The 1,153,433-nt window shown below is 32.3% G+C and overlaps 60 protein-coding genes and 2 long non-coding RNA genes across 122 annotated transcripts; 30 read left to right on the top strand and 32 right to left on the bottom strand.

The window, feature by feature from the left end:
* Nucleotides 1-15,597: 15,597 nt before the first annotated feature.
* On the bottom strand, nt 15,598-107,575 carry LOC130443430 (uncharacterized). Its single transcript, XR_008909842.1, has 4 exons — nt 107,420-107,575; nt 78,434-78,460; nt 40,184-40,215; nt 15,598-18,384 (listed from the first exon to the last, which is right to left on the bottom strand). It is a non-coding gene; the product is annotated as an uncharacterized LOC130443430 (long non-coding RNA).
* A 55,323-nt stretch (nt 107,576-162,898) lies between these two features.
* LOC130443427 (zinc transporter ZIP11) lies at nt 162,899-216,668 on the bottom strand. Of its 3 annotated transcripts, none has more exons than XM_056778044.1 (7): nt 216,186-216,668; nt 214,611-214,845; nt 214,352-214,480; nt 213,386-213,560; nt 165,009-165,107; nt 164,607-164,765; nt 162,899-163,809 (listed from the first exon to the last, which is right to left on the bottom strand). In XM_056778044.1, the coding sequence occupies exons 1-7, from the start codon at nt 216,291-216,293 to the stop codon at nt 163,725-163,727; spliced, it is 990 nt and encodes a 329-aa protein (XP_056634022.1). In that variant the 5' UTR covers nt 216,294-216,668; the 3' UTR covers nt 162,899-163,724. The 3 variants fall into 3 exon arrangements, with proteins under 3 accessions (XP_056634022.1, XP_056634021.1, XP_056634023.1); XM_056778043.1 differs by having other exon boundaries at nt 213,386-213,614; nt 214,349-214,480; nt 216,186-216,667; XM_056778045.1 differs by having other exon boundaries at nt 213,386-213,614; nt 214,349-214,480; nt 216,561-216,639.
* On the top strand, nt 179,390-203,729 carry LOC130443425 (excitatory amino acid transporter 1-like). 7 transcript variants are annotated; one of them, XM_056778037.1, is made up of 8 exons: nt 179,477-179,546; nt 180,318-180,901; nt 193,853-194,345; nt 197,774-197,816; nt 201,054-201,093; nt 201,921-202,335; nt 202,996-203,325; nt 203,402-203,729. In XM_056778037.1, exons 3-8 carry the CDS (start codon nt 193,870-193,872, stop codon nt 203,592-203,594), a joined length of 1,497 nt encoding a protein of 498 aa, XP_056634015.1. In that variant the 5' UTR covers nt 179,477-179,546; nt 180,318-180,901; nt 193,853-193,869; the 3' UTR covers nt 203,595-203,729. The 7 variants fall into 7 exon arrangements, with proteins under 7 accessions (XP_056634010.1, XP_056634012.1, XP_056634015.1 ...); XM_056778036.1 differs by lacking the exon at nt 180,318-180,901 and adding an exon at nt 181,712-181,916 and having other exon boundaries at nt 179,478-179,546; XM_056778032.1 differs by lacking the exon at nt 180,318-180,901 and having other exon boundaries at nt 179,390-179,546.
* A 129-nt stretch (nt 216,669-216,797) lies between the features above and the next one.
* On the bottom strand, nt 216,798-219,316 carry LOC130443428 (mediator of RNA polymerase II transcription subunit 10). The gene is made up of 3 exons (XM_056778046.1): nt 219,120-219,316; nt 218,965-219,048; nt 216,798-218,911 (listed from the first exon to the last, which is right to left on the bottom strand). The coding sequence occupies exons 1-3, from the start codon at nt 219,245-219,247 to the stop codon at nt 218,722-218,724; spliced, it is 402 nt and encodes a 133-aa protein (XP_056634024.1). The 5' UTR covers nt 219,248-219,316; the 3' UTR covers nt 216,798-218,721.
* Nucleotides 219,317-219,561: 245 nt separating this feature from the next.
* LOC130443426 (eukaryotic translation initiation factor 3 subunit E) lies at nt 219,562-222,560 on the top strand. Of its 3 annotated transcripts, none has more exons than XM_056778040.1 (5): nt 219,562-219,766; nt 219,822-220,100; nt 220,164-220,663; nt 221,885-222,311; nt 222,476-222,560. In XM_056778040.1, exons 1-5 carry the CDS (start codon nt 219,677-219,679, stop codon nt 222,500-222,502), a joined length of 1,323 nt encoding a protein of 440 aa, XP_056634018.1. In that variant the 5' UTR covers nt 219,562-219,676; the 3' UTR covers nt 222,503-222,560. The 3 variants fall into 3 exon arrangements, with proteins under 3 accessions (XP_056634018.1, XP_056634020.1, XP_056634019.1); XM_056778042.1 differs by having other exon boundaries at nt 219,592-219,766; nt 221,885-222,349; nt 222,476-222,555; XM_056778041.1 differs by having other exon boundaries at nt 219,592-219,766; nt 221,885-222,353; nt 222,476-222,555.
* A 1,429-nt stretch (nt 222,561-223,989) lies between these two features.
* Nucleotides 223,990-229,688, top strand: LOC130442886 (transcription initiation factor IIA subunit 1-like). The gene is made up of 4 exons (XM_056777278.1): nt 223,990-224,619; nt 226,388-226,805; nt 227,615-227,767; nt 228,058-229,688. The coding sequence occupies exons 1-4, from the start codon at nt 224,296-224,298 to the stop codon at nt 228,264-228,266; spliced, it is 1,104 nt and encodes a 367-aa protein (XP_056633256.1). The 5' UTR covers nt 223,990-224,295; the 3' UTR covers nt 228,267-229,688.
* A 1,421-nt stretch (nt 229,689-231,109) lies between these two features.
* Nucleotides 231,110-234,876, top strand: LOC130443196 (aurora kinase B-like). Its single transcript, XM_056777714.1, has 6 exons — nt 231,110-231,331; nt 231,394-231,585; nt 232,424-232,558; nt 233,556-233,806; nt 234,211-234,350; nt 234,677-234,876. The coding sequence occupies exons 1-6, from the start codon at nt 231,195-231,197 to the stop codon at nt 234,767-234,769; spliced, it is 948 nt and encodes a 315-aa protein (XP_056633692.1). The 5' UTR covers nt 231,110-231,194; the 3' UTR covers nt 234,770-234,876.
* Nucleotides 234,877-234,971: 95 nt separating this feature from the next.
* Nucleotides 234,972-247,953, top strand: LOC130443195 (RING finger protein PFF0165c-like). 2 transcript variants are annotated; one of them, XM_056777713.1, is made up of 13 exons: nt 234,972-236,665; nt 236,719-236,936; nt 236,988-237,584; nt 238,448-238,561; nt 238,613-238,767; nt 238,891-239,803; nt 240,987-241,240; nt 241,291-241,742; nt 242,636-243,000; nt 243,601-244,037; nt 245,479-245,619; nt 246,696-246,819; nt 247,578-247,921. In XM_056777713.1, the coding sequence occupies exons 1-13, from the start codon at nt 236,592-236,594 to the stop codon at nt 247,754-247,756; spliced, it is 4,023 nt and encodes a 1,340-aa protein (XP_056633691.1). In that variant the 5' UTR covers nt 234,972-236,591; the 3' UTR covers nt 247,757-247,921. The 2 variants fall into 2 exon arrangements, with proteins under 2 accessions (XP_056633691.1, XP_056633690.1); XM_056777712.1 differs by having other exon boundaries at nt 238,448-238,767; nt 247,578-247,953.
* A 1,705-nt stretch (nt 247,954-249,658) lies between these two features.
* Nucleotides 249,659-275,382, top strand: LOC130442491 (uncharacterized). 3 transcript variants are annotated; one of them, XM_056776644.1, is made up of 10 exons: nt 249,675-249,801; nt 253,589-253,809; nt 256,553-256,609; nt 265,665-265,840; nt 266,985-267,116; nt 267,905-267,958; nt 268,013-268,202; nt 269,784-269,898; nt 270,620-270,807; nt 271,395-275,382. In XM_056776644.1, exons 2-10 carry the CDS (start codon nt 253,611-253,613, stop codon nt 271,610-271,612), a joined length of 1,329 nt encoding a protein of 442 aa, XP_056632622.1. In that variant the 5' UTR covers nt 249,675-249,801; nt 253,589-253,610; the 3' UTR covers nt 271,613-275,382. The 3 variants fall into 3 exon arrangements, with proteins under 3 accessions (XP_056632625.1, XP_056632622.1, XP_056632624.1); XM_056776646.1 differs by having other exon boundaries at nt 249,684-249,801; nt 256,553-256,570; nt 271,395-275,376; XM_056776647.1 differs by lacking the exon at nt 256,553-256,609 and having other exon boundaries at nt 249,659-249,801.
* Nucleotides 275,383-276,901: 1,519 nt separating this feature from the next.
* Nucleotides 276,902-278,073, bottom strand: LOC130442489 (B1 protein-like). Its single transcript, XM_056776642.1, has 2 exons — nt 277,963-278,073; nt 276,902-277,332 (listed from the first exon to the last, which is right to left on the bottom strand). Exons 1-2 carry the CDS (start codon nt 278,011-278,013, stop codon nt 276,958-276,960), a joined length of 426 nt encoding a protein of 141 aa, XP_056632620.1. The 5' UTR covers nt 278,014-278,073; the 3' UTR covers nt 276,902-276,957.
* A 1,962-nt stretch (nt 278,074-280,035) lies between these two features.
* Nucleotides 280,036-282,159, top strand: LOC130442490 (uncharacterized). The gene is made up of 2 exons (XM_056776643.1): nt 280,036-281,105; nt 281,772-282,159. The coding sequence occupies exons 1-2, from the start codon at nt 280,920-280,922 to the stop codon at nt 282,111-282,113; spliced, it is 528 nt and encodes a 175-aa protein (XP_056632621.1). The 5' UTR covers nt 280,036-280,919; the 3' UTR covers nt 282,114-282,159.
* A 152-nt stretch (nt 282,160-282,311) lies between these two features.
* Nucleotides 282,312-288,450, bottom strand: LOC130442485 (DNA ligase 1-like). The gene is made up of 7 exons (XM_056776640.1): nt 288,244-288,450; nt 287,150-287,293; nt 285,589-285,850; nt 284,599-285,037; nt 283,188-283,435; nt 282,607-282,790; nt 282,312-282,503 (listed from the first exon to the last, which is right to left on the bottom strand). The coding sequence occupies exons 1-7, from the start codon at nt 288,301-288,303 to the stop codon at nt 282,386-282,388; spliced, it is 1,455 nt and encodes a 484-aa protein (XP_056632618.1). The 5' UTR covers nt 288,304-288,450; the 3' UTR covers nt 282,312-282,385.
* A 160-nt stretch (nt 288,451-288,610) lies between these two features.
* On the top strand, nt 288,611-292,880 carry LOC130442487 (uncharacterized). The gene is made up of 3 exons (XR_008909777.1): nt 288,611-289,116; nt 289,768-292,615; nt 292,695-292,880. It is a non-coding gene; the product is annotated as an uncharacterized LOC130442487 (long non-coding RNA).
* LOC130442486 (uncharacterized) lies at nt 289,158-294,821 on the bottom strand. The gene is made up of 3 exons (XM_056776641.1): nt 294,156-294,821; nt 291,550-291,686; nt 289,158-291,492 (listed from the first exon to the last, which is right to left on the bottom strand). The coding sequence occupies exons 1-3, from the start codon at nt 294,373-294,375 to the stop codon at nt 290,440-290,442; spliced, it is 1,410 nt and encodes a 469-aa protein (XP_056632619.1). The 5' UTR covers nt 294,376-294,821; the 3' UTR covers nt 289,158-290,439.
* Nucleotides 294,822-295,376: 555 nt separating this feature from the next.
* Nucleotides 295,377-296,009, top strand: LOC130442764 (probable prefoldin subunit 4). The gene has a single exon (XM_056777115.1). It carries the CDS (start codon nt 295,486-295,488, stop codon nt 295,894-295,896), a length of 411 nt encoding a protein of 136 aa, XP_056633093.1. The 5' UTR covers nt 295,377-295,485; the 3' UTR covers nt 295,897-296,009.
* A 1,912-nt stretch (nt 296,010-297,921) lies between these two features.
* LOC130442545 (serine/threonine-protein kinase PLK4) lies at nt 297,922-308,639 on the bottom strand. The gene is made up of 12 exons (XM_056776733.1): nt 308,421-308,639; nt 308,272-308,367; nt 308,033-308,218; nt 307,850-307,981; nt 305,994-306,350; nt 305,235-305,427; nt 303,893-304,099; nt 301,930-302,266; nt 301,199-301,473; nt 300,271-300,536; nt 299,020-299,188; nt 297,922-298,187 (listed from the first exon to the last, which is right to left on the bottom strand). The coding sequence occupies exons 1-12, from the start codon at nt 308,445-308,447 to the stop codon at nt 298,024-298,026; spliced, it is 2,409 nt and encodes an 802-aa protein (XP_056632711.1). The 5' UTR covers nt 308,448-308,639; the 3' UTR covers nt 297,922-298,023.
* A 132-nt stretch (nt 308,640-308,771) lies between these two features.
* On the top strand, nt 308,772-312,474 carry LOC130442651 (max-like protein X). Its single transcript, XM_056776958.1, has 5 exons — nt 308,772-309,006; nt 309,230-309,391; nt 310,237-310,457; nt 311,034-311,230; nt 312,343-312,474. The coding sequence occupies exons 1-4, from the start codon at nt 308,952-308,954 to the stop codon at nt 311,208-311,210; spliced, it is 615 nt and encodes a 204-aa protein (XP_056632936.1). The 5' UTR covers nt 308,772-308,951; the 3' UTR covers nt 311,211-311,230; nt 312,343-312,474.
* Nucleotides 312,475-313,037: 563 nt separating this feature from the next.
* LOC130443104 (armadillo-like helical domain-containing protein 3) lies at nt 313,038-318,261 on the bottom strand. The gene is made up of 6 exons (XM_056777572.1): nt 317,715-318,261; nt 317,239-317,658; nt 315,854-316,094; nt 314,721-314,941; nt 314,303-314,662; nt 313,038-313,431 (listed from the first exon to the last, which is right to left on the bottom strand). The coding sequence occupies exons 1-6, from the start codon at nt 318,136-318,138 to the stop codon at nt 313,070-313,072; spliced, it is 2,028 nt and encodes a 675-aa protein (XP_056633550.1). The 5' UTR covers nt 318,139-318,261; the 3' UTR covers nt 313,038-313,069.
* Nucleotides 318,262-319,070: 809 nt separating this feature from the next.
* On the bottom strand, nt 319,071-347,028 carry LOC130442483 (ATP-binding cassette sub-family G member 8). Of its 3 annotated transcripts, none has more exons than XM_056776636.1 (14): nt 346,748-347,028; nt 340,054-340,219; nt 334,489-334,620; nt 334,288-334,425; nt 333,226-333,367; nt 332,140-332,345; nt 331,259-331,409; nt 329,456-329,815; nt 328,886-329,291; nt 324,795-324,981; nt 323,820-324,108; nt 322,167-322,287; nt 320,665-320,951; nt 319,071-319,376 (listed from the first exon to the last, which is right to left on the bottom strand). In XM_056776636.1, exons 2-14 carry the CDS (start codon nt 340,197-340,199, stop codon nt 319,137-319,139), a joined length of 2,805 nt encoding a protein of 934 aa, XP_056632614.1. In that variant the 5' UTR covers nt 340,200-340,219; nt 346,748-347,028; the 3' UTR covers nt 319,071-319,136. The 3 variants fall into 3 exon arrangements, with proteins under 3 accessions (XP_056632614.1, XP_056632615.1, XP_056632616.1); XM_056776637.1 differs by lacking the exon at nt 346,748-347,028 and adding an exon at nt 342,080-342,527; XM_056776638.1 differs by lacking the exons at nt 334,288-334,425; nt 334,489-334,620; nt 340,054-340,219; nt 346,748-347,028 and adding an exon at nt 333,683-333,699.
* Nucleotides 347,029-349,795: 2,767 nt separating this feature from the next.
* LOC130442482 (ATP-binding cassette sub-family G member 5) lies at nt 349,796-364,255 on the top strand. Its single transcript, XM_056776635.1, has 11 exons — nt 349,796-350,195; nt 350,916-351,033; nt 353,710-353,900; nt 354,818-354,962; nt 355,745-356,017; nt 357,700-357,922; nt 358,043-358,160; nt 358,219-358,312; nt 362,301-362,439; nt 363,408-363,593; nt 363,647-364,255. The coding sequence occupies exons 1-11, from the start codon at nt 350,142-350,144 to the stop codon at nt 364,032-364,034; spliced, it is 1,929 nt and encodes a 642-aa protein (XP_056632613.1). The 5' UTR covers nt 349,796-350,141; the 3' UTR covers nt 364,035-364,255.
* Nucleotides 364,256-368,488: 4,233 nt separating this feature from the next.
* Nucleotides 368,489-376,936, bottom strand: LOC130443389 (gustatory receptor for sugar taste 64f-like). Its single transcript, XM_056777961.1, has 5 exons — nt 376,862-376,936; nt 375,244-375,395; nt 370,535-370,697; nt 369,808-369,897; nt 368,489-368,554 (listed from the first exon to the last, which is right to left on the bottom strand). The coding sequence occupies exons 1-5, from the start codon at nt 376,934-376,936 to the stop codon at nt 368,489-368,491; spliced, it is 546 nt and encodes a 181-aa protein (XP_056633939.1).
* Nucleotides 376,937-385,658: 8,722 nt separating this feature from the next.
* LOC130442663 (uncharacterized) lies at nt 385,659-431,595 on the bottom strand. Its single transcript, XM_056776977.1, has 5 exons — nt 431,334-431,595; nt 394,303-394,374; nt 393,151-393,416; nt 390,566-390,807; nt 385,659-390,156 (listed from the first exon to the last, which is right to left on the bottom strand). Exons 1-5 carry the CDS (start codon nt 431,397-431,399, stop codon nt 388,820-388,822), a joined length of 1,983 nt encoding a protein of 660 aa, XP_056632955.1. The 5' UTR covers nt 431,400-431,595; the 3' UTR covers nt 385,659-388,819.
* A 4,626-nt stretch (nt 431,596-436,221) lies between these two features.
* On the bottom strand, nt 436,222-437,649 carry LOC130442649 (DDRGK domain-containing protein 1). Its single transcript, XM_056776953.1, has 3 exons — nt 437,423-437,649; nt 437,047-437,145; nt 436,222-436,961 (listed from the first exon to the last, which is right to left on the bottom strand). The coding sequence occupies exons 1-3, from the start codon at nt 437,514-437,516 to the stop codon at nt 436,285-436,287; spliced, it is 870 nt and encodes a 289-aa protein (XP_056632931.1). The 5' UTR covers nt 437,517-437,649; the 3' UTR covers nt 436,222-436,284.
* A 631-nt stretch (nt 437,650-438,280) lies between these two features.
* Nucleotides 438,281-438,715, bottom strand: LOC130443387 (alpha-crystallin B chain-like). The gene has a single exon (XM_056777960.1). It carries the CDS (start codon nt 438,713-438,715, stop codon nt 438,281-438,283), a length of 435 nt encoding a protein of 144 aa, XP_056633938.1.
* Nucleotides 438,716-439,270: 555 nt separating this feature from the next.
* LOC130443184 (zinc finger protein OZF-like) lies at nt 439,271-441,974 on the top strand. Its single transcript, XM_056777694.1, has 4 exons — nt 439,271-439,513; nt 439,655-440,057; nt 440,852-441,217; nt 441,466-441,974. The coding sequence occupies exons 1-4, from the start codon at nt 439,379-439,381 to the stop codon at nt 441,825-441,827; spliced, it is 1,266 nt and encodes a 421-aa protein (XP_056633672.1). The 5' UTR covers nt 439,271-439,378; the 3' UTR covers nt 441,828-441,974.
* Nucleotides 441,975-442,116: 142 nt separating this feature from the next.
* LOC130443183 (kinesin-like protein Klp68D) lies at nt 442,117-460,614 on the bottom strand. The gene is made up of 10 exons (XM_056777693.1): nt 460,361-460,614; nt 460,115-460,308; nt 459,773-460,027; nt 458,325-458,683; nt 455,252-455,417; nt 454,808-455,177; nt 445,596-445,819; nt 443,407-443,626; nt 443,105-443,349; nt 442,117-442,386 (listed from the first exon to the last, which is right to left on the bottom strand). The coding sequence occupies exons 1-10, from the start codon at nt 460,394-460,396 to the stop codon at nt 442,347-442,349; spliced, it is 2,109 nt and encodes a 702-aa protein (XP_056633671.1). The 5' UTR covers nt 460,397-460,614; the 3' UTR covers nt 442,117-442,346.
* Nucleotides 460,615-461,271: 657 nt separating this feature from the next.
* On the top strand, nt 461,272-466,758 carry LOC130443593 (importin subunit alpha-7). The gene is made up of 9 exons (XM_056778343.1): nt 461,272-461,665; nt 461,921-462,097; nt 463,572-463,793; nt 463,852-463,977; nt 464,065-464,159; nt 464,272-464,488; nt 465,562-465,813; nt 465,872-466,175; nt 466,330-466,758. The coding sequence occupies exons 2-9, from the start codon at nt 461,921-461,923 to the stop codon at nt 466,518-466,520; spliced, it is 1,584 nt and encodes a 527-aa protein (XP_056634321.1). The 5' UTR covers nt 461,272-461,665; the 3' UTR covers nt 466,521-466,758.
* A 3,121-nt stretch (nt 466,759-469,879) lies between these two features.
* LOC130443594 (cytochrome c oxidase assembly factor 5) lies at nt 469,880-470,699 on the bottom strand. Its single transcript, XM_056778344.1, has 4 exons — nt 470,464-470,699; nt 470,296-470,406; nt 470,132-470,233; nt 469,880-470,000 (listed from the first exon to the last, which is right to left on the bottom strand). Exons 2-4 carry the CDS (start codon nt 470,401-470,403, stop codon nt 469,959-469,961), a joined length of 252 nt encoding a protein of 83 aa, XP_056634322.1. The 5' UTR covers nt 470,404-470,406; nt 470,464-470,699; the 3' UTR covers nt 469,880-469,958.
* A 31-nt stretch (nt 470,700-470,730) lies between these two features.
* On the top strand, nt 470,731-474,091 carry LOC130442599 (serine/threonine-protein kinase 11-interacting protein). The gene is made up of 2 exons (XM_056776867.1): nt 470,731-471,980; nt 472,164-474,091. Exons 1-2 carry the CDS (start codon nt 470,826-470,828, stop codon nt 472,887-472,889), a joined length of 1,881 nt encoding a protein of 626 aa, XP_056632845.1. The 5' UTR covers nt 470,731-470,825; the 3' UTR covers nt 472,890-474,091.
* Nucleotides 474,092-475,119: 1,028 nt separating this feature from the next.
* On the top strand, nt 475,120-478,504 carry LOC130442762 (probable transmembrane reductase CYB561D1). The gene is made up of 3 exons (XM_056777114.1): nt 475,120-475,308; nt 475,655-475,859; nt 478,165-478,504. Exons 1-3 carry the CDS (start codon nt 475,150-475,152, stop codon nt 478,446-478,448), a joined length of 648 nt encoding a protein of 215 aa, XP_056633092.1. The 5' UTR covers nt 475,120-475,149; the 3' UTR covers nt 478,449-478,504.
* Nucleotides 478,505-479,056: 552 nt separating this feature from the next.
* LOC130442761 (transmembrane reductase CYB561D2-like) lies at nt 479,057-486,313 on the top strand. Its single transcript, XM_056777113.1, has 4 exons — nt 479,057-479,180; nt 479,862-479,982; nt 480,210-480,408; nt 485,861-486,313. Exons 1-4 carry the CDS (start codon nt 479,125-479,127, stop codon nt 486,223-486,225), a joined length of 741 nt encoding a protein of 246 aa, XP_056633091.1. The 5' UTR covers nt 479,057-479,124; the 3' UTR covers nt 486,226-486,313.
* An 878-nt stretch (nt 486,314-487,191) lies between these two features.
* On the bottom strand, nt 487,192-745,459 carry LOC130442934 (thrombospondin type-1 domain-containing protein 4). 2 transcript variants are annotated; one of them, XM_056777343.1, is made up of 15 exons: nt 745,197-745,459; nt 672,908-673,004; nt 657,272-657,426; nt 648,211-648,307; nt 646,845-646,944; nt 643,590-643,753; nt 508,746-508,947; nt 507,738-507,904; nt 506,568-506,847; nt 506,116-506,495; nt 503,643-503,976; nt 496,458-496,658; nt 496,231-496,398; nt 495,364-495,384; nt 487,192-494,616 (listed from the first exon to the last, which is right to left on the bottom strand). In XM_056777343.1, exons 1-15 carry the CDS (start codon nt 745,220-745,222, stop codon nt 494,495-494,497), a joined length of 2,514 nt encoding a protein of 837 aa, XP_056633321.1. In that variant the 5' UTR covers nt 745,223-745,459; the 3' UTR covers nt 487,192-494,494. The 2 variants fall into 2 exon arrangements, with proteins under 2 accessions (XP_056633321.1, XP_056633322.1); XM_056777344.1 differs by lacking the exon at nt 495,364-495,384 and having other exon boundaries at nt 745,197-745,293.
* On the top strand, nt 676,840-694,375 carry LOC130442922 (gustatory and odorant receptor 22-like). The gene is made up of 7 exons (XM_056777331.1): nt 676,840-677,191; nt 678,000-678,237; nt 682,968-683,313; nt 686,801-687,040; nt 687,101-687,219; nt 689,630-689,737; nt 694,211-694,375. Exons 1-7 carry the CDS (start codon nt 676,935-676,937, stop codon nt 694,373-694,375), a joined length of 1,473 nt encoding a protein of 490 aa, XP_056633309.1. The 5' UTR covers nt 676,840-676,934.
* Nucleotides 745,460-749,671: 4,212 nt separating the features above from the next.
* Nucleotides 749,672-750,369, top strand: LOC130442860 (protein JTB). Its single transcript, XM_056777243.1, has 3 exons — nt 749,672-749,859; nt 749,915-750,060; nt 750,113-750,369. The coding sequence occupies exons 1-3, from the start codon at nt 749,804-749,806 to the stop codon at nt 750,367-750,369; spliced, it is 459 nt and encodes a 152-aa protein (XP_056633221.1). The 5' UTR covers nt 749,672-749,803.
* LOC130442859 (glutathione S-transferase C-terminal domain-containing protein homolog) lies at nt 750,233-752,323 on the top strand. The gene is made up of 2 exons (XM_056777242.1): nt 750,233-750,373; nt 750,660-752,323. The coding sequence occupies exon 2, from the start codon at nt 750,660-750,662 to the stop codon at nt 752,289-752,291; it is 1,632 nt and encodes a 543-aa protein (XP_056633220.1). The 5' UTR covers nt 750,233-750,373; the 3' UTR covers nt 752,292-752,323.
* Nucleotides 752,324-764,613: 12,290 nt separating this feature from the next.
* On the top strand, nt 764,614-769,470 carry LOC130443386 (brachyurin-like). Its single transcript, XM_056777959.1, has 6 exons — nt 764,614-764,661; nt 766,855-766,986; nt 767,075-767,172; nt 768,810-768,979; nt 769,034-769,302; nt 769,357-769,470. Exons 1-6 carry the CDS (start codon nt 764,614-764,616, stop codon nt 769,468-769,470), a joined length of 831 nt encoding a protein of 276 aa, XP_056633937.1.
* A 6,138-nt stretch (nt 769,471-775,608) lies between these two features.
* On the top strand, nt 775,609-778,335 carry LOC130442481 (chymotrypsin-like). The gene is made up of 6 exons (XM_056776633.1): nt 775,609-775,681; nt 775,751-775,834; nt 775,887-775,984; nt 776,786-776,955; nt 777,020-777,297; nt 778,204-778,335. The coding sequence occupies exons 1-6, from the start codon at nt 775,631-775,633 to the stop codon at nt 778,300-778,302; spliced, it is 780 nt and encodes a 259-aa protein (XP_056632611.1). The 5' UTR covers nt 775,609-775,630; the 3' UTR covers nt 778,303-778,335.
* A 3,239-nt stretch (nt 778,336-781,574) lies between these two features.
* LOC130443385 (ionotropic receptor 40a) lies at nt 781,575-808,349 on the top strand. Its single transcript, XM_056777958.1, has 17 exons — nt 781,575-781,596; nt 782,053-782,166; nt 784,415-784,509; nt 784,569-784,664; nt 785,223-785,359; nt 788,841-789,006; nt 789,744-789,883; nt 790,035-790,128; nt 790,179-790,337; nt 795,904-796,063; nt 796,121-796,249; nt 796,908-797,008; nt 804,676-804,844; nt 805,128-805,224; nt 807,061-807,299; nt 807,669-807,717; nt 808,331-808,349. Exons 1-17 carry the CDS (start codon nt 781,575-781,577, stop codon nt 808,347-808,349), a joined length of 1,986 nt encoding a protein of 661 aa, XP_056633936.1.
* A 237-nt stretch (nt 808,350-808,586) lies between these two features.
* On the top strand, nt 808,587-810,083 carry LOC130443125 (TM2 domain-containing protein almondex). 2 transcript variants are annotated; one of them, XM_056777602.1, is made up of 5 exons: nt 808,587-808,744; nt 808,795-808,868; nt 808,984-809,127; nt 809,184-809,343; nt 809,776-810,083. In XM_056777602.1, exons 1-5 carry the CDS (start codon nt 808,669-808,671, stop codon nt 810,015-810,017), a joined length of 696 nt encoding a protein of 231 aa, XP_056633580.1. In that variant the 5' UTR covers nt 808,587-808,668; the 3' UTR covers nt 810,018-810,083. The 2 variants fall into 2 exon arrangements, with proteins under 2 accessions (XP_056633580.1, XP_056633581.1); XM_056777603.1 differs by having other exon boundaries at nt 808,605-808,744; nt 808,798-808,868.
* Nucleotides 810,084-811,828: 1,745 nt separating this feature from the next.
* LOC130443124 (uncharacterized) lies at nt 811,829-815,509 on the bottom strand. Of its 2 annotated transcripts, none has more exons than XM_056777600.1 (3): nt 814,202-815,509; nt 812,919-813,313; nt 811,829-812,055 (listed from the first exon to the last, which is right to left on the bottom strand). In XM_056777600.1, the coding sequence occupies exons 1-3, from the start codon at nt 815,394-815,396 to the stop codon at nt 811,975-811,977; spliced, it is 1,671 nt and encodes a 556-aa protein (XP_056633578.1). In that variant the 5' UTR covers nt 815,397-815,509; the 3' UTR covers nt 811,829-811,974. The 2 variants fall into 2 exon arrangements, with proteins under 2 accessions (XP_056633578.1, XP_056633579.1); XM_056777601.1 differs by lacking the exon at nt 811,829-812,055 and adding an exon at nt 812,087-812,422.
* A 492-nt stretch (nt 815,510-816,001) lies between these two features.
* LOC130443123 (pyroglutamyl-peptidase 1) lies at nt 816,002-817,006 on the top strand. Its single transcript, XM_056777599.1, has 3 exons — nt 816,002-816,368; nt 816,456-816,685; nt 816,754-817,006. The coding sequence occupies exons 1-3, from the start codon at nt 816,168-816,170 to the stop codon at nt 816,938-816,940; spliced, it is 618 nt and encodes a 205-aa protein (XP_056633577.1). The 5' UTR covers nt 816,002-816,167; the 3' UTR covers nt 816,941-817,006.
* A 1,801-nt stretch (nt 817,007-818,807) lies between these two features.
* Nucleotides 818,808-846,494, top strand: LOC130442892 (calbindin-32). The gene is made up of 12 exons (XM_056777288.1): nt 818,808-818,894; nt 829,233-829,390; nt 830,252-830,337; nt 830,435-830,524; nt 830,722-830,808; nt 834,135-834,191; nt 834,265-834,345; nt 834,716-834,771; nt 836,318-836,363; nt 840,330-840,386; nt 840,805-840,876; nt 840,970-846,494. Exons 2-12 carry the CDS (start codon nt 829,237-829,239, stop codon nt 841,129-841,131), a joined length of 948 nt encoding a protein of 315 aa, XP_056633266.1. The 5' UTR covers nt 818,808-818,894; nt 829,233-829,236; the 3' UTR covers nt 841,132-846,494.
* A 7,453-nt stretch (nt 846,495-853,947) lies between these two features.
* LOC130442891 (phenoloxidase-activating factor 3-like) lies at nt 853,948-870,371 on the top strand. The gene is made up of 8 exons (XM_056777287.1): nt 853,948-854,146; nt 855,679-855,802; nt 855,858-856,042; nt 856,101-856,209; nt 856,271-856,452; nt 859,162-859,254; nt 859,311-859,498; nt 864,247-870,371. Exons 1-8 carry the CDS (start codon nt 854,071-854,073, stop codon nt 864,358-864,360), a joined length of 1,071 nt encoding a protein of 356 aa, XP_056633265.1. The 5' UTR covers nt 853,948-854,070; the 3' UTR covers nt 864,361-870,371.
* A 5,289-nt stretch (nt 870,372-875,660) lies between these two features.
* LOC130443008 (dipeptidyl aminopeptidase-like protein 6) lies at nt 875,661-892,507 on the bottom strand. The gene is made up of 13 exons (XM_056777446.1): nt 892,383-892,507; nt 891,919-892,129; nt 891,429-891,523; nt 891,237-891,364; nt 889,388-889,599; nt 886,591-886,849; nt 886,392-886,515; nt 886,098-886,327; nt 884,199-884,687; nt 880,098-880,373; nt 879,872-880,029; nt 876,584-876,795; nt 875,661-876,519 (listed from the first exon to the last, which is right to left on the bottom strand). The coding sequence occupies exons 1-13, from the start codon at nt 892,410-892,412 to the stop codon at nt 876,382-876,384; spliced, it is 2,562 nt and encodes an 853-aa protein (XP_056633424.1). The 5' UTR covers nt 892,413-892,507; the 3' UTR covers nt 875,661-876,381.
* LOC130443009 (peptide-N(4)-(N-acetyl-beta-glucosaminyl)asparagine amidase) lies at nt 890,733-908,369 on the top strand. 2 transcript variants are annotated; one of them, XM_056777448.1, is made up of 9 exons: nt 890,733-890,747; nt 903,229-903,333; nt 903,385-903,550; nt 904,247-904,422; nt 904,482-904,664; nt 904,723-905,045; nt 906,442-906,731; nt 906,792-906,950; nt 908,108-908,340. In XM_056777448.1, exons 2-9 carry the CDS (start codon nt 903,247-903,249, stop codon nt 908,275-908,277), a joined length of 1,554 nt encoding a protein of 517 aa, XP_056633426.1. In that variant the 5' UTR covers nt 890,733-890,747; nt 903,229-903,246; the 3' UTR covers nt 908,278-908,340. The 2 variants fall into 2 exon arrangements, with proteins under 2 accessions (XP_056633426.1, XP_056633425.1); XM_056777447.1 differs by lacking the exon at nt 890,733-890,747 and adding an exon at nt 902,807-903,173 and having other exon boundaries at nt 908,108-908,369.
* On the bottom strand, nt 901,298-902,417 carry LOC130443010 (AP-3 complex subunit sigma-2). The gene is made up of 4 exons (XM_056777449.1): nt 902,282-902,417; nt 902,137-902,228; nt 901,790-902,081; nt 901,298-901,682 (listed from the first exon to the last, which is right to left on the bottom strand). The coding sequence occupies exons 1-4, from the start codon at nt 902,348-902,350 to the stop codon at nt 901,560-901,562; spliced, it is 576 nt and encodes a 191-aa protein (XP_056633427.1). The 5' UTR covers nt 902,351-902,417; the 3' UTR covers nt 901,298-901,559.
* Nucleotides 908,370-918,511: 10,142 nt separating the features above from the next.
* LOC130443119 (cysteine dioxygenase type 1) lies at nt 918,512-932,022 on the bottom strand. Its single transcript, XM_056777592.1, has 4 exons — nt 931,642-932,022; nt 923,697-923,929; nt 923,472-923,638; nt 918,512-918,702 (listed from the first exon to the last, which is right to left on the bottom strand). Exons 1-4 carry the CDS (start codon nt 931,869-931,871, stop codon nt 918,667-918,669), a joined length of 666 nt encoding a protein of 221 aa, XP_056633570.1. The 5' UTR covers nt 931,872-932,022; the 3' UTR covers nt 918,512-918,666.
* A 357-nt stretch (nt 932,023-932,379) lies between these two features.
* On the bottom strand, nt 932,380-933,204 carry LOC130443384 (E3 ubiquitin-protein ligase RING2 homolog spat-3-like). Its single transcript, XM_056777957.1, has 2 exons — nt 932,899-933,204; nt 932,380-932,841 (listed from the first exon to the last, which is right to left on the bottom strand). The coding sequence occupies exons 1-2, from the start codon at nt 933,202-933,204 to the stop codon at nt 932,380-932,382; spliced, it is 768 nt and encodes a 255-aa protein (XP_056633935.1).
* Nucleotides 933,205-943,017: 9,813 nt separating this feature from the next.
* Nucleotides 943,018-946,434, bottom strand: LOC130442899 (uncharacterized). Its single transcript, XM_056777293.1, has 4 exons — nt 946,416-946,434; nt 944,489-944,527; nt 943,604-943,890; nt 943,018-943,546 (listed from the first exon to the last, which is right to left on the bottom strand). Coding segments are annotated over exons 1-4 (798 nt in total). The 5' UTR covers nt 946,417-946,434; the 3' UTR covers nt 943,018-943,075.
* A 14,219-nt stretch (nt 946,435-960,653) lies between these two features.
* LOC130442586 (UDP-glucosyltransferase 2-like) lies at nt 960,654-980,925 on the bottom strand. Its single transcript, XM_056776842.1, has 5 exons — nt 980,354-980,925; nt 970,331-970,665; nt 969,974-970,196; nt 966,337-966,559; nt 960,654-960,958 (listed from the first exon to the last, which is right to left on the bottom strand). Exons 1-5 carry the CDS (start codon nt 980,838-980,840, stop codon nt 960,688-960,690), a joined length of 1,539 nt encoding a protein of 512 aa, XP_056632820.1. The 5' UTR covers nt 980,841-980,925; the 3' UTR covers nt 960,654-960,687.
* Nucleotides 963,460-1,075,525, top strand: LOC130442582 (transient receptor potential cation channel trpm). Of its 29 annotated transcripts, none has more exons than XM_056776815.1 (25): nt 963,460-966,304; nt 995,254-995,356; nt 1,001,782-1,001,817; nt 1,011,837-1,011,917; nt 1,020,743-1,020,825; nt 1,028,663-1,028,825; nt 1,034,888-1,035,261; nt 1,043,513-1,043,649; nt 1,045,922-1,046,078; nt 1,046,149-1,046,281; nt 1,046,353-1,046,539; nt 1,046,599-1,046,857; nt 1,054,641-1,054,812; nt 1,055,082-1,055,271; nt 1,055,335-1,055,546; nt 1,055,622-1,055,810; nt 1,057,166-1,057,222; nt 1,057,554-1,057,733; nt 1,063,162-1,063,510; nt 1,063,833-1,063,978; nt 1,065,277-1,066,402; nt 1,069,887-1,069,955; nt 1,072,789-1,073,103; nt 1,073,936-1,074,244; nt 1,074,359-1,075,525. In XM_056776815.1, the coding sequence occupies exons 2-25, from the start codon at nt 995,327-995,329 to the stop codon at nt 1,074,556-1,074,558; spliced, it is 5,154 nt and encodes a 1,717-aa protein (XP_056632793.1). In that variant the 5' UTR covers nt 963,460-966,304; nt 995,254-995,326; the 3' UTR covers nt 1,074,559-1,075,525. The 29 variants fall into 29 exon arrangements, with proteins under 29 accessions (XP_056632793.1, XP_056632804.1, XP_056632792.1 ...); XM_056776814.1 differs by lacking the exon at nt 963,460-966,304 and adding an exon at nt 989,497-989,511; XM_056776812.1 differs by lacking the exon at nt 963,460-966,304 and adding an exon at nt 989,837-989,927.
* On the bottom strand, nt 983,841-988,926 carry LOC130442588 (5-formyltetrahydrofolate cyclo-ligase). 3 transcript variants are annotated; one of them, XM_056776845.1, is made up of 5 exons: nt 988,805-988,926; nt 986,194-986,317; nt 984,359-984,486; nt 984,148-984,275; nt 983,841-984,091 (listed from the first exon to the last, which is right to left on the bottom strand). In XM_056776845.1, exons 1-5 carry the CDS (start codon nt 988,819-988,821, stop codon nt 983,874-983,876), a joined length of 615 nt encoding a protein of 204 aa, XP_056632823.1. In that variant the 5' UTR covers nt 988,822-988,926; the 3' UTR covers nt 983,841-983,873. The 3 variants fall into 3 exon arrangements, with proteins under 3 accessions (XP_056632823.1, XP_056632822.1, XP_056632824.1); XM_056776844.1 differs by having other exon boundaries at nt 988,787-988,921; XM_056776846.1 differs by having other exon boundaries at nt 988,809-988,907.
* On the bottom strand, nt 1,036,175-1,037,420 carry LOC130442587 (uncharacterized). The gene has a single exon (XM_056776843.1). It carries the CDS (start codon nt 1,037,243-1,037,245, stop codon nt 1,036,568-1,036,570), a length of 678 nt encoding a protein of 225 aa, XP_056632821.1. The 5' UTR covers nt 1,037,246-1,037,420; the 3' UTR covers nt 1,036,175-1,036,567.
* On the bottom strand, nt 1,075,469-1,078,355 carry LOC130442585 (mRNA export factor Gle1). Its single transcript, XM_056776840.1, has 4 exons — nt 1,077,563-1,078,355; nt 1,076,624-1,077,509; nt 1,075,735-1,076,011; nt 1,075,469-1,075,648 (listed from the first exon to the last, which is right to left on the bottom strand). Exons 1-4 carry the CDS (start codon nt 1,078,124-1,078,126, stop codon nt 1,075,567-1,075,569), a joined length of 1,809 nt encoding a protein of 602 aa, XP_056632818.1. The 5' UTR covers nt 1,078,127-1,078,355; the 3' UTR covers nt 1,075,469-1,075,566.
* Nucleotides 1,078,356-1,079,007: 652 nt separating this feature from the next.
* LOC130442581 (5'-deoxynucleotidase HDDC2) lies at nt 1,079,008-1,080,324 on the top strand. Its single transcript, XM_056776809.1, has one exon. It carries the CDS (start codon nt 1,079,228-1,079,230, stop codon nt 1,079,813-1,079,815), a length of 588 nt encoding a protein of 195 aa, XP_056632787.1. The 5' UTR covers nt 1,079,008-1,079,227; the 3' UTR covers nt 1,079,816-1,080,324.
* A 551-nt stretch (nt 1,080,325-1,080,875) lies between these two features.
* On the bottom strand, nt 1,080,876-1,082,649 carry LOC130442579 (outer dense fiber protein 3-like protein 2). Its single transcript, XM_056776807.1, has 5 exons — nt 1,082,515-1,082,649; nt 1,082,240-1,082,455; nt 1,081,979-1,082,180; nt 1,081,142-1,081,473; nt 1,080,876-1,081,063 (listed from the first exon to the last, which is right to left on the bottom strand). Exons 1-4 carry the CDS (start codon nt 1,082,528-1,082,530, stop codon nt 1,081,200-1,081,202), a joined length of 708 nt encoding a protein of 235 aa, XP_056632785.1. The 5' UTR covers nt 1,082,531-1,082,649; the 3' UTR covers nt 1,080,876-1,081,063; nt 1,081,142-1,081,199.
* A 1,117-nt stretch (nt 1,082,650-1,083,766) lies between these two features.
* Nucleotides 1,083,767-1,090,896, bottom strand: LOC130442575 (armadillo repeat-containing protein 6 homolog). The gene is made up of 8 exons (XM_056776798.1): nt 1,090,638-1,090,896; nt 1,090,397-1,090,583; nt 1,090,103-1,090,340; nt 1,089,844-1,090,046; nt 1,089,637-1,089,782; nt 1,088,007-1,088,126; nt 1,087,538-1,087,687; nt 1,083,767-1,086,225 (listed from the first exon to the last, which is right to left on the bottom strand). The coding sequence occupies exons 1-8, from the start codon at nt 1,090,752-1,090,754 to the stop codon at nt 1,085,998-1,086,000; spliced, it is 1,389 nt and encodes a 462-aa protein (XP_056632776.1). The 5' UTR covers nt 1,090,755-1,090,896; the 3' UTR covers nt 1,083,767-1,085,997.
* Nucleotides 1,090,897-1,091,477: 581 nt separating this feature from the next.
* On the bottom strand, nt 1,091,478-1,106,916 carry LOC130442574 (E3 ubiquitin-protein ligase Nedd-4). 8 transcript variants are annotated; one of them, XM_056776789.1, is made up of 17 exons: nt 1,106,489-1,106,897; nt 1,105,433-1,105,512; nt 1,105,295-1,105,376; nt 1,104,202-1,104,240; nt 1,102,765-1,102,925; nt 1,102,390-1,102,686; nt 1,102,227-1,102,335; nt 1,098,734-1,098,961; nt 1,096,747-1,096,870; nt 1,096,347-1,096,568; nt 1,096,167-1,096,291; nt 1,094,858-1,095,087; nt 1,092,745-1,092,866; nt 1,092,447-1,092,687; nt 1,092,097-1,092,325; nt 1,091,858-1,092,027; nt 1,091,478-1,091,795 (listed from the first exon to the last, which is right to left on the bottom strand). In XM_056776789.1, exons 1-17 carry the CDS (start codon nt 1,106,648-1,106,650, stop codon nt 1,091,693-1,091,695), a joined length of 2,724 nt encoding a protein of 907 aa, XP_056632767.1. In that variant the 5' UTR covers nt 1,106,651-1,106,897; the 3' UTR covers nt 1,091,478-1,091,692. The 8 variants fall into 8 exon arrangements, with proteins under 8 accessions (XP_056632767.1, XP_056632768.1, XP_056632769.1 ...); XM_056776790.1 differs by having other exon boundaries at nt 1,102,390-1,102,677; nt 1,106,489-1,106,813; XM_056776791.1 differs by lacking the exon at nt 1,106,489-1,106,897 and adding an exon at nt 1,105,949-1,106,153.
* A 1,935-nt stretch (nt 1,106,917-1,108,851) lies between these two features.
* Nucleotides 1,108,852-1,116,167, bottom strand: LOC130442578 (choline-phosphate cytidylyltransferase B-like). The gene is made up of 5 exons (XM_056776806.1): nt 1,116,070-1,116,167; nt 1,115,800-1,115,912; nt 1,113,858-1,114,086; nt 1,111,392-1,111,838; nt 1,108,852-1,111,320 (listed from the first exon to the last, which is right to left on the bottom strand). Exons 1-5 carry the CDS (start codon nt 1,116,074-1,116,076, stop codon nt 1,110,965-1,110,967), a joined length of 1,152 nt encoding a protein of 383 aa, XP_056632784.1. The 5' UTR covers nt 1,116,077-1,116,167; the 3' UTR covers nt 1,108,852-1,110,964.
* A 204-nt stretch (nt 1,116,168-1,116,371) lies between these two features.
* On the top strand, nt 1,116,372-1,116,934 carry LOC130442580 (39S ribosomal protein L51, mitochondrial). The gene has a single exon (XM_056776808.1). It carries the CDS (start codon nt 1,116,421-1,116,423, stop codon nt 1,116,907-1,116,909), a length of 489 nt encoding a protein of 162 aa, XP_056632786.1. The 5' UTR covers nt 1,116,372-1,116,420; the 3' UTR covers nt 1,116,910-1,116,934.
* A 1,174-nt stretch (nt 1,116,935-1,118,108) lies between these two features.
* LOC130442576 (serine protease inhibitor 88Ea-like) lies at nt 1,118,109-1,132,228 on the bottom strand. Of its 5 annotated transcripts, none has more exons than XM_056776804.1 (5): nt 1,128,560-1,132,228; nt 1,126,620-1,126,921; nt 1,125,593-1,126,022; nt 1,125,213-1,125,448; nt 1,118,109-1,118,534 (listed from the first exon to the last, which is right to left on the bottom strand). In XM_056776804.1, exons 2-5 carry the CDS (start codon nt 1,126,914-1,126,916, stop codon nt 1,118,253-1,118,255), a joined length of 1,245 nt encoding a protein of 414 aa, XP_056632782.1. In that variant the 5' UTR covers nt 1,126,917-1,126,921; nt 1,128,560-1,132,228; the 3' UTR covers nt 1,118,109-1,118,252. The 5 variants fall into 5 exon arrangements, with proteins under 5 accessions (XP_056632782.1, XP_056632777.1, XP_056632778.1 ...); XM_056776799.1 differs by lacking the exon at nt 1,118,109-1,118,534 and adding an exon at nt 1,119,502-1,119,826; XM_056776801.1 differs by lacking the exon at nt 1,118,109-1,118,534 and adding an exon at nt 1,120,694-1,122,215.
* On the bottom strand, nt 1,129,072-1,141,423 carry LOC130442577 (retinal homeobox protein Rx-B). The gene is made up of 2 exons (XM_056776805.1): nt 1,140,890-1,141,423; nt 1,129,072-1,132,997 (listed from the first exon to the last, which is right to left on the bottom strand). Exons 1-2 carry the CDS (start codon nt 1,141,306-1,141,308, stop codon nt 1,132,256-1,132,258), a joined length of 1,161 nt encoding a protein of 386 aa, XP_056632783.1. The 5' UTR covers nt 1,141,309-1,141,423; the 3' UTR covers nt 1,129,072-1,132,255.
* Between the last annotated feature and the right edge of the window lie 12,010 nt (nt 1,141,424-1,153,433).

Genomic DNA, 1,153,433 nt, shown 5'->3' with positions numbered 1-1,153,433 from the left:
CTCATTTAAACCGAGGGGGGATAATAAAAAAAATCTTACGTCAACTTCAAATAATAAAATATATCGAAAAAAATATTTTAACAATTCATTTTGACTGATAAAGAAGAAGAAGTATAGATGGGGCATCCATTAAATACGTGAGCTCAGAATGGGGGGAAGTAGTCCAATGGAATCCCACCAAATCTCATTTAAATCGAGGGGGGATAATAAAAAAAATCTTACGTCAACTTCAAATAATAAAATATATCGAAAAAAATATTTTAACAATTCATTTTGACAGATAAAGAAGAAGAAGTATAGATGGGGCATCCATTAAATACGTGAGCTCAGAATGGGGGGAAGTAGTCCAATGGAATCCCACCAAATCTCATTTAAACCGAGGGGGGATAATAAAAAAAATCTTACGTCAACTTCAAATAATAAAATATATCGAAAAAAATATTTTAACAATTCATTTTGACAGATAAAGAAGAAGAAGTATAGATGGGGCATCCATTAAATACGTGAGCTCAGAATGGGGGGAAGGAGTGCAATGGAATCCCACCAAATCTCATTTAAACCGAGGGGGGATAATAAAAAAAATCTTACGTCAACTTCAAATAATAAAATATATCGAAAAAAATATTTTAACAATTCATTTTGACAGATAAAGAAGAAGAAGTATAGATGGGGCATCCATTAAATACGTGAGCTCAGAATGGGGGGAAGGAGTGCAATGGAATCCCACTAAATCTCATTTAAATCGAGGGGGGATAATAAAAAAAAATCTTACGTCAACTTCAAATAATAAAATATATCGAAAAAAATATTTTAACAATTCATTTTGACAGCTAAAATGAATAGCATGACTATCAAAATAATTTAGCTTAAGCACAGATACGTTTCGACGAGAAACTGTAGTCAAGCGTTGTGCTAAAGACTTGCTGTGAGTTTTGGATGAAAATTTGGAATGGATAGACGGAAAAAACGTAGACATTTCACTTGATTGTCTTCAAGTACTACCAGAAATCCCAGATGACATGTGTCTAATTATTTTAATCGAAAAAGTACACGATTTTCGATCGTATTGTCGTGGTGGAAAATGCGTTTGGTGCCCAGACGACCATTTGATTCGAGCGCTAACAACTTTTGTTAGATTTGGTTAATACTTGAAAATAACATTCGTATGACAACATATTTTGGCAGAATTGACATATTTCAAAACTTATTAGCAGGCCTCGTTTTGAGTAAATGGACTTTTTTTTTGTGAACCAAGTGAACCTTGGAAAATATGGAAAAGAATAATGGTAATAATAGAGGAAAGTGTATTTAGTTGACGAAATGGAAGAAGTTCTCGTCTTCGGTGGTTGATAATAATAAAAAATTTTTTTTTTCATATTTCATAATTAGTTTCAGTCTGGCGTATTGGGTAACAAACACAATACAACAATTTTCGAAAAAAAGGTCATAGGTGAGACATGCCGTTTTTCGGTTACACCAACAAAACAAAGACAATAGTTTTAATTTTGCTATAAATAACTACTTAGAAGTAGGTTAACTATTCATAATATGTACATAGGTAGAAAACGTTATACTCAAATATATACATTATTGTTTTTTATGTAGTTGTAATTTTATGGCAGTAATAACACTTAATCAACTGACAATAAGTTTATGGTAATGGGAACAGTAATATAAAGATACAAAAACATGTTTACAAAATAAGTCATATTCATAAATACGATGTAGGTACTAACAGTCTGAATAGCAATACTACCATCGGCCATAACATCATTGATATTAGCAAAAGAAAACACGGCACGGGCATAATCACTATCACCACTGAATTCTAAACGAAATAAAATTCGAAGTTCAAGAAATGGAAAAGTGTTTTTAGGGTATCTAAAACTTTTCTAATTCACACAACTATCCTGCAGAAAAATGGGTAGAACAGAAGAAAATAAATAAAGGATTCATGCGAGTACAACAGTCAAAATCGTATAGACTAAAAACTGGAACCATCAGAGTGATGACTTAAGAAAAGAATTGTGCGATCACGTAGAAAGAATGCCAGAAAGCAAAGCGAGCTAAAACTCAGACCTGTAGGCAGACCACCAAAGTGGTGGTACGAGAGTTGGAGTTCGACTTCTCAGGAAGATCCAGGAAGAGAGATAAACGTACAGGATTGAACTGGACCTGATCCTATTGAAACAGGAAGAAGAAGAAGAAGAAAGTAAGTTTCTGTGGGGAGCTTGGACACTATGCAGTGGAAGGGCAGTCAAAGGTAGTCCAAGGGAGTAAAACATAAGGATATATGATGAATCAGAAGCGATTGGACGATATCCAGAAAGATTATGTGCCGTGTGCGTGTCCTCGCATTTAAAAATACATAATTATCCGATCAACTTCCATAATTATACAATCCAAGGTACATTTCTTCTATAACCTTCTCAAAGTCCTAATATAATGCAATTCAATTAATCCTCTACGATATACCTGGTATACGTTTTAGGAAAAACCAACATACTTTTACAACCCATGCCAGACGTTTTAAATAGAAGAGATCATTTTGTTTCGTGACAACCAAGAGATAATTCTCGAACGCCTACATCTCAGCGGAGCTACTCTGATCTTAGAGAATCGGCACGCGCGATTTTGTTTAGTTTTACGATTCCTACATATTTTTGTATATATAAAAGGATTTCCACTTTTTTCCAAAATAAAATGAAAACCATTTGAGATATTTCACAAAGTTTATTATCGGGTCGAGGTACATTCAAAACATTTATGAATAGAACTCGACTTTGCTCATATGGCCACCGCGGGCACGTTTACAGCGGTTGATTCGTTGGATCCAATTTTCCATGATTCGGCCACACATTTCGGCCGAAACGGCGACTATTTCGCGTTCAATGTTTGCTTTGAGCTCTTCCAACGTCGTCGGCTTATTAGCTTAGACCAATGACTTGACGTAGCCCCAAAGAAAAAAATCTAGAGGCGTTAAATCGCACGAACGAGGCGGCCAATCGACTGGCCCATTTCTTGAGATAACACGCTCAAGCTTGTTCTCCAATAAATCGATTGTAACGTGTGCTGTGTGGCTTGTGGCGGCGTCCTGTTGAAACCACATGCTGTCCAAGTCCATATAATTCCAATTCGGGCCAAAAATAATCGACAATCATGGCGCGATAACGGTCACCATTCACATGAAGTGGATTTCCATCCGCCCAATACCAAATATTTCGTTTATTGACAAATCCATTGAGCCAGAAATGAGTTTCGTCACTGAAGATGATTTTGCGATGAAATTGATCGTCTTGACGCATCTTTTTTTTAAATCTTGAGTGAGTTTGATCTTGTATGGGTGTAGAGTAAGATATTTATGCAAAATTCACCCTTAAAGTGGTCTTGGGGATGCCGAACTCTTGAGAACGTCGTGGAATTGACTGATTTGGATCATTTGCTACGGCAGCGATATTTTCGACACTTCGTAGTCTCACTGGCACGGAAATATCACACAACGAATAGGTAGATTCAAACTTTTTTACTAAACTCGTTATTACATGTCTACTAGGTCGTGAATTACGATCGAAAATCGGAGTTAACGCTCTTAAAGTAGCGGCCACCGACTCCGAATTTCTGTAGTAAATTTTCAAGATTTGCAAACGTTGTTTATTCGTGTACTTGGCCATGATGAAAATGTTGTATGTCTACTGAATAAACTGACGGTGACAGTTCGATGTTGAAGTGGAAAAGTGCGTTCACAAACTAAATTTAAAATTGTCAAGTCGCTATTGGTAAACCCATTAGTTTGGTTGATTTATACATAGTAAATTTCGGAAATTGGGGGTATCAACGGACAATTATTGGCAATAGTGTAACGAAGATAAGAAAACTATCGAGATTCTGTTCTGTCGGTGCCCTGTTTAGAAGTAGACATGACATAAGTGAAAAATTCCATTTTAGGTTAGAAATGCTGGAAAATAACCTATAAAATGAGGTTAGGTAGTAGGTTTCCGTGTTAAAAACCAATCTAGATCATATTAACCTAACCTAATTCTCTATTCACTGAACCATTTCGATAATATTAACCTGATGTTCATAGAAAAGAGACATATGAAAAGGTCTTTAAGGAAAAACGTCCTGAACGTCTTTTCCCAGTAACATTAATAACAGTATTAGAATAATTTCGGATGTACTAATACACTTAATATCTTAAATAAAAGAAATATATTGAGGTTTTCGCTGTGCCTTTTCTGTGTACTCACAAAAAGAGTTGTTTTCAATAATTTACCTCAAAAATCAGTTAAGTAAAACCGAAATTATTCTCGCAAACTTACGATATTTTTTTGGAAAATGAAATGTACGTATTCAAACTCATTTCTCAATAAAACTAATTTTGTAAATGTTACGTAAATTCAATTACGTCTTTTAGTTGGTAGACGTACAAATTAAAAATAATTTCCGCGTTCTTTTCGAGGCGATTTTTTGTTATAATTTTGTTTTTCTCTAGCTGTTTTTGATCTAAAACTGAGAGCTATTATTATTTGGTCACCCAGTACATATATGTGTACATAAATCGTTGGAAAATACTTAGATTTAGTGCCCGAAGCAAAGGGTTAGTCTCAAAATCATCAAAATAATTTGTGGAATTAGTTCTTAGTAGACTAAGTTCTTACAATTTAATTGATTTTTATAAAAAAAAAAAGCCGAATAAAAAAATATACAACGCTAATCCATAGACACGAGCAAAAACTGCAAATCTACTTTTCCTTATCGGTTCAACAACGAATCATTGGCACTGTTAACTATTCCCAGAACGGTCTTATCTTTAAAAACATATTGTATAATCAAAGGTCCGAGTAGATTTCGTGTTAAAAACTATTCGCCAGCAAGTGCAATGATCCGAAGAACGTCCTGTAAAGAATGCAGTCACCTGAAGAATGCAAAATCAACAGAAAGATAACTGAGACCCGTTCAGAGACGGCTCCAGGTATTCAGGAATGTTTCTATTACTATATAGGGAAAGGTCTGGCGGTAACAACCCAAGGTTGAAACGATAAAAAATTATGAAACTGATACACGTTTTGTACGTTGGAATATTCTAATTTTTTTATAACACAAAGATTTTCTATCGATCTCCTTTCTATCTTCATATAAGAACAATCAAAATATGATATTGAAGTAACTAACTTTCCGAGTCGCCGCTAAGTAACCTCTAAAGCGGCCAAACATAAGGATATATCTCAGGATCAATCTCGAAAAAAAAAAAAACAATAATCCTTCAATTCCAAATTACTTTCTTTCCTCTACGATATACCTGGTATACGTTTTAGGAAAAACCAACATACTCTAGTAATCTAAATAGAAGAGATCATTTTGTCTCGGAACAACCAAGAGACATTCCTATTCTAAGAATCTTTGATACTGGACGGACACAGCTGTAGGTCATCTAACGGTGCCAGTAATAACTATAAAAATGGTAGGTGGCTTCATCTATTGAGCATCAATCGAACTATGTGGTGATAACTAAACATTTTGGAAGGTTCTACCATGTTCTGGAGCTCACAGTAATGTACTAGTCGAATACTGTATATACGTGGCGAGTGATGGAAGAGTAATTATTGTTAGGAAGTCACAGTGTCAAATCTACGAGTTATTTTCGTCAAGTATTTTATAAATCCTTTAGTAAGTTTAATAATTTTAATCGTACTAACGAGATGGAGTTAATAAAATAAGAATAAAGTGCACATTCCATTATAAAATGAATGTTTTAATGTTGCGTAATGCAAGATACGCAATTTGAACAAACTTTGTTTGGGTTATGTTATTAATGCTGATAATAATAATAATAATAATAATAAAAGTTAATCGGATATGAAATGAAAGAAAGATAACGTAAGTTACTACTTCAAAAAAATAGGAAGATGAACATAAAAAGTGGTGAAACAGAGTCAGGTCACCGACTTTTCTTCTATGCTCTAAGCTGTCCAAGTTTCTGGTCCAACAACCAATATTCCAAACATGGACGAATCTTGTAGAGGCTCTTAAAAAGAAGAAGCTGTTTTGCTTGAATCAGCCACGTGACTATCCCAATCTCAACAACCATCAAACGAATGTCCAGACGGGACTAAATCATAAGCTTCAGTATCAGCCTTGGATCTATGCTGCATTAAACTCAATCAGATTGCTTCTAATCCATTTAAAAAAGTTTTTCAAGTTTTGTATAGATGTTGAAGATCTGTTCGGCCTACATCTTTGAACAACGACACCAAGCAATGTGCTTTCGTCGTCCCTGGATTGCTCTGTATAGCTCCAATCCATAGGTTGGTGACCAGAAGGTTTCCGGTTGATTTATGTTTACGGTATTGATAGTCGCCGAGGATGTTAGCAGACTCAAGATATCTCAAGCTTTGGTGATTAACGACCTTGGCAATTGCTAGTGCTAAAGCAATCGGACGGTAGTTATTGATAACCGTCTTTTTAACTTTTTTTTTGGTATGAGTTTAATCCGAGCAATTTTCCAACCTAGATGGAAGAAGTTTCTTTCATATTATAGAGGACTTGTTAGTTCAGTTGAACGATTCTTCAATACGATCGGTGGTATTCCATCTGGGCCAGTCGCTTTATTGCTGTTTAAGACTTTGAGAAGTTTTGGCACATCTCGGTGTTGGGTTGGGTAGTAGATTTCCCGCAAATCTAGAGATGAATTTGGAGCAAACATGGGACCCAACAAGTCCGCCTCCTCTTTTGCGGTCCCTGCGATTGACCCGTCCAGTCAATGATAATATACCTTAGAGTTGATAGGAAAAACTCGGGGCTTTGATAAATTTCTAACAAATTGACAATTGAAGTGAATTAAAGTGACAATAAAAACTTGAGATTCGTGGAACGGGAGATGTTTGGAACAAAATAACTTCTTTTTTTCCTTTAATTGAAAGTCTAAATCCCAATGAATCAAAAAAAAAACAAAATAAGTTTCGGTCTGACTATGAAGAAATATATAAGTAATGAAAATAGGAGATTTATTATGCAACTCAGTTTAACCAATAACGTTTCGCATATATAGGAACTAATACCAGACATAAATATCAAGAACTCTATAATAATAAACGCCCAAGAATGCGGTACGTGTGAGTCTGAGTCAGAACCGTTTTATTATATACTTACGGATTCAGAGAGAATTCGAATCAAATATGAGATGATGAGGGCCTTTATCGAGATCTATCATGAAAAGTATAGTGAAATTACAATTTTTGTTACTAATTCACGCGTACGTAACTTCAATAAACTGTATTACATATATCTTAATAAGTAAAGATAACGAGCTCATTATCTTAAGTTATGAGTTATTTGAGGTTATGTTCTACTTTTTTACTACATTTGGGGTAATTTACAATGACTTTACGTTTGATTTGAATCCCTTGATATATATAATTATTTCACAGCTTTCTGTGGGGGTCCTGACCACTCACTAAATTTCTACATTTTAGTTTCCACTTCGTTATTTCTATTGTCTTTCTGCACGTTTCTACGATTATGTTATTTTTGAGTCTTTCTGTTTGTACAGACTACCGGCGGATGACAGTTGACAGTTGACAGCTTTTAGCTCTGCCTAAACCCACTTTTTCTGTGATTCGTGATCATAAGTGATTAGAAAATGGGTAATGATTCAGTGAACCGAGATGAGTTTGAACAAAAACTGAAAGATGCGTTAAGTTAGGTGAGGTTAAGTTAAGTTAAGTGAGGTTAGGTTAAAGATGTATTGTGAAAATTGAATTAGAGACAATTATTATGTTAGTAGGAGTGGTTCCAAACATAAAGTTATTAAAGAAAAAGATGTATGTTAGACAGGTGATTTCGATGATAAATTCTACTATCTGCCGGCAGTCTGCAGAATGCCTACGACATGTATACTAGATAGGAATACACTCTATAATTGTTTTGTTCATTTCAGATTGTTTTCTTCTCATTATTGTGATATTTGTTTTGCATAATTCCATAATTGTTTCTTCTCCGTCTCTTTCAACCATTTCTTTTCATTCTATGAACTGCATCAAACGCTATTTCAATCTCTATAAACGTATTTTCTTCGGAAAAATTGTATTTATTAGTTTTCGGGATAGTTGAGTGAGTCACGGTTTGCTGTACTTTGCTAAATTAACATAATAAGACGTGTATAGTGTGTAGTCTAATAAAATCTATCACATTAAAGTGTGGCGACATCTATGAGGTGCAAAGGACAAAATTTTACAGTTCTCTGTAAAGAAATTCGCTTAAGGCGCCATCTGTTCGAGACTTATGGAAACTACGATTAATAATAACAATCTACATTCATGATCAGTTTATTATTAATTATTGAAAGGAAATATTGAAACTGGAAATTTAAAAATTTCAATTCAAATAATTTTTGTTTCATTATTTTCAATAATTTGTAAGTACTTATTGGTAGCGGACATTCCTGCACGTTTTTAAATAATGTATGAAGAAAATTTCGTACCTAAAACAACCCATCATTAAAGATGGCACGATAGATCGTAATCAAATAACAAAACGAGAAGAAAACAGAAAAAAAAACCAAAAGTAGATTTATCCGGTTTAACACACACACACACATGTTCTAAGCGGTGAATATCCGACAGCATCCGACGTTTTATACTTCCGGTTTTATTCGAAACCCTCGCAGCGCTCTACATTCCAATCTGGCTCGTGTACAAGAAAGCAAAAGTAACAGCTACGCCCATCTCTAACTTACGGATATACTTATGTTATTGTGTGGCCCTTGGTATCTCTGTCTCTGATATTTGGCGATTGTGAGAGGACTGCGACGCATGCGCAAAGACCGTGCGACTTTTTCACGGGCGCCTGTCCCACGGTCAGCTGCCGGCAACGTTGCCATGGCGGCGCTAAAATTACAAGACTTGATGATAAATCAGTTTTGCAGGGAGGTGTTTTATTACTTATAGTAATAGACTTCCTTTTAAGTGGAAACGTGATTATTAGTAACGATAATGAAGTTTTTAGAAACATATTTTAATAAAATGGCGAATATTATTGATTTGTTTTACTTGGAATTGAAAAAGAACTTTAATTTTAGAAGTAATTTATTCTAATGATATTCAGAAAGTGACAATTAAAAGTAAATAAATTTGCATGTAATGTAACAACCTTGTGCATGTTATTTGAATTACCTGCGATGTGAAACATATTTTTCATAATCACGTGCAGTATGTATTAGAATTTCTCGTTCTTATATATAAGATTGTGGCAAAATATTTGGAATGTGTTCGATCGATATGGACCTAAATAAAAATTTTGGCCAATGAATTGAAAATTTCCAAGTTTTTAATATCGGATCAAATATGATATATTCGAAATCCATACCCCACCTTCCCACTTTTATTTCTTATTCCGGCGAAAGAATGTTAACGAGCCGGCAACACCGCTCAAGATAAATTCTGATGGTAAGTCACTGCTTATAGCTTGCTTGTAATTCCTTAGTAATTATGAAGTTTGCAAATTTGGTGTACGATGCCGCTTCCTAGAGTATACGGAATGTCCTAAGTATTTCTCAAATCAATAGTAAATCAATTTCTGGTCAGTTATAAGGCATTTAATGAACAACTGATTAGTCAAAGAGGACGATCTGCAAAAATTTATTTTCTGACAGGCTCAAAAACCGCAGTAAGAATACAATTGTTGTTTTTTTCAAAAAATTTTTCGAGTTTTGGCAACTCAAATGACTGAAACGTGGCCAGTAATCAATATTTATTCATGACATTTTAAAGACACACTCTTAAACTATTAGTAAAAACAAAAAAATAACAATTCATTTACGTGGGAATTTTTTTTATTTTTTTTGCGTCTATACTATTAACTGAAAGAGGAAGTTTTTGAGTTTGTCAATGAATATAATTACAATTCATAGTTCGAGGATGTTTTTAGAGAAGTTTTGGCTCAGGAAATACGCGTGTAATTACGTGCGCAAGGTTTACAAAATTATTGTTTTGGTTTTATTAGTTTTGATAGTTTTAAATCGAGTAAAATCAGTTATTACTCAAGTTTTAACATAGACAAATACAAATATTTATAATTGGGTACGGATTTTTTATTTTTCAAAATATTCTACATCAATATTAACAAACTTTTGCGTGCGTTTGAACTAATTATCGAGGTACCTTCAAAGCATGTTATTTGAAGGCATTAACCGCTTCTTCGGGGGTAGAAAAACGTTGACCTCGCAAATTCTTTTTGATTTTCGGAAAAAAGAAGAAATCATTGGGTGACTGTACGGCGGATTACTTATCAATTTGACGTTTTGACTGTTCAAAGGTTCGCATTCCAAAACTTAAGTAGCAATCCTCGTATATGATTATTGCCATTGCCAAAAAAAATAAAACTTCAAATTTGTGTCATGTCGCAATTAATATTTTTTCAAAAGGAAGCTAGGTTTTTTCACATTATTTGATAAAGCTTGTTTCTATGCATTACTAAAAAATAAATTTGCGTTGAGATCTCGAGAAAATTAATAAAAAGCGAACCGAAACTCAATGTCATTCATAAATTTCAAATTTATAAGTACTTCGACATTATTAACATTCAGGCGTCAGTCGGCGTTGTGTTACAGCCAAGTAAACATGTCCGCCATTATTGACGCTCCCGCCAAGTGTGGACCAAGGATGCAAATCTGTTCTTTCAGATGACTTAACGTCAACGAGTTGACAGAGAGGTTAAAGAAAACCGCAGATTCACCATTACTGCTTTTTCTAAGGAATTTCCAAAAGTTTCAAGATCTGTTCATTGGCGGAAACTTTCTTTGAAGCGGACATTGTCCACATATGAGACAAATGTCTCAATTTCTTCGGTGATTATGCCGAAAACTAACCGGTACTGTCAGGTTATACTGGAGCTCTAAAATTTGGCGATTGCGCCGAATCGTTTGATGTTTGTCGGCGATTTTGACGTATATTTTTTATAAATAGCGGCGTGTCGTTTGTTATTTGTTTCAGAACCAATTTCTATGATGATCTTTTTATTTATTTCTTTTCGTTTCTCTACTTTCTATGCCGTTTCTGATATAAAATCGAGCACGTTTATCAGAGTAAGTTAGTTTATAATAAATAGTCATAGTGAATGGAACAAAATAGAAAAGTAACCGAAGAATTTGAATAAATTATATAAGTTAGTAAGAGTATTAGTGATAAGTTACATTATTTTATAAGTTAGTGAAGTGTTTAAATAAATTAATGAAGTGAAATATGAAAAATAGATACTTTGAGTTAGTAAGTGATCAATTTAATCCAGTAATTCATACGAATCTAGTCATTTCTAATTAGTTCTCGTTCTAGAATCGATACACTGATATTAGATGTTGTTTTTCTATGTTTACTAAAACATTTATAATAATGGAAGTAACTAATTGTATTGTTTCTTGTGCGATATCCAATATTTGCTGCAGATAAATGTTTGGAGGTTATTAATTGAAAAAAAAAAATGGAACTTACAAACATTTTTGTACAAAACTTGTGAACTAACAGTAGAACGTGTCAGATACTAGTCAAGAAAGCCACAAATTTTGACTTGTTTGTTGTTTGTTTCAGAACTAATTTCTATGATGATCTTTTTATTTATTTCTTTTCGTTTCTCTACTTCCTATGCCGTTTCTGATATAAAATCGAGCACGTTTATCAGAGTAAGTTAGTTTATAATAAATAGTCATAGTGAATGGAACAAAATAGAAAAGTAACCGAAGAATTTGAATAAATTATATAAGTTAGTAAGAGTATTAGTGATAAGTTAATTATTTTATAAGTTAGTGAAGTGTTTAAATAAATTAATGAAGTGAAATATGAAAAATAGATACTTTGAGTTAGTAAGTGATCAATTTAATCCAGTAATTCATACGAATCTAGTCATTTCTAATTAGTTCTCGTTCTAGAATCGATACACTGATATTAGATGTTGTTTTTCTATGTTTACTAAAACATTTATAATAATGGAAGTAACTAATTGTATTGTTTCTTGTGCGATATCCAATATTTGCTGCAGATAAATGTTTGAAGTTTATTAATTGAAAAAAAAACTTGTGATTTAACACTAAAACGTGTCTGATATTTGTCGAAACAGCCATCAACTTCAACTGAATCATCTGTGTGAAGTACAGTGCAATAATAATAATAATAATAATAATGACGATATTTTAAATATTTTTTTAATTTTTCCGGATTTCCCCAACCGTTAATAAAACTATGTACATTCTCGTAGCGCCGTTATCTGTGTTTGAATTTAAATGAATATTGTATGAATGCAGTCAAAGGAATGTTATTATTTAACGATTATGGTGATTCTGGTGAAATGTACGACAAACTATTTTAATGATTTAATAGCTCCGGCATTTAGGTTTATGATCAAATATCCTGTTGCGCATTTTAATGAGATTATTGTCAAATATTCAAGTGAACAATACGTGAGGGGATTACGAGATTTTCCGTTTATTTCGCAACTATTACAAATATTCTATTATCGCCGACGACTTAATAACGGGATTATCAAAATGGAAATACCTTATTTTTAACGACTGGGAAAAGTTTTAATTGAACGCCAATTTTCAATATTATCCCTCAACGTTAATTATCTTTTAGTCCGGTCAAATTAAACCAAATAATAAGAGTAAAGAGTTGGTTAAAGTATAATTCAAAATAAAATTCGAAAGTTCCTCATCATTCACGTGTATGGAAAAATTTTATTCAAGGTCAAAGGTTAAAAAAAGGGGTTGTTTCTCGATTTTTAGCAAAACGGTGAGTTTTATTATAAAAATACCTCAGACAAAAATTGTAGATCATAAAATTATCTACAAAAAACGTCTTATTACTTTTTTTCCTACGAGCCACTATTTCTGAGATATAATGACTCAAAAAGTTAGTAAAAATTTTTAGCAAAACGGTAAGTTTTATCATATAAATACCTCAGACAAAACTTGTAAATCATAAAATTCTCCACAAAAAACGTATCGATACTTTTTTTCCTACGAGCCACTATTTCTGAGATATAATTACTCAAAAATTTAATAAAATACAATTTGAAAAAATTTTATTCAAGGTCAAAGGTTAAAAAAATGAGTTTTTTGCAATTTTTAGCAAAACGGTGAGTTTTACCATAAAAACACCTCAGACAAAAATTGTAGATCATAAAATTATCTACAAAAAACGTCTTATTACTTTTTTTCCTACGAGCCACTATTTCTGAGATATAATGACTCAAAAAGTTAGTAAAAATTTTTAGCAAAACGGTAAGTTTTATCATATAAATACCTCAGACAAAACTTGTAAATCATAAAATTCTCCACAAAAAACGTATCGATACTTTTTTTCCTACGAGCCACTATTTCTGAGATATAATTACTCAAAAATTTAATAAAATACAATTTGAAAAAATTTTATTCAAGGTCAAAGGTTAAAAAAATGAGTTTTTCGCAATTTTTAGCAAAACGGTGAGTTTTACCATAAAAACACCTCAGACAAAAATTGTAGATCATAAAATTATCTACAAAAAACGTCTTATAACTTTTTTTCCTACGAGCCACTATTTCTGAGATATAATGAATCAAAAAGTTAGTAAAAATTTTTAGCAAAACGGTGAGTTTTATCATATAAATACCTCAGACAAAACTTGTAAATCATAAAATTCTCCACAAAAAACGTATCGATACTTTTTTTCCTACGAGCCACTATTTCTGAGATATAATTACTCAAAAATTTAATAAAATACAATTTGAAAAAATTTTATTCAAGGTCAAAGGTTAAAAAAATGAGTTTTTCGTGATTTTCAGCAAAACGGTAAGTTTTACCATAAAAACACCTCAGACAAAAATTGTAGATCATAAAATTATCTACAAAAAACGTCTTATTACTTTTTCTCCTACGAGCCACCGTTTCTGAGATATAAAGTTTCAAAAAGTTTTGTTTCGTTAAAATTACTAAAAGTAAAAAACAAGTTCTATTGGCTGCTCATCAACATCTTTTTCGGGTATATTACCAAGTTCAAGTGTGGCTTAGTTATCAGCTAGACCTTAACAAACTTTTTTATTATAAAAATTGGAATTTGTAACACCGTTCTTGATATTCAAATTATTTACTACTACCACTACAAATTTTGTTTATGGTGATTGAAACTTATGAAAAAGCGGATAAAATATTCAAAAACAGACATTAGGGCAGTGGGGAAAAATCAAAAGACAAAAGAGACGATGAAAATAAATTCAACAACAAGCTACAAAGTTAGATGAGGGAGACGTTCGTTAGGGTTGAGTTTCCAATTAGGTTCAGTGATGGATCACGTTTTTTTTTTTCGGAGGGCCCCGATATAGCATGCTTTTTCCCTGCAGGGCTTGGGTTGTTTTGCATGTGTGCGATGGGGTTCCGTAGGATGATTACGTGTGGCAATATTCAAAAAACTTGAGAACAACTTTTTGAAAATTTTCTGCTTCCTATTAAGAAACAATTGGTACAAAAAAATGAAGGTAAATGATTCAGTTTTGAGAAAAATCATGATCGATTATTTTTGATAATTTTAATAGCATTTCCAACTCAGACGAAGCCAACTGTTGCTCAAATGAAATGACATAATATTTCATATTTTAGACTTGAGAAAGGACCAAAGACGTTTACGTTTTCTAAAAGTGACGGATTTTGGCGCAAATAGCTTCAAAAGAGCGTAATTGGCCCGCATTTATTGGAAAGTGGACGCACGATTCGGTAAATGTTAACCCTCTAAAGTATGTCAAAAAGCTACGGGATTTTTTTCAACCAAAGTTTTGAGAATTATAAAAAAAGAACGTGGTTACAGCAAGAGATATATCCCGTGCTCAAAGAAACGACCCAAAATAAGTCGAAAGTGAAGAAGAAAATTTTTCGATATCTCGTTTGGTTTTCGAGATATCGACACTTGAAGCTGGAAAAACCTAACCAAACATAACCTAACCTAACCTAATCTTCTCGTGGTGCACTTTGAGTGCAAAAAGTTCAAAAATCGTGAATTTTTTATAGCCAAAATTGACGTCTAAGAAAATTTTTTTTCGCCCTCACCAGGGCTCCGACCCTGGATCCTGGTCTGCCCAAAAGCCACAGAACGCGAGGAACGGGTGAGTTTGAAGAGAGGTGATTGGGGGCTGATAAATTCGGAGCGGGTGGATTTGGAATGATTTTTAGAATTTTTCTTATTCGGATGATTTTGTCATTAAAAATATGATCCAAAAATAATTGCTAGAGATCTTTTTCAGGATAATTGTGAAATACTACAGTAGTCTGGCTTTTCAATTATAAAACAAACGAAAATAAATTTTTGGAAAGCATTCAGAACTCAGTACTTTTTGCTCGAAATAGGATATTTTTACATTAAATTACTAATTAAATCCTCAAACTATCATTAAATATTTTTTTTATTTTATAAATAATGAAAAACAACCAAAAATTCTTCATGAAAGCCATCGAACTATTTATGTATTTATCGTATTTTAAGTTATATCAAAAATTGTTCATTTTGCTATAAAAAGATTCATATTGAATTCGAATTAATAAAATATTCATTTGAAACGAAGTATTGAACGCCATCTGTTCAAATAAAGCCAATTTTGAACTAACTTTTGATTATCAAACTTTAAGTATCGATATCTCGAAAACGAAGCGATATATCGAAAAATTTCATTCTTCATTTTCGATTTATTTTGGCCTAATTAAGCTGTTAAATCGCCGCGGAAATCGTACTCTCCCCAATTGAGGATATATTCCATGACCTTCCCGTAGCCCAGTCCTATCTTTAGCTGAAGTCGTTAAGAAATGATTTTCTGCATACAAAAAATTTACCACACATTAAAAACGAATTCGTTGTATCAAAACGGATGATTATGAAATGCAGGAATAACGCGAATAAACATTTTTTTTTTTTCAGTTATGTAATTATGACCCGTTGTTGGCGCCGCAACTTCCGCTATATAGAATTATCACTTTTTTGTTGTTATCATATTAGATAATATTTACGTTGAATGCGTGATTCTTCATTTTCTTATCGCAATAACTCTCTTTAAATGTCACTAACTTATTTATACAGTGGCGTACGTTCATTACATCTAGAAATTTAACTTTTTATCAAGCTCCGCGTAATTAGTCCGATTACCACAAACCGCACAGTTGTTCGTTAAAAGCTTCGTCTAAGACAATTTTCATCGATTTCTCCGCTTTTCCGCTCGGGAAACTACGAAAACGTGATAAATACGCGCGGTGTTTCGTAAAGTCAATACCTACATCTATTTAACGTTTTGATACAAATTTCGATTGGTTTTTTTGATAAAAGTGAATAAAATTAAATATTCGAGCACTTTTGTGAGGTTGGGAAAATTGAATTTGGATATTTCCACAATTGATTTAATTAATTTGTTCTTGAATGTTCAAAAATTGTACTGATAAACCCGCCAAAACGATAATATTAAATTGAAATGTAAAAGTTTTTATAATAAATATCGATACTGGTTACGAAAAAGGGTTTTATTATAAAAATTATTCTACATTCGAATGCCCCCCTTCAATAAACTCCCATCCCCTTGCCACACACCTTTCCAAACATTTTTTCCATTGATCGCAGCAGTGCTGGAAGTCTTCTTTGGTGAGTGCCTTCAGGAGCTCTGTATTTTTTTGTTTTGCCGCTTCCATCGACTCAAATGGGGTCCCTTTCAAAGCAGATCTTTTCCTAACCTTTCAAGGAAATATGAAGCAGACCCGTTGACGTAACAGCTTTTGGTCAGGAGTCAGATTTTTGGCACCAACTTCGACGATCTAATTTGGTTGATTTTGGTCACTGTTTCCGGAGTTAAAACAGTCACAGGGCAACCTGGTGATCTTCAGTGCACTCTCGGCCATCACTAAAACGGTTACACTACTCAAAAACACGCGCACGAGATAGAGAATTGTCCACATAGGCTTCTTGCAGCAATTTATAGCACTCAGTTGCAGTTATTTTCAATTTAACGAGAAATTTGAGATTGGGACGTACATAGACAAGATATTTAGATACCCCACCCGTCTAGGGCGCCCTCTAGGCTCGTTATTTGATAGCCAGACCTCGTAATCTAAAATTTATTTACATAACAATCATTTTTATCCAATCCATAACAAAAACGCGGACTTTATAAATCAATAAAAAAGCTGTAGGATTCTATGCTGTTGCTGTATTCGTATTTAGTTCAGACATCATAAGATGTTTTCCGCCATAAAGAAAAAATAAAGAAATTGAATTTGAAATATGAAGAAACGAAGACATACGGAAAATATATGGTTTTTATGGTATAGGTATAGGTTAAGTCCCCTCGATCCATGAAACAAATCAGTCGCGAAAGAACCGATTCCTTAGTGTAAAATGTCCATCGTGTTGACTCGATTTTACCACAAAATGATACGATTTCGTCTTATTTGAATAAAAATAATTTTTTTCACATATATTGTAATCAATTCGGAGTTATATTTGGTGTCTTATAATGTCCCTTGCACTTGAATTATTTCAGTTTTTTAGAGATGTGATATTAACTCAATTTTCAAATAATATATAGAATTTTTGACAAATTATTATTTAGGTTTTCATATTTGGTGATTAAATGAATTGAAAAGGACGTGACAAGACCTTTTCTTTCGACGCTTTCTTGACACGTTTTGAAAACTTGTTAAAATTTCGTTTGTCCGAAGAGATAGTTTGGAAAAAATAAAAGTTGAGGTACATAACGTACAATACCGTACAGGAAATCAAAATCAACAAATTTTGGGTATTTTTTGAAGAAAGAAAATACTCTATTAGAGAGGAATCTGTAGTGAAAACTGGTCAAATTTGAAGCATCTGATTGATGAGAACTAATAGACTTGGAGCTGGCTACAAAAAAACAGGATCGATAAGGTGCGCGCCATTTCAGCTTGTAAACTGGCGGCCCCAACTTAGTACATCACCAAACGCCACTTCTTAAAGTCATCACAATTAGGATATGAAAATGCGAGCGCGAAAACTTTTGTAACGTGGGGTTTAAACCTCAAATGAGAGCGATGTAATAGCGCAAGAAGTTTTGTAGGAAAACCTCTGAAAAAACTGAGGAAAATCGGTATATATTTGCCAGATTTAGTCCCCTCGAGTTATTTTACGTTCCTAGACTTGGGACGGCAGCCTTCCAACAATTAAGAGGTGATGTCTGAACTTTGTTTAAGCTAAAAGGAGGTGACGTGAAAAAATAAATATATTTTTGTGTTTGTTGGGCCAATTACCTTACCTTTTCTTATCTGCTAGTCCGATACTGTTTGCCAGTAAAGGCACTGAGTCAAGTAAGAAGTGGAATACAAAGACTGCTCGTTTTCTAAGGTGGCAGGTGAGGAACAGCTGGAACAGAAAAGAAAAAAACATTAAAAGGGTCGTCAAACAATAGTTATTCGGAAATAGCAGTGATTAAATCACGGTAAAAACAACTAATGTATGTATATCCGAAAATAGTTCATCTGCTACAATAATCATTGTTTAATTTATTTGAAAACAACACACAATTATGTTTGTGTTTACGGCGTCTAAATACCAACGAGAGTTGGTTCAAAAAATATTCGGAAAAACGTAAAACGTACATTTTGGCAAATATAGGAATGAATGCGTTACTAGATGATGGTAGTAGGGATTAGTACGGTACCTCGAGTACGTATACTTGACTACTATTGTGTTCGTTAGATAGTAAAGAGCCCTGCGTGGGCATCTACTTTCATTGTTGTTACTGGATACCGAGAAAAGTTTCATTAATGATACTTATTAAACAAAATACATGGTCAAATATTAACCTACGTGGACATGGGTTAATCCTTGATCAACAATCGGAGATTGTTTTTGGAAACAAACCATTGAAAGGAATGAATTCAAACGTCGACAGCTGACGTTTTGGAGATAATAGTTGAATTATCGTTAACAATAAAGGTTTGAAGACACACAACACTGAGCTGGAGCAGCTTCAGGAGGAATGGCTTGACCGGAAAACATCTCAAAATAAGCGATTGGAAAGCGCGCTGCCGTCTTCTAAACCGATGTGGTAAAATACTCAATCGACGCCACAAGATCAATCTACTCAGACAGCGGAGCTGCCGTACAAGCCATGACGATTGTATGATTTAGGCTAGTGCTAGAGTGCAAGAAAGATACAAAAATCAGTTCGATAGCTCCAGTAATAAAGGCAACTACGAGGCGGACTCACTCGCCTGACTGGGATCGACTAACTCATCGATATGCGCTGAACCCATCCTCGGTGTAGCTAAAAGTGTTCTCAGAGGTCTGTTTGCAAGGCAGGCTCGTCGGAGATGTCCATATATAGACAATTGAATAGACGCCGTCATCTAAGACTCCAATTTCACGCCAGGGGCACCATGGACGGTCCGGAGTGCCGTTGGAGCATGAAGGAGGATGAAACCGCAGACCACGTCATCTGTAAGTGCCCAGCACTCACACGAACGTGCTCAACGGCCCCTTGACTATATATTTCCATCAAATTTGAAATGAGATATTGGACTTGGCGTGGGAAATGACGAATATATTAAACTCAAGTCTGGAAGTTTTCGTTTCTCTTTTATAATCAATTAGATTGTTTCGAATATTCTAGAATGTATCGCAAGCAAAGTCCGAATTTTCCGTAATCGTATAATTTTAAAGACAAAGGACAAGTTAGATTAACTAAGCCCAACGAACCTCTTCTAATATCAACGTTGTAAGAGGCAAATAAATCCCTAATGAAACCCTTTATGTCATAATGTGAATGGATTATATGAAACGATGAGACTAATGACTTGATGATACAAATTTAATGTTTTCAATTGCACCATTGCGGAAAAGGAAATAGTTTTGTACATAATGAATATGATATCATTTTAGTCTGTGTTAAGTTTACAAAACAGGGCAATCAATTCAATATCATGGTGGAGTTATTTTCAGACATATATACTACTGCATCTTTCGTCTAATTTTTTCCGATGATCTGCTATTTTTAGTACACACTGTGTACACCACCACTACACCAACACACAAAATTACACTGTCTGACGCGCGTTTCGACGAGACTGAACACTAACACTACACCAACACTAACGATTACACTGTCTGAAGCGCGTTTCGATAACCAAGTTATCGTCTTCAGAGACTAAAGATAAAACTGTGATGACTTCGACACCACACCAATTGCCATTTCAATTCTAATCTTAATCCCTAAATCAGGGTTCCATTAATCAGTTCTTCAATATAAGGGCAGGTATTTTTCTTATAAATACGTAAAAAAAAGGATTTATCAATTGCTTTAAGACCGGATTGTATTTTTGTATGAATTTCGTTCTGTTAGAACTGATCTATAAGACTAATTTACATTTTTTTTTTTTTTTAATTTAATCATATACGATTCAAATTTGGAACGGCAAAATGGCCACGTGCCGGGACCCGCCATCGAAATGCAGATGGTCGTTAAAATCGACAGGTGGACACAATTTTTTTCTTATTAATAATATTTAATCTCTTCAAAGATAACTATAACTAATATAGGATAGTAATTAGATACGATGTTTTGTAAATAATTAATGTGGTAAATTCTAGTCCAAGTATTTTTAACTCAACAACCAAAAATTAATGAAACGTAAAGTTGGAATAATGTAATATTTAATAGCTACACATATTTCGTATTGAAATATACAACCGAGGTCATTTCTACTACTAGCGTTTTAGAAAATCGAAAATGCAATAATATTTATACAGTGGATTATGCGTACATTAAATTTTATTGTGAATTCCAAAGAATGAAAATGTTTTTGTTTCCTGGTCATTTAGTGTCGCCGCATCACTAAATTTACTCTAAATACTCCTCGTATAAAATTCTAACAAACCGTCAGTCCACGTGGACTCATTATCTCCACTGTTTACCAATGAAAACATCTCGTCGAAATTGTCGGAAGGCTGAATAATAATCCGAGGACTATTGTGGGGCGATTGTCCCACGACTGATCAAATAAATGACCTTTGACTCGTCGCAATTCATCCATATTCTTCTTCTCTTATTTCTTCTCTCGCGCATAATGTTAAAACCACTATTATATCATTTAACCACGACAAAATGCCTTAATGGCAACTAGATTTTTTTGATTCGGCAATCTTAGACTGTCGGGTGTCGGCTGCTAGTTGTGTGGAAATCGCTTTAGAGACGTTTCCCATTTCCATCTACTGTTGACGTTGCTTAGGGATCTCGGAGTCATATTTAACTCACCAAACAATTAAATTTTGTCAGTATGTGGTTTTAAACACAAAAAACTGAATAAACGGTTGGCAAAGACGATTTAGTGCCTAATACTTGCTTTTTAAATTTCGTTTTCCAGAAAAAAAAAACGAATGGGGTTCAAAAAGGGATCAGTTCACGTCTGGTATCCTGTTTAAACCAAACCTCCTTACAGGCAGATACATTGTACTCGTCAATTTACCTTTTATAATTTAATATTCAGTTGTTGTAAGTTAGCGAGGTATAATAATGATTTTTCCCCTAGTAGAATTATAATTAAGTGTCTAAGTCTACAAACTTTTATGAAATTTTATCACAATTTCGGTAATAGATAAATATGGTTAATTGCATCAATGGAATTTTGGATTTAACATAGATGAAACTGTTTTAGGTCGAAAAAAGTACCAGTGACCAGTTCATGAATTGCCGCCGCCGAATTGTAATTGAATGGAATGCAATACAAAATACTGCGTATGTAAAGAGTTTAAATTACCTTTCCTTTCTTTTTGTAAATGTAACAAAGATAACGCTTGTAAACACGATTATGGTACGAAAATAGATCGAAAATACATATTGGTACTTAAATGTTTGTCGTATTTTTTATCTAAACAAGTTAAGGTGCAATAAGACAATTAAATAATGAATACGTTTCTATATTAATGTATTTTTGACACCATAAAAAATTAAGTTACTGTAAAGAAGTACTTCATTAGTTTCTTTTATGATTTGTTAAAGACAAATGACAATTTGACGTTTCGACTTCTTTTATATTTCATTAATATTTTGATAAAGACCAAAACAAATCGAAACGTCAAATTTTGATCTATCCTAAAAAAATTATAATAGAAAAGAGACCTAAAATCAAGTATAAGAAATTTTTATATCTAGACACACGTCGTTAGAATTTCAAATAATCAAGAAATTATTCCTTCTGCAGATACAGAAGAAACTTAATTAGTCACTATTTTCTGTTTGGTAGTCGGTTGGTAGCACTGATTCATGTTTGACAGACGTCTGTCTCGAAAAATTTCAACCTTTAAGCGGAATGTCGGATGATGAACTCGAATTTACACCACCAGAATTGCGGGTCGTCGCCTCTTCTGCCATAGATAAAATCTTCACCGTAGATTTGTATGTATAAAACTCATAATTTATTGAAATTGAAATAACCTCACACCACCACCGTCCAGTCAGCTGTCAAAATGAAACTGTTACCAACCCACTATAGAAAATTACCAAAAAATCGTTATACGTGCGAGAATACTGTTATTCAAATAGTGAAACGGAGAAATATTAATAGTGAGTCGCGGAGATTTTTCGGAAAATGAAAGAAAAAATGGGTAATCAAAAATATTGTTATTGCATCCGAAAACACCTATTTAAAGGTAAAAAAATCATTTATAAGGGCGAAAAAGGATAGGACCTCGCTGTATATAAGTCTATGTTGGAAAATAAAAATTGTTATGGAAAAAAATATCTTGTTCAGACAACCTTCGCATTTTTTTAATGGGAATACTCTTGTTTGGTTATTATTTCTATATTTTATTGTTAGAAATTGAATTGCTGTGTCATGTTAGCGTATCCAAGAGCCTGTTCGATTTTTGCATTAAGGCCCCGGAGTGAAATAAAGCCGGCACTGTATCACAAATCGAATTTCCATCAACACATTTAAAATTTCAAATTTAATAGGCACGATAAATTGACTTATAAAATATAATAACGACAGTCTAAAGTGGAATATAGAGACAAGGAAAACACGTAAAATGTGCAATTATTTTCCAATTTATAGCAAATACATTTCTCTAATTAACACACTAATACGATTTTATTGGACTCCATTTTGTGTGATAACGTTTTTATGTCATAATTATTGTAATTATTCTAGTTACTGACAGTAATAAATTCAACGACGGCAAGTGTATATTTGACGTTTCTCAACAAGGATTTATAATCGAAAACACACAATGAACGACTCGTGTGAATATACATGATTAGTCCGTGAACAGCAGCAATTATATTTTACATAAAGGTCGCTTGATATGGTGCACGCAAATTTCTGTATCTCATTTTGGTTTTTCTCGATTCAGACACGCCTAATTAGTCAATTAATATCAAGAAGTGGCACGGTAGGCGGTAGCCTATTTTCAAACTTATATAATCTAGAAATACTCCGAAAGCAAAGAAAAATAAAACGAAAGTAATAATGCCAAATACCTTCAAAATGTCCCTGTTTCCTAATTATAACCTAAAGTCTTATTTTACACTTTCTTTTTCTACTTGCAGGACCGGATTATGGATAAGTAAAGACGTTAGATGTAAGATGAGAATTATTCATTAATATTATAAAATGTGTTGTAGTTTCTCTCTGTAAAAACACGAATAGTTTTGAAATTACAACCAAAAATGATGAGTTTTGGATCAATAGAGTTGTAGAGGAAGAAGATTTTTTGAAATTCATGTTAATCACAGGAATTATTCGCCTTTTCTTCTTTGAACAATCAAGAGGACGAAACATCACCGTTAACATCGACCACTATATTGCGGATGTTTGACTCCAGAATTAGCAAGACTAATTTCCAAAAGAGGTGATATCCCTTGGCCTCCACGTATCCCTGACTTGACGCCTCTTGATTTTTTTTTGTGGGAACACCTCAAATATGAACAATCCGAGGGACATCAGTCAGCTAAAGGAAAATATCACTCCAGATTTATTGACAAGAGTTTTCACAAATTTGCGTTCGTGTTTAGAGGAGTGCCGTCTTCGAAAGGGCCCTCGGCCCATACTTAATAAATGCACGATCTATTGCGCCACCCTGTATAATGAAGAGTTAACTTTCCATAGTTTACTGCCGGTCCTGAGTATTTTCATAGACGGGAGTAATGACAGAAATAAGGAAGGCGGCTTAGTCTCGGTTAAAATTAGCGGCGAGTAAAAATATTTTTGTGTCACGAATTTAGATTTAGTCGTTTTGTGTCGTTTTGCATTGTTATGTTCACTTGAGGAGCAGTGGCGTTCTTTTAAAATGTTCATAACAACGTCCAATATAAACAACAATTCTTTCATACGGATACAATTGGTAAAGAAATTAATATAACGATTAAATCGATATATAAAAACATAAATAAAAAGAAAATAATCGTAAAATAGCACGATTTGTGGAAATAATTAGATGAAAATAGTTCGTGGATGTAAGTATTGAGTGAAACTAGATATTAAAGAAGAAAAAACATATAAAATTGAAGAAAAACTATGGACACTACAAAAAAAAAGAAAATTAAAGTTATTTATTAAACAACTACATAAAATTTTATTAAATGAGTTTTTAGAAACTGGAAAATACACTATTTTGATAAACTTTGCAGTTTCACATTATCAAACTCGCCCTAATCCATGGAAACTTCCCTTAAATGGATAATCCTTCATTTTCTTAACCTAACATAATTTATCTTTTTATTAACTAAATCTAGGACTGTTAAAAGTGGATAAGATACTATTTATCTTTTCGATCCTAGTCTCTTAGGTAATCCTTTTGCAGTTTCCGTTATCATACTCGTCCTAATCCATGGAAACTTCCCTTAAATGGATAATCTTCCATAGAATCCTTCATTTTCTTAACCTAACATAATTTATCTTTTTATTAACCAAATCTATGACTTTTAAAAGTGGATAAGATACTATTTATCTTTTCGATCCTAGTCTCTTAGGTAATCCTTTTGCAGTTTCCGTTATCATACTCGTCCTAATCCATGGAAACTTCCCTTAAATGGATAATCTTCCATAGAATCCTTCATTTTCTTAACCTAACATAATTTATCTTTTTATTAACCAAATCTATGACTTTTAAAAGTGGATAAGATACTATTTATCTTTTCGATCCTAGTCTCTTAGGTAATCCTTTTGCAGTTTCCGTTATCATACTCGTCCTAATCCATGGAAACTTCCCTTAAATGGATAATCTTCCATAGAATCCTTCATTTTCTTAACCTAACATAATTTATCTTTTTATTAACCAAATCTATGACTGTTAAAAGTGGATAAGATACTATTTATCTTTTCGATCCTAGTCTCTTAGGTAATCCTTTTGCAGTTTCCGTTATCATACTCGTCCTAATCCATGGAAACTTCCCTTAAATGGATAATCTTCCATAGAATCCTTCATTTTCTTAACCTAACATAATTTATCTTTTTATTAACCAAATCTATGACTGTTAAAAGTGGATAAGATACTATTTATCTTTTCGATCCTAGTCTCTTAGGTAATCCTTTTGCAGTTTCCTTTTTTCATACTCGTCCTAATTCATGGAAACTTCCCTTAAATGGATAATCTTCCATAGAATCCTTCATTTTCTTAACCTAACATAATTTATCTTTTTATTAACCAAATCTAGGACTGTTAAAAGTGGATAAGATACTATTTATCTTTTCGATCCTAGTCTCTTAGGTAATCCTTTTGCAGTTTCCTTTTTTCATACTCGTCCTAATCCATGGAAACTTCCCTTAAATGGATAATCTTCCATAGAATCCTTCATTTTCTTAACCTAACATAATTTATCTTTTTATTAACCAAATCTATGACTTTTAAAAGTGGATAAGATACTATTTATCTTTTCGATCCTAGTCTCTTAGGTAATCCTTTTGCAGTTTCCGTTATCATACTCGTCCTAATCCATGGAAACTTCCCTTAAATGGATAATCTTCCATAGAATCCTTCATTTTCTTAACCTAACATAATTTATCTTTTTATTAACCAAATCTATGACTGTTAAAAGTGGATAAGATACTATTTATCTTTTCGATCCTAGTCTCTTAGGTAATCCTTTTGCAGTTTCCGTTATCATACTCGTCCTAATCCATGGAAACTTCCCTTAAATGGATAATCTTCCATAGAATCCTTCATTTTCTTAACCTAACATAATTTATCTTTTTATTAACCAAATCTATGACTGTTAAAAGTGGATAAGATACTATTTATCTTTTCGATCCTAGTCTCTTAGGTAATCCTTTTGCAGTTTCCTTTTTTCATACTCGTCCTAATTCATGGAAACTTCCCTTAAATGGATAATCTTCCATAGAATCCTTCATTTTCTTAACCTAACATAATTTATCTTTTTATTAACCAAATCTAGGACTGTTAAAAGTGGATAAGATACTATTTATCTTTTCGATCCTAGTCTCTTAGGTAATCCTTTTGCAGTTTCCTTTTTTCATACTCGTCCTAATCCATGGAAACTTCCCTTAAATGGATAATCTTCCATAGAATCCTTCATTTTCTTAACCTAACATAATTTATCTTTTTATTAACCAAATCTATGACTTTTAAAAGTGGATAAGATACTATTTATCTTTTCGATCCTAGTCTCTTAGGTAATCCTTTTGCAGTTTCCGTTATCATACTCGTCCTAATCCATGGAAACTTCCCTTAAATGGATAATCTTCCATAGAATCCTTCATTTTCTTAACCTAACATAATTTATCTTTTTATTAACCAAATCTATGACTGTTAAAAGTGGATAAGATACTATTTATCTTTTCGATCCTAGTCTCTTAGGTAATCCTTTTGCAGTTTCCGTTATCATACTCGTCCTAATCCATGGAAACTTCCCTTAAATGGATAATCTTCCATAGAATCCTTCATTTTCTTAACCTAACATAATTTATCTTTTTATTAACCAAATCTATGACTTTTAAAAGTGGATAAGATACTATTTATCTTTTCGATCCTAGTCTCTTAGGTAATCCTTTTGCAGTTTCCGTTATCATACTCGTTCTAATCCATGGAAACTTCCCTTAAATGGATAATCTTCCATAGAATCCTTCATTTTCTTAACCTAACATAATTTATCTTTTTATTAACCAAATCTATGACTGTTAAAAGTGGATAAGATACTATTTATCTTTTCGATCCTAGTCTCTTAGGTAATCCTTTTGCAGTTTCCGTTATCATACTCGTCCTAATCCATGGAAACTTCCCTTAAATGGATAATCTTCCATAGAATCCTTCATTTTCTTAACCTAACATAATTTATCTTTTTATTAACCAAATCTATGACTGTTAAAAGTGGATAAGATACTATTTATCTTTTCGATCCTAGTCTCTTAGGTAATCCTTTTGCAGTTTCCGTTATCATACTCGTCCTAATCCATGGAAACTTCCCTTAAATGGATAATCTTCCATAGAATCCTTCATTTTCTTAACCTAACATAATTTATCTTTTTATTAACCAAATCTATGACTGTTAAAAGTGGATAAGATACTATTTATCTTTTCGATCCTAGTCTCTTAGGTAATCCTTTTGCAGTTTCCGTTATCATACTCGTCCTAATCCATGGAAACTTCCCTTAAATGGATAATCTTCCATAGAATCCTTCATTTTCTTAACCTAACATAATTTATCTTTTTATTAACCAAATCTATGACTGTTAAAAGTGGATAAGATACTATTTATCTTTTCGATCCTAGTCTCTTAGTAATCCTTTTGCAGTTTCCTTTTTTCATACTCGTCCTAATTCATGGAAACTTCCCTTAAATGTAACACGTTGCACTGGCACGCGCTGTCTCTTCATTGCTTCTTTGCCACCAGCTTCCATTATTTGACCATGAATTCTTTGGCCAATCTTTCGCAAGATTTCAATAATCTTGAATCGTCTGGGAATTTTCGCTAGTCATCTGCTCATTAGATACATAACAAGATATGTAAATTTAAACACGCCGCTGGATAGTTTCGTCTTGGGAGTTTTTTGTTGTTCTGCATTGTTCTGGTTCGAATCTTTAAATTTCGATTTGATAAAGTAGATGACGTAACGGCGCGACGATCTATTTCTAGTTGGCATAGACGACGACGTTCTCGTTTGTTTGTAGGGGAACAACTTCTATTGACCCCGTTTCGCAGCGAAAGGCGTCGAACTGCTTCGACTTGGAAACATTCCTCACAGTCTGAGTTATTATCCAGGAATTGAAGATAAAAATCATCACGCGTACGTTCGTCCACTGAAAATAGGCAAACGCGAACATAACCATAACAAAAATTTTTGTGGTGGATAGAAAAGCGATTCAAACAGACTACATTAACACTATTAACACTATATTAAGTGGAAAGGAAACATGATTCCTAGCTACAATGTCTTCTAATGTAATAGATTTGCAGGTGGAAGATATTCAACTTTTTTTCTGCCTTATTACTTGCTATCAATGAGTCAAGAAGATGCAGGCTAATGCCAAATATAGGAGGTGCCAGTAGCTCGAAAACTGCTATGCTCTACGGAGTCGTTCAATCCATCCTGCTTTACGGAGCCCCAGTGTGAAATGGGGAACTGCAGGTTGCAAGATACAGAGACATGGTGTTCAGATCTCAAAGAAGAACCACCAATTCGCGTGCTAGTATGTGAACGTACCATGGATCAACAGAAAAAAGAGCAGAGGGAAAGTCAGTTGAAGAATGGGTACACTGCAAGCGCAGACAGTGGTTTTCCCAATTCTCAACAGGACACGGATCCTTCAACTCATATTTACAAAGAATAATAGGTAAAATAGTGGAGAGCCAAAGAGGAAGAGGGCTGGGAAAACAGTTACCTGTCGAAAACTAGTGATAGTGGTACCAGGGGTACTGCTCGGCAAGGTGGTGGAACGTTTTGTAAGTAGGTTAGGCTCGGAAACTATGACTATAATCGCATTAATGAGAAAGTATTGACTCTGTCGTTAACTTTTTTATTATTTTTATCGTTTTATTCAAGGGATTGAAGATACCGTCTGTATACCTGCAAATGGGCAGAATTTTAAAAAAAATTAAATAACCTCAATCTTTGAAAACAATCTATACAAAACAGCGTCTTAGGATCATTTATAAATAAAAGGAAATGGAAAAAACTTTTTTTCCGCCCTCCAAATATACGTTTTGTAATGTCTGTATGACTGTTTCATCACATATATCACAATAAAGTCACTTGTATAACGCAAACGGTCCTTTCCGGATACTTTTGGTCTTTCCTCCGTCCTACGCTAAAGACTAAATTGTAATTTGAGCCATTATTGTAATAAAGGATATGTTTGCGGATGTTAATTGGCGTACGTCGTTCGCGTACAGTATTCCAACGAGAATAACTTAGGAAGTGACGTTTCATAATCAGGATGTCACGGAAACGACACGCAATACTTTTACCAGGAGATTTCCATAAGTTCTTTTTTATTTCCGTTCGTTCCAATATCTTCTAGAAAACAATTCTAGTAGAAACTTTCGTTTTCATCGTCTACAATCTCCGCAAATCGATTTTGTTATTTTTTCTAGTACAATTTCAAACAGGATGAAATAATGTTGTATGTGTTTTTTTTAGAATTTACCGGATTTTTGTAGTAAAACCGGGAAAATCTGAGGAAATCCCTACAGACCGAAGGAAATCTGAAAGACATCCAAGGATACCTAAGGAGATTTAAAGAAATCCAAAGTCATCGAAGAAACTGCAAAAAACTTTTCCTCTCCTTTCCTTTACCTGAATATTTTTTATTGTGCGGTGAAAAGTTTCTCAAAAACGATTTTATCCCTTTTTTCGAGATGGCGGGTTTTCCCCAAGAGCTACAGTCCTACAAACTTGAACTCAAGCTCCTAAGAACCGCCCCCGATATCTCAAATAATGAGGGAGTCATTATTTTGTATCTTGATTATTAATGGGAAAATATAAGTGACGTGGGAGAAATACCCAACAATTTTGCAAGAAGCCGTAGATCGAAAAGCCTTCTCGGAACATAAAGAAGAAGAAGAAACCTTAGATTCTAAAAACAGAAGAGTCCTAACGTCAAATTTAAGTAAACTGTAATGAATTTCTCAAAGTTAGATGTCAATCTTATTTGTTCATTGTACACTGTTCTAATAAATTAAACTAGTCGAATAAAGTAGATTGTAATAAAAATAAACAATAAAATTATACATTTTTCTGACATTTTATCTATCTTATCTAACCTTCAACGTAAACTTCTTCTTTTTTAAGTTAGAAAAATGACATATGATCGTCGACAAACAAAACAACCGGCAACTTTTGAACACAAATAATTAAAAATCCCTAAAATCATTGAAGGAAATAAAAAAAACCGGCAACATATAATTTTCTTTAACTGTACGTTTATTAAAAACGTCGACAATAATATTGTAACAGAGATAAATTCTATCCATCTTATCTAACTTTCAACGTAAACTTCTTCTTTTTTAAGTTACAAAAATGACATATGATCATCGACAAACAAAACAACCGGCAACTTTTAAACACAAATAATTAAAAATCCCTAAAATCATTGAAGGAAATAAAAAAAACCGGCAACATATAATTTTCTTTAACTGTACGTTTATTAAAAACGTCGACAATAATATTGTAACAGAGATAAATTCTATCCATCTTATCTAACCTTCAACGTAAACTTCTTCTTTTTTAAGTTACAAAAATGACATATGATCATCGACAAACAAAACAACCGGCAACTTTTAAACACAAATAATTAAAAATCCCTAAAATCATAGAAGGAAATAAAAAAAACCGGCAACATATATTTTTCTTTAACTGTACGTTTATTAAAAACGTTGACAATAATATTGTAACAGAGATAAATTCTATCTATCTTATCTAACCTTCAACGTAAACTTCTTCTTTTTTAAGTTAGAAAAATGACATATGATCATCGACAAACAAAACAACCGGCAACTTTTGAACACAAATAATTAAAAATCCCTAAAATCATAGAAGGAAATAAAAAAAACCGGCAACATATAATTTTCTTTAACTGTACGTTTATTAAAAACGTTGACAATAATATTGTAACAGAGATAAATTCTATCTATCTTATCTAACCTTCAACGTAAACTTCTTCTTTTTTAAGTTAGAAAAATGACATATTATCATCGACAAACAAAACAACCGGCAACTTTTGTACACAAATAATTAAAAATCCCTAAAATCATTGAAGGAAATAAAAAAAACCGGCAACATATAATTTTCTTTAACTGTACGTTTATTAAAAACGTCGACAATAATATTGTAACAGAGATAAATTCTATCCATCTTATCTAACCTTCAACGTAAACTTCTTCTTTTTTAAGTTACAAAAATGACATATGATCATCGACAAACAAAACAACCGGCAACTTTTAAACACAAATAATTAAAAATCCCTAAAATCATAGAAGGAAATAAAAAAAACCGGCAACATATAATTTTCTTTAACTGTACGTTTATTAAAAACGTTGACAATAATATTGTAACAGAGATAAATTCTATCTATCTTATCTAACCTTCAACGTAAACTTCTTCTTTTTTAAGTTAGAAAAATGACATATGATCATCGACAAACAAAACAACCGGCAACTTTTGAACACAAATAATTAAAAATCCCTAAAATCATTGAAGGAAATAAAAAAAACCGGCAACATATAATTTTCTTTAACTGTACGTTTATTAAAAACGTTGACAATAATATTGTAACAGAGATAAATTCTATCTATCTTATCTAACCTTCAACGTAAACTTCTTCTTTTTTAAGTTAGAAAAATGACATATGATCATCGACAAACAAAACAACCGGCAACTTTTGAACACAAATAATTAAAAATCCCTAAAATCATAGAAGGAAATAAAAAAAACCGGCAACATATAATTTTCTTTAACTGTACGTTTATTAAAAACGTTGACAATAATATTGTAACAGAGATAAATTCTATCTATCTTATCTAACCTTCAACGTAAACTTCTTCTTTTTTAAGTTAGAAAAATGACATATTATCATCGACAAACAAAACAACCGGCAACTTTTGTACACAAATAATTAAAAATCCCTAAAATCATTGAAGGAAATAAAAAAAACCGGCAACATATAATTTTCTTTAACTGTACGTTTATTAAAAACGTTGACAATAATATTGTAACAGAGATAAATTCTATCTATCTTATTTAACCTTCAACGTAAACTTCTTCTTTTTTAAGTTACAAAAATGACATATGATCATCGACAAACAAAACAACCGGCAACTTTTAAACACAAATAATTAAAAATCCCTAAAATCATAGAAGGAGATAAAAAAAACCGGCAACATATATTTTTCTTCAACTGTACGTTTATTAAAAACGTTGACAATAATATTGTAACAGAGATAAATTCTATCTATCTTATTTAACCTTCAACGTAAACTTCTTCTTTTTTAAGTTACAAAAATGACATATGATCATCGACAAACAAAACAACCGGCAACTTTTGAACACAAATAATTAAAAATCCCTAAAATCATAGAAGGAAATAAAAAAAACCGGCAACATATAATTTTCTTTAACTGTACGTTTATTAAAAACGTTGACAATAATATTGTAACAGAGATAAATTCTATCTATCTTATCTAACCTTCAACGTAAACTTCTTCTTTTTTAAGTTAGAAAAATGACATATGATCGTCGACAAACAAAACAACCGGCAACTTTTGAACACAAATAATTAAAAATCCCTAAAATCATAGAAGGAAATAAAAAAAACCGGCAACATATAATTTTCTTTAACTGTACGTTTATTAAAAACGTTGACAATAATATTGTAACAGAGATAAATTCTATCTATCTTATCTAACCTTCAACGTAAACTTCTTCTTTTTTAAGTTAGAAAAATGACATATTATCATCGACAAACAAAACAACCGGCAACTTTTGTACACAAATAATTAAAAATCCCTAAAATCATTGAAGGAAATAAAAAAAACCGGCAACATATATTTTTCTTTAACTGTACGTTTATTAAAAACATTGACTTCGTTCCACCAAGCGCATTACTGTATTTTCTTGAATTTAATATAACGATAGTCTATTTGTAATATTAGAAGGAAAACTATCAATAAACCGTATAAAATAACTGATGATTGCAAGAGTGATATTATCTTTTATGTTATTTGTACTATCACTACGTTCATCAAAAATACTTCCTTCCTGTTTTGTAGTTCGGAAAGTCATACGGAAAAATAGTTAAATCTATAAATAAATGTTATATTTATGTTACGCTCGAGTACGAGACAATTTTCCATACCAGCTACTATTATACAGTCGACTCCTAATCTATAGATATTAATAATTTATAAATAAACTTTTATTATACAGGGTGTTTCTATATTAGATCTAAAACGCTCTACCGCAGAGAGATCTCAATAAATTATTCATTTTGATAAATCTATAACGCCTTTAAATTTTTTTTTTCAAATTTAGTGACCGATATTTTGAAAAAATTTAACCAGTGGTGCGCTCTCGGGATTAGTTGTCATTTTTATCCCCCTATTTTTAACGCCACTGGAAGAAATTATTTTTTTTAATTTTGTTTTGATTTGCCTGATTATTTTTAGTTTAAAAACTAATAACCTTTTGTGGAAAAATAAAACGAACGGTGTTGTAGAAATTTGCGTCTAAACAAAAGTCTGTAAGCACGTAAGTAATTTACAAATTAATTAATTATTTATTCAATTTCGAATAACGATTAAGCGTAAGAAGTTCGAAACAAATGAAAATTATTCATAATCTCAAATGTTCAAACGAAAATTTATTACAGTAATAACAAAATTGGCAATGAAAATCAAAATAATAATAATTAGGCCCCGTATATCAAAATGAATAATTTATTGACATCTCTCTGTGGTGGAACGTTGTCGGTCGAATATAGAAACACCCTGTATACTTGAAAAAGGTATAAACCATATCCAGTCATTCAATTTCAATAATTTTTGATGATGATGAATAATCAGATTTTCAGCTTCATTAATGGACTCACGGAGATAAATAATAAAGTTTCTAATGCAGTTAAGTTATAGTTCTTCCAATATTAATTGCAATTACTTATAAAGGAACTTTGGAACTTTTGTTTATTTTCCTTCGTGGTTTTTGCTTTGAAATTTCGTTTTCCAGAAAAAAAAACGCATCGGATACAAAAAGGCTTTAGTTCACGTCTGGTATCCTGTTTAAACCAAACTCCTTTACGGGCAGGTATATTTTACTCGTCTTTTAAATTTTTTTTTCGATTTTTTTCCGAGTTCCAAGTAAGAATACAATCAAATACATCTGTCTAAATAAGGGTGAATAATTTCAACGGATATTTTCTCGCTTAAGATAAACATATTTTCAAAAGTTTTCAAAAAAATAATTATTTTATACAATCTACGCCTATGGTAGATCAAACAAAATTATCGGAGACATTTTTTCAATTCTGGAAACAGAAAATAATTCGAGGGGGCTAAATCTGGTGAATAGAATGCATGAGGTAGCGATTCAAACTTTAATTCCTTAATTTTGGCCATTGCAATACTGGATGTGTGAGATGGTGCATTGTGTTGATGAAACAACACTTTCTTCTTAGCCAAATGCGGTCGTTTTTGTTTGATGTCTTCGCCCAAACGTTGCAATAAGTTCACTTTTGAAACTATCTCAAAAAACCGACGCCATAACCTTGCATGCAGGTGGAACGGTATTTTCCTTCTTTGGAGCCGGTTCTCCCATTGTTTGACCCACGTTTCATCCATGGTTTTGGAGCGGTGCAAAAGTTTTACTTTAATTCTGCGAAACCTTGCCAAATACTCGATGGAAACATCTTCACAAAGCACTTTTTGAAATGCATATTATGTCTGCTAGTCCGCGCACTTTCAATCGACGATCATCCAGTGGATTTTCTTCAACATTTCTGGAGTCCTCACGTCATTTGGTCGACCACTACTATGCTAGTTTTTATTGATAAGGAAGGTGCAATGTCTCCCAGAGTAGAATCTAGTTCTGCCATACAAATGCTGAACAACGTGGAGTTTTCTAAACAGTATAGATTTTGAAGAAACTACCACTTTCTCTAGGCCATGTAGTATTTTTTATTTTGACCCAATTTGGAAATTGTTGAGCGATATTAGTTATTTGGAGTTTACCACGCAAGAACTCAGAGCTCGGAGATAATGAGTAAGTGTCGTGATGGGAATTTCGAGAAACACAAACTGTATTAAAACTACGAATATATATACAGGGTGTTTCACATGTCTAAAACGCATAGTTTAATCGCAAATTAACAATCAGGGTTTAGCTTGCGGAACGTTTAAGTTCCTTCCAATCGAGCGGTCGAGAGAGCCATAAAAGTATTTAGCTGCTGCCGCATTTTTGAACTTTTCGTAGTTCTAACTCGCACGCCAACGTTTTGAAACTATTACCGTTTCTGTGGAAATACTAACGACGCTTTTTCGTGTGGGATTACCACGTAGATGTATGTATAAATTGCTACAAACGTTTATTAATTTAAAATCGTATTTTTTCAGATACGCCCGTATAATTTACTTATAGGGAATAGGTAGAATTGGTTGGAAAAACCCGAGTACCACTAATAAAAATCGTTAAAGATTAGATAAAGTGAAATGTCATGACAACTATGACAATGTTAAAATATAAATAAATACAAACTTCCGTTCTGTTAGATATAAATATGTTTTATTACAAATGAAAAGGAGTTTATTTACGTAGATAAGGTATGTATTAGTAGACTCGGGATGGTATCTGTTACATGTGGTATGAATTTACCATTCTCCATTGAAGATTTAAGTCGATGCGTTTCAATATTGGTAAGTAAACGTTCGGGAAATGGAAAAACAAAAACCAAATTGCCGCCTGTTTACACAGAATTTTTTTTAGTTAACAGTAAAAACGCAACAAAATCACTAGCCTGTTCAGTAGTTTTCTGTTTATAGTGCAAAAAGTGATTATAAAGACGAAAAAGACGAAATTTCTCTTGACAAATTTTGTGGAGAATTTATGGTGAAACAGCGAGCCAGGTCGTTTTCCGAAAATGTGAAAAAAACCTGTTTCAAATATTTTGGTACTTTAATTGGAGATCAAGACAAGCAGCCCCCCCACGCGTGCTGTGTGTAGCGTGTCTTTGGTGCACTTGATGAATGGGAAGAAAGAAATCATGCCTTTTGTTATTCCAATGGTATGGCGGGAATCTACTAACCATTTTGACGACTGCTACTTTTGAATACTGAAGGTCATTCTAAGAAAGGAAAGCACAAGTTCGAGTATCCAAAGATTTACCGATTGTTTCAAAAATACCTCGTGAACAAGCCAGGAAAGGCAAGAGATTGACTGGACCAGATAACAATCGATAGCTGTAATTGCTACATCAGAAATATCCTTATCTAGTGTGGGAATACATCACAATGAGATCCATCGTCAGAAACTCGAAGCTACTCAAAACATTGACGTGATGTGACGGTGAACATCAGCAGATCTACCGTCATTTTGACCAGAAGATCTAAGAGACTATGGAGAAGATGTGAACGATTTAGTACTAGTACCAACGTGTTACACCAGATAATACTGTTAATTGGATCAGTTATTTCGTGCTCTATAGCCAAAATGGCCAAATCGTTAACTTCTGTTATTCGAGTGAAATCAAGTTCATCCCACAATACGTGCTAAGGTCTACCATTTTCCAAAATACGGAGCATACATTCAGTTACCAAAAATCCGCATATTCGAAAAAAAAAACTTGATTTCTAACTTTACCTTTATTTATGTCAATCAACCTCGACCGTCAAAACAATTCACAATTTTGTTGTAGTCGTAGGTTATCTTATTATTGAGCCGGATCGATGCGAACTACGCCTGCGCCCAACGTAGAAAAGTCGAATAATGTAGAAAATTGTTCGTAAACGTAATTTTCTACGCGTAGACAACGTAATTTTTTACGTCCCACCAGTATCTGTAGCAGTAGGTATTTGTGGTTGCGTAAGATGTATCCTATGCATCCAACGAGGATCGTTACGTGACCAGCATCTACAATTATGTCGATTTAAGTTTCCATTAATACAAAATGTGTCTGTAAACTCTTCACGAATTTAGTATCACGTAAAATTTTCATTACTGGATATTTGTCTAGTACTTAAATCGTCTTCTATTAGGACACAAACATCTAAAGATTTGTTATCAGTCGATGCAGTTTTCCTGCGATCTGGATAAACCTTTTACCGAACCAGTTTCGTTGAACTTTTTTACTAATTTCCTAACAGTAGATCTTGTTTCGGTTAAGATATACATTATTAAAGATATTATACTTGTAGATTTCTGTATAACAATTCGTTCTTTTCCAGATAAACGATCCGTTGTGACTTTCGATAAACTTCAACAGTTAAATTTGCTATTGTAGCAGTCGTGTATTATTTTCGGCTGAGATGTGGCTATAATTCCAAGCCAAAAGATTTAGATGAAAAATAAAAAGTATTTCTTGCGGATTTCTAATATAGGGTGAACTCACTGTGTATAAGTTTTCCAAACGACGGGCGTCTGTTTACGGTACAAGAGCGTGTTCCGTACTTTCACACTTCCATGATTCAATCCGATATTACATCGATTTTTAAACTGAAAAAATTACTAATTGTCTTTAAACTTCTTCTTTAATAACTAACTATAAGTTAATATCGGTTAAGATGCACGCGATAATCAAGAAAAACATTCAATTTACATTATAGATATGGAGCTACCTACACTTAACATAAACATATATTATAACATGAATAAAGCATCATATTATTAAAATTATAATTATCTACCTACTATTACCATATAAATGATTGTGGTGTTGGCAAGGAGCGGAAATGAAGTATAAATACCGTTAGTTTAAGGGGATATCCGTTCTTAGTCGTTTGCCGAGAGATAATATTTTTTAAATAACAATTAAACGGTTTTTTTTTTCAAATTAGACCATTTTTATACGGCACGGCATTTCTGGAACATCTCGGAGGGTCAAAAATGATTTTATAATGTGAAGACTTCTGGACTTTCTCCATCATCGTTTTCTATTTCAGTTGTTTCGATAATGTCGTCAATTCTTGAAGGTGTATGATCCCCAATGAATCCTATTGGTTTTAAATATTCGTCTAACCTAACCAACAGCAGTTGGTCAAGCGGAAGTTTTACACATATTGGATCCGTTGCATTAAGCCACATAGAATTAACGAAAATAGTTCGTAAAATTATAAAAAAGGCGCCATCTCGCATCATTTACGTCGGTCAATGAAAAAAAAAACAGCAGGATCTGTTGATGATGCAAAAAATAACTGGAAAGGTTTCATTTTTCACACCTATAAACGCGTGGAAGGCGGAAAGACTTTGGTTAGACCTTGGTTCCTAACTTCAACGCTAAATCGATGCAGTTAATGCAATTTAAAGGTTAATTATTAGTCTTTTTGTTGCTGAAATGTCTAGCGAAATTTCTGATTCAATAATCTTGGGCATATCCCCTAACAAAATCATCAAAACGTCAGTATCAGAGACTTTAATTAAAATTCTTGAGCCCGGTTCCGCTTTGGAAGCATGAAAAATAATCCTGTATTTCTTAATTTTTTTTGCAGAGTTTTCTAAAATTTGGTAAGAATATCACTGATGGTTGATGGTTAAAAAAACTTGATGAATGGGAAGAAAGAAATCATGCCTTTTGTTATTCCAATGGTATGGCGGGAACCTACTAACCATTTTGACGACTGCTATTTTTGAATACTGAAGGTCATTCTAAGAAAGGAAAGCACAAGTTCGAGTATCCAAAGATTTACCGATTGTTTCAAAAATACCTCGTGAACAAGCCAGGAAAGGCAAGAGATTGACTGGACCAGATAACAATCGATAGCTGTAATTGCTACATCAGAAATATCCTTATCTAGTGTGGGAATACATCACAATGAGATCCATCGTCAGAACCTCGAAGCTACTCAAAACATTGACGTGATGTGACGGTAAACATCAGAGCTCAGCAGATGTACCGTCATTTTGACCAGAAGATCTAAGAGACTATGGAGAAGATGTGAACGATTTAGTACTAGTACCAACGTGTTACACCAGATAATACTGTTAATTGGATCAGTTATTTCGTACTCTATAGCCAAAATGGCCAAATCGTTAACTTCTGTTATTCGAGTGAAACCAAGTTCATCCCACAATACGTGCTGAGGTCTACCATTTTCCAAAATACGGAGCATACATTCAGTTACCAAAAACCCGCATATTCGAAAAAAAAATTGTTATTTGTTACTTGAAAGATAAACTTTTCTTATAAAACTTGATATTTCAATCAACCTCAACCGTCAAAACAATTCATAGTTTTGTTGTAGTCGTAGGTTATCTTATTATTAAGCGAAAATAGTTCGTAAAATTATAAAAAAGGCGCCATCTCGCATCATTTACGTCGGTCAATGAAAAAAAAAAACAGCAGGATCTGTTGATGATGCAAAAAATAACTGGAAAGGTTTCATTTTTCACACCTATAAACGCGTGGAAGGCGGAAAGACTTTGGTTAGACCTTGGTTCCTAACTTCAACGCTAAATCGATGCAGTTAATGCAATTTAAAGGTTAATTATTAGTCTTTTTGTTGCTGAAATGTCTAGCGAAATTTCTGATTCAATAATCTTGGGCATATCCCCTAACAAAATCATCAAAACGTCAGTATCAGAGGCTTTAATTAAAATTCTTGAGCCCGGTTCCGTGTATTTGCCTTTTCGTAATGACATTCATAACTGATTTCTTAATTTTTTTGCAGAGTTTTCTAAAATTTGGCAAGAATATCACTGATGGTTGACGGTTAAAAAAACTTTTTTGTTTTGGAAACCTCTTTAAATCGATAATTTTTAGTTCAATTTGTCAAATCCATAACGCAATTTCCAAAAGGAATATTTGACATTGTTTATTTATTAAATGAGTTTATTAGCTATTCTAAAAATTGCGAATGTCTTTCTATAGATAATCATAAGTGTTTTCCATTCGATTTTTACTTTAATTAGATTAAAATTAAATAATTCGAAGTTACTACCGACAATCCATTTTCTACATTTTCTCTCCACAAGATTTCTTATTTCTAATATTAACAATTAAACAAACTTACCAACAAAATAAAGGATACCGTCGATATCGGTCCTGAAAACAAAGTTTTATCAGTATACATCATTTATCTAATTACTCAATATATAATTGACATTAACCAAATTTATGAAATTGAAAACTCAAAGTCTAGTTGGTGGATCAACGACTTCAAAGTCTTGAAGTTAAAATATACGGTAAAGTTATTAATGACAGTTGGTGTCATCCCACATACGAGGAGTTATTTTTTATAGTTTAATCATTTAGCGGATAATAATCATTAATAGCTAACAGTGAAAAAATCTAGCTTTGGTTGTTTAAAACGCAGGTTCCGAGTGTCGGATTGGAATTCTCAAAAAATCAGCTTGCTGCTTATCTATTAATATAAGCGTGGTAAACTGACATAATTACCCTGTCGGACAAATTTCTTTCAGGTAATAAATATCAACCAGTTACATGTTTAGCGCCCTCTACGGGGCGAATGACGCGAAATCGAGATTTACAAATAACCAGCTTGTTGGTCATCATCGAAAAAATGGGTGGAGGGCACGAGGATTAATATCGACAAAACTTTCAGGTATCGTTCGTAATTCCAGTTATTTTCGGTGTCGAATTTCAAGATCCTGTAGTAAGGGATTGATGACAAATTGGACCAGATCATTAAGCGTCATTTATCGCCGCTGGTTGTCGTCTAAAGAGACAGTTGGCTATTAATTTCAGTCTGTAACTTCTCTGAAGACAAATCGTTTTGAAAATAATTAGCTTCGGACCCTCCTCCGACTAATGTCTCGTCAGCGTATATAGTTATACATAAAAATTTCATTTAAAGTGCATTCCGCATTCGTTCGTCTCGACAAAATCTATGGAAGCTCGAAATTATATGGAAAGTGAATAAAAACAGAGCCGTAATCGAGCTACTATTAATTTGAGGTCGGGAAAAAGTGTAAATGCGAATCTTCCAACTAAATTTAGCCATTTTATAAACAATAAAAAGCTAAAAATAAGTACAGAACAGCTGCTAATTAAACTATACATTTCTGTAATTACGAAGAAATATGCTAACGTGGGAATGAAGATTGGCATTGTTTCTAAATATAAACTTCATTGATGGGTGAGTCATATAAATAAAAATAAAGGCATTAATGGAAGTATGTTGTAGTAAACTCATCGACTAAAATCATGGGCGTCCGTTTGGAATTTTTGATTTTTTATACCAGATTATGTTAGATAGATGAATTTCTCAAATATCGGCGTTGAGTTCCTAACACTCTGTACAAGTCCCAACGTATTTTAGTCACCTATTAAGGTTATGAGACCATTTATGTAATGTACTCAATGTGTATATGAACAAAAAGTGGGCGTTTGTCTATGATATTGAGGATGTCGAGAGTGTGAAACACCGGCAGTGGTGGGTTGCTTGGGAAATGTAGGTAAAGTCGTTTAATGATAATTATATTACCGTGACCTTCCCGCCTACTTCATTTTGTGGAGTCCGGGAATTTTTGTACAATATTTTTCCAGTTTTCTACTTACTCACAAGTTTTTTATAGTTTTCGGAATTAATAAACTTGATATCAAAGTATAATGTGTCTTACAGGACGATTTTAATTCTTTCAATTTATAGAAATTTCATAAATTATGAATTTTTAATCTATTTTCCACATACCGAGATATTTGTACTATGTAATCGACATCGAAATGCGACTTTTCATTTATCATTTATCAAATTGATACAAATTTCGCTGTTTGAGTTGTTTTTTTTTTGTTATTTCATTACGTTTCTTTCTTCTTTTTGTCGTTTCAAATAAAAATCATTTTTTTGGGAAGATAGGAAGACACAAAATATTTTGAGTCATAATAGTTTTGCTTAACATTCCACTGTATTAATTGTGTTATGAATGAAGATTTAATAGTTCCACAACTTGAAGAAATACTATATATATATTAACAAAATTTGGATTTTTTCAATGCCTTTTGAAACCAATGACTAACTTTGTTGTACGGCAATTTCTGTTGTAGTTGGAAGAGGGTTTCTTTTGAATTTTCACTTATTTGTGGTTCTCCAGATTTTGAAGCATCCCTCGGGCTTCCTGTTCCATTAAATTTGGAAACTGTTTACTGTATTTAGACGTATCTTTTGTTAAATAACTTTACAACCTCGAAACTTGCCTTTATTAGAATTTTTATCCTTTTTTTTTTCGGTTAAAGGTTGAGAATGACACTTATTGATAATTATTTTATTAAAAAATTGGAAAATATTCTTACCAGGAAACGTCTAAGATAAATTTTTGAATTTTGTGTATTATTTTAATGTATTTCTGTATATAAACAAATGATAATAATCGAATTTCGAAATTAATTTCTTCATTAATATGTAAAAACAAGGAAACAACCGAGATCCTAATCAATCATGCAACTTGAAGTAGAAAGTAACCATCTCATCTGAGGTTTAAATCATCTCAAATATTTAGTACCGTTTCATTCATTTCTTGGAGTTCTGATTTGTTTGCAGGTAAAATTATCAGCTAGTAACGTAGAACACGCGAGGAATGTATATAGAGTGACTCGCTATTGAAAACTATATAGAAAAAAATCTAAATAATAGTTGGAATAACGCCCCTTGGCGATTATTCCGACAATACAACTGTTAAACTCATTGTGATCTTTTTTATATACCCCCAAAACAAACTTTGCTTAAACCTTAAAGTTTAAGATTTAACAGAGGCAAAGTTTTGATTGTTTTTGATTCGTTGAAGACCCGTCGTAGATTATTTTGGATTTCTTTTAGCGAAATAATGTAAATAGTACAGTGAACCGAGTAAATTTTAAAGACCTTCATGGATTAGTTTGAAATTTTGACAGAAGCTCAAAAATGATACACTAGGGGTGAATGCCACCCTTACGGGGGGTCGATAGAGATTTAAATTTTATGAAGAAAATGTAGATTGAAGTTTTTTGTTTATGTGAATAATTTCTGAGTAATTCGCGATTGAAAATTTAAAAAAAAACACGTTTTTCCACATTTTTTAACGAAAAACTCGAAAATTACGCATTTTCTGGAAAAACTTATTCTTATCAAAATTGAAGCTTATAAAAAAACAAAGAAATTAGTCGGTTTAAATTAAATTTTCTAAATAATATTCAGCAACTTACGAGTCACTTAAAACCAAATTTTTGTTTTTCGTAAATTTATGCAGAGGTTTGAGGTCAAATAACGGAAAAACGATCAATTTTTCATAAAAAATTGTGATTAACATTTTTAAAGTACTTTTTCAGACCTTTAAAATGAGCTTTTATAAAAACGTCTAGCATGAAAATTAAGCGAGTTATGACGAAAATAAGTTAAGTAACTCGAATTCGAAAAACTAAACCACGTTTTTAGACATTTTTTCACGAAAAACTCGAAAATTACGCATTTTCTGGAAAAACTTATTCTTATCAAAATTGAAGCTTATGAAAAAACAAAGAAATTAGTCGGTTTAAATTGAATTTTTTAAATAATATTCAGCAACTTATGAGTCACTTAAAAACAATTTTTTGTTTTTCGTAAATTTATGCAGAGATTTGAGCTCAAATAACGGAAAAACGATCAATTTTTCATAAAAAACTGTGATAAACATTTTTAAAATACTTTTTCAGACCTTTAAAATGAGCTTTTATAAAACCGTCTAGCATGAAAATTAAACGAGTTATGGTGAAAATAAGTTAAGTAACTCGAATTCGAAAAACTAAACCACGTTTTTCGACATTTTTTCACGAAAAACTCGAAATTTACGCATTTTCTGGAAAAACTTATTCTTATCAAAATTGAAGCTTATAAAAAAACAAAGAAATTAGTCGGTTTAAATTGAATTTTTTAAATAATATTCAGCAACTTATGAGTCACTGAAAACCAATTTTTGCTTTTTCGTAAATTTACGCAGAGGTTTGGGCTCAAATAACGGAAAAACGATCAAATTTTCATAAAACATTGTAATAAACATTTTTAAAGTACTTTTTCAGACCTTTAAAATGACCTTTTATAAAACCGTCTAGCATGAAATTTAAACGAGTTATGACGAAAATACGTTAAGTAACTCGAATTCGAAAAACTAAACCACGTTTTTCGACATTTTTTCACGAAAATCTCGAAAATTACGCATTTTCAGGAAAAACTTATTCTTATCAAAATTGAAGCTTATAAAAAAACAAAGAAATTTGATTTAGATTTTTTTAATAATATTCAGCAATTTATGAGTCACTTAAAATCAATTTTTTCTTTTTCGTAAATTTATGCAGAGGTTTGAGCTCAAATAACGGAAAAACGATCAAATTTTCATAAAAAACTGTAATAGACATTTTTAAAGTACTTTTTCAGACCTTTAAAATGAGTTTTTATAAAACCGTCTAGCATGAAAATTAAACGAGTTATGACGAAAATAAGTGAAGTAACTCGAATTTGGGAAAAAATAAAGTTGACACCACGTGCGGCAAAATTAAAATTAATCGTAGCCCATGTAAAATTATTTTTGTTTAAGCCCTAACAACACGTTCCAAAAGTTTGAATGGTTTAGAACACGTATATTTTGAAATAAAGTTGTTTAATGTGAAATTTTTTTCGATTTTTTCAAAATATCTCAAAAACTATTGGATCAACGAAAAAATTTTGTTGTAATTAAAATTTAGCTTTAATTTTTCTGAACATTTTGCCTTTTTTTAAGTAGCTTGAAAATTAAACGAGATATAAGCGTTTAAAGTATTTATTTCAATACTAAGGGACAGTCTTTTTTACCCTTTACCGTCAAAATTCTCTGAAGAAAAGGGTTGCAACTGTCATGGTTTTGTAGCTTATGAAATTCCCTACAAAATGGTGTCTGGATGAATGTGAAAAGCTTACGAAATCATTTTTTTAGAGATAATGTTTGAAAATCACGAAAAATCTAAATTTTGATCTTTTTGAAGTATTTATTCTTTTATATATGCTGTTTCGTGTTTTTTTACCAAATTTTTTAAGTAAATCTTTGTATGAGGGGTTGTTTTTAAGGATATCTGAACTGTAAAATATCAAAATATTGAGCATTGAACATAACTATAGCCCATCAACGTTTTGATTCAATAGTGTCCGATTTATTGGTAAGTAAGGGGCGATTTTCACCCTTTAAAAATAAAATAGGTGGATACTAAATGTGTTATGTCAAAGCTGTAGCATTTTTTTACACAAACGGTCAGCCAAACATAATATACAACACAAAAATAAAGAAAATGTTAAATGTCGATATTTCCTATTCAAATTATTCCGGTAATTCCAGTCAAAATAAATTAGAAAATAATAATGGAAGTTATTAGAGACTAGAATTATTACAATGTAAAGCAGAGCTTTTTCATTTCAAAAGTCACGAAGTTTTGGAGGATATCACTACAACAACACAATCCCCAGTCTCCTTTGAACAATTAAAAAATAATATCGAAAGATATTATCCTAAAATTTTATGACTGATAACTAAAATAAACCTTATTTCTTACCTTCCTACCTACCAGAAGTAGCTTTTCGTTTTTAGGCATAGAGGATTTACAGTAGAAAGTTTCGTGACTATTGAAATGACCACCTCAAATTGGTCACTGGTTCTTGGTCTAATACGAAAGTTACTTGCCCAGAAACAGAAGTAAGATTTACTTGGAATTGTCTTAAGGAGACTTGAGACTGGTTGAAACAGCATCTGTTTCAAGTTTGTCAAGTTTGAAGACGTCCACGTTAATTGGTATTTGTTTGGCAACTAGTTAATGAAAAAAATTGGTGATAAAAGCATTAGTTTAACCAATACAAACACTGAACTAGATTCTACTTTGGATGAGGCTGTTCTTTCGTAACCAAGAGCAAAATATTGGGTTTGAACAAAGCCCGTACAACCTGCGAATACCAGCATTGAAGTAATCGACGAAATGAGATGACGACTCCAGAAATATTGAAGAAAATCCATATTAGATGAAGGTCGACTGAAAGTTGCGCGAGCTAACAGACATAATAGGCATGCTGTGTGCAAGATGGATGCCACGTTTGCTTACAATGGAACAAAAACAGCGTCTTGAAGACGTTTCCAACAAGCAAAGCAATGGACTGAAAAGGGTGAACCGTCTCCAAAGAAAGCGAAGACCGTTCATCTGCAGGGTAGGTCATGGCGTTGGTTTTTTGGAATTTGCGTGAGATTATTTTCATTGACTATTTTGAAAAAGGAAAAATTATCAACGGCGAGTGTTATGCGAATCTATTGCAGCATTTGAGCAAAGAAATAAAGTAACAATCATCAGCATCAGCTCAAATTGATGAATTAAAGTTTGAATTGCTGCTTTACGCAAGCCTATACGCCAGATTTAGCCCCCTCGGAGTATTTTCTGTTCCCAAACTTGAAAAAATGGTTAGGTGGTGAAAGATTTTCAAACAATGGAGTGGTGGTGTTGTCATTTAATGGCTTAACCAAAATTTTGGTGCTTTCCTTGTTAGGTCGAGTACTTCAGGAACCATCCTCGTAATTATTAACCATCTAATATTAATAAAAACGAAAATTAATCAATCAATATATATTTTAATAATTAGAAACAATTATATCAAATATACGAAAAAAATTTAAGTATTAAAAAAATGAAGTGACACCTTGTAAGTGCACTAAAGATATTTTCTTTCAGTGGAACGTACTTGGTTAAACACTAGATAGATATGAATGAAATACACACGTGTCTGGGTACTTCTATCAGGTCATTAAACTCCAAGTTCCGACAAGACCTTTAACTTTTGTAGAATAATATACCTAGACTTGAACAATGTATACTGGGCGTCACAAATAAGTTAATTAAAGTATTAAATGTTTAGTTTCATCATTGTTTTTTCACTTTTATTTGGCTTTGGTTGCGAAACTGAGATAACATTTTGGATTATTACCATTACACCAACACTCACACTAATTAGTGTAGTGTAGTGGATGAATAGTGCGTTCAGTATATCCGATACAATTAACCATGAAGCAACATCGCAGTTTTTCGAAATATTTCAAATCAAATCAAATTATTAGCGTATTGATACAAATATATAAAGATCCAGTGATAGTTACAGTACATCGGAAGAGTTTTCCACATGTGCAAGTGCGATGAGAGACTAACTGTTAAACATAAAAAAGAGAAAAACAATTGATTATCTAAAAGGCATCAAACTATATATTAAAATTTAATGAATGTGATGTACAAACAATTTGGTATGTAGTATGTAAATTATAGTAGAATTATAATATTGTCAAGTGGTAATGACCCTTAGCAGTCGAAGCGCAGCCTCATTCGAAAAAGTAGCAGATGAAAATCAAGTCATGGTTTGAAATGAAATATTATGGTCTATAACTTGATCCGTGCGGTTTTGTTTTTCAAAATTTGAACGTTTATTTAAGAAAAAAATGTACGACAGTATTATTCAAAGTATTGCCCATCTAAAGATATGACCTTTTTCTATATTTCTGGTAATTTGTGGATCCCATCCTAAAAGAACTGCGCCGTCTTTGCAGCCAAGAATGAATCAAGCCAATTTTTGATTTCTTGCTCTGATGTAAACCGTTTTGATTGGTAGTCAAAAGGTGCAAGTTCTGGGCACACCCTTCTGATCCATTACCTTCAAGCCATGGATATTTGGCTTTGCCGTTTAATTGGCTGGTTGACCGGATTTCACATATGATTTTTTGTGCTTGGGGTTGTCGTAATGGATCCATTTCTCATCACCAGTAACAATCCGATGCAAAAATGACTTCCTTCTGTGGCCTTCCAGCAGCATTTTGTATATGCAAAACCGCCTTTCGACGTTTCTCGGTTTGAGTTCATGTGGAACCCAATTTCCTTGCTTTTGAATATATCCAACTGGTTTTAAACGTTTTGAAATGGCTGCTTGAGTGACACCCAAAGATTCCGCGAGCTCTTCTTGTGTTTGGGAACAATCTTCATCGAGTAATGCGTCCAGTTCTTCATCTTCAAACTTTTCTGGCTGCCCAGGACGTTCATCGTCTTCCAAGCCAAAATCACCACTTTTAAATCGTGCAAATCACTTTTGATGGACACGGTAGGTGGTAAGTGCGTTTCGTGAATGCTCGAAGTGTGAAACGTTGTTTTGATGCAAACCAAAAGCAAAACTTTTCCTTACTCATATAACCAGTTCTGTTTATTCTGACTTATGCCCTAATTTTGGCTGCTCCAGATAACTCCCATAATTTCATTAACTCAGTTTATGATCCCTCGGTTTTGCTCCATTTCGTTACGTTCTTTCCTTTCACTTGTCAGTGTTGCCAAGTTCATTCTATCCTATATTTTGATCTCTCTTGGTTTATTATTAGTCCATAATTTTGGAAGCCACTTGTAGTGTACCGAATGTTGATTATTCCATCTCCTTCTTTGATCTGGTTATCGAGGCTAAGTCATCTGCATTTATATGCTGTTTATGGTATACTGAATTTACACAAATTACACTATCTGACGCGCGTTTCGATAACCAAGTTATCGTCTTCAGAGACTGAAGGTAAACTAAATGACTTGACTTACCCGTTTTATACTGAATTTTCCCACCAATTAACCTTCTCCCGCGAAAAATACCGAAGCATATTGGGCAGACTAAGAGATCCGTTATTGTCCGGTTTAAAGAGCACATTTGAAATATGAACTGACCGAAAAATCAGGTATTTCTTCTGTTAATGTAGTTAAGAAAATGGAAACCACTTCGAAAAGTTTATTGATCATATTAAAGTAAATTTATTAACCGACAACGGTTTCCATCTGTAAATTTCGTGATACACTCTGTAAGACTGTATTATTTGACCTGAAAATGACGATTGCCGCCTGCCTACTATCGATACATCCGAGTTTTATCAATGAAACTCCGATTTGACGGTGTTTAATGCTGAGTTTGTTGAAAAATTGTATAAGGTCTGAACACGTTCCTTCCAATTATATTGACTTCTTTATCGTATTTGAAAATCGATTACCGATAGAAACTTTAGTGACGTTTCGACTAGATTACGCTCTGGAGGTACCGCCCTTGTCGTCACATGAACAAACGAGACTCAATTTTTGAATAATCACTTAGACCAACCTTGTAAACTAAGATAATTTATAGATTGCCGATTATTTAGAAATGTCTTCATTCAACATCGGATACTTAACCGAAAAATAGAACAAAGTCGCGTGTGCCGTATCCCTAGGAGCAGCGTAGATCTTATTAGATCTAGGCGTTCGAGATTTACAACCTTGTCGTTCCGAGAAAAATTCTTTTCGATTCAAAACGTCTCGTCTTGGTTCGTCTACATATGATGGTTTTCCCTAAAACGTGTGTGTATTATGTATTTTTGAACGCGAAGGCAAACGGTGTGATTGCCACAGATGTATATACACGAATTTGACATTATTCAAAGGAAGGTGTACGTAACAGATACCGCTTTTGGTAGAATTAAAATAAGAGAAATTAACGTCGAAATTAATAATACAAATTTTGTGGACGCGATTTAAGCACAAATGTTTTGACATAGTGACTTGTATGTAAAATGGAGCGGAGCTTGGCCGTCCTTTCCAGCTTATTGGAACCCTATTTAAGGGTTTGCCATCTTCTATACCTTCAGTTTGTTTACCAAAGCTGGCAAAGGTACAGAGGAATCATAATCCTGTGTTATGCCGTGTGACACCACGATATGTGCTGACAACGAAGAGCCCATTAGATGCAAATCATAACTAGATCAAAAAATACAACAGAGGATGAAATACCTTGGGATTAATGGGATTAAGAGGACAAGTAGCGGGATGTCTTTAGGACGTAGGAACAAACACCTAAGACAAGAAATAAAGGCAGGAATTTACAAGGCGTCAATCGTATAATGACCTTTGTATCAGAAACAAGAGCAGAAATATCAAAACTGAAATATCAACTCTGGGAGACCACGGAAATGAAAATCAGCTGATTATGTGAGGTAAGTCGATAAGATTAACGAATGGGTGTTAATCACAGTGTTAAAAAAAAAACAATAGAACCAAATTATAAGTCGAATGACAGACGATAAACTGGTTAAAATAGCGAGTGATACATCTTCAATTGGAACACGGAGTAGAGGTCGACCACGAAAGAGGTAAAGTTACAATTTCGAACTAGGACGACGAAAGAAATCGAGAAAGGATCAGAGGACTCAGACGTATTATAGAAGGAGATTTTGATTCAATAATTTTAAGATCTCCATTGTGTTAATAAATAGTTTTTTCAAAGTTATTCAACTTGTGCAATTAATAGACATCAATCAACTTTAATATAAATCAACTTTCAAACGTTATGACATTCCATAGAAGTATATGGAGAAAAAATAAATGACGTGGTATTATTGTCGAATCGAAATTATTTCGTAATTTAGTATTTTGACTGTTGCTATGAATCACGTTTTGTCGCGACATTTTCTAATAACTTCACTAAACGTATCCGACACATACGTGGGTAGTCAAGAATCAAAAACATTAAGATTACGTATCTCGACTTAGTCTGCATATTATTTATTTATAATAATAGGATTAATTTCAAAGAGAACATCGCTTATTTTTGGATTATGAGACGTACGCAAAATATGCCTTTTCCATAAATAGTTTCTCGGAAAACCACCGTTCTATGATTTAGAACGATATGAAAATTCCAAATAATAACGTTCTGAAACATTGAAACAGGTTTTTATTAAACTAGACTGACTGTCTCCCCTTAAATTTCTACGGGGCGCTTCAAAAAAGTTTTTTAGGATTCAACCGCAACTAATGGCAACCACAAATATCTGCAGACCGAGATTCTGTTGAAAATGACGATATATTTTGCCTTTCACTATCATCAGTTTCTGCAAGGAACCAGAAGAAACCACCTGTGAATTTGAGGCTAGCAGAAGCTAGAAGAAACCGTATAGTTCCTAGACAGGTAGCTTTGCAAATTCGTCGCTACCTTCCTGATAAAAAATGTTATCAAAGTATATTCACCGCCTTTAATCCCTTTAAAAACATCTTAACTGCTTGTTAAAGAGAATATTTTATTTGTGAATCAGTGTGATGGTGTTAGAGACATTATATTGGTCAAACTTCGCACTTCGTAAAAATAGAATTACTCATCACCCAAGATGTGATACCCATTTTAGATATTCGATTTCATATTTAAACCAACAATTTTCATTTTAATTATGAATATTTTATTCGAAAATGATACTGCAATGATGTCTTCAGATACAGAGAGCATCGGAAAAGCTTCAATACCACCTAAATGTTCTACAAGAATAGCTACATCAGTGGAAAACTAAAGTTAACTCCGACAAATCACGTTCACCACAAAACGAGGTGTCTGTCCGCAATTTACCATTAACGATATGCCGATTTCAGTGAAAACAGAAGTTAAATACTTCGGACTACATTTGGACCAAAAGTTAACTTGGAAGAAACACAGCTAAAGCTATTTTTTCAACAAAACTTCAAGTTGTAACTCAAAATAATTTTGAAATGCGAATAACTCGAAAACTAAAAGGAATTCGAAAAAAACTGCACGAACAAAAAATGTAGAGCACAAAATTTTCTATAAAAAAGGTCTACAGTAATTTTTTCGTTGGAGCCACTATTTCTGAGTAAATCTCCCTCAACCCTGAAATCCTCTCGCGAATTCCCGCCAGTGAAAAACTCTTGAAAAACTATTTCGTTTTCAAAAAACGTAAAGGTAAAGATCCCTATTTTCTACTCGGGTAAGCTAGCATAATTTTCAACGTAATAATCACCACATAATTTATAATTTGTAATGAAAATTTTGAGGTTAGGAAAAAATTGAAACCTTTTTTTTATGCAGAATGTTGTGTTCCACATTTTTTGTTCCGGCATTTTGTGTCGAAATCCCCATAGTTTTCGAGTTATTCGCGTTTAAAAATATTTTTGAGTGTATAAACCTATTTTAAGGTAAACATTTTGAGGTTATGAAAAAATTTAATCTTTTTTTGTATAGAATGAAGTGCTTCACATTTTTTGTTCCGGCATTTTGTGTCGAAATCCCCATAGTTTTCGAGTTATTCGCGTTTAAAAATATTTTTGAGTGTATAAACCTATTTTAAGGTAAAAATTTTGAGGTTAGGAAAAAATTTAATCTTTTTTTGTATAGAATGAAGTGCTTCACATTTTTTGTTCCGGCATTTTGTGTCGAAATCCCCATAGTTTTCGAGTTATTCGCGTTTAAAAATATTTTCGAGTGTATAAACCTATTTTAAGGTAAAAATTTTGAGGTTAGGAAAAAATTTAATCTTTTTTTGTATAGAATGAAGTGCTTCACATTTTTTGTTCCGGCATTTTGTGTCGAAATCCCCATAGTTTTCGAGTTATTCGCGTTTAAAAATATTTTCGAGTGTATAAACCTATTTTAAGGTAAAAATTTTGAGGTTAGGAAAAAATTTAATCTTTTTTTGTATAGAATGAAGTGCTTCACATTTTTTGTTCCGGCATTTTGTGTCGAAATCCCCATAGTTTTCGAGTTATTCGCGTTTAAAAATATTTTTGAGTGTATAAACCTATTTTAAGGTAAACATTTTGAGGTTATGAAAAAATTTAATCTTTTTTTGTATAGAATGAAGTGCTTCACATTTTTTGTTCCGGCATTTTGTGTCGAAATCCCCATAGTTTTCGAGTTATTCGCGTTTAAAAATATTTTTGAGTGTATAAACCTATTTTAAGGTAAAAATTTTGAGGTTAGGAAAAAATTTAATCTTTTTTTGTATAGAATGAAGTGCTTCACATTTTTTGTTCCGGCATTTTGTGTCGAAATCCCCATAGTTTTCGAGTTATTCGCGTTTAAAAATATTTTTGAGTGTATAAACCTATTTTAAGGTAAAAATTTTGAGGTTAGGAAAAAATTTAATCTTTTTTTGTATAGAATGAAGTGCTTCACATTTTTTGTTCCGGCATTTTGTGTCGAAATCCCCATAGTTTTCGAGTTATTCGCGTTTAAAAATATTTTTGAGTGTATAAACCTATTTTAAGGTAAAAATTTTGAGGTTAGGAACAAATAGCTGAAATACTTTTTTGTAGACAATTTTTTACTCTACATTTTTTTTCGGGCGGTTTTTTTCGAATTCCTCATAGTTTTCGAGTTATTCGCGTTTCAAAATTTTGTCAAGTTTCATTTTAAGGGTTTCTAGGCTTATTCAGTACCCCAAAACCTCCCAGAATGTAGAAAATCAGTTAAAAACATTTGCATCAATCATAATCAACAAAAATAAATTTAAAAATCACATAATTATTAATTATTACAAGAAGAAAACCAAATAAAACATTTATTAGTGAAAAACGATATATTATTCGGTACAACAAAACAATATATCTCCCTGTATATTATTATGAGAACGATAATAATGAATGAACCGTGGATCTGGACAATCGAGGTCGTTCCTGAGGGAACCTCGAATCCAAGTTGTGAGAAAATACCGTGGGAAGTCGGGCGTTTTTGTCTGTGAATCGCCTTCGAAAATAATTCTCTGTCGGTATAGAATTAGTGTGTAGAAATTGCTGTTATGTCATTTCTGTAAATTTGTTTTATTAGGCATTTTAACGATTTAATTTGTTTACGGTCTTCGTAAGATTTGTTTTTAAAATTTGTTCAACTATCGACAAACTGAACTTTAAAATCGAAAAATCGTACTGTGTTTCTTTGAACCTTACTCTTCAAATTGGTATACTTGGATTTTAGTGCAGGTCCGGCGTTTGGCACTTATCGCGATTAAGCGTTTTCTCAGCGTTGCAGCGCGTGGCGACAAGCCTCGCTCACCGCGCGCTGATCGCAGACGGCTTTGCTCTGGCGCGCATTTTATGTGGATTGAATTTACAATTCAATAAGTTCGATAGGCTTTTTATTACCTCACATTGTTGGAAAATCTTTCACCACCAAACCATTTTTTCGCTCAAACGTCCGCATAATAGTTTTTCCTTGTTCAAGATAATCAAGATGAAAATTATCCCAAGCGCGTTCCAAAAAACCTTCCCTGCTAATGGATGTAATCGTAATGAATCCACGTTTCATCCATTGTTATGAAATTGCGCTTCATTTCTGTGTGGATTGTGGATTTTCTTCAACATTTATGTTGAAGTCGCCACCTCATTTGGTCGACCTCTACGATGCTGGTCTTTGCAGATCTTACAGCCTCTGCTACCGAATATTTTACTGCTAATAAAGAACGAGAAGTCTAACCCCAAATAGAATCTAGTTCAACTTTAATATTAATTGGGCTAATGCATTTCTAATAAAAGTTTTGTATCAGAAAATGAAGACCAATTTTTTCCATATTTACAAATCCAAGAAAAACCTTCGTTCTTGATGACTACCAAACAACGTCTTCATCAAGAGTTTGCCAGAAGTAGTTGGGATTGGACCAGCTTTCATACCACCTTATAGGTGGTCGTCCAGGAGGTCGAGTTGTGTCTGATTTCTTTTCCTTTGCAATTTTTGCTAACCGTTCATTTGGCATTTTGTCAACATGGTCTCTCCATTCTCTTCTGCGGCTCCTTGCCCATCTTACTACATCCTGAATATCGCACATGTCCCTAATCTAACCTAACCTAACCTAACAACGTCGCATCTCCAAACTTGAAATATATACTGTTGAGATTGTGTACTTTCTACTACAGTGGTAATTTTTCAAGCAACTACCGCCATCTCTAGGTTAGGCGAGGTACTTCTTGGACCATCCTCGTTGGTTGGGTTTATTGACAGACAGTATTCATTGATATAATTAATGAAAATTCCTTTCCACATTTTTGTAAATTAATTTCGTAGTAATATTTAATGAAAGTAATATCAAATTAAAAATTAAAACCACAGATTTTGAAAAATCGTTCATTTAGATACAAAAACAAACTTTCTATGTCATATATTATGTTTTTCGTAAATGTATGCTTTAAAGTTAAAATCAAAAATATGGGAAATATCTCTTTTTCAATTATGAATGCAAACTCTCTCCAAATTTTGTTGTTTTAAACGAAAATATTTAATATTTTGTTATATCTTTTTCGATAAAAGTTTTACATAGTAACTTTCACTTTATTTTTAATCTATTGCTAACTTTTTGTGGAATTTGTATTAAAAAAATATCTAATTACGTCAAAATTTCATAAAAATTAATAGTCTAAAAATGATTTGTGGTCCCACGTCCTATAAAATACGTGTAGTAAATTTTTACAATATTATTGACACAATATAAAGTAAAAAAAAAAACGAATTAACATCTTTGGCATAAAAAATGATTAAATCATAGATACTAACAGAATGTATTTGTTATGACCTATTGGGGGCCCCAAATCTCCCATTCGTTGCTCCGAACTTCGCGAATCCTCTAGGCGGCCCTGAAATTGATCGATGCCCCTCCCATAGTTACTATAACGCACTCAACATTTCTACTTTTTAAATCATAATTAATAAGAAAATCTTCCCCATACTAATTATCATTATTATTATTATTATTATTATTATTAAGTACTCAATTTATGTAACAACAACACTTGACGTAAGGTCATAACCGATGCTTACATAAAACAAATTTATAACACTAGTAGGAAATCTAATAAACTAATAAAAAAATTGTTTTAACAATAAAGTTTATGTACCCCAGCCGAAAGTTATCATTATTTAATTAATTTGTTAACTTAGTTTTGAGGCGTGACAACACTGGTGTGAATATGTCAAATCTGACATCGCCACCATAAAGTTTGACATTTGTTTAGGTTAGGTTAATGGTGAACGTACTTATAGAGCTTGTGTCAATTGGTGCAAATATCGTGACAGACGACGAATCATAGATCTATGCTAGCAAAGCACTTCGAGTCAATTCCACAGAATAATTGGACATGTTGCTTCCGTTCCAATTGTACACCAGGATTTTTTTGCGGAAAGTGTTCGAATAAAATCAATAAAACCAATCGAAGAAATCCAATCATTCTCCACCACGACAACGCGAACTCTCACACATTAATTCGAACAAAAACTTCTTCCTAAATGACATGACATGATAAATTTTGAACTGTTTTCGAGATAGAGGGCGTAGAACGCGCGGTCAGAGAATTATCTGATGTCGATGAAAAACTCGAGAACAAGTTCTAATTCTCTTCTTCTTTTTCTTCTTCATCATCATCGTCGTCATCGCGACTGTGACTACCACTACAATAAAATAGGAAGATTTAATAACGACCAAGAAAGTTTTTAATTTTCCATGAAAAGGAAGATGAATATTTCAATATATTAAAAAGCTGATACGCCAGAATATTTATTGGTAGCTTCATTAAAAAAAAAAAAAGAACTGGTATAAATACCGTACCGAAATTGTTTTGTGTTTATAAATATATAATTAAATTCGCTAGACCGTATCACTAACGATTTCATTTAATTTAATGATGGGTAAATGGGTAGTTTAATGCCGCTTCATTATGAGACAACATGCTTCATCTCATTGTATTATGATTCGACATATTTCTTTGGAAATTAGATTTAAATCCAGTCTGATACGTTTCGAGAGGACAATTTGTATCAAACAGAAATAATATTGAATGGATTTTTCGGCCAGATATTGCATTAACTATAGATAGCTAACCCAGCGAACTTTCTTCCAACTCAGTCAAATTTTTATTAGGATAATGGAATTAAATAAAAACAATCAAATATTTTGATGATTCTTTTTTGGTCAGGTATTTTGGTGCATAGAAGACATTTTTTGTTTTATCAGACACAGGAACGAATAACGCGGATGGTCTTTTGACCCGCGAATATGCTATACATAACCTAACCATGGGTAAAACATGGATTTTCCATATCCAGACCACAAACCTTAAATTGAAGTCGTGTAAATCACATTTTTAATCAATTCATCTACCACCAAACGCGTTCCGTTGAATAGTTTTAGTTGATTACGTTTCGAATTACTAAGATCGATTGAGTTGCCGTTCGCGGATGACATTTGACGTTTGACGTTCGTAAACTTGACGTTACTTAACCTAAAAATTTTGTTATTATTTTCGACGTGTCTACTGCTTTTAAGTTAATTCTATAAATAAGATCATAAATGTTTTTTTTACAAGAAGGAAAAGTACTATAATTTTTTTGTTTTCAATTTTATTATAAGAAGGGTTTGGTTTATAAGGGTTGAAATACATTCATTGAGGGTTGAAAAACATATATAGTATTCTAAAATATAATGCGAACTGTGTTTTAACCCTACAAATGTTTTTTTTTAATTTTCTAAATGCTTTAACTTTATTTGATTGAATTTTAACAACAGTGGTAGTTTTCACCCCTTAGAATTATTTGCAAATATTAATATAGGGTAGATTTTGAAGTGAAAGATAAACAGAACTTTTTGCCGTTGTTCACTGGTCTAAATGTTTTTGCAAAAGTAGATACAACTGTCCATTTATTAACGAAAAAAACTGTTTTAGATAATATTTTGAAAAAGAATTGTGACAGTTACTTACAAAATTATCCACTTCTATCCACCAGGATACGAATTAATTAAAAAATTAAAATCTTTTGTAGGTTAGGTCCCACAACTTTCTGAAATAGATCAGTTATCGACACTCAATAATAAGGGACTCAAAGCGTTAATATTTTTAATAATAATAAGGAAGAAAATTATGTAGGAAGTTTTTAAAATACGGAAACTAGTAATTTTAGAATCTTAATATATGTATTATTCGAAGGAACGCCCATACAACTTTCCATTTATTAACGAAAAAAACCGTTCGAATGCGTAAAACTTTATTTTACTCACTAGAAAACCTTATTTAAGGTCGGTGCGTAAGAAAGTGTATTATTAAGGTCTCCGTAGTGTAGTAGAGTACGAGGGTCACATACGAGAGGTCCCAGGTTCAAATCGCGCTGATGCCGTTTTTTTTTTATTTCTCTACTTATGTAGTAATAATTATTTTTAGGTGTCAGTCATATATACCGTCACATTTGTATATCATTTCTATCTCAAGTTCGAATTGAATTAAAGTGACATTTATTCAATAGCAAATATATTAAATAGAGATCATACGTTGTTGTTGATCCCGCATATAAAGTATTCCATTAAACCTGACCCTTCTCTTTCGTTGATTTATTATTTTACAATTAATTTCAACAATAACCCACATCATGGCTAAATAATCGACGCTATACCAAAAAAGAACGCGTCGTATTTCACTTAATAAACAGAAAATATATTTTAATGATTTTAAATTGACGAAAACACCAAATAAAATCCAATAATCAGAAATTTTCGAAAGGGTAGTTAATACCTGCAGCCGGTTACAGGAGCAGGTGGATAATTTTGTAACTGATGGTCGCAATTCTTTTTCAAAATATTATCTAAAACAGTTTTTTTCGTTAATAAAGTTGTATGGGCGTCCCTTCGAATAATACAAAGCAATAGAGGCAAAGGGAGACCAATGTTTAAGGGTCTCCGAAGATGCTACAAAGATTGATGCAGCAAACTGTATAATACTTGCAAGAGGCCGGATAGGATGGCGTTCGAGGCCTTGTAAAACTACAGCGCTGGTGATGATGATGATGATGTTTCATTAGAATGTTTTACCAATGATCCAGTATTTTTAAAACCGACATTTACACATTAATTTCGGTCCCAAACGTTGACAAAATATAAATTCTGAGAAAAACTTATCACAACATATCAGGAGTATTATTATCTGAAATATATTTATACAGTGTGAAGGGTGATTTAGTGTTCACACAGGAAGGGACCAGCAAACACACAACTTTCAATAAATAATGTCTTTCAAAGGAACTGACCGAAATTTTCGGAGAAGTGATGTGCAGAGCCGTATCTCCAGACTGTAATTCAACCCGATTCCCGCAAATCTGATCTATAAATTTATTTATTACCGAGCTATTTTTTGTTAAGGAATGTTTTTACTACAAAACCGAAATTACTTCGACGCTGATTCAAAAATAGATGTAATCTAAATCATATTAAGCCAAAAAGTTGACGTCGTTTTTAAATTGTAATATGAATAAAATATCGATACGGTACTGTATTTACCGGTTCTGAGAACAAGACGGTATCTCAGTGCTCAAGGGTCTAACTACGGCCACCCAAGGAAGTGACGGCAACAGTATTAATTTAGTAATCACATTCGAACATTAACAATAATATTAATTTTCAGTTCAAATCATGATTGCAATTTAAAACGAAATACTTTGGTAATACAATTAAATGAATCGGTTTTTTGATATCTCTGATAGTCACCAGATAACATACTTAGAGCCCGAGCACGCATCTTCAATTGAGCGAGTCAATTTATTGGCCAAAATGAAGCGGTTCGTTGTTCGAGATAGGAGGGTTGCTACTTAAATTTTGAGATCGACAAAAACCAATATTTGTAATTGGTTTTGGTTTTATTGGTTTTCAAAATATTCTCCATTGAAATCAATTTCCATTTCTCCCAAAAACATGTTATTTTAACGGGGTGTAGAAAAATGTTGGGTTCCAAACAAGAATTTTACGGCGGATGACCCAACAATTCGACGTTTTGACTGTTTAAAAACGGTTTTGTTTGAACTTTATCGTGCTGAAGAATGATTCGTCTTATGCGTTTGGTTTCCCTAATTTTTCCAAACACTTGGTGGCCGTTGGTTATTCCTAAAAAGCATTTGCTTCTAAATGCTTCGTGCACGAACAACTTTTGTTGGATTTGGTTAGTCTTGAAAGATTGCTGTTTAGTTTTGGGTTCGTATACATAAATTCATGATTCTTCACGGATTCATAGACGTCTTTTGAAGCACTAGTATTGAATTTTCTCAGCATTTTATTTGCACTAATGGACGGGAGCTGTTTTGTGAACCTTTCAGTCTCTAAATACGTGAATTTGGTTATCAAAATGAATCTTCAGTTGAAATACAAGGATTCACTGCACCTCTAGTTATTTGCAGACAAGGGAAAAGACGCAATTGGTCATCAAGAACATTTGAAACAGAAAAATAAAAGTTGTGGGGAAGCAAATGCGAAAAACAGCTTTTCGCCCCCGAATTTTTTGAAACAGTAACGATTTACTTGGCACATAGTTAGAGAAATCGCTATAGAATCAAATTCCGAATAAAAAATATTTTTTTCGAGAAATCAAACTCGGAATTTATTAAAAAAAGTGTAATAAACAAAATTACAGCTTATGAAAAAACAAAGAGAAACATTTTCTATAAAATGTTCTACGTCCAATATATGATTAGTGGAAGGGGATTTATTTTTTGGGAATATTCGAATCGATGGGTTCAACTTCGAATAACGGAAAGAAAGTTAATTTTACGTACTTGATGCTTATAAAGTTTTTTGTAGTACTCAAAAAGTCCTTTAAAATGAGCAGTTGCAAAAGTAAATTAGACCGAAATTGTAGAAGTTATAATGAAAAATAAATTGGAATTTAAAGGAAAATTATCAGTTACAGCTGTACCAGAATAAAATTAAATGTAGACGTTTCACATTTATACTTTATTTTAGTGTTATTCATACCATACTGAAGTAAGACCGGTTTAGAATACGTAGTTTTTGAAAAATGTGCGGTAAAAGTTGCATAATAAATCTGAAACTTCGAGAGGAAAACAAAAATGTAGCTTTTATTTGAAAGAAAATTTTGTTTTTTATTTCTGTAACTTAGTAGATAAAGGGCTTATTGCCGTTTAAAGTATACAATCCATCAAATATTATTTTGATAAAGGCTTAAATAGAAATCGGAACGTCAAATTCTTCAAAAATTATTAAAAAAACTAATTTTAAAATAGAAAAGACCTAAAATCAAGAAGATTTCGATGCACTAATATATCAAAAGGTATAAGAATTAAAGAAATATGCTGCTTTTTTCGTTTTTCCGTAATTTTTTTGTTTTCGAGAGTTACATAAGGGGTTCTAAACATCAAATATACAATAAAATAAGTTCGAGAACATGAAACACTATTTAATTATTGTCCTTGAACAAGATTTTTACCAGTAAATTAATTAAACTTCTAATTCTTTTAATTTTTTTCACCTTTCTCAAGGGTAGTTTTTGGGCTTAAAAAATAAAAAGCGTCAATCGGACTTATGTCACTTTTGATATTAGACGAAATTTATTCTAAATTTTCATGCAAATCCATTCAATTTCAAAAAATTCGCAGGCTACACTCGATTTTTAGTTTCCCTGACTGTACTATACAAAAGTTTGTTAAATTTCCGAGTAAAACGATCCCTTGCCCTTTTTGCGTACAAGTAGTCGTTTTGTCACAAAAAGCGATTGGAAATCAAGGTGTGGGGTTTCCTTTTTGCCGTCCCCGCGAGGAAAACAAATTTCAGTAACTTTGTTGAAAATAATCATAGAAAAAGGCGTCAAAATACGTCGTTTCTCAAGATTTCCTTTTATTTTCCAATCAAAGTTTTTTGGTAACGTCACCTTGGAATCGGTTTATTATTAATTAGGAAAAGTATATGACCGAAAAAGTGGTACAAAAAACAGCATTTCTCTTATGTCCCGTTAATCTTTTGAGATATTCTCTACATGGAAAAGAAAGATGAATTCGTGTACTTTCAGACAATGTCCCCGTAATTTTTTGAAGTTTTAAGGGCTCGATAATTTACAATGCAAAAGAAATGCATAATCACTTGCCAATTGAAATCAAATCGATATAATCTTTTCCCGCATTCCGTAATAATTTGAGGGCATATTTACTGGAAAGTGCCTCCTAAAATTTTTGACAATAAAGCATTTTTCTTTCTCTCTCTCTCTCTCTCTCCCAATTTTCTTTTTTTATAGCTAGCAGAAAGCTTAAACAAAGAAGTTGAAGTTTATATTTTATATAATTTAAATAAGATTTTTATCCACTATGGAAAATTTGTTCTAGCCAAAAAAAATGGAAATAAGTCCATAAAAAAAAAGTACTTGTGCTTAATTTTTGAAGGATATCCCGGAGAATGATCTAGTTTCCATTAGAAGTGTAAATATAGTTGTTCAACTTTCAAAAGGCATCTGGAAAACCAGGCAAAGTTAGTTAGAACAAATAAAAAAAACCAGTTCCACAGTGGTATTTGGAAACGTACCTACTTTGATGATTTTCAAGGAAATTTTTTTTGTTTTTAAAACAGTGGACTTTAAGAAGACATCAGATTGGTACGTCAATTAGTTTATTCACTTATTATCGATATTGAAATGGTTTTCGACACAGTTATTCAACGCCGAAAGCTCAGGATCGCAAGCGGCAAAAATTTATGGTGAAGGAAATTCAATGCTTGAACTGAATTGTTTGGGAAATATGTATTTGAAAAACTTTTCACTATCTGCATAGCCCTAGTAATAAGGAAATAAATAACAAAAGAAAATAATTTTCTGAATCTGCTCTATTCCAGGAAGAACACTTTTTGGCAGAAACATATTCGAACCCTTATTTCACACACACAAAAAAATAATTTTACCTGTTGGTGTTAAAATCTCCGAACAACGTCCCAATATTTAGGTATTCATAGAATTTCAGGTCAAATTTTAGGCCAGCAGCAAAATGGAGAATAATGAAGGCCGCTAGACATGATGCCATGAAACGTGCAAGAAATATTGAATTTTGCATTGCATTGCACGTTGTATTGCTACATGTCAAGCACCCTTTACGAAAATCAATTGATTGTATTGCATCAATTCAAGCTCCTTTTACGAAAATCAGCTGATTTAGGACTGACATTTGGTTGATTAAGCCCAAAGTAACAAGATTTCTTCATATAATTGCAGCTTGAGCGCAATAAAAGTTGCACCAAATCGTTAATGTTGCAAAACGCGAGATTTTGCAAGAAATATTGAGTTTTGCATTGCATTGCACGTTGTATTGCATCAATTCAAGCTCCTTTTACGAAAATCAGCTGATTTAGGACTGACATTTGGTTGATTAAGCCAAAAGTAACAAGATTTTTTCATATAATTGCAGCTTGAGCGCAATAAAAGTTGCACCTAATCGATAATGTTGCAAATGCGAGATTTTGCATGAAATATTGCATTTTGCATTGCATTGCACGTTGTATTGCATCAATTCAAGCACCTTTTAAGAAAATCAGCTGATTTAGGACTGACATTTGGTTGATTAAGCCCAAAGTAACAAGATTTCTTCATATAAATGCAGCTTGAGCGCAATAAAAGTTGCACCAAATCGATAATGTTGCAAAACGCGAGATTTTGCAAGAAATATTGCATTTTGCATTGCTTTGCACGTTGTATTGCATCAATTCAAGCTGCCTTTACGAAAGTCAGTTGATCTAAGACTGACATTTGGTTGATTAAGGCCAAAGTAACAAGATTTCTTTATATAATTGCAGCTTGAGCGCAATAAAAGTTGCACCAAATCGATAATGTTGCAAATGCGAGATTTTGCAAGAAATATTGCATTTTGCATTGCTTTGCACGTTGTATTGCATCAATTCAAGCTGCCTTTACGAAAGTCAGTTGTTCTAAGACTGGCATTTGGTTGATTAAGCCCAAAGTAACAAGATTTCTTTATATAATTGCAGCTTGAGCGCAATAAAAGTTGCACCAAATCGATAATGTTGCAAATGCGAGATTTTGCAAGAAATATTGCATTTTGCATTGCTTTGCACGTTGTATTGCATCAATTCAAGCACCTTTTAAGAAAATCAGCTGATTTAGGACTGACATTTGGTTGATTAAGCCAAAAGTAACAAGATTTCTTTATATAATTGCAGCTTGAGCGCAATAAAAGTTGCACCAAATCGATAATGTTGCAAACGCGAGATTTTGCAAGAAATATTGCATTTTGCATTGCTTTGCACGTTGTATTGCATCAATTCAAGCTCCTTTTACGAAAATCAGCTGATTTAGGACTGACATTTGGTTGATTAAGCCCAAAGTAACAAGATTTCTTTATATAATTGCAGCTTGAGCGCAATAAAAGTTGCACCAAATCGATAATGTTGCAAAACGCGAGATTTTGCATGAAATATTGAGTTTTGCATTGCATTGCACGTTGTATTGCATCAATTCAAGCACCTTTTACGAAAATCAGCTGATTTAGGACTGACATTTGGTTGATTAAGCCAAAAGTAACAAGATTTCTTTATATAATTGCAGCTTGAGCGCAATAAAAGTTGCACCAAATCGATAATGTTGCAAATGCGAGATTTTGCAAGAAATATTGCATTTTGCATTGCTTTGCACGTTGTATTGCATCAATTCAAGCTGCCTTTACGAAAGTCAGTTGTTCTAAGACTGGCATTTGGTTGATTAAGCCCAAAGTAACAAGATTTCTTTATATAATTGCAGCTTGAGCGCAATAAAAGTTGCACCAAATCGATAATGTTGCAAATGCGAGATTTTGCAAGAAATATTGCATTTTGCATTGCTTTGCACGTTGTATTGCATCAATTCAAGCTGCCTTTACGAAAGTCAGTTGATCTAAGACTGACATTTGGTTGATTAAGGCCAAAGTAACAAGATTTCTTTATATAATTGCAGCTTGAGCGCAATAAAAGTTGCACCAAATCGATAATGTTGCAAAACGCGAGATTTTGCATGAAATATTGAGTTTTGCATTGCATTGCACGTTGTATTGCATCAATTCAAGCACCTTTTACGAAATTCAGCTGATTTAGGACTGACATTTGGTTGATTAAGCCAAAAGTAACAAGATTTCTTTATATAATTGCAGCTTGAGCGCAATAAAAGTTGCACCAAATCGATAATGTTGCAAACGCGAGATTTTGCATGAAATATTGCATTTTGCATTGCATTGCACGTTGTATTGCATCAATTCAAGCACCTTTTAAGAAAATCAGCTGATTTAGGACTGACATTTGGTTGATTAAGCCAAAAGTAACAAGATTTCTTTATATAATTGCAGCTTGAGCGCAATAAAAGTTGCACCAAATCGATAATGTTGCAAACGCGAGATTTTGCATGAAATATTGCATTTTGCATTGCATTGCACGTTGTATTGCATCAATTCAAGCACCTTTTAAGAAAATCAGCTGATTTAGGACTGACATTTGGTTGATTAAGCCAAAAGTAACAAGATTTCTTTATATAATTGCAGCTTGAGCGCAATAAAAGTTGCACCAAATCGATAATGTTGCAAACGCGAGATTTTGCATGAAATATTGCATTTTGCATTGCATTGCACGTTGTATTGCATCAATTCAAGCACCTTTTAAGAAAATCAGCTGATTTAGGACTGACATTTGGTTGATTAAGCCAAAAGTAACAAGATTTCTTTATATAATTGCAGCTTGAGCGCAATAAAAGTTGCACCAAATCGATAATGTTGCAAACGCGAGATTTTGCATGAAATATTGCATTTTATTGCATCATGTCAAGCTTAAGCAAGTTTATGAACTCTAAAACTTCTTCTCATTCATTGTGGTAGTCGGGCGATCAATATATTTTCACTCAGTTTTGTTTTATCTTGAAAAATGAATGATTGTTTGATCAGCTTGATTAGAATCAGTTGTGCCACAATAATTGTAGATACAACAAACCTCTAATTGTAGATTTCACCTACTCGAGGTGAAAAAGACAAAGAACGTTCTGCCTTGAATTGAAATCTGATTGAAAAAAGTCTTTCAAATAAATCAATTATGTTGTATTAGTGAAATTTTACATTTGATTCATTTCCTATTATTCCAAAATTTGTATAATTATGTTGAAATAGTGAGAAAAATATTCAAAGTCAAAGGTTTACATTCTGAACATTCCTGAGGAAATTTTTGTTGGAATAATAGATAATATGACATCTTCTACATAAAATGCAATTGGTTTTATCAATAAAAAATTAATCGATCGACAATTGTTCTGACGATTTATATATTTAGTCTGAAGCCCAACGTACCTGGCCTATCAGCTTTTCAATAGACGTATTAAGCGGTAGATATTCATCACTTTGATTTTAGTCTACCTGGTCAACGTCTCACAAATATAACTAAACAGCGCTACGCCGCACATTCTTCAATTTCCATTTGAAAAAAGAAAATAGTAAATATATACCTTTATGTTCGGGTGAAGGACAAGTTTTTAATCAATGAAAATAAAAATTATACGCGTAATATATATATATATATATATATATATATATATATATATATATATATATATATATATATATATATATATATATATATATATATATATGTACGACACGTGCTAGAGAAAGACCATGACCAGAATTTAATATATTTATAGTGAGATGAAAATTGTAAATACGCGTTTTTGTACACGTGTATGTAGGACAGAAATATTGAAAAATCAATATTTCTGTTGCGACTAATTTATTCAAATCCAGTTTAAAGTCGTTTGAATTTGTGTACGTATCGAAAGAAAAAAATGGATAAACTTAATCGAAAATTAGTTATTTATTATAAAAGGAAATAAAGTACTACGAAAAACCAAAAAAAGCTAAAATCTAGTAGTTTCACCGTGTACAATACACAATACAAGTCGGAAAATTATCGATGTGAAACTGGAATTTTGAAATTAAAAGGCTGTGCTGCCAATTTAATTATGTGATTTGATTTAAAAATTTGAAAGGAATACTCGAAAGTTGCGGTGAAGACGCAATGAAAATAATTCCAATACAATGTTTGTTGAAGTAATAAAATAAGGTAATGAAGAGTCAATATCGTGAACGTGCTCAAATAATTAATAAACGACTTAATTTCCGTATCTAAAAATCAGGTATCTCTAAAATTAAGATTCAATACTCAATCAGGAATCAACTAAGCAGGAACATTATGTACTTAAAATGCTGAATATTTAAGTGCTTTAACGGAAAAAAGGAAACATAATTAGAAGACAGTTTGGAGACCTTAAAACCACCAAGTCTTAGATGGGATTTTTCCGTTTTGAAGACTGACATAAAATTAAATACTTATTAATTAAAAAAACAACGTTTAAAAATTTTTTTTGGGGATTTCTCGAAATCCACAGGACCGGAATATGTACTGGAACTTAGTACGTCATTCATGGTGGTTTTAAGGTCTACTATGGTGTACTACCTCTAATATATTTCCGAGTTTTCGAATACTTATGTATTTTTCCAGGAATCATATTATGGTCAAGTAAAATATAAAGAAATGTGTAAAATTATAATAATATCATAAATTATTAACAGTAACAAGCTATATTAGAACCTGAGATATAGATCTTTGAATGTAGAAAAATTGCCAAAAACCTACAAAAATCCATAACTCCACATTGAATTTCCGCGCCTAGCTCCTCTCCAACTCAACCGATTTGAGTGTTTAAGAACTCAAAAGAAAGAAGGTGTTTTAACGAGTGTTTTTAAATCAAAACGAACCTTGTAACTGTATTAGAACTTGAGATATAGATCTTTGAATGTAGAAAAATTGCCAAAAACCTAAAAAAAATCCATAACTCCACATTGAATGTCCGCGCCTAGCTCCTCTCCAACTCAACCGATTTGAGTGTTTAAGAACTCAAAAGAAAGAAGGTGTTTTAACGAGTGTTTTTAAATCAAAACGAACCTTGTAACTGTATTAGAACTTGAGATATAGATCTTTGAATGTAGAAAAATTGCCAAAAACCTAAAAAAAATCCATAACTCCACATTGAATGTCCGCGCCTAGCTCCTCTCCAACTCAACCGATTTGAGTGTTTAAGAACTCAAAAGAAAGAAGGTGTTTTAACGAGTGTTTTTAAATCAAAACGAACCTTGTAACTGTATTAGAACTTGAGATATAGATCTTTGAATGTAGAAAAATTGCCAAAAACCTAAAAAAAATCCATAACTCCACATTGAATGTCCGCGCCTAGCTCCTCTCCAACTCAACCGATTTGAGTGTTTAAGAACTCAAAAGAAAGAAGGTATTTCAGCGAGTGTTTTTAAATCAAAACGAACTCTGTAGCTATATTAGAACATGAGATATAGATCTTTGAATGTAGAAAAATTGTCAAAAACCTACAAAAATCCATAACTCCATATTGAATGTCCGCGCCTAGCTCCTCTCCAACTCAACCGATTTAAGTGTTCAAACTCAAAAGAAAGAAGGGTGTTTCAGCGAGTGTTCTTAAACTAAAACGAACTCTCTATCTATATCAGAACCTGAGATATAGATCTTTGAATGTAGAAAAATTGCCAAAAATCCATAACTCCACATTGAATGTCCGCGCCTAGCTCCTCTCCAATTCAACCGATTCAAGTGTTCAAAAACTCAAAAGAAAGAAGGTATTTCAGCGAGTGTTTTTAAATCAAAACGAACTCTGTAGCTATATTAGAACCTGAGATATAGATCTTTGAATGTAGAAAAATTGCCAAAAATCCATAACTCCACATTGAATGTCCGCGCCTAGCTCCTCTCCAACTCAACCGATTTGAGTGTTCAAAAACTCAAAAGAAAGAAAGTGTTTTAGCGAGTGGTTTTAAATCAAAACGAACTCTGTAGCTATATTAGAACCTGAGATATAGATCTTTGAATGTAGAAAAATTGCCAAAAACCTACAAAAATCCATAACTCCACATTGAATGTCCGCGCCTAGCTCCTCTCCAACTCAACCGATTCGAGTGTTTAAGAACTCAAAAGAAAGAAGGTATTTCAGCGAGTGTTTTTAAATCAAAACGAACTCTGTAGCTATATTAGAACCTGAGATATAGATCTTTGAATGTAGAAAAATTGCCAAAAATCCATAACTCCACATTGAATGTCCGCGCCTAGCTCCTCTCCAATTCAACCGATTCAAGTGTTCAAAAACTCAAAAGAAAGAAGGTATTTCAGCGAGTGTTTTTAAATCAAAACGAACTCTGTAGCTATATTAGAACCTGAGATATAGATCTTTGAATGTAGAAAAATTGCCAAAAATCCATAACTCCACATTGAATGTCCGCGCCTAGCTCCTCTCCAATTCAACCGATTCAAGTGTTCAAAAACTCAAAAGAAAGAAGGTATTTCAGCGAGTGTTTTTAAATCAAAACGAACTCTGTAGCTATATTAGAACCTGAGATATAGATCTTTGAATGTAGAAAAATTGCCAAAAATCCATAACTCCACATTGAATGTCCGCGCCTAGCTCCTCTCCAACTCAACCGATTTGAGTGTTCAAAAACTCAAAAGAAAGAAAGTGTTTTAGCGAGTGGTTTTAAATCAAAACGAACTCTGTAGCTATATTAGAACCTGAGATATAGATCTTTGAATGTAGAAAAATTGCCAAAAACCTACAAAAATCCATAACTCCACATTGAATGTCCGCGCCTAGCTCCTCTCCAACTCAACCGATTCGAGTGTTTAAGAACTCAAAAGAAAGAAGGTATTTCAGCGAGTGTTTTTAAATCAAAACGAACTCTGTAGCTATATTAGAACCTGAGATATAGATCTTTGAATGTAGAAAAATTGCCAAAAACCTACAAAAATCCATAACTCCACATTGAATGTCCGCGCCTAGCTCCTCTCCAACTCAACCGATTTGAGTGTTCAAAAACTCAAAAGAAAGAAGGTGTTTCAGCGAGTGGTTTTAAATCAAAACGAACTCTGTAGCTATATTAGAACCTGAGATATAGATCTTTGAATGTAGAAAAATTGCCAAAAATCCATAACTCCACATTGAATGTCCGCGCCTAGCTCCTCTCCAACTCAACCGATTTAAGTGTTCAAAAACTCAAAAGAAAGAAGATATTTCAGCGAGTGTTCTTAAACCAAAACGAACTCTGTAGCTATATTAGAACCTGAGATATAGATCTTTGAATGTAGAGAAATTGCCAAAAACCTACAAAAATCCATAACTCCACATTGAATGTCCGCGCCTAGCTCCTCTCCAACTCAACCGATTTAAGTGTACAAAAACTCAAAAGAAAGGTGTTTCAGCGAGTGTTCTTAAACCAAAACGACCTCTGTAGCTATATTAAAACCTGAGATATAGATCTTTGAATGTAGAGATATTGCCAAAAACCTACAAAAATCCATAACTCCACATTGAATGTCCGCGCCTAGCTCCTCTCCAACTCAACCGATTTGAGTGTTCAAAAACTCAAAAGAAAGAAGGTGTTTCAGCGAGTGTTCTTAAACCAAAACGAAGTCTCTATCTTGAATAGAACCTGAGATATTGAGGATAGAACGTGTGTATGTGAAAAACTCCCATAAGTAATGTAGAGGGGGAAATCGCATTTGAGTGTAACTTGAGAATGGTGAAAATTAGATAAAATCCGATGGTTGATGGCTGATCTGTGCATCAATACCTTTCATTGAAAAAAAAAAAAATTAAGCAAATCGGTTGGGTAGAACGCCTGAACGGACTCGGAATGGAAATCATCAATTTTTTTAATATATAAGATTGTGGCGTTTTGTTGAATTTTATTATCGTTTAACAAAAAGTTTCAAACTGAATTAAAGAAATCAATAGCCAAGGGATTCATCTGCAAACGGCTCAGGTGGTTACAGTTATCAAAGTTGTATAGTAATTATATTAACACAGTTATAAGAATTGAACGCGGTTCTTTACAAGGGGATTTAAAAAATAGTTGATTAAGCCTTATACTGTTCTCTGTCGAGTTTTCATATGCCATATTGGGCTTTAATTTTCTTCGTTCCTCCTGCTATGTCGCAAGAATAATCATCTTTTCTTTTGTTATGTTAAAAAACATATTAAAATATTTCTTTCATTCTAACTCTTCATAAACGAGTAAAATAATTTTGATTTTTACTATTAAACCGACACTGAATGTAATTTTTCCAGCTTTAAATTACCATTATAACTAATTTTAGATTTATACGCTAATGCAAAAGGAATGTACTTATGTTTACGCCGTAAACAGTAAAAAATTGTGTGCGGCATGTTGCTTATACAAGTAGTAGTTCATTAAAAATATCATTTTGCCATATGGTTTCGCACCTAGTAAGAATAATAGCCACTGATAGTAAGTTTTATTGATGATGTTGCCTTATTTTTGTTCTACGAGGGTTGCTTTGACATCGATAAAAAAATATTTACAATTAAATAAGTCCATTCCGATAGAGGACGACTCCATAAATGCAGAAGAAAACCCACAAAGCGGTACTCAATGATCATCGACAGACAGTGGGCGAGCTAGTAGACTCAGAAGACTTTCCAAAAAATGGCGTCTTGAAGATGTTTCCATCGAGTGTTTGGTAATGTTTCATACGTGACTTCATACCAAGAACAAAAGAACAATCAAAACAATGGATTAAAAAGGAAGAACCGTCTCCAAAGAAGGCAAAGACCGTTCCAACTGCAGGAAAGGACATGGCGTCGGTTTTTTAAGATCCGCGTGGGTTAATTTTCATCGACAAACTTGAAAAAACTTGAAAAACTATCAACGGCTAGTGTTATGCGAACTTATTGCAATATTTGAGCGAAGAAATCAAGACAAAACGGTCTCGTTTGGCTAAGGTAGCTAAGAAAGTGTTGTTTCATCAAGACATTCGTCAGATTAAGTCCTCTCGGATTATTTTCTGTTCCCAAACTTGAAAAAATGGTTCGGTGGTCGAAGATGTACTTCTAGGACCACCATCGCAGATGTACAAATGTAGTGTTTGAATATTTATCTCATTGAGTAACACCTACCTCAAGCCATCACTTGCCGAATTATATTTTCAACTCACAAAGGTAAAATATTATAGTTTGACTAGACAGTTATAACTTGGATACATATGGCTATGACCAATTGATCAATTAGGCAGAAGTAGGCAATTAATTTTTTATCTTCGGCAAGAAAGTTATTCCAAATAATTATGTTTTCTTACGGCGTTTTTAATGTATTTTTAACACATCCCGGAAACAGTTCGTGTTTTTATAATATACTCAATGACATAGAAACCCAAACACCCAGTAAAAATAATTTTATTTCGGTAATAGTTGGCATATAATATATCGGGGAGTTCGTGACGTATAAATAATTGAAATTTTGTGTCTAATGGTATCAGAATGTTGATACGAGAAAAAAAAAACGTGATTTGCGTTGAAGCCGAAGATTACCCATAATTTCCTGGTGACCAATATCCCCTCAGATTATATCGTTTCATATTTAAGAGCGATCAGGATTTGGAGAGGAAGTTGTAAATGATTAAACTTCTACCACAAACAAAACTGGAGTTTCTAAAGGACCTGGTGCAAGTAGTCCAAGGTTTGCCTCACATAGATTGAACCTGTCACAATAAAATAATGGATTGAAGGAAGGGGGAACCGGCTCCGAAGAATCCGAAGATCGTTCCACGTGCTGACAAAGTCATGGCGACTGTTATTTGGAATAATTTTCTTGAAAAATGAAAAACTTCCAACGGCGAGTATTATTCGAATTTATTGCAAAGTTTGAGCGAAGAAATTGACAAAAAAACGGCCGCATTAGGCTAAGAAGAAAGTGTTGTTTTATCAAGACAATGCACCAGCTTAAATTACAACCTTAAGCATCCTATTCGTCAAATTTAGCCCCCTCGGATTATTTTCTCTTCCCAGATTTGAAAAAATGGTTCGGCGGTAAAAGATTTCGACAGTTAATGGTTATTTTGAGAAAGATTGACGATTTTATCCAACATTTTTGTGTTTTCTTTTAGAAACTACTGCATTTTGCTACGAAGGAATTGTTGTTCCATCAAGACAATGCACCAGTTCCAACATCCGTTATTGCAATGACCAAAATTGATTAATTAAAGTTTGAATTGCTACCTCAAGCATCCTATTCATCAAATTTAGCCCCCTCGGATTATTTTCTCTTCCCAGATTTGAAAAAATGGTTCGGCGGTAAAAGATTTCGACAGTTAATGGTTATTTTGAGAAAGATTGACGATTTTATCCAACATTTTTGTGTTTTCTTTTAGAAACTACCGCATTTTGCTATGAAGGAATTGTTGTTCCATCAAGACAATGCACCAGTTCCAACATCCGTTATTGCAATGACCAAAATTGATTAATTAAAGTTTGAATTGCTACCTCAAGCATCCTATTCATCAAATTTAGCCCCCTCGGATTATTTTCTCTTCCCAGATTTGAAAAAATGGTTCGGCGGTAAAAGATTTCGACAGTTAATGGTTATTTTGAGAAAGATTGACGATTTTTTTCCAACATTTTTGTGTTTTCTTTTAGAAACTACTGCATTTTGCTACGAAGGAATTGTTGTTCCATCAAGACAATGCACCAGTTCCAACATCCGTTATTGCAATGACCAAAATTGATTAATTAAAGTTTGAATTGCTACCTCGAGCATCCTATTCATCAAATTTAGCCCCCTCGGATTATTTTCTCTTCCCAGATTTGAAAAAATGGTTCGGCGGTAAAAGATTTCGACAGTTAATGGTTATTTTGAGAAAGATTGACGATTTTATCCAACATTTTTGTGTTTTCTTTTAGAAACTACTGCATTTTGCTACGAAGGAATTGTTGTTCCATCAAGACAATGCACCAGTTCCAACATCCGTTATTGCAATGACCAAAATTGATTAATTAAAGTTTGAATTGCTACCTCGAGCATCCTATTCATCAAATTTAGCCCCCTCGGATTATTTTCTCTTCCCAGATTTGAAAAAATGGTTCGGCGGTAAAAGATTTCGACAGTTAATGGTTATTTTGAGAAAGATTGACGATTTTATCCAACATTTTTGTGTTTTCTTTTAGAAACTACTGCATTTTGCTACGAAGGAATTGTTGCTTCATCAAGACAATGCACCAGTTCCAACATCCGTTATTGCAATGACCAAAATTGATTAATCAAAGTTTGAATTGCTACCTCAAGCATCCTATTCATCAAATTTAGCCCCCTCGGATTATTTTCTCTTCCCAGATTTGAAAAAATGGTTCGGCGGTAAAAGATTTCGACAGTTAATGGTTATTTTGAGAAAGATTGACGATTTTATCCAACATTTTTGTGTTTTCTTTTAGAAACTACTGCATTTTGCTACGAAGGAATTGTTGTTCCATCAAGACAATGCACCAGTTCCAACATCCGTTATTGCAATGACCAAAATTGATTAATTAAAGTTTGAATTGCTACCTCAAGCATCCTATTCATCAAATTTAGCCCCCTCGGATTATTTTCTCTTCCCAGATTTGAAAAAATGGTTCGGCGGTAAAAGATTTCGACAGTTAATGGTTATTTTGAGAAAGATTGACGATTTTATCCAACATTTTTGTGTTTTCTTTTAGAAACTACTGCATTTTGCTACGAAGGAATTGTTGTTCCATCAAGACAATGCACCAGTTCCAACATCCGTTATTGCAATGACCAAAATTGATTAATTAAAGTTTGAATTGCTACCTCAAGCATCCTATTCATCAAATTTAGCCCCCTCGGATTATTTTCTCTTCCCAGATTTGAAAAAATGGTTCGGCGGTAAAAGATTTCGACAGTTAATGGTTATTTTGAGAAAGATTGACGATTTTATCCAACATTTTTGTGTTTTCTTTTAGAAACTACTGCATTTTGCTACGAAGGAATTGTTGTTCCATCAAGACAATGCACCAGTTCCAACATCCGTTATTGCAATGACCAAAATTGATTAATTAAAGTTTGAATTGCTACCTCAAGCATCCTATTCATCAAATTTAGCCCCCTCGGATTATTTTCTCTTCCCAGATTTGAAAAAATGGTTCGGCGGTAAAAGATTTCGACAGTTAATGGTTATTTTGAGAAAGATTGACGATTTTATCCAACATTTTTGTGTTTTCTTTTAGAAACTACTGCATTTTGCTACGAAGGAATTGTTGTTCCATCAAGACAATGCACCAGTTCCAACATCCGTTATTGCAATGACCAAAATTGATTAATTAAAGTTTGAATTGCTACCTCAAGCATCCTATTCATCAAATTTAGCCCCCTCGGATTATTTTCTCTTCCCAGATTTGAAAAAATGGTTCGGCGGTAAAAGATTTCGACAGTTAATGGTTATTTTGAGAAAGATTGACGATTTTATCCAACATTTTTGTGTTTTCTTTTAGAAACTATTGCATTTTGCTACGAAGGAATTGTTGTTCCATCAAGACAATGCACCAGTTCCAACATCCGTTATTGCAATGACCAAAATTGATTAATTAAAGTTTGAATTGCTACCTCAAGCATCCTATTCATCAAATTTAGCCCCCTCGGATTATTTTCTCTTCCCAGATTTGAAAAAATGGTTCGGCGGTAAAAGATTTCGACAGTTAATGGTTATTTTGAGAAAGATTGACGATTTTATCCAACATTTTTGTGTTTTCTTTTAGAAACTACTGCATTTTGCTACGAAGGAATTGTTGTTCCATCAAGACAATGCACCAGTTCCAACATCCGTTATTGCAATGACCAAAATTGATTAATTAAAGTTTGAATTGCTACCTCAAGCATCCTATTCATCAAATTTAGCCCCCTCGGATTATTTTCTCTTCCCAGATTTGAAAAAATGGTTCGGCGGTAAAAGATTTCGACAGTTAATGGTTATTTTGAGAAAGATTGACGATTTTATCCAACATTTTTGTGTTTTCTTTTAGAAACTACTGCATTTTGCTACGAAGGAATTGTTGTTCCATCAAGACAATGCACCAGTTCCAACATCCGTTATTGCAATGACCAAAATTGATTAATTAAAGTTTGAATTGCTACCTCAAGCATCCTATTCATCAAATTTAGCCCCCTCGGATTATTTTCTCTTCCCAGATTTGAAAAAATGGTTCGGCGGTAAAAGATTTCGACAGTTAATGGTTATTTTGAGAAAGATTGACGATTTTATCCAACATTTTTGTGTTTTCTTTTAGAAACTACTGCATTTTGCTACGAAGGAATTGTTGTTCCATCAAGACAATGCACCAGTTCCAACATCCGTTATTGCAATGACCAAAATTGATTAATTAAAGTTTGAATTGCTACCTCAAGCATCCTATTCATCAAATTTAGCCCCCTCGGATTATTTTCTCTTCCCAGATTTGAAAAAATGGTTCGGCGGTAAAAGATTTCGACAGTTAATGGTTATTTTGAGAAAGATTGACGATTTTATCCAACATTTTTGTGTTTTCTTTTAGAAACTACTGCATTTTGCTACGAAGGAATTGTTGTTCCATCAAGACAATGCACCAGTTCCAACATCCGTTATTGCAATGACCAAAATTGATTAATTAAAGTTTGAATTGCTACCTCAAGCATCCTATTCATCAAATTTAGCCCCCTCGGATTATTTTCTCTTCCCAGATTTGAAAAAATGGTTCGGCGGTAAAAGATTTCGACAGTTAATGGTTATTTTGAGAAAGATTGACGATTTTATCCAACATTTTTGTGTTTTCTTTTAGAAACTATTGCATTTTGCTACGAAGGAATTGTTGTTCCATCAAGACAATGCACCAGTTCCAACATCCGTTATTGCAATGACCAAAATTGATTAATTAAAGTTTGAATTGCTACCTCAAGCATCCTATTCATCAAATTTAGCCCCCTCGGATTATTTTCTCTTCCCAGATTTGAAAAAATGGTTCGGCGGTAAAAGATTTCGACAGTTAATGGTTATTTTGAGAAAGATTGACGATTTTATCCAACATTTTTGTGTTTTCTTTTAGAAACTACCGCATTTTGCTATGAAGGAATTGTTGTTCCATCAAGACAATGCACCAGTTCCAACATCCGTTATTGCAATGACCAAAATTGATTAATTAAAGTTTGAATTGCTACCTCAAGCATCCTATTCATCAAATTTAGCCCCCTCGGATTATTTTCTCTTCCCAGATTTGAAAAAATGGTTCGGCGGTAAAAGATTTCGACAGTTAATGGTTATTTTGAGAAAGATTGACGATTTTTTTCCAACATTTTTGTGTTTTCTTTTAGAAACTACTGCATTTTGCTACGAAGGAATTGTTGTTCCATCAAGACAATGCACCAGTTCCAACATCCGTTATTGCAATGACCAAAATTGATTAATTAAAGTTTGAATTGCTACCTCGAGCATCCTATTCATCAAATTTAGCCCCCTCGGATTATTTTCTCTTCCCAGATTTGAAAAAATGGTTCGGCGGTAAAAGATTTCGACAGTTAATGGTTATTTTGAGAAAGATTGACGATTTTATCCAACATTTTTGTGTTTTCTTTTAGAAACTACTGCATTTTGCTACGAAGGAATTGTTGTTCCATCAAGACAATGCACCAGTTCCAACATCCGTTATTGCAATGACCAAAATTGATTAATTAAAGTTTGAATTGCTACCTCAAGCATCCTATTCATCAAATTTAGCCCCCTCGGATTATTTTCTCTTCCCAGATTTGAAAAAATGGTTCGGCGGTCAAAGTTTTTCCCATAATGGCTAGAACCATCCTCGTACAGAGACCTGAAAGCCTTTCTTCAGACATGGTTGAACGCAACCAGGTTTTTACTCGAGGCAGGGTGTTGAAAGATCTTTCAATGGTTGGAAGCGAAATTTTGATTTGGGAAATTCAGTTCAAGGAATCTTTCCATGTTGTGCTAATTTTTATATAGTCGATGAGACGGCTCACTCAATATGTGTCTACGTCTCTTCGTGTTCGACCTTATTGGCACCAGGATAACAGGTATAAACACACCTGTTCATACTACCAGCAATTTCTAGTAACCACAATCGGTTCTTCCGTATTCAACAGCAAAAAAAATGATGATAATAATGTACACGAAATATTTTCAAAAATTCTTTCTTTATCCACACGATACAGACTTCCATAAAATTCTATGGAATCCATAAGTCTGCGTATTTATCGTAGCTAAGAAATTTAAATGTGCAGACTTTCTATCCAAATGTTTGGGTGAAATTTTTCACTGCGACTTCATAGTCTGTACGAACAAAAGTCTGTATCGTGTGGACCCACCATTAGATGTGAATATAATTTTTATTCTAAGATAAGTTGAAAGGCTAGTTAACAAATTTTAGAATCGATCATATTTCAAGGAAAGTACGTTGTACATGTCATTAATTAACTACATAGGAAACATGGTATTCCTAAAAAAAATCTGAGTCAACATGACGTTAACTACAAAAACAAATATCTAACAAGACGTTTCCGGTAATTATTTGGTCTAAAAAGTAATTCGACTTTAATGAGGACGATTCAGTATCTGAACTATTTAGTATCGTGAATAGATTGTTTTATTGGAAACATCTATGTCCCATGAAACAATCTCATTAAAAATAAATGTTGATAGAAGTAGATAAATAATTGGTTTGGTCAAAAATGGACGCCGTTGGAAGATAAAGATTTGGATTAGAGTTTGCGGGACTGATGACTAAGTTACATCGAAAATTCTCGACGGAACAAATCGCTACTTTATTCCAATTAAAAGTTATGACGCAAATAAGATCAGATACTCACCATCAACTAGACCAGATATCACCAATTCTGCAACAAAATAAAACGTTAAAAAAACTGGTAAAACGACGATAATATAATTCTAATCGTGACTATTAGCGATACTTGGATCGATTCTGAGAAAATGTGGATAAAAAGAAAATAATCAATCGACCAGCATCAACGGACGATCAAGGATATTCTTTCTTCCTTTCATCCCCCTTCAGAGAGTTGAGGCAAGAGCTTTTGGTCAATGAAACAATGAAAACCTCGCTCGTTATACGAATCACCCGATACCTACATCCCTTCGCAATCCTCTGGATTGTTTATTTTCGTATAGTTGAATCTGTAACTCCTTGCAAGTTCAGTTCCTGATAGCAGTTGAATATCTCCATTTTGACAGGATCGGAGATGTCAGCATCTTAATATTATCTGATACTAAAGCTACTCAATAAGGTTTATCAGTATGCAGCCTTAGATTTACTGTCAGCGATGAATTGAGGCAGGTTTTTGTAATCTTTGGTTCTAAGTTTTAGCTTGAGTGAAACCATCTCCAAGTGGATCCTTGTTTTTAAGTTTTTTCCCTTTCCTCTTAATTTTGGACTTGTTGGGGTGTGAAATGATGGACTCACGTTTCATCCATGATCATGAAACATTGCCAAACACTCGATGGAAATTCACGACGCTGTTTTTGTTCCATTGCGACAAACGCGGCATCCATCTTGCACACAGCACATTTCGGCTTCTTCAATTCTCCCAGAATTGATGTCAATATCATATACTGAAAATTCTCGTGGAATCCCCGGGTTTTACCGGCTCTGCGAACCCCCCGTCTTTCTCCCGGTTTTCAAGGCTCCTAGATAATCCGCTTCAATCCATTAACAATATCAGAAGATCAATAACTTTATATGAAAATACGTTGTGGAAGTTAAATAACAATGCGTATAATTTTTACCTTGTAAAACTCAATAATCGCTAAATAAAAACATCGACACATAATATGAAAAACAACAAACTTACTAGTTGTAAAAAACTTGTAGTAACGAACGTTTTTCTTCGTGAAACTATTAATAATGCACTTAAAAACTGAGCTAATGAATCGAGTTTCATTATAAAGCAAAATCGTTAATGGTTTTTTTATGTTCGTCCTTCCCGATTTTAAATCAACAAAGTACAATTTCACAATAATTATTATTAATATCTAGGTATGCATATACAGTGTTGATGCATAAAATGGAAAGCTTCTGATACAGTCCAATTTTCCATTGGAAGAACGGAAACGCTTCGCACTAATGATTCACTCAAAAAATCCTTAGAAAATATTAATTGTCCAAAAATATAATGAAAACGATCAGAACTTTCTTTGCTCCTCGTACTCGACATTTTAATTACATTTAAAACAAGATATTGGACATTGATTAAGAACTGATGTATATTAAATTTGAATCACCTGGTAGAGTAGTTGAAAAAAATAGTTTGAACAAAAAAAATTTGGTTTCAAAACACATAGAGCAGTCAACAACAAAATGACGCTGAAATTCTAGTACTTAAAATTGTATAAACTTGTCTTGCAGACCATAGATAGAAACTTCTCAATTGCCCAAATGGATCAAGGTCTTTCTGGTATGCAATAGAAGCGATCATCCATATTTTTCCTTCAAATTCAACTCCGGATTCTCTGCCTAGAGTTGGTTCATCAAATAGAATTTATAAACCGATATGGGACAAAACTTGGACATCAATAATGCCACTGGTCCAGTTGGACTACCACCAAGCGCAGCTGAGCTGACAACTCCTCTATGCCAACTCTTTACTCTATCATATAAAAGATGTCTCTTTTATGCAGTTTGGAAACTTGAGCGGGGAAGGACACCTCCACGAATTACGAAAACAATGAATAAATGGCAGAGATTATGGTATAGTGAAACAGAGAAAGCCCAATGGACGAAAAGACTGATTGGAGATGTAAGAGTGTGGATTGAGGAGGATCAATTACTCTGTTCCTTATATACCACGGGAGTTTTTGAGCGTATCTTGAGGCAAAAGGGAGAACCAGAACTGCATGAGGATGTAAGGGATGTAAGGATAAGACTCGTTGAACTTTTGAATGGATTGATGATTGATTCGGACAACATAATCCAAACTATGTTGTCCCGCAAGGATTTATAAAATAAGAAGATGAGGACCAGGTGGAAGGGTTTTAGCTGGTAGGCGCCTTATTGGGGCGGAGTAACCCTTCAGGATTACCCAGAAGGGAACGCAACACCACCAGGTGAATCCGCAACTAGGGACTACTTCCCCAGGTTTCCCCCCCCATAAACAAAATATATATTTATTGTGTCAAAACATATCTGAAAGTTTCTTTGGTTAGTCGAAACGTTTTCTTAAATTGATCATCACTGAGTTGAATTAGAGGGTCTCTTTAAACAACTCAATGGGGCTCTGCGACAATTTCTTCGGCTTCTTCTAGTTTTTCCAGTAGTCCAATATACAGATCGAGCATTACTACAATCCCTTAAAAATGATTTGTATACAATTATAATTTTCCTCTTTGGAGGGAGCGTTCCTATCGCGAGAAGAAATTTTTTCAACCTCCGATTGCTTTGTGCAGACGCTACGTTGGGATGCGCTGCAGGCGACTGCGAAGATCTCGCACTACACTGTCAGTCGGCGTTGTGCTACAACTACTTAAACATGTCCGCCATTATCGATGCTCCCGCCAAGTGTGATTCGTTTTTTACAGGTTAAAGGCCATGGCGCTGCAGAAATCCATCGGAGAATGAGTCGTGGGTATGGGAAAAACTTCAAGAGTGATGGTGTTGTGCGTGAATTTGTCGTTTCATATGATCTAGTTCAACCAGTTGACAGAAAGGTGAAAGAAAACTGTTTTGATTCACCGTTACTGCTTTGTCTACGGAATTTCCAAAAGTTTCAAGGTCTGTTCGTTGGCGCCAAATCTCTTTGTAGAGAGTATTGAAAAGCTTGTCCACAGAAATGACAAAAACGTCTCAATCTCTTGATTGCTTGATGAGGTTGAATGAAAACGGCCCTCGACCCAATTTCGAACATTTTTTAACACTGCAAAACATCGTATGAAAGTCGAGCAGAAAAAACTCACGAGTCGTTGAAGGAACAGTCCTTTGAAGGATATTAATTCAAATTTATTTCTATAGGCTCAAAATAAATGTATGTACGTTTATTTCTGTGGACTTCACTGAACGATTACGAAAGAAAAAAAGACATTTCGATTCTAATTATATCGACCGGTTATTATATTCAATATGTGTCAATGAATGTCCAAAGTACAAGAAAATAATGAACTTCGTAACACTCGGCATTGTTAACAAGTAGTAGAATATACATGTACATTGAAATTATTTTACTCACAAAGATTCAATGACGACTAATTCGTAGATTAAGGAACAAAATTGAAAATCGATTTTTTCTTCGTTAACTTGAAATTATTTGATATGGGTAACAACCAAATGCAGACACACACTTTCTATTCAAACAATTTATACAATATATGGGTATGAGGACGAAAAATCTGTACAAACTCTTCGTTTTAATTTAATTACTCAATGGTTAGTTACTACACTATAAATAGACAATTTCCAGTCGACTGGCTTCCTGGCGTTTGCCAAAGTTTGCTGAAAGTTCCCTTCTGAATATGCGTTTCGTCTGAAATTTCTCTAAAAACGTCCAATTGATCTCAGTTGAAGCACTTTAGGAACATTCCTAGACAATAAACGGAATATTCAAAACACAAAATTTCTTAGAAAGTGATTAACCGTAAACGAATTTTTCAGATTTTGTTCATAAAACTCGGCAAATATTTTACGTCGTGGTTTTCTTGTAAATTTTCAATTCTTGAAACTGAACTTCTAAAATAGACATTTGACATCTGTCAAATTACTAGGAACAGTCAATATTCTTAGTCAACGCCTACTTTACATGCTAACCTGTCTAAATATCCATGAATTTTTTGTCCCCAAGATAAAAATTTGACGTTTTTTAGTCTTTATCAAAATATGTATAAATGCAAATAAAAAATATTAAGAAACAACAAAACTATTAATAAAAATGCAAATAAATAAAATCAAATTGTGTTGTAACTCAATATTCGTCGAGGCGTTAGCCAGGAAAGTAGTTGTTTCCTCCTTTAGGAAAACATTTTCGAAATTATTTCAGAGGTGGATAGTAGAAATCCTCTATTTTGATAAATTTCCCACACCTCATTTACCATCGGAATCTATATTATCGACGACTACGCTCTAGATTTCTACATTATCACTTGTTCGCAGTTGGAGGGCGCCACTTAGCGTTCGCTGGGGAATATTTAACTACATGTACCAAATAGCGACGCTCTTCGACGTTGTCTTCAGTTCGGGACTCAAGCCTGAACGATGGTTGTTAAACTGCTCTGATGAGACGTAATAACGTCGAAACTAGTCAGTGATTACAGCCTCTCCTTGCAATAGTGAGCCATTGGGGATGTTAGTATAGACAGACGGGTTGTAATTCAATATTCGTCCACGCATTAGCCAGGAAAGTAGTTGTTTCCTCCTTTAGGAAAACATTTTCGAAATTATTTCAGAGGTGGATAGTAGAAATCCTCTATTTTGATAAATTTCCCACACCTCATTTACCATCGGAATCTATATTATCGACTACTACGCTCTAGATTTCTACATTATCACTTGTTCGCAGTTGGAGGGCGCCACTTAGCGTTCGCTGGGGAATGTTTAACTACATGTACCAAATAGCGACGCTCTTCGACGTTGTCTTCAGTTCGGGACTCAAGCCTGAACGATGGTTGTTAAACTGCTCTGATGAGACGTAATAACGTCGAAACTAGTCAGTGATTACAGCCTCTCCTTGCAATAGTGAGCCATTGGGGATGTTAGTATAGACAGACGGGTTGTAATTCAATATTCGTCCACGCATTAGCCAGGAAAGTAGTTGTTTCCTCCTTTAGGAAAACATTTTCGAAATTATTTCAGAGGTGGATAGTAGAAATCCTCTATTTTGATAAATTTCCCACACCTCATTTACCATCGGAATCTATATTATCGACGACTACGCTCTAGATTTCTACATTATCACTTGTTCGCAGTTGGAGGGCGCCACTTAGCGTTCGCTGGGGAATGTTTAACTACATGTACCAAATAGCGACGCTCTTCGACGTTGTCTTCAGTTCGGGACTCAAGCCTGAACGATGGTTGTTAAACTGCTCTGATGAGACGTAATAACGTCGAAACTAGTCAGTGATTACAGCCTCTCCTTGCAATAGTGAGCCATTGGGGATGTTAGTATAGACAGACGGGTTGTAATTCAATATTCGTCCACGCATTAGCCAGGAGAGTAGTTGTTTCCTCCTTTAGGAAAACATTTTCGAAATTATTTCAGAGGTGGATAGTAGAAATCCTCTATTTTGATAAATTTCCCACACCTCATTTACCATCGGAATCTATATTATCGACGACTACGCTCTAGATTTCTACATTATCACTTGTTCGCAGTTGGAGGGCGCCACTTAGCGTTCGCTGGGGAATATTTAACTACATGTACCAAATAGCGACGCTCTTCGACGTTGTCTTCAGTTCGGGACTCAAGCCTGAACGATGGTTGTTAAACTGCTCTGATGAGACGTAATAACGTCGAAACTAGTCAGTGATTACAGCCTCTCCTTGCAATAGTGAGCCATTGGGGATGTTAGTATAGACAGACGGGTTGTAATTCAATATTCGTCCACGCATTAGCCAGGAAAGTAGTTGTTTCCTCCTTTAGGAAAACATTTTCGAAATTATTTCAGAGGTGAATAGTAGAAATCTTCTATTTTTAACGAAAAATAAAAATTTCGACTTTCAAAATATTTTGAAAAAGACTTAGGAATACGGTCTTTAGCACTGTTTGGAAAAATGGAGACTATATTGAAAAATAAATAACAGTTCAAGTTACAAGTTACAATTTGTAGACAAAAGCTTGTAAAAACTGGAAAACCAACATGAAAATAACTAAATAAAGAAAGAAAACCACAACGAGTAATAAAATTATAGGTAAGTAAATATACCCTCAAATTATCGATTTGATTTCAATTGGCAAGTGATTATGCATTTTTCCGAGTTCTGATAGTATGGTACCGACTTAAACCACGCGATATTATGATGAACACAATCGAAAGCTTTAGACAAATCACGAAAAGTTTTAGCATTGAAATGATGGCTGATTAAGCTGGAGTAGATATTATTTAAGAGGGAGAATTTTGTGTATTTGTTACCCCAAATTGATGGATAGTAAGTATTTTATATTTAAATAGAAATGATAAATATGACCAATGAGTTTTAGAAAATGGTAAAATTGATTATTTTCCACAAAACGTATTAAGCGATAAACCAATGCGGTAAAAAAAAAGTCGCGTGTTGTTTTCTCGACCGAAACATATAAACAAAATCTCGAATTTTCAAAATAGGATCACAGTGACCTCTTTGTTTATCGCATTGACTTCATGTAAGAAACAATAGAACGCTGGTATAATAACTAGTAACTAATGGTAATTGTAAATATCAAACGCAACGAACATTTAACAAACCGTTGATTATTTTTAAACAATAGACACCAAGTCTACTGACGTATTTCGTTGATAACAAGTGAAATTAGCAACGTCACTATTTAATACACCCCGTGTACGTTTACCTTCTGACGACAATTATACTGCTATCAATATACAAGGTATTTTATAAATTATTTCGTGTATGTCATCTCCGGAATGGAAATTTATGTAAACAAACTTTTTATATTTTGCAAAGAGATGAATATGTTGGATCAATAGGATAAAACTAACGATCCGTTTATTACTATAAATCCGACTCTACGAAGAAGCTGGTTAAATCAGTTTCCAATTATCTGAAACCGTTTAAAAAATAATATTTTGAAAGTTCCGCATAATATGTGAATGTACGTTTACCAACCGTCCTGTTTTCCCAGGACAAGTCCTAGTTTTTGTAGTGTCTCGGGACGTCTTGAATAGTTTTTAAGCAGCGTTCTGGGTTTTCAAATTTTAAAATTCGCGCGCTTCGTCTCAAATCTTGCATTAGACATACAGAGCTAGCTATCCAGTCAGATTACTTTTTAGTTATAACTATATTTTATAGTATCTAATAATATCTAAATATTGTCTGGTTTTTCTAACCTCAAATCCTGATTTTTTAAATTTTAGGTTGGCAACCCTATGTGAATGTCGCCGCCGCCGCCACCGCCTCCTCATTCTTCTGAAATTGCTTTTTTCTAGTCCATTTCTTTGAACCTTTAAACCAACTACTGCGGTCGTAAATAAGCGATTCCGGCGAAAGTACCAAAGTTTTTCGATATCTTCTTCACCCAGAGGTACTTAACGATATATAAGATTGAAAATTTCATTGATTTAATGACGAGGAGGCACCCAAAAGTAACCGGAATAGCTTTCCCATGGATGGAGCTTTCGTAGTACTGATTTCTACCGCTAGGGCCTACCTAGCGCAACTCGCCGCCAGTTCAGTACCGCGCGGGCCGTTGACCTGCCACGTACCGTCCGTGAATAACTTGCCGCTGTAAAATTTTGTTTTCTACTCGGTAAAAACGTTGCTGAAACTGTTATAATGTTGAAAACCGTTCACAAAGATGATGCTGTGGGGAAAAATCAAGTGTATGAGTGGTTTTCTCGATTTAAAAATGGCGACATGTCGATTGATGACAAATCTCGTTCTGGACGTCCATCAACTGCCCGAATCGATGAAAATAATTCGAGAGTTTGTGCCCACAGACAATTGATCAACTGTCTGAAATCAGTGGAATATCTTGGAGCTCCGTTCAGCAAACAGGTGACTGGTTTTTCCACCAAGACAACGCACCTACACTGTTAACCAGTTTTTGGTTGAAAATAACGCTGCCCCACGCACCTTAATCGCCTGATCTGGTTCCGTGCGACTTTTCTTGTTTCCACGCATGAAAAGGGGCATGAAAAGACGGCGATTTGAAAATATTGAAAGACATCAAGAAAAGAACGAGACAGGAGCTTGCAATCACATCTCTAAAGATGAATTCAAACGATGTTTCGAACAGTGGAAGCACCGCTGGGATAAATATATTACTTGTAATGGAGAGTATTTTGGAGGGGATAAGGTTGTTTTGTAAATATATAGCATTTAAAAAATAATTACGGTTACTTTTGGGTACCTCCTCGTATAATAAATTTTACTCAATTCTTGTTTATCATCAACTTGTAATTTATTTTATTTTGATTATTAGATTGATATTTGATTGTTAATTTTTGATGATTTTTATCTTGAATTTTTTTTATCTTTTCAATAACCTCTTTAAAGAAAGTTGTCGCCAATGAACAGACCTTGAAACTTCCGGAACTTCCTTAGAAAAAGCGGTTTTCTTTAACCATTCTATCAACTCGTTGATTCAAGTTATTCTAAACGACAGATTTGCGTCTTTGGCCCCATTAATCAGGCACCATCACTCATGAAGTTTTCCCCATACGCACGACTCATTCTCCGATGGATTTCTGCAGCACTATCGCCTGTAGCCTGCATCAATAATTGAAGGACATGTTTACGTGGCTGTAGCACAACGCCGACTGACGCCTGAATGCCAAAAACGGCGGAGTGTGTACTGCAGCCGTCTGCACGGAGCGATCGGAGGTTGAAAAAAAAAAGCATTGTACATAAACAAAGTACATTGAAACATAGATTCTAAATAAAGTAAAGTTTTGTGATATTATCAAAATGTTACATCTTAAAAATGAATTTTCTCAGTTATGATTGCACCAAATTTAAAAAACTTTATATTGGTGAGCAGAGAACCGAAATTCCTTTCCAACAAGGTGCCCCACGACCCCTTTTCTTATTCAATATTCTCATTTTAATAATAAAAATCGACGTGTTGAAGGTTTTTGTATAAAAGTTATTGAAATTATTTTGCCCGACCCTGTAGAATATATTTTACGCGTTAATTTATTGTTGGGATTGAAGTATTTTTAATAAATACGTCGGAAAATGCGCAGAGTTTATCAAATCAACTATATGTAGGTAATTAATAGTTCCAAACAAAAGAGATGTTATTTTCGAAAATTTGGCCTTGAAGTTCGTTGACCCCGCGCTACCTTTTTCCTACGCCTATGAAAAATTTCCGTGTCAGAATGTTTGCTGATACGATAATATTTGGGTTAGCAACGCCTCCTCTAATGACGTAATTTTCAGGCATTTAAATTTTAAACTCCTCTATAGTGAGTCAGGTTCGGAGTATGTCTGTTAGAGATCCCCTCCAACTGAATTTAGAGCCCCCCTGCGTAGGCCTCTTTATGTCGGTGTATTGCCGAGACAAATTAAAATAGACACACAATTGGACTTGAAATAGTACGGAGTTTTTCCCGTATCAATTATTTCAATAGTTAAAAGTAGGTTTGTAATCAATTTAAATTCTATAATATAATCTAAAACACGGTTTATAATAATTGCTACAGAAAATGTGTACGTAAAAAATTTGACATTTATTGTAATAATTTTGTTAAAAAAATACCAGGATTACTACTTAACTTTCGAGAGACAAATAAAAACAAATATTTGTTTATTGTCCTTCAAAATAATCCAAATCCAAATAAATATAGTGTCGAAGCATTTCATCTCGATTGAGGTACCTCCAAAACTTGTGATTTGAACTCAACGACCGTTTCTTTAGCAACAAAAAGCTTTAATACAATCATGTCAAATATACGGCCCGCGGGCCTCTTCCGGCCCGCCCGTGCCGTATGAATGAGATCCGCGATCGCAATGTGCCACAGAAAGAGAATTCAGTTCATCTTTATTTATTTTCAACCTGGTCCACCTACGAATCCAAAATTTTATATATGGTCCTCTACAAAATTGAGTTTGACACCTCTGCTTTAGTGGAAGAAGACAAAGAACCAAAGAAAGACAGAACAAACAAATGGCAAGCATGTTCCAAGAATCTGGATTAAAGATGGAATAATATTGAATACTCTGAGCTAAAATAAATAGAAGAGGAAGTGCCAAAAGCAAAAATTTTTTACCCAGTTCTATATCTACTATGTATGGTACCCCAGTATTCCAAACCAAACATCAAAACATCGAATTTATGTGTCATCTGCCATTCTATTAGTAGCAGACGGTTTATTTACACTATTTCTCCTGTATAATTTCTAGAAAAGTCTATTTATTCATTTTTATTCGTTTGTTTTCGTTCCAGATATTTTATTTAGGTTTATACTTGTAGTGTGTTGTAGTGAACAAAACGAATTAGCAAACTAGTTTAAATAAATTAGTGAAGTGATAGTGACACGTGAATTATTAGTTTAGTGTAGTTAGAGTGTGTAAATAAATTGAGAACGTGAGAGACTGAGTTTATTATTTAACCCCACGAGCGGAAAGGGTGTAAATAAATACGAAAAACATTAACCCTACGAAAAAATCTATCTAGTAATAACCGAAACTAATTTTGGGCTTTTTTTATTATTTGTTCGAATATTCTCGTGATTGTAGGGTTCAAATTTGAAGGAAATTTTTCCTTCGAACGTTTTTTTTTGATGATAAATGTGAATATGACACGACACACAAAAATAGCATGAAAATCGCCGAATTTGTAGATGATACATCGTTCCATTAGAACAATTCGGAACCGTTGGTTCTGAATGGTACCCCAGTATTCCAAACCAAACATCAAAACATCGAATTTATGTGTCATCTGCCATTCTATTAGTAGCAGACGGTTTATTTACACTATTTCTCCTGTATAATTTCTAGAAAAGTCTATTTATTCATTTTTATTCGTTTGTTTTCGTTCCAGATATTTTATTTAGGTTTATACTTGTAGTATATTGTAGTGAACAAAACGAATTAGCAAACTAGTTTAAATAAATTAGTGAAGTGATAGTGACACGTGAATTATTAGTTTAGTGTAGTTAGAGTGTGTAAATAAATTGAGAACGTGAGAGACTGAGTTTATTATTTAACCCCACGAGCGGAAAGGGTGTAAATAAATACGAAAAACATTAACCCTACGAAAAAATCTATCTAGTAATAAACGAAACTAATTTTGGGCTTTTTTTATTATTTGTTCGAATATTCTCTTGATTGTAGGGTTGAAATTTGAAGGAAATAGCATGAAAATCGCCGAATTTGTAGACGTTCCATTAGAGCAATTAGGAACAGTTGGTTCTGAATGGTACCCCAGTATTCCAAACCAAACCATCGCATCTCTACCACGTCAATGCGAGCTCCCCAATTTAAACAAAAACCTTTTTGAACAGTTCAAACATCGAATTGATGCGTCATCTGCCATTCAGTCCTTGTTTGGTATCCAAGGGCTCAATATTCAACAATGCAAAAAAATGCATAATCATTTGCCAATTGAAATCAATCCCGCATTCCGTAATAATTTGAGTGCACATTATTATCTATTACTATTACCAATAATTTTGTTATTTATTGTGGTTATTTCTCTGTATATTGAAATTTTATTTGTATCTTTATTTTAGTTATTTTTATGTTTAGCATGTAAATGAAAACGCATATACGTCACACGTAATCGGTCAAAGTTTTGAAAAACCTTAACGATTCTGGCAAATAAACCCGAAAAGTCTTGCATTCCATCGATACCGACTGACATTTCAAATAGCAAGAATTCATATATGAGGAGGTCACTGACCTGGCCTCTCTAGTTATGTCTAAGTCTAGATACGTCGTAAATATATAACTAGTATACAATTTCTGTTGTATTTCTTGTGAACTAGTTTGAAATAGAAAACCTTTCTTTCGATTACGGGGTGAATGGCACAAATTGTATACGTCCCACAAAAATATCTATTCACATAATTTGGTTTGTAATCAAGACAAATATATCGATGATATTTTTCTCGTTGTACTTGTACTATTTCATTTTCCCTCTATAAAATCCTGTCTTCAAATCTAATACTCCATTCAACTCTTAGAATTCCTTAGCACTGGCAACTTGGTTTAGACCACATTAAATAACTTTAAAATATGATGCGTGGTGCGGTCTATGAGTTCTTGGCTTCATATAGTAGAGTTCTGACAATATCAATTGCAAAAGACAGTTATAAAACCGTCAGTCCACGTGGACTCATCATCTCCACTGTTTGCCAATGAAAACATCGAATCGTAAACATAAATGCAGTTCTATTGACCGAAGCTGTCGGAAGGCGTACGTACATAATTTCTTTGCTAGACAGTCTGTGATAGACAGTGGCTTTGCTGGGTGAGATTTATTTAATTCATAAATTTCTTTAAATAAATAGAAACATGGCGTTGTTTAGACTATTGGCGAATGAAGACAATGAAATTGCACCGTGTAGTGAGAAAAACCGAAAAACGTGTAAAGAAAAACCCAAATCAGTTGACAAAGCTACTCAAGATTTTTTACGTAGGACAATTTATATTTTATATAAGGAGAACAGGGTTGCCACATTGTCGACAAAGGTTTCTAACCAGTTTTTTATAATCTACAATTGATATTGGAAATACTATAAATAGAGTGCGTTCGCACTTCTAACGAAGGATTTACACCGACACAAACCAAAAAACAGAATGGAGGATGTTTCCGGTGATTTGTGATCATCATTTTCAATAGTTGTTTCGATTGGAATCATTTGAAGATGACCCACGTGCGGAAGGTCTCGGAAAGACAATAACTACTACAGATAACATTAAAATAGTGAAAGAGATTGATATAAGTGACCAGCCCTAAAAACAAAAGGAATTGTGAACGATTTTTACTGATTTTCCGGCAAGACAATGTAGGCTGATCAATAGCAACGGGTGACGAAAATTATGATGATCCGACATCCCAAAGAGATTCATGCAGTGGCGTGGGTAAAGAGAACTTACGCCAAAAAAAAGCAAAACCACTAAAAGAGTGATGGTTGTAATATTTTGGGCCTGAGAAGGCATTTTTTTGATCGACTTCAATCTTATTGACTTACTAAGGTGATTGCGTCAAAAAAACTGTCGAAAAAAAAATGATTCCGAGTTCGAATTGCTACCCCACGTATTCGTTAGATTGAGCCCCCTCGGGGCACACTTGGTGGTCGGAGTTTTTTCCAAGGATAAAGAGGGGTGATGTCTGCAGTTGTTGGGCCATCCTCAAATACCAATTTAAAGGGCCGATCACGGCATTTATGACCTGGACTGAATCGAAATTGTTGCAGATTGGGAGAGCTATATCTCTGCTAGTTGTAGTTGCTTTATTTGTACGAAATTTCATCCCGATTCGAGGTTCAAACGTTTAGGGGTTTAGTATATTGCGTACAAATTATATTTTTCATTTCAGTAGGTTTCGTTTTATCAATTTTGCTATCGCGGAGCTCGTTTGATGTTTATTTGTATATAATTTTATTAGTAGCAGACGGTTTATTTACAGTATTTCTATTTCTTATTGAAAAATAACTTGATTATTATCTACCAAAATTCATTTTCGCGGAATTAGTACCTTATTTTCCGATATTTTATTTATTTATTTTTACTATTAACAAAGTGCCAGCCACAACTTTTTATCCTAGTCAAACTCTAAGACCGTTTTCCGACATCTTGAACATTTTTAAAACTGGTTTAATGACATCAGACATATAGGTATATATTCAATGTCAAACAGGTAACCGAAATTCCAAAGACGTGGTATAATTGCAACTGAATGCGAAATTTTATGCAAAATAGATTTTTCTCCAAATCGAATTTTCTTCGAACTTCTTCAACGAAATATTTCGCGAATGAATCATGGAAAGGCACGTATTAATTACACGTCATAAATATTTTTAGGCGGAAACGTATATATATATATATATATATATATATATATATATATATATATATATAAAATATAGTTTTGCCTTGCGTATTTATAGTACTTCCGTTAATTCCGATCCATTGATGAATCAAAATATTGCCATTCATGAATACGGAAAAGAGACCGAATTTGAAACATGAATGAAAACCACGAGCGTACCGGTGTCCGTTTTTAGCGTGGGCCATTTCACTAATTTGGTATTGTTTCTAATACTAAAAAAAAAAAAACGTAGTAGAACCATAATTATATATTATTTGATATCAATTGAAATATTTTTTCAATAAAAAAAGGTGGAGTTCAAAATACGCGTTATAATAAAGTGATTCGTATCAGTCCATGGAAAATTGCAGGTAAATACACTGCTCAAAATAGTTTGAAAATATATTTACACCCCAATAGTTTTACTAATTTAAACTATACGAGGTCTGGTTATTAAATAACGAGACTGCGCGTCTAGAGGGCGCCCTAGACCAAAGATTGAAACGTCTTAGGTGGAACGCGTTTGGAAAATGATGAAAAGAAACTGTCACTAAGTGATTTGGAGGTTATAATCATTATTTGTATGCCAAGGGTCTCTTTGTTGGACGAGTCTGAAGACGCAACATTTTTTAGACGACGCATTAGAATGTAACAAGGATTATATTATATTTTTTCTGGTTGAAGTTTTTGATTTCTTTGCAGTGTTTGTTTCTTCAAGAAATTGATGCGTTTTGAATATTTGTTCGTGTGAATATCTTGTTTTATCTCAAGAGTACTTTTAATCATCGAGAATGTAAACCATAAAGTAGAACTTTTCAAAATTTTAGATTTTTCTGAAAAATCTACGTTTTCCGTTGGGTTTTTCGCCTTTTTCTGGTGACACCACTTCATAATTTAGACAAAATTACGGATAAAACAAATAATTTCAGAAAATTAAAAATTTGAAGTTATGCAAAATCATCGAAGTGAAACTGTCAATTGTCAATCATTGAAGTGGTTACTCCAGAACGTCCCGAAAGCGTTTCGCAGAACGGAATTGTCATTTTCACAACATGGAACACTCAAAACGCAACTTTCGGTGTGTAAACGAATACAGAACGAACAACTCTAAGATGGCGTCGTCTAAAAAGGTTTAGGCTAAAGTTCTTCTACAAAAAGTAGTTAAAAACTAACGAGATAAAAAAAGTTTTTCAATAGATCCGACGGATGGTGTCAAAACGTTGTCTAAGTAACAGTTTTCTTGCCGTCATATATAAATGAATCAGTTGAGCCAATGGTGGACAGTATAAGAAGAATACCAGAATCCCAGCAATTTCCGTTATCTAAAAGAGCCGCAGAATATTGCGTTAAATTGGAGATCTACTAGATCTACTTGTCTAATCTAATAGTAGTTTTGCAAGCTCTGGTACCGTGATACTCATAATAAACTATACAAACTCTCCATTGAATTGCGTTTCGTGAACCTAATTATCATCTTCAGACATCGATATACATTTGACTATAGCATGGACATCGAATTTATTCGCGGAAAATCATTGGAATAGTTATTTGGAGTTTGTTATTTTATCGCGAATATAAATTTCTTCAAATGCATAAATGAGCTGTTAATCTGTGACTAACTCTTCTCGGATGTGATACAGAAACACCCATGAAGGTGCTAATAATGATTCACATACGTATTACGTTGTTTCAATAGAATTTTTAAAGGATATTTGATACCAGTTTCTTTTTCTTTGATGACATCATGACAAAATCATTTTTGTTGAAATTGAATAATTGTAAATGAATAAAATTACACGGGTTTGTATTGCAGCGTGTTTTGAATAGTACAGGTAAAATAGGATTCAAACCGAAATTACTGTATAAGCCTAGCAGCTTTTTTTAAAGCATTTTTAAAACGACAATAACTCGAAAACTAAGAGGAATTCGAGAAAAAGTGTTCGAACAAAAAGTGTAGAGCATAAAATTTTCTATAAAAAAAGTCTCCGGTCATTTTTTCGTTGGAGCCACTATTTCTGAGTAAATCTACTTCAAAATGTTTTTGAGTACATGGACTCATTTTACGGCGAAAATTTTGAGGTTAGGAAACAATGCTTAGAGACTAATCTGTAGAGAATTTTGTGCTGTACATTTTTTCTCTAACACTATTTTTCGAATTCCTGGTAGTTTTCGAGTTATTCGCGATTCAAAATTTTTTCGAGTGTATAAACCCATTTTACGATGAAAATTTTGAGGTTAGGAAAAAATACCTAGTATACTTTTTGGTACAGAATTTTGTACTTTACATTTTTTGTTCCAGCAGTTTTTCACGAATTCCTCATAGTTTTCGAGTTATTCGCGTTTTAAAATATTTTTGAGCTTCGAAATCCATTTTATAATAGAAATTTTGAGGTTAGGAAAAAATTGAAACATTTTTTGTACAGAATGTTGTGCTTTAAATTTTTTGTTCCGCCAGTTCATGTCTAAATGCTTATAGTTTTTCGAGTTATCCGCAATTCAAAATGTTTTTGAGTACATGAACTCATTTTACGGCGAAAATTTTGAGGTTAGGAAAAAATACATAGGATACTTTTTCGTACAGAATTTTGTACTCTACATTTTTTGTTACAAAAGTTTTTCACGAATTCCTCACAGTTTTCGAGTTATTCGCGTTTCAAAATTTGTTTGAGCTTCAAAACCCATTTTATAATGGAAATTTTGAGGTTAGGAAAAAATTTAAACATTTTTTGTACAGTATGTTGTGCTCCACATTTTTGTCCCCGTAGTTTATGTTGAAATGCTCATAGTTTTTCGAGTTATCCGCAATTCAAAATGTTTTTGAGTACATGAACTCATTTTACGGCGAAAATTTTGAGGTTAGGAAAAAATACATAGGATACTTTTTCGTACAGAATTTTGTACTCTACATTTTTTGTTACAAAAGTTTTTCACGAATTCCTCACAGTTTTCGAGTTATTCGCGTTTCAAAATTTGTTTGAGCTTCAAAACCCATTTTATAATGGAAATTTTGAGGTTAGGAAAAAATTTAAACATTTTTTGTACAGTATGTTGTGCTCCACATTTTTGTCCCCGTAGTTTATGTTGAAATGCTCATAGTTTTCGAGTTATCCGCAATTCAAAATGTTTTTGAGTACATGGACTCATTTTACGGCGAAAATTTTGAGGTTAGGAAACAATGATTAGAGACTAATCTGTAGAGAATTTTGTGCTGTACATTTTTTCTCTAACACTATTTTTCGAATTCCTGGTAGTTTTCGAGTTATTCGCGATTCAAAATTTTTTCGAGTGTATAAACCCATTTTACGATGAAAATTTTGAGGTTAGGAAAAAATACCTAGGATACTTTTTTGTACAGAATTTTGTACTCTACATTTTTTGTTTCAGCAGTTTTTCACGAATTCCTCACAGTTTTCGAGTTATTCGCGTTTCAAAATTTGTTTGAGCTTCAAAACCCATTTTATAATGGAAATTTTGAGGTTAGGAAAAAATTTAAACATTTTTTGTACAGTATGTTGTGCTCCACATTTTTGTCCCCGTAGTTTATGTTGAAATGCTCATAGTTTTCGAGTTATCCGCAATTCAAAATGTTTTTGAGTACATGAACTCATTTTACGGCGAAAATTTTGAGGTTAGGAAACAATGATTAGAGACTAATCTGTAGAGAATTTTGTGCTGTACATTTTTTCTCTAACACTTTTTTTCGAATTCCTGGTAGTTTTCGAGTTATTCGCGATTCAAAATTTTTTCGAGTGTATAAACCCATTTTACGATGAAAATTTTGAGGTTAGGAAAAAATACATAGGATACTTTTTTGTACAGAATTTTGTACTCTACATTTTTTGTTTCAGCAGTTTTTCACGAATTCCTCACAGTTTTCGAGTTATTCGCGTTTCAAAATTTGTTTGAGCTTCAAAACCCATTTTATAATGGAAATTTTGAGGTTAGGAAAAAATTTAAACATTTTTTGTACAGTATGTTGTGCTCCACATTTTTGTCCCCGTAGTTTATGTTGAAATGCTCATAGTTTTCGAGTTATCCGCAATTCAAAATGTTTTTGAGTACATGGACTCATTTTACGGCGAAAATTTTGAGGTTAGGAAACAATGATTAGAGACTAATCTGTAGAGAATTTTGTGCTGTACATTTTTTCTCTAACACTATTTTTCGAATTCCTGGTAGTTTTCGAGTTATTCGCGATTCAAAATTTTTTCGAGTGTATAAACCCATTTTACGATGAAAATTTTGAGGTTAGGAAAAAATACCTAGGATACTTTTTTGTACAGAATTTTGTACTCTACATTTTTTGTTTCAGCAGTTTTTCACGAATTCCTCACAGTTTTCGAGTTATTCGCGTTTCAAAATTTGTTTGAGCTTCAAAACCCATTTTATAATGGAAATTTTGAGGTTAGGAAAAAATTTAAACATTTTTTGTACAGTATGTTGTGCTCCACATTTTTGTCCCCGTAGTTTATGTTGAAATGCTCATAGTTTTCGAGTTATCCGCAATTCAAAATGTTTTTGAGTACATGAACTCATTTTACGGCGAAAATTTTGAGGTTAGGAAACAATGATTAGAGACTAATCTGTAGAGAATTTTGTGCTGTACATTTTTTCTCTAACACTTTTTTTCGAATTCCTGGTAGTTTTCGAGTTATTCGCGATTCAAAATTTTTTCGAGTGTATAAACCCATTTTACGATGAAAATTTTGAGGTTAGGAAAAAATACCTAGGATACTTTTTTGTACAGAATTTTGTACTCTACATTTTTTGTTTCAGCAGTTTTTCACGAATTCCTCACAGTTTTCGAGTTATTCGCGTTTCAAAATTTGTTTGAGCTTCAAAACCCATTTTATAATGGAAATTTTGAGGTTAGGAAAAAATTTAAACATTTTTTGTACAGTATGTTGTGCTCCACATTTTTGTCCCCGTAGTTTATGTTGAAATGCTCATAGTTTTCGAGTTATCCGCAATTCAAAATGTTTTTGAGTACATGAACTCATTTTACGGCGAAAATTTTGAGGTTAGGAAACAATGATTAGAGACTAATCTGTAGAGAATTTTGTGCTGTACATTTTTTCTCTAACACTTTTTTTCGAATTCCTGGTAGTTTTCGAGTTATTCGCGATTCAAAATTTTTTCGAGTGTATAAACCCATTTTACGATGAAAATTTTGAGGTTAGGAAAAAATACCTAGGATACTTTTTTGTACAGAATTTTGTACTCTACATTTTTTGTTACAAAAGTTTTTCACGAATTCCTCACAGTTTTCGAGTTATTCGCGTTACAAAATTTGTTTGAGCTTCAAAACCCATTTTATAATGGAAATTTTGAGGTTAGGAAAAAATTTAAACATTTTTTGTACAGTATGTTGTGCTCCACATTTTTGTCCCCGTAGTTTATGTTGAAATGCTCATAGTTTTCGAGTTATCCGCAATTCAAAATGTTTTTGAGTACATGAACTCATTTTACGGCGAAAATTTTGAGGTTAGGAAACAATGTTTAGAGACTAATCTGTAGAGAATTTTGTGCTGTATATTTTTTCTCTAACACTTTTTTTCGAATTCCTGGTAGTTTTCGAGTTATTCGCGATTCAAAATATTTTTGAGTGTATAAACCCATTTTAAGGTGAAAATTTTGAGGTTATGAACAAATACCTAGAATACTTTTTTGTAGAGAATTTTGTACTCTACATTTTTTGCACAGGAACTTTTTTTCGAATTCCTGGTAGTTTTCGAGTTATTCGCGATTCAAAATATTTTTGAGTTTATAAACCCAATTTAAGGTGAAAATTTTGAGGTTAGGAAAAAATACATAGGATACTTTTTCGTACAGAATTTTGTACTCTACATTTTTTGTTACAAAAGTTTTCACGATTTCCTCATAGTTTTAGAGTTATTCGCGTTTCAAAATTTTTTTTCGAGTTTTAAGCCCCATAATTTCGAAAATCCGTACCTGTGACTTTTTCAAGAGTTGCTAGACTTATTCAGTATCCCAAAATCTCCCAGAATCTAGAAAATCAAAACCGCCCAATGTACTTTGAGGTTTTAGCTCAAAATCGCCTAATTTGCCTGTACTATAATATGTTAATCGATTTTTAGAACAAAAAGTTTATAGAAAATAATTATTTATGGATCTATGTAATACAAATGCAGCAGGGAACAGAGTTTTTGATTCCGATCTATAATATTCTGCAACTTTTTGATGAAACGGTTTCCGTACCAAAAACTGAACCAAGTGGTTTTCACAAGCCTCCTTTAGTTCTATCCTCAGCTTTACACCATTAAGACCATTTGAAGAGACAAATTATAGTCCCGCGTAGGGTTGCCAGGTGGTCAACCTAATAGCTGGACAGACCAGCCAGTCTGGCCGGACAGAAAAAACCGGGTGGTTCTAATTGGAAAAATAAAGAAATTTGATATTTTCGAAGTTAAACTTTGAACATTTTTCATACACACCCTGTATAAAATAAAAAAAATTTCAATACAGATTCAAATACATCTGACCTTGCTTAAAGCAATCGAATAGAAACCATTTTCATATTTTTAAGGGTGTAGTCGTAAAAAAATAATTTATAAGGGGCTGCAACGGTTAAATTTTTTACAAAAAAATCAATAACTCAAAAAGTATGCATTTTTCGAAAACATTTTTCAGACAAAAGTATACTAAAATTTTACGTAGATTTTAAAAATGTATTAATATACAGGGAGTTCTATTTAAAATAACGAATTTTCATGATTTTACTATAAATATTTTGTTTTATCTCGTCGTGGGACACCTTGTATACATACATATTTTATAAAAGAGTCATTTTGTTACATCCTTTGCTTATTTTTCGCTTTTTTATAGATTTCTTTTAATTTAATTTAGTTAATTCTGTCATATTCACGTTTTCTTTTTACTTTTATTTATTTATAATTCTGAATTCAATCCATCATTTGCCGAATTCTTTATTGAAGCTTTTACTTAACGATTCTCTAGATTTTCAGGCTCAAAATCAAATTTCCTACTTTCATCGGCTTTCCCAACAAAAATAGTAAAATTCTAATTTCGAAATGATACGTATCATAATACAAACTCCAGGTGCAAACGAAAATTGTGCGCGTCGTAAGTTTTGCAGTTCAGCAGCTGCCGAATCGCAGGTGGTGGAGAAATTTTGAAATCAGGTAACTTAGTACAATAATATTTTCATTTAAAAAAGTCACAATCGGTTTTACCTTGATAAAATTAAATTGAGGATAGAAGATGAAGGTTTTGACGAAACATCCTCGATCTGGGTATTTAAAACTAGAAACTGTAAGGGTTAAAACGACTTAGGTCAATAATTTCAGGATTAAACCCGAAATTAAATTGGACGCTTCTGATTTTCTAACATCTCAGATGTTTTCGGTTACCGAATAACTTAACAAAATTACTTTTTTTGGAAATTATTTTCTAGGGAATGTTTATAAGTGGAATCAAAGAATTTAGGTTAGGTTCGAAGGTCCAGAGTGTCAATATCGTTCAGAATAAGGTCCATAGTTAAAACTTCAACTGTAATTTTTTTTAATTCAGTACTGCAAAGTATGAAAAAACATTCTACATAGAAAAATATTTTCTTCGGAATGTTATAAGTGAAATTTATGAATTCAACATTAGGTACAAAGGTCCAAGGCTTTTATGTCGTTGAAAATAGGGTCCATGTTTGAAATAAATAACCTTCGATTATTAATTTCCATTAATCAGTACGACAAGGAATGAAAAACTCATTCTAGACTGAAAGGACACTTTTGAATATGTTTATCTACGAATTTATAAAAGGTTCGAAGGTCCAGAGTGTCAATATCGTTCAGAATAAGGTCCATAGTTAAAACTTCAACTGTAATTTTTTTTAATTCAGTACTGCAAAGTATGAAAAAACATTCTACATAGAAAAATATTTTCTTCGGAATGTTATAAGTGAAATTTATGAATTCAACATTAGGTACAAAGGTCCAAGGCTTTTATGTCGTTGAAAATAGGGTCCATGTTTGAAATAAATAACCTTCGATTATTAATTTTCATAATTCAGTACGGCCAGGAATGAAAAACTCATTCTAGACTGAAAGGACACTTTTGAATATGTGTATCTACGAATTTATAAAAGGTTCGAAGGTCCAGAGTGTCAATATCGTTCAGAATAAGGTCCATAGTTAAAACTTCAACTATAATTTTTTTTAATTCAGTACTGCAAAGTATGAAAAAACATTCTACATAGAAAAATATTTTCTTCGGAATGTTATAAGTGAAATTTATGAATTCAACATTAGGTACAAAGGTCCAAGGCTTTTATGTCGTTGAAAATAGGGTCCATGTTTGAAATAAATAACCTTCGATTATTAATTTTCATAATTCAGTACGGCCAGGAATGAAAAACTCATTCTAGACTGAAAGGACACTTTTGAATATGTGTATCTACGAATTTATAAAAGGTTCGAAGGTCCAGAGTGTCAATATCGTTCAGAATAAGGTCCATAGTTAAAACTTCAACTGTAATTTTTTTTAATTCAGTACAGCAAAGTATGAAAAAACATTCTACAAAGAAAAATATTTTCTTCGGAATGTTATAAGTGAAATTTATGAATTCAACATTAGGTACAAAGGTCCAAGGCTTTTATGTCGTTGAAAATAGGGTCCATGTTTGAAATAAATAACCTTCGATTATTAATTTCCATTAATCAGTACGACAAGGAATGAAAAACTCATTCTAGACTGAAAGGACACTTTTGAATATGTTTATCTACGAATTTATAAAAGGTTCGAAGGTCCAGAGTGTCAATATCGTTCAGAATAAGGTCCATAGTTAAAACTTCAACTGTAATTTTTTTTAATTCAGTACTGCAAAGTATGAAAAAACATTCTACATAGAAAAATATTTTCTTCGGAATGTTATAAGTGAAATTTATGAATTCAACATTAGGTACAAAGGTCCAAGGCTTTTATGTCGTTGAAAATAGGGTCCATGTTTGAAATAAATAACCTTCGATTATTAATTTTCATAATTCAGTACGGCCAGGAATGAAAAACTCATTCTAGACTGAAAGGACACTTTTGAATATGTGTATCTACGAATTTATAAAAGGTTCGAAGGTCCAGAGTGTCAATATCGTTCAGAATAAGGTCCATAGTTAAAACTTCAACTGTAATTTTTTTTAATTCAGTACTGCAAAGTATGAAAAAACATTCTACATAGAAAAATATTTTCTTCGGAATGTTATAAGTGAAATTTATGAATTCAACATTAGGTACAAAGGTCCAAGGCTTTTATGTCGTTGAAAATAGGGTCCATGTTTGAAATAAATAACCTTCGATTATTAATTTTCATAATTCAGTACGGCCAGGAATGAAAAACTCATTCTAGACTGAAAGGACACTTTTGAATATGTGTATCTACGAATTTATAAAAGGTTCGAAGGTCCAGAGTGTCAATATCGTTCAGAATAAGGTCCATAGTTAAAACTTCAACTGTAATTTTTTTTAATTCAGTACAGCAAAGTATGAAAAAACATTCTACAAAGAAAAATATTTTCTTCGGAATGTTATAAGTGAAATTTATGAATTCAACATTAGGTACAAAGGTCCAAGGCTTTAATGTCTTTGAAAATAGGGTCCATGTTTGAAATAAATAAGCTTCGATTATTAATTTCCATTAATCAGTACGACAAGGAATGAAAAACTCATTCTAGACTGAAAGGACACTTTTGAATATGTTTATCTACGAATTTATAAAAGGTTCGAAGGTCCAGAGTGTCAATATCGTTCAGAATAAGGTCCATAGTTAAAACTTCAACTGTAAATTTTACTAATAAATTCCATAGAAAATTATCGAACTGGTATAAGTAAAATTAATTAATTTGTTAAGTCAGTGCAGAAAAAAAATCTATATTAAAAGTGAATTTTTGAATGTTTGTAGTTATTTAAATTTTCTCTCAATTGGAAATAATGTTCTGGGGAATGTTTAGAAGTGAAATCAAAGATTTTAGTTTAGGTTCAAAGGTCCTTCGAAATAAATTCTTTATGACGGTATAACGACCTTTCCATCGATTATTATAAGATAATTTCAACATTTAATATTTTGACGAAAGATTTCTTATAAATAAAACCTCAAAATTTATCAATGAAACACGCAAAAATATTGGTGAGATAATTTCAAAACTCATAAGTTTTGGGAAACGTTCTAGACAAAAATTTATCGAACCAAATTAACGGAAAATTTCATTAAAACTTTTTCCTTCGTTGAAATATATCATGAAGAACATAAATAAAATATTATATTAACATAAAAAAATCTCAAAAGTTTCGGAAAAATTGTTCATTCGATGTTGAGACCCACAATTTATTTCTTGATATCGAATCAACTGCAGTTATTAAAATTATGACCTTGTAAAGTCGAATGAATAATGATGAATTAGACTTTCCATAAAATTATACGAAAACGGAGAAAATATATCTTACATAATGTAAAAAATGACTTTTTTCGACTATTCGCCATTTTTTTTTATTAATTTTTCCATTAAATGTTTCTACAAATTTTTCCCAATCTTATAATTAATGCCTAAAAGACTTCTGGAAAAAAACCCACGCAAATTACTTTTTTTACAGGAAGGGTTTGAAATACCTATTTGATGATGGGTAAAAATTCTCTACCATGCCGGAAAATTGCTAAAAACTGCCGAAAAAATCCCGCTTTTTGTCGATTTACCGTTGTTTCATAATTATTTTGATTTTGATTTTCGAATATCATCAACTCATTTCAGTTGTATTGTGTCGTAGTGACAATTAATTCGGTGTGTTGTAGTTTGTGGTAAGACATTTATATATCTGTGTCAAATTTTCCTGTATGAAATCCAAAGGGGCCAAAATCACTACCACTCAATTTAGCTTCATGTAAGGCCACACTGCCATAGATTAACGTGTTTTTAGATGTAGATCAGGTATTTGACAAGGTTTCAAACCTGCTAAGCTTCTGTTTTGAAATTAGTTTTTTTTTAATAATTTTTGAAAGATAAAATTTGACGTTTCGCGACTTTTCCTTAATTCTTTATCAGAATATTTTGATAAAGACAAATTTTATCTGTCAAAAATTATTAGAAAAACTAAATCAAAGTCAAAACATTTTGAAAAAACTTGAAGAAAAGTCGAAAACGTCAAATTTTATCTTTCAAAATTCATATATTCAAAATGTCTTTATTTTGGATCAGTTTTGATTTAAAATTAGTTTTTTCAATAATTTTCGAAAGATAAAATTTGACGTTTTCGACTTTTCTTCAAGTTTTTTCAAAATGTTTTGACTTTGATTTAGTTTTTCTAATAATTTTTGACAGATAAAATTTGACGTTTCGCGACTTTTCCTTAATTCTTTATCAGAATATTTTGATAAAGACAAATTTTATCTGTCAAAAATTATTAGAAAAACTAAATCAAAGTCAAAACATTTTGAAAAAACTTGAAGAAAAGTCGAAAACGTCAAATTTTATCTTTCAAAATTCATATATTCAAAATGTCTTTATTTTGGATCAGTTTTGATTTAAAATTAGTTTTTTCAATAATTTTCGAAAGATAAAATTTGACGTTTTCGACTTTTCTTCAAGTTTTTTCAAAATGTTTTGACTTTGATTTAGTTTTTCTAATAATTTTTGACAGATAAAATTTGACGTTTCGCGACTTTTCCTTAATTCTTTATCAGAATATTTTGATAAAGACAAATTTTATCTGTCAAAAATTATTAGAAAAACTAAATCAAAGTCAAAACATTTTGAAAAAACTTGAAGAAAAGTCGAAAACGTCAAATTTTATCTTTCAAAATTCATATATTCAAAATGTCTTTATTTTGGATCAGTTTTGATTTAAAATTAGTTTTTTCAATAATTTTCGAAAGATAAAATTTGACGTTTTCGACTTTTCTTCAAGTTTTTTCAAAATGTTTTGACTTTGATTTAGTTTTTCTAATAATTTTTGACAGATAAAATTTGACGTTTCGCGACTTTTCCTTAATTCTTTATCAGAATATTTTGATAAAGACAAATTTTATCTGTCAAAAATTATTAGAAAAACTAAATCAAAGTCAAAACATTTTGAAAAAACTTGAAGAAAAGTCGAAAACGTCAAATTTTATCTTTCAAAATTCATATATTCAAAATGTCTTTATTTTGGATCAGTTTTGATTTAAAATTAGTTTTTTCAATAATTTTCGAAAGATAAAATTTGACGTTTTCGACTTTTCTTCAAGTTTTTTCAAAATGTTTTGACTTTGATTTAGTTTTTCTAATAATTTTTGACAGATAAAATTTGACGTTTCGCGACTTTTCCTTAATTCTTTATCAGAATATTTTGATAAAGACAAATTTTATCTGTCAAAAATTATTAGAAAAACTAAATCAAAGTCAAAACATTTTGAAAAAACTTGAAGAAAAGTCGAAAACGTCAAATTTTATCTTTCAAAATTCATATATTCAAAATGTCTTTATTTTGGATCAGTTTTGATTTAAAATTAGTTTTTTCAATAATTTTCGAAAGATAAAATTTGACGTTTTCGACTTTTCTTCAAGTTTTTTCAAAATGTTTTGACTTTGATTTAGTTTTTCTAATAATTTTTGACAGATAAAATTTGACGTTTCGCGACTTTTCCTTAATTCTTTATCAGAATATTTTGATAAAGACAAATTTTATCTGTCAAAAATTATTAGAAAAACTAAATCAAAGTCAAAACATTTTGAAAAAACTTGAAGAAAAGTCGAAAACGTCAAATTTTATCTTTCAAAATTCATATATTCAAAATGTCTTTATTTTGGATCAGTTTTGATTTAAAATTAGTTTTTTCAATAATTTTCGAAAGATAAAATTTGACGTTTTCGACTTTTCTTCAAGTTTTTTCAAAATGTTTTGACTTTGATTTAGTTTTTCTAATAATTTTTGACAGATAAAATTTGACGTTTCGCGACTTTTCCTTAATTCTTTATCAGAATATTTTGATAAAGACAAATTTTATCTGTCAAAAATTATTAGAAAAACTAAATCAAAGTCAAAACATTTTGAAAAAACTTGAAGAAAAGTCGAAAACGTCAAATTTTATCTTTCAAAATTCATATATTCAAAATGTCTTTATTTTGGATCAGTTTTGATTTAAAATTAGTTTTTTCAATAATTTTCGAAAGATAAAATTTGACGTTTTCGACTTTTCTTCAAGTTTTTTCAAAATGTTTTGACTTTGATTTAGTTTTTCTAATAATTTTTGACAGATAAAATTTGACGTTTCGCGACTTTTCCTTAATTCTTTATCAGAATATTTTGATAAAGACAAATTTTATCTGTCAAAAATTATTAGAAAAACTAAATCAAAGTCAAAACATTTTGAAAAAACTTGAAGAAAAGTCGAAAACGTCAAATTTTATCTTTCAAAATTCATATATTCAAATTGTCTTTATTTTGGATCAGTTTTGATTTAAAATTAGTTTTTTCAATAATTTTCGAAAGATAAAATTTGACGTTTCGCAACTTTTCCTTAATTCTTTATCAGAATATTTTGATAAAGACAAATTTTATCTGTCAAAAATTGTTAGAAAAACTAAATCAAAGTCAAAACATTTTGAAAAAACTTGAAGAAAAGTCGAAAACGTCAAATTTTATCTGTCAAAAATTATTAGAAAAACTAATTCAAAGTCAAAACATTTTGAAAAAACTTGAGAAATGTCGCGAAACATCAAATTTTATCTTTCGAAAATTATTGAAAAAACTAAATCAAAGTCAAAACATTTTGAAAAAACTTGAAGAAAAGTCGAAAACGTCAAATTTTATCTGTCAAAAATTATTGGAAAAACTAAATCAAAGTCAAAACATTTTGAAAAAACTTGAAGAAAAGTCGAAAACGTCAAATTTTATCTTTCAAAATTCATATATTCAAAATGTCTTTATTTTGGATCTGTTTTGATTTAAAATTAGTTTTTTCAATAATTTTCGAAAGATAAAATTTGACGTTTCGCAACTTTTCCTTAATTCTTTATCAAAATATTTTGAAAAGACAAATTTTATCCTTCAAAAATTATTATAAAAACTAAATAAAAAGTCGAAAACGTCAAATTTTATCATTCAAAATTCATATATTTAAATTCTCTTTATTTTAGATCAGTTTTAAAGACAGATTTTTGTGTTTTCTTAATGTAACTGCAAAACGAAGCGTTTTATTAGCAATACATGCACCAAGGAGAAAATTTCTTCGTTTTCCTCGAAAGAAAAATCGTTTAAAAAATGTCAAAGTGCGCTTCGCTTCAGACGGAATGAAAAACTCGAAATACGCGGATTCAAGTTCAAATACGTATGCCAGTTCCGGCAAAAAAAGTGGTTTACGTGTTTTTTTTTAAAAGCCAATAAAATTTACTGTCGAATACATTTAAAAAAATTAATATCCGCGACGACGGTAAAACATTTTTTCAATTTGACGGGACTCTCGGTGTTACCTGCTCCTGGACTATTATTTTCCTTTGGAGCTCGCGACAAATTTTAATTATAACATTCCGAAGAAATGTTATTTTAGATAACGAGTAAATTTTGGAAAAGGAATATATTATAATGAATAAAAGTGACATACCTTTTTTCGTATTGACAAATGTAACAGTTTCCAAGTGCCCGGTTGTGATAAATCTTTGGCGAAAAGTTCAATTTCGAGTCTGAAGACACCGTTAGCCAAGATTCGTCTTATAAAAATAATGAATGGAGCGAACCGAAATCGAATAGTTTAATGAACTGCCAGTCCACAAAAAATTCGCCAATGACTAAGTAGGTATATGTAATTCGGTGATTTCTCCTCAAGGGAGCCTCAACAAGCTAGACGTTTGTCGGTCCCCCACATCTATTACATTACCGATTCACATTTTGGGTTACTTTGTAGACATTCTTAGATCCCAGACATCGAACACGTCTTACATATTTATATATATATATATATATATATACATGTATTATTTCCTGTTCCGAATTGATACAAATAACAACCTAACGCGCAATAATAAATAATACAACAACACATTTTACTTATATTTTTCATAATATCGCGCACTAACTTTTCTAAAATATTCGGCACTCATAATATGCAGTTAATTCTATCGACAAAAAAAAAGTGAAAAGTAAAAGACGCATTATTAGAAGATGGATACGCACCTTTTCTTTCCAGTAACAAATATCCCAACGGAAATTGCGTAGTTGTCTTCTGTAGGGTAGAAATTCCATGTCACAAGAACGTACACCACAATTCAAGACTGCTTAGCAGCGACTGTTTTCTTCGCTCACTGGTATTGCATAGTAACCAACCGAGACGAACCAAATTCCTAATAATACATAGACACCATGTGCGCGACAGAGACAGGCTGCCGTTCGAGTTACGTCATCGGGCAAGCGCAGATCCGACTTACTCCACCTCTTCGAGTGGCGAATCTCGATTTTATTCCCCTTTTATCGACAATAGACACACTAACCCCTATAAAAGTTGTTTTTAGGGTTAAAGGAAGTACGTGCGAAAATTTCGACGCTAAAAAGTACGAATTTTTTGTGTGGGAATGAACGAGAATAGCGAACGAAAGTTCGCAAGTCGGAGGTGAGGAATTTCGCAAAATGGCCGCTATCTAATATCGCAGTTTTAATTTGTTATTGCAAACTCATACAAAATATCATTTTTTTAATGGAATTGTTCGTACTTACTTCCTAAAAACTGCTTAAACCTCTTAAATATCACTTAAATCTACGAAAAAATACGTTGTTTTCAATACTAATCCCGTTTCAGTTTCATACATAATAAAACCCATTTTAACCTAGTTTTTTTTAAAGAAATTATGATTTTCCAAAGTGAAATTTACTATTTAAATACACTTACAAATATTATACATTTTTTATTTCTATAAACTTGTACAATTTTCAATTTTTTATTACAACGTTTTTCAAAATGGAATTATAAATATATACACCCTAAAAACCTAAAAAAGGCAAGTAATTCATCATTTTAATTTAATAAATATTAGTTTTAATTACGCCAATCAATAAATACTAAGAAAAAAACTGATCGCACTGATTATAGTCGCAAATAGACAAGTTTTTCAAAACCGACGAAAAACGTATATTCTATTCGTATTAACCCCAATTTTTATTTGAAATAATACTAAAACATAACCTCAACATCAATATATAACAATTATATTTTATTTATATTATTTATTGATTAATGTAAGGATGTACGAGGGTTGAAGGAATTGAGGATGTATGTTATGGAAAAATCTTTAATATTATCGATAATTTTTTAATATTTCAACTTGTTATTCAAAAATTAGTTAATTATCTATGGATTTTGATCATTTTTTTTTTAATATTTTCATGAAAAAATTCAAGTTATATCCATCTCTACCACTGGATAGAGATTATCTAGAGTACAGAATACTTTTAGAGCCTCAAAATTCATAATAAAACAATTTTGGCGATTTCAATATTTGTTATAACAACTAATTAGGATTTAAAATAAAATAGTAAATGGGTGTACACGTAAATAACCGATAAATATCCCAATTTATATACAAGAATGTACAATCATCAATATTTTTAAGTTGGATGTTTCAAAATATAAATTCGATTTTATGTGAAAAGTATAATTTGAGATTCAAAAAATCATTTTAATATTTTCCATATTCCCAGTCTTTTTAATGCATAAAAGATTCAAAAAAATCTGAAAATACAACGCAAAAGGGTAACGAAAACTATGTCTTTGAAAGGCTTAAAAACATATGGTTTGTTAGCCGAAACTATACGTTTTTAAACCGTTGTATTGGAAGAATAGTTGAAAGGAATTTACCGTCTCGGTATTTCACACAAGTTTTTTCAAAATTTATCATGACTAAGGAGTTGAATCCCAATATAAATCTCAAATCAGTTACGGCGTATATCGAAAACGAAATGTATAACATTATTTGTTCTAAAATAGAATTTTTTATTGAATTTTCTAGTCGTTTTAATTAACAAACATAAGGTAGAAAATATTTACAATTCAAGATCAGTTCAAGTATCCCTCAACTCAAATTTCTAATCGGCAGAAAGTGTTATGTAGATTTCAAATTCGATTTTTAAAGCCAGAACAAAAATTCTTGTTGAATTCTCGAAATGAATCGTCAAATCTACAAGGGATGTAATTTAAATGTACTATTCGAGAACGATTTTGCGCCGGAAAGTATTTTCTACCCTGTAGAGTTTATTCTTCATATTCATTAATTCAATATTTTTCGCCATGAAATTATGGACAACTTTGACCGGTTTCTATACCATCGAAGCATGGTTTTTTTATCAATTACCACCAGGATTATGAAGGGAAGTCTTGGTTCAAAGAAAATCTAGTACCAGCACTACATGCAGTGAAATTTTTTTAGATATCAAGACAAATACGTCAAATTCCTATTAAACATTCTTCCAAAGCAGGCATACAAAGAAGGAGGTTCAAGAAAACGAAATAATTACCGAGGAATATCGTGTAGACGAAATGACCAAGAAGAATTTTAAGATTACCTCCCTACCAATTTGTTTTGAATACAATCGAAATTATATTGTTCCAACTAAAAAGTAGACAATAACTAATAACACTTCACGCAAAAATTCCTCCTCGGTTGTGGTACGTAACCCAACCTACAAAAAAAAAAACTTTGAAGCAACAAATTACATCATTTTATTTAATTTTACTGAAATTTTCTTCGCTTGTAGTCTATAACTTAATTCGTGCGGTTTTTTTTTTCAAAATTTGAACGTTTATTTAAGAAAAAAATGTACGACAGTATTATTCAAAGTATTGTCTATCTGAAGCTATGACCTTTTCCCAAATTTCTGGCAATTTGTGGATCCCGTTTCAAAAGAACTGCGCGGGGTTGGCAACCAAGAATGAATCAAGCCAATTTTTGATATCTTGCTCTGTTGTAAACCGTTTTCAATGGTAGTCAGAAGGGGCAAGGTCTGGGCTATATAGCGGATGAGGTAAAACTTCCCATCCACTGTTTTCCAAATAGTTTTTAACTGGAATAGCAACGTGGGGCCGAGCGTTATCATGATGGAAAATTATTGCATCGTGTCTGGTCGCATATTCCGGGCTATTGCTCTCTTCAAACGGATTAATTATGTTCGGTAGCGTTTTCTATTGATGGTTTCATCCGGATTGAACAGCTCATAATACAGCACACCCTTCTGATCCATTACCTTCCCGCCATGGATTTTCAGTTTTGCCCTTTAATTGGCTGTTTGGCCGTATATGGATCCATTTTTCATCACCAGTAACAATCCGATGCAAAAATGACTTCCTTCTGTGGCCTTCCAGCAGCATTTCGTACATGCAAAACCGCCTCTCGACTTGAGTTCATGTGGAACCCAATTTCTTTGCTTTTGAGTATATCCAGCTGCTTTTAAACGTTTTAAAATGGCTGCTGGAGTGACACCCAAAGATTCCGCGAGCTGTTCTTGTGTTTGGCATCAATCTTCATGTTTCCAGTTGTTCCATTGTGTTCGGTAGCGTTCTCCATTGATGGTTTTACATGGAATTAGCAGCTCGTAATACAGCACACCCTTCTGATCCCACCAAATAGAGATCCATTACCTTCGCGCCATGGATATTCGGTTTTACCGTTCAATTGGCTGGTTGGCCGGATTTCACGTATGATTTTTTGCGCTTGGGGTTGTCGTAATGGATCGCCAGTAACAATCCGTTGCAAAAATGACTTCCTTGTGTGGAGTTCCGGCAGTTTTCAGTTTGAGTCTATGTGGAACCCAATTTCCTTGCTTTTGAGTATATTCAGTTGCTTTTAAACGTTTTAAAATGGCTGCTGGAGTGACACCCAAAGATTCCGCGAGCTGTTCTTGTGTTTGGTATCAATCTTCATGTTTCCAGTTGTTCCATTGTGTTCGGTAGCGTTCTCCATTGATGGTTTTACATGGAATTAGCAGCTCGTAATACAGCACACCCTTCTGATCCCACCAAATAGAGATCCATTACCTTCGCGCCATGGATATTCGGTTTTACCGTTCAATTGGCTGGTTGGCCGGATTTCACGTATGATTTTTTGCGCTTGGGGTTGTCGTAATGGATCGCCAGTAACAATCCGTTGCAAAAATGACTTCCTTGTGTGGAGTTCCGGCAGTTTTCAGTTTGAGTCTATGTGGAACCCAATTTCCTTGCTTTTGAGTATATTCAGTTGCTTTTAAACGTTTTAAAATGGCTGCTGGAGTGACACCCAAAGATTCCGCGAGCTGTTCTTGTGTTTGGCATCAATCTTCATGTTTCCAGTTGTTCCATTGTGTTCGGTAGCGTTCTCCATTGATGGTTTTACATGGAATTAGCAGCTCGTAATACAGCACACCCTTCTGATCCCACCAAATAGAGATCCATTACCTTCGCGCCATGGATATTCGGTTTTACCGTTCAATTGGCTGGTTGGCCGGATTTCACGTATGATTTTTTGCGCTTGGGGTTGTCGTAATGGATCGCCAGTAACAATCCGTTGCAAAAATGACTTCCTTGTGTGGAGTTCCGGCAGTTTTCAGTTTGAGTCTATGTGGAACCCAATTTCCTTGCTTTTGAGTATATTCAGTTGCTTTTAAACGTTTTAAAATGGCTGCTGGAGTGACACCCAAAGATTCCGCGAGCTGTTCTTGTGTTTGGTATCAATCTTCATGTTTCCAGTTGTTCCATTGTGTTCGGTAGCGTTCTCCATTGATGGTTTTACATGGAATTAGCAGCTCGTAATACAGCACACCCTTCTGATCCCACCAAATAGAGATCCATTACCTTCGCGCCATGGATATTCGGTTTTACCGTTCAATTGGCTGGTTGGCCGGATTTCACGTATGATTTTTTGCGCTTGGGGTTGTCGTAATGGATCGCCAGTAACAATCCGTTGCAAAAATGACTTCCTTGTGTGGAGTTCCGGCAGTTTTCAGTTTGAGTCTATGTGGAACCCAATTTCCTTGCTTTTGAGTATATTCAGTTGCTTTTAAACGTTTTAAAATGGCTGCTGGAGTGACACCCAAAGATTCCGCGAGCTGTTCTTGTGTTTGGTATCAATCTTCATGTTTCCAGTTGTTCCATTGTGTTCGGTAGCGTTCTCCATTGATGGTTTTACATGGAATTAGCAGCTCGTAATACAGCACACCCTTCTGATCCCACCAAATAGAGATCCATTACCTTCGCGCCATGGATATTCGGTTTTACCGTTCAATTGGCTGGTTGGCCGGATTTCACGTATGATTTTTTGCGCTTGGGGTTGTCGTAATGGATCGCCAGTAACAATCCGTTGCAAAAATGACTTCCTTGTGTGGAGTTCCGGCAGTTTTCAGTTTGAGTCTATGTGGAACCCAATTTCCTTGCTTTTGAGTATATTCAGTTGCTTTTAAACGTTTTAAAATGGCTGCTGGAGTGACACCCAAAGATTCCGCGAGCTGTTCTTGTGTTTGGCATCAATCTTCATGTTTCCAGTTGTTCCATTGTGTTCGGTAGCGTTCTCCATTGATGGTTTTACATGGAATTAGCAGCTCGTAATACAGCACACCCTTCTGATCCCACCAAATAGAGATCCATTACCTTCGCGCCATGGATATTCGGTTTTACCGTTCAATTGGCTGGTTGGCCGGATTTCACGTATGATTTTTTGCGCTTGGGGTTGTCGTAATGGATCGCCAGTAACAATCCGTTGCAAAAATGACTTCCTTGTGTGGAGTTCCGGCAGTTTTCAGTTTGAGTCTATGTGGAACCCAATTTCCTTGCTTTTGAGTATATTCAGTTGCTTTTAAACGTTTTAAAATGGCTGCTGGAGTGACACCCAAAGATTCCGCGAGCTGTTCTTGTGTTTGGTATCAATCTTCATGTTTCCAGTTGTTCCATTGTGTTCGGTAGCGTTCTCCATTGATGGTTTTACATGGAATTAGCAGCTCGTAATACAGCACACCCTTCTGATCCCACCAAATAGAGATCCATTACCTTCGCGCCATGGATATTCGGTTTTACCGTTCAATTGGCTGGTTGGCCGGATTTCACGTATGATTTTTTGCGCTTGGGGTTGTCGTAATGGATCGCCAGTAACAATCCGTTGCAAAAATGACTTCCTTGTGTGGAGTTCCGGCAGTTTTCAGTTTGAGTCTATGTGGAACCCAATTTCCTTGCTTTTGAGTATATTCAGTTGCTTTTAAACGTTTTAAAATGGCTGCTGGAGTGACACCCAAAGATTCCGCGAGCTGTTCTTGTGTTTGGCATCAATCATCATGTTTCCAGTTGTTCCATTGTGTTCGGTAGCGTTCTCCATTGATGGTTTTACATGGAATTAGCAGCTCGTAATACAGCACACCCTTCTGATCCCACCAAATAGAGATCCATTACCTTCGCGCCATGGATATTCGGTTTTACCGTTCAATTGGCTGGTTGGCCGGATTTCACGTATGATTTTTTGCGCTTGGGGTTGTCGTAATGGATCGCCAGTAACAATCCGTTGCAAAAATGACTTCCTTGTGTGGAGTTCCGGCAGTTTTCAGTTTGAGTCTATGTGGAACCCAATTTCCTTGCTTTTGAGTATATTCAGTTGCTTTTAAACGTTTTAAAATGGCTGCTGGAGTGACACCCAAAGATTCCGCGAGCTGTTCTTGTGTTTGGCATCAATCATCATGTTTCCAGTTGTTCCATTGTGTTCGGTAGCGTTCTCCATTGATGGTTTTACATGGAATTAGCAGCTCGTAATACAGCACACCCTTCTGATCCCACCAAATAGAGATCCATTACCTTCGCGCCATGGATATTCGGTTTTACCGTTCAATTGGCTGGTTGGCCGGATTTCACGTATGATTTTTTGCGCTTGGGGTTGTCGTAATGGATCGCCAGTAACAATCCGTTGCAAAAATGACTTCCTTGTGTGGAGTTCCGGCAGTTTTCAGTTTGAGTCTATGTGGAACCCAATTTCCTTGCTTTTGAGTATATTCAGTTGCTTTTAAACGTTTTAAAATGGCTGCTGGAGTGACACCCAAAGATTCCGCGAGCTCTTGTTGTGTTTGGGAACAATCTTCATCGAGTAATGCTTCCAGTTCATCGACTTCCAAGTCAAAATCACCACTTTTAAATCGTGCAAACCACTTTGGGCTAGCTAGACCGTGTTCACCATAAACTTTCACCAAAATACGATGACTTGGGGCAGTAGTTTTCTTCATATTAAAGTAATAAAGAAGAACTCTTCGCAAAAACACTTTTTCGGGAACAAAGTTCGACAAAGACAGTAGATTACCAACGCAGGTTCGTAATATTGGAACGTAGCAATATTATACAAGTTACGCCATCTCTTATCAAACCGCACGAATTAAGTTATAGACCGAAATGACAAAATGAGTGATAAAATTTGATGAATATGAATTTGAGTTATGGAAAGTACGGAAACTAAGTCATAATCACGTTAAAATGTTAAATTTTCATTCAACCCCAATAAATCGAGTCTAATTTATTTTGAGAAAATTGCGCTTTCCCCAATAGTACCCAATGATATAAATGAAATTAATCAAAAATCTTTTGTGCGTCCTCAACTTTTTCAAATCAAATCACCGTAAGTTGCTTTAATTGTTTTTCCTCAATTAACATTTTTTTTTTTATCGATATTCGTTTCATTAAAAACAGTGACTCGGTGCTAGGATGCACACCACTGAAAATAGAGGTAAATATAAAGAAATAAAAGTATGTGAAGTGTTAACTGGGTTAATGGATTTTAGGGACCGAAGTTATAGCAAGTTATAGCAGATACACACAACACTAGAGTGTATAAAACACCCAGTGGGGGATCAGTATTCGGAAGGTAGGTAGTTCACAATTATTATTCTGTACCAGCGATTTAGGGCGGACGATAAGGCTGAGCAAATATTTGAAAGGTAACCCGGTGTAGCTGGTTACCGCTGGAAGTAATTATAACAGAAAACAATCGTCGTCATTGGTGGAACAAATGCAAAAACTCGACGTTGTTACAGAAGCATGCACATCCTTACTAAAGATGTGTTGCAGATAAATTATTAGCTTACTTAATAGCATCGCGTTACTTTTACTTGTATAAAAAAAACATGCAAAATATACAGGATATAGTGAAAAGTTTAAATCGGAATCGTAAACGGCGTCGTACTAACATTTGACGAAGCAAACATTTGTAAAAAACTTTTTTCTACATATTGGACTGAAATCTAGACAAATATTTATTTAAGTACCAAAACACTAAAGTCATAATTTATGTCACGAGGCTAGAGATTAGTTTGGTGGCGACTAACCAGACGAGGCGAGTAGGATAAGGACTTCGATAAGGACCTTATCAGATAAAGGTAAGGTATAGGTCAGGATAAGGACCCGACGAGGATGTATCGTAAATCAGTAAAGAGATTTACCTGATATGGTCCTGATCAAGATTGCATGATAAGATCCTTGTCTTTATCAGGATTACTTTACATGGTCCTCATCGGGATTTTCCTCCTGGTTTGTGTGGGAATAAGAGGTTCAAGCAAGCAAAAATCAGATAATACTTTTATAATCATAGAAACTTATATCTACCATAAATTTTGATTGAAAATTTGTATTGATTGAGGTCATCAATACGATAATAAAAATAAAACCGCATTAACGAACCCCGAAATATCAAAAACAAAAAGATAAATTCAATCAGAAAGATTGAAAAATTCTTGAAAGGAAATCTAATACATGAAAAAAAGAATTTTTCGAAATGGTTCACATTTGTAAGAACGAAAAAACTAAAATTTGTAACTCTAGTTTGTAAATTCTAATAAAACTACAAATAATTTAATATTCGAGATGTAGGGATTGAGGAAAATTTAAATTTCTATTTTGATTTTCATGATGAAGGAGATCAATTGATCAATATAAATACGCAAATTGTCAGTGTCGATATCATATTTTGACTTAAAGAAAAGTCGAAACGTCAAATTTTTATGTCTTCAAAAATTATTAAAAAAAAACTAATTTTGAAATACAAAATACCTAAAATCAAGAACATTTAGAAACATAAACAAAAGGTCCAAGGAGCGGTTTCTTATTGGGAACGTGGCGATGAAACACCAGAGTGGACTAACTTTAATATATTTTCCGAGCTTTCGAATACTTGTACTATGTTTTCATCGTTTGGGACTGAAATTGTGGTCAAATACAATATAAGAAATATGTGGGACAATAATAAAATTTTCGGTGGTTTTGGTACACAAGTATTACACAAGTATTAATGCTTGTATAAACTCCTAGGTTTCCTAATTCAATATTCAAATAGAAATATTGTTGATTGAAATATTTATTCTGGTTACTATAGGAATTTTTATTAATTTTTAATTGGTTAGATTATGAGTGACGTTGAATTTTTATAGGTTAGATAAGGATAAGTTGAAATAAATGATGTTCAATATTGATTGGTAAATTTATACTATTCCAAAACAACCGAAAATCTTAATTAATTATTGTAAGTAAAATTTCATTATTGTCCCACATATTTCTTATATTGTATTTGACCATAATTATAAAGTCGAAACGTCTAATTTTGTCTATCTTTCAAAAATTATTAAAAAAACTAATTTAGAAACATAAATATATCAAAAAGTTTCAGAAATGAATTGATGTTCGTAAATCTCGCTGAAACTTGACAACGGCTGGACCGATTTGGTCGTGAATTATTCCGGAGAAGGTTAAAATCAACATGAAAATGCTCGGAAATAAATAAAAACAACAATTTTGTTTCCGCTTGTTGTTTTGTCACATAATAAGTCGATCCACATCCTCTATGTCGATATCTCAGATAAAGAATGCATCCTTGTATCTTTGTTACGCGAGAACTTTCTTTATTTCGGTGATCCTTCGTGGAAATGACGCTTTAGTCTTAACATACAAGTATTTTTGCAAAAATGTCGATGATCTAAATGCGATCAATCAGAATTTTCTTCCTGGTCAATCGGTTACCTCCAAATCAGTAGACACCAGACCCAAGAAGTTTCTAAATTCGCTGGATTACCACCTTACGATTTGCTGTTGAAAGTGGGACTAGTTATCATCATGCTACGTAACTTTAATCAACTCGATTGACTATGAAAAAGGTGATGAATAACTTCATTGAGGTAACAATCATAAATATCAAAAATATCTTGATCCCGCGTATAACGGTGATTCGATTATAAACGTTTACAATTTCCGGTACGTCTGGCCTTTGCAATCACCATAAATAAATCGCAAGGTTATTCGTCGGAAGTTCGCGGAATCAACTTGGAGTTTCCCTGTTTCGCGCACGGACAATTATAAGTTTTCCATTCCATGTTTAGTCTACGTCCTCGCTTTAATTCCTTTGTTGTTTCCAACATCATTGATACTACCCACATTATTTTCTTGTCTTTTCTCACCACGTTTATTAGTTTTCTTTCTTGTATTCCTCCGACTTCAAGATATTTAAACGCAACTGTATTCTTTTATTCTTTTTAAAACATTTTTCTACATATTAAGTTTCTTTACGTCTTTTCTATTATTTCCTTATAAATCATGCTGACAGTATTTAAGTTTCTTGTGTTTTAGAGCTTCTACAATGTAATATATTGTGTTCAGTACGACTTTTAGTATCTTTATTATCTGCCGCTTTTACCATGACTGTCAGTATTTGGTTTTATTCTTGGTGCCTTTCCAAGTTATGGTTTCTGTATTGTTACTTGTAGTTATTTCATCTTCTATTGTTTGGGTTTCTTCTATGGTTAGAATAATCGACCAAATGTGTCCTCAATCGGGAGAATTGTGCGCAAATTTCAGCAAACCGGGTCTGTAGGAAATGTGCATGCTCGCCCCGTTCGCTGTTGTTCGCGATAGTGTGCTCAACCTCGAGTCGACGTCGTGTCCGACAATTAAACATCTCACGAACATCACTGATGCGAATTTTGAATGAGAATTTGAATTTACAAGCTTACAAAGTTCAATTGACTCAAAAGCTGAAGCTGGTGACGATTTCAAGCGTCGCCAATACGCCGAATGGTTGGTTAAACAGACAGCGACATCTTCAGCGACGAGGCACATTTTCACCTCAGTGGATTCGTTAACAAGCAGAATTGCCGCATTTGGGCAAATGAGAATCCACGAGTGATTGTTGCATATTCGACGCATCCGCAAAGAGTGACTGTTTGGTGCGGTTCATGGGCTGGAGGCGTACTTCTTCGAAAATTAGGTCGCCCAAGCAGTTACCGCGAATAATGTTCGCTATCTCGAGATGATAACGGACTTCTTGTGGCCAGAAATTGATGATGTGAACCTGGACGATACGTGGTTCCAACAGGACGGTGCCAATTGCCACATAGCCAACGAAACAATGGTTATTTTGCGCGAGGAATTCACGTCGTGATGATGTTAATTAGCCACCACCACGATCATGCGATTTGACACCGTTGAACTTGTTTCTTTGGGGATATTTGAAAGAAAAAGTGTACGTCAATAAGTTAATAACAAATTCAAGAGCTATAGGATGAGATAATTCGGCATATTAAAGACATTGAACCTCAATAATGTCTCAGAATATGCCATCGAAGCCGTGGCCGAACTTCTTTCTAAATTCTCTAAATCTATTTGTTTGTTATTTTGATTCCATTTCGATCCCACGGTTTTGGTCGTTCTGATATCGGGCAAGAAGAAACTAGAAGTTTGTTAATTGTTTTTCACAAGAAGAACGGTGATTATTTTCTACAAAAAACACTTTTATGTTATCGAGAACCAGCACGTCATAAATATAAATCGTTTAAACTCAATGTATCGATAGTTGTTAATTATTTTATTGATTTTAATTGATTTTACTTGAAATTTTCTCTAAATATAAGAATTCTAAATCCCATCCGACTTCTTGGATGATTACATAAGTAGTAGAATAGGATTTTCTACCCTGTACAGCATGGACCATGAAAGAGTTGTAACTACAAATAATTCAAGACGTAAACTCTCCAATTTGTCATTGATGTGACTAATTGTTAGATGATTAGGAAGTTGTCATGAACATAAATAATCAGTTAATTATACACATACAATTATTATGTTTTAAAATGTTACATTCCCACGTAACTGCTATAATAAAATGAATATACAATTAAGTTGTGGACATTATATTCTACTATCATATAATGGCTATTATACCCTCAGATATTCGTGTCGATTGCTTCAGGCCTTTTTTCCCCCCACTTTGAATAACAAAACTGTGAAAAGGTGACACCCAAGTTACTTCTATAATAACAAATTTTCTAATTTTCACGCATAGAAATAAGAATAAGATGAATTGCAATAATAGAAAGAAAATAATGTGATACAATCGATGGTAATTCACTCCCACAGAAACATCAAATATTTAAAGTAGAAAGACAACGTGCACCTCTGAAGAATTTGTCGAGATACTACTATTTCAACAATTATAAAATGGCAAGAAAGAACAACAACAGAAGTCAGCTTGTAAGAGTTGATACAACGATGTCTTCTTGGAAGCCCAAAGAGAATGTGGAGTGCCCCAAGGTTCAGTACTAGGTCCTATTTTGTTTATAAACGACATCGTCTATCTAGAAATCAGTGGTAAAATAGTTTTTTAAGCTTCACCGGTATATAAGTTTTTTGTTTGTTTGTAACTCGCCTTTTTGGCGTATTACTGTTAGTGTATCCCACCACTTTAATACAGTTTGTTAACCGAGCAGGCTAATATGTCAAACTCCGGATTCGCAGGTCGCGGGTTCAAATCTAGTTCAAGTCTTGGGAAAAATTTTCTCTTTACATCTAAACAAAGTTAATGACTGTCCACTGTTAAGTGGAGTGATGATAATATTGAGGATTCGAGAACGATATTAATAGTGAAACTTGAGGAATCAAAGAATGATGTAAGCAGGAGATTTTTAGCCCAGTAGCAGCAAAGGATGGACGCTTGTTTTATTCATATCACAATGGAAAATGTTTCAATGAGTTTCATGAGGTCACTCATTTCAAAGATTGTCTGCTACACTTTTAGTTGAATCTGTGGGAGACTTGGTGATACGGTGGGTCGAAGGCATCAACGGTGGCCGAAGCTAATAAAGTCTATTGAACATAGAAAATGATGGACCCAATATAGGTCCACACTTGGACCAAGTATCTACAACTCTGGCCCTAGCTTGCAAGAAGTTATTCGCGCAGACTTGGTGGGACTTCCATCAATACTATTTTTTATTGTCTTTTATGATTCAACCAGGCCAGGTTTCTCAGCTAACCCCCGTGGTTCAAGTCTGGAGGTTCCTACATGGGAAATATTTTAACGAAAAGAAAAGTTAGTTCATGAATATTAACTTTTTGTAGGTGATTTTATTGATGACTGGATGAGTTCGTAATACCCAAAAAGGAAAAAAATCATTCCGGCAAAAGAATGAACTAAATTTTGATGTTTAATTTTACTGCGCTACTGGTCGATGATATACAGTTAGTTTCGAAGAAATTTCGGTGTTTAAACATTAAATTCCAACTAGTTTTGTGACAAATACGCTAACTCTATTCCAAATTAGATGAGTACACAAGCTACTAAAATTATTGTAGATCAAATACCCTCGAGTAACAGAATTTTTGATTACAGATAATATCTTCAAAATATCATTGTATATAAGAAATTTACGAGGTGTGATCGAAAAAATACGCCGGTACTTTTGGTTGTTAACCACTAAGAATTATAGTTAAATCCGAACGTTTTATTTAATTGGTTATCAATTATTATACATCGTATCCACTCAAAAGTAATTATACAAAATTGATTTAATAAGTTACCTAAAGCTGTAAATTATTTCAAATCTAGTTAATGAGTCGATGTAGGCTAATTTCTAAACTTTTGAATATATTGATCGGCAATTAATGTTGGATCTCCAACTAAAGTTTTTGCGACGTTGTGGCAGTGGCGGATTACACAAATTACAAAAAAATTATGCAGAAAATTCATGAAACGTACAAAATATAACCAAATAATGATATAAATAATATAAAATTCCAATATACAGAAGAAAACCATAAATGCGAGAATAGAAAATGTCTATTTCACTCCAATTGACAAGTGATTGTGCATTTTTTGCATTGTACAGTATTGAGCCCTTAACTAATTCTAAGATTGTTTTCAGAAATAAGATGACAGATGCTTCTGGAATGATAAAACAATTATATGATCGAATAAACTAGTTTAATCTGAATATTTGATAATTTATATTTTAATAAACTAAATAATTTCACTGTTGTTGACATAATTAATCAATTGAGGCGTTCGATATCTTATTTTGAAGATTTTTTTTGGCAAATTGATGAGTAATTTGATAAAAGATGGTAACTAGGTTCTTATGATGGATCTGGTAGGTGGCCAAAGGCACTCCGTTATTAAACGATGCAACCTCATCGAGTTTGGGCTCGTTCAATTCGTCTTGGTGATTACTTTGATACTAGATGATAACCAGGATCTTATGATGGATCTCTGGTAGGTGGCCAAAGGCTCTCCGTTATTAAACGATGCAACCTCATCGAGTTTGGTCTCGTTTAATTCGTCTTGGTGATTACTTTGATACTAGATGATAACCAGGATCTTATGATGGATCTCTGGTAGGTGGCCAAAGGCACTCCGTTATTAAACGATGCAACCTCATCGAGTTTGGTCTCGTTTAATTCGTCTTGGTGATTACTTTGATACTAGATGATAACCAGGATCTTATGATGGATCTCTGGTAGGTGGCCAAAGGAACTTCGTTATTAAACGATGCAACCTCATCGAGTTTGGTCTCGTTTAATTCGTCTTGGTGATTACTTTGATACTAGATGGTAACCAGGATCTTATGATGGATCTCTGGTAGGTGGCCAAAGGCTCTCCGTTATTAAACGATGCAACCTCATCGAGTTTGGTCTCGTTTAATTCGTCTTGGTGATTACTTTGATACTAGATGATAACCAGGATCTTATGATGGATCTCTGGTAGGTGGCCAAAGGAACTTCGTTATTAAACGATGCAACCTCATCGAGTTTGGTCTCGTTTAATTCGTCTTGGTGATTACTTTGATACTAGATGATAACCAGGATCTTATGATGGATCTCTGGTAGGTGGCCAAAGGCTCTCCGTTATTAAACGATGCAACCTCATCGAGTTTGGGCTCGTTCAATTCGTCTTGGTGATTACTTTGATACTAGATGATAACCAGGATCTTATGATGGATCTCTGGTAGGTAGCCAAAGGAACTTCGTTATTAAACGATGCAACCTCATCGAGTTTGGACTCGTTCAATTCGTCTTGGTGATTACTTTGATACTAGATGATAACCAGGATCTTATGATGGATCTCTGGTAGGTGGCCAAAGGAACTTCGTTATTAAACGATGCAACCTCATCGAGTTTGGACTCGTTTAATTCGTCTTGGTGATTACTTTGATACTAGATGATAACCAGGATCTTATGATGGATCTCTGGTAGGTAGCCAAAGGAACTTCGTTATTAAACGATGCAACCTCATCGAGTTTGGACTCGTTCAATTCGTCTTGGTGATTACTTTGATACTAGATGATAACCAGGATCTTATGATGGATCTCTGGTAGGTGGCCAAAGGAACTTCGTTATTAAACGATGCAACCTCATCGAGTTTGGACTCGTTTAATTCGTCTTGGTGATTACTTTGATACTAGATGATAACCAGGATCTTATGATGGATCTCTGGTAGGTGGCCAAAGGAACTTCGTTATTAAACGATGCAACCTCATCGAGTTTGGACTCGTTTAATTCGTCTTGGTGATTACTTTGATACTAGATGATAACCAGGATCTTATGATGGATCTCTGGTAGGTAGCCAAAGGAACTTCGTTATTAAACGATGCAACCTCATCGAGTTTGGACTCGTTTAATTCGTCTTGGTGATTACTTTGATACTAGATGATAACCAGGATCTTATGATGGATCTCTGGTAGGTGGCCAAAGGAACTTCGTTATTAAACGATGCAACCTCATCGAGTTTGGTCTCGTTTAATTCGTCTTGGTGATTACTTTGATACTAGATGATAACCAGGACCTTATGATGGATCTCTGGTAGGTGGCCAAAGGAACGACGCAACCCCAACTAGTTTGTTTCGTTTGTTATGAATGTGGATTATGTCTAATTAGAAGGATAGAAGGACACAATGTCAAGATCCACACGTGCCGAATGATGAATGTTACGAAGGTGTATAAACAATTCATCTCGCTAGCTTTGCGCCTCGGGTAATCAGGGCGAAGCCTGTTGTATTGAAGCTTTTACCCCTACACAATGGACCTTTGGGGGGAGGGGTAGTTTTGGTCTTATACTCGTGGGAGTATAGGTCCTTGTCCACAAGCGTCAACGATTAGAATTTAATGGCTACGGCTGTACATAAGCAAGCCAGTCTTTGTATCTTTGAGAGGTTGTTCCTCGTGGTATTCAGACCAGTTCTAGTGAGACTCAGGACATAGAGAAAAGCCCTAAATAATAATCTGGACAAGACATACACTGGTCCTATGCAAGAAATGTTAAATATCTAAAATTAAGGAATAGTTTTAAGTAAACAGCGATGTTAAATAAAATTATAGAATTCCAAATATTTATCTTGTTCACACCTTTTAGTAGTGACATATCTGAAGGGAAAATTTGTTATAGAAAATTATTTTATACGGACAATCACCTCCTGAATTTTTTCGCATGAATTTAGAATGAAATGTTATGACTGTTCTAAATAAACCAGACACGCTAAATCTGCGACCGAAATGATACGCATTAGATAAAAATTTCTCCTTGACCCAAAATATTTTGCAAATATAACAGACACAAAATTGTTCGGTATCACCTTGCGTTTGATATTGCGAAAAATAAAGTACACAACACCCATAAGAGGCGCAATTCCACAATGTTATTTAAAAGTATGCCCGTCAACGGAAAAAATTAATTTTTTATTTATTTTATACATATTTTATGGAGTAGATAATTCTACAAAGGTCGTAGGAGGTAGCGGATTTGTTCTCACAGGTTTGATAAACATTTAGAAAGTGTCAGGTTTCTGGACAATTAATTTCTACGTTCATTTGAAACCAGTTGGAATCTGTTGGTAGACGACTGCGAAACTTCAGGTGTCAGTCGGCGTTATGCTACAGCCACGTAAACATGTACGCAATTATTAATGCTACCGCTAAGTGTGAATTGTGTGAATATGCAAAAAATCGATTTTTTGCACATTTTTTGTAAATAACTCGTTTCCTGTGAGTTTTACGCTATTCGTATCTATTATCAATATTGTAGAGCATTAAATTCTCTACAATTTTTGTTTGAAAAATATTTTCATACGGTGAATCGTTTCTGAGATGTAATTGTTAATAAAAAATGAAAATTATTTATAATTATATTTTCAGCAATAATTTATAAACTTTAAAAGCTTCTATCTCAGAAACGATCCACCGTATGAAAATATTTTGCAAACAAAAGTTGTAGAGAATTTAACGCTCTACATTATTGGTAATAGATACAAATAGCTTAAAACCCATAGTAAACGAGTTATTTGTAAAAAATATGCAAAAAACCGATTTTTTGCACATTTTTTACAAATAACTCGTTTCCTGTGAGTTTTACGCTATTCGTATCTATTATCAATATTGTAGAGCATTAAATTCTCTACAATTTTTGTTTGAAAAATATTTTCATACGGTGAATCGTTTCTGAGATGTAATTGTTAATAAAAAATGAAAATTATTTATATGTTTAGCAATAATTTATAAACTATATAAGCTTCTATCTCAGAAACGATTCACCGTATGAAAATATTTTTCAAACAAAAGTTGTAGAGAATTTAACGCTCTACAATATTAATAAGAAATACAAATAGCTTAAAACCCATAGTAAACGAGTTATTTGCAAAAAATATGCAAAAAATCGATTTTTTGCACATTTTTTGTAAATAACTCGTTTCCTGTGAGTTTTACGCTATTCGTATCTATTATCAATATTGTAGAGCATTAAATTCTCTACAATTTTTGTTTGAAAAATATTTTCATACGGTGAATCGTTTCTGATATGTAATTGTTAATAAAAAATGAAAATTATTTATAATTATATTTTCAGTAATAATTTATAAACTTTATAAGCTTCTATCTCAGAAACGATCCACCATATGAAAATATTTTTCAAACAAAAGTTGTAGAGAATTTAACCCTCTACAATATTAATAAGAAATACAAATAGCTTAAAACCCATAGTAAACGAGTTATTTGCAAAAAATATGCCAAAAATCGATTTTTTGCACATTTTTTGTAAATAACTCGTTTCCTGTGAGTTTTCCGCTATTCGTATCTATTAGCAATATTGTAGAGCATTAAATTCTCTACAATTTTTGTTTAAAAAATATTTTTATACGGTGAATCGTTTCTGATATGTAATTGTTAATAAAAATGAAAAATATTTATAATTATATTTTCAGCAATAATTTATAAAATTTATAAGCTTCTATCTCAGAAACGATTCACCGTATGAAAAAATTTTTCAAACAAAAATTGTAGAGAATTTAATGCTCTACAATATTGCTAATAAATACAAATAGCTTAAAACCCAAAGTAAACGAGTTATTTGCAAAAAATATGCAAAAAACCGATTTTTTGCACATTTTTTACAAATAACTCGTTTCCTGTGATTTTTCCGCTATTCGTATCTATTAGCAATATTGTAGAGCATTAAATTCTCTACAATTTTTGTTTGAAAAATATTTTCATACGGTGAATCGTTTCTGAGATGTAATTGTTAATAAAAAATGAAAATTATTTATAATTATATTTTCAGCAATAATTTATAAACTTTATAAGCTTCTATCTCAGAAACGATTCACCGTATGAAAAAATTTTTCAAACAAAAGTTGTAGAGAATTTAACCCTCTACAATATTAATAAGAAATACAAATAGCTTAAAACCCATAGTAAACGAGTTATTTGTAAAAAATATGCCAAAAATCGATTTTTTTGACTTTTGACACTCGATTTCTAAAGTTCCTCATATCGAATTAAATGTGAGTTTTGAGAGAAGTTTTAGGAAGTTAAATGAACGAGTTTAAACGACTTTACAGCTCGATTTTCCTAGGCGGACTACCTTAAATAACTGAACTAATAATCTTTTCTAAATTATTACAGAAATAAGTTTCTAGTGATGACGATTTCTAGACGAATAACTGGAATGAATAATTGAGACACAAAAATTTGTGTGAAATTTTTTAGGTGACTGTCAATAACAAATTCAACAACCAGCACTTTGAGTGTACTTGTACTTCCCCTCAATAATAACACACAAACAATTACAAAGAGTTCACAATTTGGAGATAACAAACTCCACATAAATATGGTGTGAAATTAATTACGGTACGAATAATTGCAAATATAAATTAGTCTGTGTAGTGCGAGTATGAATTATTGCTGCAAATAAATTCATTCAGTACATTATTCAGTGCATCTATGTTTACATAAGCTCATAATTATATTTAATTCGATAGATCGTTATCCAAAGAAACTTACGATGATGAAGTCTGCTGATCGAGCAGCAGGAGGAAACTAAAATCTATATGCTATACTTTGTACTGTATAGCTTCATTTTCTCGAACTGACTTTCCCATTTCCTCCAGACTTTTTCTCATGGATATTCTCCATAATAATCTCGGGATTGTACAGGGTGTTTCAAAAAAGATGACCTCGTTTCTAGTATGACTTCTTCTTTGGGTGCAGTCTTCTAATGAACATAACGCTTCGGCCCTTCTTATCCAGCGTTTGAGGCTCCAAACCGGTCCATTCGCGAATATTCTTCAGCCACGAAGCCAGGACCACGTTTTCCCTCGATTTTTCCTCCTATCAGAAGTTGTATTTGTCATTTCTATATATGTGTCCCAGATATGGGATTTTTCGTGTTTTTACTAATTCTATAAGTTCCCTGTCGATGTCTATTTTTTGTATAACTTCAACAGGGAATTCTAAGCATCCTCTGAAAGATCCACGTTTCGAAACTCTCTAAGAGCCTTAGTGAGTTCACCTTGAAGGTCCAAGCCTCCAATTGTCTCATTTTTAGAAAGACATTTCTTGCGTGATCTAATTTCTATGTCTGGGTCCAAGATGGTAAAGACTACAAGGTGTGCTGTAGTACACCAGCTGGGAAGCAGCCAATAAGTCGAAAATGAGCCCTCGGGAAGAAGACACCTTGTAGTCTTTACATCATGTCTGGGTCTTGGTTAACCAACACCCCAGATATTTAAATTTCTCGACATTCGGATGGTTGGATGTGAGAATGGTTGGATTTGCTGGAGGAAATCATAGTTTTGGTCTTTTTGATGTTGATTTTAAAGCCATAATCTTCGCCTATAATTTTTCGATCTAAGACTACTTTTCACTATCATTAATTAAGACCGTGTCATCAGCGTACCTAACGCTCTGGCAAAGACTTCTTCTGCATAAATATTGAAGAGTAGAGAAGACAAAACGCATCATGGTTTGGTTTGCATAGAGCGCCCGTATTATTTTGAGATCATTCTCGTCTAGACACTTCTTGTAAAGGCAGTCCATCAGCTTATCGTGTCTTAGTTTGTCGTAATCCTTTTCGTAATCAATAAAACATAAGACGAAGTCCTTTTATTGGTCTCGTCTGGTAAAACTTATGATCTTCACTGTTCACCAATGAAAACATCGAATCTTCAACATAAATGCATTTCTTCGAAATATTCCTGCCAGACGGTCTGCGATAAGCAGGGGCGTGGCTCGGTGAGATTTATTTACTTCACAAATTTCTTTAAATAAATAGATTTGTAGCGTAGAATTATTTAGATATGGATTTTAGGATATCCAACAATGAAACAAAAAATTTTTAATAATAAAATTTATTTTTTATATAGAAATTTTCTATATGAGTTGAGTGAATACAACGACTACTTGAAAAACGTTGTTTAAATGATGAAAAATTGATTATGTGTTTAGTGACGTATTCCCAGAGATAATTGTATATTTAACACGTGAGCTTCGCCCCTTAAGTTCATTTTCATGTTGCGAGTTTAACATTTCCTTGTAATTAGTAAGCAATAATAAAGTAAAGGGGACCAAAACCGCTTAAATAATAATTTTACTTAACAATTTGGTGAACGAATCAAATTAATTTTGAGGGTAGTTGACTACCATACCGTGGTAAATTGCATTAGGTCACGCCCCTATTTTAGGGCAATTGAATAAAATAATAATTTCCACCGAAATAGCTGTCAAGTCATAATTAATTGCAATGTCCAATTATCAAGACATCCAAACAAAACTTGCCGATACAAAAAGGATAGAGAAAACGGTTTAAAATTTTACAAAAAAATATAAATAAATGCAGATTTCGTTTCTGATCTGATATACTGGAATAAAAAATAGTAAATTCTACTAATAGTCGAGTAAGTAGAAGTAGTACAAGGTAATGGGAAAACAAACAAATTTCAGCCACGCTTAAAATTGATTAACAGATTCTCAGACGACACGGCTGGAAACTAGTACAAAACATTCATGCTCAAAATCGACCGAAACCTCGCAATTTTAAAGACATTTATCGATCTTTTTGAAAATTTGGAATTAAATTCATCTTACCTACAAACCTGACTTGATCGCTAAATATGCTTTTCATTTTTAAGGGGTGGAAATCACCCCTTACTCCAATAAATTGGAAACTAATGAATTAAAGCAGTAATGGACTATAGTTATGTTCAAATATAATAAATGTTGATTGTTTTGTATCATAATTTTAATATTTTGATATTTTACAGCTCAGATACCCTTAAAAACAACCCCTCATACAAAGATTTATTCAAAAAATGTGGTAGAAAACATGAAATTTGTTTTATTTTGGATCGTAATAGGAAAATTTTTTTCTTCAAGTGTAAGAAATCTGATCCTCGATATTTTTAATAATGCAACCACCAAAAACCATCCCTCAGAATGAAAAAAATTACAAATTACTAAATGGAAGCGATTATGGGGGCTCATTATGTTCAAACATGTGAATTTATGAATTTATTGTTGTTTTTTTACAATGTAAGTAATATTTCTTTTTTTTATATGTAACTACCCTTAAAAACTACCCAGCTTTTTGCATTTATCCATACACCATTTTGTAGGGAATTTCATAAACTACAAAACCATGAGAGTTGCAACCCTTCTAGGCCCTTTTCTTTAGATGTTAAAGGGTGAAAAAGACTGTCCCTTAGCATTGAAATCAATACTTTAAACGCTTATATCTCGTTTAATTTTCAAGCTACTTAAAAAAAAAAGCAAAATGTTCAGAAAAATTAAAGCTAAATTTTAATTACAACAAAATTTTTTCGTTGATCCAATAGTTTTTGAGATATTTTGAAAAAGTAAAAAAAATCGAAAAAAAAATTTCACATTTAACAACTTTTTTCAAAATATACGTGTTCTAAACCATTCAAACTTTTACAACGTGTTGTTAGGGCTTAAACAAAAATAATTTTACATGGGCTACGATTAATTTTAATTTTGCCGCACGTGGTGTCAAATTTATTTTTTCCCAAATTCGAGTTACTTCACTTATTTTCGTCATAACTCGTTTAATTTTCATGCTAGACGGTTTTGTAATAGCTCATTTTAAAGATCTAAAAAAGTACTTTAAAAATGTCTATTACAGTTTTTTATGAAAAATTGATCGTTTTTCCGTTATTTGAGCCCAAACCTCTGCGTAAATTTACGAAAAAGCAAAAATTGGTTTTCAGTGACTCATAAGTTGCTGAATATTATTTAAAAAATTCAATTTAAACCGACTAATTTCTTTGTTATTTTATAAGCTTCAATTTTGATAACAATAAGTTTTTCCTGAAAATGCGTAATTTTCGAGATTTTCGTGAAAAAATGTCAAAAAACGTGGTTTAGTTTTTCGAATTCGAGTTACTTAACTTATTTTCACCATAACTCGCTTAATTTTCGGGCTAGACGGTTTTATAAAAGCTCATTTTAAAGGTCTGAAAAAGTACTTTAAAAATGTCTATTACAGTTTTTTATGAAAAATTGATCGTTTTTCCGTTATTTGAGCCCAAACCTCTGCGTAAATTTACGAAAAAGCAAAAATTGGTTTTCAGTGACTCATAAGTTGCTGAATATTATTTAAAAAATTCAATTTAAACCGACTAATTTCTTTGTTATTTTATAAGCTTCACTTTTGATAAGAATAAGTTTTTCCTGAAAATGCGTAATTTTCGAGATTTTCGTGAAAAAATGTCAAAAAACGTGGTTTAGTTTTTCGAATTCGAGTTACTTAACTTATTTTCACCATAACTCACTTAATTTTCGGGCTAGACGGTTTTATAAAAGCTCATTTTAAAGGTCTGAAAAAGTACTTTAAAAATGTTTATTACAGTTTTTTATGAAAAATTGATCGTTTTTCCGTTATTTGAGCCCAAACCTCTGCGTAAATTTACGAAAAAGCAAAAATTGGTTTTCAGTGACTCATAAGTTGCTGAATATTATTTAAAAAATTCAATTTAAACCGAATAATTTCTTTGTTATTTTATAAGCTTCAATTTTGATAAGAATAAGTTTTTCCTGAAAATGCGTAATTTTCGAGATTTTCGTGAAAAAATGTCAAAAAACGTGGTTTAGTTTTTCGAATTCGAGTTACTTAACTTATTTTCACCATAACTCGCTTAATTTTCGGGCTAGACGGTTTTATAAAAGCTCATTTTATAGATCTAAAAAAGTACTTTAAAAATGTCTATTACAGTTTTTTATGAAAAATTGATCGTTTTTCCGTTATTTGAGCCCAAACCTCTGCGTAAATTTACGAAAAAGCAAAAATTGGTTTTCAGTGACTCATAAGTTGCTGAATATTATTTAAAAAATTCAATTTAAACCGACTAATTTCTTTGTTATTTTATAAGCTTCAATTTTGATAAGAATAAGTTTTTCCTGAAAATGCGTAATTTTCGAGATTTTCGTGAAAAAATGTCGAAAAACGTGGTTTAGTTTTTCGAATTCGAGCTACTTAACTTATTTTCACCATAACTCGCTTAATTTTCGGGCTAGACGGTTTTATAAAAGCTCATTTTAAAGGTCTGAAAAAGTACTTTAAAAATGTCTATTACAGTTTTTTATGAAAAATTGATCGTTTTTCCGTTATTTGAGCCCAAACCTCTGCGTAAATTTACGAAAAAGCAAAAATTGGTTTTCAGTGACTCATAAGTTGCTGAATATTATTTAAAAAATTCAATTTAAACCGACTAATTTCTTTGTTTTTTTATAACCTTCAATTTTGATAGGAATAAGTTTTTCCAGAAAATGCGTAATTTTCGAGATTTTCGTGAAAAAATGTCGAAAAACTTGTTTATTCTCATAAACAAAAAACTTCATTTTACATTTTCTTCATAAAATTTAAATCTGTATCAACCCCGGGTAAGGGTGGCATTCACCCCTGGTGTAGAAGCATACATTAGCACCAAATCAAGTTTGTTATTTGCATCATTTTGGAGCTTCTTTCAAAATTTCAAACTAATCCATGGAAGTATTTAAAATTGCGAAGTAATTTGCTTGGTTCACTCTACTGGAGTTTTGGAAAATATATCGAGTAACTAGGGATACAAATAGAATCAAAAATACAGACTACATATGCCATATGCAAGATGTCTGTAAAAGATCTTCACAGTTTTCTACCACATATACCAAATCGAGAATATACAAAGCCACGGTAAGACCCATAATGACCTAAACTTACAGAGACGCTGCCAAACTAATAATTTCAGAAAATAGAAAATTTGAGGTTATGCAAAATCATCGAAATTAAACTGTCAACTGTCAATATTGAAGTTGTCTACTCCAGAACGTCCCGAAAGCGTTTCGCAGTACGGAACTGTCACTTTCACAACATGGAACACTCAAAACGCAACTTTCGGTATATAAATGAATACAGAACGAACAACTTTCAGATGGCGTCATCTAAAAAATATATTTCCCAACTTGTATTTCTAAGTGGTGTCATCTTCAGGTTAAGGTCAGAAACTTTTAATACAAAACTCGTACGTCCACATTCTTTAAGCGACGATTCATAGGATTTGGATGAAATTTGACATGATCGGATTAATTTTTTGGGAAAATTTGAAAAAATATCGGAAGTAAATGAAATGAAATGGTTTTCGAGAAAATGATATTCATTGGTACAATAACTTGAAAGTAAAAACAAAGTAAAGAGATGTTTTCTGCAAAGTTTAACGTACACAATATATCTCCTGAAATGGTTGGATCGGTACGAAAATCCGTAGCGCACGGCATTAATAATTAGTCTAACAATTAACTAAAAGAACGGATCATTAAAAACGGCACTTTTTCAGCATATTGCACATTAACCATACACATACACTGTAAAAACTTGTCTGGGTTCGCATTATAATATTCAAATTTCGGAATCAGTGCATCATTTAAGAGTATAGATAAACAACAACATTACACAAATCATCATGGTTTCCGGTTCACAGTCTTTACTTAGTTGTGAGCGGTGTTTTAATGTCAAATTATTTTTAAATAAAAGTTTTATGAGCAATAAAGTATTTGATAACCGTGGTTTCAAGATCAACCACCAAATTTGTGAAACAATCTACAGTCTTCAAGGTATGCTGCAAAGGGGTGGTAGCTCGGAAGCACCCCGTTCCAGTGGTAAACGCATTTTGAAAATAGGCTCTTTAGATATTGAAGGAACCGTTTTGATTCAAAGTTCGAAGCAAATCTGCTCCACAGCTCCACATGTAATTTTGTCTGATAACGCCTCGTGTTATTCAAGATAATTCCTACTAAACATTCTTCCAAAGCAGACGTACAAAGAAGCAACTTATGGAGGTTTAAGAAACCAAAATCATTGCCAAGGATTATCCTGTAGTTCTATGAGTAATTTTCATCAAAAAATACTACGTACCTTTCATTCTAGTTTTTAAGTTACAAATAAAACTTCGACAAATTCATCTTTGTACTTGATTTCACTGAAATTATCTTCGCTTGTTGTATAAAATACAATTCTTAACGACTTGTACCTTTTCTAAGTTTGTCGATTAAGATTTTCGCTTTATATTAATATAAATATTTGTATCGACCGTCTACAAAATGTATAGCTGGACGTTTTATTTAACCAAGATCTATTTAGCTAGTAGACAAGCTTATGTAGTAGCATACAGTCACATTAGAAGGTATATCAATAGAAAAACTTGATCGTTCAAAATCCGATGTAAAGTGAATGAATTATTGCTTACTTGCAAGAAAGGCTTCACACCAGATCAAATCGGTTCGTTTAGAAGGCCAAATGGGCACAATGCCACGATGCACAAAGTGGACGCACTAACAGAGGCTCCAACAGACGAAAATATTTTTAAAAAAACTCCACCAAATCATCTCAAATAACCGCAGAGTTGATTGAGATTGAGCTACAGCTCTGTTCAAAGCGCGGGTGTCGCGAGAAGTAACAATCGACCAAAAAACAACGAATTGATTATTTTGAGCTGTTGTTCAGTCGCAATAAATTCAATTTTGGTGTCAATCTGTTTCACATTGAAGTCCAATCGACGATCAGCGCCAAGTGGATTGCACGTGATGAATCGACTCCAAACTATGGAAAAAGCAGAATCCTGCTGGCATCAGAATTTATGTATGTCATTTCCAGCACTCATAAAGTATGAATGATGAGAGTTTTGTTGGAGGACTTCATCAGGAATATTATTTTTTCAACAGTGTATTATGATATTCACTAGACTGGTCCTCGAGGTCTGTCTGACGGTTATCGGATACGGTTCACAGTCTGCAGACGACGCGCCACTGCGTTTCGAGCTCAATGCGCCACCGATTCTTTTCTTACTTCTACTTAGATGCAATTTAATCGAAAATTAGCAATTATAATTACTGATCGACTCGATTATAACGGTATACCGGGTGTTTAACGAAACTATATACCTTTTACCTTAATTATATATGAATCGCTATTTTTTTAAACGGGAGTAAATCCATTTCTTTTTCAATTTTCAGGTTTTGGTGGTTTTAAATATCAGAATATATCGATTTTTGTTAAAAGGGCGGTTCTAATACGATCGGAAATGGGTCAAATCAGCATTTTGATTTTTTGGTTTTTTTCAAAAAGGCGTGAATCCACTTCCTCTACGGATTCTGTTGCTTAATTTCTGGAATTTCGCCTGTTATCTGCAGCCTTAATGAGGTTTGCTCTTTCCTTGATGAATATCTTAAATCATACCAAGCCAAATACACTGAGCAATACACCGTTCAGGTCAAAACAAAAACCAAGCGATATCAAGATTCAGGTCGTTTCCAGAAGGTCACTCAGTATTTCCGTGGCCAGGGATTTGAAAATAATATCTAAGGCTTTAAAGCATGACCATGAAATAACTGAAATAATTTTGCATCATCTGACATAAGTTCCAGATTTCAAGAAATGGTTTTACAAAAAATCTCGTACATCACAAGAAACAAAAGGAAAAAACACAGATGGGAAGGATAAAATGTACTTTCAGATTAGTGTTGTCTTAAGGTTAAGTGCCAATTAAAACTGCAAAGATGGAAGATATTAAAAAACTGAGAGCCTACATTCCAAACGAGCATCGTGGATTTTTTGAAACCAACTGATGACTGATCTTAAGAGATTACCAGCGATGTCGAGGTTGAAGAAACCAACGATGATCCATAAATCAAAAATATGGCCTAAAATTTATATCTTTGATGTTTTTTTTTTACTCTTTTAAACTCATTTAAGTAATTTTGATATCTTTGTGGTGAATTGTAAACATGTTTCAAGTGAAATATTTTGATTTAAACAGTTTTTTTAGTATTCCGCGGGTTTACTTTCTTGGACTTACGCACTTTGACAAAAAAAAAACGATTCATATTAAGACGATTGGATATTTCCGATCTAACATAGTTTCATTGAAAACTTTTCTGAATATTCCCTGTTTGGATATTATAAAAATTAGCTTGAAAAAGTTAAAAATTATAATATCAACATTGAAGTTACAAAAAATCAACTAAACTGTATATTAGATCCTTAATAAATAAAAAAAAAAAAACAAAATGATGTCGACTGACTCAAACTCCTTCCCTTTCTAAACCAACTATTCCAAGATTGCAGTTTAAACTTGAGATTGAGATATAAAAAGTTTGAGCATGCAGTGCGAACTGAAATATTATTGGAGATGACCTTGATGTGTGTCTGCTGTCTTGGTGCAATCAAAAATTAAATGCTCAGGTGTGTCGTCGGCATTTTTTCCGCAAAACTTACAGACATTTTTCCATTATTATTCTCTCATCAAAGTGGCCTATCAGATAATGTGTAAGCTGTCTTTGCTAAGTGAAATTTGAACAAAATCTGCAACTTAACCTAGAAATATTAAACCTAGTTAGTAGTTGTTCTACTCTAGTACACAATCTATAGTAGCATATGTTTCAAGTTTGAAGACACCACGTTGTCTGGTTGAGCTTGAGCTTCAGCTTTTTTACGTGCGCAGATTTAGTAGACATTTCAAAAAGTGCAGTACATCGTAGATTAATTGAAAATTTGGACATGAGAGAGCTATGGACAAGATGGTGCTGCGTTTGCTCATAATGGAACAAAAACAGCGTGGTGAAGATGCTTCCACAGAATTTTTGGACCAACAAAACAATGGACTGCGAAGAAAGAACCGACTTAAAAGAAAGCAAAGACCGTTCCATCTGCCGGCAAGGTCATGACAGCCGCATTTAACTAAGAAGAAACTGTTGTTTGCACCAGATTAACCATCAGTTATTGCATTGATCAAAATTGATTAATTAAAGTTTGAATTGCTACCTCAAGCATCCTATTCATCAAATTTAGCCACCTCGGATTATTTTCTCTTCCCAGATTTGAAAAAATGGTTCGGCGGTAAAAGATTTCGACAGTTAATGGTTATTTTGAGAAAGATTGACGATTTTATCCAACATTTTTGTGTTTTCTTTTAGAAACTACTGCATTTTGCTACGAAGGAATTGTTGTTCCATCAAGACAATGCACCAGTTCCAACATCCGTTATTGCAATGACCAAAATTGATTAATTAAAGTTTGAATTGCAACCTCATGCACCCTATTTGCCAGATTTATCCCCCTCGGATTATTTTCTCTTCCCAGATTTGAAAAAATGGTTCGGCGGTAAAAGATTTCGACAGTTAATGGTTATTTTGAGAAAGATTGACGATTTTATCCAACATTTTTGTGTTTTCTTTTAGAAACTACTGCATTTTGCTACGAAGGAATTGTTGTTCCATCAAGACAATGCACCAGTTCCAACATCCGTTATTGCAATGACCAAAATTGATTAATTAAAGTTTGAATTGCTACCTCAAGCATCCTATTCATCAAATTTAGCCACCTCGGATTATTTTCTCTTCCCAGATTTGAAAAAATGGTTCGGCGGTAAAAGATTTCGACAGTTAATGGTTATTTTGAGAAAGATTGACGATTTTATCCAACATTTTTGTGTTTTCTTTTAGAAACTACCGCATTTTGCTACGAAGGAATTGTTGTTCCATCAAGACAATGCACCAGTTCCAACATCCGTTATTGCAATGACCAAAATTGATTAATTAAAGTTTGAATTGCTACCTCAAGCATCCTATTCATCAAATTTAGCCCCCTCGGATTATTTTCTCTTCCCAGATTTGAAAAAATGGTTCGGCGGTAAAAGATTTCGACAGTTAATGGTTATTTTGAGAAAGATTGACGATTTTATCCAACATTTTTGTGTTTTCTTTTAGAAACTACCGCATTTTGCTATGAAGGAATTGTTGTTCCATCAAGACAATGCACCAGTTCCAACATCCGTTATTGCAATGACCAAAATTGATTAATTAAAGTTTGAATTGCTAACTCAAGCATCCTATTCATCAAATTTAGCCCCCTCGGATTATTTTCTCTTCCCAGATTTGAAAAAATGGTTCGGCGGTAAAAGATTTCGACAGTTAATGGTTATTATGAGAAAGATTGACGATTTTATCCAACATTTTTGTGTTTTCTTTTAGAAACTACCGCATTTTGCTATGAAGGAATTGTTGTTCCATCAAGACAATGCACCAGTTCCAACATCCGTTATTGCAATGACCAAAATTGATTAATTAAAGTTTGAATTGCTACCTCAAGCATCCTATTCATCAAATTTAGCCCCCTCGGATTATTTTCTCTTCCCAGATTTGAAAAAATGGTTCGGCGGTAAAAGATTTCGACAGTTAATGGTTATTTTGAGAAAGATTGACGATTTTATCCAACATTTTTGTGTTTTCTTTTAGAAACTACTGCATTTTGCTACGAAGGAATTGTTGTTCCATCAAGACAATGCACCAGTTCCAACATCCGTTATTGCAATGACCAAAATTGATTAATTAAAGTTTGAATTGCTACCTCAAGCATCCTATTCATCAAATTTAGCCACCTCGGATTATTTTCTCTTCCCAGATTTGAAAAAATGGTTCGGCGGTAAAAGATTTCGACAGTTAATGGTTATTTTGAGAAAGATTGACGATTTTATCCAACATTTTTGTGTTTTCTTTTAGAAACTACTGCATTTTGCTACGAAGGAATTGTTGCTTCATCAAGACAATGCACCAGTTCCAACATCCGTTATTGCAATGACCAAAATTGATTAATTAAAGTTTGAATTGCTACCTCAAGCATCCTATTCATCAAATTTAGCCCCCTCGGATTATTTTCTCTTCCCAGATTTGAAAAAATGGTTCGGCGGTAAAAGATTTTCCAACAATGAACTAATTGAACGACGCTGGGTAAAGTGTATGGAGCTAAAAGTGGATTGCGTTGAAAAATAAGTATATTTTCTTCCAAGGTTTTTGTGTTTTGTTCTTCTGGGACCATCCTCGTATGACGTCATTGTCAAAATTGTTATATTTACATCAGTGTTGCCACATCTCAAGATTTAAGCAGCTACCCTCGAACGGTAACCGGAATAATGAAGATTTTAAACATTATACGTCTATAGTGTCTACAGTTTAAGGGATGAATGAATGTGTAATAAACTTTCCAATGCCAAAATTCAACAACAATTCACCCTGCATTAATCTGCGATCTCCGAAGAGAGTTAAAACCCGACGCGGTGTAATTACCCATTGAACTTGACATTTTTAATAATTAAGAATCACCTGCTGGCAATCTGCAACCTCGGTAACAACGAACTGCAAGCTTGACTTCAATATTAGCATTTTACACCTGTTGTCTATTCTTTCCGGTAAAATTACGTTAATTACTATTACAGCTATCAAAGCTTTTCTCATTTATTCGGCGTCGAGCGTCAATATGTATAGGATCAAATCGTCTTTTCTTCGAAGTTTTTACCACGGTGTCTGCGGGTTATTTCACCAATTGGTGTATACTAACCAGTGGCGTAGTTCGGTCCAAATTTTTTTGTTATTTCCTGTTTTTTGATCCGTTTCAAAATACGATACCAGGATGATTGATTAGTGTGATAAAGTTTAGAGCCCCCTCTGTCATTTGACAGCCGTTAGCAGTCCTCAAATTTTTTACAATTTTATAAGGTGATCCAGAATGCTATGCTACATCAAAGTTACATTTTTTTTTTTGATAAAACACCCTATATATTATTGCATATTCGGAAACTAACGTCTAAGATTTTGAAAATTATTTATTTCGTTAATATTCGTTGAATCTGATACAGGGTGAATCAAAATACTAATACAATATTTTCTCGTTTTTTTTTCCAGACTTTTATTTTACATGAGTATCGTAAAGTACTACCAAAATACTCCTTTTTGTGACTAGCATTTCCTAAAATTATTAATTCTTGAAATATCTTGATTTTTGTTTGCAAAATAATGATTGTAAGTTGGCTTTCATTTAATTATCAAACTGATATTCGGCACTGTTGATGAAATTATTAATATCAGTAAGTAAAATATCGAAAATGTGACTAAATCGGATCCAATACGATGTGAGAAAAAGCCGAGCTTTTGCATTGTTTGGAGGGTTTGGAATGTCCGAAATTTTCGAGGTTTTTCGGCTACCGAAAGTTGTGTCGAGCTCAGATTTATTCACATTTCTTATATTTTACTTTCTGTACCCATTACAACGAAATAAAATCTTCTACCCCACCTTTTGAAAGGTGAACCTCTTTTTTGGTCTCTGCGAACTCCGCGAAAAACTTTTTTTTAAAAGGCGGCAACCTACAAAAGCAAGCTTGGAGAAATCGATGGAGCGTTTCAAAACTTCTACGACACAAGAAAATAAAACTGATGATTCGTAGTTACTAAAAACCCGTACACAAGTGTGGGGAGTGTTGAGGAGAAAAACTGGGCTACTACGATAGGCAGAGGATTGTTGACAACAACAAAATGCACCCTAAACACATAATATAACTATTCATTTTTTATTGTGTCGGTTGAGGTACCTTCCAAAACATGTGATTTGAATGCATCAATCGTTTCTTCCGGTGACCTCGCAATTATGGAATCATTAGACACCAAATAAGGATTTTATGGCAGATGATCCATCAATTCGATGTTTTGACTGTACAAAAACGTTTTTGTTTGAACTGATATGCGAGAGCCCGCATTGTCGTGCTGATTGGTTTTTTTTTGACCGTTCTACGTTGCTCTAAAGGCGACCATTTGCAAGTGCTTCGTACGCGAACAACTTTTGATGGATTTGGATCGTCTCAAAGACCTATACAGTCGATTGTTATTCACACGCATAGATCCATGATTCGTCGCCTATCGCGATCTAATAGATCTAATTTTTCGGCATTCCTTTGCACCAATCAACGCGAGCCTTTTTGAGCGATTGTTAAATTATACGGTATCCCACGCGGACAAATATTTTCGACAGCCAAATGTTCGTGAAGTGGAGCTAACGTCCAAGTACGCCTCAATGTCACTTGACGATCAGTTTACGCACAAGATCGATGTCCAACTGCAACATGATTTTCGATAACCTTCAACAAAATTCATCCTGCAGCGAAGTGCGACCATGATTCGGGGAAACCAGCGAATCGGATTAATCGACACATTTCTGTTGGTTTAATCCACGTCGAAAGTTATAGGAAATAATCGCACCAAATTGATTTAATTCCATTTTTTGACAAAATTGAAATAACTCGAATGACCAACAAGTTCTGAGGACGTTCTCCGTTAAAAATTGTTGCCATATATTAAAACTTAAGTAGCAACCCTCGTATTTCATTATTTTGTGTCCAGTAGTAACGGAAAAATCGTGAAAAACCTCTATAAATGATTATTCTTCATCTTGAATCCGGATGGCGTTACGAAATTGTTTTACTAAGCAAATCACTGTTTTTTTAAGCACCCCGTATATTCACGTGCATTTGAGATGTAATTTACTATATTTCTCAATAAAAAATGTCGGAAATTCAGAAAAATGTCATAAACAAACATCAATTTTCCAATTACATAGTTGGCCTGTTTCGGCACCTGTGTAAATTTTACACACATTATTATTCACTTCCTGTTTTTACATACCATTAAATTCTTCGTATTTTCGAATAGTTGCCGGAATGTCTAGAACGCACGACTAGAGATTTTCATTAAACAAAATCTCCTTCGTCAATTTGGTTAAAAAATGTGAATGGCATTCTTCCGACACCAAATTAACTATTCAACAAACGCAAAAAATTGATGTGGAAACGTTTACTAAAAAATTAATGTACGAAAAGAGATCGCGCATAACCGTTAGGCATTAACCTCAAAAAGGAGCATATTTGGGAAATTGTCTACGAGAGAGATACGCCGATACAACAATTCAACAGACCATAGTCCGTACTCAGTGAAAGGTCGATAGTACATTGTCGGTCTGGCCCATACTACCACAAACTTCATTTTATTATTAAAAGAATAGCGTAGTCCAGAGGTCTCATATTGAATTTTTTGACGTATCAGAGTTGGTAGGTAATTATTTTGAACTGGAGGATCCGCATACTTGACTTGTCTTGTTTTTGACAATCTCATTGTTGTCGGGATGGAGATGTTCGTTCGTACCCGTGGCGTAGCGTGTTTTGGAGGGAACCTGTATCAAAATTTGTATCAAAAAGAAACAAAAATGCATATTTTTATCGCTTCCTCCTAGAAATTGAGCTGGGAAAACAATTCAAATTAAATGTAAATATTTGACTTAAGCGGGGAAGTCCCGCAACTTTGCCAACTTAATCCCAAGATTTCACAAACGTATAAAAATGCGTTTATTGTATGACACTTTGTATACGTTTTATAGTGTGTGAAAAAACTATTTTTTGTGTACAACAATAACAAACTTGGATTCGTAGTGCTTAACACGGGATTGCTTTTTTGACTTTTGTCATTTCTGAAGTGAAAACTCGAGATTAAGTGACATCGGGGATGACATTTCGCTAATTTTTCTTTACAAACGTTAGGGTAGCTACGCCCCTGGAAAAAATTGTGTGTGTCAGCTCCGACGCACCACTGGAGTTTACTCCTTAAGTTCAATAGTCTAACTAGACGCAAAAAGAGTTTATTTAACTTCAATTTATTCATTCCATATACATTTATTATAACTAATCGACGAAATATTTTACATTAAACTTTTTACAATAGTCAATAATCTCGATAATTCATATTGGGTCGATTATCTAATTTTATGTGTTGTTTTCAAATATATATTTATATCAACTACATCGATGATTATTAAAATATTTAATAAATACAAATTGCACATGCTCATACATATAATACATGAATTATAACGTACCTTGCAACCACGTGTTTGTTAGATGTTCCGGCAATATCATCTACACCTCTTTCAGTTCACTTTAGCGGAACACAATGATAAAAATTAAAACGTCACAATAACAATATTAATTATTGATTTTTATAATAAAAACAGCAATATAAGTATGTCGACACTGACAAATTAGAAAGTTGCGCACCAAAAACGTAACGAGGTCATTCATCGATAGATTTTACTCCTCACATTTTTCTCATACCGGGCCCCTTATATATGCAAATCGATTCTTAAGGAGTAAACTCCAAAAAAACATCTGCTACCAAATATGCAGAGAATGCATGCTTTTTCAATTCCGGATAATTATCCAAACTATTGAAATATTGAATTTTTCTTTCAAAATTAACGATTTATCAACTCCATTTGCAAATGGTGCCTGCGAAGCTTCAAAATTGAATGGATTTTTGAAAATTGGGACTTCAATTTCATTTATTTTGTGAAAGTCTTGAATTTCGTAATCAAATTTTACTGAAGTTGAGAATATTCAACCAATTTTTTTCTCCTTCACTGTGCCAAATAATTTTAATTGAAGGAAATGGTTAAAAGTTTGATTTTTCACTTTGTTTCAAAGGCTTGAATATATGGAAACATTTCAGTGATAATCAGATTTTTACCCTGTGACTTTATATTCAGATTAGTCAAGTGTTTATTTATATATACCAAAAAGGCACAATCAATCCACCAGTCATTGTCATAATCAATTGGTTTGACTTTTTCTAATATGAAAGCTTGAATAGGGTCACGTAATGCAAAAAATCTTTCTAAAACTATTCCTCGATTGAGCCATCGAACTTCGGGGAAATAAGGGAAAATTTTTCGTCCAAATCTTGTAAAAATTGCCCGAACTCTCGGTGATTTAGTCCTCTGGTCCTTATAAAACTTACAATTTCAATTATAGGTTACACGATATTGTCCATTTTTAAATGTTTTAATGCCAATTTAATTAAAGGTATTGATGCACAGATCAGCCATCAACCATCGGATTCCATCTAATTTTCACCATTCTCAAGTTATACTCAAATGCGATTTCCCCCTCTACATTACTTATGGGAGTTTTTCACATACACACGTTCTATCCTCAATATCTCAGGTTCTATTCAAGATAGAGACTTCGTTTTGGTTTAAGAACACTTGCTGAAACACCTTCTTTCTTTTGAGTTTTTGAACACTCAAATCGGTTGAGTTGGAGAGGAGCTAGGCGCGGACATTCAATGCGGAGTCATGGATTTTTGTAGGTTTTTGGCAATTTTTCTACATTCAAAGATCTATATCTCAGGTTCTAATATAGCTACAGAGTTCGTTTTGATTTAAAACCACTCGCTGAAACACCTTCTTTCTTTTGAGTTTTTGAACACTCAAATCGGTTGAGTTGGAGAGGAGCTAGGCGCGGACATTCAATGCGGAGTCATGGATTTTTGTAGGTTTTTGGCAATTTTTCTACATTCAAAGATCTATATCTCAGGTTCTAATATAGCTACAGAGTTCGTTTTGATTTAAAACCACTCGCTGAAACACCTTCTTTCTTTTGAGTTTTTGAACACTCAAATCGGTTGAGTTGGAGAGGAGCTAGGCGCGGACATTCAATGCGGATTCATGGATTTTTGTAGGTTTTTGGCAATTTTTCTACATTCAAAGATCTATATCTCAGGTTCTAATATAGCTACAGAGTTCGTTTTGATTTAAAACCACTCGCTGAAACACCTTCTTTCTTTTGAGTTTTTGAACACTCAAATCGGTTGAGTTGGAGAGGAGCTAGGCGCGGACATTCAATGCGGATTCATGGATTTTTGTAGGTTTTTGGCAATTTTTCTACATTCAAAGATCTATATCTCAGGTTCTAATATAGCTGCAGAGTTCGTTTTGATTTAAAACCACTCGCTGAAATACCTTCTTTATTTTGAGTTTTTGAACACTCAAATCGGTTGAGTTGGAGAGGAGCTAGGCGCGGACATTCAATGCGGATTCATGGATTTTTGTAGGTTTTTGGCAATTTTTCTACATTCAAAGATCTATATCTCAGGTTCTAATATAGCTGCAGAGTTCGTTTTGATTTAAAACCACTCGCTGAAATACCTTCTTTCTTTTGAGTTTTTGAACACTCAAATCGGTTGAGTTGGAGAGGAGCTAGGCGCGGACATTCAATGCGGATTCATGGATTTTTGTAGGTTTTTGGCAATTTTTCTACATTCAAAGATCTATATCTCAGGTTCTAATATAGCTGCAGAGTTCGTTTTGATTTAAAACCACTCGCTGAAATACCTTCTTTCTTTTGAGTTTTTGAACACTCAAATCGGTTGAGTTGGAGAGGAGCTAGGCGCGGACATTCAATGCGGATTCATGGATTTTTGTAGGTTTTTGGCAATTTTTCTACATTCAAAGATCTATATCTCAGGTTCTAATATAGCTACAGAGTTCGTTTTGATTTAAAACCACTCGCTGAAACACCTTCTTTCTTTTGAGTTTTTGAACACTCAAATCGGTTGAGTTGGAGAGGAGCTAGGCGCGGACATTCAATGCGGATTCATGGATTTTTGTAGGTTTTTGGCAATTTTTCTACATTCAAAGATCTATATCTCAGGTTCTAATATAGCTGCAGAGTTCGTTTTGATTTAAAACCACTCGCTGAAATACCTTCTTTATTTTGAGTTTTTGAACACTCAAATCGGTTGAGTTGGAGAGGAGCTAGGCGCGGACATTCAATGCGGATTCATGGATTTTTGTAGGTTTTTGGCAATTTTTCTACATTCAAAGATCTATATCTCAGGTTCTAATATAGCTGCAGAGTTCGTTTTGATTTAAAACCACTCGCTGAAATACCTTCTTTCTTTTGAGTTTTTGAACACTCAAATCGGTTGAGTTGGAGAGGAGCTAGGCGCGGACATTCAATGCGGATTCATGGATTTTTGTAGGTTTTTGGCAATTTTTCTACATTCAAAGATCTATATCTCAGGTTCTAATATAGCTGCAGAGTTCGTTTTGATTTAAAACCACTCGCTGAAATACCTTCTTTCTTTTGAGTTTTTGAACACTCAAATCGGTTGAGTTGGAGAGGAGCTAGGCGCGGACATTCAATGCGGAGTTATGGATTTTTGTAGGTTTTTGGCAATTTTTCTACATTCAAAGATCTATATCTCAGGTTTTAATATAGCTATAGAGTTCTTTTTGATTTAAAACCACTCGCTGAAACACCTTCTTTATTTTGAGTTTTTGAACACTCAAATCGGTTGAGTTGGAGAGGAGCTAGGCGCGGACATTCAATGCGGATTCATGGATTTTTGTAGGTTTTTGGCAATTTTTCTACATTCAAAGATCTATATCTCAGGTTCTAATATAGCTGCAGAGTTCGTTTTGATTTAAAACCACTCGCTGAAATACCTTCTTTCTTTTGAGTTTTTGAACACTCAAATCGGTTGAGTTGGAGAGGAGCTAGGCGCGGACATTCAATGCGGAGTTATGGATTTTTGTAGGTTTTTGGCAATTTTTCTACATTCAAAGATCTATATCTCAGGTTTTAATATAGCTATAGAGTTCTTTTTGATTTAAAACCACTCGCTGAAACACCTTCTTTATTTTGAGTTTTTGAACACTCAAATCGGTTGAGTTGGAGAGGAGCTAGGCGCGGACATTCAATGCGAAGTCATGGATTTTTGTAGGTTTTTGGCCTCTTTTATGCACGCGTTTTTTGTCGCTGGTCGCGGGACATGAAGTGTATAATATGCGCCACTGAGAAGTCTTGCACTATTAATTGATTGCACACCCCCACGTTTCTGGCGTCTTTTTTCAATGAAATTTTTATATATCAAAACACACGGATCCACTTTTAACCATTGCCGTTGTGTGGCCCACTTGTAACAGTTGAAACTGATCAAATTTTAAAGCGGCACGCGACAAGAAATGCTTGGATGATATTGTTTCATAAAATAACGTCGGGTTTCTTGTCGCCCCGCGACCAGCGATAAAAAACGCGTGCATAAAAGAGGCCCTTCAGTTGACGAACCAAATTTTGAGATAAATCGTTTATTCTTGAAGCAACAGTGTTTCTTGAGAGCGAAATATTTTGACTTATTGACTTTCAACATACATGCTTTGATAAAATCTCAATTTCAAGATTGTTAACCTTGAAGTACAGATTTTAAAGATGACAATGTGTCGATTCTTATTTTTTCAGTGTAAAAATCGAATTTTCATTCCTATCATAGCATATCTTCAAATTAAACTCCTCACAAACAGCAACTGTTCGATTACAAATCAAACACAGTGATTTACCTTTCGTACAGGAATTGAATAAAGTCTAAAAGCTCTAAAAACACGATTCTTCTTTCTCCGACACATTGCGATCGCGGGGCTTATCAATACGGCCCGCGGGCCGGAAACGGCCCGCGGGCCGTATCTTTACCATAACTGACGTAATCGATGCATTTACTGGTCATTGATTTTTCGATAAATCGGGAATATGAACAATTGGAATAAATTATAATTTAGACTGAGAGTTAGATCACTTTTTTGAGAAAAGATGCCATCTAATAAATCTGGTTGTAAGGAAACAGGTTTTTATAAAATTATCACCAGATGTGTTTGGCTTTAACTGAGCAATGACTATAATATTCATCATTTTCTGTATCATTTTCTGTATAATTTTCTATATCATTTTCTGTATCATTTTCTGTATCATTTTCTGTATCATTTTCTGTATCATTTTCTGTATCATTTTCTGTATCATTTTCTGTATCATTTTCTGTATCATTTTCTGTATCATTTTCTGTATCATTTTCTGTATAATTTTCTATATCATTTTCTGTATAATTTTCTGTATCATTTTCTGTATCATTTTCTGTATCATTTTCTGTATCATTTTCTGTATAATTTTCTGTATCATTTTCTGTATCATTTTCTGTATCATTTTCTGTATCATTTTCTATATCATATCATTTTCTGTATCATTTTCTGTATCATTTTCTATATCATTTTCTGTATCATTTTCTGTATCATTTTCTGTATCATTTTCTATATCATATCATTTTCTGTATCATTTTCTGTATCATTTTCTGTATCATTTTCTATATCATTTTCTGTATCATTTTCTGTATCATTTTCTGTATCATTTTCTATATCATTTTCTGTATCATTTTCTGTATCATTTTCTGTATCATTTTCTATATCATTTTCTGTATCATTTTCTTTATGATTTTCTGTATCATTTTCTGTATCATTTTCTGTATCATTTTCTGTATCATTTTCTGTATCATTTTCTATATCATTTTCTGTATCATTTTCTTTATCATTTTCTGTATCATTTTCTGTATAATTTTCTATATCATTTTCTATATCATTTTCTGTATCATTTTCTGTATAATTTTCTGTATCATTTTCTCTATCATTTTCTATATCATTTTCTGTATAATTTTCTATATCATTTTCTGTATCATTTTTTTTATCATTTTCTGTATCATTTTCTGTATCATTTTCTGTATCATTTTCTGTATCATTTTCTGTATCATTTTCTATATCATTTTCTGTATCATTTTCTTTATCATTTTCTGTATCATTTTCTGTATCATTTTCTGTATCATTTTCTTTATCATTTTCTGTATCATTTTCTGTATCATTTTCTGTATCATTTTCTGTATCATTTCCTATATCATTTTCTGTATCATTTTCTTTATCATTTTCTGTATAATTTTCTGTATAATTTTCTATATCATTTTCTGTATCATTTTCTGTATCATTTTCTGTATAATTTTCTATATCATTTTCTGTATCATTTTCTTTATCATTTTCTGTATCATTTTCTGTATAATTTTCTATATCATTTTCTATATCATTTTCTGTATCATTTTCTGTATAATTTTCTGTATCATTTTCTCTATCATTTTCTATATCATTTTCTGTATAATTTTCTATATCATTTTCTGTATCATTTTTTTTATCATTTTCTGTATCATTTTCTGTATCATTTTCTGTATAATTTTCTGTATCATTTTCTATATCATTTTCTGTATCATTTTCTTTATCATTTTCTGTATCATTTTCTGTATCATTTTCTGTATCATTTTCTTTATCATTTTCTGTATCATTTTCTGTATCATTTTCTGTATCATTTTCTGTATCATTTCCTATATCATTTTCTGTATCATTTTCTTTATCATTTTCTGTATAATTTTCTGTATAATTTTCTATATCATTTTCTGTATCATTTTCTGTATCATTTTCTGTATAATTTTCTATATCATTTTCTGTATCATTTTTTTTATCATTTTCTGTATCATTTTCTGTATAATTTTCTATATCATTTTCTGTATCATTTTCTGTATCATTTTCTGTATCATTTTCTGTATAATTTTCTGTATCATTTTCTGTATAATTTTCTGTATCATTTTCTGTATCATTTTCTGTATAATTTTCTATATCATTTTCTATATCATTTTCTGTATCATTTTCTGTATAATTTTCTGTATCATTTTCTCTATCATTTTCTATATCATTTTCTGTATAATTTTCTATATCATTTTCTGTATCATTTTTTTATCATTTTCTGTATCATTTTCTGTATCATTTTCTGTATCATTTTCTGTATAATTTTCTATATCATTTTCTGTATCATTTTCTTTATCATTTTCTGTATCATTTTCTGTATCATTTTCTGTATCATTTTCTTTATCATTTTCTGTATCATTTTCTGTATCATTTTCTGTATCATTTTCTGTATAATTTTCTATATCATTTTCTGTATAATTTTCTGTATAATTTTCTGTATCATTTTCTGTATCATTTTCTGTATCATTTTCTGTATCATTTTCTGTATAATTTTCTGTATCATTTTCTGTATCATTTTCTGTATCATTTTCTGTATCATTTTCTATATCATATCATTTTCTGTATCATTTTCTGTATCATTTTCTGTATCATTTTCTATATCATATCATTTTCTGTATCATTTTCTGTATCATTTTCTATATCATTTTCTGTATCATTTTCTGTATCATTTTCTGTATCATTTTCTATATCATTTTCTGTATCATTTTCTTTATGATTTTCTGTATCATTTTCTGTATCATTTTCTGTATCATTTTCTGTATCATTTTCTGTATCATTTTCTGTATCATTTTCTGTATCATTTTCTATATCATTTTCTGTATCATTTTCTATATCATTTTCTGTATCATTTTATTTATCATTTTCTGTATCATTTTCTGTATCATTTTCTGTATCATTTTCTGTATAATTTTCTATATCATTTTCTGTATCATTTTCTTTATCATTTTCTGTATCATTTTCTGTATAATTTTCTATATCATTTTCTGTATCATTTTCTGTATAATTTTCTATATCATTATCTGTATCATTTTCTTTATCATTTTCTGTATCATTTTCTGTATAATTTTCTATATCATTTTCTATATCATTTTCTGTATCATTTTCTGTATAATTTTCTGTATCATTTTCTCTATCATTTTCTATATCATTTTCTGTATAATTTTCTATATCATTTTCTGTATCATTTTTTTTATCATTTTCTGTATCATTTTCTGTATCATTTTCTGTATCATTTTCTGTATCATTTTCTGTATCATTTTCTATATCATTTTCTGTATCATTTTCTTTATCATTTTCTGTATCATTTTCTGTATCATTTTCTGTATCATTTTCTTTATCATTTTCTGTATCATTTTCTGTATCATTTTCTGTATAATTTTCTATATCATTTTCTGTATCATTTTCTTTATCATTTTCTGTATCATTTTCTGTATAATTTTCTATATCATTTTCTGTATCATTTTCTGTATCATTTTCTGTATAATTTTCTATATCATTTTCTGTATCATTTTTTTTATCATTTTCTGTATCATTTTCTGTATAATTTTCTATATCATTTTCTGTATCATTTTCTGTATCATTTTCTGTATCATTTTCTGTATAATTTTCTGTATCATTTTCTGTATCATTTTCTGTATCATTTTCTGTATCATTTTCTGTATCATTTTCTGTATAATTTTCTATATCATTTTCTATATCATTTTCTGTATCATTTCTGTATAATTTTCTGTATCATTTTCTCTATCATTTTCTATATCATTTTCTGTATAATTTTCTATATCATTTTCTGTATCATTTTTTTTATCATTTTCTGTATCATTTTCTGTATCATTTTCTGTATCATTTTCTGTATAATTTTCTATATCATTTTCTGTATCATTTTCTTTATCATTTTCTGTATCATTTTCTGTATCATTTTCTGTATCATTTTCTGTATCATTTTCTTTATCATTTTCTGTATCATTTTCTGTATCATTTTCTGTATCATTTTCTGTATCATTTTCTATATCATTTTCTGTATCATTTTCTTTATCATTTTCTGTATCATTTTCTGTATAATTTTCTATATCATTTTCTGTATCATTTTCTGTATAATTTTCTATATCATTTTCTGTATCATTTTTTTTATCATTTTCTGTATCATTTTCTGTATAATTTTCTATATCATTTTCTGTATCATTTCCTGTATCATTTTCTGTATTTTTTTCTGTATCATTTTCTGTATAATTTTCTGTATCATTTTCTGTATCATTTTCTGTATCATTTTCTGTATAATTTTCTATATCATTTTCTGTATCATTTTCTTTATCATTTTCTCTATCATTTTCTGTATCATTTTCTGTTTCATTTTCTGTATCATTTTCTTTATCATTTTCTGTATCATTTTCTGTATCATTTTCTGTATCATTTTCCGTATAATTTTCTGTATCATTTTCTCTATCATTTTCTGTATCATTTTCTGTATAATTTTCTATATCATTTTCTGTATCATTTTCCGTATCATTTTCTGTATCATTTTCTGTATCATTTTCTGTATCATTTTCTGTATCATTTTCCGTATAATTTTCTGTATCATTTTCTCTATCATTTTCTATATCATTTTCTGTATAATTTTCTATATCATTTTCTGTATCATTTTCTGTATCATTTTCTTTATCATTTTCTGTATCATTTTCTGTATCATTTTCTGTATCATTTTCTGTATCATTTTCTATATCATTTTCTGTATCATTTTCTTTATCATTTTCTGTATCATTTTCTGTATAATTTTCTATATCATTTTCTGTATCATTTTCTGTATAATTTTCTTTATCATTTTCTGTATCATTTTTTTTATCATTTTCTGTATCATTTTCTGTATAATTTTCTATATCATTTTCTGTATCATTTCCTGTATCATTTTCTGTATTTTTTTCTGTATCATTTTCTGTATAATTTTCTGTATCATTTTCTGTATCATTTTCTGTATCATTTTCTGTATAATTTTCTATATCATTTTCTGTATCATTTTCTTTATCATTTTCTCTATCATTTTCTGTATCATTTTCTGTTTCATTTTCTGTATCATTTTCTTTATCATTTTCTGTATCATTTTCTGTATCATTTTCTGTATCATTTTCCGTATAATTTTCTGTATCATTTTCTCTATCATTTTCTGTATCATTTTCTGTATAATTTTCTATATCATTTTCTGTATCATTTTCCGTATCATTTTCTGTATCATTTTCTGTATCATTTTCTGTATCATTTTCTGTATCATTTTCCGTATAATTTTCTGTATCATTTTCTCTATCATTTTCTATATCATTTTCTGTATAATTTTCTATATCATTTTCTGTATCATTTTCTGTATCATTTTCTGTATCATTTTCCGTATAATTTTCTGTATCATTTTCTTTATCATTTTCTGTATCATTTTCTGTATCATTTTCTGTATCATTTTCTGTATCATTTTCCGTATAATTTTCTGTATCATTTTCTCTATCATTTTCTATATCATTTTCTGTATAATTTTCTATATCATTTTCTGTATCATTTTCTGTATTATTTTCTGTATAATTTTCTATATCATTTTCTGTATCATTTTTTTTATCATTTTCTGTATCATTTTCTGTATAATTTTCTATATCATTTTCTGTATCATTTTCTGTATCATTTTCTGTATCATTTTCTGTATAATTTTCTGTATCATTTTCTGTATCATTTTCCGTATAATTTTCTGTATCATTTTCTCTATCATTTTCTATATCATTTTCTGTATAATTTTCTATATCATTTTCTGTATCATTTTCCGTATCATTTTCTGTATCATTTTCTTTATCATTTTCTGTTTCATTGGTTAAGATGCAGTAGATGTTTACATTATATTAGAATATGGTTCAAATACACATTTTATGAGATTGATTAGTTTCCTGATAATAAGAAATGTGACTGTAACAACTTACGATATACAAAAAATATTCAACAAAATTGGTGTATTCGCAAAATTGCGCTGCCACCATAAATGTTTGATATTCGCAAAATTTTCAATTAGATCGGACAGATTCGTTCAAATTTTTATTCTATTGAAGTTAACACCGATTTTGTACTAATAAATAATTATTGATACAAATCAGGTATTAATTAGATACAGAATGTGTTTGGAACTCAAAATTAACTATAAAGATCTGATATACACAAAATTAAAGAGAATTATTTTATCAGAAAATTATAGAAGGAAATTGATGATGGTGAGGTAAATATATTATCCTAAAAGAGAGAAAAATAAATAAAGAAAAGAGGGTAAACTTCCGAAAAACGCCTAACCTAACCGAATCGATAGCATCGGCGTATTTCCCGATCCCGAAAGAGCAATAAAAACAATAGAAATAAATGAAAAACAATTTTATTCCACAAAAATTCAGTCACTTTCCTCGTCCTCTTCCATTGGAGGTCGATCTTTCTTTCCAGGATACAAAAATTTTATGTCTACAATGATTTCATCGATTGGATCCACATTTTTCCGCTTTCCGCCTTCTCCATAGAAATTCACAAAGATGCCGGTCCAAGTTACTTCTGATTCCCCCCTATCGATATTCTTCGTCACGTGTGCCTCCAGCTGGATTCAATATTTTGGGTGTAGGCCCCTGTTTCAGAGGTTTCATCTGTAAAGCGCCGGTAGCGCCAAATATCCTTTCCAGCAGTCAGTATAAATCATAGTCCCGACTAGTTTCTTTATCAGCTCTGCGTCTTCAGAGGCTGAAGGTAGAGTTTACCATCAGTCACTACACCAACACTCACGATTACACTGTCTGACGCGCGTTTCGACGAGACTGGACACTATCTACACCAACATTCCCAATTACACTGTCGCGCGTTTCGATAACCATGTTATCGTCTTCAGAGACCAAAGGTAAACTAATAGTTTCGTTATCGAAACGCTCGATTTTTCTTCAGTGTAATTCGAAAAGTTTTGGATCTTATGCGTCGTCTAAAAAATGTTGTATAAGCCGTGGTTGAAACACTGCATTTTCGATTTCTTGTTTGCCGTGTTGAGTGTTTGCCATATCTATTAAGGGACGTTTTGAATTTAGGTCCATGGTGGGGTAGAAGGAATAGGAAAAGGGCTTGTTGGTGAGAGGTCTGTGTCGTCGAAAAGTTTTATTGGTGGAATGATTGACTAGTGGGTATAAATTTCAAGTGGCGGATAGACAGGGCTGAAGGGATTAGTATAAAAATATACGAATTTTGTCTCCGGTGCGTCTATATCTTTTTTCCTTATATAAAATGCCGCCCCCCGCAAAAAGAATGTAAAGTTGCGGCCTTGCGACAAACAACAAACAGCACCACTATCGACATTTTTGTGCTCGAACCGCAACAGCACCAGTCGCAGTCACCTCCTACCCCTTTTCCCTCTTCTCCACCTCCGCGACTGCGACGACAACGTTAAAAGTAACTGTGCACTTTCATGAATGGAATTCCATTCATTCTCACGGAGCGGAATAGTTTCGAACAGGGCCGTATTTAGGAATCTATCGATATAATTTTCATCTTATATTCGCGTACGCTTTTGTACGAATGCGAATATTTTAATAGAAAATTCTGTGATTTTTTTCCAGTCCTTCAATCGGAATGTCAGACAGAACATAGTTTACAGATTCGGTACTAGATGTCGCTAGAAAACGATGCCGGATGGTCGCCGCACCGGACCATAACAAGTTAAAAATATTTTTTATTGGTGTAATTTTTGTTTATCGTGTTGTATTATACGAGGGTTGATACTCAAGTTTCGAAATAGATGAAAACGGAATAATAATTGGGCGCCAAACGAAAATTGAGCGGCCGATGACTGTTTCGACTGTTCGAAAACGTTTTTGTTTAACCCTCTAACCACAACTGTGGTTTTCATAAGAAACTTTTGTCATTTGGTAGTTTGTGATAATAGTTTTTATTCTATTTATGAACAATCACGGTTTCAAAAACATGATAAATTACAATCAATAAAAATAATGAATAATAATAAACCAATAAAAAAATTTGAATGACAAATAATAAGGTGCTAATCAAAATGTTCATCATTTGGGACATAAAATGCTGTTGCATCTTGCACAAAAATTGTTGCCAATAACTGCAAATTCTTCTTTGTGCAATAGCTAACGATTGTGGCGGTTCCTCGCTCGAATTCTTTAGAAATGCGTTGATTCATATATGGTTCGGCCAGTTCAAAAGCAAGACTTTTGAGAAAGTTTGTACGTGCGTGGACTGGGAATTCCTCAAAAGCTGCATTTGAATATTACAAAAGGATTTACACCATGTCGAGCATTCCAAAAAAAAAATACCTCATAGACCATCTCCTGCCTGTTTCTTTCTGTTTGTCCAAGACATCTACACCACCTTTTGTCGAGTTGTGAAACTCAACTGTCTCTGGTTTTCCTGAGTCACCAACGATTGTCAGTTTTTAATCGGAGTATCGCCCGATAAAAGAAGTTCTGGCGGCATGCGGTTTCTCCTCAAAAAAAAAAAAAAAAAGGTTAGGTTAGGTTCCACATGCATCGGTGGAGGGTGGATTTTTACTGCAAGGACGAATCCAGCACACCTGGGACATCTTCCCGGAGGTCTTTCGAAGATTTACCCACCCACACAAAAAAAAGGTTAGGTTAGGATTTCACTTTTGTGACTAATGAATTGCTCCAAATTTATATGAAGATATATCGTAAAAATAACATATATTCGGAAAATGTAAACAAAGACTATTGAATTTTGCACTAATTTCTTGGATATTCCATGGAAAGAAATCAGTATATTGATTAAATTTTCAACTCAAAAACAACTATGTGACGTATGATTTCCACAATTCCACCTCTAAAACATACTTTTCAAGGTTATCGGAGCTGTGAAGGTTAAACGGAATTGATTAACGTTCTAAATCTTTTTACTTGAGCTTTGAGAAGCTTGACTATTATTAACTCGTTACAAAAAGGGTGTCGAACTTATTGAAAATCGCTGGGAAAAGTGTGCGAAGCTGAAACGCTGAAAATAAAAATATCATTTCCGAAATTTTCGTGTTTTCGTTGTTGGGCCAGGTACTTCTGGGACTATCCTCGTATTTCGTTATTTGCACGTTTGTTTTTTATAAAGAAGCGGAATTGTAGAATGGAAGGATTTCTTTGAAACCGTATAAAACGCTTGTCGATGAATACATTAAATGTATTGTTGACGATATAATAATCAGCTTCATTTGAAATATATAGTATTCGGTAATAAAATTTTAAACACGGTATGTGCATTAAAAATGAAAACCGCATTATATTAAGTGTTTTAAAACGAGTAGGTAAACAGTAAAAAAAGTGAGAACGTTTCAAGTACTTTGAGATGTTTGCAAAGCGCAAAATTGATAGGTAAAGTGTATAATTATCTAAAAACAATATAATTTCAATCGTCATTAAGAAGTGAGAAATGAACATAAGTAAAGAATTCTGTACAGTTATCGAAGGTATAAAAAACATTTGACAAGGAGTATCTTGTCCCTCGGAACGAACAAACCTATTAGATTATGGGGAAACGGTAAAAACGCCGTAAAAACAATAAAACACAATAAAATCATAATTGTTCGTGTAGAAAATACGATTTCCTCTACTAGAATAACAAAAACTGAAATTCCTAAATGAATTAATCAGGATTCAAATGAATTTGAAACGTTTATAGTACAGTCAAACAAGACCTAAAAATTAGTAAAATTTGTTTAAAACGTCGGGCATAGAATCCTTCGTCTTATGATTGCCGGCTCCCGGACTAAATGTATATGCAACTCAATAAATGTTTATTGAATAGACAATTATTATATTTAAATAGCAATTAGAAGCATTTCTTACACGATATGTCGTTTCTTCGTAATCGTGAAAATACGCGAACGTGGGTGTACGTCGGTATGTCATATTGAAAATAAAACTTTTAAAAGAAATATCTATATATGTATGAGTCGACCCTGAACTATGATCTCATGTAGAATGAGGTGCAGCTATATATGAATACAAACAATTGTTGATTGAGTCGTACAATTTTAAAATGACCAGAAGTAGGTTAATAGAGAATCGCATTGATGAAACGATATGAAAAAAAAAAAACTGGATATAAACAGATATACACGATACCACAGGACTAATAGGGTTGCCAACCCCAAAATTTAAAAAACCAGGATTTGAGGTTAAATAAACCAGGACAATTCAGTTTAAACCAGTTTTCAAAGTATACACCCCACAAAAATTATCGCATCACTCATTATTTTTTAAATATTTGCCTGTTTTTCGAAAATACACCAATAGATACGTCTTTTACAGCATTTGTGTGTGTGTGTGTTACCGCCCCTCGCTCTAATTACCGCTTCAATTCATCTTGGAAGGCTTCTAAACAGGTTCTGGACGTATCCTTGCGGCATGTATTCCCAGAAGTTAAAAAGAATATCATCTAGTGTTCTTATTGGTGCCGGATGTTACTGAATTTGTCATCCTAGATGGTCCCAGACATGCTCTATCGGGTTAAGGTCCGGGCTACGTTGAGGCCAATTCGGGATGGGTATCTCGACCTCTTCTAAGTACAGCCGAACCACCTAGCAGCGTGTGGACGAGTATTATCGTGCATTAGCACAAAGTTGTCACCGATATGAGGCATATGGGGCACTACATGGGGTTCTAGGTTATGTACCTGACAACATTTAGTCTTCCATCGTTCACTGGTACACCACCAAAGCTTTCAGTTTGACAAAAATTAACCTGATCACCACGTCGCCTATATACTGATGAATACATACAAAATCTTGATTCATCCGTGAATAAAATATTGTATCAATCTTGAATATTCCAATCTTGCTACTCGATGTTCTTTGGTAAGACGTGGATCTCTAGCTGGCACTCTGTTTGTAGGCTTATTCGGACATTACCAACAGATCTGTTTGCAGCCTTCGAGCAACATCAAGAATGTGACTGCGAAAGATGTAGCTCGTTGGTCAGCTAAAGCATGGAATAAAGTTACTGATCAAGCTATTAAAAAGTCTTCTAGGAAGCTGTTGACTCGCCAAATGACAGTTCTAACCAAGGACCTCCGCTTCAACTGGTGAGAACAATTGTGAGAGACAAGCGAATCAGACATCGATGATTGGATGGCACGAGAACATAGCAGCTGCAGTAAACCGTCGAGGACCGGAAACCGGGAGCAGTGACCACGAGGAAAACGGCACTGGTGGCAATGAAGTTGTACCCAGAACAGAGCGCTCTATGTCTACACTTGCTGACCTGTTGTTTCTACGTCGATGGCGCAACATCCTAGAATCAAACAGGTTTTTGTTCTTTGGAGCAATTTAAATTGACCGACACGACGAACCGTTCGCAAAATTAATTGTAAAACCTCGATAAATCGTATTTATTGAGGTCCCGATTATTAGCCTCGCCTTGTTTTGAGCGCGAAAAAAGAATTTAAACAAATTTTTATCGATTGGCAGTTCGGATTATCCGAAAAACACGGCCTCGTTTTTGTTATACTTCATTTAAATAAAACTAAACAAGCAAATCACTGATTTATCCAAAATATATTTGAATCGAGTTATTATCAATTATTATTATTGTTATTATTTAAATTAATTTTATTTTAATCCTTAATTTTATAAATGAGACAACAATGAAACTTTATTAGGCGCCAGTTAGCCGACAATCCTAAAATCTTATCAGTATATTGAGTTGCCTATACAGTGAACGCAATTATGCATGAATGTGATGTAAAATACAGAGTTTTATGTACGGAAACCGCTTCTATAATTTTTATAAACTTTTGTGATACTACGGGTATTATGGTGGTATTTACATTGTTGTCAGATCGTTCCTTTTTTCGGAAAAATAATGAATATTGTTATATATTTTGTGTTTTTAGAAATCCTTAAGAAATTCCTTTCAAATGTAATTGAAAATACGCCGGACCATTTAAGTTACCCCCCAATGAAAAGGGACCAATTATTTTATCATACATTCAGTTTTTCGGGATATTCGGTGTGGGATTCACGCATCTAACGAGGATTGTTACGTGACCAGCATCTACAATTATGCCGATTTACGTTTATAGTTGCAGTTTTTCTGATTTGGATAAATCTTTTGCTGAAGTAGTTTCAACTTTTTTACTAATTCTTTCTTAATGACTTCTGAATATTAATTCGTTCTTTTTCAATGTATACTCTTTCAAATTTTCAATAGGAAGTCGAAACGGTGTTTTACAAACCAAAGATAATAGTGGCCGTTATTTGTTTACTGGCTGATTTATTTATTATTATTCAACTTCAGTGTTTGTGATTGTAGTTTAGTCTCAGCAAGAACGGAACGTAAATTAGTCTTCATAGTCTAGACAAAAGTAACCGCTGCCAAATTACAAAGACCTCGGCGTACCGTGGACTACAACGCGGAAAAAATACGCATCCACCAGGAGTTTTTGGAATGGAAAACGTTCAGGGCGGTCTCGATCAATCAATAAACGTGGTCGATGACTCAGGGATTCAGAAATAGTGAGTCCATGTGTAATCTCGACTGTAAAACACATCGGAGGCTAGGAGAGGTTTTGCGAATGTTTTGGAGGGATTTTGGGGATGCGAAACTATAAAAAATATTGAAGCAAAATGTAGTACGTTCTGACCAGCCACTGATTGGCAGAGCATCTTCTAGGACAACGATTCCAAGCATTCCTCGAGGCGACGCAAATAAAATTTGAAAAAATTGGGAAAAAAGTTGTAATGATTTGGCTATCACGAGCGCCTGATCTCAACCCGATTGAGTTATTGGATTAATTGGCTAGGGAAATCAGAAGGCAATGTCCTACTTCCACTTCACATCTTTGGAATATTTTGAAAAACGAATTGCCAACTAAATATACCAAAATTCGGCACCTAAATAATAAAAAACCCAAAAAGGGTTACATCGATTTTACTATTATCATATTCTTAACAATAAAAATGTTTATCTCTATCTGGGAAAGGCTACACGCCTAAGAAACTTGCGATTTTTACGAGTATGACTTTTCAAATAATGCTCCCGATGAATTTAATTTAATGGTCAAGGTTGTTGTTGTATTTGGGATTGCAGGAGCTTGTAGAGGTTGTGAAATCAACCAGGTAACCCAAACAAAGAATGTTGTGAGCCCTTCGTAGAGCAGCATGAAAGGATCGCCGCCTATGTATCTAAAAACGGATTCCCAAGATAATTTTCTTTAACAACTTGAAAATGCAGACTCATCGTTTGCTACCACCTTCACTTGAATTTGGAGGAGACTTGATGAGACTGACGAGGACAGAAATAGCGTTTAGATAGTGTGGTAGTGCTGGCATAACACCAGATTCGCGACCTAGGCAGATTCATGAAATATCCGGGAAGAACGACTCATTTTGATACTTATCAGAAGAGGTAAAATGTCAAATTTGTTTCCTGTCATCCACTCCATTCTTTCTTGTTTCAACACATTAATACCATTTAATTTTATGTTGCTCCTAGACATGGACGGCGTCCTCGTTGCTCCTGGTTATCTACGCTCGTGATCTGTCGAGTGTAAATTGTTGAAATTTCGGATGTTAATGAAAAGTTTGGGCAGTTAATTTTCGATGAGAAAATTGTACGCGTATATTAGAGCGAGAGGCAATTCTGTGTACACGTGTAATTTCTCGACGCATCGACCTTCACGATGGTATGTGTATAATACGAAGTTTTATGTCACATATCCGGTCAGTTATATTTTTAGATGATTTTCCCAAATGGTACAATTAAAACAACCGATGACCTAATTTAAGTCTAACTTCAATTAAATGGTTCGCAACGCGTCTCTGATATTTTATATCGAATGGATTCTTTTTTGTGTTGACTGATTTGTATATAAAAACAAATAGCGACCTTGGAAATGTTATAGTCCGAAGAAATAGTTCGTTAACCTCGTTTTGAGCCTAACAGAATGCTCCAACTTTCATCGTCGGTTGATATAAACTTTTTCCTTTTACAACGACACAATTTCCGATTGTCAAACAGAATCCAAGCATCCGAAATAGCTGAAGCCCAACTTATTTTGATAAGTGCTGACATCTTAAGTTTGAGATTTCCAAGATCATAGACAGTTTAGAAAACGGAAACTCCAGCTAGAACTTCATCGATACAGGAAAATTTTTTCGGCTGCTTTTCCACTACCTGAAGCAGAAGTTGATTTCGAAATTGGGTTTCGTGCATTCGTCGCATCATCTCGAACATCTCTTAGTCATCGGACCGGTGCCAGTTGAACGATCTTTTTAACGTGGAAAAGAGCCATAACACGCGGGGCGCTAAGTCCGGACTGTACGGAAGTTAGCAAAGCTGTATGTACTTGTAAACCCAGTGTTTACAGCTGATCCATCAAACTGTACGGAAGTTAGTACTCTAGAATGTGGGATGGCTTTAATTTCCAGAGATTTTCGTTTTCTATTTCAAGCGCACCAGGGTATAGTGCTCTAGAGTTCCATACTTCGAGAGAATGTGGATAGAAGTTGCTTCCTCTATGCAACAAAACCTGCACGACGCATTATCTTCCAGGGTCTAGCGTTTGTTGAGGCGGCAGCGACCCGATAGAACTCCTGGTGGTATTCGTAGATTGTTCTGACTTAGGTTGATACCTTCGGCAGATTTACTTCGGTTACAGATTCCCAGAATAGTCTTTGCTTGTCTCATCCTCTGTAGGTTATCCCAATAATCGGTTTTGCCCCCATTTACCTTCATTTCCAGTACCACAGAAGGGCTCGTCTGCTCTCGCTGCTGTTGGAACATTTTCATGATGAAGCCACTAATCAAAGCTTGTTCAAATAAACCCCACTTTGACTAGTATTATTAATCTTGGCAAACCGATGACTTCTCCCACTCCCTCGAGCTAGAATTTTTAAAGCACGCATGCGATTGATCTGTAAACTGATTCGGAATCAGTCCTCTGAACAAAGCTGTAGACGAACACACGCTGTTGATGATATAGTATGTCCAGTCGGTAGCTGTGCACTCCAACGACTTCGTGAAGAGACATGACAATCTGTATGGTATGATTCAGATGGGGTGTTCAAATAAAACACAAATATGTATGCTGAAAATTGTATTAGAAATTTACAAATTAATTAACTATCACAGCAGCAGTTGGTTTTCACTTATTTACCATAGTATCCACCTAGAAACTCACGTCTTGTGATAAAATTTAGCTGAAAATCTTTTTGTTTGACATTTGGAAATCATCTTGGTTTATCAGGCGTTTTTTTTTCAACCTCCGATCGCTCCGTGCAGACGTTACGCACACTACGAAGTTCTCGGACTACACACTTCGCCATTGTTGACATTGAGGTGTCAGTCGGCGTTGTGCTACAGCCGCGTAAACATGATTTGTTTTCTACAGGCTGAAGGACATAGTGCTGCAGGAATCCATGGGAGAATGAGTCGTGGGAATGGGGAAAACTTCTAGAGTGATGGTGTTGTGCGTGAATCTGTCGTTTCTGATGACCAGGTTCAATGAATCGACAGAACGGTTGAAGAAAACCGCAGATTCACCATTACTGCTTTGTCTAGTAGTAACCGTAAATGTACCAATGTTTTGGTAATAAAATTATTGTTTTATATGAACTTGTCTTTTATTTATAGTTGTGAAAAAACCGCCCTCTTATATTTGTACAAAGTATCGGTTTGGCGGGACAAAGTTGAAGCTACAACTTATCTTAACAACAAGACATATTAATCGATCACCCGATTAATCGATTATTTTTCGATTAATCGATTATTTTGCCTACCCCTACCTGTCATGTGTCGATTCACACACTGTTCGCATGTAGTCTAAGACTGTCAACTGTCAATTTGTATATGATTTTTTCAGATTTTCATATTATTTCTATATTGTCAGTTAAAACTTGTCAATATTCATATGGAGTGTATTTGTATTGATATATTTAAATGACAATATAAAAAAATATGCAAATCTGACACAATAACACAATTTTTTTGTTTCTTTTTGCCCATGAATAGAGTTATTAATTTTGTGAAATCATTTTTCTTTCAAGCATCGTAAACAAATAAATATTTTTTTTCCTAACAAAAACTTGTTTTATTACTGTTAGTTTACTCTATAAATAGTTGATTATATGAGAAAAATAAAATCTTTATTAGGTTCTTTAACCCTTGAACGAGGAAAATATCGACTTTTTTCTTGTTTTCATCATTTAGACCTCGAGTAAAATGTCAGAAAAATTTTTTTTTCAATTTTTTAACAATTTATGATACCACGCCGGCTTAGGGGGCACTGGGATTTATAGTTTTAAATAGTATTTTTAATTTTTTTTCTTCAAATTACCATACAAAGATGACAATAAATTTGAATAATTTTTGCGCAAGCCATTAAATTTAGATAGGAATTAGTTTTGATTGCTTTTGTTGTATATTTTTGTTTAAATAATGGTAAAATAGGCATCCAAATCGGTTAGATGAGAGGAATAAATTAACAACGCATCTTAGCTCAAAATAATTTTATTAAAAATAATAATTTATGTATATAATAATACACAAAATGATCTAATAAACATCAATAAACAATTTAGTTATCAAAAACGCGTATCAAACTTTAACTTTTAGTGTAAACGGGCAAAATATCAAATATGATACGTTCCCAAAATGCAGAAAATCAGTTATCACGATTTTTCCGCTCCATAATTGCATTCAATGCAGTATTATAAAGATAAAACACTGCATTGTTTGTAAAACAACAAAAAACAATTTACATTTTTAGGACGAGACGCCATTTCACTAATGAAATGTGAGTTATCAAAGTTTTTTGTTGAAAAATGTTGTTACAACTTTCGTTGGACGTAAAACAGTGTGACCAACACCAGTTCGAAAAGTTTACCGCCGATTTTTAAAAAAATTATCGAACAGATGGTATCATATGTGATACCATGCCCGTTTAAGGGTCGTGGGTGAACCGACCATACCAGTTACGTCATTTAAAACCACCATACCAGTTGAGGGTTAAATGGCCCCGAATCTGCGGCTTCATCGAACGACAATAAAATTGACCGATCAAAGAAACTTTAATATTTAACTAAATTTATGTTACAAAGGTCCCAAGATAGGAGCTGTCACACCGTTTATATATATATATATATATATATATATATATATATATATATAAAACTAAATTACTGATAAATATTGCCCCTGCAACTTTTTACGGTCACCAATTAAAAATATAAAACATAATAAATACAATCGTTCAATTGGAAACAATTAAATAATTTCTATATATAAATTCGTATAAATTATCAAGTCAAAATTGTGCCTAATATATTTTCAGCTGCTCGTTAATCCAACTTCTAACGCTAACATCAGAAGAAATCCCACAATTGATCCCCACGAGGCGAGTTTCCCGTTACCGCTGAAAAAATAACAGAACTTGAGTTACTTCACCCTTTAAAGGGATAATCCGGGGAAGTAAGGACCAAAAAAATCCGTCTAACAATTTTCCTTCATTGGGAATATTAATACATCACTCGAAAAGTCGTGTGACTAAAAAATTGTGATCAGTAGTCACTGGAGACCAGAACTGGACTATACGGTGGACGAGGAAGCGATTCGTTCAATTTAACCATCGACTTGTGAATCGGTGCATTATCTTGGTGAAACGTTGCTTTTATCTTTTACATATTAAGCCGTTTTTCCTTGATTTTTGCATTCAAACGATACGACAACTCTATGTAGTGAAGACCGGATCGTTCACCATGGCTGTCACTTTTCCCTGTCAATTTTGAAAGTTGGTACTTCGTAAACGTCATTTGGATTTGACAATGACAGCGCCATCTGTGAGTCAGTCACACGACTTATCGAGTGATGTAATATGCCTAAATTTTCTGATAAATTGAATAATTAATTTCCTAATTTTAAGAAAATTGTTAAACAATTTTGAAATGTTTATTTATGAGGCAAATTCAATCGAAACAACCAAAGAATATTAATAACATACGGAAATGCAAAGAAAATGTTTCTAGAAAAGTTTGAAAATCAATCTGCCGGTTACGTAAGCTACACTTTTATTGTAATAGAAAATAAATGACTTTCAAATATATTTTGAGTGAAATTTCAGTGGAGATGCCTAATAAAACGGGACGTAACTTATACGTCAACATATTTTTGGGACTAAGACATCAAACTTTGTTTTCTGCCACAATTACTTACTCTGTATTTGCTTCTGGAATAATGTCGTCCACTACTACGTATATCATAGCGCCAGCAGCAAAAGAAAGTGCGTAAGGAAGTACAGGTGTTGCTAGACCCACAGCGACCGCACCTAATACACCGAATATCGGTTCTACCATACCACTTAGTTGACCATACCTGCAAGGATACAATAAAATTTGATAACGATTTGCGGAACTCCCCAGGATATTTGGGAACTGTCATACACAATAAAAACTCGAATGTTAGAAACAAATAGGCAAAGAACTGGTAAAAAGTTCGATCTTGGCGAAAATTAGAAAGTTGTGGAAGGTCCCTTGGATTTCAGTTTGTAAGTTAGAAAAAGTTAGGCAAAGAACTGGAAAAAAGTTTTATGTGAATATATAAATTTATATTGCATACCAAAAGGCTTTGAATGTTGAAAAACCTGCAGCTTGAAGAGGTAAACTAACTGCCAAACCTTCGGGAAAGTTCTGGATACCAACACCAAAAGCCAGGTTTCTGAAATCAAATGAATCAGAATTAATAAGTCGAATAAAATGATATGTTACGTGGTCTGGATATTAAATAACGAGACTGGTTACGAAAAACGGTTTTATTAAAAAAATTATTCTACAGTCGAATGCTTCCCTTCAATATACTTCCCTCCACTCGCCACAAATCTTTCCATACGTTTTTTCCATCGATCGAAGCAGTGCTGGAAGTCTTCTTTGGTGAGGGCCTTCAGGAGCTCTGCCGTTTTTTGCTTTATCGCTTCCAACGACTTAAATCGGTCCCCCTTCAAAGCAGATCTGTTTCTAACCTTCCAAGAAATCTTTCCGCTTTCCAAGTACACGAAATCGGCTTCTGAGAGATGGAACATCTACCATATAGCCCTGATCTGGCACCATTCGACTATTTTTTATTCGGAAAGCCGAAGACCGAGTTAGGGGGTAAAAAATTAAATGCAAAATATATTTATAGTGGTTTAGTTTAGTCGGACGTTCTGTAAAGTGTGATAGTGGGTTAGTTGGATTAAATTATTCGACAAGAATACTTATTTAATGTCATCAATGTTTAAGCCGACAATATTGTACCAAAGCGCTTCGTATATTCTTCCTTGGTGGCGTTTGGCGTTTCTGGGAAATAAACAGTCGCAGCGTGGTGCGGGAACCGTGCAGCGGGCGGTACCTCTGACAGTAAGTACCAGTACCACCACTATAACCGCACCAATACGACATTCCAAGCATTCATACACCTCGACAAACAACTGAGAAGATCTTTAGAAATTGATAGTTTATTAAAGCGGCGCATCTTACATTTAGTTAATGTGAAATTTGAGATTAAAATTAATACAGAATCGAAATTCATAATTTGAATATTAATAGATGTACAGGGTGTGATGAAAAGTTTCATCACGAATTGTGAAGATCGAGAAATAATGATAATTAATAATTAATAATGCGAAGCAAAGGCTCGAATTGTATGCAAATGCATATTTTTACGTAATGTGCATATTCTTATATTCATAATACTCAGTTTAACGTGACCAGAACCAAACATTTAGAAAGCCTGGGCAACGTACCAAGCATTTTTCAAGCAATAGCCAACCATCCATGGGATCTGTAAGCTCCAATGTCAAAATGCCTGGACAAGCTCAACGAGCTAGGCAAGAAGAATAAAGTTACCCTTCGATGGATTCGAATACACACTAGGATGAAGGGGAAATGAAATATCTAAAGGAGGAGCAGTCGAATCCTTCATAGGACCTGAACCCTTTTGTGGTATCAGCTACAGATTACTGGAAAGAGGTAGCTATTACCAAAGAAGATCTGCTAAGTGTATTAACCTAAGTAAGGACAACTAACAGAAGTCCTTTCGGGGTACTGTTGTCTCTCCTGAAGACGCCCGATTTAACAGAGAATGCAACGTGCAGATTCTCTGCTCTACAGAGGACGAAAACTCTATCCACATTCTCCAGAAGTGTGAGACACTACGGAACTCCAGAACACTACACCTGGAAGCGTATGAAATAGAAGATTCTCTTTTGTAGAAGGTAGTTTCAAGTAAATATGCCCTCAAAGTATTAAAGGAAAAGTTGATATCGATTTCAATTGGCAAATGATTGTTCATGTTTTTTGCATTGTAAACTATCGAGCCCTTAAATAATTCCGATCGTGGAGTAGGTAGATAAAGACTGATTCGCCTCTAATAGGATAGTGCGACGTCTTTTCTGGCAAACGGATTCAAAGATGAAGTTTGAATATTTTAGAGAAGTCCCTTTAGTGAGCCATGCGGTTTAGTTTCTAGTGAATGTCTATCAAGTCTCTTTTGTAGTTAGTAGAAGGTAGTTTCAAGTAAATACGCCCTCAAAGTATTAAAGGAAAAGTTGATATCGATTTCAATTGGCAAATGATTGTTCATGTTTTTTGCATTGTAAACTATCGAGCCCTTTAATAATTCCGATCGTGGAGTAGGTAGATAAAGACTGATTCGCCTCTAATAGGATAGTGCGACGTCTTTTCTGGCAAACGGATTCAAAGATGAAGTTTGAATATTTTAGAGAAGTCCCTTTAGTGAGCCATGCGATTTAGTTTCTAGTGAATGTCTATCAAGTCTCTTTTGTAGTTAGTAGAAGGTAGTTTCAAGTAAATACGCCCTCAAAGTATTAAAGGAAAAGTTGATATCGATTTCAATTGGCAAATGATTGTTCATGTTTTTTGCATTGTAAACTATCGAGCCCTTAAATAATTCCGATCGTGGAGTAGGTAGATAAAGACTGATTCGCCTCTAATAGGATAGTGCGACGTCTTTTCTGGCAAACGGATTCAAAAATGAAGTTTGAATATTTTAGAGAAGTCCCTTTAGTGAGCCATGCGGTTTAGTTTCTAGTGAATGTCTATCAAGTCTCTTTTGTAGTTAGTAGAAGGTAATTTCAAGTAAATACGCCCTCAAAGTATTAAAGGAAAAGTTGATATCGATTTCAATTGGCAAATGATTGTTCATGTTTTTTGCATTGTAAACTATCGAGCCCTTAAATAATTCCGATCGTGGAGTAGGTAGATAAAGACTGATTCGCCTCTAATAGGATAGTGCGACGTCTTTTCTGGCAAACGGATTCAAAGATGAAGTTTGAATATTTTAGAGAAGTCCCTTTAGTGAGCCATGCGGTTTAGTTTCTAGTGAATGTCTATCAAGTCTCTTTTGTAGTTAGTAGAAGGTAGTTTCAAGTAAATACGCCCTCAAAGTATTAAAGGAAAAGTTGATATCGATTTCAATTGGCAAATGATTGTTCATGTTTTTTGCATTGTAAACTATCGAGCCCTTAAATAATTCCGAACGTGGAGTAGGTAGATAAAGACTGATTCGCCTCTAATAGGATAGTGCGACGTCTTTTCTGGCAAACGGATTCAAAGATGAAGTTTGAATATTTTAGAGAAGTCCCTTTAGTGAGCCATGCGATTTAGTTTCTAGTGAATGTCTATCAAGTCTCTTTTGTAGTTAGTAGAAGGTAGTTTCAAGTAAATACGCCCTCAAAGTATTAAAGGAAAAGTTGATATCGATTTCAATTGGCAAATGATTGTTCATGTTTTTTGCATTGTAAACTATCGAGCCCTTAAATAATTCCGATCGTGGAGTAGGTAGATAAAGACTGATTCGCCTCTAATAGGATAGTGCGACGTCTTTTCTGGCAAACGGATTCAAAGATGAATTTTGAATATTTTAGAGAAGTCCCTTTAGTGAGCCATGCGGTTTAGTTTCTAGTGAATGTCTATCAAGTCTCTTTTGTAGTTAGTAGAAGGTAGTTTCAAGTAAATACGCCCTCAAAGTATTAAAGGAAAAGTTGATATCGATTTCAATTGGCAAATGATTGTTCATGTTTTTTGCATTGTAAACTATCGAGCCCTTAAATAATTCCGATCGTGGAGTAGGTAGATAAAGACTGATTCGCCTCTAATAGGATAGTGCGACGTCTTTTCTGGCAAACGGATTCAAAGATGAAGTTTGAATATTTTAGAGAAGTCCCTTTAGTGAGCCATGCGATTTAGTTTCTAGTGAATGTCTATCAAGTCTCTTTTGTAGTTAGTAGAAGGTAATTTCAAGTAAATACGCCCTCAAAGTATTAAAGGAAAAGTTGATATCGATTTCAATTGGCAAATGATTGTTCATGTTTTTTGCATTGTAAACTATCGAGCCCTTAAATAATTCCGATCGTGGAGTAGGTAGATAAAGACTGATTCGCCTCTAATAGGATAGTGCGACGTCTTTTCTGGCAAACGGATTCAAAGATGAATTTTGAATATTTTAGAGAAGTCCCTTTAGTGAGCCATGCGGTTTAGTTTCTAGTGAATGTCTATCAAGTCTCTTTTGTAGTTAGTAGAAGGTAGTTTCAAGTAAATACGCCCTCAAAGTATTAAAGGAAAAGTTGATATCGATTTCAATTGGCAAATGATTGTTCATGTTTTTTGCATTGTAAACTATCGAGCCCTTAAATAATTCCGATCGTGGAGTAGGTAGATAAAGACTGATTCGCCTCTAATAGGATAGTGCGACGTCTTTTCTGGCAAACGGATTCAAAGATGAAGTTTGAATATTTTAGAGAAGTCCCTTTAGTGAGCCATGCGATTTAGTTTCTAGTGAATGTCTATCAAGTCTCTTTTGTAGTTAGTAGAAGGTAATTTCAAGTAAATACGCCCTCAAAGTATTAAAGGAAAAGTTGATATCGATTTCAATTGGCAAATGATTGTTCATGTTTTTTGCATTGTAAACTATCGAGCCCTTAAATAATTCCGAACGTGGAGTAGGTAGATAAAGACTGATTCGCCTCTAATAGGATAGTGCGACGTCTTTTCTGGCAAACGGATTCAAAGATGAAGTTTGAATATTTTAGAGAAGTCCCTTTAGTGAGCCATGCGGTTTAGTTTCTAGTGAATGTCTATCAAGTCTCTTTTGTAGTTAGTAGAAGGTAGTTTCAAGTAAATACGCCCTCAAAGTATTAAAGGAAAAGTTGATATCGATTTCAATTGGCAAATGATTGTTCATGTTTTTTGCATTGTAAACTATCGAGCCCTTAAATAATTCCGAACGTGGAGTAGGTAGATAAAGACTGATTCGCCTCTAATAGGATAGTGCGACGTCTTTTCTGGCAAACGGATTCAAAGATGAAGTTTGAATATTTTAGAGAAGTCCCTTTAGTGAGCCATGCGGTTTAGTTTCTAGTGAATGTCTATCAAGTCTCTTTTGTAGTTAGTAGAAGGTAGTTTCAAGTAAATACGCCCTCAAAGTATTAAAGGAAAAGTTGATATCGATTTCAATTGGCAAATGATTGTTCATGTTTTTTGCATTGTAAACTATCGAGCCCTTAAATAATTCCGAACGTGGAGTAGGTAGATAAAGACTGATTCGCCTCTAATAGGATAGTGCGACGTCTTTTCTGGCAAACGGATTCAAAGATGAAGTTTGAATATTTTAGAGAAGTCCCTTTAGTGAGCCATGCGGTTTAGTTTCTAGTGAATGTCTATCAAGTCTCTTTTGTAGTTAGTAGAAGGTAGTTTCAAGTAAATACGCCCTCAAAGTATTAAAGGAAAAGTTGATATCGATTTCAATTGGCAAATGATTGTTCATGTTTTTTGCATTGTAAACTATCGAGCCCTTAAATAATTCCGAACGTGGAGTAGGTAGATAAAGACTGATTCGCCTCTAATAGGATAGTGCGACGTCTTTTCTGGCAAACGGATTCAAAGATGAAGTTTGAATATTTTAGAGAAGTCCCTTTAGTGAGCCATGCGGTTTAGTTTCTAGTGAATGTCTATCAAGTCTCTTTTGTAGTTAGTAGAAGGTAGTTTCAAGTAAATACGCCCTCAAAGTATTAAAGGAAAAGTTGATATCGATTTCAATTGGCAAATGATTGTTCATGTTTTTTGCATTGTAAACTATCGAGCCCTTAAATAATTCCGATCGTGGAGTAGGTAGATAAAGACTGATTCGCCTCTAATAGGATAGTGCGACGTCTTTTCTGGCAAACGGATTCAAAGATGAAGTTTGAATATTTTAGAGAAGTCCCTTTAGTGAGCCATGCGGTTTAGTTTCTAGTGAATGTCTATCAAGTCTCTTTTGTAGTTAGTAGAAGGTAGTTTCAAGTAAATACGCCCTCAAAGTATTAAAGGAAAAGTTGATATCGATTTCAATTGGCAAATGATTGTTCATGTTTTTTGCATTGTAAACTATCGAGCCCTTAAATAATTCCGAACGTGGAGTAGGTAGATAAAGACTGATTCGCCTCTAATAGGATAGTGCGACGTCTTTTCTGGCAAACGGATTCAAAGATGAAGTTTGAATATTTTAGAGAAGTCCCTTTAGTGAGCCATGCGGTTTAGTTTCTAGTGAATGTCTATCAAGTCTCTTTTGTAGTTAGTAGAAGGTAGTTTCAAGTAAATACGCCCTCAAAGTATTAAAGGAAAAGTTGATATCGATTTCAATTGGCAAATGATTGTTCATGTTTTTTGCATTGTAAACTATCGAGCCCTTAAATAATTCCGAACGTGGAGTAGGTAGATAAAGACTGATTCGCCTCTAATAGGATAGTGCGACGTCTTTTCTGGCAAACGGATTCAAAGATGAATTTTGAATATTTTAGAGAAGTCCCTTTAGTGAGCCATGCGGTTTAGTTTCTAGTGAATGTCTATCAAGTCTCTTTTGTAGTTAGTAGAAGGTAGTTTCAAGTAAATACGCCCTCAAAGTATTAAAGGAAAAGTTGATATCGATTTCAATTGGCAAATGATTGTTCATGTTTTTTGCATTGTAAACTATCGAGCCCTTAAATAATTCCGATCGTGGAGTAGGTAGATAAAGACTGATTCGCCTCTAATAGGATAGTGCGACGTCTTTTCTGGCAAACGGATTCAAAGATGAAGTTTGAATATTTTAGAGAAGTCCCTTTAGTGAGCCATGCGGTTTAGTTTCTAGTGAATGTCTATCAAGTCTCTTTTGTAGTTTGAAGATTGGATCAAATTGAATCACACCTGAGGCACCCCAGAAGGGAAGTTAAGGAGCACCGCCAGCAGATCAGAAACAGTTTCAAACGATTCGTAGATAAAAATATTTTTTATTTTAATTATTCTATATTATCTATTAGAGCAAACGTTTATCCTATTAGTTCGATTCAAAACTAACCGTCTGTCTATGATCTTAGCGTAACAATGTTAATTAGGCACGCAGACTACCATCGACCAAGTTCACTCTTGCTGTCAATGACCAAGAAACAGCTGATTATTATTTGATCAAACAGCGAACCGAGAACGAAACTTTGACTGTCGATCGCCGCGCCGCCATTCAACTTATATGCTTTTACTGTTAATGATAGTGATGGGCAGTAATTGGTTTCTTTTTGTTCGGCTAAATTCGAAACGCCGTTTGGCCCATTACTATAAAATATCATTTAACGCGAACGGGCTCAAAAATTGTCGATTTCGAGATAACTGCGGCGTTCCATACATAAAACTCACTCTGTATACATAAAATATGTAATTAATAACAGTTTGATAATCTAAAACTCTTAGATAACCCACTAGTAATCTGTGTCAATACATATTTATGAATTACGGTCGTAAAGTCGATTCTTACGTCTCAACAATTCCTGGTAATAACAATTAGCATCAATTTATATAAAAAAAAAAACATTAATAAACAATAAATGTGGTTATTATATTTGTCCTTAATATCGTTAAATATTTCTATTTAGTTATGTGGAAGGAGGACATTCGATTTTATTATATACAGTAATAATTTAATGATCGAATTGAGCAATTTGAGTTGCATTCGAACGATTATCGTGGTTAGTTAATATCCTATTAAACAGGGTAAGTCATTGCCTTGGTGACAAAATTTTAATAGTGGAAAAACAACGCCATCGTGTTCTAGGGGTTAAATAAAAGTTATGTAAATAAAATTCAACATTATTTGTCAATGCGTTTACTTTTTTTTTAAACAATAAAAACACCAAAAAATCGGTACAAATCTTGTTTTTTTGCTTTTTTCGCTTAACCTATACAACATTCGTTTTTGTTATTATCGGCAATATTGTAGAGAATTGAAAAATCTTCAAAATGAGATTTTATAAATTAAATTTCGATAATTTGTTGCTTAGATAATTTAACCGAAAGGAGAAAATTTTTAATTTTTTAAATTGTTTATAATTTGTTTATAATTTGTTTAATTTTTAATATAAAGGTTTGTTATTCACTGAAAACCGAGATCTCGATGTACTTAATCAATGCTCTAAAGATGGGCCCTGTGGCCCCAATAGTTTTCGCAAAATGGCAATTAAACCATTGGAGGACCTTTTTTTGAAAAGTCGCGTTGAAAAGAAGAAAAATTGAACTAAAAATCCCTTATTTTTTTGATTTTTTTTTGACCTCAAAAAAAATATAAGCAATTTATTGTTTTTTAAACATTTTATAAAAATATCGTAATACCAAATGTCATATTCGGACAGCTGGCAGTTTAATTTGGGGCGAAGTTTGACATTTTTTTTTAAATTCACTGCGGCTTTGTTTTTCGATATTGAGGAATGTTTTTTACGTCATTTTGTAGGGGAATCTTGAAATTTTTATCAATAAAAGTTTCAATAATCTTTTATGGAAAATGTGAATTTGGTAGCAGCATAAATGCGGGGCGATGAAAAATATTAATTATCTCAGTAAATATTGGGCTGATTTTGATTTTTTTTAAACTGTCGCATTAGTTTTTTGCTAAAATTAATAATTTTTCCAGAATTTTCCCCTCTATGGATTTTGCAATTCTTATTTATTAACTAAATAAACAGTTATTCACACTGACGTAAAATACTTTGCATTCTAGGTGTAAATATGGGGAAATATTTCGTATTTACTGCTTTACTTGAACGTATTTACATGTTTCATATAAAAAAAATTAAAAATACTACTTTTTTTGTATGTTGTTCACAAAAATATTTTTATTTGTACCCCAATACCGCAAAACAATAATTTTTCAGCTCGAATCTGTACAATTTATTGTAGATTATATAATAAATTGTTTATAAATTTTTTTACCCCTTTTTTGAGGTAAAAAAAAATTCAAAAAACTGACGGATTTTTGGTTCAACTCTTCTTCTTTCCAACGCGACTTCGACCATCCGGTGAGAGCAAGAATGGCCTTCAAAAGTAACAAACAATCGTATAAATAACAATAAGGGAAGTGCCTGGGTGTATCTCGAAAAAGGTAAATTAATTGAGAACGGAGTTATCAAACCGTAACGTTACTTTTTCAACGATTTCTTTAAATGATTTTTGGCGATATATGAAAGTGGTGTGCTCCTTTCAAACATCACGTCGTGCTAAAGACGCACGCATATTTATGTCGGCGCCCTGGGCGGTATGATTAGCTGGCTTTGCCAATAAGTGTAGTTCGATGTGTGGCCTTTTTTATATAACAATTTTGCACGTTCCACCGAAACTGTTCGGCGAGAATTTCATTCCAACCCGGCTATGTTAAAAAACTAAACGAAAACTCCATTAATCTATATCGGAAAGTATGTCATTTACAAGGTGTCAATCTTAAAACTTATAAAACCCACGTCGAAAAATGGTTTTGCATCCGTGTTCGTTTTCAGCGTGTGCATATTTTTTAGAGAAGCTTTTTAAAAAGTTTTAAAAGTTACGATAAAGATTTCAATATCAAACAAATCATTTTTTAGACGACGCCATCTTAAAGTTGTTCGTTCTGTATTCGTTTATATACCGAAAGTTGCGTTTTAAGTGTTCCATGTCGTGAAAATGACAGTTCCGTACTGCGGAACGCTTTCGGGACGTTCTGGAGTAACCACTTCAACGTTGACAGTTGACAGTTTCATTTCGATGATTTTGCATGGATTCATAATAAAAACCAATTTAAAAATTTTAATTTCAAAGCCGCTTTAAGAATGTGGACGTACGAGTTTTGTATTAAAAGTTTTTGACCTTTTAACCTGAAGATGTGCGTTTTGAGTGTTCCACGTAGTGACAGTGACAGTTCCGTACTGCGGAACGCTTTCGGGACGTTCTGGAGTAACCACTTCAACGTTGACAGTTGACAGTTTCATTTCGATGATTTTGCATGGATTCATAATAAAAACCAATTTAAAAATTTTAATTTCAAAGCCGCTTTAAGAATGTGGACGTACGAGTTTTGTATTAAAAGTTTTTGACCTTTTAACCTGAAGATGTGCGTTTTGAGTGTTCCACGTAGTGACAGTGACAGTTCCGTACTGCGGAACGCTTTCGGGACGTTCTGGAGTAACCACTTCAACGTTGACAGTTGACAGTTTCATTTCGATGATTTTGCATGGATTCATAATAAAAACCAATTTAAAAATTTTAATTTCAAAGCCGCTTTAAGAATGTGGACGTACGAGTTTTGTATTAAAAGTTTTTGACCTTTTAACCTGAAGATGTGCGTTTTGAGTGTTCCACGTAGTGACAGTGACAGTTCCGTACTGCGGAACGCTTTCGGGACGTTCTGGAGTAACCACTTCAACGTTGACAGTTGACAGTTTCATTTCGATGATTTTGCATGGATTCATAATAAAAACCAATTTAAAAATTTTAATTTCAAAGCCGCTTTAAGAATGTGGACGTACGAGTTTTGTATTAAAAGTTTTTGACCTTTTAACCTGAAGATGTGCGTTTTGAGTGTTCCACGTAGTGACAGTGACAGTTCCGTACTGCGGAACGCTTTCGGGACGTTCTGGAGTAACCACTTCAACGTTGACAGTTGACAGTTTCATTTCGATGATTTTGCATGGATTCATAATAAAAACCAATTTAAAAATTTTAATTTCAAAGCCGCTTTAAGAATGTGGACGTACGAGTTTTGTATTAAAAGTTTTTGACCTTTTAACCTGAAGATGTGCGTTTTGAGCGTTCCATGTAGTGAAAGTGACAGTTCCGTACTGCGGAACGCTTTCGGAACGTTCTGGAGTAACCACTTCAACGTTGACAGTTGACAGTTTCATTTCGATGATTTTGCATGGATTCATAATAAAAACCAATTTAAAAATTTTAATTTCAAAGCCGCTTTAAGAATGTGGACGTACGAGTTTTGTATTAAAAGTTTTTGACCTTTTAACCTGAAGATGTGCGTTTTGAGCGTTCCATGTAGTGAAAGTGACAGTATTGCAAAACACTTTCGGGACGCTCTGGAGCACTTTTGATCGAGTCCAACAAGAGTCTAATGGGATGCTTTACTGCCCAGAAGTTGTTTGAAGCATGAGAATTATTGATTCGCATCAAAGTATGAATTTGACTGCATTTCCTGAACTTATAAACTCGAATAAAATTTCTTAGAAGACGGAAAATTATCTCAAGACATCCCAGTTGATCTTGCAATGAGATATTTGAAAAAAAATTGTTTTTATTTCATTACAGTGTTTAATACATTTACAATTTCATATTTGGATCTCCATGGTACTTTTCGGTTAGTTTTTTTTGTCAATTAGTAATAAATATCTGTTGGTAATTAATTTATACGAATTAAATTAAATTAAAACCGCAGTCTTTTATATGCTGATTATATTATTCTCAGTACCTATTTTACATAGATTAAGCTATTTAATGAACAAAATGTGTTTATTTTTATATTTTTTAATGTTGTCAGTAGTAAATCTTCATTATTTCTTTAAAGCGTTTTAATTTTTCAGTTATTCATCCCCTCTGTTATTTTTACGCCTCACGGATTGATAATCGCCAGTTAGTTAAAAAAATTTCGAATAACACAAACAAATAATGCTTAAAAAAAGGGATTAATACCAGAAAATTATGTAAAGAGACCGGATATCCGGTACTTAATTCACCGGGTCAGCAAAGTCAATATAAAAGTGAATTATTAAAGAATAATTTATTACTGAAAACTTTAGATACGAGGATGGTCCCAGAAGTATCTGGCCCAACGTTCCAGTTCCACCACTCTGTCAGTGGAAGGATAAACTACTTTGTCACCATGTCGACATGTGTTAGGCAAATGTCCATGACGAAGACTTGACACAAAAAGAAAACACGCAGACGGAAATTATAATAGTTTAGAGCCTTCCCTACGTTATTGTGGGAGGGTTTACATATTTTTTTTCTATTTTAAGTTCTATAAGTTCATTAATAACCGGAAAACTTGTTTTTAAAACATGCGTTTGGAAATTATTATGTAGCACAACGCCGACTGACGCCTGAATGTCATTCGAGCTTCTTCTTCAGCCCGCGTAGCTTCTACGCGGACCGATCTTCGTACTTTCATATTTATATCAAATTTATTCACAATTATTGATCAATAAAAAGTATAAAACGAACAATTAAAATTCTATTAATGATTTTCCTCCCTCCATTTATTAATTATTAATAAATTTAATTTTTAAAAGTGAACCTTAAGTGTATGTTCCCTCTAATAACAAAATAATAAAAAAATACGAGAATACCTAAGTTCCATTCTCTTCGTTTATAGGCCCGGTTGTGAATGAAGGATTCTAGGAATTAGTGGTTAACAGCAGGAATGCGTGCGATACCGATGTTGCCAATGCGATAAAATTTTCAGAAAGTTAACGGAAATTATTGTCTAAAGCATTTCCATCGAAGTGTTTCTTTCAAATGATAAAATTTTTGTTTTCCTGGAGCTTCGCGTATTGTACTATAAGGTTGGCAAAACCTTTTGGGTACAGGGGTGGATACATTGTTTGAAAAACCAGTTTAAAACAACCTACGTTTCGATGTAACTGATTCACTTGCCTTTCCAGTCAATTAGGATTTACTAAAGTGTACAACTCGGGCGCAAAAGTACTTCACGCATGAGTATCATACAATATTTTATCCACGACCACATTCAAAAATACTTTTGCCGAAAACGGAATTAAAAGTTTTGATGTTTTTAGTATTACAACAATTTCTTGACGTTCCCGGAAGCAGGTTTTGAGTTATATCTACAATTTGAGAAGTAGTGCAATCAGATTCTTCTTTCATGTTTATTTAGCTTAACGACGTTATCAATTGGAATATTATCAGAGTTAATGCTCGGAGAGAACTAAACTACCTAATACCTAAACTTCGACGACAAAAAAAAGTCACACGGTGCCAAATCTGGTGAGTACGACGGGTGTTCGAGCGCTTACTGCCCAAATACTGGGCAGGTGCGTTTTCCTGGTACAACTCGTTTTCGCAGTGTTGCCAAAACTGACAAATAGTAAGTCTTGTTGACAGTCCGACCCTCTGAAACCCATTCAGACATCTCGATACCGTTAATGTGCAAAAAAAACGTTCTGCGTTGCTTTGAATTTTAATTTGATCTCTCGCCCGTCACTAAAGCGCTTACGCCACTCAAAAATACGCGCGCGAGATGGAAAATTGTCCCCATACGCCCTCTTGCAACGTTTTTTGAAACTCGATCGATTTTTTTTTTATTTAAAGAGAAATTTGAGATTGACACGTTGCGTCTGTTTTTCGTCAGACACGGTTTTTGGGCACGAGGAAAAAACTCGTTTTTTACCCCACCCGTCTAGGTTATTTTTCAATGGCGATCGCAGATAAAAATATTTTTCCATTCCTAAGAATTCTATTGTACTTATTCGACGCAAACAACAGTAACTCACGTTTAAATACCACCTTAACACCTTAACAAATCAATTGTTTAGAAAAATGTTGAGAAATGAATTTGGTGGTATCGGCAACGCTGCATCTGATCGGACGGCGAATATTATGAGGTAGAAGGGTCAACTTGGCCGTGGAATGCGGCTAGGCTTACTTGACCAGACCGTAGGAAACGCAGGAATATAATTTCTATTCTATCACCTATGAGTCTTTCAGAAGAAATATACAGGGTGTTTGCGAGAAGCTCTCGCCGCATTACGGGAAATGGATGAAGAAAAAATCAACCGTCCACAAGCGATGCTACTCAATCATTGAATTTATTTCAAGAGGATCCCGATTTTATAGTTGAAAGCGAAAACTCAGATGAAAATCAATCAACATGAACCAACACTGAAGTGGCTCGCGATGGTACTAAATGGACGGAGATTCGACCAGGTTTGGTACAAGGTAGACGATCAAAATAAAATATTTTGTCGGATTTCAACCAAATAATTGATGACAACTGGCTAAATATAGTTCAAAAGAACACGGGAAATCGGAATATGAAAATTTAGGGCGAAACGATTTATCCGTGACGTCTTCTCGAAGTTCGGTAACGTAATTGGCGCAGTCAGTAGGATATTTCGAAAATTTAAGGTTATGCAATGGACATTTATTCGTTTTAGTTTTGCGGGTAACTTTTTTTAACCTTTATTCCTAAATATACCTCAACCTATTTCTATACTTTTCTCATTTCAGGTTAAAAACCTGAGTGGAACTTTGAATACCAAATTTCTGTACATATTAAGCACGGCAAAATCTTACAACAAACACTGACAACACACATCAGCCCAAAATGTGACCTTTTAGGTTAGTTTCTTGTTTTTTAAAGGAATTCATGTTGACGTTGTAAAAATTATTCAGAACTGATAATATTATAGATAATAAGTGGAGTAAAATAATGCTGAGGATCCTTTTGGGTGGGCCAACACTATTGACCGGTAGTGTATATCAAGTGCAGACCATTAAGCGGTGGCCCGACATCAATGAAATGTCACGAATTCAAGAATACGTCAATAGTAGATGCAATGGTCCTTTGTACGGTTGAAAAGTGTGATTGAAATTTCAGTTAGAAGGTGACTGCGGATAAAAAATATTTACACAAAATTTTTTATTTAATATAATTCATCTCGTTCGAGTGCAAAATATGATTTGCCTATAAAAGGTTATCGCTCATGCTACGCTGTTATCTTTCATCATTAATTACATGTTTAACAATTTGGTTTGTATATTCTAGTCGCGTTTCGATGTTACTCTATAGAATTTCTAGTGAACTCTAATATAATATATTGGATCAAACGTAAGTAGAATATTTGGAAAAAATATCGATAATAATCCTAATTACTAAATTGGGTATTTAATTAATTCAAATGCACAAATTTCCTCTCCCTGTTCAATCCATCCAAGTGAGGAATTCTATATTTAACCCAAACACAAAATTGAAAGATCCTAACTTCCTCCAAAAACATTTCTTAGTGGAATATTATGTATTTATACGAGGTCTGGTTATTAAATAACGAGACTGCGCGCCTAGAGGACGCCCTAGACGCGTTGGGTATCTAGATATCTTGTCTATGACCGTCCCAAAACACGTAAATTGTTACGAGAGGCCTATGGGGACAATTCTCTAACACGTACGCGTGTTTTTGAGCGGTGTTGTGAGGGCCGAGAGAGCTCTGAAGATGACCAGAGCCCAGGTCGCCCTGTCACTGTTTCAACTTTGAAAACAGTGACCAAAATCAACCAAATTGTACGTGCCGAACGTCGAATGAGCATCCGGATGATTGTTGGTGCCAAAAATCCTGACAAAAACTCAGACTTCCTCGAAAGGTTAGAAAAAGATCTGCTTTGAAAGGGACCCTGAAGGCACTTTTTCGTAACTAGTCTCTTTATTTAATAGCCAGACCTCGTATATTTATGTGGATATTGGGGTATCATATACACCGCGACCCAAAGGATCTAATGTGTCTGCTTTTCTTGCCCCAATACTGGAAAACCCTGTATTTACAGCTGATTCATCAATTCCACTCCTTTTAAAAAGTCTAGAATGTGAGATGGCTCTAATTTCCAGAGATCTTCGTCTTCTATTCCAAGCGCACCAGGGTGTAGTGCTCTGGAGTTCCGTACCATTATTTTCCGGAGTCTAACGTCTGCAGGTGTTTGTTGACAGATTTTTTCTGGTTACAATTTCCCAGGAGACTCTTGGCCTGTCTCAGACCTTGTAGGTTGTCCCAATAATTGGTTGGTACCACAGAAGAGTTAAGGTCCCATGAAGGGTTTGTCTGTCCCTTTTCCGACTGGAGAAAACCGTACTTCACATGAAGAATTTCTTCAAATAGGATCAGCAAAGTCCGAAGGTTCGGCAGTTTTAAGCTTCAGTTCCTCGTTTTCTGGATCCATGAGCACTAAAACTGGAGCAAACAAGTTTTCAAATCAGCCATGATGCAATCCGAAATAGGAGAGTTGTTGCTGAAGTTGCCCGGGCCTATTTCCAATACCAAATTTTCTTTTGAGTGAGAATTCTGGTGGTTGAGGATGGTTTCCAATGAATCTCTTAAGACCTGCATTTCAGTTAACAAATATTTAATCAGGATTCGCGGGATCCCGATCATTGCGACCAGAATTCCACCAGCCCCGCCCTTGTGGGGACCAGGGGTAAGCAGAAAAACGATTTTTCCCATTATTTGTGGTGGGTAATCACTATGGACTCTAGATGGTGGTTATTAAAGGTCGATTAGTGTATGAATCAATTTTTTTTCAAAAAAATGTATTTTTTGCTTTCAGACCTAGTTTATAAAATCTTGATAGCGTACAGAACGAAATAACTCAATAAAAAAATATTTTCGAGGCAAATTTATTTTTAAATTAAACTTAGAATTTACATAGTATAAATCTATTTGATAATGTCGTCGAGAACGTTCCTCAACTTATTTGTTTGCTAGATTTATTAATTGTAAATATTTCGCATGGAAATATCATATTTACAACTTTGACTTGACAAGTATTATCTCAAATGAAGTAATTGAAGATGGAAAATACATTAAATTAATTTAGATTAAATTTTCGTAATCATTCGCATTTATGTTGTGGGAATAAACGTTGAGGTACTCCCTGATTCGAAATTTTTATTTTATAGATTTGTTTTTGTTGTGACAAACTAAAAATATAACATTTTTACGCGTAGATTCCTTCCTCTTCCCTAAGCTATAAGGAAAATTCGAAAAAAGTCTTTTCTTTTTGTTAAGAGTTAGTCCTTGGAGACTTAATGTGTTTGGGTCTTTTCGCTACCTTGAATAAACTCTTTCCAACCTTCACTGCTATCCCCGATGTATAACTAGACATTTGGGTGTCTAGTTATGTTTTTGGTTCAAATCTAGTAAACATTTTCATAATCTAATCCAACGTTAGCCTTCATCAAACCTCCAGCATCAGTCCAAGCGTTATTCATTGGTGCTGGTGTCCTAGGTACTCTGTGTGTTGGTCAGTCTTGCTCAAATGTCCAGAGGAATATTCCTGTGATTTTATTGAAGAGACCAATAACTCAGCCCCTTTTGAACGATTTATCAACATACATCAAGAGGAAGACGAAGAAATCGAAGAAGACAAAACTGTTGAAGTAGATTTCCAAGAGTTTCTTATCAATTATTAGGAAATATCTAGAAGTTGACGGGTATTGCTTCCTTAAATTATTCTAAAATTGACATGACAATTAATGGAGTAGACCTACAGGGGAAACCACGGTAAAAAAACACGCCGAGTACACTACATCACAGGTGACATGGAAATGTGTGCATACCATGTATAATGCGACTCTTAGAATCGCGATATCTCAGGAATGGTAACAGTTAGGAAAAAAATCATGTCGACCATTTTTGTAGAGAATTTCAAGATCTACAACTTTAGTCGGAGGTTTTTTTTTATAAAACATATTGTTTTCGAGAAAAATCCAAAAAACCTCGATAGAGATTTTTGAAACTTTATTTGTATTAGTTTTTATAAATTTTTTGTTATATTAAATGTCTATATTGACCGGACTAATACCTTATTTTTGGTGTTAACCACCGAATTAGCCTCGACGAAAATTATATCACAAATTAACATGGTAACCACAATTCATTCATTCGTTTTCGCGAATATAACGAATTATAATGAAAAACTGTAATTAATTTAAATAATACGTAATACACACACATCCTCATAAAAGAATAAACATTTTTATTAACAACAATTAATGAAAATATTAATGACATAAATTAGCACTGGGATAACAGGAGCTTTAAGCGCTTTTCAGTCATCGCGTGCTTGTTAGCATATCAGTCGGTTCGGTAAAAGTTTTTCGCGATTGTTCTTCATAAAAAAGGAAGGTAGGTGAAGGCACTAATATTGTTATTATAATAAATCTAGATTTCGCGAAATAACAATGATTTGAACTGTACACCTATTGGATAGCATTGGATAACATTTGAAGTTAGATAAATTCCCAAAATCGGTAAAATCGCTTAAAGTACAATTTGAACAAATTTTATTCAATGTCAAAAGTCAAAAAAATGAGTTTTTCGCAATTTTCAGCAAAACTGTTAGTTTTATCATAAAAATACCTCAGACAAAAATTGTAGATCATAAATATCTCTAGAAAAAACGTATCGATACTTTTTTTCCTACGAGCCACTATTTCTGAGATATAATGACTCAAAAAGTTAGTGAAATACAATTTCAACAAATTTTATTCAAGGTCAAAGGGTAAAAAAATGAGTTTTTCGCAATTTTCAGCAAAACTGTTAGTTTTATCATAAAAATACCTCACACAAAAATTGTAGATCATAAAATTCTCTACAAAAAACTTATCGATACTTTTTTTCCTGCGAGCCACTATTTCTGAGATATAATGACTCAAAAAGTTAGTAAAATACAATTTGAACAAATTTTATTCAAGATCAAAAGTTTTTCGCAATTTTTAGCAAAACTGTTAGGTTTATCATAAAAATACCTCAGACAAAAATTGTAGATCATAAAATTCTCTACAAAAAACTTATCGATACTTTTTTTCCTACGAGCCACTATTTCTGAGATATAATGAGTCAAAAAGTTAGTAAAATACAATTTGAACAAATTTTATTCAAGGTCAAAAGTTTTTCGCAATTTTTAGCAAAACGGTGAGTTTTATCATAAAAATACCTCAGACAAAAATTGTAGATCATAAAATTTTCTACAAAAAACGTATCGATACTTTTTTTCCTACGAGCCACTATTTCTGAGATATAATGATTCGAAAAGTTAGTAAAATACAATTTGAACAAATTTTACTCAAGATCAAAAGTTTTTCGCAATTTTTAGCAAAACTGTTAGGTTTATCATAAAAATACCTCAGACAAAAATTGTAGATCATAAAATTCTCTACAAAAAACTTATCGATACTTTTTTTCCTACGAGCCACTATTTCTGAGATATAATGAGTCAAAAAGTTAGTAAAATACAATTTGAACAAATTTTATTCAAGGTCAAAAGTTTTTCGCAATTTTTAGCAAAACGGTGAGTTTTATCATAAAAATACCTCAGACAAAAATTGTAGATCATAAAATTTTCTACAAAAAACGTATCGATACTTTTTTTCCTACGAGCCACTATTTCTGAGATATAATGATTCGAAAAGTTAGTAAAATACAATTTGAACAAATTTTACTCAAGGTCAAAAGTCAAAAAATTGAATTTTTTGCAATTTTTAGCAAAACGGTGAGTTTTATCATAAAAATACTTCAGACAAAAATTGTAGATCATAAAATTCTCTACAAAAAACTTATCGATACTTTTTTTCCTGCGAGCCACTATTTCTGAGATATAATGACTCAAAAAGTTAGTAAAATACAATTTGAACAAATTTTATTCAAGATCAAAAGTTTTTCGCAATTTTTAGCAAAACTGTTAGGTTTATCATAAAAATACCTCAGACAAAAATTGTAGATCATAAAATTCTCTACAAAAAACTTATCGATACTTTTTTTCCTACGAGCCACTATTTCTGAGATATAATGAGTCAAAAAGTTAGTAAAATACAATTTGAACAAATTTTATTCAAGGTCAAAAGTTTTTCGCAATTTTTAGCAAAACGGTGAGTTTTATCATAAAAATACCTCAGACAAAAATTGTAGATCATAAAATTTTCTACAAAAAACGTATCGATACTTTTTTTCCTACGAGCCACTATTTCTGAGATATAATGATTCGAAAAGTTAGTAAAATACAATTTGAACAAATTTTATTCAAGGTCAAAAGTTTTTCGCAATTTTTAGCAAAACGGTGAGTTTTATCATAAAAATACCTCAGACAAAAATTGTAGATCATAAAATTTTCTACAAAAAACGTATCGATACTTTTTTTCCTACGAGCCACTATTTCTGAGATATAATGAGTCAAAAAGTTAGTAAAATACAATTTGAACAAATTTTATTCAAGGTCAAAAGTTTTTCGCAATTTTTAGCAAAACGGTGAGTTTTATCATAAAAATACCTCAGACAAAAATTGTAGATCATAAAATTTTCTACAAAAAACGTATCGATACTTTTTTTCCTACGAGCCACTATTTCTGAGATATAATGATTCGAAAAGTTAGTAAAATACAATTTGAACAAATTTTACTCAAGGTCAAAAGTCAAAAAATTGAATTTTTTGCAATTTTTAGCAAAACGGTGAGTTTTATCATAAAAATACTTCAGACAAAAATTGTAGACCATAAAATTCTCTACAAAAAACTTATCGATACTTTTTTTCCTACGAGCCACTATTTCTGAGATATAATGAGTCAAAAAGTTAGTAAAATACAATTTGAACAAATTTTATTCAAGGTCAAAGGGTAAAAAAATGAGTTTTTCGCAATTTTCAGCAAAACTGTTAGTTTTATCATAAAAATACCTCACACAAAAATTGTAGATCATAAAATTTTCTACAAAAAACTTATCGATACTTTTTTTCCTGCGAGCCACTATTTCTGAGATATAATGACTCAAAAGTTAGTAAAATACAATTTGAACAAATTTTATTCAAGGTCAAAAGTTTTTCGCAATTTTTAGCAAAACTGTTAGTTTTATCATAAAAATACCTCACACAAAAATTGTAGATCATAAAATTCTCTACAAAAAACTTATCGATACTTTTTTTCCTACGAGCCACTATTTCTGAGATATAATGAGTCAAAAAGTTAGTAAAATACAATTTGAACAAATTTTATTCAAGGTCAAAAGTTTTTCGCAATTTTTAGCAAAACTGTTAGTTTTATCATAAAAATACCTCACACAAAAATTGTAGATCATAAAATTCTCTACAAAAAACTTATCGATACTTTTTTTCCTACGAGCCACTATTTCTGAGATATAATGAGTCAAAAAGTTAGTAAAATACAATTTGAACAAATTTTATTCAAGGTCAAAAGTTTTTCGCAATTTTTAGCAAAACTGTTAGTTTTATCATAAAAATACCTCAGACAAAAATTGTAGATCATAAAATTCTCTACAAAAAACTTATCGATACTTTTTTTCCTACGAGCCACTATTTCTGAGATATAATGAGTCAAAAAGTTAGTAAAATACAATTTGAACAAATTTTACTCAAGGTCAAAAGTCAAAAAATTGAATTTTTTGCAATTTTTAGCAAAACGGTGAGTTTTATCATAAAAATACTTCAGACAAAAATTGTAGATCATAAAATTCTCTACAAAAAACTTATCGATACTTTTTTTCCTGCGAGCCACTATTTCTGAGATATAATGACTCAAAAAGTTAGTAAAATACAATTTGAACAAATTTTATTCAAGATCAAAAGTTTTTCGCAATTTTTAGCAAAACGGTGAGTTTTATCATAAAAATACCTCAGACAAAAATTGTAGATCATAAAATTTTCTACAAAAAACGTATCGATACTTTTTTTCCTACGAGCCACTATTTCTGAGATATAATGATTCGAAAAGTTAGTAAAATACAATTTGAACAAATTTTACTCAAGGTCAAAAGTCAAAAAATTGAATTTTTTGCAATTTTTAGCAAAACGGTGAGTTTTATCATAAAAATACTTCAGACAAAAATTGTAGATCATAAAATTCTCTACAAAAAACTTATCGATACTTTTTTTCCTGCGAGCCACTATTTCTGAGATATAATGACTCAAAAAGTTAGTAAAATACAATTTGAACAAATTTTATTCAAGATCAAAAGTTTTTCGCAATTTTTAGCAAAACTGTTAGGTTTATCATAAAAATACCTCAGACAAAAATTGTAGATCATAATATTCTCTACAAAAAACTTATCGATACTTTTTTTCCTACGAGCCACTATTTCTGAGATATAATGAGTCAAAAAGTTAGTAAAATACAATTTGAACAAATTTTATTCAAGGTCAAAAGTTTTTCGCAATTTTTAGCAAAACGGTGAGTTTTATCATAAAAATACCTCAGACAAAAATTGTAGATCATAAAATTTTCTACAAAAAACGTATCGATACTTTTTTTCCTACGAGCCACTATTTCTGAGATATAATGAGTCAAAAAGTTAGTAAAATACAATTTGAACAAATTTTATTCAAGGTCAAAAGTTTTTCGCAATTTTTAGCAAAACGGTGAGTTTTATCATAAAAATACCTCAGACAAAAATTGTAGATCATAAAATTTTCTACAAAAAACGTATCGATACTTTTTTTCCTACGAGCCACTATTTCTGAGATATAATGATTCGAAAAGTTAGTAAAATACAATTTGAACAAATTTTACTCAAGGTCAAAAGTCAAAAAATTGAATTTTTTGCAATTTTTAGCAAAACGGTGAGTTTTATCATAAAAATACTTCAGACAAAAATTGTAGACCATAAAATTCTCTACAAAAAACTTATCGATACTTTTTTTCCTACGAGCCACTATTTCTGAGATATAATGAGTCAAAAAGTTAGTAAAATACAATTTGAACAAATTTTATTCAAGGTCAAAGGGTAAAAAAATGAGTTTTTCGCAATTTTCAGCAAAACTGTTAGTTTTATCATAAAAATACCTCACACAAAAATTGTAGATCATAAAATTTTCTACAAAAAACTTATCGATACTTTTTTTCCTGCGAGCCACTATTTCTGAGATATAATGACTCAAAAGTTAGTAAAATACAATTTGAACAAATTTTATTCAAGGTCAAAAGTTTTTCGCAATTTTTAGCAAAACTGTTAGTTTTATCATAAAAATACCTCACACAAAAATTGTAGATCATAAAATTCTCTACAAAAAACTTATCGATACTTTTTTTCCTACGAGCCACTATTTCTGAGATATAATGAGTCAAAAAGTTAGTAAAATACAATTTGAACAAATTTTATTCAAGGTCAAAAGTTTTTCGCAATTTTTAGCAAAACTGTTAGTTTTATCATAAAAATACCTCACACAAAAATTGTAGATCATAAAATTCTCTACAAAAAACTTATCGATACTTTTTTTCCTACGAGCCACTATTTCTGAGATATAATGAGTCAAAAAGTTAGTAAAATACAATTTGAACAAATTTTATTCAAGGTCAAAAGTTTTTCGCAATTTTTAGCAAAACTGTTAGTTTTATCATAAAAATACCTCAGACAAAAAATGTAGATCATAAAATTCTCTACATAAAACGTGTCAATACTTTTTTTCCTACGAGCCACTATTTCTGAGATATAATGACTCAAAAATTTGTCGTATTTAATGGTGTTACCAGTGTATTTTCAGCAGTAAACTTTTCTCACAACATTGAAATGAACCGAGACTTGTTGTGAGTGTTTATAAGAAATTATCAATCGACGAAGATGTTGCTAAAGTTCGACGATGTTGTTCTGCATAGCCATTAAATACGACAGTAAATCTGAAACATTACAACCTAACCATTTTTTAATTATTTCACATTTTCGAAATTTTTCGACACGTGTAGCCCTCCACTAAAAAAATTATATTTCCAAGTTTAAGTGAGTCAGGTCTAATTTTTTTTGAGATTTGGACAAATAACATTGACAGCTTCCAAACTTTGTGAAAACCTTGGCAAAAATTTATATAGGGTGTTCAGAAAATGATGCCGAATTTCGCTATCTAAACCCCCCCCATTTTTCTCTTTACTATTCTACGATTTAAATTAAGGCGACTTCGTTAGTCAATTCATATATCTCAAATTAACGGTGTTTGTAGAAACATGAAAAAAATTAAAATCTTCATGGTGGTAAAGAGAAAAATGGAGGTTGCCATTTGATAAAATTAAGTTTTTAGATAGCAAATTTCGGCACCATTTTCTGAACACCCTATATAAATTTTTGTCAAGGTTTTCACAAATTTTGGAAGCTGTCAATGTTATTTGTCCAAATCTCAAAAAAAATTAGACCTGACTCACTTAAACTCAGAAATATAATTTTTTTACTGGAGGGCTGCACGTGTCCGAAAATTTCGAAAATGTGAAATAATTAAAAAATGATGGACTTTAGGCCTATTATGTCTTATATAAAGTTGTATTGAAATTTCGCGTAGATTCCAAAAATGTAATAAAAACCGTAGCATTCCGTTCAAAATAACAAAGTTTGAGTCCACTTCGACGAGCATTTCGGAGCGCCATTTTCTGAACACCCTATATAAATTTTCGTCAAGGTTTTCACAGTTTTTGAAAGCTATAAATATTATTTGTCCAAATCTCAAAAAAAAATTAGCCCTGACTCACTTAAATTTAGAAATATAATTTTTTTACTGGAGCGCTGCACGTGTCCGAAAATTTCGAAAATGTGAAATAATTAAAAAATGATGGACTTTAGGCCTATTATGTCTTATATAAAGTTGTATTGAAATTTCGCGTAGATTCCAAAAATGTAATAAAAACCGTAGCATTCCGTTCAAAATAACGGAGTTTGGGTCCGCTTCGACGAGCATTTCGGAAAACCCATGCAAGCAAATTTTCAAAACACACTTTCCCGCATGCATGTCGACTCAGCTCGTCGCGAAGGACCCTGTACATGTAATTCGCATATAAACAATTAGCTACTTCTTATCAACGTTTATCGCTATATCTCATTGCGCCGATATCCGTCGCCACGGATTTTTTTTTGTCTCCATTCTCACCTCCGATGATTTTGCAACACGCCTTCGAGCCGAGCTGGTAACTACGCGCATTCGAAATTTTATTTGTCGCTGGTACAGCTAACACGTTTTTTTTTTTTTTTGGTACTGTTAACATCATTCACAATTCGCCAATAGGTTGTCGTATAAATTCCAAAAAAAAACACAGTGATGTAACGTCGATAACTGTATAAGTGATAGTGTCGTTAGTTAGTTTTTTTTTTGTGTGTACTAGTTCAAAATTAGTGGAAACTTTATCGAAAAGGTTAGTAGGTCATCGGTAAGTTGATTATCGCATTTTTTTACGTAACATGGTTGTAGGTAAACAAGTAACTTTCCCGCCAAAAATGAGCGTGGTGTTAATGTATACCCACCGGTTGATTGTTGACTTCAAATTATTTGGGATTGTTCTGGATTTTTACGTAAACCATTACCGCGCATGTCGCGTAATTGGGACACGAAATTACCATAATGTTATGTGAATATGATAAGTTTTATAATATGCCATCTGTTAACAGAAAATACGCGCAATGAATCCGGTTCATAAATAAAAACATGTGTTATAATTATCAGTAACTTTTAATTTTTTTTTTATTTCTTCTACAGTGTGATTCAACAATAAGTGTGAATATTTTACACGCAAAAGTCTGAATATAAAAATTGGTTTTGCTTGCTATTTGATACCTCCTGATTTGAACACGGCAACAACCTGTGCAAAAAATCGGTTTTTTGCATATTTTTTACAAATAACTCGTTTACTATGAGTTTTAAGCTATTTGTATCTATTATCAATATTGTAGAGCGTTAAATTCTCTACAACTTTTGTTTGAAAAATATTTTCATACGGTGGATCGTTTCTGAGATAGAAGCTTTTAAAGTTTATAAATTATTGCTGAAAATATAATTATAAATAATTTTCATTTTTTATTAACAATTACATCTCAGAAACAATTCACCGTATGAAAATATTTTTCAAACAAAAATTGTAGAGAATTTAATGCTCTACAATATTGCTAATAGATACGAATAGCGTAAAACTCACAGGAAACGAGTTATTTGTAAAAAATGTGCAAAAAATCGATTTTTTTTTTTTTTGCATATTTTTTACAAATAACTCGTTTACTATGAGTTTTAAGCTATTTGTATCTATTATCAATATTGTAGAGCGTTAAATTCTCTACAACTTTTGTTTGAAAAATTTTTTCATACGGCGAATCGTTTCTGAGATAGAGGGCGGTTAGGATCCAATTTTGAAATCAATTGGTAGTCTCGATCAAAATAATTTCTGTTTTTTTTTCTTCTTCATCGTTGTCGCTAAACTGGACAGTTTTTTTTTATCAAATGCTGCTGCAATTTCATCCCAATTATTATTATTTAGATCGGGCCTACCAGTTGATTTCAATCGGGATTCTAGCCGCCCTCTATCTCAGAAACGATTCACCGTATAAAAAAATGTTTCGAACAAAAGTTGTAGAGAATTTAACGCTCTACAATATTGATAATAGATACAAATAGCGTAAAACCCGTAGAAAACGAGTTATTTGCAAAAAATCTTTTGAGCCCCGATTTTTAGAGTTGCTGACATCGAATTATATGTGAGTTTTGAGAGGAGTTTTAGGATGTCAAATGAATAAGTTTAAACGACTTTACAACTCGATTTTCCTAGATGAATCACCTTAAATGACTGGACTAATGACCGATGTTTTGACTATTCAAAAATGTCGCATTGTCGTGATGAGGAATGATTCCTCTTTTGCGATTGGTTTTCCCGATTTTTTCAGACAAAAATGCTGGTGTACCATTCAAAATTAACTGTCTTACGTTGCTCTAATGGAATGGTATTGACATGTCCAGTTATTTTGAAAAAAACCGGCGAGGATTTGCCTCGAAGTGTCGAACAGTCAATCATTATCGTTTAGATGTTTTCTGGCTCGACCTTCACGACAATCATCCTGTAGCGAATTGGGAAAACCATCGAAATGCGGTGGTGCCAGATGGCGCTTCATTAAATAGAGTCGAAGCGAGTTGATCGAGACACTTTTATTTGTTTAATGAATGTTTCAAAAGTATTTGTATTGCCATATATCGGAACTTAAATAAAAACCCTCCCTCGTATCGTACTTGCTAAAGAGCAAGATAGGTCCCAAGGAAATTGGTTTTACTAGCATGACCACAAAAGGTATGAATTTTTTGAGTACACACACAACAGGTATCAGAAACGAAAATCTCTTCGGTTCCTAAGCATTCCTTCTACGTGGTTTAGTCCATCATCGACTGGTACCTTATTCAGGCTTCTTTCCTTGCATAATTTCGCCTTCTCCCATTGTTTGGACCCTTTCTATTACTTTTTCTTGCTGCTCCTCTGAAGACATCTTCAGATAGAAAAGATGTTGTGAACCCCACTTTAGGTCTGCAGCCAACAAAGAGATACTTATGGTGTCCTTTTGACCCCGAAATGTTAAACTCTAGTTTTCATAAATTATACGAAACGCAGTCCTTCACTCCACCGAACAAAGTATATTTTCGATATCTTGAGTCACCCGAGAATGTCGAGGCTTTCCATGCACGATCTTTAGTGCTGGCCAAAACTCCTTCAAGCTGGTCATCACATTATTGCCAAATTCCCTACCATTATCAAATTGTAATGTAGGTGGCGCTCCATGTAGGCTATTCTTTTGACATTAGAGATTTGGGAATCAACAATTTTGTGAGATGAATAATAAATTTGTATTCTCTGTATGGCTGAGACCGAAAGTCAATAAGATCTACCTGGCAACGAGAATTAAATTCAGAAAAACCCTTTTTAATACCTTTCTGTCTTTTCTGGCAAGTTTCACAAAGGTGGGTGTACAGTTCAATATCATGTGATGTTTTTGTATTTGGTTGAAAGTTCTTTCGACATTCTATCACGTCATCCGTGTCCAATAGACAAATGAGTACGTCAAACAATCCAGAGTCCGTGATTACGTCACTGTATAGTATTGGCGCCTTCTCTGCAACCAATAGTCCCTGGGTTCCTTCTTAGTAGTCATATTGGCGTTTTACACACGACTTATTAACTGCTGGTAAGTAGCTTCGGTTTCGAAACGTTGTTTCATGTCCATAGACCACGACTCCTTCTCTAATACTACAGCTTGCTCCTCCATTTTCGTGCAACAGAGTAAAATTTGCAACTGACAAATTCTAAGCTTGAGGCACGCTAAAATGTCACGTGTCTTTTCACGTGTTATTCGAAACGAATCGGAGTGGCACGTCCGCACAAACCGCAGTTTGCAACAATTAATTTTTTGACTTAAACGACGCTGGCAAGATTTCTTGCTACAGTTAAGGTTACAATACGAAACAAAAGATGACAATGAATTTTAGGTGTTAAGTCTGATCTAAACCGTCGTCAAGCTCCTACTCTGGCTGTTGATTTATTCTATATCCACATCTATCTTCGCGACCTTCGATGCCCTTGGCACACCTAACTGTTACCTTGACTGGTTGTTGATGAAGTTGATGAGGGTTTGGATCACTCCAGTACCAGAAATTTTCTTTATTCATAAATCCTTGAGACATGAAAATGTTTGTTTCCACTTATCCATTGATTGTCGTGCAGCAAAATCATTTTCGTTCAGAGCCCGAACCACTCGAATTTTGGAAAGGTGATTGTACAAATCTGACCTCGAGGTCCTTCGGACAGACCCCTCGGAAACTCCAAGAACGATGCCACTACGTTCAAATTTCTTTGTAGTAGCAATTATTTTGTGGATTCGTTTCGTTTGTCCAACGGATCTACAGATTCGTCATAAAAAATCACTTTTAATCCTAATCCTTCACCTCTGTCCTTGATTGTGCGATTTTAGCTATTCGAAAAATCTTCACGTCGCGTCGATAATTATTTTAAATAATCTATTAACGAAATTATCATATTGTTAAATCGTTTTAGATACGCCAAAATTTTTATTCATACCTATATAAAAATATTACATCACATCACATAAGCAATTTACTAATACAATTACTTTTTGTACTCGCAAATACGATCTAACAGTAGATGATTGTCATTATATCGATCATAATAAGTAAATGAACTCAGAAACCGAAAAAATTAAACGATTGGAGTACAAAAAGGGCTCAGTTCACGTCTGGTATCCTGTTTAAACCAAACACCCTTACAGGCGGGTACATTTTACTCGTCTATTTACGTTTTATGATTTATACCTCGTATTTGGTCCAACACAAGACAACAAATATGGATAACCGAAAATCTGGAACGCAGATTTTCATCATCGGACTAAGCACATGGAGGTGCGCTCCTATTTGATACGGGAAACAGTCATGAATAAGCAGATCAAGCTGAAACACGTTTCAAATCATCATCAACTTGCCGATATGTTCACGAATCTTGCGTTCTCAAATAATTAGGAAATTTATTGCAGTCTTGAGTTCGGGGGAAGTTGGTGGTTGGTCAAGACAGCAACAACAGACTTACCGTTCAAATATCGCGTTTCTATAACAATTTTTTTTTTATTTCAGAAGTTGGCAGCTCTACAATGGCTCCTCACCACCATAACTTCGAGATCATCGAAGCGGATAATTGCCGAAGACCGAAAAGCAAATTAAAATCATTTTTGAAGCAAAATGGTTTAACTTTAGCCACGATGGTGGGTGTCATATTAGGTACCGTATTGGGTATCATCTTAAAATATTCTAAAGACTCGTGGTCAGAACGTGAAGTAATGTATATAGGATTCGCAGGACAGATATTTCTAAGGATGCTAAAAGTTCTAATCCTACCGTTGATAATATCTTCTTTAATCTCGGCTATAGCCGGTTTGGATTTGTCTCTTTCGGGGAAAATAGCCGCAAGAGCCGTGGCGTATTATTTAACGACCACATTTGCCGCCGTAGTTTTGGGTATGGTTGTCGTGATGGTCATAAGACCTGGTGTTGGGGTCAAAGTCGCAGGAGTAGGAGAAGGAGTTAAAAGGAATGTTAGCACCGTGGATACCTTATTAGATTTAGTACGGTAAGTCTTTATTTTTCGCTACAACAATAAACATACGCCTAGTCACAGAAAAAAATATAAATAAGTTGGCAAACATCAAAAATATCTCAATATCAATCAAAAGATTTCGGATCTAATACCAATATCTTCGTTTGAGGCGTAACTTCCCACGAAAATTTGTCCTTTCCAGACTCCTAATGAAATACGTGGGCCGTTTTTATTTTCGACCTCCAATCGCTCCGTGCAGACGATTGCGAAGCTCTCGCACTACGCGCCCCGCCGTTGTTAACATTCAGGTGTCAGTCGGCGTTGTGCTACAGCCATTTAAACAAGTCCGCCATTATTGATGCTCCCGCCAAGCGTGGAAAATTATTGAATTGTCTTTAACTAATGCGTGAATCGACTATGTGAGTAAAATGGATTTGTTCAACGAAAAAAGTCATGACGACCGTTCCTTAAATGCCGGTTGACATGTACAGAACTCAAAGGACTTTACAAATAAAACGAATTTTATCTAATAATAACTCAGTATCAAATTATTCGGTTTAATTTATCTTTAGATTATACCTTCAAGAAATTAGTTTTAAGTGAATGTAAACAAAAATAACCTTGAAAAACATTTTTTTTTTCTCATTGTATAATAAGTAGACAGTCAGGTTTATTTTTCAAGGAAAATAACAATGTTTATAATTTGTTATGACGTACGAATTCTTCGGTAAAACCCAGGAACAAATTTTTTTATTGCCGAAAAATGTGAATAATGAATAACCGAGGTGTGTACGGACTCAGACTTGTTTTCGAATTGTTAGACAACAGAAATCCTTAAAAATTTTATTGGAAGCGTTTACTGATTCAATTTTACTTGGTATCGAACAAAAAGGAATAGAGATGGAAATTTATTAGTAAAAATAATAAACGATGTAAAAATTAAGTCACAAACGTACGCATTGTCTAATAAACAAAATTACGGATTTTCCGTACGTTAGAACTTGTCACTAGAAAAAATTTTGAAACTCGAAAACTAAGAGGAATTCGAAAAAATTTTCTACCTAAAACATCCCTAGTCAATTTTTCGTTGGAGCCACTATTTCTGAGTAAATCTCCCTCAAAGCCGGAGTATCCGTTCTCGAATTCCCGACAATGCGAATTCAAGCAAATTTACGTTCCAGGTGCACATGGAAACTGCTCTAACTCTTGGAAAACTGCTCCGTTTTCAAAAAATCGAAATGCATCAAGATGTATATATTTTCTACTCGGATAAACTGACATAATTTTCGACTTAGGAAATTTACGAAAATCGAAATCAAATTTGCATATGCTTTGAAACGGTTACTATGACCTTTCCTGCCGAAAATAGCATCTTGAAGGACGTGGCGAGCCTCGATGTTTCCAATCCTTAGTCTGCAGTTTGGTCTCTACATCATAGTCATAGATCCATGACTCATCCATTGTTACTAATACTTCAAGAAACTTTCTTTTATTTTGTTTATGTCGCATCAGAAAACGACTGGATACGTCTTTTCCGAATTTGCCTTTTGAAACGGTTGATATAACGAATTTGGCAACAATTGTGTAGATAGGACTTGGCAGTGGATCCTGGTGCATGAATCCTGCAGGAAACTTTCTTTTATTTTGTTTATGCCGCATCAGAAAACGACTGGATACGTCTTTTCCGAATTAGCCTTTTGAAACGGTTGATATAACAAATTTGGCAACAATTGAGAAGATCGAACTTGGCAGTGGATGTTGCTTTACCAATTCATGGCTCAATATTGGTTAATATTCTCGATAATCCACCGTATTCCCCTGACCCAGCGTCAATGGACCTCTTTTTATTTCCTCACATGTAGAAGGTCCTAAAAGGAGCAGGTTTTGCGGACCTCTCGGCCATCCAAGGAATTGTAACACGCATTCTCTGATCTATTCCGAAAGACGCATTTTTATGAACCTTGTCAAAAGTGAGTTGTATCCATAGATTTAAAATGTTGGTCATGTTAAAAACAATATGATGTGTTAGTGGGCCAATGTCACTTTCAGGACCTTGGTGATTTTAAAAAACAAAAAATAGTACAAATACCACAAAATTACGTTGTTGTAATATTTTGTTGAGTAATTTGATATCGATTCGTATAAGCGTAGGATCAAGATCGATTTAAATGCTAGTTATAGTACAGTCAAATTGTTTTGTAGTTTTCAGTTAGCTGATACAATGTTAGATCAGTTTTATTTGTTTGTTCGATTATTTACAAAGTTATTAGTGAACTTTCTATCTACAAGGCGAATAATTAGGCCAAAACAAAACCAACACATCAATTAATGAGATTATTTATATGCTAAATTATGGTGGGGCTTAAACATTGATATTCATATCATAAGACTGTTTTTTACAATTTGTATTTTTTATGTAAAACTCATAAATCATTAAACCGAAAATTTGCTGCGTTTTTTCATCATCAGAAGGTATATAATATCATGAATATGAAAAATAATCAATATTTTTTGGGTTATCGGTTAAGATGCAAAGTTTATTACTTCGTTTCGGGTTTATAACTGAAAAAATACGATTTGTGATATGTTATTATACCCTTTCAAAGTATTCAAAGTAGAAAATCTTGTTGTTGAAAATATATATGAGTTTGCCACACAAAATTCACCTTGTGGATTCTCCATGAATTCCCCCATCCCCCGAATCGAATCAGATTACCGATTTTTTCGATATTTTCGTCCTTCTGACGTCCTTTCGGCTTCTTGCAACTATTATTTACCTAATCCTGACGACTTTCTACCTATTTTAGTGGAAGTTTCCACGGCTGTTTCCATTTTTACCCATCCTGTGTCTTTGAATTGGTTTCCTGCCATCTTATTCCTTATTTATATCTTCTATCCAGTTCCTCATCGGTCTTTTACAAGTTCGTACTTCATGTATCTTCCTCTAGCATTTCCTTTTTGGTTAGAATCATGATCCAGTTACTACAGTTCTTCGTTTATCTCTTATTTAAGTCTTCAAGTTTGTGTTTGTTCAATAAAAGTTTTTCTTCCAAACTTCCGTATTATAGGATTTTCTATTGACTTCGTCGAATGCTTTTTCAAGATCTATAAAAACACAGCTGTATCTCTATGTCTTCTCTTATTATTTTATCCGTAAATTGTCAAATTATGAAGTTTGTATCTGTTATTGATGTTTGTTTTAAATCCTTGTTGTAAGTCTTCTACGTCTGTCCTTATTTGACCTACCCCAGTTGCAGTTGCATTCCACCTTCTTTTGTGTCCTTTTCCATTTAATTACCATTAGGACGAATGCTTGAAGCACGCGCTAAACACCAAATGAATTAACGACTACAGCTATACTGATTTGATTGCTACTGTCTCGTTATTTTATAGCCATACGCCGCGACTTGATATTTTGTAAATTTATATTCATTTTTATTGATTATTTTGTCTTTTTTCAGAAACATGTTCCCACCAAATATGGCAGAAGCTACAATATTCCAAGTAAGTTGATTCCGAATTGTTGCACTACAAGTTTCTCATTCGAATCGGTACAAGATGAGCGATAAAAAGCAAAACGTTTTCAAAGTGTTTTTTTTTTTTGACGATTAGAAGGGAATAAGTGTAACTCGAAACAGTGTTGGACTCCTGGACGCTACAACACCGAAATCCTAACCTCATTTACTCATTGGAAGCCACCCGGTACTCCTCGAGATACTTCGTTTTGTTACGTCACATTTTCTCTAATCATCTTCTTCAAATTCTCTTTTTGAACACGAGCGATACACAAGTTAGATACAGCGTTCCGCGTCCGTGTCCTTTCGATCATTTTCCGACGATGACCTGTTGTAAAAGATCAACCCAAAGTTGCGCCTTGAGTTGAGTCTTCCACATCCCAACATGACGTACTTTGGTTATCTCTTGATGTTCCTTTTAGTCTCGGGTACATCTTCCTCTGATTTCGCTGCCCCGTCGTTTCTTGTCTTGCAATTTTCGTTTTCTTTACGTACATTGCGCTGCTAGAAGTTCTACTGAGACCGCGTCGGTGATGACTTGAACGGATGGGATCGATTCAACCTTTTGTCTATACTCTTATTGATTGGTGATCACCCAAATTTGACATGAGTGAACCAAGGGCGTTGGGGCGTTAAATATGATCCCATAGCGCAGAATTCTGTCATTATTATTGACATAATTGTATTTAAAAAATGTGGAATTTTAGATTCCACCAATAAATCTTCATAACCAACATTCAATTTTGAAAAAACTTTTGGTGTAAACTCTCCTTGTTTATAGTAGATTTGCCCGAAAAGTTGCCGACCTGGCAAAGAAGAAACTGCACTTGGACCAACGATTCTCCTAAACTTTTTAAACCTTCCAAACGTCAACGTCTTCGTCTGGTGGAATTCTCTCTCCTAGAAGAGGTTTTCTTATCAAGAGGCGTCGCTTAATACTTCCCGAATCTGCTCCCCAATTTGCGTGCGCTAATTAAGAATATTTCATTACACACCTGTTAATACCAATCAAAATTAATGTTTGTCCGGAATAAACAAACATCTTCGTTGGGTTGTAACCTTCGGATGAGATACAATACATTATGCAACATCGCCATGTAAGGTTGCAATTAATGTACTTACAAATCATTTACATTAAAACTATATAATCGGATAAGTTCAACAGGGATTGAGAAATAAATTGAACTTTATACTCAAAGTAATCAGCATCGTTAATTATAGTTACGTTACTGTCAATTAGTACAATAAAAAAATTAATTAAGACACAAATAAAATGAATTATCAGGTAATGGCTAAAATATTCCAATGAGTACAGTTCAATTAGAGCGAAAACTCACGAAAATTAGTTATGTCGCTGATTTTCTGAATTTTTTGATGGTGTAGGAAAAGTTAACATCAAAATTTTGGCCGCTCAGCGATATATTTTTGTTTCAATTTTCAAAATTTCGAATTTTGCAAATAACTCGGAATCTATGCCGAATTTCGAAAAAAGTGAAGGGATCGAAAATGTAGTTCAAAAAATTTCCTACAAAAAAGGTTTGGTGTGATTTTTTCCTAATCTCAAAAATACTCTTACAAAAAGCGAATTTCGAGTTACTGGATTTTTTCAACAGTACATTTTAGAGATAAATTTCCGAATAAAAATGCCGAGCGGGAAATTACCTTCGAAGAAGCTCAAATATGATTTTTCCTAACCCACAAAAAACTCTAAAATCTTCTGTTAAAATCTTGATTGTTGAACTTAAGTGTGGGACAGGGATAATCCTTAAAAACGCTTAAAAATTGGAAATTAAAGACTCTTCAGGTTCAAAATTGGTCTGATTATCAAGAGGAAGCTTTCCAATGATGTACTGAAGAAACTCACCCGGTAGAAAGACGTTTCTTTTTTGTAATGTATATCTAAATAGGGGGTGACTGTGCTCATCCGATTCTCTATCACGTAAGTTTTCGTTTCACCCCGTATGATAAGTTAAAACCAAACCCTCGAAAATCCCGAAAAGATTTAAGAAAAAAATGTCTTTTCGGAGCTCTTGGCGAGTTTTCAAATTTTTGAAAGCAGTTTCTTCTTCAGCCTGGGACGTAATTTCCCCCAGACTCTACGTCGCGCGAAAAATTTTTAATAAGATGCGACCCCGAAGTTTGAGCGTATTTTACAAAAAAATGACCGCTCTTAGGGGAAAATTACACAGAACCTTTTTTTTAGAAAATTTCTTAAACTACACTTTTGATCCCTTCACTTTTTTCAAAATTTGGCATAGATTTCGAGTTATTTGCAAAATTCGAAATTTTGAAAATTTCTGCACCATCAGAAAATTCAGAAAATCAGCGACATAACTAATTTTCGTGGGTAAGGACTAAAAACAGAATTAATCATTCGATAACTCTAATAGTCCAGTCAAATTTACCGTGATTTCGTCTTGAGTAAAATTTTATTTATGGTGAAAAATTGTGAAAATTGGGTTTTTCGCTTTTCTCGATGAATACTTGCGTTTTAGAATTATAGATCTCCAAAGTTAAAATTTTAATTGCGTTGCGGGAAAATATTATATCGATTTGATTCCAATTGGCAAGTGATTGTGCATTTCTTTTGCATCGTAAAATATCGAGCCCTAATTCTGAACGATCTTTCTGAAATTGTAGAAGCGTGCATGATGAAACATTCCGTATGAAATCATCGAGACTGACTTTCTCACGCGCCATTCATTCCTCCTATTTACTATTTTATATCTAAAACAAGATTTTTTTGAAAAATCTTTCCAGTATTTGTACCGAACACTCCTCAAAAAAATGTTTCCTTTCCAGTTCTGCAAGAATACCTCGAAGATTTGGCATAATATTTAACTAGAACATACCGTAGATTGTTTTGCTTATTGGAGTTAACGTATCACGGTTAATTTTTAAAAACTTTCAAGAAACATTCCATTCTGGTCTAATTATCACACCCTGCTTCATAATTTTGTAGAATGTAGTCTTAGAAGTCGGTAAAAAACGATTCCAAGGGATTAAATTTTATGTAATGTTGTTGTTTATCTATACTTTCAAATGATTCACTGATTCTGTTAATTACATATTGTAATGCGGACCTGGACAAGTTATTTACTATTCAGTTCGCATTTTTTTGTATTTCAAGTCTCCGTTGGGAAAAAACTGTGGGTAATAGAGACTAATGGTGCTTAAATCAAGTTTTTCTATATAAAAATATCAATCTGATGTATTTTTTTTGCAGACTAGAACGGTGCTTGTCCCCACTTATGACAACGACACAGGTAAAACATTTTTTTTTAAATATTGACATTAATATTCCGTAAATTTACATTTATTATTTAATTATAACATCACTCGATAAGTCGTGTGACTGACACACAGATGGCGCTACCATCGTCAAATCCGTATGACGTTTACGAAGTACCAACTTTCAAAATTGACAGGGAAAAGTGACAGCCATTTAAGTGAAGGTAATTTTGGTATTTTCAAAACAATGGATTCAAAACAAATTTCTTGTTATAATTGATTCTTGATGAAAACAAAAATAATGTACAAGCTCAGCAATGGTTTCAAAAGTGTTATACTGAATCTGCTCTAACGAAAATAATCATTTGTTATTGGTTTGCTGTATTTGTACGTGGTCGTACGGACACCGATGATGGTGATGGTTCTGGTGGTCCAAATCGTGTCTGGTCATTCGGACAACGACTACCACCAAACTAGGATAAGCAACACCACCAATGGATCTAGTTCCCTTTCTTGGTATATCTATAAGTGCAGCTATTACATTCCTGAGTAGCCTAATCACTAAAGTAAAGATCGATAATTTGACTAAAACAGACGCAAAATTCGATTGGTGATTAACTTTGGTCAAAGATGACATCGAGAACGATTCGGGAAGCTGAAGCTGACAACGTGGAAAAATATATTTCTTTCTCGTTTTAGAGCTGCCGCAGAAGGGCATTTTGGAAATAATATTAGATTGTAGCGTGTTCAAACATAATCCCTTTCTAAACAATTAAATCAATTACTGATTTTTCAGGTGGAGGCGGTTGATCTTCTCGGTAATGATGAGGAATAAATATATTTTTGTGCCTCTTCCTTTTAGGTTCCTATATAAACAAAATTGACACTGAAATCATCCAAAATACAAATATAATGGGTTTGGTGGTAATAGCAGCCGCTCTTGGTATAGCCATCGCTCAACTTGGAGAAGAAGCCAAAATTATAGCGACTTTTTTCCACAATTTGATGGCCGTTAGTATGAAAATTACATCTTGGGTAATATTCCTCTCGCCATTAGGTATCATCTTTTTGGTTTCTTCTAAAGTACTCGAAATGGAGGATGTCGGTAACGTGATGGCCGGTTTGGGATGGTACTTCGCTACAGTATGTACGGGTTTATTCGTCCAAGGATTTGTGATTCTGCCACTTCTCTATTTATTACTAACTAGAAAGAATCCAATTGCGTTCATTTTGAACATGTCCCAGGCTGTCGTTACAGCATTTGGAACTGCTTCGAGGTAAGTAATTCCACTTTGATATACAATTCTTCGTCTTCAATTTAGTCATAAGATAAAGACCAAGAGAAACGTTGAAGCATTTGAAGTTTGAACTAACTTAAAATTAAATTAAGTTCATCGCTTCTTCACTCTATCAACAGCACTCAAATGGATATAACGTCCGTGATTCCTTTAACCTACCAACAAACACACTTTTCTTGGATCCGAAAACCTCAAACTATGACTCATCACTCCATGAAACTCTCTCTGACTTTTCATGCTTCAAATATTTATGTCCTTTCTCTCACTGCGACCTTTCAATTCTATTTTGGTCTCTTAAATGAAGTTTTATTCAGATTCTGATCCCCAGATTCATTGATTAGAGCTGCTATCTATCTCTGTGTCCGTAAGTAGTCGGATCAATACAAGACGTTTATCTTCAGCGGTTGTCGTTTTTCGAGTTTTTTTCTTTTGCCTAGACTATGAAGACTTTCTATTAAAGCACGAGTTTCAACCGATAGTTCTTTGGTTTAACTCATTGCAAAACTTTCAAGTCTGAATTTGCGAGAATATGCAAAAAGATATCTTGGTGCAAAAGTGTATTATTTTGAAATTGAAATGAATAGATTATGGAGTGAGCAAAAACTTCTGACAGGTAAAGTTTATGTTTATTGGTTGCAGTTCCGCAACGTTGCCGTTAACGATACGTTGTTTGGAAGAGAAGAACGGAGTCGATCGTCGAGTAGCGAGATTCGCACTTCCCATCGGCGCTACCATCAATCTGGACGGTACGGCTTTGTACGAAGCTGTGGCCGCTATCTTTATAGCTCAAGTTCGTGAGGTACCTCTCGATTTCGGAACCTTAGTGGCTATAAGTCTAACTGCAACTGCTGCAAGTATAGGTGCCGCCGGTATTCCACAAGCTGGTTTAGTAACAATGGTAATGGTACTAGATACCGTAGGTTTGCCTGCGGAAGATGTCACTCTGATCCTTGCCGTCGATTGGTTATTGTAAGTATATTTTTTTTTTAATTCGTACAGATTATTTGGCGACGAATAATTTGTATGTTTCTTTTTCTTTTTGTAGAGATCGTTTTAGAACAGCCATAAACGTCATGGGAGATTCATTCGGTGCTGGTATAGTTTACCATAGAAGTCTAAGAGAGTTGGGAGTATTAGTTCCGACTGAAATAAGCTCGGAAGATCCTCCAGATTACATAGACGGCGAAGCCACGACCGGTAAATCGAGTCTCACAAAACACGAAGAAACGTCCCAATGAATTTTTATAGAAAAAAAAAAAAAAGAAAAAGAAGTGAACATGCTCTCGAAAATGAAGTAAATTTTAACTAGAAAATAAGTTGTGAATTGAAATAATCGAAAATATGTAAAAATCAAAATAAATCAGTTGAATGAGTGCATTTAATTCATTTCAATAAATACGTTGCAGCCGTTTTTGACATTCAGACGTCAGTCGGCGTTGTGCTACAACCACGTAAACATATCCGCCATTATTGATGCTCTTGCAGAGTGTGATTCGTCTTCTACAACAAGCTTAACACCATCGGAGAATGAGTCGTGCGTGCGTGAATGGTGTCGAAAGTTTAAAGATGTTGGGGGGATGATGAAGGGGTCCAAGGACGCAAATGTGTCGTTTCAAATGACCTAATTCAACCAGTTGACATAATGGTTAAAGAAAACGGTCAACAACATCGGAAACCGATACATAGAAGAAATTTTACGGGATCACGTCGTTTCCTACGATAGAGTTTAATCTGCGAAAACTTCATACTAATGTGGGATAATGCCCACATACTGCAGGTTTTGTACGGCAGCATTTAGTGGTTGTCGAAATTGCAGCAAAGATTTTGGCCGGCGTGTAGTGCCGACTTTAATCCTACCGAGCATTTTTGGGACGAAGTTACTAGACGAGTTCGGGCAAGAAATCGCCAGCCAAGAAATTGGTCCTCGAAACTAAGGAAAAGATCCTAAAACCCTAAAGCCCATAAAGGAGGGGGTTAGTGGAGCCAGAACATTTGATCTGAGGTTTTTAACTCAATTTTATTGATTCTAAATAATTTTTTGCTTTACTTTTGGCAAATTTTCAAAGCAAACTTGATGCTTGAAGCTTAAAATATGGTAGAAATTAGTATTTGATCTAAATTTGGGCTAAAATTAATAAAAACAAAAACTGGAATGGAGAATTTTTTATCTTTTACATTAGTCGTTCAAATTATCCGGAGATACATTATAGAATGAGATGTTACCCCTTTCGTTTTGTATCTGCTAACCTTATTGGAAAACATTTAGTGGAAGGGACGTTCCGGCACGCCTTATATCCCACCTTTACGGACGAAACAGTCGGAAAATTAGAAAACGTCGGAAATTCACCTACCTCCTATCAGGTGATGAGAGCCTGCCACTAATCTGGCACATTTCCGCCAAACTACACTTTTTCATATCTCACAAACGGTTAATAAAAGGAATAACCGGATACAAAGTAGAAAATGGAAAATAAAAGTGGAAATAACGTGTTTCCTATTAGTTACAGGCAGTGACGTGGACGCTGTGTTTATTGATGTTCTATTTGTACTAAAAATCAATATGAATATCAAACCAGAATGTATAAAGTTCAGAATTACTCAAATTATTACGAAATACGTGAAAGGATTATATCGATTTGATTCCAATTGGCAAATGATTGTGCGTTTTTTTGTATTGTATAGTATTGAGCCTTTAACTAATTCTGAACTTGGAGTAGGTAGATAAAGATCGAAGCTAAAAAACTTGCCTGTTTACGGATTAGGCAAACTGAAGGCAAATAAAGGAGACAGAAATAATATTTTGAACTTTCTAAAAAAGTAAGTTCTGTTATTGTCGTCTCTCTTGTAGTTTGAGGATTTGCTCTAATCGAGTCGCGCAACACGTACCTCAAAAGGGAAGAAGCGACCCAATAAGTGCATAATAAACTGTTGAGTTTCTTGGAACCTGACTTGCGCTTTGGGAACTATCTAACAGTCATTGATCCAACGAATCAAGCCCAGTCACTCGATTCCTTAGTCGGATCGACCTTTGGTCTTTTTTAGTATCTGATGAACAAAGTCGCATAAACCTGATGTTGCATTTCTCTTTGTCAACTTACCAGACTGGAACGAAAACCATTCTGAGTTTATTGCTAGCCTCTGACCAGACCAGCTTGATCCCAACTATAAATATGAAGCCAAAGTATGAAGCTAGAGCTTATTGGACAAATGGGTTCGATAAAAACTCCTCCAGATATCCGACGAAGAGGAATCTAGTTTGGAAAGAATTCGATTCTTTTTGTCAACTTACAACTAGTTTATTCCTAGCCTCTGACCAGACCAGCTTGATCCCAACTGTAAATATGAAGCCAAAGTATGAAGCTAGAGCTTATTGGACAAATGGGTTCGATAAAAACTCCTCCAGATATCCGACGAAGAGGAAACTAGTTTGGAAAGAATTCGATTCTTTTTGTCAACTTACAACTAGTTTATTCCTAGCCTCTGACCAGACCAGCTTGATCCCAACTGTAAATATGAAGCCAAAGTATGAAGCTAGAGCTTATTGGACAAATGGGTTCGATAAAAACTCCTCCAGATATCCGACGAAGAGGAATCTAGTTTGGAAAGAATTCGATTCTTTTTGTCAACTTACAACTAGTTTATTCCTAGCCTCTGACCAGACCAGCTTGATCCCAACTGTAAATATGAAGCCAAAGTATGAAGCTAGAGCTTATTGGACAAATGGGTTCGATAAAAACTCCTCCAGATATCCGACGAAGAGGAAACTAGTTTGGAAAGAATTCGATTCTTTTTGTCAACTTACAACTAGTTTATTCCTAGCCTCTGACCAGACCAGCTTGATCCCAACTGTAAATATGAAGCCAAAGTATGAAGCTAGAGCTTATTGGACAAATGGGTTCGATAAAAACTCCTCCAGATATCCGACGAAGAGGAATCTAGTTTGGAAAGAATTCGATTCTTTTTGTCAACTTACAACTAGTTTATTCCTAACCTCTGACCAGACCAGCTTGATCCCAACTATAAATATGAAGCCAAAGTATGAAGCTAGAGCTTATTGGACAAATGGGTTCGATAAAAAATCCTCCAGATGTCCGACGAAGAGGAAACTAGAGGAATCTAGTTTGGAAAGGATTCGATTCTTTTTGTCAACTTACAACTAGTTTATTCCTAGCCTCTGACCAGACCAGCTTGATCCCAACTATAAATATGAAGCCAAAGTATGAAGCTAGAGCTTATTGGACAAATGGGTTCGATAAAAACTCCTCCAGATATCCGACGAAGAGGAATCTAGTTTGGAAAGAATTCGATTCTTTTTGTCAACTTACAACTAGTTTATTCCTAGCCTCTGACCAGACCAGCTTGATCCCAACTGTAAATATGAAGCCAAAGTATGAAGCTAGAGCTTATTGGACAAATGGGTTCGATAAAAACTCCTCCAGATATCCGACGAAGAGGAAACTAGTTTGGAAAGAATTCGATTCTTTTTGTCAACTTACAACTAGTTTATTCCTAGCCTCTGACCAGACCAGCTTGATCCCAACTGTAAATATGAAGCCAAAGTATGAAGCTAGAGCTTATTGGACAAATGGGTTCGATAAAAACTCCTCCAGATATCCGACGAAGAGGAATCTAGTTTGGAAAGAATTCGATTCTTTTTGTCAACTTACAACTAGTTTATTCCTAGCCTCTGACCAGACCAGCTTGATCCCAACTATAAATATGAAGCCAAAGTATGAAGCTAGAGCTTATTGGACAAATGGGTTCGATAAAAAATCCTCCAGATGTCCGACGAAGAGGAAACTAGAGGAATCTAGTTTGGAAAGGATTCGATTCTTTTTGTCAACTTACAACTAGTTTATTCCTAGCCTCTGACCAGACCAGCTTGATCCCAACTATAAATATGAAGCCAAAGTATGAAGCTAGAGCTTATTGGACAAATGGGTTCGATAAAAACTCCTCCAGATATCCGACGAAGAGGAATCTAGTTTGGAAAGAATTCGATTCTTTTTGTCAACTTACAACTAGTTTATTCCTAGCCTCTGACCAGACCAGCTTGATCCCAACTATAAATATGAAGCCAAAGTATGAAGCTAGAGCTTATTGGACAAATGGGTTCGATAAAAAATCCTCCAGATGTCCGACGAAGAGGAATCTAGAGGAATCTAGTTTGGAAAGAATTCGATTCTTTTTGTCAACTTACAACTAGTTTATTCCTAGCCTCTGACCGGACCAGGTTGATTCCAACGTTTGTAGGTATCAAGCCGAAGTAGCTTCTGCAGATATCACTTGAGGCGACTCGTATCCATGGTAAAGAGGTTGGTAATCAAGAGAAAAACTTGAAATCTGACGTTAATAAATGTGTGACGTAGCCGTCGCAGTCGTGACTGTCCCCCTTGCCGTAATTATCAGCATTATAACCTCAGAGTCAGCAGCGGAAAGTTGGAGAGTTGATTAATGGGTCGCTTCAGCACACATCCATCAACAATAATGGCGCGAACAAAGGCGCTCAGTTACAACGCCAAATTGCCAAATCTCTTTATTATTAAGGCAGAATTTAGTTTTTTAGGTTTCAATTCCGAAGAATTTTCCACAACAAGCGCTAATAATTTTACAGATTCGACGACGTCAATGGTGGTATTTTTATATGGTGAAACTTTAGTTTTAGAAATCTTGAGGCATGGAAGACACGAATGTGAGGTGGAAAACATAGTCGGATGGAGACGTAAACGTAGACAAACGTGGACAGGATGACCAGAGAAAGAAATTTTGCACTTAGGTTAACAAAATAATGAAAAGTATAAAAGCGGTTTTTAACTACTTTTCATCAAACATGTTTCCCTCATGGATATCGACCCGAAATTACCTGTTGAATTGCTAGGAAAGTTCAAGTAATCGATAACATTACTTCCTGGTATATTCTGCGTTCCTGTTGAGGTGCTTTCTCCTTAACTCTAGGTGGAATTGGAAATTTCACAGGTAATTTAAAATAATTAGAGATATATATAAAAATAAACAATTTCTACCTAATTACTATGAAGAGAAAATAATTTGCTCGGAATTGAATAAATGAGTTTTTCGTTCCGTTTTCTGTAAACAATGCCATCTATAGGAAAATTCCGTAACGTTATTACATCGATTTTCCTTTTCCTCGTAGAATAAAACCCGCGGAATAAATTTGAATAAATGACTAAATGCAGTGGCTGACCAAAAAATTTGTGTTCCGAGAAAAATTCGTGACTTGAAAACAATATGACGTAAAAAAAATTTTTGATTGATCATTAGGTAGATGTTCGACGGAATAAATAATTCTACACTACTATCTAGAGTCCAGAAAGCCAATGGTTAGTTCATAGTCGCAGGTGTGGGCGGCCGTGAAGCCGTTGAGCACATAGGCCTCCAGATAGGCTCACCGTGTCCCACTTGACGACACCAAAGTCCAATGTCTTTCGACTTTTGAACCCTTTGATGTAGTTAGTTAGGTTGTGGGGGTTGCCCAGGTGTTTAAGCAACGCCCGTGTGAGTCCAGGACTCTCAAAGATGACGTGGTGCAGTTTCGTCCTCCTCCATGCGCCATCGGATCATCCGTGATGCTCATGGCGTGAAGTTGGAGTCTTGGATGGCGGTGTCCAGTTAAAAGTCCCATCGCCAGTCTGATTTCGCGTCTATTTAGTTATTTGGTGAGAGACGAAGGGGATCCGAATGTCCAATGGTTAACAATCCGTAATTTTTTTTGTACAATCTAAAGATAGTTGTGGACAAGCAAAGTTTGAGCATCTGCAACGTAAGACCATCATTTCCAACCGCGTTCGATTTAATCGTAAATACATGGTTAAGAATTGATGATGGAGACTCAATAACTTGTTACGGCTATTGTAGAAAGCATAGTGGATGTTCTGGAATTGGGAGTAAATAATCATATTTCTCAAACCCCTCCAAAGTGCCTTTGCATCTTCCGGAGATATTTCGACATGCCTTCCAGTTTTCTGCAGACACGTTTGCCTTGTACTAATAAGTGTTTTATCTCTCAAGCTCATTATGCCTTGAGAACAGAGGTTAACCAGGAAGCAGGGGGCTTACTTATTGGAACTATTCTTAGAGGTAAGTGCTTTCCAAACATGGACGCAATATGGATAGTGAGGAGTTTACTTTTCCTTCAATATATTTCCGAGCATTACGAACTCCTTCTAACTTTAATGGAGATACCGCAGATGTAGCTATAACTCCGAAATTATGGCATTTAGGTATAGGGATCGTTAGATTAGAGTAGATTTCGAAAAAAAAATGTACGGGGTGATCTGTTTGATATAATAAAGTTCATTATTTTTTGGGAAAAAGGCACCACCGGCAGTTTCCGAGATAATTGAGGCGTTCCATACAAAAAACTCGCTCTGTACGAGTTGAAGGAAATATATATTAATATAGTCAGTCCACCGTTTGAACAAAACTGGTGATCAGATAAAGGAACGATTGTTTCTCACATTTCTACCATTCTATTTACAATTTCAGTTTATTCGGACAACATGTATTGAATATTCCGATTGATCAATTGGATGTTAATGAGATAAGATGTGTACGGCGTTCACGAAATGCAAAATTAGAACGGGAGCTAGATGGAGACAGACGTTGTATTGTCTTATGAATGAATGAAGATTCAATTCGTATTGGTTTTGGAAACTATCGGTAAAGCTGTTTAGACCAGAAAAACCACTATTTAAACCGTATTTTTCAAAATCTACCGGTTCGAATCCTGCCAAATTGTATCCAAAATATAATTTTGGTACATACGACATAGCATATGTCGCGGACGGATGTTGCTTGGAGAATAGTTGTTCTAACTACATCCTGTACATTTCCATCGGATTTCATGGCATCCCTTAGATGAATGTGTTCTTCAGGAAGAAGAAATTCCAATCGCTCAGTTCACGTTTATATTGGTGAAACATACGACGACATGTGCCCCCAAACAGCAGGGCTCATTGCCGAGACTTCTTTAAAAGATTAAGAAATCTGAGTCTTCCTTCATTATTCATCTTTGAATCCGTTTGCTTAATTCGTAATTACGCTAACTACTCCACGTTCCGAATTAGTTAAGGGCTCGATATTTTACAGTGCAAAAAAGGTGCACAATCACTTGCCGCGCTAAGGACTATTTTACAGCTGCTTTCAATTTAAGTTTTTGCATACTCAAATTTCTTTGGCGCCTGTACTAACTCCAAAGTGTTGTTACATCCTTTTCGGTATAGATAACTCATCAATAAAAAATTTCAATTTACCGGTCGACTTACATATTTTATGGTTTTTTGAGCTTGATTTGCATATAATTTCCGTACAGAAATTAGTGTTGCGTTCTACAGAAATTCCAATTTTTTAATTGTACCTCGATTACAAGATATAGGAGTGTTCGTTATAAATTACTCGCCCCTATCGTCGGTTATTATCATCCATAGAAAAACAATGAACGAAAGTTTTGTGTTTATTAATGAATAAGCTCGCGGTAAGGGAGATTTCGGGATTTATTAAAGCGCGCCAGATTAATATATTGAGGTATACCTTGTACCCGAGGACCAATCAATATTCATACCGAATTAAGAATTGAAAAATAATGTTCACTCCCCGTATAAACATCTAACAAACCGTCAGTCCATGTAGACTCATCATCTCCACTGTTTACCAATGAAAACATCGAATCGTAAACATAAATGCATTTCTATTAGCCGAAGCTGTTTGTACAAAATTTTTTCGAAATATTCTTGCCAGACTGTGTGCGATAAGCAGTGGCGTCGCTTGGTGAGATTTTATACACTATTGACGGCCGCCGAACAAACACTAAACAACGTGGCGTCCTCAAACTTGCTACATCTACTGTGTATAGATTGTGTACTGCCATCTCTAGGCTGAACAAGGTACTTTCGGGATCATCATCGTATATAACATTTCAATATAAAATTTTCCTTTTTTAAGTAAAAATAAAATTGATATTCGCTATCAATGAATCTACTTTTAATGTTCAAGGATATCTCGAGAAATACAATCCAGTCCATCAATCAAATATTAAATACTCGATAATCAATTTTTTTTTAATCCCGATTAAATGCCGAATGATGCGATATTAAGAGAAAAAAAATGAAATATCTTCATCGAGTACGCGCTCGAGGGAGATTAATAACAAACTTTTTAACTGTGGTTACAATTATCCTTATTTGATATTTCGATTAAATCCATGACATAAATCTCGAGGACTCGTTATTTTCTATCAATTTATTTGCTTCAGTTAAACTCTTTTTTTTGCACCTCATTATGATTTTTTTAATTACATTACAATTACCTTATAATATTAAAGAATTTTGCGCAATATTGTAATTTTATTTCGTATAAGAAGAAAATTGAATTATGTCTTGTATGTCCCGTTGTAATTCGGACGCAATTTATTGTACTACACTACAATTTTGAATACTTTAAAACAAATCGACGACGCGGCGCGACCTGAATCGACACGCGCGAGCTAACAGACGTGTCCGGCTGTAGTTTAGACACAGTTTGTTGTACTACACGCGTGAGGTCACGCAGCACAGCACGTAGTCTTGTAATCTACAATATTGAATACTTTGAAGCAAATTGGAGACGCGGCGCGACCTGAATCGACACGCGCGAGCTAACAGACGTGTCCGGCTGTAGTTTAGACACAGTTTGTTGTACTACACGCGTGAGGTCACGCAGCACAGCACGTAGTCTTGTAATCTACAATATTGAATACTTTGAAGCAAATCGACGACGCGGCGCGACCTGAATCGACACGCGCGAGCTAACAGACGTGTCCGGCTGTAGTTTAGACACAGTTTGTTGTACTACACGCGTGAGGTCACGCAGCACAGCACGTAGTCTTGTAATCTACAATATTGAATACTTTGAAGCAAATCGACGACGCGGCGCGATCTGAATCGACACGCGCGAGCTAACAGACGTGTCCGGCTGTAGTTTAGACACAGTTTGCTGTACTACACGCGTGAGGTCACGCAGCACAGCACGTAGTCTTGTAATCTACAATATTGAATACTTTGAAGCAAATCGACGACGCGGCGCGACCTGAATCGACACGCGCGAGCTAACAGACGTGTCCGGCTGTAGTTTAGACACAGTTTGCTGTACTACACGCGTGAGGTCACGCAGCACAGCACGTAGTCTTGTAATCTACAATATTGAATACTTTGAAGCAAATTGGAGACGCGGCGCGACCTGAATCGACACGCGCGAGCTAACAGACGTGTCCCGCTGTAGTTTAGACACAGTTTGCTGTACTACACGCGTGAGGTCACGCAGTACAGTACGTAGTCTTGTAATCTACAATATTGAATACTTTGAAGCAAATCGACGACGCGGCGCGACCTGAATCGACACGCGCGAGCTAACAGACGTGTCCCGCTGTAGTTTAGACACAGTTTGCTGTACTACACGCGTGAGGTCACGCAGTACAGTACGTAGTCTTGTAATCTACAATATTGAATACTTTGAAGCAAATTGGCGACGCGGCGCGACCAGAATCGACACGCGCGAGCTCACAGACGAAAACATTACAGAAGAAAAATTAATAGAGGCGGTATAGGAGCACAGAGAGCTTCACGATACAATAAAATGGTGATTGTCCGAGTGCCGTTTGTTTTTTTCAACCTCCGATCGCTCCGTGCAGATACCCGCGGCGGGAAACATTGTTTCGAAATATGTAATTTTTCGACATTTCAACAATGATCGTCATATTTTGACCAATTTGACAAAAAGCATGTCTGAACCTTCATTTTGATTACCGCTTGAAAATCCATTCAGTAAATTTCATATTTAACGCGAAAAGGCATCCGCCATATTTCAACCAATCCACAAAAAATTCCGTTCGGTAATTCGTAAGTTTATGACCAATTAACAGACAAAGGCGACAGAAAATTTTCATTTCTAATATGTGGTGATATTTTTTGAGATGGGGGAAATAAATACGATGATTTCGCCGAAGAGAATTCTCCGTAAATGAAAAATGACTTACCTAGCCTTCTCCAAGCTGGATATTTTGTCATTACCAGTTATTCCGAATCCGACGCCGACCGCCAATCCTTCAGGAATGTTGTGAACCGTTATAGCGACAACGAGAAGAAGAATCCTTTTCCACTGCCCCTTTTGAATTTCTTCGATATTGCAATCGTCCCCGTCGTCGAAACTCTGTACACGAACTTTATCTTCAATATCTTTCTCTATATCTACTGCGTTTCTACCTACTGCAATAGAGGAAATAATTGAAGAAGAATTTGAGGGGAAAATGAGAAGAAGAACAATGACTTCGAATTCGAATTACAAGTATAATAGGAAAAAAAGTGAATTGAAACGATCGAACAGCGAAAAAATTTCATTATACTTAATAAAATAACGCCTTAATTCAATTGGCGGCAACATCGCAAATGATGAGCGGAACCGTTCGTTTCCCCCGTATAAACTTGTCATTATCGATTTTCCTGAACGATAAAATCTCAGATTTTACTCATAAGAAATCCCAGAGATTGTTTATCGATTTTTTAGAAATCGATCTCTTAGACTTCGATTTTTTTACGAATCGATTCATCGGGTTGCGATTCGAATCCAATTAAGAATCGATCTTTTTTGTAAAGAATCGCCATCACTACTATGCAGTTCAATCTGTAGTGTCACTGTCCTCTCAGCTACTCCGAAGTCGGATCGCAAGGATACCTACATGATTGTTGTGTCTCTAAGTTGGTATTTCTGGAACCGTTGGTGATATTCATAATTAACACTCACTGTTTACACTACCACTCACGATTACACCGGCTAACGCGCGTTTCGATCACCAAGTTATCTTCTTCAGAGACCGAAAGTGAACAGTTTCGAGGAAATCCCAATATTGATTTGAATTGAGTCTATCACAAAATTAATTCTTTACATTTCGACACGTAACTGTTCCAACAAAACACTTGGTATAAAGGATTTATCAACTTACCCTTTTTACGCTGATGTAACGTTGCTAAAGTTTCTGGGAAACCCTCAATGGTAGTCGTTTCCGGCATGTAGTGTGACTCTCGTCTTGAACTACTTCGGCGACTATCGCGACGACTACCGGTGGCGTTCAATGCTAAACCAACAAAATATATCCAAGTCAGTAACAACTCAAAACACCATTTTTATTTTTTTATTGTTTTACATTGTCCGATTTTGCCTTAGGGGTTTCTTCGCACGAATCTAATGAAAAAAAAAATACTTACCAAGCATCATATTAGGAGAATGTACCCCAAGGACACTAATCAATCTATCGGCGCCATAAACGAACAACGCACCCAAAAGGAAGCCCGCTCCAACGGGTAGATAAGCGAATTGTCCTACTTCTCCATAACTTTTAGATGATACTGCCAGTTCTAGTGCTGGTTGTAACAAAGACCAGAAAGAAGCTGCTATCATTACTCCTGCAGCGAAACCAAGACTTGCATCCAACAGTTTTCGCTGAGAAAAAAAGATACGAAATGGATAACACCAAACATACTTCAGAGATATTAATACGAATTCAGTTCTATATGTGAAACGTCAATTGTGAAGCTTTTTTCCAAAAAATTAACGTTTTTTTCTTGGGTTTTTCTGATTTTTTTTTATGTAAAAACCAACCACAAAACGATAAACTCTATTACACTAGAGTAATTCAAGTGGTGCCTATTAATCTTGAGCTTCTGTAGGTTGTAGTATCCGGGAATGAATAGATTTGCACTTCTCCAAAGGATAAATCGACGTTCTGGGCGTCTGTAGACGAAAGTCTGCCTGTCAAATAGGTATTGCAAAAACTCCTCCAGGTTTGATATTGTTGGACATCTCGGTAGAGCATCTGCAGTGATAGTAACCGTAAAACAAAGTCAGGTCAGCGACCTTTCTTCTGTGTTCTAAACTGACCAAGATTCTGGTCAATTCCGCATCGCCTACACGTCGAATTGCTCACTTCTGTATCGAAGTGGGCATCATCCATATGTTCGGTGACTTAAATACTGAATAAAAATTTTTTGTATGTCATCTATCATCTATGCCATTCAATTTCTTTGTGTGTTTGGCAAGCAAAAAGCCTTCTCTATCAAATGATTTTAGAAAAAACAATACAAATAATTTATGTTTATAGTTCTGGCTTCGAGTAGTTATTCAAATTAAGGAGTTCATAAAGTTATCACAAATCCTGTAGGATAGAATACTTGTTTAAAGTGGTAAGGTAATTTACTATGCAATTGGACGGACTTGAAAACATTTTTAATGTAAGTCCCTCAGTTCCAGATGAGTATTTATTCTTTAGCACTGCTAAAACTATGGGCATAAAGAAGACACAGTTTCTTGCGAATATTTTGTTGATTGTCTATTATAAGTGAAATTGTTCTATTTATATATTTTATTACAATTTTTTATAGTGTACCAATTTAAAATCAAGAGCATGTTAATTGTCAAATACAAATTAATCCCTTACTTATCTGTATAATTCAAAACTTTATGATGAATGATGAAAGTTTTATCGGTGATTTGTACATAAATAAATGATTAATAACGAAATTTTGTTCAAATTATTTCTTTATTTGTTCAATTTCTTCGAAATAAATCATTATTTCAATGCATTAAATTCTTTAATTCTCGATAAGAATGTAAAAGTAATAAAAATATAATACCTTCATTTATTTGATTTCAAATTAGTAGAAAAAAAATTTTTTAGCAATAAATGTTAAATGAAACTAAATAAAAAGTAACATCACTTGATCAAAAAATGTAGTACTTATATTTTTATTTTTTGTTTACATTTATTGAGGTTATGTCCTAACCTGTGAACCTCGTACAAATATGCAAACGGCAGCACCAGCAGCTGTCATGCCCCAGGTAAAAAGAGTGCCGAAGAAAGCTTGCATAACTGGTCCGTATCCTTCTAACATTTTTCTTGAATATCTATTTGATGCACTACACTATAAATATTGCCACCAGGTAGTCAATAAAACCGCTAAACACCGACTACCATACCAGAGGGAATCGTTAAATATATATTTTTTGAAATGTCAACAAGAATTTGCTATCAGCCCATGCGCGCAAAATTAAATAGTTATAAAAAGATCTCCATTAACAATCTAGGTAGGTAATTAATGTATTTAAATTTAACATAAAAACAAGAGCAATTATTGACAATGACTGAAGTTTTTTATTACCCTTGAGCCCTTCACAATCATCATCTGTTTACATTACACGTCACACCAACAATCATTTTATCAGATGTTCGGTAATCGACAAAATAACGTTCGAAGGCTGCTCGGTATCATCATTAACATTATTTTTTTTGCACTAGTTTAATGATAACTGTCAACGTAATAAATGTTTTCAGCGGTATTACATTTTTAATTTATTCATTAATATAAAAACAATATTTAAAAATAAAACTACTGTAATTGATATTGATCTACTTAATTTATTAATAGTTGAATAAGTTTTTGTACATATAAATAAAAAAGTTATTCTGTGATTACCACAATAATCACTGACATTGAAAAATAATTTAATATATTGACAGATTATATAAAGAAATATACAGAGTGTCTCAAAAGTATGAGGCGAAGAATAAGAACATGTTTAATCTTATTTAAGCTTCATTTTTATAAGTTATATCATCTAAAAACATGAAATATTTATTGATACTCTCTAAACATTATTAAATATTTAGTAGCCTAAGATATTTATACATATATTTTGGATTGAAATTCAGAATACTCACCCAAAGTCAGATATTCTCTTGTCCAGTATTTGAATATGTAATATTATTTTTTTCACACATATAATTAAATACTTACAAACATTTTTTTACTAAAACACTATGAAAAAAAGCAATTCATAAAAAATATATGGAATATTTTTTTATAATCCACCATATCTTAGATTCTGAACTACTCACAATTATTTTTTTCGACGTTTCGTCTCACTTTCGCTCATCAATACTTTTTGTACACATCGAACTATTAACAAACAAATATCCGAAGAATCTCTAGAATACAATAAACCTGCATATATGTGCTTTTTCGATATGACCAAGGTTTTTGACACAGTGAGATTAAATGATGTCTTAGAAATATTGAGACAAAAGGGACTGAATCATAGAATAATTATTAATAATATTAATACCTAATGAAAAACAAAAATTAGAGTAGGACATACAACAGAATATAGAAATGTAAACACAAGAAACAGCTGAGGAGACTCACTAAGTCCCTTCTTATTTAATTTCGTAATGGATAACAAAATCCATGTCGTCTGCTATGCTGGAGATACTGAACCTAATCTCCAACGGCTTTAACACTAAAGCAAAACATCTCGACACCAAGAAGACCAAATGCCTAGAGTGACACCCAAAGAACTAATATGATGTAAGTTTCAAAAAAATTATCATACAAGTGAATAATTTTAAATACCTGGGAGCAGAAATAACGAGTCATTAGAATCTTTTTAAGAAGTAAGAAAACAAACAATAAAAACGACTCAAATTTCTGGAGGAATAAATACCGAAAGTAAAATCAAGATATATAAACCAACAGTAAGAGCTATCAGTACATAGCAGCAGAAACAAGACCAGATACGAGTAGGACACTATAAAAGATGATAACAGTCGAAATGAAAATACTAAAAAGTATACAAGGCAAAATTCTACATGTCAGGATGCAGAAATTAAACAGAATAGTGGAATACAGCACATAGAAAAATGGGCGAGACAGACGATAATTTTAGAACAAACATAAAAAGAACAGGAATCATTTTTATTTTACCATGATATTTCTTGTTTCAATACCCTACACAGTTAAAATGATTTCGTAGTGAAATTTTTTTGTTGATTCTCCTAGGGAGTATATTACCTCCCCCATAGTTGGATTGAGGCCCCCAAAGAACTGGTACTTCCAATAGTCTCAAGTAAACCTCAAGAATTCTATTAGAAAACTAGAATGAGTTTTGATTAAATTATAATTAGGTAATTAATTAATTATTACTAATACTAGTAAGAAGAATTACACATTTTTAGGATTTCATTTTATAGAGAAATCAAACAATATGTAGTAGTAAAGGGTAGTAATGAAAAGGAAACTTAATAAATGCTTTTAAATAAAATTGATTTGTTCAGTAATTAGTTTTAATTGGAATGCTTTGTATAATAAGGTAATCATTCAATTACTTAATGTCCTTTAATGAGGTCTATAAAACTTTAGTGTTTTATAAATCATAAAACACGTCATAAAACAATCAAAATGAAATTGGTTAAGATTTATATCAATATGTATTAAAACAATAAATAATTACGTTAAATTTTTACTTATTTACATATCTTAAAAATTATTCATCTCCTCTTAATGCTCTATATTTGTTTAGCTCATTGGGAAATGTTCTACTAAGTTCAAGTAACATATTAGCTTTGAATTTTCTGTAAGCATCAATTTTTCCTTTGACCTGTTCATTTTTAGCTAAAGCTTTTTCTATGCAGTCTTTTGTGTAAAGTTGAGGATTGCGTCCTTGATCTATATAACTAAAATAAATTAAATTAATCCTCTGATAACACATAATATAAATATTACATACTCAAATACTTCTAAAGGAACATGGACATCTTGTACTTGGGATTTCAATTTGTCTACTTCTTGAAGGCCGTGTACCAATGCTTGTCTGAAACAAAAATTCTGCTCCGGTTTCTACTTTTGTAAGAAAGTATTCATATTTAAATTTTATTTACTTACAGTTTTTGATTCAAAACATTTTGACTTTGTGGTTGAAAATCACTAACTATAATATGAATTTGACGAACGTTTTCGATAAACATTTCCAATTGAGTTTCTAAATTTTCTAATGAAGACGATGAAGCCATTATACTGTTATTATAAACTGAAATATATTAAATATAAACATCAGCAAGTATTAGTTCTCAAAAAAAGTCAAATGTCAATTTATTTATTTACACATTTAGGCATAACTTCGTATATGAATTACTTGAAGCTTTATTTTTGAATTTACAATATTCTCAAATTTATTTGAAAAAACGGTTTTTGTTACTACTTATATATACTTTGTGATAAGATAATATGTAATTGACTCAATTAGGAAGTATTAAACTTATTTCTATTAGAAAAGTTGATTTGTCGTTAAAAATTCCCTTAACCTTTTGTCATTTCTTAAAATCTTGTCATAATTGTCATTCTTTCGTTGAGGGTTGCATAAAGCTTCCTCGATTACTAAAAACTTATTTTGTAATATTATTAAAAATATAAAGTAGAACCTTCTTTTCAAATAAAGAATAATGGAAAAGTTCGACTTAACATCTGTAATGGGTCAATACTTAGACCGGCACTTAGTATTTCCATTGTTAGAATTTTTATCAGCAAAAGGAGTAAGTAAATATAGGTTAGTTTTTTAGTGTGCTAACATATTTTTTACTTTATTAGATTTATAATGAGACCGAATTACTAAAAGCTAAATTGGATATATTAAGTAAAACAAATATGATAGATTATGCTATCGACATAAGAAAACAATTATATCCTGACCAAGAAATTCCAGAAGATTTGAAGCAAAGGCGTAATCACGTTGTACAGCAGTTGGCCGAATTACAAGAAGAAGTTAAACCAATTTTGAAAATTATGGAGTCCGAGGAAGTGATGAAAAACATGGAAAATATGAGGGACTCAAAAACTCTCATTAGTTATTTATCTAAAGAATCCAAGGTACAAAGTTTGTATTTAAACTTAAAATATTCATATATATGTAAATAAAAAACATTTTTTCAGTTTGAAATCGAAATGATTGATAGTCTTCACAAACTAGCTAAATACAGATACGATTGTGGTAACTATACAGTATCCACATCTTACTTATATTTCTGTATGTTAGTACTACCTCCAAATGATAAGAATTACCTTAGTGCCTTGTGGGGGAAATTTGCGTCTGAAATCTTGTACCAAAATTGGGATTCGGCATTAGAAGATTTGAACAAACTTAGAGAATATATAGATTCCAGCCCTAACCAATTTTCTGGAAACAGTTTGCAGTTATTACAGCAACGAACATGGTTGATCCATTGGTCATTGTTTGTATTCTTCAATCACGTATTAGGACGTGAACTGATTATTGAAATGTTCTTGTACAGACCACACTATCTCAATGCAATACAGACAATGTGTCCGCATATTTTGAGATATTTGGCAACTGCTGTTATAATTACTAGAAGTAGAAGATCGGCGCTAAAAGATTTGGTGAAAGTTATTCAACAAGAAAGTTACACATACAGGTAAAGGTTATTTATTAGTTTACATCAGGGGTTCTCAATGAAAGGGTCAAGAGTATAGACAAAATACATTAGGGTCATTGATACTATACGAGCGGTGGATTATAAATGAAGCAACCATCCATCTATTTACCAAAAAATGACAAAATAGGATATCAAATTAGTCATTTGGGGACTTTAAAGCTAAGTCCATAATAAGAAAATTTACAGAGTCATCACAAGGGGGGAAAGCAAACATGACTTGAGTAATAATAAAAATGGTAATATGGCAATAGATTGTGTCTGTTATTAATGATATGAGGATTCTGAGCATATATTTTGACTATAATTCTATTCATAAGGAAACCTGGTACTTTTTTTTGATTTTGTTATGAATTTTTCTACAGTACAATCTCTTTAGTTGGGCCACCTCTGGACCAGACTACCGGCCGAACGACAAAATGGCCGGACTAACAGGATGTAATACCAAAGTTTAAAATAACCCTCTACCTACATTAAAAAATCAACAAAAAACGTTGTTAAAACATTTTAACAGCATTTTGTACTTACCAACAAGAATATTTGACGTGTCTTTGTTTAATTGCCTTGTTGTACAACTCGTAGATACGTTTTTGTAAAACATTTAAAAAGTAAATAATACAGATACTAGTTCAAAGATAATAATGAAAATAAAAACATACTATACACACTGAACAAAACCAACTCAAAATATATTTACAGAAATCACTTTACAATACACATAACCTTAAAAAATTAAAAGAAATCTGTTATTTTCTTTTGGTTTTTTTGAACAATAGTGTTCTTGAAGGAATAGTCACGCCATTTTCTCATGAACATTACGTCAACAGCAGTAGCAGATGCTTGTTGCTCAACGTACATTAGCATCTTGATTTATTACAGCTGAATAATTTCGTCATCATTTAATCATTACTAAGCTCATCATCATTGCTTAAAATCCACTCCATAACGTAACTCTCAACAAGGTTGTTAGGATCACCTGTTGTAGGCAGTCGTTGAAGATCTGATTGGTTAGGTTAAGACATTGATTGGTTGTTATTTTGTTCTGGGTACACCTGGGTGTAGTCATGGTGGTTTCATCAGAATTTGGGTTTTTCTTGTTGGGCCTTGTTGAGAGGTAGCTTGTGTGGCCCTGATGCGTTCGAACAACACAAAGCAACTGTAATTCTCCCTTTGATAATCAAATTCGATTTTTTTCAATTTCAGGGATCCCATAACAGAATTTTTGGAACATCTCTATGTTAACTTTGATTTTGATGGTGCTCGCCAAAAATTACATGAATGTCAAACAGTATTATTGAATGATTTCTTCCTAATCTCCTGTTTAGACGAATTCGTAGAAAACGCCCGACTAATGATATTCGAGACATTCTGTAGAATCCATCAGTGCATCAGTATAGGCATGTTGGCGGAAAAATTGAATATGAATCCAGACGAAGCGGAATGCTGGATAGTTAATTTAATTAGAAACGCCAGATTGGACGCTAAAATTGATTCGAAATTGGGGCATGTGGTGATGGGTGCTCAACCCTTGTCTCCATACCAACAACTCATAGAAAAAATCGATTCGCTATCAGTCAGATCAGAAACGCTTTGTTCCCTTATCGATAGGAAGCTCAGAGCAAAGACTGACGTAAGTTTTAATAAATAACTTACAGTGTGTGCCCTTAAGTAAGTAAGTGCACAACTAATACATTTAAATATTTTATTTCATTTCATTTTTAAGTTTAACAAATTATTTTTCCATCTCAACTATCATCTCATTCTCCCCTTTTATTTTAATATTGTTTGTTTCAGATTCGTTGGGGAAACCAAGATTTTTGAATCTTTAAACTGTTTTATACCTTGATCATCGATTAAATATAATTACTAACAAGTTATGGTTTATTTTATTTATTCCAATATTCATTTTTTTTTCTTGATTATTTGTTCTACAAGAACGGCAGTAATTAATGAATCCATTAATCACTGCTATCAGATGCTTTCTTGCTTTTTGTTAAAAAAACTAATAATAAAATATTTAGTGGTCGTGGATAAAGTATAGTAATCTACTCGGTGAACTTCCATTATACGCGATCACTTTTGACACAGTTGGTTGTCATTAAAAGTGTCACTAACACAGTTGGCTGTCATTGAAAACGTCACTTTTAATGGCAGTTGTGCATAACTCTCATTATTTGAGTAGTCTTATGGTACAATTTAATTTATTGCAAATAATAGGCAATTTTAAATACATAAGTGCTTACTGGATTAAGAAATTTGCGAGATCTTAAAATCTATCTAAGATATAGAGAGCGGTATATAAGTGGAATTGTACTATTGGAAGAGAGAGAAAGGGCATCGGCTTACCATTCGAAACTTCGACGTCATGGTGATCCAATCGAAATAGAGAGTGGCATACCGATGTTCTTTCTTTCTCTATTAGCAGTTCAGGATCACTTAAACTAGGTCTTACTTGTTATCACTCTTGTTATCTTTCATATTAATTCTATGATCCAAAGATGTAAAGTCAGAAATATACGCCATGACACTTAGAAAGTGACCATCTTTTTCAAAAATGTTTAATTCTTGTAAGGAGAGAAAATTTTTTCGAACATCGTAAAACAATTTCGTAAATTAAGGCGTTGTAACTACTCAAAATTGTGACGGCTATTTAGTGTTTATTTGGTTACCACTATAGTTTATCAAACAAAAAATGGTAACTCAAAAATGTGATTCATCGATTCATAAGGTTTGTTCTTGGTAGCTACACTGGCAGAACTAATTCAGGAATGTACACTGAAGCGTTCTTTGTAGCAGAACCAGAGCTAGTGTTGCAATTCTTAGTAGCAGTGCAAGAGAACTAGTTCACCAAGTTCAATGTACTGCTTGCTCTGGTTCTAAAGTCAGTTCAGCCAGTGCAATAAGTGTAATCAATTTAGTGCAAAAAAGTAAGGTCAGCGGACGAATGTAAAATATGAAAAAATACTAAATCGTTTTCCATTATTGTTTAAACTACAAGGCCTGAATCACATCAAATACAACAATCAACAAATGGTCCATTGCTCTCTGCACTGAATCGTTCTTTGTATCTGATCGAACTAATTCTATACACTCATAAAGTGGCGTGTACTGATCCAGTTCAGTTCAGTTCCAGTGCAGCTGCCAAGAGCAAACCTATATATTTTGATTTATTTGAAGGATTTGGTACACGCAACAGTACGTTGTTTTTGTTCAATAGATAAATTATTTTGGTTCTCCTTCCTAAGTGTTGCATATATAATATAAAATTTTTTCCATTAATTACAGTGACGTCATATAAGATCTAATTCATATGGGGAAATACTCGTGAGAATATGGCCTAATGCATCCTATTGATGTAATTTCTAACCTCACCTTTCATTTACTTCGTTTGCTAACAAGATGGTGGAAGTAATGAATTAATAAGCGATATTTAATCGAGTGTTGCAATGCGTGTGATTTAAGCAGCCATATGTATTCAGTTTTAGTAATGTATTAATTAAATGTTATCAAAACATTAACGTTTTATAAAGACCTACTCGAATATTTGATCTTTTCCTACTTAAACATTTTTTGGTTTATTTATTTTACATTCATTACTTTACGTCTTCAAAAAAATGTCTTCATTGCTTTGTAAAAATTCCGTTGTACGAATTTACCAAGAGGTAATAGAAGATGTTATTGCGGGGATAAGAGACCATTTTTTGGAAGATGGTGTTGACGAAGTGGTTCTTCAAGAATTGAAGCAAACATGGGAGACCAAACTGATGAGCACCAAAGCTGTTCAAGAAGAGACTGCTGAAAAAAAGAAAATTGAACATGCTCCTAGCAACGGTTTTCCTAAAGTTGTTAATAATCCAATGCCTCAACAAACTGCTCAACAACCTGTTCAGCAACCCGTGCAACATCTCCAACCTACACTTCAACATCTGGATAAAATGGTAAGTCTTTACATTTTATATAAATGAAAATTAAAAAAAAATGCACAAATATAATTGATCTGGAGAAGTTATTAACTAATTTAGTACTAAGACTTTCAATTAATATTTTTTCTAAACTATAGATAAATTCGTACTTGATATAATCAATATTCGTATGAAAATGTTATAAAATAATATAATATAATAAGAAATTTTAAGGATATATATATATATATATATATATATATATATATATATATATATATATATATATTCAATATGAAATCAACACACTAAAATAAAAAAAATATTTTACTTATTAGACTTATTGATTGAGATTTAATTAATTATTTTTGTATCTTATCTTATAAGTACTATGTTTTTATTACAAAGTTCATTTAAATAGTATGTGAATAACACCATTTATAGATTTCTAAATTGTTCAAGGTATTAACTACTCTTCCTGCCATTGATGTTTCGCTGATAATGGCTTTTATTGATTTTTCAAAATCATAGTATTCCAAGAATTAATTACTTAGTAGTATGTTCTATTATTCATTTAAAATTGTGGTCATTATTTATGTAGCTTCTTCGAAGTTTATTGATAGATGAATAAAAATTGTGATTCTTTTTTATATAAAAAGCAAGCATAAGAGGGTAAAACCTATGGATGCTTGTGGATATTGATTTTGAACTCTTGTAGGTTTTAGTGCTTGAGAAAAGCATGACTTGGTAGCTGATTCCACAGCCTTGCTCTTCTCCAAAGGAAAGAGTCCCGTCTACCTATCAAATAGGTAGTACAAAAAGTGCTCCAGGTGGTATTATGATCCAGCCTTCTTGGTAAAAATAGCTGCCTGTGTTTATGCTTCATTAAACTTAATCAGATTGCTTCTACCCTACTACAGAATTTTTTCATGATCATGGTTTGTTTCTGTGGAAACATCTACATTTGGGGATATGGAAGTTCAAATTTTACTAGGCAAAGATGATGATGGGCCTCGATTTCGGGAGGGTTCAATGTAGAAAAGGGGCTTCTCTTTGCTGATGACTATGTGAGCAACCAATAAGATGCTTCCTGGAGTGATAGGGGCGCTAATCTTAATTTCGAGTTTACTGGAGAGGTAGCATCATAACAAAGTTCAATAACTTAAACTTACCATGAAGGTTTTTGGTTTTTCCTAAAGGGAGTATTAATTTAATTGTATGCTATTTGGACATTAAGAAAGTTACTGGGTCAGGTATAGGTGGATTATCATTTTATTAAGTATTGTTAAATGCAAGGTCATATGGCATGGTCGCCACAGAGGCAACGGATATGCCAGGTGGGCATTCAAATGGCTCAAACTTGTACGATTCAATGCGCCGTTTATATAGAACGAAGAAGTTGTAAGTAGTTTACCCACCCACTTTACTTTGCCTGCTATCACTTTACGGACCTAGGAGCATTGAATCCCCATTTCTTGCTGTGACATTGGGAATTCTCATGGTTTACAGCTGATCTATTATTTTCACTCCTTTCATTAAGTACGGGATGTGATGAAAGTTCATTTTATATATACAGTTATTTTTCGCCCTCATATGTAATATTTGAACAACTTTAACTTATTAATAAAGAAAAATATAAGAAATAATGAAATTCACTTCAACTTAAAAAAAAATGGAAAGATATATTGGTTTGAAAACTTTTTAATTTTTCTTTTCTTTATTAAAAATACATTCTAATTATAAAAAATATTTCACTTGTCTGATACATTTTTTGACAATGCTTGTAAATTATTACATTTTCCAGGTACCTATTCAAATTACTCTACCTCCCCAACCGGGTTCAGATGGAGCACAAAGAGTGTTAACCATTCACGTACCTGGTTCAGCTCTCCAAGGAAACCAATTACAGAAAGTCCTCACTGGACCAGTCATAACGGCTACTATGGGTTTGCCTGCAAATATTGCTTCTTCATTGCTACAACAGCATGTCAATGCCGCTTTTAACAGCCAACAACAAGCAGCAGCTGTAGCTATTGTAAATAAAACTATTCTTCAGAGTGATGGAGCAAACGATGATTATATCGATATATCAGATGATGAGATTGGATTACCAAACAAAACGTTATCAAGGACTGATAGAGATAGAGAATTAGAGGAAATGTTAGAAGATGGAATTAGTATAGAGATTATTTTACCTAAAAATAGAAGAAAGAAAGTTAAAGGTAAATGAAGGTTTTACTATATGATATAATAATTTCTTTCTTTTGATAAGTTTTTATTACTATATCTCCATGATAATACTCGATCAGGTGCACCCCCTGCACAAAGATCATTATCCAACACATCAAATGCCTTGGAGTAATCCAAGGAGACGGATATGACTGTCTTCTTCTTATCCAATGATCTTATTATGTTGTCAGTGATATTTAACATTGCAGTTGCTGTGCTAGGCCCCCTACGAAACCCTGATATATGCACGGGAAGAAGATTAGTTCATCTGGGTTTGCACTGCTCCTTCGAGGACTTTTAAAAGTACTGGTAACATGCTCATAGGAGGCAAATCTCTCAACTCAGTCTCTAGACAAACCATCATTGATTTAATCGTAAATACATGGTTAAGAATTAATTAGGGAGACTCCATAACAAAGCTGAACTTTCTGCAATGGTCCATTTTATGGTCATTGTAGAAAGCAATCTTCTCCTGACCTACATGGGACTTGTTAAAAACCCCCAGAAAGTACATATTGATCTCATCGACCTTTGTCAAAATTGTAGGCATATTTGTGGAAATTCTGGAATTGTCAATAAATGTTGATATTTCTCAAGCCTCTCCAAGGTGTCTTTGTATCATTTAGACCTTCCTGGGATTCAAGATATTCTCGTTCTTCTCTTCTCACTGACTCAGATGGATAGGATAGTCTTCTACTCCAAGGCGCAAGATTCCATAAATTTATACTGCACTCTTGAAAATTAAAATATTCTAATTTTTTGCATTTCGGAATTAATTTGAAATAATAATTCATATTTATAGATACGAATAAAAGAACAAAGCAAGAAATGATTTGCCAGCTGGATGGTCCTAATGATACCTCTGATGATGATGAAGACGGATCTGATGATGATAATGACGATGATGATTTAGACGATGATAAGGATGAAGATGATCAAGAAATGGAAGATGAAGGTAATTTGTTTTATACTCATAGTGAGTATGAGCTTTGCAAAATCGTTACGGGAATAACCAGTTAAATTCAAGTTATACGTGGAAGTAAAATAATATCAAATAAAACCTAACCTCGTTACAAGATATTCAAACTATTCCCAAGTAGATATTTTTCACCCATAGGTGTCAGTTTTTCAATCCTTTTTAGATTATGTGTTAATTTTGTGGTGATCACTACATTCCTGTGCTACATCTTTTGCAAGGTGTTTGTCATGTGAATAAGTCTAATATATTGTTAATATTTCTTTAAGGTGGCGAAGAAGAACCTCTAAATTCCGAAGACGACGTCACAGATGACGACCCCTCGGAGCTATTCGATACCGACAACATCGTTGTGTGTCAATATGACAAAATCATCCGAAATAGAAATAGATGGAAATTTTATTTGAAGGATGGTATAATGAACCTGAACGGAGCGGATTACGTCTTCCAGAAAGCTAATGGTGATGCGGAGTGGTAGTTTTGTGTATATTGTTATTTAAAAGAACATATTAAAGAGAAAATGTTGCCTGTTTGGATGAGATGCTAGTTTTTTCGTTTATATTGATTTAAATTTTCAATTTTTTGACGGCGTTTTTATCTTCAGTCAAGTTATTAATCGAAAATTAATTTCCATGATTATGATGATAAAACTAGAGATAAAAAATCGGTCATCAAATAAAATTTTTTTTCTTTTTGTCTAGCAAATATTTGAATAAAATAAAAATATACTTTATTTATTCCAAAAAACTTCTTTTGACTTTTGGACATTTCTTGATATTTAGCTAACTACAAAGTCTGAAAAATTTTAAAGTGGACTCCTTGGCAATCTAAGAAACTATAAAAGTTTTATGTTATATATCAGTAATAGATGTCTACGCAGCAACAGAAGAGGCCATTGACAGAGGCAAGATAAAGTTCTATGAAAAACGCTACACAAACTCCTTATATATCTCAAAATAATTCTAAAAACTTCTAGAAAATAAAAGAACAAAACAGAAAAATAAATAGACCTTCCTAGAAAGAAAAGAAACAATGTAAATAAACCGCCTGCTATAATAAAAAGCAAACATCAAAAGTGGCGCGTCCGTCGAATTTTAGAATTCCATAATTACCGCACAGGTCCGGCTTAAGTACCCATTTCGTGAACTTGTTCGAAACAATACCAATCACCAAAAACAACATGCACGAAGTAAAAAAATACTGTCTAGAAACAAATTTGAGGAGCTAATCAATTTGAAATTCATATGCCTACAACCATTATATAACATTTTTCACCTGGTAAATGCCATTTATAATTTTCAACTTGTGTAATTTTACTGAACTCTGTGCTTTATGAGTTACGATGTGTGCAAGTGCAAGACTGTAGGAGCAGCTAGAAGGGGAATCGGAGATGTTCGTGCTATCAGATCTATTCAAGAGATGCAGACTTACGGCCATCAACCAGCAGGTTTAATTTATTAAGTTGTTGTGGTATCAATGGACAGGCTACACACAGCTGTAATGGTATATTTGAAATGAAATTGAATGAATTTTGAATTGAAATTTTTTTTAAAAAACGAATCAAAACAAATTTAATATTAATGCAAGGGACCAGACAAGAAGGCTTGCCCCATAACCAGTACTGACATGGCTGATTTGGTTTTCAGTTTTCTATTTGGCAGCACAAGCGGCATTATCTGGAATGATAGTTATTGCACCCCATTTTGTAACCTAGTGCTGAAGATGGCAAATTCAAATATTTCTGTTGGTCCACTCCACAACACAACTTTGGCGATTTTGATTAGCTCTGAAAATTTTGCGTTACTTTTGTGGTGATTTGTAAAAATATTTTGTTTTATTGGTTCTACTTTGTATTAACATAATTTACTAAGCATTAAATCGATATAATGTTGTTTAATTTGTATTTTACCTACAACCAAATCTCTAGATTCCATCCAGCCAGCAGGAACACCACTGTCAAAATCAGCAGTTTTAACTGCAGGCTTCAGATGGTAGAATGCTGCTGAATGGTTTCCAGGATCATACCCAACTCAGTTGACCAAAAGTTCATCATTTTATCAATTTTACACCATGTAACATTTTAATGACTATACATTTGATCGGTTAAACTGTTGGTTGAGATCTATAATAGTAGTTTGGTCAGATTTAAACATCAGCCGATGTTACATTGATGGGTTTTCAAAACGTTTTTAATTACACACATTTCTTCAAATTATATATAAACAGCCTATCAGAAAAGTTTGAAACCAAAAGAGATTTAAAGCAAGGAGACCCACTATCAACAGTGCTGTTTAATCTTATATGATCCTGAGTAGTGGCATCCGAACTCAGGGGATGATAATAAAACACAAATCCTTGACTACGCAGATGATGTTGTACTTATAAGTAGAAAAAAAAGGATCTAGAAAAAATGTTCCTACTCTTTGGTAAGAAAGTAAAAGAATATGGACTTCGCATTAATAAATAAAAGACCAAATATTGGAGATGGGAAGGGATCTGAATAGCCTCAACCAAGTGACGACAGAGCAAAACAAGGAGTATAGATTTGATAAAATCCAAGAGTTCAAATACCTGGAAGTGACAGTGGTAAATGAAGGAAGTGAAACCAGGTCAGAATTTAATGTAATGTTATCTTTTTATAAAAGAAATCTAGGTTTTTCTTGAAGCTACTGAAACCCCAAATGTTCCAGAAGTATAAACAGATTTCTCATCAGTAGACATATTTGATGCTTTTACAGAGTTAGCTCGTATCAGTATATTATTAAAACCCACCCTACGGTAGCTTAAAGAAATTATTAGAAAAAAACTAAATATTATGCAGTTTTTGAAATCATTGTAGCTTCGCTGAAGCAATTACGTAGTAATTCATTTAGGCAAATATTATTAAAATTACGTTAAAATCTGGATTACGAAGTTTAGGATATAGATTTGAAATATCAACATTCCCAGAATCTTCATATTTTAAAAATGTTAAGCACAATTTCACTGAAGAAGTAGCAAAACATCGTGGTCACAATAGCGTTAAATACGCAGTATATAATCTTTGTAAACACGTTAGGTTTGTTCATGGTAGCAGCACTGGGAGAACTAATTCGGGAAGTTTAGACTAAAGCACTCTTTCAGCAGAACCAGAGCTAGTGTCGCTGTTCTTAGAAACAGATCTTAAATTAAAAACCCCAAAATTGTAGTGGGAGAAGAGATAAACACAAATCCTTTATTCCTAAACAATGATCCATGCAAAGAAGTTTCTATATTTGAAGTTGACTGAGTTCCATAGATATATATCCACTCGAATATTGTAGACTGACAGCATTCCAGAGCAAAGTCATCAGTCAAAGTCGTTAGCTATATCTGTCATTTCGTAGTTTCAATTTTCAGAAACCGTTAAACTTTGAAAACGAATACAATGTCATCTAAAGATTTGAAAATTAATAAAGCAGCAGAGACATATTTAAAGCAACTTAAAATACCGAAATCTTTAGAAGAAGACACGGAAAGATTAGTTTTTAAAATGATGTCTCACGATGCTTTCGGAAATCCAAAGTGAGCCATTTATATATGCGGTAGTTCTAATTGATAGTTTTCTAATAACTAAAATATTTCAGCTATAAATGGTCTTTGAATGATTTCGAATTAGGTACTAGACTAGGAAGAGGAAAATTTGGCAGGGTATATATTGCTCGTGAAAAAAAAACTGGATATATTGTAGCTCTCAAGACTTTATTTAAACGAGAGATCGTAAGGGGCCGCGTTGAACGACAAACTTTACGAGAAATAGAAATTCAAAGTCACTTAAAGTAAGATATATATTTATTGTGATACATATAATTGCTAGTCTTCTGTAGTATTATTCTTTGGTAACTTGTGAATACATGAACTAATTTTGAAAATAATTACGAGTTCTAAACCTATAAATTGTAGTTCAAATTTTTAATTTGAACACATCTGTACCTAATACATGCTTATGACACCAAATATTAGCATTTGTTCTTTTTGCGGCAGATAATAATTGTGTTATATATTTCTCTTGCATGTATCTCTTTAAAATACCTGTAAACAAATATGTAAAGATTTCGAACAGTGATATAATCGGGGGTATGAATAAAAATGAAGTAAATACAAAGGAAATAATATTATTGTACCTGTACCTATTATTGAAAAGTAATTTTTGATCATCAATGTATATCTACCAAATGTCAGATTAAAGAAGGTAGATAGGGGTAAACCAATAACTCGGACAATCTACAGGATCTGAGACAGACCATGGGTATCTATAACCAGAGAAGATTTGCTGAATGTATCGGCCTAACTAAAAACAACCTACAATTACTAACAGGAGCTCTCGGGGTACTGTCGCCTCAGTAGACACATGAAGATGCTAGACTTAGCAAATAATGCAGTGTGTAGATTCTGCTGTGCAGAGGACGAAACCTCTATCCCCATTCTCTCTCGAAGTGTGAGACACTACTAAACTTCAGAGCACTACACCTGGAAGCCTATGAATTAGATATGAAATATTTGGCATATTTACATCACTATTGCCATATATTAAAACTTGAGTAGTTGTATACACAGTTTCACAATAAGGATATGTTGTACTTATAGTATTAATAATTTAGAATTTTTCATTTGTAGACATCCTAATATATTACAATTATTGGCATGGTTTCATGATTCACACAGAATATATCTCATATTAGAATATGCTGGCAAAGGAGAAATCTACAAACATTTGAAGATGGCCGAAGGTGGAAGATTTAATGAACATTTGTAAGTACATTTATTCTATGGTTTATTCTGGATGTTCTATATCTGCTTGATCCAAATACAAGGGAGGGCCCAAAAATAACCGGAATTAGTTGAAAGAAATTTTTTAATTTCAAGTACTTTTCAAAATAACGTTATTTTCTTCAAAATTTGTATAAATGACTGAGAGCTCACCATGTTTTTGTTGACCCCTGTGGAATCAGTTAAAATATATTTCCATAAATTCTATTGGAACTTTTAAACAATATTTTGATATCAAAAGTCCACAATAATTAAATAATTTAGAAAGAGAATAGTTAATAAATAATTTCCTACAAGTTTGTTGTTCACATTTTTTTTGTAGCTCTTGTCAATCGCGAGATAAATACGAAAAAACGCGAATCACGAAAAAATCAAGTTTAGAGGCCAGCTCATGTTATGGCTCCATGGTCAAAGCGATGATAGGAAATGCCATTGAGCTATGGAAATTTAAAAATTAAAAATCTAAGGGAAAATCTTTTCACTCCTCAGTTTAGGTCTTACTATTAATATTAATGGTCCAAACTTTCAGGGATTTTCTTTTTGGTACTTGCAATAAATTTTGCTCTTCATATCTTTGCTACAATAACTAGGGTAAAATTAAACAGAATCTTTGGTCTTGTTTTTCACTTTATATCGATCAGATCAATTCAAAATATTTAACATTTTTCAAAGAAAGAGATGAAATTACAATAATTTAATAAATTCCTATCTTTATTTTGCCAAGCTCATCAGGAAAGCTTATTACCAGGGTTTGCATTTAATTTTGATCAACTTTAAAAAAGATTAAATGAATTGAAATTTCATATATCATTGTCAAGGACTGATGACAATATAGTAATCACTACCATAAGTTGCTGCGTCAAAAGTTATGCTAACAAAGTTATAATCATTTAGATTTTCTTGATTAGTACAACTTTTGTTGATACCTTTGTATAAAAATTCTAAACTGATTTCTACATGCAAAATATCAACATTTCAGATCGGCGAAATATATTTACCAAGTAGCAGACGCTCTAAGTTACTGCCATCAAAATCATGTGATTCACAGAGATATCAAACCTGAAAATTTATTATTGACAATTACTGGTGATGTGAAACTGGCTGATTTCGGATGGTCAGTACACGCACCTTCCTTAAATAGAGAAACAATGTGCGGTACATTGGATTATTTACCTCCTGAAATGGTGGAAGGACTATCATACAAACAGTATGTGGATCATTGGTGTTTAGGTAAGGATTTCATTTGTTCCAAAAATATCGCATCTACCTCTATATAAACGCGACCTTTGTGGGGTATGAGCATCACTGATAAGTCTTAACAAATTTGTATCTTGCCAAAATCAGACAATGTTCACTAAAAATTTCCAATCAAAAGAGACCTAAAATTAAGACGATTCAGAAACATATCAAAAGGTATAAGAAATCAAAAATTTTTTTTTGTTTTTTGCTTAATAATCCTGTATGTACACATTTGCAATGAAAACCACATCCACCAAAGACTCTTAGACTGAAAACCAAAATTACCTAGACCTTGTATCATCTGCGTAAACCAATGAAATAGATTATTTGTGGTCTTGATACTTTTGAATCTCGCTTTGTATATTATTAATATTTAAAAATATTTTCATTTTTAGGTATACTGTGTTATGAATTTCTTGTTGGAAAGCCGCCTTTTGAAAGTGAAGACCAAGAGGAAACTTACAGGAAAATTAGAAGTGGGCAAGTTTATTATCCAGATTACATCTCTCCCGGTGCCAAAGATCTAATTTCTAAAGTAAGTAAAATTACTACTCCATAAATAAATTGGTATGAAAATAATTTTACATTTTAAATTTTCCAAAGCTTGTCGTTAATAAAAGAATATTTATTTGTCCCTTTTAACATCTGTCAACTTTCAAATTTATTATATATGGTACATTAAAACTTCAGTAATGGCTTAAGAGCTACTCCCTGCATTAGCTTGATAAGATTCCATCCATCGATGGATTCTTTATAACTTCCATTCTTCTTTTGTTGTCTTGTAGTGTTGTTGGTTATAAGTGATAGTAGTAGTATTTCAAAAACATATTTACAGAATTCTAATCATTTTTTTTTGTTCAGCTTCTGGTACATCGGAGTGAAAAAAGACTTTCTCTAAAAGAAGTAATGCACCATCCATGGATTGAAGCAAATAGGAACAGAACTAGGACATGAAATTCATTTGTTCGATTATGGATTTTAATTTGTTGTATTAACGTTTTATATATTGATGGAAATAATTAAGATATAAAAAAATATGGGACTATACAATCCATTAGTAAAGTTATATGCTATTTTTTCTAAATCCTAATGTGAAACCTTCGTTTACGTTATTATAATATTTGTACGGGAAGTATCTCCTCAGTATCTATGGGGCATGGGTGTCACTTAGAGTCTTCACAAACTTGTGTGATATATTGTTAACAATTGGATGTGTTAGAAGACATATTTCACACAGTGGGACAGTTTACCCTACGACTTGAAAGCAAAAAGAATTAAATATTTGAGGAAGTTGAGAAAATACAAATAAAATTATATATACTGATGAAACATATATTCACAGTTCACATAAAGTACCAAAAACATAGGACTATAAACGCTTCAAAGCACCTGAGTCTAAACTATACCAATCAAATAAAATTTTATTATTTTTGTTTCTTGTGAATTTAGTATAAAGAAAAGGTAACGAATTTTCAGTATTCTCTTTTTCTATAGTGAATTGTAAATGAGAATCAAAACTATTGAAGTAAAATAGTAAATTATCAATTTCATTGTATGAAAGGGATAAAATTATATTTTTGATTAAATCTTATGATTTTAAAAATGATCATTATATTAAAGACTCCTTTAAAATCAATGAAACTTTTAATAAGATGATATTACCACTGAACTATGTATTATTAGGATTTGATGTAATATCCCTATTAATATAATATATTCACTTAACCCTTAGACTGGAACACCCTCGCCATCTCTTATAAGAACACATGTCTGAGAAACCGGTAGTTTTACTTTTAATCAAAACTTTACACTATTGTCTTGTTTCTTCTCTGACAACAATATTATCATAATTCATTAATTTTGAACAACTTTTAGATTTAATATTCCTTACATGAAAATGTTTTTTTTTTATTATATACTTTCATAATATTCCATTAAATAATTAGGTGCCATTAGTTTTGTCTTCAAATGAACTAACTAAAAAATGCTTGAAATAAAGATAACTAACAACTAAAACTGTTAAAAAAGGTAACTAAAATAAAAAAATCAACATATTATTAAATACAAACTGTACAGTATTTAGAAAATCTAGGAGTTGTACAATCGATATCATAGAAAGATAAAAATACCAGAAACACAATATATGAAAAAAAGAATATAAAATAAAAAAAGGAGTCATCAAAGCGCAACGCCATTAGCAAAATGTTGCATGTCTTTTCAGACATAACTGCCCTGTATATATGTCTGCCAGTGAGAAGAGTTGAAAACAGATTTTAGGGATTCTCTGGACGACTTGTAAATGCATGAAAGAATCAATAAGCCAAAAAGAACTTTTATCTCGTTCGAGTAAATTCGAGTAATCACTTATATTTCTCAACTCAAAATCGGTATGAGAGACCGACAGAATCACTTACATTAACAAGAATACCGCCTTGTGAGACCCTGTGTATCTTTGAAAATCGTGCACTATGACCGTGGGGGTTGGAGAATTCGAAAACTTACGCACTTTCTACTTCGACAGGACACACACTGAGACTATTCTAGAACTTCAAGCTCAACAGTGAAACAGTGCGAGTTCTACTGGAGTGAAAAGAAATCAAACGTGCCTAATAGACTGGTGTTTCCTCAGATGCAAGTTCAGATATAGGTTATATATGTCAAAAGCTAACTTCACTCTTATTATGTTAATTTTACCGCCATTTATCTAGTTATAAAATGTTTATATACTGTATATAAATATTTTCTTAGGATATTAGTTTTTAAATACACCTTTAAAATGGATAAGAAACAGTTTGATATTTTCTTTAAGGAACTATTAAAGTTGAAGGAAAAACTAAAGTGTCCAATTTGGTAGTATTAAATGAAACTTGTAGAATTGTGGGATTTAAATATTTTAATTTTAGTTTTGACTTAATGGAAGAACATGCTGAATTGGAGTGTGGTCATCGATTTTGCTTAAGTTGTTTTACGAAACACAAAAGTATTTCAATTAAAGAAACATTATGTCCCCTCTGTAAGGCTCCTGTAAAAAGAAGGTCAATCATCTACAAGGATCTATTCGCAGATAAAATGAGTGGTTTTGTTTTTGATGTTTGTAAGGAAATCGAAAGCAAAGAAACACGTAAGTGTTGATGATATTTTAAAAAAGTATATAATTCCTTTGCGTTTTTAGTAAACCAAATAAATGTCAGTAGTAATTCCGATGATAAATGTGTTGAAAAACTTGATTCAAAAAATGAGATTTTGAATCAGCCATCTACATCAAAAAAAAATTATTCCAAATGTGGCAAGACTTCTAAAATGGATAAAGATGAGGGAAAATCGAGAGGGGCTGAAAAACAAGAAAGAAATAATCTACCGAAAACATCTACGATTAGTCAAAAGTCTATTTCAAAAGATGAAGCTTTTGATAAACTATTGAAACATACTCAAGAACTGCGTGTTAATAAAAAAGGAAAACAATACAAAAATACAAAAAGAGTGAGTAACAAGAAGGAATTAGAATACAAAATTCTTGATTTTCACGATGATGCTAATAAAGATGCAGTTCTTCACTGGTTAAGTGATACTAGAAATCAGTTTAGTAGATTAACTCAAACTCAATATGTTTATGGAGGACAAAAATCTGAAGTGAATAGCCTGGAATTGCCTTCGGTATCACAAATAGGTTGGACTAAGGGAAAGAAATCACATTTTCCTAGAGCAAAGTCTTTGGATATACAAATTAAGCGAAAAAGAGAAAAACGAAGATCTGCTGGAAGCTTTACAGGTAATTTTTTTATTTAAGAAAAAGCCCAAGATGCATTCCTAGGGAATACCAGCTTTGACCTTATACCTTTCTGAGGTGTGTCCATTGTTAGTGACCTGGTTGGATCTGTCTTTTGAGAAAGCTACTAAGCCAGTTGATAAGTGAGGATGACAAACCATACAATCTTATTTGATTAAGAAGGTTACTTGGGATATCCCATGTTTCTTTATAGCTTCAGTCCGTATATTGGTGACAAAAGTCAGGAGATCTCCAGTTAATCTATGTTTATGAAAGCCATATTGATGGTTGCTTATAATGACTCTCTCCAAAACCTTGGCAATGGCTGGGACTTAAGCAATCAGATAGCAGTTTTTAGGAACCATATTTTTTCTTTTTTTTTGGTATGAGTTGCAATTTTCCAATCTGGAGGGAATTGTTAGTTCAGTTGCACATTTATCTGGACCAGTAGCTTTATTGATCCAAGCCTTTCAGAAATGTTGTCACATCTCTGTGTCGAAATTCTATTTCTGACATGAATGAACCAACTACAGACAGACTTGGTGGTAGTTTTCCTCGCATATCAAGAGTTGGATTTGATGGAAACACCCAACAAGTCCGCCTTCTCTTTTGAGGTCACTGCGATTGACCCATCTTCTTTAGATAACGGTGTGATTTTTGACTTTTGATAGCTTTGGATGACCCTTTTGGTTATAGATCAGAAATACATTGATCCATTTGGGCAATCGAGTAGTTTGTTTTTCACTCTCACTGCACTGCAGCTTTTCTGTTGTTTACTGCTCTAGGGCAGTTTATATGTGAAGAGAATGTTGAAGGTAAATTAATTGACTTTAAATATTTGACAAGTTTGTAATTTTCATTTTAAGGATTAGAAAACAATCAGATCGGGAAAATTAATAAGGAAGATGATATAGTTAATAAAGCCAAAGAAAAAGTTCTATTACAAATTATGGAAGATGAATATTTAAATGAAATGGAAGGTGAGCTAGAACATTTGAAAAAAATGCCCAATAATCAGGATACGTCAACAGGTTGGGAGAGGATTGAAAAATTAGCGAAAAGTTTAAAAAACGAAAACAAGGGACCTAAAAAACTCAATGTCACTGTACAACATATTAAAAATACCAATAATAACAAGAAGGTTGAAAATGTATCAAAGGTGGATGAGGGTGGAAATGAGGAACAGGTAAGTTCTTACAAAGATTAGATTAGTAAAGTGGTACCTTGTTAGAAAAGAATTTCAGTCCTCTATTCAGCAATATAAAGTTTTTTTGTAAATGTAAATAAATAAAATTGTTTTTTGATTTAGTTGCAGGTACCAACAATCTCTGAATCCAATGTTTGCTACAAAAAAGATCAAGTATCTACAATTTTCTATGATTTAAATGAGTTTGAACATTATGCAGAACAAAATATGGAGCCAATTCTAAAGGAATTGAATGCTTCAAGTACTTCGCAAAGCATCGATGAAGAAAAACACTCAAGCTTATCAAATATTGATAAAGAATGTGGGAAAAACATAGTGGTACTAGAAAATGTTGTTATTAACAATGCAGACCAGGATCCTTATTTATTACCGACACAAAAAATAAATAATTTAGATAACAGTACGGAAAACAAAGAACAAATAAGTTGCACAAATGATATAGTACTGGTAAATGAGTTAGAAAGTTTTGAAGAGGTTATGAATATACTAATTAACGATTTAAAATTGTATTCAGACAATAAACGATTAACCAAGAGACATATAAAAAGTATCGAAAACTATTTAGTTAAATTGAACAATTTACATATTGAATCACATTCTAAACAAGTAGCGAAACATGTTGATCGAGATACTCAAACTGAAAAAACTGTCGTCGATATTGAAGTACAAACCGAAGTTATTGATACGGTGAACTCCGAAGTCCAAACTGAAGATAACAAATATGATGATATGGAAATAGAGACACTGCAAGACAATTATGATAAAAATAGTGATAGAAATCATTCTATTGATAATTTTGAAGGTATCACTAGAACAAATAGCAAAATAAGTGATTTACCCAAAGTAATACAAAATCATGATTTTGGGGCCACTCTTGAGCTCATGAATTTCGAAACGCAAGAATTTGAAAAGCAATATCAGCAAAATATTATAGCGGCAGTTCCAGAGGAAAAAAATTTAAACATGCAACAGCAGGAAAGGGTCAAGAGTCCTAGCACTATGAACTTTGATAATAGTAAGTTGAAGTTCGAAATTTGGTTTGTACAAATTTTTATTTTGATACAGATCTGTTGTAATTTGCATTCATGGTCTTCTACGTCTACTTTTTGCCAAAAAAATATTCAATAGGATTAGTATTGAAAAACTTACAAAATTTAGAAGTCTTGATATATTTTATACCATCCGAGATCCGTTGTGTAGAAGAGCGACTGGCTTATTTGAGAAAATGCTACTAGCTGGAGTGACTTTTGACGACAAAGAGTGGATTTGTTGATAAAATGGAGCAGGGATTTTTCATGGTCCTCCAAACAACTTGCCCCAAATAAATTCCCTTACAATGACTAATTATTTTGTCACAAAAATCGCGTTTTTATGACTGTTAAAATCCGCGGGATGAACCAGATGAACGGACAGATCGATAGAAAGACATTCATGGTGCAAAAACAAGATTTTATATGCACCGAACCTCTCAATTTTGAGATACCAAGCGTTAAAATTTCAACAAATCTATTTTATTTAATTTGGAACAAACTTATGGTGTTAGAGTTTGTTATGTTGAAAATTATGGTAATGGAATGTTATTTTTACAAAAATTTTTCACATAAACCCAAAACCAACAAACCTCCCTATGCTAGGATTAAATTAAATCTCTTCCTTCCTGAATGCCTTCCGGTCGAATTTTCTCAGACTCCGCCATGGACAATAAAAAGCATCAAATTTTTTTAAAATGTAGAGGTATGTCATGTGTGGGGTCAGACACACCTTCATAACCCTTAAATAGTTGAACCTCAGTTACGGATACCGGCAGATAGACTCAAAGTTTTGAAATCGAATGGTTTTCGTTTTTTGTTAACGTTAACCGAACTACTAGTGAAGAAATCGGTCCTTGGAGTGCCATGGATGCATATAATTATCTGTGTGGTCTAAAGCCTTTGCTGTAAGTATCCATGTTTTTGGTCATGTAGCCAGATGGGCGTTTCTTTTTTGAATTTCCTTCGGGTTATATTGTCAATTGTTGATAGAAGAGTACTTAATCTGTTGTTTGACCAGAATATCATAATTTCGATTCCCTTCCGGTCCACTCTATAACATCACGATTGGGATTTTCATTCCGTCGTGTCACTTTAACAGTTCACGAGTCTTACAAATTATCAAATGATCCGTATTTAAAGAAAACTAATCTTTTTTATCATGTGCAGTTGATCAGAAGGAAAATCCTCAATATAAGACGAAGGATCTATTAGAAAGTAACATAACAAACAAGCGTAGTCAAAATCCGAAAAGACGTTTATCAGATAGCGATTCCTCTGATGTATTAGCCGTACCAAAGAAACGTTGTAATCGATTTATTAGAGACGATCTGTCCGTGGAATTCGACTCGTTGGAAAATCCACACAAACAGACGAAAACCAGGACAGATGTTTTTATCGATAGCGACGATGACAATAACGAGGTGAGAGTATATACAATTTTACATTTTTTTTTAGTATCTCACAATTTCAGGATTATTTGGACAAAGTGCTGAAGAAATATGAAAACCTCACTTCTCCATTGCCGCAATATCGGAAAGAAAATTCAAATCTGGGAATAGTAACTCGTTCGAATGAGAACATAAATTCTAGTAAATCCGAACACGAGGAAAATTTGTCGAGATTAGAAAATGATTTAAAAGAAACAGAATCTTCGGATATAATAGATGAAACTGAGAATATTGGACCGAGTATTAAAAAGACTAAATTACCCAATGAAGGTAACGAAGGTAACGATAGTCCCGTTAAACCCACAAAGTCTACTTATTGTCAAGAATTAGAAGATAGTTTCGACGAGATGAATTTTGCTAATATTCCTATTGAAAATTTAAAAAAGAAGGAGAGTGAAGAGGATTTGTTTTCCGATGACGATTACGTTGAAACTACTCCGCCGCAGCAACAACAACGAGAAAATTGTGGAAAAAGGTAAACATGACGTGCGAGGTCTGACAATGAGACCGATGCTGTATAAAATTACCCGTGACTACATGATCCCCTTTTGCACTAATACAATTTTTCCAAGTTATGCGAAAGTCTTTCACTGTAATATCCGACGACACCCTAGAATCTTTCTTATTTTGTTCATGCTTCATGTAGTCTTCGGCCTCGTCTCCAGAACTGCTCTAACTGACTTAAGTTGCGAAGATACATTCCAGAATCATTCTTAGTCTGATCAAAACAATCTTTTTCTGACCTATCAAGTTCAATCTTTGTCATGATTCACTGCCTTTCACTTTGTTGGCTGTGTTGAATCGTGATGCTCTAATTCTAACATGCGCGATTCTTCCGTCGCTGTCTGCAAGTTCTTGGTCTATCTTCTTCTGTAATATATGCAGTCTTATCAACAATTTCTTATGCGCAAAGATCCACAAGTTTTGCACTATTTATTTTAATCCTTGTTTTGGTGACAGGAAGATTATCCTCGTCTCCAACAATAATTGGGTTTTCCAAAATAGTGGTTTCCGAAAGTTTCTCGTCGTTAAATGACTTGTGAGGCTTCTCACTCTTAGATTACCGCCTCTCGACTTCTGTTTCACATGCTCAATTCTCTTTATTCAAATCAGATAATAGTATGAGCAATTTCTTTTGAAGAAAGTAGATCGGACTGTTTCTCTGTGTTTTGTTTTTTGAATATTCCTCACATGGTTTCTTATGAGTTTTCTGCTCCTTTTGTTCTTGCTTGTCTTCTGGTAGCGATCTTGGTCTTGTCTGTTGACCCCCGTTGACTCTGTTGCTTATCAATCTCATTACTTAATCGTCAGACATCGTCTACTTCCATAGGAACTGTGCATCATTTGTGTTTTTTTTTTGTAATCTAGATCTCTGACCGCTGTAGCAAATCTGATGACCCGTTACACTGCTTTAGATGATGTAGATAAAGAAATTATCGAAAATTTCGATACGAACTTTGCTCCGCTTTCGCCGCCCCCTGGGTTTGAAGACGATAAAAATACTACAGCTCCAGAAGAAGTAACCGTAATCGATTTAAACGATACAAAAATCGATCGAGAAAAAGAGTCAAATAAACTATCGGCAAATGAAATATTTAAAGATAAAACGGAACCAAGAATATCTAAAATGGTAACTAGTACTCCTGGTAAATATGTTCCGTTACACGTAGATAGACGGAAAATGTTACATAGTACGCCGATTTCACAAAATACTTTCTCTACGGACACTTTGGGTAGGTATAATATTCTGTTTGTACCATTAAATCGATTTCTCAAAAGATTCAAGGGATTTCCAAACTATTTTCAAAATTAACTGATACTGAAAAAAGAGACTAAGACTTTGATTGAAATAGTTTTCCAAGAGGTTGACAAAAAGAAAACTAATTCGGGGAATTGCCGAAATCCGAAATCGACCCCTATTAATCGATACAACAAAAATCGATTGATATTAAGTCGATAAGCATGTAAAAGTTCGAGTAATGCAATACTCAAACACGTTGAGATACAAACAAATCTTGAGCAACAAATCCAAACATGTTCCTGATATTTTACTACATACTAGGGTTGATACTCAAGTTTAGAGACAAACAATTTGAAATCGTTAAACACGCTGGCTCGTAATAGTGCTTCATCACCAAAAGTCAACTGTCAATGTCAGATTTGACATATTCACATCAGTGTTGCCATATCTCAAAGCTTCAGTAGCAACCGTCGTATTAGTTTGATATTTCTGTTCGCCCCCAAATATGGAATCCCAGACGTACTCGTACCATTTTGTTTTGGTGTTCCACTCTTTGTTTACCTTCTCTAACATCACTTATTTTGTTCCGTAGGTTTTTCACCGATATTAGAAGAAAAAAGTGCGTACGAAAAAGCATTAAAAAGCAACACATTAATATCGAATATAAGTCAGGAAAGCCCGCGCAATCGTAATCTCTTAACAAGCTCTCCGAAACAGAAAAGTATATTGAACTACATCAAACAATCACAAACTTGTAATTCAAATCTTCTCGAACGAAAACCGTGCATAGCATGCACTAGATTAAGCAAAGATCAAGTACAAAGTATTTCTCTTTTGACCAATAAGAAGTTAGCTACTTACAGTCCCAAATTTACCAATTCAGTTACTCACATGATCGTTACTGCTGATGACAGAATGCGAATAAAAGATTACACTATGAAATTCGTATCGGCCGTTGCTTCGGGAATTTGGGTTTTAGGATTCGAATGGATACAAGAATGTTTGAGAACGAACAGCATCGTACCAGAAGTGAGTAATAATTATCATTATCATCTCTATATCGTCGACTACCTCTATAACAATTAATGGACTATTCGAGGTTATAAAAAATTCTAAGCGAAAAATTAAATTATGTGATTTGCACATTCTATTTAAAAAGCCAGTTTTTCACCATTAAGAGTATTTTGTGGAGATCGGAACTAATAATAATGCGACGGGGCAGTTCAGGACCATATGGTGGATATATCAAAATATTTGACGAGTCACAAGTAGCTAGGCAATTTAATATTCCACCGCATCACCTTGGCTCTCGTCGAAACGCTCCTCGGAACTGTTCGCATTTCGTTTTGTATAAGCAAGTCATGTGAAACTCAAGTATCTACTTTCGAAAAGTTTCTTATTGGTTGGTTGGCCCTATAAGATGGATGCTTTTGTAACAAAATCTTCTTCAGAGTTGTCACTACCTAGAGTAATATTTGCGCTACCTGCAGAGAGTTTGTATACAGACGTCCAGAACGTTTTTGATGAAGTGCAAACCCGTGGAATCAGTTAACAAGGCACTTCTTTTTTCGAACACTACCACCTATAAAAGTTTAAGATCCACGGGCGCCTCCACACGGTAGGCCCAACTCCAATTACTCGAGTGTAACAGAGTTTATCCACTTGTGCTTGCTCATTACAAAAAAAAAGTTGACAAAACCAATTATTATATCATTTAAGTACTAATTACTATAAGTACTACATAATTTTCGATGAGAAAACTTTGCAGTTATTCCTCTTCTGAAGTAAAAAACCAAATGAATGTCATCGATATCTAAGGGCCTGTTATTGAAAGAAGAGATAGATATCTGACCGGTTTCAATAGTGTTGGATCTCTTCAGAGCGGTATAACTCCTGCTCTGAACACCAGCTCTACGGCGAGGTAAAAAATGGCAGCAAAAGAATAAAATTGTACAAAAATAATATACAATAAAATTAACGCCGTAGTTTATCCGACTTATACAGTATTAATTTTTAATATTCCAATGAGTTTATCTGTGTTTATACGAGGGCTGTTTTTTTTCAACCTCCGTTCGCTCCGTGCCGACGCTACGCGGTCAGAAGAAAGCCGGCATGCGCTGTAGGCGACTGCGAAGCTCTCGAACTTCACACTCCGCCATTGTTAACATTCAGGAGTCAGTCGGCGTTGTGCTACAGCAACGTAAACATGTCCGCCAAGTGTGAATTGCGAAGTGTGTCGTTTCAGATGACCTGGTTCAACGAGTTGACAAAATGGTTTAAAAAAACTGCAGATTTACGGTCTCTTCATTGGCGGCACGTTTCTTTGAAGAGGGTATTGAAAAGCTTGTCCACATATATGAAAAATGTCTGAATCTCTTCGGTGATTAAGTTGTCTTTTATTTATAGCCTATCGGAGGTTGAAAAAAAAATGACACTCGTATAAAATTAATATTGAATCCACATATTTTAGGAACCTTATGAAGTTTTAGACGATGCTGGACATACCGGACCAAAAATGGCTAGATTGACACGACTGGAACAACCCCTATTTAAAAACTATATATTTTATTGCGTGAGTCCTCTTTATTCTACAACAGTGGAAGATGTCGAGGTTAGTAAATAAACATTTTGGTAAGACAATTTGAATGATGAGTGTTTTTATTATTGGAAAGCTATGAAACTTAAAATAAAAAAATATATTCTTAGAAAAAGTAAATAGAAAGAAAAAAGTTGTTACCTCAGTTGAAATTAGCCAGAGGACAATGACACAACGCTACGCTCAAATTTAACAAATTTATTGTAGATAACAAAATTTTGGGATCAAAGGAAAAGTTGAGAGAAGATTGGGACAAGAAACATGCAGCAAGAAAATGGAAATGGTAATAAAGAGAATAAGTTAAAAAACTAGTAATGAAATAAGAGACCATAGATATAATGGAAGTGGATAAGTCAATGAAATTTATGACTAAGAGTAAAAACAAGAAAAACAAATTGAAGGATATAGTGAGAATGGCATCATGGAATTTCATTATAAACAAATTGGCACTTCTAGAAATACTATGGAAGGGAAAAGAAAAAATAAACAAGGAGAGAACGGTATGATAAGCAAAAGGATGATAAGGAATATACTAGAATATGAAAACATCATTCCATTTGTCCGATCCAAGTGTCAAACTTTTGGTCTCGGTGGATCCTCAGTTTGGATTTCTAGTTCACATGCTGCTGAAATCAGTTTGTGATCTGATGTTCCGAGTGGTGCATGTACAGATCAGGGTCTAGATCTAAGAGGCTAGCAAAGTCGTCATCTCGGGGCATCGATAGGAGGTGTGTACAAGAATCAAAATAACATCGAAATATGTCCTCTCTAACGAAGACGTCGAGTCCAAAGTTACCTTAATCGGATATGTGAGTCGTTTACAGAATATACAAAGTGAACCTTGGATGTTCTTGAGTTTACCTTTGTTTATAATAGAGCTAAAATATGAGGTTTCTTCGACTGCCGATGTTGTTTGTATTAGTGTTAAGACCTCGTGTATTGCAGAAATCTACCTCGCAGTTATTTTTGCCTGATAGACCATCCAGGCCAGCCTGGAAATTTTTTTGTGTATCTCTGTATAAATAAATCTATTGATCAATTTTATTTTAGCTTTCATGAAAAATTATTTATTACATTTATTTAATTTTAAGGAATTGATTAACAGACTTGGCGGCGTAGTGGTTAAAAATCTAGAAAATCTGAAAAAAAACGTTGGAGGAATCAATTTAATCATAACTGAAGGAAGATCCACGCAGGATTTTGAAATTTACGAAAGTTAGTATCCTTTAAAATGCATTATTTAAACAGACATCTCTATCAAAAATAGTAGCAGACAAAGTTCACTTTATCTCAAGAGAAATCTATTCTAAAAAATGATAGGGATTATATGTGAAATCTTCTACTATTAGTTTTATTATAAAAAGGTTTTCGTAGTGGGATTGTGGCATAAGTTTTCGAAAGCTCGGAAATATGTTAGAGTTAGTACACTTCGGATTCTAATTTTGCTCATATTCTACACTTTGCAGTGCCGAATTTCCATTTCTCTCGGTCATCACAATCCCCTGGTCCCCCTAAATAATCCCCTTCTGTAATACCGTACAAAAAGACTGTAGGTATATACCGTATTGAACAAAAATAACTTTTTGGACATAAAATCCCTCATCCCGCAGCTGATGCCTCATTGTGCGAGACTTTCTTCTCTTCTGAGTACTCTGACTCATCGCCGCTCCCCTCCTCCTCGTCGCACTGAATCTGCTCTGCGATGATGTCATCATCTATCAAAGTTTCAACGCTCTGCCGCCTTAGTTCGGATAAGTCGGACTCAACTGTACTTTAGAATGCGTTCAACAATTTTAGACGAATTTTTCTCCGTCCAGCTAAGGTATTTGGTCTTCTTTATGTACTGGATTCCTTCGTCGATGATTTTTATGTTCCGTTCGGGTCGATGACTCGTTCTCGAATGAAATTTTCATATAAAAAATTTATTTTCATTTTCTATCTATATTTTAATTGTTTCTGTTTTTATTTTGTAGGATGGCTGGAAAAATATGAAGTGGTTACTGTAGATATCGAATGGTTAAGTAGATCCGTGGGACGTTACAAAATTCTTAGCGTGAGACCCTACTTATGGTGTTCTGATGATAACATAGAAAAACTTGGATACCCCATTGACTTGATAGAAAATACTTGTTCACTTTCAGAACCATTTTAGATATTAATGTATTTGTGATACAAATATAATTATTTTTTTATGTTTTGGAAATATATAAAAAATCAATTTATTTTGTTATAGATATCAGTGTTAGAGATTTAATGTTAACGACAAAGTATTAGAATTAGAAGCAAGTTCGGAAGATTATTTTGGAGCTGTTTTAAAACCGAGATAATAAAATTTCAAATTAAAGAATTTTTAGGTCAGTTTTATTTGGGACAATGTATACAAAATCGTAGACCCTCTATATTTAGGTCATCATTTTATTGCTCATTTAGTTCCCCAATTATTTTTGTGATTCACTAATCTGAGCGAGCGATTCCACCATAAATTTTCTTTTACAGGTGATTCAATGAAAATAGTTTGTTTCTGAAATGCTTTACCATGTTGATTCTATATCTTTCCTTACCAATTGGCGTTACGGATGAAGAACTTTGTCCTCTCGGACAACTGTCCTCTATTCTTTCTCCGCAAGTTTCGAAGGCGGAGTTCTTTTAGGTCCTGTTCTAGATCTGCTTTCCGTTTTTCTCTATTACGTGTAGATTTTGGACAACTAAGTCAGGTAAACCTCTCCAGGATGTTACATCGTACCGGCATATATCTTTGTTGCCTGTTATTTCGAAATTATACGGAAAATTTTTCCTTAGAGGGTAAAAAACAGAACAGATGGAAAGTTTTTCATTCCATCTCATCAATTTGGTTTTTGAGAAACGCAGTTAATCATCGACCAATTTCATAGAATCACAAACGTAATCGAAAAATCCTTGGAGAAAATCAAAGTGTGTTCCGCTGCTTTCCTATACGTGGCACAAGCCTTCCGGAAAACTATAATCGATACAAAATCAAACGAAGCCATTCGTTTTCTTATATGAGTTGTTTCTTTGAATTTCGATGTTATGCAATGTTTGGTAGGCGACAGAGGACTGATGTGTAATCGGATCTGCCAATAAACAATCATATCTCGATGACCATCAAGTAGGACACGAGTATAGTTTTTACTATAGGTATTTTAAAGAAAACTATTTATAAAAAACAAATCACCAGAACAGGTATGCTCTATGTTGTTGCACTATTTACAAAATAATGTTCCTGCTGGAATGAAACACATTGTTCTTTTCAGTAATGGCCCGTTTTGTGTCCACAAAGTAACCAGTGACATTCCAGTACAACAAAGCTCGTCAAAGTAAAGTGGTTATTGGATTTTATTGACGGGTTCGTAACTTCAACGTTTACCTTGAAGAAATACAATGCGGTGCCAACCCGTCTGGAAAAGTATCAATAAATGAAAGGAAGTTTGATGACTTGAAAAAGCTCACCACGAGGTATAAATCTTTTTACGGCAACATCATCCAGTGACCTACTACAAAAACGTTGTCTAATGTTGACAGGGTGTACGAACACGAGTAGTGCCAAAAATTAATAAAAGTTGTTTATGTGTTTTTATTACTGAACATCCTACTTATACTTTAAAAAACTAAATATTGCTAAAAATGGGCTCGGAACACTGCAGAAGCCCATTAAGTGAAACATTTTTTACATTTTTTTTTCATGATAGTGAAAAAACATAGATTAAATTCAAACGCCATTAGTTTTAAAAGATAAAAATAAAGTTTTTCTTCGTTTTTCGAAAATTTAAAAAAGTGCAGTTAACGGGTATCCCGCGAGCCGGACCACGCAAATGTTTTTCCTAATTCCGATCCTGATTTAACCTTGAAAATTGGGTGAAAGTAGAAAATCAGAACAACCAAATCAATATACACCTGCATTTGTAGTAGTAAACAGCTGACCTATACATTTACCCACAGAGACCTCTGTTAGATTCCTGTATGTATACAACACTCTTCGCGCACCTTTTATAAATAGGATGCCGTCGACGTTGCTGGCGTTGAAGGAAAAAATTTCAGCTTTTTCATGCTTTAGTCGCAAACTCGGAACGGAGACAAAAGTAGTGAATACGCGCGAGCCGTTTTTTCGTATTTTGACCGATCAACTTTAGCCTTAATGAAACAATTTGTCATTTCTAATTATATTAGAACTACGTCAAGGTATCGTATTATTGATATTTCTCAGAATTGTGTATTTATGCGGCACGAGTGCTTTTAAATAATGTGACGAGTTCGTGATGTCTGTAATGTAGGTACTTATAATTCATATTTCGAACACTGAACGGAACCAATATTATGTACAAGTATACGACTGTATACGCTAAACTAAACAGTCATAATTATTACGACGATCCTAAATAACGAATGTTTATATTCACGTTGACAATTCAGTCCAATATGTTCCACTATGCATGCAGGAATCTGTTTGATCATCGTTCCTTAACATCGAGTCTTATGCACACCTCTGGACTTTCGAGTCTTATGCAAACTTCTGGACTTTCGAGTCTTTCCATGATTTTAGACTTTCGAATCTTATGCGCACTTCTGCACTTTCGAGACTTTCGAATCTTATGCGCACTTCTGCACTTTCGAGACTTTTGAACGCTTCTGGACTTTCGAGTCTTTCCACGATTTTGGACTTTCGAATCTTATGCGCACTTCTGGACTTTCCGAGATTTTAGAACGCTTCTGGACTTTCCAGTCTTATGCGCACTTCTTGGACTTTTGAATCTTTGAACGCTTCTGGACTTTCGAGTTTTTCCACGATTTTAGACTTTCGAGTCTTTTGCGCACTTCTGAACTTTTGAGTCTAATGAACGCTTCTGGACTTTCGAGTCTAATGAACGCTTCTGGACTTTCGAGTCTAATGAACGCTTCTGGACTTTTGAGTCTAATGAACGCTTCTGGACTTTCGAGTCTAATGAACGCTTCTGGACTTTCGAGTCTTTTGCGCACTTCTGGACTTTTGAGTCTAATGAACGCTTCTGGACTTTCGAGTCTAATGAACGCTTCTGGACTTTCGAGTCTTTTGCGCACTTCTGGACTTTTGAGTCTAATGAACGCTTCTGCACTTTCGAGTCTTATGAACGCTTCTGCACTTTCGAGTCTTATGAACGCTTCTGGACTTTCGACTCTTATGAACGCTTCTGGACTTTCGAGTCTTATGAACGCTTCTGGACTTTCGAGTCTTATGAACGCTTCTGGACTTTCGAGTCTAATGAACGCTTCTGGACTTTCGAGTCTTTTGCGCACTTCTGGACTTTCGACTCTTATGAACGCTTCTGCACTTTCGAGTCTTATGAACGCTTCTGGACTTTCGACTCTTATGAACGCTTCTGGACTTTCGAGTCTTATGAACGCTTCTGGACTTTCGAGTCTTATGAACGCTTCTGGACTTTTGAGTCTAATGAACGCTTCTGCACTTTCGAGTCTTATGAACGCTTCTGGACTTTCGAGTCTTATGAACGCTTCTGGACTTTCGAGTCTTATGAACGCTTCTGGACTTTTGAGTCTAATGAACGCTTCTGGACTTTCTACTCTTATGAACGCTTCTGCACTTTCGAGTCTTATGAACGCTTCTGGACTTTCGACTCTTATGAACGCTTCTGCACTTTCGAGTCTTATGAACGCTTCTGGACTTTCGAGTCTTTTGCGCACTTCTGGACTTTTGAGTCTAATGAACGCTTCTGGACTTTCGAGCCTTATGAACGCTTCTGGACTTTCGAGTCTTTTGCGCACTTCTGGACTTTTGAGTCTAATGAACGCTTCTGGACTTTCGACTCTTATGAACGCTTCTGCACTTTCGAGTCTTTTGCGCACTTCTGGACTTTTGAGTCTAATGAACGCTTCTGGACTTTTGAGTCTAATGAACGCTTCTGGACTTTCGAGTCTAATGAACGCTTCTGGACTTTCGAGTCTTTTGCGCATTTCTGGACTTTTGAGTCTAATGAACGCTTCTGGACTTTCGAGTCTTTTGCGCATTTCTGGACTTTCGAGTCTTATGAACGCTTCTGGACTTTCGAGTCTTTTGCGCATTTCTGGACTTTTGAGTCTAATGAACGCTTCTGGACTTTCGAGTTTTTTGCGCATTTCTGGACTTTTGAGTCTAATGAACGTTTCTGGACTTTCGAGTCTTTTGCGCACTTCTGGACTTTTGAGTCTAATGAACGCTTCTGGACTTTCGAGCCTTATGAACGCTTCTGGACTTTCGAGTCTTTTGCGCACTTCTGGACTTTTGAGTCTAATGAACGCTTCTGGACTTTCGACTCTTATGAACGCTTCTGCACTTTCGAGTCTTATGAACGCTTCTGGACTTTCGAGTCTAATGAACGCTTCTGGACTTTCGAGTCATATTTGGACTCCACTGGATATACGCTTCAATTGTTAAACTCCTTGCGCATGGAGCTGTAGTGAAAGTCAAAACTAAAGTGCAATTGGACAGCACTCGCATGTGCGAGGTTTAAGCACTAGGGTGAGCCTTGAAGTTTGCCTAATAATATCAAAAGGTTTAAGCTAAGATGCCTCATCAAATTTTCAATTATCTTTGACCACTTACTAACCCAACTATGAACTATGAATACTGATAATTAATTATAATGAAAACTATGAGTAGTTAGTATGGAACGCCTCAATTATCTCGGGAACGTCTTGTACGATTTTTATAAGTTTTAGCGCTTACAGCAGATGCTCAAACTGTTGTCCATTTACTTCAAAACAATCTGTGACAATCCTATCTTTTAATTCCTGAATATTGGCAGGTTTTGTTTAATAAACGATGTTTTTTAAGTGACCCCCACAGGAAATAGTCTAAAGGATAAAACCACGCCTTATAATCCTCTGGGAAACACATTATTTAGTTATTGCCTCACCGCACACGCATAGTGAGATGAGACACCATCTTGTTGTAGCCAAATATGTCTTTTTTTATATAGTTATTGTCTAAAAATTCCGCCCATACATTCAGTTTTTCGGGATATTGAGATTCACGCATGTAACGAGGATCGTTACGTGACCAGCATCTACAATTATGCCGATTTACGTTTCCATTAATACAGTGGCCTTATTGTAAAATATAACATTTCTTAAAAACATTACAACGTTTTTCCGAAATATCATTTTCCCTGGATATTTGTCTAGTACATAAATCGTCTTCTATTAGGACACAAACATCTAAAGATTTGTTATCAGTCGATGCAGTTTTCCTGCGATCTGGATAAACCTTTTACCGAATCAGTTTCGTTGAACTTTTTTACTAATTTCCTAACAGTATATCTTGTTTCGGTTAGGATATACATTATTAAATCTGTCAATTTAATTTTATGATCTAATTGGTTGTTTAGAAGTTGTATTTGAATCCACCGGAATTAGTAGAAGTAGCTGAAGAAACTTTACAAAAAGTATTGTCAGCTAAATCGCGGAAAATTTACGAAACCGCGTATCCAGGATTCATGAATTGAAGGATGAAAAAACATGCAGGTGTTCCCCGAAGATGGTGTTACTGGTTTATTTCTCGAAATTGGCACAACAAAAGGCATCAAGAATCGAATCGAATCATTCAATGATTAAAATAATTTTATATAATGATCCCGATGAAGTTTATTTAATGGTCAAACTTTCAGTTAAATCTTGGGAAGACTCGATGACTCGAAAGGTGGTTGGTCGCCGAAGGAAATGTTGATGGATCGGTGCCACTCGAGACAGAAATTGCTAAGGAATTGATTGGTGGTAGTGTTGAAATGACACCAGATTTGCGATCAAGTACAGAAAATTTGACTATGGTACCGAATAGTTTAAGGAATGTGTCATTGATGCAATCCACATTGGATAATTGTAATTTTAATTTAAAGGCAATGCAACTTGAATTTGTTTCCTGTCAACAGAGACAGGAAAAAATATAATTTTCGAGCACGTGACGTACTTAATTTTGAATTTTTTATTATTGTTCTAGGTAGTGATACTCAACTGCCACAATGAATCTAATGTTTAGGAAGACCTTCGGGGAACAGAAAGCCGGAGTGGCGGCCATCAAAGGAAACAAGATCAGCGTTTGTCGACATACTAGCAAAAGGAGTCGAGAACAAGGTTACACCGCAATGGAGGAGCACCACTACAGGACACACTTATTTTTCAGTCCACCTCGTTGTAGCTTTGGTGCCGCTGACGAAGATGGTAATTTACCACATTTAGACACATAAATAAATGCACACTGGCTTAAACACGCCACACAGTAATATTTCAACCGAAATTAAAAAATATTGTCGATAAAATAGGTTTCTTTCTGGGATTTTTTCGAAAATTCATCACTAGCTCAAATTGATACAGGATTAGTTATAACCTCTGGAATAAACTGAATTGAAAAGAGAAAATTTGAAACTATACTGGCAGATCCCTTTGCTTCTTTGATCCTTACACTTACAAAAAAAAATTTTATTCCTCATTAGGAATAACCAATTCTTTCCATCGATCCATCGATCTCTTTGAATTATTAAATAATCGCTGGTTGCCACATTTGGAGAATAGGACTGATACTTCATTTTATTCTGCCTCTTTTGACATAAATTAAAAAAATAGAACGTCAAATTTGTCAACGTTTCTGTTACTTTATTTGATAAAGTTTGTTTTTCTGCATTATTACCTCATATTTCTGACCTTGAAGAGGTTGAGTTAATATGGACACCAGGTCAAAAACGGTATTCCTTGGGCACTAGGAAAAATCCTCGTAGTGATCTACAATGTAAAAAAAAGAAAGTAAAACTATGAGGTCTTCCGGCGTTTTTACCAAACAGAGCTACAGAATGAATATATTGAAACAAATCGTATTGGTGCAGCAAATTGGGCTGCTTTCCGGTCTGATTCCAGTAAATACAAACAGTTATGACTTCTTCAGTATTTATTTAACATAAGTAAAAGTTTTTGTTACTTCATTTGATAAATCTTGTTTTTCTTCATTATTACTTCATCTTGGGCTGGTTTCCGGTCTGATTTCAGTAAAGATACTAGATACTAGATAAGTTACCAGTCTTCTGATAGGCCAATCATCTTCCACTTTGAGAATAGTGGCAGTTTTCTACACTTTCACTTCAAGTGAACTCCAATTAATTATTGAATTATCTGTATGCTTTTTCAATGAATAATTCAGAGCCAAGCAAAGTGACAGGAATTATAAACAAGCGTATATTGAATATTTTTGATTAAAAACGAATGTATTCGATTGCATATCATCATCACTAGCGCTACAGCCGTACAGGGAGGCTTCGACTTCCTTCAGCATCGAACACCATCCTCTTTGCTGCACCAATCTTCTCTCTATATTAGCGTCAGTCTCCCTCTGTATTTTCTGTTTGTTGGTGGGGCCTCAAAGTTCTTTTTTGTGGACACGCTGTTAGAGATACGATAAGAGACGCCCTACCGCGAACTGAATAGTAAATAACTTGTCCAGGTCCGCATTACAATATGTAATTAACAGTATCAGTGAATCATTCAAAAGTGTAGATAAACAACATTACGCAAAAAATTAATCCCTTGGAATTCCTTATTAAAACGTGAATTTGGTTAGGTTAGGTTAAGTTCTGTTTCTGTTTTGTGTTCCGACTGACTTGGGCATCGTTTGTGAACCGTTTCCGGGGCGGAATTTTCGATACTTTTACCGGAATATCTATAAATACTTCGGATAACCGTTTTCTAGCTTGGTTTTAAGTTATTAAGGGGGTTGTTTCGTCGATATCTTTTGATCCGGGGTGTGTTACCATCTGTTACACTATTGTACTCATAACAAAGCATTACTCATAATTCACTGAATAATCAAAGAAATAAATTCATAACGAACTGTAAGTAGATTTGTATTTTGAATGTACGGTTACCAAAAGTGAATTTTTTTTTGATTTCTTTATTGATTATTAGTTGCTGTTGCTGCTGTTTCGTTTGTCTTCTTATCTAAAGCACGTACTACCTTATTGTTTGTAAAATACTGAGACAAACAATCTAATATTTTATTATCCAGTTGCGCAATTGAGCACCCGATCGAGCACATGGTGCGCAAAGCTTAAAACGCATGTAATTTTTGAGATATCATGTTTTCCCCTTGTCCCTCAAGCGCCACATAAAATTATTTGTCTTTACGAGCTTCAAAATTGCACTTTAAACACAAATTGTAGAATTGTAGGTTTACATTTCGTGTTTTGGAAATGAAATCACAATCGAGTAGGTGGAAACAGTAGGAATAATATGTGAAGTGAATAAATCTGTGAAATTTTTAATTAAGTACGGGTTTTTATTTACCAACGTAGTTCCTCGACTCTTTGTCCAACGTTATCCCAATTTTTGTATATTTTTCGAAATAATTCCATCGCGTTAAATCGCCGAGACATTTCTTTAGGTTTGGAAACAAGAAATAGTTACAGGGGGCTAAATCCGAATAAAACAGGGAGTAATTTGTAATTTAATTTTATCTATTTTACATTTTTCGTTTTTGACCGGGGCCTTATAATAAAAACAGTGTGTTCACTATGATTATCACTTACGGTTCTTTAAGGTATTCAATTTTTTTACATTTTTGACTTTATTTTCAAGTACATTTTTTTTAATTGACGTACTAGCTTTCAAAGCAGCGTGCACAATCAAAAACGGCACGTGGACAACTATTTTTAACGTTATATTAGAATTATAAATAAGGGAGGAGCAGTTCCAGAGATTTTTTTTGAAATTTCCTCCCTCTTAAGGGCGTGTTTCTAATAATTCGAAAATATTTTCACTCTACGAGTTATAATATAACATTTTGAATCATCATCGATTTGATCTTGTAGATTATCGAATATAAACTATTCAAATATTACGTTTAATAGTTAAGGTGGCACTTTTTCGTTTAAGTACCATTTGATTATCAAAATTCTATTATATCCTCCATCTTTTACAGGTTCGCTCGATTCAACAGGTAATGCCCAAAGAATGCAAAGAGCTATATTGCACACAGGTCTGTCAGAACGATTGTTTGACAAACTAATTTGAATGTTCGTGTTTGCTTGTATTAATTGCACCTTTTGAATTTAACTAATTGTTACAAATTGTCAAGAGAAGGTCGTTATTCGTTGTTTGGTAAGAAGTGATCCGATTCCAAGGTCTCAATCTGCCTACTCCTTGGAATTTCACCGAGGAAATGAAAGGCTGAAACAAAAATATAAACTACACGATAGAACACCCCCATTGCTGGTCTCGAGCTAACAGTATCCATATCTTGCGGGATCTTCCAACGGTTCGCCGCTCTAAGGGCGACTTACCTCTAGCAATTTTGACCATTCTGTCGTTATCTATGTATTCGTTCCGGTCTTTCTTTCTTCCCAATATCCATTTGGTTACGTTGTCAATCTTCTAATGTCCTCGCTTATCACCTTGTCGTTTTTGCTGCAGATATCTTCATTTTTAAACTTTGTGTTGAATTTTAATAGTAATCTCTGTTAGGTCATCTTCGTTTTTTGCAATCAGATCAGCATCATCTTGACGACTTTGTTCCCCTTTGAGTGCTCGTCGAATACCATTGTTTACAGGAGTTCCTTCGGTAGTTTTGGCCTGTATTTTGTTTCTCTGGCAAATGTTTTCGATGGTTTTTATGATTTAATTATGAGATTTGCCTGTTGTATAGAAGGTTTACCAGTTGTATTCGATCGAACGCCTTTTCCGCGTCTATAAAACACGTACGAACGCCGTCAATGCTGTCAATGCGAAACCCCTTAATCTTTTTCATTCTCAAATTTGTTTCAAAACGCACTTTAACCTATCACCACTCGGGTAACTCCATCGGTCCTCGGATGGGTTGATGCCACTCATCCTAAGTGCCAATAAAGAGGAGGAGTTTCGTCGTCCTTAATAAGCTGCAATTCGTTCAGCCAATAGATTGGAGTTTCTGTCGAAAAAGTCAAATTCAGATGGCATCGCCGAAGATACGTTTCTATCCGAGTCAACAACGTACTGAAATCCTTAAAAGTTGAAGATTTGTTAACCAAAATCCGCTTCAAATGAGATTTTATACTCTTTATCCCTGCTTCTCAGAAGCCGCCAAATGTAGTTGTCTGAGTAAACATTACAAGGCTGTCTTCTTCTATTAATGGATCTGTTAAAAGCTGCTGAAAAGGCTGCGGTCCCAAGTTCTAGAACTAACTCGATATGCAAGTGTTTTCGTGTTCACATGAAAAGACAAATAAAAGCCTTGGTCGCCCCTAGTTTTTCGGCCTTTTACCAAAAAAAGAACTCCATAATCTGTACCAACATCTGGTAAATTACCCGTTATATAATTCAGAGGTTTGGACTTAGTCTTGTAGCATCTAATGCATTGATTTCCATCCCAAGAATTCCGTGATGAAAAGGTAAATATTTTTCTCTAATTGATACAAACTGTAATTCGTATTTATTGCCTAAATTTACAGCGCCCGCGGGAAAGGTTCAAGCATCTCGTCGATGGTAGTTTATTCCTCTACTTGATAGTTTCCTTTACACCTTTCTGTCATCGAGATTGTCAAATCGAAGAGCTTTCTTTTAGCCCAGCATTGTAAAGTAATCCTAATAAGGAATAAATTTCTGCTGAATCAGTCTGTCGACAATCTCGATTCGATCTAAATAAAGATTTCTATTGTAAAAAAAGGTTCCAGCAATCAACTGGTGACATTGCACTGCGGAAACTCTCGCACCACCAGGTGGACGAATTATAATGTTTAGGATTGCAATGCTAAACTGTTATTTTGTCTTTTCTGAGATCATCTTGGTCAGAATGATCGCTTTCACCATTTAACGTGTTTGCCGGATCAATCTGATGCTGTCTGTCGCTAGTAGACCTCAGAAATCACCTGCCAGATGGTTACTGGAACTAAACCGGTGACGACGTCGCGTTCCCTTCCTTCCCACAATCATCTAAACAGCCTTTTGGCGCCAAAAAAATTCTGTAGGTGAGAGATGCTGTCTGTCGCTGGTAGACCTCAGAAATCACCTGCCAGATGGTTACTGGAACTAAACCGGTGACGACGTCGCGTTCCCTTCCTTCCCACAAGCATCTAAACAGCCTTTTGGCGCCAAAAAATTTTGTAGGTGAGAGATGCTGTCTGTCGCTGGTAGACCTCAGAATTCACCTGCCAGATGGTTACTGGAACTAAACCGATGACGACGTCGCGTTCCCTTCCTTCCCACAAGCATCTAAACAGCCTTTTGGCGCCAAAAAAATTCTGTAGGTGAGAGATGCTGTCTGTCGCTGGTAGACCTCAGAATTCACCTGCCAGATGGTTACTGGAACTAAACCGATGACGACGTCGCGTTCCCTTCCTTCCCACAAGCATCTAAACAGCCTTTTGGCGCCAAAAAATTTTGTAGGTGAGAGATGCTGTCTGTCGCTGGTAGACCTCAGAATTCACCTGCCAGATGGTTACTGGAACTAAACCGATGACGACGTCGCGTTCCCTTCCTTCCCACAAGCATCTAAACAGCCTTTTAGCGCCAAAAAAATTCTGTAGGTGAGAGATGCTGTCTGTCGCTGGTAGACCTCAGAAATCACCTGCCAGATGGTTACTGGAACTAAACCGATGACGACGTCGCGTTCCCTTCCGTCCCACAATCATCTAAACAACCTTTTGGCGCCAAAAAATTTTGTAGGCTAGAGAAAATCCAGAAATCTAGAGAAAAAAGAAAACTATTTATAAATTTCCGCTGAATCAGTCTGTCGACAATCTCGATTCGATCTAAATAAAGATTTGTGAATCGTATTATAGACTCGATCATAGAGTCAGGGAAAAACTGGTGACTTTGCACTGCGGAAACTCTCACACCACCAGGTGGACGAATTATAATGTTTAGGATTGCAATGCTAAACTGTTATTTTGTCTTTTCTGAGATCATCTTGGTCAGAATGATCGCTTTCACCATTTAACGTGTTTGCCGGATCAATCTGATGCTGTCTGTCGCTTGCAGACCTCAGAAATCACCTGCCAGATGGTTACTGGAACTAAACCGGTGACGACGTCGCGTTCCCTTCCTTCCCACAAGCATCTAAACAGCCTTTTGGCGCCAAAAAAATTCTGTAGGTGAGAGATGCTGTCTGTCGCTGGTAGACCTCAGAATTCACCTGCCAGATGGTTACTGGAACTAAACCGGTGACGACGTCGCGTTCCCTTCCTTCCCACAAGCATCTAAACAGCCTTTTGGCGCCAAAAAATTTTGTAGGTTAGAGAAAAAAAGAAAACTATTTTATTTTCGTTTTTGTACACAACTTTTTCATCGAGTCGCGTAATCTTTTATAATAGATAATTGAATTAAATAATTGGGGAATGGGATTATTATAGATAAACGTGAAGGACACGGCCCAGACCTTGTATTTATATATATATACAAAATAGTGTGTAAATACTTTGGCTTGCGGTAGTTTTGCTTAAATTTACGAATATAGACACAGTGATAAAATACGTCGTAAAATTGTAGTATGCTGGTTAAGTTGGATTGGAGCATCCAATTTTAGATCACAGCTTCGTAAAATACGCAAAACGTGGCAGGTATGAAAACTTTAATATCATTGTGGCATCGGCTATTGTATTCATACAAAAAAATATATTAAAATAATGTAGTGTTGTGATGACGTTGATGTTGACAGTGCGTTTATTTTTAGTGCCGAATTCGTATTTATACATTCCTGTCGGTCTGAATCGTTTATTTTTGGCTCGGTCAAATATATGCGAAATTGTGGTTAATTGTTGAAGATTTGTTACCTACAAACACATGACTCGAATGAAGGTTTACTTTTCTTACGTTTCATCACATTATTCATTTTATTTTGAGTTTGTATTATTTTCATTATCTAATTTTAGCCGGAGACAATATTTTTTTTTAAAAACCAATTTAATCGAGCAACACAAATTTGCGCTTCGGATAAGTTGTCCAGGCTAACGAGGTTTTCACCTCCGATTTCCACGAAATTTTAAGCAAAAAATGTTCATAGCATTTTTTTTGCAAAAATCGATAGTGTTTTAGTTATGCGCGATTGAAAAATTGAATTTTTCTCGAAAAAAACACGTTTTTAATCAATTTTTCACGAATAACTCATTTATTTTTGATTTTATCAAAAAAAGTATGAGAAACAAAAATGAAGCTTATAAAAAAACGAAGAGATTGGTTTTTTTAAATTTTCTTTAGGCATAATACGAACCGAGTTATGATTCATTGAAGGTTGAATATTTTTATCGAATAAACATTTTTTAATATTCAACGTCGAGTAACTGAAAAACTATTAACTTTTCGATGTAATTTCATATAATCTTTTTCAAAGTACTTCTAAAAAGCTTTAAAATGATGTTTAACGGAACTATTTAGCAAGAAAATCAAGAAAGTTATGGCCGAACTAAAATCGTTTATATATTTTTTTAAAAAACCAATTTAATCGAGCAACACAAATTTGCGCTTCGGATTAGTAGTTTTCACCTCCGATTTCCACGAAATTTTAAGCAAAAAATGTTCATAGCATTTTTTTTGCAAAAATCGATAGTGTTTTAGTTATGCGCGATTGAAAAATTGAATTTTTCTCGAAAAAAACACGTTTTTAATCAATTTTTCACGAATAACTCATTTATTTTTGATTTTATCAAAAAAAGTATGAGAAACAAAAATGAAGCTTATAAAAAAACGAAGAGATTGGTTTTTTTAAATTTTCTTTAGGCATAATACGAACCGAGTTATGATTCATTGAAGGTTGAATATTTTTATCGAATAAACATTTTTTAATATTCAACGTCGAGTAACCGAAAAACTATCAACTTTTCGATGTAATTTCATATAATCTTTTTCAAAGTACTTCTAAAAAGCTTTAAAATGGTGTCTAACGGAACTCTTTAGCAAGAAAACCAAGAAAGTTATGGCCGAAATAAAATCGTTTATATATTTTTTTTTTTTTAAACCAATTTAATCGAGCAACACAAATTTGCGCTTCGGATAAGTTGTCCAGGCTAACGAGGTTTTCACCTCCGATTTCCACGAAATTTTAAGCAAAAAATGTTCATAGCATTTTTTTTTGCAAAAATCGATAGTGTTTTAGTCATGCGCGATTGAAAAATTGAATTTTTCTCGAAAAAAACACGTTTTTAATCAATTTTTCACGAATAACTCATTTATTTTTGATTTTATCAAAAAAAGTATGAGAAACAAAAATGAAGCTTATAAAAAAACGAAGAGATTGGTTTTTTTAAATTTTCTTTAGGCATAATACGAACCGAGTTATGATTCATTGAAGGTTGAATATTTTTATCGAATAAACATTTTTTAATATTCAACGTCGAGTAACCGAAAAACTATCAACTTTTCGATGTAATTTCATATAATCTTTTTCAAAGTACTTCTAAAAAGCTTTAAAATGATGTTTAACGGAACTCTTTAGCAAGAAAACCAAGAAAGTTATGGCCGAACTAAAATCGTTTATATTTTTTTTTTTTTTAAACCAATTTAATCGAGCAACACAAATTTGCGCTTCGGATAAGTTGTCCAGGCTAACGAGGTTTTCACCTCCGATTTCCACGAAATTTTAAGCAAAAAATGTTCATAGCATTTTTTTTGCAAAAATCGATAGTGTTTTGGTTATGCGCGATTGAAAAATTGAATTTTTCTCGAAACAAACACGTTTTTAATCAATTTTTCACGAATAACTCATTTATTTTTGATTTTATCAAAAAAAGTATGAGAAACAAAAATGAAGCTTATAAAAAAACGAAGAGATTGGTTTTTTTAAATTTTCTTTAGGCATAATACGAACCGAGTTATGATTCATTGAAGGTTGAATATTTTTATCGAATAAACATTTTTTAATATTCAACGTCGAGTAACCGAAAAACTATCAACTTTTCGATGTAATTTCATATAATCTTTTTCAAAGTACTTCTAAAAAGCTTTAAAATGATGTTTAACGGAACTCTTTAGCAAGAAAACCAAGAAAGTTATGGCCGAAATAAAATCGTTTATATATTTTTTTTTTTTTAAACCAATTTAATCGAGCAACACAAATTTGCGCTTCGGATTAGTAGTTTTCACCTCCAATTTCCACGAAATTTTAAGCAAAAAATGTTCATAGCATTTTTTTTGCAAAAATCGATAGTGTTTTAGTTATGCGCGATTGAAAAATTGAATTTTTCTCGAAAAAAACACGTTTTTAATCAATTTTTCACGAATAACTCATTTATTTTTGATTTTATCAAAAAAAGTATATGAAACAAAAATGAAGCTTATAAAAAAACGAAGAGATTGGTTTTTTTAAATTTGCTTTAGGCATAATACGAACCGAGTTATGATTCATTGAAGGTTGAATATTTTTATCGAATAAACATTTTTTAATATTTAACGTCGAGTAACCGAAAAACTATCAACTTTTCGATGTAATTTCATATAATCTTTTTCAAAGTACTTCTAAAAAGCTTTAAAATGATGTTTAACGGAACTCTTTAGCAAGAAAATCAAGAAATTTATGGCCGAACTAAAATCGTTTATATATTTTTTTAAAAAACCAATTTAATCGAGCAACACAAATTTGCGCTTCGGATAAGTTGTCCAGGCTAACGAGGTTTTCACCTACGATTTCCACGAAATTTTAAGCAAAAAATGTTCATAGCATTTTTTTTGCAAAAATCGATAGTGTTTTGGTTATGCGCGATTGAAAAATTGAATTTTTCTCGAAAAAAACACGTTTTTAATCAATTTTTCACGAATAACTCATTTATTTTTGATTTTATCAAAAAAAGTATGAGAAACAAAAATGAAGCTTATAAAAAAACGAAGAGATTGGTTTTTTTAAATTTTCTTTAGGCATAATACGAACCGAGTTATGATTCATTGAAGGTTGAATATTTTTATCGAATAAACATTTTTTAATATTTAACGTCGAGTAACCGAAAAACTATCAACTTTTCGATGTAATTTCATATAATCTTTTTCAAAGTACTTCTAAAAAGCTTTAAAATGATGTTTAACGGAACTCTTTAGCAAGAAAATCAAGAAATTTATGGCCGAACTAAAATCGTTTATATATTTTTTTAAAAAACCAATTTAATCGAGCAACACAAATTTGCGCTTCGGATAAGTTGTCCAGGCTAACGAGGTTTTCACCTCCGATTTCCACGAAATTTTAAGCAAAAAATGTTCATAGCATTTTTTTTTGCAAAAATCGATAGTGTTTTAGTTATGCGCGATTGAAAAATTGAATTTTTCTCGAAAAAAACACGTTTTTAATCAATTTTTCACGAATAACTCATTTATTTTTGATTTTATCAAAAAAAGTATAACAAACAAAAATGAAGCTTATAAAAAAACGAAGAGATTGGTTTTTTTAAATTTGCTTTAGGCATAATACGAACCGAGTTATGATTCATTGAAGGTTGAATATTTTTATCGAATAAACATTTTTTAATATTCAACGTCGAGTAACCGAAAAACTATCAACTTTTCGATGTAATTTCATATAATCTTTTTCAAAGTACTTCTAAAAAGCTTTAAAATGATGTTTAACGGAACTCTTTAGCAAGAAAATCAAGAAATTTATGGCCGAACTGAAATCGTTTTCGAAATTTTTAAAAAACTACAAGATATACATAAAAATTGATGAAGAACAAAAAGTCAGTATTCCTTTTAATAACAAACATTTTGCTCGTTTCAAATTTTTTGTAACTTGTAAAACAACTGAGATTTGACTGATACCATTTTCGAGCCCTTTAAACGTTGCCCTTTTAAAAATAAAAGTTTTAAGAAATTTAAAACGTTTATAAACTTATAGGTTATAAAATTCCCTACAAATCTACGTTTCGAGTTACTAATTTGCTTGAAAATTAACCGAGATATGGCAAAAAAACTAAATACAGATTTTTCTGTCATAAGGGATGATTTATAGGGGTTGAAAATTATAAATACTAAATGTTCAAGTCAAAACAGCTAAAAAGATATCTAATTAGAATAAAAAAAATCATCAAAAAGAATAAATACGTCTATGAAAATTTTGTTTTCGGGTTTTTTCGAAATAAGGGATGATTTATAAGGTTTGAAGATTTGGGATGCGGAATATTTGAGTTGAACACAAACAAAAAGAGTCAATTTAATATAAATAAACTACTACCAAGTAATCCAATGTGTTTAATTCAATTAATGGTGGATTTTGAAGATAAGGGTAAGTCAAGGTTAATTGCAAATTTTCATGGAAATCGGACGGAATAGAATTAAAGCATTAAATGTCCAAAGATCCTCGAGTGGAACGTCTTCAATAGCACCTTTACCAACACTATAATTAACCCACTTCTGAAGCACGAGTGACATTTGATGACTCCATACTTTGGTGTGGATTTCTTCGCGACAGCGCCTTTTTCCGGTTTGATAGACTCGGAACCTGAACGCTGAACACTTAATGACGCAAAACACCTTTTTTCTCATACTGTATTGTACTTTAGAGTATTAATTTGTGTCCGAAAAACGGTACTTTACAGTATCTTTGTACTTTACAGTACTTTCAACCTCCTTGTAACATTCTTGTTATTTTCTTTTTGTTCTCGACGGATTCTTCCAGATGTTTTTCAGCCACTGATGAGCTCAGAACCAGCGTTGGCCAAAAACGTTGACGAAGCTCGAAAGATTAACGCGGTAAGGGTAAGAAAATTATTTGTCTGGTAAAGGGCGACATGTTTGTTCGAGCCGAGGAATCCGTTCACCAATTGGACGACGACAGGGCAGCTGTAATCGCCCCTTCACCAAAAGTAGTTTGTCGAGACATTCTACCCACGACAGTTGGCAGAGTACCAACTCAAAATCACCCATCCGGAGGACAAAAACAATCGCTCCAACTTTAGCCTTGTAGAAGAAAATTTTTCCTATATCAGGGCCATTTCCTTTCCAAAAATCACCACAACGGATCTCTCTCTTTTCAGACGTATGTTTGGCGAACTAATCAATAGATTAGATACTCCGAAAAACTAGAAATAAATGATTTGTCGATCAGATGGGTTTCGAGGGATTCTTCAGTTTCTTATTTTTTTTTTCAGAGCCGCGGTGCGGACCTATGACTGGAACGGGGGGTGAATCGCCGCCGATGCAGTCGACCATATCTCCCGCAATGACGGAGTCCGATTTACCTCAACCTTTGGTGGTGAGGAGTCCGTCGGTGTCTCTTATGAAGTGGCCCAATCAATTGCCGACGAAAGCTACGCCCACTCGACAGGTAAATTTCATGTTTCAAAACATATAATTATTCGCTCAGTAAAATAGATAATCGGATGAGAGCTACGGAAAATCCGATGGTCGTTTAAACACATCCATCTACTATAGAACCATACAAAATTTCTATGTCAAAATATTTTATTACTCGACATATTGTCTTTCAAAAGAAATGCTGCAAACCAGACCTCCACAGCTTTTATTATCTCCTCGTTGGAAGAAAATTTACGACCTTCTAAACTTTTTTTCAGTTGAGGAAAGAGATGATAGTCGGACGGAGCCAAATCTACCCTAAATCACGAATTTTTTGCATGGCAAAATGAGATTTGGGCGCAGGGGCGTTGTCCTGCAGAAACGAAACACCTTTGGATAGCTTTCCGCGTCTTTTCTCTTTAATTTTCTCCCCTAGAGTGATCAGTAATGTCGAATAGCAATCTCCAGTTATTGTTCAACCCTTATCCAAAGCATGGCGATCCCAAAAAACTGAAGCAAGAACTTTTCCAGCAGATTTTTGGACACGAAACTTCTTAGGTCTTGGAGAACTACAGTGTCGGCATTAAATCGATTTTCGCTTCGTTTCTGTATGGTAGAATGTACCCAAATTTCATCCATCTACCCTTACACGCTTTTGGTCAACATTTGGGGATCCATTTTGCAGCGATTTTTGTCATGTCCAAATTGAACTATATGATGAACACCTTCCCGATCGGTCATCATTTTCAATGGAATCTTTTGAAGCTTGCAGTTCAATTTTTCACGAAATACATTAATCACCAAGGGTATTACGCCTTTTAACACTTACACTTCTAATAATTTATTGTTCGTGGCTATGGTAACGCAATATTTATGGAACTGGTCTTCTCTTATGATAACTAATGGCAACACCGTAGACTTAAACTTGAATTATTGAATCGTTCACATAATAGAAATAGTTGAAATTTGTATTTACATTAAAAATTACGTAAAAAGTAATTCGGATTCAACATCGAACTCTGAATTAACAAAGAGCGAAGATAATAATAATAATTTTATTTTTCAATACTAGTAGAATTTTCCAGTCGAATAAAAAGAGCGAAATATTGTTTTTTTTTTTTCAATGCAACTCCTTAAAACAAATTGGAATACTCACACTTGTTTTTCTATTGAAGGTGAATTTCAATTATGGAAACGAAAGCAGCCATGTAGACGCTCAACGGGCCCTATCTGAATTGGATAAGGACTGCTTCATTATCCCAGTCCATAGTCTTGATAGGTTTCTTCCTGCGGGAGTTCCGATACCAGTAGGTATAAAACAAAACCATTTTTCCAACGAACTTTTGCTTTACTCCATAATTACTCCATAAGACCATGAAATCGTTTAGTGGGTTCTAGCTGTACCATTGACTGCAACAGATCACCACCATCGATACCGATCTTCGAAACATTCTGGCGTGAGTTGGAAGCAATCTAATCGAGTTCATTGTAGCAAATACCCAGACTGTTGTTTTTACAAAAAAAAGGTGACATCGCAGGTTAGGATTTGGTTCTATCTGGACATAAAATGTCACAATCACAGCAATAAAACTTGTTGGGTATTGAGGCTAGGAGCAATATGTCTTAGCATAGTCGCGTAGCTGAATTAGCTTAATAAAAACTTCTTAAAGGCCAAAAAGCTTTATACTCCGCAACTAATCATCTACAAAACCTGGATTCGGTAAACTTTGGAGTATTGCTGGCACATTTGGAGCTCGGCTCCGAAGCACAACCTGAGGATGCTCGAGACTCAATACAGAAGCGAACAATTCGACTTGTAGACGATCTACAGTTGACCAGAAACTAAATCTATGAAATATTTGGGCCAATATAATGAATATCTCATAATCTAGTACATTTAAATAAAACCTAATGATGTTTGAGTTCACTTGAAATGTTAATCAATAAATCTAACCTCAAAAAAGTACTACTTGAACTAAGTCTAACTAGCGCCCTCTATGACAGTCATATATATGAAAATTATGGAATGTATTCCCGTACTCCCCGTACAGCTTGTATACTAATTCGACTAAAAGGTTTTTTTTTTGTATTACAGAAACCTGTAAATAATAATAGTCTAGATAAAAAAGGGAATCTACATGTTATGGAGGTAACGTATTCGAGACGTCGTTATCAAATATAATTTATAATATAATAATTTTAGGTGCCCGATCCCAAGTTATGTGTCTTATGTCATTTAATGAGTCCGTTGGAGCCGGTAGATCCCGTTTTAGAGTCCCCGTTAGTTCAACCGCTACTTAAGCAAAGGGTAATAGCTGGGGAATTAGTTAATGACATAGCACAAGCCAAAACGGCGGTTACGGGAATGTTACTTGCCAATATGGAAAGGAATGGTATGATATTTCATGTTTTTTAGCGACCATGTTTGAGTAACTGGAAATAAACGTTATAGAGTAAAACTTGGTTCAATTCACACAACTGAAGTTTACAAAGATGACTCCTCTATAAAGCCACAGCCCGCTGTGTCCCTTGACCTTTCCAATTTCTCTTCCTCAACTATTTATGTCCGGAGTTATCCTCTTCCAAATGCGTTTTTCCAGGAAACTGATTGAGTCTTCATCGACTTTTTCCTACCACCTTTTCCCAGGTCTACCAATTGACCTACGCCCTTCAAAACTTGCACTTCTGTTCACTGAAAAAGCTCAGAAGACTGGCAACTTATCTTTGTCTTAATACGAGTACCGCGTAGCCAGAGCGAAGAAGCGATGGGAAAGATGATGACGAAAATATGTTGCGTCGATTAATTTTTTAAGAGAACATCCCTTCGAATCTTATTTATACGATTTTTATTCGTGGGACTCATTAATGGACACGTTTTTAATTTATCTAAATACTATACACTACACTTACTTATAATAATTCACTTGTCATTATCACTTAACTAACTCAAATAATTTATTTAAATTTTACAATTACTTTGCTGGTTCGCCCTGTTCAGTACGACTATTTATTATAAACGGAACTACGCTTAAAAAACGCGTTATGTATCCAAAATTTAGAAAAGTGAAGCTACAAAACAAAATTTTCCTAAAAATTATTCAAAAGAAACAATGTTAAAAAAGTTATATAAAAACAAAGATCAAACGAATTCCGGGTAATTCATCCAAGAAGGCGCCTCCGCCGCATTTTAGAATTTCACTTTATCCAAGCAGGACCGGGCTCCAGGGCGGAGATGAGTTCGTAACATACGTTGAATGATAACTTTCAGGACTTGGTTTTTTTTTTCATATTTTGTTTTCTTCCTAAAAAGTATTTATTTTCTAGAAATCTGACAAAAATTAAATCAATTTTACAAAAAAAACTATTTGAACTTGGTACATTTTGTGACAAAATTAGGATGGGGGGTTAGTTTTAAAAAATTTACTCTGGAGAAAATCCAGACAACTAAAAACGTATTGGAGCTGGTGTTTATTTGTTGGGGAGATGTCAAAAAAGTTGAAACTGTAAATGATGATATTCTTCTAGTTTATTTTCTCGAAACAGCCAAAAATATGAAATCTTCAACGTTACGAAGTCGGTTATCAATGCTGAAGAGTTGTTGGATGCCGTACCATCAGCGCTGTCCCGAAACTTGTTGCATACCGTGTTGGTGACTTGGTTACTCTGAAAAGACACGGAGGATGGCGCTTTTTGAACATAGCAGAAGGATGCATAAAAGGATCAATACAAAGAAAAATAAGAGTATCACAAAAATTCCTTTATCCTTCTCACTTGTCTAAAACATTCCATCAGGAAAATTAAAACATCTGCGAACTATTTGTTGTAACATCTTCCGTTCTAAAGAATCTGCATTAAGATCTGCAATAATGCAATAATAGTACAATAATTATATAAAATAATTGTTTTTTTCTTTTAATTAATTTCAATAGTTTTTTTATTTAGCGCACGGAAAAGTGTTTTCTGTTTATTTCCAGCCGAATTTCCATTCATAACGTACTATGTGATAAATACGTCTCAGACCAATCCTGTGATGTTCTACAATAATCTCCGCACTGCCAGTTTGAGCAAGTTCGATCCAAGAACTACTAGGTGAGTTAAATTAATTGAAAATAAAAATACGTGAATTTCAAATCTTACTAATTCGTTATCACGAAAAATTATTAAAATGCTAGTCATCAAAGAACTTTTCCAGCAATTTTTTTGGACACGACACCTCTTAGGTCTTGGAGAACCAGATTGTCTCCATTCCATCGATTGTTGCTTTGTTTCTGGATCGTAGAAATGTACCCAAATCTCATCCATAGTAATAATTCGGTTTAAGAAGTTTTCAAATCGAGCACGGATCGAACGCGATGTTTGTACGCTTGCACGCCTTTGGTCAACATTCAAACATTTTGCAGCAATTTTTCTCATGTCCAAATTGACGTTTTAGTCCAAATTGGACGATCTGATAAAATCACGTCATGAACTGCATCGATATTTTCGGGGATTAGCACAGAAACTGGCCTTCCAGATCGGTCATCATCTTCAATGGAAAATTTACTTCTTTTGAAGCTTACAAACCAATTTTTCACCAAGGACATTGATCACCAAGGGTATTAAGCATCTCTTCGTAAATCTGTTTATCTCTTAACCCTTTTAAATACAGGTAGTACTTGATGATGTTTTAGATACTCCAATTTTTCGGTTTTCCCAATGTCGATGGACACGTCAAACTTTACACTTACACTTCTACTAAGTTATTGTTCGTTGCTATGGTAACGCAATATTTCGTTTATGCACGGAATTGCATTTTGTTTTTAAATTTCAGATATACAGCTGCACATACGCTCGATTTATACACCGAAGTGGCTTCAATATGTCGACCGCCAGTACACGAAATCGGTATGTCATTACAAAAAACGCACAGTACATCTACAGGGTATCTCGTATCTGTGTATAAAGTTTTCGAAGGAGACGATAGAGAAAAATTTGAAAGGAACTGGTTGTACTGGACAGGTGTGTATATATGTATAAAATAATTTACCTGTATCTTTGTACATATTGTTTCTTTGGATGATCCCAAAAAACCATAAATTAAAACAAATTCTTTGCAAATAAAACAAAAAATAAAAAAAAAACAGTTCGATTCCAAAGTATCTTTATTAATATAAATTAATAAAAATTGTCCGAACTAGAGTCATTATTTGATCGAATTATGAGGGGTTGTAAAGAGGGTGATACCACATAATCATCTTCTTCTTCGAGAACATTTTAAACACAGTTTTTCCAAAGCTGCTGCTGCTAAAACTTTCCTTATAAATTCCACAACCTCTTTATTCAGTTCTGGAGACTAATTGTCTAAATCTCACTCAACCACGCCACTGCTTATCGCACGCAGTCTGGCAGGAATATTTCGAAGAAATTTTGTACATACAGCTCCGGCCAATAGAAGTGCATTTATGTCTACGATTCGTTGTTTTAATTGGTAAACAGTGGAGATGATGAGTCCACGTGGACTGACGGTTTGTGTTTATTCCTCTCATAACTTTCTTCTGCGTTTGATATTGGAAGAACTGTATATTTTAATAATTTTTTTATTTCAGGAGCAAGAATGATCTACCGATATCTACCCCACGCAGCGGGCCTTCGTCGAATTTCGCTGCACAAATCTCTTAGTCCGAAAGGCGACAAAATGTACATTTTATTATGCGAATGCGCTAATCTATTAGAAGACGTGACAGTTTGCGCATTGATATTACCTGCGCTAAGGGCAAGATTGACGGGATATACGGGATTATTTAGACCGTTACAAACCTTTTAATACGAAATGGGTCCAATCTAATTTTAAAACTATAGAGATAATATCGTGAGTCTACTAAAAAGGTTCCAGTCTCCTTTAATAATTTACAGGGTGATTTATAAAATTGAGCATAAATTTTAATTGGTTAAGAAGTTTCTTTATTTCTGTCGGGCAGTTAAATGTCTCCTTGAGGTTGGTTTTCGTATCGATCTGCTGGTATGCGGTAGACTATTCTCTGCAATCGGTGACAATGTCCTTAACAGACCACAGGAACACATGACAACTTTCTGGCGACAGTAGTCTCAGTAGAATCTCCTTATTGTCACAGCTTCTCTCCCAATCGAAAAGTTTAGGGGCAGATTCTTGAATGAGGTTAATCTTCAGATCATTGGCAAGCTGTCTGGCGCGCGTTTCGACGAGACTGAACACTAACACTACACCAACACTAACGATTACACTGTCTGTCATGCCGAGAAAAGTTTGCGTGGAAAAATCAATGGATAAAATGAAAATTTAGTAATTTGTTGTAAGGTTGGGATAGGTTGTGATAGGTTTTTCGATCGAACTGATGCATTTTCACACACGCATAGATCTCGACGACATATATCGAACAAAAGGCCGTTTTATCTTGGAAAAAATGGCACGGATCATTATTAATACATATCAGGGGTAGAAAAATTATGGCATCGATGCCATGTGATACGTAAAAATTTGTTTTACGATACAGTATGAAATAAAAAATATGTTTTGTCCGAATAACAAAGTGAAAACTTTTTAATAACTATCATTAGTAGCTCTTGCGTGAGTTTTATATATAAATTAGGAATTTTAGATGTGTATACAGTTGAATAATTTAAATAATCATTTTTATTGCTACACGGTTTTGTATAATAGTCCAGTCTTTCTATGTATTTTGAGCTGCTTTTTCCAATGGAATAAATATCTTCAATAAAGTGCCCAAATAAGGGGAAAATTATCATTATCATCCCTTAGAAAACGTCTTGAGAACGGTGGATCGAGCGAAAATTTTGCATAGAACAGAAAAATTAGTAAATTCCATTAGCTTTCGAATGAAATAAGCAAAAATATGGAATAATTCTAATATTTTGCATAAAATTCAATTTTATTGGCCAGTTACGAAAAATTCCTGATTTAGTCAAAAAAAAAAAACGAAATATCAAAGCATCACTTATTTGAAAATACAAAGGTGTGTACAATTTTGTGTGCGCTCGAAAAAGAAGAGTCAAAAGCTTATATTGACTGGACTATAAATATTAAATTGAATTATTAAGCTTGACTCAGGGTTTTTTAATGTTACATAGTCGGGCAAAATGGACGGAGAACACTGAATTTATAGTTAAATTATGCCTTTTATGGAAAATTTTTCGTATATTTCATATACTACGCAATGGCGTTTTTGGACATATGTCGGTAATATTTTGAATGCACCCTGTATGCATAGTTTTTATGATATTTTCAAATTTACTGATGCCGGGTTTACTATGTGAAATATTTATTTAATACAAGATGATAATTTTATACTTTCGTGGTCCCCTCGCTTTTTGGCTGTAGAAAATCGAAAAATCATCCGATTTCGACGCATTTTTTTTAATGGTTAGTAAATTATTTTCATTCGAGCCGAGGGCGAAAAGTTCATTTCTCAAGTACGTTGATTTTCCTTATTTTTGTGAAACTTCTGGTGTTATTACACCACTCTTAGTCAAGACCCCAAAAGTCGAGTAAAAAAGTTTGACGCGTGTATCACGTGAGGTTATTCTGATGAATTTTCCGCTTCTGGCGAGGCTTTTCCGACCTCCAAATCTTCTGGCTTTATTACAGCGTTCTTATTTGAGGTTCGGACCCCACGATCCAAGAGTTTTCACTAGTGCACCACATGAGGTCTTCCAGTCAATTTTTTCGCCCGGGAAAACCGTCTGGCATTTTCATATCCGACCTGTACAGAGTGCCACAAATCCCGTTTGGTGATGTACTAGTGCTGCTTTTTGCAGCCAGGTCTGGCACTAATCTGCCGTGACCTCAGCACTATCCTGCTGACAGCATATTTCTTCTGAGAACCGATTAATACGATTAGAAAGCAAAAGTTGTCAATACCTATTATCGCTAATGTATCTCTCGTGAAAAAAGGTCCGATTTTATTATTTCTTTAGCTATTCCACACAATTATGACATATACAAATCCGTTCACGCTAAAATTTGGTCTATAACAAAAAACGTGTAATATTTTATGAGAATATCGTCAAGTTTTTTAATTGAATTTTTAGATTTTTCCTGTACGTTTATAATCACATTGCCCAAATCCGTTATCTTCATTAGTGACTGTTTGTTTTTTTCCACGATCGGGAATATTTTTTACACTGTCGGTTTCATTGAATTTTCTCGAAATTAAAAATGAACTAAGTGCCTATAAGGGCATGAAATTTTGACGGTATGTTGGCTTGATCCCTTACATCTGCCCTTCCTTACCAGACCATAATTGGACCTCTTCAAAAAAGGAGGAATTTCTTGAACACACAAAATAATCATTATATTTATTCACATTCTTTTTCGTCTTATAATTTACGACCAACTAACTTCTTATAACCAAACACATCTGTGGTTATCGCGTTCCTCTATTCATTACGATTTTGCTGGTGTTCCAATGCCCAAAATAATCTTTGGTACCTATGTGCAGGTGTCGATGGTATTCTCCTCAAAAGTCGCTTGGATTTTAAATTATAATTACAGTCATACACCTACTATAACTCAATAAATTCAGATTTATCATATCTACTAACAAAAAAATACGAATACATTCAAAATATGAAATCATATTTCAAAAAATAACAATTTGATAAAAAATTTATTTCATAAAATTCGTACATTCGGTGTTCTGTCCACTTTGTTGACTCTGTATACAAACTCTAGTATGGAACAAATGATCTGTGATGTCTCAATTTGCATATTAATAAACAAAGTATGGATCATTTATATCTCCCCATATTCCTCCAATCTCCAATCATACATCTCTCTCTTAGCTATTCCATACTCTCCCAGGTGTAGCGATCTGAAGTTCCTCAGGTGTTTGTTGTCTCAACCCCTGTAGGTTATCCCAATAATCGGTTTTGCTCCTATTCACTTTGTTTTCCAGTGCTTTTTCCATTATTCTTTAGCTGATGCCGCAGAATGGTTCGGATCCCACGAAGGAGTTGTTGTCTGCCTCCGCTTTAGGAGACTGCTTGAGATGAAAAAACGTTTTTACTTTCTATTTTGTTTACTTCCACGATCTAATGAGTTCGTACTTTCTCCCACTAATATATCTAGAGCAAAATACTGGATCTAGAGTCGCCTAATGAACACCTACAACTCAGTTTTCTATTCCCTATTCCTGCTCGAATTCATCTAAAGCATCTTCAACTTATCCATCAAAACCTGTTCATCGATTCACAGCAGAGACTCGGACAGAAATCCTGAACTCATCGATCGAAATAGACAAAGTTATTAGATATGTAGAATATATCGATGATAGCTCAAAAATTCGAGATTCAGATGATTTTCGGCTACTTCGGAATAGTGAGATTTGTTCTTGTCAAAGATATTGGGATTTAGATGATCCATCGTACGCGTACTGGTTGAAATGTCATAATATTAGTCTACATATCAGTCCAAAACAAAAACATGACAAATGAGATGCTTTTAGTGCAGATTTTAATGAGGTTAACAAAAGCAATAACAGTTACAATCACTAAAATTGTATTTAAAGACTTAGGAATATAAAGAATTTTTTTAAACACGTTTGTTTTCTTTACCTTCCGCAGAACCAAACATTTGAAATTATCGCCAACACATTAAATAATAATACAATTTGTCTCATGTTCTCAATCTTAAGGCAGCTTAGAGGTTAAATAAACTTGAGGAAATTTGGGATTCCACATCATAGTGCGTCACACACCTTTCCAAACGTTTTTTCCATTGATCGAAGCAGTGCTGGAAGTCTTCTTTGGTGAGGGCATTTAGGAGCTCTGCCGTTTTTTGCTTTATCGCTTCCAACGACTTAAATCGGTCCCCCTTCAAAGCAGATCTGTTTCTAACCTTCCAAGGAAATCTGATCCGACCCGTCGACGAAAGAACTTTTGGTCAGGAGTCAGGTTTTTTGTCAAACTTTTGTCGTGTGTAATTCCTCGTGTAAAATCGTTTCTTTATCGAGGTTTACAGCCTCGGCCATCATCCGGATGGTCATTAGACTATTTGCACGCACAATTTGGTTGATTTTGGTCTCTATTTCCGGAGTTGAAACAGTCACAGGGCGATCTGGGCGCTGGTCATCTTCAGTATTCTCTCGAACGTGCATAGACAAGATATTTAGATACCCACCAACGTAGTCTCGTTATTTAATAGTCAGACTTCGTATGTCATTGATGAATTGTTCCGAAAACATGGTGATGACGGTCAGTCGGCGTTGTGCTACAGACAAGTAAACATTTCCGCCATTATTGATGCTTCCGCCAAGTGTGATTCGTTTTCTAAAGAAATCCATCGAAGAATGAGTCGTGTGTATGGGAAAAACTTTATGAGTGATGGTGTTGTGCGTGAATGGTGTCGAAAATTTGAAGATGGCAGTAATGATGAAGGGGGCCAAGGACGTAAATCTGTCGTTTCAGATGACAAGTTGACAAAATGGTTAAAGAAAACCGTAGATTCACCATTACAGCTTTGTTTACGGATGTTTCAAGGTCTGTTCATTGGCGACAACTTTCTTTGAATAGGGTATTGAAAAGCTTGTCCACAGATATGACAAAAATGTCTCAATCTTCTTCGATCTTTTATTTATAGCCGATTTTAGGTTGAAAAAAGCTACGTCCCACGTAAATACTGGTCAAGACAGCTCAAATTCCGAATCTGATTTAGTTAAGAGGACACCCAGCTGATGGATTAAATAGTATGTTTGTGAACCGCATAAATATAAACCTACTCATACAAAATCGCAAGTTATGTCTAGTATTAAAACGCCTTCTCAAAGTTCAGTAACGTAATTGGCGCAGTCAGTAGGATATTTATTCGTTTCAACGATTAACCGGAACGTTAGAATTTGTATTCGAAAACTGTCGATTCGAGTGCATATCGAAGTGGACATCGAACGATTCTAGCCCACAAATTTCCTGGGGTAAGAAAATAACATCGTTCCAACCATTAGGACCGCAAAACAGGAGGAGGTTTTGGAGGATCAATCGAAAAATAATCGAAACCGTTCGATCTAAGTGTTTGTCCAAAAATTGATATAAAGACATGATGCGAATTAGAAATAATCTGTACTTTAAAAAATAATGCTTTATTATAGTTTTCCGCTCGAATACAAAATATCAAATCGCTTATATTTTTTCAAATAGAGAATCAATCTCGCCGGAAGGAATTACGCTATGAATGCACTTCATACTTTCGAAAGCGGAATTTTCGGGCGAATCTTTCTTCACCAAACATTTTTTAATTAGTTCATCTGCCTTCTTATCGTCAGCTCCGCTTTTTTCAACTATTCCTCTCATGATCGTTTCATTGAAATCTCCATTTTGTTGTTGTATACCGAATGATTTATTTACGCAAAACAAATGTTCTTTCAGTTTGGGATCATCGGTGAAAACTCCATCTTTGATTTTGAGAATCAAATCCATGTCGACTCCAGATTCCTTGTAACATTTTTTGCCGTTTTCGATAAGCTTAGCTCGAATTTCTGGTGTTAGTACTTCTGCCTGAAATGTATAGAGACAAACTTTTGAAAAACATCGGCAAATATACAAAAATACAAAGAAGAAATAGAACAGAAAGATATTAAAAAAATTAAAACGATTCAAACTCGTTCAGCTAGTCCAACCGAAGCATTACGACGGACGACTAGTTCAAAAGTATCCCACTGATTAAAACTTTGCAAAAGGCAAAGAAATTGGTTGGTACCTCGAAGAAAAGTGATACATTCTACCAAACAAAATAGAATCCAGCACGAAATAACTTTAGTATCATATTGTCCAAAGAAGAACAAAGTTGCAATTGATGCAATGAACGATGCAATTGATACAGAAACAGAAGAAATCCAAGGAGCTCCAGGCGATGTCCTATGGTTTGAATATTTATCGAATCTTTTGCTAATACGTCCACAAATACAGTTTACATCGACATCGAAAGAACTGCCTGTGGAATATAGAAAACGTCCAACTGTCCTTTGAGGTCTTGAAGAAACTCTACAACTTAAGGAAAATTCTAAAGGGAAAAATTATGTGGGACGTCGCATAAGTCTTCCAGGCGCAAATGCCACGAATTTGCGTGCGAAAAACACATGGATGACATCGTGTTTGAATAAATGAAAATACAGAAGTTATTTTTACCTGAGAAGCTTTTATAATACAAAGACCGGCGACTATAATCGGAAATATCATGATCACTAGCAATCAAGCACCGAAAACAAATAGAACGGATGAAAACCACGCGTGTAAAAGAATTTGAACTCACTTATATATCGATTTCATTTCGAAATTTATATCTGTTCGTAATGATGATTACCTTTTATTTCTAAAAAAGATTTTATCACTCGTTTGAACAATTTCGAATGATCGCCGATTGTGCATGATGATAAAAAATAAACGCGGCAATCAACGAATGACAAAAGATTTTTTTTTCATGGGAATTGTTAATATGAATCGCCATTGTATGGTAAAGCTTTCTACATTTCAGATAAATTGATCAATTAAAGAAACGATCAAGCAAAGCAAAGATGAAATAATATCTGAACAATTGAGAAAGCTGAGTGAACGAATGGGACTAATAACGCCAATACACAAGAAACAGGACAAAGCGGATTGTAATAAATTTTTTAACCGACCTCGTAATATATTTATTACGTAGAATTGTGTAATAGCAGATTTAATATACTTGAACGCTAATGAAATTAAAATCTTGTATCACAACAATTCACGGACAAAAAATGGGTGTTTAAGAACTAATTAATATAATCGCAACCATCATTAATTCAAGGATTTTTCAATTAGGATTTTTTTTCCTAGACAAATGTTACGTAATATCTTTTGCTTAATTATGAATCTTAACTCTTTTTCTAAGAAGGATATTGTGATGTAATTTTTTATAAACTTGAAGATATAAAAAAAGTTTGCGTTAGATAATGGAAATGTATAAGGACGTTGATATGAAAAAATCAGATAATTTCAAATGTCAAGATGATTTTTTTGGCTCTAGAAAATCGAAAAATATCCGATTTCTATCAATTTTTTGTACAAACTTCGTTTTTTCAGCAGATTTATATAAAAAAAAATTAAAACTTTATTAAATTTTAGGTTAGGTTGGGTTAGGTTAGGTTAGATTAGGGGGGGTGCTAAAAATTCAGAACAAATTTTCACATTTTAAACTTCCCTCAGCCCTCGCCCCATTCCCAATTCTCTTCCAGTCAACATTAGTAAGATACCATTTTTTTAATGGAGAAAATTTTCAATTTTTCAAAGTTAACTTTTAATATTATACACTTGATAATACAATAAGTGATTTTAAGAATGTTTTTGTTCATATAACTTTAATAATTACTTAATAAAAAAGTTATAAACGATTATATGTGAGACGATGTCAATTCTTAGATGAATTTTTATTATTTTTAGTTGTAAAAACATGATAAATCAACATTTTTGTATAATTTTTTTTTCAATTTGTTCGTTTTATTGTGTAGATTATGAAAAAAAATAAAACAACTCACTTTGATTAATTAGAAAAAAGTTATCAACAATTATACGTGAATGAGTACATTTTCATGAACATTTAAAGCCCTGAAACCAATATAAATTTTAATCCGCCGTAAAAACGAAGATTTTGAAAAAAAATTCATCGAAATCGGATGATTTTTCAATTTTTTAAAGCCAAAAAACGAGGGGAATTACCTTGTTTTATGTACATTTCTATATAATATTGTATATTAGTTTGTATCCCATTAAATAAAATTACTTATGCGACAATGTTATAACACTTTTATACAGTTTTTAATTTTTCTTATCAATAATAAAACAACCATGATGACGTCTCACATATTAAGGCAGTGGTTTCCTGCCTTCTTGTACAAAATTTGTTGCGCCTCATTAATTTTTCTAACAATCTAATCTCATAAATACTCAACTGATATTATAATTTATTGGTTATTTATGTAGTTTCAATATCACTTATTGCGTATAAAAAATATGATACAGAGTGATTTTTCCAAATCGGGTCATAGAATTTATCTAATACCAGTCGAATGCTTGATAGTAGCATCATGAAAAAATTCAAAATGTGTAAATACTATACCCAATTGAAATTTATGATCAATTTAAATACCCTGAGTGGCTCTAGATATGGTAAAATTATGTTCCTCAGAACTCACCTTGTATGAGAAGTTGATAAACTTTAAAATCGGAAACTAGCTTGCGAAACAAAACATCTTCGGTACCTCTGGTATATAAAAATCCAGTTAGAGTCATAGTTCTCATGAAACAACTATTTATATAGTTTCTTTCAAACTTGTCCTCGAAGAATTTATCGTGTTTTGTAGAAAAAAACATGATTTGTATAAAACTATTAAATATATCATTTAATTGATCCGTTAAAACCTGTTCTACGAAAAAAAATTTATTATGAAATCTCAATCTTATTATAATTCTGAAATTGTGTAATCTCGTGGTCAATTTCAGCTCATTGCAGTGCCATAGTTTGATTATTTAACTGAATCAGCACCCAGTTGATTCCCTCTTAAATGTTGCATTGAACTAAGAAATACTAAAATTAACGTTTTGTTCTCACTCACTTAACACAATTCTCACTTAACGGAAAAATCTGCAAAAGTTCCCACAAAGCCACAATTAGTAGTTTCCAAATCTGGACAAAACTCAAAATTTCCTGCGTGAACTGCATCAATCTAGATCTAACATAACCTTTTTCGCATATTTTGGCGGTTACTAAATTTCCAGAAGGATAAATATGTGCTGAAGAACGCCACCTATATAATGATTTCCAAATATCGAACTGTTCCTATTTGTTGGTACTGAGGATATTTTTCTGATTTCTGAACTACAATCTGTTCTTTTAGATTGTAGCTAACATATTTCTTATCAATTTCGAATGTGATTCTCAATTTTCGGTGAGTCGCTTCTATATTCTTTTTGGCATTTTTTTTGCAACATTGTCCACAATTTTGAGTGTTGGAAAGAAATAAAAATACCAATAAATAATTATATCTTCCAATCGATATCAATACATCAAATTTAACTGAAGGTGACTCTGGACAAGTTAACGGACGCGAATATTACAACGGATGAAGCCAAAGACTCCATTAATTATCTTAATTGAATCTTCAAATTCTACGACTATCTGTCGGTATAAAAGGTGTTGGGTGAAACATATGAAAGCAGTTCTCCACATCCTTCTTCTAATAACGCAAATAATCATGTTTAAACTAAGTCTTGTGTTGTGTGTTGTTTTTGCAATAAGCGAAGTCAAGGTAATTATAGATTTTCTATTTTTTTACTCATACACATTGTCGTAATTATTACAAAAAATATATGAGGTGTTTAAAATGTATTTAAATAATAGTTGCTACTATTCACCTCTGAAATAAATTCAATATTTCGAAAACGTTGTCAATCGGGGGCTGTAAAACTGCTCTGATAATACATAATAACGTCGAAACTAATCAGTGATTACAACCTCTCCTTGCAATTGCGAACCATACATTTTCTTACTCCTTAGATTTTATGTGGTTTTGTTGATAATTTATTTTCACTTTGAGTCTCTATTTTGTTTAAAAGTAAATAATATTGATGTAAATCTAATGTAAAACAAAACTTGTAGTTTCTATTGTAATTTTTCACTTTCAGTAAAATAAATTAAAACCGAAAACCTAATTAATGCGTTTCAAAATTCTCCACTACCAAAAATTTGCTTTTCTTTGTGACAAAATTCTAGCAGAAATCGAATTTAGTTTTTTCGCGGAAAACTAATCATTTGTTGGGTTATTCCTAAACAAAATCACAATAACATTCGATATTATTCCAAAATTTGAATTTCTTTGACATATTATTTTCATTATAACTAACAGAATTGAATTTCTATGTTTGTTAGTTCGGCTCATATACTGAATTATTTCGTATAAAAAATATTGTTCTAGCTTGCTCCAAATGATTTCCAAAAACTTCAAGAAACCACTCACGAGGAATGTTTGAAGGAAGCAGGAATCGAACAAGTCGAATTGACTAAAGTATTCGAATCGAAAGCATCCGAAGAAGCGTTTGAAAATTACTCTTATTGTTTTGCTAAAAAATTTGGTGTTATCGGAGAAGACAATAAAATAAACAAAGATAAAGCTAGGGAACAGTTTGAAAGAGTCAAACCTGGATCATCAGAAGTTTTTATGAAAGCATGCGTTCCCGATGGAGAAGTTAGTAAAAAAATGGCTCTGGTTATGTCGAAATGTATAGTTCAGAAGAAAAGAGAACTTTTGAACCAATAATACCATTTTTCTAAATTTGAATAAATACTTTTATGAACTAGATATTGTTTTATTCAACACTAGTTGACACAATTTATCCCTGACTGGCTACAAATTTTCATCATCACCTCCAAATAGAGTCCTTTTGAGCCAATATAAAGCCTCCCGACGCTTAATCCAAATTGTTGTTTGTTGTTTTTGATAGACATTAATGAAAAATGGGAAGAAAAGATTTTTTTATTAAAATATTTCTGTACTAGAAAAATTTAAAAACATATATAATATTTAAATCATTATCCCTCTCCATCATCATTATCTTCTTCTTGGTCTTCTTCATCTTCATCATCACTTTTATCGGAATCATCGGAATCATTAGGTGACGAACTAGATTCCTCCGGCCTATTCACAAACCTGAAAGATAAAATTCATACAAGTGGTAACATACTAAATTTTTATAATTACCAATAAAGTTCAGTAAAATTTTAAAGTACACTAATAATCAAACAAAACTCACCCTTCGACCAATTTGTCAATTTTCTTTTGCCCCTCTATAAAATTGTGTTTCAAAATTGTATTTAACTCTGGATTTTCTTTTGCAGGGTCTTCGGTATCTTTGATCAACGTTACGTGACTGTCGTATAATTCTTTTCGTCGTCTATTTTGTAACAGTTCGCCCAATCTTTTGAAGCAATGAATACCTGAATCATTAAATGTTTTGCTTCAACGGAAGAGTATCACAAAAATAATTTAAAAATTTCATTGTTTCACATAACAAGGGAGTTGAGACTTTTTTTTTATATACAACTTGATTTTATTATTCGATGAAGGTGATACAGCGAAATGACCAAGTAATTACCGAGGTGTATGTCTTCATAACGAAACTTCTAACAAAGATTTTGAGGCTACAAAAAAAGCTATAGAGTATAATAAGCCGACCTTCCTATGCTCAAGAATATAATGGTCTAACAGGGTTAAAAAGAAATAAAATATTTATAAAAAAAAACGGATTTAAATAATACGAATCGTTGTACTCAAATTTGTTAAATCAAAACTTTGACTCATTTTCTTTTTCATTTTATAGACTGTTCTACGTACTTTCTTTCTTGATTTTTTCTTCCTTCAAATTCAAATTATTATCTTTGGCAACTTTTCCTATGAATTTTTCCATTTCGTAATAAGAAGGAAACTTTCTGTTGCTAAATTTTTTGCTAATGGCCCTGTTGATTTCGTTATAATCCGAATCGACGAAATCCAATTTTGCGTACGTTAATCGGCCGCTATAAGGATTTTTATTTAACAAAGCACAATATTTTTTATATATTTTATCCAAACGATTATTATATCTGGAAAAAAAATGTATATATGAACAAAAATTCGGGTAATTTTGTCAGATTTCTATTTAAAACTATAAAATTTGGTTAGTCGCCTGCGAGGTAGACAACCAAAACAACAAATCCACAATCGGTTTTTCATGTTCGCGTTTGACAGAGATAGAACTTTACCTTGGATCTTCGAACGAATAGAAGAATTTTTAGAAACCGAACTCAAGTTAGTAGATTTCTTAGCCCTGTTCAGTAGTGCATGAATTAATTTTCCCTGGTTTTCGAGTTATAACTCTACTAATTGTTAGCCTGAGAGAGAGAGAAGAGAGCTCTCCAAAGTATTAGTGAACTAGATAGGATCTGAGGTGAAAAAGCGATAAGAGAAAAGAGGAATTTATACTTGTATTTCATCGATCTTGAAAAAGCCTTCGATACAATAGATATGGTAGATATTAGAACAGAGAGGAGTGAACCAAAAATTACGTTGAAATGTAAAAATAAAAACCAGTCTAAGAAGCTATAAAGTAGGGTACTGGAAAATGGAATGGATTAAATTGCAGCTGTAGGTAACAAAAATTATGAAAAAAGTGACCCCGAGAAATACGTGGAAATTATCGGCGAGCTTTCTTCTATTCTCTAAGCTATCCAAGTTCCAGATCAACTATGGATCGCATACAAGTTGAATTAGTCTCTCCAAATGTGCGAACAAACACAAATGAACGAATTTGTCAACCCCAACACCCAACAAGGAAATTTGCGGTGATGGTGATATGTGCAGATAGCACCAGTCTGACTGTGCGAGAAGGAACGAAACGTTTGGAGACCTAGGAGGACTATTAAGACCAAAAGATATTTCAAGAACGGTGCTGTATGGCAGTTACTGTTGGATCTTGAATAAAAAAGAAAAAAAAACATATGGATGAGAAAGGTACTAAGAAGAATGGAGGGAAAGAATGGTCGAGCTGGGATGGAATGTGTGGTAAGAGCGAAAAGACTGTTGGATGGGGTATATAGCCAGAAAGGACGATGATAACGGGGTTGAAAGATCCTTATTAAGAGGAGAAGAGGCGAAAAGAGAAAGAGACGTTTGACTTGACCGTTAAATTTTTTTTTCGGTGTATAAATAGAGTTATCCCACTTTTAAAATAGGAAAAAAAAGATTACAATATGCAAATATTAGTTACCTCTCTAATTTTATGAAAGCAGAATCTTCCTCTTCATCGAAATCGACTTCTTGTTCCTCCAGATGTTTTATGACTTTAACTAGTTGTTTAATTGCTTTTTCTAATTTCTGTATATGAGGTATGTAACGTTTTTCCACTTCCACGCTATCGACGTTCACTTGTTCCTTTAAGTATTGGTAAACTTCGTGGAAAGCTTTCACTGCTAATGCGGCACTTTTTTCGGCTTTCTCGGAACAGGACTTTAAAAGGATTTTGAAATCGTTGCAATCTTTTAGATTATCGTTGCGTTTACGGTAATAACTTAATAGCAACGGAATTTTTTCTCGAATTATAGTATATTTTTCATCCTGAGTTTGTTCCTCAATAATTTTTAATAACTGATCTAACAATATAGTATTGGGAGGTTTGTCAGGTACTGAAGGACTAGCTATCGATTCATCTGAAAAATATATGACACAACTTGAAAATGAAAGAAATATGAACACACAACAAGTGATAAATCTGCTCAAGAGGTCGTCGAACATGAGTCAGTCTAGAGTTTGCCTTCCTTACCAAGAGACTCTCTGGCCCCAAATTAACCTCAGTCCTTCTATGATTCATCAGAGAACATGTTAATTAGATTGAGGGATTGTTCTCTTCCCAAATAAAAGCTGAGTCTGCCTGCATGGTAGCTATAGAAGAAGATAAGATGAACTGAAGGATCCGTATAAATACCCTTCGATAACAAGATAAGCAGAAGGACAAAAGAGTAAAATGGTTGGGTAATTGAAGAAAGAAAAAATGGTTGGATGCAGTTTTGAAGACTGGAAATTCGAAACGACTCACCAAAAAATCTACCGGACTTGTTATAATGATTATAATGAGTCCAATAAATTCGCAAACTTTACTTAAAAAAAAAAAACTCGATGTCAATGATGATTGATATACAAAAATTTTTCAAAAAACACAAAAAAATGTTTATATTATACTATACAAATGTAAAAAGCGAACCTGATTCTTTAGCATCGAGTATATCATCGATTATGTCATCGATTATTTCATTGTCTTTGCTCGTGTTAGCTTCTTCGCTCTCTGCACTGATCACTTCGCAAGATTTGTTCAAATTTTTCGTCGATTCCAAATCATTGTCGGCGTCAATTATTTCTATACTATCATTAACACTATTATTTTCAACGACATCTCCATCATCTATTTGAATTATATCATTATTTATATTAACGTCAACTGCTTCTTTACCGTTAGTACATTCTACCTACAATATTTTAGCATATACAGGATGGTTAGTTGAATATTAAGACAACAGTGGTGGATAAGGAAAATGTTCAAAGAGGGGGCTGTAAAATTTATTTTTATCCTGATAATAACGAATTATAATGAGTTAATTACACCACCAATAGAGGAATTAATGTCAGGGTAAGTGTTCAATAGAACATCAAGTGGACATCAGCCACATCTTTGTCAAGGTAAATTGTTTTGGGGAGGGAGGCGTTTTGGCTTTACGGCACCTATAACTAGAAGAGATTTTGTACAAGACTCTACATCTCATTGTTCTGCTTCCAAACACATAGACTCCTCCCAAAGGAGGCTATTCTTTGGAGGATTCACTTCCCTAGGTTGATCTGCGAGGAGACCGACCACCAGTTCATTATTGATGTGGCATCTTGTGAGGCCACAGTAGAGTTCTAGTCCAAGGTGTGGAGTCGTTTCCTCTTTTTTTGCGAGGCTGCCTGCTTCCTTATTTCCTGGTATACCCTGGTGACCTGGAAACCACATCAGGGTTACTTTGTTTTTATTAATTAGCGCTTTTAAAGTTTGTTCACACTAGTTTGGATGGGATGCTTTAAGTACCTTCAAGGCTTTGCTACCTGAGAGAATGTATATGAGCTTTTTGGTCCAGAAATGCCAGTCCAACTCTTTGCGCTAGCTTCGAACCGTCATAATTGGCGGTCATTAATTATCACTTCGAATGCATTGATTGTATTGCATGTAATGCATTGAATGTATATCTAGAATACCATCTAAGGCTTTAGTACTCATGTCTTGAGACAAGTCTATATAGCTGCAGGTGACCTTGGTGTCCATTAATCACGTCTGCCTTGATTATTTGATTCTAATAAAATTGAGTCGAAGCTAGTATGAGGTTGTATCAATCTTCGAACTTACTAGGAGGAAACAACACGTGGGAATGCATGGTGATAGACAAAGAAATGTGGAAGAATTCTTTTCATTCAATTAGAAACATGTAGTGAGATACCAAGTCTGAAATAATTGAAGATACTTCTAGTCCTAAAACATTGTCTTTAAGTAAAGATTTACTGGTATCCGGTCCAGTGCATTACCATCTGAAGGATATCTAAGAAACTTTCGAAAGCTCTTGTTCTTTTCTGAAAGGAACCAACTGAACACTTCATCTGTGTGTACGTCCATAGGCAAAGGCTCACATGGGCCAGTTCGTTGTACACAATAGATTAATACGTTAAAATGAAGTAGATTTATAGCCTTTAAATTATAGCTAATCTAAATAAATTTATATTTATAAATATTTATTTACCTTTTCATCTGGCTTTTTTTTAATTTCATCATCACTGTCATCATCCGATGATAAAACTACTATATCTTGTCTTTTCTCTTTTATCTTCCTAACTTTTGTTATGGATACATTCGGTAAGTTGTTTAATATGTATGGATTTATTCTCTAAAAAAAAAAAAAAAAAGTTATGCAACCACAGATCATCTAATCTGGCTATTAAATAACGAGGTTGCACGCCTAGAGGGCGCCCTATACGAAAACACCACCACATATATCTCTGTATCGCGTTTGCCTTTGATTTTAAAAATATTCAATTAAAAAATTTTTTTATTTTCTTAAAAAGTCAATAGTATAAAAAAATGTATAGTAAAAATGTTTATAATTTCTTTTAAGTTACTTTCAAAAATGCCAAAAAATTAGGCTTCTAGACCAGACTACCCCTTTAAAACATTAAAATCCTTATTCTAGGCAAAAAATTAATTTTTTCTATAAAGAGAATCTCAAACAAATATTAGGTTGTGATATCTCAAAAACAAGGTTAGATATCGAACATTTTATTCCTCATTTTCGTTTTATTTTGGCCTAATTAACTCAAATTAATTGCTAGAAATCGTACTTTCCCCCTTGTCCTCGACATTTAATAATACATTTAATTCGTATTTGTCTTAAAATTTCGTTCTCAAAAGTTTAGAGAGATCTTCTAAATTGATAAAAGAGGGTCTAGGAATGATACATTTGGATGTAAGAATTGTAAATGTTCTTTATTTTAGATCTAATTCAAATAAAAACAGTTAAAAACATAGTTTCATATAAAAAAGTCTTTATCATTGTAAGCGATTTTCCAAAATTTTTATTTCTTAGACCTTTTTATACGTTTTTCGTGATGATTTAACTTGATTTAATATTTATTTTGATGGAAAAATAGGTTTAAAAATAACAGTTGAAAATTTTACGTTTCTATCTATAATTCACGCTGTAATTGTGGCTAATAAGTATGTGCTCTAATTCAGTTGCAACATCAATTGTATTGGAACATATTTAGCAAATTTCGTTAGTTTATATAAAATGTATTAACAAGTTTTAAAATATGTACCCTTATTTTACAAAACAATTACCTTTTTAGGAGGAGAAACGGTTTCTTCCTCGTCGGAAGCTAGTGTTATTATTTCATCCATAAAACTAAAATCTTGTACGTACAATAATTATTACACTTGAGATCTTCAATTTTTTTTTTAAATGAAAGCAATAAGTAACTAAAACATCTCGTTAATAGGTTAAACATAAATATTCTGTCAAATATGACCATAGACATCTTCGTGTGTATGTTTCCATAGACAAACAGATTTTAGGAAATTGGGATTACTCCAATCACAATTTGAATATTCGGAAACTAACCCGGATCACGTTCATTTTGGAAAACTGATCAAGTTAATCTCGTAGTCATATAATAGAATACTTTCTACCCATGGACGAATAAAAATTATTTCTAGCCTTATAGATCGGTGAATAAATGCGATAAGATTTCATTTGTCTATGAAAATGATCTGTTTGATCATAGATAATATACTGAAGATAGAAAGAGACATATAAATAAAAGGTAAAAAGAATCTTATTACCACGAACCGATCAGTGATCAAAGTTAGTTTCCGAACATTCAGATCATGATCGGGTTAAACCGATCATAGTTTCCGAAAAGTCTATTTTTTCCATTATGTTGTGATTGGTGGAATGAAATAAGGAAGTAGAGATATAAACAAGAAAATGACTTAGAAGTTATTATTTTTCTTGAAACTGTATTAATTTCATTTCACTAGTGTATTATTCTCTGTGGCCACTACGTAATAATCTGAACAACAAAAAATTTTTAGACTCGAATTTGGAGAAAAAAACTCAGATGAAGATATTTATATAAATCGATAGAGGAGAATGATTGAATTTTTGTGGTCATATACAAAGTGTTCGTAATTTTTCTAATTTGGATTTCAAAGGTCGGTTTTTCACGAATTGGTAATTAAAAAATAAATTCAACTTTTTTCAATTATTTGTATTTCATTTATTTGGTTAACATCGACATATCTGGCAAAAGTCTTTTAATAAAAATATCGATATACAGGGTGAATAAGATACAAAATCCAAAATTAATATCAGTTTATTACTGCAGATCTGATTTTTTATTTATTTATTATTATTAAAATATACGTAATGGGGAAAGATCTCCAAGTTGCTTTAACATTACACAATAATATGGGGTTATGATGTATTTTAGAAGGAATTTTAAAAACTTATAATCAATCGAAGTTAACTGTATCCAAGTTAAAGTGAACCTAACCTAATCGAAGCTAAAGCAAGTTTAACAAAATTTAAGCTAAAGTAGATTCACTTATCCAGGCTAAAGTAAATTTAACACAATCGTAGCTAAAGTAAACCCAAATTGAAACTGAAATAAAGCTGAAGTAAATCCCAAACTAAGCTAAAAAAAATCTAGTTTAACCAAAGAAAAAAAGTAAACCAAATCTAATTTAAGCTAAAATAAACCAACCCTAATTAAAGTTTAAGTTAACCTAACCTAATCAAAAAGTTGAATCAATAAAAATGTGACCATTAATTATTTTTTTAAAAATTTTCTTTTCCCTTTTCAGCAAAACCTCCAACTCCCGAATATAATACGACCATAATGAAACCTATCGTTCAATTCACCCCAAAAGTAAGCACTCGACAGATTGAAAAGGAGGACAATTATAGAGCAAGTTAAACAACTGAAAGTGGACCAAAAGTAAGCGTGTGACAGTCTGAAAAGGAGGATATGGAACAACTGAAAGTACCCCAAAAGTAAGCATTTGAATCTGAAAGGGGGACAATTATAGAGTACGTGGAACAACTGAGGGTATCCCAAAAGTAAGCATGTGACAGTCTGAAAAGGACGACAATAATAGAGGATATAGAACAGTTGAAAGGACCCCAAAAGTTAACACGATTGGTGAACATGTTTAGAGAGAGGCAGGATAAAGACGATTGAAAATAATGGGAATGGAAGAAACAAAATAGTACAGTTAAGTGATGACCTCAGCTTCAAAGTACACTTTTAATTGAGATAAGCAACAAGAATGACACAAAATACGTGCTGAGACACATAATTCTTGCAGGACGTAGAGTATATGGTGGATAAAAGCGGACACACATTAAAAAAATGAAAAAACGATAGCGGAAAAGTATAATTACAAAATGGAGAACGAGAAAATAGTGCCAGGAAGACCGAAAAGTAGATGCAGGGTCAAAAGAGCACAATTCGAGCCGGTACAATTCTTTATACATCAAAGAGGAACAATAGGAGAACATAAATTCATCAAAGCACAACAAACAACTACTATTTTGTCCAATATATGGCGATCTTCCGGATTACTTCCCTTTTTAATCAAACTAATCGGTATGGTATCTTTGACAATTTTAAATTTATTTTTCATCATTCCGACAATTTTCTTAACGTGAATTCTAACGTGGGAAACGTTTCTAGTTAGCTCCATATCCAAAGGATGTAACTGATCCTTAATCTTTATAAAAACTTGTATAACACAATTTATTGATGAATCCTCAGAAGTATCTTCAATTAAAAACCCCCTATTCGCTAAAACAACGTCCCCCGGTGAAATATAATTCAAAAAATCACTATTTGCAACCATTTCTTCGTCTGTAGCCGTCCCTTCCCAAGCTTTACTAACATAACTAACCGTTCCCTGTGGAGTGAACCCTATTAAAAATTTTATAATGTTGTCGTGTTTGTTTTTCGACCAATACTGTTGTTGGTGCGGTTTTTCGATAAAAAATTCGAAACAATCTACAATAACGGTCGTTTTGTCTTGAAAAGCTTCTCCAAAACAAGAAGGTATATTTTTTTGTGCCACTAAACGGTCCGGGAATCTTATTAAATGCTTGAATTTGGTATAAAGAATATTCAAAATGTTTTCGAAATATGTAAAACTGGAGGTCGGGGAAATTTTAAAGTGCCAAGCTAAATCGCAAAAATCATAATTCAATCTCAATTTAATAAGAGCGAGCAGCAACTGATTAAAGCTACTAAGGGCGTTAGTACTTTGGGTAGTGATACTAGTTTCAATAGTTTTGAAAATAATATAAAATGTAACGTTGTAGGTGAAACCTGTATAATACTTCCACTTCAAATCGTTGCTGGTCTCCTCCTGAAGACCAAAAGGTGACATGTCCAATTTTTTTTCCAAATCTTCCATTTTTCTTGTAGCGCAACTGAGTTGATCGAATTTCAAGTAAAGATCATTCATGGTAAGATCCGTTTGAGACGCGATACCAGTCTCGACATGTACAGTGATATTTGATTCATCAAGTTTAATAAACTTAAAATAACATCAAGTTAAAATAATATTACAGGCCGTTTGTTTTTACACACTTACCTTACCACTTTTAAATCTTTTTGTGTATAAAATATTCTCATCGTCAGATTGTCTTTGAACTTTTGGAGAATTGCGTCCCATATTTTGAGACGGAATCCAGTCAGGATGACTGTACTCCTCTAAAGCAGCAGGCTTTCCTAACATTAATACAAAATATATTGAAACTTTTCGTCAATACGAAGCGACATATTGAAATATATCTCTAACACACACTTTGCGGTATTTAAAATTCGCGCTAATTGAACTCGCTTTACGCGAACGCATTGATTGGTCATTTAACGCGTGTGACAACCAGTACAGTAACAATTGATTGGTCTTTTTAAACTAAAAGAACTGATATGAATTTAAGTTGGCAATTCTGTTGATTCCTGATTGGTCGAATTCCGGCCGGTTTTACATAGCATTTTTGACATTTATGACATACGACAATTGTATAAATTATAAACAAATATTTTACATTTTGTTCTTTCTTGCATAATTGCTATTGTTTTATTAAAATATAAAAACAGTTCTTGTAACGACTAATTTGAAAATGAACGCAGATAATATTCCAAATACTGTCGTCTGTAATTGTAGGTCACTTATCGTCTACAGAGAAGTAAAACATTGTGAAGCTGTATAAACAAATCTCAGATGATGAACCAGAGACAAAGGTGATTGCCGTTGTGCTTAAAATTGTAAAAACGTTGGGTAAGTCATCGAAAATAGCATTTTTGTATCTGGGGGAACGGCAATGCTCCCGCCAAGTCGAGCAACACACTATTTAAAAAGGCTCTGTTTTGGCCAGAAGAAAGCAAATATGAAAATTAGAAACGAAACAAAGAAAAAATTCCTTCTGCCATTACATCAGAGAGTTGACAGGAATACCATAAAAAAAATAACTAGAAAATAAGCAGGAAGAAAGAGAAAGAAGAGCTGAAAACGGGAAGCACAAGCAAGAGGTAAAGAAAACAACATGAAATATGTGTCGGATGTAAAAAGAAAGAAGTTAATTTAAAATCAAAAGGGAATCTAAAATTTGATGACATAAAAGTGGGAGATTTTGTATTGGCAAAGTTTATGGGAGGTAAAAGGCAAACATTCTTCTACAGATATATCTATGTGGTAAAAAAATTTATAACAAAAATGATATTAAATTTTTTCAGACTGATGGAAAACGATATTTCCAAAATAAAAATGAAAGATTGAGAAACTGAATTGCAAAATATTGGTAATTGAATAAAATATACTTTTTCAAATGAGATAGATAATTTGATTGTCTCTCATATTTTATGCCTACTTTTGTTATTACTAAATCATTAATAATTTTATATACTCATGTAATAAGGAAAAAATAAAATTCTTGTCAATAAGCTGTGTGTCAATCATTGATACTTATCAATTGCTAGGGTGTCAACAACTGAATAATAGATGTCAATTATTGGATCTTAAAGAATATATTAAAATATCGTAAGGGATTCCAATTGTGTCAATTATTGGTACCTTTACCTTATTGAAAAAAAAGTGATGAGATGGAGTATTTAAATATTTTTTTTTTGGTTTAAAGACAACAAAATCTATAAGAAAATGTATTGAAAAACCTATGTATTATTTTACTTTTAAAATCAACATGGAAAGCATGTACTCTGACATCCGAAGAGAAAATGCCAACCTACAATTAACCTACCCAGGTCACTATTCTACAAAACAAAGCAGCATGCGTCTATTTGAGTGCCCATTGTAAAAGTCCCATCCAAAATTTATATGGAGGAATTGGGGAGCTACCACTTTTTTATCGAATACAATATCTGAGCATCTCATGAGCTATATCTGTATTATTGAATACAAAAAATCCTGTAATCCGTATCATCTTATCTGATTCTCGACTAGTGCAATGACTCCTCTTTTCTATCACATAGTCAACATGTATCCAGTATGAATCTGCAATTCCCATATATCTATGATAGATGCTATCCCCTCATAATCAATTAGCTCTCTCTATTACAGCCCGAGACTTGCTCCCCTCAATAAATCAGAAACACCAACAAACATAATGTAATTAGAGTTCCTTAGAACCTTAGATTGAGATGTAACTGTAGCTGCCTTCTACTCCGGAATATTGTCAAAATATTCTGTAGTCCCTCCTTTTGCATCTACCCACTCTGCTAAATTGTTTGCCATTATAGAAGCACCTGAGGAATTCCAGAAAATTGGCTCAAAAAATATCCTTAAAATAACAGATTCCCAAAGTTCACTAACGGCAATCTGACAACAATATCCCAAACATTCTATTGTCATTCTTATTAAGAATGAGCTCACATGCAGAAACAACAAAATAAATATTAATTTTATGTGGGTCCCATCAAGGAATGAAAACTTGAGCAATTACCACATTCACTGAAGAAGCTATTTCAAGAAGACCCAAAGAAACTTATAAACTACCGAAAGACTGCAAACTAACTAATAAAATGTAGATGATTGTAATATTGAATGTATTGAACTTCAATTACTCGCTAATAATAATCCTACGTAGTTGATACGAATAAAAAAATACAAAATATTATTTCAATAAAATGACGAACTTATAATTTACGTTTAATGTTAAAAATTCTTAAAATATGGATTACCTGTGATAAAATGCTTACTGCAAACCCTCTGGTTCTTTAATTTAGATTCCGTGAGATCATCTCGATTAATTGCTGCTATCCAGAGCGCTCTGCGTTTCTTTGATAATTCGTTTTTTTCTTTAACAAATCTAAAGCTCAATTCAGCGGGTATTGAAAAAAACCTCACATCATCCCTGTTGGAACGGCTTCCGCAATCGAGTACAAGACACGTTTGAGGCATTTTTAATTATAACTTATACAGTCAATTAAATAAAGAATAATAACAAAAACCACTCTTTAAATAGAGTAATAATACATGATGATCCTGTTTGCCCTTAGACGCCATATCAAAAAAATTTTGACAGTTATTTATGGTTGTTATTTATCTTAAGCTGCAATTTCAGGTTGATGCTTGACGCCTGCTTACAGCGTCAAATGAGGTCACGTGGTACAATTATGATTAGAATGTCATCAAAAAACCAGGAATTCTTTAACTTTTTAAATCGGGTATTCAACTCAAAAATGTGACAGTTTACATTTAACGAACACTTTATGTTTATTGGTTAACAGACTATTTGCAGAGGTGATATATTTTAGAGTCTTTTGAGCGTATTTAAACTTGACGCTTTTATATTTTACGCAGCAAATGTAGAATTGCCGCTAAGCTGAAATTATACCACGTGACTCATTTCACATTCTAAGCCAGCGTCGAGGATCCACATGAAATTGTAGCTTTATCGTATGCGTCGATGCCATAGACAAATAATGAATTTGATAAAGATTACAGAAAATAAGATAAAGTCATGTACTTAAGCTAGAAGGAAAAATTTGTTATGTATTTTTTTTTCAACTGTTCATTTCTTGGTATTAGTATATTATCTATAAACTCATTAATGACAAAATTTTAAAGGTTACTGCGCTGGCGCAGTTATGACAGTGTATAGGGAATTGAGTTGAAATTTGTGGAACTGTCATTGATATACCTTGAACATTGTTTCAGACTAGAACTACATTAACACTCACCATTACACTGTCTGATTTATGTTTTCATAATCAACTTGAATAAACCTTTTCTTTAAGTATCTGAAGACAATAACTTGGTCATCGAAACGCTCGTCTGATAGTATAATTGTGAGTGTTGGCAATTAGTATGTTTAGTATAAATATCATATTTGATTCCAGATGTTCCAAATTAGTTCAACTCTATGGAATTCAGTTTTTCAATGTTCCAAAAGAAGAAAAAGTTGACAGTTCAATAAATCCCATAACCTATATAAAATTACTCAACTCTGAATATTCTTATACATTTCTAAATAAGGTGTTGTGAATTTCAAGTAATTGAGACGTCGAAATGACTTCAACAAACACTAAAGGCACGTTTCAACCAGATTCTGACGTTCACATCACATATGAAGATCAACAGAAAATTAACCGTTTCGCTAGATTGAACGCTAAATTGGAAGACTTTAAAGACGAAATTAAAACAAAAGAAAATGATCTGAAGAATATTGAAGATGCATGTGATGAAATCGCACTTTTCGACGATGACGAACAGATTCCGTATTTAGTAGGAGAGGTTTTCATCTTTCAAAATGTCGAAAAAACCCAAAAGTGTTTAGAAGAGACGAAAAATAAGATAGACGAAGAAATTAAACATTTAAAACTCAAGTCTAGTGAAGTGAAGGAAACTATGAGTGATTTGAAATCATATCTATATGGAAAATTCGGAAGCCATATTAATCTCGAAGCAGATGAAGAGTAAAATTTATCTTTTATTTACTTTATAATATTATATACCTACAATCATGTTTTACACAATATACTTTCTTTTTAAATAGACTATTTTAAAAACAAATTTTACCCTCAAATAAATAGGTGTCGAATGTTACACTTTCTGTCTCCAGACTGCTTTCAGAGACTCAACATTCAGTGCAGTCTCAAAACCTTGATTATTTCATGTCCACCTGAGACTAAGTCTCAAAAGAAAGTGTGTGAGACTCCACTCATAGTGACAAGTTTATCATAAATTGTTTTATTCATATAAATAGAGTGAAAAAAAGGGATTGTTGGATGAGGGAATGGGCATATAGAAGAAATGAATTAAGAACGAATGTTTGATATTGATGTTGTTGGGATGAAACCGGGCAGAATAAATTTTAAGGCTGAGAAAAACTTCCATTTAGAGTTGATCTCTCCTCTTTGCATTGCCATTCTTCAGTTTTTTTAAGTTTGTGTCATACCCGATGAAAAGTTCAGAGTCACTACATTATAGTGAGAAAATAAATCTATTGATAATAATTAAATTGTAGATTTTCCTCTAAACTTTATTCCCGTCCCAATTTTTTTTTGCAATTTTATCAAATTTTTGCAGTTTTTTATCGCGATTTTCATAAATTATATGCTGGTTATTCCATAAAAACTCATGCACCTGGTAAAAGGTAATCAACTCCATGACTCCATCGTCCATCCGCTCTCTTTTATCACTCATTATAAAGAACAAATTTATTTTAATTCAGAGGATATCCTGCTTCCTTTCACGCTATTCGCAGCAAACTCTTCTTTTCTTGGGTAATTGTGCATTAAACTTGGAAAAACTCGTAAAATTAGTGGTTTTGCTGGATCTACTTTAAACTAGAAACTCCAAACAAACTCCTATGGTTTATTCTTTGATTTTTTACCCATTTTTGAGGGTTTTCAGTCCAAAATCATTGTTAACTCGAGACTTATCCATTTAAAAACAGCTATGGGAGGATATCTTGCTTCCTTCTATGCTATATATACAGTAAAATAACATCCTATGCAGACTACCAATGGTATTTGTTTTTTATTTCTTTGATAATTGTGCATTAATATTGAAAAAAATCGTAAAATTCGTGTTTAGTTAGTAAGCTTTAGTTAACCTAATCGAAACTAAAGTGAACCTAACCTAATCGAAGCTGAATTACACCAAATCTATCAAAGAGAAAATAAAACTAACCTAATCGAGTAAAAAAATAGATAAATTAATCACAACCTTAGCTAAAGTCAACCTTATCAAACTATTATGAGCAAAAGTAAGGTAAGTAAACCTAATTGAAGTTAAATTAATTCTAACCTAATCGAAGCTAAAGTAAGCCTAATTAATGTTAAAGTAAATCTATACTAATTGAAACTTGAGTTAACCTAACCTAATCCAAGCTAAAGTATACCTAATTGAAATTAAAGTAAAGCTAACATAATCGAAGCTAAAGTAAACCTAATTAGAGTTGAAGTTAATCTAATCGAAGCTATACCTAACCCAATCAAAGCTAAAGTAAACCTAATATGAGATAGAATAAACGTAATCCAATCGAAGCTAAAGTAAACCTAACCTAATATGTGGTAGAATAAACCTAATCCTATCGAAGCTAAAGTAAACCTAACCTAATAGAAGTTAAAGTAAACCTAGTCTAATAGCACAAGAAACATTCAAGCAATGGAGGATGACCGTGAAAGTTTAAAACAATTAATTCGATTTTAATAAATAAAAACGTAAATAAATATTGCTTTTCACGTTTTTCTATATAGACCCTCCAAAATAGAATCTTCAGTTTATAAATCTAGTCAAAAATGTCGAACCGGAAGTAAACCAATCCAATTATTAGTAAAACCGAAAGTTCGATCTCGATAAATGGATTCGACAACATCGAAATCGCTAAGCTAAAGTGATTTTATTATGAACCTATACCGGGCAGATACGAAAGTATAGCTCAGTATTATGGTAATTGGGATAATTAAAAATGGCGTATATTAATAGATAGGGAAGAAGTAGTTAAAATAATTTATTAATTAAAAGTGCTCTCTTCTTAATAGCTAAACGGGTGTTTATAACATTGAAAATAAATATTCATTCTTTTAATTTACATAACGATCATCTTAAATTAACAATTTTTTGAGTAACCGGGGACGGCATCAAATATTTCAATACTTTCGGCATGTGTTGTAACTTTTCCATTATTACTCTTGGAATAACTTCGTTGTTTGTATAACTGGATATATGACCGTCCGCATACTGAAACTTTACGCGATGTTTTCCTACAATAACAAATTTTTCATTAAGTAATAAGAATGCCAATATAAATATTTTAATTAATTAAAATACCAATTACAACAAAATAAATTTCAATAGGAAGTACGATGGTAAACTGTTTCGCTTTATGAACACCCTGTTATCAGTTTGGCAATAATAGAAATTTTGACTAGAATTGACCCACACTAGGAGTTTTTTCAAGTTTTTTAAAGATATTCAAAAATTTAACCGTGGCTGTTTGTGTGGTGGTGCGAACCTTTAGAGGTTAGATAACTCAATATACAAAATTAACCAACTACACCAAATGATGAGGTTAATATGTCCCAAAATGGATCAAAAGTGAAGAAGGCAAAAACCGAAACAGTTACCCAAAAACCCATAAAAATAAACTCAGTATGTCCCAAATTTGATCAAAAGATTTGAAGGAGAGTATAATAGAGAATATTGCTCACACAGTGTAACTCAGAGTGTTGATGTATCAGTAGGAAAGTGTGTTCAGTACGAACAGTTCCAGAACACCCAATAGTCGGGAAAGAAGATAGTGGACATTCAGTGTAAGTGTTGGTATAGTGGAATTACACGGTTCCATAATTTTCAAAACTCAACTCCTTGGGGTTATTTTCAAAATTATTATACAACACGGCAGACACCTAAAAATGATTTTTCAAATTATTAATGAAGCGATATGGCCAGAATAAAAGATACTAAGGGTGTTTGTTGGTGGGTTTAATATGAATATCAACAAAGATACTAAAAATTTCAAATTTAGAATAGAGATAATACTTTGAGCACAATCCGATGGAAAATATTTTTTTTAATAATCATTTCAATACTTACCATCTACCCATAGTTGAGTACTATCCGGAAACCTCACTTGCACCTCACCATTAGCCAACTGATAAGCGGTACCCACTCCTGGAACTGTAACTTTTTTTTCTCGTACATTCGAGTTATTTCCCATAGTCGATCCAACATTCGTACCATTATATGACATAGTGAACGAAGGCTGAAATTCAATCAAATTAGAAATTTCTCAATGCCGCCATATCTAAATTTACTTTTTCAAGAGAAAAAATCGTAACCGGAAACTAATCTTTCAATATACAGAGTGATACATGTAGACACAAATTTAATGGCATTATCGAAGCAATAGAAAGTTGTCCGAACATAAATTCATATATACAAAGTTTACACTTCATTTTTCCAAATTCCAAAAGATAGAACCTCGTTTAACATACAGAGTGGTGAAGAATTGATCAAATTTTGAAATTTTTGATTTTCTTTGAATAAATTGCTGTATAGATAGCGGTACAAAAATTAATTCAAATAAAAAGTAATTGAACTATAGTTATTACAATGATTTAGACTGACAAGAAAAATATTAGTACATTAAATAGAAAAAATAATTGGGATAAAATTTATTAAATTATTATTCACTACACGATGGCCCCGTACATTAGAAGAGCTTTGACCATTGAGGTATATATATATATTAGGTAAAAGACCCCTTGTACAACCGAATACCTTTCTGCATACCCAGAAAACGTGCCAGAGCAGTTATTTAACCGTCCTAGAGTAGAGTGTGTTACACTTGGGGGAGTGACAATGTAGTTGTAAGAAAATCGGTTTTTATTGGGTTAATCCTAGCTCTTCTGATTGGCGCTACCTGTCCACTAGTCATAGAGCCCTTGTCACGGTGCCTCCCGAGTCGGCGGCGTCCTTTCCCAGGCGAAGAATAACTAAGTTATCAGCACAAGCCTTGTGTATATATGTCTGCCATACTACACCACAGGGTTGGAGACAAAACTTTGTCCCTGGGCGCTAAAATCTTTGGGGGTGTGGTGGAAATACACTGTAGGACACCTCAAACATTTTGATCGAATTAGCCAACGAATGGGCGGTGCTAGGGTGGCACACTGAGTGAGGAGTCCTCTAAAAAAGTTTAGAGAAGAAGATTGGCGGATCAAGTTAGCAAATACTTGCAGACGAGACGTGGAAAGAAACGGCAGAATTGCAGAATTTCGTTATTGCTTGACTTTGGTGTTAAATTAAATCGATTCCGGTAGATGGAATGAACAACTAACTTACTATTGTTTGGGTTTGATTCTCTTTCCCAAACGTATTCATAGATGACGGTTTCCTACCAATAATAACAGGAAAAGAAGGACGGGGTAGTGAAGAGAGCGTCTTTTCCAATAAAATACAGTAATCGAAAGAATCCTGGCTGTGCATCCACATCAGATCTATGGTACCGCTCAAATTGGTTAATTCGGTTTGACTAACAAACTCAAATTTATTGCCAGAAGCATCATTTATTGTAATTCCTTCGGTGGCCGATCTAGTTACCTTACCACCTAAAAAATATATAAAAACTAATTAAAAATATGATTTTAGTGAGAAGACAAGAAGAAAAACCATTTTTCAGACTTAATATTTGCTCTTTAATGAGAAAAATTGTGCGAGAAAAGATATATTACAAAAATAGTACAAAAAATAAATAATATACCATGAATTGGGAAAAAAGTTTCTTCAGGATGTGAAAAAATGACCGAAAAATATAGGGAGATGACAAGGAAGAAATAAATGAAAACAGAAAAATACTAACAAAGACACTAAGATAGGATTGAATAGAATAAATGAGCTGAAGGTGAAAAGAGAAGAAGAATCAGAGGAATTGAGGAAGGAAGCAAAAGACAGTAGAAGCAATAGTAGGTCCAGCACCTAAAAAGACAAAAAACATAAGAATTGGTATGGATAAATGTTAAGAACGAAGAAGAATAATAAAAAAACTATTGAACATTAAAGAAAACCATTGAAAAACGAACAAAAACATTGAAAAGATATGGGAAAAATAGAAAAATACAGTGAAATAAGTGGGTACCTGCTACATTTGCTGTTATAATATATTTTTTCAGACCATTTAACAATTAGAAGCGATTCATTTTTTATCTGTGAACATTATATGAAATATAGGACCGATAAAGTATATAAATATTAAAATAAAATCTATCCTCACCATCATAGAAACAAACTTCGAAATCCGTAAGATTTTCCATCAGAAAACATTTCGCTTTGTCGGTGTAGTATGTCACTTTCGGGGTTTTAGCTCTTACCAATTCAACAAATTTTTTCGCGTACGTATATTTCTTCCAATGTTTCTCCGGTAAATTTTCTAATCCGAATATATTATCGGCGCCTTGGACCGGTACCGGGATTGGTTCTTCTCCAAGAGGAACCCCCTTAGTCCCATCTAAATCATAGAGAACTATCCTCATACCGTCAGGTGATATTCTAAAAAGTACGAACCGTTAGATTAGTCAATTACATCAGCTTTTCAGACAATCTTAATTTGGGTACTAATAACCCAAGTCAACAAAACCGAAATCTTAGTACCACCACTAGTCAATAAAGTCATATCAGTTGGAGTTTGACCTAATAGTCAGTTTGAACTACCCCAAAACAAGTAAACTTTGACACAATAGTCAATTTTAACAACCACAGCTTGGATACTATTGAATCAAGTCGACCAAAACGAAGTTTTAGTATCACAACTAGTCTATCAAGTCAATGCAGTTGAAGTTTGACTCCAATAGTCAGTTCAGACACAATTACATTGTTTGTGGCACGTTTCGATAGCTCATTTACCATCCTCAGATACTTTTATTATAAAAATACATCAAACGGTGTAAATGAGTGTCGGTATAGTGGTTCTGGATGAAAAAGAAAATGTTTAACGCCAAACTTTACCTCATAACTTCGCATACGAAATCCCTTTTCGGAATCCCACGTTTTTTAATAAATTCCACACAAACTTCGCCGTCTTTCAAGATGCTCAACACAGCATTTTTCGTTTGATGTCTGGTAGGTAGTAAGCGTTCGGAGCATAAAGCCGTTAAAACGTTTTTGGATATTTTGGATTGTTTCGAACTTCCACCTTGAATGTATTTATCCGTTTGATCAGTAGGTTTGCCGTTATATCCTTCGCAACCGTAGCGATAATTAGCGGTATTTTCTTTAAACGGCTGATCTGAATGATGAGAGTGAATAGAGACTTGGTTGCATTTATTTTCTTTATAATTATGTCCTAAAACACAATTTCAAATAATTTATCGGTACCATTTACATCTTATTTTTAATTAAACGTGAATTTTAATTGAGGTTAAGCAAAAACAAATATTGAATCGGTTTGATGAGGTAATCTCCAGTAATAGGACCTCTTCAAACATCTTTCAGGTCAACAGGAAAGCTTCTTTTGAGTCTTCTGACCCTATCTATCCTCCAATACCCAATAATCCTCAGATAACCTGAACGAAGTGTAAATAAACCTAATCAAATTCAAACTAAACCTAATCGAAGCTAAATCAAACCTAATTGAAGTAAAAGCAACATAACCTAATCGAAGATAACCTAGCATGAGTTAAAACGAACCTAACCTTATCGAAGCTAAAGCAAACCTAATGTAATCGAAGATAATCTAACCAGAGCTAAATCAAACCCAACCTAATCAAACTGAAGTTGAATTTAACCTAATCCAATTATCGGTAAAACCGGAAGTTTTATTTTTGATATATGGGATTTCGATAAATGAACCTCAAAAACGCTAAACTAACGTGATTTTTTATTATGTGAAGTTCAATAAGCCGAGCCGAAAGTAACTCTAATATGGCTATCACACCACCAGGGTATATCAAGCAATGAGGAAGCAGATTACATTGCCAAAAAAGGAACTTGACTGGAGGGACGCTCAAGGACTAATATAATCCAAAATGTTCATAATAATATCAGTTAAGAATGATATTAAACAAGTCAAATACCACCTTAAGACGATAGCTATGTCAGAGGACGATAATTGCTGATTCTGCAAGCACACCATGGAGACAGAAGGCTCAGGTACCTAAAGGGAGTAGTGCTAGCATCTTAAGAAGTGGATCCAAATAAATAGCCTCCTTTGGTAGGTATTTCGGAGGTAGAAGAATGAAATGTACAAAATATTTCTTCAGGTATAAGGGCAGGTGCCAAAACGACACTCCAAACAATCAAATCCAATTTCTGTTAAGACATAACCACAATATTTTTAGTACTAAAACATAGTCTATTAAAGCCAAACGAAGTTCCGCTTGCATTATTAACAAATAAAATAATTTCCACAGATTTTTGAATTTCTAAGTCTAGATTTCTAAATCTGTGATATCAGGAAGAGAATAGGACCAAGAACCGAGCCTTGAGGGGTACCACTACTGATTAGTAGATTCGTAAACGTTTTTACATAATAAAAACTACATGATTAACACAATCAAAAGCTTTGAAGAAATCAAAAAATACTGATGCAGTGAATAATTCATTGTTAAGTGAAGAATATATTTTAATAAAAAGTGACAATATTGTGTCATTGAGGTAAAAAGTCAAACCGGTGTGATGATCAACCATTTTGTTCTAGGAGAAAAGGATGGGACTAAAATTAAGGACTTTGGATTTATATACACCCTTAGGAAGTGGAATTATTACAGTTTTTAGGCAATTTCTTGATATAGTACACTCATAATAAGATTAGTCGAAAGACTTTAGACGTTGCCCTTTAGTCCCAACAGTACCAATAAAGTTTATTTCTCACCCTCGATAAAGAAAAAAACTGAATTTATATCAAAAACAGAAAATAGACAGTCACATAGACAAATTTTAATATTTTAAAGCCATTTGTAGGTAGAATTACCTCCAGGATCAACGGATATATGTCGTTCTTGACCGCAGCAACTTTTTATACCGGATATAGCCCCGTTGCAGCAAGATCTTTTGGTATCTTCGTGATTACAATGACATGTCGATAATTGGGAACAACATTTCGATATTTGCTCCGTAGTTCTAAAGTTTCTCCAAATTGGTAAACCTTCGCAACTATGTACGCGAAGTCGTTCCATATCTGAAAATTATTTTATTTATGAAATTTGTGATAATTTTATGGTTTTAAAGAGGATTTTTTACATTAAAATCGAGTCATTTTGAATTTCAAATCGTTCGTCCAGTTACTTTACAGGAAAAAAAAAATGGAAAAAATATCTGCCTGGATCACAGTAAATTGGGCATTAGTCGATCAAGACTCAGCACATGGTAGTCTTAAAACCATCACACATAACTGATAGTTTTAGCAACCACTGTCTAGGTAATAGTGAACCAAGTCAACAGCACAAACAATAAAGTCAAAGCAGTTTGAGTTAAACCCAATGGTGAGTGTGAACTACCTCAACCTGGCACTATTAAATCCTTAGCTAACTAAACTATAGTCTTAGAAGCATCCAATACCACTAGTTAATCAAATCGACAGTAGTATTAGTACCACCATAAGTCAATATAGTCAAAGCATTGGAAATTTGACCCAATAGTCAGTTTTGACAAGCTCAACCTGGGCATTAATCAACCAATGCAACCAAATGGTAATTTTAGAACCACCACTAGTCATTAAAGTCGTAACTAATGAATTTTTATCTCTTAGGTTGTTTTCACATGGGTACTCATCAACCCAGCCTTGGTCTTGGAACTATGGTACCAATTTTATAACATCAGACTAGGTATTAGTGACTCAAACCAACTAAATCAAACTAGTTACTCACTCAACTAAGAAATTGAGTAACCAAACTGTAGTCTTGAAACCACCACTAGTCGAACAGATCAAAGTGATGAACATTGACCCAATAGTCAGTCAGAGTACTACTCAAATTAGCTTTAGGTAACCGAATTGTAGTCTTATAATCACGACTAGTTAGAAAAGTCAAGGCAGATGAACTTAAGTCTAATAGTCAGTTATGGGTACTACTCAACTTAGTCTTGGGTAACCAAACTGTAATCTCGAAACCACCACTAGTGGAAAAGGGAAAGAATATGAGCTTGAAGTCAATATTCACTTCTGGGTACCACTCAACCTAGTCTTGGTTATCCGAACCGTAGTCTTGGAACCACCACTAGTCAAAGAAATCAAAACAGATGAAGTGGGAAGATAATTGTAGTGCGATATCAAATATTATTAAAAGTATAAAACAAATCTTATAGGTTATAGATACCTGAACAGAATTGGTTATTCGAATAGTTATTTTGAAGAGGTAAACAGTCACTGTTTGTCTTTCTATCGTGGTTATTAACCAAATAAATATTTTGAGAATACGGCAGTGATGTGTTATCTCCAAAGGTGCTATCTCTTTTGCTCGACATTGTGTGAATTCCACTATCGTTGGTAGTAACATGCGAAGAGAGTATCTGCAAAAAATAAATAAATATATATGAAACGATCAAAATTACATAGCTGTTAATAAATCCTCAGTCTGAAGAATAGAGAGTGAACAACCCCTAAGCAAAAAAGTCCAGAAAATCTTGATGGAAAACAACAAAATTAAATTGGGGGATATTAAGACCATGAATATATAAAATAGAAGCGTTTATACAATTTTAAATTATTATTCGAGCATGAAAAAGGTTCTTTTTTAATTCGGACTATGTTTCCTCACAATGGAAGAAGCACAACTATGAACTGATGAATCAGAACGCTGTTTGGACTGTTTAAACAAACTAAAAAGGCTCCTGTACACCTATAACTGACTATGGATATCACCTCTAAACACTTGAGTCAAGACAGTAATCAGCTGAGTGGTTCTTTTCTAATGAATACAATGTTTACACCAACACTCACTATTACACGGTCTGAGGCGCGTTTCTATAACCAAGTTATCGTCTTCAGAGACTGAAAATTTACGATAATCGCTACTAAATATAAAATTAAATCAATTGTATGTTCTATACGTATAGATAATAAAGCAAAAACTCACCCTTCCTCTTTTAATGAAAGGATGTTCCAATATTTGATCCAATTTCATGCGGTCTTTCGGATTTTTTTGTAACAAACAATTTATCAAATCCTTGGCTTCCGGCGAAAGATAATTCGGTAAAACGTAATTGGACATTACGACTTTTGTTAAAGTACTTTTCACGGCTGGCGTATCGAAAGGTGGTGAACCTACTAAAAGAGTGTATAGAAGACATCCCAATCCCCAAACGTCCGCTTCTAATCCGTGCGATCCTCTAGAAGCAACTTCCGGGGATATGAAATTCGGTGTCCCGCACATCGTCATGTGTTTTTCATCGGGCTTAGTTAATTGTGTAGCTAAACCAAAATCTGCTATTTTCTGAAATAAAACTTAGACTATATAAAAAATATAGAATTAGGGTTAACAAGGGGGATTGTTAAACTGCTCAAATGTCACATAATAACGTCGAAACTAGTCAGTAGTTACAACCTCTCCTTCCAAGCTATAACCAAAATATTGTCCAAGATGACGAAAAAAAAATTCTGGCAAAGTTTGAACTCTTAATATCAATATTTAGAGGTGCCGCATTGTAATTTCTCATTTAAATTACAGGGGAATGTTTTTTTGGACTTTTAATGTATTTGAATGAATTATTTTGTAGCAAAAAAATAGATATATTTGAAAGAAATTAATCGGAATAAAAAAAATGGTCTTGGTTAATTTGTAGTTAAATTTATAATTTTCTGCAAAAAATGTCTTAAAATCATAAAACAACATATTGTTCATGATTTTCCTCATTTTTATTTCCCAAATTTATTGAGAAAAATTTATGTTATATAGCATGATTCCAAAGAAAGCATGAAAACAGCTTTGGGACCTTGGGCATCAGCTCCTTCATAAACGATCAGTAGAGGAAGAAAGTGGCCATCAGCAGTTATACATAGAAGAACGGTAGTTGATTACTGAGCTAAGCCACTTGATAAACAGAAAAGGGGTTTTCTCCTATAGCTCTGAGCCTACTTGAGTCACTTGCAAACCCACTCTCATTGCAGTTAAATATGAAAGACGATTTACTTGAAGATTTTAGCTCATATTGTTCATAAACTATTTCAAGTTTTTTATAAAATTCAAAAACAACTTTTTTCAAGCTTTCTGGAGATGTTCCAGTTTCTTGCATAAAATGCTGGGGTTAAGTTTCATGTATGACTGATACTAGTCTTCACCAGGAACACCATTTTTAAATGTTTTTAAATAGATTGTTTGGTTTAAGCTTTTCTATTCGTGTTTGTCACATGGGTATCCAATTTATGCTCTCGAAATTGAGCATAAAAATAAATCTATTTGTTTTTTGACATCTTCATTTAAAGCTAAATGTCTTCCATTTCCCATTTTTTATATAGGCACTTTTCTAACATTTATTCTGTGGTATATTATTGGAATAGGTACAACATATTGTTTTTGAGCCTCTCTATAAAAACAGTTTCTATTTTTCACATTGGTAATAACATCTTGAGTATAATAATTAGGCATTGTAAATCTGAAAAATAATAAGGCAGAGTAAAGTACACTCTGTAATTTCCAAAAACTCTTCAATAAATAATCAATTCAGGATGAATCAGGATTCTTGTAAATATTAATTGTATTGGTAGAAAACACAAGAATTAAGCATAAGGTATAATAAAATTGAATAAAAAAAAAACAAACTTACCTTTTGCATCATGTTGGAAATACATCAAATATTGCAATGTTCCCGGCACTTGTGATTATTCAAAAGGTTTTAAAGGAATGGAAACTCTATTTACATTTAACCCTTGTTTACAATTACCCCAACCCAACAAAAATTGAGATAAATTTGATAAAATAGAAGTTCAACTTACCACTCTCATATCTTTTGTAAGCAGTAAATTTGATAAAGATAAATCTCTGTGTAAAATATTATAAGAATGAAGATATTTTATTCCTTCGACTACTTGTCCCATAATACTGCTCACTTCGTTTTCTAAAAGATGCTAAAAGAAAATAATTAATATCAATAACGAGAATTTAGTAATTATACTCACCTTTTCTTTAATATATTTTTGTAATTCTCCATTATGACAAAGTTCTAACACCAAATAAACGTAATTAATATCTTCGAAGCAATCAAACAATTCTAAAATTGATGGATGTTTTAGTCTCGAATGTATAGCTACTTCTTGTTTCACCCTGTTCACCATTCCAGTTGCTTGCATGAGCTTTTTATCTATCTAAAATTGTGATAAAATAATGAATTCAAATTAGGTAGAGTTGTTATATATACCATCTTAATAGCCACTTCTGTTCCGCTTTTTAAACATTTAGCTCTATACACAGACGCGAAACCACCTTTCCCCAATAAACTATGTACTTCATAATCCTACAAATTATTATATTGTATAATTTGAAATGTTGTTATAAGTTACTTCAAACCTCGATCCTTTTGCCAAAGGAATCCATTATAAATTCTTGTATATGTACATAAACACGATTGAGCAATGAATTAAACTGTTATTTAACTTTTATACATTTAACGAAGATTAAATTTGTGTATAATTTCTGTTTACATGCCAAAAATTAATGTATAAACAATAATTCAAAATATGTTTATAACTGTTGACAGTACAGCATCGTCTTCTTCTTTTTTTATTTAAAAATTTATTTGAATAAATTTGACCTTGGATTATTGGGAACTTGTGTCATAAACAAAAGAAAAATACTGAGAGTAAACTTTTGCCATAAACAAAACAGAAATAGCGAGATCGCAGAACATCCTATTTCATTGGATATCTATGTTTTGGTTTCCCATGAACTGTATGACGTTTTATTTTTGTATGACTTCGTGATTTGGATTAATTTTATTTGTAAAATATATGTACATAGTAGATTATAACATGCTTCCATTTGTTTATTGTTAAATTTTCTGAAAGTGTTAATTAGTAATATTTGCAAAATTGAGTAAAAATGCCTCGTGAACATATCAAATCAACAAATTCTGCTGCTGTTACAAATAACTCTGGTAAGCATTGATTTTTTCAATTTTTATTTTGTTTGTTATCGCATTCTGTTGTTACGAGATTGGTTAAATTGTCACATTTGTTTTATGACAATGAGCATTATTAATTTGAATCACTTTCTTACTACTTTATTAAAACAAAGTGTTTCATTCAACATTAGTTCCTTATATTACTAATAAAGATTAATTAGTCACCTAAGTAGCAATTAGCAAATATTTTCTGTAGAAGAAGATGAGGAAGTGGAAAGTAAAACATCACCAATGAGTTATAAGGACCGTCGTAGAGAAGCTCACACTCAAGCAGAACAGAAACGAAGGGATGCCATTAAAAAAGGATACGACACTTTACAAGAGTTAGTTCCAACATGTCAACAACCAGATGTTTCAGGTGAATATAATTTGAACTAATTAATTTTATATAACAAATTTTCATGTATTTTACAAACTTATTGATGAGTAAAAAATAAAGTGGAAATCGATCATGTTATTATCAAGAGATGCTTCATTATGGGCAAGAAGTATGGAGAAGAGGATATAAAACAAAGAGTAAAGGAAGTTGAAATGGATTATCTTAGAAGATTTGCAAGAATATCCATAGTAGATAGATGAAGATGTGTGACAAGCTATTACAACAATTAAATTCAAGCTTGAAATGGTTCTAGCACCCCTGGATACCAAACAACCAATAGATAAAGAACAGATATTGAGGATACTTTGGAGAATGGAATAGAAGATAGTGGAAGAAATGAGTACATTGAGTATCATTGAAGCTAATGTGAAGAACATCCTTAAAAATGAAAAGTAACTTTTGTAAGAAGCAATATTAGAAAAAATAAACATGAAACTGATGGATAGTTATGGATAGAAAGACAGATAAATGAGGAAACTAATGGAGACAGGAAAAAATGATGACAGATATAAAGAAGGAGATGGATTGACCAAATAAAAGAAATAGGTACAGAAAGAAGATATTAGTAAGTTTGACAACTAGAAAGGCGAAAAAGAGAAAATAAGAAGAATATTTCTTAATAATTGGACAATTAGGAAAAATATGATACAAAAATAAATGTGATAAAAAAAACATCTTTGATTGATAACAATAGAAACTAAATAGGATAAAGAACGTAGACATTAGAAACTTAATTGGCTTATACACTTATCCAAATGACTTCTATATAAATATTATTCATCACAAATTGATTTTATCATGTGCTAGTTTAAAATTTTTTATAGGTTATAAACTAAGCAAAGCTACCGTACTTCAAAAATCCATAGATTACATCCAATACCTACAGATGCAAAAGAAAAAACAAGAAGAAGAACGCAATGCTTTAAGAAAAGAAGTCATAGCATTGACAATAATGCAAACCAATTACGAACAGATTGTTAAAGCGCAACAATCTCAGCCAGGACATATGGAAACTCGAGTTTCTGATGAAGTGAAGTTTTCAGTGGTAAGATTTATACATTTCCCACCTTTTTTTACCCACTGGAATATTCGATAATTACTTAATTGTTTATACACTACCAGCCAAAAGTTTTTGTCCACCCCTTGATTCATTCATTAATTTTGAAATTGATACTATGAATCTAGGGATCTGCTTTGATTACTTCTGGCTTTTTTGAATGGGTGGCAGTGAAGAAACCTCTTTTAAGACATCAAAATAAAATTAAGAGGTTGAAGATTAGATTTGATGAGCCAGGTCATTAACACTTTGATCTATTGTGTACCCTGGAGTGTTAACCAGTTAAAGACTTTACAAAGTGAGCTACCTGTCTGCGGTTTACCTCTTCTGGCTTTAAAAAGCTTGAATGTTAGTACCATAGTCTTTATTTATGGATTGCCTCTCACTCAATAAGTTCTTGAAAAGTTATTTTAGATTTTTTGATGTATTGAACAAGAAAGTATTTTCTTCTGGCATTAATCGGTATCTGAAAATGAACCTAACATAACCTAACAAAATTTCATTCTGTTTTCTATTAAAATTATTTCGACTTTCTGGTGTATATTTCTAGAAATTATTTTTCAGTTTCAGGCAATAATGGACCAACTTTTTTCAACGTTTAGTGCCGTATCAGTGAATAATTTTCATGAATTATCAGCCGGAGTGTGTAGTTGGTTAGAAGATTGTTGTAAACCTCAGACACTCAAAGATACAGTCTTTCAAGTTTTACGTAGACATAATACACAAATGCGTGGACAATAATGAGATTTATATCTTATAAGGTGAGATACTTTACAGCTCCTCTTGTACCAAACAATATTTTAAGTTTTAGATACAAATTCTTAGGTATGGATGAATTAATCATACCGTTTCTCAATCAGTTGATTAATAATTTATTTCAATACTGAGGTATTTGACATATTAGGAGTGTTTAATAGTGTTATTACACATCTTTATTATTGGCTTTATTTTCTGTATTATGTGGCGAAAAGTTACCAATTTTGATTTAGAAGAAGTTATTGAAAAATCTCTACCCATTGTCCCAATTAATATTTCTTTCAGTTGTAGTTTTATGCCACAAGAGAGGCTTTAAATAGTGTATTGGAGTCAAAGATAAGAACATGTTGATCTTCTGCAAAGATTGATGTATACGGTTTCCAAACATTTTGGAAAAATGCCCCTTGCATTCAAATTAACTAAATTAATAAGTTTCCTCCATCCCAGATATACTAACTAATCAGATCACTCTAAATTAGATGAAAAACAAACTATTCCAGACAAGATAGAGTAAATGATTTTTGGATGGAATTTATAGACAACAGTAATTTAAAAAGGTGGTGCAACTTCTAATAATTTTGGTTGAAATTTAGAAGAATCACCAATAGACTGGTGTACGATTCTCTACCAAGAATAAGTGGATTAAAATGTAGATATTTCAAAATCTATGATACTCTCTATGAGGAATGCCTACTCAAGATATGGCATAGCACCTTAAAGACAAAAATTACAAGACTTGCTTAACACTAGAGAAACATAGAGAAAAACTGAAAAAAAATCGTTGAAGACTCACAAAAAAAGCTTGCAGCAGAGGAGCAAGAATTAGTCGAATTAACAAAATTACTTCTTACTACTTACCAATCGGGAATTTGATTTTCAATTTTTACTAGATGAAGCTACAATTATCCACATAATTATTACTGTGGAGCAGCACTGGTCCACTAGTGGCTATTAACAATTCGTTTATTGTAAATTTTGTAAATAAAAAGGGGTTGTTCATATAAAAAAATAATTGATATCACACGTGATTTTCCATTTTAAGTTATTTTTAATATAAAACGATAATCTATTGGTATTTTCGGTATATTTAATGTTTTTTTTTTGTTTTTTGTTTCAGATATGGTTTAATGTATATTTGAAACCTGTTCTGTAAATTATACAACAATTTCCTCATCGACTTGTGATTAATTATATTAAATGTTACAATTATTATATCAATACATTCTAATAAGCAAATTATATAAATTACGGTTACTTTTTTTTTACCCTCATATATGCATGACTGTAATTTCCTATGGGAATTGTAGCCGAATACTAAGAAGACGTTTTATCAATCCGTTTATTATGTAGTATCAGTCCAGTTGATATTTTTTGCTTCTTTAAATATTAGTACTCATATTTCATAGTTTTGTTAGTGGTATGTCAGAGACAGAAATCTCGTCGTGCCACTTACGACTTTTGGAAAGCTAGTTTTTTATATTTTATTTTTTCATATTTTAAATTCATCTGATGACGAAGATGTAGTACCACCGTTTCTAGATTACACTTATTACACTGGTTGAATTGACTCTAGAACCAGTGCAAGCAGTACAGTGAACAGGGTGAACTAGGTCTCTTGCACTGCTACTAGAGCAGTGACATTAGCGCTACTTCACTTCCTCAACTAGTTCTGTCAGTGCAGCTGTCAAGAACAAACCTTATGTTATCTACAACTTTTGTTTTCATTTCACCATTTCCCGTAACCTCAAATTTGAACCATATTTAACTTATGGTCTAAATTAATAGTTTTTTTAGAAATTTATAAGACAAGACTTAACTTTTCCAAAAAATATATTGAATTCCAATTATATAACAGGATATTCATTAGCAATGTTTGGAAAATTTAATAACGAACAACTAATACTACTTCTCGTATCGCTGAAAATCGTTTTCACCATATGCGTGAAAAACATAGCGTACTGCGGTTTCTCAGAGTACCTTTCGTAATGGTCCAACGAATCTTGTAATTTCAAAGTTAGACTGTCGTAATTCTTCTTCACTATTTCTAAAATTTGTTCTTCGCTCGGTGTCGATAGATTCGCCGAAGCCAGCCACTGTTCTATTTTCGGATTAAAATGTTTTATTATTGCTCTCACATTAAATAGAGTGTTGTTTAGTTTTAGAGCGTCTTCCTTGAAGTCTCCATCGCCACTAGCATAACGTAAAGCTAAAAAAATGGAAAGTAAATAAATTTCGATGGAAAAAACAGGGTTTACCTTCAGTATATGAAGATGATAACGTGGTTATCGAAACGAGTGTCAGGCAATATGAATATCATCCAGAAATTCCAAATTAGTTCAATGAAAAGTTTAATGTTACATCAAGATTTTTCTTTTATCTTATTTTGGAAAATATGGAATTTTTTTTTACAAGGCCAAAGTCATCAGAGTCTCCAAATGCTAGAGTGAAGGTGATCAAAGGTATGGTTTCAGTCAAATGGTTTCAACCAGTCCAAAACCTTCAAAGGTGAGACAAACCCCTCAGTCTAGGCGACGGACATAGTGCAGCTAAGTAGAGGAGAGCCAAAAGTAGGTCCAATAAGATTATCCTCTACAAATGTCTTATTAACACCATGAGGAAAATCATAGGATTCCATCCAATGGAAAAGTCTTGCTCTAAAATCAGCGACGCCCAAACCAGCAGACCCTTCATAGGCTAATGAGAGTCAAGAAAATTGGTAAATCGGTAATTTGTGCAAATAATAAGGAAAAAAGTCACTTAAATATTATTCTGCAAGTGCTAGGTTATACAGAAAGTTTTTCAAATGGTTCTCTATTTTTAAAAAGGAAGAAAAAGAAGGTATGTTAAAATTTGGATACATATGAAAAAACTATCTGTAAGGTAGGTGCCGGAATTGATTTATACTGATCAAAAGCTCGTTTTGAACGAAAAAATTTTTATTATGAAATTAAATATCGTAAAAAATCGATTTCAATTCTGAAGTAATGTAATTGTTTATGTACAAATTTGCATTAATGTAAATAAGAGTTAATTCTGACACCCTGTATATCGATATAAAAAAAATTGTCAATACTCACCCATAGAATAAATATTATCGAAAACTTGATGCATTCTTATCACTTCGTAATACAGTTCGTCGTAACTACCAGGCGTGGGTAAAAAGTTATCGCCATAGGTAATAAAAAAGTTGAGCAAATTGACAACTTTTATCGACAAATCAAATATATTGACTTTTTTCCCTAGGGAGTTTTCGTTTTGTAAAATAAACCTAAGTAAAGCTATCAGGGCAGTCCAAAGATCTCTCCACGAATAATTCAATCTAATACGACATTTCTTCTGATAACATAGAATCCTTTGAATTACCCCCGTACACAAAAGATATAATTCCATTGGTAATTTTTTCATCATGTGGCTCAAGACGAATTCGACCAATAAGTCTACAAAAAAATGTTTGAACGGTACTATACATTGTACTAAGGGTTATTTTCGAGTTACCTAGTAGAGTACAGATTAGGGGTTGACTGGACGTGGTTTTGTCGGCTGAAAGTTTACGGTGTCTCATAGGGAAACGATGCAATCGAACTTTAAACGCCAAAGTGACGTCGTGCATTAAAGAATTGGCGTATTGGTCTTCGGTTATACAACTCAATATAAGGAAGCATAATTTTACCGTATGCGTTCCAGCTTCAGTCTTCGTATCTTGCATCACAATTGAGCTGGAAAATAATGAAAGTCTCGTTAATAATTTCAACAGGAATTTTATTCTAAAGGGACTCGTTGAACTTGACCAAAAATGGTAATATCGAAACTAAAATTGTCATTTTTTAATGTAATTGAGGATAAAACTATAAGGAAAGAACTAACGAATATCAACTTCAATTGTTTCCAACAGGAAAGCCTTATATTCAAGATGAAAGAAGCCGTTTATCCCAGAACCCTGGAGAAGCTGCTGTGTAACTACCTGGAGAACAGAAGATTTTGGTATAAACTCAACAGCTCCAAACTGGAGTTCACTTTTAGATACTCACAACATCTACACGTGGAACATCAACAATCAGCATCAACGCGGAGAAGACACGTGCTGTGATCTTCAAAAAGAAAAGGGAGGTACCAGAAGACAACGAGGACAAATAACAACCTGAGAGCTATCCTGGATCAAGAATTGACGTTCAAGGACCACATTAACTAGTGGACAAGAAGAGGAAGTCATAGAACTCATAGGAAAATGATCCTTGCTGGAAGTGAAGACCAAACTTCACCTCATAAAGTTCATCCTTATCCCCATCGTGACATAAGCATGGAGATTCAATGTCAAGAAGCTCCAAGCCCAGCAGAACATCAGCTTGTGACTTTTTCTTTCTCCTTAAATTGAAATGTCTTATGAAAACGACACTTTAGTACTTTCCGGAATATTCAAAAGACTTTGAGTGACCAGTTAAAATTAACTATTACCAAGAATGGAAACAACGAGACCACTGGTAAATAACTACCCAAAGATACTATTTTGAAGAATACAAAATTGTTATTTGATCAACTTTTCTCACACACCTCGTATAGTAAGAAAGAAAATTATTTTTATACCAATGCGTTATAATGTATAAATTAAAATAGTAGAGTTGAAAACTTACCAATATTGGAAAAATGTTACCAATAAATTAGATGGTTGAGTTGTGATATCAAATGTAGTTAATGCTGTTGATAAGTCTGGGGCACCCTGTACGTTGGTTAAAGTATTATTTGGAGATGGGGGTAAGCTCGAATCAGTCTGAGTTTGAGCTAAAGTCGTAATGAAATTCCTATTCAAATGGACGGCTTCGTAAAAAGCCAGTAAAAGTGCATTGTTCGCTCTAACTTGTTGCATCCTGAATCCTGAAAAATTGTTACCAACAATTCCAATGGCAGGAAAAATATCAGGACATTGAATAAATAATTAATATCCAGAAAATTTATTGATGATTCTATTTTATGAATAATTTTGGGTATAGAACAAATAAAATTATTATTCAACAAATTAATATCCTGTACAAACTAAAATATGAGGTAATGTATTTTGCAATGCAATGCAATTTGGAGACCTACATATGCTCTGGTCAGGATACAATTCAAGACCAGGAGACAAAACACAGATGAAACATTACAATGGATCAGTACTGACATCATGAGCCTGAGAAAATTGGCTTTCCCATTGGCTTTATTTTAGTTATAACCAGAGCATGATCCAAGTCTGCATCTGCCCCTCAGAAACTTCTGACAGAATTTATTGTTTTTTCGTATCAGTTTTGACCTAGGCTGATAAAAAAGGCGTATTCATCTACCATTATCTACTCCATATTTGTTTGTTTCATTTCTAGCACTACTATAACATTAATTAGATCCCCTTCTTGGTATGTATCTCCAATATTCCATGTTTCTATTTATATTTTACTTTGTTTCATTTTTTTTCTTTTACTTCTTCTTTTAGATTCTAATTTCCTGTTCTTTGCCTGGTTGTTATATTTATTATCAGTCCCTTTATCCATAGTATCTACTTTTTTTTATATTTTTCCTTTTCCTAGATTATTTGCTTCCTTGCTTCATTTCCAAACTACCCCAATTATAATTAGTTTTTTGTTAACTTATCCTCGTCTCTTGCATTTCTTTTTACTTTGTTGTGAGATCATCATTAATGTAGACTGTCCCATCTTTCATGTGCTGTAATTGGTTTTTATTTTACAATATTTTCATTTTATTCTCCACATTTCAGTTTCTATCGCACATACTTTTATTCTGATTTCTTCACTGCTTCTTGCTCATAAAATTTTACATTGCTCATTTAAGTTTCTTGCTTGCCATCCAGTTACTATTCAATTATATCTTTTGCTCCGTTTTTCTAGGAAATACATCCTTTCCTTTAGCTGAGTAATAGATTTTTTCGTTTCAATGTTTTTCTCCTGTAATTTCTCCATATTTTGAGGGGAATACAATAGTATAGAAGTCTCATAAAGAATTAAAGATTAAACATTAATTTACGTACCTGCTTCTTCAGATATGAACATATTACCAACTATGTTAGTGAGAGATGTTAACCAAGAAGCATTTTGGTTTTCAGCATGTTCCGCATTGTACTGATTACAAAAATCCGATAGTGATGATGTTATTACTTGCCCGTAACCGTTTAAAGCAAGTTCATCATCTAAAATTGACAATTTCACAACGTAAGGATTTGTGGCGTCATATTTCCTGTAATTTACTAAGAGAGTTATAATTAGGACAACATCAAATCCATGCCTTTGCCGTGTCGGAACGTCACACAATAATTTCACGAGACATTCAAATACAGGAGTTACCATTATACATTCTATTAAAGTGTTTTGATTAATAGATTCAAGTCCTGTTGTTAAAATTAGTATTAATTTAAGGCAAAGTGCTTTAACAGCATCTGTGGAATCCTCTCCTGAAATTAAAACAGTTTTTATTCGTAAATAATATCATAAAGTATAAAAAGATTACCTTCAAGAAAACTCTGACACATTTTTAGTAATTTTTGTGTTTTTAAAGCTACATTTTCAAATCCCATTAAAAATTCTATAGCATCTATTTGAGAATCTAAGCCTTTTTTGAAAATTGAGTGTAGAAGGGCACATAAAGTCAATAATCCATAAGCAGCTCTAATATTTTGTTGGTCCAAAATTTCAATACATTGGTTGAAAAGAAGATTTATATTGTTCTTGGCTATTTGGAGTTGTTCAACGGAAAGTTTCTGTATTTCGTTTTCTATCGTTGCAACTTTAGGCTTCAGTAGAAAAAACTCTTCCCAAAAAAGTGTATTTTGTTGAGAAACATCATCACCTTTTAGAAGACATTCATATATTTGTACAACTTTTTCTTTGAATTGTCGCTTGGAACCAGAACCGCTACGCTTTCTAGCCGACATTATTAACGAATAATGGTTTATTACAATTCAAAGAAATGATATTTTTTCATAATCCTATGTCAAATATATTTTGTTTTTAGGTTAGGTTAGACTGACGTTTTCTCTTTATTCTTCTTCGTGTGTGTTGGCCTCCAAAGTAAAATATTTTCAGTTATTTTGACATCTGATCTGAATGAATAAATTAGAAGTCTTGTAAAAAAATATTCGTATTTTACTACATCGTGCTTGAGAATAGCATAACTAACCAAATCTTGCATCGAGTGGAACTTTAGTTAATTATTTCTTCGATCGGGCACTGAAAGTTCGCAATAGGTTCTTTTGTGATGACGTCACAATCATTTACCATATTGGGATCTGATTCCGAATCAATTTAGGGATCGATCGCATGCTTACTTTCAAAATTGTAGTTCGCGCATGAGCTTGTTACGGCATTCTGATGAGACACAAGAAGTCGAAACTAGTCAGCGGTTATAGCCCTCGAGCCATTAGATGGAACTTTATCTGTCTGACCAATTAACTGTTCCCTTTAAACATGTACAAAATGCAGATGATGGCCTCATTACAGAAGACAGTGATCAAAGACGCCATTTCTAAGCTATAGGCATCGCAGATGATCCGAAATAAAACTGGTACTTGGAGAAAAAAGAAACTGCAGATTATGCCATCGTTGAGTGCGAAAATTTAGGCTTACAGTTTGTCCAGTGATGTTAAAACGTTCAAACCAAAGTTCCTGATTGACTTTTTCACAAAGATCGGTCTATAACTGACCCTAACATCGCATGAAGATGGGGAGAATTGTACTAAATAAGGGTTGTATAAGAGATTTCGTTACTTACCGTCATTATTACTATTATAAATGTGATGTATATGTAGATTTCCAATTAACTTCGTTCCCTTTTTGACTGACAAAATGGAAAAACGAAAAGAAAATATTTATTAAAAATGTTTATTACGTTATTATAAAGGTATAATGAGGATTCTTACTGCTACTTTCGTAATTAGGGCGTATTCGCATTATTTTTACCCTTCTGTTGATAATTTTTTCGCCTTCCGTATTGTATTGTAAAAGAAAAACAAGCAACTATGAATAATATACAATAAAACACTCCCATAGCTATTGCAGGATCTCCATAATCGAAGGTTAAGTTGTCGGTTTTTAGGAAACCGAAAGTTTTCAGAATGTTTGTACCGTTTGGAGGAGGACACGGTAGTTGAACTATAATATCTTGATGCTGAATCTAAAAAAAAAAAAAAAAATATATATTTTCAACCCCCTTTAAATGACGATTACAGCACCCTAATTCATATCAATAAAACTTAATTGAAAAACTATAAAAAGTACTAGCTAATCCGACGAAATTTGTTACGCTTAAGAAGCATATTTTGGCTTTTTCGAGATTTGGAAATTGGTGTCCACCTATTCCAGCAAAATTCTGAAAGTGGTCTATGTAACAAAAATATTTAGGAACCAAGCGAAAACGATGAGATACAGGAATCTATTATGAGCGACTGGCCCCCATCGAATACCACCAATCCTATTGAAAGAAATCCCAGTTATTGCCAAGGACATGAAGTCGTTAGCCAGAAAATCTTGAGATATCTTGGGTCTACTAACACCATCATCGACCATCAATATGTAAACATATATCAACCGGGGATCTCCTGTTCCATGTCACCGACGTATCGACTGAAGCTATAGAGAAGTACGGGGAATCCAGAGCAATCGCATTGGACATATCGAAGGGTTTTGAAATGCCAACCTTCTACATAAATGAAGATCGTCCTCAATTATCTTAGCTTGGCTTAGTTGGTTTGTCAAAGACCGATACAACCAGGTCGCTATCGATAGACACACTTCAGAAAGGCTTGAGATCAACGCTGGTGTTCCCCAGGGATGCATCTTATCATCTACTCTCTTTCCCCTGTACATCAACGGGCTATTCGATAAAGCTACAAACCCGATCTGTCGGTAGCTAACCTGATTTTATTTCCTGTCATGGCAGATGCTCTTTCGTGGTACCTAGAGCAGTATTTGCAAGATCTTCTCAGGAAAACGTGACTGGTGAACACCAAGTTTACCTGCAGACACCCAGAACGCAAGATCTCAGGAAAACGTGGCGCTTGAGCACCAAGTTTACATGCAGACACCCAGGACGCAAGATTTTCTCAGGAAAACGTGGCGCTTGAGCACCAAGTTTACTTGCAGACACCCAGAACGTCAATATGTGCCAGCCTGTGGATACAGGTACCAAGGCACGTCTTTTCCAAACATTACAACCTACAGAAGTTCGAGATCAATATCCACAGGCATCTCGACACGACAGGGGCTTGCTTTTTACGTAAAAATATGTCGTTATTCGACATTTCCTCGAAAATGACAAAGTTTTATGAAAAATTTCATGAACAAAACAAAAATCATTGATCCATAGTATGAAAACAGAATTTTTGAAATCAACTGACAGATATTATGAAATTTTAAGGTTAGGTCACAGTGTTATATCTACTTTTTCGTAAGCGTATTTTTACCTGTTTGTTTCTACACACGGTACTTATAGTACTCTGTAGACTGAGTATGGCCTCTTGAGACAGTTCTCGATTCAACAAATACGGAATTAACCAACCTGCCGGACTGATATTTTGTATCCATTGCGTATAAATAGGAAGGTCCCTAAGGTGTAAGACATAACCTGCAATTATGAATAACGCCGAAAGAAATACGCCGCATAATATCGTCGCAACGTTGTTTAAAGGAACGAGATAAATGAACGCAGTCAATACCATTTGTATACAGCTTAGGTACAGCAACATCAATCCTAAAATAAGAAAAAAAATCAGCTTAAAGGTAACCTAACATAACCTAACCTAACCACTTTAGTGTTTACATCCGTACAAATAGTGTAGCGCCATTAATGGCACTTCAAATCTTGTCATCGAATCAAAGCTAATTATTTAATTATATCTAATTATCAATTTAATCAGTTTGTTGGCGAAAGAGCGGTAGGTCCGCTTTGGATCATCGAATATAGAAGACTCTCTTGCGATGGAATTGCTGAAAACATGTTCAAGCTTGGAACTACCCAATCGGTGACAAGACTCGAACCTGCAGTCTAAATCTATTGCTCACGGATTAAGAAATACCGAAAGGGGGCTTTGTTCCAATTATATGTCTGCAGATAAACCCGAACCTTCATCGAAGAGACTGCTGCTAAATAGATAAAGGGTAAACTCTATCAGACTCGAGTGGTGTGTATCATCTGGAGATATTGAGCTTCTGTAAGTTGTAGTGTTCAGGGAAAGACGTGCCTGATTCCTCGGGCTTGCACTTTTCCAAAGAAAGAACGTTCTAGGAGTTTGTAGGCGCACTTGGTATTCATGAGACACGTCAACTTGTCGAGTAGATCTTGCAGAAACTGCTTTTGGTGGGATTATGTTTGAAAGAGTATCTGCCTTGGTAGTACCGGTCGGAAAACTTTCTTCTATGCTCTGAGTGCTCCAAGCTTCTGGTCAACTCTGGATCGTCTTCAAGTCGAATTGCTCTCTTCTGTATTGAGTCGAGTATTCCTCGATTCCTCAGGCTTGCACTTTTCCAAAGAAAGAAGTCAGTATAGGTGGAAAAGAGCCGGGTCAACGACCTTTATTCTGTGTACTGAGCTGGTCAATTCTGGATCACCTATAAGTCGAATTTTTCCAAATGTGTGAGCTCCAAAGATGGACGAATCTGGGTCTTGTAGACACCAGCATTGACCTCAAATATTTCTGTGGTATGGTGATTTTAGCTGAGGTTGAATAACTTCCAGACCTCGTACTCCAGGGGTTCTTGGAGTTGAAAAGCTCAGACCTAGATGTCCACGAAGAGAAATATGAACAAATTTAAATGTTCTTCAAGCTTAGAGGTCTTCTAGCAAGATTATGATCGAGATATCGATTGGGGTTTCTAGGCATGACTTTGGAGATGATTTCACAAGTACTAATGGGGGAATTGCGAGAAAGTAAAACGGAATTTGCGAATGTTTGGTTCGATACTTTACCGATATAAATATAGAATCCATCGTAGCTGTTCGAATCCTGCATATAAAGCCCGCTCATGGAGTAACTTGGCACGACGTAAATCAACCAAACGAATAACGAAGGAAATAGATTTATTATTGACTGAAATGAAAAAAAAAATTATTTAGAATTCATGCTAAGAAGTTATCATGGTATAAATAAAAACATTTTGAAATTATTTACAATCTTACGGGGTAGTTAAAAATACATTTTTTTACAAGGAAATGATTTGACTTCCCCAGTACAATTATATAGAGTCTTGATGTGTTCTACGGGGTATTTAAAGAGTTTTAATCAATTTTTAGACCAGGTGCCAGTCGATTTCCAATAATCAAGGTCGATTTTCTTGAAAATTGGTACGAGGGTAGCATTTATAACTGTGCTTTTACCATGGGGGTCAAAGTCACCTCTCTTTGGAGAAGAAAATTTATTTTATCAAAATAATCTAAGCAACTTTTATTCTATTCTTTCTAAAGTTAGTAGTTTTAGAGTTATGGCATTGAAAAAACGCATATTTTTTTACTTAACTTAAAAAGTTTCAATTTTATCAGTAAAATTATGTAAAACAAAAATGTAGCTAATAAAAAAGCGAAGAGATTCGTTTTTTAAGGACCTCTAAACATTCAATAATAACTGAGTTATTGCTCGTTGAAGAATAGCGAAATTTAAAACTTTTAACCTCAAATAACTTGAAATCGATGAAATTTTTGGAAAAAACTCAAGAGATCTTTTTCAAAGTACATAAAAAAACCTTTGAAATAATCACCCTCGAAAATCTTTTGCACAAGAGTCGACTGATTTATAACAAAAATAAGATTTCTTCTTTTTTTTGGAAAAATGTTATAATTATACCCTCACAATTACCACCCTAATTTAAATTAATCGTAATCCACTTGCAATCAACTTTATTTATGTATTATTGATATGATCCATGTGGTTGGACCGGTTTTGAAATGCTTATTTGACAAAAAATAATTGAAAAAATTATTTTTCTTAAATAAAGCAAAAACTATTCATTTTATGAAAAAATGTTTCAGATATTAATTATGGGGTTTCCCTTTCCAAATATTTTGAGATTTTTTAAATCTATGTATCATAAAAATTGGAGGAGATACATTAGTTCAAAGCTTATGCAACCCCATTGAGCCCCTTTTCGAAGCCGGGGGCTGAAACAAGTTTTAATTGATATGTCGTCAAAGTAATTGAAATCCACTAGAAAATGATTTTTTAAAATAGTTTCCAGCTCGAAAATTGAACGAGTTATTGTCGAAAAACAACTGCTTTAATTTTTCAAAATTTAGGAACTCGAATTTTGGAGCATTGTGCAACACTGTATATGCAAATTATGAATTACCTTGATACCACTTAATAGAATGTTATACCTACAAGGTTTTGTCATTTATATTAGCGAAACGTGTTGATTAATTGACTAAAATTACACGTTTTTGATTAATCATGACTTATAAGTGATTTTATTGAATTTCCAACGATCTTCTGGTTCAATAAACGTCACAAATTATTGCTGGAGGCTTCATTCATTTACTTTTTATGATCTGGTGCATACACTTTTATCAAAAACTGTCAAAAATGAACGAAATTGAAGATTTTAAATAGCAACAGTTTATGTAACTAACCTTAGTGACGATATATGTAATTCTTCCATAGAGGCCATCGTTAATATCTCGTTCAACAACTTTCCTATTTCTTCTCAATTCGACAATCGTCAAAGCCAATAACAGAGGCCAATTTACTAAACACATGACACTGTAGTGGTAACCCTGACGGTCGTTCAATATTAATTGAGAATCCGACGAAGGTATATCCCAAAATATGGTTCCTAATATTAAAGATAAACTGGCAGAGAGGATGATAACTGTCAACCAGTTTAGAAATGTAGCCGATTGTGTATATATAATGGATTTTCTGAAAAGAAAAATCACTAATTATCACCCATTTAAGTCAAAGTAACGAAACAATGAGGTTATGTTGACATATGGCAGCTTCCCGGACGGCGAGGAAGACATGGTGCAACTCTTGTCAAAACTTCACAACCGGGAAACGAGCTACGAAAGAAATTACAGCATTGGATAGCCGCGTGTACAGCGGCGAACGAATGAAGTGTGCTGTGAACCGTTCAAGTCACCAGGAAGTCGCTTTAGTCGAAGCAGCTATATACACCAAGCTGTTCATACCAAAACTAGGAGAAAAGTTTTTCAGACCAATCAACCTCACTTCGTTTTTATTGAAGACGAAGGAAAAAGCTGTCGAAAGAGACTCCGAAGAGTAAAACTTATCTTCTGATGGGTTCCGGGATACATCGAAGAGAAATAGAGCGGGAGTGGATAAACCCTTCACGACAATAGAAAAAAGACTGGAAAGAAGGTAGTTAGGAAGAAACAGGTACTCAAAAGACACCTGGTTCTGGCCAAGTGTGATAGACAGCTCCAGAGTATGACACTCGGGAACGTATGAAACAAAAGTTGGAACTCTTCGTCAACTCACGTTCTAAAATTTATAGAAACAGTAGATCTAATAGATCAGATATAAAGTCTGAGTATCTCCAGTGTTACAACAAGAAAAGGGAACATAAAAGAACTGGTTCTACTTACGTGAATAAAATGAAAGCGGCTGCGCAACAATTGGAGTGCCTCATACACATCGGGAGACTAGATGGCGGTGGTCCTGGGTCACTTAATGGCTGTTGCTTTTGTCTAAAAATTTCAGCGAGCTGTTCTATTCGTTGTGATGATTCTAGCATGGCCTCTGCAGAAAGATCGTCTAGAGTGACAAGATCCACTGAAAAATTTCATCAGATTATCATGTACAAACTGAAACGGAGATAACGTTGAGACTAATAATGATAGAGACAGAAAAATCTGTCTGGTGAAAGGAAAATGAAGATATAAGGTTAAGAATAGTGGTATGATATAGGAATTAAGATATACAGAGATAGTACCAGGAGAGAAGAGATAAAGAAATAATTAAATAAGAAGACAAGAAATGTTGCTACTGAGCAACAAACAAAATGATGAAGATTCTAAGCTATAAAGAGAAAACAGAGGAACAAAGCAAAGAAGTTGAGTGAAGAAAATGAATTAAACCAATGGAAGGAACACTTCAGAAGGTTACTAACAGCAGAAAAAGACTAAGAACTATCAGAAAGAGAAGATGGATAAATAACTGGGACAAGCGCAATACGAGAATAATCAGGGACTGATAATAAAAATAAGCGAGCCAGAGCATACAGGTTTTCGGTTCTATTTTTAAGTAGTTGGTTCCGCTATTTTGCCGTTTATTACAGTATTTTGCTCTATATTGATTTAGAATATTTACCAGTGGCAGCTGGATTATCTTTAGGTGGAGTTGATCACTTTTCATCAGAGGAAAAGAGCTTGCATACTATATTCACCTACACTAAGCACAATACTACATACTACGAAATAAAAAACAACTTAGCTACGTTGCCGGGAAAAAATTGGGCACATCTTCAAGTTCTAAATCTTTAAGAAGCCGTTTCATAATAAAATAAAGTCCTAATCAAAACAATAGTGTCCCAAACCGCACAGATATTCACGACAAAAGCATTTGTTTACCCCACAACGGCCATTTTCAAATAGGCATCAAGTGATTTTGACAATAAATCAAAAAAATATTGTCACAAACCGCGCAGATACTCACGACAAAAGCATTTGTTTACCCCACAACGGCCATTTTCAAATAGGCATCAAGTGATTTTGACAATAAATCAAAAAAATATTGTCACAAACCGCGCAGATACTCACGACAAAAGCATTTGTTTACCCCACAACGGCCATTTTCAAATAGGCATCAAGTGATTTTGACAATAAATCAAAAAAATATTGTCACAAACCGCGCAGATACTCACGACAAAAGCATTTGTTTACCCCACAACGGCCATTTTCAAATAGGCATCAAGTGATTTTGACAATAAATCAAAAAAATATTGTCACAAACCGCGCAGATACTCACGACAAAAGCATTTGTTTACCCCACAACGGCCATTTTCAAATAGGCATCAAGTGATTTTGACAATAAATCAAAAAAATATTGTCACAAACCGCACAGATATTTACGATAAAAGCATTTGTTTACCCCACAACGGCCATTTTCAAATAGGCATCAAGTGATTTTGACAATAAATCAAAAAAATAGTGTCACAAACCGCACAGATATTTACGATAAAAGCATTTGTTTACCCCACAACGGCCGTTTTCAAATAGGCATCAAGTGATTTTGACAATAAATCAAAAAAATATTGTCACAAACCGCGCAGATATTAACGATAAAAGCATTTGTTTACCCCACAACGGCCATTTTCAAATAGGCATCAAGTGATTTTGACAATAAATCAAAAAAATATTGTCACAAACCGCGCAGATACTCACGACAAAAGCATTTGTTTACCCCACAACGGCCATTTTTAAATAGGCATCAAGTGATTTTGACAATTCTTGCTCGACAGTGACATGGCGCTCAAACGAATATCAAAAACAGTCGTACCAATTAAAGAAAAAGAAACGTCACTGACTCGATTTGCGCGCGGAGTTTAAATTTAATTCAAATGAACAATACAGTGTGTATATTTAAATATCTATTAGACTCTAATTTGTTGTATTTCGATGTTACGAAAGCAATTTTTCATTCTTCTTTGGCGCATTTTGTAAATAGATGAGTCAGAGAAAAATACATTTGCATTTGTTTACCCCACAACGGTCATTTTTAAATAGACATCAAGTGATTTTGACAATTCTTGCTTGACAGTGACATGGCGCTCAAACGAATATCAAAAACAGTCGTACCAAGAAAAACAAATGTCACTGATTCGATTTGCGCGCGGAGTTTAAATTTAATTCAAATGAACAATACAGTGTGTATATTTAAATATCTATTAGACTCTAATTTGTTGTATTTCAATGTTACGAAAGCAATTTTTCATTCATTTTTGGCGCATTTTGTAAATAGATGAGTCAGAGAAAAATACGGCACGAAAAAAAAATAACTTAGCTACGTTTTCGAGAAGAAATTTGCAATATCATCAAGTTCTAAATCTTTAAGAAACCATTTCTCAATAAAACTGGGATTAAAAAAGTCCAAATCAAAAAAATAGTGTCACAAACCGCACAGATACTCACGACAAAAGCATTTGTTTACCCCACAACGGCCATTTTCAAATAGGCATCAAGTGATTTTAACAATTCTTGCTCGACAGTGACATGGCGCTCAAACGAATATCAAAAACAGTCGTACCAAGAAAAACAAATGTCACTGATTCGATTTGCGCGCGGAGTTTAAATTTAATTCAAATGAACAATACAGTGTGTGTATTCAAATATCTATTACGGTCTAATTTGTTGTATTTCGATGTTACGAAAGCAATTTTTCATTCATTTTTGGCGCATTTTGTAAATAGATGAGTCAGAGAAAAATACGGTTCGAAAAAAAAATAACTTAGCTACGTTTTCGAGAAGAAATTTGCAATATCATCAAGTTCTAAATCTTTAAGAAACCATTTCTCAATAAAACTGGAAATAAAAAAGTCCAAATCAAAAAAATAGTGTCACAAACCGCACAGATATTCGCGACAAAAGCATTTGTTTACCCCACAACGGCCATTTTTAAATAGGCATCAAGTGATTTTGACAATTCTTGCTCGACAGTGACATGGCGCTCAAACGAATATCAAAAACAGTCGTACCAAGAAAAACAAATGTCACTGATTCGATTTGCGCGCGGAGTTTAAATTTAATTCAAATGAACAATACAGTGTGTGTATTCAAATATCTATTACGGTCTAATTTGTTGTATTTCGATGTTACGAAAGCAATTTTTCATTCATTTTTGGCGCATTTTGTAAATAGATGAGTCAGAGAAAAATACGGTTCGAAAAAAAAATAACTTAGCTACGTTTTCGAGAAGAAATTTGCAATATCATCAAGTTCTAAATCTTTAAGAAACCATTTCTCAATAAAACTGGAAATAAAAAAGTCCAAATCAAAAAAATAGTGTCACAAACCGCACAGATATTCGCGACAAAAGCATTTGTTTACCCCACAAAGGCCATTTTTAAATAGGCATCAAGTGATTTTGACAATTCTTGCTCGACAGTGACATGGCGCTCAAACGAATATCAAAAACAGTCGTACCAAGAAAAACAAATGTCACTGATTCGATTTGCGCGCGGAGTTTAAATTTAATTCAAATGAACAATACAGTGTGTATATTTAAATATCTATTAGACTCTAATTTGTTGTCTTTCGATGTTATAAAAGCAATTTTTCATTCTTCTTTGGCGCATTTTGTAAATAGATGAGTCAGAGAAAAATACGGTACGAAAAAAAAAACAACAGCTACGTTTTCGAGAAGAAATTTGCAATATCATCAAGTTCTAAATCTTTAAGAAACCATTTCTCAATAAAACTGGGAATAAAAAAGTCCAAATCAAAAAAATAGTGTCACAAACCGCACAGATATTCGCGACAAAAGCATTTGTTTACCCCACAACGGCCATTTTTAAATAGGCATCAAGTGATTTTGACAATTCTTGCTCGACAGTGACATGGCGCTCAAACGAATATCAAAAACAGTCGTACCAATTAAAGAAAAAGAAACGTCACTGACTCGATTTGCGCGCGGAGTTTAAATTTAATTTAAATGAACAATACAGTGTGTATATACTTACGATAATAATCAGAAGGGTTTTTGAAGGACGGGCATGGATATTCCACTAAAGCAAAATATGGCAACATGTGTTTTCTCTTTCCACTATACATAGTCCGTCCCGATGACACCAACAAAATTCTTGATAACATCGTGAAGATTTCGTAAGTCGGTGGATGTATAGTCAATACGACTATTCGTCCCAAAGAACTGCCGGCGCCACCGTTAGCCCATTGTTTCAAATATTCCACGAGAAAGAATGTATCAAAAATATCCATGCCTTTCGTGGGTTGGTCTAATACCACTATGTCAGTGTCGAGAATCAAATGACAGGCGACGTTCAGTCTTCTTCTCTCGGAAATCGTCATCGAGGATACTTTCGTATCACGAACTTGCTCCAAACCTAGGTCCTCTATTATGACGTTTATCTGTTGCGAAAGAAATTTGTTAACTTTAACTTTTCTACTTCTTAGATCTTTTCGCGTGTTTTTTTTTTTGGTGGAAAATCAGCTTCAATCGAAAAAGTATCAACCCTTCCGAAACTTCAACTGATTTTTTAACATTGTTTGTATCCATTGAATAAAACACTTACCCTATCCATAGCTTCGATTTTCAGATATCCCAACTTATCTGTGGGTTTTCTGAGATCATAATGGAACCTCAACGTTTGCACAACTGTCATGTCTTTACACAAATTAAGATCACTTTGCACGTATGCCACTCGAGGTTTCAACGTGTGCGATTCGACTTTCCGTCCGTTCAAAATTATTGTACCTAATACTGGTTTCTGTAAACCTGCCACCACGTCCAGTAGAGCGGTACCTTCTTCTTCGGAGGTGCTTATTATTGCCATTATTTCGCCTCCTCTTATCTCGAACGAGATTTCGTTGAGGAGAAGATGATGACGTGATTTGCAGGACGTAGAGCTCGGTAGCACGCCGAGTCCATGTACCTAAACAATACTAAATCAAACCCCGGTCTGACTGATCAACAATCATCGATATCAACATGTATTGATCTGATCTAGTTCAGAAAACTACTTGTAAGCCAGTATAAACAAAATATGTGGAATGGCAAATGAGTTGAAGATGGATTTATCAAAATTCTAGTCAATTTAGAATAAAATATGCTTTTGAGAATTTGGGATAAACAAAAATCCGGTTGTCTGAGGCCTTTTAGATCGTTCGTAAACGTGTTACTCGGTCTGCTCGTGACGAGCCTGACTTGTATATACCGAATCGCGCTGTTGGTGTACAAATCATCATTACTTCGCATTTTACACAAATATTTGGATCTGCACCCTCGAAAAATTCAGTTGGTGCAAGTAAGGAAGCCTCAGGATGCTGATCAGAAGCTTTTCAACTTTCACCAACATCTTTTTTCGGACGAATTTCACTTTAATCTTAGTCAACAAGCAAAGTTTGTGTGCGAATAATCCAAAATACAAACATCAGAAACCCCTAAACTGCCTAGAACGACTTCTTCGTGTCCGACATTCAAAACTTCCAATGTTATGACCAAAGAAAATTATTCCAGCAGCTTTCCACACGTCCAATATATCTCTGAAACGTGAAATTTTTCCTGGTAAATTGATCTCCAGAAGAGGTGACATGAGTGGCTTCCATGTAGTCCCGATTTAACACCTATGGCTTTTTTCCTGTAGGGTTATGTCGAGCATAAAGTTTACGCTAATAAACTGACTTTCCTGGCATATTTGGAAGGAAATATCCGCCATGAAATGGCAGACCTTACGGAGAAAACCTCTTGGTAGATTAAATGAATGCCATGAGTGCAACGGTCTGGAAGTTTTTTTTTTTTGGTCTCTCCCGTACTCCCTGTACTTTAGTAAGATGTTTACCAAATCTGCAAATCGACGGTTGATCTTGCAGACATGGTTGGCGATACTTTATTGTTCACAAAACTTTTATTCAAATATTTGATCCTCAAAAATACCGCTCACTTGTACAAATAACTTTTGACCGCGAACCGAAAGCCCTACTAAAAGTACCCACCTGATGATTATAGAAAAAATATTTCTTATTATGTATAATAGTCTTTATACTTTCTCAGTAATAATTCGATTTATTCGGAAATCCCAAGGGATTAATTTTTTGTATAAAATTGTTGTTTATCTATACTTTTGAATGATTCACTGATACTGTTAATTAAATATTGTAATGCGGACCTGGAAAAGTTGTTTACTATTCAGTTCGCATTAGTTTTAAGACATTTGTAGTAATTTAACTTCAAGGTTTTTCAATCGATGAAAGGAAAATGTAATTTTTGATCTGTGGTAGTGAAGTGAAGGAGTAATGTTTTGTTTCGTAAACCTAAAACCCAATTATTTTATGAACACACTATAAAAGTAATAAAAATTATTAAACAGAAGTTTTACCTGCAAATGTGGATACATAAACGTCGTTTCCGAAGCGTCATCTTGACTCAAGTAATCTGTACGTAAAACAGAAGGTGGTCCTCTTCTTGATGCCGGTAAAGAAAAATGACTTTCGGTCTTCGACGTAGGTCTACCAATATGCGGCATTATACTGTAAGAAAACAAGTCATACTTGGTAATAAAATCTTTTTTAGAAGAAAAACAGTACAAGAAACCACGTACACACTTGTTGTTTTCGATTGCGATTGCTCTGAAAAAACTTGCCGCTGAAATTTTATAATTTATTGAAATAAATGTATGGCAATGAATGTTTGTCGCATCCACGTGTGTCACTAGTATCAGCAGCAGTACGTTTGGCGCTCTTCCTGGATCTTCCTGAGAAGCTAAACTCCAGCTGACGTACCATCTCTTTGGTGGTCTGAGTTTGAGCCCATTTTGCTGGATATAGACTGGCTCCATTCAGTTCCTTACTTCAATAACCGTACAGACTCCACAGGGGATTCAAAGACTTCATAAGGAATCTACGGTTTATTTAATTTCATCTAATATAAAACCAAATCACTCATCACCAGCCCCTTCTCCTCCCCTTAATCAAGTCACCCCATGGGTTCATCAAGCCAATTCCATTTGCTGTAAATCTTTTGCTTCTCCCACACTCCATCTGTGGTTGGCAGGGTGCCACCCCAAAATAAATCATCTCAAAGCCAAAAAAAAAACGGGCCAAGTCCAAACTCTCCTATATCAGTGCCTTTCCAACGGACCATAACCTATGAAACTTCAATTTTTTCTTTCCAAAACCACGCCTCAAGAAACTCAATGTGACTTTTAGAAACTAAAAATATGATAAAGAGCGGAGTACTTTTGTTTTTAATAAAACTCACCCATGATCAACCATATCATGATTATGTACAAAATCAGCTACACTGTTTCTTCTGAGATCTCTGGAAGGATCGATGGTGTGGTAGGATCGTTGATATTCTGAAGCTAATAGGTTAGCTTCCGATATACTTTTGTTTCTGTTCCATTGGGTGTTGTGTTGTTTAATACCACCTTGATGCATCGCTGCTAGTGGCAAACCTGGACTAGCCTGAAAATTAATACAAATCATTCATTGATTTCCCCCAAAAACAGGGTCATAACAAAATATTGATAGAATTGTAAACTTATCCCACTCTTGTTGAAAATTTGTTTCAAGATTTCGTTTAGAACGTTCACAGTTAATTCTAAGCATCCTCATCATCATCCATTACTAGATCTTTGCTGCCTCTAATAATTCTGCTATTGCTGGTAGCAAACCGCAACCTTAGAATGGCCTATGGAATTTACAATTGACTATAGTAGAAGAGGTTGGTTCACAATGTGACCTTAGGCCTATTATCAGCATGAGCATTTATAGCACGCGTTGTCAGCTCTAAAGTCCCTATAAACTCTAGTAACTGGAAGAGGCAATGACCTGTTCCACTAATGTTTCCTTCTCTTGAAACTTTTCCCTGTATGTTTCAGCCCAGTGATTTTTTCTTGGCAAGTATATTTTGAGTCATTGAGCTTTCTATCAAACTCTTCCATGAGTCTTGATTTGATTAGGTAGAAGCTCAAGATTGTGGTAGATAGCTACAGGATTAGGATGGTTGAGGAAGTTGAATGAGCTGAATGAATTAGACAAGAGATTGATCTAAGTAATGTATTGTCTGGATGAGATTCTGGGTGTGTGGATGGTATAGCGAATATAAGATTAGATGAAGCACGAAACTATTTAGAATAAAATGAGTAATTTAACATGTTCGTCATTTCCTCGTATACATTCTTTAATTAACTTCCACTGAAATCCTCCTTTGATGCGAATTCCTAGGATGTGAGCGGATACCAGAACATTTAATGACCCATATAAATACAAATGATTCAATTAAAAAAATCAAACTTTTGTCCACTTGTTCCACTTAAATGATTTTCCAAATAAATTGCCTTACCCTTTGATACATATTCTGCATTCGAAAGTCCGGATCAGAACGATATTTCCGGCTATATTTATAGTTGTTAGTGGTCTCATTATCAGAACTGTCATATCCGGAACTTCCATCTCGTGGGCCGCGGCTTCCGGCTTTCAAACTTCTGAAATAGGCAATATTATCAAATACTCTGATATATACTTTAATTTTTGATTACTAAACTAGCAGATCTGGCCACGTGTTGCTGTGGCTAAATGATTTAAAAGTTTTTTTGAATGTCCATCCAAGAAAGAAGTTTACAAATATAATACAGTTTATTAATATCAATTATGTAGTGTATTTGTCATAAAAATAAAATCTTTGTTTTTTAGAGCAACACATGCGTTTATTTCAATTAATTTGAAAATCATCTTATAAAGAAACATTTAATCTTTATTTCTTCAACTCCTTCTTAAATAAGCAATATTTCTTGACCTACATTAATTAACCTCCATTATCTTATTCTAATCAATCAAAATTGACACTTGTGACAGTGACATTTGTGACAGATCTATCATAGACATCATAACCCACAGATAAATGAAGTGTACCAAATAAAATCTGAAGAAAAACCATTTCTTTACATATACCTATTTCTTCAACTTTTTCTTAAATAAGCAATATTTCTTGACCTACATTAATTAACCTCTATTATCTTATTCTAATCAATCAAAATTGACACTTGTGACAGTGACATTTGTGACAGATCTATCATAGACATCATAACCCACAGATAAATAAAGTGTACCAAATGAAAACTAAAGAAAAATCAATTCTTTACATATACCTATTTCTTCAACTTTTTCTTAAATAAGCAATATTTCTTGACCTACATTAATTAACCTCTATTATCTTATTCTAATCAATCAAAATTGACACTTGTGACAGTGACATTTGTGACAGATCTATCATAGACATCATAACCCACAGATAAATAAAGTGTACCAAATGAAAACTAAAGAAAAATCATTTCTTTACATATACCTATTCGACATTTTTCCGTCATACAAATTCAACTACGATTTACACACAAAAATAATTCACCTGTTTGGTGGTCTTGTAGAAGAATTTCGTCTAAAATGTTGAGGTGTCCCGGATCGGTTGGATTCGATGTGATTGGGTGGAAAAACGCGCGGGAGTCCGAATTTCAAATAAGTGTACATATTGGATCCAAGGGCGGACCTGAAAAGACAAAAATTCTATAACAATCTTGTAATTTAATTATGCTAGAATTTGGTTACTTACTTAGGTCCATATCGAGGGTGTGAAAGAATCGATTGAACAGTCGTGTCACGTAGTTGAAAATTCCCGTATGGAAGCGGACTTTTGTCCGTTGATCCAAGAGCGCTGTCAGTGAAGTCCGAATTCAAATTTTGTCTTAAACAAAAGGAATTAATTACATTACAACATCTCCGAAACGACTGTACAATTTTTTGTTTTTATTTTTTTATGATATAGCATTAAAAAATACATACAATCCTAAATTTTCAACCCTCTACACTCCCGTTAACAACGGCCATTATCGTACCTGTACATATTGTACTTAACATTTTTTGAAAATTGTTCTTTATTATAATTTATTTGGCAGGAACACGTTTACCTGTCAGCTAGCATCAATCTAAAGGATTGCCGAGCTCAAACTCATAGGAAAGGAAGGGAACAAACCGAATTTTGATGAGATAATTGAGAATTTTGCCACAACTAAATCGATAAAGATGATTTTGATTTCCCCTGGTCGATATTAGCCCAAGACTTCACTACTTCTTAGTCCGACGCTAACGAAGCAACAATCGACTGTATGGGTCTTTTAAGATGAACCAAATCAGCAGAATACGGTGGCTCAAGATTGCCCTCAATCACCGGAAGTCGAAGCGAGTTGATCGGCACACAGCGATTGGTTTAATTCACGTCGAAAGTCATAGAAAATCAACTCAATGTTTGCAATATCAGTGTTGCCATGTCTCGAAACTTGTTAGCAGCACTCGTAAGTTCGAAATGGCTCCCCACGTTAAGATGGACTCCAGTGATTGTTGGTGGATATACAGAACAACAAACGAAGAGAAAGAAGCGCTGTAGAGGGCGGATGTGGTCAAGATGGTAAAAAAAATAAGAATAACAACGTTTTAGCTCGTTGAATAATAAACTATTATATAATTACTAAATCTGATTTAATTACGGGCTTGTTATAGTTACATCAGCTACAATTTGTAGTTAAATCACTCAACTTTCCTAATTTCGAACGTATTTCTAGTAATTAGATTTGTTTTTACGGAATATGTGAGGCGAAACCTACCTAGTATTTTCGAAGTGAGATTTCAGTCACGATTATAGAATTTGTTCTATAATACATCAGTAACAAACAAGGTCATTAGTTTGTTGCAATAAAAGGATATCGTTACAAAAAAACTGTTTTATTATTTCCTAATTAACTATGCGTTGTTCGACATATTTCACTTACACGATGGTTAATCGTTATAAAAGTGAGTTTAGAAAAAATATTTATTATAAAAGTCGTAATTGGGACACTAGGTAGAGTAAAATCGAATAAAAATCAATCTATTTCTCGTATTTGAATTTTATAGCTTTGGTTCGTTGGTCATGGTTGGCGAAGTCTTTAGTGCCGTTGCCCTCTCTGCTTTGATTGGTCTGTATAACAGAAGCGTATCTAGGAGAAGAATGTATCCTTCTTATCCTTTGAGCTTATTTACACCTTGCTAAAGTTAACTGGCTTTTCTGCATTCATACGTGTAGTAGAAGTTTCCATCTGAAGGCAATTAACAAGAAAAATATTTCTTATTAAATTAAACACCTTGTAAAGAATACTGGAAACATGTTGATCTGGTATAGAAACGCATTTATAGAAAAAAAAATTATTGAAAATTTTGTAGGTAGTTTAAACATTTCAGTACGGCCGCCATAGGTATAAAATAAACACTGAACATATGATATAAAGTAAAAACGATAATTATCCTCTTGGTTTGTACCAAGAAGTGAAAATGCCACGACTAAAACACCCAAGAAATTCGAATATACAATGCAAATAATTTGAAAGTATGCTGCGGGATGTAATTATTTTTGTTGCCAGGATTTTAATGTTTTATATATACGCGACTAATAAATAAAAGCTGAATTATAACAGCGCACGCTACGTTGCCGGCAACGATAACCTCGTGATTGGTATACCGGTGTATATGTTTCGTGTATCCAACATCTCAGGCTTGACTGATCTAAAAACGAGCGTGTGATTTGAAAGTATTAATCGTTTTGACGATGTTGCGGGACGTAAGTAAGATTCAAATTCAACTAATTTTAATATTTTATAGCGATTAAGTGTATTATGTTTTTAATTTTTAACGTGATTATATAATATGTACTAACCTATAGAAGGGTTTATAGACTTTATTCTTATATAGAGAAAAATGTTTTATATAAACGCGACTAATAAATAAAAGCTGAATTATAACAGCGCACGCTACGTTGCCGGCAACGATAACCTCGTGATTGGTATACCGGTGTATATGTTTCGTGTATCCAACATCTCAGGCTTGACTGATCTAAAAACGAGCGTGTGATTTGAAAGTATTAATCGTTTTGACGATGCCGCGGGACGTAAGTAAGATTCAAATTCAACTAATTTTAATATTTTATAGTGATTAAGTGTATTATGTTTTTAATTTTTAACGTGATTATATAATATGTCCTAACCTATAAAAAGATTTATAGACTTTATTCTTATATACAGAAAAATGTTTTGTATACACGCGACTAATAAATAAAAGCTGAATTATAACAGCGCACGCTACGTTGCCGGCAACGATAACCTCGTGATTGGTATACCGGTGTATATGTTTCGTGTATCCAACATCTCAGGCTTGACTGATCTAAAAACGAGCGTGTGATTTGAAAGTATTAATCGTTTTGACGATGCCGCGGGACGTAAGTAAGATTCAAATTCAACTAATTTTAATATTTTATAGTGATTAAGTGTATTATGTTTTTAATTTTTAACGTGATTATATAATATGTCCTAACCTATAAAAAGATTTATAGACTTTATTCTTATATACAGAAAAATGTTTTGTATACACGCGACTAATAAATAAAAGCTGAATTATAACAGCGCACGCTACGTTGCCGGCAACGATAACCTCGTGATTGGTATACCGGTGTATATGTTTCGTGTATCCAACATCTCAGGCTTGACTGATCTAAAAACGAGCGTGTGATTTGAAAGTATTAATCGTTTTGACGATGCCGCGGGACGTAAGTAAGATTCAAATTCAACTAATTTTAATATTTTATAGTGATTAAGTGTATTATGTTTTTAATTTTTAACGTGATTATATAATATGTCCTAACCTATAAAAAGATTTATAGACTTTATTCTTATATACAGAAAAATGTTTTGTATACACGCGACTAATAAATAAAAGCTGAATTATAACAGCGCACGCTACGTTGCCGGCAACGATAACCTCGTGATTGGTATACCGGTGTATATGTTTCGTGTATCCAACATCTCAGGCTTGACTGATCTAAAAACGAGCGTGTGATTTGAAAGTATTAATCGTTTTGACGATGTTGCGGGACGTAAGTAAGATTCAAATTCAACTAATTTTAATATTTTATAGTGATTAAGTGTATTATGTTTTTAATTTTTAACGTGATTATATAATATGTCCTAACCTATAAAAAGATTTATAGACTTTATTCTTATATACAGAAAAATGTTTTGTATACACGCGACTAATAAATAAAAGCTGAATTATAACAGCGCACGCTACGTTGCCGGCAACGATAACCTCGTGATTGGTATACCGGTGTATATGTTTCGTGTATCCAACATCTCAGGCTTGACTGATCTAAAAACGAGCGTGTGATTTGAAAGTATTAATCGTTTTGACGATGCCGCGGGACGTAAGTAAGATTCAAATTCAACTAATTTTAATATTTTATAGTGATTAAGTGTATTATGTTTTTAATTTTTAACGTGATTATATAATATGTACTAACCTATAAAAAGATTTATAGACTTTATTCTTATATACAGAAAAATGTTTTGTATACACGCGACTAATAAATAAAAGCTGAATTATAACAGCGCACGCTACGTTGCCGGCAACGATAACCTCGTGATTGGTATACCGGTGTATATGTTTCGTGTATCCAACATCTCAGGCTTGACTGATCTAAAAACGAGCGTGTGATTTGAAAGTATTAATCGTTTTGACGATGCCGCGGGACGTAAGTAAGATTCAAATTCAACTAATTTTAATATTTTATAGTGATTAAGTGTATTATGTTTTTAATTTTTAACGTGATTATATAATATGTACTAACCTATAGAAGGGTTTATAGACTTTATTCTTATATAGAGAAAAATGTTTTATATAAACGCGACTAATAAATAAAAGCTGAATTATAACAGCGCACGCTACGTTGCCGGCAACGATAACCTCGTGATTGGTATACCGGTGTATATGTTTCGTGTATCCAACATCTCAGGCTTGACTGATCTAAAAACGAGCGTGTGATTTGAAAGTATTAATCGTTTTGACGATGTTGCGGGACGTAAGTAAGATTCAAATTCAACTAATTTTAATATTTTATAGTGATTAAGTGTATTATGTTTTTAATTTTTAACGTGATTATATAATATGTACTAACCTATAGAAGGGTTTATAGACTTTATTCTTATATAGAGAAAAATGTTTTATATAAACGCGACTAATAAATAAAAGCTGAATTATAACAGCACACGCTACGTTGTCGGCAACGATAACCTCGTGATTGGTAAACCGGTGTATATGTTTCGTGTTCTAATGTACCCGACATCTCAGACTTGACTGACCTAATAACGAGTGGCGGTGGCTGCGTTCAAATCACGTGTTTTGGAGGAAAAAGTATATTAATCTTGATGGAGAATATTTTGAAAAACATCAAAGCCATGTGCAATTAAAAATATTTACTTCAATCAATATTTTCTTAGTAAACTATAGTTTACGTTTTAAGAACAGTTTCTTATTAGGAACGTGGCAATGAAACACCAAAGTGGACTAACTTTAATATATTTTCCGAAATGATTAATTTAGTTTTTTGGTGATTTTGAATCTATAGCTTGCAAAGATTATGTTTTAGATCCAATAAATATTCTGTAGAAATTTGTTTTGGTAAATACCCGTTAGAAATGATATGCTTGAAATAATTTAACGACTGTAAATTATTCGAATCTCGTTTCTACACGGTTACGTTTTTTTTCCAATAATTTTCTACCATCATTTCGAGAAACTGAATTTAATTAATTAACAGAAATCCTTTCTTTGGTTGATTGAAGATTCGAATTCGTTTTGGTCTACAAAATTTCAAATCTACTGATATTTTTAAGCTACAATTTCTTTTCGAACATATGGATAGAAAAAATTGACAATGAAAATGTTAAACTCGTTTCGTGTGAACAAACGTCGAAACTTATTTGATGAAGGCAGATTTTGGGCGCTACCTGAGGCGGCCCAACCAGCGAAGGTTATTGATTGTAGTGAGGCTGGAGTTGGGAATCCTCTGGAGGGAACAGGTTTGTTTTAGGTATGAAATAAGGCCCCTTTTTGAAAATAGCTGTTACTGTACATAGCTTTGCTTTGGGAAATTATTTACTACCCTTATAAAGGGAGTAATGCCGGACAGCTATAGACATTGTTGGAGGTATGGTTATTTAAACGAATAGGAACGCACAGTCAGTGTAATTGTAGTGTAGTAGTAGTGTGAATAGTGTGTTCATCACGATCTCTATTGGTAGATTTATACTACTATTACCTATAAATCGACCAAGCATGTAAATCCTCGCTAGTCGTTCCACCGGAAAACGTGCGTGATTCTGGATTAGAAGGAACCGAATATTTCCTTTCCATTTCAAAACCCTGCGAGCCACCCCCTTGGGAGGGGGTGCGACTACGAACCATTTCGTCAAACTACCGTCGAACTGGAAAAGAAAGAGAAAATTTTATAAAAAAAAATGTCATTAATTTTATTCTCATTTAAATTTTATAAAAATACCTTACCAATATTATATGCGTTTGGTACGAAAAAAACCCTATACGCTAAGGGTAGTTTAATAAACATCTCCATAGTTTTTGTATTAGCTACGGCCCTGTCCGGCTACAATGGAATTTTAAAATTCGGCGAATTCGCGCGGCGTTTTTCATCTGCTTTTAATAAATGCTGGATGCGCCTTTGATGTTTCCTTTTTGAACTTTTTATAATAGCATTTAAGTAAATTATTGTAAGTGTATTTTATAGTGGGTAAATAAATTAAGAACGTAAGAGACAATGTTTATTAATTCACCCCACGATTATAAGTAGGGTAAATAAATACGAAAAACGTTACAATTATTTACTTCTCAAACGGAGGCAGTCGAGTTAGAGAAGTGACCTCATATAGAGTCGTTTAGAGACTGAGGCAGAAGTTTCCGTGACCTCAAACTCAACCATTTGTTCCTCGTGGCCTGTATAACTAGAATCTTTGGAATATCCTGAAAATGACTGGAACCAAACAGACGACGTTTATTTGTCAAAATTTCTATAAGAATACCAAAATTCTGCACCAAATTAATAAAAGGAGATGTGAATGGATAATGGCTTAACACCTCTAATGGGGTTGCGCTACAAATATGCTGTCTAAAAACTCTTGTTGGGGTGGATCAGTACAAATAGTTCATATCTACCCCTTGTCGCTTATTTTCCTCAAATATTTTCCTAATTAGTTGGTAAATTCTTCCTTGAAGTTTAGATCGTCCATACTTCATCAGCTCTATGCTTATTTCATCTTCACCAGGTGCTTTTCCATTTCTTATTTCATTCATGATTTCCTCAATTTCTTCTGATAAGGTTCCTTGAGCATCCTCTTCGTGTTCATCGTTATCTTTTGTACTTGGTTGAATTAGCAAGTCCTTAAAGTGATCTACCAATATTTTTTTATATTGATGGTCTTCTTCATCCTTCTTTATCCTTTATTCCTTTGACATTACCTTCGAATTTTGAATCAGTTTTGCTCTGACTTTCATTTCAACTAGGAATATACAGATATCATTGAACCATTCTTTTTTCTTGCAGGTCTTTGTTCCAACCAAAAGATTATTGATTGACTGCAGACTCTATTTGGTTTGAATGAAATACAGGGTGTATACAATTCATTAAAGAAAACTTTTATACATTCTTGTTCTTGTACAAAGATTATGAAATAATATTATGAAGCTGGCTAGTTAATTTTAAATAATTCTGAATGGTGTATCAACAAAAATTATATCAAATGGTACTACGAGTAATTTATAACGTTTTTTGTGTATTTTATTCTTTCACAAAAGAGAGGCACCGTTAAAATTGAACAATTGAATCAAATTAAATTCGATGTATTATATTCTTAAATTCTCGTGAAATTTTTGAGATTATTTACTTCTTAGCGTCCTTGATGAATTCTTGAAACTGAATGAATACCTGGAGGTCTGTTTCGATTATGTACAGTTTTTTATTATAAAACAAAAGACGGAAACGATATAAAAAAGGTAAAGATTAAAATTTCAGACATACGATGACGTTATAATAGATAATAAACGATTTTATATACAGAGATATATTTAAGATTTGTTGATGAAACATTGATATATGCCAAAGGAAACAAATTAAGCTCTTGGTTGAAATAATATTGTTTTTGGTTGGGTTATACGACCTTTGGAATATTTTCTATTGTAAAACCTTGAGAATAATTTCTCCAAATTCACTTTAAGATCATTTTCGTTATAAATTTCATGCCACAGCTGTACTTTGAACGGTTCCTCATACATACCTAGAGCCATTCTTATTGGGACAATCAGTACAATGTTTGAAAACAACATATGTTAATACAATACGGTTTTTAGTTCATGTACGGTATTTAAACCGTTTTAATCTTGAATAGTTTTGATATTCTCAAGCCACTACTGGTGTATTTGTGTTAATTACGATAATAAACGAAAATAATTTCAAATATATTCATACGCACTGGGACTCTAACATTATTTTTCTTCAGAACTATTATGTAATTTTATTCAAAAGTCTTAATCAAATTCAATTAACGAAGTTATTAAAATATTATTATTAAGGAAATATGTCAAAAGCAAACCGGAAATACGCACAAAAATATGTAAATCATTTATACATCAAAATTTACATATCAAAATATGCTAAAAAACCTTCTAAATTGAATGAAAACAACAATTTGGTTATTCCTTGATGAATTGTCACATGTCAAATATGTCAAATATGATATTTGACATTTGACAACCAACTATATGTAGATCCATGTAGATCACAGAAAATCATCGCTCGAAAATGTTTATTTATTTCCATTTTTTGATCGAGATGAATGTTTTCCTACTATTGATAGTTTAAGACTGTCAAGATATTTGAAACGGATTTGATTGGTGAAAATTGAGCTCTAAGTGTTAATTTTTCAGCACGAAGCTTTAGTTGGCCGACGATTGGCTGCAAATTCGTTATAATAACGAACAATGTCAACCATTGGTGGTTGAATAACGTCTAGACGAACAAAAATTCTCATAATCCTGACCCTTAAACCATTAACCCTGAGCTTTTAAAGAGAATCCAACTTAATATATGTAATATGTATCGCCCATCTTTCAAATTTTTCTTCAGAATTATTATGTAATTTTAATCAAAAGTTTTAATCAAATTCAATTAACGAAGTTATTAAAATATTATTAGTAAGGAAATATGTCAAAAGAAAACCGGAAATACGCACGAAAATATGTAAATCATTTATTCGAAATATGCTAAAAAACCTTCGGAATTGAATGAAAACAACAATTTGGTTATTCCTTGATGAATTGTCACATGTCAAATATGATATTTGACATTTGACAACCAACTATATGTAGATCGATGTAGATCACAGAAAATCATCGCTCAAAAATGTTTATTTATTTCCATTTTTTGATCGAGATGAATGTTTTCCTACTATTGATAGTTAAAGACTGTCAAAATATTTGAAACGGATTTGATTGAGCTCTAAGTGCTAATTCTTCAGCACGAAGCTTTAGTTGGCCGACGATTGGCTGCAAATTCGTTATAATAACGAACATATGTCAACAATTGGTGGTTGAATAACGTCCAGACGAACAAAAATTCTCATAATACTGACCCTTAAACCATTAATCCTGAGCTTCTAAAGAGAATCCAACTTAATATATGTAATATGTATCGCCCATGTTTCAAATAGGGTTGCTAAAGAGGCCAGGAAACATTTTCCTCTTATAAATACTTTAATCTGCCTTCAAAGGCTCAATTCCATAAAGAAAAATTACCAAACACTCCTCTTCCACCTCAACCTACTATTAGATAAGCACTTTGCGATTTATTTATGGTGATTGCAATAGCCAGACGTACCGGAAATTGTGAACGTTTAAAATTGTATTGTAAATAGCGGGTACTTTCACATATTTCCAGAGTCTACGGTGGATATTTCTTTCAACTTGGAAGAGCACCGCGATGGAGTTTTGTTAGAATTTCGTCGCACCAATTGATCCCGGCTTTTATTGAGCCGATTGCCAAATTAAAAAGTTGCAAAATCTTTTTGACAGCTTCGATGTTTCCTGACACAACAGCCGATTTTTGACGACCATCAGGAAATTTATCCTGTGGCGAATTGCGACCACGATTCACAAAGTCCTTTCGATTTTGCTGGTATGGTGGTACCATCATGGGTTATTTCGTAGAGAGTGGGTTTAAATATACACTTCATCGTTCTCTTTTGCGTAAGGTTCGTTTCAGGGTCAATTTATTACGATTTGTCACTATTGCGTTTATCGAATCAATTAAAATTCATTGGATATGAGTAATATCCTTCCTAATATAATTAACACATACATGATGTTACGAATTACAGCGTTTTATATAAACTGTGTATGGTAAATTAAATCGAAAATACGATACAGCAGTTTCAATATAAAAATGTCAAAGTTCGGGCAAACTTTGGTTATGTGAAAGAAATCGTGGTAATTATATAGATTAGGTTACATCCCTTTGATTTCGTTAAAATTTTAGTATGTTATAAAGAAAATTACGCTGAACAATAATATATATAAATATAGGGCGCGGAAATTATCCCTTCAGGATTGTAATATTCAAATTAATCGTTGAAACCTAACCTAATCTAACCTAACTTAACCTAACCTACATACTTCTCTCTAAAATGAAATCCAATCACAAGCAGGGGTTGCTGTTAACGAAAACTGTATGTAGAATCATCGTCGATGATCTCACCAAGAAAAAATCTTGGAAGAGTTTTCGATAACAACAGCCCCTGCTTGTTATTGGATTTCATTTTGTAGAGAAGTATGTAGGTTAGGTTATATAAGGTTAGGTTTCAACTATTAATTTAAATATTACAATCACTGAAAAATCATTGCAATTATTTGATTCTTTGAATGCAAAAAAGTACCTGAAGGGATGATTTCCGCGCCCTATATTTATATTTATTATTGTTTATTATCGTTAATTCACGCGAAACCTTGAAGTTTTTGAGATAAATTTATTAAATCTTCCCACATTCTTTTTTTAACTTAACGATTTCCGTGGCGCGAAAATGAGGATCGAAATTTTTCGATATCTCGCTTCGTTTTCGAGATATCGATACTTATAATCAAACGTTAGTTCAAAATTCGCTTTATTGAACAGATGGCGTTCAGTACTTTCGTTTAAAATGAATATTTTATCACTTCAAATTCAATATGAATCTTGTAATTCAATAAACAAAAGATTTTTTATTTAATTTTCATATTATTTACTCTGATACTAGGAAATTATATTGAAAAAATCAGTTTTTGAGCCATTTTTGATATAACTTAATATACGATAAATACATGAATAGTTTTCATGAAGAATTTTTGGTTGTTTTTCATTATTTATAAAATAAAAAAAATATTTAAAGATTTAATTAGTAATTTCGAGCAAAAAGTACGTTCTGCATGATTTCAAAAGTTATTTATTTTCGATTTTTTATAATTGAAAAGCCAGACTACTATAGTATTTTATAATTATCCTGGAAAAGTTCTCTAGCAATTATTTTTGCATTATTTATCCTATTTTTAACGACAAAATCAACCGAATAAGAAAAATGACTGTAAAAAATCGTTGCAAATCCACCCGCTCCGAATTTATCTGCCCCCAAATCACCCCTCTTCAAATTCACCCGTTCCTCGCGTTCTGTGGCTTTTGGACAGACCAGGGTCTGAGGTTTAGGGGCGGAGCCCCGGTGGAATCGAGGAGGCAAAGCGCCCCATAAAAAAATAATCCTCAATCGAAGATAAATTTTTTTAGACAATTCTGACTGTAAAAAATCACGATTTTTGAACTTTTTACACTAAAATTGCACCACGAGAAGATTAAGTTAGGTTAGGTTAGGTTAGGTTATGTTTGGTAAGGTTTTTCCAAATTCAAGTATCGATATCTCGAAAACCAAACGAGATATCGAAAAATGTTATTCTTCATTTTCGACTTATTTTGGTTCGATTTACAAAATCCAGCCACGGAAATCGCATTCGTGCCTTGTTGATGAATCTGAATCTACGATCTCGCGAAAAAATTTTGATTTTAATTTCGAGAGCTCAAATTCTTTTCAAATTTGAAACATTTACCCAAAATTGATATACTTTTTTGTACTTAATATTTTATTTTATACAACTAATAATGTGGGGGTCCACCGCTTGTCTTGGCCTCCAATTAAAGTATCATAATTTCCCTACGATTATAGGAAAAATTTGTCAGGAGAAGTTTTGCAATTGCGGTGTGTTTCACTCGACATTTTCGTTTTTTTTTATCACTTTTAGAACTGTGAAACTTAACAGAATACTAATTTTTAATGTTTATTATTCTAAATAATACAGTTCAGGTATTTTTCGGCCATAAAATGAAACCTAACCTAATCAATTCTAAATAATTACCATCTTGGTTAGGTTAGGTTAGGTTTCACTGATTTATCATATGTAAGTTGTACCATGTAATGTCTAAAATAATCGAAATAATGTCTCCCCCACCTAAAATTTACTATTCGTACCCTCAGAAGCAACCCCAAATACGTGAAAAATATTTCCGAACGATTTTTGCCTGAAGCCCCAATTCTAAATAATTACCATGATTAAACTATTGAAAAGTGGTACGTGTTAGGTCTTAATAAATATTTCCATTTTAAAAATAAAGAAAATCTTGTCGGCCAGTGTAATAAATCGGCTTTTTTTGTATTTTTAGCTATTTTTCACCAGGGTTGATAAGAATACGTTAATTAACGTAAAATTCAATTTTTTGTAGTACCAATATACCGCAATTACTACTCTTAAACTCAATATATTTACATATTAATAATTTTTTCATCAAATTTTAACTTCTGTGGTTTATTTTTCAAGTTTGCAACCGCCGACCTACATGTCAACGCACTTTACGTTATTTTTTATAAACTTACCTTTCATATCACAAGATTGATCCAATACAGGTATATAATATTTTTGTTTTTAAATCGATTCCGAGGTACTGTTATCTGTTTTCGTCGTTAAATTGCTCGAGGTATCACAAACGGGGTTATCACTAAACTATTATTATCGTTATTTAGATGATAAATAATTAACGTTATTTTCGCGAAAAGAAAATTAAGTTGTGTGTATGAAAATAACTATTATGTCGAACAATGTTCGCGAACTGGAGTACCGACGTACTGGTTCTGACGTATAGTGGAATCCATGGCAGAATATACATTTCCCCGGGCGCTCTATACGGTAAATGTGAGCAGAAGGTAGTTTTGAGCGTTTCAAGAAATTTCCAAAGATCTTAAGATTATAGTTCATTCAATTTCTTCATTATTATGCTTCGAATCGACTTTTTTTATATATACGAGAGAGTAATAAAAGGTAATTTTCCATGCTAAACTTAGTACGGTCATTTTAAATATTTTAATTCTGATTTTCTAGATTCTCAGAGGTTTTTGGTTAGTGTATTATTAACAAAATTACGGGCGGGGGTTTTCGAAATTTTGAAACTTGTAACTGAAAAAAATTTCGGAACGCGAATAACTCGAAAACTATGAGGAATTGTAGAATGTGGAATAAATTTATTAAGGACTATAAAATAAATGAAATACAACACAAAAATAGATCCTATTTTGAAGGAACTAATCTGTGCATCGATCGCACATTTGCAGGTATAAAAACTGTATCTTCAATCCCTTGTATTTATCTTGGAATGTTTATTACCGTAAATGAAAAGAATTAACAACAAATACTTTCTCATCAATGCGATTATAATCTTAGTCTCATAGCCTAACCTAACCTAACCTAACCTAACCTAATCTAACCTAACCTAACTTAACCTACTCTAGCTCAATAGCACAACCTAACATATCTAACCATTCTTAAATTGAAAAGATTTTTTTGTGGAATATTCAAAATAAGCAATTTTTCAATTATTTTGAACCTACAACCAAAAATGCACTCATTCTTAGGAAAACTAATTTTTCCTATTAATTTTTATTCAATATTGAAAATTCGCTCGTTTTGGAAAATTCTAGATGTTGCTGATGGTTTTTGGTTTTGTCTTAATGTTAATAATAGTTATTGAAAAGTTCGTATGTTTGTCAATTTCTAGGAATCACTTCGGCAGATCAAATTTTCTTACGCGTTCGTCGAACGATATTTCGAAATCGCCACCGATGAAACATGGATCAACGAAAGATATAAATCAAATGAATTTCGGCAAGATAAAACAGTAAAATCGAAAAAAAAATTATAAAAGAATTAACAACAGAGTAAATACTTTCTCATCAATGCGATTATAATCATAATCTCCTAACCTAACCTAACCTAACCTAACCTAACCTAACCTAACCTAACCTAACCTAACCTAACCTAACCTAACCTAACCTAACCTAACCTAACCTAACCTAACCTAACCTAACCTAACCTAACCTAACCTAACCTAACCTAACCTAACCTAACCTAACCTAACCTAACCTAACCTAACCTAACCTAACCACCTTTTTTTTTTGTGAGTGGGAAAATCTTCAAAAGACTTCTGGGAAGGTGTCCCAGGCGTGCTGGATTCACCCGTTACCCGGGCGCCTACCAGCTAAAAACCCACCCTCTTCTCCACCGACGCATGTGGAACCGTTCTTAGCGAACGTCACATGCGCCGGCAACCTAACCTAACCTAACCTAACCTAACCTAACCTAACCTAACCTAACCTAACCTAACCTAACCTAATCTAACCTAACCTAACCTAACCTAACCTAACCTAACCTAACCTAACCTAACCTAACCACCTTTTTTTTTTGTGGGTGGGAAAATCTTCAAAAGACTTCTGGGAAGGTGTCCCAGGCGTGCTGGATTCACCCGTTACCCGGGCGCCTACCAGCTAAAAACCCACCCTCTTCTCCACCGACGCATGTGGAACCGTTCTTAGCGAACATCGTGTCACATGCGCCGGCAACCTAACCTAACCTAACCTAACCTAACCTAACCTAACCTAACCTAACCTAACCTAACCTAACCTAACCTAACCTAACCTAACCTAACCTAACCTAACCTAACCTAACCTAGCCTAACCTAACCTAACCAAACCTGACTTCCTCATACTTCGATGATCCTACGGTGTAAATACAAGAATTAACAGTTTGAATTCATTGACCACCCACTGTTTTAACCAGTTTTAACCGACTTTTTCTTGTATCATAACCTCAAAGTTTTAGTTTCAGAAAAAAACGCCTACTGGAGCTGGAATTTCTATTTTTTTTTGCACGATGTTTTGCGGGGTAATAAATAAACACTTTATTTTTCACATACTTCACAATACACTTAACTTATAATAATTTACTTATAAATACTTTTACTAATTCGTTCTTTTAACTACGACTAATTAAAACTAAACTAAATTCGTTTAGAAAAATCATTTATATATCTAAATGAAATTCTACAAAGTTCTAGAACAGAAAGAAACAGAAGAAATGAATAAATAGACTTTCCTAGAAATTATTTAGAAGAAATACTGTAAATAAACCGCCTGCTACTAATTATATACGAACAAACATCAAACGAGTTCCGTTATTTTTACTTGTTATGCATCACGCAAACTATAGGGTGGATACAAAACTTTTGACTGGTAATATACATTTGATATTTAGTATTATTTGTTCAGGATTAACTGCGATATACAAAGAAAGGAATAAATATATTCTATTACACTTAAAAATCAATCTTTTATTGGTTAATTATATAATTATTATAATTATATAAAAATCATCCCCTATCTCCTATAGATTTGGGGTTGTAGGGGGTGTTTGAGGGAATTGATTACAATATATAGAAGGTGGAATTAGCCGTCGGTTATTTTTTTAAGTTAAATTAGGTTAGGTTAGGTTGTTTTAACACATTTTAAATATTTTCTCACATATTTATTTGAATTTACAGCACTTTTTACCGAAACGCCATTAATTGACTGAAACCTCGAACTTATAAATTCAACTTTTGTTTCTGTGTATCTCTGTATTTTAAAACTTAGTCCCCACCTTCGTAAACGTACCAACCGAGTATCAAAACTACTTTTCCATTTCACCTAGACTGGTAGAACCAAAGTTTCAGCTTTTATGTACCTGTATAACTCGCAAAGGTACGACCATTGTTAAATAAAATCGACCAAAGACTTTTTCACCGATGAGGTCATCACACCAAATGAATATTTAAACTCGTTTATCACAGTGCGGAACAGTAAGAATCACTAATAAACTGTTATTATTAATTTTTATGAGGAATGTTTTTTCTAAAGTGATTATTAACTTTGTTCTGCTTGTTTTTTTATTTATTTATTCGGAATGATTGCTAGTGACTATGTCCTGGAATTGTGTAACGTTTTTTATTCCGGCCAGGTAAGCAAAGAAACATTTAATTATTTCGTAATGCGATCAAAATTTTGGGGTACTGAAAACCCTAAAGTCCTTTTCAAATTTAAAATTATTAGAGAAAAACAATGTGTATTGTCTGCTCTGTTAAAATATACTTCAGATTTTGAATAATTCCGTTAAAAGTAATCGAAAGTAATCAAATCGGGAGAACTAGCCGGCCATTCGATCGTTCCACGTCTTCCAATCCACCTATTGGAGAAAACATCGATCAAATAACTTCCAACTGTTGGTAATAAATTCCAATTATCATTTTTCTTCCTCAAGGATACCCGAAGGATATGTTTTCTTTTCAGTTCTGCAAGAATACCCGGAAGATTTGGCATTATGTTCGATGTGAACACACTGTATATTTTTTTTGCATATTAAAGTTAATCTATCAGGTTTGATTTGCTTCTCAATTTGGTAGAGTGTTGTCCAAACAGTTTGGTCTCTCAGTACTTTAGGATAAGTGACATAAATTGGCCTCCACGCAGTCTCGATTTAACACCTATGGACTGTGGGGTAAAATCAAATCTAGACTCTAAGCAAACAAAAGGTTTTCATTTGGACTATGTTAGTTTCAAGAAATAAATTCCCAAGCGATGTATTTAATTGTGTTAGAATCGTTTTTTTTTGAGAAAGCTTGTATTTCGAAAGATATAGTAAATAAAATGGCCGGTAATTATTCTGTTTATTCGATTTAAGGTGGAAAATGGTTCCTGCGTCCAACGGATGATAGGAAATATTAAAACGGGAGTTATTCTTAAAGATGTCTCGATGGTTGTACACTCTGGTGAAGTATTAGCTGTATTGGGATCCAAAGGTATAGTATCAAACTTATGAAAACACCAAAAACTTGTATGTAACATAAAAAAGACAAATCTGGCAATGTCATCATGAGGTGCACTGCAGGTGGTTTAATCACCAACACGCTTCGACTTTTGGTTCGCTGAGTTTTCGTGGTCGCACTTTACTACAGGAGGAATTTCGTGGAGGTTGTCAAAAATCGGCTGATGTGCCAGAAAACACGAAGCGATTAAAACGAAATTCGTGTAATATCACGACTTGCCATCGCCATTACCATCCAAAGCTAATTGTCTGGGGAAAATGTTGATGGTGAACTGATAGAGCTAAGAGAAACCTGAAAAACTTGTTGATGAAAGCGAACGTTCAACTACAGATGATGTGGGCGTGTGGCTAGCCGGCGAGGAAGAAGGATGCGGCAAGTTTATGACAGTCCACCCGAAAAAGTCCTTGTTCGTTCATAGAGCAACTTATGGCAGGATAAAATTTTGTTAGAGCAATGCAAAAAAAAGTTAGGAAAAAAATGATGCTCAAGATGTAGAAGAGGAAGTTTCTCTTGCTACTAATGCACCTGAGAAGATTGTTAATGAACTGGAGAAACGAAACCTGGAAAACTTGTTGAAGGAAGCGAACGTTCAACTACAGATGATGTGGGCGTGTGGCTAGCCGGCGAGGAAGAAGGATGCGGCAAGTTTATGACAGTCCACCCGAAAAAGTCCTTGTTCGTTCATAGAGCAACTTATGGCAGGATAAAACTTTGTTAGAGCAATGCAAAAAAAAGTTAGGAAAAAAATGATGCTCAAGATGTAGAAGAGGAAGTTTCTCTTGCTACTAATGCACCTGAGAAGATTGTTAATGAACTGGAGAAACGAAACCTGGAAAACTTGTTGATGGAAGCGAAAGTTTAACTACAGATGATGTGGGCGTGTGGCTAGCCGGCGAGGAAGAAGGATGCGGCAAGTTTATGACAGTCCACCCGAAAAAGTCCTTGTTCGTTCATAGAGCAACTTATGGCAGGATAAAATTTTGTTAGAGCAATGCAAAAAAAAGTTAGGAAAAAAATGATGCTCAAGATGTAGAAGAGGAAGTTTCTCTTGCTACTAATGCACCTGAGAAGATTGTTAATGAACTGGAGAAACGAAACCTGGAAAACTTGTTGAAGGAAGCGAAAGTTTAACTACAGATGATGTGGGCGTGTGGCTAGCCGGCGAGGAAGAAGGATGCGGCAAGTTTATGACAGTCCACCCGAAAAAGTCCTTGTTCGTTCATAGAGCAACTTATGGCAGGATAAAATTTTGTTAGAGCAATGCAAAAAAAAGTTAGGAAAAAAATGATGCTCAAGATGTAGAAGAGGAAGTTTCTCTTGCTACTAATGCACCTGAGAAGATTGTTAATGAACTGGAGAAACGAAACCTGGAAAACTTGTTGATGGAAGCGAAAGTTTAACTACAGATGATGTGGGCGTGTGGCTAGCCGGCGAGGAAGAAGGATGCGGCAAGTTTATGACAATCCACCCGAAAAAGTCCTTGTTCGTTCATAGAGCAACTTATGGCAGGATAAAACTTTGTTAGAGCAATGCAAAAAAAAGTTAGGAAAAAAATGATGCTCAAGATGTAGAAGAGGAAGTTTCTCTTGCTACTAATGCACCTGAGAAGATTGTTAATGAACTGGAGAAACGAAACCTGAAAAACTTGTTGATGGAAGCGAAAGTTTAACTACAGATGATGTGGGCGTGTGGCTAGCCGGCGAGGAAGAAGGATGCGGCAAGTTTATGACAATCCACCCGAAAAAGTCCTTGTTCGTTCATAGAGCAACTTATGGCAGGATAAAACTTTGTTAGAGCAATGCAAAAAAAAGTTAGGAAAAAAATGATGCTCAAGATGTAGAAGAGGAAGTTTCTCTTGCTACTAATGCACCTGAGAAGATTGTTAATGAACTGGAGAAACGAAACCTGGAAAACTTGTTGATGGAAGCGAAAGTTTAACTACAGATGATGTGGGCGTGTGGCTAGCCGGCGAGGAAGAAGGATGCGGCAAGTTTATGACAATCCACCCGAAAAAGTCCTTGTTCGTTCATAGAGCAACTTATGGCAGGATAAAACTTTGTTAGAGCAATGCAAAAAAAAGTTAGGAAAAAAATGATGCTCAAGATGTAGAAGAGGAAGTTTCTCTTGCTACTAATACACCTGAGAAGATTGTTAATGAACTGGAGAAACGAAACCTGGAAAACTTGTTGATGGAAGCGAAAGTTTAACTACAGATGATGTGGGCGTGTGGCTAGCCGGCGAGGAAGAAGGATGCGGCAAGTTTATGACAGCCATGGAAATAATCGAAGTTGTATTGAGTAGAAAAGAAGGAAATAGTGAAGCGTCCGCTCTTCATTTAGTTATCCACGATGCTGCAGTGGGTGCCTTTACTATTCCCATCAAGTTGGTAGAAGAAAATGATGTTTCCGCAAATGATAATCTTGTTTTAAAGAGGTTTCAGAGGAATATGTTGTTTCAAACAAAGAAACAAAAGAAAATCGATAGTTTCCTCACTCCAATTGGATTAGTCCACCTAAAATGCAGCTCTTGGCATGTTTTACCAATAGGCAGAGTCTAAAACGATTATTTTTAAGACTCCATTTTTGAAAAGAGACCATTAAACTCTTATTACTTGAGTCATCCGTGATATTATCATTTTTTTCTTACTAGGTAGTGGAAAGAAAGCTCTGTTGGATGTTATATCGCGCAGAGCACAGGGTTCCATTAGAGGACAGATTCATCTCAACAATCATCCAATGAGCATGTGCCTATTTCAACAAAGATGCGCTTATGTTACTCATAAATGTGACTTTATACCCGGCTTAACTGTGGAACAAACTTTCTATTACACACCTACCAGGGTTAGTACCATAAATTATCTATTGTGAAATTATCTGTATTTAATTCAATATAGTCAAAATTTTCGTACACCTCGTCGAAATCTTGGACATTGAGTAAAAAATAATCGCACAGGACCAGATCAGAGCTATACTGTGGGTGTTTAATCTCTGTGAAACCACATTCGTGTACAGTTCCCATTCCCAGTGCCACATTCCATACATTTCCATCATGCTTACCTCGCACAATTATCGCCAGGTCATTCGTGGTTACATTTATGAGTAGATGATCGACTAATGAACTAATAATGACCTCATCAACACGTCATTAATTGTCGACATCATCTCTTTGTTGGAAAGTCGCTGATGGAATCGCGTTTCATCCGTAGTTATGGAACGGAGCAACACTCGATGGAAACATCTTCAATTGTGAGCACCCATCTTGTACACAGTTTTCTCTAGTCCAAATTTTCAGTTAATATGCGATGTATCGCACTTTTTGGAATGCCCACTATGTCTGTTAGCTCACCCAGTACCACTTTGGGGATTTCCTTCAACATTTCTGGAGTCGTCACCTCATTTGGTCGACCTCTACGATGCTGGTCTTTGCAGGTTGTACAGTCTCGTCTAAACTGTATTATCAAATATTTCAGGTACTTCTGGGACTATCTTCGTAAAGCTTGTTGAGACTTGTCGCGTGCATAAACATTTTTACGAACTACAAGAAGCCAAGAGGTCACTACATACAAAACTTTGAGGCCTTTAATTTGAAAAAGAAGGCCAGTACTGGAAAATTTAAGGTTTGATTATAGAACACAGTTGAATTGATAAATTTCTGGTCTGGTTCTATCTCAGTATTCGTTAAATTTTCTCACGTTTTTCTCAATTTTGACTTACATTATCTGCTTCGGGACACCTTTTGTATATATTTTTCATTTTAGCTCTCTGGATATTTAAAAAAAGCTAAGGTGAAGCAGATAATGGCTGATTTGGTCTTATCACAAGTTTCTAGTAAATGTGTAGAAGACTTGACGAAGAGTGAGTATAGACGGCTGATGATTGGTATCCAACTTATAAAAGAACCAGGTAATTCAACTCATTTTCATACTTTTTCACAGTAGGGACGATTCAACGCTAAAAGTGTAGGTGAAATCTATAATATTGTTAGAAATTGTTTCATGATATCTTTGATTTTTGCCCATACTACGAAATTAAGGAGAAAACAAGAATTTTTTAGTTGTTATGGTACTTTTTACTGGATTATTTCGACAAATTCTTCCGTACAGAACCTGCAGCCTGTGGACGAGCATAGTCCTACAATAGGATGGAGTTTTAACCGATGAAACTGTTGTAAAATTTCTTCTCTGTATCTAGGTTTTTGCTTCCATTGAAATGCCCGTCCGAACCGTCTAGAAACCTTCTCTAAAGCCACGTTTTCTTTCATGGACAACTTCAGGTCTTCTCTTTCTCTTCAACAGCAACACTGCCTCCCTTCCAAAAAGTCCAGCTTCTCAATACTCAAAGTAAACTCATGAATTAATTGATTCGAGCTGCCACCTTTGGGCCCTTGAGTCTTCGATCACGTTTACTGATCCATACAATACGTGCCGCCCTGAAATTTTTCCATTACCAAAGGTTCTGGTACTTGTAAGTTCAAAATTGTCGCACCCACCGACAAAATATAAAAGAGAAATTTGTTATACTGAAATTTAGTGGAAAGATTACGAGTTGGGGAAGTTATCCAAGAGATTGAATTTCAACTTTGATCTCTGAAGATGATAACTTGTTTACTAAAACGCGCTTCAGACAGCATAATCTTGATTATCGGTGTAATGGTATTCGTAATTTTGATTTCGAAATATTTTTAGTGGTTTTGCTGCTAGATGAACCAACGTGGGATTTGGATCCACTAAACACTTACCTCATCGTTTCTATTCTTTCTAATGCAGCTAAGAAATATGGAACAGCCATAATATTAACAATGGAAAAACCTCGCTCCGACGTTTTTCCATTTTTGGAACGAGTCTTATATTTGTGTCTAGGAGATGTTGTTTACACGGGAGGAACTAGACAAATGCTGGAATATTTCAATGAAATCGGTTTCCCTTGTCCTCAACTCGAGAATCCTTTAATGTACTATCGTAAGTAGAGTTGTTGAATATTTTTTTTTTTAATTTTTCCAATGAATCTATCCAAGATTTCACAGAAAATACCAGGGACTAAACCTCTCTGTTCCTATATTACCCATTTCTGCTGTTCTGTCTTCTCCTCTCGTTTAACTTGATGGTTTTTTGATCAGATCTGTTTTTGTTAGCACTTATTGACATTTTTCTAATTATTTCTTCTTTTTTCACTTTCCTCTTCTTTCAAACATTGTTTTGTCAGATCTAATCTCTTTCTTTCGACATTTTTTTGCTTTTTGTTATCACTTTTTGACGTTTCTCCGATCTCCTCCAATCCAGTTCTCTTCTATCTTTGTTCCACATTTTGCCACTTCTCTTATATAATTTGTTTTGGTCTCAAATTATTCCCGCTCTTCTTTTTATCAACTTATTGTTGTGTCAGATTAATTTTCCTCTCTCTCCTTCAATACTTTTTGACGTTTGATCCGTATCGTCCAATCCTGTCCTTTTCCATCTTTGTTTCTCATTCTGCCTCTTCCTTTTTATAATAGTTTTTGGTTTCATACCATTTCTTCTCTTCTCTTCTTTTCTTTTCCTCTTTTTTTTTCTTATTCTTGCACCAATTGGTTCGTTTTTCTATATCATAATTCATTCTAGTTCCACCATGTTATTCCTTCTCTTCTTTCTCCTTCTCTTCCTGCACTTATTGTTTTGTTAGATTCGTTTTCCTCTTTCTCTCTGTATCTCTTTCTCCTCTTTAAACAGTTTTTTGCACAATTCATTCTTGTCATTGTCATTTTTGACGTTTCTCCGATTTCCTCTAATTCTGTTCCCATCCACATTTTGTTATTTGCTCTTCGTGATTTGTTTTAGTTTATCACTTTGTCTTCTCTTCTTTTCTTTTCCTCTCTTTTTTCTTATTCTTGCACCAATTGGTTCGTCAGATTCGTTTTTCTATCTCATAATTCATTCTAGTTCCATCATGTTATTCCTTCTCTTCTTTCTCCTTCTCTTCCTGTACTTATTGTTTTGTTATATTCGTTTTCCTCTTTCTCTCTGTATCTCTTTCTCCTCTTTAAACAGTTTTTTGCACAATTCATTCTTGTCATTGTCATTTTTGACGTTTCTCCGATTTCCTCTAATTCTGTTCTCATCCACATTTTGCCATTTGCTTTTCGTGATTTGTTTTAGTTTATCACTTTCTCTTCTCTTCTTTCCCTTTCACGTCGTTCTCATATTAATTGTCCCCATTCCTTCCAATTATGTTTATATTTCATCATTTCTTTATTATACAAGGTTTCCTATAAGTTTTTTAAAATATAAATTGCATATTGAACACGAAAGGCGCGCGGCAGGCTTCCGAGTCCCCGAAGACGATAATTTGAGTATCAAAACGCGCGTCACACAGTGTAATTATCAGTCCACCCACGTATTATTGGAGAAAAATAAAGAAATTTCGCCGAAACAACATTCAGTAGGTAGATACTGACGCTACCAATTGACCAAATTTCGCGAATTAATTCATTTCGTTTAATAACGTGTCATACTCTGATGAGGCTCATTTCCGCATCAATTGGTAGCGAAAATCCGCGAAGCTAATAGCAAAGGTTCAAAGTTACTTGACAGCAAATGGCATCGTGGGCCTCAAAATAAGTACCGCAGTATCTGTTTATAAAAATAGATGTCTCTACTTTCCACAGTTTGTCTTTCGACAGTCGACAGACGTTCTAGAGAACGATTCGTTGAAAGCAACCACCAAATCGCTGCGCTTGTTGAGAAATTCAAAATTGAAGGGGGTATGTTTCGCAAAGGATCGGGTGTAATTACTCCAAATCATAATATGGACCATGGAATGCACGGAAATAAAGTAACTCTTCTTTACGGGCGACCTGGACAATGTATAACAGGGTGGACTATTTATACGTAAGTAATAGTTTGTGTGTGCGATTTTTTTTTCATCCCGAATTCAATATTTCGTGATTTTCATTCGCGAAATATATGAGGGGTATTTTTAATCGATAGCAACATCATTTTTTCTTTCAGGAGATTGGTGACGGCTTCGTTGAGCTTCAGAAAAGCGGGCTTAAGACAAGCGTTCTTGAGATTGTTTTTGCTGCCTTTATATTTCTTCTTTTTATGGATATTCTATAACGAAATGAAAGTAGGTGATGGGACACTTTGTAAAATATTCAATTTATGATATTATGTTTGTTTTATAGACTTGGCAACACACGTTTATTTCGAGAAGTGGGTTAATATTGAACTGTTTATCTGCTGCGTATTTTTGCGGTATAGTAAATACCGTTTTAATGTGTAAGTATACGTATTAACAAGGATTTTATTAAAGTGTACCTCAAATTTCATTATTTTCTATAAGATTTGAGGCAAGTAAAATATAATTAGGACTGCGAGACATGGTTTATACTCAATCTCGTCTGGTGATTAACTTCCTCATCTCGTGAATCTCGTATTTTATAATTTCTTTGACCTTTCCGGGCAAAATTCGAATTTTATGACTCGATTCATCACTTTCTGAGATTTGTATGACTTTTATGATATTTTCCATTCGCCATTTTTGACTAATTTGATTTGTGTCAGTAAATTTTTTGAGTTTCTAGTGATTTTTCTCATCACCTAGTGACTTTTTTTAACCTCTCGTGACTTGTCTGTTTCTGTTTTCTGTCGATTTATTACTTTTTGAGTTTTTTATTACTAATATGACATTCTCCAATCGAGAATTTCTACGAAATTGATTTGTTTGTGAATTTACTGAGTATCTAGTGACTTTTCGGGGCAAAATTCGAATTTTATCACTTTCTGAGATTTTTATGAATCTAATCGCGATTTTTCCAACTTCTAGTGATTTTTCTCGGCGTCTAGTGAGTTTTCTGAGTATTTAGTGACTTTTTTTAACCTCTCGTGACTTTTCTGAGATGTTTTCTGTCGATTTATTACTTTTTGAGTTTTTTATTACTAATATGACATTCTCCAATCGAGAATTTCTACGAAATTGATGTGTTTGTGAATTTACTGAGTATCTAGTGACTTAATCGGGCAAAATTCGGATTTTATCACTTTCTGAGATTTTTATGAATCCAATCGCGATTTTTCCAACTTCTAGTGATTTTTCTCGGCGTCTAGTGAGTTTTGTGAATCTCTAGTGAGTTTTCTGAGCATCTAGTGACTTTTGTGAACCTTTAGTGGGTTTTCTGTTTCTGTTTTCTGTCGATTTATTGCTTTTTGAGTTTTTATTACTAATATGACATTCTCCAATTGAGAATTTCTACGAAATTGATTTGTTTGTGAATTTACTGAGTATCTAGTGACTTTTTCGGGCAAAATTCGAATTTTATCACTTTCTGAGATTTTTATGAATCTAATCGCGATTTTTCCAACTTCTAGTGATTTTTCTCGGCGTCTAGTGAGTTTTCTGAGTATCTAGTGACTTTTTTTAACCTCTCGTGACTTTTCTGAGATGTTTTCTGTCGATTTATTACTTTTTGAGTTTTTTATTACTAATATGACATTCTCCAATCGAGAATTTCTACGAAATTGATTTGTTTGTGAATTTACTGAGTATCTAGTGACTTTTTCGGGCAAAATTCGAATTTTATCACTTTCTGAGATTTTTATGAATCTAATCGCGATTTTTCCAACTTCTAGTGATTTTTCTCGGCGTCTAGTGAGTTTTCTGAGTATCTAGTGACTTTTTTTAACCTCTCGTGACTTTTCTGAGATGTTTTCTGTCGATTTATTACTTTTTGAGTTTTTTATTACTAATATGACATTCTCCAATCGAGAATTTCTACGAAATTGATTTGTTTGTGAATTTACTGAGTATCTAGTGACTTTTCGGGGCAAAATTCGAATTTTATCACTTTCTGAGATTTTTATGAATCTAATCGCGATTTTTCCAACTTCTAGTGATTTTTCTCGGCGTCTAGTGAGTTTTGTGAATCTCTAGTGAGTTTTCTGAGCATCTAGTGACTTTTGTGAACCTTTAGTGGGTTTTCTGTTTCTGTTTTCTGTCGATTTATTGCTTTTTGAGTTTTTATTACTAATATGACATTCTCCAATTGAGAATTTCTACGAAATTGATTTGTTTGTGAATTTACTGAGTATCTAGTGACTTTTCGGGGCAAAATTCGAATTTTATCACTTTCTGAGATTTTTATGAATCTAATCGCGATTTTTCCAACTTCTAGTGATTTTTCTCGGCGTCTAGTGAGTTTTCTGAGTATTTAGTGACTTTTTTTAACCTCTCGTGACTTTTCTGAGATGTTTTCTGTCGATTTATTACTTTTTGAGTTTTTTATTACTAATATGACATTCTCCAATCGAGAATTTCTACGAAATTGATGTGTTTGTGAATTTACTGAGTATCTAGTGACTTAATCGGGCAAAATTCGGATTTTATCACTTTCTGAGATTTTTATGAATCCAATCGCGATTTTTCCAACTTCTAGTGATTTTTCTCGGCGTCTAGTGAGTTTTGTGAATCTCTAGTGAGTTTTCTGAGCATCTAGTGACTTTTGTGAACCTTTAGTGGGTTTTCTGTTTCTGTTTTCTGTCGATTTATTGCTTTTTGAGTTTTTATTACTAATATGACATTCTCCAATTGAGAATTTCTACGAAATTGATTTGTTTGTGAATTTACTGAGTATCTAGTGACTTTTTCGGGCAAAATTCGAATTTTATCACTTTCTGAGATTTTTATGAATCTAATCGCGATTTTTCCAACTTCTAGTGATTTTTCTCGGCGTCTAGTGAGTTTTCTGAGTATCTAGTGACTTTTTTTAACCTCTCGTGACTTTTCTGAGATGTTTTCTGTCGATTTATTACTTTTTGAGTTTTTTATTACTAATATGACATTCTCCAATCGAGAATTTCTACGAAATTGATTTGTTTGTGAATTTACTGAGTATCTAGTGACTTTTTCGGGCAAAATTCGAATTTTATCACTTTCTGAGATTTTTATGAATCTAATCGCGATTTTTCCAACTTCTAGTGATTTTTCTCGGCGTCTAGTGAGTTTTGTGAATCTCTAGTGAGTTTTCTGAGCATCTAGTGACTTTTGTGAACCTTTAGTGGGTTTTCTGTTTCTGTTTTCTGTCGATTTATTGCTTTTTGAGTTTTTATTACTAATATGACATTCTCCAATTGAGAATTTCTACGAAATTGATTTGTTTGTGAATTTACTGAGTATCTAGTGACTTTTCGGGGCAAAATTCGAATTTTATCACTTTCTGAGATTTTTATGAATCCAATCGCGATTTTTCCAACTTCTAGTGATTTTTCTCGGCGTCTAGTGAGTTTTCTGAGCATCTAGTGACTATTAAGAACCTCTCGTGACTTTTCTGTTTCTGTTTTCTGTCGATTTATTGCTTTTTGAGTTTTTATTACTAATATGACATTCTCCAATTGAGAATTTCTACGAAATTGATTTGTTTGTGAATTTACTGAGTATCTAGTGACTTTTTCGGGCAAAATTCGAATTTTATCACTTTCTGAGATTTTTATGAATCTAATCGCGATTTTTCCAACTTCTAGTGATTTTTCTCGGCGTCTAGTGAGTTTTCTGAGTATCTAGTGACTTTTTTTAACCTCTCGTGACTTTTCTGAGATGTTTTCTGTCGATTTATTACTTTTTGAGTTTTTTATTACTAATATAACATTCTCCAATCGAGAATTTTTACGAAATTTATTTGTTTGTGAATTTACTGAGTATCTAGTGACTTTTCCGGGCAAAATTCGAATATTATCACTTTCTGAGATTTTTATGAATCCAATCGCGATTTTTTCAACTTCTAGTGATTTTTCTCGGCGTCTAGTGAGTTTTGTGAATCTCTAGTGAGTTTTCTGAGCATCTAGTGACTATTAAGAACCTCTCGTGACTTTTCTGTTTCTGTTTTCTGTCGATTTATTGCTTTTTGAGTTTTTATTACTAATATGACATTCTCCAATCGAGAATTTCTACGAAATTGATTTGTTTGGGAATTTACTGAGTATCTAGTGACTTTTCAGGCAAAAATTCGAATTTTATCACTTTCTGAGTTTTTTATGAATCCAATCACAAAATTTCTCAGCGTCTAGTGAGTTTTGTGAATCTCTAGTGAGTTTTCTGAGCATCTAGTGACTTTTCTGCTGAATAATATGAGTGGATTGTGGAATAAAAAACCGGTTTAGGTTGACCGGTAGTCTGTGGTTACTTCCTATAAACGGTAGGTAAGGGACTGTAGTTAAGATAAAAATAAAAATCAGCAACATTTTTGAGGTACTTTGACATAATTTTATATTTCAGATCCTACATACAGAACTCGCTATTACCAAGAAACTCAGGAGGGTTTATATGGAGGCACTTTATTCCTTTTGACTTATAATTTAGTGTCACTTCCATTCTCGTTTATTTCCACGATTTTAGCAACTTTAATAATATTTCCGTAAGTAACTCATTGGTATTCGAACAACAATTGTTTATAACAAAAATGCAGGCGTTGTTGTTCATCAGAACTTACAAAAACCTGTCTTATGTTCCACGTTGAGGTTCTTCGTTATCAACATTTACAAAACATTTCTTGGTAAATGAAAATAAGCGTTCAGAAAAAATTGAAAAGTAAATTTCGACTGACATGGAATTTTCCCCTATGTACTAGGATCTACTTGACGCGTTTTGTCTAACAAGACTTTCACTACTTTCGAAGCCTTCGTTTACCACTAAAATAAATCGTGTGTGTGGAGACGAAATTCGTTCAGTTCATTGAACGTCAGTTCGATTGACGTAGACTTGGACTAGTAACTAGCATTTTAGGCTCGGTGTTAGCTGCCTTGAGCCTTCTTCTGACTGTACAACCATTCGCAGCGATTCCTAGCGTTTCTCTGAGTTATTTTGGACCTGAATACCAGGGATTTTAAGTTGGAATTTCTCAGAAACCGATCATGATATTTATACTAAACACTCCGTTCACACTACCACTACACCAACACCCACAATTACACTGTCTGAGGAGCGTTTCTACAACCGAAGTTATCGTCTTCTTGGTTATCGAAACGCAAAACAGTTTAATCGTGAGTGTTGGTGTAGATTGTGTCCAGTCTCGTCGAAACGCGCGTCAGACAGTAAAATTATGAGTGTTGGTACACTAAACACTCCGTCCACACTACCACTACACCAACACTCACAATTTTACTGTCTGACGCGCGTTTCGACGAGACTGGACACAACCTACACCAACACTCACGATTAAACTGTTTTGCGTTTCGATAACCAAGAAGACGATAACTTCGGTTGAAGAAACGCTCCTCAGACAGTGTAATTGTGAGTGTTGGTGTAGTGGTAGTGTGAACGGAGTGTTTAGTGTACCGTTTTCTGATCAATATAAAAGCAATTTATTGTTTATTATTATTGTAGGTTACTAGGAGATTTCGAGAATCCTTTGGACTATGTCTGCTTCACTCTTGTACTATGGGCATGTTATACTTTCACGGAACAACAAACGATGGCGATTCTAATGATAGTCAAAGATAACGTCAAAGCCGCTATTTTCAGTATCTATATAACAGTTGTGTGTCTGACTCTAAGCAGCGGAATTTTACGGTAAATTGTCGTTCGATATCGTAAATTTTGAAATGAAATTATTCGGTTTCTAGATCTATAAAAGGTTTACAAGATTGGCTCTATTATCTAACATACGCTACTCAAACTCGTTACGCCGCAGCGTTTCTAAACAGAAAAGTCTTCACCCGACCATCACTCAGTCAAATGCTACCGTTTGATCCACAACATAACTGCACTAATATTTACGAAACGTCTCTTTTACACGGAGGGAGCAATCATTTTTGCAGATACACCAACGGACAGAGTTTTTTGACGGAAAGATACAGTAGGGATCCAACGGATGTTATTTTCAGTGGAATATTAGAAGAGGATTTGAATATCGGTGTAACTTGTGCTTTCGCTTTGGGCATGATTATTTTCAACTTATTCTTGTATTTGATACCGTTGCCTTCGTTCGTCAAAGCCAAGTTTAGGGAATAGCTCAAGAAATATGACTCAAATCGCGGTCGAAAGACTCTAGTAAAAAATCTGTAGCTTCCATTTTATTTTTCTGATTTCAGCATACCAAAATCATTAGTGTCAGCTTTATAATGAGTGGTATATGTTGTTATGAAGTTATTTTTTTTTGTTAAAGAAAAAATATCGAACGAAAAAGTGTTATAATTAACGGTGAAGAAAATACAAGCTTTTATTCGTCAAAATATTGATTTATTTCAAATTAACCCTTCATAGTACAGTGAACCGAGCAATTTTAAAGTCCTTAATGGATTAGTTTGAAATTTTGAGAGAAGCTCAAGCAAATAACAAACCTGATTTGGTGCCGATGTATGCTTCTACACCAGGGGTGAATGCCACCCTTACTCGGGGTGCAAATTTGAAATTTCAAAATAATATCGATAGAAAATTGAATTTTATGAAGAAAATGTGGAATGAAGTTTTTTATTTGAGTCAATAATTTCTGAGTTATTCGCGATTGAATATTTAAAAAAAAAAACAATTTCAACATTTTTTCACGAAAAACTCGAAAATTACGCATTTTCTGCAAAAACTTATTCCTATCAAAATTGAAGCTTATAAAATAACAAAGAAATTATTCGGTTTAAATGGAATTTTTTAAATAATATTCAGCAATTTATGAGTCACTTAAAACCAAATTTTTGTTTTTCGTAAATTTATGCAGAGATTTGAGCTCAAATAACGGAAAAACGATCAATTTTTCATAAAACATTGTAATAAACATTTTTAAAGTACTTTTTCAGACCTTTAAAATGAGCTTTTATAAAAACGTCTAGCCCGAAAATTAAGCGAGTTATGGTGAAAATAAGTTAAGTAACTCGAATTCGAAAAACTAAACCACGTTTTTCGACATTTTTTCACGAAAAACTCGAAAATTACGCATTTTCTGGAAAAAATTATTCTTATCAAAATTGAAGCTTATAAAAAACAAAGAAATTAGTCAGTTTGAATTAAATTTTTTTAATAATATTCAGCAAGTTATGAGTCACTTAAAACCAATTTTTTGCATTTTCGTAAATTTATGCAGAGATTTGAGCTCAAATAACGGAAAAACGATCAATTTTTCATAAAACATTGTAATAAACATTTTTAAAGTACTTTTTCAGACCTTTAAAATGAGCTTTTATAAAAACGTCTAGCCCGAAAATTAAGCGAGTTATGGTGAAAATAAGTTAAGTAACTCGAATTCGAAAAACTAAACCACGTTTTTCGACATTTTTTCACGAAAAACTCGAAAATTACGCATTTTCTGGAAAAAATTATTCTTATCAAAATTGAAGCTTATAAAAAACAAAGAAATTAGTCAGTTTGAATTAAATTTTTTTAATAATATTCAGCAAGTTATGAGTCACTTAAAACCAATTTTTTGCATTTTCGTAAATTTATGCAGAGATTTGAGCTCAAATAACGGAAAAACGATCAATTTTTCATAAAACATTGTAATAAACATTTTTAAAGTACTTTTTCAGACCTTTAAAATGAGCTTTTATAAAAACGTCTAGCCCGAAAATTAAGCGAGTTATGGTGAAAATAAGTTAAGTAACTCGAATTCGAAAAACTAAACCACGTTTTTCGACATTTTTTCACGAAAAACTCGAAAATTACGCATTTTCTGGAAAAAATTATTCTTATCAAAATTGAAGCTTATAAAAAACAAAGAAATTAGTCAGTTTGAATTAAATTTTTTTAATAATATTCAGCAAGTTATGAGTCACTTAAAACCAATTTTTTGCATTTTCGTAAGTTTATGCAGAGGTTTGAGATCAAATAACGGAAAAACGATCAATTTTTCATAAAACATTGTAATAAACATTTTTAAAGTACTTTTTCAGACCTTTAAAATGACCTTTTATAAAACCGTCTAGCCCGAAAATTAAGCGAGTTATGGTGAAAATAAGTTAAGTAACTCGAATTCGAAAAACTAAACCACGTTTTTTGACATTTTTTCACGAAAAACTCGAAAATTACGCATTTTCTGGAAAAAATTATTCTTATCAAAATTGAAGCTTATAAAAAACAAAGAAATTAGTCAGTTTGAATTAAATTTTTTTAATAATATTCAGCAAGTTATGAGTCACTTAAAACCAATTTTTTGCATTTTCGTAAGTTTATGCAGAGGTTTGAGATCAAATAACGGAAAAACGATCAATTTTTCATAAAACATTGTACTAAACATTTTTAAAGTACTTTTTCAGACCTTTAAAATGACCTTTTATAAAACCGTCTAGCCCGAAAATTAAGCGAGTTATGGTGAAAATAAGTTAAGTAACTCGAATTCGAAAAACTAAACCACGTTTTTCGACATTTTTTCACGAAAAACTCGAAAATTACGCATTTTCTGGAAAAACATATTCTTATTAAAATTGAAGCTTATAAAAAAATAAATAAATTAGTCGGTTTAAATTGAATAATAAATAATATTCAGCAACTTATGAGTCACTTAAAACCAATTTTTTGTTTTTCGTAAATTTATGCAGAGATTTGAGCTCAAATAACGGAAAAACGATCAATTTTTCATAAAACATTGTAATAAACATTTTTAAAGTACTTTTTCAGACCTTTAAAATGAGCTTTTATAAAAACGTCTAGCCCGAAAATTAAGCGAGTTATGATGAAAATAAGTTAATGTGAAATTTTTTTTTTCGATTTTTTTTTTATTTTTTCAAAATATCTCAAAAACTATTGGATCAACGAAAAAATTTCTCTTCAACTAAAATTTAGCTTTTATTTTACTGAACATTTTGTTTTTTTTTAAACTCACGTAGCTTGAAAAATAAACAAGATATAAGCGTTTAAAATAATAATTTCAATGCTAAGGGACAGTCTTTTTCACCCTTTAACATCTAAAGAAAAGGGCCTAGAAGGGTTGCAACTCTCATGGTTTTGTAGTTTATGAAATTCCCTACAAAATGGTGTATGGATAAATGCAAAAAGCTGGGTAGTTTTTAAGGGTAGTTACATATAAAAAAAAGAAATATTACTTACATTGTAAAAAAACAACAATAAATTCATAAATTCACATGTTTGTACATAATGAGCCCCCATAATCACTTCCATTTAGTAATTTGCAATTTTATCCATTCTGAGGGGTGGTTTTTGGTGGTTGCATTATTAAAAAATTTCGAGGGTCAGTTTTTTTTATACTTGTAGAAACAAAAATTCCTATTAAGATCCAAAATAAAACAAATTTCATGTTTTCTACCAAATTTTTTAAATAAATCTTTGTATGAGGGGTTGTTTTTAAGGGTATCTGAGCTGTAAAATATCAAAATATTAAAGTCATGATACAAAACAATCAAATTTATTACATTAGAACATAACTATAGCCCATCAACGTTTTAATTCATTAGTTTTCAATTTATTGGAGTAAGGGGTGATTTCCATCCCTTAAAAATCAAAAGCATACTTAGCGATCAAGTCAGGTTTGTAGGTAAGATGAATTTAATTCCAAATTTTCAAAAAGATCGATAAATGTCTTTAAAATTGCGAGGCTTCGGTCGATTTTGAATTGTTGTACTATCAATATTGTGTGCTCCCTTCCCTGACCCTAATCGCTTCTTCCTCTAGTTCCTCTACTCGATCTTATTCGATACTATCCCATCCTTCAATGCTTCGTTTGAGGTCGCATTTCGTGGGTGGTGGAGAATTTCTAACCCGAATTTTTTTTTCTCATTAATATTCGATAGGATTTAAGTCCGGGCTACGCGCTGGTCAATCCTAAGTGGCAAAACCTGCATTAGAATGAATTTTTCGCCCAAGAAGCTGACATAGGAAACTACGTGACGGCCTAAAATTTGTATCGGTGCGCCGTTAATTCCCCCAATTTCAATAAAAATCAACTCGGTTTTTGATTCAATTGAAATGCCCGCCCAAACCGTCCAGCAACCTCATCGAAAAAACTTTATCCAGATCTTCTATAGACTCGTCCTCTCCAACAGTCACTGGTCTTGGATTTTTTCCACAAGGTTGGCTGCTTCGAGTCTTCTTCGGACTGTCCAACCATTCACAGCGATTCCACGCGATTCTCCGAGTTCTTGTTGGACTTGGATAGCAGTGATTTAAAGTTGAAAATTCTGGAACCGCTGGCGATATTCATACTGAATACACTCACAATTACAGTGTCTGACGCGCGTTTCTATAACCAAGTTATCGTCTTCAGAGACTTAGCTTAACTTCAGTCTTTGAAGCCGATCGATAGATTACGCCTTCCTCTTGGAATTGTTAGTCATCGACGGACGATTGGCGACACGGATGAAGTTCAATATTCGTCGCGTCATTTAGGCAGAGAAGTAATTGTTTTTAAGCCGCGAGGCCGAAAATTTACCATATAATATTTTGAAAATCTGTCAATGGAACTGCTTGGTTAAAAAATAGTCGGAAAGGTGTAAATTGATTAATATTTTTTATTTATATATCTCTTACAAGTAAATATTTATTCCTGTTTGTATTAAGAATAGTTCGTATGTTATAATTATGGCAGCCATCTGTAATTAGAAAAAAAAATAATTACTCATTTTATATATATATATATATATTGACAGTTTCTTATTGAAAAAATCAACTCGAGGATCACAGAAATCAAGTTTTATGAATTAAGTGTTGACATTTTTCCAAATAACTGTCAATTTGTTTACCTCTTGTCGTACGCCGCTTTCATAATCAAAACTATTCTTCTAACACATTCAGATTAATCTATAATACTCAAAGAATGCTTTAGAATATTCGCTAATTACGTAATTATATAGGTAGAGGCTGAATTACAAAAAAAAAAGAAGAAAAACGTAACCAATTGAACTACCTCTCTATAATAGAGAGATTGGCGGAGGTACCGCGGTTTGGACGACCGGTGTTTGTAAGAATTAACGAAAATATTCAATCTGCAGTGCGCTATTGGGAGAACTTTAGATATCCGGTCGTTCTGAAACGAGTTTACTGTCTGCGTCTCCTCCACGGACTTCGCACGGATGTTTTCGATCATAGTTTGGAATTTTAGCGAGTCAGGATAATCCGCAGATCCAGCATTCCATTTTGTGATCAAATGAAGCAATCTTCAAGCTGGCATGGTCAATCTGCATAACTGCGTGTACTGGAACGATCAGATTTCATGGCTTTTTGACACCAACGGTAGAACCACTGCGGCATTTGACTACCTCTCTTGAAGAAACTAGAACAACACGAGTTATTCTCAAGCATGTAGCTGAGACAATCTCTACTGTCCCCCAAGATATCGAAAGAGGAGCCAGATGATGTTAATCGACAGTCCCCACGCGGAATTTTGATAAAGATTTGAAAATATCCCCTTGCCTATCCCATCCTCAATCCCAACGTTGTATTGTATATTTGTATGACTCAGAAAGGAACATTACACCCGCTCAAAGTTACTGCTCGAGGTACTGCTTACGTTGGAGAAGTCATTTGTTGAGAATATTCTGGAGAAAGCATTTCAGAGTCCGCTCAATATCTTCACCCGATTTAACTGTTTCAGACCTCTTTTTATGGGGTTTTTAAAGCCTCGGGTTCGCGTTTAATAAGCTTCAAACTCTTGAAGCTATTAAGGAGAATAATCTTTAAGAATGTGAGAAGCTGTCGCCCGAAGCTTTAGCAGCACGAGTGATGGAAAATGCTATGAAACGAGCCCGTATAGTCATCAGCTCTGGTGGCGCCAATTTGACCGTTCCAATGAATTAATTTCACAAGCATTACCACAGTTCGAAGTGTTCTTAAATGATTTACTTACTTGAAATAACAATCCTCGTGTTACCACAAAGTATTCTCCGCCAGATAAAGACGTATCTTGGAAACGAACTTGTGATATAAATCTCTCAATCTGAAAAATGATTTAATCTTTTTTTTTTCAACCTCCGATAGACAAATTCATACGAAACAATCAATTTATTACCAAAAGATTGGTACACCGAAGAGATTCAGACAATCAGACAGAAAGTTGCCGCCAATTAAAGACAAAGCAGTAATGGTGAAGCTGCGGTGATCCAATATTACGGCCATCTTTAAGCTTTCGACACCATTCACGTACAACACCGTCACTCATGAAGTTTTCCCCATACCCACGATTCATTCTTCGATGGATTTCTGCAGCCTTCAGCCTTTAGAAAACGGATCACACTTGGCGGCAGCATAAATAATGGCGTATATGCTTACGTGGCTGTAGCACAACGCCGACTGACTCCTGAATGTCAACAACGGGGGAGGTTGATAAAAAAACAGAAGTAGTATCTTAGAAAAATGATCAGGGGATGTAGATGACACCAAGAAGGAACTAAAGGAAAATATTAGAAAACAAAATTAGGGTATCAAAGGAAAACTTCACACGAAATTGGATAAATAAGGAATGTTAGATAAAGAAGTTACAAGTTGACAAGTTGATCATGTGAAAATATTCAATTTTTCATTTCGAAAAACATACTAATAATCGCGCAATAACGTATATTTACAAATGCGGTTACCTCTTTGTTATAAATTTCGTTGGATAGACAAATCAAATAGCTCAAAGGTTTCTTCGATTGTGAATGTACCATCGAACTGAAAAATGTTACGGATATAGCTCTTACCAGAAGGATTCCAAACGAATACATGAAATAAAACTGCTGTACCATTGTCCTTTTTATCCTGAAATGAAAATTAAATGGATCGTAAACATAACCGAGTGAGGTATTGTTTAAAAAAATCATGTCGATGACTGGGCGCTACAAACAACCAGTTGGCCCAATCTAATTCCACTTCGGGTGGGACTTCCGTATCATGCGACGTGAAAACTGAAAATGCGCAAACAGAAGCCTAATCTAACCTAATTTAAACCCAACTTAACTGTATTGTTTGTGCGGAATTATGAAAAAGTGATTCCACAGCTGTAATTGGACAAAAAAAATGTGTTGAAAAGAGAAAATTGCATGAATAGCGTATAATTTGAGAAGAAAATTGCTTAAAATAACTAAAATAGTTTAAAACGACACTTAGAACGAGCCTTCTAACAAGTTTTGAAACGTATCTTTTCCATTTTTCGTGCACCAACGTCGCCATTAGTACTCAAGTACGCACGCACTCAACTCTTCTTGAAGAGGATCCCGACACTGCACTCAACTCTTTTTGAAGAGGAGCCTGACATTGCACTCAACTCTTCTTGAAGAGGAGCCTGACACTGCACTGAACTCTTCTTGAAGAGGAGCCTGACACTGCACTCAACTCTTCTTGAAAAGGAGCCTGACACTGCACTCAATTCTTCTTGAAGAGGAGGCTAACACTGCACTCAACTCTTTTTGAAGAGAAGCCTGACACTGCACTGAACTCTTCTTGAAGAGGAGCCTGACACTGCACTGAACTCTTCTTGAAGAGGAGCCTGACACTGCACTGAACTCTTCTTGAAGAGGAGCCTGACACTGCACTGAACTCTTCTTGAAGAGGAGCCTGACACTGCACTCAACTCTTTTTGAAGAGAAGCCTGACACTGCACTGAACTCTTCTTGAAGAGGAGCCTGACACTGCACTGAACTCTTCTTGAAGAGGAGCCTGACACTGCACTGAACTCTTCTTGAAAAGGAGCCTGACACTGCACTGAACTCTTCTTGAAGAGGAGCCTGACACTGCACTCAACTCTTCTTGAAGAGGAGGCTAACACTGCACTCAACTCTTTTTGAAGAGGAGCCTGACACTGCACTGAACTCTTCTTGAAGAGGAGCCTGACACTGCACTGAACTCTTCTTGAAGAGGATCCCAACACTGCACTGAACTCTTCTTGAAGAGGAGCCTGACACTGCACTCAACTCTTTTTGAAGAGAAGCCTGACACTGCACTGAACTCTTCTTGAAGAGGAGCCTGACACTGCACTGAACTCTTCTTGAAGAGGAGCCTGACACTGCACTGAACTCTTCTTGAAAAGGAGCCTGACACTGCACTGAACTCTTCTTGAAGGGGAGCCTGACACTGCACTGAACTCTTCTTGAAGAGGAGCCTGACACTGCACTCAACTCTTCTTGAAGAGGAGGCTAACACTGCACTCAACTCTTCTTGAAGAGGAGCCTGACACTGCACTGAACTCTTCTTGAAGAGGAGCCTGACACTGCACTGAACTCTTCTTGAAGAGGATCCCAACACTGCACTCAACTCTTTTTGAAGAGGAGCCTGACATTGCACTCAACTCTTCTTGAAGAGGAGGCTAACACTGCACTCAACTCTTTTTGAAGAGGAGCCTGACACTGCACTGAACTCTTCTTGAAGAGGAGCCTGACACTGCACTCAACTCTTCTCGAAAAGGAGCCTGACACTGCACTCAACTCTTCTTGAAGAGGAGCCTGACACTGCACTGAACTCTTCTTGAAGAGGAGCCTGACACTGCACTGAACTCTTCTTGAAGAGGAGCCTGACACTGCACTCAACTCTTCTTGAAGAGGAGCCTGACACTGCACTGAACTCTTCTTGAAGAGGAGCCTGACACTGCACTGAACTCTTCTTGAAGAGGAGCCTGACACTGCACTGAACTCTTCTTGAAGAGGAGCCTGACACTGCACTCAACTCTTTTTGAAGAGAAGCCTGACACTGCACTGAACTCTTCTTGAAGAGGAGCCTGACACTGCACTGAACTCTTCTTGAAAAGGAGCCTGATACTGCATTGAACTCTTCTTGAAAAGGAGCCTGACACTGCACTGAACTCTTCTTGAAAAGGAGCCTGACACTGCACTGAACTCTTCTTGAAAAGGAGCCTGACACTGCACTGAACTCTTCTTGAAGAGGAGCCTGACACTGCACTGAACTCTTCTTGAAGAGGAGCCTGACACTGCACTGAACTCTTCTTGAAAAGGAGCCTGACACTGCATTGAACTCTTCTTGAAAAGGAGCCTGACACTGCACTGAACTCTTCTTGAAAAGGAGCCTGACACTGCATTGAACTCTTCTTGAAAAGGAGCCTGACACTGCACTGAACTCTTCTTGAAAAGGAGCCTGACACTGCATTGAACTCTTCTTGAAAAGGAGCCTGACACTGCATTGAACTCTTCTTGAAAAGGAGCCTGACACTGCACTGAACTCTTCTTGAAAAGGAGCCTGACACTGCACTGAACTCTTCTTGAAGAGGAGCCTGAGACTGCACTGAACTCTTCTTGAAAAGGAGCCTGACACTGCACTGAACTCTTCTTGAAAAAGAGCCTGACACTGCACTGAACTCTTCTTGAAGAGGAGCCTGACACTGCACTGAACTCTTCTTGAAAAGGAGCCTGATACTGCATTGAACTCTTCTTGAAAAGGAGCCTGACACTGCACTGAACTCTTCTTGAAAAGGAGCCTGACACTGCACTGAACTCTTCTTGAAAAGGAGCCTGACACTGCACTGAACTCTTCTTGAAGAGGAGCCTGACACTGCACTGAACTCTTCTTGAAGAGGAGCCTGACACTGCACTGAACTCTTCTTGAAAAGGAGCCTGACACTGCATTGAACTCTTCTTGAAAAGGAGCCTGACACTGCACTGAACTCTTCTTGAAAAGGAGCCTGACACTGCATTGAACTCTTCTTGAAAAGGAGCCTGACACTGCACTGAACTCTTCTTGAAAAGGAGCCTGACACTGCATTGAACTCTTCTTGAAAAGGAGCCTGACACTGCATTGAACTCTTCTTGAAAAGGAGCCTGACACTGCACTGAACTCTTCTTGAAAAGGAGCCTGACACTGCACTGAACTCTTCTTGAAGAGGAGCCTGAGACTGCACTGAACTCTTCTTGAAAAGGAGCCTGACACTGCACTGAACTCTTCTTGAAAAAGAGCCTGACACTGCACTGAACTCTTCTTGAAGAGGAGCCTGACACTGCACTGAACTCTTCTTGAAAAGGAGCCTGACACTGCACTGAACTCTTCTTGAAAAGGAGCCTGACACTGCACTGAACTCTTCTTGAAGAGGAGCCTGACACTGCACTGAACTCTTCTTGAAGAGGATCCTAACACTGCACTCAACTCTTTTTGAAGAGGAGGCTAACACTGCACTCAACTCTTTTTGAAGAGGAGCCTGACACTGCACTGAACTCTTCTTGAAGAGGAGCCTGACACTGCACTCAACTCTTCTTGAAAAGGAGCCTGACACTGCACTCAATTCTTCTTGAAGAGGAGCCTGACACTGCACTCAACTCTTCTTGAAAAGGAGCCTGACACTGCACTCAATTCTTCTTGAAGAGGAGGCTAACTCTGCACTCAACTCTTTTTGAAGAGAAGCCTGACACTGCACTGAACTCTTCTTGAAGAGGAGCCTGACACTGCACTGAACTCTTCTTGAAGAGGAGCCTGACACTGCACTGAACTCTTCTTGAAAAGGAGCCTGACACTGCATTGAACTCTTCTTGAAAAGGAGCCTGACACTGCACTGAACTCTTCTTGAAAAGGAGCCTGACACTGCACTGAACTCTTCTTGAAGAGGAGCCTGACACTGCACTGAACTCTTCTTGAAGAGGAGCCTGACACTGCACTGAACTCTTCTTGAAAAGGAGCCTGACACTGCATTGAACTCTTCTTGAAAAGGAGCCTGACACTGCACTGAACTCTTCTTGAAAAGGAGCCTGACACTGCACTGAACTCTTCTTGAAGAGGAGCCTGAGACTGCACTCATTTCTTTTATGGAGTTTGCTTTCAATCGCATTGGCATAGCTCCGTCCACAGTTGTCACCGCATGAACTAGCTCGTCGGTCATTTTAAATATTACTACAGAATAATCCAGATATTTCCGGTTCGAGCTCGTTCGAGTTTTACTATAATAAAATAGATCGAAGCAACAAGCTTTAGATAAAAATTTTACTACTGGGAAGCCTTGCTCTTCAGTTAGGGAGTTAGACCTGATATTCAAAATGAATTTTACGTGATTATCTAAACGTGAAAAAAGTTGTTACATGTGGCGACGGTGCCATGTGCGTTTAAAAATACTTAATACAGATAAACATTTATTTGCCTTAATAAAACGATAATCCATCCACACCTGACTGACCGATATCTGATCCAGGAAACTCCAAATAACCTTCTTAATGTCCAAATAGCATACAATTAAATCAATCGTCCCCAATATACCTGACTTTGGGAAAAACCAAAAACCTTCTACTTTATCGTGGAGATAGTAATAATTATTTTATGATATAACAATTGAAATGGTAATTATTATTGAAGCTTTATGAATTAATTCAATACTCACATTAATCCTTTATACAGTTGAGTCACTATAAAATATATATTTGCTCCAAAAGATATTATTATAACGGTCGCCAATTTTTTGTTAACTTTTTGACATAAAATTGCCACTTGCGTATAATCTTCTCTCATTTTAGCCCAAAATTGCCAATCGTACTGAAATAGTTATTTACGTTTTAAGTACGGTACGAGATAGATGTTTAAGGACGAGGCGACGAAAGAGCCGAGTCAAGAATATCTAAATTTTAGCAACTGAAGTATGCAGCAAATGATGCAATTTTAGCTTCAGTATTTAAGATGAAAAGAGAGGAGGAAATATGTAAATCCTGACTGAAACACGAAAAATTTATCGATCTGAAAAAGTCGGAGGTTTAGAGGTTACTGGTGGCGAAAATACTCCCAGCACCGATGACTTAGAAACACTGCAATACCTAAATAATGAAGATATTGGCAAACGGGTGTTATTTTCGAAAAATATAACACCCCTTTGCCGAGTTCTGTCCTTGTGGAACGACTTTTCTTTTGGTGGTATAATGCTAAGGTCTCGACGAAGAAAAATCAGCGAAGAAATATTTGAAGTAACTAGTTTTTTGACTTCAAAATATAATATTTCATCGCCTTGTTCGTAAAAAACATTGATGTCAAGTTTTGATTTTTGTTCCATTAGTTATTTCTTTGACTTTAGTGTGAGCCGCTTCAACCGAAACTTCTCTTTTGTTTTCTTTTCTGCCTGATCTTCCAATCGAAATACCTGTCGACAGATATCGTAAATTGTTTCTGGCTTTTTCCATTCTTACAAAGTGATACCGTAAACGATTTCTTCAAATGTCGATTTTGGTCGTGAGACTTGGCAATTATTTTTGAAATTGAAATTCTAGTTTCCAAAGACAAAAACGAGGATTGATTCAGAGATATATACTTAAGAATATTACAAATCAGCCAAAAATCCTACTACTAATAACTTGTTCGTTTAGACAACAATTTGGGTACGTAGTTTCGTCGCGAACATAACCTAGAAATGCCAAATTCGATTGTTTATACTTGGGACATTCGACAACCTCACCAATTTACGAAAAACATGCTCAGTTAATGCTTACTTCACTTGCTAAACTGTTCAAAAATGTATTGAGTTCTTGGCTCCAATATTTGACAAAGTTGTTGCCTCCCAGTTGAAGTTTTAAGTGCTGTTACACTCCAATAGTTTTATAAAATAAAAATATTTCATTTCATTGACATTATTAGCTTCTTCTGGCTCAGGAATGGAAGTGAAACTTTACCACAGGAACAGCACATTCCAACAGTTTCATCTTTCCATTTGGAAGCATCGCAATAGTGACAATTTTTATTTATTGAGCCAATGCCAATCAAAGGATGATTATGACATTAAATTGAAGGATCATATTGAAGCCTAGTATCATTAAATACCGATCCTCACGCAAGAAATTTCCTTCTCGCCTGCCTGTCTTTCTGTACGAACTCGTACCTGAAGAGGAATTCCAGCTGCATCCAAAACATTGTATTTTTAAAAAAGAGTTATTTCTAATACCTCTAAGAATATATGGACCATGTTTTATGACAAACCAACTTACATTCAAACTTCTACTTCACTTTTTGTACTTTACCTTACGATTCAAGCCATGTTTGATGTTGTAATGAACTTGTTCGAATCTGTAAGCAAGAACAAAGCTCAACATCATTATGAAGGAATCTATGAAACTCCAGGAGAGGACATTGCAAAGGTTCACAAACTGAAAAATAGGAATTCTGAATAAATTTATCACCACGACAATTGTAGAGTTTTTTATAAACCTCGTTTCGAATAGCTTAAAACGACAAATCCGTAGAAAAAATACAGTGTATATAACGTGAAACTTTGACAGATTTTTCCTACACTCAATTTGCAAGGTGTAACTTCTGTATATTTGGATTCATGCTCTGTTCGACTTTCTCTTCAAAATATACACATATTCGTTGTAGTTATTTTAAAAATTGATTGGAAATGTTCATTCGTAAGTCTTGTGCGACGTTTGTTCTTATTTACCGTCAATTTTTCCATTTTTTCGTCATCACTACTTCGCAATACAATTAAAAGCCTTCTCCGACCGTATCGCTTCGATTACTCGACTCAACTGACTCACTCGGGTTGTATAGTACAATTGTACTATACTTTGTAAGTACAATTTGCAATAATAATGCAAAATCTAGGACGATCACTAATTACTCACAAAAATCAATGAGCCCAGTAACAAAGAATACGGTACATAGTCGAAAATAAACGGAAACTCCTCTCTAAAATACTGTTCCAAATGTGTTCTGTTCCTTTCTAGATACAAGCCAGGTTCTATATTTATGTAGGTATTCGTTACAGCCAATGAATGCTCCACTAAAAAAAAATGAAATATATACTTGGTCTGAACAGCTGAACAGATTTGACACAAAGTGAGAGAAATATTTTAACAGGGTTCACCGTCCAATCCAAAATAACTTGTTGACATACATTTCTAAATAGTAGTAATTCATTTTTCCGAGGAAAAAACGTCTGCAGACGAACTCGGTGTTAATGAACCACATCTGCATGTCGAGAAGATCTTGCAAATACTGCTCTAGGTAGGATCATCTTGAAAGACAACTTGGAAGAGCATCCGCCGTTGGAGTATTGGTACAACAGAGCGACCTGGTCAACTCTGGTTAGTACAGCGACCTTTCTTCTATGCTCCAAACTGTCTGGTCAACTCTGGGTTGTCTATAAGTCGAATTGCTCTCTTCTGTATTGAGTCTCGAGCATCCTAGGAGTATGTATGTGAGCGGAACTCCAAATGTGCGAGCAATACTCTAGAGATGGACAAATCTGAGCGTTGTGGAGGATTAGAAGCTGTTGATCTTTGGTCATGAAGAGCTGATTTGGTCATGTTGAGGGATGGGTTGTTAATTTTATGATTTTCAATGGAAATTTTACAGACTCTCAATGAAATTTTGGTAGTTTCTGAAAGAATTATAGAGAAGCATATTCACATTTTGCTAATAAATACTTACACAGCATAGCGCTTGCCGATAAACTTGATATAATAGTGAAACTGAGTTTACAATTCCTTTGATAGCTGCAATTTCGAAAGATGATTTCTGTTCTATTGAAATTAGTCGCTATTTTTGGCCAAGCGATGGCAATTCGAAAAAATGCCAAAAGGATAAACGTAGCATTCATACAAAATACGAAACTATCTGAAAAACAAACTTTTTATTATAAAGTTCCTACATTTCAACGTATTGATGATGAAGCACCATCCTGGTCCATCGCTTCGCTACAGGATCAATTTCGTGGGTAACCTGAATGGTACACACCAGCGTTTGTTTGCCAGAAGTGGTCGAAAAAATCAGGGAAACCAATCGCAGAAGATGAATCAGTCTCCACCAGAACAAAGGAAGGCTCCCACACATCAGTTTGAACAATAATTCGCGAGGTCGACGTTTTTTTTACACCTGGAGTAGCGGTGGTGGTTTACAAATCACACGTTTTGGAGGTACCTCAATCTACAATTGGTTCAAACGCATGCAAAAGTGTGTATTGATACCTTACCCAATAAATGCAGTTTGAAATTATTGATGGACAATCTAATAAAACTAGCTACGGTTAGAATAGAGGTGGAGAGTATCATGAAAATTGAGTAAAAAGTCCAAGAGCACTTCCATCTGAACGCTATTAAAGTATGATTCTTGTGGAGGACATCGCATAAAGGAAACATTCCGAATAACTGCGCCGCTTTAATGGAGTACTTAATGTCGTTATGTAGATTATCAACTTTAGAGACGTTTAATTGCATTTCTAAAAAAAAAATTGTCAAATATCAAACAGTATTTTTTTAATTTCCACAGTAAGGTCGGGTAATCAAGCATTTCTCCTACGAATTCTTTAATGTATCACAGATTTATTTGAAATTTTGTCAAATGATAGGTGTGTATCCAAAAGACGAGATCAACATGGCGCCGAAGCGTGCAACCTCCCGGGGGGGATGCCACCCCTTATCGGGGGTGGAAAATTTTTCACAAAAAATAACCACAGAAATCGAAAGATTAGCAAATTTGAATTAAAAAATGTCGTATAAAGTTTTTTCGCCGGATCAATAGTTTTTGAGTTATTCGCAATTGAAAAATACGATTTTTCGTCAAAAAAAAACGGCATTTTTCAATAGTTTTTTACGTATAACTCTGTAACGATGCATTTTATCGAAAAAAGTGTGAGGAACAAAAATGAAGCTTATAAAAAAATGAAGAAATTAATACAAATTTAAAATCTTAATGTTTTACCTAAAGCAAGTTATAGATACTTGAATACCTTTTGTTTTACGTAATTGAGGATTTAACCTCAAATAACGGGAAAAAGGTACATTTTTCGACAAAAAGTCATGAAATACTTTTTAAAGAGCTTAAAAAAACCTTCCAAATGACTACTGATACAAGTCGTTTCGACTGGAATTTCAGTGAGATATGGTGTAAAATAGTTAAAGCTAAAAAAAAAATTTGGACTAAAACTAATGCCATTTCATTGAAAATCAAAATTAAACTTATTCCTTATACCAAATACTTTATTTTGATGTTATTTACGATATTTGAAAGTTTGGCTGAATAAAAATGCATAATTTTGAAAAAAATGAGCATTAAATAAAACTTTTTTTAAATTTTTTGAAAAAAAATTTTTTGTTAATTTTTTACTCCATAACTATAAAAGATACAAAAACAAATAAATAGTCAAATTAAAAGATTTTTTATGACAATTATTTTGCAATTTTTATTTTTTTTGTAGCATAAAAATTGACGGAGTTATAACCAAATTAATCTGTCACTATATTGCGAGGATTTGTTATCCACAGCCCTTTGACCCTTTATAAATAAATTGTGGAGGGTCTCAAGCCCTTCTAACACACGTAGGCTTGTAGCCTAGAAAATTACCCTTAAAATGATTTTTTATAGGATGTGATATTTTTGAAATTAATGGAGTTACATAAAAAATAAAATTTGAAATTTTTTTTGTATCGGACGGAAAATGAATTTTCATTCATGAAAAATGTCATTGAATGTCATTGAACGCTATTTTTTCATTGTATTTTTGGTAAAGGGGTGGTTCTTAACGGGTGTCAGGGTATAGACAATTAAAAATTACTTCAAGTAGAGATAAGAAACTTTAATACCAAAACGAATGCAAAATGTAAAAGTTGGCATTCATTAGATTTATTTTTATACCATTCTATGAAAAGGGGTAGTTTTTAAGGGTTAAAATAATAAAAATTGATAACCAATTAAAGTTTATTAAAATTCTATGAATTTTTCACAGTAAAAATGAAATTGCAATGTTTGAAATCGTTGAAAGATTTGTTCCTATATTATTTTCATCAGAAGGGTAGTTTTTAAAGATTTTTAAGGGTCGATACTTCAAAATATATAAATTTCCTATTAAACGATATGTTAAGATATTTATTCTGTAAAATCGAAAAACATTTGAATTGAAAAAAGCAGGAAAAACTATAATATTGTTATTTTTCGATAAGGGGTGGTTTTCATCCCTTAAAAACAATTTGTACACATTGCAACCATATATATCTTGATGTGGGGGGTAGGATGAGCTCAATTCTAAATTTTTCGGAAAATCGGAGCTGCATTAAAGAGAATTCGGAGGCTTGACACCATTTTGAGCTTGAATGCCTGCACTAAGTAGATGGTGGTGAGGGTGGTAATAAAAAGGTAAAAAAAAACATAATAAAGGGCTTTTCTAGAAAATTTAACATGGATCCTATATTCCATTCCGAAGTGTCTCCAGTTAAAACCCAGATTAGTTTGCAAGCATTGCTGGTTCCTATTTTCCTTGGTAGCGTTTTTGAATTGTGCCGACATCTTGACGGAAGCCATCTCCATGCTCTAGACTTACGAAATTAGAATATAGAGGAGATTTGTAGTTACCCTAAAAGTTTTCAACCTTCTTCAACACCATAAACTTAGAGATTGTTTTATCTCCAGAAGACACATCCGCACATTTTACCATGTACCTCGATTTCCTCGAAAAACCTTCAATATTGGTTAAGCAATTATAATAGTCCCTTATGTGATCGGTAAATTCGCTGGTTTCCCAAAAGGTATTGCTGAATATTGCCCTTTAATCCAACCGGTTAAATTTCTGTGGACTACAACTCACCCCCTCCCTCAGAGAAAGCAGCTCAGACCGATGAATCTAGGGATCTGCTTTTCAGTACTTCTTCAGTGAAAAGAAGATTTAGAGAAATTTACTTTTTTGGAAGATGTTGAGTAGGCTGAAGAACATAAAAATTGGACGTATGAAGAGTGGAAGAGAATTTTAATTAATGATGTTTACGTACATGTCGAAGAAAGAACGGATGTTAGATCCATGTCTAGAGCTGACTATAAAATACGACAGAGACTCGATGACGATTTGGGGATGTTTTGGAGAAAGTGCAACTGGAAAATTGAAAGCTATAAAAATGTTACAGGAAAACATAGTACGTTCTGGCATTCCTCGAAGCTGTGCAAAAACTTTTGACCGATAACTCTCACCTTGACTGTCATATTCACCGAAAGTTCTTGTCTATACCGAACATCGAACCGATCTATACATTGTCCTTCTTCTTTTTTCCAAGTTGCTGATTTTCTGGCTAATCTACTGGTTGCTCTGGTCGACAGTCAAACTGGCGATGGTTATCCGAATGGCTGCGCCACTTTGCTGTCTCGTCGAACATTCTCATACTCCTAGCGACCAGAAAGAGCAACAACATTAGACAACGACATACTAACAGCAGAAGTAAAAGTAAATCCACGTGAGACATTCGAGGAACTCATAAAAATTCTGCAGCCGGAGAAAAAATGAAGAAAATTTTGCGTTTTGACTGGATCTAGCAACTGCTCATTGTGCAAAGGACGTGTGGGAGCTTCTGGTTAGATGTATATTCCTAATGTATCTCAACTGGACCAATTGACGAAATTTGGAGCGAAAGATATATTCAATTACACATGAAGAATTAAAAAAGAAAACTCCGGGTAACAGCAGTTCTTTATAATTTAATGCAACGTGTAAAAAAAATTAGTGTATAGTGTAGTAAATGTTCGAATTTAAAAAAAAAACAGTTTGATTTTATTTTTTGTAATCTATAATAATAATAATAATTATATTAATCAACTTCTGATGTCGTACATACCAATTTTGATATCTTAATTTTCACTTTTCACTCAATTTTAAATTGTGGCTTTTTTGTAATATATTTTTTAGCTTCTTTCTGGTCTATTGCATTATCGTAAATTTTAGTTTTTTCGATATTATATGGTTTGAATTTGTTTCTTTTCTATTTTGAAAAAAAAAATTAATACATTTTCAATAAAAAATATTGATTTAACGCAATGTGAAAATTTGCTGAACTACTACTTTTTATAGAGTATAGATTCTTGTTTTAATAAAACGATAACATACGTAAATTTTATCAAGATCTTTTTTTTCTCTAATTAATCTTGATATTTTCATTGAATTTGTATGAAATTAATAATGAAATCGACTTTTGTTTGTAAGTTGAAGATGTCATGATAAAGGTCGACGATTTCTAAACAACTAAAACTGATCAATATCCACGTACGTTACTCAAAAATATATAGTGTGGAAGAACGAATGGACGCAAAAAAAATATAGAGAGTGTGTCCTGTGATAGTGACCAATACCAACGAATTTTTCAGAAATTTCTAGACAGAAACATATACAAAGTCCTAGACGTATTTTCAACTGCTTTAGAAATATTAAAAGTGATCAGATTTGTTCCAAAAATCAACATTAAACAACAAATAAGTGACACTAGTTATTTTTTAATACGAGGGTTGCTACTTAAGTTTTGAAATAGACAAATAAATACAAATATTTATAATTGGATTTGGTTTTCTTGTTTTTCTAAATATTCCTCATTAAGATCAATACAATTTTGTGGAAGATTTTTCTCCATTCCGATTGAGGTACCTCCGAGTACAAAAACGTTGAACTCGCAATCATTGGGTGTTAAACAAGGACTACACAAGGACATGTTTTGACTACACGTTCTTGTTCAAGCTGATTTTTTCGAACAACTTTTATTGGATTTGGATGTTTCAAGTATCTCTGAACAGCTCAAATAGTACTGCACGTTCTAAGTACATTCACCATTTAAAATGTCAAACGTCAAATTTGACATATTCACATCGGTGTTGCCATATCTCAAAACTTGAGTAGCAGCCCTCGTATTGCAAAAAGAAGAAGAAAACGTCTTGGTTGAATGAATTTGACGAAAATAGATTCTGGAAAGTAATTTCACACAATGGAGAGAATTCTCAGACGTTTTATCAAGTTTTAGATTTTTCTCAGAAATTTCTCTAGAAGATTGTATTGATTTCATGAAAAATTGACACTTTCATACAGTTCCGGGAAAATTCTAGTTATTTTTGAAAAATCCTGCGAATTTCTGGGAAATGGAGAAGATTCTCTGGAGTTCTATCAAACTTTAGATATTTCTCAGAAATTTATTTAGAAAATTACATTAATTTCAGGAAAAACTGAGATTTTCTCACAGTTCCTGGAAAATCCACGTAATTTCTGTCGAATCTTTTGATTTTTTTGAAAAATGGAGACATTTCTCAGAAGTTTCATGTCACTTTAGATTTTCCTCAGAAATTTCTCTGGAAAATTACATTAATTTCAGGAAAAATGAAGATTTTCTCACAGTTCCTGGAAAATCCACGTAATTTCTGTCGAATCTTTTGATTTTTTTGGAAAATGGAGACATTTCTCAGAAGTTTCATGTCACTTTAGATTTTCCTCAGAAATTTCTCTGGAAAATTACATTAATTTCAGGAAAAATCAAGATTTTCTCACAGTTCCTGGAAAATCCACGTAATTTCTGTCGAATCTTTTGATTTTTTTGAAAAATGGAGACATTTCTCAGAAGTTTCATGTCACTTTAGATTTTCCTCAGAAATTTCTCTGGAAAATTACATTAATTTCAGGAAAAATGAAGATTTTCTCACAGTTCCTGGAAAATCCACGTAATTTCTGTTGAATCTTTTGATTTTTTTGAAAAATGTAGACATTTCTCTGAAGTTTCATGTCACTTTAGATTTTCCTCAGAAATTTCTCTGGAAAATTACATTAATTTCAGGAAAAATAATGATTTTCTCACAGTTCCTGGAAAATCCACGTAATTTCTGTCGAATCTTTTGATTTTTTTGAAAAATGGAGACATTTCTCAGAAGTTTCATGTCACTTTAGATTTTCCTCAGAAATTTCTCTGGAAAATTACATTAATTTCAGGAAAAATGAAGATTTTCTCACAGTTCCTGGAAAATCCACGTAATTTCTGTCGAATCTTTTGATTTTTTTGGAAAATGGAGACATTTCTCAGAAGTTTCATGTCACTTTAGATTTTCCTCAGAAATTTCTCTGGAAAATTACATTAATTTCAGGAAAAATGAAGATTTTCTCACAGTTCTTGGAAAATCCACGTAATTTCTGTCGAATCTTTTGATTTTTTTGAAAAATGGAGACATTTCTCAGAAGTTTCATGTCACTTTAGATTTTCCTCAGAAATTTCTCTGGAAAATTACATTAATTTCAGGAAAAATGAAGATTTTCTCACAGTTCCTGGAAAATCCACGTAATTTCTGTCGAATCTTTTGATTTTTTTGGAAAATGGAGACATTTCTCAGAAGCTTCATGTTACTTTAGATTTTCCTCAGAATGTTCTCTGGAAAATTACATTAATTTCACGAAAAATCGAGATTTTCTCACAGTTCCTGGAAAATCCACGTAATTTCTGTCGAATCTTTTGATTTTTTTGAAAATGAAAAAAATTCTCAAAAGTTTCATGACACTTTAGATATTCCTTAGAATTTCTCTGAAAGATTTCATTAATTCAGGAAAAATGGAGACTTTCACACAGTTCCCGGAAAATTCAAGTTATTTTTGAAAAATCTTGGGAATTTCTGGGAAATGGAAAATTCTCTTGGAAGTTCTATAAAATTTTAAATTTTTTTCAGAAATTTATTTAGAAAATTGCATTAATTTCACGAAAAATCGAGATTTTCTCACAGTTCCTGGAAAATCCACGGTAATTTCTGTCGAATCTTTAATTTTTTTGGAAAATGGAGACATTTCTCAGAAGTTTCATGTCACTTTATATTTTCCTCAGAAATTTCTCTAGAAAATCGCACCAATTTCACAAAAAACGAAGACATTCTCACAGTTCCTGGAAAAAATAAGTAGTAGTGGATCTAAGATTCTGAAAATAATTTTCACGTGTTTCTTGGTGTGATTTTTGTTAAAATTTTTTCCCCCGAAGTTGTAATATAATCTGTTATTAGTTACCCACGCCACACACAATAGTCAAAGCTTTTGAATAAATTTCAGACATATTTCAGGTATATTGTTTATTTTGAAAATATCATATATAATAAAAAAATACAATTAAATATTCGTAGTATTATTTTACATCTGGACTAGTTTTTGTTTCAAAGCTTACAACTACGCAGACGGTGACAATATTATATATTTTTTAATGCTTCAAATGTATATGAAAATTAATGATTCTAAGATTAGAAACAATTTTCTTCCAATTGCGAAACATGTTTTAGCAAGCATAACAAAGCTTAAGGTTCACATAATAAATGTAATCGATTCTTGACTAATTTACGCGAAAAATTCCAGAACTATTTCTGGAAAATAACCGTGATTTTCTGCAAGGTTCTAGGGATTTCTTGAAAATCGGAAACTTTCAAATATTTCAGGTAATTTCTCGGGTGTCTAAATTTCTAGGTCAAGATCAAGATCAAGAATTGATTATTTCTCAGATGTTTCAGAAATTGCTCACCATTCTCTGGCATTCTGTCAAGTCTCTCAGAAATTTCAGAAATTTAGCAGCAATTCGATTATTTTCTGGAAAATTAGAGTAATTTCTTTGGATTTTCTTCAGAAATTCAAGCAATTTCTCGACATATCTGGAAAATTGCGAAAATTTCTCATAATTTCTCTGGAAAATTGCATAAAAAACTCGAAAAATGAAGGATTCTCAGAATTTCCAAAAAAATCCTAGTAATTTCTGGAAAATTCTGTGATTTTATGGAAAATCGAAAAGTTTCATTGAATTTCAATCAAGTTTTAGATTTTATTCAGTAATTCCGAAAAATTTGTTTATTTTTCCAATTTCTTAGGAAAATTACATCAAATCTACGAAGTTTTGATGGTTCACGGAAAATCTAATAAATTTCTGGAAAAACATTCCGCTTTTGATTTTTCTCGGAATTCCAGCAGGAAGAAACGGAAAGTTCCTTCGATTTTTTATCAGGTTTTACACTTTTCTGAGCAATTTCTCTAGAAAATTTCGGAAATAATTCGCAGAATGAAGTTTTCTCAGAATTCCCAAAAAATCCAAGTAATTTCATAAAATTTCTGCGAATTTACGGAAAATAGAGAAATTTCATTAAATTTCAATCAAGTCTCAGATTTTTTGCAGTAATTCCGAAAAGTTTAAATCTAGAAACGTTGAGAAAAATTTCAAAAAAAAACAAAAACTGAATAACTCTCAAAAAGTTTTCCGGAAAATGGAGTTGTATAAAGAAATTCTTGTGAAATTCCGAAAAAACTAAAAGTTTTTTCGAATTTTAATCAGGTATTACACTTTTCTGAGAAATTTCACTAGAAAATTTCATAAATAACTCGAAAAATAAAAGTTTTCTCAGAATTCCCAAAAAATCCAAGTAATTTCTGGAAAATTTTGCGAATTTATGAAAAATAGAGAAATTTCATTAAATTTCAATCAAGTGTCAGATTTTTTGCAGTAATTCCGAAAAGATTAAATCTAGAAACTTTATGAATAATTTCAAAAAAAAACAAAAACTGAATAACTCTCAAAAAGTTTTCCGGAAAATGGAGTTGTATAAAGAAATTCTTGTGAAATTCCGAAAAAACTAAAAGTTTTTTCGAATTTTAATCAGGTATTACACTTTTCTGAGCAATTTTTCTAGAAAATTGCATAAATAACTCGAAAAATAAAAGTTTTCTCAGAATTCCCAAAAAATCCAAGTAATTTCTGGAAAATTTTGCGAATTTATGAAAAATAGAGAAATTTCATTAAATTTCAATCAAGTGTCAGATTTTTTGCAGTAATTCCGAAAAGATTAAATCTAGAAACTTTATGAATAATTTCAAAAAAAAAACAAAAACTGAATAACTCTCAAAAAGTTTTCCGGAAAATGGAGTTGTATAAAGAAATTCTTGTGAAATTCCGAAAAAACTAAAAGTTTTTTCGAATTTTAATCAGGTATTACACTTTTCTGAGCAATTTTTCTAGAAAATTGCATAAATAACTCGAAAAATAAAAGTTTTCTCAGAATTCCCAAAAAACTCAAGTAATTTCTGGAAAATTTTGCGAATTTATGAAAAATAGAGAAATTTCATTAAATTTCAATCAAGTGTCAGATTTTTTGCAGTAATTCCGAAAAGATTAAATCTAGAAACTTTATGAATAATTTCAAAAAAAAACAAAAACTGAATAACTCTCAAAAAGTTTTCCGGAAAATGGAGTTGTATAAGGAAATTCTTGTGAAATTCCGAAAAAACTAAAAGTTTTTTCGAATTTTAATCAGGTATTACACTTTTCTGAGCAATTTTTCTAGAAAATTGCATAAATAACTCGAAAAATAAAAGTTTTCTCAGAATTCCCAAAAAATCCAAGTAATTTCTGGAAAATTTTGCGAATTTATGAAAAATAGAGAAATTTCATTAAATTTCAATCAAGTGTCAGATTTTTTGCAGTAATTCCGAAAAGATTAAATCTAGAAACTTTATGAATAATTTCAAAAAAAAAACAAAAACTGAATAACTCTCAAAAAGTTTTCCGGAAAATGGAGTTGTATAAAGAAATTCTTGTGAAATTTCGAAAAAACTAAAAGTTTTTTCGAATTTTAATCAGGTATTACACTTTTCTGAGCAATTTTTCTAGAAAATTGCATAAATAACTCGAAAAATAAAAGTTTTCTCAGAATTCCCAAAAAATCCAAGTAATTTCTGGAAAATTTTGCGAATTTATGAAAAATAGAGAAATTTCATTAAATTTTAATATTTTATATTTTTTTCAGTTTATTTTCCCAATTTTCCAAACTTCTTAGGAAAATTACATTAGTTCTACGAATTTTCTGATAGTTCACGGAAAATCTAATCACTTTCTGGGAAAAGATCCTACTTTCTATTTTTCTTGAAATTCCAGCAGGAAAACCTTGTGAATTTGATTATTTCCCAAGTCTGGAAACGAAAATTAAAAAAAATCGAAAACTAAATAAAGGAAATTTCTTTAGAAAATTGCATAAATAATTAAAAAATTGAAGGCCCCGCGTGAACTACGCATGATATTTTCGAAATACCTCAACAACGCAAAGTCTTGCGAATTTTATGATGTAGGTAAGTACACACCCGCGTGTCGCATTAAGTTCGTGGAAAGCTTCTTCTCATCTATTGAAAGTCATTATCACCCCCACGCTAAGGTTTACCAATATATAAAAACACTCAATTCGAAATTTCACTATCTGCTAGGTTGGAAAGAATTGATAACGCTATTATAGCTCGGCCTAGTAGCGTCATCCAACGGAAAATCATATTCCGGTATACGGAACGCTTGTCGCACTTCTTGCCATTGTTCGTTGTTGAAAGACTTCATAAAATTCAACAGTTTTATACCGGGAATCTCTTGCAATTCCTCTTCCCCGACGTTATAATCCGATTCCAAGATCGGTGGTTGATAGAATTTCGACGGTACTGACCAATCGGTCGATTTCTTATCTTTATTATCGAAACCTGTCAATTTGTCAGGTTGGGGGGCCAGTAAACCGGCTTCCCTAGGATCTGGACTAGTAGGTTCTACATAAGCGGGATAATTTGGTGTCGTAGCTCTAAAATCCGAATGGAAATTAACTATAGTTTCTTCTGGAGCTATTAAACCAACATCAAAAGGATTAGGACTCGTAGTTTCCACAGAAATTGGGTATCGAGGAGTCGTAGCTTTAAAACTCGATTTGAATACGACTTTATTCAAATTCTTGGGTGGTATTAATCCGACGTCGTTTGGATCAGGACTCGTGGGATCTACGTAAGGAGGATATTGAGGAGTTGTCGCTTTGAACTTAGACTCAAAGTTAACATAAGTATTTTGATCATTTGGCGGTAGTAATCCCGCTTCTTTAGGATCTGGACTGGTAGGATCAACATACGGAGGATACTGGGGTGTTGTAGCTCTAAAATTTGATTGAAAATTGATGCTAGCAATGTCTCCGTTCTCTTTAGGCGGCAATACTCCCACCTCTATTGGATTAACGCTGGTCTGTTCAACGAACGTAGGGTAATTCGGAGTTGTAGCTTTGAAATCAGAATCAAAGTTAACAATTACTTTATCATTGTTGTTTTCTTGTGATACCGCGTCTTTGTGTGGTGGTAATAAACCCGCTTCGTCTGGTGGGACACTTGTCGACTCGACAGAAGGAGGATATTGAGGAGTAGTAGCTTTAAAACTAGATTCGAAGTTGAGACCAGATTCTTTTGGAGGAAGGATTCCTATTTGGTATGGATCTTGGCTGGTTGAATCTAATCTAAGAGGATAAACTGGAGTAGTGGCTCTAAATCTTGATCTGTAATTAATTTTCGATCGGTTATCTTCATCTTCTTCTGATGCTGGTTTCAACGTAGCACCGATGTTATCTTGATTGGAAACGTCTGGTGGTAATAGATCTAATGGTAAATCTTGTACTATGTTAGGTTGTACTGATCCCGTATTATCGTGTGGTTGTATTGAAGCTTCAGCTAATTGAGGATAAACTGAAGGTCTTGCTTTGAAGTTCGATTTGGTATTTTTCACCAAATTGTTCCCTAAAACAAAACAAAAAATTATCATTTAATTAGCAGTTAGGAAAAGAGCGGAGACGACGAGGGAGAAAATTAATTTGGAAGCGAGGATGACGAATTGGGAGCGCAAAATACTGCGATCCAAAATAATAGAGAATAGAGAACACACGAGAATGCCAGATTTTAGAGCAACAATAAAAAATGATGGACATAGAACAAGGAGGAACAATAAAAAAAGGAAAAGATGTGTACGTGGAGGTTATCGAAGACATAGGAGAGACAGAGGATATCAGGACTGGAAAATGGAAGAAAAAAATTGTTAGTAAGTAAAGGAGCTTCCATTTTTTGCTCTAATTAGCATATGCTTCAGCTATAAATGAAGAAATTGATGCTTTTGGATTTGAAACAGGTGTTCAATCATTCTACTACTCACCGTTGAAATTTGGAGAAGAAAAATCTATAGCTTTGCCTCTATTTTTGGAAATGCGGCTTTGTGTTTGTGTGTTCTGACGATTATATTGATAATAATTCGCCTCTGGCTCGGGAGTTGATGGTCGTCTTCCTATTTCGGTAGACCAGTAACTGGGAGGAAAATAAGTTGGTTCATCGGTAAAATTTTCATCTTCACTTTCAACACCTACGAAGTCTCTTGGTGACAGATTTTTATCACCAGTCCTGAAATTAAAGTATATAATCTGAAAAGGGAAGCTTGTAAAAGTAAAAGCATAAACTCCAAGGACCTTTTAGTTTACGAAAAAGTCGTGCTACAAATTTTTCTCAGGAAAAAATAAATTCAAGATTCTTTGGTCAAAACTAAGAACAGTTTTAGATGTTTTTGAAGCTCATAGTCTAGGGAGTTTACCTTCAGACTCTGAAGACGATAACTTGGTTATCAAAACGCGCGTCAGACATTTTAATCGTAATTGTTGGTGAAGTGACTGATGGTAAACTTTACCTTCAGTCTCTGAAGACTATAACTTGGTTATAGAATAAAAACAAATATTTATAACTGGATATAACTTTATTGTTCTCAATATATTTTCCATTAATATCAATACACTTTTTCATGCTTTTGAATCATCTTTAACATGCTTAAATCAGCTTCATCTTCACGAGATGTTTACAACTCTCCTTTGGACTAAGAGCAAGTTGGACAGAGGATTCGAACCTCCGATTTCCGTGTTGGAACTTAAGCTCAACAATAACCAACTATACCGTTATGGTTTGATACAAGTTTCGACGAGATGTAGATATATAAGCTCGAATAGCAACCCTCGTAGCAAAGATTTCAAATATCCACTTTACTGGCCCATGTTTTTACGACAATAAATTACTTAATTATCGAGAGTGATAATGAAAAATTATAAAATAAACTAGTTAAACTTAAATGTGCGTTTAGATTTGCATAATTGTCTACTTTCGCTTACTAAAAACTTTATCATTAATAGTACAATCAACTATTCGTTATTTTACAATAGATTATGTAAGTTTTTCTTTTCTTATACAAATACTGTAGGTGGAATGAACCCGACGTTTCGTGAAGTAGGTAGTCGGTCATAAATCTTATTGAAAGATACAGGATGGTTAAATAAAAACGCAAAATGCTGTAATTATATTGTACAGTATTTTGACGAAAGTTTCCGAAGCTGGTTGGTATGAAATAATTCAAACAAGGTATGGAAAATTCTTGATAAATATGAGACTGCATCTTGCCGAAAATATTGCAGAGGATAGACAAGCATTTGGAGGATAATGGAGGAGATGAAATAAACGATATTAATACTTTAGAGGCTGACACTAGAGAAGGACGATATAACCAGCCAGGTATGGTGGAGAAACAATCTAAAAGAAATAAAAAAGTTTCAAAGAAAAATATAATTAAATTTGAACGTTCAAACATCAAGCTGTAGCCTATTGTACATCTAATTTAGTTCTGGACTAGAGGATGGTCCTAGAAGTACCTAGCCTGACCTAGAGGACCTAGATTCCACTCTAAGTGAGACTTTTCCTTCATTAACAACAGTGAAATATTCGGTAGTACAGTTTAAACGAGACTGTACAACCTGCAAAGACCAGCATCGTAGAGGTCGACCAAATGAGGTGACGACTCCAGAAATGTTGAAGAAAATCCCCAAAGTGGTACTGGGTGAGCTAGCAGACACAATAAGCATTCCAAAAAGTGTGGTACATCGCATATTAATTGAAAATTTGGACATTATACAGCTGGATGTTCACAAAGATGTTTCCATCGACTGTTTTAAAACAACAATGAAAATTTAAGCGTAACGACATAAAATAATGTTTCATCCACAAGTCTAACTCTGAGATTCAAGCGATCCGTCTTCTTTGCGTCTTTTAAATAACTCTCGAGTTCTTTTCGTCTAATTATTATATTATTACTGACCCCTCTCAAAAATGTTGTTGGCTGACACATAAAACGACTTGGGTACTTAGTTAAAGTTAAAAGAATAGAGATGGGAGAAAACAAAAAACGGTAACTAAGTGAAAAAAAGCGAAACTAGGAGTTTAAAAGATTTTTGATGCATCCAATCGACCATCCAATGGAGAGAAGCCCCAAATTTTGAGGTAGATAGTATTTTCAGATTTACAAAATGATTTTTAAGGTCTAGCCCACCCAAAACACGTGATTTGACCACACCAACTGCTTCTTCATGTATAGAAAAACGTTGATTTCGAAATTTATGTTCTGTACGGTGGATGAACTATCAATTCGATATTTTGGTGTGTGAAAACTCACATAGTCCTGGTGCAGAATGATTCGTCTTCTATGATTGGTCTCCCTGATTTTTTTAAACACTTCCGGCAAACAAATGCTGGTGCACGGATATAATTAACAAGCTTAAAATACTCATAATGATTTGGAAGCTACAAAGCAGATTCTGGTGCATTTTTTTTTTGTTCTTTCGGGCACATTAGAATCACCTTCCAGGAAGCTGGTGAATTGAAGGAAGTTCCGATGATTTTCATCTTAAAAATCATTTATTTTCAAGTACTAACCTGTAAACAATATTTAATTCCGTGAAATTAGATGGTGCATCCAATAAATCGGGTCTGGGAGTTCTAGAAAATGTATTTGATCCAACATTATCCAGGAAAGGTTTGTTTCTTTGACCGATGAGTAGGTTAGCGCTGTAATCTTGGGTAGCTCTGCTGCAGTTTACCATATACCAATGGTCGCATATCAACATGCGTTGTTGGAAAAGTGTGGCGTTCGGACATGTGTAACTGAACTTCCTACCTAGACCGTCACACATATGATAAACCTGAAAATTTAAACATTTCCTAATAGAGTTATGATGGAGAAATTCATACTTCGTATACAATTACAAGATGTACTTCATCGATCTCGCCCAAGCGTTTGATAAGGTACGATTGAAGGTCGTCACAACTCTATTGAAGAGAAGAAACCTACGGATAATGACGACCGGTATCAGACTAGGAGACAGCCTCAGCATCATAATAGATGAGATTATAGAGGAAATAGAGCAAGCTGGAAGAGGATTCCGGATGGGAAATGAAGAAATGCAAAAAGTATGTCATGCTGAAGACGCAGTGATCATTTCAGAAGACTAAGATAACTTACAAAGGCTACTGTAAGAGAAATGATGAAGTAAGGGAGATGTGTGACATCCAGGATGTAGTGAGATGGACGAGAAATCGACGAAGAGAATGGAGAGACCACGTGGACAGATTGGGAGATTACAGGTTGGCAAAAATTGTAATACACCCCGACCATCAGGACGACCACCTACAAGATGGTGTGAAAGCTGGTTTTCATCATCCCAAGTGCAGCTAGGCTACCATTGGTCCAAACTTAGGGCTTAGTCCTAGCGTTTGACATACTTGAGATGTTGATGTCCATGAATCCATTCATCTTTTTGGAGGTCTTTCTGTCCTTGGTTTACCGTCTCGGTCTATATTAAGAGCTGGTTAGGGAAAATTGAGTCGCTATTGCAGATCTTCGTTGATTTTCCCCATTAATGAGTCCAATAGATAACACCCATCTCCATTGAGGTTAAGAACAAGCACTAGCATTGCTGGAAATGGTCAGCGCGATCTCAAGAAAGTAGAAAGTCTCCTGGCATCAACGTGATGATGAAGTTTTTACAATTTATATAATTTTTTTCTTTTAAAATGATAATTATTTACCTGACATCCTGTGGTCACATCTGCGTAATAGCCAGAAGGTCTGCCATCGCAAGAAAACGAAGTTTTGGGGATCTGAAAGCAATGAAATATTTTGCGTGAAAAAAAAACTGAAAGAAAATAATTCTAGTTTAAGTACAAACAGAATTACTGTTGGCTTGGACACCAATAAGGACACTGGCCCAGATGGAATACCCCCAATCGTATTGATAAGATTCTACCACCCATCAATTTTGGTTTTTAAGTAACACATCGGCTCAGGATTGGGTCCTATCTGAACATAAAATATCACCACCACCGCAAATTCGCTTCTTGGGTATTGATGTTGAGAGCAATACGTCATGACATAGTCACGTGACCTAATTCGCTAAGGTAGCTTCACAAGAACTGGGAGCCCTATTTAAGATAGCTTCTAATCCACTAAAAGGTCCAGATTCGTTAATCTTTGGAGAATTATTCACACATTTGGAGTTTGCCTTTCAAGGTTGAGGATACTGGACTCAATACAGAAGCGAGCAATTCGACTTGAAGACGATCCAGAGTTGACCAGAAGCTTGGAGTACTTAGAGCATAGAAAAAAGTTTTCCGACCGGTACTACCACGGCAGATACTCTTTCAAACATATTCCCACCAAAAGCAGTTTCTGCAAAATCTACTCGACAAGTTGGCGTGTCTCATGAACACCAAGTTCGCCTACGAACGCCTAGAACGTTCTTTCTTTGGAGAAGTGCAATCAGCACGTTTTTCTCGAATATTACAACCTACAGAATATCCACAGGCATCTCCACGCAGCAGGCACTACTGGAGATCAATAGGATTCATTCTCTTGAACTTTATCTTCGCATGAAAAAATATTTGATCAATATCAGTCCTCTGTAGCACCTCCTCCATTTATTTATTTATTTATTTATTGTAGTTTTTCTTTTAGTTTTTATATAATTTGTAAGTTGACCAACTGAATTTTTCTACATTTCAATTTTTTCCTTATTAGAAATGTTTAAGTTTGAGTATTTTCAATAAATAATCACAATTTATGATAATTTTCGTCGGAATGTTTCTTTATGGCGAACGATCTAAAAATCTACATATCTTCTAAACCATAAATTTTATCGAGTTAAACATAAAGTACATTTTTGTTGAAAAGTCGATTGAAAAGTTTATTTTTGGATTGTACAGGTTGTCCCTGGAAAAGTTACGGATTGTTAGCCATTGGTCACGAGCTGCACCTAGTTTTCAGATAGTGGGATTATTTACATAAATAATAATAATATAACAAATTCTATAAATAAAAAAGATTTATTCTGTGTTTGTCTACGAATTTTTCCACGAATCTGTTGAATACATTTGATATTATTTCAAATATCGAAAATATACGTATTTTATTAGTGGGATGTGTAAATTAACATGTGTAGGAAGTCATATAAGTGAGTAGGTATATCAAACCATTGGATAACTGTTCATACAACACCCAGACACACCATAAAAATTCACTCATGATCATCATTTACATATTTAATTAGTGTTTTATGCTGCCCACATTAAATATAATACAAAAATTGGATTAAATATAAGAAAAATTGGTATAAATTCGAATTTCAAATATAACTTTTATTATTAGAAATAAAACTCGATTGATTTGGAGTAAATTCATTACTCATACTTTGTCGAAAAAGAAATTGTCATTTGTGATTTCCATTCGACAGATTCGTGACTCAAACGGAATATACAGTGTGTTTCAATCTTACAACAAACTTATTTTATTTATTTTAAGATATATCAAAATAAGTTATAGGGGAAAAATAATGGGTGACTTTAAGTTGCATATTTTGAAATTATCTCGAAGTATACAGAGTGCTACATAACTTTGTCACAAACAAAATATATTTTTTTTTAAAAAAAAGGCTTTTTCGTTTCTGTTTTAATATGAAATCCCAGGAACTAAATTCACCAACTCTATAACAGTCTAAAGCGCCTTTTTTGCAAGACTAAACAGTAGAGCTCACTGCCGAGAGAATATTCAAATTATTGACTATTCATTTTTCATGTTTTTACTAAAAGTAAATAACGAGTTTTTAGAGAGAGTAAATGTGGTTTTGAAATATGGAAAAAACACAAATCGACAGTAAAAAACTGTTTTGAAAAGACCTAATCTAAAAATGAATGGACGTTTATGGGTAATTTTCTGTAGTGGGTTGGTGCCCCTGAATAACAGTTTCGTTTTGACAGTTGACAGGACTTGACGATGTTTTAGTCGGACATGTTTGAGGTTATTTCAATTTTAAGATATTATTTACAATAAATTATATCGAGTTTTTACTAAAAGTAAATGTGGTTTTGAAATATGGAAAAAACACAAATCGACAGTGAAAAACTGTCTTGAAAAGACCTAATCTAAAAATGAATGGACGTTTATGGGTAATTTTTTGTAGTGGGTTGGTGCCACTGAATGACAATTTCATTTTGACAATTGACAGGACTTGACGATGTTTTAGTCGGACATGTTTGAGGTTATTTCAATTTTAAGATATTATTTACAATAAATTATAACATTGTTGAGTTCATAAATTATAGTCGTGGCATAAAAAAAAACTATTAGCGATAATAGTGCAAACCCCAAGCCGTAAATTTTCTCATACAGGGTGTTTCGTACTTGCCTAATTCAAATCAATCGTAAGTTGTTCAATTTAAACAGAAGTTTAATTTAAATGGAAGTTCCCATCTCTACGGATATTTATTAGCATCTCGAGGTGTAATTATCAAATAACCTGTCCATTGTATGTATTTTTAAATAATTAATCATTATTTTTCTGTCGCAAAATGAGTGACTGGTATCAGGATTAGGTATTTCCATTGATGTAAACAAGTTTAGACAAATATTTGTACAAATCCATCCTACTCACATTAAATGATGAGATCATATCAAGAAAATTTTGTCAAATCCACACAAAAACTTGTTAACAAAAGTGTTAATAAAGTGAAATAATTATAATAAATCATAATTCCAAAGAATTGCATCAATTTTTTTTATTTCATCCAAAATTTTCTGTCTACAGTTCAATTTTATCTTATAGAGAGGAAGAATAGTGGAGAAGTAAAAAAGAAACGTCCAAAAGAACGCACGTGTACTATTGGAGAAGTCTTCGTTGTGGATTTCAATCCATCTCGAATTAAAACTGAATTATCGACACCAAATAAGTGTATTTGAGCGTGTAAAGCGCTCAAGGTCACGCTAAAAATACACCAACTCCAAGGTTCTGGATACTGGAGTAAACATAACCTCAAACTTATGAATTAAATGCATAAAAAGTTACATTGAAGGTAGCTAAAACATGAAATCATTGATAATTCACTTTTAACTGGAAAGATTTCAGTAAAATTTCCAATACAACTTACCTTTGACCTTTGACAATTACAAATATTTGGAATTTGGGAAATTATTATTCGTAGTTTCTTATAAATCGAATTTTGTATTCAAACGCAATCTAAAAACATAAATAAATAATTTCGTAATCAAATAAATTGTATAATTATGGAAATATTTTTAATATCCTTACGACCTTGGCAAGGATAATGTGCGAATTTATGAAATTATTACACTATGACCTTAATGGCAGACGCCATAGAGACCAGAGCAGAGGACACCGTAACTAAACGGATTTTAAGAATTACTGAAATGCGAACGCTGAGATCAATAGCGGGACCCACATTATTTGACCGCAAAAAACATCTTGATCACCACATCGACCACCTACAAGATAATATGAAAGCTTGTCTTCATCATCCCAGCTGCAGCTAGGCAACCATTGATGCAAACACTCCTAACGCGCGATGAAGAAGAAGAAAAAGAAGAAGACCTTGTTAGAGTCAAGTTAATAGTTAAGGTTTTTACACCACCCGTACACCAACACTCAAAATTACACTGTCAGACTCGCGTTTTGTAGGTTACGTAGGTTAAGTCACGTGATGGAAGACCCTCAGCGTTCCTACTATATGTACCATGAAGCGATACTTAAAATTCGCCACTGATTCTTTTTCTATACAAACTTTTATAAATTCAATACAACAAGTTCACAAAATGGTTCTCTATCCAGCTATTTGTATATAATTTTTTTAGTAGCAGACGGTTTATTTCTAGTATTACTTCTGAATAATTTCTAGGAAAGTCTATTTATTTATTTTCTTCTGTTTATTTTTGTTCTAGAACTTCGTAGAACCTTCAATTTACGTAAACGCGATTAGTTTTGAATAAATAGTTGTAGTGAATAGAAAAAATTAGTGAAGTGATATTTATAAGTGAAGTATTATCAATAGTGTATAGTGTGCGAATAATTTAAGAAAATAAGAGACGCCCCGCGAATAAAAAGAGTGTAAATAAAAACGAAAAATGTTAAAATATAAAATCTGTTATTATCCACCGCTTTTCGATACATAAATACGTGTTTCACCGCAAAATTTTAATTACTGTAATCAAACGAAACGAAAACACGACTAAGCTAACGAAACAATTCGATTAATAGAAATAATTATAGTCGTAGAAAATTTTTCTCGTTGAAAACAAACAAAACGTGAAATTAAAAACGTTCAAACGAAAGATCTATTAAAACCGGTATCACGTGATTATAATAACGTTAAATAATATTCGAATCGTGTTTGAAACAGTAGCCCGATATCCGGTAATGCATTTTGAAGCTAATTTCTTTTTATCAATATCAGCCATCTAACCGTCAAAATTTAATATCATGATTTATATTGATTGTACTTTGATGGCGAAAAAAAAAACTTTCTCTTTGCTCTATCACGAATTCACTTTGAAATAACGTTTCATTTTGTCATTTTTCAACAAAAAAACCTCCTAATCATCATCAACAAAAAAAAGAAATCGAAGCAGAGCCCAAAATATGACATCGGGGACAATATACTTCATAAGTTATTGCCCACCCTATAATTCATTCATTAAACGTCAAAATATTACACTTCAACTAATTTATCTTTAATACAGGGTGGGCCAAAAGACGTACGATGTGTCTGAAAGCTAGAAGCTACTGGTTCGACTCTCAATCAGAAGCCTAAGGGATTTTAACTGCAACAATTTGAAGCCTATAATCGTACGACGTGGTTTCAACAAGATGGCGCGATATGTCATACTTCTAATGCCTATTTGGCCATCGTAAACCAGACGTTTGCTGGGTAACCGATGTCTCGCTGAGGTGACATTGTTTGGCCGCCTAGAAGCCCGCACCTAACACCACCGGATTTTTTTATGTGAAACGCAACCTAGCTTAATCATTTGAAGACCAAAATGAAATCGAAATTCGAGGAATGTTTGTTGATTATATTTAGTTTTCTATTATTATTCGCAAAACTTTCTGGTATTATCAATTTATGGTCGAAACGTTGTCAAATTATTGTGATTTAGTCCCTATGAAACGCAAGAAAGTGAAATGATCCATACTTTTTGGAAAAAGACATATTTTTGTTGGAGAAAGTGTTTTCATTCTCGAAAATTCAGACTCGAAAGTTTTTAAATGACTAATACCAAAAACCAATCGGTCGAAACTCGTGCTTTAACCGCAAGTCTTCATAGTTTAAGTAAAAATAACCAATTCCACCGAAATGAAAGTACCTCAACGTACCCTGTACCACAACGTGAACATTTTGCATCCACCAGGAGCTTTGGCGATCGAAAAACCAAAATCGCTGAAGATAAACGACTCACGACACCAGAGAAAGCAGCTCAGATCGATAAATCTACCGATCTGCCGTCGAGTAGTCCTACAGTGAAAAGATGCTGGCCTTTATGGACGGATGGCAATGGATAAACCTCTTCTAAGACGTCAAAATGAAATAAGAGTTTGTAGTAGACTGAAGAACATGAAATTGGACCCATGAAGAACGGGAAGTTATTGGATCTAACAGAATAGTGTTTATGGCGTAGGCTTGTAGATGGTTTGGGGATGTTTTGGAGGAAAATCGACTAGAGACCTAGTGAAAATTGAAGGGATTTCAGAAATAGAAGAAGGAAAATATAGTGAGTTCTGGTCAGCGTTTGCTTGGCAGGATAATTATCTTCCAGCATGACAACGAAACCAAGGATTCTTCGAGGCTCTGCAAAGAGTATTTGATAACATTGGGAAGGAAGTATGTACTGGAAGTTTGAATTCGTGGAGCCGTTGGTGATATTAACCAGGACTCAAAATTACACTGTCTAACCAAGTTGTCGTCTTCAGAGACTGAAGGTAAACTAGAGCCTACATGTGGATAGGATAGACCGTGGATTCCAAAGTGGAATCGATATTATTTGTGGTGGCAACAAACTTCTACAACAGAAACTAACAAAAAAAATTGTGTAACAACATTATATCTTATTCAATAAAGTAAATGGATATATTTAGAAGGATCTTCTTCGTGATTTCCTTTCTTTCTATTGTGGGTCACAAGCGTTCACATTGCGTAGGCGTATTTACATAACCAAAAAAGTGTATCGCCTCATTTAAACAAAGCGCCATAAAAAACAACAGATCGAGATAGAAGTGGATATAAATATTTATTATCTTTGTTTCGTGAAAGATTTATATTTAAATATTGCGACCTTTCTTACGATTGGAATCTTGTGTCATGCCGAATTCCGTTCGAGTCATCTTAATCTTCGATGTCATTGCTAAATATTTCTCAGTTAATGTCACCGAGGTCTCTCAAGTATCATCATATACAGAGTGATTGATAAACAACTCAACAAAAGCGACGGGATCAATAAAACACGCTGCTGGTATACGCGAGCTGCTACTTTAGTTTTGAGATATGGCAACGTTGATATGAATATGTCAAATTTGACGTTTATAATGGTGAACGTGAAAAAATTGTCGTTGTGTTAGAGCAACTGATTGGTACATCAGGATTTGTTTGCCAGAAGTGTTTGAGTAGAATACGAATCGTCCTTCACTTTGACAGTTCGAGTTCATACACAACAGTCAAAACATTGATTTGATTAGGTTAGATTCTTATTTCCGTAGTTCAAAAATAAATTGCGACGTCAACGTTTTTTTACGCCTAAAGAATCGGTTGATGTATTCAAATCACATATTTTTGAGGTACCTCAGTTTAAATGGAAAAAATGCTTCGAAAGTTGGTGCAAACGTATCCAAAAGTGTATTGATCCAGAATATTCTGACAAATAATTAAGCTACATCCAATTATGAATAAGTGTCTCTATCTCTAAACTCAATTTATCTCAATTTTTTTTTCAATTTACCGACCAACTTCGTCCTAGTGGCTAAAAATTGGTCTATCCTCATATTTTTGAGGTCGCTGAATACGAATTGATATTTATTTTTATCTAAAATCGGTCAAAATCCAGTTTTTAACCAAAACTCGCTATAACTCGTTATATTTTGATGAAAATTTAATGCCGTATACTAGAGCATATTTTGAAAGAAAATAGACCAGTCTAAGTTTCCCAAAGGATTTTCCGATCGAAATTTTAGAAAATTTTTCACGCGGTACCGAAACTTTTTACATACCAATGCAAATTTGAGTGACAAAGTTTTTAATTTCCTTTTTCTGAAATCATAGTAGTTTTTTGGAAATTTTCAGATCTTAATATGCACTAGAAAAAAATATAAATCAACTCAAATCGCACGCTCGTGCTCAAAAATCTCCAGCCAAAAATATCTCAAAGCAATTATTGTAAGCGTTATAACGTTGATTTTGATCTATTTTTTTGGTAAAGAAAAAATGGTAGTTGTAGTTTTCGAAAAGCCCTCGTATGTACGCCAAATTGTGCGTACCGGGTGGGCAATTAAAAACGCCATATCTCAGGCCCCCTATTTTCAAAATTTGTTTGGTGTATTTGAAAATATAAAATTAGAAAACCAAGTTTTTTGAAATTCATTTAATTAAGCGACGCACGAATTTTTAACTCCGCAAAGTTGGAGTTGGGGGAGAGTGGGAATAAATAAATTCCATTCTGGTTAACAGATTTTTACAAAACTTGATGTTATTCGAAACAACTTTTGTCCAGCAATACGAAATATGTTAATTAAATGTGTATTAATTGTAAAAGAAAAAATGTATAAATATATAAATTATGAATTATCATTCTCGATATAAATTAATATAAAAACAAATTTAATGGGGGGTATTATTAATCAGTCAGTTGTTGGCATGATATCTCAAGTTCTACCGAACCATTTTTCTTTGAAATTGGATAGAAATCTTCTTTTTATTTCTCTCTAGAGCGTCTGCCTTGAATTCTAAGAAAATTCAATTTGTAGTATTTTTAATAAAGTTTTTCGAAATTTTCTCTCTCAGATCACTAAAAAAGCTGGAATAATGTCAACTGGGGTGCATTTTGTAGTCCCCACTTCACCCGCTTGTAATTTGCCGAATTTCTCATTTTTTTTAATAATTTTTTCGTTTAAAATTGGTAAAATATGGTACTGAATACACTGTTTACACCACCACTACACCACAACTACACTGTTCGAAGCGCGTTTCGATAACCAAGTTATCTCAAACAATCGATTAAAATCGAATTAACGGAATCGGACAGGAATTTTTTCTTATCCAAGTTCCCACTCTCCCCCATTTCTTATTTAGAGACATATAGTGCTGTAACATGAAAAAAATCCTCATATGATGCGTCGTTTCTGAGTTACGGGCATTCAAAGTTTAGAAATCAGAACCGTTCGCCATAAAGTGACATTCTGAAAAAAATTATCATAAATTGTAATTTTTTACTTACAGGAGGTATTAAAACACAATCAAACATGTCTAATTTAATAAAAAAAAATGATTATAAATGTTCGAATTGCATTTTCACATACTTCCAGAGTCTACGGAGGATATTTGGAAGAGAATCTGCCTCAATGGAAGTTTATTCTATCGATTATTTTGTTATTTGTATCAACCGGTGTTGCATATATCGAGTTTTGATTGCGGGGAACGCGGTGGCCTCGAAAATGGACCCCCCGACCCATTGAGAGAGACTCCATCGTGCATTAACAAGTTTCTACGAATGTTTGGAGGAATATCAGCGGGAAATAATTTTGCAGGAACTCTAAGTATCATTTATAAGAAGGTTTTTATCGAATAAATAATCCTCTACTTCCATGGCATGTACTTCCTGGGGAATCCTGTAAATAGCCAATTTCAAGTAGGGTTTTTATATCTTAATTTGTCTAAAATTAAATTTTTGCCACTTAACTAATTAATAATTGAAATAAGCCAATAAAAAGCGGACGTAATCGACCTTCGAATGTAGTTGACCTGGATCTACTATATCAAGAACTTTAATGTGATTAGTGGTGATATTTTTGGTCATACAGCTTCGTAATGGGAAAAATAATGAATCATTGTATTATACTAATTGTTCGTAACCAAAATATAATAATCATTTCTATCTAAACTCACGGTTTGATTCAAATACGTCTAATACTAATAATAATTTTAATTAATGTGTGAGAAAGTTTGCTAATGAATAAAGTAATTGTTGTGTTAGGTGGTACCCAATTGGATATAAATAAACTTTAAATACACTCTGAGAGTCAAACCGAAATGTTATATACACTGCAAATTGTTTAGTACAAACCATTCAAGCTTAAAATCGATCGAAGCCTCGCAATTTTAAAGGCATTTATCGATATTCTTGAAACCATGAGAGTTGCAACCCTTTTTTCCAGAGAGTTTTGATGTTAAAGGGTAAAAAAGACTCTCCCTTAGTATTTAAACAATACTTTAATTTTAGTTACAACAAAATTTTTTCGTTGATCCAATAGTTTTTGAGATATTTTGAAAAAATTTTACATTAAACAACTTTCTTTCAAAATATACGTTTTCCAAACCATTTAAACTTTTGGAACGTGTTGTTAGGGCTTAAACAAAAATAATTTTTCGTGGGCTACGATTAATTTTAATTTTGCCGCACGTGGTGTCAAATTTATTTTTTCCCAAATTCGAGTTACTTAATTTATTTTCGTCATAACTCGCTTAATTTTCAGGCTAGATGGTTTTATAAAATCTCATTTTAAAGGTCTGAAAAAGTATTTTAAAAATGTTTATCACAGTTTTTTATGAAAATTTGATCGTTTTTCCGTTATTCGAGCTCAAACCTCTGCATAATTTTCCGAAAATGCAAAAATTGGTTTTCAGTGACTCATAAATTGCTGAATATTATTGAAAAAATTTAATTTAAACTGACTAATTTCTTTGTTTTTTTATAAGCTTCAATTTTGATAGGAATAAGTTTTTCCAGAAAATGCGTAATTTTCGAGTTTTTCGTGAAAAAATGTCGAAAAACGTGGTTTAGTTTTTCGAATTCGAGTTACTTAATTAATTTTCGTCATAACTCGCTTAATTTTCGGGCTAGACGTTTTTATAAAAGCTCATTTTAAAGGTCTGAAAAAGTATTTTAAAAATGTTCATCACAGTTTTTTATGAAAAATTGATCGTTTTTCTGTTATTTGAGCTCAAACCTCTGCATAAATTTCCGAAAATGCAAAAATTGGTTTTAAGTGTCTCATAAATTGCTGAATATTATTAAAAAAATTCAATTTAAACCGACTAATTTATTTATTTTTTTATAAGCTTAAATTTTGATAAGAATAATTTTTTCCAGAAAATGCGTAATTTTCGAGTTTTTCGTGAAAAAATGTCGAAAAACGTGGTTTAGTTTTTCGAATTCGAGTTACTTAACTTATTTTCGTCATAACTCGCTTAATTTTCATGCTAGACGGTTTTATAAAAGCTCATTTTAAAGGTCTGAAAAAGTATTTTAAAAATGTTTATCACAGTTTTTTATGAAAAATTGATCGTTTTTCCGTTATTTGAGCTCAAACCTCTGCATAAATTTCCGAAAATGCAAAAATTGGTTTTCAGTGACTCATAAATTGCTGAATATTATTAAAAAAATTTAATTCAAACTGATTAATTTCTTTGTTTTTTTATAAGCTTCAATTTTGATAAGAATAAGTTTTTTCAGAAAATGCGTAATTTTCGAGTTTTTCGTGAAAAAATGTCGAAAAACGTGGTTTAGTTTTTCGAATTCGAGTTACTTAACTTATTTTCATCATAACTCGCTTAATTTTCGGGCTAGACGTTTTTATAAAAGCTCATTTTAAAGGTCTGAAAAAGTATTTTAAAAATGTTCATCACAGTTTTTTATGAAAAATTGATCGTTTTTCTGTTATTTGAGCTCAAACCTCTGCATAAATTTCCGAAAATGCAAAAATTGGTTTTAAGTGTCTCATAAATTGCTGAATATTATTAAAAAAATTCAATTTAAACCGACTAATTTATTTATTTTTTTATAAGCTTAAATTTTGATAGGAATAATTTTTTCCAGAAAATGCGTAATTTTCGAGTTTTTCGTGAAAAAATGTCGAAAAACGTGGTTTAGTTTTTCGAATTCGAGTTACTTAACTTATTTTCGTCATAACTCGCTTAATTTTCATGCTAGACGGTTTTATAAAAGCTCATTTTAAAGGTCTGAAAAAGTATTTTAAAAATGTTTATCACAGTTTTTTATGAAAAATTGATCGTTTTTCCGTTATTTGAGCTCAAACCTCTGCATAAATTTCCGAAAATGCAAAAATTGGTTTTCAGTGACTCATAAATTGCTGAATATTATTAAAAAAATTTAATTCAAACTGATTAATTTCTTTGTTTTTTTATAAGCTTCAATTTTGATAAGAATAATTTTTTCCAGAAAATGCGTAACTTTCGAGTTTTTCGTGAAAAAATGTCGAAAAACGTGGTTTAGTTTTTCGAATTCGAGTTACTTAACTTATTTTCGTCACAACTCGCTTAATTTTCATGCTAGACGGTTTTATAAAAGCTCATTTTAAAGGTCTGAAAAAGTATTTTAAAAATGTTTATCACAGTTTTTTATGAAAAATTGATCGTTTTTCCGTTATTTGAGCTCAAACCTCTGCATAAATTTCCGAAAATGCAAAAATTGGTTTTCAGTGACTCATAAATTGCTGAATATTATTAAAAAAATTTAATTCAAACTGATTAATTTCTTTGTTTTTTTATAAGCTTCAATTTTGATAAGAATAAGTTTTTCCAGAAAATGCGTAATTTTCGAGTTTTTCGTGAAAAAATGTCAAAAAACGTGGTTTAGTTTTTCGAATTCGAGTTACTTAACTTATTTTCACCATAACTCGCTTAATTTTCGGGCTAGACGTTTTTATAAAAGCTCATTTTAAAGGTCTGAAAAAGTATTTTAAAAATATTCATCACAATTTTTTATGAAAAATTGATCGTTTTTCCGTTATTCGAGCTCAAACCTCTGCATAAATTTCCGAAAATGCAAAAATTGGTTTTCAGTGACTCATAAATTGCTGAATATTATTAAAAAAATTTAATTCAAACTGATTAATTTCTTTGTTTTTTTATAAGCTTCAATTTTGATAAGAATAATTTTTTCCAGAAAATGCGTAATTTTCGAGTTTTTCGTGAAAAAATGTCGAAAAACGTGGTTTAGTTTTTCGAATTCGAGTTACTTAACTTATTTTCGTCATAACTCGCTTAATTTTCATGCTAGACGGTTTTATAAAAGCTCATTTTAAAGGTCTGAAAAAGTATTTTAAAAATATTTATCACAGTTTTTTATGAAAAGTTGATCGTTTTTCCGTTATTCGAGCTCAAACCTCTGCATAAATTTCCGAAAATGCAAAAATTGGTTTTCAGTGACTCATGAATTGCTGAATATTATTAAAAAAATTTAATTCAAACTGACTAATTTCTTTGTTTTTTTAAAAGCTTCAATTTTGATTAGAATAATTTTTTCCAGAAAATGCGTAATTTTCGAGTTTTTCGTGAAAAAATGTCGAAAAACGTTGTTTAGTTTTTCGAATTCGAGTTACTTCACTTATTTTCGTCATAACTCGCTTAATTTTCGGGCTAGACGTTTTTATAAAAGCTCATTTTAAAGGTCTGAAAAAGTACTTTAAAAATGTTTATTACAATGTTTTATGAAAAATTGATCGTTTTTCCGTTATTCGAGCTCAAACCTCTGCATAAATTTCCGAAAATGCAAAAATTGGTTTTCAGTGACTCATAAATTGCTGAATATTATTAAAAAAATTTAATTCAAACTGACTAATTTCTTTGTTTTTTTAAAAGCTTCAATTTTGATTAGAATAATTTTTTCCAGAAAATGCGTAATTTTCGAGTTTTTCGTGAAAAAATGTCGAAAAACGTTGTTTAGTTTTTCGAATTCGAGTTACTTCACTTATTTTCGTCATAACTCGCTTAATTTTCGGGCTAGACGGTTTTATAAAAGCTCATTTTAAAGGTCTGAAAAAGTACTTTAAAAATGTTTATCACAGTTTTTTATGAAAAATTGATCGTTTTTCCGTTATTCGAGCTCAAACCTCTGCATAAATTTCCGAAAATGCAAAAATTGGTTTTCAGTGACTCATAAATTGCTGAATATTATTAAAAAAATTTAATTCAAACTGACTAATTTCTTTGTTTTTTTAAAAGCTTCAATTTTGATTAGAATAATTTTTTCCAGAAAATGCGTAATTTTCGAGTTTTTCGTGAAAAAATGTCGAAAAACGTTGTTTAGTTTTTCGAATTCGAGTTACTTCACTTATTTTCGTCATAACTCGCTTAATTTTCGGGCTAGACGGTTTTATAAAAGCTCATTTTAAAGGTCTGAAAAAGTACTTTAAAAATGTTTATCACAGTTTTTTATGAAAAATTGATCGTTTTTCCGTTATTCGAGCTCAAACCTCTGCATAAATTTCCGAAAATGCAAAAATTGGTTTTCAGTGACTCATAAATTGCTGAATATTATTAAAAAAATTTAATTCAAACTGACTAATTTCTTTGTTTTTTTAAAAGCTTCAATTTTGATTAGAATAATTTTTTCCAGAAAATGCGTAATTTTCGAGTTTTTCGTGAAAAAATGTCGAAAAACGTTGTTTAGTTTTTCGAATTCGAGTTACTTCACTTATTTTCGTCATAACTCGCTTAATTTTCGGGCTAGACGGTTTTATAAAAGCTCATTTTAAAGGTCTGAAAAAGTACTTTAAAAATGTTTATCACAGTTTTTTATGAAAAATTGATCGTTTTTCCGTTATTCGAGCTCAAACCTCTGCATAAATTTCCGAAAATGCAAAAATTGGTTTTCAGTGACTCATAAATTGCTGAATATTATTAAAAAAATTTAATTCAAACTGACTAATTTCTTTGTTTTTTTAAAAGCTTCAATTTTGATTAGAATAATTTTTTCCAGAAAATGCGTAATTTTCGAGTTTTTCGTGAAAAAATGTCGAAAAACGTTGTTTAGTTTTTCGAATTCGAGTTACTTCACTTATTTTCGTCATAACTCGCTTAATTTTCGGGCTAGACGGTTTTATAAAAGCTCATTTCAAAGGTCTGAAAAAGTACTTTAAAAATGTTTATTACAATGTTTTATGAAAAATTGATCTCTGCATAAATTTACGAAAAACAAAAATTTGGTTTTAAGTGACTCATAAATTGCTGAATATTATTAAAAAAATTCAATTTAAACCGACTAATTTATTTATTTTTTTATAAGCTTCAATTTTGATAGGAATAATTTTTTCCAGAAAATGCGTAATTTTCGAGTTTTTCGTGAAAAAATGTCGAAAAACGTGGTTTAGTTTTTCGAATTCGAGTTACTTAACTTATTTTCGTCATAACTCGCTTAATTTTCGGGCTAAACGTTTTTATAAAAGCTCATTTTAAAGGTCTGAAAAAGTATTTTAAAAATGTTCATCACAGTTTTTTATGAAAAATTGATCGTTTTTCTGTTATTTGAGCTCAAACCTCTGCATAAATTTCCGAAAATGCAAAAATTGGTTTTAAGTGTCTCATAAATTGCTGAATATTATTAAAAAAATTCAATTTAAACCGACTAATTTATTTATTTTTTTATAAGCTTAAATTTTGATAGGAATAATTTTTTCCAGAAAATGCGTAATTTTCGAGTTTTTCGTGAAAAAATGTCGAAAAACGTGGTTTAGTTTTTCGAATTCGAGTTACTTAACTTATTTTCGTCATAACTCGCTTAATTTTCATGCTAGACGGTTTTATAAAAGCTCATTTTAAAGGTCTGAAAAAGTATTTTAAAAATGTTTATCACAGTTTTTTATGAAAAATTGATCGTTTTTCCGTTATTCGAGCTCAAATCTCAGCCTAAATTTCCGAAAATGCAAAAATTGGTTTTCAGTGACTCATAAATTGCTGAATATTATTAAAAAAATTTAATTTAAACCGACTAATTTCTTTGTTATTTTATAAGCTTCAATTTTGATAAGAATAATTTTTTCCAGAAAATGCGTAATTTTCGAGTTTATCGTGAAAAAATGCTGAAAAACAAGTTTTTATTATAAATTTTCAATCGCGAATAAGTCAGAAATTATTGAGTTAAATAGAAAACTTCATTCCACATTTTCTTCATAAAATTCAATTTTCTATCGATGTTATTTCAATGGTAGCAAAAACCGGGTTGGTTTCTATTGAAACTGGAGGTGGAGCAACAATCGATTTAATGGCGACACTCTGGTTCTCCAAGATCTAAGAAGTTTCGTGTCCAAAAATCAGCTGGAAAAATTCTTGTTTCAGTTTTTTGGGATCCCCAATTTTTGGATAAGGGTAGAACAATAACTGGAGATTACTATTCGACATTACTGACCCTTCTACGGGAAAAAATTAAAGAAAAAAGACGCGGAAAGCTATCCAAAAGTGTTTTGTTTTTGCAAGGACAACGCCCCTGCATACAAATCTCATTTTTCCATGCAAAAAATTCATGATTAGGGTTTGAATAACTAGAACACCCCCTTAATTCACCAAATTTGGCTTCGTCCGACTATCATCTCTTTCCTCAACTGAAAAAGAGTTGAAAAGGTCGGAAATTTTGGTACAATGAGAAGGTAATAAATTAAGAGGAGAATATGTCGAGTAATAAAATATTTTGACATTGAAATTTTGTTTGGTTCCATAGTAGACTAAGAATTCTTCGATATAAATATTTTTTTTTATCTATCCCGATGAAAATACGAATTTTACGACTCGATTTATCACTTTTTGAGTTTTTATGACTCTTATCACATCCTCCAATTGCGATTTTTCACTAAATTGATCTGTCTGTAAATTTTTTGAAGAGTTTCTAGTGAATTTCATCATGATCTATTGACTTTTCTGAGCCTTTTTCGTTCGAAATATCAATTTTACGACTCGATTTATCACTTTTTGAGTTTTTATGACTCTTATCACATCCTCCAATTGCGATTTTTCACTAAATTGATCTGTCTGTAAATTTTTTGAAGAGTTTCTAGTGAATTTCATCATGATCTAGTGCCTTTTCTGAGCCTTTTTCGTTCGAAATATCAATTTCACGACTCGATTTATCACTTTTTGAGTTTTTATGACTCTTATCACATCCTCCAATTGCGATTTTTCACTAAATTGATCTGTCTGTAAATTTTTTGAAGAGTTTCTAGTGAATTTCATCATGATCTAGTGACTTTTCTGAGCCTTTTTCGTTCGAAATATCAATTTTACGACTCGATTTATCACTTTTTGAATTTTTATGACTCTTATCACATCCTCCAATTGCGATTTTTCACTAAATTGATCTGTCTGTAAATTTTTTGAAGAGTTTCTAGTGAATTTCATCATGTTCTATTGACTTTTCTGAGCCTTTTTCGTTCGAAATATCAATTTCACGACTCGATTTATCACTTTTTGAGTTTTTATGACTCTTATCACATCCTCCAATTGCGATTTTTCACTAAATTGATCTGTCTGTAAATTTTTTGAAGAGTTTCTAGTGAATTTCATCATGATCTAGTGCCTTTTCTGAGCCTTTTTCGTTCGAAATATCAATTTCACGACTCGATTTATCACTTTTTGAGTTTTTATGACTCTTATCACATCCTCCAATTGCGATTTTTCACTAAATTGATCTGTCTGTAAATTTTTTGAAGAGTTTCTAGTGATTTTCATCATGATCTAGTGACTTTTCTGAGTCTTTTTCGTTCGAAATATCAATTTTACGACTCGATTTATCACTTTTTGAGTTTTTATGACTCTTAACACATCCTCCAATTGCGATTTTTCACTAAATTGATCTGTCTGTAAATTTTTTGAAGAGTTTCTAGTGAATTTCATCATGATCTAGTGACTTTTCTGAGCCTTTTTCGTTCGAAATATCAATTTCACGACTCGATTTATCACTTTTTGAGTTTTTATGACTCTTATCACATCCTCCAATTGCGATTTTTCACTAAATTGATCTGTCTGTAAATTTTTTGAAGAGTTTCTAGTGAATTTCATCATGATCTAGTGACTTTTCTGAGCCTTTTTCGTTCGAAATATCAATTTCACGACTCGATTTATCACTTTTTGAGTTTTTATGACTCTTATCACATCCTCCAATTGCGATTTTTCACTAAATTGATCTGTCTGTAAATTTTTTGAAGAGTTTCTAGTGAATTTCATCATGATCTAGTGACTTTTCTTAGCCTTTTTCGTTCGAAATATCAATTTCACGACTCGATTTATCACTTTTTGAGTTTTTATGACTCTTATCACATCCTCCAATAGCGATTTTTCACTAAATTGATCAGTCTGTAAATTTTTTGAAGAGTTTCTAGTGATTTTCATCATGATCCAGTGACTTTTCTGAGCCTTTTTCGTTCGAAATATCAATTTCACGACTCGATTTATCACTTTTTGAGTTTTTATGACTCTTATCACATCCTCCAATTGCGATTTTTCACTAAATTGATCTGTCTGTAAATTTTTTGAAGAGTTTCTAGTGATTTTCATCATGATCTAGTGACTTTTCTGAGCCTTTTTCGTTCGAAATATCAATTTCACGACTCGATTTATCACTTTTTGAGTTTTTATGACTCTTATCACATCCTCCAATTGCGATTTTTCACTAAATTGATCTGTCTGTAAATTTTTTGAAGAGTTTCTAGTGATTTTCATCATGATCTAGTGACTTTTCTGAGCCTTTTTCGTTCGAAATATCAATTTCACGACTCGATTTATCACTTTTTGAGTTTTTATGACTCTTATCACATCCTCCAATTGCGATTTTTCACTAAATTGATCTGTCTGTAAATTTTTTGAAGAGTTTCTAGTGATTTTCATCATGATCTAGTGACTTTTCTGAGCCTTTTTCGTTCGAAATATCAATTTCACGACTCGATTTATCACTTTTTGAGTTTTTATGACTCTTATCACATCCTCCAATTGCGATTTTTCACTAAATTGATCTGTCTGTAAATTTTTTGAAGAGTTTCTAGTGATTTTCATCATGATCCAGTGACTTTTCTGAGCCTTTTTCGTTCGAAATATCAATTTCACGACTCGATTTATAGGATACCGAATTTTTTTTGTAAACACAACTGAACTCTAAATACTAAACTACTTTATAAATACCAAGTACGGATATTGTTATATATAAATGTTCTGAATCGCAGTCTTTTCTTCGATATTATAAAAAGCAAGTTCACGGATTTCAATTTAATTTTAAATGTCGAAATGAGAGCTAGGCGACCTTCTCACACATTTTAAATATAAAATGAAACTGTCTTATTTATATATATGTAATAGTGGTGGTATGAATAAGAAATGCATTAAAAAAACAGTTGAGGATTTGAGAGTTAAAAGGATCACGGTTTAAAATGTCAAGGAAAAAATGTTTCTAATAGTTCGCGAAATGGACTAATCTATATATCTCATTATTACCATTACACGTAATATTTATGAAGCGATGATTAGGCAAAAACGGAACAAATAAAAAGAATCTTCATATGTCAAAGTTTACAAAGAAAAACTGTACCAAATAGATGAAAGAACGCTTCGTACTTCTCAAGTTTGTTTGGAGTGAATGCTAAACCATATTTGGAAATGATCAGGAAGTAAAATTAACAAACAAAGAAAACAAACTGATATGGAGAACAAAATGAGAGAGAAAAAGTGAAAGGTGATAAGATAAAAATAGAATTAAGGCAGACAGAGCAGACCAAGCGCAAGATTAAGAACACTAAAGAAAAACCGAGGGGAAAAATTCACAAAAAAAACATAAAGAAAGACATGTAAGGAAGTCAAAGAAGAATTTGGTGAATATTAAGAAAGAACAACCTCGAAAAATCACACCAGAGGAGTAAATATACTTGAAAAATCTATATAAATATAGAGAAGTTAAAGGCAGAGGTGTAGGATATGAATTTTGAAAGAAAAACCACAAAAAATTTGCTAAAATTGATGAAGTATTCATTGGAATCGATAGAACGATCAGTATAATTCAATATTTGAAGATGATTTCATGCAAATGTTGGCCGCGGCTCCGATTTAGAAAGCCCATGCTCAAGGTCAAATTTTAGCAAACTCTCCGCAACATATCGGCCGGTATTTCACTAATAAAAGCTTCAATTTTGGCTTCCAGTACGTCAATCGTTGCTGGTTTATACCTGTAGACATTATCCTTAGCATAACCCCACAAGAAATAGTCCAAAGGCGTTAAATCACACGATCTAGGCGGCCAAATATGAGAAGAACTGTTTATTGAAGGCGGCTCTCAATTTGGCTATTCTTTCGCGTACCGTGTGGCATTTGGCACCGTTTTATTAAAACCACATATCAGGCATAACCAATTCTTCCATTTTGGGATGAAAAAGCCCATAATCCACACCAAACAGTGACTTTTTCGAATGCATTGGTAGCTCTTGACAATAATTCTAGCAGGTCTTCACTCCAGATACGTCAATTTTGCTTGTTTGACGTATCCATTCAACCAGAAATGAGAATGATAGAAAAGTGGATCCCCATTCACCAAATGTTCAATCTTATAAGCTTTTACACCCAAATCCCTATCATATCATATCATCAAGTCATAAGCTTCCAAATAATTACCTCAGTAGTAAAATTCATTCACGATTAAATTATAGACCAAATTAGACAAGTTTGACATTGACACGAGACACGATTAACGCGCGATCTGTCAAAAACAGTGTTGCCACTCGTTAGTAAGATTGAAAACATTTCAAAATCCCTTAAGAATAGAACAAGCGCCGGGGTAGATGATGATGAATACGGATGGAGAAATCGCAGAACGAAATACAAACCGTATTTAGAGCATCAAAGTAAAACAATAAATACCAAACTAGAGGAAAAACAACATTTCCATTAATAAAAATACTGCTGTGAAGCATTTACAGAAACTGTACTGGAAGGTCGTGCCGTGCTTTGTCGATATAACCGAGACTTTTGACAGAATCAGATTAAACGATGCTTTAGGATTATTGGGAGAAAAAGGACTAAATCATAAACTAAAGAAGATGTGAATCAGATTTAATTTGATAGTGAATAAATTGATGATTTAAGTTGGGAATTGATTCAAAAATTATCGATGAATTGGATCATTTCAAATGTTTTGGAGCGGAAAAAACGTGTCTTTGAAACTAAGATAACGAACAGTGGTAGTGACTCAAATTTCTGGAAAAATTCTTGCATACCCAGCATAAACAAAAACTCTGCATGACTGAATACGGAATGAAGATATTGAACAGCAAAAAGGGAATACAGAACTGAGACGAAAATTCTGGAAGAAACATTATAAAAAGAATGGAAGAGACAAGACTTGTTAAGAACGCCACCTAGACGATGACTAGAATGCTGGACTTGCTGGAATAGACTTGCTGGTAATGAACAGGACTATTAATATGGTCATCCATGGTAGAAAAAAGATGGAGTAGATATTTAAGAGCAAATACAAGAAGCCTTACCGATACCAACTTCACCAATATTGATTCAACTGGTGAATAGCACCGGAAGCAATGTTAAACTTGAGCCTGAACAAATCAAAGAATCCTCTTTGATTCAGCTGAGTTCAAATTGTGATAATAATAATAAAACATCAAAAATTACTGCACACTAATAAAATGGATGATGGTTGATGTAATTTTCATCAATTATCTATCGCATGTACGAGAGTTGCTACTTAAGTTTTGAGATCATAAAGTTTGAGCACGACGCGTCGGTAACAGAGCCCGTTTTTAAGAATTTCTGGTATATCTTCCACACCGTTGAACGATAAGGCGAAATTCGTTGATAAAGTTCTGGTCTTGGTGTACGATTTCGACAAGATGGACATCCATACTTTGTGTGGATCAATTAAGGGGGAAGCTGTCGATTATGAAGTGTATTTCAGCAACTGTATCACAAAATTAGTTGATTTTCTACGTCTACATGACTTTGGAGACAATATAATGTTTCCATTTCAAAAGCATATCAAAATTTGCTACATTTAGATATCATAACTTCTAGTTGAAGATTTTTGGGCACTTTTATATCGGAAAGTATAGATATGGTTGAATATCGTGTACCAAAACTACTGATACATGCGTTATTTGCTTGTTTTCTAATAAAAAATTCCAGGAACTTCATTACCACATCAAGTATATATTGGAATTGAATTTATGCTAATTATTTTGATCGTCTTCCGTGATTTCTTTTTGTCTGCGTCTCTATAATAATAAAATCAAGGATATTTTCGTGAATTATTATTCATTTGGCATACTGACATGTTTTTTGTTATAATTTCCTGATTTAATTGTATATCTTTCAATAATTTCTAAACGACGTTTCTCTGTTTATTCATATTAGACGTTTTATGACCGATTTTATTCAAATTTCTGGTCTTGAAAATGCACCTGAAAGTCTTCTTCTATTTACTGACTTACAAAGAAGAAGAAAATATTCGGGTTCATCTGTCAAATTTCTGTGATGGTCCCAGAAGTACCTGGCCTGACCTAGAGATGGCGGTAGTTTCATGGAAAATGATGCATTAGAAAGTACACGAAAATTTCATCGTATGATACAAAATTTTGGCCTTAGCCCAACCAATAAAAAAAACTGAATTAGATTTTGGCAGCAACAATTTCCGAACTCATCTAATCGTTCAACAGTTCAACGGAAATTCTTTAAAACGGGCTCTGTTGCCGACGCGCCGCGCTAAAAAAAAAGGAGTTGTTAGTTCTGACGTAATAATCATCGAAAAATTAACGGTAAACTAATAAAAACAATCAGATACGCAATTGTACTATCTGACAACTTGAATGGACTGCAATGATGCAGGAAAACAGCTTATTTGGGACACATAATGCGTGGTAGTCGGTTTAGTAACCTCCAGTTGGTAAATTCGAAGGTCGTAGAGGAATTGGAAGGAAACAAGGCTCTTGGTTGAAGAATATTAGAGAATGAACTGGGATAAGAGAAGCAGGAGTAGCTCAAGATAGAGAGAGTTTTGCCATGCTGATCACCAACGTCAAGGGGACTTGAATCGGCACGCTAAGAAGAAGAAACTGAATAAACGGACGTTAATAACCGAATCGTCAAGGATCGTTCGAAGGCGACAAAATTATTTGCGTCAGATGAAAGACACATAATTTATGGTTTGACAATCACGATGGTGGATCAAACAAAATTGTCGGCAAGGGTTTCGAACCAGTTTTTATAATCTGCAATTGATAGTGGAAGAACTATATTCATATACATAAATAAAAAGAAGTAAATAGTAGCAGAGAGAAAATAATGGAGGCAAGAAGGATTAAACTAGTTCAACAATAGCGATTTAAGCAGCTTTGAAAAGCCTCAGCCTTCAACCTGAAGATCTTTTTAACTAAATTATTTTCAAAGATTTCTGGTTCCACCGGAAGTTGGCAGTAACTTTGTTATTTTAAATAGAACACCGTGTATATTAATACATTTTTGAAATCTACGTAAAAGTTTAGTATACTTTTGTCTAAAAACATTTTCCCAAAATTGCATACTTTTCGAGTTATTAATTTTTTTGTAAAAAATTTTACCGTTGCAGGCCCTTATAAATTATTTTTTTACGAAGATAACCTTAAAGATATAAAAATGATTTTTATTTGGTTGCTTTAAGCAAGGTCAGAAGTATTTGAATCTATATTGAAAAATTTTTCATTTTATACAGGGTATGTATAAAAAGTGTTCAAAGTTTAACTTCATAAATATCAAATTTTAAATAGAACCACTCGATTTTTTCTATTTTAATGCATTCAATGGTAAAAAATAAGGCAAATTCATATATACTTTCCTGTACCTAAGCCTATGTATGTATTTTACGAAAACAGTCTGTGAAAAAAATCAAATCAAATTGTATTTACTAATTACAACTTATAATCGTTTCCGAGATATTTGAGGTTTTAAATTCTCGGGGTAAGCAAATCGTCGATTCACCGTATTTTACGAAAACATAAAATGCATCCCTATTCTTACAATTTGTGTCAAAATTTAGAAAAAACCGGGTGGTTCTATGTAAAAAAATGAATAAATTTGATATTTATGAAGTTAAACTTTGAACACTTTTTATATACACCCTGTATAAAATACAAAATTTCTCAATGTAGAATCAAATACGTCTGACCTTGCTTAAAGCAACTGAATAGAAACAATTTCCATATCTTTAAGGGTGTCCTCGTAAAAAAATAATTTATAAGGGTCTGCAACGGTCAAATTTTTTACAAAAAAATTAATAACTCGAAAAGTATCCATTTTTCCAAAAAAGTTTTCAGACGAAAGTATACTAAAATTTAACGTATATTTCAAAAATGTATTAATATACAGGGTGTTTTATTTAAAATAAAGTTATAGTCGAAAACCGAAACGTACAAAAAAATTAATAACTCGAAAAGTATCCATTTTTCGAAAAAAGTTTTTGAACAAAAGTATACTAAAATTTAACGTATATTTCAAAACTGTATTAATATATAGGGTGTTTTATTTAAAATAACAAAGTTATAGTCGAAAACCGAAGCGTACAAAAAAATTAATAACTCAAAAATTATCCATTTTTCGAAAAAAGTTTTTGAACAAAAGTATACTAAAATTTAACGTATATTTCAAAAATGTATTAATATACAGGGTGTTTTATTTAAAATAACAAAGTTATAGTCGAAAACCGAAACGTACAAAAAAATTAATAACTCGAAAAGTATCCATTTTTTGAAAAAAGTTTTTAAACAAAAGTATACTAAAATTTAACGTATATTTCAAAAATGTATTAATATATAGGGTGTTTTATTTAAAATAACAAAGTTATAGTCGAAAACCGAAACGTACAAAAAAATTAATAACTCAAAAAGTATCCATTTTTCGAAAAAAGTTTTTGAACAAAAGTATACTAAAATTTAACGTATATTTCAAAACTGTATTAATATACAGGGTGTTTTATTTAAAATAACAAAGTTATAGTCGAAAACCGAAACGTACAAAAAAATTAATAACTCAAAAAGTATCCATTTTTCGAAAAAAGTTTTTGAACAAAAGTATACTAAAATTTAACGTATATTTCAAAACTGTATTGATATACAGGGTGTTTTATTTAAAATAACAAAGTTATAGTCGAAAACTGAAGCGTACAAAAAAATTAATAACTCAAAAATTATCCATTTTTCGAAAAAAGTTTTTGAACAAAAGTATACTAAAATTTAACGTATATTTCAAAAATGTATTAATATATAGGGTGTTTTATTTAAAATAACAAAGTTATAGTCGAAAACCGAAACGTACAAAAAAATTAATAACTCGAAAAGTATCCATTTTTTGAAAATAGTTTTTAAACAAAAGTATACTAAAATTTAACGTATATTTCAAAACTGTATTAATATACAGGGTGTTTTATTTAAAATAACAAAGTTATAGTCGAAAACCGAAACGTACAAAAAAATTAATAACTCAAAAAGTATCCATTTTTCGAAAAAAGTTTTTGAACAAAAGTATACTAAAATTTAACGTATATTTCAAAACTGTATTAATATACAGGGTGTTTTATTTAAAATAACAAAGTTATAGTCGAAAACTGAAGCGTACAAAAAAATTAATAACTCAAAAATTATCCATTTTTCGAAAAAAGTTTTTGAACAAAAGTATACTAAAATTTAACGTATATTTCAAAAATGTATTAATATACAGGGTGTTTTATTTAAAATAACAAAGTTATAGTCGAAAACCGAAACGTACAAAAAAATTAATAACTCGAAAAGTATCCATTTTTCGAAAAAAGTTTTTGAACAAAAGTATACTAAAATTTAACGTATATTTCAAAACTGTATTAATATATAGGGTGTTTTATTTAAAATAACAAAGTTATAGTCGAAAACCGAAGCGTACAAAAAAATTAATAACTCAAAAATTATCCATTTTTCGAAAAAAGTTTTTGAACAAAAGTATACTAAAATTTAACGTATATTTCAAAAATGTATTAATATACAGGGTGTTTTATTTAAAATAACAAAGTTATAGTCGAAAACCGAAACGTACAAAAAAATTAATAACTCGAAAAGTATCCATTTTTTGAAAAAAGTTTTTAAACAAAAGTATACTAAAATTTAACGTATATTTCAAAACTGTATTAATATACAGGGTGTTTTATTTAAAATAACAAAGTTATAGTCGAAAACCGAAACGTACAAAAAAATTAATAACTCAAAAAGTATCCATTTTTCGAAAAAAGTTTTTGAACAAAAGTATACTAAAATTTAACGTATATTTCAAAACTGTATTAATATATAGGGTGTTTTATTTAAAATAACAAAGTTATAGTCGAAAACCGAAGCGTACAAAAAAATTAATAACTCAAAAATTATCCATTTTTCGAAAAAAGTTTTTGAACAAAAGTATACTAAAATTTAACGTATATTTCAAAAATGTATTAATATACAGGGTGTTTTATTTAAAATAACAAAGTTATAGTCGAAAACCGAAACGTACAAAAAAATTAATAACTCGAAAAGTATCCATTTTTTGAAAAAAGTTTTTAAACAAAAGTATACTAAAATTTAACGTATATTTCAAAACTGTATTAATATACAGGGTGTTTTATTTAAAATAACAAAGTTATAGTCGAAAACTGAAGCGTACAAAAAAATTAATAACTCAAAAATTATCCATTTTTCGAAAAAAGTTTTTGAACAAAAGTATACTAAAATTTAACGTATATTTCAAAAATGTATTAATATATAGGGTGTTTTATTTAAAATAACAAAGTTATAGTCGAAAACCGAAACGTACAAAAAAATTAATAACTCGAAAAGTATCCATTTTTTGAAAATAGTTTTTAAACAAAAGTATACTAAAATTTAACGTATATTTCAAAACTGTATTAATATACAGGGTGTTTTATTTAAAATAACAAAGTTATAGTCGAAAACCGAAACGTACAAAAAAATTAATAACTCAAAAAGTATCCATTTTTCGAAAAAAGTTTTTGAACAAAAGTATACTAAAATTTAACGTATATTTCAAAACTGTATTAATATACAGGGTGTTTTATTTAAAATAACAAAGTTATAGTCGAAAACTGAAGCGTACAAAAAAATTAATAACTCAAAAATTATCCATTTTTCGAAAAAAGTTTTTGAACAAAAGTATACTAAAATTTAACGTATATTTCAAAAATGTATTAATATACAGGGTGTTTTATTTAAAATAACAAAGTTATAGTCGAAAACCGAAACGTACAAAAAAATTAATAACTCGAAAAGTATCCATTTTTCGAAAAAAGTTTTTGAACAAAAGTATACTAAAATTTAACGTATATTTCAAAACTGTATTAATATATAGGGTGTTTTATTTAAAATAACAAAGTTATAGTCGAAAACCGAAGCGTACAAAAAAATTAATAACTCAAAAATTATCCATTTTTCGAAAAAAGTTTTTGAACAAAAGTATACTAAAATTTAACGTATATTTCAAAAATGTATTAATATACAGGGTGTTTTATTTAAAATAACAAAGTTATAGTCGAAAACCGAAACGTACAAAAAAATTAATAACTCGAAAAGTATCCATTTTTTGAAAAAAGTTTTTAAACAAAAGTATACTAAAATTTAACGTATATTTCAAAACTGTATTAATATACAGGGTGTTTTATTTAAAATAACAAAGTTATAGTCGAAAACCGAAACGTACAAAAAAATTAATAACTCAAAAAGTATCCATTTTTCGAAAAAAGTTTTTGAACAAAAGTATACTAAAATTTAACGTATATTTCAAAACTGTATTAATATATAGGGTGTTTTATTTAAAATAACAAAGTTATAGTCGAAAACCGAAGCGTACAAAAAAATTAATAACTCAAAAATTATCCATTTTTCGAAAAAAGTTTTTGAACAAAAGTATACTAAAATTTAACGTATATTTCAAAAATGTATTAATATACAGGGTGTTTTATTTAAAATAACAAAGTTATAGTCGAAAACCGAAACGTACAAAAAAATTAATAACTCGAAAAGTATCCATTTTTTGAAAAAAGTTTTTAAACAAAAGTATACTAAAATTTAACGTATATTTCAAAACTGTATTAATATACAGGGTGTTTTATTTAAAATAACAAAGTTATAGTCGAAAACCGAAACGTACAAAAAAATTAATAACTCAAAAATATCCATTTTTCGAAAAAAGTTTTTGAACAAAAGTATACTAAAATTTAACGTATATTTCAAAACTGTATTAATATACAGGGTGTTTTATTTAAAATAACAAAGTTATAGTCGAAAACCGAAGCGTACAAAAAAATTAATAACTCAAAAATTATCCATTTTTCGAAAAAATTTTTTGAACAAAAGTATACTAAAATTTAACGTATATTTCAAAACTGTATTAATATACAGGGTGTTTTATTTAAAATAACAAAGTTATAGTCGAAAACCGAAACGTACAAAAAAATTAATAACTCAAAAAGTATCCATTTTTCGAAAAAAGTTTTTGAACAAAAGTATACTAAAATTTAACGTATATTTCAAAACTGTATTAATATACAGGGTGTTTTATTTAAAATAACAAAGTTATAGTCGAAAACCGAAACGTACAAAAAAATTAATAACTCAAAAAGTATCCATTTTTCGAAAAAAGTTTTTGAACAAAAGTATACTAAAATTTAACGTATATTTCAAAACTGTATTAATATACAGGGTGTTTTATTTAAAATAACAAAGTTATAGTCGAAAACTGAAGCGTACAAAAAAATTAATAACTCAAAAATTATCCATTTTTCGAAAAAAGTTTTTGAACAAAAGTATACTAAAATTTAACGTATATTTCAAAACTGTATTAATATACAGGGTGTTTTATTTAAAATAACAAAGTTATAGTCGAAAACTGAAGCGTACAAAAAAATTAATAACTCAAAAATTATCCATTTTTCGAAAAAAGTTTTTGAACAAAAGTATACTAAAATTTAACGTATATTTCAAAAATGTATTAATATACAGGGTGTTTTATTTAAAATAACAAAGTTATAGTCGAAAACCGAAACGTACAAAAAAATTAATAACTCGAAAAGTATCCATTTTTTGAAAATAGTTTTTAAACAAAAGTATACTAAAATTTAACGTATATTTCAAAACTGTATTAATATACAGGGTGTTTTATTTAAAATAACAAAGTTATAGTCGAAAACCGAAACGTACAAAAAAATTAATAACTCAAAAAGTATCCATTTTTCGAAAAAAGTTTTTGAACAAAAGTATACTAAAATTTAACGTATATTTCAAAACTGTATTAATATATAGGGTGTTTTATTTAAAATAACAAAGTTATAGTCGAAAACCGAAGCGTACAAAAAAATTAATAACTCAAAAATTATCCATTTTTCGAAAAAAGTTTTTGAACAAAAGTATACTAAAATTTAACGTATATTTCAAAAATGTATTAATATACAGGGTGTTTTATTTAAAATAACAAAGTTATAGTCGAAAACCGAAACGTACAAAAAAATTAATAACTCGAAAAGTATCCATTTTTTGAAAAAAGTTTTTAAACAAAAGTATACTAAAATTTAACGTATATTTCAAAACTGTATTAATATACAGGGTGTTTTATTTAAAATAACAAAGTTATAGTCGAAAACCGAAACGTACAAAAAAATTAATAACTCGAAAAGTATCCATTTTTTGAAAAAAGTTTTTGAACAAAAGTATACTAAAATTTAACGTATATTCCAAAAATGTATTAATATACAGGGTGTTTTATTTAAAATAACAAAGTTATAGTCGAAAACCGAAACGTACAAAAAAATTAATAACTCAAAAATATCCATTTTTCGAAAAAAGTTTTTAAACAAAAGTATACTAAAATTTAACGTATATTTCAAAACTGTATTAATATACAGGGTGTTTTATTTAAAATAACAAAGTTATAGTCGAAAACCGAAACGTACAAAAAAATTAATAACTCGAAAAGTATCCATTTTTTGAAAAAAGTTTTTAAACAAAAGTATACTAAAATTTAACGTATATTTCAAAAATGTATTAATATACAGGGTGTTCTATTCAAAATAACAAAGTTACAGTTGCCTTCCGATTCTACCATCTTGAAAATATTTTAATTAAAAAGATCGAAGTTTTCACGATTTTACTATAAATATTTTGCCATCTATACAGATAGTTTTAACTCGTCGTGGGACACCCCGTATACATGTATCTTTTAAAGGCCCATTTCGTTTTTATTTTATGATCCATTACGAAATTTTAGAATAACAAAAACATTACGTCGAGTTATTTTGGTTGCTAATGAATTGTATGTAATACCTGACGCCATTTGAATTTGATTTCATTTAATGTACCTAACCTTTGCTAAACGAATAAGATTGTGCAAGAAGATTAATAAAACAATATGATATCTCAATCAAGAATTGACATATTCCTATGTAGGTATATTTCAAATTTAATTCAACCCACTTTTAGACGTGTCAATGATTCACACGTGTACCGATAGGAGATAATACAAATCAACTTTATCATGATTTCGATTGTCACGATCGTAATTTTAGAAATTGGAAAATTTTAAATAATAAGGTTCATTTCAAAATATACAATGAAAGCTTTTACACTAATAGCTTTTTTTAATCTACCGGGTGGGCAACTAAAAATCAACTTTAAAGCTTCACTGGACAAAAACGTGGCCTCGAGAAACACGTGGAATTTATTTTAATACTTTTATGTCTACCACTAGAGGGCGTAATTCAAAGTATCAAATAAAAAAAATTGAATATTTTACGAGGGTTGCTAATTAAGTTTCATTTAAATCGCTGTCATTATTTTCTGACAAATGACAAATTTGAAAGTTGGTACTTCATAAACGTCATATGAATTTGACAGTGACAACGCCGTCCATGTGTCAGTCACGCGATTTATTGAGTGATTGATATAATAAACATGAAGGTTATGATGAATATTTAATATTTAATTGCTCGATATGGGAAATATCAACTGCCATATGTACTTTGAATCATGGAATTAGGAAAATTATCTACATACCAATTAAATTATTATTTATAAATATATCCTTGATCTGACTTTTATCAATACGTGACTAGTTGAAAAGGAAATAATGAAAGACGATCCGTACAATTAGCATAAATCTATTTATTTCATATTTTCAATTTATTACTTATCAATTATTCTGGTACACTCCTACGAAGACTGTTTCATAAGATGGATATTTTATCGAAACATGCTTTACAAAAATCGAACGGATGGTCAAGAAAGTTTTTGCTTATATTCAAAAATTGAAAAAATATTATTAGGATCACAAAAACAGCTGATTTTTGTCAAACTTTATGATGACAATGTCAGATTTGACATATTCACATCAGTGTTACCATATTTCAAAACTTGAGTAGCATCCCTCGTAAAAAACTTTTCCGATTACACTGAGGAAAGAAAATAAATAATAAACATCCAGAATGTAGACCATAAAGTAGAACTTTTCCAGATTTTTATTCATTAATGCGCTTAAAACAAATAATTTTAGAAAATCAAAAATTTAAGGTTGTGCAAAAGTGAAACTGTCAACTGTCAACAGTCAATATTGAAGTTATTTACTCCAGAGCGTCCCGAAAGTGTTTTGCAGTACAGAACTGTCACTTTTAGTACATGGAACATTCGAAACGCAACTTTCGGTATGTCAATAAATTCATTATCTATTTAATGGGTGTTCTGGTCAATTTAGTTCAACGAAAAACTTCTTCAAGAATATTATTTACACAGACAGTTGTATAGAATTATCAATAATCGTTAAAATGTGAATGTGTATTATTTTTTTTTTGATGTTTAATGATTATCCGAAAGGTTAACATCACATTAAAGTCGATTTGAGTAACATTTTATTACATAGATAGTTGTCGCTTGGGGAATAAAAAAATTGATATCGTTGTCTTAAGTCATAAGAAGTTTTTTGTACATAATTTGAGTAAATTGCTAATATTGCTACATCTACGTCGTAATGGTATTCTTTTTAAAGCATCAAAATTATCTTGAATCATTTAATCATCATATTTCCAATATAAAATCCTGAGAATAAGACAGATCGATGGATTCATGTTTTTTCTTCAGATTTTTACGTCTTAGACCTTTTCTTATGTCTCTATTGATAAAATTTGTTTAAAAAAATTGAAGTTTCAACCTATTTCGGTCATTATAAAAATATGACTTCACAATCAATAGATCACCCACAATATCAAAATAAAAATTTGTTTTAATCGGAAAAATCAATTTTTCCTCAGTAGTTACATTTCAAAAAGATGTAGTATTAAACGCGGACACGCCTTTGATGTTTCCTTTTAGAACTTTTTATTATAGCAGGCGGTTTATTTACAGTATTTCTTCTAAATAATTTCCAGAAAAGTTTATTAATTTTTTTGTTTTGTTTCCTTTTGTTCTAAATCTAGATAATTTTTCGGGATATGTACATAAGTACATAATGTAGAGCAGTTATATAAGTAAATTATTAGTTTAGGTGGAATGCTTAAATTCGGAGAAGGCGCGATATGTTTGACATACGTTTAATATACCCTGCATTTGTTTGATGTGTTTTAGATAAGTTTTTAAAAGAGTAGGCGATTGATTCTTTTAAACAAAAACATTTATTTGTTTTGTTTTTTTTTTATTTTCTAGAATTTTTTAGAACTTCGTTCGGATATATAAACGAGTTCGCTTAGCGCAGTTTAGTTTGGTCACTGTGAACAAAAAAGAAGAAAGAAAAGAAAAGTAACCGAAGAATTTAAATAAATTATATAAGTTAGTTAAGTGTTAGTGATAAGTTAGTTAAGTGTATTGTATAATGTGTATATAAATTAAGAAAGTATGAGACAGTGTTTATTAATTGACCCCACGAATAAAAAAAATATAAACAAATACGAAAAACGTTACAATACGTTAGAATTTTGTCTATTAAGCATTTTCCAAATATTTTTTGAGTTTTCAAATTTTTCAATCTCTATTTTTATGTCAAATTTTTCAAACTTCTGAAAATTTTCTTTTCCAAATTATCCGTTTTCCAATCATACAACAATTTTCTCGAAAATTGGAAATTTTTATTAAAACTTTCGTACTTTATGATTATAATGTCAAATTTGACATACGACTATTCACATCAGAGATTTGATAATGTCAAAATTGAGTAGCATCCCTCGTATTTAACCGAAACCTATATCCCGCTAGGGAGATATTGAATTTGTCATCTGGTTGCAAAATTAATGGAGAAATTGCTCTGATACAGCTCCTGCAAGTCAAACCAGAAAAAAGTAGAGGAATCCTTCCCAATTTTACCATTGTACAAGACTCATCGAAAGATCCTTTGGCACAAAATAACACGAGCATCAATTCCCAAAGGGTCAAATGGTTCCTCATTATCCCAAAGACTATCTAATACAGATTTTGATGGGGCTACGGTCCTCAGATGTGTAACAGATGGCTGAAGGGACCATAACAAAAATACAACGATGACGTTTATGTTCAAATATTGGTTGACACGGCACCCCCTTAAGAACCTGAAGAAGATCCCATTCCTGGACATTCAACCATCCCTCCAGGTAAGGTTTTCGCTCAAAATGAAAAAAGTTTGAAGAGAATAGAGACCCTCGTCGATCCTGCAGCTCATGGAAGCATTTTAGCTGAAATTGGAACGGTGTTTAAGTCTGAAAGAGACTACATCGACGAAAAGATGTTTTATAACAAAAAACAAGGATAAACCGTTAGTGGAAGGGAAGGTATTCTACAAAAATGATCTTGGATTCAGAATGAAACATTATGGACTAGATTGGGACGAAGATTTTTTACAGAAACATTTTGGCTGACTCGGGTGCTAACGAGGAAGTCTACGCGGAAACAGATGACGAATCCTTGGAGAATAAAGACGTCATCATGTGCCCGAGGAAGACGATTTAGCAGCTCGAAGATTTAATAAGTTTACTCAACCTGAAATAAAGTTCAGTTACCCAGAAATATTGTCAATGATTGTACTTGGTCAAAACCTTGTTATTTAATATCAATTTTGAAGATATTTTAAGCTTCAGTTTGCTACAACTCCAAAATGGCCAAATTCCTGCACCAGGTTCTCTTGTAGTGCTTTGAAACCTTATATCTTAGTGACACATTGACAACAAGAGATTTTGATCCTATCTCAAATTTCCAAAATGACCAAAATCGATTAAATTGTGCGTGCAGATCGTTGAATGAGTAACCGGATGACTGTACGACATTGGTGCCAAAAAATCTGACTCCTGATCAAAAGTTCTTGCGTCAACTGGTCTGCTCAGATTTCCTTGGAAGGTTAGAAACAGATCTGCTTTGATAGGGACCCGATTTGAGTCGATGGAAGCGGTAAAGTAAAAAACGACGACGCTCCTGAAGACCCTCGCCAAAGAAGACTTCCAGCAATGCTTCGATCAATGGAAAAAACGTAAGGAAAGGTCTCCAAAAGTTTAATGTACCAGTGCGAAGGAATTGATTGAGGAATTGAGGAAATTTGAACTAAAACTGAACATCTTATGTTTTATGAGGGTTTTGTTGTTGAATTATCTTCTTAAATTGTTTACTCAAAGTATCTACGGAGATTTGGCTCTATTAGCTCTATAATTTGACATTTTACTACAATTATTTCGTTTATAAATTCTCACTTTAATGTTATTTGTTGGAGTTTTGAAATATTTTTTATTTTACATCACGTTCCCAAGTTACAACATTTCGCATTCTAATCTGGACGTCCGGTACAATTAAGAGTGAGAAATTTAGTGAAAAATAATGACGATAATTATACAAAAATTATTAATTTCACAGTCATTTTTTCTACATTATTTATTGCAACAAGTACACGTAGAACTTATAATTATTTATCGCACAATTTCAAAAGATTAATTGAAGAAATATATAAATGTCACATATATAATTTTATAATTAAAACGCAAAAATCAATTAAAATTCTCAAATGATAAGTTCTTCCTAGTAAATAGGTTTTTATGTATACTAATACGAGGTCAAACGAAATGTTATCCAAACGGATGGGTAAATCATTTTCTCACGTGTGATTATAATCCAAATAAGGTTAAATATAATCTTAAAGTTGACCTACACAATTTAATATCTTTTTTAAGTGAACATCAAATAGTTTATGAAGGAAACAGAGAATGCGTCGATGTTTAATACCCATTTCAATGTTGTAACTTGAATTAATGCATAATAAATAAATTAGACAAATAATTTTTTAACGTTTCTGTTTAAAACTAACCGCTATCCATGTTAATTGACATGTACTGTTTTTCTTCAAACAAAATTTGATGTATAGCCGCTATTTCTATCCTTTATTTATCACCAAAACTTCCTATTTTCTATCTTTTTCTGCCAGTTTCTAGATCCTAATCAGTCTGGTTCATCTTCCATCTCTTTTAAGCATTTCGTTCGAAGTTTGCCGCGTTTTTTCCACCATCTCGATTCTATTTCATCATAGCGACATCTACGTGGTGATGAAGTTTTTTCGCCAGATTAATAGCTTTTGAGTTTTTTACGTATAACTCTGTAACGATGCATTTTATCGAAAAAAGTGTGAGGAACAAAAATGAAGCTTATAAAAAAATGAAGAAATTAATATAAATTTAAAATCTTAATGTTGTACCTTGAGCAAGTTATAGATAATTGAATAGTTTTTGTTTTACGTAATTGAGGATTTAACCTCAAATAACCGGAAAACGGTGCATTTTTCGACAAAAAGTCATCAAATACTTTTTAAAGAGCTTAAAAAGACCTTCCAAATGACTACTGATACAAGTCGTTTCGACTGGAATTTCAGTGAGATATGGTGTAAAATAGTTAAAGCTAAAAAAAAAATTTGGACTAAAACTAATGCTATTTCATTGAAAATCAAAATTAAACTTATTACTTGTACAAAATACTTTAGTTGGATGTTATTTACGACATTTCAAAGTTTGGCTGAATAAAAATGCATAATTTTGAAAAAAATGAGCATTAAATGAAACTTTTTTTCAATTTTTTTTTTAAAATTTTTTTTTCCTCAATTTTTTCTCCATAACTATAAGAGATACAAAAACAAATAAATAATCAAATTAAAGCATTTTTTATGACAATTATTTTGCTTTTTATTATTTTTTTGTAGCACAAAAATTGACGGAGTTATAACCAAATTAATCTGTCACTATAGTACAAGGATTGGTTATCCACAATCCTTTGATCCTTTATTAATAAAATTAGGAGGGTCTCAAGCCCTTCTAACATACATAGGCTTGTAGCCCCGAAAATTAACTTTAAAATGGTTTTTTTGTACGATGTGATAACTTCAAAATTATTGGAGTTAATTAATTAATGAATTTTCATTCATGAAAAATGTATAATTAAAACATTTAATGTCATTGGTCAGGGTGTAGACAATTAAAAATCACAAGAAACTTTAATACCAAAAATAATTTGAAATTAAAACATTAACAGTCATTAAAAAATGTATAAACAATGAAAAATTACTTCAAGTAGAGACAAGAAACTTTAATACCAAAAAGAATTTAAAATCTAAAAGTTAAAGGGGTTGTTTTTAAGGGTTGAATAATAAAAATTAATAACTAATTAAATTTTATTAAAATTCTATGAATTTTTCACATTAAAAATGAAATTAGTTAAGTGTAAGTGATAAAATAACTATTTTAAGTTAGTTAAGTGGATTGTATAGTGGAAAAATCGCTAGAAAAGAAGGTGAATAGGAGCAAAACCGATTATTGGGACAACCTACAGGGGCCGAGACAAGCAAAGACTCTTCTGGGAAACTATAACCAGATTAGAACTGCTGAATGTATCAACCTAAGTAGAAACAATCTACGAATACCACCAGGAGTTCTATCGGGGCGCTGCCGCCTCAACCAACGCTAACGCGACGTGAAGATTTTTTGCTCAGAGGACGAAACCTCTAACCACGAAGTGTGAAACACTAAGAAAGACATTACATTACACCTTGGTGCGCTTCAAATAGAAGAATTGATGAATCAGCTGTAAACACAGGGTTCTCCAGTTGGACCTTTCCGTTATAAAAAATACTTACAACACAATTTAGAAAAATTGAACACATTTTGGGGCTTCTATTTCAAAATAAACGAGGCACAGTTAATAGTGAGATTCATCTAGATTTTTTTCATCAACTTTTCATAGTTTTTACAGTTGGAATGGCCGGTTAGATCGCAGGATTTGAATCCTCTCGATTACTTCATATGGGGGTTATTCAAGATCTAAATTATATTTGATTTAATGTTCAGGATGAAGTCGATTAACTATTTAAACATCATAAAGGCACAGATGATTTTTTGTTAAGACAAAATCGTCGCGTAAGTCGTTTTTAGTGGTTATTGATTGAAGTGCTTCAAAAAAAATTGTTTTTTTTTTCAATTCTTACCGTCTCAAATGTTTCTATTTGATATAAAAGAAAATCCTCACCAAAGAGATTAGTAAAAAAGGAAATTTTCTCATGCTGGTCAACCGGGATATTAAATAAAAATAGCGACCCCTTAGAGTTGAGCTACAGGGCTCGTCTTTGGCGAGGAGTTTCTTTGAAGCACCCTATTATTTATGTAATTTGGAAATCGTTTATTTTGAAAAGGATTTCTGAGTGCTTCGAAATTCAAATCTTGCGGTATCGCTCGCTAACAAACAATGCAAAAAAGTCAATAAAAAATTGCTTAAATTTACCTGTTGGGCATTGAGATACCCCCCGCAAACCGTACAAAAAATCCCGATCATATAAATCCAAATCATTCTAATTCGCGAACCTCTTTAGAAAAAATACGAAAAACACAATTGTTTCGAAGAAATCACACCGCGGAAGATGCGATGCACCGTAAAATAATAAGAAACTGTACGCGAGATGAAAACACACAGCCGAGACGCTAGTTAACCAGGTCACGAGGCTATTGGGAAGGGTCTTGGACTACTGATTGTTACGAGCTCGTGCTATACACTTTTAACACTCCTTCGACCTGGTTATTGAACAATATAGAGGATAGAGCGGGATGCACGGAATATTTACCATTTTGGTATATGAGAATTTATTAAGAAACTATTGTGAGTCATTACGCACTAAAATTATTTCCATTTTACAGGGTGTATCGAATAAGAACATCGATACATAACAGTATAATTTCTTCGCGACATTTTAATTTGAAAATACCAAATTTTTATATCGTTCATTGTTCATTACTTGATCGAATAGTTCACGATATTCGTCCAAATATAAAAAATATTGCAGAATACTCGGAAATACCAGAATATTCGTGGCATATTCCATATTCGGCAGAATAGTTAAAAACTTGACGAATACCGAATATTCATGGTATATATATATAGAGTATTTATTTTTTTTTTTAACGATTACAATATAAAAATTAGTAATTTTAAGAGTTGTAATTACTTTGGTTCAATTATTTTACTGTACTGTAGGTAATGGATAAAAACTTGAAGTAAAACCGCTTCGTCAAATGATAAAACTGTCTCACGGCATACTAAATTCTTTATTGAAGTCACTACATAACAATATTCAAATCGAAATAACCTTTACAATATTTTTTTATGACTTATCTTTCAATACTTGGCCGAATAAGGCACAATATCCGTCGCAATATTAAAAATATTGTCTAATATCGGAAAATTTATTCAGTATTTATCATTATTTGAATCATCTTGTATGAAGATTTGTAATTAAGGCGAAAATGGCCGAATACTTGCCGAATATTCGTCGTATCTTCGGTTTTTATTCTTATTTGAATCACCCTGTTTGAGGAATTATAATAAGGGCAAAAAATAGCCGAATATTGGCGGGTTATTTAGTATTTATCCTTTTTTTAATCACCCTATTTGAGGATTTGTGATTAGAGCAAAAAATGACCGAAAGCCGAATATTCGTTGTATATTCAGAATTTATCCTTATTCGAATCACCTTGTATGAGGATTTGTAATTAAGGCAAAAATGACCGAATACTTGCCGAATATTCGTCGTATCTTCGGTTTTTATTCTTATTTGAATCACCCTGTTTGAGGAATTATAATAAGGGCAAAAAATGGCCGAATATTGGCGGGTTATTTAGTATTTATCCTTTTTTTAATCACCCTGTTTGAGGATTTGTAATTAGAGCAAAAAATGACCGAATGCCGAATATTCGTTGTATATTGAGTATTTATCCTTATTTGAATCACCTTGTATGAGGATTTGTAGTTAAGGCGAAAATGGCCGAATACTTGCCGAATATTCGTCGTATCTTCGGTTTTTATTCTTATTTGAATCACCCTGTTTGAGGAATTATAATAAGGGCAAAAAATAGCCGAATATTGGCGGGTTATTTAGTATTTATCCTTTTTTTAATCACCCTATTTGAGGATTTGTGATTAGAGCAAAAAATGACCGAAAGCCGAATATTCGTTGTATATTCAGAATTTATCCTTATTCGAATCACCTTGTATGAGGATTTGTAATTAAGGCAAAAATGACCGAATACTTGCCGAATATTCGTCGTATCTTCGGTTTTTATTCTTATTTGAATCACCCTGTTTGAGGATTTGTAATAAGGGCAAAAAATAGCCGAATATTGGCGGGTTATTTAGTATTTATCCTTTTTTTAATCACCCTATTTGAGGATTTGTGATTAGAGCAAAAAATGACCGAAAGCCGAATATTCGTTGTATATTCAGAATTTATCCTTATTCGAATCACCTTGTATGAGGATTTGTAATTAAGGCAAAAATGACCGAATACTTGCCGAATATTCGTCGTATCTTCGGTTTTTATTCTTATTTGAATCACCCTGTTTGAGGAATTATAATAAGGGCAAAAAATAGCCGAATATTGGCGGGTTATTTAGTATTTATCCTTTTTTTAATCACCCTGTTTGAGGATTTGTAATTAGAGCAAAAAATGACCGAAAGCCGAATATTCGTTGTATATTCAGTATTTATCATTATTTGAATCACCTTGTATGAGGATTTGTAATTAAGGCGAAAATGACCGAATACTTGCCGAATATTCGTCGTATCTTCGGTTTTTATTCTTATTTGAATCACCCTGTTTGAGGAATTATAATAAGGGCAAAAAATAGCCGAATATTGGCGGGTTATTTAGTATTTATCCTTTTTTTAATCACCCTATTTGAGGATTTGTGATTAGAGCAAAAAATGACCGAAAGCCGAATATTCGTTGTATATTCAGAATTTATCCTTATTCGAATCACCTTGTATGAGGATTTGTAATTAAGGCAAAAATGACCGAATACTTGCCGAATATTCGTCGTATCTTCGGTTTTTATTCTTATTTGAATCACCCTGTTTGAGGAATTATAATAAGGGCAAAAAATAGCCGAATATTGGCGGGTTATTTAGTATTTATCCTTTTTTTAATCACCCTGTTTGAGGATTTGTAATTAGAGCAAAAAATGACCGAAAGCCGAATATTCGTTGTATATTCAGTATTTATCATTATTTGAATCACCTTGTATGAGGATTTGTAATTAAGGCGAAAATGACCGAATACTTGCCGAATATTCGTCGTATCTTTGGTATTTATTCTTATTTGAATCACTCTGTTTGAGGAATTATAATAAGGACAAAAAATAGCCGAATATTGGCGGGTTATTTAGTATTTATCCTTTTTTTAATCACCCTGTTTGAGGATTTGTGATTAGAGCAAAAAATGGCCGAATGCCGAATATTCGTTGTATATTGAGTATTTATCCTTATTTGAATCACCTTGTATGAGGATTTGTAGTTAAGGCGAAAATGGCCGAATACTTGCCGAATATTCGTCGTATCTTCGGTTTTTATTCTTATTTGAATCACCCTGTTTGAGGAATTATAATAAGGGCAAAAAATAGCCGAATATTGGCGGGTTATTTAGTATTTATCCTTTTTTTAATCACCCTATTTGAGGATTTGTGATTAGAGCAAAAAATGACCGAAAGCCGAATATTCGTTGTATATTCAGAATTTATCCTTATTCGAATCACCTTGTATGAGGATTTGTAATTAAGGCAAAAATGACCGAATACTTGCCGAATATTCGTCGTATCTTCGGTTTTTATTCTTATTTGAATCACCCTGTTTGAGGAATTATAATAAGGGCAAAAAATAGCCGAATATTGGCGGGTTATTTAGTATTTATCCTTTTTTTAATCACCCTATTTGAGGATTTGTGATTAGAGCAAAAAATGACCGAAAGCCGAATATTCGTTGTATATTCAGAATTTATCCTTATTCGAATCACCTTGTATGAGGATTTGTAATTAAGGCAAAAATGACCGAATACTTGCCGAATATTCGTCGTATCTTCGGTTTTTATTCTTATTTGAATCACCCTGTTTGAGGAATTATAATAAGGGCAAAAAATGGCCGAATATTGGCGGGTTATTTAGTATTTATCCTTTTTTTAATCACCCTGTTTGAGGATTTGTAATTAGAGCAAAAAATGACCGAAAGCCGAATATTCGTTGTATATTCAGTATTTATCATTATTTGAATCACCTTGTATGAGGATTTGTAATTAAGGCGAAAATGACCGAATACTTGCCGAATATTCGTCGTATCTTTGGTATTTATTCTTATTTGAATCACTCTGTTTGAGGAATTATAATAAGGACAAAAAATAGCCGAATATTGGCGGGTTATTTAGTATTTATCCTTTTTTTAATCACCCTGTTTGAGGATTTGTGATTAGAGCAAAAAATGGCCGAATGCCGAATATTCGTTGTATATTCAGTATTGATCATTATTTGAATCACCTTGTATGAGGATTTGTAATTAAGGCGAAAATGACCGAATACTTGCCGAATATTCGTCGTATCTTCGGTTTTTATTCTTATTTGAATCACCCTGTTTGAGGATTTATAATAAGGGCAAAAAATGGCGGAATATTGGCGGGTTATTTAGTATTTATCCTTTTTTTAATCACCCTATTTGAGGATTTGTAATTAGAGCAAAAAATGACCGAATGCCGAATATTCGTTGTATATTGAGTATTTATCCTTATTTGAATCACCTTGTATGAGGATTTGTAATTAAGGCGAAAATGACCGAATACTTGCCGAATATTCGTCGTATCTTCAGTATTTATTCTTATTTGAATCACCCTGTTTGAGGATTTGTAATAAGGGCAAAAAATTGCCGAATATTGGCGGGTTATTTAGTATTTATCCTTTTTTTAATCACCCTGTTTGAGGATTTGTAATTAGAGCAAAAAATGGCCGAATGCCGAATATTCGTTGTATATTGAGTATTTATCATTATTTGAATCACCTTGTATGAGGATTTGTAATTAAGGCAAAAATGACCGAATACTTGCCGAATATTCGTCGTATCTTCGATTTTTATTCTTATTTGAATCACCCTGTTTGAGGATTTATAATAAGGGCAAAAAATGGCGGAATATTGGCGGGTTATTTAGTATTTATCCTTTTTTTAATCACCCTATTTGAGGATTTGTAATTAGAGCAAAAAATGGCCGAATGCCGAATATTCGTCGTATATTCAGAATTTATCCTTATTCGAATCACCCTATTGGAGGATTTGTAATTAAGGCAAAAAAAGGAAAAAAAAATAATTATGAAAAACAATTCTTTATTTATTTACAGTTTCCTATATAAATTTTAATAATTATTCCAAGTTATTTTACTGGGGTACTCTTCATTATACCGGGTGTTAAGTTTATCAATTTATTACTATTTTCCGCTAATTCCGATATAGAAACTCGACCTCTTTGTTTTATAAATTTAGCAACAGCTTCCATTTCCTCTTGTGATACGTAAATGAATTTACCCCTGTCATCGATGACCCCCGTCAAAATGTCATCTTTCTGTAAATCTTTGATCCTATCGATGGCAGCTTGTGTCTTAAGTTTGAAATGAGCAGCTAAATCTTCAATAACAACGACCTTATTCGTTTTTATGTAATTAACGAATTCTTGTAACAAATTTTGCTGGTCTCCTTCCTCCCCTTCTTCGAATCCTTCTTCTTCTATGGAAAATGCTTCTTTCATTTTCAAATATTCTTCGTATTCTCGTTTTTCTTGTTCTTCTTTTGCTTTCCTTCTTTCTTCTTCTAATCGCTTTTCTTCTAACTTCTCTTTTTCTTCCAATTTCTTTCTTTCTTCTTCTGCTTGCTCTGCTTTCTTCTTCTTGTCAGCTCTCATTTGTTCTTCCACTTTTCTGGCTGCTTTCTTTTCCGCTTTTGCTTCTAATTTCGCTCTTTTCTTAGCGCCCAGCTTTGGATCCATGAGATCCGCCTCGGTATTTTCTATCTCATTATCTCCTTCATCTTCATCATCTTGTACATCTTGGTTTGCTGAAAAGACAATATTTTTGCAATTCGCTCAATAAAAACAAAATAGTTTCTAGTAGAGGAAAAAATGATATACTGAGGTACATACCATTGGCTCTAAGACGAACACCTCTGTTTCTAGCAATCTGGGCTCTTCTTGGTCCTCCATCTCTTGCTCTAATTCCTGCTGCAACGTTCCTATTCGGAGCTAAGTCATAACATTTTTTAATATTGATATTAATACGACACATCAAATACGTGAAGTAACGATTTTAAATTATGTTTAAGCTCTTTTTTGTAATGTAAAAGATTTTTCATTTCCAACAGCTGTTATGTAGTTTAGTTCAATATTTTATTTAATCATGATTTTATAGACTTTAAAGTTATCAATATATCACTAACATCAAATTTAAAGCTTAAAATTGAATTGACAATATTTCCACTTGACGTTTAAGTTAGAACATTTTGCGAAATAATGGAATTACCTGGCACAACTTTTTTTTTCTTAAGATACACAGTTAATCCAACGATTATTGTTAAGAGTATAGCTGCTAAAGCTACTAATAAACCAACGTCCATAATTAATACGATGTATTAAAACGTATAGACGATTTTATAAAAAAATTAAAATAATTTTTTTTTAATTTCTAACCCCATATTTCCAAATTGTCATGTTTGATATTATTTTGTGACAATTGACATTATACTGAGTGACAGAAACCACCGAATTAAAAATCGGAATTAATTTATTACTCTTAGTAAGATTGGGAGTGGATACAGAGACAGAGGTCCGTTTAACTTAAAGTTCGAAAACCTTTGACATATCCAAATGAGTTCTTGGGAATTCTCCGATTTTATCTTTAACCATTGAATTGGAAATAAGTAATTTCAATGCTAAAAATTTATTAATATATTTGGAAATCGAAAGACTAGCGTGCCTAAAAGAATTGGTTTATCGATGTTTATCGAAGTAATTGTGAATGTTGGTGTAGTGGTAGTGTAAACAGCGTGTTCAGTAAGTATGAATTCCAGAAACTTCAATTTAATTTAACGTGTTGTGTTTACGTTCGGTGCTTATTCTAACAGAAAACTGAAATTATGAATTCGTAGAATTGGCACATTTATTTCAAGATCAGAAATTAGTATCGAATTGCTTCGGATTCCTGATTGGAACATACCCACAACTAATTGCATCAGTGCTGGAGTAGCACTATTGTACTATGTAGCAAAAAAAGTGCAGTTTTAGAAGATTCTGTCAATTTAGTTTTATAATTCCATTAATAATTACACTGGTACTGATTAAATATATATTTCAATAAATTATACATGTTTCCTTTGATAAATTATGTGGCTTGCCACGGAGCGCTCACTAATAATACACCTTCAGTTGAAAAAAAGCAATTACCTTCTTCCGGTTTAACTGCTTGAGGTAATTGATAATTTCTTGACAAAGTCATACTTTTATTCCCACTGTTTGCGTTTTCTTGTCTTTGTCCGATTATTTCAATAAGATTTGGTGACATTTTACATTTAATATCTTCCGGTCGAAATCCTCTAGCGTCTATTAGAAGATCGAATCTGTCCGAATGAAAAAACACGGCGTCCATCTTAGGTATTTGCTTATCCAATTTAGTATTTCGTGGCTTTGATATGTCCGTCCAGTCGACTCCGAATTCTTTTAATGTTGATGTTGCTCGATTAAAACAGTGATCTTCTATAAACGATAAACACTGTTTTATAGGAACTTGTAATTTTGATGATTTCCACACCCAACTCATGGTTTAAGACATTTTTTGAATATGGTTTTTGATGTTTTAATTTCAAGTTTTATTTTAGGTTAGGTTGATCGATATACCATTGCGCATGTGAAATACCAAATTTACCGATTGAATGGTTAGAGTTGGTCGTTGCTTTGGAACAGTTAATCAATATTGATATTCTAATTGACGATTTTCGTAGGCAATCCTTTATTTGGAAATACATATTTTTTAATACTATTACGTAAAATGGCATTAAAATTTCGCGCCCTTAGAAAAATTTAGTTGATTTAATAAGTTATTCGTGTTCCAAAATTAGAAGAAGATACAGAAAAAATTAAGTTATAGTTTTCTCAATGAAATTTTTTACAGTGTTTCTTCTAATTTCTTGTATTACCTTATATCGTTCTATGTCTTTACTTCCTTATCTCATTTCAACAACTACCTCACAAAAAAACAAACACAGCTCTACCAGAGAATAGAGGCTGCTGTCAAAAATTTGCAAAACTTTTCTTTACACGTATATGGAGCGCTTAGCGATGTCTATGGTTTAGTGCTTATACATATATGATTAATATAAAAAAGAAGAAGATATTGGTTATTGTTTTTATTTATTGGTTAATAAACTCCAATATTCGAAACTTTATATTTACCACAAATTGTTACCATTTCATTAAATACACTATGGAAGAAGTTTCGAATATAAGACTAAATGTTGGAAAATTTACGAAGATATGTCGCATCTGTCTATCTGAAAGTCATGTTATTCCATTAGAAAATAATTCTGTAGATATATTGAAAACAATTGTAAATATTCAGGTAGGTAATATTTATGTTTTTTTTTGAAAAACTTATTCCATTATAAGTGTTTTTCTCTCAACAATCGAATATATTTTATTATATTATTTCAAATTTTGATTGCGCAAATTCATAAAAACCATCACAGTGTTATTGTTATAGATCGATTTAAATGACGGGTTACCACAACAAATATGTTTGACCTGTTCGGCTAAATTAAAAGATATTTCAACATTTGTGGAATCTATAAAAACTAATGACGTTTATCTTAAAAAAATCATTGAATTAAGTATAAAGCAAGACGCTTCAGAGAACTTTAATTATAATACATCATACGAATTCTGTGAAAACGATTCTACTATAGAAACTAAATCTCTAAAGCTTAACAATAAAATAACTCAACAAGTTGAATCAAATGAAAAGAATAATCGTAGACTCAGAAAAACGGTGCTTCATGAATGTAAAATGTGTCTCAAGATGTTTAAACACTCTCCTAATTTAAGAAGACACATTAATATCGTTCATAAAGGGATTAAACCATTTAAATGCGAAGTATGTAGTAAAGGTAAGTGTTAGCTCATGTATGTGGTTTTCAAACATTCAAAATTTGAATGGTTCCTTTAGTATTAGGATGATGTTGTCTCAATAATTATCCTAAATCCTTTAAAAGTGTCCTAAAACATGTGTAAAACATTTCAGAATATTCTTTAGCTGTCTAATCATATCAGTAAAGTCTAATTATAGGGAAAAGAAGAATAATATAACCAATGTATCTATCCCCTTATGTTTTTCTAGATTGTTTGTGGTGTTACAGTATATCTTCATACTTCTTCTTCAACTGGTTCCTCTATTTCCAAAATTGAGGTTTCACATTGGTTGGCAAGTGCATACATATGAATAATTTCATATTGATGATGAAGTTGCCTTATGCAACAAAGAGAAGTAAAAAGTTCTTGATATCTCAAGCTCTACAGATTTCACAAACAAACGTCCATTATTCTGACTATTTCTTATCCTATTCCTTCAACTCTTGTTTACTTTGTCTTTCCAACTAGTCCTCAGTCTTTCCATTTATTCCTTGTGCCTTCCATTTTGTCCTCGATCTTGCCATTTAGTCCTCGAGCCTCCTATTGTGTCCTAGATCTTCTCATTTGGTTCTGAGCTTCCTATTTGGTCCTAGGTCTTTCCATTTAGTCCTCGGTCCCCCCAACTGGTCTTTAGCTGGTTTTAACAAATTTTGTGAACATTATTTCTTGGAAGCCGGTTTTAGTTATTTAATGTTTTTGTTATATACAGGAGTGAATGAAAAGTTAACTTTTATTCATAATATCCTGATATAATTCCTACAACATTTTCCAGAGTTTGCTACGTTTTCGAGAATAACTGAACATATCCGCATTCATACGGGGGAACGTCCCTACGTTTGTAATTATTGCGGATCGAGTTTCAAAAAATATTCAACTTATTACGCCCATGATATGAGGCATAAAATAAAAAATGGCGAACGTCCAAAGAACGAGAAATCGCCGAAGAGTTATCCGAGAAAACGTGAGGAAAATCCGTCCGAATTGAGTTGTGGAGTTTGCCTGAAGGTGTATTCTTCCAAACAGGCTCTTATGGTGCATATGCAGATACATTCTGGGGAGAAAACGTTCCTTTGTACGATTTGTGGAAAGGAGTTTATGAGGAAGGGTCATTTGCAAGTACATTCGAGGATACACACAGGTACAGTATTTTTTTAAAAGTCTACATTATTGTATATATGCTTTTGGTAATTTCTATTGTTGTTTCTCTCCATTATGGCTTTTTAGCATTTTAACTCTGCCTATATAGCACAAGGAATATTGTATTATATTTTTTCCAAGTAGATGACTGTTTTCGACAATTCTTTTGACCTTTACTAATCGTTTCACATATTATAATTTATTTTCGTTTTTATTTTCATCCCCTTATTGTATTTATTCTAATTTCAGGTGAAAAACCGTATCGGTGCAACGATTGCGGTAAAACTTTTCGCCAACCTGCCGCTCACAGAAATCATTTGTTGATGCACAAAAACCAACGATCTTATAAGTGCGATTTGTGCAATAAAAGTTTCATTCAGTCGGGTCATCTTCAGAATCATTTGAAAACGCATACCGGAGAAAAACCGTATCGGTGCGATTTTTGTGGTAAAGAGTTCGCTCAAAACGGTAATCTGAGAGTTCATACGAGAATCCATACAAACGAAAGACCCTACAAATGTCCGAATTGTTCGTTAGAATTTTACGATTCGAGTAGTTTGAAGAAACATAAAAAAATTCATGATTCCATTAGCGGAAAAGAGTCTCAATAACAACTGGAGGAATGAATCCGAAAAAAATTTCATAACATCGAGTATATTCGATTGATTAGAAGAAATGCAAAGTTTTGATGGATTTGAAGGGCTAGTTAAACTTTCTGTATGATTTAAATCAAGGGGTTTGTTCCTTCAAACTAAAATAGACTCGAATCTGTTCCCCCAAACATCTAAGGGTTGTTTTGGTTATAATTTCCTGGTCCAGTACCGAGATTCTAGACCATATGGAGTGGGAAGTGGCATGGGAAGAATTCGGAAGGATATGGTTATTAAAAATATCATCGTAAATAATTTATTTTTTAATTATTTGTAAAGAACAAGCAAAAATAATACTCGAAACATATCACTGGTGTAAATAAATAATAAAATGTATAATTATATTTAAAAAAATAACGTAAAATTATTCCAAAAAATATATAAAAAAAATAAAAGACTCTAAAGAAACTGTGTAAACAGTTAAATCAAATGTATATCACAAAAAAGTCGAAAAAAAAGGCTTGTGAGGAGAAGGTTCTCTTAAAACCCGGATTTTGCAGATTTCGCAGCAGATCGGTTCCTAAAGAAAAAAAAAATAAAATTTATACATGTACCAAGGAAAGTTAGGTTATGTATCTCAACAATAACTCTATAGTTTGCCTCTCAAAAAAAATATATGTAAAAGTTTTAGAGGATGTACTTTGTTCATATAACCTCAAAAAACTACAAAAAAACGATTTATACCAAATTGTATCGATTTTTATCAAAATTAGTTGATTTTTTTGTACTGAATCGAGAATTTCCATTTAAAACTCGCTATCTTTCTTCCTGAAAATGGAATATGTTTCAAAAGTTGAGTCGCTTTGGAAATTGGATGATTTTAAAGTTATACCAACTGACATCTTCTACTACTACTATCAAAAACGGCTTCTGCAGGTGAAACTAAGACTTTGTAGATACCTAGATGCCTCGTCATGACAACACCACATGTTCATTTTGTTTCGAGGGCTTTTTAAACTCAAAAACATTTTACTTTTTATCGTACAACATTTTCACCTTATTTACTTATTATATCCCGAAATTGATACAAGTCTTTGAAGAAAATAATATTGGAAATTTGACGAACATTCAAAAGCAATACCGGCTGAAGACTTCCAAGAAGAACTTCCTCAGCATATAGCTTCCCCGAGGAGAAGATAAACCTCCTTCGAAGAACGTTATAACTACTTTTCTCGTACACCTCGTATACTAAATAGAAAATAAAAATTTTATTCGATTCGAAAATGAAATTTTCTCACCTATAATTATGCATATCGACCATCACTTTTGTAGCCTGTTTATATTTTCCCTCCTGTTCCAATTTGGAGGTTAGAGTCCTTCCCATCGAATGCGATGGCATTTTCACGATCACGTGATTATTTTCCGTTTCTTTTCTGATGACGTCGGCCACTATGGATTTTATTTGGGGACAAATCCCAGGCGGGGCGTAATCTTGTGTAGTCCTTAAGGGCATATCCAATTTTAAATCCAATACGTTTTCACCCTACGATGAATATGTTGATATGAAAATGAAAATTATTCTTTTCGTACAATTAATTACCCTATATTTGGGTGAGTTGGAGCTCATTTGTATCGCCGTGTCGGATATGGGTCGCCTGTAATTGTGGGCAAAAGGTCTGTCGGCGGGATTTATTCTTATTTTCTCTTTTTTCAATATCCAGTTGTCGAGGTTTTCGTCGAACTGGGCTAAATTGATCAATCTGGATCGTTCTTCGGTTGGTACGAAGTTATCGATGATCAAAAATAATTTTCTCAAGTTCCTAAAGATTATAAATTATACCAGAAAAATTATTTTTGATGAAAAATAACTTTTATATAACTGGGTGTAAAATAAGTGATTTTTTATTAATAAGGAATCATAAAAATATTTTTAAACAAAATTTTTATTAAATGGAAACTTGCATGTTTTAAAATTTCGCCTAAAAAGTCGAAATTTGAAAAAAAATGAAACTTGCATTTTTCAAAATTTTGTCAGAAAATTAAAAAATCATAAAAATGGCGAAAATTTTTGAGAACAAAATTTGTAATGAAATGAAATCTCACATTTTTTAGAACTTCAAAGATCAAAAGTTTGAAAAATGGCCTAAAAAACGAAAAAATACTTTAAAACAAAAAAATAAAAATTCGAATTTAAGAAATTTTCCTCAGAAAATTCAAAAATCTTTCAAATTTGGAAAAAAAAAGTAAATTACTATAAAAATTGGAAAGAAAAGTTAAACAAACGAAAAATCGTAAGAAATTGAGAAAAAAAGAGCAAAATGTATAAGGAAAAAAAAGTACAAAAAATTAAAATGGAAATTAACACAAAAAAATGAATTTTCTGGAATATGAATCTCGTCGATAAAATTTCAAATTTTTCGCTAAAAATCACCACCGAATTATAAAAATAAAAAAATGCAAAAAATATAAAGAAAAAAATTCGAAAAATCGCATTTTTAAAAATTTCCTCAAAAATAAATAAGATTCATAAAAGCCTCAAAAAACTAAAAAGAAAATAAAAATCTTAATGAAAAATGTCAAAATTCACATTTTATTTCCTATAAACACCACCGAATCATGAAAAATAAAAAAAATGCAAAAAATATAAAGAAAAAAATTCGAAAAATCGCATTTTTAAAAATTTCCTCAAAAATAAATAAAATTCATAAAAGCCTTAAAAAACTAAAAAAAAAATAAATAAAAACCATAAGGAAAAATGTCAAAATTCACATTTTATTTACTATAAACACCACCGAATCATGAGAAATAAAAAAAAATGCAAAAAATATAAAAGAAATAAAAACCGAAAAATTGCATTTTTAAAAATTTTCTCAAAAATAAATAAAATTCATAAAAGCCTCAAAAAACTAAAAAGAAAATAAAAATCTTAATGAAAAATGTCAAAATTCACATTTTATTTCCTATAAACACCACCGAATCATGAAAAATAAAAAAAAATGCAAAAAATATAAAGAAAAAAATTCGAAAAATCGCATTTTTAAAAATTTCCTCAAAAATAAATAAAATGCATAAAAGCCTCAAAAAACTAAAAAGAAAATAAAAATCTTAATGAAAAATGTCAAAATTCACATTTTATTTCCTATAAACACCACCGAATCATGAAAAATAAAAAAAAATGCAAAAAATATAAAGGAAATAAAAATCGAAAAATCGCATTTTTAAAAATTTCTTCTAAAATAAATAAAAATCATAAAAACCTCAAACTAAAAAAAAACTCTCAAGGAAAAAAATTTTCGGAATTGATAAAAATAGAATAAATTAGAAAAATTATTGATAAGCATTTGAAAAGTGACATATTTTAGAGACTATTTTGAAAACACGAAAACATAAAACAAAATTCATTTAGAAAAATGTCGAAATTCAACTTTTCGATTTCCAAATTGAAAATTAAAATAAATTTTTTACAAATTTAGAATTATTCTAAAAATAAAAACCCAATGACGTAATTGTGAAAAATAAAAAAAATATAAAGGGAATAACAAAAAAAATAGAAAACTCGTATTTTTAAAAATTTGTTCTAAATTAAATAAAAATCATAAAAACCTCAAAAAACTAAAAAAAAAAAACAAAACACTTGAGGAAAAAAATTTTCGGAATTGATTAAAATATATAAAAAAAAACGAAAACTCGTATTTTGAAAAATTTAAAAAATCGATAAAAATCATAAAAACCACAGAATTTTTTAAAAAAAAGAACCAAACTCACAAGAAAAAATCCATTATAACTTACATGGCAGCTTCGTCATTAGCCTCCTCAATTTCCTGTCTATCTTTAACGTAAACCTCGTGATTATCCCGAATCTCCTGTCTAATGGACTGTAATTTATTATTCAATCTCTTCAATTTTTCCCTTTTGAAATCGACTTGTTGTTGCAAACTAGCGAATACCTGCTTCAATTCGGTGCAAGTTTCTTCTTCCAATTCCAATTTTTGTTGCATTTCTATTTCTCTTTTCTAAACAAAAAATAAAACGCGGTTTTGATATTAGTGAATCGCTTCAGAACGACGTAATATCATCTCGTTCGGGGAATCCAGAAGACACCGACCGGATTTGATATTCGGTTCGTTTCATTAACCACTTACTCTGGCGCCATCTTCGCGCTTCCAACAACGAATTATCGTCGCCGATAATTTGAAATAAAATTTCGTACGGCAAAAATATAATAAACTGATGGTGGGTGTTTAATTCGACGAAACAATCGGCAACACTGGTTCGTATATCTTTAGTTCGTATTAGGGCTTCCGAATGAAATTGTATTGCACTATTCTGAAGAGATCCAACTAAATCGCAACCGAACATCGAATTAATCGCAGTTTTGGGTCTTTAAAAACTGACGAAAAATAACTTAAATGTGGTACAGGATTTTTTTTGGCAGAATTTTCGAAAAATGATCTTGGATTTTTGTATTTATCGCTAGTATGAAAAAATAGCAAAATCAAAAATGTGAAATTGTTATTTATTTGATTAAAAATATGGGGTGTTTCAATAAAATAGATTGAATGTTGTATAAAAATATTACTTATAAATAAAAGTTTGTTCCGTAAACGTTGTTCCCAACTTTTCTGGAAAGAAAATGAGGAATTGATCTTAATTTGGAAAAAATACAGGGTGTTTCATTAAAACTAGAACACAAATAACTTGGATGCGCTTTAAAAATGATTTTTAACGAAATATTTTGGAATTTGGAATAAATATTTTTGATTAGAATTTGAAAAAAAATTACTTTGGCGGGATTAAAAATGTTTTCCAACAAAATTTCTATGAAAACTGTTCCTCCAACATTTCTAAAAGCAAAATGAAAACATGATGCTAATTTGGAAAAAAAATACAGGGTGTTTTATTACAATTTAAAAAAATTAACTTTGATGTGTTTAAAAAAGGGTTTTTTAACAAAACTTTCTAAAAAACTTGTTACTCTAGCATTTCTAAAACCAAAATAAAAAAATGATTTTAATATGAAAAAAGATACAGGGTGTTTCACTAAATTTTGAAAAAAATTAATTTGATGAGCTTAAAAAATGTTTCGTTTACAAAATTTTGTAAAAAATTTGTTCCTTCAACGTCGATACCAACATTTGTTAAAACAAAACAAAAACACGATGCCAATTTGGGAAAAATACAGTGTGTTTCACGAAAATTTAAAAAAGCACTACTTTAATATGCTTAAAAAATTGTTTTTTTTTTCAAAATTTTGAAAAAAAAATATTGCTTAAAAACATTGTCACAACATTTTGAAAAATAAAATGGAAAAATTATCGTAATTTGAAAAAAATACCGGGTGATCTATTAAAATTTGAAAAATTACTTCTAATGTGTTGAAAAAATGTTTTGCAATAAAATTTTGGGAAAAAACTTGTTCCTCCAGCATTGTTACCAATATTACTAAAATAAAATCACAACATAATCCTAATTTGAAAAAAGATACAGGGTGGTTTACTAAAATTTGAAAAAAATTACTTTGATGAGCTTAAAAAATGTTTATTTACAAAATTTTGTGAAAAATTTGTTCATTCAACGTCGTTACCATCATTTGTTAAAACAAAACAAAAACATGATGCTAATATGGGAAAAAATACAGGGTGATCTATTAAAATTTGAAAAATTACTTCTCATGTGTGTTGAAAAAATGTTTTGCAATAAAATTTTGTAAAAAAACTTGTTCCTCCAACATTGTTACCAATATTACAAAAAATAAAATCACATAAAGATCCTAATTCGAAAAAAAAATACAGGGTGTTTCACTAAAATTTAAAAAAATCACGTCAATTTGCTTAAAAAATTGTTTTTTAACAAAATTTTGAAAAAAAACTTGTTCCTCCAACATTGTTACCAACATTACAACAAATAAAATCACACCAAGATCCTAACTTGGAAAAAAATGTACAGGGTGTTTCACTAAAATTTAGAAAAAATCACTTTACTCTTCTAAAAAAAATGTTTTTTGACAAAAATTGTTACGTAACCATCTTCACCAATATTTCAAAAAACAAAATGGAAAAACTATCGTAATTTGCAGAAAATACAGGGTGATTTATTAAAATTTGAAAATTACTTCTAACTTTTAGCAACAACTTTTTGAAAAAAATCGTAACTTAATCATCCCTAGTGACTTTTCCGAAAAAATAATGAGAAAATGATCCTAATTCGAAAAAAATACAGGGTGTTTCACTAAAATTTAAAAAAATCACGTCAATTTGCTTAAAAAATTGTTTTTTAACAAAATTTTGAAAAAAAACTTGTTCCTCCAACATTGTTACCAACATTACAACAAATAAAATCACACCAAGATCCTAACTTGGAAAAAAATGTACAGGGTGTTTCACTAAAATTTAGAAAAAATCACTTTACTCTTCTAAAAAAAATGTTTTTTGACAAAAATTGTTACGTAACCATCTTCACCAATATTTCAAAAAACAAAATGGAAAAACTATCGTAATTTGCAGAAAATACAGGGTGATTTATTAAAATTTGAAAATTACTTCTAACTTTTAGCAACAAGTGTTTGAAAAAAATCGTAACTTAATCATCCCTAGTGACTTTTCCGAAAAAATAATGAGAAAATGATCCTAATTCGAAAAAAATACAGGGTGTTTCACTAAAATTTAAAAAAATCACGTCAATTTGCTTAAAAAATTGTTTTTTAACAAAATTTTGAAAAAAAACTTGTTCCTCCAACATTGTTACCAACATTACAACAAATAAAATCACACCAAGATCGTAACTTGGAAAAAAATGTACAGGGTGCTTCAGTAAAATTTAGAAAAAATCACTTTACTCTTCTAAAAAAAATGTTTTTTGACAAAAATTGTTACGTAACCATCTTCACCAATATTTCAAAAAACAAAATGGAAAAACTATCGTAATTTGCAGAAAATACAGGGTGATTTATTAAAATTTGAAAATTACTTCTAACTTTTAGCAACAACTTTTTGAAAAAAATCGTAACTTAATCATCCCTAGTGACTTTTCCGAAAAAATAATGAGAAAATGATCCTAATTCGAAAAAAATACAGGGTGTTTCACTAAAATTTAAAAAAATCACGTCAATTTGCTTAAAAAATTGTTTTTTAACAAAATTTTGAAAAAAAACTTGTTCCTCCAACATTGTTACCAACATTACAACAAATAAAATCACACCAAGATCCTAACTTGGAAAAAAATGTACAGGGTGTTTCACTAAAATTTAGAAAAAATCACTTTACTCTTCTAAAAAAAATGTTTTTTGACAAAAATTGTTACGTAACCATCTTCACCAATATTTCAAAAAACAAAATGGAAAAACTATCGTAATTTGCAGAAAATACAGGGTGATTTATTAAAATTTGAAAATTACTTCTAACTTTTAGCAACAACTTTTTGAAAAAAATCGTAACTTAATCATCCCTAGTGACTTTTCCGAAAAAATAATGAGAAAATGATCCTAATTCGAAAAAAATACAGGGTGTTTCACTAAAATTTAAAAAAATCACGTCAATTTGCTTAAAAAATTGTTTTTTAACAAAATTTTGAAAAAAAACTTGTTCCTCCAACATTGTTACCAACATTACAACAAATAAAATCACACCAAGATCCTAACTTGGAAAAAAATGTACAGGGTGTTTCACTAAAATTTAGAAAAAATCACTTTACTCTTCTAAAAAAAATGTTTTTTGACAAAAATTGTTACGTAACCATCTTCACCAATATTTCAAAAAACAAAATGGAAAAACTATCGTAATTTGCAGAAAATACAGGGTGATTTATTAAAATTTGAAAATTACTTCTAACTTTTAGCAACAAGTGTTTGAAAAAAATCGTAACTTAATCATCCCTAGTGACTTTTCCGAAAAAATAATGAGAAAATGATCCTAATTCGAAAAAAATACAGGGTGTTTCACTAAAATTTAAAAAAATCACGTCAATTTGCTTAAAAAATTGTTTTTTAACAAAATTTTGAAAAAAAACTTGTTCCTCCAACATTGTTACCAACATTACAACAAATAAAATCACACCAAGATCGTAACTTGGAAAAAAATGTACAGGGTGCTTCAGTAAAATTTAGAAAAAATCACTTTACTCTTCTAAAAAAAATGTTTTTTGACAAAAATTGTTACGTAACCATCTTCACCAATATTTCAAAAAACAAAATGGAAAAACTATCGTAATTTGCAGAAAATACAGGGTGATTTATTAAAATTTGAAAATTACTTCTAACTTTTAGCAACAACTTTTTGAAAAAAATCGTAACTTAATCATCCCTAGTGACTTTTCCGAAAAAATAATGAGAAAATGATCCTAATTCGAAAAAAATACAGGGTGTTTCACTAAAATTTAAAAAAATCACGTCAATTTGCTTAAAAAATTGTTTTTTAACAAAATTTTGAAAAAAAACTTGTTCCTCCAACATTGTTACCAACATTACAACAAATAAAATCACACCAAGATCCTAACTTGGAAAAAAATGTACAGGGTGTTTCACTAAAATTTAGAAAAAATCACTTTACTCTTCTAAAAAAAATGTTTTTTGACAAAAATTGTTACGTAACCATCTTCACCAATATTTCAAAAAACAAAATGGAAAAACTATCGTAATTTGCAGAAAATACAGGGTGATTTATTAAAATTTGAAAATTACTTCTAACTTTTAGCAACAAGTGTTTGAAAAAAATCGTAACTTAATCATCCCTAGTGACTTTTCCGAAAAAATAATGAGAAAATGATCCTAATTCGAAAAAAATACAGGGTGTTTCACTAAAATTTAAAAAAATCACGTCAATTTGCTTAAAAAATTGTTTTTTAACAAAATTTTGAAAAAAAACTTGTTCCTCCAACATTGTTACCAACATTACAACAAATAAAATCACACCAAGATCGTAACTTGGAAAAAAATGTACAGGGTGCTTCAGTAAAATTTAGAAAAAATCACTTTACTCTTCTAAAAAAAATGTTTTTTGACAAAAATTGTTACGTAACCATCTTCACCAATATTTCAAAAAACAAAATGGAAAAACTATCGTAATTTGCAGAAAATACAGGGTGATTTATTAAAATTTGAAAATTACTTCTAACTTTTAGCAACAACTTTTTGAAAAAAATCGTAACTTAATCATCCCTAGTGACTTTTCCGAAAAAATAATGAGAAAATGATCCTAATTCGAAAAAAATACAGGGTGTTTCACTAAAATTTAAAAAAATCACGTCAATTTGCTTAAAAAATTGTTTTTTAACAAAATTTTGAAAAAAAACTTGTTCCTCCAACATTGTTACCAACATTACAACAAATGAAATCACACCAAGATCCTAACTTGGAAAAAAATGTACAGGGTGTTTCACTAAAATTTAGAAAAAATCACTTTACTCTTCTAAAAAAAATGTTTTTTGACAAAAATTGTTACGTAACCATCTTCACCAATATTTCAAAAAACAAAATGGAAAAACTATCGTAATTTGCAGAAAATACAGGGTGATTTATTAAAATTTGAAAATTACTTCTAACTTTTAGCAACAACTTTTTGAAAAAAATCGTAACTTAATCATCCCTAGTGACTTTTCCGAAAAAATAATGAGAAAATGATCCTAATTCGAAAAAAATACAGGGTGTTTCACTAAAATTTAAAAAAATCACGTCAATTTGCTTAAAAAATTGTTTTTTAACAAAATTTTGAAAAAAAACTTGTTCCTCCAACATTGTTACCAACATTACAACAAATAAAATCACACCAAGATCCTAACTTGGAAAAAAATGTACAGGGTGCTTCAGTAAAATTTAGAAAAAATCACTTTACTCTTCTAAAAAAAATGTTTTTTGACAAAAATTGTTACGTAACCATCTTCACCAATATTTCAAAAAACAAAATGGAAAAACTATCGTAATTTGCAGAAAATACAGGGTGATTTATTAAAATTTGAAAATTACTTCTAACTTTTAGCAACAACTTTTTGAAAAAAATCGTAACTTAATCATCCTTAGTGACTTTTCCGAAAAAATAATGAGAAAATGATCCTAATTCGAAAAAAATACAGGGTGTTTCACTAAAATTTAAAAAAATCACGTCAATTTGCTTAAAAAATTGTTTTTTAACAAAATTTTGAAAAAAAACTTGTTCCTCCAACATTGTTACCAACATTACAACAAATGAAATCACACCAAGATCCTAACTTGGAAAAAAATGTACAGGGTGTTTCACTAAAATTTAGAAAAAATCACTTTACTCTTCTAAAAAAAATGTTTTTTGACAAAAATTGTTACGTAACCATCTTCACCAATATTTCAAAAAACAAAATGGAAAAACTATCGTAATTTGCAGAAAATACAGGGTGATTTATTAAAATTTGAAAATTACTTCTAACTTTTAGCAACAACTTTTTGAAAAAAATCGTAACTTAATCATCCCTAGTGACTTTTCCGAAAAAATAATGAGAAAATGATCCTAATTCGAAAAAAATACAGGGTGTTTCACTAAAATTTAAAAAAATCACGTCAATTTGCTTAAAAAATTGTTTTTTAACAAAATTTTGAAAAAAAACTTGTTCCTCCAACATTGTTACCAACATTACAACAAATAAAATCACACCAAGATCCTAACTTGGAAAAAAATGTACAGGGTGTTTCACTAAAATTTAGAAAAAATCACTTTACTCTTCTAAAAAAAATGTTTTTTGACAAAAATTGTTACGTAACCATCTTCACCAATATTTCAAAAAACAAAATGGAAAAACTATCGTAATTTGCAGAAAATACAGGGTGATTTATTAAAATTTGAAAATTACTTCTAACTTTTAGCAACAACTTTTTGAAAAAAATCGTAACTTAATCATCCCTAGTGACTTTTCCGAAAAAATAATGAGAAAATGATCCTAATTCGAAAAAAATACAGGGTGTTTCACTAAAATTTAAAAAAATCACGTCAATTTGCTTAAAAAATTGTTTTTTAACAAAATTTTGAAAAAAAACTTGTTCCTCCAACATTGTTACCAACATTACAACAAATAAAATCACACCAAGATCCTAACTTGGAAAAAAATGTACAGGGTGCTTCAGTAAAATTTAGAAAAAATCACTTTACTCTTCTAAAAAAAATGTTTTTTGACAAAAATTGTTACGTAACCATCTTCACCAATATTTCAAAAAACAAAATGGAAAAACTATCGTAATTTGCAGAAAATACAGGGTGATTTATTAAAATTTGAAAATTACTTCTAACTTTTAGCAACAAGTGTTTGAAAAAAATCGTAACTTAATCATCCCTAGTGACTTTTCCGAAAAAATAATGAGAAAATGATCCTAATTCGAAAAAAATACAGGGTGTTTCACTAAAATTTAAAAAAATCACGTCAATTTGCTTAAAAAATTGTTTTTTAACAAAATTTTGAAAAAAAACTTGTTCCTCCAACATTGTTACCAACATTACAACAAATGAAATCACACCAAGATCCTAACTTGGAAAAAAATGTACAGGGTGTTTCACTAAAATTTAGAAAAAATCACTTTACTCTTCTAAAAAAAATGTTTTTTGACAAAAATTGTTACGTAACCATCTTCACCAATATTTCAAAAAACAAAATGGAAAAACTATCGTAATTTGCAGAAAATACAGGGTGATTTATTAAAATTTGAAAATTACTTCTAACTTTTAGCAACAACTTTTTGAAAAAAATCGTAACTTAATCATCCCTAGTGACTTTTCCGAAAAAATAATGAGAAAATGATCCTAATTCGAAAAAAATACAGGGTGTTTCACTAAAATTTAAAAAAATCACGTCAATTTGCTTAAAAAATTGTTTTTTAACAAAATTTTGAAAAAAAACTTGTTCCTCCAACATTGTTACCAACATTACAACAAATAAAATCACACCAAGATCCTAACTTGGAAAAAAATGTACAGGGTGTTTCACTAAAATTTAGAAAAAATCACTTTACTCTTCTAAAAAAAATGTTTTTTGACAAAAATTGTTACGTAACCATCTTCACCAATATTTCAAAAAACAAAATGGAAAAACTATCGTAATTTGCAGAAAATACAGGGTGATTTATTAAAATTTGAAAATTACTTCTAACTTTTAGCAACAACTTTTTGAAAAAAATCGTAACTTAATCATCCCTAGTGACTTTTCCGAAAAAATAATGAGAAAATGATCCTAATTCGAAAAAAATACAGGGTGTTTCACTAAAATTTAAAAAAATCACGTCAATTTGCTTAAAAAATTGTTTTTTAACAAAATTTTGAAAAAAAACTTGTTCCTCCAACATTGTTACCAACATTACAACAAATAAAATCACACCAAGATCCTAACTTGGAAAAAAATGTACAGGGTGCTTCAGTAAAATTTAGAAAAAATCACTTTACTCTTCTAAAAAAAATGTTTTTTGACAAAAATTGTTACGTAACCATCTTCACCAATATTTCAAAAAACAAAATGGAAAAACTATCGTAATTTGCAGAAAATACAGGGTGATTTATTAAAATTTGAAAATTACTTCTAACTTTTAGCAACTTTTTGAAAAACATCGTAACTTAATCATCCCTAGTGACTTTTCCGAAAAAATAATGAGAAAATGATCTTAATGCGAAAAAAAATACAGGGTGTTTCACTAAAATTTAAAAAAATCACGTCAATTTGCTTAAAAAATTGTTTTTTAACAAAATTTTGAAAAAAAACTTGTTCCTCCAACATTGTTACCAACATTACAACAAATAAAATCACACCAAGATCCTAACTTGGAAAAAAATGTACAGGGTGTTTCACTAAAATTTAGAAAAAATCACTTTACTCTTCTTAAAAAAAAGTTTTTTGACAAAATTCCGAAAAAAATTGTTACGTAACCATCTTCACCAACATTTCAAAACACAAAATAGAAAAACAATGTAAAAATACAGGGTGTGATCTATTAAAATTTGAATAAAGAAAAAAAAAATATGTTTAAACAAAAATTTCGGATAAAAACAAACATTGTTACCAACCTTTCTAGCGGCAATTTGACTCCTCTGTTGTTCGAGTTTAATCTCGTTCTCGTTAACGCTATCGACGATATTTTTTCCACCGTGCACCATCTGCTTTTCCAAATTTTTCAATTTCTTCGCCAATTCGTCCACTTCCATTTTACCCAATTCCAATTTTTTCTCTTTTTCTTCGGCGTCGACTTCTTCGTCGGTATCGGTTTCGTCGACGTCGTCGCCATTTCGGTAATTCGCCTCGAAATCCCCATTACTCTTCTCCATTATCAATTGTTTCAATCTCTCGATTTCTTGTTGGAGCCCCAACAGTTGACCGTCTTTGATATCCTCGTTCTTTATAGGGGTGTTCTTGATGGATTTAGCCCTGTACGCGTATCTGAAATAACACGAACCCCCACACACCCTTATCGTTATCCACCCTGTTTACGAACGTTCCGGAACAATAATTACCTCAGAGTAACGATTGTTTCTTCGTAATTCATATTGGCCGGACCGATGTTCGCGATCATTATGGTTTTGCTGTTACCTCCGAGGGAGTCTTGTAGAAATCTCGTCAATTTCGAATCTCTGTAGGGGATGTGGGCGGAATTTTCGGCCAAAGCGTATATTACATTTCCTATTAAACAATCATTTCTAATATACGAGAAAATGCAAGAAAATTATTCAAATATGAAAAAAATATGAGGGGGGATCGAGTATCGTAAAGTTTTTCGCGATGGTGGTTTCAAAATTTTGTATGTGATAAAATTAATTTTTTTCACGAATTTGAATTTTTTTTTTAAGGTTTTGTTGCGTAAAATATGGAAAACAATGTACCAGGTGTCCCAAATACTATATATATATATATATATATATATATATATATATATATATATATATATATATATATATCATTGGGGGGTAGATGAAATGAAATGAACAATATTTTTATTTCTCGAAATTTTGATAAAAATTGAAAAAAAAACAAATCAATAATTTTGATTTTTTTTTCATTTGAAATTTTTTCATGTTTCGTCAATCGAAATAATGTTTTTTTTTGAAATTTTAAAGAGAAAATCAATTTTTGTAATGATTTGTTAAAATTTCGTAAATAATACAATTTTTGTTTTTTTTTTCAATTTTTTCAATTTTCAGTATTTTTCATTTTTTCCATTTAAACTGAAATGTAGATTTTGCAAATTGAAAAAAAATTATTTCATAATGGATTTTCGATTCATTCAAAAAAACATTTTTCAATTTTGTAGAAAATACTTCGGAAAAAACATATTTCCATTATTTTTCTAAATTTTCACAAAAGGATTTTTTTTAACTTTTGAGAAAAAAATTTTTGCACTATTTTGTCCATTTTAAATTTTGTGTTTCATAAGTCAAAAATTTTTTTTTTTTCATTTTGGATATAATTTTTCCATTATTTTTCATTTAAATATGAATAAACAATATTTGTTTTAAAATATTTTTAAAATCGGCAAAAATTTTTAATTTCCAATGAATAAATATTTTCAAAATTTTGAGGTTACAAATACGAATGAAGTTTTTTTTATTTTTCGAAATTTTATCGAGAAAATCAATTTTTAAATTTTCGAAATTTTCAGTATTTATTTTATTTTTCGAAATTGCGAAAATAATTTTCGAATTTTTTTATTATGGACATCCAAATACGAATTTTCAATATTTTCGATTTTTTTCGAAATTTTGAGAAAATCGATTTTTAAATTTTCGAAATACGATTTTTAGTATTTATTTCATTTTTCGAAATTGCGAAAATAATTTTCGAATTTTTTTTATTTTGGAAATCCAAATACGAATTTTCAATATTTTCCCATTTTTTTCGAAATTTTATCGAGAAAATCAATTTTTGAATTTTTTCAAATTTTCGAAATGAAAATAGGTATTTTCAGTATTTTCGCATTTTTTCGAAATTTTATCGAGAAAATCGATTTTTAAATTTTCGAAATACGATTTTTAGTATTTATTTTATTTTTCGAAATTGCGAAAATAATTTTTGAAATGTTTTTATTTTGGGAATCCAAATACGAATTTTCAATATTTTCCCATTTTTTTCGAAATTTTATCGAGAAAATCAATTTTTGAATTTTTTCAAATTTTCGAAATGAAAATAGGAATTTTCAGTATTTTCGCATTTTTTCGAAATTTTATCGAGAAAATCGATTTTTAAATTTTCGAAATACGATTTTTAGTATTTATTTTATTTTTCGAAATTGCGAAAATAATTTTTGAAATGTTTTTATTTTGGGAATCCAAATACGAATTTTCAATATTTTCGCATTTTTTTCGAAATTTTATCGAGAAAATCAATTTTTGAATTTTTTCAAATTTTCGAAATGAAAATAGGAATTTTCAATATTTTCGATTTTTTTCGAAATTTTGAGAAAATCGATTTTTAAATTTTCGAAATACGATTTTTAGTATTTATTTCATTTTTCGAAATTGCGAAAATAATTTTCGAATTTTTTTTATTTTGGAAATCCAAATACGAATTTTCAATATTTTCCCATTTTTTTCGAAATTTTATCGAGAAAATCAATTTTTGAATTTTTTCAAATTTTCGAAATGAAAATAGGAATTTTCAGTATTTTCGCATTTTTTCGAAATTTTATCGAGAAAATCGATTTTTAAATTTTCGAAATACGATTTTTAGTATTTATTTTATTTTTCGAAATTGCGAAAATAATTTTTGAAATGTTTTTATTTTGGGAATCCAAATACGAATTTTCAATATTTTCCCATTTTTTTCGAAATTTTATCGAGAAAATCAATTTTTGAATTTTTTCAAATTTTCGAAATGAAAATAGGAATTTTCAGTATTTTCGCATTTTTTCGAAATTTTATCGAGAAAATCGATTTTTAAATTTTCGAAATACGATTTTTAGTATTTATTTTATTTTTCGAAATTGCGAAAATAATTTTTGAAATGTTTTTATTTTGGGAATCCAAATACGAATTTTCAATATTTTCGCATTTTTTTCGAAATTTTATCGAGAAAATCAATTTTTGAATTTTTTCAAATTTTCGAAATGAAAATAGGAATTTTCAGTATTTTTTTATTTTCCAAAATGTTTGTGAGAAAATTATGTTTCTTTTATCTTGGAGATCCCAATAAGAATTTTCAGTTTTTATTTCTTTTTCTGAATTCTTATAAAATTTTCGAAATAAAAATACGAATTTTTAGTATTTTCCAAAAAACAAATTTTTAGTATTTTGACATTTTTCGAAATTTTATTGAAAAAATCAATTTTTAAATTTTCGGAATACGAATTGTTGGTTTTTATTCAATTTTTTTTTTCTATAAACTCCGAATATTATAAATATTTTTCCCAAAATCTATTGAATTTTATTAAAAAAAAATTTGGTAAACAAAATACGATTTTTCAATATTTTTTCTATCAAAAATATATAATTATACCTTCACACGCCTTTTTGAAAAATCAAAATCCAATAAATCTTCAATTCCCAATCATACAGGATTGATTAAAATTAATATAAAATAATATTCTCAAATTACCTAATGAAGACAGCGCTTTATTTATTTTAGTAGCTTCTTTGAGTCTATCTCCTGTCGCCCCTGTCTTAGACTGTCTCTCGCTTCCTGCCAAATCAACTAAATTCAGTTTCCCCACTTTCATTGTTTTCGAATGTTCTTCGGCCATTTCGACCACTATTTGAAATATAGCATGCGATCGGGAACTGTGTTCGTTCATGTTCGTAGTACCGGTAGTACGATTATGATTACCTAATCTCATAGCTTTCAACATATCTTTGGCGCTTTGACACGTTTGCGAATGAAGATTCGTAACCACAACACCTTGACCGCTTATTTCACGTAATTCGTGCGTTTTGTTACTTTTGATTTTCAGTAAATCTCTAAAATGTTTACACGAAAAATATTAATAAGTACTGTTGCAGAAAATTAGCCCCATTTCCCCCCTTTATACCCCTGTATACAGGCATCCGAATTATTTGTTTTCTTTATTTAATTTTAGACCAACTTGGACTTCAATAACTGTGATTTAATTACTCTTGTAGCTGCTGGATTAACTAAGATAATTCATGTGCAAATTGAATTGTGCACACCTTCCAATGGCTAGAAGATGCTAAGTTCACTTCCTAATACTCAAAAATATTTAGTTCTTGAACCATTTACAACTGTCAGCAAAATAAACCATACTTTTTGATATACCATTCTTATTTTAAAGATAGAAGATTTAGCCCCAATTCCCCCCTTTTATATCCTGTGTATAGATACCCAAATTATGAGTTTTCTTTACATAGTTCATTCAATATTTCTAGACCAACTTCGCCTTCAATACCTGTGATCTGGGGAAGAGGAACCTTTGTCGAGAAAAAACCTTTTAGGAATCACCTTTTCTAATCGAGGACAAAGTTTAGTAAAATTTTGAGCAAAATCGGGGGGCTCGTTTTTTCAGAATACATGCCTCGCTATTTCTAAATTTAAATTAAAAATATAAATAATGTAAAATAAGTTTCATGACGTAAAAAATATTTCAATTTATTTGTTTTAGATAATCTTCACACAATTATGCATATAACATTTTTGTTGAGTTTTTCATGACCTTCATTTTTGGTTCAAAACTTTTTTTTTCTAAAATCAATAATTTCGGAGATATTTAGTAAAATTTTTCAACTTTTAAGGTGGCTGGGGGGCAAACGAATCTTAATCGATAAAAATCCTTTTATGGATCATTTTTTCTTATCGAGGACAAGATTTAATGAAAATACAGCAAAATCAGAGGTTTGCCTTTCCTTGCAATTTTAAACTTTAAATTAGAAATATAAATAATGTAAAATGTGGTTCATGATGTAAAAAATATATCAATTTACTTGTTTCATCAAATTTTCACACAATTCTGAATATTTCATGTTTAAACATTTTTTTAATAAAAATATACACCAAATCAATAATATAAATATGGTAATAATAAAACTACTCACCTTATTTCTTCCATATAAATTTCTAAATATTTAACAGTAACTAAAAATTCTACACCAGTTTTCCTATCTATGTGCGACCAGATTTGTTCGAACGCTCTTGGTATAATTCCTTTATCGTCCCCATCGCAACCTTCCATTGTGTAAGTCTTCCCGGTTCCCGTTTGTCCATAGGCGAACACACAACCGTTGTAACCATCCATTACGGAAGCTACTAACGGTCTAACAGTTTCGTCGTACAAATTTTGTTGTGAAGAACTGAAAAAAAAAATAAATTTCTGATGCCTCTTTATCACGCATCAAAATATATATATTAAACACTGAGATAATAAGATATTAACTTACCATTCATCATACACGGAATCGTAGGTGAATATTTTATTTTTTTCGTTATCGCTTCTAGCTTTGGGGTTTTCGACTTCAATTACCCCTCGAGAGGGGTACATTTTCACTACGCTCGTACATTTCGATTCGATTTCTTTATCGCTAAGTGGTCGACAACGCACAACAACTTGAACCGATTCGTTACTGCCATTTCGCTAAAAAATTCACAAAATGAAAAATATTGAGAAGTAAACATAAAATATTTACCTCCATAGAATAAATTCCATCGTCTGAAGTCATCATTATTTTCGTAGAATTCAAGGTTATAAAAACTTTGCTTGTATGGCAGTGTAACGATGAATACAAACCATTCGGGCTGCCTTTAAGTTGGATATTGATTATTTGAAATGTTGTTATTTAAATTATAGTGCCATTTGCCCTCTTTTTAACGTCAAAACATCTATTGGCAACAAACCGAATTTCAACATCTAAAGTTAGTGAATCTACAGATTCCTACTACTGAATTTTTTTACATACGTCAAATATGTTGTTATTCTAAGGGTGTGATCACATGACTATTCATCCTCAAATTTTAACACCATATATTTAATATGAATATATACAACTTCACAGATTTTAATCAATAATATAATGTGCGTTGAGACGGGTTGCGTATTGTAGATGCGAATACTGTTCTTATTTCATAGCGTTCTAGAGAATAGCGCTGATTGGTTACTTCTAGTATGAAAAAATCCGTCCCAAAGCCTTTTCATCCTCATGCAACTACACCCTAATCGAAGCTACTTCTAAAACCATAGATAAATTGAAATATTCTCGACAAGATTATGCGTTAATGAAACTAAACCAGATTTAAAAATATGAAAAAATATACATCAATAATATAATGTTCATTTGATTAATAATAATACATATATATATTATTATATTTGTTTCATCTCTACCCTTTCATAGAAAAACACATTTAATAGAGGGTTCAAGCAATTCATTCTAAACGGTTTCAATGCGGTAAAATTTCACATTTGAAAAAAACAATAATATTTTAATACCCAGAAATTTAAAATTAAAGCATTTAATAATGGTTTGTAGTATTAATATAAAATGACACGTTTTCGCATCTAATAACTAATAAAATGGTGTTTGTGACGTTTACACTCAATGAGCTTTATTTTAACAATTCACTAACCAAGAGTATTGTTACTATGCCTTTTGATAAAACTTATTAACACTAAAATCATCCTTTGATAATTAAAACAATCGGTTTTCGCTGAATACGTATCTCCATACTTATTTTGGATGTTGAAATGTGAGATGTTGTAATGGTTCGATAGCCATTAAATAGTTAGTTGACGTAATGTCAATAGCGTCATACTTAGCCATGGTTATAGCACTAGTAACAAACAAAAAATTCCTATATAACATTTGACATTTAATATAATCATTGTCAACTATTAAAAATTCTCGTATTCACGAGAAGATAAAACTTTCATTTCAAATAAGGTAGATGAACGTATAAATTTTTCCCTGCTATTAAGTTAGATAATAAAAGTGAACGTAAGTATTTTTTAATATTCTACATACCTAAATTTTTAACGTAACATTTTTTTTAAAGGAATTACCTCATCTTTAATACCTCCACATTTTTGACGTTCTAGAATGACAAAATCCTATTTCTCATATTTTGCATCATATTTAATACGAAGTGTTTATATTGATTTTATTTGTTTTAATTATGAGATTATTTAGATAAATTCATAAAGTTGATTAAATATGTTATATATAAATTTCTAATTACCTATAATATTTTAGATGTCCGGTTCAGCACATAGGCATCGATATAAGAATGCTGCTTTAGATAGTGTGGAATTAAGAAGACGTAGGGAAGAAGAAGGAGTTCAATTGCGAAAAGCAAAGAGAGATCAGCAATTGAACAAAAGGCGGAATGTTAATGTTAATCAATTATTACCTGAAGATGATCTCCTTCAGGTACATACGTTTATTTACTGTTAAATGCCAAATAATCAGTAATGAGCGTGTGTGCCATTTTTATCCTATTGAACGAAAAAACCAAATTTTGGACCAAATTATGCCTAGAAAATAAAATTTTTTATAGGAAAAGACCCACTTTTAGCCCAATTAACTAAGAAAAAATCAAATTTTGAACCTAAATATGTTGTATGTAGAAAATTCCAATTTTTGTGAAAATTATAGGAAATTTGAACCTAATTAAACAAAAAATCAAATGTTAGACTAAGTTATGCTTAGAAAATACAATTTTTGTCTTAAAACTATAGGAAAAGGGACATTTTTAACCCAATTCAACTGAAAGAATAAAATTTTGGAACAAATTATGCTGGTGTAATTTGGTCCAACAGTGGGTTTTATTATTTTGATCATTTTCAAATTGGACAAGTAAATTATTGGAAACATTACTCCAAGAAAACCCAATGTTGGACCAAATTATACTCGAAAAAGCCAATTGTCTAATAAATTAGACTTAAGAATACTCTTTCTGGTCTATGAAACACAGAAAATAAATTTTTAAGGAAACTAATCTCAGTAAGCCCAATTTTTGATCAAATTATATTTAGAAGAGCCAATTATCACCAAATTAAATTTATAGAAGATAATTGTGTACCAAATTATATTTGTAAATGTCAATGGTCTACCAAATTAAATTTAGGATAGCTATTCCTGACCAACTAAACCAAGAAAATAAATATTAGAGAAAACAAATCTCAGAAAAATCAATTTTAAACCAAATTATACTCAGAAAAACCTATTGTCTACTAAATTAGACCATTTCTGATTGGTTGAACTTAGAATACAAACTTTTTAGAAAACAAATCTCAGAAAATCCCACTTTAGACCAAATTATACATTGAAAATCCATTTTTAAATTAGTAAACTGTCTATAGTGTAGTTAGAAAGGTTATTTTCAACTTTTTGAAAAGATTAGTCGAAGAAAAATCACTTTTAGATCAAATTATACTCAGGAAAGCGAATTGTCTACCAAATTACACTTGGATAAACCATTTCTTATTAATTGAAACAAATTTTTAAGAAAAGATATCTCAGAAAAATCAATTTTTCACCTATTTATACTCAACAAGTCAATTATCACCGAATTAAAAGTATAAAAGGCGATTTTATAACAAATTATACATAGAAAACCCATTTTTAAGCGATTAAACTGGACAAATTGTCTTTAGAAAAGCCATTTTCAAATTTTTGAAAAGATTAGTCGAAGAAAAGTCAATTTCTAACAAATGAAAATTACAGAAGACAATTTTGTACCAAATCATACATAAAAAATCAATTTTCAAATTATGCATACAAATTTCTGATAAGAATCATCAAAGAAAAGTCAATTTTGAACCAAATTAGACTTTCAAAAATCATTTTTTTTCACCAAATTAGATCTAGAAGAGCGTCATTTCTTATACTATTTCACTATTAGGTGGATGCTGACAGCAGCACATCTCCGACTGCTGCATGGATAACTCAAGATATGATCCAAGATTTATACAGTGTAGATCCGGAATTGCAGTTAACAGCGACACAAAAATTTAGAAAGTTATTGAGCAGAGAACCGAATCCACCAATAGACGAGGTTATACAAACCGGTATTGTACCGCGGTTCGTAGAATTTTTGCAGAATTCCGCTAATTGTACTCTACAGGTATTAAATTATAATCATAACCTGTATTTAAAAAAAATTACTTTCGAAATAATTGCAGTTTGAAGCTGCATGGGCTTTAACAAACATAGCATCCGGAACTTCCCAACAAACACGAATGGTAATCGAATCTGGTGCCGTACCAATATTTATATCGCTATTAGGAAGTCCATACGAAGATGTTCAGGTGAGTTTGGGGTCCGTTTTGTTCGTATAGCGATCTAAGGAATTGGCTGTAATTTGTATAACGTTTTTTTGATTGTTTTCTTGACAGGAACAAGCAGTTTGGGCGCTGGGAAATATCGCGGGCGATTCACCAGAGTGTCGTGATCATGTACTCGATTCTGGTATCCTGGTACCACTGTTACAGTAAGTTCATAAAATTGGTAACTAGATTTTCGGAAAATTTTATATCGCATCTTTAAATTTTCACCATTGTTATTAATTTGTTGGTAGATGAATTTTTTGTGTTTTTATCTAGATTACTTGGAAAATCTTCCCGTTTGACGATGACAAGAAATGCGGTTTGGGCCCTTTCGAACCTTTGCAGAGGGAAAAATCCTCCACCGGATTTTACCAAAGTATCACCATGTTTACCAATTTTGTCTAGACTATTGTTTCACACGGATCCCGACGTGCTGGCAGATGCATGTTGGTCTCTAAGTTATTTATCTGATGGGCCTAATGAAAAAATTCAGGTATTCCATTATTATATGCGTATCGATTGAGTTGATGTTTGAAAAGTTATTATTTTTCCAATTCCAGCTACGATTTAACTGTATCTCTTCTTCGTATGGTTTCTTACGCTTTTTTTACATCAATTTTGTTCTTATGCTTTTTTGTTATTGCCTAAAACTTTTAATTCCTCCTGTATCTTAATTGATATTAACATGGTACCCTTATTTGATAAAATTTAGCTCATTTAAATGTGTCTTTATCCTACGAACATCATATAAAACCCAAAATTTGTATAGAATCTGAAAAAATACCGTTACCATGAAGGTAAGAAGAAAAAAATGTCCCCAAAACATCCAAAATTAATTAAAACTCAAAAATTCAAAGTGACTTGATATGATAAAAGAAAAAAAGGTCCTGTAGATACTGAAACCCAAAAAAGCAAAGCGAAAAAAGTGGCTACTGAATATAAAAAAAAATGTTAGAACCCAAAAATGTGACAAAGATGATTCAAGAAAAAAATTTTGGAAGTTCCACACTTTTTTCAATATTTCCTGGATAATTTTCTCTTCTTTTCGCCCCAGTTACTTTATATTTTTGGATTTATATAATTCTCTAAAAATCCTAGACAATTTTTTTGTATTTTGAGTTGCAAATAATTTTAGATATTTAAAAAAATCGTTTTTCTTTCATATAATCTTCAAGGGACTTTTATAATTGGGTATTAAATAATATTCAATATTGTAAAGACAGTTTCTTCTTTTAATTTCCACAATCACTTTAAATTTACGGGCTCTATATTATTTTCTGAATTTTTTTCCTTTTATTTTTCCTAGTCACTTGGTCTATGTGAGCTCTAGACTATTTTTCGATATTTCCAAGACACTTTTCTCGTCTTTTACCATAATTACTTTGTATTCTTCGGCTCTAAACACTTTTTCATATTTCCGATGCCTTTTTATTCTTCCAATCACTTTGTATTTTTGGGTTTCAAACAATTTTCCAATATTTCTAGATACTTTGTACTTTTTGATATTTTACAGCCTCTTTTTATATATTTGTAATTGTTGTTGAAATAATATAAATTGTGTTATAGGCGGTAGTTGACGTTGGGGTATGTAGGCGTTTAGTGGAATTGCTGATGGCTCAACCATCTAACGTAGTATCGGCCGCCCTTCGAGCCGTAGGTAATATAGTGACCGGCGACGACGTTCAGACCCAAGTTATCCTCAATTGTTCTGCGTTACCATGTCTCCACCATTTACTTTCGTCCCCCAAGGAATCCATAAGGAAAGAAGCCTGTTGGACCATCAGTAACATAACAGCCGGTAACAGACAACAGATTCAAGTGAGTAGCACTGCATATATACCGGGCGTTTTTATTATTTTTGAATTTGTTTCATCAGGCCGTTATTGATGCTAACATATTTCCTGTGCTGATCGAAATTTTGAGTAATGCTGAATTTAAGACGAGAAAGGAAGCCGCTTGGGCCATCACCAACGCTACCAGTGGCGGTACTCCGGATCAGATACGTTATTTAGTTAACCAAAATTGCATAGGACCTTTGTGCGATTTGTTAACCGTCATGGACGCCAAGATTGTTCAAGTCGCCCTTAGCGGTTTAGATAATATTTTGAGGTTAGGTGAACAGGACGCTAAGTTGCAGAACGGTACAAATCCGTATGCTGTGCTCATTGAAGAATGTTACGGTGAGAATTGCAACACTTTTATTGATTTGATATTTTATTACCTCCAAATTCCCCCGCTTTAGACAGATTTTAACAATTTTATTGAATTAGTAGTAGCTAAAGATGCCCCATTCGCCCTTTTTTAAATTATTAATTTATATTTTTTCCTATTTAGGTCTAGATAAGTTAGAATTTCTCCAGTCACACGAAAATATGGAAATTTACCAAAAAGCGTTCGACATCATCGAACATTTCTTCAGTACAGAAGAAGAGGATTCGAATGTAGCCCCATCGATAGACACCGACCATCAACAATATCAATTCAGTTCCGATCAGTCAGTACCGATGGGCGGTTTTCAATTTTGAAACCATTAAATGAGTTCGTAAGTGCCCATTTTGAAAAAAACAAACAACAATTGAAACCAAACAAAAAAAGAAAAAAAAAACAAATAAAAGGAAAATTAAAACGACACAAGAAACGTTTGGAAAAAAATGTGGATGTTTAATGGACGACTAAGTGAGTGCTGTGAGTCTGTATCAAAATTTTTTAACTTTATCTCATACTTAAGCTTAAAATGTAACAATAAATAGCTTATATTATTGATATTTTCAATTTATTGAAGAGTAGTTGGATATTTTGGAAAATTATTTAGTCGGAGACGTTGGAATTCACTATACAGAAATGACGTTTTTGAAGTTACTAAAAATTTATCGAAAAAAAATTTTAGGTATTGAAATTTCCTACAAAATTGTTTTGAAATTAGAAAGTAAGATTATTTTTTTGTATATATTTTAGCTCATTTAGCTTGAAATATTGAAAATTATTTTAAAAAAATTTAAAGTAATGTTATTTTTTACGGTTTTTAATGAATTTTATGGAATTTATGAAAAATTGAAATTTTCAATTCGTTTCAGCTTTTAATCAATTTTATGAAAGTCTTTTTGGAAGTAATTAATTTTACAGTATTTACAAAAAGTGGGCAGTAGAAAATCACAGATTTAGAAACATTAAAATGTTTGAAAAATTCAAAATTTTTGATTTTTTTTCAGTTTTTTTTTCAATTTTATGAAATTAATACAAAGTCCTTGTTTGGGGGGTAATTTTACAGTATTTGTAAAAAGTGAGCGGTATAAAATTACAGTATATAAAAATATTTTGAAAAATTCAAAAAAATTTTTCAGTTTTTAATTAATTTTATGAAATTGTTAATTTTTATTTCGGGTTTTTACTGCAAATAGGTCAAAAAATTTTAATTTTAATATTTTTTTACTTGTCTTTGAGTTTTTTCCATAACTATTTTCATTTTTGAAGATATTTTCAAAAAGTGAGTAGTAAAGTTAATAACAAAATATTTTGGATATTTTTTCATCTATTTGCAATAGAAACCAAAAATAATATTAATTAAACTTGATATATGTAAATTTTTCCATTTGTCATATTTTTTTATATTCAATGCGGGATATAAAACTTTCAAAATATTATTAAAAATAATTTCATAGGAATTTCAATCGCTCAAATTTTTGTTTGATATATTATTTTCATCGATTTTCATTTTCTGGAGTTTATTTTCGAAAAAGTCGAAAAAATCCCTTTTTTGAAAATATCCCATGAAGAAAATATGGAAAAAAATTTTATATTCAAGGCAAATATGGAAAATCGAAGCTTCAGAAGACTCAACAACCAAAAATATCGTTAAATAAAAAGAAAAATTAGGAAATAGTTGAAAGGATTTTATATAGAAGAGAATATTGCAACAGTAGGTCAACAAGGATATATTGAAGAGGAAAATAATTCTATTAATGTGTTGTTATACCACTAAATTAATTTATTCACCTTCTAGATTACATGCTTCAATCCATTTCGTCTCCTTAATGTTTCATTTTGAATCTTGTCTATAGAAATATATCTCTGTACATCTACATACAAAGTTTTTTTTCAAATTTCAATCTTACACTCCTAGTTCTGAGCCTCTTCAATAATTTTTTCCATTTCTGTATACTTCTTGTTTATTATTTCCATTATTTTTCATATACCGTCTATATATTTCCGTTGTAGTCTATTTCTATTTTTTTTCCATTACACCGTCCATCTGTTTGAATTGTGTCTAACTATATCTCCTCTATTTCATCCTTCAATTTGGTTTCCATGTATTGAAATTTCTTTCTATACATGTGAACACTTCTAGTTTTGAGTCTTTTCCATGATTTCTTCAATTTCCGTCCACCTTTTATTTCTTATTTCAAGTTTTTATCCATTGTTTCTCATATACTGTCTATCCATTTCCGTTGTGATCTATTTCTACTTTTAATTTCCATTAAACTATCCAACTGTTAGAATTATACGGCTTTTCTATCTCCGTTGAATATTAATCACCTCCTTTATTTTATTCTTTGAAATGATTCATCTTTTCTTTATTTTCATTTTCAAGTATAGAAATTTCTATACAACTACAATAATGTTTTCTTCATATCCATGGTTCTGTTTTACTAAATAACTTGTCCATGTCCCTTTAAAGTTATTTACCTTCCTCTATTTTATCCTTTGATCTGGTTCGTCTCATCTCCTCATTTTGGATCCTAATTATAGAAATTTTTTGTTTCGCGTCTATCTACAAAGTTTTCTTATTCTTTTTTCGAAAATTTTTAACATCTACTCTCAATTGTTTTTTCTTCTCTATATTTTGCATCCCATGTTTCGAAATTTTCTTTTTTTTCAAATTTTTTACGTTGTAAACTGCCATTAATTTTTTTCTATATGGTGTGTAAATATAACTAATCGGTTTTTCCGATCATTTTTCCGACTACATAGTTTGTACAGACGATTTAGTACGCCATTAGTAGAAAACTAAATAAAAGCTTATAGAAGTTAACATCATTCGTATTATCGAAAACTTTTTCGAAGTGTCTTTTTAATTTTTGTCATTTTATTTGCCGACGAAAATATTTGTGATAAAATTACAACATTTTCTTTACCTATGCTTAAAAAATTATACAGAATGATTAAAAAATAACGTGTAGTTAAAATTAAAAACATGTGGATAATACATTTTCAAATTTTGATAAAAATGTATTAATATATTATTTTTTTTGTTTTATTGAATTGTAGGTATAAATTCCTGTAAGTGTTTTTTTTTGAAAAATAAATACATGTTTAGAAAAGACGGTTTTCTCTTTGGAAAATATCCCGCACAATTTTTTCATTTCTCGAATATTTTTCTCTAAATCTAAGGACTTGCAACTGTCAACATACAACTTATTTTGTAGACGACACTCAAGATTATTCAGGGAAAGTCGCTTTACCAAAATTTTAATTGACCTAAATTAGACTAAGAAGCAGCGAGCTGGCAACATTGAACTAATAACTCATCCATTTTCGTGAATTTAGGGAAAACTTGACAATCTGACAACAAATGTCAGTTTCAAAGCATTAACTCAAGTTTACCGTGATAATGGTCGACTAAAAATCATAATTTGTAATTTAATTAATCAAGAAAAATTGAGAAAATTTATAGTATAAGAAGAATAACTCTCAATTGAGAACTATCTGTAAATTCAGACCCAATTCAATTTAAACAGTCTAGAACATTCCAGAATGTTCGATAACTGCATAAACATATTGGCCAAAGTCAACTTACAAGAAAAAAGAAGAATAATTTAACCAATATAAGAACCTATCTAGTCTAGAGATTTATTGAGTTTTAATTTTTAGAAATAAAATAGTAAACTACATGATAATACATTTTTATTTAAAGAATTACACTAACACTATAAGTTTAAAACAAATTTACATATTTAAATAATTTATTAATAACCTTTCCTGCCTCGGAACCGTTGTCTGGCATCCAACTGAAATCAAATATGATTAAAAAACTTTTGGAATGGTAGGAGTCAAACATTTTCTAGTTTTATATGTTTATTAAAAAAAATAATAAAATAAAACTTTCTCACAACTTAAATAAACCATTTACATTACTTACCAAAGATCGTTTACATTCAAAAAAAGTATTACGAAGAACTTGGCATTCACTAGGAACAGTACCATCATTTGCTTTTAAACATTCTCTCGGAGTTCTCTTATGCTGAAAATTAGTAGCATTTTGGAAAAATATATCCAGATTGGTCTATTTTATACAAATATTACCACTTTACAACATTCACTTTCTAATAAACACATTTTCAAATCGGCTCTTACTCCAGCACAGGGAGACGTATCTGCCAATTTTTCGTTCTCTTCTTCATAACGCATCATTTTCTATAAAATTCGATACAAAAGTAAAGTATATTAATATAATGTAGAAAGTGAACTTACGAAGAATTTTTAATATAATAAGTTATTAATGAATTTTATAAATATGATAACATAACCTCAATCCAACTTATACCATAGACATAAATGTCCATTGAACTAAAAATCACATTAAATTCAATGATAATAACAAAATTTCTAATGATGTTCTGTGATTAGAAATAATAATGTAATTATGTTTCATTTGATACAATCCCCAATAAAAACCTACAAATCAGTGATATGATATGAAAGGTGGTAGCTTTATTAATTATCATGTCTATGCAAACTGTCAAAATCACATGCTGACTTTTGACGTTTGTATGAAACAAAAATAAATAAATGTAATTTATATAAAACACGTTAATTGTATAAAAATGTGAATAATGGAAAGTGATATATCGCATTTAGCAAACATTTTACGACTTCCCGGTCGTGATGTGATAAGTGGTAAGGGGAAATTATGTTTATCCGCAAATTATTTAAACAAATTGAATAAAGCTATAGATACTATCAACGAAGAAGATGTAACATCTTTTCAAATTGTTCAAACAAATAATACAAAGAGTAATCTTATAAGAGACACTCAATTTTTACTAGATTTGATTAGTAAAACTAGTAGTTTAAAGCTTATTCCCGACGAAACTAAAGATTATGAAACAGTCGACTTATCGCGATTCAAACAAATCAAAATATTGGAGATAATAAAATTGGATATCAATATAGTAACTGGACTTCAAAAACTTAGACCGCAGATTCAAGAACTGACTTGTTGCAAGAGCTTAAAGTCCATAAGTGAAGTGCTACAGAAGTGCGGTGGTGATAATAGTCAGTGTTTCTATTGGAATGAATTAAAAGTCGCCAATTTCACGCACAACGATATATCAAGTATAGATAATAGTTTTGAACGTACTCTTTCATTGCACACTGTAGATTTGAGCCATAATCAACTTTCTAAACTGGATTTTACGAGTGTATTACCGAATTTGAAACATTTAAATTTATCTTATAACAAATTAGACACTGTACCAATTTTCAAAGGACAGATACAAAATAGATTACAAGTATTGGTTCTAAACAACAATTTTATCGAAAATATCCAAGGATTAACATCACTTTTCAATTTACAACAATTGGATTTAGGATACAATTGCTTATTGGATCACAAAACGTTGCTTTCCGTTTCTCATCTAGTTTCACTGCAGTCGTTGAATTTGCAAGGAAACCCATTAGCTTTCCACCCCTACCACAGGCAATTATCATGTAATTATTTGAATAAAAACGCCGCTACGGTTAAATTTTTATTGGACGGACATATTTTGACTAAAAACGAAAAAATTCTCACTGGATCCTTGTATCCTATCGCGCCGAAGCTCCAAACGTCTTGTTCATTGAATTCATTGGAATCTTCAGCTGCTTCGGTTCAGGAGAAATCAAGAAAAGTTCGTTATGTAAATATTGAAGAAAGTGACGTCGTTAAGGAAAATGAACCCGAATTTACGCCTAATACCTCATCTCAACATTTGGAAATAAAAAGACAGGTGAGTTGAATTATTGGGTGCTAATTTTTTCATTGTTGTCATCTTTATTTATCATGCACTAGGTTACATATATAAGTAATAATCATGATGTGTATTTAACACGTTCACTGCCAACAATTTTGAAATTTTATTGCCTGTCAATGATTCGTTGTTCCACCCAGTAAATTTACGAACATTTTCCAGGTAGAAAAACTGAGAGAAGAATACGGCGAAGCGTGGCTCTATCAACATTCAGGTTTAATAGTACAAGACGTATTAGGTCTCGACAAAGCAACCATATTGTCTTCTACCCCGATCGAACAAGTTATTCCAATAAACATGACACAAGAAAGTGATGACATCTCAACTTTTAACGAAGATTCTTCCACCAACGAAAATTATCGCACAGCCGAGATGGAAAATTCGTTTCACAGCCCCGAACCGAACGAAGAAGTTTCGGATGTTTCGGACGGCGAAGATGTCGTATCAGTCGGGGAAAGCTGCATGTTCCTAGCGACTAATATCGGTACGAAGAATACATCGATGTTTGTAGCATTGACTGATTGCTGCATATCCGAACGAGATATCACGACTATCAAAGAAAAAGCCCGATGGCATATAAACACCATAATATCGTGCGAGAAGTGCGTCGAGGAGAACAGAATTAAAATTGAGTTCGATACTCTGAGACGTGATAGAAAACAGAGAATTTACGAATTTAGTTCTGAAGATATCGAAACGTTTTACGATAATATCAAAGGGAAGATTGATTCTGTTTTGAATTCGAAATCGAAGACTGATGATTGCAATTTGGATTATCAATGTATGAAGTGCTCGGAAATTTTTCAAAAAAGTAAAAGCGCTCTACTAAATACTCCTTCGATTAAATGTCCTTATTGTACTAGTCCGATGGTGGTGGAGAAAATTTGATTCGAATTATTTACGAATTTATTCAGTTATTAATTTTTTTTTTAATTTATTTTGTGATAATATACTATAAAACCCTAGGACTTTTGATCGAGTTGTACCCTTGATTGGAAATATAGCTTCATCCATTTATTTCAGATAGGAAACCCTTTATTATGGTCTAGTTATGTATCAAATTATTTTTTTTTGTTTACCCAATAAGTTCGATTTTCCGGAACCTTTGGTGATATTTATACCACTTACACTTTCTGGTCCTTCGAGCCGGATATAAACCAGCGACATTTACACGGCTCGAAGGACCAGATGGTGTAGTTGTAGTTTTTATTTCCTGTGAAACTCAACCCCTAATTAATTATACATTGAATGATCTTCATTTCACTGATTTTAAGGAATAATTGTCTGAGTTATGTTGTTTAGGAGTGGAAAATTATGGACATTGCGGTGTAAAATATACTTTCTAGGTTCAATTCGTGACTGTCTATGTCTGTGAGTGCTTCTTGATGTGTTTTTATGTCTCTCGGACATAAATAGTCCTTATCGACTTATCAGTTTATGCCTGTTAATATCTGTGAGTCTCTATTATAGTATGTAGATTTCGTAGGTGTCTGTTGATGTCTGCGACTGATTCTTGGTGTGATTTTATATCTATTGGTGCTGGTGAGTGTTTCTTGATGTGATATCATGTCTTAATAGCGACTGTAAGGGCTTCTTGACGTTTGTGTCTATGTCTGTGAGTACTTTTTGGTGTGTGTTTATGACTGTGAGTCTCTTTTGTAGTTTGTAGATTTTGTAGGTGTCTGTTGATGTCTGCGAGTGATTCTTGGTGTGTTTTTATATCTATTGGTGCCTGTGAGTGCTTCTTGACGTTTGTGATTATGTTTGTTGATATCTGTGCCTCTTTTGCAGTCTGTGGATTCTGTAGGTGTCTGTGAGTGCTTCTTGGCGTTTGTGTTTTTATGTGTGTGAGTCTCTGCTAGAGTCTGTAGATCCTGTTGAGTTCTGTGAGTGCTTCTTGATATCTGTTAGTGTCTGTCAGTACCTTAAATAGTTATTTTATTATACAGAATCATTTATTTTCATTAAAATGATGGATTATTAGTCTTAATGCTGATGTAATCAAATTTTAGAGTTGGAATTAAAATATTTTATAGACATTTATTAAGATTGTTATGTAATTTTTTCAAATATATATATTTTTAAATCTATTTTTTTCCCATAAATCCCCTCTAACTCAAGGTAAGTTTAAAAACATAATGATGTGTGATTAGTACAATTTTGAAATCTTCAACTTGGGATTATGGCAAGCGATAGTTTCGATATCAAAATGTTTTATTTGGCAATAGACATTTATTTATGGAACAATGATGTATTACTCATAATATAACTTATCTTTTAAACAATAAATTGTGATAAATTAGAGATATATATAATATTAGATTAATTATTACAATTGCAGAGATGGTCTAAGCCAACTTTTATTTTCTTAGCTTTATCAAAACATTTTTTCTCTATCTCTCTTTCAAAAATAATGAAAAAAAAACTAATTTTTTAACAGAAGAGACCTAAAATCAAGACTTTTAGGTACATAAACATATATAAAAGGTCTGATCAATCACTGCTGGTCTTGGACTAACTGCGGGCTAATCGTCTGGACCTGTTTGGCATATTGGGGGATCAATATATTTTGGAGGAGGTTTTGGTGCGAAATAAGTTCGTCCTTTTGGGTTTGGGTCTATTTTAGAAGCCAGAAATTGGTAGTTTGAAGTTTTTTTCTAATGTTACGGATGGAATTTCTAAGCTTTGTTAAGGATACAAGAAATTGATGATGATTTACAAGAAAAAGAGAGTAGGTAACAAGATGGATCCCTGGGGAATCTTTGAGATTAAGTTACTGAGGACGATGCTAATTTATTTAGAAGTTTGGCATGTTAGAAGCCTTCGATTTGTCCATATGTACAACTAATTGTTATAAAAGTCTAATAAAAAAAAATTAATTATGTACATTCATGAAAATATTTAGATTATTCTGTAATAAATAATCAAAACGACCCTACTAAGTTTCGGATTGATAAATTGGTTTTAATACTCTCTCGTAAACAAAAATAGACTATAGAATATAGTCGGTTTGGATGAAAATTTTAATGGTGTATCTAATGAACCGTCTCTGTATTCTTATTTATATTTGATCTAGATAACAAAAATTATTCCAAATATTACTAGAACTATACGAAGTGATATATTAGAACGCATTTCATCTAGTAAAATGGCGGCATTGACAAATAAAGAAAGATTTTTTCACGTTTCCGAAATTTTATTTCAACAAGTTATAGCGGTGTTTGTGTTGCTTATAATATGGGAATTATTCAAATCATACAGTATCAGTTCAAAACACACGTGGCATATCGTAATGTCCGTCTTAGGGGTGAGTATTTCAATTTATTAATCTAAATCTAATACTAAATAAGTAGTTTAATTATTTAAATCGGAGTAGATTGAAGTAGAATACGACTTGCAGGGTAAATAGGGGTAAAAACCTCAATTTAACCGGTTTAAGTGAGGGTGAAGTCAAATACTTCAAAAAGTAAAATCTACCCTACGCTGATGTGGCTTAGCGGCGAGTTTCACCCCAACTAAATCATCGTGCTTGGTGGAATTGAACTCCTACCGTATCCAGCATTTATTCCTGACCTTGCACCGTCAGATTTCTCTTCTTTTTTATTACTTCTTTCAATATTTGTTTTTATTTTTATATACTTTTTCAATTGTAGCTTGCATTATGTATGGCAGAAGGTATACAAATATTTAGAAGAGAGAGTATAGTAACTTTTGGGCATTCCAGAGAAGAAAAGAGAACTGCTCATTTGGTTATGATGGGATTGGGATTCGTAAGTTTAACAATTGGAATTTCGTTAAGGATAAGCGTAACAGAAGATGCTTCTAGAAGTCATTTTAGTTCCATACATGCACAACTAGGTGGGTTTTACTAATTAACTGAAAAACTTTTGTGGATTTCCGGTTTTTTGACAACTCTTTCTATTTTGACAGAAAGTTTGACAGTTTCGCTTTTTAGTATGAGTCATTTTAGTTCCATATTCGCACATTTAAGTGGGTTTTACTAATTAATTGGAAACATTTAGTGGATTTCCGGTTTTTTGACCACTCTTTCTATTTTGACGGGAAGTTTGACAGTTTCGCTTTTTAGTATGAGTCATTTTAGTTCCATACATGCACAACTAGGTGGGTTTTACTAATTAACTGAAAAACTTTTGTGGATTTCCGGTTTTTTGACAACTCTTTCTATTTTGACAGGAAGTTTGACAGTTTCGCTTTTTAGTCTGAGTCATTTCAGTTCCATATATGCACATTTAAGTGGGTTTTACTAATTAACTGAAAAACTTTTGTGGATTTCCGGTTTTTTGACAACTCTTTCTATTTTGACAGAAAGTTTGACAGTTTCGCTTTTTAGTATGAGTCATTTTAGTTCCATATTCGCACATTTAAGTGGGTTTTACTAATTAACTGAAAAACTTTTGTGGATTTCCGGTTTTTTGACAACTCTTTCTATTTTGACAGAAAGTTTGACAGTTTCGCTTTTTAGTATGAGTCATTTTAGTTCCATATTCGCACATTTAAGTGGGTTTTACTAATTAATTGGAAACATTTAGTGGATTTCCGGTTTTTTGACCACTCTTTCTGTTTTGACGGGAAGTTTGACAGTTTCGCTTTTTAGCATGAGTCATTTTAGTTCCGTACTCGCACATTTAAGTGGGTTTTACTAATTAACTGAAAAACTTTTGTGGATTTCCGGTTTTTTGACAACTCTTTCTATTTTGATAGAAAGTTTGACAGTTTCGCTTTTTAGTATGAGTCATTTTAGTTCCATATTCGCACATTTAAGTGGGTTTTACTAATTAACTGAAAAACTTTTGTGGATTTCCGGTTTTTTGACAACTCTTTCTATTTTGACGGGAAGTTTGACAGTTTCGCTTTTTAGTATGAGTCATTTTAGTTCCATATTCGCACATTTAAGTGGGTTTTACTAATTATCTGAAAAACTTTTGTGGATTTCCGGTTTTTTGACAACTCTTTCTATTTTGACGGGAAGTTTGACAGTTTCGCTTTTTAGTATGAGTCATTTTAGTTCCATATTAGCACATTTAAGTGGGTTTTACTAATTAACTGAAAAACTTTTGTGGATTTCCGGTTTTTTGACAACTCTTTCTATTTTGACAGGAAGTTTGACAGTTTCGCTTTTTAGTATGAGTCATTTTAGTTCCATATTCGCACATTTAAGTGGGTTTTACTAATTAACTGAAAAAATTTTGTGGATTTCCGGTTTTTTGACAACTCTTTCTATTTTGACGGGAAGTTTGACAGGTTCGCTTTTTAGTATGTGTCATTTTAGTTCCATATTCGCACATTTAAGTGGGTTTTACTAATTAACTGAAAAACTTTTGTGGATTTCCGGTTTTTTGACAACTCTTTCTATTTTGACGGGAAGTTTGACAGGTTCGCTTTTTAGTATGAGTCAGTTTAGTTCCATATTCGCACATTTAAGTGGGTTTTACTAATTAACTGAAAAACTTTTGTGGATTTCCGGTTTTTTGACAACTCTTTCTATTTTGACGGGAAGTTTGACAGGTTCGCTTTTTAGTATGAGTCAGTTTAGTTCCATATTCGCACATTTAAGTGGGTTTTACTAATTAACTGAAAAAATTTTGTGGATTTCCGGTTTTTTGACAACTCTTTCTATTTTGACGGGAAGTTTGACAGGTTCGCTTTTTAGTATGAGTCAGTTTAGTTCCATATTCGCACATTTAAGTGGGTTTTACTAATTAACTGAAAAACTTTTGTGGATTTCCGGTTTTTTGACAACTCTTTCTATTTTGACGGGAAGTTTGACAGGTTCGCTTTTTAGTATGAGTCAGTTTAGTTCCATATTCGCACATTTAAGTGGGTTTTACTAATTAACTGAAAAAATTTTGTGGATTTCCGGTTTTTTGACAACTCTTTCTATTTTGACGGGAAGTTTGACAGTTTCGCTTTTTAGTCTGAGTCATTTCAGTTCCATATATGCACAATTTTTTTGATCTTAAATGCAAAATGCACATAATTTGTTGTAAAATTCGATATCTGTTTATTAAGTGCTACTTAATTGGATAAATTTTATATTTTCATTGTTATAATTTTTCCCCTGATGCGATAAGGACGATGGGTGGTTCCAGTTACCCATCTGGTACTACTTGATGAAATATCCTCACTGTTTGTTTGTTTCTAGGTTTAACAACATGGATACTTTCCTTCGTTTCAGCAATGGGAGGTTCGATAACATATTTTTTCCCGACTTCTTTCAATCCAAGAATCATCAAATTACTTCACATTTTCATCGGCATCAGTACCTTTGTAATTGGAATAGCGACCCTAAGTTTGGGAATTAAAAATTATTTGTTATCCGGTTTTCAAAGGGGATGGATCACATTGATAGTCCTGTTGGCTCTATACGGCTCTTATTGTTTGATTAGTCCTTTAATGTCCTTTTTTAATTACTTAATCAGCAAATAAATTCAAATAAAGTTTATTTACGTCTAAAAATTTATTTATATATAAATTATGTTACTTGAAAAGTGTTTTAATGTTTGTCAACAAAGAAAATCGATGAAATAATTAAAAAAAAATGGATTGGTTTTAAGGGGGGTGTTTTTTCTGAAGATATTTATCTCGAGGAGGCTAACAGACATCGAACCAATTAAGCGGAACCTTTGCACACCAAAATTAAGTATAATAAAAAGTTGTATGCAAAAAACAAAGAAATAAATATCATAAAACAGCAACTGACGTCCGTACTTAGCTCCAATTTGGCAACGTCACAATTTATGGGAAAAGACAAGACGTGGCTGGATGCGGAAGCGCATAATTTTACGCTAAATTCGAAGGTAAACAAATATACAGGGTATCCTATTTAAAAAACTTTCTTTCGTGTTGTTACGCTTAGACTGAACACCCTGTATACCTCAAAATATTTTAGAAATGTTTATTTGTGCTAATGGGCCACCCGGTATAATTAGTAGAAGTATTTAAAGTTCCTCCGTATGTTTTATCTACGATTTGTGGCGACTTATTTTGGAAATTCCCAACGGGTAAAACCAATTTCTTTCTGTTGGGTGTTTTCATGAGAATTTCATGCACTCGTTGAGTAATTTTTGATTAGACAAACAAATGAATAGTGATTTCTAATTTTATGTATCGAGTGCTAGTGAAAATGGAAGGTATTAATATAAAAAGTACTGCAAACAGGTAGGTACTTTTCATAAATATTCTTAGAGTAATGTCGAAAGTTATTTTGATAAATACATTTAGTCCAATCACCAACTACAAGGTGTCCAGAAAGGGTATCGGGTATTTGTAAGTTCAAATAAACAAAAAAATATTTGTAAGCAAACTTTTATTGTTTTTTGATACCATACGAATTCCTTCAATCGAATTATTTTGATAAACCTCACTTTTAAGGTATCCCCATACAAAATAGTCGAGCGGGCTAAGGTCGGGGCTTCTGGGAGGCCAGTTGATGTTACCCCTTTATTAGGGGTATTATGTTACTTTATTAGGTAATAATTCATTCACAATTTCCATCGAGGTATCTAAATTAAAATCTAAAACCCCAAAAAAACCAAAGAAATAATATTATATATGAAGTGACTTGTATTAATTGTGATTTAACTCATATACATACAAATTATGTCATGATTCAGAATGTGATTGTTATAGTTACAAGGTTTGTTGTATTATTTCTAACGGTATATGTTTGTTAATCGACTCGAATTACACGTTTTTTATTTATTTCGGCATACAATTGTCTTTATTATTTTTTAACGACTTTCTGGTTCAACAATCGTCACACGAGGCTTGCACCAAGTGTACGGGAAATGAGATTGAACATTATATTGACCAAATGAGCATATTTTTACTTTTTTTTAGGTTCATGATTAATTATACGGTTAGGTTTGTATCGGCCTCTTTGTTCGTATATTCCTGCTGGATTCCATTTCAATATTTAGGCGGTTGGTTCTCTTATCATGTGATATTATGTACTTTTGGGGTGAGTAGGTGCAACTTTATTAATAGTCCGAGGGTAAGTGTTGATTTAAATCGTCGAGTTATAATGTACTTTGGTTTTGGTGATAAAATCTTCTTATTACACACCTCATCCATCGTATAGTTCAGATCTGGTCCCCAGTGACTATTGGCTATCGAAAACGAAAATGGGGGCGGGCAAAATCTTTTGACCGGTAAACGTTTTTATATATAAAAACTGATTCATTTTAGTATATACCTTTAATGGCCGAGGCGATAATGTTATTCGTCGGTGACGATATCTGGAGCAAGAATTTGAGTAGGAGAGCGAAATATACGGTCCATGGTATTCTAATTACCGTTGCTACCCTTGTAACAATTGTTGGTAACGTATTGGTGTTTGTCTATATTGAACCAGGGTATCACCTTTACACGGCACATGGAATTACTGGTAGGTAAATAATTACATTGAATCTTCATTTCTTAAATAGTATGAGTCACTTTTTAACATTTTAAGATCACCAAATATACAGGATGTCTCACGACGAGTTAAAACTATCTGTATATATGGTATAGTTGAATCATGAAAATTTCTACGTATTTTCAAATATGGTAGAACCGGAAGGCGACTGTAACTTTGTTATTTTAAATAAAACACCCTGTATATTAATACATTTTTTAAATATACGTTAAATTTTAGTATACTTTTGTTTAAAAACTTTTTTCGAAAAATGGATATTTTTGAGTTATTAATTTTTTTGTACGTTTCGGTTTTCGATTATAACTTTGTTATTTTCAATTAAACACCCTGTATATTAATACATTTTTGAAATATACGTTAAATTTTAGTATACTTTTGTCTAAAAACTTTTTTCGAAAAATGGATACTTTTTGAGTTATTAATTTTTTTGTACGTTTCGGTTTTCGACTATAACTTTGTTATTTTAAATAAAACACCCTGTATATTAATACATTTTTGAAATATACCTTAAATTTTAGTATACTTTTGTTTAAAAACTTTTTTCGAAAAATGGATACTTTTTGAGTTATTAATTTTTTTGTACGTTTCGGTTTTCGACTATAACTTTGTTATTTTAAATAAAACACCCTGTATATTAATACATTTTTGAAATATACGTTAAATTTTAGTATACTTTTGTCTAAAAACTTTTTTCGAAAAATGGATACTTTTTCAGTTATTAATTTTTTTGTACGTTTCGGTTTTCGATTATAACTTTGTTATTTTCAATTAAACACCCTGTATATTAATACATTTTTTAAATATACGTTAAATTTTAGTATACTTTTGTTTAAAAACTTTTTTCGAAAAATGGATATTTTTGAGTTATTAATTTTTTTGTACGTTTCGGTTTTCGATTATAACTTTGTTATTTTCAATTAAACACCCTGTATATTAATACATTTTTGAAATATACGTTAAATTTTAGTATACTGTCGTCTAAAAACTTTTTTCGAAAAATGGATACTTTTTGAGTTATTAATTTTTTTGTACGTTTCGGTTTTCGATTATAACTTTGTTATTTTCAATTAAACACCCTGTATATTAATACATTTTTGAAATATACGTTAAATTTTAGTATACTTTTGTTTAAAAACTTTTTTCGAAAAATGGATACTTTTTGAGTTATTAATTTTTTTGTACGTTTCGGTTTTCGACTATAACTTTGTTATTTTAAATAAAACACCCTGTATATTAATACATTTTTGAAATATACCTTAAATTTTAGTATACTTTTGTTTAAAAACTTTTTTCGAAAAATGGATACTTTTCGAGTTATTAATTTTTTTGTACGTTTCGGTTTTCGATTATAACTTTGTTATTTTCAATTAAACACCCTGTATATTAATACATTTTTGAAATATACGTTAAATTTTAGTATACTTTTGTTTAAAAACTTTTTTCGAAAAATGGATACTTTTTGAGTTATTAATTTTTTTGTACGTTTCGGTTTTCGATTATAACTTTGTTATTTTCAATTAAACACCCTGTATATTAATACATTTTTGAAATATACGTTAAATTTTAGTATACTTTTGTTTAAAAACTTTTTTCGAAAAATGGATACTTTTTGAGTTATTAATTTTTTTGTACGTTTCGGTTTTCGATTATAACTTTGTTATTTTCAATTAAACACCCTGTATATTAATACATTTTTGAAATATACGTTAAATTTTAGTATACTTTTGTCTAAAAACTTTTTTCGAAAAATGGATACTTTTCGAGTTATTAATTTTTTTGTACGTTTCGGTTTTCGACTATAACTTTGTTATTTTAAATAAAACACCCTATATATTAATACATTTTTGAAATATACGTTAAATTTTAGTATACTTTTGTTCAAACACTTTTTTCGAAAAATGGATACTTTTCGAGTTATTAATTTTTTTGTACGTTTCGGTTTTCGACTATAACTTTGTTATTTTAAATAAAACACCCTGTATATTAATACATTTTTGAAATATACGTTAAATTTTAGTATACTTTTGTCTAAAAACTTTTTTCGAAAAATGGATACTTTTTGAGTTATTAATTTTTTTGTACGTTTCGGTTTTCGATTATAACTTTGTTATTTTCAATTAAACACCCTGTATATTAATACATTTTTGAAATATACGTTAAATTTTAGTATACTTTTGTTTAAAAACTTTTTTCGAAAAATGGATACTTTTTGAGTTATTAATTTTTTTGTACGTTTCGGTTTTCGATTATAACTTTGTTATTTTCAATTAAACACCCTGTATATTAATACATTTTTGAAATATACGTTAAATTTTAGTATACTTATGTCTAAAAACTTTTTTCGAAAAATGGATGCTTTTTGAGTTATTAATTTTTTTGTACGTTTCGGTTTTCGACTATAACTTTGTTATTTTAAATAAAACACCCTGTATATTAATACATTTTTGAAATATACGTTAAATTTTAGTATACTTTTGTCTAAAAACTTTTTTCGAAAAATGGATACTTTTTCAGTTATTAATTTTTTTGTACGTTTCGGTTTTCGATTATAACTTTGTTATTTTCAATTAAACACCCTGTATATTAATACATTTTTTAAATATACGTTAAATTTTAGTATACTTTTGTTTAAAAACTTTTTTCGAAAAATGGATATTTTTGAGTTATTAATTTTTTTGTACGTTTCGGTTTTCGATTATAACTTTGTTATTTTCAATTAAACACCCTGTATATTAATACATTTTTGAAATATACGTTAAATTTTAGTATACTGTCGTCTAAAAACTTTTTTCGAAAAATGGATACTTTTTGAGTTATTAATTTTTTTGTACGTTTCGGTTTTCGATTATAACTTTGTTATTTTCAATTAAACACCCTGTATATTAATACATTTTTGAAATATACGTTAAATTTTAGTATACTTTTGTTTAAAAACTTTTTTCGAAAAATGGATACTTTTTGAGTTATTAATTTTTTTGTACGTTTCGGTTTTCGATTATAACTTTGTTATTTTCAATTAAACACCCTGTATATTAATACATTTTTGAAATATACGTTAAATTTTAGTATACTTTCGTCTAAAAACTTTTTTCGAAAAATGGATACTTTTTGAGTTATTAATTTTTTTGTACGTTTCGGTTTTCGATTATAACTTTGTTATTTTCAATTAAACACCCTGTATATTAATACATTTTTGAAATATACGTTAAATTTTAGTATACTTTTGTTTAAAAACTTTTTTCGAAAAATGGATATTTTTTGAGTTATTAATTTTTTTGTACGTTTCGGTTTTCGATTATAACTTTGTTATTTTCAATTAAACACCCTGTATATTAATACATTTTTTAAATATACGTTAAATTTTAGTATACTTTTGTTTAAAAACTTTTTTCGAAAAATGGATACTTTTTGAGTTATTAATTTTTTTGTACGTTTCGGTTTTCGATTATAACTTTGTTATTTTCAATTAAACACCCTGTATATTAATACATTTTTGAAATATACGTTAAATTTTAGTATACTTTTGTCTAAAAACTTTTTTCGAAAAATGGATACTTTTTGAGTTATTAATTTTTTTGTACGTTTCGGTTTTCGACTATAACTTTGTTATTTTAAATAAAACACCCTGTATATTAATACAGTTTTGAAATCTACGTTAAATTTTAGTATACTTTCGTCTAAAAACTTTTTTCGAAAAATGGATACTTTTTGAGTTATTAATTTTTTTGTAAAAAATTTGACCGTTGCAGACCGTTATAAATTATTATTTTACGTGGACACCCTTAAAGATATGAAAATAATTTCTTTTCAGTTGATTTTAGCAGGGCCAGACGTATTTGTATCTATGTTGAAAAACTTTTCATTTTATACAGGGTATGTATAAAAAGTGTGCAAAGTTTAGCTTCACAAATATCAGATTTATTCATTTTTTTACATAGAACCACCCTGTTTTTTTCTATTTTAATGTATTCGGGGGTAAAAAATAAGATAAACTATCCTATGCTTAAACCTTACCGATATCCAAATGTTAAATGTTTTCTGTAAACTTTTAGAGATAAAGGTGACAAATTTTTTACAAAAAAATTAATATACACTTTTTATATACACCCTGTATAAAATACAAAATTTTCCAATGTAGATTCAAATACTTCTGACCTTGCTTAAAGCAACTGAATAGAAACAATTTCCATTTCTTTGACGGTGTCCTCGTAAAAAAATAATTTATAAGGGTCAAATTTTTTACAAAAAAAATTATATCTCAAAAAGTATGCATTATTCGAAGAATGTTTTTCGACAAAAGTATACTAAAATTTTGCGTAGATTTCAAAAATGTATTAATATACAGGGTGTTCTAGTATTTTGCCATATACAAATAGTTTTTAACACGTCGTGGGACACCCTGTATACCTCTACTAATTTCATTTAATGTTTTTATGCTGGTTAAAGCTTTTTATTGTTTCTCTTTTTTTGGAGACGGTGTCTTCAATCATTCATTCATAATCATTGACTAACAAATCATTAATTCACTAGAATAGTGACCAAAAATTAATTTACAAGTTACTTAAATACATATTCAATGAGCCGCTCTAGTTTAGATCTATTCTGAGATAGTTATCCCCCAAAGGGTCTCCTTTTGATAGAAACTAACTAAATGATTCACCCTCCAAAATGGTGCGATCGCCATCTATTACCATCCCTTGAAGCTGTACCAAGTTTGGTATTTTGTCCAAATTTTTGGCTCAGAACTCCTCAGGAATGCAACTTGGTATAGAGATAAATTTCTTCCAATCGTCAAATTTGAGGCTCTCCCGTACACCTCTGCTGTTTGTTCCTTCTTATGTGAGACGCCCTGTACATACATGTTTCATTTCAGCCCATTGTTATATATTTTTGGCTGATTCGAACCATGCTGTTACTTTAATTATATCTCTACGTCTTTTCACCATAGTATCATCAAATCATCGAAAGAACAAATCGTCAAAAATTGTACAGACTTAATACAAGCGAATATAAATTCAGTAAAATTAAATAGAAAGATGAATTTGTTATTTCGAAGTTTTATTTGTAATTTGAAAATTAGAAGTGCTGGGGAATAGCTTTTTTACTTTGTAGCTATGACAATTTCCTGGAAAATTCTTAAATTGTGCTTATTTTGATGACAAGATCTGACAACGCGATGTCCTCAACCTCTTTTTCAATCTGAATTCACCAAATCGCTCGGTTTCAAGCTTGTGTAGACTGCTGGTAAGCACTCAGTGCTGGAGTTAACCTGTAATGTCGTTTATCTATACTTTTGAACGATTCACTGATTCTAAAAGTTTTTTTTTGTAAGGATAAGGTAGCGCTATTCGTGTAGTCCATTTATTGTTTCTTATCAGATTATCTCCACTAATGTCTCATTTATGATTATCGTAAATTTCAGGTTTGGTATCGATGATAATTCTCATCATATCCATTATCCTCGGCCTGGCTGTTCATTATCCGGAATCAACCAAACGAATAGTCTCTCTTCGGCCGGTGACTTTCAAATTTCTTCACAACATTTCTGGATTGATGGGATACGGTATAGGAATAATCAGTTTATGCTTCGGTTACTTCACTGATTGGTTTAAATATTTCAATGGAGCTGAATCGAGATGGGCAGCTCTGATATTCACGATGGCGGTTTCTCTATGGCCGCTCAATGGAGCTTTCGTATCGTTGTGGAACCAATGGAAGTCGATGTTAGAGAGAAGAGCTGAATCATCTCCGACACCATCGGCGATTTGTTCACCAGAAATTATCTGAGATATATAAGACTACTTTTATAAAAAATTGAGTTGTTGAGACTTTTATCTACCTTCCAAGATGCAATAACCAAAAAACTTAAAAACAACTACCATGCATTTGATTTCTTCTTGTTGAAATTAACAAATTCTCCATCTCTTTGGTTCAATTTTTTCGTTAATGGTATTTTTATGTAGAATATAAAGTTCCAAGGGTAAAGGAAAGCTGCAGGTATGAGGTGTTGGTTTTTAGGAAGGGGCTTAGCCTCTATAATGACTCGGCGAACGAACATATTCTTGGAGAGTGGTACAGCTGCAGCTGGGTTCACCAATTTACAGGAAAACCGCATAAAACTTGCAACACCGACGAACGACGAGGTGAGGTTTGGAAAAGGGTTGAATAAAAACAAACACCAAGGAAGGTGGATAGCTTTGGTGCACCGAGTCCATTCCTTGGACCAAAGCCCTACCGTTGCCTCAAGAGAAGCTACATCAATAACCAACTGAACGAACCAGAGGAAGTCTTAACGAAGAATAAGCACGCCAGACCTAAGACAAGAAGCTAAGAAGTCTGAAGAACTCGTGATGATTGGAAACGACATGAAACTGGTTGTCGGTCTCCTCGCAGATCAAATACCACTTTAAGACGATGGACTTGGCAGAGGACGACGACCAAAGACTCTGCAAGCGAGACATGGAAACAACAAAGCATCTACTTTGCGAACGGTCTGCCCAATTCGCTAAAAAGCTTAAGTACCTTGAAGGAGTGGTAGATTAGGGAAGCGGGATACAAAAACCCCCCAAAAATAGCCCCCCATGGAAGGAATCATGTATTTTGGAAGCAGAACTATAAGATGTGGAGTCTTGGACGAAATATCTTCTAGGTATAGGAGATGTAAGGCCAAAACAATCTATTATATGTAGAGTCCCTCAAAACTCCCAGCTGACATGTGGAGTAAGATCGAAAAAAGGAAATAAAACAAAAATATAATGAAGAAGTTTCTTTATTATATATTCACTAATAAATACATAAACTAAAGGTAATACTCATTTTCTTAGATACTAGATTAAATCTACTGATTTATTAATTATAATGTGGCAATAAAAAAATCGAAATTCACTTTTAAATATAATAGAAAAAAGTGCAAAATTTCAAGGCAGATCTTTCAAAACAAGCCACCAATTCAATTAAAAAAATACGTCATAGGAAAATCGATATTTTTTCGCATGTTGTTTTTATTAATTAATCATCAAATTTCTTAAAGAAGAAGAGGGCTAAAGTAGGGGGACTCTTTATCAACTTAATACGTCTTAACCTCACTTTAGAGCGAAAATTAATTCCAGCGGGAAAAACTCCTTGGCGGGAATCTTGACATTCACTCCTTGACTACTAGACTACCAGACTGGGCTTAGCTTAAATATGGACAAAGGGCCAATTCCTTACAGCCCCATCTATAGTTCAGTAGTCGAGAAATGAATGCGAAGATTCCCGCCAAGTTTATCCCGCTGGAATGAATTTTCGCGGGAGAAGGTTTATTGGTTGCTATAAAACAGTCTCTGGGTATCGAAACGCGCGTTAGAGTGAGTGTTTAATAAAAAATATACCCGGTGGCTCGTTTTGATGATTCCTATCAAATTTGGCAGTGCTTATGAAGCGAAAAATATATTTTTTTTTTGAATAATCTCGCACTTCTTAAAGGGTTAATTTGACTGTCAGATTTTTAACGAAAAATTGCTCATAGGAAGACTAATATTATAAAAAAACAATCTAAGCGGTTCGTATTATATATTTATAAAAAAAAATAAGCTGATTCATAAGAAGCTGATACGAATTAAAAACCTGTACAGTCAAAAGTTATTTTTTCACTAATCCTAATAATTAAAAACAAATCACAGACATCTATATTAATATTAAAATTGGAGTATTTCAATTTATCGTGATGATACTGTTTCACAAAAATTCTAAAGTCTGCAGATTTATATTTAAAAAAAAAGTATTTTCAAAACATAGAAATCCATTGATTGGCAGACTCCGCGTTTCGGAGTCGTTCGGCAATTTACGCCTCTTGGTTAACGACGTAATCCAATAAATTAGTGGTTTGTGAGCGGTAGTACAAGTCGTTTCGTGTCAAATATGATCTGGAGTGCTTTCAAGTCATTTATGGCGACCAGACTTTGAAAATTTGTCATCCATAGACATAAATAGACAACGGAAAAGAAAAAAACAGCAAATAATGTTGCTCCTATGGGAGGAACGTGACTTTGACGAGGCGTCAGTTGTAAAAGATGATGTCCTGGAATATAAATCTCTCTAAAACACGAAAAAAAATGAAAAAAAAAACGTGTTCCGAAACAGGTAATAAGAACTCGATTCTAGAACATAATGAGCCAACATCTTGGTACAAGAGGTTAAGAAAAATAAGTGGAAAGTCCCATCAAAATATATTGAAACTGCAAAGAAACAGATAAAACTCAAATTGAAGTCTTGATTGGTTTGTTTTTTCTTTTTTATAGCTCTCAAATTTAGGGATACTTGAAAGCACTGTTTGTTCTTTGAAATGAAGGAGGAAACTACATGACATATTATTTGTGATTACCAATTAACACAAAGAGGAAAATCCTAGAATTCGATCTAGTGAAAGAGCCTTGCTATTGAGCCAGAGATTCTTCAAGTCAAAGGACATTTTGATAGAGCATGAATGCCTTCAAAGGAACCTCCATTAATCGATAGAACACCAGGTTATTCTTGAGGTTTACACAAAGAAAATGTGGAAGTTTACCATGGGACACAACTTCCTTGTTACATCCTTCAGACTGAAGGATGATTTCGATATTTAAAGCACTGTGTGTTCTACGGAATAAAGGAAGAAACTACCACATACATCCTTTGTGATTACCAATTAACACAAAGAGGAAAATCCTAGAATTCGATCTTGTGAAAGAACCTTGCTATTGAGCCAGAGATTCTTCAAGTCAAAGGACATTTTGATAGAGCATGAATGCCTTCAAAGGAACCTCCATTAATCGATAGAACACCAGGTTATTCTTGAGGTTTACACAAAGAAAATGTGGAAGTTTACCATGGGACACAATTTCCTTGTTACATCCTTCAGACTGAAGGATGATTTCGATATTTAAAGCACTGTGTGTTCTACGGAATAAAGGAAGAAACTACCACATACATCCTTTGTGATTACCAATTAACACAAAGAGGAAAATCCTAGAATTCGATCTAGTGAAAGAGCCTTGCTATTGAGCCAGAGATTCTTCAAGTCAAAGGACATTTTGATAGAGCATGAATGCCTTCAAAGGAACCTCCATTAATCGATAGAACACCAGGTTATTCTTGAGGTTTACACAAAGAAAATGTGGAAGTTTACCATGGGACACAACTTCCTTGTTACATCCTTCAGACTGAAGGATGATTTCGATATTTAAAGCACTGTGTGTTCTACGGAATAAAGGAAGAAACTACCACATACATCCTTTGTGATTACCAATTAACACAAAGAGGAAAATCCTAGAATTCGATCTAGTGAAAGAGCCTTGCTATTGAGCCAGAGATTCTTCAAGTCAAAGGACATTTTGATAGAGCATGAATGCCTTCAAAGTAACCTCCATTAATCGATAGAACACCAGGTTATTCTTGAGGTTTACACAAAGAAAATGTGGAAGTTTACCATGAGACACAACTTCCTTGTTACATCCTTCAGACTGAAGGATGATTTCGATATTTAAAGCACTGTGTGTTCTACGGAATAAAGGAAGAAACTACCACATACATCCTTTGTGATTACCAATTAACACAAAGAGGAAAATCCTAGAATTCGATCTAGTGAAAGAGCCTTGCTATTGAGCCAGAGATTCTTCAAGTCAAAGGACATTTTGATAGAGCATGAATGCCTTCAAAGGAACCTCCATTAATCGATAGAACACCAGGTTATTCTTGAGGTTTACACAAAGAAAATGTGGAAGTTTACCATGGGACACAATTTCCTTGTTACATCCTTCAGACTGAAGGATGATTTCGATATTTAAAGCACTGTGTGTTCTACGGAATAAAGGAAGAAACTACCACATACATCCTTTGTGATTACCAATTAACACAAAGAGGAAAATCCTAGAATTCGATCTAGTGAAAGAGCCTTGCTATTGAGCCAGAGATTCTTCAAGTCAAAGGACATTTTGATAGAGCATGAATGCCTTCAAAGGAACCTCCATTAATCGATAGAACACCAGGTTATTCTTGAGGTTTACACAAAGAAAATGTGGAAGTTTACCATGGGACACAACTTCCTTGTTACATCCTTCAGACTGAAGGATGATTTCGATATTTAAAGCACTGTGTGTTCTACGGAATAAAGGAAGAAACTACCACATACATCCTTTGTGATTACCAATTAACACAAAGAGGAAAATCCTAGAATTCGATCTAGTGAAAGAGCCTTGCTATTGAGCCAGAGATTCTTCAAGTCAAAGGACATTTTGATAGAGCATGAATGCCTTCAAAGGAACCTCCATTAATCGATAGAACACCAGGTTATTCTTGAGGTTTACACAAAGAAAATGTGGAAGTTTACCATGGGACACAACTTCCTTGTTACATCCTTCAGACTGAAGGATGATTTCGATATTTAAAGCACTGTGTGTTCTACGGAATAAAGGAAGAAACTACCACATACATCCTTTGTGATTACCAATTAACACAAAGAGGAAAATCCTAGAATTCGATCTAGTGAAAGAGCCTTGCTATTGAGCCAGAGATTCTTCAAGTCAAAGGACATTTTGATAGAGCATGAATGCCTTCAAAGGAACCTCCATTAATCGATAGAACACCAGGTTATTCTTGAGGTTTACACAAAGAAAATGTGGAAGTTTACCATGGGACACAATTTCCTTGTTACATCCTTCAGACTGAAGGATGATTTCGATATTTAAAGCACTGTGTGTTCTACGGAATAAAGGAAGAAACTACCACATACATCCTTTGTGATTACCAATTAACACAAAGAGGAAAATCCTAGAATTTGATCTAGTGAAAGAGCCTTGCTATTGAGCCAGAGATTCTTCAAGTCAAAGGACATTTTGATAGAGCATGAATGCCTTCAAAGGAACCTCCATTAATCGATAGAACACCAGGTTATTCTTGAGGTTTACACAAAGAAAATGTGGAAGTTTACCATGAGACACAACTTCCTTGTTACATCCTTCAGACTGAAGGATGATTTCGATATTTAAAGCACTGTGTGTTCTACGGAATAAAGGAAGAAACTACCACATACATCCTTTGTGATTACCAATTAACACAAAGAGGAAAATCCTAGAATTCGATCTAGTGAAAGAGCCTTGCTATTGAGCCAGAGATTCTTCAAGTCAAAGGATATTTTGATAGAGCATGAATGCCTTCAAAGGAACCTCCATTAATCGATAGAACACCAGGTTATTCTTAATTCTAGCATTTGATCTAACGAAATAACCTTCCTTTAAAGCTAGAGGCTCCCCAAGCCTGGAAAACTTCAACAGACAAGAACTGAGATGACCAAGGGGATTATCCAGGGAAATAATACCAAAATGACGTCCCCCGCTGACGCTTTTTTTATTAATGATGCTTAGAATCTTTGATTACGTCGTACTGGATGTTAGACTGATCTGTTACGATACGTAGAGACCTCGTAACCTCACTTTTCAGTGTACTTGTAGCCATGAGCGAAAAGTGTCCGTTGGGAATTATTGCAGCACCCTTCTTATAGTCCCGATTTGTGACCGTGCGACTAATTTATACAAAAAAGGCATCCGAAAGCTTCCGGATTGTGTGAGAGAAACCATCTGGAAAAACTAAATTTATTAGAGAAGAATAGGGGGTTTGAATTGGTACGAGAAAATTTTTTTTGGTAACTATAAATACCAAATTATAGGAAAATCGTTTATAACATGTTTTAATATTTAAGGGAACTATGGAAAGGGAGAAGAACAGCACTTTCATCAGGTTCTAAAAGTAATGGAAGACATATTAGGGTTGGTAAGATTGTCAGATTGAACTTTCACGTTTCCTGGTTTTCTTAATGTGAGAAAATTAAAAAAAAAACGGAACCAGAAGCTAACAACCATCTTACTTGAAAATTTCAACAATTGGACCATTTTGAATACGAATATGGACGTCAAAATTGACGTATTTTTTGGCGTCTTCTAGAACCCACTCAACATTTATTTATAAAACGAAAATAAATCTGCAGACTCGATAATCAACTTCAAACCTACTTCATAAAAAAAAAATAATAAATTACAGTTTTATTTTCCGGTTATAAAAAACTGTGAATAATAAAATAATATATACCATTTTGATAACCAACCATAGTTGAGGTTAGTTGAAGGGCGTCAGGTAGAAAAAGGAAAATGTCCCAGCGAATAAATTTCATAATTTTATTAACACGTACACTGCCGACTAATTATATATTGTTATACGAGGTGTGACTGATAAGTAACGAGACTAGTACTGCTGTAGAAAAAGTACCAAAGGTTAACGACCGTCGGCTGTTTAACCTGAAGCTTCCACTTTCGAATACGATGTCTACGTGTCTATAGACAAACCGGTGTAGCCGGCAAATCAAATTAAAGATGAAGGTGAGAATGTTGAGTAACATTATTGAATCTACGTTTTTACTGAACTTCGTGAAAGGATAAGGAAAAAAGGAGGAAGTATCAGGATATTAAAGCTCTTAGAAGATGTCAACGTAGACCTCGAAAAGATCTCTAGATGGAAGGACAAGGTCGACCTGAAGCTAGCGCAGCACAGAACTTGGTAGTCATGATTGTTGCCAGACTAAATTTCAAGAAACAAGCAGAACTCGTGAGCTTTAGGAGGTCCGAAATAGAAGGTGTCGCAGGTGGTATTCCCATCTGGGACGAGAAATTACAGGTGCAGGAAACAGGAGGGGGAGTCGCTTCGGTGTTTCGGTTGAGTGCCCTGAAAGTTGCCAGCGCAGGTGCATGGGAAATGCAGAGCACTAGGTCCTGAAGATAAGTAACAATATTTTTTACACAAATGTCTATAATAAGAAGAAGAAACATCAAACTTCGAAATGCTTTCGCTTATAGTCATTCTGGTACAACGTAGAACTTAGTAGATTAGTTGAAAATTGAAGATGGACCCAAGAGTAGTTTACAAACTTCAAGGAAGGAAGTTTTTGGATTAGGAGCAAGTCCATTGTTAGCAAAAATCCATTTATAAATGAAAAAACTTGCCTTAATACTGGGTGTTCTCGATCTTCGCCGTGAAATGGTTAGTAATAACACCAGGAAGCTCAAAAGAATAAGATTTTGAATTTAATTTTCGAATATTTCGACTATTTCTCTTATCTTCGTTATTATTAGTATATAAACGCAAAAAATATCACAGTTTAATAATTTTCTATCAACAGAAATGAAAAAAAAAAATCCTAACTGGACATAACCGGTTCGTTACGTTCTCAGATGGACACCTGTCTATACCTGACACCCTGTCACTTAAAGATGTTAAAACTTTTCCGAAATTCTATTTTTTCAAATAAAAAAAAATAATGTTGTCAACCCGTGTGACCTACAAGGTAGTAGTGCTTGTTTTCATGAAGGAAATGACCATAAATCGGGCAAAATAAAAAGGATAAGTACTTGGGACCGAATAAGGAATGATGACATAAGAGAAGAATTGGGCGTACAGGATGTGGCGAGATGGGTCAGGGCACGAAAAACATTCTGGAAGGATGCCAGAAGACAGATGGGCCAAAACTGTAGGCAGACCACCAAAGAGGTGGTACTAGAGCTGGAGTTCGGCTTCTCAGGAAGATCCAAACGTACAGGACCTGGTCCTATTGAAAGAGGAAGAAGAAGAAGACTTGGTATTGATGGTGGAAGCCAGCGCTGAACAATTGTCCACGACATCACTCCTTAGGAGACGCAAATTCGTAGGTCACAGTTGCTCAAGTAGTCAGTGCTCAAGGTAGTGACTCTTCTTCATGATAATTCGTCTCCAAGGCGAGTTTTGAGTTCAACGGCTTGTGTACCCTACAAATCTACCTTTTGGGTTGGTTGCTAGAAACTCGGACGTTTAATTTAAGGATAAGGTAGAGGGTTTGTTTCGGTTACAACTACAGAAATAAAAAGGAACGAGGAATCTTCCTGTTAGTCGATTAGAAGGATAGTTGGGGGGTTATAAGCATTAGTCGACGTTCTTCTTTCGTTTTTGTTCACTCTCTTTTCTTTTTCAGTACTTTTTTCCTACCTAAACGATTTTCTTATTATCCAATCACAGCTGGTTATTTCGACTGTTCTTGGGCTCTTCTACAAGATTCACAACAATTTGTTACGTAGTAAGGATAATGACATAATCTCGCTTGTACGGCCAATTTGCATTTGTGGATTTTGTCCACGCAGTATCCTTAAAAATAAAACAATAGATTAATACCGGGGGTTAAACCATTTACTCTACCCATGAGGTGCACCAGAAGTAATCGGAATAAGACATTGTGGAAAAACCAAGCGGAAAAATAACTGATTAACTAAGCAAAAGTCAAAAGGACGACAAGTCAAACAGATTTTAATTTATGTAAGGTGTCTAAAAAGAAAATTTCAAGTTTCAAGACTGAATAAATTAAAACCCAGATCTCCCAAGGTCTTCTAGAACGATCGAAAATGTAGAGTTACTCGAGCCTTACTTTATTTCGTGTTTCGCACAAAGATTTAAGGCTGCACAAAATCAAGTTGGTGCAGGAATTAGAGCCTCAGGATTATTATCGAAGGCTTGACTTTGCAAATCAGCGTTTACCAACGTTTACCAACAAAACTTTAATGGTTCCAGCAGCGCTTCGTGAATTTTTTTCTGGTAAATTGATCTCCAGAAGATGTGACTTAAGTTGGCCTCTACGCAGTTCCGATTCAATACCTATTAACTTTTTCCTGCGGGGTTGTGTTAAATCTAAAGTTTTCGCTAAGAAACTGACTTTCCTGTTAAGAAATGGCAACCATTACGAAGAATATATGCCGAATCGTCTAAGAAATGTATTTTGATGTGTAATGAATATTTTTTTCAATAACGTCTGTATGTTGCTTAAAAATGGTTTTGTTTTTGAATGCGAACTATCTTTTGAAACACCTTTAGGTTCACGATAGTAAATGAGGCACTTACTTTTCACCAAATTGCGCGTACCTGATACGGATTGCATAAAAAAGTTAAAAAAAAAAGACAATAGTTCAAAGAAATTTGCGATATTAATGTCAAATAATTGAAATTTGCAGTATAAAACTTGGCAACGCTGTCAGTTATTCCAACCAGATTGAGTATAAGTTGGTTCAGGTGACTTGGAGAGTGAAAAAAAGCTATAAAAGTTAACAAAACTATCGATTCTGATTAGAATCCTAATCTGTAGGCAACCATTTATACGTCAGATCCCCTTAAAACTATCAATTTACATACACTTTCGTCTTAAAGATCTTGTGAAGACATTTCGACGTCTCACATGTGATTTGAATGCATCAACCGCTTCTTCTTTTCTTTTCCAAACCTCAAACGTTGCGAACGAGACGGCGGCCGGCGCGGCAACGGCAAGTTTCGACGTGTTGTACCCAATATCGAATAAGTTTTTAAGATTAACAGTCGCTGAGCTCCTAAAAACATTATCTGCCCAATGTAGACGTCCGTTGAGCCTCCGTGGACCCCTGATGGTCCACATGGACCCCTTTGGGAATGACAACGTATAAGGGTCAATTCTAAATGGTATACAAGCGTTTGTTTGCCAGCAATATTCGAAAAAATCGGTGAAGGTTTATCATTAACGTTTTCCCGAACTTTGGACGACAAATGGCAGAAAATCAACATTGAACGACTGATTGTACATTATGTAAACTATCTACTCCATAAATATTTTACATTCTCCATTAATCTCATGAATTTCCTTCACTAAATATATTAATTATTTGAAAATAATGAATTAAACGATATACTATGTTGCCAAGTCTTATTCTACGTCAAAATTAAGTGAAAGGTTAAACTTACGATCAATTGGTTCGTCTTGAACAGGTTTGTATCTCCCCTTGCTATCCGATTCACAGGGACACGTCCTTTTTCCCACTGGTTTATCGTTTTCCGGACATCCTTCGACGTTTCTTCCGTACGGATCCAAACATCTTATTTCTCTCCTCTGGATACCGATCGGACAAGTACCTATACGCTCAAAATATGTTAAAAAATACATTGGATGATGGGAGGGATTTTTTTTTCACCTTCGCATTGCCTCCAATCGCCGAAATACCAACGGGGAGGGCAAGTACCGTCGCACGCTTGTTCCTCGTGAGGTTTCAAGTGAGATGGGCATGTTATGTCGTTGACTATATGGGGGGCTCCTCGAATTTTGACGACGCACACAACTTCGCGTTTCTGTTTCGCTGTACCGGAGCACGCGTCCGAACAAGGACCCCATGGACCTAAACGCGTGATAGGAAGAAAAAAAATCATCCGATATACTAAGATACAAAAGTGGCAAGAATAAATATAATGGGACAAGCTGTACATGGAATTATAGATACTACTGTGTATTAAGACGTTCCCAGTTATTGAAAAAATGGGAAAATATACTGGGTGTTGCTTAAAATCGGTTCAAAAATGGTTTTAAATTGTAAAAAAATTCATCAATAATTTCATGGAAAGAACAGATGTAATGGGACAAGCTGTACATGGAATTATAGATACTATTGTATATTAAGACGTTCCCAGTTATTGAAAAAATGGGAAAATATACTGGGTGTTGCTTGAAATCGGTTCAAAAATGGTCTTAAATTGCAAAAAAATTCATCAATAATTTCATGGAAAGAACAGATGCAATGAGACAAGCTGTACATGGAATTATAGATACTATTGTATATTAAGACGTTCCCAGTTATTGAAAAAATGGGAAAATATACTGGGTGTTGCTTGAAATCGGTTCAAAAATGGTCTTAAATTGCAAAAAAATTCATCAATAATTTCATGGAAAGAACAGATGTAATGGGACAAGCTGTACATGGAAAAGTAGTAGCTACATCATAGCAAAGCGTTTCCAGTCATTGATAGAATGGGTAAATATACCGAGTGTTGCTTTAAATCGTTCAAAAATGGTTTTAAATTGTAAAAAAATTCATCAATAATTTCATGGAAAGAACAGATGTAATGGGACAAGCTGTACATGGAATTATAGATACTACTGTGTATTAAGACGTTCCCAGTTATTGAAAAAATGAGAAAATATACTGGGTGCTGCTTAAAATCGGTTCAAAAATGGTTTTAAATTGTAAAAAAATTCATCAATAATTTCATGGAAAGAACAGATGTAATGGGACAAGCTGTACATGGAATTATAGATACTATTGTATATTAAGACGTTCCCAGTTATTGAAAAAATGGGAAAATATACTGGGTGTTGCTTGAAATCGGTTCAAAAATGGTCTTAAATTGCAAAAAATTCATCAATAATTTCATGGAAAAAACAGATGTAATGGGACAAGCTGTACATGGAAAAATAGTATCTACATTATAGTAAAGTGTTTCTAGTTATTGAAAGAATGGGAAAATATACTGGGTGTTGCTTTAAATCGTTCAAAAATGGTCTTAAATTGCAAAAAAATTCATCAATAATTTCATGGAAACAACAAATGTAATGGGACAAGCTGTACATGGAAAAGTAGTAGCTACATCATAGCAAAGCGTTTCTAGTCATTGATAGAATGGGTAAATATACCGAGTGTTGCTTTAAATCGTTCAAAAATGGTTTTAAATTGTAAAAAAATTCATCAATAATTTCATGGAAAGAACAGATGTAATGGGACAAGCTGTACATGGAAAAATAGTATCTACATTATAGCAAAGCGTTTCTAGTCATTGATAGAATGGGTAAATATACCGAGTGTTGCTTTAAATCGTTCAAAAATGGTTTTAAATTGTAAAAAAATTCATCAATAATTTCATGGAAAAAACAGATGTAATGGGACAAGCTGTACATGGAAAAGTAGTAGCTACATCATAGCAAAGCGTTTCTAGTCATTGATAGAATGGGTAAATATACCGAGTGTTGCTTTAAATCGTTCAAAAATGGTTTTAAATTGTAAAAAAATTCATCAATAATTTCATGGAAAGAACAGATGTAGTGGGACAAGCTGTACATGGAATTATAGATACTATTGTATATTAAGACGTTCCCAGTTATTGAAAGAATGGGAAAATATACTGTGTGTTGCTTTAAATCGTTCAAAAAAGGTCTTAAATTGCAAAAAAATTCATCAATAATTTCATGGAAAAAACAGATGTAATGGGACAAGCTGTACATGGAAAAATAGTATCTACATTATAGCAAAGCGTTTCTAGTCATTGATAGAATGGGTAAATATACCGAGTGTTGCTTTAAATCGTTCAAAAATGGTTTTAAATTGTAAAAAAATTCATCAATAATTTCATGGAAAAAACAGATGTAATGGGACAAGCTGTACATGGAAAAGTAGTAGCTACATCATAGCAAAGCGTTTCTAGTCATTGATAGAATGGGTAAATATACCGAGTGTTGCTTTAAATCGTTCAAAAATGGTTTTAAATTGTAAAAAAATTCATCAATAATTTCATGGAAAGAACAGATGTAGTGGGACAAGCTGTACATGGAATTATAGATACTATTGTATATTAAGACGTTCCCAGTTATTGAAAGAATGGGAAAATATACTGTGTGTTGCTTTAAATCGTTCAAAAATGGTCTTAAATTGCAAAAAAATTCATCAATAATTTCATGGAAAAAACAGATGTAATGGGACAAGCTGTACATGGAAAAATAGTATCTACATTATAGCAAAGCGTTTCTAGTCATTGATAGAATGGGTAAATATACCGAGTGTTGCTTTAAATCGTTCAAAAATGGTTTTAAATTGTAAAAAAATTCATCAATAATTTCATGGAAAAAACAGATGTAATGGGACAAGCTGTACATGGAAAAGTAGTAGCTACATCATAGCAAAGCGTTTCTAGTCATTGATAGAATGGGTAAATATACCGAGTGTTGCTTTAAATCGTTCAAAAATGGTTTTAAATTGTAAAAAAATTCATCAATAATTTCATGGAAAGAACAGATGTAATGGGACAAGCTGTACATGGAATTATAGATACTATTGTATATTAAGACGTTCCCAGTTATTGAAAAAATGGGAAAATATACTGGGTGTTGCTTGAAATCGGTTCAAAAATGGTCTTAAATTGCAAAAAAATTCATCAATAATTTCATGGAAAGAACAGATGCAATGAGACAAGCTGTACATGGAATTATAGATACTATTGTATATTAAGACGTTCCCAGTTATTGAAAAAATGGGAAAATATACTGGGTGTTGCTTGAAATCGGTTCAAAAATGGTCTTAAATTGCAAAAAAATTCATCAATAATTTCATGGAAACAACAAATGTAATGGGACAAGCTGTACATGGAAAAGTAGTAGCTACATCATAGCAAAGCGTTTCCAGTCATTGATAGAATGGGTAAATATACCGAGTGTTGCTTTAAATCGTTCAAAAATGGTTTTAAATTGTAAAAAAATTCATCAATAATTTCATGGAAAGAACAGATGTAATGGGACAAGCTGTACATGGAATTATAGATACTACTGTGTATTAAGACGTTCCCAGTTATTGAAAAAATGAGAAAATATACTGGGTGTTGCTTAAAATCGGTTCAAAAATGGTTTTAAATTGTAAAAAAATTCATCAATAATTTCATGGAAAGAACAGATGTAATGGGACAAGCTGTACATGGAATTATAGATACTATTGTATATTAAGACGTTCCCAGTTATTGAAAAAATGGGAAAATATACTGGGTGTTGCTTGAAATCGGTTCAAAAATGGTCTTAAATTGCAAAAAAATTCATCAATAATTTCATGGAAAGAACAGATGCAATGAGACAAGCTGTACATGGAATTATAGATACTATTGTATATTAAGACGTTCCCAGTTATTGAAAAAATGGGAAAATATACTGTGTGTTGCTTTAAATCGTTCAAAAATGGTCTTAAATTGCAAAAAAATTCATCAATAATTTCATGGAAAAAACAGATGTAATGGGACAAGCTGTACATGGAAAAATAGTATCTACATTATAGTAAAGTGTTTCTAGTTATTGAAAGAATGGGAAAATATACTGGGTGTTGCTTTAAATCGTTCAAAGATGGTCTTAAATTGCAAAAAAATTCATCAATAATTTCATGGAAACAACAAATGTAATGGGACAAGCTGTACATGGAAAAGTAGTAGCTACATCATAGCAAAGCGTTTCTAGTCATTGATAGAATGGGTAAATATACCGAGTGTTGCTTTAAATCGTTCAAAAATGGTTTTAAATTGTAAAAAAATTCATCAATAATTTCATGGAAAGAACAGATGTAGTGGGACAAGCTGTACATGGAATTATAGATACTATTGTATATTAAGACGTTCCCAGTTATTGAAAGAATGGGAAAATATACTGTGTGTTGCTTTAAATCGTTCAAAAATGGTCTTAAATTGCAAAAAAATTCATCAATAATTTCATGGAAAAAACAGATGTAATGGGACAAGCTGTACATGGAAAAATAGTATCTACATTATAGTAAAGTGTTTCTTGTTATTGAAAGAATGGGAAAATATACTGGGTGTTGCTTTAAATCGTTCAAAAATGGTCTTAAATTGCAAAAAAATTCATCAATAATTTCATGGAAACAACAAATGTAATGGGACAAGCTGTACATGGAAAAGTAGTAGCTACATCATAGCAAAGCGTTTCTAGTCATTGATAGAATGGGTAAATATACCGAGTGTTGCTTTAAATCGTTCAAAAATGGTTTTAAATTGTAAAAAAATTCATCAATAATTTCATGGAAAGAACAGATGTAATGGGACAAGCTGTACATGGAATTATAGATACTATTGTATATTAAGACGTTCCCAGTTATTGAAAAAATGGGAAAATATACTGGGTGTTGCTTGAAATCGGTTCAAAAATGGTCTTAAATTGCAAAAAAATTCATCAATAATTTCATGGAAAGAACAGATGCAATGAGACAAGCTGTACATGGAATTATAGATACTATTGTATATTAAGACGTTCCCAGTTATTGAAAAAATGGGAAAATATACTGGGTGTTGCTTGAAATCGGTTCAAAAATGGTCTTAAATTGCAAAAAAATTCATCAATAATTTCATGGAAAGAACAGATGTAATGGGACAAGCTGTACATGGAAAAGTAGTAGCTACATCATAGCAAAGCGTTTCCAGTCATTGATAGAATGGGTAAATATACCGAGTGTTGCTTAAAATCGGTTCAAAAATGGTTTTAAATTGTAAAAAAATTCATCAATAATTTCATGGAAAGAACAGATGTAATGGGACAAGCTGTACATGGAATTATAGATACTACTGTGTATTAAGACGTTCCCAGTTATTGAAAAAATGAGAAAATATACTGGGTGTTGCTTAAAATCGGTTCAAAAATGGTTTTAAATTGTAAAAAAATTCATCAATAATTTCATGGAAAGAACAGATGTAATGGGACAAGCTGTACATGGAATTATAGATACTATTGTATATTAAGACGTTCCCAGTTATTGAAAAAATGGGAAAATATACTGGGTGTTGCTTGAAATCGGTTCAAAAATGGTTTTAAATTGTAAAAAAATTCATCAATAATTTCATGGAAAGAACAGATGTAATGGGACAAGCTGTACATGGAATTATAGATACTATTGTATATTAAGACGTTCCCAGTTATTGAAAAAATGGGAAAATATACTGGGTGTTGCTTGAAATCGGTTCAAAAATGGTCTCAAATTGCAAAAAAATTCATCAATAATTTCATGGAAAGAACAGATGCAATGAGACAAGCTGTACATGGAATTATAGATACTATTGTATATTAAGACGTTCCCAGTTATTGAAAAAATGGGAAAATATACTGTGTGTTGCTTTAAATCGTTCAAAAATGGTCTTAAATTGCAAAAAAATTCATCAATAATTTCATGGAAAAAACAGATGTAATGGGACAAGCTGTACATGGAAAAATAGTATCTACATTATAGTAAAGTGTTTCTAGTTATTGAAAGAATGGGAAAATATACTGGGTGTTGCTTTAAATCGTTCAAAAATGGTCTTAAATTGCAAAAAAATTCATCAATAATTTCATGGAAACAACAAATGTAATGGGACAAGCTGTACATGGAAAAGTAGTAGCTTCATCATACCAAAGCGTTTCTAGTCATTGATAGAATGGGTAAATATACCGAGTGTTGCTTTAAATCGTTCAAAAATGGTTTTAAATTGTAAAAAAATTCATCAATAATTTCATGGAAAGAACAGATGTAATGGGACAAGCTGTACATGGAATTATAGATACTATTGTATATTAAGACGTTCCCAGTTATTGAAAAAATGGGAAAATATACTGGGTGTTGCTTTAAATCGTTCAAAAATGGTCTTGAATTGCAAAAAAATTCATCAATAATTTCATGGAAAAAACAGATGTAATGGGACAAGCTGTACATGGAAAAATAGTATCTACATCATAGTAAAGCGTTTCTAGTTATTGAAAGAATGGGAAAATATACTGGGTGTTGCTTCAAATCGGTTTACAAATAGTCTAGAATGGAGAAAAGTGAATGAAAACATTCCATTTGATCCTCAAACTTCTTCATTCACCTGACATTATTCCTCTCGACTTTTTTACCGTTCCTAAATTGAAAACTAATCAGAAGATATGCCATTTTAGGACAACAAAAATCATCGAAATGCTTATACCTAACTAGTTAATCAACTTAGTTTTTCGTAGACCTAATCACAATATACGGAGAAGTTGGTTATCGCACGAAGGAAAATCCCAGAATGTGATCTAGTCTTCCTGCCTTCTCCTTCTTCCACTCTGGAAAAACTAATCAGAGCTCACGTGGAAGCTGGTTATCGTTAACCCAACAAAACTCTTCAATTTACGAAGAAGAGTCCTACAATTTGACCTAGTGGAAAAGCTCGGCATAGCCAACAACGCCTGGAAGAGTCTTCACTTCTGTTGGTTACGACGAAGGCAACCAAGAGGTCTGTATAAAAGTATTTCCCGAATTCCTTCCAAGTAAGCCGACCAGCCAAAGGTTATTCCAATATCGAAGCTACAGGAGTCAAAGAATCGTCTCCAAGAAGACACCTCGTCAGTGAATTTTTGCATTGAAGTACAAATAATTGCATTGTCCACTACTGGTCAAACTTTGCTGTCTGTTTCAAGTAATTTCATGCGTGGAAAATGACTTATTTCAAATGAAGAAGTTAGAAAAGCAAAAACTTTCACAACCCACACCAAACTGTTTTATTGGAACTGACGCTTGGAGTAATCACATACTGGTGATGACTATATAAATATTGAGATGAGATAAATTGATACTTACCGCTAAACCATTGCGCATTACATTGTTTTTCACTAGAACAAGCTCTAGATAATTCGGGTTTGGTCTCTGTTGGACAAGCGTCTTTTTCTTGTAGTCCGCATACTGCCGTACGCGTTTGTATGCCGGTACCACAAGCTTCTGAACACTGACTCCAATCCGACAATAACCACGTCGATATTGATCTACTGGCAGACGAATGATAAGCCGTTTCACGTGCAGTACACGATTCCATTTCGCAGTATTCCACGTGTGTCGGTCTATCTTCAGATGAACATCGACCAGACGGGCAAGTAACTGATCTAGTTCGATGACCGGTACCACACGTTACCGAACACTGAAATTATCCATAAAATATGAAAAGATTACTTTAAAGACCGTTGCGAAATGCCGAGAAACGTCAACATTGATATATTATGACGTTGTGAAGCTTCAATTTGGTTATGGAATTCTAGATTAAAATATGGTTAGTAATAGTACCACAGTCTACCTGGTTAACCAATACCTTCTAGATCTTCGAATCTCTTGTGAGCAAGAACAAGACTAAGATCATATGGTCTGGGTTTTACTTAAACACTTTAACTGTAATTTTTGACTTTTTTGGTCTGGATCTTTAGGATTGATCTTGCTCTTCCTTATTCAGCAAAGATTTTGGTCTCCTCTATAGCTTTGGGTCTTGGTTTAGCTTATTTAAGATCCATCTTGGTTTTGGTCTTGATTGCTGGGTTTCGCTTATTGTACCTTTACTTATTTAGGCACTAGACTGATCTTTCTTCATGTTTTTGGGCATGATATTGGTCTTCCTTTTACGCTATGGCTCTTCGTGTTTCTTATTAATGATGTGGGTCTTCCTTTTTCGGTTTGCGTGCTCAGGATTGATCTTGGTCTTCGCTATTCAGTACTGATTTTGATCTTCTCTATCGTCTTGGGTCTTGGTCTCGCTTATTCAAGATCGATCTTGGTTTTGGTCTTGATTGCTGGGTTTCGCTTATTGTATCTTGTCTTATTTAGGCACTAGATTGATCTTCGTGTTTCTTATTAATGATTAATTAAAAATGTGGGTCTTCCTTTTTCGGTCCGAGTGTTCAGGATTGATCTTGGTCTTCGCTATTCAGTACTGATTTTGATCTTCTCTATCGTCTTGGGTCTTGGTCTCGCTTATTCAAGATCGATCTTGGTTTTGGTCTTGATTGCTGGGTTTCGCTTATTGTATCTTGTCTTATTTAGGCACTCGACTGATCTTCCTTCATGTTTTTGGGCATTATATTGGTCTTCCTTTTACGCTATGGCTCTTCGTGTTTCTTATTAATGATGTGGGTCTTCCTTTTTCGGTTTGCGTGCTCAGGATTGATCTTGGTCTTCGCTATTCAGTACTGATTTTGATCTTCTCTATCGTCTTGGGTCTTGGTCTCGCTTATTCAAGATCGATCTTGGTTTTGGTCTTGATTGCTGGGTTTCGCTTATTGTATCTTGTCTTATTTAGGCACTCGACTGATCTTCCTTCATGTTTTTGGGCATTATATTGGTCTTCCTTTTACGCTATGGGTCTTCGTGTTTCTTTTTAATGATCAATTAATGATGTCGGTCTTCCTTTTTCGGTCTGAGTGTTCAGGATTGATCTTGGTCTTCGCTATTCAGTACTGATTTTGATCTTCTCTATCGTCTTGGGTCTTGGTCTCGCTTATTCAAGATCGATCTTGGTTTTGGTCTTGATTGCTGGGTTTCGCTTATTGTATCTTGTCTTATTTAGGCACTCGACTGATCTTCCTTCATGTTTTTGGGCATTATATTGGTCTTCCTTTTACGCTATGGGTCTTCGTGTTTCTTTTTAATGATCAATTAATGATGTCGGTCTTCCTTTTTCGGTCTGAGTGTTCAGGATTGATCTTGGTCTTCGCTATTCAGTACTGATTTTGATCTTCTCTATCGTCTTGGGTCTTGGTCTCGCTTATTCAAGATCGATCTTGGTTTTGGTCTTGATTGCTGGGTTTCGCTTATTGTATCTTGTCTTATTTAGGCACTAGATTGATCTTCGTGTTTCTTATTAATGATTAATTAATAATGTGGGTCTTCCTTTTTCGGTCTGAATGTTCAGGATTGATCTTGGTCTTCGCTATTCAGTACTGATTTTGATCTTCTCTATCGTCTTGGGTCTTGGTCTCGCTTATTCAAGATCGATCTTGGTTTTGGTCTTGATTGCTGGGTTTCGCTTATTGTACCTTGACTTATTTAGGCACTAGACTGATCTTCCTTCATGTTTTTGGGCATGATATTGGTCTTCCTTTAACGCTCTGGTTCTTCGTGTTTCTTATTAATGATTAATTAATAATGTGGGTCTTCCTTTTTCGGTCTGAGTGCTCAGGATTGATCTTGGTCTTCGCTATTCAGTACTGATTTAGCTCCTATTGAGCATACTTTCACTGGTTCATCACTTATATTTATGAAAATAATAAAAAATAATGGAAATGATACTTACCGAAGACCAAGGTCCAGTTTCCCAATCATATTTATCTTCGGAGTTTCCATTGAAACTCCGCGGCAGCTCGTTATCGCTGGTATTATCACAAAAATCTCCTTTACAAGGTCTGGTTGGCGCGGTAGGTTTCGGTTTCAAACACAACGCTTCGTTAACAACAACAGAATCTCTTTTACATTGAGGCGTATATTTTTGTACTCCCTCGCCGCACGAAACGCTGCACTGACTCCAATGGAATTCCCACGAAGGAGGACAGGGATCAGTATTGCACGCTATAGGTGCCGGTAAAGGAGAATGAATATGGGAACATCTTCTATCTGGTGCAGGTGCTTGCGAATGTCCGAAATCTCTGACGCAACTTCTTACGTAACTTTGCAAACCTGGAATTTTGAAAATTTGACTCGGAAATTGTTGTGATTAACCCGAATTCTGAATTATAAGACTACACTCACCTCCGCCGCAAGATTTGGAACAGGCAGTGAGTCCAGTCAATTTCCAAGTGAAATGTTTTCTTCTTAATCTCGGTCTTCGAATGACTGGTATCGGAATGGGAGGTCTAGCTTCGTCTCTTTGCGTTAAAGAAGTGTTAAAAGCTAAACTGTCGATTTGTTTCGTTTCCAAAACGGTCGGTTCGATTATGTTCGGTCGTTTCATAAGCGGCGGTGCCAAATCGGCAATAATCGGTAGGGAGTAACCGTATTTGATACCGGGATTCGACTGATAGTTGACAATCTATAGAAGCACAAGTTTTTTTATCATTATCATCAAACACAAATTAAAGAGTTTAATGCGAGACGAAAAACTAGATTTCCCTTTATATTTTGACATAATTGACGTCTAGATCGATGCTTTTTCGCACCCCATTTAAGCCAGATTTGGTTCGAGTAACTTTGAATGTTGCCAAGTGTAATCACGCCAAATCCTTGGTCAATCTGTTGATGCTCTTTCACAATCTTGATCTTCATATAGTTGGAAGATCTCCTCTAAATCATTTGCAAATATTGTTGCTATTTCCTCAATGGGATTTGCCTCAATCTTTTAGTACTCTTCCAAACCAAGCACTCAGTACTGATGTTGTATTTCTATTTTGAGTCTTTGATTGTCATTACTGGGAATATTTTCATGTTTCGTGCTGCAACGCTAAGAGATTTCAATAGGATAGTTGTTTCCAATCGTCTTTCTATTTGCACCAAGTGAAATTTCCTTTGGATATTGTCATTTTACCTGCCGTATTTGCCATACAGGTTATCCAGGTCGAGATATTATCACCTCTACGTTTTTGGTCGAATCTTTTCAAGTACATTTGATCACCTTCTTCGAAGGTCATCTACAACTCTTAGTGGTCTCTGCTGTTTGTTTTCAAAGGTATATCGACAGCACCCACTATCACCAATCATTTTTCTTCTGGCACACCCAATTTGAGTGCACCAAGCAACAAATCAAATCAATCAAATCAAATAATAACCTTTGTAAATGAAACTAACAAAAGAAATCGATGAAATAAGAGAAGCAATTGAACAAAAATCTACAAATAGAGATAAAGATATGATATTTCAGGTGAGTTGTGACAAAACACCTCGAAAATCGTTAGATAATTAGAACTGATATTAAATCACCCTCACCATTATGTCAACTGCAACTGCTAGAGGACCTGGTGATGTCAACGTTTCCAAAGAATTCTCATCCTGACGGATGTAAACAAACTTAGTCCCGGCTCCTTTATATACGCGACTGTTGCTCAATTTCCAGTCTCCGTTTACGATGTAAGATCCGTTGATGTCTTTCAAAGCTGCAAAAGAAAAATGTAGGATATGCGCAAGTACCAATAAAATATAATTTCTAACGCAAGACTTGGTAGGAAATCTGCTTGATCGCTCTACATATTTTAAAATATTTGAGCCTCAACAACTAAAACAAGTGTTGAGATGGTTTGGATACATATTGGAGGAGTTGAGGTGATATGGGAAACCGAAGCAAACAAAAAGAAGAAAAGAGACAGACCAAGAAGGAAATGGAAGTGACGGGCTAAACAGGAAACAACAAATTTCATCTCTACACCTATGGTAGTCGAGTTTTTAGATATTTGAACCGAACTCCTTTTATAAGTTACCCGACGAAGCGGTTTTACTACAGAACACACCGCAATACATTGATAAGGATTTGAGTGAAGGAATTTTACTTGAAAAGTAACGGAATTGATGTTTGTTGGATAAGTTTTTGTACCGACCATGATTTAATTCGAAAAACCAGCAAAACACGGTGGATAGAGATGGTGCTTCATTACCAAAAGTCAAAGCGAGTGAACAGCTCGCGTAACACTCGTTCTGAGTACGTTCACCATTAAACAAGTCAAATTTTTACTTTAGTTTTTATGTTACAAACAAAACTTTGAAGCAACAAATTGTTGGATTTAATTTTACTGAAATTATCTTCGCTAGTTTTATCGAGTACAACTCTGGGTTACTTATCTACGTTGATAAGCCGATTATGGTTTTAAAAAGCGAGAAAATCTCTATTAGATGACGGGCATTATACGAAAAACTGTTTTTTTCCAACGAGCTCAGTAGAATATCGTGATAACTCGTGCAAATACTAAAATCTCTAAAATCACGATGCGATATTCGATTTACCCATAAAATTCCTGGTATGTTTCAACTGCTGAACTAAGATCCTGCAAGCTCCTGCAGGTATTTGTGCCACCAGCGAATAACCCGGTGGTAGATCGGGTCTTGTGTAGATTCCACTGACACTTCTGCACGATCCTTTTAGACAAGCAGAACATTCTTCTTGGTGTTCGTCTAGACTACCAATCACCCCATGAGAGTTCACAACCTGCAAAAAAATCGTCAAGATTTATTATAAACCACACAAATATTTTTTTTTTTTTTAATTTTAAATATTTCAGAATAATGATATTTAAGTTCACTGCCACATTATTTGTGTGGAAATTTCGATTCCTCGAATTTTATTTCGTTTCAATATTCAATTTTTGATGAATGTTTGTGATGAACAAATGCATTATACCGGGTGGAAAATAAAATTATCGCCAGGAAATTCAGAATTCTAGATCGACCATTAGAGGGAGTGCGAAATATAAAATTTAACCAATTAAGTAGCACGTTAAATACGATAATAGAATTCTTCAATAAATTCGGAGCAATTACGCAAAGGTAGGGGAGAGTGGGACTTTGTTATAATAGAATACTTGTAAGTCCGGTTCTGCTTAAGCGATTTTTTTTTTAAAACTTGATGTTATTTGAAAGAGCTTTTGTCCAGCAATACGAAATATGTGAATTCCAAGCAAATAAATCAGTCACGTGAACTAAATTTGCATTATTATATCAAAAATTTCGGTAATTATACACTTTCACGTGGTTTTTTGGCTCTAGAAAATCGAAGAATGGATGGATTTTAATGATCTTGGTATCAAAATGTTCCATTTTACGGCTGATTTATAAAAAAAATACGAAAATTAAAAAAAATAAATATTTTTTACAGTTTCATGACTTTAAATGCAAAAAAAATGACTTTCTACATATAATCCTTCGTAACTGTTTCTGACGTCGTGGAATCAAGTTCGTATATTTTTTTTCGCAATTTACGTGAAAAAATTAATATTTTGAAAAAAAACGTTTTTCTACTATTTAAGGTTTAAAACTATTAAAAACTGCAAATTCAGCCACTAACCCCGTGTTTTTCATAAATTCGTCGTAAAATGGAACATTTTGAGGCCAAGATCATTAAAATCCATCCATTTTTCGATTTTCTAGAGCCAACCTAACCTAACCTAACCTAACCTAACCAAAAAACCAGGTGACCGCGAAAGTGTATAATTACCATAATTTTTTGTAAAAGATTATTTTGCAAAACCGTTTTTTTTACGATTTAAAACAGTAAAACTATGAGAAATTTTCATTCCAGCTATTTCTGCTAATTTTTTTTATAAATCCGCCGTAAAATGGAACATTTTGAGACCAAGATCATTAAAATCCATCCATTTTTCGATTTTCTAGAGCCAACCTAACCTAACCTAACCTAACCTAACCTAACCAAAAAACCAGGTGACCGCGAAAGTGTATAATTACCATAATTTTTTGTAAAGGATTATTTTGCAAAACCGTTTTTTTTTACGATTTAAAACAGTAAAACTGTGAGAAATTTTCATTCCAGCTATTTCTACTAATTTTTTTTTATAAATCCGCCGTAAAATGGAACATTTTGAGACCAAGATTGTTAAAATCCATCCATTTTTCGATTTTTCGATTTTCTAGAGCTAACCTAACCTAACCTAACCTAACCTAACCTAACCTAACCTAACCAAAAAACCAGGTGACCGCGAAAGTGTATAATTACCATAATTTTTTGTGAAGGATTATTTTGCAAAACCGTTTTTTTTTACGATTTAAAACAGTAAAACTGTGAGAAATTTTCATTCCAGCTATTTCTACTAATTTTTTTTTATAAATCCGCCGTAAATTTTCTAGAGCTAACCTACCCTAACCTAACCTAACCTAACCTAACCTAACCTAACCTAACCTAACCTAACCAAAAAACTAGGTTACCGTGAAAGTGTATAATTACCAAAATCATATAATCATGTTTTTTGTAAAGTTAATCAGTCGAAAAGTGTTGATTCCCGAAGAAACTAACTTTAAACAAAAGTTGCTTAGAACTAATCAATTTATCGATTTCCGCACTTATTTTTAACGATAAATTAGTGACCCTCGAGTAGGGGTGGCATCCATCTTAAGATAAAAAACAACCTTAGATTAGTAGTAATAAACTTGACTATCAAAATTTGTTCTGGATCCGCTGGAACTTCATCAGTACCAATTTCCAAATCTCAAAAAAGAGAAACGTTGCGTTGTGGTCTAACAGTTTTCGATAAAACAAAAGTTTAGAATTGATTCCAATTTCCAAATCAAGTTGATATCACAAAAAGCAAAGTTGACCAATCGAAAAAGTGACTCAGGACATTAAATATTGAGTGTTCGACTGCAAAATTATCACAAATAGTAGCTCCTCATCAATTATCTCCAGATTTGTCTGAAGATTTGTGCAGAACAGTTTCCGAAACCTCTTCAACACCAGGTTAAATTCACCCTTCTTAATTGGTGTAAGATTTTCCAGTTATGAGATATTTTAAGACATCATCGTTGCTTTTGATTTCTTTCTACCTTTTTAGATGATCTTCTATTGCTCGAAACTTGTACACCCCCGTGGAGTCTCGCGCGGACCCCCGGTGATCCACCTGTACCGCTTTGGGAATCACAGATGTGGACTGACTTATAGTAGAGACATACCAACATTAATTTTATGAAAAAATATCGTATCAGAATCGGAGATTATTTTTATTTTGGCTAAAAATAAAATGATCCGCGTTTCGGTGACTATCATTATCGATATTCGTTGTTTTTTCCAAACGCCGCACTATATTTTTCACATATTAACCATGTTAAATTATAATAATACGGTTATCGTCGTAATGTAACCTTCCAAATCGACGTATCGGATCTCTATCTGGTGGATTCATCTTCGCTATTCAATATACCGCTCTTAAATTATAACAATATAACGATTATGTTTTCATTTTTAGTAATTCGCCAGAAAATTGTCATGGAAATTATATTTATCGTACCTTTAACGAGGTGACTAAAGGTTAATGTATAATTGTGTAAATTTTTTTTAATGAAAATAATCTGTATAGGCCAGGTATGCAAGGATTTATGTTTTTTGAGTCAATGTACTGTTTTAATCGGAGCTTTGCTTATTTTTTAAACACTTTTCGAACAAATTCTGGCCTATATCTCAAAACGGAAACGGTTTTTCGACCATTCCATACAAAATTTCATACATTTATCATTTGTGACGTTTTTAAATGAGGTTAACTGTTCCGCGCGTTCTAAACGGGTCATTGGCCTTACTGTGATACTAAACTTTTCAAATATGGCAACACTGATGTGAATATGACACATCTGACATAATGAAGTTTGACATTTTTAATGGTGGACGTACTGATACTTGAAACATTCATTTTGGTTGATCGTGGTCGCACTGAATGATAGTCACGTGATATACAGTAAGATTAAGGCACATTTGGACGGTAGTTTCACTCACATACATTCGATATTGCGTGAACGTTTGGCCGTCAAAAAGTATTCGTTTTCATCGGATACGGCATAAATTTGACAATCGCTCAAAAAAAGCTCGCGTCGATTGGTGCCAAGAAACATAGACGACTATAAGATAGTGACAGGCGACGAACCATCGATCTAACCCGAAACTAAAGACGCGTTCTCAAAAGTGAAGTTTAGTTGATCAACGTTGAATGAAAACTGTAGTGAGAAAATTTTGACCCAGTCGAAATGTTATTGTTCAACTAATGAATCATCACAAGTTGAAACTTGTCTTGAAACGTGTGAATTACGCATTCAACTTTTGTTGATTGTGTTCAGTACAATTGTCGGAAACGGCCGGGGTACGCGTGCGTTTATTTGATTTATTAGGTGTTATTGAAAGTTATTAACCAATAAAAAAATCGTTTTTGAACAGTCAAAGCATCGAATCGATGGGTAATCCACCGTAGATCAAAAATAAATTGGGAATTTAAATCAATCGGACTGGAAACATGCTTCGATACTAAAATGCAAATGGTAGTCAGATGGGGCAAGATCTGGGCTATAAGGCGGGTAAGAACAAAATTTCCTATCCATTGTTTCATTGTGTTCGGTAGCTTTCTCCATTGATGGTTTTACCCGCAGCTCATAGTATAGCACACCCTTCTGATCCATGACCTTCGCGCCATGGATATTCGGATTTGCCTTTGAATTGACTTGTTGGCCGGATTTCACGTATGATTTTTTGCTCTTGGGGTTGTCGTAATGGTTCACCAGTAACAATCCGATACAAAAATGACTTCCTTCTGTTGAGTTCCAGCAGAATTTCGTACGTCCTCGGCTTGAGTTCATGTGGAGCCCAATTTCCTTGCTTTTGAATATTTCCAACTGGTTTTAAACGTTTTAAAATGGCTGCTGGAGTGACACCCAAAGATTCCGCGAGCTCTTCTTGTGTTTGGTAACAATATTCATCGAATAACGCTTCCAGTTCTTTATCATCTTCAAACTTTTTTGGTTGCCCAGGACGTTCATCGATTTCCAAATCAAAATCACCACTTTTAAATCGTGCAAACTACTTTTGACTAGCTAGACCATGTTCACCATAACGTTCGCCGCTTAAAGAGCCTTTAATGTGCTGAAGCGAATCATTTCCGTGAAACTTCAAATTCAAAGCTTTAAACGTATTATAAAATCGGCCGTGTGGTACTTTTCCAAAGTACTGTTCGTATCTTTCACCTAATACACTTAATAACATCGCGTAGGGTATTTAATTTCCACCGCTTTTACATCGAGATACTAATAAAAGACGTGATAGATCCACTAACCGCGACAAGATTAACTTAATGGAGACGTTAGGAAGAAGATAAAAATTAGATAAGAAAAGAGGTGATGTTCCGATTTACGATAATCGCACCTAAACGAATAGATGAAAGAATTTGATTAGAAACATTAACAATAAAACGACATTGAATCTCGTTAACAGGAAGTTTTACTTGCGTCGTTTGTTTTAATATCGTTTTCTTGATATACACTGCCTCGCGAAATCAACGCATATTTTGTAAAACGGAAAAATTTTAGTTCGGCAAAATTAGGTTATTATCATAAATTTACTTTTCAACCCTCTACTTCGGAGGGGGTTAGAGCATCCCGAAAACAAGTCCGTTGGAATTAACCGTCGGTCAAGCCCTAAAAAAATTTTACGAGGGTTAAAATATTGCAAAAACAGATATTTCCAAACTACTACAATTATTGTTTTCAGGTATTTGATTTGTAACAGGCTTCTTCGCAATTCTTTCGAAAATTATGTTAGGTTAGGTTAGTTTAGGTTAAGGTTAAGGTTAGGTTAGGTTAGGGAGTTGAACAAATTGTTGAAATAGACGAGGCAAAACTGGGAAAAAGGAAATTATAACAAGGGCCGTCTTATCACGATCAATACAAAAGATCTTCATAATCTCTGTACGCCAGAGGGATGCTTATACCCCATTATCAATGATCAGGCGCTAAATTAAGGATGGAACAACAATTTCTGATTGCTGGCGTGCATATAACTGTTTGAACCGACATTTAATCATTCATTGAGCTTCGTAGATGCTGATACTCAGAACACCGAGCGCGTGTGGCGGGATATGCGAGGTGCAGTTACCTAAATTGGAAGGCCTGCATTGCTGAATTTTTATTTAAATGTCATTTTCGTATCAATGCTTTGTTTGATGCAATTAGGTATCATGTACCCTATTGCTGAAGACGATTTTCCGTCAGATTCATTATAAAATTGAGTTTTTCACCAGTTCATATTGTTATTAACTGTTATTCCTTTGTTGACGTATTGAGGTGAAGTAGTCACTTCTGACTTATTTAGTCTAACATTCGAATGATTTAATAAAACTCCAGTTTCGTTGCTAAATCGTCCTCTATCTATCTACGCCTTAAAAGTATCTATCGATTAAACGACGATCTGGATATACACAGAATGATTTTTGAAAATCACAATTCAAAAGTCTTGTGCACTGTTTTTTTTGATAATGAAAACAAACTTCTGTCCGAGCAGTTTTTAGAATGAATTCGACAGTTTTTTTTTTCGAAAGAATATCATCAAGGCTAAAAATGTTGGTGATAACTTTGTGAGGATGAAAAAAATATACCATTTTTGGAAATCATTTCCAATATTTAGATTAGAACATTGCGTAAAGTTTTTATTAATAATTTTTAAACAAATCTGTTTGGAACTATGAATTATCTAATATTAACTCAATACGAGGTCTGGCTATTGAATAACGAGACTGCGCGCCTAGAGGGCGTCCTAAATATCTTGTCTATGAACGTCCCAAAACAGGTTTCCGTCACTATTTATAGCAGTTTGCTATAAATTGTTGCGAAAGGCCTATGGGGACAATTCTCAATGCCCAGGTCGCCCTGCGATTGTTTCAACTCCGGAAACAGTGACCAAAATCAACCAAATTGTGCATGCACATCATCGAATGAGCATCCGGATGATTTCCGAGGCTGTAAACGTCGATTAAGAAACGGTTCAAAAAATTTTACACTTGACAAAAGTTTGTAAGAAGTTGGTTCCAAAAAATCTGACTCCTGACCAAAAGATCTGCTTTGAAAGGGACCCGATTTGAGTCGATGGAAGCGTTAAAGCAAAAAACGACGACGCTCCTGAAGACCCTCGCCAAAGAAGACTTCCAGCACTGCTTCGATCAATGGAAACATCACCAACAGTCGGCGATAATAATAATAATTAGTTTTTGACAGTTGGTAGTACGGAAAAGCGAATTGACTTTAAATTAGTTAGATTGTAATTGTTGAAAGAAGATTTCATTAAGTGAAGTGACATATAAAAAAAGATAATTATAATATTTCAATTTTGAGGGCGTAGTTAAGTGTGTTTTGACAGGTATGAAGCTAGCTGGTAACGAGAGGTTATGTTGCGAGATTTTTTTAGGTTATATTTTCATTTGTCATCCACCCACCGAACTTTTGTTTCCATTAATGTCTTGACAATACACGAATTTCATATTTATCACTTGTATTAAAAAAGAAAACTCGACATTATTTCTAAGACACCATCTGTAGCAAAATCTTTCTGATATTTAGTGTTCAATCACATTTTTGTGATATCCTGTATAACAAACTAATGTATTTATAACTATTTTTATTGAAAGACTATTTTTACGTATTCAAATATCTTGTATTCTATTCTCGTAAAATCAATTAGAGCTTGAATGAACCTCCTGATATTTCTTTCAGATTAAACGACGTATATTAGAATTTCGATTTTATTTAAACCTCTATTTCAAATCTGGAATTCAACAGGATTGGACTTTGTTTGATTAAATTTTTTTTTAAACTTTATATGTACGAGGGTCGCTATTAAAGTATTGAAATATGATAACACCGATTTCAATTATAAAATTCACAAGATTTTCCAAAAATAACCGGTATTTTCATGGAACTGTGCGAAAGTCTTAATTTCCCGTGATTCTCCATTTTCCAGAATCTATTTTCGTGAAATTGATTCAACCGAGACGTTCAGACATTTTGTATATGTCCTACATTGACATTGATGTTTCCTTTTTGCGTTACGAGGGCAGCACTGGTTTGACTATGTCAAATCTGACATTGACATAATGAAGTTTGACTTTGACATTTTATATTGTGAATGTGTGTGTCGATACACACGTTACGACTTCCAAATTCAATCGAGGTGCTTCAATAGACGTCGATTGCATCGTGAAAGGCAACGAAGTCGCCATCGTTCCATTAAAGAAACGTAGAATGGTCAATTCTGAACGTTATTCTAGTATTTCGAAAAAGGGAATCGAATCACAGAAGACGACAATGCTATTAGTTCAAAAATGTTTTTGAACAGTTAAACCATCGAATTGCTATCGAACTAAGTCTTTGTTTGGTTGCGAGGTCAACGTTTTTTAACATAAAATTCACAAGATTTTCCAAAAATAACTAGTATTTTCATGAAACTGTGTGAAAGTCTTGATTTTTTAAACGTTTGGGAATTTTCTCCATTTTCCCGAATCTATTTTCGTGAAATTGATTCAACCGAGACGTTCAGACATTTTGTATATCTCCTACATTGACATTGATAATTCCTTTTTGCGTTACGAGGGCAGCACTGGTTTGACTATGTCAAATCTGACATTGACATAATGAAGTTTGACTTTGACATTTTATATTGTGAATGTGTGTGTCGATACACACGTTACGACTTCCAAATTCAATCGAGGTGCTTCAATAGACGTCGATAGCATCGTGAAAGGCAACGAAGTCGCCATCGTTCCATTAAAGAAACGTAGAATGGTCAATTCTGAACGTTATTCTAGTATTTCGAAAAAGGGAATCGAATCGCAGAAGACGACAATGCTATTAGTTCAAAAATGTTTTTGAACAGTTAAACCATCGAATTGCTATCGAACTAAGTCTTTGTTTGGTTGCGAGGTCAACGTTTTTTCCCAAATCTGGGAAACGTAGTGGATGGAGCAGCTTTTTGTAGTTCAAATCGACCAGTTTTGTCCTTGAGACGACGCAGATGTGAACCGGAGCGTTATCATCGTGAAGGATTAATTTTTTGAGCGTCAATTCAGTTCAATACAGTCTACTACAGTCTACAGTCACGCCGATGACGTTACTTGGTCTACTGCGTCAAGAAACGACGCAGAAACTTCTTTGTATAAGGTTTAAACAGCTTCAAACAGTATTATGATCTACGATATAAAATATAATAATGTTTATACTGAAATATTGTATAAACTCTTTACTTTATTAAGAAATAAATTATAAAAGCGCGTTTTAAACTATTTTATCTCTTCCACGTGAAACTTTCCTCAGGAATACAACAAACAACAAAGATGTAGTACCGAAACTTTACCGAAAGTTTACCAGACGGAAACACGAAATTCGTTTCCTTTATATAACTAAATTACTCGCTCAGCGTGGTGCATTAAATACACTTAATTTTGAATTACGGTTCTTCATTTGTATGCATTAAATAAGCATCTTAAAGTTTAAGTTATAAAAGCAGATTAATTTGTCTAACGAAGAATTATTTTTGTACGTATAAAACCAGAAATTCGAATGAAATGATTTAAAAACAGGGACAGGTTTTATCTGACGTATATATTTATGATTCCTTCATGATAGAACCGCTTCCATCGACTCAAATCTTTCTAACCTTTCAAGGAAATTTGAGCAGACGCAAAAACTTTTGGTCAGGGGTCAGATTCGTTGTAATTTCTCGTGTAAAATTTTTTTAACCGTTTTTTTATCGGCGGAGGCTCATTCGATGATCTGCACGCACAATTTGGACACTGTTGAAACAGTGACAGGGCGTCCTGGACGCTGGTCATCTTCAGTGCTCTCTCGACCTTCACCAAAGCCCTTACACCACTCAAAAAAATGCGTACGAGATAGATAATTGTCCCCATAGACCTCTCGCAACAATTTATAGCAAACCGCTATTGCACAAACACTATAATAGAGACGGAAACGTGTATAGACAAGATATTTATGGCTCCCTCTAGGCGCGCAGTCTCGTTACTTAATTTGAGCCACCCAGTATCATATTCCAACAAGTCCGTCCTTCTTGGGACCTTCGGTGTAGTAGATTTCAACCCCGAATGAAGTTTGTTATCATTTCGATCTATTTTTTCGTTTCTTGGCCTCATTTTTGATTAAATTATCAATTTTTGCGATCTACCTAAATCCCTCTCTGATTCTGTGATATTATGAACTGTAAAAAAAATAACTGAGCTATAAATATATTTGGTTTAGCTTAAAATACATCGAATGTGAGATCATTAATTTTGGGTGATGAAAATACAAATGTTCCAACGATTAATCTGATATATCGGTTGTCTTTTCAACGTGAAAATATTATGAATAGTTTTCGCTCTGTCTATTTATTTAATTGCACATGTTCATACAACTTTTATATACATGGTGTGGTTATTAAATAACGGAAGCAACTTCAAGATTTATCCTTAAATCGCTACATTGAAATCTTATATTGTTCCGAACAGTGCACGAAGTCTTTTTCTGTCTGTTATCTTACAACTTCAATAGAGTTCCTTTTAATGTATTTACTAAGTTTGAGTCATTCTTAATCGCATTCTAAGTGTCCATTGTTCAAATGTGAGAGTTTAAGTCACCAGTTTGACACACGCTTTTCGCATGTCAAAAGATTCATGTCAAATTTGTCGTTCTCACATTGACTGACTAAATTAACATTAAAATACCAAAAACCGCATCTCGATATCTTTTTTATATATTAAGATATCTTAAGAAATGTGTCAACAGCGAAAATTTGTTTTCAAAAGTCTATTAGGCTGGTTCGCACTAACGTAAATTGAAAATTTATTCCGGATGCAAAGTTCTTACATTAATTGACTAAATTAACATTAAAATACCGAAAACCGCATCTCGATATCTCTTTTATATTCCGAGATATCTTAAGAAATGTGTCAACAGCGAAAATTTGTTTTCAAAAGTCTATTAGGCGGATTCGCACTAACGTAAATTGAAAATTTATTCCGGATGCAAAGTTCTTACATTAATTGACTAAATTAACATTAAAATACCGAAAACCGAATCTCGATATCTCTTTTATATTCCGAGATATCTTAAGAAATGTGTCAACAGCGAAAATTTGTTTTCAAAAGTCCATTAGACAGATTCGCACTAACGTAAATTGAAAATTTATTCTGAATGCAAAGTTCTTACATTAACTGACTAAATTAACATTAAAATACCGAAAACCGCATCTCGATATCTCTTTTATATTCCGAGATATCTTAAGAAATGTGTCAACAGCGAAAATTTGTTTTCAAAAGTCTATTAGGCTGGCTCGCACTAACGTAAATTGAAAATTTATTCCGGATGCAAAGTTCTTACATTAATTGACTAAATTAACATTAAAATACCGAAAACCGCTTCTCGATATCTTTTTTATATTCCGAGATATCTTAAGAAATGTGTCAACAGCGAAAATTTGTTTTCAAAAGTCCATTAGACAGATTCGCACTAACGTAAATTGAAAATTTATTCTGAATGCAAAGTTCTTACATTAACTGACTAAATTAACATTAAAATACCGAAAACCGCATCTCGATATCTCTTTTATATTCCGAGATATCTTAAGAAATGTGTCAACAGCGAAAATTTGTTTTCAAAAGTCTATTAGGCGGATTCGCACTAACGTAAATTGAAAATTTATTCCGGATGCAAAGTTCTTACATTAATTGACTAAATTAACATTAAAATACCGAAAACCGCATCTCGATATCTCTTTTATATTCCGAGATATCTTAAGAAATGTGTCAACAGCGAAAATTTGTTTTCAAAAGTCTATTAGGCGGATTCGCACTAACGTAAATTGAAAATTTATTCCGGATGCAAAGTTCTTACATTAATTGACTAAATTAACATTAAAATACCGAAAACCGAATCTCGATATCTCTTTTATATTCCGAGATATCTTAAGAAATGTGTCAACAGCGAAAATTTGTTTTCAAAAGTCCATTAGACAGATTCGCACTAACGTAAATTGAAAATTTATTCTGAATGCAAAGTTCTTACATTAACTGACTAAATTAACATTAAAATACCGAAAACCGCATCTCGATATCTCTTTTATATTCCGAGATATCTTAAGAAATGTGTCAACAGCGAAAATTTGTTTTCAAAAGTCTATTAGGCTGGCTCGCACTAACGTAAATTGAAAATTTATTCCGGATGCAAAGTTCTTACATTAATTGACTAAATTAACATTAAAATACCGAAAACCGCTTCTCGATATCTTTTTTATATTCCGAGATATCTTAAGAAATGTGTCAACAGCGAAAATTTGTTTTCAAAAGTCCATTAGACAGATTCGCACTAACGTAAATTGAAAATTTATTCTGAATGCAAAGTTCTTACATTAACTGACTAAATTAACATTAAAATACCGAAAACCGCATCTCGATATCTCTTTTATATTCCGAGATATCTTAAGAAATGTGTCAACAGCGAAAATTTGTTTTCAAAAGTCTATTAGGCGGATTCGCACTAACGTAAATTGAAAATTTATTCCGGATGCAAAGTTCTTACATTAATTGACTAAATTAACATTAAAATACCGAAAACCGAATCTCGATATCTCTTTTATATTCCGAGATATCTTAAGAAATGTGTCAACAGCGAAAATTTGTTTTCAAAAGTCCATTAGACAGATTCGCACTAACGTAAATTGAAAATTTATTCTGAATGCAAAGTTCTTACATTAACTGACTAAATTAACATTAAAATACCGAAAACCGCATCTCGATATCTCTTTTATATTCCGAGATATCTTAAGAAATGTGTCAACAGCGAAAATTTGTTTTCAAAAGTCTATTAGGCGGATTCGCACTAACGTAAATTGAAAATTTATTCCGGATGCAAAGTTCTTACATTAATTGACTAAATTAACATTAAAATACCGAAAACCGAATCTCGATATCTCTTTTATATTCCGAGATATCTTAAGAAATGTGTCAACAGCGAAAATTTGTTTTCAAAAGTCCATTAGACAGATTCGCACTAACGTAAATTGAAAATTTATTCTGAATGCAAAGTTCTTACATTAACTGACTAAATTAACATTAAAATACCGAAAACCGCATCTCGATATCTCTTTTATATTCCGAGATATCTTAAGAAATGTGTCAACAGCGAAAATTTGTTTTCAAAAGTCTATTAGGCAGATTCGCACTAACGTAAATTGAAAATTTATTCCGGATGCAAAGTTCTTACATTAATTGACTAAATTAACATTAAAATACCGAAAACCGCTTCTCGATATCTTTTTTATATTCCGAGATATCTTAAGAAATGTGTCAACAGCGAAAATTTGTTTTCAAAAGTCTATTAGGCTGGTTCGCACTAACGTAAATTGAAAATTTATTCTGGATGCAAAGTTCTTACATTGACTGACTAAATTAACATTAAAATACCAAAAACCGAATCTCGATATCTCTTTTATATTCCGAGATATCTTAAGAAATGTGTCAACAGCGAAAATTTGTTTTCAAAAGTCTATTAGGCTGGTTCGCACTAACGGAAATTGAAAATTTATTCCGGATGCAAAGTTCTTACACTAACTGACTAAATTAACATTAAAATACCGAAAACCGCTTCTCGATATCTTTTTTATATTCCGAGATATCTTAAGAAATGTGTCAACAGCGAAAATTTGTTTTCAAAAGTCTATTAGGCTGGTTCGCACTAACGGAAATTAAAAATTTATTCCGGATGCAAAGTTCTTACATTAATTGACTAAATTAACATTAAAATACCGAAAACCGCTTCTCGATATCTTTTTTATATTCCGAGATATCTTAAGAAATGTGTCAACAGCGAAAATTTGTTTTCAAAAGTCTATTAGGCTGGTTCGCACTAACGGAAATTGAAAATTTATTCTGGATGCAAAGTTCTTACATTAATTGACTGAATTAACATTAAAATACCGAAAACCGAATCTCGATATCTTTTTTATATTCCGAGATATCTTAAGAAATGTGTCAACAGCGAAAATTTGTTTTCAAAATTCTATTAGGCTGGTTCGCACTAACGTAAATTGAAAATTTATTCTGGATGCAAAGTTCTTACATTAATTGACTAAATTAACATTAAAATACCGAAAACCGCTTCTCGATATCTTTTTTATATTCCGAGATATCTTAAGAAATGTGTCAACAGCGAAAATTTGTTTTCAAAAGTCTATTAGGCTGGTTCGCACTAACGGAAATTGAAAATTTATTCCGGATGCAAAGTTCTTACACTAACTGACTAAATTAACATTAAAATACCGAAAACCGAATCTCGATATCTTTTTTATATTCCGAGATATCTTAAGAAATGTGTCAACAGCGAAAATTTGTTTTCAAAAGTCTATTAGGCTGGTTCGCACTAACGTAAATTGAAAATTTATTCTGGATGCAAAGTTCTTACATTAATTGACTGAATTAACATTAAAATACCGAAAACCGCTTCTCGATATCTCTTTTATATTCCGAGATATCTTAAGAAATGTGTCAACAGCGAAAATTTGTTTTCAAAAGTCTATTAGGCAGATTCGCACTAACGTAAACTGAAAATTTATTCCGGATGCAAAGTTCTTACATTAATTGACTAAATTAACATTAAAATACCGAAAACCGCTTCTCGATATCTTTTTTATATTCCGAGATATCTTAAGAAATGTGTCAACAGCGAAAATTTGTTTTCAAAAGACTATTAGGCTGGTTCGCACTAACGTAAATTGAAAATTTATTCTGGATGCAAAGTTCTTACATTGACTGACTAAATTAACATTAAAATACCGAAAACCGCTTCTCGATATCTCTTTTATATTCCGAGATATCTTAAGAAATGTGTCAACAGCGAAAATTTGTTTTCAAAAGTCTATTAGGCTGGTTCGCACTAACGGAAATTAAAAATTTATTCCGGATGCAAAGTTCTTACATTAATTGACTAAATTAACATTAAAATACCGAAAACCGCTTCTCGATATCTTTTTTATATTCCGAGATATCTTAAGAAATGTGTCAACAGCGAAAATTTGTTTTCAAAAGACTATTAGGCTGGTTCGCACTAACGTAAATTGAAAATTTATTCTGGATGCAAAGTTCTTACATTGACTGACTAAATTAACATTAAAATACCGAAAACCGCTTCTCGATATCTCTTTTATATTCCGAGATATCTTAAGAAATGTGTCAACAGCGAAAATTTGTTTTCAAAAGTCTATTAGGCTGGTTCGCACTAACGGAAATTAAAAATTTATTCCGGATGCAAAGTTCTTACATTAATTGACTAAATTAACATTAAAATACCGAAAACCGCTTCTCGATATCTTTTTTATATTCCGAGATATCTTAAGAAATGTGTCAACAGCGAAAATTTGTTTTCAAAAGTCTATTAGGCTGGTTCGCACTAACGGAAATTGAAAATTTATTCCGGATGCAAAGTTCTTACATTAATTGACTAAATTAACATTAAAATACCGAAAACCGAATCTCGATATCTTTTTTATATTCCGAGATATCTTAAGAAATGTGTCAACAGCGAAAATTTGTTTTCAAAAGTCTATTAGGCAGATTCGCACTAACGTAAATTGAAAATTTATTCCGGATGCAAAGTTCTTACATTAATTGACTAAATTAACATTAAAATACCGAAAACCGCTTCTCGATATCTTTTTTATATTCCGAGATATCTTAAGAAATGTGTCAACAGCGAAAATTTGTTTTCAAAAGTCTATTAGGCAGATTCGCACTAACGTAAATTGAAAATTTATTCCGGATGCAAAGTTCTTACATTAATTGACTAAATTAACATTAAAATACCGAAAACCGCTTCTCGATATCTTTTTTATATTCCGAGATATCTTAAGAAATGTGTCAACAGCGAAAATTTGTTTTCAAAAGTCTATTAGGCAGATTCGCACTAACGTAAATTGAAAATTTATTCTGGATGCAAAGTTCTTACATTGACTGACTAAATTAACATTAAAATACCGAAAACCGCTTCTCGATATCTTTTTTATATTCCGAGATATCTTAAGAAATGTGTCAACAGCGAAAATTTGTTTTCAAAAGTCTATTAGGCAGATTCGCACTAACGTAAATTGAAAATTTATTCTGGATGCAAAGTTCTTACATTGACTGACTAAATTAACATTAAAATACCGAAAACCGCTTCTCGATATCTTTTTTATATTCCGAGATATCTTAAGAAATGTGTCAACAGCGAAAATTTGTTTTCAAAAGTCTATTAGGCTGGTTCGCACTAACGGAAATTAAAAATTTATTCCGGATGCAAAGTTCTTACATTAATTGACTAAATTAACATTAAAATACCGAAAACCGCTTCTCGATATCTTTTTTATATTCCGAGATATCTTAAGAAATGTGTCAACAGCGAAAATTTGTTTTCAAAAGTCTATTAGGCTGGTTCGCACTAACGGAAATTGAAAATTTATTCCGGATGCAAAGTTCTTACATTAATTGACTGAATTAACATTAAAATACCGAAAACCGAATCTCGATATCTTTTTTATATTCCGAGATATCTTAAGAAATGTGTCAACAGCGAAAATTTGTTTTCAAAAGTCTATTAGGCTGGTTCGCACTAACGTAAATTGAAAATTTATTCCGGATGCAAAGTTCTTACATTAATTGACTAAATTAACATTAAAATACCGAAAACCGCTTCTCGATATCTTTTTTATATTCCGAGATATCTTAAGAAATGTGTCAACAGCGAAAATTTGTTTTCAAAAGTCTATTAGGCAGATTCGCACTAACGTAAATTGAAAATTTATTCCGGATGCAAAGTTCTTACATTAATTGACTAAATTAACATTAAAATACCGAAAACCGCTTCTCGATATCTTTTTTATATTCCGAGATATCTTAAGAAATGTGTCAACAGCGAAAATTTGTTTTCAAAAGTCTATTAGGCAGATTCGCACTAACGTAAATTGAAAATTTATTCCGGATGCAAAGTTCTTACATTAATTGACTAAATTAACATTAAAATACCGAAAACCGCTTCTCGATATCTTTTTTATATTCCGAGATATCTTAAGAAATGTGTCAACAGCGAAAATTTGTTTTCAAAAGTCTATTAGGCAGATTCGCACTAACGTAAATTGAAAATTTATTCCGGATGCAAAGTTCTTACATTAATTGACTAAATTAACATTAAAATACCGAAAACCGCTTCTCGATATCTTTTTTATATTCCGAGATATCTTAAGAAATGTGTCAACAGCGAAAATTTGTTTTCAAATTTAATAACTCCATTACCGCCGCTAGATGGCGTTATCTTAATATAAAGTGTGGGAAAATGATATTTTCCATCCTTGTTGACAGAGAAAGATCCCTTTTTTTTTGAAACACTTTGTATATGAAGGTTGAAACTCTAATAGTTATAACATTCGTTTGGAATTTCCATGTTTATTATATTTCTACGAGTAAATCGTTTTACGTTTATACAATAAGTCAGATCTGCTTTCCATTCATGACTTTACACTTTATTTTTGTTCTTCATTCATTCATCAAATTGTATTGGATAAAAATATTTGAAACTTCACGTATTTTATAAATTAGTAAATACTAAGGAATTTCGTATGTTTATTAACTCACAAATCACTTGTTATAGTATGTTTTACACATCCAAGATGACATACACGATTTTAATTGTTCTGCTTTGAATACTAGTTTCAATATTACGTTAATTTCTTCACCAGCAGGGCATTCGTCGGTTAAAATAATGTTGATGTAGCTGCAGAAAAAAAATCATCTAAAAAAATTGTCTCCTGAATGCCCAAACCAAAATTATTCCTCAATTATATAACTATCTTAGAGATGGCGGTACTTTTTGTTGAAACACCCTGTATATTTATCGTATCACATTCCTCTTAACACTATTTTTAAAACTAAAATTATATATAACCTCAATATAACAACATAAATCAGAGACGGAAAATTTTGAAAATAAAATGTTGTTTCGAAAAGTTTGTTTTCGAAGATACCAATTTATTTCATAGTTCAAATGGACGATCACTGGCAGTTAGAGTCCTTGTCCCCTCCAAACATCAATATCATTAAGGATTATCTACATTACTGGTCAAAAGTTTTTGCCCGCCCCATAATACCATCCTACCCATAAAACGGACTCGGATACAGCGGCTCAGAAAGGAGATTTAGAGAAACTGGTCTTTCAAGTGAAGAAACGTCTGTAGTGAGCTGAAAGAATGCAAAATGGAGCACGTAAGGAGCGAGAGAGGGTTTTATGGGGCGATGAATCAAATTTTGACGTTTTTGGGCATGAGTGATGAGTGTTTGTGCGTAGGTCAAAAGAAGAATGGATGTAATCGTGATGTCGAGAGTTAAATAACGGTTTGGGGATGTTTTAAAGGAATACCACCATCAAAATTGAAGAAATTTCAATATTTAAAAAAGCATAACGCTGACTCCAAACATTCCTCGAAGCTGTGCGAAGAGTATTTGAAAGAATTTTATAGAAATAATGTTGAAAGTAATGATTTGGTCAACATAATCGACAGACCTCAACTCGATTGAGTTTTTGTGGGAAAAATTGGACAGGGATGTCAATAAGCAGTCTACCACTTCCAGTTTACTTCTTCGGAAAATTATGGAAGACGAATGGAACCAAATAGAACCAATACAGCAACAGTTTGAGACAATCTTTGTCATCAATGAATACCCATAAAGTTTACCGTAGATGGAAACGGAAACATAAAACTTTCGTTGGATTTAGGTCGTCAATTGTTGTTTAATTTCCGGTTTATATGCATAGATCCATGATTCGTCGTCTGTCACAACACTATGGACATTTGCCATTGGATTTTCTCTAAATTTTCTTGCCCTATCAGCACGAGCTTTTTTTTTTGGCGAACGAATCTTTTTAACAGCCAAATTTTTTATAGTTCGTGCAATATTGAATCAATGCGAGTGGATCTAATGTCCAAATATGCCTCAATATCACGGTATGTCACATGACGATCTTGAAATTTCATGTTTTCTAGGATTTTGAATGACCTTCAGTGACTGGAGATGGTGCTTCATCAGAATATTCACATTCATTCGACATAATCACGTCAATAATGCCTTAAGTAACAATTGATGACAACAATTGCAAAAATTCATTACATCGGAATCTTCGAACACGATTTTTCCCTACTCAAATATGTCACAATAATATGAAGGTACCATATTTTAATATCACTCAATATTTGGTTGTGATTGGAGGTAGTTTCACCCTGTACAATGCTTGTTAACAAATGATTTTGGCGAACAAGAAGAATGTTCCAAGTATTCCTGAACAACACGCTCCGAGTACGTTCACAAATGTCAATTGTCAAACTTTACGTCTAATTTGACATATTTAAATCAGTGTTGCCACATCTTAAAACTTGAGTAGCTATCATGGTATAATAAAATCTGTAGGTGACCGATCGAACACGATAAATAATGAGAAAATCTGTATAAAAATGACGGGCATTAAATCTAAACTCCGTTAAACATACGCGTCATTTTTGGTAATTGATTGAGACGTTAGCCGTAATCAAAAGAGGCCGACAAGCGTTTATTTGATGTTAACCTGACTAGTAAATTAAGCGTAAATATTTTCACAATATTGAGAATTATAATGATAAAAGGTTATAAAAGAGATAGACGTACAGCATCGGATTCAGGTAGAATATATTCTAATTAACAAATTTTCGATTTCGATTTGAAGAGAAACGGAAAGTTCGTGGTAGTTTCAATCGATTTCATTTGAGGCTAGTAAAAGAACATTGACCCTTCTTCTTATTATTTCCCTTTTCTCAAGATTCAGTCTTGTATAATTCTACATTTAGCCTCTTAAGAAGTAGATGACCAGATTTCGCGCCATCTTCTAACGGGTCGCCCAGGAGGTCTCCTTGAAGTTTGTCCCTCATATTTTGCCCATTTAGCCCCATCGATCTTCCACAAAAATGAATTTGTGAAAAGAAACGGAAAGTTCGTGGTAGTTTCAATCGATTTCATTTGAGGCTAGTAAAAGAACATTGAACCTTCTTCTTATTATTTCCCTTTTCTCAAGATTCAGTCTTGTATAATTCTACATTTAGCCTCTTAAGAAGTAGATGACCAGATTTCGCGCCATCTTCTAACGGGTCGCCCAGGAGGTCTCCTTGAAGTTTGTCCCTCATATTTTGCCCATTTAGCCCCATCGATCTTCCACAAAAATGAATTTGTGAAAAGAAACGGAAAGTTCGTGGTAGTTTCAATCGATTTCATTTGAGGCTAGTAAAAGAACATTGAACCTTCTTCTTATTATTTCCCTTTTCTCAAGATTCAGTCTTGTATAATTCTACATTTAGCCTCTTAAGAAGTAGATGACCAGATTTCGCGCCATCTTCTAACGGGTCGCCCAGGAGGTCTCCTTGAAGTTTGTCCCTCATATTTTGCCCATTTAGCCCCATCGATCTTCCACAAAAATGAATTTGTGAAAAGAAACGGAAAGTTCGTGGTAGTTTCAATCGATTTCATTTGAGGCTAGTAAAAGAACATTGACCCTTCTTCTTATTATTTCCCTTTTCTCAAGATTCAGTCTTGTATAATTCTACATTTAGCCTCTTAAGAAGTAGATGACCAGATTTCGCGCCATCTTCTAACGGGTCGCCCAGGAGGTCTCCTTGAAGTTTGTCCCTCATATTTTGCCCATTTAGCCCCATCGATCTTCCACAAAAATGAATTCGTGAAAAGAAACGGAAAGTTCGTGGTAGTTTCAATCGATTTCATTTGAGGCTAGTAAAAGAACATTGAACCTTCTTCTTATTATTTCCCTTTTCTCAAGATTCAGTCTTGTATAATTCTACTATTTAGCCTCTTAAGAAGTAGATGACCAGATTTCGCGCCATCTTCTAACGGGTCGCCCAGGAGGTCTCCTTGAAGTTTGTCCCTCATATTTTGCCCATTTAGCCCCATCGATCTTCCACAAAAATGAATTTGTAAAAAGAAACGGAAAGTTCGTGGTAGTTTCAATCGATTTCATTTGAGGCTAGTAAAAGAACATTGACCCTTCTTCTTATTATTTCCCTTTTCTCAAGATTCAGTCTTGTATAATTCTACATTTAGCCTCTTAAGAAGTAGATGACCAGATTTCGCGCCATCTTCTAACGGGTCGCCCAGGAGGTCTCCTTGAAGTTTGTCCCTCATATTTTGCCCATTTAGCCCCATCGATCTTCCACAAAAATGAATTCGTGAAAAGAAACGGAAAGTTCGTGGTAGTTTCAATCGATTTCATTTGAGGCTAGTAAAAGAACATTGAACCTTCTTCTTATTATTTCCCTTTTCTCAAGATTCAGTCTTGTATAATTCTACTATTTAGCCTCTTAAGAAGTAGATGACCAGATTTCGCGCCATCTTCTAACGGGTCGCCCAGGAGGTCTCCTTGAAGTTTGTCCCTCATATTTTGCCCATTTAGCCCCATCGATCTTCCACAAAAATGAATTTGTAAAAAGAAACGGAAAGTTCGTGGTAGTTTCAATCGATTTCATTTGAGGCTAGTAAAAGAACATTGACCCTTCTTCTTATTATTTCCCTTTTCTCAAGATTCAGTCTTGTATAATTCTACATTTAGCCTCTTAAGAAGTAGATGACCAGATTTCGCGCCATCTTCTAACGGGTCGCCCAGGAGGTCTCCTTGAAGTTTGTCCCTCATATTTTGCCCATTTAGCCCCATCGATCTTCCACAAAAATGAATTTGTAAAAAGAAACGGAAAGTTCGTGGTAGTTTCAATCGATTTCATTTGAGGCTAGTAAAAGAACATTGACCCTTCTTCTTATTATTTCCCTTTTCTCAAGATTCAGTCTTGTATAATTCTACATTTAGCCTCTTAAGAAGTAGATGACCAGATTTCGCGCCATCTTCTAACGGGTCGCCCAGGAGGTCTCCTTGAAGTTTGTCCCTCATATTTTGCCCATTTAGCCCCATCGATCTTCCACAAAAATGAATTCGTGAAAAGAAACGGAAAGTTCGTGGTAGTTTCAATCGATTTCATTTGAGGCTAGTAAAAGAACATTGACCCTTCTTCTTATTATTTCCCTTTTCTCAAGATTCAGTCTTGTATAATTCTACATTTAGCCTCTTAAGAAGTAGATGACCAGATTTCGCGCCATCTTCTAACGGGTCGCCCAGGAGGTCTCCTTGAAGTTTGTCCCTCATATTTTGCCCATTTAGCCCCATCGATCTTCCACAAAAATGAATTTGTAAAAAGAAACGGAAAGTTCGTGGTAGTTTCAATCGATTTCATTTGAGGCTAGTAAAAGAACATTGACCCTTCTTCTTATTATTTCCCTTTTCTCAAGATTCAGTCTTGTATAATTCTACATTTAGCCTCTTAAGAAGTAGATGACCAGATTTCGCGCCATCTTCTAACGGGTCGCCCAGGAGGTCTCCTTGAAGTTTGTCCCTCATATTTTGCCCATTTAGCCCCATCGATCTTCCACAAAAATGAATTTGTAAAAAGAAACGGAAAGTTCGTGGTAGTTTCAATCGATTTCATTTGAGGCTAGTAAAAGAACATTGACCCTTCTTCTTATTATTTCCCTTTTCTCAAGATTCAGTCTTGTATAATTCTACATTTAGCCTCTTAAGAAGTAGATGACCAGATTTCGCGCCATCTTCTAACGGGTCGCCCAGGAGGTCTCCTTGAAGTTTGTCCCTCATATTTTGCCCATTTAGCCCCATCGATCTTCCACAAAAATGAATTCGTGAAAAGAAACGGAAAGTTCGTGGTAGTTTCAATCGATTTCATTTGAGGCTAGTAAAAGAACATTGAACCTTCTTCTTATTATTTCCCTTTTCTCAAGATTCAGTCTTGTATAATTCTACTATTTAGCCTCTTAAGAAGTAGATGACCAGATTTCGCGCCATCTTCTAACGGGTCGCCCAGGAGGTCTCCTTGAAGTTTGTCCCTCATATTTTGCCCATTTAGCCCCATCGATCTTCCACAAAAATGAATTTGTAAAAAGAAACGGAAAGTTCGTGGTAGTTTCAATCGATTTCATTTGAGGCTAGTAAAAGAACATTGACCCTTCTTCTTATTATTTCCCTTTTCTCAAGATTCAGTCTTGTATAATTCTACATTTAGCCTCTTAAGAAGTAGATGACCAGATTTCGCGCCATCTTCTAACGGGTCGCCCAGGAGGTCTCCTTGAAGTTTGTCCCTCATATTTTGCCCATTTAGCCCCATCGATCTTCCACAAAAATGAATTTGTAAAAAGAAACGGAAAGTTCGTGGTAGTTTCAATCGATTTCATTTGAGGCTAGTAAAAGAACATTGACCCTTCTTCTTATTATTTCCCTTTTCTCAAGATTCAGTCTTGTATAATTCTACATTTAGCCTCTTAAGAAGTAGATGACCAGATTTCGCGCCATCTTCTAACGGGTCGCCCAGGAGGTCTCCTTGAAGTTTGTCCCTCATATTTTGCCCATTTAGCCCCATCGATCTTCCACAAAAATGAATTCGTGAAAAGAAACGGAAAGTTCGTGGTAGTTTCAATCGATTTCATTTGAGGCTAGTAAAAGAACATTGAACCTTCTTCTTATTATTTCCCTTTTCTCAAGATTCAGTCTTGTATAATTCTACTATTTAGCCTCTTAAGAAGTAGATGACCAGATTTCGCGCCATCTTCTAACGGGTCGCCCAGGAGGTCTCCTTGAAGTTTGTCCCTCATATTTTGCCCATTTAGCCCCATAGATCTTCCACAAAAATGAATTTGTGAAAAGAAACGGAAAGTTCGTGGTAGTTTCAATCAATTTCTTTTGGGGCTAGTGAAATACGCGTGCTAAAGCACTTAATAAAACAATATTACGTCTTCCCCAATGCACAATTGTGAACACACGGTTTTTGACATTTTCCAGCCCCCAACTTCAATTTACGATTGAATATAAACGATTCGTTGACTTTTTTATGGGGTAACCGCCTAATTTGGACGACCGGAGCTTTCACTATAATCGATTTTAGTACCACCACGTTTAAATTCACCAAATTAACAATAAATTTTTGAAAGTTGATACGTCATACGGATTTGACGATAGTAGCGCCATCTGTGTGTCAGTCAGACGACTTATTAAGTGATGTGATATGCAGTATAAAGAAACCAAGTGGAAACTGAATATCAAGTTACGTTTCCGAATGGAAAACATCGTATCGAATTGTTGGAATTGTCTGAATACGTCTCTGTAATTTCGAGCCCTTTAGACATGTTCAATGCATTTATTCATAAAAGAAAATAAGAAATTCCTTATGCCCGCTACAACAATAAAGGATAATAGAAACTTATAAGAAAGATTAGCTTGTCAAAGTCGAATGTACAATGCATAATACTTTATACATGATTACGGATAAGGAGATTAACTTTTTAAAAACACGATAATTTTAGTAAATGAGAATTAAAACTACACACAGTGAATAGATCGAGGTTTTGAAGATACTAGAAGATCTTGAATAACTTTTTAGTTCGTCATAGTCTAGTCAACAACATAATATGACGGAAATATTTTGGTTTGAATCATTCGATTTGGAATGATCGTTGATTCGATTATATATAATTAAATTCGCATTCCAATAGGAATAGTAGCCGCTAAATCAATTCGTTCCATGTGAGATTCAATCTAAATCTAAAGTTCTTTGCACGTTTTGGCTTCTTCCGTTATTTTCCTGCCCAGGGTGTTACTCCCAATCCAAGGACTCTCATTTTGTTTAGATCACTTATTACTTGACTTTTTGGTCTTCTTTTGGGCCGATTCCCTGAGGGAAATCCTTTTTATGTCCGAGACATATTGTCATACACCACTCCGATCCGATTCCGGTCCGATTTTGCTCCAAAGAACGGATCGGTTTCCAGCTCTGGCTCGATACATTCGCCACTCTCGCCAGTCTCGATTCAATTAAAATCGCGAAAGGTTCTGTGCGCTAAATTTTTTCGAAAATTTCAGCAGCTGTGGTTTAGCCGTGGTGGCGTTTCGCAGGTTTTCAATAAGCTCTTCCGGAATTCTTGTCAATTTAGTAACAAAAAACCAACATTGCAAAAACTCAAAAATATTAACACAAATTCCAACCGACACACGTCCCAATTGAAGTTGACTTTTCTGATCGGCGCTTTACTTTCCTCAGACTCAATCAATTCACTCATATGATATATAAAACGAAAGGGCTTGATTTACTGAGTGTTTTTAGACCAAAACGAAAAACTTACCTAAACTAAAACTCTAGAGGTGCAGTAAAAGACTCAGAAAGATTTAAAAGTGAAATTGACTTTTCTGTTTGGCGCTTAATTTTCTTCAGACTCAATCAATTCACTCATATGATATAGAAAATGAAAAAACTTGATTTACTGAGTGATTTTAGACCAAAACAAATAACTCACCTCGAGTAAAACTCGAGATATGCAGCAAAAATATCAGAAAAATTTAAAAGTGAAGTTAAAGTTTCTATTCGGCGCTTAATTCTCTTCAGACTCAATCAATTCACTCATATGATATAGAAAATGAAAAAGCTTGATTTACTGAGTGTTTTTAGACTAAAAGAAACAATTTATCTAATCTAGAACTCGAGATATTCAGCAAAAATCTCAGTAAAATTTAAAAGTGAAGTTAAAGTTTCTGTTAGGCGCTTAATTCTCTTCAGACTCAATCAATTCACTCATATGATATAGAAAATGAAAAAGCTTGATTTACTGAGTGTTTTTAGACTAAAAGAAACAATTTATCTAATCTAGAACTCGAGATATTCAGCAAAAATCTCAGTAAAATTTAAAAGTGAAGTTAAAATTTCTGTTCGGCGCTTAATCTCTTCAAACTCAATCAATTCACTCATATGATATAGAAAATGAAAAAGCTTGATTTACTGAGTGTTTTTAGACTAAAAGAAACAATTTATCTAATCTAGAACTCGAGATATTCAGCAAAAATCTCAGTAAAATTTAAAAGTGAAGTTAAAGTTTCTGTTCGGCGCTTAATTCTCTTCAGACTCAATCAATTCACTCATATGATATAGAAAATGAAAAAGCTTGATTTACTGAGTGTTTTTAGACTAAAAGAAACAATTTATCTAATCTAGAACTCGAGATATTCAGCAAAAATCTCAGTAAAATTTAAAAGTGAAGTTAAAGTTTCTGTTCGGCGCTTAATTCTCTTCAGACTCAATCAATTCACTCATATGATATAGAAAATGAAAAAGCTTGATTTACTGAGTGTTTTTAGACTAAAAGAAACAATTTATCTAATCTAGAACTCGAGATATTCAGCAAAAATCTCAGTAAAATTTAAAAGTGAAGTTAAAGTTTCTGTTCGGCGCTTAATTCTCTTCAGACTCAATCAATTCCCTCATATGATACATAAAATAGAAGGGCTTCATTTATTGAGTGTTTTTAGTCCAAAACAAACAACTCACCTCGAGTAAAACTCAAGATTTGCAGTGAAAACTGAGAAGTTGAGATATGGAATAAGAAACCAATAATACATCGAGAATGAAAGAACAAATAGTCATGTTTGAATATAAATTGAAAAGGGCATTAGTTGAATGATTTTAAATGCTTGATCACAAATCTAGGCATAAATACTCCGTGCAGTCAAAGAAAATGAAAGAAATTGACCAGATAAAACGGCCGAACGGATTGATTTCTATAATTTTTTCCAATATTGGGTTTATATTTATGACTTAATCATAATAAAACCTATCATATCAATTATTTCAATATAGTGGTTCACTCCAAACTAATTTATGAAGAGAATAGTCATTTCCTTAGTCCACAAGATAGAGCAAACAAATATAACATCAACCTGAAGCAGTGGGTTCTAATGGTACATGTTTACCATTAAAAATGTCAAAATTTATCATTAAAATGTCAGATTTGACTTATTTACTCAGTGTTGCCATATCTCAAAGCTTAAGTAGCAGCACTCATTCGAAAAAAAAAATTGGTGCACACCAGCTAAGGTCCATCTCTTTAGTTAGAAAATTAGTGTTGGCGCCATTGTTTACAAACAACGTTCTTTCATTGTTCACCTTGTATTTGACATAATTTGTTGTTTCCATTCCATTTTTCAATCCAACTTTTTTGACCGAATTCAATATCGGGCAAAATGAAATTTCCTCTCGGTAACGTCTTTATTTCCTTTCTCATTTCCATAAATCGACACCGTCGCGTCGTCGTCTTGTTCATATCGTTTCTCAGGACCTCCGAATGGTTATCGTTTCGTGTTTTCTACGACACACATGGCCGGAAAAAAAAAACTTTATCTAAATGGTCCAAATATACATTTACAACCGTACATTTTACGATTTTAATCGTTTTGCGAGTTTAAATTCCCGTATGGGACATTTGGCACCATCGATGGTCGTAGTTACTTTTAAATCGAGGCGCCACCTTTTTTTATTCACATTAACAATTCGTTTTCGTAGTTTCTCGTTAGAAAAAATTAATTACGGATTCGGAATGATACGTAACTTAAAAAAATTTTCCTAAAATATGACGATTCGGGGTAATTTTCTTCCATACCAAATTGCATCCCTTAGGAGTCTCAAAGTAGGGCTCAAATTTCCGAAAAATAATAAACTTGTAAGGGTGATAGGGGGTAGATTGAGAAAATTTTGTTACAGGAAAGACCCATCTTAATTTCATCCGATAAATCACCTCCTCAATTTTGTCGCATGAATTTAAAAACACCCTATATATAACGTGGTGTAACTCTGAGGCCTTATCTGTCGTGATATTCGTATTCAGAAACCCCCAAATAGTAAAATCATAGCCACATTTTAAAATTATCAACATCTTATAGGGTGTTCCATATCAAACTTACGTTTTCTTCTTTTATGAAACACCCTATATTTTTATCGGAAACTACTATCAACATACTACTTTTTATTAAACACTCCCTATATCTGAAATTATCGGTTTTTAAGTTATTTAACACTTAAAATACAGAGTGATTCATTTGAGAAAACCGAGAAAAAAATTTATTCGTATTTTGATTCACCCTGTATCGGCAATAACAATTGATATTAACAAAATAAATAATTTTCCACAATTTTTACTACTATTCGAATGTTTTGACAACAAAAGATCTTTATTTTTGAATTTCTCTTACGTTGTACAGGGTATCGATTTTTATTTACGAAAACTGTTTATAACTTTTTAAATACCCCGTAGAACAGATTACAACCCTATACTATACGTAAAGGGGAAGTCATGATGAGTCCAAATATGCAAAAAAATAAAGACGAATTACGATTTTAACCCCTCAAATTTCCAAATTGATATCTCAGAGGACAAAGTTATCAGTAACGCTAATTAATCACCCTGTATACCGAAATATGAATGTTTTCCCTGTACAAATGCAGTTTTCATCTCTTATTCATATTTTTTGTTCACAGGATAATCCTTGGGCTCTGCCGAATTGAACGCGTTTCGTTGCATTAAGTGATTGTAAAAAAATTTTTCATACGACCCTTGTACACGAGAAGGAACTAAGAAAAAGAAGAAAAATTACTAAAAGCTTGTCAGTTTGCGATTCTTATTCATTGATCCGATTACAAATTGATAATCGCTCATTATTTTATTTTATTATTCATAGATGACTGAAGAAGATAAATGAGTGACTGAAAAGATCCGGCTCATTGAAAGACGCGTTATTCTTATTTTATTATCTTAAAATAAAAAAAAGTAAACGCATCTGATAAACACATTTCACGTTGGAATTGCACGTTTATTTTCTCGTTAAATTTTTGTAAGAAATATTCAACGTATTTTGCGTGCACGAATTTTTCAAAAAACTGCAATATCGAGCCGTGATCGGGACGAGCCTGTTCAGCAAAAAAATCATTTCTTTGGAAACTTGTATCTCTAAAAAACAAGAGGATGAAAATGTGAAAATTGGTGAATTCATACAACAATTGATGCTTAATATACAGAGTGTATGAATAAATTATTAATCAGAAGGGTTTTGAAAATTTGGAGGAAAGATTGTTCAGAATTCGTTTGGCAAAAAATTTGATTCCAACTTTGAAACCTTATACCTCGTAAATAAATGAAGATAAAAATTTGGAAATTGGTGTGTTCATACAGGAATTAACCCTTAATATACAGAGTACGGGTTCAAATTACTATATATGGGGGTTTCGAAAATATGAAGAAAATTAGAAGATTATTCAGAATTCGTTTGGCAAAAAATTTGATTCCAACTTTGAAACCTTATACCTCGTGAATAAATGAAGATAAAAATTTGGGAATTGGTGTGTTTATACAGCCATTAATCCTGAATATACAGAGTATGAGTTAAAATTACTATATATGGGGGTTTCAAAAATATGAAGAAAATTAGAAGATTGTTCAGAATTCGTTTGGCAAAAAATTTGATTCCAACTTTGAAACCTTATACCTCGTAAATAAATGAAGATAAAAATTTGGGAATTGGTGTGTTTATACAGCCATTAATCCTGAATATACAGAGTATGAGTTAAAATTACTATATATGGGGGTTTCAAAAATATGAAGAAAATTAGAAGATTGTTCAGAATTCGTTTGGCAAAAAATTTGATTCCAACTTTGAAACCTTATACCTCGTAAATAAATGAAGATAAAAATTTGGGAATTGGTGTGTTTATACAGCCATTAATCCTGAATATACAGAGTATGAGTTAAAATTACTATATATGGGGGTTTCAAAAATATGAAGAAAATTAGAAGATTGTTCAGAATTCGTTTGGCAAAAAATTTGATTCCAGCTTTGAAACCTTATATCTCGTAAATAAATGAAGATGAAAATTTGGAAATTGGTGTGTTCATACAGGAATTAATCCTTAATATACAGAGTACGGGTTCAAATTACTATATATGAGGGTTTCGAAAATATGAAGAAAATTAGAAGATTGTTCAGAATACGTTTGGCAAAAAATTTGATTCCAGCTTTGAAACCTTATATCTCGTAAATAAATGGAGATAAAAATTTGAAAATTGGTGTGTTCATACAGGAATTAACCCTTAATATACAGAATACGGGTTCAAATTACTATATATGGGGGTTTCGAAAATATGAAGAAAATTAGAAGATTGTTCAGAATTCGTTTGGCAAAAAATTTGATTCCAACTTTGAAACCTTATATCTCGTAAATAAATGAAGATAAAAATTTGAAAATTGGTGTGTTCATACAGGAATTAACCCTTAATATACAGAATACGGGTTCAAATTACTATATATGGGGGTTTCGAAAATATGAAGAAAATTAGAAGATTGTTCAGAATTCGTTTGGCAAAAAATTTGATTCCAACTTTGAAACCTTATACCTCGTAAATAAATGAAGATAAAAATTTGGAAATTGGTGTGTTTATACAGGAATTAACCCTTAATATACAGAGTACGGGTTCAAATTACTATATATGGGGGTTTCGAAAATATGAAGAAAATTAGAAGATTGTTCAGAATTCGTTTGGCAAAAAATTTGATTCCAACTTTGAAACCTTATACCTCGTAAATAAATGAAGATAAAAATTTGGAAATTGGTGTGTTCATACAGGAATTAACCCTTAATATACAGAGTACGGGTTCAAATTACTATATATGGGGGTTTCGAAAATATGAAGAAAATTAGAAGATTGTTCAGAATTCGTTTGGCAAAAAATTTGATTCCAGCTTTGAAACCTTATATCTCGTAAATAAATGAAGATAAAAATTTGGAAATTGGTGTGTTCATACAGGAATTAACCCTTAATATACAGAGTACGGGTTCAAATTACTATATATGAGGGTTTCGAAAATATGAAGAAAATTAGAAGATTGTTCAGAATTCGTTTGGAAAAAAAATTGATTCCTACTTTGAAACCTTATACCTCGTAAATAAATGAAGATAAAAATTTGGGAATTGGTGTGTTTATACAGCCATTAATCCTGAATATACAGAGTATGAGTTAAAATTACTATATATGGGGGTTTCAAAAATATGAAGAAAATTAGAAGATTGTTCAGAATTCGTTTGGCAAAAAATTTGATTCCAACTTTGAAACCTTATACCTCGTAAATAAATGAAGATAAAAATTTGGGAATTGGTGTGTTTATACAGCCATTAATCCTGAATATACAGAGTATGAGTTAAAATTACTATATATGGGGGTTTCAAAAATATGAAGAAAATTAGAAGATTGTTCAGAATTCGTTTGGCAAAAAATTTGATTCCAACTTTGAAACCTTATACCTCGTAAATAAATGAAGATAAAAATTTGGGAATTGGTGTGTTTATACAGCCATTAATCCTGAATATACAGAGTATGAGTTAAAATTACTATATATGGGGGTTTCAAAAATATGAAGAAAATTAGAAGATTGTTCAGAATTCGTTTGGCAAAAAATTTGATTCCAACTTTGAAACCTTATACCTCGTAAATAAATGAAGATGAAAATTTGGAAATTGGTGTGTTCATACAGGAATTAATCCTTAATATACAGAGTACGGGTTCAAATTACTATATATGAGGGTTTCGAAAATATGAAGAAAATTAGAAGATTGTTCAGAATACGTTTGGCAAAAAATTTGATTCCAGCTTTGAAACCTTATATCTCGTAAATAAATGGAGATAAAAATTTGAAAATTGGTGTGTTCATACAGGAATTAACCCTTAATATACAGAATACGGGTTCAAATTACTATATATGGGGGTTTCGAAAATATGAAGAAAATTAGAAGATTGTTCAGAATTCGTTTGGCAAAAAATTTGATTCCAACTTTGAAACCTTATACCTCGTAAATAAATGGAGATAAAAATTTGGGAATTGGTGTGTTTATACAGCCATTAATCCTGAATATACAGAGTATGAGTTAAAATTACTATATATGGGGGTTTCAAAAATATGAAGAAAATTAGAAGATTGTTCAGAATTCGTTTGGCAAAAAATTTGATTCCAACTTTGAAACCTTATACCTCGTAAATAAATGAAGATAAAAATTTGAGAATTGGTGTGTTTATACAGCCATTAATCCTGAATATACAGAGTATGAGTTAAAATTACTATATATGGGGGTTTCAAAAATATGAAGAAAATTAGAAGATTGTTCAGAATTCGTTTGGCAAAAAATTTGATTCCAACTTTGAAACCTTATACCTCGTAAATAAATGAAGATAAAAATTTGGAAATTGGTGTGTTCATACAGGAATTAATCCTGAATATACAGAGTACGGGTTCAAATTATTATACAGAGGGATTTTGAAACTATGAAGAAAATTAGAAGATTGTTCAGAATTTGTTCCGAAAAAAAATTGATTCCAACTTTGAAACCTTATATCTAATAAAAAAATGAACATAAAGATGTGGAAATGGGTGTATTCATACAGCAACTAATCATGAATATACAGAGTATGGGTTCAAATTATTATACAGAGGGATTTCGAAACTATGAAGAAAATTAGAAGATTGTTCAGAACTTTTTCAGCAAAAAAATTTATTCCAACTTTGGAACCTTATATCTCTTAAAAAAATAACGATAAAGATGTGGATACTGGAGAGTTCATACAGCAATGGATGCTCAATATATCGAGAATGAGTTTTAATTATTATATACAAGGTTTTCTGAAATATAAAGGCTATTAAGAGATTGTTTCGAATTTGTTCAGCAAAAAAATTGATTCCAAATTTGGAACCTTATAACTCGTGACAAAAAAATGAGAAAAATGTGAAAATGGGTGAGTTCATACAACAATCTATGCTTAATATACAGAGGATAAGCTTAAGCTATTATATACAAGGGTTTAGAGAATATGGAGAGAATTAACAGATTGTTCAGAATTTGTTCAACAAAAAAATTAATTCCAGCTTTGAAACCTTATAACTCGTGAAAAAATAATGATAAAAATGTGAAAATTGGTAAGTTCATACATTAATTAATGCCCATTTTACAAAGTATGAGTTAAAATTATTATATACAGGTGCTTCGAAAATATGAAGAAAATTAAGACTTTGTTCTATAAAAAATTTATTTCAACTTCAACACGTCGTACGTTCTGAATTAATTACGTTAAAAAAATGAGAATTTATTCAGAAATTGATGGAATACATACATGATCTGCGAAGTGCAACAACGGTACTGTTAATGAAAATTATTTATATATACATAAATTTTCTTTGAAGTCGAGTTTTCAATATATCAGCTCGTAATTGTACAAAAATTCATTACGTTGTTTCTCAACATACACGGCACTATCATAAACAAGATAAGTGTGTAAATAAACAAATTGATATAGTCGTTAATTTCGACATTAAACGAATTTCAAATACCATCTTACCATCATCATTAACACCAAAGAAGTATATAAATCGATTCAATTATATAACTAGGTGTGTAATTTTTCAGTAGGAATTTCAAGACGTTCATCATTTGGACCACCTATCAGAATATAAATACACACAAAGAAATCTGAAAATAAATTGTTTCTTGTACCGGATTTCTAGATGTTTTATTATACAGGATGTGCCGCGAAAAGTGCTAGACATGGGTCCGCTACTAAAGCTTTCTACACACGAAGCAACTCATTTGAAACTAATTACCGACTGACCCAACGCGGACCAGTTAGTGTTTCACGTCAATAATTAGTTTCAAATGAGTAGCTGCGTGTGTAGAAGGCTTTAGAGATGAAATAAACAAACGTAAACAACTGACGTTTATGATATATTCTGTCAAATAAACGGGAAACATGTTATAGAGTAATATTCATTACGGTTTATAATAAATATTGAAAAATAAAGACTTTGTCTTATAAATGTAGTTTTCATTCGTAATTTTTTAGTTTGAAAATCACTTATCGCGTTTTAAAAGAATATTATACAAGGTGCAATATTTAATACGAATCCCTTAATCGATTCCGGTCATCTAAAGCCTTCTACACACGGAGCAACTCATTTGAAACTAATTACCGACTGACCCAACGCGGACTAGTTAGTGTTTCACGTCAATAATTAGTTTCAAATGAGTAGCTGCGTGTGTAGAAGGCTTTAGAGATGAAATAAACAAACGTAAACAACTGACGTTCACGATATATTCTGTCAAATAAACGGAAAACATGTTATAGAGTAATATTCATTACGGTTTATAATAAATATTGAAAAATAAAAACTTTGTCTTATAAATGTAGTTTTCATTCGTAATTTTTTAGTTTGAAAATCACTTATCGCGTTTAAAAAGAATATTAAACAAGGTGCAATATTTAATACGAATCCCTAAATCGATTCCGGTCATCTAAAGCCTTCTACACACGGAGCAAATCATTTGAAACTAATTACCGACTGACCCAACGCGGACTAGTTAGTGTTTCACGTCAATAATTAGTTTCAAATGAGTAGCTGCGTGTGTAGAAGGCTTTAGAGATGAAATAAACAAACGTAAACAACTGACGTTTATGATATATTGTGTCAAATAAACGGGAAACATGTTATAGAGTAATATTCATTACGGTTTATAATAAATATTGAAAAATAAAAACTTTGTCTTATAAATGTAGTTTTCATTCGTAATTTTTTAGTTTGAAAATCACTTATCGCGTTTTAAAAGAATATTATACAAGGTGCAATATTTAATACGAATCCCTTAATCGATTCCGGTCATCTAAAGCCTTCTACACACGGAGCAACTCATTTGAAACTAATTACCGACTGACCCAACGCGGACTAGTTAGTGTTTCACGTCAATAATTAGTTTCAAATGAGTAGCTGCGTGTGTAGAAGGCTTTAGAGATGAAATAAACAAACGTAAACAACTGACGTTCACGATATATTCTGTCAAATAAACGGGAAACATGTTATAGAGTAATATTCATTACGGTTTATAATAAATATTGAAAAATAAAAACTTTGTCTTATAAATGTAGTTTTCATTCGTAATTTTTTAGTTTGAAAATCACTTATTGTGTTTAAAAAGAATATTATACAAGGTGCAATATTTAATACGAATCCCTTAATCGATTCCGGTCATCTAAAGCCTTCTACACACGGAGCAACTCATTTGAAACTAATCACCAACTGACTCAACGTGGACTAGTTAGTGTTTCACGTCAACAACTAGTTTCGAATGAGTAGCTGCGTGTGTAGAAGGCTTTAGAGATGAAATAAACAAACGTAAACAACTGAAGTTTACGATATATTCTGTCAAATAAACGGGAAACATGTTATAGAGTAATATTCATTACGGTTTATAATAAATATTGAAAAATAAAGACTTTGTCTTATAAATGTAGTTTTCATTCGTAATTTTTTAGTTTGAAAATCACTTATCGCGTTTAAAAAGAATATTATACAAGGTGCAATATTTAATACGAATCCCTTAATCGATTCCGGTCATCTAAAGCCTTCTACACACGGAGCAACTCATTTGAAACTAATTACCGACTGACCCAACGCGGACTAGTTAGTGTTTCACGTCAATAATTAGTTTCAAATGAGTAGCTGCGTGTGTAGAAGGCTTTAGAGATGAAATAAACAAACGTAAACAACTGACGTTTATGATATATTGTGTCAAATAAACGGGAAACATGTTTTAGAATAATATTCATTAAGGTTTATAATAAATATTGAAAAATAAAGACTTTGTCTTATAAATGTAGTTTTCATTCGTAATTTTTTAGTTTGAAAATCACTTATCGCGTTTAAAAAGAATATTATACAAGGTGCAATATTTAATACGAATCCCTTAATCGATTCCGGTCATCTAAAGCCTTCTACACACGGAGCAACTCATTTGAAACTAATTACCAACTGACCCAACGCGGACTAGTTAGTGTTTCACGTCAATAATTAGTTTCGAATGAGTAGCTGCGTGTGTAGAAGGCTTTAGAGATGAAATAAACAAACGTAAACAACTGACGTTTATGATATATTGTGTCAAATAAACGGGAAACATGTTTTAGAATAATATTCATTACGGTTTATAATAAATATTGAAAAATAAAGACTTTGTCTTATAAATGTAGTTTTCATTCGTAATTTTTTAGTTTGAAAATCACTTATCGCGTTTAAAAAGAATATTATACAAGGTGCAATATTTAATACGAATCCCTTAATCGATTCCGGTCATCTAAAGCCTTCTACACACGGAGCAACTCATTTGAAACTAATTACCAACTGACCCAACGCGGACTAGTTAGTGTTTCACGTCAATAATTAGTTTCAAATGAGTAGCTGCGTGTGTAGAAGGCTTTAGAGATGAAATAAACAAACGTAAACAACGGTTTATAATAAATATTAGAAAATAAAAACTTTGCCTTATAAATGTAGTTTTCATTCGTAGTTTTTTAGTTTGAAAATCGCTTATTCCATTTGCCACGCAACGCCATTACTTCCATAATAAAATTGGTCACATTGCATGAGTGAGTGTTAGTTTATGACCAATTGGCATTTTAACAATTGATGCTTGATTTATAACATATACGTACATATATATTTGAATAAATAGAATGAATAACTTAACGATGTTTAAAATGGTTTTCGCTTCGCAAACTGGTTGTGGTGATTCGCTTTACGGTATTTCGAGAAATGGGCAAATTAATAAATTTTCTTGTGAGAAAACGTCATACAAGGTATCTAAAAAGAAAGTTCATTTTTATATTGCTTATAGTATGAACGTAACTATCAATCGGTAGCCGGAACTTTGATGGTTAGATAAGTTGGCCTCCACGTAGTCCTAATTTAACCCCTATGGACTTTTTTCTGTGTTTGTGAGGTTATGTTAAATCTAAAGTTTGCGCTAACAATAAAACTCCCTCGTAGGCTCGATTAAATGAATTGTACGATGTTATTTTCTTATTTTTATTTTTAATTTTTTTTGAGACACCTTGTAGTTTGAAATACATTATTCCTCATAAGTTTTTTCTGGATAATGTCCTTCCGAGAAATATCAACGAATGTAGATGTATGATGAGAATTGGAAAACTTTTGAAAAAATAAATATCAAAAATTACTAAAATTTTGAGTGTTCGTAAGTTTTTTCGAAATAAGAAGAATTTGAATAATTCTGGGAATTAAGGAAATGTATGAAAAAACTTTGGACAAATTTTGGAAAGTTTTCGAACTACTTTATAGATATTTCGAACAGGTTTTTGGAAATTTTGGAACATTTTCGTAAAAAAATGTGTGTGAAACATTTATAAAGTTTCGAAACATTTTTGATTTTGGAGAAATTTTGAGAATTCTTCAAGAATTTGTGTGAAATTTTTAAGTTTGGAAAATTTATCAAATCGACATATATTTTTAAGAAATTTTTGAGATTTTTGAAGATATATCTATTGAATCTGAAAAAGTTGGAAAAAAATTGGGGGGTGTTTGAAATTTATAAGATAATTGAGAAATTTGGAATATTTTTGAGAAATTGAGAATTTTGTGAAAACGTGAAAACAACTTGAAGAATAAGAAGAATTTCAATGTGTTCAGAACTTTTCTCATGGAATGAAAAATTTTTTAGAAAACATGTAAAATCCTATAAAGTTTGAAAATTTATTTCAGAAAAATCTTGAAAATTTTGAGTTCACTCTTTAAAAAACATGAAAAACTAAAATTTGAGGATTTGTTTTAGAAAAATTTTGAAAATTTTGAGTTCACTTTTTAAAAAACATGAAAAACTAAAATTTGAGGATTTGTTTTAGAAAAATCTTGAAAATTTTGAGTTCTCTTTTTAAAAAACATGAAAAACTAAAATTTGAGGATTTGTTTTAGAAAAATTTTGAAAATTTTGAGTTCACTTTTCAAAAAACATGAAAAACTAAAATTTGAGGATTTGTTTTAGAAAAATCTTGAAAATTTTGAGTTCACTTTTTAAAAAACATGAAAAACTAAAATTTGAGGATTTGTTTTAGAAAAATCTTGAAAATTTTGAATTCACTTTTTAAAAAACATGAAAAACTAAAATTTGAGGATTTGTTTTAGAAAAATCTTGAAAATTTTGAGTTCACTTTTTAAAAAACATGAAAAACTAAAATTTGAGGATTTGTTTTAGAAAAATCTTGAAAATTTTGAATTCACTTTTTAAAAAACATGAAAAACTAAAATTTGACGATTTGTTTTAGAAAAATCGTGAAAATTTTGAGTTCACTTTTTAAAAAACATGAAAAACTAAAATTTGACGATTTGTTTTAGAAAAATCGTGAAAATTTTGAGTTCACTTTTTAAAAAACATGAAAAACTAAAATTTGAGGATTTGTTTTAGAAAAATCTTGAAAATTTTGAGTTCACTTTTTAAAAAACATGAAAAACTAAAATTTGAGGATTTGTTTTAGAAAAATCTTGAAAATTTTGAGTTCACTTTTTAAAAAACATGAAAAATCCTGTGAAGTTTGAAAATTTATTTCAGAAAAATATTGAAAATCTTGAGTTCATGTAAAAGTTTTCTTCAATTGTAATGACTTTGGTTTGATTTGGAACATTTACGAGATTTTTTGAAAAATATCAGTTACAGCTGGAGTATTTAGAAAAAAAATTGAGAATGTATTAAATTTGTGAGGAAAGTGGAATATTTTCGAGAAATTGAGAATTTCTGTAAAATGTGAAAAAATATTCCAAAAACTTTAACAAGACTTCGAATATATTGAGAACTAACCAAATTGTTTGTTCAGAAACTTTCCAAATTTTCCTATAATCTTTTCCCAAACTTTTCGAAACATTTCCAAACTTTTTCAAATTTTCATATTCTCGAATTTCCCAATTTCTTCAAAAATTCTCACAAAAAGTTTCTAAAATTCTAAATTCTCAGAAATTTTTCTCAAACATCAATTTTTCTCCCATTTTCATCTACAATCGAATTTCAAGCTCAGCAAGTTCGCTGCTTCACTATATTTAGTTTATTTGAATAATATTTGTCATCTCATTGGTACACAATTATTGTGTTGAAGTTTTTATCACCAAATAACAGCGTAAAACTTTCAAATATTTATTTAGTTTATGGTTTGACATGCTGTGTACCTATATGACATAGTTTGCTCATTTTGTAACTTGTAACATACTACAAACTGTAACGTGAAATAAATTTGAAAATCAACGTATTGTTTTCTTGTGGAATGAAAATTAATTTTAATAATATTCACCTAATTTATTGTCCTTTATTTCAATTTTGTGTGTGTTTTAAACCTTTTTATTCATGAACAATTTTTTGCAAAACTTTTCTATTTCATAACCTCTCTCCATAAATTTTTTTTCCTCCTAAAATTGCGGCAGTTGTGTCCAAAATTTCCTCGACGTTATTTTTTTATCTTTTCCATTATTGTAGTTTGTCACATTGTTTTTGCCGGTTTTTTGTTATTTTTTTTTTTCATATTTTTTTACTCTCAGTTTCTACATTCACGTCATCTTTTATCGTTTCTTGAACTATTCAAAAATGTTCCAAAATTATCTATTTTTTTAGTACATTCTCAATTTTCAAGTTTTTTCATCAACAAATATTTTTATTTGCATATAGGTACAGATATTTCGAAACTTTTCATAACTTTCCGGAATTTTTCGAAATTTCATAGTATTTTTTTAATTTTCTTAAGACGTTTCGAAATTTTCAAAAATTCTATGGATTATCGAAAGCTTTCCAAGATCTTCGTATTTTTTACAACTTTTCAAAATGTTTTAAAATTTTGTCATACTTGTAATAGATATCCTGGAAATTCTCTAAATCGTCTTACAACTTCTTGAAATTCTTGAAAATTTTTAAAATTTCCGAATTTGTCATAATTTTTCAAAATTTTGTAGCTTTTTCTTGGAATTTTTCGAAATTTTCAAAAATTCTATGGATTTTCGAAAACTTTTCAAGATCTTCATATTTTTCCCAACTTTTCAAAATGTTTTTAGATTTTGTCATATTTGTAATAAATATCCTGAAAATTCTCTAAATCGTCTTACAACTTCTTGAAATTCTTGAAAATTTTTAAAATTTCCGAATTTGTAATAATTTTTCAAAATTTTGTAGTCTTTTTTTAATTTTCTTGAAATTTTTCGAAATTTTCAAAAATTCTATGGATTTTCGAAAACTTTTCAAGATCTTCATATTTTTCCCAACTTTTCAAAATGTTTTTAGATTTTGTCATATTTGTAATAAATATCCTGAAAATTCTCTAAATCGTCTTACAACTTCTTGAAATTCTTGAAAATTTTTAAAATTTCCGAATTTGTAATAATTTTTCAAAATTTTGTAGTCTTTTTTTAATTTTCTTGAAATTTTTCGAAATTTTCAAAAATTCTATGGATTTTCGAAAACTTTTCAAGATCTTCATAGTTTTCCCAACTTTTCAAAATGTTTTTAGATTTTGTCATATTTGTAATAAATATCCTGAAAATTCTCTAAATCGTCTTACAACTTCTTGAAATTCTTGAAAATTTTTAAAATTTCCGAATTTGTAATAATTTTTCAAAATTTTGTAGTCTTTTTTTAATTTTCTTGAAATTTTTCGAAATTTTCAAAAATTCTATGGATTTTCGAAAACTTTTCAAGATCTTCATATTTTTCCCAACTTTTCAAAATGTTTTTAGATTTTGTCATATTTGTAATAGATATCCTGGAAATTCTCTAAATCGTCTTACAACTTCTTGAAATTCTTGAAAATTTTCAAAATTTCCGAATTTGTCATAATTTTTCAAAAATTTGTAGTCTTTTTTTAATTTTCTTGAAATTTTTCGAAATTTTCAAAAATTCTATGGATTTTCGAAAATTTTTCAAGATCTTCATAGTTTTCCCAACTTTTCAAAATGTTTTTAGATTTTGTCATATTTGTAATAAATATCCTGAAAATTCTCTAAATCGTCTTACAACTTCTTGAAATTCTTGAAAATTTTCAAAATTTCCGAATTTGTCATAATTTTTCAAAAATTTGTAGTCTTTTTTTAATTTTCTTGAAATTTTTCGAAATTTTCAAAAATTCTATGGATTTTCGAAAATTTTTCAAGATCTTCATATTTTTCCCAACTTTTCAAAATGTTTTTAGATTTTGTCATATTTGTAATAGATATCCTGGAAATTCTCTAAATCGTCTTACAACTTCTTGAAATTCTTGAAAATTTTCAAAATTTCCGAATTTGTCATAATTTTTCAAAAATTTGTAGTCTTTTTTTAATTTTCTTGAAATTTTTCGAAATTTTCAAAAATTCTATGGATTTTCGAAAATTTTTCAAGATCTTCATAGTTTTCCCAACTTTTCAAAATGTTTTTAGATTTTGTCATATTTGTAATAAATATCCTGAAAATTCTCTAAATCGTCTTACAACTTCTTGAAATTCTTGAAAATTTTCAAAATTTCCGAATTTGTCATAATTTTTCAAAAATTTGTAGTCTTTTTTTAATTTTCTTGAAATTTTTCGAAATTTTCAAAAATTCTATGGATTTTCGAAAATTTTTCAAGATCTTCATAGTTTTCCCAACTTTTCAAAATGTTTTTAGATTTTGTCATATTTGTAATAGATATCCTGAAAATTCTCTAAATCGTTTTACAACTTCTTGAAATTCTTGAAGATTTTTAAAATTTCTGAATTTGTCATAATTTTTCAAAATTTTTCAAGGATTTCTTGAATGTTGGGGTGTTCAACAGATATTCTGAAAAGGTCTTCTTAAAAATTTGAACAAATTTTAGAAACCTTTCCAAATTTCTCCATATTTTTGGAATTTTGTGGCATTTTAAAAATAAAATTTGATCATTTTTGAAAAATCTGAGAAAACAAAATTGGATGATCCGAGAATTTGGAAATATTTACGAAAATTTAGAAATTTTTGGAAGTTTCTTCGTTCAGATTCTTAGCAAACATGAGAAAATTTCAGAGAAGTATCGAAAATTACGACAAATATGGAAATTTTGGAAAACTTTTGAAGATTTAGAAGAATTTTGGGAAATTTCAAGAGAAGATTTGAAATATTTGTTCAGATTCTTAACAAATATGACAATATTTCAAAAATCATGGAAAACTCCGACAACTTATGTAAAATATGAGAATTTTGAGAAATTTTTGGAAATTTAGAAGAATTTTTGCAAATTTTGAGAAGTTTATGGACGATTTAGAAAATTTTAGAATATCTTTTCAAACTATTTACAGACATGACGAAATTTAAAAAAAAACTTGAAAGTTCCTATCGATTATGAAAAATATCAAAATTTTGGAAATTTCACAAAAATTTAGTAAAATATTATGTTTTTTAGAAAAAGACTTTGTTGAATTCAAGGAATCTAGTGAATTCTCGAATTCCGAATTGTTTTAAAAATTTTAAATAAAATTTGATAATCTGAAAATTTAAAAAAATTTTCAAAATTTCGAAAGTTGTTATAGAAGATTTGGGATAGTTTTAGATTTTCTGTCAAGATTCTCCTCAAACATTACGAAATTCGAAGAGATTATGAAAATTCCGATAAATTATGAAAAATATAAGAATTTAGTCAAATTTTGGAAATATTAAGATTTGGCAGAGTTTAAGAATATTTGTTGAAATTCTTCACAAACACGGCAAAATCATAGCAAAATTTGATGATCTGAAAATTCGAAGATATTTTTTGGAAATTAACTTTTTTGAAAGATTTGAGGTGTAAGATACAGTATATTCGGATAAAATTTCAAAAAATATAGAAATATCTTATAAATTATGAGAATTTGGAAGAATTTTGGGGAATTTTGACAAATTTTGGAACGATTTGGAAAAATTTCAGAATATCTGTTGAAATTCTTTACAAACATCACAAAATTTTTCAAAAATTTGGGGAAATTCCGAAAAGTTATAATAAATATCGAAATTTTGAAAAGTTTGTGAAATTTCGGTAAAATTTGATGCTGCTTTGGTGTTTTAAAATAAAGCAGTTGCTCTATCCACTCTTTATGAGAGTTTTTTAGAAAATTTGAAGTTAAGATCTCTCACAAATCTGATAGAATTGAAAAAAAAAAAATGAAAAATACCCATTAAGTATAGAAAATATGAAAATTTTGAAAAATCTTTGGAAACTTAGAGGAATTTTTGATAAATTTTGGAACGATTCGGTGAATTTTGAGTACATTTGTCAAGATTCTTCACAAATACTCAAAATTTTTCGAAAAATTTGGAATATCCCGAAAAAATATCAAAATTTTGAATAGTTTTCGAAAAGTCAGTAATATTTTGTTTTTATAGAGAAAAAAATCTCTCAATTCAATTTGTTGAATTAGGGAAATTTGAGAAATTCTCGAAATTAATTTTTTTTTCTAAAATTACGAGTGGAATTCAATGAGCTGAAAATTTTGAGAGTTTTTTAGAATATTTGGGAAAGTTCCAGAATATCTTAGATTCTTTACAAACACTCAAAATTTTTCGAAAAATTTGGAATATCCCGAAAAAATATCAAAATTTTGAATAGTTTTCGAAAAGTCAGTAATATTTTGTTTTTATAGAGAAAAAAATCTCTCAATTCAATTTGTTGAATTAGGGAAATTTTCGAAATTTTCGAAATTAATTTTTTTTTCTAAAATTACGAGTGGAATTCAATGAGCTGAAAATTTTGAGAGTTTTTTAGAATATTTGGGAAAGTTCCAGAATATCTTAGATTCTTTACAAACACTCAAAATTTTTCGAAAAATTTGGAATATCCCGAAAAAATATCAAAATTTTGAATAGTTTTCGAAAAGTCAGTAATATTTTGTTTTTATAGAGAAAAAAAATCTCTCAATTCAATTTGTTGAATTAGGGAAATTTTCGAAATTTTCGAAATTAATTTTTTTTTCTAAAATTACGAGTGGAATTCAATGAGCTGAAAATGTTGAGTTTTTTAGAAGATTTGGGAAAGTTCCAAAAAGTTCTCGGATTCTTTACAAACATGATAGAATTTCAAAAAAAAACATGGAAAATTCCTATAAAGTACGAAAAATATGAAAATTATGTAGAATATTTGAAATTTTCGAGACGATTTGATAAATTTTGAGTATACTGGTTAAAATTCTTTACAAAAACGACAAAATTTGGAAAAAAAATACGCGAAAAAAATGTTTATGGAAAAGTAATTTTATGAAACAAAAATTTCCTCTACCCATTCTACAACCCAAAATTTCTCGTTATCAAAAACATTTTCTACGAATATCAAATAAAAATTCTCATCATATCAATGATTCATCGTAACTAATGACTTCCAATTAAATTACCAACATGAAAAATAATAATAAAATTATAAATAGATACTCACCAGATAAACAGCGCTTAGGATTGTAATAAAAATTTTTGGTTGCCACATGTTGGAAGCGATTTGAAGAATTTATTCACTTAACGTCCTATTGGAAGTCGGAATACGTTAGAAATTTGTTATTAATTAATTGTCGAATATTTCTGTTGATCCAGTCGTATATTTATATAATTAAATTTTGTATAATCCTTTAGTCAATATAAACATTTTTATAAAGCTACTTCACAATGTTTTTTCAAGTTAAATCATGGGATTCACTGAAACTAATTGTATTAAAACCGTCTTTGATATATGTGTTTATAGTTGCATCTCGATTTTGTAAATTTGGCACTGCGCGCTTACGTCATCCACCCACTATCTCTATCTTTCTTACTCCCACGCGAAAAATCAATTTTAGAAATATACAGAGTTCAAATTGAATATGATCGTTCAAAATTTGAGGAAAAACGAGGCCAAAATGTCACCTATACATTTTGGGATTAAAATTTTTTGGTTATATTTGGTTAGAATTCCAAAAAAGTACTGCACAACTCGTTCTTCCATTCCAATATGATAAAGGAGTTGAGATAGTGAGGTTGTGTCTCGCCTCGGCCTCTCGCGTTCTTTGACTCGCGTCCGAAACACTGAAACGAGGCAAGCAAAAGCGTGGATAATTTTTGGAAACCAAAAAAAAAAATGATAGTAGGTTGCAACCCATCGTAAAATGAAGAAAATGTGATAAAAGTAAAAGGAAAAATAATTTACAGACGATCTGAGGTCGATAAGGGAAACAGGGTTAGTTTTTAAGGGTAAGAAACTGTTTATTTCGATTTCTGGCAAAACTACATGTCCTATAGAAAAAAATCAAATAGAAAAGTTGTAGGTAATAAAAAAATCTACAACTTTTGTATCTACATTTTTTTCACATAACCTCAAAATTTACGTGAAAAATTGAAAAAACCGAGTTTGTGGTTTTTTATTTTTATCTTTTACAAAAAACATTCTTTTTTCACGAAATTTTGTAAATAGTTACCTTTTTATGTTCCATATACACTATAATTTATTTGATTTGAAATATTTATTTTTTCGCGTTATTTCGACATAATATCGAAAAAACACCCTAAGTTTCGAACGAAAATTTTCCTATCAAAATATCAGCTTTTTTCAAAAAGTCATTGAGACTTTGGTTAGTTGAAATATCTATTTTCTTATGGTGTAAAATAATATCGCCATCACCATGGTAAATTTTCTCATAAAAGGCAAAAACTTAGAAGAAAAAAAATTGGAACCGAATTTTTTTTTCATTACGGAGAATTTTTAGTTTTTTATCGAATTTTTCTACTCTGATTACACAAAAAATTTCAGATTTCATATTACATAGATAAACATAATTGATTTAGAGTCTAAAATTTTAATAAATATCTAAAAATTGTACATAATGATTAAAAACAAATTTCGAATGCGAATTTTTTCGTTTAATGTCTTTTTTGAGAAAGTTTACCATAGTGATGGTTATATTTTTTTACATCATCAGAAAATATAGATTTAAACGTACCAAAGTGTCAATGACTTTTTAAAAAAAGCTCATATTTTGAAAGGAGAATTTTCGTTCGAAAATTTTTTCGATATTATGTCAAAATAACGTGAAAAAATGAATATTTCAAATTAAATAAATTACAATATATAAGGGACATAAAAAGGTAACTATTTACAAAATTTCGTGAAAAAAAATGTTTTTAGTAAAAGATAAAAATAAAAAATCAAAAACTCGGTTTTTTCAATTTTTCACGTAAATTTTGAGGTTATGTGAAAAAAATGTAGATACAAAAGTTGTTGATTTTTTTATTACCTACAACTTTTATATTTGATTTTTTTCTATAGGACATGTAGTTTCACCATAAATCGATATAAACAGTTTTTTACCCATAAAAATTCGCCTCGTTTCCCTTCCCAACCTCGGATCGCCTGGAAATTATTTTTCCTCTCATTTTCATCATATTCTCCTCCTTCATCATCCTAATATTATTTTGTTTTCCTGTTTATTATTTTTAAAAGCTTCTACCCTGATCCAATACGGCACATTGTCCTTAGCCTCGCAGTCGCTTTCCATCTTGTAGCCCCGTGGATAGTCAAAAGCGTTTATGATATAATAGTTATTTATAAATCCAGAAAGTGATTTAGTACGGTACGAGATAGATGTTTAAGGACGAGGCGACGAATGAGCCGAGTCAAAATATCTAATCGAGTACCTTAATAATAACTTCGCGGACGTATATCGTTTTTTTTCATATCGTTTTCGGTTTTAAATCAAAAACAAAATTATATTAACATATAAAATGTCATATTTGACATTTGTACCTAAAAATATTCTCTTTTGATTATTCTCTTATTATTTAAAAAAATAAAAATTAACAGAAGTTACAGAATTAACATTGTAAACGAAGATTTTTTATTTCAAATTACCTCAAACGGAATTGGAAGAATTTGAGAGTATTTTAAAGTACAAGGATACGTAAAGGACCATTTCCCGGACTCAAATTAGTACTGCTTCACGACTTTGCAGTACGAAAACGATATGAAAAAAAATATATTACAATATACGTCCGTGGTAGGTACTCGATTGGATATTTTGACTCGGCTCATTCGTCGCCTCGTCCTTAAACTACTAAAAGACGTGATACGCATCGATACGAATGCTTCATCATTTTATTACTCTCTTATTCATAAAACCAAACTGTATTATCCTTGATAATAGTGTCAAAATTTGTTAGTAAAGAAAAAAAATTCCATATTCAAATTGCTGTTTATGGTGTTCATTTCAGTATAAATTGAAATTGAATCTCAATTGATGATTGCTAATTGAGTAAATTCACATGGCATGTGCCATGAAATTGAAAAAATGTAACTCATTTGAGGATATTAGTCCGGGCGCTAGCGGGGGTTCCCATAGCAACAGTTTAATTGTTTAAACGGCCATAATTTATTATCTACAATAGTTACAGGGTTTCTGATAGAACAGTCTGGTTTCAAATCTCCTAAAGAATATTTTCGTTTTTGAATTTTGAAAAAATCTTGATTAGAACCAAAGTTATAGGCTAAGTAGTGGAAAAAAATGCAAAAAAACGCTGATTTATTTTTCAATCGATCATATTTCAGTTTGGGCAAATCCAATTGAGATTTTTGAGGATCCATTTCAAAGAAAATACTTTTCTCTTCACAACGAGTCCTCAAATGTACATTTTTAAGCATTTGGAGCAGTTTTATAGCACTTGGAAGACAAAATTTTGATAGAAAAATGACACTTTTGTTTATAGGCTATTCGTGCTAAGAAGACTAAACATTTTTGAAAAAAAAAACAGCGCCATTTTATTCTGCATAGTAAAAGACAAATCTTAAGCCATCATTTGAAATTCCTTGACAATTGGTTAAAAAAATACAGCCGATTTTCGGAGCACAGTCGGTCTTGAAAGAGGAATCACTGCATTTTTCTATTTTTTTCCCACTACTTTGCCTATAACTTTATTATCTACAATAGTTACGGGGTTTCTGATGAAACAGTCTGGTTGCAAATCTTCTAAAGAATATTTCCGTTTTTGAATTTTGAAAAAATCTTGATTAGAACCAAAGTTATAGGCTAAGTAGTGGAAAAAAAATGCAAAAAAACGCTGATTTCTCTTTCAATCGATCATATTTCAGTTTGGGCAAATCCAATTGAGATTTTTGAGGATCCATTTCAAAGAAAATACTTTTCTCTTCACAACGAGTCCTCAAATGTACATTTTTAAGCATTTGGAGCAGTTTTATAGCACTTGGAAGACAAAATTTTGATAGAAAAATGACACTTTTGTTTATAGGCTATTCGTGCTAAGAAGACTAAACATTTTTGAAAAAAAAAACAGCGCCATTTTATTCTGCATAGTAAAAGACAAATCTTAAGCCATCATTTAAAATTCCTTGACAATTGGTTAAAAAAATACAGCCGATTTTCGGAGCACAGTCGGTCTTGAAAGAGGAATCATTGCAATTTTCTATTTTTTTCCCACTACTTTGCCTATAGCTTTATTATCTACAATAGTTACGGGGTTTCTGATAAAACAGTCTGGTTTCAAATCTTCTAAAGAATATTTCCGTTTTTGAATTTTGAAAAAAACTTGATTAGAACCAAAGTTATAGGCAAAGTAGTGGAAAAAAAATGCAAAAAAACGCTGATTTCTCTTTCAATCGGTCGTATTTCGGCTTGGGCAAATCCAATTGAGACTTTTGAGGATCCATTTCAAAGAAAATACTTTTCTCTTCACAACGAGTCCTCAAACGTACATTTTCAAGCATTTGGAACAGTTTTATAGCACTTGGAAGACAAAATTTTGAAAGAAAAATGACACTTTTGTTTATAGGCTATTCGTGCAAAGAAGACTAAACATTTTTGAAAAAAAAAACAGCGCCATTTTATTCTACATAGTAAAAGACAAATCTTAAGCCATCATTTGAAATTCCTTGACAATTGGTTAAAAAAATACAGCCGATTTTCGGAGCACAGTCGGTCTTGAAAGAGGAATCATTGCAATTTTCTATTTTTTTCCCACTACTTTGCCTATAGCTTTATTATCTACAATAGTTACGGGGTTTCTGATAAAACAGTCTGGTTTCAAATCTTCTAAAGAATATTTCCGTTTTTGAATTTTGAAAAAATCTTTATTAGAACCAAAGTTATAGGCAAAGTAGTAGAAAAAAATAGAAAAATGCGGTGATTTCTATTTCAAAACCGGCTGTGCTCCGAAAATCGGCTGTAGTTTTTTGACCAATTATCATGGAATTACATGTGAGGCCTCAAAAGTTGTCTTTTACTATGCGGAATAAAATGGCGCTGTTTTTTTTCAAAAATGTTTAGTCTTCTTTGCACGAATAGCCTATAAACAAACAAAAGTGTCATTTTGCTATCAAAATTTTGTCTTCCAAGTGCTATAAAACTGTTCCAAATGTTTGAAAATGTACGTATGAACATTCGTTGTGAAGAGAAAAGTATTTTCTTTGAAATGGATCCTCAAAAGTTTCCATTTAAAGTGTCCAAGCCGAAATACGACCGATTGAAAAAGAAATAAACGCTTTTTTGCATTTTTTCCACTACTTTGCCTATAACTTTGGTTCTAATCAAGATTTTTTCAAAATTCAAAAACGAAAATATTCTTTAGAAGATTTGCAACCAGATTGTTTTATCAAAAACCCCGTAACTATTGTAGATAATAAATTAAATTGTTAATAACAAAAAACTGAGCAGGGCGCCGGTCTCGCAACCCCAAAAAATCGATTCTCCGGGCCAAAAAACATCATTAATGTTGTCGTGGCGACCCCTAAAATGTTACGGGATTCCCTGCCAGCGCCCGGACTATATCATCGCTAATTCAGGCGGACTTCTTTTAATAAGTTAATCTCTATTAATTTTCACTAAAGGCCCATTTGCTCATGTAATTTTTTGTTCAATTTCGGTTGATGTTCGACATTTTTTGGTCTAATTTCTCCTATTAGTTTCACTTATTCTACTAATTGAAAGAACAATAAATTTCGAACCAATAAATTAATGTGTTCACGTGTTTGTTTCTATCATATAATTACAGTATGTCCGTAAAAAAAATCTGCCATTACCTCCATTTTTGAGTGTTTTCGAAAAATAAAAAAATTAGATCACTTCATAAACACAATAAAACGTATGTCCTGATATTTTTGATATGAAATATTCAACCATATATTCCAGTAATAAATATGTTTAATGAAACTTTCCATATCTGTCATAATTGACGGTTAGGTACGAGAATTGTCCCAGAAGTTCCTGGTCCAACAAAAATTTTCGAAGAAAAATATATTTAACTTACAGAATATCTGTAAAAGTTCATCACAAAATTCTGGGAAATTTTTGAAAATTAAGGAGTTTTTTTGAAAGATTTGGGGGGTAAGATACAGTATATTCGGATAAAATTTCAAAAAATATGAAAAAATCCTATAAATTATGAGAATTTAGACAAATTTTGGGAATATCAAGAAGATTTGGCAGAGTTTGAGAATATCTGTTGAAATTCTTCACAAAAATTCTGGGAAATTTCGGAAAGTTGTAATAAATATCGAAATTTTGAAAAATTTTCGGTAAAATTTGATGTTTTAAAATGAATCGGCCATTACTCCAGACTGACTGACTTAATTGCTATCGCTGGGCCTTATTTGGGATTTGATCAAACTTACATCCACTTTTTTGATGAATTCAAAGAACCCCTTGAAAGTATGGTTCACCTGGCAAAATTGGATGATGTAAAAATTTGAATATATTTTCGAGAATTTAGAAATTTTTCAAATATTTATTCAGATTCTTAGCAAACATGGGAAAATTTCAAAAAATTATCGAAAATTCCGATAAATTGTGACAAAATTTGGAAAACTATTGAAGATTTAGAAGAATTTTGGGAAATTTCAAGACGTTTCAAGACAATTAGGAGAAGATTTTGAATATTTGTTTAGATTCTTCAAAAATACTGAAAGATTTAAAAAAACATGGAAAATTCCGACAATTTATGTAAAATATGAGAATTTTGAGAAATTTTTGGAAATTTAGAATAGTTTTGGGACGATTTAGGAAAGTTTCAGAATATCTATTCGAACTATTTACAGACATTTAGACGAAATTTGAAAAAAATTGAAAGTTCCTATCGATTATGAAAAATATCAAAATTTTGGAAATTTGCCAAAAATTTAGTAAAATATTAATTTTTTTAGAAAAAGCTTCTGGTAAATTCTCGAATTCCGAATTGTTTTCAAAATTTTAAATAAAATTTGATGAGCTGAAAATTTAGAAAAATTTTCAAAATTCTGAAAGTTTGGAATAGTTTCAAATTATCTGTCAAGATTTTTTACAAACATTACAAAATTCGAAAAGATTATGAAAATTCCGATAAATTATGACAAATATGGAAATTTTGGGAAACTATTGAAGATTTAAAAGAATTTTGGGAAATTTCAAGATGTTTCAAGACAATTAGGAGAAGATTTTGAATATTTGTTTAGATTCTTCAAAAATACTGAAAGATTTAAAAAAACATGGAAAATTCCGACAATTTAAGTAAAATATGAGAATTTTGAGAAATTTTTGGAAATTTAGATGAATTTTTGGGCATTTTGAGAAGTTTTGGATCGATTCAGGAAAGTTTCAGAATATCTTTTCAAACTATTTCCAGACATTTAGACAAAATTTTAAAAAAAATTGAAAGTTCCTATCGATTATGAAAAATATCAAAATTTTGGAAATTTGCCAAAAATTTAGTAAAATATTAATTTTTTTAGAAAAAGCTTCTGGTAAATTCTCGAATTCCGAATTGTTTTCAAAATTTTAAATAAAATTTGATGAGCTGAAAATTTAGAAAAATTTTCAAAATTCTGAAAGTTTGGAATAGTTTCAGATTATGTGTCAAGATTTTTTACAAATATTACAAAATTCGAAAAGATTATGAAAATTCCGATAAATCATGAAAAATATGAAAATTATGAGAATTTATACAAATTTTGGAAATATTAAGATTTGGCAGAGTCTAAAAATATCTGTTGAAATTCTTCACAAACCCGGCAAAATCATAGTAAAATTTGATGATCTGAAAATTCTAAGATATTTTTGAAAATTAACTTTTTTGAAAGATTTGGGGGGTAAGATACAGTATAATCGGATAAAATTTAAAAAAATATGGAAAATCCTATAAATTATGAGAATTTAGACAAATTTTGGGAATATTAAGATTAAGGAAATTTATTAAAAGGTTTTCGAAATATTTTCGAAAGATTTGGGTAAGATACAATATAATAAAATGATAAAAATCGTATAAATTATGAGAATTTAGAGGAATTTTTGAAAAGTTTTGGAACGTTTTCGAAAAATCTCAGAATATCTGTAAAAGTTCCTTTCAAACATCACAAAACTTTCCAAAAATTCTGGGAAATTTCGAAAAGTTGTAATAAATATCGAAATTTTGAAAAGTTATGAAAAATATGAAAATTTTGAGAATTTAGACAAATTTTGGGAATATTAAGAAGATTTGGCAGAGTCTAAAAATATCTGTTGAAATTCTTTACAAACCCGGCAAAATCATAGCAAAATTTTATAATCTGAAAATTCGAAGATATTTTTGAAAATTAACTTTTTTAAAAGATTTGGGGGGTAAGACACAGTATATTCGGATAAAATTTCAAAAAATATAGAAAAATCTTATAAATTATGAGAATTTAGACAAATTTTGGGAATATTAAGATTAAGGAAATTTATTAAAAGGTTTTCGAAATATTTTCGAAAGATTTGGGTAAGATACAATATAATAAAATGATAAAAATCGTATAAATTATGAGAATTTAGAGGAATTTTTGAAAAGTTTTGGAACGTTTTCGAAAAATCTCAGAATATCTGTAAAAGTTCCTTTCAAACATCACAAAACTTTCCAAAAATTCTGGGAAATTCTAAAAAGTTATAATAAATATCGAAATTTTGAAAAATTTTCGGTAAAATTTGATGTTTTAAAATGAATCGGCCATTACTCCAGACTGACTGACTTAATTGCTATCGCTGGGCCAGGGCTGCTTGAAAAAAACTCGATATTCATGGCGTCTGTGGGATAGAGTAGAGCAATAATCGTTATTTGCCTTATTTGGGATTACATCAAACTTACATCCACTTTTTTGATTAATTCAAAGAACGCTTTGAAAGTATAGTTTACCTTTACCACTGAGGCACCCAAGATACTTCTTCAATACCTCAAAAGGCGCTCTTCCGTTGAGAAAGCAGAAACATGGAACAAAGTATCCAAAAGAACTGAACATCCACAAGTCATACAGACTGAAAATTGAAATCTCATCCTTCAAATAGGAAGTTAAATAATTGAAGAGGCTGCCAGAATGATCAGAAAGAGTGTTGAATGTTCATGAAAGGTGTAGCCTCAAAATAACCACCTTTGGAACCAAAACAATTTTGATCAGGATCAATGGAAAGGAAACAAACATGACAAGAGACAATTCATTTCCATAACCCTTAGAAAAACGACTGGGAGACTAGACAGTGGAGTTTCTAGAAGAAATAGAAAAAAATAAAGTTAATTATAGGTTCGAAATGCTTAGAAATAAGTTTAAAAAAGAAACAAGATTCCGTAGAATGATTAGACAGATCTAGGTCCAGAAATCTAGGTGCAGGTTGCTTGTAGTGTATTTAAACCATACTATAAGTTTAAATTGAACGAAATTTCGGTGAAAAAAAGTCGAAAATGGAATATTTAATCATTTTTGGGTACCCCCCGAGAAATTAATTCGCTTAATTCGATCTCCCAAAGGCTCAATGGCACGTTATATTTAATAATGAATCGTTATAACTGTATTTCTGAATATGATTTATGACTGTGCAGATATCCATGTAATTAACAATTTATGCTACATAATCATAACAAACATATCAACCTTGATGTAGCATTATTCAAATTATTCACTTTATTTTTATTTTATCGTATTGTATAAAACGACGTTGCAGCTTCGCGCCTTTTGTGTGGAAAAAAATCGATTCGGTACAGTGGAGTATCTTTCGATTTTTTTCACATACTACATAATAAGTTCGTATAATAATCGAGGAAATTATGTCGAATAAAACGCATTTCCATACAAATCGACAACGAAAATATCAATTATGGAATAATTTTATTCAACTTAAAAAATCTACAACCCCCTTGTGTTTATTGACAATCGGAGGTTGATAATTATAATAATTGTGCAATTTTCCGTCCACCTGGTATATAATAGATAAAATGTCGTATCAAAATATCATATTCAGCTTTAAAATAAAACGTAGCAACCCGATATTTGGTCTAATTATCATGGATATTTCTTGAATGATAAATTACTTATACACCCTATATATTTAAATATTATGAACACACTGTTTAATACTACCACTACAACAATCGTAATTACACTATCAGACGTGCGTCTGGTCTATTTTTGTATATTTTTTTCAAAGGTTCTTATTGAAAATTATACCGTACGCCAATGAAGTTACTCCGAGGTATAAAATTGTAATTCATTGAAATGATTAGCAGGTTTGGTATCATACTGGGTGAATAATTATAGGGAACACGTCAATAATGGCAAATATTGTAGTTGAATTTATGTAAATGATTTAAAGTATCCATATTCAGATTTATTAATACTCGTGCACAGTACCTTGTACGATCTGTATTTCTATTGGTACAAATCTAGTAATTTTCGAATAAATATTCACGCTAGTATCGAGATCAACAATTATTTTCACTCACCGCATGATCAATTCCTTAAATTTAGAAATAATACCCGCCGATACTTGCAACTTACTATCTACTAAGTTTAAATTATTTTTTCGGTGTTTATGATTGTAGTTTAGTCCCGATTAGAATCAATTACTACATACTTTATAGACCGAAACTATTTTTGTGAAAATTGAAGACCAACGAGACCAAATTGCACGCAATCTATACTAATAGTGTTAATTTGAAAGCTTGGAAATTGTTAACGAAGAAAAACCATTCACCAGATGGTGAATATGTCGAGGATTGCTTCATACTTGGATCTGATAAACTGATTCGTGATTCCAAAGACAAATTAGAAATCTCGAATTGCTGGAATAGCTGGAAGAAACAAAAGGAAAAAACGATTCTTCGGTATTTGGTTATCAATATTGTCGATGGTATCTTGTTAAAAAATCATTCTATTCCTTGGTGTGGAACACCAACTTTTGTTTGCCATAAGTTTCTAAGGAAAAATGAACCAAACGCAGAAGGCGTTTAATTTTCCACCATGAAAATACGCATCAGTTCAAACAAAAACGTTTTTGAACAGTCAAAACATCGAATTGATGGATTATCCTCCGTACAGTCCTAGTTTGGCACTCCCAGATCTCTGTAGCTATATTAGAACCTGAGATATAGATCTTTGAATGTAGAAAAATTGCCAAAAACCTACAAAAATCCATAACTCAACATTGAATGTCCTCGCCTAGCTCCTCTCCAACTCAACCGATTTGTGTGTTCAAAAACTCGAAAGAAAGAAGGTGTTTCAGCGAGTGTTTTTAAACCAAAACGAAGTATGTAGCTATATTAGAACCTGAGATATAGATCTTTGAATGTAGAAAAATTGCCAAAAACCTACAAACATCCATGACTCCGCATTGAATGTCCGCGCCTAGCTCCTCTCCAACTCAACCGATTTGAGTGTTCAAAAACTCAAACGAAAGAAGTTGTTTCGGCGAGTGTTCTTAAATCGAAACAAACTCTGTAGCTGTATTAGAACCTGAGATATAGATCTTTGAATGTAGAAAAATTGCCAAAAACCTACAAACATCCATGACTCCGCATTGAATGTCCGCGCCTAGCTCCTCTCCAACTCAACCGATTTAAGTGTTCAAAAACTCAAAAGAAAGAAGGTGTTTCAGCGAGTGTTCTTAAATCGAAACAAACTCTGTAGCTGTATTAGAACCTGAGATATAGATCTTTGAATGTAGAAAAATTGCCAAAAACCTACAAAAAATCCATAACTCCACATTGATTGTCCGCGCCTAGCTCCTCTCCAACTCAACCAATTTGAGTCTTCAAAAACTCAAACGAAAGAAGGTATTTCAGTGAGTGTTTTTAAATCAAAACGAACTTTGTAGCTATATTAGAACCTGAGATATAGATCTTTGAATGTAGAAAAATTGCCAAAAACCTACAAAAATCCATAACTCAACATTGAATGTCCGCGCCTAGCTCCTCTCCAACTCAACCGATTTGAGTGTTCAAAAACTCAAACGAAAGAAGGTGTTTCAGCGAGTGTTCTTAAACTAAAACGAACTCTGTAGCTATATTAGAACTTGAGATGTAGATCTTTGAATGTAGAAAAATTACCAAAAATCCATAACTCCACATTGAATGTCCGCGCCTAGCTCCTCTCCAACTCAACCGATTTGAGTGTTCAAAAACTCAAACGAAAGAAGGTATTTCATCGAGTGTTTTTAAATCAAAACGAACTCTGTAGCTATATTAGAACCTAAGATATAGATCTTTGAATGTAGAGAAATTGCCAAAAACCTACAAAAATCCATAACTCCACATTGAATGTCCGCGCCTAGCTCCTCTCCAACTCAACCGATTTGAGTGTTCAAAAACTCAAACGAAAGAAGGTGTTTTAGCGAGTGTTCTTAAACCAAAAAGAACTCTATAGCTATATTAAAACCTGAGATATAGATCTTTGAATGTAGAGAAATTGCCAAAAACCTACAAAAATCCATAACTCCACATTGAATGTCCGCGCCTAGCTCCTCTCCAACTCAACCGATTTGAGTGTTCAAAAACTCAAAAGAAAGAAGGTGTTTCAGCGAGTGTTCTTAAACTAAAACGAACTCTGTAGCTATATTAGAACTTGAGATGTAGATCTTTGAATGTAGAAAAATTACCAAAAATCCATAACTCCACATTGAATGTCCGCGCCTAGCTCCTCTCCAACTCAACCGATTTGAGTGTTCAAAAACTCAAACGAAAGAAGGTATTTCATCGAGTGTTTTTAAATCAAAACGAAGTCTGTAGCTATATTAGAACTTGAGATGTAGATCTTTGAATGTAGAAAAATTACCAAAAATCCATAACTCCACATTGAATGTCCGCGCCTAGCTCCTCTCCAACTCAACCGATTTGAGTGTTCAAAAACTCAAACGAAAGAAGGTATTTCATCGAGTGTTTTTAAATCAAAACGAACTCTGTAGCTATATTAGAACCTAAGATATAGATCTTTGAATGTAGAGAAATTGCCAAAAACCTACAAAAATCCATAACTCCACATTGAATGTCCGCGCCTAGCTCCTCTCCAACTCAACCGATTTGAGTGTTCAAAAACTCAAACGAAAGAAGGTGTTTTAGCGAGTGTTCTTAAACCAAAAAGAACTCTATAGCTATATTAAAACCTGAGATATAGATCTTTGAATGTAGAGAAATTGCCAAAAACCTACAAAAATCCATAACTCCACATTGAATGTCCGCGCCTAGCTCCTCTCCAACTCAACCGATTTGAGTGTTCAAAAACTCAAACGAAAGAAGGTGTTTCAGCGAGTGTTCTTAAACTAAAACGAACTCTGTAGCTATATTAGAACTTGAGATGTAGATCTTTGAATGTAGAAAAATTACCAAAAATCCATAACTCCACATTGAATGTCCGCGCCTAGCTCCTCTCCAACTCAACCGATTTGAGTGTTCAAAAACTCAAACGAAAGAAGGTATTTCATCGAGTGTTTTTAAATCAAAACGAAGTCTGTAGCTATATTAGAACCTAAGATATAGATCTTTGAATGTAGAGAAATTGCCAAAAACCTACAAAAATCCATAACTCCACATTGAATGTCCGCGCCTAACTCCTCTCCAACTCAACCGATTTGAGTGTTCAAAAACTCAAAAGAAAGAAGGTGTTTCAGCGAGTGTTCTTAAACCAAAACGAACTCTGTAGCTATATTAGAACTTGAGATGTAGATCTTTGAATGTAGAAAAATTACCAAAAATCCATAACTCCACATTGAATGTTCGCGCCTAGCTCCTCTCCAACTCAACCGATTTGAGTGTTCAAAAACTCAAACGAAAGAAGGTGTTTCAGCGAGTGTTCTTAAACCGAAACAAACTCTGTAGCTATATTAAAACCTGAGATATAGATCTTTGAATGTAGAGAAATTGCCAAAAACCTACAAAAATCCATAACTCCACATTGAATGTCCGCGCCTAGCTCCTCTCCAACTCAACCGATTTAAGTGTTCAAAAACTCAAAAGAAAGAAGGTGTTTTAACGAGTGTTCTTAAACTAAAACGAAGTCTCTATCTTGAATAGAATCTGAGATATTGAGGATAGAACGTGTGTAAGTGAAAAACTCCCATAAGTAATGTACAGGGGGAAATCGCAGTTGAGTATAACTTGAGAATGGTGATTATTAGATGAAATCCGATGGTTGATGGCTGATCTTTGCATCAAAACTTTTCATTGAAAAAAAAAATTAAGCAAATCGGTTGGGTAGAACGCCTGATCGGACTCGGAATGGAAATCATAAATTTTTTTAATATACAAGATAAATCCATATCCAGGTATAAATATTAGTTTTTATTTGCCTATCTTAAAACTTCAGTAGCAACCCTCGTATTACATATTTTTCAACGACGTGCTAGAATCTGCTTCGTATCTGATCCCTATTTTCAAATAAAAGTGAAAATTATTAAGAATTAACTTTAACTTTGGGAAATCAAAATAATTTCGAGGAAATGTTTTTTCTTCAAGGCCAAATATTTATATTTAAGAATATATTTTCCATTATACAAAATTTTGTGTTTTTCCAAATATTTTCCATGATGAAAATTGCGATTTCTTCTTTGGGGTTTTATTTTACGTGGTTTTTCGACTTGTAACTAGACCAGATCATAAATTTTTGAAAAAACAATCAATATGAATAGAGAGCGGTAAGTTTGCAGAAAAAGACGAAAAAATATTTGACGACATTAAAATATTCACTAGATCGATATTCCAATCAATCGACGTCTATTATTTTTACGACCTTCGAAATATTTATATTATTTTAGTTGTAGAATTTTTATTGATTCTTTCATTCAAAAATTATTTGTTTTTTAATTAACACCTGTTTGTATTTTGATTTTTTTAAGAATAAAAGGACATTGAATGAATTTTGTTACCACGAAAAACAAATATTTGAATAGCAGATTTTACGAACAATTGAGGTTGTGAAATGATTGAGCTATCATTTAGTTATAGTACAGTCATTTCGACATGAAAATGGGTCAAATTCTGAATGAAAGAAAGGTCATATTTAGAAATAAAAAAAAATCATTTCCATTCCGCTGTTCAAACGTTCTTTATTATGTATTTCTTTATCGCATTTTCTTTTAGACCATGTTTCGTTGTTCCAGGTTTCATTGTTGTTCTGTCCCGTCCATTTGTTCCAATTTTATCTGATTCACGAACCTTTCTTGTACCATTCCATGAACCTTTGTTGTTATTTTTTTCTACGCTCCTTTACGTATTCCTCCTTTCTTCCTAAGATAAAACTCTCTTTGTTTCACGTTCCCCTCTTTGTTCTCTTCCTTTGTGCTCCTTTGTTTTATGTTGTACCATTCCTCATATTCTTGTTTGTGTCACATTCATCCATTTCTCGTTCTTTCTTTCCATGCTCCATCTTTTTTCAATCTTACTTTCTTTTACCTCACTTTATTTGTTCTTCCTTCGTATTACAATGTATGAACTTTGTTCTAGGTTCCTTTGTTGTTAAGTTCTTCTGTTCCAAGTTCAATAGTTCCATGATATTTTGTTCCATGTTATTCATTTCCACGTTTTTTTATTCCAAGCTCTTCTGAACAACGTTTCTCTCTTCTGTACTACTTGGTTGTATGTTCCCCATCTTCCTTTGTTCCACATTCATCCATTTTTCGTCTTTTCATTAGTTTTAATAAGTTCTTCCGTTCCGTGTTCCTTGTTTATCTTTGTTTGAAGTTATTTTATTTCGCGTTATTTCCTCCGGGGTTTTTTGTTCCATTATATTTTGCTCTAGGTTCCTCTATTTCATGCTTCTTGGTTCCAAATTTTGCGATGCTTTGTTTCACGTTCCTTTATTCTTACTATGTTTCGTTCTTCAGCGTCTCCTTTCATCCTTTCGTTTCTCGTAACCTCTTTTCGTGCTCCAATGTTTCCAGTCACTTAGTTTCTGTTCCACTGTACTTAGTTTCACTTTCTTCAGTTCCTTGCTTCATTTTACGAACTTTATGTGCTTCATGTTTCTTTGTTTCGTCTCCTTTTGTTCTAGTTTCTTCTTTCTCCCGCGTTTCTTCGTTCTTTTTGTGTTTTTCCTTCGAGCTACTTCGATTCCTTCGTTTCTCGTAATTTCTTTTCGTGCTCCAATGTTTCCAGTCACTTAGTTTCTGTTCCACTGTACTTAGTTCCACTTTCTTCAGTTCCTTGCTTCATTTCACGAACTTTTTTTGCTTCATGTTTCTTTGTTTCGTCTCCTTTTGTTCTAGTTTCTTCTTTCTCCCGCGTTTCTTCGTTCTTTTTGTGTTTTTCCTTCGAGCTACTTCGATTCCTTCGTTTCTCGTAATTTCTTTTCGTGCTCCAATGTTTCCAGTCACTTAGTTTCTGTTCCACTGTACTTAGTTCCACTTTCTTCAGTTCCTTGCTTCATTTCACGAACTTTATTTGCTTCATGTTTCTTTGTTTCGTCTCCTTTTGTTCTAGTTTCTTCTTTCTCCCGCGTTTCTTCGTTCTTTTTGTGTTTTTCCTTCGAGCTACTTCGATTCCTTCGTTTCTCGTAACTTCTTTTCGTGCTCCAATGTTTCCAGTCACTTAGTTTCTGTTCCACTGTACTTAGTTCCACTTTCTTCAGTTCCTTGCTTCATTTCACGAACTTTTTTTGCTTCATGTTTCTTTGTTTCGTCTCCTTTTGTTCTAGTTTCTTCTTTCTCCCGCGTTTCTTCGTTCTTTTTGTGTTTTTCCTTCGAGCTACTTCGTTTCTCGTAACTTCTTTTCGTGCTCCAATGTTTCCATTCACTTAGTTTCTGTTCCGCAGTACTTAGTTCTACTTTCTTCAGTTCCTTGCTTCATTTTACGAACTTTATGTGCTTCATGTTTCTTTGTTTCGTCTCCTTTTGTTCTAGTTTCTTCTTTCTCCCGCGTTTCTTCGTTCTTTTTGTGTTTTTCCTTCGAGCTACTTCGATTCCTTCGTTTCTCGTAATTTCTTATCGTGCTCCAATGTTTCCAGTCACTTAGTTTCTGTTCCACTGTACTTAGTTCCACTTTCTTCAGTTCCTTGCTTCATTTCACGAACTTTTTTTGCTTCATGTTTCTTTGTTTCGTCTCCTTTTGCTCTAGTTTCTTCTTTCTCCCGCGTTTCTTCGTTCTTTTTGTGTTTTTCCTTCGAGCTACTTCGTTTCTCGTAACTTCTTTTCGTGCTCCAATGTTTCCATTCACTTAGTTTCTGTTCCGCAGTACTTAGTTCAGCTTTCTTCAGTTCCTTGCTTCATTTCACGAACTTTATTTGCTTCATGTTTCTTTGTTTCGTCTCCTTCTGCTCTAGTTTCTTCTTTATTCCACCGTTCTTTGTTCTTTTTGAGTTTTTCCTTTGTGCTACTCCGATTCCTTCGTTTCTCGTAACTTCTTTTCGTGCTCCAATGTTTCCATTCACTTAGTTAGTTCCACTTTCTGTAGTTTCGTGTTTCATCGTATGAAATTTCTATATGGAACAACCTTAAATCGTATTTTTGATGAAATTTGTCGGGGAGAGAATCTTGGACAAGATTTTATGATACGGTTATGTAATACTTTTCACAGAGGGCTTTTAACCAGTCCAAACATTTTTCTTTGCTCTATACAGGTTATAATACCAAAAAAAGAGCGAAAACTAATAACAACTCGACGGTATATTTCATATTTAAACTGTCGGTAGATGTTTGAAAAAAGAAATGAATTATAACTGGACTCAGTCGTGCCTCTTAGATGTCATTTTGTCGTAAATCGTGTATAATTTGATTGTAGGCATTTTCTATCTTCATATTTTGACTAGAGGGTAAAGTGGTTCCGTTAAGCCAATTAAATTGATTTATATGTAAAACAAGCGCTAAATTAACTTGTTATGTTTATTTAAAACTTCTCGACATAATTTTCTTACTTGGAGCTATTCTCTTTCGACTTCCTCTATAAATCTAATCGGAGTTACGAATTTAAAAACACCTGCTGACTCGTCGAAACTTACACCGCCTAACAGTCGTTTGGTCTATTCGTAAAGTACGTACTTTAGACTCACTTTTGAGTGCGTAAAACTTATTTAAAGTAGTAGTGTTTGAGGAAAAGCATTATTAAGGTCTTCGTAGCGTAACGGCTAGAGTACGAGGCTCACATGCAGGAGGTGCCAGGTTCAAGTCGCATTTAATTTAATACTAAGTACATTTTTGATATTAGAATTGTTAATAATTTAATTCGTCTGTTGATTTGTTATTTTTCTCGAATCTAGTTTCCTCAACGCCATCTAGCGTACCAGTAATGAAGTTCCGTTCTACTGTTTTACCAACGGTCACGTCAATATCCAATTATTATCATTATTAATTAGTAAACAATATGTAAATGATATTTCTAAAAAATTTGGACTCAGAGATTTCGTTTCTTGTCATGTTTTGCAAAAATCCAGTCTAATCAGCATAGGATCCTGTTTTTCAAAGTTAAGTATGAGAACTGAGCTATTGGAGGCTTTAGTATGATTATGTATTGAGAATCTGGGACTCAACAAGTTGTTTTGTTTCAAACTAAGGCCCCAATAGCTGAGTAACCATATTATTATCATATTTTTTTTTAAAATTCTGTCACTTCTTTCTTTATTAACATCTCCATAGTTATTTATTGATAAAATAGTAGATAGTAACAATATTTTCGAATTATGTCAGCAACAAAAAGATTCTAAAATAACTCTATTTGCATACTAAGTGTCAAGGTAGTTATTTTAGCGCCAGTATACATAAAAATTATCGAAACCAGTTCCTTGAATTGCGATTATCATTTATGGATATAAAATGCTTGTAAATAAAACCCGATTCTTTTTAATTTTCAACAATTTAAAGAATGTTATTGATGAAATAATGGACGATAGACAAATAAACCAGAAATAAAACTGGTGAATAGTGATAGTGGGTGAATGAAAAAAGTCATACAGAAAGGATTTTGAGTAAAGAACTGTAGATCATGAAAAAGATATACAGGGTGGTAAACATAAAGTGACCCATATACTTTTTCTAAATCTATTAGAGTTATTAAAAAAATTTGATTACAAAAGTTCGTTGTATTCATAGGAATTTTTCGATTATCGACTTTCGGATTATACAGAATGTCCCAATTCTTCAGTATCGACCTCAACTTTGGTTTTTTAAATGGTACACCCTATATTTCATTTCGTTTTTGATTTAGAGGTGAAATAAGATAATTTTCATTAGATTGGCCATAGAAGGTGAATGAAAAAAGTCATACGGAAAGGATTTTGAGTAAAGAACTGTAGATCATGAAAAAGATATACAGGGTGGTAAACATAAAGTGACCCATATACTTTTTTCTAAACCTATTAGAGTTATGAAAAAAATTTGATTACAAAAGTTCGTTGTATTCATAGGAATGATTAGATTATCGACTTTCGGATTATACAGAATGTCCCAATTCTTCAGTATCGACTTCAACTTTGGTTTTTTAAATGGTACACCCTATATTTCATTTCGTTTTTGATTTAGAGGTGAAATAAGATAATTTTCATTAGATTGGCCATAGAGGGTGAATGAAAAAAGTCATACGGAAAGGATTTTGAGTAAAGAACTGTAGATCATGAAAAAGATATACAGGGTGGTAAACATAAAGTAACTCATATAGTTTTCTCTAAACCTATTAGAGTTATGAAAAAAATTTAATTACAAAAATTCGTTGTATTCATAGGAATTATTAGATTATCGACTTTCGGATTATACAGAATGTCCCAATTCTTCAGTATCGACCTCAACTTTGGTTTTTTAAATGGTACACCCTATATTTCATTTCGTTTTTGATTTAGGGGTAAAATAAAGTAATTTTCATTAGATCGACCATAGTGGGTGAATGAAAAAAGTCATACAGAAAGGATTTTGAGTAAATAACTGTACATCATGATAAAGATATACAGGGTAGTAAACATAAAGTAACTCATATAGTTTTCTCTAAACCTATTAGAGTTATGAAAAAAATTTAATTACAAAAATTCGTTGTATTCATAGGAATTATTAGATTATCGACTTTCGGATTATACAGAATGTCCCAATTCTTCAGTATCGACTTCAACTTTGGTTTTTTAAATGGTACACCCTATATTTCATTTCGTTTTTGATTTAGGGGTAAAATAAGGTAATTTTCATTAGATCGACCATAGTCGGTGAATGAAAAAAGTCATACAGAAAGGATTTTGAGTAAATAACTGTACATCATGAAAAAGATATACAGAGTAGTAAACATAAAGTAACTCATACTTTTTTCTAAACCTATTAGAGTTATGAAAAAAATTTGATTACAAAAGTTCGTTGTATTCATAGGAATTATTAGATTATCGACTTTCGGATTATACAGAATGTCCCAATTCTTCAGTATCGACTTCAACTTTGGTTTTTTAAATGGTACACCCTATATTTCATTTCGTTTTTGATTTAGAGGTGAAATAAGATAATTTTCATTAGATTGGCCATAGAGGGTGAATGAAAAAAGTCATACGGAAAGGATTTTGAGTAAAGAACTGTAGATCATGAAAAAGATATACAGGGTGGTAAACATAAAGTGACCCATATACTTTTTTCTAAACCTATTAGAGTTATGAAAAAAATTTGATTACAAAAGTTCGTTGTATTCATAGGAATGATTAGATTATCGACTTTCGGATTATACAGAATGTCCCAATTCTTCAGTATCGACTTCAACTTTGGTTTTTTAAATGGTACACCCTATATTTCATTTCGTTTTTGATTTAGAGGTGAAATAAGATAATTTTCATTAGATTGGCCATAGAGGGTGAATGAAAAAAGTCATACGGAAAGGATTTTGAGTAAAGAACTGTAGATCATGAAAAAGATATACAGGGTGGTAAACATAAAGTGACCCATATACTTTTTTCTAAACCTATTAGAGTTATGAAAAAAATTTGATTACAAAAGTTCGTTGTATTCATAGGAATGATTAGATTATCGACTTTCGGATTATACAGAATGTCCCAATTCTTCAGTATCGACTTCAACTTTGGTTTTTTAAATGGTACACCCTATATTTCATTTCGTTTTTGATTTAGAGGTGAAATAAGATAATTTTCATTAGATTGGCCATAGAGGGTGAATGAAAAAAGTCATACGGAAAGGATTTTGAGTAAAGAACTGTAGATCATGAAAAAGATATACAGGGTGGTAAACATAAAGTGACCCATATACTTTTTTCTAAACCTATTAGAGTTATGAAAAAAATTTGATTACAAAAGTTCGTTGTATTCATAGGAATGATTAGATTATCGACTTTCGGATTATACAGAATGTCCCAATTCTTCAGTATCGACTTCAACTTTGGTTTTTTAAATGGTACACCCTATATTTCATTTCGTTTTTGATTTAGAGGTGAAATAAGATAATTTTCATTAGATTGGCCATAGAGGGTGAATGAAAAAAGTCATACGGAAAGGATTTTGAGTAAAGAACTGTAGATCATGAAAAAGATATACAGGGTGGTAAACATAAAGTGACCCATATACTTTTTTCTAAACCTATTAGAGTTATGAAAAAAATTTGATTACAAAAGTTCGTTGTATTCATAGGAATGATTAGATTATCGACTTTCGGATTATACAGAATGTCCCAATTCTTCAGTATCGACTTCAACTTTGGTTTTTTAAATGGTACACCCTATATTTCATTTCGTTTTTGATTTAGAGGTGAAATAAGATAATTTTCATTAGATTGGCCATAGAGGGTGAATGAAAAAAGTCATACGGAAAGGATTTTGAGTAAAGAACTGTAGATCATGAAAAAGATATACAGGGTGGTAAACATAAAGTGACCCATATACTTTTTTCTAAACCTATTAGAGTTATAAAAAAAATTTAATTACAAAAGTTCGTTGTATTCATAGGAATGATTAGATTATCGACTTTCGGATTATACAGAATGTCCCAATTCTTCAGTATCGACTTCAACTTTGGTTTTTTAAATGGTACACCCTATATTTCATTTCGTTTTTGATTTAGAGGTGAAATAAGATAATTTTCATTAGATTGGCCATAGAGGGTGAATGAAAAAAGTCATACGGAAAGGATTTTGAGTAAAGAACTGTAGATCATGAAAAAGATATACAGGGTGGTAAACATAAAGTGACCCATATACTTTTTTCTAAACCTATTAGAGTTATGAAAAAAATTTGATTACAAAAGTTCGTTGTATTCATAGGAATTTTTCGATTATCGACTTTCGGATTATACAGAATGTCCCAATTCTTCAGTATCGACCTCAACTTTGGTTTTTTAAATGGTACACCCTATATTTCATTTCGTTTTTGATTTAGGGGTAAAATAAGGTAATTTTCATTAGATCGACCATAGTGGGTGAATGAAAAAAGTCATACAGAATGGATTTTCAGTGAGGAACTGTACATCATGAAAAACATATACAGGGTAGTAAACATAAAGTAACTCATATAGTTTTCTCTAAACCTATTAGAGTTATGAAAAAAAATTAATTACAAAAGTTCGTTGTATTCATAGGAATGATTAGATTATCGACTTTCAGATTATATAGGATGTCCCAATTCTTCAGTATTGACTTCAACTTTGGAATTTTGAATTGTACACCCTATATATTAATTTCGTTTTTGATTTAGTGGTAAAATAAGGTAATTTTCATTAGATCGACCATAGTGGGATCCCGCATTTTGTGGCAGCAAATTTATTATCGTTATTTCTGCTTTATGATCTTAATCCTCTTAAAAAAGTTACTCCATTAGATGGAATAATGTACAACTTATGATTATAATTTACGACACATATTTGCGGCGCTTATCCAATTAACCGATTTCATTTGTTGTATTTAATAGCTAATTAAAGCTTTTATCAATTTAACAATGGCGAATGGTGGGCTACGTAATTTGTCTCACCTGTTATTTTACCGGGTGCTAAAATATGACGCCTTGGGTTATTTTACCTTGGTTAGATTTCTATGAACATGACATGGAAAAATCAGAATCTACCTTACGCCGATGTGTGCTTTTGCCGTAGGAGTGAAAATTTGTTGAAAATAACCGCGGGTATTGATTAAAAACAAAATTTTCAATAAAAAAAGTTCACAGCATTTTTTTGAAAAAATCGATGGTTTTTTAGTTATGCGCGTTTGAAAAAAAACCACGTTTTTGATCAATTTTTTATGAATAACTCAAATAATTTTGATTTTATCGGAAAAAGTATGGAAAACAAAAATGAAGCTTATAAAAAAACGAAGAGACTGGTTTTTTTAAATTTGCTTTAAACATAATATAAATCGAGTTATAATTTATTAAAGTTTGAATATTTTTATCGAACGGACATTTTTTATAATTCAACGTCGAGTAACGGAAAAACTGTCAACTTTTCGAAGTAATCGCAAATAATACTTTTCAAAGTACTTTTGAAAAGCTTTAAAATGAGGGTTTGTAGAACTCTCTAGAATGAAAACTAAGAAAGTTATGGCAGAAATAAAATCGATTTATATTTTTATTGTAGAAAAAAACCTCAATTTTACCCTTAGCATTGCGAAATCAAACGCGTTCAAATTAAAAACAGAGTAAGGGATCGAAAACTGCCACATGCTACACCACGTAATTTTTTTATTATAAATTTGAAATCACAAATCGACGTACAAGTCTGATTTATTATTAACGAATTTATTTGGCTGTTTCAAACCGTAGGATTATGAATTAAATTCGCGATTTAACGAAAATCTATTAAAATTTCATTTTGAAAAGTATCAATAATCAGTTTTACCATAAAAATCATTCAAAAGTTGAATAAAACTGCCGAATTTCATTCTTTGAAGTTCAAATAAAGTTGTGATTGTTTTTCTATAAAAATCCTCAGCTTTTTAATACCCAAAATTTCGTAATTCCAATGTACACTTATGATTAAAAAGATTTAACTCGACGTGATCAACAGAAAATTGAATTATACAAAAATTTACCGCAACGACGCGCCGCGTTTTCTCCGTCGAATTAATCCCCACGAATCGACTGTCGAAATCGACCGGAAGCACAACACTACTTTTGAAAATTTTCTTCCACGACGCGTTCACCAACTATCTACGCGCTGACTCCGTACTCGAAGAAACGGAGACGTCGGTTGCTCGGAGATGACGACGAGTATTTCGCGTTCACGTGCCCGAACTCGCTTATGCCAATTTACGAGCGCTCTAGGTGGGCACAAAATGATATCTACTACATACGAAGATGCTAACGACGCCAGCGCGCGTCTGCACTGTCGATAAACTGAAGATTCACGAGGGGTAGCAGGATTTTCGGTTGGCAAAGGTCGCGGTTTAGATCTTATCAGTTTATTTACAGAAAAAAAAAATGGAAAAATGATACATTTTGACAATTTTTTTAATAGTTTTATGTATTAGTTTCCCCCATTACACATCTCCTGATACGAGCGTTGATATTTAAGTTCCAAAATAGACAAATAAAATCACATTTTGAGAATGATTTGTCTTCCGCGATTGGTTTGCCCGTTTTTTCGAACACGCTTGGCAAAAATCCGCTGATGTATCATTCAGAATCGACCGTTTTACGTTGCTGCGACTATTTTCTTGATTTCGCGTTCATATGCAGAAACCCACGATTCTTATCAAAGTTTCTTCACAGCAATCTATCTAACATGAACAAATATTTTCGTTCGTGCAATTTGGAATGTATCCGAGTGGACCTGATGTCCGAATATGCCTCAATTTCACGATATGTCACAGTTTAAGCACAGCAACGATGTTTTTTGGCACAACCACGATTTAATTCGGAACAACCAGCGAGATGCGGCGGCCCGAGATGGTGCTTCATCACCAAAAAACCAAGCAACTTAATCGGCACACCGTTGTTGATTTAATCCACGTCAAAAGTCGTAGAAAATCATCGTAATGAAGCGATTAGATTTAATTTTTTAACTAAGTTGAATGTTTCAAGTATTTGTAAACAACTCGAATAGACAACACGCTTTAAGTACGTTCACCAATGTCAAATGTCAAACTTCATAGGTTTAATCCACCACCATAAGAAACGTCAAACTTCATTATGTCAATGTCAGATTTGACATATCCATATCAGCGTTGCCATATCTGAAAACTAAAGTAGCAACATTCATTTAAGCTTTAATCGGACGTTTTGAAAAGTGTGTAGACATGAAGGAAGATTATATTGAAAAAAAATCATGTGTTGGAACGAAAATTCCTCGTGATCTATGTTTTCTCTAGATTCATCAGCAGTATCCTCGTCTGGAACCACAACTACGCTCCTAAATCTCCTTCAACAAATCCTGTGTTACCTCCAATGTCTAATAATAAGGATATTTCCTTTGAATAACGATAATAAGATGGCGTTTTTTGTACAGCTTTAGGTATGTTTCGAAAGGCTGAAATGCAGAATGACTTCAGGTTTTGGTCGGTGTTAAGCGGTCCCTTGGAACAATTTCTTCCACTAATTTAATGTTTTCTGGAGTAATCACCATCGCAGGACCTCCCGAACGTGGGTCATCTTCTAATGATTCTCGCCCCCAGCGAAATAACCTGTACCAATTTTTCATTCTTGAAAATGACAACCACAAGAGGGTGAACCCTTTTAAGGTGCTACCTACCGTGTTGAGATTTTTATAAATAACTCTTTGGACCACTACAAGCCAACTCAGTGCTCATGAGCCACGGCTGTCCGTCGGTTAGGTCTTGTAAATATTGCTCTAGGTGGGATTATGTTAGATAACTAGGCTGTGAGCTGCCCAAGTTTCTGGACACTCCGAGTCACCTATAAGTCTAATCGCTCTCTTCTGTTTTGAGCCGAACATCCTAAGATTATGCTTGGGAGTGGCGAGTATCAAATTTACGAGCATCACTCCAAAGAAGGACGAGTCTAATATTAAAAGATTTTTCATCTTGAAGAGGTTTCCAAGTTTTTGTGAAGCCGCCTTAGCAATCATATTGTTTCCATCCCATTTCAGACTGTTGTCAAGGTATCAGTATTGATCCTGGCGATCTATTGGGAGAGTAGGTGACTAGATGTATCCCTGAGGAACGACCTGGATGTATCGATTTTTGAATAAGCTACTGATTACAGCGAGGACGATTCACTTAATCCCGGTTGGTCTATATTCACGAGAGCCGTATCGCAAATGATGTTCGTAGACTTAAGATTTACTGGTTAAAGACTTTATCCATGACCTTGGAAATAGCTGGAAGACAAACTAGCTTCGTACAGCCACGATCTCATTGCAAAAGAAACGACAAATGTTTTAATTGGTCGATGTGTTTTATTTTATTAATTTTATTAATAAGACATTGAACTATTTATTATTATGTATTTTTTTTTCAAATAATTATATCTGTTATCATATATTTCAATCAAATTAAGATATTTATGTCATTTTATGAACTTCAATCTTTACGTTACCTAAAATGGAAGGAAATGTTGATTCACTGTAACGTTTATGTGACAGTTTGTTGTTTGATAAGACGTTCTAAATTTACTAACTTGCTTCGAAGTACCTATTTGGAACAGAGAAAAAATTACAAAGTGAATGCTATTAGTGTATAGTTGGGGTCACGATTTAACTACCACTATCTGTTTTACCTAAAATGGCGTGTATATAATTGATGGATACCGTTAGTATTTGAGTATTTTCGAAATATATAAAATAATAACATGACAAATCACATACAGATTGAACGATTTTCCTCCAATAAAAATAACCTGAAGAGCCCGCAAAGAAATTGCACGGACAATGAATCTACGAATCAACGAAGATAAAGTTGATGATAATGAATAATAAGTTTGTCAATACTGAACAAAGAACTTGGGGTGGTTATCAAGGATGACGGTGACGAGGTGAATCATTATATCTCAGAAACAGTGGATTGTAGGAAAAAATGTATTATTATGTTTTTTGTAGATAATTTTATGATCTACAATTATTGTCTGAGGTATTTTTATGATAAAACTCACCGTTTTGCTAAAAATTGTAAAAAACTTTTGACCTTGAATAAAATTTGTTCAAATTGTATTTTACTAACTTTTCGAATCATTATATCTCAGAAATAGTGGCTCGTAGGAAAAAAAGTATTGATACGTTTTTTGTAGATAATTTTATGATCTACAGTTTTTGTCTGAGGTATTTTTATGATAAAACTCACCGTTTTGCTGAAAATTTTTTTTTTACTTTTGACCTTGAATAAAATTTGTTCAAATTGTATTTTACTAACTTTTCGAATCATTATATCTCAGAAATAGTGGCTCGTAGGAAAAAAAGTATCGATAAGTTTTTTGTAGAAAATTTCATGATCTACAATTTTTGTCTGAAGTATTTTTATGATAAAACTCACCGTTTTGCTAAAAATTGCAAATAACTCAATTTTTGGACTTTTGACCTTGAATAAAATTTGTTCAAATTGTATTTTACTAACTTTTCGAATCATTATATCTCAGAAATAGTGGCTCGTAGGAAAAAAAGTATCCATACGTTTTTTGTAGATAATTTCATGATCTACAATTTTTGTCTGAAGTATTTTTATGATAAAACTCACCGTTTTGCTAAAAATTACATAAATCTCATTTTTTTAACTTTTGACCTTGAATAAAATTTGTTCAAATTGTATTTTACTAACTTTTCGAATCATTATATCTCAGAAATAGTGGCTCGTAGGAAAAAAAGTATCGATACGTTTTTTGTAGATAATTTCATGATCTACAATTTTTGTCTGAAGTATTTTTATGATAAAACTCACCGTTTTGCTAAAAATTACATAAATCTCATTTTTTTAACTTTTGACCTTGAATAAAATTTGTTCAAATTGTATTTTACTAACTTTTCGAATCATTATATCTCAGAAATAGTGGCTCGTAGGAAAAAAAGTATCGATACGTTTTTTGTAGATAATTTCATGATCTACACTTTTTGTCTGAAGTATTTTTATGATAAAACTCACCGTTTTACTAAAAATTACATAAATCTCATTTTTTTAACTTTTGACTTTGAATAAAATTTGTTCAAATTGTATTTTACTAACTTTTCGAATCATTATATCTCAGAAATAGTGGCTCGTAGGAAAAAAAGTATCCATGCGTTTTTTGTAGATAATTTCATGATCTACAATTTTTGTCTGAAGTATTTTTATGATAAAACTCACCGTTTTGCTAAAAATTACATAAATCTCATTTTTTTAACTTTTGACCTTGAATAAAATTTGTTCAAATTGTATTTTACTAACTTTTCGAATCATTATATCTCAGAAATAGTGGCTCGTAGGAAAAAAAGTATCGATACGTTTTTTGTAGATAATTTCATGATCTACACTTTTTGTCTGAAGTATTTCTATGAGAAAACTCACCGTATTGCTAAAAATTGCGAAAAACTCAATTTTTGGACTTTTGACCTTGAATAAAATTTGTTCAAATTGTATTTTACTAACTTTTCGAATCATTATATCTCAGAAATAGTGGCTCGTAGGAAAAAAAGTATCGATACGTTTTTTGTAGATAATTTCATGATCTACAATTTTTGTCTGAAGTATTTTTATGATAAAACTCACCGTTTTGCTAAAAATTACATAAATCTCATTTTTTTAACTTTTGACCTTGAATAAAATTTGTTCAAATTGTATTTTACTAACTTTTCGAATCATTATATCTCAGAAATAGTGGCTCGTAGGAAAAAAAGTATCGATAAGTTTTTTGTAGAAAATTTCATGATCTACAATTTTTGTCTGAAGTATTTTTATGATAAAACTCACCGTTTTGCTAAAAATTGCAAATAACTCAATTTTTGGACTTTTGACCTTGAATAAAATTTGTTCAAATTGTATTTTACTAACTTTTCGAATCATTATATCTCAGAAATAGTGGCTCGTAGGAAAAAAAGTATCCATACGTTTTTCGTAGATAATTTCATGATCTACAATTTTTGTCTGAAGTATTTTTATGATAAAACTCACCGTTTTGCTAAAAATTACATAAATCTCATTTTTTTAACTTTTGACCTTGAATAAAATTTGTTCAAATTGTATTTTACTAACTTTTCGAATCATTATATCTCAGAAATAGTGGCTCGTAGGAAAAAAAGTATCGATACGTTTTTTGTAGATAATTTCATGATCTACAATTTTTCTCTGAAGTATTTTTATGATAAAACTCACCGTTTTGCTAAAAATTACATAAATCTCATTTTTTTAACTTTTGACTTTGAATAAAATTTGTTCAAATTGTATTTTACTAACTTTTCGAATCATTATATCTCAGAAATAGTGGCTCGTAGGAAAAAAAGTATCCATACGTTTTTCGTAGATAATTTCATGATCTACAATTTTTGTCTGAAGTATTTTTATGATAAAACTCACCGTTTTGCTAAAAATTACATAAATCTCATTTTTTTAACTTTTGACCTTGAATAAAATTTGTTCAAATTGTATTTTACTAACTTTTCGAATCATTATATCTCAGAAATAGTGGCTCGTAGGAAAAAAAGTATCGATACGTTTTTTGTAGATAATTTCATGATCTACACTTTTTGTCTGAAGTATTTTTATGATAAAACTCACCGTTTTACTAAAAATTACATAAATCTCATTTTTTTAACTTTTGACTTTGAATAAAATTTGTTCAAATTGTATTTTACTAACTTTTCGAATCATTATATGTCAGAAATAGTGGCTCGTAGGAAAAAAAGTATCGATACGTTTTTTGTAGATAATTTCATGATCTACAATTTTTGTCTGAAGTATTTTTATGATAAAACTCACCGTTTTGCTAAAAATTACATAAATCTCATTTTTTTAACTTTTGACCTTGAATAAAATTTGTTCAAATTGTATTTTACTAACTTTTCGAATCATTATATCTCAGAAATAGTGGCTCGTAGGAAAAAAAGTATCAATAAGTTCTTTGTAGAGAATTTTATGATCTACAATTTTCGTCTAAGGTATTTTTATGATAAAACTCACCGTTTTGCTAAAAATTGCAAAAAACTCATTTTTTTAACTTTTGACCTTGAATAAAATTTGTTCAAATTGTATTTTACTAACTTTTCGAATCATTATATCTCAGAAATAGTGGCTCGTAGGAAAAAAAGTATCGATAAGTTTTTTGTAGAAAATTTCATGATCTACAATTTTTGTCTGAAGTATTTTTATGATAAAACTCACCGTTTTACTAAAAATTACATAAATCTCATTTTTTTAACTTTTGACCTTGAATAAAATTTGTTCAAATTGTATTTTACTAACTTTTCGAATCATTATATCTCAGAAATAGTGGCTCGTAGGAAAAAAAGTATCGATACGTTTTTTGTAGATAATTTCATGATCTACACTTTTTGTCTGAAGTATTTTTATGATAAAACTCACCGTTTTACTAAAAATTACATAAATCTCATTTTTTTAACTTTTGACTTTGAATAAAATTTGTTCAAATTGTATTTTACTAACTTTTCGAATCATTATATCTCAGAAATAGTGGCTCGTAGGAAAAAAAGTATCGATACGTTTTTTGTAGATAATTTCATGATCTACAATTTTTGTCTGAAGTATTTTTATGATAAAACTCACCGTTTTGCTAAAAATTACATAAATCTCATTTTTTTAACTTTTGACCTTGAATAAAATTTGTTCAAATTGTATTTTACTAACTTTTCGAATCATTATATCTCAGAAATAGTGGCTCGTAGGAAAAAAAGTATTGATAAGTTTTTTGTAGAGAATTTTATGATCTACAATTTTCGTCTAAGGTATTTTTATGATAAAACTCACCGTTTTGCTAAAAATTGCAAAAAACTCATTTTTTTAACTTTTGACCTTGAATAAAATTTGTTCAAATTGTATTTTACTAACTTTTCGAATCATTATATCTCAGAAATAGTGGCTCGTAGGAAAAAAAGTATCGATAAGTTTTTTGTAGAAAATTTCATGATCTACAATTTTTGTCTGAAGTATTTTTATGATAAAACTCACCGTTTTACTAAAAATTACATAAATCTCATTTTTTTAACTTTTGACCTTGAATAAAATTTGTTCAAATTGTATTTTACTAACTTTTCGAATCATTATATCTCAGAAATAGTGGCTCGTAGGAAAAAAAGTATCCATACGTTTTTTGTAGATAATTTCATGATCTACAATTTTTGTCTGAAGTATTTTTATGATAAAACTCACCGTTTTGCTAAAAATTACATAAATCTCATTTTTTTAACTTTTGACCTTGAATAAAATTTGTTCAAATTGTATTTTACTAACTTTTCGAATCATTATATCTCAGAAATAGTGGCTCGTAGGAAAAAAAGTATCAATAAGTTTTTTGTAGAAAATTCTATGTTCTACAATTTTTGTCTGAAGTATTTTTATGATAAAACTCACCGTTTTGCTAAAAATTGCAAAAAACTCAATTTTTGGACTTTTGACCTTGAATAAAATTTGTTCAAATTGTATTTTACTAACTTTTCGAATCATTATATCTCAGAAATAGTGGCTCGTAGGAAAAAAAGTATCGATGAGTTTTTTGTAGAAAATTCTATGTTCTACAATTTTTGTCTGAAGTATTTTTATGATAAAACTCACCGTTTTGCTAAAAATTGCAAAAAACTCAATTTTTGGACTTTTGACCTTGAATAAAATTTGTTCAAATTGTATTTTACTAACTTTTCGAATCATTATATCTCAGAAATAGTGGCTCGTAGGAAAAAAAGTATCGATAAGTTTTTTGTAGAAAATTCTATGTTCTACAATTTTTGTCTGAAGTATTTTTATGATAAAACTCACCGTTTTGCTAAAAATTGCAAAAAACTCAATTTTTGGACTTTTGACCTTGAATAAAATTTGTTCAAATTGTATTTTACTAACTTTTCGAATCATTGTATCTCAGAAATAGTGGCTCGTAGGAAAAAAAGTATCGATAAGTTTTTTGTAGATAATTTCATGATCTACAATTTTTGTCTGAAGTATTTTTATGATAAAACTCACCGTTTTGCTAAAAATTGCGAAAAACTCAATTTTTGGACTTTTGACCTTGAATAAAATTTGTTCAAATTGTATTTTACTAACTTTTCGAATCATTATATCTCAGAAATAGTGGCTCGTAGGAAAAAAAGTATCGATACGTTTTTTGTAGATAATTTCATGATCTACACTTTTTGTCTGAAGTATTTTTATGATAAAACTCACCGTTTTACTAAAAATTACATAAATCTCATTTTTTTAACTTTTGACCTTGAATAAAATTTGTTCAAATTGTATTTTACTAACTTTTTGAGTCATTATATCTCAGAAATAGTGGCTCGTAGGAAAAAAAGTATCGATAAGTTTTTTATAGAGAATTTTATGATCTATAATTTTTGTCTGAAGTATTTTTATGATAAAACTCACCGTTTTGCTAAAAATTGCGAAAAACTCATTTTTTTAACTTTTGACCTTGAATAAAATTTGTTCAAATTGTATTTTACTAACTTTTCGAATCATTATATCTCAGAAATAGTGGCTCGTAGGAAAAAAAGTATCGACACGTTTTTTGTAGATAATTTCATGATCTACACTTTTTGTCTGAAGTATTTCTATGAGAAAACTCACCGTATTGCTAAAAATTGCGAAAAACTCAATTTTTGGACTTTTGACCTTGAATAAAATTTGTTCAAATTGTATTTTACTGACTTTTCGAATCATTATATCTCAGAAATAGTGGCTCGTAGGAAAAAAAGTATCCATACGTTTTTTGTAGATAATTTCATGATCTACAATTTTTGTCTGAAGTATTTTTATGATAAAACTCACCGTTTTGCTAAAAATTGCAAAAAACTCATTTTTTTAACTTTTGACCTTGAATAAAATTTGTTCAAATTGTATTTTACTAACTTTTCGAATCATTATATCTCAGAAATAGTGGCTCGTAGGAAAAAAAGTATCGATACGTTTTTTGTAGATAATTTCATGATCTACACTTTTTGTCTGAAGTATTTCTATGAGAAAACTCACCGTATTGCTAAAAATTGCGAAAAACTCAATTTTTGGACTTTTGACCTTGAATAAAATTTGTTCAAATTGTATTTTACTAACTTTTCGAATCATTATATCTCAGAAATAGTGGCTCGTAGGAAAAAAAGTATCGATACGTTTTTTGTAGATAATTTCATGATCTACACTTTTTGTCTGAAGTATTTTTATGATAAAACTCACCGTTTTACTAAAAATTACATAAATCTCATTTTTTTTAACTTTTGACCTTGAATAAAATTTGTTCAAATTGTATTTTACTAACTTTTTGAGTCATTATATCTCAGAAATAGTGGCTCGTAGGAAAAAAAGTATCGATAAGTTTTTTATAGAGAATTTTATGATCTATAATTTTTGTCTGAAGTATTTTTATGATAAAACTCACCGTTTTGCTAAAAATTGCAAAAAACTCATTTTTTTAAGTTTTGACCTTGAATAAAATTTGTTCAAATTGTATTTTACTAACTTTTCGAATCATTATATCTCAGAAATAGTGGCTCGTAGGAAAAAAAGTATCGATAAGTTTTTTGTAGAAAATTTCATGATCTACAATTTTTGTCTGAAGTATTTTTATGATAAAACTCACCGTATTGCTAAAAATTGCGAAAAACTCAATTTTTGGACTTTTGACCTTGAATAAAATTTGTTCAAATTGTATTTTACTAACTTTTCGAATCATTATATCTCAGAAATAGTGGCTCGTAGGAAAAAAAGTATCGATACGTTTTTTGTAGATAATTTCATGATCTACACTTTTTGTCTGAAGTATTTTTATGATAAAACTCACCGTTTTACTAAAAATTACATAAATCTCATTTTTTTTAACTTTTGACCTTGAATAAAATTTGTTCAAATTGTATTTTACTAACTTTTTGAGTCATTATATCTCAGAAATAGTGGCTCGTAGGAAAAAAAGTATCGATAAGTTTTTTATAGAGAATTTTATGATCTATAATTTTTGTCTGAAGTATTTTTATGATAAAACTCACCGTTTTGCTAAAAATTGCAAAAAACTCATTTTTTTAAGTTTTGACCTTGAATAAAATTTGTTCAAATTGTATTTTACTAACTTTTCGAATCATTATATCTCAGAAATAGTGGCTCGTAGGAAAAAAAGTATCGATAAGTTTTTTGTAGAAAATTTCATGATCTACAATTTTTGTCTGAAGTATTTTTATGATAAAACTCACCGTTTTGCTAAAAATTGCAAAAAACTCATTTTTTTAACTTTTGACCTTGAATAAAATTTGTTCAAATTGTATTTTACTAACTTTTCGAATCATTATATCTCAGAAATAGTGGCTCGTAGGAAAAAAAGTATCGATACGTTTTTTGTAGATAATTTCATGATCTACACTTTTTGTCTGAAGTATTTCTATGAGAAAACTCACCGTATTGCTAAAAATTGCGAAAAACTCAATTTTTGGACTTTTGACCTTGAATAAAATTTGTTCAAATTGTATTTTACTAACTTTTCGAATCATTATATCTCAGAAATAGTGGCTCGTAGGAAAAAAAGTATCGATACGTTTTTTGTAGATAATTTCATGATCTACACTTTTTGTCTGAAGTATTTTTATGATAAAACTCACCGTTTTACTAAAAGTTACATAAATCTCATTTTTTTTAACTTTTGACCTTGAATAAAATTTGTTCAAATTGTATTTTACTAACTTTTTGAGTCATTATATCTCAGAAATAGTGGCTCGTAGGAAAAAAAGTATCGATAAGTTTTTTATAGAGAATTTTATGATCTATAATTTTTGTCTGAAGTATTTTTATGATAAAACTCACCGTTTTGCTAAAAATTGCAAAAAACTCATTTTTTTAAGTTTTGACCTTGAATAAAATTTGTTCAAATTGTATTTTACTAACTTTTCGAATCATTATATCTCAGAAATAGTGGCTCGTAGGAAAAAAAGTATCGATAAGTTTTTTGTAGAAAATTTCATGATCTACAATTTTTGTCTGAAGTATTTTTATGATAAAACTCACCGTTTTGCTAAAAATTGCAAATAACTCAATTTTTGGACTTTTGACCTTGAATAAAATTTGTTCAAATCGTATTTTACTAACTTTTCGAATCATTATATCTCAGAAATAGTGGCTCGTAGGAAAAAAAGTATCGATAAGTTTTTTATAGATAATTTTATGATCTATAATTTTTGTCTGACGTATTTTTATGATAAAACTCACCGTTTTGCTAAAAATTGCAAAAAATTCAATTTTTTGACTTTTGACCTTGAGTAAAATTTGTTCAAATTGTATTTTACTAACTTTTCGAATCATTATATCTCAGAAATAGTGGCTCGTAGGAAAAAAAGTATTGATACGTTTTTTGTAGATAATTTTATGATCTACAATTTTTGTCTGAGGTATTTTTATGATAAAACTCACCGTTTTGCTAAAAATTGCAAAAAATTCATTTTTTTTGACTTTTGACCTTGAGTAAAATTTGTTCAAATTGTATTTTACTAACTTTTTGAGTCATTATATCTCAGAAATAGTGGCTCGTAGGAAAAAAAGTATCGATACGTTTTTTGTAGATAATTTCATGATCTACACTTTTTGTCTGAAGTATTTTTATGATAAAACTCACCGTTTTGCTAAAAATAGCAAAAAACACTAAACAATTTTATCGATTTTTATCTCGACGAGAATTTACGTAGCTTCACTCTTATTTTTTGATCTAATTTGACCGGACTAATCTATCACCGACTTTCTATGCATTATAAGTGACTATCTAAGAAAAACACATTTTTTCACCAAAAATCGACTCAATCATCAATATTCGGATGTCTAAATTGATTAAATTAAATTCGAATGATAAAATTTATTGAGAATCCTCGTACATTAATACTGAAATAAGTTAAGGTTAGTTATTAGTTAAAATAGCTTTTCAACATTAAGTACCTTTTATATTCTTGACATTTTTGAATGTTTAATACTATGAATTAATTTATTTCATCAATTATAAACATTATAAACAAAAGGATCTAAAAAAAAAATTGTAAAACGACAAAATCCACCGAAAAACGAATTCCGTTGACGTGACGTAATGGATATAGACAGACACCTACACACATCAAAATATTCATTGAAAAACTTCCGTTTCCATTCATCGAAACATTTACCTATTCATTCATCAATAAGTCGGTTTTTATTGAATGGATAAGGGGAAGTTGCGTCGTTCTAAAGTAGGATTCGAATTTGATATTAGAACGAGATAAACAACGCCCACTTTTACGTTCCGAAAATAGAACGGCCTCTGAGAAAATCAAGGTTCCATTATTCAGAATAACAGAGGAATGAATAAGACAAAAAAAAACGAATTAATGAGAAGCTTGTGATGTGCGGCACATATAAAAAGCGAAAAATCGAACGGATTAGTTTGTGATTACTGGGGGGTGTGTACAAAATCAGTAGCTTTGTTTTTATTACATTATGTCTTAAAGAATGTGTCTTTACAAAAAGTGAAATAGAAAAAATTCTCGAAATATCCTCCGTTGAACCAATTCTGGAAACATTTTTTTTCACTCTGAAGCTGATATGTGTAGAATGATTGTTTTGAAAGTCTTCAACAGCTTCCCGAGGTGCTACAAATATTTGATTCAATGTTTTTCTCTTTCAGTCTCTTTTTGTTTGCTCAAAATCTATTTTCTAATTCTTTATGTCTAGTTGCTTCCAAACCTTCACCAAAAACCTTCAATTTGGCCTCAGCTGATGCACTTTATCAACATTCCTAGACTTCGTAAACTCCTGCGAAAGCTCCTACAACGTCCTTTGCTTAATTAGCAGTTGCCTTAACACAAAATTTCCTTCATTTTATATATTTGGACCACGAGAAGAGTCGCCAACCAGATTTACAAACCTTCATCGGGCGAAAACTCGTTGCAACTGAGACTTGTGGGTTTTGAATTTTGTTCCATTAGTTTATAAACATTCTTAGACTTCGCAAACTCCTGCGAAAGCTCCTACAACGTCCTTTGCTTAATTAGCAGTTGCCTTAACACAAAATTTCCTTCATTTCATATATTTGGACCACGAGAAGAGTCGCCAACCAGATTTACAAACCTTCATCGGGCGAAAACTCGTTGCAACTGAGACTTGTGGGTTTTGAATTTTGTTCCATTAGTTTATAAACATTCCTAGACTTCGTAAACTCCTGCGAAAGCTCCTACAACGTCCTTTGCTTAATTAGCAGTTGCCTTAACACAAAATTTCCTTCATTTTATATATTTGGACCACGAGAAGAGTCGCCAACCAGATTTACAAACCTTCATCGGGCGAAAACTCGTTGCAACTGAGACTTGTGGGTTTTGAATTTTGTTCCATTAGTTTATAAACATTCTTAGACTTCGTAAACTCCTGCGAAAGCTCCTACAACGTCCTTTGCTTAATTAGCAGTTGCCTTAACACAAAATTTCCTTCATTTTATATATTTGGACCACGAGAAGAGTCGCCAACCAGATTTACAAACCTTCATCGGGCGAAAACTCGTTGCAACTGAGACTTGTGGGTTTTGAATTTTGTTCCATTAGTTTATAAACATTCCTAGACTTCGCAAACTCCTGCGAAAGCTCATACAACGTCCTTTGCTTAATTAGCAGTTGCCTTAACACAAAATTTCCTTCATTTTATATATTTGGACCACGAGAAGAGTCGCCAACCAGATTTACAAACCTTCATCGGGCGAAAACTCGTTGCAACTGAGACTTGTGGGTTTTGAATTTTGTTCCGTTAGTTTATAAACATTCCTAGACTTCGTAAACTTCTGCGAAAGCTCCTACAACGTCCTTTGCTTAATTAGCAGTTGCCTTAACACAAAATTTCCTTCATTTTATATATTTGGACCACGAGAAGAGTCGCCAACCAGATTTACAAACCTTCATCGGGCGAAAACTCGTTGCAACTGAGACTTGTGGGTTTTGAATTTTGTTCCATTAGTTTATAAACATTCTTAGACTTCGTAAACTTCTGCGAAAGCTCCTACAACGTCCTTTGCTTAATTAGCAGTTGCCTTAACACAAAATTTCCTTCATTTTATATATTTGGACCACGAGAAGAGTCGCCAACCAGATTTACAAACCTTCATCGGGCGAAAACTCGTTGCAACTGAGACTTGTGGGTTTTGAATTTTGTTCCGTTAGTTTATAAACATTCCTAGACTTCGTAAACTCCTGCGAAAGCTCCTACAACGTCCTTTGCTTAATTAGCAGTTGCCTTAACACAAAATTTCCTTCATTTCATATATTTGGACCACGAGAAGAGTCGCCAACCAGATTTACAAACCTTCATCGGGCGAAAACTCGTTGCAACTGAGACTTGTGGGTTTTGAATTTTGTTCCATTAGTTTACAAACATTCTTAGACTTCGTAAACTCCTGCTAAAGATCCTACAACGTCCTTTGCTTAATTAGCAGTTGCCTTAACACAAAATTTCCTTCATTTCATATATTTTGACCACGAGAAGAGTCACCAACCAGATTTACAAACCTTCATCGGGCGAAAACTCGTTGCAACTGAGACTTGTGGGTTTTGAATTTTGTTCCATTAGTTTACAAACATTCTTAGACTTCGTAAACTCCTGCTAAAGATCCTACAACGTCCTTTGCTTAATTAGCAGTTGCCTTAACACAAAATTTCCTTCATTTCATATATTTTGACCACGAGAAGAGTCACCAACCAGATTTACAAACCTTCATCGGGCGAAAACTCGTTGCAACTGAGACTTGTGGGTTTTGAATTTTGTTCCATTAGTTTATAAACATTCTTAGACTTCGTAAACTTCTGCGAAAGCTCCTACAACGTCCTTTGCTTAATTAGCAGTTGCCTTAACACAAAATTTCCTTCATTTTATATATTTGGACCACGAGAAGAGTCACCAACCAGATTTACAAACCTTCATCGGGCGAAAACTCGTTGCAACTGAGACTTGTGGGTTTTGAATTTTGTTCCATTAGTTTACAAACATTCTTAGACTTCGTAAACTCCTGCTAAAGATCCTACAACGTCCTTTGCTTAATTAGCAGTTGCCTTAACACAAAATTTCCTTCATTTCATATATTTTGACCACGAGAAGAGTCACCAACCAGATTTACAAACCTTCATCGGGCGAAAACTCGTTGCAACTGAGACTTGTGGGTTTTGAATTTTGTTCCATTAGTTTATAAACATTCTTAGACTTCGTAAACTTCTGCGAAAGCTCCTACAACGTCCTTTGCTTAATTAGCAGTTGCCTTAACACAAAATTTCCTTCATTTTATATATTTGGACCACGAGAAGAGTCGCCAACCAGATTTACAAACCTTCATCGGGCGAAAACTCGTTGCAACTGAGACTTGTGGGTTTTGAATTTTGTTCCGTTAGTTTATAAACATTCCTAGACTTCGTAAACTCCTGCGAAAGCTCCTACAACGTCCTTTGCTTAATTAGCAGTTGCCTTAACACAAAATTTCCTTCATTTCATATATTTGGACCACGAGAAGAGTCGCCAACCAGATTTACAAACCTTCATCGGGCGAAAACTCGTTGCAACTGAGACTTGTGGGTTTTGAATTTTGTTCCGTTAGTTTATAAACATTCCTAGACTTCGTAAACTCCTGCGAAAGCTCCTACAACGTCCTTTGCTTAATTAGCAGTTGCCTTAACACAAAATTTCCTTCATTTTATATATTTGGACCACGAGAAGAGTCGCCAACCAGATTTACAAACCTTCATCGGTACATCTTCCTTTATAATATAAATGTTTTAACCAAACAAAAAATGTCTCAATAGAATTGAGCGTATAGAAGCAAGTTGTACCGTTCAGGAAAGACGTGTCTTGGTAGCTGGTTCCCCAGGTTTGTACTCCTCCAAAGAAAATACTTTCCAAAATGGAATTAAATCGGACAGCACAGAAAAGCATCTGCCTTGGTAGTATCGGTAAAACAAAGTCAGATCTCTTCTGTATTGAGTCGAGCATCCTCAGGGTATGCTTGCGAGTAATACTTCAAAATTGGACGAATCTAGTCCTTGTGGAGGATCACAAGCTGTTGCTTTTTATAGCTTCTTGGTCTTGAAATACTAGAGAAAGGAAAAAATGACAAAAAGGAGATTTGATGTTGTCATAGATAGACCCAGATTTAATAAAGTTTTCCGGTTGAGAGAAGCTTCTATTTACCATAGACTTTAAGTCAAGAAATGCTTAAATTTTGATAAAATGTTCAATTTGAATAATTATGATCTAAGATATCGAAATGTTAGGGATCAGTTTTGTACTTTTTGTGCTTCTTATCGTGTGCAGCAAGCTGCGCAGCGATAAATGTGACCAACAGATTTGTTAGTATATCACAAGGGCGATCTCTAAAGGCAAACCAACCTCAATGGCTTCAAACCTTCAAAATTCTACCAATAATGTTGAAATCTATCGGGAAATATCATGAGTTCCTCCCGCCTGTTAAAGCTTCACTTTATTGTTGATCTGTAGTAAGACACTTAGATTATCCATCGCCGTTGACTTACTTCCTTCCTTGCCCTATTCGGCGTCAACCCTCTAAGTGCTTCTAACTACTCAAAAGTAGTTTTTCAATCCACCGCATTTCATCAACTCGTCTTTGTACCGTGTTGTTAGTCAAAGGACTTTTTCTGAATACTTCAAATGAAGATTTATGTAAAACAGTTTTTTCCTTCAATGTTTGGTAATATTTCATCTTAGATGATCTTCCAGCTTTAGTGGTTTCATAGAGTCATTGCTGAAAGCTTTGTTGTATAAAAGGCAAGCTGGAAATCGTTTGTATGCTTTTGATGGAAAGAAAATCGATTTTCCGACAATGGCAATCACTAATATCGATTCACAAATAAATACCGTATTTTCCTGAGATCCGTATTTATATTGGTGAAGATTCAAACAAGTTTATGCAAGATTGAACAAGCGTTGCGGACGGGACGGCGGCCGGCGCGGCAAGGACAAGTCTCGACGCGTTGTACTGAATATGGAATATGCAAGTTATTACAAGTCGCTGGATAGAAGAAGTCAAGCTAACATTTTAGTTATTTCACGACCCCAGTCGAGTCTCCCGTGGACCGCTTTGGGAATCTCGGCTCTAAAAGGTGCCTTGCGGGATATGAAGCGATTTAAGTTGTGCATGTTAGTTAAAAACACCCTGTACGACCCTTGATTATATAAAGTTAACGGACTTTTTGTACATAGACTTTTTCAAAATTTTGTATATGGCCGTAAAATACCAAAAGCTTGTCTAATTTTATTTTAATCTCGAAATTGAGACATTTATAACTTCCCGCATATAATATGTAGCTCAAAATGTCTCATTTTTTATTCTCGCCATTATCATCAAAAGTATGAAACCGTGCAGCTCGCGAAGCTTGTCCAATTATTCATGCTTCTTCCCGAAATTCTCGGTTCAAGCATTCACTGACTTAAATAATGAAATAGCTTCGACTTCCTGCTCGTTGGATGCAGAGGAGTACGAGATCGCGAATAATTATAAAAAAGGTAATTTTATCATCTCGAAAACTTCCGAAATGAATCATTTTTCAAAATTATTCAACCCATTTGTCAGTTTAGTCAGTTATGGCGCACATTTTTGAACCACTACGCTGCCAAACGTCGACATCATTCTCCAAATGATACTAGACGACCTTCGGATTAGATGAGAGAGGTGGAAAAGGCTCTAGACCAATGTCGGGCCCACGCTCTACAACGGAGCAGTTCAATTTTTGAAGTTGTCAGTTACAAACTAGTTTATAAGCTGCTTAGTCAGTTATGACGCACATTTTTGAACCACTACACTGCCAAACGTCGACATCATTCTCCAAATGATACTAGACGACCTTCGGATTAGATGAGAGAGGTGGAAAAGGCTCTAGACCAATGTCGGGCCCACGCTCTACAACGGAGCAGTTCAATTTTTGAAGTTGTCAGTTATAAACTAGTTTATAAGCTGCTTAGTCAGTTATGACGCACATTTTTGAACCACTACGCTGCCAAACGTCGACATCATTCTCCAAATGATACTAGACGGCCTTCAGATTAGATGAAAGAGGTGGAAAAGGCTCTAGACCAATGTCGGGCCCACGCTCTACAACGGAGCAGTTCAATTTTTGAAGTTGTCAGTTACAAACTAGTTTATAAGCTGCTTAGTCAGTTATGACGCACATTTTTGAACCACTACGCTGCCAAACGTCGACATCATTCTCCAAATGATACTAGACGACCTTCGGATTAGATGAAAGAGGTGGAAAAGGCTCTAGACCAATGTCGGGCCCACGCTCTACAACGGAGCAGTTCAATTTTTGAAGTTGTCAGTTATAAACTAGTTTATAAGCTGCTTAGTCAGTTATGGCGCACATTTTTGAACCACTACGCTGCCAAACGTCGACATCATTCTCCAAATGATACTAGACGACCTTCGGATTAGATGAGAGAGGTGGAAAAGGCTCTAGACCAATGTCGGGCCCACGCTCTACAACGGAGCAGTTCAATTTTTGAAGTTGTCAGTTACAAACTAGTTTATAAGCTGCTTAGTCAGTTATGACGCACATTTTTGAACCACTACACTGCCAAACGTCGACATCATTCTCCAAATGATACTAGACGACCTTCGGATTAGATGAGAGAGGTGGAAAAGGCTCTAGACCAATGTCGGGCCCACGCTCTACAACGGAGCAGTTCAATTTTTGAAGTTGTCAGTTATAAACTAGTTTATAAGCTGCTTAGTCAGTTATGACGCACATTTTTGAACCACTACGCTGCCAAACGTCGACATCATTCTCCAAATGATACTAGACGGCCTTCAGATTAGATGAAAGAGGTGGAAAAGGCTCTAGACCAATGTCGGGCCCACGCTCTACAACGGAGCAGTTCAATTTTTGAAGTTGTCAGTTACAAACTAGTTTATAAGCTGCTTAGTCAGTTATGACGCACATTTTTGAACCACTACGCTGCCAAACGTCGACATCATTCTCCAAATGATACTAGACGACCTTCGGATTAGATGAAAGAGGTGGAAAAGGCTCTAGACCAATGTCGGGCCCACGCTCTACAACGGAGCAGTTCAATTTTTGAAGTTGTCAGTTATAAACTAGTTTATAAGCTGCTTAGTCAGTTATGACGCACATTTTTGAACCACTACGCTGCCAAACGTCGACATCATTCTCCAAATGATACTAGACGACCTTCGGATTAGATGAGAGAGGTGAAAAAGGCTCTAGACCAATGTCGGGCCCACGCTCTACAACGGAGCAGTTCAATTTTTGAAGTTGTCAGTTATATACTAGTTTATAAGCTGCTTAGTCAGTTATGACGCACATTTTTGAACCACTACACTGCCAAACGTCGACATCATTCTCCAAATGATACTAGACGACCTTCGGATTAGATGAAAGAGGTGGAAAAGGCTCTAGACCAATGTCGGGCCCACGCTCTACAACGGAGCAGTTCAATTTTTGAAGTTGTCAGTTACAAACTAGTTTATAAGCTGCTTAGTCAGTTATGACGCACATTTTTGAACCACTACACTGCCAAACGTCGACATCATTCTCCAAATGATACTAGACGACCTTCGGATTAGATGAGAGAGGTGGAAAAGGCTCTAGACCAATGTCGGGCCCACGCTCTACAACGGAGCAGTTCAATTTTTGAAGTTGTCAGTTATAAACTAGTTTATAAGCTGCTTAGTCAGTTATGACGCACATTTTTGAACCACTACGCTGCCAAACGTCGACATCATTCTCCAAATGATACTAGACGGCCTTCAGATTAGATGAAAGAGGTGGAAAAGGCTCTAGACCAATGTCGGGCCCACGCTCTACAACGGAGCAGTTCAATTTTTGAAGTTGTCAGTTACAAACTAGTTTATAAGCTGCTTAGTCAGTTATGACGCACATTTTTGAACCACTACGCTGCCAAACGTCGACATCATTCTCCAAATGATACTAGACGGCCTTCGGATTAGATGAAAGAGGTGGAAAAGGCTCTAGACCAATGTCGGGCCCACGCTCTACAACGGAGCAGTTCAATTTTTGAAGTTGTCAGTTACAAACTAGTTTATAAGCTGCTTAGTCAGTTATGACGCACATTTTTGAACCACTACACTGCCAAACGTCGACATCATTCTCCAAATGATACTAGACGACCTTCGGATTAGATGAGAGAGGTGGAAAAGGCTCTAGACCAATGTCGGGCCCACGCTCTACAACGGGGCAGTTCAATTTTTGAAGTTGTCAGTTATATACTAGTTTATAAGCTGCTTAGTCAGTTATGACGCACATTTTTGAACCACTACACTGCCAAACGTCGACATCATTCTCCAAATGATACTGGACGACCTTCGGATTAGATGAGAGAGGTGGAAAAGGCTCTAGACCAATGTCGGGCCCACGCTCTACAACGGGGCAGTTCAATTTTTGAAGTTGTCAGTTATATACTAGTTTATAAGCTGCTTAGTCAGTTATGACGCACATTTTTGAACCACTACACTGCCAAACGTCGACATCATTCTCCAAATGATACTAGACGACCTTCGGATTAGATGAGAGAGGTGGAAAAGGCTCTAGACCAATGTCGGGCCCACGCTCTACAACGGGGCAGTTCAATTTTTGAAGTTGTCAGTTACAAACTAGTTTATAAGCTGCTTAGTCAGTTATGACGCACATTTTTGAACCACTACACTGCCAAACGTCGACATCATTCTCCAAATGATACTGGACGACCTTCGGATTAGATTAGAGAGGTGGAAAAGGCTCTAGACCAATGTTTCCCAATGTTGGGCCCACGCTCTACAACGGGGCAGTTCAATTTTTGAAGAAGGCAATTCGAAAATTGACTTTAGCTTCGGGTATAACTTGGCTTGAGGATACTGAGATATCAATTGGGTGGTTTGTAAACTTTCCTGCTACAGGATACAGGATAAGGCCTTTCAAATAAAACTAGTGCATCACAAAACGACGACCAATTTTTTCCAAATCACTGAAATCCTGCATCATGGCATGATGGCTGACAAACAACGCGGCGTCTTCGAACTGTTCTTTCTAATCTCTAGTTCGGGCCAGGTACTTCCTAACCTAACCATCCTCGTAAGTAAGAATATGCAGAAGAATACAGGTTAAAACAATCTGAACATGCTTGGTAATGAGGCTTCAAATTAACCCCCAGAACACGTCAATTGATCTGGAGAAAAATACGCGCAGGGTTGCAGGAAAGAAAATGTGGGTTTGGAGAAGGTTTCTGGATAGTTTGGGCGAGCATTTCAATGGAACCAGCAACCGAGTCGATTCCGAAACTAGCGGGGGAATAAATTTTAACGAAATTTTCATCCAAATGTAAAGTTTCTCATCGTTCAAGTTTACTGGTCATTTTTAAATCATATAGTTCCAAAGAAACATCTAATTGGCAAGGATCGATACGTTGGCCACCATATTTCACCGATTTTACTCTCTTAGATTCATTACTTTGCTTAATATTATTAATAATTAAAATATCAGTAGACTTCACACCCTGTTTGTAGAACTGTGTGGAAACGGCTCTGTTTTTAAACGTTTAAAAATGCCTACAAGGGAATTCTGAAGACGTGAATAGACGTAGAAATTTGCATGATTGTTGTTCTGAATTGCGCTTTGGTTTTTTGATTGAAATACATATTTCTGTGTTTTTTCTATCTATTTAAACAGTTATTGACTGAGTGTTAATTCATCCATACACTAGCACTAAATATATTAAACTATACACTGAACACTATGCACTAAATTATTCATAAATACTTTCGCTACCTTTAGATTGTACAGGTTATTTATTTTATCAAACTGAATGGACCCAGGTAATCATCCATTGGTAATGTTTTGTTTTCGAAAGTTTAAAAGTCTATAACTCAGAAACGGATAGTCGTACGATAAATTTGTTTTTGAATTAGTCCTTGAAGTGTGTTTCGGTTGTGCCTGCTTATGTAAATACAGTTAATTAGTTTTTGTACTCACTTCAAACATAACCAAACTTTTTAATCAACAAAAGTCATTCGAATTTTAGGTATGCATTAAGTTCATATTAATTTGAAAAAAAAAATAGTTTAGCGATTTATTATACTTCAAAAACAACTCATTCTGTTAACATGTACCAAAAATCAGTCCGAGGTAGTCCAGTTTTTCCAATATCAATTGCAGATTATGAAAACTGGTTCGAAACCCTTGTCTCCAGAGAATTTTGTTTGATCTCCCATAGGCGTAGATAACTCATTTTATAAATTTGATATTTTGGAGGATAATTGGGGCATTATCTGCCGTTATATAGATAGATTTACTTGATTGTAGTACTACTTGGAACTTAGAGAAAAATCTTTGTTATAAATACATCGTTAACTTGCTACAACTGAATATTAAATTATAAAACGTAAATAGACGAGTAAAATACACGTGGCTGTAAGGGAGTTTGGTTAAAACATGATATCAGACGTGAACTGAGTCGTTTTTTTGTACCCCATTAGTTTTTTCGAAATTTCGAAGTAGAAACCATAAATTAAAATGAATTCGTTTCAAACGAAACAATTTCATAGTAACTTTATAAATAATAATGGTGGTCAGAATCGTCTGAAGTCATCATTTGATTGAATTATAAATCTTCTTCTTTGATAAGATATTCAACACAGTTATTCCAAAGTTTCTGGCGGTCTGCTGGTAGAATTTCCTTTACGAGTTCTAAACCCTCCTCACTCAATTCTGAAGACTGATTACATTTTCGTAATTCTGATTTTACGTTTGCCTATAACTCTATAGACATAAATATGCAATAGTGAGTAACGCCACTGCTTATCGCAGGACTATTTCGAAGAAATTATGTACATACGCTTTCCGACAGTTAAGGCCAATAGAAACGCATTTATGTTTACGATTTGTTTGTTTTTAATGGTAAAAAGTGGAGATGATGAGTCCACGTGGACTGATGTTTGTCGAATTTTATACGGGGAGTGAACATTATCTTTCATTACTTAATTTGGTACGAGTGACGTGCGTATTTATGATATATATTGATTGATCCTCGTATAACTGTCTTCTGCAATTGATATATATGCAATAGTGAGTGACGCCACTGCTTATCGCAGGACTATTTCGAAGAAATTATGTACATACGCTTTCCGACAGTTAAGGCCAATAGAAACGCATTTATGTTTACGATTTGTTTGTTTTTAATGGTAAAAAGTGGAGATGATGAGTCCACGTGGACTTATGTTTGCCGAATTTCATACGGGGAGTGAACATTATCTTTCATTACTTAATTTGGTACGAGTGTCGTGCGTATTTATGATATATATTGATTGATCCTCGTATAACTGTCTTCTGCAATTGATATATATGCAATAGTGAGTGACGCCACTGCTTATCGCAGGACTATTTCAAAGAAATTATGTACATACGCTTTCCGACAGTTAAGGCCAATAGAAACGCATTTATGTTTACGATTTGTTTGTTTTTAATGGTAAAAAGTGGAGATGATGAGTCCACGTGGACTGATGTTTGCCGAATTTCATACGGGGAGTGAACATTATCTTTCATTACTCAATTTGGTACGAGTGTCGTGCGTATTTATGATATATATTGATTGATCCTCGTATAACTGTCTTCTGCAATTGATATATATGCAATAGTGAGTGACGCCACTGCTTATCGCAGGACTATTTCGAAGAAATTATGTACATACGCTTTCCGACAGTTAAGGCCAATAGAAACGCATTTATGTTTACGATTTGTTTGTTTTTAATGGTAAAAAGTGGAGATGATGAGTCCACGTGGACTGATGTTTGCCGAATTTTATACGGGGAGTGAACATTATCTTTCATTACTTAATTTGGTACGAGTGTCGTGCGTATTTATGATATATATTGATTGATCCTCGTATTTAGGGAAAAACTGTATCTAAAAATTTGTTTAAACGGGACAAGACAAAATAATGTTAATATAATTAGTTGACACACAAAAAAAATAATTAAATAGCATTTAAGTTAACTCAAACTTCATCAGTATTTTTTCGTATTTTTCAGTTATTGCTTCATGTGGAACGACCCGTTTGTTACACTAAAACGCTCCTAGCTGTTTATCTAATTTTTTTCGTCTAACTAACTCGAACTACTTATCGTATGTACGTACGCATTAGATATGCAAATTTTGAAAATTACAAGTTCACGTATTGTCTGTTTTTGCGGTCTGTAAATTATTCTGTAACGGACGTAATGGAAGAAATAAGTTGACTTCTCGAATAAAATAAATCAGTTGTATTGTTTATTCACTACCAGAAAACGTTTTTTAAGTATACGAGGTGTATGCTAGAAATTTTTAGACTCATGGTGAAACAACATTCTAATGTACCCTCGTACGTGTTTATCACAAAAATAAAATTTGTGAGAGATTTAGGATTCAGCGACAGATAAACTTTTGAAACCCTCATTTACAAACCCTCTACCAATGAGTCCGGAGGGTATGGACTACACTTATCAAAATTAGGGTGCGAGGTTTCTGTCCTTGAACATTTTTTGAAAATGTGGTACTTGAAAACGCGTTTTTAGCAGTGCTAAAGCAGTTTACTCCCCGTATGAAACTCGGTAAACATCTAGGAAAACGTCAGTCCACATGGACTCATCGTATGTACACGATTTCTTCGAAATATTTCTCCCGGACAGTCTGCGATAAACAGTGGCGCCGTTTGGTGACCAAGACCATGATGAAGACGACCAAGAGCAAGATAAAGATGACCAAGACCAAGATGAAGATGACCCAGAATAAAAATGAAGTCGTAGATTCAACTCAGAAGTACGGGAAAGGAGGCAAAAGCGCGTGGCGTTCAGAGAAACTTATCTTAAATGAAAGTCGTTGAAACAAAACAAATATTCTGAGAAACAGGAGGTGCAAAGTACAAAACGAATCTGAGGATTCAAACGAAGATGTAAATCGAAGATTTGACGGGACAACTGGAACTTATTGAGGATGATGCTCATTGCAAGTTTTTAGTCGAAGAATTGGTTCAACTTAACTGAAATGATTGAAGTAACAGCTTCTTTGTAAGCAAATCTACTGTATATGTACATTATTTTGTTCTAATTTGAATCGTGAAATAATACAAAGCAGATTGGATATAAGGTCCGCTTCTTCAGCTGGGTTCCAACCGTCTTCTTCGTCGCTGCATCTGTCTCCGTAGTTTTTCAGTACAGTCTATTGTGGAGCTGCTATATCGCTGTGAAAACTAAAAACACCAGGAGTTTCAAGATAAAGTCAAACTTTTTGGGTTCTAGCCAAAAGCAAACCTTAAAACGTCTCTGTTTCAAATAGCTACGCTGATTTGAGTAAACCCTAATAATAATAATCAATTCCAGTGGTGCCAGTCGTGTGAAGACGTTTGTGGATATTAATTGGGTGCTATGTTCAGGAAAAACATGCCTTGGTAGCTTATTCCATAGTCTGGCACTTTTCCAAACAGTCCAGTATCGAAAAATTGGTGTTTTCGACGTCTGCAGGTATTGCTGATACTGCTCCAGGTGAAATTATGCTCGGAAGAGCATCTGCAGTAGAGGTAAGCAGATTTAAGTCATGAGGAATCTGTGGCTACTAAAAGATACTCTTCCTGATGGACTTTACATATGGTAAAAGTGTGTAAAGTTCGTTATTATTCACCCTTATAAACATTTCGATTGCACGTCAATGATTTTAACGAAGATTTAAGAAAAACTATTCGACACACGATATAAAATTGGTAACATTCGTTTGTTGTGGGTATAATTGGTCGTTGAAATATAACAAACCATTAATAAAAATAATGAGAATATTGCATATGATGTCATTAGATGTACGGATCTGAAAAATGACCGTGAAATAGCAATTCACTGGTAACAAGTTTTGATTGATGAAATGATCTATGGCGTGATATATTTTTGACTAACGGTTACGAAATATTTTCGATTATAAATCACATTCTTTGTTATTTAAATTATATCAATTTTTGATCTCTTCAAGATTATTTAGTAACCAAAACATATTAGAGGGTCTAAAAAATGAGAAACTTGATGAATTTGAATCATGTTCTAGAAATTTTTTAAAATAAATCAATGTTTCGTCTGAAAAATCGTATTTCGGATTTATGGTTAAAAAAATATTCCAAAATTAAATATATTCACATTTATATTTTGAAAAAACAACATTTCTTTCATTATTTTTATAGATGAGATGGTAATAGAAACCAATTACTAATCCTAAACTTAGTACGGCTATTCAGGAAATATTGTAGAATAATTTGCATACAGAGTTAATAAATATTTTAGACGACGCCATCTTAGAGTTGTTCGTTCTATATTCATTTACATATCGAAAGTTGCGTTCTGAGTGTTCCATGAATGACAGTTCCGTACTGCAAAACACTTTCGGAACGTTCTGGAGTAGCCACTTCAATGATTGACAGTTGACAGCTTCATTTCGATGATTTTGCATAAGTTTCTTCCACTACAAATACGAATCAATCAACAAATTCTATCGAAAACACAAACACAACCACATCTACAGAGATTTAATCAAATCCAATAAATATTAATAATTGTCCTGGAGGTACAATCAACATTACTTTTTGCAAATAATTAATAAATTAATATTGACATTGCAAATATCATTAAGTACATTATATTATTCAATAAATAAAATTAAACGATTTATTTTCTAGTTCTAATATTAATACGAGGATTCCTAGTTAAGTTTTGAGAAATGGCAACACTGATATGTTAAATCTGACATTGACATCATGGAAGTTTGACATTTTTAACGGTTAAGCATTCGTCAGACTTTTCAGCGTTAATTAAAACCAACAACATTATGCGTTGTTTCGTCGTTTCGATTTTTGGTGATGAAGCATCATCTACAGCTACGTGTTTCCAGATTTCGGGCTCTCAAACATCAGTAACAATCTCACTAGAGTTTCCCAAACACTCTGAGGTTAATAACTTATCAGTTTATTCAAAATTTGTGTACTAAAATCTAGTGGCAGGAATAGAAAAACATCAAAATTAGTGAACAAACTTTTATCTACGGTCGAAGCTTGTACAGTTTACTTTTCAATTTGTATATAAACAAGCGTAGATTTTATCTCGACTCGATGTCGGCAGCGGCTGTTTTCTTTATACTTTGAATAATTACGTTAGTAAGTGAAAGATATTGAAACGCTGGCTTAATTGGGGCTCGAGACGGCATCATACATCGGTTTAGAAGCGGCTCCCAACTTTGTTTATCAATAGTTAATTATGAAACTTAGTTTAGGTATCGAGAAAATAATTACTAGATTACTTAATTAAGTATATCGTGAGTTTTGTATCTGTACTTTGGTTTTCAAAATGTTTTTATGAGGTAGTAAAAAATCGATTTTTAACCTAAAAAAAATATTTTTTAAACCGACAAAAGACAAATAATCGGTTAAGAGAAAACTAAAGTTATAAAAATTATTCTTTCGTTGATAATTATTTAAATTGCGAGACTCCGTGAAGCAAATAAGAAACAATAATTTACTTCATGTGATTCTTATAGAAAAAATAAATACGAGTGGTGAAAGGAAAATGAATTTATTGTTTTGAAAAGTATTTTTGAAACTCCAGTTTTATTATCAGCACTAAAAAAACATGGTTTCTTAGACAGTTTCGCATGTCTCTAGTATTTGAAGTTCGGAATGTCTCTAATTAGAGATCAATATGAGTCCGCAAGCATTGCTGGTTCCTATTTTCCTTCGTATGTTTATTTTAAAGTAGCTCCGTTGCTAAGAAAGTGCCCAGAAAGTTTCCAATCGCCCGAAAAGAGCTTAACAATATCCCAGAAGTCAAAAGCATTGTTTGAAAAGTTTCTTTTACAAAAAAAAACGACCTAAGAAGGTTCCAATTGAGAAAAAAGTATCTAGAAAGCTTCCAATTATGTGAAAAAGGGTCTAGGAGAATTTGAACCGATAGATAAGTGTCTAGGAAGGTCCTAATCGCTTGAAAGCACTTTATATTATCCTAGAAGTTAAAAACAGTGTTTGAGAAGCTTTTTCCACAGAAAAACGAACTGTAACGGCTCCTTTTAATGAAAAAGCATCTGGAAAGCTTACAATTTTGTTAAAAAGTGTCCAGGACAGTTTGAAGTGATAAAAAGTACCTAGAAAGGTCCTGATCTCTTAAAAAGCGCTTTAAAACGTTTCAGAACTCGATAGTAGTGTTTGAAAAGCTTCTTTCACAAAATAAAACAACCAATCAATGAAAAACTCCTTAGAAAGCTGAAAATTAAGTGTCCAGAGGAATTTGAACTGATGAAAAAGTGGCTATAAAGGTCCTGATTACTTAAAAAGCGATTTAAAACGTTCCAAAAGTCCATAGAAACGTTTGAAAAGCTTCTTTCGCAAAAAAACGACTTAATAGATTTCCAATCAATGAAAAAGCTTCTAGAAAGCTTAAAATTAAGTGTCCGGAGTTGTTTGAAGTGATAAACAAGTGACTAGAAAGGTCCTGATCTCTTAAAAAGCGCTTTAACGGTACAGAAGTCGATAGCAATATTTGAAAACCTTTTTTCACGAAAAAAAAAAGACCTAACAAGTTTCCAATCAATGAAAAAGCATCTAGAAAGCTCAAAATTAAGTGTCCAGGATTGTTTGAAGTGATAAAACAGTGACTAGAAAGGTCCTGATTACTTAAAAAGCGCTTTAAAACGTTCCAGAAATCTATAGCAGTGTTTGAAAAGGCTCTTTCGTAGAAAAAAAACGACCTAACAAGTTACCAATCAATGAAAAGGCTCTAGAAAGCTCAAAATTAAGTGTCCAGGGTTGTTTGAAGTGATAAAAAAGTTACTAGAAAGGTCCTGATCGTTAAAACGTTCCAGAAATCTATAGCAGTGTTTGAAAAGGCTCTTTCGTAGAAAAAAAGTTACCAATCAATGAAAAAGCTCTAGAAAAATTGAGTCTCCAGAGTAGTTTAAAGTGATCAAAAAGTACCTAGAAATGTTCTGATCACTTAAAAAGCGCTGTAAACCGTTCCAGAAGTTCATAGCAGCGTTTGAAAAGATTCTTTCATGGAAAAAAACGATCTAACAAATTTCCAATCAATGAAAAATCCTCTAGAAAGCTTTAAATTAAGTGCCCAGAGAAGTATGAAGTGATAAAAAAGACCTGATCACTTAAAAAAGCGTTTAAAAACGGCCCAGAAGTCGATAGCAGTGTTTGAAAAGCCTCTAGAAAGCTTGAAATTAAGTGTCCAGGGAACTTTGAAGTGATAAAAAAGAACTGATCACTTAAAAAAGCGCTTTAAACCGTTCCAGAAGCCTACAGCAGTGTTTGAAAACTTTTTTTATCGAAAATAACGACTTAACAAGTTTCCAATCAATGAAAAGCTTGAAAAGCCTCTAGAAAGCTTTAAATTAAGTGTCCAGGGAACTTTGAAGTGATAAAAAAGAACTGATCACTTAAAAAAGCGCTTTAAACCGTTCCAGAAGCCTACAGCAGTGTTTGAAAACTTTTTTTATCGAAAATAACGACTTAACAAGTTTCCAATCAATGAAAAGCTTGAAAAGCCTCTAGAAAGCTTTAAATTAAGTGTCCAGGGAACTTTGAAGTGATAAAAAAGAACTGATCACTTAAAAAAGCGCTTTAAACCGTTCCAGAAGCCTACAGCAGTGTTTGAAAACTTTTTTTATCGAAAATAACGACTTAACAAGTTTCCAATCAATGAAAAGCTTGAAAAGCTTCTAAAAAGCTTGAAATTAAGTGTCTAGGGGCGTTTGAAGTGATGCCCAGTTGCTTAAAAAACGCTTTATGATGTCCCAGAAGTTAAAAACGGCGGTTGAGAAGCTTTTTTCACAGAAAAAAATGATCTGAATGAAAAAGCTCCTACAAAACTTGGATATATGTGAAAAAGTGTCAAGGAAAGTTTGTAGTGATGAAAAAGTATCTAGAAAGTTTCCAATTATGTAAGAAAGTGTCCAGGAGAGTTTGAACCGATAGAAAAGTATCTAGGAAGGTCCCAACCGCTAGAACTAAAGGTACTGATATGAATTAATTTCCGTCACGGTGTAGTATAGTCTTCAGACTTGATTTTGAGGAATCTACGAAGAATTCCCATTTCTTCCGACCTATATTCATTTCCATTCATCAATTTCTCAGTTTTCAAAACTTGTTCCGAACAAGGAACTGTTTTTGTTAGAGAAGACACCACAAATATTAACTTTTTTATATTGACTTGCTTAATTAATAAATTGATAATTTTTTTATCATTGCATTTCAATTGCATATCTGCAGTGTCATAATTCATTCGATAAGTGCATTTTGTGTATCTGTTAGTTGTTGTTTTTTATATTTATTTCCATTGCGTTCCTAGTAATAAATCCATTTAAATTCATGGTCGAAATACATATCGAGTTATATTTCATTATTTAAAACACGATAAGGAACAATATTTTGTATTGGTACACCAGAAGCGAGTGCATACAATATTACGCAATTATATTAATCAATTATATTGCGAGAATCGTAATATTCAATACCGAAACTATCAATTTTCAATCGAATCTCCAATTCAATTCAATTTCAATTTAGTTATACGAGGAACAGCCAAATGCAATAAATTCGTTAACAGATGATTGAGGGACTGTTTGGAAGCTTCTGTTCCCCTCTTGCCTTTATCTATTTTGTCACATGATTTTTTATTCATTCTATTCAAGTTGGTTCGGATGCTTGTCATTGTCATTATCATTCTAACCATACGTTCCAGCTTCTTTATGACGCTAAACCCCCCCAGGTCCTCATACAGCTGGTCTCTGAAGGTACTGTCGTACGTCTGGCGGAAGTCAATGAAGAAGTGATGAAGATCGATATTGTATTCGTAGGTTTTTTCTTTCTCCGTGTCCTCTACAAGCTTTTGGTTCAGTAGGTGAGGATTTTGTAGGCTGTACACCTCAAATCGATGCCCACGTGATTTGAACGGACCACGTTAAGTCATTTCTTGTGGATAGGGCAGATTCCTGCGACGCTCTACTCATCTGGCATCTCTTCAGTGTTCCAAATTAAGAGGATTAGTTTGTAGAGGACGATTCTTGTTGTTTATCAGCTTTCTAATGATGCCAGTCGTCAATACTCACGGTTACTTTAGTAGAAATGGGGATCTGTTGATTTAGCAGCTCCTAGAAGCAGCTGGTGCATCTTTTAGGTATGTTTTGAGGGTTAGCTTTCAGATTTCTAACCAGTCTTTCTTTGGTTCACCTTTTGAACGTCGAGGATTTCCTCTGTTGTCGTTTGTGGCGTCTTTGAGGTGTCTCATTTGGCGTTTCTATCTTCAGCTTGTCCACCTTGTAGTATTCTTTGTTCTAGGGACCAGTAAGATGTCTACTGTCCATTAGCACATGGTCGATGTGATTTTCGGTGTTATTCTGTTGTCTAGATTCATAATTATGGATCTAGACCAGTAAATAACAATCGACTGCATGGATCTTTCAAGACGAGCCAAATCCGACAAAAGCTGTTCACACACGAAGCACCTCGAAGCAAATGGTCGACAGTTTTTACGAAATAACTAGAGGCGTGGCAACTGTTGCATTAGACCAATGTAGAACAGTCAAATCTGACTTTATCCCATACATATTGTGTAAAAAAGTCAAATTATGTAAACTAGTTTTATATTTGATTGTAACCGCAAGTCTATGGCCTGTTGATTTTATTTTTCTTTGTTGGAATATGAGAAACTCTTTCGAATGTCTAACAAAACAATTTCCCTTTCAACAAACGAGTGTGCTAGTCACTAATTGTGCAGATTTCTATCGCCAAAAGGTTTTTAATTTTCCCTCCCATAAGAATTATACCGAACAAACATTGTTTTTAATTTGCGTCGAGCGAAATTCCTCGATTTAAACGCAATTAATCATCATCCTGATATTCGAAATATCTCGTGACTAGAGCCACTAGACTTAGTCATTTTCAAGTACACGAAAGATCTTTGCATTAACACAGAATTTCAAACGTTCGAACCCTCTTGAACTTTGAAAAACAACGGCGTCGTTTATGCTAGAGCCAAATACTATTTTCGTTGAAAGTCCCAACAAGAAAAAGATCGAAAATAAGGAATAAAGAAAAGGAAAGGATCCTCGAAAGGACACAGTAGTGAAACTACAGAACGATTAGACCCGAAAGCTAATCAGTAGCTTGGAGGAATGGGCTGAAAAGAAGCAGTTCTGGAGAAAATCGGAGAAAAGTTGCCGTGTGCCCAGTAGACGATTTGCTTGGAGGCCTTGCAATGATTTCTCCTGGTTTGAAACAATCTGTTGGATGTCCGCGCTTAAGTCTTCTCAAACAATTTACCCCGATCAGAACTCAGGATATGAAAGAAGAAATCTATAAAAACATCGATAATGAACTGGGAAAGAGTCATTTATGAATATAAATTGAAGAGGACATAAGTTGGGTGTCTTTGAAGACTTGATAATAAATCTGGACAAAAATCTAGTCAAAAAAAAAGGAGATAGGACGTGTAGAACGATTGAATGATTTTATTGAAAATTAAATCTGGAAAAGCAATTTTTTATCCTCATTTCACCCTTATTTTTTCTTCAGATCAACTCCGGAAAATACATTTTTGGACAAAATTAGATTTGGGAAAAACTTTTGATAGAATTAATTTTGGTGAATCCTCTTTGGGCGAAATTTAATTTGGGAAAACGTTTATTTTGTAAATTAATACTAGTGAATCAGTTTCTTCAGCAAACTTGGTTTGGAAAAGCGATTTATGTCCGAATTAACATCGGAAAAGCCAATTTCCACAAATTTCAATTTGTAAAAAGTTTTTTTCCATCCCTATTAACTCCGGAAAATACTTTTTTGAACAAAATTAAATATGAAAAAAGAATTATTATACGAATTAATTTTTGCTAAGCCATAGTTTACCAAAATTGAATTTGTAGAAGCCTTTTGGACCAAATTTGATTCAGAATAGCGTTTATTTCCCCAATAAAACCAAACTTAGGTTGGAAAAGCAGTTTATGTTCAAATTAAATCCGGAAAAGCCATTTTTACAAAATTACATTCGTGAAAGGTATTTTTCATCCAGATTACCTCCGGAAAATCATATTTCTTCGAAAATCAAATTTTTGTAATCCATTTCTTAACAGAATTAAATTTGGAGAAGCCTCTTTGGATAAAATTTCAGTTGGGAAACCGTTTCTGTTGAAAAAAGACCCAGAAAATCAAATTTTTCACCAAACCTAGTTTGGAAAAGCAAATCATGTTCAAATTGAATCCGGAAAAGCCATTTTTACGAAATTATATTTGTGAAAGTTATTTTTCATCCAGATTAACTCCGGAAAATGATATTTCTTCGAAAATCAAATTTTTGTAATCCATTTCTCAACAGAATTAAATTTGGAGAAGCCTCTTTGGATCAAATTTCAGTTGGGAAACCGTTTCTGTTGCAAAAAAGACCCAGAAAATCAAATTTTTCACCAAACCTAGTTTGGAAAAGCAAATCATGTTCAAATTGAATCCGGAAAAGCCATTTTTACGAAATTATATTTGTGAAAGTTATTTTTCATCCAGATTAACTCCGGAAAATGATATTTCTTCGAAAATCAAATTTTTGTAATCCATTTCTCAACAGAATTAAATTTGGAGAAGCCTCTTTGGATCAAATTTCAGTTGGGAAACCGTTTCTGTTGCAAAAAAGAACCAGAAAATCAAATTTTTCACCAAACCTAGTTTGGAAAAGCAAATCATGTTCAAATTGAATCCGGAAAAGCCATTTTTACGAAATTATATTTGTGAAAGTTATTTTTCATCCAGATTAACTCCGGAAAATGATATTTCTTCGAAAATCAAATTTTTGTAATCCATTTCTCAACAGAATTAAATTTGGAGAAGCCTCTTTGGATCAAATTTCAGTTGGGAAACCGTTTCTGTTGCAAAAAAGAACCAGAAAATCAAATTTTTCACCAAACCTAGTTTGGAAAAGCAAATCATGTTCAAATTGAATCCGGAAAAGCCATTTTTACGAAATTATATTTGTGAAAGTTATTTTTCATCCAGATTAACTCCGGAAAATCATATTTCTTCGAAAATCAAATTTTTGTAATCCATTTCTCAACAGAATTAAATTTGGAGAAGCCTCTTTGGATCAAATTTCAGTTGGGAAACCGTTTCTGTTGCAAAAAAGACCCAGAAAATCAAATTTTTCACCAAACCTAGTTTGGAAAAGCAAATCATGTTCAAATTGAATCCGGAAAAGCCATTTTTACAAAATTATATTTGTGAAAGTTATTTTTCATCCAGATTAACTCCGGAAAATGATATTTCTTCGAAAATCAAATTTTTGTAATCCATTTCTCAACAGAATTAAATTTGGAGAAGCCTCTTTGGATCAAATTTCAGTTGGGAAACCGTTTCTGTTGCAAAAAAGAACCAGAAAATCAAATTTTTCACCAAACCTAGTTTGGAAAAGCAAATCATGTTCAAATTGAATCCGGAAAAGCCATTTTTACGAAATTATATTTGTGAAAGTTATTTTTCATCCAGATTAACTCCGGAAAATGATATTTCTTCGAAAATCAAATTTTTGTAATCCATTTCTCAACAGAATTAAATTTGGAGAAGCCTCTTTGGATCAAATTTCAGTTGGGAAACCGTTTCTGTTGCAAAAAAGAACCAGAAAATCAAATTTTTCACCAAACCTAGTTTGGAAAAGCAAATCATGTTCAAATTGAATCCGGAAAAGCCATTTTTACGAAATTATATTTGTGAAAGTTATTTTTCATCCAGATTACCTCCGGAAAATCATATTTCTTCGAAAATCAAATTTTTGTAATCCATTTCTTAACAGAATTAAATTTGGAGAAGCCTCTTTGGATAAAATTTCAGTTGGGAAACCGTTTCTGTTGAAAAAAGACCCAGAAAATCAAATTTTTCACCAAACCTAGTTTGGAAAAGCAAATCATGTTCAAATTGAATCCGGAATAGCCATTTTTACAAAATTATATTTGTGAAAGGTATTTTTCATCCAGATTAACTCCGGAAAATCATATTTCTTCGAAAATCAAATTTTTGTAATCCATTTCTTAACAGAATTAAATTTGGAGAAGCCTCTTTGGATAAAATTTCAGTTGGGAAACCGTTTCTGTTGAAAAAAGACCCAGAAAATCAAATTTTTCACCAAACCTAGTTTGGAAAAGCAAATCATGTTCAAATTGAATCCGGAATAGCCATTTTTACAAAATTATATTTGTGAAAGGTATTTTTCATCCAGATTAACTCCGGAAAATCATATTTCTTCGAAAATCAAATTTTTGTAATCCATTTCTTAACAGAATTAAATTTGGAGAAGCCTCTTTGGATTAAATTTCAGTTGGGAAACCGTTTCTGTTGCCAATAAAACCCAGAAAATCAAATTTTCTACCAAAACTAGTTTGGAAAAGCAAATCATGTTCAAATTGAATCCGGAAAAGCCATTTTTACGAAATTACATTCGTGAAAGGTATTTTTCATCCAGATTAACTCCGGAAAATCATATTTCTTCGAAAATCAAATTTTTGTAATCCATTTCTCAACAGAATTAAATTTGGAGAAGCCTCTTTGGATCAAATTTCAGTTGGGAAACCGTTTCTGTTGCAAAAAAGAACCAGAAAATCAAATTTTTCACCAAACCTAGTTTGGAAAAGCAAATCATGTTCAAATTGAATCCGGAAAAGCCATTTTTACGAAATTATATTTGTGAAAGTTATTTTTCATCCAGATTAACTCCGGAAAATGATATTTCTTCGAAAATCAAATTTTTGTAATCCATTTCTCAACAGAATTAAATTTGGAGAAGCCTCTTTGGATCAAATTTCAGTTGGGAAACCGTTTCTGTTGCAAAAAAGACCCAGAAAATCAAATTTTTCACCAAACCTAGTTTGGAAAAGCAAATCATGTTCAAATTGAATCCGGAAAAGCCATTTTTACGAAATTATATTTGTGAAAGTTATTTTTCATCCAGATTAACTCCGGAAAATGATATTTCTTCGAAAATCAAATTTTTGTAATCCATTTCTCAACAGAATTAAATTTGGAGAAGCCTCTTTGGATCAAATTTCAGTTGGGAAACCGTTTCTGTTGCAAAAAAGAACCAGAAAATCAAATTTTTCACCAAACCTAGTTTGGAAAAGCAAATCATGTTCAAATTGAATCCGGAAAAGCCATTTTTACGAAATTATATTTGTGAAAGTTATTTTTCATCCAGATTAACTCCGGAAAATGATATTTCTTCGAAAATCAAATTTTTGTAATCCATTTCTCAACAGAATTAAATTTGGAGAAGCCTCTTTGGATCAAATTTCAGTTGGGAAACCGTTTCTGTTGCAAAAAAGAACCAGAAAATCAAATTTTTCACCAAACCTAGTTTGGAAAAGCAAATCATGTTCAAATTGAATCCGGAAAAGCCATTTTTACGAAATTATATTTGTGAAAGTTATTTTTCATCCAGATTAACTCCGGAAAATGATATTTCTTCGAAAATCAAATTTTTGTAATCCATTTCTCAACAGAATTAAATTTGGAGAAGCCTCTTTGGATCAAATTTCAGTTGGGAAACCGTTTCTGTTGCAAAAAAGAACCAGAAAATCAAATTTTTCACCAAACCTAGTTTGGAAAAGCAAATCATGTTCAAATTGAATCCGGAAAAGCCATTTTTACGAAATTACATTCGTGAAAGGTATTTTTCATCCAGATTAACTCCGGAAAATCATATTTCTTCGAAAATCAAATTTTTGTAATCCATTTCTTAACAGAATTAAATTTGGAGAAACCTCTTTGGAATAAATTTCAGTTGGGAAACCGTTTCTGTTGCAAAAAAGACCCAGAAAATCAAATTTTTCACCAAACCTAGTTTGGAAAAGCAAATCATGTTCAAATTGAATCCGGAAAAGCCATTTTTACGAAATTACATTCGTGAAAGGTATTTTTCATCCAGATTAACTCCGGAAAATCATATTTCTTCGAAAATCAAATTTTTGTAATCCATTTCTTAACAGAATTAAATTTGGAGAAACCTCTTTGGAATAAATTTCAGTTGGGAAACCGTTTCTGTTGCAAAAAAGACCCAGAAAATCAAATTTTTCACCAAACCTAGTTTGGAAAAGCAAATCATGTTCAAATTGAATCCGGAAAAGCCATTTTTACGAAATTACATTCGTGAAAGGTATTTTTCATCCAGATTAACTCCGGAAAATCATATTTCTTCGAAAATCAAATTTTTGTAATCCATTTCTTAACAGAATTAAATTTGGAGAAGCCTCTTTGGATTAAATTTCAGTTGGGAAACCGTTTCTGTTGCAAAAAAGACCCAGAAAATCAAATTTTTCACCAAACCTAGTTTGGAAAAGCAAATCATGTTCAAATTGAATCCGGAAAAGCCATTTTTACGAAATTACATTCGTGAAAGGTATTTTTCATCCAGATTAACTCCGGAAAATCATATTTCTTCGAAAATCAAATTTTTGTAATCCATTTCTTAACAGAATTAAATTTGGAGAAACCTCTTTGGAATAAATTTCAGTTGGGAAACCGTTTCTGTTGCAAAAAAGACCCAGAAAATCAAATTTTTCACCAAACCTAGTTTGGAAAAGCAAATCATGTTCAAATTGAATCCGGAATAGCCATTTTTACAAAATTATATTTGTGAAAGGTATTTTTCATCCAGATTAACTCCGGAAAATCATATTTCTTCGAAAATCAAATTTTTGTAATCCATTTCTTAACAGAATTAAATTTGGAGAAGCCTCTTTGGATTAAATTTCAGTTGGGAAACCGTTTCTGTTGCAAAAAAGACCCAGAAAATCAAATTTTTCACCAAACCTAGTTTGGAAAAGCAAATCATGTTCAAATTGAATCCGGAATAGCCATTTTTACAAAATTATATTTGTGAAAGGTATTTTTCATCCAGATTAACTCCGGAAAATCATATTTCTTCGAAAATCAAATTTTTGTAATCCATTTCTTAACAGAATTAAATTTGGAGAAGCCTCTTTGGATTAAATTTCAGTTGGGAAACCGTTTCTGTTGAAAAAAAGACCCAGAAAATCAAATTTTTCTATTGGGAGTTTCTGGGAGTTTCTTAAAATGATTATCACACAACAGGAAAACGTTCGGGAAACTGAATTAAATGTTTATTTATCTTGACACTTGACATTGACAGTAATGACACATTTTTATTACACTAGCGCCTCGATTGGTAAGTGGCAGAACTAAATTCGTGTTCGGTATGTTTTGTGTACGACACAAAATTTTTCGCGCGTTTATTCAAAAATTACGATGAAAATTATAAGCTTGGTATTCGGTATTTACTGAATATTTAGCGTTTGAATGTTTCGATTGAAGTTTGGTATGAAATTTTTTATGTTGAATATTTTTTCGGTTTATCTCTACTGTAGTTCGTCTTCTTATAACTACGGGATGATTCGCAAATTGCGTCGCGTGCTCATACAAACAGAACTATTCGAATTGCGATATATAAATCCGTTTCCTTCATATTTTACTGGCACTTAAATACAAAATCATTCGTATTCCACACACATGAATGTAATATCTTGTGGGTGCGGCCGAATCGAGTCGTAAATAGCGAAAATAACACCTAACTATAAGCTGACAAGTTGCTATCATCACCCGCATGGGTTTTCTAATCAGGTGTTGACGCAACGACTGAACGTGTTATTATAATAATCGAAATAATATTCTTGGTGATCTTAATTTCAAAGTAATCGTTTCAAATTAATGGTTTTTAAATGATTTACATCTGTTTTAGTACTTGTTTTGTAAATGTTATTCAATTATACGGTGTGAAAAAATAATACTTATATTACTATACGAGGGTTGTCGTAAATCACTTCAACGTAAACTCCTTTCAAGTCTACACACTTCATTCAGCTATGGCTATGTCAAAGATACGTCCCGCGGGCCGTTTCAGGCCCCTAGGTCGTTTCAATAATGCCCGCGATACGAATGTGTCACAGAAAGGGCTTTTAGACTTCATTTGATTCCTCTACGGATGGTTTTGAGTAATGTGTGCCTAAACAAGCGAGAGAGAAAGACAGTCTAGGCTAGAACCTTCCTTAACTATATAAAACGAGTGAAGTCGGCGCGACGTGAGTTAGTTGAGTCGAGTAATCGAAGCGATACGGTCAGAGAAAGATTTTAGTACTGCGAAGTGGTAATTGTGAATTTATATCCACAAATTGTTGTATCGAGTACCATAATTGTTGCGATTTAAGTTTGACACCTCTGGTCTAACCTTTTTTAGGCGTAAACTTTAGATTATGTTAAGAAAAGAAAATTCCATGACACCGTGGCGTCTTTGAAGCCCCAGGAATCGAGTAGATTCCTCTACGGATGTTTTAAATATTCTACGGATGGTTTTGAGTAATGTGTGCCTAGACAAGCGAGAGAGAAAGACAGTCTAGGCTAGAACCTTCCTTAACTATATAAAACGAGTGAAGTCGGCGCGACGTGAGTTAGTTGAGTCGAGTAATCGAAGCGATACGGTCAGAGAAAGATTTTAGTACTGCGAAGTGGTAATTGTGAATTTATATCCACAAATTGTTGTATCGAGTTCCATAATTGTTGCGATTTAAGTTTGACACCTCTGGTCTAACCTTTTTTAGGCGTAAACTTTAGATTATGTTAAGAAAAGAAAATTCCATGACACCGTGGCGTCTTTGAAGCCCCAGGAATCGAGTTTTGCTGCATCGCCTGAAAAGTTGTGTGAAATTGTATTGGAATCATCCTAAAACCATTTCTCGGGAATAGCTAGGGTGCTAGTCAAGTTTTTGTTTAGCTCAACATACGTTATTTTCGTTTCTTCTTTCAGTCCCATCTCTATTATTAACAATTTTCTGTTCAATAGTCGCGATTTTTTTCTGTTTTAAACGTTTTTTTTTCCACTTTTATACCCAAATTTATTCATAAAGGTTCTTAGTTCTCCTGGTTCGCTTGTTATTAAGACTATCCGATTGATACAAACGTCCTTTTCGCAGCAAAAGGACTCAAAGGAATTTTTTGATTTCCCTATTATCCATTTCGCCTTCAAGACTCGCTTGAAGGGACCTCTAGGAGGCGCCTCAATTTTTTTTTAATATTGCAACCACGTTACAAGAAAATTTCCTAATTCTATTCTGATCTTCTGGTATTTTATTGTTTTTAATAAAACTGCCAGGTTAGGTTCTTCATCTTTTACGATAGAAGCACTGGCCTCAACCCTCCATACCTGTTGAGCCAATTAATTGTTAATTGTCTCGTACACAGGTGGCGGCACAGCTATAACATTTAATGAATACACATATTTTAGCATAAAAAACACATTTATTAGAGAACAAATCCGTCAAAATAATATTTTGTATTATAAATATCACCATTATTATTATTATTATTATTATTATTATTATTATTATTGTTATTATTATTATTATTATTATTATTATTATTAAGAGGGTTCAGTATCACGTATCACATTTCAAATTGCGCTCTTTATAAACATATCGTTGAATTATGTATCCAGTTTATCGCCTGATTTCATTTCATTGTGGAAACGTCAAACAACATGTTTCAGTGCAAGGTTATTATATAAATTGTATAAACACACCCCCCCGAATAATATCATTGTTAAATGCGTCTTTTAAATCATTACACCAAACTTGAAATATTCTCTTACTACCAGAGCTACATGAAAAGTTTCCTACCTAACCTAGAAACAAGACTTTTGTTTTCCATGATTTTTCAATTTTCTCATTTACTAATACGAAATTCCTTCCACGAAACGTGAAGGTTTCTTACTATTTAGCTCGTTTCCAGTTCAGTATTCTTTCCCCATATTGTTTGCTATTTATTTATTCCATTCCTTTCTGCGTTTCTTCATTCTCACCAGATGTTCAAAGCAACTCAAATGTTGTTGACTTTACCCACTACGTTCAATTGTATCTTCACCCTGGATATTGTTTCCGGTATTTTCATTTCATACTTTGATATTTCCTGCATCAATTTTTTCTTCAGTAACCATAGATCACATTTGGTACTCAAATTTCATTTGTTAATTCATATTTTAGTACGATTTCCTTTTCTAGTTCTTGTATCTAGACAGTTATTCCTTCTGTTTGTTTGATATTTTCATTATTCCACTTCTGTATTCTAGTTTCTTCTTCGTCCTTTGTATTAGTTGATTCTAATAGGTCGTTCTTGTTGATTTTAGTCTGTTATATCCCATTTGTGGTTTCTTCTCTTCTTTGTTTCTTTGTTCGATAGTTAAATAGTTTGAGGCAGCCTTTAGAATGGATAATTGGATGGAAAACTGCAAACTCAATCGTTGCACTGCAAGGAAACGTCTAAGATGTAAACCAGACGATAAATCTCGAAGAAACTGACGATTTGGTACAACTGAAGAAGAGGTTAGACATGAGATACGACCAGGAACATCTAGAGCACCAGAGAACATGATGGAGTGTTGGTGAATTCATTGATGCCTCGACTGCTGCTCTTGAATATGAAGCAGCCACGATGTGACTGCTTATAACAATATCAGAAACAAACATGAAGAAAATGACGATAGCAAACCTGATAAAGGGTTTGGTTGATAAGAAGCCAGAAACCCAGAAGATTAGATGCTGGAATGGTGAAGAGCTAGGTTATGTATTCCCGAAAATATGGATCAAGAAATAAAAGGGAAGAAATATATTCTGCTGGTTAATACTGGAGTAACAGTTTACGCGCAGCATCGATGTTTCCAAGGCAGCTCATCGCCAGAGCACCAAAAGTCGAAGCGGCCCACTGCAGTTGGTTTAATCCGCATCCATTGTCGTAAAAACTCATCCAGAGTGTTATTTTCAATAACTTAACTAGAGTTTTCACAATTATTAATCGTAATATATGTCAAAAGTTGTGTCTGCGATTTGAGCAATCGGGAATCTACAGAATCGCCAACTTCCGAGGAAACTAAATAACGAAATGTGTAATTCTCGGTGGAATGTTTAAGGTATAACCCAATCTCTTATAAATCAACTTTCGTAACGTGTTGATTATGCGACTATTAGTGAATTCTCGACCTGTCAATCTTCAATTAGTAATACAACGATTTAACATATCGACGTGTTCATTGAGACGGTTTAAAAAATCAACTATGTGTTAAAAAAATAATCGAACGTGAGTATGGAAAATTATAAAGTTGCGATAACTACAATACGTGAATAAATATAAAGTTTAAAGAATAAGGGGACTAAGAATCCATAAATGAAGATGTTCACGGAAAACTGGGAGTCAGTTGGCGAAAATTCCGTCCCGATCCGATTCGCATATTATTCGCGGCTCGTTCCTCCAAAAATTTCGGCTCGCACATTCGCCGGCTGCTCAATCGCTCAATATCAATTGACACGGACACAATTTCCGAAGCGCAAAGTAGTGTTTACACTGTCCAAACTACTACACATAAAATTTGATTGAGAAAATCAAAAGACGCGCATACACGTCACGAGCGCGAACTATACTGTGAGCTCGGCGCGAACCTGCGAATGTAAACCGTCATATCCGCAATTCGCGCTGCTATTTACGCCGTGATTCGCGTGCGAGTGTGGATCGACCATAAAGGAACAGAATTCAGTTCAGAAATCGACAGAAGCGACAAAGGAAACAAAAATTATAACCTAAAAGTCAACTGAATCTTCTCGTGGTCGTTCTTCGGCGTACGTTTGTCCTTCTAGGTATTCTGTGAGCGGAAAAATATGTGAAAAAGTGTCTGTTAAATCTAGATTAATGCAGTTCATAAGAAAAAGTATCGTGAAGGGAATTTTGTGTTTTTGGGCAGATACGGTAACTGCTCATAATGCAAAGGGCGTTGTGGGAGCTTCTGCAGAGTTGAATATTCCGTTTAGGGATGTTCCTAATGAGCCCAATCGAACGTTTTTGGTGGAATTTGAAACGAGAAGTATCTTCTGTGGGAAATTTTGAGAAAAATTATCCGACTGGGTGCTAAATCGTTAAAAAGTTATCAATGTGAGTAATTATGGTGTAGACCCTTTTTTTTCATAACAAATAAGAGAATTTTTATTAAATATTTTATGCAGAAGCTACAATGTTAAACTAAAAATGTTTTTTATTGAAATAGAACATCAATCAGTTAACTATGATTCTTTAAAAAACGAGTTGATGCAACAGACGGTATTTCTAGAAATACATCCGTTCTTTTGTCAGTATTCCAAGGGTATTTTTAATACTTAAACTGTACTGACATTGATTGAGAAAAGTAATATGATCTCCCACTTTTCTGGCCGTCGAAGAAACTTCAAATAAATGGAAAGTGAAGCGAAACTGACACTAAGAAAAATTATATTTGCAATGAGAACGATAAGTATCTTGTAGGGAATGCAATCCACGGTATACATATCACAAGTACGACGTTCTAAATTTGGATGTAGGATATACAGGGTGTCCAACGACGAGTTAAAACTCTCTGTATATATGGAAAAATATTCTCATTACCTAAAGAAACCTCTAGAAGCCTAAAATTTAGGCTTCTAGATCAAAACACCCTCTTAATGTTTTATTGAAGAGTTTTTTTTTATTTGCTTTAGAGTATTCTTCTAATTATGGAAATTAAGGGATCGAATTGAATATTTCACGGTTAATTTTTCATTTTTTATATTCTCCTCACTATATAGGGTGTCCCACGACGAGTTAAAGCTATCGATTCCGGTTCTACTTGAAATCGACTGTTACTTTGTTATTTCAAATAGAACACCCTGTATATTAATACATTTTGAAATCTACGTAAAATTTAAATATACTTTTGTCTAAAAACTATTTTCGAAAAATGCGTACTTTTTAAGTTATTAATTTTTTTGTAAAAAATTGTATCAATTGCCAGACCCTTATAAATTATTTTTTTACTAAGATACCCTTAAAGATATGAAAATTTTTTCTATACAGTTGCTTTTAGTAAAGTCAGACGTATTTGAAACTATGTTGAAAAATTTTTCATTTCATACAAGGTGTGTATAAAAAGTGTTCAAAGTTTAACTTCATAAATATCAAAGTTTAGCTTCATAAAAATCAAATTTATTCATTTTTTTACATAGAACCACCCGGTTTTTTCGATTTTAATGCATTCAGGGATAAAAAATAAGATGAATTCATGTATAAATTCCTATACCTAAACCTCACCGTTATCCAGATATTAAATGTTTTCTGTAAATTTTTATAGATGCAGGTGTGGTCTAAATTTCAAATTGTTATTGTATTATAATTTTATTTTGATCCATTGATACAAGCGCTAAGAAATAAAAAAGTTTTTTTGCTTTATCTTGTCAAGGTATGTGAAAAAAATCAAAACAGTATTTACTAATTCTATTCCAAGTCGTTTCCGAGATATTTGAAGTTGTAAATTATTATTCTATTTTTTACTTTTTACTTTCATTCACGCCCTGTATAAAATGAAAAATTTTTTAACATAGATTCAAATACGTCTGACCTTGCTAAAAGTAACCTAGTAGAAAACATTTTTATATATTTAGGGGTGTCCTCGTAAAAAAATAATTTATAAGGGTCTGCAAATTTTTTACAAAAAAATTAATAACTCAAAAAGTATTCATTTTTCGAAAAATGTTCTCAGACAAAAGTATACTAAAATTTTACGTAGATTTCAAAAATATATTAATATACAGGGTGTTATATTTAAAATAACAGAGTTACAGTCGACTTTAGGTAGAACCGGAATCGGAATAGTTTTAACTCTTCGAGGGACACCCTGTGTACCGGGTATTCACATATTTAATTTTGAAAATTCATTATTTGGAACTTTTTTGATTAGTTGTTTCTATTTAAATAAACGGTGGTGGATTTAAATATAATTTATTTCAAAATAAAGTGATTTGTTTTTTTTTTCTTTTTAATTTATAAAAATTTCGATTCTTACATAAAATATTTTACTAAGGATATTGATCTTGAACTTCAGTAGGCTGTAATGACTTGGTAGTTGATTCCACGGGCTTGCACTTGTCTAAAGGATAAATCGACGTCCTGGACGACTGCAGGCGAACTACCTGTCCAGTAGGTCAAACCAAAACTTCTCTGAGCGAGATTCAGATGGACAGCGCGGAACATCTGCCGTGGTAGTTGAATCAGCGACCTTTCTTCTAACTCTGGATCACCTATAGGTCGAATGGCACTCTTCTGTATCGAGTCAAGCATCCTCAGGGTATGCTTGGGAGTCGAGCTCCAAATGTGCGAGCAATACTCCAAAGCTGTACGAATCTGGGCCTTGTAGAGAATTAGAAGCTGCGTATTCAGCTTTTTTGAATTATTATTTCATCCTTTCCAATTCTGGAAGATATATTCTCTACCAATCTGGAGCTGGCTTCTTTATCTTCAATTTTTCGGGCACCAAGCACTTCGAAGTAAAGGATCGCGTGTTTTTCCCGGAATAACTGAAGATGTCGCCACCGTTCCGTTAGAACAACGTGGATCGGTCAATTCTGGATTGTACATCAGCCAGAAATGTTTGAAAAATCAATCGCGGAAGACGAATCAGCTCATTTCAAACGAAAGCGTTTTCGAAGAGTGAAAACATCGAATTGATGAGTCATAATCACTCGATGATATGTTCTTATTCCAACAGATGGAAAATAAATCGCGAGAACAACACCTGAAGAAGCGATTGAAGCAATTAAAATCATATTTTTCGGAAGTACTTCAATCGGAATGGAATAAACGCTCGGACAATTGGTAACATTGTTTTGGATCGTACATCAAGTTTTATTACTCTCTCATACATAAAAATAGACTATAAATTATTCTTGAAGACCGATTGAATCAAAATTTACACAGAAAATTTCATTTTCAATTGATATTTAGATGTTTTAGTGGTTTTTACGAAATGAATTTTCTTAATTCGATAATCGAATCCGTTCTGTATCGTATTTAACAGTATCTCACGTCAATTTATGGATGATTTGTTAAAGCAAACACTCTTTTTGTAGAGTTTTAGTTCGGATAAAAATGAACAACTGAAGCAATTAGCGTAATTCATTTCAAGTGTTACTAAAAGGCCGGCCTATAAATTATTCCTGAAAAGAATGAAAACTTCGATTAGCCGGCTTTAATTGCCATTATCTGATAAACGGAGCTTAAAATACTTATACTAATTTATCGAGGTGATTTTTCTTTCTCACAGAACGATCTCGAATAAAGTTGTAACTAATATAGGAATTATTGTTAAGGAGCAGTCGGCTATCAGTTGGCCAACTAAATTCCGATTAATTTCAATTAAACAACTTTTATATACAGACATGTCCTTCGAGGCGCTTCCTAAATTGATGCGACAAAAATTCGGGAGGTGATTGTCCATATAAAACTAGCTTTGGGTCTGTATTGATGTGTACTCTCACTTTTTTTTTGTTTTTGGACCATAATTCCTTTAATTTTGATGCTATGGGAATTTGTAAAAATTCATTTTAAAGGTAATTGAAAGGGCTACAACTTTTTTTATTACGATATATGGTGAAAAACCTTTTATTTTAAAACGGTGAAGGGTCAAAGGGCTCGAGAGAGACCGTGATTGCCCTGCCGCGCGCTCTTTAAACAATCATATCTCCGGCAATTTTTGTGTGAGAGAAAACAAAAAAAAAACCAAATTTTTTGTCAAAAAAAGATCTACATTTTTCATCATCATACTTTTATACGTATCTTTCATCATTTTTGAGATATAACGAAAAGAATGTGGTTTATTTAAAAATTCGAAAATTCGAAAAGAAAAAACCATTATTATTTGCATTTATTTAGTGCAAAAGACTATTAACAGTACTTATTTTGAAGCTTCGTTAAAGCACTACAAAACCCTATTTCGTTAGAATGCGTAAAATGTATTAGCTCGCCGCTAGATGGCATTGAATACGTCGATTAAATTTCAGACAAAATAAAAACTTTGATTTTTAATTTTCTCGCTTAATATTGCACTTAAAACACTTTATGATACACCAATTTGTTAAATTTTTGATCCGCTACAATTTTTTTCATCATAAAATTTTCGTTAAAATGCATATTTTTGGAGATATTTGCGAAAAATAAATGAAAAACGTGAAAAAATCTCGAAGTATTTTTTGGAAAACTTTATAAAACATTTTTTTCTCAAAATTAGACCTTGCACAACATTTATAATAAATTATAACTTGTTTCGATTAATAGGAATACACTTTTTGTCTATTACTATCCATTTTTACGAAATAATACATTTTTCCTAGGATAGTACGTTTTTTTTTCAACCTCCGATCGCTCCGTGCAAACGCTACGTTGACAGAAGAAAGCGGGCGTGCGCTGGAAGCGACTGCTAAACTCTCGCACTACACATTCCGCCATTGTTAACATTCAGGCGTCAGTCGGCGTTGTGTTACAACCACGTAAACTTTATTGGCGCTCCCGCCAGGTGTGATTTGTTTCCTACAGGCCGAAGGCTGCAGGAATCCATCGGAGAATTACTCTTGTGTATGAGGAAAACTGTCATTTCAGATGACCTGGTTCAACTTGTCGACAGAATGGTTAAAGAAAACCGCAGATTCACCAATACCTGTTTGTCTACGGAATTTCCAGAAGTATCAAGGTCTGTTTTTTGGCAGCAACTTTCTTTGAAGAGTTTATTGTAAAGATTGTCCTACGTGTTTCAAATTAATTAGCAATCTAGACCTTCGGGTGTGTCTAGAGTCACAGAAATTTCCATTCTTCTTAGAGTTGACCTCGCATTTTATGTTTCATCTGCGGAAATAAGAAGGAATCATCAAGTACCAAACAACCAATTCGATGTTTTGACTGTTCAATTAAGTTTTTGTTTGCTCCGATGTGTAAGAGCTCACGTGGTAGAGAATGATGCGTTTTCTGCGATTGGTTTCCATGATTTTTTAGAACACTTTTGGGAAAAAGGCGCGTCATTTGAAACTGATCCTTCTACGTTGCTCTAATGTCCAGTTATTTGGCTTAAATCGCACCCTAGAGATGGGAACTTTCGGTGTTTTCGAACCATTTCTCAAAAATCTCATAACGACCTTAATAATGACCCTGAGCGTCGATCAAATCTATCACATTCGATTCTCGTATAACAATTTATTGAAATATCAAAATATTCATTCGAGAAACGAGTTTGACATTCAGAAGTTGCTTCTAATCAAAACCTCATTTATCGTATGATGATTCATTCCAAGGAATTAATTTGCTTTCTAATTTATTTACGGAGCACTTCAAGAAAATGTATTTATTTTATGATGCGTACAAAACATACTGACAGTATTCGTGGGGATCCAATTATCTCTTACTAGTACAGTAAAATAAGATTTTAGTAACCGGAAAATGGATGGCCAAAGGCGAAAGCATTTTGATTTATGTTCTAACCGATAAACTGATAAAATTCTCAATAAAATTACATCCACAACTTCTAATGAGGATAGGCTGCTAACCTGGTACCCCAACTCCTCTTTTTTCCCAGGTTTGGACCCGGTAGCAGGCTATTTAGTCCACCTGGAAGTACCGCAGGCGAGGAGTTAAACAAAATCCGCTAGATACAATATTTTAAATTCGTTACAAAGATCATCACCAACAAAACAACACTAAAAAAAGAGCAGTAAGGATTCAGATCAGAAATATCCTGCGTAGATGCAGTACTTATCCTACGACAACCAGAATTCCTAGGCTTCATTGTCCTCGCAAAAGCGTTTGACCGTATTAAACTGGAAGATGTTATTCACCTCCAAAGCGAACCAATCGTTGTGACATAAGTTGTTTATACTGGTGGAAAGGCGAAATCAAACAACTAAGAACAACTAGGCTCAATCTAAAACGGACCTCGACCAAAATATTTCTGAATCTGATAGAGAACATCCTAAACTAGAGTATAGAATAACTTTTGGGATAAATAGATCGAGATGTATGAGGTGAAGGTGACAAAACTGTCATTTCCAAAAACTCGAAGCAGGAAAAGCACCCTGACCAGATGGCATTCCACGAGAATATATAAAATTAGCAGTATACCAAACCAAAGATTTATTCGAACATAGGCATATCAACAATAGATGCCGTTAAAACAGTGGTCGACTTCATTAGACAACTATGCCATTCTATGAATAATACAGAGTTATCTGGGACCAAAACATATTAGAACAAAATAGTCATAGCAAGACTATACGTGTCGGTGTACCGCAGGGATCTATTCTGGGTCCTAGCCTACGGAATTTGTTATATAATTGAGCGTCCAGGTGGGATAACAACTATTGCATTTGATGAAGAAAGAAACTAAAAACCAATTACCATCTAGAAGACGCCAAAGCTTATTGGTGCGTTATCAAGATTGATGCCAAATGTGGCAGGACCAAAGGCAAGCAGCTGCCTGGTGGTCAACTATCTTCCAAGCATCTCAAACTTGTAGAGAAAGCATGGAGGTGACAAAAACCTACGTCAATCATTATAACAGAGAATGAAATACTTAGGAATTGATAAAACCAGTTATAGAGATATAGAAAAAGACAAGTAGCCAGAGCAAATAAGGTCGCGGGATGTCGTAGGTCAAAACTAAACACCTAAGGCAAAAAATAAACCTAGACCTAGAAGGAACCGAAAATATCAAACCCCCTTTTGGTTTTATTACTTCGGTGCCCAATTTTAGCGTCGATTCCATTTTTTGGGATATTCCAAAGATGTAAAATGGTAATGGTCCACTGCATTCTGAATTCCCTGTCCAATTTGTACCAAAAACTCAATAGATTTGAGGTCGGGTAATTTCGACGGCCAATCTATTACTTTCAGTACATTTTCCCTTTCCAATTTTTCCAAATACTCTTCGTACTGCTTCGATAGTTTCTCAGTTTTACCCGTTCGAAAACTTACAAGTCCGAATTTTCGAGAACGAAAACAATTCGTGTACGAGCTTCACAAAATGATGTCTTGGTTCATAAAGTATAAATCTTGAGTCTTATAGGGACTAAACTACAATCACAAACACCGAAAAAATAATACACTGTTGGAGAATAATCGATAAACCAGCAGGTACTTGCAAGTTTTAACTTGTCGCGCTCAGGAATCGGGTATAGACGCGTATTATGGAAGAAATCATTCTTCTGTATGTTCTTGAGGGAAAAGGCTCAAAAACGCGGTTGTCACGTGAAAACATTCGAGTTTTCATTTGAAAAATTAAGGCACCTCCAAAAATAATTGTCTATTGCGAAAATTGAAGTTTTGATTGTTCCGAATTGGTTATTCAAAATCTCCAGTACATGATTTTATCTTTAGTCCTTTAAAAACATTATTTGATATAAAAATTTTATTTCAAACTCAAAAATTTCTCGTCTTCTGACATTCCTTTTTTGGTAGACAAGTTTTTTCCTCTTATGCACCACTTTTCAGCGTCGTATTATACTTTTTGCGCTATTTTTTTGCTTTTGTTTCCTGTACTATCGTTCATTTGGTCCTTTTACGTCTATTCTATTTCTGAAGTTGATTCATTGATGCCCGAAACTGTTTATTTTGTCAGCATTTGATAAAACACGCTCACGTGGCGTTTGATATAGACCAGCAATGAGTCATTTTGGATATCGGAACCTATTAGCTTCTTAAGAAGACTTTTTGTTAAAAAATCTCATAATTGAATACATTCCAAACAAATATTTGTACTAATATTGCTTAGTAGCTGGACTTCTTGATGTTATCTTTAATTTTTTCTCCTACATGATGTTTCAAACGATTGTTCCACGCTAGTTTTGAAGTCCCCCTTCTAAACCACTGCTTCAGTTCAAGTAAAATATGGAAACCACTCGAAGGAGCCGTTGGGTTGCGCTGTGGGGACCGACATTCTCCATGCCTCTTCGTTTATATTGAATAGCTCTTCGTACAATATAAATTATAGTTCCAGGTTACATTAAACCACAAGCAACACGCCTTTTTGGCACCATAATCTTACAACTGTTCAAGGTTCCATTGAATTCTGTGGAGAATTTATGTGCAGACGTGTATCTTCTGTAACTGGAATGAACCCTCGCGGAAGCAGAGCTTTCTCTTCTCGATCTTCCCTTCTTTGCGTCACTTAATTGATACTGGTCGATGGTAGATTCAGTTCGACAAGTTTTGTTTTACCACACCATCAGGTCGTCTTAATTTTTCGACATCTTCCGATTATCCTCTGGTCAAACTTGACCTTGATTCATCTGCATGGCTTCACGGATCCTGGAGGTATTTTGCGATGAATGTTGTCGTTGCATTCCATTCTTCGGAGTTAAGTATCGCCTCGACCGAGATCTTAAGTGCGATGGTTCCATCTAACGCGGCTTCGGTATGTTGCAAATCTTGGACAATGTTAAGGAATATCTGTGATATCATAACACCATTCAGATTTCCAGCTTTTCCGGCATAGTTCTGCCTTTTGGAAATCGTTATTGTCGAAATATTATCATCGTTGAAAATATTTCGGGATTTTCCAGGTAGAATCTTTCTAGATTCTTCAGATTATTACTCCAAGTCCAAAATAGATATTCTCGATGATAATAATTATAGAAATAACATTTAGAATCCGATTTAGATGGAAAAAAAATAAGTGGGAATTAATTTACACACCCGGATGTTTTCCTCATTCCGCTGGATAATGATTTGATTGTGATAGCGACATTGAATAGTCATTTAAAGTTAAATTAATACCAGGACGTTGCCAATTGCGCGTACAGTACATTTCCTATACGCTCCAAGTTATTTATCTCATGATTTTTTAAATCTAGTCGAATTTGAAGACTTTGAATGCATATTTCACGTGATATTCCAGTTATTTTGAACCCTATTTTTAATCAAAGTACCTAGCGCAGCATCGGTTAAGTCTCTCAGTCTCTGGAGGTAGAGCCAGTTTTGAGATATGGTTAGGTTCAATTAGAGCAACGTAGAAAGATCAATTCTGAACGGTACATCAGCCATATCTCAAACAAAAAACGTTTTTAAACAGTCAAAACACCGATTCGGTGGAGAAAAAGCTGAAGAAGCGGTATCCAATTATAAATATTTATTTGTCCATCTCGAAACTTATATAGCAGCCCTCGTATATCGAAAAAGTTGACTGAAGATCACAAAATGAAGCCGATATATTCTTTGTTCTATTTGAAGTACCATCACAAGAATGGTGACGAATTTTCCATCGCGTCGTTGATGAAACGTGGGTAGCTACTTGGAGTGAATTATCGCCTCGGTTTTTTCCATTCTTCTGCTAAAGTTTCCCAAGGAAGATATCACCATGAATCCTGAGAAGGATTGTGAACCTTATTCTATCTAAAATCGTTGTGAAAATTTATCCAAAACGTGCTGGAAAGCGCTTAGAAAACGACTTTGATGTTTAATTGGTTCCACAAACTCGATTACGTTTTATATGTACCTCGTATCATATACAAAAGTCGAAATTAATGTTGAAAGTAGAAAGAAACTTTCTCTTCATTATTCACCTTTCGAAAGGGATCCTCGCAAAACGATTTTGTCAGAAGAACGAAGACGAAGAAGTGTCAAGGTGTTGGAAATTGTCACTGACAATGACAGTGATTAACTTTGATAAAGAAGAAGAGGAGCTTCCCTAGACGATTCAGCTCCGCGGGACATCCTGTACATTCGCTGAGATATCTAAATATAAAATTCGAACAATGCCTGTATAATCAGATTGCACTATTTAAAATTTCTCTATTATCTTGAATCTTTAAGCCGTTATGACTTACAGTAGCTATTTTGAAGATTTGAAAGTAGATAACGAACCGTTGTTGGGTATTGTTTTCAATAGGTTTTATCGGTAAATTCAAAATGGCCGAAGGACATGCGTTGTCTAGTTATAATAATAAACCACAAATAATATACGTTCCCATAACGTAGCCGTGGGTGTTTAACAAGTTTATCGATGGTTTTAGCACAAAAACAAAAGATTGAATGTTAGTTACTTGTAGAAATCAAGAAAAAAGACAATTCGTACGACAAAATTAAGGTCATACAAGTACTATTAGTCCAGTCAAAATAGACATTCGATTGAAAACATGTTAAAAACGAATGCGTATCTAATTAAAGCACTTTTAGTCCAATGAAAATGGACTTTCGATTGAAAACGTGTTAAAAATGAATATGTTGGATATAGTTAAAGCACTTTTAGTGCAGTTAAAATAGACAATCGCTTGAAAACGTGTTAAAAACGAATGCGTATACAGTTAAAGCTCTTTTAGTCCAATTAAAATAGACTTTCGATTGAAAACGTGTTAAAAACGAATGTGTTGGATATAGTTAAAGCACTTTTAGTCCAATGAAAATATACTTTCGATTGAAAACGTGTTAAAAACGAATGCGTATACAGTTAAAGCACTTTTAGTCCAATTAAAATAGAATTTCAATTGAAAACGTGTTAAAAACGAATGTGTTGGATATAGTTAAAGCACTTTTAGTCCAATGAAAATATACTTTCGATTGAAAACGTGTTAAAAACGAATGCGTATACAGTTAAAGCACTTTTAGTCCAATTAAAATAGACTTTCGATTGAAAACGTGTTAAAAACGAATGCGTATACAGTTAAAGCACTTTTAGTCCAATTAAAATAGAATTTCAATTGAAAACGTGTTAAAAACGAATGTGTTGGATATAGTTAAAGCATTTTTAGTCCAATTAAAATAGACTTTCGATTGAAAACGTGTTAAAAACGAATGCGTATACAGTTAAAGCACTTTTAGTCCAATTAAAATAGAATTTCAATTGAAAACGTGTTAAAAACGAATGTGTTGGATATAGTTAAAGCACTTTTAGTCCAATGAAAATATACTTTCGATTGAAAACGTGTTAAAAACGAATGCGTATACAGTTAAAGCACTTTTAGTCCAATTAAAATAGACTTTCGATTGAAAACGTGTTAAAAACGAATGCGTATACAGTTAAAGCACTTTTAGTCCAATTAAAATAGAATTTCAATTGAAAACGTGTTAAAAATGAATATGTTGGATATAGTTAAAGCACTTTTAGTGCAGTTAAAATAGACAATCGCTTGAAAACGTGTTAAAAACGAATGCGTATACAGTTAAAGCTCTTTTAGTCCAATTAAAATAGACTTTCGATTGAAAACGTGTTAAAAACGAATGTGTTGGATATAGTTAAAGCACTTTTAGTCCAATGAAAATATACTTTCGATTGAAAACGTGTTAAAAACGAATGCGTATACAGTTAAAGCACTTTTAGTCCAATTAAAATAGAATTTCAATTGAAAACGTGTTAAAAACGAATGTGTTGGATATAGTTAAAGCACTTTTAGTCCAATGAAAATATACTTTCGATTGAAAACGTGTTAAAAACGAATGAGTATACAGTTAAAGCACTTTTAGTCCAATTAAAATAGACTTTCGATTGAAAACGTGTTAAAAACGGATGCGTATACAGTTAAAGCACTTTTAGTCCAATTAAAATAGAATTTCAATTGAAAACGTGTTAAAAACGAATGTGTTGGATATAGTTAAAGCATTTTTAGTCCAATGAAAATATACTTTCGATTGAAAACGTGTTAAAAACGAATGCGTATACAGTTAAAGCACTTTTAGTCCAATTAAAATAGACTTTCGATTGAAAACGTGTTAAAAACGAATGCGTATACAGTTAAAGCACTTTTAGTCCAATTAAAATAGAATTTCAATTGAAAACGTGTTAAAAACGAATGTGTTGGATATAGTTAAAGCACTTTTAGTCCAATGAAAATATACTTTCGATTGAAAACGTGTTAAAAACGAATGAGTATACAGTTAAAGCACTTTTAGTCCAATTAAAATAGACTTTCGATTGAAAACGTGTTAAAAACGAATGAGTATACAGTTAAAGCACTTTTAGTCCAATTAAAATAGACTTTCGATTGAAAACGTGTTAAAAAGGAATGCGTATACAGTTAAAGCATTTTTAGTCCAATGAAAATATACTTTCGATTGAAAACGTGTTAAAAACGAATGCGTATACAGTTAAAGCACTTTTAGTCCAATTAAAATAGACTTTCGATTGAAAACGTGTTAAAAACGAATGCGTATACAGTTAAAGCACTTTTAGTCCAATTAAAATAGACTTTCGATTGAAAACGTGTTAAAAACGAATGAGTATACAGTTAAAGCACTTTTAGTCCAATTAAAATAGACTTTCGATTGAAAACGTGTTAAAAACGAATGAGTATACAGTTAAAGCACTTTTAGTCCAATTAAAATAGACTTTCGATTGAAAACGTGTTAAAAACGAATGAGTATACAGTTAAAGCACTTTTAGTCCAATTAAAATAGACTTTCGATTGAAAACGTGTTAAAAACGAATGAGTATACAGTTAAAGCACTTTTAGTCCAATTAAAATAGACTTTCGATTGAAAACGTGTTAAAAACGAATGCGTATACAGTTAAAGCACTTTTAGTCCAATTAAAATAGACTTTCGATTGAAAACGTGTTAAAAACGAATGCGTATACAGTTAAAGCACTTTTAGTCCAATTAAAATAGACTTTCGATTGAAAACGTGTTAAAAACGAATGAGTATACAGTTAAAGCACTTTTAGTCCAATTAAAATAGACTTTCGATTGAAAACGTGTTAAAAACGAATGAGTATACAGTTAAAGCACTTTTAGTCCAATTAAAATAGACTTTCGATTGAAAACGTGTTAAAAAGGAATGCGTATACAGTTAAAGCATTTTTAGTCCAATGAAAATATACTTTCGATTGAAAACGTGTTAAAAACGAATGCGTATACAGTTAAAGCACTTTTAGTCCAATTAAAATAGACTTTCGATTGAAAACGTGTTAAAAACGAATGCGTATACAGTTAAAGCACTTTTAGTCCAATTAAAATAGAATTTCAATTGAAAACGTGTTAAAAACGAATGTGTTGGATATAGTTAAAGCACTTTTAGTCCAATGAAAATATACTTTCGATTGAAAACGTGTTAAAAACGAATGCGTATACAGTTAAAGCACTTTTAGTCCAATTAAAATAGACTTTCGATTGAAAACGTGTTAAAAACGAATGTGTTGGATATAGTTAAAGCACTTTTAGTCCAATGAAAATATACTTTCGATTGAAAACGTGTTAAAAACGAATGCGTATACAGTTAAAGCACTTTTAGTCCAATTAAAATAGAATTTCAATTGAAAACGTGTTAAAAACGAATGTGTTGGATATAGTTAAAGCACTTTTAGTCCAATGAAAATATACTTTCGATTGAAAACGTGTTAAAAACGAATGCGTATACAGTTAAAGCACTTTTAGTCCAATGAAAATATACTTTCGATTGAAAACGTGTTAAAAACGAATGTGTTGGATATAGTTAAAGCACTTTTAGTCCAATGAAAATATACTTTCGATTGAAAACGTGTTAAAAACGAATGCGTATACAGTTAAAGCACTTTTAGTCCAATTAAAATAGAATTTCAATTGAAAACGTGTTAAAAACGAATGTGTTGGATATAGTTAAAGCACTTTTAGTCCAATGAAAATATACTTTCGATTGAAAACGTGTTAAAAACGAATGCGTATACAGTTAAAGCACTTTTAGTCCAATTAAAATAGACTTTCGATTGAAAACGTGTTAAAAACGAATGCGTATACAGTTAAAGCACTTTTAGTCCAATTAAAATAGAATTTCAATTGAAAACGTGTTAAAAACGAATGTGTTGGATATAGTTAAAGCATTTTTAGTCCAATGAAAATATACTTTCGATTGAAAACGTGTTAAAAACGAATGCGTATACAGTTAAAGCACTTTTAGTCCAATTAAAATAGAATTTCAATTAAAAACGTGTTAAAAACGAATGTGTTGGATATAGTTAAAGCACTTTTAGTCCAATGAAAATATACTTTCGATTGAAAACGTGTTAAAAACGAATGCGTATACAGTTAAAGCACTTTTAGTCCAATTAAAATAGACTTTCGATTGAAAACGTGTTAAAAACGAATGCGTATACAGTTAAAGCACTTTTAGTCCAATTAAAATAGACTTTCGATTGAAAACGTGTTAAAAACGAATGTGTTGGATATAGTTAAAGCATTTTTAGTCCAATGAAAATATACTTTCGATTGAAAACGTGTTAAAAACAAATGCGTATACAGTTAAAGCACTTTTAGTCCAATTAAAATAGACTTTCGTTTGAAAACGTGTTAAAAACGAATGCGTATACAGTTAAATCACTTTTAGTCCAATTAAAATAGAATTTCAATTGAAAACGTGTTAAAAACGAATGCGTATACAGTTAAAGCACTATTAGTCCAATTAAAATAGAATTTCAATTGAAAACGTGTTAAAAACGAATGTGTTGGATATAGTTAAAGCACTTTTAGTCCAATGAAAATATAATTTCGATTGAAAACGTGTTAAAAACGAATGCGTATACAGTTAAAGCACTTTTAGTCCAATTAAAATAGAATTTCAATTGAAAACGTGTTAAAAACGAATGTGTTGGATATAGTTAAAGCACTTTTAGTCCAATGAAAATATACTTTCGATTGAAAACGTGTTAAAAACGAATGCGTATACAGTTAAAGCACTTTTAGTCCAATGAAAATATACTTTCGATTGAAAACGTGTTAAAAACGAATGTGTTGGATATAGTTAAAGCACTTTTAGTCCAATGAAAATATACTTTCGATTGAAAACGTGTTAAAAACGAATGCGTATACAGTTAAAGCACTTTTAGTCCAATTAAAATAGAATTTCAATTGAAAACGTGTTAAAAACGAATGTGTTGGATATAGTTAAAGCACTTTTAGTCCAATGAAAATATACTTTCGATTGAAAACGTGTTAAAAACGAATGCGTATACAGTTAAAGCACTTTTAGTCCAATTAAAATAGACTTTCGATTGAAAACGTGTTAAAAACGAATGCGTATACAGTTAAAGCACTTTTAGTCCAATTAAAATAGAATTTCAATTGAAAACGTGTTAAAAACGAATGTGTTGGATATAGTTAAAGCATTTTTAGTCCAATGAAAATATACTTTCGATTGAAAACGTGTTAAAAACGAATGCGTATACAGTTAAAGCACTTTTAGTCCAATTAAAATAGAATTTCAATTAAAAACGTGTTAAAAACGAATGTGTTGGATATAGTTAAAGCACTTTTAGTCCAATGAAAATATACTTTCGATTGAAAACGTGTTAAAAACGAATGCGTATACAGTTAAAGCACTTTTAGTCCAATTAAAATAGACTTTCGATTGAAAACGTGTTAAAAACGAATGCGTATACAGTTAAAGCACTTTTAGTCCAATTAAAATAGACTTTCGATTGAAAACGTGTTAAAAACGAATGTGTTGGATATAGTTAAAGCATTTTTAGTCCAATGAAAATATACTTTCGATTGAAAACGTGTTAAAAACAAATGCGTATACAGTTAAAGCACTTTTAGTCCAATTAAAATAGACTTTCGTTTGAAAACGTGTTAAAAACGAATGCGTATACAGTTAAATCACTTTTAGTCCAATTAAAATAGAATTTCAATTGAAAACGTGTTAAAAACGAATGCGTATACAGTTAAAGCACTATTAGTCCAATTAAAATAGAATTTCAATTGAAAACGTGTTAAAAACGAATGTGTTGGATATAGTTAAAGCACTTTTAGTCCAATGAAAATATACTTTCGATTGAAAACGTGTTAAAAACGAATGCGTATACAGTTAAAGCACTTTTAGTCCAATTAAAATAGAATTTCAATTGAAAACGTGTTAAAAACGAATGTGTTGGATATAGTTAAAGCACTTTTAGTCCAATGAAAATATAATTTCGATTGAAAACGTGTTAAAAACGAATGCGTATACAGTTAAAGCACTTTTAGTCCAATGAAAATATACTTTCGATTGAAAACGTGTTAAAAACGAATGTGTTGGATATAGTTAAAGCACTTTTAGTCCAATGAAAATATACTTTCGATTGAAAACGTGTTAAAAACGAATGCGTATACAGTTAAAGCACTTTTAGTCCAATTAAAATAGAATTTCAATTGAAAACGTGTTAAAAACGAATGTGTTGGATATAGTTAAAGCACTTTTAGTCCAATGAAAATATACTTTCGATTGAAAACGTGTTAAAAACGAATGCGTATACAGTTAAAGCACTTTTAGTCCAATTAAAATAGACTTTCGATTGAAAACGTGTTAAAAACGAATGCGTATACAGTTAAAGCACTTTTAGTCCAATGAAAATATACTTTCAATTGAAAACGTGTTAAAAACGAATGTGTGGGATATAGTCAAAGCACTATTGGTCTAGTTAAAATAGACATTTGATTAAAAACGATTGAAATTTTTCAACAAATTATTGAAAAGACCTAAAATCAAGATTATTTAGAAGAATTAATAAATCAAAAGGTATGACTTTCAACGTGAATTAAACCAACAGCATTATGGCGATCAATGCGCTTCGACTTTTGTGGCCTTATCATATTAGCGGATTGCGAGCGTCTTCAAAGCGGAGCACAACGCTCACGCCACGTACTCGCATCGAATTCGTTGCGAACGCGCAACGAGATCGCTGCGAATAGCAGCGTGGACGCCATTTTGTAATGTTATCCCGTAAGGACGGAAAAGAGGATGAATAAAGACAGACAAAGAGGTGGAAGTGAACTTGAATACAATTTTGCCTTGTCTTTGATTGAATATTCAAGATCAGTTCATCCAGGCCATAAAATGGATGCCAAAAATGAGATCATGGGATTTTTGATATGTCTAACAGCTACGCTCCAAACTATCTAGCATATTTTACAAGCTTTCACCGCGGAATAATTCATTGCAGCCAATGAATTCTTCAACAAGTGTCTATGTGTGACGTTCTCGCGGCGCGGCGAGACTGTAGGTGACGCAGTGCGTCAATTGCTATTGCAAAATCATCATTTGAAATACCGTGAGATTGTGGCATACTTCAGCATTAATTTCAACCGTATACATTCAATATTGCATAAATATTTGGCTAACAAAGTGATTTGTTCGCGTGGTAACCGTATAATTTGACAAGAAAAAGTTCGTGTCGATTGGTGCAAAGAAATTCAATCGCCGAGCTTCAAAAAACGTCTATAAGATCGTGATAGACAAGGAATCTTGATTCTATGCATAGGAACTAAACAACCAGAAGTCAGAAGTGTTAGAAAACAACATGGGAAACCAATCGCACAAGACGGATCATTCACGACATCAGTTCAAACCGAAACGTGTTTGAATTGATTGGTCGTCTGTCATAAAGTCCTTATTTGGCCTCTAATGATTACGAGGTCAACGTTTTTCTATACCTGAAGAAGCGACTGATGCGTACAAATAACGTGTTTAAGGTACATTAATCAAAATGAGGAAAATGCTTCAACAATTGATTCAAATGCGTTTAAAAGTGCATTGATCTCATTGAAGGAATATTTTGAAAAACAATAAACGTATATCAAATCATGAATCTGTGGATTTATTGTGTCTAACTTAAGTACAACCCTCGTAGTGAACTCTACTTCCTGATATTCTTTTTGCTATTCGACTTGGATATTTTCGCACTCCCCTCGTTTTTTGGGTATGGAAAATAGAAAAAAATCCGATTTCGATGAATTTTTTTTGAAATCTTCGATTTTACGACGGATTCTTAGGTTAGGTTATGTCAGGTTAAGTTAGGTTAGGTTAGGTTCGGTTAGTTTAGGTTAGGTTCGGTTATGGGGGGTGTGCTAAAAATTCAGAGCAAATGCAGATGCAAATCGGACGATTTTTCGATTTTCTGGAGCCGCGAAAGTATAAAGATACTTTATTTTGGTATCAAAATTCGGCGTTAAGAAAATGTTAGCTTTGTAACGATGATTCCAGTCGTAGAATATTCCGATAATAATAATAATCGAGGCGATATAATTAGCCGATGTTTGCCATAAACAAGCAATTAGTTTAACATGAACGTTGAACATTATAAATTAATAAAATGACTTTCCGTTTATGTGCATTCACGATCGACGTATGAAGCGCTAAAGATAAAAGACTTTTATTTACTATGTACGTATTTTTTGCACTTAGTTCTCTTTAAACGCTTGTTAATAACAACATAAATAATTCATAAGCTCGGATTGTTTCGATAGAGAAAAAAAAACTATGAACACAACCGGGTATTATATAATTCAAAACACACATGAAGTTTTGTTATTTGTATGTGCGACGAAAACCCACTGAATGATGTAACTTTTTCAAAAATATCTAATACGGTTATTTCCAATACTTTGCCGAGCGTGAAACTGAAGTAATTTGAAGTTATTTGAAAAATTTTAAGCTGGCTGTTCAAAGTTCTATCCATCCCCGAAGTCACCAGCTCAAAATTCGGAACAGCTGCCAGACGATAATCGAACAGAGACAGTTAACAGTTTGTTTTTTGAAATCTGGCCTCGACAAAACACGTTTTTTCACGCCACGCCACGCGTCTTACGACTGACCTTTCCAAGCGATCGAACGAGGAGAGAAAACTTCCATCATTAAAGCCCAAGGAAAAGAAAAAACTGACCGAAACCAGCGTACAAGCTGAACGAAACATCACCCTACGACAATGGCGTGACTATTCACCTACGAAGTCAACGGCAGCTCAAAATCCGGCAACAACAGCCAGATAATTAACCAAAGAGGTGGATTTCCTTGCAGAGGACGTCGCTCAACAACAACAAGAATTTCGACTCGCTTCAGAGCGACGAGTACAATTAAATTGATCCTCGCTGTTATACATGGTACACGTTTTAGGAAAAACCATCATACCTACACGAACCCAGGCGAGACGTTTAAGTAGTTATCAGAGACTAACGCCCATACTTTCAGTATCGAGTATCAACTCCTCTGGCAATGATAACAGCTTGCAAACGACAAGGTATGCTTTGGATACCACTTTGGATCACATTCTGTGGAAAACTGTTCTATACCTGCACCAGTACATCGCGGAGCTCTCTAGAATATCCGGGGGCCGGTAGATGGCTCCGTAAACGTTTTTCCATCTCATCCCGAATGTGGTCAATTGGATTTAGGTCTGGAATGGGAGCAAGCCGAATAAATCGCGTGATTGCTTTATGGTAACTATCCAAGCAGTATGGGACAGTGCATTATCATACATAAAGGTTGCGTCGTCTACAACAATAACCATGAATGGTACAATAAGGTTTTCAACCACCTGGGCGCAGTCAATTAACTCTATACGAGCGCCAAATTGAGCCTCCTCATACCATCTTGTCGACACCACACTCTGAGCCTATAAGACAGAATAGCGATTCCTCATTCAACTTGGTGTTCTTGGGAATACGGCGGTCCAGTAGCTCTAGTTCGAGAAGATATTCCAGCACCATGAAGTCGCCTTCTAACTTTTCCTCTATTATGGAGGTTTGGGTGGAAAATACTGTACGTATCTTCAGTACTTTCAGTGTTACTTCTGGTATTTCGAACCCGATACGTTTCCCATACTTCGCGGAGGGAGGATCTAGCTATACACCTCTTCCTTCAGTTGCTTTTTCAGTCTCGATTTTGCTCCTTCTTCCTTTTCACCTCTTCAAAGCGAAGTTTCGTCAACAACTCGGCTTCCAGGAGTTCCTACTACTATTTCAGCTTCCCAGGTATGACGAAGCTTGCTGAAAGCCAGGCATACGAAGAATTCTTTCTGCACAGGTTGGCCACTGCGGAAAATCCTCATGTTTGAACGTATCCGAGACACCCGTGTCCAGAAAGCATCTGGATCAGATAGTAATGTTGCCCGTCTGGTATATCGACCATCTTGGGGTACATTAACACAAATACGGCCGATCTTCTCGAGTGATATTTCAATTAAAGATTTTTTTTTCATAATTGAAGTAATGAATAGCTTTCATATTATAATTGTGTATATCTTTGCCAATTTATCTCAAACAAATAGAGATGAATGAGTTCCTAGGCCACTCCTAAGTTAATAAACTTGGTACTTAATCAGCTGCAGAGCGTTTAAAAGGAAATCGGCGGCGATTACAACATAATTAAGTGAGAAATTTTATAGAGTATTGGATAGAATCTGAAATACCATCAAATATATTAGTGGTTTCTCTGTGTTTGATTTTTTGATTGTTTGCTTTTGCAGGACGTTTCACCAATTGAAGAAGCCAAATTTACAATACTAAATGGAAGACGACTTAATAATAACAGAAGACGACGATGAAACGGTTAAACAAGTAAAGATGGAAGGAAAGACGATTAAAAGTGAAAAGTTGATAGAACAGGAAGGGAAATAGAAAAATTTTGAGAGAATTTTATTTGCTTTCGTAGCAGAGAAATCGGCAATAGAAAAAATGAGATAACTGAGAAAGAAGGAAGCGTATTAGCCTTTTCGGAGAAGAAGAACCCAGGGGAAAAAAGGAGAATGACTCTTGAGGGTAAATAATAGAGAAAAGAGGGAATATAGGCAACAGGAACGAGAAAATCCGGACGATAGATTCGAACATCAGAGGGTCAACTATAATGTTGAAAACTTTAAAAAATTGAGAAAAAAATGACAGTTGTATAAAAAATTCTATATTTCCGAAATTATTTGGGATATAGATTTATTTTTGACACAATTCTATTCAAAAACATTTGTCTAAATAACTGTATATGTTAAATTTCTCTAGTTCCATATTTGTGACTAATATACAGGGTTAACTTTGGAGTAATTTTTTTTTTTGAAAAAATCACTACATAAATTTATAGTATCAAAAGTTATGAAATGGCAACGTTGTAATACAACAAAATCGGAAGAAAAACGTCGATACTTTCATAAAAAAAAAACAAAAAAGCTTTTTCGTGATCATACAGAGCGTGTTATATAACATAAAGTTGGAAATTATAAAACAAAATATCAGGTTTCAAAAAATTTGACATATTCGTATAAAAAATTCTATATTTCCGAAATTATTTGAGATATCGATTTATTTTTGACACAAATCTATTCAAAAACGTTTGTCTAAGTAACTGTATATGTTAAATTTCTCTAGTTTCATATTTGTGACTAATATACAGGGTTAACATTGGAGTAATTTTTTTTTTTTGAAAAAATCACTACATAAATTTATAGTATCAAAAGTTATGAAATAGCAACGTTGTAATACAACAAAATCGGAAGAAAAACGTCGATACTTTCATAAAAAAAACACAAAAGCTTTTTCGTGATCATACAGAGCGTGTTATATAACATAAAGTTGGAAATTATAAAACAAAATATCAGGTTTCAAAAAATTTGACATATTCGTATAAAAAATTCTATATTTCCGAAATTATTTGAGATATCGATTTATTTTTGACACAAATCTATTTAAAAACGTTTGTCTAAGTAACTGTATATGTTAAATTTCTCTAGTTTCATATTTGTGACTAATATACAGGGTTAACTTTGGAGTAATTTTTTTTTTTTGAAAAAATCACTACATAAATTTATAGTATCAAAAGTTATGAAATAGCAACGTTGTAATACAACAAAATCGGAAGAAAAACGTCGATACTTTCATAAAAAAAACACAAAAGCTTTTTCGTGATCATACAGAGCGTGTTATATAACATAAAGTTGGAAATTATAAAACAAAATATCAGGTTTCAAAAAATTTGACATATTCGTATAAAAAATTCTATATTTCCGAAATTATTTGAGATATCGATTTATTTTTGACACAAATCTATTTAAAAACGTTTGTCTAAGTAACTGTATATGTTAAATTTCTCTAGTTTCATATTTGTGACTAATATACAGGGTTAACTTTGGAGTAATTTTTTTTTTTTGAAAAAATCACTACATAAATTTATAGTATCAAAAGTTATGAAATGGCAACGTTGTAATACAACAAAATCGGAAGAAAAACGTCGACACTTTCATAAAAAAAACACAAAAGCTTTTTCGTGATCATACAGAGCGTGTTATATAACATAAAGTTGGAAATTATAAAACAAAATATCAGGTTTCAAAAAATTTGACATATTCGTATAAAAAATTCTATATTTCCGAAATTATTTGAGATATCGATTTATTTTTGACACAAATCTATTTAAAAACGTTTGTCTAAGTAACTGTATATGTTAAATTTCTCTAGTTTCATATTTGTGACTAATATACAGGGTTAACTTTGGAGTAATTTTTTTTTTTTGAAAAAATCACTACATAAATTTATAGTATCAAAAGTTATGAAATGGCAACGTTGTAATACAACAAAATCGGAAGAAAAACGTCGACACTTTCATAAAAAAAACACAAAAGCTTTTTCGTGATCATACAGAGCGTGTTATATAACATAAAGTTGGAAATTATAAAACAAAATATCAGGTTTCAAAAAATTTGACATATTCGTATAAAAAATTCTATATTTCCGAAATTATTTGAGATATCGATTTATTTTTGACACAAATCTATTTAAAAACATTTGTCTAAATAACTGTATATGTTGAATTTCTCTAGTTCCATATTTGTGACTAATATACAGGGTTAACTTTGGAGTAATTTTTTTTTTTGAAAAAATCACTACATAAATTTATAGTATCAAAAGTTATGAAATGGCAACGTTGTAATACAACAAAATCGGAAGAAAAACGTCGATACTTTCATAAAAAAAAACAAAAAAGCTTTTTCGTGATCATACAGAGCGTGTTATATAACATAAAGTTGGAAATTATAAAACAAAATATCAGGTTTCAAAAAATTTGACATATTCGTATAAAAAATTCTATATTTCCGAAATTATTTGAGATATCGATTTATTTTTGACACAAATCTATTCAAAAACGTTTGTCTAAGTAACTGTATATGTTAAATTTCTCTAGTTTCATATTTGTGACTAATATACAGGGTTAACATTGGAGTAATTTTTTTTTTTTTGAAAAAATCACTACATAAATTTATAGTATCAAAAGTTATGAAATGGCAACGTTGTAATACAACAAAATCGGAAGAAAAACGTCGACACTTTCATAAAAAAAACACAAAAGCTTTTTCGTGATCATACAGAGCGTGTTATATAACATGAAGTTGGAAATTATAAAACAAAATATCAGGTTTCAAAAAATTTGACATATTCGTATAAAAAATTCTATATTTCCGAAATTATTTGAGATATCGATTTATTTTTGACACAAATCTATTTAAAAACATTTGTCTAAATAACTGTATATGTTGAATTTCTCTAGTTCCATATTTGTGACTAATATACAGGGTTAACTTTGGAGTAATTTTTTTTTTTGAAAAAATCACTACATAAATTTATAGTATCAAAAGTTATAAAATGGCAACGTTGTAATACAACAAAATCGGAAGAAAAACGTCGATACTTTCATAAAAAAAAACAAAAAAGCTTTTTCGTGATCATACAGAGCGTGTTATATAACATAAAGTTGGAAATTATAAAACAAAATATCAGGTTTCAAAAAATTTGACATATTCGTATAAAAAATTCTATATTTCCGAAATTATTTGAGATATCGATTTATTTTTGACACAAATCTATTTAAAAACATTTGTCTAAATAACTGTATATGTTGAATTTCTCTAGTTCCATATTTGTGACTAATATACAGGGTTAACTTTGGAGTAATTTTTTTTTTTTGAAAAAATCACTACATAAATTTATAGTATCAAAAGTTATGAAATGGCAACGTTGTAATACAACAAAATCGGAAGAAAAACTTCGATACTTTCATAAAAAAAACACAAAAGCTTTTTCGTGATCATACAGAGCGTGTTATATAACATAAGGTTGGAAATTATAAAACAAAATATCAGGTTTCAAAAAATTTGACATATTCGTATAAAAAATTATATATTTCCGAAATTATTTGAGATATCGATTTATTTTTCACATGATTCTATTGAAAAAACGTGTGTCTAAATGACTGTGTATAATAAATTCTTCTAGTTACATATTTGTGACTAATATACAGGGTTGAAGTTGTAGCGAATTATTTTTGAAAAATAGCTCCATACAAATTCATATCTACAGTTATTGAATGGCAACGTTGTAATACAAGAAAATCGGAGAAGAAATGTTGATATTATTATAAAAAAAATTACGACAGATTTTTGTCTTAAAGAAGCAGGAGGGACGGAAATTCATACCTAAAAAAAAGAGAAAACTAAGCAATTATTTTTCAGTTTTCTACGTATCCTAGTCATCTTATTTTGAAACACCCTATATAATAAATAATTATTCGTTTCTTTTATAATAATAAAAATAATAATAACCCAAGTTTAGTAAAAAAAAATCATAATATAAAAAATGGTATTTCTGTTTTTAACTTAAAGTAACACACTTATATACAGAGTTGTGCAAAAAATTGGAGTAAAATCATTTTGGTTCACTTACCTTGCAAAAACCATCGATGCAGATACCTCTCGTCCCTTTAGGGGCTGCTTTTCCCGTGTGAGTTATGGGGTACAAACAAAGAGTCCCGTCAATAACAGTCTTATTTAATGTCGCGAAGAAATTCATTCCGATCGCTCGGCAGTTTAAAGCGCATTCATCTTTTGCTGTAAAGAAATGCTTATAGTAGACTACGAGAAATTGTGAACTAATATTTACCAGACTATAATACAGGGTGTCTCACGACGATTTAAAACTATCTGTATATATGGCAAAATACTTATAGTAAAATCATGAGAATTTCGATCTTTTCGAACTAAAATATATTCAAAGATAGCTTAGGTATAGAAAATTATACATAAATTTGCTTTATTTGTCACCCCTGGATGTATTAAAATAAAAAAAACCGGGTGGTTCTATTAAAAAATAATGAATAAATTTGATATCTATGAGGTTAAACTTTGAATACTTTTTATACACACCCTGTATAGAATGAAAAATTTTTCAGCATAGATTTGAATACGTCTGACCTTGCTTAAAGCAACCGAATAGAAATCATTTTCATATCTTCAAAGGTTTTCTCGTAAAAAAATAATTTATAAAGGTCTGCAACGGTCAAATTTTTTACAAAATAATTAATAACTGAAAAAGTATGCATTTTTCGAAATATGTTTTCAGACAAAAGTATACTAAAATTTAACGTATATTTCAAAAATATATTAATATACAGGGTGTTCTATTTAAAATAACAAAGTTACAGTCGATTTCAGGTAGAACCGGAATTGATAGTTTAACTCTTCGAGGGACACCCTGTATACCGGGTATTCACATATTTAATTTTGAAAATTCATTATTTGGAACTTTTTTGATTAGTTGTTTCTATTTAAATGAACGGTGGTGGATTTAAATATAATTTATTTCAAAATAAAGTGATTGGTTTTTTTTTTCTTTTTAATTTATAAAAATTTCGACACCCTGTATAGTAATGAGAATAAAAAATGGAAAATTAACTGTGAAATATTCAATTCGATCTTTTAATTTTCATAATTAGAAGAAGACTCTAAAAAAAATTTAAAAAACCCATAAAACATTAAGGGGGTGTTTTGGTCTAGAAGCATAAATTTTAGGCATTTTTGAAAATTATTTTCACCATCTTTCACCATCCCTTATTTTATATGATATTTAAGTATCGACTTTTTAGAAATATGAAAAAAAAATTGTAAAAAGAACTCAGAATTTCAATAAATTAGTAGCTGCGTACAAAAAAAAGTGCAACCTGGTTGACACGATTACAACCCTTGTAGTGATCTGGAACGAAAAGATTTGAAACATTCTCAATATCGAACTTAGTCAAAAAAATGGCGTCGACATGAAATATCAAATTTTTTGCCCCTTTTTTGACTTTTTTTTTCAAAATACTCCCAATCGAAATTTTTCAAAAACCAAGACAGACGCGATAGAGAGATATAGAAAAAATATTTCGACCAAATTTCAAAGAAGTCGTTCGGGTAGACCTTGAAATATAACGTCAACCATTCCAAAAAAAACTAGTTTCGAGAAAACCTCAGAAATAATCCGATTTTTCAAAAATCCGTTCAAGAGTAGTCTCAAGGGTCTAAGCTTTGAAAATATGCAAATAAAATCGATTTTTACACCAGAATAGGGGAATAAGAGAACAGATAAACAGCAGGACATATATTTTGATAAAAATAAGAATGTAGAAATCTTAAAAAATGAACAGGAAATATAACAAATCTGGAAAAACCAAAACAAAGTGTATTTTCCTCAACGCCCTTTTATCTTGAACACGAATGATGTTACCAAGCAAATCCCGAATATTTTGCAGTTTCTATCTTTCCTAGAAACGGAATCACCTTTTTTTTTAAAACACCCTGTTTATTGTTGTCAATAAAACGATATTTTTCGATCAAACCTCGTAAATATATAACGAAAAACGTTGAATCAAAAGTATACGTCAAAAATATATTTTTAAATTTGAAATATATGATATTCTTGAACAAAAATAATTTAGAGTCTTTCAACAGTCATAAAATTTTCTCGAAATGTTGCTTATTCGACATAATGACGAAATAAGTAGCTTTAACAACTAAGCGTTAGGCAACACACTTTTCATTCGATTGTAATGCGTATTGCCTACATTTAGAGATCGGTTTTTACTTGATACAATTATATAGGGTGTCCTAAAGTCGACGTAAGATTTAAATTGAATAAAAAAACACAGTTTTTAAAGTTTTGATTGAAATTTGTTCAATTCCCCGACCGTTTGGCATAAATTTGACTGAATTTCGTTGAATCCTTTCTTTTAATGCGGACTTGTTGACGTAGATCTGTGATTTCAAATAAGAAATCCAATGGTGTCGAATCATATGATTTAGGAGGCTAATTGAAGTGTTTCACGGGTTGTATGGTATGTGGCAAGTACCCAGAACGCACCATGAACTAAAGCAAGTCTTCGATGGTAGCTGAAGATTTGGTGGTCCTCCAAATTCCCGATACAACAAAACAATATGATTGGTACCACCTTGGAGATGATTTGTCATCCCATTTATCTGTTGATATGATCAGGGTTTGCAAGGAAAACGACATTAATTTCGTGGTCTTGCCACATCTCACTCAGCTCCTCGTCGTTACCTTCTTTCGTCCGTTGAAGATGGCGTTTGTCTTCAGCACCAAAGGACAGATTCTCCCCACTTCTAAAACCCCTTTGAGAAAGAAAAATGTCTTCTAACAACATCCGTACAAGCACTTGATGGAAGGTTTTAGGTGATGCTGCAGACACTACACCAAGGCGATTAATTTGATGTCTAAAAAGAAGAGGAAAACAGTAACTGTGGTACCTGGGAAAAGCGTAGTAGTGACAGATTTTGAAATTGAAGACGTGGACATAAATACTTCTCCAGCTGGCAAGAAAGCCGCAGTATTTGAAGGGAAGAGGAAGAAAGGAAATCATCCTGAAGACAGTGTTGCTGAATTGGTACTGTCACAACTTGGATCAACGTCCGTAAATCATGACATTTCAGTCTGTGAGTTTCCACTTATTGGAGTATTTGGTCTACTGAACACGAACGTGTCTGTTAGAGATGAAACACCCTCCATATAGCACACATCTGGCCCCGTCCGACTATTTTTGGTTCACGAAGATGAAGACCGAGTTAAGTGAAATGAAATTGTACAAGTTTGCAATTGAATCCCCAGAAATACCTAGAAATAAAGTTCCGTTCAGATAACTGCACTTACCTTTGAAGAATGGTTCCCATTGGTATCGATTACCTCTGAATAATCGATTGTTGAATGAAGCGCATTGTTCGTAGCGGAAATCTCGACCATTCGGACATTCCTGTAAAGAAAAATCAGTTTGATTTTCATCTATTAGATTTAACAGTTTATCTTCAGTCTCTGAAGACGATAACTTGATAACCAAGTGCTTAAGTAGATGGTGTTTAAGCAATTAGCTGTCATACATTTTCTAAAAACGAAGGAAGCAACGAAAAGACCAGAAATTCCACGATAAGAAGCCCGGAAAGCACTAATGCGACCAAAAGATTTTAAGGCAGTAAGTTCCGATACCATCCAATCAGAATTCCTCAAACTACTCGATACCAAAACGATAATCCCGATTACAGAGATGTTAAATAGCATTAGAATGGTTGAAACTTGAGTTCATTACACTTCCTAAGATACCAGGTGATACAACCAACGATACGAAGTATTCTTCATCAACGGTATGTTTTAAGTAACCTCCGCCATCTCTAGATCAGGCAAGGTACTTCAAAATAATAGAAAATTTAAATTTTCACATATATTTGTTTAGTTAAGTTCTTATTTTTCATTTAATTTGCGTTATAAGACTGTGTCTTTGTCATCTTCATCATCATCTTCATCATCATCATCATCAGCACAACAATGTAATACTTAGTTGACTCTAATAACTTCTTCCAGTGGTCCATATCCGAGGCAATTGTCCATATTGGTTATTTTTTTTCACTAGACCACATATTTCTTCAGAATTCTTCTTTGAAAGTCCAAGTTTCGAACTATGAATGCATGGATGTTGTGAAGATCAATTGCGCCCCCCTTTCTTGCTGCGATACTGGAGAACCCAGCTGAACCATCAATTCTACTACCAGAGATTCTGGTTCTCTATTTCATACACTTCCAGGTGTAGCGATCTGGAGTTCCATTCGAGAGAATGTGGATAGAGGTTATATTCTAGCCTCAGCGTCTTCAGGTGTTGTTGGACCTTCAGCAGATCTTCTCTGGTTATAGATTCCCAGGAGAATCTTTGTCTCAGCTCCAGTCTGGACGTATGAGCAATTGCTCTAGTGGTCTCAGCCTCATTTCTTGGTGCGTATCTTCAATAATGTTATCAGTTGCATCAGTTGCATCAGGTATACATCATTTCACCTTATGATCTCCAGTGGTCGAAAGAAATTTTCTTCTGGTAGTTCGAAATATTCGAAATCCCTTTTAGAGGGTCAAAGTGTTGAAATTTCGTTTGGAATAGAATATTGAGTACATGTTTTGAAACACTGTGTAAATACTAAATATACAGTTACTTAATCTAATTTTTATTTGAAGAGATTATGGGAAGATCGCGTCTTACTTGATTGTTGCATAAATGAATCCTCTTATAAAGTCCTACGCAGCCGTTACCCAGGTATTTACCATTTTGACGTCGCCGTCTTTGTCTGCGGATGAACCTGTGAACAATGCCATAGATAATTTTTGTTCTAGAACAAAGTGAAGAAGCGCCGTTTATATATATATATATATATATATATATATATATATATATATATATATATATTATATGAATTATTGTTATATACGGGGTCGCACAATAAAATAATTTTCCCAAGAAATACGTTATATATAAATAATCTGAATGAATTGGGCTTCAGTTTCTTGGGCTCTTATTACGTTACTGACCAATCTTATCGCCACCAATAGTACCCAAAGACTAAATTATTGAAATATGACTAAAGCTATGAATATTTGGAGAGAATTGTATAAATTGGGCTCTAGTTACTTTCTTGGGCAATTTTATAGTCACATATTGCAGCCAATGAAAAACTTATGTAGAAAAAACTGCAATATTACATATTAAAATGGAGAGTTTGTGGAAAAATTAGTGAATTGATGAATGTAGAGACAGAATTGTATAAAATGGACTATGGCTACTTTTTTGACTAACCTCAATGCCACAATTAGTAGCCAATGTCAAATTAACGTTAAAAAAACGGGCAAATTCTTTATTAATATGAAAATGTTCGAGAAAATGATTGAATTGATAAATATTGGAATAAAATTGTGAGAATTGGGTTCTTGTCATTTTCCTGACTAACATCAATGCCACAATTAGTAGCCAATGTCAAATTTACGTTTAAAAACCGAGCAAATTCTTTATTAAGATACAAATGCTTGAGAAAATGATTGAATTGATAAATATTGGAATAAAATTGTGAGAATTGGGCTCTTGTCATTTTCCTGACTAACCTCAATGCCACAATTAGTAGCCAATGTCAAATTAACGTTAAAAAAACGGGCAAATTCTTTATTAATATGAAAATGCTTGAGAAAATGATTGAATTGATAAATATTGGAATAAAATTGTGAGAATTGGGTTCTTGTCATTTTCCTGACTAACATCAATGCCACAATTAGTAGCCAATGTCAAATTAACGTTAAAAAAACGGGCAAATTCTTTATTAATATGAAAATGCTTGAGAAAATGATTGAATTGATAAATATTGGAATAAAATTGTGAGAATTGGGTTCTTGTCATTTTCCTGACTAACCTCAATGCCACAATTAGTAGCCAATGTCAAATTTACGTTTAAAAACCGAGCAAATTCTTTATTAAGATATAAATGCTTGAGAAAATGATTGAATTGATAAATATTGGAATAAAATTGTGAGAATTGGGTTCTTGTCATTTTCCTGACTAACATCAATGCCACAATTAGTAGCCAATGTCAAATTAACGTTAAAAAAACGGGCAAATTCTTTATTAATATGAAAATGCTTGAGAAAATGATTGAATTGATAAATATTGGAATAAAATTGTGAGAATTGGGTTCTTGTCATTTTCCTGACTAACATCAATGCCACAATTAGTAGCCAATGTCAAATTAACGTTAAAAAAACGGGCAAATTCTTTATTAATATGAAAATGCTTGAGAAAATGATTGAATTGATAAATATTGGAATAAAATTGTGAGAATTGGGTTCTTGTCATTTTCCTGACTAACCTCAATGCCACAATTAGTAGCCAATGTCAAATTAACGTTAAAAAAACGGGCAAATTCTTTATTAATATGAAAATGCTTGAGAAAATGATTGAATTGATAAATATTGGGATAAAATTGTGAGAATTGGGTTCTTGTCATTTTCCTGACTAACATCAATGCCACAATTAGTAGCCAATGTCAAATTTACGTTTAAAAACCGAGCAAATTCTTTATTAATATGAAAATGCTTGAGAAAATGATTGAATTGATAAATATTGGAATAAAATTGTGAGAATTGGGTTCTTGTCATTTTCCTGACTAACCTCAATGCCACAATTAGTAGCCAATGTCAAATTTACGTTTAAAAACCGAGCAAATTCTTTATTAAGATGATGAAATTGTGAAAAATCAACGAAATTGCCACAAATTTACTTTCAAAAATTAACCATATTCTCTATTGATATTAAAAATCCAGAGAAAACTATCTAAATTGATAAATATAGTGATGACATTATATAAATTGGACTCCAGATGATCATTAGTTCAATATTTGTACCATATCTTGTTCCCAGTTACCAATTTCACGCCTTCAGAACATTTCATAACATGAATACTCCATAGTGATTAATTAACGCCCAAGTTTGCCTCAATCTCACGCTATGTCACATGACGCTTTTGCAATATCAGTTTACGCACAGCGTAGATGATTTTAGTACAACAGTCGATTTTAGACGACCTTCACAAAATTCGTTCTGTAGCGAAGAGCGACCACGATTGAATTCGAAAAACCAGCTCGAAATAATGCTTCATCACCAAAAGTCGATCGACACACCGCTATTGGTTTAATCTACGTCGAAAATGTCAAATGTCAAACGTCAAAAGTCAAATGTCAAACGTCTAATGTCAGGTTTGACGTAGCAGCCCTAGTATTATATCAAAGTTTACTTTTTGAGTAACACGACAATGATTTTAAAACGAACCATGAATATATACAGAGTGTACTGATAAAAAATATATTGATAAGTAGTAGTTTCCTCTGTTATATTTGTATAAATACTTTACAATATATTTTGGACAATTCCAAAAATTTTAGAACGTATTTATCCAATCAAATCATCGCATTTATTTGAAAACATTCTGTATAGAAATATTCCGATATAATCAATCAAAAAACGATAAAAAAAATCATTATATTTAAACTGTACGGTATAATATAGACGAGAAGGTTCCGCTTCAACGCATCCCACTTCGTTTAACTGTTTTTACGTACATACTGTAATGACAGAAATGTACCAATTTTCATCTTCGTGAAAGATGTCATCGTGCAGCGTCCGAGAGGCGAACAGCACAAACCAACGTTTTGACAGCGCTTTGATTTAATGCCTCATTGTTTGGGGGCAGTGAAGTGGTCAGGGCGTGAGATAACGTCACTTCCTCTATTCTGCACGCCCGAATGTGCACACACATACCTTTTATTGCGAACTAGCTGACTATAATTAGCTTCAGAATATTTCGAGATTGAAAGATTTACGAGAAAATATTTCCATTCGAAGCAGCTATTAAAAATGTTTTAATTTTTCGTTAATGTATGGTATAAACGAACTTTTCTTCAATTAGATCAAGGTCGAATATCGCCTAGATGTTAAACTCCACAAAATTTCAACTATTCCTACAAGTCTTTCCCCGAAAGTTCGTGATTAAGTGGAGCTTCGTATCGGTGCAGTTTTCTTTCATTAAAAACTTTACTACAAACATCTGTCCAATATTTCGTTTTAACTTTACATCGTCGTTTATTCCTGGTCTTCTAGATTTCGGTACAGCCCTCAAGTTTTCCCCGTTTCATAAGGCTTATAGAAACTGTCAAGAGGTCATAATCTATCGCAGAACGGGTACAACACGTCCAACAAGTCTGTTCTGTTAATCTTTAGCTCCTTCAGTTTTTTGGAGAAGACTGCCACTTGGAATACGAATTGAATTGGTGGCACTAGATCTCATTCCCTGGTAACGATCGACTTCCATCCGGGCTGTACAAATCGGAAACAGATTTGCGGACGAAGGTTTAGGTTCGAATCGCGTCTTTACTTTTGATCGGTGGTGGACGTCCTTAAAATGAGATTCCCAAAACGCTGCGGATGCTAGGAATGCTGTTAGACTTGGTTTGGTGAGACTGGAGTGTAATTTAGCTAGTTCCTATCCCGGTCTGGCCGACCATCGTTTCCGAACGAAGTATTGTGAAAGTGGATGGAAGAGCGTCGATTCAGGACCTCAATGAGATGTTCTTTGATGTCAGCAAGACCTGTATTCCTGCTTAGGTTTGTGCAAAGTGAGTCCAGATGCAAGTACAGACGTCCATGATGATGGTCTGGCCGACCATCGTTTCCGAACGAAGTATTGTGAAAGTGGATGGAAGAGCGTCGATTCAGGACCTCAATGAGATGTTCTTTGATGTCAGCAAGACCTGTATTCCTGCTTAGGTTTGTGCAAAGTGAGTCCAGATGCAAGTACAGACGTCCATGATGATGGTCTGGCCGACCATCGTTTCCGAACGAAGTATTGTGGAAGTGGATCGAAGAGCGTCGATTCAGGACCTCAATGAGATGTTCTTTGATGTCAGCAAGACCTGTATTCCTGCTTAGGTTTGTGCAAAGTGAGTCCAGATGCAAGTACAGACGTCCATGATGATGGTCTGGCCGACCATCGTTTCCGAACGAAGTATTGTGAAAGTGGATGGAAGAGCGTCGATTCAGGACCTCAATGAGATGTTCTTTGATGTCAGCAAGACCTGTATTCCTGCTTAGGTTTGTGCAAAGTGAGTCCAGATGCAAGTACAGACGTCCATGATGATGGTCTGGCCGACCATCGTTTCCGAACGAAGTATTGTGAAAGTGGATGGAAGAGCGTCGATTCAGGACCTCAATGAGATGTTCTTTGATGTCAGCAAGACCTGTATTCCTGCTTAGGTTTGTGCAAAGTGAGTCCAGATGCAAGTACAGACGTCCATGATGATGGTCTGGCCGACCATCGTTTCCGAACGAAGTATTGTGGAAGTGGATCGAAGAGCGTCGACTCAGGACCTCAATGAGATGTTCTTTGATGTCAGCAAGACCTGTATTCCTGCTTAGGTTTGTGCAAAGTGAGTCCAGATGCAAGTACAGACGTCTATGAAGATGGTGTGACCGTCCATCGTTTCCGAACGAAGTATTGTGAAAGTGGATGGAAGAGCGTCGATTCAGGACCTCAATGAGATGTTCTTTGATGTCAGCAAGACCTGTATTCCTGCTTAGGTTTGTGCAAAGTGAGTCCAGATGCAAGTACAGACGTCCATGAAGATGGTGTGACCGTCCATCGTTTCCGAACGAAGTATTGTGAAAGTGGATGGAAGAGCGTCGATTCAGGACCTCAATGAGATGTTCTTTGATGTCAGCAAGACCTGTATTCCTGCTTAGGTTTGTGCAAGTTGAGTCCAGATGCAAGTACAGACGTCCATGAAGATGGTGTGACCGTCCATCGTTTCCGAACGAAGTATTGTGAAAGTGGATGGAAGAGCGTCGATTCAGGACCTCAATGAGAATGTTCTTTGATGTCAGCAATACCTGTATTCCTGCTTAGGTTTGTGCAAGTTGAGTCCAGATGCAAGTACAGACGTCCATGAAGATGGTGTGACCGTCCATCGTTTCCGAACGAAGTATTGTGAAAGTGGATGGAAGAGCGTCGATTCAGGACCTCAATGAGATGTTCTTTGATATCAGCAAGACCTGTATTCCTGCTTAGGTTTGTGCAAAGTGAGTCCAGATGCAAGTACAGACGTCCATGATGATGGTCTGGCCGACCATCGTTTCCGAACGAAGTATTGTGGAAGTGGATCGAAGAGCGTCGACTCAGGACCTCAATGAGATGTTCTTTGATATCAGCAAGACCTGTATTCCTGCTTAGGTTTGTGCAAAGTGAGTCCAGATGCAAGTACAGACGTCCATGATGATGGTCTGGCCGACCATCGTTTCCGAACGAAGTATTGTGGAAGTGGATGGAAGAGCGTCGATTCAGGACCTCAATGAGATGTTCTTTGATGTCAGCAAGACCTGTATTCCTGCTTAGGTTTGTGCAAGTTGAGTCCAGATGCAAGTACAGACGTCCATGAAGATGGTGTGACCGTCCATCGTTTCCGAACGAAGTATTGTGAAAGTGGATCGAAGAGCGTCGATTCAGGACCTCAATGAGATGTTCTTTGATATCAGCAAGACCTGTATTCCTGCTTAGGTTTGTGCAAAGTGAGTCCAGATGCAAGTACAGACGTCCATGATGATGGTCTGGCCGACCATCGTTTCCGACCGAAGTATTGTGGAAGTGGATCGAAGAGCGTCGACTCAGGACCTCAATGAGATGTTCTTTGATATCAGCAAGACCTGTATTCCTGCTTAGGTTTGTGCAAGGTGAGTCCAGATGCAAGTACAGACGTCTATGAAGATGGTGTGACCGTCCATCGTTTCCGAACGAAGTATTGTGAAAGTGGATGGAAGAGCGTCGATTCAGGACCTCAATGAGATGTTCTTTGATGTCAGCAAGACCTGTATTCCTGCTTAGGTTTGTGCAAGGTGAGTCCAGATGCAAGTACAGACGTCCATGATGATGGTGTGACCGTCCATCGTTTCCGAACGAAGTATTGTGAAAGTGGATGGAAGAGCGTCGATTCAGGACCTCAATGAGATGTTCTTTGATGTCAGCAAGACCTGTATTCCTGCTTAGGTTTGTGCAAAGTGAGTCCAGATGCAAGTACAGACGTCTATGAAGATGGTGTGACCGTCCATCGTTTCCGAACGAAGTATTGTGAAAGTGGATCGAAGAGCGTCGACTCAGGACCTCAATGAGATGTTCTTTGATGTCAGCAAGACCTGTATTCCTGCTTAGGTTTGTGCAAAGTGAGTCCAGATGCAAGTACAGACGTCCATGATGATGGTCTGGCCGACCATCGTTTCCGAACGAAGTATTGTGAAAGTGGATCGAAGAGCGTCGATTCAGGACCTCAATGAGATGTTCTTTGATGTCAGCAAGACCTGTATTCCTGCTTAGGTTTGTGCAAAGTGAGTCCAGATGCAAGTACAGACGTCCATGATGATGGTCTGGCCGACCATCGTTTCCGAACGAAGTATTGTGAAAGTGGATCGAAGAGCGTCGATTCAGGACCTCAATGAGATGTTCTTTGATGTCAGCAAGACCTGTATTCCTGCTTAGGTTTGTGCAAAGTGAGTCCAGATGCAAGTACAGAAGTCTATGAAGATGGTGTGACCGTCCATCGTTTCCGAACGAAGTATTGTGGAAGTGGATGGAAGAGCGTCGATTCAGGACCTCAATGAGATGTTCTTTGATGTCAGCAAGACCTGTATTCCTGCTTAGGTTTGTGCAAGTTGAGTCCAGATGCAAGTACAGACGTCCATGAAGATGGTGTGACCGTCCATCGTTTCCGAACGAAGTATTGTGAAAGTGGATGGAAGAGCGTCGATTCAGGACCTCAATGAGATGTTCTTTGATGTCAGCAAGACCTGTATTCCTGCTTAGGTTTGTGCAAAGTGAGTCCAGATGCAAGTACAGACGTCCATGATGATGGTCTGGCCGACCATCGTTTCCGAACGAAGTATTGTGAAAGTGGATCGAAGAGCGTCGATTCAGGACCTCAATGAGATGTTCTTTGATGTCAGCAAGACCTGTATTCCTGCTTGGGTTTGTGCAAGGTGAGTCCAGATGCAAGTACAGACGTCTATGAAGATGGTGTGACCGTCCATCGTTTCCGAACGAAGTATTGTGAAAGTGGATGGAAGAGCGTCGATTCAGGACCTCAATGAGATGTTCTTTGATATCAGCAAGACCTGTATTCCTGCTTGGGTTTGTGCAAGGTGAGTCCAGATGCAAGTACAGACGTCCATAATGATGGTGTGACCGTCCATCGTTTTCGAACGAAGTATTGTTGAAGTGGAAGATCGATTCAGCACCTCAATGAGATGTTAAATGCTGATAAACATTTTTTCATTGTAAATGATCGTTGCGGACTATATTTTATCGACAGGCCTCGTTATTTTTGTATGGAAAAATCAGATTACGAACACAAGGGAAACCGCTACGGGTTGTTATGAGTCTTTAATTAGCTCTCAATAAAAAACGTATAATGGTAATTTGTATCGATTGTTTTTTTAAAATGCATTCGTTGACTGACTCGAGCTGTCGGAAAACATAAAATTGATATCACCATCTATATTGGTACAAAAATTTTAAAGGCAATTTATTTTATTGTTTGGTTTATGACTGTACTCGGAACGACGCATCATTTGATTTGAATAGAGAATTTTTAAAGCAATTATTTAGAATGAAACTTAATGGACACGAGGCTGGGATGTTATTGAACGAATTTTTGTGTTATAAATGTTTTTTTTTATTGGTAACAGTCACCGCTGTCAACTGAAACTCTTAGACACAGAGCTAGTTACAAAAAATATATTTGAAAGTACAGCGAAAGGTTTTGCTGGCCGGAAAACTCTGATGAAAAAAATTTTTTCTAGGTTTTTGAGGACTAAACTATGAGCGCTGTAGTTGCAGGCCGGAAAACCTCAAAAAAAATCGACTTTAAATGAAAATTTCGTCATTTGACTCAATGGAAAACTATTAATGATAATTAAAAAAAAAATCATCAGGATCTGTCTGAAATATTACAATTTTTTTACGTCTATTTCAGATTCTATTTTCAAAATAATTTACCGCGTCAATTATAAACTAATTTTGATCATTTTTTTTTTCGGAAATTCAGGAAATAGTTGTAATTTTTTATAAAATTGCTCAGTAATGATTATCGGCTCATGGTAATATAAACAAACGTGAAATATATAGAATAAACATCCATAGTTCTGATTTTTTCATTTTATCAACTCATTCAAGTCCAAAATCGACGAAATAGGTTCAAATGTTGTGATAAAAGATATATTAGTCAGTTTGAGAGGTCACTCATCAATCTGATCACCTCTTCCAAAAGTGACAGCAAATTATACCCTGACAGATGCTCGATTGCCCAGCACGTTTTCTATGAAGGTCATTCTATGGATTATAAATCTGTTTTAAACCACAAAAAACGTCTAGTTTTAGAAACAACTTATATTGTTAAAAATGATAATTGTGCTGATAACTAAACTGATTTAAATAATCTTAGTTGACCACAAAATCTATCAAAATTTAACCTTTGGTTGGATTTCAATTGAAAAAAAACTTAATAGCAACCAAAATCAATAAACTTCATATCCATATCTTCAGTCAGTCAATCCCTGAAGATGAATACATAGTTATTAGAAAGTATGTGTCAAAAAGAGTGTTTGATAACCACGGTCCCACAACAAAAAGTACATAAACTAACTGGTAATGACTACGTTTCAATTTATTTAAAGAATGATTATATACCTCGAGTCTGCAGATCTATGTACACAGTGCCTAGTTTGTTGAGTGATACCACCGCCGCAACTTCTCGAACATGGAGACCATGGTGACCATTCTGACCACTCGCCTAATATCTTTGGTATTTTCTTTAGTATTTGGTCTTTGTACATTTGGTGCACCTTAAACAAACAACAAAAAATATGATTTATTCCTTTATTGGTTATTTTTGGAAGCAAAACTTTATATGGGGTTGCAGGGATAAAAAAACTAAGTTACAGTCCATTTTTGTGGACGAGAGAGTAATAAAACCCGATTACTTATCCGGAATACGGTGGTTTTACGTATTATTCCTTCATAATACAAGTTTTCAGACTTCCATTAGTGTTTTAACAATAAGCTGTACAGAACAGTGGAAAAGGGTTTGGAGTGGTCAAAAGCTCTGTTTATAAAATACGATTTTAAACTTCTCAATACGCTAAGGAAGTCCAGGGAAATTTGCAAGGACCGCGTAAACATCGAAATATCAGTTTTATAACTTAAATGTTTGTCTGTAAATGATTTGAAACAATCAAATATCAATTTCGAAAATTTAACTAATTTTGTTGAAACAAAGTTTCTTAAATTTACGGCCGAGTAGTTAATACATTGGTGATTTTGGATATCTCGAGATTAACGTATTATATCTCGAAATTCAACCAAGAATAAAACCTTGGAATCATTACACGTGCTGCCCGATTATTTATGACATATCATTTAACAACTATTCAATTATGTTCACTACGTAAAACAGGCTGTGAAATACCGTATCCCATGTAGATGGATTGAATATTTCAACCAGTCGCGTCGAAACGACATTGACGAGCTATAAAGAATCTTTACGACTGCTCGTGTTTTTTTTTTTCTCAAAAATGAGACAGTTTGTAGACATTGTCGAGAAATTTACAATGAATATAAATAGTGGAATAGTTGTATGATTGACGTGATTCTTTAAAAATGAAAGTTTTGATATGTTGGATCGTTTTGGAATTCGTTTAAGCATGCGGATGTTGAAAAAGAAGTAGAAATGACTGAAATACTCATAAATAAATGAAAAAACAAGTTATTGAACTTAGACTGGCGATAAAATAGTTATTTAAGTAACTAGTCCACAAGTAACAAGTTGATATTATGAATCGGACAAAAAAGAAGAAAAAGAAGAAGAAGACTAAGATACGAGAAGAAGAAATGACTGAAATACTCATAAAGAAATGAAAAAACAAGTTATTGAACTTAGACTGGCGATAAAATAGTTATTTAAGTAACTAGTCCACAAGTGACAAGTTAATATCATGAATCGGACAAAAAAGAAGAAAAAGAAGAAGAAGACTGAGAAACTAGAAGAAGAAATGACTGAAATACTCATAAATAAATGAAAAAACAAGTTATTGAACTTAGATTGGTGATAAAATAGTTATTTAAGTAACTAGTCCACAAGTGACAAGTTAATATCATGAATCGGACAAAAAAGAAGAAAAAGAAGAAGAAGACTAAGAAACTAGAAGAAGAAATGACTGAAATACTCATAAATAAATGAAAAAACAAGTTATTGAACTTAGATTGGTGATAAAATAGTTATTTAAGTAACTAGTCCACAAGTGACAAGTTAATATCATGAATCGGACAAAAAACAAGAAGAAGAAGAAGAAGAAGACTAAAAAACTAGAAGAAGAAATGACTGAAATACTCATAAAGAAATGAAAAAACAAGTTATTGAACTTAGATTGGTGATAAAATAGTTATTTAAGTAACTAGTCCACAAGTGACAAGTTAATATTATGAATCGGACAAAAAAGAAGAAAAAGAAGAAGAAGACTAAGAAACTAGAAGAAGAAATGACTGAAATGCTCATAAAGAAATGAAAAAACAAGTTATTGAACTTAGACTGGTGATAAAATAGTTATTTAAGTAACTAGTCCACAAGTGACAAGTTAATATCATGAATCGGACAAAAAAGAAGAAAAAGAAGAAGAAGACTAAGAAACTAGAAGAAGAAATGACTGAAATGCTCATAAAGAAATGAAAAAACAAGTTATTGAACTTAGATTGGTGATAAAATAGTTATTTAAGTAACTAGTCCACAAGTGACAAGTTAATATCATGAATCGGACAAAAAACAAGAAGAAGAAGACTAAAAAACTAGAAGAAGAAATGACTGAAATACTCATAAAGAAATGAAAAAACAAGTTATTGAACTTAGATTGGTGATAAAATAGTTATTTAAGTAACTAGTCCACAAGTGACAAGTTAATATTATGAATCGGACAAAAAAGAAGAAAAAGAAGAAGAAGACTAAGAAACTAGAAGAAGAAATGACTGAAATGCTCATAAATAAATGAAAAAACAAGTTATTGAACTTAGACTGGTGATAAAATAGTTATTTAAGTAACTAGTCCACAAGTGACAAGTTAATATCATGAATCGGACAAAAAAGAAGAAAAAGAAGAAGAAGACTAAGAAACTAGAAGAAGAAATGACTGAAATACTCATAAATAAATGAAAAAACAAGTTATTGAACTTAGACTGGTGATAAAATAGTTATTTAAGTAACTAGTCCACAAGTGACAAGTTAATATTATGAATCGGACAAAAAAGAAGAAAAAGAAGAAGAAGACTAAGAAACTAGAAGAAGAAATGACTGAAATACTCATAAAGAAATGAAAAAACAAGTTATTGAACTTAGATTGGTGATAAAATAGTTATTTAAGTAACTAGTCCACAAGTGACAAGTTAATATCATGAATCGGACAAAAAAGAAGAAAAAGAAGAAGAAGACTGAGAAACTAGAAGAAGAAATGACTGAAATACTCATAAATAAATGAAAAAACAAGTTATTGAACTTAGATTGGTGATAAAATAGTTATTTAAGTAACTAGTCCACAAGTGACAAGTTAATATCATGAATCGGACAAAAAAGAAGAAAAAGAAGAAGAAGACTAAGAAACTAGAAGAAGAAATGACTGAAATACTCATAAATAAATGAAAAAACAAGTTATTGAACTTAGATTGGTGATAAAATAGTTATTTAAGTAACTAGTCCACAAGTGACAAGTTAATATTATGAATCGGACAAAAAAGAAGAAAAAGAAGAAGAAGACTAAGAAACTAGAAGAAGAAATGACTGAAATACTCATAAATAAATGAAAAAACAAGTTATTGAACTTAGACTGGTGATAAAATAGTTATTTAAGTAACTAGTCCACAAGTGACAAGTTAATATTATGAATCGGACAAAAAAGAAGAAAAAGAAGAAGAAGACTAAGAAACTAGAAGAAGAAATGACTGAAATACTCATAAAGAAATGAAAAAACAAGTTATTGAACTTAGATTGGTGATAAAATAGTTATTTAAGTAACTAGTCCACAAGTGACAAGTTAATATCATGAATCGGACAAAAAACAAGAAGAAGAAGAAGAAGAAGACTAAAAAACTAGAAGAAGAAATGACTGAAATACTCATAAAGAAATGAAAAAACAAGTTATTGAACTTAGATTGGTGATAAAATAGTTATTTAAGTAACTAGTCCACAAGTGACAAGTTAATATTATGAATCGGACAAAAAAGAAGAAAAAGAAGAAGAAGACTAAGAAACTAGAAGAAGAAATGACTGAAATGCTCATAAAGAAATGAAAAAACAAGTTATTGAACTTAGACTGGTGATAAAATAGTTATTTAAGTAACTAGTCCACAAGTGACAAGTTAATATTATGAATCGGACAAAAAAGAAGAAAAAGAAGAAGAAGACTAAGAAACTAGAAGAAGAAATGACTGAAATACTCATAAAGAAATGAAAAAACAAGTTATTGAACTTAGATTGGTGATAAAATAGTTGGGGGATTGGAGGTACAGAGAAACAGCTCTATTTCCTTAACCTGGTGTGAGGCCAAGAACAGTTAAATTCACTTTGTGGCAATCATAAGTACATTGCTTCAAGCCAAAATTGTGTGTTTTCCATGAAAAATATTGACAGCTCAAGTCATAAATACTCATTATGATGCTAGAGGCTGGATATGACTCCAACTGAAGAAGACCATAAAGAAAATGATCCAGTTTGGACAACAAATGTAATTCAATGCCAACTACCTGATATGAAGACACCTACTGATAATAGCCGGACAAAAATGATTGTCAAACGATATTGCCTCGATATTTCCCTTGTTTACTTAGGATAGAAAGAAGGCTTAAAAGTCTGCAGATGGTGACAATATTGGGAGGTTTAAGGATTTATGTCATTCAGGGAAAGGTTGAAGGCAGAAGACGGATACCAATTCAACCAAATTGTCATGGAGATAACCAACTCTTGAAGAAGACAATGTCTTTTCCTCATCTTTCTGTAGATCTACTAGATCCTAATGTACTTGGTTGTTCTACTTCTGGCTCCGGAGTTCATTACGATAACTCTTACAGCGTTTCTTCATGCTATCGACGTATCCAGCATGATACAGATAAAGATTGCATTGATGAGGTGGATCTTGGTGTTAAGTTGTATCATCTTCTATATAATCTTCATCCTACAAGATGTCGTTTCGCCTTTTTTTGTTTTATCTACTAGACAGTCGATGTGATCCTTATACGAACTTGAATAACTTCCTAGTGTGGTCCTTATACGTCAATCATAGCTCTAGACCAATATAATCAAGTATTTTGCTTCGATGATTCAAGTTGGTGATATTCTACATTCTTGAACGAAGAAATGAGATCAGACAAACTCCTGCAAACCCATCCTTTCAAGCATCCACGTCCGGAGAGATTAGCGGATGTGTGCGAAGATTTCTTCCTCTACCCTGACTTCTATGGTACATCCTGGGAGGTCTGATTTTTCTGTTAAGAGTTATCCAGTACCAGGCTATACATTGTTGTCTTCCTGGTTGTCTGGACGTCTTAATGGGCGTGTGTGTTTTCGCTGACTTGGATAAACCCTTTGCAGTCTTCTTCGGATCTAATCCGATTGGTCCCTCTTTACAGCTGTCCATGATTTACAACTGGTCACTTGCTTATTAAGGACGGAATTACCATTTTGTTGAAATCCTCATTCGTTGCTGTCCATTTTGCTCTAGCTGCTTCTCCTTCTTCAGAGGTTCTCCTCTCGCCTTTCTTCGGAAGCTTTTAGATGGTTATCTACTCGACTCAAGACTATTGCGTCAAAACCAGAGTCGGCGAGTGCATGTCTTGCTGTTTGAATTGTTTCCACAAGATAATTCAAGTCGTAGTCCTTGAGAATCTATAATAGAAGCCATAAATCTTTCTATTTCTTTCAATAGAAAATATGTTTTTGTATGTACAAACACCCACAAATCTCCTAATTATCAAACCGACTCCAAACATCACTGGCACAAGATGAATGGGTCAATATATATTGTGTTCCAATTACAATGGAACTCGCCCATTTATCTTTGGTGGTTTTTCCTGGTAATTTATAAAGATGTCATTTTGAGCTTCCGTATTTATATTAACATATTATTGTATATGAATCAATTTTAATAAACTACGGGGGTTGTCTAGAAATTGTATGTCCTCAATATGAAAATATCAGCACTATAGAGGGTGATTGATTAGTGTGATGAAGTTTTGTCCTTTCAGATATTAATTTGAAAGTTTGAGGGATCATGGCCGTCATCAGTCTTCACTTTTTGAAATTATTTTTAAATCTGTGCTATATCAAAGTTACATCTTTTTTAAATGGAACACCCTATGTAAGCTAAGTTTCCTAATTACAATAACAGGGGGTTGTAGGTGAGGTGAGGTAAGTTGCCTAATGCCCTTAAAAGACTTATAGAGTGAACCAAATTTGATATTTTTTAGTTGAAGGCTTGCGAAGAACTTAATTTTTTCGAAATTTTCCAGTTAAGTGTTGAGAAGAACTTTATTTTTTGAAATTTTCAAGTTAAGGGTTTCGAGGAACTTTATTTTTTCGAAATTTTCAAGTTAAGTGTTACGAAGAACTTTATTTTTCGAAATTTTCAAGTTAAGTGTTGGGAAGAACTTTATTTTTAGAAATTTTCAAGTTAAGGGTTTCGAGGAACTTTATTTTTTCGAAATTTTCAAGTTAAGTGTTGGGAAGAACTTTATTTTTCGAAATTTTCAAGTTAAGGGTTTCGAGGAACTTTTTTTTTTCCTAATTTTAAAGTTAAGTGTTGGAAAGAAATTAATTTTTGTAAATTTTCAAGTTAATGGTTTCGAGGAACTTAATTTTTCCGAAATTTTCAAGTTAAGTGTTACGAAGAACTTTATTTTTCGAAATTTTCAAGTTAAGGGTTTCGAGGAACTTTATTTTTTCGAAATTTTCAAGTTAAGTGTTGGGAAGAACTTTATTTTTAGAAATTTTCAAGTTAAGGGTTTCGAGGAACTTTATTTTTTCGAAATTTTCAAGTTAATTGTTGGGAAGAACTTTATTTTTCGAAATTTTCAAGTTAAGGGTTTCGAGGAACTTTTTTTTTCCTAATTTTGAAGTTAAGTGTTGGAAAGAACTTAATTTTTGTAAATTTTCAAGTTAATGGTTTCGAGGAACTTAATTTTTCCGAAATTTTCAAGTTAAGTGTTGCGAAGAACTTTATTTTTTGAAATTTTCAAGTTAAGTGTTGGGAAGAACTTTATTTTTTGAAATTTTCAAGTTAAGTGTTGGGAAGAACTTTATTTTTTGAAATTTTCAAGTTAAGTGTTACGAAGAACTTTATTTTTCGAAATTTTCAAGTTAAGTGTTAGGAAGAACTTTATTTTTAGAAATTTTCAAGTTAATGGTTTCGAGGAACTTTATTTTTTCGAAATTTTCAAGTTAAGTGTTGGGAAGAACTTTATTTTTCGAAATTTTCAAGTTAAGGGTTTCGAGGAACTTTCTTTTTTCCTAATTTTAAAGTTAAGTGTTGGAAAGAACTTAATTTTTGTAAATTTTCAAGTTAATGGTTTCGAGGAACTTAATTTTTCCGAAATTTTCAAGTTAAGTGTTACGAAGAACTTTATTTTTCGAAATTTTCAAGTTAAGGGTTTCGAGGAACTTTATTTTTTCGAAATTTTCAAGTTAAGTGTTACGAAGAACTTTATTTTTTCGAAATTTTCAAGTTAAGTGTTGGGAAGAACTTTATTTTTCGAAATTTTCAAGTTAAGGGTTTCGAGGAACTTTTTTTTTCCTAATTTTGAAGTTAAGTGTTGGAAAGAAATTAATTTTTGTAAATTTTCAAGTTAATGGTTTCGAGGAACTTAATTTTTCCGAAATTTTCAAGTTAAGTGTTACGAAGAACTTTATTTTTCGAAATTTTCAAGTTAAGTGTTTCGAGGAACTTTATTTTTTCGAAATTTTCAAGTTAAGTGTTGGGAAGAACTTTATTTTTAGAAATTTTCAAGTTAAGGGTTTCGAGGAACTTTATTTTTTCGAAATTTTCAAGTTAATTGTTGGGAAGAACTTTATTTTTCGAAATTTTCAAGTTAAGGGTTTCGAGGAACTTTTTTTTTTCCTAATTTTGAAGTTAAGTGTTGGAAAGAACTTAATTTTTGTAAATTTTCAAGTTAATGGTTTCGAGGAACTTAATTTTTCCGAAATTTTCAAGTTAAGTGTTGCGAAGAACTTTATTTTTTGAAATTTTCAAGTTAAGTGTTGGGAAGAACTTTATTTTTTGAAATTTTCAAGTTAAGTGTTGGGAAGAACTTTATTTTTTGAAATTTTCAAGTTAAGTGTTACGAAGAACTTTATTTTTCGAAATTTTCAAGTTAAGTGTTAGGAAGAACTTTATTTTTAGAAATTTTCAAGTTAATGGTTTCGAGGAACTTTATTTTTTCGAAATTTTCAAGTTAAGTGTTGGGAAGAACTTTATTTTTCGAAATTTTCAAGTTAAGGGTTTCGAGGAACTTTCTTTTTTCCTAATTTTGAAGTTAAGTGTTGGAAAGAACTTAATTTTTGTAAATTTTCAAGTTAATGGTTTCGAGGAACTTAATTTTTCCGAAATTTTCAAGTTAAGTGTTACGAAGAACTTTATTTTTCGAAATTTTCAAGTTAAGGGTTTCGAGGAACTTTATTTTTTTGAAATTTTCAAGTTAAGTGTTACGAAGAACTTTATTTTTCGAAATTTTCAAGTTAAGTGTTAGGAAGAACTTTATTTTTAGAAATTTTCAAGTTAATGGTTTCGAGGAACTTTATTTTTTCGAAATTTTCAAGTTAAGTGTTGGGAAGAACTTTATTTTTCGAAATTTTCAAGTTAAGGGTTTCGAGGAACTTTCTTTTTTCCTAATTTTAAAGTTAAGTGTTGGAAAGAACTTAATTTTTGTAAATTTTCAAGTTAATGGTTTCGAGGAACTTAATTTTTCCGAAATTTTCAAGTTAAGTGTTACGAAGAACTTTATTTTTCGAAATTTTCAAGTTAAGGGTTTCGAGGAATTTTATTTTTTCGAAATTTTCAAGTTAAGTGTTGGGAAGAACTTTATTTTTAGAAATTTTCAAGTTAAGGGTTTCGAGGAACTTTATTTTTTCGAAATTTTCAAGTTAATTGTTGGGAAGAACTTTATTTTTCGAAATTTTCAAGTTAAGGGTTTCGAGGAACTTTTTTTTTTCCTAATTTTGAAGTTAAGTGTTGGAAAGAACTTAATTTTTGTAAATTTTCAAGTTAATGGTTTCGAGGAACTTAATTTTTCCGAAATTTTCAAGTTAAGTGTTGCGAAGAACTTTATTTTTTGAAATTTTCAAGTTAAGTGTTGGGAAGAACTTTATTTTTTGAAATTTTCAAGTTAAGTGTTGGGAAGAACTTTATTTTTTGAAATTTTCAAGTTAAGTGTTACGAAGAACTTTATTTTTCGAAATTTTCAAGTTAAGTGTTAGGAAGAACTTTATTTTTAGAAATTTTCAAGTTAATGGTTTCGAGGAACTTTATTTTTTCGAAATTTTCAAGTTAAGTGTTGGGAAGAACTTTATTTTTCGAAATTTTCAAGTTAAGGGTTTCGAGGAACTTTCTTTTTTCCTAATTTTAAAGTTAAGTGTTGGAAAGAACTTAATTTTTGTAAATTTTCAAGTTAATGGTTTCGAGGAACTTAATTTTTCCGAAATTTTCAAGTTAAGTGTTACGAAGAACTTTATTTTTCGAAATTTTCAAGTTAAGGGTTTCGAGGAACTTTATTTTTTCGAAATTTTCAAGTTAAGTGTTGGGAAGAACTTTATTTTTAGAAATTTTCAAGTTAAGGGTTTCGAGGAACTTTATTTTTTCGAAATTTTCAAGTTAATTGTTGGGAAGAACTTTATTTTTCGAAATTTTCAAGTTAAGGGTTTCGAGGAACTTTTTTTTTTCCTAATTTTGAAGTTAAGTGTTGGAAAGAACTTAATTTTTGTAAATTTTCAAGTTAATGGTTTCGAGGAACTTAATTTTTCCGAAATTTTCAAGTTAAGTGTTGCGAAGAACTTTATTTTTTGAAATTTTCAAGTTAAGGGTTTCGAGGAACTTAATTTTTCCGAAATTTTCAAGTTAAGTGTTGCGAAGAACTTTATTTTTCGAAATTTTCAAGTTAAGTGTTGGGAAGAACTTTATTTTTTGAAATTTTCAAGTTAAGGGTTTCGAGGAACTTTATTTTTTCGAAATTTTCAAGTTAATTGTTGGGAAGAACTTTATTTTTTGAAATTTTCAAGTTAAGGGTTTCGAGGAACTTAATTTTTCCGAAATTTTCAAGTTAAGTGTTGCGAAGAACTTTATTTTTCGAAATTTTCAAGTTAAGTGTTGGGAAGAACTTTATTTTTTGAAATTTTCAAGTTAAGGGTTTCGAGGAACTTTATTTTTTCGAAATTTTCAAGTTAATTGTTGGGAAGAACTTTATTTTTTGAAATTTTCAAGTTAAGGGTTTCGAGGAACTTAATTTTTCCGAAATTTTCAAGTTAAGTGTTGCGAAGAACTTTATTTTTCGAAATTTTCAAGTTAAGTGTTGGGAAGAACTTTATTTTTTGAAATTTTCAAGTTAAGGGTTTCGAAGAACTTTATTTCTCGAAATTTCCAAGTTAAGTGTTGCGAAGAACTTAATTTTTTCGAAATTTCATTTATACTTCCTCAAGGATGCAACTGGATTTAGAGATATAATAGAAACTATGTAAGTCTTCCATCACGTGACTACTACGTCAGAAAAAAAATTTATATGAATAAAATCAAAATTTTTGTCAATTCAATAGAAATACGACTAATATTCCAAACGTCGGCTTTTTACGAATAGGTGATTAAAAAAGAAATTTAACTTGTTTAATTGTTTCTATTTCATTAATATTATTAACATCCAGCAAAACTTTTGATGAAAATATCGATATACTGGGTGATTGAGTTACTGAATACAAAATTAATATTATTGTCTATATACGAAATAAAATCAAATCAAAATTTAACTGATACTGTCATACTGAATGAATTAAATGAAGTTTTATCTTTAGTTCCTTCTATTCAAAATATTATTCAGTTTTCTTACTATCCTACAGACGGGATGACCTTTTATTCAATACACCCTGTATACGCCTTTATTCTGTGTCGTTTATCATACAAAACACACCCCGTATTTTGCGTTTTAAGTTATAGAAAACAACGACTGCGTTTTTTTTATTATTATTATGACCTCGTATTCACAAATGAGACCGAGCTAACAGTAGGTAGTACGTCACGAATAATAAATATTCAATATTCATAACAATTGAAATATTATGTACATCCAAGTATCGTTATCAGGTTATCCGTGTCTAATGAATCGACAATAGTCAATTGCATCGGTCTCCTTTGATTTCGTTATTAAGATAAATGCCACGTCTGTTTACAATGACTTGTACAGAATATACTTTTGTCATATTTTATTTTTTTCTTCTTTATTTATAACTATTACGAAACATAAAGCGAAATTAATGCGTTTGTACACTCAGAAAACATTCTAAAACAATCATTTATTTTATTTTTTCAATCTATTACTTTTCACGATAACTTGAAGCGAAATTAAAGCGTTTGTACACTCAGAAAACATTCTAAAACAATCATTTATTTTATTTTTTCAATCTATTACTTTTCACGATAACTTGAAGCGAAATTAAAGCGTTTGTACACTCAGAAAACATTCTAAAACAATCATTTATTTTATTTTCTCAATTTATTACTTATCACGATAACTTGAAGCGAAATTAATGCGTTTGTACACTCAGAAAACATTCTAAAACAATCATTTATTTTATTTTTTCAATCTATTATTTTTCACGACAACTTGAAGCGAAATTAAAGCGTTTGTACACTCAGAAAACATTCTAAAACAATCATTTATTTTATTTTTTCAATCTATTATTTTTCACGATAACTTGAAGCGAAATTAAAGCGTTTGTACACTCAGAAAACATTCTAAAACAATCATTTATTCCGTTGTTTCAATCTATCACCTACCACGTTTAATCAAAGCGAAATTAATGCGTTTGTACACTCAGAAAACATTCTAAAACAATCATTTATTTTATTTTTTCAATCTATTACTTTTCACGATAACTTGAAGCAAAATTAATGCGTTTGTACACTCAGAAAATATTCTAAAACAATCATTTATTTTATTTTTTCAATCTATTACTTATCACGATAACTTGAAGCGAAATTAATGCGTTTGTACACTCAGAAAACATTCTAAAACAATCATTTATTCCGTTGTTTCAATCTATCACCTACCACGTTTAATCAAAGCGAAATTAATGCGTTTGTACACTCAGAAAACATTCTAAAACAATCATTTATTTTATTTTTTCAATCTATTACTTTTCACGATAACTTGAAGCGAAATTAAAGCGTTTGTACACTCAGAAAACATTCTAAAACAATCATTTATTCCGTTGTTTCAATCTATCACCTATCACGTTTAATCAAAGCGAAATTAATGCGTTTGTACACTCAGAAAACATTCTAAAACAATCATTTATTCCGTTGTTTCAATTCTATCACATGTCACGATAACAAGTGTCAAAGGGACATATGGAACCGCTTAAGTAAGACGTTGAGGTCGATGAGTTCACAATAAATAAGAGACATATCGTATAACTTGCTATATGGTTAACAGATTTTAAATGGTTTTCGAAATATTCTTCATTTTTGCATGCGTTTGAACCAATTGTCGAAGCATTTTTTCCATTTCGATTGATGTACCTCCAAATTTAAACACTTCTTCAAGTGTAAGTAAACGTTAACCTCGCAATTCAGTTTTCATCCTACGACAAATGATCCATCCGAGTTCTGAGTACGTTCACCATCAAATGTCAGATGTCAGATGTCAGATTTGACATACTCACATCAGTGTTACCACATCTCAAAACTTGAGTAAAATGTTATTTAATACGAAAATACCCTAAATATACTTTAAAAAGTGATCTATGGCATTTACAGAGATATAATTCAATACCCGTCGGTGTTTATAGCAAGAAATATCCAAATCGGACCTTTTTAAAAGACGTGCAATAATAATAAAAAGAATTTAAGCGTTTTAGAGAAATATTTTGAATAAAATGAGTGCGCATATATCGAGTAATAATTAAAATAACTATTATTTGAAACGATTAATCAATACGCGAGACAACGTACCGTTACTTTTCTCACTTTCCTTTATATTTAATGACCCATTTCTCATATCTACAAGAACAAAAACCTTCAAGGTAATCGGGTTTTTTTTTATTTCTTATTCTATCCAAGACTAATGGTAATCGATGGACAACATGATGTAAAAAGAACTGTTACCGATCCCATGTAAATAAATCATGACACAACAAAGAGGAAGTACCGACGAAAATAACTTGTAACTAACTATAGTATTCGGATTGTTGGTAGTTTTGGAATTATTATTTCAACCAAGGGTGTTACACGGTCGTTTTTGTAAGGGGGTTGATAGAAAAATGAAAATTTCCATTTTAGAAAGCGAAAATTGAAGAATTTGTTTGTTTCATCAATTCGAAAATTTCATGTGTTAAAACCATCATTTTAAAATGAACTATAATCTCACAAAGTCTTCCAGAATGCTGTGCCACATCAAAGTTACATTATTTTGAAATTTGGAATCAACTCGACTTTCCCATTACAATAATATACAGTGTGTTTGAGCAAAAAAATTCGGGACAAGGTAGACGATGTCAGAAAAATCCTGATGTAAAAAAATTTGGTTAAGTTAGGTTAGTTTAGGTTAGGTTAGGTTAAGTAAGGTTAGTTGAGGTTATGTTAGGTTAGATTAGAATAGGTTAAGTTATGTTAGGTTAGGTTTTTCGTATTCAGAAAGAATAAATTCGTTATTTAACGAAATTTCGGCAAAGTATACTCTAGAAATTGATGATTTATTGATTGATTAAAAAAAGTAATAATTCAAAATCAATTTTTCATTAATTCTGAACCTTACTCTTCATTAATTAATTCATAATCGTGGGCTGGAGGGGATCGGTACTTAAAAATTTAAAACCAGTAATCAAATTTGGTCTAAATTTTTAACGCCCCGAACAAAATGTGGAAGTTGTGTCTGTATTGACATGAACGGTGTTACTGGGGCTGAATCAACACTTGTATCGGCAGTATTTGCGAATGGACTGCTCCAGATCAAGAGTTGTATATTCGATTTTAGTTTTGTACGTATTAAGTAAGGTTAAGGGGTCTTCTTCTTCTTCTTAGCGTGCCGATTCAAGTCCCGTTGACGTTGGATTACACCTTGGCGAAACTTTCTTTATCTTGAGCTAGTCCTGCTTCTCTTATCCCAGTCCATTCTCTAATATTCTTCAACCAAGAGGCTTGTTTGCTTCCAATTCCTCTACGACCTTCAAATTTATCCCTAATAAGGTGGGTAAAGGTCTAAGTTCGTCCAAATGTATAGCCGCTTCCTAACCTTCAGAATATACACCTCCAGGTGACCAAGGGAGACTCGACGGAGGTCTACGTGGGGCGTTACAAAAAATGGGGTAATCGTGGGACCATGAAAACTTATTTGGTTTGGTATGATATTTTAAGAATCTCAGTGACTATTACTGGTATAAGATGACGCGTCAGGCGTTGTGTTTTACCAGAGGTAACCGCAATTCACTGAGTTATCTACCAACAACATCTAGAAGTAACCAAATAAGAAGCAATGCATTGAATGAAGACATCCAACGATTGCTGTAACTTTTGTTTGAACCACCGAGTCCAGTAAAGTTTTGAAAGTGCTCTATGGACAAAAACCAATGATCTAGACTTTCGGCCACCATATTATCTATTCTAATTATCTTATAGCTCGTACTCGTGGCCGTTTTTTAATAAGTGATTAACCAACATCAACATTAACCAACTCAAGTGGTACTTCGACTCCCATCAACTGTCTGTCTTACCGTGGACATGTTTAGAAGATACAACGGTAGTAGGAAAAGGTCCTGGTGTCTTATTAAGGTCAATATGCTTTGGAAAATATTGTTGTCTTTAAGTATATAAGAATATTTAGGTCAAATCTACCATAATTATTCAAATAATGAGAAAAAAACGTACCCCTATGGTATACTATACGAAAAAAAAACATCTTATTCTCATATCCACTCAAAATTCTGACGCCCCATTGAATTAAAACATAGAATCATGCCAACATCATTTTATGTAAATAATGGTGGTTATCATCAACAAGCAACCCCCTGGTGGGAAGCTACCTTTTGTTTTTTTTTATTAACGAATTCAGAAAATATGTTAATTGGTCACAAACGTGGGATATCGATACCGAATTTTGACCGTTCCGGAAAGTTATTTCTAATTATTTTTTATACAAAAAAAATCGGGTTATTCTTTATTTTTACCCTACTTTTTCGATACTAAACATCAAAATATTTGATAATCAATTTTACGGGGGGTATTCCGTACCTTTATGCAAAAAAATCATTCTGTGTTACACATATATATGTACAGGTTGTCCCTGTGAAAGTTACGGATTATTAACTATTGAGCATGAGCCGCCCCTGGCCTTCAGATAGTAGTGTAGAATTAATTACTCCGTGAAATAAACTTATGTCTATAACTTAGAAACATTTTTCATGTCCCATAACGCCCTGTATGAGACAAATTATTTTTTATATGCCGATATCAAAAGGGTTTTTATTTTTAATCCGATTCTACGAGGACTGCTACTGTAAATTTTGAGATATGGCATCAACGATGTGAATATGTCAAATTTGACATTGACATAATGAAGTTTGACATTTTTGAGTTATGCGATTAACTTTGGACGTGGATTAAATCGACTTTTGGTGATGAAGCATCACCGTTTTTGCTGGTTTTACGAATTCAATCGCGGTCACAATTAAATAATGAAAAAATTGCTAATAAAGCTACTCAGAGCATTCATCTGATCAAAAAAACGAATTAAATCTGATTTTCGATCGATGGTTTATCGTTTCGACGTGATTTGAACCAACAGCATCACTTTTGGTGATAAAGCAACATCTCGAATCGTCGCGTTACTTTATTTTTCCAAATTTTTCGTCAACAGTCAAAATATCGAATTCATCGACGTTTGTCTACACCTGAAGAAGCGGATGAAGAGTACAAATCACATGTTTCGGAGGTTCCTCGATCGGTATGGGAAAAATGCTTTTGACGGAGAATATTCGTCTATATCAAAACTTTAGCAGCAGCCCTCGTACCAATTATAATATAATTAAAGTTATCTTACCTGCAGAGGATACTTTTGCGGTCGTTTTTCAATTTTTAGCGACTCGTCAAACTTCTGCGAACCACACACGTTCGCCAAAAAGATAAATGGCGTTAACCTGAAACAATTTGAACTCATTTTTAGAATACGCATACTTTGTAATCTCTAATTTTGTATTTTATTATTTTTATATGAAAGTTAAGTGATAAAAATGCTGCAATTTCAACACATTATTTTGTGTGAGTGTCTAGAATTATATCGGGGGCATTCTAAAGAGTTGCGGTTCAACCCTGCGGAGTTAAATCCAATGAATTTTGATGAAATAAACTAATAAAATGGAAAAGGAAGTTGTAAAAGGATTGATATTTGATTTGGCATTAATAGGACCGCTCTTTTTGATCCCTTGAAGGGTTCCAAATGCAAAGCAGCGAGTACACACCTCAACAAAACAACAACAACAACAACAATCCAAAGAGTGTGTCCAAAATGATTTGATACGGATTGTTGGACCTTTCCTTGAATTTCTTACCTGGAATCGACGGGTATGTTCAAAAATACATTTCAAAATCAAATTAGTCGACGTGTGAAACAAAATTTACCGAAGAATCCTGTCTTAGCAGGTTCGGAGAAAGTCGTGGTGGATTTTTTATAGTAAAGCGTATAGTTTTTTCGAAATAACTGGACCGTTCCATTGGAGCAACGCAGAATCATCAATTCTGAATGGTACACCAGCATTTATTTGCCAGAAGTGGTCGAAAAAATCAGTGAAACCACGACACTGCGATCTCTCACACATCAGTTCAAATAAAAACGTTTTTGAACAGATCAACGTATTTATACACCTAAAGAAACGCTTGATGCATTCGAATCACTTGTTTTGGAGGTACCTCAATCGGAATTGAAAAAAACTTTCGACGATTGGGTCAAAAACATGAAATCAATATGCAGGATTGATGCACTGGAAAGTTTGAAAGTGCAGGGATTTATCCACCATCCAAAAAAAAATATCAAGTTGTAAATAATTATCGTGATAACCAAGACGTGGACAAAACTAGACGTCTGCCATCAACTTCAGCAGTACTATTGGTGAAATCAGCAGCCAAAATAAAGAAAATAAAATTCCAGCAACCCCTAAGCAATCTTTGGAAAGTATCTTATGCAGATGAGATTCGTTGAATAAAAAACTTGGAAAAAAGTTAGAAGATGAAGCAAAAGAAATCTGTGAAACTAATGATGTTAACAGTGAAGACGATGTAGATGAAGAAAGAGACTTTGGCGAGCAAAATATCACAAATCAAAAGGATGTTATCCAAAAAAAAACGTGAAGAAGTTTTGGTAAGCTCTTGTATCCTTTCCTGGTGACAAAAAGAGTCTGTGTCCTCTAAATTGATAAAGTTTCAAACATAAATCGAGATATGGTGTATGTGGAATTTCTTTATTTATTTATTTTGTTTAATGGATGACGTCCAAGTGCTGGAGCAACAATTTTGTGGAAGAAACTACGTCTTCTCTTGAAGCTGCATCCTTATCATCACAGATAAGTCCAAGACCTCTTACCAGACGATCTATCAGTCAAGAATGAAGAACAGTTCTCAACATAGTTTTTTCAAAATATTATTTCAGACGATGAGGTATCTAGTGCAAGGTGTCACTTTTTTGAAACATCTTGTAATTGGGGCTCCAGGAAAAAATCGTTCCATTTGGGGTTGCTTCTGAGGGTACAACTAGTAAATTTAAGGCGGGGGAGATGTCAAATTTACTATTTGTATCCTCAGAAATAACCCCAAATGCGTGAAAAATTTTATTTTGTAGAGCCTTGTTGCTAGAAACACTTGTCGCTTGGTATTTAACATATCATCATTAATAATTTCACAATGTTGCCATATTTTCAAGTAGATTCATTATAAAAATGATTAATTGCTATGTAATTACGGGTAATGGTAATTATAAGACCTCTTCGTAATGTCTTTAAGCACGCGACACATTTTTATAAACGAATTTTCTATAATAGACTTCACTCAATAATAACGAACTGCCAAGCGATAACGTATTAAATTTTTTTTGAAAAAGTGAGTTGTTGATAATATTTTTTGATGAATTTGCGTTTGAATAATGATATGAATTGTTGAAATTATAGATACTTGAAATTAGAGAATCCACGTTGAATCGAGATCATAATTAACGCCCAGAAAACTTGAAAGTTTGATTCAGGATTGTATTATGAGTTTTTCTGAAAAATTTTGTCATAAATATGACGATTCAAATGTTCTCTATATTGGTTTCGAGTATTTTTTTTAGGTTATGAAATGCCACGAACTTGTGAAAATTCTACAGACTGTTTTTTACTTGGAGTGATCCTCAGAACCATCTTCAAAGAGACCAATACCTCGTGGCGAAGGCACTTCGCCTCCAGTTCCACCAATTAATGAAAAGGTGGAAGATAAAAATATTCCTGATCTACAGTATCTAACACTTTGTCTGGATCTTCGAGTCCATCTGAAGAACCTCATTTACTCAAATGATCTTGTTGGAGAATTGGGACTTTCAAAATCTAAGACGCAGTTACTTGGATCAAGGTTGGAGATGATTTGGTAAATTGTAATGATGCTGTAGGGCTTCTTCAAGAAGATTCTAGTAGAAAGACTTTTTATTGATGCTTCATACCTATCTGTACCCGTTGCTCATGGTATAAACACGAAGGAAAGTTATGCAAACCTAGAGGTATTACTCAAACGAGTTTTTTTTCTTCATGTTCTAACACTTTGTCTGGATCTTCGAGTCCATCTGAAGAACCTCATTTACTCAAATGATCTTGTTGGAGAATTGGGACTTTCAAAATCTAAGACGCAGTTACTTGGATCAAGGTTGGAGATGATTTGGTAAATTGTGATGATGCTGTAGGGCTTCTTCAAGAAGATTCTAGTGGAAAGACTTTTTATTGATGCTTCATACATATCTGTACCCGTTGCTCATGGTATAAACACGAAGGAAAGTTATGGAAACCTAGAGGTATTACTCAAACGAGTTTTTTTTCTTCATGTTCTAACACTTTTTCTGGATCTTCGAGTCCATCTGAAGAGCCTCATTTACTCAAATGATCTTGTTGGAGAATTGGGACTTTCAAAATCTAAGACGCAGTTACTTGGATCAAGGTTGGAGATGATTTGGTAAATTGTAATGATGCTGTAGGGCTTCTTCAAGAAGATTCTAGTGGAAAGACTTTTTATTGATGCTTCATACATATCTGTACCCGTTGCTCATGGTATAAACATGAAGGAAAGTTATGGAAACCTAGAGGAGGATACGCAAATTTTGAAGGTTTCTTTGTGATTGGGACAGTCGCGCAAGAGAAAACTTTGTGAAAGCTATGAATAAAGATCGTGCAGGTTTTCTTTATCCAAAAACAAAATTTTCTTGAATCAGAGACGCGAATTTGGAAAAAGGAATTTTTGTAGATCTGCAGATACGTGAGCAAAGCAAAAAAAGAGCTTCAGTGGAAGTTTGTTATTATTTTCTTAAGGATACAGAAGCTGTGAACTACCGACAAATCATTCGGAAGCTTCTTTCTGCTGATAAAGCATTTTTTGGACTCGCATTTTCCTGAAAATCTAGGAAATGGTTAGCAGCAATGCTTACTGGTTTAGATCCGGAAACATTGACCAAAATCAACCAAATTGAGTATCCGGATGATTGTTGTAAGCGAAACGAATAGAAAAGTTTGACACGTACAACAAATCTGACACTGACCTAAAGCTTTTGCGTCAACGGGTCTGCTCAGATTAGAAAAAGATCTGCTTTGAAAGGGACTCGATTTGAATAAAAGAGGACTTCCAGCACTGCTTCGATCAATGGAAAAAACGCATGGAAAGAGTCTAGGGCAGTATATTGAAGGGGGGCATTCGAATATTTTTATAATAAAACCCTTTTTCGTAACCAGTTTCGTTATTTATTAGCCACATCTCGTATTTGAAGTTTGAATTAATAATATTATAAATTCCGTTTATTTCTAGTCCAAAATAACTTTCAGATAAAACAGATTATTGAGATAATGAATTCGGGACGGATTGTCTACCACAGAAATTCACGTGAACAACCGAATATGAATTATAATAAAAGGAAAACTGAAACTATAAATGTCACTGGAACTCCAGCGGAGAATCAGAGCAATTATCATGATAATCAGCCGGATCCGGAGCTTTTAGATCATTACGACAACTTCTATCATACAACTAAAAGTTTGCTGGTGCTTTTCCAGATAATGGGAATTATGCCCATAGAGAGAGAACCTGGTAAAACTATTTATAGGTAAGTGAAGGATTTTGCCGCGTTTAGCGTCGTCCTATTATTAAAATAAATAACACAATTCCTTCCGGAAACGTGGCCCGAAGTACGGAATCTACATCTAGATGGCGATGACTCATCAGAAACATTTTTTGATAGAAAATCGATAATCTGAGCTAGATCTACAAGATGCAAAACCCCAATGATGTTGATGATGTCTTTTTTCAAAGTTTTATCCATTTTGGTAAAGGACAAGCTTATGTTATAGCACGCGGACGGTACTTTTTAACCTTTTTAACACGCTAGTTCCACCTGTATGTTTGTAACTGACTTTTGTCAGTCAAATATTGGTACTCTTCTTCTTTCACAGCCCAAGTAGCATCTATTTGGTATACACAGGGTATACGAATTTCACCCATACAATTAAAAATAGTTTATTTTGAGAAAGTACTTGGTCGCGTCTCGTTTTTGTATTCTAGCTCAAGTATATCTTGAGATGTTAGAAAACGCGTTAATTCTTCAAATTCTAGAAGATAATCCATATGAATTTGGTCATTTGGACGACGTGGTCCAATAGAATGGCCAACTTTGTCACCAGACCTAATACCATTAGATTTTTTTCTGTCTTGCGAGATATCAGAATATCTGAGGTTCTCCCCGGAGCCTGCCTTCCGCCACGGGGACGTTTACTGGAGGCTGTTTCCCATATAATCATTGAGATTTCAGTTGAACTGATTCTTGTCGATGGTAATACTCAGTATTTAGTGTCGTGGAAGTTTGAATTTAATGGAATTGATATAAATTTTTGAATAACATGAGAATTTGTTTATAGATGGACTTCGGCAACAAATATGTGGGCGTATTTCATTTTTGGAGTTGAAACTATATTTGTGAGTATCGTTTTTCGGGAGCGACTCAAGTTGGTACTGTTACCAGGGAAACGTTTCGATGAATACATTTACGCCATCATTTTTTTGAGTATTTTGATACCACATTTCCTATTACCGATCGGAGCTTGGACTAACGGGCATGAGGTAGCCAAATTTAAAAATATGTGGACCAAATTTCAAGTAAGACATTTTTGAAATGTTATGTTTTTGAAGCCCCCCAAACGAGTTAAGATTAACTCCCAAATAAGAAGAAGAAGTCCTAATAATACCTTTTCGAGGGAAGTGACAGGAAGTGACCCCAAGAAGGACGAATAAATCCTAAAATCATTCAAATCTTTATTGATTTTATAATTTGGTTACAGAAACCCTACCAAGAAGTAGAAAAGTGCCAAAAACGACCCTAAATTATGATAAAGTACAAATTTTAGACGAAAATGATCCAAAAAATTATGAATAGCGATCTAACTCTCTCCGATTTGGAAAATTATTGGAAAACATGATTAATAAATGAAATAATTCAACTTTCAATTGAAAAAAGTCAGCAAAAACTAGATAAGAAGTAATTTAGGACGAAAATGACCCCAAAAACACAATATAGTCCTAAAATTGAATTCGATATCTTTTATTTGATATTTTGACTACTCATACTTTGACGAGAAGTGAAATAATTACTGAAGACGACCCTAAAAAATAGTTGAGTACGAATTTACGAGGAAAACTACCCAAAAATTGTCCAAAATAGATCCCAACTTTCTAGATCTTGGGAACTAATGATAAAACATCGTCCACAGGTAAAATATTTCAGCTTCTTATTGAAAATAACCTCAAACAATAGCGAAGAAGTCATTCAGAACAAAAATGACCCCTAGAACGACAATAAACTCCTAAAATCACAAATAATATTCCTAATTTCATAATTTGATTAGAGAAACGACCTAAAAAATAGTGTGATAGGAATTTTGGACAAACTTGACCCAAAAAATACGAAAAAGGTCCTACAATAATTTCCTATTTCTCGGGTCCTGAGAGTTTAAAAAAAACTTCATCACAGGCAAAATTACGACCCCAATAATGGCGGAAAGAAGATTAAGGACCAAATTTACTCCAAGTAAGACAAAATGTCCTAAAATCATAATTTTATTACAGAAGTTTTGTCAAGCGGAAGCGAAATAATTGTGTATCTCGTCAAAAATGATCTAAAAAAATAGTTTGGTAGGAATTTGGGACAAACATGACCAAAACAAATACATAAAACGTCCTAAATCACTTCCAAACTTTATGGTGTTGAGAATTTGAAGCAAAAAATAACGTCAACATCTTTAACAGGTTAAATTTTGACCCCAAATATGGCGGAAGAATAATTTAGTACAAAAATGATCCCAAGAGAGACAAAAAAGTGCTAAAATCGTAAGAGAAAATTTACAAATGGATTTAGAACAAAAATAACCGAAATAAGAACGAAAATCTTCCTAATCACGCACAATCTTTGTCAAAAGTATGAAATCTCCCATCTCGACCCCAACAAATTGTCAAATAGGAATTTAGGACAGACATGAACCAAACAAATACAAAAACTTTCTGGTATTCAAAATTTGAGGAAAAAAGCATCGTGAACATATAAAGTTACGACCCCAAATAAGACGGAGGTAGAATTTGGGACAAAACTGGTCCTGAGCAAGGCAAAAAAGGCCTTGAATCGTCAGGGAAGATTGAAATGTGAATTTAGGACATAATCGCCCAAATAAATAAAAATATCGTCCAAACTTTCTGGTATCAAAAATTTGGGGCAAAAAACCTCGTAAACATATAAAGTTACGACCCCAAATAAGACGGAGGTAGAATTTGGGACAAAACTGGTCCTGAGCAAGGCAAAAAAGGCCTTGAATCGTCAGGGAAGATTGAAATGTGAATTTAGGACATAATCGCCCAAATAAAAAAAAATATCGTCCAAACTTTCTGGTATCAAAAATTTGAGGCAAAAAACCTCGTAAACATATAAAGTTACGACCCCAAATAAGACGGAGGTAGAATTTGGGACAAAACTGGTCCTGAGCAAGGCAAAAAAGGCCTTGAATCGTCAGGGAAGATTGAAATGTGAATTTAGGACATAATCGCCCAAATAAATAAAAATATCGTCCAAACTTTCTGGTATCAAAAATTTGAGGCAAAAAACCTCGTAAACATATAAAGTTACGACCCTAAATAAGACGGAGGTAGAATTTGGGACAAAACTGGTCCTGAGCAAGGCAAAAAAGGCCTTGAATCGTCAGGGAAGATTGAAATGTGAATTTAGGACATAATCGCCCAAATAAAAAAAAATATCGTCCAAACTTTCTGGTATCAAAAATTTGAGGCAAAAAACCTCGTAAACATATAAAGTTACGACCCCAAATAAGACGGAGGTAGAATTTGGGACAAAACTGGTCCTGAGCAAGGCAAAAAAGGCCTTGAATCGTCAGGGAAGATTGAAATGTGAATTTAGGACATAATCGCCCAAATAAATAAAAATATCGTCCAAACTTTCTGGTATCAAAAATTTGAGGCAAAAAACCTCGTAAACATATAAAGTTACGACCCTAAATAAGACGGAGGTAGAATTTGGGACAAAACTGGTCCTGAGCAAGGCAAAAAAGGCCTTGAATCGTCAGGGAAGATTGAAATGTGAATTTAGGACATAATCGCCCAAATAAAAAAAAATATCGTCCAAACTTTCTGGTATCAAAAATTTGAGGCAAAAAACCTCGTAAACATATAAAGTTACGACCCCAAATAAGACGGAGGTAGAATTTGGGACAAAACTGGTCCTGAGCAAGGCAAAAAAGGCCTTGAATCGTCAGGGAAGATTGAAATGTGAATTTAGGACATAATCGCCCAAATAAATAAAAATATCGTCCAAACTTTCTGGTATCAAAAATTTGAGGCAAAAAACCTCGTAAACATATAAAGTTACGACCCTAAATAAGACGGAGGTAGAATTTGGGACAAAACTGGTCCTGAGCAAGGCAAAAAAGGCCTTGAATCGTCAGGGAAGATTGAAATGTGAATTTAGGACATAATCGCCCAAATAAATAAAAATATCGTCCAAACTTTCTGGTATCAAAAATTTGAGGCAAAAAACCTCGTAAACATATAAAGTTACGACCCCAAATAAGACGGAGGTAGAATTTGGGACAAAACTGGTCCTGAGCAAGGCAAAAAAGGCCTTGAATCGTCAGGGAAGATTGAAATGTGAATTTAGGACATAATCGCCCAAATAAATAAAAATATCGTCCAAACTTTCTGGTATCAAAAATTTGAGGCAAAAAACCTCGTAAACATATAAAGTTACGACCCCAAATAAGACGGAGGTAGAATTTGGGACAAAACTGGTCCAGAGCAAGGCAAAAAAGGCCTTGAATCGTCAGGGAAGATTGAAATGTGAATTTAGGACATAATCGCCCAAATAAATAAAAATATCGTCCAAACTTTCTGGTATCAAAAATTTGGGGCAAAAAACCTCGTAAACATATAAAGTTACGACCCCAAATAAGACGGAGGTAGAATTTGGGACAAAACTGGTCCTGAGCAAGGCAAAAAAGGCCTTGAATCGTCAGGGAAGATTGAAATGTGAATTTAGGACATAATCGCCCAAATAAATAAAAATATCGTCCAAACTTTCTGGTATCAAAAATTTGAGGCAAAAAACCTCGTAAACATATAAAGTTACGACCCCAAATAAGACGGAGGTAGAATTTGGGACAAAACTGGTCCTGAGCAAGGCAAAAAAGGCCTTGAATCGTCAGGGAAGATTGAAATGTGAATTTAGGACATAATCGCCCAAATAAATAAAAATATCGTCCAAACTTTCTGGTATCAAAAATTTGGGGCAAAAAACCTCGTAAACATATAAAGTTACGACCCCAAATAAGACGGAGGTAGAATTTGGGACAAAACTGGTCCTGAGCAAGGCAAAAAAGGCCTTGAATCGTCAGGGAAGATTGAAATGTGAATTTAGGACATAATCGCCCAAATAAATAAAAATATCGTCCAAACTTTCTGGTATCAAAAATTTGAGGCAAAAAACCTCGTAAACATATAAAGTTACGACCCCAAATAAGACGGAGGTAGAATTTGGGACAAAACTGGTCCTGAGCAAGGCAAAAAAGGCCTTGAATCGTCAGGGAAGATTGAAATGTGAATTTAGGACATAATCGCCCAAATAAATAAAAATATCGTCCAAACTTTCTGGTATCAAAAATTTGAGGCAAAAAACCTCGTAAACATATAAAGTTACGACCCCAAATAAGACGGAGGTAGAATTTGGGACAAAACTGGTCCTGAGCAAGGCAAAAAAGGCCTTGAATCGTCAGGGAAAATTGAAATGTGAATTTAGGACATAATCGCCCAAATAAATAAAAATATCGTCCAAACTTTCTGGTATCAAAAATTTGAGGCAAAAAACCTCGTAAACATATAAAGTTACGACCCCAAATAAGACGGAGGTAGAATTTGGGACAAAACTGGTCCTGAGCAAGGCAAAAAAGGCCTTGAATCGTCAGGGAAGATTGAAATGTGAATTTAGGACATAATCGCCCAAATAAATAAAAATATCGTCCAAACTTTCTGGTATCAAAAATTTGAGGCAAAAAACCTCGTAAACATATAAAGTTACGACCCCAAATAAGACGGAGGTAGAATTTGGGACAAAACTGGTCCTGAGCAAGGCAAAAAAGGCCTTGAATCGTTAGAGAAGATTGAAATGGGAATTTAGGACATAATCACCCATCAAGTCAGCAAGTAACCCCAAAGTAAATCTCGATTTACCACCCCCAACACCACCTAGTGAAAATATCCGAAAATACTCTTTAATAAGTTAATATTTCACATACAATTCCTTCTTTATCATCAATCTTCTTCTTTTTTTCTTCCAGTATAAATATTTCACAGTTACGAGATCCCCGATAATATTCAACAACCTCACCCTAATCACGTACAGTTTATGCGTTATATCATGGTTGGTGGGTATTTTGATAATGTTGGCTCAATTCTATCTGCAACCGGATATGTTGCTGTGGCACACTTTCGCTTATTACCACATACTAGCCATGTTGAACGGACTTTGTTCCTTGTGGTTCATCAATTGCACCGCCAAAGGCAGAGCCGCTGGTTGGCTATCGGAAAATTTACACAACGCGTTGCAAAGTTCAGATCCCGCCAGCAGATTGGGAGAATATAGAGACTTATGGGTGGATTTATCGCATATGATGCAGCAATTGGGTGAGTAAGTTACTTTAGAATTTTGAAAATTTGATCAACACTAAGAGTAGCTTGAGCAGAATTGAATTCATCCAGGAGCTCTACTCGTTCGAATGGAGGTGAGTAAACCGAAGGAAAATCTCAAGAAGATTACGGATTAATTTGATGGAAGAAGCACGAGGAGAATTGCTGAGGATGTGGAATTATTTGGTAGGGAGCAAAACCCGTGGTTGTTGAAGAATATTCCTCCTCCTAATTCGACGCTTGTTGAAGCGCAAGGAAAAACAAAGAAGTCGAGGAGTTATAAACTATCCACACGCATAAAAGAGCAAGAGAACATAGATTGGGTTCTAGAAGGAGTAGGAAGAAATTGACCCCAATATGTTGGAAAAGACACCCAATTTTCCTGATTCCAGAATTTGGTAACAAAACCTTGTCAAAAAATGGAGTAAATCAAAATTTTCCTAAAAACGATCCCAAAAGGTAGAGGAATAAGAATTTAGGATTAAAATGACCCCAACAAAAACGGAAACCATCTTAAAATCACGTCCAATTTTCCAAATGTTGAAATTTGGTTACATGAACCTAGTCAAGAAGTGGAATAATTCGAAATATTTCTGAAAACGATCCCAAAAAGTAGTGGAATAAGAATTTAGGATGAAAATGACCCTAAAATACGGAAACCGACTTAAAATCACGTCCAATCTTTCAAATGTTGAAATTTGGTTACATGAAACTAGTTAAGAAGTGGAATAATTGAAAATTTTCCTAAAAACGATCCCACAAAGTAGTGGAATGGGAATTTAAGATTAAAATGACCCCAACAAAACGGAAACCGACTTAAAATCACGTCCAATCTTCCAAATATTGAAATTTGTTTACATGAAACTAGTTAAGATGTGGAATAATTCGAAATTTTCCTAAAAACGATCCCACAAAGTAGTGGAATGGGAATTTAAGATTAAAATGACCCCAACAAAACGGAAACCGACTTAAAATCACGTCCAATCTTCCAAATATTGAAATTTGTTTACATGAAACTAGTTAAGATGTGGAATAATTCGAAATTTTCCTAAAAACGATCCCAAAAAGTAGTGGAATGAGAATTTAGGATCAAAATGACCCCAAAAAAACGGAAATCGAATTAAAATCACTTCCAATTTTCCAAATGTTGAAATTTGTTTACATGAAACTAGTTAAGATGTGGAATAATTCGAAATTTTCCTAAAAACGATCCCAAAAAGTAGTGGAATGAGAATTTAGGATCAAAATGACCCCAAAAAAACGGAAATCGAATTAAAATCACGTCCAATTTTCCAAATGTTGAAATTTGGTTAGATGAAACTAGTTAAGAAGTGGAATAATTGAAAATTTTCCTAAAAACGATCCCACAAAGTAGTGGAATGGGAATTTAGGATTAAAATGACCCCAACAAAAATGGAAAGCATCTTAAAATCACGTCCAATTTTCCAAATGTTGAAATTTGGTTACATGAAACTAGTTAAGAAGTGAAATATTGAAAATCTTCCTGAAAACGATCCCGAAAAGTAGGGGAATAAGAATTTAGGATTAAAATGACCCCAAAAAAACGGAAACCGACTTAAAATCACGTCCAATCTTCCAAATATTGAAATTTGTTTACATGAAACTAGTTAAGATGTGGAATAATTCGAAATTTTCCTAAAAACGATCCCAAAAAGTAGTGGAATGAGAATTTAGGATCAAAATGACCCCAAAAAAACGGAAATCGAATTAAAATCACGTCCAATTTTCCAAATGTTGAAATTTGGTTAGATGAAACTAGTTAAGAAGTGGAATAATTCGAAATTTTCTTAAAAACGATCCCAAAAAGTAGTGGAATGAGAATTTAGGATCAAAATGACCCCCAAAAAACGGAAACCATCTTAAAATCACGTCCAATCTTACAAACGTTGAAGTTTGGTTACATTAAACTAGTCAAGAATTGAAATAAATGAGATTTTCGTTAAACATGCTCATATAAATAGTGGAATTAGAATTTAGGACAAAAAAGACCTCAAGAAATACGAAAAGATTCTAAAAATTGTTGAAGAAACGTTGTCAAAAAGTGAAATTATTGAGAATCTCGCCAAAAACAAGAATAAAAAAGTAGCTTCATAATAATTTTGGATACAAATGATCCCAAGAAATACAAAACAATCTAAGAATCACGATAAATCTTCCAAATTCTAGAATAAGTGCGAACATCACCAAAAACAACTCTAAAAATGAAGTAAAATGAGAATTTGGGACAGAAAGACCCCAAACAATAAGAAAACTGGCAAAAATCTCGATTAACTAGTGGCATAAATCTAGTTAAAACCGACCCCAAGAAGTAAAAATAAAATGAGAATTAAGGACAAAAGAGTCCAAGAATCACCTTCAACCTGCCAACTTATGAAATTTGATTACAGAAAACTAGTCAAAAAGTCAGAATATCTCGCTCAATAGCCGCCAAGATACAGTGGGATGAGAGTTTAGGACAACAAAGATCCAAAAAATACGAAAAAACGCCCCAAAAACTCGCTTAATCTTCCTGAATTTGGAATTTGTTACAGAAACTTTATCAACAATCGAAAGTATCGAAAATATTGTCAAAACTATCCCTACAATGTGGTGGAATGAGAATTTAGGATAAAAATGACCCAAAAACTACCAAAAACGTCCTAAAATCACATTCAACCTTCAATGTTTTGGAATTTGGTTATACAAACTTTAGCAAGAAGTAAACTGAGTGTAAATATCGCCAAAAACATAGTAAAATGAGAATTTGGGACCAAAAGGACCCTAAAGATATCAAAAACATCTTAAAATCACTCCCAATCTTCAATGTTATTAGAGATGGACATAACCTAGTCAAATGAGTGAGAATCTTGCCAATAACAACCCCAAAATAATAGTGAAATGAGAGCTTAGGACAAAAATGACGCCAAGAAATACGAAAACATCCTAAATAATGCTTAATATTCCAAATTCTAAAATTTCCTTAGAGAAATTCACTAAAGAAGTGAAACAAGTAAAAATTTCAACAAAAGTGATCCTAACAAATAGTGGGATAGGGATTTAGGACCATAATGACCCAAATAAAAACCAAAACAATCTTCCTGATTTCAGAAATTGGTGAAAAACAGGTAAACTAATCACAGAAAAATATACGACACAAATGAATCCTATGAAAACAAAAAGGGCCCAAAAATCATACCAAATCATCCTGATCCTAAAATTTAGTAAAAAAAAAACGAAATAGTTTATCAAAAACACCAAATTTGATACGAAAATAAAATGAGTGGAGAATGAGAAGTTTCCCTATCATAGACAACAAGAAAGGAGTCTGACTTTAAGCTTTGAATACGCGTTGATCACGCGTGCCGCCAATTTTAGCAACTATCAGCCAACAACGAAGTAAAAAACATTTTTCTGGGTTTTTTTTCAAGTTATCTTCATTAATCGAACTGATAATAATCAAAACTACGTTCAATTGTACTTGCAGGTAAAGCCTACAGCGGTATGTACGCAGTTTACTGTATTCTGATACTTCTTACTACAGTTGTAGCAGCGTACGGTTGCCTCACCGAAATTCTAGACCACGGATTATCCACGAAAGAAGCCGGACTGTTTTTGATAGCCTTTTATTGCATGACTTTGTTATATATTATATGTAACGAAGCCCATCAACTGACTCACAAAATGGGGTCTGAGTTTAGAGAGAGATTACTAAACGTCAATTTAGGTGAGTTTGATCATTGGATATAAAAAATGATCCGTTACAACGGTTGTCTGTTGGTGACAGGTGCCGTGGACCAGAAAACACGCCAAGAAGTCAACATGTTTCTAACAGCCATCGACAAGAATCCTCCTGTAATGAATCTAAACGGTTACGCTAATGTCAACAGGAAACTTATTACATCGGTTAGTAATAAATGAATTGATTCATTGAAGTGAATCTATGAGATTCCTACATTTTCATTAAACAATGAATCTATCACCGAATCTATAAAGCAAAACATCAGAGAATCCATGGATTGATGAATCTAATAATTAATAAATCACTTAATCAATTAATGGAACAATGATTCTTTGAATCCTTGAATCTATCGAAAAGGAATCTATCAATTAATAAATCTATGATTCAATTAACGAATCAATTAAAGATTCTAATTGTTAATATATGTTTAAATAATTGGACAATGCATCTATTAATTGATGAATCTACGAATTAATAAATTAATGAATCTGCGAAATGATAAATGATTCTCTAAATCAGCATCGATGAATCTATAAGGTGTTGAATTGATAAATCTATGACTAATTTAAGGAATGTATGAATCAATAATCAATACACCTATTAATTAGAAATCAATAGATTAATGAATTTGTGAAATAATGATTCAATAAATCAGTGGACCATAAAGAAAAAGAATCAGTAAATATATGGAGTCAGTTAATTAAAGAATCTATGAACTAACGGCTATATGAAATAGTGAATCAATTAATATTTGAATTAATTCATTCAATTAAATGAAGAATTTATTAATTAACGATTCAATGGAACAATGTATTAATAAATCCATGCATTAATAGACGTATCAATTGAAGAGTTCATGAATTAATATATCTAAAAATCTATGATGAATCGATCCATAAATTCATGAATTTAGTAAATCGAGAGATCAATGAAAGTATGAGTTTATGGATTTTTAAACAATGAATCAATGAATCTTTGAATTAATGAGTTAATGAATCTATGAAATAAAATGGATTGATGAATCAATGAATCAATTTAATTATTTGTATAATAAAACAATAGATCAATAATCATATTAATGGATTGATGGATCAATGTATGATTCTATGAGTCAATTATCTATCTACGAATTAATGAATCTACGGAGTGATGAAGAAATATTTTAATAAAACAATTGATAAATCAATGGGTGAATGATTGAATTCATGGATTTGTAAATTAATAATTCTATGTGTGGATTTATTAAATAAGGAATCTAGATGTGTTTGAAACAATGAATCTCTAAGGAACAAAGAACCTATGAAACAATGATAAATGAATCTGTGGCACTATGAATTGACTATGAAGAATGGAATCTTTAAAATAACGAGAGTGAGAAATACTGAATCTATGAATATATTGATGAATCTATGGCTTAATGATCTAGTTCATCAACTAATTTATGAAACAATGGATTATTAAGACAATCAATTATTGAATAAACAGAATGAATCTATAATTTGCAGAGTCCATGAATTAATGATCAACTGTGTTATGGATCAATGAATCTATGGATTATTGAAATATATAGATAAAACAATAAATAATGATTCTATAAATGTATAAATTGATTCAATTAATCAACGAATTCATGAAATATTGAATATTTCTTGATGGATAATGAATCGCAGAATCAATTAATTAATTTATATGCGAATCAATGAATTAATTAATTAATCAATAGATGATTGAATTTATGATTTGATGAAGCTACAAATCTATGAATTCTTGAATTTATGAGGCGATAAATAAAAAAATCCATCATTCTATGAATCTGTGTACAAATGGATCAATGAATCTTTAAAGTGATGTGAATCTATGATACTGTGAATCTTTAATTTTGGGAATTAATAAATGTAAGAGTTGGTTAAGTAATGAATCAATCACTTTGTGAATTTTCAAGAAAACGAATCTACATATTAATAAATCAATGAATTGATGAATAAATTATTCATTGAAATTAATGAATCTATCGATTAATAAATCTGCGAATTCATTAATATATAGAAGGATAAATGGAATAACAAATCAATGAATCTATAAATCAATGGATGAATGAATGAATAAATAATGAATCAGTTTTTCGACACTTTTTCCATAATGTCACAAAATTTCAACCCCTGTAATGATTGAGGTTCTCATATTATGATTTAAGATGAAGATAGAGATAGACTCTATGTTATTGGGTAAAATAAGGACATTTTCCTGTGGGATATGACATAATTGAATTCATCAGGTTAGAATAATAATCGCAGGTAACGTGTAATATCGACGAGGTGGGGTTTAGATCTTCGTACGCCTTCGCTAGAAACCGTAAGGGGAAAAGGAAAGTTTCCTCTCAGATTTCGAGTCCATAATTAATCTAGAGGGTGGAAATGGTGCTTCTGATAATAAATTTGTTTGATTGGATGGAGCAAATCACGTATCGGTCACTTACTTAGACGAGCCTTAATTGAGGTTATGTCAATAATAACATAATCGGTGTTATTAGGGCCGAACTTTCACTTGCATTGACGGTATTTTAATTTTTTTCAGGCCGTAACATCAATGGCTACTTATTTGGTGATGCTCATGCAATTTCGTTTGTCATTGATGCGAAACGCCGCTATTGCAACAAGAAGAAATGTGACCTCTCCATCGGAAGTGAGTTCTTAATAACCTAAAAATGTCACGTCACCAAAAACCAACCAATAATCGATTAGTACTGCTTAATAATTTGATATTGTAGACAGTATTTCATGTAATTCATAACAAAATATGTGAATAAACAAATATCCGATATAATAGTTGATATACAGGGTGAAAAATGGAAAGCTGTCTAAAATATATGCGTTTATTTAATCCCCTACTCCACCGTATGAGGCTGTGCCCATAGAACATACCAAAAAGAAGGTCAATGTAAATTTCGGCAACACAAATTCAGTTCTGTCATCTACCAATCGTGATGCTAGTGTAATAAAAATGTGTCATTACTGTCAATGTCAATTTGTCATCGATCCATTTCTGAATTTCCGCCACATTTCGGTACACAGGTAGGTGATATTATCAAAATTGTCATTTATAATCGTGATTTCTTGTTAAATTTGATATTGTTGAGAATTTATTTTAGATACAGTTAGAGCCCTTGATGTAGATACTTGTCTGATTGAACGTCGAAACGGTATCATACAAGTTAAAATTTGTTTATTATTTTTAAAATGTGAATTATTCTTCGTTGTTTATGATTGTAGTTTAGTCCTACTATTTTTTTGGAATAAAGCCACACAGGTCTACATTTTTTGACACTTTTAAAATTAATTTGAACAATACTTTTCGCGCCACACCCTGTATATACTGTGGAAAAATATTGAATTTGTGTACAGTTTTGTATGAAAATGTTTAATTCGTATCTATTCGTAAGAAAATCGAAGGGAAGTATAAGTTTTACGAGATATTTCGAGTTTTTTAATTTCGAAAAAATACTAGCGATATTGTATTGTATAGCGATATATCCATTTAAACAAGAATAGTAACATGAAATCATGATAAATGAACAACAAAAACTCGCTCTTTAATTACATGTATGCAATTTATCGATATTTTATACAGGGCGTTTCAAACTTATCCTCCAACATGCAAAATTTCAATAATAATTAAATGTATGCTTTACCACTTTTAATCGAAACTTTTCGCGCCACACCCTGTATATACTGTAAAAAAATATGATTGAGTTTGTGTAAGTTTTGTATAAAACTATTTAATTCGTATCTATTCGTAAGAAAATCGAAGGGAGGTATAAGTTTATAATGAATATCATGGTACAAAAGGACGGACGTAAAATATATTTTCGAAGTAGTGGGCGTTTCCGAGGACTTAATAGAGCCGTATCAATTCGATTTGATTTATTGAAGCCACCCACGATATTGATTAACTGTATAACAAGAATACCAATTGAATAATTAATTGTTTCAAGTTTGTATAGAATACATTCTACAACAAACACATTATATGATTATTCTTAACGATATCTACATTTATAGGTTATGTATTATGACCGATTCAATGGTTAAAATTGAAGAACGGATTCTATATTGAACGTATATTGTATGCATTTGGTCAATTTCCAGTATATTTCTAAGAAACGGTCATATATATTAGGGTGGTTCTAAAAAATGGTATTTTTTGCGACTGTCATTTTAATAAACAAATAGTTATTTCTCGTTAAGCAATGTCATTTTAAAAAAAGTGTCAGTTGTCATTAGAGACTGTCATTTTGATAAACAAACAGTTATTTGTCGTTAAACGATGTCATTTAAAAAAAACTGTCAGTTATCATTAGAGACTGTCATTTTGATAAACAAACAGTTATTTGTCGTTAAACGATGTCATATTGAAAAAACTGTCAGTTGTCATTAGAGACTGTCATTTTAACAAACAAACAGTTTATTGTCGTTGAACGATGTCATTTAAAAAAAACTGTCAGTTGTCATTAGAAAATGCCATTTTGATAAAGAAACTGTTTATTGTCGTTAAACGATGTCATTTTAAAAAAAACTGTCAGTTGTCATTAGAAACTGTCATTTTGATAAACAAATAGTTATTTCTCGTTAAGAAATGTCATTTTAAAAAAAGTGTCAGTTGTCATTAGAAACTGTCATTTTGATGAACAAACAGTTATTTGTCGTTAAGCAATGTCATTTAAAAAAAACTGTCAGTTGTCATTAGAAACTGTCATTTTGATGAACAAACAGTTTATTGTTGTTAAGCATTGTTATTTAAAAAAAACTGTCAGTTGTCATTAGAGACTGTCATTTTGATGAACAAACAGTTTATTGTCGTTAAACGATTTCATTTTAAAAAAAACTGTCAGTTGTCATTAGAAACTGTCATTTTGATAAACAAATAGTTATTTCTCGTTAAGCAATGTCATTTTAAAAAAAGTGTCAGTTGTCATTAGAGACTGTCATTTTGATAAACAAACAGTTTATTGTCGTTAAACGATGTCATATTGAAAAAACTGTCAGTTGTCATTAGAGACTGTCAATTTAACAAACAAACAGTTTATTGTCGTTAAACGATGTCATTTAAAAAAAACTGTCAGTTGTCATTAGAAAATGCCATTTTGATAAAGAAACTGTTTATTGTCGTTAAACGATGTCATTTTAAAAAAAGTGTCAGTTGTCATTAGAAACTGTCATTTTGATAAACAAATAGTTATTTCTCGTTAAGAAATGTCATTTTAAAAAAAGTGTCAGTTGTCATTAGAGACTGTCAATTTGATAAACAAACAGTTATTTGTCGTTAATCAATGTCATTTTAAAAAAACTGTCAGTTGTCATTAGAGACTGTCATTTTGATGAACAAACAGTTTATTGTCGTTAAGCATTGTTATTTTAAAAAAACTGTCAGTTGTCATTAGAAACTGTCATTTTGATAAACAAATAGTTATTTCTCGTTAAGCAATGTCATTTTAAAAAAAGTGTCAGTTGTCATTAGAGACTGTCATTTTGATAAACAAACAGTTATTTGTCGTTAAACGATGTCATTTAAAAAAAACTGTCAGTTATCATTAGAGACTGTCATTTTGATAAACAAACAGTTATTTGTCGTTAAACGATGTCATATTGAAAAAACTGTCAGTTGTCATTAGAGACTGTCATTTTAACAAACAAACAGTTTATTGTCGTTGAACGATGTCATTTAAAAAAAACTGTCAGTTGTCATTAGAAAATGCCATTTTGATAAAGAAACTGTTTATTGTCGTTAAACGATGTCATTTTAAAAAAAACTGTCAGTTGTCATTAGAAACTGCCATTTTGATAAACCAACAGTTATTTCTCGTTAAGCAATGTCATTTTAAAAAAAGTGTCAGTTGTCATTAGAAACTGTCATTTTGATAAACAAATAGTTATTTCTCGTTAAGAAATGTCATTTTAAAAAAAGTGTCAGTTGTCATTAGAAACTGTCATTTTGATGAACAAACAGTTATTTGTCGTTAAGCAATGTCATTTAAAAAAAACTGTCAGTTGTCATTAGAAACTGTCATTTTGATGAACAAACAGTTTATTGTCGTTAAGCATTGTTATTTAAAAAAAACTGTCAGTTGTCATTAGAGACTGTCATTTTGATGAACAAACAGTTTATTGTCGTTAAGCATTGTTATTTAAAAAAACTGTCAGTTGTCATTAGAGACTGTCATTTTGATGAACAAACAGTTTATTGTCGTTAAGCATTGTTATTTTAAAAAAACTGTCAGTTGTCATTAGAAACTGCCATTTTGATAAATAAACAGTTTATTGTCGTTAAACGATTTCATGTAAAAAAAAACTGTCAGTTGTCATTAGAGACTGTAATTTTTATAAACAATCGCTAAGCAATGTCATTTTCAAAAACAACCTAAGTCGTTATTACATTAGGAAAATATTTAACATAACTTTTTGCTGGTTTTCTCATCTATTTTAAATCAAAAATCATTCTTCTATCAAATTTCTCGTAATCGACATATGGAGAAAATAAATGCAATTAGGCCTCGTCTATGACGTTCGTAAGTCTAATTGACGTTGATGATTTGCTATATCGAATCATTTATCTAGTTCTAACTCAAATGGGTCAGTTACTTGGTGACCTTCAAGAGTGTTAATAAATTCGCGGAAAATTTAGAGGGTCAATATTTCTTCAATTGATTTTAATCAGATGAAATCAATGCTTGTCTTTTATTAAATCCTATACACAATTTTGTAAATCATACTTTTGTCTGGTTCAAAATATCACAATCAGTTTAAGAAGCTAATTATACTTATAATTATGATTATTTTTCGTAAGATTTTCCATCAAAATCTGTTTAAAATACGAGGATCGCTACTAAAGTTTGACAAGAAGTTTGACATTTTTAATGTCCAAAAATGGAATTAAAACGCTAATATTTCCTTACGATGACTATTCGTATGAAATTTCAATGCAATGTTGCCAGTAGTTGCGGTAAAATATTAAAAAACGTGACTTTTTTGTTTTCTATCTATTTTAGAGACCCTTGTATACACAGTCAAATCCTTATAATATGCTTTGCATACACGTTACGAATGAAATACTCAGACATGGATTTTTTCTATTCGCAAGACTGAATTGTTTCAATAAAAGAACGCACACCTTTCTATCGGAGGCGCCACATGTCGCTTAGGAAACTCCCGGTCGTACGCCTCACGGCTTCCCAATGCTAAAGGTCGCGAATCCGATAACCCCAGAGGCGAATGGAGTAAACGAAACGATGAAATGTCAGCGGAAACCCATCCCTACGTCCGATGATCTAACATTTTCTAGGCTGGTATCAGCCAGTCAATCATTTCAAATTGGTTAGCTGGTCGTTCAACTTTCGAAATAGTTATGTCACATATTATGCTGATCTACTCTCAGTATATTCAACGATTCGATTATTTGTTGCTTTTTCTTTGGGAATATACGAGGCATGATCAAAAAAATCGATGAACCAATTGTGTATCTTTTCTTATTGTATGTATTGCGTATCTATTCTTTATTCTCAATACTTTTTGAACATGCTTAGGATCGTTCTCATGCTGGAAAAAAAATTTTCTACCAATTAGGCGCTGGCCTTCGCTCTAATATTTGTTAGATTCCTTTCTTCAATTTTACTTCTATTTTCACCAGGCTTTCAGTCGTTTTGCCTTCAAAATACACTCGAAACATCACCGATGCCTTACCGTGATTTATAGTCAAGTTTACATATCCATTCTTCTTTTGAACTGCGAACCAGGACCCTTCTTTTAGATCTAAATACCTCAAACTTTTAACTCATCATTCCATACAGTCTTCCCCACTCTTCATGCCTCCAATTTCCATATTTTTCTCAATCAGGCGCTGGTAATCGCTTACTATATTTGTTAGACTCCTTTCTCCAATATTGCTTCAGTTTTCTCCAGGTTTTCACTCTCTCTGCTTCCAAAATACAGTCAAAACATCACCAATACTCTGCCGTGATTTATAGTCAAGTTTACATATCCATTCTTCTTTTGAACTGCGAACCAGGACCCTTCTTTTAGATCTAAATACCTCAAACTTTTAACTCATCATTCCATACAGTCTTCCCCACTCTTCATGCCTCCAATTTCCATATTTTTCTCAATCAGGCGCTGGTAATCGCTTACTATATTTGTTAGACTCCTTTCTCCAATATTGCTTCAGTTTTCTCCAGGTTTTCACTCTCTCTGCTTCCAAAATACAGTCAAAACATCACCAATACTCTGCCGTGATTTATAGTCAAGTTTACATATCCATTCTTCTTTTGAACTGCGAACCAGGACCCTTCTTTTAGATCTAAATACCTCAAACTTTTAACTCATCATTCCATACAGTGTTTCCCACTCTTCATGGGTCCAATTTCCATATTTTTGTCAATCAGGCGCTGGCAATCGCTTACTATATTTGTTAGACTCCTTTCTCCAATATTGCTTCAGTTTTCACCAGGTCTTCAGTCTCTCTGCTTCCAAAATACAGTCAAAACATCACCAATACTTTGCCGTGATTTATAGTCAAGTTTACATATCCATTCTTCTTTTGAACTGCGAACCAGGACCCTTCTTTTAGATCTAAATACCTCAAACTTTTAACTCATCATTCCACACAGTCTTCCCCACTCTTCATGCCTCCAATTTCCATATTTTTCTCAATCAGGCGCTGGTAATCGCTTACTATATTTGTTAGACTCCTTTCTCCAATATTGCTTCAGTTTTCACCAGGTTTTCACTCTCTCTGCTTCCAAAATACAGTCAAAACATCACCAATACTCTGCCGTGATTTATAGTCAAGTTTACATATCCATTCTTCTTTTGAACTGCGAACCAGGACCCTTCTTTTAGATCTAAATACCTCAAACTTTTAACTCATCATTCCATACAGTCTTCCCCACTCTTCATGCCTCCAATTTCCGTATTTTTCTCAATCAGGCGCTGGCAATCGCTTACTATATTTGTTAGACTCCTTTCTCCAATATTGCTTCAGTTTTCTCCAGGTTTTCACTCTCTCTGCTTCCAAAATACAGTCAAAACATCACCAATACTTTGCCGTGATTTATAGTCAAGTTTACATATCCATTCTTCTTTTGAACTGCGAACCAGGACCCTTCTTTTAGATCTAAACACCTCAAAACAGATTTGGAGGTATTCGCTGTGGATAGTGACATTCCGTTGTAGAAAATTCCAAACTGTTTTTGTCAGGTACATCCTGCTGAATCTTGTCGAATACCTGAGGCACATCATCATAAGTTGCAAAACAATATATCTATGTTCGAGATGACCATACTCGTTCTAGGATTACGTGATGGTTTCCAAAGTCAAAGTTAGTATTAATTTTGATCTACGAAGAAAAAGCTGGTCTAATACTTTATCTAAAGTAGTCGAAGCTCAACATGGCATTAAACATCACAGTTATTAATGAATAAACACTTTGTATTGAGCTGCCTGTTGACATTGGTTCTGTAGGTCGTAGCTGATTCCACAGGCGTTATAAATTGACGTTCTGGACGTCTGCAACCCAACTCGACGTTCATTAACCACACCTGCCTATCTAAGAGGTCTTGCAGATACTGATCCAAGTGGAATTATGTTGGATAGCTCGGAAAAGCATCTGGTAATATCAGTAAAACAGAGTCATGTTAGAATTCTGGTAGAATTGCTCTCTACAGTTTGAGTCGAACATCCTCAGAGTATGTCAAAATTTAGAAGGTCCTTGTGGAGGATTAGAAGCTATTGAGAAGTATATAGCTTGATTAGAAGTTTTTGTGATACTGCCTTAGCTAATTTCAGCGAGGACATATAGCTTCCAGCCTCAACATCCAACAAATTGAGGATATTTTGTGTCCAGAAAGGACCAAATCCTATGCCACAGTGTCAGCCTTCTTTGTAAAAACAGCAACTTGGGTTTTGAATGCTTTAAACTCAATCCGGTTGCTTCCACATTACTCCAAAATGTTTTGGAGATTGGTATTGATGACGAGATTCATCCCTGGGGATAAACAGCTTTCACCACACATCTTTCCGATGTGTTTGCATTGTTAACTACCTGGATGGTCTTCGAGGAAGCTACTTAGCCAGTGGATTTGAGGACGAAAACCCCACGATCTTCAATCATTCAGATGATTGGCATGCCAAACCTTTTCAGAAGATTTTGATGTCTCCATTGATCATATTTCTCTTTCCATATTTTGGTGACGTGGACCAGGAAATCCTCGGTTGATTTTACCGAATATTTTCCAGATTTTTGTGAAAAATATTCGTTCTATGTAAAGACATCCATAATTCGATCATTTCGCAAAATTTTTTTGGACTTACTGTATATGAACAACTGGGCTTTTATTATTTCAAATATTAGCGTTTTCGTTTGGTTTTCCAGGGACCTTATCACGCCATAATATATTTTTTTGACTTTACATTCAAATAAAAACAATAAAACACATATGAGATGGTTGTTTATAAAGTAATTCCAATTAAAAATATTATTTATTACTAATACATATCTCTCTTAACCCTACTTAACATTTTTACGATTTATTTTTTGGTTAATGGGTTATAATTTATGTATACAAGCGTACGGAAATGTAAATCACCGTGATAATAAGCATACTCTCACGATTTTACCACTAGTTCAAGTTATTCATCGTCAAAACAACTTTTTTTAGGCCTCGCGCACGCTAAGCTAGCACATTATTCGTCTTTGATTGTTTTATTTTCTGCTGATCAACCGCAAAGATTTTTGTAAGCATCTTCCCGCACTCATGACTTGGACCAGCTCTCGGTGGCTGTCCAGGATCGAGTTATTACCACTAATAACAAAGGAAGAAGTGTCTAAAATCATCAGAGACCATTCAACAACAACTGCATCAATCACCAGAAATTGGTAAAGAAAGTTCTCGAAAATGACAATTTTAGACGCTACCACGATGGACAGGTGACCGGATAACAGACTTGATAACTTGGTGGTTAATAGAAGAGTCAATTCAGTTCTTCTCGTGGATGTAGGTATACCGGAAACAAACACCAAGAGAAACTGGACAAATACGCAGATTGAGATTAAACAGATGGTGGAAAATGTGTGAATCGTTTCGATTATTGCATCAGCAACCAGTGCCGTGTCTTGCTGGAAAGCATCGCTAATTTAGGATTGCCAGAAAACGACAACCAGGAAACTGGAAAAAATCTAGTGAAGCTCAAAATATGCAAAATACGAACGTTTCTTAACCTAACCAAACATAACCTAACCCAACCTAATCTAACTTAGCCTAACCTAAACATAACCTAACCGAACCTAACCTAATTTAACCTAACTTAAACATAACTTAACCCAACGAACGTTGCTTATGATTCAAATTATGTTAAATATTTTGATCTGGAACGGCTTAATAAACGCCAATAAATCTTCGTATGATTCCTCGTGGAAATTGTGTAATTTGACTGGACTATAAATCGAACGGCGCCTTGTCATAATAAATTACAATTCAACACTTTCAATAGTGAAACACTCATTATAAAATAGCTCGAATTTTACCACGTTCGACAGATATCCTGATAATATTATGGCTTGGATTTAAAACTGACATGATTAGTTGCATTTCTGCTGATTCGACATCAATTTTATTAATTTCTTTTTTAAAACTGTTTCAAAATCTTCTAATATTCACTAAAAATAAATTTTAACACTTTGTTATACATTTTTTTTGAGGTAAGCGTTTTTTTTTACATTAATAGTATACGGGGAGTAGCTAAATAGTCGATAAAAACAAAAATTTATGTGTAAATATTCATGACACAGTTGAATTAGTTAGTAATACGTTTGGTATTTACAGAAACAGCACGTGAAGCTCCAGGAAAACAAAAATTTGAAATAAAAAATCATATCATCAATTTCTATTGGATACATTCGCGACATTTATGTATGTTATCACGAATATCTCGCCAAAGTCGTTCAATACTTTGAGTATGTGCCCAACATAACCTAACTTTTCCATCCTCACCCAATCTAACCTAACCTAAACATAACCTAACCCAACCTAACCTAACTTAACCTAACCAAACATAACCTAACCCAACCTAACCTAACTTAACCTAACCAAACATAACCTAACCCAACTTAACCTAACCTAAACATAACCTAACCCAACCAAACGTAATTTAACCTAACCTAAACATAACCTAACCCAACCTAATTTAACTTAACCTAACCTAAACATAACCTAACCTAATTTAACCTAACCTAAACATAACCTAACCCAACCTAATCTAACTTAACCTAACCTGAACATAACCTAACCCAACCTAATCTAACTTAACCTAACCTAAACGTAACCTAACCCATCCTAATATAACTTACCCTAACCTAAACATAATCTAACCCAACCTAACCTAATTTAACCTAACCTAACCTAGCTTAACCTAACCTAAACATAACCTAACCCATCCTAATCTAATTTAACCTAACGTAAACATAACCTAACCCAACCTAACCTAATTTAACCTAACCTAAACATAACCTAACCCAACCTAATCTAACCTAACCTACCTTATCTGAATTTTTAACCACGAAAAAGTATGTGAAGGAATAATTTCTGCGCCCAACGTGTATATAACTTATTTTTTAGCATAAAAAACTGTGTAACAAACTAAAATATCAAGGAAATCGAGCGTATGCAGCTAAATAATTACCTAAATCTATTTTAATGGAGAGAAGCGGTCATATAGAGGCAAAGAAGAAAAGAAATGAACCAGAATGACTGAAAATGTCGCCACCGTTTTATTAGATCAAGCATTGAACGGTCAATTTTGAATTGGTAGACCATCAACAGTTTTCCAGAGCTCTCACACATCAGTTGAAACGAAAACGTTTTTGAACAGTCGAAACATCGAATTGATGAGTCATCATCAACCAATAGTGTCTTCTCATTCCAGCAGATCGAAAATAAATTGCGAAATCGACGTTTTTCTACACCTGAAGAAGCAGTTGATGAGTTAAAGTACATGTTGTGCTGTTATCTCAATTGCAATGGAAGAAATGCTTCGACAATGGATTTCAATGGAGAATATTTTGTCTATCTTAAACTTGAGTAGCACCCCTCGTAGTATTTTGACTTTCGTTATATGGGATTTCTAAAATCATCCTAAAATTATGTACTTTTCGAATTTTCCAACGAAAATCTCGATAAAACTAGAAGATTTTCCTCTACCAGTCTATAATGTTGGATCACTTATTTATACATAACAAAAAAAAACATTTGGCAACAACGTTGAAATGATTTAAATATCAATTTCACGGTAATTTGAGGTTAGCATCTCAAAAATATATAAATAGAATCTGTAGAATTTGATTTTTTGTTCCGATGTTTCACATTCAAATCATACTCTTGATTCTGTGAAGAAAAAAGTTATTATAGAACGCGCATCAGTACTCAATTCTCTATAAGGAGGTACTCTGCAGAAATTCTAAGACTTCTGCGGTCCGAAATCTTCAATACTTTTACAGTCATTCATTGATCGGTGAAGGGACGTGGATTGGCTCTAAGGGTTCCAAGTTTCGCCGCTCCGTTCGGTTTCCAGAATGGGAAAAAAGGAAAAAAATAGTATGACGGCACCTTCTAGATCAAAATAATTGAAACAGCCTTCCGTTTGGATCTCCAGGTGGGGGGTAAATAAGTCAAAAATAACTTTAAGGTAGATTTCTGCAATACACCAACATCTAATGTCGAAGAAACCTCATATTCGGTTTCCAGGATGGGAGAAAAGGAAAAAAATAGTATGACGGCACCTTTTAGATCAAAATAATTGAAACAGCCTTCCGTTTGGATCTCCAGGTGGGGGGTAAATAAGTCAAAAATATCTTTAAGGTAGATTTCTGTAATACACGAACATCTAATGTCGAAGAAACCTCATATTCGGTTTCCAGGATGGGAAAAAAGGAAAAAAATAGTATGACGGCACCTTCTAGATCAAAATAATTGAAATAGCCTTCCGTTTGGATCTCCAGGTGGGGGGTTAATCAGTCAAAAATATCTTCAAGGTAGATTTCTGCAATACACCAACATCTAAAGTCGAAGAAACCTCATATTCGGTTTCCAGGATGGGAAAAAAGGAAAAAAAATAGTATGACGGCACCTTCTAGATCAAAATAATTGAAACAGCCTTCCGTTTGGATCTCCAGGTGGGGGGTAAATAAGTCAAAAATATCTTTAAGGTAGATTTCTGTAATACACGAACATCTAATGTCGAAGAAACCTCATATTCGGTTTCCAGAATGGGAAAAAAGGAAAAAAATAGTATGACGGCACCTTCTAGATCAAAATAATTGAAATAGCCTTCCGTTTGGATCTCCAGGTGGGGGGTTAATCAGTCAAAAATATCTTCAAGGTAGATTTCTGCAATACACCAACATCTAAAGTCGAAGAAACCTCATATTCGGTTTCCAGGATGGGAAAAAAGGAAAAAAAATAGTATGACGGCACCTTCTAGATCAAAATAATTGAAACAGCCTTCCGTTTGGATCTCCAGGTGGAGGGTAAATAAGTCGAAAATATCTTTTGGTAGATTTCTGCCATACACCAACATCTAATGTCGAAGAAACCTCATATTCGGTTTTCAGAATGGGAAAAAAGGAAAAAAATAGTATGACGGCTCCTTCTAGATCAAAATAATTGAAACAGCCTTCCGTTTGGATCTCCAGGTGGAGGGTAAATAAGTCGAAAATATCTTTTGGTAGATTTCTGCCATACACCAACATCTAATGTCGAAGAAACCTCATATTCGGTTTTCAGAATGGGAAAAAAGGAAAAAAATAGTATGACGGCTCCTTCTAGATCAAAATAATTGAAACAGCCTTCCGTTTGGATCTCCAGGTGGAGGGTAAATAAGTCGAAAATATCTTTTGGTAGATTTCTGCCATACACCAACATCTAATGTCGAAGAAACCTCATATTCGGTTTCCAGGATGGGAAAAAAGGAAAAAAAATAGTATGACGGCACCTTCTAGATCAAAATAATTGAAACAGCCTTCCGTTTGGATCTCCAGGTGGAGGGTAAATAAGTCGAAAATATCTTTTGGTAGATTTCTGCCATACACCAACATCTAATGTCGAAGAAACCTCATATTCGGTTTTCAGAATGGGAAAAAAGGAAAAAAAATAGTATGACGGCACCTTCTAGATCAAAATAATTGAAACAGCCTTCCGTTTGGATCTCCAGGTGGAGGGTAAATAAGTCGAAAATATCTTTTGGTAGATTTCTGCCATACACCAACATCTAATGTCGAAGAAACCTCATATTCGGTTTTCAGAATGGGAAAAAAGGAAAAAAATAGTATGACGGCTCCTTCTAGATCAAAATAATTGAAACAGCCTTCCGTTTGGATCTCCAGGTGGAGGGTAAATAAGTCGAAAATATCTTTTGGTAGATTTCTGCCATACACCAACATCTAATGTCGAAGAAACCTCATATTCGGTTTTCAGAATGGGAAAAAAGGAAAAAAATAGTATGACGGCTCCTTCTAGATCAAAATAATTGAAACAGCTTCCCTTTGGATCTCCAGGTGGAGGGTTAATCAGTCAAAAATAACTTTAAGGTAGATTTCTGCAATACACCAACATCTAGTGTAGAAGAAACCTCATATTCGGAAAATATATTAAAGTTAGTCAACTTTGGTGTTTCATTGCCACGTTCCCAATAAGAAACCACTCATAATTTAGCTGGAAAAGACTTGAAAGCATGGTAAATCACGTGGAAAGTATGAAAAAAGAGGTTTTCCTTTGAAAATGTTTGCCGTGCATCCTATAAAACATCTCCTCATTTTTTACTAGTGCTTTTATATGATGATTGCTTCCCCTAAACTCATTTTTCTATTACCGTGTGTAAAATACGTACTTTGACACACTTTCTAGTGCGTAAAACTTTACTTTACACACTAGAAACGTACTTTAATCAATAATGTGTAAGAAAAACGTATTATTAAGGTCTCCGTAGTGTAGAGGTTGGAGTACGAGGCTCACATGCGGGAGATCCCCGGTTCAAGGCGCACGCATTCCGATTTTTATTACAATGTTCGAAAAATTAATAAATATATGATCAATTTCAAAGGAAAACAATAAAAACGGTACATTTTCTTCTGATGGACAAATAAACTTACTTCAAACACTAAATAAAAAAAAATTACCATTAAACTTCGGTATTTTGATGAAATTTTCGCTAGTAGAAAAAATATTGTATGCAATTAGTGTGTAAAGGCCTTTTTTCGACTCATTCGATTGTCGCAACATTCGCATTCGTCGAAAAAAACGCTACTTCACATATTTGTTACATAAATAACAATTTAATAAATTAAAGAACTTTGCATCCACATAAAACATTATCCAAGTAACAGATTATAATAATAATAATAATAATAATAATAATGAAAAAAACCATTTAATTTTCTATAATAATAAGTAATAAAATAGAAGTTTCCAAATATGTATAGTTAAAACGTGAAATCCTATCAGAACAATGGACAATTGGAATAAAAATCTGGTCACTCCTACATTGAACATTATTTTAAAATCAAATTAAACACACACAAAAGAAAAATTGACCTAATTAATGTATAAGAAGATGTATTCGTAGGTTAACTTGGCGCCAATCATCTTGACTAATTTGAAAATCCATTAAATCCGACAAGAAATATTTTTTTTTAAATATTTTTCGAACTAGTGAAAGTTTATTGTGTTCTTTTGGCACAATGCACTTAATCGGCTTGAAAACTCAACCTCCTATGAAGTGAATCAATCCAGAACATCAGTTGACGCGTTCCTTTCCTCATCAATATCGTTCTGCGTATGGATCAACTGACGTTTCTCGTCCAGCAGCAGCTCCAGCCAAGTGAATGACATCTTTGATTGTAATTATCTTTCATGGTCTGCGAAATTCCTTCGTCCATTGACTGCAAAATTGGCTCGTGCTAGTAGCTCATAATACAGCACACCCTTCTGATCCCACCAAATAGAGATCCATTACCTTCGCGCCATGGATATTCGGTTTTATTTGCTGGTTGGCCGGTTTTCACATACGATTTTTTGCGCTTGGGGTTGTCGTAATGGATCACCAGTAACAATGCGATACAAAAATGACTTTCTTCTGTGGAGTTCCAGCAGTTTTCAGCTTGAGTCCATGTGGAACCCAATTTGCTTGCTTTGGAGTATATCTAGCTGCTTTTAAACGTTTGAAATGGCTGCTTGAGTGACACCCAAAGATTCCTCGAGCTCTTCTTGTGTTTTGGAACAATCTTCATCGAGTAATGCTTCCAGTTCTTCATCTTTCCAAGTCAAAATCACCATTTTGAAATCGTGCAAACCACTTTTGGCTAGCTAGAGCATGTTCACCATAAACTTTCACCAAAATACGACGACTTGGGGCAGTAGTTTTCTTCATATTAAAGAACTCTCCGCAAAAATACTTTTTCAGGAACAAAGTTCGACAAAGACAGTAGATTACCAACGCAGGTTCGTAATATTGGAACGTAGTAATATTATACAAGTTACGCCATCTCTTATCAAAGCGCAGACTATGAGCATTCGAAAGTTCGAAAAAATATTAGACTTAGTACACATTGGTGTTTAATTTTGCCACAATCCCACTTTGAAAACGCTCATATGACAAAAATGTCTGCTTTTACACTATTTTCCTCGAAAATATCATTACATACATATGTAGTGGAGTGTACGAAAAACCGAAGTGGGAAAGTGGGAAAAGTGTATTCTAGTGTCGAATTCAAGAACTAAAAAACCCAATGCGACACTGAGTCTTACAATATTCCAAAGATATAACTGTAAATCAACTGTTTTCATCAAAACAATGAACGTTTTATAGTCATTTAAACAAAATAAACTGCTTAGATGAAAAAATATTTTTCTATAACTGTGAAAAACATTTCACAATTTGCATTTTGTGTATTTAATAAAATATTGGAACAACATCTTCATTGTATCCAGATGAGAATCGTCTAAACTGCTAAATTCGCTTCAGCCAAGAGACCTTTTGAAACAGAAAATTGTTTGTTGAAAAAAAATTAAATGAACTGAGTCGTTTTGCTAACTATAAAATCATAAAAGGGGGTCTTATAAACAATATTTTAAGTACTTGAGGTGCAATCCATGAGTTATTGGCCTCGTATAGCAAAACTTACTTACAACGGACACGCAGGCTGTAGTTTGGTTGGTTGGAAACAATCATTCCTGATCATTTTATCTACTCAAACCCCGTAGAAGATTTAGATAGAAAAATAAACGATGCAATTGAACTAACAAGATTTCTAGGTACGGATGTGATAAGCTTCGATGGTGCGCTGAAACTTCGCAGAGAGTAATTGAGGTTGTAACCAACTACGAGACTTGACAGCTGTCATTAGCTGTCATTCGATGTATTAGAGTACGACTTTGCCTGTTTTCCAGTTTACTTCGTCTAAAACCTAACGATTGCAAAGTGTGTAGTGATTTAACAGAGCCATAATGCCTTTAGATCCGATTGTTGTGGCAAGATGGTCGGAGGCAACGTGAAACTGCAAGAATTGTTGGTGCTAGTCTTTGTGGTGTGTACCAACGCATTCTGAAGACTGGCCTGATCACTAGGAGACCAGGGTCACCCGTTGAAACGCCAGCATCGGCCTGCAAGATTGACATTTGCCAGAGATCACGTTTTTGGGAATGATGGTGACTGGGGTCGGGTATTGTTCTCAGATGAGTCGCGTTTTAGCCTCACTGGATCAGATGGACGTCGACGAGTGTGGAGAAGACCTGGGGAAAGATACGCTGAAGTTTGCATTGACGAGCGGTAGATCAGTTTGGACGGTAATCACTGCACAAGCTCAACAACATCAATCCGAACCAGATCTACCCAAAAACTCAATCTCAAGCCCATCAAACTAGACGGGTAAGTAACCGAATGGAAATATCTGGGACTCACACTAGATGGTAAACAAACATTAAAAGGAAATAATCACCAAAACCACCAAAAGCTCTGATGGTGTGCAGAAACTTTGCAAGGAGGTATCGAGGTTGTCACCAAGAGATTATGAGACCAATCGTCACATATGGGGCAGTGGTTTGGGGTACTAGAACTAGTCTGAATACCACGAGGAATAATCTCTCACATGTTCAAAAAGACTGAGTTGCTTATTTGCAGCTGGGGACATGATCTTGCCCTACAGCTGAATTAGAAGTTGTTCTAAATCTCCCACCTCCTCTAGTACTGGAAGCGTGGCAGAAAAACACCTCGACGTACCTTGGAGAAAAACTTTTGACCAATAGTATAGATACAACTTTCCTTCGCATCCCCGCTGGTTAACTCAATGTGTCCGCTAGCTTTGATGGGTTAAAACTAAGTAAGGGAGTGCGAAAAGAGTAAATTACAACAGAACGAAATCAACCAAACAGTTTTTGGGGTATAAATCGACATAAAACAATTTTTGATATCCATCCTTTTAATACAACTTCCAATTCGATTTTTTTGTGGCTAGAATCAGAATTACGGAATATAATTTGTTTGGGGTGTTTAGATACATCGGTTAAGGGTACATCGGAGGAATTAGCTCCCCTAAAAAGTGGTAGATACACGCTTATGACCATGAAAAACTGCATCATGACATATTCGTGATCAAAAATCTGCACGAATCGACGACGCAACAAAAAACATCTCGGCCACAGTAGTAGCCCATTGAATCCAAACTCCATTCGAAACCAAATGATTCACGATATATTTTTTAAATAATATTTTCTGATCGATTTCGTGATTTGTTGTTCGAATTCCTGAATTCTTCATATCAATAGTTGAAATTACGTTCAATATGGTGAAGCATAAACTGAATAATATTGCTGATTAGGGGTAACTGACCCTTATTAAAGGTTTTTTATCTAAGTCGCCACTATCAGTTAGTCATAAAACGTCAACTGATACACATCTCCGTTTACAGCAAACAAAAATTCCAACTGAAAATGCGACTCCCACTGAAGTCCAACAATCGCTATGAATAACTGGACAGTCAAAAGAAGTTATAAGACAGCTAACCTCTAGTCAAAAAGTCCAGATATACTGGTCCCAAATTAACCCAACTCCCACTGGTACTAAAGTCCAACAAGAGCTCAAAGAAACACGAAGAATCGCTGTGAATAACTGGACAGTCAAAAGAAGTTATAAGGCAGCTAACCTCTAGACAAAAAGTCCAGATATACTGGTCCCAAATTAACCCAACTCCCACTGGTACTAAAGTCCAACAAGAGCTCAAAGAAACACGAAGAATCGCTGTGAATAACTGGACAGTCAAAAGAAGTTATAAGACAGCTAACCTCTAGACAAAAAGTCCAGTTATACTGGTCCCAAATTAACCCAACTCCCACTGGTACTAAAGTCCAACAAGAGCTCAAAGAAACACGAAGAGTCGCTGTGATTAACTGGACAGTCAAAAGAAGTTATAAGGCAGCTAACCTCTAGTCAAAAAGTCCAGATATACTGGTCCCAAATTAACCCAACTCCCACTGGTACTAAAGTCCAACAAGAGCTCAAAGAAACACGAAGAGTCGCTGTGAATAACTGGACAGTCAAAAGAAGTTATAAGGCAGCTAACCTCTAGTCAAAAAGTCCAGATATACTGGTCCCAAATTAACCCAACTCCCACTGGTACTAAAGTCCAACAAGAGCTCAAAGAAACACGAAGAATCGCTGTGAATAACTGGACAGTCAAAAGAAGTTATAAGGCAGCTAACCTCTAGTCAAAAAGTCCAGATATACTGGTCCCAAATTAACCCAACTCCCACTGGTGCTAAAGTCCAACAAGAGCTCAAAGAAACACGAAGAATCGCTGTGAATAACTGGACAGTCAAAAGAAGTTATAAGACAGCTAACCTCTAGACAAAAAGTCCAGCTATACTGGTCTCAAATTAACCCAACTCCCACTGGTACTAAAGTCCAACAAGAGCTCAAAGAAACACGAAGAGTCGCTGTGAATAACTAGACAGTCGAAATAAGTTATAAGGCAGCTAACCTCTAGTCAAAAAGTCCAGATATACTGGTCTCAAATTAACCCAACTCCCACTGGTACTAAAGTCCAACAAGAGCTCAAAGAAACACGAAGAATCGCTGTGAATAACTGGACAGTCAAAAGAAGTTATAAGGCAGCTAACCTCTAGTCAAAAAGTCCAGATATACTGGTCCCAAATTAACCCAACTCCCACTGGTGCTAAAGTCCAACAAGAGCTCAAAGAAACACGAAGAATCGCTGTGAATAACTGGACAGTCAAAAGAAGTTATAAGACAGCTAACCTCTAGACAAAAAGTCCAGCTATACTGGTCTCAAATTAACCCAACTCCCACTGGTACTAAAGTCCAACAAGAGCTCAAAGAAACACGAAGAGTCGCTGTGAATAACTAGACAGTCGAAATAAGTTATAAGGCAGCTAACCTCTAGTCAAAAAGTCCAGATATACTGGTCTCAAATTAACCCAACTCCCACTGGTACTAAAGTCCAACAAGAGCTCAAAGAAACACGAAGAGTCGCTGTGAATAACTGGACAGTCAAAAGAAGTTATAAGGCAGCTAACCTCTAGTCAAAAAGTCCAGATATACTGGTCCCAAATTAACCCAACTCCCACTGGTACTAAAGTCCAACAAGAGCTCAAAGAAACACGAAGAATCGCTGTGAATAACTGGACAGTCAAAAGAAGTTATAAGGCAGCTAACCTCTAGTCAAAAAGTCCAGATATACTGGTCCCAAATTAACCCAACTCCCACTGGTACTAAAGTCCAACAAGAGCTCAAAGAAACACGAAGAGTCGCTGTGATTAACTGGACAGTCAAAAGAAGTTATAAGACAGCTAACCTCTAGACAAAAAGTCCAGTTATACTGGTCCCAAATTAACCCAACTCCCACTGGTACTAAAGTCCAACAAGAGCTCAAAGAAACACGAAGAATCGCTGTGAATAACTGGACAGTCAAAAGAAGTTATAAGGCAGCTAACCTCTAGTCAAAAAGTCAAGATATACTGGTCCCAAATTAACCCAACTCCCACTGGTACTAAAGTCCAACAAGAGCTCAAAGAAACACGAAGAATCGCTGTGAATAACTGGACAGTCAAAAGAAGTTATAAGGCAGCTAACCTCTAGACAAAAAGTCCAGCTATACTGGTCCCAAATTAACCCAACTCCCACTGGTACTAAAGTCCAACAAGAGCTCAAAGAAACACGAAGAATCGCTGTGATTAACTGGACAGTCAAAAGAAGTTATAAGACAGCTAACCTCTAGACAAAAAGTCCAGTTATACAGAGAAACAAAGCGATGAGCTCACAGAACAAGACCAGAATCTATAAAACGCGTGTTGGACCAGAGCCAAGACATCAACAACAAAAAGAATAATGAGAACCACAGAGATGAAAATACTGCGAACCATCAAGGAAGTCACCCTCATGGACCGAATAAGGAATGATTTGGGCGTACAAGATGTGGTGGGATGAGTCGGGGCACGAAAAAGATTCTGAAGGGATCACATAGAAAGAATGCCAAAAAGGAAAGTGAGCTAAAACTCAGACCTGTAGGCAGACCACCAAAGAGGTGGTACTAGAGCTGGAGTTCAGCTTCTCAGGAAGATCCAGGATGAGAAACCAAACGTACAGGATTGAATAGAACCTGGTCCTATTGAAAGAGGAAGAAGAAGACAAAAACCTAACCTAACCTAACCAGTAGAAAGCAAGTTCTTTTTTAGCAACATACTTAATGAAAATACGTTTTAACCTCGAGAAGTCAGCGGTCTAAAATTTTCTCGTTAGCAAGCTCTCAAACTGGAAATAACTCCAAGTATATTTTAGCAGCCTTCTTTTCGTTGTACGAGAATAGTTCCAGAATTACCTGGCTTGACCTAAAGGTGGCGGTAGTTGCTTGAAAAATTAGAAACTGTATTAGAAAGTAGTTTGAAGATGCCACGTTTTTTAGTATTTGTTTGGCAGCCATTAATACTGAACGTTTTCCGTAAATTTCTAAACATGGCCGTAAAACCTGCAAGGACCAGCATCGCAGCGGTATACCAAACGAGGTGACGACTCCAAAATTGTTTAAGAAAATCCACAAAGAGGTAAATAACCATTGTACCAATGTGATACCCTATGTAACGTATATGAGGCTTGGATATGTCAAAACTGACATTTTCGTCTCGGGTCCGTATTTTCCGAACGAGGTATATGAGTTAGTTGCCGTTTGGTATGAAGGTAAGTCGGAGAATTCGCGCAAATTTAGAGTAGAGTTATTTTTCAGTTTTTCCTGGAAAATTTTTGATTCAATGCTAATTTTGACAGAACAAGATGAAAGTAGAATGAATAACGCAGGTTTGGGAAAAAATTGGTCCCGATAGGTCAATTTGGGCCAAAATGGTGGCCGTTTGAAACGCGTGTACCAATTGAAAGCTTAAATATTCACAGCTTAGACTTCGACATGGCGCCAGAGGGCTGAAAAACGTTTTTCGGAAAAATGGAAAGGGCAATATTTGTTCAAATTGAATATAGAATCAATCAATCAAAGTTTGAAATAAATCTAAACCTTTATACGATTAATTTCTTCGATGATTTTAGTTGTCATCAACATTTCCAGGTCTTTGAATTCAAGACAAATAATATCCATGGACTATATTGGAAATCGACTTTATTTATGTGACACCCTGTATATAATTCGGTAATTAAATAATCTTCAAAATGTCACCATCCAAATAAACAAATAAAAACCAATGGAATTGAAAAATTTCGTTTTCATTCATCGAGACGAATAATCAGTTTTGTGTTTGTCTTTTATTAGGTCATCAAAATTTTATTGTAACTCATTTTGACGAATGATTAGTTTTGAAGTAATTTGATTTAATTATTGCATAATTGTTTTTTTTTTTTTTTTAATTTCACGATAACCTTTTGCCCCGGATCGATGCATTCACAAAATGCGGCCAGACCCAAATGGAACAAAATCAAAAACAAAATACATTGAAGATGAAGAATTTTGACTGCTGCAACAGATTCGAATTTGACAAAAAGTGGGACACATTAATGTCAAAATGACAGATCAATTTCCTATAGAAGATGTTTGAAGCAATTAGGAAGTGGGGGGTAGATGCAGAACCGGATACTCGACGTTTTAGCGGGAATCATACAAAACAAGTTAAGCAAATATTTGGGCGAGAAAGTGGGGGTGAGTGAAATACAAGGATTAGGATCAGTGGAGTGGGCAAATCCTGCCAAAACAAAACGAAAACCACAAAAAATGTTTTTGCTATTTGAGAAGACAGCAAAAAGCAAAACAAGGAGTTCCGGTCGATAGAGTACAAGAGTTTGAGCACCTGGAAGTGAAGGTAACAAGTGAAGAGGACAAAATTGAAGATTAACAAGAGTTATCTCGAGTGCAGTGAAGCTAAGAGTTAACAGGACGGTTATAAAACCTACGGTTTAATAATATGGTGAATAAGGAAGAAGAAGACAGACTAAATACGTGGGGAAGAGAAAATGTTTTGGAGAGATACGAATGTTACAAGATAAATGGAAATGAAGAACGAAGAAGGCAAAGATTAGAAGGTTGAATGGTCAAGCAGAGATCGGCTATATTATATTGAGACGTATAGTCGGAATGGAAGGAACCAGGTGGATGGAAAAGAGCCTCGGCAAGTGGAGAAGGCACAAAAAGGAGAAGAAGAGAAGAAAAACGCAGTTTTCCATCTGAAAAGTATAAGAAGCTTTGAAAAATGAAGAGTCGGAGTTCATTACAGATTCTAAGATGATAGGATTCTTAATGGGACTACATTAGGATTCCTTGTGTCTGAGTTACGGGCATTTAAAGTTGCGAAATCAGAGCTTATATTTTCAAATATATAGTGCAGGCATTCGACTCAAAATTGTGTCTTTAATGCAGCTCCGATTTTCATGAAAATTTTGACCCAAGTTCATCTTACCCTCCATATCAAGATCTACATTGTCGCGAGGTGCGCAAATTGTTTTTAAGGGGTGAAAACCACCCCTTTACGAAAAATACCAATATTAAAGTTTTTCCTGCATTTTTTCAATTCAAAAGTTTTTCTTTTGAGCGGCATAAATATCTTAAGTTATTGTATAATAAAAAAATTATATATTTTGATGTATCAACCCTTAAAAATCTTTAAAAACTACCCTTTTGATGAAAATTATATAAGAACATTATTTAAAACATCGCAATTTCATTTTTACTGTGAAAGATACAAAGTATTTTAATTAAATTTAATTGGTTATCAATTTTTACTATTCAACCCTTAAATACTACCCCTTTGCAGAGAATGGAATAAACAGACAACTTAGCATCAACAGAAAAAATCCGTGTGCCAAAGTTTTTAAACTTTTCCATATCCTATAATTCACAAAAAAAATTCAAATTATTATTTTTTATATAACTCCATTAATTTTCAAGCTATCCCATCCTATGAAAAACCATTTCGAAGGTAATTTTCAGGGCTACAAGTTGATGTATGTTAGAAGGGCTTGAGACCCTCCTAATTTTATTAATAAAGGGTCAAAGGGCTGTGGATAACCAATCCTCGCACTACAGTGACAGATTAATTTGGTTATAACTCCGTCAATTTTTATGCTACAAAAAAAATTAAAAAAGCAAAATAATCGTCATAAAAAATGCTTTAATATGACGGTTTACATGTTTTTGTATCTCTCATAGTTATGGGGAAAAAATGAGAGAAAAAAATTTTTAAAAATCAAAAAAAAGTATTGTAAAGAAGCGGCACCCCCCGAGGGGGTAGGGGGTTGTACACTTCAGCACCATGTAGATCTCGCTTTTTGAATACACCCCTATCATTTGACAAAATTTCAAATTAATCGGTGCTGCATTAAAGAATGGAGAAATGCTTGAATACCTGGCTCAATATTTTCTTAATTATAAATTCGAACATTATGAATTTTTAATGGATGATTAAGTACGTCCATGTTTTGTATTTGGCGGAATAAAAAATACCAAACTACTCTCTGTAGGCCAGGGGTGGCTCGTGCTCAATGGTTAACAATCCGTTACTTTTACAGGGACAACCTGTACAATCTTAAGATATTCAAAATGAATTTTTCAACAGAAAATCGCAGAAAATTCGTTTGGATTTTTAGATCGTTGTACAATTTCGCCATAAAAAGACGTTCTAAAGAAAATTATCATAAATTTTAATTATGAGGAAAAAATTTATGTTCTGAATCCCGAATTTTTGCATCAAGTCACGGAACGCCCTGTATATAAGTTTATACAGAAAAGTAATGAAGTTCAACGTGTATATTGGGGTTTACTTGTATTGGTCAAAAAGTTACAAGACGCGGAATCGATTTTTGTCGTCTCGAAATCATTCCAACGCGACATACTGTATTATCAAGAATTTCATTTAGAAAATTAGAATGGATATAAAAGGCACTGAAATAAACGCGTTACTCAATAATATATTAGTAACGGTAATAAAAATTCCTAATGGAAGTGATATCATGGTTTCATAAACAATTGCTTAGAACAGGACCGGAGAGACATGCCGGGTGGTCTGCATTTTAAATTATCGCTTCAAACTCACATCGGGGCTTTAAAGTTTCTCTTACAATGCTACAAATTTTGTTTATACAGTGCGACACAAAAATAGGTCAAATCTAGCAATATCAGTCATTATCCCTGCCTGAATTGCTACTACCAAATATCGAGAATATTTTCTATTGTCCACTCTGTATATACATCGTGTTAAATTGAATAAAATCATTCACGAATGATTTAACCAAATTAGTTTATACTTATATGTTAAGTACAGGTATTATTTGTTTGTTTACAGCAGTCTCGAGATTTCGATAATTCGATTGTTCCAGAAAGTGTATTAATATATAAATAATAGCAGCAGTAAGTGACTTTTTGTGGGCTTGGGGGGTCTACAACACGTACTTCTTTAAAAATGATTTATTGACATTGGTAATGCCAAAAGGTTGAGGAATTTTTTCGGAAAAATAACAGCTGAATATGATATTTAATTAGATTATTATTTATAAACTTCAATCTGTATAAAAAATTTTGACAGTTATCGTGAAACAAAAATTGAATGTCAAATTGGTGTATGGAGTTAATTTTGACAGGTTTAGTAAGAAAACCACTCAATTTATTAAGAAATTATTTTATTTTCAAAATATCTAAGCTATTTACTGTTTTTTAATAGAAAAAATTTAGCTCTATTCAGTTCTACTAAAATTGTTTTGTCAAATTTTGATAGATTTTCTAATTTGTCAAATTAGTCCTCGGAATTTATTTTGACAGATTCCACCACAAAAACACTTTACTTTATTCAATAATTGTGTTGTTTTCGAAGTAACCAAGATCTTTGCCGTTTTCTGACACTTTTTTTCTGAAATTTCTCAATTCAGTGCCAAATTCAATTGACAAATTTTGATATTTGTCTTGAAAACTAAATGAGTTTGATATCAAAATATGCATTTGGACATAAACTAATCTGTGCATGAAGTTTTCACAGTTTTCAGTGAACAATAATTTGAAGTAAATGTCAAATTGTGTTTTTGATTATTTTATATCAAATTTTGACAGCTTTTTCAAAGAAAATGGCATCATTATATTGAGTCATATTTTAATGTCATACTTGCTATCTATACTTAAAATTTTGACATTTATCACCAAAAAATAGCTTCTCAATGATAAATAGCGTTTTATTTGGTTATAAAAAATCTCGCGTCAAATTTTGACAGTTCATTTAAGAAAGCCTAAACGAATTATTGATTTATGTTTTTAGGAATGAACTTTTTTCGCAGTTTTCTTAAGCCAATATGTCAATTTCTTTTTCAATAAAACTTCTATACATTAATTTGAATTTTGACAGATTTCGTGATAGAAAAAAAACCCAAACTTGATGCCAAAATCCTTTTTTTTTTTAATTATCAAAATCCTTTGTTGTTTTCTGATAGTTTTTCTATCATCAATCGTCAATCTAACTGTGAATAATGCACGTCAAATTTTGACAGTCACCTTGAATAAACCCCAGTATAGTAAATTGCCATGAAGTTTTTACAGTTTTCTTGAAACAAAAACATCAAGTAGATGTCAAACTGGTGTTTTTGAGCTACCTGTCAACAAACTGTAATGAATTTTGACATATTTCTTGATATAAATTACCTCAATTTAATGTCAAAGTATTTTTTTCTCAAATATCAAAGTCCTTAACGGTCTTTTGAAAGTTTTTCTAAAACAAACATTAATTAACGTCAAATTGCGCATATTTCACCTCAAAATTTGACAGTTTTCTTCAAAAATGTTCAGCATAACTTATTGCGATAAATTTTCGTGGGAAAAAACTATTATCCATGATTTTCGGAGTACATTTCGATATATTGGTGAAGTTTTGACAGTTTTTCTGAAACAAAAACATCAAGTAAATGTCAAACTGATGTTTTTGAGCTAATTGTCAACAAACTGTAATGAATTTTGACATATTTCGTTATAAAATTACCTCAATTTAATGTCAAAGTATTTTTTTCTCAAATATCAAAGTTCTTAGCTGTCTTTTGAAAGTTTTTCTAGAAAAAAACATCAATTAACGTCAAATTGCGCTTATTTCACGTCAAAATTTGACAGTTTTCTTCAAAAATGTTCAGCATAACATATTGCGATAAATTTTCGTGGGAAAAAACTATTATCCATGATTTTCGGAGTACATTTCGATATATTGGTGAAGTTTTGACAGTTTTTCTGAAACAAAAACATCAAGCAAAAGTCAAACTAGTATTTTTGAGCTACTTGTCAACATGTTGTGTTGAATTTTGACATATTTCGTGATATAAATTACCTCAAGATAATGTCAAAGTATTTTTTATCAAATATCAAAGTCCTTAACTGTCTTTTGAAAGTTTTTCCAAAACAAACATTAATTAACGTCAAATTGCGCATATTTCACGTCAAAATTTGACAGTTTTCTTCAAAAATGTTCAGCATAACTTATTGCGATAAATTTTCGTGGGAAAAAACTATTATCCATGATTTTCGGAGTACATTTCGATATATTGGTGAAGTTTTGACAGTTTTTCTGAAACAAAAACATCAAATAGATGTCAAACTGATGTTTTTGAGCTACTTGTCAACATGTTGTATTGAATTTTGACATATTTCGTGATATAAATTACCTCAAGATAATGTCAAAGTATTTTTTTATCAAATATCAAAGTCCTTAACTGTCTTTTGAAAGTTTTTCCAAAACAAACATTAATTAACGTCAAATTGCGCATATTTCACGTCAAAATTTGACAGTTTTCTTCAAAAATGTTCAGCATAACTTATTGCGATAAATTTTCGTGGGAAAAAACTATTATCCATGATTTTCGGAGTACATTTCGATATATTGGTGAAGTTTTGACAGTTTTTCTGAAACAAAAACATCAAATAGATGTCAAACTGATGTTTTTGAGCTACTTGTCAACATGTTGTATTGAATTTTGACATATTTCGTGATATAAATTACCTCAAGATAATGTCAAAGTATTTTTTTATCAAATATCAAAGTCCTTAACTGTCTTTTGAAAGTTTTTCCAAAACAAACATTAATTAACGTCAAATTGCGCATATTTCACGTCAAAATTTGACAGTTTTCTTCAAAAATGTTCAGCATAACTTATTGCGATAAATTTTCGTGGGAAAAAACTATTATCCATGATTTTCGGAGTACATTTCGATATATTGGTGAAGTTTTGACAGTTTTTCTGAAACAAAAACATCAAATAGATGTCAAACTGATGTTTTTGAGCTACTTGTCAACATGTTGTATTGAATTTTGACATATTTCGTGATATAAATTACCTCAAGATAATGTCAAAGTATTTTTTTATCAAATATCAAAGTTCTTAACTGTCTTTTGAAAGTTTTTCCAAAACAAACATTAATTAACGTCAAATTGCGCATATTTCACGTCAAAATTTGACAGTTTTCTTCAAAAATGTTCAGCATAACTTATTGCGATAAATTTTCGTGGGAAAAAACTATTATCCATGATTTTCGGAGTACATTTCGATATATTGATGAAGTTTTGACAGTTTTTCTGAAACAAAAACATCAAATAGATGTCAAACTGATGTTTTTGAGCTACTTGTCAACATGTTGTATTGAATTTTGACATATTTCGTGATATAAATTACCTCAAGATAATGTCAAAGTATTTTTTTATCAAATATCAAAGTCCTTAACTGTCTTTTGAAAGTTTTTCCAAAACAAACATTAATTAACGTCAAATTGCGCATATTTCACGTCAAAATTTGACAGTTTTCTTCAAAAATGTTCAGCATAACTTATTGCGATAAATTTTCGTGGGAAAAAACTATTATCCATGATTTTCGGAGTACATTTCGATATATTGGTGAAGTTTTGACAGTTTTTCTGAAACAAAAACATCAAATAGATGTCAAACTGATGTTTTTGAGCTACTTGTCAACATGTTGTAATAAATTTTGACATATTTCGTGATATAAATTACCTCAAGATAATGTCAAAGTATTTTTTATCAAATATCAAAGTCCTTAACTGTCTTTTGAAAGTTTTTCCAAAACAAACATTAATTAACGTCAAATTGCGCATATTTCACGTCAAAATTTGACAGTTTTCTTCAAAAATGTTCAGCATAACTTATTGCGATAAATTTTCGTGGGAAAAAACTATTATCCATGATTTTCGGAGTACATTTCGATATATTGGTAAAGTTTTGACAGTTTTTCTGAAACAAAAACATCAAGTAGATGTCAAACTAGTGTTTTTGAGCTACTTGTCAACATGTTGTATTGAATTTTGACATATTTCGTGATATAAATTACCTCAAGATAATGTCAAAGTATTTTTTTATCAAATATCAAAGTCCTTAACTGTCATTTGAAAGTTTTTCTAAAACAAACATTAATTAACGTCAAATTGCGCATATTTCACGTCAAAATTTGACAGTTTTCTTCAAAAATGTTCAGCATAACTTATTGCGATAAATTTTCGTGGGAAAAAACTATTATCCATGATTTTCGGAGTACATTTCGATATATTGGTGAAGTTTTGACAGTTTTTCTGAAACAAAAACATCAAATAGATGTCAAACTGATGTTTTTGAGCTACTTGTCAACAAACTGTAATGAATTTTGACATATTTCGTTATAAAATTACCTCAATTTAATGTCAAAGTATTTTTTTCTCAAATATCAAAGTTCTTAGCTGTCTTTTGAAAGTTTTTCTAGAAAAAAACATCAATTAACGTCAAATTGCGCTTATTTCACGTCAAAATTTGACAGTTTTCTTCAAAAATGTTCAGCATAACATATTGCGATAAATTTTCGTGGGAAAAAACTATTATCCATGATTTTCGGAGTACATTTCGATATATTGGTGAAGTTTTGACAGTTTTTCTGAAACAAAAACATCAAGCAAAAGTCAAACTAGTATTTTTGAGCTACTTGTCAACATGTTGTGTTGAATTTTGACATATTTCGTGATATAAATTACCTCAAGATAATGTCAAAGTATTTTTTATCAAATATCAAAGTCCTTAACTGTCTTTTGAAAGTTTTTCCAAAACAAACATTAATTAACGTCAAATTGCGCATATTTCACGTCAAAATTTGACAGTTTTCTTCAAAAATGTTCAGCATAACTTATTGCGATAAATTTTCGTGGGAAAAAACTATTATCCATGATTTTCGGAGTACATTTCGATATATTGGTGAAGTTTTGACAGTTTTTCTGAAACAAAAACATCAAATAGATGTCAAACTGATGTTTTTGAGCTACTTGTCAACATGTTGTATTGAATTTTGACATATTTCGTGATATAAATTACCTCAAGATAATGTCAAAGTATTTTTTTATCAAATATCAAAGTCCTTAACTGTCTTTTGAAAGTTTTTCCAAAACAAACATCAATTAACGTCAAATTGCGCATATTTCACGTCAAAATTTGACAGTTTTCTTCAAAAATGTTCAGCATAACTTATTGCGATAAATTTTCGTGGGAAAAAACTATTATCCATGATTTTCGGAGTACATTTCGATATATTGATGAAGTTTTGACAGTTTTTCTGAAACAAAAACATCAAATAGATGTCAAACTGATGTTTTTGAGCTACTTGTCAACATGTTGTATTGAATTTTGACATATTTCGTGATATAAATTACCTCAAGATAATGTCAAAGTATTTTTTTATCAAATATCAAAGTCCTTAACTGTCTTTTGAAAGTTTTTCCAAAACAAACATTAATTAACGTCAAATTGCGCATATTTCACGTCAAAATTTGACAGTTTTCTTCAAAAATGTTCAGCATAACTTATTGCGATAAATTTTCGTGGGAAAAAACTATTATCCATGATTTTCGGAGTACATTTCGATATATTGGTGAAGTTTTGACAGTTTTTCTGAAACAAAAACATCAAATAGATGTCAAACTGATGTTTTTGAGCTACTTGTCAACATGTTGTAATAAATTTTGACATATTTCGTGATATAAATTACCTCAAGATAATGTCAAAGTATTTTTTATCAAATATCAAAGTCCTTAACTGTCTTTTGAAAGTTTTTCCAAAACAAACATTAATTAACGTCAAATTGCGCATATTTCACGTCAAAATTTGACAGTTTTCTTCAAAAATGTTCAGCATAACTTATTGCGATAAATTTTCGTGGGAAAAAACTATTATCCATGATTTTCGGAGTACATTTCGATATATTGGTGAAGTTTTGACAGTTTTTCTGAAACAAAAACATCAAATAGATGTCAAACTGATGTTTTTGAGCTACTTGTCAACATGTTGTAATAAATTTTGACATATTTCGTGATATAAATTACCTCAAGATAATGTCAAAGTATTTTTTATCAAATATCAAAGTCCTTAACTGTCTTTTGAAAGTTTTTCCAAAACAAACATTAATTAACGTCAAATTGCGCATATTTCACGTCAAAATTTGACAGTTTTCTTCAAAAATGTTCAGCATAACTTATTGCGATAAATTTTCGTGGGAAAAAACTATTATCCATGATTTTCGGAGTACATTTCGATATATTGGTGAAGTTTTGACAGTTTTTCTGAAACAAAAACATCAAGTAAATGTCAAACTGATGTTTTTGAGCTACTTGTCAACATGTTGTATTGAATTTTGACATATTTCTTGATATAAATTACCTCAATTTAATGTCAAAGTATTTTTTTCTCAAATATCAAAGTCCTTAACGGTCTTTTGAAAGTTTTTCTAAAACAAACATTAATTAACGTCAAATTGCGCATATTTCACCTCAAAATTTGACAGTTTTCTTCAAAAATGTTCAGCATAACTTATTGCGATAAATTTTCGTGGGAAAAAACTATTATCCATGATTTTCGGAGTACATTTCGATATATTGGTGAAGTTTTGACAGTTTTTCTGAAACAAAAACATCAAGTAAATGTCAAACTGATGTTTTTGAGCTACTTGTCAACAAACTGTAATGAATTTTGACATATTTCGTTATAAAATTACCTCAATTTAATGTCAAAGTATTTTTTTCTCAAATATCAAAGTTCTTAGCTGTCTTTTGAAAGTTTTTCTAGAAAAAAACATCAATTAACGTCAAATTGCGCTTATTTCACGTCAAAATTTGACAGTTTTCTTCAAAAATGTTCAGCATAACATATTGCGATAAATTTTCGTGGGAAAAAACTATTATCCATGATTTTCGGAGTACATTTCGATATATTGGTGAAGTTTTGACAGTTTTTCTGAAACAAAAACATCAAATAGATGTCAAACTGATATTTTTGAGCTACTTGTCAACATGTTGTATTGAATTTTGACATATTTCGTGATATAAATTACCTCAAGATAATGTCAAAGTATTTTTTTATCAAATATCAAAGTCCTTAACTGTCTTTTGAAAGTTTTTCCAAAACAAACATTAATTAACGTCAAATTGCGCATATTTCACGTCAAAATTTGACAGTTTTCTTCAAAAATGTTCAGCATAACTTATTGCGATAAATTTTCGTGGGAAAAAACTATTATCCATGATTTTCGGAGTACATTTCGATATATTGGTGAAGTTTTGACAGTTTTTCTGAAACAAAAACATCAAATAGATGTCAAACTGATGTTTTTGAGCTACTTGTCAACATGTTGTATTGAATTTTGACATATTTCGTGATATAAATTACCTCAAGATAATGTCAAAGTATTTTTTTATCAAATATCAAAGTCCTTAACTGTCTTTTGAAAGTTTTTCCAAAACAAACATTAATTAACGTCAAATTGCGCATATTTCACGTCAAAATTTGACAGTTTTCTTCAAAAATGTTCAGCATAACTTATTGCGATAAATTTTCGTGGGAAAAAACTATTATCCATGATTTTCGGAGTACATTTCGATATATTGGTGAAGTTTTGACAGTTTTTCTGAAACAAAAACATCAAATAGATGTCAAACTGATGTTTTTGAGCTACTTGTCAACATGTTGTGTTGAATTTTGACATATTTCGTGATATAAATTACCTCAAGATAATGTCAAAGTATTTTTTATCAAATATCAAAGTCCTTAACTGTCTTTTGAAAGTTTTTCCAAAACAAACATTAATTAACGTCAAATTGCGCATATTTCACGTCAAAATTTGACAGTTTTCTTCAAAAATGTTCAGCATAACTTATTGCGATAAATTTTCGTGGGAAAAAACTATTATCCATGATTTTCGGAGTACATTTCGATATATTGGTGAAGTTTTGACAGTTTTTCTGAAACAAAAACATCAAGTAAATGTCAAACTGATGTTTTTGAGCTACTTGTCAACAAACTGTAATGAATTTTGACATATTTCGTTATAAAATTACCTCAATTTAATGTCAAAGTATTTTTTTCTCAAATATCAAAGTTCTTAGCTGTCTTTTGAAAGTTTTTCTAGAAAAAAACATCAATTAACGTCAAATTGCGCTTATTTCACGTCAAAATTTGACAGTTTTCTCAGCATAATATATTGTAATGAATCTAGGTAGTTTTTGTTGAAAAAACTATTAAACTATGATTTTCGAATTACATTTCAATACATTGGTGACGTTTTGGATAGTTTTCGTGGGAAAAAACTACTGAATACGCTTTACTGATGGATTTTGACAGCTTCACTAAAAATCCCATCATCAAAATCTTAATTTCCTCACAAAAAATTCAAATTCTGGTTTCTCAAAGTTCTAAGTTGATTTTGTTGTCATACTTCAAACTCTACGTCATATTTTGACAGTTCTCACAAACAAGTGACTCACTTAAGTAATTTTTTATCATTTTTATATTGAACTTGACCATAATTTCAGTCCCAGACTATGAATACATACAATATTCGAAAGTTGGGATATATATTAGAGTTAGTACACTTTGATGTTTAATTTTGCCTCAATCCCACTACTAAAAAGCATATATATAAATTTTCTATTAAAGCACTGTGTGTCTTTCGACATTTCTCTCAGAAGAAAGGTCAAATGCCTCTCTAATAAATTTTTAAATCACTCGCTTCAATTTACAATTAATCCATTTCCTTTATCGGCTTTTTAGGGCAATTAATGAACTACGCGTCATAGACGAGAAATTAAAATTTTTCATTACCGTGCGATGTCGTAGGAAGTTTCATTTAACATCGGAACCAATCTTCGTGATAAAAATGGACGAACACCAATGTACATTAAGCACAGCTATCAAATATCGGATACGTGATTAAAACCGTGTGTGATTTATAATTTTTATAAGATTCTCCGGACGGATTTGTTAATTCAGATCAAGTTTTCCATAGAAAACTTGGAAAATAAGGTCTCTCGCCACTCCCGAGGGAAACTGGCCGACTACTGTCGGGAGCCAACGTCGTAGTTAAGTGATTCCATATGTCCCTTCGACACTTACTATTATTTTTGTATCAACGATCATAAATATAATGAATTATAGATTTTGTGGATTAATGTTATTAGTTAGATTATTAAATAAATCCAAAAGAATAACTAGGGCATTAAAAACAACAGTTTTAGTCCAGTCAATAACGATAGAAATTGATTGTTACTTTAATATACTTTAAAATTTTATTGCAGAATAATCTAAATTATGATAAAGAATATTTTGAAAAACAATAAAGCCATATTCGATTATAAATATTTGTTATTATTTTCTATCTAGAAATTTCAGTAGCAACCCTCGTATATGAACTGTCTGTAGTTTGTTACGACGTAAATTTTTCAAACAACCCTCGTATTATAAAGTCCAATGACGGATAATACAGATATCATATAAATACAGTTGAAAAGTTTCCATAAAGTGCCATATTAATTAATTCAATACACTTGTGGGTTCTTTAAATGATACAATAGAACAGGGGCGGGTTTAATAAAGAAGTTTGACAGTTATAATTTGCAGAATGGTCTGGAGTGATTCATATAAACAGTCCTTAAGTTTGACGTATTTTGAATGTAAAATAATTCAATTATATATTGAACTAAAAAAAAACTTTTTAACGTACAAATGAACCATATGATTTTAGTATCACCCTGTAAGATTCTTTTTCAAGCACTCAGCCCTTAATTTCATAAAACTAGGACACAAAAAAATAATCGGTTTTTCTCTATTATGTGATTCGTAATAAAAAAAGACAAAAAAAAATGTTTAACATACAAATGAACCAAATGATTTTAGTATCACTCTGTAAGACTCTTTTTCAAGCACTCAGCACTTAATTTAATAAAGTAAGGACACAAAAAAATAATCGGTTTTTCTCTATTATGTGATTCGTAATAAAAAAAGACAAAAAAAAATGTTTAACATACAAATGAACCAAATGATTTTAGTATCACTCTGTAAGACTCTTTTTCAAGCACTCAGCACTTAATTTAATAAAGTAAGGACACAAAAAAATAAACGGTTTTTCTCTATTATGTGATTCGTAATAAAAAAAGACAAAAAAAATGTTTAACATACAAATGAACCAAATGATTTTAGTATCACCCTGTAAGACTCTTTTTCAAGCACTCAGCCCATGATTTGATAAAACATGGACACAAAAAAATTATCGATTTTTCCCTATTATGTGATTCGTAATAAAGAAAAGGAAAAAAAAAGGTTTAACGTACAAATGAACCATATGATTTTAGTATCACCCTGTAAGACTCTTTTTCAAGCACTCAGCCCTTAGTTTCATAAAACTAGGACACAAAAAAATAATCGGTTTTTCTCTATTATGTGATTCGTAATAAAAAAAGACAAAAAAAAATGTTTAACATACAAATGAACCAAATGATTTTAGTATCACCCTGTAAGACTCTTTTTCAAGCACTCAGCCCTTAGTTTCATAAAACTAGGACACAAAAAAATAATCGGTTTTTCTCTATTATGTGATTCGTAATAAAAAAAGACAAAAAAAAATGTTTAACATACAAATGAACCAAATGATTTTAGTATCACCCTGTAAGACTCTTTTTCAAGCACTCAGCACTTAATTTAATAAAGTAAGGACACAAAAAAATAATCGGTTTTTCTCTATTATGTGATTCGTAATAAAAAAAGACAAAAAAAAATGTTTAACATACAAATGAACCAAATGATTTTAGTATCACCCTGTAAGACTCTTTTTCAAGCACTCAGCACTTAATTTAATAAAGTAAGGACACAAAAAAATAATAGGTTTTTCTCTATTATGTGATTCGTAATAAAAAAAGACAAAAAAAATGTTTAACATACAAATGAACCAAATGATTTTAGTATCACCCTGTAAGACTCTTTTTCAAGCACTCAGCACTTAATTTAATAAAGTAAGGACACAAAAAAATAATCGGTTTTTCTCTATTATGTGATTCGTAATAAAAAAAGACAAAAAAAAATGTTTAACATACAAATGAACCAAATGATTTTAGTATCACTCTGTAAGACTCTTTTTCAAGCACTCAGCACTTAATTTAATAAAGTAAGGACACAAAAAAATAATCGGTTTTTCTCTATTATGTGATTCGTAATAAAAAAAGACAAAAAAAATATTTAACATACAAATGAACCAAATGATTTTAGTATCACCCTGTAAGACTCTTTTTCAAGCACTCAGCCCATGATTTGATAAAACATGGACACAAAAAAATTATCGATTTTTCCCTATTATGTGATTCGTAATAAAGAAAAGGAAAAAAAAAAGGTTTAACGTACAAATGAACCATATGATTTTAGTATCACCCTGTAAGACTCTTTTTCAAGCACTCAGCACTTAATTTAATAAAGTAAGGACACAAAAAAATGATTAATTTGTGATATGAGACTCAGCAAATGAGTGGCACTCAATATTTGTCCAGGTTAGGCCTTTGTGGCTTCTAGGTGTATATTACAAAATAAATCAGAAGAATTAACTGACATTTCACTCGATTCAGCTGTCAATATTCTGTCAAATATTTGATGATAACTCTGAGCTACTTAAATTGAAAAAAAAATTATGGGACGATTTGGTTGGAATAACTTTGAGTGCTTTCTAATGTGATGAATGTATAAAAAATGTTCTGCGTCAACTGTTTCAGTACTACTTCACGTATACTTTACGAATAGAGTACAGATCTTTCTTGAAGTCACTGATAACCCGGTTGTTTATGTCTCAGATATTTTTTATTTTGTCTGAGTACTAGAAACGTTGTTTTTTTTTCAGTTTTCTCGAACAATAATTCATTTACCGAAATATAAAACTTTCCGACATAAATATGGCAAACATCTTTCTAATGATCAGACTGCGTCAGAATTTATAGTACGGTCAATTTATACATTCGAAGTTACAGAAATTCCCATCAAGCTGAAAATCAGTAGGATTGTTTAAAATACAACTGAACATGGAATTAAAATGTTTCTCGTCATTTTGGTGTATGAAAAAAATTTTATTCAAGGTCAAAGTTCGAAAAAACGAGTTTTTCGCTATTTTCAGCAAAACGGTGAGTTTTATCATCAAAATACCTTAGACAAAAATTGTAGATCAGAAAATTATCTACAGGAAATATATCAATATTTTTTTGCCTACAAGCCACCGTTTCTGAGATATACGACAGTAAATCTGAAACATCACAATTTTCACAACTTTTTGAATCATTATATCTCAGAAACGGTGACTCGTAAGAAAAAAAGTATTGATACGTTTTTTGTACATAATTTTATGATATATAATTTCTGTTTGAGGTATTTTAATGATAAAACTTACAGTTTTGCTGATAAAAAATTTTATTCAAGGTCAAAGTTAGAAAAAAAAAGTTTTTCGCTATTTGCAGCAGAACGGTGAGTTTTATCATCAAAATACCTCAGACAAAAATTGTAGATCATAAAATTATCTACAAGAAACGTGTTTATACTTTTTTCCCTACAAGCCACCGTTTCTGAGATATAATGATTCAAAAATTGTAAAAGTTGTATTTAATGTATTTTCAGCAGTAAATTCTTTTTATAAAATTGAAGTGAACCGAAACTTGTGAGTATTTGTAAGAAATTATCAATCGACGAAGGTGTTGCTAGAGTTCGACGATGTTGTTCTGCAGCTTTGATATTTCTCGTGCAATAATTATAGCCATTAAATACAATAGTAAATTTGAAACATTATAACTTTTGCAACATTTTGAATCATTATATCTCAGAAACAGTTGCTCGTAGGAAAAAAAGTATCGATAAGTTTTTTGTAGAGAATTTTATAATCTACAATTTTTGTCTAAGGTACTTTTATGATAAAACTCACCGTTTTGCTAAAAATTGCGAAAAACTCATTTTTTTGACTTTTGACCTTGAATAAAATTTATTCAAATTGTATTTTACTAACTTTTTAAATCATTATATCTCAGAAACGGTGGCTTGTAGGAAAAAAAGTATTGATACGTTTTTTGTAGATAATTTTATGATCTACAATTTTTGTCTGAAGTACTTTTATGATAAAACTCACCGTTTTGCTAAAAATTGCAAAAAACTTTTGACCTTGAATAAAATTTGTTCAAATTGTATTTTACTAACTTTTTGAGTCATTATATCTCAGAAATAGTGGCTCGTAGGAAAAAAAGTATCGATACGTTTTTTGTAGATAATTTTATGATCTACAATTTTTGTCTAAGGTGTTTTTATGATGAAACTTACCGTTTTTCTGATAATCGCGAAAAACTCATTTTTTTGACCTTTGACCTTGAATAAATTTTTTTTTCAAAAACGGAAATGATGAGGAACATTCAAATTTTATGTTCAACTATATTTTGAACAATTTCATCGATTTTCAACTCGATTGGAATTGATGTAGCTTCACTTGTATTTTTTAATCTAATTTGACCGGACTATTACAGTTTATTTGCATGTTTAAATTTAGACCGTAAGTAATTGTATCTGATATTATCGTTTTTATTTTCACTGCGAATAACATGAATCGAATGTAGACTCGCAATATATTTAGGTATTTCGCATAAATAAACAAAAATTTACGAGAATATCGATTCGATCGAAAATTCAAACCACGGCTTTTGTGAAATTCCTGTAATCAATTCTGTTTATTTTGTGTATAGATTAAAAATTTGTTTTTCTTAGAGCTATGAAATTAACGCAAACACAATTTACGACTTCATAATTTTTTATTTATTTACTTTAATTCGAGTTTTCGGGTTATTCAATAAATTTTTTTACATTTTTTTTGACACCTTTCCACGCATGAAAAGGGACATAAAAAGACGACGATTTGAAAACATTGAAAGACATCAAGACAAGAAGGAGACAGGAATTTGTAGCCATCTCTAAACGTTTAAGAAATAATTTCGGTTATTTTTGTGCACCCCTCGTATTTACTTATCGGGTCTGGTGAACCGGGCGCTATCAAATTTGTATTCAAACAAATCTCAAAGGGCTACTTTTAGTTTAGGTGTCTCGAAAGCGAAGAGAATTGTATAAATAATTTTCTTCGGTGTAACTTCAATAGAAACCGAATTGAAACAATTATTTGACTTATGATGTTAATTAATTAATTTACGCAGGAGCACACGTGAGGAATTTGAAGAGCAATTTTCCGATTCGGTAATAATAGAATCTGGAATGAATTAGTCGGCAGTAGTCGAGGTTTTTGAATATATTTTGAAATGTGGCGAGGGCGTTCTGGTGACATTACACATTTATTCTAATAAAATATCAATTTGAGATGTCACATTTAGGAATACCACGACGAGTTAAAACTATCTGTGTATATATGGCGAAATATTTATACTCAAATCATGAAGAATTTTTTAAACTAAAATATTTTCAAAGATGGACGACTGTAACTTTGTTATTTTAAATAAAACACCCTGTATATTAATACAGTTTTGAAATATAGGTTAAATTTTAGTATACTTTTGTTTAAAAACTTTTTTCGAAAAATGGATACTTTTTGAGTTATTAATTTTTTTGTACGTTTCGGTTTTCGACTATAACTTTGTTATTTTAAATAAAACACCCTGTATATTAATACATTTTTGAAATATACGTTAAATTTTAGTATACTTTCGTCTAAAAACTTTTTTCGAAAAATGGATACTTTTTGAGTTATTAATTTTTTTGTACGTTTCGGTTTTCGACTGTAACTTTGTTATTTTCAATTAAACACCCTGTATATTAATACAGTTTTGAAATCTACGTTAAATTTTAGTATACTTTCGTCTAAAAACTTTTTTCGAAAAATGGATACTTTTTGAGTTATTAATTTTTTTGTACGTTTCGGTTTTCGACTGTAACTTTATTATTTTAAATAAAACACCCTGTATATTAATACAGTTTTGAAATATAGGTTAAATTTTAGTATACTTTTGTTTAAAAACTTTTTTCGAAAAATGGATACTTTTTGAGTTATTAATTTTTTTGTACGTTTCGGTTTTCGACTATAACTTTGTTATTTTAAATAAAACACCCTGTATATTAATACATTTTTGAAATATACGTTAAATTTTAGTATACTTTCGTCTAAAAACTTTTTTCGAAAAATGGATACTTTTTGAGTTATTAATTTTTTTGTACGTTTCGGTTTTCGACTGTAACTTTGTTATTTTCAATTAAACACCCTGTATATTAATACAGTTTTGAAATCTACGTTAAATTTTAGTATACTTTCGTCTAAAAACTTTTTTCGAAAAATGGATACTTTTTGAGTTATTAATTTTTTTGTACGTTTCGGTTTTCGACTGTAACTTTATTATTTTAAATAAAACACCCTGTATATTAATACAGTTTTGAAATCTACGTTAAATTTTAGTATACTTTCGTCTAAAAACTTTTTTCGAAAAATGGATACATTTTGAGTTATTAATTTTTTTGTACGTTTCGGTTTTCGACTGTAACTTTATTATTTTAAATAAAACACCCTGTATATTAATACAGTTTTGAAATCTACGTTAAATTTTAGTATACTTTCGTCTAAAAACTTTTTTCGAAAAATGGATACATTTTGAGTTATTAATTTTTTTGTACGTTTCGGTTTTCGACTGTAATTTTGTTATTTTAAATAAAACACCCTGTATATTAATACATTTTTTAAATATACGTTGAATTTTAGTATACTTTTGTCTAAGAACTTTTTTCGAAAAATTGACACTTTTTGAGTTATTAATTTTTTTGTACGTTTCGGTTTTCGACTGTAATTTTGTTATTTTAAATAAAACACCCTGTATATTAATACATTTTTTAAATATGCGTTGAATTTTATTATACTTTTGTCAAAAAACTTTTTTCGAAAAATTTATACTTTTTGGTTTATTAATTTTTTTGTAAAAAATTTGACAGTTGCAGTTTAAGGCTATACAGGGTGTCCCACGACAATTTAAAACTATCTGTATATATGGCAAAATACTTATAGTAAAATCATGAAAATTTCTACGTTGGGGTTTTCAGATACGATCTTTTTAACCAAAATATTTTCAAAGATGGCCGACTTCCGGTTCTACCGGAATTACCGAATTAATAACTCAAAAAGTATAAATTTTTCGAAAAAAGTTTGTAGACAAAAGTATATTAAAATTATACGTAGATTTCAAAACAGTATGTATGTTATTTATTAACTTGTTTTTTATATTTAGAATATTTTTTCCAATTTAAAAAGTCATGTGTTGATAAATGTATGTGTCAAATTAAATAACAATAAAAATTAAAGTGAACAAGACCAAAATGTATGACCCAAAGGGCTCTTCAAACAAATCTTAATTGTTAGTGACATAATTACCAAAATTAATTTATATCATTTAACGATCCCCAAGCCACAAGACAATACAAAATGTCTCTATTTATTTTTCAAAAAAAAAACCGTTACAAAAATTACAGAGGAAAAGTTCAAATCACTATTTGTGATGAAGTGACATTTCGATTAAATAAAATTAATTGATTATTCTCACGAACGTTTCCGAGGTGTTCCAATAGCAAAGAATTTCCAAGAAAGACCGAGAAAACGTGAAATAGGCACTGACAAACGCGCAATTTATACCCCCCCTGATCTGACAAGATCAAAATCGTTCGCTCGCACCTTCTCGGGACTTATTGGGAACCAACGTCGTAGTTAAGTGATTCCATATGTCCCTTCGACACTTTTGTATCGACGTCACTCTAACGACAATAAATATAATTGATAGGATTAGTATTTAAGGTAGCATATAAACGCATAATGTGTTTTTAATAGCTTCAAATTCCATCTAGTACAACGAATTGTTTAAAAAAGTATAGATTATGACCGGGATGCGACAGGAAGACCTTCCCCTCCACTATTCAATATCATCATGGACAAAATCATTTTAAACGAGGTCAAGGCAGGATCGAAATAAAATGATTTTCATTGATTATCTAGAAAAAGGAAAAAATCGAGTAAAAACGACCGAATTTGGTTAAGAAGAAAGCGCTTTATGGTCAAAAAAGTTTTTTTTGTTGGGCCAGGTACTTCTAAGACCATCCCCGTACTGATGTTTGAACCCCTTATACCTACTATGACGTTAGTTCGGTGAAAATATAATTGTACACCCTTTATATTACACAGAGGAAAGAAAATAAATAATAATCATCGAGAATGTAGATCATAAAGTAGAACTTTTCAAAATTTTAGAGTTTTCTTAAATAAAAGCGATCACTACGTTTTCCGTCGGATTTTTCGCCTTTTTCTGTACCTTTTTCTGTACCTTTTTCTGTTTTCTTTTTCATCATCATTCATTGTTGTTCATTAATTCAGCCAAAACTTCGGACAAAACAAATAATTTCAGAAAATTGAAAATTTACGGTTATGCAAAATCATCGAAATGAAACTGGCAACTGTCAACGTTGAAGTGGCTACTCCAGAACGTCCCGAAAGCGTTTTACAGTACTGTCACTTTTACTACATGGAACATTCGAAACGCAACTTTCGGTATGTCAATGAATACAGAACGAACAACTCTAAGATGGCGTCGTATAAAAAATATTTTAACTGTTTACGAAAAGAAGTGAAAATAGACTATAATTGTGAAATTTTGATAATTATGATCCTTTTTCTGTACCTTTTTCTCTTTTTCGTACCTTGCAAGAGATGAATTCGAGTAACTGATGTTTTCATTTTCATCATCATTCATTGTTGTTCATTAATTCAGCCAAAACTTCGGACAAAACAAATAATTTCAGAAAATTGAAAATTTACGGTTATGCAAAATCATCGAAATGAAACTGTCAACTGTCAACGTTGAAGTGGCTACTCCAGAACGTCCCGAAAGCGTTTTGCAGTACTGTCACTGTCACTACATGGAACACTTAAAACGCAACTTTCGGTATGTCAATGAATACAGAACGAACAACTCTAAGATGGCGTCGTCTAAAAAATATTTTAACTGTTTACGAAAAGAAGTGGAAATAGACTATAATTGTGAAATTTTGATAATTATGATCCTTTTTCTGTACCTTTTTCTGTTTTTTCGTACTTTGCAAGAGATGAATTCGAGTAACTGATGTTTTCATTTTCATCATCATTCATTGTTGTTCATTAATTCAGCCAAAACTTCGGACAAAACAAATAATTTCAGAAAATTGAAAATTTACGGTTATGCAAAATCATCGAAATGAAACTGTCAACTGTCAACGTTGAAGTGGCTACTCCAGAACGTCCCGAAAGCGTTTTAAAGTACTGTCACTTTTACTACATGGAACATTCGAAACGCAACTTTCGGTATGTCAATGAATACAGAACGAACAACTCTAAGATGGCGTCGTCTAAAAAATATTTTAACTGTTTACGAAAAGAAGTGGAAATAGACTATAATTGTGAAATTTTGATAATTATGATCCTTTTTCTGTACCTTTTTCTGTTTTTTCGTACTTTGCAAGAGATGAATTCGAGTAACTGATGTTTTCATTTTCATCATCATTCATTGTTGTTCATTAATTCAGCCAAAACTTCGGACAAAACAAATAATTTCAGAAAATTGAAAATTTACGGTTATGCAAAATCATCGAAATGAAACTGTCAACTGTCAACGTTGAAGTGGCTACTCCAGAACGTCCCGAAAGCGTTTTGCAGTACTGTCACTGTCACTACATGGAACACTTAAAACGCAACTTTCGGTATGTCAATGAATACAGAACGAACAACTCTAAGATGGCGTCGTCTAAAAAATATTTTAACTGTTTACGAAAAGAAGTGGAAATAGACTATAATTGTGAAATTTTGATAATTGATAATCATGATTTCGTTTTATGTTCACAATTTATTTTTTTTTTTTTTTGGACAACCTCGACTCAAATTGTATTCGTTTAACGACGGATATTTCAATGGAGAATTTTGTTTGTTTCGAGTGATACTGAAACAGTTTTAGTGAAAATTGATCGGGTAATTTATAAATAAATATATTTCGAACGGAAACTAAAATTTTTACCATATATCGATCAGTGAACTTTGGATTTATGAACTAACAACTGGTGTTTATATTTCAATATAACCGAACGTTTACTGTTCGTAAATTTGTTGAATTTATAAATTTAATATTATAATTAGTTAAAATAATGTCTACTTAGAGTTATAACGAACGTAAATTCAATATTTTTAAATATTTAAAAATATTATTTAGTGTTTGTTTGTATTTAAAACACTGCGCTTGAGTTATCGTCGTGTAAACCGTTGATTTATAAACATGTACCGATAAAAAAATTATTAATTCCTCATTATCTAGTCATCGCAAGATCTAAACGAGGTGTGAGAAGGTAATAAAAAGTTACGTCATTAAATTATCAATTTGTTTATAAACAAAACGAGACTGCGACTTTTTCATATTAGAAATATAAGGGTAGTTTGGAAAGTTTTTTTACTCGGACTTCTTTAAAAGATTAAAAATTTCTGTTTAGCGTTTGATGCAGCATCAGCTAACTGAAGTTGTGAGCTAAATAAATCTGTTGTCCTTTCGATATTTCCTGGTTCCTTAAGCCTTTAAATCTACCGTTTCATTTTGTTTTTCAGTTGTGGGGTTCTTATTGTGACTGACACTTCAACGTTTGCGATTTTGCGATAATAGGCTTGTGATCAAAATTTGAATCATAACTGTAGGATACAGAAACAGTTTAAACGAGACTGTACAACAGGCAAGGACCAGCATCGTAGTGGTAGACCAAACGCGGTGACGACTCCATAAATGGTAAAGAAAATCCATAAAGTGGTACTGGGTGAGCTAACGGACATAGTGGGCATTCCAAAAAGTGCGATACATCGCATATTAACTGAAAATTTGGACATGAGAAAGTTGTGCAGAAGATAGATGCCGCAATAGAACAAAAAGATGTTTCCATCGAGTGTTTGACAATGTTTCAGAAAATTATAGCGACGTTGTATAAACATGGATGAAAATTGGGTGTATCCAACCAAAAACAATGAACTAAAAAGGGAGAACCGGCTCCAAAGAAGGAAAAGTCGTTCTATTTGCAGGCAAGGTCTTGGTGTTGGTTTTTTGGGATGTGCGTGGGATGATTTTCATTGACTATCTTGTAAAAGAAGAAACTTTCATCAACGAACTTATTGCAACGTTTAAACGAAGAAATCAAAGAAAAACAACCGCATTTTGCTATGAAGGAATTGTTGCTTCATCAAGATAATGCACCAGTTCCAACATCCGTTATTGCAATGACCAAAATTGATGAATTAAAGTTTGATTTGCAACCTCATGCACCCTATTCGCCAGATTTATCCCCCTCGGATCATTTTCTCTTTCCTCGCTTGAAAAATGACTCGGTGGTCAAAGATTTCGGCAGTTAATGGCTATTTTGAGAAGATGGACGATTTTTTTCCAACATTTTTGTGTTTTCTTTTAGAAACTACCGCATTTTACTATGAAGGAATTGTTGCTTCATCAAGATAATGCACCAGTTCCAACATCCGTTATTGCAATGACCAAAATTGATGAATTAAAGTTTGAATCGCTACTTCATGCACCTTATTCGCCAGATTTATCCCCCTCGGATCATTTTCTCTTTCCTCACTTGAAAAATGACTCGGCGGTAAAAGATTTCGGCAGTTAATGGCTATTTTGAGGAGATGGACGATTTTTTTCCAACATTTTTGTGTTTTCTTTTCTATTTTAGTCTTATAATCTGTTAAAAAACTAAAATTTCTTGTTATTTCTTAAACAGCATCCGATTACCTCGAATAATATCGAAGAGATTATTGAAACCTGTATTTAATTTTATCTACATCTCGACTGTTTGATGACTATTTTAATAACTTTACTGGCATCGCGCAACGGCTTCAGTGAAGATCATATGAAAGCGATAAAATCTTATAACAACTCCTATCAAAAACATTAACACCCACAAAACCGTCCAATATCTAACCAACAAGAAAGCGGTGTTGTAAATATTATTTTTCCACGTCACACGTTTAGTTCTTGATATTAGTTTCGTGTCTAATTAAAAGAAGTGAAGTGTTGGAAAATAATAGTGAAGTGAAAGTGTAAATTGCACACCAGAAGTGTGGAGTGTGGAGTGGCGTACTAAAAAAGGCTTAAACAGAATCACAGAAAGAGTTTTACTAGTTTATTACGAAACTAAATCCAAAATGTGCAAGTCTTCAACACTTTGGTCGACTTATTCAAAACTGAAAAGCATCCTAATGGTAAATAACGACGTAGACATCAATAAATATTCGAAACTTTGGCTATAGACCCAAAAAATCTTAAAACATTCGCCCTTGAAGAAGTTTCAGGTTGTTTTAATATCCGGAATGGCCTTTGCGGTGTTGCCAGTTTGTGCACAATTTCCCTAGACTTAACAAACGTACTTAATTATGCTTTATAAAGGAAAATACGGCATAATTATACTCTGACACTTGTTCTTAGTACTTTCTACAATCTGTTCACAGTATTCACACGGTATTCAATAATCTTGTAGCAATATATTATTACTCTTCAACATATAATGTCAGTTATTAATTCGATGATTTAAATACAAAATTTGTAGCTTTTAAGATACTAAATGACTCTCCCTGTATTTAAAACAATTTAAACGTCGTTCTAAATATATATCTCGTGCACTATAATTTATTGCCACTAAAAAATAAGCGGCTAATGTATCAAAACGAGAACATTTAAATGCAGGTGTTGTCATTGGGTCATTCACAGTTTAAAGTTGGTAACATTGATTTTAGATAGTTTGTCACACTTTTGATAAATCATTCGAACGAAGCTATAGATATCTATGAAGACCACAAACCTACACGAATTCTACACACTTGTTTTAATTACAGATACCAATCGATTTGAATATATACTGGTCGACAAAAAAAGAATTTTTTGTAGTAATACAAGAATGGATAACGTATTGTGATAAAATATATACAAACACGAAAATATGAAACAAATAATTGCAGCACGAAAGGTCAACAGAAAGCTGTTGACAATTATTGAACAGAAATCTAAAAATCCATGTCAGAATATGATTCAAGGAATGTTAGGTGTGGTTAGTACTGGTGTACGGAGCTAAAACTTGGACCTTGAGAGCTCAAATGATGAAAAACTTTGAGATATGACTCTATATATTCATCTTGAAGACACCTTGGACAGACAGAATCCCCAGCGACGAAGTACCAAGACGCATTGGTCGCAAAAGAAAGCTGTTGACAATTATTGAACAGAAATCTAAAAATCCACGTCAGAATATGATTCAAGGAATGTTAGGTGTGGTTAGTACTGGTGTAAGGAGTTAAAACTTGGACCTTGAGAGCTCAAATGATGAAAAACTTTGAGATATGACTCTATATATTCATCTTGAAGACACCTTGGACAGACAGAATCCCCAGCGACGAAGTACCAAGACGCATTGGTCGCAAAACAAAGCTGTTGACAATTATTGAACAGAAATCTAAAAATCCACGTCAGAATATGATTCAAGGAATGTTAGGTGTGGTTAGTACTGGTGTAAGGAGTTAAAACTTGGACCTTGAGAGCTCAAATGATGAAAAACTTTGAGATATGACTCTATATATTCATCTTGAAGACACCTTGGACAGACAGAATCCCCAGCGACGAAGTACCAAGACGCATTGGTCGCAAAACAAAGCTGTTGACAATTATTGAACAGAAATCTAAAAATCCACGTCAGAATATGATTCAAGGAATGTTAGGTGTGGTTAGTACTGGTGTAAGGAGTTAAAACTTGGACCTTGAGAGCTCAAATGATGAAAAACTTTGAGATATGACTCTATATATTCATCTTGAAGACACCTTGGACAGACAGAATCCCCAGCGACGAAGTACCAAGACGCATTGGTCGCAAAACAAAGCTGTTGACAATTATTGAACAGAAATCTAAAAATCCACATCAGAATCTGATTCAAGGAATGTTAGGTGTGGTTAGTACTGGTGTAAGGAGTTAAAACTTGGACCTTGAAAGCTCAAATGATGAAAAACTTTGAGATATGACTCTATATATTCATCTTGAAGACACCTTGGACAGACAAAATCCCCAGCGACGAAGTACCAAGACGCATTGGTCGCAAAACAAAGCTGTTGACAATTATTGAACAGAAATCTAAAAATCCACGTCAGAATATGATTCAAGGAATGTTAGGTGTGGTTAGTACTGGTGTACGGAGCTAAAACTTGGACCTTGAAAGCTCAAATGATGAAAAACTTTGAGATATGACTCTATATATTCATCTTGAAGACACCTTGGACAGACAGAATCCCCAGCGACGAAGTACCAAGACGCATTGGTCGCAAAACAAAGCTGTTGACAATTATTGAACAGAAATCTAAAAATCCACGTCAGAATATGATTCAAGGAATGTTAGGTGTGGTTAGTACTGGTGTAAGGAGTTAAAACTTGGACCTTGAGAGTTCAAATGATGAAAAACTTTGAGATATGATTCATTTTGAAGATAACCTGGACTGATTGAATCCCCAGCGATGAAGTACCAAGACGCGTTGGTCGGAAAAGACAAATACTGCTACAGAACGTAATGCAGGGCAGAGAAAAGCATCGTTTACCTTTCAAATTTACACCCACAATTTAGCCTTGAATGTTTATTATGACAAAATCACAATTCGAATGTGATTTTCTACCTGCGCTTCGTAGAAACATTAAGATTTCCATTATAGTTAAAAGAAATTATCTGAAGAATGAATGAATGAAAACGAAACTTCTTTACAATAAATTTAGATAATATCGGGATGGATTAATGTCCGTCTAATACATTCGATACACCAATTGAGAACGTTTAAATAATTTAACTGCCATAAAACATTAGATGTCGTCATTATTATATAGCTTTCAACGAAATTTTAGAATAAATTGCCGTTCAACAAAAAATTATTGATATTTTTAATAATTATCGTATCTAAGTAGCATAAAAATGATCTGAACTTCAATCTAGATCGTCCTACGACGTTCGATTAAGTTTTAAATGTCAATTCCTATCGAGGATGATATACACTACCCGTCAAAAGTTTTTGTTCACACTATACACAACAGATAAAAACAATACGATTTATTTTGATATTTATATGCTTCAGGACTAAAGAAACAGTTCGCCATAAAGAAACATTCTGAAAAAAAAATATCATAAATTATGATTATTTATAGAAAATACTTTCGATCAGTCCTAAAACTGCACTAGATGGATCGTAAGGTGGTTCGCGAGGACCTGGTGGCTGCTTACTAACATAAACTTCTAGATTCACAGCATATAATCAACTAATTTGAAGTATAATCTATAAAACTTACAGAGAGACTAAACACAGACAATTTATAGCAACGATAACTTGATGAGGTTAGAGTTCATAATAAGTAATTGATGATGATACGTCGCTGTGAAAAGGATAGTTTTGGATTACTTTATTTTATTTCGACGTCTTCTTCACTACTACCTTCCGTTTTTCCTTTGACGTGCCCACTTCTCTTCGCGCTTCTCTTAGACCCGAAAGTCTCAAACTTGGACTGATCACTCCATAAAACTCTATCATGGTCTTCATGTGTCCAAGGCCATCTTCCTTCAAACTCCTTTCCACTGTAGAAGTACTTAAAGGCAGATTTATTGATCTGATCTGCTAACTGTGAGCCCGAAAGTCTCAAACTTGGACTTATCACTACATGAAACTCTATCATGCTCTTCATGTGTCCAAGGCCATCTCCCCTCAAACTCCTTTCCACTGTAGAAGTACTTAAAGGCAGATTTATTGATCTGATCTGCTAACTGTGAGCCCAAAAGTCTCAAACTTGAACTGATCATTACATAAAACTCTTTCATGGTCTTCATGTGTCCAAGACCAGCTTCCCTCAAACTCCTTTCCACTGTAGAAGTCCTTGAAAGGCAGATCTCTGGATTTATTCATCTGATCTGCTAACTGTGGGCCCAAAAGTCTCAAACTTGAACTGATCACTACATAAAACTCTTTCATGGTCTTCATGTGTCAAAGGCCAGCTTCCCTCAAACTCCTTTCCACTGTAGAAGTCCTTGAAAGGCAGATCTCTGGATTTATTCATCTGATCTGCTAACTGTGGGTCCAAAAGTCTCAAACTTGAACTGATCACTACATAAAACTCTATCATGGTCTTCATGTGTCAAAGGCCATCTCCCCTCAAACTCCTTTCCACTGTAGAAGTACTTAAAGGCAGATTTATTGATCTGATCTGCTAACTGTGAGCCCAAAAGTCTCAAACTTGGACTGATCACTACATAAAACTCTATCATGCTCTTCATGTGTCCAAGGCCATCTCCCCTCAAACTCCTTTCCACTGTAGAAGTACTTAAAGGCAGATTTATTGATCTGATCTGCTAACTGTGAGCCCAAAAGTATCAAACTTGAACTGATCATTACATAAAACTCTTTCATGGTCTTCATGTGTCCAAGACCAGCTTCCCTCAAACTCCTTTCCACTGTAGAAGTCCTTGAAAGGCAGATCTCTGGATTTATTCATCTGATCTGCTAACTGTGGGCCCAAAAGTCTCAAACTTGAACTGATCACTACATAAAACTCTATCATGGTCTTCATGTGTCAAAGGCCATCTCCCCTCAAACTCCTTTCCACTGTAGAAGTACTTAAAGGCAGATTTATTGATCTGATCTGCTAACTGTGAGCCCAAAAGTATCAAACTTGAACTGATCATTACATAAAACTCTTTCATGGTCTTCATGTGTCCAAGACCAGCTTCCCTCAAACTCCTTTCCACTGTAGAAGTCCTTGAAAGGCAGATCTCTGGATTTATTCATCTGATCTGCTAACTGTGGGCCCAAAAGTCTCAAACTTGAACTGATCACTACATAAAACTCTATCATGGTCTTCATGTGTCAAAGGCCATCTCCCCTCAAACTCCTTTCCACTGTAGAAGTACTTAAAGGCAGATTTATTGATCTGATCTGCTAACTGTGAGCCCAAAAGTATCAAACTTGAACTGATCATTACATAAAACTCTTTCATGGTCTTCATGTGTCCAAGACCAGCTTCCCTCAAACTCCTTTCCACTGTAGAAGTCCTTGAAAGGCAGATCTCTGGATTTATTCATCTGATCTGCTAACTGTGGGCCCAAAAGTCTCAAACTTGAACTGATCACTACATAAAACTCTATCATGGTCTTCATGTGTCAAAGGCCAGCTTCCCTCAAACTCCTTTCCACTGTAGAAGTCCTTGAAAGGCAGATCTCTGGATTTATTCATCTGATCTGCTAACTGTGGGTCCAAAAGTCTCAAACTTGAACTGATCACTACATAAAACTCTATCATGGTCTTCATGTGTCAAAGGCCATCTCCCCTCAAACTCCTTTCCACTGTAGAAGTACTTAAAGGCAGATTTATTGATCTGATCTGCTAACTGTGAGCCCAAAAGTCTCAAACTTGGACTGATCACTACATAAAACTCTATCATGCTCTTCATGTGTCCAAGGCCATCTCCCCTCAAACTCCTTTCCACTGTAGAAGTACTTAAAGGCAGATTTATTGATCTGATCTGCTAACTGTGAGCCCAAAAGTATCAAACTTGAACTGATCATTACATAAAACTCTTTCATGGTCTTCATGTGTCCAAGACCAGCTTCCCTCAAACTCCTTTCCACTGTAGAAGTCCTTGAAAGGCAGATCTCTGGATTTATTCATCTGATCTGCTAACTGTGGGCCCAAAAGTCTCAAACTTGAACTGATCACTACATAAAACTCTATCATGGTCTTCATGTGTCAAAGGCCATCTCCCCTCAAACTCCTTTCCACTGTAGAAGTACTTAAAGGCAGATTTATTGATCTGATCTGCTAACTGTGAGCCCAAAAGTATCAAACTTGAACTGATCATTACATAAAACTCTTTCATGGTCTTCATGTGTCCAAGACCAGCTTCCCTCAAACTCCTTTCCACTGTAGAAGTCCTTGAAAGGCAGATCTCTGGATTTATTCATCTGATCTGCTAACTGTGGGCCCAAAAGTCTCAAACTTGAACTGATCACTACATAAAACTCTATCATGGTCTTCATGTGTCAAAGGCCATCTCCCCTCAAACTCCTTTCCACTGTAGAAGTACTTAAAGGCAGATTTATTGATCTGATCTGCTAACTGTGAGCCCAAAAGTATCAAACTTGAACTGATCATTACATAAAACTCTTTCATGGTCTTCATGTGTCCAAGACCAGCTTCCCTCAAACTCCTTTCCACTGTAGAAGTCCTTGAAAGGCAGATCTCTGGATTTATTCATCTGATCTGCTAACTGTGGGCCCAAAAGTCTCAAACTTGAACTGATCACTACATAAAACTCTATCATGGTCTTCATGTGTCAAAGGCCATCTCCCCTCAAACTCCTTTCCACTGTAGAAGTACTTAAAGGCAGATTTATTGATCTGATCTGCTAACTGTGAGCCCAAAAGTATCAAACTTGAACTGATCATTACATAAAACTCTTTCATGGTCTTCATGTGTCCAAGACCAGCTTCCCTCAAACTCCTTTCCACTGTAGAAGTCCTTGAAAGGCAGATCTCTGGATTTATTCATCTGATCTGCTAACTGTGGGCCCAAAAGTCTCAAACTTGAACTGATCACTACATAAAACTCTATCATGCCTCAAAAAGTATGAATCACAGCACGTTATTACGTCTCATAGGGACTAAACTACAATCATAAACACCGAAAAATTAATTCACAATTTAAGAACAACTTTTGACGGGTAGTATATATCTTTTTGTATTTAAGACCTCGATATGATAAAAAGTGTTAAATTCTCAAAAATAATGTATTTTCAAAATGGAAATAACGATAATTTTCGAGACGTACTTATCATCAAAATCGATAATCTGCTTAAAAATTAAATAATTACATTCGATGTTACGTCAAAATCTTATTAATTAAGAAGATTTAAAAAAAATCACGAGCGATAACAGGGAGTCATTTTTTCGTATATCATTTCAATAAAGAGGTTAAGTTCTTAAGCTTACAAGCTTGACAAGGTGTTCAGTTTGAAATTACTCCCATAATCATATGGAATAATAAATTATGTAGTTCGAAAAATGTCATGTCATATTTACTTTCCCAGATAAACCAACTCTGCTTCTGCATATGATTATACAGAAGTTTTGTGAACGAGATTTCAATTATAGTCCAGGAAACGTCGATGAAATATCGATGATTAATTACATGCAATGTTTTTCATATAAATTTAAGTATACAGGATGTTTCGAAAAAGGTGATTCCGTCTTTAGGACGGATAGAAAACCGAAAAATATTTATACGAATATGTTAGAGCTGATGTCTAACTCACTCGGAGTTAAATAAAGACACAAAACATAGAAAATTGAATTAAAATCAAATAAAAGTATTTTTAATAAAAAAATTTCCTAACAATTCACTTATAAAACGATAATTTTCATTTGCAACATTTGTTTAAACTCAGATACCACAAGATAAAAGTCCCAAAAATAGATTCAATATTATCATAAAATGAGATTGGAATTAATCCATTCTGTAAACGTTTCAAAAGATTTTCCTCAAAAAAAATATTAATAAGTTCCACATAGATAAATAAGCAGACATAACGAGTCATATATTTTGGTCTAGCGTCCTCTTTATTGATCAAGAAAAGGCTTTGGGCTTCGTCCATCATCTTTTCGGATAAAGACAAGACGTACGTCTCGGTATTTTCCCAAAATTTCCAGGCGGTGTAGTGGATATAAAGTCGAACCGAACTGCTTATGAAGTTCTACTGGTCATTTAAGTGCAAAATTTTATTATTGTTCTAACCTAACCTAAACTAATCTAACCTAACCTAACCACCTCGAAATGGAACAACAAAGGCTGCCAAAAGACTCTAAATATCGTAGTTGCATTCAATCAACAATCTAACTTAATCAAACCTAACCTTTTTCAGCCAATTTTTCCTTAAAAAGTGGCGTTTGGTGATGTACGAATTCCTCGAAAGTTTATCGAACGTTTTGTGAGGTTTTCCAGACGATTTTTCCGTTCGGGAAAATCATTTTCATATCCGATCTGTGCTGATCTTAAAAAGTGGCGTTTGGTGATGTACAAATTCCTCGAAAGTTAAATGGCGCAGTCAGTAGGATATTGAGAAGTTTGTTTACCGAACGTTTTTTGAGGTTTTACAGACGATTTTTGCGTTAAGGAAAATCATTTTCATATCCTATTTGACCTTAAAAATTGGAATTTGGTGATGTACAAATTCCTCGAAAGTTAAATGGCGCAGTCAGTAGGATATTCAGAAGTTTGTTTACCGAACGTTTTTTGAGGTTTTACAGACGATTTTTGCGTTAAGGAAAATCATTTTCATATCCTATTTGACCTTAAAAATTGGAATTTGGTGATGTACAAATTCCTCGAAAGTTAATTGGCGCAGTCAAGAGGATATTCAGAAGTTTGTTTATCGAACGTTTTTTGAGGTTTTTCAGCCGATTTTTCCGTTCGGGAAAGTCATTTTCATATCCTAATTGACCTTAAAAATTGGAATTTGGTGATGTACAAATTCCTCGAAAGTTAAATGACGCAGTCAGTAGGATATTCAGAAGTTTGTTTACCGAACGTTTTTTGAGGTTTTTCAGCCGATTTTTGCGTTAAGGAAAATCATTTTCATATCCTAATTGACCTTAAAAACTGGCATTTGGTGATGTACAAATTCCTCGAAAGTTAATTGGCGCAGTCAAGAGGATATTCAGAAGTTTGTTTATCGAACGTTTTTTGAGGTTTTTCAGCCGATTTTTCCGTTCGGGAAAGTCATTTTCATATCCTAATTGACCTTAAAAATTGGAATTTGGTGATGTACAAATTCCTCGAAAGTTAAATGGCGCAGTCAGTAGGATATTCAGAAGTTTGTTTACCGAAATTTTTTTGAGGTTTTACAGACGATTTTTGCGTTAAGGAAAATCATTTTCATATCCTAATTGACCTTAAAAACTGGCATTTGGTGATGTACAAATTCCTCGAAAGTTAATTGGCGCAGTCAAGAGGATATTCAGAAGTTTGTTTATCGAACGTTTTTTGAGGTTTTTCAGCCGATTTTTCCGTTCGGGAAAGTCATTTTCATATCCTAATTGACCTTAAAAATTGGAATTTGGTGATGTACAAATTCCTCGAAAGTTAAATGGCGCAGTCAGTAGGATATTCAGAAGTTTGTTTACCGAAATTTTTTTGAGGTTTTACAGACGATTTTTGCGTTAAGGAAAATCATTTTCATATCCTAATTGACCTTAAAAACTGGCATTTGGTGATGTACAAATTCCTCGAAAGTTAATTGGCGCAGTCAAGAGGATATTCAGAAGTTTGTTTATCGAACGTTTTTTGAGGTTTTTCAGCCGATTTTTCCGTTCGGGAAAGTCATTTTCATATCCTAATTGACCTTAAAAATTGGAATTTGGTGATGTACAAATTCCTCGAAAGTTAAATGGCGCAGTCAGTAGGATATTCAGAAGTTTGTTTACCGAAATTTTTTTGAGGTTTTACAGACGATTTTTGCGTTAAGGAAAATCATTTTCATATCCTAATTGACCTTAAAAACTGGCATTTGGTGATGTACAAATTCCTCGAAAGTTAATTGGCGCAGTCAAGAGGATATTCAGAAGTTTGTTTATCGAACGTTTTTTGAGGTTTTTCAGCCGATTTTTCCGTTCGGGAAAGTCATTTTCATATCCTAATTGACCTTAAAAATTGGAATTTGGTGATGTACAAATTCCTCGAAAGTTAAATGGCGCAGTCAGTAGGATATTCAGAAGTTTGTTTACCAAACGTTTTTTGAAGTTTTACAGACGATTTTTGCGTTAAGGAAAATCATTTTCATATCCTAATTGACCTTAAAAACTGGCATTTGGTGATGTACTAAGTTGGGGTGGCCAGTTTACAAGCAAAAATGACGCGCATCTTATCGACCCCATTTTTTGTAACCAGCTCTCGGACTAATAGGTCCATTAACCAGATTTACAAATTGGAATGAAAGGAATTGATTAAAAAAAATTTGAGGTCACGCAAAATTTCATTATAAAATAAATAAAAAAATAATAAACGATAATGATTGGTCCATGTTTTGCGAAATTTCGTGATTGGGCATTGAGAATATAAATCGCCTTAAAAGGTGGTCGTTTTATTAAAAAAAATTCAATAAAAGATAAAAGAAAATTTAAAGGCTCACCGAAAAAAAATGTTTCCTAAATACATCGTGTTATAAACAGTCACAGAAAACCGATTAAAAATTAAATTAATTAACTTCACTTAGTAAATAAGCAAACGCACATGAAGTCATTTTTTTTTTCGACTTATACCGAAAAATCAAATATCCGAAAAATCGCCGCGGTTTTGTTTGTTGTCAAACACATTGTCACGTGTTACACGTGCGCTTGTAAACACCAAGCTTGCGCTAAATGGTATTGGCCGTTCGAAGAGCGGAAAGCAACTAAATTACGAGGAGAAAAGTCGACGTTGAGTTGAGTAACTTTGAACTACTAGATTTTGGTTTGTTTAATTAAAAATAATAGATAAATGTTTAAACTATTATTACGAATATTTTATTTTTTAAAAACATTTTATTCGAATGGAAAACAGAAATATATTTATTCAAAATTTTGTTGTTATTACATCTTTTGATACCAATTTATTTTTTGGAAATTATTATTGATTTACAACCAATTCTATAGGCCAGGAATCAGCGGTAAAAAATGTTAAAACTGTGGAATTTTGTTAATCGACGTCGATTTTTATGGAAATTACGTATTTAAGCTCTACACACCCCCTTATTCGAAATCTACCCTGAGTATCTCATTTTTTAAGGGTGAAAACTATCCCGTATCGTAAAAAAATTAAAAATCTTGAATTTTATCATGTATTTAAGTGAAAATACAGTTTAAATTAATTATTCGTAGATCTGTTGGTATTTCCGAACAAGTTTATGATTAATTGGTATCATGCAACCCCTACGAAGTCCATCCTCTGAGGGTAGTAATATTGAAAGCTTTTTTGAAACACACTTATTATTATTATGATCTCGATTTTCATGAAAATTTGAATTTACCCTCTTTTACGAAATATTCCCCGTGCCAAACAGGGCTTTTTATATTTTCGGGGGTGTAAACTACCCCTTATTACAAAAAAATTTGAAATAACAGATTTCGTGCATGTTTCTGGTGAAATGAAATTTGAATGTTTGATTCGTAAATCTGTTGACGTTCTCAAGCACGTTTATGATCATTCAAAATCATGCAACCCCTTCAAATCATCCCCTAATCATTTAAAACGCTGAAAAATAATCTCAATGATTCTTTTATAATTGAAAATTATTCAAAATTGTATTTGTATTTGAAGTGTTCGCTTTTTAAATATTTCAACCCTTATGAAACTTTCAATTTCAAAAATTTGAAAATTGCAGTTAAATATTTTTACAGAAATGGTAAAAAAACAATAAAAATCATAATATTTTTGGAATCAATTCACGAAAATTTAGAAAAATTGATGAAAATGTACGGAAATTTATGAGAATTTATGAAAGTTGTGAAAATGTTTGAAGATATCTTGAAACTTGACAAAATCTAAGACAATTTATGAAAATTTATGGAAATGATGAAAATTTATGAAAGTGTATCGAATATAAATAGAAAATATATGAAAATTTATGAAAATTTCTGGCAATTGATGGAAATATATTGAAACTCACAAGAATTTATGAAAGTTTGTGAAAATACATGGAAATATATGAAAGTTCCTGAAAATTTACGAAAATTTACAGTCTTGTAAATTGAAATTGATAAAAATTGATAAAAATTCATGAAAATGTACGACAGTTTCTGGGCATTTATAAAAATGTATGGAAATTTATGAAAATTCACGAAAATTCACAAAAATTCATGAAAGTTTGTGAAAATTCATGGAAATATATGAAAGTTCCTGAAAATTTACGAAAATTTACAGTCTTGTAAATTGAAATTGATAAAAATTGATAAAAATTCATGAAAATGTACGACAGTTTCTGGGCATTTATAAAAATTTATGTAAATGTATGGAAATTTATGAAAATTCACGAAAATTCACAAAAATTCATGAAAGTTTGTGAAAATTCATGGAAATATATGAAAGTTCTTGAAAATTTACGAAAATTTACAGTCTTGTAAATTGAAATTGATAAAAATTCATGAAAATGTACGACAGTTTCTGGGCATTTACAAAAATTTATGAAAATGTATGGAAATTTATGAAAATTCACGAAAATTCACAAAAATTCATGAAAGTTTGTGAAAATTCATGGAAATATATGAAAGTTCTTGAAAATTTACGAAAATTTACAGTCTTGTAAATTGAAATTGATAAAAATTCATGAAAATGTACGACAGTTTCTGGGCATTTATAAAAATTTATGAAAATGTATGGAAATTTATGAAAATTCACGAAAATTCACAAAAATTCATGAAAGTTTGTGAAAATTCATGGAAATATATGAAAGTTCTTGAAAATTTACGAAAATTTACAGTCTTGCAAATTGAAATTGATAAAAATTCATGAAAATGTACGACAGTTTCTGGGCATTTATAAAAATTTATGAAAATGTATGGAAATTTATGAAAATTCACGAAAATTCACGAAAATTCATGAAAGTTTGTGAAAATGCATGGAAATATATGAAAGTTCTTGAAAATTTACGAAAATTTACAGTCTTGTAAATTGAAATTGATAAAAATTCATGAAAATGTACGACAGTTTCTGGGCATTTATAAAAATTTATGAAAATGTATGGAAATTTATGAAAATTCACGAAAATTCATGAAAGTTTGTGAAAATTCATGGAAATATATGAAAGTTCTTGAAAATTTACGAAAATTTACAGTCTTGTAAATTGAAATTGATAAAAATTCATGAAAATGTACGACAGTTTCTGGGCATTTATAAAAATTTATGAAAATGTATGGAAATTTATGAAAATTCACGAAAATTCACAAAAATTCATGAAAGTTTGTGAAAATTTATGGAAATTCATAAAAATTAACGAAAATATAGAAATTCGGGGGAATTTGTGAAAAATTCAAAAAAATTAACGAAAATATAGAAATTCGGGGGAGTTTGTGAAAATTCATAAAAATTCATGTAAATCATGAAAATTTATGGAAATTCATGGCAATAAATGAACATTGATAAAAATTTATGGAAATGGTTAAGAATCCATTGAAATTTTCGAAAATATATGAAAATTCACGAAAATTCACAAAAACTTAAGAAAAGTCATCAAATTGATGAAAATACATGGAAATTTATGACAGTTTCTGGGCATTTATAAAAATTTATGAAAATGTATGGAAATTTATGAGAGCTTATGAAAATTCACAAAATAAATGAACAAGTTATGGAAATGGATAAGAATCCATCGAAATTTTTGAAATTATATAAAAATTCACGAAAATTCACAAAAATTTATGCCAATTTTGAAATTGTATCGAAATTTCGTGGAAATTTATGAAAATTTACGAAAATTAATGGAAATTACTAAAAATTAAGGAAAACATATAAATTCATGGGAATTTGTGAAAATTCATAAAAATTCATGTAAATCATGAAAATTTTTTGAAAATTAATGGAATTTCTACGATTTTTTTTTTGCTACCACCTGTATCTATACATTTATAAATATCTACTCAACTCACAATACTATATGATATGCTTCCCTGTATAAAACGTTTTCGTTGATTGTTTCTGTCATCTGCCAAAATTATACATTCAAAGAAACAGAGGAAAAGTCACTTAAATATTTCTTAAATTACCTCAACTTTCAACAATAATCATAATAATTTTCACGCCCTGTATGATCTACTACCATGAATAGTTATTTTAAAATAACTTGCCAAATTATGAAAATAAATATTGAGTGAGGAGATTTTTATTCAGTAATATTTTATGCTCCTCGTACAAAATATTCAGGACTCAAAAAAATATCAAATTTAGATAGAAAATCAATTCAATAAATATTCCAAGTACAAACTATCCCTATAATCATAAATGAATTTGAAATTTTATGTAAACAAACATTCGAATGGGGTTGATATGTCATTTTTTGGGGTACAGAATCTACATTTACGAGATATAACATTATCTATATACCACTTTGTATAAATAAATCATAAATACCTTCATATGAATAATTTCTTTCAAATTTTTGATTTGGATAACGACGTCATCTATTTACAGATTTACAAACTAAGAAAATGAAATAGAGAAACTTGTGAATTACGTAAAGCTTCTTCAATCGTATCATAGATGGCGAGAGTAATATTATTATTTGGTAATATCTGTATTTAGAAATAGATTATGTAACTAATTTACATTCCAATAATAATTTCTAAATATTTAGTGGGAACGAAAACAAATTTATAATTTTTATAATAAAATCTATCTTTTATTCATTTTCATAGAACGTAGAAGAAACATGTTAAGGTAGATTCACATTGTAATAAACTATTATAAAAACTACTCTATTTTTAGAACAAATCCAGTTAATATGATTATTTATTGATTTCAACAATTGAAAAAATTCTCATTTTGATGTTATTGTATAATAAATTATACAAAATTCGATTTCAATTAGGAATATTGTTGATAGTAATCGTGTAAACTGTACTTAATATAAGTTCTATGACGAATGTCAAATCTGATTGACAAAGTATTTTTAGGTTAAAATTTGATAAGTCATTTATGGCTTTCATAATATATTTATTAAAAATAAAGATAATGATTGCTGTAATTATTTTATAATTCAATAAGAAAATGATAGAATCGTGTCCAAAGAAACGCATGTTACTCGGTATTACAATATTAGGAATGTAAGTAGAAACAAACACGTACATAACCTTAAAGCAAATAAAAATTCTTTTCAAGATTGACTATATTAGTGCTATTGATCGAATCGCATTGGACGGAATCAACTAAACGTCCAAAAAAATCGAATTTCGTCGTAGAGCAAAACTCTACTTGCTGGGAAGCGGGACATTACGAAAATGTCAAGGAATGCGAGCCCTGCACAGGTAAAAACATTTCTATTTTACTAATACATCGTTACGGATTTACGTGTTTAAGATTTCGAAATAAACAGCAAATCTATCGGGGTGTGTATCCACAGTTATTACAAAGAAGTATTGAGATGTTCAAATGGTGAAATTGTTACCAGAAGTTGTGATAAAGCCGTTTATTACGACGAATTGGCGTTCTGGAGATTCGAAGGCTGCATGTTTGCGATCGGAATTTTATCTACAGTTTGTGTTGTATCCAGAAAAAGAGTTTTGAACAAGCGTATTTTACAGAGAGTCCAAAGGCAGCTTGCTAACTGTGTTTGATAAGGTATGATATTATAACATGAGATATTTCTTGTTTATTTAGGAAAATGTTAATTAACATTAACTAAAATGATCAATTTTACTAATATTTATTAAATTTAATACAGGAATTCAAATAAATTATGTTTTTAATTGTACCACTTGATAGAAACGAGTTTTTTTATTAAAAAATACAGTGGCTTAGTAAAAACGTTGTTTATTACAATTTATCGTAATTTACAGAGAAATGTTCATTCAAACATATTTTAGGAATTTGATTTGCACAAAAATGAGTTTATTTTCATTTTCAGATGACCCCCACGAATTTGTACATACGCACCTACGGGGATTCTTCGAATTGGGTGGATGTTGAAACTTCAATTATACTATTTATTTACAAATTAGTGAAAGCGAACGTTATTTTAGTTGTAAAAACTGTATTGAAAAAACCGTCGATACCTTTGATTGAAATTTCTTTGGAAAATCTAAATTTCGAAACAACGCCTATACCAGAACCGGCGACGTTGGTTATTTGGCCGGTTTTAGTATCCGAACGACGAACCGTCGCAGGTTTATGTTCGGTAGCCAGAAGTTTAATTAAAATTAGCGATTTAAGCGATATAAGAGATTTATTGGGGTTCAGAGAAGCTTGTCTTTTATCTTGTTCGGAAACGTCGACTTGGACGAGATTTTGCGAAATCGATATCATCGAAACTACGAAGGACATTTTGAAAAATAAATATAATAAAGAAAAAACGTTTTTCATACCACCGGATATGCTTAGATTTGAGTACCATCTATCGACACCTGCGCGAATTCATAACGTATATAAAGTGGCTAGAAAATTTAATAGTCAAACCGAAATGCACAGTTTCAGCGAAGGACCTCAAATGACTCTATCCGATATTATATTATATCAATGTTACGAGGTGTTGTTGAAAAATTCTCCCAATAATTTACTCGAAAAATTACCTCTAACTGCGATTTGGTTCGGTAAAATGGAAAATACTTTATCGGCTAAAAAAATACGAATAACCCAAAAGAAAATCGCCTCAACGCAAATAATAGAATCAAATTTTATCAAGCAAAGTTTATATAAATCCGATCCTGTTCGTTATAAACCGGAAAAGCGGATTTATACTAAACAGAACGATCTAGAAGAATCATTCGAACTACTGAAAAATATTTACCCGGAAATAAAAAATAATAAAACGCCTTTCGGTATGGAAATCGAATTCGATTGGTCGAAAATCCCTTTAGCAGCCAATCCTAACGGCGGGGCTTTACCGAAAACCCGAGCCGGCAGAAAAAGCGAGCAATTGGAAAATTTATCAAAAGCGGTTATGAAAATAGCGAAAAAAAACGAATACAAGATAGTAGATTTCTGTAGCGGAAGCGGACATTTGGGAATCCTCCTGGGTGTTTTGCTACCTAATTGCCAGGTTATTTTAGTCGAAAATAAGGAGAGGTCTCTATCGAGAGCCGAGGAAACTATAAAGAAACTCTCGTTGACTAACGTATCGCTCGTACAATCGAATTTGGATTATTTCGATGGTGATTTCGATATAGGAGTGGCTCTACACGCGTGCGGTGTCGCTACGGATTTAGTTATACAAAATTGCGTCGAAAAAAAAGCTCATTTAGTGGTTTGTCCTTGTTGTTACGGCGGCGTAAGGGATTGTCATCGTTTGAGTTACCCTCGTAGCGAACGGTTTCGAAATTCGGATGTTGATTTGAAGAATTACCTCAACTTCGCGCACGCCGCCGACCAAACTCACGACGAGGATAATCTCAAGACGAAACAGGGTTATTTCTGTATGGACGTCGTCGATACCGATAGGAAATTTTATATCGAAAGTTTTGGTTATGAAGTGCATTTAGGGAAATTGGTTCCTCATAGTTGTACGTATAAAAATAATTTATTGGTTGGTCTATTGAAATGAAGTTTGATTTTATTAAAATTTTGATAGAAAAATTTATGTTTTACTGCCCTTATTTCCCCTATATCCCGGCATCCTTTGAAAAACCATGTACTAACTGTATTCCAGGTCGTTGGTAATGCCCTTAATCTGTAGATGACGTCTTAAATGACCGTGTCCGGTCAGAAACATTTCTTTATTAAACTTGTATTACTTTTAATAATGATACAAGTATTACTAAATTGGCATTTAGTACTTATATCATACTAAAATATCCCTTTTTCCTATTTGCTCGATTTTAACCGCGATGCAAGTAGTACTAAATCATTACATAGTACTTATGTCGTCGATTAATACTCCTTTTACTATTTATTTACTCTTAACATTGGTTTAAGTAGTACTAAATCAATATTTAGTGCAAACTTACTTATTTCTATTTATTCAATTCTAACCTTATATCGAATAGTACTAAATTAGTACGTAGAACGTACAAAGATACTCCTTTTTCTATTTATCTTCTCTTAATCTTGGTTTGAGTAGTACTGAATTAGTAAATGAGTACTTAAATCCTGCAAACATCATCCTTTCTCCTATTTATAACTTCTAACGTCTTTTCCTATTTAGTCACTTTTGAACTTGGTAGTATTTAGTACTTACATCTTGCAAAAGCAGTCCTCTTTCTAGTTATAGGCTTTTAACTTCTGTATAAGTAGTACTAAATCAGTATTTAGCACTCATATCAACCCTGGTATGAGTAGTATTAAATCAGTACTAACATTTTCCAAAAACAGTCCATTTCCCACTTATTTACTTGCTATCCCTGCAAAAGTAGTACTAAATCAGTATTTAGTACTTATATCTTCAAAAAACAGTCCTCTTCCTACTTATTTACTTCAAATCCCGGAATAAGTAGTACTAAATCAATATTTGGTACTTGTATCTTCCAAAAACAGTTCTTTTCCTACTTATTCACTTCAAACCCCGGAATAAGTAGTACTAAATCAGTATTTAGTACTTATATCCTCCAAAAACAATCTTTTTCTTACTATTTTACTCTAAACCCTGGTATAAGGAGTATTAAATCAGTATTTAGTACTTACATCTCCAAAAAACAGTCCTCTTTTTACTTATTTACTCTCAACATCTGTATAAGTAGTACTAAATCAGTATTTAGTACTTATATCCTCCAAAAACAATCTTTTTCTTACTATTTTACTCTCAACCCTGGTATAAGGAGTATTAAATCAGTATTTAGTACTTACATCTCCAAAAAACAGTCCTCTTTTTACTTATTTACTCTCAACATCAGTATAAGTAGTACTAAATCAGTATTTAGTACTTATATCCTCCAAAAACAATCTTTTTCTTACTATTTTACTCTCAACCCTGGTATAAGGAGTATTAAATCAGTATTTAGTACTTACATCTCCAAAAAACAGTCCTCTTTTTACTTATTTACTCTCAACATCTGTATAAGTAGTACTAAATCAGTATTTAGTACTTATATCCTCCAAAAACAATCTTTTTCTTACTATTTTACTCTCAACCCTGGTATAAGGAGTATTAAATCAGTATTTAGTACTTACATCTCCAAAAAACAGTCCTCTTTTTACTTATTTACTCTCAACATCTGTATAAGTAGTACTAAATCAGTATTTAGTACTTATATCCTTCAAAAACAATCTTTTTCTTACTATTTTACTCTCAACCCTGGTATAAGGAGTATTAAATCAGTATTTAGTACTTACATCTCCAAAAAACAGTCCTCTTTTTACTTATTTACTCTCAACATCAGTATAAGTAGTACTAAATCAGTATTTAGTACTTATATCCTCCAAAAACAATCTTTTTCTTACTATTTTACTCTCAACCCTGGTATAAGGAGTATTAAATCAGTATTTAGTACTTACATCTCCAAAAAACAGTCCTCTTTTTACTTATTTACTCTCAACATCTGTATAAGTAGTACTAAATCAGTATTTAGTACTTATATCCTCCAAAAACAGTCTCAGGAAAATTCGACCACAACAAGTAGCACACGAAGAAGGAAGGCAGAAGAAAAAATACAACAGAGGATCGGAACGAGTGGAGAAAATTGGATAAAAGGAGAATGAAAACTTTGATCCCAGTACCCTGACTTTCGAAAGGGCATTAATAATTCTAATAGAAGAAGAAGTGATAGTAAAAAATACTTAATTCTCACTAATTTATTTAAAAAAATACAAAAAAAAATAAAACGCAATGTTAATAACTCTACTCAAAACAGTCTTTAACGTATAAATAATCAAAATTACCTCCAATCACAAAAAATATCACATAAATATCAAACTGAAAAATTCGTTTTGTTTTTTCTCTACAATCTCCCCATCCAAGAATCAAAAACCAATCCTCCGGTGTATCTATCTTGAGCGAATCTTCGATAAATACGTTGTTTAGGTACATAAATTTTTCTTATTAAACCGACGATCTTCTTCGTATTTCCTCCTCCTAGTTCAACGTCCCTTCTGAATCTACCCGAATTGGATGCGTCGTAAATTCCTTCCGGTTCCAAAATCTCCCGTTTCGAAAATGTATCCGCATCCGATATCGAACGCCTTGGTCGCCTCAAATACGGAAGTTGATGTATTTGTTCGATTGATGAATCGTCCAACGATCTTTTTCTGATGTCGTTCACTTCGTCGATGTTTTTAATGTTCCTAGTTTCTGCTACTATAAAGCAGAATATAATAACGAAGAATTTGTACATTTTTTTCTTCTTTTTCAAACTTTATTGTCACTTGTCAGAACTTTGTTTTATTTTGAGTGAAATTTTCATTTTTCGTCGCTTATATAGTTGAGAGTCGATTGCATCACAAGATGGTTGAAAAACTGTCATTGACGCGAATTGCTTTGTGATAATAATAATTATAAATAAATAATTCACGATCTGTTAATAATAATCGTCAATAATTTTGTACTAAATTTAGAAATTGTACGCGTATTTTGTAATAATAAGAATGTCAACAAATTCCGATTGTTGAGAAAATTATCTAATTTGTTATTCTGGAAAATTATTTTACGTTTTTTTTTTTATTATTTGTAGATTAATAATTTTATTATTTAACGACATATAATGTAGGTCATAATTCGCGCAGATTGGGACTATTAAGGCTTTTCTTAAGGCTCGTTGTGGACAATTCCTCGAAACGCCGCTTTTTCTAAAAAAAATTGAGTCTTCTTCGTTATACCACCACCACCATAGCCGACATTTTTATATCTAGAAAAATACAAAAAAACTTAAACAATACATTTCACTCTTTCCGTCTCTCCCAACCCAACCTAACCTAACCTAACCTAACCCAAACTAAGCTAACGTAACCTAAACTAACCTAACCTAACTTTTTTTAGCCCTGAGGTGGGGTGGAAGCTAATGCCGTCCTCACAGCGGGCGGGTGCGGATGCTGCGAGTTTGTGTGGGGCTCTCACCCACTAAACCACCCTCCTCTTCCTAAATCCTTGGGAGTTGAGTACGCCGGGAGGACCTAACCTAACCTAACCTAGCCATTTATGTAAAATAGACTTCTAACCCATCCAGATACTTTTATTATTCATACCTCGCAATTTCCGTGGTTGTGGTGGTGGTGATATAACGAATAAATACCAAAAAATTATGTAACAGGATTTTTCCGCTGAAATCAGTTACAAAAAAACTGAATCCTTTTGCTTAATTCGTAAAAGATCGTTGCTATCCACTTAGGTACGCGTATAACGACTTTTACATACCCTCTCCGCGTTCAGAATTAGTTTAGGGCTCAATACTGTACAGTGCGAAAAAATGCACAATCATTTGCCATCATTGGAATTGCCGATATTCATACTAAATACAATGTTTACACCAACACTCACAATTCTGACGCGCGTTTCGATAACCAAGTTAACGTCTTCAGATACTTCACCTCCAGCTTTAAAGAGCATCCCTGAAAGTACAGTTTGGAAAATTAGGGTTGTTTTGGAGGAAAACCCACTGAAGAACTGGTAAAAAGTGAAGGAATTTTTAAAATAAAATGTTTTAAGTACGTTCTGGTTAGCTTTTGACCGATGGAAAATGGATCTTCTAGAAATGTATCTTCTACAAAGTAATAATTTGAACCGCACAGTCGTCAGACCTCAACCCGTTTGAGTTGTTGTGGAACAAATTGGACAGGGAAGTACAAAAGTCGTACGAGGGTTGCTACTTGAGTTTGGGTCAAATCTGACAATGCCATCATGAAGTTTGACTTGAGTTGTTCATAGATACATTCAATATTTTCCAAACTGTACTTTCAGGGATGCTCCTTAAAGCTGGAGGTGAAGTCTCTGAAGACGATAACTTGATTATCGAAACGCGCGTCAGACATTGTAATCGTGAGTGTTGGTGTAGATTGTGTCCAGTCTCGTCGAAACGCGCGTCAGACATTGTAATCGTGAGTGTTGGTGTAGATAGTGTCCAGTCTCGTCGAAACGCGCGTCAGACAGGGTAATCGTAAGTGTTGGTGTAAACAGTGTGTTCAGTACGTGTTTTTGGGAACTAATTAATGGTTATTATTGACCGATGGGAAACAAAAGCATAAGTATTAGCACATGGTGTAAAAATTATTTCTTTATTACTTGGTTCTGGTTACAATTGATAGTTAATTACATTTTTATCATAACTTTTGGCCGAATAAATTCGTGGTGACAAATAAAAAGTTGAATTTTGTGAAATGGTGTTGTCAATAACAGTGTCAATGATCGATAACGGTCACGGAAAGCTGAAAAAAAAAATAACCGAACATCAACCAGCAGTTGATACAAGTTAACATTATTAAATCAAGTCTGCAGCCTACTGTATATTAAATGTAGTACTTAACTCGAAGTAATTTATAATATAACTTCATCTACGAAAGTTAATACTTACTCAACACTCTGTATATTCCGATAATCAATCGATTTCACTTCAACCTCAAATTGTTTTACGTAATTCAATTGTAACAAATTTGAAATAAGTAAAAAAATTTGTATAATACGAAGTGTAGTAGTATCGAGGTTTTTCTAGATTTGGAACTTTTATTATTATAATTTTTTTTAATTCTTTGATCAATATTTATACAGAAAACATTGAGAATTCAAAAATTTCGTAGGTAGTTCAAACATTTCAGTACAACCGCCAAATTGCGTGAAGTTTACAGAAAAAAAATGGAAAATTCAAAAATTTCGTAGGTAGTTTAAACATTTCAGTACAACCGCCAAATTGCGTGAAGTTTACAGAAAAAAATGGAAAATTCAAAAATTTTGTAGGTTGTTTAAACATTTCAGTACAACCACCTTATTGCGTGACTTTTACGGAAAAAAATGGAAAATTCAAAAATTTTATAGGTTGTTCAAACATTTCAGTACAACCGCCATATTGCGTGACGTTTACAGAAAAAAATTGAAAATTCAAAAATTTGGTAGGTTGTTTAAACATTTCAGTACAACCACCTTATTGCGTGACTTTTACGGAAAAAAATGGAAAATTCAAAAATTTTATAGGTTGTTCAAACATTTCAGTACAACCGCCAAATTGCGTGAAGTTTACAGAAAAAAATGGAAAATTCAAAAATTTGGTAGGTTGTTTAAACATTTCAGTACAACCACCTTATTGCGTGACTTTTACGGAAAAAAATGGAAAATTCAAAAATTTTATAGGTTGTTCAAACATTTCAGTACAACCGCCATATTGCGTGACGTTTACAGAAAAAAATTGAAAATTCAAAAATTTTGTAGGTAGTTTAAACATTTCAGTACAACCGCCATATTGCGTGACGTTTACAGAAAAAAATTGAAAATTCAAAAATTTTGTAGGTTGTTCAAACATTTCAGTACAACCGCCAAATTGCGTGAAGTTTACAGAAAAAAATGGAAAATTAAAAAATTTCGTAGGTAGTTTAAACATTTCAGTACAACCGCCACATTGCGTGAAGTTAACAGAAAAAAAAATGGAAAATTCAAAAATTTCGTAGGTAGTTTAAACATTTCAGTACAACCGCCATATTGCGTGACGTTTACAGAAAAAAATTGAAAATTCAAAAATTTTGTAGGTTGTTCAAACATTTCAGTACAACCGCCAAATTGCGTGAAGTTTACAGAAAAAAATGGAAAATTAAAAAATTTCGTAGGTAGTTTAAACATTTCAGTACAACCGCCAAATTGCGTGAAGTTTACAGAAAAAAAATGGAAAATTCAAAAATTTCGTAGGTAGTTTAAACATTTCAGTACAACCGCCAAATTGCGTGAAGTTTACAGAAAAAAATGGAAAATTCAAAAATTTGGTAGGTTGTTTAAACATTTCAGTACAACCGCCATATTGCGTGACGTTTACAGAAAAAAATGGAAAATTCAAAAATTTTATAGGTTGTTCAAACATTTCAGTACAACCGCCAAATTGCGTGAAGTTTACAGAAAAAAATGGAAAATTCAAAAATTTGGTAGGTTGTTTAAACATTTCAGTACAACCACCTTATTGCGTGAAGTTTACAGAAAAAAATGGAAAATTCAAAAATTTGGTAGGTTGTTTAAACATTTCAGTACAACCACCTTATTGCGTGACTTTTACGGAAAAAAATGGAAAATTCAAAAATTTTATAGGTTGTTCAAACATTTCAGTACAACCGCCATATTGCGTGACGTTTACAGAAAAAAATTGAAAATTCAAAAATTTTGTAGGTAGTTTAAACATTTCAGTACAACCGCCATATTGCGTGACGTTTACAGAAAAAAATTGAAAATTCAAAAATTTTGTAGGTTGTTCAAACATTTCAGTACAACCGCCAAATTGCGTGAAGTTTACAGAAAAAAATGGAAAATTCAAAAATTTGGTAGGTTGTTTAAACATTTCAGTACAACCGCCAAATTGCGTGAAGTTTACAGAAAAAAATGGAAAATTCAAAAATTTCGTAGGTAGTTTAAACATTTCAGTACAACCGCCAAATTGCGTGAAGTTTACAGAAAAAAATGGAAAATTCAAAAATTTGGTAGGTTGTTTAAACATTTCAGTACAACCACCTTATTGCGTGACTTTTACGGAAAAAAATGGAAAATTCAAAAATTTTATAGGTTGTTCAAACATTTCAGTACAACCGCCATATTGCGTGACGTTTACAGAAAAAAATTGAAAATTCAAAAATTTTGTAGGTAGTTTAAACATTTCAGTACAACCGCCATATTGCGTGACGTTTACAGAAAAAAATTGAAAATTCAAAAATTTTGTAGGTTGTTCAAACATTTCAGTACAACCGCCAAATTGCGTGAAGTTTACAGAAAAAAATGGAAAATTAAAAAATTTCGTAGGTAGTTTAAACATTTCAGTACAACCGCCACATTGCGTGAAGTTAACAGAAAAAAAAATGGAAAATTCAAAAATTTCGTAGGTAGTTTAAACATTTCAGTACAACCGCCATATTGCGTGACGTTTACAGAAAAAAATTGAAAATTCAAAAATTTTGTAGGTTGTTCAAACATTTCAGTACAACCGCCAAATTGCGTGAAGTTTACAGAAAAAAATGGAAAATTAAAAAATTTCGTAGGTAGTTTAAACATTTCAGTACAACCGCCAAATTGCGTGAAGTTTACAGAAAAAAAATGGAAAATTCAAAAATTTCGTAGGTAGTTTAAACATTTCAGTACAACCGCCAAATTGCGTGAAGTTTACAGAAAAAAATGGAAAATTCAAAAATTTGGTAGGTTGTTTAAACATTTCAGTACAACCACCTTATTGCGTGACTTTTACGGAAAAAAATGGAAAATTCAAAAATTTTATAGGTTGTTCAAACATTTCAGTACAACCGCCATATTGCGTGACGTTTACAGAAAAAAATTGAAAATTCAAAAATTTTGTAGGTAGTTTAAACATTTCAGTACAACCGCCATATTGCGTGACGTTTACAGAAAAAAATTGAAAATTCAAAAATTTTGTAGGTTGTTCAAACATTTCAGTACAACCGCCAAATTGCGTGAAGTTTACAGAAAAAAATGGAAAATTAAAAAATTTCGTAGGTAGTTTAAACATTTCAGTACAACCGCCACATTGCGTGAAGTTAACAGAAAAAAAAATGGAAAATTCAAAAATTTCGTAGGTAGTTTAAACATTTCAGTACAACCGCCATATTGCGTGACGTTTACAGAAAAAAATTGAAAATTCAAAAATTTTGTAGGTTGTTCAAACATTTCAGTACAACCGCCAAATTGCGTGAAGTTTACAGAAAAAAATGGAAAATTAAAAAATTTCGTAGGTAGTTTAAACATTTCAGTACAACCGCCAAATTGCGTGAAGTTTACAGAAAAAAAATGGAAAATTCAAAAATTTCGTAGGTAGTTTAAACATTTCAGTACAACCGCCAAATTGCGTGAAGTTTACAGAAAAAAATGGAAAATTCAAAAATTTGGTAGGTTGTTTAAACATTTCAGTACAACCGCCATATTGCGTGACGTTTACAGAAAAAAATGGAAAATTCAAAAATTTTATAGGTTGTTCAAACATTTCAGTACAACCGCCAAATTGCGTGAAGTTTACAGAAAAAAATGGAAAATTCAAAAATTTGGTAGGTTGTTTAAACATTTCAGTACAACCACCTTATTGCGTGAAGTTTACAGAAAAAAATGGAAAATTCAAAAATTTGGTAGGTTGTTTAAACATTTCAGTACAACCACCTTATTGCGTGACTTTTACGGAAAAAAATGGAAAATTCAAAAATTTTATAGGTTGTTCAAACATTTCAGTACAACCGCCATATTGCGTGACGTTTACAGAAAAAAATTGAAAATTCAAAAATTTTGTAGGTAGTTTAAACATTTCAGTACAACCGCCATATTGCGTGACGTTTACAGAAAAAAATTGAAAATTCAAAAATTTTGTAGGTTGTTCAAACATTTCAGTACAACCGCCAAATTGCGTGAAGTTTACAGAAAAAAATGGAAAATTCAAAAATTTGGTAGGTTGTTTAAACATTTCAGTACAACCGCCAAATTGCGTGAAGTTTACAGAAAAAAATGGAAAATTCAAAAATTTCGTAGGTAGTTTAAACATTTCAGTACAACCGCCAAATTGCGTGAAGTTTACAGAAAAAAATGGAAAATTCAAAAATTTGGTAGGTTGTTTAAACATTTCAGTACAACCACCTTATTGCGTGACTTTTACGGAAAAAAATGGAAAATTCAAAAATTTTATAGGTTGTTCAAACATTTCAGTACAACCGCCATATTGCGTGACGTTTACAGAAAAAAATTGAAAATTCAAAAATTTTGTAGGTAGTTTAAACATTTCAGTACAACCGCCATATTGCGTGACGTTTACAGAAAAAAATTGAAAATTCAAAAATTTTGTAGGTTGTTCAAACATTTCAGTACAACCGCCAAATTGCGTGAAGTTTACAGAAAAAAATGGAAAATTAAAAAATTTCGTAGGTAGTTTAAACATTTCAGTACAACCGCCACATTGCGTGAAGTTAACAGAAAAAAAAATGGAAAATTCAAAAATTTCGTAGGTAGTTTAAACATTTCAGTACAACCGCCATATTGCGTGACGTTTACAGAAAAAAATTGAAAATTCAAAAATTTTGTAGGTTGTTCAAACATTTCAGTACAACCGCCAAATTGCGTGAAGTTTACAGAAAAAAATGGAAAATTAAAAAATTTCGTAGGTAGTTTAAACATTTCAGTACAACCGCCAAATTGCGTGAAGTTTACAGAAAAAAAATGGAAAATTCAAAAATTTCGTAGGTAGTTTAAACATTTCAGTACAACCGCCAAATTGCGTGAAGTTTACAGAAAAAAATGGAAAATTCAAAAATTTGGTAGGTTGTTTAAACATTTCAGTACAACCACCTTATTGCGTGACTTTTACGGAAAAAAATGGAAAATTCAAAAATTTTATAGGTTGTTCAAACATTTCAGTACAACCGCCATATTGCGTGACGTTTACAGAAAAAAATTGAAAATTCAAAAATTTTGTAGGTAGTTTAAACATTTCAGTACAACCGCCATATTGCGTGACGTTTACAGAAAAAAATTGAAAATTCAAAAATTTTGTAGGTTGTTCAAACATTTCAGTACAACCGCCAAATTGCGTGAAGTTTACAGAAAAAAATGGAAAATTAAAAAATTTCGTAGGTAGTTTAAACATTTCAGTACAACCGCCACATTGCGTGAAGTTAACAGAAAAAAAAATGGAAAATTCAAAAATTTCGTAGGTAGTTTAAACATTTCAGTACAACCGCCATATTGCGTGACGTTTACAGAAAAAAATTGAAAATTCAAAAATTTTGTAGGTTGTTCAAACATTTCAGTACAACCGCCAAATTGCGTGAAGTTTACAGAAAAAAATGGAAAATTAAAAAATTTCGTAGGTAGTTTAAACATTTCAGTACAACCGCCACATTGCGTGAAGTTAACAGAAAAAAAAATGGAAAATTCAAAAATTTCGTAGGTAGTTTGAACATACAACAAAAATGGTTTGAAAGTATTAATCGTTTTGACGATCCTGACGATCATTTTTCGTTAGTATTCACTCTAGCGGCAACCTCAAACGGTTCAACGTAAGATGTCTTGCAGTTGGGGCCTTGGTTCGTGTAGAAATGCCGATCTCTTCTGTTTTGAGTAGTGCTTGTATATTACATGATTCTGTATGTTCGAACTCCTTTTCTATTGGAGTATATTTTGTTTTTAAATCTGCCATCTTCTTCTCCAGCTCCTTGATTTCTTCAGTACACATTCTTGAATCACCTTGGCAAGTCTTTTCCCATGGCTTCTACCGTAGTTTCTTCAAATTATGTACCATCTTTTCTCCCATGTTAACAGCCAGCTTTCCATACAAATTTTTGACTGCAATTGGTATTTTTTGGTATTTCTGATTCTATAATTTCATCAACAATATCATCGTCAGTATCCCATGGGCATTGTGTTCAGTTTTCAATTGGATTTTTACCGGGGAAAAAGATTTTCTTGATCAGTCTTTGCAACATCTTTTGCATCATTTGAAATGTTCCTTCCTCCAGATAACTTTTAGGCGCAAGCTCCCAGTGCTTCTCGACATTTATGATGACTTCCCAGTCTTCTGATAGATCAGCCATCTTCCAATTTAGCAATAACGACACCTATTCGAATTTCAGTCAACTGAGGAGGCATTGCGTACGCTTTCATTTCAATTGACAATGACAGTGACAGTGACAAGCGTCTGCTTCAATTCCGGTTTTGTGAATCATCAATATCAATATCAATTTTTTGGTCTTTAGGTTTATTTTAGCCACTAGATGCAAAGACGCTTGAAGATCGTGCTTAGATCACGCGTCGATTGTTGTTTAGATCTCTCCGTCTGCTTTGAACGCTGCTGCTTAAAAGCCTTTGGATAATTGATATATAAAAGAATTGTATGATCATTTTTGGTGATAGTAACTTAAAACAACAAGACAAATATCGTTTACGTCAACTGTACGATAAAAAATTTGTTTTTCCCATAAGAATTTGTTCTAGAAATCATTGACGGTATCCAAAAGATGATAATATTAATTCTAAATAAATAAAATCCGATTTTATTCATATATCTGCAACGGAGTAAATATTTACTCACTCCATTTGCATTTTTCATTCAGAATAAACCATTTTTAGATTTATTATTGGCATTTGCGTAAGAGGGCGGTTCAAATACGAACAGGATTATTTGAATAAACGCGCGAAAAATGAAGTGTCGTTCGGGAACGCATAACCTCACTTTTTAGTGTACTTTTAACCAGTGAGCTAGAAAAATTCGTTTTATGGTCAAAGATAATGTAAAATCCGCCGAGATGTCTCGAATTATTCGGGGATGAGTGTCTCTACAAGATTCAAGGGTACGAATTAAGTTCCGCTTCTCGAAGAGGCCAAGAAACTTGCCCCAAAACAAGCATTACGAGATATGGCTGAAGAATTGGGCACCAGCGTAGGTAGTGCTTAGCAAATCATTCATAAGCTGCAAAATACTCAACCGAAAGCCTTTTAAAGATCCTTAAACCGCTTAATTGAGCGTGGCACCATTGAAACGAAATCGAGTAGATTTTAGAAACCAAATTTTTCGGAATTATCATTTTTATCATATTATGTAATATACTGATAAGAATTTTGAGGTTAAGGCAGCTAATAACATTCATAACCTATAATTTTTTGGTTCATTTCATTCAGAGAGAATGTTAGGTACAATTGCCGTCAGTTATTTTTCGATTTAACGATTGCTTTTACTTAATACCAAATCAAGTCGACAATGGGTACAATCGAAATGATTTTACATTATAAAAGCCATGACTATAATAAATATTTAGTACATTCCTTGGACCGTTAAAAAATGAAAGCTGGTTTCAATTTTTTGGCTGTGATTTTTGTGCTAGTGAAGGTAAAATTTTATATCAATTTGATATTTCATTCTAAATTTTATTTATTCTCTAATATAATTTTTTCGCACGTTAATTGCATTAAAGTGCATCAAATGCTTAATTTATAATTGAAAATGAATTTTTGAAAATTCCAAACATTTTTTTATTATATATTAAGGAGAGATCTTTACACTGATTCGAGATTGTTCTCGTCTCGTCTCGTCTCGATCTTGTGTCGGTTTTCCGAGACGAAACATTTTTTAAAACAAAACAGGCGATACAAAAAATATTTTTTTATCGAAATCCATGGTTTAAACAACTAAACACGAGATCGAGACTTTACTCGATTTTGTTTTGGTTTTCCGAGAAGTAACATTTTTGAAAACATATAGATGATATTTTTTTTCTAAATGTTTGGCTCAAACGACTGGACACGAGACTATAATAATAAATTTATTAGAGTTTCCTTCGAGATCGAGAGTTTACTCGTCTCGATTTGGTTTCGGTTTTCCGAGACGAAACATTTTTTAAAACAAAACAGGCAATAAAAAAATATTTTTTTATCGAAATCCATGGTTTAAACAACTAAACACGAGATCGAGAATTTACTCGTCTCGATTTGGTTTCGGTTTTCCAAGACGAGACATTTTTTAAAACAAAACAGGCGATAAAAAAATATTTTTTTATCGAAATCCATGGTTTAAACAACTAAACACGAGATCGAGAATTTACTCGTCTCGATTTGGTTTCGGTTTTCCAAGACGAGACATTTTTTAAAACAAAACAGTCGATACAAAAAATATTTTTTATCGAAATCCATGGTTTAAGCAACTAAACACGATAGCGAGACTTTACTCGGCTCCATTTTGTTTTGGTTTTCCGAGAAGTAACATTTTTGAAAACATATAGATGATATTTTTTTTCTAAATGTTTGGCTCAAACGACTGGACACGAGACTATAATAATAAATTTATTAGAGTTTCCTTCGAGATCGAGACTTTACTCGTCTCGATTTGGTTACGGTTTTCCGAGACGAGACATTTTTTAAAACAAAACAAGCGATAAAAAAATATTTTTTTATCGAAATCCATGGTTTAAGCAACTAAACACGAGATCGAGACATTACTCGTCTCGATTTGGTTTCGGTTTTCCAAGACGAGACATTTTTTAAAACAAAACAGTCGATACAAAAAATATTTTTTATCGAAATCCATGGTTTTAAGCAACTAAACACGATAGCGAGACTTTACTCGGCTCCATTTTGTTTTGGTTTCCGAGAAATAACATTTTTGAAAACATATAGATGATATTTTTTTTCTAAATCTTTGGCTTAAACGACTGGACACAAGACTATAATAATAAATTTATTAGAGTTTCCTTCGAGATCAAGAGTTTACTCGTCTCGATTTGGTTTTCCAAGACGAGACATTTTTTAAAACAAAACAGGCGATACAAAAAATATTTTTTATCGAAATCCATAGTTTAAGCAACTATACACAAAATCCGAGATTTTACTCGCCTTGATTTTTTTTTTTTTGGTTTTCAAAAAGCAGATATTTTTGAAAATAAATCAAACGATATATTGAGCCATCGAAATACATGGCTCAACAACTGGGTACAAAATTGAGACTTCACTCATATCGATTTTAATAACAGAACAGACGAGAATATTTTACATGAGATGGAGACTTTACTCGTTTCGGTTTTACGAGTCGAGATACAACGAGTAACGTTCGGAAACTCAAGCATAGCTAGACCCATTATAATAGAAGTCGATATGGTATGAAATCGAGACTTCACTAGTTTCGGTTTTCCAAGACATGACTTTTTTAAATCAAGTCAAAAATAAAAATGACATTTTTTTGTAAAAACTCCTGGTTCAAGCACAAATAGTGTAAGAAGAATGAAGCTTCATACGAGATCGAGACTTTACTCAACTATATTTTGCGAGATGACCGAATATTTTAAATTAGAATATGTGAAATTCATTTTTGAAAATCGTAAAAAAACTGTCGAGCAACAATACGAGATCTAGACTTTACTCGTCTCGATTTTCCGAGACAAGAGTCTGGTTTCGAAATAAAAACGAGACTGAAAAAACAGATTTTTTTAAGTAAAAGAATTTTCGAGAGTTTCTTCACTTCTCGTTTCGTTTGTATCATTAAGGTTTTGCCCGCGGTTTATTTTCTGTTTTTTTTTTTTCTCCATTTTAGGCCGAAGTTGATTGGAACAAAGTATTTCCGAATGAATTGAATGTCGAAAGCGAGATACCCGTAAAAAAAGAAAAAACCCATTCAAAAATCGTCGGAGGAATCGAATCGGTTCCTCATTCTAGACCGTATCAGGTATTTTGTGCTATAACACTTTTGGAAACAATTATTATAATTACGATAATCGTCCTATTCACCCTGGTCCCTTCCCTTCATGTTTTAGGTGGCCCTTATTGTTCCTGTACCTGGAGGAACTTCTTTTTGTGGTGGATCATTGATCAGTAATAAAACTATCTTGACAGCCGCTCATTGTGTTGACAGGTTAGTTTTAGTTTAAAAAACCCTGTATACTTGAAATTGCGTAAAAGTCCAAAGTTACCTGGTTACCTGGTAACGATAATGGTACGAGTTTATGAAATTATTGTGCTATTATTGGTATTTGAGAAGTGTGTGTAGTTTTAAATTGATCTGAACATTTAAAAAGGGTAAAAATCGGATTCAACGTTATCCTATTGGACCTGACAATGATATTCGTGAGTATTTACGAAATTAATCATTTTTCTTATCGTTAGCGAATCAAAGCACCGATTTATTTTTCAAAAAAGTGCGACCTAATCAAATGTGTTCTTAATATCAAACGAGAACCAACGAAAATTGATTAAATCGTGGTTTTTATTAGTAAATTTACGTATAACCCTGTATATTTCATATGAATGAGCGGCTACTGTATTTCGTGCTATTTACACCGAATTAAAAATTTTTTCGGTTGTGAAATTTTTCAAGATCGATTACACTTTCTCGATTGCTACATCGATAAAAAAATTAAACTATGTTATCATAATTTCAATTTTTTACGAAGACATTACGAAATTACATATTTTTTAAATCGAATCGAATATACAGGATGCGACAAAAATAGTGTATTTCGACGATTATAAACCCAAACGAATCCTTGAGTTCAAATACATCAGTAAGCGCCGTTTTGAGGTCCTATTTCGTGCCTGGTGCAAGATTTCTAGCCCGAATTTTACTCGTAATTTAATCCCATAAACGCTCGATAGGATTTAAGTCTGGGCAAAGCGATGGTCGATCCGTAGCGGCTGTAAGTACCTGCACTATGTGGACGGGCATTGTCCTGCAATTAATTCAAATATTCAGATTGAAATAATAATGGACATTAGTCGAATATGACCTTAACATAACCTCAATTTGTCTTATCACTGGATTCATACGTGGGACGTGGTCTATAGGATTCATATCCGGACTGTTAGGTGGCCACGGTTACAACCTCTCCAGCCACGCGTTATCCAAATCAGGCCAAACGAACCAAGCAAAAGGTACTTCAGGAGAGATATTACAGCTGGCAAATATTCTTTTTCTTCGCCAGACACGTTTACGTCCATCTGGAGCTTTGAGACCAAATCTAGTTTCATCGGGAATCAGAACCGGGTTGGTTTGATCCAATTCTGATGTAGTCTCGCAAAATTCAACCTCCGAACTTTGTGTTATCCGTTAAGCTTCACGTAAACGTCTTTCTAAGACCAAAAAAACTATCATCGATTTGATCGGTACAACGTTTTGGCCTTTATCCTGGTCATTACGTCGCCATCGACAAATTTCTTTGCTGGTTCATTTTTTTACTTGATATCCTCTTAAATGAACTTGCTTTTCTTTAATCGGCACTTTTTAAGAAACAGTTGACGCAACTTTAGTCTGAAACGAGGTTTAATACGAATTACTGTCAAAACAAGATTATTTGATACTGTAGTTAACTGTCAACTGTCAAACAGTGTCCATGGCCCACTTGTCGTACAGTAATCGATGTTTTGTGGCGCAAAAATCGATTGAATTCGTTGCTGTTGGTTGAATCCACGTCGAATTGCGTAATATTATCGTTTATCTATACTTTTACACGATTCGATGATTCCGAAAATTGAATAGCGGTATTCAAATTACAGTTTAACCGGAGGCGTCGACGTCATTCTTGGAGCTCATAACGTTAGGAAAAAAGAAAAAACGCAACTCAGATTATTGGCTAGTAATATTATCCTCCATCCGGATTGGAATAGGAACCGTTTAAAAAACGACATTGCTCTTATTAACCTACCATCAGAAATTGAATTTACTGGTGAGTTTTGTGTGAAAAAATTTTTATGCCGCGTTAATAACAATCCATTTACAGATTATATCAAACCGATCAAAATCGCTTCGGAAGATTTGGATTACGGTAAAGAAAAGGCTTTAGTTAGCGGTTGGGGGAGACCGTTCGACGGGGCTAGAGGTATATCTTCGGTTCTGAGAGAGGTCGATGTCCCTGTTATAACGAATTCTTGGTGTAACCTCAAATATTTGGGTGTCGTCGGCGATGGGCAAGTTTGTGTTTCCGGTAGCGATGGAAAATCCACGTGTAACGGCGATTCTGGTGGTCCGTTAACGTTCAACGGAGTTCAAGTAAGGGTGACGGTGCTGGGTGTCCTTCTAATATTGAAAAAAAATATTTTTTAGATCGGTATTGTTTCTTTCGGTGTCCGATTGGGGTGTGAGGTCGGATGGCCCGCCGTGTTTACCAGAGTATCGTCCTATGTGAAATGGATTAATGAAAATATGAATTGTGACTGAACCTGTATTAAATTTCGATAATTTTCTTGATGGAAATGTTTTTTTGTTAATTATGTTCGAGATAAGAATAAAATATTTTCGAATACGCCTCTGGAATTACGTGTGTTTTTATAATTCTTATTTAAAGAAAATAATTCGGAATTAATTAATTTCTTTCCGTATGGTTGATTAAAATTATATTTTAGTGAGAACTTTGAGTCATCAAATCTGAGAAATACACGAGGTATGTACGTGATTATTATTATTATATGTTATATTTGCAGGGTCGTACTTAGGATTTGTTTCATCGCTCTATAAAGTCATGAATCTCTATATAAACATGAATTTTTTTTTCATTATGAAGGATTTTTTGAGTTATATAAAAATGACCTCTTCGGTTTTTTTGCAAAAAAATGTTCGTTTTCTCATTATTTGAGTTTAAAAATTTTTCTTATGATTATTAAGTCAACATTATTTTTACCATAACTCTGTATATATTTATACAACAATCTTTTGGAATCACTCATTTTGAAGCGCTTTTTGAGCTCTTTAAAAAAGTTCCTATGAGTTTTTTCCAAAAAAATGATAGTTTTCTCATTATTTGAGTTTAAAAATTTTTCTTATGATTATTAAGTCAACATTATTTTTACCATAACTCTGTATATATTTATACAACAATCTTTTGGAATCACTCATTTTGAAGGGCTTTTTGAGCTCTTTAAAAAAGTACCTATGAGTTTTTTCCAAAAAAATGATCGTTTTCTCATTATTTGAGTTTAAAAATTTTTCTTATGATTATTAAGTCAACATTATTTTTACCATAACTCTGTATATATTTATACAACAATCTTTTGGAATCACTCATTTTGAAGCGCTTTTTGAGCTCTTTAAAAAAGTTCCTATGAGTTTTTTCCAAAAAAATTATCGTTTTCTCATTATTTGAGTTTAAAAATTATTCTTCTGATTAAGTCAACATTATTTTTACCATAACTCTGTATATATTTATACAACAATCTTTTGGAATCACTCATTTTAAAGGGCTTTTTGAGCTCTTTAAAAAAGTACCTATGAGTTTTTTCCAAAAAAATTATCGTTTTCTCATTATTTGAGTTTAAAAATTTTTCTTATGATTATTAAGTCAACATTATTTTTACCATAACTCTGTATATATTTATACAACAATCTTTTGGAATCACTCATTTTGAAGCGCTTTTTGAGCTCTTTAAAAAAGTTCCTATGAGTTTTTTCCAAAAAAATTATCGTTTTCTCATTATTTGAGTTTAAAAATTATTCTTCTGATTAAGTCAACATTATTTTTACCATAACTCTGTATATATTTATACAACAATCTTTTGGAATCACTCATTTTGAAGGGCTTTTTGAGCTCTTTAAAAAAGTTCCTATGAGTTTTTTCCAAAAAAATGATCGTTTTCTCATTATTTGAGTTTAAAAATTTTTCTTATGATTATTAAGTCAACATTATTTTTACCATAACTCTGTATATATTTATACAACAATCTTTTGGAATCACTCATTTTGAAGGGCTTTTTGAGCTCTTTAAAAAAGTTCCTATGAGTTTTTTCCAAAAAAATGATCGTTTTCTCATTATTCAAGTTTAAAAATTATTCTTCTGATTAAGTCAACATTATTTTTACCATAACTCTGTATATATTTATACAACAATCTTTTGGAATCACTCATTTTGAATCGCTTTTTGAGCTCTTTAAAAAAGTTCCTATGAGTTTTTTCCAAAAAAATGATCGTTTTCTCATTATTTGAGTTTAAAAATTATTCTTCTGATTAAGTCAACATTATTTTTACCATAACTCTGTATATATTTATACAACAATCTTTTGGAATCACTCATTTTGAAGGGCTTTTTGAGCTCTTTAAAAAAGTTCCTATGAGTTTTTTCCAAAAAAATGATCGTTTTCTCATTATTCAAGTTTAAAAATTATTCTTCTGATTAAGTCAACATTATTTTTACCATAACTCTGTATATATTTATACAACAATCTTTTGGAATCACTCATTTTGAAGCGCTTTTTGAGCTCTTTAAAAAAGTTCCTATGAGTTTTTTCCAAAAAAATGATCGTTTTCTCATTATTTGAGTTTAAAAATTATTCTTCTGATTAAGTCAACATTATTTTTACCATAACTCTGTATATATTTATACAACAATCTTTTGGAATCACTCATTTTGAAGGGCTTTTTGAGCTCTTTAAAAAAGTTCCTATGAGTTTTTTCCAAAAAAATGATCGTTTTCTCATTATTTGAGTTTAAAAATTTTTCTTATGATTATTAACTCAACATTATTTTTACCATAACTCTGTATATATTTATACAACAATCTTTTGGAATCACTCATTTTGAAGGGCTTTTCGAGCTCTTTAAAAAAGTTCCTATGAGTTTTTTCCAAAAAAATGATCGTTTTCTCATTATTTAAGTTTAAAAATTTTTCTTATGATTATTAAGTCAACATTATTTTTACCATAACTCTGTATATATTTATACAACAATCTTTTGGAATCACTCATTTTGAAGGGCTTTTCGAGCTCTTTAAAAAAGTTCCTATGAGTTTTTTCCAAAAAAATGATCGTTTTCTCATTATTTAAGTTTAAAAATTTTTCTTCTGATTATTAAGTCAACATTATTTTTACCATAACTCTGTATATATTTATACAACAATCTTTTGGAATCACTCATTTTGAAGCGCTTTTTGAGCTCTTTAAAAAAGTTCCTATGAGTTTTTTCCAAAAAAATGATCGTTTTCTCATTATTTGAGTTTAAAAATTATTCTTCTGATTAAGTCAACATTATTTTTACCATAACTCTGTATATATTTATACAACAATCTTTTGGAATCACTCATTTTGAAGGGCTTTTCGAGCTCTTTAAAAAAGTTCCTATGAGTTTTTTCCAAAAAAATTATCGTTTTCTCATTATTTAAGTTTAAAAATTATTCTTCTGATTAAGTCAACATTATTTTTACCATAACTCTGTATATATTTATACAACAATCTTTTGGAATCACTCATTTTGAAGCGCTTTTTGAGCTCTTTAAAAAAGTTCCTATGAGTTTTTTCCAAAAAAATGATCGTTTTCTCATTATTTGAGTTTAAAAATTATTCTTCTGATTAAGTCAACATTATTTTTACCATAACTCGGTATATATTTATACAACAATCTTTTGGAATCACTCATTTTGAAGGGCTTTTTGAGCTCTTTAAAAAAGTTCCTATGAGTTTTTTCCAAAAAAATGATCGTTTTCTCATTATTTGAGTTTAAAAATTATTCTTCTGATTAAGTCAACATTATTTTTACCATAACTCTGTATATATTTATACAACAATCTTTTGGAATCACTCATTTTGAAGGGCTTTTCGAGCTCTTTAAAAAAGTTCCTATGAGTTTTTTCCAAAAAAATGATCGTTTTCTCATTATTTGAGTTTAAAAATTTTTCTTATGATTATTAAGTCAACATTATTTTTACCATAACTCTGTATATATTTATACAACAATCTTTTGGAATCACTCATTTTGAAGCGCTTTTTGAGCTCTTTAAAAAAGTTCCTATGAGTTTTTTCCAAAAAAATGATCGTTTTCTCATTATTTGAGTTTAAAAATTTTTCTTATGATTATTAAGTCAACATTATTTTTACCATAACTCTGTATATATTTATACAACAATCTTTTGGAATCACTCATTTTGAAGCGCTTTTTGAGCTCTTTAAAAAAGTTCCTATGAGTTTTTTCCAAAAAAATGATCGTTTTCTCATTATTTGAGTTTAAAAATTATTCTTCTGATTAAGTCAACATTATTTTTACCATAACTCTGTATATATTTATACAACAATCTTTTGGAATCACTCATTTTGAAGGGCTTTTTGAGCTCTTTAAAAAAGTTCCTATGAGTTTTTTCCAAAAAAATGATCGTTTTCTCATTATTTGAGTTTAAAAATTTTTCTTATGATTATTAACTCAACATTATTTTTACCATAACTCTGTATATATTTATACAACAATCTTTTGGAATCACTCATTTTGAAGCGCTTTTTGAGCTCTTTAAAAAAGTTCCTATGAGTTTTTTCCAAAAAAATGATCGTTTTCTCATTATTTGAGTTTAAAAATTATTCTTCTGATTAAGTCAACATTATTTTTACCATAACTCTGTATATATTTATACAACAATCTTTTGGAATCACTCATTTTGAAGGGCTTTTTGAGCTCTTTAAAAAAGTTCCTATGAGTTTTTTCCAAAAAAATGATCGTTTTCTCATTATTTGAGTTTAAAAATTTTTCTTATGATTATTAAGTCAACATTATTTTTACCATAACTCTGTATATATTTATACAACAATCTTTTGGAATCACTCATTTTGAAGCGCTTTTTGAGCTCTTTAAAAAAGTTCCTATGAGTTTTTTCCAAAAAAATGATCGTTTTCTCATTATTTGAGTTTAAAAATTATTCTTCTGATTAAGTCAACATTATTTTTACCATAACTCTGTATATATTTATACAACAATCTTTTGGAATCACTCATTTTGAAGGGCTTTTTGAGCTCTTTAAAAAAGTTCCTATGAGTTTTTTCCAAAAAAATGATCGTTTTCTCATTATTTGAGTTTAAAAATTATTCTTCTGATTAAGTCAACATTATTTTTACCATAACTCTGTATATATTTATACAACAATCTTTTGGAATCACTCATTTTGAAGCGCTTTTTGAGCTCTTTAAAAAAGTTCCTATGAGTTTTTTCCAAAAAAATGATCGTTTTCTCATTATTTGAGTTTAAAAATTATTCTTCTGATTAAGTCAACATTATTTTTACCATAACTCTGTATATATTTATACAACAATCTTTTGGAATCACTCATTTTGAAGGGCTTTTTGAGCTCTTTAAAAAAGTTCCTATGAGTTTTTTCCAAAAAAATGATCGTTTTCTCATTATTTGAGTTTAAAAATTTTTCTTATGATTATTAACTCAACATTATTTTTACCATAACTCTGTATATATTTATACAACAATCTTTTGGAATCACTCATTTTGAAGCGCTTTTTGAGCTCTTTAAAAAAGTTCCTATGAGTTTTTTCCAAAAAAATGATCGTTTTCTCATTATTTGAGTTTAAAAATTATTCTTCTGATTAAGTCAACATTATTTTTACCATAACTCTGTATATATTTATACAACAATCTTTTGGAATCACTCATTTTGAAGGGCTTTTTGAGCTCTTTAAAAAAGTTCCTATGAGTTTTTTCCAAAAAAATGATCGTTTTCTCATTATTTGAGTTTAAAAATTATTCTTCTGATTAAGTCAACATTATTTTTACCATAACTCTGTATATATTTATACAACAATCTTTTGGAATCACTCATTTTGAAGGGCTTTTTGAGCTCTTTAAAAAAGTTTCTATGAGTTTTTTCCAAAAAAATGATCGTTTTCTCATTATTTGAGTTTAAAAATTTTTCTTATGATTATTAAGTCAACATTATTTTTACCATAACTCTGTATATATTTATACAACAATCTTTTGGAATCACTCATTTTGAAGCGCTTTTTGAGCTCTTTAAAAAAGTTTCTATGAGTTTTTTCCAAAAAAATGATCGTTTTCTCATTATTTGAGTTTAAAAATTTTTCTTATGATTATTAACAGTTCACATTATTGCAATCACTCATTTTGAAGGGATTTTTGAGCTCTTTAAAAAGAGTTATGCGTAGTTATATTTATGCAACAATATTTTGCAACTATTACTTTACCTCCAATCTTTAAATCAAAATAAAAAACCCATTTTTCAATTTTTCACACCATCCTTGGTTTTGTTTGCCACAATTTTTTCTCCAAAACAAACGACTCTTTTTCAAAAATCTTTCAAAGGCACCAATTTTGACTTAAATACGATTTTTTTTAAACTAAAATTTCTCATAAAATAAATCCTCTATCAATTAATATACATTTACTGCATCGTATAATAATTCTATACAGGGTGATGTATAATTTTCACATCTTTAGAAAGAACTCGTCATAGACTGTACTAATAATTGATAAATTAATATTTACTAAGTCAAAAATATTTTCTAGTAGAAATATAAGTGAATTATCACAGGGGGTACTTGAAAGATTAGATAATATTCAAAATAACTCAACATTCGAGATATTTCCAACAGTTTCCATCTTTAAAATGTATAAATATCAACAAATATCATTTCTAGCAATAATTTCCGTATTATTGGTAAGTTTACCACTATGTATCTTCAAAATCCACTATAGAAATAACCTAAAAATAAAAATTCAATTTTAGCTGAGGCATGGAACAAATGCCTCCAAGAATAACTTGGGGATTATAAATGGAGATGAAGTGGAACCTCATTCCATGCCTTATATGGTAACCAAATCCCCCTAAAGCCAACCCCGTATTCACATAAAACGTATTTCAGGTTTCTATTCAATCGGTTGTGAATGGTACTAAAATACTTTGTGGTGGATCTTTGGTATCGGAACGTTTAGTTTTGACTGCAGCGAAATGTCTATACGGGTAAGTTCTATTTCCAAAAGTTCACGAAATCACGTGTATTAAATGATTAAAACCCTTTTAACATGATGAAAATATCGACCGGTTTGCTATTTCGCGAGTCTCGTCAGCATTATATTGTTTAAAACACTCGAAAACGATCAAAATCATTCGATACACAGAAAAATTGCTGAAGATATTGACCGGTTTTGATTTTCTTAGGTCTCGACAATATAATTTTGTTAAAATAACTATAAAACGATGAAAATCAATTGACATACAACGAAATTGCTGATAATATTGATCGGTTTGGGTCTTCTTAAGTCTCATCAGTATAACATTGTTTGAAATATCCAATTAAAAGCTCGAAAACGATGAAAATCATTCAAATTGCTAGGATCATAAACCGGTTTCGATCTTCTTATGTCTCATCAGTATAAGTATCTAATTAAACGCTATAAAACGACCAAAATCGTTCCTCACAGTGTTCACCGGTTTTGTGTTTCATACGAATCATTCGAATTGCTAAGATTATAAACCGGTTTCGATCTTCTTAAGTCTTATCAGTATAATTTTGTTCAAAATGTTAGAAAACGATTAAAATCAATTGACTTACGGAAAAATTGATGAAACATCGATCAGTTTTGGTCTTCTTAGGTCTCATCAGTATAAGTATCTAATTAAACGCTATAAAACGACCAAAATCATTCCTCACAGTGTTCACCGGTTTTGTGTTTCATAGATCTCGTCAGTATAATGCGCGGATTTGGTACTTATCAACAATGAAGCAGATAAATATCTTTCTGATTATCGTAATTCTTTTAGAGCAACAGAAGCTGTACTCACATTGGGTGCGCACGATTTAAACCAAGTTGAAAAGGGTCAGTTAACGATAAATTCTTCTTCTTTCATCATCCACGAAGACTACACACCTTCTGGATTGATACACGATATAGCACTCGTCCAATTGCCAAAAGATTCAGTTCAACTTAGTGGTAAGAATATTTTTTTACGTAAAAAGCAGACGTTGTTATTGTATTGACTCACTCTCCATTTTAGATACCATTTCCGTTATAACACTTCCTGACGTTGTTGACATAACGAACACCTACATAGAAGAAGCCCCCACCGTTGCTGGATGGGGTAAAACTTCTGATACAAATTCTAATTATAGTAACGTCCTACGATACCAGAATTTGACAGTTATACCACTCCTAGCTTGCGAATTACCCTACGTATTCCATATAGACGTCACTCAACTTTGTACTTCTGGTGTATCTGGAAGTAATATTTGCCTGGGAGATATTGGGAGTCCCCTGGTGTTAAACGGAGTTCAAGTAAGTATAATACGATAAACAGCACAGCCATTAGTCACCTGTTACGTATTCTGTGTCATCCGTTTTTTGTTCTATCATCTGTCATACATTATACAAGTGTCAACCTTCTCTCTTTCATCTGTCATCCATTATGTGTGTTCTGTGTCACGGATCTAGTAATATGTGTCATCTTATGTCGTCCATCGTATGCTCTGTGATATTCATCATGTTTTATGTGTCATCTGTCATTTAGTCTGTGTCATCGATCGTATATCATGTTTCCTCTGTTACCTGTCATACATCATGTATTCTGTGTCATCCATCTTATACTACGTATTTTGTGTTTTGTCATATATAATGCGTTCAGTGTCATCTGTCATCGAGCATGTCCTCTCTGGCATCGGATATACTGTGTTTTGTGTCATTTGTCATATGTAATGTCTTTTACGTCATCTATCATTCATCGTATGTTATCTTAAATCCAACATTTAATTTGTGTCATAAATCTTGTGTTATAAATCATGTACTCTATGTCATCATCCATCTTATATTATGTATTTTGTTTCTTCTATCATCATGTGTTCTGTGTCATATGTCATCCATCATGTATTCTGTGTCATAAATCGTCGATCATGTATTCTGTGTCATTTGACATCTATAATGGGTTCTGTGGCTCTTATCATCAGCGCTCTAGGATTTCTTGGTACATATACGCTCAATATACAGGATATATTAAAAATAAGTCATGAATTAGATCAAATACATAAAAAACTTTCACAAATTCAATTTGATACATTTTTTTTAAATTATTTGCTATTGAGATTATAGGAATTTTGACTTATGACGTTTCTATTGACACACATATATTTTACTCAATACAGGGTGAATCAGTACTCTTAGTTTGATTTTTTTGTTTTTTTTTTATAGATTGGTATTGCTTCATACGGCAGCGAATGGGGTTGTGCAATAGGTTTTCCTGGAGTTTTCACTAGACTTACGAGTTATTTAGGCTGGTTATCATTGTAGAAAAAATCGATAATAAATTTTTTTTCAAATTACGTTGATTCGGAAAATCCTTTCTTTATCATATACACACGTATATATATAAAACTTGAGTTTTCGGTTCCCCCAAAAGTGAACTGTAATTTATACATTGGTAATACGCTTGTAAAAAATCGGTTAAAATCAAGTCATTACATACTAATTTATTTAATCGAGCTTAAAAATTCGTTTTCATCCTATCTTGATGATCCTGGCAAAGATAATGGTACCAATTTATTAAATTAGTATACTTTCATCCCTCCTTAGTGACTGTACGAAATTTTTAGTTAATACGCTTGTAAAAAATCGGTTAAAATCAAGTCATTACATACTAATTTAGTTAATCGAACTTAAAGATTCCTTTTTATCCTATCTTGATGATCCTGGCAAGGATAATGGTACCAATTTATTGAATTAGTATACTTTCATCCCTATTTAGTGACTGTACGAAATTTTGAGTTAATACGCTTGTAAAAAATCGGTTAAAATCAAGTCATTACATACTAATTTAGTTATTCGAACTTAAAGATTCCTTTTTATCCTATCTTGATGATCCTGGCAAGGATAATGGTACCAATTTATTAAATTAGTATACTTTCATCCCTCCTTAGTGACTGTACGAAATTTTTAGTTAATACGCTTGTAAAAAATCGGTTAAAATCAAGTCATTACATACTAATTTATTTAATCGAGCTTAAAAATTCGTTTTCATCCTATCTTGATGATCCTGGCAAAGATAATGGTACCAATTTATTAAATTAGTATACTTTCATCCCTCCTTAGTGACTGTACGAAATTTTTAGTTAATACGCTTGTAAAAAATCGGTTAAAATCAAGTCATTACATACTAATTTAGTTAATCGAACTTAAAGATTCCTTTTTATCCTATCTTGATGATCCTGGCAAGGATAATGGTACCAATTTATTGAATTAGTATACTTTCATCCCTATTTAGTGACTGTACGAAATTTTGAGTTAATACGCTTGTAAAAAATCGGTTAAAATCAAGTCATTACATACTAATTTAGTTATTCGAACTTAAAGATTCCTTTTTATCCTATCTTGATGATCCTGGCAAGGATAATGGTACCAATTTATTAAATTAGTATACTTTCATCCCTATTTAGTGACTGTACGAAATTTTGAGTTAATACGCTTGTAAAAAATCGGTTAAAATCAAGTCATTACATACTAATTTAGTTATTCGAACTTAAAGATTCCTTTTTATCCTATCTTAATGATCCTGGCAAGGATAATGGTGCCAATTTATTAAATTAGTATACTTTCATCCCTCCTTAGTGACTGTACGAAATTTTGAGTTAATACGCTTGTAAAAAATCGGTTAAAATCAAGTCATTACATACTAATTTAGTTATTCGAGCTTAAAAATTCGTTTTTATCCTATCTTGATGATCCTGGCAAGGATAATGGTACCAATTTATTAAATTAGTATACTTTCATCCCTATTTAGTGACTGTACGAAATTTTGAGTTACGACGCTTGTAAAAAATCGGTTAAAATCAAGTCATTACATACTAATTTATTTAATCGAGCTTAAAAATTCGTTTTCATCCTATTTTGACGATCCTGGCAAAGATAATGGTACCAATTTATTAAATTAGTATACTTTTATCCCTCCTTAGTGACTGTACGGAATTTTGAGTTAATACGCTTGTAAAAAATCGGTTAAAATCAAGTCATTACATACTAATTTAGTTATTCGAGCTTAAAAATTCCTTTTTATCCTATCTTGATGATCCTGGAATGGATAGTGGCACCAATTTATTAAATTAGTATACTTTCATCCCTATTTAGTGACTGTACGAAATTTTGAGTTAATACGCTTGTAAAAAATCGGTTAAAATCAAGTCATTACATACTAATTTAGTTATTCGAACTTAAAGATTCCTTTTTATCCTATCTTGATGATCCTGGCAAGGATAATGGTGCCAATTTATTAAATTAGTATACTTTCATCCCTCCTTAGTGACTGTACGAAATTTTGAGTTAATACGCTTGTAAAAAATCGGTTAAAATCAAGTCATTACATACTAATTTAGTTATTCGAGCTTAAAAATTCGTTTTTATCCTATCTTGATGATCCTGGCAAGGATAATGGTACCAATTTATTAAATTAGTATACTTTCATCCCTATTTAGTGACTGTACGAAATTTTGAGTTACGACGCTTGTAAAAAATCGGTTAAAATCAAGTCATTACATACTAATTTATTTAATCGAGCTTAAAAATTCGTTTTCATCCTATTTTGACGATCCTGGCAAAGATAATGGTACCAATTTATTAAATTAGTATACTTTTATCCCTCCTTAGTGACTGTACGGAATTTTGAGTTAATACGCTTGTAAAAAATCGGTTAAAATCAAGTCATTACATACTAATTTAGTTATTCGAGCTTAAAAATTCCTTTTTATCCTATCTTGATGATCCTGGAATGGATAGTGGCACCAATTTATTAAATTAGTATACTTTCATCCCTATTTAGTGACTGTACGAAATTTTGAGTTAATACGCTTGTAAAAAATCGGTTAAAATCAATTCATTACATACTAATTTAGTTATTCGAGCTTAAAAGTTCCTTTTTATCCTATCTTGATGATCCTGGCAAGGATAATGGTGCCAATTTATTAAATTAGTATACTTTCATCTCTATTTAGTGACTGTACGAAATTTTGAGTTAATACGCTTGTAAAAAATCGGTTAAAATCAAGTCATTACATACTAATTTAGTTATTCGAGCTTAAAAATTCCTTTTTATCCTATCTTGATGATCCTGGCAAGGATAATGGTGCCAATTTATTAAATTAGTATACTTTCATCTCTATTTAGTGACTGTACGAAATTTTGAGTTAATACGCTTGTAAAAAATCGGTTAAAATCAATTCATTACATACTAATTTAGTTATTCGAGCTTAAAAGTTCCTTTTTATCCTATCTTGATGATCCTGGCAAGGATAATGGTGCCAATTTATTAAATTAGTATACTTTCATCTCTATTTAGTGACTGTACGAAATTTTGAGTTAATACGTTTGTTAAAAATCAGTCAAAAACAAGTTATTACATACTAATTTAGTTATTCGAGCTTCAGGATTCCTTTTTACCATATCTTGGTGATACTGACCATGGGGGGAATTTTATTAACAAAATATTGTGTCACAATTATTCTTATTCAAACCCAATACTCTTAAATACACCCAATAAATCTCGAATAAATTAATTATTCATGTTCGAATCTATCATGAACGTCAATAATATAACAAGTGATGATATTTCACGAAAAAATTTCTTTTCCTAATCATTTTAGTTCAGAATTTAATCAACTATGAACGTTCACATTCCAATTATTTTCGTGATGTGTTCTATCACACGCATCAGTGCTGCCAATCATTCAAAAATAATAATAAATTCATGTGAGTTAATCAATTTTTTTAAATAAAAAAAATCTAATGAAATTATGAAGTTTCAAACATTTTACGTACTCCAAAAAATAGAGAATTATTTACAAATCTTTCCATGATACAAATCATTCTCAGAATAATATTTACGTAACTTTTCTTCGGTTTCCGTTCACCCTTACTGGTATTCCACAAGGCTCTGTTCTAGCCCTATTCCATATATTATCTATACGTATGAGACCCCCAAAATTTTGAAAAAAAAAATGTGGCAAATAGATTTTTAGTATCATAACGTTCGTAAATTATATTCTGTTTTACTAGATACTACAGATAATGTAAAGCGACAGTTCGGTGGGGATTTGGTGACGGCAGTTTATGAATTCGTTGGAGGTTTTCCACTCCAAGAAATCACTATAGGATTCGACACTTCTTTCGGTGAGGGATAATGAAAAATAGTTGAAAGAAATTGAATTCATTGATTCTAATTCGATTGTTACAATTTTTTTAAATTTTTTCAGCTTTTCTAATTTTTAAGTTTGTCAAAATTTTTCTAGTGGTTGGTTCTGATTTTCCCCTTTTTTTTCTTATTTCTTTAATTGTAATCAAATATAAATAAATTTTATAATTTTTCGTTTTCTATAATTTTTCTCGATTTTCTCTTATTTTTCTTGTTATACTGAGTTTTCTGTCTTCTAAAATTTTCTGATTTTCGGTTTTTTCCTAATTTTTATTTTCCTAGTTTTCTCAAATCACAATAAAATTCGATATTATATTCATCGATTGTGCACAACAATTCTATTCTGTTTAAATAGCAAAATTTTCAATTTTCAAACTTTCCATTTCTCTAAAGTTTTCAGTTTTCCCTATTTTTATAATTTTCTCCAACTTTCCAATTGTTGTTCGTTTTTTTCCATTTCTCTAGATTTTGTAATTTTTTCATTTTTTAATATCCAGTTTTTCTACATTCTTCAATTTTCCTTATTCTCTGGTTTTTAAATGTTTTCTTAATTTCTCTAGTTTTTATAATTTTTTTTCTTTTTTTCTAAATTTCATAAAATTTTTGTACTTTTTCTCTATTTTTAATATTTTCTCTAATTTCTCCATATTTTCTAATTCCTATAGTTTTTCTAATTTTTATTCAGCTCCCCTGATTTTTCTTTTTTTGTCCAGTTCCTATAATTTTTCAATTGTTTTTTGTTTTTTCAATTCCTCCAATTTTTCTAGTTTGTCGCTTGTATATTTTTTCTAATTTCTATAATTCTTGTAATTTTCACGATTTTTCCGATTTTTGTAATATTTTGGATGGTTTCCTCCGAATTCAAGAATTTTTCGTAATTTTCTGTAAATTTTTTATTTTCTCAAATTTTCTTATTTTCCGTATTATTAAATTTGTGTATTTTTCCAATTTTCCCATTTATTCTGACTTTTCTAATTTTTCCAATCCCTACAATTTTGCTAATTTCCATAGTTTCGCTTGTCTATTTTTTCGAATTTCTATAATTTTTATAATTTTCACGATTTTTCCAGTTTTTCCAATATTTTGAATTGTTTCCTCCATATTCAAGAATTTTTCGTAATTTTCTGTAAATTTTTTATTTTCTCAAATTTTCTAATTTTCCGTATTTTTAAATTTGTGTATTTTTCCAATTTTCCCATTTATTCTGACTTTTCTAATTTTTCCAATCCCTACAATTTTGCTAATTTCCATAGTTTCGCTTGTCTATTTTTTCTAATTTCTATAATTTTTGTAATTTTCACGATTTTTCGGATTTTTGTAATATTTTGGATGGTTTCCTCCGAATTCAAGAATTTTTCGTAATTTTCTCTAAATTTTTTATTTTCTCAAATTTTCTTATTTTCCGTATTATTAAATTTGTGTATTTTTCCAATTTTCCCATTTATTCTGACTTTTCTAATTTTTCCAATCCCTACAATTTTGCTAATTTCCATAGTTTCGCTTGTCTATTTTTTCGAATTTCTATAATTTTTATAATTTTCACGATTTTTCCAGTTTTTCCAATATTTTGAATTGTTTCCTCCATATTCAAGAATTTTTCGTAATTTTCTGTAAATTTTTTATTTTCTCAAATTTTCTAATTTTCCGTATTTTTAAATTTGTGTATTTTTCCAATTTTCCCATTTATTCTGACTTTTCTAATTTTTCCAATCCCTACAATTTTTCTAATTTCCATAGTTTCGCTTGTCTATTTTTTCTAATTTCTATAATTTTTGTAATTTTCACGATTTTTCGGATTTTTGTAATATTTTGGATTGTTTCCTCCGAATTCAAGAATTTTTCGTAATTTTCTGTAAATTTTTTATTTTCTCAAATTTTCTAATTTTCCGTATTTTTAAATTTGTGTATTTTTCCAATTTTCCTATTTATTCTGACTTTTCTAATTTTTCCAATCCCTACAATTCTTCTAATTTTGTCATTTTTGTAGTTTTTTGTTATTTTCTAATTGCATAATTTTTGGAATTTTTCCTCAATTTCTGTAGTTTTTATCACCCTCCAAAATTTTACAATTTTCTGTTTTTCCTAATTTTTTTGGTTTTTATAATTTTTCGGACTTTCATAATTCTTTCAATTTCTAAAATTTCGCTTATATTGACAGTTTTTTCAATTTTTCTAATTCTGTAATGTTCCTAATTATTCTGATTTTCCTTATTTCTATAATTTTAGAAAATCAATTCATCGAATATTTAGTGAAAGTGATACAACAAGGACAAATTTCTATAATTACTTTCAATCTTTCCAACCCTGACGTTCTGGAAAAGGTATTGAATTATCAAAAAAATCATAATATTGATTAATTTTTAATTGTTTTTTTTTTCAGTATTTTGATTATCTTTCTTATCAAACAGAACAATTTCTTGGTGCTTCTAGTTTATTTTTTGGCCGTCATCGCTTATATGAATTATTACTAATAGAAGTAAGTTAATAATAAATCTCATTTAACACGTTAACTGCCGGATCTAATCTTGGTCACAATACCTTGGGTCAGGTAATTATTTTGGTCGTATAGTGCTACAATGTAAGAAAAAATTAAAGTAATTCGGTACAAAAGTGAAAAAAAATAATATAATCATAATATTATTAATAATTAATGGTTAATTGACAAAAAAATAAAAATATTAATTTAGAATTATAATATAATAAATCTTCTTAACCTTTGTAAAACCGATACAAGACGAATTGTCAAATTAATATCAACGTATGTGAATTAAACTTGAAATTAATAAAATTAAAGGCGACAAAATTGCTCGATACTCTTCATATATTATAAAGGATGTCTCAAAATTATTAAATATTATTATATTATATAATTATTTCGGAAGGGGGGGGGGGTAAATAATAATAAAATGAAATAAAAACTAAGTAATTTCGGTTTTATAGTATAATCATAAAAGGAACCTGGGACCCCCAAAGCCGGTCCTGTCTATAATAAAAGTTATCTTAAAATTGTAATGTCGATAGGGAATTTTTTTAGATCAACGAAAGGAATTTGATTCGAAGAAATACAATTTTTATATTTTATTGGGGGAGAGGTACGTTTTCCCCATTTTTCACTGAGAATATACCGTATTCTATGAAAGTTTACGCGATAACATTTCCTAGAAATAATACGTGAGTATGAGAAAATTATATGCTAAAAATTGAATAAATTTTTCAAGTTTCCTCAATTTTTAATTTAATTTCTACATTTTTACCATTTTCCAGTTTTTATAATTCCTCGAAATTATTCATGTTTCAAGTTTTTTGCAAATTTTACGATTTTTAAAATTTTTTTTTTTTCATTCTTCCCATTTCCAAATTTTCCGATTCTGGAAATTACTTTAATTACTTCAATGTTTCTAATTCTTCTGGTTTTTTGGAATTTTCTGGTTTCTAAATTATCATTTTTCCTAGTTTTTTTAATAAATATAATCCTACATTTTTTATTGGTTTTTTAAATTTTCCCAATTTTCAGTTCTCCATCAAATTTTTCCGATTTTTCTAATTAGCTCGATTATTTTAATTTTTCAATTTTGATGATTTTCTGTGTTCTCTACCTTTCTAGATTTAGAGTTTTCATAATGTTTTTCATTTGTCCAATTCTACCAATGTTTTCCAGTTTTCCAAATTCTTATAATTTTTTTCGGTTTTTCTTAATTTTTTTTGTCTAGTCCTTTTGATTGATCTAGCTTCTCTGATTTTTGGAATTTTTCCATTTCTCCTATTTTCTATAATTCCCCCTAGTTTTATATTCATTCCATTTTCTCTAATTTTTCCATTTTTTTTTATTTTCATAAATTTCCCAAATTCACGCAACCTTCGAAATTTTTCTAGTTTCTCGAATTTTTCCAATCCTTCTATTTTCTATAATTCTCCCAATTTTTAAATTTATTCCATTTTTTCTAATTTTTCCATTTTTTTTTATTTTTATGATTTTTACAAATTCACCCAATCTTCGAAATTTTTTTAGTTTCTCAAATTTTTCGAATTTTTTCAATTCTTCTATTTTCTATAATTCTCCCAATTTTTAAATTTATTCCATTTTTTCTAATATTTCCATTTTTTTTATTTTTATGATTTTCACAAATTCACGCAGCCTTCGAAATTGTTTTAGTTTCTCAAATTTTTCGAATTTTTCCAATTCTTCTATTTTCTATAATTCTCCCAATTTTTAAATTTATTCCATTTTTTCTAATTTTTCAATTTTTTTTTATTTTTATGATTTTTACAAATTCACGCAATCTTCGAAATTTTTTTAGTTTCTCAAATTTTTCGAATTTTTCCAATCCTTCTATTTTCTATAATTCTCCCAATTCTTAAATTTATTCCATTTTTTCTAATTTTTCCATTTTTTTTATTTTTATGATTTTCACCAATTCACGCAGCCTTCGAAATTTTTTTAGTTTCTCAAATTTTTCGAATTTTTCGAATTTTTTCAATTCTTCTATTTTCTATAATTCTCCCAATTTTTAAATTTATTCCATTTTCTCTAGTTTTTCCATTTTTTTTATTTTTATGATTTTCCCAAATTCACGCAATCTTCGAAACTTTTTTGTTTCTCAAATTTTTCGAATTTTTCCAATCCTTCTATTTTCTATAATTCTCCCAATTTTTAAATTTATTCCATTTTTTCTAATTTTCCAATTTTTTTTTATTTTTATGATTTTTACAAATTCATGCAATCTTCGAAATTTTTTTAGTTTCTCAAATTTTTCGAATTTTTCCAATTCTTCTATTTTCTATAATTCTCCCAATTTTTAAATTTATTCCATTTTTTCTAATTTTTCCATTTTTTTTATTTTTATGATTTTCACCAATTCACGCAGCCTTCGAAATTTTTTTAGTTTCTCAAATTTTTCGAATTTTTTCAATTCTTCTATTTTCTATAATTCTCCCAATTTTTAAATTTATTCCATTTTCTCTAGTTTTTCCATTTTTTTTATTTTTATGATTTTCCCAAATTCACGCAATCTTCGAAACTTTTTTGTTTCTCAAATTTTTCGAATTTTTCCAATCCTTCTATTTTCTATAATTCTCCCAATTCTTAAATTTATTTCATTTTTTCTAATTTTTCCATTTTTTTTTATGATTTTCACAAATTCACGCAGCCTTCGAAATTTTTTTAGTTTCTCAAATTTTTCGAATTTTTTCAATTCTTGTATTTTCTATAATTCTCCCAATTTTTAAATTTATTCCATTTTCTCTAGTTTTTCCATTTTTTTTATTTTTATGATTTTCCCAAATTCACGCAATCTTCGAAACTTTTTTAGTTTCTCAAATTTTTCGAATTTTTCGAATTTTTTCAATTCTTCTATTTTCTATAATTCTCCCAATTTTTAAATTTATTCCATTTTCTCTAGTTTTTCCATTTTTTTTATTTTTATGATTTTCCCAAATTCACGCAATCTTCGAAACTTTTTTAGTTTCTCAAATTTTTCGAATTTTTCGAATTTTTTCAATTCTTCTATTTTCTATAATTCTCCCAATTTTTAAATTTATTCCATTTTCTCTAGTTTTTCCACTTTTTTTATTTTTATGATTTTCCCAAATTCACGCAATCTTCGAAACTTTTTTAGTTTCTCAAATTTTTCGAATTTTTCCAATTCTTCTATTTTCTATAATTCTCGCAATTTTTAAATTTATTCCATTTTCTCTAATTTTTCAATTTTTTTTTCTATGATTTTCCCAAATTCACGCAATCTTCGAAATTTTTTTAGTTTCTTAGATTTTTCGAATTTTTCCAATTCTTCTATTTTCTATAATTCTGCCAATTTTTAAATTTATTCCATTTTCTTTAATTTTTCCATTTTTTTTTATTTCTATGATTTTCCCAAATTCACGCAAGCTTCGAAATTTTTTTATTTTCTCAAATTTTAGAATTTTTCCAATCCTATTTTCTATTTTACTCCCTAGTTTTATATTTATTCCATTTTATATAATTTTCCGAAATTTTTTTATTTTTTTAATTTTCCCAAATTCACCCAATTTTCGCATTTTTCCCAATTTTTCTCGTTAATCTATATTTTTTCAATTTTTCGCATTTATACAATTTTACTAGCTATTCCGATTCTAGTATTTTCTGATTCTTGTAATTCCTACAATTTTCATAAATTTTCGCAATCTTCCCAATTTTTCTGGCTTTACCCAATTTTTCATATTTTTCGAATTTTTTTAGCTATTCTATTTTCCACAAATATTCAAATATCTTCAATTTTTCTAAATACTCTGTTTTTTGGTGATTTTTCTAATATTTATTATTTTCCAATTTTTCTAATGTCTATAATTTTCCCAAATTTTCAATTCAATTCTCAGTTTTTCTGATTTTCCTATTTCTCTAGCTCTTTTGGTTTTCCCACCTTTTCTGAATTTCGAAAATTTTCTCCACTTTTCAATTTTCTCTTAATTCCCTTTTCTTTTCATTTCTTATTTCCATAACTTTTTCTTTTCTTTGATTCACAAAATTTCCCTAAATTTCTCCAATTTCCTATCTCAAAAATTTCCCCAGCTTTTTTTCCCTACAATTTTTCTAATTTCCAATCAAAAGCAACATTAGACGGAAATGCGTCCCAAGCAAAATTCACCACGTCAACCACTCATCCCTTATTTTTTCTAGTTTCCGGTTATACTATAGTCAAGTGACCTCTAACAAAGAGCACGATTTAGAAATGATAAACTGGTGGCATCAGGATGTCGGTATTTTCCATCATCCTACACTGCCCATCACAAAATCAGTATACCTGGATTTCAAAGGAAGAGTTTTACAGGTTCCCGTTCTCCATGTGAGTACGAAAGGCTTTTTTCAATAAACAGATCATCTCCTCACTTTTTATCATCAAAATGTATCTCTTCCTAGCCTCTCTACTGATCGCTTTCCATTCGAATTCCGTGCACAAATCAAAGATCTTACCAAAAGTCAATCAGGCATCTCGGTTTGAACCCTTCAACACAGGTAGAAACCCTTCCATGCGCCTCAGCTTGTCTCACATCTATAGATACGATAGAAAATTGATAAACCAAGAATAACCACTGGGTCTTCTAGTGATCCTCATCTTCTTCTGGTGGTTACTTTGATCCACCTTTCAGATCTACTGATATGAGTCTTGATGTACCGAAACCATGGTTTCTCCCTCTTGGGGATATTCCATATCGAAAACTGAGGATTTGTTAGTGGAAGGCGGTGTATACATTCCTCGCCATACTAATGGGCTTCTGCCTTACAGTGGAAACCTCTTAGTGAGATCAAAGTTAGTCTTGATACCTAGTAATTTTGGAGTGTTTGAATGAATTAGCTCATTAGCCGATGACCATAACCGTTCATTTATTGGACCAGAACCACTCCCAGCTAATCACCAAGTGATGGGTGTTAGGAAAATGGAAGCAAAATAGATCCCAAACAATGATCGATGGGAAAAATACCGTTCAAAACAGTTTTTGTTTATTTCCCCTGCTGTCGAATGATCTAGATTGTCCCCAAAGTATTTTTATCCGAGGAAATATTGAGAAAACTCTTTTTCAGAAGCCACCGTGGCACTTTGTTCGACATATTGAATCCAAAAATAGTTCTTCGAATGAATCTTATTTAGAAAACGAGATTGAAGTATTGGGAGGAAGAGACGATAGAATTTTGAAATTATTGGCCAATAAACTGAATTTTAGGTAAAAGTTTAATTAATTAAAAAAACGATTTTGATTCATTCTACAATAACTTCATATAGTATTTAGAGCAGGATATGACAGCTGTCTCAACTGTCATCAACGTCATAAGTCATCTGTCATACATCATCCGCCATTGGTCCTGTGTTTTTAGGTTCAATTATTTCGATCCTCACGAGAAACTTCAAGAAACATTGGAAACTGAAAACGGTTATGTCAAAGGTGTTATCGGATTGATATCAACAAGAGTAATTATAAGTTTATTTCACTATCTTTATGATCGATGTAAATGTTTTAGAAAGCTGATTTATTTATTGGTGACGTCGAATTGACTTTCGAACGATTCAAATACGTCGAATTTTCCTTTATAACTTTAGCGGACAGTGGAGCGTTCGTTACCCACGCTCCTAGACGTTTAAATGAAGCTCTAGCACTTTTGCGACCCTTTCAGTGGAAGGTAATTAGTCAATATGATTTTTTAGGGGTGCGTTCTGAGATTTAAAGCTCGCCACTGCAAACGACGTAACGTTTTATGGGGTTGTAATCAGGTTGTCGGATGTAATCACCGATGATCCAAATTGGATCTTCCAACATGACCTAGAAACCTGTTGAAAAAGGTGGATAACGTCTTCAGAAAGCCGGAATATCACTATGTCGAAAATTGACTGCACCCTTCTACGGAGACGTTCTCAAGACTGGCCTCGATCCCTAGATCTTTCCAAATGATACAAAAACATGGAAAAGTGACGATTGTGTTGATAAAGGTGGAGAACGTCCTCAGAAAACCAGAATACAGCAATATCAAAAACTATATGGGGTCTTCCACGAGGATGTGCTCAAAACTAACAAGAACTTTCTAAGAGGATGCTATCAAGCGACTGGTGATGAAACTGGGGTCTTCTAAACTGACCCAGAGACAGAAAGCATTGATTTGTGGAAGTTAGAAGCGTCCTCAAGAGCCACAAGGTTGGAACTAACTGGAACTTTCTACAAGGACGATCTCAAGCGACTGGAGATGAAATTTAGGTCCTTTAACATGACTCAGAAAGTTCGAAACGTACTTAAAAGGTCACCAGGTGAAAAACTGACTGGGGTCTTCCAACTTGACTCAAAAACCCAGAGACAAAGTGACGATTGTGTTGAGAAAGGTGGAAAACGTCCTCAGAAAACCAGAATACAGCAATATCAAAAACTATATGGGGTCTTCCACGAGGATGTGCTCAAAACTAACAAGAACTTTCTAAGAGGATGCTATCAAGCGACTGGGGATGAAACTGGGGTCTTCTAAACTGACCCAGAGACAGAAAGCATTGATTTGAGGAAGGTAGAAGCATCCTCAAGAGCCACAAGGTTGGAACTAACTGGAACTTTCTACAAGGACGATCTCAAGCGACTGGAGATGAAATTTAGGTCCTTTAACATGACCCAGAAAGTTCGAAACGTACTTAAAAGGTCACCAGGTGAAAAACTGACTGGAGTCTTCCAACTTGACTCAAAAACCCAGAGACAAAGTGACGATTGTGTTGAGAAAGGTGGAAAACGTCCTCAGAAAACCAGAATACAGCAATATCAAAAACTATATGGGGTCTTCCACGAGGATGTGCTCAAAACTAACAAGAACTTTCTAAGAGGATGCTATCAAGCGACTGGGGATGAAACTGGGGTCTTCTAAACTGACCCAGAGACCCAGAGACAGAAAGCATTGATTTGAGGAAGGTAGAAGGATCCTCAAGAGCCACAAGGTTGGAACTAACTGGAACTTTCTACAAGGACGATCTCAAGCGACTGGAGATGAAATTTAGGTCCTTCAACATGACCCAGAAAGTTCGAAACGTACTTAAAAGGTCACCAGGTGAAAAACTGACTGGGGTCTTCCAACTTGACTCAAAAACCCAGAGACAAAGTGACGATTGTGTTGAGAAAGGTGGAAAACGTCCTCAGAAAGCCAGAATACAGCAATATTAAAAACTGTATGGGGTCTTTCACGAGGATGTGCTCAAAACTAACAAGAACTTTCTAAGAGGATGCTATCAAGCGACTGGGGATGAAACTGGGGTCTTCTAAACTGACCCAGAGACAGAAAGCATTGATTTGAGGAAGGTAGAAGCATCCTCAAGAGCCACAAGGTTGGAACTAACTGGAACTTTCTACAAGGACGATCTCAAGCGACTGGAGATGAAATTTAGGTCCTTTAACATGACTCAGAAAGTTCGAAACGTACTTAAAAGGTCACCAGGTGAAAAACTGACTGGGGTCTTCCAACTTGACTCAAAAACCCAGAGACAAAGTGACGATTGTGTTGAGAAAGGTGGAAAACGTCCTCAGAAAACCAGAATACAGCAATATCAAAAACTATATGGGGTCTTCCACGAGGATGTGCTCAAAACTAACAAGAACTTTCTAAGAGGATGCTATCAAGCGACTGGGGATGAAACTGGGGTCTTCTAAACTGACCCAGAGACAGAAAGCATTGATTTGAGGAAGGTAGAAGCATCCTCAAGAGCCACAAGGTTGGAACTAACTGGAACTTTCTACAAGGACGATCTCAAGCGACTGGAGATGAAATTTAGGTCCTTTAACATGACCCAGAAAGTTCGAAACGTACTTAAAAGGTCACCAGGTGAAAAACTGACTGGAGTCTTCCAACTTGACTCAAAAACCCAGAGACAAAGTGACGATTGTGTTGAGAAAGGTGGAAAACGTCCTCAGAAAACCAGAATACAGCAATATCAAAAACTATATGGGGTCTTCCACGAGGATGTGCTCAAAACTAACAAGAACTTTCTAAGAGGATGCTATCAAGCGACTGGGGATGAAACTGGGGTCTTCTAAACTGACCCAGAGACCCAGAGACAGAAAGCATTGATTTGAGGAAGGTAGAAGGATCCTCAAGAGCCACAAGGTTGGAACTAACTGGAACTTTCTACAAGGACGATCTCAAGCGACTGGAGATGAAATTTAGGTCCTTTAACATGACCCAGAAAGTTCGAAACGTACTTAAAAGGTCACCAGGTGAAAAACTGACTGGAGTCTTCCAACTTGACTCAAAAACCCAGAGACAAAGTGACGATTGTGTTGAGAAAGGTGGAAAACGTCCTCAGAAAACCAGAATACAGCAATATCAAAAACTATATGGGGTCTTCCACGAGGATGTGCTCAAAACTAACAAGAACTTTCTAAGAGGATGCTATCAAGCGACTGGGGATGAAACTGGGGTCTTCTAAACTGACCCAGAGACCCAGAGACAGAAAGCATTGATTTGAGGAAGGTAGAAGGATCCTCAAGAGCCACAAGGTTGGAACTAACTGGAACTTTCTACAAGGACGATCTCAAGCGACTGGAGATGAAATTTAGGTCCTTCAACATGACCCAGAAAGTTCGAAACGTACTTAAAAGGTCACCAGGTGAAAAACTGACTGGGGTCTTCCAACTTGACTCAAAAACCCAGAGACAAAGTGACGATTGTGTTGAGAAAGGTGGAAAACGTCCTCAGAAAGCCAGAATACAGCAATATTAAAAACTGTATGGGGTCTTTCACGAGGATGTGCTCAAAACTAACAAGAACTTTCTAAGAGGATGCTATCAAGCGACTGGGGATGAAACTGGGGTCTTCTAAACTGACCCAGAGACAGAAAGCATTGATTTGAGGAAGGTAGAAGCATCCTCAAGAGCCACAAGGTTGGAACTAACTGGAACTTTCTACAAGGACGATCTCAAGCGACTGGAGATGAAATTTAGGTCCTTTAACATGACTCAGAAAGTTCGAAACGTACTTAAAAGGTCACCAGGTGAAAAACTGACTGGGGTCTTCCAACTTGACTCAAAAACCCAGAGACAAAGTGACGATTGTGTTGAGAAAGGTGGAAAACGTCCTCAGAAAACCAGAATACAGCAATATCAAAAACTATATGGGGTCTTCCACGAGGATGTGCTCAAAACTAACAAGAACTTTCTAAGAGGATGCTATCAAGCGACTGGGGATGAAACTGGGGTCTTCTAAACTGACCCAGAGACAGAAAGCATTGATTTGAGGAAGGTAGAAGCATCCTCAAGAGCCACAAGGTTGGAACTAACTGGAACTTTCTACAAGGACGATCTCAAGCGACTGGAGATGAAATTTAGGTCCTTTAACATGACCCAGAAAGTTCGAAACGTACTTAAAAGGTCACCAGGTGAAAAACTGACTGGAGTCTTCCAACTTGACTCAAAAACCCAGAGACAAAGTGACGATTGTGTTGAGAAAGGTGGAAAACGTCCTCAGAAAACCAGAATACAGCAATATCAAAAACTATATGGGGTCTTCCACGAGGATGTGCTCAAAACTAACAAGAACTTTCTAAGAGGATGCTATCAAGCGACTGGGGATGAAACTGGGGTCTTCTAAACTGACCCAGAGACCCAGAGACAGAAAGCATTGATTTGAGGAAGGTAGAAGGATCCTCAAGAGCCACAAGGTTGGAACTAACTGGAACTTTCTACAAGGACGATCTCAAGCGACTGGAGATGAAATTTAGGTCCTTTAACATGACCCAGAAAGTTCGAAACGTACTTAAAAGGTCACCAGGTGAAAAACTGACTGGAGTCTTCCAACTTGACTCAAAAACCCAGAGACAAAGTGACGATTGTGTTGAGAAAGGTGGAAAACGTCCTCAGAAAACCAGAATACAGCAATATCAAAAACTATATGGGGTCTTCCACGAGGATGTGCTCAAAACTAACAAGAACTTTCTAAGAGGATGCTATCAAGCGACTGGGGATGAAACTGGGGTCTTCTAAACTAACTCAGAGACCCAGAGACAGAAAGCATTGATTTGAGGAAGGTAGAAGGATCCTCAAGAGCCACAAGGTTGGAACTAACTGGAACTTTCTACAAGGACGATCTCAAGCGACTGGAGATGAAATTTAGGTCCTTCAACATGGCCCAGAAAGTTCGAAACGTACTTAAAAGGTCACCAGGTGAAAAACTGACTGGGGTCTTCCAACTTGACTCAAAAACCCAGAGACAAAGTGACGATTGTGTTGAGAAAGGTGGAAAACGTCCTCAGAAAACCAGAATACAGCAATATCAAAAACTATATGGGGTCTTCCACGAGGATGTGCTCAAAACTAACAAGAACTTTCTAAGAGGATGCTATCAAGCGACTGGGGATGAAACTGGGGTCTTCTAAACTAACCCAGAGACCCAGAGACAGAAAGCATTGATTTGAGGAAGGTAGAAGGATCCTCAAGAGCCACAAGGTTGGAACTAATTGGAACTTTCTACAAGGACGATCTCAAGCGACTGGAGATGAAATTTAGGTCCTTCAACATGACCCAGAAAGTTCGAAACGTACTTAAAAGGTCACCAGGTGAAAAACTGACTGGGGTCTTCCAACTTGACTCAAAAACCCAGAGACAAAGTGACGATTGTGTTCAGAAAGGTGGAGGACGTCTACAGAGAGTCAGAATACCACAAGGTCAAAAGCTTTCCCTTCTATGAGGACAATCTCAAGCGACTGACGATGATTTGTTCATCCGATATACATGATGTTATCCACAGGGAAAGGATAACACAAGGGTAAAAACTAACTGGAGCTTCTCACGTTGACGTATGGGACACAGAAGGATTTCCACCACGACAACGCAAAAACGAGTCCGACGTTGAGAATTTAGCATTTTTCGGTTAGTATACCCAATGAAACCCACCGTATAGTCCAGATCTAGTTCTGATAGACTCTTAGAATGAAAACAATGACTCATCGGTAATTTGGAAGACGTTAACATCGACAAACTTCTGGACTAGCAACTGGAAGGTACTGTGAAGAAATGATTGATAAAAACTAAATACGACGTTTCGAACCAACCAACCAAACTTTCTACGAGAGAAGAATTCACCTTTGACCATTAGGAACCCATAGAATTCTCTTCCAGATAGTTAAAAATTGGAGAACACCTTTGAGATTAATTTGGAGGTTATGGTGATGATTTCTCAGTGTTACCACGACTCAATGAAAAGTTTGTCATTTGTTTGTCATCATTTGTAGGTCTGGCCTGCAATTGGTATAACAGTTATAGCGGTGGGACCCATTTTGTATCTACTAATAGCTTTGCCTAATCAATGGCGACCGAGGTTTCGAGTCGAATCGTATCCGCGTTTGTTTTTCGACTGTACTTGGTTCACTATAACGATTCTTTTAAAACAAAGTGAGTCATAATGGGTAACAGGAAGTGACGAAAATAAATATATTCATCAATTTTTAGCCGGACGCGAACCGAAATCAAACAATAGAACAAGATTTTTCATAATTTTGTTATCGATATCGGCCACTTACGTCATCAGCGATATGTATTCGGCTAACTTAACCTCACTTTTAGCTAGACCTGGAAGAGGTAACGGGAATACGAAAAAAAAACTGAAAGAAATTAGAATGATCTGTTTTGTCACTATTTCACTATATATCAAGTAGTTTTTCACACTTCAAAACGTCTGATTAATTTGCACGCTTATTTGAACCGATTAGGAAATAATAATTTCATAAATTCGTAATATATCGTTGCTAGTGTCACCAGGAATCTTTTAACTTCATGTATTGAGGGAGGTTGAAGAGGTAGTTACGATTTAACGTCCATGTGTTGCTTTATTTCAGTATAACTTTTTCCTATTAAGAACTTTACAAGAAAATACACGTTAATTTGGCGTTTTCGAAGTCGCGGAATCCATTTATCGAGATCCTAGAGGTCGCAGTTCAGTACTTCCGGTTTTAATGATGATTGAATTTGAATTTGTTGATTTCTGGTTCGGCTTTTTAAACTGTCTCAGAGGCCAGCTTATTTTGGACAAGGAATATCCAAATGGAAAATTTGTCGGAGAACTTAATGGTCCTGCGTGTACTTTATTCGTCACTGAGGGCATTTCTTCTTCTTTATTTGTTGGAAACACCGTTTTTTTTTTGTATCTCACGTTGGTTTACACATTTTTTTCATATTTTTGAAAGATCATTCTAATTTATAAAATCTTTAAATTGTTATCAAAATAATTTATTCATAGAAAAAGCTATTCACGATTTGTACCAATTAGAAGAAGCCATGATTTCGAGGGACTACAAACTTTTTATCGAAAAACACAGCTCTTCGTACGGACTTCTAGAGGTAAATTTATTATTAAATATCAATAATTGTTATTTGAAATGAACTTGATTGGTTATCAAGAATTATACTAGGGTGTTCCGATAAGTACTTAACCTACAAATGAACAACAAAAAATGTGTCGATTAATTTTTAGTCCTATACCCTTAACCGGACTGAAAAATATGTTTTCTTGAAATCTGATTAGTAAGTTTGCGTGGCAGCGAAGGCGTCCTCATTCAAACTTCAATTTTCTGCCTGACGAGCGACTTTTTCAAGTTTAGAACCAAACAGTCACTTGGGACCGATTCTGGAGAATAAAGTGGATAGAGCACAAATCTTAGAGATTGCCTTTCGACAAATAAATCGTCATTTGTCTTTAGAGACTGTCTATTGCTAAACTGAATCGTCATTTGTCTTTGGAGACCGTCTATTGCTAAACTGAATCGTCATTTGTCTTTGGACACCGTCTATTGCTGAACTGAATCGTCATTTGTCTTTAGAGACTGTCTATTGCTAAACTAAATCGTCATTTGTCTTTAGAGACTGTCTATTGCTAAACTAAATCGTCATTTGTCTTTAGAGACTGTCTATTGCTAAACTAAATCGTCATTTGTCTTTAGAGACTGTCTATTGCTAAACTAAATCGTCATTTGTCTTTAGAGACTGTCTATTGCTAAACTAAATCGTCATTTGTCTTTAGAGACGGTCTATTGCTAAACTAAATCGTCATTTGTCTTTAGAGACTGTCTATTGCTAAACTAAATCGTCATTTGTCTTTAGAGACGGTCTATTGCTAAAGTAAATCGTCATTTGTCTTTAGAGACTGTCTATTGCTAAACTAAATCGTCATTTGTCTTTAGAGACGGTCTATTGCTAAAGTAAATCGTCATTTGTCTTTAGAGACTGTCTATTGCTAAACTAAATCGTCATTTGTCTTTAGAGACTGTCTATTGCTGAACTGAATCGTCATTTGTCTTTGGAGACCGTCTATTGCTGAACTGAATCGTCATTTGTCTTTAGAGACTGTCTATTGCTAAACTAAATCGTCATGTGTCTTTAGAGACTGTCTATTGCTAAACTAAATCGTCATTTGTCTTTAGAGACTGTCTATTACTAAACTAAATCGTCATTTGTCTTTAGAGACTGTCTATTGCTAAACTAAATCGTCATTTGTCTTTAGAGACTGTCTATTACTAAAGTAAATCGTCATTTGTCTTTAGAGACTGTCTATTGCTAAAGTAAATCGTCATGTGTCTTTAGAGACTGTCTATTGCTAAACTAAATCGTCATTTGTCTTTAGAGACGGTCTATTGCTAAAGTAAATCGTCATTTGTCTTTAGAGACTGTCTATTGCTAAAGTAAATCGTCATGTGTCTTTAGATACTGTCTATTGCTAAACTAAATCGTCATTTGTCTTTAGAGACTGTCTATTGCTAAAGTAAATCGTCATTTGCCTTTAGAGACTGTCTATTGCTAAACTAAATCGTCATTTGTCTTTAGAGACTGTCTATTGCTAAAGTAAATCGTCATGTGTCTTTAGAGACTGTCTATTGCTAAACTAAATCGTCATTTGTCTTTAGAGACTGTCTATTGCTAAACTAAATCGTCATTTGTCTTTAGAGACTGTCTATTGCTAAAGTAAATCGTCATGTGTCTTTAGAGACTGTCTATTGCTAAACTAAATCGTCATTTGTCTTTAGAGACTGTCTATTGCTAAACTAAATCGTCATTTGTCTTTAGAGACGGTCTATTGCTAAAGTAAATCGTCATTTGCCTTTAGAGACTGTCTATTGCTAAACTAAATCGTCATTTGTCTTTAGAGACTGTCTATTGCTAAAGTAAATCGTCATGTGTCTTTAGAGACTGTCTATTGCTAAACTAAATCGTCATTTGTCTTTAGAGACTGTCTATTGCTAAACTAAATCGTCATTTGTCTTTAGAGACTGTCTATTGCTAAACTAAATCGTCATTTGTCTTTAGAGACTGTCTATTGCTAAACTAAATCGTCATTTGTCTTTAGAGACTATCTATTGCTAAAGTAAATCGTCATTTGTCTTTAGAGACTGTCTATTGCTAAACTGAATCGTCATTTGTCTTTAGAGACTGTCTATTGCTAAACTAAATCGTCATTTGTCTTTAGAGACTGTCTATTGCTAAAGTAAATCGTCATTTGTCTTTAGAGACTGTCTATTGCTAAAGTAAATCGTCATGTGTCTTTAGAGACTGTCTATTGCTAAACTAAATCGTCATTTGTCTTTAGAGACGGTCTATTGCTAAAGTAAATCGTCATTTGCCTTTAGAGACTGTCTATTGCTAAACTAAATCGTCATTTGTCTTTAGAGACTGTCTATTGCTAAACTAAATCGTCATTTGTCTTTAGAGACTGTCTATTGCTAAAGTAAATCGTCATTTGTCTTTAGAGACTGTCTATTGCTAAAGTAAATCGTCATGTGTCTTTAGAGACTGTCTATTGCTAAACTAAATCGTCATTTATCTTTAGAGACTGTCTATTGCTAAACTAAATCGTCATTTGTCTTTAGAGACTGTCTATTGCTAAACTAAATCGTCATTTGTCTTTAGAGACTGTCTATTGCTAAAGTAAATCGTCATTTGTCTTTAGAGACTGTCTATTGCTAAAGTAAATCGTCATTTGCCTTTAGAGACTGTCTATTGCTAAACTAAATCGTCATTTGTCTTTAGAGACTGTCTATTGCTAAACTAAATCGTCATTTGTCTTTAGAGACTGTCTATTGCTAAAGTAAATCGTCATTTGTCTTTAGAGACTGTCTATTGCTAAAGTAAATCGTCATGTGTCTTTAGAGACTGTCTATTGCTAAACTAAATCGTCATTTGTCTTTAGAGACTGTCTATTACTAAAGTAAATCGTCATTTGTCTTTAGAGACTGTCTATTGCTAAAGTAAATCGTCATGTGTCTTTAGAGACTGTCTATTGCTAAACTAAATCGTCATTTGTCTTTAGAGACGGTCTATTGCTAAAGTAAATCGTCATTTGTCTTTAGAGACTGTCTATTGCTAAAGTAAATCGTCATTTGTCTTTAGAGACTGTCTATTGCTAAACTGAATCGTCATTTGTCTTTGGAGACCGTCTATTGCTAAACTGAATCGTCATTTGTCTTTGGACACCGTCTATTGCTAAACTAAATCGTCATTTGTCTTTAGAGACTGTCTATTGCTAAACTAAATCGTCATTTGTCTTTAGAGACTGTCTATTACTAAAGTAAATCGTCATTTGTCTTTAGAGACTGTCTATTGCTAAAGTAAATCGTCATGTGTCTTTAGAGACTGTCTATTGCTAAACTAAATCGTCATTTGTCTTTAGAGACGGTCTATTGCTAAAGTAAATCGTCATTTGTCTTTAGAGACTGTCTATTGCTAAAGTAAATCGTCATGTGTCTTTAGATACTGTCTATTGCTAAACTAAATCGTCATTTGTCTTTAGAGACTGTCTATTGCTAAAGTAAATCGTCATTTGCCTTTAGAGACTGTCTATTGCTAAACTAAATCGTCATTTGTCTTTAGAGACTGTCTATTGCTAAAGTAAATCGTCATGTGTCTTTAGAGACTGTCTATTGCTAAACTAAATCGTCATTTGTCTTTAGAGACTGTCTATTGCTAAACTAAATCGTCATTTGTCTTTAGAGACTGTCTATTGCTAAAGTAAATCGTCATGTGTCTTTAGAGACTGTCTATTGCTAAACTAAATCGTCATTTGTCTTTAGAGACTGTCTATTGCTAAACTAAATCGTCATTTGTCTTTAGAGACGGTCTATTGCTAAAGTAAATCGTCATTTGCCTTTAGAGACTGTCTATTGCTAAACTAAATCGTCATTTGTCTTTAGAGACTGTCTATTGCTAAAGTAAATCGTCATGTGTCTTTAGAGACTGTCTATTGCTAAACTAAATCGTCATTTGTCTTTAGAGACTGTCTATTGCTAAACTAAATCGTCATTTGTCTTTAGAGACTGTCTATTGCTAAACTAAATCGTCATTTGTCTTTAGAGACTGTCTATTGCTAAACTAAATCGTCATTTGTCTTTAGAGACTATCTATTGCTAAAGTAAATCGTCATTTGTCTTTAGAGACTGTCTATTGCTAAACTGAATCGTCATTTGTCTTTAGAGACTGTCTATTGCTAAACTAAATCGTCATTTGTCTTTAGAGACTGTCTATTGCTAAAGTAAATCGTCATTTGTCTTTAGAGACTGTCTATTGCTAAAGTAAATCGTCATGTGTCTTTAGAGACTGTCTATTGCTAAACTAAATCGTCATTTGTCTTTAGAGACGGTCTATTGCTAAAGTAAATCGTCATTTGCCTTTAGAGACTGTCTATTGCTAAACTAAATCGTCATTTGTCTTTAGAGACTGTCTATTGCTAAACTAAATCGTCATTTGTCTTTAGAGACTGTCTATTGCTAAAGTAAATCGTCATTTGTCTTTAGAGACTGTCTATTGCTAAAGTAAATCGTCATGTGTCTTTAGAGACTGTCTATTGCTAAACTAAATCGTCATTTATCTTTAGAGACTGTCTATTGCTAAACTAAATCGTCATTTGTCTTTAGAGACTGTCTATTGCTAAACTAAATCGTCATTTGTCTTTAGAGACTGTCTATTGCTAAAGTAAATCGTCATTTGTCTTTAGAGACTGTCTATTGCTAAAGTAAATCGTCATTTGCCTTTAGAGACTGTCTATTGCTAAACTAAATCGTCATTTGTCTTTAGAGACTGTCTATTGCTAAACTAAATCGTCATTTGTCTTTAGAGACTGTCTATTGCTAAAGTAAATCGTCATTTGTCTTTAGAGACTGTCTATTGCTAAAGTAAATCGTCATGTGTCTTTAGAGACTGTCTATTGCTAAACTAAATCGTCATTTGTCTTTAGAGACTGTCTATTACTAAAGTAAATCGTCATTTGTCTTTAGAGACTGTCTATTGCTAAAGTAAATCGTCATGTGTCTTTAGAGACTGTCTATTGCTAAACTAAATCGTCATTTGTCTTTAGAGACGGTCTATTGCTAAAGTAAATCGTCATTTGTCTTTAGAGACTGTCTATTGCTAAAGTAAATCGTCATTTGTCTTTAGAGACTGTCTATTGCTAAACTGAATCGTCATTTGTCTTTGGAGACCGTCTATTGCTAAACTGAATCGTCATTTGTCTTTGGACACCGTCTATTGCTAAACTAAATCGTCATTTGTCTTTAGAGACTGTCTATTGCTAAACTAAATCGTCATTTGTCTTTAGAGACTGTCTATTACTAAAGTAAATCGTCATTTGTCTTTAGAGACTGTCTATTGCTAAAGTAAATCGTCATGTGTCTTTAGAGACTGTCTATTGCTAAACTAAATCGTCATTTGTCTTTAGAGACGGTCTATTGCTAAAGTAAATCGTCATTTGTCTTTAGAGACTGTCTATTGCTAAAGTAAATCGTCATGTGTCTTTAGATACTGTCTATTGCTAAACTAAATCGTCATTTGTCTTTAGAGACTGTCTATTGCTAAAGTAAATCGTCATTTGCCTTTAGAGACTGTCTATTGCTAAACTAAATCGTCATTTGTCTTTAGAGACTGTCTATTGCTAAAGTAAATCGTCATGTGTCTTTAGAGACTGTCTATTGCTAAACTAAATCGTCATTTGTCTTTAGAGACTGTCTATTGCTAAACTAAATCGTCATTTGTCTTTAGAGACTGTCTATTGCTAAAGTAAATCGTCATGTGTCTTTAGAGACTGTCTATTGCTAAACTAAATCGTCATTTGTCTTTAGAGACTGTCTATTGCTAAACTAAATCGTCATTTGTCTTTAGAGACGGTCTATTGCTAAAGTAAATCGTCATTTGCCTTTAGAGACTGTCTATTGCTAAACTAAATCGTCATTTGTCTTTAGAGACTGTCTATTGCTAAAGTAAATCGTCATGTGTCTTTAGAGACTGTCTATTGCTAAACTAAATCGTCATTTGTCTTTAGAGACTGTCTATTGCTAAACTAAATCGTCATTTGTCTTTAGAGACTGTCTATTGCTAAACTAAATCGTCATTTGTCTTTAGAGACTGTCTATTGCTAAACTAAATCGTCATTTGTCTTTAGAGACTATCTATTGCTAAAGTAAATCGTCATTTGTCTTTAGAGACTGTCTATTGCTAAACTGAATCGTCATTTGTCTTTAGAGACTGTCTATTGCTAAACTAAATCGTCATTTGTCTTTAGAGACTGTCTATTGCTAAAGTAAATCGTCATTTGTCTTTAGAGACTGTCTATTGCTAAAGTAAATCGTCATGTGTCTTTAGAGACTGTCTATTGCTAAACTAAATCGTCATTTGTCTTTAGAGACGGTCTATTGCTAAAGTAAATCGTCATTTGCCTTTAGAGACTGTCTATTGCTAAACTAAATCGTCATTTGTCTTTAGAGACTGTCTATTGCTAAACTAAATCGTCATTTGTCTTTAGAGACTGTCTATTGCTAAAGTAAATCGTCATTTGTCTTTAGAGACTGTCTATTGCTAAAGTAAATCGTCATGTGTCTTTAGAGACTGTCTATTGCTAAACTAAATCGTCATTTATCTTTAGAGACTGTCTATTGCTAAACTAAATCGTCATTTGTCTTTAGAGACTGTCTATTGCTAAACTAAATCGTCATTTGTCTTTAGAGACTGTCTATTGCTAAAGTAAATCGTCATTTGTCTTTAGAGACTGTCTATTGCTAAAGTAAATCGTCATTTGTCTTTAGAGACTGTCTATTGCTAAAGTAAATCGTCATGTGTCTTTAGAGACTGTCTATTGCTAAACTAAATCGTCATTTGTCTTTAGAGACTGTCTATTGCTAAAGTAAATCGTCATTTGTCTTTAGAGACTGTCTATTGCTAAAGTAAATCGTCATGTGTCTTTAGAGACTGTCTATTGCTAAACTAAATCGTCATTTGTCTTTAGAGACTGTCTATTGCTAAAGTAAATCGTCATTTGTCTTTAGAGACTGTCTATTGCTAAAGTAAATCGTCATTTGTCTTTAGAGACTGTCTATTGCTAAAGTAAATCGTCATTTGTCTTTAGAGACTGTCTATTGCTAAACTAAATCGTCATTTGTCTTTAGAGACTGTCTATTGCTAAAGTAAATCGTCATTTGTCTTTAGAGACTGTCTATTGCTAAACTAAATCGTCATTTGTCTTTAGAGACTGTCTATTGCTAAACTAAATCGTCATTTGTCTTTAGAGACTGTCTATTGCTAAAATAATAAATATATAGTCACTTTATTTACTTTCAGAGACTGTAGTGGAAAAAAGCAAACCGATAAATGTCTTTAGAAACTGTTTTACGTTCGTTCTTGCTGTTGGGAGTGATCCAACGTACCATCCATCGAGCCCATAGCTCTTTCATGTACACGTAGTCTCATCAATCTCGCATACCTTCAATCGGCGATCTGCCAATACGAGATCGTGTATTTCGGAGCAACCAGACGTTGTTATCAAAAGACCTTACGCAGCTTTCAAAATTTTTTGTTTATTTTTGCAACAGACACACCCGACTCCACAGGCGGTCAAAACAAAACTACGAGTCCGATTCGGCTGAAATTCGGACAGTTTTTGTCGATACACGATAATAACTTGTTTCTACGCTAAGTACTTATCGAGTTACCCTCGTAGGTTCGACGCTATGGTGAGCATTATTATTTACTTTCAGAATGGTACTGGTATTTATTCAAGATTATACGATCTAATGATCATTAAGCAAGGCTACAATAACATTTTGGTAGATTCTGTCGAAGCGGGAGTGAAATTAGTGAGAGAATCAAAAAATGTTGCTGTTATGGGAGGGAGAGAAACCCTATTTTTCGATATACAAAGATTCGGTAACGGACAATAACTTTTTATCGAAATTCTGTTTCGTAAAACAATAAATAATAAGTTTACAAACAAAATTAAGGCAAATTAGAGATTTCCAGAAAATCGAAGATTCTAGAATGTGATAATAATATATAAATCGAGTCTGAAACCGCGAAAAGTCACTCATAGTGACAAGCCAAATGTTATAGTGAACAGATTCTTAATTCTTAATGGTTCCATCTCTTACAGAACGATGAAAATTATCGAACAGCCAATCACAACAAGTTTTTTTTTTTGTTTTTTTTTTAGGGTCCAGTAACTTCCATCTTAGCGGTAAATTGAATACTGCTTATTCGGCGATAGCCCTGCAATTGGGTTGTCCTTATATCGAAGAAATTAACAAAATGTTAGTAGAAATCACTGATATTATTGAGGAAAATGGTATATTGAAATTTACTTCGTTTTTGATCTATTTGTTAATGAAATTATTTGTATAACCGATTATGTATGTTGTCAGTCCAAATATGGTGTATAGATTCAGGTTGTCGAACCCTTGCAGAGGGAACTATTCCTATATCAGGACTATTTCTAAGATGAACCATACTCCACATCAAATTTTCCACGATTTCCATATAAAAAAACCAGTAAACTAATCAGCCTTAATGAACGTTTTCTTCGTTTCAAATTGACTTTTGACCAATGCAATTAATAAAAAATAGATAAATCAATTATTTTCCTTTCGTGTAACGTTTTCCCAACAAACCCCATATCATCCAACAGATGTAGTTCATTTTTCAAACTCTACTATCTACAAAGCTTCAGTTTCTTCAAGAAAAAAAAATTTTTGAATTGTCAAGTCACTTAAGGCTATAATTTCGTTTCTGACCGGTTCAGGATCATAATTTGGGGGATGGGATCTTGGCTCAAAAAGGAAAAGACCTACAGTAAAAAAAGCCAAATATAATTGTCTCTGAATGGTATTAAGTAGACCGAGGAACGGATCCATTTCCTAATTGAGTTAGATTCATTTCAACTTTCATTAGTTTAGGTTTACTTTAGCCACGGTAAGGTTAGTTTCATGTTAGCTTCGATTAGGTTAGATTTACTTTAGCTTTGATTAGTTAAGTTTACTTTAGCTTCGATTAGGTTACGCTTACTATAGCTAGCTATAGCTATGAGGTAAGTTTATTCGAGCTTCGATTAGTTTAGATTCACTTTAGCTTCGATTAGATTACATTCACCGTAGCTTCGATTAGATTAGGTTTCCTTTAGCTTCGATAACTTTAGGTTTACTTTTGCTCCAATAAGTTATGTACAATTTTGATTCTGTAAGTTTAAGTTTACTTTTACTTAGATTAGGTAAAATTTACTTTAGCTTCGATTAATTTGAACTCAGTTTATTTTAGATTACATTCACTGTAGCTTCGATTAGTTAGGTTTACTTTAGCTTCGATTAGGTTACGCTTACTATAGCTAGCTATAGCTATGAGGTAAGTTTATTCGAGCTTCGATTAGTTTAACTTCATTGTAGCTTCGATTAGTTTAGATTCACCTTAGCTTCGATTAGATTAGGTTTATTTTAGCTTCGGTTAGATTAGGTTTCCTTGAGCTTCGATAACTTTAGGTTTACTTTTGCTTCGATAAGTTATGTACAATTTTGATTCAGTAAGTTTAAATTTACTTTTACTAAGATTAAGTAAAATTTACTTCAGCTTCGATTACTTTAGCTTCGATAACATTGGGTTTATTTTATCATCGATAAGTTACGTTCACTTCAGATTCAGTAAAGTTATGTTTACTTTAGCGTAGATTAGGTTAAGTTTACTATAGCTTCGATTAAGTTGAGTTTACTTTAGTTTCGATTTAGTTAGAATTGCTTCAGCTTCAATTAGTTATGTTTACTTTAGCTTAAAATTTGTTTAGGTAAAGGTTTACATCAGCTTCGATAAGTGACAGCTAGATTATGTTTTCTTCGGATTAGATGAGATTAAGTTTACTTTAGCTTCGATTATTTCTGTTCACATTCAAATAATTTTAATAAATTGAATTAATTTTTCAAAAAACTGGAAGGTAAATAGTAGATAGAAGGCGCTGGAATCGCTTGCGTGTTCAAAAAGGTTAGAAACAGATAGTTTCCGGGGGGTTAAAACGTTTGGATAGTTTCATTTGGGTGAAGATGTATGAAATGTTGCATATAAATGACTGGCTGGTGATTATAATTGTTTATAAAATTATTATTTAGTTTAATGACGATATTCGAAGCTGGTATTATAACAAAGATGACGGAAAACGAATACGAAAAACTTGGTAAAGGAAAAGACATCTCGTCTTCTGAAATAGCCGAAAACGTCGCCAAAGATACTAATAAAGATTTAAAGAGACAAATAAAAGCCGAAGAGGAAAATGAACGATTGAAACCAATCAGTTTGAAAATGTTACAAGGCGCTTTTTATCTTCTGTGCTTCGGTAACGTGTTTTCTGGTAAGTTATTTAACCCCTTCCCCCTCTACTATTCCAAATAAAATTTGAGAAATGTCAAAATGTTCTTATTTTTGTCAAAATATGATGAAGTAACACTTTCAGGATAATATTTACTCAACTTTTCGACGGTTTTTTGATTGTTTTTTTTTTAAATTCTGCCAGTTTATTTTTATGCGGCAGTTTTATGACATATTTTGACAGATGACGTTAGAAAATTGGCGGTAATTGATAATATAACCTATAAAAAGTCGTATTCCCGTGGTGTATTCATTTATTAAAGTATTTTCAATTCGTTTTGAATGTTTGACGCTAATGCTAGTTGATAGTCGTTATTTTCACTCCCATTTTCTTTCACAAATAATGTTTCAGGAATAATACTGATTGGGGAATTGATTTTTTATAAAAGAAGACGAAATACGTCTAACTATAGACGAAAATTATTGATAAAAAAATGGAAAAAAATCGTACAAATGAAAATTATTAAGAGTCGGCAAGTTGTAGTAGCACTTTATGAAAATATGATGCAAGACGCACTCTTATCGACGTTAGAATATATTGATTAGTTACCATGTGATAAAAAGAAAATAAATCAAAGTTCATGCAACTTTTATACATTTTTTTAAAACCTGAAATAACGTTTCAATAACTTAACTAAAAACCAATGAAAGAGCGACGACGTAATTAAACGGAAAATCTCAAAATAACACTATATCGATCACGTTGTAAAATTGACACGCCCTGTATAAAAATATATGTTCGAAATAATATTTTCATTAACAAAAATGATATACAGAATGTTCCTTTAGAAAAAATCAAATAAAAAATATTAGTAAATTATAATAAATATCGTTTTCCTATACTTTGTTCATCAAAATTTTATACTTTTTGTAATAATTGTGGAAGACACTATATATTTTTCGCCAGAACATAGGCAACTTGATATACAAAAACTTTCTCATGGATGTATATCGAATAAAAAGAAAAAAGAAGAACCATATATGAAACGTTACTTTAAATTATCTATGTCTCAGATGTCAAGAATCGATATGAACAACATCGATACTTTTAATTGCCCCCGTAACTACTAATATGATTCAATTATTCAAATATATGGATCAAAATAACTTCCGCTTAACAAATTTGAAATTTAAACTCTACAACTCTATTAAAATCACTATTTTCGAAATTTATTTTAGTTTTATCAATAAATCGATTTTATGTTTCTAAAACTAGTTGAAAGAGATCGATTATTCGATATATCGAAAACAGCAATCGTCTGTCGATGTCAATTGAAAAAGTCAAAATGAATTTTAGGTTATATTTGAAAGGTTCGAGGTAAATAGTATTTGTTTTTAAGAAATAATGAAAAATGAGATGTATGCATATAAATATAAGAAAAGCGACTTTCATCCTTTTAACTTTATTAATAAATCGAATCCAAATGGGTAAGTATTATACAATCCTACTAATCATAAATTAACGTTATTATTTTCAGAAGATCAAACTCGTAGTTCTACAGAAATTGAAAACAAAAAAAATGAATCTCCAAATATCAATTTCAAAAAAAAGGCGAGTACAAATCATAATTTTGTTGTAAAAACTCGAAATTATGTAAAAAATAATATTTTTAACTATTTTATTATAGTGTTATTATTTACATAGCTATAAATTCATTTTTTAACAGAATGATGTTATTCTTAATTGTCCTACGACTTCGGAATGTAAAAACTTGAAAGGATCTTGTATAAAATGCGATTTAAAAGAAAAATGTATTTACGGAGAAACTCTCAGGACTACGTGTGAGCCAGAACAAGGAGTTACATGCACTGTGAGTATTTTTATACAAATAAACTCGTCAAAAACAAAGTTTTAACATACCTACAGGGACCTATCAGTTTTCCAAGGGAGTATATTTGCCGATACTGTTATCAAACGGATCATTGGGAGCACGAATGTGAATTATCAGCTAATTGTAATTCAGTCACTTCTCCGCCGTCGTATTACGTGACAAACTGTACTGTTAAAGATGATATTATTTGTTTGGGTTAGTATTTTGTTCAATTATTACGTTCAGTTGTTTATAAGTGTGACTTGCATCATTACCAATCCAAACTTGTAGTTTGTTTACATTTCAAAACAAAACTGACTTTGACAGAAGTGTAAATAAACTGCAGGGTAGGCCTGGCTTTGATGTTTTTGTTGTACTGAGAGGAACATTTTGAGACAGTCCAACTCTGCAGTTTGTTTACGTGACTGACGAGACATTGAATGTCATAGAAATGTAAATAAAATACAGGGAGGGCTTAAGTCGGATTTTCTAAAAAAATCGTACTTTTTCTCTTTTCGTTTCCAAAAAATTTTTGTTAAAAATAATATTTGACAGAAAATTACATTAAATTTAGTCAATTTTCAATATAATGGAGCGTTTGAGTAAGTCACTTTATGTTGAAAGTATCAATCATATTTTTTATTGCAGGATTAAGATCTTTTAAGAAAAAATTAGTATGCAATTGGACATGTGGTTACAGATGGTCCACCACCTTATTATTAAGCATAACTTTAGGTGGCTTTGGAGCCGATAGGTTTTACTTGGGGCATTGGCAAGAAGGAATAGGTAAATTGTTTAGTTTTGGAGGTTTGGGAGTTTGGACCATAATCGACGTAATTTTAATTTCGCTCCATTATTTAGGACCGGCGGACGGTTCATTGTACATATAATTTGAAAATTATTATTTTATAGTACCAAAAATGATTAGGAAAAATTACAAAATTCATTCTTGAAAAGTGTTTTATTAACCATTAAAAATTTATTACAGATTAAAATTATGTTCAATTTAGTTGAAACTAACTATTACTATCAATCATTCATTATTTGTCAAGTGTTTTATGCCATCTGTCAAGTATTCTATATCATATATCCAGAGTTTCAATGCCATCTATCAACTGTTTTGTCATTTGCCAAGTGTCCTATACCATCTGTCAAGTGTTTTATGCCATCTGTCAAGTTTCTATGCTATCTGTCTAGTTTTTATGTCATCTGTCAAGTGTTTCATGCCATCACCAAGTGCTTTATGTCATTTGCCAATTGTTCTACGTAATCTGTGTTCTATGCCATCTGTCGTTATGTCATTTATCAAGTGATTCAAGTCACATGAAAATTATTTTGTCACTAATAATGTGTTTTGTGTCATCCATCATATCACTTGTCAAATGTTTTATGTCACTAATTATGTGTTTCATGTCATTTGTCATCCATTTCGTTGATATTTTACCTGATAATAATGAATTAATATGGATTTAGTCCAGGATAATTGTTTGAGGAAGGGCGATAATTAAGGACATTTGAGTAAATAACATCAAATAATATTTTTTTGATAATTTATTTCTAGAAATATATCAACAATCTTTGGATTAATAAAACATATACTGTTCAAAGCTCATAAGTTTGTTTCAAAAATTGTACTACTACAAATACTGGTCCTCAATGACTACATGTAATAATTTAAGTGACAATTTGTATAAATAATTCTTTATGGAATATTCAATTGAGCAAATTTGTTAGGTACAGTCTTTATTATAATCAAAATAGCTGACCATTTGGCGAAATTTTGAACGTACATAACCTCACATAATATATGGTCTGTTTAGCAAATTATGACGTCATTTAACATGAAACAGTGACAGTTATAGGAGTTTTAGCGGAAAAACTCAAAAGTCCAAAAAAAGTGGAATAACATTCGATAATATTCGTGCAGTGTGAAATTCTTCAACAAAAAAATTGATTATTCAATAACATTGCCACCTAATTGAAATATTTCAAAAACGTAGTAACAAGCAACTGTATTTGGAGATAATATAATCGTTTTGGCACATTTTCTATGTTTTCTGAGACGTTTAATAATCATTTCAGCATAAATACGCCGTACTGAAGCGGCCCAATGTTTCCGAAACTGATCTGAAAGTTATGATCTTCTTTTGGGGTTAATGTATATAAAAATGCGAAATAAACTATGATGACGGTCGGTTTATGAGTGAATTAGTCCTGAAGATATAATATAAACAAGTTTTACACAAATATCAACCCTAGAAGACAGTTGGCGACTAGCTATACGCCTCAAACTGTGGTAATAAACCGTTGTTGAACAGAAATAATCTTTTTGACATATTTGCTGTACTGAAGCGGCACAATGATTTCGAAACTGATCTAAAGGTAATAATCCTTTATTTAGGGTAGGAAGATATGGTGGTTTATTCTTCAAAAAGTGATAAAACTAATAAAAAAAGCAGAGTAAAGACTCGAGGAGGAATTTTAGAGAAAAAATTGTCATAAAATGAGGAATTTAAAAAACAATTGATAAGTTTGAATGCTGGAAAAAAATTAAAAACAAAAAAATCTACTTCTTTTTCCATTTTTTTCGAAAATTTATAGGTTATGTGAAATAATAACTGATTTACCAACTTTTACATACCACGTTTTTCACAACTTTCAACCCCCTATTTCCAAAATATTAAAAAAAAATACGTCAACCTTTCAATTTACCCTGTATAATATGAACATTATAATTGATACGAAAAAAAAAATTGTAACACGCGTTGATGAAATGTATAATGAAATATAGCAAAAAAGTCGACGAAATTCTGTTTCATATTGTTGCCTCACACTGTATGTAAATTCTCAAGAAACAAATTCGATTTCTTCGAATAAAATTTTTTTTATTTCGAATTCGTTCAGAGATTTCAAATCTTCAGCTTCGATCTAAAATTAAAAATTGTTACCATATTAATACAGTGTGTTCAAAATTAAACCAAACTTACTATACAGTGTGGTTCGCTTATTAGAATTAGAAATTTATGGAAAGGCGATGTAATAATCAAAATATTTGGCAAAAAAAAGTTTCAAATCAATATGCCTACAATGTTTTAAATAAAAAAAATTATATGGAGCAAGACAACCTCCCCCTCCTATCAAACAACCACGTATGCTCCCGATTTAGGACCATTCGATTTTTTTATCAATACAACGCGAAAATTGGGGCGCGTTAAAGAAAATTAATAAAAAATTACTCACTAAAATAGAAAGAAGACGAATTTATTTCAGTTCATTTCTCCTTATAATAATTGACCTGAAAGACGACGGTTTATTGATAATTTTCCACGATTTTTTTATAATAATTTCTTGCTTTTATAAAAATCACATATTCGCATACACCTCGAAGCCGCCTCTGTCAAAATGCGTTGAATCAAGATGGCGCCAGTGCCATTTTTAGAGGTTATGTTATAACAAAAAAAAGGAAAGGAAGAGAAACAATACGACAAACGAATTAAGCAGCAAAGCATCGGAAAAATTATAAAAGTAGAGAGAAAACACCATTTTGTTTTATTTTCTACCGCCCTGTATATGCCACTAGCGCCATTTTAGTAGATTTTTCAGTAATAAAAATATGAAACCCTTCGAATCTACCCCTGTCCCATAATTGTAACTAGGTTAGGTTGATTATTTTATTGGTTATGTTATTCTTCTATCTCTCGTAATTTGGCCTTCACCTATACAATTATACAGTTATCGAATTTTAGAGAAAATCGTATTGACTATTAAAAAAAAAGGAAACTACTACTTACCGTTATCAACCCTTCCTCCAAATGTTCAAGTAATCTGAGTTTCAATTGCATCAACCCTGTAGGGACGTATTCGGTATTCTTTAACGTTGTATATTCGTCCAATACTTCAATGTGAATACCGGTTTTATCGTTATAACCGGTTATTCCGATAATGTGAATACCAGGAATTTGACAGGACGTTTCCAATTTGCTAATTCGGGTTTTTAAGGTAATATCTTCATTTTTATTAAGGGAAGTGACAACGGTGTTTAGAAAAGATCTTTTTTCTAATTGATTTTCCATGTTGTAAGGTAAATGTGACGGTTGGACGTCGAGATCTTTAAGAAGCTCCCTATCTTCATAGTAGATACAAGAAAGGAGAACGTTCAGTCTTTGTTTCAATGGCGTGGTTAGATCTGGAAGAATGTGATGTAAAATAATCGATTCTTACGAAAAAAAAAATCGATTAACGAGAAAAGTGAAAATAGTAATCGATTATGGTGGTAATAAGACAAAAAGAAGAAGAATGATCGTTTGAACTACAGACAGTAAGTGACTGACGGTTTCACATAACCTAATTGTTTTAAATGTGGAGATATTGTTTACAAGCCTTATGTTATATGATGACCATAGAATATGGAGTAATAATTTTTTCGATGGTGTCCACGTAATTTGTAGTGTTTTTGATTTTATATTGGATTTTATCTTGTGAAAACAAAATGTTGGACAAAAAACTGTGTTTTTGTCGTATTTCTTACAGATTTTTGCCAATAACTTTTTTATCGACTAGAATTGGAAAATTTTTATTCTCAACTTTTTTAATGACATTAAATTTCCTATAAAATCGATCCAGTTTCGTTTTTCTGTGACAAATAATTAGATAGATACGGGTCTTAATAGTTCTATTTTGAAAATTATATTCAGATTCTATCTACCTCTGTTTCTTGTATCATTCTTAGTAATTGAAAAAGGAAAATTTCTATCCTCAACTTTTTTAAAATAGATTAAATTTCCTACAAAATGAAACCAGTTTCGTTTATGTACGACTAATATTAACATAGATATGATTCTAAATAGATCTGCTTTACTGAAATCCCTTTTTAAATCATTTGTAGTAATGTCACTGACTGAAAAAACAATGATGATACTAAAAAACTACCAACAATTGTAAATATACATAAAAACAAAATAAAACATGAAATGATTCACTTTAAGAAAGGATTTTACAACATTCTCAATCTTGACTATCAAATACCTTGAAGATGGTGATAAATAATCAGAAATGAATGAAAATTAATACTTACTATTTATACGTTCGATATTTTCCTTAGTTAGAAAATAAGGTAACAGTTCGTAAGCTCTGTATTTCAACATCCACAAATAGAGACAGATTTCCACTAAACTGGAATAATCCACTTCAACATCACCCCCTCGGATCCTTTCAAAAATCTTTGGAACTATCACAGATTTAATGTCATCGACACTCAACTTGTAATTCAAATTACTTATACACCACAAGAACCTTTTTATATCCTTTAGCCTGATGTTGCTAGACATGTGATCCTTACTAGACACAAATTTAGTTTCTTTCAAAAGCTCGACGCATCTTTCCGTAAAAACCCTCAAAATATTCTCATCGTAATATAAATAATCTGAATAAACAGCTAAAATATGCCCTAAAGCTGAAAACGAATAATAATCCAACGTTTTATTGAAAAATATAGTACAAGTCATAGTATTTAAAAATTCGTCGTCCTGGTACCTATTTTGCCTTATAGTTTTCAAAAAAGTAACAAAAAACGCGGGATCTTTGAATAATTGTAAATTATCGTAAATATTTGATATGATTTTCGAATATAACTGATCAGTTTTTATTCTAGTAGTTGTTTTAAAGACAGTGTTACAAATAATGCATAAATCTTCATTAGATAACAAATTATATTGAAGCAATTGATTTACACATTTTCTTAGTAGTTCATGCTCTCTGGACATTTTTTTTCTCAACCCTATATAGAATATTAGTTGAATTATATCGTTTTTATCGAGGGATTGTAATCGTTTCGATAATTCTTTTATAGCCGATTCGTAAAATTCGTAACTTACGATTTTATTTGGTACTTTCCTCATGTAGATGTGTAATATTTCTAATATATCCGAGGTTTTGAGGTACTTAACTCGATCGTGGCATTCTTTATCTATTTCTTTGAATAAAAGCGTATCTTGGCTAATATCCAATAGTTTAATAGATAATTTGATTTGTTCAGCGTCGTAGCGTATATTTTTGATAGTATTGTAATTTATTTTTGGTACGCAATATTTTTCTTTGGTATTTTTAGATACGAAATTTGACATGTACATAAGAAATCTACCGGTGAGCGTTTTTTCGTCAAGTTCTACAAATTCGTCACTTGCAGTAGAGTTATTTCTTCCATATAGAATGATCTGCTTTTTTTGAAGGCATTGAAGTAACTTGTGATTATTCCTAAATAGTTTAGCCATTATAAAATCATCACTTAATATATCATTTTAACGATCAACGTTAAACTCATAAATTATATAATGTAGGGTTATATTTACATTATACGATTCTCACTTCTTCTTTTTGTAAATACAAATGAACTATTTTACTAATCATATACAACAACTACTTTTACTATTTGAAATATTACTTATCAAATATATGAAATTATAAGAATTTTTCCTTTTTCTGAAAGTTTCTATAACTATAAATGTAAAGCAAAAATTAGATATTGATTAGGTATTGTCAAGATGAAAGCATAAAACCTAAAAGTGTAAGCTAGCTCGATGATCCTAAAAGCTACAATATCAATACGAATTCAGCTAGTCCTACCTTGATGAAGGCTAAAAAAGTTGAATTTAGTTCGATGATTCTAGAATAAGTTCAAATTACAAATGACAGATTGTTCATTTCACAAAATAACATACTATTGAACGTAAAATATTTGATGGCGATCTTTTTATTATTATTCATATTTGATTATAAGCACGTTTACATGTTTGAAATTCAAATAGTCACGTCAAGAAAAAAGCCAGAAAAACTACTAGTAAAATTTAGTTCGATGATCCTACAACTACTTCGAGCTACATTTGATAGTTTTATAACCTATAAATTAACCTACTATTGTGTGTGAAAAATATCGATGCTTATCTTTTTATAATGATTTATACCTAATTATAAGCAATTTTACTAATTATTTGAAAAATACGTTTTACAAACCTTATTCATGTTGAATTTAAGTGTAATTGGAAATGTCTAATACCACAAAAGAAAATATAATCGTAACTGGCTTTGGACCTTTCGATAAACATTTAGTGAACGCTAGCTGGGAATCTGTGAAATTATTACCAGATGAAATAGAAGGAATTAATTTAATCAAACAAGAAATTCCCGTTGAATATCAACACGTTCAAACAAATATACCGAAATTATGGGAACAGCATCGTCCATTGGTAAGTACATATTTATATGTTTATAGTAAATTTTATTACGAAAAACATTGAATAATTTATGCAATTTCATTATATTTTAATCAATAGTTAGTGGTACACGTAGGGGTGTCATCTGAAGCAAAAAAAATAACAGTCGAAAAATGTGCTTATAAAAACGGGTATATAAAATGTGATTCCGCGGGGTTGATTCACCCAACCGGAGAAGCGTCTTTGGATGGCAAAAATTGCATTCTGACTGAAATAGATGTCGATAGAATTTGTAATAGACTTAATGGTACAGGAAAAATAGAGGCTTGTCTGTCCGAAGATGCCGGAAGGTATATTTTTATCGACTAAATGTCTCGAATTTGAATAAAATCGCGTTAAACATTTATTATTATTTCAGGTATCTTTGCGAATTTATTTATTATACATCGCTCAACGTTGATTCATCAAGAACGCTATTCATTCATGTACCCCCGCTAAATGAGCCTTATACAGCCAAGGAACTATCCGAGGGGTTGATAGAAATTATTAAATGTGCTTTAGAACAAATATTATCAAATAAAGAACAGTGTATTTGTGTTTTATAGCCAATAATTTGAAGAAAAAAAGTTTATTCTAATTGTTTTTTATAATAAAATTGGTTAATTGTGTTTTATTTCCGTCCTTTTTGAACCTTGAAGTGCTAGTTTACATGGATGAGTATAAAAATTAATAAAACCACGTTTTTTATTATTAAAATGTGAAAGAAAGTGGCAAGAGGACACTACAAAATAAAAATTCATCTTTAATTATTGAAATCTGTCTACAGTTCATCAAAACAATATGTATAATGACGTCACTAGTAATAAATATACACTATCCTTTTCTAATGACAAAACACACTTTATTGATGTCTTTATAATTGAAATTGTGACGTAATTTTGTTCTTTCCTGACTATGACAAAATTAATATGAAATTTTTAACACTAATAACATTACACGTCATAAATGACATTATTTTTACGTCAAAATAGTCTAAATGTATCTACAGTCCATGAAAATGTTATAATAGCACCAAATCAATCTACCATCGATCAAAATGGCATGTACAATGACGTCACTAATACTTTACACAAAGTTTATATATTTTCTCCTTTTCTAATGACAGTTGACACATGATTAGTGTCCTTTTTGTTCAAATTATGAGGTATGTTTTGCTTTTCTATGATTATGGTTCAAAAAAATAACATAACACGCCATGAATGACATTATTTTTACGTCAAAACAGTAGTAAATTCATCCACAGCCCAAAAAAACATGATAATAGTTCCAAATGCATCTACAGTCGATCAAAACGACATGTACAATGACGTCACTAATAGTAAACATGAATAAATTTGAACTTTACATGTTTTATCCTTTACTAATGACAGTAGAAACATGATTAGTGTTCTTTTTGTTTGAACGATGACGTACGTTTCGCTATTTTATGATTGTGGTTTAAAAAAACAAAACACGTCATACATGACGTTATTTTTACGTCAAAATCGTATCAAATCCTATTAAAAGGTCATAATAGTTCCAAATGCATCTACAGTCGATCCAAATGATATGTAAAATGACGTCATTAATAGTAAACACAACTTTTATATACACTGTCCTTTTCTAATGACGACACAAATGTTATTGATGTCTTTATCATTAAAATTATGACGTATTTTTGTTCTTTTATGACTGCGACCTAATTCATATCAAATGACGTTAATTTTAAGTCATGATATTAAAAGATTGTTAAATAAAAACTTTTTATTTGGATAGCAGTGACTATATATATATCATTTAAAACATCAATCTACATAAGACCTGACATATGTCAACTGTCTTTAAGGCGCGAACAATTCTACCCAATGTATTTATAGCCAATCAAAACGACATGTACATTGACGTCACTAATAGTAAACATGAGTTAGAACAACCTTTATGCACTTACATCCTTTTCCAATGACAGGAGACGTTTGATTTACTTCATGAAGTTAAAAAGAGATAAGAATAAACTGTTTTTCGAATAGGAGAACAATAAGTGAGGTTATGTTTATTTTTCCACGTACTATATGAGAAATATATCGATAAAAACATAACGACAATCATTTTTTTAGTCACGTTTACCCCAAATACATTCATTTCCACGGACATTTAGTAGATAAAAATCTCAATACAACAATAGTTTTAATAATTCTATTATTCGAGTGTAATGTGCTTGTTTAAAATATCTATTTTATTTATACGATAGATAAAAGAGATTTCCCCGAAAAAAATTGTTAAACTATATAAAAATTTTACGACGTATTTTGCGTGACTTTTCTACCATGAAATCGAACGCACACCTTATCAAAATATATACGGTTCGATGCGAATGCGCATGGTTGACCCCTACAGGATATACATCGAAGCTTTGTAGGTTTTCGGGAGCTTTTTAGTAAGCCCAGAACCGAATTGCAGTACGTAGTGAGATTTAGCTGAGCTTTGATATTAGAAGAAACGCGTAGTCTGTTTTAGAATAACGTAAGTTTGATGTTTTCATGAATTAAAGTACGTGTTTTACACGGACCAATAACTGTTTCCAAAATTTTTAAAACAAATAAATTGTTAGACGAATTGAATTCGAAAAATAACATGATATAAATAGGGTGTAATGGAAAATATATTTTTTTATATTGAACTACGAATTTATTTTAATAAAAGTATCAAAATTTGTTATACAGTGTGAATCGTTGTTAAGGAACGATTTGCTTCAATAAATCACGTTATTCAATATAAAAACTGATAAGACTCTGATAAACGTGTTGGAATGGGGTTCATTCTATTTTTCAATTTTTTTTTTAATGATGAAAAAGAATCCTAACCTAACCTATGTTCCATTTTTTTATGAATGAGAGAGTATTAAAATGATGAAGCATTCGTAATCCATAGGCGTATCAATTCTTTTAGTAGACAGTTAAAATAGTCGTACTTCGAGTATTTTAGTTTGGAATAACATTTATACGAGGGTTGATAAGTTTTGAGATAGATAAATAAAAAGAAATATATGTATAATTTGATATGGGTTTATCGTTTTTCAAAATATGTTGAAGTTTTCATTCAAAAATCAACTCTATCACGTTTCGAATAGTTTTTCGTCTTATTTAAAGTGATCTGAATAAAAAAAATATAGCGGCAATTTTTTCGATTTAAATCACCTTTGAAAATTTGAAAATATGGGTCAAAGTATTCAAAAAATCACGTGGTATCAATAATTTTTTTACGTAGATTACGAAAATCATATCAGTTTTTGAGTTTGAGCGACGATTTCCGAGAAAATCCAATTTTTATGAACTTTAATTCGTTTATAGAATTTTTTTCAAAAAATTCATTTTTTAAAACATTTTTCCGGCCTTGAAAATCCACGCAAACATCGCGTTTCCAATCCACAAAAAAATTACATGCACGAGTTTTGTTTAACAGCTCCTGGACTATTTTATCGTTTCAAGAAAAGTAGCTCCGAGAATCACGTCGAAAATTATTTTTTTGATAAAATTAAATTACTTTTCGATATTATTTACAATCTTACAGGGTGTACACGAAATTATCCATTACAATAATATAGCGGCAATTTTTTCGATTTAAATCACCTTTGAAAATTTGAAAATATGGGTCAAAGTATTCAAAAAATCACGTGGTATCAATAATTTTTTTACGTAGATTACGAAAATCACATCAGTTTTTGAGTTTGAGCGACGATTTCCGAGAAAATCCAATTTTCATGAACTTTCATGTGTTTATCGAATTTTTTTTCAAAAAATTCATTTTTTAAAACATTTTTCCGGCCTTGAAAATCCACGCAAACATCGCGTTTCCAATCCATAAAAAAATTACTTGCACGAGTTTTGTTTAACAGCTCCTGGACTATTTTATCATCGTTTCAAGAAAAGTAGCTCCGAGAATCACGTCGAAAATTATTTTTTTGATAATATTAAATTACTTTTCGATATTATTTACAATCTTACAGGGTGTACGAAATTTTCCATTACAATAATATAGCGGCAATTTTTTCGATTTAAATCACCTTTGAAAATTTGAAAATATCGGTCAAAGTATTCAAAAAATGACGTGGTATCAATAATTTTTTTACGTAGATTACGAAAATCACATCAGTTTTTGAGTTTGAGCGACGATTGCCGATAAAATCCAATTTTCATGAACTCTAACTCATTTATAGAATTTTTTTTCAAAATCTAATTTTTCAAAACATTTTTCCGGCCTTGAAAACCCACGCAAACATCGCGTTTGCAATCCATAAAAAAATTACATGTACGATTTTTGTATAACAGCTCCTGGACTATTTTATCATCGTTTCAAAAAAAGTAGCTCCGAGAATCACGTCGAAAATTATTTTTTTGATAATATTAAATTACTTTTCGATATTATTTACAATCTTACAGGGTGTACACGAAATTATCCATTACAATAATATAGCGGCAATTTTTTCGATTTAAATCACCTTTGAAAATTTGAAAATATCGGTCAAAGTATTCAAAAAATCACGTGGTATCTTTTATTTTTTCACGCAGATTACGAAAATCATATCAGTTTTTGAGTTTGAGCGACAATTTCCGAGAAAATCCAATTTTCATGAACTTTCATGTGTTTATCGAATTTTTTTTCAAAAAATTCATTTTTTAAAACATTTTTCCGGCCTTGAAAATCCACGCAAACATCGCGTTTCCAATCCATAAAAAAATTACATGCACGAGTTTTGTTTAACAGCTCATGGACTATTTTATCATCGTTTCAAAAAAAGTAGCTCCGAGAATCACGTCGAAAATTATTTTTTTGACAATATTAAATCACTTTTCGATATTATTTACAATTTTACAGGGTGTACACGAAATTATCCATTACAATAATATAGCGGCAATTTTTTCGATTTAAATCACCTTTGAAAATTTGAAAATATGGGTCAAAGTATTCAAAAAATCACGTGGTATCAATAATTTTTTTACGTAGATTACGAAAATCACATCAGTTTTTGAGTTTGAGCGACGATTGCCGATAAAATCCAATTTTCATGAACTCTAACTCATTTATAGAATTTTTTTTCAAAATCTAATTTTTCAAAACATTTTTCCGGCCTTGAAAACCCACGCAAACATCGCGTTTGCAATCCATAAAAAAATTACATGTACGATTTTTGTATAACAGCTCCTGGACTATTTTATCATCGTTTCAAAAAAAGTAGCTCAGAGAATCACGTCGAAAATTATTTTTTTGACAATATTAAATCACTTTTTGATATTATTTACAATTTTACAGGGTGTACACGAAATTATCCATTACAATAATATAGCGGCAATTTTTTCGATTTAAATCACCTTTGAAAATTTGAAAATATGGGTCAAAGTATTCAAAAAATCACGTGGTATCAATAATTTTTTTACGTAGATTACGAAAATCATATCAGTTTTTGAGTTTGAGCGACGATTTCCGAGAAAATCCAATTTTTATGAACTTTAATTCGTTTATAGAATTTTTTTCAAAAAATTCATTTTTTAAAACATTTTTCCGGCCTTGAAAATCCACGCAAACATCGCGTTTCCAATCCACAAAAAAATTACATGCACGAGTTTTGTTTAACAGCTCCTGGACTATTTTATCGTTTCAAGAAAAGTAGCTCCGAGAATCACGTCGAAAATTATTTTTTTGATAAAATTAAATTACTTTTCGATATTATTTACAATCTTACAGGGTGTACACGAAATTATCCATTACAATAATATAGCGGCAATTTTTTCGATTTAAATCACCTTTGAAAATTTGAAAATATGGGTCAAAGTATTCAAAAAATCACGTGGTATCAATAATTTTTTTACGTAGATTACGAAAATCACATCAGTTTTTGAGTTTGAGCGACGATTTCCGAGAAAATCCAATTTTCATGAACTTTCATGTGTTTATCGAATTTTTTTTCAAAAAATTCATTTTTTAAAACATTTTTCCGGCCTTGAAAATCCACGCAAACATCGCGTTTCCAATCCATAAAAAAATTACTTGCACGAGTTTTGTTTAACAGCTCCTGGACTATTTTATCATCGTTTCAAGAAAAGTAGCTCCGAGAATCACGTCGAAAATTATTTTTTTGATAATATTAAATTACTTTTCGATATTATTTACAATCTTACAGGGTGTACGAAATTTTCCATTACAATAATATAGCGGCAATTTTTTCGATTTAAATCACCTTTGAAAATTTGAAAATATCGGTCAAAGTATTCAAAAAATGACGTGGTATCAATAATTTTTTTACGTAGATTACGAAAATCACATCAGTTTTTGAGTTTGAGCGACGATTGCCGATAAAATCCAATTTTCATGAACTCTAACTCATTTATAGAATTTTTTTTCAAAATCTAATTTTTCAAAACATTTTTCCGGCCTTGAAAACCCACGCAAACATCGCGTTTGCAATCCATAAAAAAATTACATGTACGATTTTTGTATAACAGCTCCTGGACTATTTTATCATCGTTTCAAAAAAAGTAGCTCCGAGAATCACGTCGAAAATTATTTTTTTGATAATATTAAATTACTTTTCGATATTATTTACAATCTTACAGGGTGTACACGAAATTATCCATTACAATAATATAGCGGCAATTTTTTCGATTTAAATCACCTTTGAAAATTTGAAAATATCGGTCAAAGTATTCAAAAAATCACGTGGTATCTTTTATTTTTTCACGCAGATTACGAAAATCATATCAGTTTTTGAGTTTGAGCGACAATTTCCGAGAAAATCCAATTTTCATGAACTTTCATGTGTTTATCGAATTTTTTTTCAAAAAATTCATTTTTTAAAACATTTTTCCGGCCTTGAAAATCCACGCAAACATCGCGTTTCCAATCCATAAAAAAATTACATGCACGAGTTTTGTTTAACAGCTCATGGACTATTTTATCATCGTTTCAAAAAAAGTAGCTCCGAGAATCACGTCGAAAATTATTTTTTTGACAATATTAAATCACTTTTCGATATTATTTACAATTTTACAGGGTGTACACGAAATTATCCATTACAATAATATAGCGGCAATTTTTTCGATTTAAATCACCTTTGAAAATTTGAAAATATGGGTCAAAGTATTCAAAAAATCACGTGGTATCAATAATTTTTTTACGTAGATTACGAAAATCACATCAGTTTTTGAGTTTGAGCGACGATTGCCGATAAAATCCAATTTTCATGAACTCTAACTCATTTATAGAATTTTTTTTCAAAATCTAATTTTTCAAAACATTTTTCCGGCCTTGAAAACCCACGCAAACATCGCGTTTGCAATCCATTAAAAATTACATGTACGATTTTTGTATAACAGCTCCTGGACTATTTTATCATCGTTTCAAAAAAAGTAGCTCAGAGAATCACGTCGAAAATTATTTTTTTGACAATATTAAATCACTTTTTGATATTATTTACAATTTTACAGGGTGTACACGAAATTATCCATTACAATAATATAGCGGCAATTTTTTCGATTTAAATCACCTTTGAAAATTTGAAAATATGGGTCAAAGTATTCAAAAAATCACGTGGTATCAATAATTTTTTTACGTAGATTACGAAAATCATATCAGTTTTTGAGTTTGAGCGACGATTTCCGAGAAAATCCAATTATTATGAACTTTAATTCGTTTATAGAATTTTTTTCAAAAAATTCATTTTTTAAAACATTTTTCCGGCCTTGAAAATCCACGCAAACATCGCTTTTCCAATCCATAAAAAAATTACTTGCACGAGTTTTGTTTAACAGCTCCTGGACTATTTTATCATCGTTTCAAGAAAAGTAGCTCCGAGAATCCCGTCGAAAATTATTTTTTTGATAAAATTAAATTACTTTTCGATATTATTTACAATCTTACAGGGTGTACACGAAATTATCCATTACAATAATATAGCGGCAATTTTTTCGATTTAAATCACCTTTGAAAATTTGAAAATATCGGTCAAAGTATTCAAAAAATCACGTGGTATCTTTTATTTTTTTACGTAGATTACGAAAATCATATCAGTTTTTGAGTGTGAGCGACAATTTCCGAGAAAATCCAATTTTCATGAACTTTCATGTGTTTATCGAATTTTTTTTCAAAAAATTCATTTTTTAAAACATTTTTCCGGCCTTGAAAATCCACGCAAACATCGCGTTTCCAATCCATAAAAAAATTACATGTACGATTTTTGTATAACAGCTCCTGGACTATTTTATCATCGTTTCAAGAAAAGTAGCTCCGAGAATCACGTCGAAAATTATTTTTTTGACAATATTAAATCACTTTTCGATATTATTTACAATCTTACAGGGTGTACACGAAATTATCCATTACAATAATGTAGCGGCAATTTTTTCGATTTAAATCACCTTTGAAAATTTGAAAATATGGGTCAAAGTATTCAAAAAATCACGTGGTATCAATAATTTTTTTACGTAGATTACGAAAATCACATCAGTTTTTGAGTTTGAGCGACGATTGCCGATAAAATCCAATTTTCATGAACTCTAACTCATTTATAGAATTTTTTTTCAAAATCTAATTTTTCAAAACATTTTTCCGGCCTTGAAAACCCACGCAAACATCGCGTTTGCAATCCATAAAAAAATTACATGTACGATTTTTGTATAACAGCTCCTGGACTATTTTATCATCGTTTCAAAAAAAGTAGCTCCGAGAATCACGTCGAAAATTATTTTTTTGACAATATTAAATCACTTTTCGATATTATTTACAATCGTACAGGGTGTACACGAAATTATCCATTACAATAATGTAGCGGCAATTTTTTCGATTTAAATCACCTTTGAAAATTTGAAAATATGGGTCAAAGTATTCAAAAAATCACGTGGTATCAATAATTTTTTTACGTAGATTACGAAAATCACATCAGTTTTTGAGTTTGAGCGACAATTTCCGAGAAAATCCAATTTTCATGAACTTTCATTCGTTTAGCGAATTTTTTTCGAAAAATTCATTTTTTAAAACATTTTTTCGGCCAGGAAATTGACAGCTCCTGGACTATAATCCGTTTCTGAGATATAATCGACACGACGACGAATTTTCTATTATTTCACCACTTTTTTATAAATTTTTTTATAAATTTTTAATAACAATAACAAATAATTTTTGATTCATTGTGGTCCAATTGAAATGATTAAATCGAGATAAATTTTCGAAAATTTGAAAAAAACGAATCGGGGTTATTTTCTAGTAGGTTTTTTCGTTTCCTGGGTGTTCGTTAACAAAAAAAAATCTATCAGCGGATATTGTTTATATGAAAATATTTCGTCACTTCCTTCCGAACGTCAACAATTTATAATAAAATATTTGGAAAAATGTTGAAAACAAGTATATGTAATTTATAATGTAAACTTGCTAAATAACATTTTAAACAACATTATTTTCTTTTGGATCGCTGCGATGATGTCAGCCTACAAATTTAGGTAAAATTTTATGTTGGTAATAAAGTTTGATACGAGGACCATTATAACAAGATGTAATTTTATAAATATCTCGAATTAATAGACGAAAATCTACTTTAAAATCTAATTAATCATCTGTTTTTATTTAAAACGAATTATATTTTATTAATTTATTGAAATTAAACATATTTTTCACAGGGGGGGCTAGTTAAAACGAAAAATTGTTTGGGGTGGGCTAAAAACGATAAAATTTATTTTCGATTTTTACTCCACACACAACTCATATACGAGGAGGGTTCCACAAGTACCTGGCACAACAAAAAAATGCGAAAATATTTTGGAAAATTATATTTTAACGTAATTTCGATTTAGCTCCCAGCATTTTCCAATAAATTCGATACTTACGATAAAAATCTTTGATTTTCAAAGCATTTTTTCAAATTTGGGAACAAAAAATAAACCGAGGGGGCTAAATCCAGCGAATATTGTGCAAGTTCAAACTTTAATTCATTAAATTCGGTCATTGCAGTAATCCATTTGGCGCACAGCTTTCTCATATCCAAATTTTTAATTAATATGCATATTGATTCGTGATTCGTATTCGAAACTGATACTGGATTGATTTTTTTGATCGCTTTAAATCGATCATTTGATTATTTTTATGCTTTATCGTATTTTTCCTTGATTATTTCAATGTTTGATCATTTCTATCTTCTTTTGAAAAGCCTACTATGTCTTTCAGTCGACGATCATCCAGATTTTCACCTCATTTGGTCGACCACCGGGTTGTTGGTCTCCTCAATTCGTACGGTCTCGTTTAAACGATGCTAACCTATATTTTACTTTACGAGCAATCTCACCCAGAGCAAAATTTAGTTCTGCTTTTATATTGGCGGGGAAAACGCCAAATATTGCATCACATAACGATGATAAATTTTTTCCAAACTTACGTACAACTTGGCGTCTTCAAATTTCCAAATTGGTATCTCAAATTGAACTCTATCGCACTAATGAATCGCCCTGTACATGGAAACGAGCGTTTCAGGTCTAGATCAGTAGTTGCCAAATGGTTTTTTCTTGTTAAACACTCTCGCTAGATATGGCAACATTGTAGTTGCAATATTTCGTTTAGAAACTTGAATTTTGCAAATTGAGAAGCAGCTACACACGAAGAATTTTTTTTAGTTTTTTGAACGGCGTGTATTTTGATCATTAGTTTACGAATCACCTATTAACACCTGATAAACAACCGCGTATATCCGTTAGGAAGATAAAAACCATTTCATAATCGATGAGATTTATGGATTATTGAAATTATTATAAATAGATGTATGGAGCTCCCCGCTGGGTAATCGCGAAATTAAAAAACAACCTGACAAATAACATATTACCGTCTCAAAATTTACTTTAAAGATAATTCTCAAACGCGAATCGATTTATTTATTGACACGCCGTAAATTCTAAATTAAAATTTATCTGGTGTTTCTAATCAGGTTAATAAATTTCGTACATTAGTCGTATACAATATGAGTAAGACATTATTTTTAAAAAAATGGGCCGAAATTGAAATCTGTATATATATATATATATACAGTACGTACCAATGAAAAAAAAAGCTGAAAGCTACAGTGTGAGCCAAAATAAGCTGCCACTTCTATAACAGACTTTAGTTTTCGAATTATAAGACTCCAAAGTTAAAATTTTGATAGTAATCAGTATGTTTATGATATACACTACAGGTCAAAAGTCTTTGCCCACCCCGTGATTCATTAAAATATGACAAAACTTAACAACTGTTGTCATATTGTCAAAACGGTGTGTTGCAAACCAAAAATGGTGACAGTTTTTTGTCTGATCGGTGTTTATGATTGTAGTTTAGTCCCAGTTAGCCCTTTTTTTCGCAAATACAGACTTGTGAGCTCTAAAACCAAGGAACTATCGGTTGAAACTCGTAAATTAATCGCAGGTCTTTGTAATCCATCCAAAAGTAACCAAAATTATGCATCTACCAGGAGATTATCCGCTGGAGGTGATCAGTAAAAGAGATCGACGACTCACGGGACCAAAGGTGGCAGCTCGAATCAATGAATTTAGGAATCTACCTTCGAGTACTTTAGTAGCGAAAAGGAGATTAAGAGAAACTGGTGTTTTTGGAAAAGTGGCAGTGAAGAAACTTCCTTTGGGACGTGGAAATCGAACGCTCAAAGAGTTTGAGGTTTTTGGATCTAAGAGGAGGTCAAAGGATGTTGAATTTATGTGTAAACCCATTTCTAAGGGCCTGAGATTTGGACGAAGGCCGTTTTTAGTATTAGAAACTGAAACTTTTCCATCAAACCCATTTGATTGATTCCCGCGCCGAATATAAACTGTTTCATTGACGCGACTACGATATAAATCGTCCTTGACGGCGGCGGCATCTCTACCCTTAAACTATTTACTTATTCAAATCAGAATAATCGATTGCAGTGAAAGTTAAATGAAAATTTATAGATTCACTAGTACCCCATAGTTTTTGTCTGCGCTCATAAACTACATTACAAAACATTCTGTTTGCTAATCGGGACTAAACTACAATCATGAACGCCGAAGAAACACTTGACGATTTCGAAAAATTAGCAAGGGCAAAAGAAAGTGAAACTGCTGAAAGCGAAAACGATAAAAGTGACGAAAACGCTGAAAAAATATATCCTTTGGATCCAAAATCTGGTGATTCCAGTGACGACGTGGACGCATTCATTAACGCGTCGCCTCAGGAAAAGGAACTGTACACTTTGTTGAAGTTGGAATCGGATCCACGGGAAAAAACGATGCTTGAGGAATTGACCGAAGTTGTGCACAACGACTATGCGGAAACCTTTGGTCCTGTCGCTCCTAAGGCCCATTTCGCACCAGTCTAGTCCAACAAAGAGAAAGTGTAAATCTGATTTCCAAGAGGAAACAGCTTCCGCGCTGTTGCAATAAGACTTTTGATGATTTAGTGACCAGTTTGGGGACGATCCTTATATGTATAGTATGGATGGCAAGATCAATCATTGGGCTCTACGTTGATGATGGGTTGGTTACAGTTTAGAGCTCATTTGGTGGAGAACTGACCTTGCAAGAGAATTATGTTCTTGCTACCTGGTGGGTACGGTCGACTTCGAGCTGGTGTACAGTTGTATCCTCGTTATGGTGTTCAGCTAGTGGGGTGATGGTGAAATATGCAGGTGCAGCTATAACTTGGTTAAGTCGTCGTCGAGAATTTGTTGCTGGGTTTACACGTGAAGCAAAAATTGTCGCAGCAAATCTTGGTTCAGAATATTTCCTGGTTGTTTAACGATCCGATGAGAATGACTGATATTAGATTAACTAGTCTCGATGGGAATGATTATGATAATGATAATTTTTGTTTCAGAAAAATGACCACTCCTTCAGAACAAGTAACGTCCAAGCGTTTAAATTTGGAAAAAGCCACGAATTTCATGAGGCAATTTCGCGATCCACAATCGAGAGAATTGAAAAAATTATCGGCCAATCAGTTTATGGAAGTTTGGAGTCATTACGATAAAGATGGTGGGTATTGCCTTGTCGAAAAATTTGACCTATGCAGGTGACCAAGGTGGCCAAGGAACGTTTCCAGTATTCCACCACCAATTTTCTTCATCTTCTCCTCTAGGATTCCTTAACCACTTCCGAGCGTCGTAGTATTGTGATTTCAGTTTTTCATTTTGTTTTTATCCGTTCTTTTCCTCAATTTTTCCGCTTTCTATCAAGTTATTTATCGTTGATTCCCCTTTCTATATGTACCTTACTCCTCCTCCATTTCCTCATCAATCATTCGTCTCTATGATTCTCGTATATGTTTTATTTTCATTTTCCCTATCGCTTCTTCCACTTCCTTCCTTCCTCTTCATGATTTTCTTTCTTGTCCTCTTCATAATTCCCTTCCATCCACGAATTCTTCTTTTCTTATCATGCAATATTATGTCATTTGGGTTTTTCTTTATATTGTTCCTTTTTTAACTCTTATTCTTTCAATTTCCTTTCTTTTTCTTGCTCCAGTGGCTCCGATTTTGATCCAAAAGCTTGTCCTCCAAATTATTTTCTACTTTCTTCAATTTTCCTTCTTTACTTAGTACCTTATCGTTTTGTATGCCTCTTTATTTCCTTCGTTGCCTTTCTTAACATCATTCTTTCGTTTTGTCTCTTTCTCTTCAACTATTTTTCTTATTTCTTCTCTCCACCATCTGATCTTGTCTTTCTTTCTTTTTATTGTTCCTCCGCGTCTCCATACGTTATTCCTTTCCAAGCTTCTTCTATGCACTAGCTCCGTTTTTATTGATTTCTAGAAAACCTTCGATCAGGTCAAGCTCCCGATTTTCTAAATTTTTCTAATTTTATTTTACTCGTATATGCGTTTTGTAATTTTTACAGGAAACGGTTACATCGAGGGCGTAGAATTGGATGGGTTTTTGAGAGAATTCGTATCAAGTGCCAATGTGTCAGACGTAGGACCAGAAGTAAGTTTTTTCTTTCATAATATCGACCTGGTGTCACTTTTTAAGCTCGAACCAAACAGTGTCATATGCTTTTTCTACGTACATCGTTCTGTTGCAGGTAGTTTCTGACGAAATGTTGGTAGAACTGAAATCGTGCTTTATGGAAGCGTACGACGACAATCAAGATGGAAAAATTGATATTAGAGAGGTGAGATGCGAGTTAGAGGAATGAAGTTTTGATAACTCTAATTGTACCGTATCCTATACACATCCTGTATATTGTTTTTTTTTTCAATTTTTCGATGTTTCAATGAAAAATAAATCCTCGAATTTTTCAATTTAATTATTGAAATTTTTTTCTCTCGAAGTTTATAAAAGTGTGATAAGCGCCCGTACTATTTTCAGCTTGCTCAACTTCTACCGATGGAGGAGAATTTCCTGCTATTGTTTCGGTTCGACAATCCCTTAGAATCGAGCGTCGAATTTATGAAGGTAGGTGGAATATCACTGTAAGTGTCGTAAGATTTTTTTGAATGTATCTAATATCAGTTTGGAGGCAACTCGTTGAAGATGTTGTCAATACCTCCAGGTGAGGCACTTTCTACTTAGTAACTAGAGAAAACTACACCGAATTTGAGGTTTTGGAAGAAAACAAACTCGATGAAGATAATGTCGTGAAGGTCTCCAGGTGAAACATCTGGGACTTTCTGTTAAATAACGGGAGGAAACTACAGAGGATTTGAGGTTTTGGAGGAAAACAAACTCGATGAAGATGATGTCGTGAAGGTCTTCAGGTGAAACACCTGGAAACTTTCTGTTAAATAACGGGAGGAAACTACAGAGGATTTGAGGTTTTGGAGGAAAACAAACTCGATGAAGATGATGTCGTGAAGGTCTCCATGTGAAACACCTGGGAACTTTCTGATAAATAACGTAAGGAAGCTACATTGGATATGAGGTTTTGGAGGAAACCAAACTCGATGAAGATGATGTCGTGAGGGTCTCCAGGTGAAACATCTGGGACTTTCTGTTAAATAACGGGAGGAAACTACAGAGGATTTGAGGTTTTGGAGGAAAACAAACTCGATGAAGATGATGTCGTGAAGGTCTTCAGGTGAAACACCTGGGAACTTCCTGTTAAATAACGGGAGGAAACTACAGAGGATATGAGGTTTTGGAGGAAAACAAACTCGATGAAGATGATGTCGTGAAGGTCTCCATGTGAAACACCTGGGAACTTTCTGATAAATAACGTAAGGAAGCTACATTGGATATGAGGTTTTGGAGGAAACCAAACTCGATGAAGATGATGTCGTGAGGGTCTCCAGGTGAAACATCTGGGACTTTCTGTTAAATAACGGGAGGAAACTACAGTGGATTTGAGGTTTTGGATGAAAACAAAGTCGATGAAGATGATATCGTGAAGGTCTCCAAGTGAAACACCTGGGAACTTTCTGATAAATAACGAAGGAGGCTACATTGGATATGAGGTTTGAAGGAAAGCAAACTCGATGAAGATGATGTCGTGAAGGTCTTCTGGTGAAACACCTGGGAACTTCCTGTTAAATAACGGGAGGAAACTACATTGGATATGAGGTTTTGGAGGAAAACAAACTCGATGAAGATGATGTCGTGAAGGTCTTCATGTGAAACACCTGGAAACTTTCTGTTAAATAACGGGAGGAAACTACAGAGGATATGAGGTTTGGAGGAAAACAAACTCGATGAAGATGATGTCGTGAGGGTCTTCAGGTGAAACACCTGGGAACTTTCTGATAAATAACGCAAGGAAGCTACATTGGATATGAGGTTTTGGAGGAAAACAAACTCGATGAAGATGATGTCGTGAAGGTCTCCATGTGAAACACCTGGGAACTTTCTGTTAAATAACGGGAGGAAGCTACATTGGATTTGAGGTTTTGGAGGAAAACAAACTCGATGAAGATGATGTCGTGAGGGTCTCCAGGTGAAACACCTGGGAAGTTTCTGATAAATAACGTAAGGAAGCTACATTGAATTTGAGGTTTTGGAGGAAAACAAACTCGATGAAGATGATGTCGTGAAGGTCTTCAGGTGAAACACCTGGGAACCTTGTGTAAATAACTGGAGGAAGCTACAGTGGATTTGAGGTTTTGAAGGAAACCAAACTCGATGAAGATGATGTCGTGAAGGTCTTCAGGTGAAACACCTGGAAACTTTCTGTTAAATAACGCAAGGAAGATACAGTGGATTTGAGGTTTTGGAGGAAAACAAACTCGATGAAGATGATGTCGTGAAGGTCTTCAGGTGAAACACCTGGAAACTTTCTGTTAAATAACGCAAGGAAGCTACAGTGGATTTGAGGTTTTGGAGGAAAACAAACTCGATGAAGATGATGTCGTGAAGGTCTCCAGGTGAAACATCTGGGACTTTCTGTTAAATAACGGGAGGAAACTACAGAGGATTTGTGTTTGGAGTGAAAAAATTCGTAGTAGATGCTGGTGGAGAGATGTTAAGGTTAGTTTCTTACGAAAATTCTGTCCGGTAGTGGGATGAGGATAAAGTCGATTTGGTGTTTGGAATCAAGCAAATTTGATGAAGATGTTGATTTAGAGAAAAAAAAATTACTTCTAGAGCCATCAAGACAGTTGGAGGAACAAGAATTAGAATCCGGAAGCTGCAAAAATAGTTTTAGGCATAGTAATTGTCTGAAGCTGAAGAGATCTCCAGGTGAGACACCTCCAAAACTGATCAGAACGAGAGGAAACCACAGTAAATTTAACGTTCGGAAACACTGCGTGAAGATGCTGCTGTGAAATTATTTAGGTTTTGGTCAGTATCGAAAGGAATATACAGTAGATTTAATATTTGGAGGTGGATAAACTCGGTGAAGACGCTGTTGTGGAGGTCCTCAGAGCAGGTTCTGGTCAGTAACGAAAAGAAACTACAATATAGTAGGCAAACCAACCAAGATGCTGCTGCAAAGATCTTCAAGTTAGACACCCACGAAGGTCGTAGTCTGTAACGAAAGGACAATATAGTGGCCTTAAGGTTTGAACCCCGTGGAGATGTTTATAGCAACATCTTGACGTTTCAAGGGGAATATATCTCGACAAAATGGTACCGGAAACCAGCTTTGTCTATAAATACGATATTTTTGGAATAATTACGTATGGATATTGAATGGAAAAGCCTTTAATATCCTTCAAATACAATTTTTTTTATATAATTCAAAGTACTTGGGTGTAACGAAATATATTTGTTCGGAGACTGATTTAAAGGGACGTTTTTCTGTCTCAGTGCACCTTTGGCCACGGTATTAATCCCCAACTGCTCTAATCCGATTCGTGAGGGGATGAAAATGATATATGACAGACGACTACGAAAATAAACCCGAAAATTCGTAATACGGATAAATAAGGCGCATTTATTCGGGTCATTAAGTGGGATGAGTGAAATTTATTACATTTCGCGATAAATTTACGCGGTTTTATATACGGGGTGTTTGAGAAAAGTAATCTTCAACGTAAATCGTTATTTCGCTTCAATTACAAATCCAAAATCCGTTTTGGGGGCTCTCGCATCTACGATATCAGTCGAAGAATTCAGAATATGGTTTATGGAGGGAAAATTTGACATAATACAGGAAGTTATAGCTCTTGATAACAAGATAGGAGCTCTAAGCTCGGAATCTGACGTCTAGTTATTCTGGATCGGGCATTTCTGGACCAAAACTCGAGATCTCCAAAAGTCTGGGAGACATATTTTTGAAAGTTACTTCGTCGCAATGATAATTTTTCGTACTATATATATTGAAAATCATTTTTTTGTGTATACAGATTTGGAGGGAATACGATTCTGACGGAAGCGGATACATCGAGGCGGACGAACTCAAAGTACGTATCTAAAGTTTTTTTTTTTTTGTTAAGAATTTATGAATTTGGTATATTTGCGAGTTTTCCTCGACAGAATTTCCTACGAGATCTCCTGAAAGAGGCCAAAAGAAACGACGTTTCAGAAGATAAATTGATCGAATACACCGATACAATGGTGAGTTAAAATTTATTGGATACGACAAAAAAATACTTTTTTTTATTTATTTTCATCATTTAGTCTTCGCGCTAATGTCCAGCAAAGACATGGCAACATTGCCGGAATAAATAATCGCTTGATTAATTAACGCACTTAATTAGATGCAAAATGTTTAATTAATAACAATATTTGTTTTATTTTAATAGTATGTTACAATCCAAAGAGAAAATTCTCTTAATGGAGCCGCGATTTGATTGTAAACGCAAGTGTTTAATCACCGCGCGGGGCTCGATACGATTCATTTTGATACTGATTTGTGACTAAAGAAAAATTCGATATTTTTATCAAATATATTATTATAATTATGATACTTTTTTTTAATTTTCAGTTGCAAATTTTCGACTTCAATAAAGATGGACGGCTCCAGTTGTCGGAAATGGCAAAGTAAATATGAATTTGCTTTTGTACTTGAATTTTTTTTATAGTTGTTTGTCTGAACAGTACAATATTTTTGTTTGGATTATTTGGGAACCTTCTATGTCACCTCGAAAGGCTTTAGATCAATCTAGATCACTTTTGGAATTTTTTGGATAAGTCTAGATCATTTTGAAACACTTTAGACCGTTTTAGAAAATTTGGGATTGTTCTAGATCATTACGGATCGCTTTTGCAACCTTCTGAACTATTCTAGATAATTTTGAAACACTTTAAACTATTCCAGATCCCCTTTAGAACCTTTTGGATCTTTCTAAACAGTTTCAAAAGACTTTAGATAATTTCAGAACATTTTGGATCACTTCAAGACAATTCTAGATCGCATTTGGAATCTTTTGGATCATTTTAGATCGTTCCGAAACAGTTTAGATTATAATAGATCACTTTTGTAACTTTTTGGATCGTTCTAGATCATTTAAAAATACTTTTGACCATTTTGGATTACTTTTGGAACATTTTGGATCGTTCTAGATCATTTCGAAAAACTTTAGACCAGTCCAAATTGTTTGTAGAACCTTTTGGATAATTCTAGATCGTTTCGAAAAACTTTAGACCATTCTAGAGCACATTTGGAACCTTTTGGATTATTTTGGATCGTTTTGAAATACTCTAGACCATTCTAGAACATTTTAGATTGTTTCGAAACACTACGTAGACCAATATCAATTGCTTTTGGAACATTTTGGATCGTTCTAGATCATTTCGAAAAACTTTAGACCAGTCCAAATTGTTTGTAGAACCTTTTGGATAATTCTAGATCGTTACGAAAAACTTTAGACCATTCTAGAGCACATTTGGAACCTTTTGGATTATTTTGGATCGTTTTGAAATACTCTAGACCATTCTAGAACATTTTAGATTGTTTCGAAACACTACGTAGACCAATATCAATTGCTTTTGGAACATTTTGGATCGTTCTAGATCATTTCGAAAAACTTTAGACCAGTCCAAATTGTTTGTAGAACCTTTTGGATAATTCTAGATCGTTACGAAAAACTTTAGACCATTCTAGAGCACATTTGGAACCTTTTGGATTATTTTGGATCGTTTTTAAATACTATAGACCATTCTAGAACATTTTAGATTGTTTCGAAACACTACGTAGACCAATATCAATTGCTTTTGGAACATTTTGGATCGTTCTAGATCATTTCGAAAAACTTTAGACCAGTCCAAATTGTTTGTAGAACCTTTTGGATAATTCTAGATCGTTACGAAAAACTTTAGACCATTCTAGAGTACATTTGGAACATTTTGGATCGTTCTAGATACTTTCGAAATACTTTAGACCATGCTTAGATTATTTTTGGGATATTTTGAAGAACTCTTCATCATCTCGAAACACTTCAGATTATTCTTGAATCTTTTGGATAATTTTAGGTCGTTTTGGGAACATCTTGGATCCTTCTAAATCATTTCGAAACAGTTTAGACCATTCTACATCTCTTTCAAACTTTTTACTTACTTCTAGATTACGTTTATTTAATTATTTCAGGTTGCTTCCTGTCAAGGAGAACTTCCTTTGCAGACAGGTATTCAAGGTGGGTATGGAAAATATTTTTCAAGTCCTTTAAATCAATATATTCTTGAGGGGTGAAAAATAGGTTGGGATTGGTCCCGACGCAGGAAAAATTTTTCTCTGCAGGGGTGGGAGAATTGTCAAGAGACGTTTTCTATGGATGTAGACAATGGTTGTCAAATTATGGCTACAATAGATAGTTTTAAAGGGGCGTTTTTCGAAAAATATTAACAAGAAAAAATTACATATATTATTTTGTTTCACCCTGTAGATATTCTAATAAATAAATATTAGCAAACTTCTAAACGTTTTCATGTATTTCAATGATTATTGGAATTTTATGAATACAAGATATTTTTACAGGGTGATCCTTCCAAAAAAAATGCAATTATTATTTTGTATTACCCTGTATTGATATTTATACAAAGTGCTGTAACGTTTATATTAGATTAAAAACACACCACTGATTATCATTAAAAAAAAACTGTTGCTGCTGCAAATGGATTATTTCACAGGGTGTTCATTTCAAGGATACCGAGGAAAACATTCTTATTTTCGTTTTGATTCACCCTGTATTTTGAATTGGTACAAATTATAACAGAAAATATGTTTCATACGAATTTGGAACAATAATTTAAAACTAAACCTGGAATAGATCATTTTATAGGGTGATCCTTTCAAAAATAATGAAGTAAGAACTATTTTTTCGTTTTGATCCACCCTGTATTAAATTTAAAAGAAATATGATAGCGATAAAGATTTTACATACGAATTTAAACAATAGATAACAACTACACCGGCAATAGATCCCTTTACAGGGTGATTCTTTAAAAAATAACGAGAAAAAATCGTCTTTTACTTTTGACTCGCCCTGTATTAGATTAAAAAAATATTTAAATTAAATTTAATCGATTATTTTCATAAGCTTCAACAATCTATTGAAAATTATGCTTCAATATGTTACAGAGTGATTCGTTCAGAAATATGGAATATATATATATTACTATACAGGGTGTTATGTTAAAATCTTGAGAAAATTTTGTTAATTTCACTCACCCTATTTACAATCAAATTCATTTTTTAAAAGTAACGAATGAAAAACGAACTTTTCGTTTCTGTATGTCGATTTTTATTTTCGAAAAATTGGGGTCGATGAACTCCTCAATTTTTCTTTCGATTTTAACCTTTAGGACAATTATCAAATTTAAATAATTATACAGGGTGTTATTATAATCAAATGTTAAGGTTCAATGAAAATACTAATTATTTTTTAATATACTTAGCGATTAAAAAATACCAAAAACTTCTCGTTGCTTTTATACTTTCGATATTTTTTTATTATTATTATCAAAAAAATTTTTTTAATACAATATTTACCACAAAAAAACACAAGTAGTTTTCGAAACATAATGCAACTCTTTTTTAGCATAAACTGTGGCTATTTATCTCCATCTATCGCATTTTATTAGAAACATACAACTCGTTAATTTTAAAATGTATCACCCTATATATTTTTACAACAACTTATATCAAAATGTGGGTCATGTGATACCTCATTTGAAAGGTTCTTAAATATTCTATCCAATGGTGGTATAGTACAATGATAATTTCTTAATTTATAGTTCAAGAAACTCTACACTGAAAAAAGTGTTGCGCATTTTCAAAATTGAAATTTTGGCTGATTCTATAAACAAATATTTCAAGATAAAAGTGGACAAGTTATTAAATAGGTGGATTTCTAATATATATATATATATATATATATATATATATATATATATATATATATATATATATATATATATATATATATATATATATAGGGTGATACGTTTTCTAATTGTCTAAAAACGTTTAGGATTTGAATTGATTTGCAACTTTTTGATCTTCAAATGCAAGGTAACTATCAAATATGGTACGTCACAAACAAATTGATCCATTAAGACCAATAATACAAGATACAGTCCGGAAAAGAAGACCCAAACCATCCTAAAGTACTACTACAGCCACCCAAGAACCAAACAACAAAAGACTGGAACCAACTGTCTCATCAGGACATTCCCAAGATCAACCTATAGGTCCATAGCCCAAGAGGAGAAGATGTAGACCAAGAAAACGCCTCAATGGCGCGCAATTACTAAGAGAGAGTTTGCAGGAGTCTGCAACGATTTTCATCACGTTCATGGTCTCCAGGTGTGGAGATATGGAACATATTGAATGTTGGTGGTCCTCTCAGTCCGTTGCAGTAAATCTCCTGCTGGATTCAAAGCAATACATCAGAAAATTCTGCTTGTTAACTAATGAGGATACTCAGATCAAGTTCTAGTTGACTTACCAGTATGAGCGTTAGATTTGGCCATAGATTGAACCCATTAAGGAATTATTTGATTCTACTTAAGCATTTAACAGCGTTTGGCGTACCATTTGGCCACTTCATCTAGGTCTTGGTCCTTTAGAAACTCGATCAGGCGTTTTATCTTGAACCTTAAAGGCTTGGTTCCGCTGATGGATAGAGAGCGTTTCATGGTACTAATCATCGCTTCAATAAAATCCAACTGTTCTTCAGTCAAGCCGATGTCGGGTTGTCCGCTGGTTGTACAGGGTGATTGATTAGATTTAAGGGTTTAAATTTCGACTTTTAAACAACGTCTCGCAAGGCGGGCTCAACCATGGGCATCACGGATGATCCCACTCACACGAGTGCGGTTTAAATACCTGTACGAACCCCAAAACCTGCCTAACGACTTCAAAAGAGCTTGATCGGCTTCTCAAAGGTCATCGGACGTCGAATGGGGCGCGACGGGCCTATCTGAAGGCCTACGTGCTCAACTATGAACTGAAAGGACTAAAAAGAACAATTTTAACATCTAATCACGTAATTATAAGTTATGGTTAATTATTTTCCAAATCAATTCAAATCCGATTTTTTTTTTGTAACTATACACTTAACTAAAACTTTTGCACGGCTTCATCTGTCTGTATTGTGGGCATAATATTTCAGGAAGGCATAGAAGTAAGTATTATATTCTTATAAATGCTTCCACGTGTAGTTTTCCAATATTTTTCCAAAAATGGCATGACTAAATGTATAATGCAGGTCGTCGAATAGCGGAAATGTACAGTAAACAACTTTTCCAGGTTCGCATTACAATTTTTTATTTCCAGAATCGGTGAATCATTCGAAAGTATAGATAAACAACATTACATGTGAGATTGATTTATTTATTGAATAATACTGACGAAAATATTAATATTAACTATCAATAAGTCGATTTAGAGCATAGAGAGAAGCCAAATAGTTGAAAAGAGACAGCAATATATATTAAAAGATGCTCAAAAAATGATTTTAACTTTTTATTTTTGAGTTTGAGTTACAATAAAACTTCGAAATATCAAATTTATTTTTGTATTTAGTTTTACTGAAATTTCCTTCGCTCGTTATATAATTTTACAATTTTCCCTATTTGATTACCTGGGATTATAACTAGATAACATACGAGGGTGATCCTAGGAGAACCTGGCCCGTCAAAGAGTGGTATTTTTCAAGCAGCTACCGCCATCTCTAGGTCGGATCAGGACCATCCACGTAGTTGTTTTTATGTGCTCGTTTTGCGTTAAGACATTACTCTCATATCGAGGCATATCAAAATATAGAGTGGCCACCACTTTAAGTACGAGGTGTATCCGAAAAGTAAGTTAAATTTTTTTAAACATCGGCAGCGTTGCGTTCGCAGAAGCCGATTGGTTCTCATATCTCAGGAACGGATTACTGTTTCAGAGAAAAAAATTGGTATCGAGAACCTCGAAAATCGAATTGTTCAATAAATTCTGCGCATTTTTTATTATACAAAGTTTAATGTATCTTTTCGAAAAATTCCGATTTTTCTAAACTGAATATTGTTTCTCGTGACTCACCCTGTATAATATTTTTCATCTCGTTTCTTCAGCACAGCTTTCAATTGATGATTTTTATTTTTTTTTCTCGCAGGGAGCCACGAAACTCACCCGAATCGATATCGAAAAAGTTTTTGCACTCTACGATAGGGTGAGTTCTAATTTTCGTATAAATTATACGAGGTGATTCGTAATTAAGTAGTTTTTGAAATAAAACACGATTAAATGTGTATTTTATATTATTTTCACATCACCGGTTAAAAATTTTTGCCCACCCTATAGTTTACGCGATAGAAAACAATTAAAAAATAAAAAATCTTTCGTTTCATTCGTTTTTCAGGATATCCAAACATACGAAGTCGAAGGACACTGTTTTCTGACATCCCTGTCTAATTTGTCCCACAATAACTCGATAGGGTTGAGATCGGGTGGCTGTGAGGGCCGAGAAATAATTATTTTCGGTTTGTAAGACCCAGTTTCGATTTTCGTTGGGTGGGTCGGGCAAAAACTTGTGACCGGTAGTGTATATTATCTATCGAATCAATAATGGGTTTATTCTAACTTTCCAGGATAATAATGGGACTATAGAAAATGAGGAACTGCGCGGATTTCTCAAAGATCTTCTGGAACTAGTTAAAAAGGTAATTGGGTTTGCCGGATTAGTTTCGACGAGACTTTTACAAATATCGCTCGTTTCGTATTAAAATTTTGATGACACAATTACTTTGGTTTAGGATTACGACGCTCAAGATCTACAGGAATTCGAGGAAACCATACTACGAGGTGTTGATTACAGCCAAGATGGGAAAGTGAACAAAAAGGAATTAACGATGATTCTTTTGGCGATTGCTAAACATAACCAAGAAGAAGAATCGACATCTACATCCTCCAAATAAATAAGGAGTTATTTGATTCACGTTTTCGAATTAATATAATTTTTGCCAATGTGTAATGTTGATCAAGTAGCATAAAGTTCTTTTGGCGTTTAGGGTACGCGAAAATTAATAAATTTTGAGATTTTTTAAACAAATAATTGAAATTTAACAGGAAATTTCGTAAATTTGTACTTTTTTCTGTGAGAACGTACGCTCCAAATTAACCTTCGAATATATTAATTAAAGTTCCAATTATTTTTATCGTAAAAACTACGAAAAAATCGTCGAAATAAAAACGTTACTCTAAACGACAATAGGAAAAAAAATATATTGTATATTTAGGGTTATACATGTGACACCAATTTCAAGACTAATGATTTTATCGTGAAAAAAAAACTTAATCAATTTGTCTGCTTTGCATATCGTAAATCTAATAAAAAAAATAATATATTTTAAAAATATTTTACTCGAAGAACACTTGTGGAAACAAATAATGGAATTTTATGCACATAACTCAAAACCAATAATTAAAAACGCTTCTTAACTTGTTCAAATATTCATAATACACCCTGTATATTGGTATAATTCGTATTATTAAGCGGTATCGATTAGAAAAATCGATTCTATTGCAGATGAATATGAAGTAGATTGTCTAAAAGAAGAAATCGATTATAAAAATCGATTCTATCGAAAGATCGTAGATGAATATGAAGTAGATTCACTAAAAGAAGAAATCGATTACAAAAATCGATACTCTCAATCAATTGTAGATGAATATGAATTACAAAAATCGATAATTTCAATCAATTGTAGATGAATATGAAGTAGATTCGTTAAAAAAAGAAGAATAGACTGTCGATTCACTAAGAGAAGAAATCGATTACAAAAATCGATACTTTCAATCAATTATAGATGAATATGAAGTAGATTCGTTAAAAAAAGAAGAATAGACAGTCGATTCACTAAGAGAAGAAATCGATTACAAAAATCGATACTTTCAATCAATTGTAGATGAATATGAAGTAGATTCGTTAAAAAAAGAAGAATAGACAGTCGATTCACTAAGAGAAGAAATCGATTACAAAAATCGATACTTTCAATCAATTGTAGATGAATATGAAGTAGATTCGTTAAAAAAAGAAGAATAGACAGTCGATTCACTAAGAGAAGAAATCGATTACAAAAATCGATACTTTCAATCAATTGTAGATGAATATGAAGTAGATTCGTTAAAAAAAGAAGAATAGACAGTCGATTCACTAAGAGAAGAAATCGATTACAAAAATCGATACTTTCAATCAATTGTAGATGAATATGAAGTAGATTCGTTAAAAAAAGAAGAATAGACAGTCGAATCACTAAGAGAAGAAATCGATTACAAAAATCGATACTTTCAATCAATTGTAGATGAATATGAATTACAAAAATCGATACTTTCAATCAATTACAGATGAATATGAAGTAGATTCGTTAAAAAAAGAAGAATAGACAGTCGATTCACTAAGAGAAGAAATCGATTACAAAAATCGATACTTTCAATCAATTGTAGATGAATATGAAGTAGATTCGTTAAAAAAAGAAGAATAGACAGTCGATTCACTAAGAGAAGAAATCGATTACAAAAATCGATACTTTCAATCAATTGTAGATGAATATGAAGTAGATTCGTTAAAAAAAGAAGAATAGACAGTCGATTCACTAAGAGAAGAAATCGATTACAAAAATGGATACTTTCAATCAATTATAGATGAATATGAAGTAGATTCGTTAAAAAAAGAAGAATAGACAGTCGAATCACTAAGAGAAGAAATCGATTTCAAAAATCGATACTTTCAATCAATTGTAGATGAATATGAATTACAAAAATCGATACTTTCAATCAATTACAGATGAATATGAAGTAGATTCGTTAAAAAAAGAAGAATAGACAGTCGATTTACTAAGAGAAGAAATCGATTACAAAAATGGATACTTTCAATCAATTATAGATGAATATGAAGTAGATTCGTTAAAAAAAGAAGAATAGACAGTCGAATCACTAAGAGAAGAAATCGATTTCAAAAATCGATACTTTCAATCAATTGTAGATGAATATGAATTACAAAAATCGATACTTTCAATCAATTACAGATGAATATGAAGTAGATTCGTTAAAAAAAGATGAATAGACAGTCGATTCACTAAGAGAAGAAATCGATTACAAAAATCGATACTCTCAATCAATTGTAGATGAATATGAATTACAAAAATCGATAATTTCAATCAATTGTAGATGAATATGAAGTAGATTCGTTAAAAAAAGAAAAATAGACAGTCGATTCACTGAGAGAAGAAATCGATTACAAAAATCGATACTTTCAATCAATTATAGATGAATATGAAGTAGATTCGTTAAAAAAAGAAGAATAGACAGTCGAATCACTAAGAGAAGAAATCGATTACAAAAATCGATACTTTCAATCAATTGTAGATGAATATGAAGTAGATTCGTTAAAAAAAGAAGAATAGACAGTCGATTCACTAAGAGAAGAAATCGATTACAAAAATCGATACTTTCAATCAATTGTAGATGAATATGAAGTAGATTCGTTAAAAAAAGAAGAATAGACAGTCGATTCACTAAGAGAAGAAATCGATTACAAAAATCGATACTTTCAATCAATTGTAGATGAATATGAATTACAAAAATCGATACTTTCAATCAATTGTAGATGAATATGAAGTAGATTCGTTAAAAAAAGAAGAATAGACAGTCGATTCACTAAGAGAAGAAATCGATTACAAAAATCGATACTCGTCATAAAGTATCAATCGAAAAACGCTGTACAACAACTTATGCGGGATTTTAGCTGCCTCTAAGGCCTGTTGGGACTTGTTCTGGTTCTAATTCCTTTCGGTCGCCATCTCCATTTACACTTGTAGCATTGAGGATGTCTTCATCTGAAACTGTAGCTGCGGTAGTAACTTCTTCATCGACGGTTTCATAATCCTGCAGCATTTGAGTTTCACGACCACTGGGAAGCTCTAGTTGTAGAGCCCAAACCGCTAAGTCTTAAGTAGGTAGTGACCTTAAAATGGCCATCTGATTCGACGAATTTCATTAAAAGCCTTCTTCAGTGTGACACTTTGAAGAATTTGTTGGAGGATTCTTGCGGTGTTGGTTGGTAAGCATGTTGTCGAGATCAGTCATCGCAGGATGTGCAGGATGCATGTTTAACAAATTATCGTGTAATTTCCTCATTGGTCGACCTTAGCTCGACCTCTACAGCTTGTCAGGTGATGAATATTTCTACCAGGTGTTGTTTTAGACCTTTTGGGCTGACTACTTTTGGTCTATCTTCTTTTTTTGTCCAAAATAGTGGTTCGATGAATATTTTAGCAAGTTAACCTCGTACAGGGTGGTCTTTGAATGATTTATAAGAATATTTGTGAGATACAAGCCGTTAAAGAGGTGGAGGAAAATCAATTTGTAGGTTATGTGTTTTGTAAAGTTTATTTAAAGTACATCCTGTATAATATATACACTAATCAATATTTCTGAAGACTGTTTACTACATATCGTATCTAATAAATGTCACGGCAAGCTACACTGAGAAAAAAAAAGTGAGAGTTGTTTCCGCAAATGTGTCTTTACATGGATAAAGTGGAATTTTCAGAAATTATCAAAAATGGCTAGAAAATCACGTTTTTTCGTGCGTATTTTGAAAAATTTCTGAAGATTTTCGAATTTTCTCGATCCATAAATAAAGCTACTTTTAACGCGTGTTGTGGAAAATTTTCTATCGTGGAAACGCGGTTGAGCTTCTCGCAATCATTACTAATACGGAATATCTTTGAAATTTCCATGGAAAACGGTGGTTTTCACGATTTGAACGCTAGCTGGAGCTGGAAATATTGAAGATATAACACGAATATTTGTGTATAGATAAGATTTTACTATTTATATCGTTAATATCTTACGAAAATTTTATTTTTTGAAGATAGTTTTGTTAAATCGTGCAGAGAATATTTCCCGTTCGTTTTTCAATAATCGAGTCTCAATTTGAATAGAAAATTTTGTACTGATTGTAGGGAAAGTTTCAATAGTCGCAAGACCGGTGTAAAATTGAGTCCGAATTTGTTCTTTGTGAGCTCAATTTATTAACTGAAACGGTCAAAAATGAAGTAGAACATTAAGTGACTCAGATGAAGAAACATAAGGACGAAAAAGCTTGCAAAATATATTTCTTAAACATTTTGTCAGGTCCTCCTTGTATGTTTGATCTTTTTTTAAATACAGAATTTTATCCTTATCATTTCCTCCCTTTCTCATAACATTTTTGACTATTTTACTGCTTTTAAGATATATTTTGAGCATTTTCTTGCCCCCCCGGATTGTTTTTGACTAATTTCTGGTCTTTTCGTAATATATTTTTGTAAAATTTTCTTGCCTCTCACCATTTTATTGACCTTGACTTTTTACGGAGATTTTCTACTATTTTAGAAGCTTTCTAGATTTTATTTTCTACTATTTTCATGGCTCCAACATTTTTTCAACTATTTTTTTGCCTTTTAATGATATATTTTTACTATTTTCGTGCTTCCAGGACTCATTTTTCAATATTTTCTTGCTTTTGTATATTTCTTAAGAATTTTCTTGCTTGCCATGATTTTATTGCCCCTTTTCTTACCTTTTTATTATATATCTGACTATTTACTTGCCTCCAACACATCTTTAACTATTTTCTTGCCTTTTAATGATATAGTTTGACTTTTTTCTTGCCTTTTAATAATATATTTTGACTATTTTCGTGCTTCCAGGACTCATTTTTCAATATTTTCTTGCTTTTGTATATTTCTTAAGAATTTTCTTGCTTGCCATGATTTTATTGCCCCTTTTCTTACCTTTTTATTATATATCTGACTATTTACTTGCCTCCAACACATCTTTAACTATTTTCTTGCCTTTTAATGATATAGTTTGACTTTTTTCTTGCCTTTTAATAATATATTTTGACTATTTTCGTGCTTCCAGGACTCATTTTTCAATATTTTCTTGCTTTTGTATATTTCTTAAGAATTTTCTTGCTTGCCATGATTTTATTGCCCCTTTTCTTACCTTTTTATTATATATCTGACTATTTACTTGCCTCCAACACATCTTTAACTATTTTCTTGCCTTTTAATGATATAGTTTGACTTTTTTCTTGCCTTTTAATAATATATTTTGACTATTTTCGTGCTTCCAGGACTCATTTTTAAATATTTTCTTGCTTTTGTATATTTATTTATGATATTTCTGATTATTTACTTGCATCCAACACTTTAACTATTTTTTTGCCTTTTAATGATATATTTTGACTTTTTTCTTGCCTTTTAATGATATATTTTTACTATTTTCGTGCTTCCAGAAATCGTTTTTCAATATTTTCTTGCTTTTATATATTTCTTAAGAATTCTCTTGCTTGCCATGATTTTATTGACCCTTTTCTTACCTTTTTATTATGTATCTGACTATTTACTTGCCTCTAACACATCCTTAACTATTTTCTTGCCTTTTAATGATATATTTTGATCTTTTTCTTGCCTTTTAATGATATATTTTGATCTTTTTCTTGCCTTTTAATGATATATTTTGATCTTTTTCTTGCCTTTTAATGATATATTTTGATCTTTTTCTTGCCTTTTAATGATATATTTTGATCTTTTTCTTGCCTTTTAATGATATATTTTGATCTTTTTCTTGCCTTTTAATGATATATTTTGATCTTTTTCTTGCCTTTTAATGATATATTTTGACCTATTTCTTGCCTTTTAATGATATATTTTGACCATTTTCTTGTTACTAGGATTTTGTTGACTATTCCCTTGCCTTGCCAGATTTTTTTCTTTTTTGTCGCCTTTTTATGATATTTTCTAAAAAAAATTTGTTTCTCACGATTTTTTGATCATTTTCTTGCTTTTAATGATATATTTTGACCTTTTTCTTGCCTTTTAATGATATATTTTAACCATTTTCTTGTTACCAGGATTTTGTTGACTATTCTCTTGCCTTGCCAGATTTTTTCCTTTTTTGTCTCCTTTTTATGATATTTTCTAAAAAAAATTTGTTTCCCACGATTTTTTGATCATTTTCTTGCCTTTTAATGATATTTCTGACTATTCCCTTGCTTACAACATTTTTAACTAATTTCTTGCCTTTTAATTATTTGTTTTGACTATTTTCTTGCTGCAGGATATAGTTGACCTTGCCTCCAAGATTTTTATAACTATTTTCTCTCCTTTTTATGATATTTTTGAGAGATTTATTATCACCAACAATTTTAATGACCATTCCCTTGCCTTTTTATTATATTGTGATGATTTCCTTGCTTCCAGAATTTTTTGACTATTTCGTTCATTCGAACTTTGTATTTGCCTTTTATAATATTTTTTTAATAATTTTCTTGCCTTCCAAAGTATATTCATTATTTGAATGATTTAGTACAAAAATTTTCTACTTTTCTCATTCACTTTCAAGATTTTAATAATTATTTTTTTGCCTTATATTAACATTTTTGACTATTTTCTTGCCCCATCCAGATTTTTTGACTATTTTGTCGAATTTTTATATTTTTTGATATTTTTCTTGTATCTTGATGATATTTGTGACTATTTCTTTGCCTCTTAATATTTTGTCAATATTTTCTTGCTGTTAAACAATATATTTTGACTATTTTCTTGCCTTGTTATAAAACTTTTGACTACTTATTTGCCTCTAATATTTTTCTCACTATTTTATCCACATTCTAGATTTTATTGACTATTATCTAGGCTTATTTTAACATTTTTGACTATTTTCTTGCCCCATCCAGATTTTTTGACTATTTTGTCGAATTTTTATATTTTTTGATATTTTTCTTGTATCTTGATGATATTTGTGACTATTTCTTTGCCTCTTAATATTTTGTCAATATTTTCTTGCTGTTAAACAATATATTTTGACTATTTTCTTGCCTTGTTATAAAACTTTTGACTACTTATTTGCCTCTAATATTTTTCTCACTATTTTATCCACATTCTAGATTTTATTGACTATTATCTAGGCTTATTTTAACATTTTTGACTATTTTCTTGCCCCATCCAGATTTTTTGACTATTTTGTCGAATTTTTATATTTTTTGATATTTTTCTTGTATCTTGATGATATTTGTGACTATTTCTTTGCCTCTTAATATTTTGTCAATATTTTCTTGCTGTTAAACAATATATTTTGACTATTTTCTTGCCTTGTTATAAAACTTTTGACTACTTATTTGCCTCTAATATTTTTCTCACTATTTTATCCACATTCTAGATTTTATTGACTATTATCTAGGCTTATTTTAACATTTTTGACTATTTTCTTGCCCCATCCAGATTTTTTTGACTATTTTGTCGAGTTTTTATATTTTTTAATCAGCTTCTCGCATCTTAATAATATTTGTGCTAATTTCCTTGCCTGTAATATTTTTCTGACTATTTTAATCACTTTCTAGATTTTATTGACAGTTTTTTTTCTTTTTATAATATTTTTTTACAATTTCCTTGCCATTTATTTCCTCTTTTTTGTTATTTTTCACTAGTTTGCAGTCCTCCAGAAACGGATTGCACGTGGAAAGGATGCCAGATGGACAGATTTGATTATAATTCAAATCAGCAGCCCCAATTTTTCATTCAAATTGAGACTAAAAAAATTGGCATAAGTGAAATTCTTTCATATACAGCTGCATGAGTTATACTCATTTATAAAATACTTTTCCATCGAAAATTTTTTTATAAGCTATCGATATGGTTGTTGAATTAAATGTCTTAATAAATACGTTTGGTGTTTTATTAAAACCCTCTGAAGTGTCGTCTTAACCTTTCAACAGACTCAATTTTAGGGATCGAAGCTTAATTTTGTCATTCCTATTATGAAAATAGTGTTGTAATGAACCAAAAGATAAAAAAAAAACACTTTTAGCATCTCACACGAGATGCGGTGTTGTCAGATTTATTCCAAATTCGCAATTTTGATTAAATTATTGCATTAAATGAACAAAAACTAGATAATCCAAAGTATACATGGAGTCATAGCTCCTGTTTTGTTGAAATTAAGTTCTATACATTGGCCACGATAAAGTATCGACGTGCGGTGTTGTCAGATTTACTAAAAATTCGCAATTTCTATGAAATTTGTACAGATATTGCATTAAATGAGTAAAAACTAGATAGTCCAAAGTATACATGAAATCATGGCTCTTGTTTTGGTGAAATTGAGTTCTATACATTGGCCACCATGAAGTATCGACGTTCGGTGTTGTCGGATTTGCTCAAAATTCGCAATTATGATGAAATTTGTACTGATAACTGCATTAAATGAACAAAAACTAGATAATCCAAAGTATGCACGGAATCATGGCTCTTGTTTTGGTGAAATTAAGTTCTAAACATTGGCCACCATGAGTATCGACGTGCGGTGTTGTCAGATTTGCTCAAAATTCGCAATTTCTATGAAATTTGTACTGATAATTGCATTAAATGAGTAAAAACTAGATAATCCAAAGTATACACGGAATCATGGCTCTTGTTTTGGTGAAATTAAGTTCTAAACATTGGCCACCATGAGTATCGACGTGCGGTGTTGTCAGATTTGCTCAAAATTCGCAATTTCTATGAAATTTGTACTGATAATTGCATTAAATGAGTAAAAACTAGATAATCCAAAGTATACACGGAATCATGGCTCTTGTTTTGGTGAAATTAAGTTCTAAACATTGGCAACCATGTAATATCGACGTGCGGTGTTGTCAGATTTACTCCAAATTCGCAATTTTGATTAAATTATTGCATTAAATGAACAAAAACTAGATAATCCAAAGTATACATGGAGTCATAGCTCCTGTTTTGTTGAAATTAAGTTCTATACATTGGCCACGATAAAGTATCGACGTGCGGTGTTGTCAGATTTACTAAAAATTCGCAATTTCTATGAAATTTGTACAGATATTGCATTAAATGAGTAAAAACTAGATAGTCCAAAGTATACATGAAATCATGGCTCTTGTTTTGGTGAAATTGAGTTCTATACATTGGCCACCATGAAATATCGACGTTCGGTGTTGTCGGATTTGCTCAAAATTCGCAATTATGATGAAATTTGTACTGATAACTGCATTAAATGAACAAAAACTAGATAATCCAAAGTATGCACGGAATCATGGCTCTTGTTTTGGTGAAATTAAGTTCTAAACATTGGCAACCATGTAATATCGACGTGCGGTGTTGTCAGATTTACTCAAAATTCGCAATTTCTATGAAATTTGTACTGATAATTGCATTAAATGAACAAAAACTAGATAATCCAAAGTATGCACGGAATCATGGCTCTTGTTTTGGTGAAATTAAGTTCTAAACATTGGCAACCATGTAATATCGACGTGCGGTGTTGTCAGATTTGCTGAAAATTCGCAATTTCTATGAAATTTGTACTGATAATTGCATTAAATGAGTAAAAACTAGATAATCCAAAGTATACACGGAATCATGGCTCTTGTTTTGGTGAAATTAAGTTCTAAACATTGGCCACCATGAAGTATCGACGTTCGGTGTTGTCGGATTTGCTCAAAATTCGCAATTTCTATGAAATTTGTACTGATAATTGCATTAAATGAACAAAAACTAGATAATCCAAAGTATACACGGAATCATGGCTCTTGTTTTGTTGAAATTAAGTTCTAAACATTGGCAACCATGTAGTATCGACGTGCGGTGTTGTCAGACTTACTCAAAATTCGCAATTATGATGAAATTTGTACTGATAATTGCATTAAATGAGTAAAAACTAGATAATCCAAAGTATACACGGAATCATGGCTCTTGTTTTGGTGAAATTAAGTTCTAAACATTGGCCACCATGAAGTATCGACGTTCGGTGTTGTCGGATTTGCTCAAAATTCGCAATTTCTATGAAATTTGTACTGATAATTGCATTAAATGAACAAAAACTAGATAATCCAAAGTATACACGGAATCATGGCTCTTGTTTTGGAGAAATTAAGTTCTAAACATTGGCAACCATGTAGTATCGACGTGCGGTGTTGTCAGACTTACTCAAAATTCGCAATTATGATGAAATTTGTACTGATAATTGCATTAAATGAGTAAAAACTAGATAATCCAAAGTATACATGGAGTCATAGCTCCTGTTTTGTTGAAATTAAGTTCTATACATTGGCCACGATAAAGTATCGACGTGCGGTGTTGTCAGATTTACTAAAAATTCGCAATTTCTATGAAATTTGTACAGATATTGCATTAAATGAGTAAAAACTAGATAGTCCAAAGTATACATGAAATCATGGCTCTTGTTTTGGTGAAATTGAGTTCTATACATTGGCCACCATGAAGTATCGACGTTCGGTGTTGTCGGATTTGCTCAAAATTCGCAATTTCTATGAAATTTGTACTGATAATTGCATTAAATGAACAAAAACTAGATAATCCAAAGTATACACGGAATCATGGCTCTTGTTTTGTTGAAATTAAGTTCTAAACATTGGCAACCATGTAGTATCGACGTGCGGTGTTGTCAGACTTACTCAAAATTCGCAATTATGATGAAATTTGTACTGATAATTGCATTAAATGAGTAAAAACTAGATAATCCAAAGTATACACGGAATCATGGCTCTTGTTTTGGTGAAATTAAGTTCTAAACATTGGCAACCATGTAATATCGACGTGCGGTGTTGTCAGATTTACTCAAAATTCGCAATTATGATGAAATTTGTACTGATAATTGCATTAAATGAACAAAAACTAGATAATCCAAAGTATACACGGAATCATGGCTCTTGTTTTGGTGAAATTAAGTTCTAAACATTGGCAACCATGTAATATCGACGTGCGGTGTTGTCAGATTTACTCAAAATTCGCAATTATGATGAAATTTGTACTGATAATTGCATTAAATGAACAAAAACTAGATAATCCAAAGTATACACGGAATCATGGCTCTTGTTTTGGTGAAATTAAGTTCTAAGCATTGGCCACCATGAAGTATCGACGTGCGGTGTTGTCAGATTTACTAAAAATTCGCAATTTCTATGAAATTTGTACTGATAATTGCATTAAATGAGTAAAAACTAGATAATCCAAAGTATACACGGAATCATGGCTCTTGTTTTGGTGAAATTAAGTTCTAAACATTGGCCACCATGAAGTATCGACGTTCGGTGTTGTCGGATTTGCTCAAAATTCGCAATTTCTATGAAATTTGTACTGATAATTGCATTAAATGAACAAAAACTAGATAATCCAAAGTATACACGGAATCATGGCTCTTGTTTTGTTGAAATTAAGTTCTAAACATTGGCAACCATGTAGTATCGACGTGCGGTGTTGTCAGACTTACTCAAAATTCGCAATTATGATGAAATTTGTACTGATAATTGCATTAAATGAGTAAAAACTAGATAATCCAAAGTATACACGGAATCATGGCTCTTGTTTTGGTGAAATTAAGTTCTAAACATTGGCCACCATGAAGTATCGACGTTCGGTGTTGTCGGATTTGCTCAAAATTCGCAATTTCTATGAAATTTGTACTGATAATTGCATTAAATGAACAAAAACTAGATAATCCAAAGTATACACGGAATCATGGCTCTTGTTTTGGAGAAATTAAGTTCTAAACATTGGCAACCATGTAGTATCGACGTGCGGTGTTGTCAGACTTACTCAAAATTCGCAATTATGATGAAATTTGTACTGATAATTGCATTAAATGAGTAAAAACTAGATAATCCAAAGTATACATGGAGTCATAGCTCCTGTTTTGTTGAAATTAAGTTCTATACATTGGCCACGATAAAGTATCGACGTGCGGTGTTGTCAGATTTACTAAAAATTCGCAATTTCTATGAAATTTGTACAGATATTGCATTAAATGAGTAAAAACTAGATAGTCCAAAGTATACATGAAATCATGGCTCTTGTTTTGGTGAAATTGAGTTCTATACATTGGCCACCATGAAGTATCGACGTTCGGTGTTGTCGGATTTGCTCAAAATTCGCAATTATGATGAAATTTGTACTGATAACTGCATTAAATGAACAAAAACTAGATAATCCAAAGTATGCACGGAATCATGGCTCTTGTTTTGGTGAAATTAAGTTCTAAACATTGGCCACCATGAGTATCGACGTGCGGTGTTGTCAGATTTGCTCAAAATTCGCAATTTCTATGAAATTTGTACTGATAATTGCATTAAATGAGTAAAAACTAGATAATCCAAAGTATACACGGAATCATGGCTCTTGTTTTGGTGAAATTAAGTTCTAAACATTGGCCACCATGAGTATCGACGTGCGGTGTTGTCAGATTTGCTCAAAATTCGCAATTTCTATGAAATTTGTACTGATAATTGCATTAAATGAACAAAAACTAGATAATCCAAAGTATACACAGAATCATGGCTCTTGTTTTGTTGAAATTAAGTTCTAAACATTGGCAACCATGTAGTATCGACGTGCGGTGTTGTTGACTTACTCAAAATTCGCAATTATGATGAAATTTGTACTGATAACTGCATTAAATGAACAAAAACTAGATAATCCAAAGTATACACGGAATCATGGCTCTTGTTTTGGAGAAATTAAGTTCTAAACATTGGCAACCATGTAGTATCGACGTGCGGTGTTGTCAGATTTACTCCAAATTCGCGTATTTTCTTTTAAATATATATAAATTCTTCTTGGCTCACCCCGTATAAAGAGACTAATTATTGGGCTACACAGGTTTATCGATCTACTGTTGATGATATAATTAATAAGGACGAAAAGTCCATGTTGTATAATTTGATACGGAAATAGCCTGTTACGCTTGTACGATCATTTTTTTTTCAATAGAAGGTCAAATCATTCCTAATTTCATTTTACTTATTATTCCATATTAGTTTTTGTTGAATATACTCCGGCATGGGTTACAGAGTGAATTTTTCTAAACTAATTTTCAAATTTGTGATTTTTATCATCGGAAACGAAATTAGTGTAGGTAAGTCACGTTTAATTATTTTCTAATATTTCCATGTCATTTTCTTTGGTTTCCAAATAGGTTACCATTCACTGAAGGAATCTATAATATTTTCGTGAAAATAATTCCGCGCGGAAAACGTTTCACGTGATATTTCATTCTAATTTGACCAAATGAAACTGTAGGGTGATAGTTTAGAGGCTCAGGTTTACCCCCTTAAAACAACCCGCAACACATTTACTTCTTCTTTCTTATCCATAGAAATCCGGGATGGTTGCCGCCCCCAACTGGATTCCCAATTGTTGAAACTCCAATAACGAACGAGTAGGTAGAATAGATTCGAAAAAAAAGGAGCTTATGCCGTAACATATGAAAAAACTGAATTTAGATATAATCAAACAGGAATCTGTTTTCCAAATAAATAGAAAAAACGAATTTGTACGAAAACTATGATACAAAATTTGTCTAAAACGAAAGTAAATAGAAGAAAAACTAACCACAAATTCACTAAAATTTACATTGATTTAAAGTGTAGATAGGTAGAGGACGATTTAGAATACATTCCGAGGTTTTATCTAATTTTAGAGTGTGGACACATAGAGGACGATTTAGCAAAGAAACTGGAATTGTGGTGTACCGGTTCTTTGGGTGTGGTTGAAACTCCACCTGGAAGCTGTAAAATAAAATGGAAACGGGAACGCGGATGGAAATTATTGAATAAGGAACGAGTAGGTAGAATAGATTTAAATGAAAAGAACTCAAGGAGGAATGGGACTAACGGGTCCTGTAACGATGGATACAGCAAAAGAAGATCTAGATGAAGGATCCGTCGTTTTCTTGTAAAGATTACGCAGATTGAACTGGTGGTCACTGAGCTGGTGGTCACTAATGGCTCCAAATAATTTATTAAAGTCACTCACAAAGTTTTAGGCAAGTAATACAAGATATATAACCACCCGGTACAGAAATAAACAATTTTAATTTGAAATTCATGGTAATTATTACTTTTGAACTTCGTTCAAGGTAAATAGAAAATAATTTATTAATACAATCATATGTATTATAGAGATATAGAGAACTGAGTCATTATTAATTCAAAATAATAAAAAAATTGATAGTTAATATCATCTGATACTTTAAGCGGCATAGTGCTATTACATAAGCTTATCCGATAATAAACAGTCGATAACACAATTAGACCGACAAAATTAACAACAATAGAAACTGGTGAGTGTTTCTTGTTATGAAATCAAGTTCTTATTGATGCCTGGGCAACAAGGGCAACGACGAAGCGGATTAGATCGATTGATTGGGATCGTAACCAGTAATAAACTCAGAACTCATTCTAAGAGTAGCCAAAATGTTGTTGCCACTAAAATTGACTTTGATTTAGAGTGTAGGTAGATAGAGGACGATTTAGAACATATTCCGAGGTTTTAGAGTGTAGACGGATAGAGGACGATTTAGAACATATTCCGAGGTTTTAGAGTGTAGACGGATAGAGGACGATTTAGCAACAAAACTGAAGAATTTAATACTTTTTTATATTCCAGTGAACACATATGAGTCTACCGATTACGTAACATCGTTCTGCCCTTCAAACACGCAATGCGTTCCTTTATCATCCTGTCCAATAATCGGTAATATCATCAGCAGCGACTGTCTGCTCAATAACAAGTAAGTATGGATTCTGCAATAAAGAAAAACCATCAGTTGAGCATTGTTTTAACAGTGTTGCGCAATTGAGCTGCGGGTATCGAGGTTCGGGGCTAATATGCTGTCCCCAAATCGCCGAAACCACCACGATTCTACCGGGAAGGGTAGTGGATGGACAGAGATGCGGAATGTCGCAGGTGCAAGGCGAAGGTTACGAAGGAATAGGGGCTTATCCTTGGATTGGACGGATCGGTTTCAGGAGTTCGTACTTGCTATCTTCAATCAGTTCTAATTTCTCTATAATGACGTTTTATTTTAGACGCGTTAACTGGAGAAACGAAATTTCCGTGCACGGGTTCCATCATTGATCCGAGAATCATTTTGACGGCGGCGCATTGCGCTCTGGCTAAAGCGGACAATTTTAAACTGTAAGAAATCTTTTCTCTTTATGATGATTTTTTTTTGAGACGCTCTGTATTTTCTTTTTAGACACATGGTGCGTGTCGGGGAATATAACGCAAATACAAACATCGATTGCGGCGAGGAGTTTTGTGGTTTGCCTACTCAAGATCTTGTAATAACCCACGTGATCGTTCATCCCGGTTACAAGAAAGAAACTTTCGAAAATAATGTGGCACTACTGGTTCTAAGAACTCCCATGAATTTCACAGGTGATTTTGAACATTTTTTCCAATTTTTGTTTGGTTTTGCTCGATGCCTGATTAACTTGGTGTTGATATTTCTGTATCTTGATCTTATCCAGGTAGATGGCGATCTAGATCACTGGAAATACCAACATAAATTGCAATTCAATAGGCGATACGTATTCTTGAAGAAGAAAAATTTGGCCGATATTCAGAAGATAACCAAGTAGGTTTAGAGCCACTCCAGGAGGGAGTTTTTCTTCGAGCAAAGTTTAGGGATATGAAGTAATCAGATCAGGTGTATATCGTGGATGAAACTCAATTTTCTGCAATAATAACGGACCAAATATGTTGTCGAATTATTGGAACGTCTTTTTGTCAACAAATTCCGAATGTTTCTACTATTTATTGGGATCGGTTTTGTCCTAAATCCCCACTCGACTGCTTTTCAGGATCTGTTTAGGCTTGGTTGTGATAATTTTTTATCCTGATTGAGTTTTTTGACCGTTTGTTTCGTTTTTTGACACTTTTTTCGGCGTTGGGGTCTTTTTTGTCCTAAATCCCCACTCAACTTATTTTTAAAATCGATTCGAAGTAAATTACAATCATTTCACATCCTGACAACATTTTTTCACCGTTTGTCTCGTTTTTTTGGAATGAAATTCCTTGCCTAGAAGACTTTGGCACTTTTTTCGTCCTTTTTGGGTTTTTTTGTCCTAAATCCCCACTCAACTTATTTTTAAAATGGATTCGAAGTAAATTACAATCATTTCACATCCTGACAACATTTTTTCACCGTTTGTCTCGTTTTTTTGGAATGAAATTCCTTGCCTAGAAGACTTTGGCACTTTTTTCGTCCTTTTTGGGTGTTTTGTTGTCCTAAATCCTCACTCAACTGATTTTTAAAATCTATTCGAGCTAAATTACAATAATTTCACATCCTGACAACATTTTTTCACCGTTTTCACCCACTCAACTTATTTTTAAAATCGATTCGAAGTAAATTACAATCATTTCACATCCTGACAACATTTTTTCACCGTTTGTCTCGTTTTTTTGGAATGAAATTCCTTGCCTAGAAGACTTTGGCACTTTTTTCGTCCTTTTTGAGTTTTTTTGTCCTAAATCCCCACTCAACTTATTTTTAAAATCGATTCGAAGTAAATTACAATCATTTCACATCTTGACAACATTTTTTGGCCGTTTGTCTCGTTTTTTTGGAATGAAATTCCTTGCCTAGAAGACTTTGGCACTTTTTTCGTCCTTTTTGGGTGTTTTGTTGTCCTAAATCCTCACTCAACTGATTTTTAAAATCTATTCGAGCTAAATTACAATAATTTCACATCCTGACAACATTTTTTCACCGTTTGTCTCGTTTTTTTGGAATGAAATTCCTTGCCTAGAAGACTTTGGCACTTTTTTCGTCCTTTTTGGGTTTTTTTGTCCTAAATCCCCACTCAACTTATTTTTAAAATCGATTCGAAGTAAATTACAATCATTTCACATCCTGACAACATTTTTTCACCGTTTGTCTCGTTTTTTTGGAATGAAATTCCTTGCCTAGAAGACTTTGGCACTTTTTTCGTCCTTTTTGAGTTTTGTTGTCCTAAATCCTCACTCAACTGATTTTTAAAATCTATTCGAGCTAAGTTACAATCATTTCACATCTTGACAACATTTTTTGGCCGTTTGTCTCGTTTTTTTGGAATGAAATTCCTTGCCTAGAAGACTTTGGCACTTTTTTCGTCCTTTTTGGGTGTTTTGTTGTCCTAAATCCTCACTCAACTGATTTTTAAAATCTATTCGAGCTAAATTACAATCATTTCACATCCTGACAACATTTTTTCACCATTTGTCTCGTTTTTTTGGAATGAAATTCCTTGCCTAGAAGACTTTGGCACTTTTTTCGTCCTTTTTGGGTTTTGTTGTCCTAAATCCTCACTCAACTGATTTTTAAAATCTATTCGAGCTAAATTACAATCATTTCACATCCTGTCTCATTTTTTGGAATCGAAGTTCGTTTCCCAGAAGACTTAGCATTTTTTCGTCTTTCTTGGGGTCGTTTTTGTCCTAGATTCCTACTTAATTGATTTTCAGGATACATTTGGGCTGGGTTGAAATCAATTTTCATCCTGACATGGTTTTGAAATGCAAATTCGTTTTCTTGGAGATATTAACACGTTTTTGGTATTTCTTGGGATAGTTTATATCCCAAATTCCTTCTTGATTTATTTTTGAAGTCTATTCGGGGCGAGGAGTAATTATTTTCTCTCCTGGAAGGTGTTTTGATTGTTTGTATCGTTTTTTGTGTGGAATTCCAATTCGTGTCATCGCAGATTTCTTTGGTATTTCCGTTTTTGTCCCAATTTCCTACTGGACCAATTTTTAGGGTCTAATTTGGCATATTTTAATAATAATTCTCTTTGTTTGGTTTAAAATTTTGTTTTATCGTATATTTTGGAACGTCTTCTTTGTTTCTTCGGGTCAATCTGTCCTAAATTTCTACCTGATCAATTTCATTGGTCAAGTTTGATAGACATTTAATTAATTCTACTTCTTTGTCTTCCTTTCTTCCAACACTTGAGCACGTTTTCAATCATTCTTGGGGTCATTGTTGTCCTAAATTCACAACTGACTAACCTTCAAGGACAATTTTGGTAGTTGTTTGATTATTTTTCGTTCCAAACATTTTTGCAAATGTTAAGTTCTAATAGTTATAAATTAATGCATTTATAGTGACTGCTCAACCGATATGCTTGCCGGAGTCTTGGTCAGTGACTAGCAACAATGGTTTACTTGTGGGATGGGGGAAAGCAGCTGGACAAACTTGTGAGTACAGCGACTGCGCATAAATATCGATAACAATCCGGAAAATGTCCTTACAGATGCTTTGCCTAAGCAACAAGTGTTGCATTTACCTATCGTAAGCATTCAACAATGCGTTCGAGTCTACGGGGGGTCACTACCGGTCACGGAAGATCAAATTTGCGCTGGGGGGGAAGCAGGAAATGACGCGTGTAGTGGATTCGGGGGAGCACCGTTATTAGTTAGACACGGCAATACTTATTACCAGGTAAATTTGATGTATAATTTTTTTTAGTGTAAATTAATATTTTTATGTGATGTACTGATGAGGTTCGAAAGTCGAAACCGGTTGGTTTTTCGTTACGAATAGAAGGAAAATTAGAAAATGATAGTTAGCAAAGTGATTTTGTATAGAAAAATATAACAAAAGGTTAGAAAATACTATTAAATGGAAATTTACGTTAGAAACGACCCCAAGAAACAAGAAAAAGTGCGGAAATCCTCCAGGAAACGAATTTCAATCTCTAAAAAACGCGAAAACAGTCAAAAACCCTGTAGACTTTAACTTTGCTGTAAACGATTTTAAAAATCAGTTGAATGAGGATTTAGGACGAAAAGGACCCGAAGGAGGATTAAAAAATGGTAAAATTTCCGTAGAGAAAGATTTCTATTCCAAAAAACGAGACAAACTGTGAAAAAATCGAGTCAGGATGAAGAATAATTTCTAATCAACCTACATAGATCTAGTATATCACGAACTTAGGACAAAAATGACCCCAATAAGGACGAAAAAACAGCTGATATCTCCGAATAAAAGAATTTAGTTCTTAAAAACGAAACCAAGTGTCTAAAAACCCTTTCAGGATATGGAATGTTGCAGCTCGGTCCAAATAGACGTTAAAAATCAGTCTAGTATAGGTTTAGGACAAAAACGACCCTAAGAAAGGCGAAAAAAGTGCTTGTCTTTATGGAAACAAATTTCATTTCCAAAATACGAGACAAACGTTAAAAAATGTACCAGTATATCTGCCAAAATAACCCCAGATATTAGTCAATTGTATTTTGGACAAAAACGACCCCAAGAAAGCCAAAAAAAGGCATAAAATCATCCAGTAAACGAATTTTAATTCGAAAAAACGGTCAAAGATGCCTATCAAGACAAAAAATGAATACAACCCATCCCAAATGCATCTTAAAGATCAGTTTATTGGGATTGGGATTTAGGACAAAAAGACCCCAAGAAATTCTGTCCAGAAATATTAAAACGCGAAAAATTTTTACCAAAATTGGCTATAAAAATTAGTCAAGCAGGATTTTAGGACAAAAAATATCCCAAAAAATATAAAAAAAACCCTAAAATCTTCCAAGAAACGAAAAATTGTGTAAAAATACTGTAATAAATAAAAAATAATGGAATTTCTGCCGAAATCGATCCTAAAAAATAGACTAGTAGAAATTTGGGACACAAAAGACCCCAAGAAACACTAAAAACGTGCTAATATGTCCAAGGGAACGAGGATTCGATCTAAAAAATGGGTAATATTGTGATAAATACCATGAGGGTGGGATTTAATGTGATTTTCGCCAAAATCAACTCTGAAAATGAGACACGTAAGTATTTAGGACAAAACGACCTCAAGAAATACCAAAACCAAACCAAAAATCTTGAAGAAATCAAAGTATTCTCCAAATACTATCAAAACATTCAGTGAGAACAGGGAAATAATTAAACCACTGCTGACACCGACTCTAAAAATTAGTCAAGTAGGAATTTAGGACAAAAATGACCCCAAGAAGGATGAAATTTTCGAATAAACGAATACTGATCTCAAAAAATACTACAAAGAGAGATATAATCAGACCACTGCGAAAATCTACCACAAAAATTAGTGAAATACCAACTTAGGACAAAAATGACCTAAAGAAATACCAAAACCAAACCAAAAATCTTGAAGAAATCAAAGTATTCTCCAAATACTATCAAAAAATTCAGTAGGAACAGGGAAATAATTAAACCACTGCTGACACCGACTCTAAAAATTAGTCAAGTAGAAATTTAGGACAAAATGACCCCAAGAAGGAGGAAATTTTCGAGTAAATGAATACTGAACTCAAAAAAACGAGGAATTGTCAAAAAATACCACAAAGAGAGAGAAATAATCAGACCACTGCGAAAATCTACCACAAAAATTAGTGAAATACCAACTTAGGACAAAAATGACCTAAAGAAATACCAAAACCAAACCAAAAATCTTGAAGAAATCAAAGTATTCTCCAAATACTATCAAAAAATTCAGTGGGAACAGGGAAATAATTAAACCACTGCTGACACCGACTCTAAAAATTAGTCAAGTAGAAATTTAGGACAAAATGACCCCAAGAAGGATGAAATTTTCGAATAAACGAATACTGATCTCAAAAAATACTACAAAGAGAGAGATATAATCAGACCACTGCGAAAATCTACCACAAAAATTAGTGAAATATCAACTTAGGACAAAAATAACCTAATAAATACCAAAACCAAACCAAAAATCTTGAAGAAATCAAAGTATTCTCCAAATACTATCAAAAAATTCAGTGAGAACAGGGAAATAATTAAACCACTGCTGACACCGACTCTAAAAATTAGTCAAGTAGAAACTTAGGACAAAATGACCCCAAGAAGGAGGAAATTTTCGAGTAAATGAATACTGAACTCAAAAAAACGATGAATTGTCAAAAAATACCACAAAGAGAGAGAAATAATCAGACCACTGCGAAAATCTACCACAAAAATTAGTGAAATACCAACTTAGGACAAAAATGACCTAAAGAAATACCAAAACCAAACCAAAAATCTTGAAGAAATCAAAGTATTCTCCAAATACTATCAAAAAATTCAGTGGGAACAGGGAAATAATTAAACCACTGCTGACACCGACTCTAAAAATTAGTCAAGTAGAAATTTAGGACAAAATGACCCCAAGAAGGATGAAATTTTCGAATAAACGAATACTGATCTCAAAAAATACTACAAAGAGAGAGATATAATCAGACCACTGCGAAAATCTACCACAAAAATTAGTGAAGTACCAACTTAGGACAAAAATGACCTAAAGAAATACTAAAACCAAACCAAAAATCTTAAAGGAATCAAAGTATTCTCCAAATACTATCAAAAAATGCAATAGGAACAGGGAAATAATTAAACCACTGCTGACACCGACTCTAAAAATTAGTCAAGTAGGAATTTAGGACAAAATGACCCCAAGAAGGAGGAAATTTTCGAGTAAATGAATACTGAACTCAAAAAAACGAGGAATTGTCAAAAAATACCACAAAGAGAGAGAAATAATCAGACCACTGCGAAAATCTACCACAAAAATTAGTGAAATACCAACTTAGGACAAAAATGACCTAAAGAAATACCAAAACCAAACCAAAAATCTTGAAGAAATCAAAGTATTCTCCAAATACTATCAAAAAATTCAGTGGGAACAGGGAAATAATTAAACCACTGCTGACACCGACTCTAAAAATTAGTCAAGTAGAAATTTAGGACAAAATGACCCCAAGAAGGATGAAATTTTCGAATAAACGAATACTGATCTCAAAAAATACTACAAAGAGAGAGATATAATCAGACCACTGCGAAAATCTACCACAAAAATTAGTGAAGTACCAACTTAGGACAAAAATGACCTAAAGAAATACTAAAACCAAACCAAAAATCTTAAAGGAATCAAAGTATTCTCCAAATACTATCAAAAAATGCAATAGGAACAGGGAAATAATTAAACCACTGCTGACACCGACTCTAAAAATTAGTCAAGTAGGAATTTAGGACAAAATGACCCCAAGAAGGAGGAAATTTTCGAGTAAATGAATACTGAACTCAAAAAAACGAGGAATTGTCAAAAAATACCACAAAGAGAGAGAAATAATCAGACCACTGCGAAAATCTACCACAAAAATTAGTGAAATACCAACTTAGGACAAAAATGACCTAAAGAAATACCAAAACCAAACCAAAAATCTTGAAGAAATCAAAGTATTCTCCAAATACTATCAAAAAATTCAGTGGGAACAGGGAAATAATTAAACCACTGCTGACACCGACTCTAAAAATTAGTCAAGTAGAAATTTAGGACAAAATGACCCCAAGAAGGATGAAATTTTCGAATAAACGAATACTGATCTCAAAAAATACTACAAAGAGAGAGATATAATCAGACCACTGCGAAAATCTACCACAAAAATTAGTGAAGTACCAACTTAGGACAAAAATGACCTAAAGAAATACTAAAACCAAACCAAAAATCTTAAAGGAATCAAAGTATTCTCCAAATACTATCAAAAAATGCAATAGGAACAGGGAAATAATTAAACCACTGCTGACACCGACTCTAAAAATTAGTCAAGTAGAAATTTAGGACAAAATGACCCCAAGAAGGATGAAATTTTCGAATAAACGAATACTGATCTCAAAAAATACTACAAAGAGAGATATAATCAGACCACTGCGAAAATCTACCACAAAAATTAGTGAAATACCAACTTAGGACAAAAATAACCTAAAGAAATACCAAAACCAAACCAAAAATCTTGAAGAAATCAAAGTATTCTCCAAATACTATCAAAAAATTCAGTGGGAACAGGGAAATAATTAAACCACTGCTGACACCGACTCTAAAAATTAGTCAAGTAGAAACTTAGGACAAAATGACCCCAAGAAGGAGGAAATTTTCGAGTAAATGAATACTGAACTCAAAAAAACGATGAATTGTCAAAAAATACCACAAAGAGAGAGAAATAATCAAACCACGGCGAAAATCTACCACAAAAATGAGTGAAGTACCAACTTAGGACAAAAACCCCAAGAAATACCATTCGGTCAAGTAAATATGTCATGAAATGGAGTATTATAATGCCCCATAGGCAACATTACAAGTCTATTTCTCTCCCATTATTCATTTCTTAGTTAAATTGCTATTTTACATTGCTTTACATCAAATTTTATGACTGTAATTTTAGGTCGGTATACTTTCTTTCGGATCTGATCGATGTGGAAGTGCAGGAATCCCCAGCGTTTATACAAATATAAAGAAATACGTTAATTGGATAAGAGAAACCATGCAACTATATTAATAATTCGTTATTGGTGGAATTGGTAATTTTTTTCTACGTGATAGTGAGTCCGGCAACTGCGCTGCCTGTTGGAATATTTACACGACTGTCGGTCACGATTATTTCGAAACATCCTGTATAATGGTTGGGAGTAGGGGCTTGGTAAATAAATACGCATAAAAGAAACTCGAAATTTTTATTTAATATAGTAAATTTTAACAAGTTTTCTTTTTAAGTATATTATAAAGAATGAGTTCGGTGGAAAAGATTTTTGAAAAAATTAAGGGATGATTTTATGATATTTTGAATGAAATAGGGGGAATAAAAGCAGTAAGCGCAATTCCTGCAGCGACTTCTGTTTCTAAAATTTTTCATCAGTATGGAATATCAGCATGTTTGAAAGACAAAAATATTTTCGAATTTACCAACAGGATAGAAAAATATTTTCGAATTAAAAAATATATATAGATATGCGATTCTAAGAAAAAATTAGTCGGTTCGTGCTTTTCTTTACTATTTTTCTTCTATTTTGATATTTTTTCCACCTCGGACACTATCCAAACCCCCTCGTAGGAGGGCCTTAATGATCATTAACTTTTTTTGCATCCTCCTTATAACTATAGAAATATTTTTACATTTTTTCCCATTTTCTTCCATTTGAATACTTGTCCCCCTCAGAAACTACCTCAAACCACCTCATGGGCGAATCTGAGGAGCTCCTGGTTAGCTCCTTTGTCACAATTGAATGCTTTTCTTGTTAAATCACAAATGAAGGATCATTGACATCCTTTGGTTGATCTTTGTGATCATGAAAGCAATTTCACAACTCCTTTAGACATTTCTGATCTTTTTTCCACCTAATTCCTTCCATTTGAAAACTTTTCCCTTTCAGAAACGTTTCAAACCACCTCATGGACGAATCTGAAGAGCTCGTTTTAGCTCCTTTGTCTCAATTGAATGCTTTTCTTGTTAAATCACAAATTGACATCATTTGGTTCATCTTTGTGATCATGAAAGCAGTTTCACTACTCCTTTAGACATTTCTCATCTTTTTTCCACCTAATTCCTTCCATTCGAATACTTTTTCCTCTCAGAAACGTTTCAAACCACCTCATGGACGAATCTGAAGAGGTTCTGGTTAGCTCCTCTTCCTGGATTCAATACTTTTCTCGCTCAATCGTAGATAAATGATCATCTACATCCTCTGGTTTTTCTTTGCCATCTTATGAGCATTTATTTGCCGTGTCCGTTGTTTTATCAATTCCTTTTACCATTTTAATAATTGTCCCCCTCGGAAACTATCCAAATCACACCTTGTACTAGTTTGAATACATCCAGGATGGAAAATATTTTGTCATGACAAACATGCTGTTTCCATATGAACATAACAAAAAGTTTATACCGGATGGATACAATACAAAAATTTATTGCTTCATAGATGAACAGTTCTCTCACTCATTCTTATAAGTTTATTAACAACGTGCATATTTTGGAAAAATAGAACAGATTTTGGACCCTCGTCTATACAACTACTTTGGTTGACTGTAGAAATGAAAGATGGAAAGTGAGGTCAAATCAAAAAACTTCAAATTCATTCCAGATTAGTGGTCGAGGTAGTTTTCTATTGAAATGAATCCACATAATTCAAGTTGTGAAAAAAAAAATCGTATTCTTCGCACAAATGTTAAAACAAACATTTAGGTTATGTTTGAAATAAAAATATTTCCAACCGACCCTATCTTGAAGACTTAACATTGATGTTGTATCAATGTTCGGGTATCAATTCATTTAAAACGAATAAAAAAAGTAGTCCAGCTGTAAAAATGTTTTTTGATTTGACCTCGTACAGTTGGCAAGCCGCCTAATTTATATTCGTTTTATTAGATTCATTTAAATAGAACTATGTACATATTTTGAAACAATCTACGTATATTCAGTCCTAGAACTAGGCAACTACAATTTTCATTTTTCTTAAAAGTTTGTCTAAATAAATATTATAAACATTATTATCATAATTTTCCTTACCGAAGTGTACCGGGATTTACTTAATCATTTACGTCCACATTGTGAGGTTATGAAACCAAACTCAATTTATTATCAGCAAATATACTGATACATATATAATACGTAATTTTTTTATATATTTATAACAAATATGAAAATAAATTGGAAATTTGTGAATATGAAAGTTGTCTACGTCTCTACCATCAGTAAATTAAAGTTATAATAGAAAAAATAACAAGTATCCCTGCATTTTTAATACACCTGGTATAATATTAACGTAAATCTTAAAAATTACATTTTCATATTCGTTTAGTACTCTTAGTTTCAAAAAAAAAACATAATTTTTAAATTAATGATTATAAAAAATACAACAAAGATCGTACCTAATTTTTTACAGCGTTTTTCTTTTAATGTTGATTTTTCTTTGAGGTTTTTACTATAGTAAGCTATTCAATTGATATTTGATGCTTTAAAATGAATTTGAAAGAGGTAATTTGAAATTAGTGCCTAATTCACTAACGAAGACGATATATATCTTAATCTAAAAAAACTCACAATAAGAAATGGTTAATCCAGATTAAGTAGAAACTATTTTTTTTTTAAATCACATTCACGTATCACTATTATTCATATGTTTCACAACATGTGAAAAAAACTGTGTTTTAAAAAACAACAACACACACACGTTCAATGAACCCAAAATGGCGACTGAATCTTGTTGCGTGAACATCAAGTTTCTATGAAGAGATATTACAACGTTGCCGTGTTTATCATAATTTCATATTAAAATTATTCTTAGATTAAAATAGTTTTTTTATAAAATATTGTTAAATAAAATTTTTTTTGATAATTTTTGTGTGAAGTGAAGCCAAAATTGACTCTAAAAATTAGTCACGTAGGATTTAGGATAAAAGTAAGCACAAGAAAACAAAAAATGCACTAAAATATTGCAAAAAACGAGAAATGGTTGAAAAATAATATAAGAAGTAAGAAATAATGGAAACCTTGTTAAAATCGACTGAGCTAGTCAAGTAGGTATTTGAGACCCAAAAAAACGTGCTAAATCACCTAGGTAAACGAGGATTCGGTCCAGGAAACGAGTAATATTGTCAAAAAATACTGTAAAGAGTGAAAAGTAATTACGATTTTATCAAAATCGGTTCTAAAAATTAGTCAAGTAGAAATTTAGGACATAAAATATCCCAAGGAATACCAAAAATGACCTGAAATATTCCAAGAAACGAGAACGAAACGAAAAACGACCCCAAGAAATACGAAAATCAAAGTAAAAATGTTAGTGAAAACAAAGCTTGTTTACAAAACTCGAGGAAAACTTGAAAAAGTATTTTAACGATAGAAAAAGAATGGAACCAATGCAAAAATCTACTAAAAAATGAATTAACTAGAAACTAGAATTAACTAGGACAAAAACGAACTCAACAAAATACAATAAGATCAATTAAGCATGCTATGGAATGTTTGATAAGAATGCCAGCTCATTTGACATAGAAAAAACTCACCAGAAGACATGATCCAGATTGAAAAAACATTTTTTTAAACTACACATCCACATTTTCATATTTTTCACAAAATTCAGGAAAAAGACAGAATTTCAAACAGGAATAAATCAAACGTACACGCATCGCGAACCCAAAATGGCGACTTGTTTTTATTACTGTGCCACTGCTACTTATAACGCAATGAAGAAAGATTGAGACGTTGCCACGTTCTTTTTAAATTCCTTAATATAAAAATTACTTTTCAGATAAAAATAGTTTTTAATAAAATTTCGATCCAAATCGAGTGATATGAAAAATAAATCGATAAAAAAGTGTTTTTTTTTAATTATATATTTTAAAATTATCATTTTAAAATAAACAAAATCGAATTTATAAAAATGTACTGAATCGTTTTTAGAAGCAGATAAAACCGTCAAAGGCGCATTAGCTTGCAAAGATGATAAAATATTTCACATCGTTGCCACGTTTATTAGATAAAAAAGGATTTTAATGAAATTTTGATTTAAACCGAGTGTTATAGGAAATAAATCAATTGTAGAAAGTTTTGTTTATTCTTACATTTTAAATGACAAATAAAACCGGCAAACACGCAATATAAGTTCGTATACAAGATGGATGTTTCACATCGTTGCCAAGTTCACTGAAATTATTCCCTTATTTAAATTATTTCTCAATAAAATTTCGATTCAAAATTTGTAATTAAAAAAATAATTCGAAAAAAAATTATTTTCTCATCTAGATAATGAAAAATTATCACAATGAAATATATAAAATCCCAAAGTAATTTTTCCAAATAACTTTTACAAACAGATAAAGCCGGCAAAGCCGCAATTCATGACTTTTATCACAAGACTTGAATATGGTAGACGTTTTACATCGTTGCCACGTTGTAATTTTCATCCTGTAGTTGAATTAAAAAAAATGTATTAAAAAGTTTTATCACACTAAAACATAAGGTGATGTATTGAAACAAAATTATTATTACCGACATTTCTCCAATAAATTATTGGAATTAAACGGGGATCTCGTTCTTTCCGAAAATACGTTACCTAATTATAACAAAAATAAAAGCCGACAACACCGGAAAGCGACGTCACACGACTACCAACGAAATTGGATGACGTCACTCCGTCGACTCGACGGTACATTTTTACAGAACACCCTATATACACACATTCGGTAACGGAAAATTATGTTGGAAAAAATCACTTCCGTCGAAATTAGAGCGGAGAAAATATATAAATTTCGATAAAAATTTTCCCAATACTAAATTATGGAAAATCTAATGGAGGAGCGTCAATTTATAAGCTCTAGTTCTATTTATATCGGCTCTATACTCTATTTCTACGTTGGATTTTGTTGATGATGGTTCGTAACTACGGCTGCGTCGACACTCGCACCGTCGCGACGTTTCGATCGGCGCGTTTTCGTCTTCAGAGACCGATTAAAATTGAATTTACGCCTCTGAAGATGGTAAATCGGTGGACGAAACGTTGCGTTGATGTGAGTTTGGGTGTAGCGATCGTGAAATGAGATGTGTTTGAATATATTTTGTTTTTTTTTTCTGTTCTAAATCTTAATTATTGATTATTTTCGAATATATTTAAAAATATCGATGGGATCTTGGTAGATTTGGTATTTATCAATTGGTTTGGGAGTAATTTGGTCTTTTCAACGTCAGTTTTGGTCAAAAAATGGCTCTTTCCAGTCTAATCTGACGAAAAAGTGCTTTTCCTTATCTAGTTTCGTCAAGAATTGCTTTTCCACGTCTAATATAGTCAAAAAATTACTTTTCCGAAACGAATTTAGTTCATAAGTGACTTGTGCGAGTTTGATTTTGTGAAAAAATAGATCAGATCGGCCAAAAATGACTTTTCCAAGTCCAATTTTATCCAAAAAAGGTTTTTTCGAGTGAAAAAAGCCTTTTACATGTTTGCTTCGATCGTAAAATGGCTTTTCAAAGTGTAATATGGTCAAAAAAGGACTTTTCAACATCTAATTAGCCCAAAAAAGGACTGTTTGAATGTCAAATGGGCTCAAAAAAGGGTTTTTCAACGTCTATTGGGCACAAAAAAAGAACTTTTGGATGTCCAATGGGCTCAAAACAAGGATTTTCAATGTTCAATCAATCCGAAAAGGGTTTTCCAACTTCTAATGAGTCCAAAAAAGGATTTATGGACGTCTAATGGGCTCAAAAAAGGGCTTTAAACGCCTAATGCGCCCAAAAAGGACTTTTCAAAGTGTAAAATGGTCAAAAAAAGACGTTTCAACATCTAATTAGCCCAAAAAAGGACTGTTTGAATGTCAAATGGGCTCAAAAAAGGGTTTTTCAACGTCTAATGGGCTCAAAAACGGGATTTTCAATGTTCAATCAATTCTAAAAGGGTTTTTCAACATCTAATGGACACAAAAAGGACTTTTAGACGTCTAATAGACTCAAAAATGGGATTTTCAATGTTCAATCAAACCGAAAAGGGTTTTTCAACTTCTAATGAGTCCAAAAAAGGATTTTTGGAAGTCTAATAGGCTCAAAAACGGGATTTTCAATGTTCAATCAATCCGAAAAGGGTTTTCCAACTTCTAATGAGTCCAAAAAAGGATTTATGGACGTCTAATGGGCTCAAAAAAGGGCTTTAAACGCCTAATGCGCCCAAAAAGGACTTTTCAAAGTGTAAAATGGTCAAAAAAAGACGTTTCAACATCTAATTAGCCCAAAAAAGGACTGTTTGAATGTCAAATGGGCTCAAAAAAGGGTTTTTCAACGTCTAATGGGCTCAAAAACGGGATTTTCAATGTTCAATCAATTCTAAAAGGGTTTTTCAACATCTAATGGACACAAAAAGGACTTTTAGACGTCTAATAGACTCAAAAATGGGATTTTCAATGTTCAATCAAACCGAAAAGGGTTTTTCAACTTCTAATGAGCCCAAAAAAGGATTTTTGGACGTCTAATAGGCTCAAAAACGGGATTTTCAATGTTCAATCAATCCGAAAAGGGTTTTTCAACTTCTAATGAGTCCAAAAAAGGATTTTTGGACGTCTAATGGGCTCAAAAACGGGATTTTCAATGTTCAATCAATCCGAAAAGGGTTTTTCAACTTCTAATGAGTCCAAAAAAGGATTTTTGGACGTCTAATAGGCTCAAAAACGGGATTTTCAATGTTCAATCAATTCGAAAAGGGTTTTTCAACTTCTAATGAGTCCAAAAAAGGATTTTTGGACGTCTAATAGGCTCAAAAACGGGATTTTCAATGTTCAATCAATTCGAAAAGGGTTTTTCAACATCTAATGGACACAAAAAGGACTTTTAGACGTCTAATAGACTCAAAAATGGGATTTTCAATGTTCAATCAATCCGAAAAGGGTTTTTCAACTTCTAATGAGTCCAAAAAAGGATTTTTGGACGTCTAATAGACTCAAAAACGGGATTTTCAATGTTCAATCAATCCGAAAAGGGTTTTTCAACTTCTAATGAGTCCAAAAAAGGATTTTTGGACGTCTAATGGGCTCAAAAACGGGATTTTCAATGTTCAATCAATCCGAAAAGGGTTTTTCAACTTCTAATGAGTCCAAAAAAGGATTTTTGGACGTCTAATAGGCTCAAAAACGGGATTTTCAATGTTCAATCAATTCGAAAAGGGTTTTTCAACTTCTAATGAGTCCAAAAAAGAATTTTTGGACGTCTAATGGGCTCAAAAACGGGATTTTCAATGTTCAATCAATTCGAAAAGGGTTTTTCAACATCTAATGGACACAAAAAGGACTTTTAGACGTCTAATAGACTCAAAAATGGGATTTTCAATGTTCAATCAATCCGAAAAGGGTTTTTCAACTTCTAATGAGTCCAAAAAAGGATTTTTGGACGTCTAATAGGCTCAAAAACGGGATTTTCAATGTTCAATCAATTCGAAAAGGGTTTTTCAACTTCTAATGAGTCCAAAAAAGAATTTTTGGACGTCTAATGGGCTCAAAAACGGGATTTTCAATGTTCAATCAATTCGAAAAGGGTTTTTCAACATCTAATGGACACAAAAAGGACTTTTAGACGTCTAATAGACTCAAAAATGGGATTTTCAATGTTCAATCAATCCGAAAAGGGTTTTTCAACTTCTAATGAGTCCAAAAAAGGATTTTTGGACGTCTAATAGGCTCAAAAACGGGATTTTCAATGTTCAATCAATTCGAAAAGGGTTTTTCAACTTCTAATGAGTCCAAAAAAGAATTTTTGGACGTCTAATGGGCTCAAAAACGGGATTTTCAATGTTCAATCAATTCGAAAAGGGTTTTTCAACATCTAATGGACACAAAAAGGACTTTTAGACGTCTAATAGACTCAAAAATGGGATTTTCAGTGTTCAATCAATCCGAAAAGGGTTTTTCAACTTCTAATGAGTCCAAAAAAGGATTTTTGGACGTCTAATAGGCTCAAAAACGGGATTTTCAATGTTCAATCAATCCGAAAAGGGTTTTTCAACTTCTAATGAGTCCAAAAAAGGATTTTTGGACGTCTAATGGGCTCAAAAACGGGATTTTCAATGTTCAATCAATTCGAAAAGGGTTTTTCAACGTCTAATGGGCACAAAAAGGACTTTTGGACGTCTAATGGACTCAAAAACGGGATTTTCAATGTTTAATCGACCCGAAAAGGGCTTTTCAACATCTAATGGGCTGAAACCTGAGTTTTGAAAGGACTTTCAAAGGTCCTAAGTGGTTATAAAGACTTTTCAACGTCGAATATGGTCAAAAAAGGGTTTTCGATTTCTAATATGGTGAGAAAATCGTGTGATTAGGTCTATAAAGGCTTTTAAAATTCTAAAATGAACAGGAAAAAGGCTTTTCAAAGTCTAATGCGGTCAAAAAAGCCTTTAAAACACAAACGTAATCAAAACGAAGGCTTTTCGCAATGAAATTTTGTAAAAAATCGATTTTTCCACTAGAATTTTACCGTAAAACATTTCGGAATCGACTTCATCGTCAATATAAATTTTTTGTTTTCGATAAATGATTATTCAACCGAGATTCCACCTTCTCACTAATAATCTTAAATCTACGAATGGTTGTTTGGTCGGTTCAAGAACTCAAAAGTACATTTTCATATATACAGGTGACTCGAAAAGTCGAAAGAAAAAAAAAAGAGAAATGAGAAGAAAACGCTTTCTCTTTTATTAATTATTAATTATGAAAATTATTCGAGATATGCAGCGCCGCGTCGATTTGTTTCAATTTCCGCATATTTTCTCCTCGAATTTTATCGCTATCCGACTCAGACTAACGGAACATTCCAGAAATCCGATAATTTAACTAAAATTGGGGCTTTTCAAAGTCAAATCTCCACAAAAATTATGCCTTCAAAACTGTAATTTTGCCCAAAAATGACTTAAATTCATTTAAATGTGCCAATACGGATTTTCAAAGAGTAATTTTGCCGAAAAAAATTCTTTTCCGTGCACAATTTTGTCCAAAAATGGCATTTCCAGTTAAGGTTTTTGGCAAAATTCATCTAATGGTGGCAAAAAGGGGTTTTCAAAGTGGAATTTTGTCGAAAAAATTCTTTTCCGGCCACAATTTTGTCCAAAAATGGCATTTCCAGTTAAGGTTTTCGGCAAAATTCATCTAATGGTGGCAAAAAGGGTTTTCAACGTGGAATTTTGTCGAAAAAATTCTTTTCCGGCCACAATTTTGTCCAAAAATGGCATTTCCAGTTAAGGTTTTCGGCAAAATTCATCTAATGGTGGCAAAAAAGGGTTTTCAACGTGGAATTTTGTCGAAAAAATTCTTTTCCGGCCACAATTTTGTCCAAAAATGGCATTTCCAGTTAAGGTTTTCGGCAAAATTCATCTAATGGTGGCAAAAAGGGTTTTCAACGTGGAATTTTGTCGAAAAAATTCTTTTCCGGCCACAATTTTGTCCAAAAATGGCATTTCCAGTTAAGGTTTTCGGCAAAATTCATCTAATGGTGGCAAAAAGGGTTTTCAACGTGGAATTTTGTCGAAAAAATTCTTTTCCGGCCACAATTTTGTCCAAAAATGGCATTTCCAGTTAAGGTTTTCGGCAAAATTCATCTAATGGTGGCAAAAAGGGTTTTCAACGTGGAATTTTGTCGAAAAAATTCTTTTCCGGCCACAATTTTGTCCAAAAATGGCATTTCCAGTTAAGGTTTTCGGCAAAATTCATCTAATGGTGGCAAAAAGGGTTTTCAACGTGGAATTTTGTCGAAAAAATTCTTTTCCGGCCACAATTTTGTCCAAAAATGGCATTTCCAGTTAAGGTTTTCGGCAAAATTCATCTAATGGTGGCAAAAAGGGTTTTCAACGTGGAATTTTGTCGAAAAAATTCTTTTCCGGCCACAATTTTGTCCAAAAATGGCATTTCCAGTTAAGGTTTTCGGCAAAATTCATCTAATGGTGGCAAAAAGGGTTTTCAACGTGGAATTTTGTCGAAAAAATTCTTTTCCGGCCACAATTTTGTCCAAAAATGGCATTTCCAGTTAAGGTTTTCGGCAAAATTCATCTAATGGTGGCAAAAAAGGGTTTTCAACGTGGAATTTTGTCGAAAAAATTCTTTTCCGGCCACAATTTTGTCCAAAAATGGCATTTCCAGTTAAGGTTTTCGGCAAAATTCATCTAATGGTGGCAAAAAGGGTTTTCAACGTGGAATTTTGTCGAAAAAATTCTTTTCCGGCCACAATTTTGTCCAAAAATGGCATTTCCAGTTAAGGTTTTCGGCAAAATTCATCTAATGGTGGCAAAAAGGGTTTTCAACGTGGAATTTTGTCGAAAAAATTCTTTTCCGGCCACAATTTTGTCCAAAAATGGCATTTCCAGTTAAGGTTTTCGGCAAAATTCATCTAATGGTGGCAAAAAGGGTTTTCAACGTGGAATTTTGTCGAAAAAATTCTTTTCCGGCCACAATTTTGTCCAAAAATGGCATTTCCAGTTAAGGTTTTCGGCAAAATTCATCTAATGGTGGCAAAAAGGGTTTTCAACGTGGAATTTTGTCGAAAAAATTCTTTTCAGTCTACAATTTTGTCCAAAAATGGCATTTCCAATTAAGGTTTTCGGCAAAATTCATCTAATGGTGGCAAAAAGGGGTTTTCAACGTGGAATTTTGTCGAAAAAATTCTTTTCCGGCCACAATTTTGTCCAAAAATGGCATTTCCAGTTAAGGTTTTCGGCAAAATTCATCTAATGGTGGCAAAAAGGGTTTTCAAAGTGGAATTTTGTCGAAAAAATTCTTTTCCGCCCACAATTTTGTCCAAAAATGGCATTTCCAGTGAGGTTTTCGGCAAAATTCATCTGATGATAGCAAAAAGGGCTTTCAAAATGGAATTTTGCCGAAAAAATTCTTTTCCGAGTTTAATTTTGTTGAAAAATTATTGTTTCCAGAAGGATTTTCCGCAAAATTCATCTAATAGGGGCAAAAAGGGTTTTCAAAATGTAATTTTGTCGAAAAAATTCTTTTCCGTCCACAATTTTGTTCAAAAATGGCATTTCCAGTTAAGGTTTTCGGCAAAATTCATCTAATGGTGGCAAAAAGGGTAATTTTTTCAGAAAAAAAGTTTCGATATCAAATTTCTTCCTAAAAATGGCTTCCCTCAAGTTCAATTTAGTCCAAAACGATTTTGAAGACCTAATTTTTGCCTAAAAGTAACTTTTTTCAAGTCTAAGATAGTCAAGAAACAATTTTAAAGGTCTAATTTCGTCTAAAAACAAATTTCAAGGTTGAATTAGATCTAAATCACCAAAATATGGGATTTAAAGGTCCAACTTCGTCTAAAAACACCTTTAAAGGTCTAATTTCGTCTAAAAACAAATTTCAAGGTTGAATTATAGATCTAAAAACACCAAAATATGGGATTTAACGGTTTAATATAATCTATAAATGTTTTTCGACTCATAAATTTTCCAAAAAAAGGCCTTCAAATGTATAATTTCGTTTAAAAAAGGTTTTCCTCAAATCTTATTCGAACTAAAACGATTAAAGCTTTAATTTCAGTCTAAAAATGAATTTTCCGAGTCTAAAATCGTCAAAAAAACGATCAACTTTCGACAAAAACAATAATCCAAAAACGATTTTCCCAAAAAATGACTTTTCCTCGCCACAAAATCGTAATTTCCCCCAAAAAATCGTCCCTCCAGACCTAAACTTTTTTCCATATCACTTTTTTTGTCGACTTGTCCAAGCCCAATTTGCCCAAAAACAAAAAACAAAAAAAAAAAAGTTTTCCCAAATCTGAGTCGGATAAAACGATAAAAAAATTCCCCGCCGCAAAATTCTTAAATTAATTATACGCGGCGCGATCGAAATATACCAACTCTCCACCTCGTACCATAGACGATAACGGAATTCCGACGTTGCCAAACGTTGCCCCGAACAACGTCGTAAATCACGTTACCACCGTATACGGGGTAAAGTCGATATCTTCGCGATCCCGTTACGACATTTTGACTGATCGGCATTCGAAAATTTGGCACTTGAATCACATTCCGATCCCGGAACGCTTCCTCTTCTTCGTCCCCTAATCCGCGTAATTCCTCAAACCGGCTTTGAATTCCGGCGGTACTTGCTTCCTGAAACAGTCCTCCAAAAAATCCCCCATACTTTCGTAGAGATGTCGCTTCACGCCGCCAAGATTGTGACTTTCGTCGGGGTAGATCTGGAAAATAACAAAAAAAAAAAAATCGTTCGAGCTGAAGTTTATAGTCGCACAGGCGCGTCACCTGTTGTCTGAAGAGCGTTCCGGCTTCCGACAGTGCCCTAACCAGCGCCATCGATTGTTGTAGGTGGACGTTATCGTCGGCGGTACCGTGTATCAAATAGAACATTTTGTCTTTTAGCTGTTCCGCTTTTTTGCTCACGTCCGCTTCTTCGTAACCTTTGTAATTGTCGGTTACGTTCGGTAGACCCATGAATCTTTCCGTGTACGCCGAATCTAATGGAAAATCGATCAAATCGATTAAATTCGTACAAAACCGATCAGAATCGATCAAATTCAATTAAAATCGATTAAATCGATCAAAACCGATTAAAATCGATCAAATTCAATTAAAATCGATCAAAACCGATCAAAATCGATTAAAACCGATCAATTCAATTAAAATCGATCAAAACCGATCAAATTCAATTAAATCGATCAAAAACCGATCAAAATCGATTAAAATCGATCAAAACCGACTAGTCTCGCCACTTTTTCGTGACTCAAACAATGATAATATCGATAATAAAATGTTTATGTCATTGATTATCGATGATATGACTTTCCAGGTCTAATGTCTACTTGAAAATTCTTTTTACGAGATCCATGTGTGTCCAAAAAAGACTTTTCCGAGTGAAATTTGGCTTTTTCAAGTCTAAATTTGTGCAACAACTGTTTTTATGGACCTTTTTTAAGATGAATTTTGGAAAACATGGTTTAGATCCAATTATGTCCATTAAAATGGTTTATTTCAAGTCCAATTTTGGCAAAAAAATGACTCTAGAGTCGAATTTTGATAAAAATAGCTTACCTAAGTAAAAATTTGTCAAAAAAATTATTCCAAAATCGAAATTTGTCAAAAAAAATTACCCCAAAGTCGAATTTGGACAGATATGACTTTTCCAAGTCTAAATATTTCAAAAAATATAACTTCAAAGTCAAAATCTTCTAAAAAAATGACTCCCGAGTCGTATTTCGACAGAAACGGCTTTTCCAGGTCAAAATTTGTCAAAAAAATCATTCCAAAATCAAAATTTGTAAAAAAAATGGCTCCAAAGTCGAATTTCGACATAAACGGCTTTTCCAGGTCAAAATTTGTCAAAAAAAAATGACCCCAAAGTCGAATTTGGACAGAAATGACTTTTCCAAGTCTAAATCTTTCAAAAAATATAACTTCAAAGTCAAAATCTTCTAAAAAAATGACTCCAGAGTCGAATTTCGACATAAACGGCATTTCCAGGTCAAAATTTGTCAAAAAAATCATTCCAAAATCAAAATTTGTCAAAAAAAATTACCCCAAAGTCGAATTTCGACATAAACGGCTTTTCCGGGTCAAAATTTGTCAAAAAAAATGACCGCAAAGTCGAATTTGGACAGAAAGGACTTTTCCAAGTCTAAATCTTTCAAAAAATATAACTTCAAAGTCAAAATCTTCTAAAAATATGACTCCCGAGTCGTATTTCGACAGAAACGGCTTTTCCAGGTCAAAATTTGTCAAAAAAATCATTCCAAAATCAAAATTTGTAAAAAAAATGGCTCCAAAGTCGAATTTCGACATAAACGGCTTTTCCAGGTCAAAATTTGTCAAAAAAAAATGACCCCAAAGTCGAATTTGGACAGAAATGACTTTTCCAAGTCTAAATCTTTCAAAAAATATAACTTCAAAGTCAAAATCTTCTAAAAAAATGACTCCCGAGTCGTATTTCGACAGAAACGGCTTTTCCAGGTCAAAATTTGTCAAAAAAAAATGACCCCAAAGTCGAATTTGGACAGAAATGACTTTTCCAAGTCTAAATCTTTCAAAAAATATAACTTCAAAGTCAAAATCTTCTAAAAAAAATGACTCCCGAGTCGTATTTCGACAGAAACGGCTTTTCCAGGTCAAAATTTGTCAAAAAAAAAATGACCCCAAAGTCGAATTTGGACAGAAAGGACTTTTCCAAGTCTAAATCTTTCAAAAAAAATAACTCCCAAAGTTAAAATCTCCCAAAAAATGACTCCCGAGTCGTATTTCGACAGAAACGGCTTTACCAGGTCAAAATTTGTCAAAAAAATCATTCCAAAATCAAAATTTGTAAAAAAAAATGGCTCCAAAGTCGAATTTCGACATAAACGGCTTTTCCAGGTCAAAATTTGTCAAAAAAAAATGACCCCAAAGTCGAATTTGGACAGAAATGACTTTTCCAAGTCTAAATCTTTCAAAAAAATAACTCCACAGTCAAAATCTTTCAAAAAAATGACTCCAGAGTCGAATTTCGACATAAACGGCTTTTCCAGGTCAAAATTTGTCAAAAAAAAATGACCCCAAAGTCGAATTTGGACAGAAATGACTTTTCCAAGTCTAAATCTTTCAAAAAATATAACTTCAAAGTCAAAATCTTCTAAAAAAATGACTCCCGAGTCGTATTTCGACAGAAACGGCTTTTCCAGGTCAAAATTTGTCAAAAAAATCATTCCAAAATCAAAATTTGTAAAAAAAAATGGCTCCAAAGTCGAATTTCGACATAAACGGCTTTTCCAGGTCAAAATTTGTCAAAAAAAAATGACCCCAAAGTCGAATTTGGACAGAAATGACTTTTCCAAGTCTAAATCTTTCAAAAAAATAACTCCACAGTCAAAATCTTTCAAAAAAATGACTCCAGAGTCGAATTTCGACATAAACGGCATTTCCAGGTCAAAATTTGTCAAAAAAATCATTCCAAAATCAAAATTTGTCAAAAAAATGAGCCCAAAGTCGAATTTGGAGAGAAATGATTGTTCCAAGTCAAAATCTTTCAAAAAAATGACTCCACAGTCAAAATCTTTCAAAAAAATGACTCCAGAGTCGAATTTCGACAGAAACGGCTTTTCCAGGTCATAATTTGTCAAAAATATTACTCGAAAGTCGAATTTGCACTAAAAGACAAAAAAAAATTCTCGTAAAAATGACTTCCAAGCGGAATTTGAACAGAAATGGCTTTTCAAAGTCAAAATCTTCAAGAAAAAATGAAACTAGAGTCGAAAATTAATCAGAAAACAGTTTTTCCAAGTCTACATTAAAAAAATATATTAGTCACAAGTCAATAAATGACTATTCCAGGTCTAAATGTTGTCAAAAAAATCCTAATTCATTTAAATATGTTTTTCCAGGTATCTTTCCGTTGAAAAAATGCGTTTTCCATGTCCAAATTCAAACAAAGTTATTGTCAGAGCTTAATTGAAAATTCAACGAATGTTCGCGCCGAGCGGCTCGGCTCGACCGCCACATATTTAGTCGAACAATCCCTAATTGGATGAAAAATGAAAAAAAAATCATTGAAATAAAGACAATTACCGTATAATTTCCAATTAGTTACAGGGGACACGGCTACGGCACATCGAAAAACTTTCTTGGGACTAGCTAAAGCCAATGCCGCCACGAATCCCCCGTAGCTCCAGCCCCAAACGGCGACGCGTCGTTTATCGATAAAATGCTGCGTGTCCCTCAAGTACCTGCCGAAGAAAACAAACATCAATAAAACCCGAAACTACGACCCCTCCCGCCCCAAAAACGAACTTACTCCGTAACTTCCAGCTGATCCGCCACTTCTAAGGATCCCAATTTATAATAAACTTTGTGTAGTATCCTATGTCCTTGACCGCCGGTACCCCTGCCGTCTATTTGGGCCACAATATAATCCTTGTTTCCCGCTAAATAAGTGTTCCAATCAACCCGCCATCTTTCGGTGACCAATTGACTACCCGGTGCACCGTATACTTGAACTATCAAAGGGTATCTGGTTATTTCGTCTTCTCGTAGCCCCGGAGGCAGATGAAGACGAATTTGGGCTTGATAACTGAGAATCAAGTCAAAAAAAAAAATTATTGATCGATAAATTTTGGAGAAAAATATGGTTTGAGGCAGTTATCGAATAAGGGTGTGTTTACATCAAACGATACGGCGCCGGTACCGCAAATACGCCGCTGGAGATGAAGGCTTGATCATATGTTAATGAATAATTGGTTTTCATGGGCATTTTCACATTAGCGGATAATGATAAGGGCGTTTTTACACCAGCCGAAATGTTACCGGTGCGGCAAAAACCCCGGAAGCGATGATTGCATGTTGATAAATGGGGTGGTTTCCATACTAGTCGGTGTAATTGAAGGATTAAAGCGACTTTTCCTCCTCCAACTCAAATTTTGCGAAAAAACGGACTTTTATAACAATAATTTTCCTCAAAAATCAATTTTCCAGTCTCTAACTTTCTCAAAAATCACTTTTCGAATTAAAAGTTTCTACTAAATGAATTTTAGAACTCCAATTTTGTCAAAAGCCGCTTCTCCAACTTTAACTTTATCAAAAAAGGGTTTGCCTACTCTAATTTTATCCAAAAAAGATTTTTCAAACTCCAGCTTTCTCAAAAAACAACTTTTTCAACTATAATTTTCTCCAAAATCGAATTTTCCAACCTCAACTTTTTCAAAAGCCACTTATCCAGCTCTAAGCTTTTAGAAAATTAATTTTCCAACAACAATTTTGTGAAAAGCGATTTCTCTAGCTATAATATTCTCTAAATACGAATTTTCACAGTCCAATTTTCTCAACAAAGGCTTTTCCAACTCTAATGTTGCAAAAAACGACTTTTTCAACTTCAAATTTCTCCAAAATCGACATCTCCAACCACAACTTTCTCAAAAACTATTTTTCCAACTCCAGTTACGCGAAAAAACAACTTCTCCAACTCCAACAACGAATAATCTAACACCAAATTTGTTAAAAACGAATTTTCCAGCTCCAAATTTGTCAAAAACGAATTTTCCAGCTCCAAATTTGTCAGAAATGCGTTTTCCAGCTCCAAATTTGTCAGAAATGCGTTTTCCAATTCAAATTTTACGATAAATTTAATCGATAGCGAATTCTCCAACTCTAATTCTGTCAAAAAACGACTTTTCCAACTCTAATTTTGTTAATAAACAATTCTATTTATGTTGAAAAACGATTTTTTCATCTTCAGCCTCAAAAACGACTTTCCAACTCTAGCTTTCCTCAAAAACAAATTTCCCAGCTTCAACTTTCTCAAAAACGACTTTCCCAACTCTAAAAGCCGATTTTCCAACACCAACTTTCTCAAAAGCCATTTTTAAACCAAAAGTTTCAAAAAAACGAATTTTCCAATTCAAAATCTGTCAGAAAACGACTTTTCCAACTCAAATTTTCTCCAAAAACTAATTTCCCAGCTTCAACTTTCTCAAAAACGACTTTCCCAACTCTAAAAGCCGATTTTCCAACACCAACTTTCTCAAAAGCCATTTTTAAACTCAAAGTTTCAAGAAAACGAATTTTCCAATTCAAAATCTGTCAGAAAACGACTTTTCCAACTCAAATTTTCTCCAAAAACTAATTTCCCAGCTTCAACTTTTTCAAAAACGACTTTCCCAACTCTAAAAGCCGATTTTCCAACACCAACTTTCTCAAAAGCCATTTTTAAACCCAAAGTTTCAAAAAAACGAATTTTCCAATTCAAAATCTGTCAGAAAACGACTTTTCCAACTCAAATTTTCTCCAAAAACTAATTTCCCAGCTTCAACTTTTTCAAAAACGACTTTCCCAACTCTAAAAGCCGATTTTCCAACACCAACTTTCTCAAAAGCCATTTTTAAACCCAAAGTTTCAAAAAAACGAATTTTCCAATTCAAAATCTGTCAGAAAACGACTTTTCCAACTCAAATTTTCTCCAAAAACTAATTTCCCAGCTTCAACTTTCTCAAAAACGACTTTCCCAACTCTAAAAGCCGATTTTCCAACACCAACTTTCTCAAAAGCCATTTTTAAACTCAAAGTTTCAAAAAAACGAATTTTCCAATTCAAAATCTGTCAGAAAACGACTTTTCCAACTCAAATTTTCTCCAAAAACTAATTTCCCAACTTCAACTTTCTCAAAAACGACTTTCCCAACTCTAAAAGCCGATTTTCCAACACCAACTTTCTCAAAAGCCATTTTTAAACCCAAAGTTTCAAAAAAACGAATTTTCCAATTCAAAATCTGTCAGAAAACGACTTTTCCAACTCAAATTTTCTCCAAAAACTAATTTCCCAGCTTCAACTTTCTCAAAAACGACTTTCCCAACTCTAAAAGCCGATTTTCCAACACCAACTTTCTCAAAAGCCATTTTTAAACCCAAAGTTTCAAAAAAACGAATTTTCCAATTCAAAATCTGTCAGAAAACGACTTTTCCAACTCAAATTTTCTCCAAAAACTAATTTCCCAACTTCAACTTTCTCAAAAACGACTTTCCCAACTCTAAAAGCCGATTTTCCAACACCAACTTTCTCAAAAGCCATTTTTAAACCCAAAGTTTCAAAAAAACGAATTTTCCAATTCAAAATCTGTCAGAAAACGACTTTTCCAACTCAAATTTTCTCCAAAAACTAATTTCCCAGCTTCAACTTTCTCAAAAACGACTTTCCCAACTCTAAAAGCCGATTTTCCAACACCAACTTTCTCAAAAGCCATTTTTAAACCCAAAGTTTCAAAAAAACGAATTTTCCAATTCAAAATCTGTCAGAAAACGACTTTTCCAACTCAAATTTTCTCCAAAAACTAATTTCCCAGCTTCAACTTTCTCAAAAACGACTTTCCCAACTCTAAAAGCCGATTTTCCAACACCAACTTTCTCAAAAGCCATTTTTAAACTCAAAGTTTCAAAAAAACGAATTTTCCAATTCAAAATCTGTCAGAAAACGACTTTTCCAACTCAAATTTTCTCCAAAAACTAATTTCCCAACTTCAACTTTCTCAAAAACGACTTTCCCAACTCTAAAAGCCGATTTTCCAACACCAACTTTCTCAAAAGCCATTTTTCAACCCAAAGTTTCAAAAAAAAACGAATTTTCCAATTCAAAATCTGTCAGAAAACGACTTTTTCAATTCAAACGTTCTCAAAAACCATTTTTCCAACTCAAAATTTTTAGTAAACGAATTTTCCTACTCCAATTTTGTCGAAAGCGACTGCTCCAACTCTAATTTGTTCAGAAAGCCACTTTCACACTCCAATCTCCTCAAAAACGATTTTTCCAACTCAAATTTTCTCCAAAAACTAATTTCCAAGCTCTAACTTTTTCAAAAACCACTTTTCCAACTCAAAGTTTTTAGTAAACGAATTCTCCCACTCCAATTTTGTCGAAAACGACTACTCCAACTCTAATTTTGTCAAAAAACCACTTTCACGTTCTAAATTTCTCAAAATCTACTTTTCCGACTCAAATTTCGCGGAGAAATGAATTTTTCAACTCTAATTCGGTCAGAGCACGATATCTTCAACTAAAACCTTCTCAAAAACGATTTTTCCAACTCAAATTTTCTCCAAAAACTAATTTCCCAGCTTCAACTTTCTCAAAAACGAATTTCCCAACTCTAAAAGCCGATTTTCCAACACCAACTTTCTCAAAAGCCATTTTTCAACCCAAAGTTTCAAAAAAAAACGAATTTTCCAATTCAAAATCTGTCAGAAAACGACTTTTTCAATTCAAACGTTCTCAAAAACCATTTTTCCAACTCAAAGTTTTTAGTAAACGAATTCTCCCACTCCAATTTACCAACTCCGATTCGCTCTAATTATTAATAAATATTAATGATACTAAATCGGTATCTCCATCTATCGACGTAAAAAATACTCACCCTCCGGATATGTGCACCGGAAACGTCCTCATCTGCGGCATCGCCATATCTTCCACCCTCTCCCTTAATTCCGTGTTATTCTGAAGCCACATCAACAGCTTCGATTTCGGCATACCAGTTTTGTACAACGCGCTAGTCGGTATACCGGGCCCCAAACATTCCAATACGTAATAAGCGGAATTCGGACTGAATATCGCGTTGTGGTACAAACAAGGCGGTTCCTTATCGACGGCTTTCTGTTTTCTTCTACGCCGTCTCGTTGGCGGAGTGGTAAGAACGACGTCCTCGTCCTCCTCGTCCCAACCGCTCGTTTTTACCCTGTAGATATTCTCGTCGAGAGATATGAACGGCGGTTGGGTCGGCGCGGGTTCTTTCGCGCACGTCAGGCATACGGGAGGGGGTAAGGAAGCGCCCGTTCTAGGCGGTACCGATGCTACCCTGTACAGATGCAATTGACCCGGTTTTCCTTCGGGGATTCCCAGGAAATATCTGGAATCATTTTTTTTTCGGTCCATTTCGAAGGAGATAAATAAGTGAATGAGTACATGAATAAATAAATAATTGAATAAATAAGTGATCAAAGAAATAAATGAATAGATGTTTAAATAAATTTATAAATAGATAGATCGATTGAAGAATGAATAAATAAATGATTAAATAAGTAAATGAATAAATAAGTGACCAAAGAAATCAATAAATGAGAAAATAAGTGAATGGTTAAATAAATTAGTGGATTGATGATTGAAAAATTGAATAAATAATTAAATAAATACGTAAATAATTAAGAAAATAAGTGAAGATATAAATAAATAAATTGAATAATAAATGAAATAATGAATAAATAAATCAATAAATGATAAAATAAGTGAATGGTTAAATAAATAAGTGGATTGATGATTGAAAAATTGAATAAATAATTAAATAAATGCGTAAATGATTAAGAAAATAAGTGAAGATATAAATAAATAAATTGAATAATAAATGAATAAATGAAATAATGAATAAATAAAGCAATAAATGATAAAATAAGTGAATGGTTGAATAAATAAGTGAATTGATGGTTGAAAAATTGGATAAATAATTAAAGAAATAATTGAATGAATACGTAAATGATTAAAAAAGTAAGTGAGGATATAAATAAATAAATTGATAATAAATAAATCAATAAATGAGAAAATAAGTCAATGGTTAAATAAATAAGTGGATTGATGATTGAAAAATTGAATAAATAATTAAATAAATACGCAAATGATTAAGAAAATAGTGAAGATATAAATAAATAAATTGAATAATAAATAAATAAATGAAATAATGAATAAATAAAGCAATAAATGATAAAATAAGTGAATGGTTGAATAAATAAGTGGATTGATGGTTGAAAAATTGGATAAATAATTAAATAAATAATTGAATGAATACGTAAATGATTAAAAAAGTAAGTGAGGATATAAATAAATAAATTGAATAATAAACAAAACAATAAATGAGAAAATAAGTCAATGGTTAAATAAATAAGTGGATTGATGATTGAAAAATTGAATAAATAATTAAATAAATACGCAAATGATTAAAAAAATAAGTGAAGATATAAATAAATAAATTGAATAATAAATGAATAAATGAAATAATGAATAAATAAAGCAATAAATGATAAAATAAGTGAATGGTTGAATAAATAAGTGAATTGATGGTTGAAAAATTGGATAAATAATTAAATAAATAATTGAATGAATACGTAAATGATTAAAAGGATATAAATAAATAAATTGGGTAATAAAGTAATGAATAAATAGATTTAATATGAATTTGCGAATGTGAAAACATTTTTTACGATCCAGATTGGAATTTAGAAGATATTCCAAATATTGTCAAATTTTCCGTATAAAAGATAATACTCACATAACATCATTCGAATGATCCCAAGTGAGTATCCTCGAAATTTCGAATCTTCCGTGAGTCAGAGGTATAAAACGACGTTTCGGAATATTAACGGCGACGGCGTGTCGAAAATTTCCCGCCGCCCCGTCCCTGACTGGAGCTATCGTGATATATTTCGAACTATCCGTCCCGAATACGGGACTGTCGCCCATATCCACCCAACCGTGACCGTCGTTCGTGATGCGCTGCGTCTAAAACACCACGTCAATATACAGGACGTCCAGGTTATTCGGTAAATGACACTTTAATACCCACCTCTCTACAGTCCCATTTAGGACTCGAGCAAATGGTTATTACCGATAAGTTTTGGGGACGATTCAACCAGACCACGCTGATTTCCGTCGAACTTATCCACGTGACGGCGGTGAAGTAGTGGTCGCTGCAATTTCGAAAAAAAAAACAAAAAAAAAATGGAAAATACAAAACTCGAAATCGAAAAACGTCGTTGGAATACCTGCGCGCTATAACGGTGGGCGGCGAAACGGGTTTCATTTTGATATTAGACGTATCGGCGAGATCGGCAACGGTTAGTACGACTTGAGGATTTCTGGTACCCGGTTTCGGGTACCTCAGCGATCTAATATCCGGATATAATCCGGAACCGTACCAAGGAAATCTTAGTTCTTCCACCAAACTATCGTTAAACGAGGCGAATACCATCAACATACCGTCGGCGGACATCCATACGGCGGAATTGCTACCGAGAATTTCCTCTGAAACAACGAATTTTTTATCGTTGATTCCTCGAACACAATCGGAACAGTCTAGAATGGTCGACAAATGCGTGAATATGCGAGCAAACGCCACATTACGGGGGAAAAGTGAACGCAACTAAGCGGTACGAATATACAGTATGTCCCAAAAGTGGATAAACGAGTCGAAAAACGATTCTTTTAAAACGAAATTCAATATATTTAATTTTGGAACATCCTGTAAAGTTATAAACAAATTTAGAACGGATTAATACGTGTAGATAACCCAACTAAGCAGGGCGAATATACAGTATGTCCCGAAAGTAGATAAACGAGTCGAAAAACGATTCTTTTTAAACGAAATTCAATATATTTAATTTTGGGACATCCTGTAAAGTTATAAACAAATTTAGAACGGATTAATACGTGTAGATAACCCAACTAAGCAGGGCGAATATACAGTATGTCCCGAAAGTAGATAAACGAGTCGAAAAACGATTCTTTTTAAACGAAATTCAATATATTTAATTTTGGGACATCCTGTGAGGTTATAAACAAATTTAGAACGGATTAATACGTGTAGATAACCCAACTAAGCAGGACGAATATACAGTATGTCCCGAAAGTAGATAAACGAGTCGAAAAACGATTCTTTTTAAACGAAATTCAATATATTTAATTTTGGGACATCCTGTGAGGTTATAAACAAATTTAGAACGGATTAATACGTGTAGATAACCCAACTAAGCAGGACGAATATACAGTATGTCCCGAAAGTAGATAAACGAGTCGAAAAACGATTCTTTTAAAACGAAATTCAATATATTCAATTTTGGGACATCCTGTAAGGTTATAAACAAATTTAGAACGGATTAATACGTGTAGATAACCCAACTAAGCAGGGCGAATATACAGTATGTCCCGAAAGTAGATAAACGAGTCGAAAAACGATTCTTTTAAAACGAAATTCAATATATTCACTTTTGGGACATCCTGTAAGGTTATAAACAAATTTAGAACGGATTAATGCGTGTTGGGAATCCAAATAAGCAGGACGAATATACAGTATGTCCCAAAAGTAGATAAACGAGTCGAAAAACGATTCTTTTAAAACGAAATTCAATATATTCAATTTTGGGACATCCTGTAAGGTTATAAACAAATTTAGAACGGATTAATACGTGTAGATAACCCAACTAAGCAGGACGAATATACAGTATGTCCCGAAAGTGGATAAACGAGTCGAAAAACGATTCTTTTTAAACGAAATTCAATATATTTAATTTTGGGACATCCTGTAAGGTTATAAACAAATTTAGAACGAATTAATACGTGTAGAGAGCCCAACTAAGCAGGACGAATATACAGTATGTCCCAAAAGTGGATAAACGAGTCGAAAAACGATTCTTTTAAAACGAAATTCAATATATTTAATTTTGGGACATCCTGTAAAGTTATAAACAAATTTAGAACGGATTAATACGTGTTGGGAATCCAACTAAGCAGAAAAAATATACAGTATGTCCCAAAAGTAGATGAATGAGTCGAGAAACGCTACTTTACTTTTCTAGATCAATTTTTTCGATTTTTGGAACATTCTGTATAAAAAATTATCTACATCAATAAAAGGATGTCTCGAAATTTATTAAACCATCTGTTAAATATATGATTTTATTTCAATCGAACGTTCTGTATTTGATTTTTGGGACATCCTGTACCTTTAAATATTAACAGTCATACAGAATGTCTGAAAAATGGTTCAACCTGTCAAATATACTATTTTTCCTGATCAAATGTCCTGTTTTTCATTTTTGAGACAACCTGTATGTAAAATTATTAATATCGATACAGGATGTCTCAAAAATAAATAAACTTGTCAAACATACCATTTTCCCAAGACGAACGCCTTATTTTTCATTTGAGGGACATCCTGTATGTAAATTCATTAACCTCAATAAAGGATGTCTCAAAATAGAGTAACCCTGTTAGATATATGATTTTTCCAGAACGATACGCTTATTTTTCATTTTTGAGACAATCTGTATGTAAAATTATTAACATCAATACAGGATGTCTCAAAAATGATCAACCCCGTCAAGTATATGAATTTTCCAAAATGAATACGCTAATTTCTAATTTTTGAGACAACCTGTATGTAAAATTATTAAAATCAATACATGGGATGTCTCAAAAATAAATAAACTTGTCAAACATACCATTTTCCCAAAACAAACGCCTTATTTTTCATTTGAGGGACATCCTGTATGTGATTTATTCACCCCCATACAGGATGTCTCAAAAGTGATAAACGAATACAAGAAATTTTGTTAAATCGAACGTCTTTACTCGATTTTCGGAACACCCTTTATGCCTGTAGATAATTTTATGTTATAGTCATTAGTCACATTCAAAAGTAAAATAATTTTTGAAAAGTATACCAACTAGACATCCTGTTAATACAAATGACTCACACTGTTTATTACTAAAACGATTTTTGTTAATGTCACATACACCACAATTATACAATGAAAAAAATAAATCAAGACGAATTGTATTTACCTTCATATAACCAATCCGGAACCCCGTGACTGACTACTCCTGGTACCGCCGTATGGGTTACCTTATAACCCATGTGAGACGTCGGCGTTTTCCTATAAAATATATTGTAGTCCTTCACCATAACTAACGCGTGTCCTTTCGGCGCCCATTGCGCCAATAATAAAAAGGGATGATCGTCATCTTGTGGTATTGGCCGAAGTGAAAAATCATTGCTGCAATATGAAAATATAAAAAATTTTCTGTTGTATTTCCATGCTGATAGCAACCTAAGAAAATGTTTTAATGGTCATAAAACTATTTTAAAATAAAAGTAATTTTTACGTTCAACAGAATTTCAATTTTACACCTTTAGGTTTGTAGTGACCATATTACATCCAACTGTAAGTGCATAATCACGTTCGGCAGTAAATTGTGAAGTTGAAAAGAGACGCTTAACTTCGACGAATTTTTACCAACACACATTAACATTTCACTGTTTATCATGAAGACGTAACATAATATTTTTTTTTTCACTTCTTCTCAAAAATATTTGTTAATAAAATCATAGTGAAAATTTGCAATAATATTCAAAAAACAATAAACAAAACGTTCTGTTTTTTACCGGTAAAATCATCTGTCGAAAATTAGTTTCACAAATAGCCACTAGAGAAATATTTTCGTTACCAAAATCATTAAATAACGACATACGTTCCCATACGTTATTATTCCCCCGTAAAGTTAAAAAGAGATACCGATAGTCATCAATTGAATTCTAGTAATTAATTTCGATTCAGCGTTGTCAGAATCGAAAGAAATTATATATCTAACGAATATTCTAATAATTATTCTAAGAAATTTTGTTTTCACTGAAATTAATTAATTAATAACAAAAACATTATTGAAAATATCGTTTTTATTATTCTTAAATGGTATGAGGAATTTACGTAACTTAATTGAGTTGTAAAAAGAAGTCTGGCAACGTTGTTATTATTTCATTTGAAAGCTACCACTTTCAAAAAACCGAATATTACCGTTTGCAATGATTTTAAACGCAGCTAAGTAATTTTTTATTGTTTAATTAAAGAAATATGTAGTAACATTTTTCAAAATAATTTACAGTGCGTGAAAATTTCAAACTGTTCGATATGATTCATTTGCTGTTAGAAAATAGTAAAAACTATGTGAATAAGTGCGTCGTTAAAGTGATTAAAAAGTGTAATAAATTAAAAAACCTTATAAACAATTGATTTTCTTATTAATAAGAGTGTTTATGTAGTTAAAGTGTTATAAAAGTATATCTAACAGCAATATTTTAATCTTTTTGTGAATCCTAACCTAACATTGTTCTTTTTATCGCATCCTCTGTTATTTCCATTTAAAGGTGAGTAAAAACAATTTTTTACATTCAAATATGTATTCAATGGATTTTTTATGAACAAATATTATATAAGAAGTTTCAAAATTATCGATTTGTATAAAAAAATGTAAGTAATTTTGATTTGAAATCTACGAGAAAAAGCAGTCGTTTAAACACCTTTAAGTACATAAAACAGTATGATAAATGAATTTAAAGTGTTTTAATGAGCGTTAAAGCGAACCTTTATTTTCTTTATCTAACTTTTAATCAAAGCTTTTCTCAATTTTTTTAATTTAAGTATACAAACAAAAAGTTTCGCTTTTATTAGAGCTCGAGATTGGTGCAGATGATAATATATTTGCATTCAAATTAAAAACAACACAAGGCGAAGTTGGAAAAACAACAAACTCTAAATTTCTGTTGCTGGAAAATTTAATTATGAGTATAAAACAAAGGGTTGCTTTATTAAAGCTAGGTATAAGACGGAATAGTTTTTTTTTTCTCAATACTTACCCACTTTGTACGTCGTAGATACTGTATTGAGCCAAATAAGAATGTCTGAAGAGCTTTTGTACGTTGGTCGCTAACAACAGGTACTTCTGATCAGGGGATAATTGGAAACGTGTGGGGTTCAACCGCAACTTAATGAAAAAAAAAACATTTCAACTAATGTTTCGGCTCGTTTTTAGTCAAATTAATACTTACAAACGTTTGATTTGACATAATTGTTCTAATTGTAAGATTGAAAGCATTCAAAATGCTTATACCCCCATAATGGTCTCTGAAAATAATTTCGTCATCTGAAATAGAGAAAAATTTACATTTAAATATATTTTTTTGGAATTTCTTCTACTTGGTGTAATTAAATCAATTTATTTTCTCTGCGCTCCTATAAAAATAAGTCCTGTGAATTAAATCTGCTCACCAAGGATGCTACTCTAATCATTGTATCAAATGGCAAGGAACTGGGTAATGGAAATAAACTCCTCAAGTAGTTATCATCTTCTTTTGAACACTTTTGTCCTCGTTTTTGCTTGACAAAAATTATCTTTCATTATAACAGACTCGGTAGTCAACTTGCTCTTTTAAGTGATTCAAAATAGCCCCGAATATATTTGGCAATGGCGAGGGAAATTCATAAATTGCCTCGACCTTTTACCCTTTTCTTTTCTATTCTTTTCTATCATGAACTCACCTGATATCCACGTTCCGTTGAACTTCAAGGGTTGAAAATCTCGACCCAAGATGTCGTCTAATTGAAATCTGTTTCCTTTTATCCTGGGTCCATCGTCGGGAGGAGTTAATAGTACTACAGATGTTACTATTAACGCCAATACGACGACTATCACCAACAGAGCAATGAGAATTCCCCTCCAGTTTCTTTGGTTTGTGTTACTGGACACTAGCTGTCGAAATAATCATGGAATTTGAATTAGAATCTTCAAAAAAATACGCAAAAACTAAACTCTTTTGTTGTAAAGATTGTCTTTTATAAAAACTAATTGTCATTTGTCTTCTAAAAATTTTCTTCTACTAAAGTTAGCTGTCTTTGGTCTTTAGAGACTGGCTTTTGCTATAAAATTGATCATTTGTCTTTTAGGAAATATTAAATACCTTGTTGGAAGGATGTTTTCTCGAAAAATTAAATTTGAAACTCACCTCGTCGTCGAACGGATCGTGATCAGCCATTTTTCATTTGATATCATAAGTATTCAGCTCGAAGCACAAAATTTTACCAAAAAATTCATGGTACACTTAAAACCGGGCCGTCTTTTCAAAATCATACTCCTTTTTCACGAATGGACGAAAATATAAATCTGAAACAATACCGGGGGTTCACTAAATGTTTCTTCTTTGTATTATAGAGTGTTTTAACGTTATTTATACCACCCTGTAGATTATGAATTAAATGTCCGTGAAAGTCGACTAATTATTATTACCTTGTATTCGTCCCGGTTATTAATTGGTAACAACAACAATTCTAGAAAATAATACAAATTATTACAGTCAAAAAAGTCTTATTTCGCTAAATTTTCAAAAACTCTCGTAGAAGGTCACTACACTCGATTTATCGATATATATAGCTGGTTAATTTCATGTTTAGTTTGTTATATTCCACTAATTTAATCTTATTGAATCAATTTGTGTAAATGTAACTTATTCCGGTCCTGTTCACTCATTTATAATTCAATGATATTTTAAAGTTCGTGTTTCTGTTTATTTGATCGTGTCTACAAGCGTTTTCTGCTTATCAAATTCAGTTTTTGACATGCGAAACTTGGTTAATTTAAATCCGTCTCGAGTCAAGGAACTTGTAATTTCGCTTTCATGATTATAATAACCAGGGTAGCGAAAGTGTTGTAGGAACATTCCGTGCTGTTGAATTTTCATTTACACTAGCGGTCAAAAGTTTTTGACCACCACAACAAATTTAGTCTTTCTCCAAAATCGCTTCAATTTTCACCAAACATCCCCAAATCCAAACAATCCTCCTACAGTCGGAATTACACAAACATTTTGTCGACTAAAAAGAGATTTATTCATGCCACTATTCAAAAAAGCCAAATATTTTCATTTTTTTTCTATTTTCTAAATATTTTTGTCCCCAATTGCACTCAGGGGTAACTATAGATTGATTTGAGTTAAAAAAGGTCTGTCTGTTTTCATTCCCAAGTAAATTAGTTTTTTTTGGACATATTGCTTTCGAAACTTATAAAAATTTGTCATTTCCATCAATATTTCCAGTTTTTTCCCTGTTTCTTCAATCTATTTGTCCCCAATTACACTCAGGGGTAATTATAGATTGATTTGAGTTGAAAATGGTCTGTCCGCTTTCATTACCAAGTAAATTAGTCTTTTTTGAACGTATTGCTTTCGAAACTTATAAAAATTTGTCATTTCCACCAATATTTCCGGTATTTTCCCTGTTTTTTTCTGAGCTATTAGTCTCCAATTGCACTCAGGGGTAACTATAGATTGATTTGAGTTGAAAATGGTCTGTCCGCTTTCATTACCAAGTAAATTAGTCTTTTTTGAACGTATTGCTTTCGAAACTTATAAAAATTTGTCATTTCCATCAATATTTCCAGTTTTTTCCCTGTTTCTTCAATCTATTTGTCCCCAATTACACTCAGGGGTAATTATAGATTGATTTGAGTTAAAAAAGGTCTGTCCGCTTTCATTACCAAGTAAATTAGTCTTTTTTGAACGTATTGCTTTCGAAACTTATAAAAATTTGTCATTTCCACCAATATTTCCGGTATTTTCCCTGTTTTTTTCTGAGCTATTAGTCTCCAATTGCACTCAGGGGTAACTATAGATTGATTTGAGTTGAAAATGGTCTGTCCGCTTTCATTACCAAGTAAATTAGTCTTTTTTGAACGTATTGCTTTCGAAACTTATAAAAATTTGTCATTTCCACCAATATTTCCGGTATTTTCCCTGTTTTTTTCTGAGCTATTAGTCTCCAATTGCACTCAGGGGTAACTATAGATTGATTTGAGTTAAAAATGGTCTGTCCGCTTTCATTCCCAAGTAAATTAGTCTTTTTTGAACGTATTGCTTTCGAAACTTATAAAAATTTGTCATTTCCACCAATATTTCCGGTATTTTCCCTGTTTTTTTCGATCTATTTTTCCCCAATTGCACTCAGGGGTAACTATAGATTGATTTGAGTTGAAAATGGTCTGTCCGCTTTCATTACCAAGTAAATTAGTCTTTTTTGAACGTATTGCTTTCGAAACTTATAAAAATTTGTCATTTCCACCAATATTTCCGGTATTTTCCCTGTTTTTTTCAATCTATTTTTCCCCAATTGCACTCAGGGGTAACTATAGATTGATTTGAGTTGAAAATGGTCTGTCCGCTTTCATTACCAAGTAAATTAGTCTTTTTTGAACGTATTGCTTTCGAAACTTATAAAAATTTGTCATTTCCACCAATATTTCCGGTATTTTCCCTGTTTTTTTCTGAGCTATTAGTCTCCAATTGCACTCAGGGGTAACTATAGATTGATTTGAGTTAAAAATGGTCTGTCCGCTTTCATTCCCAAGTAAATTAGTCTTTTTTGAACGTATTGCTTTCAAAACTTATAAAAATTTGTCATTTCCACCAATATTTCCGGTATTTTCCCTGTTTTTTTCAATCTATTTTTCCCCAATTGCACTCAGGGGTAACTATAGATTGATTTGAGTTGAAAATGGTCTGTCCGCTTTCATTACCAAGTAAATTAGTCTTTTTTGAACGTATTGCTTTCGAAACTTATAAAAATTTGTCATTTCCACCAATATTTCCGGTATTTTCCCTGTTTTTTTCTGAGCTATTAGTCTCCAATTGCACTCAGGGGTAACTATAGATTGATTTGAGTTAAAAATGGTCTGTCCGCTTTCATTCCCAAGTAAATTAGTCTTTTTTGAACGTATTGCTTTCGAAACTTATAAAAATTTGTCATTTCCACCAATATTTCCGGTATTTTCCCTGTTTTTTTCAATCTATTTTTCCCCAATTGCACTCAGGGGTAACTATAGATTGATTTGAGTTGAAAATGGTCTGTCCGCTTTCATTACCAAGTAAATTAGTCTTTTTTGAACGTATTGCTTTCGAAACTTATAAAAATTTGTCATTTCCACCAATATTTCCGGTATTTTCCCTGTTTTTTTCTGAGCTATTAGTCTCCAATTGCACTCAGGGGTAACTATAGATTGATTTGAGTTAAAAATGGTCTGTCCGCTTTCATTCCCAAGTAAATTAGTCTTTTTTGAACGTATTGCTTTCAAAACTTATAAAAATTTGTCATTTCCACCAATATTTCCGGTATTTTCCCTGTTTTTTTCAATCTATTTTTCCCCAATTGCACTCAGGGGTAACTATAGATTGATTTGAGTTGAAAATGGTCTGTCCGCTTTCATTACCAAGTAAATTAGTCTTTTTTGAACGTATTGCTTTCGAAACTTATAAAAATTTGTCATTTCCACCAATATTTCCGGTATTTTCCCTGTTTTTTTCTGAGCTATTAGTCTCCAATTGCACTCAGGGGTAACTATAGATTGATTTGAGTTAAAAATGGTCTGTCCGCTTTCATTCCCAAGTAAATTAGTCTTTTTTGAACGTATTGCTTTCGAAACTTATAAAAATTTGTCATTTCCACCAATATTTCCGGTATTTTCCCTGTTTTTTTCAATCTATTTTTCCCCAATTGCACTCAGGGGTAACTATAGATTGATTTGAGTTGAAAATGGTCTGTCCGCTTTCATTACCAAGTAAATTAGTCTTTTTTGAACGTATTGCTTTCGAAACTTATAAAAATTTGTCATTTCCACCAATATTTCCGGTATTTTCCCTGTTTTTTTCTGAGCTATTAGTCTCCAATTGCACTCAGGGGTAACTATAGATTGATTTGAGTTAAAAATGGTCTGTCCGCTTTCATTCCCAAGTAAATTAGTCTTTTTTGAACGTATTGCTTTCAAAACTTATAAAAATTTGTCATTTCCACCAATATTTCCGGTATTTTCCCTGTTTTTTTCAATCTATTTTTCCCCAATTGCACTCAGGGGTAACTATAGATTGATTTGAGTTGAAAATGGTCTGTCCGCTTTCATTACCAAGTAAATTAGTCTTTTTTGAACGTATTGCTTTCGAAACTTATAAAAATTTGTCATTTCCACCAATATTTCCGGTATTTTCCCTGTTTTTTTCTGAGCTATTAGTCTCCAATTGCACTCAGGGGTATCTATAGATTGATTTGAGTTAAAAATGGTCTGTCCGCTTTCATTCCCAAGTAAATTAGTCTTTTTTGAACGTATTGCTTTCGAAACTTATAAAAATTTGTCATTTCCACCAATATTTCCGGTATTTTCCCTGTTTTTTTCAATCTATTTTTCCCCAATTGCACTCAGGGGTAACTATAGATTGATTTGAGTTAAAAAAAGCCTGTCCGCTTCCATACCCAAGTAAATTAGACTTCAAAAATAAAAAAAATTAACATTTTTTCCAATATTTTCGATTTTTTCCCAAAAAAAAACTGACTAAAGTGTAAATTATTAGATAAAAAACAATTAAAACATATACTATTACCTATTAACAGATTATTTTGGAGTCTGGAAAAACTTTTTCTCATTTAAATAATTGGTTTTTCCAAACTATCAAGTTATTTTTTAAACACCGTGTAGAACCTTGTAATTATATGAATTGGGATATTTTTTTAATTTAATTCTAGAAAAAAAAGATACTTCTAATTAATTACGATTTATATTTCTGGAATTTTATATATACGAGGTTAAAAAAATGATTTATTGTAAATAAATAGTCGTTATAAGGTTCATATTATTATAAAAAAATATTTTAACTTAATAGTTATTATAAAAATCGAATTATAAGATATCAAAAATGGTTTTTTTCATTTTTTGTTAATTTCCGAAAATTTGAAATAAACGAAAAAAATGTTCAAAAATTCAAAATTCACTAGAATCTAATATATAATATATTTTAAATATAATTGAACATTTCGTTTTTTTACAAAAAAAATATATAAAACCTCAAAATTCACCTCAATACGAGGAAATTTTCGAGGAAAACTCACTGGAAATCACGAAAAACATCGAAATTTGACATTCAAAACAAACAGTTGATAATTTTTATTATTAAATCGATTTTTTCTATTTTTTTTTTTTTTCAAATCAATTTTTCAAAACCATTTCTGATTATATAATAAACAAAATTAAAACACAAATAGTTCAAAAGGGCGTAAATTAACTTGATAACAAAAAATTAACGAATGACTTTCTAGCAGCAAGAATATAATTAAAAATTTCGGTTTTTTTTTACAAAAAAATATACAAAATCTCAAAATTCACTTGAATCTAACTCAATACGAGGAAATTTCCGAGGAAAACTCACTGGAAATCACGGAAAACATCGAAATTTGACATTCAAAACAAACAGTTGATAATTTTTATTATTAAATCGATTTTTTCTATTTTTTTTTTTTCAAATCAATTTTTCAAAACCATTTCTGATTATATAATAAACAAAATTAAAACACAAATAGTTCAAAAGGGCGTAAATTAACTTGATAACAAAAAATTAACGAATGACTTTCTAGCAGCAAGAATATAATTAAAAATTTCGGTTTTTTTTTACAAAAAAATATACAAAATCTCAAAATTCACTTGAATCTAACTCAATACGAGGAAATTTCCGAGGAAAACTCACTGGAAATCACGGAAAACATCGAAATTTGACATTCAAAACAAACAGTTGATAATTTTTATTATTAAATCGATTTTTTCTATTTTTTTTTTTTTTTCAAATCAATTTTTCAAAACCATTTCTGATTATATAATAAACAAAATTAAAACACAAATAGTTCAAAAGGGCGTAAATTAACTTGATAACAAAAAATTAACGAATGACTTTCTAGCAGCAAGAATATAATTGAAAATTTCGGTTTTTTTTTACAAAAAAATATACAAAATCTCAAAATTCACTTGAATCTAACTCAATACGAGGAAATTTCCGAGGAAAACTCACTGGAAATCACGGAAAACATCGAAATTTGACATTCAAAACAAACAGTTGATAATTTTTATTATTAAATCGATTTTTTCTATTTTTTTTTTTTTTCAAATCAATTTTTCAAAACCATTTCTGATTATATAATAAACAAAATTAAAACACAAATAGTTCAAAAGGGCGTAAATTAACTTGATAACAAAAAATTAACGAATGACTTTCTAGCAGCAAGAATATAATTAAAAATTTCGGTTTTTTTTTTACAAAAAAATATACAAAATCTCAAAATTCACTTGAATCTAACTCAATACGAGGAAATTTCCGAGGAAAACTCACTGGAAATCACGGAAAACATCGAAATTTGACATTCAAAACAAACAGTTGATAATTTTTATTATTAAATCGATTTTTTCTATTTTTTTTTTTTTTTCAAATCAATTTTTCAAAACCATTTCTGATTATATAATAAACAAAATTAAAACACAAATAGTTCAAAAGGGCGTAAATTAACTTGATAACAAAAAATTAACGAATGACTTTCTAGCAGCAAGAATATAATTGAAAATTTCGGTTTTTTTTTACAAAAAAATATACAAAATCTCAAAATTCACTTGAATCTAACTCAATACGAGGAAATTTCCGAGGAAAACTCACTGGAAATCACGGAAAACATCGAAATTTGACATTCAAAACAAACAGTTGATAATTTTTATTATTAAATCGATTTTTTCTATTTTTTTTTTTTTTCAAATCAATTTTTCAAAACCATTTCTGATTATATAATAAACAAAATTAAAACACAAATAGTTCAAAAGGGCGTAAATTAACTTGATAACAAAAAATTAACGAATGACTTTCTAGCAGCAAGAATATAATTAAAAATTTCGGTTTTTTTTTTACAAAAAAATATACAAAATCTCAAAATTCACTTGAATCTAACTCAATACGAGGAAATTTCCGAGGAAAACTCACTGGAAATCACGGAAAACATCGAAATTTGACATTCAAAACAAACAGTTAATAATTTTTATTATTAATCGATTTTTTCTATTTTTTTTTCAAATCAATTTTTCAAAACCATTTCTGATTATATAATAAACAAAATTAAAACACAAATAGTTCAAAAGGGCGTAAATTAACTTGATAACAAAAAATTAACGAATGACTTTCTAGCAGCAAGAATATAATTAAAAATTTCGGTTTTTTTTTTACAAAAAAATATACAAAATCTCAAAATTCACTTGAATCTAACTCAATACGAGGAAATTTTCGAGGAAAACTCACTGGAAATCACGAAAAACATCGAAATTTTCCATTCCAAAGATACATTTTATAATTTTTATCATAAATATTGACTTACCAAACGAAATTTCTTTCATAATTATCAACCATCAACCAAAAATCCAATAGAAATATTTTACTGCCCGAACTTTTGGACGCGTCCTTCCTTATCGATGGCAATTCCCAAACTGACCCGAGCCCTGAATTCGACGGCGCACGCGTATTACCGCATTGTTTATTATTTCATTTCTTGTAGCATGTGGAAATAACCTAATTGTCGTTTCGTGTGTCTGTATTATTTTTTTATAATTTCTATTTTCGTATATTTTCTGTATTGAAAGTGTCCGTTTTGTAAATACGAGTATGAAATATGAATAATTATTGACGAAAATCGTGAATTTTTTTCTATTCGAATGCCTCTAAATAATATACAGATGACCAAACAAATTTATGTTACAAACGTACTTATAAATTCTGCTATTTTTCATATATAGTGTATACGAAATTAATGCCGAAATATCAGAAAATCTACATTTGTCAAAATTGAAAATAAAGAACTTCAATATTCTGTATAAAATAATCCATATTTATATACAGAGTGAGTCTAAAATTTTATAGACAATTGAGTTGATTTTTCATTGAATTTTAATTAAGAAGTGGGTCTTTTAATACCTAATTCGAAAGGTCTTTTAATACCGTATACAGTATTGATACAATCCGTCGTATATTATTTCTACGGGGCGAAAAAAAAAAATTGAAATGTTATTTTTTAGTTTGAAAATTTGTTATTATTGTTGAAATTTATTAATAAGTTTTTGTAATTGAATATTTTATGTGATTCGCCCGGTATTTAATAAACTTTTAGTAAGAAAAAATGGACAAACTTGAAGAAATGTACAAAAATCTATACTGTACACCTGTCCGGTTTAGAATCATAATAAAAATAAGTTAGTTCAGCGTTTTCGAGGTCGTAAAACCCATTTATCGATGTTCCAGGTGTAGGAAATTAGTACTTCCTTCCGGTTTTATCGATAATTGGATTGACTGACTTTCGGTTCGCTAGTTTAAAATGAGAAGAAACCGGTTTGGTTGGATTACGTTTACTTTAGCTGCGATATGGTCAGATTTACTTTAGCTTCAACGAGGTTATGCTTACATTAGCTTCAATTTGATTAGATTTACTTTAGCTTCAATTTGGTTGAATTTACATTACCTTCAATTTGGTTAGATTTACTTTAGGTTAGACAAGATAACGTTCATTTTAGATACATTTACCTTTGATTAGGTTAGATTTACATTAGTTTCGGTTTACTTCAGCTTTGATTGTTAACTTGGCTTCGATTGGATTAACTTTAACTCCAATTAGGTTAGGTTTACCTGAGCCCTCTTTAGGTTAGGTTTACATTTAGCTTTGACGAGGTTAGATTTACTTTAGTTTATATCAGGTAAGTTTATTACATCCTAGATATTGTGTGGTAAATTTCAAATTCAATACGAAATACAGGAAAGTTTATAAATTAAGTAGTTCAATAATATGTATTATCTATAATAAAGGATGTAACAACATTAGTCACGAAATTGGGACACCCTGCATATTTATATCGTCTACAGAGTCTTTAGGAAGTTTTTTTATCAAATCTAATCGTAAATTTGCTTTTAATAGGCGAAATTCGAAATTATTTTATAGACTCGTAATACAGGGTGGGATAAAAGTATGAAAACTTCTAAAGGTTCTTTATGCCAAAGTTACAGGGGAATTCAAATAAATAATCAATGAACTTGAATTAATAATATATTTATAAACATTTTAACTAAAAAAATAATTAAATTATATATAAAAAAAAGTAATTAAACCAATCGATACATTAAAAAATCGAAAATCATTTCAAAATAGTGTAACAAAGAGAAAATTCCCGTTTCTAAATCAGAAACACCCTGTAGATACAATATATATCAAGTGTATTTAACAGAAGAAGATTCTTCCAGAAGCGATCGAGAATCTGGCGGTATAATATGAACATTCTGGAATTCTGTTCCTAATCGAGGTCAGAATTTTAGGTCTTTGATGGCCTGCGGTAAATCGGGTAACTTTATATCTTTTATTTGTTGAGGAATGTTCATATTTTTAACAGCCGAAACAGCCCGCGCTGGAGCAGCGGTTATACCCGCCTGGAAATCAATAAAAACAAAAAGATCATATATATATATATTAAAAAAAACGTCCGTTTGCACGTTATTTAATTAAATATGATATAATAATAAAGTTTAAAACTGACCTCTTGTTTTTCCATTTTGTTTTGGTCTTCAATCCGCGTAAGAATTTCAGTCATATTTGTTTCCAAGACCATTCCACCCATTACGAGTTCGTTGAGGATATAATGCACTTTATCTACGTGGAAAATCAAATCTAATTCGCATACGTTCTCGAAACATTTATCTAATGTTTCGACAAACACCTGAATTAGATCTAATATTCCCAATTCGCTTTCGGAGGAATCTACGCAGAATACGAAGTACAATGTGGCGTAATGTCTGTATATTAATTTGTAATCGCTACCACCGATTAAGCTGAAAATAATACTTGGTTTATCTGGATAATAAATTGGATATAATTTGAAAATACCTCCCGCCTTCTAAAAAATTACAAACATTATCTTCCCTTTTAGAAACTAATTGAAATGTTTCTTTTATTATTTGCTGTTGCATATCCTCTGCCTAGAAGTAGTTAAAAATAAACGTTTTACTCATATTTAACCTGAAAAACTTACAAAATATTGATAAAACTTCGAAAGTCTCGGTTTTCCATGATTATTAAAGACTAGAATAGCTTTTATCATTATAACTAATTCAATTAAATTTTTAAATTACAAATCTTACACGTAAAAAAATAATATAGTTTACATATTTCAATATATTGTGACATTTGACATTGACGTTTAATCTGTATTAGGAAATATACATGAATATCACGGTTAAAGTAATAACGTCATACATTAAGGATAATTTTTTAAACACAATTTGTATCTATATAAAAACTCGATTATAATATGTTGTTTTTTTATTGTAAAAATATAAGAACAAATTCACAATTACTACACTTGATAAATTTAGTCATGATTATTCTTGATATTGACATTTCGACATACTTCGGCTTTTATTAAGATATTTCGAAACGTTATTTTAAACTGGTTTTCATTAAAAATACTTACAATTAAAAAAATAATCGTAAAAAACGTATACACTTATTTGTGTCATTTATAATAATCGATATGGTTTGGCTTCAAAAAGTAACCGTACGTGGTTTGTAATACTAACAACATCATAACCTGTAATAATACATTAATGTCAAAAATAAATGTTGATGATTTGTGTATTTTTTGTTAAGCGCTTGTATCTTATCTGGTTAAAGTTGTATCAGTGGACTATATTTTAATAAAAATGAGTCAATATATGAAAGATGTGTTAGCGAAATTTTATCAAAATCCGGCGGAAAAACGTGAAGAAACCATCAAGATATTGTGTAAAATTGCAGATAACATTTTAGGAAATCCTACAGATAAAACAATCCGAAAGTTACAGAAAACTAATCCGACAATAAATAATAAAATTTTATGCAGGGATGGAGGAAAGGAGTTATTAACAATCATGGGTTTTCAAGAAGTACGTTCGTACGTTTTTATGAACCAGTAGGTGAATTAGAATATTTTTTTTACAGAAAGATGCCTATTTTGAAATGCCTATCGATATTCCTATAAATCGTGTTCAAGAATTTCGAAAATTGGTCGTAACTTTGAATCCAAAACAGAAACAGCGTGAAATAGTAAGTGCATTTCATAAATTTAAACGGGCAATAATTTCAATTATTTCGTAGACTCATTCAAATTCGTTGTTACATAGATTACAAAACTATTCAGCTAACATGATTAAGTATGAAAATAAACAAGTGCAAAAACGAATATTGGATTTAATGCCTATATGGCAATTAGAGGAAGATGCGCAAAAAAAATTGAGAGCCATTCACTGGGATTGTAAAAAAAGTGAGTAGGTTTTGTTCTCTATTTATCAATTTTCTTTTTTTATTGCATTTTTCGCCAGAATTAAATAATTATTCAGTCAAATATGTATATAATTTTTGTTTCCCTTGGAAATATTGATATATTCTTCTGATTTCTTCTTTTAAAAGTATCACCTTGTATATTTAGTTGAATAGATCCTATATCAACAGTTTATTGCTTTTGAGAGTTTTATTTTGTGGTTTTTATTGACTAAAATTTGAATTCTTGATGTTGATGCAAATTGAGACACTTTTTAACGAGTAAAATGTAATAGGTTTCATAAAAACCCATGAAAATATCCGAATTAACTTGATTTTTATCCACACAATATTAGCTTCCTTCTAATTCCTTCGAAAGATTTGGAGAACTTGTGAAATAAAATAGTTATTGTTAAAAATTCAATTTTTGATCTTGCTTTGACTTTTGGAAGAATTCTGCTAAACAGAATCGCGAAATTTTGTATTATAAAGAAACATCAAATTTCATTCTTCATGTTGAATCAACAATTTTTACCATTCTGGATATATCAAATTTGTTTTAGTTTACTATTTTAGAAACATCACATTTGATTTTTTGTGTTAAATAAGTCCTAAATCTATAGTTTGTACCATTCTGGAAACATCAAAAAATTTCATTCTTCATTCTCAAGGTTTTTCTCTAACTGAACTCTATCCGCAGATCATTTACCAGAACCTAATATATCTTTACAAGATACGTTAATTCACGAATTATTGAGGTGGTTCAAAGAAGATTTTTTCGATTGGGTAAATACTTTACCTTGCGAATTTTGCCGAGGCGAAACTGTAATGTCCCACGTCACTTCAAATCCTCATATGTACGCTGACCGTGTAGAGGTGCGTATTATAGCACTATAGCCCTAAATCGGTATAAATTTTTGGTTGACATTTGACAGATGCATAAATGTACGAAATGTCAAAAATTTACGCCGTTTCCGCGATACAACGACCTAAATATCCTTTTGGAAACGAGACGTGGCAGATGTGGTGAATGGGCGGACGTATTTACATTATGTTGCCGCGCCATGGGGTGGGATACCAGATTTGTCGTCGACGAAGAAGACCACGTATGGACCGAAGTATGAATCAGTATGATATAAATGATAAATCACCCTGTAGATTTATGTTTTGTGTTAGGTGTTTTCAATAGCGCAAAAACGTTGGTTGCATTGCGATCCTTGCGAAAATATCCTCGATACTCCTTTGGTGTACGAAAACGGTTGGAATAAGAAACTCTCCTACGTCATGGCTTACTCAGTAGACGATATCCAAGACGTCACTTGGAGATATACGACTAAATACCAGGAAGTACTCGGTAGGAGGAAACAATGTACGGAGGCGCAACTTTTGAACGAAATTTTTAAAATTAGAACCGAGAGGCAGAAAAATTTGTCGATATACAGGAAGGCGTATCTCGTCAAAAGGAACGCTATGGAATTGGCGGAATTTTTATCCGAAGGGTGAGTCAACTTTTGGATCACACTGTATAATTTAGATAAAATAAAATTGCAATAAATAACACATTAAGAGTTAATAATCGAGAAGCGGATCGGAGTGAAATACACGATAATAATAAATATAAAAATATCATATTATTATCGCAGCATTGCCAAGTCTATTTATTTTTCAGTAGATCTACTAATTTGACATGTTAACTATTAATATTATAAAATTTCTCTGAGTTTATAAACTGTGTCAAAATATAAGCAGCGTTGCAAATTCAACTGATTGCTTTCAGGATATTTTCCAATGTCATATGCGGCGTTGCCGAATATGTATTTTTTAGTAGATCAAATTAGAGCGTTGGCAAGTCTACTTTCTTTTCGTTAGATCGACCGATTTGACGTATCTGTCAATATGTCGGTCGAAATGTCATACCCTAAGCAGCGTTGCCATATCTACTGATTTGTCAGGAGATTAACTGATATCGATTTCGTATGCAACGTTGACAAATCTACCGATTTACCGATATCGATGCCATATGTATATAAACAGCGTTGCCATGTCCACCGTTCGTTCAGTAAATCTACCGATTTAACGTGTTATACCAGAATCGGGGTTGCCGAGTCTACTTTTTTTCAGTAATCCTACCGATTTGACACACCATCTGTCAATACGTCGACTTCGATCTCTCTAATTCTGATAAACTGAATCTCAAGTGAAATTTCATACCATAAGCAGCGTTGTCGGATCCATCGTCGTTTCAGTAAATTGACAAATATCGACGCTATGTGCAACGTTGCCATATCTATTGGTTTTTCAGGAGATTCACCAATTCCGATACTGTATGCATCTATTGATTTAACTAACCGATTTAACGTGTAGGAAACTTAGTCTAAGTCGAAATATTATACCGTAAGCAGCGTTGCCATGTCCACCGATTGTTCAGAAAATCTACGAATTAAACGTTTCAAATAAAAAAAAACGACGTTGCCAAGTCTACTGATTTTATCGAGAAATTCACCAATATCGATGTTATACGCAACGTTGCCACATCTGTATCTGTAATTTTCATCATTCTCAGTTAAAATCTGATGATATTTTCGATGACATAGTTAAATGTTGCCAAATCTAGTGATGTTTCATTAGATCTAGAGTTTTAACATGTTATACCTGGATCGGCGTTGCCAAGTCTACCGATTTTTCGTATTGATATGCGAATTTCTATAAATTGTATCTTAATAGTCACAAGCGGCGTTGCCAAGTCCATAGATTTTTCAATAGATTTTCGAATTTTTTTGGCTTGGATTCGTATTTATGTCATTATGCACCGTTGTCGGATTTAGCGTTTTTAACGAAAATATGAGGAAATATCGTTTTTGAACGTACAGGGCGCGTATAAAAAAATGTTTTCAGGACATCGAAAGAAGGCGATTCACGACAACGAAGTTCCGGTTCGGAAAGTTGGCGATTGGCCAGAGGAGAAATGCGAAAATCGTCTGAATACGTATGGGAAATAAAACCGTCGGAAAATAATGGCAACACTGTATCGATTAGTTATTCGTGCGCTTTGAATAAATATAAACGCGGTACCGAAAGTGGCACGTCATTAGAAATCGACGATTGGAACCTGGGTGCTTACGAGGTCGAAAATATGTTTAGGAAAATCGAGAACGATTGGAAAATGGTTTATTTGGCTAGAAACGGTAAAATTGAAAACAAAATATATGTAAAAAAGGGGGTTTTTGTCGAATTATTGATTTTAGATGGTGTTTTGGATGGTAAGGTTAGGTGGGTGTTTCGAATCGATAGTTCGGGTAGGAAATTGGACAATGTACGTTTGGAATTTGGACACGAAACGTTCGAAAACGGTCTAGTTACCATTAGAATTTCGTATGGTGACAATATGGTAACACTTCCTAAAGGTAAACTATTTATTTTTTATTTAATTGTCGTTTTATGGATCATTTTTTATATTTCCGATATAATTAATTATCATTTGTTCGAGATTTTTCACTTTTTGCATACAAAATCTTTTTTTTTTCATTAAAATGCGCATTAATATGGAATTTAAATTATATGAAAAATATTTTATTCAAATTTTTTAAATTTCCAATCTCAAAAATTAATTTTTTTACAAAAAAACTAAATTTCTATGAAAATCTTTAAAATAATTAATTTTTAAATAATTTTCAACGTCTCTTGCCCCACAGATTGAATATTTTTTATTTCTACTTATTTTCGATCAAAATTTTCAAATTTCCGATGTTTTGACGTAAAATCTCAAAACTTCAATTTTTTACAAAAAAAAAAATTAATTCTTATAAAAATATAAAAAAAAAATTAATTCTTATAAAAATCTAAAAAATATAAAATTTTTAAATAATTTTCAACGTTTTCTACCCCCCAAATTGAATTGAATTTTTTTGAGTGTAACTTTGTTTTAATATGTAAAAGTCTCGTGAATTTCAAAAAAATTGTACTTTTCAAAAATTGCAAAAAAATTTTTATCCAAATTTTTCAAATTTCCAATGTTTTACCATAAAATCTCAAAACTTAATTTTTTTACAAAAAAACTAAATTTTTATGAAAATCTTTAAAATAATTAATTTTTAAATAATTTTCAACGTCTCTTGTCCCACAGATTGAATATTTTTTATTTCTACTTATTTTCGATCAAAATTTTCAAATTTCCGATGTTTTGACGTAAAATCTCAAAACTTCAATTTTTTACAAAAAAAAATTAATTCTTATAAAAATCTAAAAAATATAAAATTTTTAAATAATTTTCAACGTTTTCTACCCCCCAAATTGAATACTTTTATTTGTACATATTTCAAGGTTATGGACCATTTTTTTCAGTGTAACTTTGTTTTCATGTATAAAGTAATGCAAAAAATAGATCTCGCCCTTAAAAAATTGAAAAAAAAACATTTGCACATTTTATGAATTTTCGTAAATTCATTTTTTCTCTTAATAAAAATTTTGGGCAAATTTTTTTCAGTGTAATTTCGTTTTTACATGTAAAAATCACGTAAATTCCTGCAATTTTCAAAACAAAATATTTTTTCCCTCATTTTAGGCGAAACGAAAATGTCACTAGACAATTTGATGGACATAAAAACATTAACAGTAGAAGCTATAGTATCAGGAGGTAAAGGTGACACTTCCTGGCAACACGCCCAACTATTCAGACAGTCCATTGACAGTACTTCCTATCCTTTCAATTTAACTTTTACCTTTCTACCCTAAAGACATAATTAATTTTAATTCTTCCACACGAAGTATAAGTTTTTATCCTAAAATATAAGTAAAACTACAAAATATATTTTTAAAAATTATTTTACGTTGTTTTTTATTTTCCTTTACCAAAATATCCCTTTTTTTGAGGTTAACGGTACGTTTTGTGGTCAAAGCTCAACTAATACCACTCTTATGTATAATATGTAATTTTATATACGCCTAATCGTATATCATAACTAATCGTCTATCTCTGTTTCGCATTACCGTATTCGATATTCTATTTCTTTTTAATAGTCGTTAGAACGATTGTTCTGTACGCACTTAGTGAATATACTTTCACCGTATCGTCTATCTTTGTTTAACAATTTCGTATTTAATGTTCTATCTCTTTTTAAGATGTAACAGAACTGATAGTTTTTATATGACAGTTAGTGAACGTATCTTCGTGTGTCATACAACTAATTGTTTATCTTTATTTCACATTCTCGTATTTGATATTCTGTCTTTCTTTAAAATAATAACGAGCGGATACATTTTTCGATAGTTAGCGAGCGTACCCTCATGTGTCAATTACTTTACAGAAAAATGTCAGTTACATTTTGCAATCACAAAATTAGATACAAAAAATTACCTAACCGTTGTTCTGAAGATAATCTTTCGGAAAGCAGTTTCTTAAGCGAAAGATTTTGTTACGAAGTTTTAGGAAAACCCTGCGTCGATTTAAAAAAAAAATCCAGTTTTCCTCGAACGTTATCCAATAGGTCGAATTTTAACAAAAATTTTAAAATTCCAAAACAAAATTGTGAGTACAGACATAAATAAATTCTGGTGAAGTTTTATAATAAAAATTAAAAAAATCAATAATATCGAGTAAGTAAATATCTAGTATACGGGGAGAATCTTTATTAATGAAATTTACGTCGACCATTATTAGTTGCAGTATACAACTTGATGGAAGAATCAAACTTTCGACGAATGGACAAATCTAATCAAAATATCGATGTTGAATCGGAAAAAAACATGGAGGGTAGTTTCGATTCACGAATTTCTGATGTTAAAAAAGAAAATTCTAAAATGAATTCAATATACGAATCGACTGAATATATCGTTGCCGAAGATAATCGGTCGACATCGAGACGAAGCGAATCGATCAAAAATGGCAGTGATCGTGAAAAACAATCGATTGAATCTATTAAAAATAGCACGGATCGTGAACAACATTCGATTGAATCGATTAAAAATGGCACGGATCGTGAAAAACAATCCATTGAATCGATTAAAAATGGCATGGACCGTGAAAAACGTTCGATTGAATCGAACATGAACGAACGATTATCAAAGGTGTCAAAGGACTTATCGTATCCTCGTTCTTCCTTTAAGCCGAATGCAGTTGACGAATTGGGAAGGTAAAATCTTGTGAATGTTTTTAAGGAGGTAAACGATGATGTTTCTAGGTTAAGTAACGAACCCCCACCCCATATAAATGAGAAGAAATGGAATAAGAGGTATTCAAAAGAGGGGGAGATTTCTAATAGAGGTAATTTATACAGGGCGTTATATAATTTATTTTAGAAAATATATCTGATACGTAAAATTTCAAATTCGATTACGTGCTAGAGAGTGATTCACGAAAGTCTATATTTTATTTTATTTTTATACAGGGTGGAATGGCGGGTATGAAATAAAAATGCGTTAATACAGGGTGGGATAGCGGAAATGATATGAATTTTACAAATTTCAGACTTCTCTCCTTGCTACTGCAACACCGATTCCCAAACTAGTTATCCCTCCATTTTGAAACAAAATCGTCGTTCCGCGACATCGAACATAGACAAATACCCCGTCAAAGAGAGTAGATGGAGCGCGTCGAAACAAAGATATGTAGACGCAGTTCAACAAACTTCGGATAATCGATTCGTTTCGAATACCAATACGAAAGAATCGATTACCGTTCCTCTTGTCGATAACAGCGTTAATACGATTAATACCGAAACCGCCAGTGTTCAAATCACAGAACTAAATTCGAGTAAAGTGCAAACTACGGATAGTTCGACTACGCCAGATGATGAAGTTTGCTTCAGACCGATACAAAAATTATGTCATTGTCAAGAGAATCGAAATGATTGGTAGGTATCTGTAGTGACTGCAAAAAGATTTCTTCTTCTTTTTCTTCGTGAATTTGTCGTTATTCCATCGATATATTTCCGTTATAATGCAACAATATTTAGAGTCGTTACAGGGTGGGATTACAGAAGTGATATAAATTCGACGTTAATACTGGGTGTAATCGCGGGAAAATGAATATTTCATAGTTTATACGGGGTGAAATCGTAAAATGAGATAAATTTGACGTATTTTGGACGTTTATATAGGGTGAAATCACAGAAACGATGAATTTGACGTATTTTGGAAGTTTATACAGGGTGAAATTACGAAAAAATGAAATTTAACGATTCCCATGCCATTATACAGGGTGGAATAGCAAAATTGACAATAATTTTACGTATTTGGACGTTTATACAGGATGGGATTGCGGAAAAAATGAATATGACGTATTTCAGGCGTTAATTGAGAGTGATATCGTGGAAATGATCAATTTGACACTGTTTATACAGGGTGAAATCGTGAAAATGAGATAAATTTGACGTATTTTGGACGTTTACATGGGACGAAATTGCGGAAATGATTAATTTGACAGGTTTTAAGCTTTTATACTGGGTGGAATCCCGTAAATGATGAATTTGACATATTTTGGATTTTTATACAGGGTGAAATTGCGGAAAAAATGAAATTTAACGACTCCCGTTCCTTCATACTGGGCGAAATCGTGAAAGTGACATAAATTTTACGTATTGTGTACGTTTATACAGGGTGGGAAGAATAAAAAAATAAACTGACATATTTCTGACGTTGATCGAGAGTGGAAAATCGTGAAAATGATCAATTTCACACTGGTCAAATGTTTATACAGGGTGAAATCGTGAAAATATTATGAATTTAAGGTATTTCGTATGTTTATACAGGGTGGACTCTTCAAAAAATGAATTTGACATATTTCAGACGATTATACGGGGTAAAATCGTGAAAGTGACATAAATTTGACGTATTTTGGGCGTTTATAGAGGGTGGAATCGCAGAAATGATTAATTTGACATAGTTCAAATGTTTATACAGGGTGAAAATCACATGAATTTAACGTATTTTGATGTTTATACAGGGTGGAATCACGGAAATGATGTATGTACATATGAAAAAATTTACTCAATAATACAGGGTGGAATCACGACAATCATATAAATTTGACATTTCAGATGTTTTTACAGGATGGGATTATGGAAATTTAGACATTTATAGAGGGTGGAATCGCGAAAATGATATAAATTTGACATGTTCCAGAAGTCAATTTACAGGGTGGATATTTTTTGGTTATAATCCAACTTTTAACAATATTTACAGTTTGCACTATCATAAAAGAGATCAAAATCGTTTCTCCGCTTCGGATCGTGTTGTTAATATAGAAACGAACGTCACCGTACCTCCAATAATGAGTCACGTTTTCCGAAAACCTCCGACGAAGCACAATTCCTACACTATACCTTCCGAAACTCGCGGATATATACAGGGTGATACGCGGAATATTAGAAACAGTTATACAGCCGGTATGCCGATTCAAACGGATACGTCAGATTTGATTGGTTATTCAGAAGATGACGTATCCGATGATTACCGATCGGAAAATGGGGACGTCGATCGATATCGATGGTATACTAGGAATAATACCGAGTGTCCCAAATATTTCGTCAATGACGATGATAAATATGGCGCGTCCTATGAAGGATGTCGGTAAGTAATGCAAGTATTTTGTTTATGTGTCTGTCTTTCATATTACAACGAGTATAAACAAAATGGTTGAAGTTTTTCATTATTTTATCGATTCTAGCGATTTTGATAGTATTTTCGAATCGAGTAGCACACTATATTTTTTCTACGACCATGGTATATTAAGTGAAATTTTCCATTTATTCATCATATTTACTCATTTATTAGTATTGGAACGTCTTTTTCATCAATATTACAACCCCTGGGAATGACGTGGAAACAAAATGGTGGGCGAAAAACTGTGTTTTTATCATATTTCTTACAAATTTTTGCCAATAATTTTTTAACCGATCGAAATTGACAAAAAGTTATTCCAACCTTTTTAAAGTATGTAAAAATTGCTACAAAACGTGAACTCCTTTTTTTATGACAAATATTTAAATTGGTATGGTCCTTAATAAATACGTAATACCGAAAAGCACCATCAAATTCCATATCTTATACTATATTTGATCCGAGTAATGCACTATATTTTTTCTACGACCATAGAATATGATCTAAAACTTTTTCTCGAAGTATTAAAATATTTAGGAATGTTTTCCGTTTATATATTGGAAGTAGATACTCTAGGAGGGTACCGGAGCGGACGTTTACGGGCTACGTCGTAGTATCCTTATCGTCACGTCTAACCGCAGATTGGGGTAATCGCAAAATTAACGGTGTGTGTTAAAAAGAGACGGTAATTTTCATTAAGGCAAACGGCTATAAAATAAATCAAAAACCTTTGTCTTGTCCAATTATCGAACAACGATGTAGGTTAACTACGAAATAAATTGGACACCTAAAGAATTGGAGCAGCAACATTATTTCAAGTTGTCACAAACAACTCTTCAACATGATTTTTAACACAAACCGTCAAATTTGCGATTATCGCAATCTGCGGTTAGACGTGACGATACGGCTCCGGTATCCACCTAGAGCGTCTACTATTGAATTTGCAGTTTTTAAAATTGAAACGTGTGTTTTATCCATATTCAAACCCTAGGGAAAATGTGAAACAAAATGGTGGACGAAAAACTGTGTTTTTATCGTATTTTTTTCAGTTTTTTTAGAATAACTTTTCAACCGACCGAAATTTGAAAAAAATCGTCATACACTTTCTGAAAATATTTTGAATTTGCTATGAAATTGGACCATTTTGGTTTATATATATAGATATAGACCTTAACAGCACAATTATATCGAAACGCACTTCTAAATTCCATTTTTCTGGCTAATTTGTAGTACTACTACCGATTATAATAGTATATTCGTACCGAGTAACACACTATATTTTTTCTACGACCCAAAAAAGTATGAACGAAAAATTTCTTTTTTGGTTTTCGCGTATTTTCATATCGAATAATCACATATTTATTCGAACCAATTTCATTTATTAGATGTTGCCAAAATAGAAAAAAAACCGCTCCAATTACGTCGAGAACGTCCAGATATTACCGCCCACGCCCGCCTCCCATAGATTACGATTTAACGAGCTCCGAGGATGATTTTTATCTCGATCTCGACGATAATAGTGACGATAATTATTTCGATTATCCCGAAAATAGACCTACAAGGTAAAAAAAAAAAACTAGAGAAAATGATAATTTCGTTACAAAATTTTTTTTCCATTGCTTAATTCAAGGCATAGGGGTTTACCTTACCAAACCAACGATCAGTACATGGATTTGGTACAGGAGCTCGAAGAAACCCTACAAACGAGAAATAAAACGAGAGTACAAAGGGCCCGAAACGAATTCGAATATAAAAGCAGATTGAACGAACCTTTGGAAAAACCGATAATCGATTACGAAGAACCGAGCGATAGCGAGGAAACTCTCATTAAAAAAATTTCGGAATTAGCCGAAAAGAGGTAAAAGTGAATCTTCAACCTACAAATCGCCTTTTAACTCCAACTTCCAGTGTTCTTTCAATCCCTTTTCTATACGTATGACACCCCAGCACCTCGTTACCCTTTGAAGAAGATCCTTCCAACGTTCAATCCCAAAATCTCCTGAACCAAAACGTGCGAAAAGGAGACCAACAATTCTCAACAAACCTACGACATCGTCTTCAAGCCTCTTGAAAGGTCTCGTGATCCGCAGATCCGTAGACACCCAGCACCTCGCCAACCCCTCGAAGAAGGTCTTTTCGTTGTCCAATCCCAAAATATCCCGAATCAATTTTTGGATTGGTGCAGAAGAGTGACTCTCAACTCCCAAAAACTCAACGACATCGTCTTCAAGCCTCTTGAAAGGTCTCGTGATCCGCAGATCCGTAGACATCCCAGCACCTCGCCAACCCCTCGGAGAAGGTCTTTTCGTTGTCCAATCCCAAAATCTCCTGAACCAAAACGTGCGAAAAGGAGACCAGCAATTCTCAACAAACCCACGACATCGTCTTCAAGCCTCTTGAAAGGTCTCGTGATCCGCAGATCCGTAGACATCCCAGCACCTCGCCAACCCCTCGGAGAAGGTCTTTTCGTTGTCCAATCCCAAAATATCCCGAATCAATTTTTGGATTGGTGCAGAAGGGTGACTCTCAATTCCCAAAAAACTCAACGACATCGTCTTCAAGCCTCTTGAAAGGTCTCGTGATCCGCAGATCCGTAGACACCCAGCACCTCGCCAACCCCTCGGAGAAGGTCTTTTCGTCGTCCAATCCCAAAATATCCCGAATCAATTTTTGGATTGGTGCAGAAGGGTGACTCTCAATTCCCAAAAAACTCAACGACATCGTCTTCAAGCCTCTTGAAAGGTCTCGTGATCCGCAGATCCGTAGACACCCAGCACCTCGCCAACCCCTCGGAGAAGGTCTTTTCGTTGTCCAATCCCAAAATATCCCGAATCAATTTTTGGATTGGTGCAGAAGGGTGACTCTCAATTCCCAAAAAACTCAACGACATCGTCTTCAAGCCTCTTGAAAGGTCTCGTGATCCCCAGATCCGTAGACTTCCCAGCACCTCGCCAAACCCTCGGAGAAGGTCTTTTCGTTGTCCAATCCCAAAATATCCCGAATCAATTTTTGGATTGGTGCAGAAGGGTGACTCTCAATTCCCAAAAAACTCAACGACATCGTCTTCAAGCCTCTTGAAAGGTCTCGTGATCCGCAGATCCGTAGACACCCAGCACCTCGCCAACCCCTCGGAGAAGGTCTTTTCGTCGTCCAATCCCAAAATATCCCGAATCAATTTTTGGATTGGTGCAGAAGGGTGACTCTCAATTCCCAAAAAACTCAACGACATCGTCTTCAAGCCTCTTGAAAGGTCTCGTGATCCGCAGATCCGTAGACACCCAGCACCTCGCCAACCCCTCGGAGAAGGTCTTTTCGTTGTCCAATCCCAAAATATCCCGAATCAATTTTTGGATTGGTGCAGAAGGGTGACTCTCAATTCCCAAAAAACTCAACGACATCGTCTTCAAGCCTCTTGAAAGGTCTCGTGATCCCCAGATCCGTAGACTTCCCAGCACCTCGCCAAACCCTCGGAGAAGGTCCTTTCATTGTCCAATCCCAAAATCTCCTGAACCAATTCTTGGATTGGTGCAGAAGAGTGACTTTCAATTCCAAAAAACTCAACGACATCGTCTTCAAGCCTTTTGAAAGGTCTCGTGATCCGCAGATCCGTAGACATCCCAGCACCTCGCCAACCCCTCGAAGAAGGTCTTTTCGTTGTCCAATCCCAAAATATCCCGAATCAATTTTTGGATTGGTGCAGAAGGGTGACTCTCAATTCCCAAAAACTCAACGACATCGTCTTCAAGCCTCTTGAAAGGTCTCGTGATCCGCAGATCCGTAGACATCCCAGCACCTCGCCAACCCCTCGGAGAAGGTCTTTTCGTCGTCCAATCCCAAAATATCCCGAATCAATTTTTGGATTGGTGCAGAAGGGTGACTCTCAATTCCCAAAAACTCAACGACATCGTCTTCAAGCCTCTTGAAAGGTCTCGTGATCCGCAGATCCGTAGACATCCCAGCACCTCGCCAACCCCTCGGAGAAGGTCTTTTCGTTGTCCAATCCCAAAATATCCCGAATCAATTCTTGGATTGGTGCAGAAGAGTGACTCTCAACTCCCAAAAACTCAACGACATCGTCTTCAAGCCTCTTGAAAGGTCTCGTGATCCGCAGATCCGTAGACATCCCAGCACCTCGCCAACCCCTCGGAGAAGGTCTTTTCGTTGTCCAATCCCAAAATCTCCTGAACCAAAACGTGCGAAAAGGAGACCAGCAATTCTCAACAAACCCACGACATCGTCTTCAAGCCTCTTGAAAGGTCTCGTGATCCGCAGATCCGTAGACATCCCAGCACCTCGCCAACCCCTCGGAGAAGGTCTTTTCGTTGTCCAATCCCAAAATATCCCGAATCAATTTTTGGATTGGTGCAGAAGGGTGACTCTCAATTCCCAAAAAACTCAACGACATCGTCTTCAAGCCTCTTGAAAGGTCTCGTGATCCGCAGATCCGTAGACATCCCAGCACCTCGCCAACCCCTCGGAGAAGGTCTTTTCGTTGTCCAATCCCAAAATATCCCGAATCAATTTTTGGATTGGTGCAGAAGGGTGACTCTCAATTCCCAAAAACTCAACGACATCGTCTTCAAGCCTCTTGAAAGGTCTCGTGATCCGCAGATCCGTAGACATCCCAGCACCTCGCCAACCCCTCGGAGAAGGTCTTTTCGTCGTCCAATCCCAAAATATCCCGAATCAATTTTTGGATTGGTGGAGAAGGGTGACTCTCAATTCCCAAAAAACTCAACCACATCATCTTCAAGCTTCCTCGGAGCTTACAACTTCTACCTCAATGTTTACACTCGATTCTTTGGGGAGAAGACCTCGAGCTCAGCAGAGAAGCCCTCTATCTGGGAATGAGGTTCACGCACACTCCCAGGTTGATAGAACTAGTCCCCTTTTATACATCTTCTATACGTATGACACCCCAGCACCTCGTCACCCTTTGAAGAAGATCCTTCCAACGTTCAATCCCAAAATTTCTGAACCAAAACGTGCAAAAAGGAGACCCGCAAACCCACGACATCGTCTTCAAGCCTCTTGATTGATTGTTTGGGAAAAAGGTCTCGTGATCCGCAGATCCGTAGACATCCTAGCACCTCGCCAACCCCTCGGAGAAGGTCCTTTCATTGTCTAATTCCAAAATCTCTTGAACCAATTCTTGGATTGGTGCAGAAGAGTGACTCTCAGTTCTCAAAAAACTCAAGCTTTTTCGGAGCTTACGACTTGTAGCTCAAACTTCCCCTGAAGTAGATAGGCTCTAGATCTGCAGGTCTATTCGAGAGTGAGTTTGGATGACTTCAGGTACGTCCCGATGCCTACTACACACGATTTTCTCCAAAACTCGTGACTTTTGAGCAATTTATTCTCAGCTACAGCCAATACAAGTGAGGTTTCAGCCCAAGTGACACCGTTTATGTTAATATTGATTTTCTGAGCCGTCTAAATGACCTACAACCACCTGGATCACTACTAGATGGCTCCAACTACTCTATCCACCCCTTCCACTGCTAGCGATCTTAAAAATTACCTTCCTTGTCAATTCCCCCAGGTCAAAGTTCCCCCCTCGTCGACTTTTTTCATTCTTCTCATTTCATCTCATCCTTCTTGGGCCTTTTTGAGTGTATACTATCAAAATTATATTTGACGCGAGTTTCGATGACCAAGTTACCGTCTTCAGAGTTCGAAATCTTTCAAACTCGAGATAACTTCTTCGGGATGTTACTTTTTCGTTTTTTTTACGAAACTTTTTGTTTTAAAGGGTATTTTTCGACAGCACTCCTATTTTTGATTCCTACGTCACCAAAAATTGACTAGATAACGTTTTTCTTTTATTTTTTTTCCTTAATCACGATCGTGATGTTGTTTTTCGAAATTAGAATCTAATATATCAGATCTCCCTCGTATAACACGCCGTTTAACATCGATACAGGGTGGACAAAAATCCAAAATATGCAAGGAATCGAACTTAAACGTTTTTGGTTTCGTAAATCTTCTTCCTATTAGTAAAATTCCTTTTATTGTTTATTTTCCATACTTTCTTTATCCATAATTTTTTCCATCTAGTTCCAGAACGAATGGAATTATCGTTTTTTCGTATTTTCTTCCAGGAGAATCGATCATAATCGATTTCCTTGTAAAGGAAAAGCGTGTTGCAATTGCGTGCTGAAAAATGACGTTAAAGATGCGCGTTCTTCTTCTAAACCTACGGTCAAACCGCCGAAAAAGAAGAAGAAACAGTGGGTGTTGAATAATAAAACGGGAGAATGGTATAAAGCGCCATCTGGCGATTCGATTATGAACAAAAGGGAATCTTTGAACAAGAATCACGAATGCGGGTGTAATTGTAAATGTGGTAAACTCAAATAAACGTAAAATCTTTTTGTTTTCGTTTATTGTTTAAATTTTTGTCGCGTTTTTGAGTTTTTACTTTGAGAAAATTTTAAAAGTGAATATTTTATTCAGAAAAACAGTACAAAACAAATTAAAAATATTACTACGATGTCGAATACGACTCCCCGCTGTTTAATATGCTCAATTATCCTCGGGTTCAATAATTTCCTTGCTTTCCTGAAAAAAAAAAAAAAATAATGAAAATTCAAAATTGTTCAAAACGAAGACGAAATTGTTTATATTTTTACGTGTTTCAATATTTTATTTGTGATTTAACATCGTATATCGTGTAAAAAACAACAATTTTTATAACCCTGTTGAAAAACCCCAATATTTTTGACATACGAGGGTTGTACAAAAACTTTCCGATCTCGAATTGAATATTTCAACATATTTGGAGCAATTTTGAACGCTCAGTAGAACAATTGACAGTTGTATGAGAGAGTATTTGTCAAAAAATTGAGTATTGAGTTACCTACGAAAATAATTGAGAATTTACCATCATCTAAGCCCAAGATATCTTCGAAATTTCCATTAAGATAGAGAAAATTACGAGTTTGAGGCGTTGTTTTACCTCCAAACGATGCTCTAAGGAGTTTTTGAAATGAAATCTTAGTTTGGTGAAGAATTTAATGATGATACTCAAAGCTGCGAAGCAATAAACTTGATGGATGTTAGTTATATGATAACAGAAGCTTGAGAAAGGAAACTCGGAAATAGATACGGAAAATTACGAGTTTGAGGCGTTGTTTTACCTCCAAACGATGCTCTAAGGAGTTTTTGAAATGAAATCTTAGTTTGGTGAAGAATTTAATGATGATACTCAAAGCTGCGAAGCAATAAACTCGATGGATGTTAGTTATATGATAACAGAAGCTTGAGAAAGGAAACTCGGAAATAGATACGGAAAATTACGAGTTTGAGGCGTTGTTTTACCTCCAAACGATGCTGTAAGGAGTTTTTGAAATGAAATCTTAGTTTGGTGAAGAATTTAATGATGATACTCAAAGCTGCGAAGCAATAAACTTGATGGATGTTAGTTATATGATAGCAGAAGCGTGAGAAAGGAAACTCGGAAATAGATACGGAAAATTACGAGTTTGAGGCGTTGTTTTACCTCCAAACGATGCTTTAAGGAGTTTTTGAAATGAAATCTTAGTTTGGTGAAGAATTTAATGATGATACTCAAAGCTGCGAAGCAATAAACTTGATGGATGTTAGTTATATGATAACAGAAGCTTGTAAAAGGAAACTCGGAAATAGATACGGAAAATTACGAGTTTGAGGCGTTGTTTTACCTCCAAACGATGCTGTAAGGAGTTTTTGAAATGAAATCTTAGTTTGGTGAAGAATTTAATGATGATACTCAAAGCTGCGAAGCAATAAACTTGATGGATGTTAGTTATATGATAACAGAAGCTTGAAAAAGGAAACTCGGAAATAGATACGGAAAATTACGAGTTTGAGGCGTTGTTTTACCTCCAAACGATGCTCTAAGGAGTTTTTGAAATGAAATCTTAGTTTGGTGAAGAATTTAATGATGATACTCAAAGCTGCGAAGCAATAAACTTGATGGATGTTAGTTATATGATAGCAGAAGCTTGAGAAAGGAAACTCGGAAATAGATACGGAAAATTACGAGTTTGAGGCGTTGTTTTACCTCCAAACGATGCTCTAAGGAGTTTTTGAAATGAAATCTTAGTTTGGTGAAGAATTTAATGATGATACTCGAAGCTGCGAAGCAATAAACTTGATGGATGTTAGTTATATGATAACAGAAGCTTGAGAAAGGAAACTCGGAAATAGATACGGAAAATTACGAGTTTGAGGCGTTGTTTTACCTCCAAACGATGCTCTAAGGAGTTTTTGAAATGAAATCTTAGTTTGGTGAAGAATTTAATGATGATACTCAAAGCTGCGAAGCAATAAACTTGATGGATGTTAGTTATATGATAACAGAAGCTTGAAAAAGGAAACTCGGAAATAGATACGGAAAATTACGAGTTTGAGGCGTTGTTTTACCTCCAAACGATGCTGTAAGGAGTTTTTGAAATGAAATCTTAGTTTGGTGAAGAATTTAATGATGATACTCAAAGCTGCGAAGCAATAAACTTGATGGATGTTAGTTATATGATAGCAGAAGCGTGAGAAAGGAAACTCGGAAATAGATACGGAAAATTACGAGTTTGAGGCGTTGTTTTACCTCCAAACGATGCTGTAAGGAGTTTTTGAAATGAAATCTTAGTTTGGTGAAGAATTTAATGATGATACTCAAAGCTGCGAAGCAATAAACTTGATGGATGTTAGTTATATGATAGCAGAAGCGTGAGAAAGGAAACTCGGAAATAGATACGGAAAATTACGAGTTTGAGGCGTTGTTTTACCTCCAAACGATGCTCTAAGGAGTTTTTGAAATGAAATCTTAGTTTGGTGAAGAATTTAATGATGATACTCAAAGCTGCGAAGCAATAAACTTGATGGATGTTAGTTATATGATAACAGAAGCTTGAAAAAGGAAACTCGGAAATAGATACGGAAAATTACGAGTTTGAGGCGTTGTTTTACCTCCAAACGATGCTCTAAGGAGTTTTTGAAATGAAATCTTAGTTTGGTGAAGAATTTAATGATGATACTCAAAGCTGCGAAGCAATAAACTTGATGGATGTTAGTTATATGATAACAGAAGCTTGAAAAAGGAAACTCGGAAATAGATACGGAAAATTACGAGTTTGAGGCGTTGTTTTACCTCCAAACGATGCTGTAAGGAGTTTTTGAAATGAAATCTTAGTTTGGTGAAGAATTTAATGATGATACTCAAAGCTGCGAAGCAATAAACTTGATGGATGTTAGTTATATGATAGCAGAAGCGTGAGAAAGGAAACTCGGAAATAGATACGGAAAATTACGAGTTTGAGGCGTTGTTTTACCTCCAAACGATGCTCTAAGGAGTTTTTGAAATGAAATCTTAGTTTGGTGAAGAATTTAATGATGATACTCGAAGCTGCGAAGCAATAAACTTGATGGATGTTAGTTATATGATAACAGAAGCTTGAGAAAGGAAACTCGGAAATAGATACGGAAAATTACGAGTTTGAGGCGTTGTTTTACCTCCAAACGATGCTGTAAGGAGTTTTTGAAATGAAATCTTAGTTTGGTGAAGAATTTAATGATGATACTCAAAGCTGCGAAGCAATAAACTTGATGGATGTTAGTTATATGATAGCAGAAGCTTGAGAAAGGAAACTCGGAAATAGACACGGAAAATTACGAGTTTGAGGCGTTGTTTTACCTCTAAGATGTTTTTGAAACTTTTAAACTTGAAATTGTAGTTTGGTGAAGATAGAAGATATACATGTTGAGAATGGAATCGAAAACTTATCAGACCACCCTCGTATTTCCACTTGATCACCATTTGACCGCTTCGCGCTATTTTTTAAACGAATCCAGAGTCGTATTCATCCCAATAGCAAAATTGGTCTAATGAAACATCCCTATAAAATATCGTACACACCCTGTATACTATTTCGCAGTAATACGGTGTTATTGAAAATTAAACTAATTGATAACAATTAATGACGTTTATATCAATCAGTTGCTTAATAATATGGAAATTTTAAAAAAAATTGTTATCTATAAAATTGTTTTTTCAATTCTTATTATTATAAACATTTTGAAACAAAAACATATTTATAATAAATTTTGCGAATATTTTACGTAATATTTTCCAAATATTCCCAATTTAATCCATGCGGGATTCCGTGGAATCCTTTGGAGTACGTGAATATATTTACAGGATATCTTTTGTTTCGAAAATAAAGATTTTCAAAAATTTCGTTTATTTGTTTTTGTTTCCCATTTTGTGATGGAAAAAAACCGGCCACTCTCTATCTCTAACAAAGTTTGAGGGCGAAAAAACTGACATATTCCTTCCAGAGGTTAAAAAAATTGAAGCATTGTCCATTTGGAACAAATTTAAGGGCGAGAAAACGGACCTTTTTTATTCTGAAATAAAGGGCGAAAAACCCGTCGTCAAGAAATGTTACTTTCATGAAATTGCCATCATTCAACCAGAACCTGTACCCAACAGTTGATTGCAACCCCAAAAAATCGAACAAAACATTAAATTTAAATTTTTGGATAGCCCTCGTATATACATCTATGAGTAAATTAATTAATTTGAAGCATAAAAACGTGAATGATTCATTTATAATTAGAATTTTAAAAAAAAATATTCGACAGGATTCCATTTTGAAAATTTATACATTCTCAAAAGTTTATGAAAAAATGTATTTACAAGGATTGTTTCTTAAGTTTTGAGCTTTGTTGTTTTTCATTGAGATCAATAAAATTTTGCATGTGTTTGAACCAATTTTTTATAATAAAAAATCACATTTTTTTTTAATAAAACTATTTGTATATATAAATTTTAAAATCAAGGAAAGTCCTGTCCTGTCATTATTATTAGTCTCCGCCTTCGTTGATTGACGTTAACGATCTCGATGGTGTCATTAACGTTGCAATAGGTGGCGTTCTCTTCACGTGAGATTGGCCCTCAAATTACAATACAAAGTAAATTATTTTCGCATTTTTTTAGGCTATTGAACCATTGATATCTTTTTTAATTTAGTATTTGAGAATATAAATTACGATTTTATAAGCGTAATAATGAGAAAATCTAAATCAACCGAGTTTGGATTAAACATGGCGGTCATGGCCGCTACACTGATACTGTATTAAATTTTTCTGTCGTAAATTCACGTAATTATGGTATTTTGAGAATGCCATCTAGTTTTTTTAAAATGTATTTCAATAAAAAATATAAACTACAAAGCTAAGTCACGGTTTTAACTTAAATCGATTTCGTTTAAATCTAATTAAACGTTGCGGTTGCCAGGTCCGTAACTACAATTTTTTAGATATTAATTATTAATAGATTTAATACTTACTTTGTTACGTTTTCCGAAAGTGGAATAAAATGTAACGGAAGCCGTCGATGTATGTCCAGTACTTTGATTAAAAACTGTACATTTGTTATACGGGGGACAATATAAATGTAAACTTATAGCTGTGTCGAAGCTCGACGCGTTTTCTACTCGATGTAATCCTAACGAATCTGAAAATAGATATTAGTGAAAAATAACAAACTAGCTGACTTCGTACTGTCTCAATACCGTTGATATACGCCACGTCGTTAAGTCGTAACTGCTTCCTACTGATCTCTTTCATCTGTTCGTCTTTTCCCTTCGGCCATTCGAACCTGATCTCTTCTAATGACCCTTGTAGTATTTTCATAAAACAATGAGAATTGGCGTGATCGTGGATAGCGGAACCGTGTCCTTCGCCCCAACAGAGCGTCATTAGATTATATTTCCCGTTACCGTGGTCAACCAAGTTCCTCGTATATCTAAAAAAAAAAACAACAACCTGAAAATGAAAATACCCCAAACGTTGATAAAACTGACAATACTTGATTTACTAAATCAATCAGAACCCTGGAAACCCAGTAGGAACCCTGAAAATGCGATAGGAACTCGGATAGGTGCATTTGGGCCAGGAACTGAGTGCTCCAAATCAATAAGAACCCTGAAAACTCAATAGGAACAAATATAGGTGTACATGGGCCAAGAACCAAGAATTCTAAATCAATAAGAACCTTGAAAACTCAGTAGGAACCCTGAAAATGCGATAGGAACTCGGATAGGTGCATTTGGGCCAGGAACTAAGTGCTCCAAATCAATTAGAACCCTTAAAACTCAATAGGAACAAATATAGGTGTACATGGGCGAAGAATCAAGAATTCTAAATCAATAAGAACCTTGAAAACTCAGTAGGAACCCTGAAAATGCAATAGGAACTCGGATAGGTGCATTTCGGCCAGGAACTAAGTGCTCCAAATCAATAAGAACCCTGAAAACTCAATAGGAACAAATATAGGTGTACATAGGCCAAGAATCAAGAATTCTAAATCAATAAGAACCTTGAAAACTCAGTAGGAACCCTGAAAAAGCGATAGGAACTCGGATACGTGCATTTGGGCCAGGAACTAAGTGCTCCAAATCAATTAGAACCCTAAAAACTCAATAGGTACAAATATAGGTGTACATAGGCCAAGAACCAAGAATTCTAAATTAATAAGAACCTTGAAAACTCAGTAGGAACTAGGATAGGTGCATTTGGGCCAGGAACTAAGTGCTCCAAATCAATAAGAACCCTGAAAACTCAATAGGAACAAATATAGGTGTGCATAGGCGAAGAATCAAGAATTCTAAATCAATAAGAACCTTGAAAACTCAGTAGGAACCCTGAAAAAGCGATAGGAACTCGGATAGGTGCATTTGGGCCAGGAACTAAGTGCTCCAAATCAATTAGAACCCTAAAAACTCAATAGGAACAAATATAGGTGTGCATAGGCGAAGAATCAAGAATTCTAAATCAATAAGAACCTTGAAAACTCAGTAGGAACCCTGAAAAAGCGATAGGAACTCGGATACGTGCATTTGGGCCAGGAACTAAGTGCTTCAAATCAATTAGAACCCTAAAAACTCAATAGGAACAAATATAGGTGTACATAGGCCAAGAACCAAGAATTCTAAATCAATAAGAACCTTGAAAACTCAGTAGGAACCCTGAAAAAGCGATAGGAACTCGGATACGTGCATTTGGGCCAGGAACTAAGTGCTCCAAATCAATTAGAACCCTAAAAACTCAATAGGAACAAATATAGGTGTACATAGGCCAAGAACCAAGAATTCTAAATCAATAAGAACCTTGAAAACTCAGTAGGAACCCTGAAAAAGCGATAGGAACTCGGATACGTGCATTTGGGCCAGGAACTAAGTGCTCCAAATCAATTAGAACCCTAAAAACTCAATAGGAACAAATATAGGTGTACATAGGCCAAGAACCAAGAATTCTAAATCAATAAGAACCTTGAAAACTCAGTAGGAACCCTGAAAAAGCGATAGGAACTCGGATACGTGCATTTGGGCCAGGAACTAAGTGCTCCAAATCAATTAGAACCCTAAAAACTCAATAGGAACAAATATAGGTGTACATAGGCCAAGAACCAAGAATTCTAAATCAATAAGAACCTTGAAAACTCAGTAGGAACCCTGAAAAAGCGATAGGAACTCGGATACGTGCATTTGGGCCAGGAACTAAGTGCTCCAAATCAATTAGAACCCTAAAAACTCAATAGGAACAAATATAGGTGTACATAGGCCAAGAACCAAGAATTCTAAATCAATAAGAACCTTGAAAACTCAGTAGGAACCCTGAAAAAGCGATAGGAACTCGGATACGTGCATTTGGGCCAGGAACTAAGTGCTCCAAATCAATTAGAACCCTAAAAACTCAATAGGAACAAATATAGGTGTACATAGGCCAAGAACCAAGAATTCTAAATCAATAAGAACCTTGAAAACTCAGTAGGAACCCTGAAAAAGCGATAGGAACTCGGATACGTGCATTTGGGCCAGGAACTAAGTGCTCCAAATCAATTAGAACCCTAAAAACTCAATAGGAACAAATATAGGTGTACATAGGCCAAGAACCAAGAATTCTAAATCAATAAGAACCTTGAAAACTCAGTAGGAACCCTGAAAAAGCGATAGGAACTCGGATACGTGCATTTGGGCCAGGAACTAAGTGCTCCAAATCAATTAGAACCCTAAAAACTCAATAGGAACAAATATAGGTGTACATGGGCGAAGAATCAAGAATTCTAAATCAATAAGAACCTTGAAAACTCAGTAGGAACCCTGAAAATGCAATAGGAACTCGGATAGGTGCATTTGGGCCAGGAATTGAGTGCTCCAAATCAATAAGAACCCTGAAAACTCCATAGGAACATATATAGGTGTACATAGGTCCAGAACCAAGAATTCTAAATCAACAAGAACCTCGAAAACTCAGTAGGAACCCTGAAAATGCGATAGGAACTAGGATAGGTGCATTTGGGCCAGGAACTAAGTGCTCCAAATCAATAAGAACCCTGAAAACTCAATAGGTACAAATATAGGTGTACATAGGCCAAGAACCAAGAATTCTAAATCAATAAGAACCTTGAAAACTCAGTAGGAACCCTGAAAATGCGATAGGAACTCGGATAGGTGCATTTGGGCCAGGAACTAAGTGCTCCAAATCAATTAGAACCCTAAAAACTCAATAGGTACAAATATAGGTGTACATAGGCCAAGAACCAAGAATTCTAAATCAATAAGAACCTTGAAAACTCAGTAGGAACCCTGAAAATGCGATAGGAACTCGGATACGTGCATTTGGGCCAGGAACTAAGTGCTCCAAATCAATTAGAACCCTAAAAACTCAATAGGAACTCCGAAATTGCGATAGGACCAAATGGACCAAGAACCAAGTAATCTAAATCAATTAGTACCCTTCGTAGCATCTTCTAAGCGGAAGTCCTAGTTATTGGAAGAACATATTTTCTTGTTTGGATGCCAGCTCCTTGCGGTATACAGAGGAACTAAAAAAGAGACCTGGATTCCCTTCACCAGACAAGAATCGTTCTAGTTCCCTAGGAGAAACTATTTATAAGCATAACTGAAGAAAATAGAGTCGAGAGCTCGAATGGGGGTCTATATCTGGTCTTCGGTACTCGAGACTCGATACAGAGGAATTAAATAACGAGATTGGTGATCCCAGCTTCAACAAACTCGAATCTTGCTCCGTTCTATGCAGATTTGGAAAGAGGTACAAATCGCACAATTTTTCGATATCTTCAACCGTTTTTGACGTGGAAGAACGACCTGAACGTAAATCATCTCCTCGGCCATCTTGAAAATTCAAAAACACGTAGACGCGACAAACATTCATTGCTATAGACTTGTTCGAATAAATCATCGCAGTTTTTTCAAGTTTCATGCGAAATTTCACAACAATCCGTTGATATATTTTTACGTCAAACCAAAAAAAAGTGGCTACCGTAAAAACGAAGGCTACGGCTACACTGGTTTGTCTACAGTTACGGCAAACATCGCATTCTAAAGAGCAGTAGCTAGTCGCTTCACTTTACAATAACATAAGTTTCCAAATGTATTTTATATAAGTGAGAAAGTCGAATTATGTAAATTATGTGTTGAAGTGGATAATAGAAGATGTTATCATTTTTATTTGTGATTTATGCGCTTTATCTCGTACCGTAATGGCAGCCGAGAATGTACCATAAATTCATAAAATGTTTTAACATCATTTCAGAGAAACTAGTTTTTCACTTTATTTAATAAAAACTTCAACGTGTATCTCGTTACGAAATTTACATGAAAAAAGAAAAGAAAATGACAGTTAAATATGATATTGATACTTCGACAATTATTTATATACAGGGTGTTTCATAAAAAGGTGATAGGATAGATAGAAAATATTTGGAGTTTGCTCGGTAAAAAATTTACGTCTTCAAGATAAAAAACACGTTTTTTACTATTTTCCCTTAACTACTGGCAACAATGCATTGATATTTTATACGAATATGTTTTGGAAGCTGATACATCGATTCTTTTTATGTCTGTCTCTTATAGAGGGCGCTACTCTTCATAAAACTCGATGCTGTTTACCGTTTTCGAGATATTTTGATGATGGTGCGTAAATAAACAAAGATTACGTCAATGTCAAACTTCATGACACTAATGACAGTTTTGACATATTCACTTCGGGGTTCACTGTACGTCAAAAATTACAAATAAACTTATTTATATCTATCTTCGTAAAACAATTGGGCTTCAATAACCTCTTTGGCAATACTGTTATAGTCCATTCATTTATAACTGAAGCTGAGTAAAAACTAATATACAGGATGGTTCTTTGTATAATAAATTTATTCATAACCTTGTAGATATTCTAATAGTTTGCTTTAACTTCTTCTTATTTGTTTTTCTACGCTCGAAAACTCGCTTGTGTCAATGTCAAACTTCATGACACTAATGACAGATTTGACATAATCACTTTAGGGTTCACTGTACGTCAAAAATTTTGAATAAACTTATTTAGATCTAACTTCGTAAAAAAATTTTGGCTCAAATAACCTCTTCGGCATTACTGTTATAGTCCATTCATTTATAACTGAAGCTGAGTAAAAACTAATATACAGGATGGTTCTTTGTATAATAAATTTATTCATAACATTGTAGATGTTCTAATAATTTGCTTTAACTTCTTCTTATTTGTTTTTCTACGCTCGAAAACTCGCTTGTGTCAATGTCAAACTTCATGACACTAATGACAGATTTGACATAATCACTTTAGGGTTCACTGTACGTCAAAAATTTCAAATAAACTTATTCAGATCTATTTTCGTAAAAAATTTTGGCTCAAATAACCTCTTCGGCATTACTGTTATAGTCCATTCATTTATAAGTGAAGCTGAGTAACAACTAATATACAGGATGGTTCTTTGTACAATAAATTTATTCATAACCTTGTAGATATTCTAATAGTTCGCTTTAACTTCTTATTTGTTTTTCTACGCTCGAAAACTCGCTTGCGTCAATGTCAAACTTCATGACAGTAATGACAGATTTGACATAATCACTTCAGGGTTCACTGTACGTCAAAAATTTCAAATAAACTTATTCAGATCTATTTTCGTAAAAAATTTTGGCTCAAATAACCTCTTCGGCATTACTGTTATAGTCCATTCATTTATAAGTGAAGCTGAGTAACAACTAATATACAGGATGGTTCTTTGTACAATAAATTTATTCATAACATTGTAGATGTTCTAATAATTTGCTTTAACTTCTTCTTATTTGTTTTTCTACGCTCGAAAACTCGCTTGTGTCAATGTCAAACTTCATGACAGTAATGACAGATGTGACATAATCACTTCAGGGTTCACTGTACGTCAAAAATTTCAAATAAACTTATTCAGATCTATTTTCGTAAAAAATTTTGGCTTCAATAACCTCTTTGACAATACTGTTATAGTCCATTCATTTATAAGTGAAGCTGAGTAACAACTAATATACAGGATGGTTCTTTGTATAATAAATTTATTCATAACCTTGTAGATATTCTAATAATTTGCTTTAACTTCTTCTTATTTGTTTTTCTACTCTCGAAAACTCGCTTGTGTCAATGTCAAACTTCATGACACTAATGACAGATTTGACATAATCACTTTAGGGTTCACTGAGCGTCAAAAATTTCAAATAAACTTATTCAGATCTATTTTCGTAAAAAATTTTGGTTTCAATAACCTCTTTGACAATACTGTTATAGTCCATTCATTTATAAATGAATTTGAGTAAAAACTAATATACAGGATGGTTCTTTGTATAATAAATTTATTCATAACCTTGTAGATATTCTAATAATTGGCTTTAACTTCTTCTTATTTATTTTTCTACGCTTGAAAACTCGCTTGCGTCAATGTCAAACTTCATGACATTAATGACAGATTTGACATAATCACTTCAGGGTTCACTGTACGTAAAAAATTTCAAATAAACTTATTCAGATCTATTTTCGTAAAAAATTTTGGCTTCAATAACCTCTTTGACAATACTGTTATAGTCCATTCATTTATAAATGAATTTGAGTAAAAACTAATATACGGGATGGTTTTTTGTAGAATAAATTTATTCATAACCTTGTAGATATTTTAATAATTTGCTTTAACTTCTTGTTATTTATTTTTCTACGCTTGAAAACTCGCTTACGTCAATGTCAAACTTCATGACATTAATGACAGATTTGACATAATCACTTTATGGTTCACTGTACGTCAAAAATTTCAAATAAACTTATTCAGATCTATTTTCGTAAAAAATTTTGGCTTCAATAACCTCTTTGACAATACTGTTATAGTCCATTCATTTATAAATGAATTTGAGTAAAAACTAATATACAGGATGGTTCTTTGTATAATAAATTTATTCATAACCTTGTAGATATTCTAATAATTGGCTTTAACTTCTTCTTATTTGTTTTTCTACGCTCGAAAACTCGCTTGCGTCAATGTCAAACTTCATGACATTAATGACAGATTTGACATAATCACTTCAGGGTTCACTGTACGTAAAAAATTTCAAATAAACTTATTCAGATCTATTTTCGTAAAAAATTTTGGTTTCAATAACCTCTTTGACAATACTGTTATAGTCCATTCATTTATAAATGAATTTGAGTAAAAACTAATATACAGGATGGTTCTTTGTATAATAAATTTATTCATAACCTTGTAGATATTCTAATAATTGGCTTTAACTTCTTCTTATTTATTTTTCTACGCTTGAAAACTCGCTTGCGTCAATGTCAAACTTCATGACATTAATGACAGATTTGACATAATCACTTCAGGGTTCACTGTACGTAAAAAATTTCAAATAAACTTATTCAGATCTATTTTCGTAAAAAATTTTGGTTTCAATAACCTCTTTGACAATACTGTTATAGTCCATTCATTTATAAGTGAAGCTGAGTAAAAACTAATATACGGGATGGTTTTTTGTAGAATAAATTTATTCATAACCTTGTAGATATTTTAATAATTTGCTTTAACTTCTTGTTATTTATTTTTCTACGCTTGAAAACTCGCTTACGTCAATGTCAAACTTCATGACATTAATGACAGATTTGACATATTCTCTTCAGCGTTGTCAGATCTCAAAACTTGAGTAGGAACTCTACTATATTCTTATTTATATAAATGGACAGTTTTGTTTTGATTTATTGTATATCACGCGATCTATAGGGTGGACAAAAACTTTTGACTAATAGTGTACGTCCAAAATTTTAAATAAATTCAATTAGATCAATCTTCGTAAAAAATTTTGGCTTCAATAACCTTTTTGGCAATACTGTTATAGTCCATCCATTTATAAGTGAAGCTAAGTATACAGGATGGTCCTTCTTAAACGTCTTTTATATGTTTTTCATGATAAATCGTGTCGGTTTCACGATTTTTTTGATAGAAAGTTTGTTTTAAAAAAATAAGTAAAAGGTAAAAGAGAACTAAATCAAGTAATAATGACACAACTGCAAAAATGTGGCAAATACGTCTAGATTCGTAGATTATATGTAAGTGGAAGTTATTTTAGTATTTATTCGGTTACTTTCTATGGGATTTGAAATTTTAATTATATTTTTCAATCAACTTACCTGAATCTATCAAATTTCGCGAATTTCTTCCAATCAGACGGTGTCGATTTGTACGATTTCATGACGTAATGTACCAAATCGATATTAACCTTGTCACCGCTAAAAATTTGTCTCAATTCCCTTATCAAATCGTCCAAATTATTAATCACGGGCAAATTACTTCCCATTTCTTTATAAAACTTTATATCGTACTCCTCCTGTTCGTGTTTATTAAGAACGCAAACTTCCATCTTTTAGGTTAATGTTGCGCCGAAGAAAAATAACTGTACACTACGTATTCTCGCGTATAATTCGACTTAACCCAACTTGAAATAGATAAACTTTTATCTTGGGTCAAAAAAATGTAAACACTGGCAATGCAGTAATTGCTTAATGTTATTGTGATAAAGTGGACGTGAAAGAACGGCTTATAAACTCTGGTCGAACTGACTGGGGATTTTGAAACTGAAAAATCCACATTTTCTTTCGATTTCGAACCAAATCAGAGGCGGAACCGCCGTGGAAACCTTCTAAAATGCAAAACGATTATTCTTAATCGTTTTGTAAACGAAAATAGTTTAGGGGCGATTTGGGGGATCGGGAAAGGGAAGGGGGTGAGTTTTTGAGTGTAAAAAAAAGATTTATCTCCATTTCCGGCAAATGCTGTTTATCGAAGGAACCCAAAGAAACCAAAATACATTTCCCAACGATCATTTTATTAAAATCGAAAAAGTTATAAAAATTGTTTGAAAATATAAATTAGTGAAATCCTCCGTAGTGTTTGCCGTGACCTGCAGCTGCGGCTCCGGCAGCCGCAGCGTTCGATTGAGCTAAATGAGCCGCGGCGGAGGCTTTTTCTGCCGCCGCTTCAGTCTGTTGCAAATCAGCTATACAATTCTGAAGCTGAGAAGACAACTGACTAATACGTTGTTTGGCTTCGACGACCATTGCGTGTTGCGCGGCTGCAGCTTGAGCTGCGTCTCTAGCTGCCCGACTGGCTTGTTGGGCTCCTTCTTGGGCTGCTGTTACTGCCGCTGTTAACGAATTCAGTTGAGATTGGGCTTGGTGGGCGGTACTTTCGGCAGCTTGGGCTGTAGCTTGGGTTTGTTGATATAAAGCTACTTCACCTTGAAGCTGTTGTTGGGCTTCGACTAACTGTCTCTTCAAATTACTAGCCAGAGCTCGTTTACCTACTAAAGCGGCTTGAGCGGCTTGCGCGGCCTAAAACATATTATTGAGTACAAATATTTATTAATTTAATAGATTATATCGGTTTACCCCTTGAGCAGCACTGGCTAAACTGCTTTTTATTCCGAAAGCAGCTTGACTTCCAGCTGTATGTTGACTTTGTACTGCATTATTAGCTTGTAAAGCTGAGTTATGTGCGAGACTAGCTAATTCAGCACCAGTAGCTTTACCGGTGTCGTAGTCAACGTGTCCATGATCTTCATTTCCATTGTAGTGACTATAAGACGTGTAAGAACTTTCTGGAAACGGATCAAAAACTGCGGTTTCTTTCTTATGTTTCACAGCAGAAGTACATACTGTTATCACAATAGCAATCACCATACAAATCTTGATCATTTTCACTGGAAAATCAATAAAAAAGATCTAGTTACGTATCATGATAATAAGTAAATGAATATGACCAAATGGTCCAATTTGTTGGTGGAAGGATTCCTCATAATACCTCCTGACAGAGTTACAAAGTACTGATTTCAAAAGGCTCTATAAGAACTGGCTGGAACTAGCTGGAATCTAGCTTCAGAAGTGGCGTGGTCCGAAAGGTCTCAAGGAGGAAGGAATCTTCATGATGCCCCTTGGAAGAGCTAGTTGGACGTAGTTAAGATCGAACTACTTAAGTGACAGGTTTCGAAAGGATTCACAGCGGAAATCATCCTCCTGGGAAGCACTATAAGAGCTGGCTGGAACTAGCTGGAATCTAACTGCAGAAGTGGCATGGTTCGAAAGGTCTCAAGCAAGAAGGAATCTTCAAGATGCCCCTTGAAAGGGCTGGCTGGACCTAGTTAAGATCGAACTACTTAAGTGACAGGTTTCGAAAGGACCCACAGCGCAAACCATCCTTCTGGGAAGCACTATAAGAGCTGGCTGGAACTAGCTGGAATCTAACTGCAGAAGTGGCATGGTTCGAAAGGTCTCAAGCAAGAAGGAATCTTCAAGATACTCCTTGAAAGGGCTGGCTGGACCTAGTTAAGATCGAACTACTTAAGTGACAGGTTCCGAAAGGACCCACAGCGCAAACCATCCTTCTGGGAAGCACTATAAGAGCTGGCTGGAACTAGCTGGAATCTAACTGCAGAAGTGGCATGGTTCAAAAGGTCTCAAGCAAGAAGGAATCTTCAAGATGCCCCTTGAAAGGGCTGGCTGGACCTAGTTAAGATCGAACTACTTAAGTGACAGGTTTCGAAAGGACCCACAGCGCAAACCATCCTTCTGGGAAGCACTATAAGAGCTGGCTGGAACTAGCTGGAATCTAACTGCAGAAGTGGCGTGGTTCGAAAGGTCTCAAGCAAGAAGGAATCTTCAAGATACTCCTTGAAAGGGCTGGCTGGACCTAGTTAAGATCGAACTACTTAAGTGACAGGTTTCGAAAGGACCCACAGCGGAAACCATCCTCCTGGGAAGCACTATAAGAACTAGCTGGAATCTAACTGCAGAAGTGGCATGGTTCGAAAGGTCTCAAGCAAGAAGGAATCTTCAAGTTGCCCCTTGAAAGGGCTGGCTGGACCTAGTTAAGATCGAACTACTTAAGTGACAGGTTTCGAAAGGACCCACAGCGCAAACCATCCTTCTGGGAAGCACTATAAGAGCTGGCTTGAACTAGCTGGAATCTAACTGCAGAAGTGGCATGGTTCGAAAGGTCTCAAGCAAGAAGGAATCTTCAAGATACTCCTTGAAAAGGCTGGCTGGACCTAGTTAAGATCGAACTACTTAAGTGACAGGTTCCGAAAGGACCCACAGCGCAAACCATCCTTCTGGGAAGCACTATAAGAGCTGGCTGGAACTAGCTGGAATCTAACTGCAGAAGTGGCATGGTTCGAAAGGTCTCAAGCAAGAAGGAATCTTCAAGATACTCCTTGAAAGGGCTGGCTGGACCTAGTTAAGATCGAACTACTTAAGTGACAGGTTTCGAAAGGACCCACAGCGGAAACCATCCTCCTGGGAAGCACTATAAGAGCTGGCTGGAACTAGCTGGAATCTAACTGCAGAAGTGGCATGGTTCGAAAGGTCTCAAGCAAGAAGGAATCTTCAAGATGCCCCTTGAAAGGGCTGGCTGGACCTAGTTAAGATCGAACTACTTAAGTGACAGGTTTCGAAAGGACCCACAGCGCAAACCATCCTTCTGGGAAGCACTATAAGAGCTGGCTGGAACTAGCTGGAATCTAACTGCAGAAGTGGCGTGGTTCGAAAGGTCTCAAGCAAGAAGGAATCTTCAAGATACTCCTTGAAAGGGCTGGCTGGACCTAGTTAAGATCGAACTACTTAAGTGACAGGTTTCGAAAGGACCCACAGCGGAAACCATCCTCCTGGGAAGCACTATAAGAACTAGCTGGAATCTAACTGCAGAAGTGGCATGGTTCGAAAGGTCTCAAGCAAGAAGGAATCTTCAAGTTGCCCCTTGAAAGGGCTGGCTGGACCTAGTTAAGATCGAACTACTTAAGTGACAGGTTTCGAAAGGACCCACAGCGCAAACCATCCTTCTGGGAAGCACTATAAGAGCTGGCTTGAACTAGCTGGAATCTAACTGCAGAAGTGGCATGGTTCGAAAGGTCTCAAGCAAGAAGGAATCTTCAAGATACTCCTTGAAAAGGCTGGCTGGACCTAGTTAAGATCGAACTACTTAAGTGACAGGTTCCGAAAGGACCCACAGCGCAAACCATCCTTCTGGGAAGCACTATAAGAGCTGGCTGGAACTAGCTGGAATCTAACTGCAGAAGTGGCATGGTTCGAAAGGTCTCAAGCAAGAAGGAATCTTCAAGATACTCCTTGAAAGGGCTGGCTGGACCTAGTTAAGATCGAACTACTTAAGTGACAGGTTTCGAAAGGACCCACAGCGGAAACCATCCTCCTGGGAAGCACTATAAGAGCTGGCTGGAACTAGCTGGAATCTAACTGCAGAAGTGGCATGGTTCGAAAGGTCTCAAGCAAGAAGGAATCTTCAAGATGCCCCTTGAAAGGGCTGGCTGGACCTAGTTAAGATCGAACTACTTAAGTGACAGGTTCCGAAAGGACCCACAGCGCAAACCATCCTTCTGGGAAGCACTATAAGAGCTGGCTGGAACTAGCTGGAATCTAACTGCAGAAGTGGCGTGGTCCGAAAGGTCTCAAGCAAGAAGGAATCTTCAAGATGCCCCTTGAAAGGGCTGGCTGAACCTAGTTAAGATCGAACTACTTAAGTGACAGGTTCCGAAAGGACCCACAGCGCAAACCATCCTCCTGGGAAGCACTATAAGAGCTGGCTGGAACTAGCTGGAATCTAACTGCAGAAGTGGCGTGGTCCGAAAGGTCTCAAGGACGAAGGAATCTTCATGATGCCCCTTGAAAGAGCTAGTTGGACCCAGTTAAGATCGAACTACTTAGGTGACAGGTTCCGAAAGGACTCACAGCGGAAAGCATCCTCCTGGAAAGCACTAGAGGTGGCTGGAGTTATTTAAGAATAAAGTGCAGAGATGACATGGTCCGAAAGGACTCACGGTGATGCTTCCTGGCAGGACGGTATTGCATAGTTCGATCACCTATCAGAAGACGATTCTGGAAGAATGCAGAAAGGCGGTAAACCTTCTCTAGGGACTTAGAGGCAATGAAATTGACGACGAAGTGAAAAAGGTTGAACTTCTAAACAGACATAGCTTCAAACGGCTACAGATAGTTGGTGGAGGAGAGTTCTGGTTGACCCATTGACAGGAATCGGTTATAATAGGTTAAAGAAAGCAATCAAGTCAAGATCTTATGACTCCAGTGGCACCCGGAAGACTCTCCAGTTCTGGAGAGCCTTCTTGGCGTATGGCGAGGGCGATGATGATATTGAAAATGAAAGAGGGTAAACGAACCAAGTTGAAGTACAACCACTAACTGTCACATCGTAAAACTAACCTCTAATACTTCATATAATGTGCTACGTTGATTAACAGAAGGCAATTGACAATGTAGTAAAAGATACATTATTTAAAGGTTACTCACCAAAAAGTTGAATCTACTTCGGTTTGTAGTATTTGGAGGATGAAAGGAGACTGATTCAACTTAGAAAACGAGATTTATTTATACAAAAATCCAATGCAAGAGGGGTTTTCCCATTTATTAGATCCAATTTATTGGTATGAAATTAATGGAACACGAATTGTGCATTCTCTTGGTCAACGACTGTTGATTTTCAGTTGTATTATTAAATAGTTTGTTAGAAGACGTTACGGTGATTTTTTTTTGTTAAAATCGCGCGTGAATAATCAGGACAACGGTAAGTACGAATCACGACTCGTTTTTGTATGAATTTTGCGTCAAAATTTATTAAAAAAATGGGTTGAACGACATCATAAACATTTCTAGTCGATCTATTTTGACTATGAGACGTAATTTTCGTCATTTTCTGCGTCTAGTTCTTGAAGAGGTCGTGGGGAATGTTAAAGTGTACGAAAGAGCTCAAAAAAACTTCGATCTTCAACGTGAAACTCGTCTTGGTGGATCAATAGTTCAAAAAGTCTATGAAACTATTCAAAAAATTGATTGCTACTTTGCTAAATCATCCCCAAACTTACAACAGCAACGAATTCATTAATCTTGGTGGTGTTTGAAGATGTTCAAGTGATTTTTTGGGTCAATATGTATTAAAATTATTATTATTTCACACCGATAGTCATTCGAGTGGACTGCGCGTGATGAACCGACTCTTAAATCGTGGACAGAAGCAAAAGTCATTAGACAAGGTTATGGCACCAGAATTTTGGGATGCCCATGGTATAATATCAATCGATTAGCTTAAAAAACGTGAAAACCATGAGCAGCGACCATAATTTAGATTTTTTGGAGCCTTGGAAGGAATAAAACGGCCATATTTGAAGAAGAAGAATATGGTACTTCATGCACTCGTTCCAAATCAATGAAGTCCATCATATTTTCCAAATTTAGCTCCCAGCGACTTTCTCCTGTACTTTTAGCTAAACAGTATGCCCGCTGGACTAGAATTTTACGTCAATGAAAAGGTTAACGCCGAAGATGAAGCCTATTTTGAACACGGAATAGCAAACTCTACGAGGGAGTCATGTCCCTACCTTTTAGACGTGAAAGTTGATTTGGACTCATGGAGAGGACTCAGAGGAAATGGAATTGTCCACGACCAAACAAAACTGGGAGATACTTAATCGCTGATAGGGAATGAAGCTACTAGAAAGGGAAAATATGTCTCTAGTTATATGGCTGCAGACAAACCAAGATCATCATAGATGAGGCAAAAGAACTAAGTAAACGTTGGGCAAAAGTCCTGTCATGTCTTGACCAGCTTTCATCAGTATGAGGTGAAAAATCCTTCGGTTTGATGTTATGGAAGAATCCTTGGACCTAGAGAGGAAATGAGCAGACAAAACTGGAAGACATTCAACTGCTGATGGAGCCCGAAGCTCCTGAAGGAACATCATAAGATACTAGAAAGGGAAAACATGGTTATAGGCTGTAGGCAAATCAAAACCTCCATAGATGAAGCATAGGAACTGAGTTTACGTGGGGCTAAGGCTTGATGTTATGGAAGAACTCCTGGATCTGGGGGCTTATAGGAAATGAAACTGCCGACGATCGGACGAAGCTGGGAGACACTTAACCGCTGATAGGGACTGAAGCTACTAGAAAGGGAAAACATGGCTTTAGTTATATGGCTGCAGACAAACCAAGATCATCACAGATAAGGCAAAAGAACTAAGTAAACGTTGGGCAAAAGTCCTGTCGTGTCTTGTCCGGCTTTCATCGGTATGAGGCCAAAAATCCTTCGGTTTGATGTTATGGAAGAATCCTTGGACCTAGGGAGGAAATGAGCAGACAAAACTGGAAGACAATCAACTGCTGATGGGGCTCGAAGCTCCTGAAGGAACATCATAAGATACTAGAAAGGGAAAACATGGTTATAGGCTGTAGGCAAATCAAAACCTCCATAGATGAAGCATAGGAACTGAGTTTACGTGGGGCTAAGACTTGATGTTATGGAAGAACTCCTGGATCTAGGGGCTTATAGGAAAGCTGGGGACTGAAGCTACCAGAAAGGGAAAATATGTCTCTAGTTATATGGCTGCAGACAAACAAGATCATCACAGATAAGGCAAAAGAACTAAGTAAACGTTGGGCAAAAGTCCTATCGTGTCTTGTCCGGCTTTCATCGGTATGAGGCCAAAAATCCTTCGGTTTGATGTGATGGAAGAATCCTTGGACCTAGGGAGGAAATGAGCAGACAAAACTGGAAGACAATCAACTGCTGATGGGGCTCGAAGCTCCTGAAGGAACATCATAAGATACTAGAAAGGGAAAACATGGTTATAGGCTGTAGGCAAATCAAAACCTCCATAGATGAAGCATAGGAACTGAGTTTACGTGGGGCTAAGGCTTGATGTTATGGAAGAACTCCTGGATCTAGGGGCTTATAGGAAAGCTGGGGACTGAAGCTACCAGAAAGGGAAAATATGTCTCTAGTTATATGGCTGCAGACAAACAAGATCATCACAGATAAGGCAAAAGAACTAAGTAAACGTTGGGCAAAAGTCCTGTCGTGTCTTGTCCGGCTTTCATCGGTATGAGGCCAAAAATCCTTCGGTTTGATGTTATGGAAGAATCCTTGGACCTAGGGAGGAAATGAGCAGACAAAACTGGAAGACATTCAACTGCTGATGGGGCTCGAAGCTCCTGAAGGAACATCATAAGATACTAGAAAGGGAAAACATGGTTATAGGCTGTAGGCAAATCAAAACCTCCATAGATGAAGCATAGGAACTGAGTTTACGTGGGGCTAAGGCTTGATGTTATGGAAGAACTCCTGGATCTGGGGGCTTATAGGAAATGAAACTGCCGACGATCGGACGAAGCTGGGAGACACTTAACCGCTGATAGGGACTGAAGCTACTAGAAAGGGAAAACATGGCTTTAGTTATATGGCTGCAGACAAACCAAGATCATCACAGATAAGGCAAAAGAACTAAGTAAACGTTGGGCAAAAGTCCTGTCGTGTCTTGTCCGGCTTTCATCGGTATGAGGCCAAAAATCCTTCGGTTTGATGTTATGGAAGAATCCTTGGACCTAGGGAGGAAATGAGCAGACAAAACTGGAAGACATTCAACTGCTGATGGGGCTCGAAGCTCCTGAAGGAACATCATAAGATACTAGAAAGGGAAAACATGGTTATAGGCTGTAGGCAAATCAAAACCTCCATAGATGAAGCATAGGAACTGAGTTTACGTGGGGCTAAGACTTGATGTTATGGAAGAACTCCTGGATCTAGGGGCTTATAGGAAAGCTGGGGACTGAAGCTACCAGAAAGGGAAAATATGTCTCTAGTTATATGGCTGCAGACAAACAAGATCATCACAGATAAGGCAAAAGAACTAAGTAAACGTTGGGCAAAAGTCCTATCGTGTCTTGTCCGGCTTTCATCGGTATGAGGCCAAAAATCCTTCGGTTTGATGTGATGGAAGAATCCTTGGACCTAGGGAGGAAATGAGCAGACAAAACTGGAAGACAATCAACTGCTGATGGGGCTCGAAGCTCCTGAAGGAACATCATAAGATACTAGAAAGGGAAAACATGGTTATAGGCTGTAGGCAAATCAAAACCTCCATAGATGAAGCATAGGAACTGAGTTTACGTGGGGCTAAGGCTTGATGTTATGGAAGAACTCCTGGATCTAGGGGCTTATAGGAAAGCTGGGGACTGAAGCTACCAGAAAGGGAAAATATGTCTCTAGTTATATGGCTGCAGACAAACAAGATCATCACAGATAAGGCAAAAGAACTAAGTAAACGTTGGGCAAAAGTCCTGTCGTGTCTTGTCCGGCTTTCATCGGTATGAGGCCAAAAATCCTTCGGTTTGATGTTATGGAAGAATCCTTGGACCTAGGGAGGAAATGAGCAGACAAAACTGGAAGACATTCAACTGCTGATGGGGCTCGAAGCTCCTGAAGGAACATCATAAGATACTAGAAAGGGAAAACATGGTTATAGGCTGTAGGCAAATCAAAACCTCCATAGATGAAGCATAGGAACTGAGTTTACGTGGGGCTAAGGCTTGATGTTATGGAAGAATTCCTGGATCTGGGGGCTTATAGGAAATGAAAGTGCCGACGATCGGACGAAGCTGGGAGACACTTAACCGCTGATAGGGACCGAAGCTACTAGAAAGGGAAAACATGGCTTTAGTTATATGGCTGCAGACAAACCAAGATCATTATAGATGGGGCAAAATAACTAAGTATACGTTGGGCAAAAGTCCTGTCATGTCTTGTCCGGGTTTCATCGGTATGAGGCCAAAAATCCTTCGGTTTGATGTTATGGAAGAATCCTTGGACCTAAAGAGGAAATGAGCAGACAAAACTGGAAGACATTCAACTGCTGATGGAGCCCGAAGCTCCTGAATGAACATCATAAGATACTAGAAAGGAAAAACATGGTTATAGGCTGTAGACAAACCAAAACCTCCATAGATGAAGCATAGGAACTGAGTTTACGTGGGGCTAAGACTTGATGTTATGGAAGAATTCCTGGATCTGGGGGCTTATAGGAAATGAAACTGCCGACGATCGGACGAAGCTGGGAGACACTTAACCGCTGATAGGGACTGAAGCTACTAGAAAGGGAAAACATGGCTTTAGTTATATGGCTGCATACAAACCAAAATCATCATAGATGAGGCAAAAGAACTAAGTAAACGTTGGGTAAAAGTCCTGTCATGTCTTGACCAGCTTTCATCAGTATGAGGTGAAAAATCCTTCGGTTTGATGTTATGGAAGAATCCTTGGACCTAGAGAGGAAATGAGCAGACAAAACTGGAAGACATTCAACTGCTGATGGAGCCCGAAGCTCCTGAAGGAACATCATAAGATACTAGAAAGGGAAAACATGGTTATAGGCTGTAGGCAAATCAAAACCTCCATAGATGAAGCATAGGAACTGAGTTTACGTGGGGCTAAGGCTTGATGTTATGGAAGAATTCCTGGATCTGGGGGCTTATAGGAAATGAAACTGCCGACGATCGGACGAAGCTGGGAGACACTTAACCGCTGATAGGGACTGAAGCTACTAGAAAGGGAAAACATGGCTTTAGTTATATGGCTGCATACAAACCAAAATCATCATAGATGAGGCAAAAGAACTAAGTAAACGTTGGGTAAAAGTCCTGTCATGTCTTGACCAGCTTTCATCAGTATGAGGTGAAAAATCCTTCGGTTTGATGTTATGGAAGAATCCTTGGACCTAGAGAGGAAATGAGCAGACAAAACTGGAAGACATTCAACTGCTGATGGAGCCCGAAGCTCCTGAAGGAACATCATAAGATACTAGAAAGGGAAAACATGGTTATAGGCTGTAGACAAACCAAAACCTCCATAGATGAAGCATAGGAACTGAGTTTACGTGGGGCTAAGGCTTGATGTTATGGAAGAATTCCTGGATCTGGGGGCTTATAGGAAATGAAAGTGCCTAGTTTTATCGCTGCAGATGAACCAAAACCTTCATAGAAGAAGCAAAATAACTGAATATAAGTAGAGAAAAAAATCCTGTCATAACTTCGACATATATCGTCGAGGTTTCATTAGAATGGGGAGAAAAATCCTTTGACTTGATGTTAAGGAAGAATCTTCCTTCAAAGGTAACGAATTTTGAAGAGCAAAGACAATTATTAAAGAAAAGGCTTTCTTAGTATACAGAAATCATTCCATACGACAAATATATTTACTAAACTTTTCCTTGTTTTCTCTAATTATCCTAATTTCTCCATATTTATCAGTTTTCTTTATATTTAAACCATTACATAAGATTTACGACGAATTTTGGCAGATAGTATGGAAAATTTAGCGTCAAATCTTTCAAAGATATTTATTGATTGGTAAAAAATTTATTAGGTATGTTAGAACCAATTTTACGCTTGCAGCAAACACCAAAAGTTGTATATTTACATGGTTTATACCAAAAATATTTTCACGTTTATTAAATTTCGAAATTTTTTATTTATATTAAACCTCAATCAGCAATTTGATGTATTCATCCACTCTACAGTCCCGATTTAGTATCTTAGACTTCTTTTTATCATCCTACACAACGGAGTCTGATATCTTGGAGCTACTTTAGTCGTTTTTCAGTCTCTGAAGAGGGAAAATCGGTTATCGAAATTAGTAAAACAGAAAAATATCAGTTGATGCTTTTTATTAAAAAAAAATTCAATACAAAAATCCTAAGGAATAAAAGTCGCAGCACTAATGATGATAGTCGTATCCTCCGTAATTCTTTCCGTGGGCGGCGGCCGCAGCCCCCGCAGCAGCTGCGTTGGATTGAGCCAGATGCGCCGAAGCGGCCGCTTTTTGAGCTGCCTGTTCGGTTTGATGCAAATCGGCCAAACAATTCTGAAGTTGGGCGGAGATCTGGTTGATGCGTTGCTTAGCTTCGACCACCATAGCGTGCTGGGCGGCGGCAGCTTGCGCGGCTTCACCAGCAGCTTGACTAGCTTGCTGGGCTCCAGCTTGAGCAGCAGTCACTGCGGCCGTTAAAGCGTTCAATTGAGATTGGGCTTGGTGGGCGGTATTTTCGGCAGCTTGAGCCGTGGCTTGGGTTTGTTGATATAAAGCTACTTCACCTTGGAGCTGTTGTTGGGCTTCGTACAATTGTCTCTTCAAATTACTAGCCAGAGCTTGTTTACCTACTAAAGCGGCTTGTGCGGCTTGCGCGGCCTAAAACATATTATTGAGTACAAATATTTATTAATTTAATAGATTATATCGGTTTACCCCTTGAGCAGCACTGGCTAAACTGCTTTTTATTCCGAAAGCAGCTTGACTTCCAGCTGTATGTTGACTTTGTACTGCATTATTAGCTTGTAAAGCTGAGTTATGTGCGAGACTGGCTAATTCAGCACCAGTAGCTTTTCCGGTGTCGTAGTCTACGTGACCGTGTCCGTGACCTCCCAGATTATTATCATCGAAGTGACTGTAGGAAACGTAGGAACCTTCTGGATACGGTTCAAGAACTACGGGTTCTTTTTTATGCTTTACAGTTCCTGAAGAAACTGTTGAAACTAGAATAAAAGATAAACAATAAGTAGTTGTAATATTTTGTATATATGCAGACAACTTGTGGAGGTGATGATTGGTTGGCATGATCTTTGGGTTCCTAGTTAACTTAGTGGACCTTCTGAAAGGTTCCAATTGAAATTCTCGAAAGCTTCTCGACTCTAACACGTTTAATTTCACAAAGTAGTGCTTACACAACGAAGACTTGGCTTGCAGGTTATTTTTCCTACATCCACAAGTAATTGTCCACAATGTGTGCAACATGAAGATGGTTTTTGGTTAAAAAGGCAGTAAGCGCACAGTAATTCCATAACTGGAGCAGTAAATAAGTGAAATCAGAAGCTTGGGCTTTGGTTATACTTAAAATGGGTTATGGACTCATTGATGGTGTTGCTGAACCCAATAAAACCAGAGAATCAACTTCGTGGTTGTCTTAATAACCAGGGATGATATTTCCCTTATTGTTTCTTATAAAATGTTCGTAATTTCGAATTTATATGCTTGAGATTAAGTCTACGAAGAAGTTGGTTTGTTCGGATCCTAAAGATCATCTTCATGGTGTTGTAGAATGGAATGAAATTATTTTTTTTAATTAATACTTACAAGCAAATGCGAGAACGGCGAAAAACTTGAACATGTTCACTAGAAGCAGAAAAAAAACTGTCAGAATTCGATATAAAATGAATTTTTTAAAATGAAATTTTTAAACGCGATTTACCAGCTATTGAAAATATCACAAATTTTATATAATCGTTAAAAGGTTCCTCGGAATATCAAATATTATCATCGATTTTTATGTACGAGAAAATTAAATGATTCAAGATTTTGTTCTATCGCCAAAAGTGAAACTGTCGGTTCATTTCTCGTCGAAACTTATATCACGGAAATGTTCGTTGACTAATCTCTTTATCATGTCACTTTTTAGATGTTTTTTTTTTCAATTTTTGATACTATGAATTAGTTTCTAAATATTTTATCGTTAAAAAAATCAAAATCATATCCTTATTATCATTCCACGAAACAAACAACTTTGTATTTTTCAATTTTTTGGTAAATAAATTCATAATATTGATCCTATCAAGTAATTTTTTTGATCTATCGAAACACGATGTCTCTAGATGTTGTTTTATCACCAAAAGTGAAACTGTCGGTTCATTTCTCGTCGAAACTTATATCACGGAAATGTTCGTTGACTAATCTCTTTATCATGTCACTTTTTAGATGTTTTTTTTCAATTTTTGACACTATGAATTAGTTGCTAAATATTTTATCATTAAAAAAATCAAAATCATATCCTTATTATCATTCCACGAAACAAACAACTTTGTATTTTTCAATTTTTTGGTAAATAAATTCATAATATTGATCCTATCAAGTAATTTTTTTGATCTATCGAAACACGATGTCTCTAGATGTTGTTTTATCACCAAAAGTGAAACTGTCGGTTCATTTCTCGTCGAAACTTATATCACGGAAATGTTCGTTGACCAATATCTTTATCATGTCACTTTTTCGATGTTTTTTTTTCAATTTTTGATACTATGAATTAGTTTCTAAATATTTTATCGTTAAAAAAATCAAAATCATATCCTTATTATCATTCCACGAAACAAACAACTTTGTATTTTTCAATTTTTTGGTAAATAAATTCATAATATTGATCCTATCAAGTAATTTTTTTGATCTATCGAAACACGATGTCTCTAGATGTTGTTTTATCACCAAAAGTGAAACTGTCGGTTCATTTCTCGTCGAAACTTATATCACGGAAATGTTCGTTGACTAATCTCTTTATCATGTCACTTTTTAGATGTTTTTTTTCAATTTTTGACACTATGAATTAGTTGCTAAATATTTTATCATTAAAAAAATCAAAATCATATCCTTATTATCATTCCACGAAACAAACAACTTTGTATTTTTCAATTTTTTGGTAAATAAATTCATAATATTGATCCTATCAAGTAATTTTTTTGATCTATCGAAACACGATGTCTCTAGATGTTGTTTTATCACCAAAAGTGAAACTGTCGGTTCATTTCTCGTCGAAACTTATATCACGGAAATGTTCGTTGACTAATCTCTTTATCATGTCACTTTTTAGATGTTTTTTTTCAATTTTTGACACTATGAATTAGTTGCTAAATATTTTATCATTAAAAAAATCAAAATCATATCCTTATTATCATTCCACGAAACAAACAACTTTGTATTTTTCAATTTTTTGGTAAATAAATTCATAATATTGATCCTATCAAGTAATTTTTTTGATCTATCGAAACACGATGTCTCTAGATGTTGTTTTATCACCAAAAGTGAAACTGTCGGTTCATTTCTCGTCGAAACTTATATCACGGAAATGTTTGTTGACCAATATCTTTATCATGTCACTTTTTCGATGTTTTTTTTTCAATTTTTGATACTATGAATTAGTTTCTAAATATTTTATCGTTAAAAAAATCAAAATCATAGCCTCAATATGTCACTTAGTAATTTTTTGATCTCGAAATAAATTTTTTAACGTACTTACTTAGTTGGTTCTCAGTGTATCTTAGGAGGAGGATGGTGAAGAGACTGACGACTCCATCAGAGCGCCGTTATTTATACTAAAGCGTAAAATTGTTTTATTTGGAGGGGCTCAACTCAATTGCTGTTACTTTATTATTCCGATCTTAAATGTGACAATTTTTAATTATAAATCTGCCGGTAACTTAATTCAAACATACAGGATCTAATAAATATGAATTGTGAAAGGAAATTATGACTTTTTCTCAGTATAAAAGGGTTTACGTCTTACCTGAGGGTTTTTGCGCTCGAAATTTATGAATTTAATATCTTAATTGTTTATAGAACGAATTTGAATTCAAATATAAAAACCCAATGTCATAAACTACAAAATTTACGAGGGTTGTACGATCTAACAAAGAAACAAACCAGAATTGTTTATTTTTTCAATAAAACTTTGAGGTTAGGAATGTTTAGCTTCATTTTTTCCAAAATTTCTCCGTAAAATTTATAAACACACCAATCGTGGATTGTTTCAACAATTTAAATCCTTAGGGTTTGAAAATTACTGAAAATTCGAATCGAAAAACGTCGTTCAATGGAATCGATCAGTATTCTGCGCGCTTTTTCCATGACCTACGATAAATCACTATATAGTATCAGTCGTCTGAACAATGGTTTCGAATTTTCTATAACCAACGATGATTCATGATGAAAAGTTCGCTGTATTTAGTTCGGAGCGAGTCGCAATACAGTGGTTAGGTACCGAGTAAATATAGAATGATATCGATCATAAAAAGCCGATTGGAAACTGATTTTTTTAATTATCTACTTCGAAATAAAATGACTGAAGAAAAAATGCTCTGGGCCCGAAGGAAAATGTATCGTTAAAAGTTTCCCCACGGGCCAGTACGGTCCTATCATAATTTTTTGCATTTTTCATTTGAAATAAATGTTTTCGTTATAACAAAAACAAAATTCCGTTTGCTTTCTTATCCTTTGAACAATTATTTATCCTTTTACGAGGTCTGGTTATTAACTAGTTGTGAACCCAAATTATAAAATGTTATATCTCGAATGATAAAAACGATATCGAGATACGGTTTTCGCTATTTTAATGATAATTTATTTTCCTTTTGGAAAACCTACTTCTAAAATATGAAATAACGCGCTTATTTATTTTTTTTATTTCAAATTTTCAAATAAACCATTTAGTTGTGGATACAAATTATAAAATGTTATATCTCGAATGAGAAAAACGATATCGAGATACGGTTTTCGCTATTTTAATGATAATTTATTTCACTTTTGAAAAACCTACTTCTAAAACATGAAATAACGCGCTTATTTATTTTTTTTATTTCAAATTTTCAAATAAACCATTTAGTTGTGGATACAAATTATAAAATGTTATATCTCGAATGAGAAAAACGATATCGAGATACGGTTTTCGCTATTTTAATGATAATTTATTTCACTTTTGAAAAACCTACTTCTAAAACATGAAATAACGCGTTTATTTATTTTTTTTTATTTCAAATTTTCAAATAAACCATTTAGTTGTGGATACAAATTATAAAATGTTATATCTCGAATGAGAAAAACGATATCGAGATGCAGTTTTCGCTATTTTAATGATAATTTATTTCACTTTTGAAAAACCTACTTCTAAAACATGAAATAACGCGTTTATTTATTTTTTTTTATTTCAAATTATCAAATAAACCATCTAGTTGTGGATACAAATTATAAAATGTTATATCTCGAATGAGAAAAACGATATCGAGATACGGTTTTCGCTATTTCAATGATAATTTATTTTACTTTTGAAAAACCTACTTCTAAAACATGAAATGACGCGTTTATTTATTTTTTTTTATTTCAAATTATCAAATAAACCATCTAGTTGTGGACCCAAATTATAAAATGTTATATCTCGAATGAGGAAAACGATATCGAGATACGGTTTTCGCTATTTCAATGATAATTTATTTTACTTTTGAAAAACCTACTTCTAAAACATGAAATGACGCGTTTATTTATTTTTTTTTATTTCAAATTATCAAATAAACCATCTAGTTGTGGACCCAAATTATAAAATGTTATATCTCGAATGAGGAAAACGATATCGAGATGCAGTTTTCGCTATTTTAATGATAATTTATTTCACTTTTGAAAAACCTACTTCTAAAATATGAAATAACGCGCTTATTTATTTTTTTTATTTCAAATTTTCAAATAAACCATTTAGTTGTGGATACAAATTATAAAATGTTATATCTCGAATGAGAAAAACGATATCGAGATACGGTTTTCGCTATTTTAATGATAATTTATTTCACTTTTGAAAAACCTACTTCTAAAACATGAAATAACGCGTTTATTTATTTTTTTTTTATTTCAAATTATCAAATAAACCATCTAGTTGTGGATACAAATTATAAAATGTTATATCTCGAATGAGAAAAACGATATCGAGATACGGTTTTCGCTATTTCAATGATAATTTATTTTACTTTTGAAAAACCTACTTCTAAAACATGAAATGACGCGTTTATTTATTTTTTTTTATTTCAAATTATCAAATAAACCATCTAGTTGTGGACCCAAATTATAAAATGTTATATCTCGAATGAGGAAAACGATATCGAGATGCAGTTTTCGCTATTTTAATGATAATTTATTTAACTTTTGAAAAACCTACTTCTAAAACATGAAATAACGCGTTTATTTATTTTTTTTTTATTTCAAATTATCAAATAAACCATCTAGTTGTGGATACAAATTATAAAATGTTATATCTCGAATGAGAAAAACGATATCGAGATACGGTTTTCGCTATTTCAATGATAATTTATTTTACTTTTGAAAAACCCACTTCTAAAACATGAAATGACGCGTTTATTTATTTTTTTTTATTTCAAATTATCAAATAAACCATCTAGTTGTGGACCCAAATTATAAAATGTTATATCTCGAATGAGGAAAACGATATCGAGATGCAGTTTTCGCTATTTTAATGATAATTTATTTAACTTTTGAAAAACCTACTTCTAAAACATGAAATAACGCGTTTATTTATTTTTTTTTTATTTCAAATTATCAAATAAACCATCTAGTTGTGGATACAAATTATAAAATGTTATATCTCGAATGAGAAAAACGATATCGAGATACGGTTTTCGCTATTTTAATGATAATTTATTTCACTTTTGAAAAACCTACTTCTAAAACATGAAATAACGCGTTTATTTATTTTTTTTTTATTTCAAATTATCAAATAAACCATCTAGTTGTGGATACAAATTATAAAATGTTATATCTCGAATGAGAAAAACGATATCGAGATACGGTTTTCGCTATTTCAATGATAATTTATTTTACTTTTGAAAAACCTACTTCTAAAACATGAAATGACGCGTTTATTTATTTTTTTTTATTTCAAATTATCAAATAAACCATCTAGTTGTGGACCCAAATTATAAAATGTTATATCTCGAATGAGGAAAACGATATCGAGATGCAGTTTTCGCTATTTTAATGATAATTTATTTAACTTTTGAAAAACCTACTTCTAAAACATGAAATAACGCGTTTATTTATTTTTTTTTTATTTCAAATTATCAAATAAACCATCTAGTTGTGGATACAAATTATAAAATGTTATATCTCGAATGAGAAAAACGATATCGAGATACGGTTTTCGCTATTTCAATGATAATTTATTTTACTTTTGAAAAACCCACTTCTAAAACATGAAATGACGCGTTTATTTATTTTTTTTTATTTCAAATTATCAAATAAACCATCTAGTTGTGGACCCAAATTATAAAATGTTATATCTCGAATGAGGAAAACGATATCGAGATGCAGTTTTCGCTATTTTAATGATAATTTATTTAACTTTTGAAAAACCTACTTCTAAAACATGAAATAACGCGTTTATTTATTTTTTTTTTATTTCAAATTATCAAATAAACCATCTAGTTGTGGATACAAATTATAAAATGTTATATCTCGAATGAGAAAAACGATATCGAGATACGGTTTTCGCTATTTCAATGATAATTTATTTTACTTTTGAAAAACCCACTTCTAAAACATGAAATGACGCGTTTATTTATTTTTTTTTATTTCAAATTATCAAATAAACCATCTAGTTGTGGACCCAAATTATAAAATGTTATATCTCGAATGAGGAAAACGATATCGAGATGCAGTTTTCGCTATTTTAATGATAATTTATTTAACTTTTGAAAAACCTACTTCTAAAACATGAAATAACGCGTTTATTTATTTTTTTTTTATTTCAAATTATCAAATAAACCATCTAGTTGTGGATACAAATTATAAAATGTTATATCTCGAATGAGAAAAACGATATCGAGATACGGTTTTCGCTATTTCAATGATAATTTATTTTACTTTTGAAAAACCCACTTCTAAAACATGAAATGACGCGTTTATTTATTTTTTTTTATTTCAAATTATCAAATAAACCATCTAGTTGTGGACCCAAATTATAAAATGTTATATCTCGAATGAGGAAAACGATATCGAGATGCAGTTTTCGCTATTTTAATGATAATTTATTTAACTTTTGAAAAACCTACTTCTAAAACATGAAATAACGCGTTTATTTATTTTTTTTTTATTTCAAATTATCAAATAAACCATCTAGTTGTGGATACAAATTATAAAATGTTATATCTCGAATGAGAAAAACGATATCGAGATACGGTTTTCGCTATTTCAATGATAATTTATTTTACTTTTGAAAAACCCACTTCTAAAACATGAAATGACGCGTTTATTTATTTTTTTTTATTTCAAATTATCAAATAAACCATCTAGTTGTGGACCCAAATTATAAAATGTTATATCTCGAATGAGGAAAACGATATCGAGATGCAGTTTTCGCTATTTTAATGATAATTTATTTAACTTTTGAAAAACCTACTTCTAAAACATGAAATAACGCGTTTATTTATTTTTTTTATTTCAAATTTTCAAATAAACCATCTAGTTGTGGACCCAAATTATAAAATGTTATATCTCGAATGAGAAAAACGATATCGAGATACGGTTTTCGCTATTTTAATGATAATTTATTTCACTTTTGAAAAACCTACTTCTAAAACATTGGAAATAACGCCCCCATATATTTTTTTTTGTTTCAAATTTTCATATAAACCATCTAGTGGTATACTTATAATTTTTTTCCTGCAGTCGTGATACAAACTGTTTTCGAGATATGGCCGACGGCAGTTTTCGATATTCCGCCCTGTATATTAATTTTTCCACTTTTTTTGAGCTATGAACAAGCAAACAACGAGAATTATGACCTACATTACCAACAGTTAAATAATATTTTATTTTTGAAATTATAAAATTGTTTTGATGATTCCGTTCGATTTTAATTATATAAATAAAAATGGAATAAACTTTTTCTGCTACCGGCTAAATTAATTTGAAATAAAATTTATTTATCTACTTATAACTTTCACGCGCTTGTTTTTGCTTTTGATTCGTAGTGTAAAAGTTCGTGACTTTACGCTTTAATGCCGTTTCGTTCGAAAAATTTTGCGAATTTAAAAATAATCACGACCGTTTACGGACTAATTATAATCTAAGATTATTAACTTTTCTTATTTTTTGAAAATTTCAACTATTTCAATACTGCAGACATTCAACTCAAAATTGTGTCTTTAATGCAGCTCCGATTTTCTTAAAAATTCAGAATCAAACTCATCTTACCCTCCATATCAAAATCTGCACCCCTGCAAGGTGTACAAACTGTTTTTAAGGGGTGAAAATCACCCCTTATTGAAAAATACCAATATTATAGTTTTTCCTACTTTTTTTCAATTCAAACGTTTCTCGTTTATGCAGCATAAATATCTTAAGATATTGTATAATAAAAAAATTATAAATTTTGAAGTATCAACCCTTAAAAATCGTTAAAAACTACCCTTCTGATGAGAATAATATAGGAACAAATCTTTTAAATATTTAAAACATCGCAATTTCATTTTTAATGTGAAAAATTCATAGAATTTCAATAAAATTTAATTGGTTATTAATTTTTACTGTTCAACCCTTAAAAACTACCCCTTTTTCAGAGAATGGAATAAAAATAAATCTAATTATTGCCAATTATTAGATTTCTTTTTTGTATTAAAGTTTCTTGACTTTACTTGAAGTAATTTTTCATTGCCTCTACCCTGTCAACCCTTAAGAACCACCCTTTTGAGAAAAAATTAAAAAAAAATTGTATGTAAAAACTGTTAATGTTTTGATTTTGATTTTTTTCGGTATTCAAGAGTATTTTCCAAACACGAAGTGATTTTTCATTCTCAACACCCTGACACCCCCTTAAAAACCACCCCTTTACCAAAAATACAATGAAAAAGTAGCGTTTAATGACATAAAAATTTTTGATTATACATTTTTCATGAATGAAAATTCATTTTCTGCCCGATACAAAAAAAAAATTTTATTTTTTATGTAACTCCATTAATTTCAAAAATATCACATCCTACAAAAAACCCTTTTAAAGGTAATTTTCTGGGCTACAAACCTACGTATGTTAGAAGGGCTTGAGACCCTCCACAATTTATTTATAAAGGATCAAAGGGCTGTGGATATCTAATCCTCGCAATTTAGTGACAGATTAATTTGGTTATAGCTCCGTCAATTTTTATGCTACAAAAAAAATGAAAAAAGCAAAATGATTGTCATGAAAAATCCTTTAATTTGACTGTTTTTTTTGTTTTTGTATCTCTTATAGTTATAGAGAAAAAATTAGCAAAAAAATTTTTTGAAAAATCAAAAAAAAATTATTATTTAATGCTCATTTTTTTCAAATTATGCATTTCTAATCAGCCGAACTTCTATATATCGTAAATAATATCAAAATAAAGTATTTGGTACAAGGAATAAGTTTAATTTTGATTTTCAATGAAATGACATTATTTTTAGTCCAAATTTTTTTTAGCTTTAACTATTTTACACCATATCTCACTGAAATTTCAGTCGAAACGACTTGTATCAGTGGTCATTTAGAAGGGCTTTTTAAGCTCTTTAAAAAGTATTTTATGACTTTTTGTCGAAAAATGTACCGTTTTTCCGTTATTTGAGGTCAATCCTCAATTACGTAAAACAAAAGCTATTCAAGTATTTATAACTTGCTTTAGATAAAACATTAAGATCTTAAATTATAGCTTAATGTCTTCATTTTTTTATAAGCTACATTTTTGTACCTCACACTTTTTTCGATAAAATGCATCATTACAGAGTTATACGTAAAAAACTATTGAAAAATGAGTTTTTTTGAAAAAAAATCGTACTTTTCAATTGCGAATAACTCAAAAACTATTGATCCGGCGAAAAAACTTTATACGACATTATTTACTTCAAATTTACCAATATTTCGATTTCTGCAGTTATTTTTTGTGAAAAATTTTCCACCTCCGAAAAAGGGTGGCATCACCCCCGGGGGTTGCACACTTCGGCATCATGTAAATCTCGCTTTTTGTATACACCCCTATCATTTGACAACATTTCAAATAAATCTGTGCTGCATTAAAGAATTCCGAGTGGAAATACCTGGCCTATAATACGAGGGTTGTTCAGAGATATCACTAGTTGTCGATATAAGTTGTTTTGAGAATATTTTTTTTTTACTATAAAACCACACCTTCTTAGCGATTCAAGAGACCGTATTAAGATTTATTTTACGGTTTCGTTCAACCATCTTGGATCCTTGAAACATTACCTTACACTTGATCCATTAGTTACCGCGCCCCTCACAATCTCTTCTCAGTTTGTAACTTGGACCTCTTTCTTCACTAGGCAATGGTTTTTTTTTGTTTTTGCGTCTCTCTATATTCTTCTTTGCTGCACTGATTCGAAATTCAGTAATTTCTATATTTTTGTACCAACAGTTCAATAGCAACTTCCCTATACCATTTCAACGTCCACTGAAGGCGGAAGAATCCTTTGTTATTTTTTATTTTTACCGTGTTCTTTTTTATCTAAGTAAAAATGGAACTATTATAAATCTATGGTATGAATTAGTATTTAATTTTCACGCTTGAACGTTTTTTTTTTCCACGTCTACTCAACCATATAAACGATATTTAATTGGTGCAAAAATTCTTCCAATGGTAACGTAATTTACTTTGAAATACAGAGTGTCCGTCAAATGTGAAGTAACTTTGATATTTTTTTCATTTTTTTTTATTTTCAATGATAAATATTGGAACTTCGAAAAAATCTTGAAAATAGCAAAAATTCTTGAAAATTTATTTGAAAATATTTGGAATTCTAAAAAAATCTTGAACATCCTTGAAAAATGATGGAAATACGGAAAAATCCTGGAAATTAAATCAAGAATATTGGAAAATCTAGGAAATTCGAAAAAAACCGAAAATTCAATAAAAAATAATGGAAATATTGAAAAATCATGGAAGTTCTATAAAATATATAGAAGATTCCAAAAAATCTGGGAAATTCAATGAGAAATATTGGAAAATCGAAAAAATTATGGGAAACTGCATGAAAAATTTTAGGAAATTCGAAAAATCGTGAGAATTGCAAAAATTCTTGAAATTTCACCTTAAAAATATTTGGAATTCTAAAAAAATCTTGAACATCCTTGAAAAATGATGGAAATTCGAAAAAATCCCGGAAATTCAATCAAGAATATTGGAAAATCTGGGAAATTCGAAAAAAAAACGAAAATTCAATAAAAAATAATGGAAATATTGAAAAATCATGGAAGTTCTATAAAATATATAGAAGATTCCAAAAAATCTGGGAAATTCAATGAGAAATATTGGAAAATCGAAAAAATTATGGGAAACTGCATGAAAAATTTTAGGAAATTCGAAAAATCGTGAGAATTGCAAAAATTCTTGAAATTTCACCTTAAAAATATTTGGAATTCTAAAAAAATCTTGAACATCCTTGAAAAATGATGGAAATTCGAAAAAATCCCGGAAATTCAATCAAGAGTATTGGAAAATCTGGGAAATTCGAAAAAAAAAACGAAAATTCAATAAAAAATAATGGAAATATTGAAAAATCATGGAAGTTCTATAAAATATATAGAAGATTCCAAAAAATCTGGGAAATTCAATGAGAAATATTGGAAAATCGAAAAAATTATGGGAAACTCCATGAAAAATTTTAGGAAAAATCGTGAGAATTGCAAAAATTCTTGAAATTTCACCTTAAAAATATTTGGAATTCTAAAAAAATCTTGAACATCCTTGAAAAATGAGGGAAATACGGAAAAATCCTGGAAATTAAATCAAGAATATTGGAAAATCTGGGAAATTCGAAGAAAAACCGAAAATTTAACAAAAAATAATGGAAATCTTAAAAAATCATGGAAGTTCTATAAGAAATATAGAAGATTCCAAAAAATCTGGGAAATTCAATGAGAAATATTGGAAATTAGAAAAAATTATGGGAAACTCCATGAAAAATATTAGGAAGCTGAAAAAATCGTGAGAATTGCAAAAATTCTTGAAATTTCACCTTAAAAATATTTGGAATTCTAAAAAAATGTTGAACATCCTTGAAAAATGATGGAAATTCGAAAAAATCCCGGAAATTCAATCAAGAATATTGGAAAATCTGGGAAATTCGAAAAAAAAAAACGAAAATTCAATAAAAAATAATGGAAATATTGAAAAATCATGGAAGTTCTATAAAATATATAGAAGATTCCAAAAAATCTGGGAAATTCAATGAGAAATATTGGAAAATCGAAAAAATTATGGGAAACTCCATGAAAAATTTTAGGAAAAATCGTGAGAATTGCAAAAATTCTTGAAATTTCACCTTAAAAATATTTTGAATTCTAAAAAAACATCCATGAAAAATGATGGAAATTCGGAAAAATCCCGATAATTCAATCAAGAATATTGAAAATTTTGGAAATTAAATGAAAAACCGAAAATTCTATGAAAAAAAAGTATCGAGATCTGCAAATATCATGGGAATTCTATGAAAAATATGAAATATTTGAAAAAAAAAAGGAAAATTCAATGATAAATATTGGAACTTCGAAAAAATCTTGAAAATCGCAAAAATTCTTGAAAATTTATTTGAAAATATTTGGAATTCTAAGAAAATTTTGGAAATCCATTAAAAATAATGGAAATTCGAAAAAATCCCGGAAATTAAATCAAGAATATTGGAAAATCCGGGAAATTCGAAGAAAAACCGAAAATTCAATAAAAAATAATGGAAATCTTAAAAAATCATGGAAGTGCTATAAAAAAAAATAGAAGATTCCAAAAAATCTGGGAAATTCAATGAGAAATATTGGAAATTCGAAAAAATTATGGGAAACTCCATGAAAAATTTTAGGAAATTGAAAAAATCTTGAAAATCGCAAAAATTCTTGAAACTTTATTTGAAAGTATTTGTAATTCTATGAAAATCTTGGAAATCCATTAAAAAAAATGGAAATTCGAAAAAATCCTGGAAATTCAATCAACCATATTGGAAAATTTATGAAATTCAATGAAAAATCAAAAATTCAATAAAAAATAATCGAAATTTGAAGAGATTATGGAAATTCTATGAAAAATAATGAAGATTCCAAAAAATCTTAGAAATTCAATGAGAAATATTGGAAATTCGAAAAAATTATGGAAAAAATTCGAAAAATCCTAAAACTTTAACAAAAACATTAATAATTCTAGAAAACTTTGACCATTCTATAAAAAATTGGAAATTCAAAAAAATTAACGAAATCTTGATAATTTTTCGATAAAAAATATTCGAAATTACGAAAAATCGTAGTAAATTCATAGAAAATATCAAAAAATCTAAAAAAATATCGTGATCTTTTGATAAAAAATATAAAACTTCAAAAAAGTATCGAAAAATTTGAGGTATTTGAAATTAAATGAAAAAAATAAGCAAAATCTTTAAAAAATCCAAAAAAAGAATATAGAATGACGTTAAAATCTGATAAATGCGAATAGTTTTTCGGAAAACGTGAAATAATTTGAAAAAACTATCGTAAATTTCGTATCCTTAGTGATGCGTCAAAAAACCTAAAGACATATCATGTTTTATTTCTGACAGCTGTCAAATTTGATATCCGACAGTTCTCCAATTCAAAGTCCGTGACAACTGTCAATAAAAGTTGTCGTTCCGTGCCTCAGTTTCCAATATTAAAACGACGGCTTCTGGTTAATGGATTTTTTTTTGTCTTTTCTCCTAGTCCAAAAGTTAACGAACCGTAACTCTCACTGAGACAGCCTGTACAATATAAAAACATAAAAACTTAATTTTTCATTCGATTTTTCAAACAAAAGGTAATCTTTGTTTAACTCGATAAAATTTACGGTTTAGGAGATATGTACAGTTTTAGACCGTTCGCCATAAAGAAACATTCTTAAAAAAATTATCATAAATGAAAAAACTTTTCAATGCATTCAATGTTAAATCATTTGAGGAAACAATCATTTATTAGAAATGATGTTACGTAAAATCTTTATTATAATAAAGTGAAAATAAAATTAAATCGAGAGTGGTGGGTCCAACCACAGACTACACCTACTGAATTATATTCCAGTTTCTGAAAAAAAAAAATAGTTTAATAATTATTTTAATCAATGTTAGTCACGAATGAAGAACTAAAGACGATGTAGAAAGTGATTTCATCAATATTATCCCTCAGATAATTTCCTATATTATCATACAAATTATTACAATTATTTTCGTTGTTTTTTGTAGAATTTTATATACAGACAAGATTGTTTTAATTCAAATTGAAAGTCTTCCAATCACTTCTGAACTATCATTACTAATATTTATTAAATCATATCTTTGTTATCGTCGATTTTGTATTCCAATCGGTACCACAAACATCAAAGTTAACGTGCATTTCGATAACCAAGTTATCATCTTCAGAGGCTGATGAAGAATATTCCTTTTGCTCACTTCAAATTACTACTTGGACACTTTATAAGGTACGCAGGCATCAAGGATGATCCGGAGTGCCGCTGGTGCATGGAGGAGGACGAAATTGCAGTCCACATTATCTGTGATGGCGCGGTTTAAACACCTGGACCACAATCTGCCCAACGACATCAAAGAGTTCGAGCCAAAGCGCCTGGTAGGCTTCTCGAAGGACATCGGAGGCTTTGGCGACGTCAATGGACCACAATCTGCCCAACGACATCAAGGAGTTCAAGCCAAAGCGCCTGGTAGGCTTCTCGAAGGACATCGGAGGCTTTGGCGACGTCAATGGACCACAATCTGCCCAACGACATCAAGGAGTTCGAGCCAAAGCGCCTGGTAGGCTTCTCGAAGGACATCGGAGGCTTTGGCGACGTCAATGGACCACAATCTGCCCAACGACATCAAGGAGTTCGAGCCAAAGCGCCTGGTAGGCTTCTCGAAGGACATCGGAGGCTTTGGCGACGTCAATGGACCACAATCTGCCCAACGACATCAAGGAGTTCAAGCCAAAGCGCCTGGTAGGCTTCTCGAAGGACATCGGAGGCTTTGGCGACGTCAATGGACCACAATCTGCCCAACGACATCAAGGAGTTCGAGCCAAAGCGCCTGGTAGGCTTCTCGAAGGACATCGGAGGCTTTGGTGACGTCAAGTGGGGCACGACGGGCCTATCTGAAGGTCTAAGTGCTAAACGTCTTCACGGTCGCCCAAACCTACGAACTATGAAGGTATGCAGAAGATACGAGGAAGATCTGCGCTTGATTTAAGTGGTGATGGCGCAGTTTAAATACCCGCACCACAATCTGCCCAACGACATCAAGGAGGTCAAGCCAAAGCGCCTGGTAGGCTTCTCGAAGGACATCGGAGGCTTTGGTGACGTCAAGTGGGGCACGACGGGCCTATCTGAAGGTCTAAGTGCTAAACGTCTTCACGGTCGCCCACACCTACGAACTATGAAGGTATGCAGAAGATACGAGGAAGATCTGCGCTTGATTTAGGTATTCTTCCAATTAGGCGAGGGGCAACCTCCCCAAAAATGTATCGATCCAAATATAATATGAAGTTTTCAATTATATTTGGGGGAACCTTGTCAAAATCCAAGTTTAAGTAAAATTGTTGTTAACAGCGGAAAATTAATATTTCTTCATGAAAATTCAATAGTCGTTCTTGCAAAGTATCAAAAACTGTCCGAAATTTCCAAAACATTTTCCGATCGAGCGGAAAATTTCGGAAAATGCACCGTATTATAAATGTTGGCGTCAGTGGAAACTCAATGTCATCTGATTTTGAATAAGAAAACGTGTTAATTGAGATAGAAAATGTATTTCATGTTTCACAAAGGCGCCGCGCGAATTCGCCGAATTTTAGAATTCCATTGTAGCTGGCCTGGACCGGCCCAAGTACCCATTTCGCGAGCTTGTTAGTAATAATATAATTAAGCACAATTTATATTATTAAACCGAAAATTATTTCTTAAGGTCGGTCCTGTTATATGCTCGGTTTTGGCCTTACCAACCCTGATATGTTTTGGTTTACTATTTTTCTTCAATATTTCCAATAAAATGTATATAACTTTTTTTGCATACCTTTATTTTTCGTTTGAAACTTTTTTTTCCAAAAATCAATATCTTACGAGATACTTAATAAAATTTTAATGAATATAATATATAATAAACAGAGTTTGGGGGGGCAAACAAAGCTTTGTTGATAAGAAACCTTTTCGGGATTATTTTTTCTAATAAAAAACAATATTTCCAAATTCTTAATAATAATATAACATTTGTTCACCCCCTGTAGATTGATTGATTCATTTTCAAAGTAGTTCCTTATTTTTTAGTGTTTTCCTTTTATTTTTTTACATTTTATAGATCTGGATTGTTTTATATGTACGTATTTTGGAATACAAATATTGATTAAACAAACTGACTAATTTCTTCTTTTGTTTGTTATACTTTAACAGCAGTACGTCATTATATTTTATAGTTTCCTCTAAACTGATGATTCAAAGTGATGATAACACGCAATAAATTATCACTTTATTGAAACGAATTGATTATTCGTTGTAAATAACGATTTATATTGACACCGTGTATATTATTATTTATAACCTTATTGTCCTTTCAAATTATAAATTAATCACGGGTTGAAAAAAAGTAAATATATTACTCGAAATGCTAGTGCAGTGAATTCTTAGATAATTGAATGTATGTGATAGCACTGTTGCCACATTTGTAAAGTTTATAAGGTATAAGGGAAATTATAAATAAAACGAAATTTTCGTGATAAAAAAATGATTTATTTAACTTTATTAAGATTGTTTGTTTTTTTGTGAATTTTTTTTAAATATTAGTCTAAAGATTAATTTAATTATTTGTATAAAAGCGTAAAAAGTAAATACGACAACAGCGATGACGTCTAGTAATAAATATTCTATCCATGATATATCTGCTGTAGGGCTTCTTAAATGTTTTGTTCCTTTATGCCTAATGACGTATTCTATCCACCACATCGCCCTATCTAATGCCTTCATAGGTTGATCTGTCCATAGGTCTCGTAAACGTTCCATATTTTTTTTATATCTATAAATATAAACTTTACTGAAATATTTTTACAACCATGTATAATATCGCTCAATAAATCGTTTGAATAACTAAAAAAAAAAACTTATTTTTTGTCAAAAATCTATTTTATTCATAAATTTAATCTCCTTCAATGCAATTCATTCCAACGCTTCAACATACGACGTAGATGTCGTCCACCATGTACCCTGTAGACCACTTCCATCGTGATATTCATGTTCAATGAACTTGTAAACTCCCAGAGGATATATTTTCAACAAATTTCATAACGTATTTCCACGGGAATCCAATAGACGACGTAGATGTCGTCCACCATGTACACCAGGTACCTTGTAGACCACTTCCATCTTGATATTCATGTTCAATGAATATGTAAACTCACAGAGGATATATATTCAACCAATTTCATAACGTATTTCAACGGGAATCTAATAGACGACGTAGATGTTGTCCGCCATGTACACCAGGTACCTTGTAGACCACTTCCATCTTGATATTCATGTTCAATGAATATGTAAACTCACAGAGGATATATTTTCGACCAATTTCAGAACGTATTTCCACGGGGATCCAATAGACGACGTAGATGTCGTCCACCATGTACACCAGGTACCTTGTAGACCACTTCCATCTTGATATTCATGTTCAATGAATATGTAAACTCACAGAGGATATATATTCAACCAAATTCATAACGTATTTCAACGGGAATCCAATAGACGACGTAGATGTTGACCGCCATGTACACCAGGTATCTTGTAGACCACTTCCATCTTGATATTCATGTTCAATGAATATGTAAACTCACAGAGGATATATTTTCGACCAATTTCATAACGTATTTCCACGGGAATCCAATAAACGACGTAGATGTTGTCCGCCATGTACACCAGGTACCTTGTAGACCACTTTCATCTTGATATTCATGTTCAATGAATATGTAAACTCACAGAGGATATATTTTCGACCAATTTCAGAACGTATTTCCACGGGGATCCAATAGACGACGTAGATGTTGTCCGCCATGTACACCAGGTACCTTGTAGACCACTTCCATCTTGATATTCATGTTCAATGAATATGTAAACTCACAGAGGATATATTTTCGACCAATTTCATAACGTATTTCCACGGGAATCCAATAAACGACGTAGATGTTGTCCGCCATGTACACCAGGTACCTTGTAGACCACTTTCATCTTGATATTCATGTTCAATGAATATGTAAACTCACAGAGGATATATTTTCGACCAATTTCAGAACGTATTTCAACGGGAATCCAATAGACGACGTAGATGTTGTCCGCCATGTACACCAGGTACCTTGTAGACCACTTCCATCTTGATATTCATGTTCAATGAATATGTAAACTCACAGAGGATATATTTTCAACAAATTTCATAACGTATTTCAACGGGAATCTAATAGACGACGTAGATGTTGTCCGCCATGTACACCAGGTACCTTGTAGACCACTTCCATCTTGATATTCATGTTCAATGAATATGTAAACTCACAGAGGATATATTTTCGACCAATTTCAGAACGTATTTCCACGGGGATCCAATAGACGACGTAGATGTCGTCCACCATGTACACCAGGTACCTTGTAGACCACTTCCATCTTGATATTCATGTTCAATGAATATGTAAACTCACAGAGGATATATATTCAACCAATTTCATAACGTATTTCCACGGGGATCCAATAGACGACGTAGATGTTGTCCGCCATGTACACCAGGTACCTTTTAGACCACTTCCATCTTGATATTCATGTTCAATGAATATGTAAACTCACAGAGGATATATTTTCAACAAATTTCATAACGTATTTCCACGGGAATCCAATAGACGACGTAGATGTCGTCCACCATGTACCCTGTAGACCACTTCCATCGTGATATTCATGTTCAATGAACTTGTAAACTCCCAGAGGATATATTTTCAACAAATTTCATAACGTATTTCAACGGGAATCTAATAGACGACGTAGATGTTGTCCGCCATGTACACCAGGTACCTTGTAGACCACTTCCATCTTGATATTCATGTTCAATGAATATGTAAACTCACAGAGGATATATTTTCGACCAATTTCAGAACGTATTTCCACGGGGATCCAATAGACGACGTAGATGTCGTCCACCATGTACACCAGGTACCTTGTAGACCACTTCCATCTTGATATTCATGTTCAATGAATATGTAAACTCACAGAGGATATATATTCAACCAATTTCATAACGTATTTCCACGGGGATCCAATAGACGACGTAGATGTTGTCCGCCATGTACACCAGGTACCTTGTAGACCACTTCCATCTTGATATTCATGTTCAATGAATATGTAAACTCACAGAGGATATATTTTCAACAAATTTCATAACGTATTTCCACGGGAATCCAATAGACGACGTAGATGTCGTCCACCATGTACACCAGGTACCTTGTAGACCACTTCCATCTTGATATTCATGTTCAATGAATATGTAAACTCACAGAGGATATATTTTCAACAAATTTCATAACGTATTTCCACGGGAATCCAATAGACGACGTAGATGTCGTCCACCATGTACACCAGGTACCTTGTAGACCACTTCCATCTTGATATTCATGTTCAATGAATATGTGAACTCACAGAGGATATATTTTCAACAAATTTCATAACGTATTTCCACGGGAATCCAATAGACGACGTAGATGTCGTCCACCATGTACCCTGTAGACCACTTCCATCGTGATATTCATGTTCAATGAACTTGTAAACTCCCAGAGGATATATTTTCAACAAATTTCATAACGTATTTCAACGGGAATCTAATAGACGACGTAGATGTTGTCCGCCATGTACACCAGGTACCTTGTAGACCACTTCCATCTTGATATTCATGTTCAATGAATATGTAAACTCACAGAGGATATATTTTCGACCAATTTCAGAACGTATTTCCACGGGAATCCAATAGACGACGTAGATGTCGTCCACCATGTACCCTGTAGACCACTTCCATCGTGATATTCATGTTCAATGAACTTGTAAACTCCCAGAGGATATATTTTCAACAAATTTCATAACGTATTTCAACGGGAATCTAATAGACGACGTAGATGTTGTCCGCCATGTACACCAGGTACCTTGTAGACCACTTCCATCTTGATATTCATGTTCAATGAATATGTAAACTCACAGAGGATATATTTTCGACCAATTTCAGAACGTATTTCCACGGGGATCCAATAGACGACGTAGATGTCGTCCACCATGTACACCAGGTACCTTGTAGACCACTTCCATCTTGATATTCATGTTCAATGAATATGTAAACTCACAGAGGATATATATTCAACCAATTTCATAACGTATTTCCACGGGGATCCAATAGACGACGTAGATGTTGTCCGCCATGTACACCAGGTACCTTGTAGACCACTTCCATCTTGATATTCATGTTCAATGAATATGTAAACTCCCAGATGATATATATTCAACCAATTTCATAACCTATTTCCACAAGAATCCAATAGACGACGTAGATGTTGTCCGCCATATACACCAGGTACCTTGTAGACCACTTCCATCGTGATATTCATGTTCAATGAACTTGTAAACTCCCAGAGGATATATATTCAACCAATTTCATAACGTATTTCCACGGGAATCCAATAGACGACGTAGATGTCGTCCACCATGTACCTTGTAGATCACTTCCATCGTGATATACTTGTTCAACGATTTTGTAAAACCTCAGGGTATTTATACTCGACCAATTTCATAACTTATTTCCACGGAAATCCAATAGACGACGTAGATGTCATCCACCATGCACACCAGATATCTTATAAACTTCTTCTGTCGTGATATGCTCAACGATGTTTTAAACCCCCAGGGTATATATAATCGACAAATTTCTTAACAAATTTTCAAGGGAATCCAGTAGACGACGTAGATGCCGTCCACCATGCACACCAGGCACCTTATAAACCTCTTCTGTCGTGATATGCTTGTTCAACGATTTTTTAAAACCCCATGGTATATATAATCGACAGATTTCCACGGGACTCCACGAGACGACGTAGACGCCGTCCAACATGCGCACCAGGTACATCGTAGACCACTTTTGTCGTGATATTTATGTTCAATGACCTCGTAAGCCCCCAGGGTGTCTATATTTCGAAAATTTCTTAACGAATTTCCAGGGGACTTCATGAGACGATGTAGATGACGTCCACCATAAGCAACAGGTACCTTGTAGACCTCTTCTGTCGTGATATATGTGTTCAACGATCTCGTAAACTCTCAGGGTATCTATGATCGTCCAATTTCATAACTCATTTTCACGAAAATCCAATAGACCATGTAGATGTCGGCCATCCTGAGCACTAGGTACCTCGTACATCACTCAGTCGTGTTATTCGCATTCAACAATCTTGTAAACCTTCAGAGTATATATAGTAGACCAATTTCGTAACGTATTTTTACGGGAATCCAATAGACGACGTAGATGCCGTCCACCATGCGCACCAGGTACCTATTAGACCACTTCGGTCGTGATACTCGTCTTCAGCGATCTAGTAAAATCTTGTCAAATTGAATTTATTACATACAATATTTTTCCAGTTATAAGTTTCCCTAGGCTCTTTCGAATCGAATGCACTTTGTTACATCTTAATGCTCAGAAATCCCTAAGTTCTATACTTAATTTCCTGGACTATTATTCTTCTTTTGTGCTCCATTTCTTTAACTATAGGTAAGAAAATATCTACAACTTTTTAAATTATAAAAAAAAGGAGAAAAATTGCAAATATTAAAAACGAGTTTATGTCGTTGATCGAATCAATCGACCGATTAATTTAAATCCATTCATATTATTATACAAAACCAATAATACTACGGAGCGATGTTGTCAAAATACTGAAAACATATAACAATTTAAAATAAAATAACTCGTTTAAGATAGAAAAATAATATTAGTAAACAAATAATAGTAAAAAATCATTATATCAATTACAAAAAACAATAATGAACAAAGTTTTTAACGATTATTTGTTATTAAATAATAAAATTATTTTGTTAAACGTGACAACGTTGTAGAATCGTAAACACAGGAGCCGCCATTTTGATATATTAAGTTGTATAGTTTGCAAGTGTTTTGGTTCATGTTTTTAGATTAATTTTATTATTTCCGACTTCGTGAGTGTTTTAAATAAAAAATATTTCGTCAGTGAGATAAATAAGGTGTAATAAATCGTAAAATAACTATAGATCACGTAGAACTAAAACAAAAAACCAAATAACCAAGTATTTAAAGTGTCGTGCAAGTGTAATTTGAAACCTGGGGGTAAGTCACGATTTTTATAATTAAAAACTCACTTTGGATTTTCTGCTACTTCGATTATGGCTGCTGTTAATTGTTCTTTTGTGAAAGTTACGAAATCTAAATGAATAGCTACGCCTAAATCCTCTGATAACCGTTTAGCGTTCATTTCTTGATCAGCTATGAAAGGTATAGCAACTATAGGTACTGCTCTCGATACGGCTTCTTCGGTTGATTGTAAACCGCATTGTGATAGGAAAACTTTTACGTTAGGATGGGCTGAAATGTACAAGTCACCAAATTTTAAATTGTATCAACATAATCGAACAGGACCGGCTTTACTGTCCATTTCGTGAACTAAATGTAATATTTATGATTACCATAAGGAGATTACGATTTCTGTGTCTGAGAAAAAAAATTATGCTTCGAAGAACATTAGCAGAGTCCAGGGATGGACTCTGTTAAATTTAGAGGCCATGGAATTGGTAATCGTGCCGTTATAATTTGGAAATGGAGTCTAAGCTATTTTTGATCATAAAACATAGAAAAATTGACGATTTTTTTGTTTTATTTATTTTTTCGTGGTAATTAGGAAAAAAATGATACCTAAATATGATAATTAAAATTTCTTTGTGAATAAAAAATCCAATTTTTCCGACTTGTATCAGAAAACTGTGCTTGGTTTTTTATTTTTTTTTTTCGAAAAATGTCCTATTTTTTCGTAATGTATTTAGAATATCAATTTTTTATTTTTTATGAATTTATAGAGAATAACTAAGTTTTAACTTCGTTAAGATTTTTGATAATTTGTAAAAATTGTACAAATTATAATAATCAATTGCTTTTTTTGCCAAATTGTTCATTTTTGTATGCACTTTTCGAAAAAAAATTTGTTTATTTCCGAAAAAAGAGTGGAAATTTTGGTTTTTAAACTTGGGTTTCGTTTTTGTTTCAAGTGGGTCAAAACAAAAAAATTATAGAAAAAGTTAATTTTTTGATTTTTTATGAATTTACAGGGAATAACAAAAAATTTGACTTTTTCTAAATTTTCAATAACTTGTTTGGATTATGATATACTTTTCGAAAAAAACTTTGAAAAATAATTTAAATGTAAATATAAAAATAAAAGTACAGTTTTTCGAAATCAAACCAAGAAATTTACGGTTTTGGGGATTTTATTCCAAAAAAGTTTGGAAATTTTGGTTTTTAAACTTTTTGTTTCAAGTGGGCTAAAAAAAAATTATAAAATGGAAAAAAAATATATAAAAAGTGAATTTTGGGATTTTGCATAAAATCGAGAATAAAAATGAATTCAACATTTTGAAAATTTCAAGTAATTTGTAAAAATTGTTTAAATTGTGATATTCACTCGTTTTTTTTGTATTTCTACGCACTTTTCGAAAAAAAAATACGATTTTCCCTAATCAAAATTTGAGTACAGCTTTCGAAAATCAATAGAGAAATTTGAAGTTTTTAGAAATTTCTGAAAATATAAATTATTTATAGCCAAAAATAGGGTGGATTTCACTTAAACCCTGGAAATTCTCAAGTAATTTCTTTTGAGGAAGTCATTTTCTTAGAATTACATATTTTGGTTGAATTCATTGTTTTTGGGTTTTTTAGTTTCCAAAAATATTTCGAAATTTTGGTTTTCAAACTTAGATCCAGTTTTTGTTTCAAGGGGGTCCAAAAAAATTAAAAAAATCGAAGTTAAATACAGAAAATGTTAATTTCTAAATTTGCTATTATTTTACAGAGAAAAACAGAAAAAACTCAAAATATTCAATTCATGATATTTTTTTTCAAATTGTTCGTTTTAATATCTAGTTTTCAAAAATAATACTGTTTTTTAAAAAAAATATTTTCGGAAACAAATAAAGACATTTTTGGATTTTATTTTTCAAAAAAGTATCGAAATTTTGGTTTCCAAACGTAGATCCAGTTTTTGTTTCAAAGGGGGCCAAAAAAATGAACAAAATCGAAGTTAAATACAGAAAATGTTAATTTCTAAATTTGCCATTATTTTATAGAGAAAAACAGAAAAAACTCAAAATATTCAATTCATGATATATTTTTTCAAATTGTTCGTTTTAATATCTAGTTTTCAAAAATAATACTGTTTTTTAAAAAAAATATTTTCGGAAACAAATAAAGACATTTTTGGATTTTATTTTTCAAAAAAGTATTGAAATTTTGGTTTCCAAACGTAGATCCAGTTTTTGTTTCAAAGGGGCCAAAAAAATGAACAAAATCGAAGTTAAATACACAAAATGTTAATTTCTAAATTTGCTATTATTTTATAGAGAAAAACAGAAAAAACTCAAAATATTCAATTCATGATATTTTTTTTCAAATTGTTCGTTTTAATATCTAGTTTTCAAAAATAATACTGTTTTCAAAAAAATACACTTTTCGGAAACAAATCGAGACATTTTGGGTTTTTATTTTCCAAAAATATTTCGAAATTTTGGTTTCCAAACTTAGATCCAGTTTTTGTTTCAAGGGGGTCCAAAAAAATTAAAAAAATCGAAGTTAAATACAGAAAATGTTAATTTCTAAATTTGCTATTATTTTACAGAGAAAAACAGAAAAAACTCGAAATATTCAATTCATGATATTTTTTTTCAAATTGTTCGTTTTAATATCTAGTTTTCAAAAATAATACTGTTTTCAAAAAAATACACTTTTCGGAAACAAATCGAGACATTTTTGGTTTTTATTTTCCAAAAAAGTATCGAAATTTTGGTTTCCAAACTTAGATCCAGTTTTTGTTTTAAAGGGGGTCCAAAAAAATGAACAAAAACGAAGTTAAATACAGGAAATGTTAATTTCTAAATTTGCTATTATTTTATAGAGAAAAACAGAAAAAACTCAAAATATTCAATTCATAATATTTTTTTTCAAATTGTTCGTTTTAATATCTAGTTTTCAAAAATATACTGTTTTTTTAAAAAAATACAGTTTTCGGAAACGAATCGAGATATTTTTGGATTTTATTTTCCAAAAAAGTATCGAAATTTTGGTTTCCAAACGTAGATCCAGTTTTTGTTTCAAAGGGGGCCAAAAAAATGAACAAAATCAAAGTTAAATACAGAAAATGTTGATTTCTAAATTTGCTATTATTTTACAGAGAAAAACAGAAAAAACTCAAAATATTCAATTCATGATATTTTTTTTCAAATTGTTCGTTTCAATATATAGTTTTCAAAAAAAATACACTTTTCGGAAACGAATCGAGACATTTTTGGATTTTATTTTCCAAAAGAGTATCGAAATTTTGGTTTCCAAACGTAGATCCAGTTTTTGTTTCAAAGGGGGCCAAAAAAATGAACAAAATCAAAGTTAAATACACAAAATGTTGATTTCTAAATTTGCTATTATTTTATAGAGAAAAACAGAAAAAACTCTGCAAATTCGAAATAATTTGTTCAAAATGTTCAATTCATGATATTTTTTTTTCAAATTGTACGTTTTAATATCTAGTTTTCAAAAAATACATTTTTTGGAAACAAATCGGAGAATTTCTGGATTTTATTTCCACAAAAAATTGGTGGAATTCTAGTTCCCAAACTTGGAGCTAATTTTTATTTATTTATACACCGAAAAAATAAAAAAAACACACAAAAAACGTATTGAAAATATAATTTTTTCATAACCACCCCACTTCCAAACATTCACCGCGGAAATTCTTACCTAATACGTCCTTTTGTGGTAGCCATTTTTTTATAATCACATTTTTCGGTTGATTAGGTAAAGTATCAGATTCAAATTTCCACAAAATTTTATAAGGCAATTCCGCAAAACTTTCTACAAGAATATTTCTAACTCGTTCTGGTATATTTATACTTTGTACATTCGATCCTAGACTGAAGTATACAACTCCTTCTTTAGATTCGTCCAAAAAAGTTTGTAAATCCTACAAAAACATCAAATAATTTTCGCAAATTTTCGTCTCAAAATTCGTTCATAAACGCTGCTCAACATTTCCATTTTTTTTTTTTTTATTTTTTCATATAAAAATAAAGCAAAAATGATAATTTTTATACTCACTCGGGGTAATGCCTCAACGGGCTTAACATGAATACTTTCCAAACTAATAATTGTAGGTATAGTCGGTCTGGGTGGGCTCAAGAAGGGATTTGTAGACAACAGCAACAGACTCATATTCCCTTCAATTTCCCCCATATAAGGCAAATCGTTTCCCAAGTATCTTCTAGCCAGTTCGTCAGATTTCGGTAGAATAACAAAATGGCGATAAAACCTAACGAACGCATAATATAAACTGCTCTTCAATCTTTCGTAGAAAGTCAAACGGCCGTTGTAGGGTAAAAACATTTCTGAATACAATGACGGTGGGTTTGGATTGCCCATGGCGAAATGACTACCTGCAAACGTAGTAGTTTCTTTTGAAAATACACATTTTTCGTTCAAATTTTCAATTTATACACATATTCGAAAAGCTTCGGTGCTCGGTACGGCCAGATTTATACCTTATTGACTCTATTTTCGAGTTTTGGCGACTAATGACATATTTATGACGTGGTTTTGACAATTGTCACTGCCTCTCGATTTTTATTAATGTTTAACTAAATGCATTTAATAATTATGGTTTTGTTTTATTTTTCCCGTCCTTTCCCCCAAAATCTCCAGCTTTGTTAACTTTATGAAATCTATAAACGTGTATATTAAGGTCAAGCATGCACTGACCGGTCAAGGTTTTTTTTTACCAAAAAATAACTCAACAACAACAACATAGACCGCTCATTATAAAGCCAAGATTATTGGCATAAGTTCAGCAACGCTCATAAGTTTGGCAATGCTGACGAAAAAGATTAAAACGGAACATGTTTGTGCTTCAGACAGTTGTGTGTGTGTGTCACGTCGAGTAGACGCGTTTTTTGAATAAATAATAAGAAAATTAATCGACCAAAAACTTGACTATGAAAATCGTTGATAACCAGTTGAAAAAAGTGATTTTCCTACAGAAAAAAGTGTCCAAATTTGAAATAATAGTAAATTGGCTCAAATAAATTGCCTCAATATGTTTTAAAGAGAAATAATAAGAAAATTGATCGACCAAAAACTTGACTATAAGATTTATTCTGTTACTAAATGAAAATCGTTGATAACCAGTTGAAAAAAGTGATTTTCCTACAGAAAAAAGTGTCCAAATTTGAAATAATAGTGAACTGGCTCAAATAAATTGCCTCAATATGTTTTAAAGAGAAATAGTAAGAGAATAGATCGACCAAAAACTTGACTATAAGATTTATTCTGTTACTAAATGAAAATCGTTGATAACCAGTTGAAAAAAGTGATTTTTCTACAGAGAAAAGTGTCCAAATTTGAAATAATAGTGAACTGGCTCAAATAAATTGCCTCAATATGTTTTAAAGAGAAATAGTAAGAGAATAGATCGACCAAAAACTTGACTATAAGATTTATTCTGTTACTAAATGAAAATCGTTGATAACCAGTTGAAAAAAGTGATTTTTCTACAGAGAAAAGTGTCCAAATTTGAAATAATAGTGAACTGGCTCAAATAAATTGCCTCAATATGTTTTAAAGAGAAATAGTAAGAGAATAGATCGACCAAAAACTTGACTATAAGATTTATTCTGTTACTAAATGAAAATCGTTGATAACCAGTTGAAAAAAGTGATTTTCCTACAGAAAAAAGTGTCCAAATTTGAAATAATAGTGAACTGGCTCAAATAAATTGCCTCAATATGTTTTAAAGAGAAATAGTAAGAGAATAGATCGACCAAAAACTTGACTATAAGATTTATTCTGTTACTAAATGAAAATCGTTGATAACCAGTTGAAAAAAGTGATTTTTCTACAGAGAAAAGTGTCCAAATTTGAAATAATAGTGAACTGGCTCAAATAAATTGCCTCAATATGTTTTAAAGAGAAATAGTAAGAGAATAGATCGACCAAAAACTTGACTATAAGATTTATTCTGTTACTAAATGAAAATCGTTGATAACCAGTTGAAAAAAGTGATTTTTCTACAGAGAAAAGTGTCCAAATTTGAAATAATAGTGAACTGGCTCAAATAAATTGCCTCAATATGTTTTAAAGAGAAATAGTAAGAGAATAGATCGACCAAAAACTTGACTATAAGATTTATTCTGTTACTAAATGAAAATCGTTGATAACCAGTTGAAAAAAGTGATTTTCCTACAGAAAAAAGTGTCCAAATTTGAAATAATAGTAAATTGGCTCAAATAAATTGCCTCAAAATGTTTTAAAGAGAAATAATAAGAAAATTGATCGACGAAAAGCTTGACTATAAGATTTATTCTGTTACTAAATGAAAATCGTTGATAACCAGTTGAAAAAAGTGATTTTTCTACAGAGAAAAGTGTCCAAATTTGAAATAATAGTGAACTGGCTCAAATAAATTGCCTCAATATGTTTTAAAGAGAAATAGTAAGAGAATAGATCGACCAAAAACTTGACTATAAGATTTATTCTGTTACTAAATGAAAATCGTTGATAACCAGTTGAAAAAAGTGATTTTCCTACAGAAAAAAGTGTCCAAATTTGAAATAATAGTAAATTGGCTCAAATAAATTGCCTCAATATGTTTTAAAGAGAAATAATAAGAAAATTGATCGACCAAAAACTTGACTATAAGATTTATTCTGTTACTAAATGAAAATCGTTGATAACCAGTTGAAAAAAGTGATTTTCCTACAGAAAAAAGTGTCCAAATTTGAAATAATAGTGAACTGGCTCAAATAAATTGCCTCAATATGTTTTAAAGAGAAATAGTAAGAGAATAGATCGACCAAAAACTTGACTATAAGATTTATTCTGTTACTAAATGAAAATCGTTGATAACCAGTTGAAAAAAGTGATTTTTCTACAGAGAAAAGTGTCCAAATTTGAAATAATAGTGAACTGGCTCAAATAAATTGCCTCAATATGTTTTAAAGAGAAATAGTAAGAGAATAGATCGACCAAAAACTTGACTATAAGATTTATTCTGTTACTAAATGAAAATCGTTGATAACCAGTTGAAAAAAGTGATTTTTCTACAGAGAAAAGTGTCCAAATTTGAAATAATAGTGAACTGGCTCAAATAAATTGCCTCAATATGTTTTAAAGAGAAATAGTAAGAGAATAGATCGACCAAAAACTTGACTATAAGATTTATTCTGTTACTAAATGAAAATCGTTGATAACCAGTTGAAAAAAGTGATTTTCCTACAGAAAAAAGTGTCCAAATTTGAAATAATAGTGAACTGGCTCAAATAAATTGCCTCAATATGTTTTAAAGAGAAATAGTAAGAGAATAGATCGACCAAAAACTTGACTATAAGATTTATTCTGTTACTAAATGAAAATCGTTGATAACCAGTTGAAAAAAGTGATTTTCCTACAGAAAAAAGTGTCCAAATTTGAAATAATAGTGAACTGGCTCAAATAAATTGCCTCAATATGTTTTAAAGAGAAATAGTAAGAGAATAGATCGACCAAAAACTTGACTATAAGATTTATTCTGTTACTAAATGAAAATCGTTGATAACCAGTTGAAAAAAGTGATTTTCCTACAGAAAAAAGTGTCCAAATTTGAAATAATAGTGAACTGGCTCAAATAAATTGCCTCAATATGTTTTAAAGAGAAATAGTAAGAGAATAGATCGACCAAAAACTTGACTATAAGATTTATTCTGTTACTAAATGAAAATCGTTGATAACCAGTTGAAAAAAGTGATTTTCCTACAGAAAAAAGTGTCCAAATTTGAAATAATAGTGAACTGGCTCAAATAAATTGCCTCAATATGTTTTAAAGAGAAATAGTAAGAGAATAGATCGACCAAAAACTTGACTATAAGATTTATTCTGTTACTAAATGAAAATCGTTGATAACCAGTTGAAAAAAGTGATTTTCCTACAGAAAAAAGTGTCCAAATTTGAAATAATAGTGAACTGGCTCAAATAAATTGCCTCAATATGTTTTAAAGAGAAATAGTAAGAGAATAGATCGACCAAAAACTTGACTATAAGATTTATTCTGTTACTAAATGAAAATCGTTGATAACCAGTTGAAAAAAGTGATTTTTCTACAGAGAAAAGTGTCCAAATTTGAAATAATAGTGAACTGGCTCAAATAAATTGCCTCAATATGTTTTAAAGAGAAATAGTAAGAGAATAGATCGACCAAAAACTTGACTATAAGATTTATTCTGTTACTAAATGAAAATCGTTGATAACCAGTTGAAAAAAGTGATTTTCCTACAGAAAAAAGTGTCCAAATTTGAAATAATAGTAAATTGGCTCAAATAAATTGCCTCAATATGTTTTAAAGAGAAATAATAAGAAAATTGATCGACCAAAAACTTGACTATAAGATTTATTCTGTTACTAAATGAAAATCGTTGATAACCAGTTGAAAAAAGTGATTTTCCTACAGAAAAAAGTGTCCAAATTTGAAATAATAGTGAACTGGCTCAAATAAATTGCCTCAATATGTTTTAAAGAGAAATAGTAAGAGAATAGATCGACCAAAAACTTGACTATAAGATTTATTCTGTTACTAAATGAAAATCGTTGATAACCAGTTGAAAAAAGTGATTTTTCTACAGAGAAAAGTGTCCAAATGTGAAATAATAGTGAACTGGCTCAAATAAATTGCCTCAATATGTTTTAAAGAGAAATAGTAAGAGAATAGATCGACCAAAAACTTGACTATAAGATTTATTCTGTTACTAAATGAAAATCGTTGATAACCAGTTGAAAAAAGTGATTTTCCTACAGAAAAAAGTGTCCAAATTTGAAATAATAGTAAATTGGCTCAAATAAATTGCCTCAATATGTTTTAAAGAGAAATAATAAGAAAATTGATCGACCAAAAACTTGACTATAAGATTTATTCTGTTACTAAATGAAAATCGTTGATAACCAGTTGAAAAAAGTGATTTTCCTACAGAAAAAAGTGTCCAAATTTGAAATAATAGTGAACTGGCTCAAATAAATTGCCTCAATATGTTTTAAAGAGAAATAGTAAGAGAATAGATCGACCAAAAACTTGACTATAAGATTTATTCTGTTACTAAATGAAAATCGTTGATAACCAGTTGAAAAAAGTGATTTTCCTACAGAAAAAAGTGTCCAAATTTGAAATAATAGTAAATTGGCTCAAATAAATTGCCTCAATATGTTTTAAAGAGAAATAATAAGAAAATTGATCGACCAAAAACTTGACTATAAGATTTATTCTGTTACTAAATGAAAATCGTTGATAACCAGTTGAAAAAAGTGATTTTCCTACAGAAAAAAGTGTCCAAATTTGAAATAATAGTGAACTGGCTCAAATAAATTGCCTCAATATGTTTTAAAGAGAAATAGTAAGAGAATAGATCGACCAAAAACTTGACTATAAGATTTATTCTGTTACTAAATGAAAATCGTTGATAACCAGTTGAAAAAAGTGATTTTTCTACAGAGAAAAGTGTCCAAATTTGAAATAATAGTGAACTGGCTCAAATAAATTGCCTCAATATGTTTTAAAGAGAAATAGTAAGAGAATAGATCGACCAAAAACTTGACTATAAGATTTATTCTGTTACTAAATGAAAATCGTTGATAACCAGTTGAAAAAAGTGATTTTTCTACAGAGAAAAGTGTCCAAATTTGAAATAATAGTGAACTGGCTCAAATAAATTGCCTCAATATGTTTTAAAGAGAAATAGTAAGAGAATAGATCGACCAAAAACTTGACTATAAGATTTATTCTGTTACTAAATGAAAATCGTTGATAACCAGTTGAAAAAAGTGATTTTCCTACAGAAAAAAGTGTCCAAATTTGAAATAATAGTGAACTGGCTCAAATAAATTGCCTCAATATGTTTTAAAGAGAAATAGTAAGAGAATAGATCGACCAAAAACTTGACTATAAGATTTATTCTGTTACTAAATGAAAATCGTTGATAACCAGTTGAAAAAAGTGATTTTCCTACAGAAAAAAGTGTCCAAATTTGAAATAATAGTGAACTGGCTCAAATAAATTGCCTCAATATGTTTTAAAGAGAAATAGTAAGAGAATAGATCGACCAAAAACTTGACTATAAGATTTATTCTGTTACTAAATGAAAATCGTTGATAACCAGTTGAAAAAAGTGATTTTCCTACAGAAAAAAGTGTCCAAATTTGAAATAATAGTGAACTGGCTCAAATAAATTGCCTCAATATGTTTTAAAGAGAAATAGTAAGAGAATAGATCGACCAAAAACTTGACTATAAGATTTATTCTGTTACTAAATGAAAATCGTTGATAACCAGTTGAAAAAAGTGATTTTCCTACAGAAAAAAGTGTCCAAATTTGAAATAATAGTGAACTGGCTCAAATAAATTGCCTCAATATGTTTTAAAGAGAAATAGTAAGAGAATAGATCGACCAAAAACTTGACTATAAGATTTATTCTGTTACTAAATGAAAATCGTTGATAACCAGTTGAAAAAAGTGATTTTCCTACAGAAAAAAGTGTCCAAATTTGAAATAATAGTGAACTGGCTCAAATAAATTGCCTCAATATGTTTTAAAGAGAAATAGTAAGAGAATAGATCGACCAAAAACTTGACTATAAGATTTATTCTGTTACTAAATGAAAATCGTTGATAACCAGTTGAAAAAAGTGATTTTTCTACAGAGAAAAGTGTCCAAATTTGAAATAATAGTGAACTGGCTCAAATAAATTGCCTCAATATGTTTTAAAGAGAAATAGTAAGAGAATAGATCGACCAAAAACTTGACTATAAGATTTATTCTGTTACTAAATGAAAATCGTTGATAACCAGTTGAAAAAAGTGATTTTCCTACAGAAAAAAGTGTCCAAATTTGAAATAATAGTAAATTGGCTCAAATAAATTGCCTCAATATGTTTTAAAGAGAAATAATAAGAAAATTGATCGACCAAAAACTTGACTATAAGATTTATTCTGTTACTAAATGAAAATCGTTGATAACCAGTTGAAAAAAGTGATTTTCCTACAGAAAAAAGTGTCCAAATTTGAAATAATAGTGAACTGGCTCAAATAAATTGCCTCAATATGTTTTAAAGAGAAATAGTAAGAGAATAGATCGACCAAAAACTTGACTATAAGATTTATTCTGTTACTAAATGAAAATCGTTGATAACCAGTTGAAAAAAGTGATTTTTCTACAGAGAAAAGTGTCCAAATGTGAAATAATAGTGAACTGGCTCAAATAAATTGCCTCAATATGTTTTAAAGAGAAATAGTAAGAGAATAGATCGACCAAAAACTTGACTATAAGATTTATTCTGTTACTAAATGAAAATCGTTGATAACCAGTTGAAAAAAGTGATTTTCCTACAGAAAAAAGTGTCCAAATTTGAAATAATAGTGAACTGGCTCAAATAAATTGCCTCAATATGTTTTAAAGAGAAATAGTAAGAGAATAGATCGACCAAAAACTTGACTATAAGATTTATTCTGTTACTAAATGAAAATCGTTGATAACCAGTTGAAAAAAGTGATTTTTCTACAGAGAAAAGTGTCCAAATTTGAAATAATAGTGAACTGGCTCAAATAAATTGCCTCAATATGTTTTAAAGAGAAATAGTAAGAGAATAGATCGACCAAAAACTTGACTATAAGATTTATTCTGTTACTAAATGAAAATCGTTGATAACCAGTTGAAAAAAGTGATTTTTCTACAGAGAAAAGTGTCCAAATTTGAAATAATAGTGAACTGGCTCAAATAAATTGCCTCAATATGTTTTAAAGAGAAATAGTAAGAGAATAGATCGACCAAAAACTTGACTATAAGATTTATTCTGTTACTAAATGAAAATCGTTGATAACCAGTTGAAAAAAGTGATTTTCCTACAGAAAAAAGTGTCCAAATTTGAAATAATAGTAAATTGGCTCAAATAAATTGCCTCAATATGTTTTAAAGAGAAATAATAAGAAAATTGATCGACGAAAAGCTTGACTATAAGATCGATTGTGTTACTAAATGAAAATCGTTGATAACCAGTTGAAAAAAGTGATTTTCCTACAGAAAAAAGTGTCCAAATTTGAAATAATAGTGAACTGGCTCAAATAAATTGCCTCAATATGTTTTAAAGAGAAATAGTAAGAGAATAGATCGACCAAAAACTTGACTATAAGATTTATTCTGTTACTAAATGAAAATCGTTGATAACCAGTTGAAAAAAGTGATTTTTCTACAGAGAAAAGTGTCCAAATTTGAAATAATAGTGAACTGGCTCAAATAAATTGCCTCATTATGTTTTAAAGAGAAATAGTAAGAGAATAGATCGACCAAAAACTTGACTATAAGATTTATTCTGTTACTAAATGAAAATCGTTGATAACCAGTTGAAAAAAGTGATTTTTCTACAGAAAAAAGTGTCCAAATTTGAAATAATAGTAAATTGGCTCAAATAAATTGCCTCAATATGTTTTAAAGAGAAATAATAAGAAAATTGATCGACGAAAAGCTTGACTATAAGATCGATTGTGTTACTAAATGAAAATCGTTGATAACCAGTTGAAAAAAGTGATTTTCCTACAGAAAAAAGTGTCCAAATTTGAAATAATAGTAAATTGGCTCAAATAAATTGCCTCAATATGTTTTACAGAGAAATAGTAAGAGAATAGATCGACCAAAAACTTGACTATAAGATTTATTCTGTTACTAAATGAAAATCGTTGATAACCAGTTGAAAAAAGTGATTTTCCTACAGAAAAAAGTGTCTAAATTTGAAATAATAGTAAATTGGCGCAAATAAATTGCCTCAATATGTTTTAAAGAGAAATAATAAGAAAATTGATCGACGAAAAGCTTGACTATAAGATCGATTGTGTTACTAAATGAAAATCGTTGATAACCAGTTGAAAAAAGTGATTTTCCTACAGAAAAAAGTGTCCAAATTTGAAATAATAGTAAATTGGCTCAAATAAATTGCCTCAATATGTTTTACAGAGAAATAGTAAGAGAATAGATCGACCAAAAACTTGACTATAAGATTTATTCTGTTACTAAATGAAAATCGTTGATAACCAGTTGAAAAAAGTGATTTTCCTACAGAAAAAAGTGTCCAAATTTGAAATAATAGTAAATTGGCTCAAATAAATTGCCTCAATATGTTTTAAAGAGAAATAATAAGAGAATTGATCGACCAAAAACTTGACTATAAGATTTATTCTGTTACTAAATAAAAATCTTTGATAACCAGTTGAGAAAAGTGATTTTTCTACAGAGAAAAGTGTCCAAATTTGAAATAATAGTAAATTGGCTCAAATAAATTGCCTCAATATGTTTTACAGAGAAATAATAAGAGAATTGATCGACCAAAAACTTGACTATAAGATTTTAAAACGAAACATGTTTGTGCTTCAACAGTTGTGTGTGTGTCACGTCGAGTAGATGCGTTTTGGTTATAAATAATCGATTCAAGTTTACACTTCGAAAAAGTTTTTTTACGAAAAACGGATAACGAACCGAATTTCAACAAAAATTTCCGAACTAGCCGCTACCAAATCGTTCAATTGCGCAGAAATTTATGAAAACGGGCTCTGTTGACGACGCGCTGGTACCTCGGATGGAGCAACCTCCAAGCTGAACGTCAATCGACATAACTGCGTGTACTGGAACGACACGTCTTTATTGGAGAAGAATTAAAATTGCCTGGAGAGTGTATGTGGGATGTGTCCATGCGGAAGGTCTCGTGGATCCGTACTTTTAAGGGTCAATTCTCGAATATTTACGTTTACGATCTGCTTTGCAATGCATTGATCAAGATGGACATAAATTTGAACACTTCGTCGGTTAGAATTTCTGGAACCGTTCGGGATATTCATACTGAATACACTGTTTCGACGAGACTGAAGACTGTTTACACCAACACTCCCAATTACACTGTCTGACGCGGGTGTCGATAACCAAGTTATCGTCTTCAGAGACTAAGTTTACCTTCAGGTTATCGAAACGCGTGTCGAACAGCGTAAATTGCATTTTTTGCTCTTAAGGCACATTTAACCGACTGACCGACACTTTCTTCCGTGTATGACGTAACGATAAAGGTCACTTACCTATATAGGCCCCCATCGAGGACACGCCAATCAACGGCGCACGAAATTTCGCTGCTAAGCTGTATAATATCGGCGATATGTAAGTTTGAGCTATAACCACATCGAAGTTTTCTTCAGTATTATTATAAATTTTGATGAATTGGTCGTTTTTCAAAATGGCTTCCGCGAAATCGTAATGCATATTAAATATCTTGGGTATTTTGGTATGTATGCCGTTCTGTTTGTTCATGAAAAACTGGAAACCGTGTCTTTGAATGAGTTCGTTGTTTGATCCGCCGACGTCGATCTCGGTGAGGTTCACCAGAGAAGGATCTTTGAGTGGTTTGGGGGTGACGACGATGACTTCGTGACCTCTCAACGATAATTCCCGCCATATTGGTTGAAATACTCGTTGATGACTTACCGCAGGCATTTGGAAAACGCATAATATTCTAGCACTATCAACGTAATTAGAAATTAATAGAAAAATCAAAAAACGTAGAGTCATCTTCTTCGTTGTGAAATATATAAACGACTGGAAACTTTTTTGTTGTTGAGATTGATTAGTTATAAAAGAAAACAAAAGTTTATCTGTGTTTAGTACGCAGATAATGTTATATAATTACTTAATGATGGCGTAGAATGTAAGACAGGGTCGTATTAAGGAAGATGATGTGTTATAAATCACAATCAAGTGAATGATTTACATTCTAATTTCAAAATCAATTTTTTTTGCGTATGAAAGGGGAAATAATACGACGAAAAGTTCGGGTGTATCGTTAATTGTGTTTCAAAAAGGCAGCCGTTGAGAAAAGTGATTTTCCTACAGAGAAAAGTGTCCAAATATGAAATAATAGTGAATTTGCTCAAATAAATTGCCTCAATATGTTTTAAGTGGAAATAATAAGGGAATTGTTCGACGAAAAGCTTGACTCTAAGATCGATTCTGTTACTGAATGAAAATCGTCGATATCCAGTTGAGAAAAGTTATTTTCCTATAGAGAAAAGTGTCCAAATTTGAAATAATAGTGAACTGGCTCAAATAAATTGCCTCAATATGTTTTAACAGGAAATAACAAGGGAATTGATCGACCAAAAGCTTGACTATAAGATCTATTCTGTCACTAAATGAAAATCGTTGATAACTAGTTGAGAAAAGTGATTTTCCTACAAAGAAAAGTGTCCAAATTTGAAATAATAGTGAACTGTCTCAAATAAATTGCCTCAATATGTTTTAACAGGAAATAACAAGGGAATTGATCGACCAAAAGCTTGACTATAAGATCTATTCTGTCACTAAATGAAAATCGTTGATAACTAGTTGAGAAAAGTGATTTTCCTTCAGAGAAAAGTGTCCAAATTTGAAATAATAGTGAACTGGCTCAAATAAATTGCCTCAATATGTTTTAACAGGAAATAACAATGGAATTGATCGACCAAAAGCTTGACTATAAGATCTATTCTGTCACTAAATGAAAATCGTAGATAACTAGTTGAGAAAAGTGATTTTCCTACAAAGAAAAGTGTCCAAATTTGAAATAATAGTGAACTGGCTCAAATAAATTGCCTCAATATGTTTTAACAGGAAATAATAAGGGAATTGTTCGACGAAAAGCTTGACTCTAAGATCGATTCTGTTACTGAATGAAAATCGTCGATATCCAGTTGAGAAAAGTTATTTTCCTATAGAGAAAAGTGTCCAAATTTGAAATAATAGTGAACTGGCTCAAATAAATTGCCTCAATATGTTTTAACAGGAAATAACAAGGGAATTGATCGACCAAAAGCTTGACTATAAGATCTATTCTGTCACTAAATGAAAATCGTTGATAACTAGTTGAGAAAAGTGATTTTCCTACAAAGAAAAGTGTCCAAATTTGAAATAATAGTGAACTGGCTCAAATAAATTGCCTCAATATGTTTTAACAGGAAATAACAAGGGAATTGATCGACCAAAAGCTTGACTATAAGATCTATTCTGTCACTAAATGAAAATCGTTGATAACTAGTTGAGAAAAGTGATTTTCCTACAAAGAAAAGTGTCCAAATTTGAAATAATAGTGAATTTGCTCAAATAAATTGCCTCAATATGTTTTAAGTGGAAATAATAAGGGAATTGTTCGACGAAAAGCTTGACTCTAAGATCGATTCTGTTACTGAATGAAAATCGTCGATATCTAGTTGAGAAAAGTTATTTTCCTATAGAGAAAAGTGTCCAAATTTGAAATAATAGTGAACTGGCTCAAATAAATTGCCTCAATATGTTTTAACAGGAAATAACAAGGGAATTGATCGACCAAAAGCTTGACTATAAGATCTATTCTGTCACTAAATGAAAATCGTTGATAACTAGTTGAGAAAAGTGATTTTCCTACAAAGAAAAGTGTCCAAATTTGAAATAATAGTGAATTTGCTCAAATAAATTGCCTCAATATGTTTTAAGTGGAAATAATAAGGGAATTGTTCGACGAAAAGCTTGACTCTAAGATCGATTCTGTTACTGAATGAAAATCGTCGATATCTAGTTGAGAAAAGTTATTTTCCTATAGAGAAAAGTGTCCAAATTTGAAATAATAGTGAACTGGCTCAAATAAATTGCCTCAATATGTTTTAACAGGAAATAACAAGGGAATTGATCGACCAAAAGCTTGACTATAAGATCTATTCTGTCACTAAATGAAAATCGTTGATAACTAGTTGAGAAAAGTGATTTTCCTACAAAGAAAAGTGTCCAAATTTGAAATAATAGTGAACTGTCTCAAATAAATTGCCTCAATATGTTTTAACAGGAAATAACAAGGGAATTGATCGACCAAAAGCTTGACTATAAGATCTATTCTGTCACTAAATGAAAATCGTTGATAACTAGTTGAGAAAAGTGATTTTCCTTCAGAGAAAAGTGTCCAAATTTGAAATAATAGTGAACTGGCTCAAATAAATTGCCTCAATATGTTTTAACAGGAAATAACAATGGAATTGATCGACCAAAAGCTTGACTATGAGATCGATTGTGTTACTAAATGAAAATCGTTGATAACTAGTTGAGAAAAGTGATTTTCCTTCAGACAAAAGTGTCCAAATTTGAAATTATAGTGAATTGGCTCAAGTAAATTGCCTCATTATGTTTTAAGGAGAAATAATGAGAGAATTGTGCGACGAAAAACTTGACTATAAGATCGATTCTGTTACTAAATGAAAATCGTTGATAACTAGCTGAGAAAAGTAATTTTCCTACAGAGAAAAGTGTCTGAATTGAATATTGCATTGGAAAATCTGAAAAAAATTGCCTTTTAGTTTCAGAAAACGTAGTGAAAAGCAAAATATTACGAAATTCCAATACAAATTCGATTCTGGTTCTACGGGACAAGATTATATATCTTATAATGTCTTTAAGACCCTTAATTGAGTTGGGAGAAACCCTTTAGCGATATTACAGATTAGTATCATGAAAATACTATTCTTCAAACCAATTTCAATGTTTTTACAACCATAAATAACACAAAATCGATACGAAAAAAATTAATTTATTCATATAAATCATTCAATCGACAAAAAGAACTTTATCAACCTTATAATCATTTTTTTCAGTAGGTAAACTATCTAAAACTTGTTCCTCGAAAGCTAAAGCTATTAATATTGGTGGTATGGGTTGTTTTTTACAAATTACATCCAAAAATTTATCGTAATATCCACCACCGTGTCCCAGTCTATCTCCTTCCCTGGTAAACGCCACCCCCGGTAAAATGATCAAGTCCAAACCTGAGTAGAATGATTAAAAATCATATTCAACGAAATAACGAACATTCTGACTATACCTGTATCTAGAGCATTAATTCTTCCATCTTCGAATGAAGGTTGCTTTATATTCCATTTAGTAACAGGTAACGTCGACCAATCTTCCATGGAATACAGCTCCACCATTTCCATAATTTTTTTATTATACCTAAAAATGATCGTCGAGAAAGTTTCCCTGAATCTAGGATTCGCGGTGAAATCGCGCAACAGCGCTTTTAGCCCTACACTCACCTGGGAACGAAGCATCTTTTATTAGAATCAAAAATTTTTCTAACTATTGGTTCGGTGTCTATTTCCGAGTTCATACTCAAAAAAATTGAAACGTTTTTTGAATTTTTGAAAGCGTCTAATTGGAAAAGCTGAAAAAATGTTTTTTTTCATAGTAATTTGTTTAATTAAGTCACAAAATGATTCATAGATATATGGGAAATGGATGTTATTACACCGTGCTGCCACCTTTTAATTATAACGATTACTATATACCTCGATAATAGATGGCGCTACAGTAACGTTATTAACTTCAAAATATTTAAAACATACCGTTCAAAACAAAAAGGATTCTATTCAAATTAATTTAATTCGAATAATATATTTTATTATCAAATCATTTTTTTGAATTCAAATTTTTGATAAAAATACGTTTTCATATCATGCCGCCATCTATTAACTAGAATATTAAGCAAAAAAAACTAAGTGAAAGCTGTAATTATATAATACAACGCTTTTCTTTATTCAAGTATGAACATGGATGGCGCTATTTTATTAATTATATGGAAAATTATAATCGTTTCGTGTAAAAATGAGTTAAATAGAATTAATTTAATTCAGATTATATATTTTTTTATACAATTATTGTTTAAATTTTGAGTTTAAAATAAAATATGTTTTTTATAATGTGTCGCCATCTACTAACTAGTATAAAAAGCACGGTAGCAGTAGTGGTAAACCTGTAAGAAGGTCCCTTCTTTATGTTGACGTACAATCATAGATGGCGCGATTTTTATTTTATAAAACAAATTGAAATTTAAAAAAAAATCATTGTTTCAGATTGGAGATAAGTTACATCTTATGAATTCAATCAAAATGATATATTTCGGTACCAAATATTTGTTTAAATTTTGAGTTTTTAATAAATTATACTTTTTGACATCGCGCCATCTACTAGCTAGTATATTAAACATAGAGACAGAAGTTCAGAAGCTCTAATTAGATCCCTTCTACATGGTGCGTGATTAATATGATAAATTTCTTAAAACAAGTGAAAAAAAACATATACAAAGTGCTTGTAATATTAGAAGCAAAATAATTTGGAATGATTCAATTCAAAAACATTTTGTTTTCCACTAAAAACAAGTGAAAGACGTTGTAATGCTGTGCTGCCACCTACTAATCAATATAAAAACTGAAATGAAGTATGAAAGATTTTTTTCCGTGTAAATATTACGTAATTCATTAAATAATGATATAACCCCGTATAAAAATAAGAAATTGTTCCATTATTGATCCAATTTTGAAAAAATATTTTGTTATTAAATCAATTCTGTTCGAAATATATCAATAAATATTTTTATTATGTGCTGCCATCTACTAACTAATACCTCAAGTAACAGTAGAAATTAACGAGATATTTTTATACACTTTTATACTAGATTACTAGATGGTGCTGATTACTTCAATAAATTCTGATATTAAATAATGGTGTTATATTGAAATTTATACAGGATAAATCACCAAAACAGTGAATTATATATTTTTTTTTCAATTTTATTTTCGTTTCCATGTATTTAATCGTAACATATTTCGCCTATTGGAACATGGCGGTTACAGGAATCTTTCCGTTGATAAAAAAACTTCCTACTTAATCCGCTGATTAATTTACGTCGTTTTAAGGATTTATTATTTTAATAAAAGGATTATAAAGGACTTATTATATATCAATATGATTGATAACTATGAATTTAATCAAAAGGACTCGAATCGTTTGCGAAAAAAGGTATTTTAATAACAAAAAATATACGGGGTGGATCATCACTAACAATAAATAATAATTATTAATTTTTTCATACCTTTTCTCTAACGATTTTAGATTGTTTTTGTTTTTCTTGTAATGATAGTGATGCCAATTTTTCTTCCATTCGTTTTCTGACAATTGCTTTAGTTGTTTTGATAGCATCCATTGTTGACATTAACCTAAAAGATTGTAGTTGAGGAAATACAGCATGTAAATTGCATTCTATTCGAGAGAAAGAAATGAAAGGCGATGAAAATGATCAAACAGATTTAAAATGCAGCAAAAAAATGAACATTGAAGTGTTTTTTCACTAATTTTTGATAAAAATAACCTGGAATCCACCGTCATGTATATATAATGTTTATATTTCCATGATAATCCACTAGACGACGTAGATGTCGTCCACCAGGTACCACGTAGACTTTTTCTGTTGTATATCCGTGTTCAACAATCCCGAAAAGCTCCAGGATGTATATATAATGTTTATATTTCCATGATAATCCACTAGACGACGTAGATGACGCCCACCAGGTACCTCGTAGACTTTTTCTGTTGTATATTCGTCTTCAACAATCCCGAAAAGCCCTAGGATGTATATATAATGTTTATATTTCCATGATAATCCACTAGTCGACGTAGATGTTGTCCAACTTGAGCACCAGGTACCTCGTAGACTTTTTCTTTTGTATATCCGTGTTCAACAATCCCGAAAAGCTCCAGGATGTATATATAATGTTTATATTTCCATGATAATCCACTAGACGACGTAGATGACGCCCACCAGGTACCTCGTAGACTTTTTCTGTTGTATATTCGTCTTCAACAATCCCGAAAAGCTCCAGGATGTATATATAATGTTTATATTTCCATGATAATCCACTAGACGACGTAGATGACGCCCACCAGGTACCTCGTAGACTTTTTCTGTTGTATATTCGTCTTCAACAATCCCGAAAAGCCCTAGGATGTATATATAATGTTTATATTTCCATGATAATCCACTAGTCGACGTAGATGTTGTCCAACTTGAGCACCAGGTACCTCGTAGACTTTTTCTTTTGTATATTCGTGTTCAACAATCCCGAAAAACCCCAGGATGTATATATAATGTTTATATTTCCATGATAATCCACTAGACGACGTAGATGTCGTCCACCAGGTACCACGTAGACTTTTTCTGTTGTATATCCGTGTTCAACAATCCCGAAAAACCCCAGGATGTATATATAATGTTTATATTTCCATGATAATCCACTAGTCGACGTAGATGTTGTCCAACTTGAGCACCAGGTACCTCGTAGACTTTTTCTGTTGTATATTCGTGTTCAACAATCCCGAAAAACCCCAGGATGTATATATAATGTTTATATTTCCATGATAATCCACTAGTCGACGTAGATGACGCCCACCAGGTACCTCGTAGACTTTTTCTGTTGTATATTCGTCTTCAACAATCCCGAAAAGCCCTAGGATGTATATATAATGTTTATATTTCCATGATAATCCACTAGTCGACGTAGATGTTGTCCAACTTGAGCACCAGGTACCTCGTAGACTTTTTCTTTTGTATATTCGTGTTCAACAATCCCGAAAAACCCCAGGATGTATATATAATGTTTATATTTCCATGATAATCCACTAGACGACGTAGATGTCGTCCACCAGGTACCACGTAGACTTTTTCTGTTGTATATCCGTGTTCAACAATCCCGAAAAACCCCAGGATGTATATATAATGTTTATATTTCCATGATAATCCACTAGTCGACGTAGATGTTGTCCAACTTGAGCACCAGGTACCTCGTAGACTTTTTCTGTTGTATATTCGTGTTCAACAATCCCGAAAAACCCCAGGATGTATATATAATGTTTATATTTCCATGATAATCCACTAGACGACGTAGATGTCGTCCACCAGGTACCTCGTAGACTTTTTCTGTTGTATATTCGTGTTCAACAATCCCGAAAAACCCCAGGATGTATATATAATGTTTATATTTCCATGATAATCCACTAGTCGACGTAGATGTTGTCCAACTTGAGCACCAGGTACCTCGTAGACTTTTTCTGTTGTATATTCGTGTTCAACAATCCCGAAAAACCCCAGGATGTATATATAATGTTTATATTTCCATGATAATCCACTAGACGACGTAGATGACGCCCACCAGGTACCTCGTAGACTTTTCCTGTTGTATATTCGTGTTCAACAATCCCGAAAAGCCCCAGGATGTATATATAATGTTTATATTTCCATGATAATCCACTAGACGACGTAGATGTCGTCCACCTTGGGCACCAGGTACCTCGTAGATAAATTAGAATAGAAATAGTTGATAAATTTCTAGGTTTCACCCTGTTTTGTACTTAATTTCTTGTACTATAACGATTTACACCGATTACGTCCGTTTTGTTGTACCAAAACGTAATAACAATATTTAATTCGTTTCACCCTGTAAGTACCGATCAGAAAAACGTTTAAGCATTCCACTATAATTTCATGATAAGACCTTGTATTATAAAACTTAAATCGCCTAATCCCATTGTTTATTACGAACTTTTTATCTGCTTTAATCACTTATCGTTAAAAAAATCTACTCATGACTCACTACCTGTTAATTGTGATAAGAATTTTTTTATACTAATACCTTTCAATAAGTACTAACCTACCAATAACATTCATAATATTCTATCACTGAATCTTTTAACAAATTATTTTATTGCGAGTTTATCTATAACGATTTTGAAATACCGCATTTTGGATATCGAAGGTCATCGAAAATGTTTTATGGACGTCGTTGAATTCGAGTAAATCGGCACGTTAAGCCGGAAGCTCCAAGGGAGTTACTCCCGTATACAACACCGTCCATTCGGATCTATATAATCGTATGGGTTGTAAATCACGTCGAGGTGGAGGTAGACGCTGCGGTAGTTATTTTGGAACGACGCTTTGAATACGCTATTCGACCATATATCCTTTGTTTTTTATGTACATAGTAGAGTATCCAGCAAAAGATTTTCAGCAAATCCAGGAAACTGTTTGACGATGGCTCATCACCATATTTTGTACACAATAATGATGTACCTGCACTAACATTCTATATATTTCCAATATATTATTTTCTTTAAAAATTTTTATTGTTTTTGTTTTACGTTACCGTTATTTTGAAACGGCGATTTAATTTTTATAAAAATTTCCCAATCTCTACGTAACCACGTGCAAAGCAACAAATTCGCCCGAACTGTTCCGATTCAGCTTCTGCAAAAACGAACGTAAACGATCCAGTCATTCTGCTGAAAATTGCATTGATATTGTAATAAAAACGATGAGTTTGTTTTTGAAGAAATTTTCTGTTTAATATTGCATTCCTAGGTAAATACGATATTCATTGAATAAATTATTTACATCTAATAGAAAAAAAAAGAAATAGCTTATGTCATCATTATATGCGTTTGTTAAATTTTCTTTTTTAAAGTTTCAGATTCAAGTCTGTATATGAATAAAAAAAAACTCGTTTCATTAGAATCAGTAAAATTTTTTCGATAGTATTTGTATTACGTTACTGTTATTTTAGAACGGCGATTGAATTTTTATAAAATTTATTCCCACCTCTACGTAACCATCACGTGCGAAGCAACAAATTCGCCCGAACTGTTCCGATTCAGCTTCTGCAAAAACGAACGTAAACGATCCAGTCAGTCTGCTGAAAATCGCGTTAATGTTGTGGTCAAAATATAGTGCATGAGTTTGTTTTTGAAGAAATTTTGTGTTTAATATCGCATGCCTAGGTAATTACGAGATTTATTGAATAAATCATTTACATCTAACGAAAAAAAAGAATAGTTTATGTCATCATTATATGCGTTTGCTAAATTTTCTTTTTAAAAGTTTTAAATTTAAGTCTTTATATAGCTAAATAAAAAAAAAACGTGTATCATAAAACCAGTGAAACAGTTTTTTACTCATTTGTTTTTAATATTTTGATTTATAGTGAATGATTTTATATAAAATTAAAAAATGAGGTTATGTATTGTTTCTATATTTGAATCATATATATAGATTGTCCTAAAATTTAGTAGAAAATAAATTTATGGTAACAATGATATTTATTTGGATATAATTGAATTTCTTATATACGAGGTACATAAATAAGTTTTTTACTTCAGCTGCTTGTTTTTTATTCATCATATTTTTAATTCATACCTTAAAAAGTATAAGTATGACATAAAAATAAATTAAATAATGAACATATTTGTACCCGATGAAGGCCTAGATTATTCACTACGGGTTTTTATATTGTAAATAACCTTATCTAGCAATAACAAGGTAAAATGTCAAGTGAATTATTTTTTTTAGTACAGGTCATTAACTTATATTCTAATTTTAACAAATAGATTGAAAAAAAAATCATTTTTTTTAACACCTGAACGTTTTTTATTGCTTCTAAATTTGAATACGAGACGTTTAATGTGTAATAAAGTGAGGTTATGAAATTTTTTCATATTAGATTTATTTGTACTAATTGAAAGTAATTTTTGAAACGAGGAGACGTGCAATTTTTATATAACGGTTAAATTGACGTCAATTTGGAAGACGTTGCCAATTCTAGTAGAATTTCGTTAGAATTAGAGAAAAATAAATAGTGAACTTGGCAGGTCAAAATGAGCAGACAAAAGTTTAGCTTTTGGGGCTAGTAGCTTATGTTTTCGGACCAAAGTTAGTTACCTTAAGTCTTCTGATAATGGCGGGTGGGGTAAATAAGCTTTTATAAGGGCAAGTTACCCCTAACAAGCGTAAAAACGATCGTAACATATTGTTGAACTGTGAGATTAAGAAATATTACAATATTTTATATATTTTTTACCCAAAAAATGTCGTAAAACTAACATTCAACGCGATTTTTTTTTAAAAAAACATTTAATTGGCGTGCTTGTATTCGATTTTCACATATTTCGGTTGCGTCAGAACTTCGCAATTAAATATATTTATATATTTATGTAAAAATCAATCAGTTTCAAAATTTACTGTATTTATTCAAGTTTCCATCAATCAGATACAAACAAATTTTTCATCTGAAGGTAAAAAATATCTTTCATTCGGTTGCTAAATGTTTTTGAAGGTTCCACGTGGTGTGATGCTTATAACGGAAAATATCAAGAATCGAAATTATTTAAATCGTACGTAGTTTCGTACTAAAATGAATTTTCACCAGATTTTAGCTTGGAAAACTTGGTATTAATCAGGTAAATCAGTTCTTAGCCTGGTTTAGAAAGAAAAGTCATAAATTAAAAAAAAAACTGCGACAATTTCCATTATGTTTCTCGTTAAATGTTAAATATTTTACCTCTCAAATGGATATTCAGTTTTGCGTACAAAAAATAGTCGGACAGGGCTATACAGGCTGTCCCACGACGAGTTGAAACTATTTGTATATATGGCAAAATATTTGATCGTGAAAATTTCTACGTTTGGGTTTTCGGATACGATCTTTTTAACTAAAATATTTTCAAAGATGGCCGACTTCCGGTTCTACCGCAAGTCGATTGTAACTTTGTTATTTTCAATCAAACACCTTGTATATTAATACAGTTTTGAAATCTACGTTCAATTTTATTATAATTTTATCTAAAAACATTTTTTGAAATGTGCATACTGTTTGGTTTATTAATTTTTTCGTAAAAAATTTGACCGTTGCAAATTAGGGCTTTACAGGATGTCCCACGACGTATATATGGTAAAATATTTACGGTAAAATCATGAAAATTCCTACGTTTGGGTTTTCTGATACGATCTTTTTAACTAAAATATTTTCAAAGATGGCCGACTTCCGGTTCTACCGGAAGTCGATTGTAACTTTGTTATTTTCAATCAAACACCTTGTATATTAATACAGTTTTGAAATCTACGTTCAATTTTATTATAATTTTATCTAAAAACATTTTTTGAAATGTGCATACTGTTTGGTTTATTAATTTTTTCGTAAAAAATTTGACCGTTGCAAATTAGGGCTTTACAGGATGTCCCACGACGTATATATGGTAAAATATTTACGGTAAAATCATGAAAATTCCTACGTTTGGGTTTTCTGATACGATCTTTTTAACTAAAATATTTTCAAAGATGGCCGACTTCCGGTTCTACCGGAAGTAGAATGTAACTTTGTTATTTTCAATCAAACACCCTGTATATTAATACAGTTTTGAAATCTACATTAAATTTTAGTATAATTTTGTCTAAAAACTTTTTTGGAAAAAGGCATACTTTTTGAGATATTAATTTTTTTGTAAAAAATTTGACTATTGCAAATGAGGGTTTTACAGGGTGTCCCACGACGAGTTAAAACTATTTGTATATATGGCAACAAATTTACAGTAAAATCATGAAAATTCCTACGTTTGGGTTTTCTGATACGATCTTTTTAACTGAAATATTTTCAAAGATGGCCGACTTCCGGTTCTACCGCAAGTCGATTGTAACTTTGTTATTTTCAATCAAACACCTTGTATATTAATACAGTTTTGAAATCTACGTTCAATTTTATTATAATTTTATCTAAAAACATTTTTTGAAATGTGCATACTGTTTGGTTTATTAATTTTTTCGTAAAAAATTTGACCGTTGCAAATTAGGGCTTTACAGGATGTCCCACGACGTATATATGGTAAAATATTTACGGTAAAATCATGAAAATTCCTACGTTTGGGTTTTCTGATACGATCTTTTTAACTAAAATATTTTCAAAGATGGCCGACTTCCGGTTCTACCGGAAGTAGAATGTAACTTTGTTATTTTCAATCAAACACCCTGTATATTAATACAGTTTTGAAATCTACGTAAAATTTTTGTATAATTTTGTCTAAAAACATTTTTAGAAAAATGGATACTGTTTGTTTTATTAATTTTTTTGTAAAAAATTTGACTATTGCAAATTAGGGTTTTACAGGGTGTCCCACGACGATTTAAAACTATTTGTTTATATGGCAAAATACTTGAAGTAAAATCATGAAAATTTCTACGTTTGGGTTTTCAGATACGATCTTTTTAACTAAAATATTTTCAAATATGGCCGATTTCCACCGGATGAGCTCGTACAAAATAAACAAATTTTGGTTTGTAAAACATCGATTCGACATTAGCTTGACAATATTAAAGAGAAATTTGTTTTGAACTATTTTATTTTGAAATTTAATGAAGGGGGCGAGCAAAAACTTTCGACTGGTAGTGTATTTTCAAAAATATAATAGTTAATTACCAGAAAAAAAATGGTCGATTTTCTATTTTTGAAATATTTTAAATCGTTTCCATAATTTACGCGATCCGCTTCTGAAACCCACACTGTATGCGTAAAATACGTTTGTTCAAAACTTGCCAAACGAATAGGATAGAATCAATTGCCAAATATATTATCAGATTCAGTATAATTTGTTGTACAAATATAATAATAGTTAAGGTCATATTCAATGAGAGGACAGAGATTTGTGTTTATCACTTTCGACGTACGAACGATTTCGATGTGACCTTTTTTAGTTAACGTAAATATCGGATTTAGTGGTTTAAAGGTAATTTTGTTGATATTTGATATATTTCAGTCAATTTAAAACAGAATTACACTGTTTCAAATGCCTCAAGGTATGTTTCACTATTTCACAACCCTGTATATGCGAATATCTCAATATTTTTGATCTACTTTGGTCTATTTTTATGAATTATACGAAGTTTTGAGACAGACAAATAAACATAATTGTATATGGTTTTATTATTTTTCAAAATATTCTCCATTAAAATCATTTTTTTTCATTCCGATTGAGGGAGCTCCAAAACACGTGATTTGCGCGCATCAACCTCTTCTTCAGGTGTAAAAAAACGTTGACCTCGCAATTTATTTTTGATTCTCGTGAATAAGAAAAAATCAATGGTTGCCAAATATGATAGCACTTGAAAAGTGCAATTTTTTGTTGAAATGTTCGTTTTTTGCGTGTTTTCCCAATATTTCGTAACACCCACGTAATTATTGGTTTGTTGTTGTGATATATTTCGTAATATTCATGGAGGAACCGGCGGAGATCGTGGATGATCCAAAAAAAAACTTGGAAAATGCGATTTTTTTGGTGAAAAGTTCGTTTTTGCGTGTTTCTCCCAATATTTTGTATCACCCTCGTAATGATTGGTTCGTTGTTGTGATATATTTCGTAGTATTCATGGAGAAACCTATGGAGATTGTGGGTGCTCAAAAAAACTTGGAAAATGCGATTTTTTTGACGAAAAGTTCGTTTTTGCGTGTTTCCCGCAATATTTCGTACCGCCCTCGTAATTATTAGTTCGTTGTTGTGATATATTTCACAATATTCATGGAGAAACCGATGAAGATCGTGATAGACTCAAAAAAAATTGAAAAGTGCAATTTTTTTGACGAAAAGTTCGTTTTTTCATGTTTCTCCCAATATTTTGTACCACCCTCGTAATTATTGGTTCGTTGTTGTGATATATTTCACAATATTCATGGAGAAACCGATGAAGATCGTGAATGACTCAAAAAAACTTGGAAAGTGCAATTTTTTTGGCGAAAAGTTCGTTTTTTGCGTGTTTCTCCCGATATTTCGTACCACCCTCGTAATTATTGGTTCGTTAGTGTGATATATTTCGTAATATTCATGGAGGAACCGGCGGAGATCGTGGATGATCCAAAAAAACTTGGAAAGTGCAATTTTTTTGACGAAAAGTTCGTTTTTTGCGTGCTTCTCCTAATATTTCGTACCACCCTCGTAATTATTGGTTCGTTAGTGTGATATATTTCGTAATATTCATGGAGGAACCAATGAAGATCGTGAAAGACTCAAAAAAACTTGAAAAGTTCGATTTTTTTGACGAAAAGTTCGTTTTTTCCATGTTTCTCCCAATATTTCGTACCACCCTCGTAATTATTGGTATTACTTCAAAGTAACTCAAAATTTGGCGGTCGAAAATTGATTTTTTCGAAGGTCTATTCTCCTAACCTCTATAGAAAAAATCACGGGCGTTATTACGTAAAAATCGGCAGTGCTGCACTTGTTATTATTTCCGCTATTATGCCGTTGAAAAACTTTTCGTTCACGGATGATTTTCTTTCGTTTTCAGAGCCACATCTACAGGGTGGTCTCTGAAACAATGGTAGAAACAGTACTGTCCAGTGAAATTACGCGCAGTCAGCATGAAGAAATCAAAGTTGCACACAAAAACGGTAAGACCACATTTCTTAATCATTAAATATCCCTCGTATGATATTTGAAAATTAAACGAAATTATCGTTTCTTATAAATCAGTGAAATCACGATAACTTTGGCAACGTTGTTGGGAGATACAAGGAAAATTATGGGATCATTATATATCTGATGGGTTTAAAATAATAGCAAACTTTATCAGCCCGTATCTCGAAAACTAATGGAGAAGAATACATAAAAATTTGATGGTTTATAGAAGAATTGTTCGTGAATGGACTGAGTATATTTAGAAATCTATAAGTTTGATGGTTTGGGAGATACAAGGGAATTTGTGGGATCATGATATATTCAATGGGTTTGAAATAACAGCAAACTTTGTCAGACCGTATCTCGAAAACTAATGGGAAGGAATACATAAAAATTTGATGGTTTATAGAAGAATTGTTCCTGAATGGACTGAGTATATGTAGAAACCTATAAGTTTGTTGGTTTGGGAGATACAAGGGAAATTGTGGGATCATGATATATTCGATGGGTTTGAAATAACAGTAAACTTTGTCAAACCGTATCTCGAAAACTAATGGAAAAGAATACATAAAAATTTGATGGTTTATAGAAGAATTGTTCCTGAATGGACTGAGTATATGTAGAAATCTATAAGTTTGTTGGTTTGGGAGATACAAGGGAAATTGTGGGATCATGATATATTCGATGGGTTTGAAATAACAGTAAACTTTGTCAAACCGTATCTCGAAAACTGATGGGAAAGAATACATAAAAATTTGATGGTTTATAGAAGAATTGTTCCTGAATGGACTGAGTATATGTAGAAATCTATAAGTTTGATGGTTTGGGAGATACAAGGGAATTTGTGGGATCATGATATATTCAATGGGTTTGAAATAACAGTAAACTTTGTCAAACCGTATCTCGAAAACTGATGGGAAAGAATACATAAAAATTTGATGGTTTATAGAAGAATTGTTCCTGAATGGACTGAGTATATGTAGAAATCTATAAGTTTGTTGGTTTGGGAGATACAAGGGAAATTGTGGGATCATGATATATTCGATGGGTTTGAAATAACAGTAAACTTTGTCAAACCGTATCTCGAAAACTGATGGGAAAGAATACATAAAAATTTGATGGTTTATAGAAGAATTGTTCCTGAATGGACTGAGTATATGTAGAAATCTATAAGTTTGTTGGTTTGGGAGATACAAGGGAAATTGTGGGATCATGATATATTCGATGGGTTTGAAATAACAGTAAACTTTGTCAAACCGTATCTCGAAAACTAATGGAAAAGAATACATAAAAATTTGATGGTTTATAGAAGAATTGTTCCTGAATGGACTGAGTATATGTAGAAATCTATAAGTTTGTTGGTTTGGGAGATACAAGGGAAATTGTGGGATCATGATATATTCGATGGGTTTGAAATAACAGTAAACTTTGTCAAACCGTATCTCGAAAACTGATGGGAAAGAATACATAAAAATTTGATGGTTTATAGAAGAATTGTTCCTGAATGGACTGAGTATATGTAGAAATCTATAAGTTTGTTGGTTTGGGAGATACAAGGGAAATTGTGGGATCATGATATATTCGATGGGTTTGAAATAACAGTAAACTTTGTCAAACCGTATCTCGAAAACTGATGGGAAAGAATACATAAAAATTTGATGGTTTATAGAAGAATTGTTCCTGAATGGACTGAGTATATGTAGAAATCTATAAGTTTGTTGGTTTGGGAGATACAAGGGAAATTGTGGGATCATGATATATTCGATGGGTTTGAAATAACAGTAAACTTTGTCAAACCGTATCTCGAAAACTGATGGGAAAGAATACATAAAAATTTGATGGTTTATAGAAGAATTGTTCCTGAATGGACTGAGTATATGTAGAAATCTATAAGTTTGATGGTTTGGGAGATACAAGGGAATTTGTGGGATCATGATATATTCAATGGGTTTGAAATAACAGCAAACTTTGTCAGACCGTATCTCGAAAACTAATGGGAAGGAATACATAAAAATTTGATGGTTTATAGAAGAATTGTTCCTGAATGGACTGAGTATATGTAGAAACCTATAAGTTTGTTGGTTTGGGAGATACAAGGGAAATTGTGGGATCATGATATATTCGATGGGTTTGAAATAACAGCAAACTTTGTCAGCCTGTATCTCGAAAACTAATTGGGAAAACGATGAAAAAATTTGATGTTTCATGGAAAAATTGTTGCCGAATCCAGTGAGCATACGTAGAAATTCGTAGGTTTGATGGTTTTTGAGATATAAGGGAAATTATAGGATATAATAAATCGACGTGTGTACTTAACTGCGTTTTTTGACATTTGAAATGTTAATAAAATATTTCAAAAAACCATCACTCCAACTACAAAATCAAAAATAAAAATTTTCAGATCTCGTTCGACGTCACGTTTGCATAAATTTGTTTCTCGTAACTATACTTCATATTCGAGATTGGGACAATCGGTATATAACAATTAAGTTTTATGAAACGTTAATCGATTATTGTTAAATATTATACCGCAGCTAATTACCTGAACGAATTAAATTAAATATTTGTTAATAATAAAATAATCATCAGGTTATGGGAGTTTGGAAATTTCGTAATAGTTTTAAATTCCGGCCATGAAAATTATTACAATTTTCAAAAATATATTCTCGATGTTTATAAAATAAGCACTTATTTTTACGAAGCCATCGAATTTTTATTATTAATATTTAATGAATCAGCAGTAGTATTAATAAATCGAATTTATGAACGGAAACGGTTCGTCAGTAGGGGAGATAGGTGCAGTTTTGAAACGACGTTTTAGTATTGCTGCTAAGAAACACCTTGAATACCAGGGTTGCTACTTAAGTTAGACACAAATAAATCCACAGATTCATAATTTGATATACGTTTATTGTTTTTCGAAATATTCCTCCATTATACTTTTACATGCGTTTGAACCGATTGTCGAAGCATTTTCCCCATTCAGATTGAGGTACCTCCAAAAAATTTGATTTGAGCGCATCAGCCGCTTCTTCGGGTATTGGAAAACGTTGACGTCGTTTTTTATCTTTGATCTGCGGGACTAAGACGAAATTATCGGGATTGTACGGGGGATGGACAATTTTAGTTGGATTTGGTTCTCTTGAGAGACCCTATACAGTCTATTTGAAATTTGGTTCAGGGTTTATACACGTAGATCCTTTTGTAGCACCGCGATTGAATTTTTTTAAGCATTTCCTTGAACAAATCGGCACAAGCTTTTTTTTTGAGCGATTGTCGAATTAAGCAACGCGAACGCACAGCATCGTTGTTTTCTCAGAAACTCATGGGGGAAAAGACGAAAAAAAAAGTGCGTTTATGAAAAAATTGTTCCCGAATCCAGTGAGCATATGTAGAAATTCGTAGGTTTGATGGATTTTGAGATACAAGGAAAATTATGGGATCATTATATATCTGATGGGTTTAAAATAATAACAAACTTTATCAGCCTGTATCTAGAAACCTAATGGGGAAGAACACGTGATTATTGGATGGTTTATAGAAGAATTGTTCCTGAATCGACTGAGTATATGTAGAAATCTATAAGTTTGTTGGTTTGGGAGAATCAAGGGAAATTATGGGATCATGATATATTCGATTGGTTTGAAATAACAGCAAACTTTATCAGACCGTATCTCGAAAACTAATGGGGAAGAATACATGAAAATTTGATTGTTTATAGAAGAATTGTTCCTGAATGGATTGAGTATATGTAGAAATCTATAAGTTTATTGGTTTGGGAGATACAAGGTAAATTATGGGATCATGATATATTCGATGGGTTTAAAATAATAGCAAACTTTATCAGCCCGTATCTCGAAAACTAATGGGAAAGAATACATAAAAATTTGATGGTTTATAGAAGAATTGTTTCTGAATGGACTGAGTATATGTAGAAATCTATAAGTTTGTTGGTTTGGGAGATACAAGGGAAATTGTGGGATCATGATATATTCGATGGGTTTAAAATAATAGCAAACTTTATCAGCCCGTATCTCGAAAACTAATGGGAAAGAATACATGAAAATTTGATGGTTTATAAAAGAATTATTCCTCAATCGACTGAGTATATGTAGAAATCTATAAGTTTGTTGGTTTGGGAGATACAAGGAAAATTATGGGATCATTATATATCTGATGGGTTTAAAATAATAACAAACTTTATCAGCCTGTATCTAGAAACCTAATGGGGAAGAACACGTGATTATTGGAAGGTTTATAGAAGAATTGTTCCTGAATCGACTGAGTATATGTAGAAATCTATAAGTTTGTTGGTTTGGGAGATACAAGGGAAATTATGGGATCATGATATATTCGATGGGTTTAAAATAATAGCAAACTTTATCAGCCCGTATCTCGAAAACTAATGGGAAAGAATACATGAAAATTTGATGGTTTATAAAAGAATTATTCCTTAATCGACTGAGTATATGTAGAAATCTATAAGTTTGTTGGTTTGGGAGATACAAGGGAAATTGTGGGATCATGATATATTCGATGGGTTAAAAATAATAGTAAACTTTATCAGCCCGTATCTCGAAAACTAATGGGAAAGAATACATGAAAATTTGATGGTTTATAAAAGAATTATTCCTTAATCGACTGAGTATATGTAGAAATCTATAAGTTTGTTGGTTTGGGAGATACAAGGGAAATTGTGGGATCATGATATATTCGATGGGTTTAAAATAATAGCAAAATTTATCAGCCCGTATCTCGAAAACTAATGGGAAAGAATACATGAAAATTTGATGGTTTATAAAAGAATTATTCCTTAATCGACTGAGTATATGTAGAAATCTATAAGTTTGTTGGTTTGGGAGATACAAGGGAAATTGTGGGATCATGATATATTCGATGGGTTTAAAATAATAGCAAACTTTATCAGCCCGTATCTCGAAAACTAATGGGAAAGAATACATGAAAATTTGATGGTTTATAAAAGAATTATTCCTTAATCGACTGAGTATATGTAGAAATCTATAAGTTTGTTGGTTTGGGAGATACAAGGGAAATTGTGGGATCATGATATATTCGATGGGTTAAAAATAATAGCAAACTTTATCAGCCCGTATCTCGAAAACTAATGGGGAAGAATACATGAAAATTTGATGGTTTATAAAAGAATTATTCCTTAATCGACTGAGTATATGTAGAAATCTATAAGTTTGTTGGTTTGGGAGATACAAGGGAAATTGTGGGATCATGATATATTCGATGGGTTTAAAATAATAGCAAAATTTATCAGCCCGTATCTCGAAAACTAATGGGAAAGAATACATGAAAATTTGATGGTTTATAAAAGAATTATTCCTTAATCGACTGAGTATATGTAGAAATCTATAAGTTTGTTGGTTTGGGAGATACAAGGGAAATTGTGGGATCATGATATATTCGATGGGTTTAAAATAATAGCAAACTTTATCAGCCCGTATCTCGAAAACTAATGGGAAAGAATACATGAAAATTTGATGGTTTATAAAAGAATTATTCCTTAATCGACTGAGTATATGTAGAAATCTATAAGTTTGTTGGTTTGGGAGATACAAGGGAAATTGTGGGATCATGATATATTCGATGGGTTTAAAATAATAGCAAACTTTATCAGCCCGTATCTCGAAAACTAATGGGAAAGAATACATGAAAATTTGATGGTTTATAAAAGAATTATTCCTTAATCGACTGAGTATATGTAGAAATCTATAAGTTTGTTGGTTTGGGAGATACAAGGGAAATTGTGGGATCATGATATATTCGATGGGTTAAAAATAATAGCAAACTTTATCAGCCCGTATCTCGAAAACTAATGGGAAAGAATACATGAAAATTTCATGGTTTATAAAAGAATTATTCCTTAATCGACTGAGTATATGTAGAAATCTATAAGTTTAATGGTTTGGGAGATACAAGGGAAATTGTGGGATCATGATATAATCGATGGGTTTAAAATAATAGCAAACTTTGTCAGACTGTATCTCGAAAACTAATGGGGAAGAATACATGAAAATTTGACTGTTTATAGAAGAATTGTTCCTGAATGGATTGAGTATATGTAGAAATCTATAAGTTTGTTGGTTTGGGAGATACAAGGGAAATTGTGGCATCAACTTAAGTAGCAACCCTGGTACATCATAAAATGTGAACTAGCAAACACCTAAGGAACTAGTTTCAAATCAAACTCGTATGAATTTGTTTTTATGTCTGACTCTCATAGAGGGCGCTAGTTACGCGGTTCTCGAACATAACTTTTTCAACGGGATCGCCTCTTTATTTTTGAAACACCCTGTATATGTAGTATCCAAATTGACACCCTGTATAATAGAATCACGTAGAAAAAATAGAGTGTGCCGAATTTATAAACTTAATCTCGTTTTTTCAGCATTCGTATACTTATCTGGATAAACCCAAAGTGAAAGTAAGTTTGATGTAGATGTGGCAACGTCGTATTTAGTGTTAGATGTATTATTTGATGTGCCGTCATTTGTGAATGTGCTTCAGTAGATTTTGGATCGAAAAAAAATGACAAAGTATTGAGAAATATTTAAAAAAAAACGATTTTAGTCGCCATTCGAATATAACAATGAATAAACAAGCTGACGTATTGACTTTTTATCATACTATTATTGTTTTTTAATTGATAACAGAACGTTCGAATAGGCGGCCATACACTATTTTTTACGTAATAAATTTTATTCAAATATTCGAACGAATAACTTTTCTACCTCACCTCGTACTCGTAAAAAAATATTTCATAAACTTTCATTCGAAATTACGTTGTATATATATAAAAAAATATACAGGGCGAGTCACTTAATTAACTGTTAATTATTTCGTCGATGTTTATGTGTTAACAATTTTTTGTACAGGGTGAACCTCTAATTTGACTGGCCTATAAAACCGCTCCACATTATAAATCACCCTATACAATTATGCGATTCAAAGATGATGATATTTAGTTTTTTTTTTTTAATTTGCAGTAACGTGTGTGAACACTAACAACGATTAAATTATTTATTTTCGGCTTAAATACTTTATCGTTCGTAATATATATATAATCATTTTTAATATAATAAAGTCAGTGATGTCGTAAACGTGTTTACGTGTTATTTACTATGTGAAATTGTAAAATGACTCTTAAGAAATCCGAAATAAAAACGATTACACAAAGAATAGGCGGTAGTTTTCAAGAACTGAATCCAATCGTTTTGTGGACTAAAAATAGAAACAAAAAGGTTAAGGACGAGGTAACCATATCCGTATAATATTTATAGTATTCAAAAATTACTTTTTCGTTGAATCTAACCTCGTATATACTATTTAAATGCACCCTATATACTTTTTTATTTAAACTAACCTCGTATATTCTATTTAAATAAATTATATAATGCTAACAGTGTACCTTATATACTTTTTCATCAAAACTAACCTCGTATATACTATTTAATTATGTTTTTTTGAACTTAAATGAACCCTATATACTTTTTCATTTAAACTAACCTCGTATATACTATTTAATTATGTTTTTTTGAACTTAAATGAACCCTATATACTTTTTCATTTAAACTAACCTCGTATATACTATTTAATTATGTTTTTTTGAACTTAAATGAACCCTATATACTTTTTCATTGAAACTAACCTCGTATATACTATTTAATTATGTTTTTTTGAACTTAAATGAACCCTATATACTTTTTCATTTAAACTAACCTCGTATATACTATTTAAATAAGTTATTTTGACATAATAGTGCACCATATATACTTTTTCATTTAAACTAACCTCGTATATTCTATTTAATTAGGTTTTTTTGATCTTAAATGAACCCTATATACTTTTTCATTGAAACTAACCTCGTATATACTATTTAATTATGTTTTTTTGAACTTAAATGAACCCTATATACTTTTTCATTTAAACTAACCTCGTATATACTATTTAATTATGTTTTTTTGAACTTAAATGAACCCTATATACTTTTTCATTTAAACTAACCTCGTATATACTATTTAAATAAGTTATTTTGACATAATAGTGCACCATATATACTTTTTCATTTAAACTAACCTCGTATATTCTATTTAATTAGGTTTTTTTGATCTTAAATGAACCCTATATACTTTTTCATTGAAACTAACCTCGTATATACTATTTAATTATGTTTTTTTGAACTTAAATGAACCCTATATACTTTTTCATTTAAACTAACCTCGTATATACTATTTAATTATGTTTTTTTGAACTTAAATGAACCCTATATACTTTTTCATTTAAACTAACCTCGTATATACTATTTAAATAAGTTATTTTGACATAATAGTGCACCATATATACTTTTTCATTTAAACTAACCTCGTATATTCTATTTAATTAGGTTTTTTTGATCTTAAATGAACCCTATATACTTTTTCATTGAAACTAACCTCGTATATACTATTTAATTATGTTTTTTTGAACTTAAATGAACCCTATATACTTTTTCATTTAAACTAACCTCGTATATACTATTTAATTATGTTTTTTTGAACTTAAATGAACCCTATATACTTTTTCATTTAAACTAACCTCGTATATACTATTTAAATAAGTTATTTTGACATAATAGTGCACCATATATACTTTTTCATTCAAACTAACCTCGTATATTCTATTTAATTAGGTTTTTGAGATCTTAAATGAACCCTATATACTTTTTCATTTAAACTAACCTCGTATATTCTATTTAATTAGGTTTTTTTGATCTTAAATGAACCCTATATACTTTTTCATTGAAACTAACCTCGTATTTACTATTTAATTATGTTTTTTTGAACTTAAATGAACCCTATCTACTTTTTCATTTAAACTAACCTCGTATATACTATTTAAATAAGTTATTTTGACATAATAGTGCACCATATATACTTTTTCATTTAAACTAACCTCGTATATTCTATTTAATTAGGTTTTTTTGATCTTAAATGAACCCTATCTACTTTTTCATTTAAACTAACCTCGTATATACTATTTAATTATGTTTTTTTGAACTTAAATGAACCCTATATACTTTTTCATTTAAACTAACCTCGTATATACTATTTAAATAAGTTATTTTGACATAATAGTGCACCATATATACTTTTTCATTTAAACTACCCTCGTATATACTATTTAATTATGTTTTTTTGAACTTAAATGAACCCTATATACTTTTTCATTTAAACTAACCTCGTATATACTATTTAATTATGTTTTTTTGAACTTAAATGAACCCTATATACTTTTTCATTTAAACTAACCTCGTATATACTATTTAATTATGTTTTTTTGAACTTAAATGAACCCTATATACTTTTTCATTTAAACTAACCTCGTATATACTATTTAATTATGTTTTTTTGAACTTAAATGAACCCTATATACTTTTTCATTTAAACTAACCTCGTATATACTATTTAATTATGTTTTTTTGAACTTAAATGAACCCTATATACTTTTTCATTTAAACTAACCTCGTATATACTATTTAATTATGTTTTTTTGAACTTAAATGAACCCTATATACTTTTTCATTTAAACTAACCTCGTATATACTATTTAATTATGTTTTTTTGAACTTAAATGAACCCTATATACTTTTTCATTTAAACTAACCTCGTATATACTATTTAATTATGTTTTTTTGAACTTAAATGAACCCTATATACTTTTTCATTTAAACTAACCTCGTATATACTATTTAAATAAGTTATTTTGACATAATAGTGCACCATATATACTTTTTCATTTAAACTAACCTCGTATATTCTATTTAATTAGGTTTTTTTGATCTTAAATGAACCCTATATACTTTTTCATTTAAACTAACCTCGTATATACTATTTAATTATGTTTTTTTGAACTTAAATGAACCCTATATACTTTTTCATTTAAACTAACCTCGTATATACTATTTAAATAAGTTATTTTGACATAATAGTGCACCCTATATAGTTTTTCATTTAAACTACCCTCGTATATACTATTTAATTATGTTTTTTTGAACTTAAATGAACCCTATATACTTTTTCATTTAAACTAACCTCGTATATACTATTTAAATAAGTTATTTTGACATAATAGTGCACCCTATATAGTTTTTCATTTAAACTAACCTCGTATATACTATTTAAATAAGTTATTTTGACATAATAGTGCACCCTATATACTTTTTCATTTAAACTAACCTCGTATATACTATTTAATTATGTTTTTTTGATCTTAAATGAACCCTATATACTTTTTCATTTAAACTAACCTCGTATATACTATTTAATTATGTTTTTTTGAACTTAAATGAACCCTATATACTTTTTCATTTAAACTAACCTCGTATATACTATTTAATTATGTTTTTTTGAATTTAAATGAACCCTATCTACTTTTTCATATAAACTAACCTCGTATATACTATTTAATTATGTTTTTTTGAACTTAAATGAACCCTATATACTTTTTCATTTAAACTAACCTCGTATATACTATTTAATTATGTTTTTTTGAACTTAAATGAACCCTATATACTTTTTCATTTAAACTAACCTCGTATATACTATTCAATTATGTTTTTTTGAACTTAAATGAACCCTATATACTTTTTCATTTAAACTAACCTCGTATATACTATTTAATTATGTTTTTTTGAACTTAAATGAACCCTATATACTTTTTCATTTAAACTAACCTCGTATATACTATTTAAATAAGTTATTTTGACATAATAGTGCACCATATATACTTTTTCATTTAAACTAACCTCGTATATTCTATTTAATTAGGTTTTTTTGATCTTAAATGAACCCTATATACTTTTTCATTTAAACTAACCTCGTATATACTATTTAATTATGTTTTTTTGAACTTAAATGAACCCTATCTACTTTTTCATATAAACTAACCTCGTATATACTATTTAATTATGTTTTTTTGAACTTAAATGAACCCTATATACTTTTTCATTTAAACTAACCTCGTATATACTATTTAATTATGTTTTTTTGAATTTAAATGAACCCTATATACTTTTTCATTTAAACTAACCTCGTATATACTATTTAATTATGTTTTTTTGAACTTAAATGAACCCTATCTACTTTTTCATATAAACTAACCTCGTATATACTATTTAATTATGTTTTTTTGAACTTAAATGAACCCTATATACTTTTTCATTTAAACTAACCTCGTATATACTATTTAATTATGTTTTTTTGAATTTAAATGAACCCTATATACTTTTTCATTTAAACTAACCTCGTATATACTATTTAATTATGTTTTTTTGAACTTAAATGAACCCTATATACTTTTTCATTTAAACTAACCTCGTATATACTATTTAAATAAGTTATTTTGACATAATAGTGCACCATATATACTTTTTCATTTAAACTAACCTCGTATATTCTATTTAATTAGGTTTTTTTGATCTTAAATGAACCCTATATACTTTTTCATTTAAACTAACCTCGTATATACTATTTAATTATGTTTTTTTGAACTTAAATGAACCCTATATACTTTTTCATTTAAACTAACCTCGTATATACTATTTAAATAAGTTATTTTGACATAATAGTGCACCCTATATAGTTTTTCATTTAAACTACCCTCGTATATACTATTTAATTATGTTTTTTTGAACTTAAATGAACCCTATATACTTTTTCATTTAAACTAACCTCGTATATACTATTTAATTATGTTTTTTTGAATTTAAATGAACCCTATCTACTTTTTCATATAAACTAACCTCGTATATACTATTTAATTATGTTTTTTTGAACTTAAATGAACCCTATATACTTTTTCATTTAAACTAACCTCGTATATACTATTTAATTATGTTTTTTTGATCTTAAATGAACCCTATATACTTTTTCATTTAAACTAACCTCGTATATACTATTTAATTATGTTTTTTTGAACTTAAATGAACCCTATATACTTTTTCATTTAAACTAACCTCGTATATACTATTTAATTATGTTTTTTTGAATTTAAATGAACCCTATCTACTTTTTCATATAAACTAACCTCGTATATACTATTTAATTATGTTTTTTTGAACTTAAATGAACCCTATATACTTTTTCATTTAAACTAACCTCGTATATACTATTTAATTATGTTTTTTTGAACTTAAATGAACCCTATATACTTTTTCATTTAAACTAACCTCGTATATACTATTTAATTATGTTTTTTTGAACTTAAATGAACCCTATATACTTTTTCATTTAAACTAACCTCGTATATACTATTTAATTATGTTTTTTTGAACTTAAATGAACCCTATATACTTTTTCATTTAAACTAACCTCGTATATACTATTTAAATAAGTTATTTTGACATAATAGTGCACCATATATACTTTTTCATTTAAACTAACCTCGTATATTCTATTTAATTAGGTTTTTTTGATCTTAAATGAACCCTATATACTTTTTCATTTAAACTAACCTCGTATATACTATTTAATTATGTTTTTTTGAACTTAAATGAACCCTATCTACTTTTTCATATAAACTAACCTCGTATATACTATTTAATTATGTTTTTTTGAACTTAAATGAACCCTATATACTTTTTCATTTAAACTAACCTCGTATATACTATTTAATTATGTTTTTTTGAATTTAAATGAACCCTATATACTTTTTCATTTAAACTAACCTCGTATATACTATTTAATTATGTTTTTTTGAACTTAAATGAACCCTATATACTTTTTCATTTAATCTAACCTCGTATATACTATTTAATTATGTTTTTTTGAACTTAAATGAACCCTATCTACTTTTTCATATAAACTAACCTCGTATATACTATTTAATTATGTTTTTTTGAACTTAAATGAACCCTATATACTTTTTCATTTAAACTAACCTCGTATATACTATTTAATTATGTTTTTTTGAACTTAAATGAACCCTATATACTTTTTCATTTAAACTAACCTCGTATATACTATTTAATTATGTTTTTTTGAACTTAAATGAACCCTATATACTTTTTCATTTAAACTAACCTCGTATATACTATGTAAATAAGTTATTTTGACATAATAGTGCACCATATATACTTTTTCATTTAAACTAACCTCGTATATTCTATTTAATTAGGTTTTTTTGATCTTAAATGAACCCTATATACTTTTTCATTTAAACTACCCTCGTATATACTATTTAATTATGTTTTTTTGAACTTAAATGAACCCTATATACTTTTTCATTTAAACTAACCTCGTATATACTATTTAATTATGTTTTTTTGAACTTAAATGAACCCTATCTACTTTTTCATTTAAACTAACCTCGTATATACTATTTAATTATGTTTTTTTGAACTTAAATGAACCCTATCTACTTTTTCATATAAACTAACCTCGTATATACTATTTAATTATGTTTTTTTGAACTTAAATGAACCCTATATACTTTTTCATTTAAACTAACCTCGTATATACTATTTAATTATGTTTTTTTGAACTTAAATGAACCCTATATACTTTTTCATTTAAACTAACCTCGTATATACTATTTAATTATGTTTTTTTGAACTTAAATGAACCCTATATACTTTTTCATTTAAACTAACCTCGTATATACTATTTAATTATGTTTTTTTGAACTTAAATGAACCCTATCTACTTTTTCATATAAACTAACCTCGTATATACTATTTAATTATGTTTTTTTGAACTTAAATGAACCCTATATACTTTTTCATTTAAACTAACCTCGTATATACTATTTAATTATGTTTTTTTGAACTTAAATGAACCCTATATACTTTTTCATTTAAACTAACCTCGTATATACTATTTAATTATGTTTTTTTGAACTTAAATGAACCCTATATACTTTTTCATTTAAACTAACCTCGTATATACTATTTAATTATGTTTTTTTGAACTTAAATGAACCCTATATACTTTTTCATTTAAACTAACCTCGTATATACTATTTAATTATGTTTTTTTGATCTTAAATGAACCCTATATACTTTTTCATATAAACTAACCTCGTATATACTATTTAAATAAGTTATTTTGACATAATAGTGCACCCTATATAGTTTTTCATTTAAACTACCCTCGTATATACTATTTAATTATGTTTTTTTGAACTTAAATGAACCCTATATACTTTTTCATTTAAACTAACCTCGTATATACTATTTAATTATGTTTTTTTGAACTTAAATGAACCCTATATACTTTTTCATTTAAACTAACCTCGTATATACTATTTAATTATGTTTTTTTGAACTTAAATGAACCCTATATACTTTTTCATTTAAACTAACCTCGTATATACTATTTAATTATGTTTTTTTGAACTTAAATGAACCCTATATACTTTTTCATTTAAACTAACCTCGTATATACTATTTAATTATGTTTTTTTGAACTTAAATGAACCCTATATACTTTTTCATATAAACTAACCTCGTATATACTATTTAATTATGTTTTTTTGAACTTAAATGAACCCTATATACTTTTTCATTTAAACTAACCTCGTATATACTATTTAATTATGTTTTTTTGATCTTAAATGAACCCTATATACTTTTTCATATAAACTAACCTCGTATATACTATTTAAATAAGTTATTTTGACATAATAGTGCACCCTATATAGTTTTTCATTTAAACTACCCTCGTATATACTATTTAATTATGTTTTTTTGAACTTAAATGAACCCTATATACTTTTTCATTTAAACTAACCTCGTATATACTATTTAAATAAGTTATTTTGACATAATAGTGCACCCTATATAGTTTTTCATTTAAACTACCCTCGTATATACTATTTAATTATGTTTTTTTGAACTTAAATGAACCCTATATACTTTTTCATTTAAACTAACCTCGTATATACTATTTAATTATGTTTTTTTGAACTTAAATGAACCCTATCTACTTTTTCATATAAACTAACCTCGTATATACTATTTAAATAAGTTATTTTGACATAATAGTGCACCCTATATACTTTTCCATAGTTTAGAAACACACTATACCACTAAATACATTATCTTGTAGTAATCTATTAATGAAAATATATTTTTTTGTTTCATTTTTTCTAGAAATGTATATTAAACCAAAATAATAACGAAAGGTCGTTGCACTATTAATTTGATTATATAGGGTGCGTCAAAAATAGTGCTACGATACTTGGCTATTCAAATCTATGACTGCGATAATGAAAACATTGTGGATACGATTGAGAATCAGTAAAAAACAATTTTTCTCGATGTATGTATTTAATTGTTGAAGACGGTTGCTCTTCAATTAATTTGAATTGAAAAATTGATTACGTCAATCGAAAAGATTCTATTCTAAACACAACAATTTTAATTTAGTCAATTATTTTTATTGGTGATTTTAATATAGTTGAAATTTTATTAATAACGTCACATTTAAGTTATATAAGATATTTTACGCATACAGGGTGTACCAAAGTTACAACAAAATTCGTTATATCGATCTTTTCAATAGCAGGGTAGTAAAAAAGTCACCACCGTGTATTATACCGAAATCGGATAGGTAACATTTTAATACGAGGTTTTTTTTCATTTTATACAGAGTGCTTTCAAAACATTTGATCACTTTCATGTGAAAATCACAAATAAATAATCGCCCTGTAGATTATTACTAACCGAAAATAGTTTTTTCTATTAATACGATGCAATGTTTCCTCATTCGATTAAATTATAAATATTGTATACAGGATGTACGAAAACTCGTACCATTTTTTTTAATAATTTCGAATGAATCGCCCTGTAAATCATAATAAAAATAGAATTTTTCGTTATTTTACTATATCTAGCTCCGAATCTTAATACCTTTGATTTTTTTTTATAAATCTACTGTTTAAATTCGATATAATCTAACAAACAACACTAGAAATTAATAAGCAAAATTAGACCTTTTTAATAGAAATAAGTTTAGTTTTTACTTTTTGTACGACAAAAGTTTTTTTCCATTCAAGCCCACTACGATTCGTTATATCCATCGAAGTATCTTCTTTTTGCGTTATGCAAAAGGCGAAAATAGTAAAGAGGGTTTCATATCCACCAGATCTGTCCTCCGGTGACTTTTTCATGTTTTTCAACCATAAACTTTGACTTACATGATAGAAACTTTCGTCGGACGAATATTTTGAAACTGTACACTCTCGTTATAATATTCCACGTAACTTTTCTTCGGTTTCTCTCATTATTCGTTACTTTCGGTAATCATTATTTTGACTTACCGCCTCTGTTGTGAATTGTTTCTTTTACGTCGCTTCAATTGTAGTTCTAACAACAATCGAAATATATAGTGTGATTAAAAAAAATTGCTACGCTTTACATGTTTCCATGTGGATAAAATCACTGTTCCTAACACGTGTAATTTTCAGCGTCGTCATGGTATTTTTGACTCTCTCGTGACATCTCTTTCGACATTTTTGTGGCCGGTGGCAAACGATTTACGACCAACTGTAAGTTTGGAGCTTATATCTTAATACTAACATCTAATAAATTTTTGTCGTTGTGTAAACCGATTTCAAAAAACAAAATAAAAACAAACCCGAATTTTTAGCTAAACTAACATGAATAAAAAAAATTAGCGGACGTATTTATAGTTGTTGTACACGTTCGTTGTTTTTGTCGGATTCGTTGTGTTTTATGTTGTGTGACAAATTTACGTCGCATGTACCGAAATATCGAGTTCCTACTTACTTATTATCTCCGAATCACACTCAAGAACGCACTTAACACGTTTTACAGTTTGCGTGCATCTGCAGGAAATCTTTTTATAAACGTGTGTCTACGTCTTTGTTCTATAAATTTTACTTGCCCCCGTAGATTCATTTATAAACGCATTCCCACCTCGATAAACACTATTTTCACGTAAATACTTCCTAAAACTCACAAGTATTTGTTTTATAAATGCTCTCAACTCTTTTAGATTATTTTATAAATGCTCCGTAGACTCCTAGGCTGTTTTATAAATGCTTTCTAGCCTCCTAGAGGGTTTTATTAGTTCTTTCTAGCCTCCTCCTACCTTTATAAATATTCTGTAGCCTTCTTAGATTTTTTATAAATGTTCTACAGTCACTTAGACTCTTTTATAAATGCTTCATAGCCTTCTAGACTTTTATAAACGCATCGTAGTCGCTAGACTCGTTTATTAACGCTTTTTCACCCCAAACATACTATTTTTACATAATTACTTCTTATTGTCCCAAATTATTTTCATAAACGTGTCCTTGCGTATTAGACTTATTTTATAAATGCACCCGAACCTTTTTTAGAATGTTTTATAAATGCTTTACATACGTTACATTAATTTATAAATGCGTCTTCACCTCATAAACACTATTTTTATATAAAAACATCATAGAATCGTAAATTACTTTTATAAACGTGTCCTTGCGTATTAGACTTATTTTATAAATGCACCCGAACCTTTTTTAGAATGTTTTATAAATGCTTTACATACGTTACATTAATTTATAAATGCGTCTTCACCTCATAAACACTATTTTTATATAAAAACATCATAGAATCGTAAATTACTTTTATAAACGTGTCCTTGCGTATTAGACTTGTTTTATAAATGCGCCCGAACCTTTTAGAATGTTTTATAAATGCTTTACATCCACTACATTCATTTATAAATGCGTCTTCACCTCATAAACACTATTTTTATATAAAAACATCATAGAATCGTAAATTATTTTTATAAACGTGTCCTTGCGTATTAGACTTGTTTTATAAATGCGCCCGAACCTTTTAGAATGTTTTATAAATGCTTTACATCCACTACATTCATTTATAAATGCGTCTTCACCTCATAAACACTATTTTTATATAAAAACATCATAGAATCGTAAATTATTTTTATAAACGTGTCCTTGCGTATTAGACTTGTTTTATAAATGCACCCGAACCTTTTAGAATGTTTTATAAATGCTTTACATCCACTACATTCATTTATAAATGCGTCTTCACCTCATAAACACTATTTTTATATAAAAACATCATAGAATCGTAAATTATTTTTATAAACGTGTCCTTGCGTATTAGACTTGTTTTATAAATGCGCCCGAACCTTTTAGAATGTTTTATAAATGCTTTACATCCACTACATTCATTTATAAATGCGTCTTCACCTCATAAACACTATTTTTATATAAAAACATCATAGAATCGTAAATTATTTTTATAAACGTGTCCTTGCGTATTAGACTTGTTTTATAAATGCGCCCGAACCTTTTAGAATGTTTTATAAATGCTTTACATCCACTACATTCATTTATAAATGCGTCTTCACCTCATAAACACTATTTTTATATAAAAACATCATAGAATCGCAAATTATTTTTATAAACGCATCCTTGCCTATTAGATTTGTTTTATAAATGCACCCGAACCTTTTTTAGAATGTTTTATAAATGCTTTACATACGTTACATTAATTTATAAATGCGTCTTCACCTCATAAACACTATTTTTATATAAAAACATCATAGAATCGTAAATTATTTTTATAAACGTGTCCTTGCGTATTAGACTTGTTTTATAAATGCACCCGAACCTTTTAGAATGTTTTATAAATGCTTTACATCCACTACATTCATTTATAAATGCGTCTTCACCTCATAAACACTATTTTTATATAAAAACATCATAGAATCGTAAATTATTTTTATAAACGTGTCCTTGCGTATTAGACTTGTTTTATAAATGCACCCGAATCTTTTAGAATGTTTTATAAATGCTTTACATCCACTACATTCATTTATAAATGCGTCTTCACCTCATAAACACTATTTTTATATAAAAACATCATAGAATCGTAAATTATTTTTATAAACGTGTCCTTGCGTATTAGACTTGTTTTATAAATGCGCCCGAACCTTTTAGAATGTTTTATAAATGCTTTACATCCACTACATTCATTTATAAATGCGTCTTCACCTTATAAACACTATTTTTATATAAAAACATCATAGAATCGCAAATTATTTTTATAAACGCATCCTTGCCTATTAGATTTGTTTTATAAATGCACCCGAACCTTTTTTAGAATGTTTTATAAATGCTTTACATACGTTACATTAATTTATAAATGCGTCTTCACCTCATAAACACTATTTTTATATAAAAACATCATAGAATCGTAAATTACTTTTATAAACGTGTCCTTGCGTATTAGACTTGTTTTATAAATGCACCCGAACCTTTTAGAATGTTTTATAAATGCTTTACATCCACTACATTCATTTATAAATGCGTCTTCACCTCATAAACACTATTTTTATATAAAAACATCATAGAATAGTAAATTATTTTTATAAACGTGTCCTTGCGTATTAGACTTGTTTTATAAATGCACCCGAACCTTTTTTAGAATGTTTTATAAATGCTTTACATACGTTACATTAATTTATAAATGCGTCTTCACCTCATAAACACTATTTTTATATAAAAACTTCATAGAATCGCAAATTATTTTTATAAATGCACCCGAACCTTTTTTAGAATGTTTTATAAATGCGTCTTCACCTCATAAACACTATTTTTATATAAAAACTTCATAGAATCGTAAATTATTTTCATAAACGTGCTCTTCCCTCTTTGGTTTCTTTTATAAATGCTTATTAGTTTTCTAGACTCTTTTATAAATGCTTATTAGTTTTCTAGACTTTTTTTATAAATGCTCTCTAGCCTCCTAGAGGGTTTTATTAGTTCTTTCTAGCCTCCTCCCACCTTTATAAATATTCTTTAGCCTTCTTAGATTTTTTATAAATGTTCCACAGTCACTGAGACTCTTTTATAAATGCTTATTAGTTTTCTAGACTTTTTTTATAAAAGCTCTCTAGCCTCCTAGATGGTTTTATTAGTTCTTTCTAGACTCCTCCCACCTTTATAAATATTCTTTAGCCTTCTTAGATTTTTTATAAATGTTCCACAGTCGCTGAGACTCTTTTATAAATGCTTCCTGGCTTCTTCTTTTCTTTTATAAATGATAAATAGCCCACTAAACATCTATAATTCTTAGTTATTTTCAAACTATGTTTATAAACGTATAATTGTTCCTTAGATTTCTTTTATAAATGCTTTCCGTCCTGATTGAATGTTTTATATAAAAGATAAACACTTTTTTATGAACGCTTCCTAGATTTATCAGTTTTTTTTTATAAAGCAACTTCTAAATTATGTTTAAAAAAATTTGTTTGCCTTTTAGATTTATTCGCGGACTCTTTTATAAAAACATTATTTATAACAAGTCTTCTTAGAATAATAAACTATTTTTATAAATGCGATTCGGCTCTTGAACTATCTTTGTTAATGTTTATTATCTTTTAGATTTGTCTTATAAACGCTCTCTGACCTTCTAGAATACTTTATAAACATCTAAACGCTATTTTTATATAAATTCCTCTTATAATTATAAACTGATTTTATAAATGCGATGTAGACTCATAAACTATTTTTATAAATGTGTTCTTGTCTCTTATATTTATTTTATAAATGCTTCACAGCTTCCTAAACTTCATAAACATTATTTTTATGGAAAGTTTTCTCATAATTTGGAACTGATTTTATAGTTTTATCCCACGTGATGCGTATCCATCTTATATGTTATAAATTGTGCCCAAACCTCCTTGTTTTTTTTATAAATCTCTATTTATGAATGAGTTTGAATAAAAAACATTTTTTTTTGTATTAAAGACATGTTTCCGATAAATTGCTGGCCTTAAGAAATTGGAAGAAATATCGAAATAACTTTCGAAGTTGTTACATGTATTCGAAACTTTTTTAATTGGAAATATGCCAGTTGAAAGTTTTAATTTCTTCCTTGGTTTTTATAAAGTTGCGTTTGAACACTTTTCATATAATTTTCCAATTCACAACAACAACTACAATGCTTGGTAATTGCCTTGTAGCGTTAGCCCTTTCTCTACCCATGTTTACGTGGAAATTGAACATTGTCCTTATATGCCGAAGGATACAGGGACATCTGATGTGACCTAATAACACAATGGAGGGATCGTTCATTATAATACAAACGCGTTTAGGTATAATGACGCATACATATCACGCTCAAATATGTAAATAATCGATTAATATTCTTTGGAAATTATTATTTCATGACGTGCGACAACTTTTTTTTATCGAAAAAAACTCTACCGCGCCAAACGATTGAATTTTAACAACCTCTGAATGAATGGACTATAATTAATTACTGTTTATTTTAATTGCTAAAAGAACGGACTATAATCGATTACTTTACATTTAAAACGCTAAATGTGGGACTGTAGTGAATTACTTTATATAATAACCGCTAAATGAATGGACTATAATTAATTACTCCCTACTTTAAAGGCGGAACGAGCGGACTACAATTAATTACTTTATATTTTTACTGTTAAATGAATCACTTTATATTATAACCGCTAAACGAATGGACTATATTAGATTACTTTGGATTTTAATCGCTAAATATGGGAATATGATGAATCAATCACACATTTTAATGAATGAATGGACTATAATAAATCACTGACTACTTAAATTACTCATTTTAATGAATGAATGGACTATAATAAATGACTAACAACTTCATTTATATATTTTAATGAATGAATGGACTATAATAAATGACTTACAACTTCATTTATATATTTTAATGAATGAATGGACTATAATAAATGACTAACAACTTCATTTATATATTTTAATGAATGAATGGACTGTAATAAATGACTTACAACTTCATTTATATATTTTAATGAATGAATGGACTATAATAAATGACTAACAACTTCATTTATATATTTTAATGAATGAATGGACTGTAATAAATGACTTACAACTTCATTTATATATTTTAATGAATGAATGGACTGTAATAAATGACTTACAACTTCATTTATATATTTTAATGATTGAATGGACTATAATAAATGACTTACAACTTCATTTATATATTTTAATGAATGAATGGATTATAATAAATGACTAACAACTTCATTTATATATTTTAATGAATGAATGGACTATAATAAATGACTAACAACTTCATTTATATATTTTAATGAATGAATGGACTATAATAAATGACTTACAACTTCATTTATATATTTTAATAAATGAATGGACTGTAATAAATGACTTACAACTTCATTTATATATTTTAATGAATGAATGGACTATAATAAATGACTTACAACTTCATTTATATATTTTAATGAATGAATGGACTATAATAAATGACTTACAACTTCATTTATATATTTTAATGAATGAATGGACTATAATAAATGACTTACAACTTCATTTATATATTTTAATGAATGAATGGACTGTAATAAATGACTTACAACTTCATTTATATATTTTAATGAATGAATGGACTATAATAAATGACTAACAACTTCATTTATATATTTTAATGAATGAATGGACTGTAATAAATGACTTACAACTTCATTTATATATTTTAATGAATGAATGGACTGTAATAAATGACTTACAACTTCATTTATATATTTTAATGATTGAATGGACTATAATAAATGACTTACAACTTCATTTATATATTTTAATGAATGAATGGATTATAATAAATGACTAACAACTTCATTTATATATTTTAATGAATGAATGGACTATAATAAATGACTAACAACTTCATTTATATATTTTAATGAATGAATGGACTATAATAAATGACTTACAACTTCATTTATATATTTTAATAAATGAATGGACTGTAATAAATGACTTACAACTTCATTTATATATTTTAATGAATGAATGGACTATAATAAATGACTTACAACTTCATTTATATATTTTAATGAATGAATGGATTATAATAAATGACTAACAACTTCATTTATATATTTTAATGAATGAATGGACTATAATAAATGACTTACAACTTCATTTATATATTTTAATGAATGAATGGACTGTAATAAATGACTTACAACTTCATTTATATATTTTAATGATTGAATGGACTATAATAAATGACTTACAACTTCATTTATATATTTTAATGAATGAATGGATTATAATAAATGACTAACAACTTCATTTATATATTTTAATGAATGAATGGACTATAATAAATGACTAACAACTTCATTTATATATTTTAATGAATGAATGGACTATAATAAATGACTTACAACTTCATTTATATATTTTAATGAATGAATGGACTATAATAAATGACTAACAACTTCATTTATATATTTTAATGAATGAATGGACTGTAATAAATGACTTACAACTTCATTTATATATTTTAATGAATGAATGGACTATAATAAATGACTAACAACTTCATTTATATATTTTAATGAATGAATGGACTGTAATAAATGACTTACAACTTCATTTATATATTTTAATGAATGAATGGACTGTAATAAATGACTTACAACTTCATTTATATATTTTAATGATTGAATGGACTATAATAAATGACTTACAACTTCATTTATATATTTTAATGAATGAATGGATTATAATAAATGACTAACAACTTCATTTATATATTTTAATGAATGAATGGACTATAATAAATGACTAACAACTTCATTTATATATTTTAATGAATGAATGGACTATAATAAATGACTTACAACTTCATTTATATATTTTAATAAATGAATGGACTGTAATAAATGACTTACAACTTCATTTATATATTTTAATGAATGAATGGACTATAATAAATGACTTACAACTTCATTTATATATTTTAATGAATGAATGGACTATAATAAATGACTTACAACTTCATTTATATATTTTAATGAATGAATGGACTATAATAAATGACTTACAACTTCATTTATATATTTTAATGAATGAATGGACTGTAATAAATGACTTACAACTTCATTTATATATTTTAATGAATGAATGGACTATAATAAATGACTAACAACTTCATTTATATATTTTAATGAATGAATGGACTGTAATAAATGACTTACAACTTCATTTATATATTTTAATGAATGAATGGACTGTAATAAATGACTTACAACTTCATTTATATATTTTAATGATTGAATGGACTATAATAAATGACTTACAACTTCATTTATATATTTTAATGAATGAATGGATTATAATAAATGACTAACAACTTCATTTATAAATTTTAATGAATGAATGGACTATAATAAATGACTAACAACTTCATTTATATATTTTAATGAATGAATGGACTATAATAAATGACTTACAACTTCATTTATATATTTTAATAAATGAATGGACTGTAATAAATGACTTACAACTTCATTTATATATTTTAATGAATGAATGGACTATAATAAATGACTTACAACTTCATTTATATATTTTAATGAATGAATGGATTATAATAAATGACTAACAACTTCATTTATATATTTTAATGAATGAATGGACTATAATAAATGACTAACAACTTCATTTATATATTTTAATGAATGAATGGACTATAATAAATGACTAACAACTTCATTTATATATTTTAATGAATGAATGGACTATAATAAATGACTTACAACTTCATTTATATATTTTAATGAATGAATGGACTGTAATAAATGACTTACAACTTCATTTATATATTTTAATGATTGAATGGACTATAATAAATGACTTACAACTTCATTTATATATTTTAATGAATGAATGGATTATAATAAATGACTAACAACTTCATTTATATATTTTAATGAATGAATGGATTATAATAAATGACTAACAACTTCATTTATATATTTTAATAAATGAATGGACTGTAATAAATGACTTACAACTTCATTTATATATTTTAATGAATGAATGGACTATAATAAATGACTTACAACTTCATTTATACATTTTAATGAATGAATGGATTATAATAAATGACTAACAACTTCATTTATATATTTTAATGAATGAATGGACTATAATAAATGACTAACAACTTCATTTATATATTTTAATGAATGAATGGACTATAATAAATGACTTACAACTTCATTTATATATTTTAATGAATGAATGGACTATAATAAATGACTAACAACTTCATTTATATATTTTAATGAATGAATGGACTATAATAAATGACTTACAACTTCATTTATATATTTTAATGAATGAATGGACTATAATAAATGACTTACAACTTCATTTATATATTTTAATGAATGAATTGAATATAATAAGTTACTTCATCTTTCAATTAATGAATGGACTATAATAAATTAGTTTATACTTTTAATCGATGTTTTTTTTTTTCGAAATTTCAGGCTCCAACGAGGAGTTGGATAGAAGCAACTTTTTACAAGAGAGAATGTTCGCGTTACATACGTCATACCAAAGATCCTTTGAGGTGAGTTTTTCAATTGAGCAATTTCAATTTCGAAAGATGATTCGGGATATCGCTTTTCCGATAAATATTTCCAGAAAAGGAAAAATCAACTAAAATGATATAACGCCTTGCGTTTGATGAAAAAACAAAAAATTTTATACACCTTTGGAATTGTTCCTTTTATTTCCATTAATTCGAGTGGAAAAATTCCTTCTTCATTGAATATTCATTAAACTTTTTCCCGTTTCGTCGAACAATCTTATGAATTATTAAATAGATTTTCATCGGCGAAACAAAAAAACAATGAAAAGATTTACAAAATGTTACGTACAACGCCTCAATTCCAAACAAACGAAAAATCATTTATTACAGCAACATCCAACTATATTAGAACTTGCTATCCACCCTGTATATATTTCATTTTGAATTATGAGTATTAAAGTATTTTTAATAATTTCTACATCTCAATCCGAGCTCTGCCGAGGAAAATAATGCTATATCAGGGCTATACCAGTCGAAAAAAAAAGGCCGTTGCTATTGAAACCCCCTGTATAATACGTCATCTTTGGATCTGTATGTATTGTCGTAAGAGTGATTGTTCAAATTAAAAAAGGTAACGCGAAATAAAAAAAAGGTAACGCGAAGTAAAAAAAGGTAACGCGAAATAAAAGAAGGTACCGCGGAATAAAAAAAGGTTGCGCAAAACGTAATAACACCTACAGAAGTTGTTAACGCGAATGATTATAAACAATCAAAGCGATGTAATGACGTGAAAAATTAATATAGAAAATCGTAAACTTCAAATTTCCGATCCGACGAATCGAGTAGCCGTATAAACATAATTCGGAGATCACTTTCAAAATTACTTCATGTGACAATGTGAGATATCACTCGACGGGATAGCGGATTACGTGAAATAGGTCACAGGAATGTAATGGCTGCATTTCCGGGACCTTTAATACTGAGTCCTTGACGAAAGGATAAAACCAAACTGAATTATTTTGTGAAATGAAGGCTCGTAAATGCGTTTTTAATAAATAAAAGCACATTACGTTTTAGAGGTTATATTTTCAAAATATGCCAATTGTATTACGAGGTGGATTCGATAATATTTATTATACCAACTACACTAGCGAACAAAAACATTGTCCCAAGTCGTGCGCTCGCGATAAAAAATGTGGAGCTTCGATTTTTTTGCTCACGAATGCGGTTAAAACACCTTGAATCTATTAGTGATAAATCTCAAAATTTGAGTGGCTCTAAAAAGGGTTTTTGAGTTACTCAAAATTTGAATTTTCGACTTTTATTTAAAATAATTGTATCAAACTCCAAAGAAAAAAATCTCCAGGTGTAAAATCTGGATATCTTGAGTGCCATTTCTTTGTTCTAGGAAAATCCGGGTTTAAAAACTCGCGTTTATAATACGGGGGTGCATCAAATTGTTGTAATCGAGTAGTTGTACTCAAAGTTTGTTAAAATAACTTCTTTATTTTCAAATTTACGAAAAAAAGTCGAGGGAACAAAATTGCGGAGAATTTAATTTTCTACAAAAAACTATGTCGCTTATTTTTTCAAGATGGCGGATTTTCCACACCGTTTGAACTAAAGCTTTTTATAGCCCATCCTATGCATGTTAATTTTTAATGGACTACGACGACGTCGTTATTTTGTACTCTATTACGAAATAAATCATCAATTTAATCTATAATGTCAACAAAATAATAATATTGATAAGGATAACCTTGAAACGTGTATCTTCTTCGAATTTGAACGTTTAAAAATATTTGATAATAGACGAATTTAATTTTCTGAAACTATTCGTTTTAAATTTCGTCTACATTGTATAGTATTTCTAAAGTCATTGTTAACGGAGATATTTTTAATCCCATTGATAAGAAATGAAAGTATTGCATAGTTTTTTTCCTCGAAATTGAGAGAAAAAATTATTATGAACATAATTCTGGAGATTCTAATTTATAAAAACGATAAAATCGATTTCTGATGTGAAATATGGTATTAATGCAAGTTCTAGATTCATTTTAATCCAGTTTAAGAACTCTCTTTAAAAACTATTTTTCACTTAAACAATCTGTCATTTGTCTTTAGACACTGTCTTTTCCAAAAACAAACTGTCATTTGACTTTAGAGACTGTCTTTCACGTAAATGAACTGTCATTTGTCTTTGGAGGTTGCTTTTTTAGGAAAACCAACTGACATTTTTCTGTAGAGGCTGTTTTTTGGAAAATCTAACTGTCATTTGTCTTTAGAGTCTACCATTTACAAAAACCAACTGTCATTTGTCTTTAAAACATGTTTTTTTCACAAAATCTATCTGTTATTTGTCTTTTTAGGCTGTTTTAAAAAAAACAACTGTCACTTGTCTTTAGAGACTGTTTTTTAGAAAAATCAACTACCATTTGCCTTTCTAGAGACTGTCATTTGTCTTCAGAGCCTGTTATTCACATAAATTAACTGTCACTTGTCTATAGATGTTGTTTTTAATAGAATCCAACTGTCATTTATCTTTTTAGAGACTGTCATTTGTCTTCAGAGCCTGTTATTCACATAAATTAACTGTCACTTGTCTATAGATGTTGTTTTTAATAGAAACCAACTGTCATTTATCTTTTTAGAGACTGTCATTTGTCTTCAGAGCCTGTTATTCACATAAATTAACTGTCACTTGTCTATAGATGTTGTTTTTAATAGAAACCAACTGTCATTTATCTTTTTAGAGACTGTCATTTGTCTTCAGAGCCTGTTATTCACATAAATTAACTGTCACTTGTCTATAGATGTTGTTTTTAATAGAAACCAACTGTCATTTATCTTTTTAGAGACTGTCATTTGTCTTCAGAGCCTGTTATTCACATAAATTAACTGTCACTTGTCTATAGATGTTGTTTTTAATAGAAACCAACTGTCATTTATCTTTTTAGAGACTGTCATTTGTCTTCAGAGCCTGTTATTCACATAAATTAACTGTCATTTGTCTTTAGATGCGTTTTTAATAGAAACCAACTGTCATTTATCTTTTTAGAGACTGTCATTTGTCTTCAGAGCCTGTTATTCACATAAATTAACTGTCACTTGTCTATAGATGTTGTTTTTAAGAGAAACCAACTGTCATTTATCTTTTTAGAGACTGTCATTTGTCTTCAGAGCCTGTTATTCACATAAATTAACTGTCACTTGTCTATAGATGTTGTTTTTAAGAGAAACCAACTGTCATTTATCTTTTTAGAGACTGTCATTTGTCTTCAGTGACTGTTATTCACATAAATTAACTGTCATTTGTCTTTAGATGCTGTTTTTAATAGTAACCAAGTGTCATTTATCTTTTTAGAGACTGTCATTTGTCTTCAGAGCCTGTTATTCACATAAATTAACTGTCACTTGTCTATAGATGTTGTTTTTAATAGAAACCAACTGTCATTTATCTTTTTAGAGACTGTCATTTGTCTTCAGAGCCTGTTATTCACATAAATTAACTGTCATTTGTCTTTAGATGCTGTTTTTAAGAGAAACCAACTGTCATTTATCTTTTTAGAGACTGTCATTTGTCTTCAGAGCCTGTTATTCACATAAATTAACTGTCATTTGTCTTTAGATGCCGTTTTTAATAGTAACCAAGTGTCATTTATCTTTTTAGAGACTGTCATTTGTCTTCAGAGCCTGTTATTCACATAAATTAACTGTCACTTGTCTATAGATGTTGTTTTTAATAGAAACCAACTGTCATTTATCTTTTTAGAGACTGTCATTTGTCTTCAGAGCCTGTTATTCACATAAATTAACTGTCACTTGTCTATAGATGTTGTTTTTAATAGAAACCAACTGTCATTTATCTTTTTAGAGACTGTCATTTGTCTTCAGAGCCTGTTATTCACATAAATTAACTGTCACTTGTCTATAGATGTTGTTTTTAATAGAAACCAACTGTCATTTATCTTTTTAGAGACTGTCATTTGTCTTCAGAGCCTGTTATTCACATAAATTAACTGTCACTTGTCTATAGATGTTGTTTTTAAGAGAAACCAACTGTCATTTATCTTTTTAGAGACTGTCATTTGTCTTCAGTGACTGTTATTCACATAAATTAACTGTCATTTGTCTTTAGATGCTGTTTTTAATAGTAACCAAGTGTCATTTATCTTTTTAGAGACTGTCATTTGTCTTCAGAGCCTGTTATTCACATAAATTAACTGTCACTTGTCTATAGATGTTGTTTTTAATAGAAACCAACTGTCATTTATCTTTTTAGAGACTGTCATTTGTCTTCAGAGCCTGTTATTCACATAAATTAACTGTCATTTGTCTTTAGATGCTGTTTTTAAGAGAAACCAACTGTCATTTATCTTTTTAGAGACTGTCATTTGTCTTCAGAGCCTGTTATTCACATAAATTAACTGTCATTTGTCTTTAGATGCCGTTTTTAATAGTAACCAAGTGTCATTTATCTTTTTAGAGACTGTCATTTGTCTTCAGAGCCTGTTATTCACATAAATTAACTGTCACTTGTCTATAGATGTTGTTTTTAATAGAAACCAACTGTCATTTATCTTTTTAGAGACTGTCATTTGTCTTCAGAGCCTGTTATTCACATAAATTAACTGTCACTTGTCTATAGATGTTGTTTTTAATAGAAACCAAGTGTCATTTGTCTTTAAAACATGTTTTTTTCACAAAATCTATCTGTTATTTGTCTTTTTAGGCTGTTTTAAAAAAAACAACTGTCACTTGTCTTTAGAGACTGTTTTTTAGAAAAATCAACTACCATTTGCCTTTCTAGAGACAGTCATTTGACTTTAGAGACTGTCTTTCACATAAATTAACTGTCATTTGTCTTTAGATGCTGTTTTTAAGAGAAACCAACTGTCATTTATCTTTTTAGAGACTGTCATTTGTCTTCAGAGCCTGTTATTCACATAAATTAACTGTCACTTGTCTATAGATGTTGTTTTTAATAGAAACCAACTGTCATTTATCTTTTTAGAGACTGTCATTTGTCTTCAGAGCCTGTTATTCACATAAATTAACTGTCATTTGTCTTTAGATGCTGTTTTTAAGAGAAACCAACTGTCATTTATCTTTTTAGAGACTGTCATTTGTCTTCAGAGCCTGTTATTCACATAAATTAACTGTCATTTGTCTTTAGATGCCGTTTTTAATAGTAACCAAGTGTCATTTATCTTTTTAGAGACTGTCATTTGTCTTCAGAGCCTGTTATTCACATAAATTAACTGTCACTTGTCTATAGATGTTGTTTTTAATAGAAACCAACTGTCATTTATCTTTTTAGAGACTGTCATTTGTCTTCAGAGCCTGTTATTCACATAAATTAACTGTCACTTGTCTATAGATGTTGTTTTTAAGAGAAACCAACTGTCATTTATCTTTTTAGAGACTGTCATTTGTCTTCAGAGCCTGTTATTCACATAAATTAACTGTCACTTGTCTATAGATGTTGTTTTTAAGAGAAACCAACTGTCATTTATCTTTTTAGAGACTGTCATTTGTCTTCAGTGACTGTTATTCACATAAATTAACTGTCATTTGTCTTTAGATGCTGTTTTTAATAGTAACCAAGTGTCATTTATCTTTTTAGAGACTGTCATTTGTCTTCAGAGCCTGTTATTCACATAAATTAACTGTCACTTGTCTATAGATGTTGTTTTTAATAGAAACCAACTGTCATTTATCTTTTTAGAGACTGTCATTTGTCTTCAGAGCCTGTTATTCACATAAATTAACTGTCATTTGTCTTTAGATGCTGTTTTTAAGAGAAACCAACTGTCATTTATCTTTTTAGAGACTGTCATTTGTCTTCAGAGCCTGTTATTCACATAAATTAACTGTCATTTGTCTTTAGATGCCGTTTTTAATAGTAACCAAGTGTCATTTATCTTTTTAGAGACTGTCATTTGTCTTCAGAGCCTGTTATTCACATAAATTAACTGTCACTTGTCTATAGATGTTGTTTTTAATAGAAACCAACTGTCATTTATCTTTTTAGAGACTGTCATTTGTCTTCAGAGCCTGTTATTCACATAAATTAACTGTCACTTGTCTATAGATGTTGTTTTTAATAGAAACCAAGTGTCATTTATCTTTTTAGAGACTGTCATTTGTCTTCAGAGCCTGTTATTCACATAAATTAACTGTCACTTGTCTATAGATGTTGTTTTTAATAGAAACCAACTGTCATTTATCTTTTTAGAGACTGTCATTTGTCTTCAGAGCCTGTTATTCACATAAATTAACTGTCATTTGTCTTTAGATGCCGTTTTTAATAGTAACCAAGTGTCATTTATCTTTTTAGAGACTGTCATTTGTCTTCAGAGCCTGTTATTCACATAAATTAACTGTCACTTGTCTATAGATGTTGTTTTTAATAGAAACCAACTGTCATTTATCTTTTTAGAGACTGTCATTTGTCTTCAGAGCCTGTTATTCACATAAATTAACTGTCACTTGTCTATAGATGTTGTTTTTAATAGAAACCAACTGTCATTTATCTTTTTAGAGACTGTCATTTGTCTTTATAGATTGTCTTTCACATAAATTAACTGTCATTTGTCTTTAGATGCTGTTTTTAATAGTAACCAAGTGTCATTTATCTTTTTAGAGACTGTCATTTGTCTTTAGATGCTGTCTTGCACATAAATGAACTGTCATTTGTTATTAGAGACTGTCTTTTATAAAAACACACCGTTAGTTGTACTTGGAGACTCTCATTTCAATAAAAAATTATCATAAATCGAGTAACGCCATAATTTCCACTTATAAAAATCAATAGCTGTTCAACTGTAGATATTAACTTGTAAACGATTCGTTCAAAATTCGTCTCGTCTTGATATTTTATCTAATGAAAATTGTAAACATTTTCCATTTGATTAACCTTCAGGTGCAATGTCGTAAATTTTGAAAACATTATCTTTATAGTTTATTAGATAAACTCACTAGTCTGTCTTGTATCTTAATTTTATGTCTATAAAACTCGACATTATGCAATTTTTTTCGTTAAATTTGAATGGTGAGTCAAACAACGAATACGAACGACGTTGCCACACTTAGAAAATATCTTAGAGATAAATTATAAACAATACATTCACAAACAATTTATTTCTACATTAAATGTTGTTATACTAAGGCATTAGCTGTTTTTTTATTAAAGAATTCAATTTGGATGTCCCTGATAACTGTCATTTGTCTTTAGAAACTTACATTTTACTTTAAAGGCTGTCTTTTACAAAGGTCAACTGTCATTTGTCTTTAGAGTCTGTCATGCGTCTCTAGAGACTGTCATTCATATTTATAGACTGTCATTTGTCTTTAGAGACGTTCATGCGTCTTTAGAAACTGTCATTTGTTTTTAGAAATTTCCATTTTTCTTTAAAGGCTGTCTTTTATAAAGTTCTACTGTAATTTGTCTTTAGAGACTCTCATTTGTCTTCAGGTACTGTTATTTGTCATTAAAGACTGTCATTCGTCTTTAGAGTTTGTCATGCGTCTTTAGAAACTGTCATTTGTTTTTAGAAACTTCCATTTTTCTTTAAAGGCTGCCTCTTATAAAGTTCTACTGTAATTTGTCTTTAGAGGCCCTCATTTGTCTTCAGATACTGTCATCTGTCATTAGAGATTGTCATTCGTCTTTAGAGACTGTCATTTGTCTTAAGAAACTTACATTTGACTTTAAAGGCTGTCTTTTACAAAATCCAACTGTCGTGATGATTAACAGTGCATCCATAAATGTGCTAGAGTAATAAATATTGGTGATCATGGTAAAACTTATACAGGTTGCACCATTCAAGAAACAGAAAAACATCGTTGTTAATGTCAATTTTTTTCATTTAAGATGTTGCTGCGGAAGAGTATTGGAACAACATAAACCAACGGCGGATACCCAACCTCCCCAACCCGGAGAACTATGGTATCCGAGCAAGTGCACAATAGCCAGTCCTACCGACGCTTACGGTATATTAGAGTTTCAAGGTGGTCCGCATCCTTCCAAAGCTCAGGTGAGTTTTCAATTTTTAAAATAAACGTCCAATTTTCTGCACCGACATTCAACTTTCAATGTCAACATCGAATTTTTTATTAATTCCTCAATTACCCGGAATACTTCAAACACGATAATAAAATTCCCGGATTTTATGAATTATCCAATCAGATTGAGTATGGGGAAAACCCCTTCGAAATCTAGCCTCAACCTCGTTAATTAGAATCAATTCATACCCAAGAGAGAGCGCCCGGATAAATAATCTTATCATTTCAACCCCTCAAACATTCGTTCGCCCTACGAGACGAATCCGACCCGAAAATTTCGATTTAATCTGCCTTCGAAATCGGTTTTTGTGGTATTGATATAAATATGAACTTTCCAGATTGTTGGATTTTGAATTAACCAATTTTGAAAAGTAATTAATTTTTTAATTTACCGTATTATATTGGACAAAAAATTGTTAATACTGCCATCTGTGTTTCAAATTTCATCACTAGTATCGTTAAACTGGGAAAAATTATTTGGTAAAAACGGAGTTACACTGGGAAAAAGGAAATTCAATGAAAACACAGATACACTAGGAAAAAAATGGAACGTTTAAATCGAAATTGTAGTTACACTGGAAGAACGGAAATATTCAATATTAGTACATTATTTGATAAAAGCACAGTTACACTGAGAAAAAGAAAATTCAATGAAAACACAGATACACTAGGAAAAAAATGGAACGTTTAAATCGAAATTGTAGTTACACTGGAAGAACGGAAATATTCAATATTAGTACATTATTTGATAAAAGCACAGTTACACTGAGAAAAAGAAAATTCAATGAAAACACAGATACACTAGGAAAAAAATGGAACGTTTAAATCGAATTGTAGTTACACTGGAAGAACGGAAATATTCAATATTAGTACACTATTTGATAAAAGCACAGTTACACTGAGAAAAAGAAAATTCAATGAAAACACAGATACACTAGGAAAAAAATGGAACGTTTAAATCGAAATTGTAGTTACACTGGAAGAACGGAAATATTCAATATTAGTACATTATTTGATAAAAGCACAGTTACACTGAGAAAAAGAAAATTCAATGAAAACACAGATACACTAGGAAAAAAATGGAACGTTTAAATCGAAATTGTAGTTACACTGGAAGAACGGAAATATTCAATATTAGTACATTATTTGATAAAAGCACAGTTACACTGAGAAAAAGAAAATTCAATGAAAACACAGATACACTAGGAAAAAAATGGAACGTTTAAATCGAAATTGTAGTTACACTGGAAGAACGGAAATATTCAATATTAGTACATTATTTGATAAAAGCACAGTTACACTGAGAAAAAGAAAATTCAATGAAAACACAGATACACTAGGAAAAAAATGGAACGTTTAAATCGAATTGTAGTTACACTGGAAGAACGGAAATATTCAATATTAGTACATTATTTGATAAAAGCACAGTTACACTGAGAAAAAGAAAATTCAATGAAAACACAGATACACTAGGAAAAAAATGGAACGTTTAAATCGAAATTGTAGTTACACTGGAAGAACGGAAATATTCAATATTAGTACATTATTTGATAAAAGCACAGTTACACTGAGAAAAAGAAAATTCAATGAAAACACAGATACACTAGGAAAAAAATGGAACGTTTAAATCGAAATTGTAGTTACACTGGAAGAACGGAAATATTCAATATTAGTACATTATTTGATAAAAGCACAGTTACACTGAGAAAAAGAAAATTCAATGAAAACACAGATACACTAGGAAAAAAATGGAACGTTTAAATCGAATTGTAGTTACACTGGAAGAACGGAAATATTCAATATTAGTACATTATTTGATAAAAGCACAGTTACACTGAGAAAAAGAAAATTCAATGAAAACACAGATACACTAGGAAAAAAATGGAACGTTTAAATCGAAATTGTAGTTACACTGGAAGAACGGAAATATTCAATATTAGTACATTATTTGATAAAAGCACAGTTACACTGAGAAAAAGAAAATTCAATGAAAACACAGATACACTAGGAAAAAAATGGAACGTTTAAATCGAAATTGTAGTTACACTGGAAGAACGGAAATATTCAATATTAGTACATTATTTGATAAAAGCACAGTTACACTGAGAAAAAGAAAATTCAATGAAAACACAGATACACTAGGAAAAAAATGGAACGTTTAAATCGAATTGTAGTTACACTGGAAGAACGGAAATATTCAATATTAGTACACTATTTGATAAAAAAGCACAGTTACACTGAGAAAAAGAAAATTCAATGAAAACACAGATACACTAGGAAAAAAAATGGAACGTTTAAATCGAAATTGTAATTACACTGGAAGAACTGAAAATCATTGAAACTAGAACAATTACACTGAGAAATGGGAATAGTTACATTACAAATACACTGAAAAAAGTTGCTGTTATTTGTTTTAAGTAACAGTTACACTGGAAAAAGGGAAATATATTATGGTTATACTGAGTTAAAAGTATTCAAAAAGGCTCAGATACACTGAGAAAAAGAATCAATTAAATGGAGAATATTGAATATCGAAAGCACCCAATATTTTGAGGAAATTTTTCAAAACAAGAACAGTTACACTGCGAAAAGGAGAATTTTAACGAAACGTAGTTACACTGAAAAAACAGAATTATATTATGAAATTCAGTCACACGGGGAAAAAGCATTTAGAACTTACACTGGGAAAAAAAACGAAACAAGAACAGTTACACTAAGAAAATATAATGGAAACGCTGTTACACTAAAAAAAATATTTAAGGCAGGCGAACCTACACTGCAAGAAAATTGAATTCGACGCATAATTACACCGAGAAAACTGAAAAAAAGTACGAATGTACTAAAAATTTTTGAAATGTTTTTAATTTAAATTTGTAAAAAGGATATACGGGGTCGAAAGCATATAACTTTCCACAAATTTGAAGGGTATTTGAACAGAAATATGATTATACAGCAATACTTACCCTTCTAGCGACAGTTACAACCCCAATTTTTCTTAATGGAAAGTAGGGGTGTTATCTATAAAAAAAATCAAATTTATTGCACTCATTATCCATTTAGATATTGCGAATAACGAAAATTTTTCGAATGTTAATATTTCCATTATTTAGATTTCGTTCTTGAAGCAGCTTCGCTATTCTAATTAGGGCATTACATCGAAGAGGAAATCACGCAATCAAATGTCAGGCATCAGCTCAAACAAAAAAGAAATTTAAATGAGTCTCTCGCACTTTTTTCAGTATCACATCATATTTTTTCAACGAAAAATAATTTTTCGAATAAATTGAACCCGATTTTTCCTTAAAACAGTAAATTATATTCACGATAACGAGACGATTCCGTGTTCGATCGGACTTTTATTAACTTTTGATTGATTGATGTTTCTGCGTACCGAGACAAAAAAATTAATGCCCACGGGTCGTAAAATCGATTTTTAAGATTTTCTTTTACGCACACACTACATTTATACGTCACAATTGGTCTGTTGGTCTTCTTGGTGAACTTCTGAGCACACTGACGACGCTAAACTAAACTAAAACTAAATTTTTGGAAACCGTATTTTCCAAAAAATAACCGTCATTTTGTCTCTCACCAAAAAAAAAATCGTTATTTGTCCTCACGGACTGTCTGCCTTTTACAAAAATCAATTTTCATTTGTCTTTAGAAACTGTCATTCGTCATTAGAGGCTGTTTTTCACAAAAACATTCCGACATTTGACGTTAGAGACTGTCATTTGTCTTTAGAGACTGTCATTTGTTATTAGAGGCTGTTTTGTTCAAAAACCAATTGTTATTTATCTTTTTAGAGACTGACAGTTGATTTCAGAGACTGTCTTCCACAAGAATCAACTGTCATTTGTCTTTAGATACTGTCTTCCACAAAAATCAACTGTCATTTGTCTTTAGAGAATGTCATTTGTCTTTGGAGAATGTCATTTGTCTTTAAAGTCTGTTATTTATCTTTGGAGGCTGTCATTTGTCTTTAGAGACTGTCATTTGTCATTAGAGGCTGTCTTTCACAAAAACATTCCGACATTTGACGTTAGAGACTGTCATTTGTTATTAGAGGCTGTTTTGTTCAAAAACCAATTGTTATTTATCTTTTTAGAGACTGACAGTTGATTTCAGAGACTGTCTTCCACAAGAATCAACTGTCATTTGTCTTTAGATACTGTCTTCCACAAAAATCAACTGTCATTTGTCTTTAGAGAATGTCATTTGTCTTTGGAGAATGTCATTTGTCTTTAAAGTCTGTTATTTATCTTTGGAGGCTGTCATTTGTCTTTAGAGACTGTCATTTGTCATTAGAGGCTGTCTTTCACAAAAACATTCCGACATTTGACGTTAGAGACTGTCATTTCTCTTTAGAGACTGTCATTTGTTATTAGAGGCTGTTTTGTTCAAAAACCAATTGTTATTTATCTTTTTAGAGACTGACAGTTGATTTCAGAGACTGTCTTCCACAAGAATCAACTGTCATTTGTCTTTAGACACTGTCTTCCACAAAAATCAACTGTCATTTGTCTTTAGAGAATGTCATTTGTCTTTGGAGAATGTCATTTGTCTTTAAAGTCTGTTATTTATCTTTGGAGGCTGTCATTTGTCTTTAGAGACTGTCATTTGTCATTAGAGGCTGTCTTTCACAAAAACATTCCGACATTTGACGTTAGAGACTGTCATTTCTCTTTAGAGACTGTCATTTGTTATTAGAGGCTGTTTTGTTTAAAAACCAATTGTTATTTATCTTTTTAGAGACTGACAGTCGATTTCAGAGACTGTCTTCCACAAGAATCAACTGTCATTTGTCTTTAGACACTGTCTTCCATAAAAATCAACTGTCATTTGTCTTTAGAGAATGTCATTTGTCTTTGGAGAATGTTATTTGTCTTTAAAGTCTGTTATTTATCTTTGGAGGCTGTCATTTGTCTTTAGAGACTGTCATTTGTCTTTAGAGACTGTCATTTGTCATTAGAGGCTGTCTTTCACAAAAACATTCCGACATTTGACGTTAGAGACTGTCATTTCTCTTTAGAGACTGTCATTTGTTATTAGAGGCTGTTTTGTTCAAAAACCAATTGTTATTTATCTTTTTAGAGACTGACAGTTGATTTCAGAGACTGTCTTCCACAAGAATCAACTGTCATTTGTCTTTAGACACTGTCTTCCACAAAAATCAACTGTCATTTGTCTTTAGAGAATGTCATTTGTCTTTAAAGTCTGTTATTTATCTTTGAAGGCTGTCATTTGTCTTTAGAGACTGTCATTTGTTATTATAGGCTGTTTTGTTCAAAAACCAACTGTCATTTGTCGTTAGAGTCTGTTATTCATCTTTAGAGACTGTCATTTGTCTGTATAGACTGAATTTCACAAAAACATTTCGTCACTTGTGTTTAGAGTCTTTTAATTGTATTTAGAAACTGTCATTTGTTTTTAAAGAGTGTTTTTAGCAAAATTCGGCTGTTATTCGTCGCTAGAGACTATCATTTGTCTCTAGGGTCTTTTATTCATCTTTAGAGACTGTCATTTGTCTCTAGGGTCTTTTGTTCATCTTTAGAGACTGTCATTTGTCTCTAGGGTCTTTTGTTCATCTTTAGAGACTGTCATTTGTCTCTAGGGTCTTTTATTCATCTTTAGAGACTGTCATTTGTCTCTAGGGTCTTTTGTTCATCTTTAGAGACTGTCATTTGTCTTTAGGGTCTTTTATTCATCTTTAGAGACAGCCATTTGTCTGTGGAGACTGTCTCTTGTTTTATAGATTGTCTTTTACAATAACCAACTCTTAATTGTCGTTAGAGGCTGTCATTTGTCTTTAGAGACTGTCTGATACAAAAAAATTCCGTCATTCGTCGTTAGAGATGTCGTTTGTCTTTCGAAACTGTCATTTGTCTTTAGAGACTGTCATTTGTCCTTAGAAGATTGCATGACGTCATTCACACCGACACCAGATTAGTAGATCACGAAACTGGACATAAAAGTACTAAGAATGTTTCAAACAGTAAAAAACGCCATCTATTAATGAAAATATGATTCGCAGTATATACGAGTGGCTCATGACACGAAACCCGAATACTTAATGCAGTTAATAACTCGAGAATGGAATCTGGAATTACCGAAACTGTTAATATCCATTCAAGGCGGTAAAGCGAACTTCGAATTACAACCGAAACTCAAAAAAGTACTTAGAAAAGGTTTGCTGAAAGCCGCCAGGTCGACGGGAGCTTGGATATTTACCGGGGGAACGAATACGGGTGTTACGAAACACGTCGGAGACGCGTTACTATTAGAACGATCCCAACGTACCGGTAGAGTTAATACTTTGGGTATAGCACCATGGGGTATAGTCGAAAACAATCAAGATCTCATCGGACAACACACCGAAGTACCATATCATTCCATATCATCGCCAAGGTAAGTAAATCCTTTAGATAAATCTTTATTTGTTGTAGATTTCTCTATACCAAAAACATTTGCTTTTTCTTTTTTTTTATTCGGTTTATTTTGAATTTTTTTCTCTCTCTCATCTTCTCCTCTACCTCTCCAAATATATCTTGCTATCTCTTTTTATTTCTGTCGTATCATTTTTTCGATTTTCTCATTTGTGTCTTCCCCTTATTTTTCCATCTCTCTCATTAGTTCCCTTTCTTTATCTCTCTCAATATCTTCGTATTTCTCTATCCCTCCCTTATGTGCTTCTTTTTCTTCCTCAATTTCTCTTCTTTCACTTTTTCATCTTTTATCTCTCTCATTATTTCCTCCTTTTAGTCTCATTTTACTGCTTCTTTCTCACTCTATATTTTCGTTGCTCTATCTCTCCTCTATTCATCCTCTTTCACAATCTCTTCCCCTCCATATTTCTATCTATCACTCTCTATACAAGCTTTTCTTTCTTTCTTTCTTTTTCGATTCCTTCCATTCGCTTTCTCGATCTTCCCCCTCTTTCATTTTCTCTTCGCCTCCTTAATTTCTTCGTCGTTTTTCTTCGGTTTCATCTTTTTATCTCTTTATTTTCTCTCTCTCGATGTCTCCTTAAATATTTTGATCTCCCATTCCCCTCCGTTCCTTTCGCTTTCTCTCGAACTTCCTCTTTCTTTCTCAATCTTTCCCCTCCCCTCTTTCTCTCTCGAACTCTCCCCCTCTCTATTTATATCCCCCTACTGTTTCTTTTATTCGATTCTCCCCTCACTTTCTTTCGTATTTCTCCATGTTTTCCACTCGATCGACGCACTTTATTCGCCCCCTTGCTCACTCGATCATCACCCCCTTGCTCACTCGATCATCACCCCCTCTTTTTTTATAGTTTTCCCATAATTACCCCCTCTTTCTCTTTATTCCAATCTCTATTTTGTTTTCCCTCTTCATTCGATTTCCTCCTTTCCTTTTTATTGTTTTCTCAATTTGTCTTTTCCCCGATTTCCCCTATTTACTCTCCCAACTATTTTCTCTCTCTTTGTTGATTTTCATATATTTTTTTCGTTTTTCCGCGTCTATCTCTCCACCTACTATTTCGTTTCTTTCCTTTTTTTGTTCCCAATCTCCCCCACTTGTAATTTTTACTTTTCGTCGTCTACTTTTTCCTCAGTCTCCCCTATTTTTTCACACTATTCTACCTACGTCCGATTTTTTATAAGAACTTAATACGATAAACAAAAATTATTGTTTCAAATATATTTATTTACAAAAAAAAAAAATGAAAAATTTGTTTATTTCGAAACTTTTATCCATAAGTCGTCGACGTGGAAAGTACGACGCATTCCAGTACGTCGAAAGCGCTTATATTCCAATCCGTTACCGTTTCCTGTTTATATTCTCTGGAAAATTCCGTTTGGATCGCCACCAATACGAGTCTCATCGGTCCGTTGTTCGGTTTCATCCATTTCAACGCCAAAACCCTCATTCCCACCCTGCAGATTTTATTCGGCCCTTCGTGTCGCAAATTGACGTTAATCGGCACTAATATTTTAATATCTTCCGGTTTGAGTTTGATGATTGTTTTTTGTAATTTGGTCAATTTCGTTTTCATGTCTTGTTTCAATTTCAATCTGGCCGATGGGGTGAGTAATTCGTCGAGTTCTTCGGGTCTGTCTTCGTGTATGATTTCGGTGATGCGACATACCGCTTTCGATGTACCGAATATGAAAGCCCCTTCGGTAAATTCGGGATCGCAGGTTCTCTGTAAATATTTAAATTGAAATTTCGTCTTTACCCATCTGAATATGTGAGGGATGTAAATGAGATCGGGGGTTTTGGGGTGTTGCGTATAAGTTCTTATCGTTTCTTTGTAGATTTTTCTTAACTGTGATTTGTAGGTTATGTTATTTGCTTTTGAGATGGCGTATCTTCTGAATATTTGATTTTTCGGTAAAATTATTGATGTTATAATGCGTGATAGCATCACTTGTCGATTTTGATTGTGGATGGTGATCGGTGGTGGTGAATTTTTACGTTAAATGGAAACGTGCATTTTACATTTTCATGAGGCGATTGTCGTTAATCATGTCACACGTCGTTCATTAAAATCGTGACATTTGATTTCAGGTTAGTTTATATACTGAATAGTCACCAAAGTCGAGGCACTTTTTGAATCTCTCGATGAAAAAGAAGAAGATTATTGACATATTAAGAACACTTACTACAATTACACTGAGAAAATTGGAATATATATATATACGGAATAGAAAATATATTTTGGATTTTAACAGTTACAATGAAAAACATGGAAAATTACACTGAAAAAAAAACGATTTAATATAATAGAAGTATAATTACACTCAAACAAATAAAATTATTTGAATAAAGTGAACAATTACACTGAGAAAACGAGATTATTCGCATTGAAAAAACAACATATTGTGGAAAAACAGTTACACTGGGAAAAAAGTGACATAATTTAAAAAGATAGTTACACTGAGATAATGAAAATATTTTAAAAACATGAAAAATTACACTGAAAAAAAAAACGATTTAATATAATAGAAGTATAATTACACTCAAACAAATAAAATTATTTGAATAAAGTGAACAATTACACTGAGAAAACGAGATTATTCGCATTGAGAAAACAACATATTGTGGAAAAACAGTTACACTGGGAAAAAAGTGACATAATTTAAAAAGATAGTTACACTGAGATAATGAAAATATTTTAAAAACATGAAAAATTACACTGAAAAAAAAAACGATTTAATATAATAGAAGTATAATTACACTCAAACAAATAAAATTATTTGAATAAAGTGAACAATTACACTGAGAAAACGAGATTATTCGCATTGAGAAAACAACATATTGTGGAAAAACAGTTACGCTGGGAAAAAAGTGACATAATTTAAAAAGATAGTTACACTGAGATAATTAAAATATTTTAAAAACATGAAAAATTACACTGAAAAAAAAACGATTTAATATAATAGAAGTATAATTACACTCAAACAAATAAAATTATTTGAATAAAGTGAACAATTACACTGAGAAAACGAGATTATTCGCATTGAGAAAACAACATATTGTGGAAAAACAGTTACACTGGGAAAAAAGTGACATAATTTAAAAAGATAGTTACACTGAGATAATGAAAATATTTTAAAAACATGAAAAATTACACTGAAAAAAAAACGATTTAATATAATAGAAGTATAATTACACTCAAACAAATAAAATTATTTGAATAAAGTGAACAATTACACTGAGAAAACGAGATTATTCGCATTGAGAAAACAACATATTGTGGAAAAACAGTTACGCTGGGAAAAAAGTGACATAATTTAAAAAGATAGTTACACTGAGATAATTAAAATATTTTAAAAACATGAAAAATTACACTGAAAAAAAAACGATTTAATATAATAGAAGTATAATTACACTCAAACAAATAAAATTATTTGAATAAAGTGAACAATTACACTGAGAAAACGAGATTATTCGCATTGAGAAAACAACATATTGTGGAAAAACAGTTACACTGGGAAAAAAGTGACATAATTTAAAAAGATAGTTACACTGAGATAATGAAAATATTTTAAAAACATGAAAAATTACACTGAAAAAAAAACGATTTAATATAATAGAAGTATAATTACACTCAAACAAATAAAATTATTTGAATAAAGTGAACAATTACACTGAGAAAACGAGATTATTCGCATTGAGAAAACAACATATTGTGGAAAAACAGTTACGCTGGGAAAAAAGTGACATAATTTAAAAAGATAGTTACACTGAGATAATTAAAATATTTTAAAAACATGAAAAATTACACTGAAAAAAAAACGATTTAATATAATAGAAGTATAATTACACTCAAACAAATAAAATTATTTGAATAAAGTGAACAATTACACTGAGAAAACGAGATTATTCGCATTGAGAAAACAACATATTGTGGAAAAACAGTTACACTGGGAAAAAAGTGACATAATTTAAAAAGATAGTTACACTGAGACAATGAAGATGTTTGGTAATGTAGACATATTACACAAAGAAAAAGAAAATCTTCAAAACCAAAGCAGTTACTGAAAAAAGTTGAACTATTAAATGAAAGCACTTTTACACTGGAAAAAAATAACGGAAATATATAATACAGACAAAGTTACGGTTCCAAAAATAATTTAGAAAAGTTAGTTACACTGAAAAAAATTGGAGAAGTTATAGTTAGAAAACGGAATACTCTAATAGTTACACTGTAAAAAAGAAAATCAGAATACAAATACAATAATTAAACAGAATAATCTAATGCAAAAGTAGTTACACTAAGAAACCGGAGATATTTGAAAAAAATACAGTTACACTGTAAAAACGAGACTATTTTATGGAAATACATCTACACTACAAAAAAATATTTGAAATAGACGAACTTACATTGAAAAAAAAAACGAAACAGTTCAATAAAAGCATAATTACACTGAAAAAACCAATTATTTCAAGGACCGCACTAAGGAGACGAAAATTTGAAGGAAAAAGAGTTACACTAAGAAAAAAAACAATTATGTTTAATAGACGCATTGTTACACTGAGAAAACGAAAAAATTTGAAAAAAAAATACAGTTACACTGTAAAAACGAGACTATTTTATGGAAATACATCTACACTACAAAAAAATATTTGAAATAGACGAACTTACATTGAAAAAAAAAACGAAACAGTTCAATAAAAGCATAATTACACTGAAAAAACCAATTATTTCAAGGACCGCACTAAGGAGACGAAAATTTGAAGGAAAAAGAGTTACACTAAGAAAAAAAACAATTATGTTTAATAGACGCATTGTTACACTGAGAAAACGAAAAAATTTGAAAAAAAAATACAGTTACACTGTAAAAACGAGACTATTTTATGGAAATACAGCTACACTACAAAAAAATATTTGAAATAGACGAACTTACATTGAAAAAAAAAACGAAACAGTTCAATAAAAGCATAATTACACTGAAAAAACCAATTATTTCAAGGACCGCACTAAGGAGACGAAAATTTGAAGGAAAAAGAGTTACACTAAGAAAAAAAACAATTATGTTTAATAGACGCATTGTTACACTGAGAAAACGAAAAAATTTGAAAAAAAAATACAGTTACACTGTAAAAACGAGACTATTTTATGGAAATACAGCTACACTACAAAAAAATATTTGGAATAGACGAACTTACATTGAAAAAAAAAACGAAACAGTTCAATAAAAGCATAATTACACTGAAAAAACCAATTATTTCAAGGACCGCACTAAGGAGACGAAAATTTGAAGGAAAAAGAGTTACACTAAGAAAAAAAACAATTATGTTTAATAGACGCATTGTTACACTGAGAAAACGAAAAAATTTGAAAAAAAAATACAGTTACACTGTAAAAACGAGACTATTTTATGGAAATACAGCTACACTACAAAAAAATATTTGAAATAGACAAACTTACATTGAAAAAAAAAACGAAACAGTTCAATAAAATCATAATTACACTGAAAAAACCAATTATTTCAAGGACCGCACTAAGGAGACGAAAATTTGAAGGAAAAAGAGTTACACTAAGAAAAAAAACAATTATGTTTAATAGACGCATTGTTACACTGAGAAAACGAAAAAATTTGAAAAAAAAATACAGTTACACTGTAAAAACGAGACTATTTTATGGAAATACAGCTACACTACAAAAAAATATTTGGAATAGACGAACTTACATTGAAAAAAAAAACGAAACAGTTCAATAAAAGCATAATTACACTGAAAAAACCAATTATTTCAAGGACCGCACTAAGGAGACGAAAATTTGAAGGAAAAAGAGTTACACTAAGAAAAAAAACAATTATGTTTAATAGACGCATTGTTACACTGAGAAAACGAAAAAATTTGAAAAAAAAATACAGTTACACTGTAAAAACGAGACTATTTTATGGAAATACAGCTACACTACAAAAAAATATTTGAAATAGACAAACTTACATTGAAAAAAAAAACGAAACAGTTCAATAAAATCATAATTACACTGAAAAAACCAATTATTTCAAGGACCGCACTAAGGAGACGAAAATTTGAAGGAAAAAGAGTTACACTAAGAAAAAAAAACAATAATATTTAATAGACACATCGTTACACTAAGAAAACGAAAAAATTTAAAAAAAAAATACAGTTACACTGTAAAAACGAGACTATTTTATGGAAATACAGCTACACTACAAAAAAATATTTGAAATAGACAAACTTACATTGAAAAAAAAAACGAAACAGTTCAATAAAATCATAATTACACTGAAAAAACCAATTATTTCAAGGACCGCACTAAGGAGACGAAAATTTGAAGGAAAAAGAGTTACACTAAGAAAAAAAAACAATAATATTTAATAGACACATCGTTACACTAAGAAAACGAAAAAATTTAAAAAAAAAATACAGTTACACTGTAAAAACGAGACTATTTTATGGAAATACAGCTACACTACAAAAAAATATTTGGAATAGACGAACTTACATTGAAAAAAAAAACGAAACAGTTCAATAAAAGCATAATTACACTGAAAAAACCAATTATTTCAAGGACCGCACTAAGGAGACGAAAATTTGAAGGAAAAAGAGTTACACTAAGAAAAAAAACAATTATGTTTAATAGACGCATTGTTACACTGAGAAAACGAAAAAATTTGAAAAAAAAATACAGTTACACTGTAAAAACGAGACTATTTTATGGAAATACAGCTACACTACAAAAAAATATTTGAAATAGACAAACTTACATTGAAAAAAAAAACGAAACAGTTCAATAAAATCATAATTACACTGAAAAAACCAATTATTTCAAGGACCGCACTAAGGAGACGAAAATTTGAAGGAAAAAGAGTTACACTAAGAAAAAAAACAATTATGTTTAATAGACGCATTGTTACACTGAGAAAACGAAAAAATTTGAAAAAAAAATACAGTTACACTGTAAAAACGAGACTATTTTATGGAAATACAGCTACACTACAAAAAAATATTTGAAATAGACGAACTTACATTGAAAAAAAAAACGAAACAGTTCAATAAAAGCATAATTACACTGAAAAAACCAATTATTTCAAGGACCGCACTAAGGAGACGAAAATTTGAAGGAAAAAGAGTTACACTAAGAAAAAAAACAATTATGTTTAATAGACGCATTGTTACACTGAGAAAACGAAAAAATTTGAAAAAAAAATACAGTTACACTGTAAAAACGAGACTATTTTATGGAAATACAGCTACACTACAAAAAAATATTTGAAATAGACGAACTTACATTGAAAAAAAAAACGAAACAGTTCAATAAAAGCATAATTACACTGAAAAAACCAATTATTTCAAGGACCGCACTAAGGAGACGAAAATTTGAAGGAAAAAGAGTTACACTAAGAAAAAAAACAATTATGTTTAATAGACGCATTGTTACACTGAGAAAACGAAAAAATTTGAAAAAAAAATACAGTTACACTGTAAAAACGAGACTATTTTATGGAAATACAGCTACACTACAAAAAAATATTTGGAATAGACGAACTTACATTGAAAAAAAAACGAAACAGTTCAATAAAAGCATAATTACACTGAAAAAACCAATTATTTCAAGGACCGCACTAAGGAGACGAAAATTTGAAGGAAAAAGAGTTACACTAAGAAAAAAAACAATTATGTTTAATAGGCGCATTGTTACACTGAGAAAACGAAAAAACTTGAAAAAAAAATACAGTTACACTGTAAAAAAGTATATAATTAATAACCATTGATACAATATAAAAGTGTTGAACAGATACGTACACTGAAAAAAAAGAGAAATCAAAAGATGCATCGTCAGACCGAAAAAACATGATATTTAGATAAAGATCAGTTACACTGAGAAAAAGTGAATATTCAGAAGTACCGCACAGACGTGTAATATGAAATATTAAATTATACCGTGTTAGTCAAAATTTAGTATTACGAGAATTACGTAATAATAAATTTATTTGTTTTTTTTTTTTCAAAAACACCCCAATATAGTATAAATTACGTTCTATATGAATATACAGGTCACGTCACAATTACGCAAACATCAATGGTAATTACGTGACAATATGACGTTTTATTAATTACGTCATTAATTAGTAATTACTGCCCTTGACGTTTAAAAAAAAACTGATATCGTTCGAAACGTCGGTTATTTTTATATTTGTTTTATTTATAGATCAAAAAACGCCGCTTTAAACAATCGACACGCCTATTTTCTTCTAGTCGATAATGGTACCGTTGGAAAATACGGAGCTGAAATTATACTCAGAAGAAAATTGGAAAAATACATATCGAAACAGAGATTATATCCTTGTGAGTAATAATGATCGGTAGTACGTCGCAATGCCTCTAGAAATATTGAAAAAAATAATCGAAAAACAGTTTGAAAGCATCGATAATTTTGAAAATTTAAAATTTTGGGAATGGGAAAAAATTAGGACCAAAAATTGTGAAAATTAAAAGTGTAAAAGATCGAAAATCGGTTTGAAGAGCCCAAAATTTTTTGAAATCGAAATTTTGAAAATTTATTTGAGAAAAAGTGCGAAAATGATAAAAATTTGGACGGTGAAAAATGAAAAAATAAGAAATTCCTTAAAAAAATGAGGGGATTTGAAAACCATTTTCAAGAGATTGAATTTTAATTTTAATAAGTGGAAATTTTGAAACGTAAATTGAAATTTTATAAAAATTAATAAATAAATCAATAAAATGATTTTGAAGAAACTGTAAAAGTTTATGGATAATTTAAAAACCAACAATTTATAAATTGAATCGTGAAAAAATTCTGGATACCATTTTTTTTTTATTTCGAAATTAGTTCGAAAATATAAAAATGTTACAAAATGAAAATTTGGAAAAAAAATAAATTCAAGAAAAATTTGAAATAAAGCTGAAAATCTATAATAAAGTCAAAAATTAATTTGAAGGTATCAAAATTTCTAAATAAAATTATTTTGAAAATACAATAATTGCTTCCAAAATTCGAGATTAAAAAAATATCTAAATTCTGCAAATTAGAGAAAAATTGAGAAAACATGTAAATATCCAAAAGGGGAATATCAAATAAATTTATTTTTGAAAATTTATTATACTAGAATCGGAAAATCGAAATGCTGAGAAAAATCAAAATTTAAAAAAAAATTGAAAAGAAATGAAATATTGCTAGATACCAACAATTTTTTTTAAATCTGGAAATATTGAAAAAAATTCAAAAATTAAATAAATTTTTTTAAATACTAAAAGGATTCGAATAAACTGGAAAGCTGGATAAAATCGGAAATCCATTAAAAATTTTTAAAAAATGCAAAAAATCAATTCGAAAGTATAAAAAATTTTTAAAATAAATTCTAAATCGAAATTCAAATATTTTTTCAAGAAAACTATGAAATAATTTAGAGAAAATCTAATTGTAATGTTGTAAAATAATCAAAATTATAGAAAAAATTAATAAAAAAACACAAAAAATCATTTTAAAAATATCAAAAACTTGGAAAATACGATAAAATTATTTTGAAAAATTAACAATTTCTTTGAAAATTCGAAATTTAAAAAAAAATATCGTCAAAAAAGTCAATTCGAAAGTCCAATAAAGTTATTTTGAAAAAAATATAATTTATTTGAAAATTCGAAATTTAAAAAATATCCAAATTTTACGAAAATTTGAGAAATAACGTTAAAAAATTAACTCAAAAATTATTAATTTTCTTTACATGGAGAAAACAAAAAATTCGAAAAACAAATAAATTTTTTTAAAAAACTAAAAAAAAATTAAAAAAATCACAATTCCAGATAAAATTTTTAACGAATGCAAAAAATCAATTCGAAAGTATAAAAAATTTTTAAAATAAATTCTAAATCGAAAATCAAATATTTTTTCAAGAAAACTATGAAATAATTTAGAAAAAATATAAATGTAAAATAATCAAAATTATAGAAAAAATTAATAAAAAAACGCAAAAAATCATTTTAAAAATATCAAAAACTTGGAAAATACGATAAAATTATTTTGAAAAATTAACAATTTCTTTGAAAATTCGAAATTTAAAAAAAAAATATCAAAAAAGTCAATTCGAAAGTCCAATAAAGTTATTTTGAAAAAAATATAATTTATTTGAAAATTCGAAATTTAAAAAATATCCAAATTTTACGAAAATTTGAGAAATAACGTCAAAAAATCAATTCAAAAATTATCAATTTTTTTTACATGAAGAAAACAAAAAATTCTAAAACAAATTTTTCTAAAAAAAAACTAAAAATATTGAAAAAATCACAATTTCAGACAAAATTAAGAAAAAAAAATGCGCAAAATCAATTCGAAAATGTAGAAAATGTTAAAATTCTAAAAAACTGAAAGATTTCTGGATACCAAAGATTTTTGAAAAATTCAAAATTTCCTTAAAATTTTCTCATACACAAAAACGGCTCTTCATGTATGACATTACGATTCCCAAAATTTACATAATTTATTAAATAAAAAAATTTTATTTGTCTTAACTGACACAAAATTATCGATCGGTAGGTTACTTGTCACAACGACCCTAAAAATATTTATAAAAATTTCTTATTTATTTCTATCTAATTCCAGTTACTCAAAGTCCTATACCGATAGTATGTTTAGTAATCGAAGGCGGTACCAATACAATAAGAGCGGTACTAGAATACGTCACCGACGAACCACCGGTACCGGTAGTCGTCTGCGACGGATCCGGCAGAGCCGCCGACATCATAGCCTTCATGTGCAAGTACGTCTACACACAAACTCCCCCCACTCCTCATAACAATCAAATTTCCCACGTTGCCGAATTTTTCCAGATACGAATGCTCCGTACTCAAATCCATGAAAGAATACATTATAGCCACCATCCAAAGGGCATTCGAAGTAGCCGCCGAATTAGCCGAAGGTCTATTCACGGAATTGATGCAATGCGTAGAAAATAAACATTTGGTGAGAAAAATAGCACATCCCTAACCTCAAATCCTCCAAACTCACATCTTTTACCTACGAAACATTTTCAGATAACCGTTTTCCGTATAGCCGATAAGTACGACCAAAAACCCCAAGAATTGGACCAAATAATTTTAACGGCACTATTCAAATCTCAACACCTTTCTCCTACCGAACAACTCAGTTTGGCGTTGACGTGGAACCGCGCCGATATCGCCAGATCGGAAATATTCGTTTACGGACAGGAATGGCCGGCGGGTAACGATCGCGATTAACCGCATCGTGTATAACAGGCATTATATTTATTTTCGTTGTAGGCGCTTTGGAAGACGCTATGATAAAAGCGTTGGAACACGATCGGTGCGATTTCGTGAAATTGTTGTTGGAGAACGGAGTGAGCATGAGAAAATTCTTGACAATACCGAGATTAGAAAATTTGTACAATTCGAAACAGGGTCCCAGTAATACGTTGGGATATATCCTGAGGGACGTCAGGCCTCACATACCGCCGGGGTATGTTTATACTTTACACGATATCGGATTAGTTATTAATAAATTGATGGGAGGAGCGTACAGGTGAGTTTTCATTACCTTGTGTCAATATTTTCACAAGTTTTTTATGATTTTGGTATGTTCCAAACGATTTTGCAATGTTCCCAATAGTTTTAAATTGTTCCCAATAAATTTGGAATATTCTACGCGATTTTGCAATGTTCCTGATAACTTTAAATTGATTCCAATGCATTTGGAGTGTTCTCCATGATTTTATAATGTTCCCAATGGTTTTTAAATTGTTCCGATTGATTTTACGAATGTTCTCGATGATTTTACAATGTTTCCAATGCTTCCAAACCATGTTTCGAATGATTTTAAATTATTCCGAATGATTTTGGAATGTTCTAAATGATTTTACAATGTTCCGAATAGTTTTAAATTGTTCCCAATAAATTTGGAATATTCTACACGATTTTGCAATGTTCCTGATAACTTTAAATTGATTCCATAGCATTTGGAGTGTTCTGCATGATTTTATAATGTTCCCAATGGTTTTTAAATTGTTCCGATTGATTTTACGAATGTTCTCGATGATTTTACAATGTTTCCAATGCTTCCAAACCATGTTTCGAATGATTTTAAATTATTCCGAATGATTTTGGAATGTTCTAAATGATTTTACAATGTTCCGAATAGTTTTAAATTGTTCCCAATAAATTTGGAATATTCTACACGATTTTGCAATGTTCCTGATAACTTTAAATTGATTCCAATGCATTTGGAGTGTTCTCCATGATTTTATAATGTTCCCAATGGTTTTTAAATTGTTCCGATTGATTTTACGAATGTTCTCGATGATTTTACAATGTTTCCAATGCTTCCAAACCATGTTTCGAATGATTTTAAATTATTCCGAATGATTTTGGAATGTTCTAAATGATTTTACAATGTTCCGAATAGTTTTAAATTGTTCCCAATAAATTTGGAATATTCTACGCGATTTTGCAATGTTCCTGATAACTTTATATTGATTCCAATGCATTTGGAGTGTTCTCCATGATTTTATAATGTTCCCAATGGTTTTTAAATTGTTCCGATTGATTTTACGAATGTTCTCAATGATTTTACAATGTTTCCAATGCTTCCAAACCATGTTTCGAATGATTTTAAATTATTCCGAATGATTTTGGAATGTTCTAAATGATTTTACAATGTTCTAAATGATTTTACAATGTTCCGAATAGTTTTAAATTGTTCCCAATAAATTTGGAATATTCTACACGATTTTGCAATGTTCCTGATAACTTTAAATTGATTCCAATGCATTTGGAGTGTTCTGCATGATTTTATAATGTTCCCAATGGTTTTTAAATTGTTCCGATTGATTTTACGAATGTTCTCAATGATTTTACAATGTTTCCAATGCTTCCAAACCATGTTTCGAATGATTTTAAATTATTCCGAATGATTTTGGAATGTTCTAAATGATTTTACAATGTTCCGAATAGTTTTAAATTGTTCCCAATAAATTTGGAATATTCTACGCGATTTTGCAATGTTCCTGATAACTTTAAATTGATTCCAATGCATTTGGAGTGTTCTCCATGATTTTATAATGTTCCCAATGGTTTTTAAATTGTTCCGATTGATTTTACGAATGTTCTCGATGATTTTACAATGTTTCCAATGCTTCCAAACCATGTTTCGAATGATTTTAAATTATTCCGAATGATTTTGGAATGTTCTAAATGATTTTACAATGTTCCGAATAGTTTTAAATTGTTCCCAATAAATTTGGAATATTCTACGCGATTTTGCAATGTTCCTGATAACTTTAAATTGATTCCAATGCATTTGGAGTGTTCTCCATGATTTTATAATGTTCCCAATGGTTTTTAAATTGTTCCGATTGATTTTACGAATGTTCTCGATGATTTTACAATGTTTCCAATGCTTCCAAACCATGTTTCGAATGATTTTAAATTATTCCGAATGATTTTGGAATGTTCTAAATGATTTTACAATGTTCCGAATAGTTTTAAATTGTTCCCAATAAATTTGGAATATTCTACGCGATTTTGCAATGTTCCTGATAACTTTAAATTGATTCCAATGCATTTGGAATGTTCTGCATGATTTTATAATGTTCCCAATGGTTTTTAAATTGTTCCGATTGATTTTACGAATGTTCTCAATGATTTTACAATGTTTCCAATGCTTCCAAACCATGTTTCGAATGATTTTAAATTATTCCGAATGATTTTGGAATGTTCTAAATGATTTTACAATGTTCCGAATAGTTTTAAATTGTTCCCAATAAATTTTGAATATTCTACACGATTTTGCAGCAGTTTCAAATTGCTCAAATGAGGTTGGAATGTTATAAATGATTTAATATTGTTCCCAAAAATTCTAAATTGTTCCGAACGGCTTTGGAATGTTCTACATAATTTTATAATGTTTTCAATGCTTTTATTTTGTCCTGGACAATTTTAAAATGTGCGAAACCATTTTACAACAATGTTCCAAATGATTTTAAATTGTTCTAAATGATTTCACCATGTTCCTGATGATTTTTGAATGTTCCTAACTATTTTGAATTATTCCAAACGCATTTTAAAATATTTCCAATAATTTTAAATTGGTCCAGACTATTTTAAAATGATTTCAATTAGTTTCAAATGATATTGGAATGTACTACATGATTTTACACTGTTCCCAATGATTATGAATCGTTCCAGATGATTTTAAAATGTTCTAAATCATTTTATAAAGTTTTAAGTGAGTTTTAAATTGTTCCCATTCAATTTCAAAATGTTGTAATGTTTCTAATGATTTTAAATCGTTCTAAATAAATTAAAATTGGGTCCCAATGACTTTGAAATGTTCTAGAACATTCGATAATGCTCCAAATACTATATAAAAGTGGGTAGAATGTTCCGAAAGTTTATAAAATGCTCTAGAAGATTCAATGATGTTCTAAATATGACATAAATGCATTTAGAATGTTCCGAAAGTATCTAAAATGTTCTTGAAAATTGAATAATGATCTAAATACATTTCTAAATGATCTAGGATGTTGGGAAAGTATCTAAAATGTTCTAGAAAATTGAATATTGATCTAAACACGATTCTTAATGATCTGGGATGTTGGGAAAGTATCTAAAATGTTCTAGAAAATTGAATATTGACCTAAACACGATTCTTAATGATCTGGGATGTTGGGAAAGTATCTAAAATGTTCTAGAAAATTGAATATTGATCTAAACACGATTCTTAATGATCTGGGATGTTGGGAAAGTATCTAAAATGTTCTAGAAAATTGAATATTGACCTAAACACGATTCTTAATGATCTGGGATGTTGGGAAAGTATCTAAAATGTTCTAGAAAATTGAATATTGATCTAAACACGATTCTTAATAATCCGGGATGTTGGGAAAGTATCTAAAATGTTCTAGAAAATTGAATATTGACCTAAACACGATTCTTAATGATCTGGGATGTTGGGAAAGTATCTAAAATGTTCTAGAAAATTGAATATTGACCTAAACACGATTCTTAATGATCTGGGATGTTGGGAAAGTATCTAAAATGTTCTAGAAAATTGAATATTGACCTAAACACGATTCTTAATGATCTGGGATGTTGGGAAAGTATCTAAAATGTTCTAGAAAATTGAATATTGATCTAAACACGATTCTTAATGATCCGGGATGTTGGGAAAGTATCTAAAATGTTCTCGAAAATTGAATATTGATCTAAACACGATTCTTAATGATCTGGGATGTTGGGAAAGTATCTAAAATGTTCTAGAAAATTGAATATTGATCTAAACACGATTCTTAATGATCCGGGATGTTGGGAAAGTATCTAAAATGTTCTCGAAAATTGAATATTGATCTAAACACGATTCTTAATGATCTGGGATGTTGGGAAAGTATCTAAAATGTTCTAGAAAATTGAATATTGACCTAAACACGATTCTTAATGATCTGGGATGTTGGGAAAGTATCTAAAATGTTCTAGAAAATTGAATATTGACCTAAACACGATTCTTAATGATCTGGGATGTTGGGAAAGTATCTAAAATGTTCTAGAAAATTGAATATTGATCTAAACACGATTCTTAATAATCCGGGATGTTGGGAAAGTATCTAAAATGTTCTAGAAAATTGAATATTGACCTAAACACGATTCTTAATGATCTGGGATGTTGGGAAAGTATCTAAAATGTTCTAGAAAATTGAATATTGACCTAAACACGATTCTTAATGATCTGGGATGTTGGGAAAGTATCTAAAATGTTCTAGAAAATTGAATATTGACCTAAACACGATTCTTAATGATCTGGGATGTTGGGAAAGTATCTAAAATGTTCTAGAAAATTGAATATTGATCTAAACACGATTCTTAATGATCCGGGATGTTGGGAAAGTATCTAAAATGTTCTCGAAAATTGAATATTGATCTAAACACGATTCTTAATGATCTGGGATGTTGGGAAAGTATCTAAAATGTTCTAGAAAATTGAATATTGATCTAAACACGATTCTTAATGATCCGGGATGTTGGGAAAGTATCTAAAATGTTCTCGAAAATTGAATATTGATCTAAACACGATTCTTAATGATCTGGGATGTTGGGAAAGTATCTAAAATGTTCTAGAAAATTGAATATTGACCTAAACACGATTCTTAATGATCTGGGATGTTGGGAAAGTATCTAAAATGTTCTAGAAAATTGAATATTGACCTAAACACGATTCTTAATGATCTGGGATGTTGGGAAAGTATCTAAAATGTTCTAGAAAATTGAATATTGATCTAAACACGATTCTTAATGATCTGGGATGTTGGGAAAGTATCTAAAATGTTCTAGAAAATTGAATATTGACCTAAACACGATTCTTAATGATCTGGGATGTTGGGAAAGTATCTAAAATGTTCTAGAAAATTGAATATTGATCTAAACACGATTCTTAATGATCTGGGATGTTGGGAAAGTATCTAAAATGTTCTAGAAAATTGAATATTGACCTAAACACGATTCTTAATGATCTGGGATGTTGGGAAAGTATCTAAAATGTTCTAGAAAATTGAATATTGACCTAAACACGATTCTTAATGATCTGGGATGTTGGGAAAGTATCTAAAATGTTCTAGAAAATTGAATATTGATCTAAACACGATTCTTAATGATCTGGGATGTTGGGAAAGTATCTAAAATGTTCTAGAAAATTGAATATTGATCTAAACACGATTCTTAATGATCTGGGATGTTGGGAAAGTATCTAAAATGTTCTAGAAAATTGAATATTGACCTAAACACGATTCTTAATGATCTGGGATGTTGGGAAAGTATCTAAAATGTTCTAGAAAATTGAATATTGATCTAAACACGATTCTTAATGATCTGGGATGTTGGGAAAGTATCTAAAATGTTCTAGAAAATTGAATATTGACCTAAACACGATTCTTAATGATCTGGGATGTTGGGAAAGTATCTAAAATGTTCTAGAAAATTGAATATTGATCTAAACACGATTCTTAATGATCCGGGATGTTGGGAAAGTATCTAAAATGTTCTCGAAAATTGAATATTGATCTAAACACGATTCTTAATGATCTGGGATGTTGGGAAAGTATCTAAAATGTTCTAGAAAATTGAATATTGATCTAAACACGATTCTTAATGATCCGGGATGTTGGGAAAGTATCTAAAATGTTCTCGAAAATTGAATATTGATCTAAACACGATTCTTAATGATCTGGGATGTTGGGAAAGTATCTAAAATGTTCTAGAAAATTGAATATTGACCTAAACACGATTCTTAATGATCTGGGATGTTGGGAAAGTATCTAAAATGTTCTAGAAAATTGAATATTGACCTAAACACGATTCTTAATGATCTGGGATGTTGGGAAAGTATCTAAAATGTTCTAGAAAATTGAATATTGATCTAAACACGATTCTTAATAATCCGGGATGTTGGGAAAGTATCTAAAATGTTCTAGAAAATTGAATATTGACCTAAACACGATTCTTAATGATCTGGGATGTTGGGAAAGTATCTAAAATGTTCTAGAAAATTGAATATTGACCTAAACACGATTCTTAATGATCTGGGATGTTGGGAAAGTATCTAAAATGTTCTAGAAAATTGAATATTGACCTAAACACGATTCTTAATGATCTGGGATGTTGGGAAAGTATCTAAAATGTTCTAGAAAATTGAATATTGATCTAAACACGATTCTTAATGATCCGGGATGTTGGGAAAGTATCTAAAATGTTCTCGAAAATTGAATATTGATCTAAACACGATTCTTAATGATCTGGGATGTTGGGAAAGTATCTAAAATGTTCTAGAAAATTGAATATTGATCTAAACACGATTCTTAATGATCCGGGATGTTGGGAAAGTATCTAAAATGTTCTCGAAAATTGAATATTGATCTAAACACGATTCTTAATGATCTGGGATGTTGGGAAAGTATCTAAAATGTTCTAGAAAATTGAATATTGACCTAAACACGATTCTTAATGATCTGGGATGTTGGGAAAGTATCTAAAATGTTCTAGAAAATTGAATATTGACCTAAACACGATTCTTAATGATCTGGGATGTTGGGAAAGTATCTAAAATGTTCTAGAAAATTGAATATTGATCTAAACACGATTCTTAATGATCTGGGATGTTGGGAAAGTATCTAAAATGTTCTAGAAAATTGAATATTGACCTAAACACGATTCTTAATGATCTGGGATGTTGGGAAAGTATCTAAAATGTTCTAGAAAATTGAATATTGATCTAAACACGATTCTTAATGATCTGGGATGTTGGGAAAGTATCTAAAATGTTCTAGAAAATTGAATATTGACCTAAACACGATTCTTAATGATCTGGGATGTTGGGAAAGTATCTAAAATGTTCTAGAAAATTGAATATTGACCTAAACACGATTCTTAATGATCTGGGATGTTGGGAAAGTATCTAAAATGTTCTAGAAAATTGAATATTGATCTAAACACGATTCTTAATGATCTGGGATGTTGGGAAAGTATCTAAAATGTTCTAGAAAATTGAATATTGATCTAAACACGATTCTTAATGATCTGGGATGTTGGGAAAGTATCTAAAATGTTCTAGAAAATTGAATATTGACCTAAACACGATTCTTAATGATCTGGGATGTTGGGAAAGTATCTAAAATGTTCTAGAAAATTGAATATTGATCTAAACACGATTCTTAATGATCTGGGATGTTGGGAAAGTATCTAAAATGTTCTAGAAAATTGAATATTGACCTAAACACGATTCTTAATGATCTGGGATGTTGGGAAAGTATCTAAAATGTTCTAGAAAATTGAATATTGATCTAAACACGATTCTTAATAATCCGGGATGTTGGGAAAGTATCTAAAATGTTCTAGAAAATTGAATATTGACCTAAACACGATTCTTAATGATCTGGGATGTTGGGAAAGTATCTAAAATGTTCTAGAAAATTGAATATTGACCTAAACACGATTCTTAATGATCTGGGATGTTGGGAAAGTATCTAAAATGTTCTAGAAAATTGAATATTGACCTAAACACGATTCTTAATGATCTGGGATGTTGGGAAAGTATCTAAAATGTTCTAGAAAATTGAATATTGATCTAAACACGATTCTTAATGATCTGGGATGTTGGGAAAGTATCTAAAATGTTCTAGAAAATTGAATATTGATCTAAACACGATTCTTAATGATCCGGGATGTTGGGAAAGTATCTAAAATGTTCTCGAAAATTGAATATTGATCTAATACCGATTTATAATAATTTGAATACTTCTAAAATGATGAATTTTCATTTACAGAGCTTTATATACACGTAGAAAATTCAGACCTATTTACGCGAAAATAATGAACAAAGGCCACAGTATGGCAAACACTTCCGGAAGAAATTTAGGAGCACTTGGACTTATTCCTGGTTGTATACCAGGAGCGGCGAGTCCTTGCTTATTTGATTATCCTTTTAACGAATTATTGGTTAGTATATTGTAACTGTACTAACTTGAGAAATACACGATAATTTGACGTTTTCCAAATCGTAAAATCCATTTACCGAAGTCCCCAACGCCGAAAATTAGTGTACTAGAGTCTTCCTGTTCGGTTTTTTTGAATTTGGAGTCGATATAATTACAAATAGGACCGCAAGTATTAATTTCCGACTTCGCGGATATCGATAAATGGATTCTACGATTTCGAAAACGTCAAATTAGCGGGTAGATACGAAAATAAACATAAATTGTCGTCAGATTTGGGCGGTTCTGATGAAAAGACACAAAATGGCGCTTTTGATGTGGCAACACGGCGAAGAAGCTTTAGCGAAAGCTTTGGTGGCTTGCAAACTATACAAAGCGATGGCGCACGAAGCGGCCGAGGACGACATGGAAACGGAAGTGTACGAAGAATTACGAGCGTACGGAAAAGAATTCGAAAATATCGGTGAGGTGTTTCAACGGTACCGTATAGAGGAGAAAGGAAAATAATTTTTTCGGATATTTTCAGCTCTGGAAGTACTCGATTATTGTTATCGACAAGACGACGATCAAACGCAACAATTGCTCACGTGCGAGCTGCAAAATTGGTCGGGGCACACGTGTCTGAGTCTCGCCGTTAGCGCCAATCATCGCGCCCTTTTGGCCCACCCCTGTTCGCAAATTATACTCGCCGATTTGTGGATGGGGGGATTGCGTACGAGAAAAAACACCAACATAAAGGTATGCCACCCCACACCACCACCCCCGTTCGTAATTGGTTCGTTTTTTTTCTTTTTTGGAAATTACCACTTTTAGGTGATACTCGGTCTGTTATGTATGCCGTACATATTCAAATTGGAGTTCAAATCGAAGGAGGAGCTTCAGTTGATGCCTCAAACGACGGAGGAGCACATGGAATTGGAGAACGACGACGACGACGACAAATCCGATTCGGAGAAAAATCAAGACGCCGATGTAAGTCGCGGAAAATCCGCTAAAACTCCGGCAAGTTCGTTTGTAATTTAAATTTATTGATTTCGGTTTAATTTTCGGTTTTGTTTTTCTAGCAAAAGGTGGTTCGTAAACGTTACGTCGAATTGTATTATCAGAAAGTAAGCGAAATTGTGAAAAAAATTGACGTTAGCACAACAATCGATGAAATGCCTAAGTCTCGGGCCTATACAGTGGAAAAACAATTTTTTCGGCGAAAATTTCACTTTCGTCGCGTAAAATCTCGACATCCAGCCGATTTAATCCATTTTCCAACATTTCTCTTTGTTACTTCATCGTGGTACCGCAATTTGTCGCCTGGTTTCATCTCCCATGGTGTATTTCCTTCAGTTGAACATCAAAATTGTTCCTCGGCTCTTGTAATCTCCATTGGTACACCTCTTGTTACATCTACTCGGTCCTAAGGTGCCAAACTCGCGTAAAATCTCGAGATCCTGTACATCTAATCCATTGTCAATCATATTTGGGAAGCAAAAACAATATGACAGTTAACAATAAGTGACATATATCACCTGTCATTTGTCAAAAACAATGTGACAGTATGTCATATATCAATTGTCATTTGTCAAAAACAATATGACGGATAACTATAACTGACATATGTCATCTGTCGTTTGTCAAAAACAATGTGACAGTATGACATATATCAATTGTCATTTGTCAAAAACAATATGACGGATAACTATAACTGACATATGTCATCTGTCGTTTGTCAAAAACAGTATGACAGTTAATTTTACGTAACATATATCACCTGTCATTTGTCAAAAACAATATGACGGATAACTATAACTGACATATATCATCTGTCGTTTGTCAAAAACAGTATGACAGTTAATTTTACGTGACATATATCACCTGTCATTTGTCAAAAATAATATGACAGTATGACATATATCAATTGTCATTTGTCAAAATTCATTACATTTACATGAAAGCACCCCGATGTTTTTGGTACTAACGAAATGAAAAGTAGTACGCCACTAGTGGCGCCATCTGTATACCAGGCCCGGGACTTATCTTTCCAACGGCACAATCAATTTTGAAAATCAAAATATTGTGAAATGATCAAATTTTTATCCACCACCGTATATAACTTAAAATGCAATACGAATATGCACAAAAAAAAATAATAAAAATGGGACATTAAAAGTTAGTAACCAACCTCAAAAAATATCAAAAAACTCGATTCTATAATAGATCGCTTGGTTCAAGTAGTTTTTGGGTTCAAAGCTGAAGCACATTTGTAAATATTTCGCTTGATTCTTCACTTTGGCTTCATGTTTATAATTAATTCTTCTTCCGATTAGTTTAATCCGAGAAATTTTAACAGTGTATTATTATTTTAGAAGCGTACTAGAAGTTTGAGTATTCGGAACAAGTCGCCAAATCCAACAGGTGTCAAGGTAGCCAAAGCTTTACCGAATATGTCCTCTTCTACATATATATGTTGTCACCACTATCTACTGTTTACGAACGTTATTTTTTGTATGTCGTTGCTTTGCTTTTTAACACGTTCACCCGCAAACTATCGGATTTGGAAAGTTTGTGCGGTTTTTGTGGTATTGGGTCTCATCAGTATGACGCTCGTATTTTTTTCCGTTTTAATCCGATAGTTTGTGTCAATTTTATTTTGTGCTTTTTCTCCTTCCAGCTTTCGACTGTCTAACTAATGCTTGTAACTACCGGGCGCGTCGAAATGTTTTTTTTTTGTTTGTATTAACGTTTTATTTACAGGCGCTTTTGACGGAAAATTTCATTACTAGAGATACGGTCGTACAACAAAATGGTGGTAAACTTATACCGGATTTCGACGACGAAAAATTCAAACAATTTAACAAAGGAAGAGAATTGAAGATGAAGAAAAAACTGTACGAGTTTTATACGGCTCCTATAACGAAATTTTGGTCAAACTCTGTAAGTTTTTTTACTTTATTCTCATTATTTCCATTTCTTTTCAGGAAAAAATGTTACGCTGTTCTGATGAGACCCGAATAGGACTAAATCGGTTGAAAAAACAACATTTTTTCACTTTCAGTGAATTGTTATACGTTTTGTCGCGTATATTTTCGAGAAATTGTTATTCTGTTCTGAAGGAACCCAAATAAGTCGATTTCGGTCAAAAAAAATCTGTGTGTCGAAACTGTTCCAACAAGAACCGATCAAAACCTGTTGAACTATTATTTTTATCGCGTATATTTTGCGTTACACTGATCTGATGAGACCCGAATAGAATTGAATGGGTTGAAAATAAAGATTTGTCCAGTTACAGTGAATTGTTCAACATTTTGTTGCGTATATTTTCGAGAAAATGTTGTTCTGAGAAGGTCCGAATAGATCAAAATCGGTCGAAAAAAAAATCTTTTTGCCACAAGTTTCAAAACTGTATATTTCCGGAAAAAGTGCGTTACACTGTTCTGACGATATCCGACTAGACCTAAACCGCTCAAAAAAATGTTTTTGTACTGTAACAGTGGCTTTTTATAAATTTTACGTATATTTTCGAGAAAATGTTGTTCTGAGAAGGTCCGAATAGATCAAAATCGGTCGAAAAAAAAATCTTTTTGCCACAAGTTTCAAAACTGTATATTTCCGGAAAAAGTGCGTTACACTGTTCTGACGATATCCGACTAGACCTAAACCGCTCAAAAAAATGTTTTTGTACTGTAACAGTGGCTTTTTATAAATTTTACGTATATTTTCGAGAAAATGTTGTTCTGAGAAGGTCCGAATAGATAAAAATCAGTCGAAAAAAAAATCTTTTTGCCACAAGTTTCAAAACTGTATATTTCCGGAAAAAGTGCGTTACACTGTTCTGACGATATCCGACTAGACCTAAACCGCTCAAAAAAATGTTTTTGTACTGTAACAGTGGCTTTTTATAAATTTTACGTATATTTTCGAGAAAATGTTGTTCTGAGAAAGTCCGAATAGATCAAAATCGGTCGAAAAAAAAAAATCTTTTTGCCACAAGTTTCAAAACTGTATATTTCCGGAAAAAGTGCGTTACACTGTTCTGACGATATCCGACTAGACCTAAACCGCTCAAAAAAATGTTTTTGTACTGTAACAGTGGCTTTTTATAAATTTTACGTATATTTTCGAGAAAATGTTGTTCTGAGAAGGTCCGAATAGATCAAAATCGGTCGAAAAAAAAATCTTTTTGCCACAAGTTTCAAAACTGTATATTTCCGGAAAAAGTGCGTTACACTGTTCTGACGATATCCGACTAGACCTAAACCGCTCAAAAAAATGTTTTTGTACTGTAACAGTGGCTTTTTATAAATTTTACGTATATTTTCGAGAAAATGTTGTTCTGAGAAGGTCCGAATAGATCAAAATCGGTCGAAAAAAAAATCTTTTTGCCACAAGTTTCAAAACTGTATATTTCCGGAAAAAGTGCGTTACACTGTTCTGACGATATCCGACTAGACCTAAACCGCTCAAAAAAATGTTTTTGTACTGTAACAGTGGCTTTTTATAAATTTTACGTATATTTTCGAGAAAATGTTGTTCTGAGAAAGTCCGAATAGATCAAAATCGGTCGAAAAAAAAAAATCTTTTTGCCACAAGTTTCAAAACTGTATATTTCCGGAAAAAGTGCGTTACACTGTTCTGATGATATCCGACTAGACCTAAACCGCTCAAAAAAATGTTTTTGTACTGTAACAGTGGCTTTTTATAAATTTTACGTATATTTTCGAGAAAATGTTGTTCTGAGAAGGTCCGAATAGATAAAAATCGGTCGAAAAAAAAATCTTTTTGCCACAAGTTTCAAAACTGTATATTTCCGGAAAAAGTGCGTTACACTGTTCTGATGATATCCGACTAGACCTAAACCGCTCAAAAAAATGTTTTTGTACTGTAACAGTGGCTTTTTATAAATTTTACGTATATTTTCGAGAAAATGTTGTTCTGAGAAAGTCCGAATAGATCAAAATCGGTCGAAAAAAAAAAATCTTTTTGCCACAAGTTTCAAAACTGTATATTTCCGGAAAAAGTGCGTTACACTGTTCTGATGATATCCGACTAGACCTAAACCGCTCAAAAAAATGTTTTTGTACTGTAACAGTGGCTTTTTATAAATTTTACGTATATTTTCGAGAAAATGTTGTTCTGAGAAGGTCCGAATAGATAAAAATCGGTCGAAGAAAAAAATCTTTTTGCCACAAGTTTCAAAACTGTATATTTCCGGAAAAAGTGCGTTACACTGTTCTGACGATATCCGACTAGACCTAAACCGCTCAAAAAAATGTTTTTGTACTGTAACAGTGGCTTTTTATAAATTTTACGTATATTTTCGAGAAAATGTTGTTCTGAGAAGGTCCGAATAGATCAAAATCGGTCGAAAAAAAAATCTTTTTGCCACAAGTTTCAAAACTGTATATTTCCGGAAAAAGTGCGTTACACTGTTCTGACGATATCCGACTAGACCTAAACCGCTCAAAAAAATGTTTTTGTACTGTAACAGTGGCTTTTTATAAATTTTACGTATATTTTCGAGAAAATGTTGTTCTGAGAAGGTCCGAATAGATCAAAATCGGTCGAAAAAAAAAAATCTTTTTGCCACAAGTTTCAAAACTGTATATTTCCGGAAAAAGTGCGTTACACTGTTCTGACGATATCCGACTAGACCTAAACCGCTCAAAAAAATGTTTTTGTACTGTAACAGTGGCTTTTTATAAATTTTACGTATATTTTCGAGAAAATGTTGTTCTGAGAAAGTCCGAATAGATCAAAATCGGTCGAAAAAAAAAAATCTTTTTGCCACAAGTTTCAAAACTGTATATTTCCGGAAAAAGTGCGTTACACTGTTCTGACGATATCCGACTAGACCTAAACCGCTCAAAAAAATGTTTTTGTACTGTAACAGTGGCTTTTTATAAATTTTACGTATATTTTCGAGAAAATGTTGTTCTGAGAAGGTCCGAATAGATAAAAATCGGTCGAAAAAAAAATCTTTTTGCCACAAGTTTCAAAACTGTATATTTCCGGAAAAAGTGCGTTACACTGTTCTGATGATATCCGACTAGACCTAAACCGCTCAAAAAAATGTTTTTGTACTGTAACAGTGGCTTTTTATAAATTTTACGTATATTTTCGAGAAAATGTTGTTCTGAGAAAGTCCGAATAGATCAAAATCGGTCGAAAAAAAAAAATCTTTTTGCCACAAGTTTCAAAACTGTATATTTCCGGAAAAAGTGCGTTACACTGTTCTGATGATATCCGACTAGACCTAAACCGCTCAAAAAAATGTTTTTGTACTGTAACAGTGGCTTTTTATAAATTTTACGTATATTTTCGAGAAAATGTTGTTCTGAGAAGGTCCGAATAGATAAAAATCGGTCGAAGAAAAAAATCTTTTTGCCACAAGTTTCAAAACTGTATATTTCCGGAAAAAGTGCGTTACACTGTTCTGACGATATCCGACTAGACCTAAACCGCTCAAAAAAATGTTTTTGTACTGTAACAGTGGCTTTTTATAAATTTTACGTATATTTTCGAGAAAATGTTGTTCTGAGAAGGTCCGAATAGATCAAAATCGGTCGAAAAAAAAATCTTTTTGCCACAAGTTTCAAAACTGTATATTTCCGGAAAAAGTGCGTTACACTGTTCTGACGATATCCGACTAGACCTAAACCGCTCAAAAAAATGTTTTTGTACTGTAACAGTGGCTTTTTATAAATTTTACGTATATTTTCGAGAAAATGTTGTTCTGAGAAGGTCCGAATAGATAAAAATCAGTCGAAAAAAAAATCTTTTTGCCACAAGTTTCAAAACTGTATATTTCCGGAAAAAGTGCGTTACACTGTTCTGACGATATCCGACTAGACCTAAACCGCTCAAAAAAATGTTTTTGTACTGTAACAGTGGCTTTTTATAAATTTTACGTATATTTTCGAGAAAATGTTGTTCTGAGAAGGTCCGAATAGATCAAAATCGGTCGAAGAAAAAAATCTTTTTGCCACAAGTTTCAAAACTGTATGTTTCCGGAAAAAGTGCGTTACACTGTTCTGACGATATCCGACTAGACCTAAACCGCTCAAAAAAATGTTTTTGTACTGTAACAGTGGCTTTTTATAAATTTTACGTATATTTTCGAGAAAATGTTGTTCTGAGAAGGTCCGAATAGATCAAAATCGGTCGAAAAAAAAAAATCTTTTTGCCACAAGTTTCAAAACTGTATATTTCCGGAAAAAGTGCGTTACACTGTTCTGATGATATCCGACTAGACCTAAACCGCTCAAAAAAATGTTTTTGTACTGTAACAGTGGCTTTTTATAAATTTTACGTATATTTTCGAGAAAATGTTCTGAGAAGGTCCGAATAGATCAAAATCGGTCGAAGAAAAAAATCTTTTTGCCACAAGTTTCAAAACTGTATATTTCCGGAAAAAGTGCGTTACACTGTTCTGACGATATCCGACTAGACCTAAACCGCTCAAAAAAATGTTTTTGTACTGTAACAGTGGCTTTTTATAAATTTTACGTATATTTTCGAGAAAATGTTCTGAGAAGGTCCGAATAGATAAAAATCGGTCGAAGAAAAAAATCTTTTTGCCACAAGTTTCAAAACTGTATATTTCCGGAAAAAGTGCGTTACACTGTTCTGACGATATCCGACTAGACCTAAACCGCTCAAAAAAATGTTTTTGTACTGTAACAGTGGCTTTTTATAAATTTTACGTATATTTTCGAGAAAATGTTGTTCTGAGAAGGTCCGAATAGATCAAAATCGGTCGAAAAAAAAATCTTTTTGCCACAAGTTTCAAAACTGTATATTTCCGGAAAAAGTGCGTTACACTGTTCTGACGATATCCGACTAGACCTAAACCGCTCAAAAAAATGTTTTTGTACTGTAACAGTGGCTTTTTATAAATTTTACGTATATTTTCGAGAAAATGTTCTGAGAAGGTCCGAATAGATAAAAATCGGTCGAATAAAAAAATCTTTTTGCCACAAGTTTCAAAACTGTATATTTCCGGAAAAAGTGCGTTACACTGTTCTGACGATATCCGACTAGACCTAAACCGCTCAAAAAAATGTTTTTGTACTGTAACAGTGGCTTTTTATAAATTTTACGTATATTTTCGAGAAAATGTTGTTCTGAGAAGGTCCGAATAGATCAAAATCGGTCGAAAAAAAAATCTTTTTGCCACAAGTTTCAAAACTGTATATTTCCGGAAAAAGTGCGTTACACTGTTCTGACGATATCCGACTAGACCTAAACCGCTCAAAAAAATGTTTTTGTACTGTAACAGTGGCGTTTTTTAAATTTTACGTATATTTTCGAGAAAAATGTTGAAAGTATGTAATGTTTGATTTTTCTGTTTTGTTTTTTTCAGATTGCGTACCTCGCGTTTTTAGTCCTATTCAGTTTCACGATATTAGTTAAAATGGAACACGTTCCCAATTGGCAAGAAATTTTTGCGACGGCATTCATATTATCGTTGGGTTGCGAGAAATTACGAGAATTATTCTCTTCCGAACCTGTGGGTATTTCGCAAAAATTCGCGGTTTGGTCTTGGAACATGTGGAATCCTAGCGACATGGCGGCCGTGTTCATGTTCATGGTCGGAATGTCGTTGAGATATCAAACGGACAAACTATCCGCGGGAAGAGTGATTTATTGTACCAATTGTATATATTGGTATTTGAGGATACTGAACATTCTCAGTGTCAATAAATATCTAGGTAATCAACACTTTTTACTATTTTTTTTCTATCTGTATATTCAAGAAAAAGGCGTTACGCTATTCTGATGAGAACCCCGCAGGTCCGAACCGGTCAAAAATGCGTTTTTACAGTATATTGTGCATTTAATCGTGAAATTGGCGTTAAACTACTCTGATGTGATTCCGGTAGGTCCAAACCGGTCAAAAACTGGTTATAACAGTTCATTGTGTATTTATTCGCGTTACAGTTATTTTTTCCACATTTTATCACTTATTTTTTCGCAAAAAACATTTCGCTGTAATGACCAGACCTGAATCGGTAAAAAAATTTTTGTTTCTAGGTCCTCTTGTAACCATGATGGGAAAAATGGTTAAAAACATGATTTACTTCATCGTTTTATTGTTAATTATCCTTATGAGTTTCGGTGTTGCTCGTCAAGCCATTCTAAAACCTAACGAACCCCCGACATGGAGTCTCGCAAGGGATGTAAGTATATTTTTAGCATCAATAGAAAGTTTAATACAAAAAACTCTCCACTCTTCATATATTTTCAACCGTATCCATGCTCCCAGCTTATAAAAACAACTAGCAATAAAGAAAATGTTGTCCTGAACTGACGAGAACCTAATAAGTCGAAACTGGTCGAAAAAAAATGTTTTTATGTGGTTTATACCACTCGTTTTACGTTTTCACTGTCCTGATGAGACTCTAGTAGGGCAAAACCGCTCATAAAAAATATTTTTTCTGGTTTCCAAATCTTATTTTGATATTTGATTGCGAAACTTTTCAGGAAAAACAATTTTAGTCTCCTGATGAGACCCTAGTGGGTCAAAACCGCTCGAAAATTGTTTACCGTTTTGCAAAATATTTCGGAAAAAAGAATTTCACTGTCCTGATGAGACTCTAGTAGGGCAAAATCGCTCATAAAAAATATTTTTCCTGGTTACCAAATCTTATTTTGATATTTGATATTTGATTGTGAAATTTTTCAGGAAAAACAATTTTAGTCTTCTGATGAGACCCTAGTGGGTCAAAACCGGTCAAAAAACTTGTTCTTTCGCCACTTTTTTCCCATTTTTTCGGGAAAAAGGCGTTACACTGTTATGATGAGACCCTAGTAAATCCAAATCGGTCAAAAGAAAGTTTCATTTAGTGGGGTTACAATTCGTGTCACATTTTATTGCGCATAATTTGAACGAAAACGTGAAGCCTCATCTTGATGGAACTCGAATCGATAAAAAATCTACTAATTAATGCTCATTGCGTCACTCTTCGAAAGCCATTACATTTTATTGCGTATGATTTTAATAAACACGTGTTACATTATAGTAATGATTCCCAAATTAGTCAAAACCGGTCAGAAAAGATGTTTTTGTCTGTATAACGAAACTTTTCGAGAAGGTTATACGCTGTTCTGATAAGACCCTAATGGGTTAAAAACCGGTCTAAAAATCTTGTCTAGTTATTCAACGATTTAGTTTTTGTTGCGTATCGATTTGGGAAAAAGCCGTAAAATTGGTCAAAAAAGTTTTATTTCGTCTGGTTATTATTCGTTTCACATTTCGTTACGTATAATTTGATCGAAATACCGTTGATGAGACTCGATTGACTAAATAAAAGGTTTTATTTACTTCATATTGTTCATTTGTACGTTCGATCGAGTCACCTTTCGTAAAAAATTCGTTGCACCGTTCTGATGAGACCCGAATGGATATAAACCGGTCGAAAAAAACTTATTTACTTATTTGGAAACGTGTATTAAGGATATAATTTATATTTTCAAGGTATTTTTCGAACCTTACTTCATGTTATACGGCGAAGTATTCGCCGACGAAATCGATCCGCCGTGCGGCGGCGAGGACGAAGAAGTTTGCGTACCAGGACGGTGGATATCGCCCGTAATAATGTCGATGTACCTTTTGGTGGCCAATATCCTTCTAATCAATCTCCTCATAGCGGTATTCAACAACATATTCAACGAAGTCAACGCCATAGCTCATCAAGTATGGATGTTTCAAAGGTTCACCGTCGTCATGGAATACGAACAAAAACCCCTACTACCGCCGCCTTTCATAATATTCTCCCACTTGTATCTCGTGTTGAAGTACCTGAAGAGAAAATTGGAAGGAATCGAGGAAAGTTACGATAACGGATTAAAGTTGTTTTTGGATAAGGACGAAATGGAAAGGTTGTACGATTTCGAAGAGGATTGCGTCGAAGGCTATTTCGCCGAACAAGAAAACAAACTCCAACAATCTACAGAGGAACGTATCAAAATCACCACCGAACGAATCGAACATTTGACTCAAAAAGTCGAAGATATAGTGAGCAAGGAAAATTTGCAAACGACCGTTTTGCAAAATTTGGACGTACGCACGCGCAGATACACCGAGCAGATGCAAGATTTAATCGACGACGTCGATGCCGTTAAACAATCGATCGAACAAAACCAAACGGATTATCCGGTTCGGGTATCGTCCTCGAGGCAAAGGACGATAAGCGAACAGAGCGAATTATCCGAGGATAATACAATCGTCGGACAAACCGTACAATCGAACAGGAAAAAAATGGTGGTTAGATCGTTGACGGAAGTCAGACCGGACGCTTATATATTCGATAACGGTCAACATATCGAATATAGATACGCGGATGAAGACGAAGAAACCGAACAATTGGATAATATATCGGTGGCGGGCAGTGTACAACAACAACAACAACCGAATTTGTTGCGACAAAGGACTAGGAGTACCGAATCGAAGGAATCGTCGGAAAGCGATAAGAAAAACGACGAAATTTTAATCGACGACGTCGCCAGATTTAATTCGGAGATTTTGAAAGCGAGGGCGACGCAAAAACGGAGAGATTCCACGGGGACGATTCGGAGGGGATCGGAAAGTGGTACCGTCATCGGTAAGTCGTTTTTTTTTTTTTTATATATATAATTTATATAATTTTTTATATAAAAAAATGTATTTGTTAGTTTTAGTTTTGACTCTACAATTTTGGTGAAAACAATCGAAATTTTGAGTTTCAGTGTGAAATTTTTAGTTTCATATTCAAATTTTGAGTTGCAATTTGAAATTTTTGATTATTGAGTTGAAATTATGAATTTCAAGTTGAGATTCCAGTAGAAATTTTGAGTATCAATTCGAAATTTTGAGCTTCAAGTTGGAATTTTGAGTTTCAAGTTGGAATTTTGAGTTTCATCTTCAAATTTTGGGTTGCAATTTGAAATTTTTGAATATCAATTCGAAATTTTGAGTTTCAAGTGGGAATTTTTAGTTTTAATTCAAAATTTTGAGTTTTAATTCGAATTTTTGAGTTTTAAGTTAAAATTTTGAGTTTCATATACAAATTTTGAGTGGCAATTTGAAATTTTTGATTATCGAGTTGAAATTATGAATTTCAAGTTGAGATTCCAGTAGAAATTTTGAGTATCAATTCGAAATTTTGAGCTTCAAGTTGGAATTTTCAGTTTCAAGTTGGAATTTTGAGTTTCATCTTCAAATTTTGGGTTGCAATTTGAAATTTTTGAATATCAATTCGAAATTTGGAGTTTCAATTTGAAATTTTTAGTTTTAATTCAAAATTTTGAGTTTTAATTCGAATTTTTGAGTTTTAAGTTAAAATTTTGAGTTTCATATACAAATTTTGAGTTGCAATTTGAAATTTTTGATTATCGAGTTGAAATTATGAATTTCAAGTTGAGATTCCAGTAGAAATTTTGAGTATCAATTCGAAATTTTGAGCTTCAAGTTGGAATTTTCAGTTTCAAGTTGAAATTTTGAGTTTCATCTTCAAATTTTGGGTTGCAATTTGAAATTTTTGAATATCAATTCGAAATTTTGAGTTTCAAGTGGGAATTTTTAGTTTTAATTCAAAATTTTGAGTTTTAATTCGAATTTTTGAGTTTTAAGTTAAAATTTTGAGTTTCATATACAAATTTTGAGTTGCAATTTGAAATTTTTGATTATTGAGTTGAAATTATGAATTTCAAGTTGAGATTCCAGTAGAAATTTTGAGTATCAATTCGAAATTTTGAGCTTCAAGTTGGAATTTTCAGTTTCAAGTTGGAATTTTGAGTTTCATCTTCAAATTTTGGGTTGCAATTTGAAATTTTTGAATATCAATTCGAAATTTGGAGTTTCAATTTGAAATTTTTAGTTTTAATTCAAAATTTTGAGTTTTAATTCGAATTTTTGAGTTTTAAGTTAAAATTTTGAGTTTCATATACAAATTTTGAGTTGCAATTTGAAATTTTTGATTATTGAGTTGAAATTATGAATTTCAAGTTGAGATTCCAGTAGAAATTTTGAGTATCAATTCGAAATTTGGAGTTTCAATTTGAAATTTTTAGTTTTAATTCAAAATTTTGAGTTTTAATTCGAATTTTTGAGTTTTAAGTTAAAATTTTGAGTTTCATATACAAATTTTGAGTTGCAATTTGAAATTTTTGATTATTGAGTTGAAATTATGAATTTCAAGTTGAGATTCCAGTAGAAATTTTGAGTATCAATTCGAAATTTGGAGTTTCAATTTGAAATTTTTAGTTTTAATTCAAAATTTTGAGTTTTAATTCGAATTTTTGAGTTTTAAGTTAAAATTTTGAGTTTCATATACAAATTTTGAGTTGCAATTTGAAATTTTTGATTATTGAGTTGAAATTATGAATTTCAAGTTGAGATTCCAGTAGAAATTTTGAGTATCAATTCGAAATTTGGAGTTTCAATTTGAAATTTTTAGTTTTAATTCAAAATTTTGAGTTTTAATTCGAATTTTTGAGTTTTAAGTTGGAATTTTGAGTTTTAAGTTGGAATTTTGAGTTTTAAGTTAAAATTTTCAGTTTCATATACAAATTTTGAGTTTCAATTTGAAATTTTTAGTTTTAATTCGAAATTTTCAGTTTCAAGTTGGAATTTTGAGTTTCATTTTCAAATTTAGAATTGCAATTTGAAATTTTGAGTATCAATTCGAAATTTAGAGCTTCAAGTTGGAATTTTGAGTTTCATATACAAATTTAGAGTTGTAATTTGAAATTTTGAGTATCAATTCGAAATTTAGAGCTTCAAGTTGGAATTTTGAGTTTCATATACAAATTTTGAGGTTGCAATTTGCAATTTTGAGTTTCGATTTGAAATTTTTAGTTTTAATTCGAAATTTTCAGTTTCAAAAGCTGGAATTTTGAGTTTCATATTCAAATTTTGAGTTGCAATTTGAAATTTTGAGTATCAATTCGAAATTTTTAGTTTCAATTCGAAATTTTGAGTTTCAAGTTGGAATTTTGAGTTTCATATACAAATTTTGAGGTTGCAATTTGCAATTTTGAGTATCAATTTGAAATTTAGAGTTTCGATTCGAAATTTAAAGTTTCAATTCGAAATTTTGATTTTCAAGTTGGAATTTTGAGTTTCATATTGAAATTTAGAGTTGTAATTTAAAATTTTGAGTATCAATTCGAAATTTTCAGTTTCAAAAGCTGGAATTTTGAGTTTCATATTCAAATTTAGAGTTGCAATTTGAAATTTTGAGCTTCAAGTTGAAATTTTGGGATTCATATTCAAATTTTGAGTTGCAATTTGAAATTTTTGAGTATTAAGTTGAAATTATGAATTTCAAGTTGAGTTTCCAGTTGAAATTTTGAATATTAATTCGAAATTTAGAGTTTCAATTTGGAATTTTTAGTTTCATGTTGAAATTTTCAGTTCGGGTTGATTGAAAATTCAAAATATTTTGTTGCAAAATTGTAGAGACAGTGATTTATTTGAAAAATTACGTTTTACGGACGATTTAGGATGGTAAAAAGACATTCGGCACGATGTTAATACAATTCCAGTATTCTCCCCCCAAAAATAATGAATTTTTTGTTTGCGTATAATTAATTTAATTCATGTAATGATAATTTTGAAAATATGAGTATTAAATTTGAAAATTAGAACAAATCTTAAAAAAATCATTCGGAAAATACCAATTAATTTTTTTAATTTTTCAATATTGCCCCCTACCCCCACTAAATAGTGATTATTTTTTGTCTTTGTATAATAATCATGAAAATACCATTTTGTATTTTTTTTAAACTTTCCAGTATTTAGCCCCCCCCCCCCATAAATAGTGTTTTTTTTCATACCCTCGGATAGTGGCAATTCCAAAAATATGAAAAAATAAAAAAAATTGTAAAAATACAAAGTAATTTGGAAAATATGTAAAATGGAATGTGAAACTTTTTTTCGAATTTTGTAAAAATGTTCTAAAGCAACTATGGGAGTTTTTTATTTTTTTAATTTTCGCCAAAATCGTCCGTACTAAATAACAAAATTGAAATGTTGCTAAAAAATTTTTTTTAAATTCTTCGTTTTATTTTTTGTTCTCTCTAATGCTTTTATTTACTTACTACTAGCATGCGATCTACGGCCACCTTTTTTAACGCCAAAAAGCCTCTCTTTCTGCCACATTTTCAGGAAATTAGGTATGAAAATTTAACCAGGATCAAATTGTCACTTTTTGATGTTTTTTTTTTCAAAAAAAATCAACAGCATGTTTCCATTTTTATTACAATATTCATTGTTTTGAACAAAAAATTTAGAAATAGTTTTCAAGGTAATGCAGAACGTTTATCAAATTAATTTTTATCATATATTATACAGAGTTAGTCGAAAATATAATCATACCTTATTTTTGTTAAAAAAAAAAAAATCAAATTATCCAAAAATAATTTGTCTTCTTTCTAAAATTGATGGGATTTTGATTTTTTTTCAAACCAGTGCACGTTTAACACCATCCTTTTTTCTTTTTTTTTGAGTTTCAAGTTGAAATTGTGAGTTGCAATTTGAAATTTTTAGATTCAAGCTGAAATTTTTAATTTCAATTAAAAATTTTGAGTTTCAAGTAGAAATTTTGAGTTTCATGTTGATATTTTGAGTTTCAATTTTGAAATTTTGAGTTTCCATTTTAAATTATGGGTTTCAAGTTGAAATTTTGAGTTTCAATTTTGAAATTTTGAGTTGCAACTTGAAATTTTGAGTTTCGATTTGAAACTTTGGGTTCCAAGTTAAACTTTTTAGATTCAAGTTGAAATTTTTAATTTCAGTTCAAAATTTTGAGTTTCAAGTAGAAATTTTGAGTTTTATGTTGATATTTTGAATTTCAATTTCAAAATTTTGGGTTTCAATTTGAAATTATGAGTTTCGATTTGAAATTATGGGTTTCAAGTTGAAATTTTTAAATTCTGTTCAAAATTTTGAGTTTAAATTTTGAAATTTTGAGTTTCAGTTTGAAATTTTGGGTTTCAGTTTGAAACTTTGGGTTTCAAGTTAAAATTTTTAGATTCAAGTTGAAATTTTTAAATTCTGTTCAAAATTTTGAGTTTCAAGTAAAAATTTTGAGTTTAAATTTTGAAATTTTGAGTTTCAGTTTGAAATTTTGGGTTTCAGTTTGAAACTTTGGGTTTCAAGTTAAAGTTTTTAGATTCAAGTTGAAATTTTTAATTTCAGTTCAAAATTTTGAGTTTCAAGTAGAAATTTTGAGTTTTATGTTGATATTTTGAATTTCAATTTCAAAATTTTGGGTTTCAATTTGAAATTATGAGTTTCGATTTGAAATTATGGGTTTCAAGTTGAAATTTTTAAATTCTGTTCAAAATTTTGAGTTTAAATTTTGAAATTTTGAGTTTCAGTTTGAAATTTTGGGTTTCAGTTTGAAACTTTGGGTTTCAAGTTAAAATTTTTAGATTCAAGTTGAAATTTTTAAATTCTGTTCAAAATTTTGAGTTTCAAGTAAAAATTTTGAGTTTAAATTTTGAAATTTTGAGTTTCAGTTTGAAATTTTGGGTTTCAGTTTGAAACTTTGGGTTCCAAGTTAAACTTTTTAGATTCAAGTTGAAATTTTTAATTTCAGTTCAAAATTTTGAGTTTCAAGTAGAAATTTTGAGTTTTATGTTGATATTTTGAATTTTAATTTCAAAATTTTGGGTTTCAATTTGAAATTATGAGTTTCGATTTGAAATTATGGGTTTCAAGTTGAAATTTTTAAATTCTGTTCAAAATTTTGAGTTTAAATTTTGACATTTTGAGTTTCAGTTTGAAATTTTGGGTTTCAGTTTGAAACTTTGGGTTTCAAGTTAAAATTTTTAGATTCAAGTTGAAATGTTTAATTTCAGTTCAAAATTTTGAGTTTGAAGCAGAATTTTTGAGTTTCAATTTTGAAATTTTGGGTTTCAAGTTGAAATTTTGCCATTAGTAGAAATTTTTAATTTCAGTTCAAAATTTTGAGTTTCAAGTAGAAATTTTGAGTTTTATGATGATATTTTGAATTTCAATTTCAAAATTTTGGGTTTCAATTTGAAATTATGAGTTTCGATTTGAAATTATGGGTTTCAAGTTGAAATTTTTAAATTCTGTTCAAAATTTTGAGTTTCAAGTAAAAATTTTGAGTTTAAATTTTGAAATTTTGAGTTTCAGTTTGAAATTTTGGGTTTCAGTTTGAAACTTTGGGTTTCAAGTTAAAATTTTTAGATTCAAGTTGAAATGTTTAATTTCAGTTCAAAATTTTGAGTTTGAAGCAGAATTTTTGAGTTTCAATTTTGAAATTTTGGGTTTCAAGTTGAAATTTTGCCATTAGTAGAAATTTTTAATTTCAGTTCAAAATTTTGAGTTTCAAGTAGAAATTTTGAGTTTCAAGTAGAAATATTGAGTTTCAATTTTGAGTTTCAGTTTGAAATTTTGGGTTTCAAGTTGAAATTTTTAGATTCAAGTTGAAATTTTTAATTTCAGTTCAAAATTTTGAGTTCGAAGCAGAATTTTTGAGTTTCAATTTTGAAATTTTGGGTTTCAAGTTGAAATTTTGCCATTGCAATGTTGATTTTTTCAACAAAAAAATTAGAAATTGTATACAGGGTAATGCAAAACACTTATCAAATTAATTTTTTTCATATATTATACCAAGTTAGTCGAAAATATAATCATACCTTATTTTTATCGAAAAAAAAATCAAAATGTCCAAAAAAAAATTTGAATATTTTCCAAAATTGATGGAAATTTGATGTTTTTAACCAATGTACGTCTAACATTATCCCTCATCCCTTTTTTTTGAATTCCTAGCTGAAATGTCAAGTTTCAAGTTGATATGAGTTTGAATTTGAAATTCCAAGTCGAAATAAACTTTTAATATTTTCCAAAATTGATGACATTTTGATTTTTTTTTTTCTACCCAATGCACGTTTAACACCACCCCTCATTCTTCTTTTTCGCATTCTAACCCTAAATGTGTAGCATGTGTCTAACAATTAAAGCCTCTCCTCTCAGGTGAAGATTCCCAACATTCCTCGAAACCCTCGCTACCGAAACGGCAATTCTCCCAAACGCAATCCGAACCGGAAACCACCGATCCCCCGGCGGCGACTCTACCGACGAGTACCATCTCCTTAGAACGATCGGTGACTTTTACCGAACCGAAAATTAAAGTTATACCGCCGGTAAGCAGCCGATCGGCGTTACTGATGCACATGCATACCGAATATACCAGTATTACTGACGAATTGGAATCGGTTTGTGGTCTATTTAGTCCGCCGAAGTCGCCCGGATTGTTGAGTCCGCCTAGGCCGGAGCAATCGCCTCCAAGTAAGTTTGTGCGTCGGCGAGGAAATTAAATACAGTAATCCGCCAGAATGTTTTCCGATTAAACGTCCCGAAAATTGTACGTATCACCGACATTTTCGACATAAATATCCAGTGGAATCGATTTGGCAACGTCGCGTATCACTTGAATTAGTTTTTCGTTAAAAAAATGATGTTTCCGATAAAGCAGGAATCTTGGCAACATCGCACATCGTTAAATGTATCTCTCTTTGAAAATCTACGAATTTCTAGACGCGACGTGAACTTTTGTGGGAAATTTGGCAACAACGCATACCGTTAGATAACTTTTTAATTTAATTAATCTCGAACCAATGACTTTGCATCCGAAATATATATTTCCGATCATCTCCGAAAAACGACCGAACTCGGCAACATCGCATACCGTAGAATCAATTTTTTTTCGATAATTTCTAGAAATTTCGAGGAATGACAATATTACTGTATTTAATTTCTAATCGAAACTGAATGTCGCTTCAAATATATCGATTAAAATATATTTTACGAATTAAATATGCAAAATTGTGATACGCGGTGTCCTAAAAAAACATCAAGGGGGATAAATATATTCGTAAAATTGAACCTTTCGTTACCTCACCCTATATACATATCTATATATATATAGATATTTAATTTTACTAATCGCTGCTGTGTCCCTAACCTCACTTCCGCGACTATTATAGAAGTTAATAAAGGCTTGGGGTTCTCGTAGTATATACACGGTATTCTAACGAATATTTACGAATCACCCTATATATTTGAACTAAAATTAACAATCCGACGTTTAATATTTTGATATTACGTTCATCTAATCAAGGTACGCGTAAGAGAAATCCATCGGAAATGTCGAATCCGGAAATCGCCCTCAATTTGGAAAAGGAACATCTTCGTAGTGCCGAAGAAAGCGACTACATGGTTATGGAGAACTTGATCCAACGTAGGTACAGCGAAGAAGACGAAGAAATCGACGATGACGTCATCGAACGGCCGGCCGGTAGAAACCCCACGCTATTAAAAGTCGTTACAGAAACTAGGGAATTTCGAGTCAACTCGTGGCCGGTTCGCGGAGCTCTTCTTCAGAGATCGTCGGCCGTTGAAGAACCCCCGACACCAATCCGACACATAGGTAACGTCAAATTTACTAATTTATCTTTTTATTGCGATAATTTTTTCAAAAAAATTATTTTAGCTCTTCGATGACTTTAAAATTGCTATAAATTTCTTCTTGTTTGGTGTACAGGTTCGAGCAGTTCGTCGACTGATCGCCAAGATTCGACCGAATCCAGCGACAATACCGCAGCCGCCATTAATCAATTCCCCATGCCGCAACGGCCGTCGATCGTTATAGATTCCTCTCAATTACCTACCCTTCAAAGGGAAGCGCTCCCTACGGCCGAATCGAAAGGAAGTCTCCATATGCAATCGGAAACTATGTGTTAGTCGATAAATATGAAATTGTACGCTCATTTTGGAAATATAAATTTGAGGTTAGAAACATTTTTAGTTATTCAGATATGTCTCTCGAGAAGTTGGGTGATTTCGGAAAAGTTTTGATTACGAATATTGAAATTAACAATATTCACATCTTGAGGTTTTTGGGGGAAAATGTTTTTTTACCAAAATTAGAAGAAGATTGAAAAAATATCTAAAAAAATTTTGTTAAACTTTTCAAAATGCGAATTTGGTTGATTTTTTGCAAAAACAACTCGAGGAAATGAAAATTTTAGGCAAAATAATTTTTGTAGACCAATTGGTACTAATGAGTAACGTTTTTTCAAATGAAATTACTGACATAATCAAAATTTGGGATCTTGAAACGGAAATATATCATTTGAAAGGAAAAAACGAGTTTTATTTATTTTTATTTTTATACACGCAATGCCATCATTTCGACAATACACAAACCTCACTATTTAATCTACTCTACAGAAGAAATCAGTAGAATTGATAATGTAGTTTGGATATTCTAACATAGAGAGCGCCACCGATATTATTCTAATTTTAAATGTCGTAGCGTCGTCTCTTCGATAGCAGCACCATCTTTTTGATAGTACCCGAACCTAGCGTTTGAATCTATTTTACAGTGAGAAATCTGTACAATTGTTAATTTAGTTTGGACATTGTGGCATAGAGGGCGCAGCGGATATTATTCTAACACTCTTCCTTTGCTCTATTTGACTTTTTAATGAACGCAGCGCCATCTTTTCGATGGTACCCAAACTTTGCGTTTAAATCTACTGTACAGTGAGAAACCAGTAGATTTGATTTTGAAGTTTGGACATTGTAGCAATAATAATAAGGTAATAAGGGTTGAAATTGAAGGGTTTCCATAGGGTCAATTAAATAAAAATTTTGTATAAATTATTTATTTCACAAAAAAAAAATGAAAATATTAATAAATAAAAGTGTATATACATTGTGTAAAAAACAATATGGTTAATAAATTGATCACCAATAAGTGTACCCCAAATAACCGTCGGGGGTTTCGAATTTCTTTTTTTGCGAATATTCCATCATCAATAATTCTAACCTAAAAACGACATGAATAAAGACCATTATGACGTACATCGATATTAGATTAAATATATACGAGGACAAGTCAAAAAATAATCTAACCTGGTTACTGATCCTCCGGTACATTTTTCTCTGCAACTCGGTAAGAATTTCTCGACTATTATGCGTAGTAATTTATGAAATGCCATTCCGTAGTGTAAGTCTAATTCAAATCCGGCGGTTTCCAGAAAAGTATGTACCAACGTTGCCGATATATCAACTTCAGGTTCTAATTTCAATGTCGACGCCAACCATCTCCAACCATTTTTTATATTATAGACGTTAACGTGACCTTTTTTCGGTTTGACAACCATTATAGCTGCGTACAGACGCATCAAACCTAAATATGTCGTTTCTTTAATGGACGACCCTGTATTTTAGTCGGAATTTGAAAAAAAAATCCTTTCTTTTAAATGAGACACCCTGTATTTTATGACGCATTTGTAATTTTTCCATTACAAAAACGAGAAATTGTCGTAGGTTAATATTTAAATCTAATACAGGGTGAGTAAAAATTTGAATCGGATTTTTTTTATATTTCATGTTTCACCCTGTAGAGTGATTTACCGCCGCCATAGTTTTCTATAAATTATCGAAATTCACAAAATATGTGGATTTTATTAAATTATTTTAATTTAATACAGGGTGAGTCACAACGTAATCACGATTTTTTCGATTACTTTTAAATGAAACATTTCATTTGGTTATATACGCATTTCATGAGACACCCTGTATATTCCGATTTTACCATCTCCTACAGTTTTCGTTAAAATTTGCGTACTTAAATTATTGAATATAATACAGGGTGAGTCATAATATAATCCAGATTTTTTCCACTACTTTTACATAAAACACCCAGTATTTTATGACACACCATGTATATTATCCCGAATACTTTCCGAAATGCCCTATTTATAACATGTACGTTGATAATATTGATGGATACACTTACCCGTCATCCGTTTTAGAAACTTATCCTGCTTTTCGATTTGTCCGTTCTTATATTGGTACCCCTTTTTCATATAATATTCCTCGTCCGATTCGCCCACTTCTCTAGGCACGTTGAACGGCACCAAATACGGACAAGCTTTATAAAAATGTGCCAACAACAATTCCCCGAACGTGGGAAATTCGTTCCATAAGGAAACGATCACTGTGGCGTAACAAAACGCCGATTCAGCGTTACTAGAAATGATCAAATCACTTTGTAAAATGAACCGTTTTGCTAATAAATTAACGCAGAAGGCCACGCCGTGCTGATGCGAGGAAGCGTTTATTCTTTTATCAGTTATAATGACGTCTTGGCCCTTCAAAAGCGAGTACAATTTGTTGTATTTATCAGAAATGTGTTCGGGATTGGCCCCAGAAAGGGAATTCACTGGAATGTTAACGGCTTTCTTGCAATCAAGTATGAAAGGTTTCTGATCGGGATCACTTTCCATATCTTTAAAATTCGATGTGTACTTATCGTAGAATTCCATATATTTGGTGTACATGTCGAAATTTTCTAAACTGACGTATTTTTCGACGTTTGTATGTGACGCAATGTGTTCTGTCGACGCGGCTTTTTGTTCATTTTTATTAATCTCGTTAACGATATCGTTAATTTTAATTTTTATATTTCGTAATTGCGTAACGATATCGTCGGCTTTTTTTACTATTTCTTCAGTTATTTTACCGTTTTTACATTTGTTTACTATATCATCGAAATCGATCGAAAGAGATTTAAGAGATTTGAAATAATCGGTTGCTGAATTTTTAAGATCATCTTGATTTAAACATGTTTTTAATATCAACAAGATTTCTTCGTAAATATTTCTAAAATCTACTTGTAACTTCTATAAAATAAAATAACTATACTAACATTGATAATAGAAAAAAAATTACTAACCTTAATTTTATCCATACATTTATAAATAATTTGTCTCTCCTGTTGTTTCTTTTGTATCTCATTTTCACGATTTTGTCTACGTAATTCCAAATCTTTATAATACACATTAAGCTGAGCTTGTGAATTCGAAGATTTTTTATCGTATTCTTCGAGAGCTCTTATAATATCGTTTTCTTTCTTCTGTATATCTTCTATAAATTCTTTCTGCTTCTTGATCCACTCATTTTTACTATTTAATTCTTGTTGTATCGTAAAATCTTCAAATTTTTTTATTCTCGCTTGAATGTTGTTGATTACGGTTTTTTTTCGTTGAAGTTCTAATGCTTGTAATAAATTATCAAACTGAACTTCGGAAGATTCTAGTTTCTGATCAGTCTCTTCACTACAACTAGTATTAATCGATGTACTACTACACACGTCTTCTTTTTTCTTCGATGAAGCATCATTTGCTGATTCTAACGTACTATTAATTTTTTCTAATTTATTTATAATAGATAATTTCAACTGGAATTCAAATGAAAGTGCATCTTCCATGTTTACATATAAAACTAAACGTATGGTCATATAGATTAGAACAATAAATTCCGATAATATAAACAACCAATCAGAGCTATTTTTTACAACGCTTTTTCAAAAAATTCAAACAATATTTATTTATTCCATAATAACAACCACTAATACACAATAACATTAGTAATTATTCGATATTTTAATACTATAAATTTAATTTACTAATATATGTTATAAACAAAATCGACGGTATGTCAAAACGTGTGAATTGTCATTTATGTCTAAACACACCGAGGTGTATTGAGAAAAAAAGTGTAAAATATTTCTATGATATATAAATTAAAATTTAATAATAATTACTGTGTATTTATCATTATTATTAACTCATATTTAGAAAATAGAAAAATTATAATAAGTTATTTTAATAAAGATTTTTCACGAAACTTTAAGTGAAATTTATTTATGAATTATACCGTCAAAATGAATTATCTATAGTTGCGATCGGGAATGTTATTCGTGATTTGTATCACGTGATTATATGTTGTACATATTGATTGTGGTGATTGCCGAATTTATGCGCTGAACGTCGCAAAAATAACCTCACTTTTCTAATGAAAAATTACTTATCTGCGTGAAAAGCTCATAGAATGTCAAATATCGCTATGTATATAGTTCTCCCCATATTTCGTACAGTAAAGTATATAACACATTATAAATTATTCAAAATCGTTCATCACCATTCAAATTTCTTTATATACATGCACTTATAAGGTTATGTTTACTTGCGAACCAGCGTCATGTTCTCATTCATTCTGTGCAGTATTAAATATTTATATAGCCAAACACAAACCGAGCAGAGACATCGAAATAAAGTAAATTGTCGAACGATACCAAATAAGTCATCAGATGTACATAAACGAACGCAGTTTATATCTATGGTTTTACTGAAGTGTCATTCAAATTAGGTTATGTAGTCAGATTTTTATTCCCAATCCACCTAGGAAAATTTTAATCTATTAGATATAATGGAAACTTTAAACGGAAGTGACGAATAGAAAATTATCCCATACCAAATTTATCAAGTTACTAATAATAATAAAAGCATCTAAATTTGAAGATATTTAAACACCTTTTTACATCAATTTCGAACATAAAATGGAATATATTAGCCCGGAAAACGTTTTGAAATTCCTAGATCTAGTTCACAGACTGAAGCATAGTAGTAGAAGAGGCTGGGAGCTTTGTCAAGTAAACAATCACGAACAAATAGCGAGTCACATGTACGCAATGGGAATAATGACTTTTTTACTAGGAAACGATTCCCAATTAGATAGATTCAAATGTTTACAATTGGCCCTGGTACACGATTTAGCCGAATGTATCGTTGGAGATATCACACCTCACGATAATATCTCGGAAGAAAAGAAACACGAAATGGAAGATGAGGCGATGAAAGAATTGACGAGTTACGTGGGAAGTGAAATAGGATCGTTAATTTATAATCTTTATAAGGAATACGAAGCTAAAGAAACACCGGAGGCTAAATTTGTTAAGGATTTGGATAGATTCGATATGCTTTTCACGGCGGCTCATTACGAAAGTAGAGATCAAACTCCGAATAAATTACAAGAATTTTTTGACGCAACCGAAGGTAAATTCAACCATCCGTACATTAAAAAATTGGTGGAAACATTGGAACAAAGAAGAAAGAAGGAAATCGTTTCTGTTGAAAATTCAAAGTGAATTTAATGGTTACCTATTATTGTGTTAATTTTTATAGATTTTTTATATAATTTGAGTTTTGAAAATAAAGTTTAAGTTATCAGTTTTAATTTGGAATAATAATACATTCAATTTTGATATACAGGTCAGTTAACGTGTTGAATGATACATTTCAACGATGTGTTTTTATTTTATCGCCTCTAAAATTGAATTAAATGAGTTATGCGTATTAATTTAGAGGTTTTAAACCTATAAAAATATCCGTAGAAGACCTAAAGGAGCTAAAAATTACTTTTTTTAACACATAAAAGAAGTTCACCTCCATTTTGATTAGGTTTAATTTCTGTATGAGAGGTAGATATAAAATAAATCTACCCATACTTTAATAAATAATGGATTATAAAACTTTCACTTTCCTTCCTTTAAATGGCTACTGTTACTTTAACGTAAACGTTGGTTTTTTGTATTCGAAAATTTTGATGAAAAATAATGTTGTACCTGCTATTATTTGATAAATAAAAAAATGAATATATAATTTTTGTTGTTTTTATGAATGGGAACATATTTGTTTAGTTGATATAAAGTAAAAGTTATATTCACGGTAAACGTACTCTTAAGCATAATGAATTTAAACGTAATTTTTATATCGATCATATTATTTAATATTATTTGTTATTGAATATGAAATAACTTACCGTAAAATAATAAATTGGAAGATATTAAAAAAGCAGATTTCTTTGAATCTAAAAGCAAATAATCAAACTACGAAAATTAGGAGACGATAAAAAGTGATAGCTGTCAAAAATCAAAGTAGATCCTTATGAACGCACAGTTTATTACTATCTTTTTAACATTATGATCCATCCATTATCAGTAGAAAAGGTTAGAAGATATTGAGTATGTGATCTAATTTTCACTAATCAACTGTATTTAAATATATTAAAAAACAATTTTTTTTTCGTTTATGATAGAGTATTAAAAAAATGAATAGATGGGGTTGAAGTTTTTGAATGGTTTTTATTGTGGAAAAAATAAGCAATAAAACACTTTCGAAATTAAATATTTTTAATAAACACACAACTTTTGACCCAAAAAATTTATTTCTTCATCTCATAGTTAATTTACAAAAATTTATATTCACATTTTTCACTGAAATAATGTCTGCATTATGTAAAAAATAATTATCAACGAAATTAATAATAAAAATTTATATGTTTTTTCTTAAAATAATGACGCCAATTTGTTATTAAACCGAAGTCATGCAACTACCTAGAAGACAATAAAGTTCAAAAATCACCTCGAAATGACTAATGGATATTAAAAAAATTGAAAAAAATGAATATTTACCTTAAAACTTCTTGTTACACACATTCAAAAAAAAACTGTTTTTATAAATTTAATAAATTCAATCTAAACAAGCTGATTCTTTATCCTCTTCTGTATAATACGGGGATGTTTTCGATATTTTTAAACCGAAAGAATACCCTCTTTCATTAACTTGAACGCAAATCGGTAATTTGGGGTAATATTTAGGTCCTGGGGATGTTTCCTTTTTAGTTAAACCAACTTTAGGTCGTATTGTATACATCGGAGGTTTCTGTTTGTATAAATTCGTATTCACATTTGAATATTTAGGACCTGGCGTTTCGAATTTCGTCAAAGGTTTTATTTTGGGTCGCCTAAAAATGTTGTCAATAATTTTACGATCGCTGACATATGACAGATGAATCACGTCGTTGCCACGTTGGAATATTTTGATACAAGTTGGTGATATTATAGTTACTTTCAAGTCGATATAAAAAGAAAATAAAATTAAAAATTTCAAAGATCGTATCTAATTTAACGTGATTAAATAGAAATTCCAACTTTTTATTATATACACTGTTGAGTTCACTATATTTGAATAGTATTTCGTTAAGTGACTGTTAATCCCATTATAAACATATAAGAGGCCAACGAATGACAAAAATTAGTAAAGAAGAATTAAAATTAGGTATAGTAATGATTAAAACAATAAAAAAATTAAATTCATTGTTAAGAAAAAAAGGTTTTGGAATTAAAATTTTGGAGTAAAGAATTAATTTTTCTATAAAAAACAACGAAAAATAAAAGATTCGATTTGAAACCAAAAATTACGAGGTGAGTACTATATATAATTACAAGGTGAATGCGATATATACTTACATGGTATAACAAGGTCTGTTGTACAAATCAGGAACTTTACACCCTAAAGTGGTGGGAAGCATGTATTTGTCAGGACCGGGGGTTACGAATCGCGTAAGGGGAGGTTTTCTCGATTTAATAGTGTAACAAGGCGGTCGTTGATCTTTCATTCGCGGGCATTTTTCGGGACTATAAGCACCCGCGCCAGGACCGACGAATGGTTCTAAGAAAAACGGGAAATTAACGCGTAAAGTTGATATTAGATTCGGGTTGTGCACTTACTCAAGGGTTTAGCTCTAGATTTGATCGAATAGGCAGGAGGGGAAGTTTTTCCTACGCGCGTGAGGCGTTCTAAATGGTAACAAGGTCCCGGGCCCAACGGTTTACCTAAAGGTTTTAGTTTTGGTGACATGGTGTATTGGGGGTTGCGGTATTTCGTAATGTCATGTTTCGGATAACCGACGACTGGAGGGAGGCTGTATTTATTCGGGGCGGGTACTGAAAATAAATTAACGTGAAACTCGTTATCTATGACGGAAATTACGTGTACAACTCACCTTCGAATTTTGCCATTTTTTATGATGAAATATGCGGTTAATGAAATGAATATAAATTTTTGGGGTCAAATTTTTTTCTACATTAAATTTTGATTAATGACAACTGAGTTTTTTTTGTTTATAAATATGAGGAATGATCCAGTTAGTTAGGTTATTCTTCTTTCTGTCATATCTTGTCTTTTACCTATAGGACTATGCAGCCAATAGTGGTGGCTACGAAATTAAACGTCAATTATAGCAGCGAAAGTGAAGGGAGGGGATGAAAATTACAGAAATTAGATTGTTCTTCTTTCTGATATAATTTGTCTTTTACCTATAGGACTATGCAGCTAGTAGATACAAGTTTGTTTCGGGTTTGTTTAAATGCAAAAAAAGGAATAAAAGGACATATACAGGATGGAAACTGCAAATTTCTATCTAATTTTTTGTGATACGGGGGAAAGTTGAAATGTTTTCTGGAGAAATTGTTTTTTATCGAAAATTTCGGATAAAAATGAAAATTTGTATTTATCGGTGTTGTTATACGAGGGGCGGACGAAAATTTGTTGGGTATTAATTATTGTAGAGGCCACTGTTGAATTTTTGGTAAACGGAGAGGGGGAAATTTCGAAGTAAATATTCATTATTTTTGTTTTGATCCTCTTCGCGACTATTTTTAAACGTTATTTTTTCTACGACATTTTTTTTTGGTTTCATAAATCAAACTCGCGTAGTTGAATTATGAAAATTCGGCATACGAGGGGTAGCCGAGAGTGTGTGAAATTGGTTATCATAAATTGGTGGCCGCAGCTGAAATTTTGGGAAGCGGAGAGGGGGAAAGTCCGAAGTAAATAATTTTTTGTCCTTCACACAACGGTTTTTACTCATTATTTTTTCTGCGATGTTTTTTTTAAAAAAATCCAATTTACGTAGAAGAATTATGAAAAAATTGATCCGCGTAATTATCTAGGTTATTATACAAGAGGCAAGCGATTTTTTTCAACTCGCGTAATGGAATTGTACGGGGGACAGGCAAAGTTTTGTGGGGTATGATCACTACTGATATCTTCGGGAACGGGGAGGGGGGAAATCTCGAAGTAAATGTTCAAAATGATCGATTCATAATTATTTTTTCTACGACATTTTTTTTGTGTTTGGACCGGCTAGAAATGCGAGTAATTTCCAAAATAATTCAGGACCGGTTTAGGGGGGTAATACAATTGCTATTTGGACGTTTTTTCCATTTGGGTTTCAAATTAACGAAAAAAAACGATTGTTATTAAAAAATTATATTTTAAAAAAATGCGTTATAAAATTTTTTTATATTAATCTATTAATAAATAAGAAAAATTGTGATTGATACCAAAAATTAATAGAAACGACAAAAAAAAATAATTTTTCGTTCTTTTAAATCAAAATTCAAGTACCACCATCAAGGAAATTAACCAAATTGTGGGTTATCAGGACTTGAACCCCCTAATATACATTCAAGGACTTAAAATTACTTTTCAAGTCCAAAAAACGATCATAAATCGACATTTTTGTAAAAACTTCACGCTTTTTTGGACTGAAATAAAAATTAGAAACTTTTTGACCCAAAAATAAAAAAAAATCACGTAGTTTCATAAAAAACGTCATTAGAACGTCTTCAATGGCCTCCATCAGTTCCACGATTATTATTACGAAATATGTCTCAAGGACGAACCAATAATTACGAGGGCGGTAGAAAATATTGCAAAAAACACGTAAAAAACGAACTTACCACCATAAAAATAACAATTTCCAATTTTTTTTGTTCATCCATGATTATTACGAAATATATCACAACAACGAACCAATAATTACGAGGGTGGTACGAAATATTGATAGAAACACGCAAAAAACGAACTTTTCACCAAAAAAAATCGCACTTTCAAAGTTTTTTTTGGATCTTCCACGATCTCCCTCGGTTCCTCCATGATTATTACGAAATATATCACAACAACGAACCAATAATTACGAGGGCGGTAAGAAATATTGGGAGAAACACGCAAAAAACGAACTTTTCACCAAAAAAATCGCACTTTCCATTTTTTTTGGATCATTCACGATCTCCCTCGGTTCCTCCATGATTATTACGAAATATATCACAACAACGAACCAATAATTACGAGGGCGGTAAGAAATATTGGGAGAAACACGCAAAAAACGAACTTTTCACCAAAAAAATCGCACTTTCCATTTTTTTTGGATCATTCACGATCTCCCTCGGTTCCTCCATGATTATTACGAAATATATCACAACAACGAAGCAATAATTACGAGGGTGGTACGATATATTGGGAGAAACACGCAAAAAACGAACTTTTCACCAAAAAAATCGCACTTTCCATTTTTTTTGGATCATTCACGATCTCCCTCGGTTCATCCATGATTATTACGAAATATATCACAACAACGAACCAATAATTACGAGGGTGGTAAGAAATATTGGGAGAAACACGCAAAAAACGAACTTTTCACCAAAAAAATCGCACTTTCCAAGTTTTTTTTTGAATCATTCACGATCTCCCTCGGTTCCTCCATGATTATTACGAAATATATCACAACAACGAAGCAATAATTACGAGGGTGGTACGATATATTGGGAGAAACACGCAAAAAACGAACTTTTCACCAAAAAAATCGCACTTTCCAAGTTTTTTTTGGATCATTCACGATCTCCCTCGGTTCATCCATGATTATTACGAAATATATCACAACAACGAACCAATAATTACGAGGGTGGTAAGAAATATTGGGGGAAACACGCAAAAAACGAACTTTTCACCAAAAAAATCGCACTTTCCAAGTTTTTTTTGGATCATTCACGATCTCCCTCGGTTCCTCCATGATTATTACGAAATATATCACAACAACGAAGCAATAATTACGAGGGTGGTACGATATATTGGGTGAAACACGCAAAAAACGAACTTTTCACCCAAAAAATCGCACTTTCCAAGTTTTTTTTGGATCTTCCACGATCTCCATCGGTTCCTCCATGATTATTACGAAATATATCACAACAACGAACCAATAATTACGAGGGTGGTAAGAAATATTGGGAGAAACACGCAAAAAACGAACTTTTCACCAAAAAAATCGCACTTTCCAAGTTTTTTTTGGATCTTCCACGATCTCCATCGGTTTCTCCATGAATATTGCGAAATATACCACAACAACGAACCAGTAATTACGAGGGTGACACGAAATATTGGGAGAATCACGCAAAAAACGAACTTGTCGCCAAAAAATCTCTTTCCAAGTTTTTCTGGATCTTCCACGATCTCCATCGGTTCCTCCATGAATATTACGAAATATACCGTGACAAGGAAATAATAATTACGAGGGTGGTACGAAAATTTTGGAAAAAAACAACTTTTTAGCACGAAAATTTGACGTAACGAATTTTTTTTTGGTATGAATCACCGAAATGTTATACAAAAAAGCCGTTCGCGTAAAATTTGTTATATATACATAGGGTTAGGAAAGTTTGCCGCCGGTGGTTAAAGCGCCGCCTTTACCGGTCCATTCTTCGTTGAATTTGACGTTGCAACCCAAATCTCTTAAAGCCGCTTTGATATCGTATTCGATGTCTTTGAATTTTTTCAAATCCGATTGAAGAATTTCATCGATACCGAGTTCGATGAACGTCTTGTTTTGGTAACGGCTCCTGGATACCATATTTCTGACGGCGCGACTCGCCGATTTCTATTAACCATCAAATGGACGATAAAAAGTGATTTTTTCAACCTACCTCGTATAATTTGAGTACAAATCGTCAACTTTATGCTATTTTTCGTCCGTTTTTATGTTTTTACGTCAACTTTTAGTTGTTTGGTTCATTATTTCTCATGAAATGAGTGAAATAGTTGAGAAAATGAAAAGCAACGACTCTATTTTGGTTTTTTAAACGCCCCTCGTATAATTTATATAAAAATTCTAGTGTTTATATTTTGTTTCGTCCGTTTTTATGCTCGATATGTCATCTTTTAGTTGTTTGGTTCATTATTTCTCATATAATTGGTGAAATAGTTGAGAAAGTAATTTTTCAAACGCCCCTTGTATAATTTATATAAAAATTTTCGTGTTAAAATTTTTTTTCGCCCATTTTTATACTAGATACGTCACCGTTTATTTATTTGGTTATATAAACACGAGAATTTTCATATAAATTATACGAGGGGCGTTAAAAAGACCAAAATAGAGTCGTTGCTTTTCACTTTCTCAACTATTTCACTCATTTCATGAGAAATAATGAACCAAACAACTAAACGGTGACGAATCGAACATAAAAATGAACGAAAAAAAATATAAACACGAGAATTTTTATATAAATTATACGAGGGGCTAAAATAGAGCCGTTGCTTTTCACTTTCTCAACTATTTCACTAATTATATGAGAAATAATGAACCAAACAACTAAAAGATGACGTATCGAGCATAAAACCGGACGAAAAAAAATATAAACACGAGAATTTTTATATAAATTATACGAGTGGCGTTTAAAAAACCAAAATAGAGCCGTTGCTTTTCACTTTCTCAACTATTTCACTAATTATATGAGAAATAATGAACCAAACAACTAAAAGATGACGAATCGAGCATAAAACCGGACGAAAAAAAATATAAACACGAGAATTTTTATATAAATTATACGAGGGGCGTTTAAAAAACCAAAATAGAGCCGTTGCTTTTCACTTTCTCAACTATTTCACTAATGAATGAGAAATAATGAACCAAACAACAAACAGTGACTTAAAAAATTTTAATACGAATTATACGAGGGGCTTTTCAAAAACTAAATTAGCAAATTAGCGTCGTTGCTTTTCACTTTCTCAACTATCTCATTATTTTAATTTTTAAAAGACCCCTCGTATAATTTGTAAAAAATTTTCGTTTTTAAATTTTTTTCCTCCCATTTCTAACCTCGTTACGTCATTGTTTAGTTCATTATATTACAGGATGGTAACAAATGAATCAAATTTTCAAATATACGAGGTAAATGGAAATTTTAAATTACCTGTACTTCCTTATTATCCGGATACATTTTCATTATATCGACAATGGCGGCCGGTATATCGGCTTCGAATAACGTTTTGCTATTTTCCGGTGATCTGAGGGTTAAAGCCGCTATGGCAGTTAAACCGGATACTGCGGTTGAAACGTTTCCCTTAAATATTAATTTTTAAATCAAAAAAACGAATAATATCAATTTCAACAGGGTGGTTCGATGTAAATGACTCACAATTATTGTGCGAAGAAAAAAAATTACTAAATTACGATCAAAATGGAACCAAAAATATCGAAAAACTGAATTTTTTTTCACTAATTATGATCAAAATCGATTTTAAATCACAACTAGCCTTAATCAGTACAAACATATAGTTTTTTGAATCTTTTTTACCAAAAAAAATGCTGAAATAACAAAAATATTGGACTCAAAATGAAAATTTCTGGATATATTTCACTCAAAATGGTTAATAACTGACCTTATTCCCTGTTAGGGCTTTCGTAATAGTGGGGGCCATATTTTTATGTAACATATTCGCTTTACAGATGTCGTTACCAGCCAAACATTTGATGAGTTTGAAGCACTGCTTGTTGATTCTCTAGAATTGATGAAACATAATCGGTTTCGGAGTTTTTTTAATAGTTATTCGATTGAAATAATCAAAATGTTCTAAAAAGTCATTTTCTATTATAACTGAATTGAAAATTTGAAATTTAGATTCAAATTGTGAGTATTGGTCCCATTATGCCCTATCTAGGTTTCCCAAAACATGAAATCGTAAAATAATTTTGTTAATTCCATTTTTATCTATGTTCTATGATAAAAACTGCATAAAAAAATCTAAAATATTTGTCTATTTACAAAAAGAGACTTTATTTGTTGCTGTTACACAAGAATATTTGATTCAATATTACAGGGGGACGTACAAAAGTATTGATAAGTTCTCTTATATTACTATTTATTTTCATATCATATTAAAATGTCAAAAAAACGTTTAAAAAAGTCCTTTTCAACGATAATTACATCGTAAACTGAAAATATACATTGAAATTCAAAGTATTTGCCCCGTTGTGCTACACTTAGGTCCACAGAAACATGATATTGTAAAGTAATTTTGTTCCCTCCATTTTTATCCATTTTATATGGCTGAAGTTGCGTAAAAACAACTGGAACGTTTGTCTATGTACTATCGAGAACTTTTAGTACAAGAATATTCGATGAAATGTTACAGGGGGTCATCCAAAAGTAGCAATATCTCCCTATTTCACCTATTCTTCCAATTCTCTTATTTAGCAGTAGTTCATTTGTACCATCACAAATATTTTGATTAGTTTCCATCTCATAGTGCAACTTTCTCCTTTTAAGGGTTGTTTTAGCTACGAAATTGAATCAAATCCATTTTTCAGCCTCTTCAGATCAAAGATTATGATCCAAACGTTAGTTTCACCACCATTTTTTCTACTTTTACTCTTACTTCAAAAAACCAAATCCCTTTTGTGTATTTATTTTTTTGAGAGACGATTACACCTTATATATCAACCCCTTTTCAGGTCTCTGCAATACCCTTCAGCTATTTCAACCATGAGAAGTACCCTGAAGATTAGATCATGATAAAATTGTAATTTTTCCATTTTTGGAATGGAAACGCATAAAAACCACTAGAAGTTTGCCTATCCACTATTAGAGTCTTTATTAGTTGGTATTACAAGAATATTTGATTAATTATTGCACGGGAATGTCCAAAAGTATCTCTTAGTTTTCTTTTTTCCAATTTCTTGTTGATATTACCAAAATTAAAGAAAAAAATTAAGAGCACCTAGAGATATATATAAATGTACCCCATGTGCAATTTTTCCTCTTAAATTTCCCATTTTAACCCTCCATCATCACTAATTCCTCAAAATTTTTACCTGACGACCCAAATAAGGATAATATAACCCTCATCAGCATTAATTAGTTAAAATTTGCGCTGAAAACCCAAATAAGGAAAATATTATTGCGTTTAACAAACAGAGAATAACTAAAGACACCTTAAATGAATGAAATATTGTGGAAAAAAACAAAAAATGGCTAAAATTAAAAAATTTTAGAATAATTAAAAAAATTACCTCATTACCACTAAAATGATTCATAACTTCGGCTATCATTTCAATACCCCCGGCGTCGTGGACCTTTTTACAAAATTCCGTCCTCACCATCAAAGCCGACACCGTCAACATCAAATCGTGTATGAAAGGCTCGTCGCCTTTAAAACCTACGAAAATAATCCAATGTAGTAAAAACCACCCCCTGAACGATTTTCCAACCCAACTTACGTGCCATCAATTGAGTCAAAGGGCACAATATCTCGCTGGCTATGATTCTAGCATGTTCGTGGGCCTTCCCAAACTCTACTCTAACATCGTCGTCCAATACCAAAGATCTACACACTGCCAAAACTTCCCTCAAAATATCCGAGCTACCGTCGTTCAATAAATCTTTCAATTTATCCAAAATGTTCGCGTCGAAAATATTTTGTCTGAAATTTACAGTTTAAATCACGATTTGACATTAAATCTATTAGAATTGAATCACCTGTTGTTTTCGTGTAATACGCAACAACTTTTTATCCATCTCAACGTTAATTTCTTAACGTCGAAGTCTGTTTTTATATGCAGAAAAGTGAGCATCAATTTAATACCTCGTTCATCTAATAAATCGGGTTGTTTGTTCATTAGGGAGATTAAAGTCTTCAAACACGTTCTTTCGACTGCCACATACGATTTTTTCACTTCCAATACGTCTAATAGGGCGTTATACGCTCCGGCTTTACCTAATACATCCACGACAAATGATTAACACTTAATTTTATCAAAATATTTGACGTACCTACACCTACTCTATTTACTAGCCCTTTATCACATTCTTCTTTGATTATTTCCATTTGGTCCATAAGTTCTTTATCGGGGGTATCTTTTTTAGTTAATTTTTTTAATTTAGTTATTTCCGTTTCGATGTTTGCTTTAACCGAAGGGGATATACTGAGTTCTTTTATAATCGAACTTAAATCAACACCCTTTGAATAATTTTGTGTTAATTTATTATACTGATGATTGAAAATGTTACTTACTTGACTTTCGAATTGTTTTACTGCTTCTTGTAACGCTTCTTCGGGTTCTAGCCCTAGGTCTTCGATGTTTTCACGTACTGCGTTATCGAAAGTATCTTGTGATATCACTAATACCATTTTTGTTTGCTGTTGTATCGAAATTTGAATAAATACAACACAAACTATCTTTATTTTTATGTATTTGTTAAGTATTTACCTTTTTTAGCAACAATTCTTTTGATATTCAGTCGTGTCATTCGACAAAAACTGACAGTTAACTAATGACATATGACATTTTGACTTTAAGTAGCGTTTACACCTTGTTATTTTTAGTGTACTCGGAACCCTACAGCAATTACACTTGGGTTCTTGTGATGGGAATTTATAATAAAATATTTCCATGTAAATATGTTTTTTGATCATCAGTATTAATAATTCATCATCATCAGTACTCGAAACGCTAGAACTTCTTCAGTATTAATAAGGGAATGGGGAATTTATTTTTATTAACAATTAAACAGTTAATTATGCCACTGAAAAAGTGTTATATATTTTGTCACTCTAAGAGTACACTTTGATTTCATAGAACTATAATGAAATTTTCACGTGAAATCCACACTTTAGGGTATTAGCGTCGCATACATTTTGGTACTCAAAGAGTACATTAGGATTCTCACAGAATTATAATAAAATTTTGAATGACATTTATTGAACTTCAATAAGTAGTGTTTACACTTTTGACACTTCACTTATACTATACACAAACGCACTTTGTTTCTCATACTCTATGATCCTGTGTTTAGATCAGTGGCGTTACAAAGGGAAAGTAGACGCGTCAGTGATCGTGTTAATAAAACGAAATTTTTAAATTTCGAAATAATATATAATTAGCGTTATTTACAGAGTATACAGAATAAAATCAACAATATACATATGACTATAAAATATATATTTATGTATATATAATTCAAATAGACTATAAATAAAACTTAAATTATCAAGTAATGGACAGAATTTTTTTCTTTTTTTTTAAGGTAAAAATGCGAGAAATTACACGTCAAGTTAAAATTGGGGGGCTAATCAACGCCCGCGAAACCTTGAGACCCTTCGATAGCTTTAATAAGTTTATCCTTTAAATGAGTGTAACTTTCATAAGGGGGTAGATCCAATCGATTGAAACTGTAAATTAACATATATATCGTGTAAATACCTCTAATTGAAACTAAATCAAAACAACTCACCAAGTATGAGCCCTAGGGAAATTTTCCGGCGTTCCCCATTTTTCAATAGTAAACAACTGCGGCCCGTTACTACCGTACAACTCCTTAAAACCGTTCATAGGCACCCTCGAAGTTCCCGTAACAAACTGCAACAGCCTAGCACGCATTTCGTTACTAAACGACAACACAACCTAAAAAAAAAAACAAAAAAAAAAACAACCCCCAACGTCAAATCGATCGGTAACCACCTCGAAACTCACCCTCCAAAACCACTGCACCACTATATGATTAGCGTGATAATCGCCCTTATACAAAGTATTAACTTTCCAATCTTTGACGTCGATGTGCTGTATACCGCACATCAGAAGCTCCAATTCGTGTTCGTCGAATATTTTAACCAAATTCAAAGGGATCAAATCGCTAAAACCCTCGAGGAACGCGTTCATTTGCTCTTGCACCCTCCCGACGAACCTCCACTGAATTATACATCTGGAAAACGAATTTTCATTGCCCAAATTCTAAATTGTGATCGTTAACGTTGTGGGATTGTGGCTAAATTATTATATTCGCCACAATCGCACAACGGAAACAAAAAAAAAACGAAATATACTTGATGTAATCGTCCTTATTGGAATTGTCCAGGGGTATATCGACGCCCCCTTCGATTAATTCGTGCACCGATGTGTGTCCGAAGGATTCTTCGTCAACGGAAAACGTTAAATCCAAATCCGAGGGATCGTTTTCTTTGATCCACAACAGGGATTTGTAGTATTCCGAATCGACGGATTCCATATCTTTCAGATCGATGGTTTTGGATAACATCATTTTGTAAAAAGGTCTGATGAAGAAAGCTGCAAAAAAATCAATAAAAAAAATGGAGTTTCGGTTTAATCGGCGGTTTTTTTTACCGTCTAATAATTTCCCGTGGTAGACCGCCATGCCGGCCACCCTTCCGATGAATTTGAAATAGCTGAGGTGTTCTTCGTTGCACAGACCGGAAAAGGGGTTGATTTGCAAGGTATAATTGTCCCTGGAATCAGTAGATATGTAAAAGTGATTTCAGTTATTTCAAGAATGTAGAAACTTGTGGTGAAAACAACGTTTGTATCGAAATTTTTGATCTGGAGGGGTTGGAAAATAAGTTTTGATTCAATTTTGTAGCTAAAACAACCCTTAGAGAAACAAAAATTGAATTATACAACTGGAATGATTAATGATATTCGTGATGGTACAAATGAACTACTGCTAAATGAAAAAATTAGAATAGGAAGAATTTGGAACTTTTGAACAGTCCCCTGTAACATTTAATTGAATATTCATGTAATTAAAGTTCCTAATAGTACAAAGACAAATGTTACAGTGGTTTTCATGCAATTTCTGCCATAGAAAATGGATGAAAATGCAGGGAACAAAATTATTTTAAGATATCATATTTTGGGGAGTTTTGGAGGACCTAGGTGGGGCATAACGGGGCAATTACTTTGAATTTGAATGTAAATTTTCAGTTTTCGATGTAATTATCTTTGAAAAGGACTTTTTGAACGTTTTTTTTGACATTTTAATATGATATGAAAACAAATAGTAATATAAGAGAATTTATCAATACTTTTGTACGTCCCCCTGTAATATTGAATCAAATATTCTTATGTAACAGCAACAAATAAAGTCTCTTATTGTAAATAGACCAATATTTTAGAATTTTTTATGGAGTTTTCATAGATAAAATTGACGGAACTAAAATTTTATTACGATTCAAATTTCTTGGGGAGTTTTGGAGGACCTAAATGGGGCAAACACTTTGAATTTGAACGTTTATTTTCAGTTTTTGATGTAATTATCTTTGAAAACGTCTTTTTGGAACGTTTTTTGGACATTTACTTTTAGAAGGGGAAAATGTAGCTGCAAGAATGAAACGAATTAAAATTGGTACAAATGAACTACCGGTTGATGTTAGACTACAATAAACGATTAAATAGAAAAAATAAAGGAAAAGAATAGAAAATTTCCGAATATTAACAGAAAGGAAATCCTTATCCTTACGGATAGTGTTGATACATGGACTTTAAGGAAACTGCAACTGTGTAGGATCAAGATTTGTCATTAAAATAACCTTTAGAAGGGCAAAATTAAGCAATAAGATAGAAAAGAATAAAAACTGGTGCAAATGAACTACCGGTTAATAAGGTACTAAAAGAAATGGTTAAATTTAAAAAATTAAGGAGAAGAATGGAAAATTTCCAAATATTATCAAAAAGGAAAGCCGTATCCTTACGGATAGTGTTGATACAGGGATTTTAAGGAAACTGCAACTGTGTAGAATCAAGATTTGTCAACAAAACAACCCTTAGAAGGGTAAAATTAAGCTATAAGATAGAAACGAATAAAAATTGGTGCAAATGAACTACCGGTTAATAAGGCACTAAAAGAAATGGTTAAATTTGAAAAATTAAGGAGATAGTGTTGATACAGGTATTTTGAGGAAGCTATAACTGTGTAGGATCAAGATTTGACATTAAAATAACCCTTAGCAGGATAAAATGAAGCTACAAGACAGAACGAATATTTATGCCTACAAGATTTTTAAATAAAACAAAGGTAAATGTAAATTTTGACAAAAGGAATGAAAATATGGAAAATATCCTGAAAATAAATGGAAAAAGAATTTAATTTTCAAGAATGATGATAAATTAGAGTCTTAGATACAGCTACCATTGGAAAGAGTAAAAGGACATTGTGGAACTGGAACGAATAAAAATCGGTACAAATGAACTACTGGCTTGTTTAAAGCTACAAAACTTGACAAAAACGAGCAAAAGGTCTTCAATTTGATAAATACATCAATTGTCAAAGATTAATTTTTAATATTTTTTTTGCGGTTTGAACAAAATTATATGGGTAATAACAAAAATTCATACTACAGGAAAAACCAAAATTATTCTAGTAAAAATTCATATGAATTAGATCAAAACAACCACAAATTTTGTTAATAACATGAACAAGAACGTTAAATAATGAACTCACATAGCCGAATATTCGAATAAACCGTAATAAGGGTTGAACATTTCCTTCGATAACAAATAAAACCATTCCCTAGCCAAACCTCCGTAATCCAAACCGACTTCCCCTTCGAATTCCACCCACAGCTTCGTTTTCAGTAAATCAATCCTAGATACGGACGTTATGACCCTATAAGAATCCTCCAGGATACTCCTCCTTCTAACTTTAATCTCGAATTTATTTGGGACGTTATTCTAAAACAAAAAAAAATAATAAAAAACATTAAAAAATATGTCAAAAATTTAAACAAACAGAAAAATATAAAAAAATATATCAAAAATTTAAAAAAACCAGAAAAATTAAAAAAATATATCAAAAATTTAAACAAACAGAAATATATTAAAAAAAATATCAAAAATTTAAAAAAACAGAAAAATATAAAAAAAAATATCAGAAATTTAAAAAAACAGAAAAATATAAAAAAAATATCAAAAATTTAAAAAAACCAGAAAAATTAAAAAAATATATCAAAAATTTAAACAAACAGAAATATATAAAAAAAATTTCAAAAATTTAAAAAAACAGAAAAATTAAAAAAAATATATCAGAAATTTAAAAAAACAGAAAAATATAAAAAAAAATATCAGAAATTTAAAAAAACAGAAAAATATAAAAAAAATATCAAAAATTTAAAAAAACAGAAAAATATAAAAAAAAATATCAAAAATTCAAACAAACAGAAAAATATAAAAAAAATATCAAAAATTCAAACAAACAGAAAAATATATCAAAAATTTAAAAAAACAGAAAAATATTAAAAAAATATCAAAAATTCAAACAAACAGAAAATTATAAAAAAAATATCAAAAATTTAAATAAACAGAAAAATATTAAAAAAATATCAAAAATTCAAACAAACAGAAAATTATAAAAAAAATATCAAAAATTTAAATAAACAGAAAAATATAAAAAAAAATATCAAAAATTCAAACAAACAGAAAAATATAAAAAATATATCAAAAATTTAAAAAAACAGAAAAATATAAAAAAATATCAAAAATTTAAATAAACAGAAAAATATTAAAAAAACATCAAAAATTCAAACAAACAGAAAAATATATCAAAAATTTAAAAAAACAGAAAAATTTAAAAAAAATCAAAAATTTAAAAAAACAGAAAAATTAAAAAAATATCAGAAATTTAAAAAAACAAAAATATAAAAAAAAATATCAAAAATTTAAAAAAACAAAAAAAGTCAAGAAATACTAATAACATGGAAAATATATATATATATATATATAAATATGAAAAAAATTATTTGGAGGAAACTCACTGGTTTTTTGAGTTGGGTTTTCATATACTCATACTTCCGTTTATAATCTCTGGAATAGGGAATCGCAGGACCTGCTATTTGGGGATTTGATAGCCTAGGATCCTCCCATTGGGTTATCCTGGTATCTAATAACAAAAATCGTCCCGTATAAGGTTTAAACGAATTTTTACCGCTACTTACTGTGATCTATGAAGAATATCCTTCCGTCCGAATGGACCCTCTCCTCCCATCCTTCCGGTAACGGTCCCAAATCGTCATCGGGTTTTCTGTTGATAATTGGAGCTGCCGCTTGATTGGGCATCGGACTGGCTCGACCTGTTCGAGGATCCACCCAAGATGTCGTCTTCTCGTTGTGGTCTATGAAGAACAGACGCCCGTTGGGTGCCCTCTGGATACTCCATCCTGGTAAATAAACCGGCTTACCGTAAATGGTATCGATTATATAAAGTTATTAAGGGCTGAAATGGGAAAAAGGTCCCGATGGGGGGAAATGGAGAAAGCGGTGCAAAGCTGAGAATAATCGGAAGGTTTTTTTTGGGGGGGGGAAACGTTTATTTATGTGTATTTGTTGTGTCCTTACCTGCAGGAAGACCTTCGGAAAGAACGTCCAGATTATTCTGGGAGTTGCTATTACTGGTCGATGTCGAAACGGTCGAATCTCTTCTGGAAGATTCGTTTGAGATGCTATCGTGTTGGTCGTCGCTCTAAAATAATGTTTCTTGTAACTATATCGTCAAAAGCGGTAGTTCATTTGTACCATTCATTTGTACGTCGTACTATCGATCGAAAAGTCTCTGGTTTGACTGATCGAGGTCACTACGAGCGCTTTAGAATCGAAGAAGAGTATTTCGAATGACGGCTGTCATATTTTGAACTAATTCCCTCAATTATTTCGTTTTTTATAACGATTCAGGGTTATTTAATCGACGAGTAGTTCATTTGTACCATTTGTTTGTAGTATGTGCTTAAATCGTCGGATATTATGGAGGGATTAATCAAAATGACGAAATGGCATATCACAGGGGAGAATCCCGACATAGGGATGAATATTAATGGTTTGTTTGTTATAAAAGTAAGTTTATCACCTAGGGAAAACTAATTCTTTTTTTTTTCGAATGTTAGAGTTTAAAAAGTAGCAAAAAAGAAAAAAGGGCGGCGAGAAAAAATATTTGCTAGAAGCGTATGGAGAATTTATTGATTGGTGTCAATATATTTGCACGTAAGTGTACAGAGTGTCGAGTTTTCGACGTAATTCGATCGATTTCTTTTAGATTTTATTGGGATTTTCTTCAAATTTTCGAAAGCGAGTCTCGTTTTCCCGATTTACGACTCTTACTCGCACTTACCTCAATCAATATTTTAGCCTCTTTATTTCCCAATTCCAACTCACCTATTTGGTGCCTCCTACTTAGTTGAGACACAATCTCCTTTTCCCACCTCAACCTCATTTTCCCACCTCAATTTCTCCTTAGTTATTGACTTCTTCACTCATTGAGACCCAATTTCTTCTTCCAACCTTTATATTTGTCCCATTTGGTGTCTTCTTCCTTTACTGACATCCAGTCTCCTCTTCCCACCTCAATATTTACCCTACTAGGTGTCTTTCACCCTAATTGAGCCTCAATTTCATTTTCCCACGTCAATTTCTCCTTAGTTGTTGACTTCTCCACTCATTGAGACCCAGTTTCCTCTTCCAACCTTTATATTTGTCCCATTTGGTGTCTTCTTCCTTTACTGACATCCAGTCTCCTCTTCCCACCTCAATATTTACCCTACTAGGTGTCTTTCACCCTAATTGAGCCTCAATCTCATTTTCCCACGTCAATTTCTCCTTAGTTGTTGACTTCTCCACTCATTGAGACCCAATTTCTTCTTCCAACCTTTATATTTGTCCCATTTGGTGTCTTCTTCCTTTACTGACATCCAGTCTCCTCTTCCCACCTCAATATTTACCCTACTAGGTGTCTTTCACCCTAATTGAGCCTCAATCTCATTTTCCCACCTCAATTATCTCGTTAGTTGTTGGATTTCTTCACTCATTGAGACCCAATTTCTTCTTCCAACCTTTATATTTGTCCCATTTGGTGTCTTCTTCCTTTACTGACATCCAGTCTCCTCTTCCCACCTCAATATTCACCCTACTAGGTGCCTTTCACCCTAATTGAGCCTCAATTTCATTTTCCCACCTCAATTTTCTCCTTATTCTCTGTCTATCCCCTCAATAAGGGCCCAATCTCCTGTTCCCACCTCAATTTCTCCCTATTTAGTGTTTGTTTTCGATTATGAGGCAGCATCTATCCATTTCCACCTCAATTCCTCCATATTCTCTGTCCAACTCCTTAATAAGGACCCAATCTCCATTTCCCACTTTAATTCCTCCCCATTCGGTGTGTTTTTCCACCATCTGGATCCAGTTCCCAAGACTTTCAGGCCCAATTACAACGCCACGTGGATGGTCTCCATCGGGAAATAATTTGACGACACGGATCGACGAAAAGAACAAAAAAAAAACACTTAAATAGAAACAAAAAAAGGACGAACACACTCGAAAGCTGAAGCGTACGAACCTCATCGTCTGCCCCATCTCTATTACCGTCCCTTAAAGTTAACCGATACATGGGCATGTCGATGGAACTTCTCCTGCTGCTAGCGTTACTTTCCGCCGAGGCGTTATAATCCGTATTGCACGAGTTACGGTATTCCCTATCCGTCAAATCAGCCGCCTCCTCCTCCTCCACCTCCTCCTCTTCGCTATCGACGTCTCCTCCTTCGATTCCCGTTTCCGGTATATCCGACTGACGGCCATGCAAACAAAAGGCTCATGCGAGATTTAATAGAACGAAACATTTTTGTTTTTCAAGCTATAACGAAAATATACAGGGTGGAAGCCCCAAGAAGATTCTATCAATGTTTCCATAGAGGTGAGAACGTACGTTTCCCATAGGGACACCCTGTACATGTGCGTTAAACGATAATGACACCAAATGACGTTAGAAGACGATATGCGTCGAGATAATTCGAATCGGAAGCGAAAATTAAAGCCGTGCACCAATTAAGCCTGCGATAATAATTTTTTTTTTTTACCCACCGTTATCATCCTATGGAATTTGTCAAAAAATTTGTCAATAACGTCGAATTGGGCGTTAATCGATAAACCGTCGACTCGAACGGCGAAATTATGATCTATACGCAAATATATGGGTGTGATTTTGGGACATCCTGTATGTATAAACAGAAAACGATCGAAAAACGCGTTTTTTTTTATAAATCCGAAGCTTGAATTGAGCGTAATCGACAAAAGTGGAAGGAATGGAGCATATTTTGATATATGAGCATATTAATGCATATTTGGTCGAAAATATACCCATACAGATCAAATTTATATGCATATTAATGCGTTTTAGTTCGATATTTTTATATACCGCAAAAAAATGTGCATATTAATATACAATTGCCTATTTCTTCAATAATTCGCATAGAAAGTTCTATTAATGATCATATTAATGCATATTTGGTCGAAAATATGCATATACAGAACAAATTTATATGCATATTAATATACAATTTCATATTTCGTCAATAATTTGCATAGAAAGTTGTATTAATGAGCATATTAATGCATATTTGGTCGAAAATATGCATACATAGATCAAATTTATATGCATATTAATGTGTTTTAGTTCAATATTTTTATATACCGCAAAAAATGTGCATATTAATATAAAATTTCATATTTCGTCAATAATTTGCATAGAAAGTTGTATTAATGAGCATATTAATGCATATTTGGTCGAAAATATGCATACATAGATCAAATTTATATGCATATTAATATACAATTTCATATTTCGTCAATAATTTGCATAGAAAGTTGTATTAATGAGCATATTAATGCATATTTGGTCGAAAATATGCACACATAGATCAAATTCATATGCATATTAGTGTGTTTTAGTTCAATATTTTTATATACCGCAAAAAATGTGCATATTAATATAAAATTTCATATTTCGTCAATAATTTGCATAGAAAGTTGTATTAATGAGCATATTAATGCATATTTGGTCGAAAATATGCATACATAGATCAAATTTATATGCATATTAAAATACAATTTCATATTTCGTCAATAATTTGCATAGAAAGTTGTATTAATGAGCATATTAATGCATATTTGGTCGAAAATATGCACACATAGATCAAATTCATATGCATATTAGTGTGTTTTAGTTCAATATTTTTATATACCGCAAAAAATGTGCATATTAATATAAAATTTCATATTTCGTCAATAATTTGCATAGAAAGTTGTATTAATGAGCATATTAATGCATATTTGGTCGAAAATATGCATACATAGATCAAATTTATATGCATATTAAAATACAATTTCATATTTCGTCAATAATTTGCATAGAAAGTTGTATTAATGAGCATATTAATGCATATTTGGTCGAAAATATGCATACATAGATCAAATTTATATGCATATTAATATACAATTTCATATTTCTTCAATAATCCGCATAGAAAATTGTATTAATGAGCATATTAATGCATATTTGGTCGAATATATGCATATACAGATCAAATTTATATGCATATTAATGCATTTTAGTTCGATTTTTTTATATACCGCAAAAAATGTGCATATTAATATACAATTTCATATTTCTTTAATAATCCGCATAGAAAGTTGTATTAATGAGCATATTAATGCATATTTGGTCGAAAATTCCCATCCATACGGATGTATTTCAATTCGATATTTTTATATACCACAAGAACTGACAATATTAATATACAGTTGCATATTTCGTCAATAATTTCATATTAAGTTGTATTAATGAGCATATTAATGCATATTGGGACGGATATATGCACATTCACATCATATTTACACCCATACTGATGCATTTTAGTGCGATATTTTTACATACCACAGAAAACTGAGCATATTAATAAAAATTTGCATATTTTGCTGATGTTTTTTTATATAAATTTGCGTTAACGAACATATTAATGCATACTTGGATGAATATATGCATATAAGGATCTAACATACACGCACACTGATGCATTTTGGTTCGATATTTTCATATACCACAGATACTTGAGCATATTAAAACACCACGGTATATTTTGTTAATAATTTATATATAAATTTGTATTAACTAGCATATTTGGCCGAATATACGCATATGCATGCATACTGATGCATTTTGTTTCGATATTTTTGTATACTACAAAAGACTGGGCATATTAATACGCATTTGCGTATAAATTTACATTAACGAGCATATTAATGCATATTTCGCCAAATGTATGCCTTAAGCAATCGAAAAAAAAAAAAAATTATATCAACCGCATACCATCACAGTTTGATTTATTATAACGAACACATAGTTTAAAAGCATATTAATTCATATTTAGCTACATATATACATATATATTAAAAAATATAAGCATATTTAGCTGAAAATGAGCATATATTATAGAAAAACTGATAAATTTTCTTCAATATATGTATACGCATATCAAATGAAGCCAAATCTGAATGAAAACTGCAGCATACTCGGTTAATAAATTGCATAATTCAATTAACAAGCATATTAATGCCTATTTCGCCAAATTTATGCCTTAAGCAATCGAAAAAAAATTATATCAACCGCATACCTTCACAGTTTGATTTATTATAACGAACACATAGTTTAAAAGCATATTAATTCATATTTAGCCACATATTTAGCTGAAAATGAGCATATATTGTGAAAAACTGATACATTTTCCCCGATATATGCAAATAAAGCTAAAACCAAACGAAAATAGCAGCATGATCGGTTAATAAATTGCATAATTCAAACAATAAGCATATTAACGCATATTCGACCAAATATATGAATGAATAAGTGGAAATGAGTACTGAAACAACCTCCCAGTCACTCCCCCCCTCACTCAAAACGCATCCTCAACTAGAATAAAATGAAAACCGCCCTTACAATCACGTTTAGGTATTTTTTGATACCCTTATAAACACCTTGAACTGTCACAAAGACATACCTGATTAATATCACCGCGGTCGTTGGATTCCTCGTCGGCACTAATATGAAAACGACGTTCGAAATTCTCCCTCTGTTCTACGGTACCATCACTATGCGTATCCTGCGTACTGAAATTAAAACAAACATAATTCGGGGTGGAGAAGGGGATGAAAAAAATTTACCTCAGGGTCGGTCGTTCCCATTGAGTCGTTCTGGCTATGTGATTAACGTAATAAGTCCTTCCGTTGGCGTCCTGTCTCTCCTCCCAACCGGAAGGCAAGGCTAACGTATGGGATTCCGTCGTAGGGGTGATATACAAAGGTTGGGAGGCTTCTTCTTCTCTGCCTTCGTGGACGATCTCCCAATCTCTTTCGTCGGCTGGTTCTTCGGGGGCGGCGATCGGGGGTAGGTTACTGTCGTATAAAAAGGCGTGGTACAATTCCAGGTGTCCCCTAACCCTCGAACGGGTACTGAAATCGCTTTAATGAATATTCGTTAGAAGCGAATGGGTCATGCAAAAAAATAAATTTTCTATCTAACTGTATCGTTCGACTAACCTCCTGGGCTGTAGCAAATATTTCACTGTCGGTATGTTCCTTCCCAATTGTTCTTTGGGTAAATTCTGTAAGGGTAGTTCCACCATACCAAGAAAATCGTCGCGGGTTAGACGATTTTCGTCGAATACTTGTAATACTAATTTGTGCTCGGTCGGTTTTACCTAAAAGAATCGGCAACACAAAAAGAAAATGATATTTACTTAAAAACGTACGTAAAATCAACATATTTAATCAATAAATTCTTTCCAGGGGTGTTTTAACTTCTTTTCCAACCCTTCAAGCAACGTAGACGCTTATTACCCCCTTTTTCGATGAAAATATCAGTTTTCCAAGCAAAATTTCTAGGTTAGGAAACAGGGAAATCTACTGTGCGCCAGATTTGGAGAAAACAATGAGCAATCAAGCAATTCCTGAAATTCGGCCCCAAAAAACACTGAAGAATGCGATATAATGTCCCCATAAGTCAATAAACTCTTTCCGGGGTTGTTTTAAAGGAACTGGATGTCAAAAACTTGTCCAATAATAGAGTAAAGTCATCTTAAGACTTAAATCTACTGCATATTGTCGTAGAAAGATTTGACAACAATATTCAACATATTAATTCGATAAAATCTTTCAAAGGGTGTTTCAACTTATTTTTCAACCCTTCAAGAAAGATTGCTCGAGGCCATAAAGACCTGTAGTATTCAGAATCTAGTTTATATAATTTAGTATAAAAGCAGTTTAAATACGATTTTAATATATTTATAATCACCTATATAAATCAAATAAAAAGTTGGGTTATGTATAAATTTCTTATAAACTAATTTATTCCTGCAAACGAAGAAACTACTGATTCACACTGTATATTTAAAATGATTTCGTATTGGTATTTATAGTTTATAGAGACTTATTAAAGAAAAACGATTGGTATTGTTATCATAATGAACCTTTAATTATTTTAACCTTAATTTTAAACTTTTTCATATGTTTATTAAAAAAATTTTGTGCCGTACCGCATATGAGCACCACACGAAATTTGTGAAACGAATTTTCCGTTTTTCACTATTTTTATTGAATTTTTCCTAAAAAATGTTAAGTTTGGTTTATTTTGAAAGACCAGGATATTTGTTTATAACTCAGATGACAGATCATAGTCACGTGACAATTCCATAGAGTTAATAATAAAGATAGAAGGAGTTGAATTCAATTAAATCCGAACTTCTCTACTCTATTCTGATTGGATCATCATGACGTCAACGATTTGAGGAGAGAGAGCAGTAAAACAAGTTTTGATTTGGGGAATAGAGAGAGATAAACCAATGCTTTTCCTACTTCTCTTCCTCTAGTACAATTTCTCTTAAATGTCCCTCTATCTTTGATATTAAATCCATGGACAGTTCGTAATGTTTCAGCGGGAATTTTGAATTTTATTACATATTTAATTTAAATACTTACCCTAAATATAAATTCCTCATTCCATTCCGGACTAAGGGTCTGAAAGTAAAATATTTAATAAAAATGTTGATTTTCGGGTGACGTGTCGACTGCATCGATTAAATAATCAAACGAAAAATAATAATGAATGAATGAGTATATACGAAGGTTGTCTGGGAATATTTAGAACGGTTAAAAGTTTGATTTTTTTTCAATTTAGTTGCGGTTTTCAATTTTCAAGACAAACACTTTACAAAAAAAGGTCTTGTTCAACCAATTGATAATTCCTAAAGCGAGTTTTTGGGTTCAAGAAACAGGGAAAAAGCCATTGGAAGTCAAATCTGGAGATAACAGTGGACAATTAAGGGTTTCTTGAATTGTAGCCGCAAGAAAGCTGAAGAAATCCACATAATCTCCTGTCAAGTCAATAAATATCTCCCCAAGGGTGTTCTAATTTCGTTTCCAAACGAAGTGGACACTCATAACTCCCTCGCTTGATGAAAATCTTTGTTTTCCAAGCAAAAACATCAAACTAGGAAATGGAAGAAGCAATTAGGAGTGAAATCTGGGGAAAACGCTCGTACATTAAGGGTTTCTTGAATTGTAGCCCCAAGAAAGCTGTAAAATTTCACATAATCTCCTTTCAAGTCAATAAATATCTTCCCAAAGGTGTTTCAACTTTGTTTCTAACCCTCAAAATGTAGTAGACATTCATCCCTACCTTATTTGATGGAAATCAAGCAAAATTTCCTAATTAGGAAACAGAAGAATCCACTGGGAGTCAAATCTGAAGTACATGATTCATAATTAAATGATTCATTCACTGTAATCACAAAATTTAAGCAGGAAATTTCTCCCTTTACAAAATAAGGTTTGAATCATAAATTATAATCATTTTTGTAACTTCTGTTTACATTTAACCAAATAAAGACGCACAATTTCTCAAGTTTAATAATAAAAAACTGAGAAAAAAGTCATTATTGAACTTTTTCAATGTAAAATCATAGATAAAATCCAGAAACAGGAATTCAAACAAACTTCTCATTATAAAAGAGAATGTTAGGTACATAAAATAGAAGTACAAGTGATGTTAGGGGTTTAAATGTGTACTTACCCTTCTTTTTGTTTTCGTAAGTACAGAATCAATTGTTTCTTCCCCATTTGCGCTGTTTAAATCAATTCTTACATAAGGATCACTGAAAATGCGATATTTGTAATGAAATTATGAGGAAAAAATTATCGTTTCGTTTACCTTGCCCCAAATATATCTTTTTTAATGAGATTTTTAGCACAAATCACTCTAAGGCGTAATTTATTTGTAGGTTCTTCACTCTGAAATATAACCGCAAAATTTTGTTATAAAACAATTTACAAATAGTATTTTAATGAAATAATTTCTATTTGGTACTTGTATATTGAAGTTTAATACGCAAACAACGATTTAGAAACTTAAAAAAATTATTATCAAGTATTTTGTTATAAAAATGAAATTCTGTTGAAAATATGGTTAATTTTTTAATAATATAAATAAGATTTGGACTTTAAAACAAGTTAAAAACATTAAAACTAATTAACAAGGCGTGTTCTAGTTTTTTTAATGATAAATGTCTATTATTGATTATGGTGATATTCCTTGTAATTAGTTCATGACATCATACCTTCCAACATTATTTAGAGACTATTGTAGATTTAAAAAAAATGATACAACGTTTATACTGGGTCAAACTAGGAAGTCAACATTTTGAAAAAATTAATAAAAAAGACTTACATATCCGTCACTCCCGATTTGTGGAACATAACCAAAAATACTGTCGGTAGCCATTTGATGACTTCGGTCACATTAAATGTGAAAAAAAAATCACAGCCGCGAATAATAATATTTAAACACAGGGACAATTATTAAAAATAAAAATACATAAACTTTTTTTTTAACTTTTGACATTCAACATTAAACTACACTGACATAACTGTCACTGTCAACAGTGACAATGTCATATGTCAACTTCGTTCATTCTAGTTTGTACCAATATCGCTTCCTCGGTATTTATTGCAAAATATTAAAAAACTAAATTAAATTGAACATATATAATAATATTTCCCAGATTAACATCATTAACGGATTATTTGTTATCGATATTTTATAGATAGTTGTAAATATGGAGATTAATTACAATATATAAAAATGATACTGTATGAGTATATAGGGAGAGACATTTATACTAACGATAAAAAACTTGTATTAAGAATGACAGTATTCTCGTTATGTAAATATTTACTTTCGAACAACTGCGTATTAACAAAAACTTACAATCCTTAGAGATCTTCTTGGTCCTCGGGCACCTCTTTCGAAATTGATAGAAGACGAAGCGATATCGTTTCCGACAGCAATTGACCACGTGTTACTTCGAGGTCGAGTGATATACCGAGATGACCCCTCGGGGTCAATGTAATTGTTATTCCGTCTAGGCATCTGACCATTTCTAATTTTCTACCACTCGTTTACGATTTTTTTTATTCAATTTTGAATAAATTCGCAATAATAATATCACTTATACGTTCATCTTTTTATTGGAAAAACAACTCGTAAAAAATATTTTCGCCTTAACTAGAAGTGATTATCATAATTAAGTATAAATTTAAACTGTAAATAGCAGATAAGGAAAAACGGGGATTTAATAAAAAATTCCTTATCAAGAATAACACTATACCGATTGTGTACTAATTAAATACCCTTGCAGTCTTTTTATTAGTTCAGTTAGATATGATAATGATAAGATATGGGTATGTGAATTTTTATCAAAATAATCGTTAATATATTTTTTAAAGTAGTCATGTGATTACGTAGTCGTATCGATATGTTAAGCTACGTTCACACGTTTTCGGTGTTAATCGAGTACAGATGTTTAGTCGGTGAATTTTTATTTACTGGAAACGTTCGATCTAGTGATTTATATCTTTTATTCGAATTATTTCTTCTCGACTTGTTAATGGATCAAGTAAAAAAATAAATTTTTAATCATGTGTATTAATTAGTAGAATACTTGAGACGTGTAAACCGAGCTTGAGGTCAAGTAACAAAGTGTCAGCAAACGTTAAAAAAGAAGAAGTAATATCGATAATATCTTAAGCTACGTTCACACGTCCCCGTTTAAATTTTTTTTAAATAAAAATCATCGATTTTGTGATTTATACCTTTTAATCGAGGTACAGCTTCTCGATTTGTTGATGGGATATAGTGAGAAATTATTAATGATGTGTATTAATTGGTAGAATATTGGAAACGTGTAAACTTGAACTTGAGGTAAAGTAAGAAAACGTCAGCAAACGTTAAAAAAGAAGAAGTAGTATCGATAACATCTTAAGCTGCGTTCCCACGTTTTCGCCAAAATTATTTAACTGAAAATCATGGATTTATATCTTTTATTCGAGTTACTGTTTCTAGATTTGTTAATTTAATCTAGTGAGAAATTATTAATGTGTGTATTAATTAGTAGAATATTGGAGACGTGTAAACCGAGCTTGAGGTCAAGTAAAAAATATTAACGTGAACGTTAAAAAAGAAGAAATATTATTGATAATATCTTAAGCTACGTTTACTTACATGAGAACCAGTTATTTTTTCACCAAAAAAACACGTTTTATGGTAAAATTTCATCCCTTTCACTGAAAACTCAGCGAAATCGGTTATTTTCCTTCCAGAAACACTTTTTTATGGCGAAATTTCATCTCTTTCAGTGGAAATACGTAGGAATCATAAAATTTTCCACCAAAAACTCTTTTTATGGTGATATTTCATTAATTTCTGGTGAAGATACGTGCGAATCAGTTATTTTTTCATCAAAACACACTTTTTATGGTGAATTTTCATTAATTTAGGTGAAAATACATAAGAATCAGTATTTTTTCACCAAACAACACTTTTTATGGCGAAATTTTATCCCTTTCTGGTGAAAATACATGGCAATTAGTTATTTATTCACCAAAAAAAAATTTTTTATGGTAAAACTTCTTCCCTTTCAGTGAAAAATTATTGAAATCGGTTTTTTTTCTTCCCGAAACATTTTTTTATTGTAAAATCCTATTCCTTTTAGTGGAATTACATATGAACCTTGATTTTTTCACCAAAAACACTTTTTATGGTGAAATTTCATCCCTTTCAGTGAAAATTTCCTGAAATCTGTTATTATCCTTACCGAATTTGTGAATTTTCATTCATTTACGTGAAAATTCAAAAGAATCAGTACTTTTTTCACCAAAAAACACTTTTTGTGGTGTAATTTCATCCCTTTCGGATGAAAATATATAAGGACCAGTTACTTTTTCACCAAAAATCACTTTTAGTTGTGATATTTCATCCCATTCGGATGAAAATACATGAGGACCAGTGGTTTTTTCAACAAAAATCACTTTTCATGGTGAAATTTCATTCTTGTCAGGTGAAAATACATCAGTTTGTATCTTGGAACGATTTCTTTTGGCGAAATGTCATCTCGGTAGGTGAAAATACCTACATAACCCTACCATTGACGATACTCCAATACCTCGCGATTAAAGTATCGGTAACTTCTGTCAAATTGACGGTCTACTTTCTGAAATTTGATCCTCCGAAGTGAAAATTTATCGAAAATATATCCAGGACTTTTGAGGGATTTAGAAAACGGAAACAAAAAATTGTAAAGTAAGACGGTTTTAATATCGCTCAAAAAATAAATAATCGCAACGAAATTTATTTTGGAAACAATATTAAATAACCGCTTTACTGTATTAAGAAAAAAAGTTGATCGGTACACAAAAATACATAATAATTTTTTTTTTATTCTAATCAAGAAACAATGTATATAAAAGTTACGGTGAATATAATTCGTCCGGTAATTATGCATAATGACTGACGGCATATGCGAATTTACCGATGAAATATGCAAAAATGTCGGTAATTTTGTGGAATTACAGAAGAAATATGCAAAATTACCGACGAAAAATGTAAAATTTCCGACAAAATATGCCAAAATGCCGACAAAATATACAAAACTACCAACAAGTATAAAAAATTACCGTTCTAGTATGCAAAATTATTGACAAAATATGCATAAATACGGACAAAATATGAATAAATACCGACAAAATATGCATAAACACCGATAAAATATGCATAATTACCGACAAAATATTCATAAATACCAACAAAATATGAAGAATTACCGACAAAATATGCAAAATTACCGCCAAAATATTCATAAATACCAACAAAATATGAAGAATTACCGACAAAATATGCATAAATACCGATTATCTACATTTTCCATAAAATTAAATGTGATTAAGCCAGTAATAAAGCATATTTTATCGGTGCATATGCACAATCGTCAATAATGATGTGTAATTATCGATGATTATGTCGCATAAATTAAATTTACTGAGAGAATGTGCGATTATATTGAATAAATATTTCGTCTGTTATAATTCGTAGTGGTCGGTCATTGTGCATATTTTGTCGATAATTATATATCGGTAATTTTGGATGTTCTGTCTGAAATGAAGAACAATCGGCGGCAATTCCCGGTGATTATGTGTATTTAGTCGGTAATATATGCATATTTACGACGATTTATCCGGTAATTTTGCATATTCTATCGGTCTTTATGCATAATCGACGGTAATTATACGTAGTTGTCGGTAATTATCCATATTTCGTAATTAATCTGGTTATTAACAGATATTATCAATAATTTTCGACGATTATGTCGAATTTTTGACATTTACCTCAACAAGGAACTTGGTTGTACATATTTAAACTGTAATTATACACATGAAATTCGTTAATTTTGTATGATTACCGACAAATTCGCATATTTCATCAGTCATTTCGCATATTTTTTCGTTAATTTTGCATATTTCATCGGTAATTCTGCAAATTTGGTTGGTAATTTCGCATATTTCCTTGGTAATCTTGCATATTTCATCGACAATTTTACCCAATTAACGACAATTATCCATATAACATCGGTAATTTCGCATATTTCATCGGTAATTTCGCATATTTCATTGGGAATTTCGTATATTTCATCGGTAATTTCGCATATTTCATTGGTAATTATGCATAATTACCAACAATTTCGCATATTTCATCGGTAATTCCGTATATTTCATCGGCAATTTCGCATATTTCATCGATAATTTTGCATATTTCATCGGTAATTTCGCATATTTCATCGGTAATTTCGTATATTTCATCGGTAATTATGCATAATTACCAACAATTTCGCATATTTCATCGGTAATTCCGTATATTTCATCGGCAATTTCGCATATTTCATCGATAATTTTGCATATTTCATCGGTAATTTCGCATATTTCATTGGAAATTTCGTATATTTCATCGGTAATTTCGCATATTTCATCGGTAATTCCGTATATTTCATCGATAATTTTGCATATTTCATCGGTAACTTCGCACATTTCATCGGTAATTATGCATATTTCATAGGTAATTTTGCATAATCCTCGTCTGAAAAGCATAATCACCGGACGGACAACCGAAACAATCAAATATTCAATAAATAAATAAAAATTTTGGTAAAATAATTTCACACATTCAATAATTTAACCGCGCCAACGTTTCGTACAACAAAATCTCATCGACTTTTCGACGCAATTCGAAATAAAAATACAATGGCGTATAAAGCCGCGAGAACGGATCACAATCATCTAAAACCACTAACGAATTTTTCAAAATTTCATTAAAATCAACAAAAGAAAAATATATATACATATATATTCGAAACAGTTATAACTTCCCGTTTTTCATCGGTATCGAAACGTCTTCTTCGTCGCTATAATCGTCGACGCTGTAATAATTATTTCTCGACGTCGACGACGACGAAGGCGGCGTCGAATCGTCGATGCGTTGAGATTTGATAGGCGGCGGCATACCGTCTTCGGAAAAATCGAATTCGTCGTCGCTAGAGGTAGGACTGGCGGGCGGATGCGGCGATACCGGGGGACTCAGAGCGCTCAATATTTTCTCTTTGCTTTCGTTCCATATGTTCGATAGACGTTCCCTACCGAACAACAACAAAAAATTCTCGATGAATTCCCTGGATTTTTCCTCCCATTTCGCTATCATGTCGTCCTTACGTTCTCCTGTAGGAAAATTTAAAAAAAAAAAATATATAATAAAATTCCACGCGGTAATTCAAATTACCTATATTTACCTATAGTATCCAATACTCTTCGTCCTTTATCCTTCAAATCGTGCATCTTATTCTGCAACCGAATCTTCTTTTCGCTGAGGTAGGATATATTCAAATCCTTGGCCGAATATCCTCGCGCCAAATTCCTTCTTACGTATATGTCGTAATCTCTCACTATCCTAGCGACGATATCGGACGTCGATACGCCCTCCGTCCTTTCGGTCGCCACGAACATGCCTTTCGCTTTCCAGGGTGCGTATATGTCGTTGCTATTTTGCGATTCGTACGGTATATCGTCGTGGGCTATAAAATCGATTTTGTGCGCTTTGACGTAGTCTTCGTTCAATTCCCATGGCGCGTCGCGGACTATTTCGTCCACGTATCGACAATGTCTTAAGGCTTCGTAACGTTCTTCGTCGTTCATTACGGTACGACCTTTTTTGCTGTGCGTCATGGCGTCGCTGCAAACTGTTTCGATACCAAATGTGTTTTTTAAAAATTCATTCGGAAAATGGGAATGAAAGTTAAATTCGTTCGGAAAATGCAAATGAATACTGGATTCATTCGAAAAACTGAAATCAATGTTAGATACATTCGGAAAACGGAAATGAATATTAGATACATTCGGAAAACGGAAATGAATGTTGGATTCATTCGGAAAACGGAAATTAAGATTAGATACATTCGAAAAACGGAAATGAACGTTAGATTCATTCGGAAAACGGAAATGAATGTTGGATTCATTCGGAAAACGGAAATTAAGATTAGATACATTCGAAAAACGGAAATGAACGTTAGATTCATTCGGAAAACGGAAATGAATGTTGGATTCATTCGGAAAACGGAAATGAGTGTTGGATTCATTCGGAAAACGGAAATGAATGTTGGATTCATTCGGAAAACGGAAATGAGTGTGGGATTCATTCGGAAAACGGAAATGAACATTAGATCCATTCGGAAAACGGATATGAATGTTGGATTCATTCGGAAAATGGAATTGAACAATAGATCCATTCGGAAAACGGATATGAATGTTGGATCCATTCGGAAAACGGATATGAATGTTGGATCCATTCGGAAAACGGAAATGAATGTTGGATTCATTCGGAAAACGGAAATGAATGTTGGATTCATTCGGAAAACGGAAATGAACATTAGATCCACTCGGAAAACGGAAATGAATGTTGGATTCATTCGGAAAACGGAAATGAACATTAGATCCATTCGGAAAACGGATATGAATGTTGGATCCATTCGGAAAACGGAAATGAACGTTAAATTTATTCGGAAAACGGAAATGAACATTAGATCCATTCGGAAAACGGATATGAATGTTGGATCCATTCGGAAAACGGAAATGAACGTTAAATTTATTCGGAAAACGGAAATGAACGTTAAATTTATTCGGAAAACGGAAATGAATGTTGGATTCATTCGGAAAACGGAAATGAACATTAGATCCATTCGGAAAACGGAAATGAATGTTGGATTCATTCGGAAACGGAAATGAACATTAGATCCATTCGGAAAACGGATATGAATTTTGGATCCATTCGGAAAACGGAAATGAACGTTAAATTTATTCGGAAAACGGAAATGAACGTTAAATTTATTCGGAAAACGGAAATGAATGTTGGATCCATTCGGAAAACGGAAATGAATATTGGATTCATTCGGAAAACAGAAATTAATGTTAGATCAATTCGGAGAACAGAAAAGAATGTTAGATTCATTCGGAAAACGAAAATGAACGTTGGATTCATTCGGAAAATGAGAATGAAAGTAAAAAATTATGCATTCATCTTCTTTGGAGGTTATGTAACGGGAGACATAATTTTTCAAGGTTTGTATTCCTACATACCGCAAATCTAAAGATTTCTAAATATTTTAGGTTATGTACGCAAAAAATAATTATTTATTTATTTTGTTTTGAAGTTACGTCCTCGAAAAAATAGTTTATTTTGAGGTTATGTACGTCCTTAGAATAAATAAACTTTCAAATAAAACGACTATTTTTAGTTTTCGAATATTTGAATTAAATTGAAAAACATTGAGTACGTCTCTGGTAAAAAAAATATTGAAACTACTTCAAATTTAATGCAATTCGACAATTTTTTATTATCTATGCATATAACTTGACGACCTTGACCCACCTAATCACGCCACTTTTTTTTTAAACGATCTTCTCGATGTAAAAATTAATTTCAATATACAAGGTCGACGAAAAAATTAATTTTTTCACACGTCAAACGTAATTAAAAAAATAATAATAATTCATTTTTCAATTAATGACTGCTTACATCACAAATTCTATGAGGAAAAACAACAAAAACATCGTTCGACGTCATATATACGAGGGCGATTTCAAATTTTCTATCGAAAAACTCATATCAACAAATACCAGACGTAAACGAAATATTATATGAATGAAAGATCTATTGAAAGTAAATAGAAAGATATACGAGGGTATTAGGATTACTTACTCACCTCCAACGATAAGATAAACGTTGGGGAAAACGTTTTTTGCTTGTAATAATTGCCTGGCGTGGCCTTGATGAAATAAATCGTATATACCGTCGGCGTAGACTCGTATCCGTCGAGGCGCTCGTCCGCTTTTTGCTATTTCGTACGTAATTTTTTGAGAGTAATCGCATGCGTCTCGTATTCTCATCGCTTCCGGTTCGTCGCTGAACAGAGCCGGACCGCAAGTCGACGACTACAACGAGAGCAAAAAAAATCGTACGATGATTATACTTTCCGATTTGGAATCATGGAAAAAAACACGTTAATTTGACGTTTTCGACATCGTAAAATCCATTTATCGATATTCCAGACGTCGGAAACTAGTATTTCCGGTTTTATCGATAATTATATCGAACAACTTCCGGTTAGAAATTAAAAAAAAGCAAAAAGAAAGTCAAGTATTAATTTCAGGCGTCTGGGTTATCGATAAATGGATCTTGGTGCACCGAAAACGCTAAACTAACGATTTTTGAGAATGATTCCGAACCGGGTAGATACGAAAAATAAAACCCTGAACACTTTTCAAGTAATACATATTAAAATTAAACGTTTCGACGTCAATAAAAGGTTAAAATTGATATATAAATTGAGGTTATGTGTGTGAATAAATATTAATTACGTTCCTTCGATTATTTTCATAACGATGTAGGAAAATCCACATACACAAGTTAAAAAAATGCCAAAAATAAACTTTTTTCAACAGTTTTAGACCTTGTAAACTAAAATATTCCCACCAATCGAATCATTCCTCGTATATTTATAGAGTTTCGGAGAATTTTCCAACGCCCCCCCGTATTGATTTACCCAAATTTGTTGTTTGTACAATTGTAGAATTATCGTACGTTATCTATCTATATTTAATATATATTTGTCTATGGAAAAATTTATTTTTCCGATGGTATTTATACAATTTAAAAATAATTTTATCTGTTCAATAATATTAGTAATGAGATTAGATTGCTGATTATATAACGAACAAATAAACTATTTGAAATGTACATTGAAACCAAATTATCAATAAACAAAAAATAAAATGATATTTAAATGAATTTTAGCATTGCCCCTCGTATGTACGAATTTAAAATATAGGAAAACAATCAAAAATTATCGTCAATAAAATACCGTTTATGTAAGACAAAAATCACAATATTTGGAAAATAGATTGAAAAGTAATAAAGCGGTATCAAAAACTTTTCAATTTTTTCGATAATTATTATCCGTACATTCAAAGTAAAATCCGGAAGTCAGCCATCTATGTTTTATATGTCAAAAAACTCGAAATTAAACCTAGTTTAACCCACGAAAATTTCAGCAGCATCTAACGACCCAATCAAAAGTTATAGCCCATAATATGTCATTTATATAGGACAAACATCACATTATTTAGAAAAAAGATTAAATATTTATTTTTAATATTGGAATGTTTATTTACCAATTTCATCTCAAATATGGATCGTCGTCTGTTGGGTGTAAAATCACAGTTCATGTTTTAGAAAATGTTGAAACTACTTCTCTTTTCACATGTAACACATAAATTTTAACTATTTATTGTTCGTTGTAATTGAAACAATTTTTGGTACACTAATAAAAATCAACGAATGTATTATTATGATAAAAATGTAAATTCCGAGTGAAGTGGTTTATAAAACTGTGGATTTCGTATAATCAAAGTTTATTTACTAAATTATCTGATGAAATTAATCTCAAATATCAAGTTTATTATAATACTACACCAATTGTTTGTTGATTAAATCAAACAGGAAGAAACATATTTTTCATTACTCTAATTTCAAGATAAGCGAAATTTTACCTAGCAAAATGAAATCATTACATTATATAAACACAAACCCAACTAAATATGCTTCTCGAGACGTAAATTTAATAAAATAGACGATATGATACTTACCAATTGCGGTAGATGTGTAGGTAAATGTAACGAATTCATATCCTCTGAATAACTTCTTGTCCTTTTCCTGGACATGGGAAAACTATCACAATTGTTCAAGTTTAACGGGAGATCTGAAATATCGTGAAATTGCATCCTGTTGTGATAAATACGTAACAAGATATAATTACGTATACTTTTTAACGTAAAACTAATGAATATAATTTGGCAGCGGGATCAATTCCTACATTTCCCTGATAAATTATTCAATTTTATTATATATTCACTTACCTAACATCAAATATGTTGTAAAAAAATATTTAAACTGCCCTATATTGACACGTAATTTATCTGTCGTTTAAAACATCTGACAGCTCAGGCAATTTTTCGCGATACATCTTTCATAATAATCAAACTTCAACTGGTAGATATAATAATATACTACATAATGTATGTATTATATGTAATTAGTTGAATTAATTCAAATAAACGTGAAATAATACCTGTTTTTTTTTGACAGTTACTAAAACGATATAAATAACTGTATTATTATCATACTTAGCTTCAAATTCTATGAATAATAAGAAGAAATTTTGAGGTTATGTTAATAGTGTCAATAATTTTATAATCAAGAAAAAAGTGATGTCTCTAATATCAAAAGGATTTCTTAGTGCCGTACACAATTTTAATGTATATCTACCTCAAATTAATTGTGTCCGATTTCGTTACCACGCAGAAAGAGTCAAAAAAGGAATAATTTCCCGATATGGTTACGATGATAAAATGCTACAAAAAGGATTGTTACCACGAGAAAAAGACGGGAAAAGATTACCCATGCCCATTTATAAACCGAAAGACTCTTGGTCGGAAAAAAGAGCGCTGTTTGGTCAAAACGATTACATCGATATATTAGGAAACGAAAAATTACACCCGTCGAAGATTCTGTATAACATGCCGAGATGGTTGAGAGGTTTAAAAGGTAACGAGTTCCAAGTAATGGTTAGAAAAAGGAAGGTATTGAGTCAAACGGCGTACCCTATAGCGAGACCTACGAAATACTATCAGCTGGAAAAGAGGGTGAAGTATTTGTATCGATTTTTGAATAGGAAGACTAGAACTGGTTATTATTAATATTATTGTTTATTAAATTACTAGAAAAGTTCCATGTTTATTACTTACCACCTTTTCAGTCTCAAACAAAGTAACTTCCAATTTTCAGATGTTATCAGTTTTTTTTATTCCCTCTTATATACTATTTTGTTTCCTTTGTTCCAGTGGTATAAATTCTGACTTTTTAGGGGCTCTTATGTTGTCCTAATATCTCTTCATGTAACAAAACCAAATTCCTTGTTTCCTCCAAGTTTTTTTAGTTATTTATGTCAATTTCTACGTAGACATTTTGTTTCTGTGGGATAAATTCTGGTTTTTTGGGGTCCCATTTGTCGTCCAGATTTCCTTTATGTGTCAAAACCAAATTCCTTGTTTTCTTCAAGTTTTTTCAGTTATTTATATAAATTTTAGTCTTCTTTGTATAATTTTTTCAATTTCTACATAGACATTTTGTTTTCTATGTTTTTGTGATATAAATTCTGGTTTTTTAGGGGGCCATTTGTCTTCCTGTTGATTCTTTATGTGTCAAAACCAAATTCCTTGTTGTTTTTCAATTTTATAAGTTATTTCAATCAATTTTCATTTTCTTCATATTGTTTTTTGACTTTTCACATAGGCATTTTATTTTTTTTGTTCCTGTGGTATAAATTCTGGTTTTTTGGGGAGGTACACGTCGTCCAGATGTCTTTTTACATATCAAAACCAAATTTGTTGTTTCTTTTCAATTTTTCAAGTTATTTCTATAAATTTTTGTCTTCTTTGTATCATTTTTTCATTTTCTACATATTCATTTCTATCAGATTATTTTCTATTTTATACAGTTTTGACTATATGCAGCTCATTTTTTCTCCATTTTGAATGGCACTATTCCAATACTTATGATATTCAAGGTGTGCACAATATTTTTACGCAATTTTTGTTATTTCACTTCAATATTTTTCACTTAACCTCAAATTTTTAGAGAAAAGTAGAAAACAAATTCATATTTATCTTAAATTTGATAATTTTGGCAAAAACAGTGAAAATTTAGTTTCTTTTGAAATACAATCCAAATTAGAAAAAAAATCACGATTTTTCGCAAAAATTGAAAAAAACGAGTCAAAACCTCCATTAAGCCAAATTTTTGTTAATTTGACGTAAATTTTCAACCATTTTGAAAAATTTGCGTACGCTTCGTAATTTCCTTCAGGGTTGATTTCAATAAATTTCCTAAAGCCGGATTTGGATCAATATTTATTTAAAAAAATGTACAAATCATTTAAACACACTGAATTTCCATTACAATTAATAAAAACACCTCACTAAGTATATTCAATAAATATTTATTAATCTAATTTGATTTGAATACATTGAATTTTTGTTTCTTAATAAGGCCTTCTAAAAACGCCCCCGAAAAGTACGGCCCTTTGTACTTTTTCGTAAATCATGTATATAAACGGATGATTGCAAATGAACTGAGCCGGTTCTGCGGGTCTACTTGATCTGAAACTGAAAAACGTGGTAGCGGAAGCTACTTTCGTCCCCTCTTCCGTAACTTGTATTTTCGCTTTATGAATAGATCCCCCTAGAGTTACTTTAGTATCGGATAACATTGACAGATCGGAATCTTGGTCAAAAAGATCTCCTACTCCCATATATTGAAGAATCTACAGGAAAAATTTGAATCATACTTTTTCGTACGAACAAATGTCTACATTTCAATATTATAACGAATCACCCTGTATATAGGAAGTTGTTATTAAGTGGAGGCTTAATACTAAAAAGTTTACGTACAAAAAGCTAAGTATATTACAGCAATAAAGCCCAAATACATAGTGCACATATAAATTTTTGGATTTATAATAAGTTAAAATTGAGGTTAGGTACTTAGAAGGAAATTAATCACGAAACTACAAAAAGTATCAAATAAAAAGTTAATTTATTAACAAAAACTACATACCTCGATTTTCTTATTTCATTCTCATGATAGATTTTTCGAAAACTCTGGTATTTATTGTTGAAATTTCATAAAATACTATTTACATAAAATTTTATTGTCAATTTATTACGATTCTTCGTTTTCTTTATAAACTAGTTAAGAAGAGAAGGAAAACCCGAAATACAATAAGAGAAAGAGAGAAGGATAAAGTTTCGAAATGGCTGATGCTATATCATATTCTAAGCAAACAACAGTGTTGCCAAGCATTTTTGATGGGAGTTGAATTAGGGGGAATAAATTTGTTTAAAATAGCGTGTACAAAATATTTTTCCAAAAAAATATTAATAATTTAAATTGAATAAAAATAGATTTTTTATAAAATATCAGCTAATTATACAATTTTCCCTTGATATTCAAACAAAATTAATTCTTCGTGCAAAATATCGAAGGAAATCTGATCGGGCAACACTGTCAAAAGGAAATAATCGTTGATGCATTAAACTTTTAACCAGAACTGAATATACACTGAGAAAAGTTGTTTCTATACATACAATAAAACGTATTTATTCGAAATATGGGGGTAATGATATAATTTCCAATGTAAAATCGTTAAATATACCGGGGTATATTTTTTTTTTAGAAAAATTGAGGATTTTTTCGGGATTCAGGTATATTTTTTATAAAAAATTATCGTATTCATAAAAAAAAACGATTTTATTAAACTCCTAACATCGATTCGGCTTTATTCGGCGATCTCATTATACCGACGAATAAAACGGTGTGGCTTTTTTTATTGTAAATAAAATATATAAAAGTTCTGTTGCATATAAATCTTGTAACGGGTCCCTCGTATATTCTAAACCCTAGGAAAGCGGTGGCGCTGGACGATTGAGTACCATTTTCGTCCACGTCTATTCTAGATTTGTGGATACCTTCACCTAAATACACCGGTTGCGGAGAGAGGGAGCTGAAATCGGCGTTGGAATTGAACAGATTTTCCAAACCGATCGATCCTAAAATCTATCGATTCACTTTAAATCGCTTCAATCGATTAATCGAATTGTTCAGTTTAAACGAATAAATATACGGGGTCAGATCAAAGCATAATGTTAACAATAACATTTAATATATGAAAATAAATAGTATACGGGGGATAAACAAAAGATTCTATCAATAATAACAAAATAATGACGAAATTACGAGGTGTTATATGAAAATAAATGATATACGGGGGTAAAACTAAAGATTCTATCAATAAAAAGAAAATAATGAGGAAAACTCGAAGTGATAAATGGAAATAAATGGTATACGGAGGTAAGTACAAAGATTTTATCAATAAAAGCAAAATAAAGAAGAAATATGGAAAAATAAATAGTATACGGGGGAAAGACGAAAGATTTTATCAATATAAACAAAATAATAAATAAATTTGGAGTTGATAAATGAAAATGAATGGTATACGGGGGTAAAACAAAAGATTCTATCAATGATAACCAAATAATGACGAAAATACGAGGTGGAATATGAAAATAAATAGTATACGGGGTTAGAACAAAAGATCTTATCATAAAAACAATGTAATGACGGGAATACGAAGTGATACATGAAAATAAATGGTATACGAGGTACTAACGAAAGATACTGTCAATAATTATTAAAAAATGTGAGAAATATATAATGATATATAGAAATAAATAGTTTTCATTGAACAATTCTTGAATAATAAAATAAAATTTGATTACATACCTTGAAAAAAGCCCCCAAAATGAGTTTACCGAAAACCTCGAATGTTGATTTTGTTAAAGCACTTGACGGGGTGTGGACATGCAGTGAAAACAAAGCCGAAAGATATTATTTTCGGTTTTTTATTGCAATAAAAAAATTCGATATTTGATAAAAATTTATTACGAAAACTGGTTATAAACAAAATTTATGGCACTAACCATGAATATAAGTATAAATGATATGAAAATTAGAGAGACATAACTTTAAAAATGAGATTTTTACGATTGCGTTGGATGAAATCTGATATTCTAAGACGTTCCATTGAAAATGACGGACACCAAATTGAAAATTTCGAGAAAATAATTGGTTTCGCTTTTCCTTTACTGCAGGAGAGCTCGCGGAACCCTAGGAGGGAGCTAGTGGACCGTTAAAACAATTAAGAGCTCGCGGACCGTTGGAAAGAGCTTGCAAACAGTTTAAATGAGCTTGCGGTAATTTAAAAGACCGAAGACTATTGAAATGATCTTGCGGACCGTCGAGAAGAGCTCGCGGGCCGTTAAAAAGAGCTTGCAAACAGTTTAAATAAGCTCGCGGTCATTTAAAACACTGAAAACTATTGAAATGATTTCGCGGACCGTGGAGAAGAGCTCGCGGACCGTTGGAAAGAGCTGGCAAACAGTTTAAAGAGTCTTGGGGCTCTTTAAAAGACTGTCGACTATCGAAAAGAGCTCGCGGACCATCGAGAAGAGCTCGCGGGCCGTTGAAAAGAGCTTGCAAACGGTTTAAATGAGCTGGCGGTTCTTTAAAGGACTGTCGACTATCGAGAAGAGCTCGCGGACCGCCGAAAAGAGCTTGCAAACAGTTTAAAGAGTATCGGGGTTCTTTAAAAGACTGAAGACTATTGAAATGATGTTGCGGACCGTCGAGAAGAGCTCGCGGACCGTCGAGAAGAGCTCGCGGACCGTTGGAAAGAGCTAGCAAGCAGTTTAAATGGGCTCGCGGACATTTGAAAGAAATTGGCGATCGTCAATAAGATCTAATGGAACGTTATAATAAAAGAGTTTGCGGACCACCGAGAAGAGCTTGCGGATCACCGAGAAGAGCTTGCGGATCACCGAGAAGAGCTTGCGGACCACTGAGAAGAGCTTGCGGATCGTGGAGAAGAGCTATTAGATTATTGTAATGATTATAAACGTACTAAAAATGGCGAATTTTCCTGAAATAAGTATTATTTGTTCGCTTCGGATTATTATTTGTTTGATATCGGTAAATTTACCGAATAACCGACAATAGACTAAAACTTAACGTTACGATTATGGTCAATTGGAAGCTGTATGAAATTTAAAATTATAAAGATGTATAAAGTTGGTGAAATTTTTTGTACGACGGTCATTTATTATTTGAGCGCCGCCCTAAATATGCCAACGAAAAGTACGGTATGCGTGTGATGATTATGAATGATATAAATGAAAGGTCGGTTGCATCTGAATTTAACGATTCCGTCGTCTTCTCCCAACATTCTGAAGGAGAAAAATGCGGTGGCGGCCGCCGCTTGCGAACCACGTTCGTTTATTTCGATCCTTGCTTTATGTATGCCTTCACCTAGCGACAACTTTTTCCTAGAGAGGCCGCTAAAGTCGGCGTTCGATTTGAATAGACTTCCCACACCCAAAGAATTCAAGATCTACCACAGAAGAAAAGTTTGTTAGGAGAAGTTAATGAGCGGAGAGAAGAAGAATATACTGGGTGTTTTATCGAGTTTTTTTTTCTTAATATGTACATATCCACCTCCACCGAGACATGTTAATATCACGAATTTAGCGAAATTTTAATCAAACACCCTGTATATAAATTTTTTAAAATCGAGTGGAGAAATGGGAGGGAAGTTAGGATAGGGGTTGTTACAGGTTACGTCATCTGAAGGATTATTTTTTAACGTTTTTTTTAATTAATCACTCTGTATATATTTAGGAAATTGAGTGGAACTTTTTGAGACATTGGGGAGGTTTTATACATATATCAAATTTAGATTTCGTTATCAAATCATATAAATTTGATTCTGTGAAAAGGTAACGCGATTGTAGAAAGGTAGCGCGTTAACGCGATCGTAAAAAGGTAGCGAATTAACGCGACTTTAAAAAGATAGAGCATAGAAAAGGTAGCGCGCTATAGGGACCACAAAAAGGTAACGCATTAACGCGATCTTGAAAAGGTAGCGCGTTAACTTCATCATAAAAAGGTAGCGCATTAACGAGTTTATAATTTGTTATTTCTCTATTCATCGAATCAAAACTGAAAAAATGTCATCAAAGATAAATAGAAATCGAAATTTTTTAACAAAGAATACACATTATTTTACAAAGGTAAGGTTTTTCTAAATAGTATAAAAGGTACCGCCGTTTCAACAATTGAATTGATGTCGAAAACTACAAATTTTATAATGGTACCGCAACATGTAAAATATTATATTTATAACAAAGAAAACGCCTTTTTTTTCTAATCAAATTGTGGTCAAAAAGCAAAAAAACCACAATAATAAAACAATGATGAAATCCACAATAAGGAATAGATAACGCGCAACTTTATTTCCCAACGGGTAGCGCATTTTTAAAAATGTTGCGCCAACTATAAAATAACGTGTTCAAAATTAAGGTAGCGCCGTTTCAAGAAACGAATTCACGTCAAAACAACAAATTTCAATAAAAAAAATGGTTAAAAAGAAACAATCTAAAAATAGGAAAGGTACCGCGTTTTTAAATAAAAAAAAAAAAAACTAAAAAAATACTCCAAAATTACGTGTCCGTAAAAAGGGTAACGAGTTTCTACAAAAGGTAACACGTTTTTAAATCAAAATAACTGTAATAAGATACTCCAAAATAACGTGTCCGTAAAAAGGGTAACGAGTTTCTACAAAAGGTAACACGTTTTTAAATCAAAATAACTGTAATAAGATACTCCAAAATAACGTGTCCGTAAAAAGGGTTACGAGTTTCTACAAAAGGTAACGCGTTTTTAAATCAAAATAACTGTAAAAAGATACTCCAAAATTACGTGTCCGTAAAAAGGGTAACGAGTTTCTACAAAAGGTAACGCGTTTTTAAATCAAAATAACTGTAAAAAGGTACTCCAAAATTACGTGTCCGTAAAAAGGGTAACGAGTTTCTACAAAAGGTAACGCGTTTTTAAATCAAAATAACTGTAATAAATACTCCAAAATAACGTGTCCGTAAAAAGGGTAACGAGTTTCTACAAAAGGTAACGCGTTTTTAAATCAAAATAACTGTAAAAAGATACTCCAAAATAACGTGTCCGTAAAAAGGGTAACGAGTTTCTACAAAAGGTAACGCGTTTTTAAATCAAAATAACTGTAAAAAGATACTCTAAAATTACGTGTCCGTAAAAAGGGTAACGAGTTTCTACAAAAGGTAACGCGTTTTTAAATCAAAATAACTGTAATAAATACTCCAAAATAACGTGTCCGTAAAAAGGGTAACGAGTTTCTACAAAAGGTAACGCGTTTTTAAATCAAAATAACTGTAAAAAGATACTCCAAAATAACGTGTCCGTAAAAAGGGTAACGAGTTTCTGCAAAAGGTAACGCGTTTTTAAATCAAAATAACTGTAAAAAGGTACTCCAAAATTACGTGTCCGTAAAAAGGGTAACGAGTTTCTACAAAAGGTAACGCGTTTTTAAATCAAAATAACTGTAATAAATACTCCAAAATAACGTGTCCGTAAAAAGGGTAACGAGTTTCTACAAAAGGTAACGCGTTTTTAAATCAAAATAACTGTAATAAATACTCCAAAATAACGTGTCCGTAAAAAGGGTAACGAGTTTCTACAAAAGGTAACGCGTTTTTAAATCAAAATAACTGTAAAAAGGTACTCCAAAATTACGTGTCCGTAAAAAGGGTAACGAGTTTCTACAAAAGGTAACGCGTTTTTAAATCAAAATAACTGTAATAAATACTCCAAAATAACGTGTCCGTAAAAAGGGTAACGAGTTTCTACAAAAGGTAACGCGTTTTTAAATCAAAATAACTGTAAAAAGATACTCCAAAATTACGTGTCCGTTAAAAGGGTAACGAGTTTCTACAAAAGGTAACGCGTTTTTAAATCAAAATAACTGTAATAAATACTCCAAAATAACGTGTCCGTAAAAAGGGTAACGAGTTTCTACAAAAGGTAACGCGTTTTTAAATCAAAATAACTGTAATAAGATACTCCAAAATTACGTGTCCGTAAAAATGGTAACGAGTTTCTACAAAAGGTAACGCGTTTTTAAATCAAAATAACTGTAAAAAGATACTCCAAAATTACGTGTCCGTTAAAAGGGTAACGAGTTTCTACAAAAAGTAACGTGTTGCGGCGTTTTAGGAATCAAATTCATGTTAAAATCCACAAATTTCAATAAAAAATAACAAAGTTGTAAGATTACTAAATACGTATAAAGCGCGTTTTTACAAAGGTACCGCAAACTAATAAATTACGAGCCCGTAAAAAAGGGTAACGAGTTTCTACAAAAGGTAACGCGTTTCTAAAAAAAGTTCCTATTTTCGAAAACAAACAGTTTTTTTATATTAACATGTTAAAGCAAATCACCAACAAAAGCTACTAAAAACCTGTGAAAACTTAGTGACAACGATTAATGTTCCCCATAATAACACCAAAAAATACTTACAGGGGTCATTTCTAAAGTTGTCTCTAAACTAAACTTGGGAAAGGAAACTTGAACAGTCTTGGAAATGAGATTGTCGTTCTCGACTATGTTCTTGAAATTTTCCAAAGTCAAATTCTTCAAAGTGTTTTCAATGGCGTTTTGGGTGTCGGACCACGGCGGCAAAAGCACGTACATACTTATATTATCGCCCTTGTAAGGCATTTCCAGTATATGCGCCCCCAAGGATTCAGACACATCTTCGAGAAAAAGAAAACCGATACAATAAATTTCAAAAATAGAAACAAAATTCAACGATATTACGAGGGGATCACCGAAATTAACGAGGATAAAACGAAAAATTTAAACAGGAGATCGACATAAATGTGAAAAAACGTACTCACCATGTTTAAAAGTGCCTTCGACATGCATCATATCCACCATTATCTGTTTCGTTGGACTGACATAGAAAATTTCCGGTCTGGTGAACTCTTCTGGGAACTTATTCTCCCATAAACCTTTGAAGTAAGCAGCGTTCACCAAAACTAAGTTCGTAGCTGAATCTATAGTACCGGGGGGTATGAGATCCCTGATCATATGATGGGTGACATTTTCCACCCATTGGTTAATGCTGATTCGAGCTTGTTCAGGATTCGTTTTGAAATCTTTCATTTCGAGCTCGTCGTTGAAATCATCTAAAACGCACGTTTTCACCGGTACGTCGTTTTCCACGTATATTTTATTCGCGCTGGTGAATTCGTACGAAGCATTTTTGGCGAATAATTGCGTCGAAAATTTGTCTATTTTGTATGCGGCGTATAAATCGGATTTTTCCTAAAAAAACTTGAATAAAACATCCGAATTTTCATCAAAAGTAACACAGAAATGATATCATACTTTTTTCAATCATGTTAATAAAATAATATTTGCACAAATCTATGCTTCTATTACTTTTAAAAGTTATGAAGCACCCTATATACTGAATTTTGGATTTTAAAATATAATACTTCGTAAAATATTAATGTTTAGTACACTTTGAATGATTATAAACGAAAAATTCACACACTTGATTAATCACTATAATAACTTATTGTCAATAAAATACGTCTATTTCAACTAATAAACACCCTGTACATTAGTTATTATTTAATATATCGGTCATATTTAAATGATTTAAGCCGATTATTTCGGAAAAACACTGTGTATATAAAATGAGATATATCTTGTTTACGTTTTAAAACAAAATGGTGGTTATGTCTTTAATTCTTCTTTTATAAAAATTGAATTTTCACAAGACACACTTCTTAATAATATTTTGTCTATGATGTTTTATTTAATGGCATAATCACTTTTGAAAATAGCTCGAAGTGTATAATTCACTAAATTTCGTAAAAAAATAATAACTATATAACAAAAATAGTAAATACAAACCTGATTCGCGTTAAGTCTAAGTACTTTCTTCAAATAATTCTCTGTCTGTCTGCCTGATAAGAAGTAGGCCATTAGCAAAGCGTGATACGTAGAATACGGCGAGAAAAATAAATTTTCATTAGGAAGAACTTTATTAACTGCGTGTAACAAAGCTAAAGAAAATTCCTGTTGTCCCGAATAAAGATCGAAATACCCTTTTCTATTGGGTTGATTACCGGCGTACGGGGGGAAACATTGTTGGACGGTTTCTTTGTAAAATACCGTCACCAATAAGGCTATCACGAAGGTTATCTTCATATCGGCTATAAAAACAAAAACACTCTTTATATTTTCAAAATAGCGACGTTCGCGTGCAAAAGTCCGCCCGTTACTGAGGTTAGAACAACGAAGAAAGTACGATCATGACCTACTTGGATATACTTTCTCGATGTATAAATTTACAGGGGCGTAATAAGGATATGTGATGACACTGTTACTATAGAAAGTGAAAATGTGGGTTTTTTAACGAAGATACCGCGAACCATAAAATTACTTGTTAATAAAAAGGGTAACCAATTTCTACAAAGGTAACGCGTTTCTAAATAATAATAACTATAAAGGTAGCGCGTTATTTGAAAAAGGTGCCGCAAATTATTAAATTACTTGAAGGAACACGATTTAGGGATACAAAGGAAGGCAAATACGACACGACGGGCCTATCATAAGGTCTATGTACTTAACGGACCTTAGCCGCCCACATATCTACTATAAAATTACGAGTCTCAAAAAGGGTAACGAGTATTTAAAAAGGTAACGCGTTTCTAAAAAAATTCTGCTACGGATTAATGACGAATAAGACACAACGATTTTTTAAATTCTATTCAATTGTATAAAATGTGCATCAAATTATTATTTCAATGTCTATTTAACACGATAATGAATAGCATGTCGAGGTTATAGTTTCATTATGCACTAAATATTCAGCTTTAGTAATATTTGTTGTTAATTTATTATGAAATCACGTAATTTCCCTCTCATAAAACTGTTTCGAAACATAAAAAATTAAAATCAATGTCGGTAATTTTATAAATTGATATAATGTTCAATTTCCTTTTTGTTTTATAACAAAGAAGACGCTTTTTGCACAAAAATATCTGTTATTCTTCTTTTTCTCGTAATTTTGCCTTTGCCTATATGCTTACGCGGTTTCAATCTATTTAAACTACTTCAATCAATTACTAAAGAATAGAAACGACATTTATTACAAATAGGCAACGTTGTAAACTGGAATGAAACATTTGAATCATATGTTCCAGAGACACCTGTAGATTCGTTGTATTAATAAAAAAGTGTTGACAATCTTATTCAAAAGGTATGATATATTTAAAACGTTTTAATAGATTCACATTAAAAATTTAATAAAACGTCCTGAAAAACATTATGCAACACCCATTACACGTGTGTATTACTTTACGTCATTCAATATTTCTTAATAAAACAGTTATGCAACACTAATTACATGATAAACGTAAAGTTTATTTTTTAAGATCATTTGAGTATTTAATATAAACATTGTATAATTATTTAGGTATTTGATGTAAAAATGAAAGAAAAATACAAAAATAAACGACCTAAAAGATAGTAAAAAGTAACATTCAGAAAAGGTACTTAAATATCGTTGAAAATCATATAGTAAAAGTTATGTACATACGTACAAGAAAAAGTGGCAACAACGTAGCTATGTTGAATGTTTATTTCAAAATTATTATTTATAATTTAAAAGTTATGAAAATGATTTTTCTGGCTGTTGAATATCGTTTTAAAAATTGTTTAGTCAATTTTAATGACGAATTACGCCATCATTCATTGCGTTTTTCTTTGGTTATTAACCTTGAACGAAGTTCAGATATGTTTTTATCATATCAGTTATTGAATTGAGATACATAATTATAAATTCTTACCTTTTTAATTTGAACAATTGATAAAGCACTGACGATTCACAAAAATACTGTATAAAATTAGTTGTTTGTTCACTATTCACTACAACATACCTTGAATAACCGACTAACGTGACTAAGTTGAATAAACAGGTTTTAAGCGCTTACAATCCTTTCAAAGACAAAGAAGTAAGAAGTATAGAGAAGGAACAGGTTGTTGTAATATATAACTCGACATGTTTTTCTTAAATATTTTTTCAAACATTCATCTCATATATGTATATAATATTTATTCACTATTTCAACACTACGCTTTGTTTCTATATCATTTTTGGAATATTAAATTATCATAGGACTAATGTTGAGAAATCATTCCTTTCGTTTCTTACTTCTTTATAACTCAATTCTTATTAAAAGTTATTTTAGAAAATGAGGGATTCTCTGTGGTTTCTAATTATTTTTCACTGTTAAGAATTGTTAGTTAACAATAGTATATTAATTGATTTTACAATTAATACGGATAATTAAATCCCATAGAGGATTATATTTTATTTATTTCACATTTTATTTTCATTTTACATTACAAAAATTGTAAAAAAAATATGGCACTATTCCTAAGGCAATTTCGGTATTATAATAATTTTTTTATATCGAATGTATTTAAAATTATGTATATCTATGGCACTGGGATTAACAAAAAAATATAAATCTTGATTTTGACATAATTGAGGTTATGTACATAAAAAAATAACGTATTATGGCTATTTTTCAGGTTATGTATTAATTGTGGGCGATTCAAAATATTTTGTTTCGCAATTTTGTCAATATCGAAAGTTTTTTGTTCAATTAAGTACATTGATAATATTTAATTTGTGTCTAGACGATGTACTGGGTGTCTACAAGAATTACTGTAGGAGAAGAACATTCAATATTTTTTTTTTCGAAAATTTTGGGGTAATCTAAAAGTGTAATTGGAGTAAGTTGTAGATTGTTTACAAGTTTTAGTTAACATTTTTTTGATAAGAATTGTCGTTTAGCCGCAAATCGCGCAAATTTGTTTCCCCATAACATTTTTGCTCGAAAAGTTCGATTTAGAACAAAAAATCCCATTATCCACTAATTTTGGAAAAAATCGATTTATTATTGTACCAGAAAAAAATTAAAAGAAACAAAAATAAAACAATTACTTGCGTTTTTAAGAAAATTTTGAGGTTATGTAAAAAAAATAATTCATGTAAATTGTAGATTTTCTGATTCTCTATAACTTCTTTATAAATATTTTTTTGATGGGAAGTCTCGTTTTACCGTAAATGGCGTGAATCCATTTCCCCATAACATCTTTTTTATTAAATTTGCTATATTTTTCAAACTACTCGGTATTTTCAAAAATAAAAAATAGCGTTCCATTAAGGACAAAAAACTCTACCTTTTCACTAATTTTTACAAAAATTTATACATTATTGTACCAGAAAAAAAAATAAAAAGTGCAAAAAAGTCGATTATTTGCATTTTTCTCTAAAATTTGGAGGTTATATAAAAAAATAAATTAATGTAAATTGTAGATTTTTCAATTCCCTACAACTTTTATTGTGAAGATTTCTCGATAAATTGTCTCGTTTCACCGTAATTTACGTTAATACCATTTCCCCATAACATCTTTTTTTTTTTAAATTTGCTATATTTTTCAAACGACTCGGTATTTTCAAAAATAAAAAATAGCGTTCCGTTAAGGATAAAAAACTCCACATTTTCCCCAATTTTGACAAAAATATATACATTATTGTACAAGAAAAAAAATAAAAAGTGCAAAAAAGTCGATTATTTGCATTTTTCTCTAAAATTTGGAGGTTATATAAAAAAATAAATTAATGTAAATTGTAGATTTTTCAATTCCGTACAACTTTTATTGTGAAGATTTCTCGATAAATTGTCTCGTTTCACCGTAATTTACGTTAATACCATTTCCCCATAACATCTTTTTTTTTTTAAATTTGCTATATTTTTCAAACGACTCGGTATTTTCAAAAATAAAAAATAACGTTCCGTTAAGGATAAAAAACTCCACATTTTCCCCAATTTTGACAAAAATATATACATTATTGTACAAGAAAAAAAATAAAAAGTGCAAAAAAGTCGATTATTTGCATTTTTCTCTAAAATTTGGAGGTTATATAAAAAAATAAATTAATGTAAATTGTAGATTTTTCAATTCCCTACAACTTTTATTGTGAAGATTTCTTGATAAATTGTCTCGTTTCACCGTAATTTACGTTAATACCATTTCCCCATAACATCTTTTTTTTTTTAAATTTGCTATATTTTTCAAACGACTCGGTATTTTCAAAAATAAAAAATAGCGTTCCGTTAAGGATAAAAAACTCCACATTTTCCCCAATTTTGACAAAAATATATACATTATTGTACAAGAAAAAAAAATAAAAAGTGCAAAAAAGTCGATTATTTGCATTTTTCTCTAAAATTTGGAGGTTATATAAAAAAATAAATTAATGTAAATTGTAGATTTTTCAATTCCCTACAACTTTTATTGTGAAGATTTCTTGATAAATTGTCTCGTTTCACCGTAATTTACGTTAATACCATTTCCCCATAACATCTTTTTTTTTAAATTTGCTATATTTTTCAAACGACTCGGTATTTTCAAAAATAAAAAATAGCGTTCCGTTAAGGATAAAAAACTCCACATTTTCCCCAATTTTGACAAAAATATATACATTATTGTACAAGAAAAAAAATAAAAAGTGCAAAAAAGTCGATTATTTGCATTTTTCTCTAAAATTTGGAGGTTATATAAAAAAATAAATTAATGTAAATTGTAGATTTTTCAATTCCGTACAACTTTTATTGTGAAGATTTCTTGATAAATTGTCTCGTTTCACCGTAATTTACGTTAATACCATTTCCCCATAACATCTTTTTTTTTTAAATTTGCTATATTTTTCAAACTACTCGGTATTTCCCAAAATAAAAAATAGCTTTCCATTAAGGACAAAAAACTCTACCTTTTCACTAATTTTGACAAAAATCTATACATTATTGTACCAGAAAAAAAATAAAAAGTCCAAAAAACTCGATGATTAGCATTTTTTTCGGAAATTTTGAGGTTATGTAAAAAAATAAATTAATGTAAATTGTAGATTTTTCGATTCCCTACAACTTTTATTGTCAAGAATTTTTGATAAATTGTCTCGTTTCACCGTAATTTACGTAATACCATCTCCCCTCAACATCTTTTTTTCTAAAAATCGCTATATTTTTCAAGCCACTTGGTATTTTCCTAAATAAAAAATGAGGTTCTATTAAGGACTTAAATCTCTACCTTGTCATCAATTTTGAAAAAAAAATCCATGTACTTTTAGGCCAGAAAAAAATTAAATACCAAAAAAACCAAATTATTTTCAAAAATTTTGAGGTTATGTTAGAAATTATCGAACATAAATCGTATTTTTCTCATCCCCCCACAACTTTTATTCTTCTTCTATCAATCTAAGACGAAAATTTGCACCCTTTCCAAATTATGCTTTATTACTACCAATACTACCATTTCCATAATAAAATCAACTAAGATTACGAAAAAATTTCGTCACATCTCAAATCGCCCACAATAAATAAATAATTTTGACTAAATTGCTCTCGCCAACACATTTGTCACTAGATAAAAAACAAATATAAACTAAAAATAATGTCTATTTACAATTTTTGCTAGTTCCGAAAAGGAGGCAGCGCCACGTACGTTTGATTACCGTTATCCGATTTGAGTTCTTTCAATCGTCCATCATCGTGATAAGTCGTGTCGTTCTTCGGCGATCCGTTCTCGTACCAATCCGGCGATTGGTTCAAAGCAGCGGTATGATCGACGTATTCGATCTTAACTCCAATCGAATTCTCGTCGGTAGTGGGGGAATGCGTCTGCAGCATCGAGTATTCCCTACCCAGGGGCGGACTCGGGTTATTAACCGAAGCCGTGGCATATTCGTGGGATCGTATGGGCGCGCTAAATAACTGATTTTCATGGGAATTTAGCATGTAAGAGTAGCTGTTTTGCGTGGAGCCGAAACTCGAGTAAGAAGCCGGCGATCCGTACGTAGAATAAGATCCCGACGTGCTATTTAGAAGATTCAAATGTGGGCTCAATTCGTAGGACTGGTAGCTCCAAGAATCCGCCGGAGCCGACGCGTTTAAGGTGTTCGATTGCGTGAATGGTATGGTGTTGTTGAAATTCGTGGCGATGTTCGGGCTCGGCGACGCCGAGCTGATGTAACCGGTTTTCCGGGGCGGTTCGCGCTTGCGCCATTTCGCTCGTCTGTTTTGAAACCAAACTTGTACGCGGGATTCGCTGAGGTTCAATTTCAGGGCTAGTTCTTCCCGCGCGAACACGTCCGGGTATGGTGCTCTCTCGAACGCTCTTTCTAGTTCTTCCAGCTGAAATGCGGTGAAGGTTGTTCTGGAAAAAGAATCGTAATTAATGAAAAATTGACATTAGTTCAGTATTTTGTGATGTTTTGTATTATTTTATCATATATTATCATAAAATATATCAATATTTAGATTTTTTTTCATAAATTTTGAGTTTATGTGTGAGATAATTGGTTTAAATTGTAGATTTTTCAATTCTCTACAACTTTTGTTTCACACATTTTTCCATGGGAAGTCTAGTTTTGCACTAATTCGCGTAATTCTAATTCCCCATAATATTTTTTTTTAGAAAAACCGCATCATCTTTCGAACGAATCGGTGTTTTTCAAAATAAAAAATAAGGTTAGATTCAGGACATGAAACACCACTTTTTCGAGAATTTTGATGAGGTTTCATAAATTTTTCTGTATGAAAAAAAATTTAAATCGAAAAAATTACGAATTTTTACATTTTTTTTCAGTAATTTTAAAGTTATGTGTGAAATAATTGGTTTAAATTGTAGATTTTTCAATTTTCTACAACTTTTGTTTCACACATTTTTTCATGGGAAGTCTAGTTTTGCACTAATTCGCGTAATTCTAATTCCCCATAATATTTTTTTTTAGAAAAACCGCATCATCTTTCGAACGAATCGGTGTTTTTCAAAATAAAAAATAAGGTTAGATTCAGGACATGAAACACCACTGTTTCGAAAATTTTAATGAGGTTTCATAAATTTTTTTGTAAGAAAAATAATTTAAATCCAAAAAATACGAATTTTCACATTTTTTTTTCAGTAATTTTGAGGTTATGTGTGAGATAATTGGTTTAAATTATAGATTTTTTGATTTTCTACAACTTTTGTTTCACACATTTTTTCATGGGAAGTCTAGTTTTGCACTAATTCGCGTAATTCTAATTCCCCATAACATTTTTTTTACAAAAACCGCATTTTCTTTCGAAAGAATCGGTGTTTTACAAAATAAAAAATAAGGTTAGATTCAGGACATGAAACACCACTGTTTCGAGAATTTTGATAAGGTTTCATAAATTTTTCTGTACGAAAAAAAATTTAAATCGAAAAAATTACGAATTTTTACATTTTTTTTCAGTAATTTTAAAGTTATGTGTGAAATAATTGGTTTAAATTGTAGATTTTTTGATTTTCTACAACTTTTGTTTCACACATTTTTTCCTGGGAAGTCTAGTTTTGCCGTAATTCGCGTAATTCTAATTTCCCATAACATTTTTTTTAGAAAAACCGCATCATCTTTCGAACGAATCGATGTTTTTCAAAATAAAAAATAAGGTCAGATTCAGAACATAAAACACCACTGTTTCGAAAATTTTAATGAGGTTTCATAAATTTTTTTGTAAGAAAAATAATTTAAATCCAAAAAATACGAATTTTCACATTTTTTTTCAGTAATTTTAAGGTTATGTGTGAAATAATTAGTTTAAATTGTAGGTTTTTCAATTTTCTACAACTTTTGTTTCACACATTTTTCCATGGGAAGTCTAGTTTTGCCATAATTCGCGTAATTCTAATTCCCCATAACATTTTTTTTAGAAAAACCGCATCATCTTTCGAACGAATCGATGTTTTTCAAAATAAAAAATAAGGTCAGATTCAGGACATGAAACACAACTTTTTCAAGAATTTTGATGAGGTTTCATAAATTTTTCTGTACGAAAAAAAATTTAAATCGAAAAAATTACGAATTTTTAAATTTTTTTCCAGTAATTTTGAGGTTATGTGTGAGATAATTGGTTTAAATTGTAGATTTTTCAATTTTCTACAACTTTTGTTGCACACATTTTTTCATGGGAAGTCTAGTTTTGCCGTAAATCGCGTAATTCTAAATCCCCATAACATTTTTTAAGAAAAATCGCATTTTCTTTCGAAAGAATCGGTGTTTTACAAAATAAAAAATTTGGTTAGATTCAGGACATAAAACACCATTGTTTCGAAAATTTTAATGAGGTTTCATAAATTTTTTTGTAAGAAAAATAATTTAAATCCAAAAAATACGAATTTTCACATTTTTTTTTCAGTAATTTTGAGGTTATGTGTGAGATAATTGGTTTAAATTATAGATTTTTTGATTTTCTACAACTTTTGTTTCACACATTTTTTCCTGGGAAGTCTAGTTTTGCCGTAATTCGCGTAATTCTAATTTCCCATAACATTTTTTTTAGAAAAATCGCATTATCTTTCGAACGAATCGGTGTTTTTCAAAATAAAAAATAAGTTTAGTTTCAGGACATAAAACACCACTGTTTCGAAAATTTTGATGAGGTTTCATAAATTTTTTTGTAAGAAAAATAATTTAAATCCAAAAAATACGAATTTTCACATTTTTTTTCAGTAATTTTAAGGTTATGTGTGAAATAATTAGTTTAAATTGTAGGTTTTTCAATTTTCTACAACTTTTGTTTCACACATTTTTCCATGGGAAGTCTAGTTTTGCCATAATTCGCGTAATTCTAATTCCCCATAACATTTTTTTTAGAAAAACCGCATCATCTTTCGAACGAATCGATGTTTTTCAAAATAAAAAATAAGGTCAGATTCAGGACATGAAACACAACTTTTTCAAGAATTTTGATGAGGTTTCATAAATTTTTCTGTACGAAAAAAAATTTAAATCGAAAAAATTACGAATTTTTACATTTTTTTCCAGTAATTTTGAGGTTATGTGTGAGATAATTAGTTTAAATTGTAGGTTTTTCAATTTTCTACAACTTTTGTTTCACACATTTTTCCATGGGAAGTCTAGTTTTGCCATAATTCGCGTAATTCTAATTCCCCATAACATTTTTTTTAGAAAAACCGCATCATCTTTCGAACGAATCGATGTTTTTCAAAATAAAAAATAAGGTCAGATTCAGAACATAAAACACCACTGTTTCGAAAATTTTAATGAGGTTTCATAAATTTTTTTGTAAGAAAAATAATTTAAATCCAAAAAATACGAATTTTCACATTTTTTTTTTCAGTAATTTTGAGGTTATGTGTGAGATAATTGGTTTAAATTATAGATTTTTTGATTTTCTACAACTTTTGTTTCACACATTTTTTCCTGGGAAGTCTAGTTTTGCCGTAATTCGCGTAATTCTAATTCCCCATAACATTTTTTTTAGAAAAATCGCATTATCTTTCGAACGAATCGGTGTTTTTCAAAATAAAAAATAAGGTTAGATTCAGGACATGAAACACCACTTTTTCGAAAATTTTGATGAGGTTTCATAAATTTTTCTGTACGAAAAAAAATTTAAATCGAAAAAATTACGAATTTTTACATTTTTTTCCAGTAATTTTGAGGTTATGTGTGAGATAATTGGTTTAAATTATAGATTTTTTGATTTTCTACAACTTTTGTTTCACACATTTTTCCATGGGAAGTCTAGTTTTGCACTAATTCGCGTAATTCTAATTCCCCATAATATTTTTTTTTAGAAAAACCGCATCATCTTTCGAACGAATCGGTGTTTTTCAAAATAAAAAATAAGGTTAGATTCAGGACATGAAACACCACTTTTTCGAGAATTTTGATGAGATTTCATCAATTTTTCTGTATGAAAAAAAATTTAAATCGAAAAAATTACGAATTTTTACATTTTTTTTCAGTAATTTTAAAGTTATGTGTGAAATAATTGGTTTAAATTGTAGATTTTTCAATTTTCTACAACTTTTGTTGCACACATTTTTTCATGGGAAGTCTAGTTTTGCCGTAAATCGCGTAATTCTAAATCCCCATAACATTTTTTAAGAAAAATCGCATTTTCTTTCGAAAGAATCGGTGTTTTAAAAAATAAAAAATTTGGTTAGATTCAGGACATAAAACACCATTGTTTCGAAAATTTTAATGAGGTTTCATAAATTTTTTTGTAAGAAAAATAATTTAAATCCAAAAAATACGAATTTTCAGATTTTTTTTTCAGTAATTTTGAGGTTATGTGTGAGATAATTGGTTTAAATTATAGATTTTTTGATTTTCTACAACTTTTGTTTCACACATTTTTTCCTGGGAAGTCTAGTTTTGCCGTAATTCGCGTAATTCTAATTTCCCATAACATTTTTTTTAGAAAAATCGCATTATCTTTCGAACGAATCGGTGTTTTTCAAAATAAAAAATAAGTTTAGTTTCAGGACATAAAACACCACTGTTTCGAAAATTTTGATGAGGTTTCATAAATTTTTTTGTAAGAAAAATAATTTAAATCCAAAAAATACGAATTTTCACATTTTTTTTTCAGTAATTTTGAGGTTATGTGTGAGATAATTGGTTTAAATTATAGATTTTTTGATTTTGTACAACTTTTGTTTCACACATTTTTTCCTGGGAAGTCTAGTTTTGCCGTAATTCGCGTAATTCTAATTTCCCATAACATTTTTTTTAGAAAAATCGCATTATCTTTCGAACGAATCGGTGTTTTTCAAAATAAAAAATAAGTTTAGTTTCAGGACATAAAACACCACTGTTTCGAAAATTTTGATGAGGTTTCATAAATTTTTTTGTAAGAAAAATAATTTAAATCCAAAAAATACGAATTTTCACATTTTTTTTCAGTAATTTTAAGGTTATGTGTGAAATAATTAGTTTAAATTGTAGGTTTTTCAATTTTCTACAACTTTTGTTTCACACATTTTTCCATGGGAAGTCTAGTTTTGCCATAATTCGCGTAATTCTAATTCCCCATAACATTTTTTTTAGAAAAACCGCATCATCTTTCGAACGAATCGATGTTTTTCAAAATAAAAAATAAGGTCAGATTCAGAACATAAAACACCACTGTTTCGAAAATTTTAATGAGGTTTCATAAATTTTTTTGTAAGAAAAATAATTTAAATCCAAAAAATACGAATTTTCACATTTTTTTTTCAGTAATTTTGAGGTTATGTGTGAGATAATTGGTTTAAATTATAGATTTTTTGATTTTCTACAACTTTTGTTTCACACATTTTTTCCTGGGAAGTCTAGTTTTGCCGTAATTCGCGTAATTCTAATTTCCCATAACATTTTTTCTAGAAAAAAAAATTCGATTGTTTGAGTTTTTATCCCTTAGTTAAATATTATTAAAAAATCAGTCAACACTGGAAGATAAATATTTATGTCAAACTGTTCCATGATATTAGTTCTGTGAATACGTGACGTATGACATAAAGTCTAACCATAGACAAAGCAAAAATATAGAGATGAGAATTTATATTATTTCTCGAGGTGTCTTAGACATTACACAAACGAGTCCATTTATTACTTCGACGTGTATGTCTTGCAGTACTGATTTGCATAATTATTTCAATTGGAATTGAAATAAAAAAGCGATTTTTATCTATTTTCACATTCAATTGATTTTCATTAAGTGACTCAATTTAATATATTCGCCAGTTGGGTATGTACTGGCGTCAGTTGTTTCGATTTTATTACGTGTTATTAGGCACGTGGTCATTCTTCTTTTTTTAGGGCATACAATATCATTAAACATGCGGTCAACACCAAAATGTGAATTAAATCAAATTTTTTTTTTAAAAAAAAGGAAAACTTTGCGCTTAAAAGAACCTAAAAAGTGATCTATGGATTATTAGAAACAAAGTTAAACTTTATTGGATCCAAGCGAGACATTTGATTCACTTTAAATCAAACAAGCAATATCATATACAGGGTATTCATAAAATAACGTAAAAAACTAATATTTCAATCTAATTTCATAGAAAAATATTTAATGAAAAATTACTAAACAATTTAGGAAATGTGAATAAGTCTATCGGAAGTATACAGGGGCTATCGTTATTCCAAATTAAGTTTTATTGATTTTTATACATGGCCTAAATATTTCTGTTTTATTAATAGAAAGATTCTGCTTTAGGGCAGTATATGATATAATTATTCAGATATCCAAATTAGTTATTTCTTTTTTATTGTATACTGAGATAAATAAAATTACTAAGTGATAGTAAGAGAACTTTCATTTCGAACACCCTGTAAACGGAATCGTTTATAGACGAAAATTTTAACGAATATAACAATGTTGCCAAATCATTTCTGAACATTTTCTTCTTTTTTTCATTGAGATATCTCAATTTTTAGAGAAATTACAGCACTTTATAAAAATCAAAATGAAAGTTGGACTCAATAAATTAGAACTTGAACAAAATCTAATTTTCTCCAAAACCCTTTGACCGATTTTAGGATTATTTTTTTTATATTAAAGCTTGATTCATCAGGAATTTAATCATCTTGATTTCGTTCTCAGTTACATCGTTTTTTATTATATACAGAGAGGAATAAAAATAATGTCCGAGAATGAATAAGCTTTCATTTCGAACACCCTGTAAACTGAATCGTTCATAGACGAGAATTTTTACGAACATATCAATGTTGCCAAATCATTTCTGAACATTTTCTTCTTTTTTTCATCGAGATATCTTGATTTTTAAAGAAATTACAGCACTTTATAAAAAACAAAATGGAAGTTGGACTCAATAAATTAGGACTTGAACAAAAACGAATTTTATCCAAAACCCTTTGACCGATTTTAGCATTCTTTTTTTCATATTATAGCTTGATTAATCACGAATTTAATCATTTTGATTTCGTTCTCAGTTACGTCGTTTTTTATTATATACAGAGATGAATAAAAATAATGTCCGAGAATGAATAAGCTTTCATTTCGAGCACCCTGTATACTGAATCATTTATAGACGAAAATTTTAACGAATATAACAATGTTGCCAAATCATTTCTGAACATTTTCTTCTTTTTTTCATTGAGATATCTCAATTTTTAGAGAAATTACAGCACTTTATAAAAATCAAAATGGAAGTTGGACTGAATAAATTAGGACTTGAACAAAATCTAATTTTCTCCAAAACCCTTTGACCGATTTTAGGATTATTTTTTTTATATTAAAGCTTGATTCATCAGGAATTTAATCATCTTGATTTCGTTCTTAGTTACGTCGTTTTTTATTATATACAGAGATGAATAAAAATAATGTCCGAGAATGAATAAGCTTTCATTTCGAACACCCTGTATACTGAATCGCTTATAGACGAAAATAGCAATGTTGCCAAATCATTTCTGAACATTTTCTTCTTTTTTTCATTGAGATATCTCAATTTTTAGAGAAATTACAGCACTTTATAAAAATCAAAATGGGAGTTGAACTGAATAAATTGGGACTTGAACAAAATCTAATTTTCTCCAAAACCCTTTGACCGATTTTAGGATTATTTTTTTCATATGATAGCTTGATTCATCACGAATTTAATCATTTTGATTTCGTTCTCAGTTACGTCGTTTTTTATTATATACAGGAATGAATAAAAATAATGTGCAAGAATGAATAAACTTTCATTTCGAACACCCTGTATACTGAATCGTTTATAGACGAAAATTTTTACGAAAATAGCAATGTTGCCAAATCATTTCTGAACATTTTCTTTTTTTTTTCATTGAGATATCTCAATTTTTAAAGAAGTTTCAGCGCTTTATAAAAATCAAAATGGGAGTTGAACTGAATAAATTGGGACTTGAACAAAATCTCATTTTCTCCAAAACCCTTTGACCGATTTTAGGTTTTTTCTTTTTCATATTATAGCTTGATTCATCACTAATTTAATCATTTTGATTTCGTTCTCAGTTACGTCGTTTCTAATTATATACAGAGATGAATAAAAATAATTTGCAAAAATGAATAAGCTTTCATTTCGAATATCCTATATATTGAATCGTTTAAAAACGAGAATTTTTACGTAGATAACAATGTTGCCAAATCATTTCTGAACAGCATCTCTTTTAATTTATCCCAATATCTGAATTTTTACAGAAATTACAGCATCGGATATGTAGCCATCCATTTTATCCATAGTATCAGGTCAGTTACCTAAATTTAAGATGCCTTACTTTCTCCTAACAATAAACAACAAAAACTCACCTCGTTTTTTTCTTCTTCACTCCACTCTCATTCTTCTTCTTATCGTTCTTCTTAGTACCAGTACTTTGCGTACTACCAATTTCACTCGAACTCAAATTCTGTGATTGCAACAAAACCACTTCTTCGTTTTTCCTTTTACCGCCGTTGGAGCCCTCGATACCCTGCGTATACAGCCCATTCAAGTCCTGATGATGTATCGGAGATCCTTCCAGCTTCCTCGTCGTCTCTTTGTAATCCATCGGAGATCCAATTGTCCCGAACATGTCGTGTTGTTGTTGTTGCAGCCCCAGCATAACTTGTATCGAATGCACGTTCAGATTATCCTGATTTTTATTGAGTAAAGTCGATGATAGCGAAGGTAAAGGTTGATTATTGAAATCATTGAAAGATTGTTCGTCAAATGGCGCGCCACCTTCCATTATTTTAATTGATGTTATGTCAATTATCTAATCAAACAATTGCTAAGAGTTTCACTTAAATGGATAAACTGACTTCTGACATGATCATTTTAGTCAATTTATATTTAACGAGCTCAATTGGCACTCGGGATTACGACCAATCGCGACGTTGTGTACTAAATCGCCATTGGTTTCGGTAGAGGAGGGGTGTGGCTTCGAGTTCGGTTTAGGGCGTAGGGGTTCGTTCGAGATAAGGGCTCCGCAGGTTCTATTGTTGCTCTTTGTTGTCGGGGTATTTGATGCTGGTCACGTGGATTTACGAAGATGTGGGCTTATATTAATTGATATTTTTCTTGTGGGAATCTCGATGCTGGATCGTTTTTATTCTATTTGTTTCCAACGGTACACATCGCAAAGATTTATTGAATGAAAATTTTTAGATTCATATTAATGGCTGTATATTTCTTTCAAAGTTGATATATCGTCATGAATTGATAAAGAAAATGTTCAGAAATGATTTGGCAACATTGTTATTTTCGTTAAAATTCTCGTTTATAAACGATTCAGTTTACAGGGTGTTCGAAATGAAAGCTTATTCATTCTCGGACATTATTTTTATTCATCTCTGTATATAATAAGAAACGACATAACTAAGACCGGAGTCAAGATGATTAAGTTCCTGATGGAGCAAGCTTTAATATAAAAAAAAGAATGCTAAAATCGGTCAAAGGGTTTTGGAGAAAATTAGATTTTGTTCAAGTCCCAATTTATTGAGTCCAACTTCCATTTTGATTTTTATAAAGTGCTGTAATTTCTCTAAAAATTAAGATATCTCAATGAAACAAAGAAGAAAATGTTCAGAAATGATTCGGCAACAATGGTATTTTTGTAAAAATTCTCGTCTATGAACGATTCAGTTTACAGGGTGTTCGAAATGAAAGTTTATTCATTCATGTACATTATTTTTATTCATCTCTGTATATAAATAAAAACGACGTAACTGAGAACGAAATCAAAATAATCAAATTCGTGATTAATCAAGCTATAATATGAAAAAAAGAATCCTAAAATCGGTCAAAGGGTTTTGGAGAAAATGAGATTTTGTTCAAGTCCTAATTTATTGAGTCCAACTTCCATTTTGATTTTTATAAAGTGCTGTAATTTCTCTAAAAATTAAGATATCTCAATGAAACAAAGAAGAAAATGTTCAGAAATGATTCGGCAACAATGGTATTTTTGTAAAAATTCTCGTCTATGAACGATTCAGTTTACAGGGTGTTCGAAATGAAAGTTTATTCATTCATGTACATTATTTTTATTCATCTCTGTATATAAATAAAAACGACGTAACTGAGAACGAAATCAAAATAATCAAATTCGTGATTAATCAAGCTATAATATGAAAAAAAGAATCCTAAAATCGGTCAAAGGGTTTTGGAGAAAATGAGATTTTGTTCAAGTCCTAATTTATTCAGTCCAACTTCCATTTTGATTTTTATAAAGTGCTGTAATTTCTCTAAAAATTAAGATATCTCAATGAAAAAAAGAAGAAAATGTTCAGAAATGATTTGGCAACATTGATATATTCGTTAAAATTTTCGTCTATAAACGATTCCGTTTACAGGGTGTTCGAAATGAAAGTTTATTCATTCATGTACATTATTTTTATTCATCTCTGTATATAAATAAAAACGACGTAACTGAGAACGAAATCAAAATAATCAAATTCGTGATTAATCAAGCTATAATATGAAAAAAAGAATCCTAAAATCGGTCAAAGGGTTTTGGAGAAAATGAGATTTTATTCAAGTCCTAATTTATTGAGTCCAACTTCCATTTTGATTTTTATAAAGTGCTGTAATTTCTCTAAAAATTAAGATATCTCAATGAAACAAAGAAGAAAATGTTCAGAAATGATTCGGCAACAATGGTATTTTTGTAAAAATTCTCGTCTATGAACGATTCAGTTTACAGGGTGTTCGAAATGAAAGTTTATTCATTCATGTACATTATTTTTATTCATCTCTGTATATAAATAAAAACGACGTAACTGAGAACGAAATCAAAATAATCAAATTCGTGATTAATCAAGCTATAATATGAAAAAAAGAATCCTAAAATCGGTCAAAGGGTTTTGGAGAAAATGAGATTTTGTTCAAGTCCTAATTTATTGAGTCCAACTTCCATTTTGATTTTTATAAAGTGCTGTAATTTCTCTAAAAATTAAGATATCTCAATGAAACAAAGAAGAAAATGTTCAGAAATGATTCGGCAACAATGGTATTTTTGTAAAAATTCTCGTCTATGAACGATTCAGTTTACAGGGTGTTCGAAATGAAAGTTTATTCATTCATGTACATTATTTTTATTCATCTCTGTATATAAATAAAAACGACGTAACTGAGAACGAAATCAAAATAATCAAATTCGTGATTAATCAAGCTATAATATGAAAAAAAGAATCCTAAAATCGGTCAAAGGGTTTTGGAGAAAATGAGATTTTGTTCAAGTCCTAATTTATTGAGTCCAACTTCCATTTTGATTTTTATAAAGTGCTGTAATTTCTCTAAAAATTAAGATATCTCAATGAAACAAAGAAGAAAATGTTCAGAAATGATTCGGCAACAATGGTATTTTTGTAAAAATTCTCGTCTATGAACGATTCAGTTTACAGGGTGTTCGAAATGAAAGTTTATTCATTCATGTACATTATTTTTATTCATCTCTGTATATAAATAAAAACGACGTAACTGAGAACGAAATCAAAATAATCAAATTCGTGATTAATCAAGCTATAATATGAAAAAAAGAATCCTAAAATCGGTCAAAGGGTTTTGGAGAAAATGAGATTTTGTTCAAGTCCTAATTTATTGAGTCCAACTTCCATTTTGATTTTTATAAAGTGCTGTAATTTCTCTAAAAATTAAGATATCTCAATGAAACAAAGAAGAAAATGTTCAGAAATGATTCGGCAACAATGGTATTTTTGTAAAAATTCTCGTCTATGAACGATTCCGTTTACAGGGTGTTCGAAATGAAAGTTTATTCATTCATGTACATTATTTTTATTCATCTCTGTATATAAATAAAAACGACGTAACTGAGAACGAAATCAAAATAATCAAATTCGTGATTAATCAAGCTATAATATGAAAAAAAGAATCCTAAAATCGGTCAAAGGGTTTTGGAGAAAATGAGATTTTATTCAAGTCCTAATTTATTGAGTCCAACTTCCATTTTGATTTTTATAAAGTGCTGTAATTTCTCTAAAAATTAAGATATCTCAATGAAACAAAGAAGAAAATGTTCAGAAATGATTCGGCAACAATGGTATTTTTGTAAAAATTCTCGTCTATGAACGATTCAGTTTACAGGGTGTTCGAAATGAAAGTTTATTCATTCATGTACATTATTTTTATTCATCTCTGTATATAAATAAAAACGACGTAACTGAGAACGAAATCAAAATAATCAAATTCGTGATTAATCAAGCTATAATATGAAAAAAAGAATCCTAAAATCGGTCAAAGGGTTTTGGAGAAAATGAGATTTTGTTCAAGTCCTAATTTATTGAGTCCAACTTCCATTTTGATTTTTATAAAGTGCTGTAATTTCTCTAAAAATTAAGATATCTCAATGAAACAAAGAAGAAAATGTTCAGAAATGATTCGGCAACAATGGTATTTTTGTAAAAATTCTCGTCTATGAACGATTCAGTTTACAGGGTGTTCGAAATGAAAGTTTATTCATTCATGTACATTATTTTTATTCATCTCTGTATATAAATAAAAACGACGTAACTGAGAACGAAATCAAAATAATCAAATTCGTGATTAATCAAGCTATAATATGAAAAAAAGAATCCTAAAATCGGTCAAAGGGTTTTGGAGAAAATGAGATTTTGTTCAAGTCCTAATTTATTGAGTCCAACTTCCATTTTGATTTTTATAAAGTGCTGTAATTTCTCTAAAAATTAAGATATCTCAATGAAACAAAGAAGAAAATGTTCAGAAATGATTCGGCAACAATGGTATTTTTGTAAAAATTCTCGTCTATGAACGATTCAGTTTACAGGGTGTTCGAAATGAAAGTTTATTCATTCATGTACATTATTTTTATTCATCTCTGTATATAAATAAAAACGACGTAACTGAGAACGAAATCAAAATAATCAAATTCGTGATTAATCAAGCTATAATATGAAAAAAAGAATCCTAAAATCGGTCAAAGGGTTTTGGAGAAAATGAGATTTTGTTCAAGTCCTAATTTATTGAGTCCAACTTCCATTTTGATTTTTATAAAGTGCTGTAATTTCTCTAAAAATTAAGATATCTCAATGAAACAAAGAAGAAAATGTTCAGAAATGATTCGGCAACAATGGTATTTTTGTAAAAATTCTCGTCTATGAACGATTCAGTTTACAGGGTGTTCGAAATGAAAGTTTATTCATTCATGTACATTATTTTTATTCATCTCTGTATATAAATAAAAACGACGTAACTGAGAACGAAATCAAAATAATCAAATTCGTGATTAATCAAGCTATAATATGAAAAAAAGAATCCTAAAATCGGTCAAAGGGTTTTGGAGAAAATGAGATTTTGTTCAAGTCCTAATTTATTGAGTCCAACTTCCATTTTGATTTTTATAAAGTGCTGTAATTTCTCTAAAAATTAAGATATCTCAATGAAACAAAGAAGAAAATGTTCAGAAATGATTCGGCAACAATGGTATTTTTGTAAAAATTCTCGTCTATGAACGATTCAGTATACAGGGTGTTCGAAATGAAAGCTTATTCATTCTTGGACATTATTTTTATTCCTCTCTGTATATAATGAAAAACGACGTAACTAAGAACGAAATCAAAATGATTAAATTCGTGATGAATCAAGCTTTAATATAAAAAAAAAAGAATCCTAAAATCGGTCAAAGGATTTTGGAGAAAATTAGATTTTGTTCAAGTCCCAATTTATTCAGTCCAACTCCCATTTTGATATTTATAAAGTGCTGAAATTTCTATAAAAATTAAGATATCTCAATGAAAAAAATAAGGAAAATGTTCAGAAATGATTTGGCAACATTGTTATTTTCGTAAAAATTCTCGTCTATGAACGATTCAGTTTACAGGGTGTTCGAAATGAAAGTTTATTCATTCTTAGACAATATTTTTATTCATCTCTGTATATAATTAGAAACGACGTAACTGAGAACGAAATCAAGATGATGATGAATTCCTAATGAATCAGGCTATAATATAAAAAAAAGAATCCTAAAATCGGTTGAAGGGTTTTGGAGAAAATAAGATTTTGTTCACATCCCAATCCATTCAATCCAACTTCTATTTTGTTTATTTATAAAGTGCTACAATTTCTTAGAAAGTTGATATATCTCAATAAAAAGAAAAAGACAAAAATCCTCCTTCAAGCACGACATCGAAAAATTAGAGAATTCTTGGAAAGATTGTCTAACAACTCAAATATAACCTCGATCGGCGCTGATGACGTAAACAAGCGTTTATCGCGTTACACGAAGAAATAAGAGCGGAGTAAAAATAATAAACTTTTAAAAATTTATATCAATGCTATTATGAATGCTACAACGTGCGGTAAATTTCAGAAATTATGTTACGACGTGCCGAATCTATTGAAAATAAACAACCGACATCTTGGCGTACATAAACCTCTACTTACTGTTCATAGATGTCACTCGAATAGATTTTAGCATTTTCACGTTGAAATATGTCAAATTGTCATTTAAATTTGACGTATTTCGATATTTTCCGTATCGTATAAGATAAACTTGTGAATTTATGATAAAATCAACAATCGACTATCGCTATGGGATAAATTTCGCGAACACTACTTCGATTACGTTAAGTAAACGACGTTTCATTTACCTTACAAGTTCGTACTTCGTTTTCAAACACTATAAGTACACAACGGGACACGTTTCACCCTTACGAAAGATCACCCGTAACTGAACAAAATTAAAAGAAATTAACAGTTACAATATGTCAATTAAGCTAATCATAAACAAAGTTAACGAATCAAAAGGCAGGCGCACGCATTTGCCTCAATAACCCATAAGTGAATTTATCAATTTACCCAATTTTTCCCTATTAGCAACAATGACTATTTAGTACGTATATCAGTTTAACCAGAACAGATTCTTTAATGCAATTCAGACCAATATTCTACAATTGTTGTTGACATTTAGAATTTACGAGGGTTGCTATTTGAGTTTCGAGATATGGCAACACTGATGTGAATATGTCAAATCTGACATTGTTATCATAAAGTTTGACATTTGACATTTGTGAATGTACTCGAAAATCTAGATAATAATATTCCTGATTGATCAAGCTGTAATATAAAAAAAAAGAATATTAAAATCGGTCAAAGAGTTTTGGAGAAAATGTGATTTTTTTCAAGTCCCAATTTATTCAGTCCAACTTCTATTTTGTTTTTTATAAAATGCTGTAATTTCTTTAAAAATTAAGATATCTCAATGAAAAAAAGAAGAAGAAGTTCAGAAATCATTTGGCAACATTGTTGTTTTCGTAAAAATTCTCGTCTATGAACGATTCACTTTACAGGGTGTTCGAAATGAAAGCTTATTCATTCTCGGACATTATTTTTATTCATCTCTGTATATAATAAAAAACGACGTAACTAAGAACGAAATCAAAATGATTAAATTCGTGATGAATCAAGCTTCAGTATGAAAAAAAGAATCCTAAAATCGGTCAAAGGATTTTGGAGAAAATTCATTTTTCTTCAAGTCCTAATTTATTGAGTCCAACTTCCATTTTGATTTATATAAAGTGCTGTAATTTCTTTAAAAATCAAGATAACTCAATGAAAAAAAGAAGAAAATGTTCAGAAATGATTTGGCAACAATGGTATGTTCGTAAAAATTCTCGTCTATAAACGATTCAGTTTACAGGGTGTTCGAAATGAAAGTTTATTCATTCTCGGACCTTATTTTTATTCATCTCTGTATATAATAAAAAACGACGTAACTGAGAACGAAATCAAAATGATTAAATTCGTGATTAATCAAGCTATAATATGAAAAAAAGAATCCTAAAATCGGTCAAAGGATTTTGGAGAAAATTCGTTTTTGTTCAAGTCCTAATTTATTGAGTCCAGCTTCCATTTTGATTTTTATAAAGTGCTGTAATTTCTTTAAAAATCAAGATATCTCAATGAAAAAAAGAAGAAAATGTTCAGAAATGATTCGGCAACAATGGTATTTTTGTAAAAATTCTCGTCTATGAACGATTCAGTTTACAGGGTGTTCGAAATGAAAGCTTATTCATTCTCGGACATTATTTTTATTCATCTCTGTATATAATAAAAAACGACGAAACTAAGAACGAAATCAAAATGATTAAATTCGTGATGAATCAAGCTTTAGTATGAAAAAAAGAATCCTAAAATCGGTCAAAGGATTTTGGAGAAAATTCGTTTTTCTTCAAGTCCTAATTTATTGAGTCCAACTTCCATTTTGATTTTTATAAAGTGCTGTAATTTCTTTAAAAATCAAGATAACTCAATGAAAAAAAGAAGAAAATGTTCAGAAATGATTTGGCAACAATGGTATGTTCGTAAAAATTCTCGTCTATAAACGATTCAGTTTACAGGGTGTTCGAAATGAAAGTTTATTCATTTTTGGACATTATTTTTATTCATCCCTGTATATAATAAAAAACGACGAAACTAAGAACGAAATCAAAATGATTAAATTCGTGATCAATCAAGCTATAATATGAAAAAAAGAATCCTAAAATCGGTCAAAGAGTTTTGGAGAAAATGTGATTTTTTTCAAGTCCCAATTTATTCAGTCCAACTTCTATTTTGTTTTTTATAAAATGCTGTAATTTCTTTAAAAATTAAGATATCTCAATGAAAAAAAGAAGAAGAAGTTCAGAAATCATTTGGCAACATTGTTGTTTTCGTAAAAATTCTCGTCTATGAACGATTCAGTTTACAGGGTGTTCGAAATGAAAGCTTATTCATTCTCGGACATTATTTTTATTCATCTCTGTATATAATAAAAAACGACGAAACTAAGAACGAAATCAAAATGATTAAATTCGTGATGAATCAAGCTTTAGTATGAAAAAAAGAATCCTAAAATCGGTCAAAGGATTTTGGAGAAAATTCGTTTTTCTTCAAGTCCTAATTTATTGAGTCCAACTTCCATTTTGATTTTTATAAAGTGCTGTAATTTCTTTAAAAATCAAGATAACTCAATGAAAAAAAGAAGAAAATGTTCAGAAATGATTTGGCAACAATGGTATGTTCGTAAAAATTCTCGTCTATAAACGATTCAGTTTACAGGGTGTTCGAAATGAAAGTTTATTCATTTTTGGACATTATTTTTATTCATCCCTGTATATAATAAAAAACGTCGAAACTAAGAACGAAATCAAAATGATTAAATTCGTGATGAATCAAGCTATAATATGAAAAAAAGAATCCTAAAATCGGTCAAAGGATTTTGGAGAAAATTCGTTTTTGTTCAAGTCCCAATTTATTCAGTCCAACTCCCATTTTATACTTAAGTTTTGGCAACACTGATATGAATATGTCAAATCTGACATTACTATCATAAAGTTTGACATTTGACATTTGTGAACGTACTCAGAACGGGTGCTATTTGAGCCTTTTACAGATAGAGTTCTTTCAATATCAATTGCCGGCAATTTTGATTGATCTACCAGTACCTGTTTGTAAGGAGGTTTGGTTTAAACAGGATACCAGACGTGAACTGAATCGTTATTGTATCCCACCCGTTTTTTTTTATGGAAAACGAAATTTCAAGTTTTTCCAGATAGTCAATGAACATCATTTTTCAAGTTTGTATTCGTCTGATGATTGATTGACTAATCAGGCCCCCAAAACGGTTAAATATTGTTGAAATTGGCTCCGAAGAAGACAAAGACTGTTCCGTCTGCAGGCAAGATCATGGCGTCGGTTTTTTTGGTATAATTTCTATCGAATATCTTGAAAAATCAACGTCGAGTATTATGCAAACTTATTGCAACGTTTGAGCGAAGAAATCAAGCAAAAACTACCAAGTTTATCACCAAGATAATTCACCAGCTCACACAATGACCAAAATTAATGAAATAAAGTTGGAGTTGCACAATATTCGCCAGATTTAGCCCCCTCTGATTATTTTCTGTTCCTAGATCCGACAAAATAGCTCGGTGGTCAAATTCTTATTATAAAAAATATATCGAAATTAATTTTTTCCAAAATTTTCGTGTTTTCTTTGTTATGCCAGGACCTACTACATTTTTTTTAGTGTATGTGTATTTTTTTCTGGATATATACGTATATAGTATCGATTATTATTATTATTAGTATTAGTATTATGGCAGATTTAACATAACGCACTGTATATAGTCATTATATTATTACTTTCTCTCATATTTTTGATGTTACCTATCAAAATTTGTGCACCTGGAAGCCTATGAAATATATCCTCTCTTGTTTTAAAAATAAATGCCAAGGTAATTAATTTTTTTTTACCCCTCGTAACATAATAACCTATTAGGATCGTAGCTAACACCGTAGTACAACGAAAATAAATGAAAAACTTATAAACCAAAAAAAAGTTTAACGTGTTTCAAGTCGGCAGTGAACGTGTTAACGTATATGTGGTAGACGTTTATTTTATAACTTTAACCAGGCGATAAAACAGGTTTTATTATACTTATTATTTTTAAATATTCATCCTTTTATTGAATAGACCTTGTTGTAATTTTTTGTACTCAAATAAATAATTAGAATGCGAATAAAAAACAAAAATTAAAAGCGTATATGCAGTGTATTATATTTGGTCAACGCCCTGAAGTTAGGTCACGTCATTTGTCATATAATAACAACACAGGAATCATTTACATTATTTTCGTTACTAAAGGGTAATTTTAAACGAAAAATTTCGAAATTATTTTCTAAAATTGTACTTATATAACCAAAATTTAACTACAAAGTAAAATTAACTAAAAATTTATACACCACGTCATCACACGTGACGTTACACCGCCATCTTTTAATTTTGTAACGAATAAAACTTGTATTGCAAGAAAAAGTTCCACGTACTGTATAGATAAAAGTATAAAAATAAAAAGTTTCATCTATACACTTGTTGCAGAACTGTATCATCTCGACAATTAGGTTCAATTAAGACCCCATTAGAATCAATTTAGTTTTAACTCGCTCAATTGATGGTGTAGGGGTCACATGTCCAATGGTGTCATTTATGCGGGACACGCAATCATCACATATTCGCCGCGGACGAGAATTTTTTTTTATTTTCGACCCACTCCTCAATTCTTCTTTCCTACTATGAAATACCGTTATTTTCAACAATTAACCGCACACCATGCAACAATTTTTATTAGATAAATATTAACGTTGTTTATATACAAGGTGATTTGCAATTTATAGTAAAATTTGTTAGGTTAGGTTTTAGTATATTCAATTTTATCGATATTATAAAACTATTAGCATGTATTTGAGTAAACTTATCAAACCCTCATTACTTCCTATAATAAATTAACATAAATACGGTACAAGTACATTTTATTATCATCCCCTAATTGTAAAAAAAAATTCCATTGTTGAAATTGCGACAGATCCACTGATATTCAATTTAGATATGGAATGAAGTGACTAAATTATAACTTTACTACCACCATGACCACCATATGCCACTATGATGATTTTAATAGGGTGTCGAATCGATTTTTGTACATACAGGGAGGTATTTTATATATTCAATTTTTGAAACTTGTCGTTTCTTGTAAAAACCCAGCAAATATGAAGTTATGTGAGTTATTTTTATGTCGAAACGTCGTGTTACACATACAAGATGTAATAATGAACTAACAGGTTCTATTTATATAGAAAAATGATTTTTTCATACCGTCATTACCGAATGAGCGAGTACGTTCCTAATTTAGTCAAGGTTAATTCTGAGGGGTGACTTTTAAGAGCGTTGATGTGGGTATAAAGCACGCGTCTGAGGGGTACTTATAAGTAAGATACTATAAAATATTAAAGGTTCAATTTCAAGTCGTATGCGGGATTCCCACGTCATTATTTTTGAGATATTGTGGGAAAATATTATAGGTCACTTTGTCTTATTTATTTCAACGTATCTAGATCGATATTACGTGAAAAACAAATAAGACACCCTGTATATATATATTGATATTTTTTTATATATAACTTTCCGTACTATTTAATTCATTATATTAATAAAAAATAACTCTATATGATCCACCGTGTATATATAATTTGATTAATAATATTGTTTTTATATTCCCACAGTAATTGATTATTAAAAAATAGTTTCTGTATGTTAAAAAAAAATCATTTCCTTATTAAAGACGGAGGATTCTTAAAAATAGATATTTAGAGGACAAAAGTTTCATTAGCAAATTCATTATTTAGGTATGTTAGGCATATTTTAATGAACAGCTAAATGAATGGAATGAAATTTACGTATCGCGAAAATTTGATAATTTTGTTTTAAGAATAATACAATAATTATTAGATTGAGGAATTAATTTAGTAATTTCAATAATATTTATGGAAATTCGATGACTTTTATAATTTTATTATTATTAATTACGTCATTAGTATGTTATGTTTGATATATGTTACGAAAAACACTTTTGTTGTTTATGAAATATGTCATTTGTCAATTAACATTTAAGTTCATAAAAAGCAAAATAAGGTTAAGTTATATATTCAGTTCCATATATATAAATCAGTTTGCTTATAAAAAAAAAATAATCTACTGATTAACGACGGAGAATTCTCGAAAATAGATATTCAAAGGATAGAAATTCATTATTTTGCACAGATTATTATGCTAGGCATATTTTAATGAGCAGCTAAGCGAAGAAAATAAATTTTGTCGTGAAAATTTGATTGGAAATTATTATTCGTGTTATTAGGATAATAAAGTAATTATTAGATCAATAGATTAAACTAATAATATTTGAAGTGAAAATATCGTGAATTTTATTATTAGAATAATCAAAGAATTGAGAAGTTTTTATAATATTCATGAAAATATGATGAACTCTATAATTTTATTAACATTAATGACGTCATAGTAAT

This window comes from Diorhabda sublineata, chromosome 4, assembly GCF_026230105.1.
Source record: "Diorhabda sublineata isolate icDioSubl1.1 chromosome 4, icDioSubl1.1, whole genome shotgun sequence".
Taxonomy (NCBI): domain Eukaryota; kingdom Metazoa; phylum Arthropoda; class Insecta; order Coleoptera; family Chrysomelidae; genus Diorhabda; species Diorhabda sublineata.
This window is presented reverse-complemented; position numbering and strand designations above follow the sequence as displayed.

Bases quoted from the DNA above. Each gene is read 5' to 3' on its own strand.
- LOC130442545 (XM_056776733.1), bottom strand. From the start codon at position 308,447: ATGGATTCCTTTGGCAAAAGGATCGAG. The intron at 308,368-308,420 runs GTTTGAAGTAAC...AATAATTTGTAG, and splicing joins CCTTTGGCAAAAGGATCGAG to GATTATGAAGTACATAGTTT. The intron at 301,474-301,929 runs GTAAAGTTTGGC...CGTACTTTTTAG, and splicing joins TTCGTATGCGAAGTTATGAG to AATATCACCTGACGGTATGA.
- LOC130443123 (XM_056777599.1), top strand. From the start codon at position 816,168: ATGTCTAATACCACAAAAGAAAATATAATCGTAACTGGCTTTGGACCT. The intron at 816,369-816,455 runs GTAAGTACATAT...TTTAATCAATAG, and splicing joins GGGAACAGCATCGTCCATTG to TTAGTGGTACACGTAGGGGT. The intron at 816,686-816,753 runs GTATATTTTTAT...TTATTATTTCAG, and splicing joins CTGTCCGAAGATGCCGGAAG to GTATCTTTGCGAATTTATTT.
- LOC130442588 (XM_056776844.1), bottom strand. From the start codon at position 988,821: ATGAATGTTATTGGTAGGTTAGTACTTATTGAAAG. The intron at 986,318-988,786 runs GTATTAGTATAA...ACAATCTTTTAG, and splicing joins AGGTTAGTACTTATTGAAAG to GTTAATGTCAACAATGGATG. The intron at 984,487-986,193 runs GTATGAAAAAAT...ACATTTTTTCAG, and splicing joins CTAAAATCGTTAGAGAAAAG to CTTTTCCAATTAGACGCTTT.
- LOC130443384 (XM_056777957.1), bottom strand. From the start codon at position 933,204: ATGATCAAGATTTGTATGGTGATTGCTATTGTGATAACAGTATGTACT. The intron at 932,842-932,898 runs GTAAACCGATAT...AATATGTTTTAG, and splicing joins TAGCCAGTGCTGCTCAAGGG to GCCGCGCAAGCCGCTCAAGC.
- LOC130442579 (XM_056776807.1), bottom strand. The intron at 1,082,181-1,082,239 runs GTAAGTGCACAA...CGTTTTTCTTAG, and splicing joins ATCTAGAGCTAAACCCTTGA to AACCATTCGTCGGTCCTGGC. The intron at 1,081,474-1,081,978 runs GTAAGTATATAT...CAACATTTTTAG, and splicing joins AACAGACCTTGTTATACCAT to GCGACCCAAAATAAAACCTT.
- LOC130442491 (XM_056776644.1), top strand. From the start codon at position 253,611: ATGAATCTAATGTTTAGGAAGACCTTCGGGGAACAGAAAGCCGGAGTG. The intron at 253,810-256,552 runs GTAATTTACCAC...CATCTTTTACAG, and splicing joins TGGTGCCGCTGACGAAGATG to GTTCGCTCGATTCAACAGGT. The intron at 267,959-268,012 runs GTAACGTATTCG...TAATAATTTTAG, and splicing joins GGAATCTACATGTTATGGAG to GTGCCCGATCCCAAGTTATG.
- LOC130443195 (XM_056777712.1), top strand. From the start codon at position 236,592: ATGGATAAGAAACAGTTTGATATTTTCTTTAAGGAACTATTAAAGTTG. The intron at 239,804-240,986 runs GTAAGTTGAAGT...TATCATGTGCAG, and splicing joins CACTATGAACTTTGATAATA to TTGATCAGAAGGAAAATCCT. The intron at 244,038-245,478 runs GTGAGTAATAAT...CACATATTTTAG, and splicing joins CGAACAGCATCGTACCAGAA to GAACCTTATGAAGTTTTAGA.
- LOC130442859 (XM_056777242.1), top strand. From the start codon at position 750,660: ATGACCCCCACGAATTTGTACATACGCACCTACGGGGATTCTTCGAAT.
- LOC130442599 (XM_056776867.1), top strand. From the start codon at position 470,826: ATGGAAAGTGATATATCGCATTTAGCAAACATTTTACGACTTCCCGGT. The intron at 471,981-472,163 runs GTGAGTTGAATT...AACATTTTCCAG, and splicing joins ATTTGGAAATAAAAAGACAG to GTAGAAAAACTGAGAGAAGA.
- LOC130442575 (XM_056776798.1), bottom strand. From the start codon at position 1,090,754: ATGGTATTAGTGATATCACAAGATACTTTCGATAACGCAGTACGTGAA. The intron at 1,087,688-1,088,006 runs GTCAGTTATTAA...TTAATATTTAAG, and splicing joins AAGCCCTAACAGGGAATAAG to GGAAACGTTTCAACCGCAGT. The intron at 1,086,226-1,087,537 runs GTAATTTAAAAT...GATGGTTAATAG, and splicing joins CGGATAATAAGGAAGTACAG to AAATCGGCGAGTCGCGCCGT.
- LOC130442489 (XM_056776642.1), bottom strand. From the start codon at position 278,013: ATGATATTTCCGATTATAGTCGCCGGTCTTTGTATTATAAAAGCTTCT. The intron at 277,333-277,962 runs GTAAAAATAACT...TATACATTTCAG, and splicing joins GTATTATAAAAGCTTCTCAG to GCAGAAGTACTAACACCAGA.
- LOC130442860 (XM_056777243.1), top strand. From the start codon at position 749,804: ATGATAGAATCGTGTCCAAAGAAACGCATGTTACTCGGTATTACAATA. The intron at 749,860-749,914 runs GTAAGTAGAAAC...ATTCTTTTCAAG, and splicing joins GGTATTACAATATTAGGAAT to ATTGACTATATTAGTGCTAT. The intron at 750,061-750,112 runs GTAAAAACATTT...TACGTGTTTAAG, and splicing joins GGAATGCGAGCCCTGCACAG to ATTTCGAAATAAACAGCAAA.
- LOC130443386 (XM_056777959.1), top strand. From the start codon at position 764,614: ATGAAAGCTGGTTTCAATTTTTTGGCTGTGATTTTTGTGCTAGTGAAG. The intron at 764,662-766,854 runs GTAAAATTTTAT...TCTCCATTTTAG, and splicing joins TGATTTTTGTGCTAGTGAAG to GCCGAAGTTGATTGGAACAA. The intron at 768,980-769,033 runs GTGAGTTTTGTG...ATCCATTTACAG, and splicing joins ATCAGAAATTGAATTTACTG to ATTATATCAAACCGATCAAA.
- LOC130442486 (XM_056776641.1), bottom strand. From the start codon at position 294,375: ATGCCTCAAACGTGTCTTGTACTCGATTGCGGAAGCCGTTCCAACAGG. The intron at 291,687-294,155 runs GTAATCCATATT...TATTAATGTTAG, and splicing joins CAGTAAGCATTTTATCACAG to GAAAGCCTGCTGCTTTAGAG. The intron at 291,493-291,549 runs GTAAGTGTGTAA...TGTTATTTTAAG, and splicing joins AAAGATTTAAAAGTGGTAAG to TTTATTAAACTTGATGAATC.
- LOC130443184 (XM_056777694.1), top strand. From the start codon at position 439,379: ATGGAAGAAGTTTCGAATATAAGACTAAATGTTGGAAAATTTACGAAG. The intron at 439,514-439,654 runs GTAGGTAATATT...TTATTGTTATAG, and splicing joins AAACAATTGTAAATATTCAG to ATCGATTTAAATGACGGGTT. The intron at 440,058-440,851 runs GTAAGTGTTAGC...AACATTTTCCAG, and splicing joins ATGCGAAGTATGTAGTAAAG to AGTTTGCTACGTTTTCGAGA.
- LOC130443425 (XM_056778032.1), top strand. From the start codon at position 193,870: ATGGCTCCTCACCACCATAACTTCGAGATCATCGAAGCGGATAATTGC. The intron at 202,336-202,995 runs GTAAGTAATTCC...TATTGGTTGCAG, and splicing joins GCATTTGGAACTGCTTCGAG to TTCCGCAACGTTGCCGTTAA. The intron at 203,326-203,401 runs GTAAGTATATTT...TTCTTTTTGTAG, and splicing joins CTTGCCGTCGATTGGTTATT to AGATCGTTTTAGAACAGCCA.
- LOC130443427 (XM_056778043.1), bottom strand. From the start codon at position 216,293: ATGTTAGAAGGATACGGACCAGTTATGCAAGCTTTCTTCGGCACTCTT. The intron at 164,766-165,008 runs GTATGCAATATA...GTATCCTTGCAG, and splicing joins TCAACATTCAAAGCCTTTTG to GTATGGTCAACTAAGTGGTA. The intron at 163,810-164,606 runs GTAAGTAATTGT...TTATTTTTTCAG, and splicing joins ATTCCAGAAGCAAATACAGA to CGGTAACGGGAAACTCGCCT.
- LOC130443124 (XM_056777600.1), bottom strand. From the start codon at position 815,396: ATGGCTAAACTATTTAGGAATAATCACAAGTTACTTCAATGCCTTCAA. The intron at 813,314-814,201 runs GTAAGTATTAAT...ACATTCTTCCAG, and splicing joins AAATATCGAACGTATAAATA to ATCTAACCACGCCATTGAAA. The intron at 812,056-812,918 runs GTAAGTAGTAGT...TTTTAATTTTAG, and splicing joins TGGAGGAAGGGTTGATAACG to ATCGAAGCTGAAGATTTGAA.
- LOC130442922 (XM_056777331.1), top strand. From the start codon at position 676,935: ATGAATTCGGGACGGATTGTCTACCACAGAAATTCACGTGAACAACCG. The intron at 678,238-682,967 runs GTAAGACATTTT...TTTTTCTTCCAG, and splicing joins ATATGTGGACCAAATTTCAA to TATAAATATTTCACAGTTAC. The intron at 687,220-689,629 runs GTTAGTAATAAA...AATTTTTTTCAG, and splicing joins ACAGGAAACTTATTACATCG to GCCGTAACATCAATGGCTAC.
- LOC130442582 (XM_056776810.1), top strand. From the start codon at position 1,002,530: ATGACTCTTAAGAAATCCGAAATAAAAACGATTACACAAAGAATAGGC. The intron at 1,011,918-1,020,742 runs GTAAGTTTGGAG...TCGAAATTTCAG, and splicing joins CAAACGATTTACGACCAACT to GCTCCAACGAGGAGTTGGAT. The intron at 1,057,734-1,063,161 runs GTAAGTTTTTTT...TGTTTTTTTCAG, and splicing joins CGAAATTTTGGTCAAACTCT to ATTGCGTACCTCGCGTTTTT.
- LOC130443387 (XM_056777960.1), bottom strand. From the start codon at position 438,715: ATGAGTTGGGTGTGGAAATCATCAAAATTACAAGTTCCTATAAAACAG.
- LOC130442577 (XM_056776805.1), bottom strand. From the start codon at position 1,141,308: ATGGAAGGTGGCGCGCCATTTGACGAACAATCTTTCAATGATTTCAAT. The intron at 1,132,998-1,140,889 runs GTGAGTTTTTGT...TTCTTTTTCCAG, and splicing joins GTGAAGAAGAAAAAAACGAG to AACAACCTTCACCGCATTTC.
- LOC130442481 (XM_056776633.1), top strand. From the start codon at position 775,631: ATGTATAAATATCAACAAATATCATTTCTAGCAATAATTTCCGTATTA. The intron at 775,835-775,886 runs GTAACCAAATCC...AACGTATTTCAG, and splicing joins CTCATTCCATGCCTTATATG to GTTTCTATTCAATCGGTTGT. The intron at 775,985-776,785 runs GTAAGTTCTATT...TAATTCTTTTAG, and splicing joins GCAGCGAAATGTCTATACGG to AGCAACAGAAGCTGTACTCA.
- LOC130442892 (XM_056777288.1), top strand. From the start codon at position 829,237: ATGACCACTCCTTCAGAACAAGTAACGTCCAAGCGTTTAAATTTGGAA. The intron at 829,391-830,251 runs GTGGGTATTGCC...TAATTTTTACAG, and splicing joins GAGTCATTACGATAAAGATG to GAAACGGTTACATCGAGGGC. The intron at 840,877-840,969 runs GTAATTGGGTTT...ACTTTGGTTTAG, and splicing joins TTCTGGAACTAGTTAAAAAG to GATTACGACGCTCAAGATCT.
- LOC130442485 (XM_056776640.1), bottom strand. From the start codon at position 288,303: ATGGATGAAATAATAACACTAGCTTCCGACGAGGAAGAAACCGTTTCT. The intron at 285,851-287,149 runs GTAAATAAATAT...AAAATATTGTAG, and splicing joins AAAAAAAGCCAGATGAAAAG to GTAGAATGTACTAACGGTAA. The intron at 285,038-285,588 runs GTTCGCTTTTTA...TATATTTTTCAG, and splicing joins ACTCGATGCTAAAGAATCAG to ATGAATCGATAGCTAGTCCT.
- LOC130442574 (XM_056776789.1), bottom strand. From the start codon at position 1,106,650: ATGCCTAGACGGAATAACAATTACATTGACCCCGAGGGGTCATCTCGG. The intron at 1,096,569-1,096,746 runs GTAAGGACACAA...TTTATTTACCAG, and splicing joins TTCCGAAGGTCTTCCTGCAG to GATGGAGTATCCAGAGGGCA. The intron at 1,095,088-1,096,166 runs GTGAGTTTCCTC...TTTTTGTTTTAG, and splicing joins AAACCCAACTCAAAAAACCA to AATAACGTCCCAAATAAATT.
- LOC130443428 (XM_056778046.1), bottom strand. From the start codon at position 219,247: ATGGCTTCATCGTCTTCATTAGAAAATTTAGAAACTCAATTGGAAATG. The intron at 219,049-219,119 runs GTAAGTAAATAA...TTTTTGTTTCAG, and splicing joins AATGTTTTGAATCAAAAACT to ACAAGCATTGGTACACGGCC. The intron at 218,912-218,964 runs GTATGTAATATT...AATTTATTTTAG, and splicing joins GTTCCTTTAGAAGTATTTGA to TTATATAGATCAAGGACGCA.
- LOC130443196 (XM_056777714.1), top strand. From the start codon at position 231,195: ATGTCATCTAAAGATTTGAAAATTAATAAAGCAGCAGAGACATATTTA. The intron at 232,559-233,555 runs GTAAGTACATTT...TCAACATTTCAG, and splicing joins GGAAGATTTAATGAACATTT to ATCGGCGAAATATATTTACC. The intron at 233,807-234,210 runs GTAAGGATTTCA...TTTCATTTTTAG, and splicing joins TGTGGATCATTGGTGTTTAG to GTATACTGTGTTATGAATTT.
- LOC130443593 (XM_056778343.1), top strand. From the start codon at position 461,921: ATGTCCGGTTCAGCACATAGGCATCGATATAAGAATGCTGCTTTAGAT. The intron at 465,814-465,871 runs GTGAGTAGCACT...TTGTTTCATCAG, and splicing joins GTAACAGACAACAGATTCAA to GCCGTTATTGATGCTAACAT. The intron at 466,176-466,329 runs GTGAGAATTGCA...TTTCCTATTTAG, and splicing joins GCTCATTGAAGAATGTTACG to GTCTAGATAAGTTAGAATTT.
- LOC130442761 (XM_056777113.1), top strand. From the start codon at position 479,125: ATGTATCGAGTGCTAGTGAAAATGGAAGGTATTAATATAAAAAGTACT. The intron at 479,181-479,861 runs GTAGGTACTTTT...ACTTTTTTTTAG, and splicing joins ATAAAAAGTACTGCAAACAG to GTTCATGATTAATTATACGG. The intron at 479,983-480,209 runs GTGAGTAGGTGC...GATTCATTTTAG, and splicing joins TGATATTATGTACTTTTGGG to TATATACCTTTAATGGCCGA.
- LOC130442580 (XM_056776808.1), top strand. From the start codon at position 1,116,421: ATGTCTCTAATATCAAAAGGATTTCTTAGTGCCGTACACAATTTTAAT.
- LOC130442899 (XM_056777293.1), bottom strand. The intron at 943,891-944,488 runs GTAAGTATTAAT...CTTTTATTCTAG, and splicing joins CGCCGTTCTCGCATTTGCTT to TTTCAACAGTTTCTTCAGGA. The intron at 943,547-943,603 runs GTAAACCGATAT...AATATGTTTTAG, and splicing joins TAGCCAGTGCTGCTCAAGGG to GCCGCGCAAGCCGCACAAGC.
- LOC130443010 (XM_056777449.1), bottom strand. From the start codon at position 902,350: ATGATAAAAGCTATTCTAGTCTTTAATAATCATGGAAAACCGAGACTT. The intron at 902,229-902,281 runs GTAAGTTTTTCA...AACTACTTCTAG, and splicing joins CGAAGTTTTATCAATATTTT to GCAGAGGATATGCAACAGCA. The intron at 901,683-901,789 runs GTCAGTTTTAAA...ATTGATTTCCAG, and splicing joins ACAAAATGGAAAAACAAGAG to GCGGGTATAACCGCTGCTCC.
- LOC130442762 (XM_056777114.1), top strand. From the start codon at position 475,150: ATGGCGGCATTGACAAATAAAGAAAGATTTTTTCACGTTTCCGAAATT. The intron at 475,309-475,654 runs GTGAGTATTTCA...TTTCAATTGTAG, and splicing joins TCGTAATGTCCGTCTTAGGG to CTTGCATTATGTATGGCAGA. The intron at 475,860-478,164 runs GTGGGTTTTACT...GTTTGTTTCTAG, and splicing joins TTCCATACATGCACAACTAG to GTTTAACAACATGGATACTT.
- LOC130442586 (XM_056776842.1), bottom strand. From the start codon at position 980,840: ATGACTCTACGTTTTTTGATTTTTCTATTAATTTCTAATTACGTTGAT. The intron at 970,197-970,330 runs GTGAGTATAAAA...ATGTTTTTGTAG, and splicing joins CCGTTGAGGCATTACCCCGA to GATTTACAAACTTTTTTGGA. The intron at 966,560-969,973 runs GTAAGAATTTCC...TGTACATTTCAG, and splicing joins ACCACAAAAGGACGTATTAG to CCCATCCTAACGTAAAAGTT.
- LOC130442934 (XM_056777343.1), bottom strand. From the start codon at position 745,222: ATGTATTTAGGAAACATTTTTTTTCG. The intron at 673,005-745,196 runs GTGAGCCTTTAA...AAATTGTTTCAG, and splicing joins TTAGGAAACATTTTTTTTCG to GTTAACGCCATTTATCTTTT. The intron at 657,427-672,907 runs GTAAGATAACTT...TGTTTGTTTAAG, and splicing joins CGCAAAAGTATCCTCTGCAG to GTGCACCAAATGTACAAAGA.
- LOC130442649 (XM_056776953.1), bottom strand. From the start codon at position 437,516: ATGGACGTTGGTTTATTAGTAGCTTTAGCAGCTATACTCTTAACAATA. The intron at 437,146-437,422 runs GTAATTCCATTA...GTTATGACTTAG, and splicing joins GAAAAAAAAAGTTGTGCCAG to CTCCGAATAGGAACGTTGCA. The intron at 436,962-437,046 runs GTATGTACCTCA...TTGTCTTTTCAG, and splicing joins TGTTCGTCTTAGAGCCAATG to CAAACCAAGATGTACAAGAT.
- LOC130443009 (XM_056777447.1), top strand. From the start codon at position 902,952: ATGAGTCAATATATGAAAGATGTGTTAGCGAAATTTTATCAAAATCCG. The intron at 903,334-903,384 runs GTAAGTGCATTT...ATTATTTCGTAG, and splicing joins AACAGAAACAGCGTGAAATA to ACTCATTCAAATTCGTTGTT. The intron at 904,665-904,722 runs GTATGAATCAGT...GTTTTGTGTTAG, and splicing joins AAGACCACGTATGGACCGAA to GTGTTTTCAATAGCGCAAAA.
- LOC130443125 (XM_056777602.1), top strand. From the start codon at position 808,669: ATGAGATGTATGCATATAAATATAAGAAAAGCGACTTTCATCCTTTTA. The intron at 808,745-808,794 runs GTAAGTATTATA...TATTATTTTCAG, and splicing joins AATAAATCGAATCCAAATGG to AAGATCAAACTCGTAGTTCT. The intron at 809,128-809,183 runs GTGAGTATTTTT...ACATACCTACAG, and splicing joins AACAAGGAGTTACATGCACT to GGACCTATCAGTTTTCCAAG.
- LOC130442482 (XM_056776635.1), top strand. From the start codon at position 350,142: ATGATTGCTAGTGACTATGTCCTGGAATTGTGTAACGTTTTTTATTCC. The intron at 350,196-350,915 runs GTAAGCAAAGAA...ATTCGATTTAAG, and splicing joins ACGTTTTTTATTCCGGCCAG to GTGGAAAATGGTTCCTGCGT. The intron at 358,313-362,300 runs GTAAGTATACGT...TTTATATTTCAG, and splicing joins AGTAAATACCGTTTTAATGT to ATCCTACATACAGAACTCGC.
- LOC130443594 (XM_056778344.1), bottom strand. From the start codon at position 470,403: ATGATGCGTTATGAAGAAGAGAACGAAAAATTGGCAGATACGTCTCCC. The intron at 470,234-470,295 runs GTAATATTTGTA...ACTAATTTTCAG, and splicing joins AAAGTGAATGTTGTAAAGTG to CATAAGAGAACTCCGAGAGA. The intron at 470,001-470,131 runs GTAAGTAATGTA...ATTTGATTTCAG, and splicing joins TTGAATGTAAACGATCTTTG to TTGGATGCCAGACAACGGTT.
- LOC130443389 (XM_056777961.1), bottom strand. From the start codon at position 376,936: ATGATGTTGAGCTTTGTTCTTGCTTACAGATTCGAACAAGTTCATTAC. The intron at 370,698-375,243 runs GTGAGTATTGAA...TTTTCATTTCAG, and splicing joins CAACTGTATAAAGGATTAAT to GATAAAAAGGACAATGGTAC. The intron at 369,898-370,534 runs GTAACCGCATTT...ATCATTTTTCAG, and splicing joins ACGAAATTTATAACAAAGAG to ATTGAGAGATTTATATCACA.
- LOC130442581 (XM_056776809.1), top strand. From the start codon at position 1,079,228: ATGGAATATATTAGCCCGGAAAACGTTTTGAAATTCCTAGATCTAGTT.
- LOC130442886 (XM_056777278.1), top strand. From the start codon at position 224,296: ATGTCTTCATTGCTTTGTAAAAATTCCGTTGTACGAATTTACCAAGAG. The intron at 226,806-227,614 runs GTAAATGAAGGT...TCATATTTATAG, and splicing joins TAGAAGAAAGAAAGTTAAAG to ATACGAATAAAAGAACAAAG. The intron at 227,768-228,057 runs GTAATTTGTTTT...TATTTCTTTAAG, and splicing joins TCAAGAAATGGAAGATGAAG to GTGGCGAAGAAGAACCTCTA.
- LOC130442651 (XM_056776958.1), top strand. From the start codon at position 308,952: ATGCCTCGTGAACATATCAAATCAACAAATTCTGCTGCTGTTACAAAT. The intron at 309,007-309,229 runs GTAAGCATTGAT...TATTTTCTGTAG, and splicing joins TGCTGTTACAAATAACTCTG to AAGAAGATGAGGAAGTGGAA. The intron at 309,392-310,236 runs GTGAATATAATT...AATTTTTTATAG, and splicing joins TCAACAACCAGATGTTTCAG to GTTATAAACTAAGCAAAGCT.
- LOC130443183 (XM_056777693.1), bottom strand. From the start codon at position 460,396: ATGATGACTTCAGACGATGGAATTTATTCTATGGAG. The intron at 460,028-460,114 runs GTAAGTTAATAT...TTTTTTTTTCAG, and splicing joins GATTCCGTGTATGATGAATG to TTCTTCACAACAAAATTTGT. The intron at 443,350-443,406 runs GTAATTAATTGT...TATTCATCGTAG, and splicing joins CCAACTCACCCAAATATAGG to GGTGAAAACGTATTGGATTT.
- LOC130442587 (XM_056776843.1), bottom strand. From the start codon at position 1,037,245: ATGCTATCACGCATTATAACATCAATAATTTTACCGAAAAATCAAATA.
- LOC130443426 (XM_056778040.1), top strand. From the start codon at position 219,677: ATGGAAAAGTTCGACTTAACATCTGTAATGGGTCAATACTTAGACCGG. The intron at 220,101-220,163 runs GTACAAAGTTTG...ACATTTTTTCAG, and splicing joins ATTTATCTAAAGAATCCAAG to TTTGAAATCGAAATGATTGA. The intron at 220,664-221,884 runs GTAAAGGTTATT...TTTCAATTTCAG, and splicing joins CAAGAAAGTTACACATACAG to GGATCCCATAACAGAATTTT.
- LOC130443385 (XM_056777958.1), top strand. From the start codon at position 781,575: ATGAACGTCAATAATATAACAA. The intron at 789,007-789,743 runs GTGAGTACGAAA...ACTCTTTTTCAG, and splicing joins TACAGGTTCCCGTTCTCCAT to AAGCCACCGTGGCACTTTGT. The intron at 789,884-790,034 runs GTAAAAGTTTAA...CTGTGTTTTTAG, and splicing joins GCCAATAAACTGAATTTTAG to GTTCAATTATTTCGATCCTC.
- LOC130442578 (XM_056776806.1), bottom strand. The intron at 1,114,087-1,115,799 runs GTAAGTATCATA...CTCTCGTTGTAG, and splicing joins CTACACATCTACCGCAATTG to TCGTCGACTTGCGGTCCGGC. The intron at 1,111,321-1,111,391 runs GTAAATATAGGT...ATTTTCCTACAG, and splicing joins AAGAGTATTGGATACTATAG to GAGAACGTAAGGACGACATG.
- LOC130442576 (XM_056776799.1), bottom strand. From the start codon at position 1,126,916: ATGAAGATAACCTTCGTGATAGCCTTATTGGTGACGGTATTTTACAAA. The intron at 1,125,449-1,125,592 runs GTGAGTACGTTT...TTTTTCTCGAAG, and splicing joins CGAAGGCACTTTTAAACATG to ATGTGTCTGAATCCTTGGGG. The intron at 1,119,827-1,125,212 runs GTAAGTATTTTT...GTGAATCGATAG, and splicing joins CAACTTTAGAAATGACCCCT to ATTTTAGGATCGATCGGTTT.
- LOC130442764 (XM_056777115.1), top strand. From the start codon at position 295,486: ATGACTTCAACAAACACTAAAGGCACGTTTCAACCAGATTCTGACGTT.
- LOC130443119 (XM_056777592.1), bottom strand. From the start codon at position 931,871: ATGGAAGTTTGCGTTCTTAATAAACACGAACAGGAGGAGTACGATATA. The intron at 923,930-931,641 runs GTAAGTTGATTG...TTTTTTTTTTAG, and splicing joins GCGAAATTTGATAGATTCAG to ATATACGAGGAACTTGGTTG. The intron at 918,703-923,471 runs GTAAGTATTAAA...TTTTTTTTTCAG, and splicing joins CTTTCGGAAAACGTAACAAA to GAAAGCAAGGAAATTATTGA.
- LOC130442663 (XM_056776977.1), bottom strand. From the start codon at position 431,399: ATGATTTGGATTTATATGATCGGGATTTTTTGTACGGTTTGCGGGGGG. The intron at 394,375-431,333 runs GTAAATTTAAGC...CATTGCTTTCAG, and splicing joins GGTATCTCAATGCCCAACAG to ATCCCCAAAACTTCGTTTTC. The intron at 390,808-393,150 runs GTTAGTACTTGA...CTTTAATTTCAG, and splicing joins GAATTAAATATTGTTTACAG to GACTGGTGATAAAAATCTGT.
- LOC130442585 (XM_056776840.1), bottom strand. From the start codon at position 1,078,126: ATGACCATACGTTTAGTTTTATATGTAAACATGGAAGATGCACTTTCA. The intron at 1,077,510-1,077,562 runs GTTAGTAATTTT...TTTATTTTATAG, and splicing joins AATGTATGGATAAAATTAAG to AAGTTACAAGTAGATTTTAG. The intron at 1,076,012-1,076,623 runs GTAAGTGTATCC...CGACATATTTAG, and splicing joins GTTTCTAAAACGGATGACGG to GTTTGATGCGTCTGTACGCA.
- LOC130443008 (XM_056777446.1), bottom strand. From the start codon at position 892,412: ATGGCTGATCACGATCCGTTCGACGACGAG. The intron at 886,850-889,387 runs GTAAATACAATT...TCGTTGTTTCAG, and splicing joins TCCGGATTGGTTATATGAAG to AGGAAATTCTCGGTAGCAAT. The intron at 876,796-879,871 runs GTAATTGTCTTT...ATTTTCCATTAG, and splicing joins AACTAATTGGAAATTATACG to ATTCGGCGTACACGGAAAGA.
- LOC130443104 (XM_056777572.1), bottom strand. From the start codon at position 318,138: ATGTCGGCTAGAAAGCGTAGCGGTTCTGGTTCCAAGCGACAATTCAAA. The intron at 317,659-317,714 runs GTAATCTTTTTA...TTTTAATTTCAG, and splicing joins GTGTCAGAGTTTTCTTGAAG to GAGAGGATTCCACAGATGCT. The intron at 316,095-317,238 runs GTACGTAAATTA...ACAATTTTTCAG, and splicing joins GTTCATATCTGAAGAAGCAG to GATTCAGGATGCAACAAGTT.
- LOC130442483 (XM_056776636.1), bottom strand. From the start codon at position 340,199: ATGGTTCGTAGTCGCACCCCCTCCCAAGGGGGTGGCTCGCAGGGTTTT. The intron at 331,410-332,139 runs GTGAGTTTTATT...GTTTTCTTACAG, and splicing joins CATGATATGGTTGATCATGG to TATAATGCCGCATATTGGTA. The intron at 322,288-323,819 runs GTTAGTTACATA...TTTTCATTTCAG, and splicing joins TTACATATATCGTCACTAAG to TCAATAATAAATCTATTTCC.
- LOC130442891 (XM_056777287.1), top strand. From the start codon at position 854,071: ATGGGTTACAGAGTGAATTTTTCTAAACTAATTTTCAAATTTGTGATT. The intron at 856,043-856,100 runs GTTCGTACTTGC...GTTTTATTTTAG, and splicing joins TGGACGGATCGGTTTCAGGA to ACGCGTTAACTGGAGAAACG. The intron at 856,210-856,270 runs GTAAGAAATCTT...TTTTCTTTTTAG, and splicing joins AAAGCGGACAATTTTAAACT to ACACATGGTGCGTGTCGGGG.
- LOC130442490 (XM_056776643.1), top strand. From the start codon at position 280,920: ATGAAGCCAAAGACTCCATTAATTATCTTAATTGAATCTTCAAATTCT. The intron at 281,106-281,771 runs GTAATTATAGAT...ATATTGTTCTAG, and splicing joins TTGCAATAAGCGAAGTCAAG to CTTGCTCCAAATGATTTCCA.